This window comes from Chlorocebus sabaeus, chromosome 17 (assembly GCF_047675955.1).
Source record: "Chlorocebus sabaeus isolate Y175 chromosome 17, mChlSab1.0.hap1, whole genome shotgun sequence".
Classification (NCBI taxonomy): Eukaryota; Metazoa; Chordata; class Mammalia; order Primates; family Cercopithecidae; genus Chlorocebus; species Chlorocebus sabaeus.
Genome location: NC_132920.1, coordinates 24,738,651 through 25,888,921, shown reverse-complemented (window position 1 = coordinate 25,888,921; position 1,150,271 = coordinate 24,738,651). Strand labels below are relative to the sequence as shown.

Genomic DNA, 1,150,271 nt, shown 5'->3' with positions numbered 1-1,150,271 from the left:
TGGTCTATATCTCTGTTTTGGTACCAGTACCATGCTGTTTTGGTTACTGTAGCCTTGTAGTATAGTTTGAAGTCAGGTAGCATGATGCCTCCAGCTTTGTTCTTTTGGCTTAGGATTGTCTTGGCGATGCAGACTCTTTTTTGGTTCCATATGAACTTTAAAGTAGTTTTTTCCAATTCTGTGAAGCAAGTTATTGGTAGCTTGATGGGGATGGCATTGAATCTATAAATTACCTTGGGCAGTATGGCCATTTTCACGATATTGATTCTTCCTATCCATGAGCATGGAATGTTCTTCCATTCATTTGTGTCCTCTTTTGTTTCGTTGAGCAGTGGTCTGTAGTTCTCCTTGAAGAGGTCTTTCACATCCCTTGTAAGTTGGATTCCTAGGTATTTTATTCTCTTTGAAGCTATTGTGAACGGGAGTTCACTCATGATTTGGCTCTCTGTCTGTTATTGGTGTATAAGAATGCTTGTGATTTTTGTACATTAATTTTGTATCCCGAGACTTTGCTGAAGTTGCTTATCAGCTTAAGGAGATTTTGGGCTGAGACGATGGGGTTTTCTAAATATACAATCATGTCATCTGCAAACAGGGACAATTTGACTTCCTCTTTTCCTAATTGAATACCCTTTATTTCTTTCTCCTGCCCAATTGCCCTGGCCAGAACTTCCAACACTATGTCGAATAGGAGTGGTGAGAGAGTGCATCCCTGTCTTGTGCCAGTTTTCAAAGGGAATGCTTCCAGTTTTTGCCCATTCAGTATGATATTGGCTGTAGGTTTGTCATGAATAGCTATTATTATTTTGAGATCTGTCTCATCAATACCTAATTTATTGAGAGTTTTTTGCATGAAGGGCTGTTGAATTTTGTCAAAGGTCTTTTCTGCATCTATTGAGATAATCATGTGGTTTTTGTCTTTGGTTCTGTTTGTATACTAGATTACATTTATTGATTTGCTTATGTTAAACCAGCCTTGCATCCCAGGTATGAAGCCCACTTGATCATGGTGGATAAGCTTTTTGATGTGCTGCTGGATTCGGTTTGCCAGTATTTTATTGAGGATTTTTGCATCAATGTTCATCAGGGATATTGGTCTAAAATTCTCTCTTTTTGTTGTGTCTCTGCCAGGCTTTGGTATCAGGATGATGCTGGCCTCATAAAATGAGTTTTCCTATTGATTGGAATAGTTTCAGAAGGAATGGTACCATCTCCTCCTTGTACTTCTGGTAGAATTCAGCTGTGAATCCTTCTGGTCCTGAACTTTTTGGTTGGTAGGCTATTAATTATTGCCTCAATTTCAGAGCCTGTTATTGGTCTATTCAAGGATTCAACTTCTTCCTGGTTTAGTCTTGGGACGGTGTATGTGTCCAGGAATTTATCCATTTCTTCTAGATTGTCTAGTTTATTTGCGTAGACGTGTTGATAGCATTCTCTGATGGTAGTTTGTATTTCTGTGGGATTGGTGGTGATATCCCCTTTATCATTTTTTATTGCATCTATTTGATTCTTCTCTCTTTTCTTCTTTATTAGTCTTGCTAGCGGTCTATCAATTTTGTTGATCTTTTCAAAAAACCAGCTCCTGGATTCACTGATTTTTTGAAGGGTTTTTTGTGTGTCTATCTCCTTCAGTTCTGCTCTGATCTTGGTTATTTCTTGCCTTCTGCTAGCTTTTGAATGTGTTTGCTCTTGCTTCTCTAGTTCTTTTAATTGTGATGTTAAGGTGTCAATTTTAGATCTTTCCTGCTTTCTCTTGTGGGCATGTAGTGCTATAAATTTCCCTCTACACGCTGCTTTAAGTGTGTCCCAGAGATTCTGGTATGTTGTATCTTTGTTCTCATTGGTTTCAAAGAACATCTTTATTTCTGCCTTCGTTTCGTTATGTACCCAGTAGTCACTCAGGAGCAGGTTGTTCGGTTTCCATGTAGTTGAGTGGTTTTGATTGAGTTTCTGAATCCTGAGTTCTAGTTCGATTGCACTGTGGTCTGAGAGACAGTTTGTTATAATTTCTGTTCTTTTACATTTGCTGAAGAAAGTAAAGAAAGTAAAGTGAAAATGGGAAAATACTTTTTACTGTTTTGCTTAAAATGTTGCTGATTCTTAGTTTTGCTTTTCAGAGTCAAGAAAACTTTTCTTTGAACTATTTAGGGCTTTTAACAATTGAATAAAGTATACTCCTGTGAATAAAATTTGAAGTAGATTTTTTTTTTCTCTCTACCTGATTTCTCCAGAATCTGGAGACTATTTATGAGTATTCTTAACTTATGGCAATAGATATTTGCATACATGCAATAAGAATCTGTTTTCTTTTGTAACAGGACACAGTTCACAATTGGTTATTTTACCAAAGCTTTGACTGGAATAGTGTGCTTTCCTTTAAGGAATCAAACTTGACTAACAGAGCCAATAAAAGCCCTTTGGCAAAGCTGGCCTCATAACTTGTCTATATAGTGCCTATACAGAGTCCTTGACCTGTGGTAAATACAGAATGTCACTTTCTGACAGGTTCAGGAGCCCCAAATTATCTTGGGTCCTCAAGAAGAGAAACAGTTACTCAACTCATAAGTATTTGAGAGTACAAACCCATGGCTGGGCTCAGCTTAAAAAAGAAAAAAGTCTTATCTGAGAATTCCATCAGAGTCAATTTTAAAAGCCTATGCGAAAGATAATTATTCTTGCTGCATTTTATACAAATAATCAGGCCAAGTATACTAAAGCAAATCAGTCTTAGCATAGTTTGTCTTTAGTAAAAATGGGAGACTGGAGAGAGAAAAATTTTGTTTCAAGAACTATGATATACCTGTTATTAGATTCTAGTCTCATCAGTTGTTTTTGAGTTTTTTCTGCAATTTAGATTGACTGCTTATTCCTGTGAACCAACCACTGATCTCTGGCTACTGCTCAGAATAAACAAGAGGGATGGGTAATGTAAAAATCTTGATGAATATTCCAATTCTGGGCACATACTGGAATCAACTAGCAATCTAATATTGGCTTGGTTCCAACAATTGTCCAATTCATGGAAAGCCTTCTTTAGTTTACTTGGGATAATTTTGTTTATTTTGCTTTATTTTTGTGGAATATATTTGCTGTTGTACTCTTTGTGTAAGTATCCAAGGTAAGATTACTCAATATTTTCTTAAATTGAATACTTATTAATCTTCCAGATATCACCTTTTGTTGAAACTCAGAGTTATGAATATTCCTCACCATACCGACACTTCGTGACTGAGCTCCTCTCTACCCTGGACACAAGAGACGCTAATAAGTAGGCAGGAATATCATTGCCCCTATTTAGCTTGAAGAAGTTATAGAAGATGGATCTTCATCCCACTGCAATCCTTAGGATTAAGGGTTCCCTGGTAAAAGGGAGGGGGAAAATACATCAGAGTCATTTGAATCAGAGTAACTCCATCTTGAACAGGAGCTGGGTAAAATAAGACTGAGGCCTGCTGGGTTAGTTTAGGCATTCTAACCAGGAGTTTAGTCACAGGATGACATAGAAGGTTGCACAAGGTACCCGTCACAAAGACCTTGCTGATAAAATAGGTAATGGTAAAGAAGCCAGTCAAAGCCCACCAAAACCAACATGGCCACAAAAGTGACCTCTTGTCATCCTCACTGCTCATATGCACTAATTATACTGCATTAGCTTGCTACAAGACACTCCCACCAGTGCCATGACAGTTTACAAATACCATGACAACATCTGGACATTATCTTATGTGGTCTAAAACAGGGAGGAACCCTTAGTTCTTGGAATTGTCCACCCCTTTCCTGAAAAACTCTTGAATAATCCATTAGTTTAGCATATAATCCAGAAAAAACTATACGTATGCTTATTCCAGCAGTCCACACTGCTGCTCTGCCTATGGAGTAGCCCTTCTTTTCTTTTCTTTTCTTTTTTTTAAAATTTTTTAGATGGAGCCTCGCTCTGTCACTCAGGCGGGAGTCTGGAGTGCAGTGACGTGTTTTGGCTCACTGCAACCTCCACCTCCCAGGTTCAAGAAATTCTCCTGCCTCAGCCTCACAACTGTCTGGGACCACAGGTGTGTGCCATCATGCCTGGCTAATTTTTGTATTATTAGTAGAGACAGGTTTTCACCATATTGGCCAGGCTGGTCTCAAACTCCTGGCCTCAAGTGATCCACTTGCCTTGGCCTCCCAAAGTGCTAGGATTACAGGCATGACCCACTATGCAAGGCCCATTCTTTTATTTCTTAACTTTTTTTTTTGTTTTTTTGAGACAGAGTCTCATTCTGTCGCCCAGGCTAGAGGCTGAAGTTCTGTCGTGCGATCTCAGTTCACTGCAACCTCAGCCTCCTGGGTTCAAGCGATTCTTCTGCCTCAGCCTCCTGAGGAGCTGGGACTACAGACAAATGCCACTACACCCAGTTAATTTTGTATTTTTAGTAGATATAGTGTCTTGCCGTGTTGGTCAGGTTTGTCTCGAACTCCTGACCTCAATTGGTCTGCCTGCCTCAGCCTCCCAAAGTGCTGTGATTATAGGCATGAGCCATTGCGCCCAGCCCTTCTTTACTTTCTTAATAAACTTGTTTTCATTTTACTGTGTGGACTAGCCCCAAATTGCTTCTTGTGTGAGATACAATAACTTCTTGTGCGTGAAAGAATTTGTTGCTGCTGTTCAGGGTGGAGCAAGCTGGAGCTCATGCTGCTGCTCAAACTGGGGCATGCATGATCTCTGATCCCAGTAAGAGGATCATGGTCACTCCAACCTGAACAACAGCATGATATCTCATCTGTAAGGAAAAAAATTACTAGAGGGCTTTAAAAGCAAATTTGAGCAGCGAAAAGAAGTAATCAGTGAACTCAAAGATAGGTCAATTGAAATGATCTACTATGAAAAACAGAAAGAAGACAGAATGAAGGAAAAGAAATAGAGCCTTAGAGACATGGGATACTATCAAGCATACTAATATATGCATAATGGGACTCCCAGAAGGAGAGAAGTGAGAGGACAGGGAGAGAGAATATTTGGAGAAATAATTTCTGGAAGTTTCCCATATTTGGCAAAAAAACATTAACCTGCATACATATTCTAGGAGCTCAATGAATTCCAAGTAGGAAACACTCAAAGAGATCTGTACCTAGACACACGATAATCAGATTATCAAAAGATGAAGAAGATGAATCTTGAAAGCAGAAAGAAAGAAACGATTCATCACATAAAAATAGTACTCAAAAGATGTCTGGAGTAGGTATACTAGTATCAGACAAAATAAACTTTAAGATAAGCATTGTTATAATAAACAAAGAAAGGTATATTTAATGATAAAAGTGTCAATTCATCAAGAAAACATAACATTATATACATGCATGCACCTAACAACAGAGCCCTAATATTCATGCAACAAAAGTGACAGAATTGAAGGGAGAAATAGAAAATTCAACAATAATAGTTGGAGACATCAATACCTCACTAGTTAGACAAGATCAACAAAAAAATAGAAGACTTAACATTTGAAAACACCTAACCTGACCCTAACATAAATCTATAGGTTGCTACACCCCAAAACAGCAGAATAAACATCCTTCTCAAGTTCACATGAAACATTTTTCAGGCTAGACTGTATATTTGTTCATGAAATAAGTCTCAATAAATGTAAAGGACTATAATAATAGAGTATATATTCTCTGACCAAAGTGGAATGAAGATAGAAATCATTAATGAGGATGGGCATGGTGGCTCACGCCTGTAATCCCAGCACTTTGGGAGGCCGAGGCGGGCGAATCATGAGGTCAAGAGTTTGAGACCAACCTGACCAACATGGTGAAACCCCATCTCTACTAAAAAAAATACAAAAATTAGCTGGGCCTGGTGGCATCTGCCTGTCGTCCCAGCTACTCAGGACACTGAGGCAGGAGAATTGTTTGAACCCAGGAGGCAGAGATTGCAGTGAGCTGAGATCACGCCACTGTATTCCAGCCTGGGAGACAGAGTGAGACTCCGTCTTAAAAAAAAAAAAAGAAAAAGAAAAAAAGAAACTGGAAAAATAAGAACAAATCAAACCCAATGCAAGCAAGAGGAAAAGAAAAAATTTAAAGCAGCCAAGAACAAAAGGCATATTATGTACAGAAGAACAAGTATATAGATCACATATTTCTCATAGACACAATATAAGCAAAAAGACAGTGGAGCAACATTTTTTAGATTAATGAAAGACCTACAATTCTGTACCAAGCAAAAAAAACTCCCCCAAAATGAGGGTGAAATAAGACAATTTAATACAGAGAAAAGAGGAAGGAATTTATCTAGTCATATGTGAGAATTTTATGATACATTTTGTACTGTATATGTGGATGTTTACTATTTCATTTAAAAAATCAACTGTGCAATTCAATAGTAGGTTGTCTTGCTTCTTTTTGATTGACACAGTCATTAACTAAAATATTGTAGTATTTTTTATCCCCCTGCCTAAAGGCAATAAACATCTAATCAGCAGACTAGAATAATAAAATATATTTTTAAAAGTCCTTTAGGCAGAATGATAAAAGTCCCTTAGGCATATTGAAATTCCTATTTATACAAAGGAATAAACAGCACTAGAAATTGTAACTATGTGGGTAAATAGGTAACATTTTTTCTTCATAAAAGGTGGTTGACTATTTTCACAAAAATAGTTAACATTGTAATGGGGGATTTATAACATTTAAAAGTAAAACAGGCCAGGCACAAAGGCTCGTGCCTGTAATCCCAGCACTTTTGGAGGCCAAGGCGTGCAGATCACTTGAGGACAGGAGTTCAAGACCAGCCTGGCTAACATGGCAAAACCCCATCTACTAAAAATACAAAAATTAACCAGGCGTGGTGGTGCACGCCTGTAACCCCGGCTACTCTGGAGGCTGAGGCACAAGAATCACTGGAACCCAGGAGGTGTAGGTTGCAGTGAGACGAAATTATACCACTGCGCTCCAGCCTAGGCAACAGAGCTAGACTCTGTCACACACACACACACACATACACAAGTAAAGTGTATGACAACAGTACAAAAGAAGTGGAAATGAAAATAGTGTTATTTTATAAAAGTGGTATACTTTTAGATGAACTGTGATAAATTAATGATGTATACTATAAACTCTAAGGCAACCACTGAAATAACACAACAAAGAATTATGGGTAATAAGCCACAAAAAGAAATAAAATAGCATTAGAAAAAATATTTAAGTTGTTCAGCAGGTGGGAAAAAAAAAGGAAAAGAGAACAAAGATCACATAGGACAAATGGAAAAGTAATAGCAAGATGATAGACTTTACCTGTCAATTATCACACTTAAGGTAAATGATCTAAATACTCCAATTCAAAAGTCGGAGGTTGTCAGATTGAATTAGAAAAACAAAACAACAACAGCAAAAAAAAAAAAAAAAAAAAGCAAAGAAAGGGCCACTATATGCTGCCTACAAAAAATTCACTTTAATATAAAGACACAAATAGTCTAGAACACCATCACTTTTTTGTTTTGTTTTGTTTTAAAAACTTTTTTTATTATTATACTTTAAGTTCTAGGGTACATGTGCCTAACATGCAGGTTTGTTACATATATATACTTGTGCCATGTTGGTGTGCTGCACCCATCAACTCGTCAGCACCCATCAACTCATCATTTACATCAGGTATAACTCCCAATGCAATCCGTCCGCCTTCCCCCTTCCCCATAATAGGCCCCGGTGTGTGATGTTCCCCTTCCCGAGTCCAAGTGATCTCATTGTTCAGTTCCCACCTATGAGTGAGAACATGCTGTGTTTGGTTTTCTGTTCTTGCGATAGTTTGCTGAGAATGATGGTTTCCAGCTGCATCCATGTCCCTACAAAGGACACAAACTCATCCTTTTTTATGGCTACATGGTATTCCATGGTGTAAATGTGCCACATTTTCTTAATCCAGTCTGTCACTCATGTACATTTGGGTTGATTCCAAGTCTTCGCTATTGTGAATAGTGCTGCAATGAACATATGTGTGCATGTGTCTTCATAGCAGCATGATTTATAATCCTTTGGGTATATATCCAGTAATGGGATGGGTGAGTCATATGGTACTTCTGGTTCTAGATCCTTGAGGAATCGCCATACTGTTTTCCATAATGGTTGAACTAGTTTACAATCCCACCAACAGTGTAAAAGTGTTCCTATTTCTCCACATCCTCTCTAGCACCTGTTGTTTCCTCACTTTTTAATGATTGCCATTCTAACTGGTGTGAGATGGTATCTCATGGTGGTTTTGATTTGCATTTCTCTGATGGCCAGTGATGATGAGCATTTTTTCATGTGTCTGTTGGCTGTATGCATGTCTTCTTTTGAGAAATGTCTGTTCATATTCCTTGCCCACTTTTTGATAGGGTTGTTTGTTTTTTTCTTGTAAAGTTGTTTGAGTTCTTTGTAGGTTCTGGATATTAGCCCTTTGTCAGATGAGTAGATTGCAAAAATTTTCTCCCATTCTGTAGGTTGCCTGTTCACTCTGATGGTAGTTTCTTTTGCTGTACAGAAGCTCTTTAGTTTAATTAGGTCCCATTTGTCAATTTTGGCTTTTGTTGCCATTGCTTTTGGTGTTTTAGACATGAAGTTCTTGACCATGCCTATGTCCTGAATGGTATTACCTAGGTTTTCTTCTAGGGTTTTTATGGTATTAGGTCTAACATTTAAGTCTCTAATCCATCTTGAATTAATTTTCATATAAGGGATAAGGAAAAGATCCAGTTTCAGTTTTCTATTTATGGCTAGCCAATTTTCCCAGCACCATTTATTAAATAGGGAATCCTTTCCCCATTTCTTGTTTTTGTCAGGTTTGTCAAAATCAGATGGCTGTAGATGTGTGGTATTATTTCTGAGGACTCTGTTCTGTTCCATTGGTCTATATGTCTATTTTGGTCCCAGTACCATGCTGTTTTGGTTACTGTAGCCTTGTAGTATAGTTTGAAGTCAGGTAGCATGATGCCTCCAGCTTTGTTCTTTTGACTTAGTATTGTCTTGGCACTGCAGACTCTTTTTTGGTTCCATATGAACTTTAAAGCAGTTTTTTCCAATTCTGTGAAGAAACTCATTGGTAGCTTGATGGGGATGGCATTGAATCTATAAATTACCTTGAGCAGTATGGCCATTTTCACGATATTGATTCTTCCTATTCATGCGCATGGAATGTTCTTCCATTCGTTTGTGTCCTCTTTTGTTTCGTTGAGCAGTGCTCTGTAGTTCTCCTTGAAGAGGTCCTTCACATCCCTTGTAAGTTGGATTCCTAGGTATTTTATTCTCTTTGAAGCAATTGTGAATGGAAGTTCATTCATGATTTGGCTCTCTGTTTGTCTGTTACTGGTGTATAGGAATGCTTGTGATTTTTGTACATTAATTTTGTATCCTGAGACTTTGCTGAAGTTTCTTATCAGCTTAATGAGATTTTGGGCTGAGAGGATGGGGTTTTCTAAATATACAATCATGTCATCTGCAAACAGGGACAATTTGACTTCTTCTTTTCCTAACTGAATATGCTTTATTTCTTTCTCTTGCCTGATTGCCCTAGCCAGAACTTCCAACACTATGTTGAATAGGAGTGGTGAGAGAGTGCATCCCTGTCTTGTGCCAGTTTTCAAAGGGAATGCTTCCAGTTTTTGCCCATTCAGTATGATATTGACTGTGGGTTTGTTATAAATAGCTCTTATTATTTTGAGATACATTCCATCAACACCATCACTTTTAACCTTATTTATTGAAACCTCCTAACTGGTCCTTATTTATTTATTTATTTATTTATTTATTTATTTATTTATTGTTGACACAGAGTCTGTCTCTATTGCCCAGGCTGGAATGCAGTGGCACCATCTAGGCTCACTGCAACTTCTACCTCTTGGGTTCAAGCGATTCTCCTGCCTCAGCCTCCCGAGTAGCTGGGACTACAGTCACATGCCACCACACCCGGCTAATTATTATATTTTTAGTAGAGACGGCGTTTTGCCGTGTTGGCCAGGCTGGTCTCAAACGCCTGACCTCAGCCTCTCAAAGTGCTGGGATTACAGGCGTTAGCCACAGCACCCAGTTCCTCTTCATTTATTCTTGCTACGCTTCCTCCAGTCCATTTTGCGTATTTGATAATTTTGCCAGTAACTTCTTCATTGTTCTGGTAAAATTACTTATGGGTCACTGAAGACTGGGATGTTCATTCTTCTAGAGGACGTTTGTGTCTGCTTTTGCCAGGAAGCTGGGGTACCACCAGTCAAGTATTACCTTAAACTCAATCCATGAATCAAGACTTTTTTTTTTTTTTTTTTTTTTTTTTTTACACAGGGTCCTGGTCTGTCACCCACGCTGCAGTACAGTGGTGTGAACATGGCTCACTGCAGCCTCAACCTACTGAGTTCAAGCAATCCTTCTGCCTCAGCATTCTGTGTAGCTAGGACCACAGTGTGTGCCACCATGCCTAATTTTATAAATATTTTTTTATAAAAAACATTTTAGAGATGGGGCTCACTTTGTTGCCCAGGCTGGTCTCAAACTCCTAGGCTCTAGTGATCCTCCCACCTTGGTCTCCCAAAGTGCTGGGGTTACAGGCATGAGCCTCTGTGGCTAGCCAAGACTTTTTATTTTTTTAGCCTAAATCTATATAAAAGTTGGCTTATGGTTACAGCTTATCAGGATTGATGATCTCTCTCTCTCTCTCTCTCTCTCTCTCTCTCTCTCCCCCCCCCCCCCCCCCCCCGCCTCTCTCACATCCCTTGTTCTGCGGAGAAGCAGAGCAAATATTCTAGCAGTTTCCAGAGAGTAGGATGGGATTACTTATAGTTTACTTTTATTATCCTTTGGGATCTCAGTCTTACTGGGAGAACACAAGTATCTCTTATTAGATATACCACCTTTGTAGAATCTGGACTTTGATTTTAGACTTTATTTGTTTTCTACTATAAGCAACCTAAGTTACAGATTTCTCTCTACACACTGTGTCAGTTGCATCCCATGAATTTTGATATGCTTTATTTTCATTATTATATAGTACAATGTATTTCGTAATTTTTTGTGATTTGTTTGGAGAGATTGATTAATTAGAACCATGCTGTTTAATTTCCGAATACCTGTGTTTTTTCCCTACATTTCTTATCTTTATTGATTTCAAATTTATTTCTACTGTAGTCAGATATAATAATTCATTTATTTTTATTATTTTCATTTTTTTAGAGACAGGGCCTTTCTGCATTGCCCAGGTTTGTCCCAAACTCCTAGTCCCAAGCATTTCTCCTGCCTCAGCCACCCAAAGTGCTGGGATTCCAGGCATGAGCCACCCATGCACAACCAATAATTTATTTAAAAAGTGGGCAAGTGAACTAAACAGACATTTCTCAAAAGAAGGCATACAATTGGCCAACAAATATATGAAAGAATGCTCAACATCACTGTATTAGTTGTTTTCAGGCTGCTAATAAAGACTTACCCAAGACTGGGGACTTTACAAGAGAAAGAGGTGTAATGGACTTACAGTTCCACATGGCTGGAGAGATCTCACAATCATGGTGGAAGGCAAGGAGGAGCAAGTCACATCTTACATGGATGGCAGGAGGCAAAGAGAGAGCTTGTGCAGGGAAACTCCCGTTTTTAAAACCGTCGGATCTCATGAGATGCATTCATTATCACAAGAACAGTGTAGGAAAGACGCGCCCCATAATTCCGTCACCTCCCACTGGGTTCCTCCCAGGACACATGGGAATTGTGGGAGTTACAATTCAAGATGAGATTTGGGTGGAGACACAGCCAAACCATATCAATAACTAATCATCAGGGAAATGCAAATCAAAACCACAATAAGGTATCACCTCACCCCAGTTAGAATGGCTATTGTCAAAAAAAAAAATAATAACAAATGCTGGTGTGAGGATGTAGAGAAGAGGGGACTCTTATACCCTACTGGTGGAAATGTCAATTAGCATAGCCATTATGGAATATAGTATGGAAGTGAAGTAGGTTACATAGGGTGGTCATAGCCTCCCTTGAAAGGAAACAAGAAACTTGTCAAATTGATGGAGAGAACAAATCTCTTCACATTACACAAACTGCATCTAGGGCTAGTGGTTAGAATATCCTCAATCAAGGAGGTAGAAGAGCAGGAGGGAAAATCTCTAAGTTCGTGCAAGTGCAGAAACCCACAAGCTGTGTTCTCAGGTTGACATATACTCATTTTAATAGTAAGAAACACACCCTTGGGTAGAGAATTAAAATGCTAATAATACATGTGATGCATGTTCTAGCATGTATGGCAATACTGCATGCACATTCAAGAGACCACCCACAATATGTTTAACAACAATGCCCATTCCTATTCCCTCATGGATAATCATGTAGGACTCCCATAACGGGAGTTTCTTCAGTGTCAATTAGTGCTGAAGTAGCCGACTCTGACTTCTATCAGAATGTACTTTCACTTTGCAATAAAACCCCTTTGCCTACTTTTACTTTCGACTGGCTTTCAAATTCTTTTGTGCAGGGAATTCAAGAATCTGAACCAGCCCACTGACAACAGAGATTTCTCAGAAACCTAAAAATAGATCTTCCAGATGAGGCAGAAATTCTGTTACTGGGTATTTATCCAAAGGAAAGGAAATCAGTATACAAAGAGGTACCTATATCCCCATGTTTATTGCATCACTCTTCACAAGAGCTGATATATAGAGTCAACCCTAAATGTTCATTAACAGATAAATGGATAGAAAATGTGGCATATATACACAATGAAATACTATTTGGCCATGAGAAGAATGCAATCTTGTCATTTGTTGCAATGTAGATGAACCTGGAGAACATTATGTTAAGTAAGATAAGCTAGGATTGGAAAGATAAATATTACATGTTATCACTCATATGTGAAAGTTGAGAAAAAAATTTTAGCTCATGGATTTAGAGAATAGAATTGTGGGTACTGGAAGCTGGGAAGGGTAGCAAGGAGGGGAGGATAGGGAGAGCTTGGTTAATGGTGACAAAATTACAGCTAGATGGTAGAAATGAGTTCTGGTGTTCTGCACCATTGTAGGGTGCATATGGTTAACTCTAATTTATTGTATATTTTCAAAAAGCTAGAAGAGAATCTGGAATACTCACAACAAAAGAAATGATAAATGTTTAAGGTGATGGATATACTAATTACCCTGATTTGATTATTACACATTGTGTACACATATAAAAAATCACTCTTTCCTCTTAAATACGTACCATTTTTACATGTCAACTAAAAATAAAAAAAAAAGCGAATATGATCTATCATGATGTATATATCATGTGTACTTGAGCAAAATGTGCGTGCAGATATTGGGTATAATATTCTATAAATCAATTAGCTCAAGATAATAGATAGGATAGTTCAGATCTTCTGTGTCTTTACTGATATTTTGTCTAGTTACTGCATCATTACCAAAAAAAGGGTGTTAAACTCTCCAAATATGATTGTAGAATTGTCTATTTTTTCTTTTTTTTCCATTTTTACTCTATGTATTTTGAAACTCTGTTATGACATTTTGCTATGTATTTTAAATTTTTTTAATGTATTTTGAAACTCTGCTGTTAGAATCATATATTTATGATTATTATGTTTTCCTGATGAATTGACCCTTTTTTGTTGTTGTTGTTGTTTTTCTGAGACAGAGTCTCACTCTGTTGCCCAGGCTGGAGTATGGTGGCACAATCTTGGTTCACTGCAACCTCCACCTCCTGGGTTCAAGCGAGTCTCCTGACCTGACTCAGCCTCCAAGTAGCTGGGATTACAGGCATGTGCCAGCATGCCCAGCTAATTTTTGTATTTTTAGTAGAGACATAGTTTCACCATGTTGGCCAGGCTGGTCTTGAACCTCTGACCTCAGGTGATCCGCCTGCCTCAGCATTTTTTTTTTTTTTTTTTTTTTTTTTTTTTTTGAGACAGAGTCTCACTCTGTCACCCAGGGTGGCATGCGGTGGTGTGATCTTGGCTTACTGCAACCTCCGCCTCCTGGGTTCAAGCAATTCTCATGCCTCAGCCTCCCGAGTAGCTGGGATTACAGGCACATGCCACCACAACTGGCTAATTTTTGTATTTTTAGTAGAGATGGGTTTTTTCTATGTTGGCCAGGCTGGGAACTGACTCCTTTAACAATAAAAAATATCACTCTGTCTCTAGTAACACCCTCTGTCTTAAACTCTACTTTAGCTGTTATTATTATAGTCATTTTAGTCTTTTTATGCTTTCTGTTTGCATAGTATATATATTTTAATATGTTTATTTTCAAGTTATCTGTGTTTTTATATTTAAGATGTTTCTCTTCTAACAAATATGTTTGGTTCTTGCATTTTTAAATAGATTCTAACAATCTTTGCCTTTCAATTGAAATATTTACTCCATCAACATCTAACATTAACATTTATTTTTCTTTCCATAGTACACTGGATAGCATCTCCCATACAATATTGAACATAAAGTGTGATAACTGACATCCTTATTTCATTCCTACTCTGGGTGGAAAGGGCAGGGGTGGAGAAAGCATTCAACAATTTGCCATAATTATAATGCTTTTTGTTACACTGTTTTCTTCTGCATTAAAATATATCATTACATTTTGCATGAATTATTAGGATAAAATATTTTCCATTTTTCCTGGAAAATACCGTAACCATGTCTCTCAGTTTTGTTTCCATCTTTCTTCTACATTTTACATAACCTACATAAGAGGCACATTATCAAGTATATTTTACATGGCTTCTCAGTGTCTTCTCTGTCTGCTAACAGGTTTACTAATAGATGGCACTCTTGTATTTCTGGTGGCTATGAGAATATCGTTTTGCCTTTAAGACAGCATAACTACTTGTTTCACCAATATTAAAGGCATGTACATTTGATCTGGTTCTTATGGATGATTTTAAATGACTCAAGCTAATAATCCTAATTTTACCTAAACACTCCATTATTTTAAAATGTATTCATTTATGTCCACAAGAAACATTTATTGACATTAAGCTGGTCATTAGGCTTCTCTATGGCAGACATTAGGCTGGACTCTAGCCATATATCTATTGAGGGAAAAAAAATTATTTTCTATGTAAGTTTCCAGAATGCCAAGATGTGTTTTAAAAATGAAACAAAATGTTACATTCTAAATGCTGTAACAAGATAAGAAAATGTGTTATGGCTGAGAGAAGAAAAAAGCAGCAAGCAACTCCTGGAAGAACCACTGCTGCAGAGGTAATAACTGCTGAGCCATGTTTTAGAGAAGGAAAAGGTCACCAAGAGAAGGAGGGGATCCAGGGGGTCCAGGAAGATTGTATGCAAAAAGATCAAGGGTAATAAAAAATTTTCCATATTATATAAATAATACGGTATTCAGGACCAGGAGCTTGGAGAGCATGAAGTATAGGAGGAGGGCTGGTTTCAACTAAATCTGGGAATGAAACAATGAAACTAAATCTGGCAGAACTCACATTTCTTTCCTCCCCTCTCCCTTGCGCATTCTGTTTATGGAGTAATTGCAGGGATGGGAAAAGTTCAAAACCACCATTGAGCCTAGGTAGTGCTAGGGTAAGGTGGAGAATGAACCTGCGTGGTTTGCTCATCCTAAACTAGGTTCTTCTAGGAGAGCCCTTCCCCATCAAATCTGCCCTCCTTGAAGGGGCCCAGACAGCCTAAGCTCACCTCCCAAAGACTCCTTACTTGATGACTGAATCTGATTCTACCCAGACATGGCCTAAAACCCTTCCATAACTCTATAGCCAAACTCAATTTTAGACAGGCCTCATACCAAACTTTCTTCCTCTAAGTCTGCCACCCTAGGCAATTCTCAACATTCTCCACACACTTTAGAGCCATAGACATGCTACCAAGTCTCCAGACCTGCACCAAATGGAGCAGTGCTGTAATGATATGATCTCTGGCCTTTGAACCAGACCCTTCTCTGTGGCTCCTATGCATCTCCAACCTGTTTTGAGCTCTGTTGCCAAGACATCTTTGGCACTTTGTTGTGAAGTTTTAAAACTGAACTAATCTACAATACACCTAACCTGTACCCTTTAAAAATTCATTGTCATTCATACCATGAAAGATAAAGAAAGGCCAGGAAATTGTTCCCAGTTAGTGGAGACTCAAGAGATAACAACCAAATGCAATTTGTGATCCTGGATTGAGGGGGAAAAAGTGTTGTGAGAGACATGATCGGGACAGCTGGTAAAGTTTGAATTTGAATTTAAAGATAAGGTATTGAGTAATACAGGAAGATGATATCTGTAACTTTCAAATGTTTCAGTAAGTGTATATGTAAAGAGATATAAAGACATATAAATAAATAGATGGATAGGTAGAGAAAAAGCAAATGTAGCATGTTAACAATCTATGTAAAAAGTATATGAGTGTTCTTCGTACTGCTTTTCTGATTTTTCTATATGTTTGAAATTATTTTAAAATAAGAAGATTTGGGTTTTTTGTTTGTTTGTTTGTTTTTTGTTTTTAGAGACAGTGTCTTATTCTGACACCTAGGCTGTAGTGCAGTGGCCCGATCATTGCTCACTGCAGCCTCAACTTCCTGGGCTCCTGCAATCCCCCTGCCTCAGTCTCATGAGTAGCTGATACTTCAGGTGTGCACCACTGCACTCAGCTAATTTTTAATTTTTAAATTTTTTGTAGAGATGGCTAGTCTCAAACTTCTGCCCCCAAGTGATCCTCCCACTTCGGCCTCCCAAAGTGCTGGAATTACAGGGATGTACCACTGCTCCCAGCCCCAAATAAAAAGTATTTTATTTTAATTAATTAATTAATTTTGAGTCAGAGTTTCACTCTTGTCACCCAGCCTGGAGTGCAATGGCATGATCTTGGCTCACTGCAATCTCCACCTCCTGTGTTCAAGCGATTCTCCTGCCTCAGCCTCCCAAGTAGCTGGGATTACAGGCACCCGCCACCATGCCCAGTTAATTTTTATATTTTTAGTAGAGACGGGATTTCACCATGTTGGCCAAGCTGGTCTCGAACTCCTGACCTCAGGTGATCCACCCACCTCGGCCTCCCAAAGTGTTGATGAGCCACCACACCAGGTCTAAAAAGTATTTTAAAACCACAAGTCCCACTCTACTTTGTCCTACACTACCAGGGGCCAGGATCACCCTATGTCTTCTAGGCTATGAGATAGAGGAATCCAAGGAAGAAGATAACCTACTTGCTTCCTCTCTATAGGGTCTTGTGGGCACTGTTGTGTGCTCTCTCTCTCTCTCTCTCTCTCTCTCACACACACACACACACACACACCCCTGAATACCAGAGCTATCACCTTCCCAGTCTAGTACTCATCTCATCCCAAGGGTTTTGTGTTGTAGTGGTTTGCTCATTGTTTGTTTTGTTGTTTGCTTGGGTTATTCTTTTTCTCTTTTTGCAGCTGAAGGGAGAATTTCCAGGCCAGCCCTTTGGCCATTAGAGTTACAGTGCCTCTATTCAGGCTTCATAGAGAGACCTGGGATTCAGTAGTGGGGGGCTTTTATCCAGTTCAAAATAATGCATTCTCACCAAGATGTACTTGGAAATAAAACAATACTAAAGCACAGTATTTTATTTATGCTGAACATTGAATCACTTTTTTCTGTATTTTGTGTAGAAAGTTACACACACACAAACACATTTGCTCCTGCTTTGTTTATTGGCCCGGGGTATGTTTGGTAACATGTCACCAGGCATGAGTAGTACGTCTTGGAAGGTGTGGCCTAAAGCCTAGACTCCTGCTTCATTCAACATTCTCCAGTGTATCTGTCCTCTGTCTACCTTAAGATAGGAGTCTCCAGAACTTCTTTTCACATTTAGAAGAGGGCAGCGGCTTTCCATGGAAAATAGGAACTCTCATTCATCTCTATTACTTGTTCTAGCCATGGTCCAGCCCAGCAGTTTGGAATAAAGTATCTGTATGAAGTCTGTGAATGGTTCTCAGACTGGTTGAACATTAGAATCACCTGGGTACCTTCTAAAATTCTTATTACCCAGGGCATACCTCAGAATAAGTACCACAGGGTAGGGTTAGGATTAGGGATCATAATCTCTAGAGTCTGGTTTAGGAACTAGTGCTATTTAAAACTACGTTTATGAGGCGGAGGTTGCAGTGAGTTGAGATCTCGCCACTGCACTCCAACCTGGGTGACAGAGGGAGACTCCGTCTCGACAAAACAAAGCAAAAAAACCAACTACCCTTGTGATTTGAATGTCCATCCAAAATTGAGAACTTCTAGGTAAGGTCAAGCTGTATAACTAAAGAGCAGTTTTCATCTGTCTGGTGTGGTGGCAGCTTTTTGATAAGGGAAGTATTGTTTCCATCCACACACTGAGCCTCGCTCCTGAAAACACCAGTGTGTATGTTACTAAAATTCCCCTGGTGATTCTGAGGTTCCTTCCTGGATAAAAACCACTGATCCTGGGAATGTACCCACTGCCAATCTCCTGTGTAAACCTTGGAAACTGGGAAGCCTACTGTTGAAAACACTGGGCTTGAGATCCTGAAACAAATCTTGTATTTCATTAATACTAACATTTGGTTCAGTGCAGCAAATCAAGGGAATTTTGGAGGCTGAGTTCTTTTGGAGCTTTTGCATTGAAATAGGTTCAGGCAGCAATAAGTTAAAACTACAACCTCAGCTAAAGGATTAAAAGACACGTGAGCTGGGTAGGATGAGGTCTAAGGTTGGGTGCGGCGGCTCATGCCTGTAATCCCAGCACTTTGGGAGACTGAGGTGGGTGGATCACTTGAGGTCAGGAGTTCAAAACCAGCCTGGCCAACATGGTGAAAACCCATCTGTACTAAGAATACAAAAAAATTAGCTGGGCAAGGTGCCAGACACCTGTAATCCCAGCTACTGGGGAGGCTGAGGGAGGAGAATCACTTGAACTCGGTAGGCAGAGCTTGCAGTGAGCTGACATTGCACCACTGCACTCCAGCCTAGGCAACAGAGAAAGACTCCATTAAAAAAAAAAAAAAAGAAAAAGAATTCATATATATCCAGGCATCAAACAGATACCTGGGGCAGATGAACAGACTTGAGATTAAGTCACACATGGAATTTAGGTGGAAAATGACATTGGAGAAATTTGAGATTATGATAAATAGAAATTTTTCAAAGAGGAATTTCACGCTCTGTTCTTGAGGGGATAGATGGACTTCCAACAGCAATAACACAGGATTAATGAGGACTTGGAATGTTACATAAATTAGAGATGTCAGATGGATAAAGAGATAAAAGTACTCTCTCTAAGAACATGGAACCAGAGATAGGCTCACTTCTATCCATCAGACATAACTAGCAGACTAAATGGTCTAAAAATAAAAATCATGCCCCACTCCTGCTTAAAACATTTTAACTACTCCCAGTCACTCTTCAGTTTCTCTACTGCATTATCTTTAACTACAGGGTTGGTCTGGGTGTGCAACACAAGAAAGCCTGGCATATACATGGATTCAAGTGTTTGCCATGTACATGCATTCTTTCATGTACTGTTTCATGTATTCCTTTTCACATCTGTTTTTTCCTTCATTGAAGTCAATGGCTGATATTAGATTCTACTATTCATGCGTACTAGTTATATATTGTTACAAAACAAATGAGCAAAAACTTAGTGGCTTGAAACAATGCACATTTATTATTACCTAAGGTCTGTGGATAGAAGTTCTGACATGTTGAGATGGTCCTCTATTGTCTCGTTGTTCCATCTATTGATTGGATAAAATGTTGTTCCTTCTGTTATTTCTCAACAGTAGCTTTTACGTGTCTCTCTTTATCTTAAAATTCTAACCAAAGAGCTGCTCTTTTCTTGGTGTACTTTACCTTTGGTTGATCCTTCTTAACCTCTTCTTGCCCTCTGGGGCCTAAGATGAGGGCTGTTATCAGATGTGAGTCTATGGGAAAGCAAGCAAGAGGTTCTTCAGCCTCCATTCATCCTTGAATGGCTAGGTAGAAATCAGTCATGGCCCTTCCAATGTGGTGCAGACCAGATCACAGACACAGACGTCTCAGCCAAGGTCTTGTGACCTAAGCCTTATAGCAATAATGAGTGTTTACTTACTTGGAGAACTCCCTTGGAATATCTTTTTTGTGAACCCGAGGCAACTTTTGGTGATTTCTTGAGGTCTTGGGAATCTTGGTCTAGAGCCATTACAACTTGCTGGCATTTTGTGACCAGATTGTAAATAAGTTCTATGATGTTCACTCAGAGAAATATAATGACTTATGATGTGAAGCTTCTGTGGTTCAGCCCTTACTTCGTTCTCATTCCTGCTTATCTGCATCTGTCTCCTGCTTGGGAACAAAAGTCTGGCTTCATTCTATGATCCCCACATTAAGTTTCTCAGTAGCATTTACTTTTCAGCTAGGAGTGTCTAAAATTATTTCCTTTTAAAAATGAAAATTTTACATTTGACTAAATTTGTCAAATTTAGTCAAATTTGTTTAAAACCATTTTTAAAATGTTTCCCGAAGTTTTGAGTGAAGTTAGTACTTCAGAAAAACTGTTTTGTGTTTTTTCTGTGACCTCAGTGCACTGCTGTGCATTTCCATTTCTGCGTCCACACGCATTTGTTTTGAGGAAATATAGGAACCATGAGATAAAGTTCAAGCTCCCGGACATTGCATAAAAGGCCCTCATGACCTGGTCCTGTTGATTTCTTCCCCAGATTTCCCACTATTTCGTAAGTTGAGATTTTTGGTTTGGATTCTTTGTGTTTTCCTAAAATCAAAATAGGTTTTTGCCTTTTATGATTATACAGTAAATAAATGCTATTTGTGTGAAAGTTTAAGCAATACAGGAAAAAAAAAAAAAAAAAAAACCTAAGGAAGAAAGTCAGATTCATCTAAAAATCCTTGTGGCCAGAAGTAACTACCTTAGTTATTATTTTCTCTATCTCTCTCTCTCAATGTATATTTGGTGTGGGTATAGGGGTGTGTGTAGTGTGTATGTGTATATATCTGTTTCTATTCCTGTATGTGGATGTGCACAACGCGTCCTGCTTTGTACACCAGAGTACTAGCATTTTTCTAATGTAATTCAATATTGTCGAAAACAATTAAAATGGCTTGTGTATATATATACACACACACACATACACATACATGCATGTATATACATATGCACATACAGACAAAAATGTATGTATATTCACACATGTGTACACACTCACACACATAGTTTTACATCCATAGTCTATAAATGTTGCTTTTTTGTGGTCATGTTTTTGCTAAGTCTTACTTTTTTTTTTTTTTTTTTTTTTGAGACGAAGTTTTGCTCTCATTGCCCAGGCTTAGTGCAGTAGTGCGATCTCACTTCACTGCAACCTCCACCTCCCAGGTTCAAGCAGTTTTCCTGCCTCAGCCTCCTGAGTAGCTGGTACTACAGGTGTGCGCCACCATGCCTGGCTAATTTTTGTAGTTTTTTAGAGAGACGAGGTTTCACCATGTTGGCCAGTGTCTCAAACTCCTGACCTCAAGTGATCTACCTGCCTCAGATTCCCAAAGTGCTGGGATTACAGATGTGAGCCACTGTGCCCGGCCAAGTCTTACACAGTTTTTTTTTTACCACTAAACTGTTTACCCAAACCTGATAACCCAAGTCAACAGCTAGTATGACTCATACAGTCTTATGTAAACAAAGATACAAATATATAGAATTTTCTTGATTAATATTCAGAAAAAAATGGAGTCCCTTTATATGTACTTAGTATCTGCTTTACTCATTTAAAAATGTATTACGTTATATAAAAGTATCCAGGTCAAATGTTATAGATGTGATTCATTCTTTTAACTGTGTTATTTTTCTGCAATGACTATGTATCACAATGTACCCAGTCTTCCACTGATGAAAATTTGGGCTATTTCCAGTTTGTCTTTCATTTTTCCTTCTTCCACTTGTGTTTTCACTCAATGTGTTTATTAATTTAAGAAGAATCAATAGTTTTTATGGTATTACTTCTCCCATTGAAGAATATAGCATATGATATAGCATAGTAGAGTACTTAGTTCAATTTAGCCAGATCTTGTTTTCTGCCCTTTAATAAAATTTTATCATTTTCTGCCTTTGAGTCACATTTTCCTTGTTCTTATAATTCCTAAAAAATGTTTAGTTTTCATTCTTAAGGAACATTAAAAAAAAAAAAAACAAAAACAAAAAACAAAAAAAAAACTTCTTTGTATTTCTATTCCTGTCTAGTTAATTCTACTATTGGGAAAAGTAACTGTTAAAAAAAAAATTCTCATCTTTCCAGTCAGTTCATCACATTTCCTTTATACCTTTGTACTTTAATCCCCAGTCATGTTGAACACTTCTTATTCCTCACACCAAGCCTCAATGGATTTGCTCTTTCTGGAAGGTGCTTCCCCTATATTACTGACTTATTCATACCATGCATGAAGACTGGCACAGGCCTGTTCCACCTGGGAAGCCTTCCCCTGATACTCCTAGTTGGCAGGCGTCTTCATTTGTTCTTTTCTAGTTACCAGTGCAAATTCGTATTGTTCATGTATATCACCCTTCATCCTAGTTGTCTCTCTGTGTGTGTGGTTTCACTCAGTGGACTCTGAACTCCTGTGAAGTCATGTCATGGGTCAGATCTTAATAAATTAATATTCTCAGAAGCTAATGCCATGTCTAGAATACAGCAAATTTGTCAAAAAAAAAAAAAAAATAGTATGGTGGCTGGGCGCAGTGGCTCAAGCCTGTAATCCTAGCACTCTGGGAGTGGAGGCAGGAGGATCAAATGAGGTCAGAAATTCAAGACCAGCCTGGCCAAAATGATGAAACCCCATCTCTACTAAAAATACAAAAATTAGCCGGGCGTGGTGGTGCACACCTGTAATGCCAGCTACTCAGGAGACTGAAGTGAGAGGATCACTTGAACCCAGGAGGCAGAGATTGCAGTGAGCTGAGATCGTCCCACCACACTCCAGCCTAGGCGACAGTGAGACTCCATCTCGAAATAATAATAATAATAATAATATGGAATTGAACTGCTCTGATTGGGAATAGCTGTTTTTAAAAAAATTATTACTATTTTTTAAGTTCCTGGGTACATGTACAGGATGTGCAGGTTTGTTACACAGGTAAACGTGTGCCATGGTGATTTGCTGCACCTATCAATCCATCACCTAGGTATTAAGTACAGCATGTATTAGCCCTTTTACCTAATGCTCTTCCCCACCCCCACCCCATCCTCCCCCAACATGCCCCAGTGAGTGTTGTTCCCCGCCCTGTGTCCATGTGTTCTCATTGTTCAGTTCCCATTCCTAAGTGAGAACATGTGGTGTTTGGTTTTCAGTTCCTGCCTTAGCTGTTAATGTCAGGCCAGAGAGACTTAAATTTTTAAGGATCTCTGGACTTTTCTTCTCTGGACACTACTCTTGATGTTTATAAATGTTACAGATATAACTTCTTAATTTCATTAAATGTATATACCTTATTGAGTTGATTTAACTGAGTTGACTTTGTTACATGAAAATCATGATTGGGAGTGAGGGGTTTAAACCAGCTACCGAGATCTTGATTGTTGGTGGTGACCCAGTGCAAGAATTCATTCATTCAGTAAACTAATGCTTATTAAGCCTACACTGTCTTAGTCTGTTCAGATTGCTATAACAAAATATCATAAACTGGGTGACTTATAAACAACAAAAAATTTATTTCTTACAGTTCTGGAGGTGGGAAGTCTAAGATTAGGCTCTGGCAAATTTAGTGTCTGGTGAGGACCTGCTTACTGGTTTATAGGTAGCCATCTTTTTGCTGAATCCTAACATGGCAGAAGGGTTGAATAAACTCCCTTGAGTTTCTTTTATAAGGACACTAATCCTTGTTATGAAGTTTCTCCCCTCATGGCATAGCTGCTGCCCAAAGGCCCCTCCTTCTAATATTATCTCTTTGTGGGTTAGGATTTCAACATGAGTTTTGAGAGGATACATACATTTCGATCATAGCACATACCATAGGACATAGCACATACCACTGTGCCAAGAATTGTGGATATAGTGATTCTCAAAATGAACAAGATCCCTTCAGAGAGCTTGCAAAATCCAACTATAAAATTATGCTTTTTAAACAAATTATGCAGTTTGAAGAACCTACTCTGAATCTTACTTGTGGCATTGAACACTTTCGGCCACTCTTTCCTGATTATATTAAATATTTACTCTTGTTTGGGGGATCCAGTCTCAGTTACTTTTTCTACCAGAACTGGTACCGGCTCATGTTCTGCCTTGATGCAAATTAAGAAAATATCATACCTTTTGGGTAAATTAAGCCAAGAAAGTTCTCATTTCTTTTCTTTCTTTTCTTCTTCGTTCTTTTCTTTTTTTTTTTTTTTTTTTTTTTTTTTTTTTGACAGGGTCTTGCTCTGTTGCCTAGGCTGGAGTGCAGTGGCGCAATCTCAGCTCACTGCAGCCTTGACCTCTAGGGCTCAAGCAATCCTCCTGCCTCAGCCTCCTGAGTAGCTAGGACTATAGGCACATGCCACAATATCAAGCTATTTTTTGCATTTCTTTGTGGAGACAGGCTCTCCCTATGTTGCTCAGGCTGGTCTTGAACTCCTGGGCTTATGTGATTCTCCTGCCTCAACCTCCCAAAGTACTGGGATTACAGGCATGAGCCACTGCCCCTGACCATTATGACTGTTTTCATTGGCTTATCAGGCAAATGATAACTATAATAAATCAATCACCAGAATTTTTAATTAAAGAAAGGAAGGAATTGTTTCAACTCTTCCTGCTACCCTTCTGTCCCTCAAAAGGGTATGCTGAATGTTGTCCTCCAAAGACATCCATGTCCTAATCCCTGGAACCTGTAAATATATTACCTTATCTGACAAAAGGGACTTTACATGTTTAATAAGTTAAGAATTTTGAGATGGGCAGATTTTCCTGAATTTTGAAGATGGGACCTAGTGTAATCACAAGAATCACAAGGGTCCTTATAAGAGAGAGGCAGATGAGTCAGAATAAGAGAAAAATACTTGAAGATGTCACACTGCTGGCTTTAAGGTGGAGGAAGGGCCAAGAGCCAAAAAATGCAGTGGTCACTACAAGCTGAAGAGAAAAAGAAATGGATTTTCCCCTAAAGCCTCTGGAGGGGGCACAACCTTGCCAATACCTTGAGTTTGGCTCACCGAAACCCATTTTGGACTTCTGACCTTTAGAACTGTAAATAAATAAATAATTGTGTGTTGTTTCAAGCCACCACAGTTGCGGTAATTTACTACAACAGCAATAAAATAGAATTAAATACAGAGATCTGAGGAGTTGAGTAGGATAAGCCTACTCCAGCAGGTTATGTGGGGAGTATGCTGAGACTCACTAAGATGGGGGAACTCAGTTAAGGAAGTTTGAAGCTGATAAAGCCATAGAGGGAAGGCTCTCACCTCATTTTATAAGGGTTGCATCACACTAAGAAAATCCAATAGCAACCACAGTCTCAAAATTAATAATTACAAATAGGACACAATTCCAAGAGTCAGGAGCCAAGCAGGAACTGGATTAGGAAAGACATGCATGATATGAAACAGGAAGGAGGGCTACAATGCAGCTTCCTGGGAAGTTGCCAGGGTAGTCACGGTTCACATTCATTAGGCTGTGGGCATCAAATGCATATGGAAAATCTAATTGACTTAACTGAACTCCTAAAGAGGAATGAACACCTCATTTATTGAAGAGCTACTACCAATTAGCATATGTATTTCATTTGTTCAATAACCCCATGAGTAGAGTATCACAATCCTTGCTTTACTAAAGTGGAAGCCAATTCAAAGAAGTTCAGTGACTTGTCCAAGCTCAGGAAAAACACTAGGAAGTGAATATGGGTCTGACTCCATCTCTTATTTCAGGAGCCCTGCCCTTTCTTCCACACCATGCCCCCTTGCTTTCAGAAAAAAAGGCTTGTTGACTGAATGGTTGTATGCACAGTTCAAAGCAGAAACACGCAATGACATCTTTTGAGATACTCTAACAGTGAGAACTTGAAAATGAAGTTAAAAATTAAGCAGCAAAGCCCAACCGAGGCTTTCTGAGAAAGTGGGGCCAAACCTGGTGCTGTCTGACTGCCAGGTGGCTCATTATTTATCCCTGTAAAACCCTGCAAAAGTATTTGAAAGGGAAGAAGGGACAGAAAACTCCCTCCTTTTCCAAGTTAGCCTTATAGTCTAGGGCTTAAAATACTGGTTTAATGGTGAAGGTAAGTGCTTTTCTTCTTTATGGGTAGAAGGATAATAACTTACCAAAGGTCCATTAAGGGGAGGGAACAGTTTTAGGAGAAGTCAGAGAAAAGACACTAACAGCAACATAAGGATCTCCATCTGGTAATATTGCCTAATTCCAAAATGAAGAGACTTTCTGAAAAAGATAACTGATTCAATCAAGACCCTAGGGCAAGGCTTGAGAAGCCACTGGTACCAATGGACACTGTGGACAATGGTCATTTCTCCAAGGACGCTGTGAGTATTAACTGTGATGCTGTGATTAGTTGGACTGGGTTTGGCTGTGGATGAAATGCTGATCATAACTGACAAGATTTGTGTTTGGGACTGTGGCTAATGAGTCTTTTCAGACTTCTATATGAATTTGAAATAGTCCCTCAGGAAAAGGAGAACATGGCTGGGTGCGGTGGCTCACGCCTGTAATCCCAGCACTTTGGGAGGTTGAGGCGGGCAGATCACTCGGGGTCAGGAGTTTGAGACCAACCTGGCCAACACGGTGAAACCATGTCTCCACTGAAAATACAAAAATTAGCTGGGCGTAATGGCGCGTGCACCTACGTGCGTGCCTAGCGCACGTGCCAGCTATTCAGGAGGCTGAGGCAGGAGAATTGCTTGAACCAGGGAGGTAGAGGTTGCAGTAGCTGAGATCATGCCACTGCACTTCAGCCTGGGTGACAGAGTTAGATAATAATAATAAAAGGAAAGAGAACATGACCAAAGATGAATAAGACTGAAGGCAAGAAAATTGTATGCTTGGAGAGATCACCTAGCTTGTTGCCTTCATTGTACAGCTAAGAAAAGGCACCCAGGGACATTGTGGTCAGCACCAATTTCTCAGAAAGATAGGCAGTTCATGAGAGGGCCCTCAGTTTTTCTCACACTGAAGGAATTGCTTCTTCCTGTGTTTTCTGGTGAACCCCTCCCCACTCATCTTGTGGATTCCAGGCTAGAAGAATCCACTTTTGAAAAGTAGCATTTAAAACCAATTTAACAACCAATCGAAGGCACTTTTATAGAAATATATTTCATTTGCTGTAGGCCTGTACTTACGGATCTGAGAGGGCCAGACTACCAATATTGTGACTGTTTATTATTATTGCTGTTGCTAGTATCTAGAATATTATACAATGTTTAACACTTTGCAATTTAGAGGCATGTCTCTTTTTTTTTTTTTTTTTTGAGACGGAGTCTTGCTCTGTCGCCCAGGCTGGAGTGCAGTGGCCGGATCTCAGCTCACTGCAAGCTCCGCCTCCCGGGTTCACGCCATTCTCCTGCTTCAGTCTCCCGAGTAGCTGGGACTACAGGCGCCCGCCACCTTGCCCGGCTAGTTTTTTGACCCATATTCAGACCCATATTCACTTCCTAGTGTTTTTGCCCGGCAATTTTGAGGCATGTCTCATAGCTTTGTTTTCACTCCAAACTGCTCAGTGAAGTAACATTATCCCAATTCTTCCCATAAAACAGTGCAAGTCCTGAGAGTTTATGAAACTTTACCTGGTTTACTCAATTTGGGAATGGCAGAGCAGAATTCAGTCCTTGAATACCCTCCCAACTGCAGGTTCATGCTCTTTGATCTAGGTGTAACATTTACTCTGAGTAAACTAGGACACTGGGCTAACAGAGATGATGCAAGACAGGCTGGATATTAGGAGAATCTAAGAGCCATCTAACAACGATTATAATAAAATCATGAGTTCTAGACTTAAAAAAAGGGGAAAACCTGTTTTTTCACTTATGCATATACCATAATATGTACATTATTGATTTTTTTCTCAAATTCAACCTATACTGTGTCAAGTAATTGTTTTTAATATAACATTTTCCTTTAACTTAATTTCAATTCAGTTTCCTGTGTCTACTTACAACTTTGGCACTAGAATTCACAATTTTTTTTTTTTTAGAGGTATAGCTCCTTAAAGGGAAGGGTTCTGACACTGTTACATGTTCTCAATTGTTTGCAAATAGGCTAATAATTATTCCACTGTCTCTAACTACATATCAACCATGCCAGTGTTCAGGCTCTATAATTTTATTAGCTTCTGTGCTTATTTTGGAAAAATATTTCCCATTACTATGAAAGACTTCAGTTTAGAATGGTTTGGCATGTTAGCCTGATTTCTGCATTTGTCTCATGCAAAGGAAAATAGGAAATGAAGAACTGAAATTACCTATTGATACAAAATCAAAGTAGCATTTGAAACCATAAAACTTAAGTAGGGCTTTTCATCCCTTCTCATTAGACAGCAGGAGAGAATGGGAAGAAAAACTGAAGTGATGGGTTTGTGATACAATTCCAGTAACATAAAGAGCAAGGAGAAGTAGTTTTGTTGTGTTTATGTTTAATATTCAAAGCTCAACTTAAAGGGATTTTTCATCATCAAATTTCCTTCTAGAATAAATGATTGGAACTTGATTTAAAATGTACAAATTCTCCTGTATAATACCTCAAAATGGAGCTATCCCATTGAGTTTTAAGCTTGTGCTTAAAATATTATGAAAATAAAGGGGAAGTTGTATTAATAGGTAGAACAAACAGCAGTCTGGGCATTAGGGGATCTGGTGCTGGCTCTGTGCAACATGTGGTTTCAGGCAACTTTTCAAATTTTCCGTACACAAATTTTCTTATCAATAAAATGAACAGTTGGGCCAGAGGATCTCTGAGTCTCTTTCAGCTTTCAGTGTTTATAAGATTGGAGAAGTTGGTGGGAAAGCTTTAAGTGGAGTGTAAGTAATTGCAGCTGCATGTACATTTAAAGAGTTGCCTTCAGCCAAGCCATGGGATCTTGCATAAAAAGTGAAATCAAATAGAAAACGGTCCAAACTCTGGGTTTGACCACAGGTGACTTCAGCTAGGATCTGAGTGTAGAGCAATGAGCTGAACTCCTGATGTCCAGATGTTAGCAAGACTTGAAGGCTTTCTAAAGCAAAGCAACAACCAGTATCTATCCTGGTGCTGACCTGATCTTACTAGCAATTGGGCCTCCATTTGGGTCCATTGTACAAAACAATAACAACAACAAAAACCCAAACACCCAAAATTCAAAATTTAGATGGAGAGACATTATTCTCAGAATTCTAGAGATACTTGGAAAGCAGAAAACTATACTTGCCATGCTGATGAAGTCCAATTATTGTTCTTTTAAACACATTTAGCTACTTCTGAATATAAAATGAGTATCTACTAATTATTTACAAAATCACTTGGTAAATATAGAAAATCACAAAGAATGAAGTAACCATCCTGTTTTGTAACCCAGAAATAGTCATCACCGGCACTTGTGTGAATCAGTTTCTATTCCTGTATGTGGACATGCATAGTGCACCCTGCTTTGTACACTAGAGTACTAGCATTTTTCTAATGTAATTCAATATTGTTGAAAACATTTTAAAATAGCTTCCATCACAATAATCTATCAAATTGACTTGCCAGACTCTCATTATTAGGTTAATTTATCTCTAACATTATGCGGTCATGAGTAATACTACAAAGGATATTTTTGGACAAAATTTTTCATCTATGCCTTTCCTTATAATCCTTCAGCCTAAGGTCACAGATTAGGAATATCTTTAAAGGTATGGACAAGTCTTTTAAGTTTTGTGTGCAAAAGCAGTGCAAAGCCTTGAATGACAAAATATAGGTTTGATACATGTGTTTTTTGTTTGTTTGTTTTGAGATGGAGTCCTGCTCTGTCCCTCAGGCTGTAGTGCAGTGGCACGATCTTGGCTCACTGCAACCTTTGCCTCTTGGGTTCAAGAAATTATGCTGCCTCAGCCTCCTTAGTAGCTGGGACTGCAGGCATGTGCCACCACACCCAGCTAATTTTAGTATTTTTAGTAGAGACGGGGTTTCACCATGTTGACCAGGCTGGTCTCGAACACCTCACCTCAAGTGATCCACCCACCTCAGTCTCCCAAAGTACTGGGATTACAGGTGTGAGCCACTGCACCCAGCCGATACATGTGTTTTTAAAGTCATAGAAGCTTCAGATGTCTTCAAGGATTTTAAAAAATTTAAAAAGTAAAGTCATAGAAGCTTCAATTTAGGAAAGAATGGAAAAATGATGATATTTTTAGGATATGGATTTTTCCTAAAATAAACAAAATATATGTATCCCCAAAGATAGTTTGATTAGTGTACAAATATGAAATTAAACATGTCCATATTTAGAGCTGTGAATTCTCTTTGCCTGTCACAATAGCTGGATTTATTCACAATTATAGTAAGAAGTCCCTGTTCATTATAATTTTCTAGGTGACATGAAGACTGTCAGTCCAATCAAGTGTCCACATTATGTGTAGCAAATATGAGAATAAACATTTTAAACTTTTAATTGTAATACATATTAGTGTTATGTAATGCCATCCTTCATGTTCGAAGGCGCATGGAACATTGTTCTGGTGGTACAGAGGGGAGAGAAACACCATCAGAATGAAAGGAAAGACCGTTCTGGAACCTTACTCCTTCGCTCTTGAGCTTAGTTTAATTGTCCTGTCTTATGGTCTGCTACAAGCAATACTACTCCTCACCTTTGCATGCTTCTGTGTGGTTTAATAAAGTACATGCAATTTTTCATTTAATTCTTCCAGCTGCACTCAGAAAGGAGCCTTATCTTCATTGAACAGATGAGGAAATGAATGATTAGATAATTTAAATGACTAACTCTAGGTCACACAGCTGGAACTTATAGCCAGATTTCCTTTTAACAATCCTGTAACCAAAAGCATACCAGTGGTGCCCTATAAAATGTAAGTTATGGAGCTGTGTTGGGTCAAAACTTTTACTGATGCTAAGAGGAGGCAACATTAACAAGGGGAAATTATTTGTGTATTATGTTTTGGATTATGTTCTCTCCATAGATAAAAGACTGTTGTAGTAAGAGATTCAGGGCACAGGGAAACTCCACCACAAAGCGTGGTACCATTTCCCACAGAAGCTAAATGGACGGGAAGCCTGCCACCAGGAAAGGTAAAGCCACTGCTCTTGTTTGCAGGCTATGTTAATAAGCTGAAGCTTATTCCAACCCATTTACACATCCCTGCATCACACTGCCCCTTGGTAAAGATACTCCCAGTGTAACATTGGAGCCAGCTCCAGCCCCAATCCTATTGCTTTTTCCTTAGACCCGTGAAGTCATCCGTCAGAAATTAAGCCAAATAAGCAATACATCCTGGGATCTAGGGAGTGGAATAAGTTTTGGGAAAGTCTTTTTTTTTCTTTTTTGACAGAGTCTTGCTCTGCCTCCCAGGCTGGAGTGCAGTGGTGTGATCTCAGCTCACTGCAACCTCTGCCTCTCGGGTTCAAGTGATTCTCATGCCTCAGCCTCCTGAGTAGCTTGGACTACAGGCATGCACCACCATGCCCAGCTGAGTTTTTGTTTTTTAGTACAGACGGAGTTTCACCGTGTTAGCCAGGATGGTCTCGATCTCCTGACCTCGTGATCCACCCGCCTCGGCCTCCGAAAGTGCTGGGATTACAGGCATGAGCCACCACGCCTGGCCCAGGAAACTCATTTTAAACCAACCTACGTATTAATTCCTACTATAATATTCTCGCCAAACGGCTGGCTCTTTCTCCTGAGCTTGGAAACCTCCAGTAAAATGGAAATAATTATTTCCCAGACCACCACTCTTATCTGTGAGCTTTTTTGGCCATTAAAAATTATTTCTTCCATTATATTCTTATCTGTGTCTTCATAGGTTTTCTCTTCGTTTCGCTTTAGTGTTTTCCTTCAAATAAGCAGGAAAAATCCAATCTATCATGCACATGGGAACCCTTTCAATATTGCTCTGTAGTTGTTCCACTTTATGGGGATGCTTTTAAAGAAAAAATTTGTCCTTTCAATACATTGAATATCTTCCAGCAGCACATCACCTACAAGCTTTGTAAAAATAGTTCTACACATTAATTTTTTTTTTTTTTTTTTTTGAGACTGAGTCTTGTTCTGTCACCCAGGCTGGAGTGCAGTGACATGATCTTGGCTCATTGCGACCTCTGCCTCCTGGGTTCAAGTGATTATCCTTACTCAGCCTCCCGAGTAGCTGGGATTACAGGCATGCACCACCATGCCTGGGTAATTTTTGTATTTTTAGTAGAGATGGGGTTTTACCATGTTGGCCAGGCTGGTCTCGAACTCCTGACCTCAAGTGATCCTCCTGCCCTAGCCTCCCAAAATGCTGGGACTACAGCACCCCACGCAATTTTTATTTTTTTAAGTTGAGCATATGTGAAGGCAGGGCCTAGTGACACACAGCAAAAACATTTCCAAGTAGACATTACACTAGGGAATTAGTCGAAGTGTTCTTTTAAAGTACTATCTCTCAAATGTATTAAAAGAGAATCCTTGGATGTGCAATACCTTAATTCAAAGGCAGCTCATTATGTATAAACTCTCAAGCTTTGTGATAAACAATGTGCATAACAGATGGGACTATTGACTTACAGCCCAGAGAATTTTACTGATGCTGAGACGGTTATGTGACTGGCTCTGCCACTGTCTTCCCCATTCACTTCGTTTTGGAGCAATATGACATAAATGCCTTACATTTGGGTTTTCTCTATTTATCATCTGCTTCCTACCCCCTTGAAAGATAGCCATATTTGCTTTACTTGGTTATAAGATCCCATATTCAATGTCTTGAAGCCAACCAAATCATTTGACAAAATGGGTTTGTAGTGCTGGCTATTTTGGTGAAAAAAAAGACAATGAGATTTCATGACATCATCCAAAGTTCTATCAGATCTAGCTGTGGGAGAAAGGAAAAGAAGGGGGTCTCGGTCAGGATGCTCATTGCATACATGTGTGTTGTTCTCTAGGTCCAGATTTCTGTTCATTACGCTATGGGCTGGCTCTTATCATGCACTTCTCAAACTTCACCATGATAACTCAGCGTGTGAGTCTGAGCATTGCAATCATTGCCATGGTGAACACCACTCAGCAGCATGCTCTAACTAATGCCTCCACTGAGAGGCCTGTTGCAGACGCCCTCAATAACTCCAGCATATCCATCAAGGAATTTGATACAAAGGTAAATATGACAGAAAATAGGGCTCTTTGTTGAGAGGAAAAAACTTTGAAAGGAAGGCATAGATCTTGATTCTGTGGAGTATAGAAGTATACATTTCCAATGACAAACTAAAACTGACTGGAACTATTTTTCTTTGAGACATTGATTACTTCTATGATAAAAATAAGATTTCATTGAGATTATTATGATTATAAGGTGGGGGAAATGTAGGATTAAATGTGAAAATTTTTGGCCGGGCGCGGTGGCTCAAGCCTGTAATCCCAGCACTTTGGGAGGCCGAGACGGGCGGATCACGAGGTCAGGAGATCGAGATCATCCTGGCTAACCCGGTGAAACCCCGTCTCTACTAAAAAATACAAAAACCTAGCCGGGCGAGGTGGTGGGCGCCTGTAGTCCCAGCTCCTGGGGAGGCTGAGGCAGGAGAATGGCAGGAACCTGGGAGGCGGAGCTTGCAGTGAGCTGAGATCTGGCCACTGCACTCCAGCCTGGGCGACAGAGCGAGACTCCATCTCAAAAAAAAAAAAAAAAAAAAAAAGTGAAAAATTTAAAAATAGAACAGTTTATGTGATGTCTTCAATGAAAAACTAGGTATTACCTGGGCACATTCTTATAGGTTACTCAATCCTATCCAGTTCTCTGCCTGGTTTACTGTTTCTGAGCAATTTTATAACCCTGTAAATTCTATATAACAAATAGAAACGCAAACAATTCTTGTCCATAGCTTTGCAAATAAATTTTGCCAAGAGAAAAATCAGTTAAAACTTTTCTCCACTCACCTCCCAGTTGAAATCAGCCAATTTTGCTGTTTGTTTGTTTATTTATTTTTTGAGATAGAGTCTTTCTCTGTCATTCAGGCTGGAGTGCAGTGGCGTGATTTCAGCTCACTGCAGCCTCCACCTCCTGGGTTCAAGTGATTTTCCTGTCTCAGCCTCCTGAGTAACGGGGACTAAGGGGGCGTGCCATGACTGCTGGCTAATTTTTGTATTTTTAGTAGAGACAGGTTTCACTAGGCTGATCTCGAACACCTGACCTCAGGTGATCCACCCGCCTTGGCCTCCCAAAGTGTTGGGGCTACAGATGTGAGCCACTACACCGGGCTCTGCTGTATATTTAAAGTATATTTCAGCATTGCTTCCTGCTTGTGTTACGCGTGATTCTTTGAGTTTTCCTTTGAACCAGTTATAACATCTTATTTATTCCCTCCATTAATCAATGAGTTAAATAAAATCTTTGCTGTATGCTTATTTTACATTTATATGGAAACCATGAATTTACCCAATTAAAAAAATTATCCTTTAAATTATCTTGTACTGTACATTTCCAATGTCATCACTATAATTCATGATTAATGATTTTATTACATTGGACCCAGCTTATTTACAATGAGTACATAAATTTATTGTCTCCAGTCTTTCCTCCATTATCCCATCTACATATCCACACTGAGTAGATTCACTATTCAAGTATCTTGGATACCTTCAAGTTGTCAAACATACAGTGTTCACTGGGCATGCTGTGTTCCTCCGGAATTTGGACCTACTTCTCAGCACACTCACATCTGCTATCAGTGACCCATGGAAAGTTTTTGCTCTGAGCAAGCCAGAGTCCCTGTTAGTTTCTTCCAAATGCTACAAGTTCACTTTTGCAAATTTTTCCAATGAGATAAAATTTTCCTTTTTGACTTTCTATAAATCATAGTCATTTTTCAAGGGATAGTTCAAATATTGCTTCCTTTCTGGGACCTTCCTGAATTATTCTTTTTCCTCTCAAAGTTGCTTTTTCCTTTATATTCATCCTCATATCTTGATTCTCACATGATTCACATACCTTGTATTATTTATTGTTTTTTTGAGTGGGTAAAATATTTTATATCATATTTTATATCCTTTGGATCTCTACTTTATAGCATGATGCCAGTTATTTAGGGGCCTTATTGCATTTATTTTTTATTTTATTTTAAAATCTATTTTATTTATTTATTTATTTATTTTATTTATTTTAAAATCTATTTATTTTTAGGTAAATATTCAGGTAATATAACTTATATAATTATTCAGGTATTTTAGGTAGTTATTTTAAAATAATTCAAATTATTTATTGAGTTATATCAGAAGAATGTGATCTTATTCATTTGTAATATATGTTTTAGAAACTCAGTTCAGCTAGGGTGGACTATAATTCCCAAACTTGACTTTTCTTTTTAATTAGGTACTGATTTTGGTTAAGAGTTCAGTAAAGCTTTGTGTGTGTGTTTTAAAAATTCTTTGATATAAGAGTCAACATGTTACTCAACTTTTACTAGAAGCAAAATAGAGGAAGCACTTTCACAGATGAAATATCTCTCATTGTTTTCTTCCATTTACTTCTTCCTATTATTCATCTATATAATCATTTTCTTTACCTCTTCATTTTTTCTGTTTTTCTCTCCTTCTAAGAAAGCAAATTAGGGGTATAATTGGTTGTTTGGGAAGGTAGGAAGAATATAGAGAAAAACAAAAATAGATGTTTTATAGTAGGGTCTCACCAACCTCAAGCAACTCTGGCTGTAAAGTAGATTTTCATAATAGGACTTCTTGACAAAGAGTTTTCCTATTTTCCCCCAGGCCTCTGTGTATCAGTGGAGCCCAGAAACTCAGGGTATCATCTTTAGCTCCATCAACTATGGGATAATACTGACTCTGATCCCAAGTGGATATTTAGCAGGGATATTTGGAGCAAAAAAAATGCTTGGTGCTGGTTTGCTGATCTCTTCCCTTCTCACCCTCTTTACACCATTGGCTGCTGACTTCGGAGTGATTTTGGTCATTGTGGTTCGGACAGTCCAGGGCATGGCCCAGGTATCCAGATACTTTCTCATTATGGGTGGGATCCAGATTCCTGAATTCTACAAAATATCAAAGGTCTTAACGATTTTCATTTCAGGGAATGGCATGGACAGGTCAGTTTACTATTTGGGCAAAGTGGGCTCCTCCACTTGAACGAAGCAAGCTCACCACCATTGCAGGATCAGGTAAGTGTGCACACATGGGTCATAGCTTTGTCATCTGTTCTATCCTACTGTGTCTTATCATCTATGAATCAAATAGTTTAGGGAAGAGGGAGAAAAAGTACTACGGAAAAATTCAACAATATAAGACGGTTGCATCACAAATAAGAAAGATGCATCTGTACAGTAAACACATTGAGGCTTAGAAGTAGAAGAAACCACTGTGAGCTAGGATTCAGCTCAGAAAAGCCTTAGTAGTCAGAAAAGCCTTGTAGGAAAAAGTTTAAACCTTTAAGAATTGCATACATGGAAAAAAGATCAAGTAAGCTATATATACACCATCTTAGCAATGATTTTGCAGTGAGAATTAAGGCTACCACAGCTCCAAGTGGTAAGGAGAGAAATGAGGCTAGAAGAGTTTGGAGTTTCTGTAGTTTCTGTATTATTCTAAGCTTTTGACTATTCTATTGTGAGCTAATTAATTCTCACAACAACCCTTTCATGTAAGTACTATTTTAAATTCTTATTTTATAGAGAAGGGAGTTAAGGAAGGTGGAGATTAAGAAAATTGCCCAAATACAAATAGCCAGCAGGTGGTAGGTCTGAGATTTAAGCCAGTGCAAATTTTAGCCCCAGAGCAGACACTCTCAATCACTATGCTAGACTGCCTTTCCATGGTATGTGATCCTACTAAGGCCTCTACAACTTTATCATTGCTATTCTTCCCAGCCCGTCATGCTGACAGTATATACTCGAAGAGCAGAACTAAGATTCCATCAAGCTTCTCACTCCTAGGTCCACTACACAGCTGCATCCTGCAGACTTTTACCTCAAGTAACCCTCCTGCTTTCTTGCTTCCTTCCATCACAGTTGTCCCCACCTCCTCTATTTGCAAATATCTGCTGATATTTCTATCTGCTGATCTCTCTCTCTTCTAGACTGGTTTCTTTCAACTTTCTTTCCACCAAAACCAAGTTATCTTGCTAAAGGAAAGATGAGGCATTTTTCCTCACCTGCTTGATAATTTTCAATGTGTTCTTTCATGTTTACAGACTAAAGACTGACCTCTTTATTGCATGGATACAAAAGTTCTCAGCCATCTGGCCCCAACCTTATTCCACTCAACTCCTCTGTGCAAGCATGGCTCTAGTGGCACCGGACATTGGCTGCTCACCATACAGATCTGCACTGCACTTCCCTCTGGCTCTGCTCCCATTAGTTTATATGCCTGGAAAGTTCTTTGCCCCTGCTCCTTGTGCCAAAATTCTATCTATCCTATTGTGTAGCTTATGTAAAAACTTCCTAAATCTTATAATTATTGTCAATTATTATTATTACATCCATGCACAGTGTAGTTTTATTATCATATTTATATTTTACACCTTTTTTTTTTTCCACATTACAGGTTGGAACCCATTAGTGAGTCATAAAATCCATTGAGTGTGTTAAAATCATTATTTTAAAAAATGAATAGAATAGAATAGAATAGAATAGAATAGAATAGAATAGAAATTGTTGGAGTGCATTGGACATGGTAAAGTTAAATATTGATTCATGAAACCATTGTCTGAGGCATATGTGTGTAGTTGTGTGTACAAGTGTTTATGTATATTGGTGTGTGTGTTATGATACCCTGTAAAATGCATTTCTTACTATGGGTCTCTGTGAATTATGTTTCTTGGTTTTTTTTTAAATGTAGACTCTAAAGCCTACATGGCATTTCACTAGTGACAATCAATTTTATTCACATTTTTCTCTCCAATTGGACCAGAAGCTCTTTGAGGGCAGGGGCTGTATCTTACTGAATTTTGTAAGTCTTTCATTTCCTGCCCCCAGCCTCATATTAGATCATACAAGAATGCAACTGTAATCACAAGAAAATACTAATGGGCTATGATAGCAGAGAGTTGCTGTGACAAACTAAGGGATTTAGATTTGGTCACGTTGGTGTTGAGGAGTCATTGAAGAATCAGAGGGTGTGTTACTATTATTTATTAATTTTAATTATATCATATTACTTTATTGTGGAAAATCTGTGAACAGAAATAATTACTCTCATTGCCCAATAATTCTAAGCCTGCCACCTCACTGTTGGCACAATGTTTAGAGAGGCCATGAAGTCTCAGCCTTTGCTATTTTCATAAGTGTTTTTCTCCCTCTTCCCTTTAGGGTCAGCATTTGGATCCTTCATCATCCTCTGTGTGGGGGGACTAATCTCACAGGCCTTAGGCTGGCCTTTTATCTTCTACATCTTTGGTGAGTCACTTTCTCTTAAATTCTAATGCCTCCATTTCCTGAGCATCCGTTTTGACACCTACATCACCCACATTCTTCCTATATGAAAGAAAATGTCCTTTATCAAATGGAAGATGATAACAAATGTCAACAGTTGGTATCATTTTTAATCTAGTCACACAACTTGATTAACACCTTCCTGGTGGTTCTGGGAAGCCACATGCACAGGATAGAGGAGTTGACTATTCACATGGCACTGACTTGTGATGCAGTCTTGTGCTTCCATATTAAGCATCTTCTGCAGAATCTCTACCACCACATCTAAAGTGCCTGTTACATGCAGTTAAGATGTCAAAGATAGTGAAGTACATCTTCAATGTGTCTTCATATTTCATTATAATTATTATTTTTGCCCAAGATGCCATTCACCTATTCTCTACCAAGTTCATCTTGCAAAGCTCAATTCAAATGTGCCCTTCCCCATGGGCCTTTCCAGGGCTTACTCTATCAGAGTCTGGCATTCTTTCATATACGATATTTCCTCTCTAGGTTATGTTGGTGTGTAATTATTTATTTCTCCTTTTCTTTCCACTAAACTGTGAAATGCTTGAGGCAAGGAATCCATTCTATAATGTTTTCATCACTTGGGTGTCATGATAGTGCCTGATTTTTAGCTTTAAAATAAAAGAATCAATGAATCCAGTAAATAGAGGGAATTTAAAGAAAACTAGTCCTCAGAATCTTTTAACATAGAATGTTCTTCAAATAACAAATTCCAATAATAAGACAATTTTCTACACTTGATTTTGTTGTTATAGCCAAATGGTATCACTAAATATAGTCCTGGTCTGAATGGCTTTCTCATTAATGGTGTTAATTATTTTGGTTTGTGCATGTTAACCAGGTATTGTACAGAAATATTTCTTTTGGGAATCCATAATGGATGTATGGCTTGAATACAAATAACACTGTCTCTTGTAAGTGCATTGGAAATTTTTTCCTGCCACATGATTTCATGGAAGGTGGTTTCGAGTATGTGTGACTGCAATCCTGACTATTCAGATCTTCCACAAGACAATTTATGTGTGCATTAAGAAGTTGCTGCTCAAAATACATAACACTATAATCATTGGAGGCTTTAAAGTAGTTAATCAGCTATACAATGCCATGCTCATGTTATCTCCAGAGGGCTCTGACATTGACAAAAGGTGGCTTTCTAATTGAGACATAGTATCTTAAAAGCTTTAACAGGTTTGTAGAAGGATTGAAAGAAAGAATGGGAACATTTAGGTCTTTATGGTAGAATAAGCATTAATTGATTAGTGTGCAAGGAAACTCCCTTCCCCTAGTAAACAAATCTACCTAAAAACTAATTTTATACCTTCTTCCCAGGTAGCACTGGCTGTGTCTGCTGTCTCCTATGGTTCACAGTGATTTATGATGACCCCACGCATCACCCATGCATAAGTGTTAGGGAAAAGGAACACATCGTGTCCTCACTGGTTCAACAGGTACAGTGCACACCTTGTACCTGTGGCCCATGCAGAGGTCTCTAGGGCAGGGTGTGGATCTCCTCCGAGAGGCACCATCTTGGCTGCTCTAATACTCATGCTGATTAGATATTTCTTTTTAGCCCAGTTCTCCTAGACGTGCTGTCCCCATAAAGGCGATGGTCACATGCCTACCACTTTGGGCCATTTTCCTGGGTTTTTTCAGCCATTTCTGGTTGTGCACCATCATCCTAACATACCTACCAACGTACATCAGTACTCTGCTCCATGTTAACATCAGAGATGTGAGTTTACTTCCTATACTTCTATGAAAACGATAATGGTAATAAGGAGAAAGAGTTCTGTGTTACCTATTACATTCTGGCTTTACATATAACCATTAATTTAACCTTCACAATGACCTTGAGAGAGGTGTTGTTATAATTCCCTTTTCACAGATGTGGAAACAGGACACTTAGAGGTGAGATAATTTGCCTCAGGTTGCACAATACTAAGTGGTAGAGCTGCTGTAGCATCGGTATTCTTAACCACTATGCTATACTAACACACCAGCTGATTCCAAAGTTTCTTTTAGAAATTAATATTGTTGGGCTGGGTACAGTGGCTCATGCCTGTAATCCGAGCACCTTGGGAGGTTGAGGCAGACGGATTATGAGGTCAGGAGTTCAAGACCAGCCTGACCAATATGGTGAAACCCCATCTCTACTAAAAATACAAAAATTAGCCAGGCATGGTGGCAGGCGCCTGTAATCACAGCTATTCAGGAGGCTGAGACAGGAGAATCGCTTGAACCCGGTAGGTGGAGGTTGCAGTGAGCCAAGATCGTGCCACTGCACTTCAGCCTGGGCACCAAAGTGAGACTCCATCTCAAAAATAAAAAACAACCAAGAAATCAATATTGCTTTTCTCTGGAGCCCAGAGTGATGCAGCTTCTGGCCCTCTTATCTGAGACAGTGTTCGTCTAGTGTAAAAAATGATGCTAATTTTCCCCCAAACAACCCACAATATCATGGGAGTAAGTTAATGGCTGGTCTGTGTAACTGATAAATTTTGGTGCTAACATATCTCTGTAACTACTCTGTATAAATTTCCTTCCTTCAGAGTGGAGTTCTGTCCTCTCTGCCTTTTATTGCTGCTGCAAGCTGTACAATTCTAGGAGGTCAGCTGGCAGATTTCCTTTTGTCCAGAAATCTTCTCAGATTGATCACTGTGCGAAAGCTCTTCTCATCTCTTGGTAAGGATAAGCGTGTGGGCTCATTTAACCAATTCCTTTTCTGCACATGGTCTCAGAGGGTTCCCTGACAGCATGTCCTCATTGCCCAGGGCTCCTCCTTCCATCAATATGTGCTGTGGCCCTGCCCTTTGTGGCATCCAGTTACGTGATAACCATTATTTTGCTGATACTTATTCCTGGGACCAGTAACCTATGTGACTCAGGGTTTATCATCAACACCTTAGATATCGCGCCCAGGTAAGAGCTCTACCTGTTTTTTCCCCTCCTCCAGACCCCTCCAGAGGTGTTAGACCTTAGTAGTCACCGTGAAACTCTTTAATGTTACTGACATGCACTAATGGCAGAGAGACAAATAACTACAAATGTTTGTCTATGGCCATTTTTAGAACAACAAATGTGGCATTTTTAGAACACCAATTTCCAGCCTTGGCCAGTAATCATTTTGATAAAAAGCTTCCCAAGGTTCCCTAACAGAGATTGAACTGTGTATGCTGGGAAAAGGCCCACACATGTGATTTAGAAAAGTTTCCATGGTGTTGTTCATATTAGCTACCACATATATATTCAGTCATAGTAAGCCAGCTCCTGTGCCAAGACTTGCCATGTATCAACACATCTAATCCTCACAGTTACATTAGGTAGGTCCTATTGTTATCCCCATTTTATAAGGGAGAAGGCTGAGGCACAAGGAGATTAAATGGTGTGACTATGGTCACATAGAGGCAGAGCCAGGATTTGGACCCAGGGAGTTTGGCTTTGGAGTCTGTGTCCTGCCCGTTGCACAAACTGGCTTCTGCACTGAGCTGCCAGGGTAAAGAAACTCAGTTCCCAGAGAGACTGCATTGCTCCCTGGTTATTGACTCCGTAGGTTGGTAATTTCAGGTTTGGCAAATAGACATTGCCCTGAATGTCTTTAGGTGAATGAAAAACTGCATTAAGCAAAATGACTTTGCCATAAGAGCTGAACTGTGTTAAAGTTGAGTTGCTGTAGAACCTGTAGGTGGCTTTCTATATAAAATCATTTATAAAATCATCTTTCCACAGATATGCAAGTTTCCTCATGGGAATCTCAAGAGGATTTGGGCTCATCGCAGGAATCATCTCTTCCACTGCCACTGGATTCCTCATCAGTCAGGTTGGGCCAGTTTATTGAACATCTTCAAGTGGCAGGTATTGTTTTAGGTGTTGTAGATACACACAGTGCTCACAAGGTCTGGATGGCAACACAATTACTCTGTTTACATGAGCCTCTAAATCAGACTCCGATAGGTCAGATTTCCCAGGGAAAGAAAAATATAAGCTTATTTTCTCAAGATGAATAGACATGAGATTGATTAAAATGAGCTGTTCTGGTGCAGAAGACAGCATGTATGGCTTCCTAGAGGTACATGAGCATGAAACAATTCTTAGTTATGAATAGAATGAATGACACATGTCAAGGAATAGCAAGAGATGAAAACAGAAGGGCATAAGAAGATCATGAAGAATATGTTCAGACTAATTCCAATTTTTAAAAAAATCACAAAAGGGAAACAAAGTATCCCAAGTCCTGTTTAAAGACAATTTAATGGCTGAAAAGAGATTGGCTGTGAGACATTGCAAGGAGGATTTCTCAGTGTTTGGAAATGCAGGCTCGTGAGGAAGATGAAAAGACAGACCCAGTCAGGGATGGAAGGACTGACGAGAACCAACTTACAAAGAGAAGTTTTATTTTTACTGTATTTCTATGTGATCAAGTTGCCAGGTTAATATTTGACTAAACTGCTAGGAATCCATATAATGACTATAATGCTGGAAATTACTTAGTAGGGCTTTCTGAGGAGGGTCACACAGAAGACCAAATAGAACTCGTGTTGAATTGGGATGGGTTGTAGTGATAGATGTCAACAGCCAAAACCAAACCAAACCAAACCAAACCAAAATAAAAAAACAGAGAAGACACAAACACGATGCCATGGTGCCATTTTAGGCATAATTTTAAATCAGTAATATTATACATTGAAATCCAAATTTTCAGAAAAACATTAGTGTATTTTATTTTTATTTAAAGGAATAACCATCTCAACTCAGAACCCGATGTGCATTTTGGCCATTTTGTTTCCAATAGTTTCATAAACTTTCTTAAGTAGCTACTGCACATTGTTCATTATATTCCTTGTGATCAACATTGCAATACACAACTTGGAGGGCTTCTAGAACTGGTGTAGAAGGAGCTTGTGAGATTGATCATTTTTCTGTGTTTTTTACCTCTAGGATTTTGAGTCTGGTTGGAGGAATGTCTTTTTCCTGTCTGCTGCAGTCAACATGTTTGGCCTGGTCTTTTACGTCACATTTGGGCAAGCAGAACTTCAAGACTGGGCCAAAGAGAGGACCCTCACCCGCCTCTGAGGACATAAAGTTACAAACTTAAATGCAGTACTGAGCATGAACTTTTTAAACATTTTTTACTTATCTTCATATTCTTGACCATAGACTCAGCAGTTCTTAACTCTCGCTGTGTGTTAGTCTTCCCTGGGGAGCCTTTATAAGATACTGATGCCTGGGACTCACTCCAGAGATTCTGAATGAATTGGTCTGGAGTGGAACCCAGATACCACTAATTTTTAGATACTCCTTAGAGGTTTCTAGCATGTACCTGGGGTTGACAACAGCTGGACAAACTTGAAAATCCATGTGGCCTTTGAATTTTCCTCATTGGAAAGTACTAAATAAATAAAAATTCATGTGAAAATGATCACTGATAAATATCTTCACAGTGGGGCAGGTTATTGGATACAGAGAAGAGCTGCTCAGAATTGTAACCATATGTTACAGATCTCAGCACCCATCAGAACTGTAAAGCTATAATCCCCAGAATTAAAGTTTTTATTATTTTTTATACATTGTAAAACATGGACGTTTATTTATGTAGTTAAATTCTATTAAAATTTACATGCTAAAATAAAATAGACCATTTTCAAATTATTTAGATTCAGATATTTCCATCAGATTAAGCAGATATTTATCCTAGCCCAATTGCAAGAGATTAATGATGAGAAAACGATCAAGAAAAGATTAAATAAATGAGGTTAACTTATAAATCAAGGACAGAGAAGATAGAATTGGAAAGCTTGTATTGTGAGAAGAATGGATGTAAAGGAAGGCAATGTAGATACTTCCAGAAGGGATAGCAATATAGTTTAGACCATATGATGAAAATTGGAGGGAGATGACAGAGACAGTTTCAAGTGAAATGACAATTTATATGGGGGAGAAAAATATTGAAGATATAACAAGATGAGAAAAGGCATAGAAATGTATCGCGTACAAGGCATAGAAATGTATCACATGCAAGAGAAGTTCTTTTTGAGGGTAGAAAAAGATAATTTAACCTTCTTCATATTTTTCTTACTTTCCCAAGATACTCAGGCAGCATCAACTCTAACAGGAGATAATTTGGCTCCTAACACTTAAAACATATCCTTTAGGTTGTCTCCTCACACAGAGCTGAATCTGGTTTTGCCACATGTCTAGAGAGGAGGTTCTCACCATATTTTAAATCCTATTTAAAAACTGCTAGGACAAGAACTTTGGGCTAATTCAGCAGATGAAGAGAATCTCCTAATGCAAATCAACGTGTATTTTTGAGCAGATTTTTCAGAAAAACAGTGTCAGGCCCTGAGAATGATACTAAGATGAGAACATTGGTTTTGCCTTCATGGTATTGACAATATAAAGAGAAAGGGGGGTTTTCAGAAAGCCAAAAGAAGAAGTAGAAGAAAAAAGAAAGACAGAATATAATAGGTAGTCAAATTATGTACAGAAAAAAGAGAAAAAAAGACCAAAGAAAGGTGGGGGGCAGACAACCCAACTAAAAAATGGGCCAATGACTTGAACAGGGACTTCGTAAAAGAGAAAATGCAAGTGGCTCCTTAATATATAAAAAGATGTTCAACTTCATTAGTCATTACAGAAATGAAAATCAAAACTACAATGAAATACCACTATAAAATTAACATAATGGATAAAATGAAAGACGATAGAAGACAAAATGTTGCCAAGCGTGTGGAGCAACTGGAACTTTCATATGCTACGAATGTGAACTTTGGAAAGCTGCTCAGCAATATCTCCTAAAGTTAAATGTACAATTCCAGTGACTCAGACGTTTTACTTAGAAATGCACATATACATCCATAAAACATGCACAACAATGTTCATAGGAGCACTATCTGTAATAGCCCAAACAGGAAGTTGTCTGTTAAGAGAAGAATGAGTAAATAAGCCACGGTCTATTTATATAGCAATGAGAATTAACAGACCCTAATACATAATAGACGAATGGGTCTCATAAACACGATATTGATTGAAGGAAGACAAAAGGTACATTCTTTTAAAGGTTTATAAAATAGTTTTTAAAAACAGCTACAACCAAACTGTCCTGTTAAAAATCAGTGAGTGATTTCCCTTGGGTGAGGATGGGGGTTGTGGCTGGATGGATGGTACTTAAGAAGTGCTCCTGGAGTACTAGAAATATTTTATTTCTTGACTTGGAGGTGTGTTTACTTGGTGAATATTGTACATTTATGATTTGTGCACTTTTATATATGTAGAAAATAAAACAGAAAGCAAATTCAAAGTATCATCCTTTTGAGAGCTTCTGCTCTGTTTGACTTCGTTTTGACCTATGGAGCAGTTGGGAAGGGGTCTTGGTCCTCTGCTTTTTTTTTTTTTTTTTTTTTTTTTTTTGAGACAGAGTCTTGCTCTGTTGCCCATGCTGGAGTGCAGTGGCTTAATCTTGGCTCACTGCAAGCTTCGCCTCCCAGGTTCACGCCATTCTCCTGCCTCAGTCTCCCAAGTAGCTGCAACTACAGGCGCACGCCGCCGCCCCCGGCTAATTTTTTGTATTTTTTAGTAGAGACGGGATTTCACCATGTTAGCCAGGATGGTCTCGATCTCCTGACCTACTGATCCGCCTGCCTCGGCCTCCCAAAGTGCTGGGATTACAGGCGTGAGCCACCGTGTCCGGCCCCTGGTCCTCTGCTTTCATGTTCTTCTTGGTCCTCTTCCACCTTCTCTTTTCTTGGAACTTCCAGTATCAGAGCAGGAAGGAAGGCAATGGGATAATTGATGCTGTCAGCTTTTGGATCAAACTGCAAGTTCTCAAACAGCAAAATTAATGAGCGCAGGCTTCGAAGAAACCATGACCCTGAAAGCATCAGTTGCTTCCAATTGCATCAGTTGCCACGGGTGGTAAGAACAATGATGACTCAGCATGCCTAGATATTCCCAGCAGGTTCTCTGACTGATTCCTGACAGATGACTTTGGTGTGTCAGACTTTCAGGGTATTCTTTCCTCATGTGATGGTTTGAGGAAGAGTTACCATTCACATTCCTAATGGCTTCAGAATAGATGCAATTGTGAACTGGTAGGAAACATTTCTAACTCATCTCCCCTCCCCATCCCTAAAGGATTGTTTCTAACATTAATAGTCATGAAAATTAATTCACTTTTCTCAAATAACCTATTGTCATCTATCTAATCATGAGATGACCTGCTTTTTCTCCTTGACTGTTAAATATTGTGAATTATATTAATGTATTTCTTAATGTTGAGCTTTCCCTTGAATATTCTTTTGATGTACAACAGAATTTGATTCACTAATAGTTTATTTAGGACTTTGGCTGATGTACTGATGATATATGAGATTGGCTTTGTATGCACACATGTATTTTGTGTATCTTTTTTGTGTCTGGATATGCAGCTTATGCTGATTTCAAAAATAAGAAAGGAGAACTTTCCTTTTTCCTCATTACTCTGAAAAAGATTGACTAGAATGGAATTTTTATAATTGCTATTGTTATTTGAAAGCTTGAAAGCATTGGTTTGTAAAAATTATGCAGGCTGAAAGCCATTTTGAGGAGACTTATTTGATAACTTTCTCAATTTCCTTCAGTTATTGGTCTTTTAAGGGGTTCTGTGTTTTTCTTTGATCAATTTTGACCATTTATGTTATCTTGGAGGATCATCTATTTTACACACTATTTACAGTATATTTGCAAAATTTTCAACTGTTTTATCAGACTAACTTTTTACTAATATATTCATTTTATCTATATCTGAGGTTTTAGCTTCTTTGTACTTCTAACCCAATTGCATGTGTGCTTTCTTTCTCCTTCATTAGACTACTTAGTCATTTACTAATTAATAATAACTTGTTATTTATTTATTTATTTATTTATTTATTTTTGAGACAGAGTCTTGCTCTGTCACCCAGGCTGGAGTGCAGTGGCTTGATCTCAGCTCACTGCAACCTCTGCCTCCCGGATTGAAGTGATTCTCCTGCCTCAGACTCCCGAGTAGCTGGAATTACAGTCATGTACCACCATGCCTGGCTAATTTTTGTATTTTTAGTAGAGACGGGGTTTCGCCATGTTGGCCAGGCTGGTCTCAAACTCCTGACCTCAGATGATCCACCTGCCTTCGCCCGATCTCAGCTCACTGCAAGCTCCGCCTCCCTGGTTTACGCCATTCTCCTGCCTTAGCCTCCCGAGTAGCTGGGACTACAGGCGCCCGCCACCATGCCCGGCTAGTTTTTTGTATTTTTTTAGTAGAGATGGGGTTTCACCGTGTTAGCCAGGATGGTCTCGATCTCCTGACCTCATGATCCGCCCATCTCGGCCTCACAAAGTGCTGGGATTACAAGCTTGAGCCACTGCTCCTGGCTGTCTTTTTATTTTATAATCTATTAGCTTTATCTTTTATCAAGCTTATGTCCTATTTCCCTTTGCTTTACTTCATATAAATTTTGTTTTGGATACTTTATTTATTTTTCATTCATTTGTATTTAATTATGAAACAGGTTAAAGCTTAGAGGAAAATTTCTCCTCTAAGTCCACTTTTGTGGGCAGATTACATTTTGCTGTGGTGTGCTCCCAAATTCATTGTTCTTTTAATGTTTTATTTCTCAAGTTAATAACCTATATAGTAAAAAAGCAGCTGTTGACTCTCAGCTTTTTTTTTTTTTTGTAGATACAGGGATCTTGCTGTGTTGTTCAGGTTAGTCTGAAACTCCTGGCTTCAAGGGATCCTCCTGCCTTGGCCTCTCAAAATGCTGGGATGAGACATAAGCCACCATGCCCAGCCATGTCTCTCTCCTTACATATAATAAGAAAACAGATACACTGAGGTATCCTGTCACCTCACTCTTGGTTTCATTACTGCTCTCTGGAAATTTTGCTCTGACGTTTTGCAGTTAATGTATTAATTTTGCATTGAGTAGTTTCCATACAAGAGTTATAGCATTTGCATTCTATTGGGTATTATACTTGCCACTGTTATTTGAACATAATTTGAGGACTGAAACCAAGGTGAGGCAAGTGAAGTGCCCAGGGAGCAATATTTAAGGAGGCGTCCTTTTTCAGGCTCATGAAGAATAGAATTAGCACATAAGAGTGAGTGCCTCCTTAATTTTGAGTACTGGACACTTCTTGATCACTTAGTATAGCCCTGGACAATGAAGTGTTTTTTGTTTTGTTTTTTCATGTCCATCCTTTATCCTTCCTCATCTCAAAACATTTCAATGGAGTATCTTTTGAAGCAGTACTTGGATGAGACTCTGAGTCCCAGAATAATGAAGAATTTCTTTCTTAGTACTCTACATGATCACTGTGGCGCCTTAATACATTGTAATATTAACTTAGCTGGCAACAGAAATTTTGTTTTGCAATTTGTCTTATTCAGAACAGTATTGACTTCCTGCTAGTCTCTTCTGATGTCCAATATGAGGAAGTCTAGTTGGTCAGCTAATTTTTGTAGGAGAGCCATGTTTAGGCTAGTGCTATAGGATTCTCTTTACCCTGGAATTTCTTCACCAAGGTGTCCCAAGGTGTTAATCATTTTCCCTTGCTTTTTGGCTGGTGGTCTTAGAGTTTCCTTCGATTTTGTTTTTATTTAGTGATTGTTCTCAATTTGTTGTGTTTTCTTTACTAAGACTCTCTCATCTATTTATCTGTATGGTAAAACTTTGTTGCCCATCTTTCTAGTTTCTGCTGACTTTCATTTTTGGACCTTTTGCTTTTCTTTCTCCATGGACTTTTTGGTGGTAGAGGCAGGCAAACACTTTCCAAAGTCTTTCTCAATTTCTATCAATTTCAACTTACTTCTTAAAATTGCCTGATAATGTGCCTATGTCCACAATATCCCTCCTTCCACTTTAGAAAAGAAAGGCATCCACACTTTATTTTGGTGCAATGCCTGAAGTGTAAACACTTTCTGGTTGTCAACAAAGGGGTACTTCCAAATATTGGTTTGGGGATAACCTGCTAATGATTAACACATTTGCCTTGGCTCTTGGTTTGCCTGCTCCCTCTTCTTTTGTCTGCTGTGTGTCTTTTTTTTTTTTTTTTTAATCACTGAGAATATTCAGAGTATTGTATGTTTTATTAAAGAGAGGACTGGCCAGAGTGGGAATGTTCTGAATTCAGAATAACTGAAGCAGTACAGGATAGGAACTGGTTCTTTCAAATGAAGCTGGCCTATTTTCCCAGAGCACCAAGTTTCAATATATATTTAAAAAACTTGATATGAACTATACAATAAAGTGGTTAAAACTTTTATTAAAATAAACTTATACCATGAAATAGTTACTCTAATTATAGTCAGTCTTCATCTTATTTCATCTTATAACATGTTTAATGTTTCCTTTTATTTACAAAACAATTTATCTTTTGATGAAAAGTTTCAGAAATCAAGTTAATAATATTCAAAGGAATGCCTAAAGTTTTCAAAACTGTTTTACATATTGTACAATCAAAATAATCTGAAGACCATTTCTCTATCCAGATTGTTTATTTTTAAGCAGTATCCCTTCTAATATTTACTATTTAAAATCCTTAAAACTTTGCCTTAGCACAGGAGAACTGCTTGAACCCAGGAGATGGAGGTTGCAGTGAGCCGACACAGTGCCACTGCCCTCCAGCCTTGGCGACAGAGTGAGACTCTGTCTCAAAAAAAAAAAAACAAAAAACCCAAAAACCAAAAAACGAAAACAAACAAAAATTTTGCCTTAGCATTATTTGTTCATTAAATACTTGCTTTAATACTACTAGTTTCCCTTTCCTCTCAGCCCATTGGCATATTTTGATTTTTATCACTTGCTTTGTAGAATATATGAGGTTTCTTTCTTTTTTTTTTTTTTTTTTTGAGACGGAGTCTCCCTCTGTTGCCCAGGCTAGAGTGCAATGGCGCGATCTCGGCTCAGTGCAACCTCTGCCTCCCGGGTTCAAGCAATTCTCATGACTCAGCCTTCCAAGTAGCTAGGATTACAGGCACCTGCTAACATGCCCGGCTGATTTTTGTATTTCTAGTAGAGGCGGGGTTTCACCATACTGGCCAGGCTGGTCTTGAACTCCTGACTTCAAGTGATCCGCCCTCCTTGGCCTCCCAAAGTGCTGTGATTACAGGCGTGAGCCACCTGCCCAGCCAGAATATGTGTTTGTTTTGAGTCCTTTAACAAAGTCATAAGAATTTTTGGGAATTCACCGTTACTTTATTGAGAAAATCTCTTTGAAAAGATGCCAATAATTTATAGCCAATTATATTGATTTCTCTTTTTCATATTGAGAATTGTTTTTTAAAAAGTTTGTATGTGTAAAGATTTTTGCACTGTAGTTAAAGAAACCACCTGTGTGTTGGTTAAACCATAAGTACATTTATTCAAAGAAATTGAGGTGGGGTTACTCAGAGGATCAAAGGAAAATCTGAAGAAACAGGCAGCCTCAAAAGGTCTTAGCTGTAGCAACTTGCTCCATTGTTTAAATAAATAGGTTTGAACTTGTATTTTCCCTCTATTCAATATTTAAGGTCTCAGAAGATAATAGAATTGATGAAATTTAAGTAAAGTGCTCACTCTTTTGCTTTAACAGACCCTAGAGAGCTGGTAGGCAGAGCCTCAACAGACCCTTTTAGCTTCCAAAGGGAGTTCAGAACACCGTGATTCACAACCACAATACATCACATATATTGAGAAAAGATAGTTCCACCAAATAAAGTTGAAATGCTGACAAGAAGAGGCAAGAAATCTTGGAAATAGGTTTATAAAAAATTTATTGTTTCCTTTTTTATTATTATGGAAAAGGGTCAGTTCTACTTAAGCCAGACTTTGCCAAAATAAAGCGAGAATCGTTTCTTTTGGGGACTCCTCTTTGTAGCTCCAAGTGCCACTAACAAGTCTTAGGACCTGAGCTATAAGCCGGGTGATTTCACTTAATACGATCAATGACTTCATTTAAATGGCTCTAACGTGCAGAGGAAACGGAGCCCATCAGCATTCCCTGCAGGGGACTGCCATGGCTTTTGTCAACTTGAACAGCTAGCTTTCAAATGTTTTGAAACCACTTTCAGGGTGGTCATGTAGTTGCTTTTTGGAAATCAGAAGATGTTCCTGCCTCTTTTAATATGTGACTCCTCAGATTCAGAAAGCGCTCGCTAGTCTTAAGAGTGAATTACCCTCAGAGATCCCCCACTACGAACCCATATCTAACCCTATCCCCTGGAGGAACTATCAGAGAAATTGGTACCATGGACATAAGAAGAAGGCATAGTGAAGCAGAGAGGCCCGCATTATGAAAATCAGTGGACAGCAGCATGATTTACAACTTTGTAATCACCCAGGAGCTTGAAAATCGAAGCTAATCTGGCACCATGAGCTCTAATTTTTGTTGGAGTTCTTGGAACTGACTCTGAGGGATGACTGTTTAGCCATTTTGCAGTGTGGCATACGTGGCTGCTGGCATACAGAGGTTGGATGTAAAAGGGCCTTTGCCCTCTCTTAGGAACATAGAAAGGAACTAAACTGTGTCAAATAGGTTCCAAATGGTGGCCTAGAATACTATTTACAACTAAGGTACAATGAAATTGAGGAAGTCTTTTCCTCTTTTGCAGATACCATCATTATTCACGTATTTCTTCAAAGTTAATTATTTGCATTGGGTAATTTTTAACAGAAATGTTATAATTGCTTCTCAAATTTAGTCTTTAGTCTTTTTTTTTTTTTTTTTTTTTTGAGACGGAGTCTGGATCTGTTGCCCATGCTGGAGTGCAGTGGCCGGATCTCAGCTCACTGCAAGCTCCGCCTCCCAGGCTTATGCCATTCTCCTGCCTCAGCCTCCCGAGTAGCTGGGACTACAGGCGCCCGCCATGTCGCCTGGCTAGTTTTTTTGTTTGTTTGTTTTTTGTTTTTTTTTTTTAAGTAGAGACGGGGTTTCAACGTGTTAGCCAGGATGGTCTCAATCTCCTGACCTCGTGATCCGCCCATCTCGGCCTCCTAAAGTGCTGGGATTACAGGCTTGAGCCACCGTGCCCGGCCTAGTCTTTAGTCTTAAGGTTGATGCTCTCCATGTCCTTCGAAAAACAGATATGTTGCTTTTATTATATCCTGGCCTTCAGATCGGATTATTCTGTTTGGTTGTTTGTTAACATATACTTTGAGCTACTTCTTTGTGGCTCTGGGTGAGATGCTGTAGGTACAATGACAAGTGATACCTGTGTTATCCCTGTCACAAAAGTGGATAGCCTAAGTTGGGACTTTTACCTCCACTCCAAATATATATATCACACAACTGCCATATGCCAGGCACCACTCTAGGTGCTAGGGATACAGCAGTAAACACACAGATGCAACCCCTGCCCATGTGAAAGAGAATAAGACAATACATAAGTAAAGTGCATGTTGTATGGAGGTGGTGAATGCCAAAAGGAAAAATTAACATGGCAAGAGGGCTCATTGAAAAGATGACATTTGGGTAAAGGTTCATGTATATATGTTCTGTTGGTTTTATTTCTCTGGAGAGCCCTGACTAATACACAATGACTTTGAGAAGTTACTGGCTTTTAATTTATCATACTATTCAGAGTGCTGAGAGTCTCCTTAGTGTGTATTCAATATGTTAAGATAGCTCGTGGATGAATAATAAATAGGAGAAAATTTATCCAAACTTAAGCCTTGCTTTGGTTAAAAGGGCTCTTCTTACAAGGTAGAACGTTATTATTTGGCATTTAAACCCAAATGAAGGCCCATAAGACTAATTAATTAAAAGTTTTTAAATCACAACTGGGCACAAAATAAATGGAACTGCCATGCTCGCCAAGTGTGCATGCGTGGTGTGCATGGGAGACAGCACGAGGCTAATCCCACTCATCTTGCAGGTTGCTCCATTTTTCTCCTAAACTCAATAAGACAAAAGCTGGTCAGATTATCAAGAGCCCTAGTTAAACACATTTGGAAGGGGTTGCTCTCAGCAGGCAGTGCCTGACCACACCAGGAGATGAACAGGCTCTGTATCTGAAGCCATCATGCCTAGTTATGGTCCCCCACTGTTCATGATGCCTGGAAGGGAGGCCCCCTGCACCCTAGAAAGCTGAGTGGGTTCTACTGTCTGCTTTACTGCTAAAAACCCTCTTCTTTGGATCTGGACTTTACCTCTATCTGATTTATTTTTTTTTTCTATTATATGATTTGGCACTGAGTCTGTCACTGCTGCTAACTCAGCAGTTCTAGGGTCATTGCCCCATTGCCTCACGGAAAGAATTTCGTAGCTTCCGGTATCCTCTCTCCTTCATTATACTTTGATTTGAGCATTGTAATTTTTCCTCTTGGGTGTTGCAGCTCTCTCTCTCCTTCCCATATCTTGTTGGTTTTCTACTAACTCCTCCTTCTCCTCCTTTTTTTTTGGATGGAGTCTCACTCTGTCACCCAGGCTGGAGTGCCGTGGCGCAATCTCAGCTCACTGCAACCCCTGCCTCCCGGGTTCAAGCTATTCTCCTGCCTCAGCCTCCCAAGTAGGTGGGACTACAGGTGCTCACCTCACCACCATCCCCTGCTAATTTTTGTATTTTTAGTATTGCTGTAATCAATCCACATGTCCAGAAGCACCTAGAAACTCTAATTCGTTGTAGGTATCAAACCCTAGGACTCTTTCCCCTAGTCACAATATGTAATCCCTGATTTCCAAGCGCAGTCTTTTCATATACATTTTCCACTGTACATACTGTCCGACCTGGTAACTCTTATACAAACACGCTCTCCCCGAGGAAGCTTTTATAAATGTTCCCAGGAAGAATCAGTCACCCAATAGTGTCCTTGTCACATCTTAAGTTCTACACCTCTATTTTTCTATGTGAATATAATCTCCCAGAGGGTGTAATCATCTTTTTTTTTTTTTTTTTTTTTTTTTTTTGAGATGGAGTCTTGCTCTGTTGCCCAGGCTAGAGTGCAGCGGCACAATCTCGGCTCACAGCAACCTCTGCCTCCTGGGTTCAAGCGATTCTCCTGCCTCAGCCTCCTGAGTAGCTGGGATTACAGACGTGTGTCACCACACCCAGCTAATTTTTGTATTTTTAGCAGAGACAGGGTTTCACCATGTTGGTCAGGCTGGTCTCAAACTCCCAAACTCAGGTGATCCACCCGCCTCAGCCACCCAAAGTGCTGGGATTACAGGCGTGAGCCACCATGCCCAGACCCATCTTTTTCTTTTAGTTTAGCTCTTAACAAATAGTCTGACACAAAGTGGATATAACGATATTTTGAATGATGAATAACTAAGTGAATATTTCCAGATTCCCTGGTGCTCTCAAAGTGTTATGTTACAAAAGAAAAACAAGTCTAAAATACCTGCCTCAAATTTTATCTGTACTATGATTTCAAACCAAATAAAAAACAAGTGGGGTAAAAACTGACATGGGAAATAATTGAAGAATTTTGGTGTGTTAGTATGATAATATTAGGTAATTTTTCCTGTTTCCCCAAATTTATTTTATATAGCAATAAAAAGAAACAAGTATATGTATAGTAATTTAGTTTAAAAGAAGTAGTCTACCATCCCTTCTGTTAAACAGAAAAAAGTATTTTTAAAAATTGTCTCTGGAAGGATGCACAGGGAACATTACTCTGGTTTCTTCCAAGAGGGAAATGAGGAACTAGAGAGCATGGCTAAGTGGGGTTTTACTTTTGTTTTTGTTTGCCTATCTGTTAGCTTTTTATTATTTTCTTTTGTAGGTTTGAATTTCAAACCACATAAATCTGTTACATGCTCGTAAGTTTAAAATAAAACCTGTGACTGGGTGCAGTGACTTACACCTGAAATCCCAGCACTTTGGGAAGCTGAGGTGGGAGCATACTTGAGGCCAGGAGCTTGAGATCAGCCTGGGCAACATAGTGAGATCCTGCCTCTGTAGAAATAAACAAATAAAAATTAGCCAGATATGGTGGTGCATGCTTGTACTCCTAGCTACTTGGGAGACTGAGGCAGGAGGATCCCCTTGAGTCCAGGAGTTTGAGGCTGCAGTGAGCTATAATCACCCCACTGCACTATAGCCTGTGCAATAAGGTGAGAACTTGTCTCAAAAAAAAAAAAAAAGTAAACAAATAAATAAATATAAAGAAAACTTTTGTTTCAAAATATGTAATATTTATCACTAAACAATTCTGAATTGTAGAGCTAAAACGTACTTAAAAGATAGTTAATAACTATTGTCTTATTTAAAAGAATTTTTATCAAAGTATAATTTGTATTCAGAAAATTATTCATATCAGCAAGCTAAACTTTCTCAAAATGACATGTCCATATAATTAGCTCCCAGATAATTAGCAGGTAACCTCTACTCAGGTTGATATTCCTAATCTAAAACTTGGAAATTCAAAATGCTCCAAAATCTGCAACTTTTTGAATGCTAACATGATTCTCAAAGGAATGCTCATGGAGTATTTCAGATTTTGGATTTTTGGATTTGAGATACTCAGTATAACGCAACATTCCAAATCTGAAAAAATCTGAAATACTTCTGGTTCCAAGCATTTTGGATAAGGGATACCCAACCTGTGTTAGCTAATAAGACCCTTCATGATCTCTTTGAGACCTCAGCTCCTTCAAGGTAACCTCTATCCTGACTTCTAATAGCATGAACTTTTCTGTTTTAGAATAATTTGAATTTACAGGAAAGTTGCAAAGACAGTACAGGAGAGTTCCCGTATATCTTTCACCTAGCTTTAATAATGTAAAATTGTTAGGATTTTATATGATTATGATACATTTGTCAAATATAAGAAACTCACACTGATACATGAAACTCTTTTAACCAAACAATAGGCTTTATGTGGATTTCACCACTTTTTCTACTGATGTTTTCTTTCTGTTCCAGGGTCCAATCTGGAATACCACACTGCATTTACTTATCATATCTCCCTAGTCTTTTTTGGTCTGTGACAATGTCTCAGTCTTTTCTTACTTTTCATGACCTTTCTTGGAACGTTTGCATTATACTTTCATGTCCTGAAGATCATTTGCTTTTTTTTTCGTAATTACACTGGAGTTATAGATTTTTTGAAATAATACCACAAGGGCAAAGGACACTTCTTGTCACATCATTTTAGGGAGTACATGATATCCACATGACATCACTGATATTAACCTTCATCACTTGGTTTAGGTAATGTTTCATGTTTCTCTATTGCAAAGTGATTTTTTTCCTTACTTTAGCCCACCCTGAACTTATCAATTTTGTTTTCTTCCATGAATAATACATTTGTTATTATAGCTCAAACTTCATTGCCAAATTTTAGATCACATAAATTTTCTTCTATATTTTATCCTAAAATCTTGACAGTTTGATATGTTATATCTAGCCCTTTGATTTATTTTTAGTTACTTTTGTATAAGGTGTGAGAGATGTCTCCAGGTTCATTTATTAACACATTGTGGTGTTCCAGTACTATCTGTTGCTAAGACTATCTTTTCTCCATTGATTACCTTTGTCTTAGTTGACAATATTTTTGTTGGTTTATTTCTAGACTGTTTATCTCATTCCACTGATTTATGTCTATCTTTTTGACAATACTATACTGTGTTGATTACAGTAAACTTTGAAATAGTTCATTTTATGTGTCAAATTTGACTGAGTCAGGGGAAAACCCTGCTATCTGGTTAAACATTATTTCTGGCTGTGTTTGTGAGGGTGTTTCTGGATGAGATTAGCCTTTGAATAGGTGATCCTAGTAAAATAAACTGCTTTTCCCAATGTGGATGGCATTATGCCACCTGATATTCAGGGTCTGAATAGAAGAAAAGGCAGAGGAAGGGGGAATTTGGGCCTTTTTTTCTGCCTCACTGCTTGAACTGGGACATCTCATTTGGTCTCCTGCCCTTGAACTGGGATTTACATAATCAGTTCCTCTGGTTCTCAGGCCTTCAGATTCAGACTGAATCATACCACCAGCTTTCCTGGGTCTCCAGCTTGCAGATGACAGATCATGGGACTCCCCACCTCCATACATGCATGAGCCAATTCAGTCTATGTCCTTGAGAACTGCCCCACTGCAGATTAAGGCTTTTTTCCACTAGGTGAAATAAAGAAGCTTGTTAGGCAGATTTCCCTTCATCCAGTGCCCTCTCCTCTAAGTTACAACACACTGGCTACACCTAAGTGCAGGGGTGGGGATGGGGTTATAGTCCTGTTGTTTGCTGAGAAGAGAACTGTATTGGGAAAGCTCTAGAAGTGTTTGATACATACATAAACAAGGCATGGTTTTTGCACATAATTTCACGTTACATTTTTCCCAGAAAAAAAGGAATGTATGGGCATCATATAATTGTACTAGCTGGAGTCATTCTTCCTGCTTATCAAAGGTAAACAGAGTTACCCCTATACCAAGACGTCAGGGAGAAGTACTTTTGGAACACAAGGAATTCTCTGGGAGTCTTTACTACTCTCAAGCCCAGTGAAAAAGTTAATGAAAAACTATAGTACCTTCATATAAGCAGGATCACTAATTACCAGGCTCATTTAGGAATTTACCTTACCAAGTAAAACATAAGAGCAGCTGAGCTGCTGACTGAAGGAAAATGGAGCATGGAATAAGAGTGGTAAAGAACGCTACAAATACTGTCATGTATCCATTGACAAAAGGAGCTATAATGCCTTTAGGTATTTTCACACTTGCTCTGTTATGTAAATGTGTGTGTGTGTGTCTGTGTGTGTCTGTGTGTGTGATTGTCTATTTTTTTCCTTCTTTCCCACTAAGATGTATTAATACTGGTTAACACTGTAAGTTAAGCTTATAAGATAGGATATCAAAAAATGATTGTGACTGAGCTGAAAAGAACATTACTCAGAGATGGATACAGTAAATTTCAGATGTTTGTATTCTACTTGGGAGCTACAGACAATAAAAAAGTAAAAGCATATATACTTTGTCAGATACTGATAAATGCTATGGAAAAAAATAAAGAAGGAAACGGGGATAGGGTGGGATTAGGTATGGTAGCAGTTCTAACCCTGGTGCTAAAATCTATCAGTATTCTGTTCAGCGATCCATTGTCTTCTACCTGGCCATATCCGCCTGGGAAAGGTGGGCCACATTACTAGCTTCATGGGGTGAATTCTGACCGTCCACACCAGTCATGTGGTCCCTTCTCCTGTAGCTGATTACCTTAGGCACCACCTGAGACTAGGCCAAGTTTTGGCAAATGAGACATGAGGGGGAGTTTTCTGGAAAGGCATTCCTTGGTCTCCAAGAGAAACACCCTGTTTCTTCCTGCTTTAACTTGTGTCTACATGGACACCTGAAACTGTGACCAGCATGAGGGTAAAGCCTGCTGTGAAGGAGAGCAGAGGCAAGAAGACTGAGGGCAGTGGAGCCAGAGCTCTGATAACCCTGCACTGGAACCTTTCTGCCTTTGATGTTCTGTTTGGGGAGATAAGAAATTTATATCGTGTTTAAATTTATTGAGTCAGGGTTTTCTGTACCTGCTGTCAAAAACATGCTGAATAATTCAAAAAGTTTAAAAAACTATTACTCGACATTTTCCCCCAAGTTTTTCTGAGGAAAGAGAGTGCTTGGTAGGCAGGATAACCCTGGAAAGTGGCCATGGGGCTGAGGCGGGTTTTGGAGAAATGCAGACACTGTTGTCTGATGAGGGATCAGGATCTTCTTTCATGTAATTTGGGAAAGCAGATGTTGGCCCCTTTAGATTTGTTAGCTGACATTTAGCATTCAAAACTGTCTCATGATTCATAGAAGTGTTGTAAGATATTATGCAGATTTTAGCACAGCATTTGACCATTCAATCAGATTTTTCTAAAGACTTTTTAGGTAAAAACATAATCTGTATCTCTAATTTATGTCTTAAGAATGAACCCCAGCTAGGCGCGGTGGCTCACGCCTGTAATGCCAGCACTTTGGGAGGCTAAGGCGGGTGGATCACGAGGTCGGGAGTTCGAGACCAGCCTGGCCAACATGGTGAAACCCCATCTCTACTAAAAATAGAAAAATTAGCTGGGCATGCTGGTGGGCACCTGTAATCTCAGTTGCTAGGGAGACTGTGGCAGGAGAATTGTTTGAACCTGGGAGGTGGGAGTTGCAGTGAGCCGAGACTGCACAACTGCACTCCAGCCTGGGGGACAGGGTGAGGCAATGTCTTAAAAAAAAAATGAACCCCTCTCTGTCTTCCTCTCTGAATGGTTGAGTCTGAAATCCAGTGGATTTGGCTAAGCAAAGTAGATGTCTGTATATATATGGGGGAGGGATGTTTAGTGACAGTTGCCTGGAGTGGAGTGAAGAAACCTAAGCAAAGTGAGAGAGAGGCAACAGTGGAGGCCCAGTGAGAGTATTGCAGCTTGAATAGGGTGAAGAAGCTGTCTTCAAAGGGGGACAAGAGGACAGCCCTGTGTTAATGTTGGAGTCTGACTGGAGTGAAGAGATTATCCATGTGACAGGCCCATAGCACAGGCATTTGCACTTAAGCAGGGTGAGGACAGCATCCACATAGAGGTGGTAGCTACAAGATGATGGTCATACACAATCAAGATTGGCCCAATAATTAATATAACAAGGATTATTAGAGTTGCCCAGAAATGTTGTCGATAGACTGTGGCCATCAATTATTAAATAGTGTAAAAATATCTCAGGGAGAGAAGGCAAAAACTCAAGACTCTACTACATACAGAAACCTGTCCTTAACATCCTACAGAGAATAATGATAGGCCAAGAAATATTTTATTGCCCATTGAGTTTACAGTCTCCGACCCCCAAATTGTTTCTGAGTGGAGTTAGTTGGATGATAAGAAGACCTCCTTATTCGTAAGCCTGAGTTGGCCTAGAGAGGGAGCAGAATTGGTTTAATGGTTCCACTCCAGACTTTCCTGGAATTTTTCATTTCTTCCTGTTCTCCATGCCCTGTTATCACAGTTGCCTGACTGGAAAAATAACAAGTGGCAAGAGAGATGCCTTGCCTTTTTCCTAGAAGTCCAGACTTACTTCTCAAGTCACTGAGCTTCTGTTAGTGCAGATATTGCAATGACGCTTCCACGTGTATGTGGTCAGGACATTTAATGGATCAGCTGCTCAGAGCACTCCTCCAAAGTGGCACTTCCCTTTTTCCAAATTTGGGGCCTGAGGTGAACACCTCCCCAGAGGTATTCATAAGAATGCTGAAGTTGGAGGGGTGATGCTCCTTCAGAGGCTGTCAAAGAGAAGCTTGGAGGCATATTACATTTTGGATTCCAGTTCTTACATAACTATAAAATAAATTCTGCATCCTTAGATTAAATCAACATAATTGAAATTAAGCGTGGTTCAGACCAAAGAGTAAGCTTATGAGTTTGCTAAGCCATTACTTGCAAATGCCGGAAATGAACAAGACATGCAGTCTATGTATTCCAGTTGGTTGTTGGTTTGATAAGCAATTCACAGGCAGTAGATCAACAGGCAGGAAAATACAGTATTTAATATGACTACAACACTTATTTTGGAAACTTAGATGACTCTTCGAAAATCTTCTTTTCCAACTAAAATTACTGATATTCATATTATTGAAAAATGACAACCTCTGTGCCATCTGAGATTTGTTGATTCAGCATTTCTAAAAATAGTTCTTAGAATAAAATACGAGTACTTAGCTTGACACTTAGCCATTGACACTGTCCGGATAGCCTATTTAAATGTGTGCTTTCAGAACGCTGCTAAACACCTTGCTTTCAACACCTCATTCACTTTCAGCACCTCATTCCTCACCCATGACCCCACCTGCTCTCGTTTCTGCAAAAAAACAACAGAAATTAAAGCAGTTGGGGTCATGAGTGAGGAAATCACTCACTTCTAATGATCATTTTGTTGCTAGGTGTTAAAAATGCCTCTACTATTGCCCTAGAGATTTCCTCCAAATCACTGACACCTACTCTACAAGCTTTGAGCCTGGTGCTTTAGATATTTTGTCAATAGATAGTGTGAATATATCAAGACTGCCACTAAACAAAGGAAGTTCTAAAACACTATCAGTTTTGTCCGTGGATTTCAACAATCCATGGGCAAAAATGTGATACAATACATGACTTAGAATCAATTAAATATTGGTGTTTTAGGACATCCTCTTAAGTGCATCCCAGAATTTCACACAAATTGTACTACAGGAGAGAAACATGCCTGTTCACATATAATTCAAAGGAACAAATAAAAAAAAAAACCTTTGAGACATTTTTGTGATTTAGACTATGTATTATCTTTGCAGTCATATCAAACTAAAGTTCTTGAAGCTGAATTTCTCAGAGAACAGGTGTAAGTCATTGATGAGAAAAAGCATATTATTAATATTATTTCTCTATTATTTGACCACAGAATAAGTTGAGGAAGATGATTGAATTAAGTAAGTAGAAGTGGGCCTATAGACAAGTCAGTTTTGTAAGAACAAAAGGAAAATAAGGTTCAAATCTAAAGAATCGGTAGAGAAACTAGTATACATATTTATTAAATCAATGCATGTAAGAGAAGCAAAGACATTAAATGATTGAGCAATCATTTGATAATGTGAACTTTTTAAAAGACTAAATGAAAGAAATACCACCTTTTTCTGTGAAGAATAAATCACAAATGTGTTAAATGTGAGATTATTAACATAAATAAAATGTATAAAATATGTGCAGCAGAGAAAGTTTTTAGAAACTTTTCTGACAATATTACCCAATAAGAAATATAGTATTATCGTGCAACTCAGGACATACTCAGAAACACAAACACATATAAATAAAATGGAATATTTACAAAACAGTTACCTTTATTTCAGAGTGAAATACACTCTGACATTTTAAATTTTATTGAATAAGGCCTTAGTTTATCTTATTACATATCTTAAGTATTTTAAAAAAATACTGTTCAGGCCGGGCGCGGTGGCTCACGCCTGTAAACCCAGCACTTTGGGAGGCCGAGGTGGGCGGATTACAAGGTCGGGAGATCGAGACCACGGTGAAACCCCGTCACTACTAAAAATACAAAAAATGAGCCGGGTGCGGTGGCGGGGCCTGTAGTCCCAGCTACTCGGGAGGCTGAGGCAGGAGAATGGCGTGAGCCCAGGAGGCGGAGCTTGCAGTGAGCACTCCAGCTTGGGCGACAGAGTGAGACTCCGTCTCAAAAAAAAAAATACTGTTCCTATCAATTCAAATTGATTTCACTAGTGAGTCATAATTAGTGCTTCGGAAAACTCTGGTTTTATGGTCATAGCTAGTCAGAGCCCTCCAAATTACCAAAGGTTCCTACAAGCTTGGCCAATGGGAGATCTCTACCTCTCTCAGCTGGGACGATATGTTCAAGAATTAGGGAAGTGACCAGAGCTGAGCCAATAAGAGTCCTTCATGAGACTCTCTGATCTGGAGACTGAACCCAAATACCTTTTCTTCTCTTACAGTAAAGATATAAGGATGAGACTCCAGACTGCCAGGCAAAGGGCTTTTCTCTCTTAGAAAAGATTAACTGAAGGAAAGTGATGGGCAAGAAAACAGCAGAAATTAGAGCAGTTAGGTCATGGGTGAGGAAAGAGTAGAGAAAGAAAATAAAAGAAAGGAGAGAGAATGAGAGAGAGAAAAAGAAGGGAAATGAAGGGAGAGGGAAGAAAAGGGGGAGGAAGAGAATGGGATTAAAATCTTGAATTCTAGACCATGAGATCTCTGGAGCTGTTCTTGCTGCATCCATTGTTCTTTCTGTTTGGTGAGCTCCCTTACCCAGTTGCTTTCTTTCCTGAAGTTGGTTCAGTGTGGCTTTCTGCCTGAAGCATCGTATATGCCTGACATATGTAAGCCACAACTTTAACTTGATACAATGAAAACCCCAATTCCAGCATGATAGCCAATAAAATAAACCTGACCCTTCATCCTGACCCATCATCGCTCTTCACTTTATGAAGAAGTTAACCTTGTTCTTAATCTTAGTTTGTCATCAGAAAATATATGAAGAATAAGGGCTAGGTAAAGAGGAAGCTTGAAATCCAGTAAAAGAATGGATTTTTTCTCTTTGTCCAAAGAACAAAAACAATTAAAAACAAGCTTATGGTTGCTTTGGTTTGAATGATGGTGTTCCTTTCAAAATTCACGTTAAACTTAATCCCCATGGTGGTGGTATTGAGAAGTGGGACCTTTTGGGAAATGATTAGGTAATGAGGGCTCCACCCACATAAATAGGATTAGGTGTCCTTACAAAAGGGTTTGAGGGAGTGAGTTTGGCCCTCTTGCCCTTCCATGTAAGGACACAGTGTTTTTCCCCTTTGGAGAATACAGCAACAAAGCACTATCTTGGAAGCAGAGACCTGGCCTTCACCAGACACCTGGCCTTCACCAGACACGAGTCTTGCCAGCACCTTGATCTTGGACTTCAGCCTCCAGAACTGTGATAAATAAATTTCTTTTTTTTCATAAATTATACAGTCTGTGATATTTCATTATAGCAGCATGAAATGATCTAAGACAATGGTTAAAGATAGGCATGGCTAGTATTACTGAAGAGGAGATTGGAGGCATATCAAAGCATTACTGACTTCATCTTCATAGGCCCACTTCTCCTATATTTACCTTTGCTGCTATGAATCTATTTGAGGGCAGTAAGATGGGTTCTTTCCCTTCAAGTCTTTTTTATTATTATCTTATAATTTTTCCAGAATTGGTCATGACTGCTACTTCCAAGGTCATCCTACACAATAGAAATAGAAGTAATTGACTATTATATTTCTTATCCTGAATTATATTCAGCTACATTGTCAAGTCAAAACCAACTCTTATTACACAATGTCCATCGTGTATCAGCCTACTTTAAAAAACATCATGCCAACAACTCAAGAGAATTAAACATATTTTTTTCTAGGTACCTGTACCCATCTAATGTCCTTCTTTATTTGACATTAAAATTAAAATTTCCTCAATGAATTTCTTTTCCCCCTTGTCACTCTGCATAAAGCCAAGATGCACAAAAGGCCATAGCTGCAGTGGCAGGTAAACTAGAAAACACATGTTTATTGGGACTTGGAGACAAGATAGGTTTTCTCTGTTAGCCCATGTTGAGAGTGCGTAAATACCAGTTTGTACTTGCTTTGTTTTAGGATTTAAATGTACAATATGTACATGACCTGGAAAGCCATGAAACAAACATAAAAATAGTTAGTTTGGTGATACTTAGCAGAATCAAACAGAAATCATCTCAAAGGCGTTAATTGCTAAATTCCTAGCCATTAGAGTTCCCTCAAACAAACTTCCACTTACTATGTTCTCACCATCAGAAATTACAAAGCGTATGTGGAAACAATCTACCATGAGTTAAGGAAATTCAAATAGCCATCCTCAAATTTTCAGATAAATGAACATAAGAAGAAATAATGGAAATGATGACTATGATAGCAAAAAGAGTGAATAACAATGGACCAAACAGTTATGTATAAGAAATGTAGAGAAACCAGATATTACCGTCATTGAAGAAAAGCAAAACCTTAACATGTGAGTTAAGTAGTAAATTAGAATAGCTGAACTTGTGAACTGGAAACACTGGTTTAGACAGCTCAAAAGTAAGGCAGTGATAAAATGATGACATCAAGGATAGAAGCTCGCTCTACTTTTTGAGTCCATCAATGATTCATACACAGATATTTTCTTCCCTTCTCTTGAGGATTATATTTCTCTTCTTCATTAATATCAAAATTGTTCATGTGGTTTAACCTGACTACTGTAATTTGAGCCAACATGATGTGTCATTTCCAGTCAAAAACTTTTTCAATGCTCTCTCTTTTCTGTCATGAGACTTACTATGTTCTAGATGGACGCTGTCCTCTCAACCCAGTGCTATTGTGAAGATGATGTGGAACAGAGCAACACCTGTCCATTGCATACGTAGAATGAAGGAGGTTCATTTAAACTATTGAGATTTGGGGGATTATTTGCTACTACAGCATAACCTACCCTGTTCTGACTGATTAAAAAAAAATTAGCACTAGAAGTCAAATGCTACCATAAGAGAAACAAACAAATGAACAAACAAAAGTCCAAATGTGTGTAGTGTTGGCTTCAGGACTTACCAGGAGGCAATGGAAAACACATTTTAGAGGTTAGAAGCATAACTTTGAAATACATTAAACTTTTGCCTAAAGCAACTTGGCAAGCTGATAATATATCTAATGAGCTTCTTGCTTTGGGTAAAGTGGTTGAGATATTGAATGTTAGTAGTGTGCCTTTGTTACTATTGGTTGCATTTGACAATGTTCTCCAAAAATATATGAGGCCCCAAAATAATTGGCCCGTTTCAGAATATCTAGAGTTTTAGGTTTGAAAGAAAAAAACTTCATCTTAGTTGAGAAATGACTTAAGAAACAAAAAGCTTGTTAAAAGTCATTCTCATAAGAAGAACTAAAGTCAAAACAATGAGGGAACCATGTTCAACCATGTTCATGTTTGTTGTTCAAACCTCTGAATTAAGATAGTGTCTAGTAAATACTTTTGGTTCAACAAAATGGCTCAGAAAAATGAGACAAAGAACATGGATTTCTCATGGGAATCTGATAGGCCTGAAGTGCCCAAAATTAAGTTGAGAGAAAGATTTGAAGAGAGAAGAGCACATCTTCAAATTAATTGGGAAGGGAGGGGTGGCAAGTAAAGTCAGCATGCAAAGTTGGTTGTAAGCAAGGCAGTGAAAAGAGTCTTGAGAGTTGTACAAATCAGCCTGGACTAAAGGAGACCGTAACTTCAGGACTCAAAAATATATTGGTATACCCTAGTATATCAATTTTTACATTTTATTTATTTTAATTTTTTTTGGCAGAAGATGGACTGTGAAAGATGCTCAGTTCCTAAGGAGGGGCATATCCAATGTCCTCTTCAACTGTGGCCAAAAGGAATAATAGAAAAGAAAATATTTCCCAGAAGGTGGAGCCAAAGGCCATGGAAAGCAACGAGCTGTTCTGAGGGTGTAGAACTACGGACTAAGCAAGGAATTAATCAGTACACCTCCAGTGTAGAAAAACTTTGCAGTATCTGCCCTGAATGATTTCATAATTTCCTCCAACAAGTGAGTATTGTCTGTTTCCTACTTTTGTAGCTATCCTATTCCTGTTGCACTGTTGTATATGCAGTTGTGCGGTAGAGTAGAGGTGGGGCAGACTTGTCATTGTATTGGTTTCAGAACGAAAGGACCCCAATCCAGACTCATGCAGAGATTATCATGAGATCCTGCACTTCAATGCTGATGCTGTGACTGGATAGGACTTTTGGGTTTTCTTTCTTGGAGTGGGAGAGGGGCACCCATTGAATATATTTTGTGTGTGGAAAGGAGCATGAACTGAATATTTGTGATCAGAAGTTTGGATTGTGATGAATTGTATTTGTAATTACAAATATCTCTGCCCTTCCTTTTGGGATGGTGATGCTTTCCTATGCAACTGGCATCAGGCATATCTATGTGACTTACTTTGGTCAATAAAATGTGAACATAATAAATAACTGTTAATAATAAATTGTTAACACAACCAATAAATTATTAAGAAATAATAGTTAACACATTAACTAGAACTAACTAGAACTCTAATTTTAAAAACCAAGGTAGTTCTGAAACTCTCTTTGTGAAACACTGTTAGTCCGTTAAACATCCTTCCTTTATAAATTACCCAGTCTCAAGTATGTGTTTATTAGCAGCATGAGAACAGACTAATACAGGGGCCTTCACTGAATCTTGTGGTGAACTGAGACCATTTTTGGCCACAGAGTAGGTTTTTTGAAACACAAACATACAAACATATGCTATCCCTCATTAGGAAAAATCAGAAACAAAATAGACCTACTTTTTAATATTTAAGGTAGAAAGGAGAAAAGTTTTACTAAGTCAATTATATAGGATCCTGAACAATTCACAAAGAGGCAATACAAAGAGATATCCATCAGAAATATGAATACATTAAGAGGTAGCTATTAACAGAAAATGTTGATGGCTGTGAACAGAGCCTTTGTCTTATGCTCTTTGAATCCTCAACAGCAGCTTATTTGGATAGAGTTGGTAATGGCCTTGATGTCCTCAGATATAGCATGCCGAGTCAATTCCCTGGGTAGGAGCAGGTGCACAGATCATTAGCTCTCTCTGGAGGCGATAGTACAGTGTCTGTTACAATGAGCCGAGAGGGAGTCTTGTCCTACTGTGTGCTTGACGATATCCTTGATAAAATAGTTCTCAATACATGTTGCCTTGGATGAAACGCCCATGTTGGAGCACACTTGTTTCAAGACCTTGTTAAAGTAGATGGAGCAATTCTCTGTAGGGCATCTCTAATGCTAATCTTCTGAGTTTTGGTAAAAGTTTCTTAGAGTTGTTTTTGGAAATAGCAAACAAATGTTCTTAAAGTCATTTATGGTGATAGCAAACTACTTAAAGGAAGAGCCAGGCATAGTAGATTCAGCCTCCCACTGCTTAGAGATAAAAAGACTGTCAGATGGTACCAAGTAGGAACTATTTATAGTTGCCATATTCAAAGAAAGCGTAGGGACAACCCAATCTCTGATTGGATGAAAAATAAATAATGCATGTAAATGAGTTGATCAAATTCCACTCTGATTTTATAGCCTTCATATTTGCCATGAACCACTCAGAAAGCAACACCAGACAGCCTAGTACCCAACTGTGACCTGTACCAAGAGTACTTTGAAAAGATTCTTCCTACAGCATCTAAATTTTGTAGATTTCAGCTTCAACTACTTGAGAGAAACTAACCTCCTTAACCTAAGTCTATAAGAAATGACACTGGTCAGGTTTGGGTCATAAATCCAGCCACCTACAATCAACTGCTGTCAGAAGCTGCCTTTTTGAGCCAACCCTAGCTTGAGCAGGAATTATCTGACATGGAAAAAAGAGTGATTCTGGAAAACATAGCACTTAGATTGAGGGACCAATGTCTCTAGCACTGATTCAAAATCTTAGTAAATTGGAAAAATTATTTTAAAAATTATGGAGAAGGAGTTGGACTAGCAAATTAGGAAACAGATTAACAAATTAGGAAACAGATTAAACCAAGATACCATAAGAGGTTGAGAACATTATGAAGATAATACTTAAACTTCAAACAGAGCACAAAATGATATTTAAAGACTTCAATGAAAAAGCAAAGCAACAGAGGCTGTCACTTCATAAGTGGTACATTAGAGCATATGCACAAAGTACTCTATAATCTTGAAAACAAACCACTAAAGAAAACAAATCACATAAGAAAACATGTTAAAGCTGAGAGAAATTTAAAATTTCTCCCCTACCCGCTGCTGTGTTAATGTACTAGTGGATTGGGTGATTCACAATCCATGAATTATTAACACAACCAAAAAATTATTAGCAAGAACACATTAACTAGAACTCTAATTTTAAAAACCAAGGTAGTTCTGAAACTGTCTTTGGTATATGATGTTGAAGTCTGATAAAAGGAACTCACTGGCAGCTAGTGTACTTGGTGTTAGCCAATAGTGTGCTTGGCCAGCTCCCCAGGCAGCAAGAAGCATTTGGCCTTTTGAACTGCCTGGAGGTAATGGTCAATCATCTGTTACAATGGGCCAGGTGGGAGGCCTTACCAGTGATCCACTCAAGGATACCATTGCAAAAGGAATTTATGATTCACATGGCCTTGGATCAGATGTCAGTGTATCTGTTTCAACATCTTACAAGATTACTAGATTATTCACTTGGATTCTCCCAGCAACTGAACTTCTATTTCTCTCGTCTTTCTTGATCTTAACCCTGGTATCTTGTTGGAAAATATTCTGATGCGATGGAGCTTCCAAGTTTGCCATAAGGAGGCAGGCCATCTATTGAACAGAAAATCTCACAGGCCAAATAAAGATGATAGATATGCATGGTTGGTTAAACAAATATAAAATCTGCTGCAAGAAGCAAGGGAAAAAGATAGTGTAATTTTACATACTTAGAATAGGGAGCAAGCAAGATGGGAGGACCATAGTGCTGACTCTGGGAGTACAGAATGCGCAAGCATCCTGTCTTTCTCTGCCACATTAACTTTCCCAGCTAATGGTGTGATTACAAGGACTACCACTGAGATTCCAACAAGGGAGCCCACAGACAGAAAGTACCATAGGAGAGGATAATGACACATACTTGCTCTGTGAGAAAGACATGCTAAACAGCTATGGGTTTTATTTATTTCTTTTTTTAAATTGACAGATAAATCTTATATATATTTGTAGTGTACAACATGATGTTTTGATATATGTACACACTGTAGAAGAGCTAAATCAAGATAATTATCCATTACCTCACATATGTATCTTTTTGTGGTGAGAACATTTAAAATCTACTCTCATAGCAATTTTCAAGTATACAATCATTGTATTAATTACAGTCACCATGTTTTACAATAGATCTCCTGAACCAAACTTATTCCTCCTGTCTAACTAAAATTTTATATGCTTTGACCAACATGTCCCCAACCCGTAACGTTTGGTAATCTCTGTTCTCCTCTCTGCTTCTATAAGTTTGATACACTTAAATTCCATATACAAGTGAGATTATGTAGTGTTTGTATTTTTGTGCCTGCTTTTTTTTGCTTACCCTAATGTTCCTTAGGTTCACCCATGTTTTCACCAATAGCATGACTTCCTTGTTGTTAAAGGCTGAATAGTAGTGTGTTTCTTGAACAGAGAACACATGGTGGCAGAAGGGGTGTTCTCAGTAGGTGGCTGAATCAAGGCCTTGAAAATACTGGGTGCTCGTATAACCTTCGGTGTACCCTGGATATTTAGTGTTAGCTGTATATTTAGTATATTGTAAGTATCTTGTGTCCAGGTGTCTTGTTTATTTCAGGCCTCATGAATATAGGTATCTCTTTGTCCTCCCATTTCTTAACCTATGTATGATATACTTATTAATTTCCATGAATACATAACAAATGACTTCCATACATTCACATCCAATTCATTTACTTGCCCTCTATAGAAGAAATAAATATTCTCAAATTATACAAAAAAATGCGTATTATACATGGCTTTCTTGGAGCCCTTTCTAGAGATTGTAGAACATTCAAAACTTTAGGCATATCAAAATCTGTTTCTAGCTTCCTCGAAAAGAGAAAAAGTGTCTACAGGTGATAAGGAAAATCCTGCAGATACTTGTATTCAAAGAAAGTCTGGAAAAAGTCTGATTGCATACAAAATGGTGGAAAAAGGCATGTAAAAGTATCTGCAGTTCTGCTTTGCTTAAATGAGGCACCTTCCAGAGAAGTTAGCCATTAAGGGGTGTGTGTGTGTGTGTGTGTGTGTAAGGGATATAGTTCTTTTGGTTTGGCATTAGAGGGCACTACTTCGCAGGGGACACCTGGTTGTGGGAAGCATGGCGGCGAGGCTTGCGCTGAAGTCCCAGACTTGGTCTCCCCTGGCTGAGGCTCCAGCGCCGTCTGCTCCGGAAGGGAAACTATGCCGAGCGGGTCGAGGCCAGAGCGCCGGTGTACCTGGCGGCCGTGCTGGAGTAGCTGACCGCCAAGATCCTGGAGCTGGCTGGCAACCCGGCTCGCGACAACAAGAATACCCGCATCATCCTGCGCCACTTGCATCTGGCCATTCGCAAGGACGAGGAGCTTAACAAGCTGCTGGGCAAAGTCACCAATTCTTAGGGACGTGTCCTGCCCAACATCCAGGGCGTGCTGCTGCCCCAAAAGACCAAGAGCCACCACAAGGCCAAGGGCAAGTAACGTCTCCAGATAATAAAGCCCAGCAAAGTAGATGACCTACTTTTCGAGGAGAAAGAAAAAGTAAAACCAAAAGCCAGGCACGAGGTTCAAGTAAAAGTATAGGCGGATAATGCCCAAGAGTGTTTCAATAAAGTCTCTCCATTCTTTCATTCACTACCTTCATACTCTTGATACTCTCCACTTTGTTTTCTTTACCAACATTATGTCACACTGGTTTCCTGAAAGCTGAGTTTAGCACTGGATTTCCATGCAAGCTGTATTAGGTTGGTGCAAAAGTAATCGCATTAAAAGTAATGGCAAAAACCGCGATTACTTTTGCACTAACCTAATAATTTTGTGAAAGACATTTTTATGTGGTATCCAGAAAAGCACTTATAAAGCAGTTTTGTTCATCTGGGCTGTTTTATTTGCCATCAAGTTATAATGAATTTGTCAACTGATGATTAATTTCTTCAAGCCTAAGGGACGTGCTTTAGTGCTTTTTATTTGGCATGTTCAGATTGTATTTGGCCTTTAGGTATTTTAATATAGGGAGGTATGTATGTGCCAGTTGGTTTAAGGTTTCACTCTGCGGGCTGTCAACTTCCCCAAGAGGTCTCATTCCAGGGAGGTCAGCCAAGCTGATGTAAAAGAGGGTTACAGGCCAAAGGAGGCTCCTGCAATGCCCTCTATCAACCACATTTTTGCCAAAGCTGGACTCTGCAGAGTCCAGATCTGGAGAGTTCAGTAAGGTCTGTAACCTGTAGTTTTATGGAGGGTACCCTAGGCTTCATTTCTAGATAAACCTGTGTCCAAAGCATTGGTTTAGATTGATTTCCTTTTGTCTGATACTAACTCTAAGGGTAACAAAATCCTGTCTCTGGAATGGTGTTGCATCTGCTAGGAACGAACATTTGGCACAATGTGATGGTCAGATGGTTTCATAAATATCTGTACATATGGCAGATTTTAGTCTAAAATTTACTTTTATTTAACCTAACTATAGATCACCTTAAGCTTCTTTGATGGCTACCATCGTCTAACAACTAGAAGCTTACGTCAGTCCCCAGACTGGAGTGTGGAATACAGTTTGACCTAGAGTAAAGAAAGAAGCATGCATACAAAACACAACCTTTGACTTTGGAGTCCAGAGGAGAAATAGATGTATCTGCCCAATAAACCCACAGGGTAATGAAAAGCGAAGCAATTACATGGTTGAACAATTATTTTCTAGGCCGTCCTTTTTGAAAGGCCAAGCAAAAGCATTTATGTCTCAGAAGCAGAGGCGTTATTAATAGAAATAAAATACATAAAACGTGCAGTAAAGAGAGAATTTTAACCCTTTTGGAGTATGACAGACCTAGAGTAAAAAATATACATTTTTAAAATGTGCTGCAATACTAATATATAGGCTTAATATGTAAACATATGTGTTGCAGAATCAAAAGTTTCACAAAAAATCCTGACTCTTACTAAGTGGGATGCACTGTGATCTGTTGCATTCTATTCTAGCCTCATCCGTTTTGTTTAAAAAACCATGCTGGCTAAATTGATAAGAGGTGCTAAATTGATAAGAGTAATGACTGTAGGCTGAAAAACATTGGGATGATGGGAGTGACCAATTAGACAACTTGGCCCTGCACCCACAAGGCTGCAGCAATTGGTTCAAATGGTAATAAAGTACTCTGGGCTGGGCCAGTAAGAGCCTTTCCTAGGTTTTGAACACAGTTGCTTTCTCTTCTCTTTTATGGATGGGATGAATGAGACTCCAAAACTGCCAACAGACTTGTCTGTTGCCTCTTGCAGAAGATTTAAGAGAAGGGAGAAAGTGCAAAAGAACAGCTGAAATAAGAGTTTGAAAGGTCTTCATTTATTTTGGGACAGTGGTCCCTGGAACTGTGCTTGTTCCAGCTGCTCATTCTTATCTTCTGTGACCTACCTCAGTCTCTATCTTTTCTTTTTCTCTTTCTTTCTCTTCCAAAGCCATTTCAGTTGGACTTCTATCACTTGTAAGCACAGGTGTCTGACAAATAGAAGCCAAAACTGAGTACAATAAAAACTAAACCTTGCAATTCAAAGGCCAATAAATAGGTTTGGCCCTTAATCCTGTCTTGTAACAACATTGACATGATCTTGCTCCTCATTCTGATTTAGCACCAAGCGAAAAATAAGAGTCTGAGTGGGAGAGGGAGGAATCAAAAGGAACTGAGCCAAATTAAGAGCTTTTGGTATAAATGTTGGAAGCTGAGAAAAGCCATGTCAAGCCGCAGCAAACTCCCCTTCATAAAGGTGGCAGAGGGAAAAAATAAAATAAAAAAGAAGAGAATAAGAGAGAAATTACCTTTTTCATTTTTCTCCAAGTTAATATTTGCAATCTAGCTACACTTTTAAGTGATTGACGTGGTTACTAGGAGCTAAGAAACAAAAATGTTTCAGATGAGAACATGGACCCCCTAAATTCAAAATGCCAGCACCTCACACACCTATCCTGGCAGCACAACCAACATTCACCCTCATCTGCTAAGACAAGTTCTCAGAATCATAAAGTTCATTAACCTGCACTTCAGTAGTAAATAACATTTAAGTTTTGGAAATGTATTCTTCTATTCGGCAATTCAATACCATCACTTGTAACAAAAACCAATAGCCAAGTACAACTCAACAACCTCAAGACAGAGCACCAAACTTAACAGAAAAGCTAGAACCCCTCTCCAAACTAGAGGAATGCTAGGTTAGTATAAATATTTAACATAAATAAATGAATAATATCAGAAATATATGCTGACATACTTAAAAAATTAGATGTGTGAAAAAGGTTTTCTTAGAAATGACAAATATCCTTAGAATTAGTGAAGAAGGAAAGAAATAAGAAAGGAAGGGAAGAAGGAAGGAAAGAATCAGAAAAAAATGAAGTAGGGAAGAAGGAAGGAAAGGAGAGAAGAAGGGAAGGAAGGTAGGCAGGTGATCTTAGGAATTTGGAAGAAAATTGATACAGCTCAAATTCACAGTAATGCCAAGATACAAAAGGAAGAATAATTAGAGGGAAATTTTATAGGAAACTGATGTTGAAAGTTGGTTTCAATATTTGCCTAACAGACGGAATAGTCTGGAGGGTAAGAAAATGGACACAACAGCCAGACTTTCTGGGTGGTTGGATTCCTGACTCCATAGCTTATTAGCAAGTTACTTAACCTCTCTGTAAACTGGCATAATAATAGTACCTACCATAAAAGTTTGCTGTGAGAAGTGAAAGTGTTATTATATATAAAATGCTCAGAATCGTGCTCAGCACATATTTAGTGTTAAATAGGCCTTGTTACAAGGAGTCTCTAAAAAGGGGGTGAGGGGCAGAGTAGAAGAATGATTACAAAGAAAGGGATAACCACAATCTTTATTTGAGGATATATTTAGTAAATTAAATTATATGGAAATTTATGTTGGAATATTGGTTGGAATGGCATATGGATTAGTCTGGAGAGACGAGATTTTTACATTTTTGAATGTTCCTGTTCATAAAAATCTATGTCTCTTTATTTAGTTCTACTTTAATACCTTACAATAAAACTTTACAATTTTCTACATAACGATCTTCCACATTTTTTGTTAGATTTATTCCTAGGTTTTATATCCTTTTGTTGCTGTTACATTCTTTTATTGCCATTGTGAATTGTATCTCTTTTTATAATATCATTTTTTTTTTGTTTTGTGCTGGTAATTAAAATGCAATTGGTCTTTGAATATTACTTTTCTTTCCGTCAAATTTGCTAAACTCACATTAACTACAGTAATTTATGTACAGATTTGTTTTTTTTATGTAGACAATCATATCATCTGCTAATAATTATAGTTTTACTTCTTTTCTAATTGCTTCACATTTCTTTCTCATGTTATTGTGCTAGTTAGGCCTTCCAATGAATAGATGTAGCAAACACCTCTTTTATGTATCTGATTGTAACGAAGATTCACCTTTGGAATGTTTGTTGTAGGTTTTACGGATGCTGTTTATACATCATCTGTTTATTTTATTTAAATAAAATATAGGGAATTTTATTGTATTCATTGTTTGTGGGTAATGCTATCCCTTTACATTTCTTTTTGGAATGCATATAGTAACTCAATATTTTTTGACAGATGGCTGACTGCCTCTAACTTTTTAATTAAATTATATTTGATTATTTTGAATGAATTTGATTTTTAATTTCTTTATTTCAATCATGAGTATTATGACATTTCAAAGGTGGTAATAGAAATAATAATGATAATGATAATTATGACAGACGATGACCTTCATTTATTGATTTTCGATTATATGCAAAGTACTGTGGATGGTTTCATTTTGTTGCATGATTTATTCCTAATTTTTTTCAATGATCTCCAAGCGAGACTCAGCAAAGTAAAATACATTTATTCTAAGTTCCAGGTAGTAAGTGAAGTTATCTTGATATTAATTCAGCATGGTATAATTGTAATAACTTGTGCTGGTTACAGAATGCAACACTTTCTCACTTGATAATTACGACATCTTTTATGCACTACAGATATCAATTTTGTTTACTATTCTATCTGAAAGCATATAACATCTCAGCCCATAAGCACTCCTGATTTTCTTTTGTGTATTCTCCTAAAGATTATATTTGTCACAATTGTTCTTTCTTCTTTTCCATAGCCATTGTCCTCAATATACGATTTTGCAGTTTTAGCTGGGCATTTCTGGTAAAATAGTTGCTGAAAGAAACGGCATTGAAAGTGGAAAGTAGACTAGACAGCAGACACGTCTAAGGAAAAAAGTAAGACGTGTTTTCAGTATGGAGATCTAGGACATAAGTGAATACATTGTGTAGATAACAAAAAATGTACCATTTTGCTCAGCTGATAGAAGACAAAATAATAGAGATGGTTTTAGAAGACAAATAGAAGACAAAATAATAGAGAACACCCACAAGTGTTCCAGATGGACTGCCAAGCCCATGACCAGATGATGTCAGACTGATAACTAGAGTGACCAGATTGACTCCATTTGTCATAGAGATGGTAAGGCAAAACAGGAGCCTGACTTGAACTTGGAGAAAAAAAGATTTGCCAGAACCATGAAGATGTAAGGTTCTGAGCAGATATAACATCACATATGGGTTCATTGTTTAGACCAGAGTGTGTGTGAAAAACCAGCTAAACTCCAGAGAATGACCACTGCCATTTAGTCAAGTCTTCTGTTTTAAGACTTAGGCTCATTCAGTGTGTTTGCTTGACAGCTACCCCTGATTCATCAGAATCCCTGCTGGACATTGTGAGCTTTGAGGGAGGGTCTGACTCTGAAAGATGCTTCCTCTCCCTGGGCCCATTCTGGGCTTCCTCTACGAAGACTAGAGACAGGTTTCCTATGATCACAACAGGATCATGCACTGGAGTCCTCTGAAATGTAAACCAGAATCAGAACCTGCATCCTGCTGAGTTGTCATGTGACTGATTAACAACAGTGTTCACAGTCTTATGAAACAAGTCTGAGGATAACTTTTTTTTTTTTTTTTTTTGGGTGGTTGTTTTGTTTTAGAGAGAGTCTTGCTGTGTCATCTAGGCTGGAGTGCAGTGGCATGATCATAGCTCACTGTAACCTTGAACTCCCAGGCTCAAGGAATCCTCCTCATCAGCCTCCTAAGTAGTTAGGACTACAAATGCGTGCCACCATCTCCAGCCAATTTTCTAAAAAAATTTTGTAGAGAAGAGGTCTCACTTCATTGCCCAGGCTTGTCTCAAGCTCCTGGCCTCAAGTAATCCTCTGGCCTTGACCACCCAAAGCACTGGGATTATAGGCGTGAAGCACCACGCCTGGCTAAAGATAACTGTTAAAGGAGAAATGTATACTCTGTCTTCTCTGATGATCCCCATGGCTAAAACAAAGCAATTTAAAAATAAATCTTATTCGAAAGGAAAGTGTAAATTTCTTTTTTTAGAAAAGGTGGATATTACAACCTAAGTCAAGAAAACATCTCAATTCACATTCAAGTGTTTAATTATAGAGGTGAAGAAAAGCTGAATTGTTATTTTTTCTACACAGAGACAAGTTGGGTCTATTTCTTCCAAGTCAAACCAGTTAGCATGTAAACAACTCTGGAGCACTTTAAATAAAGTTAAACATTAAATTGCAAAACCAAGTAACATCTTCTGACTTGGATAATTCAAGGTCAGAAACATTTCCTGTGATATGTGAATCCCAAAGTTGATCATTATTTATCCCAGGGTCCAGAGTCCTTCAGAAATGACTCAGGGAAAAATCTTTTACCTAGAAAGGTGAAATTGACACTACCCCACATGATAATGGGCTTAAGTTTTCCATACTTAAATTCTTAAAGTGCAGAAGGAAGAAATTTTTTTTTTCTTTTTTTCGTTTTTTTTTCTTTTTTTTTTTTTTCTTTTATCTTATAAAGAATATAACAAAACTTACCCGAAAGCATTGTGAGGATGACATGTAATAAATGTGCAGTAAATGGTAGCTCTGACTCCCCCTCCCCAGGACTCGGGTTCCTCCTTCTGAATTCTTGATCCATGATATATCCTACCAGGCTCCCACGTCTCAGCCAGGGTGTTGAGAGGTGGTTTACGCACTCTCCTCTTACAATACAGTTCAAATAGGTATAAAGAGTCAAACTCAGAATCTAAAGGAAATCGCCTCAGGGCCATAAAGTAAGAAGGGATTTAAAGTCAAAGTGAAGAGTATGAGCTAAGGCCAGGAAAGTCATTAAAACACAGAACAATGTTTAAATTTCCATGGCTGACTCTAATGCTCATATAAAGAAAGGAGTCTGGATTACGAACCCAGGGCATTCAGAGAGCTGGAAATAAACTACAGAAAGCTAGGATTCTGAAGACTTTGCCTCATCTATAAGACAAGGACAAGCGGACTATACACACTTTTGGAAAGCAGTGACAGTGCTTTTGACTTCCTGGGTGTTAGTGCAAGAGTTAACCACAAGAAATTGAGAGAGTTTGGCCTTCACTGTGCACATGTAGGTATGCCAAATTTATGTCACTTATTTTCCAAAGTGGTTATAGAATGGCCATAAATGCTACATGATAGCATGTGTGCAAATTTAGAAATAATACAAAGCATTATTAATTATAGTTTGTGAATACTCATATAAATAGCAAGAATAAAAAGAAATGGAGAAATCATATTATATTTATGTCAGGCTTGTTTTGTTTTGTTTGGTTTGGTTTGCTGAGAAGAGGACAAGGACCCAGGGAAAGAGAAAGCAACAGAATGAATGAAGTTCAAGTTCATCCATAATATTACAATTCACATATTTCAAAGAAGAAAAAAAATAACAAAATTTCAAATAAGGGGGAAAAACAAAAATAGCAAAGGAAAAACCACAAAAAATACTGAACTCTTTAATTCTAATTTTATCTCTTTTTAACCTTTTCAAAAAAGACTAAAGACATTGAAGACACCACAAAGCAAAGCAAAATAACTATATGCAAGTGTCTGAACCAGAGGACACCTATGAGGTCCTGAGGAGACACTCTCAAGGGGAAGGTGGAGCAGCTTACATCAGCCAAAAAGCAGGAAGAACTGCAGAGGGGGTTGGGCTGGATTTCTGAATGCTGCTTCAAAGCCTATTTGGCAAGAAGCCCTTCTGAGTCAACTTTGTAGTTTGATGACTTTTATTAATGATTAGCAACTTAAGCCCTAGGGTGGCAAAGAATCCTCATCTCTCTACTCCAAAAAGTCCAAGGGAGCAAGCTTGGAGGAAATGCTGGGTTCAACTTGAAGCCCTTCCACAGACATTAAGTCGGTAAGTCACCTCTCTTGGTGTTGAGATGAAGACCTCCAAGACTTTTTTCTGTATAACAACTGACAATTTTTATATACTCCCCAACCCCAAGTTTCCTCATATGATAAAAATTAAATTGAAAAATGTAAAAATCCGTATTCACAAGACTGACAAAAGTGAGGGAGAAGAGGCAGGAAGCTGAAGCTTTGTATCTGATCATCCATATGCTTTGAAACTAGCTAGTGGAGACAGTAGCAGCTATGGAAGATAATTCCAAGAAATAGGCACTCTTGTGAGGTGTTTAAAAGCAAAATGTTGCAGGTCAGACTGGCTTGTGAACAAATATCATCTCTTTCATTTACCAACTGGGTGACCTGGAGGAAGAGGGTCAGTAATATCTCCATCTGGGGTTGATGTAGACTTGGCTGGTGCAGTAGTTTATAAGAGTGACTATAATAATTATTTCTATTATACCAATGGCTAGGGTGGCTTTGGTCCAAGAAAGCATCTGGAGAAATGCTGCATCAAGATCCAGTGAGTTGGTGTGAAATTTAACCAAGCTAAAACGGCTAGGGATAGAAGAGGAAATGGAGAGATGAGGCAATGGGACAGTCACCAGGGTCGGCAGAAGATGGTAGGTGAGCTGAAGGCAGTGGGAAGGAGGGAATCAGGGAGTCCTCAAGGCCAGAATGGAGAAGGTACAACTTTTTGTGGCAGCTGCAACTTCACAGATGTGTGGGAGGATGCTATTAGAACACTCCCTGCCTTTAAACTAATCATCTCTACTGAAAGCTGATCCTTAGTGTGGTTCTCTATGAACACTGCTTTGGACCAGAAACTTCTCAGAGTGCAATATATAGTTTCTGACCCAGATAAGCAGCACAGTTTTTTAGTGGAAAATAAAGAGAATTGTTAAAACAAAAGGGATTTACTTGGAGTAAAGCCAAGGTGTAGAAAGGCTACGAGACTGATTGGAAGGGCATATTTAAGAGATCATGAGACTGCATTTTCTATGTTGTGCTACTTGAGCCTGTTCTTGGCTCACCAGTTCGTGCCTTGGAATTGCCCTCTAGATTACTTCTCTTTCCTCTAGTTACAGCCCCAGGTTGTGGGAAGGGTCAGCAGGGCTTGAATCCAGCGTTTTAAGTCAGTGAAATGTTTTGAGGTTACCATGACAGTAGGTGTCTGTCATGGTGAGGTGGGTAGACCAGACTTGCTGGCAAGAGAAGATGTAACATCCTGGTTCGCTTGGAGATAGGGTGTACAAGCTGTGTGCAGGTGGTAGACTGTCATGTGAAGCCTTAGATAGCTTTAAAAAGTATTAATATTTTCAAAAGTCAGGAGACAAATGGGAATATCAGTATGGAATCCGGGGACCTTGACCTTTCTGTGGAGACTGGAGATCATACTGATGAATAGAGGCAGTGACAATGCAGATGCAGGGCTGGGTATGAAGGATGTCATCTTAGCAAGAGTAGCTATGCTTTGCAGAGGAGGTCACATCATTGAAAAGGAAATCAGTGGGAAGTGAAGTCTGACTCCTGTTTCAGGGTTTTCATGCCTGAAAAGCATTCATTGCTATATGTATATATACATATAGTAATGTATATATACTATATGTATATAGTAATGAATGTAGTATACATACTACATATCTATTTCTATATGTTTATGTAAGTTTGTGTCTTTGTGTCTTTGTGGATGTAGATATGTAGTGTGTATACGTACAAACAAGCCCCCCCCACCACACACACTTAGATGAACATTGTTTGATAAATTTCTTAAGTCCAGGAAGTTCATAAACAATAAATTAAGCCCAAATTTGTGGCTTAGACTTTTTTTTTTTTGGTGTTAAAGCTCCTATTATGGCCGATTCCAAGCTACCATCATGACATTACTGAATTCAGAATTGGGGAGAGTTGCACAAAACTTCAGAGTTGCACAAAACAATGAAGTTTGACCCATCTTTGTCATTTGGTAAAATATCTCCCAGACAATCTTTGAATATAGAATCAGGGCAATTTCCCTAGAAACAGAAGACCTATTTTTAAAATCTCCTGGCCACACCATGGAATTAGAATGCCCAATGGCAAGATATGAAGAGACATTAATACTACACTTATCATATGATCCAGGTATTCCACTTCTAAGTGTTTATCTAAGAGAAATGAAAGCACATGTCTATACAAAGACCTGTACATGAATGTTCACTGCAGCTTTATTTGTAATGGCAAAAAACTGCAAACAACGCAATTTTTAATCAAAAGGTAAATGAATGGATGAACAAATTGTGATACAGCTATGGAGTGGAATATTACTCAGTAATTAGAAGGATTGAACTATTTTATATGTACGACAACATGGATAAATTTTAAAATAATTGTACTGATTGAAATAAACCAGGAGAAAGGTGAGTACATATTTTATAATTCCTGATATGGTTTTGTCTGTGTCCCCACCCAGATCTCACCTTGAATTGTGGTCCCTATAAAAGTCAAGTGTCAAAGGTGGGGCCAGGTGTGGCCAGGAATCATGGGGGCAGTTTCCCCTATACTGTTCTCATGGTAGTGAAGAAGTCTCATGAGATCTGAAGGTTTTATAAACGGGAGTTCCCCTGCACAAGCTCTCTTGCTTGCTGCCATGTAAGATGTAGCTTTGCTGTTTCTTTGCCTTTTGCCATGAGTGTGAGACCTCCCCAGCCATGTGAAACTGTGAGTCCATTAAACCTCTTTTTCTTTATAAATTACCCGGTCTTGGGAATGTCCTTATGTCCCTCCTCTCTTGGTGAATATATACCTCTGAATAATAAAACTTCTACTATAAAGAGATATTAAGAAGTTATTCCTTAGTTTGCAACAATGATATCAGGCCAGTTCTGGTTAAGTACTAGTGCTTAGATATTTAGGAAGATTTAATTTATTAAGCTGACAAGTTTGGTTTATTAGTGGTAGAAGCAGTTACATATTTTAAGATGTTTTCTTTAAGAGAGTCAAATTTAATAATATGAGCAGTAAACATAGCACAAATATTACAATTCTACATATAGTAACACGTAAAAATCTCCTTGGGCATTGAAGATCCTAGTATTGTAATACAGTAATGGTTTTTTTAGTTGTCTTATATGCAAAAAGGTCACAATCTCCATGTTAGTTATTTCTAGAAATCTGTAGACACATCATCAACCTATGGACAATAATAATATGAGATTTGAATGTTATCTTCTCATTATGCAAATTTGGTCCCCAATTATGTGACACACATCGATACAGTGGGTCAAATGAGGAAGCAGTATGGGTGTTGTCAAGGGCAGTAGAAGCCAGGTTCTCAGGTGCAGGTAGAAGATTCCAGAGGAGCATAGCTCTGAAGTGACCCACTGCTGTGGTAGCTCCAGTGATGATGACAGTGAACTACAGCTTTTATTTACTGGGTGTCTGGCAATGTTCTAGGTATATGCAATCTGTTTCAGCTGACAGCAATTTTTTGATGAAGATGTTATTGTTATTAACAACAGATGAGGAAACTGAAACACACAAATGTGCTCCTAGTGGCACTTGGCACAGTAAATCATGAACCTGAATTTGAACTTGGGAATACTTAACTTCAAAGTCATTGCTCATAAGCTGGCACACCGAGAGCACTCTAGATCCTAATAAATAAACAATTCCAAACCTTAGGTGCAGTATGCCTGTTGTGTTGAGCCAAGAGGGGATAATGAACTTCCCTGTCCCCAACCAGATGGAATGGGCCAGCTTTTGCTTCCTTGGTGCCCCTGTTTAAATATTTCAAAGGGAAGTCCCTTTCTCTCAACTGATGCATGTGAATTACATGTCTCCCTGATAGGTGGAAACCATTCACCTGGAGAGGAGAAACACAATGGCCACCAAGACAGAGTTGAGTCCCACAGCAAGGGAGAGTAAGAATGCACAGGATATGCAAGTGGATGAGGTACTGATCCCCAGGAAAGGTAAATTCGACCTCAAATGCTTGGTTTTAGGATTTTACAGTGAATTCTTTTTGTCAATGTATTACTATAAAAATGAATTTGTGATTTTTACGTTCTTTAATTCTTTTTACAAATCCAGTGAAATTAACATATTTTGCAAATATGAAGGAAATAAATATTACTAAAAAGAAGCATTTTATTTTTGACAGTTACCTTTCAATCTTTATCTATCGAATCTTTACGTTCTTGATAATTGCTACTGAATTGTCTACACATAGGATTGTGTGTCCTGCTTGTGATTGCATGTAATATTTTAAATGTAACTGTATTGCTTAATTTAAAAAAGAAAAACCAATTATAGATACTTCAAAAAACAAGAAATAAAAAGGTTTTCATCAGCTTAATTCAATGACTATAATTTAATTTTATTGCCTTTATTTTGTATGCATATTTTGCATAGTTCTACACTTTATGTACTGTGTTGTATATTTTTTAACTTGACAGCATATACTTTTCCATATTGATTTATTAGATTCATAAAGTGTGAATCTCTTTGTGAATCTTATAAAGCAATATGGATTCTTAAAGGATACGTATTATATTCCAACATAGCCAATAGATGAAGTATTATTTAGCTGAAAAACCTTCTTGTGACTGGATATTTAATTTGTGGAATTTTCTTTTGTTACTCGGCTATTATATCTATATATGAACTATATATGTTACTTAGGTTATTAGATGCATATGAACTATGTATGTAAGTTAGTATATATATGATGATAAATGAACATTATTTAACACAACACTAGTCCACATTGGAATTATTTCTTCAGGGTTTATTCCCAAGAAACAAAAATTGTGAGGCAAACAGTTTACATATTTCATTTCCTTTGTTCACTGCAGAGACCTTAGTTTTTAATCCAAACAAAAATAAAATCACAGGGAGGATTTTGAGCAGAAGAGGAGGTGATTTTATTTATGGTATGATGAGGATACTCCAACTGCTGTATTGAGAATAGATTAGAAGCAAGGAACCAAGCTGAAGGTTACTGCAAAAATTCAGGCAGGAGATATTGATAGCTAGAACCACATGAAATTAGCTTTTAGTCAAAAAATAACAGTGGCCCTTGTGAGAAGTTGTTGGATTCTATACACATTTTGAATATGAAGACAATACTACATTCTAGATCAAGGATTGCAAAGTGTTTGGAAGAATAAGATTTCTATCAGTGGAGGTGGGAAAGACTCTGGGTAGAAGTTTTGAGGTGGTAGGGCTCAAGAGTTTAGTTTCGGACCTATTCAGTTTGACCTGTTAATCGGTTGATCAATTGAGTTTTAGTGGAACAAAAATAATGATGTATCAATGGTGCCTTCAGTTTGACAAAATGCAGTATTATTGTATCATATCTATACTTTATTTTAATTTAAAACATGCTATTGCACCAATAGTATTTTCCACTTATGTAACCAATTATCTTAGCAGTACTAACTACATGATCTAGTTTTCTCTCATTAATTGCCACAACACTCTTTACACATTGCATGATTCTTTTGGATGTTTTTCTATTGTTCCTTATATTTTTCTGAGTATTCTTATTCTTCAATACAATAATGTCTTATCATTTTACTCTCATGATAAATTTTGTAATGCAAATATCTTTCAATACTTACCCCCCAAAATTCTTGTATAGTCATTCAACTAGGCTTTATTATTTTTTTGCCAACTATACTCATTTTCTATTTCTGCATGCATATTACCATAAACATAGTAACCTGAAACAGCACACATTTATTATCTTACAGTTTCTGTGGCTCAGAGCTCCAGGCATGGCTTGGCTTAACTGGTTCTTCTTCTCTGGGTCTCACAAGGCTACAATTGAGTGGTTAAGTTGCATTCTCATCTACAGGATAGACTAGGGAAGAGCCCACTTCCAGGCTTATTCAGGTTGTTGGAAAAATTCATTTTCTTATAACTGTATGATTGAAGGCTCTGGCTGTTTGCTGGATTTTGACTGAAGGCCATTCTCGGGTCTTAGAGGATGTTCATGGTTCCTTATCATGTGAGGTTCTCCAACTTTCTGCTTACTTCACCAAGCCCACATGAAGAATGTTTATCTTTAGTCTGCTAAGATGGAGTCTTATATAACATAATATAATCATGGAGTGACATCCCATCACCTTTGCCATATTCTGTTGGATACAAGCAAGTGAAAGTTCCTGGCCCCATAAAAGGGAAGGGAATTATATAAAGGTGAGAATACCATGAGGTGGTAATCACTGGGGCCACCTTAAGGTCTGTCTGTCACATCAAATTAAGAAACAAGCTTCCTGGATTTTGAGTACAGTAGTACTGAATTCATTAATAAAACCTCTCACGTTCAAAAACCTATGATTTCATGGTGTCAGTGCCCTCTTCCAGTAGTTTAACAGAATATCCTCAGGTGCTTCTTAATTTACACTTTCTCACATGCATACAGACCCACACATTCTCGTATAGCTAGGGGTGATCACAAAAAATTTAACAGACAGCACACCACTGGCACCAATCTATTGGAGTAGGCACAACTGTGTTCATTCAGAATGGACACAGGACAAAATAGCTTTTAAGGATACAAATAGTGGCCTGCAGGAAACACTTAACATCTGGCAAGCACCAGACTAAACCTGTTAAATACACTCTCTAGTTAATCTTTCAGCATTCTCATGAGGCAAATGTTCAACTTCCTCATTTGTAAGCCATTAGTCTCCTGGTTTGCTGATACCCTTTTTGGTAGCCTTTGGCACCTAGGATCCCAAAGGAACTTGGGAAAATCAGAGGCCACAAAAACTCACAAATTATTAGTTGATTTGAATGATAGAGGAAGTCACCACCAGCACTGAATCAGATTAAAAAAAAAAAACAAACCCTTACAAAGATGTTATATTTGAGTTCATTCACTACAAAGACTTGTACTCTATCAATAGAAGATAGCATAGCCATGAGGGGAATCCTCCTTTGTTAATGTCACGGCACCTCTTTATCCCACATCACAGAGCCACATAAACCCTACAGCTGGGTGCACGTGGATTGTATTAATCACAGAAGTATTCTCATGGAGTCATCTTGGACAAAACAGAAACCACCATACATATGTGCTACAGTGGTTAACAGCATAGACACCTGAGCTACATTGTGAGCTGGTCTCTCTGTGCCTGCGTTTCTTCATCTGTAAAATAGTAGCAATAGCTGCCTCATAGTGTTATTGTGAGGATTTGACATCATGTTACACGACCTATCAGGAATATCTGAAGTACCTACTGACTCCCTCTTCCCTGAAACTCTTGTCCCCTTGGCTTCCAGGACACCACACTCTTCTGGTTTTCTTCTTATCCCACCACCCATTCCTTTTCACTTTCCTTTGTTTGCTCCTCCCACATCTATCCAACCTCCAAATACTGGAGAGCCCCAGAGTTAGTCTTTGGTTTTCTTCTCTATTTATTTCCATATCCCAAGTTTTATGGCTTTAAGTATCTTCTGTAGGTTATTAACTCCCAATGTTATGCCTCAACACCTACTTCTCTTCTAAACTTAAGAACTGTATATCCAACATGCTCAACACCTTCTCTTTGGTGCCTAAGAGGCATCTCTGTTTTAACATGTCCAGTAATAAGCTCTTGATCACCCCACCTTACAAACCTGCTCCTTCCAAAGACCTTTCTTCCTAGGAAAGTAGAACTTCATTCTTCTTATTGTTTAAAACAACAAGCTCTCCAATTCCCCTTCTCCTTGCCTTCCACCCACCTGTAAAACTGAAACTCTCATTTGGTGTTTTTTCCACTCTGGGATTTATCTGGGGTCTGACCACATCTTAGCTACTGCCATGACCCTAATCCAAGATAGCTTCACTTCTCTTCTGAATTATTGCAATAGCTTCCTAACTGCACTTCCTCTCTATCGTTTTGTTCTCATTTCTGCAACCAAAGAGATCCTTTCAAAATGTAAGTCACATCATGTTCCACTTTTGCTGAAAACCCTCCAGTGGCCCCCGTCCCACTCAAAGTAAAAGCCAAAGTACCTGCAATGGCCCACATATCTTGAACAATTCAGGCCCCATTATCTAGCTTTCCTAACATCTCTTCTTACCCCTGGCTCACTCCATTCTGTCATAGTCCCCTCTTTTTGATTCTTTGAACATACCAGGCACTCTCCAACCAGCCCCAGGGCTGTTCCCTCTACTTGGTATGTTCTTTCCCCAGATGTCTGCATGACCACCTCTCTGGTATGTCATTGGGATGTCCCCCCTTTCTTGCTTTATTTTCTCTACAGCATTTATCACCTTCTAACACATTATTTGATTTACTGTTTGTGTTTCATATTTTGTGCTTCTCTCTGGAATGTGAGGTCCCCAAACACAGGGCTATTTGTGTGCTACGTTTGCTGCTACACTTCTAGGGCCCAGTATTGGAGGTGATTGATAAGTGTTTTGTTCAATGATTGACTGAAGATGTCAAATCTGGACTGGAGGACATGGTCTAGAACAGTGATCAATCCAGCTCCCTGCTATTTCTGTTGCATTGAATAGATGTATCCATGCAGGCATAGGGTGAACCGGACAATCCCAGGCTTGCACTGCTAAAGTAGTTGCATGGCAGGAAAGTAGATAGCTTCCAGGCAGGCTGGAGAAGATACAGAGCTACACATGCTCAATTTATTTACCCAGTCTCATTGATCGAAGTCCCTTTTCTTCCCACGCAGAAAAAAGTGAAAGGGTTGGAGAGAGTTTCAAAGAGCTACTCTGCCTGAATTCCTAGTGTAAAAAGTCTAAGCCCAGATAAATACGGCTTCTTGGCTCATACATTTTATTTGCCCTTCAAATTAGACTGTTTGCTGTGTTCTGCCAGGATACCTTCTACTCACTTAATATAATGCTGCAAGACTTTTAAAGAAGTTGAGTAGAGACCTAACCTTTGAAACTTTTATACCATTCAATCTCATCTAAATGATTTTTTTTTTCCTGGATTTTAACTTCTGAAGAGTTCTTTAATTTCAACCACAAATGCTGATTTCCCTATGTTTTACATTTTTTGGACAATTTAGCCAGGATATGGAAAAGGGAGAATGAGATTTCTACATTTAAGTTGCCATCTTTCCTTGCTGTACACATACAGATTATCTGAATGCTGTGCTCCTTTCTTTTTCCACTATTTTTCACTTTATTTTTTCATAGTTTGTGGGCATCAATTTCTCTAATGAGAGAATCTTCCGAGGAGTTTAATCTCAAAAATTAAGTGAAAATATATCTTCAATGTTTTAAGATGTGAATGGAATACATCTATACCAATGGACAACTCTCTTCAAAGTGCAACTTACATTTCATTTACATACATAAAATTTATGCATATTATACATAACATATAGTGCATTATGTATAACAATACATGTCATATATAAATTATATGCTTTATATTTATATATAATTATACATACAAATTATATGTAATATATTATAAATTATATGCAGCAATTTAAATATGTGCACATATTCATATGTATATATTTTCCTTTCATATATATGTGTTATATACACACACACACACACACACACATATATGTATAAGCATTTACTTGTGAGTAAGTTCATCAACTGTAGAACACAATGACGTAGGAATGGGAGAGACAAAATTTTAGGATGAACAGAATCCCTGAGATCAAGTTAGGCTCTACAAAACTGTGGTATAAAACGTCCTTTAGCTCAACTCAGTGATCTCCTCCTTTTGTATCTTTCTTTCCTAAAGCCAACAGAAGTGTCATTTAAGTAATGATTTAAATCTTTAGGTGATCAGGTACTTTTAAAATCATATCTTGTGAAAAACTAATGTTAGCTCAATTTTAAAAAGCACTAATATGATGTCATAATATTTCCAGTTCCAAGTTTATGTTCTGCTCGTTATGGAATAGCCCTTGTCTTACATTTCTGCAACTTCACAACAATAGCACAAAATGTCATCATGAACATCACCATGGTAGCCATGGTCAACAGCACAAGCCCTCAATCCCAGTTCAATGGCTCCTCTGAGGGATTGCCTGTTGACTCATTTGGTGACCTAAATAAAGCCCCAGAGAGTCTTTCTGCAAAGGTAAGCAACACAAGATACAAATTTGTGCTTTTCTTTTTGCTGTTTGTTTGCTTGGATAATTATTTTTCTAGAGTATGTATGTTTAAAAACTTTAATGGAGAAAATAGTGAGTTGAAAGCAAGTAAAAGGTCTAAAGAAGCTTTTTAGGGTATGTGAGAATCTTTTTGTGTAAGATTTACTACAGCATTCTCTGTTTCTCTAAGGCTCCTGTGTATGACTGGTCTCCTCAAATCCAAGGCATCATCTTTGGTGCTGTTGGTTATGGTGGCATACTGACAATGGCTCCCAGTGGATACCTGGCTGGAAGAGTAGGAACAAAGCGAGTGGTTGGCGTTTCTTTGTTTGCAACTTCATTTCTCACTCTATGCATCCCTCTGGCTGCTGACTTTGGAATAGTCTTCCTCATTGTAACTCGAATAGTCCAGGGCCTAAGCCAGGTACCCAATATTTTATAAATCTGAGTTGGATATTAATTTTGACACGGCACCACACGTTAAAAACTCTAATCATTTTAATTTCAGTGCTCAGTAATTGGGGGTCAGTTTGCAATTTGGGAAAAGTGGGGCCCTCCACATGAACGAAGCAGACTCTGCAGCATTGCTTTATCAGGTAAGGTCATGTACTCCAAATGGGAACACTACAATCCAACATTCTACCACTGGGTTCCTTGACAGCTTTTCATTACATGGTTCCTCATCATCTGCTCAATGTCAATGAAGTATTTTTAAATTAAAAAGACTGGTCCTTTGTCTATGACATGACTTTCAGTTATTTTCCCTAAGATGTCATTTGTGGCATGACTTTGCCTACACTATGACTTGGAGCATTTATAAAATATTTTTATGTGGTCAAATTGATCATTTTTATGGCATCTGGATTTTGAATCATAGATAGAAAGGTTATAAAAAAAACTCCATTCATGTTTTTTTTTCTTCAGCTTGTATGGCTTTATCTTTATATATTAATTCCTGACATTTGGGAGTTTATACTATTATTTATTGGAAGGTAAAGATTCAACTTAATCTTCTTTGGAGTTGCTCTCAATTGTCCTGAGAACCTCTTTCTGATAATTATCTGCCTGGACACTGTGCTCTGAATGAATGTTCTGGAGGACGAAGTCTAAGTTATACTGGGGAAGTGTAGAAAATGAACAGTGTATGGTTAAGAAACAGGAGATTGCTAAAGTGGGTGCTAGCTGAGAAAAAAAGGGTAACTCTCCTGGTAATTTATGAGTACCAAGAAGGCAGGGACCCATCAAGTCCAGAAAAAAAGCTACACACACACCCTGACTGACAGCACACTCTAAAACCCTCATAATTCTGGAGGATTCATCTCTGCCATTTGCAACTTGGACTAAGAAAATTCACTTTGTTTATCACACTGAGGGATTATCTCAGAATACAGCACAAGAAAATCAAGAGATGGAAAGCATGAAAGAAAAGTTAAAAGACTTGGACTGAAGACAGTGAGTGACCTTATAGAAAGTAGCAACTCCCTTTCCTCTCACTTCTGAGTATATAGAGACCGAACAACCAGAATAGGTCAAATGACAGTATCTAGAAGAATCTCAGTAGCCTACAAAGGGTGCAGGTTCCAGAAGTTTTCTCATCTTTGGTGTTGAAGGACTGTTTCAGAGGCTCCAGGCGGGTGATCCTTTCCGGCCTCCCAACCTGGTTAGAGAGCATAGAGCCCATGGTTGTCTGAAGGCACCCAACAGAAAGCCACTGGAGAATCCCATCAGCAGGTGGAGTGAGCTGAACCTGCCTGCTTTCCTCAGTAGATCTTATAGAAACTGCCATTTCTGATTATCCCAGGGCTCCTCTGCAGGCTGTAATGGTGGATGGAATTACTCAGCTCATAAGGTTGGCGTAGGACTACCGCAGAAGGCATCTGCCTTTAGTGGAAGGGCTCAAGTGTTGCCAGCCTCTAGGACATGGTGTACTGTATCTTCTAAGGGAGCCTAAAAAGGTGCACCTATTATAGATAGGAAACTTTGCAGCCACTTAAGGAGTTTAGTAACTTAAGGGACTGAGCAGACCAAACAGAACTGGTAGTTCATATCTAAGGCAGGTTTTAATAGGTGATAAGAAAAATTAACCCAACTACCTTTAAATCTAAAAGTAATGCAATATCGTACAGCAGTGAAAATGAAGAAACTGTAGCTGCATGAAACAACATAGATTAATCTCAGAAACACAAATGTTGTATGAATAAAGCACGTCTATCATGGAGGAAAATGCCTTGATACCTTGGTAGCCTAAGGTACGCTACCAGACAAGCTATCTCAGAGGTCATAGAACAGATAGGCTCACAGACCACATTAGGTGCTGTAATTGCAGTGTTACGTCAATTTAAAACACAGGGTAAAAAGTAAGGGGGAGGAGTGGAAATGGGATATGTTAACCCACGTAAGATAGAGTACAAGCAGGTAGAAGCATGACCTGAATCAAGTGTGCAGAATGTTCAAGTGTTCAAACATTCTTTCTCTGTCCTTCTGCTGCACCAGCCTTACCACGGATGGTGTGGTTCTGAGAACCAGAGTTGAGGTTCAAACAGGGGTGTCTAGAGGAAAGGCATCAGGGCCAATGACATGCATTTGCTGTATGGGAAAAACACAAGGATGAGTACTGCTGGCCACAGATCCATTCCCTAAAGAATTAAGTGCCATGGCTTTGTGTTTCTTGAGCACGTGGAGACAGAATGGGTATCTCCAGTGGGTGCTGAATTAGGCCCGGACAAATATTGAGTCAGCAGTGCTGTGCTGTTAAACAGGCTTTTTAGGGGGGAAGTAAGCTCATTTATAGTATTTATCAGTTTCTGTGCTACCATAGCTGATTTCAAGATTCAGTCAAGTCACTGAATGCAGAGTTGGGAAGAGATGGCCACATTTGAATTTCATAAGCTTCAGTGCTTCCCTGATTGAGTGCCTCTAAACCTCCATGAATGTTCAGAGACTCATGTTTAAAATCATTGCCTGACTAATATTATTTGTCTCTTAGTCTTCATATCCCTTTATATCTATGTTCAAAGATAAACATGGTATTCTTAGGAAATTATTTATCTTTACTTTACATAGTTTATGAATCTTGTCTATCAATATCTCTCAAATTACTGATTTTGTTATAATCAATACCCAACACATCTTATGACATTTGAATAATCTCTTATAAGGTGAATTTATTTATTTTCTATGGTAGAAATGAATATTCTCATATAATACAGCAAACACATTACAGTGTCTTAGAAAAAGACATCCTGGATGATACAACTTTAATGAAGCCCAAAACATAAAAAACAAAACAAATACACTTTAGTTATGAACGTATATACGATACAGCTCACACACAGGTTGATACATGTGATATCAACCTACGGTAGATGCGAATGTATGTATATGTATTTGTGTGTGTGTATTTAAGCATTAAATAAGTCAATGTAAATCAAGTATTAGCCATGAGCTGTTAGGCATCTGAATGGAGATTTTATAGTTTGGAATTTGGTAGTAATATGAGAAAAAACAGGACATACTGAAAATTCCTCAGTATTTCAATAGAAATAGTATTTAAAACCCTGGTTCTGGACAAGACCACCTAGAGAAAGAACATAGATGGAGAAGAGGACAAAACCAAGGGAATAGCTGTGAGGCCTTCCAGCATTCAGGCCTTAGAAGAGAATGACAGGCCAGCAAAAGTTCTGAGAAGCTTCCCATGAGGCAGTGGGAAAACAAGGTAGGTATGTGTGACAGATGCCGCAAGACAACAGTCAGTCAGAGGTAAACGGCCAACTGTACCACACGCTGCTGGGCTTGAGCAAGTGGCCACGAGTCCAGCAGGGTGGAAGTCACAAAAAATCTTAACAAGAACCGTGTCAGTGTTTTGAGAGTGAAAATGGAGGTGTGTTGGGAATCGGCTGAGGAAAGAACAAGAAGAAAGAGAATGGAGGCAGTTAGCACAGCCTTTTGGGAAGTTTTGCCTTGAAGAGAGGCAGAGAAATGTCAAAGTGCATGGAGGGGGTTCTGAAGGGTTTGTTTTGTTTTTAGCATGAGCCACAGGAAGCTATATTTGCATGTGGATGGGAAAGATTCAAGAGTTGAGGAGGGAAGTGAGGATGCAGGGAGAGAATGCATACTCTTAGGAGTCCAAGTCTGGGATAGATTGAAGGAGACGGGGTCCAGAGGATAAGAAGGGACCTGGCTTTGGATCAATGCAATGCAGGAACCTGTTCCCCATTATAGTCAAAGCAAAGGCAGAGAGTTCAAGGAAAAGATGCAAATTTGGTAGACTTAGTGGTAGAAAAAGATGCTGTTTTCCATCTCCATGTATCTGTGGCCTGGGGTCAGGCAGTCTCATTTCCAACACCAACTTCCCGTTATTAATAATGTGACCTTTGGCAAGTTATTTAAGTTTTCTCTCTATTTACTCAATTATAAATCTGACTACTAGTGCTTAAATGAGGCAACACAAGTAAATAAGAGACTTTTTTTTTACGTTATGAAGTGGGAAAAGATCTTCTAAACTAAAGACTAAATGTAGCGGTCATTATAGAGGAGAATCAGAGATCTGGCTTCATAAAAACTTACAGCTGAATTACAAAACACAACATTAAAAACGTTAAAGATGGGAGGATAATTGCAGCCAGCATACAGACAAAGGATCATTCACAATACATAAAGATTCTGTAAATTAAGGGAAAATTAAACAAGCAAAAGAAACAAAGATAAGAAGATTATGAACAGACAGTTCACAGAAGAAATAAAAAATGATAGCTAAAGATAGAAAAAAATGTGCAACTTTACTATGAAAAAGGAAATTAAAATGGGGTACTCTTTATTATTTATTCTACTTTTTTTTTGAAGTAAAGTCTCCCTTTGCCACCCAGGCTAGAGTGCAGTGGCATGATCTCAGCTCACTGCAGCCTTGAACTCCTAGGCTCTAGTGATTCTCCTGCATCAGATTCCTGAATAGCTAAAACTACAGTCAGACACCACCATGTTTGGATAATTTTTTACTTTTTGTTTTTTGTAGAGACAGGATATTACTTGTTGCCCAGGCTGGACTTGAACTCCTGGCCTCAACTGATCTTCCCACCTCAGCCTCCCAAAGTGCTGGGATTACAGGCATCAGCCACCACTCCAAGCTCTCTTTTTCATTAATATTGGAAAAATAATTTTTTTTTTTTTGAGACGGAGTCTCACTCTGTCGCCCAGGCTGGAGTGCAGTGGCACGATCTCGGCTCACTGCAACCTCCACCTCCTGGGTTCAAGCGATTCCCCTGCCTCAGCCTCCCGAGTACCTGGGATTACAGGCATCCCCCACAACACCCAGCTAAGTTTTTGTATTTTTAGTAGAGGCAGGATTTCGCCATGTTGGCCAGGCTGGTCTCGAACTCCTGACCTCGTGATTCGCCTGCCTCGGCCTCCCAAAGTGCTGGGATTACAAGTGTGAGCCACTGCACCTGGCCGGAAAGGCAATTTTTAAAAACTTTGATATACCTAACATAAATGACGAGTTAATGGGTGCAGCACACCAACATGGCACACGTATACATATGTAACTAACCTGCACTTTGTCCACATATACCCTAGAACTTAAAGTATAATAAATAAAAAATAAAATGTAAAAATGAAGGAAAAAAAAAAAAAAACCTTGAGGGGCTGGGCATGATGGCTCATGCCTATAATCCAGTGCTTTGGGAGGCCAAGATGGAAGGATTACTTGAGGTCAGGAGTTTGAGGCCAGCCTGAGTAACATAGCAAGATTCCCATCTCTATAAAGAATTTTTTTAAGTTAGCCAAGTGTGGTGACATGCACCTGTCTTTCCATTACTTGGAGGTTGAGGTGGAAGGATTGCTTGAGCATGGGAGTTTGAGATTACAGTAATCTGTGATTGCACCATGTAATAAATCTCCAGCCTGAGTGACAGAGCAAGACCCTGTCTCAAACAACAAAAAAATACAAGAAACAACAACAAGGAAAAACCTTTGAGGATATTAAATGCTGTCAAAGAGACGAGGAAAAAAATATATATATATTTTTGGCAATTTAATTTGGTACACCCTTCTAGTAAGGTACTTTGTCAGTATTTACCAAAATTTAAAATGCACATAGCCTTTTAGATCTAGACTTTGACCTAGCAAGTCTTGATCTAGACTTTGACCTAGCAAGTCCACTTCTGATATTCTATTGCACAGAAATAAATTATGTCTATGTTCAGAGTAACTACGTAGAATCTACAATGACATAAAAATGCTTACAAGACTAATTGTTGAATAAAAAGTGAAGTCCCAAAACAATAGAAACATTATGATCCTATTTAAAAATGATAATACCTATACACATATATAGTATTTGACAGCTTAATATTAATGTTCATCTGGAAAATAAAAAATACAATCACCTAGAAATGTTTGAAAAAGTGATAAAAAGGGAACATGCCCTACCATATTAGAACATTCTGAAAAGTTATACAAGTTAAAAGAGTTATTAGCACATTTATAGAAAAATCTATCTTTCTGCCTACATATTACATAAATGCATTTACTAGGAGGATGACAATGTCTAGATATATATTATTTATGTGTACAGAAAAGGTATGCAATTACGTATTATATAATACATTGTTACTAACGGTTAATTTTAGAGAGAAGAATGAGTGGCTGGGAAGGCAGATGAGGGTAACTTTGGCTCCTTATAGTAGTTTACTTTTATAATAAGCATATATAACTTGTGTAATTACAAGAACTTGAAAGGAAGTATGACAGTCATCTGCTATGTTACAGGGAACCGCCAGAAAAATGTGCTCTAAGGAGAACATGTGAAATTATATGTTCTTAAATCATAAATTTGAAGTTTGTGCATTCTAATATGCTTGTCTCCTTATGGTTTAGTGCTACTGCTCTATAATATGTCATCTATCAATCTGTATGTGTTTGCCAGGAAGAAGTCTAGAGTCCCACAGCTTACTTTTTGTCTCTTTGCAGGAATGTTACTGGGATGCTTTTCTGCCATCCTTATAGGTGGCTTCATTAGTGAATCCCTTGGGTGGCCTTTTGTCTTCTATATCTTTGGTAAGCTACTATCTCCCAGTTCCCAGACTTTCATATGCAGAAAGATTCTCCTCAGTAAGTATATTTGTGTGTAGTTTTCCAAATGAAATGAGTCAAGACAGATAAATCCTAGAAAACAAAATATCTTAATCTAAGGGAATAATTAGCCAATGCCATAAAAAAATTGGAAGTTCTCCTGCCTATTATAAAGTGCTATTAACCTACCACATTGTATTATTATCACACGGTAATCAGGCATATTCTGCTGCCATTGCAGGCAGTAGGGGATAGGCTTGCAGTTCAGTGGTAAGACATGGAAGGAAGAAATCCAGAGAGTTAGGTGCTGCTGTCGGTTTTGTCTCAGATTAAGCATAGGAGCAAAGCATCCTGAGTGAGGCTCAAGTTTCTTAGAGAGGAGAAAACATGAAACACCAAGAGGATGAATTTTGCCAACCTCAGCATTTGTCCCAAAGCCTTCCATTTAGTTATTAGAAATCAAGAAAGAACTGCTCCCTCCATAACTTCCACTTCAGTAGCTTTTACATTCTACTTTCAAAGCGTTCATTAGTTTGCATTTATTTGTTTATACATTTATCTCCCCTTCTGGGCAGTGAGCTCTTTGAGGGCAGAGATAGAGTCCTGTTGGTTCTTGGGACTGTACAGAGTCCAAGGAACAAAGATGTTAGTTACCATGGAAACATTAATCATGAGAAAACTGGGGGGATATATTAATATCAGACAAGAATGGCTTCAGAACAAGGAATGTTACCAATTCACAAGAAGACATAACAATCTGAAATGTATATACACCTAATGATAGAGCTTCACAATACATGAAGCAAAAACTGATGGAAGAGTAAGGAGAAATCGACAAATCCACAATTAAAGACGGAGGCCTCAATATTCTTCTCTCAATAATCAATAGAATAAGAACACAGATTAAGTACATTTTATTCAACAACAGTAGAGTACTTACTCTTTTCAAGTGTGCTTCAAACACTCACCAGGATAGACAATTTATGGCCTACAAAAATGAGATTGAACAAATTTAAATGAGTTAAAATGATAGAAAATATTTTCTTTGAACATAATAGAATTAAAGTAGAAATAGTAACAGAAAGCCTCTGGAAATACCCCAAATATTTAAAAAGTTAGCAACAAACTTCCAATGAGTTAAAGAAAAAGACACAAGGGAAAGTTTTTAATTGAATTGAATGAAAATGAAGAATCAATATATCAAATTTTGTAGGATGTAATTAAAACAATGCTTAGAGAGAAACTAACATTAAATGTTTATATTAGAAAAGATGGTTCTCAAATTAATGATCTAAGCTTATGTCTTAAAATAACTAGAAAAAGAAGATTTAAGTAAACCTAAATCAAACTGAAGGAAGAAAATAGCAAAAGTACATGTAGAAATTAATGGATTTAAACCAAAAAAGAGGTTGTGTTCAATCTAAAATTGGTTATTTGAAAAGACCAATAGCATTGACTAATCTTTAGCCAGATGGAGAGAGAGAGAGAAAGAGACAGAAACAAAGAGAGAGAGAGAGAGAAACGAAAGAAAAATAACCAATATCAAGAATGAAAAAGAGGACTTCAATGTAGGCAGGAGAAAATCATTGGTGAAGACTGAAGACGGTGCCTGCACTCACAGAGAATCAGAGATAGTACCCATTTTCATAAGACAGACTGAAAAGATCATAATTCATGGGTCATTGGATGGAATACTCATAAATGTTATTCCTCAGTAGTGAGAAATTATTAGCCTTAGAGGGAGTACTGCTGTGGATCTCTTTAACAAATGGTGATGGCAAGACCTAAAAGGGGCAAACTATTTCCACATAACTTAATCATATCCCAAAACAAAGCTTAAACAGATTTATAGGAATACAAAACTATCTGGCACCCAGCAGGATATAATTCATAATGTCTGGCTCCAACCATAGATTACCAGATGTGAAGAAAAGGAGAAAAATACAACTTATAAGGAAGAGAATAATGAACTGATCAAAACTAACCCAGAGCTGACAGAGATTTTAGAATTAGTAAACAAGGTCATTGAAATAGTTACTATAGCTATACTATAGCATAAGTCTGTATGTTCAGAAAGTTAAGTGGAGGCATAGTAAATATAAAGAAGACCCAATGAAACTTATAGAGATGAAAAGTACAATATCTGAGATGAAAAATGCACTGAATGGAGTTAATGACAGATTAGATACAATAAAATGAAAGATTAATGAACTTAAAAACAGTAATATAAATCATTCAAAATGCACGATACAGAGAAAATTATAATATTAAAATGAGAACATTAGTAAGTTGTGGAGTGCCCAAAATAGAGGAGTAGGATGGGAGAACAACAACAACATTTCTCAAAAATATTTGAAGAAACAATGGCCAAAAATTTTCCAAATTGGATGAAAACTATAAATTCACAGATCCAAAAAGGTCAACGAACCTCAAGCACAAGAAACATGAAGAAAACTACATCAAGTTACATTCTAATCAAATGACTCAAAACCAGAAATAAAGAGAAAATCTTAGAGTAGCCAAAGCTAAAAGATGTGTTATAGAGAGAGGAGCAAAGATAATGCTGAATGCAGCGTTCCTTCCTGTTAGAAGCAGTGCAAGAGAGAAGGCAGTGGAACAACATCTTTAAAGTAGTGCAGGAAAACAAACCAAAAAGAAAAAAGAAAAGAAAAAAAATCTGTCAACCTAGAATTCTAGACCCAATGAAAAAAACTGTTTCAAAAACAAATGCAAAATAGAGATATTTTCAGATGTAGAAAAACTGAAATAATTAGAAATGTCAATTAAAGAGAACAGTACCATTTTCAATGGCATAAAATATATTCAACAGAGGGATAAAACCTGCCAAAAGAGATGTGAGGGCTGTGCACTGAAAACTACATTTTTATGGAAATGCAAAGATTCTAGAATAGCCAAACACCTTTGAAAATAAACTACAAAGTTGTAGGACTAACATTACCTGATGTCAAGACATATTATAAAGTTATAGTCTTTAAGACAGTGTGGTACTGGCATAAAGACTGGCAAATAGATCAGTGGAACAAAATAGAATCATAGACTCATGATTCTATTTACTTCATATAAAGTAAACTGAACTGATCTCTGAGAAAAGTTCAATATATAAAGGATAGTCTCTTTAACAGAAAGTGCTCAAAAATTGGATATCCACATGCAAAAAAAAATGAACTTCCATCCATACCTTGAATCATATATAAAAACTAAACCAAAATGAATCTCAGACCTAAATATAAAACCTGAAATTATCCTTCTAGAAGAAAACATAGGAGATAATCTTTCTTATTTAAGCAATGATTTCCTAAATATGACACCAAAAGCATGATTCATAAAATTAATTGATAAATTGGATTTCATCAAAGTTAAAAATGTATCCTCATCAAAAGGTATTGTTAGGATAATAAAAAGACAAGCTGATCCCAGGAGAAAATAATTGCAAAACACATGTATAATAAGGACTTTTATTCAGAATGAGTAAATAATTCTCAAAACTCAATAATAAAAAAACCAAAAACAAATTAGGCAAAAACCCTTCACCAAAAAAAGATAGAGAGAGGGAAAATAGGCACATGAAAAGATGCTCAACTGATCCTCAGTTATTTAAGAAATACAAATAAGAACCATGAGGTATCTCTACATACCTATCAGAATGGCTAATATTAAAAATACTGAGATATCAAGTATAGTGCCACTTCTAGGCTCTGTAATTTCCACACACACAAATAAACAGAAAATGTAAAATGGGCGAATTGTTTAAGAAATGGAAAAAGGATATAATGAACATGAGCTTTTCCTAGAACTTATGTCAGAAAATATCCCAACTAAAAGAAATTCACCCAAAAAGCAAAAAACAGCCCATTTACCAAATGTACCCTGTGCCTACAGGAGGTATTGGCTGTGTCTGCTGCCTTCTCTGGTTTATTGTGATTTATGATGACCCCACTTCATATCCATGGATAAGCACCTCAGAAAAAGAATACATCATATCCTCCTTGAAACAACAGGTACATATAAAGACACCAACACTTTCCTGAGACCTTGTATCTGAATTTTCTTGAGACTTTAAATCTGTATTTTTAAGGGTGACTAAGTGTGTGAGCTTCTCTTGGATTTGCCATTCTGACAGTAAATTTGTTTTCAGGTCAGGTCTTCTCAGCAGCCTCTTCCCATCAAAGCTGTGCTCAGATCTCTACCCATTTGGTCCATATGTTTAGGCTGTTTCAGCCATCAATGGTTAGTTAGCACAATGGTTGTATACATACCAACTTACATCAGCTCTGTGTACCATATTAACATCAGAGACGTGAGTATGTTTCCTTCCCTTCCTTTCTCCTGCTTGCATGGCTGACCAATTACTCTGCCCTCACTAATCATTCCACTTAGAGAAATGTATTTCTTATTACCAAAAATAATCTAATATTTAATATTCATGCCAGTAGCTTTTCTGCGGTATGATTTAAGAGGTTACTGATTTTCCTAAGAAAGTATGATTTCAGAGCGTCAGTATTATTAGTAGTAATTTATCAACAAAAGTTGTGGTCTCACTGCCTTTATTATGGTAATTTACTCCATCTTTTCTCTTTAGAATGGACTTCTATCTGCCCTTCCTTTTATTGTTGCCTGGGTCATAGGCATAGTGGGAGGCTATCTAGCAGATTTCCTTCTAACCAAAAATTTTAGACTCATCACTGTGAGGAAAATTGCCACAATTTTAGGTAAGAACAGAGCCTGAGGGTCAGATAATTCGCATAGCATACAACAGCCAGAGTGCATCTCACTGTTTAATTTGTTTGTTCTTCATTCCCTAGGAAATCTTCCCGCTTCAGCACTCATTGTGTCTCTGCCCTACCTCAATTCCAGCTATATCACAGCAACTGCCTTGCTGACGCTCTCATGTGCATTAAGCACATTGTGTCAGTCAGGGATTTATATCAATGTCTTAGATATTGCTCCAAGGTAGGACTCTGTTCCCCACTCTCAGTTTCACATTTTCTTTAAAAGATTTAGCTTTCAGCTTTCTGGGATCCCCAAATTTAGGAAATGAATAAACCATAAGGAAGGACCACAGATAGACCTGTGGCCATTTTTTTCAGGGATGTTGAGGGAGGGGTATTGATTTGTCTTCATCCCTCTCCTTGAATATACATAGTGCAAGTCCTTTTTGATATAATTGTCTAATTATAACTAAATATAATTGTAAAATGTAATTGAGTTATAGATTCATTCATGGATCAGGGCTGAAGGATACTGTCAAACATCTCTGGATCTAGACTGGAACATTCCTGTCACCCACAGGCATTCCAGTTTTCTCATGGGAGCATCAAGGGGATTTTCGAGCATGGCACCTGTCATTGTACCCACTGTCAGTGGATTTCTTCTCAGTCAGGTACAATTTTTTTGTCATGAAGGACTCCAAAAATGCTCTGCTAAATCCATTTATAAAGGTGATAGCATGTATTCAAATATTGAAAAATAAAGTTAAATTGTGGGTAATTTGTCATTAAGATGAACCTGGCAAAGAAAAATATAGGATCATTTCTTTGGTGACCTAAAACCTGGTTCGTTCTCAAGAAAAGAACTAAATATCGATTGCTATCTTTGAAACTGAAACCACACAGTCGCATAGGTGTCTTGGGATAATGATTCCACACATAACTGCCAACCTGCTATGTTTCTGGCAATACTTTTAATTTGTATCCAGTATCTACAAGGAAGTTAAGTTTATGAAACACAAACAAACCCTTTAAAGAGTGATCAAAGAACATGAACAGATTCTTTTCAAAAGAAGACATATACGTTCTTTTTTTGAGAATTGTCTATTCATGTCTTTAGCCCACTTTTTGATGGGACTGTTTATTTTTGTCTTGCTAATTTATTTGAGCTCGTTGTAAGTTCTGGATATTAGTCCTTTGTCAGACGTATAGATTGTGAAAATTTTCCCCCAGTCTGTGGGTTGTCTGTTTATTCTGCTGACTGTTCCTTTTGCTGTGCAAAAGCTCTTTAGTTTAATTAAGTCCCAGCTATTTATTTTTGTTTTTATCGCATTTGCTTTTGGGTTCTTGGTCATGAAATCCTTGCCTAAGCCAATGTCTAGAAGAGTTTTTCTGATGTTATCTTCTAGAATTTTTATAGTTTCAGGTCTTAGATTTAAGTCCTTGATCCATCTTGAGCTGATTTTTGTATAAGGTGAGAGATGAGAATCCAGTTTCATTCTCCTACATGTGGCTTGCCAATTATCCCAGCACCATTTGTTGAATAGGATGTTCCTTCCCCACCAGATGTCCAACAAAGATATGAAAAAATGCTCAACATCACTAATGAGCAGGGAAATGCAAATCAAAACCACAATGCAATATTACCTTACTCCTGCAAGGTTGGCCATAATAAAAAAATCAAAAAATAATAGATGTTGGCCTGGATGTGGTGAACAGGGAACACTTCTACACTGTTGGTAGGAATGTAAACTAGTACAACCAGCATGGAAAACAGTGTGGATATTCCTTAAAAAACTAAAAGTAGAACTATTGTTTGATCTAGCCATCCCACTACTGCGTATCTACCCAGAGAAAAGAAGTCATTATACAAAAAAGATAGTTGCACACACGTTTATGGCAGCACAATTCACAATTGCAAAAATATGCAACCAACCCAAATGCCCACCAATCAATGAGTGGATAAAGAAACTGTGGTGTATACATAAATATATGATATATATATATAATGGAGTACTACTCAGCCATAAAAAGGAATGGATTAATGGCATTCACAGCAATCCGATGGGATTGGAGATTATTACTCTAAGTGAAGTAACTCAGGAATGGAAAACCAAACATCATACATTCTCACTTATAAGTGGGAACTAAACTATGAGGATGCGAAGGCATAAGAGTGACACAGTGGACTCTGAGGACTCAGGGTGAAGGTGTGGGAAGAGGATAAGGGTTAAAAGACTACAAATCAGGTTCAGTGTATACTGATTGGGTGATGGGTGCACCAAAATCTCACATATCACCACTAAAGAACTTACTCATGTAACCAAATATCACCTGTTCCCCAAAAACCTATGGAAATAAAAAAATTAGAAAACAATAATAAAATAAAATAAAAAAATTTAAAAAGAAGACATATATGCAGCCAACAAAGGTATGAAGAAAGCTAAATATCACTGATCATTAGAGACATGCAAATTAAAGCCAAAATGAGATCATCTCACAGCAGTCAGAATGTCTATTATTAAAAAGACAAAAAATAAAAAATGCTGGAGAGGTTACAGAGGAAAGGGAACACTTACACACTGTTGGTGGGAGTGTAAATCAGTTCGACCATTGCGGAAAGCAGTGTGGCGATTCCTCAAAGAGCTAAAAACAGATCTTCCATTCTACCCAGCAATTCCATTACTGGATATATACCCAAAAGATTATAAATTATTTTACCATAAAGATACATGAACACTTACGTTCTTTGCAGCACTATTCACAATAGAAAAGACATGGAATCAACATAAATGGCCATCAATGACAGATTGGATAAAGAAAATATGGTACATATACACCATCAAATATTATGCAGAATGAGATCATATCTTTTGCAGGAAAATGGATGGTGCTGGAGGCCATTATCCTTAGCAAACTAACACAGGAACAGAAAACCAAATACCACATGTTCTCACTTATAAGCAAAAGACAAAGGATGAGAATTCATGGACACAAGGAGGGGAACAACAGACATTGGATCTTACTTGAGAGTGAAGGGTGGGAGGAGGGAAAGAGTCAAAAAAAAAAAAAAAAACTACTGGAGACTAGGCTTAGTACCTGGGTGATGAATTATCTGTACAACAACCCCCCATTACATGAGTTTACCTATATAACACACCTGCACATGTGCCTCTGAACGTAAAAGTTTTTCTTTTTTTTTTTAGAAAAGAATATTTCTGGCCGGGCGCAGTGGCTCACGCTTGTAATCCTAGCACTTTGGGAGGCCGAGGCGGGTGGATCACGAGGTCAGGAGATCAAGACCATCCTGGCCAAGATGATGAAACCCCGTCTCTACTAAAAATACAAAAAAATTATCCAGACATGGTGGTGCGCGCCTGTAGTCCCAGCTACTTAGGAGGCTGAGGCAGGAGAATTGCTTGAACCCGGGAGGTGGAGATTGCAGTGAACCCAGATCGCGCCACTGCACTCCAGCCGGGGCAACAAAGTGAGACTCTGTCTCAAAAAAAAAAAAAAAAGAAAAGAAAGAAAAGAAAAGAATATTTCCATCACCTAGATGGTTATTTTGTGCTCCTTTCCAGTCAGTACCCCTCCTAGTTGTAACTATTACCTTGACTTCTGTTTTCATAGATTATATTTTCCCATTCTTGCGTTTCATAGAAATGGAATCATACAGTACATACCCTAGCTTCTTTCGTCCATCATGTGTTTGAGATTCATCCGGTGGATGTTATAATAGTTTGTTCTTTTATATTGTTGTGTAGTGTCTCATTGTGTGGCTAATCACAATTTGTCTATTGTACTCTTATGAACATTTGACTTGTTTCCAGTTTTTGGCTATTATCAATAAGGCTGCTATGAACATTGTTTTCTTTTCACTAGAATAACAGTGTTTTGGTTTCATTGCATTCATTATGGTTGTTTTTTATTAAAGGCAAGTAATTCTGGTTATCTATTTCAAATAGTGATAAAATAGTTCCTTTTAAAATTTAATTGATTTAAAAAACAAAATTTCTAGAAAATTATAAATAATTATACATTAAAAAATTTTCATTTGCATAATCATGCCAAAAAGGCAATAATGAAAGCAAACATTAAGTGTGTGATATATGTATAGGTATTTCATATGCAGTAAACTCATTTAACTATTGATTCTCACATAAATTGTGAAAATGAAATGTTATTATTTTCATTTCCTAACAATTAAGCTGAAAATCTGTTAGCATAAGTCTTTCCACATTGAGGATGAACAATCAGAATTCTTCAAACTTAAACATGTATAGCTCGAAAGCCCATAATCTTCTCACAATTCCAGCACAACATAAGAAGAATCTTGAAAGGATTCTCAGCGTAGCTTACATAGTCAAGATTCAGGCAAAAGAGAACATGTATGGCACTTGGATAAATAGTGACAAATGCATTTATCTAGGTTAACCACAAAGTTCCCCAAATACCCTTTATGAAGAACACTCTGAATGTATTTTGAAATCCTTTCCATTTAACTATCGAGTCACTTTCAGGAAATGAATTTCTACATGGAAACACAGCAGTGAATGTTGTCATCTGAACTATTAATATAATGTTTCATAGAAAAATATGAAAGGGGTAATACAGACTCGGGATTTTGTGTCTCCAGGACCCTGAGTTTGGGTGGAGGAATGTCTTCTTCTTGCTGTTTGCCATTAACCTGTCAGGACTAATCTTCTACCTCATATTTGGAGAAGCAGATGTCCAAGACTGGGCTAAAGAGAGAAAACTCACTCGTTTGTGAAGGTAAAGGATAATGATTTTCTGTATGGTTATAGCCATAGAAGCAGCTGAAGTTTTAAATTCTATGTCATTTTCCTTTCTTAGGTATCCCACCTTGGATGGAAAAGTCATTAGGCACCGTATGGCATAAAATAGAAGGCTTCCACGATGAAAATATCAGTGAAAAGAATTTTGTTTCCTGTGGCTCTTTTCAGTTACAAGACCAGTTCGTTATTTTGTTCAGACTTTTTTTTTGAGATGAATATAAGATGAATAAAAATTCAAATAAAATGATAACTAAGAATGCAGTTGTCATCTTCATAGAATTAACAATGGATTAAGAGGGCTTGCTGTGTGGGACCCAGTATGTTAGATTCCAGTACTGGATACGAGAAACAACATTTTAAAACTTTTAATCCAGGGTGACAACCTCACTAGGGCAATGATTTTTCCTGTTTGTGGAAATTAATACTACTTTCTATTTATTGGGTTGGGTATTGTCCATGTGTTCTTCCCTGTATGTCCTCCATTTATCTCTATGCTGCTCAGGCTCCAAGAGGCTGACCCATATGGATTGCATCCTATACTCCCTTGTCCACTGGCTTCTGCTAGATTTTTGAGGGAGATAGGTAGCGTCAGTGGGTGTTTATCTCTGACAGTCTCTCTTTTGGGGCGTGCAGAAGGTTGAGCTTTCTATTGCAGTTCACAGCTCCAGGAAGGCAGCCCTTTCCATATGTTCTAATAACTTCCCTCTTCGTTGTCCAGTCTTTTTTATTTGCCTTTATTTGGCAAGCTCTAGGGTTCTCCAGAATCCCTTGTGGTTTCCCTACCACCTGCCTAATCCTGTGTAAATTCTCGTTTTCAACAATGCTCACAAATTACCCAGTGTAAGTCTGTCATTTTTCTTCTTCTGGGATCCAAATAATTCAGTGGTTCAATTACTTATAAATCTCAAATATGAATGAATTTGTATTTTTGTAAAATGATAATGTGTAGGTGTTGGTGAGTTCAGGACCATGGTCTGGATTGACCCCTGTTTTGATTTCTACCATGTAGAATAAAGATTAGAGGCATCGAGTCATTTCATATAAAGGCAATGTGATAGACAATAGTTCTGAGTGAAAAATCAAGGCAAGGATTTAGAGGGCCAAGCTTGAATAAACACAACACTTACTGAGATCTTGTTATGTTCCAGAATCTGGAATCTTGGGACACTGGAGTAAAGGAGGCAGTCATTCTCCATCCTAATGTGGAGGACAGACACAATAATTGATAGCACTACACTGTTTTAGGTACAATAGCAGAGGAACATGTAGGGCATCATGAAAGACCAGATGAGGAGTTCCGATTCCAAGTGGTGGTAAAATCTTATCAAGTGATAAGATATTTTACACTGGAGCCCAATTTGCACAAAAGAATAAAATCAAGAAGCAGGATGGATTCTGAAGGGAATCACTTGCCTACATAATCAGTTAGGAAAGGAAAGAAAGTGGATTTAGGGAAGTGGGAGTGGTCAGAGTAAGGAGGTCTTGTTTGCTGTGTTAGGGAGTTCAAGGTATAACCTTGAACAAGCAGTATGATAGGAATCATAGCAATACTGACATGGGCAGATTTTCTCTCTAGATAGAACACTCTGACCTAATTTGAGAATCAAGAAGACTAGTTAAATGATCATCTGTGCAGTGGCTTACACAGCAGTGGTGAGGACTGAACTCACCTCAGCAGTGGTGAGGGCAGAAAAAGCTGAGATGAAGACAAGAAGAATGTTTATAAGATAGAACTGAAAGATCATGGTATTTGACTAGATGGATGCAGGAGAAGAAATGTGTCAAGGAGTCCTGGGTCTCTAACCTGAGAGACTGAATAGAGAGTGGTCTGAACAACTAAGCCAGGGAATGTAGCAAGATGAGACCTTTTCAAGGGGGAAGATCATGATTTGACTTTGGGACATGTTGAGTTAATGGTAATAGTGGGATAATCATGTGGACATGTGTGTTAGCTTCCTAGGGCTGCTCTAACAAAGTGCCACCAACTAAGTTTCTCAAAGTAATTTATTGTCTTACAGTTCTAGAAGTCCAAAATCAAGGTGCTGGCAGGGCTGGTTCCTTTTAAAGGCTATAAGGAAGAATGTGTTCTGTGCCTTTTTTTATTCTTTTAGCTTCTAGTAGTCTCAGGCATTTTTTGGCTTGTAGATGACCTTCTCCCTGAGTCCTCATGTCATCTCTTCTCAGTACACATCTGTCTTTGTGTCCAAATGTTCTGTTTTTATAAGGACATCAGTCATATTGCATCAGGGCCTACTCTAATGACATCATCTTAACTTGACCATCTGCAAAGACCCTATTTTCAAATATAGTCACATTCACAGATACTGAGTATTATGACTTCAACTTCTTTTGGGGGAACATAATTCAAGTCATAACAGCAAGCTCAACAAGGGGCCAGATCATTAATCTGAAACTTATAGAAACTATGAGAGTGAAATGGAGAAGAAGATAAAGGAGAAAAATGCAGATGTTCAGTACTGAAGACCTGAGTTTAGACCAAATGGCTCAAGAAGAGCCTGTTGATGGAAAATCACAAGCCAAGACAGAAGGCCAACATCTAAGGAGGGTCAAAAAAACAAATGCCCACACATAACAGAGATGAAAGAGTCAGGTGTGTAAGTGTGAGAAATAACAGGAGAGTAGAACACTCACTGAAAACTCATGGGCATGGCCTTTTAAGAAAGACCGCTGATGAGCAGTAACAAGTGAAGTGAAGAAGCTCAAACAGATGAGGTCAGAAAAGGAACTTAGTCACCTTGTGATCGGAATTCTTAGTAGCTTTTTCAGGGTACATTTAGCAGAGAGATGAGTGTACAGGTCAGTTTGCAGTTTGTTGGTGAACGAGGGTAGAGAAAGTAAGAGAAATATTTTCACAAAATTTGATAAAGGGAGATAGGCATATAGCAGAGAGGGATATTTCATTAATTGGTATTTCACCATCAGAGTGTAGAATCCTGAAGGAAGGAGGGCACTTGAGGGTCAACCATCAAGGTCTGAGTCAACATCGTGAGAAAGTTCTCCTCTCGAAGTTTGGGTCTCACCTCATTGTTGTTCTAACAAAGGGCAAAGGACTGTTCCTCTTTTGTTCTTCATATGTGCTTACCTTCATCACATTTCAAATTCTGCATTTTGGATTGTTTGTCCAGAAGTGACCAGTTTCTTCTATTAAAGATCCAGTTACCTGGCCTCCCTGCTTGAGCACACATATGACCAGAGATGTACCAACTTAGGATGGATTTCTGCTTGGTATTCTTTTCCGTATTCTTGCTTTTATCCATACACTCCAATCTCCCTTCCCGTGACCTCATGTTAAAAAATTCATTACTAGGCATATACACAGCCTCTAGTACCATATCTTTCGTTTTCAGAGTGAATTTTTAAATAGGTATAATCCACATGATACTGAGAGCGAACTGTTTAAAGGTAAAATTAGTGAGCTATTTTATTAAGATAGGAAATTTTTAGGTGATATTCAAAGACAATGACATGAATTGTGAAACCTTTGTTTCCCCAGGCAACACCAACCTCGGACAGGGATGGGGTAATGATTCACATTTATAGGGGGAAGAATTGTCTTTGTGTGACTTCAGTCACAGTTTGCTTCTATCAAATCTTCAGTCTCCAGTGAAGCTCAAATATTTCTGGGAATCCTAATGAAGGACTTGTTTTTATGAGTTTTGTGTTATTGTTGCAATGTCACGATTGTGTGTCAAGTCAATATGAAGTTTAAAACCATTACCAATATGTTCACGTGATTTACTCTTTTCCATTATCTGGATATCCCATTACACAGGCACAGTGGATGATTTAAGTATTCCAGGAAGCTGTTTCTATACTAAGGTAGCTAGCAATAATGTGACTATGCCCATTATCAACCCAAGCCACATAAATGTATCCCAAATTTTAGTCCAGCAAAATACATTCCCACTGTAGCCTTCCCTTCACCATATCAAAAAATTCCAAGAGCAATTTCATTAACATAGTAACAATAGGATGGAGATAGTAATTTTAAACAATTGTGGTTAAAATAGCTTACTTCTAGAAATTTTCAAAAATATGAGACTATATGAACATGTTACTAGTGCCCTCTTCCCCGCCAGGACTTTAGAAAAGGTCCATGCAAATGAAAGATCTTTAACCTTGTCAATGAGATGAAACTCGTGATGTTTCAAGGCTGAGCCATGCTTTTATGAGCCCTCAGTGTCAGTACTTAATAAATATCTGGTGAACTAAATTGAAGCACTGGCATCTTCCAAATGTCTCACTCCAATTCACTACATGAGTTTCCAAGCAGAATTGCTTTGTCTACAATGTCTTGGAGAGGTTTTTGGTAAAGCCAATCCTTTAGTTCTTACCCACCAGCTACTCTTTTCCATGAGATTCTAGAGTCTGAACGTACACTCACTTTTACTCTTCCATTAATTGCGTCTCTTTTCTATTTACCGAACCATTGTTACCAGATCGCTAATACTGACATTGTGTGCCTGTCTCCATTATTGCTTTGGATAAGTTTCTTAGGGATTTTCCTCATTCCCAGGGACTCTAGTCACTAATGAAGAAGTTCCTAGTGACTCCAACTCTACTTGACTTCTCTATATGCCAGGCATGTATAGATGTTATTGAATATTAGCAATGAAAACAGCTTAGGTTCAGTCTGAGACAATGCCCACATTAACTATATGTTGAGCATATGTGCAGAAGTGCAGAAATAGATCAATCTAGAGGTTCTTTCCCATCAAAATTTAAAAATAGTTGCATTCAGTCATTATAGCAAACACTCAATATTCCACCCATATCCCTTCAGTTCTCTTTACCATTTTGCTGCATACCAGCTCCTGATGAGTTTTCATTCCCAACACCTGGAACCTGTTTTTTCTGTTAGAGGGCTCCCTCGGGTTGCAGGAGCCGGTTTTGCCTGCCAACCTGGATGTGCCTGGGAATTTGTGCCTGCCTGGGAATAGTTCTTAGTCAAAGCATCACTACACAGATATAAATGCTCCATCTCCCTTTGCTTCTGCTTGGCAAGCGAGGTCCACACTGTCTCCCAAATCCCCTAAGAATTGAACTGGACCTTACTTTATATCCTTTCCAGATCTACTTATACTCTCCTTAGTCAGGTTTTCCTGGAAATATATCCTAATAAATCATTTTTACAGGAATCCTCATCTCAGGGTCTGCTTCTAAAGAATCTGACCTAAACTAGTTGTTTCCACAAGAAGACCTAGGATGCAGATTCTTATAATAACTTCCAGAGTTGTATCACTGACAAGCCAGGTGGCCCAGGGACCCCCTTGATGTTTGTAAAAGCATCGGTGATAATCTGGGCCTGCTGTAGCATTACAATTGCTGATTCTGTCCTGTTGTGCACTGGAATGAAAGATGGGATACAGGTGTAGGGGAAGGTACTGGCTTGGTCAATACTTCTAGTGTTTGAGAAATGTGTGGAAATGGCAATTAGAACAACTTTGAAGTTGGCTGTTTGATGGTGGTCATGATCACCGATGTACTTAAGATGGCCAGTTACATCAGAGTATGGTGTGAAAGTCAGAAAATCTCCCTGGCAGCATTTAAAGATATCCTGATCTCCAATAGCAGAGGGCAGACATGTTCTTAAGATGGGACTCAGGATTCGATTGCCAGAGTAGCAGAAAACGCAAAGACAAACACTCGACTTTACGCTAAAGTCAAGTCCTGGGAAGTCTCATGCTAAAGTCAAGGACTGAAATTTACCCTGAAATTTATTGGTATCTTTATTCCAGTACCCCATGCTGGGGGATGGCAACATCCCTTTTCCTGAAGATCCCCATGCAGAAAACACAGTTGATACAAACACCTTGCAAGACAATACTTGCTTAGTCAAATTCTATCCTCACGTTCTCCAATACCTTAACAAATAGTAAACCTGAATACTTGACAAATAGCTAGGTCAGGTCTTAGGATGATCCAAATAGTGTAGTACTGGCCCTGCTAAAGTGGAAGGGACAAGAAGAGCATGCCTAGAATATGAGACCAGGGTATTGGGGGCAGAAGGTAAGTCCAGAAAAGGAGATCTTGTTAATATGAGGGCACAGTGCTGTGACTCAGGATTTAATATCATTGAAGCTTACATGAAAATGCTCAAAAACAGTTCACTCCTGCTGAATTAGTAATTCAGATGCAATACCACATCCCAGGTGGAATAGCAGACAGTAATGCCATTTGTAAAGACATAGAAGATGCTAGAGTAATGATCTCTGTTGTATTCCCACTGAACTCACCAATGTGGCCCCAGAATAAATAGATTGTGGCAGATGGTGGAGGACTACCACAGACGGGATCCAATGGTAGTCTTAATTGCATATGGTGTGCCAGATGGAATGCATCAACAGAGGCTCTGTTACTTCCTATACAGGTATTGATATGGCGAGTGTGTTCTTTGGAAGTGCCATTGGAAAGGAGGATTATAAGTAGTTTGCATTAACTTGGGATAGACAATAGTACTTCTTTCACAGTTTTGTCAAGGAATATGTTAACTCGCCAGCTTCTTTAACAACGTAATCTGAAAGGATCTTGATTATCTGCAACATCACATTGTTTCACTATAAGCATGCAATTATGTTAACTAGAGCTGAATAGCAAGAAGGAACAAGGACTCTGGATGCCCTGTAAAAATATATACACTCCTAAGGGAGGGGAGAGAAAGCCTACAAAGCGTCAGGGACTAGTCACGTAAGTGAAGTTTTCAGGGATCCAGTGATCTTGAATATGCCAGAGTATCATCTCCAAGGTAAAGGACAAGTTATATCTTGAAACTGCTACCACTAAGAAAGAATCACAAAACTTGGCAAAAAAAAAAAAGGTGTAAACCTTGTCAAGTTTTAGAGGGAATATATATCACACATCTAATAAGACAGTACGCTAACGCTTACTTGCCCCAGCCTGAAAGTCCATCCTCAAAACACTCTTCCCTGTCCTTACAACCAGGTGACTGGGTCTGGATGGCAGACTCCTTCGCCCCTCTCCAACCTAAGTGGTTGGGCCCTCACCAGGTTATCCAAGCTCCTCCCACAGAGGTAAAGCTAACATCCTTTCCACACTGGACACACCATTCCCAACTAAAAACAGCACCAGATCCACATTCAGAAATTTCCTTGCCCCCAAAATATTCTTCCTCCCTCACAGGACCAACCTCACTGCACTTAACAAAAATTCCCGAAGTTGCCAATCCAGAAGGCCCTAGTCCATTACATCCTCCACCTCCAATTGTAAATCTTTTATCTCACATCTTGTTTCAGATACTTCCTGATATTTCCTCCCCAGGTCCCTGAATAGTCAACTCCAATTTCTCACATTAATCCGGGGGCCTTCAGAATATTCACTCCTTCTCAAATCTTTTTTCTCCTTTTGTCTTCTTTGTCTGTGGGGTACTCTTAAGTCCCCACCCCCAACCTCTGGCAGTCAGGCCCCTGTCGTCAACCTCACACATTGCCTCTTAAATCAGTCACACACCCCTGTTTCTTCCAACTGTTAAATTTGTTAGTCCACAAAAATCCAGCAGTTCACTACCCTTTCTGTTAACCTAACTGCATAACCCTGGTCCAAAATAAACCTGCATCTTACCTACTCAGCCAAACCATTCCTGAAACCTGTTTATACTCTTTCTCAGCTAAATACCTTTCCCTCCAAACTATCAAATCCACCCACATTATCACACACAGGGTTGTCACCGTCCCTCACCTCATAACCTCTAAACTAAACATGTTACAAGCCCGATTCCATAAAACACCTCTTACCAACCCCTCCTCTCTCTGCTGGCCCAGCTTTTCATGTATCCAACCCAAGGGTGCTCCCTGGAAAAAAATGCACACACAATTCCCTCAACTGCAATCTATATATTTCTGTCCCATCTGGGCCACAATGGCTAAGAATTAACTAAAACCCATTTCTCTCTCTCTCTCCAAAACCAAACAGCCTTCACCTCCTCCCCCACCAACATTCCCTATCAGACTCTCACAGGGGTTTCCCTTGCTAATAGCTATTCAGCCTGGAGAAACAAAATGTTGGAACAAAAAGTTTCTCCAGGATTCAACTCCCGTCTACTTGTAGCTCGCTACATTCACTTACAACTTTTGCCTCTCAACCCCCGGTCTTTTCTTTCCGTATGGCACAAACTCTTATCTTTGCTTGCCAGCAATTTGGTCAAGAACGTACACCCTGGTTACAATCTCCAAACATTAGCATTTTGCCAATCAACCAGACCATCCAGGTTCCTTTGGTAGCTTCCGTCTCATCTTCCTCCACACTCACTAAGTGGACTCTGCATCTCATTCCTCTGGTAACAGGATTAAGCATCTCTGATGCACTTGGCACTGGAATAGCAAGTATATCAACCTCAACTTCCCTATATTTAAAAAAAAACCAAACCTCTATAATACCTTAGAGGACATGTATACTTCCATTACAAGCCTCCAAAGGCAGATAAACTCTCTTGTGGGAGTCATTCTCCAAAGCCAAAGGGTCCTAGACCTGCTAACCACTGAAAAGGTGGGCACATGTGTATATCTCCAAGAAGAATGCTTTTTAATGTTAATGAATCTGGCATTGTTCGCGACGAAGCCCATGGGCTCCATAACAGGGCTACAGAAATCCAACATAAAGCCACTAACTCTTGGTAGCACAGGTCATCCTTCCTAAAGTGTATGCCTTGGGTAACCCCTTTCTTAGGGCTCCTAATCTTCCTCCTCCAAATACGAACAATTGGTCCATGTGTACTCACCTCCATATCCTGCTTTATCTCCCGAAGGCTGAACTCCCTTGTCCAGGCAACCACCCAGACACCCACTGATGCCATCCTTCTCCTCCACCAAGTTCGGTATCAGAGCCTCCAGGAAAACAACTCCGAAGTCGGACACCCACTACTGCAAAACCCCAACCCTGATAACAGAGCCCCTATTGAGCAAGAAGCAGCCAGATAGTCAACAACACCCCTTTTCCTTTTACATTAAAGTAGAAGGCAAGAATGTTAGTCCACACTACAGCACTTTGTAAGCCTCTCCCACCGCCATTTCTCAGACCTTGGAAAGTGAAACATTCCACAGGGGTTTGGGCCATAAGAAACAGCCTGCCTCTTATATTCTGCTGGGAGAAAGTGCAAAAGTGCAAGGAACACTACATTCAGCCGAACAAGGGCTAGAACGGCCTCATCCTGGGAACACGTAATCAACATTTTCCCAGGCAGCAGGCCATGCCCCCGCCAGATCCCTCCTGACCTGACCTATAAATTGCCCCAGCCTTTAAGCAGCAGTGGGCCCTGGCATTAAGCTGGTCTCCCGCCTCTGTAAGTCTAATGCTGGACATAAAGCCTGCATTTGCTGTTAAGCCACTCTCTCCCTCTCTCTCTCTCTCTCTCTCTCTCTCTCTCTGTCTTTCTTTAACCCTTGCCTTCCCTTCAAAACCTGACACCCTGGAGCCAACCACTGATGGGTACTGGCATATAAATACTCTAACTTCTGTACCTTTGGTTAGGACAAATCTGAGGTGCAGAAAACACTGTTCCCACTGCTCTCTTGTAGCATTAGTCCAAAATTACCTTCCTCCAGACTTGGCTTGTTTTCATACCCTTGTTTGGTCTCCTTTCTTTCCCTGCCCACTTCCCAACCTCCTTACTATTTTTGTTGTTGGTTTTTTTCCCTGAAAATATGATTATATCACTTTAACATTAATCTTCATCTCAGGATCTGTTTCTGGGGAAGGCAGCAGTTTATTTTGGCAATATTGTTAGTATTATTTTCATGTTAATGTAGGCATGCTACAATAAAGCAAAAAAGTGTATTCATTGGGAACAAAGCCAACAAAAGAGAAATATGTGAGACTATAAAAATCAAAGGAATTTTGAGAATAACCCTAATCCTAAATTTGAATTAGAAATATGAGGAAAATATTATAATTTCTTTAAAAAAATACCCTTTTCAAGTTCTTCCACTGAAAACTTCGAAAAGCAGCGAAACCCAGGAACAATGAGCACTTAGTGTTCAGAGTGTGGTCTCTAAACGTTACTTCCTGCTGAAAGGAGCCCGCACTTCCTGAGAAAGCCCAGATCTGAGAATAGAAAATATATAAGAGGAAGCTGGAAAGTTTTTTGTGTGTTGGAAGACAAGGAAGCTATTCAAGACCACAAGAGTCATATCATAATGACATGGAAACCAGCTTGAAGGGACTCCCACTGGCCAAAGAAGGAAGAACTGTAGCATCAAAAAGGAATAAGAACTGCAATAGATTGCAAAACATCAAATAAAATCCATTAGGTCATAATAGTACTTGGTCATTTTTGCTAAGACACTAAGTTATTCTAGAACTTTATCAAGTGACTATGGTAACTTTCCTATTAAATCTGTATTCCCAGCTTACCAAATGTTTGATAAAGTAAATTTCCTTTTTAATAAAAATATTCTAGCTCGTAAATGAAGGAGACATGATAGAATTAGAAAATCACCATTTTATAACTTCTAAGCAAATGATGGAGCTAGGCAACATTTACTAACTGTAGTTAAAAGCCATAGGTGAAAGGTTGATGAAAACTTTATTAATGAGTAAGTCAGGCTAAGAATATCTGAAACTACTGATTAATCTTACCACCCCTAAAAGTGAGACAACCTGCTATTATGTGCCTCCCAACAGGGTGCGATAGTACCCTGTATCATCCCATATCCCAGTGAAGTGTTTTTGTGCTGAATCTAACCAAGTCTCTGTATATACCTCACAGTTTGCGGAATGTAAGGAAATACAAAAATACATCAAATGATCCTAAAAGGGAACTATTAGCCAAACCAATTATGAGAGACATTCTGCAAGGGATCCTGTTTTATTGTTGTTGTTTTTAAGTAATGGCAAATGTAAACTGGGAGAGGGGATTATTATAAAATAAGAGACATAAGAGCCTTAACAATTAAGCACCATTATGTGGATCCTATTCAAATCCTTTCTTAAATCAAGCAAATATAAAGGACACAACATTGAAGTAATTGGGAACATTGTCATAATGGTTGGATATTAGGTGATGTTAAGGGATTATTGTTTATTTACTAGATATGCTGATAGCATGTTAGTTATATTTTTTAAAGTTCTAATGAATTAGATAGCCATGCTGAATGTTTTACAGAAGAAATGACATAATGCCTGAGATTTTCTTTAAAATGCTACAAAAAAACAACCATTGAATGTTGTTGATGACATTCAAATGACCAAATGAAAACTCAAATGGCCAAATATTGATAATTATTGAAGTGGGTGAATATGTACACAGTTATCTTAAACTGATCTACTTTTTTGTATGCTTAAACATTTCCATAATAAGATGATAAATTTTAAAACTTAATACATAAAACACAGAATCCAAAAGAAACAATTTCAAAGAATCTCACAGATCAGCAGAAAGCTTTGGGGCTAGCAAACAGAAAAGATGGTTCTCCTTCAGGTAATCAGTACCAGAACTGCCATATTGATGGCAAATGGGAGTGTTATTATTTAACACATGGACATTGAACAACTGCTGACCTAGGGGTTTCAATCACTAAAAGGGCTCCTCTTTCAGAAAATGCCAGAAATTGCCAAGCATGAAACAGAACAGACAGTACAAAAATTCTGCAACATACAGAAGAGGACCAGCAGAATCTGGACTTCTGAAAAAGAAAAAAAATCCAACTCAATAACAACATCAAAGTCTCCTGGGCAAAGGGGTTAAAGATTTACAACATTTCTTTAGAGGAAAAAAATAACTGGTTCAATTTACAGAGCATCCGCTATGTGCCAAACATTTAATGAGCACTTTAAAAACATGATAAAAAAATTTAAAAATATTTGTTAAGCATGAAATAAATTATCTATAATGCAAAATCCCTGATTTTAGTGCTTGGATATGTTTATGTCATTAGCAGATTACCTTCGAAGAGTTCTACATTAAAAGTATTAGGGGACAGGCATGGTGGCTCACACCTGTCATTCCAACACTCGGGAGGCCAAGGCACGAGGATTGCTTGAGGCAAGAAGTTTGAAATCAGTCTGGGCAACACAGCAAGACCTTGTCTCTACCAATTAGCTGGGTACAGTGTTGCATACCTGTAATCCCAGCTACTAGGGGCTGAAGTGGAAGGATCCCTTGAGCTCAGGAGTTCAAGTCTGCACTGAGCTATAATTGCACCATAGCACTCCAGCCTGGGTGACAGAGTGAGATCCTGTCTCTCTATTTTTTTTTAATGTTTCTGGATATTACTATAACCAAGTGACTGAACCAGAACCTACAGTAATTGCAGGAAGAGCCATGAGAGAAGCCACACCTTCCAGAGGACATGCCTCAATAAAATGTACCTCTTTCTGAGTATGCCGAATGTCAGACAGATGGACCGTTTAGAGAAGAGTGTGGAGGAGACAGGGTGAGGGAAGGAGGGGAAGGAAGGAAGGAAGGAGGGAGAAGGAAGAAGGGAAAGAGAAAGAAGAAAGAAAAAAGGGAGAAAAGGAAGAAGAAAGGAAGGGAATTAAGAGTAAAAATTTAATAGGGCATTTACGGGGCATTTAGAAAGCCACAACATTCCTGTGAGAACAGCATTGAATACCCAGAGCCATCTTTAATAGAGAAATCTTGAGAGAACTTATGGCAGCCAAGCTTTATCTCCTGGGCAGGGAGAGAGACTAAGGGTGTCTGCTTATTATGCCATGAAATTACTGGCAGATTCCCAGATTTCTGGTCCACTGGATGATTTTGACCCACACACCTTCCAACCTTCCATGAAGCTTTAAGGAAAAGGTAAAAGTAAAGTTAAAAATTAAGCTTTTAACTCTGACACAGCGATGTCAAAAGATTTGGTGAATGATTTATGGGGCTAAACTTGGTAATCCCAGAAAGTCAATATTGTGTAAAGTTGAGAGAAAAGTCTTCACAGAGGAAGAAGAAATCACTTTTTGTTCCGAACCAGGTTAGTCTCACTCTTATAAGGGGCTCATTAAATGAAATGAACAATCAGTTGATTCCCCAGAGGGCCATAAGGGGGCATTCCCTGGCAAAGATATTATTGAAAGTACTTAGCAATAGTGGAAAATTTGGGGAGGGGTGGAATATGCCCTATCTTCTGAGGCTTTTCACAAGAGAAAAAAGAACATATTTTTAGCAATCAGTGTGAGGTTCACAGGGACACAAGAAAACAGAAGTGTGTGTTGTACAGTGTATGATGCTTGTATAGCTGTGGTGTGCTGTGTCAGTAATGTGTGTGGCACACTGTGTGTGCCTGGTGCCTATGTGCCTATGGTTTGTGTGTGCATATGGTTATGTGTGTGGTGTTTTTAGTTTGTACTTCCATTTTGCGGATGCAGTATTGTAACGTGTTTATAAGTTTGGTTTGCTATGTGTCTGGAGTGTATGTGTGCAGAACATAAGGGGAGTTTGTACCATGTGTTTATGTTGTATGTATGTATGTGATGCATACGTATGGGTGGTTTGTGTGTGCGCTTGGTGTGTATGTATATGTGTATTGAAATAAACAGCAGGCCCAGAAGAGATTCCAGTGTGTGATAATGATGGTTGGCAAATTGCTTATTCAAAAATACTTTGCAAATCCAATCTCAGGACTTAGGTATCTTTGGGGCACTAGGTATCATATAATCTGATATGGTAAAATCCTGAGGTCTAAGCTACCCAGCACGTATTGGTGCTGAATTCTGATGGTAAGGGGTTGCCTGATAGGAGGCCGCTCCACTCTGATTCATCCACAGTACTTCCTGCCATAAAACTTTGCAGCAGTGGCTGCTCTATCCACGGAAATTGAAGATATGGACAGTGAAAGTATTACGAATGATTAGCCTCTGCTTGAGTTGGTGGTATCAGTAAGCAGATAGTATCTTTCAGCTCTATTAAGATACAAGGGGAAAAAAGGAATTTGTTTTACCTTTGCTTACTCCTTTTCTGACATTCTTCCTTTCTTTTTGTACTGCCAAGTTTCTGACCTATAGCAATCTCCTTCTGCCTGAAAGGCTTCTTTTAATGTTCCTTGTAGAGCAGGTCTACTGGCAATGAATTCTTTCCATTTCTCACTTTGGAGGAATATTATCATGGATTTAGAATTCTGGATTGGCAGGGTTATTTGTTTGTTCTCTGCAGTTTTCAGGTCTTCCATATATTTTTAATCAACCAAAGCAATCACAAAAGTAAAATAAATATCAAGGGAAGCACATAATGGAGGTGGATGGGCACTGCTGTGATGGAGCAAGTTATCCTTGGAAGCAGTTTTAAATCAGAGAGGAGAACTGGGTAGTGTTTGGTCAGTTGCCTCTCTACATTATGCTGACATCAACGTGTTTTGCGCTCACAGTGGGTGGAGGCCAAATCCTTTAGCAAGAAGAGAAGCAACTTCAGTCGTGTATGCAAATGGATAACCAGTTGCCTCGCAAAAAAGGTAGCACTTTATTCTGTTCCATTAAATAGGCTTTCTGCTTCTTAAATATTACATCACAGATTCCATGTGGAGGAATATTTTTGTGAAATACATATGGGGTCTTAAAAATGTTCAGGAAAGAAGGTAGAAGAAACCAGTCCTACTATGGTTTCCCACCAGAAAAGCCCTAAATAAAAAGATTCTATACACTCTGGTGGCTCACACTTTATTTTCATTTTTGTACACTTGTCAGTTTATCATTTAGTGGAAAATATCAGAAAAATCTGGGCTATTTTGGTTCCATCTCCAAGAGAAGGAGAGATACATCTGTAAGAGGAAGTAAGGCAGGATGAATGTTCTTGAGCCCCTGCATTCTTGGACATCAACAGCTGAATGACAACAATAAAGGATTGTTGCTATTGGCTTAGTGTTGTGTCAATGTCATAGGGGACAAAATCTCAGAAAAGGAGATGAACAATAGATTGTATACTTTTTCAACTTATGTAAAAGTTACTGTATATTAAATTTTATATTTCTTCTTGTATCAACTTTGATACGTAATTATTTTGATTGTTTAAGTTGTCCATTTAATTTGCATTCAAAGTTTATATATATATATATGTATATACTTTTTTTTTCTAATATCATTCATTTCTGCCCTTATGCATTTAATTCCTTTTACACTCTTTGGGTTTGTTCCTTTGTTCAGTTTCCAATTTTTTAAATTCTTTCTTTTTTGATAAATATATTAACAGATTCACATTTTGCTCTCTCCATGAGTTTGATATGCAGTAGTCTTACTATTACTCAATCCCAAACACTTTAGAAATCCCCCTGTGGTCTTCTTTTTAACTTAAAACTTGTTTAGACATAATTCATGGACTTTCTGGAGCAATGTGGAGGAGAGAAATGAGTAAAACTCAAAAGGGTACCCCTAAATGACCAAGACAATGAGCCCTTCTCTGACGTGGTGACAGTGACTTCGCCTTTACCATGTTGAGACTTTTTTCTCTCCTGCAGGGGTGTTTACAAAGTTTCTGATGGCTTTCTAGATCCATTCACTTCCCTAAGATAATGAGTTTAGGCTGCAAATCAAAGGAAGGGTTGACTGATTATTAAATTTCTCAGAAGTATTCTTTTATCCCCTTCTATTCAGCTCTTAAGTTCATATGGCACAAAGTTTTTTGGCAGTCCACTGACAAGGTAAAGGAACAATGTGTTCATCCTCCATTGACCATGTAAGTCTGTGGATCTAAGTATTTTAGGAGAGGGTCTCCTAGTATATACTATCGCATTGCTAGGACCTTGGTATTTGATTCCTGTTGTCCCTCTATCATGGAAGGCCCAAAATTCCAAGATCAAAAGTCCACAGTGAAACATCTGACTTCAATGCTCAACTTGTGTTTTGAGGCTCCCATCTTCACTAAGCCCTTGGCCTGAATATTTCATCTTTCCTCTTAGATCACCCATGCTTTTAATAAAATGTTTTATTTTAAGCATATTTTTATCTAATATTCTTATCTTTTAACAATGGAAGCTCAGGCTAGTCCAGAAAACTAGCCAACTATTTGTTAGGTACTAATGCTGTTTTTCATTTAACAGTTTACCTAAAGAGTATTCCACAATTTTCGGCAGAGATTTTTCCTCAGCATTTTTATAGCTGCAAATGACTTTGGTACGGATGGATATATTATAATTTATTTAAATGGTCACTGATTTATAAACATCTAATTTGTTTACAGTCTTTTACTAGTTCAAATGATTCTATAAGAATGTTGCAAAATGATATAAAATTCAATTGAATAGGATGACATAAAATATTAATACATCTAATAAAATAGCTTCCAACATATAAAGCAAAATAGTCCTATGAAAATTATAAAGATATCAAATCCTACATAAAATATTAACAGAACAAAACAAGTCTAAGAATTTATAAAACCATTAAAAAAGCAACCACCCCACTAAGTCAGGTTTATCCTCAAAATGAAAGAGTAATTTAATGTTAGAAAATGTATACATATCACTCCACACAAATTAATTGAAAGAGGAAAATTGTATGATTATCTCAATAGATATAAAAAATCTATTTATTTATGATGTTAATATTTATTTGCAATAAAAAATTCTTAGTTAAATATGAATGTGCAGTAGATAGAATTCCAAGATGGTCCCCAAGCTCCCTGGCCCCTGTTTTATTCTTGGATGGAACAATGATCACAGAGGATACAGCCCAGAGCCCAGAGCCCAGCCAAGAGCCACAAGAATTATCTCCAGGCCTCATAAAAAATCCAACATTGGCCTGGCTGAACTTCAGAACCTTTATGGATCGATGACTCCTTTTCGCTTCTATTTTCCCACCTTGGAACTGGAATGTCTATAGCTTTATCCCACGCCTGTTCCACCATTACGTGGTAAAAGTGTTAGGGGCATATAACTTGTCTCTTTAGTTTCACAAGCCCACAGAGAGAAATTGTGCCCAAGGATGGATTAATCATAGGCGCCTCTTCCACACCCGATTTACATGATGAGAATTTGGACTGTGCTATGAGATTTTGATGAGGTTTTGAACTTGAGTTGATAATGTAATAAAACGAAGACTTTGGGAAGCTTGAAATGGGTGAATATGTTTTGCATGTGAAATGAACATCAGTCTTTAAGAGCCAGATGGTGGACTGCAGTAGGCAGAATTCTACGTTTACTTTCAAGATTCCAAGCCCCTGGTGTATACACACTTTCTCCCAGTTATTTAAGCAAACATTAAGCTAGGTGCTGCTTCAAGGGGTTTTGCAGATGTCATTATGGTCCCAAATCAGTTAATCTTAAATAGGGAAATTATGCAATTAGGAGAGATCTAATCACATGAGCCCTTTAAATCTGGTTGTACAGGTCAAAGCACAGTAGTTAGATTCAAAGAACGACAGGGATTCAACATAAAGTAGATTCCCATTGCTAATTTTGGAGATGGAGGGGGCCGTACTGATTAATTTTGCCGTTTTTGAACTTCGTAAAACTAGATTCCTATAGTATATACTGTCTGGTGTCTAGCTTCTTTAACTGAACGCGTTTTTGTTGAAATTCATCCAGATTTATCCAAATTGTTGTGTATAAGTAGTTCCTTCCTTTTATTTCTGAGTAATATGCATTGTATTAAAATACCATGATATGTCCATTCTTTCCAAACATTCTGCTATTTTGAATAAAGCTGCTATAAACATTTCTGTACATGTTGTTTTGTAGACATAAACCTATATTTCTCTTGAAAAAAATGCCATTTGTTGAAAAAGACTTTACTTTCCTCCAATGAATTGCATTAGTACATTTATTTTTTAAAAGTTAACCATATATGCGTATCTGTTTCCAGACTCCCTGCTTTCTTCCATCAATGAACTTGTTTGGCTGTACACCAACTGATTAATCTAGCTTATATCAATAAGTAATTACATTTTTTTAAATGCCATTTTTCTCCACATTGAGCATATATGAGTCTTTCAATCAGTGTATTTTTAAAATGTTGAAAAAGGCATAGTTTTCTTGACAGAAAATGTCTTTGTTGTTATGAAGGGGACTTACATCCAAGAGTAACACAGGGTGTTTATAAAGGGAGTTTTAAAAAATAGACATGAGCCAAAGAACTTTAAAGATTGGCTTAATTTTCTTGGAATTTCTAGTTGGCGTTATAATTTTAAGGAGAATACGGTACTATTATATCAGTCTCACATCTTCCTATTATATAATAATTATCAAAGGTCATTAAGTACAATAAAATTTTAAATTAATATCTAGGGGTCCAAATTTCTGAATGTCCCTCCTATACTTAAAGTATGCTTTTATCTCAGCTGTGTCAACAATTGAGACTTTCTGTTTTACTTTGTAGTTCCAGGTTTCTGTTCCTTTCGCTATGGATTGTCTTTCCTTGTGCACTGTTGTAATGTTATAACAACAGCACAGCGCGCATGCCTGAACCTCACAATGGTAGTCATGGTGAATAGCACAGATCCACATGGTTTGCCCAACACCTCCACAAAGAAGCTCCTGGATAATATAAAGGTATATCAATAATTTTCTCCACAGTCAAATGTTTAAAAGCCTGTCTTGCTAACTAATTTGTGTAGAGATGGAATTGTATTGATATGATAATATAATTGAAAAAGAAGCTCAAGTCTTCATCTACTTTGCCAGCAGTGACCTACATAAAATGCTCCATGATTAAAGTATGCCTCAATACTTCTGAAGGGCTCGTTGTGTAAATCCTTCTATGTGAGGGAGAATAAAGCCCTAGAGTTAGGGTTTCTTTACAATCTAGAAATTTGGACAAGAGAAAAAAAAAGGAAAGCATTTTAAACCAGAAGTGGAAGGTGAAGACACATTACATTTTTTAAGTTTTTGACATGCAGGATATTTAAATGTTTCATTAATTTTATTTCTGGAAGATAATCAGTTGTTATCTGCCAGAAGATGTAGATGCAGTAAAAAATAAAAACAAGATAGGTAATGTCAGTAAAAAGATGGAAACTATAAAAAGAGTTAAGAAAGAAAAACTAGAAATCAAGGAAACTATATCGAAGAATGCTTTTGAGGGGCTTATCAGTAGACTCCACACCACTGAGGACAGAATTAGTGAACATGAACATAGATCAATAGAAACTTCCAAAGTTGAAATGCAAAGAGAAAGAGAATGAAAAAAAAATTAGCAGGTCATTCCCAAATTGTAGACAGTATCAAATGGTGTAACATATACATGACCAGAATGCTAGAGAGAATAGGAAACAAGAAATACTTTTTAAAAAAAATGGCTGAGAAATTTCCATAATTAATGACAGACATCAAACCACAGATCCAAGAAGCTCAGAGAACACCAAACAAGATAAATAGCAAAAAGAAAAACAAAGAAAAGCCACCTAGGCATACCATATTTAAATTTCAGAAGACCAAGACAAAAAGAACATTTCAATAAAACCAGAGGAAGAAAATACCTACAAAGGAACAAGTATAAGAATTATAGCAGACTTCTCATCAGAAACCATGCAAACAAGGAGAGAAAAGTGAACTTTTTAATGTGTTGAAAGAAGGAAAACCCCTGCCAACCTAGAATTCTGTATTCAATAAAATTATTGACAAAATTGAAAGACTACAAAATTTCAAGTTGTAGCTGTAATTGAAAAAGCCTTTATTGTCTTTCAACTTTTGTCCTTCAATTTTCCCTCCAAATATATGAATTTACTGCCAGCAGGCTTATCACAAAAGAAATGTTAAAAGATGGTAGATTTTAATCCAACTATATTGATAATCACTTTAAATTTGAATGTTCTAAACACACCAGTTAAAAGACAGAAATTGTTAGAATTGATAACAAATAAAGATCCTCAAATATTCTATCTACAAGAAATCCTGTTAAAATATAAAGACTCAGATAGGTTAGAAGTAAAGGGATGAAGAAAGATGTAAACTATGCAACCATGAGAACACAAATAAAAAGAAAACTGAAGTAGCTATATTAATTTTAGACAAAGCAGAGTTTATAGCAATGAAGATAACCAGAGATAAAGAGGGCATTACCCAATGAAAAAAAGAGTGAATTCTTCAAAAACAAATGATTCTAAACATGACCCCTAACAACAAATGATCCCTAACAACAGAGCAGCAAAATATAGGAGGCAAAAACTGAGAACTGAAAGGAAGAATAGAAAAATACACACTTGGTAACTGTTTTCTATTTGTTAAATCTGTTCTTTGCTAATTTTTTTTTTTGTTCACATTTTGCCTTCTCTGGGTTTAACTGAGCATTTTATATGATTGAATTTTATCTTCCCTCTTGATATATCATTTATACTTGAAAAAAACTGTTTTAATAGCTTCCATAGGTTTTATAATATACATTTGTATTAATATAAATCTACCCCCAAATAACACTAGACTATTTCATGTATCATGAAGGCATCTTGTAACAGAATGTTTCCAATTCCTCTCTCCCATCTCCGTGACTACTGTTATTCATTTTATGTATCTATATGTTATAAACACTCAAAACATTCCTTCAACAAAAAGTTATCTTTTAGATCAATTCAAAATAAAATATTTTCCACTTTCATTTATTCTTTTCTAATGGTCTTACTTCTTAAATGTAAATCCACATTTTTTAGCTGTATCACTTTTCTTCTGCCTGAAGAATTTCTTTTAACATTTTTGTGTGTTGTGCTTTTGTTGTTGCATATAAGAAATCTTCACATAACTCAAGATCAAAAAAATTTTCTATGTTTTAGAAGTTTTATAATTTTTCATTTTACAGTTAAATCTGTGATTTATTTTGAATTACTTTTTGCATATGTTGCATTAAATATTTTTTTTTTTACATATGGATATACAATTTTTTTCCAGCCCAATTTGTTGAGAAATCTTTTCTTTCTCCATTGAATTACCTCTGAATGTTCATTGAAAATTAGTAGTTGGAGGTGTAACACTACTTACTGGAATTTTAAGACTTACACAGTTATAGTAATAAAGACAGCGTAGAATTAGTGTAAAGACAGAAAATCAATGAAATATAATAGAGAGACTGACACACAGATGAGCAACTGATTTTTTAAGATATGCAAAAGAACAAACATAAAACTGGACTTCATCAGAATTTAAAATACTGTTAAGATAATGAAAAAACAAGCCAGTGACAGGGGCATATGTTTGCAAATCATATCTTATAAAGAACTTCTATCAACACCCAATTAAAAAACACAACTCAATACAAAAAATGGGAAAAAGGTGTGAACAGCTATCTCACCAATGGGGATACACAGAGGAAAAATACTCACATGAAAAGATGCTCTATATCATTTGACATTGGAGACAAACATCAACTACAAAGATAAATTACTGCACACTGATTCAAATGGTTAAAATTGTAATGATTGCAAATACAAAATGTGTGCAGGAATGTGGAGGAACTAGAATTCTCCTACAGTCACGGTGAGAATGAAATGTGGTGCAACCACTTTGGAATACATTTTGTCATTTCATAAAAAAATTAAGCACACACCTACCATATGAGACAGCCATTCCACTGTTAGTTATTTACTGAAGAGAAATAAAAACATATGTCCAATCAGAGACTTATACATAAATGTTCTATAAACATTTTTGTCTAGCTTTATTTCGATAGCCAAAAAACTGGAAATAACCTAAATGTCCATTAGTAGGTGAATGAATGAACAAACTATGGCACATCCATAAAATATAGTACTACTTAGCAGTATAAATAGAATGAACTACTGACACAAAGAACAACATAGATAAAACTTAAGATAATTATGCCAAGTGAAATTAGCTAGACAATAAAAAAGAGTACATACGACAGGACTCCCTTAATATAAAACTTCTAGGTGGTGATAGCCTCACAAGTATATATATAGATACAGTTTATTATGTCAATTATCTATTTTATATAAAATCTATTTTATGTAAAGTCTATTTTATATAAAAGTGTTTTGAGTTGTATTCTTAAATATTTATGGTATTCCAGTGCTTTGGTTTAAATACTGAGAACCTCATATTCTAGAGAAATGGCTACTCATGGGAGTTGTATTTTAGAGCCTTCACTATGGCTTTAAAAGAGGAGGGAGCTCTTGAGCTATGGAGCTTGAAAGATTTCTCTAGCACATGCATCAGCCTACCACCCCATGAAACCTTTTGCCATCCCATGAAATCTCCTGTCACAATTCAGTTTACTGCTACATAAGGTACTACATTTAAAAATGAAGAAATAGAATACATAATTATTCTAAATAGAAAAACACACCAGAAAATTATTCCACAAAGCAGATGTAAATTGTAGTCTAACATTACAAAATAACCTAAAAATTAGTAAAACAATTATAGCTATGGAAGATACTGTACCATAGTGCAGTATCTACAAGAACTCAAAGTAGACATGGCCAGACCACAAGAGGCTATGCTTGAAGAGCAGATGAATGAAAAAAGGAAATTGACAGGAAAGGATTATGAAAAAGTCAGAAAGAACGTTTTAGAAAAAAAGATGAAATAACAAGAAAAACAAGGAAGAACAGACACACACAGATATTTCACCACAGTAAGAAACACTGATTATAGAAAAGAAGATGAAAAAGAAGGTAGATGAGGAATATTCGGTAGTTCAGTCTTCCCTCTTCCATCAAAGTCAAGGAGACTGTGTCATTTTTCTTTTTAAAGTGTACCAACCTGACAGAAATTCTACCATAACTTTAAAGTATATTTTCTTTTATTACTAATGGTATTACACATCTGTATATTTCTGTGACCTATGGTTATTGTTCATTTCCATTTTGTTCTCTTATAAATTATCTAGTGATACCCTTGATACATTTTCCTTACTTAGGTATTATACATCTCTTACTCATTTATATGACCCATACAAATGTGTATATATATTTATTTCTAAGATTTACATAGAGTCATTTATACGTTTATATGTGGAGTACTTTGTTCAATGGCAACTAGTTAATGCATTGAATAGAAAAATATAAACTGAGGATTTATCTTTCTGGTGTGAGTAGTTTCAGTCTGAGCTCAAGGGATTTAAACCAATTCTGGTGAACTTTTTTTATTTTCTACATTCTGCTGTGGAGAGTGATGGCTTTAAGCCATAAGAAAAACTATCCAAGATTTTAAGTGATCTGTTCACATGCACAGGGAGAGTTGAACAAATGCCTGCTGGCCCACCTGATAGGGGTAAGGGTGAGTATTGACTTCCTTGGTGCTTCCTGTGATTAAAAACAAGAAAAACAAAACAAAACCTGAGTGAGCACTCTGCTTCATCTTCTGTATAGCCTTCTTCCCCTCAGTGGAAAAGATCTGGAACTTCCCTGGCACCCAGGCTACTATACAGATGTGTCTTACTCGTTATTATTTGGTATTCTCAGAGAGTCACTCCTACCAGATTTCTCCATGGAAGTCCTTTTCCATCCAAGAGAAATATACACTCTAGAGGCCACAGCTATAGGGTGACAGGGACTTGAAAAGGAGAGGAAAGAAAGAGGAATGGAGGGATAAGATAATAGTGATGACAACAAACATATGGATTCCTACCTATTTTATTTGATATTGAACCAAAAATAACACCCACCACATTCACCGTTTATTCAGGAAACTCTTTGTTGCTTAATATGTTCCTCTTAATTATGCAACTAACAGAGAAAGTTTAGAAAATGGCCACTATCTTAGACACTTCCAAATAAACTTTATCTTGTCCTCCCCTACTACCATTAAGATTTCTTCCTGTTCAGTGGGTCCAAAAACATGTGCAACCTCCTTCTTCATAGTCTCAACAATAAATTGAATATTAAGATTTTCTTTTAGCATTCTTTAATAATGTAAAAAGAAACTATAGAAGGCCCTCTAACCTAGGAATGGACCAACAAATGCATTCTGGAAAAAATATGCCACATCAGAACCAAGTGAAAGAAGAGAAATGGCCTTTTTGTTTTTACTGTTCCATGCAGTTGTTTTTACAGCTCAGACAGAACTCTTCATGGTTTTATCTTCTCTCTATCATGACTTTTCTCTCTGGGAGCAATATGTATGTGGGGAAGAGTGGTTTTGTGAATGAGCTTAAATTAATGGAGGAGTTAGAGAAAGTGAACAGGCTAGAGGAAATTCACAACTGCAGTATACTATGAAGTACAGGAAATTAACTATCTAAATGTATGTATGCTGTGCAGGAAGAGTTTACATGCAGTTTAGCAACATTCAAGAAACAAGCATTAAATGTCTATGCTGTGAGAGGTACTGGAGGGAGGTACAGATGGTGTCCTTGGCTGTGCGGGCTTTACTCCAATGATAAAATGTAAATATGTACAGAAAATGGTGTGATTAAAGAATAAAGAAGGTCATGTGATAAAGAATACTAATAAGAAGGGAGCTACTTTATATGAGGTGAGCCAGAAGAACAGTTTCCCTGAATCCCTAAATGTCACAGTAAATTTTTGATATGCAGAGTGATTCGATGTGTCCCCCCTTGTCTTTTAGAACCCTGTGTATAACTGGAGCCCAGATATCCAGGGAATCATCTTGAGTTCCACCTTCTATGGTTTCGTCATCATCCAAGTTCCTGTTGGATACTTCTCTGGAATATACTCTACAAAGAAAATGATTGGCTTTGCATTATGCCTCAGCTCTGTGTTAAGCCTACTCATCCCACCAGCAGCTGGAATTGGTGTAGCTTGGGTCATTGTATGTCGAGCAGTTCAGGGAGCAGCCCAGGTATTAAAATAATGCTAAAACCAAACAGAGTTTTAATTCACAGGAAGTATTAGAGATTAAATGTCAAAACTTTCTCATTTCAGGGGATAGTTGGAACAGCCCAGTTTGAAATATATGTCAAATGGGCTCCTCCCCTGGAACGAGGCCGACTTACTTCTATGAGTACATCAGGTAAAGAGTTAGAGACTAGAACGTTTGAATCCTATTTTCATCTCATTGTATTATGTTCTTCCCTAGCGCCATAAGAAACATGTGTTTTGAATCGTCAAGGGCTTTGGAAATCATCTATTTCAGCATTCTTGCTGTGAAGATGAGAGAATTGTATAGAATGGAGAAGAGGCATCCTTATCTCAACAGAGAAAAAGAGAGAAAAGAAAATATTTTTATTATTTTCTTCTGATATTTGTGTTATGATACACAAATTTGTTTCACAGGAAATTGTTCATTGCTACAGCGAGACTACATTATCTGTACTTTCAGATGCCTGCATTAATTAGGGATGTTCTTTGTACCTACTGATTAGGGTTTTTGCTGGGACCCTTTATTGTCCTACTTGTGACTGGAGTTATCTGTGAATCTCTGGGCTGGCCCATGGTCTTCTATATTTTTGGTGAGTCACCTTCTGTAAAATCCTAGTTATTATTCAGAATCTAAGAAAAATTTAAACATTAAAACCCAATATAATGTAATAATTCATATAAAGTTAAAATTAAAAATCATGAACTCCACTGAGTGAAAGAGAGAAGTCAATATTCATTAAGTTCCTACCACAAGCAAGGTATTATGATGCTTAAAACTATACTTGTATTTTCATACATAACTTTTGTAATTCTATAATGTAGGTGCTATAGATGCAATATGCTTTTATATGAAACTCTCCAGGAAAAGGATGATCAGAATAAATAAGTTTACAGATTTCAGAAATATATTACTTTTTATACTTAACATTCAAAGCATGATGTGGAGCACTACCCCATAATCAAACACATTAATTTCTACAGTAAAAAATGAAATCTGTGCAAACTAGAATATACACAAAAACTATAAAGAAATAAGGTTTACAAATAAGTGATAAAATCACTTTTGGCTCTCTGATCTTGATTTCAGGTTTGTGAATAAGAAAATGTGGATAGGTTCTATTATGCCCATTTGATATGTGAGGAAATTTCAAAAGGCTTAGGTAACTTGATCAAAGTCATATAATTAAGGCAAAATTAGAAGAATTTATTTACAAAATGATCACTTAGAAAGGTAAGTATGAGATGTGGTGGAATCCCAGGAATAGTCCAGTTACCTGGGGCTAGTGATACAGGAGCTCGTAACATCTAGCATCCCCAGGTCCAAAGGCATCAAGCAAGGAAGTAGTTATCAGAATCCAATAGGAGAGCTCTATAGAGCAGGATGCCTCCTGATTTTTCATAAAAGGACACATAGATTGAGGCAATCAGAGGACAGAGGTAATCAGGGTTTGAAAAAGCACCTTGATCTCACTCAATTCTCTCCCTCTCATCTCTGCCTGGAATTTCTGTTGGCCGAATCCAGGTAGAAGCAGAGGACATGGGGGCCTACTGATGTTCATTCAAATCAGCCATCTGTAGCCAAAGCAAGGTGAAGAAGGATGAGGAGTACATCTAGGGAGACAAACAGAAGATATCCAATACATACAGTGAGCAGATGGCAGAGGCCTAATCTGAAAACACAGCTTCCATCCTCAAAATTCCATTGCTGTTAATGACTGTGTTAGTCTTCAGTAGTAGACAATGGTCAGTATAGTGATGGAACATCAGCCCCTTATCAGGAAAGGGACTGAAAAAACTGAGAATGTCTAGCCTGAGGAAGAGAAAACTTGAGAAAACATACCTTGCAGGACTTTCATATAAATAAAATGCAGATCTGTTTTGAATTGCAAAACTAACCCAAATATGCAGAAATTACGGGGAAGCAGGGGAGCAGGGGAGAGGTTTCAGCTCCATATAAGGAAAACTTTGGAATAACTAATGCTACCCAACATTGCTGATCAAGGGTTGAATGACATCTAATATTTATGTTGTATTTCTGGGATAAGATCCTGTACAGCAATGTATGCCACTTACAGTTATCATGGGTGGCTTCATGAAACTCAAACGAAGCTGTTACACAACTACACATTGTACTATGATAATAGCTTTACTGTGAAGTCCCCCACATGTTTCTACCTTATCACTAAGAATTGAGGAAAAGAGATTAGATGACAGCTGTTTAGGAATTTAGGTGTCTGCCTCCCACAACCCTTTTACTGGGAATTACATGATGTCCACATATGTCAAACGACCTGTTCATTAGTGGCAGAGGGAAAACTAAAACCAAGATTGTTTTAAAATTCCATTTGAATATTCTTGCCAATAAAGTTGAACAAATCTGAATAGATACTGTTTTAAAGAATAAGACAATAACTGTATTTAAGCAGCTGATAATTGCTGGAGATTACCAAATGGAGTAAATTGAGTCACAGACTTACATTTGCACTTAAAATGGCCTGGCCAGTTGGGTGCAGTCGATCATGCCTGTAATCCCAGCACTTTGGGATGCTGAGGTGGGTGGATCACCTACAGTCAGGAGTTTGAGACCAGTCTGGCCAACATGGTGAAACCCCATCTCTACTAAAAATACAAAAAATTAGCTGGGTGTGGTGGCGGCCGCCTGTAATCTCATCTACGCGCTATGCTGAGGCAGGAGAATCACTTGAATCCAGGAGGCGGAGGTTGCAGTGAGCCGAGATCATGCCATTGCACTCCAGCCTGGGCAACAAGAGTGAAACTGTTTAAAAAAAAAAAAAAAAAAATTGCCTGTTTATCCTGCTATATTTGTCTCCTAAAGACTATTTCAAACTTCTTAACTCCTCTCAAATCTCTTAAATGATTCCCTTTCCCTGTCTTCTATGTCAAGTAACCTCCTTTTGACCATTGAAATCATTGCATAATCTGTCTGTACCCATTGCCTACATTTCCTAGCATCTCACACTCTTCTTAACTCACATCTGACTAGTGTCTGTGCCATCAGACACAGCTGTTGCCAGGATCACTTATGGCTTCTGTCGCAGCTGCCCTGAGGCCAGGCCAGAGGGCCCTTGCTCTGGATTCTACACTGTGGAGAGCCCATTCTAGCCCCTCTCTAGCTAGGCTCTCTTCATAGGGCAGGTGCCAAGACAGTAGGGTCTGTAGAGCTCATGACTCTGCTTCTAATCATTATACCTGGAATGTGTTTCTTAAATAGAACTAAGGCTATTGGTTATATTGGAAAAGACCAGCAGAGTTCTTCCCAATATCCATTGAATTGGGGAGTGACCAAGGGAGGTAGGAGGCACTATTTGCACAAGATATGAATGGTACACCACTGGGGAAGGCAAGGGTTTCCACATATATCTATTCAAAGTACCTAGTAAGGTGGGAATGGATCTGGGTAGGAATGGGTCAAGCTTCAGACTAGTCGCCAGAGATATGTGATATTTAGATATGAATTCTAAATTTAAACATGACTCTTCAGGTCATTTTTTTTTCCCTTTGGCTTCTTTCAAAATTGTCTTTGATTTATTGAAGTTGAATATTATATTGTAACTGAAAATCAAGTTAGTTGCTTACCACATGTACAGTCCAATTAACAAGAGTGGGGTCTGGTACAAGAAAAGTGGATTTATTCCAGAGCTAACTTGGGGAAGGGACACAAAATTTCTTGCTTTTAAATGTGCCGTTTCACCTTTGGAGCTGAAGCGGAAAAAAAAAAAAAAAAAAAAAAAAAAAAAAAAGTGAGCATTTTCATAAGGTAGGAGAGGAAATGAGCAAGGGCAGGGGTCCCCGTGCTACCAGGCAGTTATCTACTGCGCAGTTGAGGTGGCACTTTCATGGACAGAAGTAGGTTGAAAAAGTGGCCAAAAAGGGCATGTTTTCCATATGCTTTCCTGGTGGAAGAAAGTTCCAAGGCCACTCCTGGAGAGTGGAAGTTCTGAGCCCACACCCTAGAGATGAAAGTTCCCTGGCAATTTGGTCTACAGATTGACTGTCAGCTCTGAAGGAGAGCTATGTCTTGAAGCATGTAGTTAGAAGAATTTCTCCTATAGCGAATGTCTGGTGAAGGGAGGAGGTGAAACGTTGTATTTGCATTTCTGAAGGGCTAAGTTGGAAATGAGAAGCAAGAGGAAAAGGGGAAAGGGGAAAAGAAGAGAAAATTTTTTTAAAAATAGTAATTCATTCCCTTTTTCTTAAAAAACTGGGGGCCTTTGGTTACATGTCAGGTTGTAACTTTTTTTAAAATTTATTTATTCTTCTTGGCGTTCTCTGGGCTTCTTATATCTGTGGTTTGAAGTTTATTATTAATTTTAAGAAATTCTCAGTAATTATTGCTTTAAATATTTTTTCTAATTTTTTCTTTCCCCTCCCTTCCTTCTTCCCTCCCTCCCTCCTTCCCCTCCTTCCTTCCTCCCTCCCTCCCTCCCTTCCTTGCTTTTTCTTTCTTTCTTCCTTTCTTTCTCTTCCTTCCTTTTTTTCTCTTTCTCTCTTTCTCTATTTCTTTCTTTCTTCCGGTATGTTTCTTTACATGTATATTACACCTTGTGGTATTTTTTTGTTACATATATATTACAGCTTTTATAATTGTCCTACAATTCTTAGATATTCCATTCTCTTTTTTTTTTTTTTTGGTGAGATGGAGTCTTGCTTTTGTCACCCAGCCTGGAGTGCAATGGCACTATCTCAGCTCAGCGCAACCTCAACCTTCTGGATTTAAGTGATTCTCCTGCCTCAACCCCCTGAGTAGCTGGGATTACAGGGGCACATCACTACGCCCAGCTAATTCTTTTGTATATTTAGAAGCAACAGGGTTTCACCATGTTGACCAGGCTGGTCATGAACTCCTGACCTCAGGTGATCTGCCCGCCTAGGCCTTCCAAAGTGTTGGGATTTCAGGCGTGAGCCACCACGCCCAGACCATTCTGTCTTTTTAGTTCTTTTTTCTGTCTTTGCAATTCAGTTTTAGAAATTTCTGTAGCCATTTTATCAAGCTCACTGACTTTTTCTTGGTCATGTCTAGTCTACTGATGGATCAAAGGCATTCTTTATTTCTATTATAGTATTTTTATTTCCAGCACCCCAGCCTCCCCATCTAGGGGTGTAGTTTCTCCCTGAACAATATAATTCATGCTTACAGGTAAACTACCACTCACTAACATTTATGTCCCACAAATAATTTGATCTTTCCAAGTCTCAGTTTGCTCATTTTGAAAAAGAGATAATAAACAGTATTATATGAATTTTCGGGGAGTTGATTGAATAAAATAATTTTTTTTCTTTTTTATCCACTACAAAGTCGACTCCATAAAGGCAGGGATTTTTGTCTGTTTTATTCATTGCTGTATCCCAGTACTTAAAATAGGTGCATGGTAAATAATTGGCACTTAATATTTGTTAAATGAATGCAAGTCTTCTGGAAGACTGACTGGTGAGCACTATATACTTCCTGTCCCAACAGAGAATTCCTCACAGTCAAGTTATTCATATAAAAACTCATATAAATAACTTGTCAAACTCTTATAGAACTCCAACAATCCCTGAAGTCTGGGCTATATCTCAGGAACATGGCTGAGGCTAAGCTGTCAAAACTGGGTCATAATAGCAAAGACATGGAGTCTACCTAAATGCCCATTAATGATAGACTGGATAAACAAAATGTGGTACATATATACCATTGAATACTATGCAGTCATAAAAAAGAATGAGATCATGTCCTTTGCAGGGAAATGGATGGAGCTGGGGGGCCATTCTCCTTAGCAAACTAACACAGTAATAGAAAACTAAATACTGCATGTTCTCATTTATAAGTGGGAGCTAAATGATGAGAACACGTGAACACATAGAGGGGAACAACACACACTGAGGGGAACAACCTCTACCACTGGGTAGAGGGTGGGAAGAGGGAGAGGATCAGGAAAAATAACTAATGGATACTAGGCTTAATGTCTGGATGATGAAATAATCTGTACAATAAACCTCTATGACACAAGTTTACCTATATAACTAACCTGCACATGTATCCCTGAACTTAAACATTATAAACACAAAAACAAAACAACTGGGCAATTGTCAAGCCCTGAGCAGGCTCAGCTGTGCCATATTCTTATGATGGAACACATGAGGAATTTGAACAGATGAGGGCCTGAGGGCAGGCAGGCCCAGATGTCATGAGTGGAGGGAGCAGAGGATAGGAGATCAGGAAAGGGCATAGGCCTTACCCTATTTCTAGCAGGGAGAGGTCCCTGTGGATAAAAGGAGGACTATGAAAAACATAAGACTTGTTGCAAAGTTTCAAAAAAGAAACAGGAGGTCCAGATTCTCAGACTAATACATTGAAAAATGTGAATTTGGGAAAGAGATCCACTACAAACAGAAACTTCCAATTCTAACTTATCCTGCTTTGATAGGTGCTTGTGGCTGTGCTCTATGTCTTCTCTGGTTCATTCTGTTTTATGATGACCCCAAGGACCACCCATGTATAAGCATCAGTGAAAAGGAATACATCACATCCTCCCTGGTCCAGCAGGTAGAGCACAGTTCTCCATATTGGCATCTCTAAGATTCTACTCCAAACTAAACATGTTCCAGTTTGTTCTAATGTGCTAATTATTAATGAATTTCTTTCCAGGTCAGTTCAAGTAGACAATCTCTGCCTATCAAGGCTATGCTTAAATCGCTTCCAGTCTGGGCTATTTCCATTGGTACTTTTACTTTTTTCTGGTCACATATCATCATGACACTATACACGCCACTGTTTATCAACTCCACGCTTCATGTTAATATAAAAGAGGTAAGTATACTATTTGTTCTGTTTTTAACTTCATGAAAGACTCTGCACATTTTTCTGTCTCTAATGACCTAGTCTCAGCTCCTCACACTGTCTGGCTACTCCTCACACTGTCTGGCTACTGCTCCTCACCTGGAAATTAACTGTTTCTGCTCTTTATATGAACATTGCCCAAAACAGAAGGCGCTGATGAAGGCACAAGTGTCTGGCACTCCAGCAGCAGCATACATGCATCTGTGTTTCCACACATTTCCCATCTCCCATTTACTGTGTGACTCCCTTTGTATATTACTGAAGGCTCAACACCACCATTCCCTACAGAGACTGGGGGCCTCCTATGAAAGTCACTTAGCCAGACCCTGTCACTCTGCCAAGCTTTTACCAATCCTCTCCAAGGTAAAGCAATGAGTCTGGGCTATGAAGCCAAGACTCAAGTCTTGCTTTGGAAGGACTGGCATACCCATTGCTCATCTGGCTTGGAGAATCACTGATACGGGCAAGCTCCTATTATTCGAAACCATAATAACCAGACAAGACAAGACTCCTTTAGAAATGGAGTCTGTCTGGGCTTACGACTTGCCGCGTTCTGTAATGAACTTCCAGTAAACCAACCTAGGGCCCAGCATAACAGTAAGGTCTTATAAACTCTCTCTGACTCAATTTTATACTTCATGAAACCCTGAAGTTGTTGCGAGGATTAGTAGCAGCTGGTCCAGTGTAAGCACCATACGCATGTCCGTAATTGTCATCTTTATCCTCTCTTATCATTTTCCCCAGGGCCAGTATTTCCCATTCCCAATGTAGTCTTCCTTCTCCATTATCCAGTGCTTTTATGTTTCATGATACTGAAATTGGAAGATTTGACAGGTTATGATAAATATTACTGACCTCAAAGCCATTTTTCTCTTTCTTTTGGGTAATGTGATCCCAGCAGTAATTCTGGTATTAGATATTGATGGTTTCCTATATGAAAGTACTCATTTTAGATAATACATTTTAGCATAGGGATTACTCTGTGTGTCAGTACTGCTTTACCCATCAAACTCACTCCAAGAATAATGTTTCCTCTTCAGAATGGGTTTCTGTCTTCCCTTCCCTATTTGTTTGCTTGGATCTGTGGTAACCTAGTAGGTCAGTTATCAGACTTCTTCCTGACCAGGAATATTCTCAGCGTAATTGCTGTCCGGAAACTCTTCACAGCAGCAGGTAAGCAACAGCCAGAACATTTAAGCACTTGGGAGATACTTCTCCCCTGTCTTTAGGATGCACCTAACTATGTTGTCTGAATCACTCCCCAGGATTTCTCCTTCCTGCAATCTTTGGCGTATGCCTGCCTTACCTGAGTTCCAGCTTCTACGGCATTGTCATTTTCCTAATACTTGTTAGTGCAACAGGCAGCTTTTGCTTGGGTGGAGTACTTATAAATGGCTTGGATATCGCTCCCAGGTAGGATTTGTTTATACACTTTTTTTAAACCTTTAACAAATAAATGTTGTATATATTTATTGTGTATAACATGATGATTTAAAATATGGATACTTTGTGGAATGGCTAAAATCGAGCAAAGTAACATATGCATTACCTCACACACTTAGCATTTTTTTGTGTGTGTGGAAACACAAAATTTACTCTTAGGAATTTTCAAGAATATAATCTGTTGTTTTATACTATAGTCACTGTGTTATGCAACAGATCTCTTAAGCTTATTCCTCATATATAAATAAAATTTGGTATCTTTTGGCTAACATCTCACTCCCAGTGCCTACTAATCACTATTCTACTCTACTTCTGAGTCCAATTTTGTAAGATTCCACATGTAACTAAGATCATGCAGTGTTTGCCTTTCTGTGTCTGACTTATTTCACTTAAATTAATGTCCTCCAAGTTCATTCAAGATGTCACAAATGACTTGATATCCTTCATTTTTAGGCTGAATAGTATCCCATTGTGTATATTATCACGTTTGTTATCCCGTTCATCTGCTGGTGGACACTTAGGTTAATCCTATATCTTGGCTATTGTGAATAATGCTGCAATGAACATAGTAGTGCAGTTATCTCTTTAGACATTCTCACTTCATTTCCTTTGGATAGACATTCAGGAGTGAAATTGCTGGATCATATAGTGGTTCTACTTTTAATTTTTTGAGGAACATCCATACTGTTTTCCGTAACTGCTGTACTAATTTATATACCCACCAATGGTATGCAAATTTCCCCTTTTTTCCACATCCCCACCAACACTTATCTTTTGTATTTTTGATAACAGACACTCGAATGGGTGTAGAGGGATATCTCATTGTGGTTTTAATTTGAATTTCCCTGATGATTAATGGTGTTGGGTATTTTTTTCATACACCTGTTGACAGTATATCTTTGTTTTTTGAGAAATGACTATTCAGGTCCTTTGCCCATTTTTTAATTGGGTTGTTTTCTTGTTACAGAGTTTGAGTTCCTAGTATTCTTTGGATATTAACCACTTATTATACGTATAGTCTGCAAATATTTTCTCCTATTCTTCAGGTTGTCTCTTCACTCTGTTGATTGTTTCTTTTCCTGTGTAGAAGCTGTTTAGTTTGATATAATCCCATTTGTCTGTCTTTGCTTTCAGTGCTTGTGCTTTTGTGATCCTAACCAAAAAACCATTGCCCAGGTCAAAGTCATAGAGCTTGTCCCCTGTGTTTTCTTCTAATAGTTTTACAGTTTCAGGTCTCATGTTTAAGTCTTTAATCCATTTTGAGTTGATTTTTATATATGGTATGAGATGAGTCTAATTCCTTTCTTCTGCATGTGGATACCCGGTTGTTCCAACAGTATTTATTGAAGAGATCATCCTTCTTCCATGGTGTGTTCTTGGCACCTCTGTCAAAATTCAATTCATCCTCAATGTTGGATTTATTTCTGGACTCTGTATTCTGCTCCATTGGTCTATGTATCTATTTTCATTCTAGTATCATGTCATTTTGATTATTAAAACTTTGAAGTATATTTTCAAGTCAGATAGTGTGATGCCTCCAGTTTTGTTATTTTGGCTTAAGATTACTTTGGTTATTTAGGACCTTTTGTACTTCCATAGAAATTGTAAGATTGTTTTTCTATTTCTGCAAAAAATGTCATTGGAATTTTGATAAGGATTGCATTGAATCTTTAGATTGCTTTGAATTGCACAGACATTTTAACAACATTAATTCTTCCTATCCATAAGCACAGGATATCTTTACATTTGTTTGTGTCTTCTTCAATATCTTCCACTAATGTTTTAGTTTTCATTGTGGTCTTTCACCTATTCAGTTAAACTTATTTTAAGAATTTTTTTCTTGTAACTATTATATATGGGATTGTTTCATTGATTTTGTGTCTGTGTGTGTGGATAGTTCATTGTAACTAGGGAGAGTTTTTAAAAATCTTTTTCTTTGTTAAATCCAAGCTCTCAAAAGCATTTTTAAAAGTTGCTAGCTTTTGTATAAATTTAAGGTGTGCAAATACAATTTTGTTAAGTGGGTATATTATGTAGTGGTGAAGTCTGCGTTTTTAGGGTAACCATTACCTGAATAATGTACATCGTACATATTAAGTAATTTTTTAACCCTCACCCTCCTCCCACTCTTCCAAGTCTCTAATGTCTGTTATTCTACACTCTGTCAATGTGTATAAGTTATTTAGTTCTTACTTTATAACTGAGAACTTGCAGTGTTTGGTTTTCTGTTTCTGAGTTGTTTACTTAAGACAAGGGCCTCTATTTCCATCGATGTTGCTGAAAAAGACATTATTTCATTCTTTTTTATGGCAGAGTAGTATTCCATTGTGCATATGTGCCACATTTTCCTCATCCAATCATCTGTTGATGGACACTTAGGTTGATATCTTTGCTATTGTGAATAGTATTGCAATAAACACATGAGTGCAGATATCTTTTTGATACAATAATATCTTTTCCTTTGAGTAGACACCCAGTAGCAGAATTGCAGGATCTAATGGTAGTTCTATTTGCAGTTCCTTGAGAAATCTCCATACTGTTTTCCATAGAGGTTGTACTAATTTACATTTCCACTAACAGTGTATAAGCATTGCTTTTTCTGTGCATCCTCATCAACATCTGTTGTTTTTTGGCTTGAATAATAATAATTCTGACTGGCATAAGATGCTATCTCATCATGGTTTTAGTTTGCACTACTCTGAGGATTAGTTTTTTTATATGCTTATTGTCCATTTGTATGTCTTCTTTTGAATATGGCTACTTATGTCCTTTTTCCACTTTTTTAACGTGGTTATTTATATTTTGTTGTTGTTAAGTTGGAGTTCCTTGTTAATTCTGAATTTTTTAAAAAAATATTCTTTTTATTTCAATGGCTTTTGGGATACAAGTGGTTTTTGGTTACATGGATGAATTGACAGTGGTGATGTCTAAGATTTTAGTGTATCCATCATAGGAATAGTGTACATTGTACCCAATATGTGGTTTTTTATCCCTTGCCCCTCCTCCCATTTTCCCCACTCTGAGTCTCCACAGTTCATTATACCACTCTGTATGCCTTTGTATACCCATAGCTTAGCTCTCACTTATAAGTGAAAACATATGGCATTTAGTGGCAAACATATGAAAAAATGCTCCACATCACTAATTATCAGGGAAATGCATATCATAACCACAATGTGATACCACCTTACTCCTGCAAGAATGGCCATAATTAAAAAACAAAATAATAATAGATGTTAGCGTGGGTGTGGTGAAAAGGGAACACCTTTACACTGTTGGTGGGAAAGTAAACTAGTACAACCACTATGGAAGACAGTGTGGAGATTCCTTAAAAAACTAGAAGTAGAAATACCATTTGATCCAGCAATCCCACTACTGGGTATCTATCCAAAGGAAAATAAGTCATTATATGAAAAAGACACTTGCACATGCATGTTTATAGCAGTACAATTTGCAACTGCAGAAATATGGAACCAGCCTAAATCCCCATCAAACAATAAGTAGATAATGAAAATGTGGTTATATATATATTATGGAATACTACTCAGCCATAAAAACAAACAAAATAATGCCATTCACAATAACCTGGATTCATTTGCTGCAGTTTCACTGCTTTTATAGCTCATTTCATGCTGGAATTGGTTTGAGCTTCCAGGATTGGCCAATCATAGTTGCTTGTAAACTAGGCTTCTGGTTTCCTTGCCTGAGTACTGGAAACAATTTTGGAGGTCAGTAGCTCTGGGCTTATGAGAGTAAACCAGGTGAACAAAGCCCTTCAATTTTTTATTAACCCCAAACCAGTTCCCATTACCAAAATATATCGCCTTCTGAATTTCTCAATGGAACTTACATATTTTCTAATTCTACTGGGTTTCATTCTAAATATAATCCCATTTTATTAATATCATCATATCCTTTACTGCTAATGCCAACCTTTCTGACTCTGTGGTGACACTGGAAAGTTGCCTATATTCATATACTTTTTCTAACATCTTAATGGAATTTGAGAAGTAGGAATTTGCAAAATGAGCAGTCATCTCTCTTAAATTTCATTTGATTAGGTTGGCATTTCCTGCAGTATTTGTTCTACTTTACATTTATGTATTATTCTTTTATGTATAGATATTTTGGATTTATTAAAGCATGTTCAACTTTAAGTGGAATGCTAGGAGGACTAATTGCTTCCACTTTAACTGGATTGATCCTTAGGCAGGTAAGAAACATACAGACATGTAGTTACTTTTCTAATATTAATTGTATAGAGAAACATCATGCACAGGAGAGATTGCAGAGAAGATGCCAGAAGGAGATGACTTATGAGTTTTTGCATCATATGAAAATAAACTTGGTCAAATCAGGCATCTCTCCAAATCTACAAATAATACAATTTCTACCTCATTATTTGTCAATTAGATACGTAGAGAACTCTTTAGTAATTGGCCATTGGTACAGAAGTGGACTTCTGTTATTTTTAATAATGAATGTGTGGATTGATCAGCACAGGTATTTGACTGGCTGAGTGGTAATATAAGTAACAAGATACAGTTTTCTCAAAGAAAGAATGAAAAGTCACAAGTAAATACAGTTAAAGATTGACCAAAGTTTGACTATGAAGGCAGACTTCTGTTTTTGCAAGTGTCATGGACAAAGTTAGCTGAAATTTTCCTGTTAAGGACACTTAAAATGCCCTATCAAATTGTAACAGTTGTTTTAAATGCATGCCTCATCTGCAAAAAAAGTAAAGCAAAAGAACACTTCAGAGATTAAAAATGAAAGAATAGTTTGATTCCAGAGAGGTAAATGACCACTGAAGCCACTGGCTGCCTTGGGTCTTTGCCTATCCTGGGTAATCTATGTCTTCAGTTATAATGAACAAGCGAAAGATAAGAGATAATGTCCTAAAGCCACTCAAATAAGAAGAGTCAGAATGGAAATGCTGGCATAAATCTGTACTCACAAAGGACTACACCTTCCTACCACTAGCACCATGTGGATCACATATAAACTTTATTTGGAGGAACGCTTTCAACAAAAGGAATAGTAGTGTGTAGATAATTCCTCCAAATGCTCCTTATCCCAAAGTTGAGACAGGGAGAGATGGTCTGCATCCACCATGGCCACATTTCCCATAAAGAGGAATCTTCCACCACCATAATGTCTCTATTTATGGTATTAGAAAAGAAGAAAACATCACTAGAACCATAGAAGCTCCCTGGTCAGAGAAGTGGCCTCATTAGAAATGGGGAGCACCGGGTGGCCATGGTCTGTTTCCTCCCTCTGAGCATAGTGCCTTTACTCTTCCATTGAGTTCACTCAGGTGTGCAGAGCTGACTTCCAAAAGTTGTTAGTGGAGCTAATTTCTCTGCAAACATCCAAGATGTGGAAGGAAATGTGACTCTAGAACTGTTCAAAGTTGTCTCTGCCTAGTAAGTTAATTTAGACAGTTCTCATCTGCCCCTGCCTCAGCTTTAAAAGGAGAGAAAAACTGAATACTCTTCTAAGCATTTGAAATTTGAGTGAATCAAATTTGGTGACCAGAAGGCAAGCCTGGGAAGTCAATTATTGCAGCTGCAATAACTTTTCTGGTTCTCTTCTTGGGCATTTCCCCACTTCTTTGAAGTTAGATGTATTCCTGTAAGTTATTTTGGCCAATTAAATATGAGAGGAAGTGATACATGTGAATTCTGAGAAGAAGCATTAGAAACCAAGAGGCCATTCTTTCCCTTTGATGCAACAACTAGTATTATTCAGAAGGATGACTGCAAGGCTACTAACCAGGATCCAGAAATCCAGGTTATATGGAGCATAACTCCTAGCCAACCCATTATGTACCTTTTGTGTAAACAAAAAGCCAAATTTCTGTCATTGAAAGCCACTAAGACTTGAGGGTATTGGTTACTATACTATAACCTACTCTATTCTTGACCTGTCAGGATCTATCCAGAATGAATCCCAGGAAGAAAAAATGGTAAAAATATAGAATATATGGCATGAGATGGGGTAATCCACTCAGAAAACCCAACATATGACTAACTGGAGTCTCAGAAGATGAAGAGAGAAAATAGGGCAGAGGCTATGTATGAAGAGAAAATGATTGTTTTCTAGTTTTCCAGAAATACAGAAATTCATACCTTTAAGAAGCCTAGTAATCACAAGTAGGATGAAAAAGAAACCAGAAATTGCAGAAAAGCAAAGACAAAAAGAATGTCATATAAGCAATCAGAGGAATCAGAAAGATTGCCTCCAAATGAGCAATAGATAGACTGGTCTCTGACTTCTCAAACTCAAGAAAGGAAGACAGAACACAATAAAATTACATCTTCAGTCTGCTTAGTGAAAATGACTACCAACTTAAATTTGTAAACAGTGAAAATGTTTGCCAAAAGAAAGACAACATGTTTCAAGCCAACAAAAACAGGGAATTCAATTCACTAATGGACGTTTAAAAGTGTTTTTAGGTTTAAAGAAAGAAAATTAGAGATGCAGGAAAAAAATGAAGATCAGCAAAAGTGGTAAATTAGCGGACAAATCCACTTATTCACCTATTTGTTTTATTGGGTAAACAAAAGTAATGCCCTGTGGAGTTTAAAAAACACTATATACAAAGTATAAAATAAACAATAATAAGAGTAAATAAGTCAAGAGAAGATAAATGGAGCAAAGTATTTGAAAGACTTCATGCTGCCTTGCCAGAGGATAAAAGTACTAAGAGTTTGATACATGAAGAAAACATGTTGTAATTTCTAATCTAATAATTAAAAAAACAGAAAAAGTACATCAATTTCAAAGTAATAAAGACAAAAATGAAATAATAAAAATACCTTATCTAAAAGAAGGCAAAAAAAGGAGAGAAAAAGCAACATAGAACAAGAGGTGCAAATACAAAACAATCGACATAATTTGGTAAACTAGACGTGCCAGCAACTACTTTAAATAAGCTAAAAGCTCTAACTAAAAGCAAAAGGCGGCCATATTGGATTAAGAAATGAAGCTTAACTCTGTGCTGCTTTCATACAAATATATAATAAAATAAAAAGCAACAGAAAAGTTGAAATTAACAGAGAAAACATTCTACGCAATTTTTAGTTAAAAAGCTGCTGAGGCTATGTTGATCTCAGAGGACATCTTAAGGCAAAAAGTATTACTAGAAATGACGACAATCACTTCATAAAGATATATGATTCAATTCACTGAGAAATATGTATACACCTATTACTATGTGTATGTATATATACATACATATATATGTATATTTGCTGTGGGAATTTTATGTGTATAAATATGTATACACACAAACACACACATATATATACACACACATATATACACATACACACACACACAACATGGAACGTTTCTCTCTCAGATTGGAGTATGAAAAAAATGCCTGCTGTCACTATTTATTAATACTAAACTTTTTACTATGTCCTAATGAATGAAATAAGACACAGAAATATGAAAAAAAGAGGAAATATCATTAACATTTTTATAGGTAGCATTAAAAAAAAAATCAGAAGACTAACACTACTTATAAGTTATTAGAATTAATAAGTAGGTTTTGGAATTTGTAGAGTAAATCTATAAATATACATTGTTTTCTACATACCTGAATAAAGAGTGTGAAAATAAAAATTTTAAAAAGAATACTATTTTCAACACCATAATAAAAATCGTATATCTAAGAATAAATTTAATGAATTACTCATATGATCTCCACAAAGAAAACCATAAGAGAGAGACTTGAAAGAAATTTTTTAAAAACTAAGCAAATGGAGGGAGATGCCATTTTTATATACTAAAAGACTCAAAATTATAAAATATCTTCTCATTCCCCTGAATGAGCTGTAGATTCAATGAAATCCCAATCAAAATCCTAAGTTACTTTGTGGAAACTGAAAAGACTTTTAGATAATTGACATGTGTTCACAAAGGGCCAAGAATAACTAAGAGAATCTTGAAGAAGACAAACTGGAATATTTGTTCTACCTAATATTAAGATACATTACAAAGCTATGAAAATAAATACCTTATGGTATTGGCACAAGTAGACCAATAGAACTGAAGAAAGAGTGTAGAAAGATCCCACATATATGGACATTTAATTTATGACAGAACAGTGCCACCTTTGTCATAAAGAAAGGACTTATAAAATGGTACTGGGCTTAAAGAATATCATTATGAAGAAAAATAAAATTTAACTTATCTCAACATACAAAAATATGAAGTAGAGGTGGATTGCACATCTCAAAATTGTAGGCAAAATATAAAGTTTCTAGAATATAATTCAGAGGAATATTTTCATGATCTGATAGACAGAATTATTTCTTAAAAAGGGCACTAAAAGTACTAACATAAAGAACAAGACAACAAATTTGACTGTATTAAAATTAAGAACTTCTGTTCCTCAAAATATACCAACAATAGAATAAGTAACCATCAAGTTTGAAAAGATATTTGCAACACATACAACTAACCAAGGGCTTTTAATAAAAATACATAGTTACTACAAATCAATAAGAAAAGAGAAAAAAAAAAAGATGTAAGTAGGCACTTTACAAGGTGAAATCCAAATAGCTAATAAATATAGTAAAAGACAAATTAAAAACCACAACTTGCTCACACTACACGCCCACGAGATTGGTGGTCTATAATACCAAGGGTAAGTAATGATGTGCTGAAAAGCAAAATTAATAACAAATGCTGGAATTGTAAATTAGTACAACACTTCTGAGCACAGATATTACCTAGTAAAGCTTAGGTTATGCAATCTTTATGATTCAGTAATTTCACTCCAAGATAAATGAATCTATACACATTGAGGAACATATACAAAAAAAAAACAAAAACGTTTATACTATGAGGTTGCCAGATTTTGAAAAAAAAGAAAAAACCCAAGAAGATGAAGACTTCCCAGTTAGATCTGACTTTCAGATAAACAAGAAATAATACAGGACTTTGCTTCATTACCAAAACGCATGGGACATACTTGTACTACCAAGTTACTCATTGTTTATCTGAAATTCAAATTTAATCAAACATCCTATTTTTCTCACAATCCTCTCATAGCAGCATTGTTTAAAATAGTCCCAAAGTTCTTCAAAAATGATGAGAACAAGCCAGGTGCGGTGGCTCACACCTGTAATCCCAGCACTTCGGGAGGCTGAGGCGGGTGGATCACCTAAGGTCAGGAGTTTGAGACCAGCCTGGACAACATGGTGAAACCCCATCTCTACTAAAAATACAAAAATTAGCCAGACCTGGTGGCACATGCCTGTAATCCCAGCTACCTGGGAGGCTGAGGCAGGAGAATTGCTTGAATCCGGGAGGCAGAGGTTGCAGTGAGCTGAGATTGAGCCACTGCACTCCAGCCTGGGCTACAGAGTGAGACTCTGTCTCAAATAAATTAAATTAAATTAAATTAAATTAAATTAAATTAAATTTAAATAAATAAAATAGTCCCACTGAGGCAACAGTCAAAAATTGTCAGCAACACAGGATGCAAGAGGACAATGGCATAAGAAAACTACTTTTAAGGATACAAGACCATACAATGCCTCACACTTTAGGGGAAATAAATAAACTATTTAGAGAATTAAAAAAAAAAAAAAAAAAAACAGGAGATGTAATCAGAAAATGAGTGGAAAATAATAGTATCAATTATCTTGATTATATTTTCGTTATCTTAAAATTAAGGATAAAAGAAAAGAAAAAAAAGAAAGACTATCCATAATAATCAAAAATAAAAAGTTTTTAAGAAATGCCAAAACAGGGCCAGGTGCAGTGGGTCATGCCTGTAATCCCAACACTTTGGGAGGCCGAGGTTGGGCGGATTGCTTGAGCCCAGGAGTTCAAGACCAGCCTGGACAATATGGCAAAACCTCATCTCTACAAAAAAAAAAAAAAAAAAAAAAAAAAAAAAACCTTAACTGCACATGGTGGCATGTGCCTGTAGTCCCAGCTAGGAGGCTGAGGTGGGAAGATCACCTGAGTCTGGGAGTTCGAGGCTGCAGTGAACCATGATTGTGCCATTGAGCTCTAGGCTACAATACAGAGTAAGACCCTGTTTCAAAAAAAAAAAAAAAAAGAAGAAGAAAGAAAAGAAAAGAAAAAAATAAATGCCAAAATAGAAACTGTTTGTTTGCATAGGGATGGGTATGGAGACGGAAGATAGGACCAAAAGGAAATGAGAGCCTGCCAAATATTAGCCCTATTATGAAAAAGATAAATGTTGATAAAATCTCTTTCAATTTATATAGTTCAATATGTATCAATATGTATCTACTATAAATAGATACATTTAGCTATGTATTCTTAAATCTCTCTAGCTATATCTTTTGATCTACCTATCAAGATAGCTATTTCAACTTGAGCATGCATCGGAAGAATAATGTTTAAAGAGTAATACAGATAACTTTTATAAACCAGTAGAAGAAAACTCATTCTCTTCAAAATGAATCCAAAACTTAAAAAAAATAAAGCATTGCAATAGAAAATACGAAATAATATGGGAGCAATAAATCTTAACAAAATAATAGTGACAATAGATGAAAGTATATTAAATTTGCCAATTAAAATACGAAGACATTCTTTATCTATATAGGCTTATATGATACAATAATATGTCGGTTACATAAGATACCTTGAAAAGATGCAGAAAACTTTGAAATAATAGATCAGATTGAAAAAAATCAGTTAATTTTTAACTATGAGAAACTAGTAACTTAATATCTGATGAAAGTAGAATTTTAAACAACATGTATACAGTAGAAAGATAAAAGTGATTATTTTTATAGAGTAAAATGATTACTTTTTTGGCTATGTATAAGTGTGTTTTTCCATATTTGTTAAGTGATTGAGTCTACGTTATTTTTAACATTACATTTTAAATGTTACAAAACAAAAAAACAAGAGCAATAATTTACAATTACTTTGAATTTTAATTCCTTAGGATCCAGAATCCGCCTGGTTTAAAACCTTCATCCTGATGGCAGCCATTAATGTGACTGGCCTAATTTTCTACCTTATAGTTGCTAAAGCAGAAATTCAGGACTGGGCTAAAGAAAGACAACACACACGTCTCTGAAGGTGAGAAGTGATCAGATTAAGGACAATTTTTGAAACTGGGAATTCAGGAGAGAGAGGAATTAAGGATGACTCCTCAGATGGGGAGGAATAAGGGGCAGGTTAAGAGAAGAGGAGACCATGTTAAGCCTGAGAATATTAGACATCCTGATGGAAATGGCTGTGGGACTCTGTGGGATGCTAAGGCTGGAGATGTAAATTTGGGAGGCTGGGACTCTTTAACATCAAAAGATGAGGATGAAAAAGAGAAGTTTGCAAAAAAGACTGGGAAGGGCCTTCAATGAAGTAGGAAGAACAGTTGTAAAATGGAGACTCGAAGTGAAAAAGATTGGGAGCAAGGACCTTTGGCAAGTGCTGTAATATCAAGACATTAAATTATATAAGGTCTAAGAATTTACAAATGGGTTAGGCAAGAGGAACTTTAAAGGTAACCCTGACTAAAATGATTTTCAAATGAATGATGGAGACAAACAGTCCATTAAGGTGTGTTCAAGGTATGATACTGTGCTTTGCTTATGTCAACTCTATCAGTGGTAAATAAATGGTAGGAGAAATTTCTCTTTGTAGAATAATTTTGGCTAATGCATAAATAAGAATTGATAGATGTAAAATATCCTTATTTTGCAACCCTCAATAAATTAAGAGATCCAGGTGTTGAATTTCAATGATCATTAGTATCACAAAAAGACAGGCATGAAGACATTGTACACCTTCTGATGAAAGAACACACCACCACTAATGTCTTGCTAAGAAAATCAAGCTGAATCTCATCAAACCTTGGATACAGCTACCATTTTGGAAGAAGTACAGAAAATAGAGAATATGTTCGACAAAATCCGAGTGTATCATTAGCAAATCTAAACTGTAGGAGATTTTATAGGTCAAAAGGCTCAGGTTCTTTAATAAATAAATTACATATAAAGAAAAATAGGGAGGCCGAGGCGGGTGGATCATGAGGTCAGGAGTTCAAGACCAGCTTGGCCAAGATGATGAAACCCCGTCTCTACTAAAAATACAAAAATTAGCCAGGCGCGGTGGCAGGCACCTGTAATCTCGCTATTCAGGAGGCTGAGGCAGGAGAATCTCTTGCACTTGGGAGGCAGAGGTTGCAGTGAGCCGAGATCACTGCACTTTAGCCTGGGAGACAAAGCAAGACTCCGTCTGAAAAAAACAAAAATGGGGGTAGAAATGGATGCTCTAGATTAGAAAGAACTTAAATGACAAAACAAATATTTAAATATTGGCAAAATGAAACACTATGAAAGTATACATATGAGTGATAAGTCTATAAAGAAATACAGACAAATAGATTATTATAAATGTCAAAGAAGTTGTTACTTTTAGGGGCAGGGAGGGACCATTTGAAGAACTTCAGGAATCCTGGCAATATTCTATTTTTCATGTCCAGGCTAGTGATTACAAACACTTATCCTATAATAATTCATTTGAGCCAAATATTTGTGCAATTTTCTGTGTCTCTGTGTTTTATTTTATAGTATGAAAAGAGAGATCAAGAGAGAGAGAATATGGGCTGAGGAAACTGAGACAGTCAGGATAGGCATTCCTATAAAGGAAATCCGAGAAGAGGTGTGGTAGCTGTAGAGGGATGTAGAACCAAGGAGGGTTTTGTTTGTTTTTTGTTTGTTTCGGAGAAGATAGATGCAATAGCATATAAGGTGATGGTATAATTCAGTAATGAGATTACACAATATAGGAGATAAGGCACAATAACAGAATTAAAAAGTACTTGACTCATCCAGAAAGGATGTAATTCAAGCACCACAACTTGGGTTGGTCTTGGGCAGAAACCTAGAGCTTATCCACAGTGGCAGAGAGAACGCAGTGTTGTATATGTGATGAGTTAGTATGTAGGTTGGCATCTCATCTGTGCAATAAGCAATGAGGTTCTCAGTTAAGAGAGAGGGGCTGAGAGACAAGGAAATGAGGAAAACACATATTGGTAAAGAAGGTAAAATTATCATTATGAGCAGCTGATATGGTTATCTACTTAGAAAATCCAAGTGGGTTGACTGGAAAACTATATAAACAATAATGAATTCAGTAAGTATCCTGGAAAATTTATTGATAAATATTATATTAATATTAATAAATAAATTTTTCACCTTAAACAAAAATAGCCAGTTAACAAATTTTTTGGAATAAATGATCCAAATGATGTTTGAAGAAATTTTTTTTTAAAAAATAGGATCTCACTGTGTCGCCCAGGCTGGAGTACAGTGGCACAATCATAATTTACTGTAGCTTCAATCCCCTGGGTTCAAGTAATCCTCGTGCCTCAGCCTCCCTGGTAGCTGGGACTATAGGCATACAACACTACACCCAGCTAAAGGAGGAAAATTGATAGTGTCACTCAAAAATGAAATTTAGTCAGTATTAAATTGATCCAGTATTGCAAGTACTAAAAATTTCCATAATGGTGTACTCACAAAAATTTACCAAGATGCAAGCATAACTCAAGATTGTTGATTTAGAAATGGCAAAAATCTGGATATGAAATTAAGCATGTTTGTCAATGCAGCCTTAGTTAATACATTTTGTTTAAGTGAATGGAATATAACTAGTAATTTAAAAATACAAAAGCTTATCTGAATATTTTAATGTAGAAATATCTGAGATTGTCCTTACAAATAAGCATATAACAGCACTAGAAAATATCCCATAGACATTAGCAAAGGTTTATCCTCTATTTCCAAGGCACAGAGTGTGGCACAGCTATGAGAACAATCACTTTACTTTATTCAGAATCCATAAATCTTATTTGTTTTTTATGTATTTGACCTATTACATTTGAAAGTTATACCAAAGTTTTCCATTATTATTTCTATCCATTTTTCTTTTTATGTCTGCTTTGGCAGTTACTATTGAGTACTATATTCTGATGTTACAATTTCAAAATGATTTTGATAAGTATATCTTAATTTGAAATTTACTTTTGACTTTATAAATTTATGAATCCTTCCCATTTCATAACTTTTACTTTTAATTTACTTTCTGATATTGGTATGACAACCTTAAATTGTGGGTGTGGGTGTGTGCTTATTTTAGATTCCCTGGAATACTATTGCATTGCCTTTAAATTCCACCTTCCTGAGTCATTTTATTTAATGTTTTTCTTACAGAAGGTATATAGCTGGGTTCAATTATTTCACCCACTTTGAGAGCCGTCTCCTTTGTATAGATGACTTCAATCCAACTGCGTTTATTGTCATTACAAATATACTTCATTTTCTAGCATCTTATTTTCTACTCCCTTGAAAACATCCTCCTTATCTTTTTGGTCCTTCTCCTCCTCCTGCCTCCTTGCCTGCCTCTAGTAATTTAGATTTGTAGAATATTTTAAATTTTGATTGTGCTTATGCTCTCTAACTCTTCTTTGAAAATGTGTTCATTTTTTCCATTTACATGCTGCTATATTTTTCTGCTTTTTTTCTCCTTCCAAAATATCAAACACATTCAATGTTTCTAATTATTTTTCTTTGGTTCAGGCTAATTCTATGTAAGCCTGTAATTCCCCAAAGATGATGTGGGTAGAATTTCCTCCATTCTCCTTTCTGTTTATCTGGTTGCCCTTGGCATCTTTCCATCAGGCTGGCAGTGGAGGTTTTAAATTCTCATTTTAGATATTAGGCTAAATGGCAGAGGGGCTCTGGGAACACCAGTATGAATAGTGCCATAGTGCAGGAGGTATTCTGGGCCTTGCTGTTTGTGTTGCTGTGCTGATGGTTGTTTCTTCAACAACCTGTATCTTCAGGGCTGTCAGTCATTCAGCAGCACACAGACATTTTGTTTGTGGAATCAGCAGTATTTTATCTGTCATTCTCAAACTGACACATTGCTGCAAAGCTGGTTACCTTACAACTTTGCCTTGTAATTTTAGAGGTTGGAAGAAAATAAGAAAAGGCAGAATCATGGCCTTGCGTTTCTCCTGTAGCCTAGAAGCCATTGCAAATATGCCTGGCGCACCAGGATTGCAAAGGTCCATTGATTCCCAGATGCCCTGCCTCCTACCCAGCCTTACCCAGGAGGAAGTCGCTTCGCAGTCCTGGAACTGCTGTTTCCACCTCTGTCTTCCCTCTGAATGTACTGAGATCATGAGTTTAGTAGACAGCTGTGAGCTGATTTCCAATGTCACCCTTTATTTTGGCCCTCAGTATTCTGAATTTATTATAGCTGATAGTCCTTGTTGATTTGGGTATGAGGTAGTTCTCTAGGTTTTGTAATGTTCTATTTTTGTTTCTTTAAATTTATTTCAGTGAATCCCAGGGACAATAGTTGAATAAGGGGCATGCATTTTGCCTGTGGTAGTTCCTTTACAGCAGGGCTTCTCAATCTCTTTTGTGTAATAAACCACAACTCAGAAAATAATGTGGAGGATTATAAAGGAGACTAATTATGTTGAAATAGTTATCAAGATACTAAAAAGCATGTTTATGATAATATGATGATTATTAGTGCTTTAGTTTTAAAATAATATTGAACAAAACAAAGTATTTTGAGATGTTAGTAATAATTGTCTGAATAAAAGTTCTCTGAAAAGAAATTTAGAGGAAAGAGGCTATCCCAGCAAACAGTTTGTGAACTAGGGAGAGACAGATTTAAGGTGCAGTCTAAAGAACAAAAAGAGGGTTTATCATTTATAGAGAAAGTTCCCTCCCAGGTTCCCACTCAGGTCCACTTATGCACGTGCATGATTCAGATTTGCTTGGTTCTGAGAGGTTGACACTTGCTGAATTCTGATTTGTCAACACAAGCCACAGTCTATTTGTTGGTTCAGGCATATAAACAGGAACAAGCAGCTATGAACTAAGCTATTAACTTAGAAGGTGTGTGGGTCTTGTGAAAACTCAAAGTGCGTGTGTGACCTCTAGCCAGCAAATGACTGCTGGGCTCTATTTTGATTTTAAGCCCGTTTAGCCAATCAGCATCCAACTTGAAGGATTTTTTCTTTCACGGTTCACAATTGTAATGTCATAGGAAAATACCTGTGATTTTTATTGATATTTAAGTCCTCAGTATGACCACTGTTGTGATGTATTGCCTACATTCATAATGGAAGGAAATGTTAAATTTTAGTCAAATGTTAAGGAAATAAAAATGTAATTTTTCTTTATGTAAATTCATAGATCCTAGATTAAGAATCCCTGCTATCTAGTATTCATTCAGACAGTAAATAAACGTATTTAAGCACTTTTGTAGGTGCTGGGATAGAGCAGTGAGCAACATCGTCAGGACTTCAGTGCCTAAAAGAGCTTCACGTTTTGATAGAGGGAAACAAATAGCTATATTTAAACAGGATAATTCCACGCACTGATATACTAAAAAGAACATGAAATCGGGTAACACGATAGAGCGTGTTCAGGAGGGTTATTTTTGCTGGAGGTCAGTGATTCCAAGGATGAACAATAATGTGCCTCTTTCGCATCACTGAAGTCTCAACACAAATGTCACCTATTGGGCAAAATTTGTTCTCACTTGAACCCAGCTCTCACTGTTCTATCCCAGCACCTGTAAAAGTACTTAAATGTATTTCTTTACTGTCTGAATGAGTATCAGAAAGCAGGGATTCTTAATCTAGGGTCTGTGAATTTACATACTCTAGGAAAGAGTATTCCAAGCATAAAAAATAACCAAGAAAAGTAATCTGGGATGGTAGTGAGCTCAGTATTCCTAAGAGGGAGAATGAAGGGCAGCGTGGTTGGAATCTTGTGAGTAAAGAGAGATAAACTGTGTAAGTGGTTGAGGTTAAGTGGTTAATGTAGTGCTTCCAGGTCATGGCAAAAGCTTGGTTTGCATTCAGTTCTGTCTATAATCAAATCCAATCAAATCCGTTGGATACTTTTGAGACGAGTGACTTTCCTGATCAATGATTTATAAAGATCATTTTCGCCACCTTCTAGAGAAAGGACTTTAGGAAAACAAGAGTAAATGCATGGAGACCAGGACAGATGCTGTTTCAGAGGTTCAAGTGAGAGATGTTGGCCATGCAGACTATGATGTAGGCAGGGGATATGGTGAGAAGCAGCCAGATTCAGATGAGTTCTGGAGGAAGAGCAGGCCAGACAAGGCAGGGAGATTGTGAACTATGCAGGAAGAGAAGAAACAAAGATAGGACCTAGATTTTGGCTTTAGCAACTAAAGAGTGTTTATTACTGAGATTGGAAGTGTTGACAGCGAGGAGGATGGGGTAGGATTTTGTCCACATTAAATTGAAATGTTTCAGAGATCAAAAGGAAGGCTCTGGTTTTATAGCAAAGGTTCCTGCTCAGGTTCTCATCCAGTTCCTTTATGCAACTGAAAGATGTTGGGTCAGCATGATCCTGATGGGGGTCTTTTGCAGACAGTTGTTAAAACAGGCAGAATAATTTCAAAGGGGAGTCAAATGTATACCCCAAATATGTGGAAGATCATTAAGACTTGTAAATAGAGCACAGGAGGGATCCTATCCTGAGGGAAGCTGGCTGGAAAGATCTAGAAATTGGAAATTTCACCCAGTCATTCCAGCCAGTAGGCTTTATGAAGATGTGATTTTCAAAGATTTGAGGATCTTGGATGTTTCGAATTCAGCCTGACTGGAAGTATTTGCCCAGGTGCAGATGAAAGTGTTAGTGACAGCCCAAACACCATCTTGTGCAGTGAGAAGATAGTCTAAAGTAATGTGATTGTCTAGGACTACATGAGCAAGGGAGTCTCGGGATCTGTTATGCCCTTATTGCTCAGGCACTGGAGTGGGCAATTCTGTAAACAGTGCAAGAAAAGTTTCTCTTCATATATTCATTCCAGGCAGAACCTAGTCCAAACCAGGATCCCAAAAACCTTCCTAATCTAGCTCCTTCATTAGGGTTAGCCTTCCCAGGTAAAATACATCCTTGAGAGTGTCCACACTGTCATTTTTATAATCTGAGGGCTTGTCATCAGGGTAGTCATCAATTATTGATAGAGCTATTTTACACTTGGGATGCAATAATGATGCTTCTAGGGATTTTAATAATTGTGATGGGAGCAATGATTTGATCCAGAAAGCAAATGCCTGCATTTGTTCATGTCCTGAGACAGGAATAGGAAAATTCTTGACTATGGTAACTGGAGCCAAAAACATAGCCTTTGTGGGAACACAATTTCCTGAGAGGTCATGAAAATTCAAAGACCCATTTACAGGCAAGAGAGAGGAGAGAATGTGGTCAAACCAAGTGCTAGTCTTAGGTAATAACAGAGTGGATGATCAAACTGACAGACTTGGAAACCCGTGGGAAAGGTACTGGCTATCAGGATGTACCAGTATACTGAAGAAGGCACTACAAAGGTCAGTAGCTGAAAAGTATTGGCTTAGTCAGAAACTACTGGGTGTTGAGGAATGACTATGTTATTGATAGCCCTAAGATACTGGAAAGATTGCTATCCTCTACTGTTGGGTTTACAGATGGAGACAATAGGAGTATTGTAAAGCCTGGTGCAAAGGACAAGTTTCTTTCATATAAGGTTGTCCATTATGGTCTATATACGAGCCTGGGCCTCAGATTCAGGGTGTATAACTTAACACTGGGGAGGGGCTTATTATGGTTTACCTGAATCTTGATCAGAGGTGCTGAATGTGTGTGACCAACATCAGTATTGGATTGTGGCCTAAGACTCTCAGGCAGCTCCTGGAGAGCAGGATGGATAGCATTGTGAGGTTAACTACACAGATGGTAATTGGAGTAAAAGCTGTTTCTGTGGCAAAGTCTCCTGGTGAGGATAGCTCAAACATTATTTCCTCTTTTTGAGAGAAAGAAATACGGGTCTAGTAGGTTTCTAAGCCTCTTCCTAGGAGGTATAGAGAGGCCAATGGGACAATTAAAAAACAATGACTGCCAGTAAAGGGTCTTAGTTGGAAGGGGATAGGCAAAGATTTAGGGACCATGATAGGCTCAGCCCAGCCATCTGAATGAGTTCAGAACTACAGGAGGGGGACACTGAAAGCATGCCAAGGCTAAGGATAGATGGAGTAGCCCCAGTGTTGGCCAGTGCTCTAACTAGTTTGTCCCCAATTCTGATATATAATTCCTCTAGCCAGTTAATTTTAAGAAGGAGAAATCCCCTGAATGTCCCAGGGCGTCCCTTGATTGGAGGAAGAGTGCCAGGGGACTTTATTGGGATTTAGTTTTAGCCAAATATTGGAGGAAATTAGGGTAAAATATCTACTGTATTCTACAGGCAGACAGCAAGAACTTGAAAACAATACACAGGGCTAATAACAGGTATACTTTAGTTTTACTTAGAAGCATAACATTTTCTCTCCACATTGGTCATACAGAAAACCTAAGATTTTAGAACCTCTTGAGGCTAGGAAGTCAAACCAAGCTAGGATTTAGATTTTACTTACAATCTTAGAGTTCTTGGGCCTGCCAGGAACATTTACTCATTCACTGTAAGGCTGGTAACTCTTGAAGCCAGCACTTATGTACATTCTTAAATATGACATTTCAGTTAAAACTTTGGTAATAAAACTAATGTTTCCAATTGTATACTATTTATAAAGAGGGAGAAAATTTTATTAAACTCAGATAAATAAAACCAGAATACTCACAGCTTCTGAATTTTGAAAGAATCAAGTAGAGAGTAAAAGCAAATGCTTCCACTTTTGTTCACAAAAGAATATTTTATCAAATTAATGAAAACTATAGATAGCTGATGAAAGAAAATTTTCTTGAATATGAAAAACAAAACATATAAGTAAAGAACCAACAATGTTTTAAGTAAAAGTCATTAAAAATTATCCTTATCAGTTATTTAATTTCAGGTAATTTGTTTTGCTTGATCTTGATTAACAGTTTCACGAAAAGCAACTCTGAACTAAAGCCAATTGAAAATGCTACCAAAGAATAATTTATTTTTATTATTTGTTTACTTTTTTTTTAGTTTTGAGACAGGGTCTCCCTCTGTTACCCAGGTTGGATGCAGTGGCGAGATCATGGCTCACTGCAGCTTTGACCTCCAAGGGCTCAAGCAATCCTCCCAGTTCAACCTCCCAAGTAGCTGGGACAATAGGCCTGCACCAATGTGCCCAGTTAATTTTTTGTACTTTTTGTAGAGACAGGGTCTCACTTTGTTGCCCAGGCTGGTCTCAAACACCTGGGCTCAAGTGATCCTCCAGCCTCGGCTTGTGTTGGGATTACAGGTGTGAGCCACTGTGCCGAGCTCCAAAGAATTTAAAACATTAACTGTGAATGACAAAATCCCCAAACAGCCATGGTCAAAGATCTGATGGGAGTTTACAATTGACAAAGGAAGCTGGGTATTTCTGTAGCATACTACCATTTAACATAATAATCATAATCGTGAATGATAACATATACCATGACAAACCAGAATTTTAGGAATCTCATACAGTTTTGGAACATATTTTAATAACACATTTACACAACTATAAGTTAAAGAAAGTTGAAAACTTCTTTTTTTGACAATGTTTCTCTATGATTTACAAGCCTAATCATTTACTATGTCTACAAGATCAAAAAGACTTAATTTAGGATTTTGATCCTGAGGAAACCCACCAAAGATGTCAAAAGTTTCAAGGTACTTGATGAAACAGAATCATAGGTCATGACGAGATAATATTTATTCATCTAACTGGAGTGATAATCAATAGACTTCAAAAGCAATAGAGAAAGTTCCATGGATGTAAAAACCTTAATCCTTTTAAAGCTCAATTTTCCTAAGTAATCAAAAATCTAGTAAGGACAACATGAAGCATTGGAACTTATTTGGGTAAAACCCACAATTTTTGTTTCCTTGGTCAGTTACCTAAAAGGCAAAGAAAAAAAACCTACTGTAACACGATTGCTTCTCCTTACAGAAAACCTATTTAGATAACTTGGGTGTTAAACCTGACTTTAAAAAAGGGCACTTAAATTTAATCAGGCACAAGAAGAATGTTTCCAGGACTATGAGAGTATACTATATTATAGAGGAATGTAAACAAGAAAACTAGCACTTTGAGCAGAGGAATGTGTTGTTCTTAGAAACAGTATGGGATGTCCTGGTTACATGAAATAATTCAGGCATATCAAGAAAAGCCAAGCCAAAAGTTGTACAAGGGTAAAACACTGCTATTCTAGACCTTCAAAATGAACTCTTCAGCATCAGTCCATAACAGCACAATTGGAGCCAGAAGAAGTTACAGGAACTGATGAAAAGGTTGGAGAGTCATGACCACAGCCAAACAAAGAGATATACCTTTTTCAGGGTCAAAAGAAGGAAGAACCTGAAATTAGAGAAATTAGACAGTTATCAGGAAGAAATGTGACAGGAATAGAAACTGTTTGTAGTTTAGAGGACGGCCGTTAAACAGATTTCGTAATTAAAATCAAACCTTCTTGCAATTTTACTGAGAGCAAATTAATATTTTCAGAAAGCCTTGTTCTAACACAGGAGACCAAGTTTTTAAGTTCTGTGTCAGTGTGTTTTTAACATCAAAGTTCAATCCCTAGAAAAACCCATAAAAGATTTGCTTCCAATCATAGGCAATCTGATCACAGAGAAAATTCCTTTTATAAACTGTGTTTTCATAAACCTTAAGACTTACTTAACTATTTATGAAATGCTTGAAATTTCTGCTTTGTTCTATACTTCTTCTTTCTTAAATAACCACTCATTTTACTCTAAGACAAAAATTTACCAAACAAAATTCTTTCCTATATAAAGTTATTTTTTTCCTTTAAACTTCTTTACCAAAAATACATTGTATTCTCCTCATACAATTGGAGACAGAATTGTCTTTCTCATCATTAGTAGTTTAATCACACACATTAATTACAATGTTAACTCTTAGCAACTCTAATTTCAGTGAAAACCTAGGAAGTAAGCAACTTTTAACTATCAATCACATACCAATAATCCATGAATACACATTTTGCAATGTCCAGATCATGGGTTTTCTAACAGAGCAACTCTTTAAACCAAATAATTTTATTCCTCTGAAATAAGAAGCCAAAAGCATCTGAGCCTCAACTCAGATTCAGCAGCCAGAGTCTCAGCATGGTATTTTATCTGGAAATGATCCAGACATTCAATGAACATCCGTCATTTAATTTGGCTTAGCAAAACTCTAAGGGTATAGTTACCAAACAGATTTAAGAAACCTTAAGGAACCATATTATAAAACATAACCATGATCAAAAGTTCATTTACAAACTTTTATCCCATGCACATCTACCCTAACCATTCATTCTTAATAATTATGCCTGGAAAATATCATGAGATATCAGACAAATCTAGCCATCATCTCAAGCTAAATTTTCTATCAACTAATTTTACATTACTGCATGCCATCCAAGTGTCATAAAAGTAAGAATCTCAAAGTTAAATACATGCCTATTTTGTTGATAACTCAGAAAACACAGCCATGTCCATCAAACCAACGATTTTAGATTAGCCCCATTCATCAGAAGATTACTAAGTCACATGAACTTGGAAAATATTTGGCCTTATTTGCTTAATTTATGAGTACTCATTTAGTTATAAGCCAATTTGGTACTGTAGACAACATACAAACAGACACATACAAACATATGCACAAAAATACAGGCAAACACAAAGACTGTGTAGCTTTCATTTTAAAACTCTAGCCATGAATCGGGTAAAACTCATTAGTTTAAACGGACAGTTGGATTCAAATTGCATCTCTGTAAGTGGAACAGGTTGAAATTTATCTGTTCCACATGGCTGAAGCCCTTATCAAAATTTAGAGAAAATAGGGTAGGAAATGTACATCTCAAGCAAAGGGAAAACTCAAGCTTCCCCAAGAAGTTGTCTGGTTGTGTTACAGGCATACAAAAAATGAATGCTTAAGCAACACAAAATCACAGGAACACATGACAAGATTTGACAAGAAAACATGCAATGAAAACACGTAATGAGTCCAAGAGAAAATTTAGAAACTTTTCCAAATAACCAGGTGAACAAGTAAAAGAGGAAGGAAGGAATGAAAGATAAAGCAGAGGTGTTTAAAAAAAAAAAGAAAAGGTGCAGAAGACAGGCAGACCAACAGGAAAGGGGGCCCAGTGGAATCAAGTTTTTCCAGAGGATTTTTTGCAACTTTAGTTTCAGTCTCGCGAGTGCTAATCTCACTTTACATTTAATTAAGGCACTCACTCAATTTGGAATTATTTACTGTAAGAAAGGCAATGGTAGCCTCTTGATTCTGTTTACAACTTTTAAAGTGCCAATTGATAAAGGCTTCCCATTGTCTCTGAGAGGTTCGCTTTTTCTTTGTGTGCACAGATAGGCACGTTTCAGAATTTCAAAAGAGTCCTATTTTGGCCAACAAAATTAGAGCTTATCGTGGGTAATTTTTGTTCAGAGACCTAGCCAATTACAACTCATTGTACCATAATTTTTGCTTATAAAACCAGCTGGAGTCCCAAGAAGTGGCTGATCAGCTGGGAAAAACTTATAACACGGGCTACCCATTGCACTGACGTGATGAAGTCATCCCTTCCAGTACCCATAGTGCCAACATCTGCACAAAACCTTACAGACAGGCCAAGTCCTAACAAAACCCAGGGCCAGTTGGGAAAGTCTCCTCTAGAGTTGGATGGTCAGAGCCAGGCAACTTGAAAAGCCCCCAGCAAACCTGGAGCCAACAGGGAATGTCCTGTCAGGGGTCTGGATGGAGGAAACTGGTTGAAATTGGAAAGATCCCCCACTAAACCCGGGGCCAAAGGGAATGTCACCTCTGGGGCCTGGATAGAGGGAATTACTAAGGCTAGGAAACTGTCCCCCTCCTCCAAACTGGGGCCACAGGTAATAAGTCCTCTCTGGAGTCCAGATGGAGGGGCCTACAGGGAAAGAACAGTCTCGGAGACTTCAACCAAAGCGTGGGAGGTCTGAATTTGAGAGGACTTACCCAACCGTTCTCTCCCCTCTGGCAACACTGAGAAGACAACTGAGTTCAAGGGGCTCTTGCAGGCACACACCACCAATGGTTTGGTTCAGGACAAGACTTCAAATCTCACTTTTGATGCCAAGAATGTGAACAAAATTTTTCTGAATAGGAATTTGGAGGAAAGAGACTTTATTCTGGTGAACAGTTTGCAAACTGAAGAGAGGAAAGCCAGGGTACAAAACGAAGGCGGATTCCAGAGAACAAAGGGAAGGCTCAGTTTTCTGTTTTGTTTTGTTTTTGAGACAGAGTCTTGCTCTGTTACCCAGGCTGGAGTACAGTGATACCATCACAGCTCATTGCAGCCTTTAATTTCCGGGCTCAAGTGATCCTCCCACCTCAACCTCCTGAGTAGCTGGGACTATAGGCAAACACCATCACGCCCTGCTAATTTTTTTTTTTTTAATATTATTTAGATAGAAATGGGATCTAGTATGTTTCCCAGGCTGGTCACAAACTTTCAGCCTCAAGCAGTCCCCTATCTTGGTCTCTCAAAGTTTTGAGATTTAAGACTGAGCCACCACGCCAAGCCAGTCTGTTTTTATAGCAGAGATTCCCTCCTGCCCAGGTTTTGTTTTCTTGGAGACAGAGTCTTGATCTGTTGCTCAAGCTGGAGTGCAGTGGCAGGATCTCAGCTCACTGCAACCTTCGCCTGTTTCGCGAGTAGCTGGCATTACAGGTGCCTGCCACCACGCCTGGCTAGTTTTTGTATTTTTAGTAGAGACAGGGATTTCACCACGTTGGCCAGACTGGTCTCGAACTCCTCACCTCAAGTGATTCACGTGCCTTGGCCTACCAAAGTGCTGGGATTATAGGCGTGAGTCATCGTGTCAGGCCCCACCTAGGTTTTTAATCAGGTTCATTTATGTATATAAAAGATTGAAACACGTTTAGTTGTGATTGGTGAGTGTAGATGATTTCTGATTGATTGACAAAAGTGAGTTCTGGTTGGTCAATACAGCTGAACCCTGACTGATTGACTGAGGCTGCTGAGCTCTGATTGGTTGGTTCAGGCAAATGCTGGAAGTCCCAAATATAAAACGATGCAGGTTTTCAGGGAACTGAGAGTATTTGTGTGACTCCTACCTGGTCAGAAAATCGCTTCTTGGCTGTATTTTAAACTTAGGCCCAGTTAGCCATCTGGGATCCATCTTGAAGAATTGGCTTGAAGGATTCACAATTGTTCACTATATAAATAGATTTTTAATAGTAGATTTAGGTGAATGTGTTTGGGTCTGTAAAGAGAAATGGACTGTACAGTTCTATTCCTTGAAGGCAGAGACAGAGAATGAAGCCATGTGAGTAGTAGGAAATGTTCCCTCCACCTTTGCACCTGCAAGTGGACTCAGTCACTTCACAGGCCTATTTCTCCTTCAGACATCATCACAGCCACATGGGCAATGGGCAGGAAAGAATTTCAGGACTGTGATAGTATTTTAACTTCCTGCAGGCCTTTAAAATTTTCTGTGTTAACCAGTTAAAGTATTCAATGGCTTTGGAGTCATCCAGAAGGTGTGAGCTCACGAAGAGCCAAAAAGGAGAGAAAGAAGAGTGAATGTTTCCTTCTAGACAATTTATAGTCTTTAGTTCATTTGTAGACTTTTATTGCATGGCTTAAGTGAAGATTTGGGTTTGTTTTCCAAGTGTTTGAATTTTACCAACGTTGTTTTTTAAAAAATAATTTGCATTTTCCTCTCTGACTTAAGATACCAACTTTTAGTAAAAGAAATCTCTATATATTTATGTCTATTTCTGGACTTAATATTTAGTTTAATATCTGTTACTAGACCTATTATACAATATATTCAGTGGTCTAAATTTTAATATATGTAAATATCAGGCAGGTCAAAAAACACATCTTTTTCACTTTTGAAAGTATTACTTTCTAGTATCAGCTGTTTATTCTTCTGGAAAAGTTTATAATCAGTGGACCATATTTAAAAATACCTATAGCAGTGTTTTCAGAGTTGCACTGAATTGCAATAAATTAACTGGGAAGAAGCTGGTAGTTATAAGAGTACTCAATATCAATATTCAATATCAATAGTACTCAATAATATTGATATGAGAGCATAATAAGACTGCCACTGCTGAAGTTGGCTTAAGGTTTTCCTCCGTCGAGTATTAGTTTGCTTCCTGCATTCCCTATGCATTTCTTACAAAACTTAAAGTTGTTTTCTTATATTTTCTGAATTTGATTTTTATTCATTGTATTTCAGGAATATTGGAATGATATCATTTGAATATATTTAATTTTTTAACTGAAAAAACTATTGCTAAGCTATCTTGTTAGTATAGTTTTGAATAATAGATTCTTGTGTTTTGGAGTAGATTATCCTTTTCATCTGCAAATAAAAATAATAGTGGGCTAATATTGGGATTCCTTTATTCTTTATGGCTTTAATTGCACAGCCTCTAGGCATATTCTTAAATAATAAATTGGCCGCCAATTTAAAATAGGCATTTAATTATGTTAATGAATTGTCTTTTTTTTCTTTTTTAGATTGAAAATCAAAAACCAAGAATAGAAATTGAGTTTTGTTAAATGTGTTTGTAACTTCTATTCAGATGATTGCATATTTTTCTTTGTTGTGATTTATTAGTAAAATATACTTTTAATATTAAAACCAGACTTCCATTCCTGATATTAAAACTTTTTAGATCAAATAAAGTATTACAAGGATCTTGGGATTAGTTTGATGGGACAATGGAGCATTATATTTAGTTCTGAACTTCTTAGTATCAAAAATAAAATGGAAAATGCAATTAAAAAATAAAATACAAGCTCTTTGTCTAATAAAAATATATCAACAACATTGCTTTGAGGGAAGCAAAGCTTTCCTTGGACTGAATTCTTTGAGTAAATAATGTTGTGGACGGAACATAAATAGGAGTAAGAGCTTCTCCACCATCTTCCAGACCCATGGATCTGGGTTTTATTAATCTATTGGGGTATTAAATCAGATGTTTACCAATTACCCTGATGGAGTATTGTTAACATTATAACCATTGAGTTGAACAAAGATGACTTAAGGGATGTGATTAAAATGCAATTTTATTTTCTATCTCCTACCTTCACTATTTGTTTAACTTGAAAAAAACTGAAGGTACAGTAAAATTTTTAAGAGTAGCACAAAGAGCTTTTTTTCTTAACCATTTGAGGGTAAGTTGCTAGCATGATGCCCTTACCATCATGTCCACACCACTCACACAGTGTAGGGTATCCTACAAACAAGGACATTTTTCTACTTAACCACAAAACAACCATTAACATCATGTAACTAATGCTGATACATTTCTACCATGTAATTCTGAGACCTCATTCACATTTCATCAGTTGTATCAGTGATATTCTTTTTGGCCAAAAGATTCACTTCAGAATCTCATGTTGCATTTAGTTGCCATGTCTCTTTAGTTTCTTTAACTCTAGAATTGTTCTTAGTCTTTCCTTGACTTTGATGATATGATTGAAGAGTACAGGCTATTTTGTGGAAGTTCCTTAGTGTAGGTTTCTTTGATGTTTTCACATGATTAAATTCAGGTTAGGGATACCACAAAGATATCCTTGTGTCCTTCTCAGGTCATTATACCAGGAGTCATATGATGCTGATATGTACCATTTCTGGCTCTTCATTTAATTAAGGTGGGGCCTATCAGGTTTTGCCTCTGCAAAGTTACTCCTTCTCACATTGAAATTAACAAATAGTTTGCTAATTTGGAAATATGTAAATATTTACATACTCTGGAACTACGTAAATATTTCATCCTACATCAGACTTTCAATTTATTCACATTTATTTTAGTAAAGCTCATAATTATCTGTTTTATTTAATGATGTATAATATATTACTATTTTTGTTTACTTTGATGCTCAATGTATCTCAATTTTGGCCAGTTGGAGGTTCTTCATCATTCTTTGAGCACTTTCTTACTTTGTGGCATGAAACAATATTCCAGAGTCATCTTGACTTTTTCCCTGACCACACCCTGAAATCAGCCCTCACTCTAAGAAGCTCTAGTTCCTCTTAATGTTTGATAATCGCATTTATAAACCAAGATCTCGGTGGTAGATGTGTTCATGGCTTCTGGGGCCTCTGCTCTCAGGTCCACTAGGTAGACAGTTAGGGACTATATGTGTATACATACATATCTATCTACCTACCTACCTACCTACTTATCTTTCTATGGATACCTATGAATTTACACCAGTACTTCCATTCCAATCCAACACAGAGTTTCTTCGAGTTTTCTACTTTTCCACATTTTTAACTTTCTTTTCCAGCAGTGAGCTCCTATTAGTCTTAATGTTTGTATTTACTCTGTCAATCCCCTGGTATGCCACCATCATCCCATTTCCAGACATCCTTCTCATTCTTTTCCCAGGCCTACACCTCTCACTCTGATGCTCCCTTGTGGATGCCCTCCTTTCCTGCCCGTGCTCTGATTCCCTGCCACAGGCCACACCTCCCGGACCAAGGCAACCTTCCTCATCTCTGTTGGACACTGACATCTTTGCTGAGTTGCACAACTTTGCTTAGAAGCTTTCCTCAACCCACTTCAGTGGGCCAAGCTGTCACCCAGCTCAGACACCCTCTGCACCTGGTCAGGCTTCAGCATTCTATGCCAAGCTGTCCTCCTGCATGAACACAATCCTCACCCTGCACAGGCTCTGACACCTCTCACTGGGCCACTGTGGCTCCCCACACTGTGTCCTGCTGGAGTATCCCCAGGCTAGCCATTAAGCAAAATAAGCTTGTGTTTAGGGCACCAAGAGAAGAGGGCACCACAGAACTTTCCCCCAGCTGTCATGCCCTTAAGTCTTTCACTGGTCATATGATGTTAGTAACATGTTTTAAATTGTCTTTATTTGCTGTTTAGATTTAATCTAAATTTTTTTCAAATGTGCTCTTTGGCATGGTGAGTGACTAAAGTTTAACAGTTTGATTTGAAGGTGGTATCAGATATAGCATTTGTTTCTGTCTCATGCTCTGAGGGTTTTGCCTTCCTGAAAGCTGACTGGGTCTGGCTAGCATTTAACTCATCAGCTGATTTGTTTAAGGAACACTTAAGCTCTTTATTTTAAGAAATGGAAGGGCCAAGGGTGTTACAGAACCACCAGATTCATATTTCCACTACTCAGTAACAAACTCATGCACTCAGCAGGTAGGTTTTGCAGTAGAGAAAGAATTTAATGAATACAGAGTGACCAAGCAAGGAGATTGGGAGAATCCTCAGAGGGATCTCCATTTCCAGAGGAAACTCCTTTTCCCCCAAGGACTCTTGTGCTGGGATTTTTAAGGGAGTCTTGGAGGGCAAGGGCTAGAAAATTGAGGTTACCGAGTGGTCAGGGTAAGGTGGATGAAGTCATCAGGATGTATTCTTTGGTGAGCCAGCTCCCTGTGGGGTCCTGTAGACCAACTGACATAGTAGTTTCACTGATAGGCAGGACCTGAAAGAATAACTCAAATAGAAAACTTAACGTTTCACAATGCTTAAGTTGTTATCTCCAGAGCAGTTAAGGGAAACTATAATCTTTTGACAAGGTCTACGTGGTTTTGAGGCAGTAGGCAACAAACAACTATGAGAAAGCATGAGAGAATAAGCTGACCTCATGATTAATGCTGGATGTGCTGCAAGCTTGGTTATTTTCATTTCTCCCCCTCCCTTCTTCTCTGATTTTGTAAAGTTCATAGGGATGGTTTTGAGGGGGCAACATGGTTTGTCTGTATTTAGGGCATCATTGTTCTTAATCTGACCCTGCAGCGAGGCAGCCTACCTTGCTTATTGTTTCCCTACCCTATCCCAATAACTGTTTTTGTTTTTTAAAGCAGAGACGGGGTTTTGCTATGTTTCCCAGGCTGGTCTTGAACTCCTGGGCTCAAGCAATGCATCCACCTTGGCCTCCTAAAGTGCTGGAATTTCAGGTGTGAGCCACTGCACCTGGCCTCCAATAACTTTTAAACAAATTCAGAAAATTAAGTGAGGATGCAAAGGGTTTACCTTTTCCCTTTAAACCTGCTCAGTGAAGAAAGAATTGTAAAACTCTAGGTTATCCCACCCCCACTATACCCTACACTCTTATTTATTTATTTATTTCCTTGTTAAGCCCTCTTAGGTAATAAAAAGTACTGTGGTCACTTTAAATAGCAAGCACACATTCCCAGTTAGATAACTGAAAATACTTATTTCAATATAGAATTTAGCTAGTCAATTGTCATACACATATGAGACTCCTTCCCTGTGTCTCCAGCTGGGACAAAGCTGCAGGCAGACCTTCTCCTTCAGGGAGAGGGGTGTGAGCAATTTCTTTCGTCTGGCTTTTCTCCTCATCCGCTAAGATGCTGACTCCACCTCTGACCCCTCCTGAGGTGCAACCAGGAGAGAAAGGAGGGGAAGCAGGCATGGAAATTTCTGGTTTGTTTGGCCCCATTGTCAGTTGCCCTCATGCTCCCTGGGCTGGTAGGTGTTGAAAGCAGACCCTTTTCTTCATGCATAAAAGGCTGACAAAGCAGGAAATGCACTTGGTTTTTCCAGCTGCCCATCTCCCTTGGCGTCCCAGATCCACTCCACACAAATCTCCCTTTGTGGATACCACTTCTCCCTTCTAGGTGGTCCCTGGAGGCTGGCTATCACTCCTCTGTGACCTGCATCTAATCCACAGGAAACATGCATGTAGCCTCTGGTCCAACAAAATGGCAAGGTCCCATCCACTCCAAATGCAGTGGTCACTGTCTTTCTGCCCTGTTCCTCCAGTGGAAAGTCAGAGCCCCTCACGCCCAGATTCCTCAGGAAAGGCAACAGCTGACCCATGGGCCCACCCGAACACGGACTAGGCTCTAAGCAACCATTGATATAATTTGTCTATATTGATTTACGTAATTCTGTACTTTTCATATAAATGAAATTATGTAATATGTCTGTGACTGGCCTGTTTCACTTGACATGTTTTCAAAGTTCACTCACGTCATAGCATGTAGCAATACTTCATTCTTTTTTTGTGGCCCAGTAGTATTCGACTGTATGGCTATGCTACATTTTGTTTATACATTAATCCACTGAGGAGCATTTGAGCTGTTTACACCTTTTGGCTGTTGTGAATAGACTTCTATGTGCTTTTGTGTGTACAAGTTATTATGTGAAGATATGTTTCGATTTTGTGGGGTATATACCAAGAAGTGGAGTTACTGGTCATATGGCAATTCTATGTTTAACATTTTGAGGGACTGCCAAACTCTTCTCCACAGCATCAGATTATTTTACATTCTCACCAGCAATGTAGAAGAATTCCAATTCTCCACATCCTCATCAACACTTGTTTCTTTTTTTTTCAGTAGCCATCTCAGTGAATGTGAAGTGGTATCTCATTATGGATCTGATTTGCTTTTCTCTAATAAGTAATTATGTTGAACATCTTTTCATGTGCTTATTGGCCATTCTTCTATTTTTTACAGAAATATATATATTCAGTGTATTTGCCCACATTTTAATTATTTGTCTTTTGTTGTTGGGTTATAAGAGTGTATTGGATATTCTAAATACTAGACCCTTATCAGATTGTGATTTGCAAATTGTTTCTCCCATTTTCTAGGTTGTCTTTTTACTTTCTTGTTAATGTGCTTTGATGCAAAGTTTGAAGCAAAGTTTTTAATTTTTATGAAGTCTAATTTATTTATTTTTTCTTTTATTGCTTGTGGCTTTGTTGTCATATAGAAGTAATCAATGCCAACTCAAAGGTCATGAAGATATTCTCTAAATTTTCTTCCAAGGGTTGTATTGTTTTAGCTCTTACATTTAGGTCTTTGATTCATTTTGAGATGGTTTTTTTCATTCTTCTTTAATTTCTTCCTACAATATTTTGAAGTTTTCAAATATAAGTTTTGTACTTTTTTTGTTAAACTTATTTATAAGTATTTTATTATTTTTTATGCTACTTGAAATGGAATTTTTGTCTTAGTTTCATTTTTGAATGGCTCATTGCAAGTATATAGTAATATAATTGACTTTTGTATATTGATCTTGTGTCCTGCAGCTTTGCTAAACTCATTAGTTCTAATATGTTTAGTAGATTTCTTAGGATTTCTTAAGCAAGATTATATCATTTGTGAAATATAGTTTTACTTCTGTTTTTCCAATCTAGATTCCTTTTATTTCTTTCTCTTGCCTAATTGCCCTGTATAGAACCTCTAGCATAATGTTGAGCAGAAGTGGCTAGAGTAGACATCTTTGTCTTGTTCCTGATCTTAGAGAGAAAACACGAATTTTAAAATTCTTACAAAGCCTTTCTTCATCTACACTCTCTTGAGGCTTTAACTTTTATGTAACCTGAACTGTTTTAGAGCCGTATGACTGGTTTTTTATGACATCCTGAACAATATCTGCAAGGTATGGTTTGGATGTTTGTCTTCTCCAAATCTCATGCTGAAATGTAATTCCTAATTTTGAAAGTGGGGCATAGTATGAGGTGTTCAGGTCATGGGTGCAGATCCCTCATGATAGCTTGGTGCTGTCCTTTGGATAATGAGTGAGTTCTCACTCTGAGTTCAGGAGAGAATATGGTTGTATAACAGTGTGTGGTACCTCCCATCTCTCTCTCTATTGCCCCAGCTCTCACCATGTGATGTACTGACTCCCCTTTCACCTTCTGCCGTGATTGGAAGATTCCTGAGGCCCTCACCAGAAGCAGACGCTGGCATCATGCTTCTTGTACAGACTGCAGAACCATGAGCCAAAATAAACCTCTTTTCTTTATAAATTACCCTGACTCAAGTATTCCTTTATAGCAACACATATTGTCTCCCTAGGATAAGATGCATCATGATTGCCTATGTGAAGGGAATACATATATTCAGCTAACATGTGGAAACATCTGCAGCATGTTTAGAGGGTTATTAGGCAATGTAAGCAGCTGTTTCCACTGGAAAACCCAGAAAATGTCTATTTGTATGGATGCCATGTTTTAATAACTAATAAAACTTCAAATACAAAATGGAGGAAAAAATTTTCAATACAAAGGAAAGATCGTGTGTGCCTTTCTCACTGTTACTCCAGATAGGCCCCTGGATTGACACCCCAGTTTAGAACCTTGGCCACTCCCTCTTTTCAGGTTTTGGAGAATATGACTTCGGAGGAGCTAATCTGGACACCTACTAACCAGGTAAAGCCCAGTTTCAGCCCAACTTGCCAGAGGTCACTATCCCAGTTAACACAGAAGACAGCAATCGTTCTTTGAAAGGACTAGTGACACTTTTGGGTAGGGTCCATAAAAAAAGGGTATGTGGTGGGTGCAGGACCACAAAGGGGGACTTTATTTTCATTTTCTTAATAATGAGTTGGTTTACAAAGAATGAGAATTTGGTAACAGTACAAAAGGTATGCCTTATTATTGCTGTGGATAAAATATATTCTTATTAGGGAGAGAGGCAGTATCAAACTACTTGAGTGTCAAACCCCACTGGTATGCCCTGTGTTTTTTTGCTTCGTTTGGATTTGTTTTGTTTTCAGGATACAACATAGATACAGAACAACTGATGGATGGTTTCATACTGTGTGCCTGGACCTAGCAAAATTTTGGAGTTGTTTGGATCTTTTACATAAAGATTTTTGAGAATAGGGAAGAGGAAGGACGATAAACTTGCACAGACAGCCATATTTATTTTTATGTCCAGAGGAGAGAAGTGTGAAAAAATGCTTAGGATAACCTATCACTGAGGCAAGGAAGACAACTTGAGAAAAATATAATACACGAGACCATCTTTTTGAAATGTTTAAAAGCTTTCTTATGTCCTCTGGGTACAAGGACTCACCAATGATATTTGTGTGCACTATTTTTTTCTTTGTTTACAAAACTTAGTGTGAAACAGAGCACTTGCAGAGCCTGGGACAACTTCCTTATTGAAGGGAAGAAGGACCAGCACACAAGGCTAAGGCTGAGGGGCAGTCACTAGCACCAGGAAGAAGGTGGTAGGAAGAGTCCTAGGGGCTGGTTTTACCCTCCCACATACCCTGTGTGCATCGTTTTTTAACATGTATTGTTTGTAACATGTAATATATCTGAATTTTAAATGGGGGTGGTGATTTATCTCAGTCTTCCTCTCTGCATCAGTTGCTTTATAAATGATTGTTAAACCAAAAAACACACACAAGATAAAATTTTATTCTAAGGCTTCATGAAAGACTTTTCCACAGTTTTCAACTTTTATTCTTTCTCATTGTAGATGTGTGAGCTAGTGCAAAATTTTAGGAGATTTCCATAATTTAAGGATGGCCCATTTTAGAGGAAACAGCACAAGTCACCTCCCTCGTTGGTGGGCCCAGGGAGAAATGTAACTCATTTTCAGAAATAACTGAAAGTGACAGATAAGAAAGAAAGAATAGGATCCAGGGAAGGAAAAGAGATGAATAAATGCAGACATTGGGTGGCTCAGAAACAAGCAAGTGATCTTGTTGTGCCCTGGTGGGCAGCATTTTAATTGTCACTGATGAGAGCCTGGGGCTGGCTTGGTGACTGCTGGAGAAATGATATGGAGCAGACCCAGACTCTAACATCTTAATTCCAAATGAAGAAAGATAATCCATAGGTTTAGATGACTCGATGCTCAGAAAACAAATAGAATTAAAGAAAAATCTGGTCCTTTTTCTTCCTATCCATTTCTCCCCTAACTGTTCTCCCACCACTCTAGAACTGTTCATTCATTGATTCATACTGTGATTCAATAGCATTTACTGGCACTTACTGTATATGATACTGTTGTTCTTTGTGTTAACAATGTTACAAAATAATGAATGTCATGGTTCCTGAACTTTAGGAGTTTATATTCAGACTATGTAGAGGAAACTGTCATAAATGAAGCAGCTGAGGAACAGCGTGGCTACAGCCCTGCCAGGAAACCTGCAGGGCCTCTCTCCTCTGGTCTGACAAGAGCACTTCAGACATTTTTCTTTCTCCACTTACTGCCTCTCTTCCAACTAAGAAGAAAGATATAAAAATAAGACCCTCCCTGGATCTTGCACTAGCAGATAAAGACACCATCTTGGGCCATCGGGTGAAAAGGCAGGAGCTGTCCTCACACCATTTATCATCATTCTCCTAACTGGGCTTCAGGTCACAAAATTCCTCCCTTGTCACAACCTTCTCAGGAACTTTCCATTAGTCTGTTGTGTTTTTTGCATATGCAACTTTTCTGTCAGCTAGCAGCTTCTCACAATCTTAAACATGTTTATTTTTAACTCCTTATTTGAGCCCATATGCTTTTGCAGCTACTTTCTTGCCTCTTTCCTTCTGCTATGGTTTAGACGTCCCCTCCAAATCTAATGTTGAAATTTGATCCCAATGTTGGGTCCACTTGCAGGAGGTGCTTGTGTCGTAAGGGTGAATCCCTAGTGAAATTAAAGCTCTTCCTCAGAGGTGAGTGAGTTCATTCCTACAAGAACTACTTGTTTTAAAAAACCTGGCACCTCCTCTCCCCCTCCCAGCTTCCTGTCTCACCATGTGCTTTCTGTACAGGCCTGCACTCCTTCACCTTCCACTATGAGCAGAAGCTGCCTGAGGCCCTCACCAGATACAGATGCCCAATCTTGAACTTTCCAGCCATCAGAATCACAATCCAAATAAACCTGTTTTTCTTCATAAGTTACCCAGCCTCAGGCATTCCTTTATAGCAACACAAAATCAAAAGGCACCTCCCTTTCATACCCAAACTTCTCAGCAGTGGTCTCCTTTCTGTACCTTCTGCTCACTTATCTGGATTGATCACTGCAAATTTGGCATTGGTAACTATTCACTTTTTTTGGAAACATTCTCTCTTCCCTTCCCTTTCTTAGCACCATGTTCTCTTGATTTTCCTTTTATCTTTCCGGCCCTTTCTTTTTCTTTCTTTCTTTCTTTTTTCTTTCCTCTTTTTTCTTTCTTTCTTTTTTTTTCCTTTCTTTCTTTCTTTCTTTCTGCTAATCATCCTCCAGCTGACCATTAAATACTGGAATTCTTTAAGGCTTATTCCCAAGCTTCCTTTTCTTATGCCACTTTCACCCATGGGATGTCTCATCCATGCTAAAAATTGTAATCACTGCCTGTATCAAGATGATTTATACGTTTGTAAATGTAGCCTAGATCTCACAAGAGAAATCCAGAGTCATGTGTCCATTTTCCTTCTTGTTGTCTTCACTTGGGTATAATCGCTATCTGTGTGAGAGGCATCCGCATTAATATAACAGCAAACCAAAACTCAGGAGTTACTCTGGACATCTTCCACTCTCTCACTTAGTTATGGGGTCTGTCAGGTTTATTCCCTAAATCAAATAATCCACCTAAATCAAATAATCCATTCACCTCTCACCATGTCTATTCCCTCATGCCAGAGACCATTGTTCTCTCCTGGACTACACTGTAAGCTCCTACTCCAACCTAATCTCTCATGCAGAGTAGCCTTTGAAAACAAGGACACTTCCCACTGATTTCAAAACAAAGACCAACGCATTCACTGGGCCCACATCATCCTGTGTGCTCCTGACCTTAATTCTTCTACAGCCTCCTCACAAATCATACTTCCCTTATTCTCTATCCTCTGGGATACCTAATTGCTCCTTCCTGCCATGAAACTTTAGCTTATGCTGTTCTTCCTTCCTCAAACGTTCTCCCGTCAGTCTCCCACACCAGTTAACTATTATCCTTCAGATCCCAGCTCAGCTGCAACTTTGCAGGGGTAGCCCTTCCTTACATTCAGATTAGTGCACTTATCATCCACTCTCGTAACCCATGTAACCACTTGTTATTTCTACAGTTATTACACATTCACTTGTGTGATACTTTGATTAAAGTTATCTGCCCTCCTGAGATACTGAATTCCTTAATACTGTGTATGGTTTTGATTTCTGCCATCCCCACAAGGTGTGTGTGCATTAATATTCATTTCGTGTTGAAATGGTTTTACTGTCTTATGATCCTCCATGCTGCCCATATAGGGGCTTTAACAAAAGCACTACACACGTTTCTCCAGACATTTGGAGTGAGGTTAGGGCAGTGTGTGTCACATACATCTTTGGAAGGCATTTTAGGTTAATGAGGGGAATGTTGAATGGTTCCACATTGAATTGAATCCTACTGAATGGTGTGTGGGATTCCAACAGTCAGAAGGGCACACGAAGGCAGACATCATGGGTCATTGTCCAAAAGCAGTGACACATGAAGAACTGTTGGAAGGGCTAGAAGAGACACTGGGCAATGTCCATTCACTAACATATTAAAGATCTGCACCGAGCCAAAAAGCAGATGTGGGGCAGAGGTTAAAATGGCCAGAAAGAAGGTAACTGTCCAAAAGCTGATTCTGGAAGCACAGGTATTCCAGAGGCGGCTCTGATTCCAAAGCTGGCATCCACAGAATGGAAGTTGTCGGAAAGAGTTAAAGTGTACTATCTTGCTCCAATTAGTTGCAGACATGTTCATTCCTCTTGTCATGATGGAATCATTATTGTTCTTTCCTCCTTGACATTTTTCACCAACAATGGAAAACACTATGCATTCTGTTGTTTGGGGCTTTCTTTTGATGACAGCTCTGAGGAATCATCTTCTGCATGTTGGGCACAACTTGTTTGTGATTCTCAGTTCTCAGTCCCAAGGTCTGGCTTCCTCTTTTGCTTTGGAAAGAAATTGTTCCCAACCCCTGATGCTTTTACCAGGATAACAGTGGAAGGGTGGAGAACACAGAAATCTCAACACACCTTTGCTTTTGGTAGCTTGCAATTAAATAACTAGCCTGTTTTCTTCCTCTGTAAAATCTCCAGGCGTAGTAAAATCTTTAGTATTATATACAGGGTCTAGCTAACAGCTTACCAGTCAAGCAGGCATGAAAGGGAAATGTCTCTGAGGGAAAACAATGAACAACTAAGCACCAGGATCTAGCACATCTCTCGTTTTGCTCAGAGGTGGGTGAATGTCTGCTCTTTAGCCCAGTCCTGTACATCTGCTCGGCCAAAGATGAGGTAGAAAACCAGGCCCGATATGTTAACAGCAGCTGAAAGCAAGAAGACATTTCTCCAGCCAAACTCTGAATCCTAGAGGCAGAAAATTACAAGTTATTAACTGTCACCCAGTTCTTGTCCCTCTTGGTCCAGAAAGGCTTTGGCTCTGTGTCCTACTGCTCCCTCCTCGACCTCCACTCTGGCTTCCATGGGCTTCCCAGTTGGTCCTGGAATACTCAAGTACATTTCTGCCATGAGGCCAGAGCACGGCATTTCCTTGGCTGGAACACTCCTCCCCCAGATATCTATTTGTCTCATACTTCCACTTCCTTTCAGTCCTTGCTTAAATGTTCCTTTTCAAGCAAGTGGTTACGGTGAGTCCTTCCTTGACCATCGTGATTAAAATAGAAATTACACCCCTTGTGTGCTATTCTCCTTTTAGCATTTGCTAAGCATTTGCTATTCTCCTGTTACCTTCAATATGTCATATGTTTTATTTTCATAGATTTCTTTCAGTTTCTTTTCTACAATATAGGTTTCACAAGGGAAGGAACTGTGTTTCATTCACTTAAATAGCACATGGCACATACTAATGTTTAATACTTATTTATTGAATGAATGAATGAATGAATAAGTCAATGAATGTCAGGAGAAACAAGAGCAGTTTGAGGATTTCCATTTTAAACAACCATTTCCTGACAGCTTGTTAGTCAGTGCCTGGGAGGGAACTGAAGCTTCAAAAAAGATAAGCGCCTTGATTTCATAAAGAATACTCTTTCTTTGTTATTCTTCATTTATTTTTCTGATTTACTGGTGCAAAACCACAGGAAAGTCATTCTTTAACTTTCCTGTGGTTTTTCACTGTAAGTAAATGGTATATGGCAGTGTTTTTCAACAGTAAATGAAGTATATGGCAGAAAAGAAGAATGCCACATACTTCTCTATTCATGTAAAGTTTATACCAGTAAGATTCTTAGGAAACTTAAGAGTCTTAAGTTTCTTTAATCTTTAAGTCATCATGTAAACTAGTTTATTTTTCACTACTTTAAATGCATCTTGTAGGATACAAGGCCGTGCAAATGTGAAAACACCATGCCTCTATAGGTTTCTCTTATGAATATTCATCAGAACATTTGACCTCACCTGACTGATGAAAAATCCAGCAGCAGTGGGAGAGATGGCTCCAGCTATGTGTGCAAAGACTTGTAATAGTCCTTTGAGAAAGCCAGTGTACCTGAGAGAGAGAGATCGTACTCTATTATACCCAAGTATACCTACATTTGAAAGTCTCAATACCTGAGAGAAGGAGGGAAACATTCCCGTGCAAACAAAGGGTTAATCTCAGCTGGTCTGTTGCAACTCTGTGCTTATCTGTGGGGATGGCTGGAATTGTGTAAGCCTCGGTGAAACCTGAATGAAATGTACTGACTAAAGATTAGTATAATCCTGTGCTAGGGATTGGTACTCCCAAGGGGGTAACCTCTATTAACTTGTCAACATTGTTTATGCAAGATGGTCAGATTGATGGTCTGCACCTGGTTTGTAAGGTTTTTGTTGTTGTTGCTTTGGCTTCTGCTGTTGAGTCTGATCTTGTAACTTTTATACCCTCCGTGGGTATAAAAGACCCCTCAGCAGATGAGAGATTGGCTCCTCTGAGACAAAGGCATCTCTTACATTTCTTGGTGGTTCATTATCTGAAGATGAAGGATGTCCTGTTGACTGGGACAGGACCCTGGGAGCTATGTTTGTAAGTCTCAGTCAACTCTGTATTTACTGTATCAGAGACAGATATTTCCCCTGCAGTCCTGTGTCCTTTGCCTTTATTAAAGATTTTCATGAGCATGCCCTATAGAATCTCAAGAATTCTTTCAGTGATTCCACCTTAGGAAACTGCTGCATTCCTCAACAGAGAGAGATTTGTGTGAGTCTCCCTCAGTTGAATCTGAGCTTGGCCGCTGACTCCTCTTGTTCATGCCCAGAAAAACTAAGTTCACAATGGTTGACCAGCTTTGAGTCTCTTCCAGGAATTATTTAGATGTAGGGTGTAGAGCCGGTGCTGACATTTCCTGCAACCTGTTGCACCTGCCAATTTTACTTTCACATCGGAGTATATTTAGGGCTGCTAGACTTGAACTGAGTTTCTGAGAGGATGAGGCAAAAGAGGTCCCTACCGAGGAGCAATATCCAAGAAGTTAACAAGGGCTCCTGATTCACAGAAGCTGCTGATGGCAGAAGACAGCACCAAGAAGGTCATGGTCATGCTGTGGCTGGATCTGACCCAGGGCAGGGACACGAGGATCACAGATGGGAAGAGAACCCCTGGGGTAGGAGGACAAACACAGAATAAACTGGAGGCTGCTCTGAGCTTCCCACATTCACCCCTGTGTCCAGCCTCGCCCTTACCAATGGCAGTGAAGAGTTTCCTGATGGTGATGAGTCTGAGGATTTTTCTGGAGAGAAGAAAGTCTGCCAATAGACCTCCAAGGATAATGCAGATACATCCAACAACAAATGGCAAGGCAGACAGGATCCCACTCTGAGGACCAGAGACTAGGTCAGGTACATGTGCCCTTACCACCCACACCATGACACAGACAACCTTGGACAGATTGTCCACATTTGCAGCTTTTCTTTATATACACATCACTTTTAATACAAATTCCATGTTACTGTAATGAGCCAATATAGTTTTAGTATGTATACGTTCATAGCTCAGCTTGCAAAAAAAAAAAAAAAAAAAAAAAAAGAACGAATGCTCTCTTTATATATAAAAATCACCTGGAAATAAATATTTAAATGACCAAAATCCAGTAGAAAAATAGGCAAAGGATAATAACAGACAATTTACAGAAAAAAAGAAAAAATAAGTGGCTCCTAAACATGTTAAAAGGTATCCAACTTTGCTCATAATGAAAGAAAACAAAATAAAACTATGGTGAGATACTATTTTTCATGGATCAAATTGGCAAAAAATACCCTTTTTTTTTTTTTTGGCATGCTCTGTTGCTAACACTGTAGAGAATCAGGTTCTCACAAATATTACTGGTGTTCTATTGAGGTTAATTTGACAACAAATATAAAAGTTTATAGTGCATTTACCCTTTGACTCAATAATCTCATATGCAGAAATTTACTCCACAGAGAGTTGCACAAAGGTGTGACAAATGAACAAGATTTTCACTGCAACATTGCTCAAAGATGGGAAACAATCCAAATACTGCTCAGCAAGGTTCTCATGTACTGATATGAAGATTTCCATGACATATTAAGTGGCAAAAACCTAGTATATAAGCATAGCGGCATATTACAGAGTACAGAGTATACTGTTTTGTATTTTAAAAGTTGGGAAAATAAGAATATATATTCGTGTATGCTTGCATTCTCATAAAGAAACAAGAAAAGAATATACATAGGAAATTTAGGCCAGCCATGGTGGCTCACACCCATAATCCCGGCACTTTGGGAGACTGTAGTGGGAGGATCACTTGAGCTCAGGAGTTCAAGACCAGCCTGGCCAATATAACAAGACCTCATCTCCACAAAATGTTAGCCAGGCGTGGTGGTACATGTCTGTGGTCCCAGCTACTCGGGAGGTTGAGGTAGGAGGATTGCTTGAGCCTGGGAGGTCAAAGCTTTAGTGAGCCATGATTGAACCACTGCACTCCAGCCTGGGCAACACAGTGAGACATTGTCTCAAAAGAAAAAAAGAAAGAAAGAAAAAGAAAAAAGAAATTTAAAGAATGATCATTGGAATGGTCTGGGAGGACAGGGCAGATTAGGAAAAGCAATGAGTAATGAAAGAAAGATTTTTCACCCTTTTTTTTTTTAGATAGAGTTTTGCTCTTGTTGCCCAGGCTGGAGTGCAATGTCACAATCTCAGCTCACTGCAACCTCCACTTCCCCAGCTCAAGCCATTCTCATGCCTCAGCCTCCTAAGTAGCTGGGACTACAGGCACCCGCCACCACGCCTGGCTAATTATTGTATTTTTAGTAGAGACAGGGGGTTCACCATGTTGGCCAGGCTGGTCTCGAACACCTGACCTCAGATGATCCACTTGCCTCAGCCTCCCAAAGTGCTGGGATTACAGACATGAGCCACCACGCCTGACCCACTCCATGTTTCAATATAGTTTTTAAAATGTTGAACCTTCTTGTTATCAATTAAACTTCTAAATTAAAATTTTACTGAATAAAATGCAATGAAAAGGAGACTCCTCTGTTGTATATAATCCAAACAATGGAAAAGATTCAGCTCTCACCTGGTTCAAGTAGTTCATTTTACAGATGAGTAAGCCAAGGCTGTCAAGGTTACATTACTTAGTAAGAAAATACCCTGAGGGCAATGAGAATCCAGGTCTCTTAACTTTTTAGCCTGAAAAGCTCTGCTTTCTGGTCACAACTTGCCTTTCCATTCATTCTCCCATCTTCCTCTTCCTCAGCCTTGGCCTCTGAGGGTCAAGCCCACCCAGCCTTACACCAGAGACAAATCATTCCCAACAGCCAGCCTCAGGAAGTCTATTGCTTAGCACTGGCCTCTTGCTTATCTGGTCCCCTGATCCCCTGGATTAAGGTTCTGGTTTAATTTCTGGCCCTCTTCCTCTTTGAAAAGACCCAGAGCCACTCCCTCCTGGGGCTTTCTAATCTCAGTGCCTGCACCCTGCTTGCATGCAGATGCTGACTACTGCTAAGAAGATCAGCTCTCTGTTGGCTACTTAGCACATTTTCACCAGAGGAACCCAATCAATATGAGAAAGCTTCTTCCTGAGTACAGAGAGTACAAGAGTAACATTGGCTTTGTGAACTGTCACTAACAGGTTATGAAATCTGATACACTCTTAGCCACTTTTAAGACATCCATCTAGCAGGAATTGAAAGGCTCCTGTCAGCCATTCAGAGCATCTGTTTCTTCTGTGAAAATTCAGAGAGCTATACACATATATGCACTTTTCTTTCTATGTGTTATACTTGAATAAAAATGATTTTTTAAAACAAACATTACACCACAAATGTCTATGTAAGTCTTTTTTGGGACTTTATGTCCTATTAATATCTTATTTTCAGCATATGTTGTTTATGTTTCTCTGTCACAATTTTCTCAGAGGCAGAATTTGTTTTGCTAATTTTTATTATTTATGCTACCAGCAGAGCATCTTGTTTGCAAATTTTGATTGGATTGAGTATAAAAATTTTGCACAGGGCCCTTAAAATATGATAGTATATGAAAATCAAACTGACCTAGAACCATCTGTATCATGCTGCTGCAGTAAGTAGTGAACCACACTGAGATCAATCAGAATCCAAATTAACTAGACTCCATTTCCTACATGGAGGTCCTGGTCCTAATCCCCCGATTTTGTGACCATGGGAGAGACACAGGATTATATATGAGCTCTCTATATTTAAGCATTTAAACAGAAGATCAGAATGAGCTTTCTCTATACTTACATCTCTGAGGTTGGCTTGAAGTACCGAGCTGATGTACGTTGGTGTGTATGCCATAATGGTATAAAAAAGCCAGTATTCACAGAAATAAGAGACTAAAATGGCCCAGAGTGGTAAGGATTTGATCATAGCCGTAATGGGAAGAGACCAGCCTGGTGAACAGTCCTAGAAGAAAGCACACAGCAATGTCCCCTCCATCAGAAGGCAGCTCTCTCTATCGCACTCTGCATCTCTGAGATGTCTAGAGGGACATAGAGAAATGTCAGAGGAATTTCTCAATGTACCTGCTGAGCCAATGAACACACAATGTATCTCTTCTCACCAGCACTGATAAAGGGATGATTCACAGGATCATCATAAATGAGAGGAAACCAGAGAAGACAACAGGCACAGCCAATTCCTCCTAGGAAAAGAGGATCCAGTTAGCACTGGATGGATGGAAGTATTTCTTTCAGTTTGACTCTAAGATGATTCCTGTGGTTGACAGAGTGACTAGCCTCAGTACTCCACTCTTCCTGGCATCTATCCCTTGCATGGCCCTATCACAGGGGGAGGGTACTTCCTCACCACCTGACTTTGGCCTTGGCCATACAACTTGCTTTTGCCAATGGCATGGAGGAGTTTCAAGCCTAGGCATTAAAAAACATTTTTTTTTAAACTTATCCTCTTGGGTCTTGTGCACTGCTATTGGAAGACTATGCTCCAGCTCATCCTTTGACCAAGGCAGATGACAGACACAGACAGTGGAGCCACCCAGCTGTCCCACAAAGAACCACAGGAATAAATGATTATTGTTTTAAACCACTGAGTTTTGGGAGGTTTTGAAATGCACTATTATTAAAGCTATAGCACACTCACAAGTTAGTAGCGTGTTTCCACTTGCTTGAAAATGCCCTCACCATTCACATACCAGTCGGCATCCCTCCTGCTAGTCATGCTTTGCAGAGTTCCTTTCATCATTAAACCTTTCCGTATCTATCTCTTATCTTCCTCAAAGCACATATAAGTGAGAAGCAGTACACTATTATGTGGAATTAATTACCCAATTTCTAGACATGAAATGAAATTAATCCTCAGCAAAGACATTTTTCTGATATATACATTATTACAGAGTTGGGGATTTAACATTATCAGTATTGAGTGGAAATATGGCCCATCTTCAAATTCCCTTTTTAGAATCTTAAGAAATCTTATGAGCTCTCTTTGTTTGGCTAGCATGTCATTTACAAATTCCTTCACAAATATCATACAGCAGCCACTATACACCAGGCATTTTGCTACATTTTAAGAATATAAAATGACAAAGACACAATTTTGCCATCAGGGAACTTAATCAGGTGGGGAGGGATAGATATGAAAATTAGCAATGTTGCACATTGGAGTTGGAGGATGTTAATATTTATTCAACAAATACTGAGTGAGTTTCTATCGTGTATATGTTTCTCGAAACCATAAGCACAGTAAGATTTTCTTGTTGTTTGAATAATTTTTGTAATCTGCCCTTTGAATGTTTTCATGATAAAAACTTTGAAGGTTGGTGTGCTGTGGAATCATTACATATTTTTTTTGGTGAATATATTGACCTGATTTTACAGAAACCCTTGATCTAAGAGGCCCGCCTGCTAATGAACACACTAGTGGGACTATAAGGAATTACCATAAACAATTTAGGGGTGGGATTTTGGAGAATGTTTCAAATATTGAACAAACTTTAGCTGACAGCAGCTAGGCGGATTCCAACCACAGTTCCACGAAAGTAAAACTGTAATGTAGTAAAATACTGCCTCTGGAATTTTCCATGTGTCTTTGGAACCTTTCTGTAGCATCTCTGTGTATATTATGTCCGTTCCTGAACCTTACATAATCTGCCCTGTCCTGAAGTCTCCACTGGTTGATTCTTACTCTAATTAGCATTTTACCTATGATTAAGTCATGTCACAGTCACACAACTTTCTGGCTATGATATTGGTGCAAAAGTAATTGTGGTTTTTGCCATAATAATAACTGGAGAAATTTTAAAGAATATATTAAATTAAAAAGCATGACTAAAATGTAGTCTGACTAAAATAACTTTTTTTTTTTTTTTTTTTTTTGGTCTCTTGAGACAGGGTCTCACTCTGTCGCACAGGCTGGAGTGTAGTAGCATGATCTCGACTCACTGCAACCTCCACCTCCTGGGTTCAAGCAATTCTCCCACCTCAGCCTCCCGAGTAGCTGGGATTACAGGCATGCAGCATCATGCTCGGCTAATTTTTGTAATTTTAGTAGAGACGGGGTTTAACCATGTTGGCCAGACTGGTCTCAAACTCCTGGCCTCATGTGATCCACCTGCCTCAGCCTCCCAAAGTGCTGGGATTACAGGCATGAGCCACCACACCTAGCCTAAGATAACATTTTCAACATCTTGTGAAATAATTTGCTCTGAATTCCTTTAGGTTAAATTTAGAAGCAGTAAGGAATGTTATGATGCCTCTAATGTCATAAGATTATTCTAGCTACACACTCAGGCTGCTGAAACTTAAATGTTAAACACAGTTGACTCTGAACACTACCAGCTTTAGCTATGTAAATATCCATATCTATTAGGATTTGGTTAACCATAGATAAATTGCATCACAGAATTCTCTGTCATTAAAAATTGAGATTTGAAAAGCAAACTCACCAAAGATGTAGAAGACATAAGGCCATCCTATAGTCTGGCAAAGGAGACCACCAACGAGTAGAACAATGAAGGACCCCAGCATTGACCCTGAACAGAAAAAGTGAGGATGTTCTGGGTGAGAGGACCCGTCTTGGGGCTCTATGTGCTTTCTACAATGCTGAGTTGCACAATGAGGGAAGGTATGAGTTTCAAGTCAAACTATCTAGGTTCAAATCCTGCTCCTTCACTTGGTAACTATGTGATCTTGGACAAATTATTACTCTATTTGTGTCTGAAATTCCATATATGTGAAACGGAAGTAATTATATACAGCTGACTTATAAAATTGCTTTGAGGATAAGATGAAAATAAGTGCAAAACATGAGAATGTTTGGCACATAGTAAGCATTCAGGTCATTCAGTCACAATCAAGAAAGGCAGTATGGGGTAGTGCTTTAAAGCAAGGACTATGAAGACAGAGTAATTGATATATAAGATCTTGGTTCTATTGACAGGACTTTGCTGAGTTCTCTTGGACAGTGCATATAAAGTGGGGTTTAGGGTATCAATTACCTGATCCAGCAATGGTGGTGAGTTGACTCCTTTCCAGTGGGGGAGCCCATTTGACCCAAATTGAATATTGACCAGTTAATACCATAACCTGGGGGGAAAAATTCCATTCTTGAAGATCTGAGGTCATTCTAGAACCTATATTCTACTTATACCTGGAAAACATCTTGGTACCTGGGCTATGCCTTGTACAATCCGGAGGACAATGAGCAAGGCCACTCCTGCATTAGCTGCCAGTGGAATGAAGAGGGTCAGGAATGAGGAAATAAACAAGCCAGCACCAACCACATACTTGGCTCCAAATATTCCAGCCACATAGCCACTGGGGATTGGAGCCAAGAATGAGCCATAGTTGAGGGAGCTGAGGATGATTCCCTGGATTTCAGGACTCCAGTCATATGCAGGGGCCTAGATGACAAAGAGAGTTACTGTTTGTCTTTAGTTGAAGAATTGACAGTTTTCATTGTGAGGCCTTGAGGCAAAAAAATCAATTAGCAGTTATCTTTCTTTTTACATCTCTTCAGTTCCCCCAATATACCAGTATCATGTATTTAAAATATATGCCCAACATACTCTTTCCGCTCACCCTGACATAATTAACCAAAAATTAAAATATAAGAGAGCTCATAAAGAAACAAAGGCTATAAAGAAGAAAGCATCGTAAGCAAGGTAATTAAAAAAATATGTGGAAGGAAGAGAAAGCGGACAAATCTGTGAGACATATTTTGTACAGATTTTCATCATTGTAGGGGAAGAATTTATGTCCCCTAAATGGTAAAATTTTTCATTTATTCTAACTTAGCCCCTGGTTACACTCATAGACACTAAGTAGTGACGCAATCCCCTTAGATACTTATTATGTTCTTTATTCCTTTCTTTTCTCTTCTTTTCTTTTTTTTTTCTTTTTTCTTTTTTTAAGACAAAATCTCTTTGTCACCCAGACTGGAGTGCAGTGGCAAGATCTCTGCTCACTGCAACTTCTGCCTTCCCAGTTTAATCAATTCTTCTGTCTCAGCCTCCAGAGTAGCTGGGATTACAGGTGCCTATGACCATGCCTGGCTGACTTTCATATTTTTAATAAGGATGCCTCGGCCTCCCAAAGTGCTGGGATTACAGGTGTGAGCCACCATGCTTGGCCTGATACTTAGGTACTTGTGCCATTCCTGGCACATAGTACATGTTCAGTAAATACTTAGTGGTTAAATGAATCTCACTCTAAGTCTTTAAGTCAAATAATTTGAGTCAAAGAAAGAGTCCAGAGTCTCACTAAACTTACCATTGCTTTAAATTCTTTTAGAGTTTCATTCCAGTAGTCCTGGGAGTCAGTGGAGGGCCGTTCTGTGGAGGCATTGGGCTGGCTAGGTGGAGCTGTGTTGTTCACCATAGCTGGAATGGCAATGCTCAAGTTCATTTGCTGGGTGTAAATTGAAAAATTACAGAGCTGCAAGATGAGGGCCAGCCCATGTCGGACTGAACAAAAGCCTGAGAGGAGAAGGGCATGCAAAGTCACAATCAGAATGCTTTTCTCCCACTCTCCCTAAGTCTGGAAGAAGGAAAGGATTGGTATCTGTCTGAGATGCAGAAATACAGAGAGAGAGAGATTCCTCTGTAGTTGCGTAGTGGACTTCTGTCCCCCTGGGAGGTAATGGGGGAGGTGGCTCCCTCAGAAGCATTTCTCAGACAGAGACTTGAAGAATGTGTGGAGTTGGTCAGAACAAGCATTAGGGGAGAGATTTTCAGGCAGGGCTCTGGGATGAGAAGATTAGAATGGGAATGGGAAGAAATTGATTTAGAGAAAGAATTGGCTGGGAGCAGTGACCGATTGGATATGGACAGTGACAGAAAGGAAATTGCTGGAAACGACTCCCAAGTTCCCTGCTTGGGCAGCTGGGATATCTGAAAGTGCCATTTATAACCAGGAAACATGGAAGATTAGCTTGTCTGGTGCTGGGAAGAGATGAAACTTGAAAGATAGGCGATAGTTAGATCATAGAAGTATTTAAACTTCATCTTAATACTATAATCTATGCTTACACAAAATTTGCGAGTGTTCTATAGGAACTCTGGGGATATCCCTGTGGTTGAGTCCAAATACATTAGTTTGACAGCAGCGGGAAGCGTTCATCCACTATCCCTGTAGAGAAATCCCAGAGGTAATGTATGATCACAAGGTATGAAGATGCCATTTTCTTGGCTCTGAAAGGGAGCAAATGTTCTTGGAATGAACAGCATCGTTTCGTTTTGTGTAGTAATGCTCTTGCTAAGTTCCAGCTCTTACCTTTGGTTCAATTCTGAGAGCATTTAGTTCCTCATCCCCAACCCAGCCAATGCACCATCCATGAAAATCTACATTGGAATTTTGGTCAGTCATATTGATATGACAGATTAAATTCAGAAGGATTACCACATTTATAGTATTGTCTTCCAGTCAAGAAGGGATACCTACCCATGTACTAGTATTGATCTTTTACTCAGTCCAAGGTGGAATTTTATAGTTATTTTCAGTTAAGGCCTTCACAAATTTTGTAAAGTACTTTTTATTGTTGTGTAACTGAGCTCTTTTTCCTATCATTTTCATTAGGTTTTTCCCCATTGGGTTTTGATTTAATAAAGAAAGACAAATTATGTATAAATAATGAAAAGTGTAGTTGATTATGTTTACTGTTTGCAACACTTATTTCTTTCTCCTGGGTAATTTAATTCACTGGTATTTTCAAAAAGATGGACAAAACAGGAATGGTAAGAATGGGCACCTCAGCTATATTTGCATTTACTGAGACTGCTTCTCACATTACACCATTAGGTATGCTGCTGGTTGTTGGTATAACATGTCCTTTAATTATATTAAACTACTCTGTTACTACCTTTAAATATTTTCATGGGAATACATAAGTTTTATAAAATGTATTTTAATCCTGGAATCAGACACCTGCATTCCAATTCCAGCTTGTGTGTTCTACTTACAGCTGTGTGTTCTGGGGCAAGGTACTGAGTTCTCTGTGGCCCCCAAATTTTGCCTGAAAAATGGAATTAATAATAGAGTCTACATCAAGGCACTGTGATAACAACTGAATAAGTTTATGTAAATTCATTATAATTATAATAGCCTACCACCTTTGTATTATTGGGATGATCTCTTCTTATTCTTAATAGGCTATTACAAAATTTAAAAATATGATGTATTTGGCTAGTGTTTTAGCTAGAATTTTATTTAGTATGTATAGTTGAGCTTAAAATGTTGTTTATGTATATATGTATATATGTGTGTTATTTTTTGCTATACTAGCTTTTTTTTTTTTTTTTTAAGTTATAAGTTTCCATCTCAATCTATGATCTGAAATGTTTTAGGTACATAGCCATTTTTCTTCTTAATAAAGTTTTGATTTTAGAACAGTTTTAGATTTATAGAATTATTGAGTTCCTCTATATCTCACACAAAATTTCCTCTGTTATTAATATCTTATGGTGCATCTGTTGCAATTAATAAACATACAGTGATATATTATTAACAACTAAAGCCCACAGTTTATTCAGCTATCTTAGTTTTACCTAATATCCTTTCTGTTCCAGAATCCCATATAGAGAACCACATTACATTTAGTTGTCATGTCTCCTTGGACTCTTTTTGTGTATGACACTTTCTCAGACTTACCTTGTTTCTAAAACGTATTCTAAATACCTTGTAGTCGAAAATGTCTAAAGACCTTGATAGTTTTGAAACGCACCAGTCAGGTGTTTTGTGGAGCATCCCTTAGTTGAAATTTGTCTGATATTTTTCTCAAGATTAGACTGGAATTATGTGTTTTTGAGAGGAAGGCCATGGAGGTAAACTGCCATTCTCGTCACATCATATTATGGCCACACACTGTCAACAAGGCTTCTCACTATTGAGTTGATCTTGGTCCCCTGGCTTGAGGTAGTGTTTGTCAGGTTGCTCCACTGTAAAATTACTCTCTTTTTTCTTTTTCTCCTTTTAATGTTTTGTATGAATTAATATGTACAAATGTACTCTGGAAGAAGTCACAAGCACCAGTCACACTTAAGGAGTAAGGAGCTAAGTTCCATTTTCAGAAGATAGAGTGCTATATATAAACTATTTGGAACTCTTCTGCACAGGATAAATAGGCATTTTCTGCTCCTTAAAACTCTCATATAATTTTTCTAGTGAAACTACTAGAATATATTTGTTTGTTTCTGTGTTTTAAAATGAATAACTTTTTGACAAGTTTCATTTGTTAGATGTTTTTTGACATGTATAATTTTTTTCTTTATTCAGATTATAAATTAGAAACATAAAATGTATAATTCCTAGAAATCATAATTTCTATAAAGTTATAATTAAATTATATTTAAAATATTAAATTTTAATAAGTAAATTATGATTATATAATTAAAGTTTTTATAATTATAAATTTTAATTTCTAGAAAATCATTTACTTATGTACTTTCCCTATAATTAGCTTTTATACATTTTCGATGCCTCTGTCTCTTATTTTCTCATAACTGCTTGTATTTAATATCTCTGCCTGATTAATCTGAGTAGTGGATTGTTTTATTGCATTGAGTGGCATCTTCTTTTATCAAAGAATCAGTTCTTGTGTATATTTTTAATCCAATATTTTAACAATTTGAGTTCACACTATTTTCTACATTTAAGTTGTCTATTTCATTTTTCTATGTAATTTCCTTAAAAGTTGTAGGCTCAGTGAATTGGATGTTTAATTAGTTTTCATTTTTTATTATACAATCTCTGTTTTCTTCCCTTTTTCAAATCTGTCTTCTCCTTGCTGCTGCTAATTCCATTTTAATTCCGCACTGACATTTTTTTCCTCCTTTGTTTCCTTTCTCATCTATATTAGGGACTTCTTCCATATTCTTCTGTTGATTTACTTCCTACACTCTATGCTTTATTATTATTATTCTTATTGTCATTGAGAACTTTAAGAAATTGAAAATGAAAATATTCTTCAATTTCCCTGTAATAATATAAGCACAGCAGTGTGATGTAAAGGCTAACAACAGCTGATTTGAATCCAGCTGCTACCTCTTTATGCCTGGATGATTAAGATGTGTTACTTCATCCCTCTGTGCCTGAGCAGGCTCCTACAAAATGGGGATGATGCTAGTAGCACTTTCCCTGAAGGATTGTTGTGAGAATTCAATGAATTAATACATACAAACTGCTTAAAACAGGGTCTAACATACGGCCTGCGCTCATTATGTGACAGCTATTATAATGAACTGTGATCTTTCATAAGTGTACCTGTTGATTTCTCTTCTATCTAACACATGCTTATTCTTTCTATGTAAATATGCATATTTACGTAGGTTCCTTGTAGTCCACCCCTACAGCCTTGGACTATAAAAGCCAGTCGTGTGTGATTTTGTTCTCACATTTTGAAACCCCTGCACAGGGCTACCCATGCTGGTTTGAGGCCCAGCTATGATGCGGTGGTATATGTGGGTGGGCTGGTGGCAGCAGGTGGGGAGGAGGAGGTAGGAAATTCCTTCACCAATTCAAGGGAAGCTAACTACTGTTTTAATTAAGCTAACTACCATTTTAATTCTGCAATAACATTTTATAATTTGAGAGAAAGTCTTCCAAATTTCCAAGTTGATTTCTGCAATCATTCATATTTTCCTCTGCTTTGTAGCACTGGTCCCTAATGCTAAATTGCAGATCAGAAAGGCCAGTGAAGCGTGAGGGTAAAGCTGCAGAACGTGGGCCCATGCATGCTTCACCCACCACATCCCAGCACTGTAGACCCTTAAGGGGCTCATGGGGTCTGTGGTCTGCCCAGCTTCTAGACACTGCCACTCCAAGCTGGGCAGCACGAGCTGAAGCTCCACAGCATCCTCTGTGTTCTTCCTGTAACACTGCACTATGCCTCAAGGATGGGAGTTTTATCAGCTCTTGGCTCCTCTCTCAATTTCTTCCAAATTGTATTAAATCTGTCTGCAAGACTTGGAGTTTATAGTGTGTGGTAGGAATAATTCCTTAGTTTCAACCTAGATGGAAATACTTTCTCAAGTGTTGTGCTTGTTTTACTCATTTCCACGGCTTTCAGAAGGGAGTGCTATTGTAAATGGGCCTTCTGATGGCATTCTTCCCCATGGAGGGGGGCAATATGTCTTCCCTGCAGGCATTTGATATGGAGAAAGGACACTGTCCCTGATATTGTTCTCAGTGCCTTTCCCACCCTTCTGTGGTCTCCACAGTAACAGAGGCACAAATATCTGGAAGCTACAATCCTCAGGATTCCATTCAGATTCCACAAATGAGGACATTCTGGCACAATGTGTCAGGCTGAACTCAGTGAGAAACCACTATGCTCTGGAGGCAGCTGCAGGTGGATAAGCGAGAATCAGTCATGTTAGACATGGGATTTCTGCCTGTGACTTTAGGGGTCAGTCTCAAAAACATCCACTTTGTGATGCACATGGCTGGGATCATTGGCAGTGTAATGTCCCAGATTTTCTGAAAGTAACCAACCTGACTTTTGCTTCCCTAGCCTTCCAACATCTGTGGAATCTTCCAGTTCCCTATATTAATCTTTCTTCTCAGAAATACCTAGATTTGCTTTTGATTTTGTGATATAACCCAGACTGATACAGAAGCTCATGGACCTCTGGGGGAAAGCGGGATCAGAAGGTCAAAGTGATGTCTGTCTCCAGCCCGGCCCCAGAAATCCCTAACTGAGCCTGAGAGAGAAAAACTACTGATCTTCAGGCAGAACCTGAAGGCCCAGCTTTTTTCACTCAAGGTTTCTAGGTTATTGGAGCAGTTCCTTTGTGTAACCAGGTGACCAGATAATGGGGGAGGGAGCATTTCTCCACATCCCATGGAACACCTGGATTCAGCTCACTAAGTGTCTTAGAAGCACAGCAAAGACATCAGTAGCCTTTGGGGATGGGAGTACTGGTACCCAGAGAAAGCCCCAGTAGTGCCCTGGGAATCTGATACAGAAGATCCAGCCATGCCCAGTAAGCATGAGCCAGAGAAGGAGATGAGAGGAAAACTGATGTTGGACACCAACAGACAAAGCAATCAGCAAGGTTTATTCCTAAGCATTTGTGAGAAATACTCGTATACACAACAAAATAACTTGGTAAGGCTTGGAGGAGTAGCTGGGGTTCTGCCTTATTAGGTAGGATGAGACTGCCAAAAAAGGATGAGTGTTAATAGCATGATGCTGTTTGAAACAACAAGCTGGGGTAAAGTTGGTTACAAAGTTGTCGTCCAGTATAGCTATAGCTCAGAGTGGTCACCAGAGGACTGGGTGGCATGGTAGGCCAGATGTTGTAGGAGACTATAGAAGAAACCAGGAAGACCATAGGGGTTCCACTTTAGACAAATTATAGATGAACTTCCCAATGACTGCCAAAAGGTGGGCTGAGGAAGGGACACTATGTGAGTGGTAATAATGAGCTCAAAAATGGCAGAATCAGGATTGCAAACTCAAGCATTATGATTTCTGACCTGTGCTTTTATCCAGTATGCCATACTATACCTTGGTAAAATTTTACTCACAAGTTCTTCACATTACCAATTTTGAGGGAGAGACAGAATGATAAAATAATTTGGCCAATAGTATAGTCTAGTAGACTCTGAAGTCCTTAGAAACAGATGAGACCTTCAGCCAAGACTACTGGAACAGTATTAATTCTGGGTCCAATGGTGACTAGTTGTAGGATGAATACTAATATGCAAATTTCCTGATTTCTTCTGTGATGGATGAGATTAGGAGAAATCTCTTTTCTAGAAGATATGCATAATTCTTAACAGACAAAACAGACAAACTGGCTAAAATGTTGAGTATTACAAAGCATTCCATCTTGGTTAGTGTTTTGCCTTTTAAAGGCATTATCTTATGAAATGACTATATCCTTAAAAGAATTAATGGATAACATAGTCATAACTCATTAAGCATTTAGGGTAAAATAAGATGTTCTACCGTTTCCCTTAATGCATATTATAAAAAGCATGATATTTTAATATAGATAAGATAAAGGAAGAAAGGTGACTTCTATGACATGGTAGAAACAAAAAGCCTATTTTGGGATCGGGGTCAGGTTTGGATTTAACACGAGCAGAGAGAACCAATGGGACATGTCTTGAGCTTAGAATCAGACAAGCCAAGGTTGGTTTCTATATTTCCTACTTAGAACCTGCTCTGATTTTTTTCCTTCATCTCTAAATAATGTCATGATACCTGCCTGTCTTATATACTTTCAAAGTTTCTTGTGAGAAATGAAATAATTATCAATAACTATTTATAGCCATATAGAATTCTTGGCAATTGGTGGTAGTGAGGAAAATGATGTGTATCAACAAAAGATGCCACAGATCTTAGTTTTATTTACTAACACAAGTCAAGGTGCCATAGATCCTAGTTTTATTTACTACCAGATTACTGTGCATGATTTTACCTTTCCTGGAGCATTCCTCTTGAGCCATATTTAAATTGCCATCATTGGAAATGTCCCCCACTGTAGCTTTGACATCTGGTCCAGAAGACATTTTGGTTCTCTCTTCCCAGGGACTGACATTTACTTACTAAAATAAAAAGAATGCAAAAGCAAATATAGAGAGAATCTTAAATGATACCACCCCAATTCTTTCTAAGAGCTAGGAGCAAATGTTGTTCTATAAGAAAAGTGCTAGATTAGGGTTCGTGAAAACTAATTTGTCATCCTGGCTTTATCACTAACCAATTGGTTGGTCTTTGAAAGGTCGCAGTTTACCCTGGGTCTTAGTATCTGTGTCTCACAAGTGAGGAATCTGGCCTGGATTGCCTTCATAAATTGTGATATCCTTTCTAGTTCTGTGTTCCCATGTCTCTAAATTGATATTAGTATTAAATGGACATGAAAAGTTGACAACCTTATTTGCAATTTCATCTAGGAGATTCGAGTGGATTAAATTACCTGGAGAACTTTTATAACCGCCTATACATATTACATAAAATATAGCAAACACCCTTTTACATAGCTGCAAAGACAGTAAGAGATACATCCATCAAGTTAGATGTCTGTGCTAACTTCAGTGACCATGAGATTGGGGCACAGAAGCATCAATTTCAGTGATGTGGGGGCTTGAGATCTAAGCCCCTGTGGGGATGAAGGATGAAGCCGTAGGCCCATGCCAGGGAGGCGATTATAAGGGAGATTCTAATATACAGTTAGATGCCTCAAAGGGGTTCAAAACTTGGTTAAAGAGGCTCTTCCCCTTTCAACAATAACAGTGACAACCCTCTTTGTCCTGAGTTGTGGTTTGAAAATAAAGTACTTCACCTGAAAACTGTGAAAGTTCGTATCTAGGTTATGGAGAATTGAGGGTTAAAATTCATACTTCCTTCATTGTCTGAGAATTCATGCCCAGCTAAAAAACTGACCAAAGAATCAAGCCCAGTCTGATTCGCTCAAAACAGATTACACAGAATTACTGCACATGAAGCTCTATATATTATGAGCCCAAAATAAAAAAATATAAACACTCAAAGAAATGATCCATCCAAAACAAGTTTTCAGACTCAACGCATAGCAAAATTAAACTACTGAGAACTTCCAAAAATAGAATAAACTGACAAAGACATTACATAAGTATGCTTTAAATAATTGAAGAAATAAAATATGGACCCTAAAACATAAAAAGATACCAAAAAGAACAGGCAGATTTAAGAAAGATACTACTTGAAATACAAAAATAATTAGGCATTAAAATTTTAAACTAAGTGACTAGACATAGCTAATGAAAGAATTAGCAAAATCAAAGGCAATGAGCTATGTAAATTATACAGAATAAAGCTCAGTGAGATGATGAGGGATGACAGCAAAGTTAAGAAACTGGAAAATGGAGTGAAAAGGTCCAATGTATGTTGAATAGGACCTCTAGGAGGACAAAATAAAGAGAATTGAGAAAAGGCAATACTTTAGGAAATAACGAATAGGAATTTTTTAGAATAGATGAAACCATAAGATTTCTCAGATTCAGGAATCAAAATGAGTCTTAAGCTAGGGAAATGAAAAGAATCTACACCTAAACATATTTAAGGATACTGTAGGACACGAAAAGAACAAAACTTATTTATAGTAATAGATATCATAAAAGATGACTTGATAATAATAGATACCATAAAAGATCACTTTTAGAAGGGGAGAAATTGATTAAAGCATTCTATCAGATATGAAGTAGTATTTGTTCAACTTCTAGCTAATAAAAAAATAAAATGCAGTAAATTGGTAAAAAGTAGGAAACTATTGGAATGAATATGAATATAGATTAAGAACAAACATGGGAAAATGTGCATCACTTCACTATCAAGGACATGGATATTAAAAGAACAAGATCCTATTATTTCTTACCTATTACTTTTCTTTCTTTTTTTTTTTTTTTTTTTTTTTGAGACGGAGTCTGGCTCTGTCACCCAGGCTGGAGTGCAGTGGCCGGATCTCTGTTCACCGCAAGCTCCTCCTCCCGGGTTTACGCCATTCTCCTGCCTCAGCCTCCGGAGTAGCTGGGACTACAGGCGCCCGCCACCTCGCCCGGCTAGATTTTTGTACTTTTTAGTAGAGACGGGGTTTCACCGTGTTAGCCAGGATGGTCTCGATCTCCTGACCTCGTGATCCGCCCGTCTCGGCCTCCCAAAGTGCTGGGATTACAGGCTTGAGCCACCGCGCCCGGCCACCTATTACTTTTCATAAACATTTTAAAAGACTGTTACCACCAAGCTTAGTCAAAAATGTGGGGAAATGAGCTATTATTTCAGGAAGTCAAGCTGCATCTTCTCACTTGTATTGCTGCTTCATGGTGTGTACCAGAGACTAATAGGCATAGCCACACAGAATAGTATGTTTCAGGACACTCTTTAAAGCAATATTTGTAAAAGCAAAAAGTCAAGAGCTAACTAATGATTATTTAATATTTGCATAATTAAATGCAGATATTTTCTGAATACTACACGGTCATCAAAGAATTGGATACATATATAAAAGCATATAAAGATTTAAAAGACAGGTAAACAATCAAGCATCTACAGTTTTCAAGAGACTTACCTAAAACATAAGGATTCACATAAACTTAAGGTAAAGAGGTGGGAATAGATATTCCACGCAAAAGGACACCAAAAGCAAGCAGGAGTAGCTATTCTTATATCAGACAAAACAAACTTATAAGCAACAGCAGTTGAAAAAGATGAAGAGAGACATTATATAATGACAAAAGGACTATTCCAACAGGAAAATACCACAATCCTAAATATATATGCACCTAACACTGGAGCTCTTAAATTTATAAAACAATTACTACTAGATCTAAGAAATGAGATAGACAGCAAGACAATAATAGTTGGGGACTTCAATACTCCACAGACAGCACCTGACAGGTCATCAAGACAGAAAGTCAACAAAGAAACAATGGACTTAAACTATATCCTAGAACAAATAGACTTAACAGATATTTACAGAATACTCTACCCAACAACTGCAGACTATACATTCTATTCATCAGCACATGGAACATTCTCCAAGACAGACCATATGATAGGCCACAAAACAAGTCTCAACAAATTTAAGGAAATCAAAATTATATCAAGTACTCCCCCAGACCACAGTGGAATAAAATTGGAAATCAACTCCAAAAGGAACTCTCAAAGCTGTGCAAATACATGGAAATTAAATAACCTGCTCCTGAATGATCATTGGCTCAACAATGAAATCAAGATATAAATTTAAAAATTATTTGAACTGAACGACAACCGTGACACAACCTATCAAAACCTCTGGGATACAGGAAAAGTGGTGCTAAGAGGAAAGTTCATACCATTAAATGCCTACATCAAAAAGTCTGAAAGAGCACAAATAGACAATCTAAGTTCACACCTCAAGAAACTAGAGAAATAACAAACGAAACCCAAACCTAGCAGAAGAAAGGAAATAACCAAGATCAGAGCAAAACTAAGTAGAAATTGAAACAAACAAACAAAAAAATACAAAAGATAAATGAAACAAAAAGCTGGTTCTTTGAAAAGATAAATTGCCAGACCACCAGCAACATTAACCAAGGAAAAAAGAGAGAAGATCCAAATAAGTTCAATTTGAAACAAAACGGGAGATATTACAACTGATACCAGAGAAATACAAAATATCATTCAAGACTACTATAAACACCTTTACGTGTGTAAACTAGAAAACCTAGAGGAGATGGATAAACTCCTGGAAATATAAAACCCTCCTAGATTAAACCAGGAAGAAATAGAAACTCTCTGTGCAAAGGAATGGGGAGGGCAGGAATGGCCATGCAGGAGTTGAACTTTGTCTTTGTTGTTTACATGTGTGACAACAATAATGTAATTTGAATTATTACTGTAATTAAAAATAAATTTCAGGGACACAGGTAGGCTGAGATGAAGAAGGTGAGTGTTTTAGAGTCAGTTGCTGGTATTCTCTGTCAGGTATTCATTTTCACTCCAGGAAAGAAATGAGGAGGGCACTGCCCCATCACTTCAAGTCAAATGATAGGAGCTGCCCGCAAGGGGGTCATTCAGGGAGCTTGACCTATGTCCCTTATGTATGTGTGCTTGTGTGTATGTAGAGGTGAGTGACACATGCCTCAGAATCTAAGGGCATGAGGTGGTGACTCCTGGTCTGAGGCTGCAGAGCACAGCAAAGGTCTACACCACACTGGAGGCTGTGATACATCCCACAGCAGCAGGGCTGAAGATGCACAGGTAGAGACCAGCAGGTCCCTTATGAACCAGATACGGATGACTCAGGAAAAATCCAGTTTACAATCTCTTAAAATGAGAACTGTCTGGAGAGGCCACATGACCCCAAAAGAGAGGACAGACTGCCTGATGCCCAGCACCTGAGAAAGGAACCCTAACTGCTGAGTTAGTGAACACATATCACCCCTGACATGGGAGGACTAGTGGATGCCACCACTGGGGTACAATAAAGGATTCAGCATTGAACATTCATCCAACCCAGAGACCACCAATGCAAGGGCACAAGAGTTCCGGCTAAGAAAGACACTTCCTGCTTCTTGCTTCTAACTCCCTACCCACCAGCCATGGAAAGATCAGAAGCGACAGCTAGCAAGAGGGGTGAGAGTAGTTGCTGACAGAGAAAGGGAACAAGAAGCCAACCAAATGATCCCTTCCCTCCCCAGAACCAAGCTGGAGTGGTGGGTGGCGGGGCAGGAGAATGAAGGTTTACTTTTAGATCAAGTTGGAAATTTTCTGGTTTTCGTTGGACTGGATCCATTAATTACAAAATGAGATTATTTGAAGACTACAAATAAACAATAAACCCATTACTACTGAAAATGATCAGAGAAGTTACAGCACCGAGCAGATATAAAGTTACAGCACCAAGCAGATGTAAAGGGATACGATGAAGTTACAACACCAAGCAGACGTAAAGGAATAAAATGTAAAGGGATAAGCAGTAGGTGCTGGTGAAATGAAATCATTTTCCACGTGCTCTCTGTGAAGGACTCTTCTTATTAATATAAAAGAAAATAGGCCTGATCCGTTGGTGCTATTGTGTTTAAAGATAAGTGGAAATGTTACATAATGTCACCACTAAAGTTGGTAAGTGAGCAACTGACAGAGAAGTTGCCTCAATGATGTCCTTCAAAACCACAGATGTTAGACCATGGAGCCCTCTAGTCTGCACTGGAATTCAAAAACACACTCAAAATTGAATTGAAATCCAAACGAATACTCATTGGCAAATGGAATAGTTCTAGTAACTCTGAAAAGAAACTTGGTAAAATGAGGGGACTGAATAGTCTGCTGGAAAAATAATTTGCTTATCATTTATTTTCACACCTCAGGGCAATTAGTTGAATTGAAAAACTCGTATCAGTCACAAGAACTAAAGACATAGCTTTCAGGGTAACATTTTTTTCCACAGGCTATACCCATACAGACTCTTCTAGTGTTCCAACATCTAAGAGTTCACTGACCACAAGTTCATTCATTGATTCAGTAAACATTTATTGAATCAATGAATGCAATGTTGTGCTTTCATAGCTCCATCTCCTGCATGACTGAAGGACTTAGTAATCATTAAATTGCCCTCTCCTTGTGCTTATTATAACCAGCAATCAATTGCCAGTTTTTTCAGTAATGGGCGATCATGGTTTTGCTGACGTTAATGAGAGCAGTGGGAACAGACAGCCGAGGGCGAAGGGAGGACAGTGCTGTTGTGGGGCAAGGGATGCAGGCACGGACAGTACACCTGTGAGAAAGTTATATCCTAGGAGGGGCACATATGAAAAGAAAGAAGTAAGAATGCCACATGGTATGAAAAAAACAAGAGTAGCACTGACAGAAACTAAGTCATTAGCATCAGGAGAGGAGGGCAAGCACTCTGCTTAGTCTAACCACTTTACCTAGTGTGGTTGTGTGAAATGGTTATATTTGAGCTGAAATGGGAACACTGAGAAGGAGGCAGCACTGAGCAAGAACATGCCAGGCAAAGGAACCAGCAAGTCTGTCACGTTTTTCTAGGCAGAAGGTAGTCCAACATGGCGATGCAGAGTGAATGAGGAGGTTAATGGTAGGTGATGAGATCAAAGGGGTGGGCAGGGACCAGACCATTTTGGGTCTTATAGGCCGGGTAAGGGGACTGGACTTACTATGGCCACTGTGTGGCACATGGGCTATCAAGGACAAGATTGAGAACCAGGAGACTGAACAAGAAGCTGTTTCTTGACCTGTGCAAGTGTTGATGGTGGATGGGCTAGGCTAGCTGTGGTGAAAAAGACCACATTCAGGACCTGTTTTGGAGATATGCCACTAAGACTTGCTAATGAGGTGTATATGGGAACAAGAGAAAGGGAAGAATCATCAGAGACTTCCAGACTTATGACTTGAGCAAATGAGTGAAAGTGTTGCACTCAAAGTTGGGGAAATGAACAGGGAGGGCAGCAGGTTTCAGAGGAAAAGCAAGAACTTTATTTTGGACATAGGGGTTGAGACTCCTGTTAGACTCAGAAGGGAAGATTGACAGGTGAGTTTTGTGTCTGTGAGTCCATAGCTAAGAACAGAAGGGCCTTGGTAGAAATATAAATTTGTAAGTCATCAGCCTTATCTATTTATTTTGAAACCAGGTAAATGAGGAAAAAACAGCAAAGAAATGGAGCCAGCCATTCTTATATCAATTTCTCATCAGTTTTTCTTGTCAAGACTGCTTGTGTCTGTTCTTTTTGGATTCATATGCATCCTGTTCCTCTGCTAGTCATTAGTTCACTGTAGAATGAGACTTTTCCTTAAGGTGCTGTGCAGAGCTATTAATAGCTCAAATGTCAGCTTATGTGGTCTCAGCACTGAACATTTTTCCTCCCTATGAGAAACAGCCCATGGCTCTCACTCACAGTTTGCAAATAAAGTCCTCTGCCCTAAACTCTTCATCATTAACCACTTCTCAAAGTCAGGTTAGATTTCATTTATTTTGCTTTCCCATAAATTCACTGGAACCAAACCAGAACAGTTTGATTTTGACTGATATTTTAGGCATGATGAAAATCTTCCTCTGTGAGAATTCAGTATTGGCATTTATTATTGCACTGTGGATTTGATCAATGCTTAAAAAAATTAATATATTTCACAAAAGCAATCCAAATATATCATTTAGTTTTTCTCTCTCTTCTTCTCTCTCTCTCTTCCTCTCTCTGTCTCTTCCTCTTCCTCTCTCTCTCTCTGTGCCTCTGTGTGTGTCTGTCTGTCTGTCTGTCTCTGTTCAGCTATACTTTTAGAAAATTTCATTCTCTTGAATTTATTCCCTGTAGTTCCATGGCACTTAATGCAACATCCCTTCTCACTTACCAGAATTATCTCAGGACACAGGCATTCTCTTCTCCACTCCCACAGTCTCTGCCCCCAAACAGCAAATTAAGCTGCTCTCTAATGGAAAAAGACCCATTCCCATCATCTCGAAAGCAGAATATTAAGTGTAAAAGTTTGAAAGCTAACTAACCTGAGGGAGGAAGAGTGCAGGATCCTCATTCCTTTCAAATAAATTTCTCTAAGCTCTTTGCAATTGTCTAATTCTGGGAGGTAAATAATTACCCAAAACCTTTAGCCCTTATGTTACCAGCTTGGAGGATTTTATTGGCTCAGTGGTTTAACTTTTAACTTTACATTTTATTGTTTGATTGATAAGCAAATCAAGCTCATTAAATCTTCCTCATGCTTCAAGCCCAGCTGAGGTCACCTATGTCTTCCCTCATCCTTAATCAAAATCAATGTCCCTTCTTATAAGGATCCTGACACCCCACATGCCTCACTGACAGCACTGTCCCCTTCTGGGGTCTCTCAGAGTTATTATAATCTTCATGGAGGTGGGGTATATTTATTCCCTTTGAGTCCCTTTTCCACCATCCTCCTATTTAATAGAACTGAGTTTTCCAAAGAGGAGAGACTTAATACATTTTGGTCGACATGAGTGATTTTTGTGGTTTTCTGATTGTAACTTTTTGCACAAAGGCCAATGAGTTTTCTGTGAAAATTCACTCTGTGATTCTCCTCCCTTTATGGCAAAACATTTCAGAAGACTCATACATATTTGCATTCTGTTTCCCCACCTCTAGTTTTCTCATGAATCCATCAGCAACAAGACAGCCCTTAGCAAAGCCATCACCAGCCTCTCTGCCAGCAAATCCAGCAGTCACATCCCAGGCCTCATCTGTCAGTGCTTGACAGATTCCATCACTTGCTCCTTCTTGATGCCTTGTTTCATTAGATTCCATCAGATCTGATTTTCCTCGTGTCTCATTGGTTGTTCCTTCTCAATAAGTTTTGCTGAATCCTTACCTTTTCTCTGGTTTCTACTGTTGATGTGCCCAAGACTCTGTCCTTGAATTTCCTCCCTATCTAAACTCACTCCCAAGGAGATCCCAGCCAGTCCCCTTTCCTTTCACACCTAATTCTGACCTCTTCTCTGGGCTTCGACTTCAACTTCATCCATCTCATTGAGTACCCATTAGGTATCACAGTCTTATGATGGCAAGCAGAACTGAATCCCCCTCCAACCCTACTCTTGGCCCAGGATTCCTTATCTTGGTTAATGGCATCACCATTTCCCTGTTAATCTTGCCAAAAAAAATCAGCCTTCATTCTATACTTTCCATTAACATTCATTCCAACAGTATGTTCTATCAGTTCCACCTTCATCTCTTTCCATTATTTTTTATTTCCTCCATTCCTATCACAATCATCTATCACCAGGGTAAATAAAATGATTGCTTACCTGGCCCCACTGTTTCAATTCTCTCTTTTTTAATCCATCCCGCATAGCAGGCAGAATATTGGAAATATACATATGCTCATGTTACTTACTGGTATAAAAGTCTTCCAAAGCCTTCCCAGAGAACCTAGGACAAAAGAGAGCAAATTGACCTTCCTGAAGGTGCTCCAATGCCTTATATCACCTCGGACACACCAACCTTACTGACCTCTGCCCTGCTGTTCTTCCCTCACTAAATTCCATCCAGTTCTGCCTTCTCCATGAAGTTCAAGGCCTCTGCACTTGCAGTTCCTCCTGTCAGTGATGCCCAACTCCCCAAGATGATTGCAAATGTTTTACCAATGTTGTTAGAAAAATAAAACACTTGAAAATAGATTTTCCAAGAAGCCTCTAATATGGTCTTGATTTTGTGTCAGTCTAGGCTAACTTGTGCATTTATGTCTTAGTTTTAATAAATATTTTTTAATTTTTAAAAATTAAAAATAGATCAAAGATTATAGAATAAGGGTATAAAGAAAATATTTTTGTACAGCAGTACAATATGTTTGTGTTTTAAGCTGTTATTACAAGAGTCAAAAAGTTCAAAAGCATTTAAAAGTTTATAAAGTCAAAATGAAATAGTAAGCTAGAATTTATTATTGAAGAAATAAATTTTTTTATAAACTTAGTGTAGCTTAAGTGCACAGTGTTTACGAAGTCTACAGCAGTGTACAGGCATGTCCTGGGCCTTCACATTCACTCACTGCCTCACCCGGAGTAACTTCCAGTCCCACAAGCCCCTTTTATGAAAAGCGTCCTAGACGTACCATTTTTTATCCTTTTACTATACCTTTTCTATGTTTAGATATGTTCAGATTCTCAAATATCACTGTTTCAATTGCCTACAATATTCAGTACAGTAACATGTGGTACACGCTTGTAGCCCAGGAGCAATAGGCTAGACCATGTAACCTACGTGTATAGCAAGCTCTACCATCTAGGTTTGTGTAAGTGCGCTCTGTGGTATCCACACAACAACAAAACTGCCGCACAGCACATTTCTCAGAATGTATACCCATGGTTAAGCATCACACAATTGTATTATAGCAAATATACAGCACATACTCTGTGGGGAGAAGAAGCAGTAGATGAGTTTCTGTGGTGGACACTATTAATTGACTAAGCCAAATGACATTTCCAAGTTTCTGTGCCCTAGCTTGTATCTACTATAAGAAATATAGAAACAAAAACTTCATTTCTGTGGCTTCCTTGAAACAAATGGGACCTACACATTTCTGGCCATTGATGCATAAAAAGAAGTAGGCCTGTGTCTCATCTTTTTTTCTTTTTTCTTTTTCCTTCTGCCTTAACAGTGGATGTCAGGTCTCGAGGTGTGGCAAGTACCTGATGGCTTATGAGTCAAGAGCAAGATGAAAGCCAATAAACTGATGATGGCTGTATCAGTCAGGATAAGCTAAGTTACACTGGGATAACAAATGACCCAAAAATCTCAATTGCTTATAATAACAAAGTTTTATGTGCTGTTCACAATTCATGACCATTGTGTCTTGGCTACGGCTTCTCACCGTGTTTTCCTCACTTCAGGGCCCAGTTTGACAAATCAGGCTTTATTTGGAACACGGATGGTCTCATGACAGAAGTAAAAGAGAAATTATGGCGAGCCAAGTGTTTGCTCTTACAGGTTTTACCTAGGTGTCACTTCCACTCAAATTTAATGGGGCAAAGCAAGTCAGATGGCCAAGCCCAATAGAACCAAGATAGAGAAATATAATTTTTTCCAGGGGAGGACCAGGGAAAATTTTTGAATAGTAATATAAGCTATCACTGTCCAAGCTTCAATTCAAAATTGTTTAGTTAGTTAACTATCCTTTCTGCACACAAAATATACTTACTCCCTTCCTATGAAAAGTCAATTCAAAGTCTCATTTAATTATAGCTTCAGGGCTGATGTTGACAATTTTATGATATTCTCTCATCAGGTTGAATATGACTTGTCTTGCTCCAGAAACTCATGAACTAATGAGACAAGGTGTGTGCCTACACACCCATGCACACCCAATGTGTCATGCTAGGACACAGAAAAGATAATTGCAGACAGAATTGCACAGTAGTTTGTAGTTCAAAGAAATCTGAGATCATGTGGGTAGCTATTTCAGTCTTCATCCTATCTCCCCACATGAGATAGTCACTAATAAATCTGTGGCTGTGCACACCATGAGTAATTCCCCCAGGATATTATTTTTCACAGGTCTTGGCTCCATGCTCTGGTCAGTCCTTCCTTTTCCAATATCTCCTTTGACCATATTTGAATAGTCCTTGCAGACTGGGCAGAATGCTTAGCCCATTGCTGACAAAAAAAATTTTTTTTAAAGAGGACACCCCCCACACACACAAGTGACATAACCCTTGATGAGTCACAGCCTCCTTTATCCAGGTTGGTAGTTCTGTGGTATTATGTCACTCAAAATCATAACCAGTTTCCTATATAAGTGCTTCTCCCTCCCTCCTTTCTCTCTCTCTCTCTCTCTCTCTCTCTCTCTTTCTCTCTCTCTCTCTTCCTCGCTCTCTCTCTGACACGGGTTACTTTGAGCCTACCAGGCTTCAATAGAAAAGCCATCACCTTTGCTTCATTCTTTTTATGAATGGTTACCACCTTGATTTGATGCTTGCACAAGGCCAAGCTTTAAAAGGACTTTCTTACTTAAATCATTTGTCAGTTTTATCTTTAACTGTTGGGAGTTGAGAAATAGTGTCTTTCAACTCAGTAAGTCTAGAGTTTTTAGTTTCAGTTTCCTTCATTCTGATTTTCAAACCAGCTAATTACTTTGTGAGATTATGTCTTGTCTTATTATACTTTGTTAAATATAGTCAATAGTAAATCACACAATTTGTATTAATTATGCCAAGAATTTCACCAAAAATAGTAAGCTCAATAGGGAAATTACCTATAAATTAATTTCTAAAGTTTTCTAAATGTTTTACCTGTGCAAATTAAGTACTACTGCCCTTCTAAACTCTAATAACAGCTTCTTTTCTGCTCCTATCCCATCCCTGAAGCTAATGCCCCCAAAAAGGCGGTGCTTTGTCTTATTTTGTTTTTAATTTAGGGCAACGCCCTATGCTATACCTTGTACTAATTTCTGTATTGGTTAGAAAAGGAGAAGTTATGCTGTGGTAAGAGATGAAGCCTTAATTAGTGGCATACAATGTAATTTTATTTCCTGCTTCAAGATACATGTCTAGCACAGACCAGCAGCAGCTGTGATCCACATCATCTTCCTGTTGAGACCCGGCTTATAGATAGTTTCCATTTGAAACATTGTAGCCAGTCTCATGGCACAGAAAAGAGAGAATATGTGTAAAAACTTATGGCTGGAAACATGTTATTTGTAATTAAATTGAATTGATCAAAGTAAGTCACATGATCTAGGTGGACATTAATGCAGCCAAGAAGTATGAGGAAGGCAGCAAGTATCTGCGAACAATAATATATTCTACCATGGGGTCGAGTAGAAAAATGAAAAAAAAACTTGGGTCCCTCAGGCTTTATTGAACTGGTATACCAGTTCTGAACTGCCTATAAATTGGGAAAAATAAAAATCTATTTGTTTAAGCCATTACCTGCATACAGTTCAAGAAGTAAGCAGTGTCTAATTTGGTATTAAACTCACTTGTATTGAGTTTTATTTTCAATGACTTCATTTTTTTAGGTTTTATTTGTCTCCTTGTAGGGAAAAGAAAGATCAGATTACATAGACACAATCAGACATTGTGTCTATGTAGAAAAGGAAGACATAAGAAACTCCATTTTGACCTGTACCCTAAACAATTGCTTTGCCCTGAGATGCTGTTAATCTGTAACTTTGCCCCAACCTTGAGCTCACAAGTGTGGAATCAAAGTTTAAGGGATCTAGGGCTGTGCAGGATGTGCCTTGTTAACAAAATGTTTACAGGCAGTATGCTTGGTAAAAGTCATCGCCGTTCTCCATTCTCGATAAATGCACAATGCACTGCGGAAAGCCGCAGGGACCTCTGCCTGGAAAGCCGGGTATGATCCAAGGTTTCTCCCCATATGACAGTCTGAAATATGGCCTCATGGGATGGGAAAGACCTGACCGTCCCCAAGCTCGACAACCGTGAATAGTCTGTGCTGAGGAGATCAGTAAAAGAGGAAGGCCTCTTGCAATTGAGACAAGAGGAAGGCTTCTGTCTCCTGCCTACCCGTGGGAATGGAATGTCTCGGTATAAAACCCGATTGTACATTTGTTCAATTCCGAGACAGGAGAAAAACCGCCCTGTGGCGGGAGGCGAGACATGTTGGCAGCAATGCTGCTTTGTTATTCTTTATTCCACTGAGATGTTTGGGTAGAGAGAAGCATAAATCTGGCCTACGTGCACATCCAGGCATAGTGCCTTCCCTTGAACTTCTTTGTGACACAGATTCCTTTGCTCACATGTTTTCTTGCTGATCTTCTCCCCACTATCACCCTGCTCTCCTACCGCATTCCTCTTGCTGAGATAGTGAAAACAGTAATCAATAAATACTGAGGGAACTCAGAGACCGGTGCCGGTGCAGGTCCTCTGTATGCTGAGCGCCTGTCTCCTGAGCCCACTGTTCTTTCTCTATACTTTGTCTCTGTGTCTTATTTCTTTTCTATCTCTCATTCTACCTGACGAGATATACCCACAGGTGAGGAGGGGCAGGTCATCGCTTCACTCCTCCCATTTTTTCCCTTTTCTTTATAGTATTTATAAATAGTTTATTAGTGTTTTATATATCTACTTTCTTAGTTTCTGTAATTTCTTATGATGTTTTATTATCTGAAGATCTGGAGAAGAATGTCCAATCTTTTTGTGTTCTCCTGACTCTTGCTTATACGTGATTATTTCAGGTGTGTTGTGTAATTTCAGATTGCGAGTTCATATTTAATGTTTCACCTCAGCTAACCCTGCCATGGATTGAGAGATTGTTTCTCCAGAGAGGTGTTGTGTTTGCCTCTGTTCAGTAACACCAATCTGAGACCTTTTGTGTCCCTGACTGTCATAGATATAGTACTGATATTTCACCATAAAACAAGACATTGGGGTTTAGGTTAAGGTATATTTGGCCCATATATTACGAATAATGTTATTCTTGTTTTACTAAGCATTTTTTCATGTAAAATAAGTAACAAATATACACATATGCCCTTCTAGAAAATTTTGAGTTTTTTGAATTCACTTTTTTAAATCTTTTGGCTTGGAATTATAAATTACATATTGTAGATTTCCAAATGTCAATATATCCTAGGCATCTTAGTCAATTTGGACTGCTGTAACAGAATGCCATAGACTGGATGGCTTAAACAACAGAAATGTATTTCTCACAATTCTGAAGGCTGAGAAGTTCAGAATACTGCCAGACTCAGTGTCCGATGAGGGCACATTTCCTGGTATGCGGACAGCTGTGTTCTCCAACTCCAGAGAGTTGTATCCTCCAGTGGTGAAGAACAGAGAAAGCATGCTCTCATGTCTCTTCTTATAAAAGTACTAATCTCATTCATGAGGAATCCAGCCTCATGACCTAATCATTTCCTAATCTCATCCCATTGGTGGTTAGGATTTTAACATATGAATTTGAGGTAGACTCAAACATTCAGTCCATAACAGTAGGTTTCTTGGAAGAATATTTCTGGCTAAAAGATACTTGAAGAATTTGTGCAGCTTTGGAGGTGTAGTGTTATTTGTTGGCTGATTTACTGACATCCTAGAGTCATATTCTCCAGACAGCTGAGCTAAAGGCTGCAAGTTTACAAGCCTCCTTTCATTGCTTCTAATCCAACCAGCATTTAAGCCTAGCTCTTACATTGTGGACATGGAAGCCCTAAAATAAGATTTCCCCATGGATCTACCATGATCTACATATTTATTCTTTCTCAGAAACTGTGTTGTTGTCAGAATGTCAAAACAATTGCACTTTGCTCCTTTACCCTGAATGCCCTAACCCGGAAGAACGGCAATGTTGCTGCAGGAATACACTGGGCTGATTGCTCTGCTAACTGTAGGAGGTGCTAAAGTAGATCCACTTTGATACTGGCATCCTCTCTGCAGCCTTAAACATCATGAGTTTCTCTGTTGGTGATATTCTTGGTGAACTGCTTTGAGAGGCCCCTGTCACTACAATCGAAGGTACTTTTTAGCATACTGTGAACTTACAAAATAAGATCTGTGACAAAGTACTCTTTTTATTGTCAGTCTATCCCTGATGAATCAGTCAGTGGCTTTGTTGGCTCTGTTTCCTACTTTGTGACTAAAAGAAGTTATATTACGCATTAAAACCTAACCTCTAAAGTGGCATACCCTCAATCCTGCCATATTGTTTTTCGTTGGTTGCGCAGCCTGGTACAGGGTGAGAAGGGGATACACAGGGTTGGAATAGCAGGAGGCAGGAATAATGGGGTGCCACCTTAGAAGCTACCTATTATACTAGGACTACAATTAAGTCATCCAGAAGTATGATATTGTCTTATAGTTGACCATGGCTAAATTCTATGCTTAATAACTTGTCTAATATTCCACAACAAGGCATATGGTGGTGATAAGAGTTTGATTTTTCTTTTTTTTTTTTTGGAGGTTTCTGATTCTAATGGCAATAAAACTATCTTACTACTGAACTTAGGATGCTACGCCTTCTTTTGGCATGTATTCATTCAACTATTTTTATAATTTATCCCAATACCCTTAGTTTATTAAGAATTTTAAACTTTAAACGCATTTTTAATGCATTTTAGCAACTATTGTGAGGAATATAATATCTTATCAGTATTGACTTATTTAGTTAATTACCTTTATAAATGTTGTTATACCAGAATCATGGATGTCATTGCATTTTGAAGAACTCCATGAGGACACCACCTGAAAATAAGCTGCTGAAGGATCATCAAAACTAAAGATTTTTTCAGAGCAACTAAGTTTTAAAAATAAGAACTGTGATTTAACTATGGTTTCCATATTTATATGCTATTTATGAATCATACAGTTAATTTGATAAGACAGGTAATACAGATAAGACATGATGCATTTTTGTTGAATTTATTATCTGAAGCTACAGTAAACATTTAAGTTCACTAGACTGATAACAGCTAATACTATTTATTGTTAGGATTGCAAAATCTGCCTATGAGTGATCCTCTCTGTCTTTTAAGTCAAATATGTGAATTTGCTTCCCAAGTATATCTTTAAAGACTTCTGAAGCAATCTTGTGCAACGACACTTTTTCTACTAAGCCTATCAGGATCTGTTGGCTGAACTTTACAGATGAAATATGGTAGAACCAATTTTTCATGTAAGGGTGAAGCTCTAAAGAGACAAGCTAATAAATGCCCTGATGATGCCCAAACCCACATGGGTTTGGTCCCTCAGAAGCTTTCAGCCACAATATCAGAGTATTGTGAGTAATGGATTAGTTCCTTCTAGAAAGAGGCCAGGTCATCTATTTTTGTTACTTTGATGATTCATTATTCTGTAAGTCTGAAATAGAAAAACCTGGAGCCTAAGAAAAGGCCTCCACCTTAGGGAAGTCTGTAACGCAAAGACTGAGCAAGTTTTACTTTTTCTCTGTGTTTTTTAGTGAAGGGAAAAGGTGTTCTTGCCATGATCTGGCATTACACCCATTGGAAAACATGTGTGAATTTCAGACCAAAGACCAAGTAAATGTTAAAGTATTCCTTTCTCTCTCATTGTCCTCCATACACGTATTTCATTTGGAGGCCTCTCTCAAATGTATAGTTTGTAGATAGTTATGTGCTGGTACATTTTTAACAACTGGCTCTAAGAGAAAAGTGAATATGCACATATACACGCACAAAACATTCACACACCTATATCCATACATATATATGTTAATAAAATCCATGGTACCACTTGCAGGTTAATGTAAAAACTTCCACTAACATTTCTTTTTTTTTTTTTTTTTTTTTTTTTGAGACGGAGTCTTGCTCTGTCGCCCAGGCTGGAGTGCAGTGGCTGGATCTCGGCTCACTGCAAGCTCCGCCTCCCAGGTTCACGCCATTCTCCTGCCTCAGCCTCCCGAGTAGCTGGGACTACAGGCGCCCGCCACCTCGCCCGGCTAGTTTTTTGTATTTTTTTAGTAGAGACGGGGTTTCACCAGGTTAGCCAGGATGGTCTCGATCTCCTGACCTCGTGATCCACCCATCTCGGCCTCCCAAAGTGCTGGGATTACAGGCTTGAGCCACCGCGCCCGGCCCCACTAACATTTCTGTATATAATTTGAGAAATACATTTTAAGCTAAACTGCTTTCTTGATTTTCAGTTTAGACCTATAACTTCAGAGGAATTACTATTTCTTGTAAAAATGTTATCAATTTTAGAATTTTATTGCCAACAATAGTGTCACAAAATCAGACTGCAAACTGCTTGATTCACTATCTGTTTGATCAGAGAAGTCACTCACACGTTAACTAATGGGTGCAGTCCTGACATAAATGTTGGTTATGTGCTTTTATTTCATATTTCAAAAAAAAATGAAGGAAAATGAAAGTATGTCAAAACTTTGCTCAGATGTCAATGGCATGAGCAACTACTTGCTGAACTGGATGATAGTTTTTGGGTACTGAAATAATATTTCTATAATATTTTGGGCTATTCAGAATGTAATAGCTACAGATATGTCACACTTTTAAGATTAATCTACATTATTAACATTTTCTCCAAGATTTTCTTAAGTCTAGACAATCAACAATAAAGTCCTAATTTACAGTGTTTGTTGATTTCCATGGTGTGAGAATGTCCACCAGGCTAATTTCCAGCTACCCATACATTAGTGAATGCAGAGTTGGGAAGAGATGCACAATACCATACCACTAAATAGCATTTCTACCATTCAGATAGAATTGACATAAATAACCTCAAGAGCATGGAGAGCAAATAGTAAAATGTACTGTATTTTCATCTTTCTAAATTTAATTTAACTGTAATTTTATATAATTTAATTTTTAATAATGGTGGTGTTTAACAACAAGTTTGCAAAATTCCTGCAATTTTAATAATTGGTCGTCCTGAGTAAGATTGCATTCATTTGAGCTCCAGCACAACCCTGGCTCTGTGACTGCTTATAGAGATTAAATGACTGCCTAAGAGAATCCCAAATTTCTGTCTCAAGCAAACTGGACAGGTGTGTTTCCTCATACTTCACCAGTTCCCCATTACAATCTATCCACATTGATGCCATCAGTTTCTTGATTACTCACACATCTGACCATTCACTCCTGTACTCAGAAGCCTTGGATGTCTACTTTTTAAATTAGAGGTTCCAGTATCCTTAGCATGCCACACAAAGGTTTGTGTCAACTGACATCAAGCTGCCATCCAGTCATATCTCCCCACTGTATGTCCATGTTCTCTAGTCATATTAGATTAGTCTTTACTACTCAAAGAAGCCATGGCTGGCCACACCTTAGTGCCTTTGATGACTCTCTTCTATCTCCCTGAATGGAGCTTGCCCTTTTCTCTGCATGGAATTTAGTGACACCCTTTTCCAGATCTGACTCAAATATTCTTCCCCTTGGGAAACTTTTCTCACCCTCTTCTCTCTCCAGTCAGAACCATATGCTCAACCCAGTAATTCTCATGAACTTTTGTATGCATATATGCTATAGCACAGCTTTCTTTCACATTTACGATTTTCTGAAACATGTGGTTTATTTATTTATCCATTTTATTACACAAAAACTCCTTGAAACATTACCTAATTTTCCCAGGCCAGAAGCAGTATCTGTCACACGTGCATGCTCCGTAACCCTTGTTTAATGTGGATGACATTTAAGACCTTAACTATACTGGCATTGCAAGCATAAACCAAGTACTTTCACAATATGTTTTTTCTTAATAAACTACTTAATGGAATTTCATATTATTCTGCTTAGTACTTCTGCATCTACTCTAGTAATCGAGATTAGCTTCAGGTTGTCTTGTGTTTCCTTCATCTAGTTTTGATTTCATGGTAACACTAGCTCACAGAATTACATAGAAGGTGCTGTATTTTCCTATACTTTGAATTGGTTTACAAAACCTGAAAGTTTTTTTTTTTTTAAGTTTCTGGCAGAAATAGAAGGCATCTCATAAAGACTGTATCATCAGAGAACTATATTTAAAAGTCATTGGAAATAAGTCATGTTGCCAATACAAAATACAATTTGTTTCATTCATTTCAGTTTGCTTTCAGTGTCAGTTTGCTTATTTTCCTTTTGATTTAATTTTATTTCTTGAACCTGTAAATCATTAACATGGTTTAAATTGTTCCTCCTTTTTACAAAAAAAAAAAAAAAGTAATACTCAATACACAGTTTTTTCACCTTTTTTATAAAAACTTCAAATATATCATGGAGATTTCTGTACCAACACATGAAGATGATTCTCATTCATTTCCATGGCTTCCCAGGTGTTCTACTGTGCGTCTGTTCTAGACATTACTCAACATTTCCCTGTGGATAGACTTTAACATTATTTCCAATTTTTTATACTACAAATAATCTGCATGTACAACCTTGCACATCTTTGTTGTTTCATACATGTGGAGTTTTATTTTCAGGGTAGATTGCTAGAAGAATTCCTGGGTCCATGGTTAAGGCATATGTTATTTTGTTAGGTTTACTAAATTCCCCACGAAATGTATTAATTTATGTTTTTATTTTATTATTATTTTTTGAGAAATGGGATTTTCCTCTGTTGACCATTGCAGTGGCAGGATCATAACCTACTGCAGCCTTGAACTCCTGGGCTCAAGGAATTCTCCCACCTCAGCCTCTTGAGTAGCTGGGACTACAGGTGTGTGCCACCACATCCAGCTAAATTTCCCACCATACATATTATACCATTGTACACTTCCACTAGCAGCTGTATGAGTGTGCCTATTTCTCTTCCAGCCTTGGCCTCCCCAGTAACTAGGATTACAGGTTCATGCCACCACACCCAGGTTTTTTTTGTTTTGTTTTGTTTTTTGTTTTGGTGAAACAGCATTTCAGTATGTTGCCCAGGCTAGTCTTCATGGTCTCAAGCCATCCTCCCTCCGTGACCTCCCTAAATGATGGGATCATAGGCATGAGTCACTACACCCCACTGGATTTTGGTTTTATGACAAAAGTTTCCTGCCCGGGTTCCCAGTCAGGGCCATTTATGCAAATAAAGATTTTAAATTCACTTAGTTCTGATCGATCAATGTAACTTAGCTCTGATTGGTCAATACAGTCAAGTCCTGATACAGCTGAACTCTGATTGGCTACCATTGCTGAACACTGGTTGGCTTCCAAGCCCAGAAGTCTCTGTTGGATGATCATTTTAACCTCAGGAGTGGTTGCCCAGAGGCTCTGGCTGTAGTTTTACCTTGGCACCAATAACGACTGTTTTGGCTTGATTGTAGAAAGGGAGGCTCTGTGATACTTTAACAACATTTTTCTGAGAACACAGAGTATTTGAACACTCCCTCACCCAGCTATGACCCTCTGGTTCTGTTTGAAGTTTTGAAAGCCTCAGTTTGTCACAGGAAGTCCGTTTTGTTTGCCAGTCAAGTGTATACTTCAATAATGTGATATTTTGTATACCTTTTTTTTTTTTTTTTTTTTTTTTTTGAGACAGAGTCTCACTCAGTCTTGGCGTGATCTCCGCTCACTGCAACCTCTGCCTCCCAGGTTCAAAGGATTCTTGTGCTTCAGCCACCCGAGTAGCTGGGATTACAGGCATGCACAACCATGCTCCGCTAATTGTTGTTGTTGTTGTTGTTGTTGTTGTTGTTGTTGTTGAGACAGAGTCTCGCTCTGTCGCCCAGACTGGAGTGAAGTGGAGCTATCTGGGCTCATGGCAACGTCTGCCTCCCGAGTCCAAGCGATTCTCCTGCCTCAGCCTCCCAAGTAGCTGGGATTACAGGCGCCCATCACCACGCCCAGCTAATTTTTGTGTTTTCAGTACAGACAGGGTTTCACCATGTTGACCAAGCTGGTCTCAAACTCCTGACCTCAGGTGATCCACTCGTCTCGGCCCCCCAAAGTGCTGGGATTACAGGCGTGACCCACCATGCCGTTTTGTTTTTTTTGTTTGTTTGTTTGGGGTTTTTTTTGATTTTTAGTAGAGACGGGGTTTTGTCATGTTGGTCAGGCTGATCTCAAATTCCTGACCACAAGTGATACACCCACCTTAGCCTCCCAAAGTGCTGGGATTTCGGGTGTGAGCCCCAGAGCTCAGCGATATTTTGTATACTTTAACAATGTGGTATTTTGATACATGCATTCAATGTGTAATTATCAAATCAGGGTAATTAGGATATCCATCGCCTCAAATGTTTATCATTTCTTTATGTTGGGAACATTACAAATCTTCTCTTCTAGCTAATTTAAAAGATATAATAAGTGATTGTTAACTATAGTCACCCTACTATACTATCAAACAGTAGAACTTATTCCTTCTATTTTCTACCTATTAACCAACCTCACTTCATTCCCCACCACCTCCTCCACCTTTCAATCTCTGGTAACCATAATTTTACTTTCTATTTCCATGAGATCAACTTTTTTAACTCCCACATATGACTGAGAACATGTGATATTTTTCTTTCTATGCCTGTCTTATTTCACTTAACATCCTCCAGTTTCGCCCATGTTGCTGCTAATGACAGGATTTCCTTTTTAAAGACTAAATAGTATTGCACTGTGTATATATAGCATATTTTTAAATTGCAGTCATCCATTGATGGACACTTAAGTTGATTCCATTTCTTGGCTGTTGTGAGTAATGCTATAATTAATATGGAAGCGCAGACATTTTATATATTTTCTTAATGTGTTAGAATTGAGATGGGTTTTTTGAACCATTTCATTTTCAGGATTATCTTCGTAAAAATCTGAGAATAAACTCACTTTTCTGAGAAAGGAACTCTATCAGTAACGTCAGTATCTTGCATTCCATATAGTCCATTCTTTGGTGGTTAAATTTTTTGCAACTTATATTTTATTGTAATTTTAAACCATCCCCATTTATTCTTTTCCTAATGAAATTAGAAGTTCAGTCTAATAACTGTTGTAATCCAACAAATATATTAATCAGTAATTTCTAATATTTGAGACACATTTTTTTAAAAAAAGTGACTTCATAGATGCTTAAAGTTGTTATATCTTGTAAATATCCAGGTGCTTTGTTTGTTTGTTTTTTGCATTGTCTGGAGAATGTGGATCATATTTTAGTTTTCCAAGGAACTAAGGTTTAGGATCATTGTCTTCCCTTATATCAGTCAGTTCCTGCTCCAGCCTATGACTTTACATTTCTCTTCATAAAATTTTAATTTATTTTTATAATGTTATTTCATCCCAGATTTCTCCAGCTCTGGCTTTTTTTAAACCTAGTAACTAATGAATATGAGTTATACTGTTGCCTCGTAGCTAAAAGGGGATGGTTTTCTTTAACTTTTTGTTTTGAAATAATTATAGGTTCACAGGAAATTGCAAGGCTAGTATATAGAGGTGCCCTGTATCCTTCATTAATTTTATGCCAATGGCCTTATCTTAATCACTATAGCACAATTTCAAAATCAGGCATGTGACATTGGTACAATGTGTGAATAGTTCCATATAATTTTATCACATGTGTAGATTTGTGTAACCATCACAATCAAAGTACAGAACAATTCTATCATCACAAAGATCTCCTTAATGTTACACCTTAATAACCACACCTCGTGCTATCCCGTCTGCCTCACTATCCCAAACCCCTGGAAACCATTAAGTTATTCTCCATCCCTATGACTTTATTTTGAAAAGTTACATAAATGGAATCATATAGTATGTAATCTTTTAAGATTGACTTTATTTTCACTCAACATAATTTCCTAGAAGTCCCTTCTACTTGTTCTGTTTACCAATAGCTTTTCTTTTTTGTTGCTCAGTAATATTTCATGGTATAAATATACCACAGTGTGTTTAACCTTTCACTCATTAGAGGACATTTTAATTGTTTCTAAGGCTTACCTATTAAAAACAATCTGCTATGGATATATGCATACAGATTTTTATATGACCATAACATTATAGACTGAATATTTGTGTCCCTTAGTTCATATATTTGTGTCCTCTCAATTCACATGTTGAAATTCTAACTTCCAGTGTGATGGTATTAGGAGGTGGAGTTTCGGGAATGTTATTATGTCATAAGTGTAGAACCCTCATGAATGAGATTAGTGCCCTTATGAGAAGAGAATCCAGAAAACTTGCTTTCTATCTCTCTTCTCTCTCTGCCATGTGAGGATACAAGAAGGCTATCCACAAACCAAGAAGAGTGCCCTCACCAGAGATCTGATCTGCCAGCAACCGTATCTTAGACTTCCCAGATTTCAGAACTGTGAGAAATATTTTTGTTTGTTTAAGCCACTCGGTCTATAGTATTTTTGTTGTAGCAGCCCAAACTGACTAAAACACATACATTTTCATTTCTCTGGGATGCATGTTCCAGAGTGGGAGTACTAGATCACGTGGTAAGTATATGTTTTGATTTTTCAGAAACTGCAAAATATTTCCCACGGTGATCTGTACCATTTTATAGTTTTATCAGCAATGTATGGGAGATGAAGTTTTCCCATATTCATGCCATCATTTGATGTTGTCAATTTTTTAATTTTAGTTGCCTGATAGGTGCGTAGTGGTATCTCCTCCTAGTCTTAACTTACACTTTCCTAATGAGCATTAATGTTAAACATCTCCTCATGTGTTTGTTTGCCCTTTGTATGTCCTTGGCAATGAAATGTCTCTTCATGAATATTGTTCATTTTTTACTGGAATAGTTTGGTTTTTTATTGTTGAGATTTGAGAATTCTTTATATTAATATAGATCAAGTATTTTGTCGTATATATGGTTTGCAAATATATTCTGTAAGTCTGTAGCTTGTTGTTTCTTCTTTGAGGAGACTTTCACAGAACAAAAGCTTTTATTTGTTTTTTTCTTTTCTGGATTGTTTTGATTTCACGTCTAAGAACTTTTTGCATACATCTAGACTCAAAAGACTTTTCTCCTACATATTTTTTCTAAAAAGTTTATAGTTTTACATTTTTCATATTTAAATATATGATCTATCTGAGTTAATTTTGTGCAAGGTGTAAGGTTTAAGTCAAGATACATATTTTTGCCTATTGCTGTAGCATCAGTTATTGAAAATACTATCCTTCCTTCATTAAATGGCTTTTTAATCTTTGTCAAAACTCAGTTGGTCATACTTGTGTAGGACTATCTCTGTGTTCTCTCTTCTGTTCCATTGATCTATTCTGCCATTACTACACAATATTGATTACTGTATTATATAATAAGTCCTGAATTTGGTTACAGTGATCCCTACCACTTTATTCTTTTTCAAAATAGTTTTAGATGTTCTAGTTCCTTTTCCTGGCACTTTTTTAAAGATTTATTGTGATTTTTCACATAAACAATCGTATCATCTGTGAACACAGGGAGTTTCATTTTCTCCCAAATCCATATGCCTTTAATTTCTTTTTCATGCCTTATTGTACTAGCAAGGGTTTCCAGTATACAGTTGAATTTAATTGTGAGTGAACATTTTGCCTTGCTCCTGATCTTAGATACCAATCTAGAATCCAGGTAGAATCTGAATGTCTAGGATTAAGGAGAATCAGAAGAAACATGTTAAGAATGAAATACTTTATATAATTTAGGACTTATATTTCTTTGTAGTAACAATGGTAGAGAAGACTCTTTTGAAGGAATTCCTAATTTTGTTATTATATTTTGAAAGGGGGAAATTGTCAGTGATCTAGTAACATTGTTATATTTCATTGGAAGGCAGTAACTCATATTTCCAAAATCGTATTATTTGGGTGCCATATGATGGTCATATATTTTGCCTGCTGCCCAGATAAAGCCAATTTATCAATATAAGGAAATTGCAATAGAGAAACAGTTTAATACATGTAAAACAGGCTAGAAGGTAGACTGGAGTTTTATTATTACTCAAACTAACCTCCCTGAAAATTTGGAGGCTAGGGTTTTTCAAAGATAGTTTGGCAAGCAGAGGGCTAGGGAATGGGTGCTGCTGATTTGTCGAGAATGCAATCATAGGGATAGGGAAAATGACCTTCCTGAAGCTGAGTCCACTTCTGAGTAGTGGCCATAGGACCAGCTGAGTCAAGAGTCATGGGTCTGGTGGGACCATCCAGTCATCAGGAATGCAACGCCTGAAAAGACATCCATAAATCCAATCTTAGATTCTACACTAATGACATTATTTACAAGAGTAATTGGAGAAGTTGCAAATGTTGTCACCTATAGAATAATGGCTGGTAATGGAATAATGTTTTAACTATAAATTAAGACCCTCTCATCCTCCTAACCTGGTAGGCTTTCATTAGTTTAACAAAGGTGGTTTAATTTATTGAGAAGGGCTATTATAACTTAAACTACAAACTAAATTTCTCCCAAAGTTAGCTTGGCCCATGCTCCGAAATAACCAAGGGCAGTTTGGAGGTTGGTTAGGTAAGATCTAACAAGATCTAGAAAGATGAAGTTGGTTAGGTCAGATCTCTTTCACTGTCATAATTTTCTCACTCTTACAATTTTTGCAAATGTGATTTCATAATGAGTTCAGTTGCACCATGTAATTTTGTACAATTTAAGATGGAAAAGGTAATAGGGTATTAATTTTATTTTTACAGTGTAGAAAGACTTTGAGAACAAATTTAGTTAAATATGGTCCAGTTCTGATAAATTTCAGTATTTCAAAAGAATCTTGGTGTAACAGAAGACACTGAGAGTCAGACCTGCCCATCCTACTGGTCTGATATGGGTTCTTAACAGCAGAAGGGAAGGAATGGGTTAATGACCCCACAGAAAGGAGTCAAAATGTTCTGAGGATCCAAAAATCTTCTCAAAGCGCCAGCCATACCCCTTGTTTGGCTCTAAATTTGTCTTCTAATTGGTTTACAGTATTAAAGGAAAGAGAAAAGTTCCATCTTTTAGCTTAATTTCCTGCTTCTTTCTTATTCTTCATTTATCCCTTCTGGCACACCCTGATTAAGAGCAAAGCCATTTAATATCACCAACATGAGTACTGAGATACGGGGCCATGATTAAAGACCAAACACACTTAATTGGCTATGATTTTGGGGAGGGCTTTTATTGTGTCAAGCTGAAAATTTTTGCTTACATTTGTCAGACAGATGTGCTTACAAAAGAAACTCATTATTGAGATAAATTAAGGAGGAAAGGGTGGGGCCCATTAATAGTTCTGTTCTGGGGTAACCGTAGACTAGAAAGAAAAGCTGCTGGGACTGAAGTCCTCAGAAAGTGGAATCTGAGATACACAGACATTCCCGCTACCACCCCATCCCCACTACCTTCTCTTTCAACAGCCACAGAAGTTTTTATTTCTGATGTCACCTTTATTTTTTAAAGTGCTCCAAGAGCAAGAGATTCAGCCACTGGCAGCTCTGGATTAATTTCCTAAAGTTTTTGATTTGTCCTGCACCCTATAAATGTGTCTGTTCAATCTCCAGGTCTGAAAATATCAGAAAAGATTCTTACTGGCTCAGCTTGGGTGGCATGCCCACCCTTTGAACCAATCATGGTACCCCAGTGAGTGCAGTTCCTTTCTTGACTAAACCTGAGTGCAGAGTGGACTATCCTGATTGACCATTTTCATCATCCCAGTCTTGTTCGGAACAGCAAGTCATGAACCACTTGTGAAATACAACATACAAGAAAACAATAGAACACAACACAATAATTTAGAAAGGAATGTCAGAATGCTTCCACCATAGCATATTGTTTTTGAAAACTTTTGTTTTAGCTCTTGGTATGTGCATGTTTCCCTAACTGTGACTTTGGTCATGCAATAAAAGGTATTTCTTAAATGGTTTTTGTAGTCAAAAAAAAAAAAAAAGATGAAAAAACTTTTAGCTCTACTGTACAGTTTGGGTACTTGAATTCTGTCAATGTTGATGTTTCCAGATTAGGAGTTTGTGATGTGTTACAGCAGTAAGACAGTTCCCTTGCTGCATTAGAGCATGATTGCTCACTTATTCACTGCTTATTCTCTGCTCCTCATTCACCCACTTTGGAGGATAATCAGATGTACTTATTTCCCTTCTGGGTTTTAATACCAAGTATTATGTGTCCTTGCTCATTGTCAGTTTCATTTGTCTTTAATCCCCCTACATTCCCTATTTTCCACAGTGTAATTACAGTAGAAAATTGTCATTTCCTTTAGTAAATGTTTACTATGGCTTTCTGAATTTATAAATGAAAAACAGCCAACACTCACCAAAAATGTTCTGTTTTACTTATTAAAGTCCCTTGTCATGTAATACAATTTGCATGAACTGAGGATGACAGATTAATGCCATCATTTTGAAGCAGCTGCAATTACTACATTGAACATCAGTGAGTTACTGAAATGATATTTTTTGAAACTTGATCACAGCTCCTTTTCTGAAAGGGTGTATGGCTCTGAGGAGAACTGATGATTTCCAATAATTATTTCCCAGTTAATTGTGGGGCATTGCCCTGCAGATGTTACTTAAATCTGATTTTATTTCCTTCTACTAGTGTATGAGAATCTTTTTAATACCCTTTTTAAAGATTTGTCTAATCATCAAGAACATTATTAAATAACAGTGATTTTAAAAGTACTCTAACAAGAACTACCAGTATTCCACTAAGAAACAAAGATTATCCATCTAAACATATTAACAAATGCCTTTTAAGCATCTCCTGAGTTTAAGATTTATTTTTCCTTTAGCAAATAGGTTTGCATTTTACTCAGCATTCAAACATCCTTACACTCATAGATGGATCCTGGTTTATCACTGTTAACTTTTTAATTGGCTACCAGAGTTGGTTGCTCATATGTAATGGAAGATTTGTGTATATTTACTTCTGAGAACGTGCTGCACTTAGTAGCATGCCTTCTTCATTCACTTTTGGGATTTTTTAATAATTCGAAAACATTTCATTAGCTGTAGATTTATCCTTTTCTTAAATGTCTAAGAAGAAGCCTGATATTTGAAGATGTTAGCTCATTGGTGACCTCATTTTTTCCCCATTCATCTTAGTCCTCACTGCTTTCTAGGTTTAATTTAAGCAATTTCTATTTTTTCAGAAACTCTTACATTTCTTCAATATTTTTAAAAATGTTAACATAGGTTTTTTTAAACTGTGTTCTTGTAACCTTAAAACAATTCCTAAATATCTCTATCTAAATTAAGTTCCCAGAGGTTTAATAATTGTTTTCAACAAATAGTTCTTATATTTATTTAATTCTATAAGTTTGGAGTAATAATTTTATGGACACAAGCATTATGAAGAAAATAACTTTTGGCCGTGCGCAGTGGCTCACGCTTGTAATCCCAGCACTTTGGGAGGCCCAGGTGGGCGTATCACCTGAGGTCAAGAGTTTCAGATCACCTAACCATGGTGGTGAAACCCCGTCTCTACTAAAAATACAAAAAAATTAGCTGGGTGTAGTGGCACGTGAATGTAATCCCAGCTACTCGGGAGGCTGAGGCAGGAGAAACGCTTGAACTCAGGAGGCGGAGGTTGCAGTGAGCTGAGATTGCACCACTGCACTCCAGCCTGGGCAACAGAGCAATACTCTGTCACACAAACACACACACACACACACACACACATAGAGTATTAGGCTTTGGTTTGAGATACAACCCACATATTAAATATTAGTATCTTTATACTTATAAATACTCATATTTATTTAATATATTTTATTTTATTTTTATTTAAATATATTTATTATATTTTATTAATAAACTCATAAAGTTTATTAATATGAGTATTTATAAGTATGAAGATACTTATATCTCAGTGTGTCCGTTATATCTCAAACCAAAGCCTAATTATGGGTTTATATCTTAGTGTGTAGCTTATAAACCTTATAAACATTATAAACTTTATTATAGTGTATTAAGCACTTTCACATAAACAAGGTATCAAATATCCATATGTACCTTTTATCTTTTGCTTTATTAACATGGCATGGCTACGGTCTTCTAGACATATAACCATCCTAGAATTCTCGGAAGGTAATTCTTTGGCAGAAGAAAACATGCGCCCTAGGAGTATGTTTAGATATGCCCATTCCTTGACTGAGTAGAGGCATGCTCTCCCAACAAGAGTTGTACTGAAAGCTGCAAGTTTACAAATCTTCTTCCTTTGCTTCTAATCAGTCTAATTCAACTCCCTAACTAAAATTCAACTCCCAAAATAGGATTCCCCGTCTTCACATTATTTTTCTCAGGAAAGGTTGTCACGATAACGTCCTAATTTGTTTGTTCATTTTTCCAAGAAGGATGGCATTTCCCCTTCCAGGAGCCTGCTATGATGACTGCCCTGCCTACCTGAAGTAGGTGCTCAAACAGTTTCCCCCAGAAGCATCAAGTTCTGCTGTCAATACTACCGAGTATTAAAGGAAACTGCTTCGGATACCCCAATAACCAGAACTGTTCTGAGTCCTGTTTACGAAAGCTGTAGTCTTATTGACGAAACAGCATTTTGCAATCCTTTTTGTAAACTAGCTCTTACTCAGAAATTGAGTGGCTCTGAAAAGAGCCTTTGATTTTAGCTTTGGGTTTTTTTTCTTCTTCTTTTTTTTTTTTTTTTTTTTTCCTTCTTCTTCTTCTTCTTCTAGACATTAGACATTCAAGTCACTTCGCTGGCTTTTACAACTTGCGTGGTTATTCACACTGGACTTTGTGGTAGTGACTCCCAATCTTTTGGGGCAGCAGCACAGCTTGGATGTTGGGCAAGACGTCACCCCAGGACATTGTCACTCGGCCCAGCAGCTTGTTGAGTTCGTCGTTGCGGATGGCCAGCTGCGTGTGGCGTGGGATGATGAGGGTGTTCTTGCCCCGACGGCGTTGCCCACCAACTCCAGGATGTTGGAGGCCAGGTACTCCAGAACCGCAGGCGGGTACCCTAGCGAGCCGCCCCCGACCCGCTCAGCATAGCTGCCCTTGCTGAGCAGCCGGCGGACACAGCCCATGAGGAACTGCAGAACCTCTCTGAATGAAAAGCGCCTGCCTTTTCCCCGAGCTTCCCCAGTCTAAGACATAGCTTAAAAATAAAAATTATAACGGAAAAAGACACCCGTTAAAACGGGTAGTCAGCGTATTTCTAGTCTGATGGCAGATGGTGGCTTATTATCTGACTGATTGGCTGATAGCCATCTATCCAATCAGAGAACCTTACTGCTATTGCCTTATTTACATACTTCCTCTACCTATTATCCAATCAGATGTTGGCTGCAAATGACGTAGGTTGAGGGCCATACCTATAAATATCACACTTCGCTCCAGTCAAATGTCACTTACTGATCTCCCAGTGAACTTGTAAGATGAACGTGCTGCAGCTTGCTTCAAAGGGCACTACAACTTCCAAAAAGGGCTTCAAGAAGGCAGTCGCTAAAACTCAAAAGAAGGAGGGTAAAAAGCGCAAGAGATGCCGCAAAGAGAGCTATTTTATTTACATTTACAAGGTGCTGAAGCAGGTCCACCCGGACACTGGAATCTCTTCCAAGGCCATGAGTATCATGAATTCTTTTGTTAGTGACATTTTTGAGCGCATTGCAGGTAAGGCTTCCCTCCTGGCGCATTATGACAAGCACTCGACCATCACCTCCAGGGAGATCCAGACGGCCATGTGCTTGCTGCTGCCCGGGGAACTAGCCAAGCATGCTGTGTTAGAGGGCACCAAGGCTGTCACCAAGTACACCAGCTCCAAGTAAAACATAATCCAGCCAGCAGATGAGCTCCACAAACCAAAGGCTCTTTTAAGAGCCAGTGAAAGCTTCTAATAGGGCTGTAGAATGTTTATTTTATTATAGGGTATGCGTCATTGCCAGACTGATAAACTTTTTTCCTGGACTAGACATACATGGTTATCTCTTAAGTCTAAATTTCGCATTAACTCTTTCTGCAGCAGTTTGGGTGAAAGTTAAAATCTCACAGCTGAAGCAATCCAAGAGGAGCTCCCATAATCCTGGGTTCATGGGGATATTCTTTCTGTGGATAGTGCCATGGGGAAATTTGACTTTTTGTCTATGACTTTTTCTACTACAAACCCTCTACGATGACAAAAAAGGCCTGGAGCTCCCCACTTAGGGAAGTCTGGCACTGAGCATTAGGCTGTTTGCTTTTTCTTGACTTTGGCCATAATGTGTGCAAAACATCCTCCAAGTCCGGGTGGACCTGATCAGCACTTTGTAGATGTAAATAGAATAGCTCTCTTTGCAGCATCTCTTGTGATTTTTACGCTCCTTTTCTTGCACTCTACTATGAAAAGTGATCAGGCTAACTCTCCTTTATCTGCTGGGATTTGAGGTTTAAAGCCGCAGGTTTCTGCGTCTCTGTGAACTCCAGTAAACTGCTTACTCAATATCACAGTTCTTAATGTTGCTTAGCCACTTAAGAATTCTCTCCACAGGGATTTCCAGATGATTCCAACAGAACTCTTTCCTGGACATCTGTGTTCTCTATATCCATGAGTACCACCCTATTCACATGGTTGTCCAAACCAGAAATGTTTTTTCTCTAATAGTCTCTGTTCAACTTCTATCCACTTCAATCTCTCAAGATATGGTAATTTTACTTCCTATATATTTCTGTTGTCTGATTATTCACCATCTCCACAGCTACCATTTTTGTCTGCATACTCATATCTCTCAAGTGAATTACAGTTTCTAATTAATCTCACTGCTCTTAATCTTGCCTCCCTAAAATCCACTCTCTGCCCAACTATTTTCATTTCTTAAATTGACAAATAAAAACCATGCATTTACTGTATACAACATGACGTTTTGATATATGTATACATTATGGAATAGCAATCAATCTAATTAACATAGGCATTACCCCACATATTTTTTGTTACGGAAACACTTAAAATCTACTTTCTTTGCAATTTTCAAGAATAGAACATATTGTTACCAACTATAATCAGCATATTGTATAATAGAGCTCTTCAACTTATTCCTCCTAAGTGAAATTTCATATCCTTTGACCAATATCTTCCCACCACTCCCCAACTGTAGCCACTGGTAACCACCACTCTGCTCTCTACTTCCATGAGTTCAACATTTTTTAAATTCCACTTATGAGATCATACAGCATTTGTCTTTCTGTGCCTGGCTCATTTCACTTAACATCCTCCAGGTTCATCCATGTTGCTGCCCATGACAGGATTCTTTTTCTAAGGCCAAATAGTATTCTATTTTGTATATATGCCACATTTTCTTTATCCGTCTGCTGATGGACATTTATGTTCTCTCTATATCTTGTCTATTGAGAATAATTCTGCAATGAACATGGGAGTACAGATATCTCTTTGAGAATCTGATTTTATTTCCTTTCAATATATACCCAGTAGTAGGATTGCTGGATTTATATGGTAGTTCTATTTCTAATTTTTTGAGGAAATTCTATAGTGTTTTCCACAATGTATGCACTAAAATATAATTTTCAATCTTATTTGAAGCACAAATATTACTATATCACACATTTTTAAAAATATTTTGAAAACTCAATCTGGCATTGTTTCATTAATAATATTAAACATTTTATTGCATGTACATAGAAATTTATATTAAGCTGTGTATAGGATCAGCTAGACTAGGAAAGAAATTCATAATACAATAAAAGTTTTGAATTTTGGAGCTTTTTGGGTTACGGATGCTCAACCTGTATTGCAGACATGTAAAACTCAAGAAAATCTACCAGGAAACCAATAGCAAAGTAAGTCAATTCAGTGAGGTACTAGAAGGATATAAAAAATAATAATAATGCACAGAAAGCAGTGTTACATATATAACAACAAAATGTTAAAAAATAATGAATAGGAAATACCTCATTTACAGTAACAACAAAAACAAAATACCCAGAACTATATTTAACTTTTTAAAATGCCAAATATGTATGAAGGTAGATGATCAGTTCACACCCATCCTGTGGTCTTCTGTAGGTGAATGACTCAGGCAGCACCTGAACTAGGCTCAGTTCTAGAAAACGGACCTGAGAGGAGTGGGGTCCTCTGGGAAGACTCCTTTTGCTCTCAATCCAAGACCCAGTGGAATAGAGTGACTCTTCCTGCCTTTACTTTATCATCTCTGCATGAACACTTGGAACTGTGACCAGTATGATGGCAAAATCACAATGGGGAGAAGGGCAGAGGCAAGACTGCAGGGTAGTGGAGCCAGGGCTGTGATCATCCTACTGGTGGAACTTCTCTGCCTTTAGGCTGTCCTGTTTGGTTGCATTACTTATTATCTCAACCAGTCCAGCTAGCATTTCCTGTTATTTGGAGCCAAAATACATCAATATAAAAGCTACATGAAGTTTAGTCTGAAAAAGAGTTTTTATTTGCTGGTATTCCTACTTATCTATTGCCCAAATAAGCCCAAAAGTCCTTGGATAATCAGGATAGTCTACTGACAGTGGTCACAAAGTTGACAGGTTATTTGGCAGTTATGTGATACCTGCTGTTTTCCAAGGTGTTAGAGAAGCATGAATAGCTGACTGGAGATGATCCCATCCCCAGTACAAGGTGAGCATAGATGCTAGATGCCCCTTCCCCCCAATTTGTCACCTCCTTGGAAGATTTCCCAGCTAAAGCACACAGGGGCTTTGCAGGAACTGCCTTACTGTTCACAAAAGTGTGGGGGCACTTATTTTAACAGGTCTTGTACATCGATATCTTCTTTTGTTGTTGTTTCTGAGACGGAGTCTTGCTCTGTCACCCAGGCTGGAGTGCAGTGGGATGATCTCCACTCAGTGCAACCTCCGCCTCCCAGGTTCAAGCGATTCTCCTGCCTCAGACTCCTGAGTAGCTGCAATTACAGGAGCGTGCCACCACGCCCGGCTAATTTTTTGTACTTCTAGTAGAGACGGTTTCACCGTGTTAGCCAGGATGGTCTCGATCTCCTGACCTCATGATCTGCCCTCCTCAGCCTCCCAAAGTGCGGGATTACAGGCTTGAGCCACCGCGCCCGGCTGGTACTAACTTTTTAATGTAAAGAAAGCACATATACACATCCAAAATTTCATTAAAAGATAAAGGTTAAATGAACATGCGTTAAACAGATTGAGAATTCCAGCTAACCAGGTTTCCAAGAAGTAACATTTGATTCGTTTTTAAGGTGGCTGAAATCAGTTTAATGCTTGAGAGACCTTACAGATGGAGGTCAACAACCAGTTAAGACGACAATTAAGGAAACTATTATAAATTTAAGAAAATTACAAGACACTTTAAATCTGTTTCATTCCTGCAAATCAGATTTGTGAGTTCTCCAGAGTTCCCAAAATTATTTCCACACCTTGACTTACCTGTGGCACAAAACGTAACTTCCTCTCAACTACTGCCTTTTTGGGAGGTCTATAAAAATTTGGGATCATAATGCAAGTTATATTGTCTACGTGGCTGCACTTTGTAGTTTTATATACATAATGCTAACCTTAAACATACCAATATCGAACAGGATGTAGCTTTTATACAAGCTACCGTTTTTGAGAGTCTCGCTGTCACCATGCTAGCGTGCAGTGACAACCTCGGCTCACTGCAACCTCCGACTCCTAGGTTCAAGCCATTCTCCTGCCTCCACCTCCCAATAAGCTGGGACTACGGTAAGCGATACCACGCCCACCTGATTTCCGAATTTTTAGCGGAGATGGGAGTTTCAGCTTGTTGGCCAAAATGGTCTACCATCTCCTAACTGCGTGAACCGCCAGCGTCCGCCTTTTCAAGTGCTGGGATTACACAGGCGTTAGCACCGGTGCCCCGCCAGGCTGGTCTTGTTGGAACTTGTTCGTCTACCTTAAGCCCACAGCTGATTATCTTTGAGTGGCTTTACGAAAACAGCCTTCACAGAAACATACAGTAAGCCCACAGCTCTTTCAGTATATTTAAGTGGCTCTGAAAAGAGCCTTTGGGTTATAAAGACGTTTACTTGGCCGGCTTACTTGGAGCTGGTGTACTTAGTGACAGCTTTGGTGCCCTCAGACACGGCATGTTTAGCCAGCTCTCCCGGCAGTAGTAACCGCACTGCCGTCTGGATCTCTCTAGAGGAGATGGTGGAGCGTTTGTTGTAGTGAGCCAAGCGTGATGCCTCACTCGCTATACGCTCAAAGATATCAGTGACGAAGGAATTCATGATACTCATGGCTTTGGAAGAGATTCCAGTATCTGGATGGACCTGCTTCAGCACCTTGTAGATGTAAATAGAATAGCTCTCCTTGCGGGTTCTCTTGCGTTTTTTGCCCTCCTTCTTCTGCGTCTTAACGACAGCTTTCTTAAAGCCTTTCTTGGAAATCGTAGCACCTTTAGATGATAACTCCGGCATAGCTGCTACGCTCTTCTGCAGTGTTAAACAGCTCTTTTAAATGTTAAACAGCTCTTTTAAGTGTTAAACAGCTCTTTTAAGTGTTAAACAGCTCTGTAACACCTCAACTCCCACGGTCGCCAAGTAAACAAATAGCGGTGCTGGCTGAAAGGTGCCGTATTTATAGGCACGGCCCTCAAATGCCGTGTTGGGCATCCAAAATCTGATTGGACAATGCGAAGTGGCGTGAATGCAAATAAGGCGATTCTAGTAAGACTTTCTGATTGGGTAGAAGGCCATCAGCCAATCAGATAGCAAAATTCCAACCTCAGTCAGACTATAAATAGGCCCAGTAGAGCCGTTAGAGATGATTCTCCTGTTGCTGTAATTCTTCTGTGTCGGAATGTCTGGACGAGGAAAGCAGGGGGGAAAAGCACGCGCCAAGGCTAAATCTCGCTCCTCTAGAGCAGGTTTGCAGTTTCCCGTAGGTCGAATTCACCGTTTACTCCGTAAGGGAAACTATGCAGACCGGATAGGGGCAGGCGCACCAGTGTACTTGGCGGCAGTGTTAGAATATCTGACAGCAGAAATTCTTGAACTGGCTGGCAATGCATCTCGCGATAACAAGAAAACTCGCATTATTCCCCGCCACCTGCAGCTAGCCATCCGCAATGACGAGGAACTCAATAAGCTTTTAGGCGGCGTGACCATTGCACAGGGCGGGGTCCTGCCCAACATTCAAGCAGTGCTGCTGCCCAAGAAGACTGAGAGTCACCACCATAAAGCCCAAAGCAAGTAACTTCGGGCTGTCGTTGGTATAGTGACTTTTAAGTGTCAGAAAACAAAAGGCTCTTTTCAGAGCCACTTACCATCTCAGATAAAGGCTGTGCCTTACAGAACGTTAAGTGCTGTTAAGCAGCCATGTTAGCCGGCACCTGTCAGAAGCAACACCCGTTTAAGGGCATTTCGGGAATGTAAGGGGATTGAATTTTCAAGGAGCGTTGCATCAACCATTAGTCTGAGGTAGTTTTGATTATACGTGTCACTGGGCGAGGTAGCTCACGCTTGTGAGCAATCAGTACTTGCACCGAGGTTGAAGCGGGAGGGTCGTTTAAGCCCGGGACTTAACCATTAACATAATTGAGACCTATCCCATAGAAATTCGCCGGGTCTGGTGGTGCAGGCGTGTAGTCCCAGCTACACGGGAGGCTGCGGTGGGAGGGTTGTTTGAGCCCAAGAGGTGAAAGTTACAGTTAACGAAGATCGTTCACACTGCACTCCAGTCTGGGTGACATGAGCGAGACTGTATCTCAAACTAGTTATGTATGTCATGTTAAGGGTTACGTATGGAAGTGAAGATTGCATTACAAACAGAAGAGGTATAACCTTAGAGTTCAAGTCCAGGCGACATTAGTCTGGCTGGTTGCTTAAAGTACATTTTAGAGAAGAGTTTCCTTTCAAATATGGCAGTCTCACGAAATACTCAAATGTGACGTAAGTAAAATAAGTTAATCTTAAAATTTGGGTAAGCATATATATGATACCTGTGGCTTCATGCACTTTGTAAAGAATAATAGAATTATTTCTTAAAATGTAAGTAAGATATGTTAAAAAGAAGCCTTACACCATATGTGATGGTGAGATACTAGTGTCAGACTCAGGCAGGAATAGGACTAGAAGGCCTAACATAACTAGAAGTTTAGAAATTTCAGAACAGTATATGCTTCAAAAGTTTTGACTACTAAAAAGAGGCAAAATAGTTTGTTGATCTGTGTTTGCTGTTTGTGCTGTAACACCAAGAGAAATTGAAAAAACCCATTCAGTAACGCTGCCAAATAACTAAAAATTACTGTACGATATTCAACAGCTGCCCTTACCTCAAAAAAAAAGAAACCTCATTTGGTTACCAAAAAAAAAAACTGCTAAACACTTGATATCTACACATAATAAGGCATATATAGAAGCAGGTAAAGTTCTATAAAATAAAACATGCCAAGTAAGGACAATCAAGTCACAAAAGTCAGTCATCCCTTGAATTAACCTGCATAAATAATAAGGGATGCAATTAGAGAAGGAAAAAACTGAAGATCTTTGAAAACGGAAATGACAACTATATGTTGAATAAAACTGGGTAATATTTAGAACATGGCAAATGTGAAACTTCAAATCAGGATATAAGATAAATCTAAACAGATGAATTCCAAGTAATTAATGTAGATATACTTTGTCAAAGAAGTGGCACTTAACTCTCCAGACGTGCCAAAGCGAAGTATGGAAAGGCAGAAGAAGAGGGACTTGACTTTATAGGAGAGAACTTTCATATTCTTTTATTCCAAATGCACTACATAATACTTTTTTTCATCTCTAATGCAATCCTATTAAAATTACATTAAACTAAATGTTTAGATAAAATAAAATGTATAAAAAATGGTGAATACATGTTAAAGGAGACATGCCCCTTGATTTTTCAAAACAATTTACTTATAGAAGTTTCTGATTCTTCTCTTTTTTTGGAGCCAGAGTCTTCTCTATCACCCAGGCTGGAGTGCAGTGGCACGATGTCAGCTCATTGCAACCTCCAGCTCCCAGGTTCAAGTGATCTCCTACCTCAGCCTCCTGAGTAGCTGGGATTACAGGCGCCTGCCACCACGCCCAGCTAATTTTTGTATTTTTAGTAGAGACGGGGTTCCGCCATGTTGGCCAGGCTGGTCTCCAACTCCTGACCTCAGGTGATCCGCCCACCTCAGCCTCCCAAAGTACTGGGATTACAGGTGTGAGCCACCGCACCCAGCCTTGATTTCTTCTTACAGAACTTTCACACGTTTCATAGAATTTATCTCCAGCTATTCTTTTTTATTAGTGTATTTTGGGGAAATATTAGAAGGATTTCTTTATTATGTTTTCTGATTGACCATGTTTTACAGATAGAACATTCTTGATTTTTGTACTGATTTGTATTTCCTTCCTTATTAAATTCTGTCATTTCTGTTGTCCAGCTTTTTTCCTTTGTGGTTTTCCAGGTAGGCAGGAAAATCATGTAATTTTGTCCTATTGTTTTAAATAGTTGACTTTCTTGTCTAAATGCATTGTCGAATAGTTATAAGTGATAATAAATAAAAATGGTGATATCGACTCCTCCCCCCTGCCCCTCCCCCCCACAGACTTCCTCTGTTGCCCAGAGTGCAGTGGCCTGATCTCAGCTCACTGCAACCTCTGCCTCCCGGATTCAAGCGATTCTCCTACCTCATTCTCCCAAGTGGCTGGGATTACAGACATATACCATCATGTCTGGCTAATGTTTGTATTTTTAGCAGAGATGGGGTTTCACCACTTTGGCCAGGCTGGTCTCGAACTCCTGACCACCCACCTTGGCCTCCCAAAGTGCTGGGATTACAGGTGTGAGCAACCATGCCTGGCTGACTTATTTTTTATAATCAGACTAATATGACACTTTCTCGTGCCTAATGCCAGGTTTTTATGTGATTGGTGTAATTCCAAAATTACTAAGAGTTGTTAATTAAAAATAAATATTGGCTATTAACAGTAAAACTTTAGCAGCAATGGAGACAAATATATGCCACTTTTTTCCTTTTACTTTTTTTTCGGGAGGCGGGGACAGAGTTTTGTTCTTATTACCCAGGCTGGAGTGCAATGGTGCCATGTCAGCTCACTGCAACCTCCACCCCGCTCCCTGTGCTTCAGGCAATTATCCTGCCTCAGCCTCCTGAGTAGCTGGGATTACAGGCACCAGCCACCACATCCAGCTAATTTTTTTTTTTTTTTTGTATTTTTAATAGAGACAGGGTTTTGCCATGTTGGGCAGGCTGGTCTTGAACTCCTGACCTCAGGTGATCCGCCTGCCTCAGCCTCCCAAAGTGCTGGGATTACAGGCTGGGATTACAGGCATGAGCCACCATGCTCGGCCTCCTTTTACTTTTTATGATAAATCACATTGAAGGAATTCAGAACACACCACTCCAAAATATGTCACTCTGACATATTGACTATTTGGAATTAAAGACACTTGAAAAACAGCAGGTGCACAAACACTCTGACCTTCCTTTTGTTTCTTAAAAGTAGGAGATGAAAGATGCCCTCCCTATACCAGAAGGAAAGTATCATTCTCATCAAGGACAGAAAATTAAGGCCAAGGAAAATCTGTACAAATAAACCTTGTTACACCAACCCTTATCTCTCGAGTCACTTCTCCACCTAATTAATTACTGTAACCCCCAACCCCCTTTGTTTGTCACATTTTCACAGCTTACTGCACTTTGTCAAATTCTTCATATAAGCATTCCATTCTTTGTCTTTGTCCTACTTCTGTGCCATGTAAAACTTGCATTCAATAAATTTATATGCTTTTCTGTTGTTGACATCTCTTATGTCAATTTAATTCTCAAGCCCAGCCAAAATATCCTGAGGGCAGAAGTAAAGTTTTGCTTCCTCCACTACAACATTATGGATTTCTCATCAGAAATCATAGAAGTCATGGAATGATAGAATAATACCTTCAAAGTTCTAAAGCAAAATAGCTCTCAATTTAAAATTATGTGCTCAGATGAACTGTTTTTTGTGTAAAGCTGAAATAATTTTTGGACAAAGACTGGAAAGTTTTGCCACTCACAGATTCATACTAGAAGAATTAATGCTAAAGAATGTACTGAAATAAAAAGACTGAACTCAGAAGAAAGACTGAGATGCAATAAGCAATAGTATTACCAAGGAAGGGGTAAAAGTATAAATCATCTAAATAAATATACTAGTTGTAAAAAAAAAATAATACTTACTAGAATATTAAGAAAAAACAATGAACCAGAAACACTAGACAATAGTTACAGAAGATGAACAGGGCTGAAACAAATTAAAGCATGTTGATGTCCTTGTGTTGTTTATAAGGAGGACAGACATACTGATTGTTATATTTTCTTAAGTGAGGTTTATATTTTATGTTAAATGTAACCACTAAAATAATAAAATTAATGTAGACTAGAAAGAAGGGGGTAATCGCAAAAAAAAAAAAAAAAGTCCAATGGAAAGCAGGAAATCAGAAAGGACTGGCATGACAAATTAGAATGCAAAGTCAAATATAAGAAATGAGTCCAAATATCAAAATGAAGGTTACCCAATTAAATTTGCCATTTAAAAGACAGTATTTGACTAGGAGTAAAACACAGCTATCCCTTGGTTATAAAATACCTAAAATTTATTGGCACAGAACACTTAGAAGTAAAGGAATGGAAAAAATACATTCCAGAAAAAACTGTCCCCCAAAAAAATTGTTTTGCAAAATTAATAGCAGAGATAATATTTAATGAAAATATAATTTGCAAATTAAAAGCAGAAAAATTATCTAGGTAGATACCCTATTCCTCATTGCGTTAACACCCAAAAACAGCTTTATAGAAAACGAACAGCAGAAATGTATGACAAAGAATGCATTCACAATATAGTGTATATTTTAATATGTCTGTCTTGGAAAAAGGTAATCACCGCTACCACATATTGGAATGTTAAAAACACACTAAAGCATAATTCATGAGTTTAATAGCAAAACCATAAACCTTTTACTGTGTGTCTGTCTGTCTCTGTGTTAGTCTACCAGTTTGCCTCGGTTTCTATCTCTGTCTCTAAAATGTATGTTAATAATTGTAATATATATGCTTAAGAGTCCCAAAGAAACCTGAGTCCTCTACCCTAAACTTCATTTATTTTTTTAAAAAAAAAAAAATTTTTTTTTTTTTTTTTTTTTTTTTTGAGAGATGGAGGTTCGCTCTGTTGCCCAGGCTGGATTGCAACCACACTATCTTGGCTCACTGCAATTTCCGCCTCCTGGATTCAAGCGATTCCCCTGCCTCAGCTCCCCAAGTAGCTGGGACTACAAGCTTGTGCCACTACACCCAGCTTTTGTATTTTTAGTAGAGACAGGGTTTCACTATATGTTGGTCAGGCTGATCTCGAACCCTCGGGTGATCCGCTCGCCTCAGCCTCCCGAAGTGCTGGGATTACAGGCGTGAGCCACCACGCCCGGCCTCTTCCCTAAACTTTAGAGTCATAGATTTATGATTTGTTCCACAAATATTGAGAGTTTACGAAGTACCAGTCACAGTTCTAATCGTTTTACTATTATAAATAATGCTGAAGCAAACATCTACATGCATGCGGTGTTTTCTTTCTCCTGCAGTGGTTCTTTGATAGATATTTCCAGCATTGGAGAGTCAGTGCTGTACAAATCAGATGAGATCCTGTCTTCCTGAAGCCCAAGTTCCTTATTCTCACTCACCACCCGTATACCCGCCATCATCAAATCTTAAGGTCTTTTCTCGCTTTGCCATTTCTCCGATTAACATCTCTCAACTGCTCCCCCTAGCTGTCTCACCAGGCTCTTACCACACTCTCCTGTGCTGTGGTCATAACCAATCTACTTGCAGTTCCTTGAACCCATTGCGCTTTAATTCACTTGTGTCTTTATGAGTTGTGTAACTTTTCTAGAATGTTCTTGCTGTTCTTCGTTTAATTAATTTCTATGCGTCCTTCAAGGATACACTTACACATTACGTCATTTGTGAAACTTTCCTTGACCATTTCCCCCCATCTTAGAGTCATTCAGATGTCCCTCTGGTGACCCTGTTGCACATTCTAGTTAAAGGTGTTAATGTTTATGCCTGTCTCTTCTACTAAAATATAAAGCTTTTTATATTTATGAAACTATAAAGTTTTTTATGAGAATGTTTTAATTGTTTAGCCAAATTTTGCAGTGCCTAAAATACAGAAGACACCAATTAATGACTGGTTGAATACATAAATAAAAACACTTTTTTCTGGGTTCCAGCTGCTTATGTTTTAGTATTTAAGTGATAATAGTAAAATAGAAAATTCAGAGTGGAAAGGTCATCAATCATTTCCCATTTTGACATATTTATTCTTATTTTTGTATTTCTTCCAATCTTTATGCTTAGAGAGAATATTTTTCTCTTTCAATATCATGTTTTTTAAAATATAGCATTAGATTTTTAAGTGGTTATGTAATTTTATAATTCTTGTTTTTTAATTCTCAGTTTCGATAGCTGCATCAAGACATATACTGAGCACTTACTTTGTACCACACATTTTTTCTAAATGTGTTATGCACTTGATCTTGTTTAATCCTCAAAACAATCCTATAGCTAGGTACTACTATTATACACACTTTACCAATGAAGAGATTAAACTTCTTTGGAGCTGTCATGGGCGTCCGTGTGAAGAGACCACCAAACAGGTTTTGTGTGAACAATAAAGCTTTTTAATTACCTGGGTCCAGGCGGGCTGAGTCCAAAAAGAGAGTCAGCGAAGGGAGATAAGGGTGGGGCCGTTTTATAGGATTTGGGTAGGTAAAGGAAAATTACAGTCAAAGTGGGGTTATTCTCTGGCGGGCAGGAGTGGGGGTCACAAGGTGCTCAGTGGGGGAGCATTTTGAGCCAGGATGAGCCAGGCACAAGATAATGTCATCGCTTAAGGCAAGGACCCGCCATTTTCACTTCTTTTGTGGTGAAATGTCATCAGTCAAGACGGGCCAGGGCATTTTCACTTCTTTTGTGATTCTTCAGTTACTTCAGGCCATCTAGGCATATACGTGCAAGTCACAGAGGATGCGATGGCTTGGCCTGGGCTCAGAGGCCTGACAGGAGCCACAGAGCTAGCACTGGTGCCAGCATTTCAACCCAGATAGTCTGACTGTAAAGCCCACCTTAACTGTGACTATACTAAAGTGTTTGTACCATAATTTAGTTAAATATACCATCTTTCATTGTTTGGGGGGGATTTTTTTTTCTTTTTTTTTTTTTTTGAGACGGAGCTGGAGTGCAGTGGCACAACATCCCCCTCACTGCAACCTTGTCTCCCGGGTTCAAATGATTCTCCTGCCTCAGCCTCCTGAGTAGCTGAAATTACAGGCACATGCCACCACGTGATGATTGACCTGCCTCAGCCTCCCAAAGTGCCGGGACTACAGGTGTGAGCCACCAGGCCAGGCCGAGCTGATCATTGTTAACTACTTAGGCTGCTTCCAATATTTTATTATTGCAATCAATGGTGTAATGAACATCTATGCAAAGATAGCTTTCACTCCTTCTGAAGTACTTGTTTAAACCATTCCTAGATACGGGATGATTAGGTCAAAGAATACACAAGATTTTATGCCTTTTTCTGCATATTGTTACTATTCCAAATTATTGCACCAGAAGGCCAGTAGCAAAGCATGACGGTGTTTCTATTTTATTTTGCCCTCACATAATTTGGTGTTATTTAAAGAAAAATTTGTTTAGTTGGTGGAGTACACCGTTACCACATTATTTTAGTTGGCACTTCTTTTCATCAAAGTTAGACTGAACATTTCCATATATATATATACACACACACACATATATATATATACAGTCACACACATCTATCATACATATATATGTGTGTGTGTAACACACATCTATCATACATTGCTCAACAGGGATACACAGTCTAAGAAATTTATCATTAGCTGATTTTGTTGTATTAACATCAAGTGTACTTACACAAACTTAGATGGTAGAGCCTGTTACGTACCTAGGCTATAGGGTATAGCCTATTTCTCCTGGGTTTCTGTACAGCATGTTACTGTGGTGAACACTGTGGGTAACTGTAACATAATAGTAAGTATTTGAATATCTAAACATAGAAAAGGTACAGTAAATATATAGTGTTATAATATATGGGACCACCATTATATATGTGGTCTGGCATTGAGCAAAACATTGTTATGCGGCTCATGACTGTATATGTTTGTTTTTGCCAGTTACTCCCATATTCTGAAATGTCTCTTTGGGTCCATAAAAAATAATTTAAACAACAAATTCAAATTAGTTGTTTTGTAACATTATAAAACTTAAGTTATATTAGGCCCTTAAATATAATATTTGCAAAATCTGAATAAAACAATTTTATAATATAGTCAATGAGAGCCAGTTGAATTTTTAAAACTGACTCTTAGAGAAAGTGCTCATTAATTTGAAATGCAGTCACACATGAGCTCCTTTGAAGTCAAATATAATCAAAGCTAACACCAGGGGGAGCCCAGTAGTCATTCCCTGTGAAAATATATCTGACTTTTAATACGTTTCTGAAGTGACACTGGAGAAAATATACAGTGAAACTATGAATACTGCATTTAATAGTCCTACGGAGAAAAAACAGAAGTCAGTGCTTAAAATATACATTCAGACTTCAACCTTTTAGTAAACTGAAAAAGACATGAGAATGATGATTATGTGAACAGCAGTTGTAGAACACCCACGAATGCCTGTACAGATCTTGTTTCCATTGTTATTTCTGCCTCTTGTCAGCATAGGAATCAGACATGTCTACTTCAGAATCCAGCTCTGCTACTTCTAAGCTGAGTGTTTTTGAACCAGTTACATAATCTCTCTGTGACTCAGTCTCTTCACCTGTACATGGTAACACCTACCTCACAGGGTTATTGTGAAGATCAAACTGAGATCACATCAATAAAGCATCCGGCACATAGCCCAGGCTCAGATGTGTTAGTTCATTTCTTCATCTAAATCAGTGATTCTCAACCAAGGCTGATTTTGCTACCAATGGTCATTCGGCAATGTTGGGAAGCATTTTTGGTTGTCACAACTAGCGGCAGGTCCGGCATCTCATAGTCAAGGCCAGGGATGCTGGCCTTACATAGGACAACTCCCCAAAACGAAAAATTATCTGCCCGCAAATGCTAAAAGTGCCAGGGTTGAGTAATCTTTATCTATCTGGAGAAATCTAATGTCATCATTAATACTCCTTTGCTGAGAGCCTATTCTATGTTGGATTCAATTTGAGTTTCTGGAAATACCATGAAATATAAAGATCTTGCCATGCAGGGGATTACAGTCTAATAGTGGAACTATGGCTTTTCACCGTCTGCGAGTTTGGGGATGGGAAAGAGTGAGGAAAGTTCAGAGAACATCCCTTTTCAGTTTAGAGTAAGCTAACCTTCAGCACCTCCACCTCTGTGAGCACAAGGTTGCAGAGCACCCTGGATGCCCTCTGGCTGTCTCCATGCTAATGGAGCAATCCAGAAGAGTTTCCGTCCTGGGGTTTGCTATCCCTTAATTTAGGCTTGCTTCAGAAAGAAGTGCTGGTAACTTCCTCAGCCCTTCGTATTCAAGTGCTGGCCTCTGCTGCGGTAGATGTTGGGGCACAGGGGCTCTGCCCTTTCCTACAGAATGGGCCTATGTGAGGGTAGCTTTCACCTGCTGACCCTTCAGCACATCCCCTCCCTCAGCCCTGAGGTGTTTCCTGCGGTTAGCTACGGAAGAGAGTAAGAGCCACTTCTGCCCACCGCACATGGCCAGTGGCTCATGAGAGAAAAGGCTTTTGAGTCCGAAGTCCTGTGTGAGTCCTGGCTCTGCTTCTTTCTTCCTGAGGAGCCTGGGGAAAGTCTTGACGTTTCTGGCCTCCACTTTATAGCATGGAAGGAGGAATCGCTCATGAGGTTTATGTGAACTTTATTTGGTGCTTTGCAAATATAAATCATAATCCCCCTCTGGGGGGGGGTTGCTTATTGAGTCCTGCCTTCCCAAAAGTTCTGTAACTAAACTCAGAATTTGCCACAAAATTACTCTAGTGTGGCCTTATGTCGACAGCTAGAGGCAGATGGAATCACGCTTAAAAGCACCTACTGTGTGTCTATTCTGAATTCACTTTGTGCCCATTGTTTAAGACACAAGTATGGAAAAGCACTCTAAAGGAGGCTACGGGGCTGAGTGAGCTGAATGCCTGGGAGCTCACTTACTGTCTCCTCCACCGCCCCTGCTTCTGTCATCAGCCAGGTAGGGAGCTCAGTTCTCAATACACTCCCTTTCTAGTTTCATGTTTTTCTAAAAAGAAAGCAAACGCCTATATCATGTATCCAAAATGCATAACATTTGTAGTTATGACTGTTCCATCAGATCAGAAAGTTACCAGAAACATTTAATGAAACAGTAAGAACCCTAGTGGGGCTAATTTTATGGATGTCCTTCTGTGCAGCTTCTAAAAGAAATCGTGGGGGATGTAATTTAAAATTATGTGTAGTGTTGTGCAACAATAGTAAGGAAGCCAATTGGTAGACTCTCAGAGAAGGACAGCAGAGGCAAGTTTTGGGCTCCCTGCCTGTGTAGGAGAACAAGATCTGAGTCAGTCTGACCCCACACCCGCTGGGAAAGAACACCCTTGAAACTGACCTATTACTTCTAGAGCAGATGGTCCAAAGGAAATGTACAGGCATTTTACACAAACATGCATTTTAAAATGGAGTTTTGAGTAAAATAAACACTCACTTGGAGAGCACTTTCTCTTCTTGCAGCATCTCATAATTGACTCCACTGAAGTAAATCCTGTGTCCCAGGCAGCAGCTAAAGAACTGAGGGAAAGGCCACTATACCTTTCCAACATTAACTCATGAGTTGTGCTGGGTCATCTGGCACTACAATCCCTCCAACAGACTGTAAGCTCTTTGCTTACAGCTTGTCTCCTTGCCTAGCTTGGTGCCTCACTGAAGGAAGCCGTTATGGTGTCCCCACTTCCCCCAGGGAGGAGCCATCAGTTATGTTTGGGTCTTCTCTCCTCTCTGTTTCCACTTATATATAGGTGTAAAAAGCATAATAAGACAGCAGAAAATAAAAACGATAGCATATAGAATCTAACATACGCATCCATTAAGCCACAGAACTAGGTAACTACCTACACTAATCCTTCCAAGGATTCTGTGAGTAGTTATTTCTACTTTACCTCTATTTTACAGGTCAGGAAACTGAGAGGGATTTTTTTTTTTTTCCTGTGGGCCCTGTTAAGGGTTGAATTGCATACTCTCCAAATTCATATCCTGAAGTCTAACCTTCAGTACCTCAGAATACGACCTATTTGTAAATAGGATCATTGCAAATGTAATTAGTTAAGATGAAGTCATACTGGCATAGGATGGGCCCCTAGTCCAATATGAATAGTGTCCTTATAAAAAGAGGAAATTTGGATACAGAGCCAGACATGCAAACAGAGGGAATGCCATGTGAAGATGAAGGCAGACATCAGGGTAGCACTTCTACTAGCCAAGGAACACCAAAGATTGCCAGCAAACCACCAGAAGCTGAGAGAGAAACGTGAAAGAGATTCTCCCTCATAGCTCTCAGAAGGAAACAGCCCTGCTAACACCTTAATTTCAGATTTCCAGCCTCCAGAACTGTAAAATGATACATTTCTGTTTTTTAAAGCCACCTAGTATGTGATACTTTCTTATGGAAACTCTAGGAAACTAATACAGTCCCTCAGTGAGTTCTTAGCAAAGCTGGGTTTTGGGTTCAGCCCTTCTGATTCTCAATCTAATGCTCTTTTCTTCATAGAGCAGCTGTCTCATTTCTTGAGGGGAAGTGACCACTTCCATCTGATTAATCAGGGACTGCCTCCTGGAAGAAGTGAGCTTTGAGCTGTGCTTGAAGGTGAAGAATGTTTTCAAGTGTGGAAAAGAGAGTGGAGACTGAGGGTCACACCAAGAGTTAGGAAGGCTCCAGGCAAGTTAAGGCTAGAACAGAGAACCCGTATAAGGAAGTATATCTGGTTAAAACTTTTGCGTATGCTAAGTGCTAGCGATATGGCCTTGCAGTGGTTTATAAATCTGCTGGAGATAAAAGTTGTGACCAATACAAAGCCATTTAGGATTTTTGTGAACCTGAGTGTGTCAGTAATTAAAGGATCAGGCTTTGTAAAATCAAGTTTTTTCTTTGGCTTCCTAATAAAGGCAGGATGGGAAGTAGAGAGGGAGAAGTTCCATGAAATATATCAAATAGCCCAGTCCTACTGCTAGCAGACACTTCTCTGTCTCTGGAAGACTTTTTTGTGTACCCGTGTTAAAGTAAAAATATTAGGCAAAACATTTGAAAATGAAGTTTTCTTATCCAAAACAGCCAAAGGGAAAATTTTCAGAAAGTGTTGAAGGGACTGGCACAAACGAATGATTTTGGTTAAACTGATCCCTGGATATCCAAGCATAAGATCACTGATGGGGCTGGCTGGTGTGGTCCTTTAAGAGATCTCAACAATGACTTGTTGTATCTCAACAGTAAGCCCAGAAAACGCTTATTCAAATGGAGATAAAAACGTGACGCAGCCAGCTACAAAACTTGGTTCATTTATCTGCTTTGGACTGAAGGGTTTATATATCGAGAATCTACATCTGTTAAAGGTCATCCCCAACTCTTGAGCGTGTGAACCAGGCCTGCCAGCCCCCTGGTGACAAACATGTTTAATCTAATTGCAGGCTGCCCTCTTTGCCAGCTCTTTTTGACTGAACAAGCGCTGGCTTTTTCACCCCTGCCTTAATTTGTGGTTGCACAAATGCTGTAATCCTGATGCAGCAGCTGAGAATGGCTCTCAGATAATCACTCTGTAAAGCAGTATCATTAGCAATATGAACGCTTGCCTGTGGATTGCTATCATTGTGCATGTAGTAATCAGTGCTGAGTCAGAATGGCACAGATTTATAAAAAAAAAAAAAAAATACAAAGTGTGCACCAAGAAAGGGTTCCACACAAACTATCCTTCCCTCTCCCTCTTCCCAACTGTGTACAACATTCCCTAACTCAATTTTGCTACCATCTGCACTCAAATAACTAGGGGCGTAAAATTTTGCTTCATTGTCTAGAAAAAAATGGGCATTGTATTTTGACAGATGAAGAAGAGCTGTTTGAGACTATTTGTTCTCAGATTTTTCTTTGCTATGCTTGGGTCACAGGGAACCCTGATGTGACACATGGCAGTCTCCCCTCCAACAGCTTGCTGTTTCCCTGGGTTTCTGTTATGAAGCTAGGCCCAGTTCCACTGCTCTGGGACCCATAGGCCTTTCGGTCTTTCTTTCTTATTCTAGCTAAGGGATTTTATTTTATTTTATTTTATTTTTTATTTTTTTTTGGTTGACAGTGAGGAGTGCAGATTGCTCTCCTGGTTCTCTAAGATCTTCTGATCTTCCCCCAAATCCTCTTCTTTATTCTATATCTTTTCCACAGACGAAGTTCTTAGGAACAACCTGGGAGACTTGCAGACCAGGGCTATGAACTCCCAGGGTGCAATGGGGAGAATTCAAGCTGGTAATATTTCTTGTTTTTTGGAAACGGGGTTTCGCTCTTGTCGCCCAGGCTGGAGTGAAATGGTGTGATCTCAGCTCACTACAACCTCCACCTCCCTGGTTCAAGCAATTCTCCTGCCTCAGCCTCCTGGATAGCTGGGATTACAGGCATGCGCCACCACGCTCAGCTAATTTTTGTATTATTAGTAGAGACGGAGTTTCACCATGTTGGCCAGGCTGGTCTTGAGCTCCTGACCTCAGGTGTTCCACTCGCCTCGGCCTCCCAAAGTGCTGGGATTACAGACGTGAACCACTGTGCCTGGACAAGCTGATCATAATTGATTAACAAGGTAACTAAAAAATGCAAAGTTGTCATTAATAAATATGAAACTGAAAAAGCCAGTCCTTCAAGATGGATCCCAAGTGGTTAACTGGACCTGAATTTAAAATAGAGCCAAGGACCAGTTGCTAACTAGAGATCACAAGGAGTACTCTGAGTTCCCAGTAAACCCACACCTCTGTTCAACTTTGGAATTTTCAGAGCTCACCTGAACCAACCAATCAGGGATTATCTGTATTGACCAATGAGGGTTCAGCTGTATCAACCAATCAGAACTAAACAAATTTGAATGTTTTATTTGCATAAACAGACCTGACAAGGAACTTGGGTGGAACTTTTGCTATAAAACCTGTATTAAGGTATACAAGCCCCATTAAGTATGTTAGTACATAAAAGTAACTTTCAGCTCTGAATCTTCTTTAGGGTAGTTACAGTTTTGCAGTGGTGATTTCAATAGCACATAGCCAGTAAGTGGTGGGCTCAAAAATTTAACTGGATTCATATACTTTCCCTCTCATTTATGTAGGTTTTTTTTCCTGTTACATGTTCTTTCTGACCTGAAATATCCTAGATCTTTTCTAACTTTGAATGGATTTGTTTGGTCCAAATGGCTTGCATCTGCCCTATTAATGTATACAGGCCCCGTGAAGAATGTTAGTGCATAAAAGCTACTTTCCGGTCTGAATCTTCTTTAGGGCAACAATTATTAGCAAGTAGTTTTAAACAATAATATCTATAACTAAAGTACAAAATGAAAATATTGGCGTACTTTTCCATCAGGTTATTAATTCTTCAACATGTGTTGTAATCAAGAATGTAGTTAGAATTGGAAGAAACCTTAGAAATCAATCAGTCTGGCCTTTCATTTTACATAAGCAATGTAATCCTGGGAGAGTCAGGTGACTTTGTCCAAGAGAAAATGGCTTAAGCTGGAATTCACATTCAGGATTCCAGACCCCAGGTTCAATAACTCTTCCACCACACTGTGTTTGTCAGAGGGAAGTTTCCAGCCCCTCGTAGAAGAAGATTCTCTATATATCAGATAGTCTCACTAGATGTTAACTCACCAGGCAATACCAATTACCAAGTGCTGCCCATTTAAAATTGATCAGCCTTGTGGACCACTCATACACAGTGATTTATTCCGAGAAACATCAATCTGACAGCCAAAAAACTTGAAAATTTTAGTCATTAGAACTATTTGAATAAACATCAAAGGAGATTGCCATAAATAAAAACCCAGCGACCTTTCTTAAACTTCTAGCAAAAGAAATTGTGCCAAAGTGTTGGCTTTGATCCTGTTGATTGCAAATAATGAAGTCAAATTAGTAGTGAAGGATCATATTTTCACTACCATGAAGTTTTTCTGGTAATAGGTAAGCACTAGATGCCAGGCAAGCCGTTGGCTATTGTGTCTCTTTTTATGATGGTATGAGAAGAAAGATGTTCCCTTGACTGTAATCTGGAGTGCAAAGGAAAAAAAATGGAGTTTATCATTTCATGCTCTAACAAATTAGTGAATACAGTTATAAATCCCTGGAAATGATTTCCCTGTGAAAATGATTACCTCAACTCTGTTGCAAACGCCATCTTCATTTTTACATACAAAAAATTAAGTTGAGAAAATGTTTAAAACTAGTTAGATTCCAGGAAAGCCAATTAGGCAAGCACTAATTCTATATTTAAAGGAAGATAATAGATAGATAGATTATTATGACAAGATAAAGATGGATAATGGAAGAGGACGAATCACAGCAGAAGAAATACCACAAAATGCATCAGGTTTTTTGAAGGTCAGCCCCACCCAACCCTCAACGTTCTTGCATCTCCATTGTCAATCTCCACAGACAATTGGGAGTTTTTCCTTGTAATTTTTTTTTTTTTTTTTTTTTTTTTGAGACGGAATCTCGCTCTGTTGCCCAGGCTGGAGTGCAGTGGCTGGCACGATCTCGTCTCACTGCAACCTCCGCCTCCCTGGTTCAAGCGATTCTCCTGCCTCAGGCTCCCGAGTAGCTGGAATTACAGGTACGTGCCACCACGCCCGGCTAATTTCTTGTATTTTTAGTAAAGACGGCGTTTCACCGTGCTAGCCAGGATGGTCTCGATATCCTGACCTCGTGATCCGCCCGCCTCGGCCTCCCCAAGTGCTGGGATTACAGGCGTGATCCACCGCACCTGGCCTTTTCTTTCTAATTTAACATAACGGAATAGAGTCAAGATAGACCCATTTCTTTTTCCTAAAGAGTATCTCTAAATTGCTGGAATGCTACTTCTAAAATAGTGAATAATCTGAGCTTTACTTTGGGTATAATTCCTCATTCATTCCTGTCCACTTTTAGTAACTTTTTGTTTGTACTCTTAATGATCTTAAAATGTCATTGTACTTTTTTGAGTTGCGTAATACTGGTATGGAAGGAAAGCGCATGGTCCCTTTAAATGATACCGAAGTGAAAAGAGAAGCGCAGGGTAGAGGAGGGCGTGGTCCTTGGCTAGGTGTCCCCCGCCCCCGCCCCCGCCCCCAGCCTGTGCCCACGGACCTAGGTGAGAACAGGCATTGTTTTTCCCATGACCAAATGTTGCATTTCCCAAGACCTTCTTGGCCTGCCACGCCCCCATCATGTGCCTATAAAAAACCCCCGAGCCCGTAGTGCGTGCACACTTAGACAGGCGTTCATTCGGAGAAGTAATGTGCTGGGGCAACGCAAAAACGGGTACCAGTACGCCACCGCGAAGTTATCTGCTTGGTTAGAAAGAGGCGGAGTTTGTTCAGAGCAACCAGTAGAACCCAGATTGCTCAACGGGCGTTTAGCGCCAGGGGAGAGCTTTACCATTCCAGTCTACGACATTGTATTTATGCTGCGTTGTCAAAACTTTGCACTCATTCTCCAAGCCCACCTACGCGTACACCAAATCAAGAATTTGAGAGAAACTGCTCTGTCTTTAAGGTGGAGAGCTTAATTGAGCTGTTTAACATAGCTGTTTAACACCGCCTATAGACAAGACAAACTACAGGGACCTGTAACAAGTCGGCTGGGGCTTCAGGAGTTGTAAACATTAATTCTCTAGGCAGTGAGTTCCACAACCTGACCCTCTGTGTACTCCCCTAGAGAATTAAGCAGCGGGGCACTGAAGAAGCAGGCCACTTCATCGCATTCCCTGCCAGAAGGACCAGGGAGCTGCTCCTTTTCAACACTATACCTTGGCCATCTTTTTAAAGAAAAATATTTTAACCTCTACTCCCAGGAAAATAACAGGCCACAAAGACAGTTTCTGAGAGTATTATGTAATACGTGAAAGACAGCTATTTAGGCCGGGCGTGGTGGCTCACGCCTATCCTCCCAGCGCTTCCAGAGGCGGGCAGATCACTTGAGGTGAAGAGTTCGAGACCAGCCTGGCCAACAATGGAGAAGCCCTGTCTCTACTAAAAAATACAAAACTATGGCGGACACCTCTAATCCGAGCTACGCAGGAGGCTGAGACCGGAGACTCACTTGAACCCGGGAGGTGGAGGTTGAAGTGAGCCGAGATCGGGCCACTGCACTCCAGCCTGGGCGACAGAGCAAGGCTCTGTCTCAAAAGAAAAAGAAAACACCAGCTGTTTTAAAAGTCCAGATTTTTAATACAAATGAAGTGCTACAAAGGTTGGAGTAGCACTATTGGGTTGTTTCTATACTTTCATATGTTATAGCTGGTACTATAGTGAACATCCTTACAAATCAATTTTTAGCCAAATCTCTGTCCATTTTAAGGTTTAAATATTTTAAAATCAATTTCCATACTCTATGCATCCCACACTTCCTTTTGGATTTAGTTTTCTGCTTAAATATAGCCTTATCTAGTTCTTAATAAGAATATATGGTGGAAGTTGAGTAAAACCCTCAAAATATTTGTCTATGTAAAGTCTTTCATCCTAATTTTGAATGATAGTTTAGATAGGTAACATTTTAGATAAACAGTTATTTTCCTTTCTTACGTGGAAATACTCCGCTGTCCATTTATTATCTGGCTTTGCTGATAAGAATCGACTGGCAATGTAGTTATTATTTAGTACATAATTTTCTCATTTTTCTCAGCTTTTGAGGTTTCTTTAGCCTTTATTTTCTACATTTTCAATGTAAAGTTTCTGGTGTGGGTTTATTTTTATTTACCAGGTTTAGAATTCACTATGTATTCACATTTGGAGGATTCATGTCTTCATTTCTGGAAACTCAACTGTTATCTCTTCAAGTTGTATTGATCCACTATTTTTATTCTCTTTGTAATTGCTATAGACATATGTTGTCGACTCTAAAAACAATTATCTTCTTTTTAATTTTTATCTAGTGTGTCTCTGTGTCTTCCTATGTGAATTATCTGCAATATGTGTATTCACTGATTCCAACTGTGACCGGTCAAAAGTTATTTCTTGTGCTAATATTATTTCAGTAATTATATATTTTATTTTCATGATTTTAATGGGTTCTTATTTATGTCCACTTGTTTATATTTCATTCTGCCTGTTTTTAAATAATTGTTTTAATTATTATACCTTTATTATTGTAAGGGTTCTAAGCAAACATATACTGGTATTATAATTATTAAATTTTATATTTATATATTTGGTTAAGTAGATGATACATTCATATGGTTCAAAATTCAAAAGGTACAAAGAATATTCCACGAAGTCTCCTTCCTACTCTGTCACCCAGTGCCTCTTCCTGGAGGCAAGTAAATTACAGATTCCTTTATAAACATAAGTTACATATATTTTAGCAAACACAAACATATCTATTTTAAAGGTATTTTTATATGGCTGTATTGTTTTTATTTCATTTGTTTACTCCCTGAATATTGATTTTGTAATAATCTCTTCAGCATTAGCTTTTCTCATGAGCTTTTTCCCGAATGACCTTAAAAACTTTTTGTTTTATTTATTTTTAAAATAAATTGTATTGCGTATATTTGGGTCTTACAACATGATGTTACGGGACACATATAGATAGTAAAATAGTTGCTATAATGAAGCAGATTAACATATCATCTCACATCGTTATTTTTTGTGACAAGAGCAGGTAAAACCTATTTATATAACATAAAATCCTAATACAATACAATTTTATTAACTTTAGTCCTCATGTTGTACATTATATCTCAAAATTTGTTCATCCTAGCATACCTGCTATTTTATATCCTTTGACCTACATCTCTCCACTGCCTGTGCCCTCCCCTCCTCACCCCCCAACTGTTTCATCCTCTATCTCTGTGTATTTGAGCTCTTTTTTACAAAACCCCAAATATTCCACATGTAAGTGAGATCATGCAGTATTTTTTTTGTGCCAGGTTTAATTCACTTAGCATAATGTCCTCCAGGTCCATTCATGTTGTGGCAAATGGCAGGCTCTCCTTCCTTTTTAAGGCTAAATGTATATACCACATTTTCTTTATTCATTAACCTGTCAATGGACATTTAGATTGTTTCCATATCTTGGCTACTGTGAATAATGCTGCAATGAACATCAGGGTGAGATATCTTTACAAGATGGTGATTTCTTCTATTTTGGGCATATACTCAGAAGAAGGATTGCTGATAGTTCTGTTTCTAACCTTATGAACTTTAGAATTAAAGTTTGCAGGCTTATGTGAATAATGATCTCTTTCTTTCTCTTTCTCTTTCTATTTCTCTGTCTATTTCTCTTTTCTCTCTCTGTCTCTTCTAAGTTCTTGTCAGGTAGTTTGGTGCTTACATAAGATTGGCCTCTTAGGGCCATAGCTAAAAACCTACATTTTGCACTGGGGGCCTATGACTCCTTCCCTCTAAAAATACTGTGGATATTAGAGGTTGCATAATGGTGTAGTGGGTGACTTGGCACAGGTCCAGCTCCCTAGGTTTGAGGCACTCATAAGCCTTTGGCCCAGCAGCGCCACTCAGCTTTTCCAGCCTCTTTTCATGCCTGTGAAGTCCATCTCCAACCCCTGGTTTTGAGCAATGAGACCCACTCCTTTCTCCCTGCTCAGGGACCTTCCTGGTGCCTGCTGCTGCTCCTTCTTGCCTCAGAATCTGGAGCCCAGCAAGACCTCAGGCTCTGCTTTATCCTACAGGAAAAGTCTCGTCTTATTTGTGAGTCTTATTTTTTTTAATTATTTCTTATCGCTGATTCCGACAGTGCTATGCATTTGGAGTGGTGGCCCAGGGAGATGCTTTCTCAAATCCTGAACATACAGCATCATTTTCACTGGAAGTCAGTATTATTTTTCAGATAAGGAAATGGATATATAGAGAGATTTGTTGATTGTCCCCAGGCTATACAGCTAGCAAAAGTCAGAATCAGAAATAAATACCAGGGAACCAGCCTCAGAGGCAAGGCTTTCTCCATCGCTCGGTGATGAAAGTTTCTCATCCGTGCTGGTAACTGTGCTAGGAGATATATACTCATATAGTGGTCTGGCAGGGCCAGATGGAGTTGCTACCAAAGTCTAAAACAAGGGTTTCAGATCTTACTGGAAGGTTTTCACCTTGTTGGAGGTGACAGAGCCCCACAGATACAGCAACTACAGGAGAATTATGATTAAATTATGGATATTAATTAAAGAATAATAGAAATTGGGTGAAAAGAGATAGTGGAGAGTGGAGCAGATTTATGGAAAACTTGGGACTTAAGAAGATCCAAGAAGAAAGGGTACATTTTAATTGGTCAAGGGCAAAAGGGATGAAGTGGGAGGTGGAAAGAAGAGACTAGAAAAAGATCAAGAAGAGAGACTAGGGAGCTGTGAAGTCACTGCAGAGAGAGGAGCGAGGGTGGAGGGATTGTGGGAGCAGAGGAGAGTGGAACTGATTGATGTCAGTGGAAGGAGTCAGGGAGGCTAAGATGGCCCAGAATGTTAAGAAAAACAAGGGAAGGTCCACAGTCAAAATAATTAGTTCCTTTAACCCTGGAGGGAATGAAGAGAGAAGGTCCTTGAGAAGGCAGAAGCGGCAGTTTATCTCCCAGGTTGTGACTGTTGGTTATTATAGTTAGAAACTCAACATTGTCCTAAAAGTCTCATAGAGGAGGTTATGGCTATAAGTATCCCTAACTCTCATAAAGCAAAAGTAAGCTAACTATTGCTAAAATAAAAACCTATAAGCTTTTGCCTTCAAGAACTTATAAACAAATAAGCAATCAAGAAGCAAAACAGAAGCTTATGGGTCTGGCAGTAGGGCCTCTGAAGTTGTTTTTACACCAAGCTTTGTCCAGGTTTAATCAGAAAGTCCGTTACTTGTGTTATATTAAGTCCACTCCAGCTACTGGGTGTTATAGAATTTGGGGCTGAATTGACCAGAAATTGCAATATCAAGAGATAAAGTAAAGCTGGATACCCACACCAATTTTACTGAAATTTTACGAAAATGAGTGATTGAGATCTATCACTTAACTATTTATTTTAGGCTACACTATGCAGCAAATATGATTACATTTTTATTTTGCTTTATAATCATGTAGACCCAGTAAAAGATTACATTAAGCACTGCCCAATCCCCAACTATGTTGTGCAGTAGATTCTTAGTCCACCAACACCATCATCACCACCACCACTGTCAACAGCATTCTTGATTACAACTAAAATGCTTGATATACAAAGGACTGCAAGACACAATTCCTTGGTATCAATAACTTTACAATCCACTTAAGAAGAAAAGTATCCATAAATATAAATTAACACTATTTGGAGGTATAGTTGGCAGATGAGTAGGACAGTGACTACCTGGGATCATAATTCAGGGGAGGGAGTGGTATGTCTGAGGGCCTGACCAATTGAAGAAGGCTTCATTCATTCTTAATAGGTATTTGTTGAATGAATGGATGAACACACATCTTTGGACCAAAGCACAGCTTTCTGGATGTCATTCCACTTTTTCCCAACCCATCAAATACATACTACATGGGCTCTGATAAGAGACTTCTGCCTACAAGAAGCCTCTACTTCAGCTCTCCGATCTGCCTCTGGTTTTTCAACAAAAACCTAAGTCCGTTTATCTTCCTTGGTCATCCATAAATGAATCCACCAGCACCTACATTATAGGATATAGTTAACTCATTCCTCACATGGAACAAACCCACCCTCTTGCTATTCAAAGATCTTCACCAGCTCTTTCTTTGCATGCTTGGAAAGGTCTTCATCAACTTAAGATTGTAATAGAGCAGGAAACCTGAGGGCTTCTGATAGAGTCTCAGCTATGTGCCATGACTGAAAGCTTGCTGGTGCTCAAGGTATATAGCTTCTTTCAATGGATCTGAACAAGTTATTCCTAAAAGAATAAAACGTCCCTTCCCACCCTTATCCTCCACTCAGCCACCACTAGGTAGACACTGAGGAGGATGCACATCCTTAGCTAAGAATGCAGTACACCCATTGCAGGAGCAGCAAACCTGAAAGATTCTCTTCATGTAGCTAAAGGAAGAATCATAAATTACATGGATGTGTCTCAGCCTTGGGTCCAGTTCTGATTTTTGCCAGTTCCATAAAAGCTCTATTTAGGAATAGGAGATTAAAATTAGAGCCTTCATACGTTGCTAGTGGGAATGTAAAATGTTGCAGCTATATGGAAAACAGTTTGGCATTTCTTCAAAAAGATAAACATAGAATTAATATATGAACCACCAGTTCCACTCCTACGTATATACACAAAAGAATTGAAAACAGGGACGCAGATGTTCATATGACAATGTTCCTTGTAGCATTATTTACAATAACCAAAGGGTGGAAACAAACCAAGTGTCAATCAACAGGCAAATAAATAAACAAAATATAGACTACTCATGCAATGGAAAATAATTCAGCCATAAAAAGGAATGACATTCTGATATGTGCTACAACATGGATAAATCATGAAATTACAATGTTTAGTAAAGCAAACAGACAAAAAAGGACAAATATATGATTCAACTTATATAAAATATTTAGAATAGGTGAATTCATATAGACAACACAGATTAGAGCTTAACAGAGAATGGAGAAGAGGGAAATTGGGAGTTATTGTTTAGTGGGTACAGAGTTTCTGTCTGGGGTAATGAGTAAACTTTAGACATAGTGGTAATCATTGCACAAGATCGTAAATGTAATTAGTGTCACTGAATTATACACCTAAAAATGGTTAAATGGCAATTGGTGTGCTAAAAACACACGCACATATGTATCTATGACTACAATTATTTTAAAGTTTAAAAAAGTGATAGTGGAAGAGAATGCATTTGTGACATATAGAGTGGGTTTTCTCAAACCAAACATAAAGTATGTTGCGTTAAATAAATATAAAATAAATTCAACTATGTTAAAATAAAAGGCTTCTTCTGTTATTTAAAACACAACAAGAAAACAGGAGATTAAGAGGAATTAATCACTGCAGAATAATGTGATGTCGTGGAAATAGAGAATGTCTTTTCCTCTTTGTGGGTTCAGGCGGTGTCAATTCTGAAAATAGTTGTTTGTCCTGTCAAGGGTGTATGTGTGCACAGTTAGCTCACCATTTGGACAATCAACAGAAGAATCTGGCATGTGTGGCTCACCCTGTGGTGCTTCCTGAACTCTCTTTAAGCTCCCACAAAGTGTACTCCAGGCTGAATGACCCAGACTTGGAGAATTGTCCTTCTGGGAGGTGTGGCAGATCCCAGTGTGAGAAAAAACCTGCAGAAAGGGGCCAAGGCTTCCTGAAAGGTGCATGAAAATTGTCTGTTGTTGGCCGGGCATGGTGGTTCATGCCTGTAATCCCAGCACTTTCAGAAGCTGAGGCGAGTGGATCACTTGAGCCCAGGAGTTTGAGACCAGCCTGGGCAACATGGTGAAAGCCCATCTCTTAAAAAAATAAATAAATAAATAAATAAATAAATAAATAAATAATAAAATGGTGGTTAGGAGCATGGGGTTCCAGAGTCAGACTCCCTGACTTCCCATTTGTAAGACCTGTGATAACGAACATGTTGTTTAGCTTCTATCTACCTCGGTTTCTTCATCTCTGAGTATCATGATAGTACCTATCTCACAGGGATTTGGTGAAGACTAAATTATTTAAGGTATAGAAAGCACCTAGAAGTACCTGGCACATAGAAAGCACTTAGTAAATAGTAGTTCTTAATATGAATTATATGTTGGAGGTAAGGGAGACCTGAGGGGAAGAAAATCAAGTTACGAAAAGGGTGTGTAATGAAGGGAATCCCTGTAAACAGAATTCTTGGGTTATGAACAGCTCTAAATACACTGTTCTACACTAATTTTTGTGAATTATCTATAACACTTCACAAAGCCTGAAATTACTGCACAGTCTAGTATAAGGTAGGGGTGTCATGAAAAATAAAGGGTGAAGACAGTAAAGGAAAGTGGGGCCTGCCCCACAGAAACTCTGCCCTTGCCCCAGCAGTCTCCTTTCCATGGGGATGGCATCAGAGTTCCAGGAGAGAAGAAAGCAGGGCACATGTTGGGGCCAGGAGCATGCAGAGGCACCCATGAGAGACATCAGGTACCTAGAAGAAGGCTGCCGTGGTCCCAGATTTGCTGGACAGCACTGTTGGAAAAGGAAGGGATGGAGAGGGGAGCCTGGGTTACCTGGGAAACATTTTCTTCATATTTCTTCTCTATTTCTACCTGCCTAGCCATGTGAGCTCACCAAGCACTTAAGAACAAAACCCAGTCCAGGATGAGTGTTCTGGTCTCCTCCTTCCAATAAAAAGTGATTATTGGCAGCTCTCACTTTAATGCCAGCTCACCAGGAAGTCAGTCCTAGTGAGGGCATGTGAGAACTATAGAAGGATTGGTGGTATGGATTTCTTTTAAGATATTGCCCTTCCCTCTCCTTCTCTACTCTTCTCCATTACGTCAGGGGTTTGTTAGTCAAACCACCAGCTACAACATTTCAAAGGTCACAGGACAAAAGCAATTACCAGTACATTTTTGTTTCCAATTGCAGATTTATTTCCACACACACTAAAAAAATCTATGTTGAAGTTACAGAATTGCCATGAACGCTACACACCATTCAGACTCAGCAGAAAGCCCACAAGAAAAGCACAAAATGAATGCACTCAACTGCCCTTGTCCCCCTGGTGATCAGGGAAGGACAGGCAGAGCCATGTAACAGGGGAGCTGACTCTTTGGGAGGATAGGAAAGCCCAGGGTCAAGGCGAAAACAACACAGACACTGCACGGTGAGGCAGGGATAGATCATGCCGGTGGAAGGAAGGCCCTAGCGTCCCTCCTCTTGCCCAATAATAGCACACCATTTGTGAGTTTGCCCACTGTGTCCCCAACAGCAATGCACAGATACAATTCTACCAGCAAGAGCACAGAAACACAGTAAGAGCAAAAGGCAAAGCAGTTTGGGATTATGGGTTGATTTTCAGCCCAAGACACAAAGCCAGCTCAGACTTCTGAATTTTTCCATCCTTGTTCACATCGCAGTGACGCAAGAGAATCTCGCGGAACTTATCAAGGTCCACCCCGCTGATGCTGGGCTGAGGGCGACAAAAGCAACATGTTAACAGGCAAGCCAATGGTGTTCCCACCCTTTAACACCCTCTCTGATGCACTCTAAGCTCAGGGTGTCCTGCCTTGGAGGAGACAGGCCACGGGGAGTGAGGGAATGAGTCTATCACCTCATCCCACCAAATGCTGCCAAGGATAAGTTTTCTGCCAACAGTTTCATTTCTCAACATGTCCCTTCAGGCCAAAAAACCTTTACTTCCACATCACTTCCCTGCAGTTCTTGGAGAAACACTGCCTTATTAGCAAGCATAGTAAAGATACGTTGCCTCAAAGTAGAGAATTATAATCATAAATTTCTGCCTTGCTGCACTGATGAGAGAAGACACATTTCATTATCTCCCTGTAGGAGATTTTTGTGCCTGTGATTTAAAAAAAAAAAATGGTTATACTGAATATAAATCTAAAACAGGTGGTTGAGCTAGGGATGTAACATTTACTCCAAGGGATATGTTAGGGGGCAAGAAAGCATGTTAGCTAGAAATATGACACATGTTAGCTAGGAAAAGTTTTTTACTTCAAGCTCAAAGGCCTGCAAAAGTGAGGAATGCTTTAACAAATTGATTCTCCACAGGTTACTTCATTTAAGCTTCACAATAATGCTGGGAAGTAAATAATTCCACCTCTTTTACAGATTAGGAAACAGAGGTGCAGAGAAAGCTTAAGCTTCCTGCCAAACTGGAAAGTTGTGGCAGCATTTTTGAGCCCAAGAATAGTCCAACAGTCCTCTGACAATTGGAGATAGTCCTCAATAGTCCTCTGATTCCAATTGAGTGCTCATTGCAAAATTTCATACCATTCTTGTGGAGAAAAGGCTGGCCTAAAGAAACTACATGAGTGCTGATGCAACTATGAATAAACGTCAAAATCAAAGAGCCCATCGTTCAAAATGGATCTCACGTGGCTCACTGGCCCTAAATTTTTTTTTTTTTTTTTTTTTTAAGACGGAGTCTCAGCCGCCCAGGCTGGAGTGCAGTGGCAGTGATCTCGGCTCACTGCAACCACGGTCTCCCGGGTTCAAGCGATTCTCCCCTCTCAGCTTCCCAAGTAGCTGGAATTACAGTCACCAGCCATCATGCCCGGCTAATTTTTGTATTTTAGTAGAGACACAGTTTCACCATGTTGGCCAGGCTGCTCTTGAACTCCTGACCCCAGGTGATCCGCCCACCTTGGCCTCCCAAAGTGCTAGGATTACAGGCATGAGCCACTGTGCACTGGCTCTAAATTTAAAATAGATCCAAGTGGTCCTTTTTTGACTAGAGATGACAGCTTACTCAAGTTCCCTGAAAACCAGCACCTTTTTCTTTTGGGGGCTTTCAGAGCTCATCTGAACCGACCAATCAGAACTCAGTTAAATTAACCACTCAGGGCTCAGCTCTATTGACCAATCAGAACTCAGCTCCAACAACCAATTGGAACTAAGCAAGTTTGAATCCTTTATTTGCATAAACAGAACTCGCTGGAAACCTGGGTGGGCACTGACTGTAAGATTCAAACCCCCTTTTGTTCTCTGCACCCTGGTTTACACTGAAAAGTGTGTCCTCCATTTTCCCGTTTTTTCTTTTTTCTTTTTTTTTTTTTTTTTTTTGAGACGGAGTTTCACTCTTGTCACCAAGGCTGGAGTGCAGTGGCTAATCTCAGCTCACTGCAACCTCCAACCTCCACCTCCCAGGTTCAAGCGATTCTCCTGCCTCAGCCTCCCAATTAGCCGGGATTACAGGTGCCCACCACCACACCCGGCTAACTTTGTATTTTTTCCATAGAGATGGGGTTTCACTATGTTGGCCAGGCTGGTCTCAAACTCCCAACCTGAGATGATATGCCGGCCTCGGCCTCCCAAAGTGCTGGGATTAGAGGCATGAGCCATCATGCCCAGCCCCATTTTCAAACTATTAACGGGAATAAAGCCTTTCCACCAAATTCCTTTTCAGAAAACTTGTGTTCACAAATCTAAATTTAAAAGTCAGTATACAGAGAGAAAAAAACAAAAAACAAATTTAGTCAAATTTCCAAGCCCCTTGATTACTGGAGTAGTTTTATGAGTGAACAGAGAAGGCAGCCACCCGCAGGTTTGATTTCAGGGGCTCTGGGAAGCACTCTCCATTACCCAACCCTGCCCCAAGGTTTTTTTCGTTTCCAAAAACAAAATCACTAAAAACGTCATCAGTAGGGGAAAAACAAATTGTCCCTTAACTAGCGAGCCACATTAAGACTCGTTAATTTGCACTGTCCAATGGGGCAAATGACTGACACCAAATCTATTATTGATAGCAGTTTTTAAATAGGAGGAAGGAGGAAACAGCAAAAGAAATTGGGAGCAGATGGCAGAGCAGGAATAATAAACACTGGAGTAGGGCTGGTGTTCAGAGAGATATCAGGAGCTGAAAGTCTGGGACCAGAAGATAAATTTGATCAACTTCACTCTTCTGTGGAGAGTGCCCTGAATGATTAGACTCTGAGGCCACAATGTAGCTCGACCTGTCAATAGGTTCTCTTGTAGTTCTCTGCCAGTACCAGGCAAGTATAGATGTGGCCCGAGGAAATGGGGCTCAGAGGTCCTGAAAACAGGCTGCATTCTGAGACCCCCCTGGTGGGAGTTCATTTGTGGTACAGTGCAATGTGGGAATTTTTGCTTTTCACCATCTTCAGTGACTTGTTGCTAAAACTTTTCTCCACTAAATGGCCCCAGGATCCTTTTGGCAAATCCCAAGATTAGAAAAATACTCAAGTGGTAGTCATTTACACATTAGTGTGAATTAATTTGCCAATGTATTTACCTCATTCAAACTATTCTAAGTTTGTTTTTGTTTTGTTTTGTAATTGAAGAATAATGGGCTTTGTTTCCCAGCATAGTAATTATTTCCTTCCATTGAGTGGAAAATATTTTTGGTGTATGAATGTATGTGTGTTAGGGGATGTGGGAATGAATGCAGATGTATGTAAGGGAAGTTCCTTCAGACCTTTTGAGTTATGTTTTTAATATTGAACAACTCAATATGAGTCAGGAGACCTAAATGCCACAGCTCAAAAAATGCTCGTATCACTGAAGACACATCACCAGAAACCCTTGGAGCCTCAGTCTTAACAAGAGTTTTTATAACAAGTGACTAATATAATTGCAGATAGGTTCCTGAGGTAAAAGCTCTAAATACATTAACTCTAATCTTCAGAACAACCCTAGGAGGTTGTATCTACTTTCATCATTAATTCATAGATGAGTAAACTAAAGCACAGAGAGGTTCATTAACTTGCCCACTGTCACACAGCTGAGCCATGTCAGAACCAAGATACAAATCCAGGCAGACAGGTCCCAAAGTGTATATTTTTCATCACTACACTGCATCATAACCTTTCATGTAAAAGTGTAATTTTTTCCTCATTCATCTCATAGGACAGTGTGAGAGTGGATCTGAGATAAAATTGATTGAAAAATGCTGACCTGTCTCCCTTTAATCCTGGCAGTTGGGGGACCTTTGGGTCTGGCCTTCTCTTCCCAATTCTTGCCCTTAGTAGATACTCAATTATATCTATGAAATTAGTGAATGACTATTCTCAAATGCAGCCTTCCTGTTTTTGTCATACAACTACCCTTTCCTGTGCATTCCAATTCTCTTAAAATAATTAAAGTTCATATCCAAGCCTTCTGTTAACCAGCACTCCACAAATCTCTATCTTAGAGTCACCGTGACTCCAACGCTGGACCATATTCTGACCACTAGAGGAACTGAATTAGAGTTTCACTGATGGTAAGTGCATTTTATTGTAATCCACTTAAAATAATTCTCTATCAATCAAAATATTTAATTAACCAGAACCTTATTCTCTAACCATGCAAAATTACAACATGTTTTCGGTCTCCAGTTTACTATTTATTGGCCACGGTGGTGTTTGAAAACATTGAGGCGACAGGCAGAAGTTAAGATATTATTGCTTAAGGTATCTGTCCAGGTCTCTACCAACAAGCCTCAGCTTGTTTACAAATGATCACCTGCCATTGCTTTTTAAAATGAAAATAAGAAATTATATTGGTGTTCCTTTAGGATCACTTTACTAGGCAAATGGAAATGTCTGCTCAGATACTGGGAAGTCTCCTAGCAGTGTTGTAATTTGAGAAGCTCCAGGAAGAACCTCTTCAATCTTCCAACTTTCTTCTCATCACCAGTTCCCACCACCCCAGACATTCTTTTGTTAGATATTCACTCTTTGGGATTACATTTTCTTCTCCTTGCCACCTATCCTCTCTTTTCAGTTTTTCATCACTCAAGAGATGGCAGCATGTTAAGTCCCTAACTTAATAGTGTGAAAACATATACTATATATACCAGAATGCTATCTTCCTTGATAGACAAAGCTAGGTCAAAATGAAGTCATCAACCTTCTGGGTAGTAAGGGGAAGAAAAGTCAGGTTGGAGGAAATGACATTGAAGAACGAAATGGGAAAACACACTTGCTCTTTCTTCAGATGTTTGCTAAAACTTGACAATGGATCCCAGGAATTTTAAAGCATGCAAACCACTTGATTTAGTAATTTTATTCCTGGGACAAGGCCAAATATAGAGAAAGATTTTTGCACAAAGATATTATTGCATTATTGTTTTGAATCACAGACATGGGACACCATCTAAAGTATTAGTAATAGGGGAACGTTTAAGTAAATTATGATCTAACCATAGGTGAAATATTATGTGGTTACTGAATGACTATTACTATTATTCTATAATAGGCTATATATAGTATACTCTATATTACATATAATATACTATTATATTGTAAGTCTATTATTCACTATAATCTCAACCATATAAAAACATACATAGGAGAGAAGTCAGTTCACAGTCAGTCTGTTAGAACATAGAAGTTATGCTTCTGTTTTTTCTGGTTTCTGTTTTCTGATTTCTCTATGACACATGTATCATTTTTACAATTTAAAAGTGAAAAGAAACATTTTTGCGAAGGGCTAGCTCTTTAGAGAGGCACATGTTAGATTCAATCCTTTATTGAATCTATCAATAACAAGAGGTATTGTCCCCTCTTGCCAACCATTTTCCTGTCAATAGCAGAGAAAAAGCAAATGGGGTGTCCATCAAGGAAAAGAAAGAACTTTAGGGAAGCCTGTGGGCAGGAACTCCCATCACTTCCAGGCAGCCAATTTATTTGGCTTCCGATGTTACTGTTCACATTTATACCTTCTCTTGGGAGATCTTGAATTTCTTGCCATTCTACTTTCTAATTTAAGTTGTGGATTCTTGTGTTGATTTTTATGCTGCTCTGAGTGAGCTACGGATTGTTAAAAAGTCTTGTAGGCCAGGCAGAGTGGCTCACACCTGTAATACCAGCACTTTGGGAGGCCAAGGTGGGCAGATCACTTGAGGTCAGGAATTTGAGACAAGTCTGGACAACATGGTGAAACACCATCTCTACTGAAATTATGAAAATTAGCTGGGTGTGGTGGCGTGCACCTGTGATTCCCAGATATTCAGGAGGCTGAGGCAGGAGAATCACATGAACCCAGGAGGTGGAGGTTGCAGTGAGCCGAGATCACACCATTGCACTCCAGCCTTGACAACAGAGTGAGATTCCATCTCTAAAACAAACAAAAATCTTGTACAGAAGTTATTGTACATATGATTAACAATATTGTATTGTATACTTGGAAATTTGCTATGAGGGTAAATGTTATGTTAAGTGTTCTTGACATAAAAGAAAACAAAACAAAACAAAAAGACAAAAAAAAGGTGGAGGGGGTGGCTAGAGAAATGTTTGCAGATAATGGATAAGTTTATGTCATTGATTATGACGTGGTTTCATGGATGTATACTTACATCCAAATGCATCAAATTGTATACATTAGGTATATACAGTGCTTTTTTAAGTGTCAATCATATCTCAATACATTTGTTGGAAAAAAAGAAACCATGTTTATTCCTCAGGGACCTGCTATCTTATCAGATTGACAGAGGAAAGACTTGGGTGCCATTTTTCAGAGCTTGGGGAATGAGGTGTTTTGATAACCAAATAATCTTGTTCATGTAAAGTCAATATGTACATCATATATGATTGTCCAAGAATTAAAAGACTATAAGATAAGCTTACTTCAGAGTTATTACTGCAAACACCAAAAACCCTGACCCAGACTTTGTAACTGGGCCACGTTCCTGCTGACCCCGTGGTATATGCTCTCTGACACTGTCTTTTAAAATAAATTCCAAATACTGATTTGTTTACTTCTCCCATGGCCCTTTTTTATAAAATGAAAATAAAGAAAAAAGTCACAGGAAAGACTCTGTTTATAAAGCCAAGAAATGTGAAATTCAACTACTGGTCATCCTTTGACTACAGCATACAAATTATATGGTGAGTATTTTTAAAGAAACCTAGAAGACCAAGGAAGGTCCAGTAAAGACTAGGAAAGACATAGTAAGTGTATGCACCTTCAATTATCGGAGGAAAACATTAATAATGAACTACTGTGTACATATGTTTTAGCTCAACAAATCATCTGGAGAATCCCAATAAATTCCTTCTGAATTACTGACCACAGTCTGACTAGGTCCCTAGGAACTAGCTCTGTCTCAAATTGGCCTGATGCTTACACTGAGAGGTGCCTTTGTGCTGCCCCAGCAGCTCCACAGAAACAGAGAGGCAAAAAGGGGCAAGGATCTTCACCTTCCCATAGAGGTGATATAAATCCATTGAAGAACGAGGCTGATCTCTGCTTCCAACTAATTTTTTGCATGGTCTAGTATTTTTCCCATCTCTTTCATTTTCTCTGGAAAAAATGTCTTGTCTGCTACATTGTTGGTTTGGATTTTCCTCCTATTGGCCTTTGGAAACCATTGCCAAACTCAATGACAACTGAAAGGCAGAGTTATTGAAGATTATTAAGATTATCCAGATTCAAAAATCATGATTTTTTTACGAAGGGATCCAGTAAAATTACACTGATTACAGATATCTGGGCTTTCTCTTAGAAAAATCATACGGAAATAGCAAGTATCATAGTCACTAAAGTTATGACAGTTATATCACTTTCCAGATCAATATGTGGTAAAGCCAATGTTTTTTGTTTTTAATAATAATTTATTACCATGGTATTAATTAGTGAAGTAGCATAATATTAATTGCCTTATTCAGATTTTCCTCCTGTAATCTTCATGGCAACTTTATGGAAGTAGGATCTATGACAATTTCCATCTTCCAGATGAGAAAACTGAGGTTTGGAGATGCAAAATAACTTGCCCAAGGTCTCATGGCAGGGAGTGGTAAAATCAGGCCTGGAACCCCGGGGGTCAGCCTAGAATCTGAATTCTTAGCTTGAATTCTCGTCAGCTTCTTAACTTTTACTTGCCTTTATTTTCAACATTTTTCTATAGTATGCAGAGATAATTTTATAATCAGAAAGGAAGCAAAAATGTTCAAGCTATGCATACTAAAATATGTTAGTTAATTGCCATCTGACATACCTATCTTTTAGAAGTTTTCTTTTGTACTGGCTTTTTTTACATTATTGTTTTGGACAGGAATATCCAGTAGAATGGCATAGCCATGCATTGAGCTGCTGATTCCTTTTATGAAATTCTCTTTCAATAACTATTCTCAGCTGGGCGCGGTGGCTCAAGCCTGTAATCCCAGCACTTTGGGAGGCCGAGGCGGGCAGATCACAAGGTCAGGAGATCGAGACCATCCTGGCTAACACGGTGAAACCCCGTCTCTACTAAAAATACAAAAAACTAGCTGGGCGAGGTGGCGGGCGCCTGTAGTCCCAGCTACTCGGGAGGCTGAGGCAGGAGAATGGCGTAAACCCAGGAGGCGGAGCTTGCAGTGAGCCAAGATCGCGCCACTGCACTCCAGCCTGGGCGACAGAGCGAGACTCCGTCTCAAAAAAAAAAAAAAAAAAAAAAAAAAAAAAAAAAAAAAAAAAAACTATTCTCAAGCTCAGAAATGTACTCCAAATATTACACCAGCTTTGTTCTAAGAAAATAACAAAGACTATTACTTTTGGGAATCATTCGATATCCCAGGGTCTGTGATCAGTGTTTATGTTATTTCTAGTCAGCACACAACCTTGGGATGTAAATATTGTGCCCATATAACAGATGAGAAGACAAGTATCAGAGAGATTGAGTCACTTGCCCACAGATATACAGTTCATAAATGGCTGATCTGGAATTAAAGCTCAGATCTGTCACAGTCCAAAGCACTGTCTCCCATTTTACACTGCCTCATCTACAAAAAAAATTCCAGTTCTTTTCACAGCGAGGGAAAAGAGAAAGAAGGGAGAAGAACTAAAATGAGGTTACCAAAGAGGAAGAGCAGCAGCCACCCCCAACCAAGGCAGCCCCTCTGGAAACCACTGCTACAAATTCTGTAAATCAGATGTATTCTGATTCAAGCAGAGCCTAATCCCTCAGCCCAGCCCAGCTGCCTCCCACAGCCTGGCCAAGATGTGGGAATGCCGCAAAACTGTTTTCAGCAACAAATGACACCTCTGACCTGAGAAAAAATTGTTTCCCACAAGTTTGAGACTAAAGAAAAGGGGGAGCAAAGAAGAAGGGAGGTTGATTTGGTTAATGACTGATTGCTCACTGTGACTGTGCATCCACACTCACAGCTGGGCTGTGTGTGTGGGCCATGGAAGAGCAGAAGGGCAGAACCTCTGTGGAGGGTGGTGGGGTAGAGTGCAGTAAGGTTCCAAAGCCCCCAGGCTCTATACTCAGGCAGTCACTGCCCTGGGATCCAATGCATAAGAGACCAGGCAGCTCTCAAAAAACTGTCCCATTCATTCTCTCAAAAGCAAATTAAAACTCTACTTCAGCAAATGCTGCCATGCAACTTTAATATTCCTATAGATAACTGCTCAGTTTCTATTACAGAAGCCATTCTGGCATTAAATAGATAATGGGTGAAATGGGATTTTCCTCTAGCAATCAATATAAAAAGCAATATCACACCAATACCCATCAATTATTCTGGCTGTGCAAATGCCTGTAAAATCTCCAACAGGAGCAACAAGAGAACGAGGAAAAGAAGAGGCAAGGGACCCGTTGGGATGAGAACAACAAAAGAAGGGAGTCACAGAAGACGTCTCATCAGGCTAATGAGACGTCAGAGAGGGTTTTATCCATGCCTGCTCTATCACAGTACACAAACTTTCTGGAGATTCATGCAAAAATTGGTATCTGGACATTTTTCAGCTGCAAGTCTCCATAGTGTTAATCGGATTTTCAAAGAAGTCTGGAACTCCACAAACAGCTCATAATTGCTACTCTAATTTTTTGCCATCTGGGCTGACCAGAAAAGAATCATTGTGTTCTGAACAAACCTCAAAAACTCCCTGAGGATACAAGACTACTAAATTCATTGTCTACACAATCCCGTGGAAATGGAAGAATTGGAACTGGATCATGTAGCTGGTCAATACAGTTCAACAGGACCTCAAAGGAAATTTTTTAAACGTTGTCTATCCTACATAAAACAGCTGTGTGATGTAAATATAATCTAAATTTCATCCGCCCCAACCTCAGCAATATCTTAACCCATAAATAACCATCTTAGGCTAGGTATTAGATAAGCCTCTTAGTAAAAAAAAAAAAAATATATATATATATATATGTATAAAATTCTGAAGATAAGTTTAATTACATGAAATTCAATTAAATGTTTTAGTTATTCTAATAACCAAGTCTAAAGGGAAAAGGGACTTTCTGTAACCAAAAAATGGAACAGAAAGATATTCAGTGGCACTGCGGTCCTTCGGTAAAATAGCTGGCCTTTAAATGATGGTAAAAAGATACCTGTATGATAACTTCAAGTAATTTAAACTACAATCTTAAGAAAGCAAGGGAGGTTTGTTGGGTTTTATAGCAATTCAAAGGTTATTGAATAAACTGCATCTCTAGATTTTATCTTTGACATTAACCTTCAGTCTCACTGATTCCCACACATAAACAATGGAATCAATCAAAATGACAACCCCAGTTCATAATAAGAAGAACTTGCACTCACCTGGACAAGCTCCATCATGTCTTTGACAAACCCATCCACTTCTGGGCCTTCTAGGGCTCCCGTTTTACTCTGAAAAGGAAAAGATCCAATTGCCTAAATATCATTTTCTTAAGCCAAAAAGCAAAGGAATAAATTAGATAAATAAACCGTATCAGTATTCTTGTGTGGCCGCAAATAGATTTAGAAGTGGCATGTTCCAATTTATGTTCTCCATGCAGGACGTGAATGTTCCACATGAATTAAAATAACTCGTTGAAAACTGCTCCATGTAACCAAATGAGAAGTCATACTTTTGAGTTCCTCGGCTTTTGCAGATTGCAGTCGTATGTCATATATTGACTTCATTTGCTTCCTGGGTCCTAGGCTTCAGTTTAGATAAGTGTTAATTGTACATAATATTAATCCTTTGAGGTATAGGTTGAAACTTTTTTATCTTGCCCTATAATTTGGCAATGATATGGTGATTACTAAAATATTTATTTTAAATCCAGGGAGACTACATTGAATGAACATGTTAGAATTATCATTTGTTCTGTACACGAGACCCTTTATTCCCATTTTATAAAACATGCAAATATGAACATCTATAAAATACAATACATATTAAAGTATTTGTTTATTCTCTAAAGTTTCACTATAATAACTCATCTGCTCTCTTTGTGATTTCTTAATCCTGAGCCTTTCACATATCATTTTAAAAATTCCATTCCCGTAGTGTATTTACCAAACACTTATATAGTACTTATCAGGCACTCTCATAAAAGCTTTCTAAACCTGAATTCATTTAATTCTCATAACATCCCCAGAAGGTAGGTATTATTATCCTTATCACCCCAATTTTACGAATAAGGAAAACAAAGCACAGGGAGGCTAAGGAACCTGCCCAAGGTCCCATAGGTAATAAGCCATGATTCAAACCTAGGTAATTGGTCACAGAAGTCACATGTTTAGCCACCCCTATGCTAGACTGCCTCTCCCAGGTGATGCTGTTTTCTGCTCAGAACATGACACATAATTATCTAGTCTGATTAGTTTCAGGGAAACATCCTTATAATCTTTCCCAACTTTTTTCTGCTTTTCTACTTTTCTTCCTTCTTACATCATACTATCATGTCCTTAGGATCTCTTTGCTATACTTTGTACTTATAATTTTTATTTTCTCCCCTTTTCATCAAATAATTGGTTCTACAAGAAAAATAGTTTTTATGATATATAGGTATGACTTGTCCTCTATTTCTTTGGGTTGAATACTGGGTTGGGGGGTTGTATGTTTTTATGCATGATATTATAAATGAACTCTTAGTCCTACAAGAAGGAGAAAACTTGTAGTTTGGGTCCGAGGAGCCAAAAAAAAAGTTATCTTTTTTTTTCTTTTCTCAACCATGTGTACTCCTTTGGCTATTTTTACTCTATTCTCAGAAGGTCTATAGAGAAGTTGAGGGTACCCTGACCTAGAAACACACAGATGGGATTGGTATTCATCATGTAAGTTTAGGGTCTGTTGGGTAAGATGGTTCCACATAGGGGCTAAAGAAGTTTCCTACTCAAAGATGGCCAGCACAATATAAAGAGGCACACTTACAACATCATAGTGGGCAAAGATTTTCTCAAAGTCCCTTTTCCTTTCTTCAGTAGAACAAGCCTGTGTAAGGAAAAAACATTATGTCAGTCCAGCAATGTGACAATTCAGCTGTACAATTCTTCCAGAATCCTGGACAACTTTTGTAAACTTTGAGTCAATGACCTTTAAGATCCCTTGATTCCACACTGAGCCTTGTCTGTTTCCAAATAAGTTATAAAGTAGAGCAAATAGATGCCTTCCCTTCTTCTTTCCTGCTCAAATCCGTAGAGAAACAGCAATGACATAAACCCATCTATAGAAATGTCACTACTTACATCCATTTTAAATTGGAGAAGGAAGTTTTCCTGAAGAGCCAGAATCCTAAATTTAAAAAAAAAAAAAATCCACATAAGGATCATTCAGCTCTCAGTTATATGAAAATTTATAGCCCTGGTGTGTGGAAAGTACAGACAATTTCCTGCAGAACAGAATAGGTACTTGAAAGACAGAACTTCTTACATCACAAAAACAGAGAAATTAATTGGGAAAAACTCATAGAGATTAGTAGTCACCACAGACTTTTAAAAGTTCATCTCGGTGGAAAATGCACAGTATGGCCTTCTGGAAATTCTCTCCTCCGTAAAGCAATGAGAAAACTGGAAAAAATAGTCAAAATAATTTTCCCAGAGCTCTGGAAAACAATTAAAGTCTTGCAGCAATCTGGGGAGTGTTTACTCTGAAAAAAAACAGCTAAATCTTTTTTTTTTTTTTTTTTTTTTTGAGACGGAGTCTCGCTCTGTCGCCCAGACTGGAGTGCAGTGGCGCGATCTTGGCTCACGGCAAGCTCCGCCTCCCGGGTTCACGCCATTCTCCTGCCTCAGCCTCCTGAGTAGCTGGGACTACAGGTGCCCACCACCGCGCCCGGCTAATTTTTTGTATTTTTAGTAGAGACGGGGTTTCACCATGGTCTCGATCTCCTGACTTTGTGATCTGCCCGCCTCGGCCTCCCAAAGTGCTGGGATTACAGGCGTGAGCCACCACGTTTTAAGACAGAGTCTCACTCTGTCGCCCAGGTTGCAATGCAATGATGCGATCTCGCCTCACTGCAAGCTCAGCCTCCCGGGTTCACGCCATTCTCCTGCCTCAGCCTCTGGAGTGGCTGGGACTACAGGCGCCCGCTACCAGGCCCGGCTAATTTTTTTGCATTTTTAGTAGAGATGGTGTTTCACCGTGTTAGCCAGGATGGTCTCGATCTCCTGACCTCGTGATCCTCCCGCCTTGGCCTCCCAAAGTGCTGGGATTACAGGCGTGAGCCACCGCACCTGGCCCCCAAAACAGCTGATTCTTGGTTAGAACAATGACTGTGGCATTTAACTTGCCCTAATACATACACAGAGCCTGTTAGCAAGAGAGTGGGCGACTTACTGGTCCAAGACATTTTAGAAAATCTCTGACCATTGAACTAACCTAGCAGAGACTTCAGTGGACACACCTGACAAAGAATATAGACTTCATAGAATTAGTTCAGAAAAGTCACCAAATAAACAACAACAAAAATCATCAATACACCAGAAACATGACCTATAAGAAATACTAGAGGGAGTCCTTCAGGCTGAAATTAAAGGGCACTAGACAATAACGTAAATCCACATGAAAAAATAAAGAGCACCAGGAGCGGTAAATATATAACCCAATATAAAATACGGCATAAATGTATTTTTTTGTGTGTAACTTTTTTGCTATCTGATTTAAATGACAATTTCATAAAACAATAACTAAAAATCTATGTTGTTGAGCACACGATATATAAAGATATAATTTTAACAACAGAAAGGAGGAGAAAGGCATTTGAACTATATAGAAGTAAAATTTGGGGTATAATATTGAAATTAAGTTGTTATTAATCCACAATTAGATTTGATCTAAATTAAAATGTTAATTGTAATCTAGCAGAAAACCGCTAAGAAAATAACTCAAAAAAATAGCAAAAGAAAAATAAGGGAATTAAAATAATACATTTGAAAATGTCTGTTTAACGTGCAGGAAGCGGTAATGGAAGGATAGAGGAATTTTTAAAACTTAAGACAAAGAGAAAACAAATAGCAAATATAAATCCTACTTTCTCAGTAATCACGTTAAATATACACATATTAAATACTCCATTAAAAGCACAGATTGGCAGAATAGAAAGAAGTAAAACTATCTCTTTATAGATGATACAATCTTGTATATATAAAATCCTAAGGAATCCAACAAAAAACTACTAGAGCTAATAAACAAATCCAGCACACTGGCAGAATGCAAGATTAATATAAAAAATTCAATGACATTTCTATACATTAACAATGGCCAGTCCAAAAGTGGAATTTGGAATACTGATCCTTTTGTGATAGTATCAAAAAGAATAAAATATTTAATAAATTTAATGAAAGAGGTTCAATTTGTAGACTGAAAACTACAAAACATTGTTGAAACAAATTAAAGACTTAAGTAAATGAAAAAACATCCCACGTTCATACATTGGGAGACTTAATATTTTTAAGGAGACAGTGCTCCCCAAATTGATCTGCAAGTTCAAAACAATCCTCATCAAAATCTGAATTGGCTTTTTTGCAGAAATTGACAATCTGGTCCTAAAATTCATGTGAATATGCAAATGAACCAGGATAGCCAAAACAATCTTGAAAAAGAGGAACAAAGTTTGAGGACTCACATTTTTTGTTTCAAAATTTGCCTACAAATCTACAGAATCAAGATAGTGTGTATTGGCATAATGACAGACATGTAGATAAATGGAAAAGAATTGAGAGTACAGAAATAAACCCATACATATGGTCAATTGATTTTCAGAAAGGGTGCCAAGACCATTCAGTAAGGAAAAATATTCAAGAAATGGTGTTGGGACAAGTAGATATCTACATGCAAAATAATTAAATTGTGCCCCCACCTTACACCATATTAAACAATTAACATGAAATGGATTTACATAAAACAGAAGCTTTATAATTTATATAACTCTTAGAAGGAAACAAAGGGGTAAATCTTCATGAGCTTGGATTTTGGCAGTGGTTTCCTAGATATGATATCTAAAACACAAACAACCAAAAACATTAGATAAATTGGACTTCATGAGAATTAAAAACATTTGTGCTTCAAAGGACATCATCAAGAAAATGAAAACACAACTCTCAAAATGGAGAAAAGTTTTTGCTGATTATACATCTGAGAAATGTCTAGTAAACAGAATATACATAGAAGTCTTACAGTTCAATAACAAAAGGACAAATCACCCAATTTTTTAATTGGGCAAAGGATCTGAACAGACATTTCTCCAAAGAAGACATACAAATAGCCAATAATACATAAAAAATATTCAAAATGCAAATCACAATGAGATACTACTTCACACCCACTAGATGTGAAGTAGTATCTTCTTTTTTATATATCTTTTTATGATATATATCATAAAAAAAGTATAATCTTTTTTATGATTAAAAAAGATGCAAACAATAACAAGTACTAATTAGAGTATGGAGAAATTAAAATCCTGATACATTGTTGGTGGGAATGTAAAATGCTGCAGCCACTTTAGAAAACATTTTGGCAGTTCCTCAGAAAATTAAATGTAAAATTACTATAGGAACCAAAAGTTCTGCTTCTTAATATATAACCAAGAGAATCACAAACATATATTTAACCCAAAACATGTAGCAACATGATTCATAATCTCTAAAAAGTGAAAAAACTCAAATGAACATCAACTGATGAATGGACAAAATGTGATATGTACATACACGGGACTATTACTCAGCTATAAAAAGGGATAAAGTTACAACATGGATGAACCTTGAAAACATTACTCCAAGTGAAATAGCCAGATAGGAAAGGCACATATTGTATGATTCCATTTATATGAAATGCCCAGAATAGGTAAGTCGATAGAAAGAGAAAGTAGATTGGTGGTTGCCAGGGTCTTGTGGGAGGAGGAAGAGGGGAGTGACTGCTAATGGGTACTGAGTATCCTTCTGGCATAATGAAATGTTCTAACATTAGATACTGGTGATAACTGGACTTTATGAATATATTAAAATCTACCAAATTGTATACTTTAAAAGGGTAAATTTTATGGCACTTAAATTATATCTCAAATTTAAAATAATCTTGTTTTTGTTTTAGAAAGCAAATATGTCTGTCTTTTCTGTATAATTATAATTATACTTTAATAGGATACAGTCAGTTTCAATAGATTCAACATTAGATTCATGTGGTATTCATAGTCGTGGGGATATATAGAAAAAGTAGAAAAAATGTAATACAACTATGTGGAAAATCTTTCCTCCTCCAAATGCTCAGAATAGAGGGAATTAATTTGAGCCAATTAGAAGATAGAATATCCTGGAAGTCTGCAAGGAATATTGTTCTTACTATTTGCTGGCACCAGGCAGCCTAAATCATGTTGCCAGTCACAGCACATATACTTGGGAGGTGCTTTTATGTAGAGGAATTGAACTGCATTTCAGAGCTGAAAGTAGAGAGAGAAAATTCCTATCTGCAAATGTTTTAAGGCCTCTTTGTTGTTGTATTAGTTTCCTAGTGCTGCTGTGACACACTGCCACAAACATAGTGGCTTCAAATGACCATAATCATTTACAGCACTTGAAGCTGAAGTCTGAAATTGATCTCACTGGGCGAAATTCAAGCTGTCAACACGGCCACATTCCTTCTGGAGGCTCAGGGAGAATCCCTTCCCTTGCCTTTTCTCGGGTTCTAGAGACTGCTTACATTCTTTAGCCTCTTCTTCCACTTTAAAGGAGCAACTAGCATTTTCAAATCTCTCTGTGACTCTGACCTTCGGACTCCCTCTTCCATATTTAAAGGATCTTTGTTATTACATTGGGCCCAATGTGGATAATCCAGAATAATCTCTATTTTAAAGTCTGTTGATTAGCAAACTTAATTATATCTGCAACTTTAATTCATTCTTGCCTTGTAACATGAAATAGTCACCAGTTTGGGTATTAGGAAGTGGACATCTTTTTTTTTTTTTTTTTGAGATGGAATCTCGCTTAGTCACCTAGCTAGAGTACTGTGATGCAGTCTTGGCTCACTGCAACCTCTTCTTCCTGAGTTCAAGCAATTCTCCTGCCTGAGCCTCCTGAAGAGCTGGGACTACAGGCATGCACCACCACGCCCGACTAATTTTTTTTTTTTTTTCTTTTCGTATTTTTGGTAGAGACAGGGTTTCACTATGTTGGCCAGGCTGGTCTCGAACTCTGACCTCAAGTGATGCACCTGCCTTGGCCTCCCACAGTGCTGGGTTTACAAGTGTGAGCCACCGCACTCAGCCTAAGATGTGGACATCTTTATTCTGCTTACCACAGTTCTCATTTTCAAATTCCGTATCAAACTGGTTTTGAAATACACTTGGCACGCCATATCTGTGGGTTCTTCAGAGCCAACTGTGGGACTTGAGCATCCGAGGATTTGGGTATCTGGTATCTGCGGAGGTTCTGGAACCAATCCCCAGAGGATACTTAGGGGAGACTGTACTAACTGATTTTGCTGCCTTGCATCTTTGTTCAGTGCTACTGTAACTCCATCAATTCACAACTACTCATTGAATCCCCCTCACTGCACAACACCCCACCAAGTGAGAAGTTATTCAAGGGGTTAAGGCATAGTCCCTGCCCTACCAGCAGGACCATAGCAAACCCGCCTCTACAGAGTGTTTAGACATATGCAGAAGGCCCTATTAGTTATCACAGTGATAGAGGGGGCACAACTAGCATTTTGTGCATAGGGCCAGGGATATTAGGTTTCTGGCATTACGTGGAAATTTCCACAGAATGAAGAATTGTCCCATGTCTCACTTGAATTTCAAATGTCCAGGGGGGCAATCATGTCTGTAAAAATCCTGCTTTTAATTATTTGTGCTTGGAACTGAATTCTTATTTGCATAAAAACTCAAGGTTTGCATAATTTACTACTTACATAAATTTTCCACATGGTAGATGAATTGTGTTAAGAGATGAATGTATTTTGTCTCATTTGGAACTCTGTCAATACTTATTTATTATTTCATAAAATCATATCAACAGCACCTGAGTTAGCACCTGAATTACCAAAGTGCCACAATTGTATCAGTTAGCATCTCAGCTGCCCCATTTATGATAATTCTACACAGGTGAAAGCATGTGAGCACTTCATTATATCTTCACTATGATTGTATGCAAGCACTTATACACTAAAATGTGCGTTATTGTATAATTAACTGCTTTCCTTTTAGTTCTCCTTTGTAAGTTACAGTCTGTGCATGATGTTAGTTATTTTAGCATTGTATACATAGGTAGGTCATATTGGATATGGACTAAGAGGGCAGAGAGCAGTTGCTCTGAGCCCTTTATTAACCCCAGCCTCTCAGGGCACACAGAGCTCCTCAACTCCCACTACTCTGAGACGTGCACAACTGAATCAGCGCACGGATGAATAGATGCTTTTGGTGAAGGGAATCATGAGATTGCAAGCTTTTGTTTTCATCTAGATTGTCATCTATTGAATGAATCCTTTGGTTGCTTTGGGATTGGCTCTCTCACATAGCTCTCTGACCTCTACTTGAGAGGAATCCTGCCTCTACTGACTAAGAGAACCAGATGGGATCCAGGGAGCAGAGGCAAGATGCCTTCTGTGCCAGGCCTGATGGAGAAACACTTTTGTCCCTCTTTGGCTGGTCCCTCAGTGGCTCTTCTATATCAATGTGGCCAAAATTAGAACAAAGGTCCTAAAAAAAGTAGCCAAGGAGGACACACAGGCTGCCTCGCAATTCCTATGAGGCACAGATAGAAGGCCATTTAGTCTACTGAGGTCAACATCCTGGCTGTTACTGAGGAGAAATTCTTCCTGGTGAGTCCCCTTTCACAGATATCAAAACCTGGCTGAGGTAGCTGCCAAGAAAGGAGATTGCTGGTGTGGGATTTGGTGATTCTGGACTCAGGTTAATGCCCACTAAGAGATGAAACCAACATCTTCTTGTGACTTTGTCGAGTTACCTCCTCATCATTAAAAACTTGCCTCAGTCCTTGAAATTTCTCCCTCCCAGCTATACCTGCTACTACACTGCAGCCTGTAACTGCTGCGCCATTTACAATTACCATCGAGCGCTGCCCTGAAGTACCTGGTATTATATATAGCTGCTCCCCAATAACGGGTGTATCTGTGTATTCCAGATCCAATTTCAACTCTGACTATTTGCTCAGAATGTCTTTCTCTTTTTTGTAGACAACTCCATGCTGTTTGGGATCAGCTGGACTTGACAAAACGTACTGACACACAATCACATGTCACAACACCAGACTCTCAGACAACATTTTTATGGACACGGAGCCACTTCTGCTTTTATCCTGTCCTCCTCCACTTCTAGCCTTCAGGCCCTTGGTGCCTCCCTGAGGATACACCAACACTTCAAGACCACACGGTGCATCTGGAGTCTGGCTCAGTAGTCCTGTGTCCTGAAATAACTGCTCGATGTTCCCAGAACCAGTGAATGGGATTTGGGACATTTTTGTCATGAAGTAACAAGGTGAGACTATAAATGTCTTGCCTTTAAGGGTAGGGGGGTTTTCCCATGACCCATCCATAAAATTTGTGAAAATATTGTGCGTTGTACATTTTGGAGAGAAGAACTTTTATTATCTTCACGAAGGGATCTGTTACCCTAAAAGATTTAGAATCACTCAGCTTATTTGCTAAGATGTGCCTATTCTTTTAGACTCCAGGTGAGGCTTGATCTCCAGTCTCAAAAGGAAATATATGATGTCATCAGACCCCTAGGAAGGTATTTCTGAATATATTATATCATTTCCGTGTAACTCACCTTGCTAAGTCATTTAGATCCAACCGACCATCTTTATTTCTGTCAAAAATCTTCATCTGAAATGCAGAAGGGAAAATGGTTGTACTTGTAACAGGAATTAATTCTGAAAGTTATTAAAGCACTTTTTTTTTGCTCTTCTGATTACATATTTGCCTAAATTGGCTGAGGAGACCACTTGCCTAGTATTGGTCACAGAAGGAATTGCATGTCAGCCTCTCTGTTAGGATGAGTCATAGGAACCAAACCTCCTAAATCTCAGTGACTTAACACAACACAGGTTTATTTTTCACTCATGTTATATGAGAATCAAGGGTTAGCTGGCAGGTCTACTTCATGTTGTCTATACTCTGGTGACATGGAATGACAAAGTAGTGACCATCTGGCCACATTCCTGATTGTCATTGCAGAAAGAAAGAATAGTAAATAATTTACTTATTAAAATTGTATTTTCCAAAGCAGATCCCTGGCGACACCCACCTTCAAAGGGACAGAATAAAAAAATCCTATCATGTGAGGAAAACTACTTATTTGGAGGATAGCAGCAACGACTACCAGTCTCTGACAGGCAAAACATAAAAATCTTTTATAAAGATTACAAGCTTGAAATGTGGGTTCTTTGTTTGAGTCAAGGTTTTCTGAAATTATTTTATAGCCCTCATTTAGCATATCAACCACCAAGGAGGGCTTGGAGGACTCATATCATAGGGTACTGTCATAGGGTATAGGAAAAACCTCATGTTTCCATGAAGGCAAAAGGTGTTGACGCTGAACCTTTCCTTTCATAGAGAGACTTAGCATTGTCCAAAGAAGTTGTTTACATTATTAGATCAGACTAAACTTTAAACAATATAGGACTAAAAGTTAAAATTTTCTGCACTAACCACAAATTAGAAACACAAGATTGGTTTGGGCAAAATAGAAGAGATAGATTTCTTTGCACATCTGAGTTGAAATGTGAGTGAATTTTGTGACTTTACAACATTTTAATGCTACAGAATATCTCTAAACATATCCATATAAGGAGGCTGCACAGGGAAAAAGAGGGAGCAAGATAATCTGAAAATATATACAACAGATTTTTGCTTTAAAAGATACATTAGTCCCCCATCCTTCCTCTCTCTGCAAATACAGTTTTTTAAAATATTTAAAATGAATTTGAAAACCCATTATCCCTATTTTGGCACCAAAAATGTGTATTACAGAATTAAAACACAGGTTATATTTTTATACATTTGGACATATTACATGTCCAATTATGTCCCTTAAACATAAACACTATACAGAATCCAGTAAAAAGTCTGATGGGGATACACTTTGCTAGAAGATGAGCCATGCGTTATTTTCTGTGACACTTTCATTATGAGAGGTTCTATCTTAATAGAAAGCTAGGTCAGCTTGAGCTTTAAGCAAGTAACAACTCACCTTGAAAGACGTGGGCCTAACTCCATTGCTGTGCAAACTTACTCCAAGAGAAAACAATCCCGTGCTCGAAATTGGCCTGAGATGAACTAAACATCAGTGTGCTAAATTATGCTTCTACCTATCAGAAAATTGGCTATGGCTCAAATAAGAATAAGAATCAGGAAAAAAATCATTTGCCTAATTTTTCCATCTCTGAGTGTATACCAGTGGGAATGAATGGCACACATATTCCACTGTATCTGCTCGTCTACTTTCCTGGGGTGTCTGTAGCTCTAAGTTCAAATATTAATGATGAGGGAAGCTTGAAGCATGCCTGTAGCAGCAGACTAGAAATCAAATCCTGTGTGACATTAAGACATTATGCTTCTTTGCAAGCATAACCTTTAGTGAATTTTGAATGCTTGACATATTTGTTTGAGACATAATGGCTTCTTAATTTTTAAACTATAATAAAGACCATTTATGAGGGCTCAATACTTTATATGTTATTACATTTAATTATCACAACATCCTTATAAGGTCAAAAAAAAATCTGCATGTGACAAATAAGGAAACTGATATTTAGAAAGATTGAAGTAGGTTGTTTAAGAAGCAAGATTTTAATCTAAGCATATCTGTCACCAGAGCTCTTTCCATAAAACCAGGCTCTTAGCTCTATAAAGTCTGGGTATCTCATCCTGAATTTGGTTTGCTTCATGTTTGGTTATGAAGTAAAACATCTGGTGCAGGCCGGGCGCAGTGGCTCACGCCTGTAATCCCAGCATTTTGGGAGGCCGAGGAGGGCGGATCACAGGGTCAGGAGATCGAAACCATCCTGGTTAACATGATGAAACCCTGTCTCTACTAAAAATACAAAAAAATTAGCCAGGAGTGGTGGCGGGCGCCTATAGTCCCAGCTGCTGGGGAAGCTGAGGCAGGAGAATGGTGTGAACCCGGGAGGCGAGTTTGCAGTGAGCCAAGATCGCGTCACTGCACTACTCCAGCCTGGGAGACAGAGGGAGACTCCATCTCAAAAACAAAAAAATTCTGGTGCCATAGACTATGCCAGAGATGTAGTATTTACCTTTTCTAATTGCCTCTTTTTAGAGAAAAGACTCTGTGTGGATTTCCCTCCAACTCAGTGGTCTGAATTTCCCCTAAAGAAATAGAAACTTCATGATAGTTGAGTCAACTCTAAGACTGCCAATTTTCACTTCACTGGACTCACGCTTATATAGTTCACTTCTATCTATTTTCTCTACCTTTGACTATAAACCAAGAGATACAAGCCTAGTGCCTGACAACTGCTCCAGGCAGTAGTGGCAGGTTGGTCACAGCCTGAGTTCCATGAGCAAGCGCCCCTGCCAGCCCTCAGCCCACAACCCAGCTCCCCTTCAATCCCCTGCACACACACCCCTTCCCACTGGGCTCCGTGCCCTGAAGCTGCACGGGTGCTCATTTACCCTGGCTGGAATGATGATGAAGTATTCCCAGGCCAGAAAAGGCTCCAGAATTTCTGAAACCAAATGTTCACTGCCTTGTGATATTGGTACTCAAATCCCTATATGTTCTGACCAAAAACACAGAATATAAGAAGGTGACCCCTGCCCAGAAGCTCCTCTCCCAGTGACTCCTGACCAAGACCAATGGGATGTCCTGCTAGACTGAGTGGCTATTTCTTGCCAATGATGCTCACCCAGTGTCCGTCCTGGAGGACTCTACCGGGCACCCACAGAATCAGAAGTGACCACCTTCACCTGTAGCATCAACCATGCCAAGCTGATGGTGGTGGAGGAACGATGTATTTACTGTGTGAACTCTGAGAACTGCACTAGTCCGAAATCCTCAGGGAAGCCTGGGTGTTCTCTAGCTTATCTAGTATCTCCAGAGCTGTCCAGGAACTTGGTCATGCTCTTTTCAAAAACAACATGATTGTAACTGTGAAGGGTTTTCAATATATCTTGGCCAAGCTGCCAGATGATGCACCTTCCAAAACACCTGCTGGGACAGCAAAGGAAGCCGAAGGGAAGGCAAAGGAGACAGCACTGACAGCTATGGAGAAGGCCAAGGACCTAGCGAGCAAGGCAACCACTGAGATGCAATAACAGCAACAGTGCATGTAGCCAGCCTGGGCCCTGCCCACCACCGCCACAGCACCCCGATGACGTGGTTCAAATCCCTCTGCCCTTTTCCAATTTACTTCCAGCCCTACCTACTGCCTGGGTTGTGGATTGAGGGTGGGTGTCCTGTTGACATCTACAGAACACCAGGCATACCCATATCTGAGCCAGTCCTGCTTATTTCCCCATTGGGCAGCTGAGGTCAGAAGCACAGAGAGGTGTGGTAACTTGCACAGGATCACAGACGGGATGCAGATAAATTGGTAATAAATGCTAGACTGCAAACTCCAGGAGGGCAGGGATCTTTGTTTTGTTTCGTGATATGCCCCCAAGTACTTGGCACATATCTAGTACATAATAGGCAGTCAATAATTATTTATTGAATTTTTTTAAAAAGAAAATAAATATAGCCCTTATTTTTTCCTCCTTCTTTATGCTAATTCACTCCAGGAGGGCTGTAGCAGTTGACGATGGCAGTGGTAGGGGGCATGTCTTCCATTCTGAAGGGCAATTGCTGAAAGGTGGAGAAGAGCCCTTCATCACTCTTCTTACCTCTACCACTGCTTTTCCAAGACTTGCACTCATACTCCATCCACACATTTTTCAGAATTAGCTACCTGAAAGGTGCTATCAAGGCTCCTAGAAATGGAACACAATGTCTTAATAACAAATGCCTTAAAATTCTAAGTGTGGTAGTTCCCATTCTCTGGCAAGAGACTCCTCAGGGACTTTGGAGTTACTCAGAATTTTCCTTAGATTGAATAATTTTTTAGTTTTTCAAAACTTTGTAGGTGCAGTAGTGATTGTAAAATGCAAAATCACTTAAAATCATTACTGGGTAACTTCCTGTCAATAGATATTTTCTTAAACAGTAGATTCAAAGTACAACTACTGTCTTGTGGTGGGAGAGGAAGTCTGTGACTTTTTAAAACAATTCTTAATGAAGAATTTTAGTATAATGCCTGCCCATGGTGAAAAACATGCAAATAATTCAGCAGAGTCAAGAGTGGGAGTCCCTCCCTTGCCTGTTTTAGTGGTAACTACCATTCACAGAGTCTTATGTATCCTTCCAGAAACTTTTTAAGCATTCAAGTATATGTGTATATATGTACACATACATATATCACATCTATCTAGTTTTTTGACGAATAGGACCATATGCAATATACTATTTTGCAGCTTCCTTTTTTTACTTAATAAATTATTGGAAAAATCATTCTTTAGCAGTTCTTTTTTTTCTTTTCTTTTCTTTCTTTTTCTTTTTTTTTTTTTTTTTTGAGATGGAGTCTCGCTCTCTCGCCCAGGCTGGAGTGCAGTGGCGCGATCTTGGCTCACTGCAAGCTCTGCCTCCCAGGTTCACACCGTTCTTCTGCCTCAGCCTCCTGAGTAGCTGGGACTACAGGCGCCCACCACCACGCCTGGCTAATTTTTTGTATTTTTAGGAGAGACAGGGTTTCACCGAGTTAGCCAGGATGGTCTCGATCTCCTGACCTTGTGATCCGCCCACCTCAGCCTCCCAAAGTGCTGGGATTACAGGCACAAGCCACTGCGCCTGGCCAGCAGTTCTTTTTTTAAAAAAACTTTAAAGGAGATCCTCATTCCTGCCTGAAAATTATTGCCATATGCTATTCCAAAAAAGATTTAGAACCCCCTCCCATATTATCAGTTAAGAATTATTTGTCAGGTAATTACTGTGTCCAATAACATTCTACACACTATGGGACATTCCAACCAATTATTAAGATGGTACATGATTTTAGGAGTATACAATTGTAATTGAAGAGTGAAAAAGAAATATCTGAAATATACGTTAACGAATAAGATTCAGCATTATCTCTTTAACCCTGAGAAAAAGAGACAGAGCAACGTGACAGGATATTGGAGGAGACTGAGGAAGGAGATAGTAATTCAGGTAAGTTCTGAAGGAGGGATAGGATTTGGAAATGAGGCAGAGATAAGAGAGGAAGACATTATAGACTACCAAATGTAAGAACAAAGGCACTGAGATAGAAATTCACAAGATAGCAATAGGTTAGCCATAGAGAGTCACCAGGGAGGACAAGGGCTGTTCTGGGAGTGGAGGAGAGAAGTTAGAGTGGGAGAGAGAATGGGACCATATGATGCAAGAGTTTGAAAGCCATAAATAGGAGTTTAAACTTTTGTATATCTATGCACAGGTGACTGACGTCATTCATTCATTTATTCATGCATTCATTCATTTAACAAATATTTATGGAGTGCCTACTATGTGTCAGACACTGTTCTATTTACTGAACAAACAAACATTCATGCTCTCATGGAGCTGATTTGGAAAGAGGAGATGGAAGCGGGGAAGGAAAATAAGACAGATAAGTAAAATACTGACTGCTTTACATATATAACATGAAATGTACATGTTACCTATGTTAAATGCTCTGGAGGAAAAATTAAGTAGCATATAGAATAGCAAGTTGGGGGGTACAATTTTAAATAGAATGAAAATGGAAAGCCTCATTTAAAAGGTGTCTTTTTCATAAAGACTTGAAAGAGATGAAAGTAAATCAAATGCATACCAGGGTTAAAAATATATTGGCAGGGATATGGCAAGTGCAAAGCACCTGTGGCAGCACATACATGCATGTCAGAGTAACCAAAAGTATGACAGGCAATAGTGTGGCAAGACTAGGACTGGGGAGGAGATAAGATGGGAAAGGTGATGACTTGGTGTGTGAGCAGGTGGTGTAAGAACTTTGGCTTTTTCTCAGAGACAGAGCCTTTGGAGGTTTTTGATCTAAAAATGACATAATCTGACTCATAGTATAACAGGATCACTCTGGCTGCTATGTTTCATAGAGATGGTAAGAGACAGGAGTGGAAATAGGGGGATTTGCTGGGAAGCATCTTACAATTTGGTTGAGAAATAATCATGGCTTGGAACAGGGTGAGAAATGATCAGATTTAGAATGTAATTTAAATGTGTTCAATAAGATTTGCCAGTTAGATGTGGAGTGATAGAGAAAGAGGCATCAAAGATGGTTTCAAGTGTCATGCCTTGAGCAACTTGAAAGCTTGAGGAAGACCAGTAGTGGAGCAGGTCTTTGGGAAAAGGTCAGAATTTCAATTTGAGACATGTTGAAAATGTATATTAGGCATGCAGTTCAAGTAGAGATACACATTTAAGTGTATTCAAGAAGTTTAGAGAAGTAGTCTGAGTCAGCCATATAAATCAAGGGTGGTTAGCCTTCAGCTTGTATTCAAAACCATGAGACTGGTTGAGATTACTGAGAGTGAGAATGGACATAGAAGAGAAGAGATCTGAGGACTGAGCCCAGACGAGCGTCAGGTTGGCCTGGATCACAGTGATGAATGCCTAGACCCAGAGAAGGAAGCAGATATGAGCTGCTTTAATCCAGGCATGAAATATGAGAGCCAAGACCAGGATCATGGATGGGGACAAGCTTAAACTCACATCATTCTCTTTGTCTGCCATTGTTGTGGGATTTAGGAGGATGAGAGTGACCTTGGGTTGAAACAGAAGAGTATTGAGTGCACTCAGGCCCAGCTGACTCACGTCCAAAAGACTGGGATCGGAATAAAGACAGCACTTGACTTTTACATACACTTTACAAAAGGGGATGGGCTAGCTTGAAGCAAGCTTACAGTGGCGTGAAAGCAGGGATACAGAGGCAGGACAAATTTAGGATTGCACATAACCGTTACCAAGCAACCCAGGTGTCCATTATCTAGGTTTGCCTGGGCACAGGTTTATCTCTTAACCTTCACTATGGTGCCCAGGCAGCTGTAGTTCAGGCCTACTCAGGCTTTCTTATGACCTTTGTTGTACTTCTTAGATAAAACAGAATACCTGAAGTCACTAGTTATAGAGAACAGGAATCTATAAACTCATTCCATAAAATAAAGGAAAATTTGTTTTTCTTCTCCCTACGTTGAGGGAGTGCTGGGAGAGTCTCCAGAGCACATTAGATAGTATTATCAAGACTTTTCCTGGGTCTGGGCTGTGCTTATTGCTGCCTCTGGGACAAGTCAGCCTAATACAGGAAAACTTATTTCTCTTTCTTTTTATTTTTCTTTAATTTACCACCTCACCATAGTCTCAGATTTAAATGTGTTGTTTTATAAAAGTTCAAGTTTCCCGCTCTAATTTAGTATGTGATTTAACATCAGTCAGAAATATTAGCTTACATTTAACAAAAGTAAATATTATCTAAAAATATCCTATCCAGACAGCTAAATCTTTCCTCCTGCCTGGCGTTGGCAGCACCTCTAAATTCAGTACCATAATTTGATTTTAATAATAGGCTGTCTCCTTCCTTGTCCAGAACATTAATTAGGAATCAGGATAAGACAAGATGTGCAGACCTCTGCTTCTCTCTTCTGATTGGTCATTCTGCCTTAACTCACTCATTAGTCATGCTTCAGCCAGTTTTTAAATGTGCCAATCCTTATTCAGATCAATTTGAATTCATTTAATAAGTTACATCTCTTAAGTAAAGCATTTGATGCTAAACCTCAGAACAAAATCTTTAATACAGTATTGCCATGATTATGTCCATTGCTCAATAAAAATCCATTAAAGCAGCAATAACGTGATTTCACGCTTAGTATATCAGAGCTCAGGATGTAGAAGTCGTTTTTTAAAAAACTAAGTTCCTAAAAGTTAGTACACCCAGAAGTTTCTAGGGAAATGTAAAAAGTCATTTAAAAAATCAACTATCAAGTTCCAAAATCTGTTTGTTGGAAAGTGTAAGTCACCTCTATGACTTAGGGAAGAAAAATGAAATCGATTGGTCAAAATTTCATTGAACTCATTTTGTCTTCTAATCAAACTCAAATCTTTGGGTGGAAACTCTTTCACCAGCTTCCTCCATACTTGGCTGTCATCTCAGTGCATAAAAAGTCAATGAGAAGCTGATATAGCTTGGATGTTGTCTCCTGTAAATCTTATGTTGAAATGTAATCCCCAGTGTTGGACGTGATGAATCATGGGGGCAGATTTCTGATGAATGGTTTAGCACCATCCCCTTGGTGCTGTCCTTGCTATAGTGAATGCTTTCTCCCAGCATCTGGTTGTTTAAAAGTGTGTGGCACCCTCCTCGGCTCTCTCTCTTTTGTTCCTGCTTTTGCCATGTGATGTGCTTGCTCCTGCTTCACTGTCTACCATAAGTAAAAGCTCCTGGAGGCCTCCTCAGAAGCAAAGCAGATGCCAGCATCATGCTTGTACAGCCCGCAGAACCATGAGCCAATGAACCTTCTTTTATAAATTACCCAGTCACAGGTGTTTCTTTATAGCAACACAACAATGGCCTAACACAGGGGCCATTTGGAGTTTGTTTGATTATGGACCTGTCTCCATGGGACAATTTAGAACCAAAATGAGTACTTAACTGCAGCACACATGAGCAGAAGAGCTATGAGGTGTTGGCAATGAACCAGACATAGAATAACAGGACTGTCTTGGCCAATGGACAGTTCTCAAACTAGATACTTAAACATTGGGTAAGATCACTCTGATTTCCCTCAGCTACTTCCCAGGACTCTAGACTTACGAATCTAAGCTAAAAATGTTGCATACTGCCAAATTTTCTTGAGCTCAGGACATCCCATTGTAAGGTGATGCCAGCCTGAAGCTTCTTTAATTTAAGCCTGATGGCTGTAAAGGGAAAAGCTCTGGGCAACTGGTCTGATTTGTGATATGCATCATCTTTCTTCAACCACATACTGCACCCTTTCTGATTCTGCCCTGGCAGGTCTGGTTTAAAGGAGAGGAGAAAAGGAGAATTTCAGAGCATAAAGCTCTGCTTGGGGAAGATTGGGTCTGTGCAAAATGCTGAAATGTGCAATTTGCAACCCTCCAAGCAATATGCAATATGCTCCCTCCAACCCAAGAGGGAGCAAGAGCCATAATAGGGGCACAGGGTCATAAGAAACACTGACAGGGGAGATAGGAGGTTCCCAAAGACAAACGTTCCTTATTTTGTCATGGTTTCATCATAGCTGGCTATTAGGTAACAACTGAAAGTTCAGTTTAATATGCATTAAGTAGCCTACTACGTGTCAGGTCCCATGTGAGGGCTGGGACAAGAAGGTGAGATGCTGTCCTCACCCTTGAGGAGTCACAGGCTAGTGGGGTACAAGAGCCATAAACAGATAACATCAGTGTCATCCTTGACTCCCACATGATTCACCAGGAAATCTTCTCAAGTTTATCTTCAAAATATATTTAGTTCTCACCTCTTCTGCCACTCCAACTGAGTCCAAGTTGCCATCCTCCATCACCTGGATGGCAACAATGGCCTCTCAGCAGATCTTCCTGATTCCATACTTGCCCATTGAGGACTCTTCTCAATCAAGGGGGCAAATCTTGACATCCTCTGCATCATAGCCCTCTAGCCGTTTTCCATCTAACTAAAACCCCAGGTCCTCACGATGGGCTAAAAATCTCATGATGGTCTGGCTGCCATTTAGTCTCATCCTTTCTTGCTCTGCTCCAGCCATGCTGGTCTCCCCCATTCTTAAAAATCCCAGGCGCGCTTTTGCACTAGGGGCCCTGTGCCTCCCGTACCCTCAGTCCCTCCTCACATCTCACCTTCTCAGAGGAGCCACCCTGACCACCTTATTGAAAAGTACCCCTTCTTCCCAGTCCCCTACCCCAACTGCTCCTGCTAGCACTGCCATTCCTGGCCCAACTCCACTTTTTAATTTTTTCCATAACACTCATCTCCCTCTGTTATGCAATATAATGAATTATTAATTACGTTTATTATTTGTTGTCAGTCTCTCCTTTGTCTATTTTGCTCACTGTTGAATCCCTGTTGACTAGAATAATGCTTAGGGCATAGTAGATATGTAATGAATATTTGCGGAATGAATTAAATTATTAAGAAGCTAAGATGATGATATGCACAAGGCACTACACAGGCACAGAGAAGGGGTACTGGGCTCACCGTGGAGGGAAGGCTACAGAAGATTTCTTTTAGGGCAAGTTGATATCTAACTGAATATCGAATGATGAGCAAGAACCAGGTGAAAAAAGTGAGGGGAAAAAAGCTGAGCTATATTAAGAAGTAAAAGAGTAGTGGTTTAGTATGGTTAGTTGGAGGTGGGGGCAAGCTCCTCAGAGTCAAAGATAGTCAAAGAAATACTGGCAACATGCTGGAGAGTCTACATGAAAATATATTCATTAAGTAGATCATGTTTTATAAGTCGATAAAATCGAGATAACAACAGCCAGTGTTAACATTCTGTTAAATCAATGTTAAAAATATGCTGAACTAGAAAAACACCTCCTTATTGTTCTGTACCCCAAGCAGTTTCCATCTAATTTCCTTTTTCATAGTATTCATTCTATTAGAGGGCTTCACTGGAGCTTAGGTCAAAAGGAACCTAGAGATTCTCCTGTAGCTGGGAAACTGCTTCCCACTGCTGGGGGATTTCCCACTTCACCCTTTGGTGCTGAGCACATATTTACTCAGGATTTCAGACATCATTTTGCATGCTATTAAAACAAATCAACATAGTAAGAGGCTGAATAATTTCCTTAATTGAGATCCTGCCCTGAGATTTGATTCTCTCCTTGGCATTTGCTTTCTCCTGTCTAGGCCAATTACAAGTTACCAGGGTCAAGAACACTTGCCTCCTTCCCAGCACAGACTCACTTGACTGGAGGCACATTCAGAGCAGAGTACAGAGGGAGAGTAGGGAAAGCTCCAGGGCTGAAAACCAGGGGAGCTTAGCTTCCAGCTTAACAGATGCCTTTAGCTAAGGAACATTTTTTCTCAGTTATCTGATCTTTAAAATGAGCTTAAGAACTCAACCTGGTGGTGACTTAGTCACTTAAAACGCTTTCTTAGCCTTAGTCATCAGATATATAAAATTGCATGAATAATACCAACACTGTAGAGAAGTTGTTGGAAATATTATAGTATTTGGAAATACCAATTAAAAGCCCAAATAGGTCAACATGGTGGTACACATTTTAACAAACTCTTCTCAGTAATATGTATCCCTGACTTCACCATAAGGCTCAATGAGGTGAATCTGCTCAATAACTCTTTATATAATAAATATAACAATCCTACAAGTAATTAAGGCTTTATCAGCAAATTTCCGTGCTTACTAATTAAGAAACCTGCAGATTTTTATAGGAATGAACCACACACCTAGGGATGAGGAAGGGATAGGGGAGGAGAAAAGACAGAGGAGCCAGATACAATTTAATACAAATCATTGATGAGTACTGGGAGAAATGCATCAAGTTAGGTGTTGAAACAGAACATGAGGATGAGTTCACCAAAGGCAGCTTCCTACTTCACCACTTTCCATGGAGCTTGACACAAAAATAGTCTCAAGGTCACTTGGAACAACGATGACATGAGGGGAATGTGAAATAATGACAACTACTGCAATAAGAGCTAACTCATTGTATTCTGGACAGTATGCAAATCCTTCAAATGCATCACGCATTTGCCCTCACAGGAATTAGGTACTATTCATTCCCATTTTATAGGAGAAGTAAATAAAGTTGAGAGGCTTGACAGTTTTCTTACATCATAGCTGGTAAGTAACAGAGGTAGGACATGCATCCTCCATCTATCTGACTCTCCAGCTGCACTAAATCAACATGCTAAATGAGGAGAATCATCCACTGTGGTGAGAGGCAGTTTCCATCTGTTTGGTACTGATTGTCTAAGTCCATGTTTACTTGCTTCCATGTGACTTCAATTAACATTGAGGTTATTGGCCTGGTGCTTAGAAACCTAATATTGACTGAACTTTTCAGGTTTCCCCACAGACTGGTGAACAGCTTTCTCTCTCAAATAGATGCAACCTGGTCACAAGAGAGAGGCTACAAGAGTTCAGTTTTAGCCAGTGTTTTTCAGAGTTGAGGTTTCCTCTTGCATTCATTTAGCCTTCAATTTCTCAAGGATGACCTCTCTAGCAGACACTGTTTCTGGGGTCTGGGGAGGGAGTAGGGGAGCTGTCCTCATGGAGGTAATTACTCATGGAGTAGTGAGTAATTATTCATTACTTACCATGGTGCCAGTGTATTCTTCCAGTTTAGCCTCAGAAATGGCCTTTCTGTGGTGAAGAAAGAGGTCTCGGAGGAAGTTCTGTGGCGCCAAGAGAAGAGTCATACTTCATATAGTGAGCAAATAAACTGCAAAGGTCTTAAAAGGCCTTATTTCAAGAATTGTGGGTTGTTTGTTTCCAGGAGGAAATAAAATGCTTTTAGCAAGCAATAAATCCAAGAATTGAGGGCTGTCACTGTTTATAGGGAGCTCACGGGGCCCAGGGACTAGCTCCAGCATGAAAAAGTTATCATAAATGCTCAATTATGCTTCTTTTCCAGAGACAGCAATGTGACTTGCACTTTCTAAACCTTTTAAAAATGAATATATATACATATATGTACATATGTATGTATTTTTTGAGTAACATATTCAAATACATCTTTCCTGGGCCCACAGAAATCAAACTCATGATACACACATATCAAATTCCCAATGATAAACAAACCCACCCCTTCACCCAGTGACACTTACGCGGAGCTCAGCAGCTGATATAAAGCCACTGCTGTCAGCGTCGTATTTGCGCCAAATCTGAAATACACAAAAGTCATTAATTCATTTATCCTCAGATAAGTTGGAATAATTATGTGGTATCTACTACAGTTCAGCATCTGAAAACAGTACTTAACTGAATGGAAATTCCACTTTTGATGGGAAACTTTAGGCTTTCTTTGGTGACAGCAATTTTGGGCAGAATCCACCAGAAATGGATCACTGCATTCACTTGGAGCCACTTAAGGAGGGCTACAGTGGTTTCAATGAAAGCCCACTGAGTGGGCTTTAATCGAAAGGGTTCTTTTGGAAAGTTCAGAATGGAAAGATACAAAGTGATGAACTTCAATTTGGGGCAATATGACAAACTAAGAAACCTCCTCAGTACTAAATACCTAAAAATGCAACATCCTATGTAAATAACTTTTAATTACATTGCATAGATCACAAGAAAGTGAAAGGACTCCTAAGAGACCCAACATGATAGGAAAGCACAAACTTAGAGTGGTAATGTAGGACTGAAACCAAAGCCTATCCCAAGTATATCTGCTGGTCCCTGGCAACAAAGTCTGCAGTTTTATGAGAAAACTGCACATGTGGTAGACAGGGAATAAATCATGGGACCCACACAGGTGGAAAATCAGATCGAGGTGCCCGCTTTAAACTAAAGCTTCAAAACTAAAACCTTAATGAAAGATGAACTTTAAAAAATTACACTGCAGAAAAGTCCCCTAAGAAATCTTGCCTGTGTGGTCTTGTCTCTGATGGAGGGAATAAAATAACTGATAATTCCCAGTTATAAGCTACTCCTCTCATTAGTGTGAGGCCAGCATTCATCCAACTGAAGATGCAGTTACTGAACTGGAAGACAGAACAGCTGAAACTCTTTGAGGAAAGCACTGAACTACTTTCTTTAATAAATTCTGTTACTCTCACCACCTCTGATTATTCCATGGACAAGCCTCACATCAGTTGGCAAGCTCCCTAACTCTTGTACAAAATGAAAGGTTACACTAAGTTGTTGTGTTTTTTTTTTCCATTGACAGATTTTTCTTAGATCCTAGATGGATTGCCTGTGTTCTGTGTTAACCAACTGCAGGAACCTTAATTATTAACCACAATCAGTGTCCTGAGCTCAGACTCTGCAGGGATAGTAGGAGATGTTGATACTGATGCTATGTCGACACTGGTGCTGATATTTAGTGATAACAATTCAGAAATGTCACTCCTTTCAGACCCTGTCATTTATGTCTGAATTTAGTCCAATTTACACAATCAGTGAGTTAAATGTGATTTATATCTTTTATCGTATGACTATGCCAAAACTATGAGAATTTCAAATAATTTTTAAAATTTTTTGCATACTTTTTAAATGCCATTCTCCAACAATTTCCATCTAAATTATTGTGTAGTTTTACTACATCTGAGTCATTGGAGAGCCAAAGATTTTTGTGTGAATATTCAGCAAGCCTATCTTTAAAGAATAAAAACAAAATAAAGACATTTCCAGACAAACAGAAGCAGAGTTTATTACCAGCAGACTCTCAATAAAGAATATCCTCTAGGAAGAAGAAGGAACAGGAAGAAGGAAATCTGAGATACACAAAAAAGGAATGGTGAACAAAGACAATGGTAGCAATATGACATGTGGTGACACATGGGCAAATTGAAACAAATCTTGACTGCATAAAATTTGTGGGATTAAAGAAAACAAGATAGAACTAATATTCTGGACAATAATGGCACATGAGTTGGTGAGTAAGAGTTATAGTGTGTTAAGATCCTGTGGTTCAGGGGAAAAGTTAGAATTTCTTAAAATATGTAGAATGTAATGGGATATAAGACAGTTAATTTTTAAAAACGAATAATTTACAATGATAGTTTTAAAAACTGGGTACAGAAAGGGAAAGCTCTTCTTTACAGATAAAATTGACAAACTACAAAGGCAGGAAAAGTAGAATTAAAAAAAAAAAAAAAGATAAGAAGCCTCCATAGGGCCATGTGCTTTTCCCAAAATTAATGAAATACAAAAAGAAAAAATTTATAATCTCCAGAAATTCCTCTCCTGAGATAATTACTTATTGTTTCTATGTGTTTCATTTCTATCATGTTTCTACAACATACACTAAAAAACAGAATTGGGGTCATATTATCTATACGCTTGGGCAGTCTCTTTGTTATTTTTATTAAAAATGTTATCTGAGTGTTTTTAAACACAATTAGAATCATTTTGAAAATGTCTTAAAATACATTTTAAATAATTATGACTTTATACACAATTGGAAAATACAAAAGTACAAAGAATAAAATCACCTGAAATCTTACCACTTAGGAACAACTGATATTTATTTGTATATACTTACCTATTATCTTATTTATTCAGGCCTCAGGGTAAACAACTTTTAAACAAAGTTAAGATCAAATTCCATATACAATTTTGTTTCTTAATATTATATTGCATTTCCTTCATGTCATTATTTTTTGAAAATTTGATCTTCAGTAATCAATAATGTTCAATACTGTAGTTTTTTGCTAATGAATCTGCAGCACCTAGAACAGTGCCTTGCATATTACAGTGCTCATAAGAATTTATAGAATGGATGAATTATATGAATATATCATAATTTAACTAACTTTTCCACTATTGTTAGACATTTATGTTATTTTTAGTTTGAACTATAAGTGACACTGCAACATTATATGAACATCATTGTACAGAAAACTTTTGTCTACATTTCTGATTATAGCCATAAAATAGATGCCTGAAAAAGTAGAATTTCTGTGGGTTTTTTTGTTTGTTTGTTTGTTTTGAGACCAAGTTTCCCTCTTGTCCCTGAGGCTGAAGTGCAATGACACGATCTATGCTCACTGCAACTTCTGCCTCCTGGGTTCAAGCAATTCTCCACCCTCAGCCTCCTGAGTAGCTGGGATTAGAGGTGCCCACCACCACGCCCAGCTAATTTTTGTATTTTTTTTTTTTTTTTTTTTTTTTTAGTAGAGATGGGGTTTCACAGTGTTGGCCAGGCTGCTCTTAACCTTCTGACCTCAGGTGATTCACCCACCTTGGCCTCCCCAAATGCTGGAATTACAGGTGTGAGCCACCGTGCCCAGCCAGGACAAATTAAATTAAAAAAAATTAACTGTGGATAATGAAATTTTAAAGGATCGTGATTGAATTTTTCCAAAATTACTTTCCATAAAATTATTGCATTTCTTGAGTTACTGGCATAAATTCATGGTCCATTCAGAATTTCTTCTGTAAATTGCCTATGCAAAACATATTATCTCCTAAATGGGGACATGGTAACTGTATCCATTGTGGGGCCCTGGATGCAGTGGCTGTCTTGAATCTGCTGCTCTGGCCTTGGGGAAACCCTTATCTGCCCTTCCCTGGTTGTTTTTCACTAACAGAGCAGTAACACTGAGAGGCTGAGAGAAGGGGTAGCCAGAGGGAAAGTGGTAAGAGAGGTTATTGATATTGCCTTTAGCTTTTACTCTCCCATGATTACAAACAGAAGGCCTCCTTGCTGGACCAGCACTCTAATACATTATGTTCTGTATCATCATGCCTTCAAAACTAAAATTAGTTGCTGCCATTTTCTAGAGTCTAGATTTCTAGACAGCATTCTCAAAAGGTTGAAGCTCCATAGGGATATTGGCTTCAGATGGGGCACCTGCTCTCCTTTCCATAGTCCCCCACCTCCCCTCCCTCTCCATTCTTCAGTGTACCTGCCTGGCCTCTTGTCTAAAGTTTCCTCCAGCCCAAACTAAAGGAGTCTGTCAGCTCAGAAGCACCCCAGGACAGTACTGAGAGAACACTGGGGTTTGGGACCAAAGCCCTCACTCATCACCAAGGCATTTTTTGCTTGGTCTTATCCTCAGTGCTCAGCTCTCCCTTGACCACTGGGCAAGAGTGGTGGTAGCCACAGCAGGTGGCTAAGATCATAGCCTTGTCTCCATCCTCTTTCTCCATAAAGACATAACCAAGCACTCACCTGCATAAACTCCACGCTGCTGTCCAGTGGGTTTTCCCGACGAAAGACCAGAAGAAAGTTTTCATCCTCAGATAAGAACATACCAGCAAGCTAAACGAACAGAAAAAATAACAGTCGGGGACCCTGGCCAGTGTCCATTTAAGAATGCTCTCTGGTAAAAGGCATGGTGGTACATCTTCCAGGGCGGAAGGTCTCAGATCTTCCAGGATGAACAGCTCAGTTTGCAGTTCTGTGCTCTTGATTGACATTCTTTGATTCATTTATTCTTTCAGAAAGTATCACACTCCTACTAAGTATAAATCGCTATGGATATCTGCCTTCCACGAGCTTAAAATCTAAGATAACGATGAATATAACATTAATATCAATAATAAATTTGTTAAGTGTTGATGTGTTCCAGGCACTATTCTAAGAACTTCCAATACTGAATTAATTTAATTCCATAGTAACAGAAGATAAAAATAGCAAGTAATGCTTATGTTTGCCAGGCATTATTCTAAATGCTTGCATATGCTAATTCATTTAATCCTAATAACAATCTATAGGGTGCACAACATACCATTACTGTTATTTTCCGGTGCAGGAAACTGGTCTATACAGAGATAAGGAACTTGCCAACATTTTGTAATTAGTGTGTGATGAAGTCAGTATTTCAGCTTGGTGATCTCAAGCCCACACTTTTAATCACTATGGTTTACTGGTGAGATGCTGTATATATACAGTACTTCAGTGCAAAAGCAGGAATAACTGCTGCCTGGCTTGATACTTGAGTGTTAGCTATGGTTTATATTTTTTTACATTATTAGTGTCTATAAGATACTACAACAGTTGACTCAAGTATGATAAATTCAGCCAATCAGCTTTTTAATATGAGCACCAGTTTGACTGATTTACTTCATGCACTCCCTTGAACAAAGGTATAATAATATCTTGTTCCCCTATGTAGTTATAATACTTTTTTCAGGTTTGGCTGTGTTCATTGCCTAGGGTATTGTAGTATATGTTGTCTTCTTTCTGAGCTGTCCCCATAGACAATGGTCATTTCTTCTCTAACTGAGTAGTTTGCTCAGTGTCTTGTACAATACCACAGAGTGAGTCCACAGCAGATGCTCCGGAAGGGATTTAGGTGTAATTAGCTCACATTCTCATTCACATTTTCTAATTGGATGTGGGTCAGCTCGAGGACACATCATGTTAACAATAACTACGAGATTTTGAGTGCCTGCTACATGGCAGGTACCAGCAAGATGCTTTTTAGTTATCATCTCATTAAGTCCTCACACCAGTTTTTCAGGATGAGTATAAATATCCCCTTTTTGTCAATGGGAGGCAGTGCAGTTCAAAGTGTAAGTGATAGGCTTTAGAGTGAAATTAAATTTCTTCTCCATTACTTACTAATGATTTGATCTTAGGTAATTTAGTTAATATATCTGTGCCTCAATTTTCTCATTTGGAAAATGGAGATAATAATATTGATATCCTGGTCCAGATGGGAAGACTAAAAGTAAGATGAGCCAGTATTTATAAACTGTTTAGGAAAATACCTCATACATATCAAATAGTCAATAAATGATGACTGCCATGTTGGTGAAGATGATAAAATTGAGGCTCAGAGAAATTAAGTAACTTGCCTAAGGTTTCATATTCCACCATATTGACTTCATGCTTTTCCCATCAAGCTACACAGGGTCAACTGGAATGGGGAACTGCTCTTTGAGACTAACGGTGGCCTTTTACTCATCTTATTTTTTACTAGAAAATCCAACATGAGCCAAAGTGGGCTGATTTTTATGTCACGACTACCTGTAATTGGAGTAAGTGAAATGGTCAATAGTACAGCAAGGGAATGTAGGGGAAACAAAAGGCCTTGCTGCTCCTTAGACTCACAGACTCAGAAGGTTTTAAGGAGCCTTGGGAACAATGCAGTCTTGCACCATCAGCTTTCGTACAAACAACAACCTCAATGACACTCATATGCAGAATTACAAGACAAAAATCGTTGGCCAATTACTGGGGAATGTCTATCTGTTATTAGTAAGATAATGATATAGTTTTCAGTTATTTGCTATGTTTTGCTCATTCATTAATTAGGTCAAGAAATACTGAGCCCTACTATATGCTATGCTCTGTTCCAGGGTCTGGAAAATTACAACAGTGAACATGTAGTTAAAAATCTTTTGTTTAGTACACCTAACTTGCTGTTTGCATTTACTGTTCTGTTGATGCACACATTGATACTTTTACATCCAGTATAATGATAATTTTTGGTTACATATACAATTTTGCCTTTGATTAAAAGTTTGGAAACCGCTACACTCATAAATCTAGAGTTTAGTTTATTCGTTTTCTGAAAAGGCAGTCTCCTGGTGAACACGCACACTTTTTATAAAGGGAAATTATCCTGCCCTATTAACATAACTTCCTGAAGAAATTGTCCTATTATTCTCTTCAATAATATTGACTGCTCAGATATGGCAGTGTCACATCAAGAGACTAGCTCTCCCATTGTCAGGTAATATGTCTAACAGGCAGTTTTGACTATGAAAAAATATCTTAGTTTCAGATTGACTCATTTTCACATACAGATTTATAGCTACATAGTATGAACCTGTATAGATTCCTGTCTATAAGCAGAGTTCCACTAAAACCATTGCCACTTATTTGGTCATGTCATTCTAGGAAAGTAACTCAAGTCCTTATCAGCAAAATGGGGATAATGTTCCATGCCTATCATCATCTTAACTACTACGGGAATACAATAATAAAATACATGTGGAAGTCCTTTCTAAACTGTAAACATTTTTGTAACTGGAAGGAGAAATGATCAGGTAAGTTGTAGACCATCCACAGCGCTGCACACGTAGCATAGTTACATGCTTTAGTATGTGCTCCATAAAAGTGGATTAAGTTGAAGTAAAGACAGCTATTGTCTGTCATGCTTTTAATGATCTTAGGGATAGATCTTTCCCATCTCCACTGGGAGCTGATGCTGAAGTTTAACCTTATTTATTTTCAGTAAGTTTTTCCTTATATCACTGCTCAGTTTGAACAGGACACTATATAAAGAGACAAATGGTGGATCAAGTAATTGAAAGGCCTCTATCATTTCAATTCCCCAATTATAAAATAGATACAAATATTAATTGACCTAAATAAAATGATAAAAGAATTGCACACTCTTTGTTACTAAGTAGATGAAAAAGGAGAGATGATTACTTTTAAAATGTTATCTAAGCCAACTGCCTTTCAGAAATCTCCAATTTCCTGATCATATGTAAAGTTTCCATTGTCTTCCAAAGAATATTACAGCCTAAGATGACAAAGTAAAGAAAAAAACAGTCAAGAAGAGTAGAGCCATGAAAGATACAGTCATGAAACGTACCTCTTTCATCTGAATGTGACCATCTTTAGAAGCATCTCGGGTAGTCATAAATTGCTGTTTCACCTTGTGCAAATTTGCTTTCATGACTGTGTCCTGCAATTGACCAAACAGAGCCACATTAAAGCCACTGGGATCTCAAAGATATAGTTAGGATAGCAAATATTCAAAACACACGGCATGATAATTATGTTTTTCGAACCTGGAAAGCAGGTTCCTTGGCCACTTAAAGTGATTTTATCCTTTTGTAGAAGAAAGAGCAACGCTGGAGATTTCTTGAGCAACCAAGCACTAATCAGAATCTTGACTAGGTACAATTTACAGTTAATTAGTCATTAAAATATTGATAAAAAGAAGCTTAGAGACTAGGGTGCTGAAAGAACAAATTTGAACAGTGTTATATTTGGTTGTGACAAAAGATTGTATTGTAATTACAGATTTTCTTCCCAGTAACTCAGAGGTTTTACATTTTTTAACTGAAAAGTCCAGTTGTTCTGGGCCCCCAGGTGTATGTAACTCCTTTTTAATCTTCTTTTGTATTCTCTAAGGAAAAAAAAAATAACGAGAAGGGAGAAATAATTAAAGAGGAGACCAAAGTAATAAGGTAATTGCTGAGTTAACCAAAGATGTTACAACTCCCTTCTACGTTGAACCTTAATTGTCTTCTCTGGTGGATTTTATGGTTACTACAGTAAAAGTGACATATGTAACCAACAGTAAAGAATGAATTCTGATGCAAGGGTTGAGAAGCATAGATAATCCCAAAGAGTGCCCAATTCTAAGATTCTAGACTTGCTGAAATTTATGCTAAATTCATTCTCCTTAATACTATCATGCTATCTCTGGTCCCAAGCCCTCCAGCTGTAAGCTAGAGGGACTTAGAAGAGGTAATCCTGTTGATTCACTACCCTCCCTGTTGGTGTTGGGGGTGGAAGTGACTCAGCCTTCAGGACACTCTCTGGATGCATCATCTGTGCACGTGTGTACAGGACAGTTATCTGGGTGGCCTTGGGCTGACTCAGTTCTTCTGCCTTTCTTACTTGTATTTTTCAAGAATAACCCTAGCATGTGCTGGTGATGCAACATCCTGAGATAAGGAAGAACTTGCCAGAACAACCCAGGTTCAAGATGTCCTAAAACATTTTAGCCCACCACATGTTGCCTTCAGGTACAAAACTCAGAAAACACTGCTTTCTATCAAGCACCTACCATGTGCCAAACACAATTCTGGCCACTGGTGACATTATAGTCAGCAAAAGAGACCTGGTCTTTGCCCTCCATCACAGGCTGGTGGAAGGCATCTTTGTCTAGCCTTCCTTTCCACTGGGACCTCTCCCTAATGGAAGAAGAGAGGAGATGGTGGAAAGAGAAGTGTGGTGGAGAATTAGCAACTGCTACATCCAATTCACAAGAATAGGAAAGAAGAGCAGGTGAATAAACATTTTTGGAGTGCCAGCCAGAGTATGGGCTCTAAGCCATGCTCTTTAACAAATATTATCTCCCTGGATCTTCACAAAGGCCCTGGGAGGCAGAAAAAAATGTACTATACCCTTCAGCCCCTGGCTTCCTTGCTGGCCTACTAGCTTCTTCCTCTTTGGGAAACTTGTTTTTTCTTTTGTGCTCCCGCTTCTTACATGGAAATTCTCCTTTATCATTTTCCCATCACTAGCTGAGAAAATGTTTTTGGTTTTTTTGTATTCTTGACTCGGAGGGGCTGTCAGTCCTCACCTCTTCCCCTCAGGCTGTCATTGCTTCAGTTGACCTCTTGCATATGGCAAAGAACTTGCCAGAACAACCCAGGCTGTTTTAGTCGTTCCTAGAACAAAATGTCCTAAAACACTTTAGCATGGCACAACATGTTGCTCTCAGGAATAAAACCCAGGGAAGACTGCATATGGCAAATGTTTTTCAGGGAGTAGAAAATCTAGTAGAAAAGTAGTACAAACTCTCTACCTTCCAGATCTTAACATATGAAGACTAATACTCAAATGCATGATAATTTTATCCATTGCTGCACTATAAATCAAAACATATGATTCATTCAGATTAGTCTTCGTGATTTAGAAGCAAAAGAGTAAAGGAGAAAAAAATGAGAGGATGCTTGACAATCTTTTCTAAGGATCTGAGACACTCCCTTTTCATTTTACTGATGAGAAAATAGGCCAGAAGGGTGATGCTGCTGAATATTGGCAGAACAATCTTGAAACCAGCACATTTGATATCTGGTCTAGTGCACTTTCCACCACACCTTGTTGTTGCTTGAGATGAGGCAGAGAACACCTAATGGAGTCATTGCATTCCAGCATTAAGTTGTTAATAAATGAGAAATGGTTCAAACAAAATGCAAGGAAAGCTTGATGACTTGCTTTGGGAATTTTTCAGGATAGGTTCTGGCAACTAGTTAGATAACCAGATGCTTTAAATATTATAAGACCCTGAAGGTTTGAAAGCCTATTCTTAGAAAACCAGGGAACACTTTGGTCAGCAAGAACAATTTTAATGCTAGGGAAGTTCCTGGGCATTATGCTAGACTTCAACCCCTGACATTGGCATCCATCATGCCAACTCATTGTAGGAGGTGGATGCATAGCAAATGTTCGATGTAAGGTAGAAAAGGTGCTGTGAGCTGATATAATTTAAGCTATTGGATCCTCTAATATCTGATTCTCTAAAATTCCAGGATTGGTGTGGATACTGGATATATAGGGAACTGCCAAGTTTCATGTCAGTCAGTAGTTTGCCTCTTCCCTGTTCAATCATACACAAACTTTTGTCAGTAAGTATAAAGATAGAATTGTACTTCCTTTTTTTTTTTTTTTTACTTGTTGCCTTTTGCTGCAGGGGATGATAAATAGATGAAATTCATGCAATAGAAAGAAGTTAACGAATTAATGGCTTGTATAGTTCCCAAATGGATAATAAATAGTGATCAATAAACTTTATTTGAAATAAATTGTAGTGAAGGTGAGTCTCTAAAAAAAAAAAAACAAAAGTTATATGAATAAGAACTAAAAAATAACATCTATATGTGTAGCTATTTTTTGAAGTTATAAACCCAAACCACTAGCATTTGTGATTAAGATGATGTATCCATCAAATGAATCTGTGTATCCTAGCCATATCAAGGTCATCTGCTGTTTCTCTGGCTTTGGTCCTGTATTTAGAAACCCAAAATGATTAAAATAAGAGGACTTGGACAGTCTGACTCTGTAAACATCAACCAAACATATTCATATGGTGATTATAAATGGGGAACAGTGAAGGGTCTAGTTAAAAAACAAAAAAAAATGAATACCAGCCGGGCATAGTGGCTCACGCCTGTAATCCCAGCACTTGGGGGAGCTGAGGTGGGTGGATTACGAGGTCAGGAGATTGAGACCATGCGGCTAACACGGTGAAACCTCGTCTCTATTAAAAATACAAAAAATTAGCTGGGCGTGGTGGCACGTGCCTGTAATCCCAGCTACTCGGGAGGCTGAGGCAGGAGAATCACTTGAACCCATGGGGCGGAGGTTGCAGTGAGCCAAGATCGCACCACTGCACTTCAGCCTGGGCAACAACGTGAGACTCCCTCTCAAAAAAAAAAAAAAAGAATACCTTTCTAAATGAACACACATCAGACTAAAAATGTGAAAAAATACATTAGTGATTTGGAACCAAAGCATCAAATGAAGAAATGAGAGATAATGCCTGTATTATTTGTCTAAGACAGAGCAAGTCTAACAGGTCCCTGAGATGACAGTCTGTCTGTTGTCTTCTGTCTTCCTTTGAGTAGCCTCCTTTCCTCATGAAGGACCAAAGGTGGTGGTGAGTATGACTTAAGGCATCCTCCAAAGGTTACCCTAGCTTGGAAAACTTGCTCTCATAAACTGGAAATCATATATATATATATATATATATATGCACACACACACACATATATATAAATATATACAGTATATATACACACACACACATATATACACACACAGTGTCTGTGTGTGTGTGTGTGTGTGTGTATATATATATATAAAATCTTAAAAGCATTTCAGTGTTTAAGAGAGTAAGCTTCAACGATCCTGTGTGGGATAACCGCTTGGTGGATCTGAGGCAAAGCGGGGCGTAGAATAAACACTGGGAAAACTAAGGACCCAAGAAGATATTGCATCAGCATAAGAATATACACGTTGGGTATTTTTGCAACTAAAAGCACCTTTCACTTATGTTATCTTATTGGTCTTCACTGTGAAACAGGCAGACCAAAACATTATTCTAATAATTACTATTTTATGGATAGGAAAATTGAGACCCAGGAGTTTTAAATGGCATGTTGCTATCACGCAGCTCTAGGTGCAGAGATAGGGAATGAGCATCGGATTTCTGCCTCCACACATAGTTGTCCTTTCCCCAACCATGAGCCTTCTTTGGAGTGGGCCTTCAGAGACAAGAGGCACATTTTTTTTTATTCTCTGTAGAAGGTGAACAGGTTCTTTGAGACTCCAGGATCTTCTGTCAACCAGGTTTCCTCATGTGACACCCCACTAATCATGGTGGGATTAACTTGTCTAGTCTCAGCACCAAAGATTTTGTGTGTGCTTACATTTGAGTGTTCATGTACCATACAGGAAAAGCACAATACTCAACAGGAAATCACTCAACAGGGTCGAACTTCACTTTGAATTTCAGCTTGATGTTTTAGATTAAGAACTCTGCAAGTATAGCATTCATTTATTTATCTCTGGAACACAGGATCTGTTGGATGAATAAATGATTCTTTATGATGGGCTGGGCATTCCCAAAGGAAGTTAACTAACATGGGTCATGTTGGTGAAAAATTAGATTTTAAAGTAAATAAATGTGAAGCCAAATAAGCAGTAGCCAGATTCTACATTACCTTTAGTTTGAGGGCACAGAATCTTGGCTTCTGTCTTCTCAGATCCCGAACCCCAAAGCTCATGACTATCCCTTTGACCTAAAGCAAAAGAAACTGGGGCTTCTTCTGTTGTAATTTCCCATCAGTCCTTATCTGAGACACTAGGCTCCAGCAGGGTATTTATAATCCCTGAAGTATTGAAAGAGGCCCAGGATGTGCTACAGTCTGTACATGAGGGGTATGTACACATAGAATCTGATGCTTATCCATGGACTAGCTAAAATCTCAGCACTTTGAAAGAAAAGGTTTGCAGGGAGTAACAGAAACAGCAGCAATTGCAGCTGATGGTTCCATTAAGTCAATCCCCTCTGAGACTCTGAGGAACAGGTAATTACAAGCAAGCTGGTTGCTCTCCTGGATAGACTAGCAGGCAGCTTGCTGTTAGAAACCTCAAAATACCTTCTTCTGAGGTCTCTGTGACCCAGTAATCAGCAGAGGAAAGTAGAGCTATTCATGCCTTTGAAGGATGGCTTACCACTACTGAACACCAGAGCGAGGGGCTCCCTGATTATGGAGGCCTCCGTGCTGCTGGATTCTGTACTCACTGGGCATTACCAATCAAAAGTAGATGTCACAATCAAATGGTGACTGTTCCTCAACTGGGCTTCCATTTTGGAAATCCTGCCCTATTGTTAAGAACTTCCTTAAGGCCTGCTTATTACTCATCAGAGACAAAACCCAAAATTAGGAATAGCTTCCTTAATCATGGTTGTCCAGGTAACATGGAGTGCCCAGTGAAGGTCCCTGCAAGCACCCTTCCCAGAGTAGTGCCTCAGCATTTTGAAAGGCATCCAATGGCAGATGATATCATTTCTAGTTAAGAGTTCAAACTTATCATCCTGGCTCCAAAAGCTTTCTTCCCAGCCAAGTGCTCATGAGATGTGCCTGGGGCTGTTGCCACAGCTCAGTGGAATTGGCCTAATTATATTAGAATCCCCTCTCCAAAAGTCAATGTTCCTGGAGGAAAAGAGGGTAAAAAAACATGCAAACTGACTTTGAGTGCTTTTAAAATGAAAGATCCTTGGCAGACCCCAAATGTACTTAAATACTTACAGGATGAGACCTAGGGGTCTGCATTTTAACAAAGAAAATATAACTCTCAGGCACACTGAAATTTGATTTGATTTGCACTAGGTTAAGGATTATGAGACCTTCCAACCCCCTTTCCAGCCTCAGGGACATTTGCACTGAATGCAGTTGCGCAGGACACCAGTGAGTCCTTTGTTGTCCTCTTTCCTCAAGGATTATGCTTGCCCCTGTGTAAGAGCATTAGTCCATGGACCAGGTCTGAGATAGGGGCAGTGATAAAAACAGTCAAGCTGCAAGAGATGACATCCCTCTTTTCTCTCACAAAGGCAACAGTGCTTCTAAGGTTAGCCAAGGCCTCAGATGAAGATATCTCACAGCATCCTCAGCTTAGAGCAGACCCCAACTCGATGAATGAAAATTAGATACTCCAGCTTCAACACTGATAGCAATTTTTCTCCTCCCTTTTATAAATCACTAGAGCAAGGAGCCCTCTGAAAAGGTGAGAAGTCCAGGTCCCTGATGATAGATTTTTAGGAGCTGACCATCCCATTTATTCCAAGATTTTGAATGGTTTTAACTTTGTCTTTTTGCCTTCCTCAAATACCCATGTTCATGATAGATAAGATGGGTTCCTGGAGCACGATGAGCCTTACATTTACAGATGTAAATAGAAGCCCTATGGACAAGGCTGGTGGGCTTCACCACGGGCTGCTGGCATGTGAAACTGGCTGCAAGATTGAGGCAGAAGCCTCACTTGGTGGAAGCTTCCTCAGTTCTACCTGTAGCTTGTGTAAGTACAAGAATGAAGGATAAAAACGAGTGTGTGCAAGTGGTCTGACGAGAGGAAAGAAGGGACTCATGTCTCTATCTTTCTCATCTGCTGATCCTTTCACTTCACAGGCTGCACAGGGTAAGGGCTGGAATGCAGGCAGACAAAGAGCAATAAAAGGTAGAGAAAAAGGGAGATAAGAGACAAAGAAAAGGGTGAAGGAGAAAATGATGAGGAAAGAAGTGAAAGTCAAAAAGAGAGATAAGAAAGAAAGAAGAAAGGAGAAATAAAAGACCTGGGGAAAGGAGAGAACAAAAGAGCTTTGAGAAGCAGAGAGACTGGAAAAAGAGCGGGAAAACAAAGAGACATACAGATGGAGAAACGAATGAGAAACAGATATAAGAAAGAGACAAGAAAGATGAGCGACAGAGAGGTCAGAGAGAAAGGCAAGAAACAGTGGGAGATGAGAGCCATGAAACACAGAGATGAGAAACAGAAGTGAGCAGAAAAATGATAGAGACAGACATAAAAAAGAGAGACAGAATATGAGAGGCAGACAGAAATAGAGGGGGACCAAGAGATCTGTGCGGCTGAAGGGGGCAGATGTCAGCCCCTTTGTTTCTGAACTGGCTTCCTTTGCACCCCCCATCCCATACCCTTTCCATCTTCTCAACAGTGGTGAGGAGCTCCTTGTTCCCTCACTGAGCTCTCACATGAGAATGTGATGCACTTCTATTCTTCAGATAAACAGCTAAAGAATACGGACAAATTATCTCCATCATTCATTTAAATTCAGTTGTCCCTAGAGCATCTCCTTCTACTATGCATGCCCTGCTGGAGCTTTCATCAGGTCGAGCCCATCCCCAGGCTGGCCTCTGCTCATGTGTTTCTGTGTAAAATTTTTCTCTGCTTTGGTACAGAGACTTTCAAGAGTTCACTTACATCTCCCAAGGACAGATTTACCATCAGATGGACACTAGATAGATTGGCTTCCATTTATATCTGGGCTCTGGGTATGCTGGCTGTTTCCTGGTTTGTCATTCCCTGAAAAATCTGTAACCTCTTCTAATAAAATGAATAATGGAAAAATGATTTTAAATGGTTTGTAGTTTGCTATCAGAGGACTATCATACATATGAAACACCCAGAGCCTTAATGTGCTTAACATCTTTTCCAGCTTTTTGAACAAGTTGGGCTACTTTATCCCCAGGTATAAATCAATTAGCAGAGACATAACCAAGGAGACATTCAAAACCAAGTTAACTGAGTCTACAGTTAAGATCTCTGAGTGGATGACAGATGTTACACTGAAAGTCAGTAACCAGCATGTCTAATGCTACAGTTGTGCCTTTTATAAAACCTGCCTAAATCCCTCTATGTTGCTAGGAGAGGGGGAGAAATTACATACATGCAAGGAAGAAAAGAGGTCAGATGGAATTAATAGGTACAAATCAACATAAGACTTGGATGTGTGTATCTTACTAAGAGGCATACATTAAGGCTTAGTGTGCAAGTACTTACATCAGTACCCAGTTTCATCAACATGTGGAGAAAGAAAGCATCAAGTTCCTTCTCTTCTATGTAACCTTTTTCTAAATGCAAGAAAATAAACATAAATAATAGTAACATATAAAATAACACATGACAGTATTTATCTAAATATGTTTTTACTCTCACAATTTATAAAGCTTCCATCAACACTATTTTTGTTATTCCAATAACAAAGTGCCAACACCTACCTCTAGAAGATATGGGTTTGAACAGTAAACACTGTTCCAGAATAAGTGCTTTATGCTAGGGTTTATATTAGTGTTTGGGGAAAAAAGGCTATTAAGTACATGGATTGTAATCAATGAATAAACGTGAACTTAACAATAAAATTTAACCCAGAAATTTCTGAAGCCTGGAGAAACTTAACAGGTGTAAGTATTGAATCCCAGTTTGCAGAGTTAAAACACACCTTTTAGATATTTTGTTTCTTTATTAATAAAAACAAATATTAAGTAGTTTCATTTTATTTTCAAGTAGTTTTTTGATGGAGGAGTCGTTTTTTTTGGCGGAGGAGTCATTTTGAAAGTTGATAAAATTTATCCTCATTTTGAGAGAGTGAAGGGTGTACAACAAAGTCACTGAGTGAAAGTGAGCCCATTTAGGGAAGGATGACTTCAAATAGCTGAGTCCCACAAGCCTTGAATGTATACAATGATATTAGTCATTATATAAACAATATATATGTATGTCTACCATATATATGGCGCGCGCACACACAAAGAGAGATTGGAAAGGGGAAAGTGGAAATTCTACCACTTAGAATTTTAACAAGGTATATAGATGTGTATTACCAGTATGCCAAACGTCTGTTAATGATACTGTATTAGGTACAATGCATTAACAACCCAGGTCGATAACTTTGCCTACAGTAAAGGGGAAACTCTAGGTCCTCTCAGTGGGCTGAGCTTAGAGCCACGTCTACACCTGAGTGTGCAAGTAGCTTGTTCTACTCACCATCCGCATCAAAGCACTGCCAGACCTGCCAGAAGCAAGCGGCGTCCAAGCGCCCCGGAGTCGGTTCGCGGGCGCTGTCCATGGTGTTGACGACGAAGACCAGGCACCGGCGCGGAAGGACCTAGACGACTTTGGTAAGGACTCCTTCACGGAATTTCTTGACTCCCTCTCCTGCTTCTTTCGCTATGTGATTAGCTTTGAGTAACTGTTGCTGTGGAGGACGCGAGCGCTGCTGGCCCTGGCGTCGCTGAGCCGTCCCTCAGCCCTCAGCAAAAACCAGCTGCTGGAAGCCCGCCCCGCTCCTGGCGCGCTGGTCCCCGCCCCGCCCTGCGCGCTGTCCTAGCAGATCCTGTCTGTCTTTGCGCGTGGGGGATTCAGGAAGAAAGAAACTGTCTCCAGGCGTCCACGGCTCACTGCTTTTGCCCTTTAACTTGTTTGTCAGACTCAGAGAAGACATCCCTCTTACGTTTGACTCACTTTCCAAACTTGTGTCTCAAGGGGTTTTCTAGGGAGAGCTGCCTCATTTAAAGGGTTGCAGAAAGTGTCAGTGTGAGGGCCCTTTGGGCTTGAGGATTTAGAAATGTAGTGTGTGGTGAGGGTAGGTGAGAAGAGATGGTGATGGTGGTAAGTGGTTCCCTTTAAGCAAGGAGTAAGTCAACAGCAATTATTGAGTCCTGATTGTATAAGACATACACATTGCTGTACTATAATGCACTATAAGGACTTGCAACTAAATAGGGATACTGCAAGTCACTGTGATTTAAAGTAGCATCATTAGGATGCTGAGGAAAAATAAACTAAGCCGTACTCTGCCAGGAAAAGAGAGTCTGGGGGAGATGTGGCTGCCTGCAGGGTACTTAGGTAGAAGGCTTAGATGATTGTGTTTGGCTCCTAAGAGCCACATTAAGACCAAAGGATAAAAATCAGTTGGAGGAACACAGAGCTTTCTAACAATCAGGACTGTTCAAAATTGGGCAATGCTTTGTGAAAACGTGTACAAACTACACTGATACCTTTTGACTATATGTTTAGAACCTTTCATTGGATAATCTATAGAAAATGCTTGGATATTAGATAAGAAAGTTGAACCAGATGTAGATCTTCTTTATGGCACCCTGACTCTGGTTTTAGCATTCAGAATTATTTATAAAAAGCACACATACATAAGTCATCTAAACCAGAGTAGTGAAAAGAACATGACACTCATGGTCAGATAGTCCTGGGTCGGGATCCGAGTTCCATTATTTACCAGCTTTGTAACCTGCACCATTAGTTCTCATCTCCCTAAGCCTCGATTTTCTTATCTGTAAAATGAGGATTAAAACATCTGTTTTGGAAGGTTGCTGTGAGGATCAGAACCATACATAGCAATGTCCAATGAATTATAGATGCTATGGTGTTGTAGTTGATGAGGGGTGACTCTATTAGAGAAAACAAGTAAAGTCTAAGAGATTGTCATAGCCAAGAGGAACCTAATGGATCATGACAAAGAAATGTAATGTTTTATCCTGGACATGATGCTGGAACAGAAAAAGGCCATTAGGTAACAATTAAGAAAATTTGAATAAATATGGACTTTAGTTAATAATAATGAAAAAAAATTGTTCAGAAGAAAATAGTTCTGGGTTCGGGGCCCAGCTTTGCCTCTTACTAGTTGTGTGTGATATTGGGCAAGTTACTCAAAAGAAGCCTCACTTTCTTTGACTGTAAAATGGGAATAATAGTAGTATTTACCCTGTGTTATTATCATAAAGGTCAAATAAAAAATCACATAAACCTATTGTCACAGTATATACAGTAACATTCAGTGTAAGTTAGCTACTAAAATGATGAATCTTCCTCCATACATACATATTTGGAAGATGATGAAGTAAACTTCAGGATTTTTGAGGAGTGTGGCCTAGCCTAAAGAAGGAAAAGCAGTATCATCACCAATGAAACAAGTACTGGATACAAAAATTGGAGAAAAGAATATGTAGCATAGGAGGGGTTAAGGGTTCAGTATCCATAATTATCATCTGTGACTTTGGGAAATTATTGGATACAATGTCAAGCACCAGTTACAAAAAGTAATTGGTATGAACTCACCAGGGCTGATCTTGTTTTCTGATAAGTAGTGGAAAAAGATAAAACAAAGCAGATTTCAGAAGTAATAATCAAGATCTAATGTGGAGGGATGGTTAAATAAATAATAGTAAATCTCTATGATGGGCTTTGCTGCATACACAAAAATCTCGATTTTGAAGCTTGATGATCCAGAAAAATTCTCAAAACATAAGGTTAAGTTAAAAAGCAAGTTTCAAAAGTGTACATATATGATGACTCAATTCTGTAAAATAAAATCCATGTTTCTACACATAGAAAACATGGAAGATATACACTAATGACATTAATGATATATTTCTCTGGAGTGGTGAAGAGGGAGGCTCACAGGTGATTTTAATTTTGATATTTGTAATTCTTTTGTCTTAAAACTTTGGGCAGTAGGCATATAATGCAAGCTATTATAACTTTTTTAAGTTGTGAAAGTGAAATCTAGGGAAAGAAGAAGAAAAGTACAGCCACAAAGATTATTGTTCTCAGGACTGGAGAACAAACAGAACTTGGAACACTTTCCAGGAGCCTGTCATCTGGAGCTCTCTGGGGAGCTGCAATCTCCATTCGATAATTTATTTCCTGTTTTCTTTGCGTCCAAATATTTATCATGGCACTAGGTAGGTAGATACTGCTTACGTATCCTGCATTCTCTCATATAAAGGTTTCCCTTTTAGAAAATCATCCAAGCCCTTAACAGAGAAGAGAGCCAGTAGGAAGGTATTTAAGGATCGTGTATCAGGAAGGAGACACCTGTAAGACTGTCTCATTGGAAAAGTTTTCCTGCCTAAACTGGAGTGATGGAGATGGGGATGAAGGAACCAGAGGTGGTTTATCAGAGTCCCTTCCTGTCCAAAAGGAGAACTCAGTGCAAAGCAAATATTCAGCAGTTGGAATCAAGTTGAAATACATTATGCATCTTATGGATTAATTAGCACTTTCCACAGAGATTCTGATTTTAATAGTTTGGAGTAAGACCTCCACATTGATTTTTTTTTTTTTTTAAGAGTTCCCCTAGGGATTACATTAGAACCTCTGATTAACCTTCTGTCTATAAGTTTCCTGCTGCTCATATTCTGGTCATTTTATTAATTAGGTATTGTGTCTCTGAAGGATAATCAAGAAAAGGAAAAAACTTCAAAAGAATTAACATTACTGTCTTATTAATATGCTATCTCTTCCGAGAAGAGGTTAGAATTTATACTTATATGTCATCCTGGTAAGTTTTGACAATTGATGGCTGAAACTAGCGAGCAAAATCAGTTGTTTTTCTTTTTTCCGTACTGATTTCATTTTCTCCTGCAATCATTTCCTGCTTTTCTCATTAGCATAGCTAATTGATGGTTAGTTGCACAAGAAGCGGCAGTGGTCTATAATCTGAAGCATTGCTAATTAACCCTGATGCATCCATTCAATTCTAAGCTAAAATAACTGCATCTTTTTACAAATTCAGAATGATATTTCTAACTGGAAATATAAACAGTACTCATCTTCCAATGTTGTTGAACATTCAAGCATTGTAGACACCTCACAGACTATACAGTAGACCTTAGAATTCAAAGAGACAGCCTTGGTTTAAGGCCACGTCAGTTCCAAAGGGCCATGCAAGCAGAACAAAAGAAATTGGGCAGTGGTTTTCATAAGAAAATAAGAAAACACTAGAAATAGAGTTAATGTTTTAAAAATATATCCATTTTACTGTTTCCTTTGCAATCACATGAATAGTACAGGTAATTTAAACAATATAGATTAGAAAAACTACAAAACAAGAAAGAAAAGCTTCTTCCATAATTTTGACACTTAGAGATAATCAGAAATAATAATGTATGGGTTTATGTCCTTATAGTAATTTTTTATATGCACAAAAAGTAGATTATACTGTTCTGTAACTTGCTCATTTCACTTAGTATTACGAAGCATGTCATTAAATATTCTTCTATGATATTATTTTAATGCTGGTATTATCACAATTTGTTTAACTAATATCCTCTTTTTAGACTTTTTAATTGTCCCTAGGTTTTCACAATCATAAACCTCTGCTGTTACAGCTAAATGTTTGCACACTCTAGTAATTATTTCTTCAGGATAAAGTTCTAAACCCACAAGTGCTGGGCTAAACAATGTATAACATCTTAAGTCTTTAGTAACATAAGGTTAAAAGTGGCCTCCAGCTGAATTTTACTGATTTATACTGCTCTTAGCAGTGGAAAAGATACCTTTTTACACCATTATTAATAATAAAAATAAAAATCTTTGAATAGTTTAACGTAGTAGTTAATAGTGATTTTATGGGTGGTTGTTTGGGTTAATTTGGGATTTTTGAAGAGGTAGGCTGAGTGTTAAAGTTAAAAGCCTATCACACTTAAGTGGCTCTTCAAAATTTCTTGTCCTCTCTTCCCTTCCTACCCAACAGAACATAGCATCTGGCACAGTGTCTTGCAAACAGTGGCTATTTAGTATTCTATATTACACCAATGATACCACCTTTTCTTAATGAGTTGATACACTAAATTATGAAAGAAGACGTTTGTAACTTATACTAAAGCACAAAACCAGTTCTTTAAAAGCTCTATGTCTCTTAAAGTAAGTTGAAACTAAGTATTTTTCCAGCCACTTAGACAGCCATCTTCTTACAAACTTAATAATACAAATGCATAGTATAGCTTTTAAAATGTATTTTCTTCCTATTTTTCCCCTTCTGGGTCTACATTCCTAAATTACATATAGGTTTATCTCAGCACCAAGTCTGATACATAGTACTTACTAAACAAATGGTAGGCATAGCCAAATCTAGGTGTCTACACAGAATAAGGACATTATTATATTTAATTCCCAAATAGTTTGTAAATTTTGTTCATGAAATATTGATACATTAATAACCATTGCTTTTTTAACTTAAATACATGTGTACTTAACTTGCTAATTTGCAGCTTTTTAAAATACAATCATTTCAAAGCTATAAATTTCCTTCCAAGTAAGACTTAAGACACATCCTATGAGTTTTGTTTCATTATAATTTTCTTCTGATTCCTACTATGATTTCCCTTGGCCCATGAGTTAAAATGTTCCTAAATCCTAGGCCGGGCGCGGTGGCTCATGCCTGTAATCCCAGCACTTTGGGAGGCTGAGGCGGGCGGATCACAAGGTCGGGAAATCGAGACCACGGTGAAACCCCGTCTCTACTAAAAATACAAAAAATTAGCCGGGCGCGGTGGTGGGTGCCTGTAGTCCCAGCTACTCAGGAGGCTGAGGCAGGAGAATGGCGTGAACCCGGGAGGCGGAGCTTGCAGTGAGCCGAGATCCTGCCACTGCACTCCAGCCTGGGAAACAGAGCAAGACTCCATCTCAAAAAAAAAAAAGTTCCTAAATTCTAAATACACATGGTTTATGTAACTATTTTGTTATTGATTTTTAAATCTAATTTCATTGTAGGTGGAGAACGTGATCTATAGCAGCCATCTTTTGAAATTTGTTGAGGATTGCGTTATGGGCCTTTATAAAGTAAATATTCATAAATTTTTAGTGTGTGCTTGAAAAAAATATGAATTTCTCCATCTGGGGATGTAGTGTCCTATGTATGTTCATCACATCAGGTATGTTAGTTACATTGTTTAAACTTCTATATCCTTACTGATTTTTTGCCTGCTTGATTTAAAGATTATGAAGAGATATGTTTAAGTCTTCTGTTGGTGGATCTGTCTGGTTCTTCTTGTCATTATTTGCATTTTTTTGTTTTATGTATTTTGAGACTATGTGACTGGGTGAATATTGATTAAAAGTTATCTGTTCTTGGTGAACGGATTCCTTTTATTATTGTGTAGTGACCTTTATCTCTTGTAAACTTTTTTGCTCTATTAAAGTTTATTTTACGCAATATTATTATAGGTGCATCCACTTTCTTTTGTAGTATTTGCTTCATCTAGCTATTTTTATCCATTTACATTCATCATCTTGCCTGTTTTAGATTGTATCCATAGAATATGTAGCTATTTTTACTTATCGTAATTACTGACATATTTGGATTTACTTCATGTTATTTTTCCTGCTTTCTGTATGTTTATTTTTCCCTTCTGTCCTCTCTGCTTTTTGCTTGATAAAGTTTTTTCTTTCATTTGGTTTTTCTTATTTATTAACTTGGAAATTATACATTCATCTTCTGTTTCAGTTTTTTTAATCCTAGAAGTATCAACATGCATACATGACTTTTAAAGTAAAAATTAATACATTTACAGCCCTTGCACATAATGTTAAAACCTTAGGATATTTCAGAACTGTCCACCCCATTCCAACTTACATACTATTGTTATTATGTATTTTAAGTGTATTTTAAATCCACAAAATATGACCATTATTTTTTCATCTAGTAATATTTGTTTAGATTTTCCCATATATTTGTCTTTGTTTTTGCTCATCTAATTCTTCTTGCATTTCAGAAATTCCATCTGGGATTACTGTTATTCTTCCAAAAGTGCATCCTTTAAAATCCCCTTTATTCGAGGCCTGTTGGAGGAAAAGTCATCATCTGTCTGAAAATGTCTTTATTTCACCATTGCTCTTGACAAAAAAAAAACGTTGTCAGATATTGATTTTTGTGTTGACAGCTACTTTCTCTTAGAACACTGAGATTATCTTTCCCTCAGGACCTTCTGAATTCCTTTGCTGCTGTTGACAAGTCAGCTGTTTGTCTTTATGTAATTCCCTTATAGGTCTCCGTTGTTTTGCTCTGGCTGCTGTAAGGATTTTTCTCTGTCTTTAGAGTTCTGTGGTTTTAGTACAATATGTCTAGAGATTTTTTTTTATCCTGCTTAAAATTCATGGGGCTACTTGAATCTGTGATTTGATATCTCTCATTAGCTCTAGAAAAGTCTTAGCCATTAACTCTTTAATTTCTCTCTCTCTCCACTCCTTCCCTCCCCCTAACCATCTCTCTCTGCTTTTCTCCTGGGATTCTAATTAGAAATATATAAATCCTTCTCACTCTAAGTCTCCTCCTCTTCATTACTATTCATATTTTCTGCCACTTTGTTTCTTTGTGCTGCATATTGCAAAATTTTTTCAGATCCATCTTTTAATTCACTGATGCTCAGTGCAGCTGTATTTAATCAATTGTTAAAGTTATCATTTAAGTTTTTAACGTTGTATATTTTGTTCTTTTTTAAATATGTTTGATTATGTCTCGTAGTTTCTTCTTCTCTCATATTTTCCATCTTTTACTGATTTGAACTGATTAAAATTAACTATTGAACATTCTACTTCTCATTTTTCCCATCTCTGAAGTCTGATTCTACTGTGTGTTATTCCTGCTAGATCTCACTAATTGTGACATATTTTCTTATGTTATTTTTATAATTTTGACTGTATACATTCATAAGTCTTGGAACTATATCTATGGGAATACTTTAAAGCCTAGGCTGAATTTCTCCAGAGAGGATTTGCATTAGCTTATACCAGATGTCTATGGCATTATCTGCCCAAGGCAACTTTAAACCAAATTCATAGACTGAGGTTTTTTTGTTTTGTTTAACACCCAGTTAGAATGAATTCAGGCAGCAAATATGTATGAGGGCCAATTTGTGGTTAGAAATTCTTATGTTAGGTGATTTTTCTCTTCCATCTGCACTGCAGTTTGGAATAGATATTTTTTAATGAAGTCACTTGGGCTTTATTATTTCTAGATTTCACTAACATTGATAGGACTCCTCCTTAGGCTTTGTCTCTTGATGCTGTGAAATTTGAAGGACAAATTCACCTGATTTGCTAAATATTTTCAAAGCAGAAACTAGATCCAGCCTACACTTACCTCTCTGCATTTCTATTTTCACTTAGCTGAGACCCTTAATATCTTTTACCAAATGGTCCGTGCATCAGAGCATTTTTGAGTTTGAAAATAGTCTATCAAACATTTTCAGTGTTTCTTCAGTGACTGGGTGTGATGGTTAATACTGAGTGTCAACTTGATTGGATCGAAGGATGCAAAGTATTGATCCTGGATGTGTCTATGAGGGTATTGCCAGAGGAGATTAACATTTGAGTCAGTGGGCTAGGAAAGGCAGACCCACCATTAATCTGGGTGGGCACCATCTAATCAGCTGCCAGTGCGGCCACAATATAAAAATAGGCAGAAAAATGTGAAAAGGCTAGATTGGCTTAGCCTCCCAGTTTACATCTTTCTCCTGTGCTGGAAGGTTCCTGCCCTCAAACATCGGACTCCAAGTTCTTCAGCTTTGGGACTCAGACTGGCTTCCTTGCTCCTCAGCTTGCAGACAATTGTGGGACATGATATTGTGAGTTAATACTACTTAATAAACTCCCCTTTATATATGTGTGTGTGTGTATATATATGTATACACATATAATACAGTGGGTGAGTCAGCATACTTCATCCACCACATTATTAGAGGTCACTGAGTTCTTAATGTCAAGACTCCTTGTAAAAATTTCAGTTTTTCTGTGTAAATGCTAAATTAAAAAGTGTGAAACTTTATTTTTTGTAAATCTCAATCATTATAGTGATGAACAGGTTTGGCATGGCTTCTTTCCTTCTTTCTTTCTTTCTTTCTTTCTTTCTTTCTTTCTTTCTTTCTTTCTTCTTCTTTTCTTTCTTTCTCTCTTTCTTTCATCCTTCTGTCTTTTTTTGTCTTTCTGTCCTTTCCTTTCTTTTTTCAACTCTGTCGAGTTCTTCTATCCATGGTATTCTTTTTGAGAATAGAGTAGATGCCTGAGGCTAAAGACATGACAAAGGAGAAAAAAGTGATTTATAAAATTTGCTTGTCAAATGAAAGTGTCTTATCTTTGTCAGTCTTGGAATTTCAGAGATATTATCATTACAAGCTGAAACATTTTCTGCAAACCTTTGAAGACTCAAATAAAGCCAGCTGGTGAATTACAATGCAGGATGGAATAAGTACAAATTTACCAGGTAATCTGGATTTAATTAGCTACTTGGCTTCTGCTAATTACAAACCTCCCCCACAACCCCACTAGGAAGGAGCTGCCCACAGTTAAGTCCTCTGAATGCGTAAAGGTGGAGAGAGTTGGACTGACAGCAACTGTCATGCTAAATTCAGATCATCCACCTAAAACTTCATCACTAGATCTGGAAAGGATTTTTTCTTTTCTTTTTTTTTTTTTTTTTGAGACGGAATCTCGCTTTGTTGCCCAGGCTGGAGTGCAATGGCGCGATCTCAGCTCACTGCAGTCTCCGCTTCCTGGCTTCATGCCATTCTCCTGCCTCAGCCTCCTGAGTAGTTGGGACTACAGGCGTCCGCCACCATGCCCGGCTAATTTTTTTTTTTTTTTTTTTTTTTGTATTTTTAGTAGAGACGGGGTTTCACCGTGTTAGCCAGGATGGTCTCGATCTCCTGACCTCATGATCCGCTTGCCTCAGCCTCCCAAAGTGCTGGGATTACAGGTGTGATCCACCGCTCCCATCCTGGAAAAGATGTTTTACAGCATTGAATTCAGTGTTTTCCAAACCTTCCCTGCTCATAGTCTAATTTGGGTTAAGGGTAGTCTAATTTGGGTTAGGGGTGCTCATACAATATAAAGATTCCGATTTGCTATCCAAGATCTGATGGATTAATATTCCTAGAGCAAGGACCTGGAATCTGTATTTTAAAAAGCCATCTAGGAGATTTTAATCATCTATAAAATTTGGGAAACACTGATCTAGCATTGTTGAGAAAAACAAGACCCAGAAAGATGGGATGCCTAAGGTCACCCAGGCTTCCCGACTAGCTGTCTTGTATCCTTTTCTTGACATCTATGGAAGGTTGTGAGGAAGGATAAAACTGACTTGTATCATCTGCTTCCAATTGCCCAGTCATGGCAGTGGGCACATGTGAGCACTTGGACAAGTTAAGAGAGCACCAAAGACATATGCGTTAGGGATTGTACCTTCCCTAATCATGAAGGATCTTTTAAGGATCCTTATGAAAGATCCTATGGAGGATCTTTTTAAGGATTAAGCAGAACAAACTACTCCATTCTTCAAATCCTAGTGGTTGAGAGTGAAGGTCAACAGGATTTCACTGGGTTGCTTGTTTTCTTCCAGTTTCTACCTCATTCAAACTGGAAGTCCTTCGCACACAAAGCCTTGCCTAGTATGATATCTGCTGATGCACATTTAAATGCCTGCCAAGGCTTATGCTTGGTAACTGGAGTTTTCTACGTAGAGAAAGGTGAGTGGCTTTAGGGCATGGTATTGTCTGTATGCCTGTTAATGTCTAGAGCCAGCAGTAAGTGCCCAGGAGGGGTTCAAGTTTTCTGCTTGGTACTGAAGAGGACACTTCCAAGGAAAGAAAAAGGTTGGGGCATACACAGGAGGGCTCTAGCATTCTGACCTTTTGTGCCTGATTTAAACTGGTATTTTCCCAAGAATGAATGCATTTGTGTGAAGCATGCCAAGAGTTGAGCCTCTTTTCAGAGAAAGGTTAATATTTTTCTAGGTGCCTACCCAAACTTTCATGGGAGAGTCCAACTTAATAAATTCCTCAAATAAACAGAACAAACAAGGGTTCACTTGTTTCCTGGCGATAGCTGCCTCTATGTTGAACAGAATGCATTTCATGAGGCTAGAAGCAACTGCTGAGATGTTTGCATTTTCAGAAAGCTCAGAGATTCATCAATATTTACCTGGAGAGATTTCAAGTTGTTTTGCTGACATTATGTAGACTAATATTTCCTTGATAGAAATTTGGCAAATCCAGTTGCCAAATACCTCTATGCTAAATTTAAAAGGAATGGCAGAGTAACCCATGGGTAACAGTTTCATTCCAAGCATGAACTTGTTTTGTATCTAAAAGCCAAGCTCTTTGGGGCTTCTATTCAGACATAGACAGAAGGAAATACAGCACAGGACTGAAAGAGGGTATGATCTTAGAAGGAGCTCATGTTTCCAGCTTCTTCCCCTGTTTGTTTTAGGGAATTCATTAAATAACACCCCCTTTTCCCCAATTGAGATATACAACACAGAGCTAGGTGAAAAATCAAAATACTAGCTTTATCACTAATAAAAGCTAGAAAAGAGGATATGGCTAATATGTGAGCATCATAGGCTTCCTAATATTTTCTGATTTCCAAACGAAATGTACCCACAAGCCACAGGAAGAGCGAAGCAGCCACAGGCATCTCCATCATAGGAAGAGGCTAAGCTTATCATGTGGTACAGAAGAGGCCAGAGTGCACCTCAGGATAGGCAGAGCTATAGAGTCCGCATGCTCATCCCCTCACAATTCATATGTTGAAGTTCTAACCCCCAATATGGCTGTAGTTGGAGACAGGGCCTTTAGGGAGGTAATTAGGATTAAATGATGTCATAAGGATGGGGCCCTAATCTGATGGGATTGGTGTCCCTATAGGAAGAGGAGGCAAGAACAGAGATGGAGTCCTCTCCCTGTGTGCATAGATGGAAGGTTATGTAAGCTCACAGCGGGAATGTGGCTGTCTTCAAGTCAGGAAACGAGGTCTCACCAGAAACCAACTGTGACAGCATCTTGATCATTTTAGCCTCCAGAACTGTGAGAAAATCCATTTCTGTTGATTAAGCCACCCAGTCTGTGGTATTTTGCTGTGGCAGCCCAAGCAGACTAATATAGCCCCTTGTTCTAAATTCACTAATTTATAAAATCACTAAATTCACCAGTGGGAAGGTGAGAGGAGATACATGTGCATCTGAAGAAAAATGGCAATTATTTAGTTCATATTTCTCCTTTTGGGGTATGGAATGGAAATAGCCTCCCTTTTGTGGAAATTTGAGGAGAAGAGAACAAGCTTTCCTCCTTAACATGCTCCCCCTGGGAATGCTGCCTCTAATTATTTCTGACAGTGGTGTGTCCAGCCTCTGACCCAAATACCAAGGAAAAAGTCCGCTCCTCCTGAGGCATCCCACTCCATCTTTGGAGAGCTCTGACTCAGGGAAAATTGCCTTCAATAAAATCTACGCCCTGCAGTGCTCCAACGTAAGCCACAGAGATTTGGCTGAAGCTTCACTCACTTCACAGATTGACAGACATTTAAGTATACCTGTCTTTTATCTCCTTATTCTTCCTTTTCTTGAGTTAAACACGCATGGGTCTCTTAATAGCACCAAGTGGTCCCCAGGACCCTCTAGTGGGTTTCTAGCCATTAGGTCCTTCTGCTGAGGACCTTCAGTCAATACTCTAGCTCAGTCTGATTGGACAGGGATGGGGAGAGTTCTTTGTGCTACTTAATTACTACACAAACATTGAGGCGAGACTCAGGTGTACTTGCAGCCCCAGACAGGCCGAGTAGTTTCCTTCCATGCTCTGAACGTAGAGCCCTGTATTCACTGGTGCCCAGCTTAGGGCTCACAGGGCCCTGGCCAAGCGTTTCAGGTGAGTAAATATTTGGTCTGTTATTCACCTCTTAGTGAATGTTCTGCCATATTATTGAGAGCCCACAGAGAGTTGTCATTGGCCATAATCTCCAGGTCTCTGACCACCAAGTCACCCTACTCTATTACTGTGCCCTTCCTTTTTAAACCTAAATGTAAGACTGGTTTTGTTCTGAATATGTTTTAGCACTTTGGTTCCAGTCTGATTATAGCCCTTTCTTTCAAAGTCCCAGCCTCAAATTCCCCTCACCTCCACTTTCTTATTCCATGCCTCCTGTCAACAGAGGATCTATTCCTAATATTTCACATTGGGTGTGATGTGGGCACTAAACAATCAGAAAGGACACTAACACAGTGCAGGGGGCTAAGGGAGGTGCCCGGGCCCCCTGCTGTACCAGGCTTTATTCCTTTAAGGGGGGTGGGGCTGGTGTCTAGATTACAGAAAGATCTAAGGGGTCCTAATGGAGAGGCTGAGTTTGCTAGGCTGGTAGGGGAGGCAGCCTGCAGGTGTTCTGGACAGTGGTTATTACCAATTGGTAAGGAACCATATCATATTATATCAACTGTTGTGGGAACAGCTGATGGATCTTTTAAATTTGAGTTCTTCCTAGACTGAGGCAGCATGACCCTAATGCTCCTGGCAGAGAAATGGAGTTCAGAACCGTGACTTGCTCACGGTCCACAGGCAGAGAGTGGCAGACTCAGGATCCTAACTCTGATCTCCAGCTTCCACACTCCTGCCTGTGGCCAAGTTCCCATGATTTGCCAGTGAATATGACCAGGCAAGATGAAGTATAAGAGAAGTAACAGAAAATGAGCAAAAAATATTTTTCCCAGAAGCTAGACACAAAGACACCTACTATATGATTACAATGTATATGAAATTTCTAAAAAAAGGCAAAACTCCACAGACAGAAAGGAGATCCATGGTCATAAGATGTCAGGGATATCTACTTTTTTGACTAAAAACAGGCAGGATGGAACTTTTTGGGTGATGGAAGTGTTAAAAAAAAAAAAAAAACTGGATGGTGGTGCTTGCAAATCAGAAGAATTTACTAAAATTCATCAAACTATGTTTAAAGTGGGTGAATGTTATGTTATATAAACTCTACCTCAGTAAAGCTGTTGACAAGGATTTTTTTAAAAAAGAGGCCTGGCGCGGTGGCTCACATCTATAATCCCAGCACTTTGGGAAGCCGAGGTGGGTGGATTGCTTAAGGTCAGGAGTTCGATACCAGCCTGGCCAACGTGGTGAAACCCTCTCTCTACGAAAATACAAAAATTAGCCAGGCGTGGTAGTGAGTGCTTGTAATCCCAGCTGTTAGGGAGGCTGAGGCAGGAGCATTGCTTGAACCCAGAAGGCACAGGTTGCAGTGAGCCGAGATCGTGCCACTGCACTCCAGCCTGGGCGACAGAGAGAGACTCCATGTCAAACAAACAAACAAACAAACAAATAAAATTTTAAAAATAAAAAAAGAAGGAAAGCATTTGCCAGCATGAATTCTACTCCATTCTATTAGTACATATTGTTTCACAGTTCTCTAAGCACAGAAGTTGGGCACTTTAGGGTTGGTGTTAACTCTTTCTCACAAGTGATCTCAGTTTATAGAGCCATTTTAAATGGCCAGTTTATTTCTAGCTGGTCCATAAGAAAAGAATTGGCCCCCTGAAATCCTTTAGGACAGTGGTAACTCACATTATACTCATTCAAGAAGTCAATGAGGTTCAATAGTCTAAATTTTTACTGATAGCCCACCCAGTGACAGGCACCTTTCAGGGGCAGTCTGGGACAGTTGCTGACGGCAGATAGTTGGCACTAAACTGAAAATAGAAGACTTGAGGTTTGTGGCCTGGGAGCCAGCGTTTTAAGGAATAGTAACCAAGAGAAGCAAACATAGTGCATATGACTTACTAATTAGTAAATGATCTGCAAAGACATTCTTTTTATTTAACATAATATGTTTTCAATGATTTTTTGACAATAAACAGCATGTAATACAAGTGAAGGTTCAAATAAAAAAACCCAGATCCAAGTTAATTAAAGTTAATTACTTAAAATGATAAAGCTTCCTGTTTTGAAACAGCAAACATTGAAATTTTTTCTTGCTTACAGGATGACTTAAAACTCATTTTCAGGTCTGGCTCCTTATTGCCAGACATTTCTCTCCTCAACACCATGTGTGTCTTGCTCTCTGTTCCATCTATGGCTCCCTTCCAACAAAGCCTGCCTGGTATCTGCCTCAGAGTTTGCCCAAAAGAAACTTGGCACCGAGGTATGTCCCATCTCTTCACCCGAACTGCAGCTTCTATGCAGTGGTCTCTTCCATTATTGATTGCTGGATAACACAGCGTAGAGAACAGCAGTCATTTACTTGCTCACAAGGCTGTAATTTGGCCCAGACTCAGCAGGGGAGGCTTATTGCTGCTGCTTGTGGCATCACTTTGATTGGGCCTAAATGGCCTTGGGAGAATGGCCTCCCTCACCTGGCTCGCAGGTGGTGCTGTCTGTCAGCCAGGAGCTCAGCTGGAGCTGTCCAGCAAAATGGCCCAGTTCCCCTCCATGTGGCTCACCTGGGATTCTCATAGCATGGTAGCTGGATTCTGACAGATTCTTTGCTTGACCAAACTTTTGACAGGCTCCTAAAACTTCTCCTAGGCTCATCTATACACTTTTTGTAAAATTCACTTTTAGCAAGAGCCTTGCTAAGTCAGTTTAGCAAGACCGTCCCTTACTCCTTTCTGGATATCTGATCACTCTCAGTATCTGACTGGTTCTTCAGCCTTTACCATCCCCCAGATAATGTCTGATCATCCTGGCCTGCCTTCAGCAAGGAATCCTATTAGGTCAAGTTAGTCAGAATCTTCCTTAGCCCCTTATGTCTTAGTTTAGTAAATTTTTATTCACTGATATCATCTTGCTCCTTGGAATTCAGAGTTGAGCCCAATCTCTTCCCCACAGCAAAATTCTATTACAGTGCTTCCTATACCTATAGAGCACACCCCCTCCACAAAGTCTATAAAGTCTTTCCTACCATGCCTTAACAAGTGTTATTTAATATTGTTTTAATATTTAATATTTCCAAGCCGAAGCATTCTAAGAGACAAATACGGAGGCTGTAGATAGGCCCACCCTCATAAATTGCACCACATCACTATTGCCACATTCCATTGATCAAAACAGGTTGCAAGGCCAACCCAGACTGCCTTTCAAAGCAAGGTATTGTAAAGAATTTTCAGCTACCTTTCCTCCACTGCAATATTTCTGACTCTGAAAAAATACCTGTTCTTTTAAAATAGATTTTTTTTTTGTCTTGTGGATTCTTTTTTCTTTTTTAATATTTACTTATTTTTAACATATTTATTTTAAGTACCATTCAGAATGCTTTGTTATCACTGGCAGGAGGGTTTCCTTGTTGCTTTATAATCTTTGTGACTTCATCTTCATGAGAATCTTATGCCTGTCGCTTTGTTCATGGAGGCAGTCCCATATTGTGGATAAATCTCCAGCCCAAGGAGAAAGTTTTTTTTACTGTACGCATACATGGATAGAACAATCTCCTTCTGGCTCCTAGATTTTTGGTGTTAGGTGTTAGGATGGGAGGGAGGGCTTCCCACATCTGCTCAGTTCATCATCTTAATTTGAAGTTCCCATGATAATCTCTTCTCAATGACAAATTTAAATCTCTCTTTTACTAGCTTGCCTCTGTCAGTATTTGCAGTTTCTTCCCAGATTTAAAATCATACCTAAACACTGTAGTGATTAATTTGAAAAGTTAATAGTGATTTGTTCACAGGTAGGAAGAAAGTCACTCCACTAGGATGAGGAAAATAGTAACACTATGCACTTAAATAATGAGGTGGCCAGTTTCTGTAATATAAGTTGCAAATATTTTTCCCAGTTTGTCACTTACATTTTAACTATCTTTATGACCATATTTTAAAATGTTTATGTATTAAGAGTTGGAATTATTAAAATGTTCTTTTCTGGCTTCTGGTTTTGTGAGAAAAGAAGGTTTTGATCATTTTAATTATTCTCATCAGTGTCCTAGCTATCGGACCAGCTTCCATTTACTCACTGTATAGCACTGTGATCTTATTACTTTGTAAAATTGTTGTCATGGTTTTTTCCTATATTATGTGATATAAGTGAGGGTTATGATGCATTTCCCGAGCATGGGCACCATAAGAACATACTGTTTTCCCTAAAAAAGAACCAAAGCATGAAAACAGAAATACCACTATCATGGAACTTCAGCCAACTAATGATACACTCATCTTCCCATGTTCCTTTTGATTTATTCTTCAGTCTCTATTTTCTGCACACTCCTCATCAGACAGACTGCTGGGGAGGCCAGAGGCAGCCTCTGCTGAAAGTCTCTCTTGGATGCTTGCTGCTGCCCCAGAGGAAGAGGGTGCAGTCTGCTTTGTCCAGACCTTAGGCTAAAGGTCAGCAGTGGCCCTTTTCACTCAAATGTGGACGAGCATGAGTCACCAGGATCAGGGGACCCATGGATTAAGAACCAAAAGTCCCTAGAAACAAGTATCTTTTATTGCCTACCATTGTTCTCTAAGCTTAACTCCCTCTGGAACTTATCAAGGGAATCAGCAGTGGACTCAAAGACCTTAACTGGTTCAGGCCTATTGCAGTCACATAATGGCCCCTATGGCTGATTTTTTCAGGAATCATTTGTTGAAAAAAACAGGAATACATTTAAACTAGTTTAGGTAAAAAGGGTTTATTGTATACATGGGACAGTCACAGATACGGAGCACAAGCAAGGTTGATGTGTCTCACGGACACTGGAAGGTTGTCCGGCCCTTTCTGCCCTTTCTTTGAAATGCTTGGTTCTTTTCTGCTTCTCCTGGCAGTCACTGCTTCATGCTCTCTCTCTCTCTCACTTCCATGTCCCTGAGCGCAGTTTCTTCTGTTCTGAGGGCACACCACAGCCCTCCTGCCTCCAAATGGTGGTCTCAATCTCCAAGTCTCTGTAAACTTCTTGCTCTGGGGTTGGAAAGCTTTGTCTGTAAAAAGTCAGATAGTAAATATTTTATGCTTCCTGGATCCATAAAACATCTGCTGCGACTATCAACAGTCACAGACTTATTAAACTAGCAAGCATTGCCAGATTTGGCCAATGGGCAATAGTTTGCCAGCCCCTGAACTAGCTCTTCTCGACTTTTCCAAATTATTTGGAGAAAGAACCTGACTGATCCCCTGTGGGTCAGATGTTCATGCCAGTCATTTAGGGGAGAAGGTTTAGAGTTGCCCCTTTGGCCTATGGGCTGGGAAGAAAGATGGGCTTTTCCAGCAGAGTGGCTCAATTTTGCTGTCTGAATGGGAGCAGAGGGAGTGTGCATGGCTCATTTCCAGGCTTCAATATGAGTGTGGATGAGAAAAATGTCCTAAATACTGGGGCATGCTGGGTCTACATGAAGCTATATATACATATACATAAATACACACACACACACATACACACACACACACACACATATATATACAATCTAAGCAGTCCCAATTCAGAATGCTCAGATCCCTATAGTTGTGGCCTAAACCCAAGCTTTTCCATGTTTGCAGATGGTCAACAGAGCTACAGGGACCTTCAGCTGGCTGCATAGGTCAAAGAATGGAGTCTCTGGTGCAAGAATAGAGTTTTTTGACTGAATTGTTTCCATGCATCACACACCTAGATGTAACCTAAAAAAACCTTTTATATGTTCCACTTTAATAACATATCCATGTATTGAGTACAAGGAGTATGTTTGCCACAACTCTGACCCTTGGATCCTGTGTCATCTGTACAGGATGGAGAATGGAAGGAACTGAGGCTCAGAATGTGCTTGGTATGTTACTTTGTTGGTAATCAAAAGCAGTACACTTACATATTGACACATCAAAATGTTCTTTTTGTACATTGCTGCAGGTTAAGAAAGACATAGCAGGACCTGTACAGAGTCAGAGAAGGGAAAAGCAAGTATAGTCTGAGAAGGGAGGACTTCCACTCCTAAATATATTGTGAAAACCTACTCATCATCTGCTGGGTGGACAGAGCCTGGTTTGTATCACAGGAAGGGACATGGGAACCATGATGCTGTCACCAAATCAGGTATTCCACAAAGAATGATCAGAGGAGGTCTTTGGAAGCTGAGAGGATATAGATGAATTTTAGGGAAGATTAACATCTCCTGTCTACACAATGGGAAGAAGTTAGCAGAGGTCTTTTACCTGGAAGAGCTGTACTGGCCAGCAAGTGAAGTGACTATGCTCTCTTCCCAATTCAAGTTCAATAGTTATTTATCTATGCAAGGCACTGAGCAGATGCAAAATCAAGTGGTTGGAGAAACAGAACCACATTTGCTGAGTACATACAGTGTGCTGGATGTTCCTCACGTGATCTTGTGAATCCTCCAAACAGTCTTGAGATGTAGATATTAATTTTCCTGTTTTTAGAGATGAGCCAATTGGGACTCAGAGTGTTTAAGTAACTTCCTCAAAATTACTGTCAGTATGTAGCAGAGTGAGAGCTCAATCTTTGGTCTTTCTGAAGTCAAAGCTTGTTTTCTTTCTGCTAAAGTAGCGGTTTTCAGTCCCGTCAGACCCAAGGCCCCTTTTTATGACAAATATCTTGTAAGGTCTTCTTTACTAACCTGAAAAAAAATCATTGAAAACTAATTTTTTTCTTTCTTTCTTTTTTTTTTTTTTGTTTGAGATGGAGTCTCGCTCTGTCGCCCAGGCTGGACTGCAGTGGCATGATCTTGGTTCACTGCAACCTCTGCCTCCCAGGTTCAAGTGATTCTTCTGCCTTAACCTCCCGAGTAGCTGGGACTACAGCTGCGTACCACCACACCCAGCTAGTTTTTGTATTTTTAGTAGAGACAGGGTTTCACTATGTTGGCCAGCCTGGTCTTGACCTCCTGACCTCATGATCTGCCCTCCTCGGCCTCCCAAAGTGCTTGTATAACAGGCGTGAGCCATCATGCCTGGCCTGAAAACTAATCTTATGTAAAGTACTTGGGTTTTTGTTTGTTTGTTTGTTTTGTTTCTATTTTTTGAGACAGGGTCTCACTCTATTGGCCAGGCTGGAGTGTAGTGGCAGGATCATGGCTAACTGTAACCTCAACTTCCTGGGGTCAAGCAATCCTCCCACATCAGCCTTCCAAGTAGCTGAGACTACAGCTGCACACCACCATGCCTGGCTAATTTTTATTTTTTCTGGAAATGGAATTTTGCGATGTTCTCCAGGCTGGTCTCAAACTTCTGAGCTCAATTGATCCTCCCACCTTGGTCTCCCAAAGTACTGAGATTACAGGCATGAGCCACTGTACCTGGCCTAGTACTTGCTTTTCTTAAAAAAGCAATAATATCTACATAAAAACTTGTACACAAATGTTTGTAGTGGCATTACTCATAATAGCTAAAAAGTGGAAACGCCCAAACATTATCAACTGGATGATGGATACATATAGTCTATTCAGACAGTGGAATATTATTCAGCAATAAAAATGAATGAAATATTGATACATGCTACAACATAGAAGACTCTTGAAAACATTATGTTGAGTGAATGAAACCAGTCACAAAGAACAATATACCGTGTGGTTCAATTTATATGAAATATCCAGAACAGGCAGATCCATAGAGATGGAAAGTAGACTAGTTGTTGCCTAGAGCTGGGGGATAGAGGGACAGGGGGTGAAATTGAAGGAGAGCAGGATTTTTTTTTTTTTTTTTTTTTTTTTTTTGAGATGAAATCTCACTCTTGTTCCCCAGGCTGGAGTGCAATGGCGTGATCTCAGCTCACTGCAACCTCCGCCTCCTGGGTTCAAGCAATTCTCCTGCCTCAGCCTCCCAAGTAGCTGGGGTTACAGTCACCTGCCACCAAGCCCGGCTAATTTTTGTATTTTTAGTAGAGATGGGGTTTCACCACGTTGGCCAGGCTGGTCTTGAACTCCTGACCTCAGGTGATCTGCCCACCTCGGCCCCCCAAAGTGTTGGGATACAGGTGTGAGCCACCGTGCCCGGCCGAGCAGGATTTTTTTGAAAGGTGTAATGAAAGTATTCTAAAACTGATTGTGGTAATGGATGCACAACCGTGAGTATACTAAAAACCATTGAGTTGCATACTTTAAGTGGGTAAATTGTATGGTGTGCGAATTATATCTCAATAAAGTACTTTTTAAAAAACAATAAAATAATGTCTTGGCTGTAATGTAAATGAAACTAATTCATAATAAAACAACATAAACTATAACATGTAACAACATGCACAGCTACACCAGAAGACATGATCAAGTAGTCAGGGGCTTCAGCCTATGTAGAATCCTCGTAAATGTGACATTTACAAAATACAGACTGAATTGGTGGTTCATGTTGGTCACTCAACTGTCATGAGCAACATTGCCATTCATGAAGTGATTTTCCAAAATGATGAGTGATCCTTGGGCAGGCAAACAATTTGCTTGAGTGAGTACGCAGCTTTCTCTCTTTCCTGCCCTCCAACTCAAGGTTTGTCTGGGTGTTTCACTCTAGAACTACTTGCCTCCCCTGAGGGTGTTGTGGGCTAGAGACAACTTTAACCTGGCTAAAACCATCTAGGGCCATTCTGCTCTGACATTCTATTGTCATCAGTGATAGTGTAGTAGTAGTCACTATTGTCATCATCCAAATGGTAGTTATTATTTTTTGAACACTTACAATGTGCCAGGCACTTTTTATAAATGTATGTTCAATTTTCACTGCAACCTTAAGAGACAAGTAGTCATTATTCCCGGTTTCCAGATGAAGGAACTTACCTGTGGATTTAAATAACTTGCAGAAGTCCATTAGTCACTGCTAGTACAGAGTCAGATTTCCTAGTCATTCCTCTTTTGCACTTGCAGGAGAGGGGCAGTCTATGGTCTCTGCATACGTCCCTGCTCCCTTCTAGCGTCTCTACCCCTTATACCCTCTGAATTCAGGACTGTACATCACACACCTTGTCCTTCTTCCCTTCTTTCCCCATCTTATGACAGCCACTCCCTTAGCAAGGAGAAAAGCCAACATTCAGTGGCTCCACCAGGCAAAGATCAGCCGCTCTGCCCCACCGGCTGCCAGAGCACAGAACACAGCCCATGCTGAGGGCAGGTGGCAGAGTCACTGGACGCATACAGCTGTCTTGATGCCCTGCTTTGCTCTGGACACCTTCCATGTTGTGGAAGAAAAGCCAAGTAACTTCTTCAAGTTCCCACAAGCTAGCCCGCACAGTCCCTGCACCAGCAAAGGGACAGGAGCCATGCACCCAGGGTGCTCCACCAACATGGTCCAGTCCTTCCTTCCCACCTACTTTCCTGCTCACTTAATCCCCACTGAGTGTGTGTCTGGAGAGTCAAGCAAAACTCTCCACACTGGGCTTTTAAATTTTATTTTTTTTATTTTTTAAAGAGAGCACAGACATTTGAAACATTTTCTCCAAGTCTCCATAAAAAGCACTTTATGAAACAATCTAGGCTTACCAGCCTTGACATTCCCCAGCTTCCTGGACTTAATCACAAAGGGGGATGAGGCCAAGCCTCGGGGGGTAGAGTAGAAGAAAGTACAGGACTCCTTTGATGCCACCTACACATATTAAATGGACCAGCCACTTCTCTACTTTTCCTTGTGAAGAAGTTTAAGTTAATCAATGTCCCTTCTCTGCATGAGATCAATACTAAAGCTACAATCAGTGCTTTTACCAGCGTAGCTGCCCTGGGCCCATGGGGCTCCTGATTGTAAGGAAATAACCCTCTTCTGGATGAGCCCTTCCTCACTCCACCTCTCCCAGTGGGATCTCTCATTACAGAGGAAATGCTGGAGGAGGCTGGGATGTGATCGTTTAGAGTGTACTTAGTGCCACGACACCAGTGAGAAAGGGCTTTTTTTCTGGCTGGAGACAGGATGCCCTTTACAAATAAGTGCAGTGGGGTAAACCTTGGGACTTACCTGACTGTGCACTTTCCTGTCACTCCCAACTGCTTCATCCTTTGCTTCCCACAACTCTGGAATGTCAATCAGCAGATGGGCTGGCATAACATGGTGCTTAAGAGTGAGTGATTTCGGCAATAGATTGTGTGGGTCATGAGCTGTGTGACCTTGAATAAGTTACTCAACTTCTCCGAGCTTCAAATTCGTGATTTGTAAATGGAGGTGATAATACTACCTACTTCCCAGGGTTGCTCTGAGGATTAAATAAGTGAGAAGGTGTATAAGGTGCCAGGTACATAACCAAAGTTCAAATGTTTCTTATTCCTATTATCATCTTCTCCATCTTTCTGAAGGACTTTCAGAAGGCCCTAACCATTCTCTTTCTGTTTCTTCACCTGAAAATTGTGGATCATAGTGCATTTGTAAACATTTCACAATAGCCAGAAACTTTTAAGTATTAAAACCATCATATTGGCATATATCATAGAGAGTAGCAAGAAAACTGAGGGATAGAGGCTAGCGGAGGACCCACTGAGAATAGGAAGCTACTGTGGCCAAGAGAGAAAAAAATGACATGGAAAGAAACAAAACGGCAAACTCGAGCTGAGGGGTTAAGACCCTTCAACCAATTCTAGCAGCACTGGACAGGTTTATCAAGTTCTTTGGGGTGGTTCTCTGGTTGGACAGGTCTCTGGTAATGCTGGACCAGGTGTGGTTTCCAGGGAGAAGGGAGGTTCATAGGCTGGTGTTTGGCATATAGCAGATGCTTTGTAAATATTTGCTAACATTTAATGAAGAGAGCACTGCCCACCTCTTAGAGAGTGTCAAAGAGATGGCAGCAGCACTGAGGAGAAGGTGAAAGGGAACTCTTGGATGTTTCCAGAACCTAACGTATGCAGCATCTGCTAATGGAAGATGCATTTGCTCACCAAGAAGGCTTCTGGAGAAGACTTTCTCCAAAAAGTGCACCCTGACTCAGGCCAGGAAACGCCAAGAGTCTGAATAAGAAGAGCAGGCTCTTCAGGTCTCCCAGTGCCATCCTAGGAAAAGGAACTGGATGCCCGTGTTTGCAGGGGAGGAACCCAGATATACCAGGAGTTTGCAGAGCCTTGTTGAAGCCTATCCAATGAATGTTGAATATGAACTATTAATATATCCTGTTATATAAGTTCAACATAAATTTCAACCTCTTTAAACTCATTTTTTCAAAGTTTTCACAGGTTGGGTTCACCAGAAAGCTAGCTCTGAGATGGAGACTGGTGTGCAAGAGGGTTTTTAGGGGTGCTCTTGGAATCAACAGCTGTGGATGGGAAGGAAAGAAAGGAGGCAGGATTGGGCAAAGGGAAAGTTGAGCTGTGATGCTGTCCCAATGGAGGCCTCAGCCTATCTGAGTTCTGAAGATGGGGTGACCTTTCACTGCTGTCCTGAGTTGAGGTGAGGGGTTGGACTTTCATGTTTCTGCATTGATTAGGTATTAGATGAGCTGCCAGGGAAAGCGGTGTGACCTTGAGCTAGCTGGCTCTCAGCCAAGGCAAATCCCTCAGGGAGCTGACAGCTGAAGTTATCTGCCAGTGGCAGCTGAATTTACAAATTCGTTATTCCTAAAGGGAGATCTGAGTGGTGCATCTCAGTGTCCACCACAACTGGGGAGCATAAATTAATAGAAAACTCTAGTGAAGAAAAGCCCTTTCATATCCAAATTATTGTCCTAGCCATTGCCTAGTCCCTTGCTCTGCAGAGCATTTGTGAAATTATGTCATTCACTAATTTGTTTATGTTCTCTCAGCTCCATGAATCAAAGCTCCATGAGCCAAAGGATGGGGATTTGGTCTGAGGTGACCAACACTCAGACCATATCCTAGTACGTAATAGGTGCTCAACAAATATTCAACAAGCTAACAAAATGAGAAACCATAACTGGCAAAAAGCTTGCTTTGTATTTGAGGTATTCTCAGGAGTCAGGGAAGGACAGAGGGAATATGCTCCAAGGCGAGATTCAATTTCCATTGAATCTATGGCTGGGGGAATCATTGAAACAGATTAGGTCATAGATATGCAAAGTCTAATGCTGTGATTGAATGATGGCTGTCCCTTCCCTCTTCAGATGTCTTTTGTGGTTCTTTGGGCTTCTCCAGGAAAGGGAATGAGACAATAAGGCACATTATCTTCCTCCCCTTTAATCCACAGTGCATCTTGTCATAGTAACAATGGCACCAGTCTTGTCTACCATCAAAGGGGAAATCTCAGCACTGGTGGACATTCAGCCTTGTTCCTTGTAGCCTGAACACCTGGAATTTCAAAAGCAGCATGCTAGTGTAAAACTTGCAAGAAGCTCACATGGCACATGGGATTTTTGTGGCTTAGCTTGTGTCAGTTGCTGCCATTGGGGCTCCCTATGTATGAATGCTAATAACACGGGTAGTGCCAGGCATCTGGACTGCACTGACATGCCCTCATTAACCTCAGGGTCTTGCTTTGTTTGCCTTTCAGCAGTGATTGGAGAGCTAACTTCTTCCCATAATTCAATTAAATGAAATTAGATTCAGGGAGAGGAAGTTTCTTCCTTTTGCCTTTTCCAAGAATAATCAATCTAATTAACATGTTCATGCCCCCAGAACTTTTTAAAATCTCTCCCTCCTGTTTCAATTAAACTCATTAGTGACACAGATTTCTTTTTTAAGTTATTAGAAGGTTGGAGTGGTTTGCAAGGCCTATTTGGAACAAGCCATTTGAACAGTGATAACCCCAGAGTGGGTGCTCCTGTAGCCAAAAGATTAAATCAATTGCTTTTCCTTCTTGAACAGGCCAAACATGGTCAACCCCAAAGTCTTCTTTGGGCCAGCCACTTCTGGACCATAAGGTTGCCCTCAGACCCAAAGGCACTCAAGGGTGTTGGTTTCTAACCCTCTGCTCAGGCCTTAGAGGCACCTGGGACCCCAAAAGCCAGCAAAGCTGAACTTCTTTTCCACTCGCAGGAGTAAGTGATGTGGTGGAGGGCAGGAAGAGGCCAGGGTGCTGGGAAGATGCTCTAAAGACCTATTTCCATCTGAACGTGAGGCTCTGCAGGTCCTGCATTTGTCATGGCTCAAGTCTCTACTAATGGATATTAATTCATTCACCTAAGAGACTGCAAGGGCGCACCTTCTCCCCAGAACGCACCATCACTTCAGCCAGGAATCCTAGGTGGCCTCTGTATTAATTACTCCTTTTGATTTTCTGTAATTCTTTTTTTCTTTTTTGAGATGGAGCCTCACTCTGTTGCCTCTGTAGTACAGTGGTGTGATCTTGGCTCACTGCAACCCCTGCCTCCTGGGTTCAAGCAAATTCTTGTGCTTCAGCCTCCTGATTAGCTGGGATTACAGGTGAGTGCCACTGTGCCTAGCTAATTTTTGTATTTTTATTAGAGATGGGATTTTGCCATATTGGTCAGGCTGGTCTCGAACTCCCGGCCTCAAGTGATCTGGCCCGCCTTAGCCTCCCAAAGTGCTAGGATTACAGGTGTGAGCCACCGCACCTATCCAATTTTCTGTAATTCTGTATCTTGAGGCTTTGCTGACCCTAAAGGGACTGTCTCTCCCAGGGCTAGCCACTTCTCAGAGATAGTAAATGAATCACCTGGAAGTGTGCCTTTCATATGCAAACTAACCAATTCAGTGCCTCCCCATTTCACATCCTCCTCTAAGTGGAAGTGGGCTCTCACACTCCTGGCTGCTATTCCACACCGTAGTCACCCCAAGGACAGGTACTAGACAACTCAGGACAGTTGCTCTACTCTGAACCTTCTGAAATTGTTCAAGCTAGCCAGTCCTAAGCCTGGTTACCTGACCTTGCCCATTCTTTCTCATGGGAAACACAATAAGAGCACTTGCTCGCATTTCCCTCTAGCTCCTGCCGCCTCCTGACCAAACCTGCTGCTTCTCCATGTGGCCCTGCTTGGTATGGTGCGCCCTGTTTTCCTGGGAACTGTGAGGAACTGGAGATCTTTTCAATAGAAGCTGTCTCTTGATCTATTGACCTCACTATACCTGAATACTAATAAAACCTACGTTTAAAACAGCCTCCTAGGCCCTCTCTTGGAAGACAAAGTCCTGTAACCATTCACCATGGTGGAGGAGAGCCATCTCTCCCCCTGTGTCTGAACAGGGGCCGAAGGCACACATAGCTGAGCCCACTTCACACCCCCTCCCCACCAGCCACGAAGGCCATGCCTGGCAATGAAGTTTGAGATCCTGTTCCAACTTTGGAAACATTTTCGCCTCATAGGTATTGACTTAATTTTTATACATTTCCAAGACCCATTGAAGAAAATCCTCAGGGGTACATATGGTACAGGAGGATAGGAAACAGCTTGGAAGACAACAGAAAGGAATATGTATCCACAAGAAGAGCCTTTTCCAGTTCATTTCCAAAAAGAACTCCTCTCCTGCCCGGCTGGGCCTGGGGCCGCAGCTCTTAGAGTTGGTTTCTAACCTTGCTTGGACCGTCATCTCTCTGGTAGTCTGATGAAGTCTCAGGACCCCTTCTTATCGTAAATATTTTATACAAATAAAGTAGAATACAGGGTATTACAGAAGAAACTAATAATACAATTATTAGAATATTTTAAAACAAACTTTGATTTAGAAGTTAATGCACTGCTTTATTAATTCTTTAAATAACACAATGTAGTAGATGGTCTTATAAGTACCATAATTTTGAAGTAGTGGTGAATGGGATAATGTATCACAATATCTGCAGTGTAAACTGATCTAAAAATGTTTATGATTTCCATTTTCCCAGGCACTGTTAATACTATTATAGTTTGTTGCACATATTCATAACTGAAAGAAATGCTAAATTGAAAAGGAGGCTAATGAAAATAAATAAGTCATTTTTTTTTTTTTTTTTTTTTTTTTTTTTACAATTCAAGCTCACAAACAGATGCCCAGCATTCTCCCCAGCCCATGGTATGCAGGATACACACCCTGTATAGAGCTTTGAAAATTAGTAGCAGGCAGAGGAGCTGGTCTCCTCTGCTGAGTGTGCCTGAGCCACAGTAGTGCTGGCTTCAGCTGGGAAGTGTCCATTGGGAGCCCAGTGGTTTGGGCCAGCAAATCATATTCTTATTTGCAAATGGTCCTCCCTTCCCTCACGCCTAGTCATTGTAAGCAATGAAAGCTCCATCAGGGTGCCTGGGATAGAGTAAGAGCAAACTAGCTTAGTGACCTTTGGGCAAAGTCTGTCTCCGTTCTGTAGAAATGGAAAGGCATGGGGGTTCTGGCCCTCTATCTCCAGTGACAGTTGAGTCTTATGAGCCCTGGAGATCTCTCCAGGTGTCATAAAATTGAATTATCTCATTTCTAGGCATGGAGTATGGTCACCCTACGCTCATGAATTATCTGTATTACAAACAGAATTGCTCATGCCCATGGGTCACTCTAATGATGCTGCATAGAGACGGAGCTAAAGCAAAAGACGAGGGAGACATCACTGCAAAGGTGGGAATTGTAGCCTTAGAAGGGAGTAAGGTCACCTGGGGAAATGAGAAGAAGGTGCATCGTGAGCCAGCCTCAAAATGACTTGATCACAGAGGGGACAGGCTTTGGTGAGGGTTGGTCAGGTCAAAAGGTCAAATGTCCATTTGAATTCTTTGCTCTCAGTAAGTGGGAAGCAGCCTGCCTTTTCTCCCCCTCCTCTGAGGACCTGAGGGAAGAGCATGGGAGACCTGTTGACCCTTTGGGAACAGTCTAGGAATGTCCCCAAGATGAGCTCCTGCCTGCATCGACACCTCCCATTCCACAGGACCTAGACCTAGGGCCCTTCTTCCATGTCCTTACTGCCACGGGTAAGGACACTCCTGCATGGAAGAATCCCTGTGCAGTTCATGTCTGAATTCTCTGCAGGGATTCAATGTCTAGAAGCTCAAGCACATCTTCCCAGCAGTGGTTTTTCTGCATCCAGGCCCCTCTGATCACATGGTAGGCAACTTGAAGTGGCCTCTACCCTGACAATGCTTCTGTCTTTGAGATAATTCGTTTCTTCACACCTCCAGAGACTATGGTTAAGTGTATGCTCTTACTGTCAGAAGAGACCTCATGATCACTATATGTCATGAGAGGTGCAAAGTTGTGCCTAATCCTCAAAGTAGTGGTTTGGGTGTGGACGCATGAAACAGGCCCCAGTGTAAGCTGTGTGTACCCAGTGTAAGTGATGGCTTCACTTTGAGTTAAACCTAATACAAACTGTAATTGGAAAGTATAAATGGATTACCCTGGTCTTATTCAAATGTGCCACCACCCAATAACAGCAAGGTCAGTACCCCTGGAGAAAACACATTTTGTTTCTAATGAATTCAAGAAATCTCTGACTAGGGAGAGTTTCTAATTCATGAGATAGATGTTCAAGTGTGGCTAAGAGACTTAATCTCTATTATGTTGCCCTAAAAAGGGAAGGAAGCTACACATTTAAGTAGTGATTATGAAATAACATACAATCTGACCTCAGACTAAGAAATCCTGAGATGCAATCTGTACATCCCAAATGTTTGGCCTTACATTTTGAGACTTAGTGATTTTGGTGGCAGTGGCACACAGTGATCAACATTTCAAAACCCAGGCAGACCACCTTGGCTTTGGGCCAATGATAACCATTTGCACAGAAGCTGAATTCCCCCATTCTCCTATGTCTGTATGTGATGCAAACACCGCATAGCTCTTAACTCACCTTAATTATAGCATCAGCAGATTACATTATGGCCCATTTCAGTGAACGGAGACTTCTCCTACTCTCAGCTTTGTGACGTGTGGTGTGTGTGAGCCAAGAGTCACAGACGGCTGAGATGTTAAAACGATGTGGCTCACTGAGCAGACAGTTTGCCCAGCCTATACCATCAGAGGGGAGGAGAGACCAGGCTGCCTCAAAGCATGGCTTTTAGTTAGTTTTGCCTCATTCAATCAAACCTCAGGAGAGACAAACAAAAAATCAAAACACAAGAAAGAGGGAGAGGAAACATTATCCTCCTTCCACTGCTCTTTGTGTTCCCTATTTTGCCTCCCTGCTCTGGTTTTTAGCAGTTTGGCCAAGGGGTGGGGTTCTGGGCTAAAGAATTTAGGAAGGTAGGGTTCTATTTGGAATAATTTAGGAAAAGCAGGACCCTAAACATGGCAATGACAACAGTGAGCATCTAGGAAACCTCTACTGTTTTCTTAGCACCTTTTAAAGAGAGTAGAAATGAAGGCCAGCATCACTACAGCTATTGAAGGCATTGGTTCATGTTCTCGCTCTGAGGGAAAATGTAAAAGAGAGACTGAGAATGAATAAAGGCCACATCGTTTTTACTGCAGGGCCACACTGGGGCAGTGCTTTCAATCTAGCAAGTAAAAAAGTGATAAACAGAAATATCCTTTCAAGGCCACCTCAATTTAGGATTTTCACACTTGGGACTGAGAACAGGTGTAATGTCTCAATTGAAAATCAGGGCCGTCCTGCCTACTGAGATTTCCTGTTGCAATCCATTTATTTCTTCTCTGCAAAAAAAAAAAAAAAAAAAAAAAAAAAAAAAAAATATATATATATATATATATATATATATATATATATATATATATTCTGTTTTCCTTTCAGTTGAAAAGCTATTTTCTCTGGGAATGCTGTTTTGCAAATGGAGTGTTACAGTGCATAGTCAACAAAAGGAACTGGATCACCTGGGGAAATGAGCCAACACAGGGCAGGGTCAAAGTCATGAGAATATCTTACCCACTGCAAGCTGTTCGCCCCTTCCTAATTGAAGCACGTGCCCGTTATCCTCTTCTGGGATTTTTAGTTGCCAATTTTTAATTGCGATTGAGTTCTCTCCAACGCTTGACACATGCCTGATCAACTGCTGGCCAATGGCCTGTGCTAGTAGACCCATACTGACCAATGTTAAAGAAAAATAAAATTGGAAAGTCAGCCTGCTCAAAAGCTGCACAATGAATGCATTCCCAAAATAAGTCACCAAACAGTTCCTAGATTATTTGGCCCCTGCTTAGTATATCCGAGAGGTGATTATGAAATCTCTCATTCTTTTTTGTGCGTGTGTTATTTTTTTTTATAGTCTGCATTTAAAAACATTTTTTTTTCTTTTTTATTATACTTTAAGTTCTAGGGTACGTGTGCACAACGTGCAGGTTTGTTACATATGTACACATGTGCCATGTTGGTGTGCTGCCCCTATTAACTCGTCATTTACATTAGGTATATCTCCTAATGCTATCCCTTCCCTCTGCCCCCACCCCACAACAGGCCCCAGTGATTTTCCCCTTCCTGTGTCCAAGTGTTCTCATTGTTCAGTTCCCCAAAGGATTATAAATCATGCTGCTATAATGACACATGCACACATATGTTTATTGCGGCACTATTCACAATAGCAAAGACTTGGAACCAACCCAAATGTCCATCAATGACAGACTGGATTAAGAAAATGTGGCACATGTACACCATGGAATACTATGCAGCCATAAAAAAGGATGAGTTCATGTCCTTTGTAGGGACACGGATGCAGCTGGAAACCTTCTCATTCTTAATTTAGGTCTTGTGCATGGCACAAACAGAAAAAAGAATACGTATGGTTTAGTATTCTGGGGGTTTTCTAGGAGGCTTCAACCCTCGCTCCATGACCAGCACCCCCCACTGCCATCTGGCCATCACTTACACTGTGTACACACAGTCCGAGTGGGCTCTGTGGGACCCACAGCTCCTGATGGGCTCCACTGCTGCTCCAGCACTTAGCTTCACTGGGTTCCTGGATGCAAGAATGGTTCTCTTCACTTCCACTGGCACTTTACAAGGGTAACGGGAATCAAGGTGGTATCTGTTGTGTCAAAATCCCAAAGGACCTCGAGAAGTCAGTTAGTCCACTCTGCCTTAAGGGCACCTTTCTTTTAGGGACATAGCGCAAATTATAATATATTCACAAAACAAACACAAAGGCCCACACATTTTGAGGAAAGATCTGCTAGTCACCAGCACAGCAGATGTACCTGGTAAAGCTGCCTTTCCATGTGTGTAGTTTTTTTTTAAGACAGAGTCTTTGTCACCCAGGCTGGCATGCAGTGGTGTGATCTCAGCTCACTGCAACCTCCGCCTCCCAGGTTCAAGCGAGTCTCCTTCCTCAGGCTCCTGAGTAGCTGGGATTATAGGCACCCACCACCAAGCCCGGCTAATTTTTGTATTTTTAGTAGAGATGGGGTTTCATCATGTTGGCCAGGCTGGTCTCAAACTCCCTATCTCAAAGTTCATCCATCCACCTTGGCCTCCCAAAGTGCAGGTATTCTTGATCTACGGTGACAGAATATGGAGAAGTGTGTCAGTTCAGGTTCTCCAAGAAGCATGTGCCCAGATGGGATTAGACCGCAGAATATTTATTTACTGGGGGAAATCGCTGTGAAGGATAAAAGTGGAGGGAGCAGTAGCAGGGAGTGCCTTCAGACCTTATTCAGGTTGATCACCTGTAAAAGAAGATTGGGAAGGAGGAAAAGAGATGTAGGTAGGGAGAGCTTTGGTGCAGCTCTGAGAAAGCCTTGGCCAGACCAGAGGAGGGCCCTAGAGCAAAAGTTGCTCAGTACAGTCCTGTGTTGGGCAGCTGTAGCGAACCAACCATCCTTGGTGGTTGGCAGGGAGAGTGGGGGTGGCCTAGCCGCAGCATGACCACTGTAGAGGGTCTGAAGCTGGAAGCTGTTAGCCATGGTCGGCCCCCACGTGCTCCCCATAGCTAAGTTCTCTTGAAGGAGCATCTGAGTGGGCACCTCTTGACCACCATAAGGAGAGGGAAAATGATCAAGAATCCTTGCTCAGCCACTTCACTGGATGCCTACCTCTAGTCTATAGGGTTTACCTTTATAATCTTAGCTCTGATTACATTATTGCTTTAAAAAATGCAATGGCTCCTACTGCATAGAATCAGGATCCAACTCCATAATAAAGCACCAAGGCTATTCACTACCCGGGCTTCTCTCGACTATCTCTTTGAGAATAGTTCTCATGCTAAAACCCAGAGAGAAGTGCTAACCAGCAGCATGTGTGCCTTTTACCACATAGCATTCTAAGTGAATGTGAACCTGATTGCTCTGTGAGCACTTTCTGTTTTATGACAGCGGAGCTACAGCTGGAGGAAGCAATCTTGTGTCTTTCCGCCCTCATGAAGTCACGCAAAGGCAGCAAACCATCTGGTCTACATTATGGGCACTTACTCATATGCCAGGCACCTGAGTGGGGGAGAGGGCTAGTGGAGGATGATGAGGGAAATAGTCATGTCATGCCAACCCCACCTTCTATCATTCTTCTTTCCAATAGATAACCACTGCTTGCAACTCTTCAAATCACACTTCTTCGCTCACACTTGCATCCCTCATATGACCCTTATGCATGGTAATGGGAGCTGGATCAAACTCATAATTCTATATTCTTCTGGTAAATTATATCATTTTTCCCAAGGGTGAAAACAGGCAGTGGCACTGGTAAGTCATCTTTATTTTGAAGGTATTGGTTCCCAGATTGCTTATCTGAGAACATTGATTATTTTGGATTTTGGAAACAAAACCAAAGTTCACCACCCTGAGCCAGTCCAAACTAAAAATGTAACTGGAGAAGGCCCCAATTCCACTTGTAAAATCATTTTATTGGTATAAATATACATATGAATAAAATACTTCCAGCCTGTAATGTAAGTGAATATTTGTGAAATGTCTTATAAAGAGTAGTATTTTGATTTTTACAGGTGTCAAAGTATTCTCTCTTAAAATCACACATTAAAAGCTAATATGCAGACAGAAATTAAAGGCCTTCAAAAACATGAATATTCATAAAACCTCATTCCAATCAACTATATACATTAATCTGGGCACATGGTAAAATCAGCCGCAGGCCTCTCTCACTCTGTTCTTAGCTGTGCTCGTTGACGGTATGCAAAGGTCACCGACCAAGCTTTAAATGTACAATTCCACATCAGGAAGGAAGAAGTTCCCCATGGGAGAAGGTAAAAACCATACCCAAGATCTAATATATATAATTTATACAAATTATTAGTGTGCTCTGTTAATATAATTACAATGTGCAATTGCATACATCAAGAATAAATTGCTATATTGAGTCCTGTGTGGATTTGACACAGGTACACTCAGCAGTACTCTGAGGTTTGCTGTGGTGTTACTTGTGTGAGTGTGTGTCCAGTTATTTCATTTATCTCCAAAAACTCATCTTGCAGGGCAATCTGTAGCTGCCTCAGAGAAATTCAAGTAGGGCCCATGGGATAATTGCTGGCTTTCATTAAAGGCATATGAAGGAATGTTTAGAAATCAAATGTGAAGGGTTGGAGGAAGACCAAACAAACGTGATTTGATTACCAAGAAATGGATCTGTTTCTATACCAAAAAAAAAAAAAAAACAGGTAGGGGATGGGGGTATGGGGAGAAATAAAGAAAAAGAAGAGAATAAAGCACCGAGAGAAGACCGCCTGGGAAGAAGAGGTGGTGCCCTTGGTTCCTCTCTGATGGCTACCAAAGCACCCTGCACAGGAAGACTTCTGCGTGGGTGACCTTTACACAAAAATAAACTCTTTTTCTGCTTCTTCTCCAGAGTCACTAGATTTGCTGCCTTGATGGCCATCTTTACTGGAGGACCGCTGCTTTTGTTCTTGATACTCCTGGGCCTGCTGGCCCCAGCTTCTCCTTGAAACTGAAATAAAAAGAAAAGTTGCACAGTTTATTGACAAAATAACACCACTGGCCTGACTGACAATGGGCTGAGATGCAGTAGCCTTGAATGTTTGCAGGAGGAGAGGGGAACAGCGTGAACTTTCTCAGAAACAAACTTGCTATTATGTTTAGAGACTCTAGACAGAAATGTAAAACCAACCAACAAAGCAGAAACAAAAAGAGAAAACACACACAAAAACACAGTCTATGACAGGGTGAACCTCTCATAGATGTGGGCAAGAATCTGAGGTGAGGACCCCCCAGGCAAGGATGGCGGGGAAGTGGAGGGAGATGCCAGGAGGGAGGAGGGCTTTGAAGTGGTTCTGCCCCAGGTGACCTCCTCAGTTGTAGCTGCCCCCTCATGCAGCAGAGAGAACAGGGCAGACAGAGCCTTGAGGAGATGCTGGGCTGACAGATGTCCCATTCGATGCCTTCTGCAGATGATTTGGGGTTTGTCATTCCTGACTGTGGGGCAGGATATCAGCAAGGGCCTCAGGAGTCTTTGTCAGACCTTTCTGTGACTCAGAAAACCTCAGTTTCACCCTCTAGGAATAAAATACTGTAAAGTCTAGTGAAAATGCATTAAATACTGTCTATGACACAATCAACCATTTTGGAATCACCCTCCAGGTAAAAGCATTATCATTATTGTTGCCTGCTCAGATTACACATAAATAAGAAGAATCCACTGAGGCTTTATAAAGCAACGGTGGGAGAATCATTACTGGAATGGAGCCTCTGTTACGTGTTAGGCACTCTCTGTTTTCTTATCACTATTCCTCACGATTACCTTCTGTAAGGTAGGTTTTGTAAAACTTGAAACCAGGATTTAAACTAGATCTGTCTCTCCAAAGCCTATGTTCTTTCCAACTACAAACATGGCTTCACTGCTGTGATACCTTGGGAAAAGGTTCGGATGCTGTGCTCCAGCATAGCTATTAAGGATTATTAAATACTATTCATCTTGTCTATAGTATAGACAGTTCTTGAGCTAAAAATACTAAACCTACACACTTTGTGCCAGCTTGAAGGAAGAGTACAGCTACCTCATCACTTGGAAGTTCAAATGATCTAACCAGGAACACACTGTATCAGTCCTTCAAAAGCTATAGGATTCACTTGATGCTTCTAATCCCTTGATTTTTGCATTCCGCTAAAAAAAAAAAAAAAAAAAAAAAAAAAAACCAAAAAACAAAACTCATCTTGCCAGGAGCTGGCTATTAAAATGTTGAACCCACTGAAGAGTGTTTCAGGAAGTGAAAGCTCATTAAACCTAATAGTCAAAATGCAAACCTAATAGAGTGCTTCTCTTGCCAATACTGGTATTAGAGCCAGATTCTGCTCTTTAGACAATAAAAATTTAAATTTTTAGTTAATGACATTAAATTGAAATGACTCAAAACTCTGAAAAGAAAAAACCTTTCAAATCTGATAATAAAAGTACGTAATTTCTTAAATTGTGACTTCTTTTTGTCCAACAGATTCAGGCAAATTCTCAAATCGGGGGAAGAAAGCAACAAACAAATATTATCATTGATTTCTATTATTTTTTCTTTTCCTTTTAGAAACGAGGTCTTGCTCTATCACCCAAACTGAAGTGCAATTTCTATTTTTAAGCTTGCGTTTTAAGCTTGTATTTTTAAGCTTGTGTTGGGTAAAAAAATTAAATGCACCTGTGTTGGGTAAAAAAATTAAATGCACTTGTCCTTTCAAAGCTGTCAGTAAGCCAGGTTTGGAGAATGAAGGTGTATAAATATCTATAAATATTTTGCTCTTTATCACAAAACCAATTTGATACTAATAGACAAAGAATCCTTTAATTACTAAGAACAAAAGAAAGTAGGGAAGACTTGTATTATCTTCATCCTGAAAACTTTTTACAATAAACCCAACCTCAAACTAGAGTATTTCCTTTGGTATCTTCTAGAAAATATTTTTCATTGTTTTAAAACCAAAATAAGTTCTTCCTCTGTATTAAATGACTCAAAAATACACTACAGGTTCAAGGGAAGAAACAAATACAATATACTGCTCTTTTGTCTTCAGAGCAAATATATTTGTTCTAATTCTTAGATTTAAAGGATAATCAAACTTTCCATTCTTCCCAATATTTTTGTTTCCTGGCAATCTTGGGTCTAACTCATGTTCTATGACATGACATAAGAGTACTTTCTAAAAATGGAGAAATTCAAGAAACCAAAAATGTTTATGTTACAGGTAAAAAACTGAGATAACCCTATAGACCAGGGCATGATTAAAATTCAAAGAAATTCAACATAGAAATCTTCCTGCAAAAAGCAGGTTGTCCTTCAGTCTCCACCTAAATGCTGATTCTTTTGAGTCACTAACACTGGGCTTCCGAATTCTCCAAGACTCAGGGATTGTAGGAGGAAAAATAATATACACTTTCTTTTTTTTTTTTTTTTTTTTTTTTTTTTTGAGACGGAGTCTCGCTCTGTCGCCCAGGCTGGAGTGCAGTGGCCGGATCTCGTCTCACTGCAAGCTCCGCCTCCCGGGTTTACGCCATTCTCCTGCCTCAGACTCCCGAGTAGCTGGGACTACAGGTGCCCGCCACCTCGCCCGGCTAGTTTTTTGTATTTTTTAGTAGAGACGGGGTTTCACCGTGTTAGCCACGATGGTCTCGATCTCCTGACCTCGTGATCCGCCCGTCTTGGCCTCCCAAAGTGCTGGGATTACAGGCTTGAGCCACCGCGCCCGGCCATAATATATACTTTCAAGAGGGCTGTCAAAGAATTTCACTATGGTGGTGACTTTATTTAGAAATTCATTCTAACTATATTCACCTCCATTGATTAAACTCTACCAACTGTGAATGTGCATGTGATAATGAGACTACTACCAGGCTGACATGTTCTTACTATAGTAGGTAAGCACTATTCAAGGACAGGAAAATTAAGGCACAGCGAGATCAAGGACTTAAAGTTATGCAATTAATGTGATGAGTTTGAAGGTCAAAGCACTTGGTCTTCTAGTCTCCAGCCTTATTAGTCCAGATGCCTAATGTGAACAACTTTGTAGGGGGAATGTTCTTTGCCGTTTGCTTTCCAGCCCTTAAGGGAACATCTATTTGATTGCATGTAATTAAGATGTTGACTACAACTATATTGAAGTAGGTTTAGTCAGGCTTCTATTAAAAGATGGTCTCAATAGAATTACATCCTTTTGAAACTTAAAACCCCAGAATGTATGCATATATGTATGTATGCATGCAAGCATTTATTCATTTATAGATACTGAGTCTCACTCTGTTGTCCAGGCTGGAATTCAGTGGCGCAGTCATAGCTCACTGTAGCCTCAAACTTCTGGGCTCAAGTGATCCTCCTGTCTCAGCTTCCAGAGTAGCGCAGACTACAGGTGCACCTTCTCACCACACCCAGCTAATTTTTTATTTTTATTTTTGTATAGACAACTCATTTGTTGCCCAGGCTGGTCTCAAACCCCTGGCCTCAAGTGATCCTCCAGCTTCAGCCTCCCAAAGTGTTGGGATTGAACCACAGTGCCTGGCTAGAATTTATTTTTAAAATATTTATAAGATTTAGACGTTTTACAAATTCAGACAGACCTCCTCTTAGGCAGCTTGAGTTAATGCTTGCTTTTACACAGGGTGAAAAAAATCCAGTTGTTTCACAAACACTTCTTCAATGCAAGTATTTGTTAAGAGTGCTGGAGCATCTCTATGCATGTGTCTATATACATATTTATCACTATTTTAAATACCATTAAAGTTAACTAATAGAAGATACTCAAGTAAATGAACAGGTAATTTATTCAACACAAACACTCCATGTATATACACATCCTGTCTATAGTGGCAACACAAACACTCCATGTATGTACACATCCTGTCTATAGTGGCAACACAAACACTCCATGTATGTACACATCCTGTCTATAGTGGCAACACAAACACTCCATGTATATACACATCCTGTCTATAGTGGCAACACAAACACTCCATGTATATACACATCCTGTCTATAGTGGCAACACAAACACTCCATGTATATACACATCCTGTCTATAGTGGCAACACAAACACTCCATGTATATACACATCCTGTCTATAGTGGCAATAACTGGTACAGAGAGGCTCGAACATGAAGTCTGTCATTCTTGAAGATGATTTGATATTGCATATATGTGATAATTTTAAAGCTTCTGAAACATGCATATAAATGCAGAGTTAGAGGATCATATGAAAATTTGGTATTTTCTCCATTGTAAGCTCCACTGACATCCATATTTTCCAGGAGAAAAACACTATGATGACCTGAAAATAGTATTCAGTAGTTGGCCCTGATTTTTTATACTTTCTAGCAAGAGCCCAACATGCCAACTGTTAAATTTATCTTTAAGAACTCACTTACTGGAAGCAGAACTTGAATCTGGTGGAAAAAGTAGAGCAGAGCACTGGCTTACAGACTGCAAGTCACAGCCAAGTATTTATTGGCTGCAGCTTGGATTATGGAAGAGGCAAGTGATATATAAATGGAATCTTAGAATCAGATGCCCTGTACAAACAGGGGCCATTACAATGCATTCAAAGCCAAAATCAACTATTTTCTTCAAGAAAATAGGATATACTCTTATAAAAACATCACAACTTATAATTAAATGCAGAGAGGAAATAATACGAAATGGAAAAAGATGTGCTTACAAATATTTCTAGTAAAAGAAATTAAGCATTTTGTCTGTCAAATCAATATAATAGCCACACAAAACATAATATTCATGATAAAAATATGCAGCATGCTTTGAGAACAATATTTGAGAACAATAGCCTCTGTTTGTTTCATGAATACATACTTTAGGAAAATAAGGCTGTTTTAGCGTAAACAAAGCTGCTCTTAAAAGACTTAAAGCACATGCAATTATTTAATAGAATTAATCTGCTAAATGTTATTTTTTTAAGCAGGAACTATTCAGAAAGCAGACTGCTACTCAATTCTCAAAGGTGAAGACAGTCAAGTGCTAGGAATCGGCACTAACAAAACAAAATTAAAATATTATGCACAAAATCACTTTAATTGAAGCTCCTGTAAAAATTACTTCTTAATGCCTGTCATTATTTCAAGAAATCAAAGCAGAAAAGTAAATACAAGATGGTCCTATTTAACTCCATCAAAATTTGACCAGCTCCTCACAATGAGAATTTTAAGCTAAAGAGGTTATGAACAAATCTGAGACAGATATAGAATCCCTTCTCCTTGCTTTTCTATAATGTGGGTTATCTCTGTGTTTATCCTCTTTTTACTCTAATACAAAGCCTCACTGGATGATCAATAGGCACTGGGCGGCAGGTAGCAGGGGAGCGTCTCTTTTTGTTTTGTATGAAGTGTTTTTAGTGGCCTCTTGAAGAAGGAACATTGCATCAATGATGCTTTGTTAATAATCAAGTGATATAAGTCAATGAAAACAATAGTTCAAATGTAAAGCTCCAGAATCCAGAAACATCTATGCAACCTTAGGTGCCCTTAACAAAAGGGGCAAGATAGAGACAGAGATTCTGGCCTAATAAATCCTCAAAAATAACTCGTCAGAAAATAAATGTCTTAGGTGTTCATTTATGTAACTTTTCTAGGACTGAAGATAGAGATTTTCTTGGCAATATGAGGGAAACTTTCTTGTAGAGAGGAGCTACTGTAACTATGTATCTATAAACAAATTCACTACATAGGAAATTCTGTAAAAGTAAAGGGTCAACTCAATTGGCTTTCTCTAGGGCAGGAGCTACCCAGCCCAAGCAGAATGTTTTATCCTTACGTGTCCTGTAGACTTTGCTTTATGCTCTGAGAGGTGTCTTTAACCCACCCCGCCACCTAGCTAGTACATGCTGGAACCCCAAGCAAGTGAGCACACGTGGCTAAGCCCATGGCACTGGCTGAGAAGGCAGGCTCCAAACATTGTCCCTGGCAGGCAGTTGGTAGATGCTTTTTTGTTTTAAAACCTATATCAAGGAACGTTCTCAAAGACAAGAGTTCCCACTTCAGGTGTCATAACTCATTGGGCTGTTAAGCTGTGAAGTGTATCACAGAAGTTTATTATCAATAGTAAAGTGTGAAAATTCAAGAATAGTTTATCCCTTTGCAATAAGAGAATAAGAGAAGGTATCCCTATAATAAGGTCACTCCCATTAACTTGTATTCTGAAATGCTTTCTTAGGAGGCAGTGAAGGGCATGGTGTTACAGCCTGAATGCTGGGCCACACCTAATCCCTGGGAGCCTAAATACATGCATCTATTAACTCCTGATAGTTTCACAGAAAGAAAAGAGCCTCATTCCAAGAGCAGAAGTCCTCTAAAGAAATCTCACATACCAGAATATGTTACATTCTTTACAGGTACTAAGATTTCCTTTAATGGACTTTTGAAGTCATATTTATAAAAAAATTATTGTATTAACCAGGGAGGAGATGAGTACTTTAGGCACAAAAAAAGACATTTTTTCCTCTGAGTCAGCAATACTTGTTCTTAAATTTCCCATTGGAGGGCAAAGCTGATTTGAAATCTGTCTCCTTTCTGTCACTTGGGATTGTTCTCACGTGAACAATACATTACAGAATTTACTACAGGGCCAAATGAAAGACAGACGTCAGAGAGAAACTTCTAGAAAATGTAATAAATTGTTCCTAAAGGTTGACAAGTTAATTGGTACTTTTTCTTTCTTACTAAAGGGTGATGAAATGTCCACTGAAAGATCATGTGCATGACCCAACGTCTGCATTGAGTCAGTGACTTTTTATTGATCCTTTCCTGAAAGAATGTAAGACGTTAGGCCAATATTCTCTAAGGATATAAACTCTTGTCATTCTAAGAATCTCTGATCCAACCACAGTTGAAACCTAACAGGAGAGTAAAGATATAAAGGAAGAGAATAGGAGGTCTAACCCCAATTATAAAAATAAACTTGCATGATCACAAAATTTTGAAAGGACAAGTCACCAAAGTAACTTGATCTTCCTTATAAGAATTTCTAATTTTAGATTTTTAAGTCAATATTTTTTTATCCCAAATAAAAGGACCATCCTGTTGACATTTAGAAAAACCAAAAAACAAAAACAAAAACAAAAAAACTCTCTTGTATGACCCAGTCCCACGATAGAATTTACTCAATTACAGTTTGTTTTTGTTAGTGCCAGTTCATAAGCTTTGGGTCAGTGAGGGATGATAATCGAAGGCTCTAACCATTTGTTGGCTGTGACTTCCTGTGCCCAATTGCATTCACTTCCTCTTCTGCAATGGTGGAGTACAGTTTTGAAGATCTTTTTGAAGGCTTGCCACTGTCATGATCTGAATGTCTTTTGTAATAATCTCCTCTTTGCACTACTGAGGAAAAGGGATTTATTTTACCCTTTATATTAGCACATACATCAATGTGTTGACATTAATATTTAAAAATGTAAATATTAAAAATTAAATATCAGCTTACCCACCCCACTTAGAATTCAAGGAACCTACAGTGCTGGTCCTGGGCAGATATACATCATTATCTACAGAATTCAACAGCCAACATTATGGAAATGTCGTGCAAAATGAGGTGAGCTCTGATTCTGCCCCAAAAAAGTATTAACAAAAAGGCCCCAGTATTATCATTTTGATTCCATGATGGATTAATGAAAATCACATTCACTATGGAATAATCCAGAAGAATCATAGCAATTTACCTGCTTCAGAAATTAGTTGGGCACGCTAGTCCAAAGGGAGGCAAAGAACAGGGAAATGAAGTAACCAGCATGAATAACAGATAAGAAAACAGAAATGAGCACAATATGGACAGTTTATAAAGAAAAAGATAGGACTCACAAACGGCTGCCACTTCTGGGCCACCTTAGCGGACAAGCTGATAAAGTCAAAATCTTACTACCTCAGACATTTACAAACTGTTCCAGACTTCATGTATATTTTCAGTCCAATTTTTATACCAAGTGATAACATCAGGATGATGTCTTTGATTAACTTATTCTGGATCCCAGGTGGGAAAGTGATGGTCTCCACAGCTCAGCCATCCCTACCGTCCGACTGGAAAGAAGGGCGTGGGAGCCTTTCCTAAGATTTGCTACTAGGGGAGGGAGAACGATGAGGAAGGGGATCAAACATCCACCCCTAAAGCTCTGAAACATTTAAGGAGCAACACATTCTATCTCTAACTTCCTGGGGAAAGAACACTCGACTTTTTGACAGCAGCTAAAAGCCTGCAGCAGTATCCACTAACTCCCCGACTTTGTTAACTAGAGAGGCTCCATGATATATATTTGCACTTGTTAGGCTGGTGGGTTACTCTAGGCCCTATTTTGATCATTTATAGGCATCTAGAAAACATCGTTTTCCAGAAATGTTAAAAGAATGATTTTTGTATTCAACCTTCTGATCTTTTTTCTACTTTTGTAAATCCTTCAATATTTCAATTGCTTCAGACAAGATAGAGGAACATTCCTACTTAGCACTACCATCCCTTCCTCAACTTTCTTTTTCTCTCCAACTGAACTCTTTCGGGTATTTTCAACACTTCCTTAAAAGTAAAGACGTAAAGTTAGCAGTTGCAGGAAGGATGGAAAATTAGGGTAGGAATGGGGGAGGCACTTTGTGGTGAGAACTAGACTGTCAGAAAACACCTGCCGGCTCAAGTCTCTCTGAGCTGGCACCACCAAAGGTCCTTCCTTTTATACCAAGTTTTCCAAAGGCTTCGGTTATAATACTGAACCCTGTATTTATTTACCTCATGTAAAATGACTATAGATACCAGCTACTTTTCGAAAGCTTTAGTTTCTCTATTTGGCAGAAGTGGTTTAGCAGCTTTGGTCTCAACCCTACCATCTTTTATTTATAGCAAATAGGTGAGTAAAGCTTCTACCCAACAAATAAATCTGTAGGATGGAGATGAGAAAGCAGGCAGTGTTAGTTTTTATTAGATTTCCAAGCCACAAAGACAGTACTATGCTCAGTAACACTTTCTATTAACTTCAACCCAATACTATTATCAATAAAAGAAAAAAGGCCATTGTAGGAAGAAAACAGTCAGAGAGATCAAAGGATTCTAAAGCATTAAATAAATCTAAAATAAAACACAGCAACTCCAAACCACAATGAGAGCCTTCTGGGTGTAGATGACTTGTGTAGCTCTAGAATTTCCTTATAGGTGGGGCTCAGAGATGGCATTTACACTATATATTACATACGACAGAACCCCAAAGTCGATTATACATTTAAAAGAAATGGCATGGGTGCTGAAGCCACAACCATGCCTCACCTCTGATAGTAACTGGTAACAGCTCAATCTGATTTGGGAAGAAAGCATTCTTGTCACAGGATTAGCTTGCTGTGCTTCTACCTCAGCAAATTAGAAGGAGCAAACTGGTGCAAAGTCGCCCTGAGAATGTCCACATCTGCACTACACTTCTGAGAGTGAGGAACATCTGACCTTGTGACTCAGCGAGCACCGTGAGTGAGCTGCAAGGTGGCTCAGGCCCGGGGGTGCTGCTCCAGAACTACTGCAGTAGTGATTTACCACAAGTAGGAAAAGATTTCATTGAAAATAATGGGACTCAGAAATCTATATGTAGCCCCAAATATGTCATAAAATCATGTTTAAGGAGCTCCTAACATGCTGGAAGTCAGTTCAGAAGCATCTAGAAATTACTCTTGCAAATAAGTTAGACCTTTGGTTGGGTATCTCAGCTGCTTTTTTCATTTGTCATTAAGATCCAATGTCACCAATTATGCTGAATCGTTTCTGAACTAAGAAACTACTCCATTTCCAAAAATTTAACCCAATGAATGTTGACTTTAACAAACTCTAAGATATTAGTAAAGTCCAAAATGAATTCCTTTATTTTGAAATGTCCCTCCTTGGGGAGAGCTAACCCAGAGAAAAGAAATCCTTACCTTCCTGTGAAAACGTCCTGGGGCTGGGCTGGGGGCTACTCTGGCCATCTCTCTCCTTGTCTGAAGGAACTTTTTTCAGGACAGGTGGAAGAAGGGCAACTTTCGGGCTAGATGGAGAGTCTGGAATGTCATCTGAGGAGACACAAACACATGACTCAAACCATCCTACAAACTGGATTCCAAGAACATAAAGCCTGGTAAATCTATATATATAAATAGGTCATTTAAAAAAAAAGCATCATAGAATTTTTCTGGCCAAAAATTAGTTTTATGTCTTTGCTCAGTGAAGTTACATCCACAAACAAAAGGGAAAACCAATGAATACTCATAAAAAGTTAATATCTGAAAAGATATGAATCTATCCTGTAGATCAAGAATTTCAATGTGCTGATATTTGAAAATTAGACTGTAAGTAAACCACATGTTCCTTCTGACTTAAAACACAAAGCCTGTTTGGTTTTCATAAAATATGTAATACTTACAAGACATTGCTTTTACCTATTGTCAAACCCAGTACAACAGTCACTATACATATGTGTGTATGTGTATGCATGCATGCATATATGTAGGTCACTAACAAAAATTTGGAATCATGGTCTTTTAGAACCAGAAAAAACTCTGGTCACTGGACAAATGAAGAGCTTAAAAATGAAAAAGATGACAAAATAGCTAGGACTAGAATTCTAGTCTCTTTTCTTCCTTTTATTTTTTGAGACGGAGTCTTGCTCTGTTGCCCAGGCTGGAGTGCAGTGGTGCGATTCCAGCTCACTGCAACCTCTGCCTCCCGGGTTCAAGCGATTCTCCTGCCTCAGCCTCCCAAGTAGCTGGGATTTCATCGTGTTAGCCAGGATGGTCTCAATCTTCTGACTTCATGATCCACCCACCTTGGCCTCCCAAAGTGTTGGGATTACAGGTGTGAGCCACCGCGCCCGGCCAATTCTAGTCTCTTAATTCAAACACCAGGGCTGTTTCACCCTAATTGAAAGGATCTACCACAAGCTTGTCCAACCCATGGCCCACAGGATTGGACACGGATGCGGCCCAGATTGGGTTTGAAAGCAGCCCAACACAAACTTGTGAACTTACTTAAAACATTACAAGATTATTTTGCCTTTTTTTTTTTTTTTTTAAAAAGTAATCAGCTATTGTTAGTGTTACCATATTTTGTGTGTGTCCCAAGACAATTCTTCTTCCAATGTGGCCCAGGGAAGCCAAAAGAGTGGACACCCCTGACTACCGGATCTTGCTCCTTCCTTTGCTGTTACCAGCAAGGTGGTTCTTAAGTTGGTGTGTGAGTGTCTGTGCACGTAGAAGACAATCTACAGCAAGGTTCTCTTCAGTCTTACACTTCCAGTTGCCTACTTGCTTAACCAAAATAAGCAGGGATGTGATAAGACATGTGAAAATAACACTATCCACCTTCACAAGCTGTCAGAGCTGTGGCGGAGAGGAAATGAGATGGCGTATTTGAAAATGCCTGCTGAATTCCCAAGCTCTATAAAAACATGGGTTTATTAACGTAATTCTTGATATACTAAGTGCTATGAAATAAATGAACACATTTAGTAAATAAACAAAATAAAACTGCTTGCAACAGAATATTGGGAATTCAGCTAGTTTTATATTCAGCATTAGAAACTGGGGAGTGGTCCCCCTTTATCCACATAGGATACAATCTAAGACCTCCAGTGGATGCCTGAAACCGTGGATAGTACTGAACCCCACATAAGCTGTGTTTTTTCCTACACACACACCTATAATAAAGTTCAATGTATAAATTAGGCACAGTAAGATATTAACACTAAAACCCAATAACAGAATAATTGTAACAATATACTATAATAAAAGTTATCTGAATGTGGTCTCTCTTTCTCTCTCTCTCTCTCTCTCTCTCAATATGTGCACCATGAATAACTGAAACTGTAAGAAGCAAAACCTTAGATAAAAGGGGACGACTGTACTCTACAAACTAGGTTACTCTACAAACTAGATTCATTTTATAAGAACTGTTTCTTTATTGTAGACTAGAGACACACCTAGCTGATGACAATGCTAGGAGCAAGCCTCCTTTTGAGAACTTACTTGCTTTGCTTTCTATTAAAACATTTTTCCATTTTCTCTGCCTCCATTCTCTCCATTCCTTCTACATGAAGACATTGTGTGTGTACCAATACATTTTTTATGTTCCCCATTATAAAGAACTTTGGTTTGGGAAAAAGTTTGAGGAGACTTAGGAAGTACTAAGGGGTTTGTTTCAAGGCTCAGTTCCTTGAGGTAAAGCCAGTACACCCCTTTCTTTGTGGTTTCTCTTTGGAGACGGTTTACTGGTTTTTTCAAGGGACCAATGGGCTATGAAGACCACGGAGTATCATCCAGGCTAGCCACCCAGGAAACGTAAAAAATACATGAGGGAACATGGGAAAGAACCACAAGTGGAAGAAGTTTGGACACACAGGATTCCTTTTTTGCTCATTCTACCCAAATCATCTGCATACTGATAAATTATTAGGATGACCTGCGCATCTTACTTTACAATATGCAAGACCATGGGGGAGAGGTCAATAGACACACAGTTACCAAGACAGTTGGTGGAGTCAGAACATCTGGCGGCTACCCAGACACACCAGCTGCGTGACTTGGCAAACTCAGTATCTCTATGCCTCAAATTCCTCATCTGCAAAACAGAGCAGTGATGAGGATATTGAGAGTTCATCATAAAGTACTTACAACAGTGCCAAGGACACAGTTAAGTGCTCAAAGATTAGCCATGATGATGATCTGACTATATTATTTTTAACCCTGTTTGACTAATTTTTGTGAGAGAACAAGGGGAAGAGGTAAAGAATTGATGTAACTTTCGTTATATTACCTATCCTACTTTTGTGTATGTTTGAAAATTCTTACAATGGAAAGTTAAATTTAAAAAAAAAATCGTGTGTGTGTGTGTGTGTGTGTGTGTGTGTGTGTTTAAGAGATAGGGTCTTGTCACTCAGGCTGGAGTGCAGTGGTGTGGTCACAGTGTGATGACAGCCTAAACTCCTAGGCTCAAATGATCCTCCCACCTCAGTCTCCCAAGTAGCAGGGACTACAGGTGTGCACTACCACACCAGGACTTCTTTTGTGCAGGAGAGAATAAGGTGAAGACCAACCCATTTCTAATATTTTTAAGTTTCTTCTATCATTAGATTTTCTAAACTAATAGTCAGCAAACTTTTTTGTAAAGGGCCCAAGAGTAAATATTTTACATTCTGCAGGTCATATGGCCCTGTTGCAAGCACACCACTCCGCGACTGTAGCACAGTCACAGCCCCAGATGACACCAGTACAAATCGTATGGCTGTGTCCAGGAAAACCATTTACAAAAACAGGCCCATTGTTTGCCAAGTCTTGTTCTAAACCCTTGATATATCATAGAATATGGCATAAAAACTGAAGAGCTTGTGCTTTCCCCATTTGTAGCCTTCATCCTTAAACTGCTGCTTTTCAGTGTCTGAACACCCTGGAGACAAGTATCAGAAAGCCAAGCCAAGCACTGCAGATGGGTCAACATGACAAAAGACAGATGTCCCTGTCTTGCCTACTAACCAACCTGTACCCCTGAAAGCAAGGACAGTCTCAGAGTCTCCAACTCTGACACATGGTGGGGCTCAGCATTGAATAAAGGAATCCCTCAGCTCTCATCACTTTCACAGTTTTGCACAGGTTTCTTGTGACCCCCTCCTGCAGAAGCCGCTGTACCTTGCTCACCAGCTGCCCCTGAAACCACCTGCAGCATCTGATCCAGCTGGTTCTGGGAAGCTACCTGGTCACAATGCAACTCCCTAACTGCAAAACTCTTACCAGGCCGTGAGGCGGTTCTTGGTTTCTGCGGGATGACAGGCCGTGCTGCCAGGCTGGGTTTGGGGGACTGCAGGAGGGGCTTCGGGCTTGTAGGTGTGCTGGATGAGCTCCGAGACCTGGAACCTGCTTCCACTTTGGGTTCTGCTTTGGTATTCTTTTCTGGTGTGCCCAAACCAAAGCGGTTCTCTGGAAGACCTGGGTGCAGTTTAGGCACTAAGACGAAAAAGGCCACTTTAAAATTAATCAAAGGTCAAAGAAGCCAGTAACTTGAAACTAGAAGTCTGGTACAAACTGCTATAATCATTTACCATTGTTTCTCATCATGGATGTTTTAAGAATATTTTAAGTATATGCTGTTCTAGCATGTTTTTAAAATCAAAACATGCTGGAGGAAGAGTAATGTTCTTTGTAGAAAAGCAATAAACTTTTTGGTTCTTTTCTGATCACCCCTGACTATTCCAGGGTTGACAAACTTTTACATTTAATAGTGTACAGTGCCGTAATCACATACAAGGAAAACAGTGGTTCTTCAGGCATTTGAAGTGTTCAGGTCTTTCTCAGATCTGCCACAAGGTACAGGTATAACCAAATGTAAGTGTCTTGGTTCTGGACAAAAAGTGGTCAGGGTTCTGGCGGCAGGTTCGAAGAAAGGAGGGTGATGCTGATGGCTGCAATCTCATGTTTAGTGAGAACAGCTCCAGAAATGTCATCTCATCCCCCACCTCCATCCATACTGCTGCCTTAATTTAACAAGACAACTGGTAAAAATAAGCCCATAAAATGTGATTTATCATCCAACTCTTACTGCACCAAGATACTGTAGCTATGCATAAGAATCTCAAATAGCAAAATGAGGATTCTATCACACAGTTAACACATTACTCTCCAGTTTTCATCTAAGGTATTTTCCTATTTTATTATACCTAAAAAGTCAGAGGGACAAGTGATATTGGATTTCGTGCATATTCAAGCTGCAAGGGAAGCATATTTTCATACCAAATAAGACAGCCACCCATCTTCTGTATATCATGCATGGCTTATTCTTAAGTACATCAGCCATGATCCTGTACGCTGCCCCCACCCCTAACGTTGCCAAAATGTTCAAAGTTGAGGAGTTTGTAGTGAAAAAAAAGTCAGAATTTCCTCCCTTTGGGAAATCAAAAAGTGCCCTGTCCAGGCACAATGCTACAGTGGGGCAGGATGCAACCCAGGGGAAGGTAGGTAAGGGATGTGGTCTTTCAGGTGATAGCTGAGAACACACAACAAAGAGATCTGTTCTTGCCTCCCCATTTAAATTTTTCTTCTGTCAATCACATGTGACTCCTGCAATCAGAAGGTAAGCACTTTTCCGAAGGGATGATGGCAATTGCCTGACTTACCTGCCCCACCTCCATCCAACCGTTCTACGCTGCTCAAGGCTGGGCTGGAAGAATCCTGGGATACGGCATCATTCCCAAGCTTCTGAAAAATTTAAGCACCATCCCTCAAAAAAGTGCACATTTATTTAATGCAAAAGTGAAAAAACAATGCAGGTAATAAATGACAGCAAAGAAGGGCTCTTTAACTCCGCTGCTGTTACGGTGACTGTGCCTGACTTGCCTCCGTAGGCTCTCCTACTGGGACAAAGCTGTGAGAAACACATTCTATTCTGTGTTTACGGTCAGAGCCGTGGGGTCCAAAGTGTGGCCGGTTTGGTTCCTCGGAAGGCTCCTCACAGGAGAGAAGTGCACGGGGCCAGGGAAAGTCAGTGGGCTCGGTGACCTTTACTGTTTTTCTTGTTGAACATCTATGCAGGCTCTGTAGCCCCTGATGCTTTATGTGATGAGGGCCCTTACACGCTAGAAATTGACAGAATCTGCTCTAGGTTTGGTTTCCAAAAATCTAGTTTTGGCTGGGTGCAGTGGTTCATGCCTGTAATCTATCTCAGTACTTTGGGAGACTGAGATGGGAGAACTGCTTGAGGTCACAAGTTTGAGACCAGCCTAGGCAACAAAGTGAGACACCCCCCCCCTTCCCCATCTCTGCAAAAAATAGAAAAATTAGCCAGGCATGATGGCATGCATCTAAAGTCCCAGCTACTCAGGAGGCTGAGGCAGGAAGATCACCTGACCAACTCCAAGAGTTTGAAACTGCAGTGAACTATAATCGTGCCAGTGCACTCCAGCCTGGGTGACAGAGCAAGACTTTATCTATTAAAAATATATATATATATATAATTTTCAAAGCAGCAGAAACCTTTCCAACCTCAATGATAATATAGGTGAAAGGGGTCTTGAAACAGGCAAAGTCTTCCTTGCTTTGAGGCAGAACCACAGGACACAGATCTATTATTTAGGAGGCAAATACAGATGAATAGGACTGAACAAATTTTTTAAAAATCTGCGGGTGGGAGTAATTAGTGATGGCGAAGATGGTGATGATGGGGAAAGTAAAATGCCACTGTCTTGGAGTAGGAGTGGAAAGTTTAGAAAGTCTACACTAGACTGAGGCATTTAGATACCAAAAAAGATACAGAAAGCAAAGTCTGGTGTTTACGTCATAATATCTAAGAATTATATTGACAAAGATGGTCTACATCTACCTCTTATCTAACAGGCAAAAACAAGGTGGACCAGCAGACCAGGAGGCATGATGATTCCCAAGGCAGTCTGACCTTCAGACTACTGGTTCCTGCTCATCTCATGCTTCCGACAAACCTCAAAAGCTCTGCAGCCAGCCAATTCCTAACTTTACACTGTGTTCGATGATACAGGAAGGATTATTTGAAATGCAGGTGAGAAAAGCCTCACTCCCTGAAATCATCAATTTACTCCAGTCACACACTCCCCAGGAGTGCCGGCTCTATCAGAAGGAAGCACCCAAGGGGCAGGAAGGCTGAGGAATTTCTCAGGAAGATGACAAAAGTTCCACTGTCATGAGTGCAAGGTGCTGAACAGGTCTCCAGGAGGAAATGTGTATACAAGCACTGCAGCGAAAACAGGCACATTATTTGGCATCACTATGGAAAAGTGATCTAAAAAGGAGGCCCCATGTCAGCCCTCTGTGCCCAGGACAAGTGCCCGGAGGACAGGCCTGGGGACCATCCATGAAGTCCCCTTCCACATCCTCCCCTTTCAGGTTCCTCCAAGTGCAGGGCAGGCACCTGAAAGTGACGACCTCCTTAAACTCTGTACCCGGGGCACCTCATTTGCCTGCATCTCTAAAACAATCCTGGGAGTTGTTTTCTTTTCCCTCCCATATTTTTAAAGTTATTTATAAATCGCAAACTGACTGTGGGGAATAAGGATAAAATAATATAATGCCCATGGCTTTTGTGTGTAGACAGATGTCTTGGAGGCCCCAGAGGAAAATACATGAACTTTAAGTATTCACTGATTGTTTCTTTTGTCAATAAATGAAGTGTCATATCTTCTACATATATATATATAGAAAAAGAACTGCATTTTATATATATATATAAATATATATAAAATGCCAACAATGCAAAGAGAATTACTCAGAGGAGGGTGAGGATATCATATATTTTATCAACAGTATACTGATCATTGATGCTAATTGTTGCTACCTTTATAAAGAATACAGTCATGGTACTTTAGAAAAAAAATGTTCTAAAGCGAATTTTTGAAAAACTGTATTATTTAATGATTCTGACAGAAGACCCATGACTGAATTTTAAATAGCAATAATTTTTAACAATGGTGGTTTTAAACCCACACTAGATGGCGCTAAGAGATCATTAATACTGTGTAAACCCTAAACAAATACAAAACCATAAAGATTTTGTCACTTTAAGCTGATTTAGATATCAAATCCAAAGTACATGAATAAAACACTCTAGCACATGTCATCTTTACACCAAAAAGAAACTGTTAATCATGAAAAACATAAACAGCATATTAATGAAAACCACACATTCATTGTTATAAAGAAATTCACAACATGCATTAAAATTTTAACATTTCCTTTGGCATCTGACTCACTAATGACATGGTTGTAGTATTATCCAGAATTCTGACCAGTGAGGGTCATACCATGCCTCCTTTGTTGAGTGAGCAGGATGTAGTTATGTGGTCTCTCCCAACTCTAAGGGTTTCTCAGTGAGTTAGGAGAGATCTATAATTAGAGAATTGCTAAATAATGTTGATGCTGGTAGGAGAACTTTGGTGAATAGTTGTAAGATCAGGTGGGAAGTGGAGTTTAATTTTTAAACATTGGTTGTTTAGAAGCCATATAAAAGAGCTCCCTACACCTGCCATTAGTTAATTGTTTACTTTCTGAAAGTCAAGGGCTCACCGGGATGAAATGTTTTATTGCGGTACTTCAAATAAAATAGACAGGTGATATCCTTTCTTTGGAGAACCAGTTGTGTAAAAATAATGGAGTTCAAGATAATGCACAGAAGCCATAACCTGACTTACACATGGGTATGTTCATTTTATCACACGGATACAATACTTCATGCAGTGACAGGATAAAACAGAGGTAAAAAGGAAAGTGAAAAAGACTCCTTACACTTTAAAAGGAGGTTCAAAGAATAAATAATGTTTTAAGTCAGATTTTGGGGGAACTCAGCAAATTTTAAACTATGAAGTTTTTCTTTGTAGCAACAGATGATATATATCAATGGTCAAATATTCAACTAATTCTAATAGAATACCTTGACTGTTATTTCTTTTGTCTTTTAAATCTGGAATATAGCAAGGCATTCTTAGGTTTGAAAAGAGAATAATTTTTAGGTTTGAAAAGGGAATAAGTTAGAAAATAGTTTCCATTTTTATATATAATCTAGTTTAAGTGTTTTTATTTCCCTCTGGTAGTTCACCTATCTTCAATATTACCTTCAGTCTTCCATTTGGATTCAGTTGACTGTCTTTTCCCCCAGACATGAGCATTTCCTCTGACCCGGGAACATCTCTGACATGGTTCCATGACATGCCCAAGGAGTCCCTTGGGCAGGTGGGAAAAGACTGGGGTCTTCAAAGCCTACCTTAGAATGCCGGCACTCCACAAAAGTGTGACCCTCAGGCCAAAGTGAAAACGTGGCCATTTCTTTAGGGTCTGTGCTGCAGGTTCTTTAGCAATAAGTTATAGTTTTGGATTTCTATTTAACCAACAGGCTATTTTTATTTTCTCACCCAAATAAACCAAGTGAGGGCAAAATACAAACAAGGACAACCAAGTCAAAAATGAACCCCCACTTATCTCACGAAGACAAGGAGTAGATTGGGGGCTACCAGAGGGCAGGAAGTGTGGGGGCATGGGGGGAGATGAAAAGAGGTGCAAAATGGGTACAAAAACACAGCTGATAAAAGAAACAAGATCTAGTATTGGACAGATCAGTGGGGTAGCTCTAGTTAACAATAATCTATTGTCTATTTCAAAATAGCTAGAAGAGAGTAATTTGAATATTCCCAGCATAAAGGCAAGTTAAATGTTTAAGGTGATGAACATATATAAAAATATCACATGCACCATGAAAATATGTGCATCTACTATATATCAAAAAATGAATTAATTAAAAAGAGGCCCACCCTTACCTTCTGTGCACACGCAGCTCTCTTCTCTTGCTTGGCTTTCATCTCTGCCAGCAGACCACTGCCCATCACCTGGACCCCATACCTCCGCCCTCCCTGTGGGCTGCTCTTGCTGTCACTCCGTTCCACCTTCCCTATTTCTTCCCCTTGACTCTCTTCAAAGGAGTCAGGTGTTTTTATCTCCTCTATCCGTTCAGAATTGCCATTGTGCTCGGTAGCCTTTGTGTCCTTCCTGGGACAGTCCACAGGTGGACTTTTGACGGCCCCTTTTGGTGAGGAGGGTTCTTCTGTCATCAAGATTGTTGGTGGCCGCTCAGATTTGGACCGGGATTTGATTAAGTTGAGAAAGCCACTACTTTTTCGAGAATCTCGCTTTTTCTTTTCATCTCCTCCTTCATTAAGCTCATGAGACTCTGAGCCTCTTGTTGACCATTTCCTGCATTTCAAACCAAGACACAGATCTGTTGTTTTTACTGTAAATAAGTTCCGGCAAGAATCAGTCAAAATATAAATATGGAGATTGCTACATATACAGTAACCATTCAGAAGCACATTTAAAAGCGGATTTGAGTTACTACCTTTAGGAAACAGAAAGGAATGTGGAATATCATCATCATATTCACATGTGAGAAAATTGAGGTGCGCAAACATTATGTATGAAAGATGAAAATGTAACTGGTACAGCCAGTGTGCTAGCTTACTCTAAAAGTAACTCCTCCCTCCCTTTGTTTCTTGTTTTATATATGTATCTAACTACCTGCTCTGCTTGAGAATTCCAAAGAGTAATCTTGAAACAATCCAGGCATAAAGCAGAGGTGGTGGGGCAATTTTCTCCCTTCTGAGAAGAAATGGGTACGTAGTTAATCCATAACCTAACCTCTGCCAAGAGGAAACCAACCAGACCTCCAAACGGTCCATTACTCAAGATAGTCATCAGAAAACAACTAACACACCGGCATCCCACACCACTCCTGTGCATAGTTTTCATGCCGCCTTTCACCTTAAAACCCTTTTAGCCAGCCTGAAAATTTGAGATGGCTTTTTGGGACTTGAGTCTGGCCATCTCCCAAGCTGTCGTCACTTGCATAAATCAAACTTCGCTTCACACGTGTTTGGCTTTTTGAGGGGCAAGCAGCTAAACCTGAGTTTGGTTCCAAAAAGGCAGAGAGTATGCTCTGGGAGAGAGTTTTCAGAGGGAGAATATGCTGAAACTTGGGAAATGGAAAGGGAGAAACAGTCAATGAAATGAGCTAAGTAGGAAGTATCACAGACAACTGTCTCATTTAAAGCTGGCAGACTGAATATCCACTTAGCTCCCCTGAATCTCCATTAAAATAATAGCAAAGGATTTATAAAAGAAAGTATAAGCCCTATAGGGGAGAAAAGTCAAAAACAACAAAATTTGGAAGCCAAAATACACTAGATATGTGTGAAAATTGACTTAATAGATCAGAGAAAGCTGAAACCTAAGCCAACAGTCAGGGAGACCCAGAAGCATGTGATTTGTGCTGGCTCCAGAATGAGGAGATGCAGGTACCTCTGCAAGTGGAAGTGAAGGGGAAATGAAGACAGGAAGGTTCTCTTCTTTGTGAAGCCTGTTCAGAAATTCATCAGATCCTCTCCCTAAACCACAGAGCCAATGATGCCCATCCCAACACCCAAGTTCACTCTCCGGAGAGAATGAACCAAAGAAGCTGAGCTGGGGGACACCAAATGCAGCTGAGCTGAGTGAGGATCACGAAACAGGCAAGCTCAAGAAAGCCTGCACAGTGAGCAGTGACACCCCCGGGACCCTTTCTCTCACTCTGCATGCCAGAATCAGGCAGGCAGGTTTATACCTTCCAGGCAGGAGATCGAAGTTTCCAAAGCTCAACAGAAACGACCTAAAGATTCTGAGAGTCAGGGATACCCTCTCCCCCAACAAAATGGTCCAGGAAGACCACCCTACATTGAAGCCCACCAGTCGACAAGCTCTACCCACAAATTTCCAAGGAGCTCTTCGGTGCCCCATTCCTTTTCAACATGGAAGAGAAAAAAATATTGTGTCCACCAACACGAATAATAGCAAAATGTGATAGCAGAAGTAGAAAACTCAAAGTTGGAAGACACAACTGAGGAAATATTCCAGAAAAAAAAAAAAAGGAATATAAAGAATTAAAAAAAAAAATAGGAGAGAACAGGTAGGAATCAGTGGATTAACAGAGGAAATAAAAAATCTGAATAATGGCCTGGGCATGGTAGTTCATGCCTGTAATCCCAGCACTTTGGGAGGCTGAGGTGGGCAGACTGCTTGACCCTGGGAGTTCAAGACCAGCCTGGTCAGCATGGGAAAATCCCATCCTTACCAAAAATACAAAAATTAGCTAGGAAGGGTGGTCCATGCCTGCAGTACCAGTTAAAAGAGTCTGAGGTAGGAGGATCACCTGAGCCTGGAAGGTCAAAGTTGCAGTAAGCCATGATCACGTCACTGCACTATAGCCTGGGTGATAGAGTGAGATGCTATCTCAAATAATAATAATAATAGAAGTTTAAGAAAAAAAGTACAGAGAAAAAAGGAAGAAATTATGAAATAAATAATTTTTAAAAATTCAGCAACAAAGGACATGAGTTTCCAGATTGAAATGGCTTATAAGTGCCTGGCAAATTGGTTTTTAAAAAATATTAAAAAATAAAAAATCCACCTCAGGGCACATATCATCATAAAATTTTAGTACACTGGGAATGCAGAGAAGATCCCAAATGCTTCCAGAGGAGAGAGAAAACAAAAGCAAGTCAGAAACAAAAGATCAGGACTCAAGTCGACATCAGATTCTCATAGCAATACCAGAAGCTAGAAGATAATGGAGCAAACCTATCAAAATGCTAAGGTACAAGGAAGACCAACCTACAGTTCTATACCTAGTGATACTATTAATCCAAATGAAAGATATGCAACAGTTACAGAAACTTGTTTTCCAAACGTCTCTTAGGAAGCAATTCAAGAAGGTGCTCTACCAAAACAGGGGCATAAACTAAGACCAACATGGGCCAGTGGAAACAGAAAAATGACACAGAGATGAGGTGAAGGGAATCCCCCAGCAGATGATGAAGGGAGATCCCAGAAGACAGCAGTGGGATGGACCTAGAGGACACACTGGAGCTGGTCAGATGCTGGTAAGACGTGTGTCCAAAAAAAAAAAAAAAACTGAGAATACTTGAACAAATTGAAAGGAAATTTATATCTTTACTGGACATTTAGGAGATAAGTCAGTGAAAGGAATGCAGAAAACAAAGCAAATGAAAAAGGGGACAATTATTAACACCAAGGAAAACAAAAAATTCTATAGAAAGAAAATGTAATCACAGTATACAATCTAACACAGTTGTTAATATTTACATGGTTAGAATGAAGCAAACACTCAATATTGATCTAACCAACTGCTGTGGTTTGTCCCCATCAAAACTTATGTTGAGACTTGGGCTCAACATGAGTTTTGATAGTACTGGGAGGTGGTACCTTAAAGAGGTGATTAGGTTATTAAAATCAATTACTGAGACTGGATTAGTTCTCATGGGAATGGATACGTTCTTGAGAGCCTGGGTTGCTATGAAGTGAGTCAGCCTCCTTTATCCCTCCTTTCTTTTTGCACACACTCAATTCTCCTTTCACTTCTCTGCCATGCCATTATGCAGCAAGAGGCCCTCACCAGAAGCCAACCAGTGTGGCAACCCAAACTTGAACTTCCCAGCCTCCAGAACCATGAGCTAAACAAACCTCTTTCCTTTATAAATTACCCACTCACAAGTATTTTGTTATAACAACAGAAACAGACTAAGACACTAATCATGATAAAATTAAATAAAGAAGATGAGGCAAGGAAAAGTGTGTGTGTCTAAGTACATGTGTGTGTCTAAGTACGTGCATGTGTGTGTGTGTGTGTGTGTGTGTGTGGTGACAGAGTATAATAGGTTGAGTATCTGCAATCCATAATTTGAAATGCTCCAAAATTTGAAACTTTTTCACCACCAACATGATGCTCAAAAGAAATGCTCATTGGAACATTTTGAATTTCAGATTAGGGATATAAAACCAGCAAGTATAATACAAATATTCAAAAAAGAATCCCAAATATGAAACACTTCTGGTCACAAGCATTTCAGATGAGAGATATTTGGTCTGTATTATCATCATCTAAGTAAGAAGTTAATGGTTATAGTACGACCTAAAAATGAAACAGAAAGAAAAAAGAAAGCATGCTATTAAGACTAATGGAAGAAACAGCTAAAGGAATAAAAACTAGTTGCTTCTGGGGAATACGGAGTGGGAAAATAACAAGGAACTTTTTTTAGGCCTTCGTAGAACATCTGACACTTTATGAGCATGTATAACTTTGATTTTCAAACTTTCTTCATACTACTTCATGATTTTACCTATCGCTTGACCTTTAAAGACTGGACTGACAATCTATTTATAAAAAGTTTTAAAATCACAACTTAGTAGATTCCATCATATTATTTGCTGATGAAAATTGATGTATTTAGTTCTATTTGTGCACTGAAACAGGAACAGAATCTTCCTTGAGCAGTATCTTTATTAAAAAATATATTTTATACCTTACAAAATTTACCCAACTTTCATTCAGAGACTATTAAAGAAGAAAGTAGCATTAACGGGAGAGGAAATCACACTGGGGCAGGTTTAACAATACGTACAGTTTGGATCGAATGCTTATAAACCACCCCACTAACTGAATATACATTTCAGAAGTTTAAAAAGACAAGAGCAAACAATGGTATCTATAGATTATATGGAGACGAGTCAAGATTTTCTCCACTCATTCAACCATCACTAATTGAGGACAGACTATATATTATGGGCTGTGTTAGACACTGAAGCTATAACAAAATAAGGCCCAGGTATTGCTCCTTAAGAATAGCATTCTATTTGGGGAAAAAAGACTTGAAAGCAAATAATTAACAGCAATTTCCCGTTTTGCAATATATTTGTGTTGGTTTTTCTTGAATCTTTTACATTGAAAACACATTCATCTATTCCTTATGTCGTAAAAAAATTAAAAATCCAACAAACTCTTAAAGGATGACGTAGGCTTTAACAGATGTGTGTGAAGGATGGAAAAAAAGTATTAAGTTAGCAGTAGAGAAACAGCAATTAATTCAGGGGTGGGTGGGAGGAGCAGTCCCAGAAAAGCTTCAAAGAATAAATGATATTTAGGTTGGTTCTTGAACGATAGGAGAAGAAAATTTTGCTAAGTATAGTATGCTAAGCTTCAAGGCCACTGTCAAAGAAGACAAATAATTAGGTCCTAAAGGTTATAAGATTCAGTAAGTTACATGTTATGGATATAAAAATTTAACTCACTGCCACTTCTCCATCCCGCCGAGGCAAGATAAGGCACATCCATCTACTAGAATTGATTAGTTGCTTCCCCACCTGTGCCCAGCCTGCCGCCTTTGGCTTATCTGGCTTACATTTGTTCCTGAATTTGGTATCTCAAGGTGAAGAATCTTCATAAAGACAAATCCATGTTAAGAGCGTAGTTTGGGATAGATTTGTATTTAGTTGAGGATTAAATAACGTGGTACAAATCATGCTTAAAGACTGAAATGTTTCAAGTTAAAGAAGTGTTAACAAAAGCACCACTGAACTATCTTCTAAGAGAACTGTCTCAGTAGCAAGAAGATAGGAGAAAACTCTTCAGAAAATGCTAACTCTGAGGGCTCTTTACTAATTTTGCTGTCATTTTGACACTGTCTGTTAAATTACACCATTTAGCAATGACTTAGCCCCCCAACCCCATAAATCAAATTATGAACAAGGAGAAGCTCAAAGTAAGTAATTCCAGCATAGCCATGATCAGTCCTCTGTAATGGAACTATCCAAGTGATGAAGCCCTGGAAGAGTCTTGGGGTTGGACATTTTGTGGTCTGGTTTAGAATCGTACAATAGGTCTCAAACTGGAGGATGCCTCAGCATAACCTGGAGGGCTTATTAAAATATAGATTGCTGGGCTCAACCTCCAGAGCTTCTGACTCAGTAGGTCTGGGGGAGGAGTTTGAGAGTTTGTATTTCTAACAAGGTCCCAGTGGACACCGGTATTGCCGGCCCACAGACCATATTTTGCAAGCTGTCAGAATAGTAATTTCCATATATAAAATGCAACTGTTACTAATTTAAATATGAATTAAACAGCATTATTAGTGAAATTACTCTGAACTCACTTGGAATCCATTTTGGTCACCTTCTTGGTGAAAAATTCATCTACACCTTCATCTACTCTCCCCATGAGACCATTCTGTTCACCATCTTGGGAGACTATGTTGGCAGCACAGACCTGCAAAACAAACAGCTGTAATGTTAATTCACATGCACCTTGATTTAGCAATCATTTATTACTAGATTTAAGACACTGTGATTAAGGGCTATGGGAGGGACAAGGCTCACTAAAATAGGGACCCACATAATCTACAGGAATAGAAGCCATATGTACAATCATAACATAGACAGGAAGAAACAAAAGTGAGGGATGCACTATAAACACCATGCCTTGTGGAGGATTCATGCTGACTGGTGCATCAGAAGCTGGGACCTAACAGATATGACGAGTTGAGTGTTTCTAAAGGCAGTGAAAGGCACTGCAGGTATGTGTAAGGGGAAAGGGAATGCATGGAGAAATGAAATACACACTGACTTCTGAGAGTGGTGGTAACTCCAGGGGGCCTGAAGTGTGTGGGTGGGGCTGGCTGCTAAGGATGGAGCATGGCAGATACTAATACTGGCTTCCCCTAACCCTTTCCCCTGCCTACTTTCTTTCTTGCTGGAAGAGTCCTAGGGTCAGATTATGATACTGATTTGCTTAAGCTACAGTCCCCTTCCTCTTGTCTGTGATTAATAGGCATGTGAGTGGGATATAATCCTGGTGTGTGAGATACAAGGGGAAATTCGCTAGGGAGCTCATGGGGGCAGGTTTTGTCAGGAGGAGAGAATGTGTGTTTCTGCAGTTATGTGAGGCAGATGTGATGTCTGAGCTGTGGAAGGCCACTGGCATTCACCAAATGGGGAGGCCCAAGGATAAAAGGCCATATGCTGGTTGACAATAACAAAGCAGAAAGGGGAAAGCACCTGGGTACCTATGCTCTGCTGCTGAATAAGCCAGGCCTGGATCCTGAGGCCTCTGGAATTTTTGTTAGGTGAGAAAATAAATATTTCTCATTGTTTAAGTCACTTTTGAGTGAGTATTGAGTATTCCATAATATCCAGTTGAATACTTTCCAACTAATAATACAAAAACCCAAAAGGAGCCTTATGCTAAAGAAGAAGGAATTTACTCCTTAGATGATAGGGAGACACCAACGCAGCAGCATGGACCAACCTGAATTCTGGGGAGGTAATTCTGGGGCAGCATGAAGGACCAATTGGAGACGCCAGAGAATATAAGCAGGAAAACCTGTTCAGGAGTTGAAATCAAAGACTCTTGTAGTAATTTAATCTAATCCGGAGGTGATGAGGCACACTAATGAAGTGGAGAAGTGAGAACGGAAAGACAAGAGCTGCCCAAGATACGGTCAAAGTTTCTAGGCCAGGTAAATGGGGGCATGGTTCCAGGGAACACGTTACAAAGATCATATTTGGGGAAAAAGCTGTGTCTTATCTTCTTGAGTGTTTGAGGTATTGTGGGATATCCAGAAGCAGGTGTCCCGCAGGCAGCCAAAAACTCTGATCTTATGAGAGAGGCTGGTGGTGAGAAGCTATCATAAAGCTATACCAAGTTAGCATGTCTCTTTGAAAGGACAACTCAGAGTGAGTTTAGTCAGATGCTTGATTTGTGTCTGCAGTGTATATTAATATTTCACAGATAGGTTGTGGATGACTGAGAAAGAGCATGCATCTTGCCCATGCTGTTGGATACAAGGACAAATTTTCATGTGGTTGGGATACCTGGTCTAGATGTCTTGCCATAGAGCGGTGGGAAAGCTGTTTCCTGTAATCTTGATTTGCAAGTCTCAAGGTGCCTAGGGGGAACATGGCTTATGTCTGTATGGAAATTGCTTAAAGAAAAAAACCCGTGAATAATCATCCACTTCGTTCATCAGGAAGCTCTCATTATGAAAATGAACTGTGTGTTTGAGTTCATGTTTGTGACATGCTGAAAAGTGAAGAGACAACAGATAATAGACAAAGAACCCTATGAAATAACAATTATACCTCTCATCTGAATGGTGCTTTATATTGGAGCAAGGATTTTCCTTCGTGTTGCAAAAGAGCAGAAAATTCGCAAAGTTCTATAATTCCGTTATGCAGAGAAACAAAGCTCAATGAATAACTTTTATTTTGATTACAAAAGATAAAGTAGTACAGAACTTGCTTGTATTATATTATTTTTCCCTTTTGGAAAAGAATGGAGCATAGAATCTCTATCGCAGTAACAGCTCCTTAAGTTAATATAGTACTTGATAGTTTACATGTGTTTTACACATTATTATGTCACCCCTACGTCTACCCTTAAACTGAAAGAGATAGTACTATCCTACTTTTTGGTTAGTCACAGATCAAACAGTGACTCAGAAGGTTAGTGGTACCCACACTGGTCACCTAATTAATGGATGAAGAAAGATGTGACCCCAGGACATACAGTCCCAACACACGGCTTCCTCCCAGCTTCCCCCAATGACTCCTCTTTCCATTTTGGAGAAAAAAAAAAAAAAAAAAAAGGTAAGTTTTACTTGCATAATTTCTCCCCTCAGGAAAAATTTTTCTTTTCCCGCTTGGAAACAGAAGTCACAGCCAGCACAAAAGGTTCTCTGGGGATGTGGGGTACATCAATGGGTTTCAGTGATGGAGGCACAGAGCTGAACAAAGCAGTCTGCTTTCCTGCAGGACAGACCAGCTTTTAGGGCTGGACTGGCCCCTACAGATCCTCCAGTCCAACTCTGTCATTTTAGAGATAAAGGGACAGAGAGCAGACAGGTTAAGAGAAGTCCAGTATCACTGGGAGATCTTCCATGAGACACGGTTTAAAATGCATCTGTTAAAATAGGAAGCAGGAGGTGGCATCAGCCTACATGAAGAGCAGTAGAAAACCTGAAGACTGAATTGAAATGTAGTTTGCAAAAGAGTTCAAGGTCAAATGCACATGCTGTTTCAGCTCCTTTTCTAACAAAAGCAAAGGAAAAGACAAACAGTTATCAGAAGTTCTCAAAATCCTATTTGCTTTCAGTCTTCTCTGTCAAGGAAAATACATTTCAGACTGAAAAGGGCAGCACAGCTGTTGGAAAAGGAGTGAGCAGAAACCTCAGCAGTGAGCCTGGGGCCAGAACCCACTGCATTTGCACTCAGAGAAAGGTTTTTACAAATAAAATCAGGAATCGCTGTTGTTGATATTTGATAAAGAAGGTTAAAAAAAAAAAAAAAAAAAAGAAGGTAGATTTTGCACCTCCAGTGTGCAAGTGCTAAAAGGATAATTCGTGAATGGTGAGAAAATAAGGTGGTGATCGTGAGGACTAAAGACAATTCAGACCACCCTCTGTTTTCCCTCTGCCAGGATTATTACAGTGAATACACCAGGGAAAGACAGTAGGCGGTGCACCTGGATTTTGATGTGGCAGCTGCCAAATCTCTCACAATGTCTTCATAGGCTGGATGGAGAGGAATGGACAGGAAGTAAGGACAATTAGGTGTATTAGTAACTCTTCGAACAAATATACCAAGGAGTGCTAATTAGTGAACTGAATAATCATGGAATGTTATGTGCATATATTAGAATGTAAAAAACATGGAAAATTAATTAGCTAAGCAGTCAAGAAATAAAGAACCCAAAGGAAGTAAAATGAAGAGCATCTAATAAAAGAAAAAAATTAATGAACTTGAGAGGATTGATAAAACAGTTGACTCTTAGAAAAAGACTAATAAAAGAGATAATGCCAACATTAAAAGGCATTAAAAATAAGTTAAAATGAAATGGGACATATCTATATAAGAGATTAAAGCTATTGGTATAATAAATTAAAAACTTAAAGGAATTCTATAAACAATTAAATGAACAATTAGACTAAATGGAAGATATCCTAAAAATACATAAATTATCAAAATGATCTTAAGAAGAATTAGGTAACCTGAACATATCTATGACAAAAGAAATAAAATCCTTAGTAATATATCTACATACAAGTATCACATGCACACAAGCATATAGACAACACTTAGGGCCCAGATGGCATCCCAGGAGAGGAAGAGACAATCTCTATTACATGTAAACCGTTCCAGAGAATAGGAGAAAAGAAAGAGCTTCCCAACCAATTTTATGAAGATAGTATAACTTTGAAAGTCAAACTAGATGGATGGTTTAGACAAGAAAAACAAACATGTTAAGTCTCTCTCATTTATGCATATAGATGCAAAAATTCTCATAAAATATTAGCAAACAAAGTCTAGCAGTGGATTAAAACAAAGCAAAAAATCATGATTAAGAATGTTATAACACTAGAAAAAGTATGTTAATGAGATTCACCCAAATTTCACATTAAAAAAGAAAAATTATCAGTGTCAACAAATACTGAAAAAAAGAATCAAACTACCATTCATTCCAAAACAAAATCAGCAAAACAGAAGAAAACGTTCTCACCTGAATAAATTACAGCAGAAACTGCTTTGTGTCTATTTAGTGTCTATTTGCTCTTGTTGACTCAATAACAAAACCCTGACTTATTTGGAATATCAATGTGACCAACTGGCTATTTATCTTCCTAGATTTTTTTGTAGCTGGGGATGGAAATATGGTTCATTTCTGGCCAGTAAGATGCAACTGGAAGTATACTAGGACTTCTGTGTAGTTCAGATTCTCTGCTGCATGCACCCCCTTTTCCTCTGTCTGAAATATATGTATAAAAATAGATTATAGGCCTTGCCTGAGAATAGGATCAATACCAGTCACCTGGATGATACAGCCATTTTAAAGGTGAATGCAACCTGTGGTTGAATAAATAGAAGTGTCCTATTTAAAAGGAGAGAATCAATGGGACGGGTGTGGTGACTCACACATGCAATTCCAGTACTTTGGGAGGCTGAGGCATGTGGATCATGTGATCTCAGGAGTTTGAGACCAGCCTGGGCAACATGGTGAAACCCTGTCTCTACAAAAAATACAAAAATTAGCAGTGCGGGGTGGTGCGCATCTGTAATCCCAGTTACTTGGGAGACTGAGGTGGGAGGATCACTTGGGCCTGAGAGGGGGAGGTGGCAGTGAACCGAGATCGCACCACTGCTCTCCAGCCTGGGTGACAGAGTGAGACCCTGTCTTAAAAATAAATAAATAAAAGGAGAGAAGAGATATGGCAGATCTTATTAAAGTACTCTATTTTGTCTTGGGTGCCACATTGCAATTTATTCAGAACAGAGTAACAAGACTTGTAAATGGATTCTAGACAATTTCATATGAATAACATCGAAAGACCTGAAGAATTAAGATTTGACCCAGAAATACTGTAAAGTCTACTAAGTGGAAGAGACTTGGATACCACGTGCCACTCCAGAAGACAGAAACAAGATGGCTAATTTCAAGCTATGCAGTTAAGAGTTTTAGCAACACAAAAAATAATTTGCTAATAATTAGAGCTTTAAGAAAATGGCAGCTTCAGAGAAAGAAGTCATTGTGGATGGAATGGCCAATGAACAGCTGTGTAGGGATTTTTGAGCACCTGATGAGGGAATGAACAAGATGACTTCAAAATCCTTTTCAGCCTTATGACACCATGAGTCAATGCATACAGGAGAAAACCTATTACCCAGGAGTTAGTCTATTTTAATTTGAGTTGGTTTGTTTCATCACTGGGCCGACTAGTGTAGGGCTACGCCTTATGCCAATATATGGCAAACTGACTGATACTGACATATCACACCAAGTGAATCCACTGCATGGTATAATATTTCAGAGAATGATCAAAGACAAATCAGTTATCTGCCCTGGACTTCATATTCCCTTGAATATTGAGTAATCTTTAAAATTCCTTCCACTAGGAGATTATTCCAGTTAGTGGTAGAGTCAGCATTATATCCCAGTCCAGTGTTTTATCCACACCTCTATGCAAATTTTTCAATGATTTTTCCTTAAAGGAATACTTTTCACCTATAGTTATGTTAGGAAAAAGTAGAAAGGAGCAATAGCTAACTGGCAGTGGATGAGTGAGTATAAGCACGCCTCCATCCCTGGTGGGTGTCATGGTTAAAACGCTCACTTGCAGTTAGCTGGCCACGTAGCCAAGTTCTGGAAAGTGGTATTCAAATGAATATGAAGCTCATCCTTTCAGACCTGGCCCATAAAACCTCAGGGGTATGAGACTTCATGCTTTATGTCATCCTCCAGCTGAATGCATATGACTTGAAGGACCAAAAAGGAAGGTAGAGCCACAAAGTAAAAGTAGCCTGGATCCCTGACAACTGTAGCATCCCCTGGCTGGAAATACTCACAATGGACTACTATATGAACAAGAAATAATCTCCAAAATATCAGAGATTTAACATAGTAAAAGTTTATCTCATATAGTAGCTAGTGTTACCCCACCTAATAGAGCTGAACTTCAGTATCTGAGGGGGATTGGTTCCAGGACCCTTGAGGACACAAAAATCCATAGATGCTCAAGTTGCTGTTATAAAATGGCATACTATTTGTGTATAACCTACAAACATCCTCCGGTGTGCTTTAAATAATCTTTAGATTACTTACAATACTTAATACAATGTAAATGCTATGTAAATAATTGTTACACTGTATTTTAAAATTTATACAGTTTTTTTCATTGTTGTGGTTTTTCTAATTGCCTTTTTAAATAAATATTTTCAATCCAGAGTTGGCTGAATGCTCAAATGCAGAAGGTGTGGATATGGAGGACTCACTGTACACTACACATTTTCGCCCTTTTCTCTGCTGTAGCTGGAACATTCTGGTACCTGAGAAAATGGCATTTCCACTCTTAAATTACCTATGTGACGCTCTTTTCCCAAAAGCAAAGACTTTCTGACAGTCAATTCAACTGAGGAAATAATTTTTGAATAAAATTTTATGTAAAGTTAGTTAATCTGTTTCTTAGTAAACATGGGTAAGAATCCCTTCGAATTAATGAGGGTAAATGAGTGTGGTATTAAATCAGTTTCCAGGAATTTTTCTCTTCCTCCTCCATTCAAGTATAGAAAAGGGAGAATAGGTACAAAGACAAAAGCAAATGTAAGATTTATATTGTAAAGATAACTAAATTAATAAAATGGAAATACTAGCTTTGAAGAACAATGCTTTTATGTAAAGGATGGCATATTTTTATCCTATTTATTTCTATTTATTTCAATAAAATATCCTATTTTATTTCTATTTTATCCTATTTATTTCATGACAACTCAATGATGTAGGCAATGCTGGTATTTAGAAACAAGTTGGCTCAGGTTTTTTAAAAAAAAAAACCCACAAGCCTCTGTCCATATATACACCGTCAGGGAGTGGGAGAGCCCACTGGCTGAGCCTGGCATCCTGCTCTTACCACTACAGTAGAAGGTTACACTCTATGGGCTAAGCAGTTATAATGTAATGTTTAAGAATTCTTTTATCTACTGAAAGAAAGAAAAGAAATGAAAAGAAAAGAGAAAAGAGAAAGAAAGAAAAAGAAAGAAAGGAAAGAAAAGAAAAAAGAAAGAAATATTCTATCTCTTGTCATTTAAAAAACATCTTTGTTTTTGTTTTTGGAGTGGTAGAGGTGGAATTAAAACATATAGCTAAAATATCTATATCCATTGTTCTTAAAATGACGTGGTTTGATTTAAGGTTAAATTTTTGTGCCTAGTTTCTTGTTTTAAAAATAGGTTATCTACTCTTCATATTTATATAAATACCTATTTGTACATTTTTGGCACAAAAATTGGTCATTACAACATGTTTGGCCTGGAAGAAACTGGTATGCTGGCATTTAATTCAGCCTTGGCGTTGAGAATTCTGACACCTGGAAAAGTTCATTTGAGGCATTAGGGTTCAGAGACAAACTCTAGAAAAGCTAAGACAGACTTTGGATGAACTGATTCTACTCAATCATAGGAAGAAAAACAACGATAATTGTTAATAATTGCTCTTACTAAACACTAGTAATAAAAGTAAACCACAGCATCCTCATTCTTAACTGAAAAATTTAAATAATGGTGCCTGTGTGGCAGCTTCACAGGGCTGTTAGACATGAAAGCACTTTGGAAATTGTAAGCAGTGTGATACCATAAGGTAATATATTTTCACTATGAACTCAAATAAAGGTGTGCTAATCTATACTTCTCAGTCCACCAGTACTCTGAGAAAAAGCCAGATCTATTTAGATCTCTGGCCGTAATACATTATTTTGGAACTTACCTTTGTGTTACACAGTCCCTAAAGAAAAACAGCCTAGAGTATGCCCACCCTGTGAGTCCTGGCTTCATTACGGACAAAGGTGAAATCTCTCTAGAACAGACTGATGAGGTTAGGACATGTTACCCCAAAATATGGCGCCTTGGCATTTGAGGAAATAGCAAAAGCAGGAAGGCCATTCTCATCTTCCCCTTGCCTTTCTCCCTTGAGGCAGGTCATAAAAGTTTCATTCAAGAAGCACCCTCCCTACAGGAAAATAAATGTCCTCCCTATAGCCAGAAAAAAAGAAATGTCTCTGAAGACATGGGGAGAGGGAGAAGAGTTTGGACAAACAGGTCTTGCTAAGTGCCCCCAGTTTATTACCATTAGATCATACCCCCTTTGTCTAATCCTACTTCTCTTTAACTATCCACTTCATCAAACTTAGCATAAAAATACAAAAATACAAAAATGTTTCTTTGAGTCTGCATTTCTGAAGGTTTCCATGTCATATAAAACTTACATAAAATAAATTCTCTTATGCTTTTCTCTTGATGACCTGTCTTTTGTTACAGGTGCTTTAGCCATGAAACCTAGTGATAGATGAGAAATATCTGTTCTCCCTTGCAATGTCTAGTATGTACCTCAAATAGGACTCTGCCACAGCTTCCTTCCTTTCTTTTCTATTTTTTAAACATTTAGGGAAAAAAGGCTGGCATGGTAGCTCATGCTTGCAATCCTGGCACTTTGGCAGGCTCAAGCAAGAGGGTAGTTTGAGGCTAGGAGTTCTGAGATCAGCCTGGGCAACATACCAAGAGCCCACCTCTACAAAAAAAATTATTTAAATAATTAGCTAAGCATGGTGGCATGCACCAGTAGTCCCAGCTACTCAGGAGGCTGAGGTGGTAAGATTGTTATTGCTTGAGCCCAGGAGTTCAAGGCTGCAGTGAGGCATGACTGTGCCACTGCACTCCAGTCTGTGTCACAGAGTGAGACCCCGTCTCAAAAAAAAAAAAAAGAAAAAGAAAAGAAAGAAGTACACAAGATTATCTCTTTCCATGAGTCACCATTTTATCAAGGATAAACTTAAGCCATTTCGCAGACAAGTTATATTGTTAATGTTATTCCATATGGAAAGATCCATAGAGAAACCATGTATTCAGTAACACCCTAGAACCTAGGTGTGTTCTAGAAAGTGTGGGTTGTTGTTGAGCGGAGGCGGGGAGGGGGGTTGTCTTTTTATCTATCTACAAAAATCTTTCCCTTATTTTTAAAAAAGAAAGCATATTCCTATAAGGATATGTAATAATGGACTAAAAAAGTTAAAAATCAGTAAATTAGAAAACAACAAACTAGAATTTTTTTTATTTTGAAACGGTGTCAAGCTCTTTGGATTCAAATGAGAGAAATTAACCAAACACAACAAAAGCCTGATCTAAAGTAAGGAAATTATCAACCAGGCAGGTAAGTTATTGTGACCTTCATCCATCTATGTCTCCAGCTATCCACCTACTTATCCAATAAGTATTGTTGAACCCCTACTATATTCAAAACCCAATGTAAGCACTGAGCATATTAGCATGAATAATAAATCACAGGCCCTGCCTACACAGAACTTAGAGACAAGGAGTAAGCTGAGAAAACTCTGTGTGATGAGAGCTGTGACAGAGTAAGCATCAGGCACCGGAGGAGGTGGGGCCTCCATGGAGAGTTGCTCAGGCTGTGCACTGTGCACAACCAGTCTGTAAGAACAACTTCCCTGGTGTCATGTGACCCCAGCTCTGTGGGAACACAGTGGGAGGGGTAAGGAGGGCTTCCTGGAAGAAGCCTTGCCTTCTTTAGAAACAACTATGATCTAATGGTAATAAACTGGGGGCACTTAGTAAGGCCTATTTGTTCAGATTCTTCCCTATGTCCCCATGTCTTCAGAGATAAGGACATTTCTTTCCTCTGGCTATACAGAGGGCACTTCTTGAATGAGCTTTTATGATCTGCTTCAAGGGAGAAAGGCAAGGGGAAGATGAGAATGACCTTCCTGCTTTTGCCATTTTCTCAAATGCCAAGGTGCCATATTTTGGGGTACCATGTCCCAACCTCATCAATCTGTTCTAGAGAGATGTCACCTTTGTCCACAATGAAGCCAGGAGTAACAGGGTTGGCATACTCTAGGCTGTTTTCTCTTAGGGACTGTGTAACACAAAGGTAAGTCCCAAAATAATGTATTACGGCCAGAGTTCTAAATAGATCTGGCTTTTTCCCAGAGCACTGGTGGACAGAGTATAGAGAAGTGGATAGTTCTCCACTATCAAAAGAGATGTAGTGGAGATGTAAAAAATCTGAAAGTAGTTCTCAGCCCAGGAGATGGAGGGAAGCAGTAAGAAAAGAGATGCAGCATTAGAGGGCTGGAGCTCAGGATGGGAGGTAGCCATAGCAAGGAGGAAGAGGGAGAGCTGGTGATCAGGATCGTATTCCGCTTTCTAACCTGTCAACTGATGATGTCCCAAGAAGAACAGGGGATATGAGAAGGGCAGGTTTATAGGGAGAGGTGGGATCTAAGTTTCAAATTTTTGAGCCCAAGGTACTCATTCAAATTTAGGAGGCAAGTGGATATCCAGAAATCTACAGTCAACAACAGAGACTGAAACCACGAGTTCAGATGACATCACCCAGACAGACAATAAAAAACTTAAATGAGTCTGATGGGAAAACTGAAAGCACACCGCTGGAGAGGTAGGTGGAAAAGAAAGGAGTGTGATGACTCAGAGATCAACGGGAAATCTCCTGTCGGGAATGACAGAGCTTTCTGTCAAGGAGCTGCTGAAACATCAAATAAGATGATGGACAGCTGAAAAGAGTCCATGGGATTTGGTCTGGAGTGACCTTGGGAGGGTGGTTTCAAGGGTGGGTAGATACAGAAGGAAGATTTTGGTAAATTGTGGAGTGACAGGAAGGTGAAGAAGAGAGGCAGTAGAGACAGTTAGCACAGGCGAACTTTTTCAAGAAGTTTAGCTATAAAGGAGAGAAAAGACATTAACCAGAGAGAGACATGGGCAAACTACAGTAAGGCTCATCAGCACACACAATTGAGTCTTCTACTGGCGTAGAAAGAGCAGGATGTCAAGAGTCACACACCGGGGCTCCCACTTAGGGCTGTTCTCCAACACTTCAGTTACATCAGTTTGTGGAGGGGGGAATGCATGTGTACACTCCAGAATCAAACAATTTTTAATTACCAATTAATTCTTTTGGTACTTGTATCTTTTTTTCCCTGACACTGTAAAGTGCTAGAGACCTTTATCTAGAATGAGGATTTCCTACCCTAGATAATCCTTATCTATCTAAGGATTTCCAAGGGCAGCTCTGTTCTGAAGAATTGGAAATTTTACAGCATTGTGTTCTCCACAATTATGTTGTTTTATTTAAGTGACACAATCTGTTCATTCTCCATAATTATTGAGCATCAAGTTGAGATACTTTGTGTATCTCATGCAAAGAGGTTCTAGTCTCCTCAACCACAGCTTTCATGTTTGTGCAAAGCACTTTAGCAAGACCCTCCAGCTTTCCCCAGAGAAGAAAAGGGTGTGAGAGATGGGGCCTCTCCAGTCCACCTACCGCTGCTTGGGTGGGTTGCTGCTTCTTATTCCTTTTTGGCCTTAACTTGGTAAAGTGTTCCAGCTTCTTCCCCTCTTCAGAGGGCAATTCAGAGATAAATCCCGAGCTCCGCTTCTCCTGTCTGAGGGATGGGAAGGGCGGGTCTTCGATGTGAATTGGTACCTCTTCCAGTGCTTTATCTAGATCAAACTCCATTTCTAAAATTAAAAAACAAAACAAAACAAAACAAACAGCCCAAGGCCAAAGCTTAATGAATGGAGATGGATAAGAAATTCCTAAAAGTAATTTTAAGTAGAATAGCAAACACCCATTCACAGATCACTTAACTCTTTCTCAATAATTACCCATGCAGTGCATCCATAAGGAACATCCCTAAAATGGTCTAAGGTCTTGCTGAGGATGCTTCACGGTGCAGAGAAAATGACTGGCAGCAGCAAAACACTTACCAAAAGCCCTAGAAACAGGCCGCAGCATTCGGCTATGGATACTCTTCCTTTTGGATTTAGGGGTCATCTAGAAATGAAATAACAATAATTTTAAAAAAACCACTTAGGTAGCCACAAAAACTCGCCTTTCAAACTTCTGAAACATTCTGGATCGATTGTTTAACTCAGTAGTTAACAATAAACCTCCACTTTAGAGGTTGATCGAAAGCCTGACTGAAAAGACCAAACTATTTCTAAATGTTTACAATTTCTCAAATGATACAGCTAACCTCTTTCTTTTGTTCCCCCATCCCTAACCAGTTGAATTCCACTTATATAGCTGAAAAGAACAATGAATGAATTTAATTCCAAACTGTATAAGAGGATGTTAAAATGGATACAAAAATAAAAATCAAAGACTGTAAAAATCTGTCACGAAAAACTGAAAACACTACTATTCACTGATCACTCTCACAGTAACATCAGTGTAAGCAACCCTGACCTCTTTCTGTGTCACGTCAATGATTTAGGCAGTTTCACTCTCTCGTTTCACATTTTGCCCCCAAGATTTTGATCTTTACATCATGGGCAAAGACCAGGAAAAGGTGCTAGAATTAAAAAATCTGTATCTGTTGGCACTTCTCAGTGAAATGTCTTTGATCCTGTCAATCCTCTAAAAAATGAAACCCAAACTCAAATCAAGGGCTGAAACTGAAGAGCACTTTCCTAGCACTGGTGTCAACTGTTTATGGTGCAAAGCCAACCCTCAGAAAGGCACTATCTTTTCCCTCAATAGGATCACACAAATGTCAAAGATGGAGAGAGCTTGGTCATCACCTACACAAATCAACTCCAAGGATGAAATCGAGTTACAGAGGTGACAAAGGCTAACATTCATGTTGTCAGAAGGAGCAGAGCCATGGACAGAACCCAGTGAGGAGGGTCAGGCCAGCATCCTTCCTGCCACAGAATTCATGACCCATACACAGATGAATGGATGTTAGGGATGTTTTCACTGGTTTGATATCAGGAAACTGGTATGTGTATAAACTAGGAGGTAACGTAACTGAAAGAACTTAGTTTGCATACTTTCATTTAATTTAATAGGTTTTCATCTAATGCTTCCTCAAAAAAAAAAATCTACATGATTGAAAAACATTCTTTAGCTCCAAGGATAAACTGGCTGATACTGATCTTTAAAGCAAACAAATCTATAGTTTTGACAATTATGTCAGTTTTAATAATAATATCGTTTTGCTATTATGTATTGTTGAGAAAAGGGAGAGAAAAAAATGATTAGCAATTGTATTGAAATCCAGACTTGTTTTCCTAAAATACAAAATGAAACTTGCTGATTTGACTTTTTTCAAGGTTTCGTTAAAGGCAGACAATCTGAGGAAAAGCTATTTATAAAGTAATAGGCTTTGCGGGTTCAATAAAAACTCAGCTAACCCAACGCAAATGGAAAGGAATCCAGTTTAAGGCAGTTCTCCCCAAAGTTAGCCATGCAGTTGGCTGAAGAAATTAGTGGCCTGCCTGGTTTATTCACAAGTGAAATCTCTGAAAATAATTCTCAGGAGACACAAGCTATCAAAACATATGCTGTGTTTGGTTGCAACAAGTTCTTCAGTATTCTATCCATCTTATGCACAACCGTGGTAGGTAAAATAATGAAGAAGTAGCTCCAGATATATTTTTTAGCCAATTTCATTTAGATTGTCACAAATAAAGAGGAAAGATGTTTAAAAATGCATGGACTGAAGATGTCTTTTTTTTTTTTTTTTTTTTTTTTTCCTGATTCTTGATTAGATTTTACAGAAAGTGTATTCATGGGCAAAAATAGTCTGGTTTAAGTTTCCATATCATGAAAGCCTTTATGATACCAAATACATGTAAAATATATAAAAATTATATTGCAAATATATTATAATTTTAAACATATAAAAATATGTACTATATATAAAATAAATGACATAATATATAATAAGTACAGAAAGAATCACATTTACAAACTCATGTCCATCTGTGAATAGGTTATTCAGCTTAATTTCATTTCATAGACATAATTAAGAAACACACAAAATCATCAGGATAATTTGACGGTTGATATCACTCAAAGGGGAGCTAGTTTTCTCCTCTTGGTCTTGCTTTCCAATGCTTCAAAGCCCAATATAGAAAGCTTGAATATCAGAAAAACTCACTTCTAATGTATTTCACTTGCTTTCCTTTACTTTGTGTGCTTTTTACAAGGGTAAGTAACTTCTAATTACATTTCCCATAAAACTATACCTATCATACCTTTTAGTTCTGAAGTTCTGGCACTGAGTCAATGGTCTTTTGCTGAAATAGAATTTGTAATCAGGCTAGTTTCTACAATTAGTATTAAGAAGGTAACCCAGCTTCCATATCTTTCCCTCATGGGATTTAAGTGTGACAACAGAGAAAACAAATCAATCTCATTTCTCTCATATTTTTATTGCTTTTCTTTGGAAGTAATTCTTCCTTAGTTTTACAGAAAATGTGGACTTCCTTAATCTTATTGACTTATTCCTACAATGCCATTACATATAAACCTAAAGCAAGAGGAAATATAAAAACGTACTATAATTATCCACCTAAGGGTATATTTAGGAGCAAATATTTAATGTTTGTCTAGAAATTTGGTTTATTGAACTCCTTCCTCCTCCTTTCCACAACTGTTGGGTTGTTGAATTACATCCCAGAAAAAGAAAACAGTCTGACTTTACCGTCTTCTTTAACACGGTTAGCTCTCTTCTCTTTTGGTACCAAAATGAAAGGTCAATTTTTTCAAACTGTTTCTTAGTCCTTATTGACCTTTCCCTGACATCTGTTAATGCCTAAGTATTTTCTGAGTCAGAGAAATCACAAACTGTTCATCAGATGAAGGGGGTCAACATTTGAAAAAGAAGAGGTACATACTGCAAACGGACCTCTCATCAATCAATGGTTCACACTGTCAACTTGAGGCCTAGACAAAATTAACTTATCTTAAAAAATTCATCTTGTAAGCAATAAGGTATAATTTTCAATACCCATATGCTAAAGAAATATGAGGAAAAATGTGGTAAACCCTTATTTTAAATGTAATTTTAACAGGAAAATCTTAAACACAGACTTCTTTCTTGTCCTAACATCACAAATCATCAATAAATCCTCATTGTGGCAGACACTGTGAACAAAAAGGCCATAACTCTATTTTCTGAGAATCCAAAAGCATCAATGTCTACATTATTCTGAAATTGTACTCATTTGATCAAATTTTTATAATAAATTTTGAACTATTCTGCACATAGCTCAATTGAGATATGCCTACTTTTACTACAAGTTAAAGACTAATCTTGGAACCTTACAAATAACATAACCTTTTTCTTCCTGTCAAACCCACTTTTAACATGTAATTCCTAGACACGCTTTTTTAAAAAATGAGAGTCAGATTGCTTATGTCACTATAAAAATATAAAGAGACGCTTTGTTTTTGTCACCATTTGCTCAAAAAATAATAAATAACACTCTCATTCCAAGCTCAAGAATCCATAATTACTTCCCCCTCACCACCAAGGCTGTAGAAAGAAAAAAAATCATAACAATACCAGTTGAGAAGAAGATTAGGAAAGTTCTTCTAATATAAGAAGCAAATTATAACATCGATTTTCTACAACCCTGGACCCAAAACAAGTAATATGACAAGAATCAGGAAAAAACCTTAAAAGTAATGTTGTTATTACTATTATTATTATTATTATTACATGAGTGGAATAAGCACTTGTCTCCTCTTGAATGTTTGTATCCTCTTCATCAACACTCTGCTTGCTTTCAGACACATGGCTGGAGATATTTTAAATTCATCGCCTGTTTTGCTAGCTGAACCATCTTGTAAAATCCAATCTTGTCTCTAAATTGTTGCCTATTTCATTTAGGATCTGCAGATGGACGACGACACTACAGTCTCCTGGGAGACCAGCCAGGCAGCACAGAAGCAAATGGAGCACAAGAATATAAAGTAGTAGAGCCAGAAACCGCAAAGCCACCAAAAAATACTTACACTTGTACAGCAGAGAGTCTCCATGCAGCAAAAAGAAAGAAAAAAATATGAATGGAAAAGAGATAAAGCAACAGCATTACTAGAAAAGGGGAGGGAGAGGGATACCATTCACAAAGAAACAGAAAAGCTAAAACACAAAAAAAGCCTACATAGCAAAGGAATAAGGCAGGAATGAGGCCAACATATTAATGGCTTAAGACATCCAAACCGGCTTTTTGTAAGCAGAAGCACAATTACAGCTTGAAAAATTTCAGAAACCCCTAACCTACAGATATTATTTCTCTCGCTAAATGTGTCAAAGTGATATTTACCAACCCCACAAGGCATTAACCTCATTTGGGGGATGGTGGCTTTTATTAGCTCCAAAGCACATAATGGACAGAGCAGAGGATGGTTATTAAAGAACCCCATGCAAGTCCTGGCTCCTGGACCACAGGACCAGTCTCAAGAACTAAGTGGGGACAGTGTATCTGCAGGCATGTACAAGAGTCTCTTCTGGGGCCATTTACATCATTCTGTGCTCACACTGCATTTTAGGAGCAGTATCTTTGAATTCTTTTGCCTCTTTAGTCATTAAAACTTTTCAGGGAAAGATCTGATACCAGGATTCAGCACAAGTTACCTACCTACAGTGTAATTCAATATTGATGATAACTTATACCTTAGTGGGAACTTCGGTCACCTTACATTTTACATTATATCTCTAAATAATTTTTTTCTTTGTTTTCTTTCCCTCTCCTTAGATGAAAAAAAAAAATCTCTAAATAATTTTTTAAACTCCATTGGTCATCATTAAATTTTGTTAGGGCATCCTCTTCTTATTCTGAACATATATAAAAGAATTTTTAAAAACAAAAAAGAAGTCCAGTTATAGAATGTCAGTCTTCATGAAAGCAAAGTGTCAGCGGTTGGGGCATTCTTTCCAAACCTCCTGAGGAAGGCCACCTACTCCTTCCACCTAGAGCTGGGGCTTTCTTTTTTCCAAGTTCTTTATTTTTCTCATGTCAATTGTTTTCAATATAAAATGGGATAGAAATACAGGGCTCCTCAATTTGTGAATGTAAATGATTTGTGTCTCTTTAAAGTAAAGGCAGTACATAAGTAAAAAGCATTCCCTATAACCATCACCATCACTGGCACCAGTATTACGTGCTTATCAGAAAGGCTTCCACTGGTAAAGTCCTGAAAAATTCTCATTCTTCACATTTCTGATTTCATACTTGATTAGGCAATTTACTTCAACTATAACTCCTTCTATGACCCATTCAATTAGCATGAAAACATCCTTGCTGGATGAAAGGAGAAAAAGTAAAAATATATTTTCAAATATATTTTCCAGAATTGCCCAAAACAAAGACTCTTGCCCTTTCCCAACACATAGCCCTCAGAAGCTTTCTTAAAGGTATGACTATGAATACATACATAAGAGAGTTACAGTTGATGGTTAAGTCCCACAGATGACCTTTTACTTTCCTTCTCCTTGTGAAAGATTAATTCAACAAGACAAGTAGTCTGTCCCAATTATCTACCTAAAGATCCTTGTAAGCGATAGTGAGGAATGTTTCAATTGATTCAACTCCTAAAATGACAGGCGAGCAAAATGTGTTCCCATGAAGATGGAAAGCATGGCAACAGACATTTCAACTTTTTGACAGAAGGAAGATCGGTAGTTCACTGCGCTACTCTTGTCCACTTTTTGGAACTCATTTAGGCCACACTGACTTCAACATCCCTCCATCAGGACAAGGGAAGGAGTATGTCTCATGCTCATGGCTTCGGCATCCAAGAACTGGGCTTGAATCCTGAACCTGCCACTTCCTGGGTTATGGGACTTTGACCAATGTTTTTGCAAAGTCAGCTTCCAGTTTTCTAGTTTGTAAAATAAATTGTGAAAATTAAATAAGATAATAAATACAAAGCACTTGGCACAGTGTCTGGCAAACAGTGCCAATCAGTGACCTCTCAGTGCTTTAATAATTGGCTGTGATTATGAGAGGTTAATATTATTATTTTTAAAATACTTCTATTCCCAAAGAGAGAGAAGAAAGGAGGGGGACCATTAATAAGAAGCAGATTTATAACAGCAAAAAAGTCAGAACAATCGAAAAGCTAATCAGTAGAGGAATGAATAACTAAAATGAAGTATTTTAAATGAAGAAACATCAGTTAAAAGGAAAAATAAACGCTACATGTAGCCACATGAACAAGTCTCAAAATATATTGAGTGAAAAAAGCAAGTTTCAAAAAAGATACACGTGGTACAATGCCATTTATGTAGACTGTAAAACATGCAAAACAATACTATACACTGTTCATGAATACATGTATGTTTGAACACAAAAAACAAACAGGAAGTGTCTAACTGAACTCATGAGAGTGCCTCTGGAGAAAGGGGGAGAAGTGTGAGACTGTTAGTAGTGGTCAAATGATGCTATTACATTATCTGGGATGCCCTGTATTATTCAAGATTCAACAAATGCTACCGAGCACCTATTGTGCATCAGGCATTCTTGGAGAAAGGGGTGGGTCTAGCAGTGAATAAGACAGATGAGCTCTTGCACTCCTAGTGTGTGCGTTCCAGTGTACATTGGCAAAACAAACATTCTAACATGTTAACAGGTGGCTCTTCAGGGTGGTAGGAACACAGGTATTTGGCATTTGTGAGTAATTTTTGTAATTTCTTAGGAATGCCCCAAAAAGTTTATTTAGGAATACTTAAAGAAATCACTCTGGTCATAGCATTGACTGATTATCTGGACTTATACTACTCTGCAGACACTCTAATAGGAGCCTGTCTGAACGACCATAGACTTTCACCACCTTTGCTACCTCCCGATGGGTAACAATGACAAAAACACCAACCAGATCATAATAGCTTGGGGGTGGAAAGTGATCAACTATAACACATGGAAAGAAACTTTAAAGTTTCTTAAAGTAACTCGGAGTTCTTCTGTATATGTAAGTGTTTGATAAGCATTAGTGCTATTCTGTGGAAGTGTTAAAAAGTGGCTGGCTTCCTGACATTCAGGAACTACTGTTTTCCAGAGACCAAGAACTCGAATTAAATAAAAATCCCAGTGCCACATCCTCCTTCTTCATGTTCTTTATCATGAACCTCACATGTAAGGAATTTTTTAAAAAAATTAATATTAACCTTAATATAATTCACTCTATCAGAAATACACAAATGTTTTGCCAGTCATTTCAGCACCTCCTTTTAATACATAACTGAGATGGAGACATGATGGTCAGAACTGGACAGACTAGGTGAAGTGGGAAAAAGCCAGTTAGTTAGAAAAATAAGGAAATGAAGGGTTTACCTCTAAGTAAAAAAAGGAATTTTTTTTTTTTTTTTTTTTTTTTTTTTGCTTAGAGGTAAACCCTCCATTTTCTTATTGCTGGCAAAAAACTGGCAGAGGTATCTTTTGGCCACTGTCTCATCAGTCCTCCCTCAGTCTCCAGGGGAAAAAAAAGCAGAAAACCTACAAGAATTTCAACTACAGAGTCACCTCATCAAGTATATTTACTTTAAAAAATGAGTTTAGAATAGAAACAGGAGGTGTGTAGGCAGAGATACATTCTTTTTATCTAATGGCCAACAAATTTACTATAGCATCCTTCCACAAAAAGTATTTTTTTTTTCATTTTAAATGAAAATGGTTTTCATGTAATATACAGCAGAACACTTTCTGAAACATCTTAAGCTGTGTGTCAAAAACACATGATAGATAAATGGGACTAATTTGGGTGACATAGGGGAATGCCTAGAGAGTGACTCAAAGGATTTCCTTTAAGTGCCCATCCCCATCCTGCTCCCCCTGGTCATCCCTGGGGAAGACAAAATGAACATCTCTTGGGTGAAAAACACAAGCCAGGATTCTGTCTTGTTCACCTCTAGATCCCCAGAGCCCATAGAGGACTTGGCATATAATGGGCCTTCAAGAAGTGTGTGTTTGAATGAATGAACTGAACACTGCTTTAATCCAGTGTGCTCCCCACATGCAAGTTCTATAGACTTGTTTAAAAAGAAAATATTACCAGTACTAACCATTGTTACCAAAAAGGGCATTTAGGCACAAAGATAAAATAGTAAGGACATGTTTATTATAAAGAATAGTCCTTTAGAGACATTTATTTTCATGAAAAATCTGGCGTATTTTTTCTATTTCTTGTTACACGGACAAAAACTTCCTCATGGACCCTAGTGGTTCATGTATTGATGTCCACCTCTTTCTTTTTTTATTTTTTTATTTTGAGACAAAGTCTGGCTCTATCACCTAGACTGGAGTGCAGTGGCTCAATCTCGGCTCACTGTCCAACCTCTGCCTCCTGGGCTTAAGCCATCTTCCCACTCCAGCCTCCTGAGTAGCTGGGACTACAGGTACGTACCACCATGCCCGGCTAATCTCTGTATTTTAGAGACAGGGTTTTGCCTTGTTACCCAGGCTGGTCTCCAATTCCTGAGTTCAAGCAATCCGCCTGCCTTGGCCCCCTAAAGTGCTGGGATTACAGGCATAAGCCACTGCGCCCGGCCATGATGTCCACCTCCTTAAACAATACACTTTTCAAATACATACACCCACTCTTTTTCCCCAACTATTTATTTTTAATATATTCAAATTTAGCAAATTAAATGGACAAGGATAGTCTAATAAATACAAGTATACTCTTCACTTAGATTCAGCAATTGTTAACATTTTGTCACATAAAATTACTTTATTTCCTTCATTCTCATCTCTCTCTCTAACACAAACACAGAAAAAAAAATTCTGAACCATTTAAAGGTTGTTGACATCTTGATATTTCTCCCTTAAATACTTCTGCATGAATATCCTAAGAATTATATTTTCCTATATAACCATACATTATTATCAACATCTAAGAAAATTAACAGCAATTGCATAATATCTAACATACACACTATAGTCCATATTCAAATTCCCCCAACTGTCCCTCAAGTGCCTTAAAACATCCCCTTCCATTTTGGGATCTTAATAAGAGAATACACTCATTATATAGGGTAACGTCTCTTCAGGCTCTTTCATCCAGCACATCCTCCCTCCCCACTCCCACCCCATCTTTCTTTTTCATGATACTGACTTTCTCCATGAATCCGGGCCAATTGTTTTATAGACTGCCTCACACTCTATATTTGTCTGATGGTTTCCTCATAATTAGATTCAATGAAACATTTTTAGCATGAATACCCACATAGGGGATGCTGTGAACTACTGACTGAATCACAGTGATTGGCATATATGTCAGGTTGTTCCACTACTGGTAAGACTGACCTTGATCCCTTGATTAGCATGGGGACTCTCCAGCTGCGCTCCATTGTAAAGTACTCATTCTCTTGGTAATTAATAGTAACTTTATGAGGTGATACGTTTAGTCCATCTGGATTTTAAAGCAACTATTGGTAATCCTTGCCTGAATTAATAGATATGATTGGAACTGCAAAATTATAACTTCCTACTTCTTTCATTATTCTTATATTTATTAGTTGCCATTCCTCTGAAAAGAGAAATATTTCCTTTCTTAAAATCCTCTATACTGGCATTTCGATGTTTTCTGAGTATTACTATGAATGCATGGATCTCTATTACTTCAATGTATCTTAAACTACTATTCATTATTCTTTTTGGTGCTCAGAATGTCTCAGTGAAGCCCTTTCAACTGGATTTTCTGAGCTTTGAAATGATCCCGTTGAATTTAGAGCTAATCATTGCTTTTTGATGCAAAATATCCTAGACCTACCTTCCCTGTTTAATGAACTAGATTATAAAAACTAAATACTTACTACTAGCTTTTCAGCTCAAGGAGAAAACTCAGTAATTTTTAATTGACTTTTACCCTCAATATCTAGCCAAACAGTATTATCACATTTGTAGTTAAAAAAAAAAAGTAATTTTTGTGCACTTCCATTTTAAAAAGTCTGAGATGGTGTAAATCTCATTGAGAAAAAGAGATACCTAATTCTTTCTAAGACAATTGTTGGACAGCATAAAGTCTTCCTTTGCAAGCCTAGAAAGAAAAGGTATAGGGAAGTCATAACTCTGAGAAAGCTGCAATAAATCTATGGACAAAAGGAGGAATGATATGTAGAGATTTAGTGATGTGTCACATTTCCTACTAAACACAACATTAAATCCAGCTATTCATGTTACACTCATTAACTTTTATATCCAGAGTCTCATTTCACATAAAAGTTAAACTGGCATCATGATGTTAAAACAAAAACATTTAGGGAATAGCACTGATGAGAGACTATTGTAAAGATCATGGTAGAGAACTATTTTGAAATTAAAATGGTTTGTTTCCTTATTTTCCAGATCTGCACAAATTTTTGATACAACAAAAATATTTATCTTCCTAACTGTGTCACGTTTTCTCCAGGAAACAGGAAATACCTCACTTTCTATTCCTCGTAACTCATCTTGCAACTGATGCAAAAGTGAAAATTCATGTTTGAATATTCTCCTTAAAAAGCGAATAAAATTTAATACATTTTTCTTAAGAGCAATCCAAAAATAGAATTCTCTGGCACTGATTTCAAGCAAATATCTTGCCACCACAATGTGTGTGACTCCTGCTGGGCACAGAAGGACAATGTTTATTACTACAAGATCAGGTATATGTCCCTGTAGCATTATAATTTTTTAAAGAGTGGGAAAATTCTTTAATTACTTTGTTGCACTATAAAGCATGATGTTAATCCAATGGTCATAAAAACTTGAATAGCATTTTAATATTTTCTTTATTGTGAAAACATAAGCAAAGGGGGAACCCCACTGAGTATTAAACTTGAGATATTTTAAGTTGCAATCTTGGAAAATCCATGTTAAAATGGAAGGCAAAAATTAGGAATTTAGGAGAAGATTTAAATACTCTTCTTTAGAATGGACATCATAGTTCAGTGACATCAAGATGAATAATCAAAATTAGCCTAAATTCTTCAGGTAACACATTTGCTCCCTTCATGGAATATCAGCTTTATAATGATGACAAAAATTAATAAATTAATAAATAATACAAATTAAATAAAAAATAAATTAAATTAAATTATCCTAAATTGAATAAAAAATTAAATTAAAAATAAAAAATAATAAAATAATAAAAACTAATAAATTTATAAATTTAAATTTAGGATCCTAGTTACAGAGCTGTGGTAATCAATCAGTAATCAGAAGATCTGGTTCCTATACTTTTTAACACAGAGCAAGTCGTTCCCCAAGCTTTACTGAAATTAGGTCCTCAAATCCCAACTCTTCAACCTCAAACAGAGCTTTAGGGAAAGATGGCTTACCACCAAAACTCTGAAACCTGCTCCAGCTTGGAAACCAAGATTTTCATCATGCTCAGTTTAACTCCTTTTAATCAACATCCCTACTAAATGAATTCTAAAGAGAGATTCTCAAAAGAGTGAATTCTCAAGATATCCCTCTCTAAATTACAGATCAATTATTTTGATAGCTATTTTTCCATAACTTCAGATCACCATTCATACACTCTATTCTACCTATGAGAACATCTGTCAAAAACAATAAGCAATGTTGTTTGCTGCTTTCGATCTTTGGTGGCTTTGATCTTGTTTTAAAATGAATTATCGATTTACAGTCAAGGTATAATGAAAAGTTGGGTACATTTTCTATCAAACATATGACTTATATGCCACTAGGGCATTATTTTCTAACAAAACAAAACTGGCTTTCGGAGCATAATGAGGGCAATCTCTTAGCTGTTGTTTGATTTAATATTAAGTGGAACAAACCCCATATGACTCTTCCATTGACATTCTCCAACATTTAAAGTTTCAACATCAAATAACCACAAACAGGTGGCCAATTCATTCAGTTACCTACAGGGAAAGAGGCCACACAGTGCACAACCAGAAGTATCACTAAGGTTTTGATGGACATGATAAAGAATGCTCTGAAATCTTTTTCAGAAAAAAAGTCACTTTGGAATTGCTGAATTGAGTTTGGCATTTGGGGATTTCCAATGAGTACACGGCTCAAGGGCTGAAGTGGATTTGAAGCTGCTTTCAGATTAAAGCCCTGTCTTGATTTGCACGTATCCACCCAACAGCTTGGCTCTGGCTAGAAGGTCTTCTGTCTGGACAAGAGAAATGATCATCACATACCCCAATTTGGATAATCAAATGTTAGACCTAAAACTTGCAGCCCTAGTTTCCAGGTTAAGGCTCCACCCTTAGCCAGCAAGCAGAAGAGAGCACCATGTGGCCCTAGGCTGGGAATGGATCCTTAAGATTGCTGTATTAGAACTCCCTCAGGTTTTCTTTCCTCTTAAAACTCTGTTCACCCCACTTTATCTTTTTAATTTCTATTAATTATTAAATCTGCTGCCTAAAATAGTTTCTCAAAGAAGTCAGAAGCACATATAAATCCAAGAAACACATTTATATAAGGTTATATAATCTAGACAAGAATTTATAAAAGAAATCCCTTGCAGTTATATTTGGAGCATGGAAGTAATTTTTTTGGTCTAGTTTCCAAGTGTGATTTTTCAGAATGAAAGTCAATGTGATTTTCTTCAGCACATACATTAAAGGCCAAAGCTAAAAACCATTTATTTAATATTTTGATTTTTTTTTAAGGGGTAGGCTTGTGATAGAGGTTTGGCCTCGGCCCTGAGAGATGGGAGAAATCTTAAATATAAATTCCAGTAGTGACAGGTTTCCTCTGAGGCACATTTAGGGAAACTGAGAATTTGACAGGCCCACTTCACTCTCTGAATGTCTACATGTGAGCTGAAGAATGAAACTTAATTCATCCCAACTTTAATTGATGTTTCTAAACTATAACAGTATAATTAGAAATTTAGACAGAATCACTTAATTTATCTACTGTGACCTAATCTTAAATGGTCAAAAGCATAATGTGGAGTGGAGTCATACACTAGTTTTCTTTCTCCCTCCACCCACATTTAGGCCACTTCTTTTTGTCATTCCCAAATTTCAGCCCAAGTAAATCCACCCTACTTGTTCCCTCCTCAGAAAGTCTTTAATCTCAGGGAATATTTGGTTAAACCTAAGATTCTATCAGGCAAGAAGGAAAACTATCAAATTCAAAGTTAGGGCAAGAACTGCAGCCTGATTAACCACAAGGGTTGAATTTGGAAGGATCACATGTGTTATTATATGTATGGGCAGCTTCCAGAAGCAGAGTCCTCTACCCCGGATCTTTCTGCTGTTTCCATCAGTTCAGGCATCTACAATCCACGCCATTGCTTGCCCCATAATTGGAGGAGGTATGGATTTGCTACCATATGTTAATATCTTCCCCAGTTCCACTGAGAATAAGAATAAACCTCTATAAAGAAATAATTGGCCTGTGGGAGTAAAGATACTATCCGCTGAACACTCAGTGTAAGCCCTCAGTGCAAAGGCTCTTTCCCACCACAAACCTCCCCTGGGTCTTTGTTCCTGTGATTCAGGCCAGCCTGAAGACCATGAGTTCTGCATACAGAGAATGTGTTTGAGAGTCAGATCGTGTGGAGTTGGGCTCTCAGCTGCAGCTACTCCTTATTGCAGTGCGATGGGGGAAGGTGTGTTAACATCTCTGACTTCTAAGAGTCTCATCTGAAAAATGGGTTAAAATAGCTACCACACCTGGCTGCTACGACAAAGCACTGGTTACAGTGGGTGGGTGGTTTTAATCTCTTTCTCCTAAGCAACTTGCTGATAGCTTGGTAATCTATAATCTTCTCATTAATTGAACCACATCAGTTTAAAGATAACTTTTCCATGCAAGAATTATTTTCTATAGCTCCCAGATTAATCTGCTACTACTGATAATTATTGATGGCATTAGCTATATAGAAATCAATAACATGGCCGGGCGCAGTGGCTCAAGCCTGTAATCTCTGCACTTTGGGAGGCCAAGACCGGCAGATCATGAGGGCAGGAGATCGAGACCATCATGGCTAACATGGTGAAACCCCGACTCTACTAAAAAATACAAAAAAACTAGCCGGGTGCGGTGGCGGGCGCCTGTAGTCCTGGCTACCCGGGAGGCTGAGGCAGGAGAATGGCGTAAACCCGGGAGGCGGAGCTTGCAGTGAGCTGAGATCTGGCCACTGCACTCCAGCCTGGGCGACAGAGCGAGACTCCGTCTCAAAAAAAAAAAAAAAAAAAAAAAGAAAGAAAGAAATCAATAACATGTAACTCCAGTTCTTTCAAGAAGCATGCAAAGAAAACTCATGCAAGTAATTACAATTCAAAGCCAGGAGGAGAGAAACGAACTCTACCGAACAATTTTGTGCCAGGCACTGCTCTAGATACTGGGGATATGTGGTCAACAGCACAAAGTCCCGGCCTGCCAGAAGCTTATACCTTCACGAGTAAGATCACTTCAAGTTCTGATAAGTGCTAAGATAATATAATATGCAAGGTGACTGGAAGGCTTCTTTGGCTCAGAGGCTCAAGGACAACTTCTGAGAAAGAAACACTGGAATTGTGACCTAAACAGTGAGAAGACGACAGCCATGTACAAGTTGGTAGAGAATATTCCAAGGTGAAGAGAAGGAACAAGAGCTGAGATGGGAGCCTGGACAAGTTCTAGGGAAAAGCAAGAAAACCATCAGTGGCTGGATGGAAGTGTGTGAACAAAGGAGAGACTAGAGTAAGATGAGGAGACAGAGACAGAAGGCAGACCATATAGGACCTTATAGACCAGGAGGCTTATTCTGCGTACAATGTGAAGCTATCAGAGGATTTGACACCTTAGATACCGATCTGATTTCCATTTAGAAAACTCTTCTGGATACTGAATAGAGGACAGATTGACTGCAGAATCAACAGTGAAGGTAGGCGTGTGAGGTACAAGCCTGTTTCAAGAGTCCAGACAGAAACCAACATGTCTTGGATGAGGGAGGGAAGACAGATTTGGACAGTGAAAGAACAAGAGAGATATTGAGACTGACAGGTAGAGTTGGGAACAAATGGGTAGAACTAGAAAGTCATAAAGCTGACGGTGAAGCTTTAGGAAGGGAAGGCGGGAACGCAATGATTCTATTTGGGACATACTATATATGAGATACTTTTTGAACAGCTAATTGAAGATGTCAAGTAGGAAGTTGAATATATGTACCTGTAGCTGAAGGTAAATTTTTATTTTTAATTTTTTTGAGATGGAGTCTCGCTCTGTCACCAGGCTGGAGCGCAGTAACATGATCTTGGCTCACTGCAACCTCCGACTCCTGGGTTCAAGCAATTCTCCTGCCTCAGCCTCCCGAGCAGCTGGGATTACAGGCATGTGCCATCATGCCCAGCTAATTTTTGTATTTTTTGTAGAGACGGGGTTTTCATCATGTTGGCTAGGATGGTCTCAATCTCCTGACCTCATGATCTGCCCGCCTTAGCCTCCCAAAGTGCTGGGATTACAGGCGTGAGCCACCGTACCTGGCCGCTGAAGGTAAATTGAGATAAATTTCATGAATGTGGAAAAAGAACACTGCTGACAGAGCTGAAGAGGCAATGATCACTTCAGGGAAGGCAGTCTGGTGAGCGCATCTGTACGGTGGCTTTACTTGGGCATGGCTGACTCCTTATTCAGACTTGACTACTGAGCCCCAGAACTACTTCTGGACACTTCAACCAGGACCTTGTGAGTACCTCAATCTCGATGAATAAAACAGAAGTCACCACTGTTTCTGCAAAAACCTAGCCCATCTTACGGCTTCCTCACCTTTGGTGGCTGCTTGCTGCCTTAAAAATAAACAAATAAATAACAAACAAACCCTTAAGTGAAATCTACAAGGTTCTGGGTGATAAGGCTCATGCCTTCCCTTCTAGCCTCCCCATCTAATCCCCTCTCCTACCTTTTATTCCTATTATATCATAATACTATACTAGTTCCTCAAATTGCACTGTTCTATCTTCACTCCAGAGTTCTACATGTGCCACTCTCCCTACTAAATTTACTTACTCATTTTCCTTCCAGCGAACTTCTCTTTCTCATGCCATCTCTCATTGTACCAACAGCTACTGAGGGCCTGGTATGTGCCAGGCATGATGCACAGAACCTTCCTCCAGGAAGCCTTCCTTAACCCCTCCCCTAGGCTGGGCTGGACACCACTTCTCTGTGCTTCCATAGCAACCTGCCTACCTCTATCAGAGCACTTGCCCACCACATCTAATTTTTCACTTTACTAATGTATAACCACTTCAGTCTGAAAATGAGCTGAGGCCCATATGTAACAGCAATATTTTTTTAATGAGTAAATCAAGACAATGAAGAAAAAAATGAAGCCAGAATTACAGCTTAATACAACAAACTGTACTTCTTCAGGCACTCCACACTTTTTACAGGTCAAATGCACATTCAGTTCTGAGTCTCTCAATTAACAATACCAAAGTGAGACACACGGCACAATCCATCGTGTCCATAAGACAGAAGGCAAACAACTCAGAACGTCTACTACCCTTGCCTGCAATCTCACCTGGATTTAGCTGTAACAATTGTACTTTAAGATAAAACAGAGTGACAGTAATAGTGGTACAGACAGTATAAAGAGTATATATGGTAACGAATTTCATAGGGATATTTATTAAAGTGGTCTTCAATGAAGATCAACAACATAAGGCAAAAGCACACTTCAGTAAAAGTGATTCCATGGGAGCACAAACAATGAAACAAATGATGAGCCTATTTAGAAGAGGCTCTCCAGGGTACCAAATCCTCTTCTACTCCTGTGTCTCTGCTCAGGTCCTTTCCTGACCTGAACAGTGCAGTGGAAAAATAATAAGATCATGCATGAGCTGCTGTGAGCCTAATATTTTGAGAAAGTTGAAACACACCAGGTAGAGTTATTATAGACTAAAGTTTCTCAAATTTTTTTGACTGTGACCTATTCGTAAGACACATATGTTATTATGTCACACCCCAATTTACATATCCATGCATGTATAACTGAAACAAACATTTGGTGTAATATGATACTTATGGTTACATTTTGTATGTTACTTATGATACTTAGTATGACACAAAATATGTTCATACTTTATGTCAGATCATTTTTTTAAAATCCTGGTTGCAACCATTATACTGATTTCATGACTCCCTAGAGGGTTGTGACCAAAAGCTTGAAAGATGTAACCTATATGAATTCAAGCCTTTCTTGATGACCTCATTTCAGTGGTAGACTCATAGCTTCCAGCATCCAAGCAAATTCAAGTGATGGATTTACACAGATGGTGGTTCTGTGATCCACCAAAACTACCTTGCCACATCTGCCCCTCAACATAGCAAGCTTGGTGGGTGACACAATGGTTCTTTCACCTTCCATTCCTAGCAAGAAGCCAACAATACCTGGTATACAATGGATGAACAATAAGCATTTGTTGAAAAAATGAATGGCTGTCTAGCCTATTCTTGGCTTAAGGGATCTTCTGATAGCTCATTGCTACTTAAGACTTCAACATCAAGTACAACTGTCTCCTCCTCTGGGCTCTGTTGAGAGCCAGCAGCCACCTTCTTCCAGATGTTTCTTTTACCCCATCACCTGGGTAAACAAGTCCTCTTTAAGGACTTTCCATTGTCTTCGTTTTTAGGCAGGTTCTCTCACATACATATATATAGACAAGAAATACATCCTTAGTATCTAAAAATATTGTTTTCTCCAATTTGAATATTGTTTAACCAGAAATTAAAGAGGAAACCTTTCATCCCAAAGGGATTTGATCTTTTATTCCAACTGGAAAGCAGTGATAATTTGGAGCTTTTCTGACATAAGAGAAACATTGTTGACACAAGTGTCATCATGGCATGTTGAAAAGCACAAGGTTTCTAAGGGACGAAAGCTGAGACTGAGTTTAGAGAAATTATTTCACTTACTATTGGCTCTACTGTACTACACCCAGGAGTCATTAAATCTGTGACTGCTTATAAATAACTTATTTCATTTAGACTTCATTTAAAATTTTTCCTCCTTAAGAGTGGTATACTCCTACCTATATCATTCATACACACACACACACACACACACACACACACACAGAACAAATCAATGGAATGGTTTCTGCTTTATAAATCTGCAGGTCACTAGAGACATTTAATATAGTTCATCTCTAGCTTACGATTACAAAATTACCTTTTATAATGATAATTACATGTCAAAATTAAGCTCCTAAGAATCACTATTTCCAATCAACAGGTCAGATGCCCAATTTGGGTGCTGGTTTTGGAATACCCTGAGTAGTCACAATTGGCTCATATTTGAAGTCATTTTGTGGAGGGATTTATTTAGTATGCCCCAACTTCTATCTTAGGAGTTTACCTCCTACTGGGAGCTTTAGGGCTCTGGGGGTGAAGCCTGCTCTGTTACCTGCAGGGCAAAGGTGTAGGATTCATCTCTTTCTAGAAATAACTGCAATAAGGGGGAAATCTTTTGTCTCTCGGGTGGTCTGTGAGGGCAGTCAACACTGTACCTTAGGCCTTGTTTTAATCCTTTAAAAAAGATGTCTGGCTGGGTATGGTGGCTCATGCCTGCAATCCTAGCACTTTGGGAGGCTGAGGCAGGTGGGTCATGAGGTCAGGAGTTTGAGACCAGCTTGGCCAAGATGGTGAAATCCCATCTCTACTAAAAGATACAAAAATTAGTCGTGTGCAGTAATCCCAGCTACATGGGAGGCTGAGGCAGGAGAATCGCTTGAACCTGGGAGGCGGAGTCTGGAGTGCCGAGATCACGCCACTGCACTCTAGCCTGGGTGACAGAGCAAGACTCCGTCTCAAGAAAGAAAAAAAAAAAAAAAATGTCTGGGTCAGATCTCTGGAAGCTCCCTGGAATAGGGCCTCTGATAGTGGTATTCATGTAAGTTAAAAATTAAAAGATTAACTCTGGGTCTTGAGTCAACAATAAACTCTTCAGGGATGGAACATGTGTTCCTGGCTTTTCCACAAAGGACTGTAACAAATATTATTACATCAGAACAAGGACCTCTGAGGAAAGAATAGTAATAATAAAATAAAAAATAAAAAAACAAATATCACAAACTTTGAGGAACACACATTAACCATTTTAGTTGGACTCAGAGAGTGTACTATAGTTTTGAAATTTAGAATTTGGAAATAAAGGTGTTTTAATCAATTGCTTTCTACTACTTAAAAAGTTAACTCTGCTTGCAAAAGTAATATCAATAAGAAAAGGACATTACAGAATAAAATTATAAGAGAAAATTAATAATGATGACTTGAACACCCCTCAGCACATAGTTAATATTAGTGTAAACCATTTTAAATGAAACATATTGACTCAATAGTCTGTGTTTGGCAACACTGTGAATAGATTAATTCAGTTAATAGCTGTTGGTACTTAAGAATAAGGCGGTCTGTTTAAATTTCTTCTAAACAATATTATTTTGACCAAGTCAAATAGACTTTTGCTGAATTTTAGTCTGTATTAAAAAACTTAAAATACATATATTGAAATTTGAAGCTGAATTTGTTAAAGGAAAATAATTGCTATTTTGTCATTGGAGACAGGATTCACAAAGATGCATTCGGTAATAATTCAAGCCTTTTAAGATTCTTTTCCTAGGAAATAGCAATAAGCAGACAAACTGCTCCTCTGCATGAATATCTTTTGATTTAAAACTGGTATGATGCTCATTAAAATAATTGAAAGAATTACATACAATTAGTGAGCTAGTTATGCCTAAGGAGCAGACACTGGCTCTTCACTTACTTGGCATACTACTTAAATCCCAAACTTCGGCTATTTTTAAAAGATGGTATGCTATATATGGAGATAAATTAAATATTTAGAGATAGCTAATCAGTAGAACTAAAACTTCATCCTTCAATACCCCCAAGGACCAATAAGACACCAAAGTTGAAAGATATGGCTCAGAATACTGATTTTCTAAGAGCATCCGACTGCAGAAGAACAGATGGTCTGTGAACAATAAAGATTCTAAAGAAATACACGTTTCAGCATGACATATAAAGCATGTGGGCTGAAATGATAAGAAGCATATAGGAAAACTAATTAATCATTGTCACCAACAAAATAACATATAGAGAGGCTCAGGAGGTTTCTGGTAAGCCAAAAGTGGGCAACTTCATTTCTAACAACTGGATAACAATTGAGCACAGCGGATATTTGACACAGTTGTTTCCAACAATGTTTAAAAACTACAGGCTTCCATTATGGTTATACGACACTGCGCCTTTTACTTGTGTTTCTGTTCACATGTTCATTTCATCTGGGGCTAGTAAGTACCTATATTACAGAAATCAATGTGGTATAACTAAATTGAATGCAAATTTTAATCCTTTCATAAGAAATACCATAGATGAAATCCACAAACTCATTATAGCAGACTGGTTAAATGCAGACTCTGGCACCAAACTGCCTGCCTGTGGTTAATCTTGGGTTACCTACTTAACTTTTCTCTCCTTCAGTTTCCTCATTTATTAAACAGAAGGTATTAATAAGACCTTATTATTCAGGTTGCTATGAAGACTGAACTGGTTAACAGTGATAAAGAACTCAGAATAGTGCCTGCACATCACATGTACTACATAAGTGTTAAATACATGAATAAGAAGGCTTTTTAAACCATCTGATTTTCTGCCCTACAGTTAGGGAGATATCACACTCTCCGGGACTAAGAGAATAGACACAGGCTAAAAAACAATGCAGGTTATTTTAATAGTTTGTGTTATCTTCCTCCCCACTATGTCCTACCACCTGAACTAGATTACCTCTTAGTTTCTTCTAGTTAAAAGAAAAAGATCATTTATCTTATTGGAAACAAACAAAATTCCCTTTTCTGACACTCTGTTTAAAAAGAACAGCCTTTTTCTTTAACTTTATAAAATTAAGTTTGATTAGAAGCTTAGTTATCCTCCAGTAGATTACAGGTCCCAAGAAATCACTCAATCATTCTTACTTCAGCCTTTGTTTAGTCAAAGCAAAAGTTTAATTGTTGTTGACTAAGTGATGAACTTCTTTAAAAGAAATCAATCGTATGGATTATCGTTTCGAACTCCAGGAAGGTAAACGTTAAATCTCAAATTAATCTAAATTTCTATACCTAACATGCCCTTAAACCTCCCCTAGTGCAATTACAACTATTGGTTTTTTAAAGAGACTTAAGTACTGAAATGGAATTGACATTTGGACCAGGGAGAAATGGAAGAAAACATGAAGATAGAAATCCAGGGGCAGGGGACAAAAGGAGTTCCCAGAATCTCTGCCCAGTTTCCTAAAGAAATGGGTTTAGTAGCTATGAATATCCTGCACAAAATGTGCCAGGATCTGTGAACAAACTTAAATCTGTGAATAGCAGGTTGGTGATGTGTCAAAGTTCCTTTGGAATTCATACGGAAAATTTCACATCTTTGGGCTATAAACAAACATTTTTGGTAATAGTAAAATTACAACATCTCCCAAAGCAATCAAATTCAACAGTGCTGTAGCTCCATCTGTGGCACAAATTCTACCCACCAGGGGTTTTTAATTCCATGAGGGAAAGGTTGCATGCATGTACTTATGTACTTGCCCTTCTGACAGTTTTCTACACAACAGTTAATCTTGAGTCCTAACTTTCTGGATCACTTAAGATAGAAATGCTGCCAAGGAAAATGCATACATTCATTTTGAAAATCATCACGAATTAAATGCACCTCCCTTTGAAATATGGACTGCAATTTTTTTCCCCCAATGGCATCACATGAGGGTCACAACTTGAAATATCTGGTAATGGATGTCGATAACAAACAATAATGGTTTGCTACCTTGATTATGAAAGGAAGCATTAAAAGACCAATCTATTGCTCTACTCCTTCCAAATTAGCTATGAGTTTGTACCACCTAAAGCTCAGAAAATAGATTTCCTTTCGGAGAGGGATCCCTGGGCTTGGGGCAGCTGCTGCCATGTGAATGGTTCTGTCTTTGGGTGGCTTGGAATTGATGGTTAGGCTGAAAGTATACAGGAAATCATTATCAATAGTATAGAATCCAGACTTGTACTTTTTATACACAAAAAATATTCTTTTTCATTACACTAACAGCAAATTTAACTCTGGTTTTCTACTACTTAACAACTTATTAGCCTAGTTAGAATAATGAATGAAGACAATATTTATTAGAAAAAAAGCTACTTTCATGACTTAAAAACTCATGCCTACCTATATATTCTTTTTTTGATGAAGAGCTCAGCCTCGTGTTTCTCTGTCACTCCCTCAACACCCAGGGTCCTGCTCCTCACCCCAGGACTCAACACATGCTCATCTCAGGAATTGCCCTCCCTGCTTATCTCCTTGGCCCTTTAAACCAGATAAAGTCTACCCTCCTAACTTGGTTTGTCCTGGGAGTTGAATTCAAAGAGACCTGCATCTACTCCTGCCTCTTTAGGCATCATGGCAACATGAATGTTTTTACAATGGAAGCTGCCTCACAGGGGCTGTGCCTGCTGCAGGGCTGTCCCTTAAGTCTGAGGGTGGTCTTCCAACTGCATTTTTAAAAATTATTCCTTTCCTCTACCCTCAACTCACTCACTTAAAAAACAAAAACAAAACAAGAAAAGAAAAACCTTTTTCTTCCTTTCACAAAACTAAACCAAATTAATAATAATAAAAAAAAAAACTTACTTCCAAACAAAGCTTACACATTTAAAACCAACGTTACCATAGCTGAGTCGGTCTTTCATAACTATTTCCTCATTCCAAACCACAAACCCAGTAAAATACATTTTACTAGCTTGTTTTTTCCTTCACCCTTTTCCAATTTACACATGACCAAATAAATTAGGAAACGTGATATGTAGAATTAATTTCAGATTTTTAATTCAACTCTATTTCCTATTATTTATTTTCTTTTAGGACTAGTCTAAGAGCTTTCCAGAACAATTGTCCTGTAACATAATGTCCAACTTCTAATGCCTCAAAAGGCAAACAAACTCAAAACACTTATGAAATATAAATTTTATAATGAGCTGGGCAACCAAGTTTTTAAAAACTTGACAATTTCCTCCACCCAGATTAAATATATGTGCAGTTTTATATAATTATATAGAAAATTGTTTTTCACCTTTATTTAGTGATATGAGGATGTTGCTTGAAATCTTGGATTATACATTAGTCTTTCTTTGCTATTCTCCTTGTATAGGACAGGACTTTACATGGAGAACCCTCAAATATTTTATTCACAGACTTTAAAACATGGTAACAGTGGTTTATAAATAAGTAAACTTCTTAACACACTACCTTCTCTCCTAAGCTAGGAAAGTAGTATCGGCCATATCAGATCCTTGGTGTTCAAAGTTAAAACAAGTACTATTTCTTAACAATGGTTTCATCTAAAAATTACTAAAATCACAAGCTAATGTAGAAACATTTGGACATACAAGTAACCAAAATCTAGTCTTACTACCACCACCTCAGATTATAAGGAATTATTAAAAAGTAAACATTTTGTAAAACATAAACATATTGAATACAGAGGATGATATAGACACAAATGATTGTTTCATGGTAAAGTGAGAAGTAGCTATGCTGATTAATATAAATTTTAAAATAATGAAATAGGATTCAGATATAATTTTCCTCAGACTGAAAAGGTATTAACGACCTACATACTCTAGTTATAGGGCCAGATGGATATGTTACATGAAATTTAGAAAATGGATAAGAAATTAAGACCTACAGTTAGGTAAACACTATAGTGTGCATTCGATCTTCTAAAGCACATCAAATCAGGTTAATGAAACACAACCTCATCTAAACAGGAAGCCCAAATTTAAGGGTTTGTCAAAAAATTGTGTAACAAAAGAAAACCAGTAAGACCAAGAAAGTCACCCTATATATATTTTTTATTTGAAAAAGTCCTTCTCCACATTTTTAATGGGTTACTTATAATTTTAACTGAAGAAATTTTCCTGTCACAAAAACCTTTAAGAGTTACCTAATCTATTTCTCCTAATTAGGAATTTTCCCACTAGGGATACCAGGTCTTAGACAGGTGCTGAAGCTTCAGCTTATTCACTTCATTAGTGGCCTCTTTAGGACTTTTCTGAAAGAATTCCTGGGGGTGGGGAGAGTGTTTTATTTGGTCTGATTTCAAAAACTGAGATTTGTTTTAAAAAAAATATGGCACAATCCAGTGAATAGGGTAACAGTGCCACCAGAGGATGTGTCTTACCATACAGGTATCCAGATCTTCCAAACGCTCTATCTCTGTTAGCTCCTCCACTGTGATGATGGAACGTTTAACTGGCTTCTCCTCAGTCAGCTCGATCTCTAAGGATTCTTGTTGAGGAAGGGTCTTGCCACGTCTGCTGAAATGGTCAGCCTAGAAGGTCAAGAGGTGTATGAGGAGAAATTAAAGCACAGAGACCGGAAGGGCTGGTTAGCTGGATTTCTGAAGACATCTTCCACAAGATGGCGCAGTGGAGCACAACGTTGACAAGTGATAAGGGTAATCCCAGCACTTTGGGAGGCCGAGACGGGCGGATCACGAGGTCAGGAGATCGAGACCATCCTGGCTAACCTGGTGAAACCCCGTCTCTACTAAAAAAAAAATACAAAAAACTAGCCGGGCGAGGTGGCGGGCGCCTGTAGTCCCAGCTACTCGGGAGGCTGAGGCAGGAGAATGGCGTGAACCCGGGAGGCGGAGCTTGCAGTGAGCAGAGATCCGGCCACTGCACTCCAGCCTGGGTGACAGAGCGAGACTCCGTCTCAAAAAAAAAAAAAAAAAAAAAAAAGGACAATTCCTAATACATTAACAGTATAGTAACTTACCTCTTATCTTTCTTTGGAATCAGAGTGTTTTAAGCAATAAATTATAAATCTCTTTTAGTAAATGAAGAGACAACTTAGTAGTGTTCTTTTAAATTTTATTTGGTATTTCCTCTGAAGAAATTTCCTTCTATATCCAGTACTAAAAAGTATCTGAGAGCAATAAAACAATTCCAACTTTCATTATTTTTAAAGGAATGAAAGGAAGGAAATTACTAGCAAAAATTTTAATTACTGCTAGCTTTCATTGTTTTCATATAATGAATACCATATTTGATGTGATTTCTTAATTTCCAGTGTTATACTTTAGGTAAACATAACAAATTAAATAAGAGGTAGAATAAACTTAGCTGAAATTAATAAACTTCAGTGCTGAGCTGATCTGACACCAGAAACTTTTATTTAATTCTGAAACACTGAAAACCAGTTGGCAAGTCTGTGGAAACTTTGAGAACATTTACAAAGTTAAGTTGGTGAAAATGGTATCTGAAAGTCATTGAAAACAAGGTTTCATTTTGAAGATAGTATTTCCTTCATATGGGACTTAATCTCTTTCCTTACAATCTAAATCAGCAGTACTAATGTTAAAATGAAGTGCAAACCAAAAGTGTACATTCAGCAAATTTTTTCTCAATTAAAAAAATCAATACTTTCTGAATAAATTCTTTAAGAAAAAAATGCAAAAAAGTGAAAAATTCAAACTTTCAGTGTAGTTCTCACATGAAGATTTCTGTTAGTATAATATGTAGTATTTGTGTCATAAGTAAGCATTTTAAGGCCATTCCTGGAGCTATGGGTTATCAACAAACTTTCTAAAAAAAAGTTTATTTTAAAAGGATGCTCTAGGCCAGGTGCAGTGGCTCGCACTTGTAATCCCAGCACTTTGAGAGGCTGAGGCAGGTGGATCACTTGAGGTCAGGAGATCGAGAAAGGATTTCACATGGTGAAACCTCATCTTTACTAAAAACACAAAAATTAGTCAGGTGTGGTGGCACACACCTGTCATCCCAGCTACTCTGGAGGCTGAGGCAGGAGAATCGCTTGAACCTAGGGGCGGAGGTTGCAGTGAGCCAAGATCGCACCACTGCACTCCAGCCTGGGCGACAGAGCAAGACTCCATCTCGAATGAATGAATGGATAATCTATTGCTTTTGTTTGTACTTATTTAAAAAAAAGAAAAGGCTGAATTAGGAGCTCTAAACAATCATGTAGCTCTTTACTGTGCCAGGAAATAGAAAACAGTGTTTCTTACATTCAATGTGGTGATAAACTGGTTTTTTATATTTCCAATTTAGCACAAACCAATTTACTGTTAAAATATAATAAAGAAGAAAAATCAGAAAAATAACATGTGTTTGGAGACTCTTTTTTTTTTTTTTTTTTGGTGCTATAATGAAAAAACACATTTTTTCGTATGCACTGATATTGGAAGCTCAAGAAGTTTTTGGATGCTTCCTCTGGGGAACCATCCATTAGTGGGCCACCTCTGGTCCACAGGCAGCATTTGAATCGTGCTATTAGAGATGTCTGTCTTGTCTTTCAGATTTTAGAAGGAAGGTAGTCTTACACATTTTTCTCAAATGAATTTTTCAAAAACATGCATTTTGTCTGCTTCATGAAGAAGAAGCTGTTGCTACTCCTCCCATTTTAGGATTCTCCAGTGTCAACCAATAATTCAACACCATGAAACTGGCATCTCCATCCCACACAGTTAAGAAAACATTGAAGAGTTATTTTTCTTGAAGGAAACATTGCTATAACTTTCCTGGGAGACTTCCACTGCATCATATTGAGACATAAGATATAACCAGTTATAAAAGCTTCATCTGTACTTCAGAGAACTTCCTCAAGTTTGTGAAACATTGAGTTTCTGACACATTTTTTCATATGCACTGACACTGGAAGTAAAGTCCCCTACCTAATCATGCTGCTATAAAGACACATGCACACGTATGTTTATTGTGGCACTATTCACAATAGCAAAGACTTGGAATCAACCTAAATGTCCATCAGTGACAGACTGGATTAAGAAAATGTGGCACATATACACCATGGAATACTATGCAGCCATAAAAAAGGATGAGTTTGTGTCCTTTGTAGGGACGTGGATGTAGCTGGAAACCATCATTCTCAGCAAACTATCGCAAGAACAGAAAACCAAACACTGCATGTTCTCACTCATAGGTGGGAACTGAACAACGAGATCACTTGGATTCGGGAAGGGGAACATCACACACCGGGGCCTATCACGGCGGGGGAAGCGGGGAGGGATTGCATTGGGAGTTACACCTGATGTAAATGACGAGTTGATGGGTGCTGACGAGCTGATGGGTGCAGCACACCAACATGGCACAAGTATACATATGTAACAAACCTGCACGTTATGCACATGTACCCTAGAACTTAAAAAAAAAAAAAAAAAAAGGCACAATCCAGTGCCATTTTCTAGAGACAGTGCCAGTCTCTAGATGAAGAAAATATTTTTTTTTTACCTTGGTTATATCCAAGGCACCTGTTGGGCAGTCAGCAACTATCCATCACTAAATTATGCCCATTTGGTTCTTGCACTTTCTTTATTCAAATATTTTTATTTTCTACCATATTTTTAGAATAGTCCATTATCAGATAATCATATCAGCAACAAATGAGCAAAGATACATTAAAATGTTAATTTTAGACCTCAGTCTCAACATTTCTTCCCCAAACTTTTGACCTTCATTATAAATGAACAATAAGATTTCTGGATATAATCAGTTCTGCTTTCCCTTATCATTCTCTCTGGAGAAGTTCTAACATGCTCCAGAATGGCTAGAAGCAACATAGAAGAGAAAGGAGGAAAATCAAGATCACAAACCATAAAGCTGTAATAGTGTGAAAGAAATCACATTCCCACACCGGAAGTCATCTTGCACCACAGCAGAGATGAAACAGGAAGTCCTGCTCAAGATGTGCACAGCACTCACCAGTTTATGATGGCAATGTGAGAGTGCATCCAGGATTTCGTCCACAATTCGATCAGACAGGAAGGAGGCCACTGTCAACTTTACTTCACTATGTGAAAATCAAAAGGACAGAGTATTATTTTAATTTGTGCAAGGGGGGAAAAATCATCCATCCTTGCTGCTATAGTGCTAAGGTCAATTGTGATTCCATTTCTGTCTTTGAAAGTAGAATATAAGAATGTGTGAACAGGACTAAGGATTTCCAAAAATAAACCTTAAACACTGCCATAAACACACAAGTAATAGACTTTCTTTACCAATTTCAACCTGTCTCTGCAATTTCAAAACTCAAGATTTAATGGTAGAAATGAAAAACATCTGGATAAAGACAAAGTTAATGGGAACCATATGCACCATGTGGTGAGGAACAATTCATCCATTGACATAAAGGAAAACAAACCTGGGCTGAAGTAAATTAAGAAAGTCTAGCCTGGTTGTTAAGTCTTAGTTACTGCTTTAGTATGCATATCACTCATGCTTTTAAAAAACTTTTCACCAATCAAATGATACCATAACTGCGTCTGCTTTGACTGACCATCTTACTTTGAATATTTACAAAATCATCTACCCTTATCTTTTATGAAGACAGGTTACTGAAATTTGCAGTTCTGGTGCCTGTTGCCTGACCTCAGAAAGTTGTCTACACAGCAGAAAGTGGCTTGTTGTTTTTACTAATAAACAGACCCAGCCACTAAGAATCTGTCAGATGGCTGGTATTTTTGTTTGCATTTTTGCAATTTGGTATTCCCAAGAATTCCACTTTTATGTGTGTTCTTGGTCTGAATATCTTAATGCACATATGTACAAATGTACATTAAGCACAATATATTTAAAGGTAAATATGCGAGAGAAATACATACCTATATTCCAACATTGTCTCATAAGCTAACGTTGAAAAGATATTCGTGTAACACAGAAAAAAATCTTGCCAACCTAAAGGCAATAATTTGCATGGAGATTTCTCTGCCCGGGGAGATTTTTGAATAGAAGTACTTTTTACTTACAGTAAAAATTATCTTAAGCTAAAGATAAAAAATACGTTTAATTTCTGCCCCTGAAACAAGGTATCACTAGCTATTTGCTTTATCTGATACTTTCCTGTTCCCCAGAGGTGTCTACTGATACAAGATTCACCCAGGTCTCATATTAAAAATACAGGTTACTGGTCCCACTCCAAACTCTCAGAGGGACCTGAAAATCTAATTTTAAGTACTTCCTCTGATTCTTTTTAGGCATGTTTAGAAATTATACTTCCTCATAAAACTATAGGTTCAATAGCTTCTCCTTCTCTCTGAAAGTGGGTAGGAGTGGTTTATCTATTTCAAATTGTAGTACCAAAAAAGATAGTCTTAAAAACGCAATTGTTTTTTAATATCTCAGGATCATTCTATCATTTTGCTATTGGATACTATGCTTCCTTACTGGTTAAGCTTCCAGTTTGCAAAGCTTTTAGAGGAAAAGAGTCAACTTAACCTGCCTATGCAAATGTGCATATTATATGAATGTATACATACATGCATGTGTAGGTGTAAATATTTTCCTTCTATCAATGTTCAGTATAATGCATTATAAAAAGCTAAGTAAGGAGTTAATGGACATAAAATTGATTCATTGATGTGTGTTCTATACTGCTGTTCAACTTTCAGAATCTGCCTGTTTTCAAAGGAAATGATCGTATTTGACAGAATTTGATACTCAAGTAAAGCTATCAGAATAGGATCTATTTGTGGCTGAAATCATTATTATGAAAGAATAGTAGCCAGTATATTATTTTCTCCTTAATGTTTAGGCATCTCCAACAAAAAAAATTCTGAAACCACCAGTTATAAGAAAATGTAAGCACACTCAGTGAAGGGCTAGAGTTTATAAGGTCACTAATCTATGGGGTCCTATAAACCCTCTATAAGTCTTTTCTAAAATTTCTCAAGTCCTTCCAATTGCCTTACAATTCAGCTGAGTAGGATTTAGGTGCTTTAGTTAAACAAAACAAACAAACAAACAAACAAACAAAAACAAAACCTGAGATTATTAAGTTACTGCAGAATTTCCAAATCCTCAAAGTTCTATAATCTGGATTTAAAGTCATCAGCCTTTGATATCTAGTTAACGACAATATAATTTGGGGCTTGTTTTGTTTTTGACTCATTTTTCTCATGGACTGTCACTTAGCTATATCATTGTGTGTTAGTACCACCCCCAGCTCTATAGACAGGAGCTATTATTTCTGCTACATCTAAATATCTTTATCAATATTCAAAAATGGTTAAAATGGAAAATTTAAAAATGCTTCTGAACTTAGTTTTTAGTTATCTGATTCCCCAACTAAGAAACATTATGAGAATTAGCTGAGCTGTAATGTAATATTGGTGATGGACCAAGAGTCTCTACGTAAAAATTCAGAAAAGTTTGCCAGTAATCACAGCTTCTAAATATTTATATCTTGTCATATTTTTCAAACTTTTTCAAACAGAAATCTAGGTAAACACTGCAAAGACACCATTAATACACACATAGTGTTACGGACCCACCAAGATAACCCAGAAGGAAAACATGCTAAGGTCAAAGTGGGCCTCTGCCTATTTATAGGCTGTGCATTTGTTCACAGTTTATGGTGGTAAAAATCAAACTTCAAGCTAGTGACTTATAAAGGTGAAAGATAAACTTCAGAAACAGAAAACAGGGATTACAAACATGTACCCCCTCTTAAATATAAAACCCTTAAACAGAGCAGCTAATTCTATGTCCTTAAGTAATGCAGGCATTTACGTGATCATCTTATTTTGGAAATGTATAAAACCTATGCATTTATGCACAGTTATATTTATATACAGTTTCTGCCTATTAAACATGCCTAAACACATTATATATGGATACAGCCAACAATAACCCTCTTTACAGCTGCCTCAACTGCATTTACAGAAATTGCAGCTCCCAGGTTTATTAACATTATAAACCTACCTAATTTTGTTAAGGATATCAATTCCAGACTGCTCCAACAGGACATTTTTAACAAAGGTACGTGGAATAGAAATCTTTTCGGTGCTGGCATGAATCAAGTCTTGTCGAATGTGGGCTTTTTTCATCACATTGGGACAAAGATTCTCAGCAGCATCAACCATGGACTCAAGCAACGCCTGCAATGCAGCACAAGTGAAGGGAAGAGATGATGACACTGCACCAGAGACGCCCGCCATAAAACTGAAAGGTGGTAATATATGATACGGAGCCCTCAGAGAACAGGAGCACGACAGAGTCCCAGAGCACAACCAAGAATTCTGAGCTGCCCCGGGGTGACTTGTGACTGTTGGATGATCATTGATCTCTGGTAATCACTTTAAATCAGACACTTGGCAGAACCAAGCAAGCTTCACGCTGGCATCTGAAGTGTTATGGTGTGTCAGCTGTATTTAACACAAAGCCATTAAGGAGAAGATTAAAAAATACAAATATCAAGCTCTTATACACCCACTTACCACAAGAAATTGTTTTCCCTGGTACTAGAAAATAAAGTCACAGGCAACCCTAGCAAATATACCATATTTGCATGCTTCTGAGATTCTACAAATCACAGAAACCCCAAATTAGGATGAACCATTCAATTGCTCTATCAAAACAGCAGTAGCAGAAAAATCACAGAAACTACTGCCAATTTTACTCTTTTAAAAGAAGAGCTTTAGTGTTAGGTAAGATATTAATTATTATGACAACAATAAACAACATGAAAAATAACAGACAAAAACATTAACAGCACTTTATAGGCAGCATTAATAATAACAGTTGAAAGACATTCATATAGCACTTTAGAGTTTGAAAAATGTTCTGCACATTTTATCCTTCCAACATCTGTGAAGATGGGAAGGGCAGTTATTCATGTGATCACCATTTTACAGTTGAAGAATGTGAGCTAAGGGAAGTTAAATGATTTGTCTGAGATGGGTGATACGGTTGGAAAGTATGGAAAGGGCATCAGCGTAGGTCAGATCTAAATTTGAAATCTAGCTGAGTGACATTGGACAAAGTTGCTGATCTCTCCATTTTACTTTCCTTGCCCATAAAATGACAATAAAAACGTTCTCACCTTATAGGATTATTGAGGATAAATAATATTACATGTGTAATGTGTTCCATAGAGTGTCTAGCACACAATAAGAGCTCAGTGTATCACAGATATTAAAAGCTCAATATATCACAGACATTATTATTAATCTGATTTCAAAGACCGTTCTTAATGATAAGAAACCCAGTTTTTGAAAGTGAGGCTTGGATTCTATTAACTGGTCCAGTGTGAATAAGGACCAATGAAGCACTATTATTGAAAGACTAGTACAGTGGTTTATCTGCTCACATATTAAAATGCAAAGCACAATCCACCAGTAAAATTTCTCACTGCACTGCAGTATGAGCAGCAGAGTAGCACGCTGTTTACAAGGATCATATGGAAAACCAGGGGAAGAGAGGAGGGAGGCAGCTGTTTGAGAAGTTTCCAAAAGCCCTTCCTATTTTGACAGTGGTCTGTCCCCATTATAACTCTGGTTGAATAATCACTGAAGTAGTATATTTTCCAAGAAAGTTCCTATACCAATCATCTGCAAGAGATGCAAGTAAGTCAGTTTAAGGCTATTAGTTTCCTCTTTGACACTGAAATAAACACATTCTGTTCTAGATGGAGTAATAGTCTGGCACTCCTGATACGAACAATCTCAGGAATCAATACTCTGTTTTAATTCTGTCATGTTCTTCAACATATCAGTTACTTTCTGAAAGGTCTCCCTGCATGACAGTGCTAATTCAGTTTGAATGAACTCCACACCTAAAGGGAAGAAGCTTGGCTTCCAATGTAAACTCTGACATGAAATTTCTGTGGAATGTTAAGTGAGTAGTATCAAGTGAATAATCAGCAGATCTCTGCATTTTCATCTATAAAATTATATAAGGTCTCTTTCTGCTCCATGAACACGTAACTTTGATCCTATAAAAAGGAATTTTAGCCTGTCTTAGGCATTTAATTAATCCAGCAAATATTCTGCAGTTAGTTCCTTACCACCACCTTTATCCCAACAGTACAATACACCACTTTAAAAGTAACTTCACCCAGGATCTCCTTTGATCCACACAACTAAAGGTAGACTTTAGATGAGGGAACTGGGGCTCACAGGATGTAAGTGACTTGTTCAAGGTTGCTCAGCTGGTCACTGGAGTTGGTGAGATGGGGACTCAGGTCTTCTGTTTCCTACTCTTGTTTTCTATTCTACCCATCCTCATTCAATGGCCCTGATCAGCAGCCAAAAGAATGTGCCTTTCATCTCTGCTTTATTACTTATAAGTTTGTTCCCTTGTTCTCTTAAGTAAACAGTATCTAGGGCTGCCAGGGTGAACTTTGCAGTGGCAGGACTGGGAGGAGGATGAGAGAGGACTGCAGCCTCTCCTTCATGCCCCATGGACCTCTGCACACCAGACCCTGTTCAACATTCATCCTTCCCATGGCTTCAGAGTGTTACTTATATTCTAGTGAGTCTCAACCAAATGTTTATCTACAATCACCTATACAATACATATGATACATACACAATAAAGCCTAGGGAACTTTTCCACCTGAATATTCTGCCATGGAAAGTTCAACTGCAATGTGTTGTCCTCCCTTCCCCACTCAAACAATAACAACTACAACAGCAAAATCAGGCTTTCATGCTAAGTTCTTTACTGTGAAAAATGGTATCAAACTAGGTGAGAAATTTGCAAGTCTCACTAGACTCTACCTACCCCAACCCCTTCCACCACAACTATCTCCAAAACATGCTAAATTTATTCCTAGATATTTCCTCAAAAGTGGAAATATGTCAAAATTATTATTCTTTAGCACAGAATAAAAATCCCTGAAGTATCTGGTAGATGCTGAGCTTGCCAGCCTCATTTCATGACATATCTCTCCATTTCCTTTATAACTAGTCATAATCCAATCATGGTTGTAGTTCCCCATATGATCCAGGCTCTGTTTCCATGCTTTATACACACTGTTTTCTTGACCTAGACTCCTCCATTTCCCCCTCTGGGCCAGAATAAAGCATCTGTACTCCTCTGTACTCAGTTCAATATTTTTCTTTGAGAATATTTTCTTTCTTCCCCTACTCTCTTCACATTCCAAGCTGTATTTGATGACATGCACTCTTTCCTGATGCCATACAGTGGGAACCTCAGTAATCAAAAATAAAATAAAATAAAATGCTCAAGAAGTTAGTGACTTTTACCCATTTTTGGGTCAAGACACTCCTTTGAGGATCTGATGAACACTTATCCAGAAAAATTTATATACAATTTTAATAGAATTCTGGAACTTCACAGAGAGCTAGAGTCATCAGACTCTAGATACAGAGTTAGAAACTGGTGACAATTGTGAAACCCACCTTACATCCCCAGAGCCTGGCACACTTCTTAAAACAATCACTAAGGAACATATTAAAAAGTATTACAGGCCCAAGGACTCACTAAGTATAGGTACTATATAGTCCATCTTTTCTGTACTAAACTTCAGTGCTACCTCTGTCATTTCTAACATCTGAATAGATATATCGGTCTATTTCTGGGATCTGTTTTTTTGGTTCATTTACCTCTGCATATTGTCCTAATTATCCTAAGTCTTAACATGTAGTAGAACAAGACTACCAACCTTCTTGTTCTTTATACGTGTCTGGGCTATTTTCGAGCACTGCTTTTCCATATGTTTAGAATCAACTTTGTCAAGTTCTATTAAAAATCTATTGGAATGTCTATTAGAACTGTCAAATAACAGATAAAGTTGGAGAAAAACTGACATCTGTAACAGTAACTTTTCCTACCCACAAATATGACACGTATTTTTATTTTAGAATTTCTTTAAAGTCTCTCAATAAACTTTCTCCATTGAGGTGTTAGAGATTTTTGTGTGATTTATTTCCTAGGTACTTTAGATTTTTCGGTTACTATTTTATTATTATTATTATTATTATTCTGAGATGGAGTCTCACTCTGTCACTCAGGTTGGAGTGCAGTGGTGGCATGATCTTGGCTCACTGCAACCTACATCTCCCGGGTTCAAGCTATTCTTCTGCCTCAGCCTCCTGAGTAGCTGGGATTACAAGCACCTGCCACCATATCCGGCTAATTTTTTTGTATTTTTTTTAGTAGAGATAGGGTTTTGCCATATTGGCCAGGCTGGTCTCAAACTCCTGACCTCAGGTGATCCACCTGCCTCAGCTTCCCAAAGTGTTGGGATTACAAACATGAGCCACCATACCAGGCTCTCTGTTACTATTTTAAATGGTGACTATTTTTAATGACATTTTCTAACTAGTTGTTGCTGACATATAGAAACACAATTTTTATTTATTTATTTATTCATTTATTTATTTATTTATTTTGAGACAGGATCTCATTCTGCCACCCAGGCTGGAGTGCAGTGGTGCAATCATAGCTCACTCCCACCTTGCTGGGATTACAGGCACGGGCCACTATGTCCACCTAATTTTTAAAATTTTTGTAGAGATGAGGTCTCATTGTGTTGTCCAGGCTGGCCTCAAACTCCTTGGCTCAAGTGATCTTCCAGCCTCAGCCTCCCAAACTGCTGGGATTACAGGTGTGAGCCATCGTGCCTGGCCTCATTTTTTACATATTGTTCTACATCTAAAAACCTTGTCATACAAATTCAATAACTTACCTGCAGATTCTTTTGGGTTTTCTAAGTAGGACGTCATAAAATCTGCAAATTCTGATAATTTTTCTACCTTTTTAATTCTCACATTCCTCATTTCTTTTGCTTATCATATTGCACTGGCTAAGACCTTCAGTATAAAGCTGAATACAAGTGATGATAATAAACATCTTTGCCTTATTCCTGACTTTAAAGGAAGTATTTCTCCTATTAAAAAAAAAAAAATCTAGACCTAGCAAAAATTGGAAAAAATAGGACGAAAAACATCTATTACCCTAACTCTTCAAATTCACCAGTTGCTAATAATTTGCAATATTTGTTTCTCCCTCTCTCTGAAACACCTGAAAGCATGTAGGCATCATGACCCTCACTGCTAACTTTTTAAGTTATCCATTAACAGCTCATTAGTTTTCAGCCTCTCCTCACTTCCAATATTGGTACTTAAAATTAGGTATTTCACCCTAAGTACTGGTTTAGTTGCCTCCTACAGGTTCTTATGTTACTATTTACATTACTGTTCAATTCCTTATATCCTCTGATTTAAATTATGTCCTCCTCTTTGACCCATGAGTTAGAAGTAATTTTTAAATTTATAAATATGTGGGGTCTTTTTTTAAGCTATCTTTTGTTATTAATTTCTAACTTATTTGAATTGAGACGAGAAAATATGGTCTCTGAAATTGTGCAGATGACCTTAATGACTTCATGGGCATTTTTCATAAATATTCTACGGACACCTAAAAAAAATTTCACATTTTCCTTTTGTTGTGCACTGATTGAATAGTTGCATTAGATTGCAATTGAGATTTCTGTTGTTCAAATCTTCGTCATCGTTTTACTTGATCTATCAGTTATGGGCAGTTACTTTAAAAGATCTCTACCACAATGGCAAATTCGTCCATTTTTCTTTGTAATTTTGTCCATTTATTCATTCATTTATATATGAAGCCATATGATTAGATGCTTACACACTTGAAATTGTTACGTATTTCTGGAAAACTGGACCATTTGTCATTATTCACGGACCTGTTTCTCTCTGGTGATACCTCTTCTATGGCCATTTGGGTGGGACCAATTCTTCTGGCTTGGAACTCAACCTTGTATGATATTTAGGATCACTGTCACTTGCCCATGTCAGTCACTATGACACCAAAAATAACCCAATATTTCCTAATGTTCTTCTAGAAATGCAGCATAACTTCTAGTTTAGTGCCTCTGTTTTAGTGATTATACTAGGAATTTTAACATGCATATTTTACTTCATGTGTAAAGCAACACAGTCCAATAGAACTTTGAGATGACAGGAATATCTGTGCTGTCCAATAAGGGAGACAACAGCCACATGTGGCTACTGAGCTCTTGAAATGTACATACTGCAACTGAGAAACTGAATTTTAAATTTTGTTTAATTGTAATTTTAATGGCTACATGTGGTTAATGCGTAATGCATTGGACAATGCAGTTCTAATGCTGAATTCCTAATACTTCTCCAGAATAAAACTAAGACCTTGGATTGCTTTAACTGACTTTCTACTAACTTATACACTCACTTTCAGTATTTGCTTTTTAAAATTTTACAGCATGTTAGACATTAATGTCATTGTTTCATGTAATGTTACCATTTCCTCATATTTGGACCTTCCCGGCTCATCAGTCTTTCACAATTGTAGCTCAGACTACATTTTTAGATAATTTTTCTTTGTCCTAAAGTATATCCTTTAGTGTTTGGTGTGTGTGTGTGTGTGTGTGTGTGTGTGTGTGTGTAGCCCAGTGACAGTAAATGATCTCAGTTTTTGAAGTGATGAAAATGCTTTCACCTTCATTTGCAAAAACTAGGTCCATTGAGTAAATAATTCTAGATTGATATGTTATGTACTCTCTAAAGTTTAAAGATACTATTTCATTGTCTTCTGGATTCCATTAACTATTGAGAAGTGAGCTGTCAGTCTTAATATTGGTCTTTTTTTAAGTAATTAAAAAAGGGCCTCTCCCTGCCTGCCCCCAACCACCAACTCTGGCCTCCTTTCAAGATCTTTATCTTCAGCACTCTTCACTTTTTATTACAACGATTCTAGATGTAAGTTTGCTTTTATCTATCCTGCTTTAGGTTTCACTGCGCTTCCTGCATCAGAAGATTCTGGTCTTTAATTCATCTCTGAAATTCTCAGCTGTCATCTCTTCAAATGTTGCCTTCCCCTAGTCTCTGTTTTCTTTTCTGGGGGGAAATCTAAATTAGGCTTATGTTAAATTTCTCATTCTATCCATATTTCCTAACTTTTTAAATATAGCCTTCATTTTGTTAGTCTCCTTGTTTTACTACCTTCAGACTACTTGCAGTGAACAGTCCCTGTTTTTGAAATACGATAATCCAATTTTGTTTTGATGTATCTCTAATGACAGTTATGAGGGTCTATATTTAACTGTAAAAATAACTAATGGTACTTAGGAAGCCTGTTTAATATTTGTAAAATAAATTGGATTAATATCCTTAACATGGCAGCTATGCTCTTATATTCTTGCAGTGAGCCAATGACTTGTAATTCATTACCAGCAAATACAACTTCCATAGTAAAATGCCCTGAAATCTTCCTTTCTTTTGCTTTGGAAAATATAAAGTCTAGAAAGAAGAAAACTCAGAGAACTTTTCTGGCTAAACTAAGTTAATAGTTGACAAAATGCCACCTAAATCCCTCAGGCCTCATATCCTAAGTAAAGCTGAAATTTACCAGTCAAGTATTTTACCATTTAAGCCCTGAACGAAATTAAGAATTTCCTAGGCCAACACAAATACCCTAGACTTTAAGTCCAGAAGGGAGAAATGAATGTTTCCTTATGTTAAAACATTCGATTCCCCTTTGTTCATCTACTACTACTCCAGGAATGAACGTTAGGCTCAAAACAGGGAAAACGGGGGACTGTTGTCATTCTGAAATACCTAAAACAGGCCAGTTTAGAGAAAACATCATCTCCTTCAAAGAAGGAATTTCTCCAGACTTACTGCTTTATTCTCCTCCAGGAAGTATACTAAGAAGGCTGGCTTATCTGGCCATTTATTTTGCTTTCTGAAATAATACTTTGGAAAGATGGCTTAAAGAGTTATTTGAACTTATTCTCATTCAATGTTCAAAATGTCTATGACTGGCCATGGTACAGGATGATCAAATATTAGAGCTGGAATAAATCCCCCTGATTATCATGAGGCCAAGATAATCTTGCAGAAGGAAACGTGGTCCAAAAAAGTTAGGCAACTTGTTTAGAGCACATAGCAGGAAACCCAGAACACAAAACTAGGCCTGCTGGCTTCCTTTTTTTAATCTACCACTTCCTATAATAAAAACTATTTTTACAAAATAACTTTTAAACAAGATAATCCATCGACTTTAGCTCTTGCTAGTTTAATATGTTAATTTTAGAGAATGTGGGAAATAGAAAAAGGAAACTTTTTAACTAGGAAAATTTGATAGTAGTAGTGAATTCAATAAGAGACACAATAGTTTAAAACTGAACACTGGTTATATTAAAAATACACTTTGCCTACATAATTTTAAGAAAATCAATGCATTAGAAGTTTATATAAATAGACAAATGGTATTTTTTTTAAAATAGTAAAAGGCTGTCCATTTATCATGTAAACTGGAAGGAAATATAAGGAAGTCCATTAGAAGTATCAAAACTGAAATGTGCACCCAGTTAAAAGAACATTTTAAAATACATTTAATTAAGATGTTTTGGTTGAGGATTTTCTCTGCTTCATTCCAGACATCCCCAAAGGAGAAGAAACTTGAAACTCAGAAGGAATCCCCAAAGGAGAAGAAACTTGAAACTCAGAAGGACGGAGAATAATAAAAACAAGTGAGTAGGGAACAGGAAAAGGTGGGGAAAAGGCCATTTGGAGGCCCGGGACCTTCAAAATAGTGAGAATGAGAGAAAAGCATGCTACGATATTTGCAAACAAGGAGGCGATGATGAATGGAGAACAATGGGGATGTTTAAAGAGGGGTCAGAGAAATTAGCCTCAAAAAAAAGTAGGAAATGCCTATTTACAGAAAATATTTTGAATCCTAAATATATTTATATTATTTTAGGCTTTTAAAAATACATATAGTTATACTTCAGATATTCTCCTTCTGCTCCCTCCTAAGAAAGAGACTGGCAAGAATCCATTTCAACAATTCCATGCAATGAGAAGAAAATGAACTCCAAAGATATAAGGGGTGGTTTGTCATTTAGACCAGTTGAAATGACAATTTTGAAGCTATTTGATAGGAAAGGTCCTGTTACAAATGTTTCATGCCCATTTAAATTCTAGCCAATTTTCAGTATGGAATAAGTTCTTACAAACGAAACAAATTAGGCAATAGATATGAATACATAATTTACAGAAGAAGAAATACAAAGGGGGGATGAAATTACTTGATGCATCACTGAGTTATTGAAGAAATCCAAAAAACACAATGAGGCCGGGAGCGGTGGCTTATGCCTATAATCCCAGCACTTTGGGAGGCAGAGGCAGGCAGATCACTTGAGCTGATGTCAGGAGTTTGAGACCAGTCTGGCTAATATGGTGAAACCCCGTCTCTACTAAAAATACAAAAATTAGCCGGGCGTGGTGGCCGACACCTGTAGTCCCAGCTACTTGGGAGGCTGACACGGGAGAATAGCTTGAACCCAGGAGGCAGAGGTTACAGTGAGCTGAGATCATGCCACTGCACTCCAGCCTGGGTAACAGAGCTAGACATCATCTCAAAAAACAAACAAAAAGACACAATGAAAAATTTTTTTTCCCCATTACGTTGAAAAATATTAAAAGGTTGATAAACTTAGCATTGTTAAAGATGTGGCAAAATCAGCAATTGCCTGCACTAGTGAATAGCAGTGTGTGAATACATATGAAAGTATAATACTATTTGACATAACAATGGGTCAGTTATAGACATTTACCCTAACTAAATCAGAAATTATAAAATAAATTATGCGGCCGGGCGCGGTGGCTCAAGCCTGTAATCCCAGCACTTTGGGAGGCCAAGACGGGCAGATCACGAGGTCAGGAGATCAAGACCATCCTGGCTAACACGGTGAAACCCCATCTCTACTAAAAATACAAAAATCTAGCCGGGCGAGGTGGCGGGCGCCTGTAGTCCCAGCTACTCGGGAGGCTGAGGCAGGAGAATGGCGTAAACCCGGGAGGCGGAGCTTGCAGTGAGCTGAGATCCGGCCACTGCACTCCAGCCTGGGCGACAGAGCGAGACTCCGTCTCAAACAAACAAACAAAAAAAACTAAAAAAAATAAATTATGCTGGTACATCTATGCAATGGAATACCACATAGCCATTAAAAATGATTATTCATCAACCTATAATTGTATTCATGACATTGTACCAAATAGAATAAGGTTACCAATCAGTATGTATAGTATGATCACTTATATAAAAAACTGTTTATATAGGCACAGAATGTCTAGAAATTCACTAAGATATTAACAGAGATACTACCTCTGGGATCTCAGGGAATTTTTTCACTTTCTTTTATTCCCTACATGTTAGTATTGGTTAAACATTTCACAAAGAGTAAGTCAGTTTTTACAGTTAAAAATAAACAACAAAGCCAATTTTGTTTTAAATATGTTATCCTTCATGGAGGATAAAACAAGTGCTATTAATTAATAAGTGGTCTAGCAGAACTCTACCATCCACTCCTTTTTCTGCCCATTTGTCTCTGCTCAGGATGGATTAAAAACAACCATGATTAAATAAAATAAAAATGACACACAGAGTCTCTCTGTATCATATGCACAGGAAGACAGGGGATTAAACTCCTTAAAAAGAAAACCCAACATTTTCTCCTTCATTAACTTAATTTTCAAAGACAGTAATTAACATGCTGCAAAGTTATTACTGAGTTGCACTTCAAATCCCTATATGCTGTAGTAATTGTGTTCTCAGAAGAAAACCGGCCAAATACTTATACAAATTCAGACACAGTTTTTACAAGCTGCCTTGATAGGCAGATTGGAAGTGATGAAAACTTTCTGAACGTGAAATTTATCTAGTGTAGGTGTTTCTTGAAGTTACTTTAAGCAAAAGCTGGTCTGAGATTAGTCTATTCCCCTAAAATTTCAATAACTTTTTTTTTTTTTTTTTTACCTTTTTTCAGTGAATCTATAGGCAAGTCTCTGCAACTTTGAGTACCTTGTGATTACATTTAAATACCTTTCCTAGTCTTTCAACTAGCTCCTTACAAGATTATCTATTCACCCAGTGGCAGACTCCCCACATAAGCACTATCTAGGTAATGTAAATGTACTTACCATCATTTTTCCCATTCTCTAAATCAGATGTTAATAACAGAAGGTATTTTTTCCTGAAGCACACTTCTCTTTCTACTCCCTTAATAGAAATCAATCATTCCTTTATCAGTGGCAACCCATAATTTATTAGGTACATTTAGAGGTTTACCATCAAAAATGATTATGTAAGAAGTCTTTCCAAAACTTATAATGAAGCTGCAAAAGACACAGTATTCAATTTTTACTACAAGTACATCTTTGCAGCATGCACACATACAAATCTATAAAACACAGACAGCTATGGAATAAAATGCTATCACACATAGTTAAACCTTAACAATTTCATTTCCCAAATAACAAATCCCACAAACCTTTAGTTGTTCATCTACTACTCTTGTAACTTCTCCAGCCATTGATTCCAGGGTCTCCTGAATTGGACTGGATAACAAGCCATTGGCTCCCGCCCAAGATGCACCACCAACATGGTATAAATTTGGTAACAACTGTAAGAGAAATAAAAAAAAACTTCTTTATAACCGAGTAAATATTTCAATCAAAGCCATTGCAGAGTGAATGAGAAGGGTGAAGACATACTGTTAGGCATAATCTCTTCTCAGTCAAAGGCTCTTTGCACAGATTAATAAACTGATATCCAGACTATGGGCATTCATTTTTATTCAATGAGTCATGGCAACCCTAAGAAACACTAGACTGGGTATTAGGAGACTTTCACATTGACCACTTCTGTCATTAAGCAGCTTTGAAACCACAGGAATAATACATTACCCCCTCATGTCTTTTTTTTTTCTTTTTGAGATAGAGTTTTGCTTTTGTTTCCCAGGCTGGAGTGCAATGGCACGATCTCGGCTCACTGCAACCTCTGCCTCCCGGCTTCAAGCGATTCTCCTGTCTCAGCCTCCCAAGTAGCTGGGATTACAGGCACATACCGCTGCACCCAGCCCTGCTTCCTGTCTTAATTTCTTTATCTGGGGTATGAAAGCTGAGCTGCTTTTATTTACAACACTTCTGTCACCAAAAGTGTAGGTGTTTGCCACACCGGACAAGTCTCCAGTTCTCTGCATACACTAAATGGGTGTCCTACAAATCTATTCAATTCAATTCTGACACTGTCTACCCAGAGTTTGCCTCGGATCCTAAAAGTGAAGGACTCAGTCTCACCAGACTATCCCCAATTCAGATGGCAGTCACAGGTCCCAGGTTGTTACTGGTACTTCTAACAAGCCTTAAATTCAAGGGGCTCCCATAAATCCTTTCTCAGGTTCCGTAATTTGCTAAAATGACTTACAGAACTCAGCCAAGCATTTTACTTATGATTACTGGTTTATTATGAAAGATACAGCTCAGGAGTAGCCAAACAGAAGATGTATAGGGTGAAGTACAGAGCTGGGGGAGCTTCGGGGGCACTCTCCAGGTATACAGCCCTCCCAGCATGTTGATGAGTACATCAACCTAAAAGTTCTCTGAAGACTACTGTTTAGACATTTTATGGAGGACCCATTACATAGACATGACTGATTAAATCATTGGCCATTGGTGTCCATTCAATCTCCAGCCCCTCTCCATTTCCATGATTCCAGTGGGTGGAGCTGACAGATTCAGTTCACTAATAACATGGCTGGTTCCTCTGGCAACCTTCCCTATCCTGCAACTTTCTAGGGGCACAGGAAGAGTCACCTCATTAGGATAAACTCTGGTGTGATGAGAGGGGCTTTTCATTAATAATAAAGATGCTATTATCATCTCTGTCACTCAGGAAATTACAGGGGTTTTAGAAGCTCTGTGCCAGGAACCAGGGACAAAGACCAAATATTATAACAAAAGATGCTCCTATCATCCCTATCACTCAGGAAATTACAAGGGTTTTAGAAGCTTCATATCAGGAACTGGGAACAAAGACCAAATATACATTTCTTATTGTATCACGAGAGTATCTGATTGATCTACAGATTCCTCATACTCATGACATTCAGTGATTGTGTGATTCTAACAGCAGAACCAAAACCAGATCTCAGTTTTTCTGACTCACAGTTAAGTCCTTGCTCTACTAAGTCACACACTGGGAACCAAAGTCTAATGTGAAAGAAACTTCCTTTTAGAGGCAACAGAGGGGAGTTTCATGTTATCAGCTTAGAAGCAGAATCATGTGAGCTGTTACTCATTTAAACTACAGCTCCCTCTCAGTTGTTGAGGGCCCAATCACACCCTCTGGAAGTCACACTGGCCCTCTGCTTTTTATTCTGTATCTTCATTATTGGTAATCAGCACAGGTACAGAAAGGAGGTCAAGGCTAATTCACTTCACTTTGCCACTTGTTAGTAAACTTGGAATTGGGTAGAGAGAGAAAGAAAGTTGAAACTGGTTTCTAAAACTAAATTTTATTAAACGCTTTTATTACACCAGACTCTCACACAGCCTGAAGTGAAACTCACCGTTTTAGAGTTCTTAGCATCACGCATGAGCCGCTCTGCTGATTTTAAATCTTCCTGGATAGCATCTCCCCCACAATTTCGTAAGGAGTTGAGATGATCTTGTACTTTCACACATATTCTGTCAATCATCTGCTCCAAACCAGAAAAAGGTAAGCATCCAAGTCAGCCCCGCCGATATTCAGATAGAAGGAAACACAGAATGAAGGAGTATGAAAAAAAACTTCAGCAAACCACAGAATGCATGAGGATGAAAACCTCAAACCCTTCTAACTGGAATCGTTGAGAATGCTGCTTATAAGCAATTATTAATTAACTTTATTCATGCAAGTAACCTTTGGCAACTCTAATGCCAGAAAAAAATTGAAGGCATTTCAGTTCCCTTTCCTGCCTTAGGGAATGCAGCACCTAGAACAAAAGTGAACACTTCTTGATGATTCAGAAGCTCACTTGGTGACATTTTGCTAGATACTAACTCCTTCGTTAACTTTCAGTGAGCACCTTCTATGTGTCAGACATAGAGTTAGGTACTGAGGAAACAGAGAAATAAAATGTGCAACACTGAGACTGTTGCAATGACTACAAAATGATGCCCGACAGTCAGTTGGTCTCAATACTATAGAAACCAGAGTATCTCTTAAAAATCGGTATTTTAAAAATCGATTCAATTACATCAAGTATTTTTCTTTGTAAACTAAGAGCTACCAAAAAACAAAAACAAATGGAGGTTTTATTAAACTGACATAGGTAATAATAAAGTCAGTATCGTCTAGTTTCTATTACAGTAAGATGCCTCCCCTGCCAGGTTAATTGCACCTAAATCATTCTCAACTGTTTTACGGATATAAATACAGAACCCAATGGGAGATGGTGGATCCCTATTGTAGACAAAAAATATTACAAAAGGTAAGATTATGCTCTTCTATACTTGTACTTATACAAAAAAGCATGAAGGAAGCCAAGAAGTCTGAAGAAAAAGATAGCCACAGTGTGGTTTTAAAAATGTCTCCAATATTTTCGTCAGAGCTGCCGGTTGTCTATTTATTTCATGTTCTTAAAAAAATTATTCATGCTTCAAAGACCTTACATGTCAAGAGTCCCCTTCCATCTGATAATTCATTTGGCAGAGGAGACAAACAATATTCTTTTTTTAGTTAAATTCGCACTTCTCTATTTTGAATTATTTGATATCATAACTATAGGAAGCTAAAGTCTGCCCTTCTTCCTCCATAAATTTCAAAATGATAAGAGACTTTTACACACTATTCTGAAGACTTCAAGTCTAATTACAAAGCCCATGTTTACTTGCTGCAGCACTGCCATCTCTCTTGCCTTTTTCTTTGTAAAGTCAGGTTCATAATATCTACCACACCTTCTTTACTAGTGTGTTATGAAGACAATTCAGTAAAATAACACCACTCAAAGCACCTATTACTGATAAAGGGCCAGTAATGCCAAAGTTCATGTATAATAAAAACAGCTCCTATTGCTGTAAAATATATTGAGGTTACATAAGTTAGTATCTTGAGATCCCCATAGGAAAAAGAAGTTATATGAATATTGCTTCTCATATCAAATTCTCTGCCTAAAATCCCTAAAATTTAAGATAAGAAAGTTATGATTCCTGCCTATGATTGTAGGCAGAAATCATATCTTTCTGCATTTACACAATGCCCTGAATAGAGCTAACTATAAGTTTTTAAAAATCTTAATTGATAGAAATCATAACTCTTCTATTGTATTGATCTGTGCTTCCTGAAGCAAAAAGGGTCATCAATAATTCATATTTTACAAAGAATGAATGCCCAATTTCAAGAGACAAATAAGCCACAGACTAAGAAAGAAATTGATATACATTTGGGGCCGCAATAGGCTAATTTGAGAGGCATGTGGATGAGGCACTATAAAGCTGATATCTTTAATCGCCAAGAGAGACCAAAGAGATGCTTGAAATGTATGCCCTTAAGCATTCACCAAAGAGAGAGGGTTTACAGGAACTTAACAAAAACGGTCTTTAAGTAGAACATTTTAAAATGTCATCCAAAAGAAAAATCAAAATTAAGTTCTTCAATTCAAAGGAGACATAAAAATCTCACGTCTCCAAGATTCTTCTGAGCATAGCTCAACAGAACACATGTAGATCCTTTACCATGAAAGAGCTCAAAGCTCAGAAAAGGTAAACTATTTAAGATGACATACAATGATTACACAGAGTACAAATTGAAAATTTTGAAAAAAGTAAATCAAGGGGTTTATTGCTTCCTAATTCATCTCTCAAGTACATAAATATGAAAAATAAACGAGATGCAATCTGAAAGGCTATAATCTCTTGGGTTACTCCATTAGAAGACCTCATAGAAGACGGTTGTGTTAGGGCTGTTTAGTTTAACCTCTCTACTTCACCCTAACCCTATAGTGTTCAGTTTCTCTAAAGCTACACAGAAAAGTTGTTGACTGCCATAGTTTACGAAGTTCAATTCCTTCCAAGAAAATGTACCCTGTCATTCCCAGACATGGTTTTGAGTCTCAATCTGTCTTCTTACATCCATCCTGCAGTTCCCATATCTTCCCCTTGTGAACACCCTGCACAATCATATGATCTCTTCCAGTGACAGTCTTGCACATATTTAAATACACCCATCTTTTCTTCCTTAGCGTTCTTTTCTTCAGGTTTAACATTCCCAGCTCCTTTTCCCATGCCTACACTGACACAGTTCTGCAGTCCTTGACCTCCTTTCCTGTAAGTCACTTCTGCATTCTGTCTTCCACCTAGAACCTCATGAAGTATGCCCTCCTCAGTGAAATGGATTGTAACATAAGAGTGGACTGGTAAGCACAGAGCTGAGCTTCCTTACTGTAGAAAGTTACCTTCGTTAATACAGTACAAGTCAAATTGGTTTCTTTGGCAACTATGTCACACCATTAACTCATATCATACTTGCTGGTGACTACCTAGGCTTTTTCAAATATACTGGGCTATTGAACCCACGTGTAAGAATTACAACTATTAGCAATAAATGTCATCTGTTGTTGCTCACAAGTTGATACAACTGATATCTTACTTCCAGCAAACAGCTTATTCATAGAAAATTTTATCACTCTCCACATCTGTTTCTTTATTCCATTCAATAGAAATAAACTGAACACCTGGCATAGAGGAGATACAGTGTTGAAAAACATTACCCCTTGCCATCAGCAACTTAAAAACCTAGAATTGGGAAGAAATATTCACAATTAACAGTAACGTAAGACACAAAGTGTTACATAATATAATATCCACAAGGACATGAACATTTTATTTTCTTCACTGCTGAATTCCTATTTCTTAAGATAGTGCCTGCCATATCATAGACCTTTACAACTGTTTATTCAATGATAAATGAATGATATAAGCTTTTAAAAAGTTTTAGCCAAAGGAGGAATCACACCTAGGTGAGGTTAAAAATAACTTTTTTTTTTTTTTTAAGCTGAGTCCTGAAAGATTTGTACAGATTGAGAAAACAGAAGGGATTGTTAAGCAAAAGAATGAACCCAAGCAGTGGTACATCCAGACACTATGACTCCTATCTCCTGGTTAGGAACAGAGGCACCTTATAGTGGGAGATCAGATTGGAATAATGGGTTAAGGTAGGATATTATAGCACTCCAGTGCAGGCTAAGAGGTTGAACATGGTGTCCAAGGCACAGAGTGCCACTTCCCCAGCTCTCCCCCACAATTGTGAGCTCTAGAAATCCCTTACCATAAAAACATTCATGGTGGCTCAGCTTCCCTGATACAAAGGGCATGGGCTGTGGAAAGCAGGAAGAGACACGGAAGATGAAAAAACTAGTTCTTGCACTTCTTGTTAAAAAAAAAAAAAAAAAAAAAGACGTAGAAGGTAGTTAGTAAAAAGACCTTAGCAAGAGGGCTGGTAGTATAAATAAAAACAAAAGAAGTATCTTTTGCAGCCACTGGACAGTATATAATGGGTAATGGATGGGGAAAGCAAACGAAGAGTTCAAGATGACTCCAAAGGTTCAACTCTCAGTGAATGATGATGTTCCTGAGTGAAACGGCAAAATCAAGAGTTCAAAAGGATGAGTTTGGTCTTAATGACTGGTATCTCAGAATGCCAAAGGAGTGGAGATGCTGAAAAAAATAAGTCGCAAGATAGGGCTCTCTGGAAAGAAACAGGGACTGAATGGTTAGATCCAGGAGTCATCTACAGATGAGAGAGTTAAAACAGAAGTAAACAGCCAAAGGAAAAGAACACTAAATACAAAGCTTTGAAAAAAGATCCTGCATTGGGGATATGAAAAGAGAAAGAGTTGTGTAGAAAGCAGAAGGTAAGACACAAGAGTGGCAGAACATTCAGAATGGCACATTGTCCAATGAACTAAGAATTGAGTTTTAAGAAAGATGAGATGGTCCATAATAATGATGGTAACTGTAATAATAAAAATAACAGCCAAAAAAACCCATTAATGTTTACTGGTAAGAAGCCAAATACTTTTCAAGCATTATCTCAGTTACTCTTTACAGCACCTTCATAGATGGGTACTATCATCATCCCCAATAAACAGATGAAAAAACTGAGGCTTAAAGAGGTTAGTAAGTGACTAACTTAAGTTCGTACAGATAGGGAATAGCAGAGCCTGGATTTACGTCTGGGGTCATCTGACTTGAGAGCCCAGATTCTTAACCACAATATTCTGCCTCCTTTTATCAAGAGACGAAGAAGGAGAAAAGGCCCTGGCACTTTGTGACAAAGAAACCAATGAAAGAGCTATTTCAGTAGATAAAGAGGGACAGAGGCCATTTTTCAAAAGGTTGCAAAGTGAGTGTTTAACAAAGTTAGGACTGCAAATGTAAAGATGTGCACATGAAAGAGGAAAGGGAATATACCAAGCAAATAGCTGTAAGCAGTAAAGCCCCCTCCCCCGCCTCCTCTTTCTTTCTCTCCTTCTTTCCCTCTTTCTTTCTCTCTCTCTCTCTTTCTTTCTCGGTGAGAAGGCTAAATAGAAGAGCGTGGTGAGTGACAGGCAATTCTGGGCCTGTTTTTATAACTACGGTTTTATTGTAACATTCATTCATTTACATATTGTCTGTGGTGGCTTTCACCGTACCACAGCAGAGTTGAGTAGCTGCGACAGAGATCCTATGGGCTCCAAAACTAGTAAAATATTTACTATATGGCTTTTTACAGAAAAAGTTTGCTGAGTCCTAATTAAGAGGCTTTATCATCTGGAAAAGAAGGTATCAAAAACAAAGGTAGAATGTTGAGTCTTACAAAAATATTTCCTAATCAAAGTCACCAGACAAAAACAAATACAAGCAGTTATGAGACTTCAATATTTCATTAAAACATTCTTTAATGCCTTTGATGTCACCTGAGAATGATGACTGAGAATGATGGCTATTAAGTTGGCAGGGGCATTAGTCACAGAGGGTCTATCCTTTCTATGTTCAGGTTTTTGGAATCTTCAAGGTAAATCTCTCCTGAAGTGACTAAAATGATTAAAGTCTAAAAACTGCTAATCATAATGTCCTAAGAAATTCCCAAAGTGTAAAGGTGGCAATATACCTACTACATAGTGACTCAGATAATTCAGAATAATGCCATCTATGCAGAATTAAACATCCACCAACTGCTCTTGTGTACAATTTTCTCTCAATTGATGAAATGTACTTTTAAGAATAAGCATTAAAGGGTGCTGCTGTAATTTCTTTTGGACGGGCAAAATCTGCTCTGAATTAGGGGGAAAAAGTTGGAAAGATATTATATTAAGAAAAGAAATGCTGAGGCAGGAGAATCGCTTGAACCTGGAGGCGTAGGTTGCAGTGAGCCAGGATCGTGCCATTGCACTCCAGCCTGAGCGACAAGAGCGAAACTCCGTCTCAAAGAAAAAGGAAAAAAAAAGAAAGAAAAGAAAAGAAGTCTTGGGCGGGGCACGGTAGCTCACACCTCTAATCCCAGCACTTTGGGAGGCCATGGTGGGTGGATCACTTGAGGAGAGGAGTTCGAGACCAGCCTGGGCAACATGGTGAAACCCTGTCTCTACTAAAAATACAAAAATTAGCCGGGCATGGTGGTAGGCGCCTGTAATCCCAGCTACTCAGGAAGCTGAGGGAGAAGAATTGCTTGAACCCGGGAAGCAGGGGTTGGCAGTGAGCCGAGGTTGCGCCACTGCACTCCAGCCTGGGTGACAGAGTGAGAAGTCTTCATTATTGTAGCTCATAAAGGAACACAAGACAAAGTTTCAATGTAACTATCATTGCTTTTCATATTAAACACAAAAACCTGTTAATAATAGTAAACCATAAAATACTAGGCTAGTATTAGTTCTTTGCAGGAAAATAAATTAGATTTTTAACGGACTGGTAAGGTCAAAATGATGGCTTTCTTTATCAAAAGTCCTGCTACTTCACCAGTACAACTTTTCTTCTCAACACATATTGGCTTACTTTTTCTTGCTTAAACAATGCATATTTACTGTAAAACATTCAAACCATACTGAGAAGTGTAAGAGAATAAAATACACCTTTCATATCACCTAAAATAACCATCATTAATATTGTGACGAACACCCTTTCACATGTCTCTATGCCTATCTATATAGTCATCCATATTTTACCTAATTGGAATATTATACATGACATTTTTATGATGGACATCTTTCTTTCATTCTCTGTTAAGAAGCAGCAACAAAAAAATTAAATAACATTTTTAACAAGGTAAGAAAATAATGTGAGTCATTCAACATGGTCTAAAATGACAAAAATTTCCCTACTAGTCAATTATTTTCAATTTGCAGAGAAAAATTCTTTTTTTTTTTTCTAAAGCCTCTAAATTTCTAATTTCTCTAATTTCTTCTAAGCTTCTAATTTCTCTAAAGCCTCTGTTCCTTTAATTCCTCTGGTGGCTTCCATTTTAAATTTAAATAGGATACTTATTTTTATGTTTTTGATTTATGAATTATAGAAAACAGCAGTTAATTCCATGAAATAAAAACTAAACATTTAGCATACTTACAATACCATTCAACTTTCTCCCTCTTAAACTTCTAATTTTAGTATCTTTCATTACCTTTACATTATTGTGATTTTCAACATTTACAATCTGTTATGTAGCAATAATTAAGATTGCCATTCAGATGGATTAGAGACTTAAATGTTAGACCTAATACTATAAAAACCCTAGAAGAAAACCTAGGTAATACCATTCAGGACATAGGCATGGGCAAGGACTTCATGTCTAAAACACCAAAAGCAACAGCAACAAAAGCCAAAATTGACAAATGGGATCTAATTAAACTAAAGAACTTCTGCACAGCACAAGAAAATACCATCAGAGTGTACAGGCAACCTACAGAATGGGAGAAAATTTTTGCAATCTACTCGTCAGACAAAGGGCTAATATCCAGAACCTACAAAGAACTCAAACAAATTTACAAGAAAAAAACAAACAACCCCATCAAAAAGTGGGCAAAGGACATGAATAGACATTTCTCAAAAGAGGACATTCATATAGCCAACAGACACATGAAAAAATGCTCATCATCACTGGCCATCAGAGAAATGCTTGTCTAATATTAAAATTTTAAACCCTCTAAAATGTAGTTATAAAGTTGTGATTATGGCTGCCCCAGAGAAAGACATGCCAATCCCATGTCCCTTAACCCCGTAGCTCAAAGTAGATTTTCCCAAAGCAGCGATTTTTAAAAACTTTCTTTCAGCTTGTAAAACTTCTATGATTTCATATCTGCTATCATATCCTATTTATACCTCATATTGCATACTTTCCTGTTTGAGAATTTATTCAAGTAACTTTTTTTCATATATGGAATACAAAGGGAATAGATTTTCTGAGTTCATGTCTGAAAACAGCTAGGTATACGATTCTTGGTCCAGAATAAATCCATTTCCAAACTAAGAAGACATTACTTCGTTTACATATACTAATTGGGATTGATGCTAAGAAATGATTCTAGTTCCCTTGTAAGATAGCCCATTTACTCCTTCTGGAACTTTTTTTTTTTTTTGAGTCAGAGTCTCACACGCACTTGGCCCACTGCAACCTCTGCCTCCCAGGTTCAAGTGATTCTCCTGCTTCAGCCTCCCAAGTAGCTGGGAGTACAGGTCTGTGCCACTACGCCTGGCTACTTTTTCTTTTGTACGTTCAATAGAGACAGGGTTTCACCATGTTGACCAGGCTGGTCTGAAACTCCTGACCTCAAGTGATCCACCTGTCTCGACCTCCCAAGTGTTGAGATTACAGGCGTGAGTCACAGCATCCGGCCTGGAACTCTTTAAGATTTTTTTTTCTTTATTCTAGGTGTTCTGAGATTCCACCAAGATATATTTAGGTGTGGATCCCTTTGCCCACTCATTCTGATCAATTCTAGTGGGCTATATCAATTCCACGACTCATATGAAATGGTTTTCTATTATTTTCTGTTCTCTAATATCTCTCATTTTTATAACAATTTTGAAGCTCCATTAGAAGGCTATTGATTATTCTAAGTCAATTAACCACTTCACTTACTTTGCTTTCCTATTTTTAATCTTTGTCTTTTTTTTATTATAAGCTATAAAGATTTGCTCTACTTTTTCTTCCAGAGGACCAGCTTAGTTTGGTCCTATCAGTTTATTTAATTCTGTACCAGAGTATCATAATTTTAATTGTTAAGCACTGTTCTTATTCTCTGACTACTCCTGTTCATAGCAGCCTATTCTTATTTTATGGACATATCATTCTCTGTAGTCCCAATGAACTTACAATGACAATTTTTTTAAAAGCTCTCTGCTGTACTCTGCATTATCTGAGCTCAATTCCTTTGTTCATCTTGCTCTTTGACACATAAATTGCTTTCCTCAAATAGCTTGTGATTTTTGGTTTTGGTTAATTTTTTGAAAAGAAATATTTCACATTTTTTTTAATTATTATAATTCCGTTTCCTTGGTAAAGCTGGGTAGAGCGAAGAGGAATGCAGTATAAGAGAAAAACACCTCAGTTTCTCTTCAGCATGTGTTAATTAACATTCATCATACTTTTCTTCGAAAGAATCTTGGAATTTTTTTTTTCTTTTTTTAATGAACCTGACATTGTCAACATAAAATCTGAGAATCTGTATTCTACCCATGGAAGTGTGAAGGAATAAAGAGAAAGGAACAGAATGTCTCCAAAGTAGCAAATTTGATCACTTTCAGATTTTGTTATCTATTATAACCAAAAGTTCCTAATATTTGTATAGAAACCTATCTTACTGGCAATTGTTGATTGATAATTAAAAGTGCATATTTAGCATTAGAATTAGCCTACCTTTTCCTCCTTCAGTATCTTCCCTAAAACTCTACTTAGATTTGTTGTCATTTTCAAAAACTAGTTCTTATTGACCCGTTGGAAATGATTCAAACGCTAGAAGTCTTTTGCTCTCAGAGGGTCAGTTAAGAACAGAAGGAGAAGTCACAAGCACTGGCTCGCTTACCTGCTGGGTGGTGCTGGTGACAATACCCTGCTGCAGGCGGTAGGCCTGCTCTTGAAGGTATTTTCTAGTCTCGTGATTTCGTAGCAGGTAGTTTTCTATCTGGAAATAAAGCACAGGTATCCCTCAAGAATACATTTCAACCCAGCAGAGAATAAAGTACAAGTGAAAGAGTCAGTTGCTGAACTTAAAAAGCAAAGCGCTAATACATACATCCTGCCAGTGCCTTGACCCCACAAAACACACGGGATGGAGAAACTGGCTTTCATTGTGAGTACTGGTGGTATTAGTTAGAGATTCAACTTGCAGGTAATTGGAGTAATTTTTGTGTAACTCGGTAGTTAAAAAAGATAAGCAGCTTTTTAATTGCCTGCAGGGTCAGAGACCCCACTTCGCGACTTTTCATCACTTTCAGCACACAACCTCAATCCTTCTCTCACATGAATTTTTAACTACCCAACAGTTCAGAAGTTAAATAAATATCCCCAAGGAATAAGGGTAGTGCTCTCTGAATCTCTTATAGCCTTATTCCAGCTGTAGAATGTATCAGCACTTAGAAAATTCTTTATTTTAACGTAAAAAGAGACAGAATCGCTAATACATTTGAAGGATCCAGTCTGGTACAACTCAAAGACATATACTAATTTCATTAACCCATCAAATTTTCATATTTTCTCAAAAACAGGACTGAATTATTAAAATTATAGCAAATAAAAAATGGATTTCTGTATTTTTATACATAGATTATCTACTATGAAAAATTCAAAGGTACAAATAACTAGATTAAAATAAGCATTCAAGAAGAACAATATGTAATAAATACATATTTAACAAAAATACAAGGTTAACTATTAAGAATGATAGGTACTATAAAGATGTTTTTAAAGGAATAATCTGAGGTTGGTAAATTTTGTCATCTATTTTTTTAAATTTGCTCTTTTTGTTTGTTTTTAGTAACATCACTTAACCATTTGGCTTTTAATTTGTCACAGCAGTTCCCTGGTGAAGAACTTCTAATAACTGCGAAGCTCTAAGTATTTTTACATTTTAATTTTTATTTTCCATATGCTAAAATGACTACTACTTAATATCAATTAGAAACTATTAAAATACAGACTATAATTACGATCATCCCTTGAAAATATAAAGCAGAACAAAATGTAACTTTCCATTAAACATAAATGAAGAAATTATAAAAACGAAAAGATACCTGAAATGAAACATCATTAAAGTGACACATTAATGCCTTGACAGTATATTACATTACTTTCTCTTGCTGCTTCCCAAGAAGTCATCTCTTTCCAAGGTGACATGACTATCAATGCAAAATATTTTGCTGGAAAGATTCTTGCTTGAAATGTATGACAGGCACACACCACCATCCAGCTTCCGGTCCTTTTGCTTTATTAATTCTTATACATTTGGCCTCACTGCAGCACTGGCTGTGGCTGGGTCTGAGAAAGTTTGCTTTTTCAGAAGGCTCATCTCACACACAGGCAGTACATCCAAGGCTGGCTCATGCCTTCCAGACATTTCCCCAGATGCACCAGTGGTGCTTTATAGACTTAAGCCAGGAAGGAATTTTTTTTTAAAGTAATACTCTAAAGCTTGCTTCTAAAAACCAGTTCAAAAGGAAGAAACAGTAACAATTTTCAAGTGACTTTAATATCAGGTCTGTATACACCACCACCAAAATTATTTGCATCTTAGATTAATAGGGTAAACTTTGCTTGCATGTACCATTTCAGACTGAGGACAGAAAATCCACCTCCTGAAGGACCAAAGGGGTCATTATCATGTTTACTGGGCTCCCCTGGACAGTTGAGAGCAAGCTGGGAGATAACCTAGAGCTAGTTAGACATCGCTGGTCCCACTGCTGAAAACAGAGCAAGAAGCAAAAACGAAACAAAAAAATCTGTATTTTAGTAAAGGAATCTTGTGTGTGTGTGTGTGTGTGTGTGTGTGTGTGTGTGTGTGTGTGTGTGTTTAAGATTGAGTATTGAATCACAGTAATTTTTTCTTCAGTAGAGTAAAACTAAATAGTCATTTCTTTTCCAGAAGACAAAAATCTACCTGTTAAAATAAAAACAAATATATAAGAACACAGCAAGTTTTACAAGAAAAACCAATAGGCTGGGCGTGGTGGCTCACGCTTGAATCCTAACACTTTGGGAGGCTGAGGCAGGAGGATCACTTGAGCCCAGGAGTTGGAGACCAGCATGGGCAATGTAGCAAGATCTCATCTCTACAAAAAATTAAAAAACTAGCCAGGCATTATGGCTTACTCCTGTAGTTCTAGCTACTCAGGAGGCTGAAGTGGCAGGATCACTTGAGCTCAGGAATTTAAGGCTACAGTGAGCTATGACTGCGCCACTGTACTCTGGCCTGGGCAACAGAGTGAGACCTTGTCTCAGAAAAAAAAAGAACAGAAGAGGAGAGGAGAAGAAAAGGAAATGAGAGGTGAAGGAGGGGAGAAGAACAGGAGAACGAGAGGGAAGAAGAGGGGAGGGGAGAGAAGAGAAACCAATAAATACAAGCTTTAAAGTCACCTATTTTTTTATTAACAAAGTACAAATGTTACAGTTAACGTATCTGCATACTTTGTCCTGAATGTCTATTTTCTGTACCTATTTTCAATTTTCTGGCCTGTCAATTATGTGTTAATATAGTAGGATTCATATCTACCATGTTTGTAACTGTTTTCTATTTATTACATTTGTTTTGTTTCTTTAAGCATTTTGTATGGTTACATTTCTCTTCTCTCCTAGTTTATCAATTACACTCCTTTTAAAAAAGTTTTTAGTGTTTGTCTCAGTGTTTGCAATATGCATTTATAAATAATCCAAGTCTACTTTTAAATAATGCTATATTGATTCATGAGTAGTGTAGGTACCTTATAACGTAAGATTGTCAGTTCCTTTTCCATCCTTTATACCACATTCACCCAGTCCATTGTGGTTATTACTACTCTAAAAAACAGTCATCTATTATATCAATTCATAATAAGAAAAATATATTACCTTATTTTATTCCCTCTGATGCTCTTCCTTTCTTTATGCAGATCCAATTTCTAATCTGTATCATTTTCCTTCTCCATGAAGAACTTTTAATATTTCTTGCAAGATAGATCTACTAGTGCTATATTCCCTCAGTTTCTGTTTATCCTAGAAAGTCTTTATTTCTCCATTACTTTTGAAGGATAATTTTCCTAGATACAGAATTCTAGGCTGCTAGGGGTTTTTTGCGTCAACACTTTAAATATTTCACTCCACTCTCTTCTTACTTACATGGTTTCTGACGAAAAGAGTAATTCTTATCCTGGTTTCTCAATACACAGGTGTTTTTTTAGTCTACATTCTCTAAAGATTATCTCTTTGTCGTTGGTTATCCACATTTTGAATTTGCTATACCTATGTGTGCTTTCTTGGTATTTATCCTGCTTGGTGGTCTCTGAGCTTTCTGGATTTGTGGTTTAGTGTCTGTCGTGAATTTCAGAAAATTATCAGCCATTATTACTTCAGATATTTCTTCTGTTCCTTTCTCTCTTTACTTTCCTTCTGGTATTCCCATTAGCTGCAAGTTTCATCTTCTATAATTATCCCACAGTGCTGGGATAGTCTGTTGTTTTCTTTTCTTTTTTTTTTTTTTTTTTTTTTTTTTTCAATTCAGTTTGGGAAGTTTCTATTGAAGAATCTTAGAGATCAATGATTCTTCCCTCAGCCATGTCCAGTCTACCAATAACCTCATCAAAGGCATTCTTCATTTTTGTTATAGGTTTTTTATCTTAGCATTTCCTTTTAATTTTTTTTCCTTAAGAGCTTTTATCTCCTGCTTACATTACCCATCTGTTTTTGTATGCTGTCTGCTTTTCCACTAAAGCCCTTAACAAGTTAATCATGGTTATTTAAAGGCTCTGATAATTCCAAAACTGGTATCACATATAAGTCTCGTTCTGATGCTTGTTTTGTCTCTTTCACACTGTGCTTGTTGCTTTTTAACATGCTTTGTAATTTTTGGCTCAAAGCTGAAAATGATATATCTGGTAATACAAACTGAGGTAATCAGCCTTTTAGTGTGAGGTTTTATATATTAACTGGCTAAAAGCTGGGCTCTGTTTAGTATTTGTTGTAGCTGTATGTGCCAGAGGCTTTGATTTCCTCTAGTGTTTTTGCTTTTGTATCTCGTTATTTTGGGGTTTCCCTAGAAATTCTTTCTTAATTACAATCTGTGTCTTGCAGTTTGCTCAGTTGTAATCCACTGTTATTTTATTTGATGTGGTGATAAGGTGTTAGGAAGGGGAAGTATTCTATAATCTTATGATTAGCTTTTATTTGTTTGTTTGTTTGTTTTTAAGCAATCCTGGTCCCTGGGCTATGGCCTTCAGAAATATTTCTTATCCTTTTTAACCCTATCCCTTATGTGAGACAGAAAGGCTAGAGAGGGAGGGTTGTTTAATTATCTTTCCCCTGTTCAGGTAAGATCCTACTAAAGTGGTTTCTTTGGCTGGTAGACCTTTGTTATTTAGAACAGAATGCTCTGAGTATATTTCAAAATAGTTATTTTCCTCTTCCCCTTGCCAGAAAAAAAAAGGAAATTTCTCTCCAATCTTAACTGGGATAGCCTGATGGGACTCACGGAAGTAAAATCCATGAAAGGGTGGGGGTTCCCTAAAACTGGACCCCTAGGAGTTTTCAGGTCTCAAGCTAGTCTATGCTAAGACTCTGGCAATTCATCACTTACTGTTTAAGTGCTCCTATAAGTTATTATTCTACTAGCTTCTGCTCCTGGCTGATCTTGGCTATGATTCACTGTGATTCTCTGCACCTCTCTTTCCAGTCCCCAGTTTTTCAGGGTGATAGTTTTCCTTGTGGCTTAAGTTCTTTGACAGATCTAAGGAAAGTCATTGATTTTCTGTTTGTTCAGGCTTTTTTGCTGTTGTGAGGATGGGAGTGATAACTTCCAAGCTCTTGAGAGTTCAAATCTGAAACCAGAAATCTGGTTTCTCTAGAATATGTCATTCTTTCAAAGCTGATTAGTATCCTATTGGAAATTATAAAGATATCTAATATTTTTATGTAGCTTTTCACAAACTGCTTTTCACATATACTGTGTCACTGGATCCTCACGGTCACCTTAGGCAAATTAATCTTCCTGCTCTTTGTTTTCCATATCTGTAATAATAGAACCTACTGCATCGTTTTTTAAGGAATACATGTATTAATTTATGTAAAACATTTAAAACAGTGCCAGACACCCAGTAAGAATTATATATTGTCAGCTAAACCATTATTGCAAAGTTTTATTTTTCCTATCTATATAGTTGAAAAAAAAATAAAGTTCAGAAAAATTGAGTAACTTATTGAAGGTTATGGGAAGAGTTTAATTTTAAGTCAGATATTCTAAATTCAAACCTTGATTTATTTTGCCATACTACAGCTTTTCCCTCTCCCATCTCCAATCATATTGTCTTCTATTCAATATATGCCTAAAAAGTATTCAAGTGACCAAGGCATGGTGGCTCACGCCTATAATCCCAACACTTTGGGAGGCCAATGCGGGAGGATTGCTTGAGTGCGGGAGTTTGAAACCAGCTTGGGCAACATAGCGAAACCTCATCTCTATAAAAAATTTGAAAAATTAGCTGGGCATAGTAGCATATGCTTGTAGTCCTGGTTGAGATGGGAGGATCACATGAGCACAGGTGGTTGAGGCTGCAGTGAGCCATGACTGCACCACTGCACTCCAGCTTAGGCAACACAGTGAGACCCTGTCAACCAATCAATCAATCAATGAAGTATCCAATCATACACACCAGGCACTGTGCTAGCTGTGAGAATAAACAAGATGAAAAAATACATAAGCTCTGCCTTCAAATAACTCATAGACCATTAGGAGAAAAAAACATGGAGCCAGGTAACTTAAATCAATGTTGCAAGGCCAATGACAGAGAGGAGCACAGGAAATCCGAAGACCATACACCTAAGGAAGGAAAGGGCCTCTGAGAAGTCTTCCTAGATGAGCTGACACTTATTTCAATCTCAACAGACCTGCATGGTAGTCAGGAAAGAAAAAGGATGTGTGGAACATAGCAGGGACTCTCAAACTTTACAAACACCAGGAAAGCTTGTGAAAACACAAATGCTAAGTCCTACCCCAGTTTCTGAGGCTTAATAATTTGCTTTTTTCTTTGACAAAATTCAATAGCCCTTCATGTTAAAAACTCTCAATAAATTTGGTATTGATGGAACGTATCTCAAAATAATAAGAGCTATTTATGGCAAACCCACAGCCAATATCATACTGAATGGGCAAAAACTGGAAGCATTCCCTTTGAAAACTGGCAAAAGACAGGGATGCCCTCTCTCACCACTCCTATTCAACATAGTGTTGGAAGTTCTGGCTAGGGCAATCAGGCAAGAGAAAGAAATAAAGGGTATTCAGTTAGGAAAAGAAGTCAAACTGTCCCTGTTTGCAGATGACATGATTGTATACTTTAGAAACCCCATCGTCTCAGCCCAAAATCTCCTTAAGCTGATAAGCAACTTCAGCAAAGTCTCAGGATACAAAATCAATGTGCAAAAATCACAAGCATTCTTACACACCAGTTAACAAACAGAAAGCCAAATCATGAATGAACTCCCATTCACAATAGCTTCAAAGAGAATAAAATACCTAGGAATCCAACTTACAAGGGATGTAAAGGACCTCTTCAAGGAGAACTACAAACCACTGCTCAGTGAAATAAAAGAGGACACAAACAAATGGAAGAACACACCATGCTCATGGATAGGAAAAATCAATATCGTGAAAATGGCCATACTGCCCAAGGTAATTTATAGATTCAATGTCATCCCCATTAAGCTACCAATGACTTTCTTCACAGAATTGGAAAAAACTGCTTTAAAGTTCATATGGAACCAAAAAACACCCCACATTGCCAAGACAATCCTAAGCCAAAAGAACAAAGCTGGAGGCATCATGCTACCTGACTTCAAACTATACTACAAGTCTACAGTAACCAAAACAGCATGGTACTGGTACCAAAACAGAGAAAGAGACCAATGGAACAGAACAGAGCCCTCAGAAATAATACCACACATCTACAGCCATCTGATCTTTGACAAACCTAACAAAAACAAGAAATGGGGAAAGGATTCCCTATTTAATAAATGGTGCTGGGAAAACTGGCTAGCCATAAGTAGAAAGCTGAAACTGGATCCTTTCCTTCCTCCTTATACGAAAATTAATTCAAGATGGATTAGAGACTTAAATGCTAGACCTAAAACCATAAAAACCCTAGAAGAAAACCTAGGTAATATCATTCAGGACATAGGCATGGGCAAGGACTTCATGTCTAAAACACCAAAAGTAACGGCAACAAAAGCCAAAATTGACAAATGGGATCTAATTAAACTAAAGAGCTTCTGCACAGCAAAAGAAACTACCATCAGAGTGAACAGGCAACCTACAGAATGGGAGAAAATTTTTGCAATCTACTCATCTGACAAAGGGCTAATATCCAGAACCTACAAAGAACTCAAACAAATTTACAAGAAAAAAACAAACAACCCCATCAAAAAGTGGGCAAAGGATATGAACAGACACTTCTCAAAAGAAGACATTCATATAGCCAACAGACACATGAAAAAATGCTCATCATCACTGGCCATCAGAGAAATGCAAATCAAAACCACAATGAGATACCATCTCACACCAGTTAGAATGGCAATCATTAAAAAGTCAGGAAGCAACAGGTGCTGGAGAGGATGTGGAGAAATAGGAACACTTTTACACTGTTGGTGGGACTGTAAACTAGTTCAACCATTGTGGAAAACAGTGTGGCGATTTCTCAAGGATCTACAACTAGAAATACCATTTGACCCAGCCATCCCATTACTGGGGATATACCCAAAGGATTATAAATTGTGCTGCTATAAAGCCACACGCACACATATGTTTATTGCAGCACTATTCACAATAGCAAGGACTTGGAATCAACCCAAATGTCCATCAATGATAGACTGGATAAAGAAAATGTGGCACATATACACCATGGAATACTATGCAGCCATAAAAAAGGATGAGTTCGTGTCCTTTGTAGGGACATGGATGCAGCTGGAAACCATCATTCTCAGCAAACTATCGCAAGAACAGAAAACCAAACACCACACGTTCTCACTCATAGGTGGGAATTGAACAATGAGATCACTTGGACACAGGAAGGAGAACATCACACTCCGGGCCTATTATGGGGAGGGGGAAAGGGGGAGGGATGGCATTAGAAGATATACCTAATGTAAATGAAGAGTTAATGGGTGCAGCACACCAACATGGCACATGTATACAAATGTAACAAACCTGCACATTGTGCACATGTACCCTAGAACTTAAAGAATAATAAAATAATAATAATAATAATAATAATAATAACTTGCATTTTTAATGAGTTCCTTGACACAGGTCAAAACAAAAGAGTTGGCCAAAGATGAAGTAGGAAGTGTATAGGAAGTAGATTCTGAACAGAATTTCCTGCTGTGTTACAGAGACCCAGCTTTATTTATCCTGAAAGCTACTAGGAAGGGATAGAGTGAAGATTTTAGTCTGCTCAGATTTACCATGAAATAGGATGGCTATTTTTTTTATTGCAACATGTAAAGCTGACAAGAGGAGGCAAATGTGGCAATAATCCTGGTAAGAAATTATGAGACTTGAAGGAAGGTATCCATAATGAGAACAGAGGGAAGAAAAGCTAATGAAGGGATTTATGCTACGTGATGGTAGACTTGCTGATTGATAAGCTAAGGAAGAAATGAGAGAGGAAAGTCAACTCTGGAAGACTAGATGGAAGGTGGTAACACTGTGATCTGAGCAACTCCTTCATCAACTAAGATGGACCCTAAGGTTAAGGAAACAAAGTTACCTATGGGGTAAGGGTTCAGGGCCAGCTGGCAAGGCAAATTTCTAAATTCCTACAGCTCTAAACACCCTAACAACAGGAACTATCAGATCCCTTCTATTCTGATTTACAACCCAGACAACTACGACTCTGACTGGACAGAGGGCTAGCCTTACATTCTTTTTTGATAAGTAACTGCAGACTTGAAACTAGTTTCAGCCAGTGTACAGAGGCTGCACACAAACTGTCTTCGTGTACTATAGCTCTAACATAAAGAACCAAATTCACCCTCATTTCAATGCTAAAACCTCACCCCAAAGTGAATATGAGATGTATGTTACATATGCTTACCCATTGCACATGTACTCTGCTCCCCTCATAAATACGTATAGCTTCTACCCAAGCCTGCTGAATATGTACAACTCAACTGTATGATGCAGGCCTTGTGAGGCATAAAACCCAACCTGCCCTTCCCTTCTTTGAAGAGAGGAGCACGTTCAGCACACACTAGAGGCTGTCTCTTCTCAGTTTGCAAATCATCATTAATGAAGCTATCCCTTCTAAAATTTAGCCATCTTGGTGGTCTTTTGGATGACATCACCGAGGAGAAAGAACAAAGGGGGAGGAAAAGGTCAAAGATTCCTCAAATAACACCACAGTGTGAGTGGCAGGCTTCTTCAGATGGGAAATATTTGAGCACATCTAAAATGCAGAGAAAGGTGGCCAGAGAAAGAGAAGGATGAAGATATGGGAGAGCAAGGGAATGATTCAGAGGTTTCTAGCACAGGGCAGAATAAGGGAGTCAAATGCACCATGGAATGGCTGGGCTTTGAAGTGGAAGGTACCTCTGAGTTTGCCAGTACAGAGGCAGGAATGGGTGTGGATTTATATACATTTATAGATGAGGATGGTAAAGTGAGAGCTCAGGAATACACTAAATTTCTTGATGAAGACAGAAGAGAAGGATCCATCTGTTGAGGATGAAGAGGAGGGAAGCTGTGCAAACTGATATTCAGTTCCACACACTTCTCCAAACAGCCAATCAGGAAGTTAACTATACTTTAACTATACTTAAGCTCCGGCATGTTGATGTTGTAAGAATGTTAATTTATTCCACTTAAATTGCATGACAAGCTTTAGTGTTCCTTAGTTTACTCCTTCCCCAGTCATGCATTACCCCAGTTGTGGTCACAAGAGCGCAAGACAACGTGAAAAAAATAAAATAAAATAAAAAAACTTTGTAAAATAACAAAGTATTGTTAATACCTTTAGGAACATAACCACAATTTAAATGTGAATTGCTTATAATTAAGCTACTGATTCTTTAATACCTTTTGCAGAGCCTCTTCTGTTTTTTCAGGGTTTGTTTTTAGGGCTTGAGAAGCATCATACATAGGAATTGGCATAAATCTTAACGTGTAGTTCCTAGAAAAAGGAGAAAGTAATATACTTATTTAAAAATAACTTCCTTTTACCTTAATTAATACTCTTTTTTAAAAAAAAAATCCAAAAGGATAGCTGTAAGAGTAGCTTAGAAAATTCCAAACCACCAGACCATTTAGACCACTATATTGCAGATTATCCTTTGTAATAACCACAGGTCCAATACCACAGGCAACCACATTAATTCACACTACCTACAAAACTGACACAACTTTGAGGAATGCAGTTTTGTTGTTTTGCTTTTAGTTTTGGATTCCATCAAGGACAGAATTTTCACACTAGGATTTAAAAGATGAACAGAGGGCAAGCCTAGGGAAAGTCCAACATCAACTCGCTACATGGGTTTTAGTAACCAATAGACCTGACTGTACCTGGGTCCCCACAGTGATTATGTGTGACAACCAGCCCCAAACTGGTAGAAGGAAAAACAGAAATAAAAACAAAACATTTGCTTGCAAAGCAAGCCATTAGCGCCCACAAAACAGTCTGTCAAGTTTCTGGGCTCCATTAAATGATGATATCCAGCATATATAGGATTGTCTCTTTTAAAGCTGCTAGGAAAGGGTCTGTTGCCTGGCTAAACACTCTGACCTCTGCAGGTCCTTTCAGCCGGAGTTCAAGAGCTGCTGTCCACCAGGCTCTAGAAACCAAATGAAGCAACGGTTGATTGCTGTATATTATCCCATTGCTACTGGCAGGCCTATTAAACACAAACATGCAGGAGTGAGCCATTTTTGTGTGAGGAAAACACACAGAACTCTGAATCTGGTCCCTGGCCTTTGATCCCGACTCTGCTGCAAACTGCTATGTGCTGAAATGACCATTAACACCTGCTCACCTACCACAAACTCCAGTATTAGAGATGACTTCTGTCCTCTACCCCAAAATGCATCTGTCCATTTCTACAACACGGTGTTCAGAAAGAGATCAACTTCACCTTGGGCTACTTGGTAGCAACTGGGACATTAAAATTGCACAGTCAGCTGCCTTGTTTTACGACTTTAAACTATCAGCAGCACTCACAGTGTGCTTCTGGGGCATATTTAGATGACATCTATTGGAAGAATAAATTAGCAACTAACTCCTAAAATAAGGTACTAATAAAGAATAAATAATAAAACCATCAACTTAATAGTAGCAGTCTAGATGGACTACTGGAAAAAAAAAATTCACCCAGTCCAACTTATAAGGTAGCTTCATGTAAAATAATCAGACAAACAGAAAGTTGCAATTTCTATAGCTCTGATTTTTACCTTAGCTTTGTTTTAGCAAAATTGTTTTTGTTTGCCTTCAGAAAATCCAGCCAAATGAAACTAAGAGACAATATGTCTTTTTTATGGCCTTCACAATTCTTCTTTCCCTCATCCAATTTTTATCATGTTACAGACCAGCATAGTTTATTTAAACCAAATGTGATTTTGAAGCATTGGCATCTTGGAGCAGAGCATACGTAAACGACTGTGATCAAAGGAGTCTGACAGTCTATCTGGAAATGTTGAGTATTGGTTGTCCATGCTCCTGGCTTCTTCCAAACACCAGTCTGAGCTGGCAGTCTACCACATCAGGGTGGCAACTGTGCTGTCCGCATCCAGATGCAGTGTAAATAAATATTTCCATTTGGGGTTTTGTGGTGCAACAGGAATAACCATAGGGGGATCTACAATCATGCAGTGGCAATGCTAAACTGATGGTCTAAGCTGCTTAACACCTATTTAGTGATGGCCTGGGGTCAGTACAGAGAAGGCGCTGAGAGATGAGTCTCTGTGATTTTGTAGTGGCAGTAACTTTGAACTCCTGGCTAAAGTAGAGCCACAGGATTTAGAAATGGAAGGGACTTGGAGATCATTTATCCTAATCCTCTCACTTCATGAAAAAAGAATCAGAGAGATTAAACGACTTGATCAAGATCATAGGCTTGTGGGTGACAGAACTGAAGACTGAATGAAGGACTCCTGATTCCTAGTCTAGGGTTGTACCACAATACCATGTCAGGCATGAGAGGCCCTCCTGGGAGGCCTCATATATACAAGGAATCTGAAAAAACACAAAATGATGAGCATTTCCTCCCCTTTCCCAGGGAAATGGCTTCTATGCTATCGGCCCCTTATTTTTCACCCATATTTTATAGCCTCTCATTTTTAATGGTATAAATCTGCTTTGTTCACTTCTGCCTTTATAATACAATATGAGGACTGAAAAGCCCAGAAAGAACCACATTCCTAGTTTTACTTCCAACTAAGTCTAGTATTATTTTCTCATTTAGTTTACTGGGAATGTAAATTCAACAATAAATAATAACTGCAGGCTTTAGTTACTGAAGTAATGAAGAAAGTCTTTCACAGTAATGACACAACTTAGCCCTGGGCTTACCATTTATCAACTTCACCTTTATTTTCTAGACCTCAGCTTTCATCTCACCAGTGAATTCAAAGGTGTCACAATAGGCAAAAGAACAAGACCCAGTATAGATTGTGAAACCACAAAGGGGAAAGGAAACAAGGCAAGTGTCACACAGCCCCTTTCCCGTGATCTCATTTAATTTTCACGACAGTGTGGTGTTTTTAGCAGAACAGGCATCTGTGCCCTCATTTCATACATAAGGAAACTCCCATCAGGGAAAATTCAATGTCTTCCAAGATCCCATAGCTGGTTAGCTGTAGACTAAATTCAGACCCAGATCTTCTGATCCCCAATAAACAGTTGCTTCTATTACCCCACAGATAACACATATACCATTGGTTTTGTTTTTTTATTTTCCTAGAAAGAAATCCTAATTCAAACTTACTTTTCCATAGCAACAGCTATATCCTGAAAGCCTTGTGCAGTGATGTTGTTCTTGTCCCATATTACAGTCCTGTTTGAAAACCAAATCACATAAATGATCACTTAGAGAAAATGATTCTCACATTGAATATAAACCTCTTATAGACAGCACTGTCTAGATATTTCAGTACAGCCACATTATATGAGCAAGGAATAATGTTCATCTTCATTTCTAACAAAACAAGGATAAGCATTTCCCCCAATATTATATTCGTAACACATTTACCATGCAAGTAGTGTGGAAAAACTGTACTTAAAAGCAATAGCACATGTATTAACTTACTATTATGTTATCTAACTTTCACTAGACAGAAAACTCTGAATTCCAATATTTCTCTGATATTCTCCCAATAATATTCTCATATTTATGTCTGAGGTGGAAGCTATTTACAAAAGATGCTAACCAGTTCCATGCCCAATATAAAGAATTTCAGCTACTGAGATTTTCCCCCGCAAACAGTAAAACACTAGTGTTTCTAAAACACTGGAGAGAATCTGTCATAGCTCCTTGTGTTTTCATTACTTCCCTGACATGGCTTAATTAGTAATCCTAGGAATTTCCTCACTCTGCTGGCAAAACATCAGTTACTATAAACAGGTAATGTTACTGATGTTACCTGTTTATAGTTTGCTTAGAGTTTTGTTTGCTTTTTAAACACAAAATGTATTTGGAGAGAAAAATACTACTTTACCTTCAGAATGTGTATACTTCAGAGATATTTAGGATTTGTCAGTTCACCCTGACACATAAAATAGCTTTTATTTGTCTGGATGATCCCAGCCTCACAACTTTCACTGCCTTCCCTTCTTAATCTCGATGACCTTCTTTACACACATACTGGCCTTCAAAGAAACTGCTGCGGATTTTAGCTTTTGGCTTCAGTTTAGACAGAAAACTCAGACTTTTATGCCAGAGAATAGAAAAACTTCATAAAAGAGCCCTTGAGGAGCAATGTGAATTAACTCTTCATTCACCAGACTGTTGACCTAGGTAGCAACTCCAATCTCTCTGAATGATGGATGGCAACGAGTTAACAGTGGATCTAGTCCTTGAGAAAAGCCACACTTAGGAAACATGGAATAAAACTGCTAAAGAGAACAGCTAGCACCCAGTGTGAGCCTGGTTTTGAACCAGCAGACCTTTCGTGCCCCTTGTTTCTAAGTCTTTATATTGGCAGGGATGAGCAAGGGGGTTAAGACCTTGCACTCACAGCAAAGCATGGGCTCTGCTCACTTAGTGCTGCCTACAAAACTCTCGTAGCTTTTCACTGCCTTTACCCACACACTGGTCAGCTATCAACACTGATGTGAAATAGGAAATCGTGGCAGTTCTCAGTCAGGTTCTACCTTTACAACAGAACTATAAGACAATAGACCAAAAGAATCACGATGTCTAAATTTGGGAACACCCTCCTCATTATTCTAACAGAAGTGTTGACATTGTCACCTCTTCTCAGCTGGCCTCATGGGAAGCTCAGGTCCCCTTGGGCCCAGCGGCTCTGCAATGCTTGCTGTTCAGAATCTGCTCCAAGCCTTCCTCATGAGCAGGGAGGGCAGGATCTCCCTACCTGAGCTTAGTGTTGATCTGCAGTGCTTTGGCCAGCATCTTCGCTCCCATGTCCCCCATTCCGTTCCCGCTAATGTCCACTTTGGTCAGGGAGGTGTTGCTTCCCAGGGCATTGATGATGATGGTGACTTCAGTCTTGAGTTTCGAGTCAGCCAGGGACAAGGACTGCAGAGGCTGTGGAGCAAACAATATGTGGCACTCAGCAGTCTCATCAAAGCAGCATCCACTCTCCATGATACATCTCGTGGAGAATGACAGGGGATGGACCCACTGCACGTGTCTGATTTTAGAACTGCTACCTAAAAGACACTCATGGATAGAAACTGAAGGTTCTGGCACAAAATGGACCACTGGAGTCAAAGATGGAGAACTTGTGTTTTAATGCTGAATACTTACCACTTCTCTCTTAAGGGAAGCCAGGGAAAGACAAGTAGGCTGACAAATGCCAGCTTTAAGCAGAGGATAGGATGAAATTAAAAAAAAAAAAAAACCATAACATAAAAATTTCTCAGCTTTAATATGATCACCTTTATACCCATTTTATTTTTATACAAGGTGAAATGATACCTTAAAATACTAATAGAGGGCAAATGCAAGATAAAAGCCAGCCAGGATTAATAATAGCTGACAATTATTGAACAATTACTATGTTTAACCACCATTTAAGCTTTTCATGTGTATTAATTCACTTAATCTTCCCACTAACCCATTACTTAGATGCTACTGTTATCCCATTTCCCAAACCAACAAACAGAAAAGTTAGGTGACTCAACCAAGGTTACATTGTTAAAAAGGACCTGAACTAGGATTCAAACCCAGATGTACTGGTTCCAGATTTCATGCTCCTAACCTTATACCACATCTCCCTATTAGTTTATTGCAGATCTTTTTGATCATCACCCTTTAATTTTATCTTTTTTTTGAGACAGAGTCTTGCTTTGTGAGGAATGCATAGGCTGGAGTGCAGTGGCACAATCACCACTCACTGCAGCCTTGACCTCTTGGGCTCAAGCCATCCTCCCCACTCAGTCTCCCAAGTAGCTGGAACTACAGGTGCGTGCCACCACATTTGGCTCATTTTAAAATATTTTTTTTGTAGAGACAGGGTATCACTATGTTGCCAAGGCTGGTCTCGAACTCCTAGGCTCAAGTGATCCTCTCACCTTGGCTTCCTAAAGTACTGGAATTACAGGCATGAGCCACCGCACTCAGCCTTAACTTTATCTGTTAAGTTTCAATCAGAAGATACATCTAAAATTCTTTTTTTAAGTCAAACTTGTGTGTGGCTTTTTTTTTTTTTTTTTTTTTTTTTTTTTTGAGACAAGGTCTTGCTCTGTCCCCCAAGCTGGAGTGCTGCAATGGCATAATCTCGGCTAAATGCAACCTCCACCTCCCGGGTTCAAGCGATTCTCCTGCCTCAGCCTCCCAAGTAGCTGGGATTATAGGCACCTACCACCATGCCTGGCTAGTTTTTGTATTTTTAGTAGAGACAAGGTTTCACCATGTTGGCTAGGCTGGTCTCAAACTCCTGACCTCAAGTGATCTACCAGCCTCAGTCTCCCAAAGTGCTAGGATTAAAGACGTGAACCACCACACTAGGTCTTGTGTGACCTTTTTATTTGACCATAAGCTGTATGGTGAATCCAAACCAGCCCACTCATTGTCCATTTAAACCAGATATTGAAAGCCACTCAGCCTAAAGGCAGGTTTTGTTTGTCCTGCATGGTATCTGACCAAAATAATAATAATAATAAATTAATAGAGCTTCCTACTTAGACCCAGCTCACTTTACTAGTTTATGTTGCCTTCCTAGCCCTGTGGGCATTTGAGTTTGCATTCCTTGATTTCAGCCATAACTTACTGAAGTGGGGTAAGAATTCCAGGTTAACCAGGTTGAACCAATGTGGCTTTAAATGTCAGAACTCAGACTTCCCTGGGAGATCTGGATGTCTCCTGGGTTGCGTGGAGTGCTCTATATTGTCCTAGCCACACTAAACAAATTGTATGGTTATTGCATAAGCAGTCCCAACATTACAGGAAGTAGTGATAGAAGCAGCTTCTGCGGTAATCTATGACCAAGTTCCACAATGGCCTGGGGATTGGAGCTCTCAAGGTGTGCCTGAGTGGTCTATATGACAGCCCCCACACACAGCCTGGGGTTTATCTATGTCTACTCAACCACTTAACATTGACTTCCAAAGCAACATCTGTGAGAGGTTCATCTACCAAAGGGCTACAGGAGACAGAATGAGGGTGTTGATGGTTTCAAGACTCAGATATCAACAAAGCATTATTTTATGCATGTGGTTGGTACCAAGAGACAATATTATCGTCCTTATCATCCAAATTTACCATGGCTTTCAAAGTTAATACATTTATGGTAAAAATCAAAAGGTAATGCTGTATTAATCAGAATCAAATTTATAAAAGTTAAATGGCCTGGTAAGTGCTAAGGCAATTAAAACCTGGGCCAAAAAGTCTGCATGCATTTAGACTCAAGTGGGTTTAGCTTGGTTTCTTCAATTTTCTTAACATCCTACATACAGGTAAGCAGAAATGACAACTAAAAATGCTTCAGGCTCAGGAAACTTACTGTTTTAAAGAAAAACAAACACAATATGCTTTAAAAAAGATGTAATCACATCTTTCATCATTTCAATAATCTTTAATATTGGAAAACTGCCAACTCTCTGAGCTATCAAGCATCAATTCCAGGACTATATTCAAATTCTAATATACTCCAGTTAATACTTAAAAATAATACGTAGTCATTAATGTGAACGGAACAGCCTGAATTGCATGCATATTTATAAGGTCATCCCTTCTTGATTTATTGTACTTCCGTGTAACATTACTATTTGAAATCTTACTATTTCTTTTTCATAGCTGAACATGCTTAATCTGAGAATCTGTCTCCTGGCTACAGGCACTCCCAGGAGAAACACATTCTGTTCTGCTGGTTACAATATGGGTTCATATGTATAATACTTCAGAACAAACTCCCTGTCTTCTTGGCCCCTCTATGTTACTGTCCCATGACTCTGGGTGCAGCAGCCTGAAAACCACTGTCTATAGATGAAGGTGACACTGGAATCCACCAGCATCTAGGGTTTTCAACTGAACATAACGTATAATACTGGGTGAATAAGGTATTCCATAGGCTTGTCAAAGAACAAGCTCTACAAACACCAGGTCAGAATGTAAAAAGCAAAGAGATTACTTTTTTAATAGGTAAAACTCATAAATAAATAAAACAAAAAATGATCCCAATTGTACCAAGTATCGATAAAATTTTTATCATCACAAGACTCATCTCCTAATCATTTCAAATTTTTTGCATATTACCGATTTAAAAGTAGAAAAAAATAGAAGGTAACTGCTTTCTGAAAAAGCCATCTACTTTTCAATGGCAGGAACATAAAAAGCTTTTCATTGTACAGCATTACGAGCAACACTCTATTCAAACTTCTAACTTGACAAAATTCACATTCATATAGCAAACTTCATCATCTGCAAATATGGTTTTAGGTATATTTTAACTATTATCTTTAAGTAACAGACTTCCAGAATTATAGATGGTTTGAAGAACCTCACGTAATGACCAAAACATAAAATTTATATACTTTTAATAAAAATATACATTTTCTTAAAGTATGTGTTAAGAAAAAAAAACATTTTGGGGTGAATATTAAGTATAATTACATAATATTAGCTTCCGTAATCTGTTAAAACTGGGCCAATACTGGAAAATCAGAAACTCAGACAAAGCAGAGTGATGCAAAGTCGAATTAAATATGTAAAGCAAACAGCATAAACTCTGAGAAGTCTAAATTACATTCTAATTATATCCCTAATTTCAATAACCCAGCATAAGAGCAACAAAATGTGAGGTTTATTAGCAAATGAGGGTAAGGAGAAGTGCTGAATTCATTAAATAATAATGAGATTCATTTTCTAGCCCACAGGTTGAAAATTACATGCACAATGAAGAGGAAACAGAACAGAATTTTCTCCTGCCCACCAGCTCAGAGCCCCGCCAAAGAAGTGGGGGCAATGGCAAGTGAGGAAGTGTCCAGTGTCCATCCCTCCTGGTCTCTTAGCTTTCACAGAAAAGTCAGCTTACAGCTGTAATAGAATTTGCTATTCCCTGGTATGAATTCAGAAGGGAAAATTACACTTTTTCAAAATGTGACATACTCCACATGATTAATATAAAAATCACCCTCATGACCTACAAAGGCAGCTATTACAAAACATGAATAATATAACTCTTCATAGTAGGAATACAAACTGATCTGAGTTTTAGGAACTGGAAAAGCTGAGTCTGGTGACCAAATAGGACTTTGAGAGGAAAGGGACAAAATTGTAAAGAGCATCAGTAAAGTATAAGGTGTAACACACCAGCTCTAAATTAAATGGATTCATGGTAGAGTGCTTCTTACTTTGTCCATAAAATAACTTTTCTTTCTCCTAATCCATTTTAAAGGGCAGCAAAATAAGATACTATTTGAAATTAAACTTCTTTACCCTGAACTAAATTTTGGTCAGGAGCAACTAAAGGGAATTAAAAATACAGAGCGCTACTAGACTTCAAGCAGCAATTAAAGATGGAAGAAAACTTCCTTGGTCTCGTATAATGCCACATAATTATTAGATGAAATTCAAATTAGCAATATGATATTTCTCAGCATTATATAAGGTCATGAAGTCAACTAGATTGTAAAAATTCATGCCTGTAGATTAGATTATTAGCTAAAGTTAGGAAGTAGTAAGGCTAATTAAAAGATAGGCCCAGGAGTCAATTTATACTTCTTTCTATTAGTGACAATCTTCCTTTAATTGACCGTGAGTTGAATGAAGTAAAAAAGTGAGTTTTTAAATACATTCTACAACTCTACTAAAGCATATTCCATTTTTAAAAAGTAATGGAAAATGTACACATTGATAACACTATCTGAAAGGATTTCAGAATTAATCCAGTAGAAATAATCAGTAAGAATGGCAACAAACAGAAGATTTTAGTAAAAAATGTTTAACATAATACTCACTGATTCTTCATCTTGAATCATCTGTACTAAGTTGTCCAATACAGGTGTCAGATTTCTAAAGAGATTTTAGAGATGTGGACAGTGGAATCAAATCAAAAGCTTTCAGGAGGCTGGTTATTTTCATCATTGTCATATAAAAAAATTCAAAACTCTTACTTGGATTTCATATTATTAAAATTTTTGCCTAACGCCAGGTGTTGTATTGATCTGTTTTTACTGAGCCACACTATTAAGGTAGATAGGTCAGATTCTAAACCTGGAAAGAATCAGAGTAAATAAAGCATCAAAACACATGTGTATAAATTAATTCTCAGCTGGAACACAATTAAGCAAAGGTGACATGTAGTTGGATGACTTCCTTTACCTTCCTGAGGGGCCTGGGATTCTAATCTTTCATTTTCAAAGGCACTCTTTGCTCTCTTTTCATGTCCTATTATTTCACAGGGATAAACTCATTCTCTACAAAGACTTATCTAAATCTGTTATACAATCAGTGGCTAAACCAAGTCAGCAGGAAATGGGATGAATAATGGCAGAAAGTTTCATCTCTCCCCACCACTCTGTTAGAGAAGATTCCAACAAACTGTTCACTAGGGGGTAAGTGGAGTTAAAGTTGTCTATGCAAATTTCACAGGTTCATACTAACATGATACTACAATCAGCAGAAATGAAGCTAATGAAATAAGCTTCTGAATAAATAAACAAGAGTACAATTTTATTATCAGCAAGAATGCAAAAAGTTGGGCTCAGACCTTTTTCAATGTACTGGTGATATTTTTGTAACTGAGTTGTTTTACTGCATAGACTTTGCATAGTTGGCCACGGAATCAACTTAGTAAGACTCTGGCACAGTTTTATTCTACAAATAAATCCTATTGTTAAATTTAAAAGCCCTATTAGTTAAGAAATAAAATAACATTTTTATTAAGGTATGTCTGGATTTGGGTAGAAGATTATTTTCCCCTTATTAACTTGCTTCAAAAAATATTTCAGTTTCGTTTCTTTTCTGATACCTGACTTACCATTGTCGGAGATGTCTAAGCTGGTGATGTTGTGTATTTCAGCAATGCAACCTTCTAATACTTGAGCACCTCCTGATCTCAGCTAGAGAAACACAAACCAAACACAGAGTAAAGTCTTCACTCTACTGGAAGTGTAATCAAAATATTAAAAATAGGAGAGATAGTCAGTCTTAAAATAAACTTAGTACCAAAGAAAAAGTAAAAGCTTATCAACTCCAAAGAAGCCTATTACTAGCCACTGCTGCGGTAAAGAGCCGATCACTAGCCACTGCTGCTGTTTCCTGTGCCACGTGATCCCACATTAAATCCTAAAACCATTAGAAAAAGCAAAAGAGAAACAAGATGACTACCACCCAGGCCACTATAATAGCAAAGCAGTGTCAACCCGGAAGAACTTCTTCATTTCTGACTTTTGGAAATCTAATAAATTCATTTTATACATGAGAAAGTTACTGTTTTATTTGACTGTTACTGATTCCAAGGTATAAACTCTCCACCCAACCAAAGGAGACAATAAAGACTTACTTTGATTGTCAAACATTTCAGGAAGGACCCATCCCTACCTGTTCTAAGAAACAAGTGTGAGTTCTCACTAATAATTAGCTAACTAAAGATGATTGCAAAATGATTTGTAGAAATGCTTCGAGTCATGGAGGGAAAAATGTTGAATTAATATAAAATATCATTATGATGATTATTTTAGAGCAAAACTAAGTGCAAATGACTATTCTCACCTCATTTGCAATTTTATTTAAAAGAGAAAAACAACCTGAAAAACCCAATACAGCACTTTTCATCTTTTTCTATGAAACCAAAGCATATTTTACAGGAGTCATAATATCTTTGTATTTTCCATTCAGCAATATTTGTTGAGTTCCTACTCTGTGTAAGACACTGTGAAGGATGCAAAGTTCCCTAAGCTGTGGCCCTTTTGCTCAGTAAACTTATTATCTAATGAGGAAAAACAAACTATCATTTATTGGAAACCTGTGAACCAAGGAACATGGCAAGTCCTTTACTCATGTAGGAAAATTAAAATTTAAAAAATTTTGACAACAAATTTACAATACAAGGTGCTATTTTCCACATGTCTAGGTTTTGATGTAAGAATCAGAAGAATCCTCATTTCCCTATTTTGGATGCAATATTTTGCTGGTTCCTTGGATCAGAACTTGCCAACTTCTCTGGCTTTTTGTATGGTAAGCAGAGAGTTCTGCACAGATCTTTGAGAATGCTCTCTATTCAGAAGAATTTCAGTGGGGATGTTTACATTCAGCCATTCCTACTTTTCTGTGACAGTATCTCACTGTGTTGCTCAGGTTGGTCTTGAACTCCTGGGTTCAAACAATCCTCCCACCTCAGTCTCCCAAGTAGCTGGAATTATAGGCATGTGCCACCGCATCTCACCATTTCTACTTTTTAAGGTGACAGATTGCTCTAAGGTGAGCTCTGAAGTAGAGTATTGCAGAGAGGCAGACCTCTCCAAGAGACTGGTTTACATACTTCAGGGAAACCAAAACCGACTTCACAGCTGAAGGGCTTCTAACCTGTGTGTGAAGCTATTGTCAGGAATGAGTGGCAGGCCCATTTCACTACACCTGCTTGTTTTGTCAGGAGCTCTCCAGCTTACCCAAATGCCCCATCAGGCCTGTCTCATCATGACACCTGTACATCTTCCCCAGCACCTTGCTACTCAAAATCTGAGATGAATAAGTACAGAAATTGAGTGTAAAAATTTTTAGAAACCTTAGTAGTAAACATTTTAGGTCTGTTGTATCTAATCATAAAAATTGGGGGCTTGCATATCTCACATCTTTCTAAATCTTTCTTGTATTTTATTATTATATTTTATAAATGAATTGGTTTATGATAGATTGGAAGTTTAAAAAACATAAAAATTTATTTACTACAGATAGTTCTGAAAAGCATGGCTCTTGGTCACAGCTTGTATAAACTTGAAGAATTAAATGTGTACATACATTATGTCAAAGCTAAAACAAGAACTAATTTAAGTAAACACTTCTCCAAAAACAATTTGATTTTTAGAGCAAGAAAAAAGTACGCTTTTGAGAAGGTAAGTGTAAATGCGAAAGTCTTTACAATTTCATATTTGCTGAGAGTTATTTACTTGTTGAGAAATAAAATTTCTGTTAGAAAATGTCTATGTTCTATCATTGTAAAGTATAGTAAAAATATTCCATTTATAGAAATAGAAAATATAGATAACATTTAAAGGTTTAACTTTGCTTATACATACTCCTTACTGATATTTGCAGCATATACACATAAAACACATTTTCCAATACTTAAAAAATAATAAAATGTATCAATATATTCTAATTGATTCATAAAGTACTTACACAATGGCCAAGCTAATGAAAGCCCAAGGAGAAAAAACAGAAAACATTATCAGCAGTATGCAGAACAAGAATAAAGGAGAAGCTAAAGTCTCTATCAATACAAAATGTAAAAAAGCAAAGAGTCAGGAAAAATACTTCTAACTAAAATTTGCTCCCAAAACAAAAATTTAGATACAAAAATAACTGTGCTTCAGTTACCAAGAACATTCAATTTAAGTCACAGGTTATTAAATGTCTAAAATTCTCCAAAAGCTAAAGCTTTCCCAAAACAGTAAAAGCTTTTTCATTACTGTAAATGAAAATCCTTTTAAATGAATTTGCATAATTAGAGGCTGTCTGCATGTGTGCATGTAAAACTGGTTTTTAAATTACCCTTATTTGGATCCCACACACTAGCATTATTTAAAAGAAAGCAAGATCAAAGAGAAGTAAATGTGACTAAAATGACGAACACTTTCTGAACTGTTAAAAATAAAATCACATTTCTTTCAAGAGAGTAGTATCCTCTCACTCAAGGAAAGTGGAACATTTCTGATCTTACTCATAATTCTAAGGAAAAAGTAGTATCAAACACTCAAATATCCATAATGGGGATAAGGGCAGCAAGGAAAATTAAAATCTAGAAGGAACTTTCAATAATTTACTTTCCTTCCTTAATATCATTTATCATTTAAAAAGATACGGCAAAAATATAAAATGACCCCCAAATTATCTACTATTCTTTCATAGGGGTTCCAATAGTAATTTTTTTAAATTAATTTTTATCCTGGGAAATTTTCATACATAAAACTGAATGGTGTAGGTTTCTCCAAGGACAGAAAAAATGATTAGACAACATCCAGTTAATAATGCCCACTTTCTAGCAGGATTTGATGCCAAATAACAATCTAGTACCTAATAAGGATGTATATAAATACAGTTGTTTTCTTTTTTGTTTGTTTGTTTGTTCGAGACAGTCTGTCTCCCAGGCTGGAGTGCAATGGCACAATCTCGACTCCCTGCAACCTCTACCTCCTAGGTTCAAGCAATTCTCTTGCCTCAGCCTCCCAAGTAGCTAGGATTATAGGCGTGCACCACCATGCCTAGTTAATTTTTGTATTTTTAGTAGAGACGGGTTTGACCATGTTAGCCAGGCTGGTCCTGAACTCCTGACCTCAAGTGATCTGCCTGCCTTGGCCTCCCAAAGTGCTGGCATGACAGGCGTGAGCCACCATGCTCAGGCAAATACAGTCATTTTCAAGGTGCAAATAGGTGCAGATATTCATTTTTTTTCATATATGCATCCTGTCACGTGAAACATTTGCAATCCTGCACTCCATACCTGGCCTAACAGGGAAGTGATAGGTGAGGGGAACTACAATGATGCTTGCCTCAAGGTTGGTTGAATGATTATCAAATGGAATGAAACTGTAAAAGTTTCTATTCAATTGCTGCAAAACTCATTACAAATTTCAGTATTTGATGTTCTTTTTTCTACTCATCATGAATTGCAATAAACTGTAGGATCATCTTCAGAAAAGTTTCCACTTCAAGAAACTAACTCCCACACCCAGGCCTGCAAATAAGCCACAACTATAATTAATTGCCCTTTGCATCTTCTCTGAAGTATTAGAGATTTTTGTCTCTCATTTGGAAGGAGATTAAGTTTGAAGAATTTAGTCCCATCATTTACCAATTCTTCTCTTAATGTATAAACATGAAGTTATAAGATTTTTAAACATACAAGAATGCACATGGCCAGGCACAGTGGCTCACACCTGTAATTCCAGCACTTTGGGAGGCCGAGGTAGGTAGATTACTAGAGGTCAGGAATTTGGGACCAGCCTGGCCAACATGGTGAAACCCTATCTCTACTAATAATACAAAAATTAGCCGGACACAGTGGCATACGCCTGTAATCCCAGCTACTTAGGAGGCTGAGGCAGGAGAATAGCTTGAACCCTAGAGGTGCAGGTTGCAGTGAGCCAAGATTGCACCACTGCACTCCAGCCTGGGTGACAGAGCAAGACTTCGTCTCAATTAAAAAAAACAAAAGAATGCATAGATCCATGGCCTCTCTTCAGATACTTGGGTACATGGGAAGAATACTCATGAATGACAATATCACTACTGCCATATAAAATGGTTTTGAAGCTCTTCAGAACTAACCTAGAGGGCAATGGAATACACACATTTCTCTGAACATCCGTACCGACACTAAATCCTAACCCTTTGAGAATGAATAAGGATCAGCCACAGGCCATCCTGAAGCTAATCTGGCCATGAAGTATAATACTGTCTTGTGTCAAAAAAATCAGGTTTCAAGAAGAATCTGTCTCACCAATAAGCTGATGAGAGTAATCCTTATTGAAAGATATAAAACAGCTTTGAAGGCAATTCCCAAAAATTTTTTGGTAAAGATTGAATATTCATAAAGCTGCTAAATAAAAATATTTAGAAGGGCAATACTGACCTATGATACCAATTCTGACATTCCAAATAAAGCTCCTCCATCGCAAACCTTTTACACCCTAGATGATGGCTCACATATGCTGGCCTGGCGTAGTGACGTTGTGCCAGACGCTAGCCTTGAAAACCATTATTTCCATTCAATAGATGAGCAACAAAGGCTGAAAGAAGGTGAGTCACCTAATAAGCCAAGTAAGTGAGCCATGTTTCAAAGGGGGCCTTTTGATTCCAAAGTGCTCACCCTTGGCTCACTCTTTTGCCTCCCATAACTACTTTGAGTCATTTTCACATACAAGACAGACTCCTTTTCCATACTAAAAGACCAAGGGAAAGAAACAGAGGTGATGATATCATTAATGCAAAATGCCTTAAGGAACATAGAAGTTTTTTCCTGTAAGTATAGAAGTTACCTGAAAATGTAAGGTTAATTTCAGTGCTTATTACCTTAGTTATCACAGATCCAAAAGACTATAGACCAACATTTTAGATTTAATTTTCCAAATAACAATGATGTTTGTATTGTAAGAAAGCAATTCCATACGTTCTAAATACCCACAGAGCACTTTTTTTTTTAATAGCATGAAGTGTAAGTCTCCTCTCTCATTCAAATTAATGAGTGTGAAATGCCTATTTCAGGAGAATAAAGAATACCCTGAGAACTACAAGCCAACTTATTAGGAAAGGTGAGAATGAACAGTAAAGGAACCAGCATATGGCAAAATCAAAAATAATTTGCTTAAGTTATTCTAAGCTCCCTGTCCAAACACTTCTACTTCCTACTTTAAGACTATTTTCCCTTTCCTCCCAATAATCTCAACTACCATATTTTACCATCATTTATCCTCTATAACACTCATACTAATCTGATTTTAAAATCCATCACTGGATTTATTCCCCCTACCAGGAGAAGAAATAAATCTGGGTCAAAAATTCTTTACAGTAGCCAGGCGCGGTGGCTCACGCCTGTAATCCCAGCACTTTGGGAGCCCGAGGCGGGTGGATCACGAGGTCAGGAGATCGAGGCCATCCTGGCTAACACAGTGAAACCCCATCTCTACTAAATATACAAAAAATTAGCTGGGTGTGGTAGCAGATGCCTGTAGTCCCAGCTACTCAGGAGGCTGAGGCAGGAGAATGGTGTGAACCTGGGAGGTGGAGGTTGCAGTGAGCTGAGATCACGCCACTGCACTCCAGCTGGGGCGACAGAGCGAAACTCCATCTCAAAAAAAAAAAAAAAAAATGAAACTGCAGGACTGCAGGACTGCAGGACAAACCCTCCCTATCTGTCTCCATCCCCCCAACCCCTGGCCCTCCCCACCTCCTCCCCCAACCCCAGCAGGATGATCAACACCTGCCAGCTGAACGCTCTGGACCTTGACTTGTCCCAGGTCTGCCAGCCCCTCAGCCTGAGTAAGTCATCCTCAGAAAAGTAACTTCCCAAGATGACAATGTTATCAAGGAGAAATTTCATTTCTCACCACCTTTTAGATTTTAAGACTAGATTTATATGATCATCGGGAAAAGTCAAGGGCTGAAGCTGCTGTGATTTTGACTGGTATGCTAAGAGTGGAGAGGGTTTGTAGTTAAATAGAGAACAGGCAGAAAGAAAATATACATATTCATGATTTTAAACTTCTGTGATAGAAAGAGCTTCTAAGAGGATTACATAAACTCTGCAATATCAAATACAGATGATTAAAGACTCAAACAGTTAACACTCAAAGTGTCAAGCATTCCAGCATGAATTATATTGGAAATCCAAACACTTTTGGGGGGAGATTTATTATATCATCAAGAGAAGTAAACTGAAATCTACTTAAATGTGGACATCTAAGCCTAAGAAACAAAATGTGATAAAATACTATGACATAGTTTAGAAAAATAATTTTGTGTTTTACCAACTTTCATGAGCATCAACATAACATCTGACTTTATAAATGTGGTCGCCAGTATTGTGATTCAAGTTGTAAGTGGGGAGAACATGGTACTACAATACTTTTAAGACTTCCTCATATCAGTAGTATCAATTTATCATATAATGCATAAGTGAAAGGCCAAAATGAAGTTGGAATTATCATAACAATACTGTTCAATCCCATCATCAGAGATTAACCATTTGACCTGAATTCTTGCCTTCATTAAAAAAAAAATTATAAAAGATAAAGTCTACTAGCAATTAGGTTGAACTTTACAAAACTGCCAATAGTCTGCAATTTTTGACATGCAAAATATCAGTTTTATACAGTTCTTCTACTATAACTATCTGAAAGTTATTCTCAATAGATCACAAAGGAGTTTAAGGAACAAGGTATATAGCAATCTTTGGGAACATGGCCCCTATCAATTTATTTGAGAAGAAAATACCTAACCATACTTAGTAGTCTAATAATTATCACTATCGATATAACTATTAGCAACAGAGAATCAGGACAGTATTTTCATCATGGGTCTGCCATTGGTAGTTAAATTATTTACACCTCTTTTGACCTCAGTTTACCTATAATTAAGGAACCATCTCAGTTTTATCACAGAACTGAATAAAAGATGTTAGACTGCTGGCAGTCACGATATTTAATCAGGACTGTAAAACCACATTAGAAGTTATTGTTAATTTAGTAGTTTGATCTAACAGAGCAGTAAAGTTTACACCAACTTGCTTTTTTGTTTTTTTGAGACAGAGTCTCACTCTGTCGCCCAGGCTGGAGTGCAGTGGTATAATATCAGCTCACTGCAACCTCCGCCTCCCAGGTTCAAGCAATTCTCTGCCTCAACCTCCTGAGTAGCTGGGATTACACGAGCCTGCCACCACTGCCAGCTAATTTTTATATATTTAGTAGAGACAGGGTTTCACCATCTCGGCCAGGCTGGTCTTGAACTCCTGACCTCGTGGTCCACCTGCCTTGGCCTCCTAAAGCGCTGGAACTACAGACATGAGTCACTGTGCCTGGCCTGTTTTTTTTTCTTTCTTTCTTTCTTTTTTTTTTATTACGGAATAACCTATCCCACTGGCTTCATCTCTTACTCCTCCCCCAATTAAAAATAAAATTACTGGCCAGGCACGGTGGCTCATGCCTGTAATCCCAGTACTTTGGGAGGCCGAGGCGGGAGAATCATGAGGTCAGGAGATCGAGACCATGGTGAAACCCTGTCTCTACTAAAAATACAAAATATTAGCTGGGCACAGTGGCGGGAACCTGTAGTCCCAGCTACTCGGGAGGCTGAGGTAGGAGAATGGCATGAACCTGGGAGGTGGAGCTTGCAGTGAGCCGAGATTGTGCCACAGCACTCCAGCCTGGGTGACAGAGGGAGACTCCGTCTCTAAAATAAAATAAAATAAAATAAAAAATAAAATTACTATTGGCATGCCCCTCAGTAAACTGCTGGCAAATAAATAATTAATTAATATTACCAGATTTGGTTTCTACTATAGTCTATTTTTACAAACGAAAGATAATTAATGTGCATATGAAAATTCCACAATGTAAGGTTAGTTTTTTTAGGGTTCTATTGTCTGGGTTTTTTTTTTTTTTTTTTTTAACAATATGTCTTTCTGTATTGTTTTTTGCTTTTCTTTTTTCAAAACAATAAGACTGTTAAATCACATAATTGGTGTTCACTCCAGTTTGAAACTAATGAAAAATACTACACTAACAATTTATATGGTACAAATTCAGACTTGTCCATGTCTAGAATTTTCATAGAGGCAAAGCATTAATTTTATTCAATATTTAGTATTGGCTTGGTGCCTGGCATTTTGCTAGGAGATAGGGGAAATACAAAATACAGTATGACATATATACTGCCCTCCAGAAAGTTACATCCAAGCATACAGGAGTTAATTTAATATCTATGCAAGGTACGACGGGCGCTTTAGCGTCCAAGTGCATGCTATTATCATTAAGGGTTAGATAATTAGAAAAGATCAAGATCACAAACAGCTGAAGCAGGCAGGAAAGAAATTTGGCAGACAGATAGGAAACCAGCAAGAGCAAACAACTTTTCTGCGTACCAGATACCCTAAGAAGCACTTTTCAAAAAGAGCCCCTTTAAACTTCATAACAACCCCTTGGGAGAGGTACTATTATCTCCATTTTGCAGGCACAGAAATTGAGACTTAGTGATATTAACCAATTCATCCAGGATTGCATAGCCTAGGAGGCTGATGCACGTATGCAGGAGACTGCACGTGAGTTAATTCCTCAAAGAGAGGGAGGTCTTGGGGAGGTGGAGGAAGAGGGACATGGTAGGAGTGCTGGGGAAGAGAGAACAGTGAGTGTAAAGGCCCGGGAATAGGAATAAGGAGACTTCTATCTCCTTTCCTGGGAAGAAGTGGTAAAGTTTGACACGTTAAGTCAGGCTCTGAACAGGCCATATAGTTTGTATCTGGGTATCTTCTTACTAGTCACACAAAGTAAAAGTTTCAAAGATAGTAAAAGTTTAGGCGTCCTGTAAAATATAGACACTTTAGTCTCAATTCTCTATGAGCTCTTTGATAGGAAGTGTTAGAAATTGCTATACTTTCTAGAGGTATGTTAATTTTCTTGTTTTAAATCAAGATATTACAAAGTAAAATTAATAAGACAGCCATTCTCTTTCACGCTCTACAAAATCCAAGTTAAGTTATACACATTTATCCCCTGCAACAAATGCTGCATGTTTCATTTTCATGATGGCAAAGCAAGTCTATGGTTTTATATCTCAAGGCTTCATCATAAAATACTCAGCCATCCGGCACCAAGAATGGAACAACAACAACAACAACAAAACCCAAGTCATTAAAACCATACTTGAAAGTTTTCTAAATGGTATTCTGTGGCTGTCTGTACGAGAAACTTGCAAAGTACAGAACGTTATAAACTTGTATAATGTATTTTTCTGCTTCATTTACACCCTGTGGAATCACACTATCTATCACATTTTATCCAGGAAAAAGACAAAGCGGTTGAGGCTATTATCTATTCCAGTATACAATCTAAGGGTGTTCTTACCTCACAGTTGCTGAGATCCAGAGAAACCCCCTTCAAGTTATGATTACAAGCCAGGCCCAATAACAGTGCTCTGAGGGGAGGAAACACATATATTAGATACACATTCCACACATTGCCCAAAAGAAAAAATGTAAGCACACTGAATAAAGCCTAGAGAAAGAAGATTGCCTTTTCTGAATCACAGGTCAAGCACCAAGCACCCTCTTACTTTTTAAAATGCCAACTGCATTTCTGCCTCACAACAACAGTGAAAGACTGACTCTGCAGCATTCTTTTGCCTGACAGGCAGTGAGCCCATCATAAATGTAAAACCTGGCAGGATTGCTATTCCTATGCAAATAAACCAACAGCACACCTAATTGCATATTGAAATTAAATTGTGCTCATCACAGATAAATTCCCACCTGCATCTGCTTGAGAAGAGCTTTAATAATGTTTAGAATATTATTAAGCAATTGTTATTAGAGTTGCAAAGTAAAGCTAGTTTTCCCTAAGGAACATGTAAGTGAGGAAGTCAGGCTCCATAGTATACCAGGATGTGAAATTACATCTAGATGAGTTTATTAAATGACCTACAGTACCGGGTGGGCAAGGGTATAAGACAAGGCACATGTCTTGAATCGGAGTCCAGGATCCTGCCTGTCCAACTACCTGCTGAGCTGGGACAAATCGTGTATCACTGCTCTGAAAAGGAATTTTCTCATCTGCAAATTGAGGAGATTAGACTAATCACTTGGATCCACTCTGACAAGTCAGTCCTATAAAATCCCACACCATCAAGCAAGCTTGAAACAGAAAATTCAGACATGCACACACAACCACTAAATTATACTAAGTGGACAGAAGACCCTAAATCAGACTTTGTGAAAAAGACAGAGATGAGCATAAGATGGTTCCTGCTCTCAAACAAGGAAAACAGATAGGTATGCCAGTAACTCTAACACAAGGCTGCCAGTGGTAAGTACTAGAAGAGTGGAACCCAGGTATTTATTAACTGGGGGTGACTACCTGTTTTCCATGTTGCCAGGAAAAGGACCTCTACTCAGCATACCCCAAAAATACCCTAGGGTAAGGATGAGGTGGGAAGGTAGGGAATTATTTTATGCCCAAGTCTCTGAGATTTTCTTTTCTAGTGATTCTCTGGCTTTATCTACTACTAAAAGAGAACCCAGCAGTGGCATGGAACACACAGGGGCTTGGCTGCCTCCAGCTATGAAAACCCACCTCCTCCCACTCCCTGACCCTGTTGGGAAGCTGGAAGTAAGTGCTTTCCTTTTCACTTTTTAAATTCAGTTCACTAGTCCCTTATTCTAAAACACTGTCCTATGAGAAAGGCTGGGTATATCTCATCTATGTACTTGTTCAAACAGTTATTAAATTGCTTCTCTCTTCCTAAAAATTACTTCTGTGCCCTTTCTTTCATGGGGGCAGTATTGAGTCACTGAAAGTGCTGGAGGCTAAAAACCAAAAGGCCAGTCCTCATGTCCCAGCTCAGCAGCTACTGGTTGAATGACCTTAAGCACATCACTTTTTGTGTGTGTCTTAAGTTCTCATCAGTAAAATGAGAGAGTTAGGATATTACCAAAGAGGCCCCTTTTATTTCCAATATATGCTGAGTTTCTAGGACTTAGACACATATTTCAACATTGTATTTTTATGATGCTTAGATGGAAGGAAAATACTTCCTACTTTTCTCACATGTGAATTAAGGCCAAGAAAACAAATGATATGCTTTAAGGCATTTAACTACAGAAGGCCAATGATTAGGAGGCAACAACTCATGAGACTAGTAAAAATAAATAACCCATAGAAACTGTCCCTAGTAACATAAAAGAATAAATACAATAAAGCATACTGGGCACCGGGGAAAAATTCTATAGCAAAATATGATGTTTATTTTAACCTAATGATGGCAAAATTGCCTTAACAATCATCTTCTAGATCCCCAATCACTATTGCAAAATTGCTTAAGAGAATAATTTGAATTTAATTCTTCCAGCTCTAGATCAGTGGCACTAGTTATAATTTCAGGGTAGCACATTCAACAGGTTTATAAAAAATACTCAGCCAGAGAGATGGGGTCAAAGAGAAGGGGTGCCACATGGCAGGGAGAAAGGGGATGTCCAGGAAGAAAGACTTGAGGGAGGGAAAACGAAAGACCAAGAATGAGCAGTAAGCAGGAACTCACACTGCACTCTGAGTGATGCTGGAGCAACGAACATCCTTGTGACACACATGGACCAGACTATTCTAGCAATTTTAGAAAACACCAAGGAACAACGTCACCATGTTCTCTAACCCCCCTTGAAATACATTAACATGGACCAAAAAAGGCCTCAAAGGAAAATCGCAACAATAAAGTAAGCAGTCATATTCTTTGTCTTGCTTCCCACCTCCACCCCCCGCAAGACACTCCACTTCCCCAATTTGCTTGTAAAAGAATCTCAAATTAAGTGGGAAACTTGTGGGGGAAAATATTGTTATGTCCAAACTTAAAGCGTTCTCTCAAAAGTAATTGTGTTGTTTTAGCTTATTCTCTCACTGCTACTAATTCCAAACCCTTAGAGAAACAAGGATTTCTGCCCCTCTTGGTGCAGTTGAAGGCGGAATGAGGTAGGGAACACTGCTGAGCCCATGACAGCTGGTTGAGAGCAGCGGACACTGCTAGGCACCTCCCAGAACCCACTCTGGGTTCTTCCTCTTTACTGGAAGAGCCTCCCAATGCAACTTCTCCCTTCTGTCTGATCCTGCTTTCTCTCCGATCCCTCTTCACCGATGGCCATCCCAAGAGAATGTCCTTATAAATATCCTACTTGCTAATCTCCATCTCAAAGTTGGCTCCTCAGGAAACCCAATCTCCAATAGTGATTTGGGGCAAATTACTTAGCTTCTCTGAGCCTCAATATCCTCAGCTGTAAAATAGGGATAATGATACCAACTTCTCATCACTGTCATCAACATTAAAGGTGACAGGCCATATGTAAGCACCCAGCGCAGTGTCTAGTTTAGGGTAGTACTGTGCAAATTCCTTTCCATCCTCACCCTCTCACATATAAACCTGAGAACTTCAGTTTTGTGTTCTTTTCAAATAATTATATCACATTAAATGTGTATGTGGAATTTTATTTACATAATCTTCAGCCATGAAGGTTTTCTCCCCATATTAAAATTTTTACTGATTAAAACACAGAGCTGAAGAGACTACTGACTTAACATTATCAAACATTCACACCAATAACATCAGGTCCAAGATTTAACAGTTAACAAAATATCTCTGAAGTACAACATTTACAGGTATATATGTGCAACAAAGTACATTAAGTCCAGCCTTGTTGCAAAGTGAAACATTCCACAAAATCAGTTACACTAACCAATAAAATGTTACTCTATATTATACAAAAGTCAACAAGATTGAAAGAATTAAAAATAGAAAACTATTTGAATATGCTAATTTCCTGCTGATACATTACCAGGACAAGGACCCTCTCTGGTTTTGCTTCCTACTCTGCCATCCAGTGTCCAGCACATTGTAGGTGCTCAGTATTACTTGAATGAATATGTAAATGAGTATGATTATAATGGAACTTTAGAATATGATTCTCATAGCTTTCTTAATATCCATACAAACAGCCAAATCATGAGGTGTTTATTATTTGTGGCTATTATATTTAGGGATCCCAAATATATTAACTCAACATTTTTTAAGCCTGCTATAACATAACATCAGACTTTTTTTTTTTCAGCACTTGACTAGATCTACTTTTTTTTTTTTTTGGAGATGGAGTCTCACTCTGTCGCCAGGCTGGCATGCAATGGCTTGATCTCGGCTCACTGCAACCTCTGCCTCCTGGGTTCAAGCGATTCTCCTGCCTCCAGCCTCCTGAGCAGCTGGGAATACAGGCATGCACCACCATGCCTGGCTAATTTTTGTATTTTTAGTAGAGACAGGGTTTCACCATGTTGGCCAAGCTGGTCTCCAACTCCTGACCTCAAGTGATCTGCCCACCTCGGCCTCCCAGAGTGCTGGGTTTACAGGCATGAGCCACCACACCCGGCTGGATCTACTTTTTTAAAGGCATCCATTGTTTTGATCATCTGGTACTATATGAAAACAAGAACTTCAAACCTCTTAAAACAGAAATAAAAAAGGAAAAGAAAATTTATAAATCAAATGAAGTTTAATTTTCTAGTAAGATGAATAGCAGACATTAATTTTAACACTTCATACACGTTATAAGTGAAAAATTAAATGCTGATTTACAGTCAGCTGGGAAGGGAGAAATCCATGCATATAACTGAGCATATCTGACAACTTTCATAATCATTACTTCAAAATACCTTCTTTAGACTCAAAGAGAATTTGATCCTAGAGTCAAATTCACTGAACTTGTACACTAAACTTTTGACTATTTCTGACAATAGTGAACGGAAATCTCAAGGATAATAAATTATTCTCAAACCTCAATTTAGCTAACAATTTTAACTTCACCACTATACCTACACTAGGGATATTAACCCATAAGTTGGCTGCCAAATAAAAGTGCCAAATAGCCCATACTAACCTCAGTAATTCAGAAACCAAAGTAGCTAAAAATTCATTCTGTTGCATACATACAATGTGTTTAGAGTTTATTACTATTAGTAGAAAGATTTAGAGTAAATGTTAATGAAAACATGCACATACACACACACACACACACACACACACACACACACACGAATATGCCTGAAATGGAATGAACAGAGGTTAATATAAAAGCAATAGTAAGTACCTGGGAATACAACTTTTGTAGATCAGTGACTCCTGCCAAGGTCATAAACCAAAAGATGTTTTTTCTTAGAAGATGCAATAATATCAATAGTGCACGATGTATTTTTTAAAATTTTAATTTATTTTTCTGCCCCACAGTAAAAAGGTATTCTCATCTGTGGTTTTTGTCTTTGGATTATATATCTTTCTCCCTTCCCTCAAGCACATTCATAAAAACAAGTTGAACTTTAAAAGCTCTGGAGAAAGTGAATTAACCACTCACTTTAAGGGCTCAGGAGACAGTTTTGTGCCTGAAAGGTTGATGTGCATCAAAGCCAGAGAACTACTAAAAAATTGCTTGAAAGATGGAGGTACTTCTTTTCCTTTCCTGAAAAAAACACAGGAGTTATACAAGCAGTTATACCTTCATCAAACATATTCTTTGATTATTCAGACACTATGAAATCTACAAATCAGTCATATTCTCTGTAGAAATTTTAAAGTAAACAGAAACAAATAAATGTCCAAAACCTAAAGCCATAAAGCCAATATTATTAAAGGAACCACTTAAGTGAGGTAAAGAAATACTTAGTTCATAAAATAATTCATTGCTATTCTTCATATCCAATGAATTCATTGCGTTTTACCTCTTGATCAGGAAACTCCATGTTTGGAATTTTTAAAAATAGGAGGTCAGAGAAGATGTATATTTCTCACCAATTTAAAAGCTTTCCCACTGGGTGGCACAAAATGTTAGAGATCAATACCTGCATTTGGCAATGTTTTTAGATGTAGCAGGTTTCACATACAACGAGATTGTGATCTGATGTTGAGCTAAAACAGCACAGAAAGTCCAAATGGCACGAAGCCTGCATTACAAATAGCCTATTCAGCTACTATGTCCATACCACAAACCTAATCATTTCAGGCCAACTATTAGAACAGTTAAAGACAAAACTACAAAATAAAATGGCTATAACCTCCAAATACATCCCCTTGCTATTATGGAGAAAAGTATGTGGATCAAATCATACAGCCCAATAATCAGGTAGCATCCACACTATATGATAAGGGTTTAAGAAAAACAGGATTCAAGAGTCCAAGATGGAATCTAAATGAACATTTTGCTTGTTCTGTTCTATCTGATAGAAATGACGGAAGGATTGAATAAGTCAGTATATATAAAGCACTTAGCTGATGCAGAGTAAGCACTCATTTAATGATAGTTATTCATATTCTGTGGAGGGACTCATGGAATCTCAGGGCAGAGAGCATCCTAGTGGTTTAGCTCAACCACATAATATTCAATAATATTTAATGTACAGAGATCTGGGAAAATCTGTCAATATTTGACAGTTTTGGTTTTTTTTTAAGTTTTAAAACAGGACAATTGAAGGCTATTTGAGAAGAAAAATCTAAACAACAAAAATCTCTATCTGAGAAGATGAAAAATAAAACTAAGAGGAAAGAGAATTCTGGTAGACTGTGTGATATAAGAAATCTCAAACAACTCTGTTTCCATGTAGTGGAACAACGTAAGCTTGTATATTTTTGTTCACTTTCTGCTGAGAAAATACTGTTAACTTACTCTAAATACATTTCTCCTCCTACTACTCTGTCTTAGTGTTGAGTATTCCAGTGTTTCCAAATATTCACTGCCCCTTTTTGAAGGAGGATGATGCTTCATCCCTCCACTGACAGCAGGCTTGGCCACGTGACTCTCTTTGGCCAGTGAGACGTGAGCAGAAATTATGTGTGTGACTTTCAGAGAGAAGCCTTGGGAGCCAGTATGTGCACTGCCATGATCTCTTTTTCTCTGCTATATGACTGTGAATGTTCTAGATAGGAGGCCACTCTGCCTCCTGTAGTGAAGGTTATATGCCAGCCCACAATGGACACGTCACAAAATCATTGTTACTGAAAGCCATGGACACTGGGGGAAAGGGGTCACTGTTACTGTGGAACAATCTAACTTATCCTGACGGATACACTTATGAAATTATCTGTGAATAAAAGAATGAAAAGCCTGGCTGACAATCCACACCTCAACGTAAATGCAATAATTTCAACAAAATTACTAAGGGCTTTCTACAACTATATCTAGGTAAGGTATTAGGTATTAAACAGTTTAATCACAACCTTTCATGTGGAAGACAAGACAATTTGTTAGCGCAATTCTGTTCGATAAGCTTAACAGCTCTATGGAAGACCAGTCATCACAGAATTCACAGTATTGTGAACTCAAAAGTGCTGATTATACAAAAACCTTTATAGTCTGTGCTTTCATCTTGTAACCCAGTTCCCCAGTCAATTACTGCTCCACTAAAGCATGGCTTTATAAGCTGGCTTCAAATATATGACTTGACTAGGTTTCAATTAAAACTCTCAAATGTTCCCCAAAATATAGTTACCATGGAAAATTCTACTTTTCCCACCATTATATTTTCAGACGTAACACTCCCTAACTTTAATCTATGGAGGTATTTGTGGCATATTTTTGCTACTGTAAAGATTTGATCAATATTGAAGTAATAAAAAATAGTACTTTAATATACAAAGTAATTGATTTGCAAGGCACAATTATGGAATAAAGCATGCTACAAAACTGAATTTTCCAAATAAGTGAGAGTTATCCTTTTAAATATATAAGGCCTTTACAAATTAGCAAAAATAAAAATATTTCTAATAGTAATCAATACCCATATTATTTAAAAGCATATAATAACTAAATATTATTTATAATTTATGGTCATAATTATAAATGCTAAGTGTTGAACTGTATTAATTCTTTAGATATTCCCAGATTCCATACCTATACAACCCATGCACTCTTCATAACTCCTCTGATAATTCCTCTACAGTCTCTTTGCATTCTAAGTTGCTACTCTTCGTGAATCCTTGTTGCTTCTAATCTACTGCCTTATTCTGCAAACAATTATAGTCAGGAGTATATAAGTGAAGTAGTCAGACTGGCCCTCAATTACTTCTACAAGTAAAAATGCATGACTTTGAGATAACTATTCTCTTTACTCTCCAAAAGTAGTTTATACCTACATCCAACCTCATCCATGCAAAATACCTATAAAAGTTTCTAAAAGGGTTTTTCCCATATTGAGACAGATTGCCTGACCACATATGAGAAATACTGGGCTATCACATAGTTCACGTAGGCAGGCTGGAATTATTGATAAGAACATTAACCTACATTAACAAAAATGTTCAAGGCCTAACATTCATAAATAATGCTTAAAGCCGCCTTCTTTCATATACAACATTCACCCTTTATCACTCCGTTTTCCTTATCACTACAAGTCTTTCTCAGAAAAAGACACTTCCAGATGACAATGAGAGCAGAAATAAATCTATACCGGTGAGAGAAGACAGTTCTGGAGAGGTTAAGCACAGCTAAATATTGAAGGCATCCACGGAGAAGAGCTCCACAGACCTGAAAAAGAAATAAGGTACTCTTCTTTTCAAATATTTCTAGGTCCAGGAGAATCTTTTATTAGAGGTCCCCTACATCCCATCTAAATAGCTCTTCTGAGACCCCTCAGAGCTATATATATATATATATATATATATATATATGTGTGTGTGTGTGTGTGTGTGTGTATATATATATTAAATTTACCATGTCCAGGGAACATTCTGTATTGGATAAATCCAGATGAGCAATGGCATTTGGCTGGGCCAAAAAATTGTACATGTGCTTGAAAAAAAATAAAAGATACATGTTAGGATTCTAGAAACACATATACACACAATGCAAGTTAATGTTTTAAAAGGAAGTTGCCAGAATTTCTTAGATCATTCTCTGCTCTTCCCAAGGGGATTACCAGAATTTTCTGTCATTCCTTTACATTCCCTGACGTGAAAATCCCAAGAATAGTTAAAATTATGTTTGAGTAAAAAAGGCCAAATGGAATCTTGAAAACCAAACCCCCATTTTGTTACACATGACTTAGTTTTCCTGATTAGTTTAATTTTTATTATACAATTTTGGAACCGTGCTAATTCATTTTAACTCCTGAGATTAAAATACCACCTGGACTGCAGTCACTCTATCAAAATGCTAATCACTTTTGAAAGTGTTTGCAGAACTACGAATCTGAATTTGAACCATAAGATGGTCTCAGGCTATCCTCTCTTCTGTTCAACATAATGATTTTCCTACCCTTAGTTACTTCTCAAAGCTAACAAGAATGACTTGGCAGTAATATGAGTGCATTTTAAAAGTTTTCACTAATAGCTAAGACACTTCCAGTTTCAGGGGGTCACAATGCCTAAATTTCCCCAGTCCTCCCATTCAAGGCCGTCAAAATAATGAAACTGATCAACAGATCAGTTCAACAGAGATGTTGTTCTGGAATTACCCTGTATGTGTAGCAACTGCCAGAGCCCACCCATAAGCAACTGAGTCCAAGCTCCCTGCCACCAGGCAAATACCTTAATTCTCCTCTGCTTCACTGGATACCACTGGATACTTGCAAAAACAAACAAGCTTATACTGAGTATGTGCTTGCAAACATTTACTATGTGTAGCAGTTTGGCTATATGGTGCTTCAGAAGAATCCTATCAAGGAATTCAGAAGAGCAAAAAAAATAGCCTATAAACACTTAACACTTTAAAATAACCATACACATAGAATGACTTTTCTTTCTCCCCTCCCTTCCCCTCCTCTCCTCTTTTCTTTCTTCCTTCCTTCCTTCCTTCCTTCCTTCCTTCCTTCCTTCCTTCCTTCCTTTCTTTCTTCTTACTCATTTATTTACTTATTTATTTTAAGACAGGGTCTGGCTCTAATTTATTTATTTATTTATTTTAAGACAGGTTCTGGCTCTGTTGCCCACACTGGAGTGCAGTGGTATGATCTCAGCTCACCGCAACCTCCACCTCCCGGGCTCAAGCCATCCTCCCACCTGAACCTCCTGAGTAGCTGGGACTACAGGCATGTGACACCACACCCGGCTAATTTTTGTATTTTTTGTAGAGATAGGGTTTCACCATGTTGTCCAGGCTGGTCACAAACTCCTGGACCCCAGAGATCACCTGCCTTAGCCTCCAAAAGTGCTGGAATTCTAGGTGTGAGCCACTGCACCCAGCCATAGAATGGATTTCATTATGAAAAGTTTTGATTCAGAAAAGTCATTTTGCTCTCACATGAAGATCCTCTGCCTCTCTCTCTGTTTGCCTGGCAAAAATTGTCTCAAGAGACTTTTAAGTTTACTGTGGCTTTGCTCCCAGCCACCAGCTGGGGGAGCTCTTATCACCATGAAATGGTGACAAGACTATTTGGCCACACTTCTCCAAAGAGGCCAAGCCCTGTTAGGCTGCTTTCCCTGAGGGCACAGGGTCAGGTAAACTCCTGCACCTGCTACCAGGCTCCTGGAACTTTCGTCTTTCTCACCCACTCTCCCTTCCAGCCCACTCTCACTCAGGCCTCATCGTTCCACTCCCCAGAAGCAAGCTACAATAGGACCCACCCTGGCCAGAAAAAGAAATCTTGAGCTATTTTGTTGTTTTAGGTGACTATTAATGTTCCTATTTTAGCTGAATCTTAATAATCTTTAGCCCCTCCTTTCACCATTCCCTCTATTCTTCTACTTTGCCACAGTATTATTTTGGTGGTTTCATATTGGCCTCCTTGTTTTATTTTGGGAGGGAGCAGATTTATGAACTGTCAGTGAAGGTAACAACAGAAACTGGAAAATGAATTGAAAAATCATGGCACACCAGGAATCGAGTATTATTTAAATAATTTTAAGTGCAAGGGAGAGGAAAAGGAAAAAAAATACAAAAAGGCCTTCATTTGTACTTCCTGCCTTACAGGTAAACCAAAACAAGAGAAGTAAGAATAAATTTCACAGTGTTTTTCAGCCCTGTGGCAAAGCAGTGGATTGCAAATTTAGGCCCTCCAAAGATGGCCACTGGGTGTGGGCCATGTTGTTAAAGAAACAATTCTTCTAAATTCTATCTTGGTGACCAGAGGGGATCATTCGCCTCATGTGGAAATGAGATCATACCTAATCCACTGTATCAAAGATCTGCCAAATATTACATTATTGATTCAGTTACATCAACAATTTTGTTATAATTGAGGGAGTAGTTTTTGTCTTCACACTCAAACTCTGAAGAAATGGCCCCAGGTTATGTGTAGACCACTCTTCTCCCTATTTTATTCACAGAATAGACGAGTGCTCAGGTTTATCCCAATACTCCCTTTCAATTGTAACCTATAAAAAAACATTAATCTTCAATAAAAATAATGAGAAAGTAACAATAAAAATAATGAGAAAGTTCAGTTTATGTCCCCAATCTTCCCTACCAGGCAATTTTAACCTGTAAGCTAATGGGTTTTTGTTGTTGTTGTTGTTATTGTTTGATACGGAGACTCATGCTGTTGCCCTGACTGGAGTGCAGTGGCGTAATCTCGGCTCACTGCAACCTCCACCTCCAGGGTTCAAGCGCTTCTCCTGCCTCAGCCTCCTGAGTACCTGGGACTACAGGCACATGCCACCATGCCTGGCTAATTTATGTATTTTTAGTAGAGATGGGGTTTCACCATGTTGGCCAGGCTGGTCTCGATCTCCTGACCTCGTGATCTGCTTGCCTCAGCCTCCCAAAGTGCTGGGATTACAGGTGTGAGCCACCACGCCCGGCCCCCGTGAGCTAATGTTTTTAAATGAAGAAAAAAAATTCTTCAACAGCATTACTTCCAAAAAAAAATGTGAACTTCAGCATCATTAAATGAGAAAAAAAATAATTGTGGTGATATATGACATTTAATTAACGAAGGCTCTGGAATTTTCAGTAAAACACTTTGTAAGCTCGTAACTAAATAATTGAAAGGTGTCATGCTAAAGAGACAGGCAGGGAAACGCGCTACAAAGTCACATTTAGAATTATTCCAGGCTTACTAAACACAGCTTCTTCGAAGATGGAATAAAGAAAGAAAAACTTACTGAGAGGTCATCTCCACGAAGGACGTTCCCTGAGAGGTCGAGATGGACAAGGGTAGAGGCGGTCAATGGATTGGCACTGAGTGACTGAGAAAGGCTGTTCACCCCTGCAACATCAAGAAAATCCAGGCTCAGTTTGCACTCCAGGAAACAAAATGAGGTTTGTGTTTCTATAAATGGCCCAACAGTTCCATCAAATTGCAGGACTGAGGTTAACCATGAGCACTGTCCCCGAAAGGTGGCGCTATGATTGTGTCTCCTTTTGACACACCCTCAGGAAGAACAGATTGGTCAAAGACACAACCCCCTCACTGAATCGGAAGGAGTAATGAATTGGTTTCCCTTTGCTCCATGTCTTCTGATGTGTCCAAGGACAGAAAGGATTTTAATCTGAAGCCTTAGAATGATGAAAGCAATCTAGCTGACAATGTTTATCCTTCTCTTAATCCTTCCAGGTGATTCTTGAGTTAGTGCCTGGTATTTAAACAATGCCTGTCCAAATTCAGATAATTTAGGCTATTTAAAGTATTGGGAAGTTAAAAAGAGAAGTATACAGCTCTTCTTAAATGTATTACATTCAAGGAAACATTTGGATTAAAATGGATTTCACAAAGAATCAGGAGATGATCTGTATACCATGTAAGATGCAATCATAAGGAAAAATGTATAATTAACATTCTATACACTCTTCACACAAACATAAATGGCTCACGTTAACATAAACTGAACTAAACTGACAAATCCACCTCAGAAAACAAATAATGAATACGTGAGGAGGCTGCTTATTCTGTATGGATAGAACGAAGTTCTCTTATAGGTGGGTAACAATTATTGATGGGCCCGCTAGTCATGGTTGTCTAGTGGGCCACTTCTTTGCAGAAGGGAATAGGAGCTCTTTGAGGTGTGTCATTATCAAATGGGAACCCAGAAGGGTCTAATCACTCACTGAGACTCAATCACTCACCACAGCACTGATGATTTTACTTAGCATAATGGGAATGTAAGAGATAGCAAAACTCTTCGTGTTTCTACCCAAAAGTCCATGGTTCCAAATTATATACTTTAGAAATATGACTATTTCTTAATTGGGTACACTTTTATAAATTATTTTGTTTTTCTTAGTTTTCAGCAAAATTTTTTGAAAATCTCAACCTATCAAACTGAGACTCAAGTTCTTAAGTCAACTACTCTAAAGAGAACCAGGAAAAGGTTTTCTTTCCCCTCCACATTTGGGCAGATCCTTCATGGAGAAGAGGGGCCAAGGTCAGGGCTGCCAGTAAAAGACAGTTCTGGTCATAGCAGCAGGATCTGATGAGGTTACTACAAGAGCTATGGGTTGCAGGTAAAGCCTCCCACTGGAGCACCTCCCTGATATGAGCTTAGAACGTTCAGTGTGGGGCTGATAAAGAGGCCATTGTCTTCCCCAGCTTCAGAGAGTTATAATAAACTGATTCTAGTGTGTGTCTGATAAAGGTTACTGAGCCATTTCTCACAGTGGGCGCACATTTGGGTGGGTATACAGGAGACCGAGACTTCGAATAAAAAATATTTAAGTGCAAAGAACTTCTTGGCTGTCAACTCACCATTTACTAAATGCTAATAAAATGCTGGGAATTAGGAGATAATATAAATAAGATCTTTTTCTTTTTACCCTCAAAAATTGCAAAGACCATTAGGGAAAAACTTAGTTAGACTCTGCAATGAAAAGTCAGTGCTACACAAGGAATATTCATTTCAATAAACCTTTACTGAAATCCTACTGGGTACCAGGCAGGGTCTTCTGAGATACCATCTTACTCGCTGAAGGCCAGTGGAGCGGGAGACACAGACAGCTGAATAATCACTATCCAGAGAGGCAGTAACTATCAATGGGGCAAGAACAAGAGCTTGGCAGTAGAGAAGCAGGAAATTTGATTAATTGTGTTAGATAAGAGGAACGTACGGTGGCTTATAACAAAAGGTTATTTTCTGGAGGTTATCTTCTATAACTGTTTAAATGACCAACTTCCTTTAGTTTGTCCTGATATTACTATTAATGTATTTTTTAATGGAATAATTCAGTCCAAAACATAGGGCCAATACCAGGTTCTCATCAAGAAAATCATTTGTAAAATCATTTCCTTACTGAGGTATAACAAAACTCAATAAATAAATTCCAAAAATAGAAGGCTAAATTAGTCCTGACAGCAAAATGCTCCTTGACAAGTGCGGGCACTTGGCAGTTGGCCAACATCTGAATAGACTCGAGAGAGCATCATGTTATCAGCTCAGCTTCATGCAACTGAAACAGCACGAAGGATTTCCTCTCCTGCCCCCTGAGCCCATGTTCACAGGAGGGCTGTGTTAATAAGCCCACGAAGAGTGGAGAATTATAAAAGTACAGACCTGAAAAAAAATCAAGGCTCTTACAGCCCTAACTAAACACATTTACATGCCTTTCTCGATTCTGGCTGTCTAGCGATTTTGACCATTCTCTGTTATTTATTATTGTAGCGTTTACAGCTGGAAAAAGGTGGTACCAGATGGCTCTGCCTTGACATAATCTGGCAACCAGCAGGACATTTGCTAGAAATCCAGAAAACTATGAGTTAGTTAACATCTGAGCTAAAGAAAGGGTATTTGGAGGCAGTGGCAATGTCATGGGGATTTTTTTTTTTTTTTTTAATCTGTCTTGCGTTATCGAGCCATGAATATAAATGCTAGTCTGATTCACCAGAAGCTTAACACTGCAATGTAACTCCAGTCATTTTAAATCTGCGTATCTTTCAGATCCTATGTAAAATACTTCAAGAAGTCAATTTTTTTAAAAAAGTAAACAAACATTTCAAGATATTTTTGTCCTAGGGCAATTTGAAATTACTCAGGCTGGGCATGGTGGCTCATGCCTGTAATCCCAGCACTTTGGGAAGCTGAGGCAGATGGATCACCTGAGGTCAGAAATTTGAGACCAGCCTACCCAACACGGCGAAAACTCGTCTCTACTAAAAATACAAAAATTAGGTGGGCATGATGGCACATGCCTGTAATCCCAGCTACTTGGGAGGCTGAGGCAAGAGAATTGCTTGAACCCTGGAGGCAGTGGTTGCAGTGAGCCAAGATCATGCAACTGCACTCCAGCCTGAGCGACAGAGCGAGACTCCGTCTAAATAAACTAAAATAAAATAAGATAAAAATTCTTCAAGTCATGTTATAAAACAATGCTAATTCTTAAAACACATATTGTAATATATACATATTTTATTGCAAGTAAGAGATAAATGGGAGGACCCTTATTTGTAAAGGGTACAGGCAATGTGGAGCTGTCCTCATCATAAGGAGGTGAAGAAGCCCAGCTTTGCCCATAGGACCTCCCCACTGTTACCACTCTAAAAGGGACAGGGACATCAGGGAGAGGTGGCACTGAAGGTCCTCAGAACCAAACTTGCCCTCGGAAGGATAAATGATCACTACATCCTTTTATTTGTTATATAGTAATGAACAAATGAATTAAAATAAATATAATCAAGGATTATTAATATAACCAGTTTTCTGTTTTTGTTTTTGTTTTCTAAAGAGACAGGTTCTCGCTCTGTCACCCATGCTGGAGTGCGGTGGCACTGTCATAGCTCACTGCAACCTGAAACTCCTGGGCTCAAGCATCTTCCCACCTCAGCCTTCTGGGTGGCTAGAATTACAGATGCAATTCATACAATCAGGTTTTTTAAAACCACTCTATCTTATAAACGACTTAAACTAGACCTACGGAGCACACAATAAATAATGAATGCTTTTAATATGTACAGAAGTCATATAAACTTTTTTTAAAAAGATTAACACTATAAACAGAAAACTAATAAAGGATGTAAACTTAGTGATTTCCCTAAAAGAAATACAAATGACTAAGGAACAAGGGAGTTCAGAGGGGGTCTGCCTTCTTATTTATACTTTTTAGTATCTTCTAAATCTTTACCATAAATGTGTACTACATTTATAATGATCAGAAAAAGGTTTATATAAAATGGATTTGCTGAAGTAGAACAGTGATAATGTAAAGGAGTTAAACTTAGCTGTAAGATCTGTAGATGGCTTCAGGCACTAGGTCTGAAAACACTGACTCCCGGGGAAATCCCTTTGGTAATGTCTTTTCATGACTTAATCTTAAATATGTGTGTATAAACGTGTGCACATAAAATCACAGGACTTACGGAACTAATCTCAATTTCAAACCATTCTTAATTTAACTGCATGTTCAGAATAATGTATGATGGTATGGATATAAAATCATCAAGGGATGACTTTGCTTTACTCATTTATCCAAGGCACATTCAGTGAGAGACTGAGAAGTGCTAGGACACAGCAACGAATGAGGCAAAGCCCTTATTATTCAGAAATGTACAGGCTAAGGCACAATCAAATTCAACAGACACATGCTAAGATAGAGGAATTTACAAAGAGCTATGGAACACAGAGAAAGGGGCATCTAGTCATACAAGGTGTGGTGAGAGGGGGTTGTCTGAGAAGTTTCAAAGAGAAAGTGAGATAGAAGCAGCCAGGCGCAGGCGCTCGTGCATGTAATCCCAGCACTTTGGGAGGCTGAGGCAGGCAGATCACTTGAGCTTAGGAGTTCGAGACCAGCCTGGGAACATGGAAACCCTATCTCTACAAAAAAATTAGCTGGGTGTGGTAGTGCATGTCTGTAGTCCCAGCTACTTGGGGGGCTGAGGTGGGAGAATCAATTGAGCACAGGAGGTGGAGGCTGCAATAAGCCAAGATCATACCACTGCACTCCAGCCTGGGTGACACAGCAAGAAGCTGTCTTCTAAAAAAATAAAATTAATTAAAAATCCACCTCCATTTTTTTTTTTTTTTTTTTTTTTTTTTTTGAGACAGAGATAGAAGCTGAATCTGCATAGGATGCACAGTAATTCATGAGACATTCCAGGTAAGGACACACTAAGGTTGCTCCAGGTAGAAACTGAGGCATATAAAAACATAAGACAGCTCAGGATGATGATAATTATGATGATGGTGGTGGTGGTGGTGCTGGTGCTGGTACTGGTAGGGGTGACGGTAGCAGTTTACTAAGCACTTTGTGACAGAAACCATACTGTATGTATATTAAATCATTCAACTCTAACTACCTGTGTAGAAATAAGATACTGTTATTTCTGTCCTACAAATGAGGCACCTGGGAACAAAGACATTATATATAAATGCATGACACATAAGTAGAAAAGTCAGAATTCAACCTTGGGCAATCTGACTACAGAACTGACACTTTCAACCACTATACATACTGTTTCCAAAAGACAGTGACTTTCTTAAGAAATGGCAAGATGTTCAAGAAACTAATTGTTAAACAGTAGTCCAGGCACAGTGCCAGGTGCTGCAGATAAAAAGATGAGAGAAGCACAGGCCACAAGGAGAGCCCCAGTGTAGCAGGAAAGACACAATATTTATACAATAATGTTACATATGTGATATTGAATACAAAGGGAACAGTCATTGATTCTGTGTGGCCTTGGGAACAGGGAACACATCTCAGCAGAGTTTATCACAGATAAGCAGTTTTATAAAACAAACTGAACCTCTCTGAGAATATTTGGATATTTAAAAAATTTTTTTCAGGCATCCAGGGCAAAATGTGAAGACATACAAAGGCATAATGAATGCAGGATAATTTCTAATATTATTATTGTGGTGCTGCTGTGGCAAAATTATAACAGAATTGACAGGATTTGATGGAAAAAATGAAGGTGAGTGAACTTATGAACTCACCTGGAGAGAAGATAAGGCAATCTCTAAAGACAGAACTACAAAGAGGGGAGCTACAGTGGTGATCCAGCAGTTAGGCCCAACAGTTTTCTGTAAAGCAGACAGTCTGTCTGACAGTTAGAAAGGCCAACTTGTTGAACCAAGATAAACACAACCAGGTGCATCTAGGAATGTGAGCTAGGAGGATAGAGGCAGACAGGAGAGTGCTCCCTGACTCAAAGTTTTAAAAGTTAAAGACTGCATGTACATATCAAAATTATTCTCTACACTGACACCATTTCACTTCAGAGCATCAAACATTGAATTACATAATGTCTTTATCTTCAAACTGCCAGAGTAATATAATAGATATATTTTTAAGTGTAAGTACATTTAGAAATAATTCTAACTAAGGTAGCAGGCGCAGCAGAAATATTTCAGACACATTGTTAGGTAAATAAGAAATACTGTACCTTTAGGTGATAATGAGGTTTTAGATAAATTTAAATGCTTTAATCCCTTTGGGAGTTTGGCAAATTGAATACTTAAAGAGGACACACCTGAGAAAGGAAAAAAGAGATTAGAATTTTCAAGTTCTCGGAATTGCATTTTCTACAATGAATGAAAATTAATTTTGATTCTGAATGAAGTGATCATATTTTTCTTTCTAATATCAGACTTTGTTTTCTAACCATTTACCATCAAGCCCCCTTTTCTTTCTGTCCTACCTACAGGGTAAGAGAAGGGGAAGATGTCTTATTCCGCATACAACATCTGAAACTTTTCCATTGGAGATTCTTTTCTTGGGGCCAAGTGTCACTCTTTTTCTCATAGTTCTATTTAAAATGCAAATCCTCTTGGAAAGGATGTTAACCCCTTTTCTTTTTAACCTCTGTCTTAACGAGTTGATCGCTCTTCTAGATGAGCAGATGTATGCTATTTAATTATTGTCAAGAAGAATGGAGTAACATTAACTATTCTGATAACGGCAGATGGATTCCTATACTTAATTGGCTTACAGCTAACAACCTCATACAGAGCTTCGGAGCATGTTTTAACTTCTTAAAAGTAGATTTTGTAACTTTGGATAACTCACCAGGAATTTACAGTATTTAAAATCGGATATCTTCTAAATTTAATAACCAGAGTGGGAGATTGAGAACACCAGCTCACTCATCCAAGGACTGCAATGAGCATAGGCTGTTTTCTGGGAGGAAATAAGTAATACACAAATGTATGCCCTTCATACAGGTCCTTCAACTGACCTCCTGCTGTAGATGAGCCATCATTTCCCCAGGGGCATGTTCTTCAGAAGGCTCCTAAAACAATGTTAATTCCTGCTCCCTTAGGCTAATTCTCAAGCTTCAGGCAGCAAGAAGAAATTACTGTGCTGGTTGCTGTCCTACTATATAACCCCAAATTATCTATAAATCTTATCACAACTTCTAAGAAACAACATGGAGGTCATGCAGCTAGAGTAAGCCTCTACATGGGCGTTTCCCCTAGAATAGTGGGTGTTCTGGGAGCCTCTATTTCCCCACTGTGTTTCCACAGTCAAAGAAGTTTGAAAATCACTGGATTAAATCACGTTAAACAGGTTTTTATCTGATTATTTCTAGAGACTTGAATATGCTAATCCATTTTGTAAATTACAAGAAGAGGGCAGCATTGATATTTAGCTGATACACTCTTGTAAAAAAAAAATAATAATAATAAGTGACTAACAAGTTGATGGAGGAAAGGGGAAAGACAGAATAACTGTTAAAACTTGATTAATCTAAAAGGCAAAAAAGTGAGGAAAAAAGGGGACAAATAAAAAAATGGACCAGCACTTTGGGAGGCCGAGGCATGCGGCTCACAAGGTCAGAAGATCGAGACCATCCTGGCTAACACGGTGAAACCTTGTCTCTACTAAAAATACAAAAAGTAGCTGGGCGTGGTGGTGGGCGCAGGTAGTCCCAGCTACTCGGGAGGCTGAGGCAGGAGAATGGCGTGAACCCAGGCGGTGGAGGTTTGCAGTGAGCCAAGATCGTGCCACTGCACTCCAGCCTGGGTGACAGAGCAAGACTCTGTCTCAAAAAAAAAAAAAAGAAAAGGAAACAAATAGAAATATAACTTTTCACCCAAATATCTGAATGATTACATTAAATATAAATTTATTAAATATATTTAATTTACATTTGTATTATTTTAAAATATTATGTAAATAAAAAGATTCAAATTACAAATCAAAGATGATTTACTTGAATAGAAATATCAAACGTTTTCAAGAGATACACCTAGAGATATATGTATTCAGAAGTGAACATAAAAGCATGAAAAAAGATATGCTACAAACACTAACCAAAAGAAATCTGATGTAGCTGCAATGAGACAATTTAAATTTTAAGAAGTATTACCAAAGATAAATGGAATATTTCATTAATTAAGAAGATACAATTACTCTAAATCTATGCTCTCATTAACATCATCTGAAAATATATACAGTAAATCTGACAGTAACAAAAGGAAAATACATACATTATTACATAAACACACACATATATATAATAATAGAAGTTTTCCAACACACTTCTATTAGTAGCTAATAAATGAACAGAAAAAGTCAGTAAAGATATAGAGAACATCAAGAGCATAATGAAAAAAGATATAATTGATATATTTAAAATGCTATACCCAGTAACTACAGAATACATGTCTTCAAAGTCCACACTGAATATTTTCCAAAAGGAATAAGATACCGAGCCATAAATTTAGCAAGTCTCAACAAATAATAGAATGTTCCTTAGTACTGTGAATTCATACACAGAATATTTGTATGCTCTCTGTTACCACTACTGCAGTTAAAATATGAATTATAACAGTAAGATAATTAGAAAATCCCCAAATAATTATAACATAAGCAATATATTTCTAAATAACAAAAGAGCCAAAAATCACAATGGGAATTTTAAAGATCTTTTGAGTTAAATCTAAAAACTATGGTATTAAAATTTTTGGGATTTAACTAGAGCCATGCCTAAAGATAAATCAATAGACCTAAATACATATTTTAAGAAAGATGAAAAATTGGAAAGTAATTATCTAATTATCCATCTCAAAAAAATAGCAAATTAATCCTCACCCACCTCTGTAAACAGAAGGAAAAAAATAAGAAAAAGGGAAGAATCCAATTAAATAGATAGCATCCGTAAAAATAAGTAAATTTAACAAAGTTGGTTCTTTAAAAATACTAACAAAATTAATAAACTCCAGCAAGACTGGTAAAATAAATAAATGAGAAAGAGATCAAATTATCAAAATCAAATCAAAAAAGAATGTAAAGATCTTACAGGCATTGAATTATAACTCGAGGGTATAAACAAATTTGTAAGTCAAAAAACCATCATTTTAATAGAAAGGAACAAATCCCTTATGAAAAACATGATAGACCAAAACTAATGTAAGAAGTAAATAATCTCAATAGTTCGCTATCTATTCAAGGAAACAAATCTATTATTAAAAAATCTCTCCATAAAGAGAAGCAAAAGAAGCCAAACACAAAGGAGTACATAGGCAAAGAACAGGCAAAGCTCATCCATCATGAGAGAAGTCAGAATAGTAGTTATCTTTTCCAAGTGGTAGAGGACAGGGCTGGTAATCACTGGGGCAAACCACAAGGTAAGTCTGGAGAATACTGGGAACATTCTGTCTCTTGATCTTGGTAGTGGCTTCTGGGAGAAACAAAAGGCCTCTTCTCTGTTAGAAAGCATACAGATTAGAACATTGTAGATGTCAGAGCATAGGTGAGTAAAAATTTTTACAGTTCCACCCATTTCTATAGCTTTCCTGGAGAGTTCAGAAACGCTAAGAAAAGTAAGTGAAAAAGCAAAATACAATGAAGTATTTCCATTTCAAACATAAGGCTGAGAGGAAAAGACTTGGAACCAAGAATATAAGAATATAGGGATACTGGAAAAAATTGAGTCAACACTTCTAACTTTTAAATGCCCTAAAATCTAAATCTATGCCTTTTTCTTTTTTTCCCCCCAAGATGGAGGCTCGCTCTGTCGCCCAGGCTGGAGTGCAGAGGTGTGATCTCGGCTCACTGCAACCTCCTCCTCCAGGGTTCAAGGGATTCTCCTGCCTCAGCCTCCGGAGTAGCTGAGACTACAGGTGCGTGCCACCACGCCCAGCTAATTTTTTGTATATTTAGCAGAGACGGGGTTTCACCATGTTAGCCAGGATGTTCTCAATCTCCTGACCTCGTGATCCACCAACCTCAGCCTCCCAAAGTGCTAGGATTCCAGGCGTGAGCCACCGTGCCCAGCCAATCTATGCCATTTTAAAAATATTGCTTTACCTGTTTAACCATGAAAATATCAATTATCTCATTTAATCCTTAGAACATTCTTATTTGGTAGGTACTATTATTTATATTTTTAATATAAGGAAGCTGAGGTATAGAGAAGGTAGGTAACTTGTCCAAGAACACTTAGCTACAAAGCTGTGAAGCTCGGAATTAAACCCATGTGTTTCGACTCTGGGACTCACTGATATACACTGAGACATGAAAGATCTAAAACACCAAGAAAAATAAGCAGGAACCCTAGAATCTATAAGTCTCTTGTCTTATTTAGAAGATCAAATCAGAGCCACCACCAAATAGCTGGGAAAAAATATGAGCATACTTCAGGTCAACAAAAAACACTAGAGCTAGGATTCTAAATGGCGTCTAAATGAAATAATCGAATTTGGAATAAAGTGAGTGGAGGAGCCTGGGCAACATAGTGAGACCACATTACTACAAAAAACATCTAAAAATTAGCCAGGTGTGGCAGTGCACACCTGCAATCCCAGCTACTTGGGAGGCTGAGTGGGGAGGATGGCCTGAGCCCAGGAAATCGAGGTTGCAGTGAGCCATTATTGCACCATTATACTCCAGTCTGGGCAACAGAGTGAGACCTTGTCTCACCAAAAAAAAAAAAAAAAAAGGTGAGGAGAAGAAGTGAGGACAGACATTTCTGAAAAGGCTAAAATCATAAGAACTAAGGTAATTGGGACAGGTAACTAGGAAAAACAGAACACAGAATTTGTAATGCTTAGAGAAGTAAAGCATAAATGTACATATATTAGTATTAGAAAACTAAAACCAAAGTTTCCCCTAAACAACATACTCTGACATTTCTGTTCTATTCTACTGCTTTTTAAAAAAAAAAATGCTTGTCATGAACTATTAAACTGATTTCACGGCCAGCTAATGGGTCTTGACCCACAGTCTGAACAAACACTGTGTTAGATGAAGACCAAGAGCAAGCTGGTGAACAGGCATGGCCTGGCAACAAGGATAAGAATAGCCTGTGTATGTGTGTGGTCTGTTCACCATCTTGTGTGGCTCTTGCAGAAAGAGAGCAGTAGGGCAACTAGCATTTGAAGGATTACTCATACACATTATACCTCTGCTTACTAAGTCATACTCGAACCTCCTTTACCACAACCCCCTTAGCAATCAGAAGACTACAGGCCTGGTCCTCTATACATAGAAGTGAAAATAACAGTTTTGCTGCATCAACATTCATATCATACAACTCTTGGAGAGTTTCCAAATAAGTTCCTGAGTGGAAGGTTTAGGTACAAAACCACATTCCATTTGCTGTGTAAATTCCTCAGAATTCTTGGCCACTTAACTGTTAAGACCTTATCTCTCTTCTTTTTTTTTTTTTTTTTTTTTTTTTTTTGAGACAGAATCTCTCTCTGTCGCCAGGCTGGAGTGCAGTGGCACAATCTCAGCTCACTGCAACCTCCGACTCCCTGATTCAAGCGATTCTCCTTGCCTCAGTCTCTCAGGTAGCTGGGATTACAGGCACATACCACCACACCCAGCTAATTTTTGTATTTTTAGTAGAGATGGGGTTTCACCACGTTGACCAGGATGGACTCAATCTCCTGACCTCATGATCCCCTCGCCTCAGCCTCCCAAAGTGCTGGGATTACAAGCATGAGCCACCGTACCCAGCCCCTTGTATTTCTTTGAGCTTCCTTACAAATAATAGTCCTGGCTTAGTCTTTTTTATATTCTGTATAACTTAATTACAGACTCCTCCTTCACCCTTTTTATTACTTTCAAACACAAAATACCATCACTGAAAACCTTGGGAACAAAAATTACTAAAAGTTTTCTCTAGATTGAAATTTCAGTAAATATTTTACACTCATTTAGATTTCTTGTGGAAATTCTATCCACGAGCAGAAAAGTTACCAATCCTTCAGGTAGTTAGCCTGAATGAAAAGAATAAAGAATTTGTGTTCAGGAGGCTCATCCTGAAGAGTAAAGAAAGGTGGGAGATATGAATGTTGGCAGTTGTCTGTGAGCACTGGCAAATACAGCAATGAATGAATTTAGAAGGGGCAGAAATGAGAAAAGTCTTGGTCTGTGAAAATATTTTCAGGATGTTAAAATTTGAAGGTATATGAGCAGAAACAGACTTGGCAGGAATATTCAAGGCTATCCTTGGAATGATTCATGATGACAGCACTGGTGAATGGGCTGCAGCTAGATAAAAAGACACAGGTCTCAGAAATAGGAAAGCAGAGGGAAAAAGTAGGCAAACATCATCTTTGAACACATGGTCTGACTCTATACAAAAGAAATCTCTCAAACTTCACCATAATTTTCAAGTGCAAATTAAAAAAACTATACAAGAGAATTAAGATTGAATACAATCAAATAAATCAAATTCAATTTAAAGAAAATATCTGTTGATTGTGGACCAAGTCTCACACTAGATGCTTTGCATCTTAGGAAACAAGGAAGGGGTCACAAAACCCAGAAAGTGGGGATGAGAGGAAGCAAGGTGCTGAAGCATGGGGAAAGAAATGTCCACCTCTAGTTCTCATGTGAGCAGAGTGAAGTAAGTGCTATTATGGAATTTTACATGGGAGCTCCAAAGGGAGGGCAAGACAAAGGAAACTGCACCTGCAGTGACAAGTTGTCCAGTGTGGCTGCACCTCAGAGAACATGAAGTGGACAACCGGAGAGAAAACAAAGGGCCTCAAATTCATTCTTCCTCTTCCATCTCCCCAAACAATGTGTGGTATTTTAGGTCTGGCTTCTTTCACTTAACTGTGTTTTTGAGGTTCATCCATGATGTGGTATATGTCAGAATTCCATTCTCTTTTGAGTAGTATTCCAATGCACATATTATATACACCACATCTTATGTAACCACTCTCCAGTGATGAACATCTGGGATGTTTCTACTTTTTGGCTATTATAACTAATACTGCTACAAACATTCATTCACAAGTCTCTGTGTGGACATAAGTCTCCTTTCACTTGGGTGATACACTTAGGAGTAGAATTGCTGGGTTATATGGCAGGTTTGAGTTTAACTTTTTAACAAACTGTCTAGCGTGTTTTGCATGTGGCTGCACCATTTTACACTCCCACCAGCAATGTAGGAGTTTCCATCTCTTCACATCCTTTCGAAGACTTATTTTGATTATTGCCACACTACTGCTTTTGAAATGGTACCTCACTGTGGTTTTAATTTGCATTTCTCTAAACACTGAGAAGTGTCCCCATCCTGATCCATCTGAACTCTGGATTTCGTTTGCTTAAGAACCTTCCTCAAACAACTACCTCCCTCTACAGATTTTTTCCTGTATGTTGATAAATATGACTGAGTCCCTCCCATCTTAAAAACAAAACCAAAAATAGCCCTCCTGTCTATAAAATGGTGATCACCATGATTTCTACTTTGTCACATTCACCTCTCTGTAGTATCTAATAGAGAAACATTTGTTTTTCCTAAGAATTGAGTATACCCCAGAGAAACTCCTATTCCAGTACTACACATCCATTAATTTCAGCTTTGGCTTATTCTATGAGGGTACTTTTTGCGTTATCTAGCTTTCTAATTCAGTCTCAACCTTCCTGTAGATTCACTACTTTAGATGATGACAAGTTACCCTGGAGATTTTTGCTTGAATACAACCTAGGTATCTTTGTCAGCACCAAACAATGACCATATTAAGGACAAAAAGAAAAACTGAACATCTATATCAGTATCTTCAGCTCAGTTTAATAATTAATACTCTTCAAATATAACATTGAAAGGTGAAAGGCCGTATTCAACAACCTGGAAAACATCTGCAACAGAAAATGAAAACAAAATAGTCCTACTAGAGATAAACCAATTCCTTCTTAAACCTTGTCCATCAGTGTTCCACTAAGAATTCAAATTCTCGAGTTTCCTTTCTAAACCTACTGACTCCTCTCTCTACGCATCCACTTTTAATAAAACATTCTGACTCTTCGTGAACTCTAGTCCTTCATCCTTTCCCTATTCTCACACTAAAATCTTGTTAAATATTAAAACATAATAGTGGTAAAGAGAAATCTAAGATAGTCCCCAAGATTCTCACCCCCTGGTGTATACGCCCTGTGCAAATTTCCTTGAATATGGGGGTGGGGAGCAGTAAATATACTGTTGACTCTTGAACAACATGGGTTTGAACTGCACTGGTCCACTTCTGTGTGGATTTTTCTCCACCTCTGCCACTGCGGACACAGCAAGATTAAGGCCTCCTTTTCTTCCTCCTCCTCCTCAGCCTAGTCAATGTGAAGATGACCAAGATAAAGACCTTTATGATGATCTACTTCCGCTTAATGAATAGGAAATATATTTTCTCTTTCTTACAATTTTATTAATAAAATTTTATTTTATTTAGCTTAAAGAATACTATATAATACAAATAACACACAAATTACACGTTAGTCAACTTTTTATTGGCAAGGCTTCCAGTCAACAGTGCTATTAGCAGTTAAGTTTTGAGGGAGTCAAAAGTTACATGTGGATTTTTGATGGCTTATGGTCAGTGATTCTCACTCTTGAGTTGTTCAAGGGTCAACAGTAATGAGACATCCCTACCACGATTAAGTTACTAATCACTTGACTTTGAGTTCATGAAAAACAGGGAAATTGTCACAGGTGGGTCTGATCCAGTCAGGTGAACTGTTTAAAAGAAACTAACGCATCAGAGAGATGTGCTCCAGCTAGCCTCACACACAAAGCAAACTGCTATGTTGTGAGACAAGGGGGTCACATGACAAGAACCCTTCTAGGAGCATAGCCTCTAGTAGCTGGGAGTGGTGCCCACTGGCAGCTAGCAAGAAACTGGGGACCTCGAGCCTATATCTCCAAGGAAATTAATTCCACCAACAACCAGTGAACTTAAGGAGGACTCCAGGTCACAGATGAGAGCACAACCCCTGCGGACAACTTGCTTTGTCTTGAGAGACCCAGAGCACAGAACCCAGCTAACCCGTACCCAGACTCCTGAGCCAAGACACTATGAGATAATAAATTGGTATCATTTTAAGCTGCCAAGCATGTGGTAATTTGTTATGCAGGACTATATCACTAATAAAATACATTAAAAATAATATCTTCCTTTCCTTAAAGCTAAGCAGATCATACAATTTTAACGTAAGTATTTATATGAAAGGGTGGAAAGAACTGGAAGCCAACAGGACAATCAACAGCACTTATAATTACAACTTAGCTTGATACAGCTCTTCAGGCATGGCTAAATTAAAATTCTCTAATCCTCTTACAATTCTGGCATCAGTGATAATGAGAACCCCGCAGTACCTCTATCCTCCAGTGGGTTGCCAGCAAGGTTAATTGTGTGGAGTCCTGAGTTGGGATTATGCGCTAGAGCACTGGCCAGTTTTTGTGCAAAATCTCTGCATGTAAACAAAACAATAAGATTAAGCAGCAAAATGTAAAATGTAAAACCAAATGTAAAACCATTTGAATGGAACATTTAAAGCTCAGAACAGAGTGAAATCTAAATAGAGAAACTTCCCTTACAATATTAGTCTATATAGCATATATTTCTTAATACCCATTAATACCTCATTAGAGAATCTGTAAAGCCACAGCCAGAAAATGGTTCATTTTGATTGGCCAAAAGCGAAAAGAAAATACATAATTGCCCCTTTAAAGGCACTCTGTTGTATGCTATTAGTAGTACTTTCCGGCCCCTCCATAATTTAAAAAAAAAAAAAAAAATCCTGGATCGAACCTGCTTTTCATGAAAATTATAGTATTTACCATATCTTATTTCTCATTTCAGGCAACTGTGAATGCAAAACTGATTACACTAATTATTAAGTTTAAAGGTTACAATTGCTAGCGCTACATTTTGGCAAAAATTAAAACCACTGTTTTAGTTACGTTTAACTTGAAATAACGTACTAAGTGCTATGATTATGAAACTGTCAAACGTCCTCACTTAGCAGTAGTGAAATCTTTATTCTACTAGATTCTAACTCTTATGCTCTTAACAGTAGGCTTAGGTAGTGACTACTAAACCACTAGATAAAGACTATGCAAGCATTAACCTGAAAAAGAAAAAAATGACTAAAACTGATCAAAGCAAAGCAGTAAAGTCATATGAAATACGTTATCACTATGACCACCAGTAATGATAATAAAACCTACATATACCATCTACAGAGTAAAAGGCACTTTGCCAAATACTTTAAATATATTAATTCATTTACCCTTGCAATTTTAATTGTATAAAATAGGCATTATTATTATCCCCATTTTAAGAGTGAAGAGAATGAGGCACAGAAAGCTTAAGCAACTTCTGCAAGGCCATGAGAAATCTGGCTCAAGGATCCATGCTCTTAACGATACTATGTACTCGCAAAAATATCAAGTGACACAATATCAAGAGATGTTACCAAATTCTTAGGCTTCATGATGATGGGAATTACACGGATTTTTTTTTTTCCAGAAGGAAAAACATTGCTGTATATGTGATCAGCTCAATTAAGAAAAAACAAAAAAACAAAACTATGAATTAATTAGAAGAGCAAATGGCACAGAGTTTTAAAACAACATATTTACAGATTCAGGAAAATACTCACGTTCTAAGTCCAGCATTTTCCAACACCAATTCTTCCAGTCGATTGGACCTACTCACCACCCTCAAGATCTGTTCACAGACATCAGTGGACTGTAACAGAAAACATTTTTTGACTACTCCATAACTCTAAAGAAGAAAAACTTTATTGTTATAAATCCATGCAATGCAAAGTTTTAATTAAGTAAAACATCACTCATTCAACAAACCTTGAATGAGCATCTTCTACTATGCACCATCGTGATGAAGATCCTGGAAACACAATGTTATAAAGGAGAAAGTCCCTGCCTTCAAGAGGGGAAACATCCATCCATCCAGCAGGGGAAACAGACAAGAAGAATACTATGGTCAGAGTTTGTGTCCCCCCTCCCAAGATTCATAGTTAAAAACCTAATCCCCACTGTGATAGTGTTAGCAATTAGGTGCCTTTGGGAACTGACTAGGTCACGGTGGTGGGGCCTTCATGAAGGAATTAGTGCTTTCGTAGAAGAGGACCCAGAGACTATCTTGCCCCTTCCACCTAGTAAAGACACAGCTAAAAGGCACCACCTGTGAACAACAAAGGGTGCTCTCACTAGACACCAAGTCTACTGGAGCCTTGATCTTGGACTTCTCTGCCTCCAGAACTGGAAAATAAACCTGTTGTTTATAAGCTACCTAATGTATGGTATTTTGTTATAGCAACCTGAATGAAATAAGATAAAAATATACAATTATGATAAAATAATAAAAAGACCATTTTGGTAGTGCTATGCATACATATAAGTGCACCTAATCCAGGTTCACAAAACTAAGAGGACTTCCCAAAGAAGGTGACGTTCAAAATGGAGAACTGAAGACTAAATGTTAGTGATGATGATAATGATGTTGAAAATACCTTTGCTGAGTTCTCATCATGTGTCAGGCACTGAGTTAAGTCCTCTATGTGTATTTCATTATAAAACCATTAAAGATTATTATTCCATTTTCATAGATAAGAAAATTAAGGTTTAAAGATGTCATAAACTTAAACAGGAAGGCTAAATAAGTACTTGATGAATGCTAGCTGGTATTACGATGTTCCTACTGGAATGTAAATAGGATAAAATGGGAAACAACCTAATAATACGAAAAAGTTTAATAAATAATAGTCTCATGTTAATAAACATGTTTTCAAAACAACCATTATATAGTTGTATAACTATTATGCCTATATGTTAAACAAGATTACAACAATTAAAATGAGTAACATATAACAACATTTTGAGGGGACTATGAAAAATGAAGAGTTGTGCCCTGGTGGTAGAATTGTGCATATTTTTAAAAAATATTTACTAATGTTTTTATATTTATAACCTGCCTCATTCCAAAACTAATTTAAAGTGGTTCTTGACCTTAATATTACTTATACATTAAAAAGTCATTTTGGCTCATGTCTGTAATCCCAGAACTTTGGGAAACTGAAGAAGGCAGATTACTTGAGCTCAAGAGTTCAAGACCAGCCTTGGGAACATGGTGAAATTTCATGTCTACAAAATATACAAAAAGTAGTGGGGTGGGTCTCTACAAAATATACAAAAAGTAGCGCCTGCAGTCCCAGCTACTCAGGAGGCTAAGGTGGGAGGATTGCTTGAGCCCAGGATGTTGAGGCTGCAGTGAGCCGTCATCGCACCACTGCATCCCAGCCTGGGCCACAGAGTGAGACCCTGTTTCACACGTGCACACACACACATACACACACATACAAAGTGATTTTAAAATTCTCCTTGCAACCTAGCGTGTACTAACTACTTCATAATATTAAAAAAGAAAGAGTGAGAGAAAGAAGGCATGTTCCGTGTGCCATAGCATACAATATCAAAGCACTTTCTTTTCTTAAAGTATCACATAAAAATATTACAGTACTTTGACTTATCATATAACAAATACCCAACTGGATTAATCATAATTGGAACACAGTCTGAATGTGGCACAAGTTCTCTAATCAAGTATTTTTAAGAAAACCTAACTTAGAAACACCCCAAGTCCCACAGCATGTAAGGCTCTCATAATTCTTATTTGCTGTTTGATTCCATTCTGTCAATAATGCCACTTTCACACTATTCCTGGGTTTCCAATGTGTCCCACTGATTAAGGAAGAAAGAGAAAAATTAATTCCAATTGACCTGATGCCTGCAATTTACATTATGCTGACAGTGATGATATTTAAAATGGTGACCCGCTTATCAGTACAATTCTTTATCTCACAATGTACACACAAGGGTCTTATTCTGTGCTGTCATGATAAAAAGTGACTACTTAGATAATGTTTTTGCGGATATTATCCTAATTACCAGAAATAATTCTTGGGATCATTACCATTTCTGGGCTACCTTGCAGTGTACCCAGAAAAGTAATTTACCATAATGCTTTGAAGATTTACAGCCCATTGGGGTATAAATACCATAACACAAATTTGGAAAATGTATGAAAGTGTCTCCAATTTTTCTTTAAAATGCCAGTAGGGGAGATGTATAACAAATCATTCATGACTAAATTAATTCTACTAATTTTTATTGAGTGCCAAGTACATTAAAAGCATCATTTTCTATAGGGATGAATATAAGGAAATGAAACTTTTAAAGGGAGACGCACTCAAACCTAGCTACTAAGTATAATGTGACAATTCCAGTAGTATTTTCCAAATGTCTACAGCATGTGCAGCACTATGTGCATCAATTTAGGAAATTTTTAAAAAACTGGATACAGTGGCTCTCCAGGAGCTTGCATTCAGTTAAAAAATGAATGTAAACAACAGAAACTAGAATCACTATAGAGTAATAAATGAACTATTGCAAAATAAATTAATTTTTTAAAACTGGAACTTTAGAACTGAAAGAAACTGTATACATTATCTCGTCCGACCATGTCATTCCCTAAAGACTAAAAAAAGATGTGATGATGCTCACCAATTTGCCTGAGCTGCAAAACAGAAGAAGCTGAGCAAGACCCCAATTCTACTGTTTTTTTAATGAGTCAAGAATGTTGGCCAAAAACATGGTCCTAATTGCATATTCAGTACAATTTTTTTTAAAAAAAATCCTTGACTCAAATTAGAAATACTGATTGCTAATTTGCTTCATAAGATCAACATAAAGTCGTATTTTTCTTGTGGCACCTTAGCACAGGAGGCTTTTATGGGACTAGTAATAATCTTAACCCAGAGAGCTCATATAACTTGAGAAGCAGCCACTTATTTTTGCCCTTGCACTTCATGTTTACAAAAATCCAAAGACGTGCTTCTTCATATTGTCCTTTTCTTTGAATAAACCCAATGTTACATAGTGCTCCGAGACTGCCCACTTCAGTACCCATCAAAAGGGAAAGTATCATTTCTTTTTAACTTTGGGTAAAAAAATCAAGAATTTAGTATTCTTTTTGAAGACCTGTAGAGTAATATCCACAAAGATCACTTCATTTTAAAATACCAAATAATAAAAATACATGCAAAGTGTATTTTTGTGTTTAAATCTCAGTTAATAGAAAAGAAGCACGAGCAGTCCTCACATCCTGTCACTCCACTTCCTTCCTTCCCAGGACATCCAAGAAAGCATAATACCATTTACATGCTTTCTTTTGCCAGGACTGAAATGATTAGGTGCATATTTTATGTCCTAAACATCTAAGGCAGCAGAAAGGAGATGATACCTGGGAGGAATAATGACAGAATGGCAGTAGCAATTGCCTGGACACCTTCCTGTAATTGCAGGTTGGGACAATCTCCAAAAGCGATATATCCACAACCTTCTTGAAACCCTCTTGAGGCCCCATTTTGAAATTCACAAGCTTATGTAAATGATTGAATGAGCCAGAAAAACTGACATGGTAGCAAACCATTGTTCTCTCTGATCCCACAACCCCTGGACGAATCTCCTTCTCATTCCTCCAATGGCTCCCCTTTCCCACCTGTACTCTTTGCTGGCTCAGGCCTGGAAATGGTCCCATTCCAGCAAGCAGCAAACAAGGGACATCTATTCTTAGGTCTCCCATCATGGCTACCTGTCTGCTCCCTGAGGGCTCACCTGGCTCCAACTCATGCCAACCCTCAGTCCATCATCACTGCTCAGACACAACTCTTGTTTGAATTATATAGTTCACATAATTCATACTCTCATATATGTTCATTTCTCAATCTCTTTGATAACTTATTAGACATATACTTATTAAACCAATTTTTATTAAATAGTTACTACGAGTCACACACTCTCATAAGTACTGGATAGAGATGAGTAAGAAATGGTTCCAACTAGCTCACAATAACAGGTATGCAGGAAGCTGAGCCCCTGGAAGGTCAGGTAAGTTATCTAAGGTAACACAGCCTTATAATAAAAATCAGAATCTGAAATCCAGGTTTCTCATTCCAAGTCCAAGCATTTTCCTCTACCATATTGGCTCTTAAGGTACCCCAAATGAGTTTAGTCCATTTTCATACATACAATGTTTTAGGCCACCCCTACCCCAAGCAAATTCAGAGAACCAAGTCGTCTGCCCACTAGCCAGTCTCAACCCTCCATGTCCTACAGATCCATGTCTTACTACAAGTCTGATGTATTCACTATGAAAATCTTAAACCACCAGATCCTATGACCTCTGAAAGTTAAAGACTTAAACATGAGAGTCTCCAGGAAAACATGCAAATTCTTTCTTATCCCATAACAAACACCAGAGAGTTAATTTATGGATAAGCATCCGTCCATATGACTGATATGAACTGGCAACAACCCCAAGACAGCATCTTATTTCCACTAATAAAATACACTAAATATTTTTCTCCTTCATACCTTATGAAAACAGATTTCACTTTAATTTAATTTTGCTTTCATATAAATCTACCCAAAACCCATCTAGAAAATCAACATTAACTATCATTACTCGACCAGGGGAACTCTACCTGCTAATGTTTTCCTAAATTCTTAGGAAGGGAAACTTTGTAGACACAGAGTGTAAGATAGGAATATAAAATCTGCTATTTGCAGCTGCGCAAACGTAACTTTAACAGTTTTTGCCAACTGAATGGTTTGTACTAAAGGCTACACTAAATGTATCTTTTTGTTCATCTTCTTAAATTGCCTGAAACAGCTGAATACATGAGGAAATACTTGGAAGCATCTCACATCACAAATTTTACTAAATGTTATGCAAATCATTTAAAGGAAAATATCTCCTCAAGAAATAAAATGTATATAGTTTACCAGTACAGTAAAAAAAATTTTTTTTTTTTTTTTTTTTTTTTTTTTTTTTACAATTATTGGGTTTTTGAAATTCAGCAAAGCCAAGCAACATTTGCTGCATGTTTGATTACTTACCAGTTTTAGATCCTTAGAGGACAGCTTTGTGAACCACTGATTATATTCCAGAGCAGCAATGATAGGTATTAAGTCCCTGGAAGCAGAAACAAAGTATATGAAAGTGCTCCTACAGTAGCTACACTGACACTTAATTTTTAATCCATGACATCCAAGTTCACCTGTTAATTTCTATTATTCACAGACACAACATCTAGTAGGCCAGGAGACAACAACTAAGTTCTCAAAGACTGATCTTCAAAGTTCCCAAAAGTTAAAGTAAATTGTCTCTAGGGACTCTTTCCTACTTCCAAAGGAAAAGAGGCTGGTATCAGAATTTGCTGGAAGAACCTCCTTGCTCTGAGAGATATCATACCTCCAAGTCCATACCAATAACAAGTCTTACTTCTTTAGACCTCTTCTTCATAAAATCTTTTTTTTTTTTAGACAGGGTCTCACTTTGTCACCCAAGGTGGAGTGCAGTGACATGGATCATGGTTCACTGCAGCCTTGACTTCCCAAACTCAGGTGATTTTCCCACCTCAGCCTCTCAAATAGGTGGGACTACAGGCACGCCCCCCATGCCTGGCTAATTTTTGTATAGATGGCATTTCCCCATGTTCCTCAGGCTAGTCTCAAACTCTTGGACTCAAAGCAATCCACCCACCTCGGCCCTCACCCAAAGTGCTGGGATTACAGGTGTAAGCCACAGTGCCTGGCCTCCTTCATAAATTCTTTAACCATCAATTATCTCATATAGTATTCTCTAGTCAGAGGAGTTCATATTGCAAGCAAGATACAGCCTACCCTGACAGTAAGTGGCACTGGATGGATGCCCAATGCTTAGCAAGCATTTTGCAACCATTTGGTCTTTTTTTATTTAGTTCCTAGTAGTGATTACATCCATAAGATAGCCCACGTGCATTTTTGTCTTAGGCTTCATATCAGCTCTTCGACCATAGAGTGAAGCTATCTGCATGACAGTTCTGCCTCCATTCCAATTTTGCAGCCTAAGCTCCCACAACTCATCCCATGCTCAAGACAAAAAGCTGACAACTCATTACTCATCTAATATGATGTGCAATTTCACAATCAGAATAATCTTTTACTGCTCTGTTATGAAAATCTCTGTGTCCTTAAATGCCACTATTATCACACATTCTCACCTCCTTAAGTCCTCCCCTGGTCAAACCCCACCTCCCTTTTTAGCATTTATTTATTCTATCTTATCTTATAGTTTGTTGCTTTAAGCATCCTTACCACCCCCAATTATTAAGTTCTTTGAAAACCAAGCCTTTGTCTACTTCAATTTTTTAGCTTTAGTGAGGTAATAGCAGTTTTATACTCAGTGCAGGACAAGTAGCAGATACTCAAATTTTTACTGAAATAGAAAAGAAAAGCAGAAGGTGGAAAGAGGTCTGAGAATCAATATTATCTCATAGCTCTGGGTGTCGGCCCTGTGCTTGGCACTCTACATAGACCGGTTCGTTTAAATCTCAAAACCACCCCAGGAGTTACTGTTGTTTACATCTTACAGATGAAGGAACAGATGCTCAGAAAATAAAGTGAAACTAGGCCAAAGGGACAGAATTGCAGTCAGAACCCCGGCTCTGAAGCACCACATGTCTGCAGTTTCAATAGATATGCTTTAAAAAGATGAGGTGAGTGCCCACAGGTAGTAGAAAGAAAAAAAAATCCAGAGAAATAGGCAGGCTCAGTCATGTGTTTCCACATGCCAGGTTTTCTACTGACAAGCCTCTTTACTAACTTTGCCTAAGTTTAAATTCTTTTTTTAAGTTTTAGATTAAAAAGGAGAACAACGTTTTCAATAGTTATTTTACGGTCTTCACTCGCCTCGTGCCCCTCCACTGACATGCTTTCTGGGCTCAGAACAAGGCCCTGTATCTCTCCCTGTTGCCTAATTACAGGTTGTAGCTTCTCTAACGGTGATTCCACCTTATTACAGAGTCCCTAAAGCCCACGCTGAGAGTTCTCATGTATATTTCAACATTCAGAACTACGTCAAAGCAGTCTCATCGCATCTTTTTTGTGGATTTAATGTCCAGGAGTGACCACACTTGGGAACCACTTTTTTGTGTAGTCTGTTCTGTCACATGATCTGATTTGAAGTAACTGGCTTTTGTTATAGATGAAGTCATTTTCAGGAATTGAAGGGCACATCATTTCACAGAATCATGAAGGCAGTGGGTAAAACAGCATCATCTCTACATACGACAATAGTTAACACTAAAAATGCTTATTGTTCAATATTAAAATTTTAAGGTATACAGCATTCTAAAGTGTACATTTGTGTGATATAATCAAGAATTGGGATTAATAAAATCTACATATAAAAAATATATAAATGCTAACAAATATAGACTTTTCTTAAAAAAAGAAAGAAATACAACCAAACGTCATAAGGATACCGTGTTAGCATTAAAGGTGATATTAATTTCGTCTAACAAAATTATTATGCTTTAAAATTGTTCTATGATTCATATGCATAAACTATTTTACAAAATTAAATCATCTATGGATGATATAAACAAAATTTTGCTCTAGAAAAAATTATTCATGAGGAGGATGGAGACTAAGTATATTGGCATGGTTTGCCTGCCATGTTTCTCTAAATTGTGTTAATGCCTAGGCTTTTTATGTTAAAAAACAACTAGAAGGAGACAATCACATATTATATTCAGTAGATATTTATTTAGTCCTTAGTACTAGGCAGGGTTATTAGGCTCTGAGAGCTAAGAGATGAAAAAGAAGCGTAGCTCTTATTCCTCTATCACACTCCAGTGGTAAAGAAAAACTCCTACTCAACTATCTGTAATACAATAGGAGATGTGCTGAATAGGGAAAATGTTAAAAAACAAACAAACAAAAAGCCCTAAGAGCACAGTAGGACAGCAAGTAATTCAGCCTGAAGTAAATGGGGAATGGTTCACCAGCTTCAAAGATCAGAAGGAAACCAACCAGCCAGCGAGACAGAGTATTTTAAGAAATTAGGAATAGCATATACAATGGCATGGGAACCTGAGCATATCCAGCAATTCCATCCATTCTTATGTTCAACAAATGCCAGCCATCGTGCATGAATCACTGGGCCTGATGCAGAAATGAACACAGAAAATGGTCCCTGTCCTGTAAGACTGATGGCCTGGCAGGGCCTAGCAGGAGACTCAGGAAGGAAAAAGCAGCTATAATACAGTGAAACAAGCCCTAGTGAGGTAGGGGGAATACAAAATACTATGTGTGCAAATAAAAGGGGTGGTAATCAAGACAACCAAGTTGAGATAGAGGATATTACTGAGCCCTCAGAGTGGGATGAGACACATATTCTAAGCAGAAGAAATGGGCAAAAAAGTCAGGTACAGCTTAGTCTAAGAGTTTTTAGAGCTCCAAAAAGCACGATATGAAAATTTAAAAATTGATAAACTGGACTTTATTCGAAATTAAAAACTTCTGCTCTACAAAAGATGTTAAAAGAAGAAAAAGATAAGCCACACGCTGACAGAAACTATTTACAAATCCCATTTCTGAAAAAAGAATTACATCCAAAATGTATAAAGAACTATCAAAAACAAAAAACAATCACCTCAGTTTTTTTAAACGGGCAGAAGATCTAAACAGACACTTCACTAAATAAGATACATGTATAGCAAATAAGCACATGAATGGATGCTCACAGTTTTTAGTCATTAGAAAAATGCATTAAGGAAAAACCAAAAAGAGATGCATGGTTTAAAAAAGAGAAAAAAAAGTTTTTAAAAAAACCTGACAATACTAATTGCTAATAAGGACCCAGAGCAACTGGAACTCTCAAATGTGGCCGATGAGGATGCAAAATGATACACTCAATGGAGAAAACAGTTTGACAGCATCTTATTTAGGTTTAACAGATATTTGACATCTGATCCAGCAATCCCATTTCTAGGAAATTACCCAAGGAAAATCAAAATTTATGTTCACATAAAAATGTAGACAATTGTTTATTTTTAAGAGCTATGTTCATAATTACCAGAAACTAAGAACAACACAGATGTCCTTCAAACTACAGGACTGTCAAGGCTGGATTAGAAGAGGTAATAATACAGCTCTACCCAGCTCTCTCTCATGGCAAGCTCACCCATGGAATGCAGCGCTGCCTTGCAGCAGACAGCCAGCATCGAGCACCAAACACGTGACTGAGGAACGTTTCATTGTTACTCCTGACTGTTCTTGCTGTGGCCATTAAGTTTGAGGGGCTTTGTTACATAGCAATAGATAACCAGAACACTTAGCACCTAGAAATGAGGATTGAAAGCTACAGTTAGGAGGCTTGACTGCATGCATGCAAGGCAGTCATAGAAAACTTTTGAACAGAAATGTTTCAGAAAGTTAATTTCATAACATCAGTGGGAGTTATCAGAGGCAAGGTAACAGTCTCCACAATGCAGACATGATGTATCAGAGATACAGGAGGAGTCTAAGGCAGAAGGTGGGTTCAGAGGCTAGAACAAGGACCAAGGCAAAATAGTAATTTTTTCCAAATTGATTTATAGATGTCAGTAATGTAATGCCAATCAAAATAGGCATACTTTTGTGATAAAACTATAAAGGAACACAAAGATTACTGGAACCATTATATAACTGGGCAGGGCAGGTGGAGAAGGAGGGAACCGTAATTGAAAATTGATATATGTAAGTCTTTTAAGGAGAGGCAGTAGCCTATTTCTTGCGTTAAATGGTGGACATAGTAGTTAAATTTACAAAGATTTCCATCTTGGTATATATCTGCATACTTTTCTCTAAGGAGACAAGTACAAGGATGGCCTTAGCAGCATTACAGATAACAGACAATACACTAAAATGTCTGACAAACATTCAGCAGAACGGATAAATTATGCAATGTTCATACATTAGAATACAAAATAGAAACAAAAGTTAATACATCATAGCTACACATACCAACATGTAAAACCTCAATTACTTAGATACTTAATACCTCTCAGCCTGGCCGCAATATGCTGAGAATGAGGAGCTTACAGTGTAAGACCAAGTGCCCAGGAAGTACTTCAGCAAACGCTTTATGTAAGAGGCAAGGTCTAGCCTGGAGAGACATTCAGGACCCCTAGAATTCATTACTCTCTGGGCATCAAGTCACCATGACAGCCAGAACAAACATGAAGACCAAGGATCAGGGAGACTCAGGCCTGCATGGGACAAACAAGTTTGCATAAATAAAAAAATTACGGAGCCAGTAATAAACAAGACTCTAATGAGGTCTCATTTTAATAGAAAATACAAAATACACAAGACAGTACGTAACTAATCTCATTTCTGAGAGTTCATCTTCCTGGATGGCTTTCTTAGGACACAGTAATAAGTGAGCACATAAACAGATCATGAATAAACATTTAATCTGACATTTGCAAGGGCCTCCCTACTGCTGTGCTGATACCAACTCACTTCAAAGGACTACCTGATTTTCCCTGGTGGAGTTTATGGCAGGACAGATCCTTCCTCGTGTTTTCAGTAAGTGCTGATGCAATTAATTGACTTAAGAGGAAAGGTTTCCAAATATCAGCCATTGTCATATTAACTGATTTCTCTTAGCTGGAAGTGGTAACAACTTTTTACCATCACCAGTCCATGATATTTATTGTACATTCCCCACTGTGTTTTGCTTTGACATCCTAAGAAACTTTTAATTATGATGGAACCTTTGATCTGAAAAGTAAAATCAGCCTTAAAAGGAGTGATAACAGTTGAGGGAACCCTCTCATGAGTCCTGGCAACATGGCAACATAGCATTCTCTTGTACATTTCCAAACATTACTTCTATCATTTCCTTAAAATGGTAGCAAAAACATCTTAAGACTACAAACCCTGAGGAGGAGGATCCAGTATTAACATCTTTTAGTCACGTGGCACAGTCATTTCTTACATGACACTGAAGAGAGATGAGACAGTTAATATTCACTAACTTTTTCCTGTTGTAAATTATTATACATAGAGTTTTTTTGGTTTTATTATTAGTCTAATGACTTGTTGGGGAGTGTAAAAAATGTTGGGATCCAGGTCAGGTGTGGTGACTCACACCTGTAATCCCAGCACCTTGGGAAGCTGAGGCAAGTGGATAGCTTTTGCCCAGGAGTTCAAGACCAGCCTGGGCAACATCGTGAAACCCCGTCTTTACAAATAAATCATAAATCAAATGTAAAAAATTAAAAATATAAAAATTAGCCAAGCATAGTGGTGCATGCCTGTAGTCTCAAGCTACTAAGGATGAAGTGGGAGGATCAACTGAGCCCAGGAGGTCAAGGCTGGGTGATACAAGACCCTGTCTTTAAAAAAAAAAAAGAAAAAGTTGGGATCCCCATTTCTCGTGTCAGTTGACACTTCAGAATAATAGAAACCTCCCCTTAAAACTCAAAAGAATCAAGTTTTTCTCTTATACCTTTCCAGAAGAAAAAGCCATCATAAAACTGATAAAGAGTATCACAGAAAAAAAACCATGAACTAGTCTCAGGAAATCCAAAATTTTCTGTAACATAGGGATTCACTAACTTTACTTTTTTTCAATTAAGAAAACTTGTCACTTTAGATAACTGTTCATTTTTTAAAAAGGAAGACCTTTAAAAGATACGAAAATAGCAAGCATTTATTTGAACATTTTTATGTACTAATATAAGTGTTTTAAATATATTTATCCATATAGTCTTCATAATTACCCCAGAAGAGAGGTAAAATTATTAACCCCATTTTCAGATGAATACTTCAAAGGCACAGGGAAGTTTGATGTATGCACAGTTACAAGGCTAGCTGGGGCAGAGCCAGGATTCAAAAGCAGCCAGTGTGACTCATGATCCCGTGTCTTAACCACTGTGCCGTCATCTCACTCATGACTAACTTGCCTTCCATACCATCAAAAAAGTCTTCATACTCTACAGAGGAAACCAGGATGGTATATCCACAGGTTTTCAGATCAAAGGATCGAAAACCCCTTCCATCACAATTAACCAATCATTTGGTTTCTGATTTTAAAGTTTTGTTTTGTTTTGTCTTTGAGACGGAGTCTTGCTCTGTCACCCAGGCTGGAGTGTAGTGGTGGATCTCGGCTCACCACAACCTCTGCCTCCCAATTCAAGCAATTCTCCTGCCTCAGCCTCCCAAGTAGCTGGGATTACAGGCGTGTGCCACCATGCCTGACTAATTTTTTGTATTTTTAGCAGAGTATTAAGATGTATTCTGAAGTGACAATTGTACCATCCCCTTTTTTTCTGAACATCAAAAATAAACTGCTAATATGTGGGGGCTAATTTATAATAAAAAGTTAAAATGCAAAAACAAAGAAGTTGGCAAGGGATTGAGAGTCTAGATCTCTTGCCAAATTCTTTGCTATTCTACATTCTAGATAACCCATTAAACCTAGATTACCTAGTTTGATCCCATCTTTCTGATCTGTATGACTTTATAAGAATTTAATTTTCCTAGTTATTATTATCAGTACAAATTTCCCTCCTTACTCCCTTTCCCCTGCCTGCCATCTCTCTGAAATTTTAAAAATACTGTGTAAACACAGTGTTAAATATACCAGGAAAGTGTTAAAGAACAAAAATAACTGACGGATGTGAAGGACATCTAGCAAGTCCCACAACCTGCAACGTGAGAAAAGCACAAATAGAGCAGTAATTCAATGAACAACATCATGATTATTCTTAGTATATCCACCTACCACAGGAGTGAAGATTTCCCTCTAATAAATCTTATAAACATTTAAAGGCTCAAAGGAGGTGTTTTAATGCAAGAATGCACAGCCTTGCCACTCTTCATGCTCCATGCATGCACACAATAGATTATGCACTCTCGTGGAAAGGCTGGTAAAACTCAGAGCATATTCATTTGACATATTCATTTGATAGCCTTTCTGGGAATAATTTAGACTTTTCTCCATTCCATCTATTTTGGAAATGGGAGTTGGAGAGTTTTAAAAAGATAAGAATGTCACAAATGAGCTATTCCTTCCTGCTATCCTAACTTATATGTCCTGTATATTATTAAATCATTAGTGGAACCACTCATCAACTCTGGGAAGGATGTAAATACCTAAAACAGTTCCCAGATGAGGACATTCCTAGAGGTCTAAATGAGTGGTCTCTACATTTTTTGATCATTCATCCCCAACAGCAAAGAATTTTGAATATTCCCCCCTCTAAAAAATGTGTTAATCTATAAATCATACACATGTACTGCAGCACTAATATATTAAGCTCGGTATAAAACATACACACACGCATAAATAAAATGAATTAAGAAAAATTAGACAAAAATCAAGTTCTACTATTAGCGTCACATCCCCAACATATCATCATCTTATTCGCTCCTTAGAGTTCATCTCACCCAGGTTGAGGACTATTGGCCTACAGAACTATTTTAAGAAATTCAGGACTGGAAACAGAAGCCAATGGTGTTCACACCTGATTCCACTCTCCAAACAGCAATGCTTTTATAAATGAGACAAGGAATTAAAAAAAAAAAAAAATGGATCTTTGATTAGGAAAAGAATGACAGCAGTGTCCTCAGGACAACCTTGCCAAACATAATCCACACTCAGAACTCTTTCCTGATAGTATCACACTCAAGAATGTCACCTTGATCAGTAAGAAATATGACAACACAAAAAAAGCATGAATCTGCTGCCTGGACTCTTGTGAGCCAAGTTGAAGCTCAATGATGCATGTCATGGAGTCTTCAAAGAATTCATGAGATTAGCTCCTCTTTAACATCTTTCAGGAACACGAGAAATCAATGTAGTTATAGCTATATATTTTCTTCTTCTTGGCACCAGTACCTCTACCTTCATAATTCCCTACCACTCCAAATTACAGGGTAATTAAATTTTTTAACATGTCAGCTCACAGACCTTTGAGAAATCCCATGAGAAATTTACAACAAATTTTCAATCTATGCTTTTTATGGCCTACTGATAACCTAAAACAGAACAAACGGAAAGAATATACTTAAATAAGATGCCAACTGGACATTTTATAAATAACAACTGGAGTGGGCATTTTTCCAAGTACTTCCTAATTACGGTTCTCCAGAGATTAACTGGCTAGATCTAGCATGATCACTGTCATCCTTATTCCTGAATGCTTATTCAGCAACAACAGAGGGACTGGTCCTAGATTCAGTTCTGATAGAACCATAGTAAATAAATAAGAAAACATTATCACAACATTCAAATTGCTTACAAACTATCATGAAGCACCTAGATAGATCTAATTGGTTTTAGTGAAGTAGCAAGATATATAGAAACAGGAAGCCAAGTCCACATTGAAAAGAGAACAGCAAGCTGGATGACTGATAAAGCAGCCCCAGGATAGGACGATGCACCTGCCTCTCCATCCTTCGGTTCCTGCGGCTATAGATCACATGATATAAGCGGCACAGTGTCCTAACACTGGGCCTATGTCTGAAGAAGAACAGATCCTAGGCAAATCAGAGGGGTGAGGACAGTAGTAGGGGCTCTTGGTGACAGAACAATGACCAAGGCACTGCCCTGTCACCACACCTGGACCTTCTAAAACCATGTCTCACATGTGGTGATGGGGTCCCACACAGACAGAATGTTGCTTCCTCCATCTCTGTGCTTCAGATGAGCAAGGTGCCAAAACCATGTTTCATCCTCTCAGACCTGTGACATTAACATCAGTGCCTCTCCCATGACTCAAATCCCCAGCTTTGAATCTGAACTGGTCCTGGGAAAATGGTAGTTACAAACCTCTGGGCAGAAGAAAAGAATGACCTGGATGAGTAAACTAAAAGAAACAAATGGAACTGTATAAGAATCCAGATAGAATTTAGCCATGGCTTCAAGCAAAATGGGGTTAAGAATGTCATTAAAGCTATAACTGCCAACCTGAGCAGGGTAGTAAACAATATTTGAGTAATCTGACAGGCTTTCTAGAAATAATCCTACCTCGCAGGATTCTAATGTGCTCCACTAGAGCAGATCACTCACTGTCCCTTAAAAATCCTTTATTCTGGGACAATGGCTTGACTGTAGAGTATCACATCACAGAGCATGAGCAAGAAAGACACAGCCTAGCCCTCAGTGAATTTCCATTCCAGAAGCACTGATGGTTTTAAGGACTGTTACAAATGGATGTTTCTAAGTATGAAGACTAAATATAATGGCAAGAAAAAGTGGAATGAAAAAATAAAGCTTTGGATGATGGCCAGTTAGAAGAGTTTTTTTATTGACTCTATGAAACAAGTACAGCTTTCTACAAGGAACTCTAGCTGTAATATGAAGTTCACAGATCTTGACATACAAATGCATGCCGAATCTAATTTTAATAAATATAAGTGGCAAACACAGTTGCGTGCTTGTATCTGAATTATGTTCAAATACGGGACATATGTTCAAATATGCTCAAAAATGGAACATAGGAACTAATTGTCATAGTGGGAAAATTAATGTATACATATGAGAATGTCTCCTCATTTTTGCTAACAAACTTCAGCTCAACATATAGCCCATTTGATGTCTTCTCTGACACCTCCAAATTTTCTAATTCCTCTTCTCTGTAACTCACACCTCAATGAGAAAAATACCAGTAGAGGTTAAGAGAATAACCCACACACATCACATCAACTTATGCCACAATGAATCTTACAATTGTGCCATTTAAGTGCAGACTGAAGCCTTCATGAATTAGCATGTTCAAGTTTCTACTACATCAAAATATTCAGCTAATAAAATGTGTTGTAATTCAATTAGCGAACTACTATCAAAGCCCATCTAAAAGGACTGAGAGCAGTCTCTTTATATATAACCTGGCTCTAATTTTAATAGTAAAACTAGTAAAAAACAGTAAAAAAAAAATTTGAGTACCATCTTGTTTTTTAATATTTAGTTACTGCATTCCAAAGACTACAATAGTAATATTTACACACATATTATAAAACAAGGAGAAATGTTAAAATAAGTCAATAATAAATATAAAGTTCCACTACTTTTTTGTAGCCCACCTTGGATTTTTCTCTAGATACATACATTTCACATTAGAGGCGGCTGATCTAGAGCAGGTATCAGCAAACTACAGTCCATGACACCTATTTGTGCAAATATAGTTTTATTGGAACATAGAAATACTCATTCATATAATGTCTAGGTCTGTTTTTAAGCTACCACAGTGGAACTGCATAATTGCAACAGCAACTGTCTGGCTCATAAAGTCTAAAATATTTACTACCTGGTCCTTGACAAAAAAAAAAAAAAAGTTTTCCAAATCCTCCACTAGAGTTTCAATAACGACAAATGTCCTTCTAGCCCCTTAATTAAGCAAGAAAAGTAGATTATTTGGGTCTACCCCACTAATGCAGTCTTTACTGATGAAATGAAAATTCTCCAACTAAGGAATTAGTAAATAATTTTTCTAAAAGGTTTGACAAATTTCTCATGCTACATATTTCAGGTAACTGTATTTAGTGGCTTATTTAAATATAGTTTCCCTCTGCCTACAGATTAATTACACATGGTGGGTTAGTTGCTGGATGAGACCGAATTAAACATGGATTAGTTGAAAAGTTTAGCACTGACCCTATACATACCTATCAACGGTATAAAAACCATTATGGCATAATAAAGTAAGTCAAAAAAAAAAAAACACCTCTAGCTGCCCTACAGTGTCTTCACTCCCATGGGCCAGATGCTCTCCAAGGATGGACCCTTGGAGACTCTGAGATTCATTCAGGAGGTTCACAGGTTCAAAATCGTTTTCATAACAACACTAAAACAAACTTATCCTTTCACTGTGTTGACCTTTGCATGGAAGGTACAAAAGCAATGGTGAGGAAAACTGCTAGCACCTGAGCACAAGCCAAGGCAGGCGTCTTCACTGGCACAAGCTCCTAGTTTTTTAAACAAACATCGATTTCATTTTAGAATGTCCTCAGTGAAGCAGTAAACATTACTCATTTTATTAAATTTTAGCTCTTAAGTACAAACATTTTAATATCCTGTGTAACAAAATGAGAAGTATGTTCAAAATGAGATGTTCCTCTATATATCAAAGTGATCACTGTCTCAATGTAAAGTGTTTGTGTGATAGTTGCATTTTTAAGCAGAACTAGCTCCTTTTTTTCAGTGGGCCATCACAAAAAAATGACAACATACAGTTATTTAGATTTGGGATTTGGTAGACATTCCCTCTAAAATGTCAGAAGTAATCTGGTCACTTTAAGATATCACTTCACCTGATACTATGTTTTGTTTTGTTTTGTTTTGTTTTTCCCCAATAGTAAAATTGTATCTTTCAAGCAAAAATTTAAATTTTGGAAAACTTTTATCTGCTACTATGAGCTCGACAGCTCTGAAGTATTTAAAAAAAGTTTTATAAGATCAGTGATGATAGCTATCAAATGTCTTTCTTTTTTCTTTTACTATTGTACAAGAGGAAGATACTTGAAAACTATGTACAACTCGATGAACCAATATTTTCTAAGTTACCAATGTACAATGCTACAAAATTATGTATGGATAAGACCCAGTGGAAGGATAAGATAGACCAAACAGACTTTAACGTAAAAAAATAAAAAAAAAGTTCATTGATATAGTTCTGATTCTACATTGCAACTTATCTTTAAGAAACCACCACTTACTGAGTTGTGGTGAAGCACCAAGGAAGAATAGCCACAACTATGTGACAAGGCTATTGAAAATACTGCCTTTTCTAATTACACATCTTTAAGGCTGGATTTTCTTTTTATACTTCAGTCAAAACAACGTACCACAATTTTGTGAATGCTGAAGTAGATATGAGCATCCAATTGTCTTCTATTAAGTCAAACATTAAAACGATCTGCAAAAAGATAAACCAATGCCACTCTTCTTGCTGATTTATTTTTGTTTTGGAAAATATATTTACTTTTTCATAAAAATGGTACCATGGTGCTATGGTACTATGTTAGTACATAATGGTTTGGTTTATTAGTGTCATTTTTTTTAATTAATAAATATTTCAAATTTTAGTTTTAATTTATAATATTGTAAATACCAATGTTTTGACCCACAAAAAGCAAAGATCAATCATTTTTAAGATTTGTAAAGGGACCAAAAACACTGAGACCAAAAATGCTGAGACCAAACACGGGATGACTGTGAAGTTCTATCTTATTCTACATGCAATTTTCTTGTTTTATTGGAAAAGACTTACGAAGAAAAATATTTTCCCTTTTTCTTTCTCAGTTCACTTTTTTATGAGCTACACAGGAAACATCTTGCCTAAATTTGAAAGTATAAAGTTGCCTCACTTATAGGAAGAAGGAGAACTGCTCTAAGCAGGAAAAAAAAAAAAAAAAAAAAACCATTGCCTGAGAAATGGAGGCTTGAGGCACATCAGCCACAACTACAGACACAGCTGAGCCTGCTTCACCATCTTCCGTAGACCCAGGCTGTGTGAAGACGAGGTATATCCAGCTAGTATACTTTTTCCCTGCCCGATTCAGTTGGCTAGAGCTCTTCAGGGACCACACTGCAATTCTGGATTTCCTGCCAGGTAGGTGGAAAAATAATTCAAAACGGTATTTTGGGGGGCAAGATGCTGGTGCTGAGATGACATATGGGCAACAACAATCCTCTGTGACACTCCAGTTGTCCAAATAGCACAAATGATATAGCTAGAATCCCAGATTTCTCTCTCAATTCCAATCAGAGGGAAAAGATGTATTGGGTTGGAGTTTATTAAGCAGGGGGCTGACCTCTGCCTACCTACAATAGGTAGCAGCATATCCAGGGTTGAAGAGATTGGGATAGGCCAAGATAAATTCCCAGACATTCTGGAACAGGGCCGGGCTCGACTGTCAGAGAGCAAAATAAATTTGCCAGGTCTGCTCTTGTTAAGAGACATGGGGAGCAAATGAAGCTTTTCTCTGAGGCCTGAATCTCACAAGCCATAGCCCTAAATATATTCAAGTCAAGATCTTAAACCTAAAAGTTTCTCAAATAACTTGTAACAGGTTTCATGACTTTATTACCACTATCACATGGCAGATACTGGCAAACTGCTTTTCACCAACATACACATATACACCCCACCAATGTCCAATTCATAAACAAACTCGAACTAAAAGTCGTATCTTAGAATTTCAGTATGGAAGGTCATCCTTGAAAAAATGTTCTAAATAGCAATTAGGTAAAATAATACTACATTTTATAGACAGGGTAGAATAGACAGACTTTTGTAGGCCGATATAAGAACCTAAGAATTGCACTGTTTTTATGGTAAAATTCAGCACATTTTCTGACTATGAACTCTGGAGTTTGGATACACACATGCACCTCCACAAGTCATCCACAGTGATAAACATATTTGAAACTATAATTTGAAAGGCAAAAATCTAGAGATTCTTAGATTATCCTGATCCCTCTTATAAAACAATTCTTTGGAGATAATGTACAGCCCTAAGTGCCAACAGAGAACTGCAGGAAAGGAAAAAGGAAAGGAAAAAGGAAAGGAAAGGAGAAAAAAAAAGGAAAGGAAAGGAAAAGAGAGGAGAGAGGAGACAGGAAGGAAGGAAGGAAGGAAGGAAGGAAGGAAGGAAGGAAGGAAAGAAGCGAGTGAGCTTACCTGTGGTCAAGATGACTAAAATCTTGTAAATTCAATTCCCTGGTGTCTTGGGTAAGATAAATTGTATCCACATCCTATTTGAAATATAATTCAGTCATGTAATCAGTCCATGCAGATGACCAGGGAAGCAAGAGAGACAGTGAGAATTAGACAATGACAATGTCAGGTTTTTATGTAATCTGAGAAATGAAGATTTTAAGTGAAAAATAAATGAAGGGAAAAAAAGAAAAATAAGCCAGCCAAATATTACCATATTTTTCAGGAGTGTGTGTGCTCACGCACATGTACACAGACATTCTTACCCATTGTACTTCTTCCCTGTAAGAAAATCCAAGCCAGTCACAAACACAGGCATACATCTGAGAAAATCCACCTGAAACATACAACAAAAAATACTGACAGGTCTTTGGCAAAATGATTTTTAAATTAAAATTTTCAAGCTTAAATATGGCCGATGTTGACAATACTGATTATCTTTTTCCTTTTTAGGGGGGAAAACAGCAAAGATTCTCCTCCCTGTTCTATAGTAAGTACATAGCAGGATGCAATACAGCTTAAATATAGGACTTTTGTCCACCAATCTAAAGTCTGTGCGCTGCTAATTACACCTTGAAACTAATTGCACCTTTACAGTAGCACACTAGGAATAGACTTAACTTCCTGGCAGGGGGATATCCATCCAGCTATTCACATTTCAGTTTGAAAATGCATGCTCACCACAGGGGCCCTGCTCAGCCACGGTCTGGCTGTCCCACAGAGCCTGGAGACTAGCCAGGCGCTCAGGCGGCTCCATGGAGACTTTTTTCATGATTCTCCTGTAAGATCAACAACAACACACTTCACAAATCACATTTTTCAACTGCACATAGAAATAAATTTTGTCACATTCCTTTTCTTTAAACAAAGATGAGTGTCACTTCAATTTCAGTAAATATAATTTTATTTTTTGAGCACTAGAGAGCCGGAAATCTAGAAAATATAACAATAAATCCCTATAACTTTCCTTTGTAGATGAAAGGTATTTAGCAATATAGTCTCCATGTTATAGTTTTATAACGTTAGATTTTGTTAGAATAGTTTGAAAAGTGTGTTCCACTTAATGAATTACTAGATTACATGTATACCAAACATAAATTACTAATTTTCAATTAGTTAAAGTAAAAATCTCTTCTGTCTTTCTATAGTGCCTTGCACAGATGTCCATCAAGAAACTGATCAAGTCATACTGGAATAGTTGTTCCTTTTGCTATCTCTTCCCCTGGGCCATGATTCTTCTGGGGCAGAGAACATGTGCAGCTCCTCCCAACCCCCCATCTTCCTCCTCAGAACCTAACAAAGTTCTTGCCCACACATGCAGAGACAAGTCAGAGTAGCGGTTAAAAGTACAGCCAACTATCCCAAAGTTTCCTTATTCAGGAACTGACACATTTCTGAATTTGTCAGTTTCTGAGATGCTATCCCATAGAGTTACTGTGAGAAAAAAATAATAATAGTACCTATAAAGTTATTAGAATAACACCCCTAGGGCTGAGCCTGTAATCCCAGCACTTTGGGGGGCCAAGGCAGGTGATTACTTGAGCCCAGGAATTCAAGGCCAGCCTGGGCAACATGGCGAAACACTATCTATACAAAAACTACAATAATTAGCCAGGTGTGGTAGCATGTGCCTGTGTCCCAGCCGCTCAGGAGGCTGAAGTGGGAGGACTGCTTGAGCATGGGAGGTAGAGGCTGCAGTTAGATTGCACCACTGCACTCCAGTCTAGGTGACAGAGGGAGCCTCTCAAAAAAAAAAAAAAAAAGAATCCCTGGTGTGTGGTAATGTCAATGTATGTTAACTGATACCGTCATTAGTTATCACAGAGTAATCGCTTAATGAATGGTTTGTAAATTCATTAATTCACTCAAAAATTTTTTATGAAAGATCTACAGAGTGCCAAGACCCAAAACCAGGTACTAGGCATACAACCATGATTAAACACAGATGCTGCCCCTGCCCTCGCAAAGCTAGCAGTCTACTGTGAGAAACAGACGAATAACCAGGCACTAGTGGAAGAGAACTAACACAAGCAAAGTTCAGGGTGGAAGCGCGGGCAAAGACGGGGCACTTAGCTTATCCCCTGGCGAGAAGAAGGGGTGGGACGTAGGGAGTTGGAAATCCTCTTTGGTATAAGATCTCTCTCTGCTAAGACCCATAAGAGGGCAAAAAGAGACAATCAGGTGAAGCATGGCAAGAGGAGGTGTGAGCTACGGGCCAGGAAAGTGTTTCAGATAAAGGAACAGCACACCCCCAAAGATGAGAAAGCCCATGCCTACCAGAAACTCAATCTAGTTCAAAATAGTTGGCAAATGATGTGTAATAAGGAGAGGAGTAAACAGAACAATCTGGGGAGCTAAGCAAAATCCCAGGCCATGGTGAGCCTCGCAGGTCAAATAAAAGGATTTAGATTTTATTCTCAGGGCAATGAGGAGCCATGGCAGACTGTAAACAGAGGAGTACATGATGATTAGATGGGCACTGTGAACAAATATCTGCCTGTGTAGGTATTTGCTCTCAATTTTCTACAAAATTGAGAAATAGAAAACATAGCTTGAGAAATAAAACAGAACTTTCCAGGACTGTAAAGAGTCCAGCTGAGAGTGAAGGTCATGGATTCTTGGTGGTTCAGGGCTAAATAGCTGTGGGATTTTCTCCTGCAGCCCTCAGCAGCCCTAATGTATATGGAGAGGTGCGCAGCTGGCTTGCTGCAGGATACAGGATTTCCAGGTGCGTGTGTCAGAAAAACAGTGGGGAAAGAAGGAGCAGAGGATACTGATAAGGCCTAGGTGAAGTCATGGATGTTGTGGGCTGAGCAGTTAAGAATGGACAGGAAGGCAGGACGGGGGTGGCAGAAGAGAAAGCCAAGCCATCCCCAGTCTGGAGGCCTTGAAAAAGTCCAAATACTGGTACTTCCAGGGGAGAGGAAGTGAAAGGCTGTAGTCAGACGCGGAGGGCTAAACTGCTTTTTCACCATGGAATAAGCTGTTCTAGGAGATGACGAGGTTATGTGGCCACAAAAGCAAGTGGAAGTAGGGTAGAGGTGAAGGGGCCATGAGCTGTGAGGAAGGGTGTCAGGGTATCAGTCACCCAGAACCATGACAGGACGTCGGTGAGAGGTGGTGAAATAAATATATTAACTCATACTGAATACAGTTTCATCTTTAATGATTTCAAGGCACTCTGCTACATACAATGCTCTCGGTCATTCTTACGAATTTCAATCACCTTGTAGAGACTGGAAGAAAATGTTCCCAGTTATTTACATTTTCTGATTGAATGGATGGATTCCAGATAAAATATGCTAGGGCCTGAGAGGTTGCCTGGTTGGGTTCTGCTCCTGGAGAAAACCTCAAATACGTATCAAATCATTTAAGTACAAACATTCTGTCAGCATGGAAAATATTCCTCCTACTTCTTTGTAAGTTTTATGACTAAGGCATAATCAGGTTCCGACATACCTCATTTTATTGTGTTATACTCACAGGTATTGTGAGTGCCTCACGGGTATTGCATTTTTTGCCAATTGAAGCTTTGTGGCAACCTTGCATTAAGCGAATCTGTCAGCGCCATTTTTCCAACAGCATGTGCTCACTTCCTGTCTCTGTGCCACATTCTGGTAATTCTCACAATATCTCGAACTTCTTCATTATTATTATAGCCGTTTTGGTGATGTGATCAGTGATCCTTGATGTTACTATTGTAACTGTTTTGGGGGACCATGAATCACACCCATATAAGACAGCAAACTTAGCTACTTAAAAGTGTGTGTGATCTCACTGCTCCACTGACAACCATTCCTCTTTCTCTCCCTTTCACCAAGTCCCCCTATTACTTGAGACACAACAATATTGAAATTTAGGCCAATTAATAACCCTGCAATGGCCTTTAAGTGTTCAAGTGAAAGGAAGAGTGGCACATCTCTTCACTTTAAATCAAAAGCTAGAAACAAGCTTAGTGAGAAAGGCACATGGGAAGCCGAGGCAGGCTGAAAGTTAGGCCTTTTGCGACAAAAAATTAGCAAAATTGCAAATGCAAACGAAAAGTTATTTAAGGAAGTTAAAAGCGCTACTTCCATGAACATGTGAATGATGAGAAAGTGAAACAGCTTTATTCCCGAGATGCAGGAAGTTTTAGTGGTCTGGAATGAAACATTCCCTATGCCAAAGCCTAATCCAGAACAAGGCTTTAACTCTCTTCAGTTCTATAAAGGCTGAGAGAGGGGAGGAAGCTGAAGTTGGAAGCTACCAAAGGTTGGTTCATGAGGTTTAAGGAAATAAGTTGTCTCCATAACGTAAAAGTACAAGATGAAGCAGCAAGTGCTGATGAAGAGGCTGAAGCTATCCAGAAGATACAGCTAAGATCATTGATGAAGATGGCTACACTAAACAACTGATTTTCAATGTAGATGAAAGAGCCTCCTATTGGAAGAAGATGTCATCTAGGACTTTCTTAGCTAGGGAGAAGTCAATCTCAGGCTTCAAAGCTTCAAAGGACAGGCTGTAATCCCAGCTACTTGGGAGGCTGAGGCCAGAGAACAGCTCGAACCCAGGAAGCAGAGGTTGCACTGAGCCGAGATCGTGCCATTGCACTCCAGCGTGAGCAACAAGAGCAAAACTCCATCACAAAAAAAAAAAAAAAGAAAAGAAAAAAAAGAAATTGCCACAGCCACCCCAACCCTTAGCAACCACCACCCTGATAGTCACAGCAGCTATCAGCATGGACACAAGCAAAACCTTCTCCAGCAAAAACATTACAATTCACTGAAGGCTCGGGTGAGTGTTAGCATTTTTTAGCAACAAAGTATTTTTAAGGTATATATATTCTTCTAGACATAATGCTATTGCATACTTTAGTAAACATAACTTTTATATGCACTGAGAAACCAAAAAGTTCTTGACTCACTTTACTGCAATGGTCTGGAACCAAACCCGTGGTATCTCTAAGGTATGCCTGTTTACCTAATTCATGTCAGATGTCATTAGTTTCTTCAAATTCCACGTAAATGCACAAGATCTACAAGTGTAGCATGATTTTTGTCTATTTTACCCAAAGGAACCTGTGATTAAGAACTATTATTTTAATAACTTGGGGTAACCATGTTTGAGAAGACATTATAATTAAAGCGATATTACAGAATCTGGAAATATGGAATGGTTCATCTTGGTTCAAAACCATCATCGGGCATTTTAATGGCATTATATTCTGTCTACATCAAGACAATGAAGCAGATGTTATGCAAAAAAACAGCAAGGCTGTCAGAAGTAGATTCACCCATTATTCAACTCAATTAGGTAAACCTTGGACACAGAAAGCTGGACTTCTGTATGACCTCATCTAGGATCACATTTCTCTTTTAAAATTCTTGCTTTGTCTCCATAAAACTGCAGACCATGCTCTTTCGATGATACATAGGGGGTTTAGCTACTCAAACACAGGAAGAAAATATGGCAAAAATCTTTGACCGGAAGCTGGTGGGATTAAAAACAGGACGCTGGCAGTCTACAATTATCAAAAGAAATAAATTAATCTTGAAGGTAGATTTGGAAACCAGAGCCTCCGTGTTACCTGAAGAACAACCGTGGACATTCACACTCAGGGTTAAGGTGAAATCAATCAGAGAGTAAGGGAGGCAGCAGCTAGGGCAGACATCTGTGCGAACCACCCTGCCAACGTGTCCGGCGGGGCCTTTTCAAGTAGCTCCGCTTCTTTACAGTTCTCATTTTTCTTTTTTAACTGAGATGTCAGGAGCTAAAGGAGTCTCATGAAACAAGTTTATTCATTTCCATAAGATATAAAGTTGTAAGAACTAAATTTCCAGAAGGTGGGAACTGTTTCTTATCTATGCTGACACTGTGCATACAAATAATGAGTGAGAGGAGAATCCACTCTACAGAAGTTGTTTTCTGCCTGTAGTTAAATGACAGCAAGGACCCACATCACTGTATTTGTTACCGGGCACCAGCTCACACACACATACACACACACACACACACAGACACACACACACACAGAGTGTTACACAGACAGACAGAGGATTTGTTGTCCAAATAAGTACCACAAAAGGTAAACCAAAATCCCAAAACAAAACATAAGCAAGACATGTCTCTCACAAGCAGGCAGCACTAGCGCTGATTCAGCATTTGCACTATATGCATTTGATTTGCACAAGACTCAGAAAATAGTTATATGTGGCAGCAAGAAATAGCAAACTAGATAACAAACACACCAACTCTCCATGCAAATCTCATGATAAACTATTGACACAAAAAAATATATTTTAATGTACTTACACTAATGGATTTAAAATTCAATTCCAATGCTCAGCCTATGCAACATGGCAACTGTCTCCAGAATGGCACATGCTTTAATGCTGCAAGCCACACCACAACAAAAGGCTACCTACTGCTTTGCAAAGTGAAGAGACTACCAAAACACAGCAACTACCTTTCTCTTGTTTATATATAAACTCCTATTTCATCAGCTTTCTCCATAATAACCTCACATTTTCATACCTCATACCTGTATTAACAATATTATTTAATACTAAAAAAAAATCTAGCTTTGTTTTGGAGAACAGTCAAGGTTCTTGACAGTCGAAAAGCTGAAGGCTGTAACACAGAACAACTTCCTGAAGAGAACTGCCATTACAGACAACCCTGAGAAAACAGATGACAACACTGAGGCTCTAAACCCTTCCCTAGTTCAACCCGTAGGGCTGTCACTGTCTGAGAGGTGAGGCCTCCAAGGACAATCTATAGCAACGACTGGAATGTTAACAAAACATACGATAACAGTGATTTGAGTTGGGGTGATTTTTAAATTTAACTTACATTTTCTTCTTTATACTTTACATGTTCTCTATATTTTGAATTAAACTTTCCATATTTAATGAGGAGAAAATGTCATCTTAGAAGGGAAGGAGAGAGGGAGAGAGAAACATCCTAACATATATTTGGAGACAGGAGATGGGAAGAAAATATGACATGTAAATACTACAAATTTTAATTTAAATCCTTCATTTTTTTCCAACCTGCATTCTCTTGACTATAAGAGCTGATAACATATACATACATACATACACATACATACACACAGACACACATATATATGTTTGTATGTTTTGAGATGAGGTCTTACTCTGCCATCCAGGCTGGAGTGTAGTGGTGTGAGCATAGCTCACTGCAAGTTCAAACTCCTGGGCTCAAGTGATCCTCCCATTAGTTGGGACTATAGGCAGGCACCACCACACCCAGCTAGTTTTTAAAATTTCTTAGTAGAAATGAGATCTCACTATGTTGCCCAGGCTGTATATTTTCATACATTTGATTTGGATGATGGATGTTATTTTCAGAATTATATATGGGTAAAATCAGAAATTCAGATCTTTGGAGTTACAGGTTCATTTATACAGAGTCATTCGTAGACTATTCAATAACTGATTACCCAAACTGAGAATCTTCTGGGCTCTAACTCCCCCTGATTCACCTGGTTCCTAATACCTCCTCATGAGGCCCTTTTCTGTTCATCAATCACCACCAGAAGTGCCCTAAGCAAGGAAGGAGATGAGGGTCCCCATGACAGGCTCAGAAAACAAATTTGATGGGACAAACGAGTCATACAAGGTCTAAGGATCCTAAATATAGTTTCATTTTCTCCAGTTTATCATGAGTGGAATATATGACATTACTGGAAATACATTTTGTTTTGCATGTTCTATTGTGTATTATTTATATAAAGCAAATATTCCCCTGACTGATAGCTTGGACTTAAGGCATACTGGGAATGTAGGAGAAAAGATACAGTTACCCATTTCTCCACCCTCTCTAGTCACAACAACTAAAACCAATAAAATTATATATTTCTCCTGCCAAAATCATGTAATGCAATCTAAGGAACTTCAAGAGTAAAGGTATAACATAGAAACCACAAAATATTAGGCTTATGATGACAAGCTAATTGTGTGTGTTGGGTAGGAAAGAGGAATGCAAATCAAATACATTTAGGTAATTTAATTCTCTGCCAAGGTATTTTCCAAATTATAATCTGCACCTTCTCTCTGACTAGTCTCTTCATGCGAATTGCCTTCCTTTCCCTACTCTCTCCTCTGATTTCTCTCCATCCATTTGCAGTAAATCTCTGCAAAGCCAGCCTGTGCTCATTCATCTCCCACTTATACCCAATCATCTCCTGTCTCATCTGCTTCAGGTTACCTCAGCTAATGAGTTCATGGTTTGAAGGCAGGGCCACTGTCTTCTGACTTCTCTATGCCCCGTGGTACATCATCCAACAAGGTACTGGGCACGGAGTAAGTGTGAAGTGTATGTGCTCATCCAAAACCTCAGTCAGTACCTACTATGTGCCAAGAACTAGGGATTTAAGATTAATAAAAACATGGTCTTTGTTTAAGCAGCTCCCAGCCTAGAAGGAAAAACAGGTGTGTTTTGTACAGTATCTCTCACTTTCTCAAGGATATTGCTGATTTATTTATTAGGGCAGTCTCCAGCAACAAATCTTTCTTTCTACTGATCATTCCCCTCATTACAGCCATATGGTTTAAGCATATGCTTTTATCTCCCATTTTAAACACAAACAGAAATCCCCTGTAATCCCTCAGAGTGCACTAGCTACATCCAATTTGTCAGTTCCCCTTGATAGCTGATCTTCTCTATGAAGTTGTCCATACATGCCACATCCACTTTCTCACTTCTGAGTTCATCCTTCAACCACAGCAGTCTGCCCCTCCCAACCAGACCCCAAGACCTGCTCTCATCAAAGTGCCTGTGTTATCCATGTCACCAACCCACTGGACACCTCTCTGCCTGCAGTTTGTTCAGCCCCAGCATTATTCTGCAGAGCCACCACGCCTTCCCAGGCCCTGGTTTTTCACTGGTCTTCTTCCTACCTTGACAGCCAGTCCTTACCCAACTCCATTTGTGGCTCTTCCTAGTTTACGTGACCTCTAAGTGTTGAGCTCATTCCAAGTATGCCTCATCTGCACATCTTTCTCCAAGTGATGTAATCAACAGCCATGCAGTGAAGACCATCTTGTAGTCATGGCACTCATCTTTGCTCCATCTCCAGACCTCTCCTCCAAGTCCCAACCTCACATATTTGCCTACCTTATAGCCTCACCTAGATGGAGCTTGGAGGAGACGTCTATGGAGGTCTTGTAGGTCCTACACAAAGAGATCTCAAATTCCACATGCCTAAAACAGAATGGCTATGGATCCCACCCCCCAAAAAAAACTTGTCCCCCACCTACCCCAGGCCTTCTCTGTCTCGCTGTCATATTGGTCACCCAGTTATTAAACCAGAATCTGAGAAGCCATTCTTGTTTTTCTTCTCTTTCTTTCCTCACTGCCCTTACCCACACTTACCTAATCCATCAGCAACTCCTGCATCTAAAATAAAGCTTACATCTACTCTCTCTATCTTAATCCCTAATGCTGCTACCTTTCTCCTGGCCACAGTCATCTCTTGCCTAGATTACTACAAGTGTCCAAATTAGCTTTCTACTTCTACTCTTGCCCCGCCACCAGTCTATTCTCTTTAGCAGAAAACAAACAAACAAACAAACAAAAGATCTTCATAAACTATCTAAAGATTCATCTCCCACCCCTAAAACGTTACAGTGGCTTCCAAGGAAAATACTCCTAAATCCCAACCTGTTTCCCACAAGGCTCTACATCAACTCCATCTATATCACCAGCGCTATTGCTAGCCCCCTCTTGCATCATTCCTCACTCCTTCCCAACTTTGTTCTTCATTATGCCCCGGCCAAAGTGGATATCTTTCTGTTCCTCAGAGATACCAACGCCTTTCTAGGCAGGAGAAATAGCATGAACAAAAGCCCTGGGAAGATAATATTCTTTGCCCTCCTTTTACAGGGCAGGCACCTTCTCTTCCACTAGGTCTGTTGAAGTTATCATGGCCACAGGGAGGCCTTTGGAGACAGAAGTTTATTCTTTATACTAGTCCCATCTATTACTCTCATAGCACTTACTCAAAGGTACTGTTACTTGATTTATGTATTTCCCTCCCCAAGTTAAAATGTAAGTTCCATGTGGGCAGGGACTATGTTCACTGCTGGACCTCAACACTTAGCACTATGCCTAGCATATAGTAGAAACTCAATAATACTCATGGAATATTTAAGTGTATGAACAAGCATTTACAACACAGTATGATGTGTACTAGTGCAGGAAATGATCCAAAGTTCTTTGGAAACATGAATAAAGACTCTCTTTACAGATGAGAAGATACCCAAGTTAAATCTTTTGGAATCTGTCAGGATTAGAGCTATGATAATGGTGCTGAAAATATGAAAGAGCCTGACTGTGTTCAGGAAGAGGAAAACTGTGGTGTTCTGTGTCAGGCTATACAATTTATACTTTATCAGGAAAGCCAGCCATTTGAGAGCTTAGGCAAAGAACAGATACTGTTTGAATTATAAAAAGATAACTCTGATGACAGTATGAAGGATCACTTGCAAGAGAAGAAGTAGAAGCAGGGAGACTAACTAGAAAGATGCAAGGAAGAAAGTGACTATGGCAGTGGAAATGAAAACAAGGAGAAAGAACCAGACCATGAGATATTAAGATAATATGTTTAAAAGCTTAGCAATCAATTGAATATGACAGTAAGGACCAAGAGATGAACATGGCTCAGCTTTTAACTTGTGAGACTATGTGAATGACAATGCCATTAATTGAGATAGAAATACAGAATATAAGCAATTTTTAGGGGAGAAAGTGAGGAGTCCAGCGTGGGACATAGTAAGTGTGAGGTGCCTGGGGCTATCCTTGTGGAGATGCCCAACAGGCAGCTGGTAAGTGGGGATGAAGACCTGGGTACAGTAGAGGTCATAGATTTAGAAATCAATATACACACGGGAACTTTCTTCCTAGAAACAGAGGTGATTAATACTTGTTTAGTATTTGCCTGAAGATTTTAACAAGAAGTTAAATGGAAGCTATAAGTGAAAATACTATTCTTACTCAATGTTCTCTGGGAAGAAAAAAAATGGAAGAATCCAAACTAAAAATAAAAATGGTTAATTTCTCTGAAAATCCTACAATACTAAACAAATAAGGCTGCCTTTTAAAGAAAATAGAGATTCTAAATATTGCTCTGAAGTGTCTTTAAAGTCCAGGGTATTATAAGCTCTTGCCAAGTAAGGTGGTGCTTAATAATTTTTTTTATTTCATCAGTGTTAATTTAGAAGGAAAGTGAGCACATTATAAAGAAACACATGTACAAAGTCGCATTACTGAAATGTAGTTTAAGGAAAACGGGTTGTAGCTATTGTTAACTCATGATTACCCCAGCTAGTTCTCTGTTGGCTCTAAGGATGATGTCGAAACCATTTCTAAGAAAATTTTGCTTCTTGGCAATTCCCATTGCCACCATGGATTCACTCCTTACCTCATCCTACCACCCACTGCTGCCCACACTTCTTCTCCAGAACTGCTCATGTGTGTGATTAGAGACCAGGAGAGCTTGCCTTGAAGACACCTCATACCTGAAATTCTAGCCAAGCAGGAGTCAGAGGGCAGTCCCAGCTCACCCTCTCCACTCCACTGAAATGGAGGCTAGGGACACTTAGCTCCCCCAGCAACCAGCTACCCTGATAATCAGAGAACCACAAGACTTAAGCTTCAAGAAGGAAGGAGCCCAAGGTGAACAACCAGCAAGCACAGGGCCAGCCTTCCATTCTGGTGCGTTCACCTCCCACCATGTGGGGAAGAGAGAGAGCCCTGCAAAGGGCTCTGAAGGGAACTGAGCAGGCCTCTTAAGGCCAAAGAGCTTGAAAGGGAGTGTCTGTCCCCAATGAGCCACTTTTAGTCATCCATAAGGTTTAAATGGCTAAAAGTCTAGGTTTTCCTGCTGCTTTGTCCCTCAACTTGCAGGCAAGGCATTGCAGAAGGAGCATGTTCTATGAAGGGCAACTGTTCCCAAAATTCCCCTCCCACCTCCACCATGCAAGGAACACAGCTACCATGCTACACATGTCCACAAGGGGCCTCCGGCCCTTCCCTGTATACACTTCTGCCTTCTGGAAGAGCAACAGGAGGGAAATTCTCTGCCATCTGTGAATCCTGTTCTTCTTTCAGGAGGGTATTTTGACTATAACTATTATTTTAGGGAGCTTTCAGACATAAGCATCTCTCTGCCTTTCACCTCAGTCAATCTAATTCCTGCATCCCAGCAACCCACACACCCTCCAACTACAAACTCAGGTATCCAAGCCCATAATCCTGACTTTAAAAGCTTAACAAAAAATACGAGAGCATGGATGAACAAAATTTACTAATACGCCTGATGGGTATTTCAGAACACTAAGAGGACAATGAAAAAAAGGGATTTTTACATTCAATTTTTTTAGGTTTCTTGTTACTGAAAATAAAAAAGCAAAGAAAATAAAGCCCTCTCTCTCTTCATCCACATTATACTTGGTGCCACTATACAAAGTACGCAGCCCCTGGCACTCTGGTAAAAAGCTGTGAGTAAAATTCACACTCATGTAAATCTGGAGTTATATTAAAAGGTTACTGTTTTAGTCTTATGCGAAGTTAAAAGATTGCCAAATCCCTTCATCACTCAAGCTCTTTGAAGAATAAGACACAGTCTTGTAGAAATCCTCAGACCAAAACACAAGGGTTTTGATATTTAATGTTTAAGAGGAGGAGAAAGTCTGAGAGAGGAACTAAGTGAAGGGGTAAAAAGAAAGCATTGTTGTATTTGCCGTTTTGAGGAAGAACAGGTTATTTGCTCTCCTCACCCTGCCCAGGGAAACTCACACTGGAGAGAGGCCAGGAAATATCTTCCTCAGGCAGGTGCCTATGTGAGCCAGCACCTCACTCACGTCCTCGGGCGATGCCATCTTCATGGAGATGTTGCACTTCTCAGTTTCCACAACCATCTGCAAGAACCGGGTGGGACACTTCTTAAGAATGAGTCCAGTTCCTTCCATTTTAAATTATTTTCAGTACTGTAAACTACATAGTCACACAGATATATACTAATACAATATTAGCTGTTTTTCTTTTAACAAGGTTCGAGGGTAGCACATCTCACATACGTGCGTGAACACCCAACCATCACGCTCATGAACTACAAAAGAATCACAGCATTAGCTTTTCAAGAAGCACTTCCTTAAAATGACGCACTTAATTTAAGACTCAAAGAAGTGTTTGAGTAGCGGGTGTAGGTATTGTCAGAAACATCTAGAAACTGAAGCAAGTGTTTCCAAGGGCCAAGCTGGCAGATTCAAATAGACTCCCATATGATAGAGACTGAATTCCCACATTCAAACATGACTCTCCTTTTACCAAGATTTTGTCCTGAGCTGCAGTATTACAAAGTTTTTATAACCCTGCTATGCAGTATAAGCATGGCTATATCTTTCTGTGAGTACCCGTGGGCAATCTAAAAGCTACCTTTAAAACACACACACACATTTTAAAAACAAGAAACCTTATAATATGCTTAAATGAAATGTTAAAACCTTTTGCTCTTGGGAGCAAAAGAGAAATGCTTTTAAAAGTTTCGATCGGCAGGGTGCGGTGGTGAGCTCACACCTATAATCCCAGCACTTTGGGAGGCCGAGGCAGGCGGATCACAAGGTCAAGAGATCGAGAGCATCCTGGCCAACATGGTGAAACCCTGTCTCTACTTTAAAAAAAAAAATTAGCTGGGTGTGGTGATGCATGCCTGTAGTCCCAGCTACTCAGGAGGCTGAGGCACAAGAATCACTTGAACTCAGGAGGTGGAGGTTGCAGTGAGCCGAGATCGTACCACTGTCCTCCAGCCTGATGACAGAGCAAGACCCTGTCTTAAAAACAAAAACAAAAAGGTTTCGATCTTTCTAAGAAGAGGGGATACTTGGAATATTAAGGTAACATGTTAATAAAATGTTTGGTGTTAGGTTTAGTGTCAGACTAAGACTCATTCCTATAATTAATTGCTGGAGATGTCCAAAATACATGTCAAAAAATGTTGAGACTGAGACAGCTAGTCCTCTAAATAAGTATAAATTAACTTGTGAGAAGGAGGACAGGTCACAAAAGGGGCAAGAGGTTGAAGATGTACACATTACAAATAAGAAGAACTTCAGCCATTTAAAAAAAGATGCCATTTTATTTAATCTCAAAAACACTCATGTAAGCTGGGTGTAGTGGTGCATGCCTGTAATCCCAGAAACTCAGGGGGCTGAGGCAGGAGGATCGCTTGACCCTAGGAGTTCAAGACCAGTCCAGGCAACATAGCAAAACCCCATCTTCCCACCCCACAAAAAATTCCCATAAAATTCAATCTTCTTAGATTATCACTTCATCAAAATATCCTCACACATTCACTTCCTGTTCTTACTTTATCTATACAAAAATATGATGGAGAACACTGTTTATAATGTGCAATGCAGTTTTTAGATTTTGCCTTAGATTTTCCTAAAATTAGCCCAAACTGAAAATAATAATAATATAAGTACTTCAACATATGCATGTTAAAAGGAAAAGTAATGCAAGGTATGTCAAAATGATGAGATCAAAGGACATAAATAATGTAAATGATTAAGATGTCACTTTTTCATAAATACCTCCAGAAGAATCTGTCAATAAGTATTCAATAAACACCACTTCTGTGCTAGTTAGTTGAACGTAAAAAAGATTAAAATTCCTATTTTTCAGCACCTTCCTCAAGAAATGAAAGGCAAAGCCTTTAAAATTCTCTAGGCAAAGGCTCCATTTGTCTTCTAAAAGCTGGTTCAAGAGATATTCCTCTTGCAAAAGGCACCAAGCATTATTGTACCTGGAGACTAAACAACCCAGTAGTCTATAAGATGTTTTAAGTAAGACTAAATCTACTTAGTGCAATTAGGCTCATAATTTTCATATGCACATTATCTGTGCATACGCATGTTTTTAAAAGCCAGACACTTTTGATTTGCCATTGTGTCTATGCTCTGCACCCCACCCCCAATCTTCCCACCATGGGTAATTATATTTTTCACTACAGGGGTACTTTTACATTCTTCACATCTAGCGCATCTATTCAGTTCACAGTTTGGGTGCGAGTAATTAGTAATTAGCTTATTCTAATTCCACTTAATCTTAACACCTAATCATCTTTAATTGCACAGGCTTGAATAGAATGACAGAGAAGAAAAAAAGGTGACAGGTGGAGGAAGAAATGAGGCCTTCAATTCAACCTTACAAGCAAGCACTCACAGAACCCTGTGTAAGATGTCACCACCTTTGCATAATGTAAAGACTGCAACAAAGTGATGGAGGTGAAACCAACGCAATAAGTCACCTCATCAAAAAAAGAAAAAAAGAGTTTCCTATCAAATACTCTTTTCCCTCCCACTTCAGCTGGAGAGGAACAGAATGTTTGAAACACATTTTCCTTAGACACCTAGCAGGATATAACCCATGATATCTAATACACATTTGAAATAATAATCAGAGACATAAGCCATAGTAACTTATGTATGATTCAAATTTCCCACCCCACTCTACCGCCTTTTTTAAGGTCGAACAACCTGATTAAATTTTAAGGGCAGCAGACCTGTGAGTTGTTTTTCTCTCCTCTATCAGAAATACCCATGGGTGGGCCTGGCGCAGTGGCTCACGCCTGTAATCCCAGCACTTTGGGAGGCCGAGGCGGGTGGATCATGAGGTCAGGAGATCGATACCATCCTGGCTAACACGGTGAAACCCCGTCCCTACCAAAAATACAAAAAATCAGCCGGGCGTGGCAGCTGGTGCCCAACGTCCCAGCTACTGGAGGCTGAGGAGAAGAATGGGGTCAACCCAGGAGGCGGAGTTTGCAGTGAGCTGAGATCATGTCACTGCACTCCTGCCTGGGCGACAGAGCGAGACTCTGTCTAAAAAAAAAAAAAAGAGAGAGAGAGAAAAAGAAAAAAGAAATATCCATGGGTGGTGGGTGGCTTATCAATATCATTCTGTGACATAGCAAACAATTAACCCTGTAATCTAAAAAAAAATCATAGCAGGTATTCAGTTGTACAAAAAAAGGGTCCAAAAATTGTATAACTACAAAACTATATAACTGCTGGCCTCAACTTAAATACCATGAAGGCAACAGAACTCGAGCACCAGAAAATAATGTGGCATAGAGACTTGTAAAATAAGATAAAGGTTTCCCACATTTCTGAAGAAAGGGGAAAATACCAACAGTAAAAGTCACATTTCACTAACTCTATAGAGCAATCACTCACTCTTACACACAATGCAGTGGGTAAGCCTCAGGAATTTTATCCGAGTTGACGAACTATAATTAAATGATAATAAAAAATAGCAAGGAGAAAAAAATAAATCCCAGAGAACATTATAAAAGAATTCCTAATCAAGGCTAGATTCTGAGTGCCACTGGTAGACACTCCCATCCTTATGATTTTATATAAAAGAAAATCAAAACTAGAGACTTCAAGGAACCAGTGGTTACACAAGTCACTGGTTCTTAACCTTTGGAATGCAACAGAATCAAATGGTGCACTTGTTCAAAAAAAAAAAAAAAAAAAAGTCCACCGCAGACATATGTTATCGTTAACTGTCCTATGTATATGCTGTGTGTGTATGAGGAGGATGAGGAAGTGTGATGTGACAGAGAGAAGGGTACTGCTGAAAGTATATTTTTAAAAATAATCTCAGGCAATTCCAAAACACAGCAAATTTTGAATACCATTAGGTTACTGGTATTGCCAGTCTCTGAACTGCTAGGCCATTTACAGAAGCAGTGCCAATGTCCACTATAATTTCATCTCAAAGGTCCATACTGTGGGACAAAGTTAAATTGAAGCACTGTTGTAAATCTATTCTTTTGGTATTGACACTGACAGGGGCTGAGACAGACGGCTTTATACACAGTTTCTCGGAGTGGTAGGCATATTGAAAGGGGCAAGACTACAAGTGTGGTAAGACTAATTTTGGCAGCCACATGGGAAAATTAGTCTTGCTGCATCAACACCCTTTCTCATAATTAAATAGCACAGTGAAATCATATTTTGAACATAACCTTGGCATTAACATTTCGCTAATGCCCTTCTGCTCCCATCCCAGCTCTCAAATCATAAACATAAACATTTCTGAATTAAGACTAGCAAGAAGACCCTGGTTATGTCATTATGTCATCATTCATGAGTGATCATTCACTCCTGCATATGTTTGACCATTTGGGCAAACATATGTTGCTGTGATTTTTCTTTCAAACTCCAGTTTCTGGAAAATGATAAACACGTAAGATAAAACATTGCTCTAAGATGAACTGTGGAAAAGTCCCAAGAGTTTGTATGAAATCTCAAAAAACACAGTGACGATTTTGACAATTTTAAAGAACATTACCAACAAACTCCACACACACACACACACATACACACACACACACACACACACACTTTGTAGTTTTAAAAGCTAAAACAAACAGTAGAAGGAAAGAATAAAGATCAGAGCAAAAGTCAATGAAATAGGAAATAAAAAATCAATGAAATCAATAAAGAAAACCAATGGAACCAAAAAGAAAGTTGTTTGAAAAGATCAAAAAAATTAGTAGACCTCTAACCTGACTGAAATAGAAAGAGATAGAGATAACCAAATTACCAGTATTGGGAATGACATTCCCAATACTGTTATACTTGTTACACAGGTATTAGAAGTATAACAAGTGGGTATTGTTAACAACTTTATTTCAATAAATTCAACAACTTACATAAAATAAACAAATTTCTTAAAAGACACGAACTACCAAAGCTCATTCAACAAGAGAAATACAAATGGATCTATATCATTAAGGAGTATTAATAGAATTTGCAGTTTAAAACCTTCCCTGGTCAGGCACAGCGGCTCATGCCTGTAATCCCAGTACTCTGGGAGGCTAAGGGGGGTTGATCGCTTGAGCTCAGAAGTTTGAGTCGAGCCTGGGCAATGCAGAGAAACCCTGTCTCTAGAAAAAAATACACAAATGAGTCGGGCATGGTGGTGCAAGCCTGTAGTCCCTACTTGGGAGGACGAGGTAGGAAGATGGCTTGGACACAAGAAGCCAAGGTTGCCATGAGCCGAGATTGCACCCCTGTGGCTCCTGCCTGAGCAACAGAGTGAGACCCTGTCTCACCAAAAAAAAAAAAAAAAAAACCTTCTCAAAGAGAAAACTCAAAGCCCAAATAACTTCACCAGTAAATTCAACCAAACATTTAAGACAAAAATTAATACTACCTACTACCTCAACAGAAAAAATTTAAGAGGAGGAATTACTTCCTCCTCTATAGAGAAGAAATATGTAGAATCAGTCTATAAATCTATGATTCTCTAATAGAGAAGCCAGCCAAAAATGTTTAAAAAAAAAAAATGACAAACCAATCACTCCCACAAACATCGATGCAAAACACTATTCACAAAATTTTAACACTTGGAATTCAACAATATATAAAAGGAATAATATATTGTGACTCAAGCCTGTAATCCCAGCACTTTGGGAGGCCGAGGCGGGAGAATCACAAGGTCAGGAGATTGAGACCATCCTGGCCAACGTGGTGAAACCCCATATCTACTAAAAATACAAAAATCAGCTGGGCTTGGTGACGCGCACCTGCAGTCCCAGCTACTCAGGAGGCTGAGGCAGGAGAATCATTTGAACCCAGGAGGCAGAGGCTGCAGTGAACCAAGCTTGTGACACTGCACTCCAGCCTGGTGACAGAGCAAGACTCCATCTCAAAAATATATATATTATAATAATAATAATAATACATCATGGCCAAATGAGACTTACCCCAGGAATAAAATATTTGATATTTAAAAAAATTATCAATATAATTCACCATTTTAAGAAGCTTAAAAAAAGAAAGAAAATCACACAATAATCTCAATAGACAAAGAAAAAACATTTGCCAAAATCCAACACTAATTCCTGATTAAAACTCTCAGCAAACTAAAAATAGAAAGAAACTTCTTAAAACAGATAAAGGGCATCTGTTTTAAAAACCTACAGCTAACATCACACTTAATGGTGAAAGAATAAATACTTTCCCTCAAAGATGAGGAAAAAGGCCAAGAAGGTCTGATCTTGCCACTTCCATTCAGCACTGTCTTGTAGGTACCAGAACAATTGTCAAGGTCTGAGATTTTACCCTACTTGTAAGCCAGTAAGTTAGCCTATTACTGTTTCATTGATGCTGCCGAAGACAGGAGACACCTGGGTCAGAGACATAGGATTTTATGATTAATGGCACAACAAAAGGCATGTGCACCACATTTGGATAGATTCCCCTACCCTCAAAGTCCCACATGGTGACATAAAGGGATTCAGATGGATGCCTGCACACACAGTAGGCTGCTTACAAGAAAGGAACCCTTGGACATTGGAAATCTACTGTTTTCATAGTAAGAAGTAAGCAAGTAAGCAAGCCTGTTCTTTGTTCAACAGGGAACTATTCCACCATCCCACAAAGATGCTCACTACAATCAACCCTGAGAAATAGCCTGGGCAAAGAGTAGTCATGGCACTAAATTCCTGGCATACCCAGCAAAATATGTAGGAGTATGACACCAATAGAAGAATATCTCTCAACAGCAGTAAGACTAGACAAAGAAATAAAAGACACCCATGTTAAAAATAAAAGGTACCCATCCATATTCACAAATGACATTTTTGTAAATACTGATGAAATCTATTTTTAAAAGCTACTGGAACTAATACATGAGTAAAGCAAGATAGCAGGATATAAGGTCAACATGCAAAAATCAACTATATTTCTAATACCAGCAAGAGACAACTGAAATTTTAAAAATAACACAATTTATAGCAGCATCAAAAAATACTAAACAGGAATGGATTTAGAGATGTGTAAGACCTGTACACTGAAAGCTACAACAAAATACACTCAGGAAAAACTGAAAAAGACCTAAACAAATGGAGAAATATAGTTTTCTTAGGTCAGAAGACTGTACATTACATCAGTTCTTCCCCCAAAGTGATTTAAAAATTCATTGTAACATCAGCCAAAATTCCAGCCAGCTTTTTATAGAAACTGAGATGTTTCTAAAATTCACATGGAATTGCAAAGGACCTAGAATCACTGAAACAATTTTGAAAAAGAAGAAAAACGTTGGAGGAATAACACTATCTGACTTCAAATTTTGTTGTAAACAAGCCACAATAATAGAGTACAAGAGTGGCATGAAGATAGTAGCAAGGAGACGGGATTCAAAGAGTGCAGAAATAGATTCACACTTAAACGGACTACAGAATTTCAACAAAGGTGAAAACAAGCTCAGTGAGGAAACAATAGTCTTTCAAACAAATGTTACTGGAACAAGTGAATATAATATAAATACAAGAAAAAAAAGACAAACTAAAAAAAATTTTGATCTATACATAGCTTTATATTCAAAACTTACTTCAAAAGGGATCATAGGCCTACATGTGTAACCTAAAGCTGTAAAACTTCTGGAAGATATAGAACATGCTGTGACCCTGAGTTAAGCAAAGATTTATTCAATATGATACTAAAAGCACAATCCGTAAAAGAAAATATTGATAAATTGAACTTCATCAACATTTAAATCTTCTGTTCTTTGGCCAGGCGTGGCTCACGCCTGTAATCCCAGCACTTTGGGAGGCCGAGACGGGTGGATCACGAGGTCAGGAGATCGAGACCATCCTGGCTAACACGGTGAAACCTCGTCTGTACTAAAAATACAAAAAATTAGCTAGGCATGTTGGCGGGCGCCTGTAGTCCCAGCTATTCAGGAGGCTGAGGCAGGAGAATGGCGTGAACCCGGGAGGCGGAGCTTGCCCTGAGCTGAGATCCCGCCACTGCACCACTGCACTCCAGCCTGGGCGACAGAACAAGTGACTCCATCTCAAAAACAAAACAAAACAAAAAAACTTCTGCTCTTTGAAAGACACTGTTAAGGGAATGAAAAGACAAGCCACAGACTGAGAGAAGATATCTGATAAAGGCTTTGTATCCAGAATGTGTTTTTTTTTAAACTCTCAAAATTCAATAAGAAAACAAACAGCCCAATTTTTGTAATGGCAGAAGGAAATACATGATGGCAATTAAACAGATAAAAAGATACTCAACATGTTCTGTCACTAGGGAAATGCAAATTAAAACCACAATGAAAAAGCACTACATACCTGTTGAATGGTTAACATTAAAAAGACTGACTATACCAGTGTTGGGGAGGATGTGGAGGAACTAGAACTCTCATATGCTGCTGGTGACAATGTAAAATGGTACAACCACTGTGGAAAAGTGTGACAGTTTCTTAAAAGGTTAAACATATAGCTATCATATGATTCAGCCATTCTACCCCTAGGTAATTACACGTGGGAAATGAAAGTACATGTCCAATCAAAAACTTGTACCTAAATATTCATAGCAGCTTTATTCAACACAGCCAAAATGGGTAACAATCCAAATGTCCCTCTCATCGGGTGAATGGATAAACGAACCGTAATACAGCCACACAATTAAACACTACTCAGCAACAACAAGAATAAACTATTGAGACATGTGACAAAATAAATCAATCTCAAAATAATTAAACTGAGGTTGGGGGAGGGAGAATATTAGGAAAGATAGCTAATGCGTGCTGGGCTTAATACTTAGGTGATGGGTGGATAGGTGCAGCAAACCTTGGCACACATTTACCTGTGTAACAAACTGGCATACCCTGCACATGTACCCCAGAACTAAAAATAAAATTAAAAATTAAAATAATAATTAAACTGACTGAAAGGCAGACATCATTCAGATAAAATTTTTAAAATGCAAACTACTCTACAGGAATCAAAAGTAGATACCTGCAGATTGACTGCAGATGGGGAAGAGGGCCGAGAGAGTCATACATATGTCAACACTTACCAAATTGTACACTTTAGTTTACTGCAGTAGGTTATAGCCCAATAAAGCTATTTTTTAAAATCTGCATTTTATTAACTCCAAAAAATTCATTTATCACTATATTCCCACTAAAACCTTATATAGTACTATGTAATTGCTATGAAATTTTAGTGTCAAAGCATGTTGTACAAACTCTATAAGGAACAGTACTCTCACGTTTACATTGCCAGTTATAAGAGCTAATTAGTTCTTCACAAACTGAGTTATGGAGAATGTGTTTCCCTTATCAGAATGAATTTCCAACTCCTGTCCACACAGCCAGTGTTGAGTCTCTCATTTTGAAAATTTAATCTTCCCTAACCGTGTTTATCCACATTGTCTCAAGGAACATTTTAGGGTTTCAGGAATTCAAGAAAGATGACCTTGCAGTGATCTGTTTTTCACACTCACCTGAGCTGACTTGCTGCAGATGACGCCATGAATCTCCAAGTAGCTGAAGGTTAACTCAAGCTGCAATTGAGGGGAAAGGAGGAAAGAAAAGACCTGTAATGAGGGTTTTAAAACATAAAATTCAAGGTAAAAAACAAATCCTACAACTAGAAACAGTCCAAGAGCAAATAAGACATCGGGCATCTTCTGAAGGCGGACTGGTTTAATATCTCCATTCATTCAACAAGACAGAAACATGATTTATCAAATTTCAGAAAAAGTATTACTTACTTTACTAAAAAAGAAAAGAAAAGAAAGGAAGCTGCATGCCCAACTTTTAAAACTTTATCCAGAGACAAACACGATAGTAGAAGTTGGTGTAAAAGCAATCACAGTTTTTGCCATTAAAAGTAATAGCAAAAAACACAATTACTTCTGCACAAACCTAGTAAGTTTTTGCACTTATCCACTATTTATTCACTGAAAAATGAATGTATGGAAGGAACCATCTAAACACTTTTTTCCCTTTTTCACTTCAAAATTTTGCTTCAGAAAGTCCTATCAGGATAAAGTCAATGTTGGTTTTCCCTTCTTTCTAAACCTTTAGCTATTTGTTACACTCTGACCACTTACCAGAGTCAGCCATCCTTCTACTGTCTTCCATAAAAATTCACAGTCTGAATGGATTTAGAGAAATAAATCTATGTTTACCCAAATTAAATCCATATTTACACAAATACAATATTTAGGAGTTTTAAATTGTGCTTAAATGAAATGCACAGAGTTAAACAAAAGTCCTCTCTCTCTGCATGTAAACAAATGATTATTTGTTTCCTTTCTATTTTAACAAGTGCCCCTCTCTTCTCCTGTAATCAGTAGGGTTTATTTTTTCTTTAAAATATCCCCAGTCTTTCACTCTTTACCTGTTTTTCCTGATAAAGAGCCACTAATCTTTCTTCCCAGTTTTTCCCATTTCAGCAAATAATCACAGAGCATGGAGCTAGAGACAGCGGGGGACCAAGTTGGATCAATTTATTTTACCCTCCCACATTAAACCTAGAAATATAATGATAAAAGAACACATCCAGAACCAAATTCACAAGGGATTTAGTTCTGCTCCCTGGTGGTATATTGTACCATGATACATTGTATCATACATGGTAGAATAAATTTTAGAGCAGAAAAACCCTGAATCTCCAGTTAAACATCTCAAAGTATACTGATGAAGTTATTATTAATAGTGGGGAGCGAAGTAAATACTGGGCAGAAAACCCCTGAATCTCCAGTTAAACATCTCAAAGTATACTGATGAGCTCTGGAAGTAGAAAGAGAACTCGCTCATTCATTATTCACTTTGTCAACTGACAAACACTTATGAAAAGCCTACTGTGTGCCAGTATTGGAAATACAAAGAGGAATGAGACATTTGTTTTGTCCTCCAAGAGCTAAATGCAGCATTTAAGGCACACATTTAAAAGCATTAAATTAGAGTAGAAGTTTTCTTACCTATGATTATCAAGATTCATACATAATTTGGTTTTGAAAAGTCATTTAAAGCAGGGAATTATTTTCTAAAAAGTATACATACCTTCCTTATTTTAATTTAAAGTTTATGAATAAATATTCATTCACTATCCTTTAATATTGCGCCAAAGTTTTTCTTTGAGTTAAGCCCACTGGCTGGCCCTCCAGTGGCCTTTCTGCATAAGCCATACTCACAAGCATGGCTTCCAGCTTCCAATTTAAGTCTCTTTAAAAAATGCAGAACTGCAAAATACTTGCAAAGCAGTATGACGGCAGACATTTTCTAGATTATTATGCTTCTCACCACCCCTCCCCCAACTATAAAGTTGTCTAGTCTTTAAAACAGCAATTTAAGTAATTCATTTTTATCAATATTCAATGTCATAGATATTCTTCTTTTGCACTCATATTTCATTGCTACATAAAATATCTTTCACTAAAATGTTTCACTAAAATCATTTGCTATTATAACTGCTTTAGGAATAAACCCATGACCCTCAATGAGCATCTCATTCAGTGGGTGGGAGCAGGTGTGAATAGGTGTGAGCATGTACCCTCTCTTACATGCTAACAGCTATGAAAATGCAGCCAGCATCAGTCAGCATCATCAGGGATAGGAATGGCCACCTTTGGTCAATTTGGCTCAGCAAGATTAGTTGGAGGTCAACTAAGATGCTTCTATTGTACCTGAGTGCTTTCCCTGGAGTAGAATAACAAAGTGCTGGGGAGGCAGGAAAGAGTGGTGACATTTCATCTAAACCCTGAAGAATGACTTCAAGTTCCTCAAGCACACAAGGAGTGCAGAGGGAAATTCAGGCAGAAGAAAACGAATTTGCAAAGGCATTGAGGTGTTAAAAGAACTAGGACAAGGAAGAAACTAAAAGGAGCAGATCCTGCAGTATTAGTAATCAATAAGGATGACTGGCTGAGTCTGTGATTAGTCGAAGTCCCAGGTTATTATTAATAGTGGGGAGGGAAGTCTCTAAAACATACTGAAAGACATCACAGAAAGGTTCAAATCATTCTCTTATCTCACCTATGGCTATTTTTATTAGGCCTTTGCTCCTAGTCCCCACAACCCATCATCCACTCCACTTCAACCCACCCAAAGACAATTTAAACAACGTCACTGGATTAGATTTATGGGCAGGAAGAAGAAGGAAGACTAGTTAAGAAGAAGCTGAGGCAGATGTAGGCTGCATGAAGACTTGAGGACATTTTTCAGTTAGAAATTATACTCATTAAATATCACCACAGAAATTAATGAATTATTAGATAAGAGGAAAAACTTAACCCTGATTGTCAATAGCCTTTCCACCAATCTCTTGCTCACCTCACACCCACACCCTGGCAAGTTAGTGCCCATCCCACAAGCAACAGAGCAGATCTAAATATGATAAAGAGGCTATCTTCAGTAACTCCCGCTCTTCCCTAGGCAGCACTCCACGCTTCAGCCCCTCAGCCAGGCCTCAACCCTGACTGCCTTGCTGAGCTGTTTCCCTCCCACCACTGCCTCCTCCACAACCCTCAGCCCGCACTCCAACTCCCCAAATGCACTGTGGTCTTCCAAACTGCTAAGCCTTTTGATCAGTATAAAACCCCTTATTTGCCTGGCTGATGGGTGATTTTTCAACCCGCCCTCTCTGCAAACCCTTCTTTGATCTCATAATTACCCACCCCCTGAAAGAAAAGTTAGGGCCTTCTGGGGTGACAGGACAGTTCTATTTCTTTATCTGGGTGTGATTGCAGAAGTATTTGCTTTGTAGTTAATTACTGAGATGTACATCTCTGTTTTGTGCATTTGACTATACATGTTGTATATTTCACAATAAAATGACAAGAGAAAGCATGTTTAATTAATCAGCTCCCAAAGAGAAGACATCCATGTCATAGTCAATGCTTTACAATAATGTTCTAAATATAATTATTTCTCCAGAAAATTACTATTGTTGACATTGGTTTTACTTCTCAGTCAAGACGTAAGGTGGCACGTTAAAACCAGCCTTCTCTAAGGGGGAAAGCTGCAAAGCTGCAGGCAGATCACTTTGGAAGAAAATCTGCCTTTCTTTAATTGTGATGTTGACAATATCAGAAATCAGAACCAATGTTCAAACTACCCTGGCCAGGGGCTGGCTCTGAAACATTATATATATCACAGGATGGAGCCAAGCCTTTCCTCAGGGGCAGAGCAAGGAGGCAGCAGAATAAAGTCATCCAGCAGAAGGCAGGCAGGTGACTTCACAAGAGGTAACACATTTCCACTGTGTCACAGCGTGTTAGGGTATGCATATTATTTAGGGGTCTTCTATTCAATAGGGTGCTTGAATATTTTCCTAAGCCCATAAAATTTCCTTCTGTAATTAATTTCTTACCAGTGGGATAATGTCTAATTAAAGTCCTTGTATCATGCCTTCAGGTATTTTAATGTATAGTTTAGTCTAACTTCATCGACATAATAATTTATTTAAAAAACATAATAAACATATAGGCTCACTTTATATTATCTAAAGAGGCTTGGGCCAAAAGCCTCATTTCTTGGAGAAACTTAATAAAAGTTAACATTTGTATGATCAGAAAAAAAGAAAAAAAAAGGCCACAGATATCCTAAGCCTATAACTAGCAAACACTGCATTGGCATCTTCCCAAAAGTCTGTGCAAATCATGCAAATCATAAGACTGCAAGTCCCAAAAGATCCATTTCATTTGTACCAATAACATTATAGCGCCCTAATTTGGCACCTAAGTCAGAATTTACAAAATAGTGGCTAAACGTTAAATTTCAAGAAACAAGAAAAGACTAACCAGCAAATAACACTGCGGCCCAAACATCACAGCACGATGAGGCTGAAAGCATCTACCAGACCTTACCCATTTTCCTGGATATGCCGGCAGGGGAGGCAGTTCAGCTCAGTAAAAAGTCGAAATAAGTAGGACATGGTGAGTCTAATATCTCATTCTCCCATTCATTACTTGTGAATCTTTAGACTAGCCAACTTTGCATCTTTTAGCTATTTTCTAATCACTCACCTACAAGGTTACTGTGAGAATTAAATGAGACTGTATACTTATATACTTAGTAAATAACTTATTAGATTCTAGCAATAACAGAAGCAGAGGCTTTGCAGCCAGCCTCCCTTGATTAGAATCACACATGTGCCACATATTAGTGGAAGTTTAACCTTGGTCAAGTTACTGAACCTCCTTGGGCCTCAGTTCTCTCATCAACAAAAGGGATAATAATAAGACTTATGGCTCTCACGAGATTCTGTTAAGGATCAAGTTATTTACTAAAACAACACTCCAGTAAATGTTATCACCTTTTTGGGGAAAAAAATCTCAATTTCCTATGACCATTCAGTCCATATCCTATAAAAATAATAAACTCCTTTTAGTTAACATAAACAAAGTAAGTCATTATTATGATTAATTCACAAACTATCAGTTCGAATTCTGCACCAAGTAATGAAGGACATCTCATGAAAAATGTTATATATCTCTTTTAAAGAACAGAGTGGCGCCTTGTTATTTCTTATAGGCAACATCAGAGTAGATGGAGAACAGCTGAGATGGTTACATTTCTGGTAATGTACTCTTTGGAGTTATGAAGGTTATTTCCCACATGTCTACAGTCTTAGAAAAACCTGCCAGTACTGATCCAAAGGAAATAAGAAGTAGACTTGAATAAAGTGGAAATCAAGCCCCAGTTCAGAGAGGAAAATAACTGGGACATGGAGCCTTAGGGACATACAGCACAAAATCCTTCACTGATTTTCTTGGGATGCCTTTACACAAAGAGAGGGAACAAAGGAGTAAAAAAGATGTTTGTCATTACAGCCTTTAGGTGCTTCTGGGAAGAAGGAAGGAAAACTTGAATGTGCTAAGAGAAATCTGAACACAGCTTAAATCAAAAGTCTATGTAAGTGAGGCGTGTGTGTGTTGTGTTGCAGTATGTGAGTGTGTATGTGTGCACACACATTTAAGAAAGCATGAGTGACTATGCATGAGTGTGCATGTGTGAGTGTGCACTGAGTGAGTGTGAGTGTTGAAGGAAGGACTTCATGAACACCTACCTTGGTGGGGATTCGCGCTGTTACAAGGAAGGCTCGGCATGATGTAAGCACCTGTAAGACAGAAGCAGCAGCATCAGTATGTGCCAAAAAGTGGGTCCAGTGGGCTTTGGTGTTTCCACGGGACTTTAATGATACTGAAGCCTCAGAAGGCCACGTGGCTTGGCTCCTGTCATGTAAGAAGAATTAAGACCTGGGACAGCTTCTTGGTCTCATAGAATTAGTTTTAACTTAAAGAGTTCCTGTATCAGAGTTCTTTTAGAACAAATCACAGGTGAAATCTCAAGATGAGAAGCCTGTCAGCAGCCCAAAAACCCGACAGATTATTCAGATTAAGTAAAACAGGTCTCTGTGATACTAAAATGCAGATATATAGTCACAAGTCTCACTATATCAACAGTAAACTTAATGGAAAAAAACAACAACTAAGTACTCATTTGCACTTCCCAAATTACAACCACTACCCACATTTGCCCTCTTGCTTTCCATTCTTTGTACTCCAGCTAACAGAGTAAAATCAGGCTTATATATATATTATATAATATACATATTATATAATGCACAGAGCGAAATCAGGCTAAGCTTCCAAAAAATCATCCCTAACTTTGCTTCTCAGCTGTGTCTCTCTCAGTCTTAGAACATTTATGGAAGTTTCCTTTTTGATGCTCAGCTAAGAACATACATACAGCCTGTGGGGTCCCATATGCCTATAGCTTCCTTTACTTAGTAGAGGGCCTCACGAATACAAAGGGGCTGAGCTAGGAGTTCAGATTTTGAGCCAGGATCCCACATCCATGAAGCTTACTGCAAAACTTTCCATTCTGCAACTTTGAGATTTGGGCAGGCCTCACGAGTCTTTTCAATAAAGAAAGAAAACTCCAAGGCTTCTCAAGTCCTGATGGGAGAATTGCCCTTTTTTCATTTTCCAAATAACTTCCTTGTCACTAAGCCTGTATTTAGCAAGTGGTGCTTATTTAGCAAGTTATGCTTTTGTGCTACTTTAAGAATGCTAGATTAGAACAAAACTGTAGAAAGTCAAGAATACTGGGACCTCAGGTTGTTAAAGGACTTATCCAAAGTCAAATAGCTTCACGCAGACACAACCCCGGGCTGGAACGGCTAAGATGAGCACAGAAAATGAATCAAGGCTGTGCCCCTGTGGTGTGCTTTATGCCTTTCCCTAGTCTCCCAACTCTGAATAGAAACAGTGCATTTTCTATAAAATCTTTCTTTGAATAATCATATGTCATCACAGTAGGGGATAATTCAAGTCAGAACTATTTACGAGACAGATGAGAAGTAATCTGACACTAGCTGGGAGAATGTGGTAAGAGCAGGTGGGGAAAGTTGAGGGAAAAGACAGAGCCCATTTCAAGACCTTTCACCCAAATGCCACCATCACAGTCATGCACAGGATCAATTTTTACCTGGTATCATTTTTGCAGCTTGATTTTAGAGTTGGCATACCCTAGGAAGCCATTAATAAATGACTTCTAAAAGTGCAGGCAACAAGTGCCTTCTCAGTGCTACAGGCAGTGTGTCAGTCTCATAAAAGTGTGGGTAACAGATGATGTCTATCTTTGAATATTCCATATGCTGTGAGCCAAATCACAGCTTTTCCCTGAGGAAGTTATCCTTTTTTTTTTTTTATACCCTCCTAAGGCCCTGGGGGCAAGGAAACGGGACAAAGCACCAGGCAGTAGAAAGGACAGGGACAGGGACGAAGTATGGCCAGGATGAGTGTGTGGAGGTCAAGTGTAGCCCAGTAGTAGCAAGACTGGCTACATAATCTGTAGGGACATTGTTCAAATATGATGAAGAATTTCAAGACGATAACAATAAGGCATTAACCCAATGCAGGGAAATGATGAACTCACTTCAAGATCATATAATTAGGGGAGAAATGGAATTTACATGCTTGGGATGGAAAGCATCCTGTTTGTAGGGTGTCCAGCTCTTTCTGTTTGCACAAGATGTTTCCAGTTTCAGGGCTGAGAATCTTGCATCCCAGGAAACTGGGACTGTTGGTCAAGCTACTAGCTTGAATTTTGGAATCAGAAAGACTTATATTCAGATTCTGGCTCTGCCACTTTCTGGCTGCATTTACCTGTTAACACCAAAGCCTGTGTCCTTAACCACCACACTATATCTATATATTACTACTCAATCGTGCCCCCTTGTGCTCCAGACGCTGGCAGACGTGTCCTGTGCAACTGCACAGATTGCAAGCCATAAAGCTGTCCCTGAGTCGTTGCTACTCTTTATCAAGCACTTCCTATGTGCCATGAATAGGTGAATATCATTGAGGAGAATGGCACACTTTAATCCTCACAACAAATATATTTGATGTCATTATTCTCATTTTACAAATAAGTAAACTGAGACTCAGTGATGAACTCACTTCAAGGTCATTCAATTAGAGCAGAAATCGTTTATAAAAGCATCAGAGTTCAAAAGGTTCTTAAGAAGAGTATAATTTAAATCTTACAGCTTTGTTAACACCAGAACTGATGTTCTTAACCACCAGGCTATATTTACACGTTACTACTCAATCCTGCTTCCTCATGCTCTAGCCCCTGGAAGATCAGTTACAGTGAAGGCAGGAAGGGATAGCCCAGGGCAGACATGACTGGGAGAGATCCACAAAGCTCTCAGCTTGAAGGAGTACCTTTTTCAACATTCCAACAGTTTTTAAAATGGTCTTTTTAAATCCAAGTATTCCCTGGAGAACTGAACTCTTCTGTCATCAGCACTAGTTAATCTTTGGCTAATACAGCAGTACTCAGGGAATTAAGAGTTTGCAGGCCTTTTGCAAAAGGGCAAGAGAACATTTTGTTGCATGAGACACACAGGGTTGGATAACAGGCATCAGATAATCAAAAGAAGCATGGCAGTAATAAAGAGGAATTTGGAAAGGGAGATAAAAGGCACCAGAGTGAGGCTTAGCTTGCACTGCCATTTGCCTAGGTCTAGGGAGCGGAATACGAGATTAGAACTCATCTCAAAGGATGAAATCTTCACCTTCCCTGAACTAAGCGCCACAGTGCATCCAGCACCTTCTACTCCACTTTAGTACCAGGATATGACCCCTCTTTCAAACACTGCTCCTCCTCCATAGTGGAAAAGAAAAGAAATAAGATAATAATGCTGACAGCCATGATCATAAGCATGGCTATAGGAAGCCAGTCCCCTATTCTCACCATTTCTCTCTTTTTATTATTTACAAAGCAGCACACACATTTCTCTCTCGCAGGAGTACTGGTATGATCAATCCCCAATCTTTCCAAAAAGTTTAGGTCCACAAAACCTCTGCTTAGAGGTGAAATAACAGACAAATCCTAAAACTCGCATGCCAGAAAGGTACCAATATCACATGGTTAAAGACTTAAAATTCCCTGAGTTTGTGTATAATCTGACAGCAGGTCTAGAGAAACTCATCATCTCACAGCTAGTCGGTGGCAGAGCTGGAACTAGAAGCTGCAACTCCTCACTCTCAGTCTATTAACTCTCCACTCTCACCTAACATGAGCAATAAGGTTCAAGGCCAAAAGCTACAGATAGGAACTTGTAGCCTCTTCAGTATTTATAAAAATATATTTAACTCTGTGAACTTTCCTTCCAAGGAATCCAGGATCCTTTCACAAACATAGTAATAATTGCCAGTACCTGTTGAGTACACTGTTCTAATAGGTTTGCCTATGTTACCACATTTAATCCTCACAGCACCCTATAAGGAAAACACTATTATAATCCCCACGGAAGAAACAGAGGCACATAGGGATTATGTAATTTGTGCAGGTCACCCAGCAAGCAGGTGGCAGTTGGGATTCGAGCCTGGATGGTCTGGCTCCAGAGACGGTGTTCCTAATGATTTATACTGGCTGTCAAATCTCACCTTTCCAAAAAGCAGATTCCTCAGTAGTCCACATACATGGAAACACAGATGAGTCGTGGAGCTTTAAAGCCAGAAAGAAGCAAACATGTAAAATGACTAGCAGTACAATGAGAGATGTTTGGATATCATAAGGAAAAGGATCAATCCCTACTGGTCTGGTGTCTCCTTCTGTCTCTCTCTATGCACTCCCATCATCTGTTAGTGTCTATCTCTCTGAATTTCTCTCTCATCTCTGTTCTGTATCTGTCTATATGATTCTACATATGTATCCCTCAGTCTATCTGTGCCTCTCCTCACTGGCTCCCCACCCCTCCTTTGACCCCTCTCTTTGCTACTGCTGCCAGTGTCCCACATCCCACCCTATCTCGCTCCATCTCCTTTCCCTCTTCCAGAGCCCTCCTCCCCTGCCTTCATTCTGCCCTCCATTCCCCAGCCCTTTCTCCATGAGAATCACTTGAGAACTTGCTATTTTATTTATGCCTTTTGCAAGACAATAGACACCAATCACAGAAGAAAGATCACATTCTGGAAAAGTATTTCATTTGTAACACAGTTACAGAAAAATGTGAACAAAGTATGAACCAAAAACAGATACCTTTTGACATCATTACACAATAAGCACATTGGTAATTAAGTGATTATAAGGTCCCCTGTCTGAATCTAATTAATAAGTCTTAAAAACTAATCTCAAACATGCACCCAAACAACTGAAATACAACAGCAATCACTAGCACAAGGAACCAGCCGGCCATTCCACTCTTTGACAATTGTTGTACTTCAGGGAATAACTCTCCCACTACCAGTGGGGCAATGGGGATGGGGGATGGGGAGTGGGGAAGGGATGGAGTCAGGTGACCTGCTTGTCTTCTCTTGACCTGCCCTTTCCAGAACAGTCACCATAGGAAGTTTCTAGAGGCCAATGACAGGGTATGAACTAGGGTCATAATATTTAAAACAAGAGGAGAGCTGGGCGTGGTGACTCACACCTGTAGTCCCAACTACTCAGGAGGCTGAGGTGGGAGGATCTCTTAAGCCCAAGAGTTCGAGGTTACAGTGAGCTATGATGGCACGACTGCACCCCAGCCTGGGTGACAGAGCAAGACCCGATCTCTCCATCTCTACAAATAAAAAAGAAAATAAGAAAAAGGAGGAAAGAAAAAGGAGGAAAAAGAAAGGAGAAAAAAGAAACCAGAATGTTCATATGGATTCATCTTTTGAGTAAAGATTAATTTTGTAATAATGGGGTACATGATCTGTGACCCTCCGTGTCAACTCCCTTTCTTTAAAAATATTTTACAGGCAGTGGAAGTACACAGTGTCCTTCAGAAGTTGGATACAGATCAAAATAATTTGTCTGAAAAGAAACACATCCATAAGGGAGCCCAAGCTTTGAAGGAAGACTGATAAGCCACAAAAGCTTTGTGCAGGATGGTCCCGGTTTCTGGTGGTCAGTGAAAGCCTCCAGAGGCACAAAGAGTTCACAGAAAATGTGGAAGGGGATAGGGGTTGGAATAGATGAAATCTTCCAAGTTTTCCTAAGACTGTACCAACTTAGGGGTACAACAGGGCAGCAATATTTTAAAGCAAGAGTGAAAATTACAAATACTCCTGTTACAAGCCAGATTGCGACTCTTGTTTTATCAACACAAACTGAGCCAATTAATGGGGCTGCATTCATACTAAAAATCCCAATGAACTCAGTCTCCCAGGCTCTCTGTTTGGCTCCAAAACTGCCCTAGGATTTAAAGCTTCAGAGGATTTATAGTGCACACACATGGTTTCTAGCAGGGTCAGGGGCAGTCGCATAGGACACATCCTCTGTGACTTACCAAAAAGTGTTTCCTGATAATGAATACTTCTTCAGCGCTTGGGATGGGAGGCATCCTGCTTATAGGGTGACCAATTCTCTGTACAAGACATTTCCAGTTTCAGGGCTGAGAATCCTGCATCCCAGGAAACTGGGACTGTTGGTCAATCTACTAGCTTGAATTTTGGAGTCAGAAACACTTATATTCAGATTCTGGCTTTGCCACTTAAACCTAATAGATTTTTGTTGATCTCTACAGAGTCAGAGATTACAGAATTATAGATGAGCAAACTGAGGTGCCTCATACAAGAGGTGCTCAAACAAGAATATTCCTCTGCAGACTGTTACTGTTGTGTGGATTAAATAAGATACAAATGCAGATAAAGCCCTACCCCAGAACCTAACATGTCTTTGCTAAATACCAGCTCTTCTTATAACTTAACTAATAGCGTCTTAGATTTAGTTTCGCAAAGTAAGATTAAGTTGTTTCACCCTACTGAATTTTTAAATAATTGTTTTTGTCAAAAGAACAAAACAAACAAAAAATACAAAGATACTGAAACTTCTCCTAGGCTGAAATTTTCTGTTCAATGCACATCTTTGGCCTTGAAGGAGAAGAATTTTCTTGCAAAGTTAAAAAAAAAATTAGGGTGCATCAGATGGAGCATGTGTGCTTAGCCAAGGAACCTTCACCACAAAGGATAAGCTACAACTTCCCTCCCACCTCCCCTGGGAAGGCCCATTTTTCCACTACAGCCTTAACATGCAAACCACATTTTCAACCTCTGTAATGAATTTCCTCTGCTTTTCATTGAAATGCAAGCAGCAGCCAGTTCCCTCTGAGACTTCTTGGTTCAACTGTTAACTTTGTAATTTCACTTAGAAACCTTTATAAAAGTCCTCCTTACTGTTAAGACTCATAGTTTAGCAGAGAAGTCTACATTTTCTTATGGAGATGACATGGAGGTCAACTATGGAATCTGCTTATTGCACACTTATTAGAAATTGAAATAAATAAATACCATCTTAAATAACTCCATTGCCTAAAGCCTGCTGCAGCACAGGCAATCCATACATTCATGCTCTCTAAATCCATATTCTCTCATGCAGATTACCACGAGTGTCTTTCCTTTAAAATTGGACTCTACGTGCCAAACATTCAACAAACGGTCTTACACCCCTAAAATTGGACTCTACGTGCCAAACATTCAACAAACGGTCTTACACCCCTGAAGCACTCTCTAATTTGCAAGCAAACTAAATGATGAATGCCGTCATTCCCCTTCTTAATACTTTCCCCTTCCAAACTCCCAGCTCTAAGTACATTACAGATAAAACCTCATTAATCCAAGACATATACCTAGGTGAGGGAGAAGGGCAGGTGCTGAGGCTCATTATCACCACTGCAGAGAGTTATAAGTGGCAGATGATAAGGGACTTATGCAAGGTCACCCAGAAAACTGAAGGAGAATAAAACCACTCCCCTGGCTCTGAGCCTCCTAACACCACACTCAGCTATGATGAACACCATCCTTTCTGGCAGGAGGACGCTTCACCCAAAAGGAACACCAAAAAACTACAGCATTTTAATGTAATTCCTGACCTCAAATCCTTTTTAAAATTAGAGTTTCACTCTTCATGGGCAGCTGTGGGATACATTGATATTAATGGTTGTGCCCCAGTGAGGCTATACAGTCTAGTGTAGGGTTTGCAAACTACAGCTTAGAAGCCAAACCCAGCCTCTTCCCACTACCCCCCGCAGAGTTTCATGGCTCATAAAGCCCAAGATATGGTGCCGACCCCTGGTCTAGTGGTTTAGAGAACGAACTGTAGAATTTGACTGCCTGCGTTTGAAACCAAGCCATGTATATTTAATATATACATGGCTCAGAGCAAATTACTAAACCTTTTCTGTGCCTCAATTTCCTCCTTTTTTCTTTAAGATACAGGGTCTCACCCTGTCACCTACAGTGCAATGGAATGATCATAGCTCACTGCAGCCTCGACTTCCTGGGCTTAAATAATCCTCTGGCCTCAGCCTCCTGAGTAGCTGGGACTACAAGCATGTGGCACCATGCCCAGCTAATTTTTAATTTTTTACAGAGATGGGGTATTGCTATGTTTCCCAGGCTGGTCCCAAACTCATAGCCTCAAGCAATCCTCTCAGCTCGGCCTCCCAAAGGACTGGGATTATAGGCATTGGCCATCAAGCCACTGCAACAGGCCCTCTTCTCTTTAAAAATGAGAGAAATATTTCCACTTCATGGAATGATGAGAGTTAAATGAGTTAATATACCTAAAGTGCTCAGAAGAGTGCTGGCACATGAGAAGTGCTACATGGTGTCTGTTATTGTTATTTACATTTTAATATCATAATAAAATTTTATGTCCATAATGGTATTAAACCAAGAAGAGAGTTATCGAGATTTAGCCTGAGTCTGGCCTCAAGTTAGCCAAGTGGCCTAACCATGAACAAGTTACAATCTCTGTAGACCTTACTTCCCCCAAATTTAAAATAAGAGGTTTGGTTGAAACAGGTCTTGAAGTCACCTCCCTACACCCGAGCCCATGACTTATACCCTCTCTGGGATTCTCCTCTAGCCCCACTCTTTTTGGGTGGACTTCTAGGAATGACAAGCCCCCAGTAAATATTTGCTGAGAGGAATTAATTCCCCCTTAGGTCTCTGCTCCCTGGACCAACAGGTGTTCCTTCAGTGGCAGGGCAAGAAGTCACTGAGTTTGGTTTTCTATTCTGATGTCTAGTTTTGGAGGAAATCTGTGTACTCTAACACCTGTGCAAATCCATTTCTTTTCACCTAATTCATTCCTTTTCACATTATGTAGAAATGGAATGTTTACATACAGCATGCCAGACACAATCACTTCATTCCTTCCAAAGTCCCACTATTGCAAGTTGTAAGGTGTTATCAAAGCATAAAAGAAACAAACATGTCTAATGTTCCCCCACAGGTGAACACAGGGGCCAGTACAGATCAGATCCTCTTTTCAAAGCACCAGCTGATATAGAAGTCTGGAATCTCCCATAGTGATTCTGTTAGAACAATGTGTTTTAAAGTCAGAGTAATGACACATCTTCTTTAATGACAGCACTTTAGCAGTGACACACAAACATGAATGGGCATCTTTAAGTGGTGGAAGGATGATAATTCTTAGCATGAGAACAAGGGTGAAGATGAATGAAATACCCAGCTCCAGGCCCACAGGGTCCATGAGGATTTTGTGCTAAGAACTCACATGTGGCAGAACTCCTACCCAGGCCTTCAACTATTGAGTGAGCAGAGAGCAGGGGACTCATAGGTCTGCATAGTGCATGTGTGCTAAGAGACCTCATCTAGTCATCACTGTCATTTTTATGTTTTAAATAAATTCACAAATAATAGAGTCACAGTTATTCAGGGAATACAGAAAAAAGTATAACTATAAAGTTCATATTAACCTAATTAATTACTAAAACTTCTGCTTCTCCAACACAGGGCCAGCCAGCCTCTTTTAGAACACGTCCATTTGAGAATCACTAGAACCCAATTCTAGCTGAAGATGAGAGAGTTAAGAGGGGTCAGGGAATATGTATGCCCTTTTCCTTTATTTTACAGATGAGGAAACAGGAAGAGTTAAATTATTCCTCTGTGCCTCTTAGGGCTCATTCTTAGTTTCAAGCAACAGAATTCTAAGAATAAATAAATTTACTTAAAGGAAATGGAGTAGTTCTTGTAATCAAAAGAACAACCAGAACTCAATAGAGACAGAAACCAAATGAACTCTAAAGATGAGAGAAGCAGGGACTAATAAGGAGTTCCTCTGGCTGCCCTTGTGGAACGAATTGACTCCAATCTTTCACTCTCTAGCATGATCCCTCCCAAGATTCAAAACCTAGGGGGTAAAAGTCCCCTGTCCTGGGCCTGGCACCCAATAAAGACCACACGGAATTACTCAAAAGTGGAGATGAGTGGCAGCTATGGCCTAGTGACAGTGAGCACTGGCTCCAGGAGTCTAGGTCTGAATTCCTGCTAGACCACTCACTACCAGCCATGCAATCTTGGGCAGGTAACTTGGCCTTGCATACCTCTGTCTCCTCACCTGAGATAATATATGCAAAATACAAGTACCTGGCACACAAAGGAGTTCAATAAATGCTAAATGGCAGAGTTGGAATAAGAAATCAGTTTCACTTTTCCTTTACTGTAAGTCTATTGCCGCAGTCCCTCCCCAGCCTACGTTTCAACTTGTCTGTGTTTCCTGGCCTTACATTCTCATCTTCTCAAGCCAAGGAAACACAAATGTCACTTCTTTCTCCCTCCTTTGTTTTATTAGCATTTTCATCAAATGAAAAAAAATACATATTTTCTTTCCTTCTCTCAGAACAAAGTTATAAAATAGTTTCCCACTTGGTAGAAAGGTGGTTGCCATATGGCGGCAGGAGGGTTGATTTAGATTTAACACCATTACATATATAATCAGAGAGATAGTCTTCATTAAATTCAGAGATTAAAAAATAAGGAGAGAAGGAGAATGGAAGATTTGGGGTAATCATATCAAGAAATTAAGGTAGGCATATAATTTGCAGCAGTGCTTTTCAAACTGAGGGCTACAACCCATCGGTGGATGGTTAAATCAATTCATTAGAGTTTAACGAGCATATTAATACAAGATGACTAAACTGAAGTGAAAAGGAAAAGAAAGCCAAGGCACAGCAAGCAGAAAACAAAAGCATTATTTCATAAAACTTGTTTGAGTGATGTCAGTATGTACATGGTACTCACATGCAAACGTGTGTGTGCACACTTCTCGAAATCAATATAAAATGCATGCCTCACTCTGGATTCAGGTTTTGAAAGTTTGATAAATACCAGCATATGGTACCATATGCACCTGTAAGCGGGATCCACCATGAGGCTATAGAAGAGGATGAGGCAGCTGGTAAGATGGCAAGAACACGAGCTTTAGAGTCAGACACACTTCAGGAGAAATCTCAGCTTTGCCATTTTGTGGACTGAGAGGTATTAGGCGTGTTGCTTGCAATCTCCAGGCCTCAGCTTTTTCACTTCTAAATTGGTGACAATCTGTATCCTAGTGTAAGTACTAGAGATAACCTATCAAGTGCTGAGCATACAGTAGATACTAATATAAAAAGAGCCGTAATAATTGTCCTTAAACTTATAAAATATAGCTCTGATAATGATCTACAGGGACAAAGGTATGAGACCTACAGAGATAGTGTGCAAACTTACTAGTTAGAAACAGAGCCGAGCCCAGAAGCCTGGTCTCAGTCTTGTTCATAACACATCATCTTCAGTATGTGGCTTGAGTCAGTGCAAGGGGGAGATTACTCCCATGGTAACTATAACCTATTTAAGAATTAGAAGAGACTTTCCATTTCTATATGGTGATGGGATAAACTTCGGTATAAAGGAAGAATGGGCTTTTAATCCAGACCAATTTAGATCAAATTATCAACTCCTCCATTTATCAACTACCTAACCTCCTAAATTTTATTTTTCTTACCTGTAGAATGGCTATGATACAGACTCTGGACAGTTGTGGGGATTAAATGGGATAACATGTAAAAAGCCTAGTAGTACTGGGCCTAGCACTCTGCTAGACATGCTGAACTTCATTCACAGGTGATGCTAATATCTGGCTCACAATCCTTTTCTTTTTTTTTTTTTTTTTTTTTTTTTCTTTTTCTATTTTATGTAGAGACAGGGTCTCACTATATTGCCCAGACTGATCTCAACTCCTAGGATCAAATGATCCTCCCACCTCACACTTTCTATACAGCCCCAACTTCTCTCATCTGAGGACAATACGGCATCCAATCACACAGAGCACTAGGCTTTGAAACTGTACCACCCCAGTTTGAATTCTGGCCCCACCACGTACAAGCAGGCATGATTTTGAGAAAGACCTCTGTGTGCCTTCCTTTTCTCATGTGTAGAATATGGGATCACAATATATACCTCACTGGAGGTTGTCAAAAGGATTAAAGAAGGTAATACACGCAAGGTGCTTAGAAAAGTGTTGGCGATAATCAGTGCAAGTCATCATTAATCCCTAAAGATGATGATCAGGAAGCCTTTTAACTCTTAGGCCTTCTTGTTCACTCTGTCATACCCTGGGCCATGTAAGTTATCGCTTGAGATTATGCCATTTCAAAGGATTTCTAATTCAGGCATCCCACTCTCTGCCCGAAATTTTTTTTTTTTTTTTTTTTTTTAAAGAGACAGTGGGATCTTACCCTTTCACCCAGGCTGCACTGTGGTGCCATCTCGGCTCACTGCAGCCTCAACCTCCCAGGCTCAGGTGATCCTCCTGCCTCAGCTTTTCAAGTAGCTACTACAGGCACGAGCCACCACACCCAGGTAATTTTTAAAATTTTTGTAGAGATGACGTCTACGTTGCCCAGGCTGGTCTCAAACTCCTCAGTTCAAGTGATCCTCTCACCTAGGCCTCACAAAGTGTTTGGATTACAGGCATGCACAACTACACCTGGCCTTCACAACCCTTTAATTTCTCCTCAAAGTGTGATCCACGGGCGGGAGAGGCTGGCATGACAGGAACTTGTCAGAAATGCAGAATCTGAGGCCTCGGCCCAGACCTGCTGAATCAGAATCTGCATTTTACTAAAATCCCCAGGTGATTCACATTAGCATTACAGTTGGAGAAGCACTCATAGCTAGTTCCCTATTTAGGTACTCCCACTACCCTGTTTATTGCCCCCTGACGCTGCCAGGTCATTCTCCATCAGCATTAACCTATCTTCATTCCACTGAAACGCCACTGAAACCATTCCTCCATGTGTTAATGTCCTTAGCCTTCGTGTTGCTTGTCCTTTTATTATTCCTGCAGAGTAAAACCTCAAGCTTGGCTGAACTTACCTAGCAGCCTATTCCATGCTTGCAGTGGTAGCTGCCAAGCACAGCTGGAGAACTGATCTTACCCAGCAAGCTGATTCCACTCCCTTCATCTGGGAAGATGACTTTCCCTCCTACTTCACAGAGAAAACAGAAATTTTCAGAAGGGTATCACTTACCATCCCACTCCAAACCTCCACATCTGCCTGCACCTGCAGCTGTAACCACCCCCACCTCTTCCTCTCCTTCTGAAGTGCTGGAGATAAATGCCCGTCCCTTCACATGAGCTCTGGGTTACATCCTACCTGTCTTTGCAGTAACCTTAAGCAACTAAATATGCTTTCCCTTCCATCTCTAAATATGCAAACGTAGAGACGTTTAGATCTAGAGCTATATGCCTGGATCCTACACACCTCTTGCAGGTCTCCTCTGTCTCTACCCTTTGAGCCCAGCTTCTCAAAAAAGGTATCCATACTCGGTGTCTTCATATTCCTGCCTCCAATGCATTCATCTAGTGTTCAAAATTGGCTTCTGTCCCCACAACTCCACTGAAATTGCTCCTGCTTGAGGTGCCAATCTTGGTTGCTAAATCCAACCTCATGGCTGCTAAATCCATGCATTTTCCAACCAGATTTCTCCTTAGCACTGGGCATGGCCCTTCATGCTTGATGTTATCGTTTCTATACATTTTCAACTGGTCTCTCTCGTTACCCCTAGTCGAATGTCCATTCCCCACTCCCTGCTACCATTCATTCTCTCTCATGACTTCAGTCCATCCCAGATGACTCCCAACTTTATGCACAGCCCAGATCTCCCTTCGATCATCAGATCTATTGATCTAACTTCACCTGTATGATACTCCAACCCTTAAATTCAGCATGTCAACAACTAAACCATGATCTTTCTTTCAAAATCTGCTCTTCCCACAATAGGTCTGGCTCAGGAACAAGGATGGTCATCCATATGGTTTCTGAAGCCAGAAATCCAAGCATTGTCCCCTTCTCTTCCTATCTCAGTCATTCTCCAAGTTCAATGCAGTCTACCTCCCTAAATACCTCTTACATCCATTCACTTCTCTCCATCTCTACTACTATGATACTATTCCAAGCCACCACCATCTTGTTCCTGGACCACTTGTAATAGCCTTCTAACAGATCCACTCTTGCCCCCTCAAATCACCTGCTCATGTAGGATCTGAACACGATCTTTTAAAAATCCAACCATTATTATGTCCCTTCTCTGCTTAAGCTCTTCAGTGGCTCTGCACCATTACACTGGCCTCTGCCTCCACCTCCAGCCTCACTTCAACTCACTTCAGCCACACTGGCCTTCTGTTGCTCTCCCAAGAGGAAGGCTTCTGCCCTACCTCTGCTTTAGGTGCTCTCCCTTCCCCCTCTTGCTTTACCTTCACCTGGATCATGCCTATTCATCCTTCAGGTAAAGGACTTCCCTAAGAAAGTCCAGACTATACCAGGTCTCCCTATTACATACTCCCACCGTATGTGCACATTTTCTTAGGAATACTTATCACAGTTTTAATTAACAGTGGGATTACATATTTAGTATCTACCAGCCCCATTAGACCACAAGGTGCCTGGGAGCAGGGACCACATCTGTCCTATTCAAAGCTCTATTTCTCAGTGCCCACTACTGGCACAAAGCAGGTGCTCACATACCTGTTAAGTGAATGAGTGCAACAAGTTTTACTGATCTTTCTCACCCTATTTCCATCTCTGAAAATTCAGGAGTTTAGAAGCAAAAAGTTGCTACAGTCTGTGAATCTGATAATAATTCTGTTCTGCCTGTTTTATTCTGCTGCCTACCACATAACTGACACATCCTTCCTGTTTAACAGCCATATCCTATAAGGGAAATACCTAAAAATCTGTTGTTTGCAGTTTACCCACTTAAAACGGATCTGCTAGCTAATTCCCAACTCACCTGCCAAAAGGAAAAGAAATAGAACAATAAAAAGATAGCCTAGTAGAGGAAAGGCATAGAAGTGTCAAGTGCTGACATCCCTGCCTTTTGCCTACTGTGTTCAAAGAACTTCTTCATTCACAAATTCATTACAGAAAGAAAGGGTTCCAGTTCCAGAATTCTGCAGCTCTTACAATCTGGGAATGTCATTTCTAACAATGGATGTAGGGTAAGCAAAATCCAATTTAATAAAGGATTTCAGGTATCCAATGACTTTCTGGATCTTGATTTTGCCCTTGATTGTGTCAATAGGACTACAGCATTAAATCCACAAAACTAAATAATTAGTAAAGGGTGGGCCAGTGTACTGATGAGGCAGACCTTATATGAGGTATACAAATCACCATGTATTATTTCAGTGGCAATGAATAAAACAACTCAAACATAAGGCAGCCCATCTTCTAAAGCCAGGGCATACAGAAAGGGCATGCTCAAGAGAGCAAAGCTGTTTTTAAAAATAGAGAATATTTTCTTTCTCAAAGCTTCAGGTAAACAAGATCAGCTAGTGTTTCGCTCAGGGAACATAGAAACATCACTGATTTACTAAAATAACTCCATCCAGTACTTTGACAAACATCTCAAAGTTTCAAGAGAAACTGAAAGTTCAGGCAGTTTTTTAAGCCAAAGCCGGTCTTCACACAACGGGAGGAAGTGAAATGTTGACGGGTTTAGTCATAAACACTGCTGCTGCTCCACCTTTCAATATATAAATTAGCAACCCGGGCTCTCTGCACAGCTGTGCCTTCTCCGCCATGCCTCGGTGGGAACCAACAAACTGTAAGTGATTCCTCTGTCTTTACTGCTACAGATCCCTTTCCAAGCTTTCCCTTCCCCTGCACTTTGCCAGAAACAGGCTGGGTGCCCCAGTTTGGCATTAACCACTTCCTAGCATGAAGCAGAGAACGCTGCACTTCTTTTTTTTTTTTTTTTTTTTTGAGACCAAGTCTCACTCTCACCCAGGCTGGAGTGCAGTGGTACGATCTCAGCTCGCTGCAACCTCCGCCTCCCGGGTTCAAGCGATTCTTGTGAATCAGCCTCCTCAGTAGCTGGGACTACAGGTGTGCGCCACCACACCTGGCTGATTTTTGTATTTTTAGTAGAGATGGGGTTTTACCATGTTGGCCAGGCTAGTCTCAAACCCCCGACCTCAAGTGATCCACTCACCTCGGCCTCCCAAAGTGCTGGGATTATAGGCCTGAGCCACCACGCCCAGCCTCTATTATTTTTAAAGCTCATCACCTCCCCTCCCAAGACAGCAAACTCCAGGTGGGTCCTTCACCCACGGTCCCTACTTCATCCAAACAAACATATACCCAAAGCGGCCCTGCTCCAAAACCCATAAGATCCCTTCTTGCCTCCTTTGAGAATGCTGGCATGGTGGCAAAGGACTGGCCTGCCAGCAAAGGGAACAGCCAACACGGGAAGCCCCAACTTCCCTCTCTCAGAAGCTGTCCACAGACAACTCCCTGAAGCCCTGGTTCAAACTCCCTTCTACGTAGCTCCTCAAGTGCAAGCAGGAGAGAAATGGAGGCCCCTTGTTGAGTCAGGCAGAATGCAGAGCCTGAAACCAGAGTAATCTTAGAAGTGGTGGGGGAGGCAGGGTTACACCAGAGGATGTCTTCCTGACTCTCTATCTCTTGCTAAAATGAATTTCAATTAGATTAGCACTCTTTGTTTTCAAACACTATCATTAAATATTTGAGTAATTCTTTCAACCAATAATTACTGAGTGCCTACCTTGTGGTAGGTACCAAGAATAAAAAGACATAAAGCTCTGCCTTCAAGCAGCTTATATTTCACTCAAAGGAGATTATGCAGGAAAAATTAGTAAAATGTATGGTATAGCTATGGTGATAAGTGCTATGGAGAAAAATGTAGTACAAAAAGAGAATAGAGAGCGCTTAATGCCTGGGGGTTATGGAGAGGCGTCGTGGGTTAGGTGGGTGGCATTTTGAAATAGCTCGGTGAGATGTAATTATGAAGTGAGGTTGAAAAAGATCTAAAGGCAGTAAGAGAATGACCCATATGGCTATCTGGGATAAGCATGGTCCAGGCAGAGGGAATAGCAAATGCAAAGGCCCTGAGGCAAGAATATGCCTGCAGCAACTGAAACAAAAAGCAGCCTTGGCTTGAATGGAGTAAGCGCATGGGAGGTCAGAGGGGTGGTAAGGTGGGGATGAGGGGAGCCGGGAGGTCTATGAGGCTTTCTAGGCTGTTGACTACATAATTGATAATTGCCCTGAAGGCCAATCTCTGACTGCCATGTTGCAAGCAGACTGAAAAGTAGGTGACAGAAGGAGAGTGGAAGCAATGAGCCCAGGCAGAGGCCAATGGCAACAGCTTGTGAGAGATGGTGATGGTTAAGTCACAGGGGTTAGCAGGAGTGCTGAGAGGTGGTCAGACCGGATATACACTGATGATGGAGCCCACTGGTTTTGCTGATGCAGTGAAATTGGAATATAAGAGAAAACTAGTTATTTTGCTAAAGGTAACAGTTTGGTTTACACCCATGAAATAATTACATAGCAATTCAATTTAAGTGACTCCTGGATTGGTCTACGTACTGTGTTACCTAGGTAAAGTTTAAAAAAAAAAAAAAAAAAAAAAAAAACTTTTTATGGAAGAAATGCAACTTGAGAGGAAAGAGCTGGTTCCAGAATTTTCCAAGTGTTATTCTGAAGATTATCAAATTATGTTTGTCCTCACTAGGGGAAAAAATGATCTTCTGGAGTTGTGCTTTCCTGCTCAACCACTACCTTCATGCTTTAATAGTTTCAAATGTATATTGTAAATATAATACCTATAATATATAACCTGAGATTCTATTTAAATTTTAAAAAGCAACTTTGGGGAAAGGAGGAAAAAGGACAATGGGAATGGGAATATCCTTTCTCCTTTTCTCCATTCCCCTAGAATAGTGTTCTCTCACAGAACTTTCTGGAAATGTTCTGTAGCTGCACATTTGGATACAGGAGCCACCAGCCACGATGTAGCTACTAAGCACTTGAAGTGTGACTAGTGTAACTAAATTTTTTATTTAATTTAAATTAATATAGCAATTATGGCTAGTGGCTATCATATAGGCTACATAGCTCTAGAAGAAGAAAAAATTACTATACAGTAAAACATTCATGAATCATACACTACACTTTCCTCTTAAAATTGAATTATAAAGTAAGTACAAAATAGATTGGCAAATCAGAAAGCACATGTTCTTGTTTTTTACTATGCCCTCGAGTTATCACCTAATTCTCCTATTCCTACATATATTCTTTGAAAAGAAATAGTAGCTAGCTTGGTCTTAACAGTTTTTAAACACATTTTCTTGGTTTTTGAATGCAATTCCAATATCTTACAGGCCGTCATTCTAACACTGTCATTCAAAATGGGATTTTCTTCCTTGATGCATGTTCAATGCTAACATTTTAAATGTCACATAAAAATAAAGATAGAAGAGTCTTATTATAACTGAACTGCCCTCCCGCTTTAAATTCAAAGCGCTCTCTGACATCAGGTATCTCTTTTTTTTTTCTCCTAAGATCACCATGAATGAAAGGGCTGGTATTAGTTTAACCATTTTTCAGTTGAGGAAATCAAGGCAGAAAAAGATTAATGACAGTCAATTTCACAGTGTAAATCTATAGCTTAGTCAGAAAAGAAGAAGAGAAATTAGGAAGGCATAAAAAGGGAAATTAATTGAAAATGAAAAAAAAAAAAAACTACATGCAAATCCTTGGTTGTCAAATTCATTAGGCTGAGAGCTAGGTCTGAGAAATGTGGATTGATGAATAGAGTTGGTGGCATTGTCTGTCCTTCCGGCCGTCCGTCTCAGACCTTCCACATGTCCCAACAATGTACCTGAGGTCTGGCAAGTTGCTGGCTACACAATGGAAGGTGAAGAGGATAAGGCGGTTTAGTTGGGATCGATTAGTGAGGTGGCTGTCAGTATAATGGGGTTCATTTATTCATCAGCAAACCCTACCAGATTCAAGTGACAGGGCAACATTTGTGAATAGTCTCCTAACCCGACAGCTGGAGAATGAGCTTCCATTAATCTTGCTTTGAAACACTCAGGCTAACCCTAGTTATATCACTGAATTGCATGACTCAAAAGATTAATAAGGCAATTCAATGAGTTTAGAGTTGATCCTTGAATTCATCAAATTCCTTCTTTTCTTTGAGAATGAAGAAACTGAGTCCCAGGAAGACTGTGACACTTGCATAAGAACACAATTTTCTTCACTTTACCAGCAAGCGAGCCTGAGTTCCTATGTCTTGTATAAGCAAACATAGGAGCTGATTATCCTTGCTTTTTACTCCAATATATATACACATAATGACATATACACATTTTATATATGTGTATCTACATGCACATACATTTTGTGTGTGTATGTACATATACATACACATTTTGTATGTGTGTGTGTATATATAGATATAAAACCTTTCTTTTGGGGGGGATATTAAAATTAGCAATTTCATCCCTGAACAACATTATTAATTAAGAGTTGAGACATAACAATGTTACAAAAGCAAAGGTAACAAATGTAAACCGTCAAAATAATTCAAAACTGTATTAATGTTATTAGAGCCTGTGAAATAAGCATGAATGTACTAAATATGTTTCATATGGAGATAAAAGTACCATACAATATTTAGGAAAACCCTAAAACTAGAACTATATCATAAATCTAAACTAAGTATGTTAGCTATTTAATAATAAAAAAATATTCTTTTGCTTCTTGCAATTTAGAAAGATTTCTTAAGGATGGCTTGGTTAGCCTGGTCCTCTCAATGAGTCCAGGCAAGTCTGAGCTGATGGTTCCTCTCAGTGAGAGGAGACATTCAAACAATAGACAGAGGCTTTATATATGTTTCATGATGACACTGAAGATTCTAGGGACGATTGGTTTTTGAAGTGCTAACGTAGAGAAAGGCAGACTTTCCTCTGCTATCGGTTACCTTCCTTAAGAAGGTTGCCAGCTGTGTGACATCACTTGGGTAATCATTCTGATAGCCACTATTAGAGAAAACCCCATTTCCTTCTAAAATGACTTTGTTTTAGTTTCCCAAGTTAGAAGTTTTTAAAGGAGCTTTGGGATATGAATGCAAAAAATTCCCAGTCTTAATTCTGAACATTTTTTTGGCCAATACCATTAAGCACAGCTGGTGGGGGGATGGATATAATCTGTTTATTTCTCATCTATAGAGCATTTTACAATAAAAGGTGATTAGTAAAAATTCCATCATTATGCTTAAAAAGTCCCTCTGATTCCCTGGGAAACTCATGGAAGGAAGACTGATTCTAATTCTTCCAAATCATGCAGGAAGGAAAAGCATCCAGGAAGATGCACATTCATCTAAAGCACAGAAGATAAAGCAGTCAGAATGGGCACAGGGAGAACCAGGAGCTAGGTGTGAACTTTTCTTTATAGGCCTTATCTCTTTTCCCTGAAAATGTCAAGTGGGTGCACCACAGATTGTGCTAGGTTAGCATGATTTACATGGAGATTTTAAGGTAAAGATAGAGAACTAGAGACAGAGAGGAATTGAGGCTAAGGACAGAATGGAAGCTGCACAGATGTACTGCATGGATTCTGCAAGTCAGACAATACCTACAGATGTAATTGTAAGGTGGATGGTACAGCGCTTCTCAAGACAGACACGCCTGGGCCAGCTCCACCATTTACCAGCTGTGTGATTTGGAGCGAATTATCAGATCCCCTACACCTCACCCTTGGCTGTAAAAACACATAATGTAGTATCTACCTCCTATAAGTGTCATGAAGATTAAACAAGAGGATGTATATAAAAACTTTTCAGCACACAGCCTAGCTAACAGCTTAAAATATACTAGTTATCTAATGAGAACTAAAATAACAGTCACAGTTCAAACAGTAATAACAGCTCTCTGAAAGGCTGAGCTAAATATTTCTTAATTTCCTTAACATATCAGTAAAGCAACTGAAATTGGAAATAAAATTTCCTCCAGGCATAATTTGATTTACACGTTCTCTAGCAATTACATGAAGGCCCCACACAGAACAGGTTCTATCCAAATCATCCCTCCACATTCATTAGCGTCATTTTTGAATTCAATAAGTTAAACAAAACTTATATTTTTCACTTCTGAGAATGCCTTAAGGCTTAGTTTGATATCTGGTTTCAATGCCTCTGATATTTTTGCCAAACTTGACCAATTTGCAGTCATTCCCTGAAATCTGCCTCGTATCCAGTCACCAAACATACAACCATCCACAACAGACTTAGAACATTCAGGTCTCCTATTAGCTTCCCCAGTCAAAGAGACCATGGCTGTTGAGAGTCTTCTCTAATGCTAGGGTTGCATCCTCACCTGGGCAGGTAGATAACCACATTCTGGCAGAGCCAGACAATGGGAAGTCCAGAATCCTGAGCAGAAATACTTGGAATGACTGTCATAGTAGCTGTTCAGCCCCTACCATCTGTATTACACCTGCAAAACCACGGGCCTAAGGCCTTTTTCTAGCCACAAAAGGCTGTGCATCCTGGATCGCTTACATAAGTATCAAAAGGTATCCTTCCAGATGCCTTCTTTCCACACACAAGTTCCCAATAGCTCTTCCTTTTCTGACCATCTGTGAGTGAGGAAGAAAAGGGGGAAGTTTTTGAAATCTGCTGTAAACCAGAAGTGGCAAGGCACTTACCTTATCACATTTAACCCTGTGAGGAAGGTACCATGATTCTCTTGTTATAGATGAGGAAACCAAGACTCAGAAAGGTTTATAATAATTTAACTTGTCCCAACAACATTGATAAGAGTTACAATTTGAACCCTCAATTATCAGCTTCAAAAGCTACATTCCCTGCAGCACCCCATGGGGTGAGCCTCTCCCTGCTAATGCTTCTCATCAATACCACAGACCAGTTCTTAGGGCTCATATCCTTGGTTACATTATTTACTCATAAAAGTGTTCTCATGGGGAGCAATAATTTGCATGATTCTGGAAGGGCTCGTTCATGTCACACTTCACGCAGCACAGTGTCTGCTATAAAGAAGACAGTTGTCTGATCTAAATCTTCTATTCCCATAGCCAGAATATAGCCAGCCTCTGTCCTCTGCATATGATTATCACATAAACAGGACTTGCTAACACCAAGCTTTGGAAAACAAGCTTCGTCCCACCCACTGACAGGCTAGTTGGTAATTAAAACCCACATTGATTTATCACCATAAGCACTTTACACAAGAAACTGATTAACTAGAATCAAGAACACTCATGACACACCTGTATGTGAGACCTTTGGGGGAGAAGAGAAATATCCATTACTTTAATATACTTGCTGATTTCTCTGTTTGTGAGTTTTCATCACTGATGATGTTCCTTTGCCACTGGTCATCAAAAAGGCTTATCATAGTAGTGAATTCTGAATACAAACAAATGAATTATCCCTAGTTGAGAGCTCTTGGTGGAAGAGGTCCTAGTCATGACATCACTGGGTCTTACCATAGGACGTAAAAAATTCTACCCATATCAGAAAAATATAAAATTACCTTGTTCATTAATTTTTAAAGTTCTTCACCCAGTTGTTTCTCTTTTGCAGTAACCCAACATTCAGAGACACGGCCCCTTTTCTAATTCTTTTTTTTTTTTTTTTTTTTTTGAGACGGAGTCTCGCTCTGTCGCCCAGGCTGGAGTGCAGTGGCCGGATCTCAGCTCACTGCAAGCTCCACCTCCTGGGTTTATGCCATTCTCCTGCCTCAGCCTCCCGAGTAGCTGGGACTACAGGCACCCGCCACCTCGCCCGGCTAGTTTTTTGTATTTTTTAGTAGAGACGGGGTTTCACCGTGTTAGCCAGGATGGTCTCGATCTCCTGACCTCGTGATCCGCCCGTCTCAGCCTCCCAAAGTGCTGGGATTACAGGCTTGAGCCACCGTGCCCGGCCGACTTTTCTAATTCTTTAGAAATTGTAATCTTTTCCCCTCTAATATTCTTAAATACTCCAAATTTGCATTAAATAACATCAATATTAAGTGATAATCCAGAAAAGATGTCAGTATCTCCTCACTGCATGCACATGCACACACAAACACAGAAAGCATGTGCTATTTGAATAAAAATAAACCTAACTGTATTTTAAATCTTTGTATATGTTAAAAAGCTTATTTGCCCAATTTTAGATGTCTAAAATTAAGATTTCACATTTCATGGATTCTCTGAGAAAACTAAGCTGAGTGATGGAATGCCTAGGAGTCCATTAGTGGAAAAGAGATGATGTCCCAAGGAAGAAACTATACTAGAGTTAATCCAGACACCACCATCCTCTATCCAGATAACAGCACTTCTCTAAGCAGCCCTGTGAATACCATGCTATTCACTTGACTGAAAACCCTCATGTGTCAAATAATGGCCTCTTCACAGGCACTGTGATGGCAGATTCCTTAGATAACCAGTGGCAAAACTGCATGTAAAAATACCCTTTGTTGGCAGCTATGGCCACAACTTTCATTGCTTACCCTCTACCTCTTCAGACTCCCTATCTGCCCCAGCCCATGCACCACATGTCCCCATTCCTATTGACTGCTTGTCCTCCATGGTCTACTTGCTGCCATTTACCAAAATCATCAAGATTTTTATTCTGACCACCTGTTTGAAGATGCCCTTTTGAAATGGGATTTGGACCACAATCAGCCCAACAGCCTGCAAGGCCCCCTTGGTAGACACCAGCATGTCACCATGTATTAGGGCTTAAGAGGGACTTGCTTTTGTGGAGTTGGGGAAATATAGGGTTTTTTGGGAAAAGAAGTTCAAATGACAGCTAGAAAGAACTTTAAGAAGGTTTAATTCTTTGTGGCACTTAGCTGTAAATTTGCCTGCAAACCCTTTTCTGGAGTGTTAGCCTGAGGGCAGGACAGGGTCTTACTCATCTTCATCTTGGTATCACCCTTCAACAAGTGTTTGCTGAATGGCAACCTCCTCCATGATGCTGCTCTCATGAGCTAGGTTGTACATGAAAATTGTTAATCAGCTGGGGACACAATGGCTTAAAATAAGTGGCCCCGTGTGTTACAGAAGACACTGGACTGGCAATCAGAAGACAAGTTCTCATCCCCACTCTGCCATTAAATAGCCATTTAGTGTTGGGTGAGCCCCTTGTCCTTTCTGAGCCCATTTCCACATCTCTGCACAGAGTGAAAAATGCCCTCTCTAAGGACGCTGTGGCTCCATTATTATTCTGTGGCAGTTTTAGAAGCAGAAAAGTGTACTTTTCTACTGACAGAAAAGGTTAATACAAAAAAATAAACGAAGTTACCACGAGTTAGTGAAAGTACCTTAAGATTAAAACATGGCCGGGCATGGTGGCTCACCCCTGTAATCCCAGAACTTTGGGAGGTCGAGGTGGGCAGATCACTTGAGGTCAGGAGTTCGAGACCAGCCTAGCCAACATGGTGAAACCCCGTCTTTACTAAAAATAAAAAATTAGCTGGGCATGGTGGTGGGTGCCTGTAATCCTAGCTACTTGGGAGGCTGAGACAGGAGAATTGCTTGAACCCGGGAGGCAGAGGTTGCAGTGAGCCAAGATCATGCCATTGCACTCCAGCCTGGGTGACAAGAGCAAAACTCCATCTCAAAAAAAAAAAAAAAAAAAACACAAACGGAAAAAAAAAAAGATTCAAACATGATATTTATTTTCCCAGGATGGTTTCACCTCTGGTGAAGATCTCTTTCAGCTCTGTAATTCTGTGAGCCAGTGAGAAATTTTGAAAGCAATGTTATAATTCTACTATTAAATTTAGATGTATTAATAATGTTGTGGCTTATAAAATGAAGTAAACAGTCTTTAAAAAAATGCAGAATAATTTTAAATTTTCCTGGAAAGAAATGGGGCAAGCCCTCCAGGCAGTGCTATCAAAATAAACCTGCTCAGCTTTTTCACAGGGAGTCCGCATGCCCTGAAGGGGATGAATCTCATATAAGGAAAAGCTTGAGTGCCACCCTGCAGTGGCAGTAGAGAAATAACCACAGGGCAGAAAAGACTGGGAGGAGGGCAAGGCACAGAAACTATATGCAGGATCTATGACATATGGAAGTCACAAGGACCCCCATGATCCTAGGAGCCATCCAAGTGGACAAGTCAACACACAACAGCATGAACAACAGACTTCATTCCCCAGCAGGAAACCACCTTTCCACTTGCTTATGTCTAACCTCAATAGGAAGACAAATGCAATTTTCTCATTTCCTCCATCCTCTATGTAAAACTATCATTTATAACAGCAACTTTCGAGGAATGCTAAGAGTGACTTGCAAATGCGTAGGCAGGTCACTGATTCAAAAAGCGAACAATACTATATGAGCAATCATTAAAGAAGGTCCCAAAATGTAACTTATGTATAACAAAAAGACTTTTTTTTTTTTGTTTTTTTTTTTTTTTTTTTTTAGTAGAGATGGGGTTTCACCGTGTTAGCCAGGATGGTCTTGATCTTGTGACCTCGTGATCCGCCCGTCTCGGCCTCCCAAAGTGCTGGGATTACAGGCTTGAGCCACCGCGCCCGGCCAACAAAAAGACTTTTAAAAATTAATGTTATTTTTTAAATTTTGTAACAAGAAAAGTAAGTGAAAACAAAACTGTCATTATCTCTATTTCTGCCAGAAGATGCAGAAATAGAAATTGTTCAGTTAACAATCTTACTCACAGAGATACTGATCAAGGAATGGCCACAAAGAGAGTCCATTAAAAATAGTTTCTTTTAACTTGAATTTTTAATTTAAAAAGATTTACATAGTCCAAAGAAAATAATGCTGCTACTGGAGCAAGATGTTTCTAAACTTTCAGCGGTGTCAACCATTTATAACAGAAGATGCCTTATTTACTCTGTCACTCAACCAATGTTGACTAATGATGTCACAGCAGTGACTTATTTCTGTATGCTGTACATCCTCTCCAGGATGTTTCTCCTTGCACCACCGTCCCAACAATGCATATTCTTACAGCACATGGGCTTGGGGACAGCAACGCACAGAAATATGCCCATGCTTACATGGCTTACAATGATGTAAGCCAATTCAGCGAGCTTCTAGTCCCCAGTAGCGTTTTAATTTTCATTTTTTCGTGATGTGCTGCTAAATTTAGACAAAATCATAGAGAGAAATAAAGGGAAAAAACTTGAAGGGATAATATTTTTTAAAGTGCCTTACCATAAATAGTCTAAGAGTTACCATTAATTGGAATATATTTTAAGGTTTCCTGGGTGTATTTCTTCCAAATTATCTTCTCTGCTAAGGCAAAAGGAAATAAGTAACGTATTTACTTATGAACAGTGAGACATTTCCAAATAGGTAGTACTCATTTGCTGGAATAATTAATCTTCTCACAGAAATCCCAAAATAGTAACTGTTAATGTATAAACATTTAAGTAAAATTAGATAGGTAACTCTCCTTTACTGAAACCCTTAATTTCTAACACTTTCTGTAAGGTTATTTATATTAAAACATCAATCCAACAACTCATAGTGGCTCTGTCCATTAGACTGGCTTGAGAGGAGAGACCCTGACTTAACCACCGGCACAAACCCAGCACTTAGTACAACTACCACAGAGTACTCATTAAACCAACTTGAATCACAAAGAGCTGCAGTGGTTATTTTTCCTATTCCTAAATGGTGTCTTACTTCTTTTTTCACTAATTTTACAGATTAAAAGCAAACAAACAAACAAGGCTTACTCAGGTGATTACCAGATTTCTGACTTAGCCCCTCACAAACTGTGTAATATTGGGTAGATGATTTAACCTCTCTGTGCATCAGTTTCCTCTTCTGTAAAACAGGAATTAATTTTAGCACTTTAGCACTTGTCTTCTAGTGTTGTTAGAAGACTGAATGAGTTAATAGTGTGCTGCTTTGTGCTGGCTACTGTGTCATCGTCATAACCATCATTATCACGGCCAAGAAGATGAACAAAATCATAGTGGGAAGGCCTCCATTTCCCAGGGAAAATAACTACCATGCATCTTTCTCTGTAAATACAAGTGTGTAAACACTGGCTAATGACAGAGGGATGGAGAGATATGTGATAAAGCAAGTAAAATGTAAATGGGAGAAAGTAAGTGGTAGTATGTGGGTGCTCACTGTAACACTCTTTCAGGTTTTCCATATGTTAGAAAAATTTCGTAAGAAAATGGCAAAAGAATTGCATAAGGGAGAAATAGGTGAAAAAGAAAAGGGAACTTAGCATGGAAGATCAGCCACACTACCTCCCCAAGAAAGTATTATTCATCAATAACAATAGCAACAATAATCATGATCTTTTTTTTCTTTTTTCTTTAAGAGATGGGGTTTCACTGTGTTGCCCAGGCTGGAGTGCGTGGTACAATCACAGCTCACTGCAGCCTCCAACTCCTGGGTTCAAGCGATCCTCCTGCCTCAGCCTCTCAAGTAGCTAGGACTACAGCTAATTTAAAAAATTTAAAAAATTAAAATGTAGAGCAGGCCTTGTTTTGTTGCCAAAATTGGTCTCAAACTCCTGGCTTCAAGTGATCATCCCACCTCAGCCTCCCAAAATGCTGGGATTACAGGCATGAGCCACCATGCCCAACCTAACAACCTAACTATGATGTTTTTTCTTTTTTTTTTTTTTTTTTTTTTTTGAGATGGAGTTTCACTCTTGTTGACCAGGCTAGAGTACAATGTTGCGATCTCAGCTCACTGCAAACTCTGCCTCCCAGATTCAAGCAATTCTCCTGCCTCAGCCTCCTGAGTAGCTGGGATTACAGGTGTGCATCACCATGCCTGGCTAATTTTGTATTTTTAGTAGAGACGGGGTTTCTCCATGTTGGTCAGGCTGGTCTCGAACTCCCGACCTCAGGTGATCTGCCTGCCTCGGCCTCCCAAAGTGCTGGGATTACAGGTGTGAGCCACCACGCCTGGTCTAACCATGATCTTTATAGAAATCTCACCTATCATTTTGTTTCTAAGTCTTACAACAATCCCATAAGGAAGCTACTCCAAGTATCATTGCCATTTCAGAAATTCAGAAACAAGAATAAAATGAAAGACCTACTGAGGATCATGCCATTCATAAGTTACTGTGGAGATCTGAACAGAGTTCTACTGCATCCTTCCCATTGCCAGAATAATTAAATCACTCATATCATGCCTCTCACCATGAAAGAAACCACTCTGTTCCTCATCATTGTGACCCTAGTGCCATAGTTAGTGACATATAACAGGCACACAAAGATTACTCAATGGATGGAATGAAGGGAGGGAAAAATGGAGGGAAGAAGATCAGGAACACTGTTGTTTTTTTTTCCCATCCACTAGACCTAAACTCTACCCAATCCAGTAGTTACAAAGAGGGGTATTACTATTATCAAAATGGTATAATAGTTTCTGATTATAAAAATAATAAATTTATTATAGACAACGACATTTCCTCTTACCAAAGAAAACTAAATCAATATATTTCCTACACGTGGATAGTGGTAGCCATTTTTTGCCTCAAGAAAGACTTATTCAGATTTTCCAAATGTATCTAGTATGACATCCATTAACATGAAAGGCGAAATGTTCAGCTACACAGATCTGAGCCATCCCCTGGAGTTGGTCCAGGAAGAAGCAAGCAGGGTGGTGAGCAGTTTGCAAAACATGTCACATAAGGAAAAGCTGAAGGAACTAGGTCTGCTTATCCTATAGGAGAAAAGACATAAGAATGACAGGAAAACAGACTTCAAATATTGGCAGGGCTGCATATGTCAGAGGGAATAAATATTTTCCTGTGAGCCAACTGGGAACAATGTATAGAAATTATAGGAAGAAAGATTTTTGCTTGATATAAAGAACACTCCAAGATCAATTTGAAGTTGTGGAAAGAAGTGAACTCTTTTATAAGGCAGGGCTCTCACCATGAAAAACCTTGTCAGGAGTATTACACATACGTACAAGGTTAAGCTAGGCACCTTCAAAAGTCCTATCCAACTGCAATACCCTGAAATTCTAGATCCCATATATATATCTATGGTTTGGGTATCATATATACCAGGTTAGCAATGTATGGCACAGGTGGCAAACTCCCACCATACCACATGTGATACACATGCACATACACACACACACACGCATACACATGCACATGCACACAGACAAAAAAACAGCCTAAGATGAATCACAGACACTTGTAAAACTAAAAGGCAAACTCCCACCATACCACATGTGATACACATGCACATACACACACACACGCATACACATGCACATGCACACAGACAAAAAAACAGCCTAAGATGAATCACAGATACTTGTAAAACTAAAATTATGTGGTAATAATTAATTTCTAACTCTGTCATTGAGTTTCTCACAGTTTGGAAGAAGAACGTGGCATGCCAGGGACAAATCTTTTAGTTCAAGTTGTAATACCCAAAACTGAAAGCCTGCATGACATAAAAGAGTAACTGCTAAACTAGTCCAAACACTTGGTTTGCACTGACTAGCCACATGACTTTGGACAATCCACCACGCCTCTATAGATGTCAGTGTCCAATAGAACTTGTACTGCTATGCTCACCACTAGCCATATGTGGTTTTTTGAGCCCTGGCAATATGGCTAGTGCGACAAAGGAATTTGTAATTTAAATATTGTTTTAATTATATCTCACTGTCATTAATTTATTAAATTCAAACAGCCTCATGTGGCTTGTGGCTATCACATTGAACAGTAACTACTGCTGACAAGGCCTCTGAAGAAGAAAGTCAAATTCCAGACCAACCTCAACCCATCATCTTCTGCAAGATCTCGATACCATCTAGACAACTGCGACAAAAGGAAAAGATAAAAAATCTGAGGCTCGACCTCAGAAGGTCCTTAGGGCTCCTGTCAGCTATTGTTTAGCCTGTTCATTATCACCCCCATAACCTAGGATAGATAGCCCAGTGCCCTTTTATCCTTTGATTGTCCAGGTTGGGATACACAGCCAAGTATAGCAGTGTACTTATCAACGTTCCCTGGAAAGATGACATGTACAGAACAATGTCCTATGGAAATTATCCCACCCAGCCAGCTACCCTATTATAATGACATTAGTGGAATATTAGTGAAATATCTGTGAATAATTAGTGAACATTATTGAAAAATACTATTTCTTGTAGAGTACAAATAGCTACCTTTAAATTAGTTAACTATCTCTTATGAAGGAAACCATTTGATTTATTTTAGCGTTCAAATCAAATCACGTGACCAATTTTAAAAGTTCTTTCACAAGCTTGAAAACACACAAATATTAAAAGCCAGAAAGTTCATACTAGATGCCCAAACCTCACCATTACGCAACATGTCCAAGTAATAAACCTGTACATGTACCCCTTGGACTTATAAAAATAAATAAATAAAAGCAAAAAAAAAATGGCAGACAGTGGCTGGGAACAGTAGCTCACACCTGTAATCCCAGCATTTTGGGAGGCCAAGGCAGGTGGATCACTTGAGGTCAGTAGTTCGAGACCAGCCTGGCCAACATGGTGAAACCCCATCTCTACTAAAAATACAAAAATTAGCCAGGCTGATTACAGGTACTGGTGTGCACGCCTATAATCCCAGCTACTGGAAAGGCTGAGGCAGGAGAATCGCTTGAACCCAGGAGGCAGAGGTGGCGATGAGCCGAGATCACACCTCTGCACTCTAGCCTGGGCTGACATACCGAGACTGTTAAAAATAAAAATAAAAATTTTTAAAAAGCCAAAAAGTGTGACTTTTTAAAGAGTTGCCTAGGTTGTTTTTAAAACATATATAAAAATTCTAGGCGGGGTGCAGTGTCTCACGCCTGTAATTCCACCACTTTGGGAGGCTGAGGCAGGCAGATTGCTTGAGCCCAAAAGTTGGACACCAGCCTGAGCAACATGGCAAATCCCCATCTCTACAAAAATATATAAAAATAGCCTGGCTTCTTGGCATGTGCCTGTAGTTGTAGCTACTTGGGAGGCTGAGGTGGGAGGATCACTTGAGCCCAAGAGGCGGAGGTTGCAATGAGCCAAGACCGTGCCACTGTACTCCAGCCTGGGTGACAGACTGAGATCCTGTCTCAAAAAAAAAAAATATATATATATATATATATATGTGTGTGTGTGTGTACATATATATGTCTAGAAAAATTTATTTTTAAAAAATTACAAGGCAATGTCAATAATAGCCATATTCCAGAGGCTTAAGAGAAGCTTGGCAACAAATTTACTAACATATATTGGTAATATTGATCATTATAGCACCAAAGAATGAGATCTCAAAATAGCACATGTGAAAGGGCAGTAAGCTGTCTAATCACAACTAATTTCAGGAAGTTCGTAGTGCATCTAGGAAAGTATTATTATTTTTGCAATACTTTACTTTTGCAATGTTTTAAAGTCTATTTGTTTTTTTTTTTTTAAACTAGGCAATTGCCACCAGAATAATCTTAAACAGATGATTAGTTCGTAATGTATAACAACAGAGTAAAATGCTTCCTAGCACATAGTTCAACACCAGTGGCTAGTCTCACACAGAAAATTTTCCTAGGCAGGAAACTCAGTGTCTACTGATTCTTCATTCCTAAACTGTATTCTGCTGATATTGCACGCCCTCTTGTAATTATCATGAGTCCTACACACACAGAACAACGCAGACAAAATCTTCATTGCTGCGGCCCACACCAACATTAGCTTGCCTTCGCCTGCTTAATTGGCTGTGATCACTGGGCAGAAATAACTCATTGCTTTTTCCTTTTCACATGCTGACTCAAGTACTCCTAACATCATTAGTCATGTTTCATAGTATCTAGAATAAAAACACACTGACATCCAATTCCAGCAATTATTCCATTTTACACTTTGGAGAAAAGAAGTGATCGACAACTTCCAATCTGCCTAAAATCTCAAGCAGCTAACACTTTTGCAAAACAATTTGACTATGCCACATGCCTGTATCCCCAGCTTCTTAGAAGGCTGAGGCAGGAGGATAGCTTGAGCCCAGGAGTTCAAGGCCAGCCTGGGCAACACAGCAAGACCCCCCATCTCAAAAAAGAAAACAATGCAATATGACTAAAAGAAGATTTAAAGTTATACAAAACATATAATAGATAGTATCATAATTTTTAAACCAATGAGAAGCTGAAAGATTCTTTTCAAGTTTGCTTATAGTCTCCGATTAAGAAATAGAAGTCCCCCTCAGGTCTTCTCAATTAAAACCATTCCATTTTCTACTGGCAGAGGATCTATGCATGAGACAAGCACAGTGCCGGGCACTCGGAAATGCTTGGTCAGCACTGAATGTAAAACATGGAAATATGGGCTTCTCTAGTAGTAGAGGCAGGAAATCCCCATCAATAAGGAGTGAAAGCTAATTCCCCTTAGGGCAGTCATTCCTACTTTCCTGGTTGTGCCTGTTAAGTAGAGCCAGGTGTGGTGGCTCATGTCTGTAACCTCAGTACTTTTGGAGACCAACACAGAAAGATCGCTTGAGGCCATGAATTCAAGACCAGCCTGGGCAACAAAGAGAAGTCTCCACATCTTTACCAAAAAATTGTAAAAATTTGCTGGGTATGGTGGTCCCAGCTGCTACTTTGAGAGGCTGGGGTGAAAGGACTGTTTGAGCCCAGGAGTTGCAGGCTGCAGTGAGCTATGATCATGCCATTGCACTCCAGCCTAGGTGATGGAGCAAGACCCTGTCTCTTAAAAAAAAAAAAAAAAAAGACTGAGTGCAGTGGCTCATGCCTGTAATCTCAGCACTTGGGGAGGCCAGGGCAGCTGGATCACAAGGTCAGGAGTTTGAGACCAGCCGGGCCAACATGGTGAAACCCCATCTCTACTAAAAATACAAAAAAATTAGCCAGGCTTGGTGACACCTGCCTGTAATCCCAGCTACTCCGGTGGCTGAGGCAGGAGAACTGCTTGAACCCAGGAAGCGGAGGTTGCAGTGAGCTGAGATCGCTCCCCTGCACGCCAGCCTGGACAACAGAGCAAGACTTCCGTCTCCAAAAAAAAAAAAAAAAAAAAGTAGAGAAATCCATATCTAAAAGAGAAAACACAATAAAACTGTTGTCTGTGCTAACTACTTTCATTTCTATTACATAATGGTAACTGTTTTAACTAAGGCAGACATCACCAAAAGAAACATTAGCTTTTCAGTACTCTCCAGCCTTTACCCTCCTGCTGTAGAGAGAATAATGATGCCCATTCCAACATTTATCAACTTGAGGACATCAAAAAATGCTTCTCCATCAAATGGGTTTCATCACATCCGGAACACCTGCAGACACATTGCAGGTGTAATGCTACGATCGTACATGGTTCAACAAGGTCTGGAGGACCCAAGCAGTGAGGACTTTGACTTCCACTTGCCTATCTGCTCAAGATCTTTTTCTCTTTTTTTCCTATGAACTGTTTCTCTCATAGTTCTGTTCCATCCTTTTCTTTCTTCCAACAGACACCCATAATGACAGAGCCCATTTGCCAACTCACAGCTAGAGGCAAAGAAATCATTACCCACTAGGAAAAGGGGCCCATAATCGCATCTGGTGATTATTCTCCATTTCATATGATGCTTTTCCCTGGGGCCTCAGTCTTCTACTGAAAATATTTTAATTGTAATTATAAAGTCATGACCATCCACATGTATAGCTGGTTTGCTTCAATTAGAAGTCAGTGCAACTAAAAAACAAAGCACTTTCAGTTCCTCACCCTCATTGTGTTTAATATCTCCATTGGCTGAATCTCATGAATGGCTCACTGAATTGAAGAAATGCCCCCAAGTAAGAATTCTAAATTCTGCATCTTCAAAAGATAGTCTTCAAAATCACAGAAAGAAAAGCTGCTGAATTGCAGAATATATATTACTATTTAAAAGGTTATAAATCTTTTAACTTAAGGAAGGGTAGAATTCTTCACTTAGAAAATTCAGAACAACTTACGTTAATGTTTCATTTGTCTTGAACTAGAAACTGTGAGCATAGTGTTCAACAGATTCAGCTATCCACTTACTCACTGACTTTTAAATCTCTGCATATGCTCTCCAGGCTATTATCTGGGGAACTACCAAAGAAAGGTTGTGGCCCAAATGCTGGATTTGCCTATTCCTCAGTTCATAACAAGTATTTTTCAAATGTAGACCTATAACTACAAATACTTTTAACTTTCCTTGAACCAGAGCTTTTAAAAATGTATATAGTCTGTACATTAAATGCGTTGTTAGTGAACAACGCAGTAACAACGCATTAAATGCGTTGTTAGTGACATCATAGAGTGTAATCTAGTCTGTCGTGATTTTTTTTTTTTTTATTGAGACAGTCTCCCTTTGTCCCCCAGGATGGAGTGCAATGGTGCGATCTTGGCCTCCTGGGTTCAAACGATTCTCCTGCCTCAGGCTCCCAAGTAGCTGAGATTACAGGCACCCACTATCATGCCCAGCTAATTTTTATATTTTTGTAGAGATGAGGTTTCACCATGTTGTTGGCCAGGCTGGTCTTGAACTCCTGAGCTGAGGTGATACACCTACCTCGGCCTCCCAAAGTGCTAGGATTAGAGGCATGAGCCACCACAGCCGGCCTTGTGATGTCTTCTATTATCTAGTAGTATCGTGATTTTCACCTATTGCTTGTTACTTTCATACAAATTCAAATTTACTTTCAAAAGTAAACTCAATAAAAATGACGAGTGTTTATACGACATTTACTATGTGTTGGACCTTAGTCTTCGCTTATATCAACTCATTTAACCCTCCTGACAACCCTATGAAGTGGGTACAGTTATTTCCTCAATGTCCTGGGGGGTGTTTGTTTTCATTTGAAAATTCCTACTCCTAAACTATACTAACAAAGTACAAGTAGCAAGATATCAGATTATAAACCACAGGCCAGGCATGGTGGCTCAGGCCTGTAACCCCAGCACTTTGGGAGGCTGAGGTAGGTGGATCACTGGAGGCCAGGAGTTTCACCAACATGGGGAAACCCCATCTCTACCAAAAATACAAAAAGTTAGCCAGGTGTGGTGGCAGACACCTATAATCCCAGCTACCTGGGAGGCTGAGGCAGGAGGATCACTTGAATCTGTGAGGCGGAGGTTGCAGTGAGCCAAGATTGAGCCACTGCCTTCCAGCCTGGGCGACAGAAAAAGATTCTATCCTCACCCCCCAACACACACACACACACACAAAGATTATAAACAATAAAATTAATTCCATGTCCTTATATCCTACCAAGGTAACTGCTTTGACACTGCAAATAACCAGTGTGATTGGTAAAACAATTAAGTGTATTATTAAATGTATTAATTCTTGGGCTATTTGCCCACACCAAATTTCCAAGGTTAATCCTACCCTTCATTGTGCATGAGGCACACACACTCAGATATATCCAGACAGCAAGTTAGCTACGGTTGAGAGAAAGCAAGAACTGCAGGCAAGAACAAGCCCAAAAACAATCTGTAATCTGATTTTGAAAACTAAATATTAATTTCATCACCTTCTTTACCAAATCTTCAAACAAGTGGCAAGTCAGACTGAAGTTTCTCTCCCTTCCTCTCCATTCTTTGGGGTGCTAATGAGCAGAAAATGAGAGTCTAAGGCTCAGAATAATCTACGGACTGGAATAATCAGTCTTAGAAAAACTCAAGAGCTGAAACTAAGGCCTTACTAATTTGCACCATGAAAGAGGCCATTTTTTATGTTAGTGCTGACTGATCCAAATCCAAAATAAAAATACCACCAAATCATTATATTCCTCTAGAAAACATGTATTCAAAAGTTTGTCATGATCAAAGCAAACCCTGTGATTTATTTGGTATCTATCCAAAAAAAAGCTACTACTATTTATCTCTTTTGTTTATCTATGTGAAAATAAATTCCAAATGACTAGAACAGGGTATGGTCCATAGTAAGTGCTCAATAAATGTTTACTAAATGAAATGCACGCATGAATCATTAGGACCCTCAGCATTCTCACTTATCTACTGTCTCCAGTCCTCGCTCCCTGAAAACCACATTGCACAGAGCCACCAGAGGGATTCTTCTAGAACACAAATATAATCATGCCACTCTACTGTTTGAATCCCGTTCAGACTTCCCCACACATCACCAGCAAACTGAAGTTCAAACTCTGTCACAGAGCACCTTTGTTACATCTCCAGCCCATTCTCTCACCACTCCTGGTCTTGAATATATGGCAATAATAGTGAAATTCCCCTCGCCTACATGGTGTTCTCTCCTCCCTTCTGTGAACTGGATGTCTTAGATAACTGTTCTCCTGATAAGTTGTACATATCTTTATAGCTGCACTTAGTTCACCACATTACTATCTGCTTTAATGTCCAACTTTCCTCTCTCACCGAATATGAAAAGATTATCTTATTAATCATTGTCCCTCCAGCATCTAGAAGAGTACTCGGCACATAGTAGGTACTCGATAAATGTTTACTGGATGCTTGGATAGATGAATGGGTGGGAGAAATTAAATAGTATTACATCTATTCAAAAGGAAATTCACAGTCAACCATGCTTTTGAGGATGATGATGTTAGGCTTGCCGAGAGGAAAAAATAAACAAACGTAAGTGGCTTGAACAAAACACTCTATTATTAGCAAAGATTATAGAATTTATAGTCATCAAGTAAGACAGCACCTGCTGGAACTTTCGCTTATTTCTCAAGGCAGTGAGGCTTGGATATCCCGGAGAACAACGCAATGAGGTAGAAGCTATACATTCTTGGATTCTCTGCCCCATAGGTCACATTCCGAAAGCAAATCTAAAAACAGCAATGTTTTTAAGGAAAACAAGCTGGTGTCCATACAGCGCCATGTGGGCATACACAGCTTCCATTGAGTGAACCAGCGGAGGGGACTGGCTCAGAGCAACCTCAACCATCACCCAACAGACACATGAGTCCAAGGCCACTCTTGTGGCAGAAGAAAAGCAAATGACACCTGTTGTACACGTGGCTGGTACTACAGAAACTACTATAAAATTAGAATTTTTGGTTTGTGTCTTAACTGAGGCAGCCAACTTTGACACACGTGCTGGGTATTGGTGGCCACAGAGGGATCTGAGCATCAACGCTGGCAAAACCAACAAAATGTGCTGTTGCTACGTGTGGGCTGTGTTGGCAGTGGTGCCAGTAATGTCCCACCATGCTGTTCTCCTGTGTCTCAGGCTCTGTCCTCAAACAAAGCATTGGGGCAATTGGGCTTTCTTTCTTAAAAACAAGCATTCTGAAATTTCACATCTTAAAAACCAGCCAGGTGTGGTGGCACATGCCTGTAATCCCAGCTACTCAGGAGGCTGAGGCAGGAAGAATCGTTTGAACCCAGGAGGCAGAGGTTGCAGTGAGCCAAGATCACACCACTGCACTCCAGCCTGGGCAACAGAGCGAGACTCCATCTCAAAAATTAAATAAATAAATAAATAAATAAATAAATAAATAAATAAATAAAATGTAGATGGAAAGTTTATTATCCTATTCTATTTTTGCATGTATTTAAAAGTTCCCATAATTATTTGTTCTCAAGAAGTTTTGCATAATACAAGGTTTGAAAAACATACAAGCCACAATTTTGTTTTAAAAAATATGAAACATTTCACAAATTTGCATGTCATCCTTGCACAGGGGCCATATTCATGTCTTTATTGTTCCAGTTTTAGTATATGTGCTACCAAAGCAAGAACCACAGTTTTTCTATTTCAAGATATTAACTTCAAGGTAATCAGAACACCAAAAGCAAGAAATCAAGGTTATCTTACTGAAGGGAAAATACCAAAATACTAATACCAGTAATTTAAACATAGGTTTCATCCACCCTGGCATAAAGTATTTCAATTAATGTCACCAGAAGGAGACTACACTCTTCTCTATGGATTGTTGTATGTTTACGGAAATTATTTGTATCTTTAAAATATATTATTTTTGTTTTTCACTTCAAAACAACTTTAGAATGGCATCATTCTTCCTTCTACATCTATGTACATTTGAAACCTTATAAAGACATTTCTTGGCACCCTCAAAAACCACAATCCGAGCCTACCTTATTCCCAACAGCAGACCCACTTTCTCATGCCACTACCCAAGTTAGGGAACAATCTTCTATCTTTTCTGTGACACTGTTACATTTAAATGTCCTCTTGGCTCCTGAGGTACCCACTACCAGATTCATCAGAACTTGTCCGATCAAACCACCCCATTTTACTCAACCCAACCCGCTCCTCAGGGCCAAAGAAGTCCACATTCTGCCCTCATTTGGACTTTAGAGCTTCTCTCGTTCATATACTTTCCTCCCTCACCCCCATCTAACTCCCCTGTGATTTTATGATATAATAAGAAATATAAGGCCAGGCATGGTGGCTCATGCCTGTAATCCCAGCACTTTGGGAGGCCTGGGCAGGTAGATTGCTTGTGAGAGGTGAAGTCAGCTGGACTTCCTGGGTCGAGTGGGGACTTGGAGAACTTTTCTGTCTAGGTAGAGAATTGTAAACACATCAATCAGCACTGTGTCTAGCTAAAGGATTGTAAATACACCAATCAGCACTCTGTAAAAATGTACCAATGAGTGCTCTGCGTCTTGCTAAAGGACTGTAAATGCACCAATCAGCACTCTGTAAAAACGCACCAATCAGCACTCTGCGTCTAGCTAAAGGATTGTAAACGCACCAATCAGCACTCTGTAAAACGGACCAATCAGCAGGACATAGGCGGGGACAAATAAGGGAATAAAAGCTGACCACCCCCAGCCAACAGCGGCAACCCACTCAGGTCCCCTTCCACACTGTGGAAGCTTTGTTCTTTCACTCTTCACAATAAATCTTGCTACTGCTCACTGTTTGGGTCCGTGTCACCATTAAGAGCTGTAACATTCACCACTTGAAGTCAGTGAGACCAAAAACTCACTGGAAGGAACCAACTCTGGACACACTTGGAGTCAGGAGTTTAAGACCAGTCTGGCCAACATGGTGAAACCCTGTGTCTACTAAAAATATTAAAATTAGCCAGACGTGGTGATGCACACCTGTAATCCCAGCTACTCGGGAGGCTGAGGCATGAGAATCACTTTAACCAGAAAGGTGGAGGTTGCAATGAGCTGAGACTGAGCCACTGTACTCCAGCCTGGGCAACAGAACGAGACTCTGTCTTAAAAAAATAAAAATAAGGTCTTCATCCCCAGTTCCTAGCACAGAATTTCTAAAACCTTTGGAAGTTCCTGGGCAATAGGAATGAGAAGAGTGTCTCTTGTTCATAATAAACCCATTTTCAATCATATCTGAGTTTAGGCAAATGTGATGACTCCTGGTGGGTCCCTAGAGAGTTTCAGGATGAGGGCTGGTGGTTGCCAGGGGAACCAACCATGAAATTTGAGGAATGAACTTTCAGCCCCTGCCCCATTTCTGGGGAGGGAAGAAGGGATGGAGATTGAACTAATCACCAGTGACCAGTGATGTAGTCAACCATGACTATGTAATGGAAGCTCCACAAAACCCCTAAGTTACAGAGTTCAGAGAGCTTCTGGATTGGTGAACACATGAAGGTGCTGAGAGGGTAGGCATCTAGAGAGGGCATGCCCTTCCTCTATACCTTGTCCTGTGCATATCTTCCATTTGGCTGCTGCTGGGTTGTAACTTCTGTAACAAACCAGTAATAGGAAGTAAAGTGACTTCGTGAGTTCTGTGAGACTTTTTATAGAGAATTACTGAACCCAAAGAGTGGGGCTCACAGAAACTCAAGATATATCATCTCTTGGTCGAAGTATAGGAGACCTGGACTTACAACTGGTATCTAAAGTGGAGAAGAGTCTTGTGGGTCTAAGCCCATAACCTGTGGGGTCTGTGCTAACTCTGGGTAGTGTCAGAATCAAAGAATTGGTTGTTGGTGTGGAAAAAATCCAGCCATTTGTGTCAGAAGTGTTGTGAGTAGAAACAGATTACAGACCCACCCAATGCGCAAGGGCCAGAATGGCTTAGGTCTAAAGGAAAACATTCTAGAGGAGCCATTAGACTTAGGTGACACAATTTTTTATAACTGCCTATTTCAATACTATTAAGATATAACCTTCTGCAATTTGGTGGTGCTTGTTTATAATCTGATAGGCAGAACTTAAAGAAACTCAAAAACAGAATTAAGGCGACTCGGTGAAAATTTTAAAGGGCAGGAAAACACAACCTCTGGAATCAAGACTAGGAATTTTGGCAACTAAGTTATCAAAATATTCTCACCATTTATAAATTCTAGCAGACTTTCTCTAACAATATGAAAATAAAGAGAAACAAAAATATAGCAGTCCAAACACACTTACAGCAGAAAGAGAAAAAAAGATGAGTGTACCATCAAAAAGTCCCTTTTCCAATGCAGGTTTCTTGCTACTTTAGACCAAATATTTCGTGTGATCCAAGGCATGAGTCCACATCTGGCAGGAAAGAGTACACAGTCTAGACTGTGGCTCCTTAAAGGAAAAATGTGTGTCTAAGTTATTTGTAAATTTCCAATGACCTACACAGTGCCTGGTGCAAAGAAAACAATAAATGGTTGATTAATAAAGAGAGGCTTGTTGTGAACCACAGGCCTTAGATTTTAAAAAGGAAGAACTATTGATAAAGGTATTTGGAATTTATTTACAAATTCATATCAAACACGAAATCTAATTCAAACAATAGGAGGTATAAGTATTTTTTTTAGATTTTCATAGAGTTCATTATCTGGAAATTTTGTAATTCATGTAATTTTAATTTTCCATTTACCTTCCCAATCCAACAAAATCTCTTTCTCTTTCCTTGAGGGCAAGGGTCAGCAAACTACTCCAGAGAGCCAAATCTGACCCACTATTTATTGTTGTAAATAAAGTTTTAATGCAAAATAACCACATACATCAGTTTGTATACTTTCTATGGCTGCTTTCACACTACCATGGCAGAACTGAGTATCTACAACAGAGAATCTGCCCGCAAGCCTAAAATGTTTGTTATCTGGCCCTTTAGAGTAAACGTTTGGTGACTTCTTCTTTAGAGTATCATATAATACCAAATACCCCATAAAATACTGTGTTTTTAAAATAACTTGGGAGATTTACTAAGCTAAAGTTATTTACAAGATAATTGGATATGCTATTCACTTTTGGTCCATATGGCTTTATTTACATCCTCACAATTAAAATATACCAAAGACACAGCTTTAAAAGAAGAAAAGCCTAATGATACAGAAAATCCTTTCTTGCCACCTAATTTATGCCATGATCTACTATGCCTTTGAGAGTCCTTAAAGGGCAGAATAAATTCCACAGAGGTAAGAAAAGGAAAGAAAAAAGTGCATAAAGAAGTTCAAAAGAAATGTAAAGCTATACAAAGTAGAAGCAGGGTACAGGGTCACACATACAATATCTTGATCACTCCACATATTGAGTAAATGTGATATTTAACAAGATGAGTTCCGAGTAATGTTAAAGAAAAAGAAACAGCAGAAAAAGCAAGTGAGCCTTTTGGTTTACTTAACCAGGCTAAAAGGCTATTCACAGAAAAGTGCCCTTTTGGAAATATAGCAATCGAAGCCCTTGAGGAGACTCAAGAAAGACAACGTGAAGAGATCAAAGGCATTTCACCCCGACCTGTACCCATTTCACCAGAAGGTTCATTCCATCCACCTTTCAGTGATCAGAAAGAAGCAAAGCCCTGGAGCCACCTCAAGACACACAGCCTGACTACCTCTGCTTAATGTAGAAAGTTCTCTGGCCAGCTGAGAGGTCTCATCGTCCTCTGAAAGAATCTTGTTTATTCCTACCAAACCCAAACCCAAACCCCTCCTTCTTCCATCTACCCAAATTCTACACATCCTTCATGGTCACACTCAAAATTCCAAGCAGTGCAACTGTGCTACTCCAGAGGGACCCATTCTCAAAGATGATGTAAATGGTGTTCCCTGGCATTGTACAACACAGTGGCCCCAATCCCAACTCCTCAAAAAAGCCTCTCCCAACACATCACAGCAGGCTGACATTCCCTTTCTTTCCTCAATATGTATCTTATGGCCCTACTGGACTGTAAGCTCCTAGAAGACAGGACAATATATAGCTCTTTAATACAAAGCTAATAATGGCACGAACACCAAACAGCACCTACTGAGTCAAACTTTGTGCTAAATGCTTTGTATGCATTATCTTATTTAAGTCTCAAAATAATCTTATGCGTATGTGTTATTTTAGTTTTACAGATGAGGAAACTGAGACTTAAAGTTTTAAATTTGCTGTAGTCCATACAACCAGAAAATGGCTGAGCTAGGAGTCTGACCAAGGTCTGTCTGGTTCCAAGAATAATGTTCCTAAATTGTACACTAACTCTCACCCCAAAGGTACCCAATAAAACCTGCTTTTTTTTTTTACCCCTAAGATAGTAGATTGGAGGCACTGTGAGAATGCCTCTACCACTTGGAACGACAAAATAGTATGGAGAGATTCACACTGTGAATTTTTTTTTTCAGGAAGAAACACAGGAACTTACTATGAGGTAGATGGAAAACTCTAAGTCCCCAGAGTGTGAGAGGAGGATAAACTGCCTCTAGGATATACACTCCTACTGGGGAATCTGGCTATCCAGGCCACAAGGGAAGCCCTCAACCCTACCCAGCACTAAAGCTGATTCAGTGAGCCGTGGGGAGTATATGAGAAGGAGTAGCACTGGACATGCTTTCCGTGCACTCCCAGTCTCCAGCAAGGACAGAGGGAAGCCACTGCTGATCCTACCTCACAGGGGACCTTGTGGAAGTCAGCCAGCTATCTCAGCCAGCAATCACAGGTTGAGAGAAGCTCAACTGAGATTCACGATATGAGTGGGAACAAGCTCCCTTGGGCAGAACTGAGGGGCAAGTGGGAAGTGTGCTGCAGCCATAAGACAGCACAGGGTTGGGTGCCCCTGCTGTTTGGGGAGACCAACAGAAATGTGGCCTGAAGGCCATGCAAAGGCTAATGGCCTGGGGCAGTTTTGAGTTCTGAGTGCCAACTATCTGGAACCCAGCTAGCTGCTGCTAGTGGTACACTGTGGCTGTGAGACCTGCCTTGCCAAGTGCATGAAAGCTGAGTAGGGCTTGCTGCTACCTGCTACTCCCCACTCTCCATGCAGACTCTTCAGTGCAGCAGAAGCAGCTGTGCTTTTCCTTTGAATATACCCCAGCAGCCAGAGAACTGCCATCTGATCCTCACTGGGACCGCTGCTTTTGCCCGCATATGGAGAGCTAGAGCACAGACTTGCCTGACCCAGCCCCAACTTGGCTTTGCCCCTCAATCCTACCCTGTTAGCTTGTTCTTTGTAGGACAGAAACTTTTGGGAGCTCTATGGCCCCACCAATTGCCTGAGACACCAGAGTACCTCCTCTGGGTACATAAGGCAAGCACAAATCCTACCACTACCACAGCTGGTGCTCTTTTGCAAGCACCACCTTCTGGTTGGAGGCCAACTGACATAGGCCATTATAGCATCTTCAGGCAGAAGAACACAGCATGCATGAAGGAGAAAACTCATGTGTGACCTCAGCAATCACCATTGCCTGCAACACCCTGGCTAACCAAGAGATACTGAGTCTGTCCATGTGACCAGTTCATCTACTACTACAACCAGTATTTGAAAAAACCAACACACTAAGGCTTTTCATAACCAAGGAATCTCACAGCACTCCCCTGCCATCCCCATCAGAACTGGTGCTGGTACTCACTGCTGGGATACTTGAGGATCCACATCACTGGATCCCTTGGAGACATCCCCCAGCACCACCCTGGAGTGTAGCAGCCCCACTAGGCAACTAGACCTGGATAAAAGTTTCATTCACAGTAGTCTGGACTTTAGGGACTTCTACTCCTAAGGGAAAAAGAAATGCATGACATCAAGGGAGCACTCCATGAAACAAAAGAATCAAGATGGCAGGCCTTGAGTCCCAGAACTTTCTATTTCTGGGAAGTTTCTTTTAGCAGAGACACAGATGCAGTGCTTGGCTCAGCAGAAAATGTCTGTGGCTCTACCCCAACAGCCAGTCAGCCCTGGTGCTCATGAAGGGTCTTAGAGAAGGTGATTTCTTCTCCCCTTCATCCACCATCGACATAGCTGAGGCTTCCCCCATGGGAGCTCAGCATGGATGTACCTGTAGACATTCTTTCTGGGATACTTCAGGGTGGCTGCATCCACACAGAAAGAATGTCCCCTAGGTTCAAGCTTGCACAAGGGGTACAATCCTTTCTATGATGAACATCAACATTCCTACAGATGAAAAGAGGTGCCTGATCTGAATAGCTGGAACTCTGGGTCAGGAGTGTAATTGGAAGGTGGAACACTTTCCTGCTAGTCTAGTAGGGAAGCTGAGGTGGGTTCTTCCCTTTCCCTTGAAAAAACCTCAGTGCATTTCATTGAGAACTGCCTCAGCTGCTTCTATCAAGGCTGAGACCTCTGCCCACCACTGAGTATTGCATTTACCAACCTGCTTTAGCCACAGTTGATTTTTACCCATGGACATCTCTCCTACTGGCCTGAAGCCTAAGCAGTTCAACTCAGTAAATAAAATACTGCTGAAAAAAATAAATTAATTAAAACGTGCACACCACTGGGGAATGAGATCAGCTTTAAGAGACCTCTGCAATTCCAACCCCACAGGAGACAATGAACCTGCTCACAAACCAAGCCCTATGCTACTACAACCTGCATCTGAGAAAGCTATCATGCAAAGACTCTCTATAACCAAGGAACTCATACAAAGTCTTCACCCCTGAAACCACCAAGAGCTGAATTAGGCTATAATAAACTATAAACATTAAAGTCACATCCTCAAGGGGGAAAAATTTTTTTTAAGTCAAATCAAATTTAAATTCAAGAATAATTAGAATAGCCTACCCAAATTAGAAGGAACTAGAAAAATAATTCTGGCAGCCAGGTGCAGTGGCTTATGCCTGTAATCCCAGCACTTTGGGAGGTTGAGGCAGACGGATCACCTGAGGTAGGAAGTTCAAGATCAGTCTGGCCAACATGGTGAAACCCCGTCTCTATTAAAAATACAAAAATTAGCTGGGCATGGTGGTAGGCACAGTAAGCCCAGCTACTTGTAAGGCTGAGGCAGGAGAATCCCTTGAACCCAGGAAGCAGAGGTTGCAATGAGCCAAGATCGTGCCATTGCACTCCAGCCTGGGCAACAAGAACAAAACTCCATCTCAAAAAATAATAATAATTCTGGCAATATGACAAAACAGGGTTCTATAACAACCCCAAAAGATCACACTAGATCTTCTGCAATGGATCCAAACCAAGATGAAATCTTTGAAATACCAGATAAAGAATTCAAAAGGTGGATTATTAAAGCTATTCAAGGAAATACAAGAAAGAGCATAAAGAAATTGAAAAAACAATTCACAGTATGAACAAAAAATTTTCTACAGAGCTAGATATTCTGAAGAAAAATCAATCGGAACTTCTGGAAATTAAAGATACACTTAGGAAACTGCAAAATATAGTGGAAAGTTTTAACGCTAGACTAGAACAAGTAGAAAAAAGAATTTCAGAGCTTGAAGATAAGACTTTCAAATTAACCCAGACAAAAATAAAGAAAAAAGAATTAAAAGAAATGAACAAAGTCTCCAAGAAATGAGATTACGTAAAACAGTCAAGCCTTAGAATCAATGGTGTTACTGAGGGAGAAGAGAAAGCAAAAAGTTTGGGAAACTTATTGGAGAAAATAGGTGAGAAAAATTTCCCTGGCCTTGCTGGAGATTTAGGTAACCAAATGTAAGAAGCATAAATAATTCCTGGGAGATTCACTGCAAAAAGGACATCATCAAGGCATACAGTCATCAGGCTATCTAAAGTAAACATGAAGGAAAGAATTCTAAGAGTAGTGAGACAAAAGTATCAGGCAACCTACAGGGGAAAACATACCAGACTAACAGCAGACTTCTCCGCAGAAACCATACAAGCCAGAAGGGACTGGAGTCCTATCTTTAGCCTCCTCAAACAGAATAACTGTCAGTCACGAATTTTTTATCCAGCAAGACTAAGTTTTACAAATGGAGTCTTTTTCAGAGAAGCAAATGCTGAGGGAATGTGTCACTACCAGACCAGCCCTACAAGAAATGCTAAAAGGAGTTATTAATATTGAATCAAAAGGTTGATATGCACCAAAATAGAACCTCTAGAAAGCATAAAACGTATAGGATATATCAAACCATAATACAGTGAAGAAAACCAAGTACCTATGTAACAACACAATAACTGAACAATACCTTGCATCTTGAGACTAGATACTCCATTAAAAGATATACTTTGGCAGAATGGATAAAAAGTCACAAATCAAATATCTGCTGTCTTCAAGAGAATCAACTCACATGAAAAGACTCTTATAGACTCCAGGTAAAGAGGTAGAAAAAGATATTCCATGTAAATGAGAATCAAAAGTGAGCAGGAAAAGCTATTCTTCCATCAGATAAAACAGACTTTAAAACAACGACAGTAAAAAAAGACAAAATATGCCATTATATAATAATAAAAGGATGAATCGAACAAGATGGTATTACAATTCTAGATATATATGCACCTAAGTCTGGAACTCCAGATTCATAAAACAATTACTACTGGACCTAAGAAAAGAAATAGACAGCAACATAATAATAGTGGCTTCCATACTCCACTGACAGCACTACATAGATCATCAAGGAAGAAAGTCAACTAAGAAATACCAAGCTTAAACTATACTCTAGAACAAATGGACCTAATATATTCACAGAATATCCCACCCAAGAACTGCAAAATATACGTTCTTCTCATCAGAACATGGACCATTCTCCAAGACACACCATATGACAGGCCACAAAACAAGTCTCAATACCTTTTAAAAAATCAAAATCATACCAAGTACCTTCTCAGACCACAATGGAAAAACCAGAAATCATCTCCAAAAGGAATTCCCAAAACTATACAAATACACAGAAATTAAACAACCTACTCCTGAATGACTTTTAGGTGAACAATGACATCAAGATGGATATTAAGAAATATTTCAAAATGAATAACAGTGACACATATCATCAAAACCTCTGGAATACAGCAAGAGCAATGCTGTGAGTTAAGTTTATAGCACTAAATGCCTACATCAAAAAGTATGAAAGATCACAAACTGACAACCTAACCTCATACCTCAAGGAGCTAGAGAAACATGAAGAAACCAAACCCAAAGCTAGCAGAATGAACGAAATAACAAAGAGATTCTCATTAGAGCAGAACTAAATGAAACTGAAACAAACAAAAAATAAAAAAGATCAAGGAAACAAAAACTTGGTTTTTTGAAAAGATAAACAAAATCAATAGACGATTAGCTAGATTAACCAGGAAAAGATTCAAGTAAGTTCAATTAGAAATGAAAATGGAGGCTGGGCATGGTGGCTCAGGCCTGTAATCCCAGAACTTCGGGAGGCTGAGGCAGACGGATCACGAGGTCAGAAGATTGAGACCATTCTGGCCAACATGGTGAAACCCGGTCTCTACTACAAATACAAAAACATTAGCCAGGTGTGGTGGCACGTGCCTATAATCCCAGCTACTCGGGAGGCTAAGGCAGGAGAATCGTTTGAACCAGGGAGGCAGAGGTTGCAGTGAACCAAGATCGCACCACTACACTTCAGCCTGGCGATAAAGCGAGACTCTGTCAAAAAAATAAAATAAATAAATGAAAATGGAGACATTATAACCAACAGAAATGTAAAAGATTATTCAAGACTACTACGAACACCTGCATGCAAACAAACTAGAAAATCTAGAGGAAATGGACAAATTCCTGGAAACATACAATCCTCCTAACTTGAATCAGGAAGAAATAGAAATCCTGAACAGACCAATAAGAAGTAGCAAGACTGAATCAGTAATTTTAAAATTGCCAAAAAAGAAAAAAGCACAGGGCCACATAGATTCACAGCTGAATTGTACCAGACATTCAAAGAATTGGTACCAATCTGCTGAAACTATTCCAAAAGATTGAGAAAGAGGGTATCCTCTATAACTCATTCTATGACACCAATATCACCCTGATACCAAAACCAGGAAAGGACATAACAGAAAAAAAAAAGGCAAAGAAAACTACAGAACAATATCCTTGAATCAACATAGATGTAAAATCCTCAACAAAATACTAGCAAACTGAATCCAACAGCACATCAAAAAGATAATTCACCATGATCAAGTGGGTTTCATCCAGGATATAGGGACGGTTTAACAAATGCAAGTCAATAAATGTGAAACATCATAAACAGAATTTAAAAAAAACAAAAACCTGTCGATCATCTCAATAGATGCAGAAAAAGCATTTGGTAAAATCCAGCATCCCTTTATGATAAAAATTCTCAACAAACTAGGGATAGAAGGAATATACTTCAAAATGATAAAAGCCATATATGACCAATCCACAACCAACATCATACTGAAGGGGAAAAGTTGAAATCATTGCCCTTCAGAACTGGAACAAGACAAGGCCTACTTTCACCACTTCTATTCAACATAGCACCAGAAGCCCTAGTCAGAGCAATCAGGCAAGAGAAAAAAATAAAGGGCATCCAAATTGGAAAAGAGTAAGTTACACTATCTCTGTTTGCCAGTAGTATGACTGTATACCTAGAAAACCCTAAAGACTCCTCCAAAAGACTCCTAGATTTGATAAATGAACTCACTGAAGTCTCAGGTTACAAAATCAATGTACACAAATCAGTAGCACTGCCATACACTAACAACAATCAAACTGAGAATCAAATCAAGAACTCAATCCCTTTTATAATAGCAGCAAAAATAAAATAAAGTAAGTTACCTAGAAATATACTTAACCAAGGAGGTGAAAAATCTCTTCAAGGAGAACAACAAAACACTGCTGAAGGAAATCAAAGATAATACAAACAAATGGAAAAAATATCGCATGCTCATGAATTGGAAGAATCAATTTCACAAAAATGGCCATACTGCCCAAAGCAATCTAGAGATTCAATGCAACTTCTATCAAAATACCAACATCATTTTTCACAGAATTAGAAAAAAAAATTCATATGGAACCAAAAAGAACCCAAATAGCCAAAGCAATCCTAAGCAAAAAGAACAAACATGAAGGCATCACATTACCTAACTTCAAATTATACTACAAGGTTATAGTTACCAAAACAGCATGGCATTGGTATAAAAGTAAATACAGAGGCCAATGTAACAGAATAGAGAACACAGTAATAAAACCAAATACTTACAACCACAATTCATCTTCAACAAAGTACACAAAAACATAAATTGGAGAAAGGACTCCCTAATTCAATAAATGGTGCTGAAAAAACTGGATAGCCACATGTATAAGAATGAAACTGGATCCCTATCTCTGACCATATACAAAAATCAACTCAAGATGGATCAAAGACTTACATCTAAGAGCTGAAACCATAAAAATTAGAGTAGACAACCTAGGAAGAACTTTTGGACATTGGTCTAGGTAAAGAATTTATGACTAAGACCCCAAAAGCAAATGCAACAAAAACAAAAATAAATAAATAGAAACTAATTAAACGAAAAAGCTTCTGCACAGCAAATCATCATCAGAGTAAACAGACGACCCGCAGAGTAGGAGAAAATATTTGCAAACTATGCATCTGACAAAGAACTAATATCCACAATCTATAAGTAACTCAAATAAATTAGCAAGAAAAAAAAACAATCCCATCAAAAAGTGGGCAAATGACATGAATAGACATTTCTCAAAAGAAGATATACAAATAGCCAACAAATATACAAAACAATGTTCAACATCACTGATTATCAGGGAAATGCAAATTAAAACCACAACAAGATACCACCCAGCCAGAATAGCCATTACTAAAAAGTTAAAAGACAATAGATGTTGGCAAGGATGTGGTAAAAAGGGAACACTTACTTATACACTGCTGGTGGGAGTGTAAATTAGTACAACCTGTATGGAAAACAGCATGAAGATTACTTAAAGAACTGAAAGTAAATATACCATTCCACCCAGCAATCCCACTACTGGGCATCTACTAAAAGGAAAAGAGGTCATTCTATCAAGACACGTGCACACATCATAGCACCATTTGTACTTGCAAAGACACAGAACCAACCTGAGTGCCCATCAACTGATGGTGGATAAAGAAAATGTGGTCTATATACACTATAGAATACTACTCAGACATAAAACAGAATGAAATATCTTTCACAGCAATTCGGATGGAGCTGGAGGCCATTATTCTACGTGAAGTAACTCAGGAATGGAAAACCAAATACCATATGTTCTCACTTATAAGTGGGAGCTAAACTATGGGTACACAAAAGCATATAGAGTCGTTTAACAAACTTTGGTGACTCAGAAGAGGGGAGGGGAGGAGAGAGATGAGGGACAAAAAAACTACATATTGGGTCCAATATACACAGATGATGGGTGCACTAAAATCTCAGACTTCACCACTATACAATTTGTCCATGTAACCAAAAACCATTTGTACCTCAAAAGCTATTGAAATTTTACACGTTGATATATATATATATATATATAAACTAAAAAAAAAATCTATTTAGTGAATAAAACTCCTGGTTCAACCTACAGTTGGTCCTTTAGACTTCCCACTTCCTGAGAACAGCTCTCAGGGTGGAAGAGTTACGAGGCAGACAAACCCCATAGTGCTATTCTATCATCCCACACAAATGCAGGGGCTATATGACTCCATTAGGGCAGTACAAAGGCAAAATATTCCCGTCCTTTGCTCCTAAGAGCAAGCATATCATGGCAGGCAGTTTACGTTTATTTTCCACATGTCTTCTTTACTAGCCAGGCCATTCATGTCTTTATATTTGACAACTGGCTACACACCCTCAAAAATAAACACAGTGATGGAAAGGTTGCTCTGTTCCCTGCTAATACATGTGTAATAAAGCTACTCTTGCAGAAGCTTGGTGCTGTGGTCAAAAGGAACACCTTCCCCCTCTTACCCCCATAAAGATGAAGGTCTCGAATAAAACAGAAGCCACCCAGAGTCCAGTTCTGAAATGAAAATATCACACTCATAAAAGCATTAAGAAGGTTCCCTATTGAGCTGGTTTCAAATGTTTAATTACTGTAATTATATGCATACATACTTTATCACTGTTTTCTAATGAGGTTGGCAAGGAGATAGAAACTTGGCATTTTATTCCTAGTTTAATGCGCTTGTTTTTATGCTTACTGTAACAGCTTGCTAGAAGAGCACTGAAGATAGAGTCGGATACACTTTAAAGGACAAGGGAAAACAGCTCCCAGTGGATGGTACACACATGGCAAAAGGCCAAGACTAGAAGCACCATCATTAGGAAAAGGAATCAACCAAGGTAAGCAACATCATTCACAAACAGGAAAATCTGGACTGCGACCTATCTACCTTCTCTCCTCACTTCAAGTAAGACTTTGAGCTTTAAAAACAAGGAGAGTGGCTGGGAGGGGGAGTCACAGCTGCTTAATCTGAAAGCACCTTTCAGTTTCTTTGCAAAAGTTTCCAAGCCAAGGGGAAAATTCAATACCCAAACATACAAAGCAAGCTCCAGAGGCAAATGTGGGCACTTCTGAGAGCAGCAGTACTCCAGGGTTGGTTCCTAGCCTACAAGAGTTCTGGTGAAAGAGGCTACTGTGAACTAAAGGCCCAGCCTTCCGCAGAAGAGGAAAGTCAGCAGTTTACTTGGGAATTTGCCACCTTAATACATAGCAAGTGAGGAAGCGGTGAGAGGTGGCAGATGGAAAGGGGTAAGGGGGGCGAGGGGCACAAGCTAGACCCAGACAGCTGTGGTGTTATAAAAATGTAGCAGCCAAGCAATGTGGAAACGGGAGTCTTAAGCATCTGATTAACCGAGAAGCAGCTGTGGTAATTTCTGGACTAGCTTAAAAATCAAAATACAGCATTGCATTCAACTGTTAAGCTGATGCAAGAGCGATCAATGGGTTGAGAATAAAACTAAAGCTCGAGACACTGAGCCTTGCTCTAATGGTGTCGATGGCACAGGGCCATGCTAAGGGGTAAAACCAGGTTATGATGAGTTCCCCATCTGGGACTTCCAAGAAGCATTCCCTAGAACAGGATCCAAGACAGATCCACCCAATATTTAAATCCAGCCTTTAACAAAGGCCCTGTATAGACACCAGACGAACTAATTTGAGCCTGAAAGGAGACTACTAAAAGTTTGGATAAACTTAGTTACTTACACTCCTCTATTATAGTAGAAATAGATATGTGACCTAATCATGTAAGGGGTTTTAAATTCAGCCAAAATAACTGGCAAATTTTCCTTGCTAAAATGGTAAAAATGAACTCTCCTAACAGAGTTGCAACATTGAAATTCTTTACAGTAAATCAATAAGTACATCATTCTGTATAACACATTGATCAAGACAACATATTTTGACCAATTAAACATTTTAGTCAAAAAACACGAGTCTGGAACAAGGAAGAATATACATACATGAAGCCATTTATCACATTAAAATACATAAAGCAAGAGTGTAGACATGTAAAATCTCATTAATTCCACATCTAGATATTTCAACCATTTCTGAAAGGTAGACAGAGGACTCCAGAGTAAAGACTACAGGACTTAACCATTTTAGTAGAGATTTTAGGGAGATTCACAGAACTGCCAATCAGGTGGGTCTTGCGTTATTGGTTATATCATAATCATCTGGGGTTCTATGAGATTCTGGAGTAATGTCTGTTTTGTCTCTCTAAATTGAAAGCATGTCTTTGATTTCACTTGGAAACATTGATCTGTATGCAGCTGGTGCTTATTAGGAGGTGTTATCTGTCTGTTCAATGTGCTGTAAGAGTGATGTACTGGACTAATTTAACCCAAATAGCTTTGTAATTCTGTCACAACCTCTCTGCAGCCGCCTACTTTTCCTAGGGCAGGGAAATGGAAATCATTTTAAGAAATGGAAAAAGTGTGATTTAAGTAATTCAGCTTAGTTTACTTCCCTTGGGAAAAGGACAGCTGACAACTACTCTCAGAAACTAAACAAGTCGTGTCTGATGTCTATTAGTTATTTAAATTTAGCCACACCTTTAACTAATAAAGAGAAAGTGTCCTAGTCAACTCCAGTAAGGATCAGGGTTCTCTGCTTCTGGCATATCAACTGACTTGAACTCTGAATTTCTCCCAGAGTTGTGCTCAGAATTTTACTGACAGTTCAGCTGACATGGAAAGGTCTGAATGTGGCCGGGTGCGGTGGCTCACACCAGTAATCCCAACACTTTGGGAGGTCAAGGCAGGCGGATCACTTGAGGTCAGGAGTTTGTGACCAGCCTGGCCAACATGGTGAAACCTCATCTCTACTAAAAATACAAAAATCAGGCAGGCGTGGTGGTGTGTGCCTGCAATCCCAGCTACTCGGGAGACTGAGGCAGGAGAATCACTTGAACCTGGGAGGCAGAAGTTGCAGTGAGCCGAGATCGCGCCACTGCACTCCAGCCTAGGCGACAGACCGAGGCTCTGTCAGGGTTTGGGGGAAGAGTCTGAATGCAGCACAGGAGAGACGGTCTGTAGATAACGAAGCCAAGTGTGGGCTGTTTGGAAGTCAAGTGTTCACACGCAGAAACCTGTCCCAACATATGAATTACTTCCTTACTGTATTAACATTCTCCCTCCTTAACTTTTCCCTCTCCAAGTCTTACCCTCCTTACCTTCCTCTTCAAGCCTTAACAGGACTGAGTACCAGTAAGGGCACACACAGCCACACCACACACAGCTGAGTGTTCTGGGGGCACTGGTGGTGTTGGTTTGCTAGCTCTCCCTTAGAAGGTCCTTCCAGACACAGCAGCAACCCCCACTTTCTGCTCCTCAATGGCAGCCTCCCTCCAAACCACTCCCAAACCCCAAATCAGCCCCAAGGAGACCAGGTCTTCACCCCGCTCAACAGCTTACATCCCACTCGACCAAACGTTGTCAATGCCAACATTGCTTTGTTTGTTTTTTAACCAGCATATATAGGGATACCCTCAGTATTCTTAGCACTAACAAAAACAGCTCCAAAGAGAGAAACTGAAACCAAAAGTTTACATCACGGATCCCCCTTCCACCAAAAAAGCAAATGTTATGCAGCACTAGACCACACCCCCACATCAAAACTGCAGCACAAGCTTTTCTGAACATTTGAGAGAAACCAATTTTCACAGTAGCAGCCAACATGTGAAAATACTTTTATTGCAAAATTGAAGAGTATAGTTCAGCAAATGCATACTGGAATGCTACTATGAGTAATTACACAGGTGGTTATGCAAACACTGAACTGATGCGTCAATTTGGCAGAAGCATAAACATTTCTAGAATAGTATGCAAGGTTCAGTTACCTAGATCTGCTAGTTAACTTCCTTTACCTCTGAAAGAGCTCCCCCAAAGTCAACCATTTTCCAAAGGAAAAGTCATAGTGAGAAATACATTTTAAGTAGGCAAGAAAAGAACACACTTATATTAAACCAACACAACCATTTTTAAATGAGCATCTCACCAGGGGCAGACATGATTATTCTCTTGTGTCCTGTAAGAGGGTGCTGTTGGTTAACTTAATTCAAACAAATCTTTAATCCTGAAAACTTTCATTTATTTGTATAATGCATGATGAGATCTAGTATGTACCAGGCACTATTCTAAAAGGCTGGATATACAGCACGGAGCAAAATAGGCAAAAATCCCTGCCTTCAGGAGGTTTACATTCTAGGAAAGAGAAAACAATGCATAGACACGTAACGAAGACATGGGGCATGTTCAAAGCTGATCAAAGTGTGATGGAGAAAAATAAAGCAAAATGGTGTGAGCGTGAGGTGTTACAATTTTAAATGGCAGGTACAGAGACAGAAAAAAGGTAACATTGTACAGAGATCTGAAGAAGGTGAGGAAGTGCCCCAAACTGCATGGAAATCTTAGGAAAGTTTTCCAGGCAGAGGGAACAGCTAGTTCAAAGACACTGAAAGACCAGGTATGGTGGCTCATGCCTGTAATCCCAGTACTTTGAGAAGCCAAGATGGAAGGACTGCTTGAGGCTAGGAGTTTAAGATCAGCCTGGGCAACACAGTGAGACCACATCTCTACAATTTTTTCTTTTTTTGTAAATTAGCCAGGCATGGTAGTACAGATTTGTAATCCTAGCTATTTGGGAGGCTGAAATGGGAGGACTGCTTGAACCCAGGAGTTTGAGGTTTCAGTGAGCTGTGATAGTGTCACTATTGCCTGAGCAACAGAGCAAGACACTGTCTCTAAATACATAATACATACATATATAAATGGACACTGAAAGAAGAGAATGTCTAGGAAGTTCAATGATCAACAAAAATCTACACATTTTGCTGTTTCCTAATCTTAAATACTACATCCCACATACATTTCAAAAGAACAGATTTCAAAAGGCTTATGGCCAGGCATGGTGACTCACACCTGTACACCTGTAATCCTAGCACTCTGGGAGGCCAAGGCAGGCGGATCGCTTGAACTCAAGAGTTCAAGGCCATCCTAGGCAACATGGCAAAACCCCATCTCTACTAAAAAAGAAAATGAGGCAGGTGCAGTGGCATATGCCTATAGTAACAGCTACTCAGGAGGTTGAGGCAGGAGAATCACCTGAGCCTGGGAAGTGAAGGTTGCAGTGAGCTGAGATTGCATCAAAACACTTCAGTCTGGGTGACAGAGCCAGACCCTGTCTTTAAAAAAGTGGGGTGGATGGGGGGTAATTCTTCTCCAATATTGGAAGTTTTTTCTTAAATATACAGCATCTGGCACTACTGTGATAAATAGAAATGTATGCATTTTGCTTTCCCACTATCCCTCAGTGCACTGACAGCTTCTTCTCTGTAGTGAGTTAAGTCCCAGAGGCGCTGGGAATATGTTTAGCACCAGAGCAACCAAAGCTAGTAGGCTGAATACAGCACTCAGATGGGCTGCAAGCCAAAGATGCCTATACACGGATTCAAGAAATGATGTGCAAGAATCTCTACCTTTATTCTCTACCCTACAACCATCCTCATCATTTGTGGCAGCATCAAGGTGGTGAAGGAACTCAGCACAGAAAACACTGAAAATGGTAACAAGACTAAAATAGAGCTGGACGGAAAAAATATCCAATCTCTGCACTTCCAAAATAATAATGTGATCCAAGCTTCTTTTTTAAAATTTAAGATTTATAAAAAACAAAAGAGACTTTATTTTGAGTACAGAGGAAGAGAAAAGGAGAACTGTGTCGGTAGAAACAGAACGTGAATACTGGGAATCAGGATAGAGAAGGGTCAAGGCTGAGTGAAAGGAGTCAAGGCTGAGAATCAGAGGTGCTTGGGCCCCCTCCTCACTTCCTGGTCCACTAGTGGTATAGCCTTGGGCATGACACTGTACTCTTCCGGGGTTTCCCTTCCTCATCTACTAAAAAGAATTCATCCCAGCATTTTGGGAGGCCGAGGTGGGTGGATCACCTGAGGTCAGGGGTTCAAGATCAGCCTGGCCAACACGGTGAAATCCCATCTCTACTAAAAATACAAAAATTAGCCGGGCGTGGTGGCAGGCACTTGTAACCCCAGTACTGGGGAAGCTGAGGCAGGAGAATCGTTTGAACTCAGGAGGCGGAGGTTGCAGTGAGCCAAGATCGTGCCACTGCACTCCAGCCTGGGCGACAAGACAGAAACTCTGTCTCAAAAAAAAAAAAAAGAAAAAAGAAAAAAAAATTCATATAGGATTGCTTTAAAAATTGGCAACAGTGGATTAAAAGCAGCTAGGATGTTAAAAAGCCAATCTCAAAAGGTTACATGTTGTCTAGTTGCATTTATAGAGACTACTTAAAACGACAAAATTATAGAGAAGGAGAGAGTTGGCTATGGTTATAAAGGTATACCATTTGGGATCCTTGTGATGGAACTGTTCTGTATCTTAACTGCAGTGGTAGTCACACAAATTTTCCCATGTGAAAAATTGTACAGAACTAAATGTACACACACAAACAAGAAGAATGTGTGTACAACCTATGAAATCTAAAAAGCGGCAGGGCATGGTGGCTCATGCCTGTAATGCCAACATTTTGGGAGGCCAGGCAGGAAGGTCACTTGAGCCCAGGAGTTCAAGCCCAGCCTAGGCAACATAGTAAGACCCCATCTCTACAAATTTTTTTTTGTTAATTATGGGCATGGTAGTGCATGCCTGTGGTCATAGCTAGCTACATTGGAGGCTGAGGAGGGAGGATCGCTTGAGCCCAGGAAGTCAAGGCTGTGCTGAACCATGATATTGCTACTACGGTCCAGCCTGGGCAGCAGAGTGAGACTCTGTCTCAAAAAAAAGAAAGAGGAGAGGAGAGGAGGGGAGGGGAGGGGAGGGGAGGGGAGGGGAGGGGAGAGGAAGGGAGAGGGGGAGAGGGGAGGGGAGAGGAGAGGAGGGGAGGGGAGGGGAAGGGAGAGGGGAGAGAAGGGGAAGGGAGAGGGGAGGGGAGGGGAGGGGAGGGGAGGGGGGGGAGGGAGGGAGGGAGGGAGGGAGGGAGGAAGGAAGGAAGGAAGGAAGGAAGGAAGGAAGGAAGGAAGGAAGGAAGGAAGGAAGGAAGGAAGGAGAAAATCTAAAAAGTGTTAAAGTGTTGATGACTGTATCAGTGTTAATTGCCTGATTGTGATACTGTAATACTATTATGCAACACGTTACCGTTAGGAGAAACTGGGTGAAAGGGACACAGAATCATTCTGTATAATTTCTTACAACTATATATCAATCTATGTATAAAACTATACATGATTTTTAAAATCTCTTCACCTTAAAATGTCTGGCATGTTTGGAAATGATCCATAAATGGCATATTGGTCAAGTTATCCTCGCACCTAAAAAGCAGAACTGCTAATTCGTACTTCCCACTAATGAGATTCTAGAGGAAATGCTCAGCAATGTAGCTGGCACCAAGAAAGAGCTCACTCAATGGTCATTATCCTGGCTCTTCAAAACCTCACAAATATCCAAGGAAAATGCAAACACGTTTTTACATAACCAGTGGAGAAACTTACAGAGTTTGCTGGCTCTGAATAATAAACATGTACACACCAAAATAAAAGAGCCGTCTAAAAGAGAGGGAACAAAAAATCTTCCGTGGTGTAGAACAGCCTTTGTCACAGTGTTCTCCATAGAACACTAATCCTCTGAGCTGTTCCTAAATAAATAAATACGTGGTCCCTGGTCAAATAAATTTGGGAAATGCAGCATATACCATCCCCCTTTGGAAGCACCAATAAAAAAGAAAATCCCTATCCAACTTCACTTAACCCATTTTTCTCCAAATTGACTTGGTCAAAAACAATTTTTAATACCTACTGGCATCCTGAGAAATGCTCCCAAGTCTGGAATTTTAAGTCATTCTACACCGGTCAGGTACTCACTACCTCATTTCTTCACCCATTATGTGCTTGCTTTCTTTGTTTTAGAGACAAAGTCTCACTCTGTCACCCAGGCTGGGGTGCAGTGGCGCAATCTTGGCTCACTGCAACCTCCGCCTCCCAGGTTGAGGCAATTCTCATGCCTCAGCCTTCAGAGTAGCTGGGATTACAGGCATGCGTATCCTGCCCAGTTAATTTTTGTATTTTTAGTAGAGACAAGGTTTCACCATGTTGGTCAGGCTGGGTTCAAACTCCTGACCTCAGGTGAAGTGCCTGTCCTGGCCTCCCAAAGTGTGGAAATTACAGGTGTAAGCCACCATGCCCAACCCCATTATGTACTTTAGAAGAGAAACAAATGGGCTTTTCTACAGCTCGTGTAGTGGTTTTTTTGGTTTTGTTTTGTTTTGTTTTTGAGACAGAGTCCCTCTCTGTTGCCCAGTCTGGAGTACAACAGCACAATCTCAGCTCACCTCAACCTCCACCTCCTGGGTTCAAGTGATTCCCCTGCCTCAGCCTCCCAATTAGCTGGGATTACAAGCATGTGCCACCATGCCCGGCTAATTTTGTATTTTTAGTAGAGATGGGGTTTCACCATGTTGTCCAGGCTGGTCTCGAACTCCCGACCTCAGGTGATCCACCCACCTCAGCCTCCCAAAGTGCTGGGATTACAAGCATGAGCCACCGCGCCCGGCCCGTGTAGTGGTTTTAACTATACACAGCTGGTCTTCAATAAATATTTGCTGAATTGGATTCAATAAAAGTACGATCCAGGATGACAACTGTAGGCATTAGGGGAAGTGACTTTTACTGATTTTCTTTTTTAATCTCTCACTTAGTGAAGAAAACAAAGGCACTCCTTTCTGGAACTTTCTGAAGGCTGTCAGAAACTTTCAGGTGCCTAGGTTTTCCACTTATGCCAGTAGTATCTGGCCTGAGAGGAAGCTGCTCACAAGTGGAACAGCAGTCAACAAGCTGATGTGATTATAAGGGTTCTGGGAACCAGCCTTAGTTCACTTTCTGTTGCTATAACACAATATCACAGACTGTGTAATGTATTTTTTAAAAGAATTTTTAAAAATGTTTTATCTGTCTTTTTTCTATGTTTTTATTTTTCTTTTTTGTTCTGTCTTATGGGTCCTGAAAAATAAATGTATTTCTTACAGTCTTGGAGGTTGAAAAGTCCAAACTCAAGGGGCTGCATCTGGCAAGAGCCTTCCTGCTATGTCATAACACAGCAGAGAGCATCATATGGTGAGAGAGCAAGAGCATGCTAGCTCAGGTCTCTCTTCTTATAAAGCCACCTGTACCATCAATGGGAACCCCCATGATGACCTTATTTAACCCTTATTATGTCCCACAGTTCCCACCTCCAAATGCAACCAACATATGGATTTAGGGATTAAGTTTCCAACACAAGAAATTTGGTGGACAATTTCAAACCATAGCAAAGCTCATGACTAAAAGTATCCCTACTTATAACTATAAATCCTGAAATTCCTTTAGCAGGATACAAAGCCTTTCATACCAAGAAAAACAAGAAAAAAGTTCTGCCTGCAACTATTCCTAAAACAGGTAGTAAGTTAAAGATAAGTCATTTTCATAAAGATGACTTAAGAGTAAAGTCATATAAATGAATTTTGGAAGTCAATGAATTTGCTGAGATCAAGCTTGGAGGGGTGGGGTGGAAGGAGTGTGCAGGGGGAGAAAGGTAAAAACTTTTCCCTAGAAGTAGAAGATAAAACTAGTTTCACCTAATTCACAGGCCCTTTAAGACCAAAAACACTGTTTCTATTTAGAGGAATGACCCATATTCTAACTTGCAAAACCATAAACTACCTGCAAAATGTTGCCAGTTTTAAAAGAAAAACTAACCAGAATAATAAATAAGAAAAAAACATTCTTAAATGCAAACAAGATTTGAGGGAAACCTCAAAATCTATCTTCTACATAAAGATCTGGAAACGAAGACTTTATCATAAGCCCCTAACATAATGAAAACAAGTCTCAAACACTCAAGGGTAGGAAAGCATACTCACCAAGCATACCCCACCCCCCTCCGCCAAAGCACCCTCAGGAATTTTTTAGGAACATTTCGAACATGTTTGAAAACAAAATGGGTTTCAGATAAAACCTCAACTTAACTGGGACAGCCATGCTTCCCAAGCATTCTAGTTCTTGAAGGTTGCTATGTAAAAGTGAGTGATGGTTTGGACATTCCATTACACTTAATAATCCTAAAATCACATGCATATGGCTGTCAGCATATCCATTCCTCAACATGAATAAGGGAAGGTCTAATCACAACATTTCAAATTAGCTAAGACATCAGTTGGGAAGCCCAGGCTGCACACTTCCCACTATGTCCATTACTCTTTCTCAACAGTCCCCCTGCAGTATCACAGGGCCAAATCTCTCCTCTTGGATGCAATAATTTGAGCAGCATTTGCCTTGGTTATCCCAGCCTTCTCCTCTCACTGGCCAGAAAACATGACAGAGAAAAAAAAAAAAATTGCCAAAAAAAATATTTTCTGGTAGTTGAACTGAATTTGACACAACAAAAAAGTATGTAAGGTTTAGCAGCAATCCCAGTGGGCTTCCAGAAATCAAAGTCCCCACAGACTAAACAAGTTGGAGACAAGAAAATTAAAAATCTGCCTGCTGGATAACTGTCTATGAAAGTTTTCTTACCATGAGCCCAGTTATCTTTTTAAATGCTCACTCCTCACTGCAAGATGTTCTCTTCTGTATTTCAAAGACAAAGTCAGGCTCTCTTTTCTTCCTTCTTTCCCTCCCCCACTCCTACTACAAGAAATAGTGATTTTTCTAAATTCCTTTTAAAACTGATGGAAGGAGGGAGAAGCCTAAGTATTCTTCCTAATCCAATGTTCTATTAATAGGATTTTTAATGCACTGCAGGTTTTACAATACTGTAAGGGGAAGACAATGAACAATGACTGTATTGTGCCACACCTGCTCCCCCACCCCTAAGGGAGGCTGAATGATGTCTTATCTGGCATCCCCCATTTGGACACTGATACACCTATGACGTGACAGGCCCTGCCAAACTGCAGAAAAAATTCTCCCTTTCACTCTGTTAACACACCTAACATCATTTAGTCCAATAATACCATGTTCAAAAAAAAAAAAAGTTATTTTTCCTTTTTTTAAAAACGAAGTGCTTTAGTTTTTGCAAAAGACTAAACCATTCAGCCAGACTTGGCCAAACCTTCAATTTACACAGTGGGACACATGATAACAATTGGCCCAAATACCCCTAAGGGAAAAGCCAGACTCATGGATTCAGAAATGAGAAAAATGCCTCCGACTTGCCTTCCCAGTTCCACCCACTGTGCACATCAGTGCGCCTGCAGGAAATGATTCCCATTTCAGTTTCTCTGTTGCAATAGTCAAGGGAATGCAATCCCAATATCAGGAAAAAAAATTAGCATGCCACTGGAGCGCAAAGGCTGCTGGATCATCAGAGTGCTTCCTCTCAAATTCCAAACACAAACCCACATGCCCGAAACGCTACACTGAAAGTGACTGTGTGCCTTTGCCTCAAAGTTACGCTCTGCTGAGCATCTTCGTATTTATCTTTGAGCCCTGTACCAGCTTAACAGCTGATCCTTCTGCCCTTTTGGGTCCAGTATCAAATCTGCCAGGAGAACCTCATCAACAGGCAGAACGAGCTTCAGTGAGCTAGGGGAAGCCAGAGATCAGAGAAGTATGCATCTGAGAAATCAGCCTGCCCTGTCATGAGGTTCTGAAACACCAGCTCACTGAAAAGCACATTAAAGGGTTCCAACAGCAAGGCTGAATGGATGTCAGCACAAATCACTGAGTCCAAGTCCTTCCGGCTTCCTTTCCTGGCCAGAATGGGAGAGACTTCGCTATAATGGCATTCACAGACTTCTGCCCAGCAGAGCAAGCCAAGAGAGAGCTTTCTATTAGCAGCACCCAAGAAGCCTGTGACCATGGTGCCCAGTGTCCATCTTGGCAGAAAAAAGACACGCTGTGATCCCAATAATAAATGCACAACCACCACAGAATACATTGTACACAGAATGATGATACTTCATATTTAGCTTCCAAAACTGAGCTAAATGATCAGTATTATTGGCCACAATGACCATATAATAAAACTGTTATAGTAAGATATTTCTACAGTGCAATGCCTTCGATCACATGATAGCTATTCCCATCTTTGAATCCTTCTTAAGCTGTTATGTTACTTAATTGCATATATACCAAGTACACCTGTTTTGCAGTGCATTCCCAGGCATTATTTCTCAGAAATGCATGGTACACATTTCCACTGTTTGCTACTTAGTACTCTCTTCAGCAATATATCACTTCTTTATAATAAAATAGCTCTATATACCCTATCATAGAGTATGGGGATTCACCAAATTATTTTCCCCCTTAGAAGCGTTGTTTGACCTGGGTGAAGAAAGTTCATAATGGCCGCTTTATATATACCTTATGATATGCTTTGTAAGTACTGCAATGTTTAAGTATGATAGGAAACATCTTAATTTTCTAATTTTGAGTCTTCTTTATCTATAGCATGTTCTCTAACCCCACCCCCCAAAATAATAGAAAACTCTATATACTTTTTATGCAACACATTAAAGTAATACTTCCCCTACCTATATATTCCCACTTCTTTTCTATTGCCCACTCATATATTTTTTATGCATCACATTAAAGTAGTGCTTTTCCTACCTTTATATTCCCACTGCTTTTCTACTGTCTATATACTATGACCAGAAACAAAAGTATAAGCCAATTACAATGCTTCGCCCAGAAATGAAATCTATCTTTCACTCTGTGGAAGAAATACTACAGTCAACATAACACTGTCTGCTAGTGTTTTTAAGACCACAGCCAACACACAAGACAAACTGTGCTCACAATTTTGCTCAGAAATGCTTGGCCCATGCATTAGGTACGCTAAGTTTAATCTTAACCAATATTAATTTTTATTACCAAAAAGTTATTTTAAAATACATGTGAGTTACTTCTGTGGTACTCCTTATATGGACAAAACCAGTAAGAAAGGTAAGTCAGCCCAAGCTGTCAGGCTAAATGCTTACAGTCAGCTCAGTTATAACTGAAAAGGTTCATCCTGCACTGACACCAAATCATAAAATGTAAGATTTCAAACTCTGATATAATCACACCTAGAAAATGCAACCGAAAGTCATGTACCTGCCATATTGCATTATTTCCACCTTACTGATTAAAGTCGAAATAGGTGTGCTAACTTCATTGACCATCTACTTGTTGAAAAGGCACTTTTAACTTAAGAAAGTAGTTCAAGCTTCTTATTTCATCAATCACAGAACTACAGGTTGTTTTACACTGTAGGGAAAAGTTTATCCCTACTCATGATGGAGCAAACTGCAGCTTCTGAAGGCTTATTAAAATTAAAGAATTGGAATTATAACTCCATAAATATCTTTTTTTTTTTTTTTTGGACACAAAATTTCACTCTGTTCCCTACGCTACAGTACAGTAGCACGATCTTGGTTCACTGCTACCTCTGTCTCCCGGGTTCAAGCAATTCCCATGCCTCAGCCTTCCAAGTAGCTGAGATTACAAGCATGCACCAACACATCGGCTAATTTTTTTTGCCTTTTTAGTAGAGATGAGGTTTTGCCATGTTGGTCAGGCTGGTCTCAAACTCCTGGCCTCAAGTGATCTGCCCATCTCGGTCTCCCAAAGTGCTGGGATTACAGGCTTGAGCATCTATGTACTTCTCAACTGTTTTGAGTCGAGAATTCATGAATCTGAAATTTCAAGTGCTTTCAAACCGTAGCAAGGAAACGGAACCTGACAACAACCATCTATGTAGGACATTCCAGTAATCTAATTATTTAAGTTTATTTTAGAGGTGAGTCCTCCTGAGAAAAAATTTCATTCAAATCACAGAATTTCCTCAACCCTTACAGAGTGCCACAAAAAAAAAAAAAAAAAAAAAAAAAGCCACAATCACTTCTGCTGAGCCTCAGAACACAGTCTCCATCCCACTGCAATAGTTAACCCCACTAAAAGTAGCCATTCTGAGGTTAAGACCCACACCCACCTGCAAGGTAAGAGCTGGAAGTAAAGAAAAGGCAGTCGTTTAAGGGTGCTGGAAGAGGATTCTGTTTTTCCCACCATCATTCACTAAAGACTGCACAAAGAGTATCCGTCCAGTCCAAAAAAGGTCTGCTGGACAGACCACAGATTGCCAGGGTGCCTGCCTGCTAAACACGAATTAATGACTAATTCATGAATTCAAGAAAACACCATACAAGACTCTAGCAGCAAAAAGTTCAATTAGCTCAAAATTAAACAGCACCCAACACCTGTGATGTAGCTCCCCAAGATAAGAACTTGGCTGCCAGAGGACATTAAGAACTAAGGGCACTAACATATGGGCTATTTGGAAGGGAGAAGTGCCAGGAAAAACAACCTTGTACATCTTTCCGTGCTGGGACCTTGTACTAAATTGAGAAAGTATTTTCAGCTGAGTTACTTGGTGAGGTTTACACCCTAACCACATAGAATCCTTGCTGCTCCCAGACATTCCCTCTCTTTAAACCAAATCTCTGGTTTTCCAAACCCACCTCCACTTAAGCATTCAACTAATGAAATGGTAAGGACTATAAGAGGACTTGAGCAAACTCACTGAATGGCTGACACAGAAGTCTTAGAAGGAGGAAAGTCCAGCCAAAGGAACCTCTTTCTTGTACTTTCTTGCACTATAAACTAGGGGCATTTTGTGGGAGGAGTATAGGTAGCAGGGCAAGCAGTGAATGAACAAGTGTATAAAGACATGGCTCACCCTACACTGCCATAAAAGACAGTCAGCAGACGAGATGGAAAAGTTCCAGAGATCTGTGGCACAGCAATGTGAATATATTTTACTGAGCTGCACAATTAAAAACAGTTAAGATGACAAATTTCATGTGGGTTTTTCTTTTTACCAGAATTAAAAATTTTTTTAATTAAAAGAAAGTTATTTAGCAGAAACAGCTCTCAGGCATTTATTCTGAGAGGTTTCTTTGGTTTGAGTTTTTTTGGTTTTGTTTTTGTTTCTTTTTCCAGACAGGGTCTTGCTCTATCACCCAGGCTGGGTTGCAGTGATGCGATCATAGCTCACTGCAGCCTTAAACTGCTGGGTTCAAGTGATCCTCCTACCTCAACCTCCAGAGTAGCTGGGACTACGTAACTACTCTGGACTGCTACACAGTAGCAGGTGCACATCACCACACTCAATTAACTTTTTATTTTTTCGTAAAGACAGAGTCTCCCTATGTTTCTCAGGCTACTCTTAAACTCCTGGCCTAAAGCGATCCTCCAGCCTCAGCCTCCCAAAGTGCTGGGATTACAGACATGAGTCACCTTTGCCTGTCCTTACTCTGAGGGGTTTTGAGGCACTTATTTATTTGTAAACTGGATTGAAAATAAAGGTAGTAAGGAGGAAAGTAGTATTCATGGTGTCTTGCCCAAGACACAGAGGAAAGATTAAGGGCAGTCAAGCCACTGAGAGTTCCTTCTTGGCTCATTCATGTGGTTATATCAGAAGCATCTAGTATATTTATGTTGACTCTAAATCCTACGTAGGAAACCAAAAGACTTGGGGGTCCCAGCGGTCCCATCTTTTCATTTTACTAATGGCCTCGCCTTTGGACTGTGGCTCTGAAGAGCTGCCCAAGGAGAGGGTATTATGTTCTAGGTGTACATCCCTCCAGAGTATTTGGAAGAGGGTGTCTGTCAGTAGACTCGCCAGGTTGATCAGGATGAGTTTTCACTGACATCTATGAAAGTGTGAGAGTGACTGTCCAGGTGACTCCCAGGTCAGCATCACACTGGGTCCATGAGCAGAAGCTTCAGGGGTCAAATTTCACTCACTGTAAGGGAGAATTGTTGAATGGATACAGATCTGAACAAAATTAGACTCCCTCCCAAAGCTGTGGATTATGTCACCAGAAACGTTGGAGAAGTCTTTGATGAGGTCAGGCTGGGCTTAATTCCTTCCCAACTCAAGTTTCTGTGGTCTATTAGCTCAGGAATGTGTTTGGTTACAAGCAAGAGAGAACTCAAACATTTTTTATCTTTTCACTTCACCACCCTTAGCATGCTGACTTTTATCTTCACGTTTGTTCCCTCTTGGTCACAAGATGCATGGATATTCTACCTCCAGGTTGAAGCTCATGTTGAAAGCAGAAGAAGCTGAAAACATGAAGGGGCAATACTCTCTCATGAAAGCATAATTTTCCTAGAAAGCCACAGCAGGGCAAGCATGGTGGCTCACTCCTGTAATCCCAGCTCTTTTAGAAGTCAAGGAGGGAGGATCATTTGAGGCCAGGAGTTCAAGACCCTGTTGGGCAATATAGCAAGACCCTGTCTCTACAAAAAAAAACAAAAAAAAATTAATTAGTCAAGTGTGGTGGTACGCAACTGTAGTCCCAGCTACTCAGAAGCTGAGGCAGGAGGATCACTTGAGTCCAGGAACTGCAGGCTGCAGTGAGCTATGATCACATTACTGCACCCTAGCCTAGGTGACAGAGCAAAATACTGTCCCAAAACAGAAAAGAAAGCCACAGCAGACCCTTCCACTTATATTTAATTGACTAGAACATGTCATATTGCTACCTCTAGTCCAGAGTTTCTCAGCCTTGGCACTATCGACATTTGGAACCAGACAATATTTTTATCTGTGGATTATCTATTTTTATCTATGTATTATCAGCATTCTGGCCTCTACCCGCTAGATTCCAGTAGCACCCCATTCCTAGTTGTGAAAATTCAAAATGTCTGTCTCTAGACACTGCCAAATGTCCCCAGCAGGGCAAAACTTCTTCTAATGGAGAAGCACTCTTAGACTAATCACTCCAGAAGCTATGATGAAAAGGGCAGTGAATGGTGCAGGGTCAATCGACAGTGTCAGTAGCAAATTCTCTATGTCTGTTTCTTAAATGTCTAGTTCTTAAATTTTTCTTAATGAGCTTACTCACTACCATGCTAAGTATGTTGAAGAATGTAAGAGAAACATACAAAGTGCCCTCATCTTAGAAGTACTAACAATAAAACTTGGAAAATCAAGTTTGATGCACAAGAAACAATCAGAAAAAAATACATTATAAAAGGCTAGCTAAGCCATAGAGACAAGCAAGACATCCTTCAGCTGGCTCAGAGCAATGGGGATAAGAGCACGTAACATGTAGCCTACAGTCCTTAATGAAAATGTCACTTCAGAGGTAGAACTTGTGTTTGAAGACTAGAAATATTTAGACACATGGCAAGAGATCAGGAAAATAACATAAACAAAGATCAGAAAACAAGCACTGTTAAAACCTCAAGATCTACTCTGATAGACCTGGGTTCTAATCTGAGACTTTGGGACAGCATTTACCCTGTCTGCACCTCAGTTTTATCATCTGAATAACAGGGATAATAACACGTCTCTCCTAGGATTGTTGAGAGACTCAGAACAAATCAATTACAAGAGCATCTAGCACACAGTAAGCAATCAGTTGTTAGCTTCTATTATTACAGTTATAGATATCATATTATTTAACATAATCATAATTTACGAAGAGGGGTCATCTATCAGGAATCAGAGAATTCTTGCTAGAGAGCAGCTGTCATATCCTAAGCAGGACGGCCAGAACCTATAGTTGGTGGGTAAACCCAGGCTGGTGATGGCCAAAAGATAGCTGCTGAGATCAGGCAGGGCGGCAGGAGAAGCCACACAGAAGCACCATCCAGACCTACAACAGGTGGTGGCAGGAGGGGTTGACTGGAACCTGTGGATGAAATCAAGTGAGCTTCATAGCCAGCAGCCATGGTCAGGTTAGTAATAATACTGTAGTTATTAAGTGACGTTAGCTCTCAAAGCATTCTTACATATACTATCTGATTGATTTGGATATAATAAGACTGTCTACAGGTAAGAGAGAGCTACTCCAGCAAGACAGTTTTTTTAATTACTTGAAAAGTCACTGCCAAGCAAAGTGGCAAGAAGTCGGAAATATAAGACTTGCCTTCTATTAGTACAAGAGACATCAGTGTGAAGCAGAGAATGACTAACGTAGTGTCTTTCATAGATACACAGAAAATAAAGAAGCTTTAAAAAACATTTACCAATCTGTGCACTCTTACATGTCAGCAGGCCACCAGTGGGCCTTCTGAGTCCCAAGTTCCAAGCTTTCAGGTCCCAATTATTTTATGATCAAAGCAGAAAGATAAAGTCCACTCAAAATTTTTTCTTGTCAAGGTTTCCCTAGTAGTTAACTTACACAGGCGCTCCCCTAAGTTATATACATTAGTAGTACACTAAGTTTAATAAGTTCCACAAGCAAATAATAAAAGCTTGAAGACACATAATAAAAGTTTAGCCTTACCTCAAAAAACAAACAAGGTACCCCATAAGTACCTGAAAACCACAAAGAGAAAGAGCAAGATGACCAGGTTGATGGTCCCCATAGCATGGTTTTCGTGACTGCTCCCATCCTCCATTGTCCAGTTCCTGTTATCTGGGGTCCTTTATGTAGCCACCTATAGATGAATACTATTTTTTTTTTTTTTTTTTTTACTGTATCCAATACATGTTTTCAACTTCTGTGAAAATTCAAGGTGCCAAATATTTTCTTAAACATTTAGTCCTTGCTGGGTTTTAATAAATATTGAACATCAACAACAAAAAGAGACTGATACAATAAAAACCTATGCCATGAAACTAGTGAATAGAAAAAAAATCCATTTATTATAAATCGTTTCTGATTGACCCAGTATCACACTACGGAAGCAAAAAGGAGCCATTTCCTGATTTGGGGGGCAGACTTACTCCTAGCACACAGAAGTACTGAATAAGATTTTTTTTTTCATACTATCAGGAATAATAATCATAACACAGGGCACTTTACATATGTTATTTTCCATAATTGTCATTCACTGGGGTGCCTCATCACTGTCCATTATTTATAGAGGAGGACAACAAGGCTCAGGGAGGTTAAAATAATTGACCCAAGGTCAAGTAGCTGGGCTGGAATTCCAAGTAGCAACTGTTTAACTTCAAGTCCCTTGTTCTGAACCATTGCATAACACCACTACACCATGAATACAACAAAGGAAGTGAAAAGGCAACCTCACATCCATCTAAATGCAGCAAAAACCCTAAAAGTGAACAGTTAAGTATAAACTTTATTAAAGGCAAGAGGTGTGAAAACAATTTACGATTTGCAGTCTCCACATTTGTTCTTTGTACTTTGCTTCACAAGGTCTAGAAAACAGGTTGCTCACCCTTTCTCACCATCAAATACAGCAGAATCTAGAGCAGCTCTGTCCAACAGAAACAGAATGTGTGCTGTGTCTGGAAGTTTAAATTTTCTTGTAGCTACATTTTTTAAAAAGATGAAAGTACCTTTAATAATATTTTATTTAACCTCATATATCCAAAACATTATCCTTTAAGCAAGTAATCAATATATAAAATTATTAATGAGAAATTTTACATCCTTTCTTTCACAGTAGGTCTTTGAAATCTAGAGTGTATTTTATACTCACAGCACATCTCAACATAGACTAGCGTCTTTCAAGTGCTCAGTGGCCATATGTGACTAGCAGCTACCATCCAGGGCCACACAGATCTAGACCCTTAAGAGTTACACATACATATAACACCCCTTTAATAATCTCTTCCATGTTTCTTTAATGATCCAAAGAGGGAGTGTTCTACTCTCGTTTCTATGCTGACACACTTCTGGGATGAAATTACAGGGATACCATCCAATGAATGCCTGAAATTCCACCATGGTAGCTTCCACTCAATTCTTTAAATATACTCTGCTTCAAGTTGTGTTTAAATAAAAGTGCCCCGAAAGCGGGGATACTCTAAGCTAATATCTGTCTATCATTAAACCTTAGGTTACATGAAGGGAACTGACAGCACATCCAGGAAGAGCCAGTAGGGTCAGAGAAGACAAAAATTAGATGGCTGACTTTTGGCAACCTCATCTCAGATTCTATTACGAGTCCCTGTTCCAAATTCCCTCTCTCCTCAAGAACCTTAAAGGAATTACTTCAATAACTCCTTGTCAAGAATAACTATTATCAAGAAACACAAACAGGGAACTACTGGGGCTTCTCTGATTTTCAACCTAATAACTTGAGGCAAACACTGCAAACTCAAATACCCACAGGAACCTGGGCGGGCCCCAAAAATGAGAATAAGGGCCAGATGAGCCTAGGCCCATCTGAGGAGGCAGCCTTGACCCCAGCCCAGGAGCCCATGCCTGGTGAGACGGTGGCCCCAGTGCTGCAGGGCATCTGATTTATCAAAATAAGTCACAAACCTGGATTTTCAGGCTCATCACTTGATTTTTACCATTAGTAACTCATAATACTTTAGATAACCACATACAAGTGAACAGGAAGTGACTACAAAGCCAATGCAGCCCCGGGTACCAGTCTGCAAACTCTAGTATTTGAGGGACACAAGCAAAAATACTAAGAATGGGCCTAGACCTGGAGGGGAGTTAATACTGCATCCTTTTTGAACTATCATCTTTGCTGCCCAAAGAAGCCAAAAGCATGCTCGCCCAGCTCGCTCTTAGACCGAGAGGAGCAGTGAAAGGCCAGACAAGGCGAGGTGGCTTTCTGCCAACGTGCTGGTCCCCTGAGGCATTTCCATTTACAAAATGAGGGGGCTGGTGGAAGCTGGACGTGGTGACTTACACCTGTAATCCTCCCAGCACTTTAGGAGGCTGAGGTGGGTGGATTACGAGGTCAGAGATCGAGACCATCCTGGCCAACATGGTGAAACCCCGTCTCTACTAAAAATACAAAAATCAGCTGGGCATGGTGGCACATGCCTGTAATCCCAGCTACTTGGGAGGCTGAGGCAGAATAGCTTGAACCAGGGAGTTGGAGGTTGCAGTGAGCCGAAATTGCGCCACTGCATTCCAGCCTGGCAATAGAGCAAGATTCCATCTCAAAAAAAAAAAAAAAAAAAGGAAAAAAAAAAAGGGACTGCTTTAGATCAGAGCAATATTGGGAGGGTAGGATCCTTGCCCATGGTCAAGGGCCCCCTCAGGGCCACATGATCATCCCTGGTGGTAAACACAAGACCTCAGGCAGCAGGAACTACCAATCTTATAAAGAGAAGCCAAAAACATAAATTTTTCTGGAAAACTTTTTAGTCATTAAATTTTGGCAAATTCGAATCATATTTCCAACACTATATGAGTCCCACAGGGCCACCTGTCTATAGCCCCTGGATCAGAATATCTCCCAGCCCCAACAGTCTATCTGCCTTAAACCTATACAGCAGGTTCTTGAATAATGTCATTTCATTTGGTTAATAACATTGATGAGAAAAAAAAGAAATCAATTCCTGACTGAGACCACTGTCTGGTGTAGAGTTTGCATGTTTTCCCCATGTCTGACAGAGTTTTTCCAGGTTTCTAGTTTCCTCCTACATTGCAAAGCCTTGCACATTAACTTCACTGGCATGCCTAACTGTCCCAGTTGATTGAGAGAGTGTGTGTGCGTGTGTGTGTGCACCCTGCAGTGGAATGAAGCCCTGTCCAGAGTTGGTTCCCACCTTGCGCCCTGCCTGCCAGGATACGCTCCAGCCACCTTCAACCCTGAACTAAAACAAGCAAGTTGAAAAATGAATGAAGGAAGGAATGAATACAAATTACTGTCAAATTTAAATTCACCAAGTAGACAATAATCATAAAAATACTCAACGATAAAGATGAGGTAAGAAAGCACTCAGCAAGCTCACTATGTCTGTTTTTAAAAACACGTGATGGTAGGGAGGACTCTTCACAACTTTCATTCTGCAAACATTTACTCCTTGATTTAACCCATCACCAAGATGACTGCTATCACTCACTGATTCACCAAAAATTGGATAATTATCTTGTTTGTATTTTTTTATTTTTTTTATTTATTTATTTATTTATTTATTTATTTATTTATTTTTAAGACAGAGTCTAGCTCTGTCACCAGGCTGGAGTGCAGTGGCACGATCTCAGCTCACTGCAACCTCTGCCTCCCGGGTTCAAGTGATTCTCCTGCCTCAGCCTCCCGAGTAGCTGGGATTACAGGCACACACAGCCATGCCCAGCTAATTGTTGTATTTTTAGTAGAGATGTTTCACCATGTTGGCCAGGATGGTTTCACCGTGTTGGCCAGGATGGTCTGGATCTCCTGATCTCGTGATCCACCCAGCTCGGCCTCCCAAAGTGCTGGGATTACAGGGGTGACCCATCACACCTGGCCTATTGCTCTTTCTTAAAGGTATTGTATAACACATTTATTTCCATGTTTAAGATGAGAAGTGCTTTTAACGGCCAGGCATGGTGGCTCATGCCTGCAATCCCAACACTTTGAGAGGACAAGGCGGGCAGATTACCAGAGGCCAGGAGTTCGAGACCAGCCTGCCCAACATGGTGAAACCCAACTCTACTAAAAATATAAAATTAGCCAGGTGTGGTGGCGCATGCCTGTAATCCCAGCGACTCAGGAGACTGAGGAAGGAGAATCGATTGAACCCGGGAGGCGGGGGTTGCAGTGGGCCAAGATTGCACCATTGCACTCCCCTCTAGAGTGAGACTCCATCTCAAAAAAAAGAAAAAGAAGTGCTTTAACTGTTTATATAGAACTTTGATGATCTTTTATAACTAGAAATCTGCAGTAGGAACTTAATTGTTTTTTATGTCAATGAGCCTGTGGTCAAATTGGTTTCCTTACATGATGTTTTGCTTAAAGTCAGAGCTTCCAAGGTCCTATCGATGACGTTAAGTGAGAACTTACTGTACAGTCATGACTTCACCATAGCATTAATTTAACCTCCTTTCTCTATCCATGTAAGTCTGAAAGTGGTGCTACTACTGATTGTAAGACTAAAAGACAAATGAATAAGTAAAACATGATATCCTGGATGAGAACCTGAAATGGAAAAAGGACATTAGTGGAAAAACTGGTAAAAATCTACATAAAGTCTGCAGCTTAGTTAGTAGTATTGTACCACTGTTATTTCTAGGTTTTAATCCATTTAATACAGTTAAATAAGATGTTAACATTAGGGAAAGCTGAGTAAAGGGTACACGGAACTTTCTAAACTACCTTTGCCATTCTTTCATATATCTAAAATAATTTCCAAGTAGGCTGGGCGCAGTGGCTCAAGCCTGTAATCCCAGCACTTTGGGAGGCTGAGACGGGTGGATCACGAGGTCAGGAGATCGAGACCATCCTGGCTAACACGGTGAAACCCCGTCTCTACTAAAAAATACAAAAAAAAAAAACTAGCCGGGCAAGGTGGCAGGCGCCTGTAGTCCCAGCTACTCGGGAGGCTGAGGCAGGAGAATGGCGTGAACCCAGGAGGCGGAGCTTGCAGTGAGCTGAGATCCAGCCACTGCACTCCAGCCTGGGCAACAGAGCGAGACTCCGTCTCAAAAAAAAAAAAAAAAAAAAAAAAAATTTCCAAGTAAAATGATTTTTCAAAAACTCAAAGAACTATACCCCATTCAAAAATGTTAATTTCATGGTATTTTTTTTAATGAAATGTTTTTGAAAACTTACTAGAAGCAGAAATATCAATTGCTCTGAATCTTCTTCAATCTGGTTAACTAGGAGACCAAGGGAAACCAGAAAAGACTAGGAGAAAAACCAGAATGCACCAGCCTGGGTTCTGTCCTTTGCTTTATAGTTATGTGCAAGAGCCAGTGAGGCATGGCATCAATAGGCTGTTAGTAAAATATCACATGGCTAAATTTAGGTAGTTGTAAGTAACTTGACCTTGAGAAATTGCCACTCAATTGCTTTTTGCCTTATAATAAAAATTAGCTTACGTTTAGAGGACTGGAGATATTATTTCCCAAACAAGAGAGGCAGAACTGGAGTAATAAATACAAAAGCTTTGGCATGGAATGCTGCAAACTGCACAACAGACAGATATCAGTGCCTCTTAGAGAGGAGATTATTGACATAAATAATGTACACTCTAAACATTTGAAACAGTACATTAAGTTGCACCATCCTTACATCATCACATTTCCAAACAGCTCCCTTAAATCTTTTTTTTTTCTAATAAGGCAAGATACATTTAAATCAATAAGCTGACATATTTCCAAATGCATGTAGAGAGAACTGTACCATGAATGGGACTCACTTAAACAAAGCAGCATGAAAAGCTGTAGGAACTCTTCTCTATTTGTATTCTGCCATGCCTAATATTATGCTTTTAAATTAATTTGACATCTATAATAAATATAGTTTAAGAGGGAACATGAAATAAAATAATTAGCTTTATTAGTGCATTGTGGCAAGCAGATTTACAGTGACTTTAAGCCAAAATGTGCCTAGAGCAAGAAATAGTTATTTTTCTCTTAAACAAATACTTATGACGCCCTGCCATGACACAAACTACTCCCTAGTTCCTGGGAATGAGCAATGAGCAAAACAAAGGTCCCTAGCCCTGTGGAACTTACACTCCAGTAGGAGAGAAAAGAGACAAGGAATAAGATAAACGAACAAAACATATACTCTATTAGATTATGCTAAATACTAAGGAAGAATAAATTAGGCAAGGGAGAGAGAAAGTGTCGGGAGGTTGTGTGGAAAGTTAAGATTGGTGGCCAGGGAAGTCCTCACTGAAAAAGTGACATTTGAAGAAAGACCTGAAGGAAGTGAGGGAACGGGATAAGGGATCATGAGGACATGGATAAAGCGCAGGAAGTTAAAGAGAATTCCAGGCAGAGGGAAGAACAAATGCAAAAAGCTCTAAAGTAGACTCAGGCCTGGACTATTTCAAGAAACAGCAAGACCAGAGAGGGGGGAACAAGGAAGCAAGTGGGTGGGAAGTGGGACATGAAGCCACAGGGTAATGGAGGGGTAGGGCACACCACAGTGTGTTGGTCACAGTAATCACTTCAGCTTTTACTCTGAATCAGATGGCAAGAAGAGTGACATAATCTGCACACAGGTGATAACAGACTGAAGGGGATAAGGCTGGAAGCTGAAAGACCAGTTAGAAGGATACTCTCCTAATCCAGGTGAAAAATTATGGCAGCTTAGACCAGGGTGACAGCAATACAGGTGATAAGAAATCAACTCTGAATATGTTTTGAAGACAGAGCCTATAGGATTTGCTGATGGGGTTTGTGAGAAAGAGAAATCAAGAATGACACTAGACTGGTTGCAGTGGCTTACGCCTATAATCCCAGCACTTTGGGAGACAGAGGTGGGCAGATCACTTGTGGTCAGGAGGTCAAGACCAGCCTAACCAACATGGCGAAACCCCATCTCTACTAAAAATACAAAAATTAGTTGGGAGTGGTGGTGGGCGCCTGTAATCCCAGCTACTCAGGAGGCTGAGGCACAACAACTGCATGAACCTGGGAGGTGGAGGTTGCAGTGAGTGGAAATTGCGCCACTGTACTCAAGCCTGGGCAACAGAGGTAGACTCTGTCTCAAAAAAGAAATAAAAGAATGGCACCAAGTGTCTTCTCTCAAGTAAGTGGAAGAGCAGGATGCTATTAACTGAGATGGGAATGACCATGATGGAAGCAGATTGGAGATAGGGCATGTTATGTTTTGAAATGCCTGTTAGACGCATCCCAAGAGAGATGTCCATCAGGCAATCAGATGAAGGGGTCTGGAGTTCAAGAGAGAGATCCAGGCTACAAGTACAAATGCAGAAGTCATCACACAGGTGATATTTAAAGCATTGAGTGTAGATATGATGAGGAACAAGTACCCTGAAGCACTTTGTTTAGAGTTTGGAGAGATAAGGAATTAGCAAAGGAGACTGAGAAAGACCAGGAAAACCCAAAAAAATGACATGCATGTGTGTCCAAGCAGTCCTGTAAAGAACGTATTTCATGCAGGGGAATTATTGATTGTGTTAAATGTTGCTGGCAAATGAAGTAAGAAGGGAGTGGGTCCTGACCATGGGCTTCAGCAATGAAACGCCACCAGTGGCCCCAAAAAGCACAACGCCAGTGGAGTATGACGAGTTAAGGTGCAAACTCAACTGTGATGAACTTGGGATAGAACGGGAGGACTCATGCAAACGTTCTGCAGTAAAAGCAAGAAAAGAAACTGGCCAGTAGCTGGAGGAAAAATCAGAGTCAAGAGAGGATGTTTTTATGTAATAAGAAAAATAATAACTCATATGCCACTGGGAATTTGGTAGAAAGAAGAAAATTGATGACATAGGAAAGAGAGGGAAAATTTCATGCAGCAATGTCCTTGAGAAGGTACGTGTGGATGGGGATAGAACATCATGCCCAAGGAGGTGGGAGCATGGGCACAGACGCAGGCAGGTGGTGGGTGTGCTGGTGGCATCTCTACTGATTATTTCTGGGATTTTTGGTGAAAAAGTAAACAACCAAGAGTAAGGAGACCATGGATGTTTGAACAGCAAGTAGAAAGTATGCAACAGTTGTCTGAAGAGTGGTGGGAATGAAGGAACAGTGGAAACACAATGAGACTGCCAGGTGGCATCAAGGGCCCACTTGAGATCTGTGATCAGCTTAGAGTGAGACAACCAACATGGTGGTGTGGTTTTCTCCAGGCCCATTTGGCCTTATGGGTGCAAGCACAGAACAGGTGAAGAGAGAGAAGGATTTAACCAGAACTGTGATTTAGTCAAGCAAGAATGACCAAGCATGAGGGGTCAAGGGTGATAAGGATCTATGCCATGGTCGAGATTACAGTGGTTGATCATGGACTTCAAGCTGGGGAAGGGGAGAAGTGAGGACATAGGGTGCGTGGTGGGCCATGAAGATGTCATGGATTCAGTGGACTGAAAATCCTGGTGGGTCAATGGACTATTGAGGTTGGAGGTACCACACGAGGCTTGAGAGAGAAGAGGAAGTAGCGATAAGAGTGAAATGTTTCAAAGTGAGTGATGGAGGCACTGACGTCACTGGTGATGAGAGGATCAAGATATGACTGGGGGATGGAGTGAACATGAGGACTGAAATCCTGGAGAACCCACAGGAGTAGTGTCGGAGAGAGGGACAGTGAACCAGAAACAAAATTTTTCAAAGAAAGAGGGGAATGACCACGTGGAAGAGCAGAGGACTTGTGACAAGGTGGCAAAGTGGGCTATGCAGAGACCTGAAAGTCAGAGGAGGTGGCATTTCAGGAGGAGGAGGAGCAGCAGTATGAAAATAGCATAGAGGATGCTACCCCAGCTCTACACATGGTGCATGGGAAAGGTGAAAAAGGGCAGCCATTTGAGAGGGCTGAAGGAGAGGCAGTACTACCAGGAGAGACCCAAATGTCCAATAAAGCAAGAAGGTGAAGGGCATGCTCCCAAACAAGGTGAGGAAGTGGGGGGTCTTGCTGATAATTGATGGTGAGCACACAAACTACACAGTGAAGGGGCTTCATGAGTTCCCTAGGGGAGGGAGGCAGGATTGGAAAACCTGAAGTAAAGAGGCAAATGAGGATCAGGGCATGGGAGTGAGAGATGACACAGGAGTCCAGGCTTCCTATAGTGACTGACATAAATGGGAATAAAAAGTGTGATGAGATTGCTTCTGAGGGTCAAGCAGAGATTGGTGAAGAGGCTGAGAATACAGAGGGTCCTTGCCAGGAGTAGCATCACAGGGATCCCACTTGACCCCTACTAAGGAAGGTGAATGGCTGAAGAAGGGACGTTTTGTAAAATTTGGCTTGTCCAAAAAATAAAGCAAAACCCCTTATTTTTTTCCGAGCAATTACCTTCAATCCTCTATGTGCAAAATAAATTTAAATCCTCTCTAATCCCTATTCTGCATTTTTTTAAATTACAATTCAAACTACCTAAAATTTCATCAACTCCAGGAGAGTGCATGAAAGCACACACCGCTTTAGAGAGATGCACTAGTCACTGGATACTATAAAACATGCCACATTGAGGAAACACCCAACGAGGTGCATTCTTTAAGTGCAATCTTAAAAAACATCAGAACAAGAAGAAACGGTGCTTAGCCTGGAGCACTTTAGAAGGATTCTCAGAAGGAAGCTGTGTGCTTGTTTTGTGTCTGGAAAATAAGATCAGACAAATAGTTGCATCAGATTTCCTGACAGGATTATTAGAGTGTGGTTACCACAGTAACCAGTAAACTACATGTGCAGCTGGAGGAGGAGGAAGGTAGAAGGCATCTTTTTCAAAAACAATTAAATCCTATAATTTTAGAGCTGGAAAGGATTTCTAAAAGCCCTGTAGTTGAATCCTTTGCCTAAATACCTTAGACAGTATAAACTATTTAAATATAGAGAAACTATAAGAAATACCCTTATAAAAGTCATCCGAAGAGAAAAACAAGGTGAAAATGAAACTTTTTGGTCATGAGTTGGGAGGTGCTAGAAAACTTAGTAATAATAAGTACATAAAATAAAGAAGGATTTCAGGCCTAACTAAATGTGGGCTGCCCACTAGCTAATGAACAGACTCACTGCAGCTTTCAACAACTAGCCACAGTAAGTTGCTAGCAACTAGCCCTGAATATTTAAAGACATCAACTTCTTTCAAATAATGCTTCCCAATCTTTCCCACACCAAAGTGCAGATGTGCCCACTCCTCCGCCTTTCCAGCGTTATTTCTGCTCTCCGTGCTTCCTCACAGATCTTCATGCACTTGGTTGAACAATCTGGATCCAAAATGTTCTCAGAACCCTGTGGAGAAACTCTGTCAGGCTAAGAGGCTTAAATTCATTTAGAAAAACTACGTCTGTCTTACTACCTCTCCAACATATTTTTGACATTCTGAGTTTGTTGTTGTTGTTGTTGTTTTGAGACAGAGTCTCGCTCTGTTGACCAGGCTGGAGCAGTGGCGCGATCTCGGCTCACTGCAACCTCTGCCTCCCTGGTTCAAGTGATTCTCCTGCCTCAGCCTCCCGAGTAGCTGGGACTACAGGCGTGTGCAACCACACTAATTTTTGTATTTTTAGTAGAGACTGGGTTTCACCATGTCAGCCAGGCTGGTCTCAAACTCCTGACTTCAGGTGATCCACCTGCCTCAGTCTCCCAAAGTGCTGGGATTACAGGCGTGAGCCACCACGCCTGGCCGACATTCTGAGTTTTCTATATATAAAAGATAGACAGACAACAGGAGTTAAAAGGCGATGCTCTATGACTACCCACAGCCACCATCAGTTCCACTAAGATGCAAATATATTCTTTCCTTATGACTCTGAACACTTCTTTCAACAACTTTTTTTATTGTCCCTGGCACCTTCTGCAAGTCTGAGATCTCTCTGGAATCTGACTACCTCAACTTAAATCCCAGCGCAGTTACTTAACTAGCTGTGTAAATGACAGCAAATACCTAAAAGCCCAGAGCCTCCTGTTTACTCCTCTGTAAAAGGGCAATAATAATACCACCTACTTCATAAAGTTATCATGAGATCGAACAAGGATGCAAGTGCTTAGAACACTGCCTGACACACAGTGTGTTAACATGAGCTAAGATCACTGCCAGTCCCTCCTGATTGTGAGCCTTCTATCTTGCGTGTGCTTCCTTTAAGACCTAAGTTCATTAGAAAACTGCCACATTGTGACACTCCTTCCTTTTGGTACTTACCCCTTATCTTCCACAAGGGAATCATTTATTACATGGTCAGAATTTAAATATCTGAGAATTTCCTAACTCCTCTCCTGACTTCTGGACTCTGATCTGTCACCTAGCAATTCTTATACAACTCAAAAAACAAAACAAAACAAAACAAAAAAACAAAAAAAAAACCTTCATTGACAGCCTTCTCCAGCATTCCTTTGTGAAGTTTCTTCTACTGACCCACCATCCTGCACACTGAGGCATTTAGATTTCTCCTCGTAGGATGTAGTTCATGGTCTGCTGATCTGCCCAGAGTAATTAATGCTCCTGTGGCCAACAGCATACATCTCAAAGACAGGTGGCCAGGGTTTTGGGTTCAATCTTATGTTACGGAACAAAGCTACATGAATTGGCCTATCTGGGCATTACGTAGTCTGCTCTTTGGTCTCTTTAAGTGTCGTGCCCTAAACCAATGATCCAATATTCTTGGCCTCCAACCAAAAGCAATACATTCTAATCAGATTGTTCTTAGCCATTTATAAACTCCTACAAGCTGAGGGTTGTCAAATAAGGAATATTCTATACTCAAAACGTTGTGACAAAAACACTGGTTCAAAAATAGCAATCATTTAGAAGACATTAAGCCACACACTAAATACTGAAGGTTTTAATGGAAATTGACTTTAGAAATAAGCAGAACCCTCTGCTTCACCATGTGGCTTGAAAAATAAATGACACTCTAAATGAAGGTCTGCCCAACTGGGTTAATTGGGGAGAAGGTCAGATTCAGATGCTCAATCAAATTTCTCTTTTAGTTCTATTTAGAAAATAGTCTCTGACTAGGGTAAGGCTAAAGAAAACATCTTAAGGATATGGGCAATGGGTTTGCAAGAATGGAAAAGTAATAAGGAGCCGAATAAATTACGAAATCGATGATTTCTTTATGCTCAACAAGAAAGCAGGCAGACTGGACATGATGTTGGGATCTTGGAAAGTGGGCAGGGGCATCTACAGCCAATTCTATTTTAATAAAATCACCATAATCTCCACCACATACTGAGTATGTGCCAGAAAATGACTATGTGAAGTGTTTTATATTACACCTCATTAATCTTTATCAAGGCCCCAATGGCACAGGTTATTGAGGCTTAACACAGGTAAGTAACTTGCCCAAGGTCACACTGAGCAGGGCTGAGATTCAAACTCCAAAGCCTTTAATCACTGCCCTGCATCTACACCAGCTTCCCTGCATCTGGACACCCACTGCCCAGCCAGAGGCAACCTGACCCTGCTGAGAACTGAAGCTTCTATGTGGTGTCCTTGCCAGTACTGGACAGCACAGCCAAAAAGACCACAAATCTGCCTAAGGCCACACTGCTGGGAGATACTTTGCTACTCAAGGAAGAATATCTGAGATATCTACTATCTGAATACCCACCAAACAAGGAAGAATACTGAAAACTGGATAGACTCCATGATAGGAATCAAAGTCAGTCTAGAAAAGGATTGGGCAGAATTCATAAAAAGGAAAAAGACGTCCTTCTCCAGTCTATATTAAGGGAATAACCTTGTGTCAAGGAAGACTCTAACTGGCCTTCCACAAAACTATGGAAGAAGGGAGAAAATAGGGAAAACCTAACCCCACCCTCATACGCTAGTCAGAACCAGCTAGTTATCTGCAATGTCCAGAACTCACATATTCAAATGACTTCGCAAGAGGACTCAAATAGCTTAGGACACGAAAATATTTTCCTTCCCAGGCTAGGCTTATTGGAGATAGTGGGTGTGCACAAGAGAGGTGACGCTACTCACCTGTCCATAACACAAGTAACAATTTCTTGATTTTTCACCTCCTTGAGTTTGCTGCGGTCATTTTATTTTATACTGATGCGGACAAAAATGGGAACAAACTAAGAAAAAAATCGTGAAAAGGAAATTCTACATTTTTTTCATTCATAGAATGTATAAATTTCATCAAAACTATAATATAGCCTTTAGGGGCCCTCTATGGGAGGATTAATGCTAGCAGAGACTCAAATTCAGAAACAATGGGATCACCCTTCAACTTTCAACATATAAAACTTATGTGCTGGTTCTTTTCATTTTATGTAACTTTCAAAGTACAAAAAAATAGCACAACCCAAGAAGCAATATTTAAGTGTAAAATCCTTCCATAAACAGAACAACTCATTCATCAAAACAGTTTGTTATAACCGAATCAATGGCCCACTCATTGGAAAAGTGCTCAACACAAAGAATTTCATTGAAATGAAATTTTCTGAGCTGGCTCTATAAAGTAAGTGCAATAATTTACATTTGTTCATAAGTAATGACATAATGGCAAAACTACTGCCAAAAGTGTAAATTCTCCTAACAAAACTAGTCAAGAAATAAAAAAAAAGTAGGACCAGCTTTTTTCAGTAAAACATATAAAAGAGCTACTAGGACAATCTGTGGTATAATCTGCATGCTATTTCCATCTTATACACAGAAAATGAGGACTACGATCTGACAAGAAACCTGTGCAAGACAGAGTCTACCAAGGGACAAAAGTTCTGGAAACAGAGCTTAGCAGCTCACTGTCATAGCAAATGGAGCATTGTACTCCAGTCACATTAATGACTATTTGTAACTATATAATATAGTATCCCTTTTTTATGTTAACACCTTTATTTTATTTTTTGAGATAGAGTCTTGCTCTGTTGCCCAGTCTGGAGTATAGTGGTGCAATCTCGGTTCACTGCAACCTCTGCCTCCTGGGTTCAAGCGATTCTTCTGACTCAGCCTCCCAAGTAGCTGGGATTATAGGCATGCGCCACCACGCCTGGCTAATTTCTGTATTTTCAGTAGAAACGGGGTTTCGCCACGTTGGCCAGGCTGATCTTGAACCCCTGACCACAGGTGGTCTGCCCGCCTCAGCCTCCCAAAGTGCTATGGAAGAAGAGGGAAGATAGGGAAAACCTAACCCCACCCTCATATGCTAGTCAGAACCAGCTAGTTAGTTCCTAAAGCCAGATTACAGGAGTGAGCCACCATGCCCAGCCACTAACACCTTTTTGTTAAAAAATGTTTTTCATATTTTTAACTGAGCCAAAATATTAGTCGCTAAATGAAGAGTTTGCAAAAAACTCTTCACTATATCACATCCATTCTGACCACACATGATTCTTTGTTAAGAGAACATTGTCTAGTACTTCATTTCACTATGCAACAAAAGAATCATTCACTGCATTGTCTTCATTCCTGGCTGGCCTCATTCACTCCACTTGAGGAGCCTCAGACCCACAACCATCACAATCGCCCTTCACACTTGTGTTTTCTCTATAGCACCTTTCAGGGAACACCACCATACAGTGCAGATGTCAATGATGCCATTATGGACACGGACCTTTTAGAGGATGCTGACTGGTTACACCATTGTGTGATAAGACAATTAACTTGACATTCAATTTCTTAGAGTTGGTCTAGATTTCATGTGTCTTCCAACATCCTTATGTTATATAGAGGTGAGATCACCGAGCTCAGAAGACATGTGCCTGATTACCACAATACAACTAAAGAAACAGAAATGTACAAGGAAGTCTCATAGTTCACAAATGTTAAATGGGTCTTATGCAATCTTCAGGAAATGATACTGAGTGCAAATATATATACATAGGAGAAAATACTGGAAGCTCAACCAACAACATGTGAATTTTAAACAGATACAGGGCTGATGTGCAATAAGATACTTATTAACTTAGAAGGAGAGCTGTATGGCAATAAGGAAGTAGAGAAATGCATGTGGCTGTCTCTACTTTGTTTTAAGCACGAACAAATGATAAGCATTAGTTTCCTCAAGCCTCATGATATCATACTCCAACATAACATCTGTCCTCACAAATAAGTACTACACTTACTCAAGCAGGCATACAGTTTAAACACAATATATTTATGTTCAATCGATATGCTGTCTTTTAAAGGGCAACTGTGCCAAAACTACAAATGTTAGTGGAAAGAGAATTTCAAAATGAAATTCCAAACAGCTTCTGAATCTGAGGAAAATACAGATTTTAAAGTTTACAGATATATACATTGCTCCTTAAGGGGTACATCTAAAAACCTAACTGAAATAAATCATTTTCTGGAACAAAGCAGGGCATAATTTAACAAACACTAAAATAAGTGTTCTGTGTTTACTGACTTTTTGTTTCACTTTTTCATGTAAGTCACATTTATTGAGTGCCTACCATGTCCTATGTACTATAAAAGGGGCCTGAGGGTACAAAAATGGAATCAGACTGGTTTTCCAGGCTTAAAAGCTAGTAATAGTAGATTGTGAGCAACAGGATGTTTGTATGTGCACCTTCATGAATGATTTCCATCCATTAACTCATTTAATCCTAAAACAACCTTAAATACTATTAATTAGAGATGAGAGCTGAAGCCCAAAGAAGTTAAATGACTTGTCCAACATCACGCAGCTGGGAGCTGGGTTCAAACCCAGGCAACCTGAGACCACAGCCCACACTCTTCGATACCATACTGCCTAGGCTGCTCATGGTGAGGTGAGTAGAGTAGTCTGTCACTGGAAGGACTTCCTAGGGAAGCACATACAGAAGCTGAGTCCTAATGGCTGAAATGGGGAGAGGAAGGTATTCTGGTCATAGGATGGTGCAACAACCTACAAGCATGGAGGGATGAAACCTGTCACTGTCAAGACAGCAAGTGCTTCCTAAAGCCAGAATGAGAAGGGCGCGTGCAAACAGGTCAGGAGAAACAGCTAGAAAGTGGGGCAGGGGGCAGAAAACAGTACCTAAAATCTGGGGGTTGGGGGAGACATTAAAAGTGTTTTTATTTTTTTTTTTTTTTCTCCTGGGAATATGGAAGATGGGTGGAAGGGGGATGAACTAGGAAGCAAGTTGCGAAACAATCTAGGACCTAAACTGAAGTAGTCGAATGGCGGAGAGACTATTTCACTGGGCCCGCACAGTAACAGAGCTGTAACAATGGCCAGCACAGTAATAGAGCAGATAGAGATCCCACCACGAGTGATTAACATAGACACACATACTCTTCCTATAAAAGACGTGTACAATTCCATATAAGGTGAGTTTCATTGCCTACAAAGGATGTAGAAACTAGAGACAATAAACAAAAATCTGGATGCCAGCACGGGGCAGGGGAAAGCGCACTGAGCATGGACTGAAGGCTTTAGCACCCACCCTGCCACCCCACAGTGAGCACAGCTCACCTGGCCACTCAGGTGCTGCGTTCTCTGAAATCAGTCTAGAAATGGACTGTAAGAACACTTCTCGTACAGACAGCCTCTGAATACCATTTCTCACTTGAGGACATGTCAGAATTAGTAAAACATGTAAAATATCTCATCCTATTTCTCTCCTTTATTGGTTTATTTTAAACAATTGTTCACATTTAAGCACAGCTTCAGGAAAATCACAAGGCGAATAGAAATAACAGTACAACTATACTCAGAAAACATATCTGTTTAAATATACATTGCATCAAAATTGAAATTGCTTAATAGCATTTTCCAGAATACAGAATTTTTAGAAATCTCATTTCATTTTCATAATTTAACACATCCTTATAATTTAAAGCCAGGAACCCAGAGTGATTATGCATTCCTTATCTTATAACAAAATCAACTCAACAGAGCTGCGTGCTTTTCAGAATTTTCATGGATTGACTACACATCTACGGAGAAAGCCTTCATAATATACAAGAACTGGAATTACAAGTTGCAACACAAATTGCAATTTAAAACACACACACAGAGATCAGCACATATGATTCCCAGGGAGACTTCCTATGCTTCATTGAAAGAAAAAAGCATAACCCCGTGCAGGACAGTGAAATGAATATAAGAGACAGGAAACTGAGTTTTTCCTCCAGACCAGCTCTTATTTGCATGACTTCAGGCAAGTATCTTAACCTATATAGAAACCTTTGTAAAGACAGGCTATTTCCAAGGACTGTAGTAGCAAAGATGAAATGACAGAAGAGGTGTGAAAGTCCTATGGTTTCAGATTGTTACTGTTCATGCTTCAGAAAATGTCACCATCTCCAACAGCTCACTTCCCAACTTTGATCAGATGTAGTCAAGACTGGCAATCTAAAGACTTGCCAGCAAATTGCATCCCTTAGATCTGTGAGAAGCTGGCCTTTCCAAAGACCTCAGGTTAACACTGTGCTTAGTAGACTGCCACAGAAGGGGGCTGTTAAAGGTTCATCTCAGGACTAAGACTTTTTTAAAAAGAAATGACAAGATAAATGTCTATCAACTCAGCAAATGACTAAATAATATAAATTATTTAATTTAAACAATTATTAACAAGAACTATTGTATCAAGTACCTAGTTGAAAAAGTTTTAAATGATAACAAAATCTACAATGAGTTATCATCAAGGATCTGGGTCAGTAACAGGGAGAGAAGCAAGAAGTGTTGGCATGGAGATTATTTAAGCTGATAACTGCAAATTCCCCATTTGATTGAGATGTTAATGGTTAGGTAGAAGAAAACAGAATTTATAAAAGCCAAAAAGCAATTTATCCTCAATACAAATCACCAAGGCATGAGAAAAGAGACAGCCAGGGAGTACAAGTTCACATAAATATAATACATTCACTCTCTCTAAGTAATTGATTGGCATAAGTGAATGTTATGAGGGTGGGGAAACCAAGGTATTCTGTGTGTCCAGAATCAGGAAGGCCTCTGGCCCTGTGGCCTCCCTGACTCTGTTCCGGATACCTCTGCCTCAGGTAGCCACTATGAGCTGCAAAATTTTCTAACTAATTTCTCATCTTTAATACTAGGATCACTACTCAACCCTGAGCCACCAGGGTTCAGCTGAGTCTTTGAAGAAAGAATAACCACTTTAAGTATTGTCCTGCACACACATACACATGCACTCACAAAACACCAGCAGAGGAGAAAGAATATAGGGAGAGTACATTCTAGGATCACTTCTGAAACTTATCATTGGTGTTTTGCTGAGAAAATCTCTGAGCCAAAATTCATACCTAAGCATAGATAATGTCTGGTACTAACATGTTAAAACACTAGGAGAAGAAAAAAGGCTTTTGTCTCCTTAACAAGCTATAAATGATCAGGAAGTAATGATGGTTATATGGAGCCTACCAGTTTTCCCAGAAATAAAGAACAACTCATCCATCCCCACTATGACTACCAAAAACATGACAACCTGTTGTAGCATTTCAAGCAATATTTCAAGCTGGGTTCCGACTGAGAGGTATTTATAGATGTCTCATTTAAAACCAAAAAAAAACCTCCACTGTCAAATAGATTTGGGGAACACTGTTTACTAATCCTCCTCTTAAAGAAGCACAAAACATATATTTATTTATTTACACAGTGTCTTGCTGTCACTCAGGCTGGAGTGCAGTGGCACAATCTTGGCTCACAGCAGCCTCGACCTTCCAGGCTCAAGTGATGCCCCTGCCTCAGCCTCCCAAGTAGCTGGGACTACAGGTGCACTCATCACTGATTTTTTTGTGTTTTTTAAATTTTTTTGCAGAGACGGGGTCTTGTGATGTTGCCCAGGCTGGTCTCGAACTCCTGGAGTCAAGCAATCCACCCACCTCAGCCTCCCAAAGTTGAGGAGGAAGGGATTACAGGCATGAGCCACCATGCCCAGCCGCATATTCATTATAAAGGCTCATCTGAAAAGTTTTGCTGTCAAGAAATTTCTTTCTTTAAATTTATTTAACCCAAGAAGTTTTATTCACTTAACACCTTTAAAGCTGGCATTCCAAGGGATCCAGTGTAGCAAACGGCAGGGAGAGGCCTTTCCACATTTCTGGAGAATCTCTGCTTTTCTGGGCAAGGTCATCAATCTGTGTACTATTCAGATGGGCTTCCTCCATGTAGCAGGAATCATAGCACAGGCATCTGAGTGTAAACCATTTAGTCTCTCCAGCAGAAAAAGAGGGCCTCTCTCTTCAAGGCAGTATTTCCCTAGACCCCAGTGAAGGACTCTTGGGTCATATGTCCAGCCCCCAGACTAATCACTGTGGCCAGGAGACTACAGCACAAAGGCCAGCAGGCACAGAAGTATCAGGTGTTCTGTGGCTGAAGAAGCTGAAACCATAGTAGAATCACATGGGTGCTGCGGACATGAGAAGTTCCCTAACTTTTATGCGTGAGTGTGTGTGTGTGTGTATGCATGTGTGCATGGTGGGTGATGCTATGGAATGGAGACAGAATCTCTACCCTGAGCTCTGGAAAACCTAAATGACATCTCCATTTGGATATATAACAAGTATTACAAATTAACATTTCCCAAACGTTTTCAGCTCTCCATCCCTTCTTCCTCAACTTTTTCCTCCCTCAGTTTCGGCAAAAGTCAATATCACATACCTAATCAAAACCTGGGAATCATCCTGGGTTCCTCTTTTTCCCTCACTCCCCACTTTTGATCACCAGCAAATTCACTTGCTTCTACCTTAAAAACATATTTGGAACCCACCCACTCCTCTACACCTTCACTGCGAACACTCATCCAAGCCACTATTATCTCATACCTGGATGAGCACAATCCAACCACTTCCATTTCTGCCTGCCCATCGTATTCACTACACCATTCTCAGTGCCCAGCACATGACAACCACTCAAAAAATATTTGTAAACAAATGAGTAAATGGGGAAAAGGCTCCTAGGCTGGAAAGACAAAAACAGCAGATTTCCAGTTGATCACTACTTTTATGACTATTATGACAAATCTTTAGATTTGAGGCTCCTGGCAACAAAAGTAAAAAAGCAAATACACAATAGTCCCAGTGATTCAGGAGGCTGAGGCAAGAGGATCACTTGGAGTCCAGGAGTTCAAGGTCAGCCTGGGCAACATAGTGAGACCACCCCCCATCTCTAAAAAAATAAAATTTCTTTTTTTAAAAAAGCAAATACCCTATTATTTTAATTGATTTTTTAAAGGAAGCATACAAGATTTTTAAATGAGAAAAGTTCTTTTTTCCTGGCACTAAATGCTAAAAGCAATTTAGAATATGAACTATTCATTTAACAATTACTCATAGGTCCTTAAAGAAAGCACTGAATTGCAAAACAGACATACGATTCCTTTAACAAACAACATGGACCTGTATTTCACAATTGGCTTCTCATATCAACTTTGTAAAAGCCAAAGGCAAGCATCAAAAATTAAAGTAAGTGGGCTTCAGGGATTGTAGAATAATGAGGTCCAGCCACGTAGCTTTCTAGAGACCTAATAGTAAGGGCTGAACTTTGACTTCCTTGGGGGATGGATGCCTCACGAGTCCTGTAGGAAGCGGTGAGGCAGAGTAGAAAGACACAGGCTACAGGACCAGAGACACTCACATTCTTGCCTTCCCACTCCCAGGGATTAGCTCTGGGGAACTGCTGAAGGATTTTAAGTAGGAGAATGATACACTTGGATGTGCAGTTCAGAAAATCACTCTGGAGCTGTATAGACAATGGATCAGGGTGAGGCTAATTAAAAAGGAAAGGAGGATTCCTGGAGAACAACGATGACGGCCTCAACTAAATTTTAATAGAACTTAGTACCCACAAAATCTCTTTAGCCTATCACAGGCTGCAGCATCAGTGGAGCGTCTATCACGGAGGCGTGCCTCAGGAACATGCAATTCCTTCCCAGTAAATACTGTGCAGGGCTTTTCCCCCACGACCTGCTACCGAGGTCCTGGCATAACAGAGAACATTTGAGTTGTGCAGCTCCTATATGAAAATAAACAGAAGAAAAGTTGTTTTGACAGCAGGAGGCTGGAAGTAGGCTTAGAATCAACTAGTCCCAGGGTATAAGCAAGGGAGATACATCAATCCTCAGCTTCCTCAGGGGCAGAAGAATATACTGAGTGCCTCCTCCCAGGAAGTTTGCTGCTTGTTGTTGAAAAATGATTTCCTACAGAAACAATATTACAAGCAAACAAACTTCTTCTTTCTCCGATTTATCTTGATAAACATGATTCACTTCTGGGAAACTTGTAGCAAAATTATGTTACAATAAGTTCCCTTCTCCCTCCTCCTCCTCAAAAAAAAAAAAAAAAAAAAAAAAACCTCTTGAAATATAAATGTAAAGCAGCAAAATAATAAAATTTATCAACCTTCCTCAATCTAAGTCCATAATGAAGCATCTGAAAGCTGGTTCTTCAAAATGGCAAAAGGTCAGTACTTCCAAAAAGTGTCTCACCTCATGAGGGGGTAAATCATGGCTTGTGTCACTCCAGATCCCATCCTTTTTTTTTTTTTTTTAATAGAGACAAGGGGTCTCACTATGTTGCCCAGGCTGGTCTTGAATTCCTGAGCTCAAGAGATCCTCCTGCCTCAGCCTCCTAAATTGCTAGGATTACAGGCATGAGCCACCATACCCAGCCCCTCACTGTCTTCTATAACAAAAACGATTTCTAACTTGGTTGAAACCTTCCTGGTCTCCAGCCTCCAGTTCTGCCACACTGTAATCCAGTTACCAAATTGCAATCAAAATGGAAATGTGATCAACTCTCCCCTTCTTCCCTGGCTCCCCAAAATCTTCATTAAAGCCTTCCATATGTTAGCCCTTCCTGCATCATCTCTGTTCCTTAAACTGAACTTCATACTTTAAATCCCTCTCCCTCTTGTCGTCACTTCCTGGCCAGCTCATTCGGGCCTTAAGGCTCAACGCAGTCATCACCACGGAGCATGCCTCTAGCCCTGTATTGGGCCAACACCAGTCTATAATCACACAGTAGCATGGGCATACCTCTTACCACACCGTACTGTTCGAGTCTGCATGTTCTCTTTGTCTTACTTGTCTTCCTGCCTCTAGTAGCAGCATAAAGCCTGACACATTAGGAGCATCTGATGTTTACTGAACTAACTCCAGAATGAAACTCTCTTCGACTTGCCCTCAACTCCCTACCTTCCATTTCCTGACCTACAACAATGTCCTCAATGTGTTCTTTTAACAATGAATCCCTGATGCTGAATAGGATCACGTGCTTTGCACAAGTTCATCATTAAACAACTCATATCAGAGACTAACGATAATGAGCTGATGCCCAGACTGGAAACTGAAACTTTGCAAGTATCTTCTCACATGCTGAATCCCCTGAACAACTCTGGGGGACAGATATCCCTGTTACCATTTCATTGTTTTCTTCAACCCTATCTTTCAAAACATACATACAATAAGAGCTGAGATACTTTGAGTATCTTTGAAAAATTCTGTCTGAAGCAAGAAGAAATCCGCATTTAGGTATGACTGAAGAGGAAATGAGAATTCTTGTTTGACTTCTCCAAAAGATCCCTGATGCATTCAATTTAAGTATGTGCTTCCTCTCAGCCATATCTTGGTCTGAATACCAGCAATGTCACTTACTAGACAGACTTTGCTCATGTGCTTTTACAAGATAATACAAACTTCTGAATGTGCCATGTCCTGATCATTTAGGCTAAGGATCAATGAACTCAAATGTATAAGGAGGCCAAAGTAGCTTTGACAAAGAGCAAAGCCGGCTCTGTGGAAAAAACGACAGCCTTCAGAACAATGACAAATTACAGTCAACACGGGCATCACGGCCAATGAGAAACACCAGGGTGCTTTTGGGGTAGCAGAAAACTGAAAAGAGCTTGCCACTGCTAAAAGAAAGAGCCTGGTCACAACCCAGCTCTTCTGATTCCTGCTAAGCACAAACATAGACCTAGTGTTCCCAGGTCTTTTTTTTTTTTTTTTTTTTTTTTTTTTTTTTTAAAGAGGGGGAGGATGGAATCTAGATTTATGGCTGATATCTCCCAATTTATAAATATTGGGAACCAACATCAATTTTTTAAATACTGTATATTTAAAGCACAGTATAGCAGGCTGCAAGCCACCAGCTTGTGACATCTGGCTTTAGGCCTAAGTTGCTCATTATCATTTTAAATGGCCCACTGATTCTTATAAACTTTTGTCTTCTCCAACATGACAGAAAGATCTTTTGTGACTAGAAATACATATGACCCTCCTAAGACTGGCACCCATTGTAGAACCCAAGATTTGATGTCCCGGACTCAGGAACAGCTGGATTAAAGCATCCATGTTAACTAACATGAAGTTTTGTCTAGTTCATCAATCCAGGAGATTTTTCCCCTCTCATTTTATTTATTTAATTTTTAATTATTATGAGTACATATTAGTTATATATATTCCTCATATCTCAATTTAATTACCACAATCACTGTTTTTACAAGGTCCCAGACAAGAAGAGGTGAGGCAAATGGAGGCTCTGAGGAAAGTGGCCCCAAAGCCTACATGATGGAAGATAACTCTGGAAGAGAAAGAGATGACGTTTCCAAGTTTGTATAGCGAAACTTGAGAGAAGGTAACGAAGATGTCACATCTGAACCAGAGAGATATAACTTCTATAGAAAAGAAACAAGGCCGTGCAGCTCTATAAGGAATAGTAAATAAATCAAGCATGCACACAAGAAGTAAAAAAATATATCCAAGTAGAAAGGAAGCTTTTAATGAAACGTCCACAGAGCTTATGGGCTGTAGTGACTTTAATGCAAGATTCAAGGCACTATCTAGAAAACTCCTACCCAGTCTTGAAGGACCAAGCCCTACATTGAGCATGTACAGACTCTTTCTGTTCCATGCAGTACTTGCTAACAAAACTAAGTTTAAATACCTTGCCATGATTCAGTCTCTTTTGAAGTACCTCATTAGTCCTTGACATCCCTTTGCTGTATCTCTGGCTAGTCTTGCCATTGCTCTGTGAGCCCCCACAACTCCTCCTCCACACATACTCTTCTCCCAAGAGCTTGGCACAGAATAAAGATCCATTTTAGATCTGGATTTAAACAGTTTTCTTTACTAGTTCATTTCCTTATCTACTAATGAGGGAAATACCACCTATGTCAGAGTGGGAATTAAATCAAATAATAAACCTGAAGACCCCAGCTCAATGGGGTCTTTAAATAATGTCAGATATTCATTCCTCTCTCCATACCCGTATCCTACCACCAAGTCCCAATGTTCTATAGCTTATGACCCAAAACATTAAAAGTAGAACATTCTAAAATGTTGACCATATTAACAGAAGCTTGAAGAGAATGCAAGTTATAAATCTCTTTTTGTTCTTCCTCAACAATATAAATTTGCTAAGTGACAGATTAAAAGACAGTCAATTCCAAGAAGTTGGATTCAATAACATGACATGAGGCACAAAGTAGCCCATATCAATAGCCAGGAATGATTTTATTGCAGATTGTTATGCTAGTTGCCAGGAATTTTTTTTTAATCTCGAATGTTGCTTTAAATATAGTAATAAGAGAAAACATGACCGGCTGTTGAAGCCCATATGCTGCTCCTTTTCAGGACTACAGAATGCTCATTCAGAGTTTGTTTGTGCACAGCAAGTAGTAGCCGGAGGGGAGCCAGTGAAATCAATGAAGACTCGCTGTTTGGAAAACTAGTAAATAGAAAATTGGGGCTGTGCTTCTCTGGTTTCTTCTAATCTAAAACCTGTGATGTAAATCAAGTTGATTCTTGACTTTATTTCAATTTCACTGTCAGTCCAAATAGAATGCCTAGTGATCTCTATGCTGCAAATCTGCGCTTCATCATATGAATTAAGCACAGTTGATCACTCTGTTCCTGAAATATTTCCCCACGAAACCACATTTTCCTGGTTTTCTTCTCTTCTCTCCCTGGCCGTTCTTTCTGTTCTTTTGCTGGCTCTTGCTCCTGTGAATGTCAAGAGTTCCTTCCAGCTTGGTCCTTTGCCTGCTCTTGCACTCTCTCTCCTCGCTCTCTCTCTCCTTTGGTGATATCACACCTATTTCAAATGCTTTAAATACTCCCTGTACACTGGCAAGTCCCGAATTCCTTTCTGGAAACTATATCTTTCCTCTGAGCTGTATTTGAAGCTACATCTTCCCTCTGGGCTGTATGCTCATTTTGCCATCAACAGGCCAACATCTTCACTTGGACATTTCATGAACACTCCAAACGCAATGTGTTCAAAAGTTACGTCCTTTTGCTACCCCTGCCCCCACCCCAGTCTCCCTCATCACAATAAACAAGGTCTTTATCAGGTTGCAGTGAGCCAAGATCATGCTACTGCACTCCAGTCTGGGTGACAGAGTGGGACTCCATCTCAAAAAATTAATAATACTAAGGTCCTTATCTACCCAGGTGCTCAAACTAATCACTGATTTCTCCTTTTCCCTCAGCTCCCATATACAAGTCCTATCATTCCAACCTTCAAAACATATCCAGAATCCATCTACCGCTTACTATCTCCTCCAGCAATCCCTAGACCAGTGGTTCTCAAACTTTTCTGTTTATCAGATCATCCAAAGGACTTGTTGAAGCAGATTGCTGAGTCCCACCTCCAGTTTCTGAATCAGCAAGTCCATAATAAGACTTGAAGTTTGCATTTCTCACAGGTTTCCAGGTCATTCTGATAGGGCTGATCCTGAGACCACACATTGAGAAGCACTGCCCTAGACCAAGCCTGACCTCTCACCCCCACTACTGTTAACAGTGTAATTCTCTACTTAGAAGCCTCAGTAATCATTTTAAACATACCAGATGACGTTATTTCCCCATTAAAATCAAAGCCGAGCTCCTTACTGACCAGTATATGTAATCCAGCGTGACTTCTTGGATATCCCCTGATGCTCTTGCCTCACTGTTCTTTAGATCTCCACTAAAACCACACACTTCCTCAGGGCCTTTGCACAATCCATTGAATCTGCCTGGAAACCCCTTTCCCACACTTTTCAAATGGCTGGCACTCTTTTCCTTCAGGCCTCATCTTAAATGTTATTTTCTCAAAAATGTCTCATCTAGGCTGGGCATAGTGGCTCACGCCTGTAATCCCAGCACTTTGGGAGGCCGAGATGGGCGGATCACGAGGTCAGGAAATCGACACCATCCTGGCCAACACAGTGAAACTCCATCTCTACTAAAATACAAAAAATTAGCCAGGCATGCTGGTGCGCACCTGTAGTCCCAACTGCTCGGGAAGCCAAAGCAGGGGAATTGCTTGAACCCGGGAGGCCGGGATTGCAGTGAGCCAAGATCATGCCACTGCACTCCAGCCTGGCAACAAAGCGAGACTCCATCTCAAAAAAAAAAAAAAGTATCATCTGACTATCCTACACAGCTCCCCATCCCACTCCAAATTCCCTATCACTACACTCTTTTCAATAAGTTTTAGCCCTTACCATAATTAGTATGGATGTGTATGCATATGTTTGTCTCTTGCTGCCTAGCAAGACTAATCAAGCCATATCTGTTATATTCGCTGTATCCTCAGCACACTGTCTGCTACACACTACATGCTGAATCACTTTTGGTTGTATAAATGGATAAATTAATGAATAAATAATGAACCTTTCAGTAAAGGCAAAAACTTCTAAATTCTAGCTAACATGATTTTTTAAACTTCTAAGATTCTTTGAATAATTCCCTTTAAGCCAAGCAAATTATGTTCCAAACAAGTCAAAACAATACCATATGAGAGCTATGGAGGAAAAAAATACTACTGAACACAAATCATTTCCACGAAAACAGACTCACAGCAAAACCCTAAAATCTGTAAGCAAATTGTCTTTTCCAGTATTTTTTAAAGATAGTTAAATATCAGCCTTCACACCAGATGACACTTTTACAAATATTCGCAGATTAAGCAGCTCATGGTATGTGACAATATGTCAACACCCTTTCATAGAATATATACTCCTGCCTCACATAATGGCAAGTATTCAAGTTTCAATGAATTCTCTATCACATGAATATAGAAAGCTCATCTCAGGGCACAGCTCAACAAATGAGGAAAGGGCCTTTTATCTACCACCCATCAACAGCTAAGGTCTAAGCAAGAATCCTTTAGTTTCCAAAAGTAAGTTTTATATAGAACTTTCTATTTTCCCACTAATATTCATCACACTAGAACTAATGCTGCATAGGAAAGCAAGCTGCAAAGCAAATGAAGGGGAGACCACTGAGAAAGCTCAGGACCTAAGAGGTCCTGCATGGCCTGGCCCCTGGTCACCCTCAGCCCCACCTCCCTACCCTAGCTCTTCCACTTCTGCCCAGTGGTCCTCTTAGGGCTCACTTCCTTGACCCAGCCAAGCACACTTCCACATTAGGGGCTACATTCACACCTGTGCCCTCACCTGGAATGTCTTCTCCATCACTTCAGCCTCTACTAAACACCCGCCCTTCCCTGACACATTATCTACAACAGCACCCACCATCCTACTCCATCTCCTATCCTCCCTGCTCTTATGACTACCAGATACTTTATCAGATATTTCTTTTCCATCTCCCCAAAGCTTAGGGATTTGCTTTGCTTGTTGCTTTACTCCCAACTCCGAGAAAGTGCTTAGCTCACAGTAAGCACTCAAATATTTGTTAAATAAATGAAGGACAAGCTACATTCAGCCCAGTATGAGAGGAAAAACCATGAAACTGAACAACATTCTTAGGATTGCTGTGCCAGGCTTAAGCATTCTGCAAAAATTTGCTGCTATTTCCTGACATCAGGAATTTGCTTCTCTTTTTCTTCTGATGAGGGTGTTTAATATCTAGAGAGCTTTGCTCCTATAATCCCTCTATGAATGGGCATTCATGTTTAAGGCAAAAAAAAAAAAACTTGTTGAATCTTGAGATGTCACATTCTTCAACATAATTACTGCTTTGCACTGGGAACTCTGACACCATTCAGGGCCTCCCCAGCTCTGTAAGTGAAGTGACTGCAGCAAAGTGTCCCTCCAGGGACATGCCCAAGTCTCCTCTCCACGACTAGCATGGGATTTGCTACCCTCTGTGGCAGCTGCAGACAGGAGGAGGTGTTCCTACAGGTCTGTTCCTTTGTGGGGCATTAAACAGGGTTAACTCCCACAATTCATGATTACCTGGAGTATTATCTGAGCCACGGGCTCCCAGATGGAGGATCTAGACTTGGGATGCCAGCCAGAATAGGCTTGTCCTCTATCTCTTTTCTCTGTGCCTTTTTGCCTTCTGCCGTAATAGTCAATTACCACAACTGATCACTGCTCTTCCATCCTTATTTTATGAGCTAGAAAATCAAAATACCCTGCTGGGCGCGGTGGCTCACGCCTGTAATCTCGGCACTTTGGGAGGCCAAGGCAGGTGGATCATGAGGTCAGGAGATCGACACTACAATGAAACCCCGTCTCTACTAAAAATACAAAAAAAAAAAAAAAAAATAGCCGGGCGCTGGTGGCGGGCACCTGCAGTCCCAGCTACTCAGGAGGCTGAGGCAGGAGAATGGCGTGAACCTGGGAGGCGGAGGTTGCAGTGAGCCGAGATCGCGCCATTGTACTCCACCTGGGCAGCAGAGCGAGACTCCATCTCAAAAAAGAAAAGAAAAAGGAAAAAGAAAATACGCTAAACTCTAAATTCTCTTTAATCTCTTATAATTTGATCATTTACATGTGAAAACTATAGTTGAAAGGGAAAAAAAATGAAACAAACAAATGAGCAAACTGTGCTTTGCACAGTGGGGAGTATGAAGATGATGAATGGAACAGTCCCAACTTCCAAAGGTTTACACTCCAGTGACTATCCATAAAATCAGCTATCATGTTACTTTACTGGATAAAGTAACCAGGAACCATAGAAACCATACATTTATGATTTTCAGAAATGTTTGCAACCTATAAATTCTTTAAGGACAGTTTCAACTAAGACAAATAACCAAGCTTTTTATGCTGGAGTGCAGTGGTGTGATCATAGCTCATGGCAGCCTCAACCTCCTGGGCTCAAGCAATCCTTCCACCTCAGCCTCCCAAGTAGCTGGGACTATAGGCATGTGCCACCACACCTTGCTAACTCTGGGGGGTTTTTTGCTTGTTTTTTTGTTTTGTTTTGTTTTTGTAGAGACAGGGTCTTGCTTGTTGCCCAGGCTGGTCTCGAATTCCTGGTTTCAAGCCATCCTCCTACCTTGGCCTCCCGAAGTGCTCGGATTACAGGTGTGAGCCACTGTACCAGGCCTTTAGTTCACATTGTTTTACTTGTTCCTTCTCCTTCTCACTGAGAATATTCTTTTCTACCAGTACTTTTCCAGACACTGAACCAGGTCAGGCACACAAGATAAGTCACTAAAAAGTAAAAACCCCACCTACCAAGCAGATTTTTGTGTCTGTGCGTCTGTTAGAATTCGAGAACTACCTAGACAGCAGGCTACTGAGAATGAAGCCTTCCAAATGAATCTGGAATTACTTGGGATATCTGCAAAACAACCGAGTGGGGAGGAAAGGGTGCACCTGGAAAAAATGAATTAATCCAGCCATCACAATTCCAGCCCTCCTCTGAGTCTTCCCCTGATACACATGGACCATAAATCATCATGCTGCCTTTGAAGCTAAATGGAGCAACCCAAACACAAAGAGATCATGCCTTGGACTGTGTGGAATGCCACTCTGTTAAAAGATGAGATCCTGGCTTCACACTTGAATCAGTCCTATGAAAACTGTGTGAATATTGAGAAGGAAGAGCAAAGAAATATAAAAATGGAGCTTACAGGGTAACAGTAAGGCTACCTGCACATCACAGAAACTCTGCTCTTTAGAGAGCTTCAGTCCAAGGCTATGAACCCAGTAACTCTTTGATCCAATTCTAGTTGGGCTGAAGAATGTACCACTGCAGTGTAGCATTTTTCAGGAGGTCATAATGTGGAGACAGTAAAGGGAAGGTTACAAGCTCAGGAAAATGCGGCATTCACTGATAGCCATGCACATTTATGTTACCTAAACAGTGTGTGTATTTGTGTGTGTGTATGTATGTGCGCGTGTGTGTTTGTGTGTGTGTGATCCAGAGCACTTTAATAATCACTCTATTTATTCCTTTGTATAAAAGCACTGGAAGCCAGGCGTAGTGGCTCAGGCCTGTAATCCCAGCACTTTGGGAGGCTGAGGCAGGTGGATCACTTGAGGTCAGGAGTTTGAGACTAGCCTGGCCAACGTGGCGAAACCCTGTCTCTACTAAAAATACAAAAATTAGCGGGTACGGTGGAGAGCGCCTGTAATCCCAGCTAATCAGAAGGCTGAGGCACAAGAATCATTTGAACCCAGGAGGCAGAGGTTGCAGTGAACCGAGATCGTGCCACTGCACTCCTGCCTGGGTGACAGAGCGAGACTCTGTCTCAAAAAAAAAAAAAAAAAAAAAAAAAAAAAAAGAAGCACTAGGTTTCTTTAAAGTTAACTGAAAGAGAGCCAGGCATGGTGGCATGGTGGTATGAGCTGTATCACAGCTACTTGGGAGGCTGAGGCAGGAGGATCGCTTGAGTCCAGGAGTTCTAATGCAGCCTAGGCAACACAGTGTGACCCAGTGAGGCCAAGACAGGCGGATCACGAGGTCAGGAGATCAAGACCATCCTGGCTAACATGGTGAAATCTCATCTCTACTAAAAATAAATAAATAAATAAATAAATAAACAAACAAATAAATAGGGCCAGGCGTGGTGGCTCACGCCTGTAATCCCAGCACTTTGGGAGGCCTAGGAGGGTGGATCATGAGATCAGGAGATCGAGACCATCCTGGCTAACCTGGTGAAACCCCGTGTCTACTAAAAATGCAAAAAATTAGCCAGGCGTGGTGGCAAGCACCCGTAGTCCCAGCTACTTGGGAGTCTAAGGCAGAAGAATGGCGTGAACCTGGGAGGCGGAAGTTGCAGTGAGCCGAGATCAAGCCACTGCACTTCAGCCTGCGTGACAGAGCAAGACTTCAGCTAAAAAATAATAATAATAATTAAATTAAATTAATAAATCAGTGAAATACATAAATAAATATAATTAAAAGAATGAAAGGTTTAAAACAGGACTGAATATTCAAATTTCCTGCATTTTGTTGATTCAGTTATCATTTTTAGATGGTATTTTTGTTATTTTATTTGGAAAATTACCTTAACCTTTATTTTTTTTTATTTATTTTTTTTTTTTTGAGACAGAGTCTCGCTCTGTCGCCCAGGCTGGAGTGCAGTGGCCGGATCTTAGCTCACTGCAAGCTCTGCCTCCCAGGTTTACACCATTCTCCTGCCTCAGCCTCCCGAGAAGCTGGGACTACAGGCGCCCGCCACCTCGCCTGGCTAGATTTTTGTATTTTTTAGTACAGACAGGGTTTCACCGTGTTAGCCGGGATGGTCTCGATCTCCTGACCTCGTGATCCACCCATCTCGGCCTCCCAAAGTGCTGGGATTACAGGCTTGAGCCACCGCGCCCTGCTGGAAAATTACCTTAACCTTTCCATTTGTGTAAAGTATCAGAGGCTGTAACATCCCTGAGCTTTATAATAACAGTGTGCATTCACCATTAATGCATTAATTCAGATGCCACCTTCCCCCAAAACCTTCCTTGTCTCCTCAAGGCTGAATCAGACCCTCCTCTAGGCTTTGGAAGCATCCTGTGTGGCCTCTAGCAGCGCTCACCAGAATACCCAGCTTACCTGTCTGTGCCTACAAGTCTGAGAACAAGTTAAATGCAAAGACTCTATTCTTGTTTTGCCACAGAACCTCCTAAATTCCTCCAACCCCATGGGTGGGTGCTCAATAAAGACTGAAAAATATTAAAGGATCACATTTTACTAGCCAAATACCATATACTATGCTACAAGGTGCTGTAAATCTCCCCTCAAGGGGTAGTTTCGGAAAGACAGGTACTCAGCTATTCAGGCAGAGGCCAGACAACCAATGTGTGGAGAATTCTGAATGTGTGGGGTCGGGGCTGGGGGAGGCAGATGAGTAGTTCAGAACAGTCTAGATAAAGCTTGTCCCATGGGCCGCATGCAGTCCAGGATGGCTTTAAATGCAGCCCAACACAAATTCATGAACTTTCTTAAAACATTATGAGATTTTTTGGCAATTTTTTAAGGTCATTAGCTATCATTAGTGTTAGTGTATTTTATGTGCAGCCCAAGATAATTCTTCTTACAATGTGGCCCAGGGAAGCCAAAAGATTGGACACCCCTGGTCTAGATCTTTAAGGTCCTTCCCATTCCTGGGATCCTTTGAAAAAGCCAAAGTCCACCCCTCCCACCTGCACTCCAGAGCAACGGGGAAGCAGCTTTCAACAACATCACCACTTCCAGCAAGAATGCTAAGGAATGTTATCTCAAGCATCTGACCAGCCTGCAGGAAGAGGTCACTGCTTTGTTTCCTTTTCATACCTCACCAAGGCCAACTCAAACCACCCCATTTGTTAGGGGTAGGGGGGATAAAATGAGTTGTTATATGTGAAAGGCTCAGAAACAGCTCCTGGCAAATGATAAGCACTCAATAGCCTTAGCTATTAAACACGTGTTTTCCATTTAGTCCAAATAAAGGTAAAACAAGACATTTTGGTGACGACCATTTTCCTTATTTCTGAAGTCTCCGTTACATTATTCAGCCACTCATGCAAATGAACAAACCTGGGAAATCACAATCCTCAAACAAGCAAACAAACAATACCCTCCTATGCAAGTCTAGGTCTTTGCGTTGATGGATGCGGTCAAAGAACCAGGTACTGCTTTCTCTAACCCCACTAGAAATCACCCAATGTTCCCACTACTCCTCCAAAACCTGTCTCTAATTTAGACAGAGGGGTGGGCAGGAGGAAGAAGACAGAGAATTACCTACCTTGCTGGAGTGTTTTTTCTCTTCAGAAAAATGTCATAAACTACCACAATTAACACTATACTCCAGAACATTTTGAGTCTTTAAGCAAGATTGACCACGTTCATCGACTAGTTCTCATTGACTAATCTTCATTGACTAATGTCCGAACACAACATGTGCAAGTAAGTTTTCTTGATAGGCAGGGTAAACAGTACTTAACTAATCCACTTTCAGGGAGTGGTAATAATATATTTCTTTAAAGAGGTGAAAATAGGCTGACACATGAGAATCGCTTGAACCCCGCAGGCAGAGGCTGCAGTAAGCTGAGATCTCGCCACTGCACTCCAGCCTGGGTGACAGAGCGAGACTCTCTTCTAAAAAAAAAAAAAAAAAAAAGTGAAAATATGTAGAGATTCAGTATTCTCAAATCGCAATAATGTTATCTCACTCAAGAAGTTATTCTGCAGAGGTTCCTAGCTTCTAGGAGTCATCTACTCCTTTGAAAATGTAATAAAAGCTATGGGCCCCAGAAAAAAATGTATATTAAATGTGTATGTACTTTTCATGAGATTAGATTAGTACAGTTAGACTAAAAAACATAGGCTAATTCTCTGTGTGCACTGCCCTCCCCTACTGAAAAGACTACCATTCTCCCCTCATTAGCTACTGCCAGCTTTATAGGTGCCTTCCTGTTAAGGAAATCAAGCCCTTTGAAACTAGCACAACTTTTAATATCAAAGGGCATGGCTTAAAAGAATGCACGCTACAATACACATCAAAACCTTACCTAAATTATTTTCCTAAAATGATTAAATATTAATATTAAATATTATTACACTGTCTCAATCATAAAAAGATATTGTATTACTTGCAAACATTCATAGAAAGTCAGAACAAGAAGTCAGCCACATGATGCCCAGTACAGCCTGCAGAGCAAAGGATTTCTCTGAATAAATCAGATTAATTCACAATTCATCTAATTAATTTATTCAACATGTAAGCTAAGGAAGGCTTCTGTAGGCTCAAGTAGGACCCTTTAAGAACAGTCTTTCCTCATAGTACTTTTAAACATAGCAGCTCCTTCTCATTTGATTTGCCCTCCTCTACCCACATTAAATTGCCTCCTAATGCATGAGTAAACAGCTAATAAGAGCTCATGGAAGTCAATGAGCCCAGCCTCAGAAAAGCACAATTTTCAAATTTTGGTTGTCACTGAGTAAGGCTGCACTAAGTACAGGGTCCCATTTCAGGTCCAAAGAAAAAGAGCATTTCATCCTTCTCTGATTGCACCTGTCCCTGCTGTTGAGAACCTCACAAACCAGGGCAAACAATGGCTTTGAGGAGATGGGGCTGGGCCGATATCCAGACCCCCCAGGACAGCCATCTGTTCCTGACTTGCCTTCCTAACGCAACTCCCAGGAGCATCTCCCTGGCAAACGGAACGCAGCTCCCACGTGGGGTCTCCTGGGTGGCTGATGGGTCTGGAGTTGTATTAGAAAATGGGATTCCCAAAAAATGAAAGAGATCTTGCTAAGGAAGTTCAGCCCACCTCTCCTCTAGTGGTAGAGAACTTGAGGTATGAGGCAGAGAAAAGGGAACAAGCACAGGTTAGGTGCCTTCTGCAGCCACTTCTCATTTCCCAGAGTAGGACTGATGACAAAGAGCTCAGAAAGATCAAAACAACAAAAGTCCAAGGCTTAGTTTATCAAGCTCCCCAGATACAAGAAAAAAATATCAAAAACTGGAGAGGATTGTTCTCAAAGCAACATCAAGGCCTGATAATCAGGGTCACATATATTCATCCCTGTTCCTTACTCTCTGCACCTTACCCATTGCCCAAATCAGTCCACTTTGTCCCCAGTCTTTCCCTTCCCGACCCTCTCCTTTCCAATTTCAGCATGGATGCTGTAGTCTGAGACCACCAAGGCAGATGCCAAACGGATGCCCTCCTGCTCCCCTTCCAACCCACTGTGCGCACAGCTGTCAAGGCAATCCTCCCAAGCAGACCTCACTCTTGCCCAAAACTTCCTCAGCCCCTCAGCTCTGAACTGAGAACAAAATTAGAGACTGCTTCATCTGGCACATTGCAAGCCCAACAGTCCTGCATATGGTTGATGCTCACACAAGGTTGAGTTCACAAAACAGAAATAAATCGAATACGCTTTATGGTTTCTACACAAGGCTAGTATTTACTCCCTCACTACTTCCAAAAGAAATTTGAGATGACTTAAAATAAAATGCAGATTCTAAAAAACACAAGCATTAGACAAGAAGGAAAAGGAAAGTGAATTAGAAGCCCTAAATAGGCCAAGTGCAGTGGTTCATGTCTGTAATCCCAGCACTTTGATAGGCTAATGCGGAAGGGTGACTTGAGGTCAAGAGTTCTAGATCAACCTGGGTGACACAGCAAGACCACTTTTCTACAAAAAAGAATTTTTTTAAATTAGCCCAGTGTGGTGGTGAGTGCCTGTAGTCCTAGCTAGTCAGGAGAATGAGGTAGGGGTTGATCCCAGGAGTTGGAGGCTGCAGAGAGCTGTGATGGTACCACTGCATTCTAGCCTAGGTGACGATGAGATCCCCCATCTCTATTTTTTAAAAAAAAGCCCTAAGGAAAGCTTCCAATATATAGTTTAAAAAAAAAAAAGCTTAGGAATTTCCTGGAAGATGAAAAGAATATGGAAATAATATTATGTTACGGCTCTCACTAAATAAAAGCATTCAGGGTAGGGTGCAGTGGCTCATGCCTGTAATCCCAACACTTTGGGACTTTGGGAGGTCAAGGCAGAAGGATTGCTTGAGCCCAGGAGTTCAAGACTGGGCAACATAGGGAGACCTCATCTCTAAAGAAAATAAATAAAAATGCATTAGCTAAGCATGGTAATGCACACCTGTAGTCCCGGCTACTCAGGAGGTTGAGATGGGAGGACTGTTTGAGCGCAGAAGGTGAAGGCTGCAGTAAGCCACAGCACTTCAGCCTGGGCAACAGACTAAGACTGTCCCAAAAAAAGAAAGAAAGCATTTAGGAAAAAATCTTCCTAACTCAACTTTGAGAGAAATTTCTCCCATGGAACTGAGCATTGGAGGATAAACCACATGCTCAGTACCCTCAGTGACAGCTTTTAGTTTTAAAATTATAGTAACAGTCCTCAAACATTCCCTGTCTGCTCAACTTCCTAATTAAAAACTAAGGGCCTAATGCTAAATCTTACTTTAGAAAGACAGCTCTAGGACAGGAGTACCCCGTCTCCAGGTGCACTGCTTTCTAGTCACCTAACAGGACTCAAGAGTAGCAGGATAATGAGGATTTAACAACTGGCCCTCTGGCTAGTCTGCAGGCTGTGAATTATCTCCATTGAATGTTCATAGTAAGTTACAGGCAGAACTTCTTGTTCTTCTTTTTCCCTCTTCTCACTAGTACACTAGACTAGTCTTATAAAAATAATAATAAAAATAAAAATAATAATAATAATAATAATGGCCAGGCATGGTGGTTCACATCTAATTCCAGCACTTTGGGAGGCTGAGGCAGGCAGATCACCTAAAGGCAGGAGTTCAAGACCAGCCTGGCCAACATAATGAAACCCCGTCTCTACTAAAAATACAAAAATTAGCCAGGCGCAGTGGCACGCGCCTGTAATTCCAGCTACTCGGTAGGCTGAGGCAAGAGAATTGCTTGAACCCGGGAGGTGGAGGTTGCGGTGAGTGGAGATTGCGCCACTGCACTCCAGCTTGGGCGACAGAGTGAGACTCCATCACAAAAAAAAAAAAAAAAAAAGGGGGGGGGCCTGTGGAATATAAACAATCTCATCTAAAATCACTAAGACAATTCACAACTGGGACCCTGACAGTCCCCGGGAAACAGTTGTCCATGAGGCTTGAGGACTGAAAAGGACAGTGATTCTTGACAAACGCAAAACACCTGAGTGCTGCGTCTGTGCCCACTCCTCACACCATGCAATGCTTCGCCAGGCAGGCAGTGTTCCCTATATAATTTTAACCTGTTTTACAGTAATCACTTCAATTTATTAACGCTACTTTCAATTCTATCTTCCTGGTCATTAGAAGCATTTCTCAGTTTAACACCAAGAAACATTTCTCAGTTTAATGTCATCTACAAACCCCATCAGCACCAACGTCATTACTAATAATGGCATGGAAGGTTTTCAGCTGTGACCAAGTCATAACATTTAGCTTAGGAAGAAAAGGACAGAAATAAGGTAGGTTTACAGTGTTTCTTAAGTGTAATGTGCAAATAATTATGCACCTGCAGATCTTGTTTGACCACAAGACCTGGTTCTGTAGGCCTGGGAGGGGCTGAGATTTTGCAATTCTAACAAGCCCCAGGTAATAGCAATGATGCTGGTCATGGGCCACAATTTGAGTAGCAAGGGACTAGAGGGTGCCTATTACTTTTTAATTCTGCTGTATCTGGTTATCTGTGAGCATAGTGAAAGGAAAACTAACAGTCGAGAATATTGATGAATCAAATCCTGCCAATTCTCAATTTGTGGGAAAGGGTTCCTTCATTTATATGACAACAGTGTGAAACTAAGAATGCATTTTGTCATAGAAAGAATAAGAGATGACCTGAGGTGGAATTAACTAATCTGCCTGAAGGGAAACACAAAAAACAATGGCAGGTGGGGGAACAGACGAGAGGAAAAAAAGCAGGCAGTGGTATGGAGGAGGCTGTGGAGACTCAGTGCCCTGCTCAGGCCCCAGTCTGGCACCTGCCGCCATGGGTGGGCATTTGGGGAGCGCTTAGGGTAGACCGCAGAGGGAGCAACCAAGCTGCTATGTTTGCAAAGGGGATGTTTATAACTGAGGAGTGCCTATCATCCTCACACAGTGAGCAGTAAATGAGGAGAGAAGATGCCTACCAAAACAAAGGATCAAAGTGGAGGCTTAGAATTGGTATGTAAGAGAAAACCTCTCCACACCACAGGGTTCCTAGGATTAAACAGGATAGACTAGGATATTTTCCTTAATGCAATGGAAATGAGCACTGTCCTTATAATCTGAGACATATAGCCTCGTCCACACTCTGTCTCTCATGTTCTGCAACTTTGGGAGGACACCTAAAGACTCTGCCTTCACTTTCTTCATCTGTAAAAGGAAGATAATTAGGACCCGCCTCACTCAGTTACTGTAAGGATTAAAACAGATAATACACATAGTACTGACATATAGGAAGCTTTTAATAAATGGGAGCTATTGTATTTTTCTCCACTGCTTTCTCACAAAGCAGGGGCAAAGGCTATCTCTGTAGTTCCATTCCTACTGTAACACCCCCTAAGTCAGTGATACTTTTTCAGTGCCCTCTCAGAGTTTGCTGCTATTTTTCTGACTCTGAAGCAAATTAGTATATACAGCAAAACCTTAAATATGAAGGCAAAATCTAACCATCATAAAAATAAAAATTATTTTGGGGCATCTATACACAGTACATCCATCTGTATCATAGCCAGGTCCTGCAATAAAGCCGAGTATATACTCAACTATTGGTAAATATCTGAAAGATGGAGATGGTCTCATTAAGGAAACAGCTGAATATACCAGGAAACAACATGGACATGTGACAAACTGATAGGGAGGGCAAAAACTAGCTTAACTATCATTTTGAATACATATGTGCATGTGTGAATGTATACATATATAGTGTATGAATATGTATATATGCATATGTATGTATTGTGTATGTGTGTGTACATATATAATTTTTTTTTTTTTTGAGACAGAATCTTGCTCTGTCTCCCAGGCTGGAGTGCAGTAGTGTGATCTCAGCTCACCTCTGCCTCCCAGGTTCAAGCAATTTTCCTGCCTCAGCCTCCCAAGTAGCTGGGACTACAGGCGCACACCACCACACCCAGCTAATTTTTGTATTTTTAGTAGAGACAGGGTTTCACCATGTTGGCCAGGCTGGTCTTGAACTCCTGGCCTCGTGATCCACCTGCCTCGGCCTCCCAAAGTACTGGGATTAGCCACTGCGCCCAGCCATATATATAATCTTTAAGTTGGCTTCAAAATTCAGGCAGAAAGACTTGCCAAAGAGTTTAGAGTTCAGACCTCCTCTAGGATTTCTTATATCCTTTCACGTAGCACATTTATCTCCCTATATTCAAATATCTTACCCACTTTAATCAAAAAAAGACTGACTACAAAGAAAACAAAATCAATAATTGAACATCTAATTGTAAACTCTCACTGGACTCACTAGTTTTCATCACCTCTTCCCCTCCAAGTCTCACGAGGGCATGCTTTAGCAAAACTGACTCTATGTTTCTACATCCTGTGGTTTCTCGTGCCCACTCTGAGAAGTGAAAAAAAAATAGTTGAAAGGCAAGATGTCAGAGATGTCAGAATAGGCCAACCTCCAGATAAGTGAGCTCTAAAACACATGTATTTGGAAGCTTAAGGCATCCAATTTTTTTAAATACACTGTTTCTAGTTTCTCCCAAATAACTATATATATATATAGAGAGAGAGAGAGAGAGAGAGAGAGAGAGAAAGAGAGAGAGAGAGAGGGCCTTCCCTGGGTAAAGATCTTTAAAATGCTGGCGCTATTAATGTACACAAGAAGGTCTCTGTCCTCAACTATTTGCCTGACTGCTAACTAGTTAGCTGTGGCCCTGGCCCTGCCCCTCATCCTCATGCTGCCCAGAGTCCCTCCAAATAGGTTGTAGGCTCAGTGTCCTCATCCCCACATCTTTCTGCCCACTATATATCTGCAGCCTTATAGGACCAAATCTACACTGGCACAAAAATATAAAATGATAAGGACAGCAACTTGAGCAGGGAAGGTGCACCAGGGAAACAGCCAGGCCTATGGGCAAGTCTGGCAGAGCAGCCAACAATTCCTGTCTACCCGAAGAAGAAACCCATTCTTCCAGGGCAGGCTGCAGGCGCTGGCAAGAACAAAGTGAAAGGAGGAAGAGAGTCTCCTCTCCCTCTAGGCAAAACTTCAGGTCACCCAACTTGCAAATCTAAGTTTGGTTTTTTTTCTTAATCATTCCCACACTTGTGAAGATAACTGTGTTTACTATGTGGGGAAAATTTTTCATTTTCAAAATAAAATTGTGGGAGGTAAGCTCAGCTCATCCACAGTTTTTGCGGAGTTCATACTGGCCAATTTGGGAGGAGAGTTTCTCTGAGTTCATCACATGCTGCTATCCACTAGAGGACAGAAGCATGACTAAATGTAAACCTTGATAAAAGCTTTCTGCAACTCAGCAAGGGAAACAAGGGTTTCTTCTCCTCTCCACTCATTCCACTCCTCTGGCTTTTTTTTTTTTTTTTTTTTTTTTAACTGAGTCATGCAAAGGAAATTTCAGGCACTGGCAGAACAGAGGTGGGGCATTACAGAGATCTGCCAGCTGTTTCCTTAAATAATGCAGATCTCCTTACAACATGTCAACATTTCAAACTGTTTTCACTAATTTCTCAGGGAAAGAAATAAAAGACAAAAGTAATTTGAAAGTGGGGGGGATGGAAAATTCCAAAAGCTACCCCAATAGTAATACTGAATGAATGAAGGAATAAAACAACATAAACTCTAAAAAGAAAGTTTCCCCATCAGAATATGAATCTCCCAACCAAGTAAGTGACCTCAATTAAAGAGACTTACATATTTGAGTTTAAAAAAACAAAAACAACAAAAAATGAGTTAGGAATTAAATGAAAAATCCAGAGTTACTATGGGTGTGGCCCTCAAGAAAATTTACTTTCTTACATCCATGGAGTTTTGCCTTTTTACAAGCTTATGTTTTGCAATCATCCTGGCTATTTTCCCAGAAGAAAAAAAAAAAAATGGTGGAACAAGGGGAAGGATGCCTAAAATTTGGAAATCATCCTTGGTATCTTAACCAGGGAAAAGCTCTCAAGGCTCTTGTTTTGGGCAATATACTCCTGTACTAAAGCAGTCAAACAAAATTTCAACAAGTTTATGACAAATAGGAAGCCCAGCCTTTGGTGAGGCCGCTGTCAGGAGTTCTATAAACCTTGGGTGCTCTAAAGTTTATTTGAACACACTCAGATGGAAGGGGGTGAGAGGATGGGACAGAAAGGTTTTTAATCCCTCACCTTGATGAGATGTCTTAATTGGAAAGTGTTTAACTTAGAATGTATATAATCACCAATAACTAGATTTGAAGTTCCATGAGCACAGGACAATATTTTACCCTTTTGTTGTCATTGTTGCCTCCCACAAGACCTAGCACATGATACATGTGATGGATGTCCAACTACTTTTATAGACTAAGAGAAAAATAACGTCCCAACAGTTTGATAGGCGGCTAATGCCTCCTGGGACAAAATCAGCGGCTAGTAATCGAGAATGGGATGGGAGAACTGCGTCTTCAAAATCACCTTGGAGATAACTTTCAAAGTATTTATCCCCTGCCCCTCTAAGATCATGACACATCCACAGGGGTTTGCCCACTTTTCCCTTCTAAACTAAGTGTGCCATTGTTTCTGATGGGTGTGTATCGTATCTATTAGGTGTGTACCTTTGCAGGTTGGGGGATGGATGGCTAATGATTTACAGCTTTTCACAATAGAACCTTCAGGGTGAGAGGAGGGGCAGGCACCTGGATCTGATGGGTGGGGGTGGAAACTGGGGCTTAACAGCTTTTATAGATCTCCAGCTAATGCTCTTTTTTTCAGCTCTATATCCTAGAGCCTTATTCAAGACCTAGGGCTTCCAAATCCTGAACTTTTCTGGAGTCTTATGGCGCGAACTGGCTCACTTACTGACATCATCTTTGAGATCTTAGAGTCCAGCTTCCTCTGCTTAGCCACGTCAGTGACTCCTTCCAAAGACATGTTAACGGCAATTAACTGCTGTGATCTCCTCTCCTATTCTCCTACCTTTGAGGTGCCTGTGTCTTTTTTATTTCATTGCTTTCTCATTTTAGAGACATTTTGGAAAAACTAAAGATATTTATGCGTTCAACCCACCATGGGTTTTTTTGTTGTTGTTTTGTTTTGTTTTGTTTTGAGTCTTGCTCTGTCACCCAGGCTGGAGTGCAGTGGTGCTATCTTGGCTCACTGCAACCTCTGCCTCCTGGGTTCAAGCAATTCTCTGGCCTCAGCCTCTGGAGTAGCTGGTATTACAGGCACCCACCACCACACCTGGCTAATTTTTGTATTTTTAGTAGAAACGGAATTTCACCATGTTGGCCAAGCTGGTCTCAACCTCCTGACCTCAGGTGATCCACCCACCTTGGCCTCCCAGAGTGCTGGGATTACAGGCGTGAATCACCGCGCCCAGCCTCAACTCACCGTGTTTTATAGAAGTCATTTTAATTGCTTGTACATCTTCCCTGCCAGATCCCAAAAGAACCAAAATCACACAAATCTTATGTACGCTCCCAGAACTTAGTGCAATCTAGGCCTATGGTAGACATTTTAATATTTGTTGAATGAATCATTTTAAAAGTGTAAAAATCACAGAACTTTAAGCTTTCAAAAAATATTCAGCTTTCTAGGTTCTCGCTCCTGTATCTCTCCAATCTTCTAGTGGAACCATATTTAAAGCTCCAGATTAATAAATAATCTCCTTTTAAAAAATCCCTAGAGCAGTGGCTTTCATATTTTTCTGATTGCAACGCAGAATATAGAATACATCTTACATCACAATTTGCTATATGCTCTCATATAGCCAGTGAAAATAAATTTCATGCAACAATTTCCTTACCACATGGAATGTCCTCTAATATCTACTATTCTATTTTAGTTCACCTCCTTAAAAATGCTGGCCATGACTCACTAAATTGAATTCACAACCTACTAATGGGTGATACAGCTGCAGCTTGAAAAACTTTTCTATTCAACCTATCTTTCAAGCCACAGCTTGGATATGGTGGCCTCAGGGGCAGCCTTCCCTGACTCCCTAATTAAGTCTACATGTCCCTCCATTATGTTCCCATGGTATATGATTCTTCTACATTTTTCTATGGTAGGCCTGGATCTGTGGGATAGGCAAGACATCTAGGGAATCAGAGACTTGAGCACATATACCCACACAGAAACTTGTATGCACGCTCATAAAAGCATTACTCACATAGCCAGAAGGCAGAAACAACCCACAGTCTATTAGTGAAGGAATAGATTTTAAAAAGACGTGGCCGAGCGTGGTGGCTCACGCCTGTAATCCCAGCACTTTGGGAGGCAGATGTGGGTGGATCACGAGGTCAAGAGATCGAGACCAGCCTGGCCAAGATGGTGAAACCCCCATCTCTACTAAAAATACAAAAATTAGCCATGTGTGGTGGCACGCGCCTGTAATCCCAGCTACTCGGGAAGCTGAGACAGAACTGCTTGAACCCAGGAGGTGGAGGTTGTGGTGAGCCGAGATCGCACCACTGCATTCTAGCCTGGGTGACACAGCAAGATTCTGTCTCAAAAAAAAAAAAAAAAAAGATGTGGTATATTCATACAGTGGAATATCATTCAGCCATAAAAAAGAATGAAGTTCTAACCCACGCAACAACATGGATGAACATGGAAAACATTATGCTAAATGACATAAGTCAGACATGAAGGCCACATATAATATAATTCCATTTATATAAAATATCTAGACTAGGCCAGTCCATAGAGACAGAAAGTAGACTAGCTGTTGCCAAGGGCTGAGAGGGATAGGTGGACTGAGGATAAGTGTTAAAGGGAAGAGGTTTCTTTTTGGGATTTTTTTTTTTTAAAAAAAAAAGGCTCTAAAATTGATTCTGGTAATAGATGTACAACTCTGTGAATATACTAATAGCCACTGAGTTGTACACTTTAAATAGGTGAAATTTATGGTGTGTGAATTACTTTTTTCTTTTCTTTTTTTTTTTTTTGAGACGGAGTCTCACTCTGTCACCCAAGCTGGAGTGCAGTGGTATGATCTCAGCTCACTGCAACCTCTGCCTCCCGGATTGAAGTAATTCTCAAGTGTTGGGATTACAGATGTGAGCCACCATGCCCGGTCTGAATTACATCTTTAATAAAGTTGTTTTAAGAGAGAGGCTAGGTGCGATGGCTCATGCTTGTCATGTCAGCACTTTAAGAGGCCTAGGTGGGAGGATCACTTGAGCCCAGGAGTTCATGACCAGCCTGGGCAACACAGTGAGACCCTGTCTCCATTTTAAAAATGAAAACAAAAAAAGAGAAAAATCTAGGGGAGACCTGGAAATTGGACTAAGTTGCAGGAGGCAGGTGCAGAATTTATCTTACTTATCCCTGGCTTCTAGCACAAGGCTCACAGGCACGGCAAAGGCTCCATAAGTATTTGTTGAATTAATAATTGATTCTGTAACAATGAGTGGATGGGCTTTCTCAGTCACGTTAAGCTTCCACCTTGGGGTACTCCCATGTTAACCATTCAAAGAAGGAAAAATGAGCTTCCTTTTTTATTAAGTGAACTTCCACCTTCACTTACAAGATATCCAATACTCCTGATGATTATAAACTGAAGGATTTTTTAAAGTTAGAAAAATATTATGTTTCCCTGTTTCACTGTTAAAAAAACGGCCAGTGCAGTGGTTCACGCCTATAATCCCAGCACTTTGGGAGGCCGAGGCAGGTGGATCATGAGGTCAGGGGTTCGAGACCAGACTGGTCAACAAGGTCCCCATCTCTATGAAAACTACAAAAAAATCAGCCAGGTGTGGTGGCACGCATCTGTAGTTCCCTGTACTCAGGAGGCTGAGGCAGGAGAGTTACTTGAATCTGGGAGTCAGAGGTTGCAGTAAGCCGAGATCATGCCATTGTACTCCAACCTGGGTGACAAAGGGAGACTCCATCTCAAAAAAAAAAATAAATGGTTGTACAATAGTCTTCCTCATGGAATCTCACAGAAATTCTGTTAATAAGAGCTTTCTCAGGCACAGTGACAAAGGAATGCTGTTGGAAACTGTGTTGCTCAAAGTTTTATCATACTCCACAGCTGATTACAACCTCAAACTGATATTTTAAGCTTAATTCCTGCACAGAAAGTTTCAGCTCAGCTACAAACAGTTAGCCACCAAAAGAGACAAGAAATAAGGGCGAAGAGAAACTAAAAACACAAAAGCAATGCACTGTTATGTTTGTTAATAAAAGTAGAACTTTATATCCATGTGAAATATGTAGCTGAATCTACACACAGTCATTTTTAGCCTATAACTGGATGGCTACCTTGTCTAAAGTCTTATCAGTGCCTGTTTGAATGCCAACATCCACAGCCACCTGCCATAACAACACTTGCTTGCTATAAATAAGTGGATAACATTCTCTCCCAAGAGGAAAAAATTATGGTTGTCTATTAAAAACAAAACCAACAACCAAAATAACCTATCTTTCACCCTCATTTATCAAATAACCCATTTATCAAAAAACAAAACCAACAACCCAAAATAACCCATCTTTCACTATCCCTCATTTATCAAAAAAGAGACTTACACTTCAGATGTAGATGCCTGCAGAGTGGTCCCCCAAAAAAGCAGTGTCTAAACAAAATAAAGACTAACACAGCACAGAACTACTCTAACAATAGCAATTCTCTTCCCACAGTATTTCAGCTCCCAGGGGAAACCTTTCCCCAATGTCTAAATACATCTCTGTTTACTTCCTACATCTAACATTTATTTTTAACAGCAGGAATACTTTTCATTCCAAAACCAAGATAAATTAACAAATAATACCAGATCTTAACTTTAGCAAAACAAAACCTGGAAATAATTCCAATGTGCTTCTTATAAACGGATCTCTTTTTTTAAAGTAATACTTTAGAATATGTTGCACATCTAATCAATTTATCAACAAACATTTATTGCTGTACAAGGTAGAAAAAAGGTGGACAAAGATGGAGAAATGTAGATCAGGTCAAGGAACTTCTAGTAGAGTAGGAAACACACACAGGTATCCGAACAACAGACATTCAGGAAACACAAACAATGAGTTCCATGACATAACGGCTAACAAATAGAGTCTGTTCACTTTTCTAAAGTTGCAAAAGGTTGATAAATATTTGTAAACACTCTTACAAGCACAGGTATTACTGCCCAGTTTCAAAATGACCAGGGCGGCCGGGCACGGCAGCTCACACCTGTAATCCCAGAACTTTGGGAGACCAAGGCGGGTGGATCACCTGTCAAGAGTTCGAGACCAGCCTGGCCAACATGGTGAAATCCTGTCTCTACTAAAAGTACAAAAAAATTAGTCAGGCGTGGTGGCAGGTGCCTGTAATCCCAGCTACTCCAGAGGCTGAGGCAGGAGAATCACTTGAACTGGGGAGGCAGAGGTTGCAGTGAGCCAAGATCATGCCATTGCGTTCCAGCCTGAAGCGACAAGAATGAGACTCTTTCTAAAATAAATAAATAAATAAATAAATAAATAAAATAAAAGCCAAGGCACTGCAGGAAACAGGTGGTTAAACACAGAACTGCCATATGATCCAGCAATTCCACTCCTAGGTATGCACTCAAAAGAACGGAAAGAAGGAGCTTAGATACAGCAATGTTCAGCCATACAGCAATGTTCACAACGTTATTCACAGCAGCCAAAAAGTAAAAACAATTCAAGTGTCCATTGAAGTACAAATGACTTTTTTAAAAATTGGTATATGCATACAACAGAATATTATTCAGCATTAAAAAGGAATGAACTTCTGACATATGCTACAACATAGAGGAACCTTGAAAACTCTGCTAAATCAGCAGTCCCCAACCTTCTTGGCACCAAGGACTGGTTTCCTGGAAGACAGCTTTTCAATAAAAGTTGGGGGAGGAGGGATGGTTTCAGGATGAAAATGTTCCACCTTAGATCATCAAGCATCAATTAGATTCTCATAAGGAGCATGCAGCCTACATCTCCTGCATGCACAGTTCACAACAGGGTTCTCGTACCAATGAGAATCTAACGCCACCACTGATCTGACAGGAGGTGGAACTCAGGCGATAACACTCACTTACCTGCGGCTCACCTCCTGCTGTGTAACCCGGGTTCCTAAAAGGCCATGGACCAGTACCTATCCACAGACCCGGGGCTGGGGACCCCTTTGCTAAATGACACACACCAGACACAAAAGGCCATGTATTATATAATTCATTTATATAAAACATGCCAAATAGGGATATTTTCTGTTTCCACGGAAACAGTAGATTAGTGATTGTCAGGGGCGATAGGGAGGTGGAATGAGGAGTCCGTGTTTGATACAGTTTCTGTTTGGGATGAAAAAGTTCTGGAAATGGATAGGTTGCATAACATTGAGAATATACTTAATGCCACTGAATATATATGTATTAACAGTGGTTAAAATGGTAAATTTTATGTTATGTATACTTAATGGCAATTATTTTAAAATGAAAAAAAGGTATTTTTAATGGCTGAGGCATATATTGGCTTGATGAACATGTCTTCAGTGGTAGAGACAGGAACAGGCCTCACTTTCCCCACCAGGCAGCCCTTAGGCCAGTAACCTATATATCACCTACATATTTATAAAGGATGTCAGTTCTTCTCCCAGTCCCCGTAAGAAAAGTGTTGTATTGCTTTATTTGGTGTACCATTATTAGCTAGCAGGGACAACTTACAAAAAACTTCAGAAGAAGAAATTATCAATAGTTTCCGTGGGATGAAACTCACTAAAATTTAAGGGTCCAAAAGCCGCAGATGAGACAATTCTTAGAGCCACAGACCATATCAGAGAAGGAAGAGTGCGAATTAACTTACTCATCAACTTGCTATTTGTTTTTTCTGCTCAGCAACATCCACGTCAGTTAGTGCAATGATAGTATTTACAGGAAAACTCTACAATTCACCTGAAAGACAAACTAAAAACCCATGGATTGTCTTAACTTTTGAAACCCAAAGAAACGAGGACTCTGAAAGGAGAAAACTTTTCATGTATTATTAATTGAAATAGCCATGCCCTTTTCTTCTAAAATTCTAAAAGCTCTACTTCCCACTTACTCTCACTATTTTCCTGGAAAAAGGCTTTTTCGGCCCCACACTACTAACTAAAATTGCAGAGAACGTTTTAAAGCATTAGCAGTAACCCTCAGGACTGCTGATTCTCAAGTTCCTGAAACTAGAATGGCTCTTTAAATGCCCGTGTATCTGTCCCCAAAGAGACAAGCAGACAAAGTCCAATGTCTTCTGCCACCAGGACGGCAGGGAGAGAATTCTCCTCAGAGTTATATTCAGAAATGCCAAAATCAAACCTTGCTAAACATGTCCAAAAAAGCTTCACATATCTCTGCTGAAACTAAAAAGTAACAAACCCAGCCAGCAGTCAAAGGGACAGACCTCCTAATTGGATTTTAACCTCATCAGAATGATATCATGTACTCAATCCTAGGACAAAGAACCAATCCAAACAGTCACTGTGGGACTCAACTGTCCTTAGCAACTGCTCTGCCTTGGCCTCATAATAGAAGTTTTAAGTTCTTGACAGTAAAATTGTGACATTCAATAAGCTCTAGCTAAAATACATCATTTGATATATGAGCAGGTAACATTGTAAATTTCAGAGTCTTGGACCAAAGGAAGTATTTTCCTACTTGAATGCTCTATAACGGGTGTCCCCAAACCCTGGGCTGTGGACCAGGACCAGTCTGTGGCCTGTTAGGAACCAGGCCACGCAGCAGGAGGTGAAGGGCGGGTGACCAAACATGACCACCTGAGCTCTGCTTCCTGTCAGATCAGCCGAGGCATTCAATTCTCATAAGAGTGTGAACCCTATTGTGAACTGCACATGCGAGGGATGCAGGCTGCACACTCCTTATGAGAATCTAATGCCTGATGATCTGAGGTGGTACAGTTTCATCTCAAAACCATCCCCCCACCCACTCGGTCTGTGGAAAAAGTGTCTTCCACAAAACTACTCCCTGGTACCAAAAAGGTTGGGGACAGCTGTTCTATAGGACATCCCACTTAAGAGGGCAAGCAATCCATACTTGAACTTGCCCAGCTGCAAGGAATTCAATCCCCCATCCTCTACCCCCACCCCCACAATAAGCACATTCTACGAGTGGACAGCTCTGTTAGGAAGATTATTCTGCGTTTCAAGCCAATCCTCCATCCCCTGTAGTTTTTATCAATTATCCCAGTTCAGGACCAAAGATAATAAATCTACGTCCTCTTCTCTGTGATGGCCCCTCCCATGTGTGAGCACAGCTCAGCACCTGTGGAGGTGGCAGGCTCATAATATAAACTGCACACAATCAACAAGAGTAAATGATTTAAGGAACCTTCCCCAATCCCATTTCACAAGACTTTTAAAGCAGAATGATCTGAAATTACCTTAAACATATATAATGAGGAGACTAATCTTATCTGACTTGTTCTTCTCAAGTCAAACGCATTGATGAAGTTCCCTGGAAAAAGGACTTCTCTGACTTTATTCCAGTGCATTCCCAAGTCACCAGCTTCTTCCTTTAAAACACGTGTCCTTTACACACAGATAGTGCCGAATGATTGTTAAATTGAATGTTTCAGTAATCTTCCTAAAAGTAGGTTAGGTGATGGTGTCTTGTTCACCCATTATTTGACATATAGTTTTCCAGTTGGCTAATTTGTAAAGTGTTAAAGCAGATATGGCAAATTCTAAACACGGTTCTTTTGTGTAAAAGATAAAACACTCAAATAACTTGTCAGCTTTTCTCCAAGTTCCCTGGAACACCAGTGTCCTGGGAGACGAAAATTGGTGCTTCAAGAAATGTACAACATATGTTAAATATAAGAACACCAAAGGTTCTAAGAATAGAGAAATGGAGAAACTTGTTTAAGTTTGGAAAATGAAGGGTCAAAGTCCTTGAGCACAGAGCACTTCTCACCCAGCACACCTATTCATATCTTGGGAACAGGGTCTGTTACTTCCCCAATTGAGGAAATAGGCTTAGAGCTGCACAAGGCTTCTGATTTGTATGCTAAAAAGGGTTGCTCATGGAACCAATAGGAAAAGAGATGCTTTCTTAGTTTTTTTACCCAACTGTGGAGGAAATGTTAGGTGACAGTTTTACTTTCTAAAAATAATAAAATAAAATCACGCATTATAATTTTATCACATGGAAGAAATGAAGTGTCATCACTGAAAGCCTAAGAAAACAAATCTTCTCATTCAATCAGCATAAACAACTCTCACAATGGAAAAAAAAAAAAAAAGGAGAAGCCTATAACCAGCCAAAAGTTGAAAGTACATGCAATTTCTCTCTCATCTAAATGATGACAGCAAGCCTTCGCAAACAGGAAATAAATCACTCTCTCTAAAATGACGTGCAGAAAAGGAAACGAGAGAGGCAGCTCATTTGCACTGTGATTCACATTCCTGAGGCAGTGGTACAAACACTACTCAGCACCACAACAGGGAGACACGACACCCTTTCTCCTCAAGCATCTGTAATCTCCTGGGTTAGTCCTTGAGTGTAGTGGGAAGCAGAGCTCAGAGGAACTAGTCAGAGAGCACTTAATGGCTCTCCAGACTGCACTAATCATTCTGACCAAAGCAGAGTTCAGTTCAAGTGCTGAGATGGGCGGCTGTTTGCAGCTGGCCATTCTCCTTCCCTCCTTCCCAGCATGGCTGTTATTGATCCCTGCATCGTGAACAAAGCTAAATTAAAGATGGGCTACGTCAGATAAGGCTGCTGAGTAAAGAGACTTGCCTGGCCCCTGAGGAAACCAGCTTGGGCTTAAAATTTGTACTCTAGGCTGAGTGACTTACTGGGCAAATATTCTGTGTATATCACAAACAGATTGCTTTTAGGGGTAGAGGTACTTAACATAAAAGTACAATAGGTAAACAGTCCTGGACTCTCAAGTAGTTTACAGTCTCCTCAAGGCTACTAGGTTGGAGAATAAGAGAATCCTGATTATGCTCTCAGTCAGGCCCCAAATCTTTTAAGCTGGCCTTGAAAACAAGCACTGGACCACATTCCCAGAATATATTACTCTAATGGAACTCTGCCAACCATCTGAGCAACAACGTAAAGTATTCTGTATCTTCACTCATTCCCCTCTGGACTGATTTGTGTCAGAGAATCCAGTGGATTTGCTTCATGAAGGTACTTGTATACTTTCCTTGGTTCTAATAGGAAAGATGGAAGAGGTGACGAGCAGGATAAGGGAGGCGCTGATCAACTAGATAGGGTCAATGCCAGTAATTCAAAATAGAAAAACTTCTTTAGACTTACTGCATTTTCAGAAAATGATTTACAAGGCTGATTTCAACACTCTACTGCACATATTTTTAATGATTTTTTAAGGCTTCTCAAACTCTTAGCATCTCCCTCAAAAGAAATGGTACCCAGAGGCCCTAACAGGAAATGTTAAGAGAAAATGTTACTGGAGGCAAAGCAACACATCTCTGGAATAAATATGGTGAGCTGGCTTATTTGGTCTGATCTAAGGAAATGAATGAAGCAGGGCCTGAGGTTTTCTGAAGTATGCCCTGTGCAGCTTTCTTTTGGGAAAGTCAACCCATCGACAAGCTGAAAGGAACAGGTTCTGTCTCCCATTCTCTCCTGTAATATAGACTTCAACTGCCCGTGAGAATCTCACATACAGAGCATTTTTAAATAAACAGGCAGAGGCTACCCAGGTGTTTCTGAAGCAAAGCCAGGCTGAGAGTCACTGCTTTACTGAAGCAGCGTGCCATGAAACCCACCTGCAACCCATCTGAAACCACTTGGTCTTCTAACATAGGTATATATTCAATGGGCTCATCCAGACAACAAGGAATAGACATAATATGAAACTGCCTCAGTTAATGATTTAACATGAGGCTCCCTAGAGAAGCAAGAAAATAGGGAAGTACAAAATAGGAACCCCTATGAGCAGCTGCCCAACTGGGCCGTCTAGAAAACTAAAACATACTGTGCACATATTAGTTTAAGTAGCTTGACTCAACTTCGATTCTAAAAGTGACGCTTTCCAAAGCAACCATCCTGTGCTCTGTCACCCAGTTCCACCTCCTATTGTTCTTGTTACCACTGGCTCATTAAGAGCCTCTTCATCTCCTCATGGTTTCTCCTTAACTAAGGCCTTTTATTGCCTCATGCCTTTTGCTGTCTTCCCATTTCTTTGTCTCTCTCTCTCTCTCAAACTCCTAAGAGGAACAATCTCTGCCCAATATAGGCTACCGGTTACCCTACAGATGCTTACCCTGCGAGTCAGGCATAAGCATACCTAGTTCCAGCAGCCATAGCCACCAAACTGTGGAGCTGCATGCACCAAACTTGGGGATACTGACAAAAGGAAATCCTATAAAGAAAGCTGTGGACATAGCAGGTTCTTGCAGGGAAGCCAATATGACCAGCAGACACTTAGCATGATCTGTGTGGTAAAAGTTATTTTCCTAAGCAGATTTCAAAGTTCTGTATATAGCAGGTTATACTTATTTCTCAATAAGGTTTATTCTATGGGTCTCTAATTGCAGCTAACTTAATTATCTAAGTAACTTAGTAATATACTTAGTTACCTAGTTACCTAAGTAACTAACCAAGTGTTTCTCAAACTTCAGTGTGCATCAAAATGACCTGAAGGTCTTGTCAAAACAGATCGCAGGGCTCCACTGCCAGAGTTTCTGATTTAGTAGGTCTAGACAGGTTCCTATGCTTTGATTTTGCTTTCTTGTTTTGTTTTGTTTTGTTTTTTTGAGAAAGAGTCTCACTCTGTCACCCAGGCTGGAGTGCAGTGGCGCGATCTCAGCTCACTGCAATCTCTACTTCCTGGGTTCAAGCGATTCTCATGCCTTAGTCTCCCAAGTAGCTGGGATTATAGGTGTGCGCCTCCAGGCCCTGTTAATTTCTGCATTTTAGCAGAGACAGGAGTTTGCCATGTTGGCCAGGCTGATCTCCAATTCCTGGTCTCAAGTGATCTGCCCTCCTTGGCCTCCCAAAGTGCTGGGATAACAGGCATGAGGCACCACGCTTGGCCTGCTTTTGCATTTTTGATAAGTTATCAGGTGATGTTAATGTTGCTGTTTCTCAGGACCAAATATTAAGAACCACTGCTCTGATCTTTTAGGTATCTTAAAACAAGACAAATTGCTATGTGGTAGGATTTGTTACTTTTGTTACATAGAGATTTAGTTACCTAAATACTTCAAAACTAAGCATTTTAAATGCATATAGATTTGTAGGTAAATCAACAATAGCTATGTCATAAAACTGTAAATTTTGAGACTTAGACATAACTCTAGAAGCTAAATATAAGATACACACCTGCTCTCCGACATTTGAAACCCACTGATCTAAACCAATGATTCTCAGTGAGGGGCAATTCTACAATCCAAAGGACATTTGACAATGTTTGGAAACTTTTTTTTTTGAGATGGAGTCTCACTCTCTCACCCAGGCTGGAATGCAGTGGCACAATCTTGGCTCAATGCAACTTCTGCCTCCCAAGTTCAAGCAATTCTCATGCCTCAGCCTCCTGAGTAGCTGAGATTACAGGCACCTGCCACCACACCTAGCTAATTTTTATATTTTTAGTAGAGATGGGTTTTTGCCATGTTGGCCAGGCTGGTCTCAAAGCTCCTGACCTCAGGTAATCCGCTCTCCTTGACCTCCCAAAGTTCTGGAATTACAGGCGTGAGCCACTGTGCCCGGTCTCTGGAGACATTTTTAATTGTCCCAACTGCGGGAAGAGTGGGTGATGGTGCCAGAATCTAGTGGGTAGGGGCAACAGATGGTAATAAACATCCTATCATGCACAGGACAGCCCCCACAACAATTGTTTTCACCAAAATGTCAATAGTACTGAGACTGAGATACCTCAAGGCTGGCTGGAAGGTGAGAGTCCAGCACAGCCTGGAGATTAAGAATCCAGCATAGACCGGGTACGGTGACTTAGGCCTCTAATCCCAGCACTTTGAGAGGCTGAGGCGGGCAGATCACCTGAGGTCAGGAGTTGGAGACCAGTCTGGCCAATATGGTAAAACCCTGTCTCTACAAAAATACAAAAGATTAGCTGGATGTAGTGGAGGGCACCTGTAATCCCAGCACTTTGGGAGGCTGAGGCGGGCAGATCACCTGAGGTCAGGAGTTTGAAACCAGTCTGGTCAATATGGTAAAACCCTGTCTCTACAAAAAATGCAAAAATTTAGCTGGGCGTGGTGGCGGGCACCTGTAATCCCAGCTATTCAGGAGGCTGAGGCAGGAGAATTCCTTGAACCCGGGAGGCAGAGGCTGCCATGAGCTAAGATTGCACCACTGCACTCCAGCCTGTGCAACAGAGTGAGACTCTTTCTCAAAAAAAAAAAAAAAAAAAGAATCCAGCATGCCCGGGAATCCTCCTGACTATGGAGACACAGAGCCACACACACCAATCAACTCAGATAATGGACCCCGAACCCCCGATCAAGGACCGGCTATAAAACAAAAGCAATCGGCCAGGTGCAGTGGCTCATGCCTGTAATCCCAGCACTTTGGGAGGCCGAGGTGGGCAGATCACCTGAGGTCGGGAGTTCGAGACCTGCCTAACCAACAATCAAGAAACCTGTCTCCACTAAAACTACAAAATAAGCCAGGCGTGGTGGCACACACCTGTAACCCTAGCTGCTTGGGAGTTTGAGGCAGGAGAATCGCTTGAACCCAGGAGGCGGTTGCGGTGAGCCGAGATCCTGCCATTGCACTTCACCCAGGGCAACAAGGGCAAAACTCCATCTCAAAAAAAAAGCAATCATAACTGAAATCCAAGAGGAAGCAATCTGAGTGAGGCAACAGGAACAGACAGCAGTGCCCCAACAGGAGCAAGAAAGCCATAAGTGAAGGAACAGGCACCAACTACTGATGTTTTCTTTTTTTTTTAATCTAAATAACTGGGAAGTAAAAGAGGGACTTGAGCATATATCTAAATACATTCAGATTTGCGATGAAAACAAGATGAAAAACAGATACCCACTGGAAGTGCACAGTGTTGTCTTCAGAGACAAATTCCTCAACACTGAACTTGAACCCTTTCTTTAAAAAAGATTTCTCAAAAGCAGTGTACCCTCTTTAAGAACAGCAGAGTGAAAAAAAAAAAATTCTAAACCCATTTCTGTAGACAGTCTGTACTGGCTTAAAATAGCCCTGAGCAGAGAAAACATAACAACATGTACCTTGTACAGGGCCAGGAAGACATGCAAACTTGAGGTATTTCTTTTTAAATATTTATATAAAATATATCTGAATAATCTGTGACTCAAATATACAGTTACATTCTTTTAATCAAAGCATTTAGCATTATCACTACACTACCCCTGACAATAACAGCTAAGACTTACTCATGACTTACTATGTGCCAGACACTATTAGGAAATATTTTGTATGTAATATCCCACTTAATTTTCAAAACAAAGCTACAATGTAGTTTTTTGTTATTATACTCATTTGACAGATGAAGAAAGTAAGGCACAGAGAAGTTAAATAACTTGGCCAAGGTTAAATGTTAGCAAATCCCATTTCAGAATTTAAATGTAGACACACTTACCTATTAACACAGAAAATGGGAGGCGTAAAATGTGAAGACATTGAAAAAAGAAGCCATTCCTGAATTTAAGGCTAACTATGTCACCACAAGCATCTCTCTCTAGAATATTAAAATGTAAAGCCCTACCCTGATGAATAAAGAAGTTGGCCATTCCCAGAGAACACAGAAAAAAGGAAGTGAGCATAAAGCCTTCCTGCATATACAGTGTTGCTGACGCCACTTGTTCAGTTCTGCGGACAACCTGCATATGTCAGGTGTAAAGACAGATGCCACTTTCATTAAGTCTCTGCAGCAAGAACACATAAATGGAACAATGCTTAAGAAACTCTAAGTGACAAGGTGCTAACAGCCTTTCCTTTGCTCCAGATGCTTTATTAACAAGCAACCCCGGACAGGAAAGATTGGACCAACTTCTTGCATCCAGGCTTTGCCAAGAAAGAGAGAGAGAAATATTGAACAGAGAAGACCCAACATATTCCCCACAGAGACCACTTCAGAGAGAGTAAAATGATAGACGGTTAAGTGCTATTTAAACTCCGAAAGTTTTTTTCTAGAATGGCAAACTGTTGAAAAGGAAATCGCTCCCAGAACTTTACAGTTAATTCACAAACAGTGCATTTGGGGGAGATAAAATTCTGATAAGGAGCAAGATATCCCAGATGCTTGAAGAGAAACATCTGTACACCCGAGCCAAATATTTGACTACGTCACTCTGTGCAGCCTAGTTTTGATTATCAACAGCAAAGCAGTGACTGTGATTCAGTGAATAAAGCTGTACAAAATGTTTCCCCAAACTTCAACATTTGTGCTGTCCCAGGATGACAGCAAATAATATAAATTGGACCAAGAGATTTAAAAGAAAAGGAGCTGGGGCTGGGCATGGTGGCCTGCGCCTGTAGTCTCAGATACTCAGGAGGTGGAGATGGGAGGAGTGCTTGAGTCCAAGAGTTGGAGACCAGCCTGAGCAACACAAAGAGATACCACTTTTTAAAATGCTATAGATAGATAGATAGATAGATAGATAGATAGATAGATAGATAAGATAAGATAAGATAGATAAGATAGATGGATGGATAGATAGATAGATAGGGGTAGATATTCTTTTTCTTCTTTTTTTTTTTTTTTTGAGGCGCAATTTTGATCTTGTTGCCCAGATTGGAGTGCAATGGCGCAATCTCGGCTCACCACAACCTCCACCTCCTGGGTTCAAGCGATTCTCCTGCCTCAGCCTCCCTAGTAGCTGGGATTACAGGCATGCACCACCACGCCTGGCTACTTTTTTTATTTTTAGTAGAGACGGGGTTTCTCCATGTTGGTCAGGCTGGTCTCAAACTCCCAGCCTCAGGTGATCTGCCCACCTCGGCCTCCCAAAGTGCTGGGATTACAGGCATGAGCGACCACGCCCGGCCCAGAGGTAGATATTCTTATAAGAAAAGGAGCTGGAATACTCTAAGTGCCAAACTGAACTGCCCAAGACTTAGCAAAAAACAAAGCACAGCTGCTTCTCTTCAGGTCATGCCTATGACAGATAAGATCTCTTTTTAGTTGCTAGTGACAGCTGAATTAAGACAGATGGATTCAGGAAACCAAAAAATGGCCACTATAACATCCACTGGCCTGGACTTCTCCTGGCCCCACCTTAGCTCAGATTCTGCAAGTGAGTGTGGCTGTGACCCATAAGGTAGGGTAGTTAAGGCATCAAAGAGCAGAGAGATTGCCTTACAAGAACATTGCAAGGTTCTCAGTCACTTCCCCACATCTGGGCCTCTTTATTTTCCTTTTCTGTTCTACAAGGTAACTAAGAAAGTCTTCTGTGCTTGTTTTCTGAGACAGCCAATAAGGAGGTCCCTGGGGAATATCATCCTATCTGCCAGTCTTGGAAGAAAAGACAGCCACAAGCAGCATGGTACACAATGGTAGCTTTGAAAGGATAGAGAAAGGCAGGCTGAACTCTGGAGGGCCTCAGCAAGGAGGACAGGGCTCCACAAGGAGCTCCTCACGGCAGAAAAGAGACCATAGGTCCTCATCACCTGGACACCCCTCTCCCAGGACAGGGAGACAGTGAAAGGGTCAGGAAATGGGGATAGTAAATAATAATGGGAAGGACTACTCTGCAGCTTCTAGTGGAGTGGGGAAGGACCATGAGACTTAAGAAATTGTTAGCACTTTGGGAGGCCGAGACAGGCGGATCACGAGGTCAGGAGATCGAGACCATCCTGGCTAACATGGTGAAACCCCGTTTCTACTAAAAAATACAAAAAACTAGCCGGGCGAGGTGGCGGGCGCCTGTAGTCCCAGCTACTCGGGAGGCTGAGGCAGAAGAATGGCATAAACCCGGGAGGCGTAGCTTGCAGTGAGCTGAGATCCGGCCACTGCACTCCAGCCTGGGCGACACAGCGAGAATCCGTCTCAAAAAAAAAAAAAAAAAAAAAAAAGGAAATTGTTGTTAGCTATACAGATGAAATTAACCGCCTTCAGAACTGTCCGGGAAGAAAACCAATGTCTCCTTTCATTATGATACTAAATTATCTTCTAAGACATTGGACTAGTTCTACATGCATATTAGCTTATGGTTCTTGTTAATTACATTTCATCTAATGAAAGTGCCATGTGCCTTATCATTTGCAAATCTACTCAACTACCATTTATAAGAGCATTCAAAGACCCAAGGTAAGAAAGTCTCACGACAAGGGCAAAGATCTGAATCATATAATACAGGTTCACATCTACCTAGGGTTCAGCCAAGGAAAAAGCTACGGCTGATCTGCCAAGACAATGATACTTAGGAGCTGTGACTCTGAAACCACAAGTGAAGTCATGAGACTTTCCCATTCCAGGAAACATACTGTAGTAGAAGACAACACATCCACACAGGCAGATCTGAAAGAACCCTAAATTGCATGAAAAAGGTTTGCCTCAGGAGCTAGGGTCCAAGGAGCACTGGTCTAAGAAACACAAGGATGTGAGCAAAGAGAACAAGCCATTCTGCCAAGTACACTCTTGTTTAAGACAATGAAATTGATGAGGTGGAGGATTTATTCTCTTTTGAGACTTCCTGAACAACAATCAGGTGAAAAAAATGCATTCATAATGCCTATTAGGCAATGATGGCAATGATTCCACTTCCAGAAATTTATCCAAGAGAAATAAATATGCGGATATGGACATTTATAAGGCAAAATATTGGAAATAACCTAAATTATCTGACAATAAAGGACATAGTTAGATAAACTACAGTACTCCTCTACAGTGGATAAATGGAGTACAATGCTTTCTATTGTCCTAGAAAGCTTTGACCCCAAAAATTAAATTTTAAAAGTACATCACAAAATAGTAGAAGTCATGATTCCATTTTTTAAAATATATCATATATTTTTATGAAAGTTGGCACAAAAAATATGAAAAATACTGATTTTTTTCCAATGATTATATCTAAATTGATAGGATTAGGTGATGTTCGCTTTTTCTTTCCTATGTTTTATTATTGTTTTAGTAATGCAAATATCAGGGATACTTCCAAAATTTAAAAAACAACAACAAAACCTTTGTCCAAGCAATGTGTAGGTAGTATTCTTCACCAGGCAGGTTGCACTTAGATTGATGTTCCCCACCCTGTCCGGAGGAACACAGATGCTATGATACCATAGGCTCCATACCCTCTTCAAAAGGCACAATCCACAGGTGCCCATTAAAGACTCTGAGAAAGTTTGTTTAATTCAGTTCAAGGGTGTTTGCCAAGCATGTGTGATCCCCAAACACCAACAGTTGTTTAAAAGGTTCACAGACAAAGCTGGGTGATTCCAAAGCAAGGTGATCAGAATACTGATAAGTCTGAAAACAACATCTTCCAAGGACTGAGACTCCAGGATGTGAGCCTATTTAGCCTGAGGACTATGAGATCAAAGAAAAGTATGATAACCTTCTTCAAATACCTGAACTGCACTCATGGGTAGGAGGGAGAAAAATTGTTCTGTGATATTCCAGTAGACTATGCAAGAAGAAATGGAGAGTGAGAAGCAGATCCCAGACCAAAAGAAGACAGGGCTTTTGGGAGCTTTTGCTTTTCTCATCACTGGAAATAGTGAAGCAAAAAGTAGATACCTAGCTGTCAGAAGTGCTATAGAAGAAACTTCTCCTAGGTTAGGACACATGGTTAGATGGCTACCAAGAGTCCTCCAGCCCCAAGATCCTCAAAGCAACAATCAATGAGGGCAAGGTCTGAATAAATTTCCCCAGAGTCTGTTTAAATCAATCTGTCTATACCAGATGCCATCTGGTGGATATACCTACTAAACCCAGTCAATATCCATAAATGTCTCCTGAGACTCCAAGGCCCAGGGATCAGCAGAAATAGACACATTTGCCTCCTCAGCAGGAACTAAACACATTTGGCTCAAACCCTTGCCAAAGGCTGGAGACGCTGTAAGTACAGCTCAAGACATGTGTAGTTGCCTGCTTCTACCTAAGAGGATGTCATGTGCATCTACACATGACCAAGAAACCAAGATACTTGCTGGCCAATGTTCATCAAGCGATAATGCTTCAAAAAAAGAAACACCAGCCGGGCGCGGTGGCTCAAGCCTGTAATCCCAGCACTTTGGGAGGCCGAGTCGGGCGGATCACGAGGTCAGGAGATCGAGACCATCCTGGCTAACACGGTGAAACCCCGTCTCTACTAAAAAATACAAAAAACTAGCCGGGCGAGGTGGCGGGCGCCTGTAGTCCCAGCTACTTGGGAGGCTGAGGCAGGAGAATGGCATAAACCCGGGAGGCGGAGCTTGCAGTGAGCTGAGATCCGGCCACTGCACTCCAGCCTGGGCGACAGAGCGAGACTCTGTCTCAAAAAAAAAAAAAAAAAAAAAAAAAAAAAGAAACACCTTGGGTTGGGCACAGTGGTTCGCACCCATAATTCCAGCACTTTGGAAGGCCGGGGCAGGTAGATGACTTGAGCTCAGGAGTTCAAGACCAGTCTGGGCAACATGGTGAAACCCCATCTCTACAAAAAATACAAAAATAAGCCAGGTGGGGCAGCCCATGCCTGTAGTCTTAGCCACTTGGGAGGCTGAGGTGAGAGGATCACTTGAGCCTGGGTGGCATAGGATGCAATGAGTTAAGATCATGCCACCGCACACCAGCCTGGGTGACAAAGTGAGGCCCTGTCGAAGGGGAAGGGGAAGGGGAAGGGGAAAGGGAAGGGAAGGGAAGACCAGCTCACATACGTAACCTCACCACTTGGGAAGGCTAAGGTGGAAGAACCATTTGAGCCCAGGAGTTTAAGACCGGCCTGGGCAACAAAATGAGACCCCATCTCTACCAAAAAAAAAAAAAAAGGGGGGGCATGGTGGCATGTGATTGTAGTCCCAGCTCCCCAGAGGCTGACACAGGAGGATCTCTTGAGCTCAGGATATCAAGGCTGCAGTGAGCTGTGTTTGAACCACTGCACTCCAGCTTGGATGAAAGAGCGAGGCACTGTCTCAAAAATAAATAAATAAGAAAAACCTTCTCCTAAGAAACAAGATGAGGAAAATAACCCAGTGAATGAAAGTGAACACTCTTTTACCTACTGCTACTGCTACTACTGCTATAAAACACACACGCACACACACACACACGCCAAGCATCCTTCTTTTCCCTCTTTGCCCCTCTTACCTCAAAGAGCTGGGGAAAGTGGTCTATTGAGAGAGAAAAAAATAAAACACAGTAACGTACAGATTTAGACAATGATATACCCCGTATATACCAGTCCAAATTCTTATACTCTATTTAAAACAAAAAATAAAAGCATTTTACAAAGCAGAGGGGATAAGAGAGGGAACAAAAATCTTTTATCGTTCAGATTGTAGCTTCATTTTTAATCTATGTTAACAAAGATATTAAGAGTGTTTCCAATGAAATGAAACCTAAAATTGTTACAGTAACCTTTTACTAAAGTCTTTATTTTCTCTGTAACTATTTTATAACTATGAAAAAAGAAGAGATCTCCTTATTCATTACATATTTTGATTAGATTTCCTGGCTCCTTAATGTCCACAATGTCCCTTTCATGCTACTCTCCTACTTCCCCTCCTCACTTACCTTCCTCCCCTCTCAGGGTATACCTAACTGCTCTGGTCCAAGGGTGGCTAAATCCCAGAGACTGGAAAAAGAGTATCTTTTTAGAACAATGAAAAGTTACACCGAGCCTGGTATATGTTCAACTGGCTTCCTTGCCCAAGGTCATTTGACTCGCCTATCCTAACTACAGTAGAAACTGGGGCAGTTGCAGATGAGGAGAGAGGAGAACATAAATGCAGCTCAGGTAACAAGTTCAAGTCGGCCAGAACTGCCTCCTGAAAATGCACGCCCAGGGCCAGAGTCTGCCCCCAGGCCCTGCCCAGAGATTAGTGGAAACAGGTAGGAACTGAATCCAGTGTTCAGTTCAGGTAAATTGTGAAGTGCTCAAATATGGATTCTTTTATTTTGAAGTTCCCAGAATTTTTGCCAGGATCCTTGGCAACAATGCATGTTCTCTGATAACTCACTCCCAAAGACCGTTTCAATGTTGTTGCTGTTTTCTAAAGCTCAATTTTCTAGAGCCATGTAACTTCACCCAGGTGCTTTGAAAATCACCTATGCACAGAATTGTAAGTGATCCTTAAAAGTTGAGACTCCTAATGGTACCACAAAGGGAACTGTTCAAATTACCCAACAACTGGTACAAGAGCCTCTCACAGAGGGATATAAACCTGGGGGCCTAGAATAATGATTTTCTGACAGCATTCTTCAGAAGACATTGCAGTCTACAAACATTTTATATGAATTTGGCTTATGTCTATTTTAACTACTGGAATAAAACACCAACACGCACACACTCAGATGTGTCACACCAAATTTTACATACCAGAGAACAACTACGAGGTATATTGTGCTGCCAGGATAACCCACTTTCGTGCAGATCTCAGAATGAAGCTTCCCCTGCCATCTCTATTTACTTGGAAAGCATCCTGAGATTGCAAGACTAGTTATTTTAGAAACTGTGATATCTGTACTGCTTAACTGGTGAATCAGGAGTCTCTCTATTCCACTGCAACCAGAGCAAAAACCAAATCTCCCCTTCTATTTCTAATTTGTGTTCATTAAAACAGCCTCACTGAAATCAGTGATTAGGTTTACACTATTATAAGTTTAACTATGAACTCACAAAATACAATCCCAAAACATTACTACATTATGGGGTTCCATGAAAAAAAAAAAAAATGTTTTAAACAGGCACTAAGTCTGAAAACCATTGGCCAAGGCTGATGTTGCCTTAAAGAAGCTGAACACAAATTTCAGCATGAATATTTGTCTGAAAAGTGACTATGGCACAGGTCATGCTGCTGAATCAAGTTAGGTACTAGAGGCTGGCGAACTAGAAAAGCATTAAGCAGACTGGCCATGCAAAATGAGTATGGCCTACTGAAAAAGAACAATAGTTTCCATATTGCAGAATATCTGAGACTGAAAATGATTTGTGACTGATTAAGTAGGCCAAATACCTCCAAAACTTCTATATGAGAGGTACTTTTTTTTCATGTCCTCTTAAAAAAAGCAGGTAGAATAGAGTTTATACTTTATGTTAATGAAAGACAGCACTGCCACCAAAATATTTTAGGGATACATGTTGCCCAAAATAATACCCCTATACCTTTCAACATTTTTTTAAGTTAACTTACAGTTATTCCAATCCAGCCTAATTAAGATGTTCAAAAGCCATAAATAAATAGCCAAGGTAAAAAATATATATATATGTTAAAGGGATTTCAGGCCTGGCGCATTGGTTCACACCTATAATCCCAGCACTCTGGGAGGCCGAGGTGGGAGAATCGCTTGAGCCCAGAAGTTCAAGACCAGCCTGGGCAAAACAATGAGATTGTCTCTAAATAAATAAATAAACAAATAATAATTTTTTAAAAATTTAATTAGGCAGGCATGGTGGCATGTGCCTGTAGTCCCAGCTACTCGAAAGGGTGAACTGGGCAAGGCTCAATTCAAGTGATTGCAAGAGGCAATCACTTGAGCAAGGCTCGTGACTGTGATTGTGCCACTGCACTCCAGCTTAAGCAACACAGTGAGACCCTGTCTCAAAAAAAGGTAAGGGGGATGGATTTCAGATTAACTTTTCAAAAGAAAACAAATGGACAACAGATGGGTAGTTTTAAAGAGAATAGGTAAACAAAACAAAACAGTTCGATTTGTATGCCACTTCCCCTACCCGCTCAGTTTAAGAAGAATGGACCCATTTTATGAAGGGTGTGGAAGAACAAGGGGTTGGCAAAGATGATGTAACCCAAATTCCAAATCAAACAGAAAAAACCAAAGTGGAGACTAGGAATGACTTTCCATACCCTTTAAGTCCACCATCCTGGAGAGAGGAGTGCTACATTCCTCTCCCCCAAACAGGCAACAGCAGAACTGTGGGTAACAAGAGGTCATCAGGGTTCTTGCTCCCTCCAGACATTATTTTTCCTTCAACTAGTAGTTCTCCAAAAAAAAAAAAAAAAAAAAAAATCCCAGCACTTTGGGAGGCCAGGGCAGAAAGCTTGCTTGAACCCAGGAGTTCAAGAGCAGCCTGGGCAACATGGTGAAACCCATCTCTACAAAAAATACAAAAATTAGCCAGGTGTGGTGGCACACGCCTGTAGTCCCAGCTACTTGGGAGGCTGAGCAGGAGGATCACTGAAGCCTGGGATACTGAGGCTGCAGTGAGCTGTGTTCGTACTCCAGCTTAGGTGATAAAGTAAGACCCTATCTCAGAAAAAAAAGTCCAGACAATGCCAAATGCTGCCAAGGATATGGAGAAACTAGATCACTCATACATTGCTGGTAGAACCATATAATGGTACAGCCGCTCTGGGAAACAGTTTGCCAGTTTCTTATAAAAGTAAACATGCAATTCCCATGCAAACCAGCAATTGCATTCCTTGGCATTTATCACAGAGCAAGGAAAAGTATGTTCACTCAAAAATCTGTACACAAATGTTTACATCAGTTTTATTCCTAATAGCCCAAAACTGGAAACAACTCTGATGTCCATCAACTAGCCAATGGGTAAACCAAACGTGGTACATCCATACCATGAAGTACTCCGTAGCTAAACTGATACAACTTGGATAAAGGTACAGGGAATTATGCTGAGCAAGAACAACCAATCCCAAAAAGGCATATACTATATAAGTACATTTATATAATGTTCTTAAAATAACAAATTTATAGAAATGGAGAACAGATTAGTGGCTACCAGGGATCAGAGAAGTGGGGAATGCTAGGTATGGCTATAAAAAGGCAAGGTTAGGGGTCCTTGTGGTGGGGGAAATCTGCATTTTACAGCATCAATCAATGTCAGTATCCTGGTTATGACATTATACTATAATTTTGCACAAAGGGAAAACTAAATGAAGGGCATAAGATAACCTCTCTGTATTATCTGATATAACTGTAGATAAACCTACAGTTATTTAAAAATGAAAAAGTTTAATTTTAAAAAATACACGAGTTAAAATACATTTTTTACACTCCAAGAACTATAAAAAATCGGGTAAAGATTAATTTATCAAATGGGACAAGGGAATAAGAGTCAAAGAAACATGGAATCACTTTCTAATGACATCCCCTAAAGACAACAGAGAAAGGTATTTCAACAACATATGACATGTCAAGTCAATGTAGCTCAGAGTGGAACTATTCACAACATAGATTTTAAAAAACATGGGCTAAAGGACCATTCCTCAGGAGAATGATGGATAGCCTATTCAAGCCTGTTCTATCTTTTCTTAACTGTCCCAAGAGGCATCATCTCTGGCCTGTTCCTTCTTAGCCCATGGTCATTAGGGTCTCTGGCCAAATAAGTTTGGAAAAAACAGCATACTTTATCCAATTCTTAGAAATTTACAATGCACAGGGGTGTATTAATGGCTCTGAAAACTCATGCAGTAAAGAAACTGATTTATCTTTAACACTCTGATTGCCAAATTTATTTGAGTATAGAACACTCTTGCCCCAGAACATCTAGCATTTCTGATTTCATTTGAGGAGAGCATACCTTAGGAATTTTAGATCCAGCCTGTTGCCCTCTATCCTGTTAATAAGGTGCCACAAATTATGAATAAACCCTCTTGGCCTTATAGTGAACTGACCTCAACCTGTCAATGGAGGCAGCGGACACTTGGGCTTCAGAAGGAGTGGCATTTTCTGCACCATGGAGAAAACAGAATGAAGCACCCCTTTGTTCCTCTTCCTTTATCATTTTTTGGGTGTTTGCTGCATGCAGCCACTGTGCTATGCAGTATTTAAATAAATTCCACTTAATATGCAAAGCAACCACATACCAATAGATACTGTTATAACATAGGTTTCATTAGAGAAAAAAAGAAAACTGATTCTTAACATTGTCATAAAGTTGCTGAGCAACAGTGTGAACCCCGGGTTAACAGCCCTTAACCACTGAGCCTTAATATTTCATTACATACAGGTGGCAAGAAGAGACCTGTTTAACCAGTCCCAACTTTCACCTGATATCCCAACTGCAAAGACAGGACTCAGGCTTTACACCTACCCATTCTCTACCCTGCATATGCCTTACCCAGCTGTACCTTAGTATGTTTCTCTAACATAAGCTCTCTCAGGCTTCCAGGCATATTCTGTTCCCTTTGTCCAGAACATGTCTCCACTCTCTTCCCTTGGCTAACTCCTGCTCATCCAGTGAATGCCAGCATAAGCGTATCTTCCTTCTGAAGTCTTCCCTGATTCTCAGGCCTGAGTTGGGAGTTCCTCTCCATGCTCCTGAAGGCCCGATTCATCCACCCATAGCACATCTCAAACCACTGCCTGGCTACACGTTTATCTCCCCAACTAGATTGTAAGCTTGGAGTCCTATGAAGTCAAAGACTAGGACTATTTTGTATATACCATGTGCCTGGGACACAGCAGGTACTCAATAAATATTAAACTAGCGTATAAATCAGTCAATCAAAGACAGAGAGACCCTAAAGTCCAAATCTCCCCTATCATTGTTTGAAGTCAGCAACCATGGAACAAAGTAACGGCTGCTTTCTTTTTGACCACAGAGGCAAAGCAGATAGGCTCTGAATGAGGCAGAGCTGGGTTGGAATCCCAGCTGTTATTAACTAGCCAAATGATGTGAAGCAATTTACTTTGGCCTCTCCAAATCTCAATTTCCTCATCTGTAAAATGCAGATGTAAAAAGTGCCTACCTCATAGCGTTGTAGTGGGGATATAACAAGGCAATGCATCATTAAGTACTCAGCATAGTCTGTAGCACTTGGCCAGGGTTTAATAAATATTAGCTATTATGATCATGGCTGGTCTGAGTGTAGGGGTGTTTACAACTAATTGATCACAACTCATTATAGATTTCTTTGCTCTTCCTCCACTCCCACTGCTTCACTTGACTAGCCTTCAAAAACAGATTTTTAGAAATATTAGCTATTATGATTATAGAAAGATGAAGGTAAGCCCCCTACAAAAGACAAGCTAGAAATAGTATACAGACTCAATTAAAGAAGAAAGAACCACGTAACATACAGCACACTCCTACTTTTATAAGAAGAAAAGGAATGAATAGTGGGCAATGGGGAAAGGTAACAAAAGCACAACTCAAAAAAGCGTATTGTAGACATTCAGCCAGCTCATTGACGAACCATTTTAGTATGCTAACAATGGATTAAGCAATTAAATTTCTCTAAACTCAGAAACTCAGAAATCCACAACTTTGAGATTACTTCATACATCTTCTTGTTCTAACTTGAAGCCTGTCAAAGAAAGCCAGACCTTGAGTATTTCTGTTAATAATTCCTGCCCATGCAAGTAAGTAACAGCCACAATGAGTTCCGGTCATGCTCCTAGAAACTGCTTATATTCCATATTTGAGGAGATAAATGCTTAAACTCAAATACATTTTTAATTTGGTTACAACTTCAATCAATTCAGCTGTTAGATGAGGCCAAAAAACTTACAATTAAGTACTAATCATAACTATTTTTAAATAGTGCTAATTTTATATTGGACATTTAAATTTGTCTTTGAAATTTTAACATGGTAAATTGCACTCATGATGTGGGTTTGTTCTTAGCATAATAATAATTTCCATATCAAATAATACCAAGTCCCAACTTTTTAGACTGTCATAGCAACCACACCTGATATTTAAGTTGTAGAGAAGTTGATTCATCTTATAAAATTACTACATTATTAGAAACTTACTTTAAATTTATAAAAAAGCAAATGACAGAAACAATATTTCTTCTCTACACTACCACTTCCAAAACAATAACACAATCATTGTTGAACAACATCGAGAAAAACATAACTTAAGGAAATTTCATGTTTACTGAAGCTAAATAAAACAGAACAATGGCACCACTCATTTCTTCTATTGATAACTTAATCACGCAGTTTACATAAGCACATTTTGTTGCTGGGCAAAAGCCACTCAAGTTTTCCCACTTCAATGCCTTTACCATCCTGACTTGTGTATACAGACAACATAGAAATAGAAGTCATCCATCACGAGCATAATCCTTACTAACAAGAAAAGACAGTCACATATCCTGGGGTTAGATATTTTAGAAGATTCTCAAGACAGATGTGATCAGAAAGACACTTCAAATTCTTTGGCAACTTTGAAGAAATGGAATATTAAAAATATTCTTTTTCAGCCAGGCACAGTGGCTCATGCCTGTAATCCCATCACTTTGGGAGGCCGAGGCAGGCACATCGCTTGAGTCCAGGAATTTAAGACCAGCCTCAGGAATATAGGGAGACCCTGTCTCTACAAAAAATAAAATTAGCCAGGCATGGTGGCTCACACCTATAGTCCCAGCTACTCAGAGGCTGAGGTAGGAGGATCACTTGAGCCCGGGAGGTAGAGGCTGCAATGAGCCAAGATCATGCCACTGTACTCCAGCCCAGGCAACAGACTGAAATCCTGTCTCAAAAAACTTTAAAAAATTAAAAAATTATTCTCTTTCAATAACATATACCTGAGATTTGTTTTAAAATTCTCCAGAGGCAAAAAAAAAAAGGAAAAAAAAAAGAAAACACCACCAACCACCACCACCACCACCACCACCACCATGGGGAAGATATTTAGTATTAGTAAAATGCTGAAAATGGTTGAAGCTGGGAAGGACAGGTAGACAGGGTTCGATATATTATTCTCTGTTTTTTGCATATGTTTGAAAATATCCATGTTAAAAAGTTAAACAATATGCTCTCCATCAAAATATTCTTTCCACCTAAGCTTAAATTTAGATTTGCCACAATCTCAACCTAGAAACCATTAAAATACCACAAAATGTTTTCACCTCTCTAAAGGTACAACTCTGTCACTGACACCTCTCTAAGAAGTTTTCTGCAGCAGGGCCCAATCCCTCAGCCCCTCAGCATCTCCTTTCACAAACTGGAGGGAACCCCAAGTCTAACCGCAACGCTAGCAGGTACTGCCTTCAGCAGGAGTTTCCCTCCAAAGCACCAACATCCTATGTAAAATGACAATGCTTTGTTAGTTCATCACCCCTTAGATAGACTCATATATAACATCTGAGAAAATCTAATTAAGTAATTAAACTAACATGAGATGAACTTTTTAAACTCCTCCATAAGACTTTATGAATAAAGTCATAGGATCAGCCACCACACACAAAATAAAAAAGTTCCATTTAACATCAAACTCTGAATATTATGAAAACAGACTCTAAGAGATTATCTAAATATAGGGGGGAATTACAATTTTCAAAAATACAATCTAAAAGCCTTTGATCTTTAGAATTCAAATTACCCTATTTTTAACTTTTGACAAAGAAATATTCCAATTAACCTAAGACAAAATGGTCATCAGAACTTTTGAACAATATATAAAACACAGAAGTAATGCTGCATGAAAATTAAGTAATCTAAACAATGAAAAGACACTTTCATTTGTAGACATTTTAATAAAAATAAACAGTAATACTTACCAGCACTTTGTTTTCAACTTTGTCTCCCTTAACTTCCAACTTTACTTTCTTCTTCACTGAAATTTTTATCTTTCTGCCAATAACATCCTTTATGCTTTCTGAAAAAAAGGAACAGTTTCATTATGTTATTAGTAAGAAAAAAAAGCATTGGGGAGGAGTAAGCATTTGGAGGAGTATATTTGGTTGTTTTTACTGTTGTTGTTTGCCTGTTTTTTTTGTTTTTTTTTTTTTTTGAGACAGAGTCTCACTCTGTTACCTAGGCTGGAGTGCAATGGTGAGATCTTGGCTCACTGCAACCTCCGCCTCCTGGGTTCAAGTGATTCTCCTGTCTCAGCTTCCCAAATAGCTGGGACTACAGGCACGCACTACCATGTCCAGCTAATTTTTGTATTTAGTACAGACAGGGTTTCACCATGTTGGTCAGGCTGGTCTTGAACTCCTGACCTCAAGTGATCCGCCTGCCTTGGCCTCCCAAAGTGCTGTGATTACAGGCATGAGTTACCGTGCCTGTTTGTCCTTTTTTATCTGTTTTGACAAGTTGGATGGTTATCACCCATCAAGTATTTAATAAACACCTACTTTGTACCTCATACTGTATACTGATATGCTGAGGCAAACATAAAAGCATGACATAATACCAGCTCATGCAACGCATGACATAATCTTGTTTGGAAAATAAGATACAAGAAAAAGCAAAAAACAGCAAACAGTGAAGTCGGACAGTATGATGAAACACTACATTGCATGCAGAACACAACAGGAATTCATAAACTCCCTCTGCCCTTGGCTGGTTACCTCTGGGGCCCAGCAGCCTCTCGGTTCACCATAGTGTCAAACAAATATTAGCACCCTGTATGAGTAAGTCTTGACATGATGGTTGGGGAATACCGCAAAACGAAACAGAACTGGGCCGGGCACGTTGGCTCACATTTGTAATCCCAGCACTTTGGGAGGCTGAGGAAGGTGGATCGCTTGAGGCCAGGAGTTCGAGACCAGCCTGGCTAACATGGAGAAACCTCGCCTCTACTAAAAAACAAAAAAATAATTAGTCAGGTGTGGTGGTGCGTGCCTGTAATCCCAGCTACTCCAGAGGCTGAAGCATGAGAATTGTTTGAACCCGGGAGGTAGAGGTTGCAGTGAGCTGAGATGATGCCACTGCATTCCAGCCTGAGTGACAGGGTGAGGCTCTGTCTCAAAAAAATAAAAATAAACCAGAACTATACCAAATGATTTAGCCAAAGAAAGGCACTCCCAGCCATCTGTCCTTCCAAAATCATCACAGCACAATACCCCCAAGAAGTAGTCAAAGGCAATAGAAGAAGAAATCTGGAGACTTGACATTTCAGATGGTGGTGGAAAAAAGTCTTCCTAGGGCTCCCATGAGCACCTCAAAATGAACATGTCTGAAATCAAACTCATTATCTCCTACTCTGGACACTAATGATGCTGGAAACTGCTTATCTCCAACTCCTTTCAGACAGCAAGTCAGTCTCCTAAAATCTACCTCCTCCACAGCTCCTGACCACCTAGGCATGAGTGCAGTAAGGGCCTCAGAATCTCTCACCAAGACTAAGTCCATGACCTCTAACCCATCAGCCCACCATCACCTCCATAATCACATTGACTCTTCCAAAACTGCGAGACTCATCATGTCTCTCCCAGTCTATGAGTTGCAGTCATTTTTGAATAAACCCAAAACTCATAGCATGCCATTCAAGGTCTTTCACATTTTTTTTCAGTGTGACTTCTCAGCACATACCTAAAGATCCAATTATCCCTAATATCTTCATCTTTTACACCCCGAGGATTGTGTATCTATTATTCTTTTTCCTGGAATGCCCTTTCCCTATTGTCCTCCTGGTTATATTCGACTTATCCTCCAAAATACAGTACCCTCTTGATGCTCCCATACCTCTGTATTCTGTATTATAATCATTTTGGTCTATTCACATGTTCAACAAATAAATATGCATAGCAGTACCTCTCGTGTGCTACTAGGTGCTAGATAGAGATGGTCCTTGCATTTCACAAGAGTTTGCAATCTAGTGGAGGTCACGGACAGATGTCATAAATCAAATTCACACACAATGCATAGGATCATGTATTCGGAAACACGCGAAGGTTTCAGGGAGGAGGGCATCCCTGAGCTGAATCTTGAAAGCATAGGAAATAAGACCTCTGGTTTCCAAAGTAGAATGTACAATACAATCCATTGAGATGAAAGAAGAAAATAGAATTTTCACTTCTACTTACAATGTGTGTTTCAGTTTGTGTTTTAGATTATACACACTAAATGGAGTATGTAGTTTAACAAATATATGTTTATTAAAGGGTAACCAAAATTTTCTTCTTGGAAACACCACCATGAAAGTTTAGAGCTGTTGAGATAAAGAAGAGTGAAAACGGGGATAAAAAGACAGTGTACACATAAAGAACAGCATGGAAACCTGAGAAAACACAGCCTGTTCAAGGAACAGTAAGGAGGTGGAATGTTTGGGGCGAGGGAACATGTGGAAGAGCTCAGTGCGCTTTGAGTTTTTCACACAGCTTCTATCTTATCAGAACTCGAAACAAGTACAGGCCACTTCTCCCTCCCCTAGAAGAATTGTGGGAAATGGGCATCTGAAATTGACTTAAGAACATATACACCTGGAAAGAGACTGGAAAATCATACACCCAAAGATTTAAAATAACTACCTCTACGTGGTAATAGGAGTGATATATATTCTTCTTATTCTTCTCTGCATTTAAATTTTTTCTACAAAAAGTCTGTAACCCTTTTTTTTTTTTTTTTTTTTGAGACAGAGTTTCGCTCTTATTGCCCAGCCTGGAGTGCAATGGTGCGATTTCGGCTCACCGCAACCTCCGCCTCCCGGGTTCAAGAGATTCTCCTGCCTCAGCCTCCCGAGTAGCTGGGATTACAGGCATACGCCACCACGCCCAGCTGATTTTTGTATTTTTGGAGAGACGAGGTTTACGTCATGTTGGTCAGGCTGGTCTTGAACTCCCGACCTCAGGTGATCCACCCGCCTCGGCCTCCCAAAGTGCTGGGATTACAGGGGTGAGCCACTGCGCCCAGCCAAGTCTGTAACACCTTTTAAATATCTTGAGGGAATCTTAAGGGAAAACACAGAGGTTTTAATGTGGACGGTCGCCATTTTGAATTGATCAGAGCAGAACTCTCGTGAGCACTTGAATTTAGAGGAAAGCAGGTGTAGGAATTTATTCTATCCCACCCTAACTTGACCACTGAAAGGTACAGAAAAATCATATCAGGCATAATATGTCACTCTGTTGAAAGATATATGACAGGCAATACTTAATAAAAACAAAAATTCCATTTCAAGATAAAGGTCAAATTCAACTTTTAAAATATACAAACTATTCCTTTTGAGAACCATGAATAGAAACCCAGACATCTTATTTCCACTCTATCCTTCACTCTTTCTCTTGGGTCTAAGTAATTACCTATACTTGCCATTTCCAGACTCAAGGACAACTCCTTATATAAATTAAAAATCTGCCGCCCACTTTAGCCATCCTTATCCCCTGACCAGCCAGGCAAGTCCTGCCCTGAACTCATTCTCAGGACCTCTGGAAGCATCTTCAGAGCCTCTGGCGTTTGCTTGGGGTGTTGGAAAGGTGGCAGCCTCCCAGGAGCTGATGGGTCACTCACTCCAGCAAAAGATGCAGACTCCACAGGGTTGGGGAGAGAGAAGAGGGCCTGCTGGAATCATGTAAGAGGTGTGTGCGTGTGTGCGTGTGTGTGTGTGTGTGTTTGTGCGCGCCCGCGTGTCTGTGAATAACTTCATACTGTAAATTCTGGTAAAAGTTCAGGTTTGTCTGTAATTCAGCAGAAGTAGAGGCTTCCATACAAACCTAGCAACAGCCTCTCTACATCAAGTTTTACCTGCTGAGTTAACAGTCACCAATGGAAGGGCATACACAAATTCCTCCAAAGTATTATTAGCTAAAAGGAACAACGGAGGGGCAAATTCCACACATGGAGATGAATGGGTGCTCAGAACTTCCGCTTGTTGACAGCACCGATTAAACATCATCTTTGTGAGCTGTAGGCTGTGTAGTGTGCCAAGAATGGTACAGTAGGGAATATAGGTCACTAGGGCTCAAAACACATCTGCACACAGACGCACATACCTTGTTACAATACAACATGCTACCCACATATACATGCTTAAACGCTAAGTTTTCAGAACACTCTCCCATCCTATTTCAGCTCTGCCATTTTAACCCTCCAGATAATTAAGTTAAACCCCAAGACTTAACCAGGGCCGCCCCCACCACCACCAAAAAAAAAAACCTCAAGGTACTCAAACAATGGGTCACCCTGCACAGGGTAACACACACAGGTTCCCTAAGAGATCGCCGGTAGGGAGAATCGGTAGGTTAATCATTATTAAAATAAGGCTTTTATCATTAACCCTCTATTTCCTGTCCCGAGTCTGCGTCAGCCCTGTAACCCTTTCGCTCCCAGCTGACTACACCAAGCCACGCCTTGCCAGGCCCAGTCATTTTACCAGACTAGCGCCCACTCCCCGAAGTCCGCGTGTCAGAAGATCACCTCCCACGGGGCATTTTCATGAAGGCGCCTGACACGTGCCGGAGACGACCTACTGTGCGCTCTCCACCTGTCCTTCCGATAGGCTTTCCCGGACTTTCCCGAGTTTGGGGCAGTGGGCTGGGCGCCGTAAAGGGCTCCCCTCATTTGCAGAACTCCCAAGTCTAAGATGGCCCGCCCCCTTCTTCCACCAACCTGGACCCCCGCGTCTGGGCAGGAGGAGGTTCCCAGGGCTCACAGTCGAGACCCCCCTCCCACCAACCTCCCGAGGACTCCCGATTCCTCCCAGACGCCTTCCCTCTCTGCACTTGGCTCTAAAGGCGGTCGAATGGGAACAAACTTCCCAGCGCCCCCAGTGACCCTGCCCAACACCACTCTGCCCTAAGGGGCGCCGAGACTTCTTGGGACTTACGGGAAGGCAGAGGTGGAAAGGGAGGTGGAGGTGAGGAGTACGCAGAGGAAGATGGAAAATCAACAACCGCGCGAATCTTACCTATCAACTCCCTGGGAACATCAGAGCTCTCCTCGGTCATGGTTGCCCTGTAGGTGCGGGGGTTATTGCAGGTCCAACTCTGATTTATGGCCCCCTGCCCTTCCCCGAACACCTTGAATTTTTTTAGAGAGGCAGATGCAGCTTGCAAATGGGAGTGGGCAAGAAAAGGGGGGCGGTGATACAATTTTGCCGCGCGCCCCCCACCCCACCAAAAAAAAAAAAAAGAGTTGCAATGCGAGGCAGATTTTCTGCTGCTGCTACATGACGCCTCCTCGCAGTTCCCGGGGGCGGAATAAGGAGCGGACAGGATTACGAGCCGGCGCGGGTCGCCGGGCGGCTGTGGCGCCTGCTCCTCCTCCCGGCTCGCTGGTCCCCGGCGCGGCTCGGGCCGGCGTAGATCCCGCCCAGTCTCCGCGCCGCACCTACAGCCCTAGGTGAAAGCGGAAGGCGTGGGAGAGGGCGGGGAGAGCTGCGCGGGGCGGGGGCAGTAGGTTTTCCTAGCGCTCCTGACGGGCTCCGGCTGGGCGGGGGCAGCTCCGGCCCTCCTCCTTCTCCTTCTCTTCCTCTTGCTTTTCCTCCTCACCTCGCGAGAGCCGGCCTCCGCACGGGTGCCAGGCCGGCCTCCGGTGGCCGGGCGCTGGGTCCCCAGCGTGGGGCTCACCCCCGGGAGAGACGCTGCGCGGTGCTGCGGTGGCGGCGGCGGGCACCGCGCCCCTCCTCGCAGCCTCCCTCCCAAACCGCAAAAGCCCTGCGTCTGGAGAGGGGGCGAGCGAGCGAGCGCGCAAGAGAGCCCGGGAGCCATCTGCTGGCTGCGAGGGAGGAGAGCCTGCTGAGCCAGGCTTTCCGATTCCTTGTCCCCACCTCGGGGCGGGCCAAGGGACCCGGAGGACAGGAGACTGCAGATTTTGCAGACCCGTCTATACGGAAGCTGGTTCTTTTTGGGACCCTCTTACGCACTTTCTGTTTTTCAGCCCTCCCGGTGACATGTCATTTCATCAGCGCTATTCTTCATTTCTGGTGAGCTAGACGAAACCTGTGAACACTAATCATGCGGTGAGAAGACACTTTTTTGTGTGCGTTCAGCGGGTGCTCTGCGGCCGCACTTCGCAATCTCAGCCATTCCCGTTGAGAGTGCCTTGGAAAATGCCTTTCACTCAAAAAAGTCTCTTTTATCCTCGGGGCACATTCGGGAAGCTGAGCTTTAATCACTGGAGCCTAAGTAAGCCTGTGGATAGGTCTGATCCTACCTGGGCCCAGACTCCCTGTGACTTCCCTGAGTTCCATCCCCAGAGGTTCAACTGCAGGGCCAAGAATACTTTGCCTCAATCGCTGCTTTTTAGCCTAGAGCTAGGAATGTCCCAGACTGTCTAATCAGGTTCTGGTTTTAAAGGACAGAAAAGGAGGAAAGGAAAGGGAATCCATGCACTTGGCAATCTAATTTTAAACACTGCTGTTGACCTTGGATCCCTTAGAATAATCTTCAGCCCCACAGCCAGGCCTTACCACTAAGGATTTGCCAATCAGGCCCGTTCCCACCCTGCTTAACCTCTCCCACTCCCCACTCTATTACAGCCAGATTCACCGTTTGCTTCCTCCTTCCTTGTAAGGTTATCTGATTCTTATCTGTGTTTTCAAGCCCATCCCAACGGTCTACCTTCTTTGTGAATATTTTCCAGGGATTGTCAGATTACTGTGCCTCTAGAATATGCCTAGAATATCCCTATGCCTCTAGAATATATATTGCCTGAAACACTCTTTTCTAAGCCCAACCATACAGTGTCTTGTTTCATTGTTTATCTATTTGTCTGGTTTTACTATCTAACTCTTGCATTGTCCCCTGAGTTTGGATTTTTTCTGCCCACCTAGACTGTAGGTGAGTTGAAAGTGGGAATTTATCTTAGACTTTTGAACTTCTTCAACAGCCTAGTTTAAAGCAGGTGTTCAATAAACATTTGTTAACTGATTTTAGAGCTTTGGACCTCAGGCCTCCAACCATTCATTTCAAAAGTGGGCAATTTATTTAAGCTAGACATTTCCTTAATGCATTAAATGTATTTTTTTCTGCAATAAATGGAAATTAACATCTCAAACTGTCTTTCATTCAACCGGGTGTATTAAGGAGGGCTTTTCTGGCACATACCAATGAAGTTTCAGAAATGCCCTGAAGTTTCCAAACCATGTGATAACTTGTGAAAATAAGAACAAAAGTTTGTCTTTTTTTTTTTTTCTTCTGTGGCCTGGGTGATGGAAAGAATAAAGGGAAGGCTGTATGGCAGTTCTGTAATTCAGTACTCTTTGGCTTCTTTTAAAGGAAGCTGGGGTTTCAATAAAAGAATCATTTTCACTGCAACAGGATCCTGATTGGCTCCTGCATCTCTGAAGAAGTGAATTCAAATGAATCTCCTATCGCAACACTGTAAAATGACTGATTTTGGAAATCAAAGTCATTACTTCTCGGTTACAAAACTCAAATGTGTTTAAGAATAGCAAGCAGAGAACTCCAAGGAGCACTGTTTGTAAAGCTGTAAACCCAACAAGCAGTAAACACCCCCAGCACCATAAAACCATGGTGCCAGCTTAGACAATACAGTTTGCATTTTGAGATGGGTGCTTGTTTACTGAATCTACCTACCCCTCCTACTGCTACTGCTGCAAGAACAAACTTTTCTCACTCCATCCCTCCAGCTTCCTCAAATTCATCCGTTTATATAGTCTTGAAGAAAAGAGTGATTAAACCACTACATGAAACTGATTGCATTACATATGTGATTAGCCATTACTTCATCTAAGTAAGTATTTACATGTGGCTGTATTTAAGCCATACAACTAGTACCGATAATCTGAAAGCTGTTAGTAGGATAAAACTTTTTCAGAGAATCCCTACTGCATTTGAATCTGTGAAATGTTAAACATTTAACATATAGTGAGTGGCAACACTATTTTGAAAAGTTATCCCTGGATTTTTATTTTTAATTCTGAGCATATATTCACATCTATATAGTACATTTTGTAACACATTATGGTCAGAAAACACTCTGAATAAAAAAAGTTTGCAGAAAATAGTGTCTCTAAAATGACCCAACATACTATCATTAGACCCATATCATGTAATGATTAAACCTATAGAGACAAAGCAAACAAAAAAGATAAGAAGAAATCAGCATTCTTACAAAAAAAAAAAATCACAAACTTACGTAGGTCCCTTTCTGATCTTGTCTGCTGCATTCAGAACTGGTTTTAAAATGGAAAGGTATTCAGAAATGTGGGACCCACCGGCATTTTACTCCCCAAGTAATGATTTTAAGGTTACCCCCCACCCCCAGTAACCACTGGGGAAGAGGCCTTCTTAAGAAAGTGTGTTTTTCAACTTGGTTAACAAAGATCTTTCAGGAGAGTATGCAATGTGAACTAAGCTTGCAAACACCTCTAAGAAAACTTAGTTTTTCTCTGACTAGAAGACAGTGGAAGGTAAATGGCTATTAAACAGTACTCCTTTAAAGTATTTGCAAATGAAATTATATGAGACCTGAGATTTGCTTGAAAATAGCCCATGGGGATGTTGGGGGGTGGAGAGGATTGAGTAGTGATATAGACGAAATCAGAGTAACCCTCTTGTTGATTTTTGTTGCAGCTGGATATGAGATCCATTGGAATTCATTGCTTTCACTTTTGTATGTGTTTGCAATGTTTCATAACAATAATAAAACAGAACACATCCTTAACACATATGATTGAACAAAAAGGAGGAAAACCAACTCAATCATTAATTCAGAATACATCTGCTTGAATGTGCCATAATTAGAGCTCCCAGTTTTACAATGGTTTTCCAACTTCAGAGCACTTGAACACTTCAATAGATAACATGTTGTCTTGATTCAAAGAAACATTTTCTCATGTTAAAGTTAATGAAATCTGAATGCATTTTATAATTGGTATAGACAGTTAAAATCATGCTTCTCACATGCCATCGCCAACACAAATGCAAAATACATTATGAAATCCATGATTCATCTGGCAATAAGTGACCTGTGACAAGTGAGGAAATAAGAGTTTGACATATTGGAGCTATCCAGTGACTCCTTGGGTAAAAAGTATAATTACTATATCTTTATCACAATGAGGAAATAAGTTCACATTTGTGGAGTGACTTCCCCAAAGTCACAGCCTTAAGAGTCAAATATTGAACTCAGAATTTGAGATTTCCAGGTAAATGTTCATTTTACTATAGTTGTTGTTGTTTTAAGACAGGGTCTTGCTCAGTTGCCCAGGCTGGAGTGCAGTGGCACGTGATCTTGGCTCACTCCAACCTCCACCTCCTGGGTTCAAGTGATTTTCTTGCCTCAGCCTCCCGAGGAGAGTAGCTGGGACTATAGGTGTGTGCCACCACGACGGGCTAATTTTTATATTTTTAGTAGAGACAGTGTTTCCTCATGTTGTCCAGGCTGGTCTCAAACTCCCGACCTCAAATGATCCGCCAGCCTCGACCTCCCAAGTGCTGGAATTACAGGTGTAAGCCACGATGCCCGACCCATTTTACTATAGTTTTTATGCTACTCTGCAGGCTCCTAGACTAGGTTCCCTGGGAAGCATACAGGTGACCAGGGCTTGGCCCCACTCACCTACAAGGAGCTCCTTCTCTAGGAGGATGATCAAGATGAGCTTCGATCACCCTGCAACTAGCCCAGTGCCAGCCATATAGTAGGTGAAGGAAAACTCCTTTAGAAGGGTCAATTGAGCCAAGTCCTTTTATAAAATAATAAATACAAAATATGCTAGATGTCAAAATGTGTTCGGTAAGTGCTATAGAAATTTGTAGGAGGGGGAGAGAGGAAGCACTAAAATGTGGAAAGGTTGTTATATAAATTGACTCGGCAAATATGAGTTGAGCACTTACTATTTGCCAGAGGTTATAATGGTAAATTATGTGGCTGCTTCATGCAACCCTCATGGAGCAGTCTAGAGGAGAAAGAGAGCAAGACCAAGACAAAAAAAAAAAAGCAACATCTTTTATAACTTAATCTTAGAAATGACATACCATCACTTCTGTTCTATTTTACTGGTCACATGGATCAACCCAGGTCAGTGGAGGAAGGTGACACACAAGAATGTGAATACCAAGAGTTGGGGATCATTGAGGACCATCTTAGAGAATGGCTAAAGGAGAGAGAGAGAAAAAAAAAAATGGCTAATGGCTAATGTAGAGAAAGTAAAGGATCAATGATTAGAGTAGCTGGGAATCAGGAAGGTAAGATGTCAAGTTGGGAAGTTAAGAAAAAAATACTTCAAGAAGGGAGAAAGGGTTAACAGTGTCCTGTGCTGCCACAAAGTCAGATTTGATAAGGAATAATAATGCATTACTTGAACTTGGTAATAAAGGAGGTATTGTTTTCTGTGGAAAGATACAGTTTAGTAAAATGACAGAGAAGATAAAGTGCCATGGGTTGAAGCACGATCAGGAGATGGAAAAGATGAAGGGAAAAAGGGAATACACATGACCCTAGAATTTTGAGGGGGACAAAAAGGAGAGAAGTAGCCAAAGGCCTCCATAGAAGACTTTCTGTTAACCCTGGAAGATTTAATACTTATATTTATTTCTGCCACTTTCCAATGAGAGGAGAAGAATAAAACATGCATCGAGTCTCTAATGTAGATTGTGTCAATATTATTACTTGCTCATTACTTGTAACAAATGTACCACACTGATGCATATGGAAACTCTCTGTGCTTTCTGCTCGATTTTTCTGTAGACCTAAAACTATTCTTAAAAAAGAAGACTGCTCTTCCTCTCAGTTCCATATTGAACTCAATTTGGAAAAGGCAAGTCCGGGCTCAAAATGGAGGCATATGATCCAAAGGAACCAGAGCACTTCAGAAAACTGTTTACTGGTGTTCTGAGCTTTGAAAATACAGACGATAGTTTAAGAGAACATTTTGAGAAATGGCGCATACTCACAGACTGTGTGATAATGAGAAACTCCCAAACAACACGTTCCAGAGGCTTTGATTTTGTGACTTACTCATGCGTTGAAGAGGTGGATACAGAGACACGTTCTCAACCACACAAGGCTGACAGCTGTGTACTGGAACCAAAGAAAGCTGTTTCTAGAGAGGATTCTATAAGGCCTGATGCCCATCTAACTGTGAAGAAAATCTTTGTTTGTGATATCAAGGAAGATAGAGAAGAATATAATTTGAGAGAGTACTTTGAAAAGCATGACAAGGCCAGGTGCAGTGGCTCACGTTTGTAATTCCAAATGTTTTGGGAGGCCAAAGTGGGTGGATTGCTTGAGCCCAGAAGTTTGGGACGGACCAGACTGGGCAACATAATGAAACTCCGTTTCTACAAAAATTGCAAAAATTAGCCATGCATAGTGGCACGTGCCTGTGGTCCCGGCTACTTGGGAGGCTGAGGTGGGAGGATTACTTGAGCCTGGGAGGTAAAGGGTGCAGAGCCAAGATTGCACCACTATACTCCAGCCTGGGTGACAGAGTGAGACCCTGTCTCAAAAAAAGAAAAGAAGGAAAGTGAGAGAGAGAGAGAGAGAGAGAGAGAGAGGAAAGAAAAGTATGGCACTATTTAAACCATAGACGTTATGGAAGGCAGGCAGTGGAAAAAAGAGGGGATTTGCTTTTTTAAAATTTACTTTTATTTATTTTTTATTTTGAGACAGGATCTCCCTTTGTCACCGAGACTGGAGTGCAGTGGCCTGGTCATAGCTCACTCAACCCCTTGGGCTCAAGCAATCCTCCCACCTCAGCCTCCCAAGTAGCTGGGAGCAAAGACATGTGCCATTACACCCAGCTGATTTTTAAATTTTTTATAGAGATGGGGTCTCCTTATGTGGCTTAGGCTGATCTCAAACTCCTGGGATCAAATGATCCTCCCACCTTGGCCCCTAAAGTCATTGGGAGGAGTAAGCCACTGCACCTGGCCTTGCCATAACTTCTTAGGATCATAATACAGTTGATAAAGTTGTAATTGTCACAGAGGAAACTTTGGAGGCGGTGGAGGTAATTTTGGTGGAAAAGGAGGCTATGGTGGTGGAGGCACTGGCAGCAGAGGTAGTTGTGGAGGAGGTGATGGTGAGTATAATGGATTTGGAAGTGATGGTGGCAACTATGGTGGTGGTCCTGGTTATAGTAGAATAGGGGGCTATGGTGGTAGTGGACCACGACATGAAAGGTGGCATTGGTGGAGGATGTGATGGTTGCAATGAAGGATGAAATTTTGACAGTGGTAACTATGGTGGTGGCGGGAAGTATAATTATTTTAGAAATTATAGTGGACAACAGCAATCAAATTATGGACCCATGAAAGGAGGCTTTCCGGGTGGAAGAAGCTCGGGCAGTCCCTATGGTGACGGTTATGGATCTGGTGGTAGAAGTGGTGGATATGATAGCAGAAGGTTCTAAAAAACAGCAAAAAAGGGCTTCAGTTCCTAGCAGGAGATAAAGTGAGGAGTTACCAGGAAAGCAGCAGGTTACTTTGAGACAGTCGTCTCAAATGCATTAGAGGAACTGGAAAAATCTGCCATAAAAGGAACAATTATCCATAGTTAGAAAAGTTACTGGCCGGGCGCGGTGGCTCAAGCCTGTAATCCCAGCACTTTGGGAGGCGGAGACGGGCGGATCACGAGGTCAGGAGATCGAGACCATCCTGGCTAACACGGTGAAACCCCGTCTCTACTAAAAATTACAAAAAAACTAGCCGGGCGAGGTGGCGGGTGCCTGTAGTCCCAGCTACTCGGGAGGCTGAGGCAGGAGAATGGCGTGAACCAGGGAGGCGGAGCTTGCAGTGAGCCGAGATCTGGCCACTGCACTCCAGCCTGGGCGACAGAGCAAGACTCCGTCTCAAAAAAAAAAAAGAAAAGAAAAAGAAAAGTTACTGCAGCTTAAATAGGAAACCTTTCTTGTTCAGGACTGTCATAGCCACAGTTTGCAAAAAGTGCAGCTCTTGATTAATGCAATGTAGTGTCAATTAGATGTACATTCCTGAGGTCTTTTATCTGTTGTAACTTTTTCTTTTTCTTTTCATTACATCAGGTGGATGGCCCTGTAAATTGTGGTAGTGGCACCAGGAATAAAGAATTAAAGAGTTTTTAACTTTTCAAAAAAAAAGAAGCCTAATAATTTATACGAAAATGCATAAAGCGGCCAGGTGCGGTGGCTCACACCTGTAATCCCAGCACTTTGGGAGGCAGAGGTGGGTGGATCACGAGGTCAGGAGTGCGAGACCTGCCTGACCAAGATGGTGAAACCCCATCTCTACTAAAAATACAAAAAAAAAAAAAAAAAAAAAAATTAGCCAGGCGTGGTGGTGGGCGCCTGTAATCCCAGCTACTCTGGAGGCCGAGGCAGAGAACTGCTTGAACCTAGGAGGCAGAGGTTGCAGTGAGCCGAGATTGCGCCACTGCACTCCAGCCTGGGTGACAGAGGGAGACTCCGTCTCAAAAAAAAAAAAAAAAAAAAAAAAAAACCAATGCATAAAGCCACAAGGACAAAGAAAGCAGGAGATAGTAGCGAACAAGAAAATTCAACATTTTGGAACTGAGAAAGCTAATAGAGGAATGGTAGGTGACTTAGCAGACTAGTGAAAGATAAACTCTCCAGGGAGAGAGTGAATAAAAAGCAAGTTAATTTCTATAGCAGAATCCAAGAAAAATCTCAGGAACTAGATACACAAGTTATCTCTAAATGTGGAAGTACAGAATGAAGGAGGATTGGTAAAGAATTTAAAAGCTCTAGACACTCCATAGATTCCCTCCCCTACCTTACAAAGCCAGTCTACTGCACCCCCTGCACAGCTGCCTCAGATGGGAAGTTAACTCTTTGGAGAGGTTAAACCAAAAAAGACCTAGTCTTGGAACAGCAGAGGGTAAAAGTGAGAAGCCATACCATATGGAAAGGGAAACATTCCTAAATATAAACCCCTCAAAAATTCCTTCTCTGTTTAGTTATCAGAAGTCTAGCAGCAAGGCTTATAATCCCATTCAGAGAATTGGAGAATTCCTCTCCTATGTTATTAATCATCTTTAAATGAAAAACCAATGAGATACTGACATACGGGACTGGCTAGTGAATAGGTCAAGTCCCCACCTGTCCCCCTCAATTGAGACCCACCATTTGACAAACCTTGCCCATTCATGTAAAGCTTCAGATCAGCTTTGTTATGCCTCACTGTAAATATAGACATCAAAGGCACACTGACATTTGAGGAAAGCCTCTACCATGAAAGCCAGAGACCAAAACAAACAAACCCCAACAAGGGACATAGAAGAGCATGGAAGTGAAAGAAAACTTCAAAAATCTGTAGTGAGAGAAATTCTGCCTCTGGCTGCAATGGAATAACAAGGATTGGACATTCTCTCCCACCAAAACCCAGAAAAATATGCAGAACATAAAAAGCTCTTATTTTTTCAAACATTGGACATCAGGTAAGACAAGACTTTAATCACTAAAAGAAGTTGAAACAAACAAGGTGATCACTCTGATTGCCCCTGATTTCTTCCTGGAAATAACCAGATTGTGGATGCAAAGAGGGGGATCCTAAACAGAGTCTACTGAGTCAAGGAGATGTAGGGATTGGAGAGGCCAAGGGGGCTGAATGTTTCGAGGTAGAGTTCTAGGGAGGAAGGATCTGTGCTGAAAAGAGCTCCAGAAATCTGCAGAGAGGTCTCTTTGAGTCCTTGCTGTGTATGTGGCCAGACAGGCATAGGGTGAAACTACAAGGGCAGGCAAAAACCACTGGAGAGTTGTAAGGTTAACTACTTCTAGAGCTTACACAGGGCAGAGAGATATTTGAGTTCTGACCAGTCCAAGTGGGAAGTTCTCTGTTCTCATTCTGGGCATCTAGTGGAGACTTTGAGAAGCTGGGGACAGAAGAGAAAATAAAATCCAAAGTAAATAGAAGAAAGAAAATGATACAGGTCATAGCAAAAATCAATGAAATTGAAATTGGACCCATAATTTTTTAAAATTAGTAAAACTTAATCTAGGTCTTTGCAAAAAAAATATTAAATTTTATGCAACACTTGGTGGACTAATCAAGACAAAAAGAAGACACAAATGACCAATATTAGGAATCAGAGGCGGGGGACATGATTACAAATATTAAAACGGATAATATTGGAGCTATTGTGAAGAACATTATGCCAATAAATTTGACAGGTTAAATGAAACCTACACATCCCTTGAAAGATAAAAATGTCAAAAGTGTCTCAAGAAGAAATAGAAAAAATCTGAAAAGCCCTATATTTACTAAAGAAATTTGAATTTCAAAATAAAAACCTCCCCATAAAGAAAAAGAAAAACAGTCACATCAATTATCTCTATAGACACACACACAAAAACAACCATAAGACAAAATTCAACACCCATTCAAAATAACAACTCTCATTAACTAGGAATAGAGGACAATTTCCTCAAATTAATAAATTGAATCTATGAAAAACCTATAGCTAATGTTATATTAAATGGTGAGAGCATTTAGTCCCCCTTATGCTTCCCCGCTTAAATCAGAACCAAGACAAGAGTATCTACTTTTCCTACTTATACTCAACATTATGCTAGAAGTCTTAGCCATTCTAATAAGGCAAGAATAAGAAACGAAAGACATAATGGGCAGAAAGAAAAGCCTGTCTTATTTGAAGATGACACGACTGTATACATAGAAAATCCTAAGCAGTCCAGGCGTGGTGGCTCGCTCCTGTAATCCCAGCACTTTGGGAGGCCGAGGCAGGTGGATCACAAGGTTAGGAGATCAAGACCATCCTGGCTAACACAGTGAGACCCCGTCTCTACCAAAAATACAAAAAGTTAGCCTGGCGTATTGGCGGGCACCTGTAGTCCCAGCTACTCGGGAGACTGAGGCAGGAGAATGGCGTGAACCCGGGAGATGGAGCTTGCAGTGAGCCGAGATCGCGCCACTGCACTCCAGGCTAGGCATCAGAACAAGACTCCATCTCAAAAAAAGAAAGAAAAGAAAATCCTAAGCAAACTACCAAAAAAGCTACTAGAAATAATAAATGAGTCTAGCAAAGTTGCAGGACACAGGTCAATACACAATGAATTGGATTTTCACATACCAGCAATGAAAAATTGGTAGCTGAAATTTTTAAACAATCATTTATAGTGACATCAAAGTATTTAATAAGCAGGGATGAATTTAATAAAATAGACACAAGACATGTACAGTGAAAGCTACAAAACATTGCCAAGACAATGTAACGAAGAGCTTAATAATTCTACAACATATCAATTTCCATGGGTTGGAAGACTCAGTCAATATGGTTAAGTTACCAATTCTTAAATTGAACTACAGACATTAATGAAATCCCAGTAAAAATATAAGGAGGATTTTCTGTGGAAATTAACAGGATAATTCTAAAATTCATAGGAAAATCCGAAGGATCCAGCCTGGGTAATGTAGTTGGACCCCTTCTCTACAAAAAAATTTTTTAGAAAATACCCAGGCATGGTGGTGTGCACCTGTAGTCCCAGCTACTCAGGAGACTAACATGGGTGGATTGCTTGAGCCAGGAGGTTGAGACTGCATTGAGCCAGGATCATGTTGTTGCACTTCAGCCTGGGTGACAAAGTAAGACCCCGTCTCAAAAACAAATAAACATTGTATTTGTGAGAGGTGTCATATTGTTTAAAAAAAAAGAAAAGAAAAGAAAAACAAATAGAAGAATAGAAAATCCAAAGAAGTTAAAATAGTCAAAGCAATTTTGAAGAAGAACAAAGTTATAGAACTTATACTACCTAAATCTGAGACTTACTATAAAGCTGTTACAATTAAGATACATGATATTGGGGTGGGGCACAGTGGCTAACACCTGTAATTCTGAGGTAGGAGGATAGCTTGAGTCCAGGAGTTTGAGACCAGCTAGGGCAACATAGTGAGACCTCATCTCTATAAAATAAAAAAAGAAAGATAGTGACATTGGCATTTTATTGTATGTATGTATGTATGTATGTATGTATTGAGACAGGGTCTTACTCTATCACCCAGGCTACAGTACAGGGATGCCTTCATAGCTCACTGCAGCCTCCTGAGTTCAAGCAATCCTCCTGCTTCAGGCTGCCAAGTAGCAAAAATCACAGGTGTGTGCTACCATGCCTGGCTAATGATTTTTATTTTTATTTTTTGTAGAGACAAGATTTCACTGTGTTGCCCAGGCTGGTCTCAAATTCCTCAAATTCCTCAAGTGATCCTCCTACCTAAGCCTCCCAAAGTGTTCGGATTTATAGGTGTGAGCCACTGCACCCAGCAAGAGAATAGATTTATAGATCAGCAGAACAGAATAGAAAGTACAGAAATAGTCCCACACATACTTGATCTATTGATTTTTTACAAAGGTACCAAGGTAATTCAATGAGAAGGAGTAGTCTCTTCAACAAATGGTGTTGAAGTAACTGATTATCCATATGGAAAACAATGATCTTTGACCTTTGCCTCATGCCATAACAAATATTAACTCTAAATGAATCAAAAGCTATACATAAAGTTTAAAGCTATAGATCTTCTAGATAACAACATAGTAGAAAGTCTTCATGGTTTGGGGTACACAAAATTTTATTGGATTGCATTCATAAAGCACAAGTCATAAAAGAAAAAAAACTGATAAACTGAACTCTATCAAAATTCAAAACTGCTGCCCCTTGAATTACACTGTTGGGAAAAGGAACACATTTTCTCTATAACATATATTTGACAAAGGATGGGTGTGGAATATACAAGGAATTCTTATGACTCAATGATAACAATGCGCAAAACATTTAAACAGGCATTTCACCAAGAAAATATACGGATGACCAATGAGAATATGAGAAGGGGCTCAATACCATTAATCATCATAGAAATGCTAATTAAAATCATATTGAGTTTGAAAGGCTAAGGTGAGCAGATCACTTGAGCATAATCAGGAGTTCCAGACCAGCCTGGGCAACATGGCCAAACCCCATCTCTACAAAAAATTAAAAACTTAGCCAGGTGTGGTGTTGCTTACCTGTAGTTTCAGCTATTTGGGAGGCTGAGGTGGGAGGACTGCTTGCGCCTGGGTGGCAGAGGTTGCAGTGAGCCAAGATTGCTCCACTGCACTCCAGCCTGGACAACAGAGGGACACCACGTCTCAAAAAAACAAAAACAAAAACAGAAAACAACACTGGGTGTGGTGTGTGCTTGAGGTCCTGGTTACTTGGGAGATAGGTAGAAGGATGGGTTGAGCCCAAGAGTTTGAGGCTGCAGTGAGCTACGATTGGGCCACTGCACTCCAGTTTGGGTGACAGAGGAGAGCGTGTCCCAAAATAAACCAATCAAACAACAACAAAAAAACTAAACCATATTGAGGTACCACCACATCCACCAGAATGGCTAAAATTTAAAAGGCTGACAATATTAAGTGTTGGTGAAGATATAGAGTAAGTGGAACTCCCATGCAATTGATGGTAGAAATGTAAAATAATACAATTACTTTGGAAATATGTTGGCAGTTTTTTACAAAGTTAAGCAGATAATTAACATACAACCTTGCTATTTGCCTCTATATATTTACCTAAGTGAAATAAAAACATATGTTCCCACCAAGACTTATGTATGAATGTTTACAGCACTTTTATTTGTAATAGCTGAAAACTAGACTGAAGTAAAATGCACAGCAGATAAATGGATAAACACATTTAGCGTATTCATACATTAAAATAAATACTTGGTGGGGCATGGTGGCTCACACCTGTAATCCTAGCACTTCGGGAGACTAAGGTGAGAAGATCTCTGTAGCCCAAGAGTTCAAGACCAACCTGGGGGACATGGCAAAACCCTGTCTCTACAAAAAATAAAAAAAATAAAAATTAGGCCATGTGCTGTGGCTCACGCCTGTAATCCCAGCACTTTGGGAGGCCAAGGCGGGTGAATCACAAGATCAGGAGATCGAGACCATCCTGGCTAACACGATAAAACCCCGTCTCTAGTAAAAATACAAAAATTAGCCAGGTGTGGTGGCTAATTAGCAGGCGCTTGTAGTCCCAGCAATTCGGGAGGCTGAGACAGGAGAATGGCATGAACCCGGGAGGCAGAACTTTCAGTGAGCCGAGATAGCGCAACCGCACTCCAGCCTGGGCGACAGAGCGAGACTCTGTCTAAAAAAACATAAAAATAAAAAATAAAAAACTAGCTGGGCATGGTGATGTGTGCCTGTAGTCCTAGCTAGCTACCTGGGAAGCTAAGGTGGAAGAATCACCTGCGTCCAGAAGGTCGAGGCTACAGTGAGCCATGATCCCACCACTGCACTCCTGCCTGGGTCACAGAGTGAGATCTTGTCTCAAAAAAATAAATAAAATAAAGAGAGAAAAATACTCAGCATTAAAACGAAATGAACTGATAATATATATGGCAATATGGATGAATCTCAAAAACATTATGCGAAGAAAAAGAAATCTAGACACAAAAGAGTATGTACTTGTGGTAACAGGAGGCATACATTTGTCTAACCTCAGATTCCATGGGGATTCTATTTTTGCAAATCAGAAAAGATAAAATAACTCTCAGAATTTTATATGTATTACCAGAAATGTTTATTTCTGGAGGTTATTGGGAAGAATCTGCTTTCTACCTCATTCAGGATGTCAACAGAATTTAGTTCCTTGTAATTATGGAACTGAAATCTGTTTCCTTGCTGCTATCACTCCGGGCCCATTCTCAGCTCCTAGGGCCAGCTTACTTTCCTGGGCATGTGGCCCCTTTTCATTTTCAAAGTGAGCAAAGCTAGAATTCTCTTGCATCAAATTCCTCTCATGCTTGTAACCTCTTTCAGCAGAAAGAGACTTGTCGTTTTAAAGGATTCACCTAGACAGGTCAGGACCACCAAGTTTAGTCTCTCTTTCTCTTTTTTATTTTTATTTTTTTTTATTTATTTATTTATTTATTTTTTGAGACAGGGTCTCACTCTGGTTGCCCAGGCTGGAGTGCGTGCAGTGGTGCAATCTTGGCTCACGGCAGCCTCAACCTCCCAGGCTCAAGTGATTCTCCCATCTCAGCCTCCTGAGTAGCTGGGATTACAGGCGCACACCACCATGCCTAGCTAACATTTTTGTATTTTTAGTAGAGACAGGGTTTCACTACATTGCTCAGGCTGGTCTCAAACTCCTAGACTCAAGAAATCCGCCTACCTTGGCTTCCCAGAGTGCGGGATTGCAGGCGTGAGCCACCGCACCCAGCTAGTCTCTCTCTCTCTATTTATTTATTATACTTTAAGTTCTGGGATACATGTGCAGAACGTGCAGGTTTGTTACACAGGTATACAAGTGCCATGGTTATTTGCTGCACTCATCAACCTGTCATCTAGGCTTTAAGCCCTGCATACATTAAGTATTTGTCCTAATGCTCTCCTTCCCTTTCCCCCTCACCCTAGTCCCTCTTTCTTAAAGTACTATATATAACACAACCTAATAATGAAAGATCCCATCATATTTACAGGTCCCTTCCATGCTCTAGGGGAGGAAATATACCACAATCTGCTACCACAATAAAGCTGGCATAAAACAGAGAGAAAAAATTAAGAGAAATTTCAGCAAATCATTGTATTGTGGATACTGAAGGATGGACTATACATGTTTTTGTTCAGTTTTACTGAACTTTGGGGGGGGTGTGTGTGTGTGTGTGTGTGTGTTGTATTTTCAGCATATTGATCAATCACAAAAAGAGTATTAAACTACTTTTATTGCAAATGTAATTATTTTTCACATTCCTTTTATACTTTATTAATATCTATATACTCAGGATTAACCTTTGTTGCTTGCTTCTCTCCTCTGGAACCTGATATCTGCGGTAATTTTAGGAAGTAATTTCTGAAGTGGGGGCAATAAATAAGTCAAGCTAAAAAGAAGAAAATAGCAGTTTGAGAAATCTTTCCAAATTTTCTGTTTAAAAAATCTGGCCACATAAGAAGTGAAAATGACAATAATAGCCATCAATGATGTAAGCCACTGACGCATTTCATCAGCATTGCTTACCTTCTGTTTTCCCCTTGTTCAGTGTCATCACATGAATTGTCATAAAAATAAGATGATTATCGTTCAATTGCTCATTAATTCAGGCTGTGGAGATCTCCTAAAAAGGATAACTTATCTTATGAGACCTCACTATTTGTTACGAGAGAAAAGTGTGGGATGTTTTGGATTGCAAATGGAAAGTTTTCCTCTTTAACTGAACTCTTGAGATTGTAGTGAAATCATCCATGCCCTGAAGCATCATAATCGTTCCCATATGGACGAATTCATTCAAGAAACAGTTATAATTGCATATATAGATTATCCCTAGAAATACTTTGTCCCTGTTTCGGGAATCTTTGAGTTCAAACAGCTCTCAAGGGTATATAAGAGGATTTTACTCCTCCTACCCACCTCCCCATTACAACTCAGTTCCCTAGTGTTTTCCTCCAAATATTTTTAAGAAGTGAGGTAAGCTGGCTCTGAGGCTTCTAAATTCTGAATTCTGGCTCATTTTCACTGAGTCATTCCGGAGGTCCTAGCCTTGAAACAACTTCTCTTTTGTTCCAATAAACAATAAGCTTAAGAAAAAAAGGTTTACTGTCTAATAGCCCCATGATTCCCTTGGCTATCTAGCTAGAAACTCTGTTTGCAAATCTGCTACATCTTTGATGAATAGGAAATTTACAAATAATTCACAATTATGTTGAGTTAGTGCAGGTAGGGAGTTATCAGACAGCCAAGTTACTTTAAAAGTCACCTGTTGGAAAAGTAGTAATTTAAAAACCTGCTCAGTTTTTAGCTTTCTTTCTGCTGATTACCTTAATATCATATTGCACCCTTTGTTATCTTTTCAGGTATTTAGATTTTCTTTTCCTTTATTGCTGATATTGTTATTGCTCTATGAAACAATATGACTATTAGCCATCTGCTTCTCTTCCTCTTTTGGACAATTGATATTTTGTCAAATGGCAAAAAATCAGTATCAACCATACTAAGTAATAACTAACATTTATGAACCCTTCCTTCATGTTGAAGACAAAGCACTTTAAGTGTTTTATCTCATGTAACCCTCAAGACAGCTTAAGAGGTAGGTGCTTTTATTATCTCTGGTATTTAAATAGGGAAGCTTCACCCCACACGGGTTAGATAACTGTCCCTAAGTCACACATGGACACTACAGAGTAGTTCTGATTACAGGTTGTGGTGCTTCTACACATTCCTAACCTAAAATGCCAGTAAAGAAGTGACTGCTACTGCCATCTGCTGGTAACTAGCAGAGTTGCTAGCTACTTTTGCTCATGCAGCAACTAAAAATCTGTACAAATTAGTGTTTGCAATGAGAGCTCTCTTCTGATACACGTTGGTGTCTCATGATGCCATCTATCATGCTCGTGTTTAGAACAGTCCCTGACACACAGTAGGCACTCAGTATTTATGGAATGAACAAATGGAGATCCCAGGAGAGTTTTTGTTGGTAAAACTTCTCAAGTTGTCCTGAAAGAACATAGACGTTGTCTCCACACAAAGCAATGGTGGTGTTTTTCTTCCCTTTTTTCTTGAGATGGAGTCTTGCTCTGTTGTCCAGGCTGGAGTGAAGTGGCGTGATCTTGGTTCATTGCAACCTCCACCTCCTGGGTTCAAGTGATTCTTCTGTCTCAGCCTACTGGGTAGCTGGAATTACAGGTGCATGCCACCACACCTGGCTAATTTTTATATTTTTAATAGAGACGGATTTCACCATGTTGGGCAGGCTGGTCTTGAACTCCTGACCTCAGGTGATCCACCCACCTCAGCCTCCCAAAATGCTGGGATCCCAAAGTATTGGGATTATAGGCATGAGCCACCACGCACAGCCTATGATGCTGTTTTTCAAGTATTTACTTCGTTCACTGTGCTGTCTCTGCATTTACAATATCCTTTGCATTTCCTTGCTATAACCTAGTTTACAAGTGGAGTCTCACTCATATTTAAATCTAACTTTATCAGTTACATTGTATAGGTTTTAGAAGGAATCCTAGTTTCAGAACTGAAAAAGACCTGAAAAATCCTGGCTAGCGTTTCCCAAGCCCTGTTTCAAAAGACGGTGATTTTTAAAAAGTGTTTAATAGACAAATAAGTTTCAGAAACAGTACAAATTCAGTGATTTTTAAAAAGTGTTTAATAGACAAATAAGTTTCAGAAACAGTACATTAGATAAATTTCCCTTTTTTTTTCACTGTAGAACTTCTCAGAGTATTTAACATGCTACTGTGCATTAGAAGTCTTTGAGAAGGGTTATACATAAAACCGTATTTGGCAGCTTGGGCTGCCATAAAAAATACCACGGGCTAGGGGCTTAAACAAGAAAAATTAGTTTTCTTACAGTCTGAAGGTTGGAAGTTCAAGATCAAGGTGCTGACCAGTTAGGTTTCCAGTGAAGGCTCTCTTCCTGGCTTGCACATACCTGCCTTCTTGTTTTGTCTTTACAGGGTCCTTCCTTGGAGGGTGGTCTTGGAGAGAGTGAGAGGTGCTCTTCTTATGTCTCTTCTATTAATGACACTGATCCAATTGGATCAGTTCTGCACCCTTATGACCTAATTCAACCTTAAATACTTCCTTAGAGGCCCCATCTCCAAATACAGCCACACAGGAGGTAAGGGCTTCAAAATATGAATTTGGGGGGACACAAACATTCAGTCCACTTTCCAAATAGTACTTGATCACAGATTCTTTCTCGTTTAGCTCCTGTTAACATCCTAAGGGACATTAGTGTTTTGTGGAACTCACTTGGAAATTTCCAATATACCAAACTCCGGTTACTACAGATGGAGCCCAGTGAGAATAATTTTCCTAATATCATACAGCTAGTTATTGGCAGAGCTAGAACTCTCACTTTAAGTCTTGTTTTCATGATATCATGCTTGTTCTATTTTATTTCTCCATATGAAAATAAACACTAGTACTGCCTTTGCAGAACTTTACAGTTATAAAGGGGATATGAACTAACATTTATTGAGTGCTACTATGTGACTTTTCTACCCTCCCCCATGCTAAATGGGTTAAACATTCCAGACTTTATGACTGTTGCATTTCACATCATGATTTAATAAATGCTTAAATGATAGTCTCTATGGGATGAGTTACTGAGAGTCCGCCCTGAGAGGTACATCTTGCTGATTTTCTATGTGTCAGGCACATAGAAAATGTTTCTTTTTTCTTTTTCTGAGACAGAGTCTCGCTGTGTCGCTGTGTCGCCCAGGCTGGAGTGGAGTGGTGCTGTCTTGGTTCACTGCAACCTCTGCCTCCTGGGTTCAAGCAATTCTCCTGCCTTAGCCTCCCAACTAGCTGGGATTACAGGCACCTGCCACCGCACCTGGCTAGTTTTTTTTTTGTATTTTCAGTAGAGATGGGGTTTCACTGTGTTAATCAGGTTGGCCTAGAGCTCCTGACCTCGTGATCTGCCCGACTCGGCCTCCCAAAGTGCTGGGATTACAGGCATGAGCCACCGTGCCTGGCAGCCTTTTTTTCTTTCTTAAAACATTTTAATCTTTTAAAAACTTTTAAACTGACAAATAATAATTGTACATATTCATAGGGGTATATAGTGATGTTTTGAAACATAATGTATGGTGATCAGATCAGTGTAATTAGCATATCCATCATCTGAAACAATGATCATTTCTTGAGTTGGGAACATTCCGTATCCTCCTCCTCCTCTAGCTATTTGAAACTAAATATTACCTACAGTGGTATAGAACAATAGAAGTTATTCCTTCTATCTACCTGTAATTTTGTCCTTTAACAAATCTCTCCCTGTCCTGCCCCCGACCCGCCCTTCCGTTGACCCTCCCCAGCCTCTGGTATCCTCTGTCCTACTTTTTACTTCTATGAGCTTAACATTTTTTTTTTTTTTTTTTTAGCTTCCACATATGTGTGAGAACATGTGGTGTTTAACTTTCTGTTCCTGGCTTATTTCACTTAACATAACGTCCTCCAGTTCCAGCCGTGCTCACATTGGCCTTTTTTTAATGCTCTAGAAAGTTATATTGTTTTCTGCCACAGACCTTATAATGCTGTGTTCTTTTCTACTCTTCCTTTTTACTTCCCACTCTGTTCTCCTGCACTTCAGATGCATAGAATTGTGTTAACTATAACCTTTGGGTCTTAATTTGCCATCATCCTTGATCCATTCACAACACCGTTCAATAATATAATAAACATCCAATCCAATAATCAGAATAAGTAACCTATATTTATCTATCTACATGTGCCTTTCTTGTCTCATCCCATTGGATCTCCCTCAAATAACATTTTGATCCTAAATGTTAGATTTATCGTTTGTTTGCTTTTTGTTGTTTTTACTTGCCTAACCACACACAACACCAACACACACACACAACCTCTATTGGTTATATACTTTCCTGTTTTTTTTTTTTTTTTTTTTTTTTTTTTTTACAGTCCAGAGGTCTTTTATTTCTTCAACACCTATTATGCATGAATTCATAGGGAAGAGATTCCAGCATTCCAGCAGCTCAGGCTCTTTCCCACTGGTTCTCACACAGTGTGCTTCTCTGGGTGGAGCAGGCTGGTGCTTCAGTTGAACCTAGGTACTTTTCTCTTTGGCGTCCTTCTTTTTCTGATCATTTTCCTTCACACGTTTCAGGAAGCTACCTCGGCTCTTAGAGTGTTTAGTGTACTCAATACGCACGTTAATTCTCTTGGCAAGAATCTTGCCCTTAACTTGTTTGTTTAAAACAATGCCAAAAGCATGCTGGGTAAAATTGTAGACTCTTCCAGTTTTGCCATGGTAACACCTGTGGGGCATTCGTTTTCGAACAGTACCCATTCTTTTGATGTCTACAATATCACCTTTCTTATAGATTTGCATATATGTGGCCAAAGGAAAAACTCCATGTTTTCTCAAAGGCCTAGAGAACATATATCCGGTGCCTTTCCTCTTTGCCTTTGTGTTCGTCATTTTGGCAAATTACTGGAAGATGAGGGTTCTGGCCAAAAGGCTGGTTTTGTTTTTGAGTCACATTTTCTTGCTTGTCTGCATGAGAATCTTGGATTAGATGATGGACATTGTGAAGGTTATATCATTTATTGCCTAGACTTTGTAATCTTCCTTTAAACATAACAATATTATTTTGAGTTTTTTTTCCAGCAGGCTTACTGATTCTTTCAAAGGATTTGTTTGTTTGTTTTGTAAAAAACTGGATCTGCTATATTACCAAAGCTGGGCTCAACTCTTGGGCTCAAGTAGTCCTCCTGCTTCAGTCTCCTGAGTAGCTGGGACTGCAGACACGCATCACCATGGCCGGCTTAAAGGTTGTTGTTAATCTTTGTTAAGATTGGTCTGGAGTACCCTATACTACTAGCTATTTTAGTTTTGCTCCAAAGGTGCAGCTTTTCTGGGGCCTTTAGTGAATACATGAAGTGTTTAGCAAGGTGTTTCTACTCTACTTGGTCAGAAATGTAACATCTCTCAGTCCTCTGAGAGTTGTTTAGCTTCAGTTACCTGGTAACTGCTCTTAGTAGGATTCATCCATGCTATCACATATGGTTTGTATTTATTCAGTTTTACTAGTTACTGTGCTAAATTCTTTCTATGATTTTTCATGTGGTGGTATTATCACTTATTTTATAGATGGAAAATATGAGGTGCAGAGAAGTGATGGAAAAAAGAGAGGATCAGGATTTCAGTTTTTTCTGCATTTCTCATCATCCCATGAAGTCTCTGGATAACATAAGCCAAGTTTTCATATCCCTTGATGTGTATGATACTTACATGGTGCCAAGAACCAGATGCATACTCAATAAATATTCATCACTATAGGCAAAAGTGGGCACAGATGGAAAATAAAATTATTTGAAGGTAAAGAACACTTGATTAAGAATTAGTCAGCAAAATAACATTGAATCAGAATAAATGGGTTCTAGTCTTCATCCCATTGTGAATGAATAATATATTACTTTTAGGCAGTGTTTTCCTATACTTGTTTACGTTTGCTCCTCACGAAAACCTGCTGAGCTAACCTAGGGTAAGGTCTTGGTAGGAAGACATCCCAGAGTCACAAGGCAACAAACACATGATAAAGGCAAGTTTTAAAATCAGATCTTCTGAATGTAAAAAAATATATATATATTTTGGAAGGGTCTCACTCTCACCTAGGCTGGAGTGCAGTGGCGCTGTCATAGCTCCCTGCAGCCTCAAACTCCTGGGCTCACGAGATCCTTTCACTATCTTAATCGCTTTGAGTCTCAGTTTTCCCATCTATAAAATGGGGATATCACCTAGTTCACTAGGTTGCTCTGTTGTTTAAGTGAAATAAGTAAATATAAATCATACTGAAATACTTAAAGAATTCAATAAATGTTTATTATTAGGAAACAAACATATGGTAATTTTTGAGCCAGAGTCTTGTTCTGTTGCCCAGGCTGGAGTGCAGTGTCACAATCTCGGCGCATCACAACCTCCGCCTTCTGGGTTCAAGGACGTCTCCTGGGTTCAAGCGATTCTCGTGGCTCAGCCTCCCTAGTAGCTGGGACTACAGTCGCACGCCACCACGCTCAGCTAATTTGTGTATTTTTTCTAGAGGCAGGGTTTCACCATGTTAGCCAGGCTGGTCTCGAACTCCTAACATCAGGTGATTCGCCCACCTTGGCCTCCCAAAGTTCTGGGATTACAGGCATGAGCCACCATGCCCGGCAAAACAAACAAACAAACAAACAAACAAACAAAAAACTTAAACAAACAAAAAACCCAACAGGGTTTATGACTCCACATCCTGCCAACCATCAACCACACCATATTGTACTTCTCACCATATATTTTTACTTAAATTTCCTAACATTTCTTAGCCTTGGTTTTCTCACTGAAAACAGGGGAGGCTGAACTTAACTATACATAACTCTTCTGCTTCTAAATGTGTCTGAGAGAGAGACTAGGGAAATAATAATAAATAAGCAAGGGAGAGTGGATGCCCTTCTTGCTTAAATATAAAATTTTCATCCGAGACGAGTTTAAACTTCCAGTCCTGTGAATTTGCTACTCTTTTTGAAGCTAATAACAATTAAAAAATAGAGCTATCTTTAAGTCAGCAAAAAATAATTATTTCTAAATCCTGAGAGATCAATGAGACTGCAAATTTAACAAATTCATGTTTAAGGATGAAAACCCTAATTTCATCATAAGGAGGCAATGACAAGATTCTTTTATTTTGTATAAAACATCATAATTTATCATTTTTAACAAAATGGACACCACAAGTTTTCCTTTTGGAATAAATGTTTTAATCACCCTTTGGATGTGATATCTTTTGATCAACAGGAGTTTTTGGCATCTCTAAACACTCTTACAAATTATTCAGGGCTCACTTTGGTTTTTAAAATTAACATTTGATTCATTTAAGTAATAAATGCAAAAGCCCAGTTTCCCCCTTACATTTAAGTTCATTTTACACATTTTAAAATTCGATTTGTAAATAAGGTAATATTATAAAATTCACTTTTAAGGTGGCCTTTGATTATTGCTTAGTCCGATTTGAAAACTTCCTTAAATATTTTAAGCAACCTATGCATTTATTGTTTTCAAATTTTTAAAGTTCTTTAGTTTTCTGACTTACAAGGAAACCTTCCTAGGTATTTAAATAAGCATAATAAACCTAATAAGTAATCTTGTATTTATGCTAAATCCTTATAAATTACATCAAATTATCTTAAGCCTTTCAACCTAAGAGAAGTCTGGATCAATGGTGATGTTTCACATTTTAAATTTAGGGCCATTTGGCTAATCTATTGAATAATTAATATATTCAGAATTTCTTAAACGTTACATTACTTAAAACTACCACAGTCACAGTTTATCCACAAACATAAACCTGAAATATTAGAACTAACTTTTTGCTTTTCAAAAAGCATTCCTCTACTAAATTCTAGCTCTTTTTAGGACTAATTCACTTCCAACAAAAAACCAATTCAGTCTACCCACTATCATACCAGAGATTTCAGTAAGGAGCTTAAGCTGAGGCATCCAAGACAATTTCCCTCTCAACCATGATGGGCAGGTGGAAGCTTCCAAGGCCACGCCCTCCATGTGGAGCAGACTCACAGCCCAGGGCCACTGAGACCAAGGAACATGTTACGTAAGTGTCAAGGCTGGGTTAATTTGGCAACTCATTCTAGATTGTTTTATAATTTGATTATATTAAAATAATTTAAGATTAATTTTTTTTTCTAAAATTCTTTTCATGTCTCCTAATTGAGACCTGGTTAGATTCCACATATCCCTCTTGTCTTATCCAGCTCTAAGTCACAGTTCTGGGGACATTTTAATGATGCCTCCAAGCACATACAGACATTGCCAGGAACCTGGCTGCTCACTAACAGATGCTCCAGTCCTTGGACACCCCACATTTGAAAAGGCAGCACTGTCTGTGAGAAAAGCGTAAATAATTTAAACAAAATAGGAAGAGCTAGAATGAGAACTAGTGTGAAAAGTCAAGAAAAATCAAAGTATATTATTGGAATGTAGAAGTGATCTGCAGTGAGACCAGAGTCTATGACATGCACACATAGAAAATGATTATATTTGTTCAGCACATCAGCATAAATAGATAAGGTAGCTCTCAACTGAAGGAGGTCTTCCCAAGAGATCCAGCACGTCCCCAGGCCCTGCCTGGCTGCCCTGTGGGCTGAGAGAATCAATATGTCAACACATCTGATATCTATTCACTGTATGACAGCACAGATTATCTGGGCTAAGGGTTCTTGTAATTTAAAAAATACTATTTAAGACAGAAGTGTGATAAGGGAGCCTACAACTTATATGGCCCCCATGGACTCATAGTAATTGTTGAGATGTTTAAGATCTGAGGCCAGCTCCTTAGTGACACTGAACAAACATATTTCAGCATCAATCAATTACATAACCATCACCTAAGTATCAATGTCGTGAATATCCACCCACTAATATGCACATGTAATTACATATATTTTACATCTTAGAGTGCAGCAAAATTTATTTTTTTAAAGCTCCTTCATCATCTTTTAAAAACATTTATTCTCGTTAGGCATTCTGATTCACTTTTACTAACATGTAATAGGAAATGTAAGTTTCTTATTTTATTTATTTGTTCAACAAAGGGAACACATCTAGTAAATGAAAAAGCTAGTACTTGAACCCAGGTTCTTAACTATGGTCTTATCGCATTAGTTGCTGCTGAGGCACACATTATTAACTATCATTAGTAGGTAAGTTTTCTGCAGAACTGAAGAGATATCCAAAGACAACAATAGCCAATACCACCATCAGAATTGGCCCCAGAAGAATAGGATCTTGGATATTTTATTTTTGCATAAATACAATTCAAGTTTCAACTCAAAAGAAAAGAGAGAACCTGGAGAAGTTTCAGTGTACAACCATAAAGTTTGATTTTTTTTTTTTTAATCACATGAGGAAAGCTGAATAATACCAATTTACTTAGCTTGAGGGTGAGAAAAGCTCTCACGTACAAGAAAGCCCACATCCCTGGCTTAATCTTAAATGATATATCCGTGTGATTTTTATTTTGACAGAGTTTTGCTCTGTTGCCCAGGCTGGAGTGCAGTGGTGTGATCTTGGCTCACTGCAACCTCCACTTCCGTGTTCAAGTGATTCTCCTGCCTCAGCCTCCTGAGTAGCTGGGACTACAGGCACACACCACCATGCCTGGCTAATTTTTGTATTTTCAGTAGAGAGAGGGTTTTGCCATGTTGGCCAGGCTGGTCTCAAACTCCTGATCTCAAGTGATCTGCCTGCCTCCGCCTCCCAAAGTGCTAGGATTATAGGCGTTAGCCACCATGGCCGGTCATGATTTCTTCTTTTTTCTTTTTCTTTCTAATTTTTTTTTTCTTAGAAACAGGATCTCACTCTGATGCCCAGGCTAGAGTGCAGTGGTGCAATCTCAGCTCACTGCAGTCTTGACCTCCAGGGCTGAAGTGATCCTCCCACCTCAGCCTGCTGAGTAGCTGGGACCACAGGTGTGTGCCCCTACACCCAGCTAATTTTGCTTATTTTTAATAGGGACGAGAGCTCACTATGTTGCCCAGGCTGGTCTTGAACTCTTGGCTTCAAGTGATCTTTCCATCTCGACCTCCCAAAGTGCTGAGATTACAGGTGTGAGCCACAGCACCTGGCCTATTTGTGTGGTTTCTTACTTAAAAAGATAAGCCGGCCGGGCTCAATGGCTAAAGCCTGTAATCCCAGCACTTTGGGATGCCGAGGTGGAAGCATTGTCCATGGCCGGGAGTTTCAGACCATCCTGGGCAACACAGTGAGACCCCTGTCTCTACAAAAAAAAATTTAAAAATTAATTTAAAAATCTTTCCTTTCACCCTCTCTCCCTCCCTTCCATCTACATGCATTCAAGTACATGTGTATTTTAGGAAAATGTACATGTTTATTGTAGACAAAGCAGATAAGCCAAAAGAAGAATATAAAACTTCCTGTGATCCACATTACAGGTAGACGTACTCTGTGTGTGTGTTAAGGGAGGCTGTGTGCGTGCTTCTAAATCAGTAGTTCTCAGCCTTAGCTTACCTGGGGAGCTATTGAAGTAGATGTCTAGGACACCCACTCAGAGATTCTGACTTAATCAGGCTGAGATGCGGTTTGGTCATTGGATGTTTAGCCAAGGCGGGTGGGTCACAAGGTCAGGAGATCCAGACCATCCTGGCTAACATGGCGAAACCCCGTCTTTACTAAAAATACAAAAAATTAGCTGGGCGTGGTGGCACATGCCTGTAGTCCCAGCTACTAGGGAGGCTGAGGCAGGAGAATCTCTTGAACCCAGGAGGCGGAGGTTGCAGTGAGCTAAGAGCGTGCCACTGCACTCCAGCCAATGACAGAGCGAGACTCCATCTCAGGAAAAAAAAAAAAAAAAAAAAAAGGGTTCCTCAAGTGGTCCTTACTGTGCAACCAGTATCTGCTATAGACTTTTTTCTATCCTCATATCATATTTGCACAAAATAAGCTCATAGCCTGCCATTTCCCCTTAATATATTGTGAAGATCCTCTAATGTAGATAAATGAACGTCCATAAAATAATTTTTAAAAGCAAAAGCTAGAAAGAATGAATTTATTCAAATAAAAGAAACTTAAAAGACATAGAACTAGAGATATTAGAAATCTGCATGCAGTAAAAAGGTGAATATAAATTAGCTAATTCCATAAACATTTCAACTTAAGTATCTGCAAAGTAATATGCACATCTTTTCTTTCACAGAGATACAATATACACGTTCATGTCATGTTGATTCTGGCAAAAATCAGAGAAATCAAAAATATTCTTGAGTTTCATAAACTCTGTGAAGCTAGTTTCAACAGCAACATTCTATATGAATATAAAACCCCAATATTTCATAGGTGTATTTTATCTTGTCAGAAGCATAATGGTTTTAATTTTTAATGGTTATTTAGCTAATAGCATATATTAGCTTATTAATAATATTGTAATCAATGCCATTAATATTTTTCTTACATAATATCTCAGTATAAATTGAGAACAAATATGAGTGTTGATTATTTGCTATTAAAAATATTTTAAATATTTTTCATCATAAGAAAATAGCGATACACATTTAAATATTTTCTTATAAAATAATAGTAAAACAAATTAATGGTGATTGCCATTTGCTGTTTCTAGTAATAAATGCTGTCTTTATGGAAGTATAAATTATGTTCTTGTGCAATATGAGGGCATAGTATTCTGTTTTTGGTGGGTTTTTTTTTTTTTTTTGAGACAGGGTCTCACTCTGCCACCCAACTTGGTGTGCAATGGCACAATCATGGGGCTCACTGCAGCCTCTACCTCCTGGGGTCAAGTGATCCTCCCACCTCAGCCTCCCAAGTAGCTGAGACTATAGGTGCATGCCACTACGCCCAGCTAATATTAAGACAGGGTTTCACTATGTTGCCTAGGCTGGTCTTGAACTCCTGGTCTCAAATCATCCTCCCACCTTGGTCTCCCAAACTACTGGGATTACAGGCATAAACCACCATGCTCGGCCAACACAAAGCATTCTTAAACAATGCTAGAAATTTCATTGGAGGAATTTTTCACAGTGCACTTTGACCTCACTGAGGTTGAAAATGTTTTTTCAGATGTTTTTCCACTTTGCTGTGAAGTAGATTGTTGTTTCATTGGTGGTTTCGTTATCTGGCTTTAAAAAAAAGGTTTTGATTCCCTCCACAGTTCATAGTTCTCCGAATAGATATCTTTCCGTAACCTATATATTTTGAGATATTTTGAATAATCAAACACTCTTTAGTAGGCAAAGCCTTTCAATGAAACCATAATATACATGCCTCTACATACTTAGCCATAATACTAGAACATTCTGAAACCAAAGTAAGATGGTCTTCCCATTTCCATATTTCATTTAATTGTTTTAAAATCTTACCATTTTCATCACGTTTGGTTTGATCCTTTTAAAAATAACAGTTTAAAGTAAGTTTAGACCAATTATTTTATATTCTCCATTTACTTCTGGGTAATGACTTTATAAGAGGCAACAACTCAACACAACAGCAAAGTGAGATTTGTCATTTTTCTTTCTGATTATTGATGAGCATGAGAAAACAAACCAACACAACACCAAGAGCGCTACAAAGTTCACTTACACGTCTCTTCCTCTAGAAGTTAAAGCCACATTCAAAGTTAAATTCCAGAACTTGTGTCATTGATTCATGGTTATGAAAAGCCTCAGAAAAATACTCACTATATTTTTATTATGGGCCCTCTGTGATGAATCATAACCACTTCAGTTAAACTTCAGTTTATGAAATAATTTCTCAGACAGGAGCCTCCACAAATCATGTAATTTTTTTAGTTACCAGGTTACAGTCATAACTTCTAGGGACATTTTTCCTTCTAACAAGATTTTGGAAAAGAATGACAATTTTTTCTTTTTTTTTTTTTTTGATCCTTGTGTTAGGCCCATTCTCTTAAAGTATATTTCTGTATCTAGAATCTGGGTCTACAAATACAGTCATTCAAACATGACTGTCCAGTCAGCTAGGATTACTCTCATTTGGCCTATACCAAATTATTTTTTAATGATAGAATATCATTCCACTATACCATAATTTATTTAACTCAATAACCTGGTATTGGGAATATAAGTTATTTCTGAATTCTGACTTATATAAATTATAATAACTCTAAACATATTCCCATATTCTAAAATAAATTCTCTTTGAAGTGAATTGGTAGGTTGTATTATGTACATATAATCATTTGATACATAAAGATACATCTTATTTTCATTTGTACTTCTTTAATTGTAAGTTTGAACATTTGTTTCCATGTGCTTATTGGCCATCTATATAAATTGTCTGTTCATGGCCTTCACCCATTTTCCATTTGAGTTGCTCATCTTTTTCTTATTGTTTTTATAAGTATTTATTTTGGGCAATTAGGTACAGATGAGATACTGTAACAAAATTTACCAAAATAGATTGGCTTAAAAAAAAAAAAACAGCAGTTACTTTTCTCTCATGAAACAGTTTAAAGGTGAGTATTCAGAGTTAGTAGGATGTCTCTAATGCAGATGACCTTTTAGGGACTGGAGTTTCTTTCATCTGTTTGCTCAGCTATCTCCTAGCTATCCTTGTCTGCATGGCTAAGTTAAGAATAAGACTGCCTGTACTCCAGCTCTTAGAGAGAGAAGAAGCACGGAGAATGTGTGTGTGTGTGTGTGTGTGTGTGTGTGTTTGTGTGTGTGTTTATATAGTTCAAAACTTAAAACTATTGAGGCCAGGACCCATACATGGCAAATTTCACTTATTTTCATCTAAGTGAGAACCTTGATATAGCCATATCATATCTACGTACAAAGGAGGATGAGATTATATTCTCTAGCTGCATAGCTATTTAACCAACTATGACTGTCTTCTATGGAACAGATAGAGAATGGATTCAGGTAGACAACAGGTAGTCTCTACAACAATGGATTAATTTTCACTTGTAAGTCCCTAAGATTTGGCTAAATCCTCACTTTCTCTGGGAAGTGTCCTATAATTTCTCTTCGCTATCAGAGTATACTGAGTTACTCCTTTTTCTACACTGCCATTTTACCTTATACCTACATCTACAATAGTAAAAATATAATGCTGTTACTTAATTATGTATTCTTCTTTCCAGCTAGAATTATGAGCTTCTTGTGATACCATATTTTCCAATCTTATTCATTTCTCCCACTCACCTCCTAGCAAGTGTCTAGCATATATTAAGTATTCATTAAGTGACTTTGAATGAATAAAAGGACTGCTTTTTAAGTAAAGCACTTTGCATCTTGAAAGTGCTTTATGTAAATATTATTTCACCTGACCTATATAAGAACCCAAAGAAGTAGCCACTATTATCCCTAAGAGATATTAAGTGAATTATCTAAAGTCAAATAGCTAGTATGATCTAATATCAAGATCAATTTTTCTGTCACTGCAGTAAACAATTTTTTTCCTTTAAAAAATTTTTTTTTTTTTTTTTTTTTAAGACAGAATCTGGCTCTGTCACCCCAGGCTGGAGAGCAGTGGCACTATCTCGACTCACTGCAACCTCCAACTTCTGGGCTCAAGCAATCCTCCCACCTAAACCTCCTGAGTAGCTGAGACTATAGGCAGATACCACCATGCTGGGCTAATTTTTGTATTTTTGTAGAGATTGGGTTTTGCCATATTGCCCAGGCAGGCAACACATTCCTTGGCCTCCCAAAGTGCTGGGATGAGGCATGAGCCACTGTGCCTGGCTGCAATAACACCAATTTGGGCTTTTTTTTTTTTTTTAATTCTTCTGAGACAAAGTCTCACTCTGTTGCCCAAGCTGGAGTGCAGTGGCGCAACCTGTGCCTCCTAAGCTCAAGTGATTCTTGTGCCTCAGCCTCCCATGTAGCTGGGATTACAGACGTGCGCCACCACACCCAGCTAATTTTTGCATTTTTAATAGAGATAGGGATTCACCATGTTGGCCAGGCTTGTCTTCAACTCCTGTCCTCAAGTGATCCACCCGCTTTGGCCTCCCAAAGTGCTGGGATTACAGGCATGAGCCACTGTGCCCGCCAATAAACACCAATTTGATTATGTTGCCCGTAAGTGGATTTCCACTTGTGGAAATAGTTCATGGCCTCATAGTGCTCCTATACAACAATCAGAAAACTGGATACATTTTAAAATCACATTTTTTAAACATCAAAGCGATGTGAGCGCAACACAGGCTAGATGAATTGAAATTCCAGAGAGAACAAGAAGTCCTTCTGGAGTAAGCTGATTTTTTGTAGAGATTGGGTTTTGCCATATTGCCCAGGCAGGCAATCCACCTTCCTTGGCCTCCCAAAGTGCTGTTTTCTTCAGTTTTCTTCAGTTATCCATTTGCTGAATCTAAGCACTGAGTCAGCATCAGGCTTAGCTATAGAGTGGGACTCTGCAGGAAAAAAGAGAAACCAATAAAGCTTTGTGCAAGGTTGATACGATAGATTGGAAATTTGGAGAGCGGCAAATGTGGTTAGCGTCCCTATGAAACATTAGTTGAATTCTGGGGTTATTAGAAAGAAGCTGAGAGGCTGTATTTGAAAAAGTAGAATGTATTCAATAATTCTGCATTCTTTAGGAGACAAAATCCTGCTAGAGAGAAGGGGCCTGCTTCAAGCACCTAATTGGATTCTACCTCAAGACAATCTGCCATATTTGAAGCTCAGAATCTTCAAAGAGTAGAATAGAATGTGCTGTACTCTTTCAGGACTAAGGAGACAAAGACTTCTAGGGTCTCAGTTGAAAGCCTTGGAGGACTATGTCTAAGGAATAGCGGTGAACCAGAGCAGACGTAGCTTACTGAAATTACAATGTGGTCCCAATCCAGCTAAACCCCTGGTTGGGTTAAGGTTATCAATCTCTCACCGTATCTACAGAAGAAAAGAGAAACTCACGCTGCAGTAAGATGCCATCTGGAGTTTCTATGATTCATTTGTATATATCCTACAGAATACAGTCAAAATTGCTAGACATGCAAAAACACAGGAAAAGGTGATTTAAAAATCAAGAGAAAAACAGAAAATAGAAGTAGACACATTATGTTGGAGTTAGCAGACAATGCTTTGAAAATAACCATGATTGATATGTCAAAAATATATGAAAATTGATAAAAAAGAATAAGATGCATGTTAAAACAAAATTGGAATCCATAACAAAAGAACAAATTAGATATTCTAGAAGAGAAAAATACAATATCTGAAATTAAAAACTCATTGGATCACTTCACCAGCTATACTGCGCATGCATGTGGGAGACCTAAAGAACATAGTAAAAAAGCAGGCAGAGACCAGAGAGAAATTCACTTTCAAAAAATAGAATGACACAGAGTAAAATCAGTGAGTTTTCTGCTTTTCAGCTGAGTGTATTTATTCCCCAAGAATGTACAGCTCAGGTAGCAGAAAGCTAAAGCCTTGCAGGCTTGATGTGTAAGAGAACAGAGTCCAAAGTTGGCGAAGAAGTTAGAATTGAGGAGGCATTCTTAGAAGCAAGTAGGTTACAGAGAAGCCATAAAGTCTGGATATATTCTCTGTCCAAATATTTAGTTCACTAATAAATTATTCAGGAAAAGAGGAAACCTCTCAAATGGCCAGGGTTTTTTAAAAGCAGCAACTGGAGACTATTAAAACAGGCAAAGATATTAGCAGTTGAATAGTAGGGAAGACAAAGTTTGCAATTTGATTCCAGGTGAGTTAACTTCCAACTGCCTAATACAATAAATGACTTCTATAATGTCCACTTTTCAATCAAAATTTATTAGACATCTGAAAAAACAAGAAAGTGTGGCCCACATATAAGCAAGACAATCAATAGAAATTGACTGTAAGTGGACCCAGACGTTGCATTTAACATAAAAAGACTTCAAAGCAGCTATTATGAAAATTGTGAAAAGATTAAAAGAAAATGTATTCTAAGAATTATAGGAAAATATGAGGGGTAGTAAACAGATAGGAAATCTCAAAATAATAATGGAAACTATTAGAAAAGAACAAATTAAACACTAAAATAAAATAATAGATTAACACAAACCAAAGCATGAACAGAGAAACAAAAAATAGCTGAGCAAATAATCAATAAATAGCAGAATGGCAGATCTAAATACAGCCATCTTGGCCGGGCACGGTGGCTCACACCTGTAATCCCAGAATTTTCACTTTGGGAGGTTGAGGAGGGTGGATCACCTGAGGTCAGGAGTTCGAGGCCAGCCTGACCAATATGGTGAAACCCCATCTCTACTGAAAATACAACAATTAGCCAGGCATAGTGGCATATGCCTGAAGTCCCAGCTACTCGGGAGGCTGAGACAAGAGAATTGCTTGAGCCGGCGAGGTGGAGGTTGCAGTGAGCCAAGATCACACCACTGCGCTCCAGCCTGGGCAACAGAGCAAGACTGTCTCAAAAATAAAAGTAAAAACAAAAAAATAAATACCACCATCTCAATAATTATATCTGTCTCAGGGGTCCCATAATCACCCACTAGTCGGGTGATTCACTGGAGGACTCAGCACAACTTAGCATGAAGTTAAACCGGATGGCTGAAGTTTATCACAGCAAAAGATACAGTGCAGGAACAGCAGGAAAAATACATACGCAGGCAAAGGCTAGAGAGATCATGTGCAGGTTCCTGAGTCCTCCCTTTCTAAGATTATCACACTGGTGTAATCCTCTCTCCAGCTTCAGAGCTTATCACATTAATACATAACTGCCACATCAGTAGCCATGGTGCAGACCCCAAACCAGGTACCAGGTGCGCATCATGAATCTTCACGTTTACTTTAAATCTGCTGACAACCTGGTTCATCTTGACCTACTGGATTGGGTGTATAGAATGACATCATTACCTAGTACTAGGTAAACATTACAGTACTTTAGTTCTTAGCATTAGACCAAGAGTCAGTTATAGCTACAGAAATAAGCAAGAAGTAAATAAAAATAATCTGCTGTGTTAACTTTCTTTGTAGCATTAATTTTTTTGTGTGTGTGTGAGACAGGGTCTCACTCTACGGCCCAGGCTGGAGTGTAGTGACATGATCTTGGCTCACTGCAGCTTCTGCTGCCCAAGTTCAGGTGATTCTCCCATCTCAGCCTTCTGGGGAGCTAGGATTACAGGCGCATCCTACCATGCACAGCTAATTTTTGTATTTGTAGTAGAGATGAGGTTTCACCATGTTGCCCATGCTGGTCTGAAATTCCTGGGCTCAAGTGATCTGCCTGCCTCAGCCTCCCAAAGTGTTGGGTTTGCAGGTGTGAGCCACCACACCTGGACTTTGCTGCATTAAATGTAAATGGACTAAACAACCAAAAGGCAGAGATTATTGTAAGACTGAATTAAAAAAAAATCAAGAACCAATTATAAGGTGTCTACGAGAGATGCATTTTAAATGCAAAGATAAAAATAGATTAAAAGGATAGAAAAATACGTAGCATGGAAAACTGGAGAAAACTGGAGTGATTTTATTAATATTAAACAAAAAAGACTTCAATAAAGAAGTATTACTAGAGACAAAGACAATTCTTCAAAAATATTTTTTGTATTGTAAGATCAGAGAAAATGTGTTGGATTCATTCTGAGGTGAACATACTATATGGTGGCAAAGTGAGGATAGCAGTTCTACCTTCACATCCACATCCCACACTAAACAGAAAGAAAGAAACGTGTTCTAGAATTGTCAGCAAAAATCCTGAAATTCACACCTGACTTAAACCACAGACCCATGACTGATCTAATCACTGCAATAAGGCAATAAGACTTTCTTGGGCACAGTATATGTCATTCCTTTTTTCCTTGAAATAATGGGATAGTTGGGGGTAGAGTAACAATAAATTTCCAATAAGAGTATAGACTGTTGGGAAAGGTTAAGTGGGACATGGATACCAGAGCGTTAACCAACAGGTGAACAACAGGTGGATAATACTGTGTTTAACATGGTCTTTCTCTTTCTCTCGCACACTCACACACACATACACACAGCAACAAGCAGTAACTAACCGAACAAATGAAATATTAATCATTTACAGAGTATGTTAGAGCAACATACTCATATAGAAAACAGGAATTTCGTTAAATTACAAAACTGTTGTTTGATAAACTAGAGAGGATAAATAATACATAATATTGTGATAGTTTTTCTTTTATCTTTCCTGTAGAAAGTTATGTGTGAAAAAAGAACACTGACTTTCTCTTGTACTTAAAGTCTTTGGCATTTGGGAAATTTACTTTTATTCTCAAGTATAGTCACATTACATCAGATTTCAAGCCAAGACTTAATTTTTAAAGATATTCTAAGAGGCATGGTGGCTTATGCCTGTAATCCCAGCATTTTGGGAGTCCGAGATGGATGGATCACTTGAGGTCAGGAGTTCGAGACCAGCCTGACCAATATGGTGAAACCCCAACTCTACTAAAAATACAAAATTAGCCTGGCATGGTGACACATGCTAATCCCAGCTCTTCGGGAGGCTGACTTGGGAGGATCCCTTGAGCCAGGGAGGCAGTTTTGCAGTGAGCCGAGATTGCGCTACTGCACTCCAGCCTGGGCAAAAGAGTGAGACCCTGTGTTAAAAAAATAAATAAAAGGCCGGGCGCGGTGGCTCAAGCCTGTAATCCCAGCACTTTGGGAGGCCGAGACGGGCGGATCACGAGGTCAGGAGATCGAGACCATCCTGGCTAACACGGTGAAACCCCGTCTCTACTAAAAAATACAAAAAAAACTAGCCGGGCGTGGTGGCGGCGCCTGTAGTCCCAGCTACTCGGGAGGCTGAGGCAGGAGAATAGCGTAAACCCGGGAGGCGGAGCTTGCAGTGAGCTGAGATCCGGTCACTGCACTCCAGCCTGGGCGACAGAGCCAGACTCCGTCTCAAAAAAAAAAAAATAAAAAATAAAAAATAAAATAAAATAAAATAAAATAAAATAAAATAAAATAAAATGTTCTAAGAGTGTTCCATGCTCATGACTGCATAAGCATTACTGAACATGGTATTCTGCTCTTGTCTCGTTCATTGTTAGATTAATGCTCACATAAAAACATTTCCATAATTATACCACTAAAGTGTTGGACATCCTCTGTGACTACACAAGGAAAATTAAGGCATAAAGAAAATATGTGGTAAAGAGGAAAGGGCCTGGTTGAGGAATGGGTGATAAGTCCAGATTAAAACTCATTGAATATAAAAGTTAGAATTACTGAGCTCGAAAGGATCTCAAGAGATCATCTGGTCCAGTCTGCCTTCTAAGCAACAGCACACTTTAAAATTATTGAAAACTAACAGTTAATTGTATTCTGTGTAGCACTTTTTTTTTTGGCTTTTGAAAAATTGATCAAACAGTAGGGATAAAGAAAAGCCTAATTAATTCTTAATTCAAAGCTTACTGTATTTTATGGTTCTAAAATATTTTGAAAAGGTTTTAAAATGTCAAATCCCTGCCAGATAGAAAGCAGATATTCCAAAATAAATATTTTACTGTTTTCTCTGCCAGGGTGATATGAAACAATAATTTCTTTATTATCAGGAAAGCTAAGGGAGGCCCTTGGAACCAGCATCAAAGTAATAATCCTGTTTCTCTGAGACTTTTGGCAGACAGTTTGTTCTTTAGGTTTCTACAGATTGTTAAGCACACAATTCAACCAAAACACTAACAATTCAAATTAATTATATTTATCAACAACTGTCACATACTTTAGGAAAATATATTACTCTTCTGCATATCCTATTGGTTTGTTAACATAATTTTGCACAACACTATTTGCTCTAGCAACTCAATTTTTACCACTAAACGTTTATTCTGAAGAAATAATCATAGATGCAAGCAAAGATTTGTATACAGTTGTTTATTAAAATATTTCTGACCAGGAGTGGTGACCCATGCCTGTAATCCCAGCACTTTGGGAGGCTGAGGTAGGTGGATTGCTTGAGCCCAGGAGTTTCAGACCAGCCTAGGCACATGGTGAAATCCTATCTCTACTAAAAATATTTTTAAAAATGTATCTGGGGATGGTGGCATGTGCCTGTAGTCCCAGCTACTTGGAGGATTGCTTGAGCCTGGGAGGTGGAGGTTGCAGTGAGCCTAGATCACACCACTGCACTCAGGCCTGAGCGATGGAGCAAGACCCTGTCTCAGAATAAAATAAAATAAAATAACCCAAACTCCCCCACATCATTTGTAATATTAAAAATTAGAAACCACTTAAATACCCAACAATAGAAAATTGGTTAAATGAATTATGGCGCATGTCTATACGACAAAATACTACATAGCCATTAAAATTATGTTATCAAATATCCAAGGTGATGGGAAAATGTTTATGATGTGTCATTGTGAAAAAATTCAAAACATAAGAAGTATGTATAGCATGATCTCATTTCTGAAAACAAACAATATGATTGAAAGGAAATATACCAAAATATTAGATAGAGTTAAACCTGGGTGGCAGAGGTTTAATTTAATTAAAAAATGCAATACACGATTGCATTTTCCTCTTTCTCGTATCATATTTATTTAGTGATTATATGTCACTTTGATAGAAAAAAATCTATATTTTTAATGCTGTACCTTTTAGCTTTAGGACGCAAATAGTTAAAATAGTCACAGTTTCTATATATTTCAAAGATGTACATAGATGCATATATTTATATTTCTTCCTCAGTCTACACATAAGTAGACTGGCCACCATTACCATAAATTGTTATATACATTGTTTTGAAGTAGTTATATGTGCTGGTGCTTGTATTTCTAATTATTCTTTCAAATATTTTTTCACTACAGTAATGTTTTTCATTTTTTCAGTAGTGCTTTGAGGCCCTTTAACATTGTTTTTCTATTAGATGTGGTGTTGCTACAGGTATCAATTCATTCTGAGAGAGAAATACTTTCTACCGAGCTTCTCTTCTGTAACATTATAGGCCTCTTTGGCAAGACTCATCAATTCCTTACTATGACTGGAACTCAAAGATTATTTCAGAAGATTTCATTTTTAAAAAAGTCTTTACCCTGGATACGATATATTGTGTTGACTCCAATAAACACAGCTTTCTTTTTACAAGGCCATGTATCAGTGCTGCTTGACAGTGGAATTTTCAGTGAAGGCTTCCTCTTGTAAATCGAAAGCATGTACTTGTACATTAAGAGCACACTATTCCAGCACACTCACCTGACTCCACCGTAAGTAGACCAGGTGAGATCATGAAGAACATTTTAGCTGTCCTAAAGAGCTATAAAATAGGCTTACTTATGTTCCAAATTGTCTCAAAGATATTTTAGTTGATTCGTGCCTTCCTTCCTTCCTTCTTGATTAATTCAGTTCAAAGTCATTAAGAAGGGTAGAGTCAGGTAGGTCTTGGGCAGGAGTGGCAGCAGCCCAGTATGAGGTATTGGAGTCCCAGTGGAGTGAGGAGGGCATCTGTGTCTGGGCTTGGGGGTGTTGGTAGCAACCCAGTATTGGGTTTTTGAGCCAAAGAAGGGTGAGAAGAGCACCCACATGGGGGTCAGTGACAGGGGGCTCACACAGGATGTCAGAGACCAAGTGGGGTGAGGAGGTCACCCACACCCACATGAGATTGAGGGATTGTGGTGGCAGCACTAATGAGAGATGAGTAGTTTATAGGCAATGGGGAGGGGAAATTAGCCAGTAAGTGAACATACAGAGGATAAAGGGAGCCTGATTTCTCATTTTCAGAGAAGAAAGTTATAAATATGAAAAGGGAGAAAACTAGAATGAACCTGTGTTGTCATATTCAAACTAGAGGTATCAGTGTAAACTCATGATTTTCAAAATATATTTGGATATATAGATATAGAAATAAAGATGTCAATATGTATTCAAGTATACAGTCTAGCCCTCTACACCCATGGGTTCTGCATCTGTGGATCAAAGATATTTTTTAAAAATGGATGGTTGCATCTGTACTGAATATATACAGACTCTTTTCTTTGTCATTATTCCCAAAACAGTACAGTATAACTAACAACTATTTATAAAACATTTACGCTGTGTACTAGTTTGTTCTTACACTGCTATAAGGAAATACCTGAGACTGGGTAATTTATAAAGAAAAGAGGCTTAACTGGCTCATGGTTCCATAGGCCCATTGTTCCATACAAGCATGGTGACATCAGCTTTTGGGGAGGCCTTAGGAAACTTACAATCATGGTGGAAGGTGAAGGGAGAGCAAATACTTCACATGGCCAGAGTGGGAGGAAGAGACAGTGGGGAGGTGCACACTATACACTTTAAACAAACAGATCTCATGATAACTCACTTAGTCCCTATCATGAGAACAGCACTGAGGGGATGGTGCTAAGCCATTCATGAAGGACCACGCCTATGATCAAGTTCACCTTTCACGAGGCCCCACCTCCAACACTTGGGATTACAATTAGACATGAGATTTGATGGGGACACAGAACCAAACCATATCACACCATATTAGGTATTATAAGTAATCTAGGATATACAGGAGGATGTGTGTAGGTTATATGCAAATACTATACCATTTTATATAAGAATCTTAAGCATCCATAGATTTTGGTAACTGGGGAGGGGTCCTGGAACCACGGCCCCACAGATGCTGAGGGATGACTCTATATGTAGATACATACATATATATTCCTCAGCTCTGTCCACTGAGAGGGCCTAGGAGCAGCAGCAACACTCCAATAGCCATGAGCACACCCAGTGCCCAGATATAGGTATTTAAATATCACAGTCCATTAAAATGAACCAGGGCTTCCTAGAGAAATGGCTGATGCCAAGACAGTCACAGGGAAAGTGATCCTGGAACCTCTTGTGCTAGAAGGTGAGAAAGTGAGCAAAGAATGATGGGGTCAAGTCAAAAGGACATGGGAGTGAGTTAGCTTTAATGAGGTTTTCATTGGTGAAATCTGGGACAATTTAGTTTCAAAATAAATAATGACAGTAACAAATTATATCCCATTGAATAAACTCATAACCCACAAGTCCGTACTAATATAAATAAATACATGGGGAGGAGAAAAGATTTCTTTTCCTTGCAGTAGGATTCCAACTAATAAATAGAAGGAATGTTGGAATTAGGAAATCACCATTTGGCAACCGCCAAAGTTAATAATTGAGCCAAGAAATATCAATGGATGCTAAAACTGGTAGGTAAAATTTTGATATCTACATAACCTCAGCACATGTATTCCACCATTGAGAATGAACTCCTGGGGCCCACTGTGGCTAATAATGAAAGCATATCTATGTGTGCCTGCAGTGTTACTGGTTGGTCACCAACATCTCAGTGGCCTCTGACTCAGAGTTTATGGTCCACAGCACAAGCACTGGTAATTTCCACTAAAAGACCATGTATTGAACAATTAAACATACATATATATTCCAGATCCTAGAGCTTTTGCCTAAACTAAGGAGTTCCAGATATCTTGGCTGGTCCTTCAGGATGGGGTGACAACCCCTCAGCAGGTCATAAAGATTCAGTAGACACATAAGTCTCCACAGAGGGGTGTGCCCCTCCAGCAGTCCTCAGTAACATTCTAAGGAAGCACTGTCCAATAGAAATATAATGCGGTCCATAAATGCAAGCTACATTTATAATATGAAATTTCCTAGTAGCCAAAGAAAGCAAAAGAAATAAATTTAATAGTGTATTTTATTTAATCCAGTTGTATCTAAAGTATCATCATTCCAACACATAATCAATGTGAAAATTATTAGTGAAATATTTATATTCCTTTGTTATACAATGTATTCAAAATCTGGTGATTTTTTATATTTAGAGCACATCTCACTTCCAACTAGCCACATTTTAAGTGCTAGGGAGCCATGTGTGGCTGGTGGCTGCCTTATTGAACTCTATAGCTCTAAGGTCTTCACAGTCTGTTCATAGTAGCAAAGGGGTTCTTGGAAACTCTTTTCTGGATAGTGTCAGCATTTTCTGTGCATCCTGATGTAACTGAGGGTTAAGAGTAGACTTCTGTAATGGTCTTTCTTAAGCTCTTTAAAGCTCTTTCCCTAGGGCCTCAGGTACACATTCACTGGCAGCTCCCAGAGCTTAAAGAAACACATTAGAAACATTGCCTAGGATTGGGAAGATGTAGTTATAGTCCATCCTCCTGGGTTAGACAGAGCATTTGTTATGTGAATTGGATTTCAGCAAAGCCATGAGATTAGCTAAAGGAATTTTGGTTAAAAAAAAAAAAAAAGCAGTAGCAAAATACATAATGTCATGATAGAAAAACAAGAAACAGATGAATGTGGCATGGAAGAGAGAGACTGGTAGTTTTGGGAACACAGTTGGATCAGGTTCCAAGGGATGAGGTAGACCCAGCAAAATTTTGTTGCTCAGGAACATTTGGAACAGAAATGTTTAATCTGGAGTTCACGTTCTCTTAGAAGGGCCAGAAATGGGCTTCAGGGGCCTATAGATCTCCTGAAATGATAAGCAAAATGTTGTGTTACATGTATGTTAGGGGGTGATAGATTCTCAAAGGAGAGCATTACCCACAAATGACTGAGAATCCTGTCTTATGGATTATAGGACCCCTATTAACTTCAGTAGGGATGACACCAGGTTCATAAGACTGAAGAAGAGACATGGAACCAGCAGGTGAAACATAGGGTTTATTTGGGAACTTACAGGGCAGTTCAGTGGCAGTGGGTTGGTCAGAACCACCACCAGTTAAAAAAAAAGCATGCTGTTTATATAGCATTTTTCCTTAACACTCCTTCCCCCAACCCCACCTCCTTCCGCACAACCTCCACATGGCCACCCTCATATCTTAAATGAAGTTATGCTGTCAGGTGCATCTGCCATACAGAGTATGCTTAAGTTAAATTATTGCTGTCAGGTGCCCCTACCATACATAGGGCCACCAGGTAGAAAGTTAAAAATGAGAATTGTCAGCCAGGTGTGGTGGCTTATACTTATAATCCCAGCACTTTGGGAGGCTGTAGGTGGGAGGATCACTTGAACCTAGGAGTTCAAGGCCAGCCTATACAACGTGGTGAAACCCGTCTCTATTTAAAAAAAAATTGTTTTTTAAACAGTGAGAACTGTCACTTGTTCAAAGCCAGGAGAGATCTTGGGCCTCTCAATAAAATCTCACTTTTCAGTGGAAAAAATGAAATACAGAGATGTCGAGTTACTGGGCTAAGCAAGACTTTTCACTGACAACATATTGATTGACATACAGAAATACAATATTTAGGGACACTAGAGGACCTCTAAGACTCAGAAAAATTAGGCATTCTGGACCACAGGAAAACTCACTTAAAGAATTCTTGAAAACTTTGATCATCCCAACTGGATGTGGTCTTTCTTTCTTTGCTCTGCCGGAGCACCTGATTTGTATCACACAGAAAGCACCACACTAATTACACTCAGAGTTTCCCACTCTTGGTGCTGTTGACATTTCAGGTAGGATAATTCTTAGTTGTTGGGGGGCTGTTCTGTGCATTGTAAGGATGTTTAGCAGCATCCCTGGTCTCTACCCACTAGATGCCAATAGCATCATTTCCATCACTGTACCCACAGTTGTGACAACGATAATTGCATGTAGACACTGCCAAATGGGGGAGAAGGGGGAACAAAATCACTCCCGGTTAAGATCCACTGCCTTATACCAAAGGTATTTTAACATATCTCAGAATTCTAATTGAATCTTGCATTGGCACAGGCCGTACCTCACACAGCTTGAAGCAATCACAGTATGTTTAATATACTGGATAAATAAATGTTCAGTTTTTGTGTTCATGGATTCTGCATGCCACATAAGCTCTTTCCAAATAAACAATAGGTTAATGGTTTCAAAAGAGAAGAAAATAAAAAAGGAAACATTTCATTCCACTTGCTCTTTTAGGAGCTCCTGAGTTCTGCATCAGAAACAAGTTGAGACTTGTATTTTCTTTATTGAGTAGTAAAATATAGGTTGTCAGCTTCTCCTGCACGACACGGAAGAATACAATTAGAATCTTACCCAAATGAAGTTTTCCTTTAGCCTCACACCATGCACTCCATTTAGAGTTTGTTCACAAAGAGAACATTTCCCCCTACTTCCTTCATATTCTTTTAACAGAGAGTTTTTAAAAGGTCCAATACTCAAATTTTTTCTTCAAAAATATACCCCTCTTAATTGTTACCTCTGAAAATAAGCACGGTGGAAAACAATTTTTTGAAACCTACTTTCCCAAAAAAATTAAGCTGTGCTCTTATGAAGTATTTCAACTAAATTCGATGAGACCAAAGATCTTTCTTTAACACCTCCTCCCCACAGTGCTTTATATTGTGTGGTTCTTATGGTAGACATACACGCAAAGAATATAAATAGAGAGGAAATACATTTCAAGCCAAATCTTAGATGTAGGCAAATCAACTCCACATGATTTCAATCTTGAAGTCTTCACCAGATGGAAATCGTTTCCCAGGAGACAGCGTTGCGGGGCAGGGGCTAGAAGCAGCAGCCTGGACGTGCCGGCACCAACGATTACGCACAGGCTACGTATAAAAAGTCCCCGAGGGAAGGAAGCCAGTGCCAAAACCCGATCCTGAAGGCTGCTGCAGCGAGAGAATCTCCAACTCTTGCTGGCTGAGCTTCTGCGTGAGAGGCCGGAGCCTGAAGAAGAGGTGGGATCGGAAATAAACCCACCTGGGAGACCTGTAGGCAACAGCAGGTCATTCTCATTTGTTTATTTATGTTTAATAAGCGTTTTAGTTTGGAATAATCTGAAATGATTTAAAACTGCAAATCAAGTTCAGCGAGTTCCCATATACCTCTTATCCTGTTTCCCTCATTGTTAACATCTTACATTACCGTGGAATATTTGCCAAAGCTAAAACATTGACATTGGCATTATATTTATGAGACATGGTTTTGCTCTGTTGCCCAGGCTGGAGTGCAGTGGCACGATCTCAATGCAACCTCCACCTCCCAGGTTCAAGCGATTTTCCTACCTCAGCCTCCTGAGTAGCTACAACTACAGGCACATACCACCATGCCCGGTCAATTTTTGTATTTTCAGTAGAGACGGGGTTTCGACATGTTGGCCAGGCTGCTCTTGAACTCCAGGGCTCAAGCAGTTCTCCCACCTCAGCCTCCCAAAGTGCTGGGATTACAGGGGTGAGTCACCGTGCCTGGACGGCATATTATTTATTTTTAAAGAGTTAAACGATTTCCTTTAATAGAAAAACGTTCAACACGTTTGTTCGAAGTTTCATATGTTTGAGGTGTAAGCTAGTGGTTCTTAAGAGCATAGAAAAATTCTTCCTGAGGGCAGTTTATTAGATGCTCCTGTTGCTTCCATGCTAAAGAACAAACCCCACAGGAAGGCCTGTTTCCCAACCTTTGGAGTAGTTCTTTGTGTCTTCCAAAATTCCGGTTATAACACCTGTAGGGGTATGTGGCATCTCAAAGGGAGTCTGCTGCTTGTAAGATAGCAGGGTGGGAAGGGGAATTTCCCTAGGACTTTGCTGTGGTTTTCCTTGGGGTGCCAGGTTAAAATCTGAAGAATGGAGGGTCTCAGGATCTCCATCTGGCCACGCCAGAGGGGCTGGTGGCAGCCCACTTTCTTCCCTCTTCAGAAAAATCCTGGGCTTGGCTCAAGGAGGCAGGTGTCATCTGGTCCTCAAAGGCCAGTTGTGCAGCTGATGGAGCCCCTGGGGTAGCATCCAGGTTGGAGGCTACCCCACCCCTTGTAGAAAGGCAAAAATCTCAGATCTCAATGACTTATTTTAGTGAGAATTCCCTCTTTTATTAATATTTGCTACAAAAATGAGCTCCACCCACACTTTTGTGTCTAAGAGCCACCCAGGGAAGTTGCTGACAGGCAGATGCCTAAACCCAGATTTGGTGGGTCTGGGTTAAGTCCTGGAGATCTGTTTCTAACAAGCATCCCAGATGATTCTAATTCAAATAGATGGCACTTAAGTCAGATACACTGTTAGTCTGCTCATTCTAGATTAACTACTAGAATTTGGATTGCTGTCAGCTGGGGGTATCTTTTTAGCATTTTCTAGAGGGGCTCTTTAATTCAGAATGTTATGCATCTTGTTTTGTTGTCATTCATTGACAGTAAGTGAAAACAATACAATGTGAGAACTAAGTAAAATTCGCTTAACACTTAAGCATGAATGTATATATCACAACGTGTAGATAGTGTCATTCTAGTGATAAATCCCCATTTTTCTCTATTACGTGCAGCCAAGTTGTAGTGTCTGTTTCTCATAGTCGGTACCTGTGCAAGGAATATAAGTAGAGAGGGAAAGCATTTCAAGCCAAATCTTAATGTAGGCAAATCATCTGTTCTGGGTCTTGCTCCGTTCAGGGACCTGGCTCCTGGCTTTTTGCTGGTTTTCCAGGATCTATGTTGTCTATTTATCCTTTTATATACTGTAGGTGAGTCCATCCTAAAATGATCATTCTTCTTTTGAGTTTTCTAATATCAATTGCCACTTTTTACTTTAATATTCAGAGACTCAAATCTGGGGCCCTATTCTGAGTGACAGCAAATGCTTGGACACACGCATTCTTGAAGATACTGCTTTTCACTTCATTGTTCTGCTCAGCTTCTCCACTGCTCCCAGCGTCTCTGCTGTGCCTCTTCTGGACATATAAAAGTGATGTATTCTTCATATTCTAAGAGCCTAAGCAATATTTATAGCAATCTTTAGTTTCCATTTAGTATTTTGAACTTATGAAATTCCTGTAAGTGAATTTTCGGTCATGCCACGTCTGCTCCACCTTCTGAAGTCTGCTCACGATGACCTTTTAGGTACAATGTGTCTAGTGTAGATTGTCTAATCTAGATTAATAGAGATTTTTCTTCAGTTCAGAAATATAATTTAAATGTCATCAAAAACTTAATATTTGACTTTTCTTGTGTTTCCTATTTAATATAAATCCTCAGTTTCTAGTAAAGGCATCCAGTCTTTCAGTTACTCTTAGCGTGCTGGCCTGTGGAAACTGAAGAACTGTAAATATGCTCCAATTCACATCAATCTGACATTTGGTATTTCTGAAGTTGCCCTGTTTCTACTTTTCAAATCCTATGTGGTTTTTTTTTTTTCATTTAGAATATAATTCCAGATACCAATTATTTTATCTGATTTCATAAATCCCAGTAATTTCTTTTGCTGTCTATTTGGCCTGTCTCTTCCTTCATCCCAGACCCTAGCTGGCTTAGTTATCTAATGACCACAGGGTGCGGTTTTACCATCACGTCCAGCTCTTGTATCTGTGCATGAGTTTGGGGGCCTGTAGGACTTGCAATTTTAATTGGTGGCAAGGGAGTATGCGTGTGAGTTGAATAATAAGATTTTGCTCTCTTTTTTCTCACATAATATCTATTCGATGAAGTAACTGTCTTTCTTGCTATTGCAGTCTTCTCCAGGCCAATCTGTCACTCCTGTGGTTTCTGGTTTTGCTCTTCATCCTCCCAAGAATCACTGTAGAATTTAAGAAATTTTACTGAAGACTTGAAAATAAGGTCAAAGACCTGCAATGCAGAAAGGAAAGTCTGTGCCTGAGTTGTCCTCAGATCCCATTGCTCCTGAAACCTTTCAGTCATGGCCTTTTCACAGGACGATCCCTGGTCGTCTTTCTACCCACCTTCTCCCACTCCCACCAGTGTCTCCAAGTTACTGGCTGTCTTAGTTTGTTTCAGCTGCTATAACAAAAAGACCATAAGCTAGGTGGCTTATAAACAACCTTTACTTCTAATAGGGCTGGAGGCTGGGAAGTCCAAGATCAGGGCACTGATGAATTCAGTGTCTAGTGAGGTCCTGCTTCCTGGTTTGTTGACAGCCATCATCTTGCTGTGTCCTCCCATGAGAGAAGGGACAAGGCAACTCTCTGGGATCCCATGTAAGAAGAATACTAATTCCACTTATGATAGTTCTGCCCTAATGACCTAACCATCTCCCAAAAGCCCCACCTCCTAATACCATCACCTTGGTAGTTAGGTTTCAACATAAGAATTTTGAGGGGACATTCAGACCATAGCATTGGGTCAGCCTTCCACTTGAATAAATAGTTCCCTTGACTCTCTCCATCATAAAGTCCACAGCTCCATCATTTCTTCTTAGTATAGCCATAGTAGAATTCAAGTTAAGCTCATGATAATCTGTAGGCACAGGGCCAGAATGAGAGTAAGGCAATGATGCATGGGGCCACAAGTTTTTTGTTTTGAGACGGAGTTTCGCTCTTTCACCCAGGCTAGAGTACAGTGGCACAATCTTGGCTCACTGCAAGTTCTGCCACATGAGGCCACAAGTTTTAACAGAGCACCAAAAAATTTAACAATTAAGAGCAATAATATGTTAATGCAATATTTTAAAAATTAAAATTAATGCCAAAATCGATAATAAAATAGCAATAGTTTAAAAGCAGGCTGTTTGTTTTGCAACTCTGCATTTTTGTGCAATAAAGCATAGTTGTTGATTAGCTCCAGGTTCCTGGGCCCACAAAGCTAGGTGGGTTTATAAGGGGTGATGATGGTGTGTGAACAGATTGGACAATATGGTGCTTTATATTTAGTTATATTTTTGAATTGTAGAACTTTTATTTATTTGGTTCAAAATACAGGGGAGGGTACTTTGTATGTATATATAAGGGTACATATTTATCCTTTTGCCTCAGGCTCCAATGTGACATTGCTCACCAGTGTTCTATCCACAATGAGAGGAGATTTTTTTTTTTTTTTTTTTTTTTTTTTTGAGACGGAGTCTCGCTCTGTCGCCCAGGCTGGAGTGCAGTGGCCAGATCTCAGCTCACTGCAAGCTCTGCCTCCCGGGTTCATGCCATTCTCCTGCCTCAGCCTCCCGAGTAGCTGGGACTACAGGCACCCGCCACCGCGCCCGGCTAGTTTTTTGTATTTTTAGTAGAGACGGGGGGTTTCACCGTGTTAGCCAGGATGGTCTCGATCTCCTGACCTCGTGATCCGCCCATCTCGGCCTCCCAAAGTGCTGGGATTACAGGCTTGAGCCACCGGCCCGGCTGAGAGGAGATTTTTATATTACCTTCAGAGCAGGATTCTGGGCCCTGCTATGCACAATTAAAATCTATTAGTGGCCCCTCCACCTGAAAAAGAGAAGTCTTCCCCCAAAATGGAGTCTGCCACCTTTATAGTAATATAAATTACATGCTGCTTTTTAAAAAATGTGGTGAAAAACACATACTATTTACCATCTTAATCATTTCTAAGTGTAATGTATAATGTTAAGTACATTGGTTGCATAATGTGAATCTCCAGAATGCTTTTCATCTTATAAAACTGACACTGCCCACCAAACAATTCCCCATTCTCTCATCCCCACAACCACTGGCAATACCATTCTACTTTCTATCTCCATGAATTTGACTACTTTAGGTGGCTCACATAAGTGGAGTCATACAGTGTTTACCCTTTTGTGACTGGCTTATTTAACTTAGCATAATGGCTTCAAGGTTCACCCATGTTGTAGCAAGTATCAGAATTTCTTTCCTTTTTAAGGTTGAATAATATTCCGTTGTATATACCATATTTTGTTCATTCCTCCATCAATGGACATTCGGGTGGTTTACACTTTTGGCTATTGTGAATAGTGCTACTAGGAACACAGGTGTACAAATATCTCTTCACTGGCAGCTTTTGAAGATCACAGAATCATCTCTCACAAAATCCATTCCACCAACGACTATTTGTGAATTGGGTTTCTGCTCTGCACTCTTTGTGGTAAGAGGAGGAATTTTCTGCAAGGCCCTGGCTCTTTGGTGGCAAAAGCCATTCCTAGATTGAGGTGCAGAAGTCATTAGAATCTTTAACACTCCACCTGACTTGCAACTGTGGTTACTGTTTAATCTTTTCTTGCCCACTTCCATGAAGGCTATACTTTCCTATACAATATCATATTTAATCTTTATGACAAATCTGTGACACAGACGTTATAATTCCCTTTTTTTAGTCAAAGAACCTGAGTCTCAGGGAAGGTAAGTGACTTACCTAGTTAATAACCCATTTGAGACCTGACATATAAGGATCTAGTAAGTACAAGTAAGCTAGCACTGTCCACATAGACTGAGCTTTGCTAAATCTATAAATCTTTCTGTTTGAGCAAAATAAATGTAAGAAGTTTTCAGAATTCATAACTCTACTTAGCGATTTCCAAAAGGGGCAGTTTCCAAATTATTTTGTATAGAAGGAGATGCTACAGTCTTCCTTAGGAACTCAATCTAGTGACTGATGACTAACGTACCCCTGGGAGGAAAAATCATCTTAATACAGATTAGTTTAATAAGACAATAAGACAACCTGATAAAATTAAAACTAGGGTATGGAGGTTAAAGTTTGACATATGGCTCCTGCACTGACAGACATTTTACTTTCATGCTATTCTGATGGTCCTTGCCTAATGACCGCGGGGTGTGTGTATATGTGTGTCTGTCAGTGCTATCCAACAGAGTTTTCTGCAATGATGGAAATACTTTTTGATTGTCCAATGAGGTAGCCACTAGCGATGTGGCAATTGAGCGCTTGAGTGGCGACCAGTATAAAGGGAAAATCAAATTTTTAATTTTATTTATATTTAAACAGCCACATGTAGTTATAACAACAGAATATCGGACAATGTGGGGCTATAGAATGGGTGTAACAATGTTGTATTTCAGTTCTTCTGCCAGTTCTTCGGATTCGTTTTCTTGAACAGAGTCCAAGATGGAATATTTTACTGTGAATTCCGGGTTGGAATAGGTAGGATTACAGTGAAACTCTAGCATTTAGTCACATGGATAAAAGCTGAATGAAGACAAAGCATTTCAAAGAAGGATCATATGTCAACAAAGAAAGATAATCTGGCCCAACAAACCAGGTAAATTGTGTGTTTTGGAACACTCTAGTGTATTTTATTGCTAACACCCATTTAGTGAATGGATTGATTTTCCTGTTAGAATGTAGTGGGAACATAATCTGAATGCCTTTGACTCTGAAGCCTACTGCAGCTAACAAGAACAACATTAGTTGTATTTCGTTGGCCCAGACAGATTATGATGAATGACTGAACACATTTAAGTTGAATTTATGTAGCACAGTGCTTCCCATTATTTTTTCTTGTCGAAGAACTATTTTATGTTCTATTAAATTACACGAATATAGTTTTATTTTTATAACATTACTTCCTTCTATCTCTGAACACCTGCATCTTCTCTCACAATGTCATCCTCTCTTTGTATTGCAATTTGGCTTCTGTAACTACTGTTCCTTTTTTTTTTTTTTTTTTGAGACAAGGTCTTGCTCTGTGGCCCAGGCTGGAGTGTAGTGGTGTAATCTTGGCTTACTGCAGCCTTGACCTCCCAAGCTCAAGTGATCCTCTCACCTCAGCCTTCAGGTTGCTGGGACCACAGATGCACACCACCATGCCCAGCTAATTTCTTGTATTTTTAGTAGAGACAGGATTTTGCTATGTTGCCCAGGCTGGTCTCGAACTCCTAGGCTCAAGCAATTCTTCTGCCTCAGCCCCCTAAAGTGTTGGGATTGCTGGTGGGAGCCACTATACCCAGCTTGTTTCTTTTATTCTCAGAATATTCTTAATATTCTCAAGAATATTCTTGGCCTCCCTTCCCTGCCATTTATAATGTTTCCTCCCTTGGTTTCTTTATTTTCCTTCATTCACACTCTGATAGCACCATTCAGTTTGACTCAACTGTAGTCGAATTCAACTCACAGGCTTGTTAACCCTAGTTTGGTGAACATAAGAATTCTTTTGGATGCTGGTTGGAAATGCAGCTCCTCAATGCCTAACACCAACATTTAAGCAGTCGAAAGAAGAGGAGCAGCCCATGGTGAAGGCGACTGGAAAGGTCAGAGACCTGAGGGGGAGATATGATGAAAGTTATCAATGGTGCCTAATGAAGAAGAGCTGTCCTGTGAGACAAGGACTGAGAATGCTCCTCATGAGGACATCATCGATGACCTTGGTGAGAACAGTCAGCAGAAGGTTGAGAAATTATTGGGAGGTGCTGAAGCTGCCACCACAAGTACAGACCATGCTTCTGAGAGAGTTGGATGATGAGAGAAGGAGAAAGTGAAAAAGGGCTCTGGGTAGAGAGGCTTTTGTTTAGGATGGGAGAAGCCGGAGCGAGGTTGGGGCTTCCCTGGCTCTGTGACATGTTGGTCCATCTTTGTAAACTTGGTCCAAAGCCACAGTTCAAGATTCCTTTCACGATTTCCCTAAATTTCCAAGGCTTGCTCCCTCATGCTTCTCTTTGTGTCCACTACCACATCTGTGCCTGTGGTCTCAAATCCATTTTGTGGCACCACAGTGCAAATCTCAGCCTTCTCACCAGTTTCTTCAGAAATAAACACACTCATGTTAATAGTAGTCTATTGAATTAACAATTTCACAAGGAACGTGAAGGTAGTTTGGAGGTGCTCCTGGAGAGGGGTTATATGCCCAACCACACTGCCCTCTGCCATCCTGCCTGCTCTTCCTCCACTTTTCCCAACTTCTTCCTCCTCTAGAGCAAGGAATTGCTTTTCTTGTCTAGAACTGAGTGATCAACCCACAGTCAAGGTCTCATTTTCAACCTCAATGGGCTTATTCATGAACTTTTCTAAGAAATTGCCAAAACGAATTTTCATGCCATTTGCTAAGAGAATCGATTGTCCTGTAGTCATATTAGCATTCTGGGGGTGGCAGTGGGGCAAAAAGTTTATGTAGATACAGAAATTGATGCATGTGGTAAATGCTGGGAGACACCTGGAGGGGAGAGGAGGGCAGCTGTTTTATTTCTTGTGATTGGTGGGACAGGAAGTAAGAATGAGTGAAAATGAAGATCAACCTGTATGGGGGCAGGATGTGTAGGGGAGTGGGATGGGAGAGTGAAGATTTGAGGGTTTGTGGTTTGTGGGCTCAATAGTCTCTGCGGGAGCAAGATCACCTGCTGACAGGGGATGGACAGAACTGAAGGTGTGAGATCCTCACTGTAAGGGAGGAGTAGGGAAGGAGAAGGGATGAGGAGAGAGATGCTGGTTTTAGATAAGGACAAGTATTAACAAGGTGAATTGAGTATTCTGAAGTTGGAAAGTATACCTTTGTAAAGATACCTGTTCCCATAGTTGTACTTCTCTCTAGAATCCCTAATTCACAAAGATATAGAAGCAGAGAAGGGGGATTTCAGGATTAATCTAGGGTTGGAGCTTGCAGAGCAGGATACTGTGAGTTCTAGTGCTTTATTCTGAAGTCCTGGTGAAAAAGGGAAGATTGAGTAGGAAGAAGCCTGCCCATTAGCACTGGGTTGACATTCAGCTCCACTCTGGACCATGTTACCTTGGTGATAATGAAAGTGGAAGGAGGGACGCTTTTCTACCAATTTTATCTGAGCATCTTGGGCAATTTTAATTTAAACGTATGATACCACCTCCATTTTTTCCTGCTATGATTCCTTTCATTTACTTAGGCTGTATTGGTGGAAAGTGGTTGATCTTTGATGACATTATCTCCTGAACATTATTATCCCTCCCGCTCTGGTTTACAGGCTTTTCCTGACTCTTCTCCTCTACATTACAGCTCAGGACTGCCACCCAGTGGCCTGTTAACATAGAGCTCTGGAAATGCTGATTTTTTTTCAATACAGCCACAGAATAAGACAGTGAGAAAATATTTGCTTCCTTGCTGGGGAGAGTAAAATGCAGAACTTCCTATTTACCAGCCAAACAAAAGAAGAATGCATTCTCTCAGGACCTCAGGGACTGTCAGAAAATAAGCAAATCTTTTTTGACCTTAGTAACCTTTGGCATGGTTCTCTGAGAGCTAGTGTGTTTAGCCAGGAATTTATACTAAACAGGGAATGGAATGAAAGCAGGATCAGGATTTTGAAGAAAAAGACCTCTCAAACTGGGGAGAGTTAGGCAAAGAGATTCTGAATGTAGTCATTTGGGGGAAGATGTAGGCCCTTGGATAAAGCATACCTTTTTTGCTTTCCTATTTTACTTTCTCCCTCACCCTTTAACACACGCAAGATGGGTCCCTGTGTATAAGGAGTTGTCAGATTGCAGTTGTTTGAGTTACTTTATTTATTTGGAATTTCTGGATGTGAGAAGCTATGGAAGCCAAGTTCAGGTTGAGCCATCCTAATTCTCTTATAAGATTATCCTCTATGAAACAGTGATGTACATTTCAATTTCTTTTTTGTAAAAATTGAGTGTCAAAATTTTAAAGTCTTACATATTTTATTATCAAAAGATAACTTATAGGCATAAGCTCTGGTATAATTTTTAATTTTTTGAATTGTAGATTATCGTTTTCTTTTTTATCATAGACACTCTGAAAGCTATGTGGGATGACAGAGAAGAAAAAGAGAAAAGGAAGAATCTAGAATAAGAGGCCCAGTGGCCTCACTAGAAGAAGAAGATAAGACTTGCTCTAGAGGAGGAAAAATGGCAGCTTCCTTGCCCACTAAGGGGAGCCACAGAGACCCTTGAGTGCAATGTAGAGTATCCTTCCTTAGCCCTCCCACTGGTTCTTCAAAGTTGCGACTGTTCCTATGAAAGTTATTTACAGCCTGGGACTTCATTAAGCCAGAATATTTCCCTGAACACTACTAGAGATGTGCTCTGTAATAGTAGCAAGGTATTGTTGATACCAAGGGAGGAAAAGTAGGTGAATGTCTGTGCATGGCTCTGGAGGCATGCCTAGGGCAGTATGGGTGGAGTGCCAGGCTCTGTTAAGGATTCTCAGTGGGTCAGTCACAAGCATATGGAGTGATGGCTCCTGAACAAGGACTGGACAGAAAAGTGGGCAGGAGAGAATGCCAGAAATTGGAGACAGAGATAAGATACTAAAAACAAACTTTTCCACTTTCTAATTTTGTCTAAGATTAGAAGATTCTAAAAACAAATTTTTCCACTTTCTAGTTTTGTCTAAGTCCAGCCCTGCTTGTATCCAATGGAAAAGAAAAGATTTAAACTAGAGATTATTTTCAACAAGCATGAATTGAGGACCTACTATATATAATTGGTTTATTGAGCAGTCTTCCTTCACTGGACAATGAAAGTAGGAAGACATTTTATTTTTTCCTGTCGTTGCTTTTACCTGGGCTCTGCAAAATATCCCTTTCCTGCCACTTAATGAAATCTTGGGGAGATTTAATAATGTCAGAATCAGTTTGGTTATTAAACATCATTTTGTTTAAAACTCCAATCATATCCTATTGAAAATTCAAATATTACCTTACCTTACTCCTGCCCCGGGTACTGGGTCACAAAGAAAGTCTTTAAAGTCAAAATGTTTAAGAATCTAACTTATATGAACCATATTATCTGGCTATATTATAATAATCATATAAGAAATATGAGACTTAAAAAGAATCTAAATCCTATACTGTTATAGGTTTAAAAAAAAAAAACTGTGAGGCATTTACATTAACAGTGAAGAAGGGAAACATTGATATTTTCTTTTCATAAAAACACACTACTTTTTAGCCTCTGAGATAGAAACAAGCTAATAGGGAGTTTTTGACTTTTAACTTTGTATTTGATATACTAAACTAGCAGCCCAGAAGTTCAAACTCCATGTGTTTCATTTTTATTCTGATATAATAATTTAAATAGAGAAAATTCTGATTTAAAGTATCTTAAATGCTCATTTTTACCCTCAAATAAATATCTCGTATAACATGGTGATCAGAATAAGGTGAAATGCAATATGTCGCTGTTTGTAGCAGCACAGTTTCTATTTTAATGGCTGACGATTTAAAATTTTATTTTAAAATTTATATATATATCTACATTAAAATAAGATAATTTTATTTTATATTTTTATTTTATTTTAAAATCATCTTCTAAGATTGAAAACAACAATTTGCTTTGAAATGACAGTACAAGGAATGTGCATCAGTGCCTCCATGTGAACTTGCTGGCACTGAATGTTGAGTTTTATTCTGCAACCTTCTGCAAGCTAATTTCTACATCATCCAAAGCTAAGGCGAAAATCAGACCTAGAGTTAGAAGAACTCACTGGATGTCAATCTGGTTTCTGATGGATAACAGAGGCTGAGGACATATAATAGTCCGAGGGTTATTAATGCTATTCAGCTGGATATGTTTCATTGAAAGCAACTTGTTTTAAAATGTCTGTGAGCTTGGAGTTGTATTTATATTGCGTCAGATCCACAAAGGTGTGCAGTTTCTGGCTGGCACTGATCTGTTGACTTGTCCTTGGCATAACACACTTGAAAAGTTACCACAACAGGCTGCTTTTTTCTTCACGTTGTTGGTTTTCAGAAACTTATAAATAATCGACCAAATCTTCTAAATTAGAAGTAGCTGAATATGGCCAGGTATGGTGGCTCACGCCTGTAATCCCAGCACTTTGGGAGGCTGAGGCGGGCAGATCATGAGGTCAGGAGATCGAGACCATCCTGGCTAACATGGTGAAACCCCGTCTCTACTAAAAATACAAAAAATTAGCCGGGTGTGTTGGCAGGCGCCTGTAGTCCCAGCTACTCGGGAGGCTGAGGCAGGAGAATGGTGTGAACCTGGGAGGCAGAGCTTGCAGTGAGCTGAGATTGCGCCACTGCACTCCAGCCTGGGCAACAGTGCATGACTCCCTCAAAAAAAAAAAAAAAAAAAAAAAAAGGTAACTGGATACTAGCAATGATTCAAAACTTCCTACAGGGAAGTCCAACTGAGTATACTTGGAATGTTGTTGTGACACAGCCTGAATACAGGCACTAAAGTTCTACATATGAGGCCTAGTATTAAACTCAGATTTGTAGGGAAAGTGTGATTCGTGGCACGGAAGTTGGAAGGTCTCCTACTGTTGTAGGTCTTGCTGGGGACATCCGCAAGGCATGGCCTGATTAGAACTCCAATCCATAAGCTGCCATTTACTTTGTATGCCTCATTTTCTGACCAGTTGCCGCTGCTTCATCTCATGAATTTGTTGGTGCTAAAGCTGTTGGGCTGGTTGTAACTACCCTGTAGCTTGAGTTGAGAACCAGGGAATGTTGCTGCTCATGCCCTGAATACACGAAGGTAGACTTGTAAAATAATCTTGGCTATAAGTTAGGATTCCATCTGTCATGCCAGTAGATAAAATCCTCACCAGAAAGTCAGATCTGAAGTTCCTTATTCTGTTGATTGTATTTGATGTCTTCAAAATCAATGTTTAAGTTTTTCCTAGTCTTGTATTAAGTCATTATTATTATTATTATATGGAAGGAAACATCCATGATCTCCACAAAATGTGAAGTTCATTTCCTGGGATGGATCAATAGATTCATGTTTTAAGACATTGCCTTTGTGCATTTGGCACAATATTATCTTGCTAATTACTGCCTTCACTCATAGATGCATTTAAAAAGCTCTTTCAAAGGGTGCCGTATTTGAAACAGGATAAAACACCCAGACTCATTTTGTTGCATCATAGCCCTCAGAAGGGAAGTAGGATTAATGGAATCCTTATTTTAAGCTAATTTGGTAGCAGAGTATTTTCCAATAGTGCTACTATTAGTCCTCATTAGTAAGAGTTCCATCATGACAGGGAAAGGGCTGATGATCTCATCCATCACGGCTTCTCCCGCAGTAAACATGATAAAAGATAACTTCTATTTTATTTTTGTAAATGCTCTGTTCCTTCTTCATTTGGGAGATGTCTTGAGTTGCACTGATACAATCTAGCCTGCCATTTTAAAAACAAAGATTGTGTTTAACTGAACCCGTGTCCCCCACATCCATTGCTTTTTTTTTTTTTTTTGGTAGAAAGCCTGTATACGCTCAGGCCTCTTTCTTCAGGCTTACTCATCTAAATATGGTTTTTGACTCAACAAAGTGTATTAGCAGCCTGATCCTCCATGAACACAATTTTGTTTCAGCATATCCCAGAACAATTTTTCTTTTTGGCATCCCAAACTGTTGGTATAAAATCTAGTTTGTGTTTAGTTTTAGGTTTTTTTTTTTTTTTTTTTTTTTTTTTGGTTTAGGTTTCAATATGAATGGAGGTTGAAGTACGGCTGGATCAACTACTGTATAAAAGCCAAGGGAAGTGGAAGATTCATCTTTCTCTTTCTTGTCTGTCCATTAAGATACTTAAACCACTCTTGGGAATTTATGGCCAGGAAGTCTATTCAGCAGACTTCCTAATTGGCAGAGGAAGCACATTTCCATAAAAGAGTTTCTGGAGGAAGCTAGCAGCTCCATTAGTTTTGCTGGGAGACAGTGCACTTGAAAGGTGTTTTTTGTTTTCTTTGTTTGTTTGTTTGAGACAGAGTTTTGCTCTTGTTGCCCAGGCTACAATGCAGTGGCACAATCTCCACTCACTGCAACCTCCACCTCCTTGGTTCAAGCGATTCTCCTGCCTCAGCCTCCTGAGTAGCTGGGATTATGTGCTCCATGCCTAGTGTGGCTGACGCTGAAGCTGAGCTCTGGCTTTGGTGCGGTTCAGTTCATACATCTCTGATGTTGACATCAGAAGCGGAAACCCCGGAGAATATTGTATAGTAGAAACACAAAAGGTTTATAGTGATAACTAATACCAAGCCATTCGGAGCCTGATACATGAAGTTTCCTTCCCTGTTCAGGCTTTGAGTTCTGCTCTATGGTATTCTGGCCTCTATTTCTGTTAGCTAGGAAGGATTTTAATGTAACGTTAAGTAAACTCTTTTCTCAGGTGTGTGATACTGAGCCTATAAACTGTCTGCTCAGCTTAGTAATAAAATCTTGTGAAAAAGGTGTCATGCTATCCAAATGGGTAAACTCTGTAATAGGAGAGTCTCTGACGCCTGAAAAATTATAGTTTGCTTTGATTCCCTCAAACTGGTTTGGTTTGATGTTTTCTGCCACTGGCGTGTACCCGCCTGCACCTGGGGCTGCGGGGTCCCTGCGGGCTGCAGGCTCCGGGTTGCCGGGGAGACGCGTCTGCTTTCCCTCCGTCTTCGCGGGGGAGGCCAGGGCGCCTCGAGGCCTGGTCACATCCAACAGCTCCAGCAGGCTGAGGGCGAGCCCAAACTGGAGCTGAGGACAGTATATCTGAACGAAGACGCACCTGAGACGGTCTATACCCGTGGTGTCGCTGCCCGAAAGTGAGAGAAGGCTGCTCTTTCTAGCTGGAATCCAGCCCTGGGTGCTGCATGGTGGCGCCCCTCCCTGTGACCACCGCTGCGTTCTCTCGGGGTGAGAAAGGTGCCCCCACCATGTCCCTGCCCCTGGGCTTCTGGCCTGAGAAGCTCCAGTGTCCGCTACCTCCCTGGGAGGGAGTGGGGTGGGGCTGGGGGTCGTGGGGAACAGGACATGTTCTGGATTCTCAGGTGGCCCCCTGCACCTTCCATTAACTTTTAGTATGGGACATGGAGATACTAAACGGTGTCTCAGAGAATCTCCTGGGTTTAGACACAGACTTCCCTAGCCCTGTTGTTTAGTAGCCATCTAATTTCCCTTTTGTAATGAGGATCTATGACTGCAGCAATTGAGAAATGCTCTTCTTTGTTTCAGTGGCAGGAGAAGCCCCAAAAGGCTAGGTGCTTGCTTCAGCTGCCAGTTCAAGAGCCCCATTGTTGTTGGGCTCAGATCAACAACCGGCAGGGCTCAGAGTTGTGGGGACAGGAAGCAAAAGTCCTGCAACTGAGTTGTTAGCTATGAAAGAATAAGGGGAATCCCCTCACGGCCATTCCTTGATCCTGGGCTGGTGGAAGAAACAGTACCATGCATCAGTCCCTCTCTCCCTCTCTCCCTGTCTCCCTCTGGCATTCTGTAAGATAGAATCTATCCTTTTAGGGTGTTGTCCCCTAATTGGTACCATCTGTAGCTGAGTTTTTGGTAAGCCTCTTATCAGCTTGTTACCATGACCCACGTTTCGTAGTCATGGGTTACCTGGTAAGGCCAGTGAATTTCAAGGGCATCAGTCCATCACTGTGCTGTTTTGTGAGTGCAGATGGTGCTGGCTAGTACATATTTTGGCAGGGAGAGCTAATCCATATTCAAAATAGTGTCTATTCCAAGGAGGACAAATCAGTTCCCTTTCTGTGATGTAAGTGGCCTGATGTAATCAATCTGTCACCAGGTGGTTGGCTGATTTTTCCCTGGGGAAAGGGTGCTATATTGGAGACTGGGCTTTGGTCTCTGCTGTTGGAAGACCCCACATCTGGTAATGTTGGTAGCAGGCCTCAGAGAGGGGAACTCACATTACTGATCCCTGCCAATATGGCCGCTTTGCGTAGAGAGGCTGACTGAAGGAATGTGATTTTTTTTTTTTTTTTCTTTGAGACGGAGTTTCACTCTTGCTGCCCAGGCTGGAGTACAATGACACTATCCTGGCTCACTGCAACCTCCACCTACTGGGTTCAAGCAATTCTCCTGCCTCAGCCTTCCGAGTAGCTGGGATTACAGGAGCGTGCCACCACACCTGACTAATTTTTGTATTTTGAGTAGAGGCAGGGTTTCGCCATGTTGGCCAGGCTGGTCTTGAACTGACCTCAGGTGATCTGCCCGCCTCAGCCTCCCAAAGTGCTGGGATTATAGGCGTGAGCCACCGCACCCGGCCAGGAATGTGATTTTGTCTACCTGTTGAGGTTGCCCTTTGGTGAGTATGCACAGAGGACGCAGATATCCACATCATCCATATACCTCTTTGACTGGAGACATTCCTATTAAAGCCAAAAATAAGACAAGCATGCCTGCTATCCCCACGTCAGTCAACATTGTAGAGAGAATTTGTTTAATGTAGTGAGACCAGAAAAATAGGAAGTGTCTACTATAGACATTGGTTGCTTGAGCTCATAGGACTTGCTGAGAAGCCTTATGAAGTGCATCTCAGAACTATCTGCATAGGGGAATAAAGGGGAAAGCACTTTTCCACTTGCCCCTATTCCCCATCTGTCAAGGATTTCCTCATCAAGCATTAACTCTCCCTCCCCTACCCCACTTCTGGGTTCTCTGTGTGAGTGCTGCTGAGCAAATTTCCAGGGCAGGAAGAATTTCCAGGACATAGTAAGGGTACCATCAGGTTGCACCTGGGTGGCAAAGAGGTCAGAAGTGGTGAGCAAGACATATCCAATATTAAGTGTATAATAATTAGGAAAAGAATAATTTATATAAACATGATTATTAGAAAATCCAAAGAATATTATAAACAGAATTAATAAGAGGCCTCAACAGCATTTCTAGATTGACCAATGTACAAAAATCCATAGTGGTTTTGTATATTGATTAGAAAAGGCAATCAAAGGCTAGGTGCAGTCACTCATGCCTGTAATCCCAACACTTTGGGAGGCCGAGGTGGGCGATCACTTGAGGCCAGGAGTTCAAGACCTTCCTGATCAACATGATGAAACCCTATCTCTACTAAAAAGGCAAAAAGTTATCCGGGCAGGGTGCAGGCCTGTAATCCCAGCTACTTGGGAGTCTGAGGCACGAGAATGAGCCTGAGGGGAAGGTTGCAGTGACCTGTGATTGCACCACTACACTCCAGTCTGGGCAACAGAAGGAGACTCTGTCTCCAAAACAAAGCAAGAAAAACCAAACAAAACACAAAACCTTAAAACTCCCCAAACTCCTATTCCTGAGGCAAATAGGCAAAATGCTAAAATATGATAAAACACAATGGAGGTTCAGGGATGTTCATTACATTATTTTCTACATTCATCTTTATGTACAAAAAAACTTAAGTCCAGTTAAGGCCGATTGGCTTAATCTGAATTCTGACTTTATTTCTCTGTGAGAATTTGAGCTTTGTTCTCCCTTGTGTGCCATCTTTATTCTCTAGTCCGCTTCTGTGGTCACAAGACGGCTGCCAGTAACATCTGGGGCTTCATGCATCCTTGTTCACATACAGAGAGAGACCTCTCGGAGCTATTGTGAAAATTTTCTGAGCTTCTCAGAGTATCTTGGGTCTGGTGCACACTTCTACATCAATCCTGGTGGCTGGGGGAATTCCATGCCCTGACTAGCTTGGGCAGGACTGTGTAAATTAATCAATATGGCAAGAGGGATGGGACTACCCTCATTGGCTGAGGTTGTCAGTCCCATTAAAACCACATAGCTACTACACAGTGGTGACAGACGGAAAGAGTATTGGGAGGGTCACGTGCGGTGGCACACGCCTGAAATCCCAACTCTTTGGGAGGCCAAGAGGGTGGACAGTTTGAGCTCAGGAGTTCAAGACCAGCTTAGGCAACATGGTGAAACCCCACCTCTATTAAAAAATATAAAAGTTAGCCTGTTGTGGTGGCACACACCAGTAGTCCCAGCTACTTGGGAGGCTGAGGTGGGGGGATTGCTTGAGCCTGGGAGGCGGAGGTTGCAGTGAGCTGAGATTGCACCAGTGCGCTCCAACCTGGGTGATAGAGCGAGACCCTGTCTCAAAAAAAGAGTATTAGGAGACAATGACTATGTATGTAGGTATAGTTTTATTTTTTTAAAACATATGAATTTGAGACCATGCTATATGTATGGCTAAAATATATTTAGAATTTTTTGTTTAGAGCAGGATTATTTGTATCAATAATAGTTTCTAAAAACCTGGATTCAACCAAAATACTTAACTAAAAGGGAACAAAAATATGGGCTATTATGCCGGTATTAATAATGACAAATCATAGACTTAGCTTTTTCAAAGCTTGGCAATGACTTGGCAGTGAGGTAAATAATAAAAAGTCTTGTTGATGTGATTTTTCTGTCCAGTAACCTCAGATAATAATTTAAATCCATCTTTAATATGTCTTCCTGATGAAAAAGTAAATGCTTTGGGCAAGAAAAACAGTATTCAGTGGTTCAGTGGGTGCTTTATTAGATGTAGTCACAACTCCATTATTCCCTTTCATGGTTCTCATGTTTTCAACGTCATGAATGTTTCAGGACTTTTTTTGTATTCCGATTATGTCATTTTTTAATTTGTCCTCTTGGTCCTATAATTCCCCCCTGCATCAGAACATTAGAATCTACCTACTTTACTAGGAAGTAGTCTCAACAAGTTGAAAACATGAGTGGAAAAAAGTCATGTGCCAATGGAAGTGGGGCAAATATATGCAGTTTAAATTCTGCTTTTTCACTTAACACTTCCTCATAACATTAAATATTCTCCAAAATATGTATTTTTAATATATTTAACTATTTTCCTATTGTTGGACATATAGGTTGCATCTATTTATTTATTCATCGAGACAGGATCTCACTGTGTCACAGGCTGGAGTGCAATGGTGCGATCATGGTTCACTGCAGCCTTGACCTCCTGGGCTCAAGTAATCCTCCCACCTTAGGCTCCCCAGCAGCTGGAACCACAGGCACATGCCACCACATCTAGCTAATTTTTTGACTTTTTTGATAGAGATGGGGGTGTCACTTTGTTGCCCAGGTTGGTTTCAAACTCCTGGGCTCAAGAGATCCTCCCGCCTTGGCCTCCCAAAGTGTTGGGATTACAGGTGTGAGTCTCAGTGCCTGGCCATATTACTTTATTATGGAATGAAACAAAATGTTAAAGATGATGTATGCTAAGAGTACAATAGAGTTACATACCAGGTGCTGAAAAGACTTCTCAAAGTAGATAGCTGTGCTCGAGCTGATTTCTGATAGTTGATAGTGCTGAGTCGTTTCATTAAGAATGGAAGAGAGAGAGGGAGGGAAGAAGACAAAGTAGGAAAAACAGAAAGAAGACAGAAATAAAGAAGTGGGGGAAGGAGAAGAGAAAAAAGATGAAGAAAAAAATCATTAGTATTGTGCTTAGCAGCTGCTCAACATATACAGTGTTCTGAACCACCAGCCCATTTCTCCATCCCATCTTTAAAAGAAAGATCTTTCCAATGTAGTTCACTCTTTCCTTCAAAATGTTTTTTGTTATTTGAATTTTACTATTTTTAGCTGATGAAAAGCCAAACAACTCATGGAAAACTTTCCTATGAGGTAGTAGGAGGAACCACTGAACAACATTCCAAATGTCTTATTTCAAGTGATTACAAGTAAGATTTGTTTTTCTCCTATGCTCTTCCATTGGATAATGAGGAATATATACAGATGTTTATTTTGTAATGGCTCCAGCTCCTCTTGTAGATCCTATCATGGTGTATCCTCTAAAATCTAAACATACTTGGCAGGTGATTTTTCCTCTTTTGACCTCCCTCCTTTGAATGGCCAACGACAGAATATTTCCACTTCCTAAGTTTGGCTCTTTTACTTCTTTTTTCTTTCTTTTCTCCTCTTCTCTTCTCTTTTCTTTCTTTTATTTCAACAGGGTGTTACTCTGTTGCCCAGACTGCAGTGCAGTGCAGTGGCTCAATCTCAGCTCACTGCAATCTCTGCTTCCTGGGTTCAAGTGATTCTCCTGCCTCAGCCTCCTGAATAACTGGGATTACAGGTGCAGGCCACCATGCCTGGCTAATTTTTTTTTTTTTTGTAATAGAGATGGGGTTACACCATGTTGGCCAGACTGGTCTCCTGACCTCAAGTGATCCACCTGCCTCAACCTCCCAAAGTGCTGGGATTGCAGGTATGAACCACCACGCCTGGCCCTTTTTTTATTTTTATTTTTTTTTAATGAGACAGGGTCACACTCCATCACCCAGGCTGAAGTGCTGTGGTGTGCTCATGACTCATTTCAGCCTTGACCTCCTGGGCTCAAGTGATCCTCCCATCTCAGCCTCCCGAGTAGCTGGGAATGCAGGAGCACACCACCATACCTGGCAAATTTTTGTATTTTTTGTTTTATTTATTTTTCTTCTGAGATGGAGTCTCACTCTGTCGCCCAGGCTGAAGTGCAGTAGCACTATCTCAGCTCACTGCAACCTCTGCCTCCCTGGTTCAAGTGATTCTCCTGCCTCAGCCTCCTAAGTAGCTGGGATTACAGGCATGCGTCACCACACCCAGCTAATTTTTGTATTTTTAGTAGAGACAGGATTTCATCATGTTGGTCAGGCTGGTCTCGAACTCCTGACCTCGTGATCCGCCAGCCTCGGCCTCCCAAAGTGCTGGGATTACAGGCATGAGCCACCACATCCGGCAAATTTTTGTATTTTTTGTAGAGAGACAGCCATTTGCCATGTTGCCCAGGCTAGTCTCAAACTCCTGGATTCAAGGGATTCATCCACCTTAGCCTCTCAAAGTGCTGGGATAACAGGCACGAAGTTTGGCTCTTTTAAATATACCTGAATTCTCCTCCTCTAGTATCTCACTGTCTTCCTACTGAATACCATTTAAGAGTAAAATATATTGAAGATCCTCATTATTTCCTGCTAGTCTTCTAGCATCATTGATTTGCACAAAAGGAAATTACTTCCTAGACTGTTCTAGCTATTGTAGTTCCCCATAGTCTTTTCAGGTGGAACTAGTTCTTGCTCTAGTTTACTACAACAAGGTATATATTCTTTCTGTGCACCATTTTTCTTTTCTTTTTGAGACAGAGTCTTGCCATCTCAAAAGTGAGATGGAGTGCAGTGGCGCCATCTTGGCGCATGGCAGCCTCTGCCTCCCAGGCTCAAGCTATCCTCCCACCTCAGCCTCCCAAGTAGCTGGGATTACTGGTAGCACAGGCCACCGTGCCTGGCTTATTTTCATATTGTTAGTAGAGAGGGGGTTTTGCCATATTGGCTGGGCTGGTCTCAAACTCCTGGCTTCAAGTGATCCATCTGCCTCAGCCTCCCAAAGTGCTGGGATTACAGTGTGAGCCATCGCATCCAGCTCTGTGCATAATTTTTCTTATCTGAAACATGGGTATAAATTTACCATGCTGCTTTCTGAAGGAGGCTGTGCTAATCAAATGGAATGTGTGTAAATTTTGCTTCAATGGTCAAAAGTGGTTGATGTTGTGTTCATTATTAATAATATATGTAAATAATGATAGCTGCCATTCAGTTTAGTCTTTGATATGTACTAGGCCCTGTGCTAGGTGCTTTATTGACATTATCTCACTTTTAAAACAACTCTATTATTCACATTTTAGAGATTAGGAATTAAAGCAATTTATCTAACGTCATTCAGAGACAGAATTCAGGTCTGTCTGAATCCGTAGCCTAAGCTTTTATACATTATATTGAATGCCTGTCAAGAATATTTATTGAATGTACAGTATGAAATGTGATAATGAGGTTACCTGAATAGTCACCAAATAACAGCAATCTATGATTGCTTAGGTGGTTTCTCCACTATTGGTTTAGCCACAAGCTAGCAATAATAATAATAATTTTAAAATACCTTGTTTTTGTATAGCATTTACTGTATAGACATTTAATTCAATCAACACTGCATTAACCAGGGCAGATATTAACCTCGCTTTGCACGTGGTAAAACAATGCTTCAGAGAAGTTGATAGTCTTAGATCCCACAACTAGCTGAGTGCCAGTGCCGGATCTTCCTTTTTTATGTTCGTTACTGTAACTTTGTTGACCTGCAGTAGCTTTATTTTTATTTTTTTTTTAGGAAATAGAAACGACAGTCAATTGTAATATTTAAAAATATAATTATCTCACAGATCAGAAGTCCCATTTCAGTCATTCTCCAAGATATAATGTATGTATTATGTTAATTCTCTCATGCTAATGGTTTTTGTCCTTGGGGCTGTATTAGTTTTTTGTGGTTACTGTGACAAATTACCACAAACTTTGCGATTTAAAACAATGTACATTTACTGGTCCACAATTTTTTAGGTAAGAAATCCAACACGTCTCTCACCGGACTAAAATCAAGGTGTTGGCAAGGCTATATTCCTTTCTAGAGATCCTAAGGGAATAATTCATTTCCTTGCCTTTCTAGCATCTAGAGACTGCCCATACTCCTTGGATCATGGCCCTTCCTCTATTATCATAGCTAGCAAAGAAGGGTCAAATCCATCTCACATGGCATCATTCCGATCTCCTGTTTTTCTTCCTCTTCCACTTTCATGGACCCTTGTGATTACATTGGACCCACCCAGACAATCCAGAATAATTTCCCTATCTTAAGGTCAGCTGATTAACAACCATAATTCCCTGTTGCTATGTAACATAATAAATTATTATGTTATTTATTATGTTATAACATAATATTTTATTATGTTATAACATAATATTTTATTATGTTATAACATATTTTATTATGTTATAACATATTTTATTATGTTATAACATAATAAAACAGGTTTCAGGGATTAGGATTAGGACGTGGACTTCTTTGTGGGACTATTATTCTGCCTGCCACAGGGGCTCATTTATGTTTACAATGAAGGACAAAAGTGATTAGCATAGGTAGTTGCAGTGACTTTCTTCAGTGGTCTGTAGATCTGTTTCCATAACAGCAAGAAGAGAGCTCTTAAACTGTGGGTTGGTGAGCCAATGGGTTGGGCATGCTCACACACAAACTGCTCGGTAGGGAAAGGAGCAGGCGCATGAGCAAAGGATGGCCCTGGTGGCCAGGGTAAGGATTTTACTTTGTGCTGAGGCATTCTAGACGTTTTGGGTTTGGAAAATAAGTTTCAAATCACTGAGCTTGGCCAGTAAGGTTTTTCATAATATAGCCCTTGCTTTCTTTTCAAGTCTCAATGAGTTACTTTTTCCAGCTTAAACGAGATACTAAATATCAAAAACTTGGTACAAGGTAGATATATTAGTCAAGGTACTTAGTTATAAAAGCAAAAAACAAACCTACTTCAGTTAGTGTAAAGAAATTTGTTAAAGAATAGTAGAATCTTGAGGGCAGGACAACCATGCCAGGTGGAGGAGTAGGAACAAAGTCCCAGTTTATATTAAGGAAGGCTTCAGGGCCTGGACACAGGCCTGAACATGGGATGCAACTGCTGGGCTCTCAGCAAGTGCTGCCTCTGAAGGCTGAATGCTTCCTTTCCATCCTGGTGAGAAATGATTCTTACCAGCACCTCCTTATTCATGTCACTCTTTTAATTTGATGACGTAGCTAGGTAGTTCTGATCAACAGAGTCCAAGTCCCATACCTGTATCCCACCCACAAATGAGGTTAAATAGGTGAGTTTTTGACTTCTGTACTGGAGAGGCCGGGACTCCAACGGTAGGGAATTCTCGAAATATATTAAAGTTGTTAAAAAGTTGCCAGAAAATATGACAAATATTCCAATAGTAGGTAGTCAATAAATAGTACCTCCCTTGTCCAGGGAGAAGAACATACTACAATGGGTACATAAACATCCATTAACAGGTTAGATGAGTGAAGTTCACTATGAAATTTTATTATGAAAACTTTCAAATACATACCAAGCTTCAACTTTTGTCAGCTGATGGTCTACCTTGTTTTAGCTCTACCTGTACTCATTCCTTCATTTCCCCTACCCCCACTATTTTGAAGAAAATTTCAAACATTAAATATTTTCATTCATAAATGTTAACTTGCATCTCTAAAACATGAAGATTGCTTATGAATTTTTGATTGTGGAGAAGTAACATGGCATAACCACATTTCTGAATTTAGATAAGGATTCATATTTTCCTTCAGGGAAGAAGTGTTGATCCAGTCCCCACTGTGTGGAAGATATAGTTAGTTCACATTCTTTAAGAGCTCACAACCCATTTATTTATTCATTCATCCATGCATTCATCCATGAAGCAGGAAAACAGGTAGGTAAGTACCAGCTACCTTTTCAACACTGGGCTCAACACAGATCAATCAAAATACAGTCACTGTTCTTAGGAAATTTTGATAAAAAGCAGATAAAGGCCTGAAGCATTAAACAACAAAGCTGAATATAAACCATTAGCAAGCAATAGACAGACATGATAAGGCAGTAGGTGAGTGATCACAAAATGAATTAAGAAATAGTAGGCAAAATTATCCACGTTTTTATAGCAGGTTTTTGATATGCTCATTCATAGTTACAGGGTTCATTTTGCATTGCTATAAAGGAGTACCTGAGGCTGGCTAATTTATGAAGAAAAAAGGTTTAATTAGCTCACGGTTCTGCATGCTGTTCAAGCATGGCACCTGCATCTATCTTCTCGGCTTCTGGTGAGGCTTCAGGAAGCTTTTACTCATGGCAGAAGATGATGACGGAGCAGGTCCCATGGTGAGAGAGACAGCAAGGGAGAGAGGGAGGAATGCCATGCTATTTTAAACAACCAGCTCTTATGTGAAGGAACAGAATGAAAACTCATTCAGTACTGCAGTCAGGGCACCACACCATTCATGAGGGATCTGTCCCCATGACCCAAACACCTTCCGCTGGGCCCCACCTCCAACACTGGGGATCACATTTCAACATGAGATTTGGAAGGAACAAATATCCAAGTCATATCAGTTACTCTGCAGGTAGAAATTACGTGGGTACTCAAGATAATTGAGTATCTTTGTGGATTCTTCAATCACAGAAATTTGAAACAAATTGTAGAACAGAGAAAAATTTGCCCAACATATTTGTTAAACTTTCCTGTCAGGGCATTACATCAAAGCACATTCATCTCCTCAAACATATTGCCAATTTTTATTCAAATATGAAGTGGTATCTGGAATTATGTCAGTCTCTACGGCTGTACCTGTGCAACTTAAGTAATTTCCAAACCCAAAGAGGCACACATCTAACTCGTAATGGCTATAACAAGTATGTACATGAAGAAGAAATACAACCCTTTACATTTATAAGTAAAACATGGATAAATACTACCAGAACTTAACTGAGTTTTTAAATTTTTATTAATTTCATAAGTATAGTCAGTCTTCCACTCCTCTGTTTTTATCATTTTCAGTAGAAATCGAATTGCAAACAAGGAAAGAACTCTGTGGACTAGACAAGTTGGTCTAGTGCTTTGGGCAATAAGCTAAACCTCAAATTGCTTAACTCTGAGCATATGATGACATTCATCAGATAGCATATCTTAAATCGACACTGTGCAAGACACTTTGGGTGTGGGTGCTGGGTGGTATGAAGTTCTTTATTTCATGTAAAAAGCACAGGGTAAAAAGTTATCACCCTAAAAGTCAGGCTAGAATTTCTCAAGTATGGCAAATTAACATGAGAGGAACAGTGTTTTCTTAGTGATCAGGCACATGGCTCGTTTCTTTTGAAACCTGCCATTCTAAGTACAAGTCATTGACTTGGAAATGGATATCAAAGAGAAGGTCATAATAGTGATGAAGAAGCTTACACTCAAATCTTTTTAAAAAACCTTCAACCGGTTACTGAAAATGAAACAAAATATCAAAGGTCTTCCTCTGCATGGGCAATCAGATAGGCGCTGCTATCATCATGGGGAAACTGTTTCCTTGAGATATTTTGTGTTTAAACTTCTTGGAAGACGCTGTGAAAAGTGAAGAAAGGGATAAGAACTGCAGTGCCTTTGGCTAAGAAAAGTAGATTTGAAAGGGCTGTCTGGCCTATAAATGGACGACATTAGGACTCTGGAGGAAAATTGTTATTTACTGAAAAGAAATAATACTGAGTGGCTTTACCATGTTCACTATGAACACAAGCTGGAGGCTGCTGATGTAATTATATTTTCATTGTGCACTTGACTCCTTATAATTGTTTGGAGGCTACACAGAAAAGAGTTGGCATAAAGGCCCAAGTGCTATTCTTTGACAGGTCTGATTATAAGGCTGGCATCTGTGAACTTAGGTTGTGGGAGGCTTCCCATGATTAACTGGTAGAGTGGCTCACTGTACATAAGCTATTTGAACAAACAATGTGGTTATGGTGAACACATGATTTTCTTGTGGGAATTTAAGGTTTGAGTATGTGCCAAGCAGAGGATGCCTACATGACTAGCCCCCAATAAAATCCCTGAGTGCTGAGTCTCTCCCGCTTGGTAATATTTCACAGGTGTGCTTTCAACTTATTGCCAGGGGAATTACGCACATCCCATGTAACTCTGTTGAGAGAGGACTCTGGGAACTTGTGCCTAGTTTGCCCCATGCTTTGCCCCATGTGCCTTTTTCCTTTGCTGATTCTGCTTTGTATCATTTCACTGCAATAAGTCATGGCTGTGAGTATGACTATGGGCCGAGTCCCTCAAACAAATCATGGGATGCTGCATGGTCTTGGGAACTCCTTACACAGTGGCTCTGAAGAGAAACATGAGAGGATGATGGCCTTGAATTTTGGAATATTGCTTTTTTTTTTGTATATTTGTTATATTTAATAGGGTAGAGTCAGTATGCTATAGAGCAAACTTGTCTAATCTGTGGCCCACAGGCTGCATGCAGCTCAGGAGAGCTTTCAATGTGGCTCAACACAAATTCATAAACTTTCTTAAAACATGACGTTATGAGATTTTCTTGCAATATTTTGTTTGTTTGTTTTAGCTCATCAGCTACTGTTAGTATTAGTGTATTTTATGTGTGGCCCAAGGCAATTCTTCTTCCGTTGTGGCCCAGGAAATCCAAGAGATTGGACACCTCTGCATAAAGGGTGAAGTTGTGGGCCACGCCATGAAAGAGACCAAGGTTTGAATCCTAGCTGTGACTTAAGCAAGTGACTTTGTCACTCTAAGCTTCAGTTTCCTTACATGTAAAATGTAGATAGTGGTATTTATTCTGGAGGTTAAATGGGATAAAGCTTATGTCTGTGTCTGTCATAGAGTCATAGTTCAATATTGTTGTTGTGAATTGAGGAAGATCATTAAGGTATATCTTCAAATATTCTTCCAATTGATAACATTGTATCTGTGGTAGAGTCAACTCCAAATTATTTTTGATATTGCAGAAAGATTGCAGAAAGAAAGAAAATCATTTATATAATACTTTAAAGTTACATAATATTTCATCATAGAAGTATCTTTTTTCACATTATAAAGCTAATATACACTTAGTGTATAAAGCATTTAAATGATACAAAAATGTTAAAAAGTAGAAAGTGTAATTCCTCCAGAATTTTACATCCTGCCCCCATGATTTGGTGCTTATTCTTTGAGATTTAAGTGTATCTAGAAACACGTTGCTTTTAGGCAAAAATAGAACACATTATTCATACTATTTTTGTATTCACCAATATACCTAGGCATTTGGCATTTTCACATTGTTACAGATAGAATGACCTCATTATTTTTAAATGTGGCGTAGTTTCCTATAGGTTGGGCATAGGGTAGTCTGTTTAGCCAGGCTCCTTGGTGGACCTTTTTAGTTCCAATCTGAAGTCACTATAAACAATGTTACAGTAAATAAACTCTACATTTTAGAAAATAGTTGCTACTTTCTCTACTCTTTGAGAAGAAATACTAATAGCATTTTTAAAAAGGCCTGGATAGTTTTTCTTAATGAAATTGCAAGATATGCTTCTTTAACCTGAAGATATGGGCTGAGGGACACTGAATCACTTCAACACTTGAAACTATGGCAGCTTCAGAACATAGATGAGCTTAGACTACCAAAGAAAACTAAAATGAAAAAACTGTGTTCAGTGTACACTGCTCAGGTGATGGGTGCACCAGAATCTCAGAAATCACCACTAAAGAACGTATTCAAGTAACCAAACACCACCTGTTACCCAAAGAGCTATTGAAATAAATAGGGTGGGCGTGAGTGGCTCAAGTCTGTAATCTTAGCACTTTGGGAAGCTGACATGGTTGGGTCACTTGAGGTCAGGAGTTTGAGACCAGCCTGACCAACATGTTGAAACCCTGTCTCTACTAAAACTACAAGTATTAGCTGGGCGTGGTGGTGTATGCCTGTAATCCCAGCTGCTCGGGTCATTGGGACATGAGAATTACTTGAACTCAGAGGCTGTGCACTCCAGCACCACTGCACTCCAGCCTGGGCAATAGAGCGAGATTCTGTCTCAAAAAAAATAATAAATAATTATAAAGAAAAAGCTGTGTTCAAACTTCAAACTGAAACTATAAAAGTTTGGGCAGTTACTGTAATCTCCTTAAAAATTTGGCCAGAATGTACAGACCACGTTTGGATCCTGATTTGATCCAGAAATAGATGAGACAACTGGTGAAACTTGACCATTGACTTGCTATTTGAGGATAGGAAATAATTTTTAATAAATGTGTTAGGTTTGGTAGTGATATTATGGTTATCGATCTTCAGAGTCCTTATATTTTAGAGAAACAGAATAAAATATTGCAGGATAAAATCATATGTCTGGGGTTGGCTTTAGAATCATCCAACTAAGGAGAACAAAATTGTGTGAGGTTGTGTGCACGGATGTGAGGGTGTGTGGGCAGAGATGAATTGTTGAAGCTGGCTCAAGGAGTTTCATTATATAATACTCTCTACATTTGTATGTTGTGAAAATTTTCATAATAAGTTGAAAAAAAGAAAAAAAAAAAACAACTTAGTTTCAATGGCTAATTGTTTCTACTGGGGTGGAGAGAAGTCATGAAAACGCCAGAGGGAAAAGGGTGTTTTTTGTCAGGGCTGACAAACCTTAGCAATGGATTTTCACTCCTGGCCTTAGTCCAGGGGTGCAGAGCTTTGGATTCTTAAGGTCACTGACTCATCGGAAGAAAAGAAACAAAACGAGGACATATGTTTTTAATTTTAAAAATTAAAAAAAAATTGTTTTTAAGACACCGAGAGCACTAACTTTGCAAATTTAAGAAATTAAGAAAGAAATCGCAGGATTTGAACCACTAAGTAATTGTGATAATAAGTTGATGTCTTTGAGTAAAAAAACCTTTTTCTTTCTTTCTTTTTTTCTTTTTATTTTTTGTGGCTGCTGGGCATTCGCTACCTCTTTTTAATAGCACTGCCAATTTCCAAACATGTCCATCCTATCACGTACAGCCTTCGTGGGAGAGGAAATCCAGTGGTCTGCCTCTTACATTATAAGCTCCTTCTTCTCATGACCTGGCCGAGGGAGGTCACTGAGATTTTCACAAACGGTTTACCCCAGCGGTGACATCCTTGACCAGACTGTTCCTACTGGGAAACCAATCCTTTGGCTCCCACTTACTAGTCCTTAGAGCTACCCTGGATCCTGCCAATCTCCAAGGCCCATTCTCTTAGTTTACCTACAGATTCTCATTGCTACCAAGTTTCTTACACTAACCTGTCTTTTGCTGTAAGTAGCCAGAGTTGGATTTTTGCCATTAGTGAGCAACAAGTTTATTCCTCTGTTGTGAGTTAAGGTCAATTAAATGCCATCAGAGAAAGAGGCTGTCAGCCAGAAAGAGGAATAGAAAGATTAAGGGAGCAGCTGGAGAAAGAGCAAAGACGGGGTTTGCAGGAGCAAAATTCAGCAGAAAGCTATAATAGATGAGGCACTGGAGAAAGACAGGAAGACCATTTTTTTTGCCCATCCTTTCTCTGCCTCTTAACAAGAAACCAGATTCGCCTCTATCACCTTACCCCAATTCCTTCCAAAGCCGTCTGTTGCTCTTCTTCAGATCCTACCCCTCCCACTCAAGGCTGCAAACTGTCCAGGGTCAATCAGTAGCTTCACAGGCACGTTCCATCCCTGTACTTCCCCACCCAGCCAACCAGGAACCTCATCTCGGCTTACTTGCCATGTACCCCACCCCTGCCAACTCCCTGCCCAGCAGGGAGGGGCTGCACTCTATCTGCTGTTATCTTAGACCTGCTTTGCCCCTTTTTGTCTCTGTTTGATTAATCATCATAGGTTGAAATTCTCTGAGGATGACCTAAATAGAAAATTAAAACTTGTATCTTTTCATAGAAACTCTTTTGTTTTAGAGCTAGTCAAGGGTGAGTTTTGGAGGAGACAATGTCAACAATAACCCACAACCTTTGAACCAACTCAAAAATGCCCTTTTAAAAATATAGCATAAGTCTGTAAAGTAATTGCTTTTTAAGTAAACATGAATTTAAACAGCCAAGCAAATGTAGACCCTATTAAAATAATGTCCTCAGAGGCTACCAGGTTACTCTAACTATGCTGCTGTTTCTTCTCATATTTTTGAAACTCATTTCTGGTCATTTAGCATCTAAAGCCTGATTTTTCTCATTCAATGAATATGTTCTGAGTGTCTATCATGTTACAAACTTTGGGCCAGGGACTAGTGAAGAAGAGGTTATGGTTTTTAAACTCCTAGTCTCAGAAAGGACGCAGATACGAAAGCACTTATAAAAAGCAAGAGATCTAGATAATGAATTTCTAAATAATCAAGTGCTAAGTGCTTTTACGACTGTTTACAGTTTGAAGGAAATTCTTTTTTTTTTTTTTTTTTTTTTTTTTTTTTTTTGAGACGGAGTCTCGCTCTGTCGCCCAGACTGGAGTGCAGTGGCCAGATCTCAGCTCACTGCAACCTCCGCCTCCCGGGTTTATGCTATTCTCCTGCCTCAGCCTCCTGAGTAGCTGGGACTACAGGCGCCCGCCACCTCGCCCGGCTAGTTTTTTGTATTTTTTAGTAGAGACGAGGTTTCACCAGGTTAGCCAGGATGGTCTCAATCTCCTGACCTTGTGATCCACCCGTCTCGGCCTCCCAAAGTGCTGGGATTACAGGCTTGAGCCACCGCGCCCGGCCTGAAGGAAATTCTTTACTGCATCCAAAATTGAGCAAATTGACATTGCATTTTTTTTTTTTTTTTTTTGAGATGGAGTCTCACTCTGTTGCCCAGGCTGAAGTGCAGTGGCATGATCCCGGCTCATTGGGACTACAGGTGTGTGCCACCACACCCGGCTAATTTTTTTGTGTGTTTTTAGTAGAAAGAGGGCTTCACCATGTTGGCCAGGCTGGTCTTGAACTCCTGACGTCAAGCGATCCACTCGCCTTGGCCTCCCACAGTGCTGGGATTACAGACATGAGCCGGCCTCAAATTGACATCTATCCTCTAGCACCTAAATTGTGATTTCCAGACACCTTTTCTAACAAGAGGAACCAAAACTTTTAGGAGAAATAGCTGATTCAAGGTGTCGGACAGAAAAATATAAAAGAACATGAAGTATCTTGTTATAGGAGAGGCAAGGAAATATCAAATACTATTGGGGTCATCTCAAAATGACTCACAAGGGCCAGCTTGAAAAGCTTCCTACTTACCACCTCGCATCTGTTAGAATAGCTATTATCAACAAGATGAAAGGTAACAATGTTGGTGAGGATATAGAAGAAAGGGAACCCTTAAACTGCTGGTGAAAGTGTAAAATAGCACAGCTGTTATGGAAAACACTACGAAGTTTCCTGAAAAATTAAAAATAGAGCTATCATATGACCCAGTAATCCCATTAATGGGTATATATTCAAAGGAATTGGAGTGAGTATGTCAGAGATATTTGAAAAGAGAATATCTGCACTCCCATGTTTATTGCAGTGTTAGTCACAATAGCCAAGATATGGAATCAACCTCAGAGTCTATCAGTGAATAAAAGGATCAGAAAAATGGAATACTATTCAGCTTTAAAAAAGAAGGAAATGCTGTCATTTGTGACAACATAGATGAAACTAGGGACATTATATTAAATGAAATAAGCCAGCACAAAAAGACAAATACAGCATGATCGCATTTATATGTATGTCTTAGTCTGTTTCATATTGGTATAATAAAATATCGTAGACTGGTAATGTATCAACAGGAATTTATTTCTCATAGTTCTGGAGGCTGGGAAGTTCAAGATAGACACTGGCAGGTTTGATATATGGTGAGGACCCAATCACTGCTTCCAAAATGGCAACTAGTTGCTGCATCCTTTGGAGGGGAGGAACACTGTTTCCTCACATGGTGGAAGAGCATAGGAGCAAGAGGACTCTCCCTTCAACCCTGAGCTCTTTTATAAGTGTGCGAATTCCATTTGTGAGAGCAGAGCCCTCATGACTGAATCACCTTCCAGAGGCCACAGCTCTTAATACTGTTGCATGGGATTAAGTTTCAACGTGAATTTTGGAGGGAACACCGTCATTCAACATAGCAATGTAGGATTTAAAAAATTCAAACTCAGTGGGGCGCGGTGGCTCAGGCCTGTAATCCCAGCCCTTTGGGAGGCCGAGGCGGGTGGATCATGAGGTCAGATCCAGACCATCCTGGCTAACACGGTGAAACCCGTCTCTACTAAAACATACAAAAAATTAGCCGGGTTTGGTGGCGGGCGCCTGTAGCCCCAGCTACTGGGAAGGCTGAGGCAGGAGAATGGCATGAACCTGGGAGGCGGAGCTTGCAATGAGTGGAGATCACACCACGGCACTCCAGCCTGGGTGACAGAAAGAGACTCCGTCTCAAAAAAAACAAAAACAAAAACAAAAAGAAAACAAGTCATCAAGGCAGAGAGTAGAGTAATGATTACCAAAGGCTAGGAGATAGGCGAATTGGGAAGATGTTAGTCAAAGGATACAAAATTTCAGTTGGACAGGAGAAATAAATTCAAGAAATCTATTGTACATCGTGTTCACTATAGTTAAAATATACTTGAAAATTGCTGAGATTAAATTTTAAGTGTTCTCACCACAGAAAATAAGTATGTGAGGTAATCCATATGTTAATTAGCTCTATTCAGCCATTCCACAATGTATGCACATATCAAAACGTCATGTATACTCTAAATATACACACTTTATTTGCCAGTTAAAAAATAGGCTTCTCACTGACCAAAATGGGATGCTATGAGCACTAATACAAGTAATGAGTAGATTCAAACTCATCAAATATGTTTAACACAATATGTTCATAATGTAACTAAAACAAATTAGAGGGTCATAGGAAACCAACACCTTGTTTTGAAAAATGATTAAAGAAAAAATATTATGTATTCTTTGCAAACTGTACAACTGGGTAAGCAAGTTGTAGGTAAAGGGAAATTTATCTTAGGATGATAGTTAATGTATGAAAAAGAAGTGATAGGGTTTTGCCGTTTTACAAGCCCCTAATGAAATAATAGATCATAGAATTGAACATTAATGGTTGGCAACATCAAACACAAAAAGAATTTGACATCATGGGCATCCTGATAAATGCCAAACTATCATTTGGCTGCCTCTAGGGACAGATGTCAGAGATAGAGTAAGGGAGATTTGACTTGACCTTAAATACCCTCTTTTTTTCTTTTTTTTGAGACAGGGTCTCGTGCTATTGCCCAGATTAGAGTGCAGTGCTTTTCTCCATGCTAGGTTATTATATTTGTTATTTTTTTCTCTTTTTTTTTTTTTTTTTTGAGACGGAGTCTCGCTCTGTCGCCTGGGCTGGAGTGCAGTGGCCGGATCTCAGCTCACTGCAAGCTCCGCCTCCCGGGTTTACGCCATTCTCCTGCTTCAGCCTCCCGAGTAGCTAGGACTACAGTTGCCCACCACCTCGCCCAGCTAGTTTTTTGTATTTTTTAGTAGAGACGGGGTTTCACTGTGTTAGCCAGGATGGTCTCGATCTCCTGACTTCGTGGTCCGCTCGTCTCGGCCTCCCAAAGTGCTGGGATTACAGACTTGAGCCACTGCGCCCGGCCTATTTTTTTCTCAATTAAAATTTTGTTTGTTTGTAAAAATAATACAATATTATTTTAGGAAATTTGTAAAAATATAGGACAGCTTAAAGGTTTAAATATACATCTTAGAAGGGATGACATTCACTGAACTTGTTTGTTCCTAGCAGCCAGGATAGAAAGCAGGCAGTGTAATGAATAATCAGTATTTGTTAGATGTTCTCTTTGTTTTTGTGATCTGTATCTTCAAATAGGTTACCCCAGCCAGTAGGTTATTCATTCAGTTTAGCTGAAGTGGGTGGCAATATAGTATGATAATAAGGGTTTTGGGTTCTATTTACTGCAAACCACATAGAAAGCATTTGTAGGGCAACTACTATGTTTGTAGTGAGGTGCTGTAGGGAAGATTATGGTCATGACAACTAGTGCCGTAGGGAAGATTATGGTCATAACAACCATTCAACAAATACTGAAAGTGTGCCTGCTAGGAGCCAGCCATCATTGTAAGCACTGTGGATACAGAGGTGAGTGTGGCAAAGTTCCTTCTCGTGTGGAGCTTATGATACAGTGAGACGGGATGGGCACGGTGGTCCACACCTGTAAACCCAGCACTTTGGGAGGCTGAGGCAGGCGGATCACCTGAGGTCAGGAGTTTGAGACCAGCCTGGCCAACATAGTGAAACCCCGTCTCTACTAAAAATGCAAAAATTAGCTGGGTGTGGTGGCATACATCTGTAATCCTGGTTACTTGTGTGACTGAGGCAAGAGAATCACTTAAACCCAGGAGGCAGAGGTTGCAGTGAGCCGAGGTCATGCCATTGCATTCCAGCCTGGGCAACAAGAGTGAGACTTTGTCTCAAAAAAAAAAAAAAAAAAAAAAATGCAGTGGGACAGAAAGATAATATACCTCCTCATGCCCCCTTCCCCCCACACACACAATATAATGTCAGATACTGACTAAAAAAAGCTGAAGAAAAAGCGGAGTATATAGATATAGGGCTGTTGCACTCCAGCCTGGGCAACAAAAGTGACACTTTGTCTCAAAAAAAAAAAAAAAAAATACAGTGGGACAAAGAGATAACTCACACCCCGCCCCCCCCCCCCCACAATTTAATGTCAGATATTGATTTTAAAAAGCTGAAGAAAAAGCAGAGTATATAGATATAGGGCTGTTATTATCACATACTTAAGCTTATGTGGCAAGTGTAGTATGAGAAGCTTTATATTCATAACCTCATGTAAACCCCACAACCTACATAGAGTAGGAGTCATTATTTCTCTGTTGCAGATGTGGAAAAGAGACTTTAAGAGGTGAAGTTCATATATCAAGTAAATGGAAGAGGTATTTTTTTAAGAGCATTTCCCTCTCTCTTTTCCAAATTTTCTCTGGATCTCTCTCCTTTTCTCTCCCTCTTCTTCTCCCTCTCTCTCAATTTCAAAACTTAAGGTATTAATCAGTATGTTGGAGGCACAGTAGAAGATGGAAGGTCATGTTAATACATGAAGAATGACCTCATTCTCAATAACAATGGTCATGTTATATAATCTGTCTCAATTTCCTCTTCTGCAGGATAATACCTGCTACATAGTTTTTAGGATGACTTGAGAAAATATGTATAAATCAGAAGGAACATACCTCTTATCAGAAGTCCTCAGTACATATTATATTGCTAAATATAATTGATGGGCATGTGGTGAGGAAACTGATAAATAATTGGGAGTCGGCGAACTTTCTAAGAGGTACAGGTGGGGCCTGATACCCAAAGCATAAGTATATGGAGTAGATTGGGAGAGGCCTCAGTGTTTGGAGAAGGATTAGGAGGACACCAAAGCAAACCTTTGGTGGACAGTGTGAAGAAAGATAGCACCTCGATATTCAATACAATTGTTTTCCAAAGGTCAACAGCCATGAGTATTGTAGGTTGCTTGTTTGATCAATGAGAAGAATCTCAACTGTTGCTTCAATAGTGGTTCCTCAAATTGCCAGACAATCCAACTTACCTGGGAAACTTCTTACAAAGACACATTCAAAGTTCTGTGTCTTCCAAGGTGGAAATTTCCATGGTGGGGAAATTTGGGGGACCACTGGTATAAAAGGAACAAACCCATTTGTTCACTGGTATAACCCCAGAACCTAGAGCAGTGCCTGGCATATGTAGGATATTCAACTAGTGTTTGTTGACTGAACCTCCTTTATATTTTCCTCCTTCCTATCTTCCTTTTCTTTTCCCCAAACACATACGACATTCCCCCAACACCTGTGAAATGCTCTGTGTCTGCCCTGCATCTTCCCAGGGGTGGATTCTGTGTAGAGAAAAAAGAAGTCACTTTGTCTTTGATGGGATTTAATAGGGGCATGGTCAAGCCTGCTTGCTCCAAACTCTTCCTCGCTGTGTTTGCTAGCATGCCAGCAACGTCCACATGGCAACTATTCTGTGTTGAGATCATGTGTTTCCTGATAGCCTCTATTGCTACTACATAATGCATTGCACTGAGAAGGACAGTGACTGGGTGAAATCACTTTAACTCTTCCTAGCTTCTCACTCATTTGCACAGATTAGGCCATGAGAAGGCTTGCTGCCACTTTGAGTAGCAGAGGGGCCAGGTCCTGAGGGAATAAGACAGGGCAGTATTGATGGGAAACAGCAGGAAGGAAAAGTCCCAGGGCTTAGGGGTGGCAGACTAGGAGGAGTACCCGGAAAGATGGTTGGTGTGGAGGGAGCTTTTGGGGGATGGTGGGGTTAGTGGTAGTGAGCATTTGACGAGTACGGAGCGGTGTTCCCGCTTAAGAGAGACATTCCTGAGCAACACTTTGAGTTAGGTTGGTAGCATGTTATTAATGGCTCCAAGTGCTTGGTACACAGTTGACTTACCTGCTGAAACACTTGCTGAGTTAGCGGTTCAATTTCACAGACGTTTTTAAGTCTTGGGTATGCAGAGAGTGATCTCTGTGTGACTGTCATGGAGCATGGTGTTCCAAGGAGACAGAGTCACAGGTTTTCACCCTTTCTAGCACTATGTGAGCTCTGATGATTGTTTCCTCATGTGAATTTAGTGATTCTTCCCCTGACCTTGGGTGTTTTCCCACACACATACACTGATCAGCACTTAGCTGACTGTTTGAGGGAGACCTTCTGCAGGTCTTCAAGTTCTCCCAGGGAGGCTCTCATGTCTTTGGTACTCTGCCCTAGGCACTCTAGCCATCTCACTCTCCAGACTCGCGGCTATCTCCTCAGCTCCAGGACACCTCCATGAAGGTGCCTCTTCCCTGCCCTGTGACCTGAAAAAACTTCCTCCAAATAGTATACTGGGGCAATCATTAGCTCACCTCATTTATTTCCTATTTCTTGGAGATCACCATTCTTCATTGTCTAATTTGTTCTAAGAATCGCTGTTTCATGTATTTGTCTTTTTGTTGTTGTTGTTTCAGAGAGGAGGATAAATCTGTTCTCTCTTACTGCATTTTGGCCAAAAATGGAAATATATGAGTCATTCTTAATGCTTTTGTTTTCTACTCACTTTTGGTTTTAATTTACATTTCTCCAATGACTAACGATGTTGGATACTTTTTTATGTGCCCACTGGCCATGTGTATATCTTTTATAATGAAATGTCTATTCAAATCTTTTGCCTGTTTTTTAAAAACTTGTGTTGCTTATATTTTTATTCTTGACTTGTAGAAATTCTTTGTATATCTCCCACCTTTTAAAATATGTAATCAGTTTAGTAATCAATTTATTACACAGATCAGCTCCAGAGGAGCAATTGGATCTTTAAATCTACACAAGTATTTCTATCAAATGGATTTTCACCCTTATGTACACTTAGACCTAAGCGATTAAGAGCATAAGAAAAATAAGGGCTAGTTTGGGCAGACACCAAGCTAGCTGCAGGAATTTTTTTTTTTTTCATATCCCAATGGCGCCTGGAATCACAGCAAAACAGAACTGTTCACTCCCCTGGAAAGGGGGCTGAAGCTAGGGAGCCAAGTGGTCTGGCTCAGTGGGTCCCATTCCCATGGAGCCCAGCAAGCTAAGAACCACTGGCTTGAAATTCTCACTGCCAGCACAACAGTCTGAAGTTGACCTGGGAAGATCAAGCTTGGTGGGAGGAGGGGCATTAGCCATTACTGAGGCTTAAGTAGGCAGTTTTCCCCTGAAGTGCTAAGGAGGCCTGGAAGTTTAGACTGCACAGAACTCAACACAGCACAGCAAAACAGCTGTGGCCACACTGCTTCTCTAGATTCTTCTTCACTGAACAGGGCATCTCTAAAAGACAGGCAGAAGCCCCAGTCAGGGACTTAGAGATAAAACTCCTATCTCCCATGGGACAGAGCACCTGGGAGAAGGGGTGGCTGTGGGCGCAGCTTCAGCAGACTTAAACGTTCCTGCCTGCTTACTCTGAACAGAGCAGCGAATCTCACAGCACGGCTCTTGAGCTCTGCTAAGAGACAGCCTGCCTCCTCAAGTGGGTCTTGACTTCCATGCTTCCTGACTGGGAGAGACCTCCCAACAGGGGTTGACAGGCAACTCATGCAGGAGAGCTCTGGCTGGCATCAGGATGGGGCACCTCTGGGACGAAGCTTCCAGAGGAAGGAGCAGGCAGCAATCTTTGCTGTTTTGCAGCCTCCACTGGTGATACCCAGGCAAGTAGGGTCTGGAGCGGACCTCCAGCAAATGACAGCAGACCTGCAGCAGAGGGGCCTGACCATTAGAAGAAAAACTAACAAACAGAAAGCAACAACATCAGCATCAACAAAAAGGACCCCCACACAGAAACCCAATCCAAAGGTCATCAGCCTCAAAGATCAAAGGCAGATAAATCCACAAAGATGAGGAAAAACCAGCACAAAAACACTGAAAATTCCAAAAACCAGAATGCCTCTTCTCCTCCAAATGATTGCAACTCCTCCAGCAAGGGCACAAAACTGGATAGAGAATGAGTTTGATGAACTGACAGAAGTAGGCTTCAGAAGGTGGGTAATAACAAACTCCTCTGAGCTAAAGAAGCATTTCTCATTCAATGCAAGGAAGCTAAGAACCTTGACAAAAGGTTACAGTAACTGCTAACTAGAATAACCAGTTTAGAGAGGAACATAAATGACCTGATGCAGCTGAAAAGCACAGCATGAGAACTTCATGAACCATACACAAGTATCAACAGCCAAATCCATCAAAGGGACGAAAGGATATCAGAGATTGAAGATCAACTTAGTGAAATAAGGCGTAAAGACAAGATTAGAGAAAAAACAAAAAGGAACAAACAAAGCTTCCAAAAAATATGGGACTATGTGAAAAGAGCAAACCTACGATTGATTGGGGTCCCTGAAAGTGACAGGGAAAATGGAACCAAGTTGGAAAACACTCTTCAGTGTATTATCCAGGAAGATTTCCCCAACCTAGAAAGACAGGCCAACAATCAAATTCAGGAAATACAGAGAACACCACTAAGCTACTACTTGAGAAGTGCAACCTCAAGACACATAATTGTGGATTTCTCCAAGGTTGAAATGAAGGAAAAAATGTTAAGAGCAGCCAGAGAGAAAGGTCAAGTAACCTACAAATGGAAGCCCATCAGACTAACAGCAAATCTCTCTGCAGAAACCCTACAAACCAGAAGAGGGTAGGGGCCAATATTCAACATTCTGAAAGAATTTTCAATCCAGAATTTCATATCCAGTCAAACTAAGCTTCACAAGTGAATGAGAAATAAAATGCTTTCCAGACAAGCAAATGCTGAGGAATTTTGCCACCACCAGGCCTGCCTTACAAAGAGTTCCTGAAGGAAGTGCTAAATATGGAAAGGAAAAACCAGTACCAGCCACTGCAAAAACACATCAAAATAGAAAGACCAATGACACTATGAAGAAACTGCATCAACTAATGTGCAGAATAACCAGCTAGCATCATCATGACAGGATCAAATTCACACATAACAATATTAACTTTAAATGTAAATGGACTAAATGCCCCAATTAAAAGACACAGACTGGCAATTGGATAAGGAGTCAAGACCTGTTGGTGTGCTGTATTCAGGAGACCCATCTCACATGCAAAGACACACATAGGCTCAAAATCAAGGGATAGAGGAATATTTACCAAGCAAATGGAAAGCAAAAAACCCACAGGGGTTGCAATGCTAGTCTCTGATAAAACAGACTTTAAACCAACAAAGATCAAAAAGAACAATGAAGAGCATTACATAATGGTAAGGGGATCAATGCAACAAGAAGAGCTAACTGTCCTAAATATATATGCACCCAATACAGGAGCACCTAGATTTATCAAACAAGTTCTTAGAGACCTACAAAGAGATGTAGACTCCCACACACAGTGGGAGACTTTAACACCCCACTGTCAATATTAGATCAATGAGACAGAAAATTAACAAGGATTATATTCAGGACTTGAACTCAGCTCTGGACAAGTGAAACTAATAGACATCTACAGAACTCTCTACCCCAAATCAACAGAATATACATTCTTCTCAGCACCACATAGCACTTATTCTAAAATTGACCACATAATTGGAAGTAAAACACTCCTCAGCAAATGCAAAAGAATGGAAATCTTAACAGTCTGTCAGACTCAATCAAATCAGAACGTAGGAGTAAGAAACTCACTCAAAACCGTACAACTACATGGAAACTGAACAACTTGCTGTTGAATGACTACTGGGTAAATAACAAAATGAAGGCAGAAATAAAGATGTTCTTTGAAACCAATGAGAACAAAGACACAACATACCAGAATCTCCGGGATACAGCTAAAGCAGTCTTAAGAAGGAAATTTATAGCACTAAATGCCCAGAAGAGAAAGCAGGAAAGATCTAAAATCGACACCCTAACATCACAATTAAAAGAACTAGAGAAGCAAGAGCAAACAAATTTAAAAGCTAGCAGGAGACAAGAAATAACTAAGATCAGAACAGAATTGAGGGAGATAGAGACACAAAAAACCCTTCAAAAAAATCAATGAATCCAGGAGCTGGTGTTTTGAAAAGATTAACAAAATAGACCACTAGCTAGATTAATAAAGGAGAAAAGAGAGAAGAATCAAATAGACACAATAAGAAATGATAAAGAGGATATCACCAGTGATCCCACAAAAATACAAACTACCATCAGAGTACTTATAAACACCTCTACACAAATAAACTAGAAATCTAGAAGAAATGGATAAATTCCTGGACACATACACCCTCCCAGTACTAAACCAGGAAGAAGCCATATCCCTGAATAGACCAATAACAAGTTCTGAAATTGAGGCAGTAATTAATAGCCTACCAACCGTATAAAACAGGTCAGATGGATTCACAGCCAAATTCTACCAGAGGTACAAAGAGGAGCAGGTGTACCATTCCTTCTGAAACTATTCAAAACAACAGAAAAACCTATCACATTTGATGTACTAATAGCTCCAATCCATATAAATGTTGTCCAGTTAAACTTAGACCTTAAAATACAGGATGTGGGTAGAGTTTAATCTGGTTGGTCATAATTTTTACCTAAGATGTAGCTCCTTTGCAATAAAATGAATACAGAAACAGCTTCAGTTCACTTTACTTTTCACAACTGTCTTGACTATAGATGGATTCTACTGAAAAACAGTCTCCTACAGGTGAGTAGAACTTTTCTCCTCCATCCAAGCACACATCATACCCACCACCCCTCACTGTTATCCAAATTTAAGTCAATGAGGAAAGCTTTTAGTCTCACACCTAGGCTATGCCTGTAGAACTGGCTTGTTACACACACACTTCTCTGCTAGGAGGCAATGTTGGTACAGATGTACAGTATTTCTAGTATGTTGTTCCAAGTATGTGCAACATGCAGCATTGCTGTATCAGGTTGTATATACAGGGCAGGGTGAGGTATGTACTCATGGAAGGCAGTAAAATGGAAATCAAAAGAACTTTTTTTTTTTTTTTTGAGACCGGGCCTTGCTCTGTCACCCAGGCAAGAGTGCAGTGGTACTATCGTGACTCACTGCAGCCTTGAATTCCTGGACTCAAGGGTGCCTCCCACTTCAGCCTTCTGAGTAGCTGAGACCAAAGGCACATGCCATTATGCCTGGCTAATTTTAAAATTTTTTTGTAGAGACAGTGTCTCACTACATTGTCCAGGCTGCTTTTGAACTCCTGGGCCCAAGCAATCCTCCTGCTTTAGCCTCCCAGAGTATTGATATTATAGGTGTCAGCCATTATGCCCAGCCTAAAAGGACTTTCTCTTTCAGAGTGCCCCTGTCTTTATTTGTAGAGGATATTCAATTTCTTTAATTACCTGGCATACTTTGAGTCCATCCCTGAGCTATTCTGCCATACTTTTCTCTATCCTTTCTGTAGATCCCAGCAACCTCAGTCACTAGAGGATCATGTGGAGCAACCTCAGTCACTAGAGGATCATGTGGATTGGAATCACACAATAGGGAACAAATGTTCAAGGGTACTTTTGAAATAGTGCTGGAGACCACTGTGACCATAGAATATCAAAACACATGCTGCCATTACTGTTACTATTTGGATAATACATTCCTGTAAATGCAACCTTAGGGGGTTTAAAGGGGTAGTCTGTTGGGAAATGAATTGCAAGAAAAAAATTCCACGCTGATAGGGACTGTCACTTCACCTCTTATTGCAGCTTGCCAGTGGGACATGCCATCTCCAACAGGACTGGCTGAACACTCTGCTGGAACGGGGGGTCCTGTGCCAGGTCATTCAATTCCTTGTGGGTTCTCTTTGGAGCTTTGGTGGGAGCAAGTGGTGTTCCCTCCAACCCCTGGGACCAGGATGAGGACAGGGAAGGGGCGGGTGAGGGAGCCTGAGGCCACCTCCCAGCTGGAGAAAATGCGGAGTTGGAGTGAGGGGGTCCAAGGAGACAGGATGAGGGCTGGGGATGCCTGCTGAGTGACCACCATGTTACTCTGGGCGGCCCCTTTGTGCACTGCAGCAGCTTAACTAACTCTCTTTTCTCTAGTAATATTTGTTGCTTAAGAGAGGATGGATTTATCTTTCTCTTAGTTAATATGTTAATAATTAATATGGCTATATCAGCTTTCTCTTGGTTAGAATCTTTTTCTATATCTTTCTCATATAGTAGATACAAGTATATAAACAGGCATATTTCAGGCTCAGGTGTATAGAATTGATCATAATATTAACCATACTATTGTGGGTCTGTTTTAGGTGTATATAATCTGTTGTTTTTGCTAGCTCTTGTTCATTGTGCCTTCGCTGTTTAGTTATTTTGTATCATGAGCTGCTTCATGGTTTGTAATTTTACTTACAGAAATTCTCGTTAGCTAGCTTAAAGATGGGGTCCTTCAAAGAGAATTTTCCTCTTCTTCTAGGTTTATGGGAACTGTTAGTCCAGGGGCCTCTACATTAAATGTTCAGCAAGACTTTTCTCCAGTTCTCTCAGGTAGTGTAAATTCAAGCTACAAACACACATAAAGACTAGATTTCTCTGGTTTTTAGTATTTAGAAGGCTGTTTCTTTTCTCGTTTCTGCTTAGCACTAAAATTTGAGCTCATAGATTTTCTTTTCTTATTTATTTATTTATTTATTTATTTATTATTATACTTTAAGTTCTAGGGTACATGTGCATAACATGCAGGTTTGTTACATATGTACACTTGTGCCATGTTGGTGTGCTGCACCCATCAACTCGTCAGCACCCATCAACTCGTCATTTACATCAGGTATAACTCCCAATGCCATCCCTCCCCACTCCCCACTCCCCATGATAGGCCCTGGTGTGTGATGTTCCCCTTCCCGAGTCCAAGTGATCTCATTGTTCAGTTCCCACCTATGAGTGAGAACATGCGGTGTTTGGTTTTCTGTTCTTGTGATAGTTTGCTAAGAATGATGGTTTCCAGCTGCATCCATGTCCCTACAAAGGACACAAACTCATCCTTTTTTATGGCTGCATAGTATTCCATGGTGTATATGTGCCACATTTTCTTAATCCAGTCTGTCACTGATGGACATTTGGGTTGATTCCAAGTCTTTGCTATTGTGAATAGTGCCGCAATAAACATACGTGTGCGTGTGTCTTTATAGCAGCATGATTTATAATCCTTTGGGTATATACCTAGTAATGGGATGGCTGGGTCGTATGTTACATCTAGTTCTAGATCCTTGAGGAATCGCCCTACTGTTTTCCATAATGGTTGAACTAGTTTACAATCCCACCAACAGTGTAAAAGTGTTCCTATTTCTCCACATCCTCTCCAGCACCTGTTGTTTCCTGACTTTTTAATGATCGCCATTCTAACTGGTGTGAGATGGTATCTCATTGTGGTTTTGATTTGCATTTCTCTGATGGCCAGTGATGATGAGCATTTTTTCATGTGTCTGTTGGCTGTATGAATGTCTTCTTTTGAGAAATGTCTGTTCATATCCTTTGCCTACTTTTTGATGGGGTTGTTTGTTTTTTTCTTGTAAATTTGTTTGAGTTCTTTATAGGTTCTGGATATTAGCCTTTTGTCAGATGAGTAGATTACAAAAATTTTCTCCCATTCTGTAGGTTGCCTGTTCACTCTGATGGTAGTTTCTTTTGCTGTGCAGAAGCTCTTTAGTTTAATGAAATCCCATTTGTCAATTTTGGCTTTTGCTGCCGTTGCTTTTGGTGTTTTAGACATGAAGTCTTTGCCCATGCCTATGTCCTGAATGGTACTACCTAGGTTTTCTTCTAGGGTTTTTATGGTATTAGGTCTAACATTTAAGTTTCTAATCCATCTTGAATTAATTTTCGTATAAGGAGTAAGGAAAGGATCCAGTTTCAGCTTTCTACTTATGGCTAACCAATTTTCCCAGCACCATTTATTAAATAGGGAATCCTTTCCCCATTTCTTGTTTCTCTCAGGTTTGTCAAAGATCAGATGGCTGTAGATGTGTGGTATTATTTCTGAGGACTCTGTTCTGTTCCATTGGTCTATATCTCTGTTTTGGTACCAGTACCATGCTGTTTTGGTTACTATAGCCTTGTAGTATAGTTTGAAGTCAGGTAGCGTGATGCCTCCAGCTTTGGTCTTTTGACTTAGGATTGTCTTGGAGATGCAGGCCCTTTTTTGGTTCCATATGAACTTTAAAGCAGTGTTTTCCACTTCTGTGAAGAAACTCATTGGTAGCTTGATGGGGATGGCATTGAATCTATAAATTACCTTGGGCAGTATGGTCATTTTCACGATATTGATTCTTCCTATCCATGAGCATGGTATGTTCCTCCATTTGTTTGTGTCCTCTTTTATTTCACTGAGCAGAGGTTTGTAGTTCTCCTTGAAGAGGTCCTTTACATCCCTTGTAAGTTGGATTCCTAGGTATTTTATTCTCTTTGAAGCAATTTTGAATGGAAGTTCATTCATGATTTGGCTCTCTGTTTGTCTGTTACTGGTGTATAAGAATGCTTGTGATTTTTGCACATTAATTTTGTATCCTGAGACTTTGCTGAAGTTACTTATCAGCTTAAGGAGATTTTGGGCTGAGACAATGGGGTTTTCTAAATATACAATCATGTCATCTGCAAACAGGGACAATTTGACTTCTTCTTTTCCTAACTGAATACCCTTTATTTCTTTCTCTTGCCTGATTGCCCTAGCCAGAACTTCCAACACTATGTTGAATAGGAGTGGTGAGAGAGGGCATCCCTGTCTTGTGCCAGTTTTCAAAGGGAATTTTTCCAGTTTTTGCCCATTCAGTATGATATTGGCTGTGGGTTTGTCATAAATAGCTCTTATTATTTTGAGGTACGTTCCATCAATACCGAATTTATTGAGCGTTTTTAGCATGAAGGGCTGTTGAATTTTGTCAAAAGCCTTTTCTGCATCTATTGAGATAATCATGTGTTTTTTGTCTTTGGTTCTGTTTATATGCTGGATTATGTTTATTGATTTGCAAATGTTGAACCAGCCTTGCATCCCAGGGATGAAGCCCACTTGATCATGGTGGATAAGCTTTTTGATGTGCTGCTGAATCCGGTTTGCCAGTATTTTACTGAGGATTTTTGCATCGATGTTCATCAGGTATATTGGTCTAAAATTCTCTTTTTTTTGTTGTGTCTCTGCCAGGCTTTGGTATCAGGATGATGTTGGCCTCATAAAATGAGTTAGGGAGGATTCCCTCTTTTTCTATTGATTGGAATAGTTTCAGAAGGAATGGTACCAGCTCCTCCTTGTATCTCTGGTAGAATTCAGCTGTGAATCCATCTGGTCCTGGACTTTTTTTGGTTGGTAGACTATTAATTAAATCCTCAATATCAGAGCCTGCTATTGGTCTATTCAGGGATTCAACTTCTTCCTGGTTTAGTCTTGGGAGAGTGTAAGTGTCCAGGAAATTATCCATTTTTCTAGATTTTTCTAGTTTATTTGCGTAGAGGTGTTTATAGTATTCTCTGATGGTAGTTTGTATTTCTGTGGGGTTGGTGGTGATATCCCCTTTATCATTTTTTATTGTGTCTATTTGATTCTTCTCTCTTTTCTTCTTTATTAGTCTTGCTAGCGGTCTGTCAAGTTTGTTGATCTTTTCAAAAAACCAACTCCTGGATTCATTGATTTTTTGGAGGGTTTTTTGTGTCTCTATCTCCTTCAGTTCTGCTCTGATCTTAGTTATTTCTTGCCTTCTGCTAGCTTTCGAATGTGTTTGCTCTTGCTTCTCTAGTTCTTTTAATTGTGATGTTAGAGTGTCAATAGATTTTCTTTTCTTTGGAGCTGGAGGTAAGAAGGGAGAGGTGAGGTGTTGGAGACTATTATGGGTTTATTTCTAGTTCTTTCTAAAAATAGATGGTTTAACCCATTATGATCCCAACTTTTTTTGTGGAAAATCTCCTTTTAGACACAGGTTAATTTTGCTGACCAGTAATGATTCAATGAGGGGAATTTCGCTTTCTTTTAACAGACTCCACAACGTGGGCAGACCCTGGGCTGTGTCTCCGGTGCCTTTGTGGTCATAAAATACAAAGCTCAATCTCTTCTTCCTCGCTTCTCTCATTTGACAAATGGCCGGCTCCAGGCCTCTTGCAATTTCCCTACAGTGACTCGTCTTCACTTAGTCCCTGATTTGAGAATTCCTTACTTTCTTACTTTCAATGGCTCTTTTAAGATTTTCATCAGATTTTTTTTTTTTTTTAGTTGTTTTAAACAAGAGAATCTGTTGATGTATTATTTAGCTCACCATTTTACTGGAAACAATCTAAATTTAGTAGATCACACTTCAAACTCTGTTGAATTGCTTCTTTATGCTTTTTCCTCTTAAGTAATTATATCTCAGTATATTACAGTCATGAATATATGTTTTTTAGAAATTCCAGGATAAAATTTGTTTTTTATAAATTCCTAAATTCCAGGAAAAGACACTGGGAGGGTGGTATGCTCTGGTTGGTAAGTGGTAAACATTTTAGTTCCAAGCTTGAGTCAGCTTCTTTAAAAGGATATCGCAAAGTTCTGAAACAGATACCACAGACTCCTTGAATCTGTCAACTTGAAACTGCACATGAAACTGCCCATTTTCTATTTTTAGCTTTTATTTCCATTCAGTTTATCTTTTGCATTTACTTCTGTTGTTTATATTTCTGCTTTAGTAGCTTTCTTCCAAAATCAAAATCATACAAACAAGCTGTAGCGGGTTGAGTGCCCCCGCCCCCAAAGCTATGTTCACCCGGAACCTCTGAATGTGACCTTATTTGGGAAAAGGATCTTTGCAGATATAATTAGGCTAGGAATCTCAGGATGAAATCACCCTGGATTATCTGGGTGGGACCTAAATCCAATGACAAGTGTGTGTCCTTATATAAGAGGAGAAGACACAGGGAAGAAAAAAAAAAAAAAAAACAGAAAAGATGATGTGAAGATGGAGGTGAATAAAGCAATGCATCTATAAGCAAAAGAATGCTGAGGATTTCCAGCACCCACCAGAAGCTAAGAGAAAAGCCAAACCAGGTTCTCTCCCAGAGTCTCTGGAAGGAGCCCACCCTGCTGCCACCTTGATACTGTGTTCTGGCCTCTTGAATTGTGAGAGAATAAATTTCTATTGCTTTTTTAAGGCACTCCATTTGCAGTCATCTGCTATGGCACCTTCAGGAAACTAATCTACAAATTTATAAATTCCCTCTGCCCTAGTAATTTTTTAAAGTTTGCAATCTAGTTTTCCATCAAGCGTGATCAAAGAATGACAGTCAGACGAGAGAACTGGATTAGAACGTCTCTGGAGGCTGGATTTCAAGAGTTTCCTGGTTGTGAGGATCAAATACACTGTGTGTGCTTAAAGCATTTAACAAATGTGAGAGCTTCCATAAGATGACCATTGCTTTTTTAAGAAGTCCAGCACTCATGCTCAGTGCTGACCATCAGCTCCCACTTTGTTCTCAACTACAGCAGTGGTTTTAATGTTTGACACTTCCACCTGTCTTTCCCTTACCCCCTGCCCCTCATCCTTCATACACACTGAAATTAGCTCTCTGAAACTTCTCAGAGCAAGTCTGAATTTTGTAGAGAAGTAGTTTTTTTCCAATGGAGAGTAACAACAGAACAAATAGCCCCTGGAATGTGTCTACCAAATTATAACGCCCCTCGCCCCAACAATTTTGGATACTTTGTCATCATAGCAGCTCTCTGAGATAGGTATTGTCATGAACATTTTATATATAAGGACAGTTTTTCTCTAGTTAGAATCGAAGAACTGGAGTTGGAAGGAAGTTTGGAATTGCTAGCCTGTTTCATCACTTAATTAATTAAACAATTTTTGAGTAAATATAATGTACTAGACTCTAAGATGCTCTGGGTATTCAAATATAATCAGTCTATTCCAGGTGTCATGTGCTGATAAGCGAAATAATTTATCACTACTAGCAATAGTGTAGCAATTTTATAGCACTAATAAATTTGAAATTTTAAACCATTATTATAAGTAGGAATTTTTTATACACCACAAGTGAAACAGTATAAATCAATAAAAATGTGTTCTAAAGCCCTACTTATGTTTGTTATAAAGTAAACTGAGGCACAATAAAAATTTTAGAGTTTATCTGAGGAAACAATGATTCATGAATGGGACAGCTCCAAACCAGAAGTGGCTTAGGAGCTCTATGGAGGGAACACAAGAGGGCAGCTTTTATACGGTGAACACAGAAGTAAAGCAAATAAAATATTTGATTGGTTACAGTTAAACCTACAGATAGCCTTATTTGGTCTATCCCTTTGGAAAGCCCCTAGTTATATAAGTTTATTGGCTACTTCAGATTGGCTGAGCATTTATAAAATATAGCTCAAGTTTCTCTTATGCTTGTAAATCAAGCAAGGTTAAGATGAGGCATAACCAGTTTTGTCTGCTCAAGGATTCTTCAGGCCTGGTTTTCATTTTGCTTACTTTAACATTTTAGTACCTATAAATTTACTTCTTTCTTTTTAACTGCTGCATAGTATTCCACAGAAGAATGTACCATAATGTATTTGCTCATTCCTCTGTTGATGTTACCAATATTTTGTTGCAATGGACATCTTTTTGTATAAATGCCGAAGTATTTCTTTAGAAAAAGAAATACTTTAGAAGTAGAATTGGTGAGTCAAAGGATATTCACATTTAAAAGTTACTATATAGATTACAGATGGTCCTGACTTACAATGGTTCAACTTATTATTTTTCAACTTTATACAATGATGTGAAAGTGATGCATATTTAATAGAACCTGTGCTTTGAATTTGAATTTTGGTCTTTTTCCAGAGCTCTAGTGGTAAGTAGTATGATACTCTTACCTCATATATTCAACATTTATTATAAAATAGGTTTTAAATTAGATGCTTTTGCCTAACTGTAGGCTAGTGTAGTTGTTCTGAGCATGTTAAAGTTAGGCTAAGCTATGATGTTCAGTAGGTTAGGTGTTTTAAATGCATTTTTGACTTAAGATTATTTTCAACTTACAGTAGTTTTATCAGAACACAACCTATTGTAAGTCAAGGAGCATCTGTGTATAGATACTGTCAAATTGCTAAAAACACTATCGATTTTTTTCCTATCAGTATTATGAGCATATACTTTTTTCAAAGTCCTCACACAATATTATTCATCGTTAAAATTCTGTCAGTACAAAGGTAGAAAAATGACTCAATGTTATTTTAATTGGTTTGTGGGGAGGGCAGAAGAGCAGGTTAAGGGAGACTTTCACTTTGTTTCTTCACATCTAATGGGAGACAAATCTGCATGACCTGGCCTTAGGTGGACTGAGCCAGTCTGAGACAGGGCTGCAAAGCCTTTGGCAGATGTCAGCATTCTTGAAACACAGAGGCTCTTCAAGGCTGTTTCTAGTGAAATTTTAAAATTGTGGTTTAAAAACAAGGATTACTAATTGCATTGATATTAATATAGCCAAGACTTGCTCTTTTCTGTTTAATGAATGCATGGTGTATCTTTTCCCCTTTCTTTTGCTTTCAAGCCACCTGTGTAATTGAAGTTGAAGTGAATTTCTTATAGATAGCATATTGTTGGAACATGTTTTTATTTTTATCCCCTCTGCAAATTTCTGTCTTTTAATTCATATATTTAGACCACTTACATTTAAGGGAATTGTTGATATGTTAGGACTTATATCTGCCCACCTACTTTTTCTTTTTGTTTCCTCTATTTCCTGTTCCTCTGCCTCTCTTTTTTGTACCTTCCTGTGGGTTACTTGAACATGTTTCAGGATTCAATCTTAATTTATTTGTTTTATGTTTTTAAATTGTAAGAGGGAGGATCTAGGAGGAATGGGGCTTTCCATCATGGCTGGAACTGGAAGTTGTTGAGTAATTATTTTTTATTGTCATAAAATGTACATAACACAAACTTCATCACCTTAGCCATTCTAAAGTGTGCGATCAGTGGCTGTGTAGGGAGAAACTCTCTCAAACTGTGTCTTCACTCTCACACCACAACAATCAACACAGAAGACTTCTATGACCAAATATGTTGGGAGTTGGTTGCCAGTGGACACCAGCCAAAGGTCCTCCAATTCAATTCTTACACTATCTACCTAGAGATGGCGTCAGACCCCAGGAGTTGGGTCTCAGTCCCCAAGACTGTCTCCTCTATACCAGTTGCAAGTCTGGGCCTCTGAAACTTCTGACCAACTAGCTTGAAGTTAAGGTTCCCAGGAATTCCCTCTTTGGGTTTGATTAATTTTCTGGAGCAGCTCACAGAATTCAGGGAAACACTTACATTTACTTGTTCATTGTAAGGAATATTACTAAGAATACAGATGAAGAAACATGTAGGGAGAGGCATAGGAGAAGGAATGCAGAGTTCTATGCCCTCCCTGGGCTCCACCCTCCAGGAGCCTCCATGTGTTCAGCTATCTGGAAGCTCGCTGAACCCAGTCCTCTTGGATTTTTATGGAAACTTCATGACATCAGCATTCCTTCCCCCAGGGTACAAGGCGAAACCCTCATGGGGGAGACTCTTAAGACCCACAATCAGAAAGACAGGGAACCTTGGAATCCTGCCTTGGGTCAGGTAAAAGGAATGCAGGAGAGAGGTTATTTCCTGAGGCCTGCCTCTGAGACCTAACACACCCAGCATTATAACAAAAGACTGTAACAAGGGATATGGGAGTTATGAACCAGGAACTGTGAAGGAGAACATCATCGACTGTGCCAGATGGAGCTCAGATTTCCGGGCAGGGGCTGACTAAAACGCATTATTTGAATATCATGATGCAGAAGATAGATAGATAGATAGATAGATAGATAGATAGATAGATAGATAGATGAAAACAAATATGTATATTTTCTATAATGTTCTATAACATGAGAAGTTTCTCAAACATTTATTTATATTGTTTGTTTATTCCCAAATATTTTTATTTCCCAAATACGACAGCAAGGAGATTGAGAAATCACAAAGGACAGATGAGAGCAATGTTGCTTAATGCCACAGAACAGGATATCATTTCAAGGAGTTACTCAAAGTGCTTCACTTCTGCCATTATGAACTCCTAAGCCCCTCAGCAGTGTGTTTGGTCGCGAGGAGGTGTCGAGGTTAGCAGCACCCACAGGCTTCTCTTCACACAGGATATGCTATGTAGTGAATTGGTATCAAGACTGGAGGAAGGCAAGGGTTTCCAGAAAACCACCTCAGGCCGTGGTTTGGAGTAGTCTCATTAAAGTTTACAGAATCAGAAGTCACAGATATTGTGCACATGTACTCTAGAACTTAAAGTATAAAAAAAAGAAAAAAAAAGTCGCAGATAATTAGGAGGCATTGAAATAGAGACCTGGTTTCTTTTTTTCTTTTTTTTGAGATGGAATCTCACTCTGTCACCCAAGCTGTGCACCCAAGAGTGCAGTGGTGAGATCTCCGCTCAACCTCTGCCTCCCAGGTTCAACTGATTTTTCTGCCTCAGCCTCTCAAGTAGCTGGGACTACAGGTGCACCCCACCACACCTGGCTAATTTTTGTATTTTTAGTAGAGACGGGTTTCACCACATTGGCCAGGCTGGTCTCAAACTCCTGACCTCGTAATCTGCCTGCCTCAGCCCTCCCAAGTGCTAGGATTACAGGCGTGAGCCACTGTACTGTGCCCAGCTGACCCCATTTCTACGACTAGTTTAGCCACAAAGTAGACATGTAACCCAAGGAAAGTGACTTAACCTCCTAGGGCCTCAGCTTCCCATGTTACACACCCCTGGGTGGGGATGACAGGAGGTGTGGCAGGGTTGAGCTGGATAATATAAGGTTCCTTACTGCTGTAGACATTTATGAGTTAATATTTTTTTATGGATTGCTGCTGCTTTTTTTTTTTTTTTTTTTTTTTTTTTAAATGTCAAATTCTTGTGTATATAAGGCCTTGATTCTTTCAGGTCCGGGTTGTATGGCCATGAGCTAATTCCGGATGACTTATTCTAGAAGCAATTGTTTAAGTATCCTTTACTTAGCTAAACATACGCAACATAAATTCATCTAATATAACAAATGTTCTCTCATAACATGCTACTGGCCAGAGTTATTAGATTTTGTTCACACCCTAGATCCTGCTGTATTTTATAGCACTTCAGAATAACAATCATTCCTTAAAAACCCTTCGACCCACCTTTGCTGTTCCTGTAAATACACCTGTCCTTTACAAGCATCTGGCTCTTTCTATCATTCTTCCTCCAGAAATCATAGTATTATAGATTTGGAAAATGCTAAGCCTTCATTTTCTTGTTATAGACTGGCTTAGGTGTCCCTCTTGATTATTCTTAATGCATTCAGTGTATTAATTCGTTTCTTCATTCATTAAAAATATGCCCCATGCCAGGTGTTGGGGACATTGCAATGAACAAGAGAGGCATGGTCCCTGCTCTCATTCAGTCATGTCTAGGGGTAAAGATAAACATTGGATAAGTAATAATTGGGGTGCTGACTGTTAAGAAGAACTACAGTGCTATACAAGTTGTAGGATCATATTGGGCTTTAACCAATTCCTTGGGAATTAGATTTCTAGATGAAGTGGCATTTAAGTTGAAATCTGAGTAGTGAGTAGGATTTAGCCAGGCAAAGATGAGGAGGGGGGAACCACTCCAAGCTGAGAGAACAGCTGAAATGAGAAAGTCCATGGAATACATATATATATATATATATATATATTTTTTTTTTACTATAAGAAGGTCACACTGGCCAGAATAGAGAGAGGGCTGGGGAGGGTGATTTGACCTGAGTCCATAGAGGTAAGCACAAATCAGACCAGGATGCTTATGGCAGGCCATACTAAGGATTTTGAACTTTATCCTCATGGAAGTTGGAAATCATTAAGAGTTTAAAGAGAAATATGATCAAATCTGATATTTTAAATAAAGCTCATTTGGCTGTGATGTGGCAAGTGGGCTGGAGGCAGGGTGGTGAGAAGAGACACAGGAAGTTCAGTTGGGACATTCCTGCTGTGGTTCAGATGAGAGCTATGTGGGCTTGGACTAGGGCAGTGCGTCTGCTTCAAGGGGAAAGGGTTTGGTGTTTTGTGGAATTTGGGGAATGAGGGAGGAAGAAGGGTCAAGAATGGTTTCATGAAGCCCAAGGGGAGAGTGTTTTTAAAAGGAGGACTTCATCAACTGTGCCAGATGGAGCTGAGATGTCCAGGAAGGGGCTGACTACACTAGAATGCATTATTTGAATATCATGATGGGAAAGATTTTTTTTTTTGAGACGGACTCTTGCTCTGTTGCCCACACTGGAGTGCAGTGGCGTGATCTCGGCTCACTGCAACCTCTACCTCCTGGGTTCAAGTGGTTCTCCTGCCTCAGCCTCCCGAGTAGCTGGGACTACAGGCATGCACCACCATGCCTGGCTAATTTCTTGTATTTTTAGTAGAGATGGGTTTTCACCATGTTGGCCAGCCTGGTCTCGAACTCCTGGCCTCAAGTGATCGCCCACCTTGGTCTCCCAAAGTGCTGGGATTACAGGAGTGAGCCACCACACCCACCCAGGAAGATATTTTTGACTTCAGGAAGAATACTTTTGGTGGAATGATGAGGGTGAAATCCATACTGTGTGGCTTAAGGAGTGAATGGAAGGAAGAGGAGGAGAGAGGAGAGAGAATACACCTCTTTCCAGAAGTTTGGCTCTGAAAGTAAAGAGAAGGGGTTAATACTAGAGGATAATATTGAAAGAATTGTAGTTTTATAGGTGTTTTTCTGTGGGGTTTTTTTTTTTTTTTTTTTTTTTTTTTTTTTTTGAGGCAGAGTCTCACTCCGTCACCAGACTGGAGTACAGTGGCATGATCTTGGCTCACTGCCGCCTCTGCCTCCTGGGTTCAAGCAATTCTCCTGCCTCAGCCTCCCTAGTAGCTGGGACTACAGGTGCACGCCGCCACGCCTGGCTAATTTTTTTGTATTTTTAGTAGAGATGGGATTTCACCATGTTGGCCAAGATGGTCTTGATCTCCTAACCTTGTGATCCACCCACCTCGGCCTCCCAAAGTGCTGGGATTACAGGAGTGAGCCACCACACCCAGCCAGTTTTACAGTTTTTAAAACGGGAGAAGCTTGCACATATTTAGATGCTAAAGGAAGGAACAGATAGGAAAGATTTAAGAATCAGGAGAGAAAGAGACAATAGCTTAAGGTTCCCAAGACTATGGGGTAGAGGAGAATGCTTAGAACCAAGATGGAGGGATTGGTCACTTGTCACAATTGCTGACATTTTACTGACATTTTCTGGCTGGATGTCTGTCTCCTCACCGGGCTGTAACCTCCTGAAGGTGAAGGCTGAAATCGCATTTGATTTTATACCCTAGCACTTACTGTAGGACTTAGCACAATAACGTGCCCTCTGAGTGTTTGGCTGGGCTGATGTGTCACTTGTGGTAGGAAGGTCTCCACAGATGTGTTCCCTTAAGGATATAGACCGAAGGCCTTGAAAGCTTAGGAAGCTGGGGATTGACTTGAGGTAGGGCTTCTTGGATAGATTTTTTAAATTTTGCCACTGTGGAATGGCAAAGTTGTCTGGCCTGTTAGGCTAGTAACTTTGGCTGTTTATGCCTGATCCAAAGGCCTAGGCTAAAATTAGTCATGGTAGAGATAAAGAGCAACCTACAACATGCAAGTCAAGAACTACCACAATGAATTCCCTCCTTCTTGGCTATCTCCTCGGTCTAGAAAGAAAGATGAACTCCACAGCAGCACTCCACAAGAAGAGAAACAGTGCTCACTCATTTGAGTCCACTTCTCTTCAGATCTGATGCAACTTATCTGCACAGCCCATGAATGGAACAATGAAAAGATGACCTGTAATCTTTCCCCATTCAGTTGCTGTTAAATTTAGCACAGACATAAAAATTAAGAAATTCAGTGAAACAATTATGTTGCATTCATATATTTCTCCTGCAGTGCCATTAATATTGGTTGGTAAAAATTATTCCATACTTATTTCCAGGAAATTTGAAAAGACTTAAAACTGCCTGATACTTTGGTGATATTCTTCCAGGAATGAGAAAATGAGATAGAAATGGCCTTTGGATGTTTTCAGGAAGGCAAAATGGCAAAGGAAAGCTGGATTAAAAGGTGTTACAAAAGCAAGAAATGAATACTTGCAAGAAATGAATATGCTAAGATTTTGTTTGCTAATCAACATTTATTAAACATTTACTGTGTGCCACTGATCTAGGCTCTTGGCCTGATATGAGCAACAAAAAGAAGGTAGTATAGTGCTTGACTTCCAAAATCTAGTGCAGTCCTAGAATGAATTCAGGTTTCACTATGGCTACTTAGGGAGGAAGTTCTCTATATTCTAGCAATTAATGCAGGCACCCACATAAAGACTCAGTGGTGAATGGGTGGGAAGAATGATTTTTATTCATCAGCACAATATCTTAAAAATCCCAGGGTAGCCTTCTTTGATAAAAGACAGTACATGACTTGAAAGGCTTAAGAGGGGTCCTCTACTGCCCATTCTGGATTTCTGTTTTGAGACTTGGATGTTCTAAAGTGCTTGCAGAGGAAATTCTGAGGCCCACCAGTAGCCTAAAAAACGCCAGGCCTGCTCCCCTCACTGCCCCCACTCCTGGGTGGAACACAGAAGTAGAAGATGCTATTCAGCTCAGTGACCCTGCCCACAATGCACTTGACCCTGTGAATGCCTGTGGCTGTTCAGGTTAGTTCGTCTTCCTTCCTCTCCCACACCCTGGAGATACAGGAAGAGAAGGAGGATAAGTGTTTTTTGTGTCTTTCTCTAGTGCTGACATTAGAACCTGAGGCTCCAGCCTTGCACCAGGCCCGATGGGCTGAGGTTTCTATGCTGGGTTTTTCGAGATCTCTCCGGACCCTTCCGGCAAATTCCTCTTTTGACTCGAGGAGGTTTTGGATACAAATGAGTAAGACAGACATAGTCTCTGTAATAAGAGAAGAATGGTGAGTCAAGGATGCCTGGAAAACAGCAATAGCTAAGGTCAGGCAGAAGAAAAGGAAAAAAAAAAAAAAAAAAAAAGACAAAGCACAAAGAGCTCTGGAGACACAGGAGAATCTGGAGAGCTGAAAGCTTCAAGAACAAGGTAGCCACAGTCCTGAGTGTGATAAGGAGCACCAATAAGGTAAGGGCTGACACGGCTTTTTGGGATTCACTGTGTGGAGGTCACTGGTGGCCTTTGTGACCTCCTGGATTGTCATAGAGGAATATAGTTAAGAAGTGGAGAGGAGGAATAAGGGAAACAAAGAAACTTGGCAGATGAATAAAAAGAGGATAATTGCTAGAAGAGCAATTATCTCAGGTAGATTTCTATTAGGACGCTGTTTCAAGGTCTAGAAAAAATGTGTGCTGTGTGGGCAAGAGTATCTAAAACCTTTACCAGAGAAGGCTGCAGGGCCTCTTTGGGAGATGAAGCTCTCTGTTAGCTGGAGATTCACCAAAGACTCTGAGGCTGAGAGGACCAGTATACTGTGGAACTGATTTCTGAGACCACAGTTGGAAATTGTCTGTTCAGAGTCCTTACAAGTCTGAAAAGGCCTTTATTTTACAGCCACACTTGAATCACCATTTGGCCGTAGAATTCTCCCTCAGAATTCTGTAAACATCACCCCATTGGGTCTCCTGGCACTTCATTTCCAAATGAGACGGCAATGTCCACTGGTTTATTTGCCCTTGGTGGACACCTGATTTTGGTGAAGGGGTTGTGGGTGTCTTTTGTTGGGAGAAGTGAGTGTGAGGAGGGTGGGGGAGTGGTCTGGAAGTTTGTAGGATTTCTTGTAGGGTTCTTTTCTGTCATTTATAAATTTCATCAGATTATCTGTAATATGACTTTTTTCAGTATTCCTGCCCAACAATCCTTAGATTCTTTAAATATGAAATCTAGATTTTCTTCTATTGAGAAAAATGTTAACTTATTCTTGATCATTCCTTCATTTGTTTTCTGGAATTTCTGTTACGTAGAAGTTATATATTACTCTTCCTGTTTCTTAATTTTCTTTCATAACTTCTCTTTTAGGAAATTCCTTAAATTGGTTATCTGTTTCACAGATGCCAGGTTTGGTTTTTGGCATATGATTCTGCTACTTAAGGCCTCCACTGTTTTTTTGTTTTGGCGCCCATGATTTTATTGGAAAAATCCTTTTGTTCTCTCATTACCCCTTTTCATTTATGTGACACTGAAAATTACTCCTCACTTTGAGATTTAAATAAAATGTCTGGCTCTTAATCCCATTCTTGATGGGAAATTTAATGCCTCCCCTAACTTGTGTTTTTGATTTTTTTTTTTTCTTTTCAATTCCAAGATGTTTTGTACTTGGTCCCCACCTAGGTCCAATTTTCTTTGTCCTCAATTTCCTAATTGTACCTCTTCTTATAGTTTGTCCTGGTGCAGACATAGAACACACCTTTTTCCTTTGTGTTCCCCAGATGGCATTCTTCAGCACACTTTGCTAAAAGTCTGAGGTAGTGAAAAGGGTGGCGTCACCACTCTCCAGAGAGCATTCATGTGTTTTAAAAAGTCCTTCATCTGCCCCATTACCAGGGATTTGTCACCTACCACCTTACTAAAGGGCTCCTCTCCTGCTCTGTTGAAAGGAAGAGTCACTAATGGATGCTAGCAGGGCTTGATACCTAGGTGATGGGAAGCTCTGTGCAGCAACCTGCCATGGCACATGTTTACCTATGTAACAAACCTGCACATCCTGCACATGTACCCCTGAACTTAAAAGTTGGAAATCAAAAAAGAGAAAGGGGCCTCTGTTCTCTGCGTTTCTTGTCTTCCTGTTTTCAGACAGAACTCCCTTTACCTGAATTCTAAAGTTCTCTTTGTTTCTATCTGATATTTAAGTCAAAAAGATGTTACCACACCTGTTCTCTCCTTCAGAGAATTCAGGTTCCTGCTCTTATAATCCCTTTTTATGCCTTGATGCATTAAATTTCTTTCTCTGAAAATTCTTCCTTGTTTTCTTTACTAAATCTATCTTGCGGAAAGGTATCTTTGCCCTAATTGTTCAGTTTGTGATTATTTCTGGCAGCTAATTTTCCCCATGTGTCTAATGTCTCTTGTATAAGAGAAAATAGATGGCTTTTATTTCTAATCAGAGGTCTGTTTTGCTCAACATTGGCAACTCCTGTGGGTTCCCTAAGCAATTGTGCATGTCAGGGTTCCGTTCTTTCTGGTGGTTTCCTGCTTTCTTTTCCTATGTGAGACTTATGTAGAATTTATTTAACATGCAATAAATATGCAGCCTCCAGCAATAAAATATGCACATAACATGAAATATGTTTACAATATGGAAAATCCCACAATCATAATGGTAGGAGAAAGGCCAGATACAAAAGAGCATATGATTCCATTTACACAAAATTTAAGAGTAGGTATAACCAGTCTATGGTGATACAGGTTAGAGGAGTGGCTATCAATTGAGTGGATGTTGACTGGGAAGGAGTTAGCTGGAGTCCTAGAAATGTTCTATATCTTGATGTGGGAGGTTACATGAATGTATACATGTGTAAAAAAGTCATAGAGCTATACATTCAAGATTAGTGCATGTTACTGTATGTAAATTATACCTCGCTTTAAAAAATGTCATGTGATGTCGTCTAGAACTAGGGAAGGAAGAATTTGAGAGACCTTCTTGATTTGGAGAGGAAAAGAATACTTTTGAGGGCAGGTGTTACTTAGAAGAATTGCTTCATGTAGCAGTCTTTTCTTCCTTTATCCTACTACCAGACATTTCTCCAACTAGAATAGATGTGGTTACAACTGTCCTCTTGCTCCTTCCTGAGAATTTGTTCAGTTGTTTCCTACACACCATTTTAAACGTTGTGGCAAATACAAGTTCAAAGTCACGTTGCCAGTGCTTCGGAAACTTACAGTCTAGTTGGAGAGACGAGACTAACATGAAAGATAATTTAGTGTTGCTGTCTTTTTTTTTTTTTTTAAGCACAGATTTTGAGGCACAGAATTCTCCAGGGATTCAGGAGAGAGTACACTCAGTGGGAAAAGGAGGAATTGATTTTAGTGAAGTGGGGAGAACTTAAGGTGAGTTTTTGAAAGTACATGGGCAGGCACAATGCCAGCTAGTTCTTCACTGTATTATGTTTGTTGAAAGAACCACAGAACACCTGCTTGCTAGAGCTGAAACAGTGACTGGACAAGACAGGATGTTTATCAAACTGGGGAAAATAAACCAAGAGGCATACCGATGTCTCAAGAGATTTAGACTTGGGCCACTGTCTGAGCCCTCAGGGTTGAGAAGACAGAAGTACAGTCAGTGGAGGGTAGAGATCAGGAAGGAACAGAGGCCAGACCTAAACTGTACGCCCCAGTGGGAAATACTATACAGAGGTCTTTTCTTTTATAATAAAGCAATTCTTATTATATTACAAAGAAAACCAAAATCTGTTTTTGTGACAGGATGACTCACAGAAGGATACATAAAATTAGGGAGTGATATATTAAGTTATCCTTAATATTTTCTCCTCATACACCACATTCATGTGTCTGCAAAACATACATGTGCATTCAGGCACACATATGTATGAACACACATACACACGCACACACACTTCATACTCCTGTACTGGTGGGGAATTCGGAGTTTATCTAAAGTGCACCATCCACTTGCTAGGCTCTATGGGTGGAGCTGGAAGGGTAATAGAAAGGTTGGCAGATATATGAAGACAACTGAAATTCATATCAGCCGGCCGAGGGTTCATGTCACCAGAAGTCTGACTCGCCTGCTGGGCTCTTGCCTGCTGTGCTCTCGTAATTGCTTTTGGAAAGGTTTTCTGGCTACAATAAAATTTGATTAAATTTGTTACCAAGCAAATTGAATTGTTCAGGCTGCAGCGTTTCTAGAAGTTTTAAACATTATTTAAAAGAATATTTCAACCTCACTCCATTTCAGCTATCTCTGAGGAGCTGCTCTTGTGCTGTTTGGCCCCTGCCTACTCGGAATGGAAGAAAGGTATGGTATGCATTGTTTTTCTACTGAATTTAGGATATTTATTTTTGATGGTTTGTCTTTTCATCTTCTGTGACTAGGTATAAGAATTGAGAGTTCTTGCTGTGGGATGGGGAAGGATTTATGATGTTAAAACAATTTTCGAATATATAGTATTTGCCATCTTTGGAACACCTGATTTACAATTCACCCAGTTACTTGGGAATAGAACTTGCTTGTATCGCACCCTGCTTGCCCTTTATATTCTATCTACTTGAGCCCTCTCTGCAACCCTGTCCACTTTACCCAACACCCTTATCAGCAACACTGCCTTTTCTGTATACTTCCCTTATTTTTTTCTCTGGCCGCTAGCAGATCTTGTTTTTGGAGCTTTCCTTCTGTCAAGACATTACTTACTGCTTTGCTCAGGTCTCAGAAAGCTTTGGGATCCAGAGAGATACTAAAGGATTGGGGCTGAAAGGGCATGGAAGACTCAGGGTTTGAACTTGAGGGGTGCTGTGGACTAAATGGTACACTGAATTCATGGATCAAAAGTTCAGTCAGTCTTAAAGCTCCAATCAATACAATGTTGACTACTTCATGGGGTAAGTAAGATTTTTGTGGGCTGGTTAGAACTTACTTGCCATTTGCAACTTGTTTTTATGGGAAAATATCAAGTGCAGTATAAAATAAACATTTAGACCACTACCTGGTCATAAAGGGGGGGTGCTTTCTGTAGTATATTTAATTAAACACATACTATTATAACACTTTGCTAAGTTCTAGTTCTCAAGTAAATATAAAGCCATTCTAAAGATATTTTAGGAATGGTGACATGTTTAAATCTCAGGTTTATAAAAAGGGTTGTAAGAATGGCTGTTGTGGGCCATTAGTTTCAATGCTGATTTATTCTCTCAACAAATATTTGTTGAAATCCTCATGCATGCTAGGCTGTGGGGTTGCAACAGAACCCCAACACAAACATGGTTCCTTCCCCTGCATGGCTTACAGTTTTCTGGGGGACACAGATATTAATCAACCAACCTCATAATTAAAAATGAAATTATTGGCCAGGCGTGGTGGCTCACGCCTGTAATCCCAGCACTTTGGGAGGCCGAGGCGGGTGGATCATGAGGTCAGGAGATTGAGACCATCCTGGTTAAAATGGTGAAACCCCGTCTCTACTAAAAATTAAAAAAAAAAAAAAATATATATATATATATATATATAACCAGGCATGGTGGCAGGCACCTGTAATCCCAGCTACTCAGCAGGCTGAGGCAGGAGAATGGCATGAACCTGGGAGGCGGAGGTGGCAGTGAGCTGACACTGCGCCACTGCACTCCAGCCTGGGGGACAGAGTGAGACTCCATCTCAAAAAAAAAAAAAAAAGACAAAAAAAGAAATGATCAGTTTGATAAGTGATGTGAAAGAAAAAGACATAGTGCTGTGAGGCTGTATCACAGTGGGATTTGACCTTATATGGGGAGTCAGGGAATTCCCAGTGGGGCTACTGATTGAACTGAGACCTAAAGTATAAGGTATTGGGGGAATCTGCCCCCAATATTTCAACATAGTTTCTTTCTATTTTCCATAAGCATCAGCTGGCTGAGAAATAAAGAGACAGTACAAACAGAGGAATTTTACAGCTGGGCCGCCAGGGGTGACATCACATATTGGTAGGACTGTGATGCCCACCTGAGTCTCAGACCAGCAAGTTTTTACGGAGGGTTTCAAAAGGGGAGGGAGTGTAAGAACAGAGAGTAGGTACACAGATCACAGGCTTCAAAGAGCAAAAAGCAGAACCACTGATAAGGGTCCAACAAAGATCAAGTGCTTCTGAGGGGAACAGGGCAAAGGGCAAAAACAGAACCACTGATAAGGGTCCAATAAAGATCACAGGGCAAAAGACAAGAGGAGAACCACTGGTAAGGGTCTATGTTCAGTAGTATTGTCTTGATAAATATCTTAAACAACAGAAAACAGGGTTTGAGAGCAGAGAACTGGTCTGATCACAAATTTACCAGGGAGGAATTTTCCCAACCCTAGTAAGCCTGAGGGTTCTGCAGGAGACCAGGACGTATTTCAGTCTTTATCTCAACTGCACAAGACAGACATTCCCAGAGCGGCTGTTTATAGACTTCCTGCCAGGAACACATTATTTTCCCAGGGTATTAATATTAATATTCCTTGCTAGGAAAAGAATTTAGCAATATCTTTCCAACTTGCACGTTTGTTTATAGGCTCTCTGCAAGAAGAAAAATATAGCTCTTTTTGCCTGACCTCGCAGGCAGTCAGACCTTATGGTTGTCTTCCCTTATTCCATAAAAATCACTATTATTTATTATTCTGTTCTTTTTAAAGGTACATTGATTTCATATTGTTCAAACACATGTCAATTTGTACAGTTAACACAATTATTACAGAGGTCCTGAGGTGACGTACATCCTCAGCTTACGAAGATAACAGGATTAAGAGATTAAAGTAAAGATAGGCATAAGAAATTATAAAAGTATTATTTGGGAACTGATAAATGTTCATAAATCTTCACAATTTATGTTCCTGTGCCGCAGCTCCAGCCGGTCCCTCCGTTTAGGGTCCCTGACTTCCCATAACAATAAGGAGAGTTAAATCTGTGAGGAAGGGATCAAAAGAGAATATTCTGAGTATAGGGTTGTACACTGAGGAAATGAAAGAAGGCCAGATGTCATTAGGAGGAAGAACATAGTACAAAATAAGCTGGAAGAAGTACATAGGGGTCATTATATATGCATCACCTCCTATGCCATGTTAGGAATTTTGCTCTTTCTCCTAGGAACAGTGACAGGAGACAAGTGAAAAAAAAGGTTGATAGGGTGGAATTATTTTAAATTTCCATTTAATCTATGTTATTCTGCCTCATTCTCCATGATGTGATTATTAAGCATTGTGTGTCTGTGTTAAAACATCTCATATACCCCACAGTTACACACATCTGTGTACTCACAAAAATTTAAAATTAAGTAACTATGTTATTCTTGGTCATCGTGGAAAGAACAAATTAGAGAAAGAGTGAATTTAGGGTGACCAGTTAGGGGTCTATGGCAGTGGCCCAGAGGGCTATGGGGATGGCTTAGATTAGGGTGACAGGGAGGATGGTCGTGAGAGAGACTTAAGAGGTAAGATTAATGGATTTGACTTAGCTATAGGGTAGGGAGAGAAAGGGAGTTGTTGAAGATAACAGGTTGTCATGAAGTACATTTGAAGGATGAGAATGAGTGAGATGCACTGAACTGAATTTTGGATATGCTAAGTTTCAGGTGTCTTTAAGACATCCAAATACATATGTACAAAAGGTAGTTAGCTATACAGATACAACTTTGTAGCTCAAGGTCTACTCATATATGTGTTTGAGAGTCATTTGTGCTCAGGAGATAATTGAAGCCAAGAGTATGGAGGAGACTCTCTAGGGAAAAACTGTCAAATGAAGAGGTTATAGAACTGAGCCTTGAGGAGCTACAATATTTAATGGCCAGATAGAGGAAGGATCCATCTACAAAGCAAACAAAAAAGGACTGAAAATGTAGGAAGAAAACTAGTAAGCTATTAGGTGTGCCGAAACAACAGTCACAAAAAGTATACCTGGCTATAAATGAAGGGAGAAAGAGAACTAGCTGGAGGGTCTTTGGGGCTGAAATGCTTAAAAAAAAAAAAAAAAAAAAGAAAGAAAAGAAAAAAAAGAAAAGAAAAAGGTTTGGACGGTTTTAAAAAGCAATATAATGTAGATTCCTTCTACATACCATTCATGAAATGACAATATTATAAGGATAGCTGGCAAATCAGTGGTTGCCAGAGGGTATGAACAGTGGGGATGTGACTATAAAGGGTAGTCCTTGGGAGCTTCACTGAGGAAGTTCCTTGGTGGTGATAGAAGAGTTATATGCCATTTTGTTTGTTTTTTGAGATGGAGTCTCACTTTGTCAGCCAGGCTGCAGTGCAGTGGTGCAATCACAGTTCACTGCAACTTTGAAATCTGGGCCTTAAATGATCCTCCTCCCTAAGCCACCCAAGCTGTAGCTGGTACTACAGGTGTGCGCCACCACATCCTACAAGAATTATGTATCATTTTGTTCTGCACATTCCTGTCAGACACTTTATAAAACAAATGGATCCAGTAGGGAACAAACACAATCATTATGCTGACTGTAGTGAATACAGAGGGAAAGAAAAAAGGTTCACCTTAAAGTATTTGAAACCCACTGACTGTATGAAAATGCTACTTCCAGGCACCTGGGCTGTGACTCAGATGCTGATATTAACACAACAGAAAGGTCTCAATTTAGTGACTGTCCCACATGCTCCAGCCTTCCTGATGTTATCTCTCTGTATTTTTGAAATGACAGAGTCTGAACATCGTGGACAATGATTGAGGAGGAGGATCAGAGAGCCCAGCCAGACAAAGTTAGAACAGACTTGGGTCTTGCAGGCTATGCCTGGTGAGATCCGAGTTCTTGAGAAATGTGTCACATTCAGGAACCTGCCTTCACTTTTTCTGCTGCTTATTTTGTAATGGAAGAAACAGACCACCACTGTGTGAGAGGCGTCCTTCCTGGCTTCCCTCCTCACAGCTGTGTTTCAAAGGGGAAGAGGTCTGTGAAGGTCAAGCACAGGCACAGCCAGAGCCCACAGAGTCCACTGGGACCAGCACTGGGACAGTCAGAGTCTGTGGTCCTCCTGCCTACTGCATGCCCTACACTATCCTGTGGGGGTTGGGGTGAGGTAGCTGCCATGGGGAGGAGCACTGTGACTGAAGGAAACGTCTTTTCTCAGCTGTGGTCATGCCTAACCTCTGTCTCAAACCCAACTCTGCCTTTCCCTTGGAGTGTCCAGAAAAGACAGCAGGAGCCAAATGACAAGCCAAAGTTAGTGTGACATTTCCATGGAGTAGGGGTTGCAAAATTCCCATTGAAAAGAGGAGAAATAAAGGCCATGGAAAGAAACTCCAGGGAAATGACAGGCCTCATTCACAGACTATGTCCAGAATAAAGGAGCCCCAGGGTCAAGGATCAACAGTAGGCCTGTTGGAAACTAGGGTCCCATTGGAGTCACGAAAACAAAACAACAACAACAACAACAACATAAAAAAACAGTAGGCCTGTTGAAACTAGGGTCCCCTTGGAGTCAGGAAATAAAAAATTCAAGTCATTCATAAAAGTCTTGAAAGGCATGACAGTTTCTAACAGTTGCTAGAAATGGTACCAACTCTGGGTTCTTGGGCTGTTAATGCACAGAAATTGGCATGAGGCTGAAAGTTTCCCCAGACAAGTCTTTATTGGAACTTATCTTATACCTGGACATGAGAGGCAGCACAAGAGAGAAAGAGAATTCCCTGACTGAAGCCAGTAGGGCTGTTTTTTTTGTTTTCTGTTTTTTGTTTCTTTTTAAATTAGGCAAAGCGTGGGAATTGACTTCAGGGGTAGGGTAGGCAGGATGGGCTGGGCAAGTGTGAAGGGTAGCCAGTCAGCATATCTGGTTACAGTGGTTACCTTCAATAATGGGCAACCTGGTGATCTGGCTGGCTGCAACAACAGTGTAAATCAGTGGCTCAACATTCTTTACCTATGTGGGATACTCAAAAACCTTGGTTATCTCCTAAGGCCAGTTTCCAGATTTAAGTAAAAGGCATGGTTCAAATATTATGGCCTGAGTGAGGTAGTACTGTGGGTTTTGTGGTGAGTGGGGATGCATGAAAGAATGATCTAGTCAATATAGGCTGAAGCCAGGCCCCATTCCTACTTGGTCTCAGAAAAAGGCAGTTTTCTCTAGTATCCATTGGCCAAGAACTCAAACTTTTATAAGCTTGCTTGACCAACTATCGCTGCTTCATTGTGATCTCTTCTGCTACTGGGAATGGATTTATTAACTACAGGACTTTGCTTTGTGGGAGAAGATTTAGTGATTCTTTTTTTTTTTTTGAAACAGAGTCTCGCTCTGTCGTCTAGGCTGGAGTGCGGTGGCGCCATCTTGGCTCACTGCAAGCTCCACCTCCCAGGTTCACACCATTCTCCTGCCTCAGCTTCCCAAGTAGCTGGGACTACAGGTGCCCACCACCACGCCCGGCTAATTTTTTTGTATTTTTTTAGTAGAGACGGGGTTTCACCATGTTAGCCAGGATGGTCTCGATCTCCTGACCTTGTGATCTTCCCGCCTTGGTCTCCCAAAGTGCTGAGATTACAGGCGTGAGCCACTGCACCCAGCCAAGATTTAGTAATTCTAAGAAAGGAATTTACTTTTATTAAAATAGGTTCATAATTAAAACTTCAAAGTGCTACCCAGCCATAGAAGTTTCCTGAAGAAAGAAAACAGTCATTGGCCATATGAGGTGGAGATGGTTTCATCTGAAGCATGGGAAAAAACAGATAGGCTTGAGCTCTTTCCTGTGGCAGGTATGGGTAAATATGTCCCCCCCAGGGGCCTGCCCTTGCCCACAGCCCTACAGTGTCCTGCAATGTAAACATTTTCTTTTCCAAGGATCTGGTGGGGTGGACACAAAGTCCAAGGCTCATAACATAGGAAGAAAAGGCAGTGGCCTGGGAGTTCCTAGCAGTCAGGTCCTCCTCATACTCGTTGTATTTCCAGGGTGGGGCACAGTGCTTCACACATAGTAGGAGCTCCAGGAATACTTCTTGAACAAAAGAACAAAGGTAAAGAGAAGAAAGGGAGTTCAGACAGACGAAAGCACATGACCAATTCAAAAAGTAGACCCCCTATGAAGATGCCTGCAGTGATCAGTTTTACCACTAGCCGGCAGCACAGAGAAACATTCTGGCCAGGGCAACCTCGAGGTTCCTGAACCTCTGCCCCTTTTCTCAGCCTGAGACTGAACTCCCTATTTTGGAGATCTCTAAACCAGGCATACACCTCATCGTTCCAAAAACAAAACAAAACAAAACAAAAGTGCAGTCCTTTGGCATTTTTAAAATGTGAGTTCCGGTGTAGCTAAAAACTGCCCACCCCTCAGCCTTGCTTAATGTTTTAATTTTTAAAATTTAAATAAATTTTGTTCCTTCATACTTTACACTTCGGATTTTGGTGTCCGGCAGAAGGACTAGTCTGTCGAGGGAGAAAGACCATGATACAGGTGGCGATTTGGCCGCTGTCCTCTTTGGACTTGAGGTCCACAGTGATCTGGTCATTGGTGTTGGGGATGAACTTGAAGAATGAACTTGAATATGCGCACGGCCCACCTCCCCCATGTGGCTGACGGAAATGTAACACCAAAGTCCTGGGTGGCACTCAGGAGTCCTTGCTGCACTGCTGGGGACAGGACCAGTGCAGTAGCGCTCTCCAGCAGGCGGACTAGGGGTGAGGCAGCCTGATAGTTGAATTTCCGTGGCGGCCCTGGGAACGTTGCAGCTACACAACCTGTTCTTGTGGTCCACGCTGCCCTTGTGGCCTGCCACTCTCACCCATTCCACGTTTTCAGTCACTATGCCCCCTCCTTGCCCAGGCCACCCTCCTACAGATGGTCGCCCTCTACTGCCATGAACTCCTTCTCCACTGCCCCATCGCCTTCGGAGAAAATTACCCGGGACACGGCCTTGCTGCCTTCCATCTGATAGGTCACCCCTCTCCCATCGTCCACAGAGTAGTTCCCCACCAGAGACATTCAGATCCGAGAGCTCCATGCCCCTCTCCACTTTCCACCAGGTGGGACTCTAGGATGCAGTGGTCTTTGTCTCATTTCACCATCACCCTGTCCCTGCTGTCTGATAGGGTTGGGTAGCCCCTTTTCAGGTAACTGAACCAGGTGTTTTCCTCTTGGGCCCTTGACTCTATGTCCAGGTCGACAATGACTGCTACTGGGTATCGAATCCTACCTGGCGTCCTCTAGAAGGCAGCCAGGGGGTAAGTGTCATTGTCCATGGCCTTGGTCACAGGCGCCAGCACAGGAAGGCCCCGCACACTTATCTGGAGGGAGCGCACAGACTCATTCCATTCCAGGTGGTCAGAGGGCTGGACAGGCATTAGACTGAAGGGCAGGTGGGACCAGCTGGGTCTGGGGCAGGCAGGGCCCAGTGGAGCAGGGAGGCCGACTTCCACTCTTAGCAAGCTTGCCTGGCCTGAGTTATGTGAGAGTAGTGATGGCTACACAAATTAACATAGAATAAAATGTCATAGAACTGTATATAGACACACACACGCAAATAGATGCCTGTGAAAACTGGTGACGTGAGAATAAAGTCTGTGCTCTAGTTAACAGTATTGTACCAATGTCAATTTCCTGGTTTCGATATTGTAATACAGTAATACGGTTACATAAGAGATCACCATTGGGGAAGCTAACTGAAGGGTACAGGGGACTCTGGAGTATTTTTGCAAATTTCTGTGAGTCTGTGATTACTTCCAAACAAGATGTTTTAAAAAGTCAATGAGAGAATGAAAAATATGAAATTTATAATGACTTTTTCTTTAGTATTTTGCCCTTTAAATGTAATCTAATTATTACAATCATCATTATTACTCATGCATTGTGTACAGGAAGCACTTCTCTTATTAAAATATAACTGAAAACTTCCAGAACTTGTCACTGGAAGGCCCTCATAGAGGAAGTTTGGCTGACTTGAAAGTCAAACATGTTTGCAGTAGGACCTTCCTTAATTATAGCAGATTATTGCTTGATTATAGTTTATTATAGCTGGTTGCAGGAATGGGCTGCTCTCTCTTGAGAGGTCAAACTTTACTTACAGTTGTACATCAGAATAAGTGAGGAGTGAATATACTTTGAAAAGGCATATTTAAAACACTAGTTTCCCCATTATTTTTATTGTGGACTATAACATACAGAACAGTTCAGAAAACATAAATGAAGAACACTTAGAAAATGAACACCAGTTTAACCTTGGTTAAAAAAAAAAAAGTCATATTATCTGTAAGCACCCCAGAAATCTCTCATGTGCTGCTTTCTTTCTTTTTAAAAATAGCTTTATAGATATATGATTTACATACCATAAAATTCACCTGATTTAAGTGTACCATTCAATGGTCTTTAGTATACTTATGGAGTTGTGCAACCATCTTCACAATCTAATTTTAGAATTTTTCCATCACCCCATGAAGAAACCATGTGCTCTTGATCAGTCAGTCTCCATTTTCTGTCTACACCCCCACCATTGTCTCTGATAACCACTAATCTGTCTCTGTGAATTTGCCTATTCTGGACATATCATATAAATTGAATTATATAATATGTGGTTTTTGTGTCTGACTTTCATTTAGCAGAATGTTTTTGAGATTCATCTACTGTAGCATGTATCAGTAATTTATTCCTTCTTATTGCCAAATAGTATTTCATTACTTGGATGTATACATTTTATTTATCCACTAATTGAGACACATTTAGGTTGTTTGCACTTTGGGACTGCTATGAGTAATAGCGAAGTGAACATTCATATACAGGCTTTTTTTGTGTGTGTGTGGACATATGCTTTCAGTTCTTTAGGTGGAGACCGAGGAATTGAATTGCTGGATCAACAGAAACTCTAACATGTTGAGAATCTGCCAAACCTTTCAAAAGTTTATCAACAACAGTGTTTGTTGGTTTCTGTTTCTCTGCATCCTCAGCAACACTTGATATTACCTACATTTTTTCTTATAACCATCCTAATGGATGTGAAGTGCCATCTCATTGTAGTTTGGTTTGAGTTTCTATCACGACTAAGGAAGGTTAACCTAGGTTAACTAAGGATGATTAACCTAGGTAATTCACGTGCATTACTGACCATTTATATATCTTCTTCGGAGAAATGTCTGTTCAAATCCTTTCATTATTTTATTTTATTTATTTAAAGATGGGAGTCTTGCTATGTTGCTCAGGCTGCTCTCAAACTCCTGGGCTCAAGTGATCTTCCTCCCTCAGCCTCCTGAGTAGCTAGGGCTACAGATGTGCACAACCATGCCTGGTTCTCCTTTGATTATTTTTAGTTGGGTTGTTTTCTTATTATTGAGTTTTAAAGATTTTTTGTATATTTTTGATACAAGGTTCTTACAGATATATAATTTGCAAATATTTTATCTCTGCTTGTGGGTGATTTTCATTTTCTTGATGGTGTCATTTGAAATGCAAATGTTTTTAATTTCAATAAAGTCAAATTTCTCTTCTTCTTTTGCTTGTGCTTTTGGTGTTGTGTCTACCAAATCATTGCCTCACCCAAAGTCGCACAGATATATTCCTATTTTTCTAAAGTATAGGTTGGTGCAAAAGTAATCATGGTTTTTATCTTTAAAAGTAATGGCAAAAACTGCGATTACTTTTGCACCAACCTAACAAATGACTCAGAGGTGTTCTCTATGTGTTAGCTCTTCGGTTGTTTATTTCTTCACAGCAGACTGAGATCCATTAGCTCAAAGGCTGCCAGCACCAGACTTAAAATTGTATACATGCAATTGTTTTAAACATAGCCCAAATAAGCAGATTTTTAGCCATTTAGCGCCTGATCTGCATACTCTATGAAATTGGCAATATTTACTATCCATAGATAAGCCCCAGTGTTACAAAGATGCCAGGCTGCTGCTGTCCTTTGAGTTCACTGACCCTGAGATTCCCTGCTGTGCCTCTGACTTATCCCCTTTCCTAGAAGTTTCCTTGCTCTCCTTCCCTTCTGAATGGTGGTCCCTCCAAGACTGGATAGTTTCAAGATGTGAAGGATTCGTTCCTCCTGCTTACTTGCTAAAGCAGCACCCTACTAAAGCTTGTGCATGCTGCTGCCAGCTCATGATACCTTTTTCTTCGATCAATCCAGAAATCCTTGAACTCACTCCCTACAGTTTTCCTCTAAAACTTTTATAGTTTTAGCTATTATATTTAGGTCTATGATTCATTTTGACTTAATTTTTGTATGTGGTGTGGGATAGGGGTACAATTTATGCTTTTGCATGTGGCTATTCAGTTATCCCAGCAGCATTTGTTGAAAGTTTTGAAATGGAGAAGTATGAGTTCCCCAACTTTGTTCAAGATTACTTTAATCTGAGTCCTTTGTGTGTTCTTATGAATTTTCAGATCAGCTTGTGAGTTTCGGGGATTTAAAAAGGAATTGCATTAACTCTGTAGAAAAATTTAGGGAGGCCGGGAGCGGTGGCTCAAGCCTGTAATCCCAGCACTTTGGGAGGCTGAGACGGGTGGATCACGAGGTCAGGAGATCGAGACCATCCTGGCTAACACGGTGAAACCCCGTCTCTACTAAAAAATACAAAAAACTAGCCGGGCGAGGTGGTGGGCGCCTGTAGTCCCAGCTACTCGGGAGGCTGAGGCAGGAGAATGGTGTAAACCCGGGAGGCAGAGCTTGCAGTGAGCTGAGATCCAGCCACTGCACTCCAGCCCGGGCGACAGAGCGAGACTCCGTCTCAAAAAAAAAAAAAAAAAAGAAAAATTTAGGGAGTATTGCCATCTAACCTTCTGATCTATGAACATGGAGTATCTTCTTCTTTATTTAGATGTTTAATTTTAAAAATATTCTGTAGTTTTCAGTGTACAAGTTTTGTACTTCTTTTGTTATACTTATTCCCAAGTGTTTGTTGTTCTTAGTGACGTTCTGAATGAATTTTTTTCTTAATCTCTTTTTTGAATTGTTCATTGCTAATATGTAGAAATGCAATTGATTTTTGTATATTCATCTTGTATCTGACACTTTGCCTAACTTGTCTATTAGCTCTGGAAACTTTTTAGTAAATGCTTTAGGATTTTATATATATAAGATCATGTTGTATGCAAATAGCTTTACTCTTCCTTTCCAAATTGATGACTTTATTTTGCCTAATTTTCCTGTCTAGAACCTTCAGTAAAATGTTGAATAGAAGTGGTGAGAACAGATATCCTTATCTTCTTGATTTTAGGGAAAAAGTATCCAGTCTTTTACTATTGAGTATAATGCTAGTTTTGGGTTTTTCATAGGTTCCCTTAATTAGATTGAGAAAGTTACTTTCTATTAGTTTGTAAAGTGTGTCTTTGTGAGGGTTTGGGGGTTAGTCATGAAAGGGTATTAAATTTTTTTCAAAATTTTTTTCTGCATTATAATTTCTTTTGAGACTATTATGTGGTTTTTACCTTTTATTCTCTTAATGTGGTATATTACATTAATTGATTTTCATGTATTAAATCAATCCTGCATTCCTAGGATAAATCCCACTTGATCTGGACGAGTTTATGGACTATCAATACTAATTTTTCTCTAAATGTTTGACAGAATTCACCAGTGAAACCTCTGGGCCTATGTTTTTCTTTGAAAATACTTTAAATTACTGATTCAATATCTTTTCCTGTCATAGATTTGTTCATGTTTTCTATTCCTTTATGAGTTCGTTTTGGCAATTTGTGTTCCTCTAGGAATTTGTCCACATTACCTAAAGTATCTAATTTGTTAGCATATATTTGTTCATACCATTTACTTATAGTCCTTTTAATGTTTATAGAATTAATGGTAATATCTCCTCTTTCATTCCTGATTTTTTGTAATCTGTGCTTTTTCTCTTTATCTTGGTCAATCTACCTGAAGGTTTGCCAATTTTACTGATCTTTTCAAAGAACCATTTTTTAAAATTTTACTGATTTTCTATTGTTTTTTGTTTTTTCTACTTCTTTTATTTCTACCCTGTTATTATTTTCTTCTTTCTACTTGTTTTGGGTTTTGTTTGCTTTTCTTTTTCCAGATCTGAAGTTGAAGTCTTAAGATTATTAAGATCATTCTTCTTTTCTATTATAGCTGTTTAAAGCTACAAATTTGCCCTATGTCTTGCTTTAATTGCATCCTACATAATGTGCTCCTTTCTGATTAAAACTCTCTCATTAAAAATATATACTACCCTGACTCTTGTAAAATTTTCCTCATTTTCCGAAACAATACACTTTAGTTTTCTTATTAGGGAACTTTATTTAAATGGAGTCACATTGCCTGTGTGTGTGTGTGCATATGTGTGTGTGTGTTTTGTTCTTTTTATCCAATATTATATTTGGGCACTGGTGCATGTTGTCACAAGTAGTCTTAATTGGCTCATTTATATTTTTGTATTCCCCAGAATGCTACTTCACTGTTATAGTGTATAATTTATATAACATATAAATACATAATTTATCATTTCATTGTTGATAAACATTTGCATTGTTTCCAATTTGGGGCTAATATGAGTAATGCTGTGATGTACATTCTTGTACATGTATCTTGAAGAACATATGCACACATTTCTCCAGTGTTGAGACTTAGCTAAGAGTAGATTGTTAGGTCACAGTATATATGTATTTTCTGTTTTAGTGTAGAATGCCACACTATTTTGCAATGAGATTGAACCTTACTACATTGTCATTAGTAACATATGAGAGTTTCTATACTCCTATTTATAAACATTTGGTACTTGCAGTTGTTTTAATTTTAGTTATTCTGATGAGTATAGTGGTACCTCATTGTGGTTTTTATTTTCATTTCCCCATTGCTAGTAAGGCTGAGCTCTCTTTATTCACGATTTGGATATTCTATTTTGTGAAGTACCTGTTCAAACCTTTTTGCCCATTTTTCTTGTAGATTGTCTTTTTATTATTGATTTGTAGACATTCTTCTATATTCTGCCTAGAAATCCTTTGTCATATTTATGTTGCAAATATTCATTATGTGTCTTACCTTTTCACTCTTTTATGCTGTTTTGGGGTGTATATGTTCTTTTAGTGTAATCTAAAATTGCAATAATTTTCCTTTTGGGTAGAGCTTTTTGTGTTTTGTTGAAAAAAATCCACTTGTCCCAAGATTATAAAAATTTTCTCCTAAATAACTTCCAAAAGCTTGATTATTTATCTTTTAAATGTAAGTCTTTAACTTGTCTGAAATTGATTTTTGTCTGTGGAATAAGGAAGGAGTCCAATCTATTTTTCTAATATGGGTTCCCAATTACCCCAGCAAGTTTAGTGGAAACATTTATCCTTTCCCTAGTGATCTCTACAGTGTCACTTATCAAGTGTTGGTGTATATGTGGATTTGTTTCCAGGCCTCTATCCTGTTCCCTTGATTATTTTATCTACCACTGAGCCAACACTATACAATCTTAATTATTATAGCTTACAATAAGTCTTGATATTTGCTAGAACAAATCCTCTTTCATCTCCCACCTTGTTCTTCTTGAAGAATGTTTTATCTCTTTTTGGCCCTTTGCATAGCTTAATAAATTTTAGAGTAAGTTTTTAAGCTGTAAAAAAAAAAAAAAAAAAAAAAAATTCTGGGGGCTTTATTGAGACTATAGTAAGTCTACAGATACATTTGGAGTAAATTGATTATCTTCATAATATTGAGCTTCCAATCTATGAACATAATATAATTCTTCATTTATAGATACACTTAATATCTCTCAATAGAGTTTTATAAGTTTCTCCATAGAGATCATTTGTTCAATTTATTTCTTGATATTTCATTTTTTTATGCTCTCTTTTAATTTTTATTTATTTATTTTGTTTTGAGATGGAGTTTTGCTCTTGTTGCCCAGGCTGGAGTGCAGTGGCACAATCTTGGCTCACTGCAACCTCCGCCTCCCAGGTTCAAGCAATTCTCCTGCCTCGGCCTCCCGAGTAGCTGAGATTACAGGCATGTGCCACCACACGTAGCTAATCTTGTAGTTTTTGTAGAGATGGGGTTTCACCATGTTGGCCAGGCTGATCTCGAACTCCTGACCTCAGGTAATCCACCCATCTCGGCCTTTTCTGGTATCTTAAATTATATATTTTTAAATTCAATTTTTGTATTTTTTATTGCTGGTGTGAGAATAAATTGATTTCTTAAACTATTGATTATATATCTAACAGCTGTACTAAACTCTCAGAGTCTTATAATTTGAGTCTTATAATTTATATGTGGGTTCTTCTGAATGTTTATATATACAGTCTAACTATCTTCAAAAATGATTTCTTTCTTTCCATCCCTTGTGTTTGACTTTTTTTTTCTTGCCTTAATGCCCTGAGTAGCTTATTCAGGTCTCTTTACTTTTATCTAATGTCTTTTTCTGTTTCAGGGTTACATCTAAGACACCACATCACATTTAGCCATCATGTCTCCTTAGGCTTCCCTTGGCTGTGATATTTACTCAGACTTTTCTTGTTTTGGATGACCTTGAGTTTCAAGGAGTTCTGACCATGTATTTTATAGGTTACCTGTCTATTGGAATTTATCTGATTTTTTTTTCTCATGATTAGACTGGGATTATGGGTTTGCGGGAGGAAGACCACATCATATTAAAGTTACGTTCTAACATAATTTATCACCATTGATATTTGATGGATTGTCACATTTCCTTACTGTTAAAGTTACTCTTTTTTCATCATTTCCATACTGGACTCTTTGAAAGGAAGTCTCTATGTACAGCCCACATTTAAGAATTGACTATTTCAGATTTTCTACATAGGCAATCATATTATCTGTGAACAAAAACAGTTTTCTTTCTTTCTTCCCAATTTGTATACCACTTATTTATTTATTTGCCCTATTTTATCATTTAGAACTTCCAATGCAGTATAGAAAAGAAGTGGTGAGAGACGACATCCTTACCTTGTCCTTAGTAAGAAAACTTCTAGTTTCTCACCATTAAGTATATGTTAGCTGTATGTTTTTTGTAGATGTTTTTATTTAAAATTTTTTTCTTTTTTTTAAGAGACAGGGTCTTGCTCTGTCTCCCAGGCTGGAGTGTAGTGGTGTGATCAGAGCTCAACCTAGCCTTGAACCCTGGGCTCAAGTGATACTTACATATTGGCCTACCAAGTAGCTAGGGCTATAGATGGATACTGCCATGCCTGCCTAATTTTTTTTTTTTTTTTTTTTTGTGACGGAGTCTCACTCTGTCACCCAGGTTGGAGTGTAGTGACATGAGCTCAGCTCACTGCAGCCTCCACCTCCTGGGTTCAAGCGATTTTCCTACTTCAGCCTCCTGAGTAGCTGGGATTACAGGCATACACCACCACACCTGGCTAATTTTTGTATTTTTAGTAGAGACAGGGTTTCACCATGTTGGCCAGGCTGGTCTCGAACTCCTGACCTCAGGCAATCCACCTGCCTCAGCCTCCCAAAGTGCTGGGATTACAGGCATGAGCCACCGCACCTGGCTTTTTTTTGTTTTGTTTTGTTTTAAGCAATGGGGTTTTGCTATGTTGACCAGGCTGGTCTTAAACTCCTGGCCTCAAGTAATTCTTCTGTGTTGACCCCCAAAAACACTTAGATTAATAGGTATGGACTACTGTGCCTAGCTGTAAAGGTTCCCTATCAGGCCGAAGAACTTTCCCTCTATTTCTAGAGTGCTGAGAGTTTTTATCATGAATGTTGGATTTTATCAAATGCATGTGATCATGTGACTTTTTGTCTTTAGCCCATTGATGTGATACATTATATTAAGTGACTTTTGAATGTCAAACCAGCCTTACATGCCTGGAATAAATCCCATTTGGTCATAGCATATAATTCTTTTTATACATTGCTATATCTGATAATATTTTGTTGAGTATTTTTACATCTATGTCCATGAAAGAAATTAGCCTGTAGTTTTTTTTCTTGTTAAAACTTTGTCTAATTTTGGTATTAGGGTGATGGGCTCATAGAATGAGTCAAGAAATATTCCCTCTGTTTCTGTCTTCTGAAAGAGATTTTTGAAAATTGGTATAAATTCTTCTTTAAAATTATAGTAGAATTCACCAGTACACCCATCTGGGCCTGATGCTTTCTGTTTTAGAAGGTTCTTAATGATTCAATTTATTTAATGTATATAGTTCTACTCAGATAGTCTATTTCTTTTTGTACAAGTTTTGGCAGATTGTGTCCTTCGTTGGTCTGTTTCACCTAGGTTATCAAATTTGTGAGTGTAGAGTTTTTCATAGCATTCCTTTATTATCTTTTTAATGTCCATAAGGTCTGTAGTATTGTCCCTTCTTTCATTTCTGATATTAGCATTTTTTTGTTTTTGTAGACACAGGGTCTGTCTTTTTTCTTTTTTTTTCTTTGAGAGAGGGACTCGCTCCATCACCCAGGCTAGAGTGCAGTGGCATGATGTCAGCTCACTGCAACCTCTGCTTTCTGGGCTCAAGTGATTCTCCAGTCTCAGCCTCCCAAGTAACTGGGACTACAAGTACAAGCCACCAAATGCCGGGCTAATTGTTTTGCATTTTTTGTAGAGATGGGGTTTCATTGTGTTGCCCAGGCTGGTCTTGAACTCCTGAGCTAAAAGTGATCTGCCCACCTCAGCCTCCCAAAGTGCTGAGATTACAGGTGTGAGCCACCACACCTGCCTTAGACACAGGGTCTCACTGTGTTGCCCAGACTGGTCTTGACCTCCTGGGCTCAAGTGATGCTCCTGCCTTGGCCTCCCAAAGTGCTGGGATTACAGGCGTAAGTCACTGTGCCCAGCCTGATATTAATATTTTTGCATCCTCCTTCCCCCCCCTTTTAAAATATTAGTTAGCCTAGCTATGGCTTATCACTTTTTTGATCTTTTCAAAGAACCGGCATTTGGTTTTGTTGATTTCCTCTATTAGTTTTCTGTTTTCAATTCCATTGATTTCTGCTCTAATTTTTCTTTCTTTTTTTCTTCTTGCTTTGAATTTACTTTCCTTTTTCTAGTTTCCTAAAGTGGAAGCTTATGTGATTGATTTTAGATATTGAGTATCACAGGGTACAGTAGGTGAATTTTTCTTCTTTTAACCATGGAGTACACATTTTGTTCTTGTGAGGATATTCTTTCATTCACTAGATATTTACTGCGCACCTACCATGGGACAGGCACTGTAGTCTTGGCCTTCATAGAGTTTACCATTTCTTGAACAGAATAATGAACATCTTCCCACTGAAAACAAAATACCTAAGTAATTATGGGGAGCAAAATGTACATACAGACTGAAAATTCTGCATGAGTTGCCTTTTCTTCCTCCACCCTTTTTCTCAGATTATAACCCTCTGGAGGATTTCTAGTTTCATGAGAAGTAGTCTTTATTTGGGCTCCTTGACCTGCTTGGACTGAAAGTATAGTTGACATTTTATCATTCCTATCCTTGCCTCTCCCTCAGCTCTGAGCTTAGAAGCCCCAGTCAGTGGCCTTTGAAGAGATCCTCAGGGTGTGTGGTGGCATCAGAGCATGAATGAATGACAGTTTTACCTCATAAAACTCTACTCCCCTCTGGTTTTTTTTTTTTTTTTTTTGAGGTCTAGATTTTGAATTTTCAAAGTAAGTTTCAAAAGCATCACTGTTTGTTCCATAGGCCCTTGAAATAGTAAACCAATGACATTTTCATCAATACAGGTATTTTCTGTGATCTCTAGTGAGGTAAATTTTTTAAATTCTTTTGTTACACACTTATATCTGGTTCCTACTAATCTTCAGAGAAAGAACAGGATGGAGATAATTCAGGCGAGATACATACATTGCCTATGAAGCTGACTTCTAACTAGTTCCTAGTTTAGATCATCATTAAGCATCAGAAAATAACAGAGCCCAGGATTAGGGTGAGACAAGTGAGACAACTTTTAAGTTGTAGAAAATTTAAGGAATGTAAAAAAAATCTTCATTAAAATGGAAATTATTTTAACACAATATTTTTTCATTTTAATTCATTTTCTTTTGAGGTGGAGTCTCACTCTGTCACCCAGGCTGGAGTGCAGTGGGGCGATCTCAGCTCACTGCAACCTCCGCCTCCTGGGTTCAAGTAACTCTCCTGCTTCAGCCTCCCACGTAGCTAGGACTATAGGTACCCGCCACCACACCTGGCTAATTTTTGTATTTCTAGTAGAGACAGGGTTTCACCATGTAGGCCAGGTTGGTCTCGAACTCCTGACCTCAGGTGATCCTCCCGCCTTGGCCTCCCAAAGTGCTGGGATTACAGGTGTGAGCCACCACACCTGGCCAACACAATATTTTTTAAGGCCAAAATGAATGCACAAATTCCATGACAAACAAAATATACAAAACTTAAAGACAGGATGTTATACTGCCACACTGAGCCACTGCTTCTGAGGCAAAAGGGAAAAAGTGTGCCCTGTATATATGTATTTTAATTGTTATTTTTCAAGAATATTAAAGTATTTGAAAAAAATACTGAAACGTTAAAAAGTAGGTGTATTAAAATTCATTTTAGTGTTAATGTTTTACTCATAGCAAAATAAGAATTTGCTACAATTTTATTTTTCTGATTTTGATAGAAGCAAATTCATTGATATCTTTAAAAATACTTTGGGGAAAAGCTAATCATTTAAAAACATATATAGAAAAGCATGTATATAGGTGCACACATTTTTTTCTTTTGCCTTCTGTTCCAATGTGACTTTCACATGGAACTGAGTACAAAAATGTGGTTAAGTAAACCTGTTCTACATGGTTGTGATATAAGTTGAAATCTAACACAGAACTTTGGCTATATGAATTCATTCAATGGAACAACAAAAATCTAGAGAGATTTGCCTTTTATACTCTTAGACTAATTATTCCAGGAATTGCCTCAGTGCTTGTGTTAGCTTGGTGTCAGATATTTGTACTTGTAAGAACAAAGTCAAAAAAGAAGTCATGATATTTAGAATAGATTCTTCTTATCAAATACATTTAGAACATTTTTGGAATAATTTCTAGTCCATTGGGAACACAATTACTAGGAATTTGGGACAGAGGTGACAATGAGAATCTGCTTTGAGAAAGTAGATCATAATATTACAGAGCTATGCCTTCATCAGTTTAAAATTGGAAGTGGTTTCTCTGTTATTTTCTACCCTGGAGTGTTCTTAAAATTATTTTTATCCAGTTTAAGAAATTTGCAGTGCTTCTAAAAAGGAAAGTGAAAGTGCTACAAACATGCTTGTGCTGCAAATCAGTTTTAAGTTAACACGCAAAGAGAATTTTGGCTACTTTTTTGTTTGGAGTCAAATATAAAACTAAACAACGTGTGCCCAGATTTCCTACCATGATTTTGCAAAAGATATCTTGAAACCTTTCTTGGCAAAAATAATATTCCGTTATGATTCAGTGTTGCACTGTAAACAGAGTGTTTAGAAATTGGGGTTTGAGAAGTATAACGGCTTGTTTCCTTAAAAAAAAAAAATTCAAATGCTTCATTTGCTGCTGGAGCTTTTTGTAAATTAATCAAATTGAGTGTAGTGGGAGGGGTGACTCATTAAGTGGAGAGCTAGTGAAGACACAGCCTGTGAAAGGCAGTCGGCTAAGTGGTAGGGGCAGAAGGAAGATAGAGTGCTTTCAAAAGTGCCTATGTGTAAGTAAACAGAGCAGTGTGCCAATTACAACGTTACAATGTTCTACAGAAGAGAGATGCACACCAACAATGCTAGCCTGGACCTGGGGTGTGTCTTGGAAGGCTTAACCAGGAAGAGGACGATTCAGTTCTATTTGAATCAAGACTGATGCTGCGTGGTGGAGAGGAACTGCGTTCTAGGCAGAGGCAGTCCAGATGCAAAAGAGCAGAGATGGGAGGGACAGCACAGTGGCTTCTCAGAAGTGAATATAGTGTTAGACTTCTAAAAGAGCTGTGGTAGAGGGAGAAAACTGTCAAAGGAAATCAGTAACTGTTGAAGGAAATACTGCAAACGCCCTCCTTCCAGGCTGACTAATGCCTTATGGGAGCAAATGAGCCACAGAAACGATACGAGCAACTGCTGTTCTTTCAAAATACCCGGGCAGAGGAACTGGCAGACGATGGGCAGGCAAGTAAGAGGGACCTTAGTTCTCTAGAAAAGTGGAGAGGTATATTTAACAAGTAAGATGTATATTTACATTCATATCAAGGTGGGGAGAAATGCATCCTCAGGTAGCCACCAAACCTGGGTACTTGGAACGCAAGGGGCTTACGAAGTATTTTAGGGAAAAGGGGTTTTGAGCTGTCAGTTTGAAATGATTATCTCTTAAAACCTAACATTATTAACATTTCCTCTCAAAATGTTTGCCTTTTCATAGCACTGAACAAACAACTGAGATCCTGTTGTGCCTATCACCTGTGGAAGTTGCCAATCTTAAGGAAGGAATCAATTTCTTTCGTAATAAGAGCACTGGCAAAGACTACATCTTGTACAAGAGTAAGAGCCAACTGAGGGCATGCAAGAATGTGTGCAAGCACCAAGGAGGCCTGTTCATAAAAGATATCGAGGATTTAGCTGGAAGGTACCAAGAGTCCTTTGCTTTCTCACTGGTTATCTTTCTTGCAGTTAGATTTGGCAGGAAATTTATTCATCTGGAAATTTTAAATGAACCAATCAGCAAATTATTTCCCCTAGAAAATTTTACTCTTGAGTGTTTAAGCCATCTCTCTGATCTAAAAGTTGTATGTTCTATTTAATTTTCCTCTCTCTTATAAGAACTCTAATTTAAAATTTATTCCTGGCTTGATAAATAGTAAAACCTCTCTCTCTCTCTCTCTCTCTCTCTGTGTGTGTGTGTGTGTGTGTGTGTGTGTGTGTGTGTGTTTGGGTGTGCATAGGGAAAACACATATTTAACTGGTTTTGTATTCAAAGACCCAAGCCTCTTATGGGCGTCCTTCCCCTCTCTCCCAGAAGAGCGTGTGTGTGTGTGCGCGCGTGCATGCGCGCACATGTGTGCATGCTCCTATGAGTGTGTATGTGTGTATGGGGGGCTCTTTTCCAAAGCTTGCTGGAGAGCAGATAGAATTTTCCTGGGAGGCTAGTTGTGATTACTAAACAAAAATAGCAGATCCCCAGCTGTTCCTGACCTGAACAGTGACTCTTCTGGTCATTTCTTAGAAGAACTGATGCTGTTGCCAACTTCCCCCCCATTCCCTTCCCTCCTCTACTGTCCCTTCCCCTCTTGTCCTCTACTGTCCCTTCCCCTCCTCTCCCCTCTGTATAGATCACCTCTCCCCAGTGCAGCAGCAATACCAGGACAGGATTGTTTTGTTAGTTTTTTCTCAATGACTGCCAAAGAAATAGCAGTAGTGCCCGGCAGAGCCAGATAGGGCTCTTGGGCATGTGCTTTGTCAGTCTAATTCTCAACACCAGTAATGCTGTGAGTATTTACCCCCACCTTTCAAGCTTTGCTTTAGCCTAATTTGCCCTATGTGGCTTTAGTCACTTGGTGTTAGGCTTTTTTCTTCCACTGTGTTGTCAGTCTTATTTCTCAGGTCATTTTGGGGTAGTTTAGTGCTGGTGTATTTGTGTAATTAGTGTTGGTGTATTAGTGAGAGCTGAGTAGTTGTCCATGAGTTACCTGTTACCCAAATCTAACAGGTAACTCTAGAATGTTCTCTAATGTTCACACAGATTTACTTTGCTCTATACCTACTATCATGGCCCAGCCCTTCAGGTTATTTGATTCTTAAATGCTAACTAACCACTGTGAACCCTGAAGACCTGACACAGGTCTCAGTTAATTTAGAAAGTTTATTTTGCCAAGGTTGAAGATGTGCACCCATGACACAGCCTCAGGAGGTCCTGACAACATGTACCTGAGGTGGTCAGAGCACAGTTTGGTTTTATACATTTTAGGGAGACATGAGACATCAATCAACATATGTAAGATGAACATTAGTTCAGTTTGGAAAGGTGGGACAACTTGAAGCAGGGAGGGGGCTTCCAGGTCATAGGTAGATAAGAGACAAATGGTTGCTTTTTTTTTTTTTTTAAGTTTCTATTTAGCCTCTCCAAAGAAGGCAGTGATATACGCATTTATTGGTGAGCAGAGTTCAAAGTTACCTTGATAACGTTGAATAGAATGGGAGGCAGGTTTGCCCTAAGCAGTTCCCAGCTTGATATTTTCCTTTAGTTTATTGATTTGAGGGTCCCAAAATGCTTTCCTTTCACATTTCCCCCTTTTCTTTTTAAAAATCTGTTGGAGAAAGCATTTTAGAAGAAAATGAGTCTCTGGCCTCAGGTTTCGTCTGATCTCTCGTGGCTAGGATGGTTTATACCTAGACAGGTAGGTCCCGAGTTATTAGGAAAGCTTATTTTTAAAAGGTTGTGAAGTCTCATGTCCTATGAAGAGAAAATAGGGGGAGGACAACAACAAACAAAAGAACAGTTCTGGAAAATAGATATAGGCCTCATTACTCTGAAGTCCATACATCAGTAGGCAGGTATGAAAGTGGCTTATGTATGTAAATAGGTCCCTGCTATTTTCTTCTGAAGTTTAAGTTGTCTAGCTTCATTTCACAGTGCTTTATGAAAGCACATTTTAGTTTCCAGTGACTCCAAATTAGGAAAAATGGAGGAAAAAAAAGAAGGAAAAAAATTGAAAACATTATTTTGAAGATATGTAGTCAAGAAAAATTAGAATTCAGTCCAAACTGTAGAAAATAATAAAAATTGAAAAATATTACACAAGACTAGAATCTAACAATAGGTGTACTATAGTTTTTGAAACATAATTTTTCTCTCTCCACTTTCCCATTTTTATTAAAGACAAATCCGGCAGGACTGGTTTTCTTTATTGTACTGGGCCTAATTCTTTGTATACAGTGCCGTAAGAATAATTATTTTTTACATAAGCTTTTAAATTGGCTTTGATGGAACTTTGTTCCACAGAAGGAATCTCAGAGAAGACTTTTTTAAAGCCCAGCCCATCCATGAATTTGTACCACGAAATACCTATGAGTTGAGTGAATTCCTTTCCTTTTGAGCTCCTAAGAAAAACTTGGAGCTCCTGGGCCTGTCAGAAAGTGACATTCTTTACTTACCACAGGTCAGGAACCCTGTACAGGGACTGTGGAGACAAAGGTATGAGGCTAGTTTTTCCAAGGGGCTTTTTATTGGCTCCATAAGTCAACTTCAATTCTTTAAAGGAAAGCACACTATTCCAGTCAAAGCCTTGATAAAATAACCAGTTTCTTCAATTGTGTCCTGTTACAAATGAAAACAGATTCTTATCGCACTTACGCAAATAACTTTGTCATACTCTCAAATAGATTTCAAATTCTGTAGAAATCAGGTAGAGAAAAACAAATATGCTCCACATTTTGTTCATAGGAGTATACTCAATTGTTAAAAAGCTGTAAATAGCTTAAAAGTTTCTTGATTCTGAAAAACAAAGTATCAGCAATGTTTTAAGCAAAAAGTTAAAAAAAGATTACTTCACACTTTTATTAGTTTAGTCCACGCAGTTAATTCTTGTTCCGCTTGATATTCATGAACATTTCAGCTCTCCATGAGTCCTCAAAGTTTTTTCTCTATTTTGATGTCACAGTCTCCAAAGTCATCAGAAACATGCATTTAAGAGCACCTGTTAAGGGTTTCATAGCTGATTATAAAATCATCTTCTGAACAGGACCACAAAAAGACAATTGTCTGTGAATAATGAAAAGTTTTAGGGCAGCCATAGTCAAAGACATTTTGTTACCTCTGTGGCACACAATAATTTAACATAAAATTATAATTATTACTGATAACATATACTGTGTTATATCAGAATAATAGGAGTTTCCCATAATTTTGGAATACATACCAATAACATTTATACAAATACAGCCCAAAGAAAACCAAACACCATTTCATATTGGACAATGCTTCCTGTATAATTTTCATACCAAAAACCCAAATATGTCATTTTTGGACTTTAGAGAACCCATTAATAATATCTTAAGGAATAATTAAGTCAGAAAAAGACATAATTTATAATTTGATTTTGGAAAGTTTGTCAAATATCAAAGATTTTAAACACTTGATGTCACAAAAGAGGATTACAGGTCATTGCAAAATAAGTCATTCATTTAGCCAAAATGATAAGGAAAAAAAAAGGGCAAAAACCTTCATTCTTTGAGAGAGGAGACTTAATTTTCCAAACATTAAGCCCTAATAAAAAACAGCATGAAGCCAATTAAATTTGTTTTTCAAAATTTTATAAATAGTCCATAAAGGTTTAATCTTGATCATAAGATATACCTTCCATGAACCTTTTATATCTTTGTAACCTCTATTAAGCAGTTGGTTAATGTTTCAAGAAAACCTTGTTAATTTGACACAGGGGTTGATATACTGGTCTTGCATCAGTGTGCCTTTGACATTAATGGTTAATTTATAGAGAAACTGAACTCATTTTATCTCTTAAAATTAACCCTTGCGATCTCACAAGCCCACCTCTTCTGTGATAGCCCCTGGGCCTTGAGGAGTTGAATGCCTTTAATTTCTGGCCCTGTGTCTCAGGAATGCAGTTTATTTTGATTGGCATCTTCTAGGGGGCCTGGAGATGAGGTTTTAATTGCTGTCAGTGTTTAAGATTTAGCAGGACTTGGCGTTCTTTTTAGACCCAGGAGTCAAAACCCTGTAACTCAATGTCACAAGGACTTTAAAAGTACATACAGGAAGATACAAGAATGTAATAACCTTAATTAAAAAAAAATTTAAATCTCAGTTTTTCCTAAGCAAACCACACTTAATAATAATGTCATAGGAGTTATTGTGATAAATGTAAAATCTGTTAGGCCAGTTACCAAAAGGCCAAGAAAATACCTTCTGCAGTGCACAGAATATTATGTTGGAAGAAAACAATTCCTTTAGACCTTTAAGAAAATGTTGGTAGCATCAGGCCACCAAAAAGAGAACCTGAGCAGGGAAAAAACTTATATGAGCCGAAAATGAGTTGAAGGAGAGTGTTACTATTTCATACCTTTTAAAAGAGGAGAGAAAACCAAAACCAGTGAGATGCAATGTAAGTGTATAAGTGGCATTTTTTAAACATCAGACCCAACCTCTAGAAAGACCACTATTATTTCCCTTTAATCATGGGCAACTTGATCATATAAAAGTTTTTGTTTTGTTTTTTAGAAATCCTCTTATTGTGACTTATACAGACTGTTCATGACATGCTTAGGCTTTCTGGTTTGTCTTGAACTAACTAACTACCTTCCTTCCTTTCTCTCTTTCTCTCTCTCTCTCTCTTTTTCTTTCTTTCCTTTTTTTTTTTTTTTTTTTTTTTGAGATGGAGTCTCACTTTGTTGCCCAGACTGGAGGGCAATGGCACAATCTCAGCTCACTGTAACCTCTGCCTCCCGGGTTCATGTGATTCTCCTACCTCAGCCTCCTGAGTAGCTGGGATTACAGGTGCTTACCACCATGCCCAGTTAGTTTTTGTACTTTTAGTAGAGGCAGGGTTTCTCCATGTTGGCCAGACTAGTCTCGAACTCCTAACTTCAGGTGTTCCACCCACCTCAGCCTCCCAAAGTGCTGGGATTACAGGTTTGAGCCACTGCACCTGGCTGAACATCCTTCTTTCTTAAACAGTCATTTTACTCTAGGACTAAATTTACCATACAAGATTCTTTTCTCATATGAAATTATTTCTCTTTAAGCTTTTTTACCAAAAAAAAAGCTCTTTATTTTGATAACTTTCTTTACATATCTTTTATTTCTTGGTTCCTTTTACTTTGTTTTATACATACCCTTTAAATAAGCTTTGAATTAGACAAAAATTGTTCACCTTTTTTAAAAGGACATACTGTTTTTTTAGAAAGAATGTTTTTCTACAAATATATTTTTATTGGAAAATGCCTAAATAATGAAATATCTATTATTAATATAACTTTTGATTATAAATTATAATGAGTTTGTCTACAAGTATTTATCCTATTACGTTACCTAATTATTTTAATCATTTACCTAGATCACTTGTAGAAACTGCGATTGTCATTATTTGAAGTTATGGAATTGCCATTGCAAAATTACAACTGAGACAGTGAAAAAGATTTGACCTAACTGCTCCATCCTGCTCTTGCTTCTAACCTCCAAGCTGTTCTTGTTCCTTCCTGGTTGTAGGTAAGCCAAACTAAGTTTGGGAGGAACTTAGTTTATAGTTTAGCTTTGAAACAAAGATGGTAACAGTCCTTTCCCAAAACAAACCTTACTACTCGTGAACTAGACTGCCTAAAGCAACAAGATTAGTATGGTAATCTTACTCAATTCAAGATGTAGCTATTTTTATTAAACTAATATCAATGTCTTCTTTATGAAAGATTACACAAGCAAAGATCATTCTGTCTTGGGCAGGATTTATAGTTTTATGCCTATGCCAAAGTTTGACACTATAGTATTTGGCAGGCAAAACTATGAAATTGCTTGATTAATGTAAAAAAAAATTTGTGCTGGCAATTCTTAAGACATTTCTAATATTATTTATAATTTTTAAAGCTAGCTTCTTTATTAAAAATTTTACTTAAGTTATGTAAAGTTGAAAAAGCATTTTACTAATATTTTCTTCTCTCCTGATAAAGTATTTGATGCAAATGCTTTTATTTTATTTTATTTTATTTTATTTATTTTTTAGATAGAGGTTCGCTCTTGTTGCCCAGGCTGGAGTGCAATGGTGCAGTCTCAGTTCACTGCAACCTCTGCCTCCTGGGTTCAAGCGATTCTCCTGTCTCAGCCTCCCACATAGATGGGATTACAGTCGCCTGCCACCATGCCTAGCTAATTTTTTTTTTATTTTTAGTAGAGAAGGGGTTTCACCATGTTGGCCAGGCTGGTCTCAAGCTCCTGACCTCAGGTGATCTACCCACCTCGGCCTCCCAAAGTGCTGGGATTACAGGTGTGAGCCACTGCGCCCAGCCAACACTTTTAATTTCTTAAGCCAATTAATTAGAGCTCTTTTATATATTTTCAGTAGTGAAACACTGTGTACACAACACGTAAATACATAGATATATTGGGCATGCTGATAGAAGTACATCTTATAGATTTATAAAAACCTTTTTTTCCCTTTAGACTTTCAGATTCCTGATAAACTGTTTCACAACCCCAGGCAGTTGTCAGCTAAATAGCCTTAAATTTGCATACTAAAGGAAACAACTAAGGTGAAAATCATATAGCAAAATTTACATCATAAGGTACAGAGAGGAAAAAGTCTGGTGATGTTAGAGGGAGATTAAAAGTGGATGCCAAATTAAACATAAAATTATAGAAGTCTATCATAGGATTCTATAAGGAGACTAATTTTATTTAGGTAGGGACTGACTACCTATTTTTTAACTGGATCTCTGAGCTCTGGGCAGAGCCCACACTGAATCCTGGGTCTCCAAAAAGGAAGAATTAATATGAGATTAGACCACGTGGTGCTTACACAGTGCACTCAGGAAAAAGAAAAGTAAACAAAGACATTTCTAAGTGTCTAAACCACACTCTTCCTTAAAAACCCAAGAGTAACCTCTGTTGCAGTAACTATTTTAGTCAAAAAAAAAAAAAAAAAAAAAAAAAAGTAACACAATATAAAAGTAAGCTGTTCAAGAACTGAGACAAATTTGTCTGCTTACATTCTTGAAAAAACTTGTTTTCCCTGGAAAGGGAGTCCAGTGCCTTCTCCATTTTCTTTAAGGAACCCCAGGGTATTATAAACTATTTTAGGTCCTCCATGCAGCAGAGGGTGCAAGAGAAAGGAGAGATAGTAGAAATAAGTGAAAAAAACAGAATTCTGTCAACTGAGAATAAAAAAAACTTTTGAACGTTGGCTCAAAAAAAAAAAAAACGTCCCAAGAGAAAAACAAAAATATGAAGGCCTTTTAAATACAAACACATACATATGCGTGCACACACACACATACACCTTGGATGTTAGGTTTTAATTAAGCTGATTTTTAACCATTGAACTCCATTAAAAGAAACTTTTAACATCTCATTACCATATTTCAGCTAGGACAAATTGCTGCTATTTCAGAAGTACAGCCATTGCTCTTTCAGTTTGGCCTGGCTAACAGAAAGGTGGCCTTGTTATGTAAATAAAGTCCCTTAGTCAGAATCAAAAATTTTTCCTCTTTTTTTTTTCTTCCACCCCATACCACGTGTGTGTGTATGTGTGTGGGTGTGTGTGAATTTAGCCACTTCAGAGGCCTTGTTCCCCAAAATTTGGAATTTCCTTTGGATTTGATCAAGTCGGACAGAGTTGATCAAATCCAATGGGAAAAAGTCCAAAACAACAATGAAAACAGGAATGAACAGCAACAACAACAAAAACAGTTAAGCAAAACAATCACACAACTTATATCATTACTGAGCACTCTAATAGTAAGGAGAAATTAAGACCAGCTGGTTGTTAATCTTAACTTTAGCCAAGACAAACCCCAATTCAGTTACTTTCCTAGGGATGGGTCTCAGGCTGTAGACTGCTCTCTACCATCCTAGAAGCAGGAAAAAAAAACTCATCTTTCCTGGTGGAAGTGATCTCAAACTCCATAAAGGAGTTACCTGTCTTTCATAGTCATGGAAATAGTAAATCTTGCCTTCCTATTTGGAAGCAAGTACAATTTTTCTAGAGTTTTACTTGCCTTTTTTTTTTTTTTTTTAACAGCAAAATAAACTTTAGATCTCTACCACATTTGGGGAGATCAGGGATTCTCTGGAGGGGTGCTCTCAGGCCTCAGCAAATTGTCCTATTGGTTTGAGCCATAAAGTCAGCTCATGCTGGTACCAAGCGACAGGAGATTTGTCAGAGGTCAGGGGCATTCCACTCAGAATCCCTTCATGGTCACCAAAATGTGAATGCTGAAAATCTGAGACAGGTCTCAGTTAATTTAGAAAGTTTATTTTGCCAGAGTTGAGGACATTTGGCCATGACACAACCTCAGGAGGCCCTGATGACATATACCCAAGGTGGTCAGAGCACAATTTGGTTTTATACATTTTAGGGAGACGTGAGACGTCAATTAACATGTGTAAGATAAACATTGGTTCGGTTTGGAAAGGCTGGACAACTTGAAGCAGGGAGGGGGCTTCCAGGTCATAAGTAGATAAGAGATAAATGGTTGCATTCTTTGGAGTTTCTAATTAGCCTTTTCAAGGGAGGCAATCAGATATGCATTTATCTCAGTGAGCAGAGGGGTGGTTTTGAATAGAATGGGAGTCAGGTTTACCCTAAGCAGTTCCCAGCTTGACTTTTCCTTTTAGCTTAGTGATTTGGGGGGCCCAAGATATTTTCCTTTCATAACAGTGTTGCACCTGTAGCTTGCCTGGCTCCTCAGATAGGGCTGCCAGCTTGACCAATAAAAATACAGGATGCCCAGTTAAATGTGCATTTCAGATTTTAAAAACTAATGTATTTTTAGTATAAATACGTCCAAAGTAGTTAATGGGACACCTTTTTAGCTGGCAACTGCGCTCTAGGAGAACCTCTAGGTAATTCCCTGAACTAAGTTCCTCCCAAAATTAGTTTTACCTACCTACAACCAGGAATGAATAAGAACAGCTTGGAGGTTAGAAGCAAGAGCAGGATGGAGTCAGTTAGGTCAAATCTTTTTCACTGTCTCAGTTGTAATTTTGCAATGGCAATTCCATAACTTCAAATAATGACAATCGCAGTTTCTACAAGTGATCTAGGTAAATGATGCCCATTTTGATGTTCTTCCATCTTCTGGGTGGATTCACGTCAGTGAAGCCTCAGGCATACTTCTGTCACTGGTAAACTTCTGTCAGCACTTCAAGGTGTTGGGGTTTTCTCTTCCAACGATTGCAGCTTTGAGACTCTGGGTTTCCTCTCCTCGTTTTTTAACTTAGTGGACCATTTCACAGAGTGCCACTTAGCTAGCCATTTAAGGAGTCCTTAAAGTTTACTGATTAAGAGCATCATCTCTCCTCATAGACTACCTGGTTTAGAAGCCTGAATCCAGCACTTACTAGCTAGGTCATAACCCTGGACAGGTTTCTTAGCCTTTCTGGACCTCGGTCTTCTCATTTCTAAAATGAAGATGAAAATATTACCTAGTCTGTCAGGTTGCTGAGAGGATTAAGTAATGCCAAACACATAAAAAACACTTAAAAGAATTGCCATATGGTGGTATATGGCGAGCACCCCAAAAAAGTGAATTACAGTTACTATTTTATTTCTCTGCAGTGAACTTCTTGTGTAGCTTATATAGAGGGACTTATTTACAGGAACTCAGATTGTTTTTGTATCTTATATGCTCATCGAAGTATAGTGATTGCTTTGCCACAGGCTAGCCTTTCTCTTCTTCATTCAAAGCCTTGCGGGTGATTGACCTATTCTGTTGACACATTAGTCCTCCCCTCTTAGCTCTCCTGACCATGAGGAAGCAGGTTCTGCCAGCTTTATTCCCAGGTGCAGCTCACCAAGCATTTGTATGTTGAAACTGCATTTCTATGGTAACTTACACTCTGTATTCTCCCATTCACTTCTCTGAGTTCGGTAAATTATAGTTGGATTCTCTTTGTAGCTATTTATCTGAAGAAACCATCTTTTCTAGCTTCTAGGTTCCAGCCAAGAACAGAGACCTACCTGTTCTGTTTTACCCACCATTATTCAGCCATTTTTCTTCTCAACACAACCAAGATCATCAAATTTTATAAGCCATGATTCTCATTTTTAAAGCCTGTCAGTTTTTCACAACCTCCTCTAATTTGAAAGCTGTTGTCTCCCTATCACCTGTGAGCACATGGTTCTGCCAGTTTTCCCTTTCATGGCCTGGCATGCTGAATAGCTACAGTTGGAATGTTCCATCAGAATTAATTGAAAGGTTGTTGGCTACTCATCAATGAGAAAGGAGTCATAAAATAATCCTTCATAAACTGAAGCATTGAATAATGCTTTTTGCGTCATAGCTTGGAGAACATGAGATAATTCTGGATATAATGAAATTCAGAAATGTCAGCATGATTCATTTACGTTAAAAGTAGATGTTTTTAGTTTTAAAAAAATTTGGTGTTTCAGGTTTGAGACAGATTTCTTTATTTTAAAAAATTCTTTAAGTCTTAAAACCAACAAAACATCACCAGAAAGAAACACCACCAAAATAGAAAAAACTGAACTATTTATATCACACCTCTAGCCACTCTGTCCCCCTCAAAGTTGTGGTAAGATGGGGAAAAAATACTGAGCAACCTGTTTTGTTACAATCTGGTTCTCATGCTAAAACAGGGTTGCTAGTGTTAAATAAAAATACAAGACCCTTGGTTAAATTTAAATTATAGATTTATCAACAAATTTTCAGAATAAATATGTCTTAAATATTATAGAAAGCATATTTAAAAATTATTCATTATCTGAAATCCATATTTAACTGAGCATTTTATATTTTATCTCACATATATGCTCTAAAATCTTAAACTACAAGATCTTTTCTCTTTGAAATGTGTAACCTTTGGTTGACTATTCTAGGGGTCAAGGATTTTAGAGTGATATAAATTATAGATCTATATTTACTACTACAGTTTTTCCTTGTATTGGTCCCAGTTGGATCTTATCCAGCTTGGCTTATAAAAGAGGTGTTTCTGAAGACTTCTTTATTCTGTTGTCTCTGTTCTCTAAAATGTGTCATTTTGTGATACGGAGTTTAATTTATTTTATTTATAAAATTACCTATTGATGATTAGTCTTTTTTTTGAATAAGTATTAGCTATTGATAGTTTTTGCTTTATGTATTTTGTGTTCAACTAATTCCATTATAATTTAATATCATTATGAAAGAATACATTTAAGCCTAATCAAGATTTGTATTTTTACCATTTCATAAACTTAAGTACAATTTTTCACCCAGGTCTGTTAGATGCACAAAGCATAACTGGAAATTAGATGTGAGCACCATGAAGTATATCAACCCTCCAGAAAGCTTCTGTCAAGATGAGCTGGGTAAATACCATCAATATCAATAAATGTATTCTGCTATTATTGTTATTGTGCTTCTTGTCAACTTAGTTCTAATCTTACTTGAATCTTAGAATACATTCTGATTCTAAACTGTTAGATCTCTTAAGTACAAGGAGACTTAAAAAATTTTGTCGAAAATGGAATTAAGAGATAAAAAATATAAGCTGTATTTCTCAGCATAGGCTCCATCAAGGCCAAGATGCATTTGTAAGCGATAATATCAGCCATTTTGTCTGTCCCTAAAGAACTGAGAGTCCTGGGAATTTAACCATGTAAATGCAGTCTTTTTAAAATTATTAACCAAAGAAAAATGGGTGCCCTTTAAAGTTGTTTTTGTTTTTTTTTTTTTTGTTTTTTTTTTTTTTAGACAGAGTCTTGCTCTTGTCACCCAGGCTGCAGTGCAATGGTGTGATCTTGGCTCACTGCAACCTCCACCTGCTAGGTTCAAGCAAGTCTCCTGCCTTTGCCTCCCAAGTAGCTGGTATTACAGGTGCCCACCACCATGCCCAGCTTTGTATTTTTAGTACAGACAGGGTTTCACCATGTTGGCCAGGCTGGTCTCGAACTTCTGACCTCAGGTGACCCACCTGCCTTAGCCTCCCAAAGTACTGGGATTATAGTTATGAACCACTGCACCCAGCCTAAAGATTTTTTTTTTTTAAGATTAGGAAAGAAAAAAGGCAGAAGCAGCCAAATTGGGACCATAACCAGGTGGATGCCTAATGATTTCCCACAGAAACTTTCACCAAATTGCCCTTGTTTAATGAGAGAAATGAGCAAGAGACACTTGTGTGGTGTGATTCTGGTGAAGTTTTCCTGGGCAATTTTCTGCTAAACCTTTGGCTAACTTTCTCAGAACACTCATAATAAGTAGATGTTACCACTCTTTGTCTTTGTAAAAATTCAACAAACAAAATGCCTTGAGCATCTCAACAAACTGTTGCCACGACCTTTGCTCTTGAGCAGTCTGGCTTTGCTGTGACTGGACCACTTCCACCTCTTGGTAGCCATTGCTTTGACTGTGCTTTGTTTTCAGGATCATACTGGTAAAGCCATGTTTAATCTTCTGTTGTAATGCTTTGAAGAAATGCTTCAGGATCTTGATCCCGCTCGTTTAAAATTTCCACTGAGAGCTCTGCTCTTGTCTGCAGCTGATCTGGATGGTTTTGGCAGCCATCAAGTGCAAAGTTTGCTCAACTTTAATTTTTCAGTCAGAATTGTGTAAACTGAACCAACTAAGATGCCTATGGTGTTGGCTATTGTTTGTGCTGTTAGTTGTTAGTCCTCTTCATTTGAGGCATAAACAAGATTAATTTTTGCTTTGCAAATGGATACGGATGGTCTGCCATTGCAGGCTTCAACTTGAACGTTGTCTTCTCTCTCCTTAAAATGTGTTATCTATTTGCAAACTGCTAATGTCTTTGGGGTATACATGCACATGTAAAATTTTCAAAAAGTACAAAATTAAATAGAGTAAAAACCAAATTTTCTCTCCTCTGATCCCTAGTCACTAAGTTCCCACTCTAGAAGCAACTACCATTATTATTATTTTCTTGCGTGTCCTTCTAGAGGTATCTTTTGCATTTATAAATTAGTACATATTTATAATATCCCCTTCCTTAGTAGCAGACTATATACATTGTCCTCCACTTTGCTTTTTTTTGAATGGCTCTTGAACTTAGAAAGTAAAAGAAAGATAATATTGAATATCTCTAAGAAGCAAAGTGTTGACCCAGAAGCTGCTAGTGAGACTTCAACTTCTCTTTCCCTCCCATCCATTAATATAAACAGAGGTTTCTATTTTGTACCTGGGCATGAGGGAGAAAAAGGAAGGGAAATTGGGTGGTGGAGTCTGTGGTTTGTGGGGAGCTAAAAATGAGAATTGTTCTGGCCTGTAGACTGGGTTGGACTGCCCAAGCTCAGGAAAGTGGCAATCAGAAAAATAATGGCACTATTTTCCGGAGACAGTTGGAGGATTTATGGGAAGTAGGAGATGGCCAGAACTTATTATCTGACAAAGAAGAGCCATTTCACGTCCTGGTGACCACATGTGGCACACAATTGGAGAGGAGGCTATGTCTTCCACCTAGCCTTGGAACCTAGCAATGATCTGACACTCCTCAAACTTCTAGGCAGACAATGTGGAAGATTACAAGCCAGAGTAGGAAAAGAGGGAAAAGCAGACACCATGCAGTTACAGATCGGGTTGTGGGCATGTGTGTAGCATACTTTTGGGGAAGTCCCCAAAATATGTTCGGGACACTTGAAAATGTGCTAATTTCTAGTCAGCAAAACAGTTGGGGCTTTTGCCATCATCATTTGTGCATAAAGATAGACTGCAACTTTATTTTATATTCTCAATCTGGTGAGGCCTGGGAAAACTGGGTTATTTGTAAAAATGGAAAATGCTAAATATACAACATATGCAATACCTTGTAACAGGATGGTGAAATGGAAGTTGAGGTTGCAAAACAACAGATGCCTATTCCAAAATGAAGTTCTGAGAAAGGATTTACAAAGTAAGAGGCTGAGAACCAGTAGATCATTCTTAAATCCCTCACCCTTATAAGGAATACTAAAGCATAGAGGAGGAGTTTGAAATATAACTTCTTAGGAAGAGTTATTTGGAAAGCTGTACTGAGAGTCCATGCCCCTTGCAGGGGCAACTTCTGAGGGATGCCTGCCCCTCTCCTTAGGCCAGACGTTAACTGGACCACCTAGAGAGTCTGATATGTGTTCTCCAAGGTTGAGGGACACAGTGGACTGGTGTCTGATTCTCCCCTGAGAAATCTCAAGGGTGAAAGATTGGCCGTGTAGCTGTGACAGACAAGCTGAAGGAGAAGAGGTTGTGTTAGGCACCCTGGCACTCCCAGAATTCAGTGGGGCTGGAACAGATGAGTGTTTCCTATGGATGTGATGTGGGCCATGATTGGGAGGGGCATAAACCTAGAGTCATCCTAGGTCCAAAAGGCCTGCAGAGAACAGTTGAATGTATTGCTGCCTTGCTGAGGCTAAGGAAAGCATATGTAACTAGGTAGCATAGAGATGCCCAGGTGCAGAGAACTTCAGGTGGGTGTTTCCAAGCAATTGGGTGGATTCTCACAATAACCCACTGAGGTGTCCCTTAGAATCAGCCTTAAACAAAAGCCAAGCCCAGATGGTGCTGCTGCTCTGTGACCAAAGGACCCTTACTCTCTTTCTTAAACTCTCCTTTTTCCTCCAGCTCCATGTCTGGAAGGGTCAGGAACCTTGGATGAAGGAGTGAGGGGAGAGGAGGAATAGAAGCACTGGGTGAGGCCAGGCACGGTGGCTCACACCTGTAATCCCAACACTTTGGGAGACCGAGATGGGTGGATCACCTGAGGTCAGGAGTGTGAGACCAGCTGGATAACATGGTGAAACCCTGTCTCTACTAAAAGTACAAAAAGTAGCTGAGCATGGTGGTGGGCACCTGTAATCCCAGCTACTTGGGAGGCTGAGACAGGAGAATCGCTTGAATCCAGTAGTCGCAGAGGTTGCAGCAAGCTGAGATCACACCATTGCACTCCAGCCTGTTTTTGATACACAAAACAAAAAAAGCATGTTAGAAACATTATAAATAGAATGACTCAATTATTTTTTTAAAAACATGCATAAACACATGTGGGTGACATAAAGGCAGTCTTAGATTACCTGTGAAGGGAGCTGAGCTGGAAGCTTCCTGGGCCATGCCTCCAGACTGTGGGCTTTGAATATAATACCTTTAAAAAATTTTTTAGGCTCAAATTGTTATGGGCATACTATATAGGTGTGACCACTCTCACCCATGTGTGTCTGTGAGACCAACTCCCAATGCCTTTTTAAACAAGAGTGTGTTGCCAGCATTCTCCCAGTTCCCCTGCAAACAGAGGTGTTACTTATTGAGGTATGTGTCCTTTGCCATTCAGTACAAGGAAATAGAATGCAATTTTGGGGAGAGTTGCTAAGTGTTTTGACTACAAGTTCATCCTCCCTCCACGTCTCAGATAGGACACCTGGACCACTAGCTATTTTCTCCAGTGAACTCCACCCTGAATCTGTTGACTTAGCCCAGAAAGCCTGCCAGCTGCCTTATTACTGGGAGGTGGTTATGTGTGCTGTATAAATACTGCTAAATTTATTTGACATAAAACTGATAATAAACATGGGTTTGTACATAAACACTGTGTAAGTGAAAGGATGAGAGACTATCAATTTTATGAATATATAACCAAGTAATCTACAACTGCTTTTAGGGGCTTTTATGAAAATCTCTAAATCTTTTGATCAAGACTTTTACAGAGACAGTGTAGCAAAGCGTTAAGAGTGAAGGCAATGGGGCCTTCTCGCCTGGGTGCAGATCCAGGCTCCAATACACAGTCTGGGGACACTGGGCAATTTGGTCAATCCCTTTGTGCTTTAATTTCTTCAAATGTGAAATAGAAATAAAATTTTTAGTAGCCATCTTACAAAAAACGGGTTGTTGTAAAAAAAAAAAAAAATTAATTGAATGCCTGTTAAATTCATGGTAGGTAGCGCACAGAACATAATTTATTTGCATACATATGTCTTAAATAATCTGCATATATCCTTGAGACTGGGACCACAGGAGCAGAGATGAGGGATTTCCCTCCCAGCAGGAAGTTGGATGCATTGGAAAATTAGATTAAGGCTACTGTTAACCACCATGCAGGCAAAAGGCAGGGGCCAGAGCTGGCAGCAGGGTCAGTAGGAGGGCAGGAAATAACAAACTCCGGGAATTTCAGCCTTAGCTGGAGTGAAGACACTGCCACGAAGGGAACATTTGTTAACAGAGCTCACTTTTTAGTCCAGTGCTAACAACGCTGTAGAGATTTCATACCACATTCTGAGAAAGATAAGGGCTTGATCCGCCTGGGGACATGTTATCAACGTTGAGCATCTGGTTTTATTATTATTATAAAAAATACTATAGGGTAACAATTAAAAAAGTTGGAATTCAGAAAAGTAGAAGGAAGAATCTCATTTACACTTGCATCACCTAAAACGTTTTAGAATATTTTGTTCTGATGGTTGCTGTCCTCCCTCTCCCCATCTCCCTCCTCCTTCCTTTTCTCTTTCTCCTCTCCTTCGTCTTGATGAGAAATAACCCATGTACCACAAAACTTACCCTTTTAAACTGCGCACATTAATCCTTTTTTAAAAATATTCACCTGTTGTGTAACCACCACCACTATCTCATTCCGAAACATTTTCCGCCACTCCAAAAAAAACCCTGTAATGATTGTCAGCCCTCATTCCCCTTTTCTCCAAGCCCCTGGTAACCACCAGTCTTCTTTCTGTCTCTATGGATTTTCCTATTCTGAACATTTCACATATTGGAATAATACAATATGTGACCTTTTGTGTGTGGCTTCTTTCACTTAGCATCTTGTTTTCAAGATTCATCCATGTCGTAGCATATATTAGTACTTCATTTACTTCATTTTTATGGCTGAATAACTTTCCTTGCATGGATATACAGCATTTTGGCTATGATGAATACTTTTCCTATGACTGTTTATCTACTAATTTTTATGTGGGCATATGATTTTTGTTCTCTTGGTTATAAACCTAGGAATGGAATTGCTGGGCTATATGGTAACTTTGTGTTTAACTTTGAGGAACTATAAAACTGTTTTCAAAAGCACTGCATCATTTTACGTTCTCATTACCAATGTATGACTCTGCTTATCCTCATCCTCACCAAGACTTGTTATTGTCCATCTTTCTTGCTGACATCTTTTGAAGCACAAAAGTTTTAAATTTTGATGACGTCTAATTTATTTATTTTTTCCTTTGGATCTTGTGCTTCTGATGTCTAAAAAAGTATATGGTTAGAGTAAGTCTTTTATTCTAATATATTTATTAGACTAACATACACACACATAGATAATAGTCTGAGAGAGAGTCTAAGAAATATATACTTTTTTTGAGACAGTCTCACTCTGTCACCCAGGTTGGAGTGCAGTGGCATGATTATGGCTCACTCCAACCTCTGCCTCCTGGGTTCAAGCAATCTTCGCATCTTGGCCTCCCAAGTAGCTGTGACTACAGGCACACACCACTATGTCTGGCTAATTTTTGTATTTGTTTGTAGAGAGTGGGTCAGACTGTGTTGACCAGGCTGGTCTCAAACTCCTGGGCTCAAGAGATCTCCCCACCTCAGCCTTCTAAAATTCTAGGATGATAAATGTGAGCTACCACACATGGCCAGTCTAAGAAATATTATTTAAATTGCCTAATCCAAGATCATGAAAATTTATTCCTATTGTTTTAAGAATTTTATAGTTCTAGCGCTAATATTTAGGTCTTTGATCCATTTTGTGTTAATGTTTGTACATTGTGTGATGTAGGGGCCCAAATTCATTCTTTTGCATGTGGATCAATTGCAGTACCATTTTCTGACAGACTATTCTTTCCCCTATTGACTTGTTTTGACATCTTTGTTGAAAAATCAATTGATCATAAATATAAAGGTTTATTTTTGGACTCTATTCCATTGATTTATATGTCTGTCCTTCTGCCAGTTCCACACTGCTTTGATTACTTTAGCTTTGAAGTAAGTTTTTCAAATTGGGAATTGTGAGTCCTACAATTTTGTTTTCTTTTTAAAGATTGCTTAGTTATTCTAGGCCATCTTGTCTTGACTCTTTAGGGTCAGCTTGTCAATTCCTGGCGGGTGAGCGATGGGGGTGAAAAGCAGCTAGAATTGTGATTAAAATTGTGTTGAATTTGTGGATTAATTTAGGGAGTATTACCATCTTATCAATACTCAGTCTTGATCTGTGAACATGGAATGTCTATTAATTAATTAAGTCTTCTTTAATTTCTTTCAACCATATTTTGTATTTCTCAGAGTATAAGTTTTATACTACTTTGATTAAATTTATTCCTAAGTATTTTATTCTTTTTGATGCTATTATAAATGGAATTGTTCATAAATTTTATTTAAAAATTAATGGCTAGCATATAGAATATCATTGATTTTCAAAATACCTTGTATCCGTTGAAGGCTTTAATAGTTTCATTTGTAGATACCTTAGGATGTCCTATATACAAGATCGTGTCATCTGTGAATAGAGACAGTTTTACTTTTTCCTTTACAGACTGGATGCCTTTTATGTCATTTTCCTGTTCAGTTGCCTTGGCTAAAACCTCCAGGTAGAAATGGAGGTTTTAGCCAAGGAAACTGCTTGTCTGGTTCCTACTCTTAGCGGGAAAACAGCTGTCAGATTTTCTTAGATGCCTTTTTTTTTTTTTTTTTTTGAGACGGAGTCTGGCCCTGTTGCCCAGGCAGGAGTGCAGTGGCGCAATATCGGCTCACTGCAACCTCCGCCTCCCAGGTTCAAGAGATTCTTCTGCCTCAGCCTCTGAAGTAGCTGGGATTACAGGCATGTGCCACCACACCCGGCTAATTTTTGTATTTTTAGTAGAAATGGGGTTTCACCATGTTGGCCAGGCTGGTTTCAAACTCCTGACCTCAAGTGATCCACCCACCTTGGCCTCCCAAAGTGCTGGGATTACAGGCATGAGCCACTACACCCAGCCTATTCTTAGTTTTCTGAGTGTGTTTTATGATAATAGATGCTGGATTTTTGTTGCATGCCCTTTCTGTGTTGAGATGATCATGTGGTTTCCCTCTTCTGTTAATGCAGTGTGTTACATTGAATGATTTTCAAATGTTGAATCAGCCTTGCATCTTTCAAATATTGCAGCAGCGTAGCATAAATTCCACTTGGTCATGGTATATAGCCCTTTTTATTAATGTCATTAAATTATAGTGCTGATATTTTATTAAGATATTATACATCTATATTGATAAGGAATATTAGTCTGTAGTCTTCTTTTCTTGTGATGTCTTTGATTTTGATATCAGGGTGATATTGACCATACAAAATGAGTTGGCAAAGGGCCCATATGCTTCTGTTTATTGAAAGAATTTGTGAAGGACTGGTGCTAATCCTACTTTAAACCTTTGGTCAAATTCACTAGTGAAACCATCTGGGCCTAGAGTTATCTTTGTGGGAAGCTTTTTGATTACTAGTTTAATCTCTTTACTTATTATAGGTCTGCTGAGATTTTTCTATTTCTTCTCAGGTCATTTTTGTTAATTTGTATCTTCATAGGAATTTTCCTACCTCATCTAGGTTATCTAATTTATTGGAATACAATTGTTGATAGTATTATCTTATAAACCTTTTAATTTCTGTAACATCAGTAGTAATGTCTACTCTTTCATTCTTAATTTTGATAATTTAGTAATCTCTTTTTTCTTTGTCAGTCTAGCTAAAGATTTGTCAATGTGTTGATATTTTTGAAAAACTAACTTTTGTCTTTCTTGATTTTTCTCTCATTTTTCTATTTTTGATTTCATTTCTAGTCTAATTTTTATTTCCTTTTGCTTTGAGTTTGCTGTTATTTTTCTAGTTAAGCTGGAATATTGGGATTTTTATTTGTGATATTTCTTCTTTTTTAAAATAGGTGTGCACAGGTATAAACTTTTATGCATACACTGTTTTAGCTGTATTACATAAGTTTTGGCATATTGTGTTTTAGTTTTCATTTGTTTCAAAATGTTCTCTAATTTCTCTTTATTTCTTAACCAATTTGTTATTTAGAAGTGTGTTGTTTGATTTACACATATTTGTGAATTTTGCAACTTTCTTCTCATTAATAGGTAATTTCATTTCAATGTGTTCAGAGAAGATATTTTATTTAATTTTGATTCTTTTAATTTATTGAAACTTGTTTTATGGCCCAAGATAAAGTGTTCTGTGTATGTCCATTAGGTACAGTCAGTTTATGGTGTTGTTCAAGTCTTCTATTCCCTGTTAATCTTCCATCTAGCTATTCCATTCTCTAGTCTTCTTGTTAGTCTTAATTTTTCAAACAGTTCTTTTATGTAAACCATTTTTGCATCTTGTCAATATTATGATATTAGACATAATGTCAGATTCTATACACATAAAATTTTATGTTCACATTAAATATTAACTAATATATTTAGCCATTTTTCTGTTAGAATTTAAGATCTTCATAGTTTTACTTAAAACTGGTATTTTTGTCTTTAAGAGCTTCTCTGTATTTGGAGTTGTTTCACACAGTAGTTGAATTACTGGTAAAAGGGTATGGCAATTAAAGCATTCACTACCAACACTTTGTATACTTCAGGCTAAAGGTGGGCTTCACTTGGCCCAATAACCTCAATGTGAAAGTAATAGAAGAAATATAGGAGTATAGTTTTGCAATCTAGAGATAGTGTGACACTTCTTCACTCTTCAGATAACACTTCAAAAGTACAGCTCATAGGGCAAACAAAAATGTTAAATATGGATGAATATGATTTTATTAACACAATATTTCTGCTTAATGAAGGACACCATGGACAAAATTAAAAGACATAATGACAGTTTGAGAGGTTTTTGCAATGTTTATAATCAACAAGGGATTAATATCAAGCATAGAGTAGGAAATAATGCAAATTGGCAAGACAGACAATTCAAATAAAAAGGGAAGAAAGAGTACGAACTAGAATTTTACAGAATAGAATCAAAGGTTATTAAACATATGAAGATACTTACTAAACTAAGTAGTAATCAGAAAACTGCAAATGAAACAAGCAGGTTTCACTTTACATCATTTAGAGTGGGAAAAAAACTAGAAGCTAAGATGATGCCAAACATTGTCAGTGACGTAGAAGTCCCCATCCATGTGATGGGAGTGTGGTTGTTGCAGCCATTCTGAAGAGTCATCTGGCAGTAACTAGCCAAATGAGTTTTTTGTTTGTTGGTTTGGTTTCTTTTTGTTTTGTTATTTTTAGGGCCAGGGACTTGCTATGTTGCCTAGGTTGGACTTCAACTCCTGGGCTCAAGTGATCCTCACATCTCAGCCTCTCTAGAAGCTGGGAATACAGGCACATGCCACTGTGCCTGGCTCCTGATGAGGTTTATGAACATACTAGGATGCATAAATCCTGCTCTTGTTTATACCTCAAAGAAATTCTGTTGTGGCAGAATCTAGGAGTCTACCTCTGGGAGAGGGAATTTGTAAAATGTGGTAGACATGAACCATGGAATACTCAACTGCAATTTGATGTGGGCTAGATGTACACATGGCAACATCATGGGTGTCAAAATCATAGTGTTGAGTGAAAAAGAGTAGGAAACAGACTGGAGGCCTAATACCATTTATATAAATGAAAAATGCACACACACACAATATAATGCATATTTTGCACGAACATTCAGAATGGTACCTTGGAGGGGAGGAAAATGAGAATGGGAACTAGAGATAAAGGGAATAAATAAATAATATTAAAAAGAGAAGAGCTTTGCATGGATCAAATACATGTCATGAACTGGAAGTTATGACTAACACAACCATTTCCACTTGATGTCCTAAACGAATGAATGAATGAATGAATGAATGAGTTCATCATGTGTTCCTTCTTTAATATGTATTGCATTACCATCCATTCTTTGGCACTGACAAACTTTTGCTCCCACTGACTGATATATAAGCATGCCTTTTCTCCCCATACCTTGCCAGCTCAGAACATTCTTAGTCTTTCAGACTGTTCTCATTTGAGGCAAAAATTGCATCTCATTGTTTTTACTTGCATTTTTCTATCAAATATGATGCTAATATTTCACTATATATGGTTTGGCAAAATGTGTTTGCCGAATTTTTTTGGTGTTAGAACTTCTTCATTTTACATTTGTATCTATTCAGATTTTCCATTGGAATTATTTCTGTTGCTGTTAAATGTAAAAGTCCTCTCATATTTAATATTCTATTTTATACATTTTTATGACCTGGTCACTTTGTGTCTTTTTTTTTTTTTTTTTTTTTTTTTTTTTTTTTTTTGAGATGGAGTCTCGCTCTGTCGCCCAGGTTGGAGTGCAGTGGCGCAATCTCGGCTCACTGCAAGCTCCGCCTCCCGGGTTCACGCCATTCTCCTGCCTCAGCCTCCCGAGGAGCTGGGACTACAGGCGCCCGCCACTGCGCCCGGCTAATTTTTTCTATTTTTAGTAGAGACGGGGTTTCACCATGGTCTCGATCTCCTAACCTTGTGATCCGCCCGCCTCGGCCTCCCAAAGTGCTGGGATTACAGGCGTGAGCCACCGCGCCCGGCCATCACTTTGTGTCTTTAATCAACTAGAATGCTTAGAGAACTAATTGCCACAGCACCATGTTAGATGGTCCACATATTCATGATACCTTCTTTAGAATAAACAGTTAACATAATTAGGATCCACTTTGTGGCTGACCTAATGTCAATAATCAGTGATTTGATTATTATAGTTTTATGGTATGCTTTTGTTCCATTTCTCCTTCATTATTCTTCCTTAAAAGAGATTGTAGGGACTACCATTTGTTTTTTCTGGATAAAATTATAACCCAAAGGATCTAGATTTTATCAGCTTGTAAGGTTAAATTAATAATACTATATTCTCATGAATTTATTTATAATAGTTGGCAGATGTCACATTCCTCTTTGTTGCATCTATGCAATTTATCTTTGTGCAAGGGGCATAGAGAGATCTTTATGGTAATTGCTTCAGAACAATGATTAAGAGTTACAATTGCTTCCTGGCCTTTTGGCTAAGATCAAGTAAAGAATTACAGACTTATTTTTTCCTGCATCTCTTGAAAAAGAAAAATTATGAAGACGGGGCGGGTATCAGTGCAAGAGTTTCCTGAGGGTCTCCCATAATACAATTATATTTTTCTAATGAGTTGGCTAGTATATAGGTTTGTTTGTCCTACAATGAACTTTTAAAATTCTATATATTCCTTTATGTATAAAATAATTACCAAAATAATATTGTTTATTAAATGCCTGCTCTGTTCCAAGCATGGTGCTAGACACTTTAGGATCTACTATTTCATCTAATCTCCACAACAACTCTATGAAGTATGTATCATAATTTTATAGGTCAGAAAACTGAGGCTCAGGATACTGCTAATAAGCAGCAGAAATAGGATTCCCATCCAGGTGTTCCCCAAACCAGCATTTTTTCTAGTTCATGACACTAATTTCCAGCAATCATATAACCTCGAAATAATAATATGTACCTTTATTATACCACTCGCAATGTCAGGAACATAGTTCAATAATAATGGCATTCTTTATGTATTCCTGATTTTATTAAGAAAGCCATTTGTGTTTCACTATTAAATGAGCTGATAGTTATGACTAGGAAAAATATTTTTATTAAATTTCTTAAGCAATGTTAAAAAGGTATTAAAAATTAAGTGAACACCCATGTACCCGGCACCCAGCTTAAAACATAACACATGAACAACACAATATATATCTTTCCTTGATTATATCACGTATCCCCCCACCCATGCCCTGGAGGTAATCACTTTTTTGAATTTGGGGCTTCAGGATAGCTACTCTCTATTCCCTCAGCTTTACTGAGGTATAATTAACAGAATTGTATACAAATACTCCTCAACTTACGTAACTCATCATAGGTTGAAAATAGTGTAAGTCAAAATGTAGTTAATACACTTAGCCTACCAAGCATCGTAGCTTAGGCTAGCTTACTGTACGCATGCTCAGAACATGTACATTAGCCTGCAGTTGGGCACAATCACCTGGCAACATGGACCACTGTAGCGTATCTGGTGTTTACCCTTGTGATTGCACATGGCTGACTGGGAGATGCACCTGCTGCCGCTGCCCAGCATCTTACTGTGTATCACCAGCCCAGAAAAGATCAAAATTCAGAATATGGTTTATACTGAATGTGTATCATTTTTGTAGATCAGATGCCCCTCCCTGTGCATTCCCATAGCGCCTCGAAGTCATCTCTATCAATCATTCATTTCGTTGCAAAGAAGTCTTATTTTTATGTGTGTATCCCTGACATGACTGAGCCCTCATAAATTCTGTAAGCTCAATATGAATAAAGAAATGAATTGGTGTTCATCTTAAGTTGTCGTCTCTGTAGACATTGTTTCATCTAAGGGAGTGGTCTTTGTTTGATTTTGTTCCATCAACAAAGGGTGCTGAACACCCTTTGTTTTGATTTTCCTTTGATTTTTGAAAAACCATGCATTTCTATTTCAGTGATGCTTTTAAAAAGCCATTTTTGTCATTAATCCAGATTTGTTCTCATTTGATTCTAGTTGTTGAAATGGATGAAAACAATGGACTTTTACTTTTAGAACTGAATCCTCCTAACCCTTGGGACTCAGAGCCCAGATCTCCTGAAGAGTTGGATTTTGGAGAAGTCCAGGTAAGGAAATATTAAAAGGATAATATTATGAAACACAAAAATGTAACTAAGATGTCCATTTAACATCTCTATCTGTAAACATCCTATATTACCTTGAATACTCTTTGAGGTGGGTATTTATGACATATGATAAAAAGTCAATCAAACAAATTCTTTAAGGAACCCCCAGAACCTGGCAGGGATTACAAGGAAAAAAACAACACAAAACTTTGGGAAAATCCCTAAGGAGACTCATGCAAAACTATTTGAGATTACCCTTGATGCCAGATCACTACTGGATAGAATGGGTAGTTGTATTTTCCAGCTTCATAAGAGAATTTCCTTCAGAGGAAACACTTTAATAGTTTGGGAGAGGTACACAATCAAAAATTTATTTTTCTGTGTATTTAGAAAGATTGTGTATTATTTGGGCAGGTACTTTAAGGAAACAAATGAGAACCTGCCCGGAATAGACGTAATAAAAACTAATCTGTGTCTTGACCTTTCCTCACCCACTTTGTTGGCTTTTCACATGACGTTCCTGCTATCTTATCTCTGCTTCTGAATACATTCCTTTTCTCTAGAGGTGCCAAACTGTCCCAAGAGAATGAGGAATGGATTTGGAATCCCCATGGTGCCAGTCTCTAAGTCATTCTTTGTATCCATTCTTAGAGGCCCTGGCATCCACGAGTAATTATTTAACAGGTAATTTAGAAGAGAAAGTCTTGCAAGCCTATTTAGCCAGTTGTCAGTTGAGTCTGCATGGCTATGCCAACCCACCAAACTCATGAGAATCATCCATTCATATTGCTATTCACAGCCACTCTGGCATTTAAATCCCCAAATGTTTGTGATAACATCTCTAACGGCCTTTCCTTGTAAAGTTTGCTTTAAACAACTGGTCACAAAATATGTTCTTCAGTGTGGACCGTAAATAACTGTTAAGGAACTAATTTAAATAAACTAAAACTAGGTAAACCAATTGGTTTGTCATCTAAAACTAACCATGAGAATTTACATTTGAATAAAGTCATGACCTGTGCTGGGAACTGTGTTCTGTGAAAGGCTCTTGTTGGATTGTATTTGAGTCCGAGATTTTGCCTGATCATGCTTGGGAGCAAAGTACTCCAACCTGTGTACTTTGTCAGCCACCCAAACCAAACATTTCCGTTCATTGTTGCTGACCAGTAATGAACAATTCAATAATAGGAATCTCACTCTCTTTTAACAGATAACATACCTCACTCATGCCTGCATGGACCTCAAGTTAGGAGACAAGAGAATGGTGTTTGACCCTTGGTTAATCGGTCCTGCTTTTGCCCGAGGATGGTGGTTGCTCCATGAGCCTCCATCTGATTGGCTGGAGAGGCTGTGCCAGGCAGACCTCATTTACATCAGTCATCTGCACTCGGACCACCTGAGGTAATGAAGTCCTGAGCACACAACTCCTAAGCTCATGCTGCAGGGAAGGCATCAAATGTTCTCCAATTCTTTTGCAATCACTGCTGACTTTGAAGTAGGTTCAGCTGGGATGATGAAAAGAGGACTAATTAAGATAAATATTTATATTTGCATAGAAAGTTTATACTTTTAAAACTGTTTCCAGAAAGACAAATATGGCATGTTCTCACTTATAATTGGGAGCTAAATAATGTGCACAAATAGGCGTAGAGAGTAGAATGACAGACACTGGAGGTTTAGAAAGGTGAGGGGGTGGGAAGTAGGTGAATGATGAGAAATTATTTAATGGGTACAATGTACATGATTAGGATTAATAATGCTCTGATTTCACCACTGTGCAATCTTTGGTTGTAACAAAATTGCACTTGTACCCCATAAAATTATACAAATAATTTACTCTTTTCTACACTTTACACCATTGGGAGTGAGGAAGGAGCTATTGTAAGGAAGCAGAGGAGGATGAATAACCGTCTCACTTCCCACCCTAAGGGAACACACATTTTCTATAAAGGGCCAGAGCCTAAATATTTTAGGCTTTGCAAGCCATACAGTGAGAGTTGCCACCACTCAACCCTACTGTTGTAACCCAAAAGCAGCCATAGATGGTCCTGAATGAGACTGTGTACCAATCAAATTTTATTTATGGATAATGACATGTGAATATCATATAATTTTCATGTATTACAAAATATCATTGTCCTTTTGATTTTCTTTACAATCATTTAAGAGGTAAAAACCATCCCCTCAGCTGTGGGCAAGCTTCAAAAGAAAAAAGAAGCCACCCTTAGCTTGCAAGGTTGTACATAAACAAGCAGCAGCAGGTTGGATTCAGCCCACACATGGTTTGCCAAGCTCTGATTTATAGTATCCTCACACTAAACACCCAACATAGTAATCCTGACTCAACCTCACTCAGTGTTTCATTGGAACCAGAGTAATATGATACTAATGATAGCAACTGAAATTTTCCCTGACCCAAGCAATTAAAAAAGAGGGAGAAAGGAGGACTTTAAGTTAAGAAACCACACGTATTTGCAAATGTACTGAGCTATTAGAAGAGGGAAGCACATATTGCCAATTCCTTTGCTTAACTATAGGGTCATATTTCTTCATCATTATTTTGAAATTTGTATCACTTCTGCTGGATTGCCAATATAAACGCATAACAATGCCCATAATGTGCTACTCAAGCAATTCGACTTTGTTTTTCTGTGCCCCTATATGACAAAATGGTTAGAGATAACATGTTGGTTGCTGGTTGACTGGCCCCTTAATTTTTTATTCTAAAGCATATGGGAACTTTAAATTGTGGATATGCTCTGATTTATTTTTCAGGGAAGTGTTTTTTTGTTTTTTTTTTTAAATTAACTGATTTAGTAACAAGTTGCCTGCAACACACTTCTTAACTGATCACAACCCCCTAGGATACTGTGGTACTACAACTAAAATTCTACTTTATACGATACCTTTGTGCCACACTACCTCCTGGAACTACACTTGCATAATTTCAGGATTATAAGAGCCCTGAGTTCATTTGTTGTACAATAACAGTAATATGTGGTAGTAATTTTGTATAGCTTGTATAGGGACAATAGCACATAAATGATGTGATTGCTTTATAGTGTCTAAGATACAATTACCTAAAGTCTTAATGAGAGACATTCTATGGGAATACACTAAATTTAGGGAGGGTAAGAACTCATTTGTTGAGTTATTCTTTAACTACTGTCCTGAAAACCAGTTTAGCTTTCATTTCACGGGCTTGTGTCGACAGTTGTCTTGCGTTAAAACAATAGTTTTCAACTATAGTATCATAATACATTGGTTGTGCAGTGTGTTGCAGATAGTTTATTATTGAAAAGGGGCCAAAGCTTGTGATTTTTTTACTCCTTTGGGTCTATTTCCTTGATAGACCCTTACTTTTTGACTCTTCCCTAGTCAACTAATAAACATCAAGATTGTTTGCCCCCGACCCTTCTGTCTGACCTTTATTTACTGAATAAAGCCTCCCTGATTTACAAAAACAAGGGAAAAGGCCAATGTACTTTGGTGGATTGCCAGTAAGAATTATTAGCAATTGAAAAATCCAAAGCAATAAACATCCATTTTAGAATAACTTATCCTAACTCCCAAAGTCCTTTAAAATGCAGGATTTCATTGCTGAACCCAGAGACTGAAGGTACAGTCAAAGAATCATTGATTTTTTGAATCTTTTTTGGGGGAGGGAGAAAGTTTATTACTTCTGTCACTTCCTTCCAGATTCTTCTTATTTGGATAGCTTTTAACGCAATGCTGGAACTTGAATATTAGTACAGCTAAGTGCTGATATACAGATTTTTAAAGTACTTTTCCTATGATTATATATCTTATTTTGCCTGATCTTATACTCTGTGTACAAGTCTGATTCTTAAACCAGATAGTATATTCGTTAAAGTTAGAAACTTTCTTCTTACAGAAGCGCTAGGTTTAGAATCAGAAAACCCAAATTTGAATACCAATTTACTGTGTGTTGTGTATTTCTGAATGTTTCCTCATCTACAAAAACAAAAAAATTCATAGCTTTTTTGTAGGAATTGAATAACATAGTATGTAAAACTGCCCCAGCACCAAGTTTGAAATAATAATAGATGTGTAATCATTTATTTGTTTATTCAACTTTCTACCACCCCCTACAGTATAATAACTCTGTTATATAATGAATGCTCAATAAATAAAATCTGACTTAATAGGTCTAGATAGTCAAAAAGACTTGGATGATTGATTGTGTACAGAGTTGGGATTACTACAATTGTTGAATGTAGTTCCTCAACACTAAATTTCACTGTCTTGCCTAGCTGGTAATTCTGTCCCTCCCTTAAGGGTAAATAATATAGTCTGTTAAAGTGTGGCTTTGATATACAACATATATTATTTATCCTTAAAAAGGGACAGAATCTTTGAAGGTTGAAAAACCAACCCCCAAAATGGTCCTGGGGGGCTTTTGTCCTGTACTGTGTCCCAGTCCTCTCTCTTACTGCGAGCTACTGCTTGAGGAATGCAAAGAAATGAGGATCTCCATGATCTTCGTTTCTTTTCTCTACAGCATGACTTTTTCTCATCTGTGCCTACTGTTAGAACTACCCCTCCTTCAAGCAGCATCAGTGTGGAAAATGGAACTTGCATACCTGGTTGATGTCCACACCATGAGCATATGATATGTTCTAACAACAAAGATGAATCCCCTCAGAATCTCCCATCACTTTCACAGTCAGCCTTGAACAGAAACTTTTCTCTGGTCTTTGGGGAGAGTTCAGTTTTTCAATTCCTCACTTCTCTGTCATATATGTTGGTAAAAGGAACAAACTGTCTCTCATACTAGACGACACTATTTTTTTCTCCTTTCAACCTTTCCGTCTGTCTTATCCTAGTTACCCCACACTGAAAAAGCTTGCTGGGAGAAGACCAGATATTCCCATTTATGTTGGAAACACAGAAAGGCCTGTATTTTGGAATCTGAATCAGAGCGGTGTCCAGTTGACTAATATCAATGTCGTGCCATTTGGAATATGGCAGCAGGTCAGAAATCTGTCTTCTTTCCATGCTTTCCAGTTATGCTTTCTGGGATGAATGTTATGTGAGATAGTCACCGTAAGATTAAGTAAAAAAAATGGGCCAATGTGGTCTGTCCCTGATACTGCATAAACACAACCTCTATTTGAGCTTCAAACGTTAGGCAGACTGTCCTGGGCAAAGATTATTTTCTTTCCATTAACCCATACTATTATAATATAACACTACAGAACAGGTAGTAAATCTAGTTCTGAATAAGGAAATTTCCTCAAATATGAGGTTCAATTGACCAGTCTTTCCAGAACAGGTGATTACCTTCTCAAATATTGAATTAAAAACCAAACTGAAATTCACAGTTGTTGGTTTGATTGTTAAATTCCAGGTGGACAAAAATCTTCGATTCATGATCTTGATGGATGGTGTTCATCCTGAGATGGACACTTGCATTATTGTGGAGTACAAAGGTATGTTTTTACCCCCATTGACAATGAAAAATGGAAAACATTCTTAATAGGAAGGATAGTAATATCTATATGAAATTTCATCACATGTTCATCTTCTAGCTCCATTTTGAAAGAATATAGCATGTTATATCCTTGTCCTAGAAATATGGAGCTACCTTTCAAATAATTTTTCCAGAAAACAAATTACAAATAATGTCATCTAGGTTGTGACAGGAGCAAAGCTTTCTTTCATAAGGCAATAGATATTTTACATTCCACCTATAGTGATTTCTTCAAAACTACCTTTATTAAATAAATGTCTTTTATTACTTTCACCTAGAAATATCATGTAATATAATCATGCACTGCTTTTCATATGAAAAGATGGCCTTACTGCTCCAACAATCGTTTGATTATGAACTTTGCATGTAATTTGCAAAAGATACAGGGAAGTATGTTAATCCACTCTTTTCTGATCCTTTGGGCTCAACACCTGAAAAAAGTTGACTGAAGAAAGCAGTCAATGAATGAGCTAGAGTGGAATTAAGGTAAATGTCTTCATGAGACACCTAGAATCCACCAAGTCAAATAGGATGAATTTAGTCACTTGAAAATTCAAAATATACTATTGAAAACTTTAAGTTTTAAAAGCTTACTGTTTTTCCTTTAATATAATCAATTCTTCTATAATCAAATAAGTTCAATTATACAGACTGTACACGGAAGACTTTGTCTTGGAATTTAAACCATTCATGGGTGTTCAAGATTTCACCTTGAATACCTATACCTCTTTGTTTCTCCACAGGTCATAAAATACTGAATACAGTGGACTGCACCAGACCCAATGGGGGAAGGCTCCCTATGAAGGTTGCTCTAATGATGAGTGATTTTGCTGGTGGAGCATCAGGCTTTCCAATGACTTTCAGTGGTGGAAAATTTACTGGTAATATTTTATATGAAAGTGATACCAAGTATCAGGCATGGCACATTGCTAAATGCTGTGAGAGTAAATACAAATATAATTGAGACATGGTCCTTCCCCACAAGAAGCATGTAATCTTATTGGGAAACAAGACTTGTAAGTTGCAGAAACTAAGGTTTCTAGCTCAAAATGTGATGCAGCATGAAGGAAATGTTGAGATCTGAGAGCACCTCCGGAGGAGCCAAGAAAAAAGAATCACTTGGATTCACCATGTAGACCATAGAGCAGAACAGGAAAGGCCTGAAATGGGTCATCCAGGCTTAGGTGCTCTTGGAATATGGTTCCTAATGGGGTGTGCACCTCAACCTGTGGATGTTCATATCAGGGAGCAGTGCACCCACAGGAGGGTCCTCTAGTCGGGGACCTCTAGTGCACCCAGAGGAGGGTCCTTTGGTTGGGGGTCTTAGGCAGGAGCCCTTCTGCTCTGGGTCCAAGAGTGGGGTTGGGGTTGGCTTGGGGGAAGTGTGTATCCTCAACACTAGCATTGTAAGTGCTCAATACATGTCCACTTAATAAATTAATATATCTGATAAGTGATCCCTATCTAACAATGTGGCAGAAAATGCCCTGTTTTGCAATATGAAGATAACCTTTGTCCCATTCTTTGCTTTCTTCTCTAAGTCTGTATTCATTGCCTCCCAGAGTGTGTAACCACATGAGAAATAGAGGGAAGGTTCTGTCCTTAAGAAGTTAAAAGTGTGACTGGGAAGGTAAAACATACTTATTAAAGGTTAACTGGCATTATCCCATTGTGTGTGACAGTGAGTTTGTGCGTGTGTGTGCACATGTGCGTGAGTACACGCATATACATTTAAAAAGGTCTTAAATATACCAAAATGTTATGTCTAGGTGATGGGTAGCTTGTATATTTTTTTATATCCTTATCTGTGTTTGTCAAATTTCATAGAAACATTAACAGTAACAGCTCCCTGATCTTGTACCCAATATGCTCTGAGTCCTAATTCCTCAAGTTCCTTCACTGCCTGTCACTCTGATGCTTGCTATATATCAACCCATCCTGCCTTTCGTTTCTTAGACCCAAAGTGTCAAGTGCACACCTGCCCTAGGTCTTTCCGTTTACTGTTTCCATTGCCTGGAGTGCAGCTGGCCCTGATTTGCATGTGACTAGCAACTTTTCATCTATGTCTCAACTCAAATGTCATCTCTTCACTAACCATCCTGTCTAATGATTCCCTCCATCTCATCCCACTCACCCCAGCCTCTCTGTTCTGTTGCTGTTTTATTTTCTTCATGGTGCATCACTCTTTGCAATGACTTTACTTGTTCATTATTTGCTTCTCTCACTAGAACGAACACTCCATGAGAGCAGGGACCTGCTTTGCCTTGTTCACCACTTTATTCCCAGTGGCTAGAACCACGTCTGACAGAGTAGGTGCACAATAAATATTGGTTGTGTGAATGAATAAGCAAATGAACAGCGCTGTGAGAGAGGCATCATAACGCCATTTACAGAGAAGATACAGACATGGAGACGTTAGGTAGTTTGCCCATGGCTGCCCAACCAGTAAGTGGTGGGTCAGGATTTTCATCCTAAGTGATTCCAACATCATGCTCTTAATCACTGTGTATTGTCAGATTATTTTGAACACACCTGTTATAATCTACAAAAATAATGAAGCCATTGCCATGTTAGTAAAGAGTTAACAATTTCAAGAATTACAATACCCTTAAAATGCACATGCACAACAACTACGATTATGCATGCTACCCTGTGTATTCAGCTAGGGTCCGAATGAATTGCCATATACAAGGAGAAAGCTCAGTGTCTTTGGCGGGCTTGGTAACATTTTCCTAGTAACCAATTGAAATTTGCAAGATAAAAACTCCGGGGAAATCCTCCACTAATGACATGGAGCCTTGTTCTATTTCTGCCTTAGTTATTTATCAATTTTATCTCCTGAAGAAGTTCCAATCTGCTAGAACATGTGTTTTTCTGTGATTTTCCAGAGAGGAGAGTCTAATTTAAATCCTGTCATTTCAGAGGAATGGAAAGCCCAATTCATTAAAACAGAAAGGAAGAAGCTCCTGAACTACAAGGCTCAACTGGTGAAGAACCTGCAACCCCGAATTTATTGTCCCTTTGCTGGGTATTTTGTGGAATCTCACCCATCAGACAAGTATGGCTAGACACTTTGTACATCTTTATATACAACTTAATGTATGGTGGAATGAGCGACTTCGCTGTGAAAGCAATGTGACATGAGAAGGAAAGTGGTTAGTAGGTGTCTAGAACTTTTAACAAGCTGCTGGAGAACACAGAACATGAATAAAAGCCACACTTGGCAGCCAGGAACTCTTTCAGGAGATAAAATAACAGATATTCTCTGAAAGGATCCCAGGAAAGAGGATGGCAACTGCCATTTACTATTTGCCAGGAAGTGAACTGGGAACTTTTAGCTAAGCCATCTAAGTTAATCTCCCAATAGCACTATGCATAGGAAGCGGGTATTGTTCCTTTTTTGCAGATAGGGAATCTGAAACTCAGAAAGGCCAAGGGATGTGCCCAAAGTCACCCTGTTGGAAACATGAGTTGAGAATGGAACCCTGGTATGCTTAGTTCCAAAACTCTTTTCTCTACACCATACTGCATTCCAGAATAGAATTGTGTCATTAACAGATTGAAACTGTCTTCTCATGTTTTAGGTACCTCATGTGATTTTTCTTGCAGCAGTATAACTTGTGCAAATGCTATGAATCATCACCAATTGATGGGATTGTTGAAAGAAGTAAAAGACCATGAATTTGATCTTGTCCCCTTTGCCAATGCTCGGTTAAGTCAAGAAAACCTACATGATTAACTTCAAGATTCTCTTGAAACAAAAGAATTGCTTGTCAAATATGCAGGAATCAAAGATAAAATCTGGCAGTGTGGTTTGTTTTTTGATCTGATATCATAATGCCTATGGAAAAACTCATTTTGAATCTCATCCTAAGTCTGACTCCAACGTGAGGCTCTTAATCACTATGTACTGTCAGATTATGTTGAACACATCTTGTGTTTGAACACAAGGAAAGGAAAAGCTTAATTGTGACTTAGTTATAGGAGGAGAAATATTTTATTAGGTTCCTAGAGCTGTTGTAACAAAGGAACATAAACTGGGTCATGTAACAAAAATTTGTTACAACAGCCCTAGGAACCTATTACAATTTTCGTTAACAAACATTTGTTAAGTTCTAGGGGCCAGAAGTTTGAAATAAGCTGTGGGCTGAGCCATGGTCTGTTTAAAGCCACTGGGGAAGGATGGATCCCCGGCCCTCTCCCAGCCTCTGGTTGCCTGACACTCCTTGGCTTGTAGATGACCATCTTTACTGTCTCTTCACATGGCATGTTCCCTGTGTGCCCATCTGAGTGCAGATTTTCCTTTTTTTATAAAGACATCAGTCAGATGGTTTTAGAGCCCACCTACATGACCTCATTTTCACTTGATTACCTCCGTAAGGACCGTATCTCCAAATAAGGTCACACTCTGAGGTACTAGGACTTAGGACTTTAACATTTCATTTTTGAGGGGAAAACAACCCATCACATGTATTTATGTTAAAATGGAAACTTGTCATGGCACCAATTAATAATTTTATACATTTTTTAAAAATAAACCAATAGGCAGATTTTATTTTAAATTGACAGCATTAAAATTCCCTGCAAAGTTGAGCAAAATTTGAAGAATATTTCATTAGTCTTGATAATTTATAGTTGAGTTTTGATTTATGTAATACCCCTTTGAATTCCATGTTAATATTAACGAGTTGACACAAAAGTTAGTAAATTTACTAGACTTGGACAGGCATAGTTTTGAAACTGTTATGCTTTTGCTTCAAAGCCAAATCAGCTCTTCTAAAAAAAAATATGAACCAGTTGTGTCAATGTGGATTTGAATGTTACATGAAAGTACATTTTTAGTACTTGCTTCTTTTTATTGGGAAACTTTTTGGGTATGTGTGGAACAACTTGAGCATGAGAATCTACTTTTTGAACTCTACATTTTATAAAATCTAAATATAGATCAAGTCTTTCGGATGAAAATGTACGATCTAAATGGAGATGTACTCTGTTTAATATATACATTGGATTTCAAAGACTTGATATGCAGAAAAGAATGCACAATATCTCAATTTTTAAAACTTGATTTCATATTAACATAACATTTGGATTAAGTAAAATCTATTAATTTTACCTGTTACTTTGTACTTTTTTAATGTTGCTACTAGAAAATTTTAAATTACACACATGCTTGCATTGTCTTTCTATTGAACAGAGTTTAATAATTTTTGGCATCACAGATCTTTTAATAGAATAAAATCTCAGCTGTATAGAACTTCTGGGAACTTGGGCATTCTAAATAATGAAATCATGCTAGGTAGCACAGTTTTCTGGATAGCTATAGTTTATCTCTCTAGATGTGAAAATTTTATGATTTAGGTATAATTGTCTTCTCAGAGTATTAGAACATAATTGATCATTTCTTGATATCGTGGATTCATCATTTCAAAGTTTTAGAATGTAATAATAACAGCTTGATGTTCCTACAGTTCACTGGAGGATGTTATAACAGGATATGTTTGCCCCTGCACTAAATGGCCCCAGGCAGTAAAGCATTATATCTGTTTGTTACAGTTTAGCTAAGAGGCTGTTAGTGATCATTCTTCACTGCTGTAACAAATCTTTACCAGAAGTCTCAATCCTTCTTTTGATTTGCTGCTTCTAGCCACCTAAGTAATTAAGTCAAAAATTAACTTGCTTTCACTTTTTGCACATATGCTTATGAGAGAGGCCCTGAGCAACTCTCCTGGTGAAGGACTGCTAGAAGCCTCGTTCATAGAATACACTCCAAGGAATAAGAATTGTTTTCTCAAATCAAAGCAATTTTGGTTTCAATAATGTGAAGAGAATCCTTGTCGCAGTTTTTTCTCTCACTAACCTCTCACCACTTTGCCCCAGAAGCGTATGCAGTTTTCAGAACATGCACAGCAGAACAGGGAAATTGAAGCCCTGGCTTTTCAGCCAGAAGATGAAGAAGGGGACACCTGGGAGGCAGAAAAATACTGGAGAGATTTCAGATAGGAGGAGGCTTAAGAAAGTGAGCCCGTAAAATTATGGATAAACTCCTGGGTTAACTCCAAAGCTGCGCTGTGCATATGGATCTGACCCTCAACAGGATATCAAACAGAGTACATATGCTTAAAACTATAAAACAGATGAAAGAAATCAAAGACTCTAATTAGATAAATGGAACAGTGTACTATATTCATGAATCAGATGTTTAATATAGTTCCTATTTTCATTATCCCCAAACAAATTTATAGATTCAGTACAATGCCCTTCAAAATCCTAGCAGGATATTTTGTGGATCTAGATAGTGTCTAAAATTTATAGGAAAAGCAAAGGAATTAGACTAATCAAAATAATTCTGTAATAGAAGAGTAAAATTAGAGGAACATATTCTCTACTTTTAAGATTACTTGTAAAGCTGCAGTAATCAAGATAGTGTGGTACTGGTGAAGGAATAGACACAGACATCAATGGAACAGAATAGAGAGTCCAGAAATACATCCATACAGATATGGCCAATTGATTTTTGGCAAAGATGCAATTTCGGGAAATGTGAATGAAAAAAGGCTTTATTTTTTATTTGAGAGGGAGTCTCACTCTGTCGCCCAGCCTGGAGTGTAGTGGCATGATCTCGGCTCACTGCAGCCTCCGCCTCCTGGGTTCAAGTGATTCTCCTGCCTCAGCCTCCAGAGTAGCTGGGACTACAGGCGCACGTCACCTTGCCCAGCTAATTTTTTGTATTTTTAGTAGAGACGGGGTTTCACCATGCTAGCCAGGATGGTCTCAATCTCTTGACCTCACAATTCGCCTGCCTTGGCCTCCCAAAGTGCTGGGATTACAGCCGTGAGCTACGAGCCACCGTGCCCAGCCCAAAAAAAGGCAATTTAATGGAGAAAGGGTAGTCATTTCAACAAATGTTACTGGAGCAATTGCACACCCATAAGCAAAAAAAAAAAAAAAAAAAAAAAAAACCTACCTCTATCTGAACCTTATGTCTTATGCAAAAAGTAAGTAAAAATGGATTATAGATATAAATGTTAATATAAAACTATAAAATTTTTAAAAGAAAATATATGGGGAATATTCCTGTCTGTGGGATAGGCAAAGACTTCTTAGATGTTGCATCAAAAGCATGATCTATTTTTAAAATTAATATATTATTCTTTATTAAATTTTAAAATGATTGCTCTATAAATAGGAAACTATTAAGAGGATCAAAAGGCAAACTCTAGACTCTGAGAACATTTTGCAAGTAGCATACCTGACAAATAACTTGTATCTAGAACATATAATGAACTCTCAAAAATCAGCAATAAGACTATGATTTAAAATAATTTTAAAAATCAATAGTAAGAAAATTTAAAAATTGACAAAATATTTGAACAGACACTTCACCAAAGAACATATATGGATGTCAAATAAGCATATGAAAAGATGCTGAATAGCATTAGCCATTAGGAAAATGAAAACACCACAATGGCACAACTATTAGAATTAATGGCACTTTGGAAAATTGACAATACCACCTTATGTCAAAAATACAGACCAACGGTCCTCATGCTTTGCTCTTAAGGATGCAAAATGGTGCAGTCCCTCTAGAGAACACTTTTCAGTTTCTCTGAAGCTAACCTTACTGTATAATCCAACAGTTCCACTCCTGAGTTTTTGCCCTAAACTAAAACTTTTATTCACACAAAAAATCTATATGCAAATATTAATAGCTCTATTCATAATCATACAATCAACCCAAATAGCCTTCAACAGGTGAATGGATAAACAAGCTATGGTATAGTCATACAACAGACTACTACTCAACAAGAAGAACTGCTGCATACAACAGTGTGGATGAATCTCAGAGATACTGTGTTGAGGGGCAGAAGCCAGTCTCAAAAGGTTACATACTAAAAGATTCTATGTATATGATTTTCTGGAAAAGGCAAAATTATAGGAATAGAGAGTAGATTCGTGATTGTAAGGAGGTAGGGGTTAAAGAAGAATTTTACTACAAAGTTGCCAATGCAAGGAAGTTTTGGGGGTGATGAACTGTCCTATATCCCAATTGTGGTGGCAGTTACACGAATCTATATTTGCGTTAAGATCTATAGATCTGTGCTCCCTCAAAAAGTTAAAAAAAAAAATCTCAGTAAATTTGAAAAATTAAAGATCAAAAAAAGCAAACATGGTGATTCTTAAAGAGCATCTTGGTAGTTAAGGCAAGCATATTGGTTTTTTTGTTTGTGGGTTTTGTTTTGTTTTTTGGTAGAAACAGAGTCTAGCTCTGTCAGTCAGGCTGGAGTACAATGGCGCAGTCTCAGCTCACTGCAACCTCCGCCTCCCAGGTTCAGGGGATTCTCCTGCGTCAGCCTCCTGAATAGCTGGGACTACAGGCATGCACCACCATGCCCAGCTAATTTTTTTTTGTTTGTATTTTTAGTAGAGATGGGGGTTTCCCCATGTTGGCCAGACTGGTTTCCAGTTCCTGAACTCAAATGATCCTCCCACCTTGACCTCCCAAAGTGTTGGGATTACAGGTGTGAGCCACTGCACCCAGCAAGCATATTTAAGTCATATTTGTGATACAATCAAGTTATGTTACATGCACATTTTATGGACTTCATAATCTCTTGCAAAAGCAATACATATAATAAATCTACCCATTTTGTGTTATTTGGAGCACAATTTTTGTTTTAAATGCTAAAGCAAACTTTATAGATGTTTAAACTGTGCTTTTATGAGATTCCCTTGATTGTATATGGAACTTATTTGATCCTGAGCTTATGCAGTGACTCATCCCCTAGCTATAACGTTTTCATGAGCAATCATCTCCACAAAAAATTTATTTTATCATACAGTTACTGATATTTTGTGAACAAAGGGCAGGGACTGTTTATGTGCAGGCAGGAAATGCATGTGTCATTTTACCGTGAAAGTACACTTACCTGTATTTGTCTGAATTTATTGGATAATAAGTCAGTCCTCGAGGTGAGTTTTCGTGACAGTAATCGTGTTAGGACTGCCCATGACTTCTCATCAAGTGGAAGCAGCAGGACAGTAGGAGGAGTACATGGGATTGTGGTTTTTGTTCTACCACCATCTATTTGACTTCTCTGCACTTCATTTGTCTCATTGTTAAAACCTGAGATCACTTTGACATTCTATGTATGGTCTCTTGCAATGTAGCTACAATGTGTGTAATTGCTTAATGTGGTCTCTTGCTGATGTGTTTCTTTTGAAACTTCTTGTTGACTTTATTTAGCTGTCTTGTATCTTCCAAATTTTTTCAGAAAAGATTGGTCTAAGGTTAAAACATAATTTTTTTTGATCAATGCTCTTCGTTACTCGTAAATTCATTTTTCATTCACTGAGTGGCACTGTGCTAAGTACTGGAGAACTAGAGATAAAATGATTGTCTGTTCTCAGAGTGATGGTCTATTAGAAGAGAACGATTATAATGCAGAATGATCAATGCAGGCAAGGGGATACAGATGGAGAGGAGACGAACATTGGATGAGTCTATGAATGCTGCATTTTAGAGAAGGAGTAGGAACGGACCAGCAAGTTAACAAGGTGCTGCAATGAGAGATTGCAGGTCAGAACAGGAGATAGGGGTTGTATGAGCACTTTAGGACATGCTACATGATTTGGATTTTTTCCTGGAAGGATAGGGAGCCTGATAGTCGGGTGAGGAACAGGGATGTAATCAGATGTGCACTGGAGGGGTTTGTATGCCTGTGTGATGGCAAAGGGAAAGGGAGACCAGTTTGGAAACTATTGCAATAACCCAGGAAGGAATAATGAATGGCAGTGGGGAGTGAGAAGGGAATGCAGATTCAAGAAATATTAAGTAGGTTGAGTTGCAAGGATGTGGAGAAGAATTGGAGGTGGTGGGTACTTGACCACTTAATGTGATGCTGTAATTTAAAGCAATTAAAAGCTGCACTGTTGCATGTAAGTAGTTGGCAAATACTTTCACTTCCCACAATACCCCATCTAGATACTGATTTTATTTTTATTTTATAGAGAGACAAAGACACATCAAGAAGTTACAGAACTTTGTGACCACCACACCTTATGTTTTAGGAAGAGTAATGAATAGTAACGTGATTGGAGAGGGGAAAGTTGGAGGCAGGGAGACCTGTTAGTGAACCATGTAGAGACTAACGGCCGGAAGAAGATGAGGCACGGTGGTGACTGTAACAGTGGGAGGATATTAATGTGTGTAAAAAGGGAAAAGCTACTGACGTCTTTGGTGCAGTGACAGCATTCTCACTTGTGTCTACAAAATTGATTCCAAGATCATAAATGTGTCACCTGAGTGCTATAGAAATGCAAATGATTATGTACTGTTTGCTTATCTGACTAAACATATCTATCAAGTCTGGGTAACCAATTTGTAGCTCAAGAAAGTAAAATTCCCTTTAGCAGAAATGTCTGTCTATAAAACCCATGTTAAGTGAATCACAGTGGCAAATCCTCTTTCTCTGGATCTTTCTCTTTCTGCTCCAACACAACCACAATCACATTCTTGTATGACATTGAAATTGAAGAGTTAAGGCTTTTCAAGAAAGACTGTGATATGGAATTAGATTTGGGAGACACCACGCTTTTATCAATGCCACAGTTAGAAATTAGATCTCAGCCAGATGTGGTGGCTCACACCTGTAATCCCAGCACTTTGGGAGGCCAAGGCAGGTGGATTGCCTGAGGTCAGGTGTCCGAGACCAGCCTGGCCAACATGGCGAAACCCCATATCTACTAAAAATACAAAAATTAGCCGGGCATGGCGGTGGGTGCCTGTAATCCTAGCTACTTGGGAGGCTGAGGCAGGGAGAATTACTTGAACCTGGGGGAGGGGGTAGCAGTGAGCCGAGTCGTGCCATTGCACTCCAGCCTGGGTGACAGAGCAAGACTCCATCTCAAAAAAAAAAAAAAAAAAAGAAAGAAAACAAAAAAATTAGATCTCAGAGCCCAGAAGTTGAGACCAGCCTCAGCAACAAAGTGAGACCCCATCTCTACCAAACATCAAAAAATTAGTCTGGCATAGTGGTGCATGCCTGTAGTCCCAGCTACTTGGGAGGCTGAGGCAGGAGAATTGCTTGAGCCCGGGGGGTTGAACCTTCAGTGAGCCATGTTTATGCTACTGTACTCCACCTGGATGAAAGAGTGAGACCCTGTTTCAAAAAGAAAGAAAGAAAAAAAGAAATTGGATCTCAAGATGGGTTGCAACTGAGGATGTATGTATGTAACAAGTAGATTTTTAATGGTTTTGAATGTAAAAGCTTTTCAGATTTTACTCCCAAAGTTTTGTGGCATCCTGTGAGGGCTGAGCCTTCACTGGCTGCACAGCCTGTGTTGGACAGCTGGGTGGAGAGCTGGAGCTGGGCTGACTGCTAACGGTATGGCCTCGAGCAAGTCATATGTCCTCTCTAAGCCTTAGTTTATCTCTCTATCAAATGAGCATCATAATAGTACCTTGTGGGGCATTGTGAAGGTAATCAGTTAGTTCATATTAAACACTTAGTATAATGCCTGCCAAATAAGAGTTAATCCATATATTAACATTAAACACAGGAGTGTGCAATTCCCAACTATTTTCAGTAGTCAGTCTTGCTACATCTAACTTCAATTCCAATCACCATGCGATTATACTTAAAAACAAAGTATAAATACAATCTTCTTTGACTGACACTTCTTCTCTAATTAGGGACATTAGCCCAAATATAGTATTTTTCCATGGAATAAGTGGAGGAGGATTGGAAAGTGAAAACGTGGAGAAAATAAAACAGAAATCTGTCATTGTACTCATCAGACTGTGCACTTGAGAATAAACTTTCTTACATGGGAGTGCTCTTATTTCTCAGGTACATCAAAGAAACAAACACCAAAAATGACCCAAATGAACTCAACAATCTTATCAAGAAAAACTCTGATGTGATAACATGGACCCCTCGACCTGGAGCCACCCTTGATCTGGGAAGAATGCTGAAGGATCCAACAGACAGGTTTGGCTTAAATATTTTTAGAGGATAAAAATGTTTTATAATATTTTTTCAATACTATGAGAAAATAAATGGCTCACCTCTGGCCTCTTGACAGGTTCCTATTTTGTTTGTTATACAGTAAAATCCACACATCACTTTCTATTTTTTTTTTTTTTTGAGATGGAGTCTTGCTCTGCCTCCCAGGCTGGAGTGCAGTGGCACGATCTCGGCTCCCTGCAACCTCTGCCTCCCAGGTTCAAGCAATTCTCCTGCCTCAGCCTCCTGAATAACTGGGATTACAGGCGCATGCCACTGTGCCTGGCTAATTTTTGTATTTTTAGTAGAGACAAGGTTTCACCATGTTGGTCAGGCTGATCTTGAACTCCTGACCTCATGATCTGCTCGCCTCCACCTCCCAAATTGCTGGGATTACAGGCGTGAGCCACCGTGCCCGGCCTAGGTCACTTTTTAAAAATGGAAGTCTTACCACTTAAATAAAATGAACTATCCAATAAGTATCTCACAAATCTCAGGGAAGACTGAATTTTTGCCTAATCTTTTCATCCTGTATAACAATGACTCAAATGTTTTCATCATCTCAGAACCTTTCTAGAGGGTAAACAGTGAAGAATCTTTTCTTCTATTAAGGGCCACTGATACAGCTCAAAAATAAATTATTTTATGAAAGTAAAAAGCAGTAAGAAAATTAGTTTTCATGTCAGTGCAAATATTACCCAATTTCCCATTCCACAGATAGTACATTTGAACAAGTAACAATAACACACTGGAAATGCAATCCGAGAAAATTAACATGATGTCACAAAGCTATATTTTTTTGAATACTACTCTGAAGCCAAATGAAACCGTCATGGGCTATTTGGAAATGGACTAACATTTTGGAGAGTGGTACATGCAATTACCAAAAGCTCACCCTCTCCCAGCCTTGCCTCTGCAAAGTCAGTATGAATGGTAAAATCAGCTGATTCTGTCTTTTGCTAACTTCCCATATCAAACAAGTTATCAAATCTGGTCAATTCTCCTTCATAAAGCACTCACAAATCCATCACTTATCTCCAGCCTCTTCTGCCCTGGCCTTAATTCTGCCTCTCAAAATTTATCACCTAGACTCCTGCAGTGCCCCCTGACTCCCGCACAACTTCCCTTGACCCATCTTCCGTGCCAGTGTCTTCAATCTGCTGGTCACAATCCATTGGCGAGTCATAAAATTAATGCCATTGCTCACAGTCAATGTTTTAAAAATGAAATATAATAGAATAAAATGAATAGAATAGAAAATACCTGAGTACATTTCATGTAACAAGCGTATCATTTCATGAAACTTTTGTTTCATAGGTACCCTTGGTAGGTGGACTCCAGGGTCCTAATGTAAAATATAGTCTTTACTGGGATGATAGGCAAAATGTTTGAAAGCCCCTGCTCTTCATTGCTGACAAAGTAACCTTTCTAAAGTGCAAACATTCCGTTTAAAATTCTGCAGGATATCCTTAGTGCCTCCAGGATAAAAGTGTTTCTAATTTTATTTTCCAGGTCTAAAGGTTTTTAATTATTCCAGTTCTTAGCAACGTATTCAAGAGCCTTTGTCATTTTACATTTGCCTAACTGCAAAAATCATCTCTTTCTATTGCCCCAGCAGTAATTTTCAAGCTTTAATGAACATCAGAATAACTGAAGAGACTCACGTAAATCCAGATCCCTGGACTCCCTTCCCCCCCAGATCCGGATTCAGTAGATCTGAGGCAGAGCCCAGGAATCTGCATGTGTATCCCTGTGCCTCACCAAAGCATTCTGCGTGAATAGAAAGTCAACACTGTTGGGTCTCAGAGCTACAACAAAGTATAGGGGACACACAGAGACCAAGTACTTTAACTGCCTTGCAAGGGGAGGAGGAAAAAAATGTGACCAAGGAAAGCTTAATCTAGATCTTTGGCATTTAGAGATGAGGAGGATGTCACAAGTAGAGAGAAGAGATTCTAGTCAGAAGCAATGGGATGTGCTGGAGACGGCAAGTGTACAATGGGTTTGGTGAATGCGGATACTTCGAATGAGGGCATAAATATATGTCATTCATTGAGAAATGATTTATTGAACTCCTTCTGTATACAAGTCATCATCCCAGGTATAGGGGATACAGATGTGAAGAGGCTTTTGTCCTCATAAAGCCATCTGTCTTCCTGAGTAGAGGGCTGGTGAGTGAAAGCGGAGGAAAAGGGTGAGATGGATAGGCGGCCAGGCTTGGAGAAAGGCCCCAGAAGCCAGTGTAGGGAATTTGTGCTGTGAGTGAGGGGAGCTGCAGAATGTTATAAAGCAAAGAAGGGACATTACTGAGTTGTGTTTTAGAAAAACCATTTCAGCTTTGCAGAGAATGGATTGGGGAACAGGTAGAACCACTGGAGTAAGGGAGGGTGGTTGGGAGGGTGTGGCTTTCTACAGAAAGAGATTAGTGAAGCTCTAGACTGAGGCAAGGCAAGGAGTTGCAGAAGAAGATTTGAGATATATTTAGAAGTGAGAAGCTTTAGGATTTGTTAAATAATTTTTTTTTTTTTTTTTTTTTTTTTTTTTTTTTTTTTTTTTTTTTTACAGAAACCAGTACATCTGTAGCTTAGGGCATATAAAAGTATAGTTTTGAGAAGAGGGTCAGCTACCGCCACCTGCCACGTCTTTATGAGATGGGCACCTATTTCCCTCCTTATATTTTCTTTATCCAGATCACATCCTATTCCATTCTTGGGATTTAAAATTCCGCATTTTATGCAAGGATACATCTTCATATGAGATGGACAGAACTCTAGGATTGTCAGAGAACTCTATTATCCACATTACTGGCTGGGTTTAAGGATAAAAACTTGCATCTGTCTATTGGCTGTGCTTTGATTAGGACAGCAAGAGCACCATATATTAGAGACACAAAGTTCTGGGAATTTCTTAAAGATACGCTAAAGTCATCCATATATCCAACAAATACTTATTGAACACCTGCTATGGGTTCAGCCATGGTTGCTACTTTCACCAAACTTATATTCTAATTGGGGTGGGGAGGCACAAGTGTGCAGGCATCCACAAGATCGTATGGCCAGATTATAAGCAATATTTCCATAATTTACTTGTTTGGAACAAAGAGGCCCAAATTAGTGGTTTTCACACGTTTTTTTCTAGACATAGACTTCTTTCTTCAAATGAAATCTGACTTAGAAACCTATCACACTAGACAATAGGAGCTGCTCTGATTTAGGCAATGGTGGGACCACTGAGGCACTTTTGTGGGACCCCTTGTGAATTATCTGAGCAGTCTCAAAGCTGCTAGTCTGGTTGACTTTTACTACTTAAGTACTAACTTTTGCCTTCATTACTTGTTGCTTTCTTTCACTGTTCTCACACCTTTGTGTCTCTAAGCAAGGGCATCATAGAGCCTCCAGAAGGGACCAAAATTTACAAGGATTCCTGGGATTTTGAACCTTATTTGGAAATCTTGAATGCTGCTGTAGGAGATGAAATATTTCTTCACTCATCCTGGATAAAAGAATACTTCACTTGGGCTGGATTTAAAGATTACAACCTTGTGGTCAGGGTATGCTATTGTTTTTCTTTGCTTTCTTGCATAATGGAAATACATGAACACCCCTTTGTTTTCCAATAAGCATTTATTAAGTCCTATCAACTGCCTAACAGAGAACAGATTTGACAGTGTGATCAGCAATCTCTTGTTGAATATTTAGAGAATGTTCTGAAGTCCCTAAGTTTTTCTTTTGGAACATCTTTTATCTCCTGTCACCACGTGTTTTTTGTTGTTTGTGTTTGTGAGTGTTTAAGCTTTGTTTTGGCATGGCAGGAACAGCTATTTAAACCGTGGGGCTAGAAGGTAGGATCCACCCAAAGAGGTGATGGCCTGGAGCAAGGTGAGGTAGAAGCAGGTAACCCTTATCTGCAGCTATACGGAGGCTGAATTGCACAAATTAAGAACTAGGCCTAGGTCTACAGCTTAAACTAGCCCTAACACATTCATACAGAGCCACAAGCTAAAAAAGAGTTCATGTTATAACCTAGTCACCAAAACTGGACATATCTCCAGAAGCAAACTAAATACTAGCAGACAGAGGGTGCAAGACAAAGAGGAGGTCTGAAATGGGACAGGAGTAACTGCAAAGTCAGTGCGTAAACAGCCACCTGTGGCTTCTATGAGATGCCTGAGGATGCACAGGGGAGCAAATTTAGGGATGTCATCAGGAAATGGACAACACTCACACTCTTAAGACACGAGTATTCATTACCCTCAGGGTAAGAACTACTCCCAAGTTTATCTTTCAAATTCTGAACACTAATGCCAGATAATACTTACTATTCTCAAAAGCAATGATCCCCAAAAACCTAGCTGGGACCCATGGCCAGTCTGTGGCAAAGTTTTTGCTGGCAAATAGTGAAATAAATAAGAGAGCAGGTATGTATGTCAACTCTCTTTTCTTGGGATGAATTGCTATTATTCCATGACTAAGTCCTTTCTATTTGGGTATTAAAACATTCTTTCTTCAATGAAATAAAAGGGTAGCAGAGGCAAGATTTTTTTCAGTCCTCACTTAGCCAAACAAATGGCTAATATCTATATTAGTTCCCAGATAATTTCTAGAAAATTGTCTTTGAAATCTAATGACCTAGGAAGCATTGGTAAATGATATTTTCATTAGGACAATTAGTATGAAAAAGAGAAAAGCTTTTGACAGTTTTTTTATAAAACATTTTCAGTGAAACCGTTTCTATATAGCTGCTATATGACAGTGAGAAACATTCCACATTTATTTCCTCACCTGCAAATTCATGGTGGGATTTGATATCTCATTAGTAATAGTACTTCAGATAGAATAACTAGCTCTATACATTTGGTGTTAGTGACATGAAGCTGTTTTGCTAATATAGACTAGGATTTGAATGTTACAGTTCAGGTGAGAGAAGAGACTCTTAATATTAATTTCCAGTTCGTTGCTATCATCTATCATTTGAGAGCATTTGAGTCTTACACATTCTTAGAATTTTTCAAAGACCTTGACCACTTGATTGATATTCTTCTCTTTACCATGTTGTCATTTGCACAGATGATTGAGACAGATGAGGACTTCAATCCTTTTCCTGGAGGATATGACTATTTGGTTGACTTTCTAGATTTATCCTTCCCAAAAGAAAGACCACAACGAGAACATCCCTATGAGGAAGTAAGCAGCAACACTGGTGGAAGTCTGCTTTTCTTCCTTCTTTCCATCCTCCTTCCTTTCTTCCTTCCTCTCTTCCTTCCTTTCCTCCTAAATAAACTTTTAATTTTAGAATAACTTTAGGTTTACAGAAAAGTTACAAGGATAGTACGAAGTATTATTAACAACTTACTTTACTATGCTACATTTGTCACAACTAACAAACCAATATTAAAAATATTGTTATTGATCAAAGTTCACACTTATTTCTTTATGAGCCATTCCCAAAGATGGGATTCTCCATCTGCTTACTTCCAGACACCTGCTCAACCTAAGCTGTTATTAGACCTGTGAGCATTGATCTCTGCCTTCCTTTTCCTCTGCCCCTCTCAATGGGTGTCTCTGGAAAGGGAGTTAGATCAACATGAAGCATCACATATTGATTGCATTCAAATTCTGAACAAAGCTCTCGCCAGTGGCAGCATTATGTAAAAAGCCGTGGCGGTGGAGACAGTGTCAAGATGGGGATTGATGCCCCTTTCTGCACATCATGATTCCTGATTAGGAGGCTTTGAGCAGTTATTTAAGCTGTCTGAGCTTTAGGGGTTTTTGTTTGCTTCCACAGGGCTTGCTCCCACCTTACCAGTTTGTCGTGATAGTCAAATGACATAATATATGTGAGCATGCATTGTAATTTAAAATTGTCTATGAATGTCAGAATCATTAGTTACAAGGATATACAGTCTGCCCTTAAACTTATTGTATGTGCCATTTAAACGTGTGATGCCCTAAATGTAGAGGTTTAAATATACCTTCACCTAATAGATGTAATAAATGTGCTCTTAAACTACATTTTAATAAATTGACTAGTATTTTTGTGTTTACTAAAATACTTGCTATTGAAGAAATCCTATATTGAAACTTCAGTAAAACTAATAATCTACTACCTGATTTATAGGTATTTAAAAAAAAAAAAAAACTGGCACTGGGCACAGTGGCTCACACCTGTAATCCCAGCACTTTGGGAGGCCAAGGCAGGTGGATTGCCTGAGGTCAGGAGTCTGAGACCAGTCTGGCCAACATGGTGAAACCCCATCTCTACTAGAAACACAAAAATTAGCTGGGTGTGGTTGTGGGCACCTGTAGTCCCAGCTACTTGGGAGGCTGAGGCAGGAGAATCACTTGAACCCAGGAGACGGCAGTTTCAGTGAGCCAAGATCATGCCATTGTACTCCAACCTGGGTGACAGAGCAAAACTCGGTCTCAAAAACAAACAAAAAAAACCAAAACAAAACTGGATTTTTAAATGGAAGAAAATCCTGTGTGAGACACCGTATAGATGATAAATAGACTTACACCTTTTTAGACAAAATGACTCTTTGCATTTATTGCTTTATGTATCAAACACTTACCTAGCTTGCTTTATGCCAAGCACGGTGTTAAACACTTTGCAAATATTAAGACATTTAATCCAACAACAACCCTATGAACAGATATTACTGTCTGCCCCCATTTCATAGATGAAGAAACTGCGGTTATAAGAGTTAGAGTAACTTGCCCATGGTTGTACAGCTAAAGAATGGTGGTGCGGGGCTTTAACTCAAGCAGTCTAGCTCAAAGGCTATGCTCTTAGCCACTGTGTAGCCTTTCAAATATGAATTTACAAAACCTATAAATTGAGATGTCTGTTAGCCTCAAGAGATTCACCTTTGAAAATTTTTAAATAACTTCATTTAAAATATTTAATTTGGAAAAAAATATCACTTTTTCACAGCTTTCCATAATGCATCTGCTGGAGAGAACAAGTAGCAGTTCTGTTGCAGATTAAATATACCATGGGGCAAATCATGATGCCATCTCTGCACATGGTGCTGTTATAATGTCGCTTGAGGGCTTTTATCTCCCAGGATTTTAGGGAGAGTTCTATATGCTGAGGTTTGGTTAAAGGGGTTATGCCTATATATGGAAGAGCTCTTTTTCTTGCTACCTGGAGCCTTCTTATATTGCCTCCCTCCTGCCACCTTTTTGGAGGTGTTAATTGCCTTTCAAACTCATCATTTCTATCACACTGACTCTCCATTCTTAAATGCGTGGCTCCTGTAGCTCGCCATCCTCCCGCACCAATCTGGAAGGGCTCCTCTCTAACTCTGCTGCAAATCCACCTTTCACTGCCTCCAGACCCCACCCATGCCTTTCCCTTCCTTGCTTCACTTCTATGTGGGACTTTCTGCTTAACTGTCTCCTGCCTCATGGTGTGTAAGTTTCAGCGGGTAATTCTGGGTGACTAATCATCATTTTCCATAGACACCCGAAGGTACTGCTCCTTTGGCTTCCAGTTACAGACAAAGTTGCTCTAAAAAAAACTTATACCAGGTTGATCCTCCTTTCTTTGTGGGTGACTTTTAAGAATTACAGGATTAGTCCATATTTACTGATAAAAAGACTTTTTTCAGCTGATTTTGGGCTCTTATGTACAGGTGTAGGATCTGTCATTCCATAGGCTCTACTTACAGAGGGCTTGCACACTGGTGCAAGGCACATCTCATAAACTGGTGAAGCTGGGTGCAGACTGCATCAAGTAGAATGCAGGAGGAGAAGGGGGCAGGCCTGCTAAGCTCCAGCTGATCTGAAATTTCCAAAGAACTTGAAAATCTGGATTTTCATGTGAAATACCCAAATTTATAAATGTCGAAAGCAGAGTCAATGTTCTTAAAGAGCTGTAGACTACATGAAATGAGAGCTAGGCTGTATTTGGCCAAAGGATCATCAGTATGCTTTAAGCCGTGAAGGTGAGGAGAGGGGCCAGCTTGTAGGCTAAGGGACCCCTGAGTGCCAAAATGTGGAGGCTCTTGCTTTCAGCATCACAAATACACTACCTTGTTCTCCCCTCACTCCAAAATTGATTCTATGTATTGAGATAACTGTCTAAATACATTTGACCTGGGAGCCATATGTAGTGTAGGGAAGGGGCCAGCTATCTCATGGACATACTTTTGTGCTTGCCCTGCTGTCATCCACAGTACCTACTTCTCTTCCCTCCACATCTGAACGCCCCTCCGTGTACTGTCTGGGATTCTACCGTCTCTGCCCTGCGTCTTTGGTTTCCATTTGTCTGCATGCTTTGTAGATTCACGTAATTCGTTGAATTCTCCTGTCAATGAATCACTTCCGTTTCTTTTCACGGTGGCAGTTTATTCCTGCATCATTGCTTGGCAACATTTTAGTTGGATCAGGAAATGCAGGGGAGATAGGTTATGCACACAATTTGTCCATCATTGTGAAGCAATAGTCTTCTCCTTAGCCCAGTGACAGTACCTCCTTGTTTTCCTGAATCTTCTTTTGCATTCTTTTGGAGTTCCTCTTTCCCCAGGCACTGCTTAAGTCTCTTGTTTCCTTCCAGGACTCTGGGTTCATTCCACTCTTCTTCCCAAGTCACTTCCTGGGTAAACTCACCTGCTAACATCACTTCTCTGCTAATGACTCCAAAAATAATCCATATGTCCAGCCCAGAGCTCTCTCTGGCTGCCTCCAGTGCTGTCAAGCTCTGGGTTCTTCAATAGTCAACTGTCTGCTAGATATAATTGTCTGGATTTCTGAATCCTTAGCACCTAATTTTCAACTTGTTCAAAGTTCAACTCTCATCCTCCTTCTTTAAAATGTTCTTTTTCCTTTTTCTATCTGATCGTGGGTAATATCATTCCCCAAGTCAGTCAAGCTAGAAACAAAGGAGTAATCTTTGGTTCTTCCCTTTTCCTACATCCCCAAATCTAATCAATAATCTAGACTTTTCTATTTTACACCCCAAATATTTCTTAAATCTACTTCCAATTCTCCTGTGTGCTCCTCTCCCAGCTAAAAGGCCAAGAAAGGCCATTTACCCTGCACTGGGAGGAACCAGGCCCTGGTAATGCATCTTAGCCAGGCCGACCTTAACCTGACCAAACTGTGGAATCATGTTTCTAAACCTCTGTTAGCAAAACTGTGACCTATGTTTGTAACCTCAGTTCATAATAGATATAATTGTTTTATACAAATGGTGATAAAAAGAGAAATAGATCTAAAAATGCGAAACTTCCAATCAGGCTGTGTCATTTAATAGCCTCTCACTTATGAAAAGTTTGCCTCTACTGGTATTGGCATGATATTTACCAGGGGAAAATGTGATGCAGACACTGAAAAGTTTCCTAACACTGGTGCTGATGGATTGTTAAAACTATGTCCAACCAAGGACAACTTCTCTTTATTTTCTTTATATAAATTATCTCATTTTTTTCTCACAACCGTCTCATAATAGAGAAACGGAGGCTTAGCAAGCTTAAGGTCACATAATTAGTAAGTGCAGGGCTGAGGCTCAAGACCATCTCTGCTTGTCTCTTAATCCTGTGCTGCTTTGGCTCTTCAACAGCTTAAAAGTTGGGATTCTTTAAGGATAAGGATCTTGACCACATGATTTAAAGTAATCCTGTTCTGTGACAGGCCAGAAACTATAGACTGTTGTGAGCTTGCAGGCTCTGCTTTGCCTCTAAATGTTCAGGTGGAGACTTGAACACTCGGCTTTTAGAATGACGATGATAGCAAAGATTTCTTGAGTGCTTACTATGTGCCAGGCTTTAAGTGTTTTATATACATCCTCACAACAATCCAATAAGGCATGTTCTATTATTCTCTTCATTTTATAGATAAGAAAGCCAAGGCACAGAATGGTGACCAAGATCACACAGCTAGAACCTGGATTTGAATCCAGCAATCTGCAGTCTGTGCTCTCAGCCAGATACTCCCCCTTCTCTTAATCCATTTCCTGTTTTCCTTCTTTCAAGTCCTGCTGCACTTAGCTTCTTTCCTTTTCTCCTCAGCCTGTGATATCTGCTCCCAGAGACTTTTCTCCTTGGCTCTCCGTGCCTCTGCCATCATGGGCAGCTGCTTCTCCCAGGGACAGGGGCGATCCATACTCTGCTGCCTGGGTTGCCCCTGCGAGTGGTTCCATGTCTATTTTCAGATCCGTAGCCGGGTGGATGTCATCAGACACGTGGTGAAGAATGGTCTACTCTGGGACGAGTTGTATATAGGATTCCAAACACGGCTCCAGCGGGATCCTGACATATACCATCACCTGTAAGTCTGGAAGCACCTGGCGCCCCCAGGCCATTGCTGAGGACGCTGTGGATATGCATAAGCAGTCAGTGACTGCCTAAGCCCCCAGATTCTGACTAATATGTGAGATTCCACCATTAGAGCTTCATTCCTTTGTTAGTTTGTTAAAAAGCAAATCTGGTTAGGAAGGTATAACATTAAAGAGTCATTTATACATTCATATGAATGTGTTCCTGCACCCTTCTGGAAGTGGGTTTTGGTGTAAGAAAGAGAAATACATTATAAGAGGGAAAGGGTATGTTTGCCAAGACAAGAATGAGTATCTGTGTGGCAAAGACATGGTCATTGAATTAGTGAATTCCTGCATCACGTTTTTGTCTGTGCTCAACTCTGAGCATGAATTTCGTGGGCTAGTTGGTTTAAGGGAATGGCCCATGAGTTTCTGTCTGCCTGCACTTCAAAACCGTTTAAGTCATTAGGATCATATTTAGAATATTTGCACTGAAATCTCAGAAAGGGCAATTTGCCATTTTTATATTTGCAAAATAATCAAAGGAAAGAGTACTTTTTCTCATTACCGCAGATCCTCTGAAAAAATGCAGAAATTTAATTTTAAAATTCTAATTATTTAAAATGTATAAGCAAAAGTTTGTACTCTGAGCTTGCAAGCAGAGGCATTTATTAAACTTTCTTTTTTACTTATTTCCTTTTGAATGTTTTTAAATGATATGAAAAAGTTTAAGAATGTGAAGCTATATAAAATAAAAAGGAAGTAACCCCACCAAGTCCCTCTCAGGAAACCCTGTTTCCTGCCCTTCCTTCCACCTACTCGTATGGTAACCTTTGATAATAGCTCAGTGGACATCCTCACAGGCCAAGCTACGTTTCTCTAAATATATTTGTTTTCAATAAAATGTTCCACATAGTTGGTGGTGAGGGAGTGTTATTGTTGCTGTTTTTATTTTTTTTTTAATTTTGGCAAAGCATGCGCCACCTTTGGGATGTTGCTATTGTTTTTAAATGAAACCCTAATACATATGTTCTGCAACTTGCATTTTTTACTCATCAATATATCTTAGAGGGCCTTCCACATTGGGAAATCCAGGTCAACCTCAAATCTTTTAATAGCTGTAAAACATTCCAAGTTTTTTTTTTTTTATCATTTTCAACAGATCATATACCTAACTCTTGTTCTGGAAAGAAAGGAATCTGGCAACTTTTGAGGGGATCTTGGGGATTTTTTTCCTTAAGAAAATAATTCCGTCTTGGAAACCACTAAACTCTATCTTGTTCTATCGTGTTTTGGTAACAAGGGTCACAAATGTAAGAAGATGTCATCGTGAATATTGGGAAGCAGTCACAGCCCACTTTATCTTGTTGCTCTGAAAATGGGATTTGTGAATTTACTAAACATTCTTCTGGTTATTAAAAAAAATACATATCCACTGTCAAAAATCTGAAATATATATATTTAATATATAAATGTGTGTGTGTGTATGTGTGTGTATATATATATATATATTTTTTTTTTGAGATGGAGCCTTGCTCTGCCATCGGGGCTGGAGGTGCAGTGGTGTGATCTCGGCTCACTGCAAGCTCCGCCTTCCGGGTTCACGCCATTCTCCTGCCTCAGCCTCCCGAGTAGCTGGGACTACAGGTGCCCGCCACCACGCCTGGCTAATTTTTTTGTATTTTTTTTTTTTTAGTAGAGACGGGGTTTCACTGTGTTAGCCAGGATGGTCTTGATCTCCTGACCTCGTGATCCACCCGCCTCGGCCTCCCAAAGTGCTGGGATTACAGCCGTGAGCCACCGCGCCTGGCCTGAAAAAAAATATTTTAAAATGAAAAATTAAAACTACAAATAATCCCACTACCCAAAAAGAATAATTTATATTTTGATGTCTAGCTAATCTTTTTTTCCTTAAAACACATATATCATACATACTTTTCTACCTGTGTGTTTATCAAAGTGATTTTCCACAGTATTATATTTTCCTACATCATTTTTAATGCCCGCCGACCTGATACCACATACCTATATTAGTACTTTATTTAATCTCTATGACTTTGAAGTTGTTTCTAACTTTTCACTATTTGAAACAATGGCAGATAATCATGTGGATGTGTCTTGCACACATTCATAGTGACTTCTGTAAGTTAAATTCCTAGGAGCGGGTCTGCTGCATTCTATGAATACAGTGTCTAGGCTTTTAGTGCCCTCTACCAAATCGTTCTTTGGGAAGCCAGTTCACCTTTCCAAAAATAATGTATGAGAGAATACATTTACCTGTACCTTCACTAATACTAGATTCTGTTGCTTTTGTGTACAGGATATAGATCTAGATTTTCACATATGAGGATTCCTTAAAGCAAGGAACATCATAGTACAATAAAAATAAGACAAAATCATCATGTTCTGAGGGACTATCTGTGTTCCACCCCGAAAGTTCTGAGCTACATCAACAGCTGGAACCATACAGAAACACTATCTCTTAGGGAGGACAGAGTACCAGGTACCAAATAGATCCTGGCAAATGAACAGGCTTGGAAGTTTCCAGAGCACATTCCCATGCTTTATCTCTCTTACAGGTTTTGGAATCATTTTCAAATAAAACTTCCCCTCACGCCACCCAACTGGAGGTCATTCCTGACGTGCTGTGAGGAGAATAGGCCTGGAATTTCACAGGTAAGGAATGTCCTGTAGGTTTGGGAGCCATCCTACCATGCATCCCGTGACACTCTTTGACACCTAAATTAAGCAGACACCCTGCCTGACAGAAACCCAACTTTTGGGGGACTGAGAACAAGAACATTCAAGTGTTTTAAAAAGTAAATTAACAGGCTGGGCACGGTGGCTCACACCTGTAATCCCAGCACTTCCGGAGGCCGAGGCGGGTGGATCACCTGAGGTCAGGAGTTTGAAACCTGCCTGGCCAACATGATGAAACCACATCTCCACTAAAAATACAAAAATTAGGTGTGGTGGTACTTGCCTATAATCACAGCTACTCAAGAGGCTGAGACAGGAGAATTGCTTGAACAAGGGAGGCGGAGGTTGCAGTGAGCCGAGATTGTGCCATTGCACTCTAGCCTGGGAGACAAGAGCAAAAGTCCATCCCCCAACCCCTACCACCAAAAAAAAAAAAAAAAAAAAAAGTAAATCAATAGTGCATCCAGTCCAGAGTCCATAGAACCTTTGGCCTGGTTGAGGTAAACATACAGCCAATAAGTAAACAAAACCAAAACTTGTCCAGGTTTTGAGTATTTGAAATGTAATCCTGAGCACACGAGGGAAAGCAGCAACAAAAACTGAAGAGAGACAAACTAAAAACCGAGGGTGAGATGGAAAGCAGCACCTCCTCATTTCCAATAGACCTCTCTTCTCTTTTGGACTAACGACGATGAACTTGCCTGGCACAAATCAGATTTGACATTCCTTTCCTACAGCCTGAGATATGATTTTATTAAGTGAATTATAAAACCTGTCTCAGCCAGGCGCAGTGACTCATGCCTGTAATCCCAACACTTGGGAGGCTGAGGTGGGCAGATCACTTGAGGTCAGGAGTTCGAGACCAGCCTGGCCAACATGGTGAAACCCCGTCTCTACTAAAAATACAAAAATTAGCCAGGTATGGTGGTGGGTGCCTCTGGTCCAAGGTACTTGGGAGACTGAGGCATGAGAATCACTCGAGCTGGGAAGGCGGAGGTTGCAGTGAGCCAAGATTGCACCACTGCACTCCAGCCTGGGCCACAGATGGAAACACTTGTCTCAAAAAAACAAAACAAAACAACAACCACCACAAAAAACCTGTCTCCTCATGCTTCTGATTGAAGGGACCATATAATATGACTGCAAAGACAGTAGACAGTAAACTCTTTGACTCATGCATTTACTTGTTCCATAAACAGTGATCCCATCCCATTGTATTATAATCTATTTATCAATTGTCTTTCCCAATAGATACTGAGATTCTTAAAAGTAGGAATTGTCACCTGGGTAGCCCTAGTGCCTAGCACAGTGTTGAGCACACATACAGTTTTATTCCTAATATGAATTCAAGGAAGGAAGGTACAAGTGAATTTCTCTTTCCCATTGTCAGCATGACTTGCCTCTTAAAATAGGCTTCAGTGTCTTCACCAGTAAAATTGAGGTTTGAATTAGAATATCTTTTACATCCTTTCCAGTTGTAATCTACCATAAGGCACTGGGCTAGAACTTCTAAGTTATAATTATAAGCTAGAAGGGATGCTAAGGAAATTCACATGCAACTTTATTACAAGGCCGACTCTCATGAGCACCGTATTTGTTGTACAAACAGAGTATCAGGAATACTGAGGAAAGAAAGATTGCATCTGAGGTTTTGAGATGACCAGGAAGAATGTTGTAGAGAGATAGCATTTGGGGAGTAAGGGGTAGGGGACTGGCTTAAAGATTGAGAAAAGTTTTAAACAAGCTAAAATAGAGGAGAGAGATGGTAGGAAGAGTATTCCAGACAGAAAGAGTGGGTGAGGTTAAAAGGTGGAAAAATACAAGGTGAATTCAAGCAATGACAAGTCTTCTTCATATGGCACCGAAGTAAGGGGAACCAGGAAAGGGGCATGAGTGGAAACTGGGAAAATAAGGAGAGTTAAGAGGGCTCAATGCAGACGCTGAGCAGGTTTAGCTGTTGTGAAAAAGCAAGAGGAATAAAAGATAAGGAGGCAGCAGATAGAGCAACAAGTCCAAGGTCTTAGAGATGGAGCAGTTTTGAAAGAAGACAAGTTAAAAGTGTTTCTGTATAAGTGGGTGAGTGAAGCAGAGCGGAGATGAAGGCAATAGGAATCAAGAGGTCACTGTGTGCATTTGGACATTGCTGTATCAAGGAGACTGGCAGTCTGACTTGAGTTAAAATTCCAGCAATGTCACATACCACATGACCTTGGGAAAATTATTGGATCTCTTTGTGTTCCAGATTTCCACCTGTAAAATGAATGTAATAATAGCATTTACCTCACAGGGTTGTGTCACAGTATGAGGCATGTCTAGAAAAGTGACATGCCACGGAAAGTGAACAATAGCTGTTGACCATGTCAGCCCCATGAAATAAACAGGAGCACCATGTGGCCCACAGTCAGTTGGTAAATCCTTAAGAACTTAGGAGAAAGGTCATATTCCAGTTCACATTTCTGTTTTAGATTCTCGCTTATCTTAAAGCATTATAGACCTTGAACTAAATAAGAATAAAAATTTGCCCCAATACAGTAAGAAAATGAAAAAGCATTGAAATGAGACTCATACTGTTGTTCATTAATAATATCTTCATTTCACAGGAATGCAAAACCACATGAAAATTTCAAGAATTCACTGATGAATGAAAAACAAAATAAAAATTTATCATTACATCTTGAACACAGGAAGCTTACAGCAAAGAGACTATGCTTTATGACATCAGCAATGGATAATTCTGTGTTGCCTTTGTGATTTGTGTATATAGCTTACATTTTATAGATCACTACATAGCCAGATTAAAAAATATTTTATTCCATCCACAGTTCTCTACAAAAAGAACCAATGAACCCAATAAGAACAAATTATCTGTGGAAAACAAAGCATAACTGTAGTAGATACGAATCCAATCACCAAGGAAACAGGAAGAGGAAAACATCCAAGACTACAATGAGAATAGGAAATGGTCTGTTTTTGTGATATTCGTATGATTAAGACACAAATTTTTTCCTAGGAAAATGTGATTGTTAACTAGGATTCTGTTTTACATGTTGACATTTCCAACACACACACCACTGATTTGAATTTCAAAATTTATTTTCTGATTATATATGCTACGTCTGATTCTGAAGATACAAGAATTCAATGGTGGAATTTGTTTCTTGAAATTTCTAGATTCATACTTAGTAATAGAAGTGTTTATTACCAACTTCTCATTTAGATTAACATCAATGATGTTTGATTATTTCTGGTTAACCACACACATTATGCATAACAATAATGCTAGAAATTCAGGAATTATATTTTGTGATTTATACTGTGTGATAAATTATTCAATTTTCACTGAAAATAAATATAATGTATATCAATATAATGTAGGTCAGATTGTCTATGGTGAACAAATAAAAGATTATTTTAAAATATGAATTTTTCTCATACTAAGTCTATATTCTCATGCTGTCTTTCCAGTTCTCTCCTTCTGATATCCTGATACCACCAGTTCCTTGACAACCAGACCACCAATTCACTGACCTGATACCAGCTCCTATGTCCTCACTTCCCTTTGCACTCTTCTTGCATATACCCATCTCCTGCTCTCTCCCCATCTCTAGTATCTCATGTCTTACTTACATTACTTAAATAAAAAACCATGAAATCATCTTTCTACTTGGCTCTCACATCCACTCTGTCAACAAATTGTCACCTCCACCTTCAGAATATATCCAGGTCTGACCAATTTCTACCACTTCCACTGCTACCAAGATCAGAAGAGGAAGGAAACTCATAAAAGTATGATAATCTTGGCATCAGGGACTGATTTTCCTCCACAGACATCTGCCAATTCCAGAAAAGGTCAAGAAATTGAATGCCTCAAAATCTGCTCAAAGCCATTTACTGGGAGATGTCTCATGATTGACACGCTCCTAGTGTGAAGTCACCCTAAAGAGTGCCAGGGAAGCTGCTAGCTCTTGGGTGCTGCCACCACACCTGGCCCCCTAACTTGTTTTTTGAAGCAAAAATATTGACACCAACACGTGACAAGAACATGTGGGGAAACAAAAATTTCAGGACAATTTCAGAAATGAACATAGATATAAAATCCCAAACAAAGTATCAACAAATCAAACCTAGCAATTTATAAAAAGGATACTTTATTACAACTCAGTTGGCTTTAGTCTCAATGCAAAGTTAGTTTCACATGTGAAAATCAACCACATTAACTGAATAAAGGAGAAATTTTAGTCTGGACACAGTGGCTCACGCCAGTAATCCCAGCACTTTGGGAGGACAAGGTGGGAGGATCACTTAAGCGCAGGAGTTTGAGACCAGCAATTTCAGACCAGCCTGGGCAATATAGTAAGATGCTACAAAAAAAATTTTTTTTAATTAGCTGTGCGTCATGGCATGCACCTGTAATCTCAGCTACTCAGAAGACTGAGGCAGAAAGATCACTTGAGCCCAGGAGGTGGAGGCTTCAGTGAGCCAGGGTCATGCCACTGCACTCAACCTGGGCAACAGAGTAAGACCCTGACTATAAATAGAAGAAATTGTGTAGGATTATGTACAAAAAACATTTGATAAATGCTTTAATAGCCATTCGTGAACTTAAGTGAATAAACAAACTCATAGTAACTGGGAATAGAAAAGATCTTTCTCTGAAAGAAACACTACAGCAAATATTTTAGCAGTGAGATGTTTAAACCTTCCCAGGCTGGAAGTATTGCAGCATAATGAAAATTCTAGTCAGTGCAATAAGGCAAGAAATACGAAGTATAATTATTGGAAGAAATAGATTAGTTGCAGACAATATTCTTGTGAACACAGAAAATTCAAAACATTCTACAGATAAGTAGAAATAATGTTTAGCAAGGTTTCTGATATAAGGTCAATATACAGAAAAAAACTAATATTTATCAGTGATCAACAGAAAATAAAAATTTTAAAAGATACCTTTTATAATAACATCAAAATATCAAATACCTAGGAATAAATCTAATGAAGTATGTGCACTATCTCTAAACAAAAGCTACAAAACAGTATTGAGCTAAACCTAAATACCAAAGATGTAATAGAGGGACGTGTCATGCTAATGAACTGGAAGACTCAATCTTTTTTTTTTTTTTTTTTTTTTGAGATAATCTTGCTCTGATGCCCAGACTGGAGTACAGTAGCCCGATCTCGGCTCTCTGCAACCTCCACTTCCAGCGTTCAAGCAATTCTCCTGCCTCAGCTTCCTGAGGAGCTGGGATTACAGGTGCCCACCCGCCACACCCAGCTAATTTTTGTAGATTTCATAGAGACGGGGTTTCACCATGTTAGCAAAGCAGGTCTCGAACTCCTGACCTCAGGTGATCCGCCCACCTCGGCCTTCCAAAATGCTAGGATTACGAGCCACCGTGCCCTGCCAAGACTCAATATTTTTTAAATGTCAAATTTACCCAACAAGTTTTAAGCCTTTCAACAGGTATTTATTTTATGGAAATTGAGAGGCAGTTTCTAAAATGTAAATAGCAATAGAAAATTTCAAGAGTAACCAAGGCACTCTTTAAAGAAGATGAGGAATGAGGAGGATAGGAAGAAGGAGAGAAGGAGGTGGAGAGGGAGGAGTAGAAGAAGACAGTATATGTTCTACTGGATAACAAAACTTATAGTAATTTGAGAGTAGGGTAAGTGGCTCTAGGGAGACAGATCAGTATAACAGAATGGAAAGCACAAAAACTCGGGCGAACATGGAAACTTCCCTTAAGACAAAGATGGTACTGCAGATCAGTGGAGAAGGTGATTTAAACAAATGTGCTAGTTGAATTGGATGTCATATGCTGGGAGCCTTGACCCCTATGTTATAACAGAAACAAAGAATCAATGTGAGGTGAATTACAGCTCTAAATGTGAAAAGCAAAACAATAAAACTTCTAGATGATGATATATGGAAATATCTTTGTGACCTTGCTGACAAGATTTCTTAAACAGAACACAAAGCAGCACTAACCATCAAGAGAAAAAAATTGAACAATTAGACTACAGTAAATATAAACTCTATTCATGGCCCAGCAATCTCACTCTCAGCTGTTTACCCAAGAGAAATGGAAATATGTTCACAAAAAACTTAATGTTTACAGCAGCTTTATTCAGAATTAGTCCTAAACTTGAAACAATTCAAATACCTTTCAACTGGCACATGGCTAAACAAAAGCTAGTGCATCTATACGATGGCATACTATTTCATAATTAAAAGGAATAAACTGTTGACACATGCAATGCAAATGCATCTTGAATGCATTACACCACACGAAAGAAGCCAGACTCAAAATACAAATATATAGTTTGAGAACAAATCAGTGGTTGCCAGAGTTTAGTGGGAAGAACAGGCAGTTACTATGAAGGAGCAGCATGAGTAAAATTTTGGGGGGGATGGAACCGTTCTGTATCTTGATGGTGGTGGAGGTTACACAACTCTATGCATTTGACAAAACTCATAGCACTGTGCATCTAAAAGGGTAAACTTTATTATATGTAAATTTCAAAATAACCTATTAAGCTATTGATAACCTATTCATAAGCTACTATTAACCTATTAATAACCTAGTCACTGAGAATGGTATTAAGAGAATAAAAAGTTAAGCCACAGGGTGGCTTTTACAAATTTAAAAGACCAATAATAGAGTAATAGAAAATTTCTAACTACTCACAAAAGAAGCTTTGAAAAGATGCTCAAATTAATTACTCGTTGGGGAAAGGCAAATTAAAACTCCACTGAGCTACCGCTACCCATCTACCAGAATGGCTAACATGAAAAAAGCAACTTCAAGTGTCGCTGAGGATGTGGAGCCATAGGAAGTCTCATACTCTGCTGGGGGAGTATAAATTAGTACAATCCCTTTGGTTAATCATGAGGTACCCCTAAAGTGAGCATACATGTAATCTATGACTCCACAATCCCCCTCATCAGTATATACCCAACAAAAATGCACACATGTATTCACAAAAACACGTTATCTATAAGAATGTTCATAGCATCCCTTCTTCTAATAGAAACCTGGAAGCACCCCCAAATACCCATCAGAAGATTAAATTGTTGTATACTCATACCACAAAATTCTCCACTGAAGCAATTTTTTTTTTTGAGATGGAGTCTCACTCTGTTGCCCAGGTTGGAGTGCAGTGGCCTAATCTCAGCTCACTGCAACCTCCGCCTACCAGGTTCAAGTGATTCTCCTGCCTCAGCCTCCTGAGTAGTTGGGATTACAGGCACCCGCCACCACGCCTGGCTTTTGTACTTTTAGTAGAGACAGGGTTTCACCATGTTGGTCAGGCTGGTCTCAAACTCCTGATCTCGTGATCCGCCCACCTTGGCCTCCCAAAGTGCTGGAATTACAGGCGTGACTCACCGCACCCGGCCTGAAGCAATTCTTTAAAGTGATGATCACAGATCCCTGGAGGTCCCCAAGACCCTTTTACAAATTCCTTGAGGTCAGAACTATTTTCAAAATAACACTAAAATTTTTTGCCATTTCCTCTGCTTGTTGACCCTTACATCACAGTGTGTATAAGTGCTGACACCTTATCCCAGACGGAGGCAGAGACATCAAACTGTGCTAACAGTCATTGTATTAGGTGCTTACAGTAAAAAAAAAAAAAAAAAAAAAAAAAAAAAAAAAAATTGTTTAACATCCATGATGATGCAAGAAAAAGCACTGATTTTTTTAAATGCATAAATTTAGTAAGGATCTTGAGTACGTCTTACAGGAAGAATGAGCACAGCACTTCTGCCGTGTAATCAATTGTGACAGTTGTCCCAAGGGAAGGAGCCTACGTTATTGAGCCATGAACTACACTGGCCACCGTTTTTCGTGGAATACAATGTTGCTTTGAAAGTAAAACTGACCAAAAAAACCTAACCAAGCATGGTGGCGCAGGCCTGTAATCCTAGCTACTTGGGAGGCTGAGATGAGAGGATCACTTGAACCCAGGAGTTAATAGAAAATTATCTAAGGAAATATAAATGGCCAATGAATGAAAAGAAGCTTAATTTACTAATATGGTACACTGAGATAAATGTACAAGAGAGGGCACTGGCAAAATTATGTATCATTTTAGAGCTTAGAAGAAATAAGCATCTATCAATTAAGAAATAAATATATTAGAGTAAATCACATTATGTTAATATATAGTGGTTAAAAACAATGAGGTAGCTCTATGTTTATTGATCCAGAAAGACATACAATGTACATTTATTATTATTATACTTTAAGTTCTAGGGTACATGTGCATAACGTGCAGGTTTGTTACATATGTATACTTGTGCCATGTTGCTGTGCTGCACCCATCAACTCGACAGCACCCATCAACTCGGCATTTACATCAGGTGTAACTCCCAATGCAATCCCTCCCCCCACCCACAATAGGCCCCAGTGTGTGATGTTCCCCTTCCCGAGTCCAAGTGAGCTTGTTGTTCAGTTCCCACCTATGAGTGAGAACATGCAGTGTTTGGTTTTCTGTTCTTGCGATAGTTTGCTGAGAATGATGGTTTCCAGCTGCATCCATGTCCCTACAAAGGACACAAACTCATCCTTTTTTATGGCTGCATAGTATTCCATGGTGTATATGTGCCACATTTTCTTAATCCAGTCTGTCACTGATGGACATTTGGGTTGATTCTAAGTCTTTGCTATTATGAATAGCACTCACAGTAAACATACGTGAGCATATGTCTTTATAGCGGCATGATTTATAATCCTTTGGGTATATATCCAGTAATGGGATGGCTGGGTCATATGGTACTTCTAGTTCTAGATCCTTGAGGAATCGCCATACTGTTTTCCATAATGGTTGAACTAGTTTACAATCCCACCAACAGTGTAAAAGTGTTCCTATTTCTCCACATCCTCTCCAGCACCTGTTGTTTCCTGACTTTTTAATGATTGCCATTCTAACTGGTGAGAGATGGTATCTCATTGTGGTTTTGATTTGCATTTCTCTGATGGCCAGTGATGATGAGCATTTTTTTCATGTGTCTGTTGGCTGTATGAATGTCTTCTTTTGAGAAATGTCTGTTCATATCCTTTGCCCACTTTTTGATGGGGCTGTTTTTTTCTTGTAAATTTGTTTGAGTTCTTGGTAGGTTCTGGATATTAGCCCTTTGTCAGATGAGTAGATTGCAAAAATTTTCTCCCATTCTGTAGGTTGCCTGTTCACTCTGATAGTAGTTTCTTTTGCTGTGCAGAAGCTCTTTAGTTTAATTAGATCCCATTTGTCAATTTTGGCTTTTGTTGTCATTGCTTTTGGTGTTTTAGACATGAAGTCCTTGCCCATGCCTATGTCCTGAATGGTATTACCTAGGCTTTCTTCTAGGGTTTTTATGGTATTAGGTCTAACATTTAAGTTTCTAATCCATCTTGAATTAATTTTCGTATAAGGAGTAAGGAAAGGATCCAGTTTCAGCTTTCTACTTATGGCTAGCCAATTTTCCCAGCACCATTTATTAAATAGGGAATCCTTTCCCCATTTCTTGTTTTTCTCAGGTTTGTCAAAGATCAGATGGCTGTAGATGTGTGGTATTATTTCTGAGGACTCTGTTCTGTTCCATTGATCTATATCTCTGTTTTGGTACCAGTACCATGCTGTTTTGGTTACTGTAGCCTTGTAGTATAGTTTGAAGTCAGGTAGTGTGATGCCTCAGCTTTGTTCTTTTGACTTAGGATTGTCTTGGCAATGCGGGCTCTTTTTTGGTTCCATATGAACTTTAAAGCAGTTTTTTCCACTTCTGTGAAGAAACTCATTGGTAGCTTGATGGGGATGGCATTGAATCTATAAATTACCTTGGGCAGTATGGCCATTTTCACGATATTGATTCTTCCCATCCATGAGCATGGTATGTTCTTCCATTTGTTTATGTCCTCTTTTATTTCACTGAGCAGCGGTTTGTAGTTCTCCTTGAAGAGGTCCTTTACATCCCTTGTAAGTTGGATTCCTAGGTATTTTATTCTCTTTGAAGCAACTGTGAATGAAGTTCATTCATGATTTGGCTCTCTGTCTGTTACTGGTGTATAAGACTGCTTGTGATTTTTGCACATTAATTTTGTATCCTGAGACTTTGCTGAAGTTGCTTATCAGCTTAAGGAGATTTTGGGCTGAGACAATGGGGTTTTCTAAATATACAATCATGTCATCTGCAAACAGGGACAATTTGACTTCTTCTTTTCCTAACTGAATACCCTTTATTTCTTTCTCTTGCCTGATTGCCCTAGCCAGAACTTTCAACACTATGTTGAATAGGAGTGGTGAGAGAGGGCATCCCTGTCTTGTGCCAGTTTTCAAAGGGAATTTTTCCAGTTTTTGTCCATTCAGTATGATATTGACTGTGGGTTTGTCATAAATAGCTCTTATTATTTTGAGATACGTTCCATCAATACCGAATTTATTGAGCGTTATTAGTATGAAGGGCTGTTGAATTTTGTCAAAGGCCTTTTCTGCATCTATTGAGATAATCATGTGGTTTTTGTCTTTGGTTCTGTTTATATGCTGGATTACATTTATTGATTTGCGTACGTTGAACCAGCCTTGCATCCCAGGGATGAAGCCCACTTGATCATGGTGGATAAGCTTTTTGATGTGCTGCTGGATCTGGTTTGCCAGTATTTTATTGAGGATTTTTGCATCGATGTTCATCAGCGATATTGGTTTAAAATTCTCTTTTTTTGTTGTGTTTCTGCCAGGCTTTGGTATCAGGATGATGTTGGCCTCATAAAATGAGTTAGGGAGGATTCCCTCTTTTTCTATTGATTGGAATAGTTTCAGAAGGAATGGTACCAGCTCCTCCTTGTACCTCTGGTAGAATTCAGCTGTGAATCCATCTGGTCCTGGACGTTTTTTGGTTGGTAGGCTATTAATTATTGCCTCAATTTCAGAGCCTGCTATTGGTCTATTCAGGGATTCAGCTTCTTCCTGGTTTAGTCTTGGGAGAGTGTAAGTGTCCAGGAAATTATCCATTTCTTCCAGATTTTCTAATTTATTTGCGTAGAGGTGTTTATAGTATTCTCTGATGGTAGTTTGTATTTCTGTGGGGTCGGTGGTGATATCCCCTTTATCATTTTTTATTGCATCTATTTGATTATTCTATCTTTTCTTCTTTATTAGTCTTGCTAGTGGTCTATCAATTTTGTTGCTCTTTTCAAAAAACCAACTCCTGGATTCATTGATCTTTTAGAGGGTTTTTTGTGTCTCTATCTCCTTCGGTTCCACTCTGATCTTAGTTATTTCTTGCCTTCTGCTAGTTTTGAATGACAATGCACATTTTTAAAGAACAAAGGTATAATAATATCACTTTTATATTTAAATAGCACTTTACAGGCACAACTTGTTTTATTATGCTTTACTGTACTTCACAGATATTAAATTTTGTATGTGTGTGTGAATTGAAGGTTTGTAGCAACTATGCATTCAGCAAGTTTATTGAGCCATTTTCCCAGCACCAGGGGCTCACTTCATGTCTCTGTGTTACATTTTGGTAATTCTCATATTTCAAATGTTTTCATTATTATTATATCTGCTATTATGATCTGTGATCAGTGATCTCTCACGTTACTATTCTAATTGTTTTGGGGCACCACAAACCCATATAAGACAGAAAATTTAATAAATATTGTGTGTGTTCTGACTTCCCCACCCACACGCTGTTCCTCCATCTTCCTCTCTTCCCTCTGGCCTCTTTATACCCTGAGATGTGACACTCTTGAAATTAGGCCAGTTAAGATCCCTACAATGGCCTGTAAGTGTTCAAGGGAAAGGAAGAGAAGAGTCACACGTCTCTCACTTTAAATCCACAGCTAGAAATGATTAAGTTTACTGAGGAAGGCATGTTGAAAGCCAAGAAGGCCAAAAGTTAGGCCTCTTGCACCAAAGAGTTAGGCAAATTATGAATGCAAAAGAAAAGTTCTTGAAGGAAATTAAAAGTGCTACTCCTGTGAACACACAAATAAGAAAGCAGAACAGCTTTACTGCTGATATGGAGAAAGTTTTAGTGGTCTGGATAGAAGATCAACCCAGCCATAACATTCCCTCAAGCCAAAGCCTAATCCAGAGCAAAGTCCTAACTTTATTAAATCTACAAAGGTTGAGAGAGGTGAGAAAGTTGCAGAAGAAAAGTTTGAAGCTAGCAGGAGTTGGTTCACGAGGTTTAAGGAAAGAAGCAGTCTCCATAATATAAAAGTGCAGGGTGGACCCTTCCTTACACCTTATATAAAAATTAACTCAAGATAGATTAAAGACTTAAAATGTAGGATCTAAAACCATAAAAACCCTAGAAGAAAACCTAGGCAATGCCATTCAGGACATAGGCATGTGCAAAGACTTCATGACTAAAACACCAAAAGCAATGGCAACAAAAGCAAATTTGACAAATGGGATCTAATTAAACTAAAGAGCTTCTGCACAGCAAAAGAAACCACCATCAGAGTGAACAGGCAACCTACAGAATGGGAGGAAATGTTTGCAATCTACCCATCTGACAAAGGGCTAATATCCAGAATCTACAAAGAACTTAAACAAATTTACAAGAAAAAAGCAACCCCATCAAAAAGTGGGTGAAGGATATGAACAGACACTTCTCAGAAGAAGACATTAACATGGCCCACAAACATATGAAAAAAAGCTCATTATCACTGGTCATTAGAGAAATGCAAATCAAAACCACAGTGAGATACTATCTCATGCCAGTTAGAATGGCAATCATTAAAACATCAGGAAACAACAGATGCTGGAGAGGATGTAGAGAAATACGAACACTTTTACACTGCTGGTGGGAGTGTAAATTAGTTCAACCATTGTGGGAGACAGTGTGACGAGTCCTCAGGGATCTAGAACCAGAAATACCATTTGACCCAGCAATCCGATTACTGGGTATATATCCAAAGGATTATAAATCATGCTACTATAAAGACACATTCACACGTATGTTTATTGCAGCACTGTTCACAACAGCAAAGACTTGGAACTAACCCAAATCCCCATCAATGATAGACTGGATAAAGAAAATGTGGTACATATATACCATGGAGTACTATGCAGCCATAAAAAATGATGAGTTCATGTCCTTTGCAGTGACATGGATGAAGCTGGAAACCATCATTTTCAGCAAACTAACACAAGAACAGAAACGAAACACCACATGTTCTCACTCATAAGTGGGAGTAGAACAATGAGAACATATGGACACAGGGAGGGGAACATCACACACCAGGGCCTGTTGTGGGATGGGTGGCTAGGGGAGGGATAGCATTAGGAGAAATACCTAATGTAGATGATGGGTTGATGGGCACAGCAAACCACCATGGCATGACCTGCATTTTCTGCACATGTACCGTAGAACTTAAAGTGTATTAAGAAAAATAAAATAAAAATAAATGAAACAGTGGCATTCACGCAACCTGGATGAAACTGGAGACCATTATTCTAAGTGAAGTAACTCAAGAATGGAAAACCAAACATAGTATGCTCTGGTTTATAAGTGGGAGCTAAGCTATGAGAATGCGAAGGCATAAGAATGACAAAATGGACCTTGGAGACTCGGGGAAAGGGTGGGAGGAGGGTGAGGGACAAAACACTATACATTGGGTACAGTGTACACTGCTCGAGTGAATGGGTGCACCAAAATCTCAGAAATCACCACTAAAGAACTTATTCATGTAATCAAACACCACCTGTTCCCCAAAAACCTATTGAAATAAAAATAATAATAATAAACAAAATTGTGCTGGAAAAAAACAGTCCAAGGCAAAGCAGTAAGTGCTGATGTAGAAACTGTAGCAAGTTATCCTGAAGATCTAGTTAGGATCACTGATGAAAGTGGCTATGCTAAACAACAGATTTTCGATATAGATGATACAGCCATCTATTGGAAGAAGATGCCAACTAGGACTTTCATAGCTAGAGAGGAGAAGTCAATGCCTGGCTTCAAAGTACAATGTGAATCTTTTGTTCAGGGCTAATGCAGCTGGTGACTTTAAGTTGGAACCAATGCTCATTTACTATTCTAAGAACCTAGAGCCCTTAAGAAGTATGTCACATTATTGTGCCTATCCTCTATCAATGGAACAACAAAGTCTGTTTTCAGATAACATATTTGTTTTCAGCATACTTTACTAAATATTTTAAGCCCACTGTTGAGATCTGCTACTCAGAAAAAATATTTCTTTCTAAATATTATTGTTCATTGATAATGTGCCATGTCACTCTGGTGCTATGATGGAAATATACAAGGAGATTAAAGTTTCATGCCTGCAAACACAACATCCATTCTGTAGCCCATGGATCAAGAAGTAATTTTAACTTTTAAGCCTGATTATTTAACAAATACATTTCATAAGGCCATAACTGCCATTGATAGTGATTCCTCTCATGAACCTGGGCAAAGTAAATTTAAAACCTTCTGAAAGGATTCACCCTTCTAGATGCTACCAAGAACATCTGTGATTCATGGGGAGAAGGTAAGAATATCAACATTAACAGAGTTTGAAAGAAGTTGATTCCAACTCTCTCGGATGACTTTGAGGGGTTCAAGACTTCAGTGTATGAAGTAACTGCAGGTGTGGTTGAAATAGCAAAAGAACTAGAATTAGTAGTAAATCCTGAAGATGTGACTGACTTGCTGCAATCTCATGATAAAACTTTAACAGATGAGGATTTACTTCTTATGGATGAGCAACGAAAATGGTTTCTTAAGATGGAATCTACTCCTGGTGAAGAGGCTGTAAACATTGTCCAAATGACAACAAAGGATTTAGAATATGACATAAACTTAGTTAATAAAACAGTGGCAGGATTCGAGAGGATTGACTCCAATTTTGAAATAAATTCTACTGTGATTAAAAGGCTATCAAAGAGTATCACATGCTACAGAGAAATCCTCTGTCAAAGGAAGAGTCAATTGATGTGGTAAACTTCACTGCTGTCTTATTTTAAGAAATTGCACCAGCCACCCTAACCTTTAGCAACTACCACCATCGAGGCAAGGCCCTCAACGAGCAAGAAGATTACAACTCGCTGAAGGCTCAGATGATCATTAGGATGTTTTTTAGCAATGAACCATTTTTTAAATTAATATATATAAATGGTTTTTAGACATAATGCTCTTGTACTTATAATGGACTATAGTAGAGTATAAACATAACTTTTATATGCACTGGGAAACCAAAAAATTTGTGTGACTGATTTTATTGAGATACTTGTTTTCTTATGGGGGTCTGGAATCAAACCCACAATAACTCTGAGGTATGCCTGTAAATAATATATGATGTATGTGTGCAACATATACCTTACATGGGGGTGTGGGTGTGTGGGGGTGTGTGTGTGTGTAACTCCAAGGATAAAGGGTGAAGCGCTTACACCAATCTATTAACAGGGAGAAGAAAGACAGGAAGGTAAGAGGATCTTCTACCTCTTACTCTATATGCTTCTGTATCATTTATATGTATTATTACAAAGCATTTTTATATTTGTGGAATTAGAAAAACAAAAACATTAGTATATATAACATTGTAAACCCTTAATTCCACCACTCCAACTCAGTTATAATATTTTTAATATTCTTTTCCAGCTGTAGTAAATATTTCTATTTTTACTTAGATATTTTATATCTTCTTAGGCATTTTTCCATATTACTACATGTTAAAATAATCATAATATTCCATATTCTGAATGAGCTATAGCCTCAACTTTTCTTCAATTGTTGACTATTAAACAATCTTATAAAAAATATCATCCTTATTACATTTTTCATGCTTTTAAATTCTTTTCTTGCAAGAAAATTCTTGAAATTGGATTATGGGATCAAAGGATCTGAACAATTGTTCTGAAGCATCTCCGTCTTTCAGTGAATGTGCAGGCCCATGTAACATGGACAATCTTCTATGCCCTACCTAAACATATTTCCCATGGTGCTCCACAATGCTAATTCTGCAGAAACTGCCACTCTGCTGTTTGCAAATGTTACTCGTACGCTCCTACTTTTCCAAAAATGCCTTCAATACCTTTAGAGTGATAACGTTTTCTGAGAAATAACAAAAACCTTATTCAGTGCCTCTATATATTCTAAAGCATTAACCAAATGTAAGAAAAAAGATATCAGAACTTTGCCTCCTTGTTATGGCCATGTTATTATTTTAACAGCTAAAAATCAAGGTTAGTTGAGCCAAAAACATAGTTAAACTAGATCTGTAAGAATAAGTATTTTCCCTGTGGACTCAATTTTAATTTGAATGGAGAAAATGCGACCTTGAACAGTTGCAAGTAGGTACATTTGGAAACTGCAATGAGCCTATATTGTCGACAGGTGGCGGAGGAGGACCACATCGAACCCCTGCGGCCGGCGCACTAGTTCCTTTTTGCCCCTTTGAAAGCTGTAGCTGTGGTCTCCATGAGGACTTCAAAGTAACCAAAGCGGCTGCCTTTCACCTTTTCAAGAGTCTGTTTCATCTGATGTATCTAGGAAGAGAAGGGATTCCTCTGGGGTTCCAGTGGTCCCTTGGAAGCTCTCCCTTGGGTCTTCACACAGACACCCCCTCCACCCTGTAGCCTCCTGTTCACCCCACCGCCTTGCAGGCTGCTGTATGGCACGCTTCCCTGAAGCTTTGGGGTAATTAAGGACACTACGGAGCAGAAGGTTAAAAATTAAAGTTTTATGCTAAGTATGACTTCTTATTTTGGTGAAAAACCTTCCCTCCCTCCCTCCCTCCCTTCCCTCGCTTCCCTTCCTTCCCCTCCTTCCTGAATGAGATGGAAGATCTCACTATGTCCCCCAAGCTGGCCTCAAACTCTTGGGCTCTATCAGTGTTCCCACCTCGCGCTCTCTAGTAGCCGGGACTACAAGCATGCCCCACCACACCCATCCCTAAGGCTCCCTTCACAGGAGGGCTCCTTGGGATGCACACAACTCCTAATCATTCTTTCCTGCTCTCAAATCCAGCCCTCTTTATAGGGAGAGGGAAAAAAAAATTGTTTCTCCTTCCTATCTCACCCAGGCATTCTTCACCCAATATTTAGGAGACCCCTTCCACTCATAGGAACTCATCCTAGGACCATGCCTGTTCCCAGGCAGTGCATTTCCAATGAAATATTTACACTAATAATTCCTCAATGGCTTCATAGGTGCAATCAGCCACCACCTTTATCACTGCAAGACCCGGGGGTCCATGGCTGAGAGGGAGGGAGCCCTGCTGGCTTTAGACTTCCAGGCCTCCTGGCATCCAGGGCAGGCAAGTACACTCTTAGTATGGCTGTCTTAGAGATCTTCCCACGGCTAAACATGCAGGTGAAGGTGAACTCAAACCCACAGACCTTTGAGCAATAAATGTTTATTTTCCCAGAAAGTTGTCTCCATTTTTAGGAAGGAAGGGATATTTTCCTAACTTGCCAAGCAGAGGAGTTCAAACTTCACTTTATTAGACAAAGCAATGTTACTTCTTGTGTTTTGAAGTCACTTCTTGCCACCCATCCCCCAAGCCCTGCTTTTTTTTTTTTTTTTCAAATTATGCATCTTTAAGCCAACCAGGAACAGGAAAGGGGACTGTGTCTAAGACATTTATTTCTTAATGCACATTCCCTTCAGTACACGAAAGCTAGACTCCCTTAACTTTGAAATGCCATCTTGTAGGGGGTAGGTTCTTAGAGTCCTCCTCATCCTCAGCCTTTGGGCAGATGGGAGTTGGATAGTTTTTTTCTTTCATTTACATAATTAAAAAACCAAAAAGGGAGGATTGGACTGCTCTGTGTAACCACAGATATCACGCCATTGAAGGGTGCGGTCTGAATGAGAGCGCCTCATGTGTTAATAATTATCTGCTACTCACAAAATGGTAGCCCTGCCCAGTAATCCAGCTAAAGGAGCTAAGAAGAGAATTTTTCATTTTTGAGGCATGGACCTACCCAATCTGGACCTGTGGAGAGCCTGTTTCCATTAAAACAGCATTTACCAACCTGGTCATTTTAGTCGCTGTGATTGGCTTGGGTGAATGAGACTTAGCAGTAAAAATTTTCATTTATCCCTTTTGCATGAAAAACCTCTAAGACTGGGGTAAATGTGCTTCCACAAAATAGGTCAAGTGAATTCTTATAAGGCCAAGCAATGAAGCAATGTTTCCAGGGGCCTCAGGCCAATAGTTCTGTGGAAAAAAAAAATTAAAATATCGTGGCCTCACAAGCCAGGAACAAACATTTTGTTGCCCTCTGGGTAGATAGATGTTATTAAGCATTAAGTTCAACTAGACATTTGTGACCATTGCAACAGTAAGTCCCAGCGGCCCGAACCCCACCAGCTAAAGGATCCACAGCTCTGGTGCATCTCTGTAGAACTTACAGTGAATTCTGAAAATGGTACATGCCTAATTATTATTATTATTATTATTATGTTATCATTGTATACTTTCTTTTCTTTTTTACAAAGTGTGTATGAAGTCAGACATGCTTCAATAATATTACCTAGGAAATGTAGCATTTGTGTTCCTGCCCAGAAGAGAACTATTTTGAGCTTGGTTGGGTCCCATCTGGAATTGACTTTTCCCGTTAAGAGGACAAAATACCAAACTTCACTCTCATTTCTCACTAGTGACTTGGGGCAGAAAAGAGGCAACTGGAGAAAAAGTGTCCAGATTAAGGAAAAAGAGCAGTACTACAAAATTGGACAAAGGGAGAAATCCTTCTGAGGATAATAATTCATCCTGGGCTTATATTTTGTAAAGCTTATTACAGAAAGTAAAAACTCCTTAGGGATATAATTGCAAAAACACTCTAAACTTATAGTGCTACACCAAAATGAAGAATTTTCTTTGATGTATGATGAGTTTTAGCATTTATCCGAGTTTGGCCCCCTGTAGAATAACTGTGGACACAGAGGAGGTATGAACTGGATAGCCAGAGATAAATAGAAACACAAATCAGAACAGAGCAGAGTTCATTCTTATCACCATACTCAGCTAAGGGTTTTCATCAATTTATATTGGAAATGAATGAACAATTCATACTAAAAACTCATAGTATCATTTACAGTTTATCATGTATAACGTTCAAAGTAACTGTAAGGAAACCTACAACTGATTCTCATTCCACAGTGTGGATTGGATTTCTACTCCTGCGCTAGTGTTTATAGGCTCAGGATTTGAAGAACCCTTGGGTGGTGGTCGATGAGATGACTCCTTTAGGGGGCTCTGCCTCGCCATTGAGACAAGATCCTGGGTCTCAGATAGAGTAGATCAGGTGAGGTGAGCTCCTGTTCCTTCTAGAGTGTCACACACTCCATTTCCACAGCACTTCTTTCCTCTGAGCCAGTTATAGCTCCCATTAAGTTTCTTCTTTCTTTGCATCTGTCAAGACCTCCACCATCCTCAGTGCTTACCTCCATGGCATCCCCAGCCTGCACCTCTCTTTCTCCAAACCCCCATCACATCACACAACTGAGCCTCTAGTTGATGGCTGGCCATTTAAGGTGAGTTAGTGTTGACTCCTCCGCAAGCCCTGGAAGTCAGGGACTACATCTTATATTCTGCGGTCATACTGCCTAATGCAGTGACATTTTCAGTTAATCCTTAGCAATAACAGTTAGCATTTATCAACTTTTATGATGTATCAGGTACTCTGTTAAGCATACAACATTGTTTCTTTTAAGATACAAAGATTTTGTTATCTCTGTGTTGTCAATGAAAAAACTAAGGCACAAAGAGCTTGTTAATTAGCCTGCCCAGTGTCACACTATCCATATGAATCTACTTGTGTCTTCCTCTACATGAGGCAAGTTTCTCCTATGCCCTCTGCCTGGGTGTAGGGGAAGGTGGTTCCAGTGATTTCATCTGGTCCCAGGACTTTTGCAAGTTCGTAGCGTACTCCCAGTGTGCCCATAAAACCTGTGCTTTGCAATGCTAAAGGTATTTCCGGAGACATGAGAGTGGCTAGTTGGGAGGGGAAGGGCTCAGGAGGCCTGGAAATGAGTTCCCAAAACACAAGCATTGGTTTAGGAGGAATTAGGACAGATGATTGAACAACGATTCTCTCCCTCCCCATCCTGTATCTGCTGCTTCTTCTCCACTTAGGACACTTTAAAAAAAATAAATAAATAACTGTCTGGGTTTCAGTATACGTGTGGATATTTTATTTTCCCAGCTGCAGCAAGAACAGCCTGGATGTTTCAGATTCTTGAGGCTGTCAGAGACGGGTCATATCAACAATGCTGTCCTCTCTTAGGATATTAAAGAGTATTAAAGGATTTCATTCACAGGGTTCTCCTGACATATGGTGGGTTAGAAATATGATCCAAAGTATCCAAATTACAAATGTAAGAAAACAGTAATACTGAATGTTAAATTACTGTTAAGGACTTACATTTGGGCTTTCTACTGGCTTTTCAGTCAATATGCTATGCTTTTTTTTTTTTTTTTTTTTTTTTGAGATGGAGTCTCACTCTTGTCACCCAGGCTGGAGTGCAATGGCATAATCTCAACTCCCTGCAACCTCCACCTCCCGGGTTCAAGCAATTCTCCTGCCTCGGCCTCCTGAGTACTTGGGCTTACAGACGCCTGCCACCACGCCCAGCAAATTTTTGTATCTTTTAGTAGAGACGAGGTTTCACCATGTTAGCCAGGCTGGTCTTGAACTCCTGACCTCTGGTGATTTGCCCGCCTCAGCCTCCTAAAGTGCTGAGATTACAGGTGTGAGCCTCCACACCCGGCCATGCTAAGTTTTTTAATAGTCATAATGACTAGTGTTTATTGAGTGTCCACTATGTGACTGTTTTGCATGTATTATCTCTAATCCTCATAGCAACTCTAAAAGATATGCATTATTCAACCCGTTTTACAGACTAAGGCTCAAGGAGGCTCAGTAACATGTCCAGAGCCACAACAGTGGCAGGCCCAGAATTCAGATCTGAAGTAATTTCATTTAAAATATTAAGTATTTGGCCATTTTCTCCCCACCCAGCATTGTGGCTGCTAGCCATCCTTTATATGAAACATTCATCTAAATTACTAAAAGTGGCTTAAACCTATTTTCTCATGCTAACATGAATATATACATCTCTGTTCTCAGAAGACACAAGACTACAGGGATCAGAAAAACCCTTGAATGTTGCAGCCTGCCCCAGTGCAAAGAGACTTCAGATGTGTGACTCATTTTATTTTTGGACAATAGTCACAATAATATATCCCCTTTTTCCAAGGAAGGATGTTTAATAAGAATAAAGATGGCTGGGCACAGTAGCCCACGCCTATAATCCCAGCATTTTGAGAGGCCGAGGCAGGTGGAATACCTGAGGTCAGGAGTTCGAGACCAGCCTGACTAACATGGTGAAACCCCATCTCTACTAAAAATACAAGAATTAGCCGAGCGTAGTGGTACATGTCTGTAATCCTAGCTACTCCAGAGGCTGAGGCAGGAGAATCGCTTGAACCAGGGAGGTGGAGGTTGCAGTGAGCCGAGATTACACCCCTGCACTCTAACCTAGGCAACAGAGTAAGACTCCATCTCAAAAAAAAGGAAGAAAGAAAGGGTCTAATATTGAACTTCACATACAACAGGCCACAATTAACCAATGTAATCAGGTGGAATATGCTAAGCCTTTAATAAGCATTGTCTCATTTAATCACCAGAAACAGCCCCTGTAGAATTGGTATTCTGACCTCAAGCAAGTTACTCTGTCCCACTGAGCTCCAGTTCCCTGGTCTGCAAAATGGAGCTAATGATAGTACCAGCTTCCTAAGGTTACGATGATATTAAAGTAAATAATCCACATAAAGTGCTTAGCCCAGCACCTAAAACAAAGTAAAAGCTCAGATAGTGTTTGCTCTTGTCCCTATTTTACAGATCAGAAGCCTGAGACTCACAGAAATTAAGTATTGTGCCCAGAGTCACATCACTGAGATCTAAACTTCAAAGTGAAATTCTCTAACCACTCTGCTATACTGCCTTGCTTAGCTAATGGTTGGTTTAATTAAATAAGTTAATTAATTATTGAAATTGTGTCTTTTGTCCCCTGACTCTACTGTGTCTGGAGATAAACTCTGTTGGTTAGAGCACAGAGCTACAAAGACCAAAGCTAGTTAATACATTCCTCACCAGCCATCCTGCAACCCCAAAAGGATGATGGATGGAGGGGCTGTGGACAAATCCATGTATATCCATCACTGCTATCAGAAAACAATCCCAGCCCTACTGTTAGTAGCCCCAGTTAGAGTGACCCTGTGTTCTGGTATGCCCAAACCAGTCTTGGCTTATTGCAGTCTTCCCAGTACAATTAACAGTGCCCTCTGAGTCTCAAAAGGTCTTGGTTTCGGCCAACAATTATGTGGCCAGTCCCCCCATAGTGGTATCATCGTTAGCAAACAAAGAGCAGCATGTTCTCATCATCCGCTGCCTCCTTGGTCCTGTTCACAGACTGTCAACAGCTATGTCTTGTACACTGGCACTTTTCCCCTACCCCTGTTGGCTGATTGCTTTAAACCTCGACCTTTTCTCCTTGAAATTCTCCCCTCCATACTTTCTCAATTCTTCCTGGCTTCAGCTATTGTATGAGGTTTAAAGATATTGGCTAGAACCCCCATGACTGGAGTCGGTAGCCTGGCCCCACCACTGACAGACTGGCAAATCACTTCATCTTTCCCCAAGCCCAAGTGTCCGTATCTGTAGAGCCAGCAGAAGAATAGGCTGGCTCTCAGGATGTTCTAATAATATCGTGCTTGGAAAATGTCAGCTGCCCATCAGTCGTACTATTATCTGTTTGTGAAAACAACAAAAAAGAGATCATGGAATAGTCCAGCACAATTGTGCCTGCTGGGCACCAATTCACACGAACATGACTAAGGATCCTTGGGGGATGATACAGAAAAGCATGAATACAGTATTTCACTCCTGTTAAAGAAGGATGAAGGCTGAGCCTACCGTAAATTGGGGGAAGCTTGTGGGTATGAATTGTGAGTGACATTGCTGGCCCCCTGCCTGACACTTGTCAAGCTACCTAGGATTCTCCTGCTACTTTCCACAACCTCTGCCTCCTGGGTTCAAGCGATTCTCCTGCCTCAGCCTCCTGAGTAGCTGGGACTACAGGCATGTGCCACCATGCCCAGCTAATTTTGTATTTTTAGTAGAGATGGGGTTTCTCCATATTGATCAGGCTGGTCTCGAACTCCCGATCTCAGGATCTGCCTGCCTCAGCCTTCCAAAGTACTGGGATTACAGGCATGAGCCACCACACCCAGCCCGATCTGAGAGACGTGCTGTTAAGAATGTACTGTTAAATCTCAGAGCCCCTGGGTTCCCCTTAGCTCTTCAAGGAGCCCTAATGCAGTATCCTCCAACCTGCCTGCTTTCCTAGTAAGATGCCCCAAGCTCTGGACTTGTTACCATCTCTACTATGTCTCATCTTGTAGGGAGATGCTCTCTGCTAGCTATTACCTTGGTGGTATGAAAACTGCTTAGTGTGGTAGACAGGTATTGGTATTGCCTTCCTAATATCCAGTTTCTCCTCTAATGGTAAGAGCACCTGAAATTTTCCTTGCTCAACAGCCCCCTCCCACTCTCATTATATGTGGCTTGGCTGGGGCTGACCCTTCTTTCCCACCTCAGCCATTGGCACAGGACCATGACCTCATCCATTAGTGTCACAGTGATTGGTTTATAGAAGACCACATGGCTCCATTTGAGTCAAAGGGACAGTTTTGAGATTTGGGCTGGAATGACAGGGAAAGAGCCACTCCTTCCTTTGAGTTGCTAAGTGAGTAAGAAGTTACCAGAGGCCATCATTGTCCCCGGAGAATGAAGCCAACCGAGAAAAACAGAGTTGGCAAATGAAAAAAAGATTTCTGATGACGTTGTTTTGACACCTGATCTACCTGAGCCTCAAGCCATCTACCATAATGATTGAGCCAATTAAATTCTGTTTATGCTTGTACCATTTTAAGTTTCTGTCACTTACATCCAAAAGAGTCTGGTTAATGCAACAAGAAAATGTGTGATCCCTCTCAGAAGGTTTACATTTTAGCATTCGACAGGTATTCAATCCAAAGAGATGAATTTGTGTGGTAGAATGTTAGTCACTCATGTTAAGCTGAGGTGATCAGAATATTTTGAAGTGAGGTTAAGAACTAGGGACACTCATACCCTGCCCTATCTACCAGTGACTGGCTCATCTGCCTGGCACCAAGGCTGGCCCAGCTCAAAGGACAGACCCTGTTGGCCCAAAGGAGCTTCTTGTTGGCTTCAGACCTGAAAAGGCAGCCAGCTGTGTGTTCCCTCCATTAGAAAACGTTTCTCAAGCACTTCTCCTTATCACCAGCAGGAGTAAGCTCTGCAATAGGAGTGAAGAGTTTCACTAAGCGAGAATCAGCTACGGTGGCAGCTCGTCCTAGAAATGTCACATCTCATCCTGCCTCTGTGTGCTGGTCTATCCAAGTTCAGGTTTCAGGCAGGCAGCTGGACTCAGCAGGAAGAGTCTCTTTTTCTGAAAGCTAAAATGGCTCTTCAGCTGTAAGTTAAATCAGCCTAGAGGATCTAATGTACAGCAAGGTGACTCTAGTTAACAATATTGCCTTGTATACTTCAATTTTGCGAAAAGAGTAGATTCTAAATGTTCTCACCACACACACACACACAGACACACACAAATGGGAAGCATGTGAGGTGGTGAATGGGTTAGCTAACCTGATTGTGATCATTTCACAACATATAGGTACGTTAAATGTCACATTGCATACCTTATGTTTATACAGTGTTGTCAACTACACCTCAATAAAGCTGAAGGCAAAAAAGAAATAAGTACATTGTTTTTTATGTGTGGTTAAAATAAAAAGCAGCTTGCAGAGTAATATATGCAGAATTATTACATCTGTTTAAACATATAAATCTATATTTCTATTTGTACATGAATAAAGTCCAGGAATAAATATATCAATACAAAAAAGAAAAGGCTTTCCCGGCTGACAAGGGGAAGTGGGATTGGGGGCTTGGTGGTACCTGGGGGAGCAGCAAAGAAAATCAAGTCACATACCAGACTAACCTCTCTTTTTTTGTTTGTTTGTCAAATGAGAGCGGCTGTCCTCCTTGTTTTCTTTGAAAGAAGATCATTTTCTGAAGACCGAGAGACCCAGGCTCTCCAACAGCCTCTCTCCGTAGGTGAGACCTGCCAAAGAATGCAAGGATGAGAAACAAAACCAAATCTCGGAGGAATGAAAGAATCCTTTTCACATGGACATTAGTTATATTCGTTAATGGCTCACACATGAGTTCAGGCCCATGTTTTTTTGATCCGTAGGATTGTTTTCAGTTGCGCTCCAGAAACAGACCCTGAGATCGGGATTCCAGTGTAAGTGATTTACTTAGAAAATACTTCCAGGGGAAGCCAGATAGAGAAGGGGAAGAACACAAGTGGAGTGCCACCCCAGGCAAAGTGCCAGCCTCAGCCTGATCCCACAGGGGAGCTCTGGAGGGCAAATTATGCCTCTGAGTTGTCCCCACTCAAGGCAGGGGAGCTGGGCTTTCAGATGCCTGCACTGGCAGTTAGCAGTCTCTGGTGAAGGGCGGCCCTGGAGGAAGGGAACACATAAACTCCCAGGCCTTTCTGGCTCTCCACACTTGTGAGCAAAATGATTCGAGAGATTGAGGGCAGAGTAAAAGTGCACAGAGGGGGAGAGGGGGAGCAACACACAGATAACGGCATTGGAAGGATGGAAGGTGCCTGGGATGAACACCAAGAGAGCCGTATCCATCAAGGTTCTCTAGAGAAACAGAAGCAATAGGATGGGTGGATAGATAGATGATCAATAGATAGGTGATAGATAGGTGATAGATAAGTAGATAGATGATAGATAGATAGATAGATGGATAGATAGATAGATAGATGACAGATAGTTATATATTATGAAGAACTGGCTCATGCTGTTAGAGAGTCCCATTATTGGCCATCTGCAAGTAGAGGCACAGGAAAGCCAGTGACTTAGTCCAGTTTGAGCCAGAAGGCCCAAGAACCAGGAGCTTCAATGTCTCAGAGCTGAAGTTTGATGTCCCCAGTCAAACAAAGGGAGTAAATTCACCCTTCCTCTACCTGTTTGTTTCATTCAGGCCCTTAATGGATTAGATGATGTCCAGCAACATTGATGAGGGCGATCCTCTTTACTCAGTCTACTGACTTAAATGCTAATCTCTTCTGAAAACATCCTCACAGACACACCCAGAAATGATGTTTTCCCAGCTATCTGGGCATCCCTGAGCCCAGTCAAGTTAGGCTTAAAATTTACCATCACAAGTGCTTATCAAAGACGTATCACAGAAGACTACAAAATGCAGGGTTGCTGGGCTCACCTATTTTGGGATAATTAACCAGCCCATAAAGATATCCTTTCTTTCTTTGAAGACTACAACTATCACCTCCACCAGCTACCCCTCGCCACCACCCCCTCCCCATTCCACACACACACAATTCAACCCTCCACAGCTGAGTTCATTTGCCTCAATGACCACAGTTGAGCCAAGGAGATTCTTCCTCCTAAGAATTTGGTTTGGAGACCAAGAAAATCACATTCCATCTGGCTATTGGCTTGGACTGGGGTGGTGTGGACATAGAAACTGAGGTCACCATGCTGAGGTTGCCAGGCTTGGACATCCAGTGAAACAGAGCAAACCAAGCCCCAGAGAGCAAAAAGAACATAAACCAGATCAACAGCTAATGATTATTCAGTGCTGGCTATGCAGCAGGCCCTGTTTTCACACAGAAGAGCTCGTTTGATTCTCACCACAATCCTATGAGATAGGAACTATAGTTACTCTTATCCAAGGTCCAGGATACTCAGGCCTAAAGTGGTTTAGCAAATTATCTAAGGTCACACAGTTTTAGAGTATGCTCAGGAGTAAGTCCTCTGGTTTAACTCCACAGCTGTGTGCTACCCACAAGGCCAGGAAGACAGCTGAGTGCTGAGAAGCCCACATTAGACTTCATGGCTCCTGAGAGCAGGAGAAGGCCGGGCAAAATTTGATAGATTGCTGCCTGGGTTCCCAGTGGCCATCCTCATCCTCAGCCGTCTAAACGTTTGTCTTGTTGTAATATGCCTACCCTTTTTTTTTTTTTCCTGCTAAATGATAATGTGGGGTTTTTTTTTGTTTTTCTGTTTGTTTGATTTTAGAGACAGAGTCTAACTCTGTTGCCCAGGCTGGAATGCAGTAGCATGATCAGAGCTCACTGCAGCCTTGAACTCCTGGGCTCAAGCAATCCTTCCACCTCAGCTTCCAAGTATCTGAGACTACAGGCATATGCCACCATGCCTGGCTTTTTTTTTTTTTTTTTTTTTTTTTTTTTTGAGACGGAGTCTCACTCTATTGCCCAGGCTGGAGTGCAGTGGCACGATCTCGGCTCACTGCAACCCTGCCTTCCGGGTTCACGCCATTCTCCTGCCTCAGCCTCCCGAGTAGCTGGGACTACAGGCACCCGCCACCATGCCTGGCTAATTTTTTTGTATTTTTAGTAGAGATGGGGTTTCACCATGTTAGCCAGGATGATCTCGATCTCCTGACCTCATGATCTGCCTGCCTTGGCCTACCAAAGTGCTAGGATTACAGGCGTGAGCCACCGTGCCCGGCCCTGGTTATTATTTCTTTAATTTTTTGTAGAGACAGGGTCTCACTATGTTGCCTAGGCTGGCCTTGAACTCCTGGCCTCAAGTGATCCTCCTGCTTTGGCCTCTCAAAGTGTTGGGACTATAGGCATGAGCCACTGTGTCCTGCTAATGTTTGTTTTTTAATGTCAGTTTCTACTTGTTCATTTCTGGTAATATAAGGAAGTGATTGCCCATATCATACTGAATGGGCAAAAATTGAAAGCATTCCCCTTAAAAACTGGCACAAGACAGGAATGCCCTCTCTCACCACTCCTATTGAACATAGTGTTGGAAGTTCTGACCAGGGCAATCAGGCAAGAGAAAGAAACAAAGGGTATTCAATTAGGAAAAGAGGAAGTCAAATTGTCCCTGTTTGCAGATGACATGATTGTATATTTAGAAAACCCCATCGTCTCAGCCCAAAATCTCCTTAAGGTGATAAGCAACTTCAGCAAACTCTCAGGATACAAAATCAAAGTGCAAAAATCACTAGCATTCTTATACAGCAATAACAGACAAACAGAGAGCCAAATCATGAGTGAATTCCCATTCACAATTGCTTCAAAGAGAATAAAATACCTAGGAATCCAACTCACAAGAGGTGTGAAGGACTTCTTCAAGGAGAACTACAAACCACTGCTCAGTGAAATAAAAGAGGACACAAACAAATGGAAGAACATTCCATGCTCATGGATAGGAAGAATCAATATCATGAAAATGGCCATACTGCCCAAGGTAATTTATAGATTCAATGCCATCCCCATTAAGCTACCAATGACTTTCTTCACAGAAGTGGAAAAGACTACTTTAAAGTTCATATGGAACCAAAAAAGAGCCCACATTACCAAGACAGTCCTAAGCCAAAAGAACAAAGCTGGAGGCATCATGCTACCTGACTTCAAACTATGCTACAAGGCTACAGTAACCAAAACAGCATGGTACTGGTACCAAAACAGAGATATAGACCAATGGAACAGAACAGAGCCCTCAGAAATAATACCACACATCTACAACCATCTGATCTTTGACAAACCTGAGAAAAACAAGAAATGGGGAAAGGATTCCCTATTTAATAAATGGTGCTGGGCAAATTGGCTAGCCATAAGTAGAAAGCTGAAACTGGATCCCTTCCTTACACTTTATACAAAAATTAATTCAAGATGGATTAGAGACTCAAATGTTAGACCTAAAACCGTAAAAACCCTAGAAGAAAACCTAGGCATACCATTCAGGACACAGGCATGGGCAAGAACTTCATGTCTAAAACCAAAAGCAATGACAACAAAGGCCAAAATTGACAAATGAGATCTAATTAAACTAAAGAGCTTCTGCACAGCAACAGAAACTACCATCAGAGTGAACAGGCAACCTACAGAACGGGAGAAAATTTTTATAATCTACTCCTCTGACAAAGGGCTAATATCCAGAACCTATAAAGAACTCAAACAAATTTACAAGAAAAAAACAAACAACCCCATCAAAAAGTGGGCAAAGGATATGAACAGACACTTCTCAAAAGAAGACATTTATGCAGCCAACAGACACATGAAAAAATGCTCGTCATCACTGGCCATCAGAGAAATGCAAATCAAAACCACAATGAGATACCATCTCACACCAGTTAGAATGGTGATCATTAAAAAGTCAGGAAACAACAGGTGCTGGAGAGGATGTGGAGAAATAGGAACACTTTTACACTGTTGGTGGGACTGTAAACTATTTCAACCATTGTGGAAGACAGTGTGGCAATTCCTCAAGGATCTAGAACTAGAAATACCATTTGACCCAGCCATCCCATTACTGGGTATATACCCAAAGGATTATAAATCATGCTATAAAGACACATGCACACGTATGTTTATTGTGGCACTATTCACAATAGCAAAGACTTGGAACCAACCCAAATGTCCATCAATGACAGACTGGATTAAGAAAATGTCGCACATATACACCATGGAATATTATGCAGCCATAAAAAAGGATGAGTTCATGTCCTTTGTAGAGACAGGGATGCAGCTGGAAACCATCATTCTCAGCAAACTATCACAAGAACAGAAAACCAAACAGCACATGTTCTCACTCATAGGTGGGAATTGAACAATGAGATCACCTGGACACAGGAAGGGGAACATCACACACCGTGGCCTGTTGTGGGTTCGGGGGAGGGGGAGGGATAGCATTAGGAGATATACCTAATGTAAATGACGAGTTAAGGGTGCAGCACACCAACATGGCACATGTATATATATGTAACAAACCTGCACATTGTGCACACGTACCCTAGAACATAAAGTATAATAATAAACAAAAGAAAGAAATGTCCAAAAAAAACCACAAGGAAGTGATTGACTTTTGTGTAATAACTTTGTATCCTGTGTCCCTGCTGTAACTGCTTATTAGTTCCAGGAGTTTTCTTGGTTAATTCTTTTGGATTTTCTACATAGACAATCACATGATGTGCAAATAAGGGCAATATTATTTTCTTCCTAATCTGTTTACCTTTTGTTTCCTTTTCATCCCCCCACCTAAAAATAAATCAGTTTATAGTTGTAGTGGATTTGTCTTGCTTGCAACTAAAAGACCCTTAGTGAGGATACCACTCTTGATGAAATGAGAAAGAAATGGAAATTTGTTTTCAGTTCTTTCCAACTTCATAAGTTTCCTTTTCCACTCCCATGTCGCAGGTTTGATGCACAGGGATTTCACCCAGGTTAGGCTCTAGGGTCAGAACAAGCAATGCCTGGGCCCTGTGATATCAGCAGCCCATCACATCTCTGCTACAGCCTCACCCTTTTGCCCTGTGAAAGTGAAAGTCAAAATCCCTCCAAGAGAGAAAATTCCCTCAAGAGAGACAAGCCTTTTTAGTGTGGGTGGTACAATGAGGAACCGCAAATTCTAAGAATTGTTCAAGAAATCATGCTTTGTGTTGTATTTAAATTATGTCATGGTGGCTTTATTTTCTTTCTACAACTTTAAGAAAGTCCAAGCATAGTGTTCTCTAACAAGAGAACGTGAACAGTATGTAGAGTGGAAAATACCAAAAGGCTGATCACAGACTCATCTGGAGTTTAAGTGAGAAGATTTAGTTTCCTATAATACTCATTTTCTACAGCCAATTGAACAAACATACTTTCCTATTACAAACACATATTACAATTTTTATACAGGACTAAGCAAAATTTCATTCTCAAACTATTGAATATTAAAGGGAAGTTGTAATCATGATTATAAGAAATAGGATGTATAGATTTAAACTTGAGTAAGATCTTCATCCCTGTTGCCTAGTCACTTTGTTTATAATACTCTTTGAATATAATATACACATACTATAATGTGTAGATATGTAATAGTGAATATGTAACACTCTCTAGAATGTAAAATATCTTTTAATCTTTATTTTTACTAAGCAAGAAATTTTCAACAGAGCATTTACATTCTTCAAGAATTTACATCAACAATTATTCAGTTCTTCATATGAAAGACAGTTGTAACTTATATTTCTAAAATTAAGGTTAAAGAAATATGTCTAAAATTTCTGATTTCCAGAATTATCAACACCTTAGCAGACAACATCTTAAAAGGACAGTATGGTTGTAAAACAAAAGAAAAAATACATGATTTTGTCAATAGTCTCAACTACAGATGGCAAAAGTCTGATGCGAATGCAATTCTTCTGTCTCTGGGACCATAAAAGAGGTTCTAACGCATCAGAGCAGTTTTTCTCACTAAGCCTGGATGAGGTCTCAGAATTCTTTTCAATGCAGCATTCCAGGAAGCCATTATTAGGCTGTTGATGATGGCATCCTATATACCATCTGTATCAGGCTGTGCTTTTTTGTTGTAAATTACAGAATCCTCTGGCTACTTTATACAAAAGGAGAGTTATAAATGGCTACTAATAGCTCCATAAAATCACTGGGAGGGCTGAAGGTACACAATCTAGACTGAACCTCTCAAAAGAACTGGTATACTAAGGGAGCTGTTGCCAGCAGGGCCCCCAGAAGCACCAGGCCTCTGCCGTGATCAGAAAATTGCTGGGTCCATAGCTGCCCTGCCCCTGCTGGCTGTTGCCACTATGCTTGCCAGAAGGTCCCCTCTCCCTGCACAAGGCCGACAGCTCTTTGCTCACTCGCTCCTTCCAAGATTCACATCACTGCATCCGCTTAGCAGAGGCTAAGCCACGTGAGGAGCTTGAGCTGCAAGTGAGTCTGGAGAATGAGCTTTCCCCTACTACAGGGCAGGAAGACGCACGAGAAAAGGGAATGGAATTGGGCGAGCCAATCTGTAGTTCTGTTTCACCATCAGTCCTCTCCACAAGTAAGCCCTAAAAAGAGGAGAAGGAAACTTTGGGCCATTATAACTTGATGTAGAGTGATCAATTGTCCCAGTTTGCCTAGGACTGAGGGGTTTCCTGGAATGATTAAGAAAGCCTTGGGCAGACCAGGACAAACTGGTTACCCTAACTCAATGACAAGAACCATCAGCATCCAACAACTAGCTCACTTGGTTCTGATTCCACTCTCACCAAGCAAATTTTGGATTGTAATTTGGCCTTCCATGTTTGTGCCTCAAAAACCTTTAGCACAAAGTCTGGTGTATAGTAAGCACTCAATAAATGCTTACATTTCTGTATTTTTAAAAGTTTGTTTCATTTTAAAATATGTTGGCCAGTTAACTGAAATGTTTCATTTTTCTTGCTAGTTTTTCTTCCTTTTTTACACACCAGCATATTTTCTTTTTGATGTGGGTGTACATTGTTCTGTTGAGATTTTGCTTAGTTCGTGAGGTAGTTCCCGGTGACAGATCTTGTCTTGGTGCCTTGTGTCGTAGGCACACTCTGGACCACACCTTAGAGTGTGAAGTCTCCATTAAGGCTTTCTCCCCTCTCTGAGGCTCTAAGTGGCAGCTACTGTTCTCTCCAGATATCACCTTACTTTGATCCATTTCCATGGCAACACCCTGTGGTATGAATGAGTATCTGCCAAACCTCCTGCTCAAACCGGCTGTGGTGAAGAGAGGAAGCCTGAGAACTGTGGTCTCCTGAAGAGGAAGGGCGACCCAGTGGTGAAGGAGGCCCACGATGCCAGGGTTAGCTTCTCTTTCTTTACTGCAACTAGAAAGGCTGTGCTTCCTCCAGCAGTGGCCTCCCGTCAGGCCTGCCTTTGGGTTGGGAACAGGCTGCACCCTCTGTTTCCAACCTTCCCTCCTTCTTTCATCCCATTCATAATGGTACGTCGTCTTCCCTCACAGCCTTTTCTCTTGAGTCTTTGGCCAAGAATGCCTTTCTCTTCCTTCCTCTCCACTCTTGGATTCATCCCCCATCTTTCGAAGTATCGCTCAAACGCCACCTCCTCCCCAAACCTGCCTTGAGTTTCCTCCTCCTGTCAGAACTGGTTCTCCATCTTCTGGGTACCTAAATGACTTACTGCTGCTGGTCTGACACCAATCACATTGAATCTGGTAATATAGTGACAAGTCGTCTCTCCGTATCTGTGAGGAATCAGTTCTAGACCCCTGAATACACCCAAATCCTCAGATGTTGAAGTCCCTGATATAAATTAGTGTAGTATTTGCATATAACCTGCGCACATCCTACCATATACTTTAAATATCTCTTGATTGCTAATAATACCTAATACACATAAATGCTGTGTAAATGTCCTTATACTGTATTTTTTAATTTGTATTATTTTTATTGTGGTCTCTTTTTTTTTTTTCCAAATATTTTTGACTGAGGTTGGTTGAATCCTGGTATGCAGAAGTCGCAGATATGGAGGTCCGCCTGTATTGTATATCTTCTACATTCTCCACCGAATTTTAAGCTCCCAGGATAAAGGGTATCATTCATCTTTGTATGCCCAGTGCCTACTACATTTTTTTTTTTAAGTGAATTGAATTAACTTCAAAAGGAAGAAACCTTTAGACTTCTTGGACAATTTTCCTCAAGTAGGCTGGACACTCTCATGAGTCAAGGAGCCTTGGCAGAGATGTCAAGGAGAAAAGACCCCTTATTGTTCCTTTCTATATCTCCCTTCAATTGCTTCCTCCTCCATCCTAAAAATGTATAAGAATACATGTTACTCTAATCAGATGGCCTTTTGGGAACAAGCTGCATGAAACTTTTGAGAATCTCTGGTTTCATAGCATAAGTTTTAAAAGATGGTCTTTGTTATGCTGGTTGCTCACACATAAAATATAATGTTTAAAACATTGCCGAAAAACACGTATATTTTATAACTGGAAAGTCTGGTTTGCAATGGTTTGTGATTATGGAAAGAGCCCTGAGCTATGAGTCAGAACAACTATTAATAATGCCTTAGGAACTAACTAGCTTTGTGGCTGTTGATAAGACATTTCTCCTCCTGAGACTCTGTTCCCTTTATCATGAAATGAAGGTATGGGGCAGTGATGTCTGAGGTCTCATTGGCTCTGAAGTTCTGGTAGATTCTGATTTAATGGTTTACTTATAGGTAAAAAGAAGAGAAGCTGACTTCGGATGGTGGAGTCTTTCACCCCCTTCCCTTCTGCCAAGGCTGAAAAGCATCCAAATCTCATGGCATTAAGGTCAAAGAAAAGGTGACTTTTTTAAAACTAAGTATAATAAGGAAATATTTCTCCTCTACATCTAGATATTTCTCCAGAGGGAGCTCACCACAAAAGTTAAACAGATCACTACTTTAAAAATGTTTTTCTGTTTAAATCGGGGCTGTTCCACTGGGGCTGATTTAACCCAGAGAGAGAACAGACCTCTCTCTTGTCTCTACTCTGACTCATAAAGGCAACTCTGCTCCACTGAGGTCAATCGTTCACTATTTGCATAATAAGTTATTCTAAAAGTTAAAATATCAGGCCCTTAATCATAGAAGAAAGGAAGACTTTTCAGTGAGGCCTTCCAGTGATTGTAGATTTAGAGGGCTCTTGGGACAGCCACTGGGTGGCTAAATTAATAAGTTCACACCTAGTTACTATTGATAGGAACAGGAAGCAGGGAAATTCTGGGCAGAAGACAGCAGGTCTCTGGGGAGGTCCCCACTCTCAAGCTGAAACTCTTGATACTGCAGCCCAAAGTGAGACCTTACATCCCTCTTTCCCTGCTCAAATGTTGCCTTTTCCAAAACCACCCATAGCCCACCCTGCTCCTCATCCTGTGCCCATAAAAACCCCAGGCTTGGCCAGCAGAGAGAGGAGAAGCAGCTGGACATCAGGGACTATGACTGGAAGTTGGGGAGAAGCAGCTTGACTTCAGAGGGACAGCCTGACGGCATAGCTTCAGAGAGGAGTCTGACTGGGGATAGCCAGACTTCAGGGGAAGATTACCTTCACGCCCCCATCCCCTTTTTGGCTCCCCTTCCTGCTGTGAGCCACTTTCATTGGCAACAAAGTCCCCTGCATTTACCATCTTCAACTTGTTCGTACAACCTCATTCCTCCTGGATGCCGGACAAGAACTTGGGTGCCATGAGTGTGGGTGCAAAAGGCTATCACACTGAGGCTCCACTGAACTATTAACACTTAAGCTGTCTGCAGATGGCAAAGCTAAAAGGACACCGTAACACTCCTACTGGGGCTTGAGAGGTCACGGGCGCCAGATGCTGCCTTGGGACCTGCACGGAGTTTTGCTCTTGCTGGTGCCCAAAAGCTCTTGCCCCAACTCCTGCACCTGCTAATCTGTGTGCTCCCCCTCCCATGAGTGAGTGGAATTCACCCCTGCCGGGGCTGAAGTGGCTGGCTAGTTCGAGTGCCCCTGCACTCCAGTTCCCACTTATTAAGCGGTCAGGGAAATATCATAGTTATTTCTGTGTCTGTTTCTCTGGGCAGTGTCTAGATTTCTATCTTCTGAAGCTTAAACTCAATACATAGGAACATTCTTTTGTGCCTAAGTGATGAAACTAGACTCCTGGGTGTTGTAAACCAAAAATAAAATTCTAAGCCTCCCAACCATCTGAACAGACCCCTCCTCTTAGCCAAGGGCATTCCAAAGTTAACCTGAAAAACTAGTTCAGGCCATGATGGGAAGGCGGGTGTCAGACCTGCCTCATTAAACCCTCCTCCCTTTTGGAATTCAGGAAAAGCTGACCAGCATTAACGTCAACATAGACCTTAAAGCTGATAAGAAACATTTACAATCTATTCTCTGCTACCCAGAAGGCTTCATCTGTATGATAAAACTATGTGGTCTCTACAACCTTTTATCACAACCCAGACATTTCTTTTCTATTGATCCCAGGTCTTTTGATAAACTCAATTGTCAACCAGAAAAATTTTAAATCTACCTATAACTTGGAAGCTCCACCTCTCCTCCCCACCACCCCAACTTTGAGTTGTCCTGCCTTTCTGGACTGAACCAATGTAGAGCTTCAATGTATTAGATTGATGTCTCATGTCACCATAAAATGTATAAAACCAAGCTGTGCCTTGACCACCTGGGGCACATGTTCTCAGGATCTCCTGAGGGCTGTGTCACAGGACATGGTCACTCATATTTGGCTCAGAACAAATCTCTTCAAATATTTTACAGAGTTTGATGCTTTTCATCAACAAGTAGGAGGCAGAATCAGGTGGGTCAGTTGTTGGTTTGAATGTGGGACATGAGGGCTAGGAAGCAAGGAGTAGCACCTAGAGCACTGTCTTGATCAACTGGGTAGAAGGTCACCAAGACAGAAAATGCTGGTGAAGCCAGTTTGCGAGGAAGAAAGAGAAGGAAGGAGAGAGGGCAGCAATGGGCTGTGTCTGACTAGAGGAGAAGAGATAAGATGCAGACACTGTCCTCTCTCTAGCCTCATAGCTTCTTCTTTCATACTCCAAAACTGTCTGCTTTGATTCCACAAAAACTGTCTCCCAGAAGTGTTCTAAGCCTTTAAAATCCCTTGAAATCTTATTGGAGCAGCACTGGAAAGCACATTGTATTGAGTTTGGGGAGAAAGTGGGATACAACTTGGTCCTGGTCTACCAACTTGCTGTGCCAACTTGGAGCTGTCTCCTAACCTGAGTGTCAGTTTCATTTTCTGTGAAATGGGACATTTGGATATGAGGTTGTCTGGGGTAATTCTCTAATAGTTGTCCAATTTTCTAATTCCTTATTATTCAATAATCGCCTTTGTCAAAGCTGCATGGTACATATTTTAAAAATAGAACGTTATGAGTGAATGGTTACACTGCAATGTTTATTTACCTAATTTGAAGAGTTAGTATAGGTTGTGGTTAAATATTTGGGCTCTAGAGCCAGATTACCTCAATTCAAATATCATCTCAGCCACTTGCTGGGTGTGTGACCATGGCAAGTTACTAAACTTCTCTGTGCCTCAGTTTCCCTATCTGCAAAATGGTCATGGGATTATTATACGACAATCATATGAATTAACACAAGTGAAGTACTCTATGTGTTTGATTATTATTTAGAGTATTCTTTAACCTTCACTTTTTTATATGTAAAATAGGATTGCTAATAACTCATGAATAAGAATGTAGGGGCAATAAAATAAAACCACTTGTCTATTAAGAGCATGCAACACACAGCCTATCTTTCCATAAGTGCTCAATAAATGTGTGTAAAGAGACAGCCAGATGGCCACAGCTAGAACCTGACCCCCACTTCCATTTCAATTTCCAAAGAGCAAACTGAGACCTCATGTTCTTTTCGTATGTATTTGCCACAGAAGAGAAATAAATCAGGTGCTGTGCTATCGTTTTCCTCCTGGTGCTTGATAAGCTTTTATTTTAAAATGATGCCAAGTTTTCCTTGTTGACTTTCCATAAAAGTCACACAACGTACTTTGGCTCAGCAGTTGCCATTCTCCACTGAGTAATTGAAGGTCTGTTTCTCCCCAGGATGGTTTTAAAGTAGAAACAGACATGCTGATGCTTTTTCTCCTGAGTCTAACATCTAGCTTCCATTTATTGAAAATGAGTTGAAGGAAAAATGAAGAAAGGATCACATAATTATGCCTTTTTCCCCATATTCTCTTACACTCATTGCTCCTTGCAGACTATACATGCTTCCCCCGTGAAATTCTGCGATTTATGAAAATTTAATAGCAACGCGAGCCCAAGAAAGAGTAAAAATTGATAACGTACACTTAACACAAACAAAAATGTTCCCTGGGAGAATAACACCCCACAAGGCTATTTATTCCAGGCATTTATGAGTGTGTACTTGATAAAAGAAAATATAAAGCATGAAGAGTCAGAAAACGGAGCCCTAGGTAGGAGCTATGGATCTTCAGCGTTGTCAACCTGACCGGAAAGAACAACAAAAGATGGTGGCAAGTCCTCCGCTTCTTGTTCCATACGCCCACCCCGCAGTCTTTCTATGATTATAATGAGGAAACTGGCAAAATCTGTATTTAAATTCACAAGAGCAGAGAAAATGCAAACTTTTCAACTGCCTCTCATTTTAGACCTAACTGTACTTTCCGCCCCCTCTGGCCTGCTGTTCTCTCTCATCTGCTATTGTAAATTATGTACATCAGAAACGTTGGTGACTCATGCAGCAGAGGCTTTAGGAAATGTGTGGCTTAATGAGGAGGAAAGAAGGTCTGATGCTGATTGCAAAAAAAAAGCACTTGATTTTTTTGTATCACATCCTCCACATTCAAGTTCATTGCTTGCACAGAATTTCACGAGCCATATAATAAAAGAAGGTGATGGAGGGAACACAGTCACAGTACCGTGACAGCTTCTCTAAGATTTCTCTCATCTCGAATTTGCCTACTTGGCAGCTATCTGATTTGATTTATGTTAAGTGCCTTATAGAAAAGAAAAGTGTTGCAATTAACAATTGTAGAAACCAGGAAGAGAGGAGACTGTTAGAACAATATCCATTTCTAGGTCTCACAAATATAGTTTTCTTTTCTTTTCCAACTTTTATTTTAGATTCAGGGGGTATGTGTGCAGGATTGTTACCTAGGTATATCGCGTGATGCTGATGTTTGGAGTATGATGATCCTGCCACCCAGGTACTGAGTGTAGTACCAACAGTTTTTCAAACCTTGCCCTGATCCCTCCCTCCCTGCTCTAGTAGTCCCCAGTGCCTATTGTTCCCATCATTATATCCATGAGTACCCAATGTTTAGCTCCCACTTATAAGTGAGAACACACAGTCTTTGGATTTCTGTTCCTGGATTAAATTGTTTAGGATAATGGCCTCCAGTGGCATCCATGTTGCTGCAAAGGATATGATTTCACTCTTTTTTATGTCTATGTAGTATTTCATGGTGTATCTGTACCACATTTTCTTTATTCAATCCACCACTGATAGGCGTCTAGGTGGCTCCATATATCTTTGCCATTGTGAATAGTGCCGTGCTGAACATGTAAGTGTATGTGTCTTTCTGGCGGAACAAGTTGTTTTCTTTTCAGTACAGAGTAATGGGATTGCCAAGTGGAATGGCAGCTCTGTTTTAAGTTTTTGAGAAATCTCCAAACTGCTTTCTACAGTAGCTGAACTAATTTACATTTGCACCAATGGTGTACAAGTGTTCCCTTTTCTCCACAGCCTCATCAACATCTGTTGTTTTTTGACTTTTTAGTAACAGCCACGCTGACTGGTGTGAGATGGTTTCTCATTGTGGTTTGGATTTGCATCTCTCTAATAATTAGTGATGTGGAGCATTTTTTCATGTTTGTTGGCCACTTGTGTCTGTTCATGTCTTTTGCCCATTTTTAACGGGGTTGTTAATTTTTAATGGGGTTATTTTTATTATTATCATTTGCGTGTTCAATTGTTTAAGTTCCTCATACATTCTGGATATTAGACCTTTGTTCGATACATAGTTGCAAAATATTTTCTCCTATTTTGTAGGTTGTCTGTTTACTCTGTTGATAGTTTCTTCTGCCATGCAGAAGCTCTTAAGTTTAATTAGGTCCCCTTGTCATTTTTTGTTTTTGTTGTGCTTGCTTTTGAGGACTTAGCCATAAATTCTTTTCCAAAGTCGGTATCCAGAATGCACTTCCTAGGCTTTCTTCTAGGATTCTTATAGTTTGAGGTTTTTCATTTAAATCTTTAATCCATCTTAATTTTTGTATACGATGAAATGGAGGGGTCCAAGTTCATTATTGTGCATATGGCTAGCCAGCTATCCCCATACCATTTACCGAATTTTCTTCATTGCTTATTATTGTTGACTTTGTTGAAAATTAGATGGCTGTAGTTATGCAGCTTTATTTCTGAGTTCTCTATTCTGTTCCATTGGTCTATGTGTCTGTTTTTGTACCAGTACCAAGCTATTTTGGTTACTGCAGCCTTATAATATAGTTTGAAGTCAGATAATGCGATGCCTCTGGATTTTTTCTTTTTGCTTAGGATTGCTTTGGCTATCTAGGCTCTTTTTTGGTTCCATATGAATTTTAGCATAGTTTTTCTCCAATTCTGTAAAAAATGACGTTGGTAGTTTGATAGGAATTGTGTTGTATCTGTAGATTGCTTTGGGCAATATGGCCATTTTAATGATACTGATTCTTCCAATTCATGGGCATGGAATGTTTTCCATTTGTTTGTGTCATCTGTGATTCCTTTTGGCAGGGTTTTGTAGTTCTCCCTGTAGAGATCTTTCACTTCCTTGGTTACATGTATTCCTAGGCATTTTATTTTTGTGTGCATAACTATTATTGTAAATGGGATTGCATTCTTGATTTGGCTCTCAGCTTGAACGTTATTGGTGTATAGAAATTCTACCAATTTTTATACATTGATTTGGTATCCTTAAACCTTGCTAAAATCATTTATCTGTTCTAATAGCCTTTTGGCAGAGTCCTTAGGGTTTTCTAAGTATAGAATCATATCATCAGCAAAGAGACATGGCTTGACCTCTTTTCCTATTTAGATGCCTTTTTTTCCTTTTGCCTGATTGCTCTGGCTAGCCCTTCCAGTACTATGCTGAATAGCAGTGATGAGAGTGGGCATCTTTGTCTTATTCTAGTTCTCAAGGGGAATGAGTAAAGGTTTTACCTGTTCAGAATGATGTTGTCTGTGAGTTTGTCATAGATGGCTCTTATTATTTTAAGCTATGTTCCTTCAGTGCCTAGTTTCTTGAGGGTTTTTTAAAATCATAAAGGGATGTTGCATTTTATCAGAAGCTTTTTCCATGTCTATTGAGATGATCAAATGGTTTTTGTTTTTAATTCTGTTTTTGTGGTGTTATATATAAATTTGCATATGTTGACTTTGCATCCCAGGAATGAAGCCTGCTTGATCATGGTGAATTAACTCTTTCTGATGTGCTGTTGAATTTGGTTTGCTAGGTTTTTTTGTTTGTTTTTGTTTTTTTGTTTTGTTTTGTTTGGTTTGGTTTGGTTTGGTTTGAGACAGGGTTTCACTCTGTTACCCACGCTGGAGTGCACTAATGCAATCATGGCTCACTGCAGCCTTGAACTCCTGGGCTCAAGTGATCCTCCCACCTTAGCCTCCTGAGTAGCTGGGACTACAGGCACATGCCACTATGCCTGGCTAATTTTTGCTTTTGTGTTTTTTTGTACAGATGGGGTTTCGCCATGTTGCCCAGGCTAGTCTTGAACTCGTGAGCTCATGCAATCCACCTGCCTTGGCCTCCTAGAGTTCTGGGATTATAGGTATTAGCCGCTGTGCCCAGCCAGTTTGCTAGTAGTATTTTATTAAGGATTTTTGCATCTATGTTCATTCAGGGTATTGGCCAATAGTGTTCTTTCTTCGTTGTGTCTTGGCCAGGTTTTTGTACCAAGTTGATGCTGACTTCATAGAATGAGCTGGTGATATGGTTTGGCTGTGTCCTCATGTGTCAAGGGTGGGGCCAGGTGGAGATAATTGAATCATGGGGACAGTTTCCCCCATACTGTTCTCATGGTAGTGAGTAAGTCTCATGAACTCTGATGGTTTTATAAATGGGAGTTCCCCTGCAGAAACCCTCTTGCCTCCCCTCATGTAACATGTGCCTTTGCTTCTCCTTTGCTTTCTGCCATGATTGTGAGGCATTCCCAGCCATGTGGAACTGTGAGCCCATTACATCTCTTTTTCTTTACACATTACCCAGTCTCAGGCATGACTTTATTAGCAGCATAAGAACTGACAAATACAGCTAGGGAGGAGTCCCTTCTCAATTTTTTGGAATAGTTTCAGTAGAACAGGTACCAGCTCTTCTTTGTACTCCTGGTAGAATTCAGCTGTGAATCCATCTAGCCTGGAGTTTTCTTGGTTGATAGTTTTATTTTAATACAGTATATCAATTTCAGAAGTTGGTATTGGTCTGTTTAGTGTTTCAATTTCTTCTTGATTCAATCTTAAGAGACTGTGTGTCTCTAGGAATTTTTCCATTTCTTCTGGATTTTCTAGTTTGTGTGCATAGATGTAGTCATAATAGTTTCTGATGATCTTTTGTATTTCTCTGGGATTAGTTGTACTGTCACCTTTGTTGTTTCTGATTGTGCTTATTTGGATCTTCTCTCTTTTTTTTTTCTTTGTCAATCTAGCTAGTGGTCTATCAATCTTGTTTATCCTTTCAAAAATCCAACATTTGCTTTCACTGATTCTTTGAATGGATTTTTGGGTCTCAATTTCATTCAGTTCTGCTCTCATTTTAGTTCTTTCTTTTCTTCTACTAGCTTTGGAATTAGTTTGATCTTGTTTCTCTAGTTCCTTTAGGTGTGATATTAGATTGTTAATTTGAGATCTTTCTAACTTTTTGAGTTAGGTATCTAGTGCTATAAGCTTTCCTTTTAACACTGCTTTTGCTGCACCCCAAATATTTTGGTATGTTGTGTCTCTGTTTTCATTTATTTCAAATAATTTTTTAATTTCTTCCTTGATTTTGTTGTTTGCCCAAAAGTCATTCAGGAGCAAGTTGTGTAATTTCCAAATGTGGTTTTGAGAGATCTTTTTGGTATTGATTTCTATTTTTATTCCACTGTGGTCTGAGAGTATGGTGGGTATAATTTTGATTTTTAAAAAAAATTTATTGAGACTTGCTTTATGGCCAAGCGTATGGTTGATTTTGAAATATGTTCTGTGTGCAGATGAGAAGAATGTGTATTCTGTCACTGATCAGTGGAGGATTCTGTAGATGTCTATTAGGGCCAATTGGTCAAGTATCAAGTTTAAATCCAGAATTTCTTTATTAGTTTTCTGCCTCAATGATCTGTCTAATGCTGTCAGTGTGTTGTTGAAGTCCCCAACTATTATTGTGTGGTTGTGTGAGTCTTTTCATTGGTCTAGAAGTACATTGTACATTTTTATGAATCTAGATGCTCCGATGTTGGGTGTGTATATATTTAGTAAAGTCTTCTTGTTGTATTGAATTCTTTATCATTGTGTAGTGCCCTTCTTTGTCTTTTTTATTGTTGTTGGTTTAAAGTTTGTTTTATCTGATATAAGAAGAGTGATTGCTTTTTTTTCTAGTTTTCCATTTGTGTAGTAGATCTTTCTCCAACCCTTTACTTTGCACCTATGGGTGTTATGATGTGTGAAATGGGTCTCTGGAAGACAGCAGACAGATGGTTGGGTTTTTTTTGTTTGTTTTTTTGTTTTTCTTCCAATTTGCCACTCTATGCCTTTTAAGTGGGGTGTTTAGGCCATTTACATTCAAGGTTAATATTGACATGTGAGGTTTTTTGACCCTACTGTGAAGTTGATACCTGGTTGCTTTGTAGCTTCTATTGTGTGATTGCTTTATTGAGTCTGTTGGCTATATTTGACTTTATTGAGTCTGTTTTTGTGGTAGCAGGTATTGCTCTTTTGTTTCCATGTTTAGAACTCCCTTAAGGATTTCTTGTAAGCTGTTCTAGTGGTTAAAATAAAATAAAATAAAATAAAATAAAATAAAATCCCTTAGCACTTGTTTGTCTGGAAAAGATTATATTTCCCTTTTCTTATGAAGCTTAATTTGGTGAGATATGAAATTCTTGGTTGGAATTTCTTTTCTGTCAGAATACTGAATACAGGCCCCCAGTCTCTCTTGGTTTATAATGTTTCTTCTAAGAAATCTATTGTTAGCCTGATGGGGTTCCTTTAGTATGTAATCTGCCTTTTTTCTCTAACTTTCTTCAAGATTTTTTCTTTAGCATTGACCTTGGACAGCCTGGTGACTGTATTCCTTGGTGATGTTCATTTTGTATAGTATCTCACAGGTGTTCTCTGGATTTTTTTTTTTTTAATCTGGATGTCTATCTCTCTAGCAAGATTAGGGAAATTTTCTTGAATTATTCCACCAAATGTATTTTCCAGGTTGTTTATTTTTTCTCCTTCTCTCCCAGGAATGCCAATAATTCATAAATTTGGTTGCTTTACATAATCACATATTTTTTGAAGACTTTCTTCCTTTTTTAAACTCCTTTTTTCTTAATTTTTGTCTGACTGTGTTAGTTCAAAAGACCAGTCTTTAAACTCTGAAATTCTTTCTTCTGCTTGGTCCAGTCTACCAAAGGTAGTTTTCTGATGCTGCATTTGCCATTCTAGGGAATGGTGTTTAGTGTCAATAGTCAAGAAAACCTCATTGGCTACCTTATATAGATTTTGTCTTAATTTTGGTCTCTACCTTTCCCCCCTAATTCAGAAAATGAGTCTTGGGGAGCTGGCACATCATGAGGGATCAGGAACTATGAGCAATTATCTAGACCAGGAATGTCCCACATGACCTGCAATTGCCAGTTAATGTAATGGCTGAGTGGTGGTCTCTCAGGTGAACAAAGACATTCTGCAAATAGATTTATATAATACAAAGGGCCTTTACAAGCTAGAAAAGGCAAGGAACAGATCCTCCCCCACAGCCTCCAGAAGGAATGCAGCTCTACCTATACCTCGATTTTCACCCTGTGAGACCCATTTCAGACTTTGACTCCAGAACTGAAAGACGATAGATCTGCATTGTTTTAAGCCGTTAAGTTTGTGGTAATTTGTTATAGCAGCAGTAGGAAACTAATACACAGAAACTAATACACAGAAATGAGTGTGTTGCAGGAAAGGGTGGAAAACAAAGGCAGAGAGTAGGTAACAACCCATTGGGACACTCACGGTTGAGCTGGCACCTCCAGATCCTATCCCTGTCTGAGATACAAAGTATCTCAGACTCCCTCATATTGCAGATAAGGAAACAGAGGCCCAGGGAATTTGCCAACTTTCATTAAGTCACGTGGCTAGTTAATAATAGCTGCTGATAACATTGAGAAATTCCTCTATGCTAAACACAATTCTTAGTCCTTAGCATGTATTTACTCATGAAGTCATCAGCATAACCCTAAGGCAGCAGCCCTCATTCTTACCCTCATTTTACAGATTAAGAGACTGAGGCATAAGGATGTTAATGTCATGAAGATACTAAATAGGGTGCTAAGAGTTTGCACCCAGGCATTTCTGCTCTGGAATGCACTCTCTTTACCACCAGACATAGTGACAGAAGAGGAGCCTGAGGTCTTGGGTGCCAGTCCAGTATCCTACTAACTTCTAAAGAGTTACTTGATCTCATTTCCTTTTGACAACTCTGAAATCTGTAGGTCATTCCCATTTTAAATGAAGAAAACAAGTCACCAAGACTAAGAGATGTGCCTAAAGCACTCATCTGGTCAGCTGCAATTACAAGCCTCTTGACTCCCATCTCTTGGTAGTTTCCCCCAGTCCCTCTGCTTGTGGCATCATGAAAGACACAAAAGATAAATGACAGAGTTTCCGCCATCAGCAAGTTTATGGGTTTTCTTGGGCTAAATTTGGGTGTCACTTTTTTCAGTTCCATCCTCAGGGCAAGACTACTCCTGAGGCCTTGATCAATAACTGTTTGTTCTCTGGAGCAATCTGGCATTGCACAGAGGAGAAGCTTGGAACAAAGTAAGCAATCAGCGTACTAAGCTTCCCCCGCCAGGGGCAGCTTTAGAACATCTGTGTAAGAGAAGCTTCAGCCACATATTTGGAAGAGGCTGTAGCACCTAAGGGTGGTATTATAGCCAACATAATGTATTTAGTTAGAGTGTATTTTTACTTGGGGAATTTTGAGGAGGAGCTGATGGAGATTTGGGGGGTTGACTAAAACTGCCCCAAACCACCCCTTGAAGTACCACTTCCCCATGTAAACCCCTGTATGTTGCAGCTCAGAAAGAGGAATATACAGTTCTTGCCACCAAGAAGCTTACTCACTATTTGAATGTGGGCAATTTTTTTTTCTTTTCTTTTTTTTCTTTAGACAGGGTCTTTCTCTGTTGCCCAGGCTGGAAAGCTATAGTGCAATCATAGCTCACTGCAACCTTGAACTCTTCTCTCAGGCAATCTCAGCCTCTTGAGTAACTAGGACTACAGGTACACACCACCAATACCAACTAATCTTAAAATTTTTTGTAGAGATGGGGTCCTGTTGTATTGCCCTGGCTTCAAGCGATCCTCCCACCTCAGCCTCCCAAAGCGCTGGGATTACAGGTGTGAGCTACCTCGTCCAGCCTGTATGTGTGGTTTAAAAGAATCCAGAGAACAAACAAAAGGCCTAACAAATTTGGGCAGTGCAGACATGGGCCACCTGCAGGTGAGAGCAATAGGTGCCCGGAGGACAGCCCCATGTCTATGGCTTCAGGAAAGTCTCATGGGAAAAATGAGGCTTTGAAGTATGAATGAGTAGGTGAGGGGCAAGTGTGATCGTAGGTGGAGAAAAAGAATGGGTGAGAAAATTCAAATAGACATATTTGAAGACAGTTCACTGGGCAGATTAACTGGTGAAAAGGAAGGTATGATATCACTTATGTTCGTTATCACTGGATCATTCTTTCAGTCAACAAATATTGATTGCTCACCTGCCAAGTGCCAGGCACTATATTAGATACTAGGGACCCAGCAGTAAACAAATCATGCGCCCTAAAAGGTAAGGAGTGTTGCTCTGATTCAGCTCCGGCAGCAAAGCTCTGCTCTTCATTTCTGCCTACAGAGAGGGATTCCCATTTCAGGCCATTCCTGCGTGCAGTCAGACACACCTGCCCTCCCCCTGCCATTGCACAGCTCCTCTGACGCGAGGGCAGACACAGGAGACCGGTGATCGTCTCTGCTTGAATAAATTACCGCCCCATCATCTTCATGCATAAAACATGGCACAGGAGGCTAGGGCAGCCCAGCACAGCAGCTGCCTTCGGGCCAGTCGGGAGTAAAGGGAAGGAAAGGCAAGACAAGTTACAAGATAAAAGAAGTGAACGGAAGCCTCAGATACTTTTTTTTTTTTTTTTAAAGAAAAGAAAAAAAGGGGGAGTGTTTTCTTTTTCAATTTTATACGTCTGGACTTAACTTCCGTGATCGCTGCAAGACCCTTTTGTTCCCTTGCCATGAGCAGGTTTTAGGCCGCTCTCTTGGGACCATGGTGTTACCTTCGCGATTACACTGGATCAGAAACAGACCATGGAGGGACAGGATCCGGAGGCGCCAGCTCAACCGTGAGTGTCCCGATGGGTTGTTACCTACTCTCTGCCTTTGTTTTCCACACTTTCCCGCAACACACTCATTTCTTGCCCTCTGCAAATCTTCTCCAATCTTACCCCTTTCCTCCTCTCTTCCACCTTCCTGTGCTCCCTTTTCCAATGGACTTTGGTATTTTTTACCGACTCTCTCTCTTCCTATTTCCTTCCCAGCACTATCCTAATCAGAGGTAACTAGATACATTTTGTTTCAAGTGGTGAGCAAGACAGGGCCACAGGGCCTCTTTTCTTTATTTCTCCAACTAGATGGAAAATACAAATAAATATTTACATTGATCGAGGAGTCATGTGAATTGGAATTTTTGTTTATTACAGTAGGGAAAAAAATGGAACACCTAAATCAAACAGGTTATCAGCAGTGTAGCTAGATAAGGTGAAATTCAAGGATCAGTGAGTCATATTTCCTTTAAACGACCCAACTGTATGCTTCTTAAATTATCAAACTCACAACTGAGTAGACAGGAACTCTAACCAAAAGGGAGTTTTCAGCATTGGAGTAATCTGAGAATGAAAAAGCATTTCAAATGTATGCCAAAACCATTTCTCATGAACAAGTAACAAATTCGCGTGTGTCTGTTCTTAGAGATGTTTATTTATCTCAGATGTCAGCAAATTCAAATGGGTGGAGGGGCTGGGCTGCTGAGAAGACTGAGTGAAAGGTATCTGTTTTCAGGGGTAACGAATAGTTCACTTTCTTCCTGTCTCTGTTGTGAGAAAAATGATAGTGAAACCACGATGATAAATGACAACTGACATTTGGCCTCAGTATGAGGTAGCAATAGGGACTGGTAGAGAGTACAGCAAGTGGGAAAATATGTGTCCCATCATAGTGGGACACCCACCATTCAGTGCCATCAGATTGTTTCCATGGGGAATGGGGTACAGGTTGGTAGATTTTCCAATTTTTCAAAAAAAGTTGGCGGATGCGGTAGCTCACGCCTGTAATCCCAGCACTTTGGGAGGCCAAGGCAGGCAGATCACGAGGTCAAGAGATCAAGACCATCCTAGCCAATATGGTGGAACCTTCTATCTACTAAAAATACAAAAATTAGCCAGGCGTGGTGGTGGACACCTGTAATCCCAGCTACTGGGGAGGCTGAGGCAGGAGAATCACTTGAACCCGGGAGGCAGAGGTTGAGGTGAGCCGAGATCGCGCCATTGCATTCCAGCCTGGGTAACAAGAGCGAAACTCTGTCTCAAAAAAAAAAAAAAAAAAAAAAAAAAAAAAAAAAAAAAAGCTAGAAATACTAATTTCTCTGTGAAAGCTCTCAAGTTTAAATGTTGGCAGTTTATTCTTTGAATTTTAAATATATAACACCAATGTTCTGAGGCCACGTGTGACAACTGTGGATCACCAGTAGCCAAGCCCTGGTTTATGTGCTAGGTGTTGTTCTCATTAGAAGTCCATCACACAGGCCGGGCGCGGTGACTCACACCTGTAATTCCAGCACTTTGGGAGGCTGAGGGGGGCAGATGACCTGAGGTCAGGAGTTCAAGAGCAGCCTGGCCAACATGGTAAAACCCCATCTCTACTAAAAATACAAAAATTAGCCGGGCGTGGTGGTGGACACCTGTAATCCCAACTACTTGAGAGGCTGAGGCTGGAGAATCGCTTAAACCCAAGAGGCAGAGATTGCAGTGAGAGGAGATCGTGCCATTGTATTCCAGCCTGGGCGACAAGAGCAAAACTCTATCTGAAAAAAAAATAAAATAAAATAGAAGTCCGTCACACAGTGTTCTTTATGCCTAGTTACACGTTGGCAACTCTTCCTTATGTGTTACAAGCCCCTGGTATAGACAGTTAAATTAAGATGAATGAGTGGCTTAGGAACATGTATCCAACATAGTCACAGTCTACTAGTTTTGGAGGCAAGCTGGGCTGGTTGGTTTCCAAATGACAATTCAAAGACAAGGAAATAATTTGCATCAAGCAAAATACTTCCTTTTCTTTGATATAATTGAAGAAGCCATCAGTTTTCTCTGGGCCTTTACTTTCTTGATCATGTTTCTTTTACTTGCGCGTACCTTAAACTCCAGTTTTTGTGAAACTTCATTCTATATCTATAGGAAAATAGTTGTGATCCCGTCACTGAGAAAAGCTGGATTATGGATCTACATGGTTTCACTAGTATGGATGGGAAGTTGGTCTATACTCTTAAAATAAGAATTATGAGAAAAGCCTGCTTTACTAAAGACATTTCACTTAAATTTTGAGACTAACATCTGAATATTGTGCTGATTTCTGCATGGTTTTAATGTGAAATTATATATTAATAGATGTTGAATGTAAGCTCAACATTAAGCAGGCTGGTCCTGAACCTGTTTGGCATAGTGTCTAAGGAGGGAATTCTGCTGTTTTTCCAGGATGGTCAAGAACCCTGCTGCATGAGAGTCAGTGTGAGTTAGAAATAGGAACAGGACCAAGTGACATTTTTGGAGGGTTGCGTTTTTAACTCACAAAAGACCTGTACGTGTTTGCAGGCAGCAAATTAAAGAAAGTGGAAAGGGAGAAAGAGTGAAGACACCTGTGAGGGAAGGCAGCCTATCACTGCAAATGTCAGCCTGCAAGGGTGGCCCTCAACAATATTTTGCAACTGCTAAAATCTGCTTTGATAACGTTTCCTGTCTTATTTCTCTGAAGCTTTTCTCATAGGTCAGCGTTTCCTCCAACTTGGGGACTCAAGTTATATAATCCTTTGGGGTTTTTCTGTCCTTAAGAAAAATAAGTTAGTAAACCCCTTTCATTTAAATACACAGAGGGACCTTGAATTGCGATAGGAGGGACATGTGCTACCACTCTCCATTTCCATGCCCATGCAGACATTGCTAATCAACCACAGCTTTCTCTTTATCCCCCAAGGAGATTAGGCCCTGCCTTGGAATCCTTTCTAATATAGTGTCTTAAGGTGCCATGTCTAATCAATTAGAATTGCCTCACTGGTTGAAATTTATATTTGTTTTCTAGTGCTTTGTAACAAATTACCACAAGTTTATCGCCTTAAAACAACATACATTTTTTATCTCACAGTATCCATGGGCATGAATTAGCTGGATTCTCTGCTCAGGGTATCCCAAGGCTGCAATCAAGGTGTCCTCTGGGGCTGCAATCTCATCTGAGGCTCAGGGTCTTCCAAGCTCAATGGTTGTGGACAGAATTTGGTTTCTTGCAGTTGTAGGCCTGAGGCCTTCAGCAACGAAAGGCCACCCATTGTTCCCTGCCACATGACCCTCTCCAGAACATGGTATTTTGCTTCCTCAAGGCCAACAAGGGTCTTTTGCTGCTTATAGACTCTTATTTAAAGGGCTCACCTGATTAGGTCAGGCCCACCCAGGATAATCTCTCTTTTGATTAGTTAAAAATGGACTGATCAAGGACTTTAATTACATTTGCAAAATCCCTCATTTTGGCCATATAACATAATCTAATCACAGAAGTAAAATCTCATCATATTTATACCCAAGGTGCAAGAATTATACATGGCCTATATGCCAGTGGGCAAGAATCATGGGGCCATCTTCAAATTCTGCTTACTACAAAACCTAATTGTCATCTTTGCAATAGAACTTTGATTTGAGCTACTGGAAAGCTTTAGGTGTTTTTGTTTGCTCATGTTTGTTTTTGTTTTACTTTTTATTATGAAAATTTTCAAACATTCAGTAAAGTTGAGAAAATAGTATAATGAATCTTATGTATCTATCACCTAAATTTAACAATTATTAACATGTTGCCATATTTGCTTCATCTAATTTCCTGTTGAAACATTTAAAAATAAATCAGACATTATGACATCTCCACACTAAATATTTTAGTAAGAGCATCTCTAAAATATAAGGACATTTTTCTACATAACTGTGTAATCAAATTAACAATGATCCCCATACATTATTTAATACCCAGACCATATTCAAATATCCCCAGGTAAGAACCAATCCTTAATATGCTCTGCATGCCTATAACCCTTAGCAAAATACCTGGCACTTCATCTACTCAATAACTGTCTGGGTTCCATCAAAATTAAACTCATATTAAAGCGATGGATCCCGAAGTCCATCTTCCCTAAGCCTTCCTCACTTCTTCCTTTCACCCCCAGAATCTGTAATTAAATATTTCGATTTTATTTTCTAGTCCATAGCAATGTAGTAAAAAAATAATAATAATAATCAAATCAAGGTATGAGAACAGTAATATGTCACCCATCTTAGGGATATTTGAATTTTAAAAGAGGCCAAAGGTCACTGCAAAGACACACATGTGTGATACTGAGCAGACATTCAGGAGAAGGACCTATCTGGTGTCCTGTAAACCCTGTCAAACTGCTTACCTGTGACTTGCCCAGGTAAAGAGGAATACAGACAGAGCAACAGCTCCGTGGGTACCTGGGCCTTCTACATGATGACAGCAGGGTCAGGGTAGGGCATGGGAATGAGGGGCGGGCACAGATAACTGAGTGCCCTGAGAGCCTTTCTTTCCTTTAGTCTGCCACAGTTGGGGTGGGGGATTAAAGGAAAGAAACCTTAAAAAGTATATAAGCTTTGACAACCGGGAGATTTGGCTTCAAATCCTGTTTCTACAACTTCTTAGCTGTTGGCCTGTGGGCAATTTATTCCACCTCCCTGAGTGCCCACTTCCTCAACCTTAAAATGGTTATTACAATAATACCAACCTCCCAGTGTCATTGGGGGGGATTAAAAGACATAAAATATGTCAAGTGCCTAGCACAGTTCCTAGCAATGTAGCTATTGGGAGCTGAGGGCCTAAAATTGGTAATAGTGGCATTTGAGGCAGTATGAAGGGCTTACCATTGCCACCTGCACATTTTTTCACAAAATAATTGGAGAAATGTCATACTGGAGAAGGTATCCCCATCTTCTTCAGCCATGCACCCCACCCTCACATTCAGCTGGCTTGCACCACACCACACAGGAGGCAACACAGACACACTAGGGAAAAACCAATCTTGGCCCCTACGGGTGTGACTCCTGTTCTTCTGGGAAAATGGAGTGTTTGCCCCTACAGAGGATCTCCAGGCTGTTTTCAGTACAAGTAAATGCAACCAGATGACAGAGCCCATTTGGAACTTATTGTTTCACCTCTTTAAAAAGTTGAACTCTGGCCTGGTGTGGTGGCTTACACCTGTAATCCCAATGCTTTGGGAGCCTGAGGTGGGAGGATCACTCGAGGCCAGGAATTAGAGACCAGCCTGGCAACATAGCAAGATCCTGTCTCTATAAACAATTTTTTCTTTTTAAGTTAGTAGGCATGGTGGTGTGTCCCTATAATCCCAGCTACTCAGGAGGCTGAGGCAGGAGGGTTGATTGAACTGAGGAGTTGGAGGTTACACTGAGCTATTATCATGCCTCTGCACTCCAGCCTAGGTGACACAGCAAATGCTGTCTCAAAAAAAACAAAACAAACAAACAAACAAAAACAACAGTTGAACTCTGTTAGGTAGAGCTTTGATGGAGGTGACCGCTGGTTAGCACTTTTTGTGGACTCCAATGAAAGGAATGGAGATGAGTTTTCTCTGTCCCACTGAAAAGACAACAGTGACAAAGCTGATATCCACTTGAGATTAGGGAATCTGCTGTCTCAGAGATACCACTGGCGACTTCCTCCCAGTGTCAATGTGACTTAATTGTCTTGTTCTGCTTCACGGGCCGTTCTCCTGACTCAGTGTGATGGCATTCTTAATTGTGACTGGGCAAGGGGACCTGGTCAGGCAGCAGTCTGAATCCCACAGACCATGCCCTGGACTGTGGTTGGGGCTGTGGGACTTCGAAGGAGGGCTTTCCTGTCTGCCACCAACCTGGGTTGACAATTCTACGCAGGGAGGTAAGAACTCAGCTGGCTATTCCTCACTGCATGTGCAGCTCTGGAAGGCACTCTGGTTCATAGAAAGAGTCTTAGATTTTCTTCTAAATACCACTGTCTTCAGATGAGAACCTGAAGCCAAGATCTAAGGGAGACAGAGGGGCTTGGGATAGGAAGACTATGTGGGCACCTTTCCCAGAGTCCTCCATCTGCACACGGCTACCCACTCTGCAGATGGCCGCTGCTTGCAGAGAGATCCAGCGTCAATTTACAGAGTATCCCAGCTTCCTATCGGCTTTCTGCCCTGGCTTACCTGTTATCTGGCAAGGGTCAGGCCTTGACAACACTCATGTTTTTCCCCTGGTCTCCTCCCCTCTGGGATTTTGTACCGGCATGGGGAGGCACTATGGTTGCAGATTGAGCTTTTCAACATGGATGCAAACACCCAAGTGTCCCAGACCACGGCAGAAACCGTGTTGCTGCCTTTTCCAACCTGCTGATTTGGTCTGTTGCTGCTGTTCTGACCATCAGAATTGCTACTGACTGACAAATCCCTTGTGCTGCGATTTTAGGCTTCAGGCTGGGCTTCTCTGCTCTGAAGTGGAGAAGAATATACCAGGCAAATTCCTCTCTTGGTTTCTATTTCCTTTAAGCTACAAGCTTAAAGATTTGAGAGGAGGTCAGTGAGGGGCTTACCCCAAGTACAAAAAAGAAAGAAACCTTTTAGAACGTTCTGTATAATTCATAGGTCACATATTTTCCTGGGTTTCAGTCTAGACACCTGCTAAATGTATCCATTAACAGCCTTATCCCAGACAACAGGCGGCTGGGCCCCACAAGGCCTGGGTTTCTCCCCAGTTCTGAATCTTGTTTACCAACAGCTCTGCCAATTACAGAGAATGCTACTGTATTTTGTTTTAGGGACCCTAGTGTTTATACTGGCATAAAAATTATTTATATACCTTCAAATATGTTGTTACCTATTTTCTCATCATTCAGAAGAATACTTGCTTCTGTAGAAGGCTTACCCTCCTCCTTCCTGCCTGAATGATTAAATCCATAGGTACAATTGCCAAATGTCCAATTCCAGTTTATACTGTCAAGGAAGAAAATGATGGGAAACTGGAGAATGGAAGGTACTTTGAATAATTCAAGGAAGTCCATTGGTTGAGAAAGTGTTCTCTTTGTATGTACATGATCTGGACAGATATTTTAGCTGTCTCCAGCCAAGGATGGACAAAAGAGAGGGTATAGAGGGAAAAGGAAAGGAGAGGAAGCAGCAGCAAATACAAAAGACAGCTAATAAACATAAAAAAGAAAATGAAACCAGCAGAGGGATTAGAGAACTCAGAACCTCAAAGGATTCTGAAGTCTGTAATTCTCAGGTTGTTTGTTTGATGAGGGATGTAAAGAGCTCAAAAGTTAATCACTAGAATGATAACTTGGTCTCTGGTTAGTAGCCGAAAATTACCAGAATAGCAAATTTTCTCAGAAGCATTAAGCTAGTGTATCAAGTTGGGGGTAAGGAGGATCTTAGGGAATGGAAAGCATCTTGAAATATGTTAGCCTAGATTCAACCCACTATGTGAGTACCAGTTTTTCCTCTGAAATAGCAAGATCCAAGAAATGGTTTCATTGTGTAAGAACATGTTAATTATATACACACACCTTACCCCCTCCTACCCTCCCTACACAGCTGTCAAAACTGTAAACTTGGGCAATAGCACTGAAAAATATGTCTTGATTTTGTTTTCATCTGATACAAACCTAATATACCCATGTTGTATAAATATCAAACAATATAGAAACATACAACAGAGAGAAAGTCATCTAGAATTCCCAGCCCTCACCCCCTGCAGCATAGCACTCCCATTTCTTTTGTAAAATATGCTAAATATATATACATATAACCTTTTTGTATAGTTTTTGTTTTAAAATGTTATCAATTCTCTATACATTCAAAAATAAAATTAGATAAACAAGTATGAGAAAAAATGCAAATTGAATGCAAACAGAAACCAATGAACTATATTTCAAATGAATAGCACAACTATATGGAAGAAAATGAAAAGAATTAATCCAAGTAACATTTGAACACAATACTTTGGCTAAATATCCTCAGTCAAAAAGCAAAAATAAATAAATAAATAAAGTAATAAAAATAATCTTAAACTCTGTTTAGCAGATTTGTTTTTTGTAGACCACAGCTATAACAATTCTAAAACTATTTTGTGTATTGCAGAACTAAGCAAACAAGTACCTACATGATGTGTTGGGAGCCAGAGTTCTCACTGTGGGAGAAGGCAGATACAAAGATAAAATGAGTGAAGACAAAAAAGAATCCTATTTGTTGCCCTGGAATTAGAATAATCTAGATAGACAGACAGACACAGATATTTCCTAGCTCTGTCCACTAAAAGGATCTAGAAGCAGTAACACCCAATAGCAATGAGCGACCTAGTACCCAGATCTTGGTTTTTGAATATCAGTCACACCAAAAGGAATGAGGGTTCATTGGAAAAATTCTGATCCCAGGGCTGCAGCAGTTAAATTACAAGATTAGGCTGAAACACCTTGTGCCAGAAAATAAAGAAGTGCTCAAAAAAAAAAAAAAAAAAAAAAAAAAAAAAAAAAAAAAAAAAAGGAAATCTGTCAAATGGATTGGGGAGGTGCCTTGGAGGGGCTTCTACTGGCAAAACTGGGACAATGTGAGCATCAAATAAACAATGATGTTAATAGATTATAGCCCATTAAGTTAAATATCCATTTTTAAACATTAAAAATAAGAGCTAAAACCTAAAACTTTTTTTTTTGAGATGGGGTCTCATTGTGTCACCCAGGCATGTGGCGCCATCGCGGCTCACTGGAGCCTCACTGCAGCCTCGAACCTCTGGGCGCAAGCCATCTTCCCACATCAGCCTCCCAAGTAGCTGGGACCCCAGGAATGTGCCACCATGCCCAGCTAATTTTTTGTAGAGACAGAGTCTTGCTCTGTTGCCCAGGCAGGTCTTGAACTTGTGGGCTCAAGCAATTTTCCCATCTTGGCCTCCCAAAGTGCTGAGCTAAATATATTTTTAAACGGGATCAGAATAATACCATGTTCTACAACTTACTGTTTCATTTCACAACATAACTTGGGTACCTTTTTATGTCAATAGAAATAAATTTCTTCAGACAGGATCCATATACCCAAATCCAAATGAAAGCTTGTAGAGTTTGAGACACTTTAAGTGTATCTAATCTGATTCACTTAAATATTAAAAAATGATTATAATTGTAAAGTGGATTGTATTGGTTGGGAATTGAACTATCCATGGACTTACTTATGGAGGCTGGACATCTGTGACTCTACAGTTACGCTGTGCTGCTCTTTCTGTTTCCAGCTGGAAACTGGGCTATTTTAAAGGTCACGGTAATCGGGAGAAGGTATGCATATCTATTTTCAAAAACCTATGCCTCACACACTCTTTGAAGGGGAGATCTTTTCATCCTCCACCAAACAGAGGGTGATTTGGAAACAAGACCATTTCCAATCCCATCAAGGGTTGGCTCTAGGGGTGCCTGGTTTCTGAGGCATCAGAGAGGTTCTTGTGCTTGGGAGCAGGTGGCTTAGTTCTTATCTCCATTGCAGGGTGGGATGGAAAGAGGCAGGCAAAGCCTGAGCCAGCAGCAAGAACCAGGCAGTATCAAGAAAAACGGAGACTGAGATACTTGCTAACACTTTGAATTGCTGCCTCCCAAAGCTTGTTCCCTGAGGTTTGTTACAAATTGAGTGAAATTAATCCATTCCTTCCATTTTCAAGCAAGTTAAAAAAAAAAAACACCATAAAGGGTTCGCTTGCTGATACTGCGTCAAAGGGAGGACAGTAAATTCATGTGAGTCGGCAAAGAACCCCCAGAGCTCTTCCCCTCTGTACCAAGGGGAAACTTTACTCCTATTAGGATGGTTTGAAGGGGAGAGGGAGAGTACTCTTGAACTCATGAGAGAGTATGAAAGCAAGTGTATGGGTCTACAAGCAACCCTCTAAATGGCATAGATGGTGAAGGAAATGCATTAGATGTATTTTTAAATGTTTTCCAACATTTTGTTATTAATACATTTCACATATAGAAAAGTTGAAATAATTATACAGTGAATATCCATGTAACTACCACCTACATCACATACCTAACTATGTATCTCTCTATAAATCCTTTAATAAATCTTAGTTTTAATGCTGTCTAAATAAATTACAGACATATGTATACTTTATTCTAAACACTCCAACATATTTATCAGTCAATCTTTGTTAATAGTTTTTAAAAAATTTAACTATTTTTAAATATGTTTATTGAGGTATAATTACATAGAGTACAGCATACTTTTTAAGTGTGCAGTCCTATGGGTCTTGACAAATACTTACAGTCGTGTAACCACCACAACAATGAAGATATAGCAGAGTTCCATCACCCCAGACATTCCTTCATGCCCATTTGGAGTCAATCCCTTTCTCCAGCCCTTGTCAACCAGTGATCTGTTTTCTGTCCTTATCGTTTTGGCTTTTCCAGAATGTCTCATAAGCTGGGTACAGTAGCACATGCCTAAAGTCCCAGCTACTCGGGAGGATGGCTTGAGCCCAGGAGTTCTGGGGTATAGTGTGCTCTGCTGACTGGGTGTCTGCACTAAGTTTAATATCAATATGGTGACTGTTTGGGAGCGAGGGACCACCAGGTTGCCTAAAGAGGGGTGAACCGGCCCAGGTTGAAAACAGAGCAGGTAAAAACTCCTATGTTGATCAGTAGTGGGATCCTGCTTGTGAATAGCCACTGCACTCCAGCCTAGGCAAGTGCAATAGCAAGACCCCGGCGCCGGACGCAGTGGCTCACATCTGTAATCCCAACACTTTGGGAGGCCAAGGCGGGTGGATCGCCTGAGGTCAGGGGTTCACGACCAGCGTGACCAACATGGAGAAACCCCGCCTCTACTAAAATACAGAATTAGCTGGGCATTGTGGTATATGCCTGTAATCCCAGCTACTTAGGAGGCTGAGTCATGAGAATCGCTTGAACCCAAGAGGCAAAGGTTGCAGTGAGCTGAGATCACGCCAATGCACTCCAGCCTGGGCAACAAGAGTGAAACTCTATCTCAAAAAAAGTAAGAAAGAAAAAAAAAAAAAACCAACAAGACCCCATCTTAAAAAAAAAAAAAACAGAATATCTCATAAACGGAATCATACAGTATGTAGCCTTTTGAGTCTTGCGTCTTTCACTTAACATGATACATTTGAGATTCATCGACGATATTGCATGTACATTTGTTCCTCTTCGTTGCTGAGTAGTATCCCATTATTGGATGTATTCTTATACAGTATAGTTATTTGCAAGTGGTAAGATCTCTAATCACCAAAAAGCATGAGTAAACATGGTCATCAGAGGGGACAACCCCCGAGTTCTGGGGCACCCCCATTCTATCCATAACTCTGGTCCTCTCTCAGGGGAAGCTCTGAGCAAACGAGGGACTCTGAACCCTCTAAGTCCCACTTCACCTCATCTGTACCCTGGCAATATCATCAGTGGCAACTACGCAGGGATAGTTTATTTAATAAGCAGTAAATGATTATGATTCACAATGTATTAGGCCAGTCATCAACCCTACTTTTTCTTTGACATTGTATATGATTATACAACCTGTACACAAAAACAGAGATCTTTTCCCCCCGTTTAAGACCTGAGGCAGGATGACACAGACAAGCAGAGGCAGGAGGATACAGAAGAACAAGGATGGGAAAAAGGGGAGAGACACTATAGTGGAGGCTGTAATGGTTCTGTCAAGCTAAGACCCAGTTGTGGAGGAACCAGGAGTCCCACTAGGTTTGAAGAGCTTTCTGGCTGTCTGGTTCTCCCACTCCATTTTCTTTCCCTACCTTGAGTTAAAAGTCTGTGTTTTCAATCTAAAACAATAATATCCTGCACACAAAAGGAAAAGAATTAAAGAATATATTGATCTCTTAAGAAAAGCATATAGTTTGACTTCATGTTTTTAACCCAGCTTTTAACTGAGTAACCCAGACATCGTTATAATTCCCTCAAAGGACCAAAAAAAAAAAAAAAAAATTGATTTTCTTCTATTTCTCCACAACAGTTAAAAAATGAAGATACCGGGTTTTATTTTTTATTTTTTATTTTTTTTAAGATGAGAAGCATAATCTTCAGGGTAAGGTTACATATTTTTTTTTTTCCTTCACCCTCACTCCCAATGCTGTCTCTATTTCTGTCATCTGAGAAGGTGATGTGGGGCACGGAGAGTCCCAGCTTAGGGTATGGGACTTGTTTCCTGGTCTTGCCCCTGCTCATCTGTGAGGCGTCAGTCAGACCACTCACTGTCTCAGTACAGTCAGTACATGAACATTCCTTTGTGTCCAGGCCAGAGTTTGTTCTTGGTTTCCTATCCACTCCTTTTCTCTTACTTTTTTTTTAGACAGAGTCTTGCTCTGTCGCCAGGTTGGAATGCAGTGGCATGATCTCCACTCACTGCAACCTCCACCTCCCGAGTTGAAGCCATTCTCTTGCCTCAGCCTCCCAAGTACTTGGGACCACAGGGGCGTGCCACCACGCCCAGCTAATTTTTTGTATTTTTAGTAGAGACGGGGTTTCACCATGTTGACCAGGATGTTCTTGATCTCTTGACTTCATGATCTGCCTGCCTCAGCCTCCCAAAGTTCTAGGATTACAGGCGTGAGTCACTGCACCCGGCCCTCATTTCTTTGAGGGCAACCTCTCCTTGCACTCTGCTGCCTCCAGTTGTACTAATCAATGGTGTCTTCTCTCAGTCTTAGAGCACAATTCTCAGGGCCTTTCCTTACCTCCTCCTACATCAAATCAGATCCACTCTTCCCCATACTTTCCCACCCTAGTGTGGACTAGATGAAGGGCCCAATGTCAACCTGATAAAATTGATTAAAACTTCACATTCTTAAGGGTGGAAGTGACTTCACATTCCTAAGGGTGGAAGTGATTTCACATGCATTATCTCATTGGAGACCCACAACTACCCTGCAGAGCTAGAAGGATCTGTACTATCCCTGCCCCCTAATTTTTTTCTTGTATGGAAACTGAAGCTCAGAGAGAAAGGAGTAAGACAGTACATCTGTCATTTATTAGGGGCAGTATTAGTCCAGAATTGGTGGGTTCTTGGTCTCACTGACTTCAAGAATGAAGCCATGGACCCTCACAGTGAGAGTTACAGTTCTTATAGATGGTGTGCCTGGAGTTTGTTCCTTCAGACATTCAGATGTGTCTGGAGCTTTTTCGTTCTGGTGGGTTCCTGGTCTCGCCAGTCAAGAATGAAGCTGCAGACTTTCGTGGTGAGTATCACAGCTCTTAAAGGCAGTGCGTCTGGAGTTGTTTGTTCTTCCTGGTGGGTTTGTGGTCTCGCTGGTTTCAGGAGTGAAGCTGCAGACCTTCCTGGTGAGTGTTACAGCTGACAAAAGCATCATGGACCCCAAAAAACCAGCAGCAAGATTTGTTGCAGAAACCAAAAGAATAAAAATTCCATGGTGTGGAATGGGACTGGAGTGGGTTGCCCCTGGCTAGTCCCGGCAGCCTGCTTTTATTCCCTTATCTGGCCCCACCAACATCCTGCTGATTGGTCCATTTTATGGAGAGCTGATTGGTCCGTTTACAATCCTTGAGCTAGACACAGAGTCACAGAGTGCTAGTTAGCTAGATACAGAGTACCAATTGGCCTATTTACAAATCTTGAGCTAGACACAGAGTACTGATTGGTGCGCTGTATTTACAAACCCTGAGCTAGCCACAGAGTGCTGATTGGTGCGTTTACAATCCTTGAGCCAGATACGGAGTCACAGAGTGCTAGTCCTCCAAGTCCCCACTAGGTTAGCTAGATACAGAGTACTGATTGGTGTATTTACAAACCCTGAGCTAGACACAGAGTGCTGATTGGTACACATATGATCCTAGGCTAGATATAAAAGTTAAGTCCCCAGCCAGTTCAGGAGCCCAGCTGGCTTCACCCAGTGGATCCTGCACCAGGGCTGCAGGTGGAGCTGCCTGCCAGTCCGGAGCCCTGCCTGCACTCCTCAGCCCTTGGGCTGTCAATAGGACCCGGCACCACAGAGCAGGGGACAGCGCCCGTAAGGGAGGCTTAGGCCGCGTGGGACTCCACCGCAGGGGGAGGAGCTCAGACATGGCGGGCTGCAGGTCCTGAGCCCTGCCCCACCTGGAGGCAGCTAAGGCCCAGCCAGAATTTGAGTGCGAAGCCGGCGAGCTGGCACTGCTGGGAGACCTGGCGCAACCTCCACAGCTGCTGACCCGGGTGCTAAGCCCCTCACTGCCCTGGGCCGGCGGTGCCGGCTGGCTGCTCCGTGTGTGGGGCCCGCAGAGCTCGCGCCAGCGCCCACCGGAACTCATACCATCCAGTGAGCGCAGCCCTGGTTCCCACCCGCGCCTCTCCCTCCACACCTCCCCACAAGCAGAGGAAGGAAGCTCCGGTCTCAGCCATCCCAGAGAGGGGCTCCCATGGTACCCTGCCGGGCTGAAGGGCTCAAGTGCCGCCAGAGTGGACACCGAGGCTGGAGGCCAAGGAGGCACTGAGAGTGAGGGCTGCTAGCACATTGCCACCTCTCAGTATCAGGCATTGTGCCAGCTCCCCTATTGAGCATTATCTCACTTAATCCTCAGTCCAACCCTATAAGGTTGGTAATTGTATCCATTTTGCAAGTGAGAGGCTGAGGCTCAGAGAAGTTAAAGGACTTATTAAAAATCACAGGCCACAGTGTGGCAGAACAGAGCCAACATTCAGACACTTGTGTACAAGTCCAGAGTGGGTTTTCACTGCTAGAACTCTAGGACTCAAGCTCAAATCAATCAACTCCTAATTTTATGGTTCTTCCAGTGGCCACGCTGTCTAGTCAGAAAATGCACCCTACAATCTCTCCCCAAATCTCAAAACATGGGCCCGGTTGAAATGCATACAGCTCTGGGAGTCTCCTAGAGGCAGAACAAGGGCTGGCGATGTCTGAGGGCAGCTAAGGAGATATTTGGAAATCTATTGGAAACTGCATCTTCCTGCGCTGTGCTGAATGTCCAGGTTATCTGAGAATACAGTGAAGGAAAATTAACCGAATATTTAAATCTCTACAGAATGCCTACCTTGAGTCCCTGAATTCTTTTTTATGCAGGACGAGGGTGGTAGGGGCCACTCAGAAAAAAATCTGAACACGCAGAACCCTTGGACTTAGAGCTGGTGGGGGTCGTAGGCAGCCAGCCCACTTCCAGTGGACGGTGCCCACTACCCTTTCTTCTCAGAACCGAGCCAAGAAGGATGGCTCAGCGGCCCGAATGGAGCACCTCTGCCTTCCTCGGCTGCTGGGTGTGTCTCCAGGGATTCCTGTACACGGAGCTTGCCTCTTCCCTCTTGTTCAGTCGGTTTCCCAACCTGGGAGCGTCTGCCGATCACGGTATTTGAGAGGCTGGGCTGAGGTGGAGAAGAGGGTGGGGCAGGAGCACCTAAGTCGCTCAAGAATTTGGTGACTCATACCCAGGGAGGGGGGCCCTCTTTCTTCCCAGCATTTGGGGCGCCGAAGGCTGTTCCCACCCTTAGCGGAGGATGCCCCTGTCATCCCCCAAGGTGCCTGCTCGGAGTGAGCCAGCTACAGCATGGCCACCACGAGGCCGGTTATGTATTTATTTCCTGCCAGAACTGAACCCCAAACGCTTTTCCTTCTGTGCTGTGTGTGAAAGAAACAGAAACCACTGCACAGCATGTCTATATTTAGACCCTGGGCCCTCACCCTCCCACAGAGGTCAGCTTGTAGACTTTTCTTCCGGAGCCTGGGGATGGGTTTGTACTTCACCCTCGAGCGCCTCCCCCTGGGAACCCGCAGAGGGCTGGGTGGCTCTGCAGTCCTGTGTGCTAAGTGTTTTTCTTCGCTTCTCGGTGCTTGGGCCGTCTTGTAAGCAAAAGTAGGTGAATTGAATCCACCCCTACGCGATTGTCGTTTGCATTAAGATAATGCACATGGAAATATTTTGTGAGCTATGCAGTATCACCCAAATTATTTTTTATTATTATTTTAAAAATAGAATGCATCAGCAAGTTCTTTATGAGCTTACTTTTTTGTTTTAACATTTGGAAATTGGAACAGCTACTTATAGGAGACTTGCGGATCCCAGAATGTGCTGTTTACCTGAGTGGTTTCTTTTGCACTTGCTGTGTCAGGACTTGTGAGGCCGGTGATGTCAGCAAATCAGCAAACAGACTCACACCTGAGCAGCCCGGGAGTGGTCTAGGGCCTGTGGAGCAAGCCAGAGTGGCCTCTTCTCAGCCTCCTCTCCACTGGAGAGCACTTGAGTTATTATTTGTTTCCTCCAGATCTCAGCCTCTTATCTCCTGCCAAATTCCTTTCAGAGGCATTCGTGCTGTATGCCCCAAGATTTTCCTCTGTTTACCTTCTTTAAAGTTGGCATGGTCTTGAATTTTAGACCACCGTAATCTCCATCTGACAGTGAACGTTCACAAATTCAAAGAAATTGCAGGATTCATATTCTGAAATTCATATAAATGATTTCTTTGTGAGTACACATAAAACTCCTTTCTCTAATATACAGAAAAAGAAAAATATACAGCTGCTCAGGGTAACAAAGTATTGCCTTCTAGAAATTCTCAGGCTTCTTGTCTTTAAGGATAAACAGGAAGCATTTATAATTAGTGTCTCCGTTGTTTGCATATTGAGCTTCCAAAATGCTTTAGAAGGTTCATCTTTTCAATCCACCCTTCGCAGTCCTTTATTTTTCATTTGCTAAGCAGAGGTAAACTTGCAACCATCTCTATGTGACTTCTCATAAATCCCAATTAGTGAGATCTCAAATAATGAACTTGGCTCTCATTTATACACGTGACAAAATGTATACCTAAATAAATATCTAATAAAAGCTCCCTAATAGCAAAATACCATGAAGAGAAGCAATTTTCCTCTCTTTTTCACACGATGGCTCTAATTAATCATACAGTACAGAAAAATAAGAAATCTTTTATGTAGCTTTTAGTGGTTTTGTTCATTCTTTAGTTTCCATCTGTGAGTAGCATTCATTTATAAACCTGTCTTGCTGAGCACGATGCTTTTAAAAATGACTTGCTTGTGACTCAAAAACAAAAAACCCAACAATCTTTGTAACTTTTAATCTCATGCAATTTCTTCAGTTTCTTTTGTTGGTGAATACACGTACAACTTGGTTTTGAAATACCATATATCAAAGCACAACCAAATCATCCCTTGGAGTCGTGAAGAAGCTCATCAATGTATCACAGTCTTCTAGTCAAGCCCATATTTCAGTGTCTCCTACAGCTCTGATTCTTGACCTCTAAGAAAACCCACCCTCTCACTCTTCCTTAACAGTTGCTCACTAGAGGACTAAGTGAAGGGAAAGATTGCTCTTTAAAGTGAAAAAACAATGTTTTCCAAAGCCGTGTTGAATACGCATATTCATCATATCACAGGAAGTTTTTCTTTTAAACCTAATGTGCATTTTCTTTAATTTGTATGGTTGTCTCAAGTTCAACATTCAGTTTTCGTTTTAATCAGTTATATTCTAAAAACAATGACATTTTTTTCTCCTTAGAAATTCAGTTTAAATTAAAAAGAACTTTTGTTTTCCCTTCTTTTAAGGCACAAATAGTGCTGGGAGGGGGAGAGGGTAAACTTCTTTATCTGTCCCTGTCATTTTGTTTTAAAGGTCCTGTTGCTTTTATACTTCTAACCCTAAATAGCCTTGTCATGCACCCAGTCTTCCCCTAGCTCTGGGCTTCCAGAGCACTGTTATTCAACAGAGAGTTTCTATGTAAATCCAAAGTACTATCTCCAAATAGCAGAAACCTGAACACCACAGGCTCTTATTGGAAGTTGTCTGGAAGAATCCTAAAGCTAAATAAATAGAAGCTTCTAAATTACCTTTTCCCCCCCTTGAGTAGATCAAATTCTTAGAACTCCTGCCACCTACATGTACACCAGGACCCGTGGGTGGGAGCGGGTGTGAGGCAGAGAGGGCTTCCTGTTACCATTAAATGAATAAAGAGGCCTCTACATATCAACTACGTCCTCTCTTTTTTTCTTGACTCTTCTTCCATCCATTTAGTGTGAATATTTGAAGGTTAAACTGAGCATGGCCCCACATGTCTGATTGCTCACCCATCGACATACAACCCGAAGTCACAAATTTGGCTTCAGAGAATGTTGTGGAGCTGAAAGGATGGCAACTTCAATTTTCAATAAATAACTAGAAACAGAGAAAACAGCTTTCCAAATCATCAAAGAAAACCCATGGTGAGAAGGATATCAATGGATTAAAACAGGCATAAAGAGGAAACTGAATGCAAAGCATTGACAAAATCTAGAAACAATTATCAGCCTCAGCTAAGTCCGATACTCACCTGCTCCGTGGACAAAGTAGGGAAGCAGCAGTTACAAGTTATGAGAAACAGCGCTGCAGTATTGTCGGGAGGCAAAGTGAGGGCTTTCTTTCCTCTTTGAGGGTCAGTTGGCAGTCTGGGGGCACACTGCTTCCAAAAGGACACAGAACTGTAAACCTTTAACAATGGTTTAAAAATCTGACTGCTTCTGCTCTGTTGCCTGCCACCGCTGCCTGACCGAGTGGTTTACTGCACTATGAAGACAGACTCCAGATGCTTAGAACTAGCGCCTCCAATCCCAGATGCTAGGTCCAGCAAAGGCTCCATGGTTCTGGCCTATGGTGGCGGCCTGGACACCTCCTGCATCCTCCTGTGGATGAAGAAACAAGGCTATGATGTCATTGCCTACCTGGCCAACACTGGCCAGAAGGAAGACTTTGAGGAAGCCAGGAAGGCGGCACTGAAACTTGTGGCCATAAAGGTGTTCATTGAGGATGTCATCAGGGAGTTTGTGGAGGAGTTCATCTGGCCGGCCATCCAGTCCAGCACACTGTGTGAGGACTGCTACCTCCTGGGCACCCCTCTCGCCAGGTCCTGCATTGCCAGCAAAAAAAATGGAAATCGTCCAGCGGGAGAGGGTGCCCACGGCACCACGGGTAAGGGGACCGATCAGGTCCAGTTTGAGCTCACCTGGTACTCGCTGCCGCCCCCCCCCCGCCCCAGATAAAGGTCATTGCACCCTGGAGGATGCCCGAGTTCTATAACCAGTTCAAGGGCAGTAATGAGCTGATGGAATACGCAAAGCAACACGGGATTCCCATTCCCGTCACTCTCAAGAACCCGTGGAGCATGGAGGAGAACCTCATGCACATCAGCTAGGAGGCTGGAATCCTGGAGAACCCCAAAAACCAAGTGCCTCCAGGTCTCTATATGAAGACCCAGGAACCGGCCAAAGCCCTCAACACCTCTGACATCCTCGAGATCGAGTTTAAAAAAGGGTCCCTGTGAAGGGACCAGCATAAAGGGTCCCCGTGAAGGTGACCAACGTCAAGGATGGCTCCACCCACCAGACTTCCTTGGAGTTCTTCATGTACCTGAACGAAGTCGCGGGCAAGCACGGTGTGGGATGTACTGACATCATGGAGAACCGCTTCACTGGAATGAAGGCCCGAGGTATCCATGAGACCCCAGCAGGCACCATCCTTTACCACACTCATTTAGACATCCAGGCTTTCACCATGGACCAGGCGGGAGGTGCGCAAAATCAAACAAGGCCTGGGCTTGAAATTTGCTGAGCTTGAAATTTGCCGAGCTTGAAATTTGCCGGTTTCCAGCACAGCCCTGAGTGTGAATTTGTCCGCCACTGCATCGCCAAGTCCTAGGACTGAGTAGAAGGGAAAGCGCAGGTGTCCGTCCTCAAGGGCCAGGTGTACATCCTTAGCCGGGAGTCCCCACTGTCTCCCTACAACGAGGAGCTTGTGAGCATGAACGCGCAGGGTGGTTATGAGCCAATTGATGCCACCGGGTTCATCGACATCAATTCCCTCAGGCTGAAGGAGTATCATTGCCTCCTGAGCAAGGTCACTGCCAAATAGACCCCTGTACAATAAGGAGCTGGGGCCTCCTCACTTTGCAGCTACCCCAAGTACAGGTGCTAACTGTTGTGATAATTTGTAATTGTGACTTGTTCTTCCCAGCTGGTAGCGTAGTGGGGCTACCAGGCCCCAGCTTTGTCCCTGGTTCCCTGAAGCCTGCAAACATCGTCATTGAAGGGAAGGGTGGGGGGCAGCTGTGGTGGGTAGCTATAAAATGGCAATTAAAAGATACACTAGTAAAAAAAAAAAAATTGCTCTGAAAACGAGTCTACTGGGCAGTGACATTCACATTTCTGAAATTAATGCATACTCTATTTGCATTTTCTCTTTTTCCTGTCATCACCTTTGTCAATTAGTAAATAAATCCCTAAAGCTTGTACATATTATTTTGGGCTAGCCATGGTTGCACCATCATGCCTGTAATCCCAAAACTTTGGGAGGTAGTGGGGAGAGGACTGCTTGAGCCCATGAGTTCAAGTCCAGCCTGGACAACACAGTAGGACTCTATCTCTACAAAAAAATCAAAAACTTAGCTGGGTGTGGTGGCACACACCTGTAGTCTAGCTACTCAGGAGGCTGAGGTGGGAGGATGGCTTAAGCCTAGGAGTTTGAGGCTGCAGTGAGCTGTGAACACACCCCACTCCAGCCTGGGTACCACATTAGTTATATGTGTTATGTTAAAAAGAAATATTTGTCCTTATGAATTAATGATTAAGCAAACTGTATATCCATACAATGAGATATGACTCAGCAATAAAAACAAATGAACTGATGCATGCAATCACATGGATTATTCTCAATGCATTATCCTAAGTGAAAGAAGCCAGACTCAAAAGGCTACCTACTGTATGATACCACTCATAAGACAGTCTGGAAAAGACAAAACTATTAGGACAGAAAGCAAATCATTGGTTGCCAAGGGCTGGGTAGAGAAGTTGACTACGGAGGCATGAGGAAACTTTTTTCATATGATGTAACTCTTCTGTATCTTGATTGTGGTGGCGGTTACACTACTGTATACATTTGTTACAACTTGTAGAACTATGCACTAAAAAGGGCTAATTTTACTCCATGTAAATTATACCTAAAAACAAGTGTATCTAATTCCATCAAATTGATGGGTTCATTTCTACATAGTTACAGACCTTTTTTTTTTAAGTTTAATATTTATCTTTCCCCTGGCACCAACTTTCTCTTATAAACCAATTACTTGATCTGAAGCATTAAGGAATTTAGGATTGTTTCATGTAATAGGGTGGATTTCAATCTGGTCTCTCACTGACTCAGACTATAGACAAACTCCTCAGCTAAATGTTGGGACCCTCCACAGTCTTGCCACATTTGCCACAACTTTAATTTCCTTTTTTTTTAAATCTTAAAAAAAAAAAATTTTTAAATTCTATAGGTTTTCTCGGGAACAGGCGGGATTTGGTTACATAAGTAAGTTCTCTAGTGGTGATTTGTGAGATTTTGACTCTTCAATCGAGGAGTATACACTGAACCCAATTTGTAGTCTTTTATCTCTCAACCCCTTCCCACCCTTTCCCTCTGAGTCCCCAAAATTCTCTGTGTCTTTCTTATGCCTTTGCATCCTCATAGCTTAGCTCCCACTTATGAGTGAGAACATACAATGTTTGGTTTTCCATTCCTGAGTTACTTCACTTAGAATAATAGTCTCCAATCTCCCCCAGGTCGCTGTGAATGCCATTAAGTCATTCCTTTTTATAGCTGAGTAGTATTCATCGTGTATGTATACCACAATTTCTTTATCCACTCATTGATCTATGGGCATTTGGGTGCCACAACCTTAATTTCTATAATCCCCTTGCATGATCCTTCTTCTTAAACAGAGCTGGTCTCCTCACTGCCTCTAGCACTCAAAGCTCATACCTTTTTTCATATAGTCACCCTGTCCAGAAATGCATTCCTCTCCTTCTTCCTCCTCCTCATCTCACTTCTATCATCAATAAATACTCACAAAATGAGCACTGTCCTATATGCAAAGGAAACAAAGATTAAACTAGCTGGACACAGTGGCTCACACCTGTAATCCCAGCACTTTGGGAGGCCAAGGCGGGTGGATCACCTGAGGTCAGGAGTTCGAGACCAGCCCGGCCAACATAATAAAACCCCATCTCTACTAAAAATACAAAAAAAGTAGCCAGGCATGGTAGTGGGCACCTGTAATCCCAACTACTTGGGAGGCTGAGGCAGGAGAATCACTTGAACCCAGGAGGCGGAGGTTGCCGTGAGCCAAGATCACGACACTGCACTCCAGCCTGGGCAACAGAGAGAGACTCCGTCTAAAAAAAAAAAAGAAAAGAAAAGAAAAGAAAAAAATTAAACTAGACATGAACTTTGTCCCCAAAGAGCTTCCAGGAAATAGGACTTGTAACAGCATGTTAAAAGTTGTTTTGTCAATATTATTTGTGAATTTTATTTTCTTTTATCTCATTGGGACTAATTTTGGACATTGAATACCTGTTTGGTAGTACGAAGGTGAGGCAGAGATTAAGGATTAATAAATGGTTTGGACTAGAGGTTGTTAGACTTTTGGAAGTGACAACTAGACATTAGGATATCAAAAATCAGAGATTGCCAGTATCAGAAAGGAACTGGTGGGTGGAGATACCTTGTGGAATCTCATTACAAATGGCAGATACATCCATCTTAATCTATGTTGATACTCTCATTCACAGTAAGAATCAGGATGAATATCACATTGACTTATTGGATAGCACAGGGAAAATTTACTCTTGAAGAAGCCTAATTAATTGCAATGAGCAGATTCTAGGAGGAAAAATATAACCTATCTCAGGAAGGCTCCTGCAGGTTTTATTTCAAATCCTGCTTAGTTGTGTTTTCGTTCTTTAACTAACTCAGAAGGATCTTTTGGCTGAGGGAAAAGTGTTCCTTTTTTTCTTGCAGAATTTTCACTAATACATAAGGAGACATTCTGCTTGTTTATTATAAACTATTTACTTGGTTGTTTATTCCAACAATAGCAAATTAACATTGTCCAGAAAAACCTTTAATACTAGCTGATTTTTAATAAGACATATTGTGATACATAATATTGGAAATAATTTTTAAAGTAAAGAACAATACAAATGAGACATAAAAATATCCTGTAATCCCACTATCCAGATATAACTATTAATATTTTGAAGTATGACTTCCTAGTCTTTTGTTTATATACATATTATGTATATAATTTGGTATATATACATATTTTGGTAGTCTTCTTTCAATTAATGTAATATAAAAATATCCCCATGATAACAAGAATTCTTCAAAAAACTGGATTTTTAATATGGTAGCTATAGTATATCATCATACTTATTCACATCTTTTTCTTTTTTCTTTTTTTTCTTTCTCTTTTTTTTTTATTTTTTTGAGACAGAGTCTCACCCTGTTGCCCAGGCTGGAATGCAGTGGCACAATCTTGGCTCACTACAACCTCTGCCTCCCGAGTCCAAGTGATTCTCCTGCCTCAGCCTCCCAAGTAGCCGGGACTACAGGCGCGTGCCACCACGCCCAGATAATTTTTTGTATTTTTAGTAGAGATGGGGTTTTTCACCGTGTTAGCCAGGATAGTCTTGATCTCCTGACCTCGTGATATGCCCGCCTCAGAGCCTCCCAGAGTACTGGGATTACAGGCATGAGCCACTGTGCCCGGCTGACATCTCTTTCTAACTTTTCACTAGAATTAATATCTTTATACAATTATTAGCTATGTTCCTGATTATTTTCATAGAAACGACTGCTTTATGTTTGATCCTAGAGTATAAATCAAAGGGCATACGTTTTTTAAGGCTCCTAATACATATTGCTAAATTGCCTTCCTTGAAAGTGGTAATAATTTATTCTAAGAACATTACAATATGCCTGCTTTCCTAACAACTATGCCACATATTAAGAGTATTTATGTTAAAAATATATGCATTTGTCAAATGTGGAACCATTTGGGCATCAACAAGAATAATGCTTGCAATGGGTTAAAATACATCAAATATAAAAATCTATGAATTCCTAATGAAACACAAAACATCACTGCTCAGCTTTGAAGGTTGCCAGGACACTAATTTGTTATTCTAAATATATATTTTAAAGAGATTGATCACATATTTGTTCTTTCTTTCCTGTTTGAACTGTATTTCAAGCTAACTAAATAGATGATGAGAAAATCCCAGCTAATAGGTATATAAGTAATAATAAAACTTATACCATCACTATTTTGCAGTCCTCATGAAATGATGGATGGAGACAATGATCACCAATAGATATCCACACTCTCAATGAAAGGTTATTGGGGAACTTTATAATAGAGAATTCCAACTGACATTACCTGTACCCACAAATCAATCTTAATATCACGTTAAGGAGGACAACTAGGCACGTGCTTCAAGATTTGATTAATATAGCATCATACAGTGTCACCTATTATCTTGCCAAAAATAGAACTGGGATTTAATCAAGTCTAATCTAATCTAGATCTTACTACTAGTTTACAGGAAATCCTAGGAATAGAAACAAGTTAGACAGCACTGGAGGAAGCAATTAGTGCAAACCAAAATGTGGAAAATTCTACAGGGCAAGTGATAGATTTTTAAAATAAATACATTGTGTTTGTTGGAAGGGGTGAGAGGTATAATCAAACAATTGGTTAAGGAGAGTTCTATGTAGAAAAAATATCTGCTTTTAAAGGATAAAGAAAAACTGGACAATAAAATCTTATTTATTACCTATTTGAAATGTAATAGTATTCAATGAATATCATATGCAAACTGTTTTGGTGGTAGATTATTCTGTATACGAGAGGGTTTGCTTCTGTCAAAATTTAAAACATTTTCTTTGTTTCTGATTTTCCAAGAGGAACATATTTCAATTTGCTGTTTTCACGTAAAGCATTAGGAAAAAGTCTTCTGAGCTAACCAAGATCATTTATTACATTTGAAATTGCAAGGTCAATTCAGGCACTCTGGGTAGTAACCATCAGGTGGTGCCACTTTACAGCTTTTCTCAACCCAACATGAAACACTTCAGACTTTGAAATAAGCAAGGAGGTAAGAGTAGTCACAGGAAACTGATACAGTCACCAAATACTTAAGCTCAATGCTATGGCTTCCCTAGGTGATATTATGAAATTACTTGTATTTCTATGTTCGTCCTACCTGTTGTCATCCCTCAGTACTTAGAGATTTTAAGCAGAAATGTGTTTTAACTATTCTACTAAGAACCAAAATATCAATTTTGAGCTTCCAAGAGAATATTTCCGTCATAGGAGTCTTAAAGACTTTACAGAACTTTTCATTTTCCTTTTGAAACCAGTGCAAGGCCACTGGGCTGTGCCGGGGTCCACTCCCTCACTTTGCTGGTTCCTGCATTCCCATCTGTCAAAAAACTGTTGTGAGCTAACTGAGCTCCCACACCACAACTACCACTCTCCTGGGTTAAAACACAAGAACAGTGAATCACAACCTGGCCCTCTGGGGGTTTGCCACTTGGTTACTCCTGAACAAATTAGAGAAAAAGTAAGAACTAAAACTGAAGGGCACTGAATAGGGGTCATAGGGGTGGTCAGGTGAGACCAGAGGGCCAGAAGGGCTTTGTGGAAGAGGGAACACCTGAATTAAGTCTTAAATAGATGGGTTGATTTGAATACATACCAAAAGGAAGAAAATCTGGGGAGCATCAGCAAATGTGTGCATAAACTGCTAACTCAAAGCCCGTAAGCAGGCAACAGAAATAAGCAGGCAATCTAGATGTAAGACAGTAAAGAATGGGGAGGACTGTGGCAAACAACCGAGCTTTTGCTCGACCTAAAAGGCATTTATGCCATTTTTCTTGTTTTCTTTTGAGACAGAGTCTGTCACCCAGGCTGGAGTGCAGTGGCGCAATCTCAGCTCAGTGCAACCTCCGCCTCCTGGGTTCAAGTGATTTTCATGCCTCAGCCTCCCACATAACTGGTATTACCTGGTTAATTTTTGTATTTTTAGTAGAGATGGTGTTTCACCAAGTTGGCCAGGCTGGTCTTGAACTCCTGACCTCAAGTGATCCAAAGTGCTGGGATTACAGGCATGAGCCACCGTGCCCAGTGCCATTTCTTTTAACACTGTTCCAGTCCCTACCTCCCCACAAAGTGTCTGCCAGCTGACTGCATGCTGGTTTGCAATCTCTGGGAGAGGCTGGCTACTTTCTTTAGATCTTTTGTTTCCCTATGTTTTCAACTTACCATGTCTAAGTGAAGCACCCAGAACGTGAATCCCCAAGAAGATGTATACAATGAGAGGGTCTTTCTCCCTAGGTTTTATTCCTGGAATTTTTTAGAAACCCAGAACTAAAATTGGAATTAATAAATTTTTCTAATTATGAGATAGAAAAGCAGAAGTAACAAGAGTTTGAAATTTTAATGTCAGAGGTTTTTTGATGAATGTTCATAATTATAGCAAGGGAAAAAGTGATGAATCAGTTGAGGGAACTTTATTATCATCAGACACAAGACTTTTCTTGTGTGTTGCTTGTGATGCTAACTCCATCTCTAGTTACTTAATGTTCCCAGATTCGTGACTATTTTGTCATTCAAAGATCAAACACTTTATTTTCCTTCCTTCTCTTTCCTCTTAGGTATTTCAGCAGCAATTAAGTCATGCTGTGGAATGCTTAAGTGCAGTAACAAATGTCATGAAAAGTGAACATACAGCTAATTTTACTTCTCATGAATAGAGTTCCTGTGGTTTCACTTCAAGACTAATGGAGGGGATGCATTCCATCCTTATTCTCTACTTTAAATCGCTGAGATTAGCTTCAGGGATCCAGCTTCCACTCGGCCTAAATTTTTCAACGTTGTGGGCTTATTCCATATAGTTCTGATCTATTGTTGATGCCATATGCCTTAGGAACTACTGGAATGAATTGTTATTTTTTTATTCATTTTTAGAACTGCATTTTTAGGACTGGGTGCAGTGGCTCACACCTGTAATCCCAGCACTTTGGGAGCCTGAGGCAGGTGGATCACCTGAGGTCAGGAGTTCGAGACCAGCCTGACCAACATGGTGAAACCCCCATGTCTACTAAAAATACAAAGAAAATTAGCTGGGTGTGGTGGCACATGCCTGTAGTCCCAGCTACTTGGGAGGCTGAGGCAGGAGAATGGCTTGAACCCGGGAGGAGGGAGGTTGCAGTGAGCCAAGATCACGCCATTGCACTCCAGCCTGGGTGACAGAGAGAGAGACTCCATTAAAAAACAAACAAACAAACAAACAAAAACCAGCATTTTTAAGGGAAGGCTTTCCAACCGTGATTAACTTCATTTTCTCTAGGCCCATGAAAGACCTCCTCCTCCTTCTCCATCTCCCTCTACAATATATAAGTATGCTACAAAACCTCCCTGAAAAGCTAAAGAAATGTACTTTGGGAGGAATAAGCAGGAGAGGGACCTCCTTTATTTCCCAATTACTATAATACTATTTGGCATCAATTAGTAAACAGGGTTTGAAAAGGAAATAAGGATTTGGTAAAAGTGACTGAACTGTCCCACAGTTTATACAGAATCAGGAGGATCCTATGAATTTCCCACTGGGTTAAAAACATGACACCATCCAAGGAGACAGCATGCCCACTAGAGCCGTTTCACCAGGCTGCACAGATGATGCCGCTCTTCCCTTCACCTCCCAGCCTGTCGAAAAGGTTTTGTTATTTTCTACTCATTTCAGAAGCTGATGTGTAAATGGTGTGTATGTCTGTTGCCATGACAACCCAGCAGCAATTGGCCTGGGCTTCTTACCAGAGTACAAATGTGCTCTTGACATGATGCTTATCAGACTTTGCCAGACAATTTTCCCTCCTGGATTCACACAAAAGGTTTCAAAGACTCCTAACTGCATTTAGAGGAGAGACAGGCTGAAATCTCGCACTTGAATGCGAGAATGATGAAGCTCTAAAGCTCTGATCTCCTGCTGAAGTCATCGTGTTCTAGTCTATCATCTCAGTACACTGGTGGCAACTCTGTATAATTAAAGAGGACCAAGTATAAATGCAGCAAAAAAATCTTGCTGATTACTGGAACTGGGCTTTTGTTGATGTTTTAGGTGACACATAACCATCTCTGCATTTAATAAAAGGTCACTGTGAGTGCGTGTGTTCTTATTCCTATTTTGGCTTGTCAGATTTGTGTGTAGGTGCCATACCAAGAGAAAAACAAAACACAACAATGCAAACAAACTGAATGATCCCTCGGGCCCTTCTCACACACTTGTGGGCTCTGTTTTGTCCTTGTCCCTAGTGACCAAAAGATTTCAACTCATAATAATTTGTGCCATGTTACACACAACTTTTGATCATTTAGGGATGGACTGTGGACTGTCTAAATGTTGGAGCTCTTTGGTGCCTTCATTTCTCCTCCTTGTCCTTCCCACTACTGCTGTATCTGCCATTTTGCCAGCATCTCTTTCAGAGGGCAAATAGAGGAAATGAAACACACATTGGTTAATTTGACACTTATTAGCACCCCTCCAAAGGGTTTTATTAGGACAATGGGAACTAGTGAAATGACTTGTGGGGATTATCTGTGGTTCATGCCAACCCTGTTTCCAGAATCATGTGCACTCTGTAGTTGGCTCTGTTTTGAAATAACTTCTATTAGTTATCTCATTAATCCAGTAAGGTAACTCATGAAGTCAAATAAATATCAGCTGCTTCTTTAAAAAGAAATCTTTGTATCTCTTAAAAAATGAGAGCTATTGAAATGTGAGGTAGAAAAGACTACAGGATATTTCAAGGTGATTGTAGTTTTGTATGGATCCTACTTACCAGTTGCAAGTTGACCCGCTGAAAGGAAAATTAACTACATTAGGATTCAGCCACAAATGTCAGCCATGTCTTCAAGCAAATGGTTTGAAGTTCACGGATTTCAGTTCCCTCATCTGTAAAATAAGAGAATCGGACAACATTAATTCTAAGGTCTGCTCCAGGCCTAAAATTCTGTTTCCTTCCGAGAATTCTGGAAAACCTAAGTCCCAACCTTGCTGATGCATTTTGATAAATTAGGATTAAAAAATATTAGGGGTAGTCATATGAGAGAATCATCAAAAAAAAAAAAAAAAAATCAACATTGATGCCCCTTCCAGGCCTAAATTTTTGGCCTGCTTCCCAAAACTTCCCTCTACCTCCATCTCTTTACCTAACTCCTCACTCCATATTCTTTGAAATAAAAAGGCAACAAAGAAACTGCAAGTGTCTGGCTTGAATTATTAGCTTCCTTAAATTCAACGTGCCTATTGTAGAAAAGACTTTAACATGGTGTGGGAGACTGAACTACAGGAACTCCAGGTACCATTTCAACACTCACTTTCTGATTTGAAAATCTGATATTAATTATACAAAAGAGCCAGTGCAGAGAACCCCTATAGGCCCAGGTCACAAATTTGTAGTTTATCAGCCCACAGTATCTTTTGTTTGGCCCACACGAGTGATTTACATTTCCTTTGAGTTTGGTTGTCAGCATTTAAAACATAAAGATTTTGCATAAAAAAATTCAGGTGTTCAGTGTCTGTCTGTAAAACTGGCAGAGCTGATGAAGGTGGACTCACTTCCCCACAGTCCCCTGGTGCTGGAGGGGCTGCCCCTTCAGGCAAAGCACGCGCTCCCCCTTCAGGCCGAGTAGGTGCAGCCCTCCTAGTATACCATAGTCCACACCCAGCTATAGTCTCATTCATTCCCCCTGCCCTGCCCTGTGCACAGGGGAGTTGCAGATGCTTGACTTACTGGCTCCTCAAGGAACACCCACAGTCTTCAGACCACCACTGAAGAATTACTGTTCTGAAAAAAAAAAAAAAAAAAAAAAAATCACTGACCTTTCAGAAAATACATCCTGAGAATTATCCAATCAAAAGTTAGAGCTTCTTTGGGGAGGTCTGTGCTTATTTAATGATGTTTTAGAAACAAAGAAAAGAAAAAAGCAAAACAGCAATCTGAACATCAATGACAGCTGTTCGGTAGGTGGGATGCTATTTTTGTTTATTCTAATGAACACTCTGTGCCAGAGAGCATTCTGCAGATGCTCACCTCTCTGGAAGAAAAAGAGAGGAAAAAAAAAACCCCAGAGGTGGAGTACTACTTAATCAGCCTACTCTCTGATGAAAGAATGACTAGCGGTCCTGGTCTCTCATTAACCCCGTGTGGATGCAGGGATTGGGCAATCTGTTTTTTTTGTTTTTTTTTTTTAAACAACTTTGTTGAGATATGATTCATATACCATAAAATCTGACCTTTCAAAACATACAATTCAGTGGTTTTTAGCATATTTGCCAAGTTGAGCAGCCATCATCACTATCTAATTGCGGAATGTTTTCACCACGGCAAAAGGAAACCCTGTCCCCATTAGCAGGCACTCCTCGTTCCAATCTTCCGTTCCCTCAACCATAGGCAAGCACTAATCTACTCTCTATCTCTAAGGATTTGTATATTTTGAATATTTTATATAATCGGAACCATATGATCATAAGTAGCATTTTGTGTCTGATTTGTTTCAATCAGCATAATGTTTTCCAAGTTCATTTATTTTGTAGCAGGCAATAGTACTTTCATCCTTTTTATAGCCAAATCATATTCCATTGTACAGATAAACCACATCATGTTTATCCATTTTCTCATCTGATGGACATTTAGGTTGTTTCTTTTCGGCTATGATAAAAAATGGCACTGTGAACATTTGTGGACGGGTCATTATGTGTATATATTTTTCCATTTTTCTTGGGTTTATACCTAGAAGTGAAATTGCTGGATCATATGGTAATTCCATATTTAACTTCTGGAGGAACTGCCAAATTATTTTCCTCAGTGACTGAAAATTTATATTCTCTTCAGCAATATATGAGAGCTTCAATTTCTCCACATTCTCAAGAACATATGTTATTATATTATCTATCTTTTTTAGTTTAACCATCCTATCAGGATTTCATTATGGTTTTAATTTCTATTTCCTTGATGACATATGACTCTGAGTATCTTTTCATGTGATTATTAGCCATTTGCATATCTCCTTTGAATAAATGTCTATTCAAACTCTTTTTTTTTTTTTTTGTTTTTGAAATGGAGTCTCGCTCTGTTGCCCAGGGTGGAGTGCAGTGGCGCGATCTCGGCTCACTGCAAACTCCGCCTCCCGGGTTCACACCATTCTCCTGCCTCAGCCTCCCCAGTAGCTGGGGCTACAGGTGCCCGCCACCACGCCCGGCTAATTTTGTTGTATTTTTAGTAGAGACGGGGTTTCACCATGTTCGCCAGGATGGTCTCGATCTCCTGACCTCGTGATCCGCCCGCCTCGGCCTCCCAAAGTGCTGGGATTACAGGCGTGAGCCACTGCGCCCGGCCTCAAACTCTTTGCCCATTAAAAAAATTTGGTTATTTGTCTTTTTATTGTTCGTTTTAAGAGTTCTCTATATATTCTGGACACAAGCCCCTTATCAGATATATGATTTGCAGAGATTTTCTTCCATTCTGTGAATTTTCTCCTCATTTCTTAATAGTGTCTTCAAAAGTTTTGATTTTTATGATGTCCAACATCTATTTTGTATTTTGTATTTTGTCACTTATGCTTTTACTGTCATGTCTAGGAAATCATTACATAATGCCAGATCACACAGAATTACTCCTGCATTTTCTTTTCTTTTTTTTTTTTTTTTTTTTTTTTTTTTTGGTGAGACAGAGATTTTCCCTTGTTGCCCAGGCTGGAGTGCGATGGTGCGATCTTGGCTCACATCCCATCCTCCTCCTCCCAGGTTCAAGCGATTCTCCTGCCTCAGCCTCTCGAGTAGCTGGGATTACAGGTATGTGCCACCACACCTGGCTAATTTTGTATTTTTAGTAGAGACGGGGTTTCACTGTGTTGCCCAGGCTGATCTCGAACTCCTGACCTCAAGTGATTCACCCGCCTTGGCCCCCCAAAGTGCTGGGGTTACAGGCGTGAGCCACTGTGCCCGGCCTTACTCCTGCATTTTCTTCTAAGAGTTTTACAGTTTCAGCTTTGACATTTGGGTCTACGGTCCATTTTTAGCTAGTATTTGTATTTGTCTACGGTGTGAGACAGGGCCATGCAGTCCATTTTTAATAGTTAAGAACTTGCTTCTTTCACTTATGTTCCAGCCTGTGCTTTATTAAAGAACATAAAAATATGAGAATGTAATCCCAAGAAACAATAAGCTTTGCTTGGATTCTCGATGTAATACCATCCAATTCCCTTCACACATTATAGTGTAACACAGGCCAACTAGATAAAGTTTTCCATTGTGGAAGAGCAGACTAAACTGTGGTTTGATGACTATGTGACATATTCTAGAGTTCAGATACAAGATCCAAAATAACGTGGCAGTGATGCCTGGAGCCCTGGCCATCCCCGTGTCATCCCCAGTGTCTCACCAGAAGACTGGATCCTGGGAAACTGCTCCTCCTGGAGACTTCCTTTTGATTACAATGCACACACGTATATGTACACATTATATACATGCACACACATATATACCTATATGTACATATACATATGTGTATGTATATATAAACCCAATTCCTAATTTTTGAAATTTATCAAATGTTAAAACATGTAACCACCATTTCTGTTGGCATCCCTAGACTCCCTCCACTGCCCCATTGCCAAATTTTTCTTTTCCAATGAGTCATTGTAAAAAAAATTTTTTTTCATAGATTCTGTAGATGAAAAAGTGAAGAACAGGATGAAGTAACATGCGAAGATATCTGAAAGCAGAAGATATAAGGGACAGACTCAAGCAGGGTCCCAACTGGAGAGAACAAGCTTTCCCAACCACCCTGGCAGAGAAGCCCTTCTTTATCTGTGTCCCTATGCTACTTGCACACACTTCTAGTGTAGCATGCACTGGGATCATTTGTTGGCAGTGGTGTCTTCCCCTGCAACCTATATGCTCCTCAAAGGCAAGAAGTCCATCTTATTTATTTTTGTATCTCATCCTGTCTAGTGTCCCTTGTGGCACCAGAGACCTAGCAAGCACTAAAAAAATGCTGGCTTAATAAACGTTTACAGAGCGTAAGTGGAAGGAAATCTTTTCTTTCCTGTTTGCCCGAATAATATAGGATCTATAGCACAGGCTCCTACTTATAAAGCCCATAGAAATCCTGGTGCTCCCATAGCCCAATCCTAGTATAGAGTTCTAGTCAAAAAATGCCATCTAGCAAGAAAAAGTAATTTAAAAAAATTCTAATTTCCACTTGAATCTCTTGAAGGACACTGTCTTAGTTCATTTTGTTTTGCTCTAAAGGAAAAGCTGAGTCTGTGTAATCTGTCAAGTAAAGAGGCTTATTTGGCTCGTGCTTCTGCAGGCTGTACATGAAGCCTCGCACCAGCACCTGCATCTGGTGAAGTCTTGCTGGTCAGACTGCTTCCGCTCAAGGCAGGAGGTGATGGGAAGCCAGCTCTGTAGAGCTCACAGGGTGAGAGAGGAGGAAAGCGGGAGGGAGGAGGGCCAGGCTCTTTCTAACAACCAGCTCTGGTGGGAAGAAGGGACTAATACAGGGTTGATTCAATCATCCCCAGGGAGGGCACGAGACTGTTCATGAGGGATCTGTCCCAACGGCCAAACACCCCCATTAGGCCCCACCTCCAACATTAGGATTAAATTTTTTTTTTTTTGAGACGGAGTCTCGCTGTGTCGCCCAGGCTGGAGTGCAGTGGCCGGATCTCAGCTCACTGCAAGCTCCGCCTCCCGGGTTTACGCCATTCTCCTGCCTCAGCCTCCTGAGTAGCTGGGACTACAGGTGCCCGCCACCTCGCCCGGCTAGTTTTTTGTATTTTTTTTAGTAGAGACGGGGTTTCACCGTGTTAGCCAGGATGGTCTTGATCTCCTGACCTCGTGATCCACCCGTCTCGGCCTGGGATTAAATTTTAACCTGAGGTTAATGGGGGACAAACATTCAAACTATAGCAAACATTAAAAAGAATTAAACTCATAACCTACTATAACATCTGTAAACATGTTCCGTTTGCTTCCTCTCCAGTTTTCTCTTATCTTGAAGCTCTTCTTGATCCTCTCTCTCTCTCTCTGAACTGCTTCCTCCTAACTCTCTCCTGGAAGTTCTTCTGGGCACTCCATTCTCCCATGCTCTCCTGCCTCATGCCTCACCACAGGGCCTTTCCTGCTGGCCACAAAACCCACCTGGCCCAGGACAGTAGAAGGCTGTGTGGCCTCTTTGCTTGGAGATAGTTGGGTCCCCACCTCCACCCACAGGAAGTATAGTTTTTTCCTTATCCTGCTTTTCTCCCAAAAAAAAAAAAAAATCTAAATAATTTCTGGAATTCTATTCTTTGTTAATATTACTTGTTATCTCATGAGTTAGATAGACTTTATGAGAGACCTTGAAACTTGGCCACCATTTAAAACATGGTTTCTGTGGGAAAGACTACCATACGGAACAGCTGATTTACAAGCCAACTTTTGGAATACAACTTATTCATAAGCTGGGAGCCATCTGGGTGGTAACTAGCTTTGTGGTTTCTTACTCTTCTTTTGGTTTCATGGTTTTGAATGAGGTTTGGTCAAAGTTAAAATGGAGGAAACATTTCCTACTAATTCATTGGTATTTTCGTGAACCTTGGAATCTGGCAGAAGTAAATATTTCTGGAGAAATATGGACTTCAGAATCATAAGATCATTTCTAAGGGATTTCTCTTGTTTAATCGACCAAATTAACATCTCAGGCTGGAGTATTTAGGATTGAGTTACTAGAAAGAGAAAAGTAAATTCAGAGAAATTGTTAATCAAGATAAATGTTGAAAGGCGGAGAAGCAAGAGATAAAGAACACTGCATTCTGTCTGACTTGCTTACAGAAGCAGGTCTTCTCTTGTTTTTGACACTGGTCTTAGTAAGCTCCTCTTCCCTTTGTGCTCCCTACTGCTAGGGGCATACCTTTCCCCATGAGACCAACATCACTCGCCCATGCTTTTGAAGCCAAGAGCAGCGGGATGCCACCAGCAAGACCCTGCATCAATCAGAGCTCCAGTCCCTGCTTTTGTTGCCTTCTCTGAGGTGAGGCAGCAGTAAAGCATGGACCAGAGTCATCCTGCATCAGTGTCCTGGCTCCATCCCTAACAAGCTGCATGAGCTCAAGCAAGCTATTGACCTCTCCCTGCTTAGTTTCCCAACAAACCAAGCGGAAAGTAGCACCTGCTGAATTGCCAAGAACAGTGCTTCTCAACCCAGGCACTTCCCTAGAGGGAACGGCAGGTGACCCACAAATGCCGACAGCTCCCCCAGAATCATCATCTTGCCTATGTCCTCACCAAATTTCCTCGGCACCCTGACCAATTTCTACCACTTTTACTCTCTCTCTCTCTTTTTTTTTTTTTTTTTTTCATTTGAGATGGAGTCTTGCTCTCTCTCCCAGACTGGAGTGCAATGGTGCGATCTCGGCTCACTGCAATCTTCACTTCCCAGGTTCAAGCGATTCTCCTGTCTCAGCCTCCCAAGTAGCTGGGATTACGGGCACCCGCCCCCACGCCCAGCTAATGTTTGTATTTTTAGTAGAGACAGGGTTTCACCATGTTGGCCAGGCTGGTCTCGAACTCCTGACCTCAGGTGATCCACCTGCCTCGGCCTCCCAAAGTACTGGGATTGCAGGCGTGAGCCACCATGCCCGGTCACCACTTTTATTCTTGGAGCAGATGTTAGAGAGGCCACTTTCTTTGGAAATCGTCTCCTGCTCCCTTTCATATCTGAAATCTCTTATTGTATTGGTGTCTTATTGCTACTGTAACAAATTACCCAAAATGTAGTGACTTAAAACAGCATGATTTTGTTATGTTTTATAGTCCAGAAGTCCAAGTCTTATAGGCCAGAAGTCCAAAATGGATCTTACCAGGCTTAACTCAAAGGCTGCATTCCCCTGAAGGCTCTAGGGGAGCCTGTTTCCTTGCCTTTTCCAGCTTCTAGAGCCACCTTTGCTTGTGGCCACAGCATTTCAGCCTTTGTCTCTGTCCTCACATCTCTTTCTCTGACTGACCCCTCTTATGGGGACTGTTTTGAGTACATTAGGCCCTCCTGCATGATCCAGGGCCATCTCCCCATCTCAAGACCCTTAACTTGGCTGGGCACGGTGGCTCACACCTGTAATCCCAGCACTTTGGGAGGCCGAGGCAGGCGGATCATGCGGTCAGGAGTTCGAGACCAGTCTGACCACCATGGTCGAAAAAAAAAACCCTTAACTCAATTCCATCTGCAAAGTCCCTTTTACCATGCAGTTCTAGAGACTAGCACGTGGATGTGTTTGGGGGACCATCATTCAGCTACCATGCATGTCTTGGCATCACAGTAAAAAATGAGGCAGATTCTTAGTACTGAGTTTAAGAAAAATAACAATAACGAGGCAGAAAGAGTTCCATTTGACATTTCCATTGGAGGTATTTCCAGTGTTTCCAGCATCGGTTGCCTGGGATGATGCCACTAAACATGATAGGAAATTGAGGTCGGGGCAAACTAGGGGTGGGGGCTGGTGTGACTACAGCGTGCTTATTTGTTGGTATGTTGTATTTGAGGTCCCTCCAGGAGATCAATGTGGAAATGTCTACAGCAGTTGGAAGAACAGGTCTGCAGCCCGGGAGAAAAGCCTGGGCATGGATGGAAATGTGGAGTCATTGACAAACGATACAGTTGAAGCCGTGGGGGTGCCTAAGATCACCGAGAAGGAAGATGGGGAGGGCAGGGAGGAAGCGCCAGGAGTGCAAGGTGTCTGGGGAAGAAGAGTAAGGTCAGAAAGCATAGGACTTTTAGAGAGACCAAAGGAAAATGAAGAATAATTATAAAAATAATAATATCCTGCATATTGGTAAAGTGAAACTTCATTTGATCGTATCTTGCTTATTACGTACATAAGGGAAACCCACTCATTTTATTTATGGTTACATTTTTCAGTATGTCACATTTACAAAACTGACCAAGTGAGGATTTGTTGTAATATTGAGCGCCCATGGTGGACCAGGCAGTGTCAGTGATGAGGATATGAAAATGAATCAGCAGGGCCTTTGTGCTTACTTATTCGACCCACAGGATAAGACCAAGAATATCAGAGAAGTAACCTCCTCTGAGAAGCAGACCACTACTCTGGTGGACAAGGAGATCCAGCTTACCGTGTAGACACAGAATATCCTCTGTTCATGGTATTTGCCTTTAATAGCTTTTTCTTTATCTATTGAAGATGTTAAGATACTGGCTCTTCTCTCCAGTATTAAGAAGACTAATAATAATAATAATAATAAAAGTCCATGTCACCATAGCCAAAACAGAAAAGAGAGCAGAAACTTGGTGAAGTTAATCAAATAATTGCTGCAGGCCCTTGGCTATGGAGAACTCTCCCTGCTTTTAGTTGAGCAAGAGAGCCTCTCAGAGCCTGGCACTGGGATTCACACAGCGTTCTGTTCCAGGGCCACAGGGTCCCAGCAGCAGCACCACACAGCATTTGAGCTCCAGCTCCTCTAGGCTTTCAGCCATGGCACCCTTTGTTTATTTTTCCCCAAAGCAAAGTGCTGCCTGGCAGCTGAAAAGAGTGCATGTTTCCTCCTTCTCAACCCGGCTTCTTATATAGCTGTGCTATATTTGGCAGCTCAATCTTACTTCCTGTTCAAAATGCTTCCTCTTCCTGTGGGTAGAATTCTCAGAACTCTCGTGGCTCTGGTAGGTGTTATCAAAAACTTGTGCAAGGCCACTTGGTGGTATAGTCTGTGCTCCACAGAGCCACCTCCTAGCTCAGTGACTCACCTGTGCCTGGAGGACACAGGGGGTGCACTCTTTAAGAAGGAACAGAGAGTTCCAGGACACCTCTCACTTGAATTGTGATGAAGGTTTATTAATGAACAAAAAGCAGAGGGAGATTGGAATTTGTGGGGATGAGGTGGCGAGAGAGGTTTGAAAAGGCAGATGAGACTTTAAGGCCCAAAGACAAATACAATTTATTCCTCAAAGAAAAAGTAGTAATTATTTGTTTAAGATCTATCTTCCCCTGTAGGCTGTAAGAATCATGAGAACCATGAGAGGCCATGCCATTTTTTGTGCATTGTTTTAACTCTAGTATAGTGCTGGCTGGTGTTACAGTCGGTGCTCAATTAATATCTATTGAACAAACGAATAAATGAATGAATGAAGGCAGAAAGAGGCATGAGCATTGAAAAGTAATCCTTTAAAAACTTATGTTGGTATACGGAAAGAGAAAGAAAAACTGTATATATGTTAATAGTGTTTATTTCTGAGTGGAGGGATTAGAGAGTATTCTAATGGTTTTCCTTTTATGATTTTCTGTTATAGTCTCATTTTCCTATAATTATTTCTCATGCTTGTTTAATAGAAATATTTTAAAGTAAGGATTCAAAATTTAAAAAGCCTGGAAGGAAATATATAACTTTAGAGCAGCTTTTGTGCTGGGCATAAAATTGTAGAGTTTTATTTTATTTTCTGAATGTTCTATTGCTTTCATCATCTGAGAACACTTTTGAAATGAACAAGTTAGTTAGTCACCATGGCAAGAGAGCACTATTGTAGGAGGGCTGGGATCCCAGAACTCAGTGATCATGAAGAAAATGTCAAGTTAAAGAGAAGAAGGTGATGTATATAACGGCCTATCTTTTGAGATATATATATATATATATATATATATATCCATAGGAATTTTATTTTTGAAATGCCCCTTGGAAACACCTGTCACATTCACCAGAAGCTAAATTGGTCCTGCATAATTTCTTCATTCCCACTTCTGAGAGGCTATGTCTCTGACTTTGTTCACAGTTAAGGATAATTTTTTTTTCATTGACTAAGATGAGACATAGATTTCTTACGCTTCTTTCAAATGAAAGCGTATAAACACCAGCTATTTGGGGATATTTTACAATTGCACAGATAGGAAAATCAGAACACAAAATATCATTGTTGTATAGATGCTCTGCAGACCTGTGCAGGTGGCTCTATGACACTTACGGATTAATGGGGAGTTTTGTCTAATAAATTGATTTGTAGTCTGATGGAGAAACGCTTTGAGCTGTATTTGGTTTGATTAAGGTGGAACCTAGGTTAGACTACAGACAACCCGGTCTACAGACAACCTGGTCAGAGTCAGCCTCCTAGATAAAAACCCCAGGGCCTCCTTCAACCTCTGGTGACCAGAACAGTGTGAAGTGTTACTGCAGCAGTAACCACTCCAATCCTATTAGCTCTACCAGATAGGGAAATAGGCAGGGAAATTCTCCTGGTGCAAAGCTATCAGCTGTAGCTCAAGGGTTAATTACTACCATGATGTTGGGGATAATAGAATGGATGACACAGCAGAGTGTGTGTGGTCTGTGTGTGTTTGTGTGTGTAGGCTATTTGAATACATTTGGGGTACTAGCTTTTGATTCAGACCGTAACATATTTGGATGGTTGGAAATAAAACAACAGGGAATTAAAATGTGAGAATACTAAAGCACCTTAAGGAAGGAACTGGAAAAATGTCTCCCTTCAAAGACAGCAGATTTACATGCACACATGTGCGCATGCACGCACGCGCACACGCACGCACACACACACACAAACTAAGTGCCAGTAAAAAAAAAAAAAAAAAAAAAAAAAAGCATGACTTCTCTCCAAAAACAACCCACACAAACTCTAGAAGGGCATCCTTCAATGTTCTGCCTCCACTCCAGGACAAATGGTCCCTCAGCAGCCGCTTGCATAAGGGGATCTCTCTGATTGGCTTGCTGAGCAGGGATACCTGGCTCCTCGAGTCCTGATGTTGGCTACCATCAAATCAGTGCTGTTTGTGGGCGCTCATCTCCCTTCTTGGCAGGAGAAAACCTGGAGAGGAGGCTACAGGGTGGAGAAAAATCCAGTACAGGGGGTGAATGGTGAACATAAAGGAGAAGCTGTTACCCTCTCCAGGCCAAAGAGAACTGCTGTAGAAACGCTACGCTGTGACCAAGCAGCAGGGATTATGAGGTGTACAGAGACATTTTTTTAACTTGCATCTGATTGTGTGATATTTAGTTACATGACTTTGGTGGTCTAAAGCCTGTCTGTGCTTTGTTCTTTTTTTCCGTATCCATCCTTCAACAACCGGATCCTATCAGTTATTCCATTTTAATTTCCATCTTTCACTGAGTTTCAGTATCACTGTGGTTTGTAGGTATTTTAGCCAGATTTAGTGCTTTTTTGTGATATTCAGAAACTGTCTATAAGTCTCAGGAAGCTAAGACAATGAACACATCACAACCATAATTTCCCTTGGCTTGGTTCTACTCAGTTATTCCTTTTCACTTTGTGCTGCTTAAATCCCCATCCAGATGCACTATTGTGTGTTTAGGACATATAAAATACCACTGGAGCTGCTTCTATTTGTACTTTATTCACACAGTGACATGACACATGAAAGAAGAGTGGTAAATGGTCATAACTGAACTGGGGTCAGATTTATTAGACTATTTTTAACATACAAATTCAAAAATAGTATTTGAATAAACAAGTATCTAAAATTTGCACTTACCTGTTGGAAAAGCCAAGACTGGAGCACATTCTACTGAAAGCATTAAAATGTTAGGCTTGGAATAAGGGGTAACACTACCTTTAAAGGAGATTATAGGCCAGGCATGGCAGCTCATGCCTGTAATCCCAGCACTTTGGGAGGCCAAGGTGGGCAGATTGCTTGAGCCCAGAAGGTGGAGACCAGCCTGGGCAACGTAGTAAGACCCCGTCTCCACAAAAAAAATAGAAAAATTAGCCAGGTGTGGTGGTGCACACATGTAGCCCCAGCTACTTGGGAGGCTGAGGTGCAAGGATCACTAGAGCCCAGGGAGGCTGAGGCTACACTGAGACACTACTGTGCCACTGCACTCCAGTCTGGGCAACAGAATGAGATCCTGTCTCGAAAAGAAAAAAAAGGAGATGATAATAATAATAATATGTTAATTCTGAAAAACTGATAATTTATGTAGACCTCTTTCAAAGAGAAAAGAGTTAAATAAAAATAAATCTTGAGATACCTGTTACCCAATGATACTCTCAAAGGCTGAAGTCAAAATATGTTTTCTGCATTTTCTTCCATGATTGCTGAATGGTTTTGTGTTTTAGGAATGCATGTTCCGAGAAAGGTTATTGAGAAAGTTTTAAAGATTCAACCTATGTAAATGGTTGAGAAGTGATTCACCAATCTTTTCTTTCTACAATCTAATCTGCCTGGTAAAAATAAAAGTAAATTGTAAACATGTTTTATAAGACCTGTTCCTTGCTTTAACCATAAAATGTTCCACGGAATATAAAACATAAAAATTTTCCATGTTTTAACTGTAAAAAAATTCACAGGAGCTGCAACCCATATGAACTTGTCTTAAATCACTTTTGTACTTGGATCTTTTGCAAATTGCAGAAGGCACATTGCTGGCTGCAACTTTGGATAAACCACGCATTCCATTTCAAGATGGCTGTTTAATCTTTCTCAGACTTGACAATGCTCAGGCAATTCTCACCATGACGTTCATTCATCTCAGGCTGCCACTTTCCTGTGGCTACCATCACTTCTACATGTGGCATTTTCGATTCACACCGTGCCAGGTGGAGCTGAGTCCCTGCTTTCTTTCTTGCCCAGGGGTTTTGTGACAAAAAGCTGAATGTGATTCAGAAAGCAATAACATGTTGTATACCTAAAACACTTGGGTGTCTTTAAAGGTCACTTGCTTCTGCAGGTACCTTCAGTATTTGTAAGGGGAAAACATGAAATACAGGTTTTGCTTTCTATGGGAATGTGCAGGAAGTAAAAAAGCATCCATTTCTTGAGTGTTCACTGAATAGATAAGGAAATTTGAGTGATTCACAGTGGACTTTATTTCCTAAAGCATTTCAAACATACATAAACAACAAAAAGATGAACAATGAAGAAATACATACCATTTGGATAAGTCCTTCTGTAACAGGTGGTGGTTCTCTTAATTTTTATAAATGTAGAGTCTACAAGTTGGAGGACATACATTATATTCTTGTCCACAGAATTTGTACTTTACCATAGTATTTGGTAAGAGAACACCCCATAACTTATATGGTTGTCCTAAATTTTAGGTAATTTTGTTTTAAATGCCATTTACTGAATGCTCTAGTCATACCTATAGTCTAAGGGAAAGGTTGGCACACTATGATTGGTATACCTAGTGCAGCTCACTGCTGTTTTGTAAATAAAGTTTTATTGGAACATAGCCAACCTCATTTGCTGATATATTGTCTATACCTGTTTTCACACTACAATGATAGAACTGAATAGCTGCATCAGGGAAAGTAAGGCCCACAGGCCAGGCGTGGTGGCTCACACCTGTAATCCCAGCACTTTGGGAGGCTAAGGTGGGCAGATCACAAGGTCAGGAGATCGAGACTATCCTGACTAACATGGTGAAACTCCCATCTCTACTAAAAATACAAAAAAAAAAAAACAAAAAAAAAACCTAGGCATGGTGGCAAATGCCTGTAGTCCCAGCTACCCGGGAAGCTGAGGCAGGAGAATTGCTTAAACCCAGGAGGTGGAGGTTGTAGTAAGCCAAGATCGTGCCACTGCACTCCAGCCTGGGCGACAGAGCAATACTCTGTTTCAAAACAAAAAAAAAAAAAAAGAAAGAAAGAAAAAGAAAAAGAAAGTAAGGCCCACAAAGCCTAAAATACTTACTCTGTGATTTTTTTTTTTTTTTTTGAGACGGAGTCTTGCTCTGTTGCCCAGGCTGGAGTGCAGTGGCACGATCTCGGCTCACTGTAACCTCCACCCCCTGGGTTCAAGTGATTCTCCTGCCTCAGCCTCCTGAGTAGCTGGGATTATAGGTGCCTGCCACCACGCCCAGCTATTTTTTTTGTATTTTTAGTAGAGATGGGGTTCACTATGTTGGCCAGGTTGGTCTCGAACTCCTGACCTCGTGATTCGCTCGCCTCACTCTCCCAAAGTGCTGGGATTACAGGCATGAGCCGCTGCACCCGACTACTCTCTGACCTTTTGCAGAAAAAGTTTGCTGACCCCTGTCCTAAGTTATTAAAATTTTAGAACTAAAAATATGTATATTGTCTCTGTATTTGTATGATTACATAAATGCATATATATATACCCATATGTAGCTACATATGCATATATATGTATGTATGGTCTACATACACATATGTAAATATATAAATATGTGTATAAGCATATAGATACACTTGAGTATATGTGTGTTTACATGTATATATGTGCATGTATATGTACATGTGCCTATGTGTGTGCACATGCACAAGATTAATTGAATTCTAAGCAGGACATCGCTAGGGAATGGTATCTTTAATTATATCTGAAAAACAATCGAGGTCTGCAGCCCCTTTCCTGAACACACTGACTGGCTCTCCTCCATTTAAGTGGTAAATGATGCCTGGTCAATATACAGGAATTATGTTCTTTGCCTCCTTCACTTATGGGTCTGTGTCTGGAGAAAGCATTTCTCCAAGGATGTCTATAGCCAAGAACTTGAGTCACTATTTCCCTGCTGCCGGTCCAGCATTCTGGGGAACAACAAAAGCAGCACTGCTGGGGAACTTCAGGGCAGCAGGCTCGGTGCTGGATTCCTTGGTGAGGACCTCGTACTTTTCCACAGAGTTACTCAAGGCCCCACCAAGAGCAGAAAGAAAAGCCAGCACGGGAAGAAAAAAAAAGGAAAAAACAGTACAGAAAGAAAATAGAGGCTGGCTGTATGTAAAAACATGAACAATGTAGGCCAACATTGTTAACTAATTTTAGTTTGGGAAAAAGAAGCGCTGCATTAATTGTAGATTTAAAATACAGATATAAAACCCTTCAAACCAGATATTCATGAGTTCACTTATTCATTTAATAAATGACTAATTGAACATTTACTATGTGTCAGGGACAGGGTTGGGCTCAGGAGATACAACAGTGCACAGGATACAATCCCTGCCCTTACAGACCTGACAGTACAGTCGGGGAGGAAGATGGGTGAACTCTTACACTGGAGTGAGTTGTGTGAGTTTTCGTGAGTGGTCAGCATAGAGTGCTACAGAGCTAACACGAAGGATGCCCAACCTTCCTGACACTTTCAGTGGTCAGGAAAGGGTTCCTGGAGGAAGCATCCTCTAATGGAGAGTGAAGTGAAAGTAAGAGTTGTCTAGGTGAAAAGACACCAGTAAGAACTTTCTAGGCATGAGATCCAATGTGTGCATAGGACTAGACTTGAGAGAGACCATGGCATTGGGGATATGCAAATGGCTCTGGGTGGCTGGGGCCAAGAAGACAAAGGATGAAGGGTGGCAAGGAATTGAGGAAGGCATACTTGAAGCTAAAAATCTCAGTCAGCTGACTGACCTTCTCTCACCACCTCCTGATGCTGATGGGCTCAGAGAGGTCCCCAAACACAGGTGAGACCTCGATTCCAGCTGGTGTCCAGGCTCTTGACACTGTTGCAAGAAGGAATTCAAGGATGCGTCAGAAAATAGTGAAAGTACAGAGATTTGTTGCAGAGGGAAGAGTACACACTCAAGAGAAGGGAATGTGGTTGTAGTCAAGAGCCATGCACAAGGGGGTTTGGGGTTGCTACCTTCATGGGTTTCTTTAACCAAAGCAAGGGGTAGAATATTCATGAAAATTCCTGGGAAAAGGTGGAGATTTTTCAGAATTGTCGTGCCACCCATTTTTCCAGCAGATATAGATGTTCCTGGAACTGTCATGGCACTGGCAGGTGTGTGATTTGTATGTTAATGAGCATATAATAAGGTCCTAGGTGAAACCTAAGTAGGATCCAGTTCCATGTTGGGTCCAGTCAGTTTCAGTCAGCTTGGTCCACATCTGGTTTTTCGGGGTCTTACCAGCCCGTAGCCTCTATTCATGTGAAACTGCTGCCTGGAATTTGTATTCTCCTGTAACCAACCCATATGACTCCTGTCTCACATCCAAATCAACATCCCCAAGGTTTCCTATCAGCCTTCATTTGATCTCCCAGATCAATTAGGAGGAACGGACACTCTGATTCAGTGCTATGTGGAGTCACACTGGAGCCTGAGGCAAAAGAAATGTGCATCCATATAGTGTACACTTACCCAAAAATGCTTCTATAGTTGGTGGAAGAAGTCAATACAAGCTCTACAAAAAAAAAAAAAAAAAAAAAAAATTGACTGCATATAAAGTTCCACATTGTCCAGTCTGTTCCCATGCCATTGTCAACTCTCATGACACTGTCTGGCCTGGCCAACCTTGGGCTGATTGGAATTCCTGTTGCACAATAACCCAGGGTCATAAAACAAATAACAGCAGCCTGTCTTCACCTAATTTTTTGATATTTTGTTTATTGTAGTTTTTTTTGCCCATAGTCTATAGATGAGAAATATGTAGGATCCAGGTGGTGAAAAATGGTAAACAGTTTGCATTTTGTATAGGGGTAATGGAGAAATGTTGAAAGGCTTTGAACATGGAAATAAAGGAATCAGATTTTTCTGGGTTAGAAATATCACTGTAGTTGCAGATTTGAGGATAGATTTGGGATGTTAGATTTTCTCATAGAAACATCTGTATTTATAGTCACCAAAAATATCCCTTGAGGAATTGCTATTAACTTTATAAAAATGGTTCGCTATATAAAATCCTTGTAAATGAGAAATACATTTGCAAATATGCGCTGATTTGTACATATGTCTGATGGTAAATTTGATTATGCACAACTTTTCAAAAACACACTCCTGTGTTTTTGCAAGTGATCATTTTGTTGAGATTCTCAAAGAATTACTTGAGCAAGCTGATGAACACATCATGGAGTATAAATTGCAGAGGAGAACGTTTTCTAGCCAAAACACAAGAAAACAAACAGATTGAGGAAGTTAAGGGGAAAAAAAGGAGAAAAAGGGGCTTGGCAGTTTAAGAGTGTGGGCTAATTTACATCTGAAAATCCTCTCTCATGCTGTTCTCTGCACCTGGAATACCCTCCCCACCGCCTATTCAATTTCAAGGCCCAAATCAAGCTCTATTCCTAAGAATTTTTTGATTGCTCCAGTGCCTCCAATCTCCTTTTCCCCTTTAGTTAGTGGCCCTGAAACCTAAGTGTGAGAATCACCCAGAGGACTTACTAAAGCAAAGTTTTGGTTTCGGTAGGTCTGGGGTGAGGACTGAGAATGTTTTTCCAACAAGTTCCCAGATAGTGCTGATGCTGGTCACGGACCACACTTTGGGAAGCACTGCTTTAAACCAGTGCGTGTTTCTCAGACTTTAATGTGCATACAGATCACCTGGGGGTCTTGCAAAGGCTGCTACACTGAGATTTATATCAGTGGTTCTCAATAAAGGATGACTTTACTCCCAGGGAACATTTGGACATGTTGGACATTTTTGTTTGTTATATACTGTGGCAGTGGGAAGTGAGGAATGCTTTTGCTTGTTACTGGCATCTCGTGGGTAGAGGCCAGAGATGCTTCAAAACATCCTACAATGCAAAGGACAGCCTCCCACAATCAAGAATTATCTAACCCAAAATGCCACGTTGGGAAACCTTGATTTAAACGATACAATTTAGATACCATCACCATTTGCTATTGCTCATGGAGGTTGTAAGGACTGCAGTTTCCTAAAAGCAAGCACTATGTCTAATATAGAAATTCTGAGGCTCTTCCTCTCTCTGGGCCAAACACTACCTTCCCATCCCACCTCCTCTCCAAAAGCCTAACACAGTGTTTACTACATAGTGAGCATACAGGAAAAGGTTTTTTAAATTAACTACCTAGGAACACTTAAACTAGTGGTTCTCAGGCTTGACTGTATATTAGAATCACCTGGGGAGTTTTTAAAACACAAATGCCTGCATCCCACCAATAGATTCTGATTTCATTGTTGTATGCTATGGCCTGCATATTGGGAGTTTTAAAAGCTCTGCAGGTGAGCCCAATGAGCAGACAAAGTTGAAAATCATTGAACTCCATCCTCGCTAATTAGTAATTCACACTCGAAACTGTGAGAGTGAGAAGGAACACTTGTAGCTGCTTGAGCACATATATGATTGCCGCTAAGGAAAACCCATTCCAAAACAAGTTAGACCCATAAAGTATCATTAATTTCCAAGTAGTTGCCGTGTACCGCCTGTGAGTTGTCCATTATACTATGTGCTAGGAATACAAAATTGAAAAGTATAAGGAAGGGCTCTGCCTTCTAGGGACCTCCTAGTGCAGTGGAGAAGTTAACTATGAACAATACAGTAAGTGCTGTAATAGAAGCCTGTACAAAGTGCCTGAGTCATGCAGAGGAAGTATCACACTAAAGGAAGTGGCTTACTTTTCTCAGGGGCTCAGGAGAATTGGGGAAGGGGTTCTTAGAGAAGCCTCTCACCTGGGTGTTGAAAGTAAACAGTGTTGATTGGAAATGTCAAGTACATCAGCATGGTTGGACACAGTTGGACTGGCTGGTGTTAAAGGAAGCAGAAACAGTGGTGGGAGAGAAGGGAAAGGGGCCGCACAGGGCTTGAGGGCATAAGGCCATTCATGAAGAGCCGCATGTTCAGGGGGTCAGGACTGTATAGACGAGAGGCAGCCAGTGATGGTTAAACAGAGAAGTGATATGAGGAGGTAAGCTCACTGTGATCCCCACCTCCTTTGCACACTTGAGGGCTGTAATTGAAAGATGCATTCATCAATTCCTGTTGTGCAGTAACCCAGGGTTGTAAATCAAATAATAGCAGCCTGTATTTATCTAATTTTTTTTGATATTTTGTTTATTGTAGACTTTTTGCCCATAGTCCATAGATGAGACCTGAGAAATACATAGAATCCAGGTAGTGAAAGACCACATGAAAAATGATAAGCAGTTTGTACTTTGTCTAGGGACAATGAAGAAACATTGAAAGGCTTTAAGCATGGAAATAAAGGAATTCGATTTTCAGGTTAAAAATATCACTCTAGTTGCAGATTTGAGAGTAGATTTGGGATGTTAGATCTTCATAGAAACATCTGTATATAGTCACCAAAAATATCCCTTGGGGAATTGCTATGAACTTTATTAAAATGGTTCACAATATAAAGAATTACTTGAGAACATATAAGAGGTGCCTTGTATGTTGTCTTCTCTGTAAGCAGAACTTTGTGGAGTTGTGTGAGACTGCAGTCCTGCCACCTTCATCCCAAGTTCACTTCCCTGATGCTCCTACGGCACAGAATCGAGAGAATGACAAACTGTGTACAAGGGGTGGATTGAGTTGCAGGGATTGGCAGTTTCCCAGGCAAGGCCTGGCTGTCCAGAGTCCTCCCCATCTATGGCCGCTTGCCCCTACTCCCCTCCCTCAGTGATGCCGCCCAGGAATAGCACACTTGATCCAACCAAATGGCTTCCCTCTGGGACCATTTCTCTTCTATCCTGATGGACCCTTTGAGACAATTCATTGCCCCTTCAGCAGCTCCTACTGCTGGAGCCTCACCCTCCTCTGCAGCCACATCCACCCCAGGGAAGGTCTCTGTGCACTCCCAGGCTGAGGACCCCTTTAGAGGGAAAGCAAATGGCAAAGCCAGAGAGCCTATTAAGGCTGGGGTCCTGCTCTCCAGCACAAAACCCTCATAATAAGAAGAGAAGATGATGCAGAGAGGAAAGGAAAAGCCCCCACACTGGTAGCTCAGGCCTGGTTCCCAGCCCTTCTTCCTCAGAACCAGATGGCTCCCTGGATTTAGAGTATCCCCTAATGACCTCAGCAACCAAATTCTGCATGGCAGACAGGATGGTTGGCCACAGATACTGGGGGCAGCACCAGTGGTTATCACAGTACAACGTCTAAACAAAATGTGGGCTCCATTGGCTGTCAGAGTTCACTGTGAATCAATACATCCAAGAAGTGGGAAGAGAGACACAGAGATAATCCTCATTTTAAGATAAATATTTAAGCTTAAGTAGAGATAGGGCAAGTGTAGACCAGGTTAAGAGTATGTTTCTGGTATGCAAGGTGTGTCATGGTGCTATTTGTCACTAGCACTGGCCCAGGGAGTCAGGGAACATTGTTCTACCCCAGGTTTCAGAACCCAAAACTTTGCCTTATGGTGGCCACAGACACCCCAAACCATGTCCCATCGCTCTCATGAGCACCCCAATGTCTTCTCCCACATTCTTCAAGTCCCTTGTTCTTTCCTTTTCTACAGGTGAGAATAAAGGTAGAAAAATCAAAACTTGGCTGGGGAGCAGCAATGGTGATCAGTGTCATTACAACAGATCAGAAATGGTTTCAGCACCACTTTACCTGCAAATGGCTTTCAACATCCCAGTTTCCTCATGGCTTATCACATGGTGTTTTTGAGGGAAATAAGATGTTATATTGTGATGCACTCTAAGATGCTTCAAAGAAACGTGATCAGATCTTCAAATGGTATTACCTGACCTGTACTTTCTTTGATCTGTGTTGGGCCAGACCTTCAGTAATTTACAAAATAGAAACTTAGTCTTCTCTCTCCTTAACATCCCCTTTAAATTCCTTTAACCTCTCTGCATGGTATATCCTCCTCAGTCTCAGAGAGTTCAGTTCCTCATATCCTCTTATTCCCATCACCTTAAAAAAACCTACTCTTTGGAAATTGTCTGTTTCCCAATTACTATAACTCAGAAATTATTGTGTGGCATACCTTTGTCTGGGAGCTTACATTTTAACAAAGAACAATACATTTAGCCAAAGGAAGGGCACTCTGAGTGAAATGTTAGGTACCAGTTGACTCAAGAATCAACTCTTATCTTCGGCTCAACTACAAGTTAATTGATCAAACAGTCTGTTAAAAATTTAATGAGATTTTAAAACTGATACCAAATCAAAATTTAAAGCAGACATTAGCAGAATTGCTCTCAAAGAGTCAGATAGTAAATATTGTCATCTTTGGGGGATAGGCAATTTTTGAGACTGTTCAACTCTGTCATTGTAATGTGAATGCAGCCATAGACAATACAACAAATAGACGTGCCTGTTTTCCAATATAACTTTATTTACAACAAGCAAACAATTGGCAGACTGAATTTGGCCTTGCCCTCAGGTCACAGTTGGAAGACCTCCGATTAAAGATACTTCTTTGAATTACTGAAAGTGAGCATGTGCACAGGCACATGTGCATGCACACACACACACACACACACACACACACCATTAACCTCTTCCATGAAAATCAAGTTATTGGGCTAAATGCCTCACTAAAAGGCAGAGTGGCAAGCTGGATAAAAAAGCAAGACCCAATGGTATGCTGTCTTTAAGAGAGCCATCTCACACATAATAACACTCATAGGCTTAAAATAAAAGGATAGAGGAAAATCTACCAAGCAAATGGAAAACAGAAAAAAAACAAAAGCAGGGATTGCACCCCTATTTTCAGACAAAACATATTTCAAACCAAGAAAGATAGAAAAAAAAAAAAAAGACAATGAAGGGCATTACATCATAATAAAGGTTTCAATTCAACCAGAAGGTCTAACTATCTTAAATATATCTATACCCAACACAGGAGCACCCAGATTAATAAAGCAAGGTCTTAGAGACCTACAAAGAGAAACCATTCAAAAGATCAATGAATCTAGGAGGTGGTTTTTTGAAAAAATTAATAAAACAGGCCACTAGCTAGGCTAATAAAAGAGAGAAGATCAAATAAACAATTAGAAATGCTGAACAAAATGTTACTGTTGACCTGACAGAAATACAAACAACAAAATGTTACTATTGACCTGACAGAAATAAAAACAACAAACAAATTTATCTTCCATTCAAAGATGTCCTTATTGCAGGTGTTTTACAATAAAGGCCATTCCCTCATTTGTTTGCTCGGCTCATAGGATATTTAAGTTTGAATTGCTGTCATTGTTTTAAAATCGTGAGGTTTTACATGTAAATCAAGATTTGTACCAGTACCATGCTGTTTTGGTTACTGTAGCCTTGTAGTATATTTTGAAGTCTAGTAATGTGATGCCTCCAGCTTTATTCTTTTTGCTTAGGATTGCCTTGGCTATTAGGGCTCTTTTTTTAGTTCTGTATAAATTTTAAAATAGTTGTTTCTAGTTCTGTGAAGAATGTCATTGGCAGTGTGATAGGAATAGCATTAAATATGTAAATTGCTTTGGGCAGTATGACCATTTTAATGATATTGATTCTTCCTATTCATGACCATGAGATGTTTTTCTATTTATGTCTTCTCTGATTTCTTTGAGCAGTGTTTTGTAATTCTCATCACAGAGATCTTTTACCTGCCTGGTCAGCCATTTTCCGAGGTATTTTATTCTTTTTGTGACAATTGTGACTAGGATTGCCTTTCTGATTTGGTTCTTGGTTTGGCTGTTGGTGGTGTATAGGAATCCTAGTGATTTTTGGACATTGATTTTGTATCCTGCAACTTTGCTGAAGTTGTTTATCAGGTAGAGGAACAAATTTGTGCATATTGGAACCATGCAAAGTGAGGAGTACCTGTAATGTCTTCTGTGTCATAAAACAAATTATGAAAATTTCATGAGAGCTAAGATTTAGAATGGACTATAAAGGCCACTCAGGCCAAGTGGACTCCAAAGGAAGGATCTCCTCCTATAGTACCTTGTTTTGTGGCCATTTGCAGAGCTCTTGAGAAAAAACCATCATCAAATGCTTTCCTAACTCAGTGCACTGATTCTTAGCAAAAGCCTGTTAATACAACACTCTGACCACCAGGTGGAGTGTCAGGCTCCCTGTCTTGCCCCCTAGCGCTTTGGTGTCAAGAGCCAAAGCTTTTAAAATATCATAGTGGATGCAAAATGAATTGAAACTCTGAGTCCACGTGGTGAGTTCTCTCTGTGGAGCTCTCTTATCTCAGAAATCAGGTACAAGAAGAGGGATGTAGGGCTGCTTCCTGCCTGGATAGGGTTAGCTTCTCTCGGAAGGTCTGGAGTAAGCAGGTTAGACCAACTCACCTAACTCTTCCCTTGACTAGCTGTCTCTAGGATGCTATTCTTTTTTTCCTTTTGGGGTTTCATTAAAACCCTTTAAGCTGAGGTTTAGATATAGGTTTGGGAGATATGGAGGCCACTTAGCCAGTTTTGGTGGCCACCTAGTCTAAGCAGAGGACTTCTCAGGGGTCCAAGAGGCCCAACACACTGGGGGCCCACAGTGAGGTCTAGTTGTGAATTCCATAAACCTAAACCCATAGGTCGGATTTCATGGATGGCGTTCAGCCACTGTGCTAGATGTCCCTTGGTTACCTAGCAGGGGGATATAATCATAGTAGTTAGCTGGTTGAGGTTTCCAGAATTCTGGATCCTATCTGTCTTGTGGGAAATTATCTTGTTGTAATGTACCTCCTAGTATACCACCAGACAAGCTACCCAAGAAGTCACACAACAGAATGGCTCACAGACTAAATTAAAATTCTCAAATTATATAGTTTACTAAAACAATTTAAAATACATAACAAGAAGACATCTGGTAAGGTAACGTAAAATAGAGAGTAAGCAGGGTGAAAGGATAGTATTATCTGAATCCTAAGGTGTACAAAGTTTTTATGTCCTCTCTTTCAGCTGCATCAGCCTTCAACACTGAAGCTATGATTATAAAGACCAGAACTACCTGAGGTTTTAGCAAGGGCTCTACGAGCAGAAGGTTCCCAGGGCTAATGACACGCTTGTTAGAAAGACACAAGAACAGCGCCATGTATGCCTGGCCGCAATTGTAACTTATTGATTAGACTTTTGAACAGTCATGGGTTTTATTTGTGCCTTGGACAGAGAACATGTGGGTCACGATAGGTACCACCATTGGCTGGCCAAATTAATGTGTTATGAACATTGAGTGCGCATGCATATTTTATGTATCCTGAGCATTTGGATTTTATTGTGTATTTAGTGCTTCATATGTCTGATGTACATTTAGTGCCCAAGTGCCTCGTGTATATTTATGATCTCATAAAATACTAGGATTCTCCTGGCCCATCCATTCTTTTCTATCTATATTTAACATACACGTGCTCTACTAACTACTTTACTTAACACATCTTATGAGCTTATGACATATCCCATTTCTTTTTCTCCTTCTATAGCATAGCTGAATGTTCTCAAACAATGCAACAAATGCACACTATGAGTCACCCTTAGAGTATTCAGATCTCTCATTCTAATACATCATACAGATAAGTTTAAACTCTAAACCATCACTGTCATAGTAAACAATATTAAAACAGCGGCTTTTAAACTGTTCACTCATATCAACCAACGTAAGTCCAATCAGTCCACTTTTTTCAGAAGCCCCAGGGTATGACTCACAGTTGTGGCCTCTTGAGACCATGAGGCCATATGAAGCTCTGAGCATCCAGGTATCACATCTTTGTCATCAGCTCTTATTGTCTGTAGTGTCAGAGTTCCTCCTTTGGTATTGACTTCTTATTTGCTGATTTATCTTTTGCACATCATTAGAAGCATTATCAGTGATGTTTTTGCAAATATCCACCTATTAAAGCTGATTTGGTCTTGTCCTTTGACATGTCCAGAAACTAAGACCTTTATCTTTTCAGCACATTGAGACATTATTGCCGAAAAAAAAAAGCACATGTTACAATATGACTACAAATGTCATTTTGGATAAGCCAACTCTTTCATTTGAGAAAATGTCCAGGAACTGAGAGTGAGGATTTTATTTTTGATATAGTATGTTTTGTTGCATTTGCCCTGTTTTGTTTATATTGACACAACAAAAGATATTGAATTTTTGTTTGTTTGTTTGTTTTTTGAGACAGAGTCTCACTCTGTAGCCCAGGCTTGAGTGCAATGGCGCGATCTCAGCTCACTGCAACTTCTGCCTCCCGGGTTCAAGCGATTCTCTTGCCTCAGCCTTCTGAGTAGCTGGGATTACAGGCACCTGCCACCACGCCCAGGTAATTTTTGTATTTTTAGTAGAGACAGGGTTTCACCATCTTGGCCAGGCTAGTCTTGAACTCCTGACCTTGTGATCCACCCGCCTCGGCCTCCCAAAGTGCTGGGATCACCGCGCCTGGCCAGGGTATTGAATATTAAACCTGTGCAAATAACTACACACACAACGAAAAGTAAAGAAACTTAGTAAATGCACTTTACATAGTGTTTAACTGCTATTCTAAGGAGTAAAATCAATATGTGATATCTTTTTTATTTTATAAATCTTATAATTTTAAGAAAAGTACAAGGCAGGGCATAGTGGCTCACACCTGTAATCCCAGCACTTTGGGAGGCCGAGGTAGGCGGATCACCAGGTCAGGAGTTTGAGACCAGCCTATATAACATGGTGAAACCCCATCTCTACTAAAAATACAAAAAAATTGCTGGGCATGGTGGCACATGCCTGTAATCCCAGCTATTCGGGAGACTGAGGCAGGAAAATTGCTCAAACCCAGGAGGCGGAGGTTGCAGTGAGCCAAAATCACACCACTGCACTCCAGCCTGGGCAACAGAGCAAGACTCCATCTCGAAAAAAAAAGAGAAAGGTACAATTAGTATAAGTAAAATATATACTTACAAGTATTACAGATATAACAATTTTCCTCAAAGAGGTTTAAGATATTACATCCATGAAAATGAAGCAATGATCCTAGCAATTAAACATGGCTTTTGATATTAAAAAATCAGATATGTATCACCAATAGAATCTTTTTGAAAGAATGACGATAGCATAAACTTCAACAAAATAAATAACGAATCCAAGAAAGATGAAGTGCATTTCAAGAATCAGTGTAGAGGAAAGAAACTACTTGACTTGTCTAAATAGGATATATATTTAAAATTAATAACACAACATTAAAATCTAGATTAGACATTGACAAACGTTTTCTGTAAAAGGGAAGATAGTAAATATTTTCAGTGTTTGATCCATAGTCTCTGTTGCAACTACTTAGTTCTGCTGCTGTAGTGTGAAAGCAGTCATAGATAATATGTAAATGAATGGGCAATAAAATTTTATTTACGAAAGGAAGAAGCAGACTAACCAACCCCGGTTCTGGATGATTGTAACATAAACATGGCAAGGTCAAGGCATGATGGAGAGATAGGAGGGAGGTTCTAAAAGCATGATAAACACACACACACACCACACACACACACACCCCCAGATGTCGGGAAAAAAGTCAAGCCAATATATGATGTCTTTTCTACACAATCATTATTCTTTGAGTTTTCTTGATAGTTTATCAGATCTTTTATAAGATATTTATTTTAAATCCAATGGGTCAGTTGAAACGAGATATCAATTGGAAGTGTGTTCAACTGAAAGATAAAGAAGCTATTCACAGTAGCCGGGCGTGGTAGCTCATGCCTGTAATCTCAGCACTTCGGGAGGCTGAGGAGGGCAGATTACCTGGGGTCAGGAGTTTGAGACCAGCCTCGCCAACATGGCAAAATCCTCTCTACTAAAAGTATAAAAATTAGCTGGGCACCTGTAATCCCAGCTACTTGGGAGACTGAGGCAAGAGAATTTCCTTGAACCCAGAAGGCAAAGGTTGCAGACGAGATTGTGCCACTGCACTCCAGCCTGGGTGACAGAGCAAGACCCTGTTTCAAAAAAAAAAAAAAAAAAAAAGCATCTATTTACAGTAGAACGTTAACTGTAGTGTGGTCAGTTATTTCAGTCCTAGATTAATTAGTTCTTATTTTGTTGATCTTGAGTTAAGTTCTACTTTCATGCAGCCCCAGGTTAATTCTTATTTTGTTGATCTTGAGTTAAGCTCTACTTTCATGAAGTCTACTTCTGAACTGAGTCTTGAAAATCCCAATTCACTCCTTGAGTACAGTCTGACAGGGGTTAGGTATCATCTGTTACTGAGATTCTTTGTTGTTTCTTCTAAAACAATTTTAGAGCTGCAGTTTGTAGCAAGGCCTCTTAAATAAGTATGAGGGAAAAACAGGAACCATCTGTTGATGACAAGGCAGTATAGGCTTGGTTTATTATTATTGGCATTATCAGTTTGGAGTTTAGAATCTATTTAGAGACAATATTATGAACACTGAAGACACTCACACATCTCTGAGGCCTTCTGATTTATCCCATGTGGTATATGTCATACTGAAAGGTAACAACGTGCTAGCAGCCCTCGCTTGCTCTCCGCGCCTCCTCGGCCTCCGCGTCCGCTCTGACCGAGCTGGAGGAGCCCTTCAGCCCGCCGCTGCACTCTGGGGGCTCCTCTCTGGGGCTGGCCGAGGCTGGAGCAGACTCTTTCTGCTCACGGGCAGGTGTAGAGACGGAGGCGCAGGAGGAAGCCTGGGCTGCGTGCGGCGCTGGCGGACCGGAGCGGGTTCCGAGTGGGCGCGAGCTCGGCGGGGCCCGCACTCGGCGCAGTCAGCCAACGCCTGCTGGCCTTGATCAGGGTACCAGCTCCCTCTGGACTGCCGGAGTGCCCGGGATAGGTGCTGCAGAGATCCTCGAGGACCGCCATTGAGAGGTGAAGCCGACTGGGCTTCTGGGACGGGTGGGGACTTGGAGAAGTTTTGCGTCTAGCTAAAGGATTGTAAATGCACCAATCAGAGCTCTATGTCTAGCTAAAGGTTTGTAAACGCACCAATCAGCGGTCTGTCAAAACGGACCATTCCGCTCTCTGTAAAACGGACCAATCAGATCTCTGAAAATGGACCAATCAGCTCTCTGTAAAGTGGACCAATCAGTAGGACGCAGGTGGGGCCAGATAAGGGAATAAAAGAGGCCGCCCGAACCAACCAACTGAAACAATTTGTGCGGGATGTGTTTGATGTTGTGGAGGCGCTATTGTTTTGTTTTTGGGTGTTAGGTGTTAATGCTGGTATTTTGGGTCTGTGCCGCGTTTATGTGCTGTGACACTCTTCGCGAAAGTTGCAGTTTCATCTTGAAGCCAGTGTAGACCGCGAACCCACCAGGAGTAATAAATAACTCCAGACACACCATATGTAAGAATTGTAATACTTGCCACGAGGGTCGGTGGTTTCATTTTTGAAGTCAGGAAGACCAAAAACCCACCAATTCTGGATACAATATGTAAATAGCTAAATGGTAAGAACGTTTATATACATACGGACATGATCAGGCATTTAGCAGTTTAGTGTCAGTCTTTGTGAACATTGCACACCCCAAGTTTTATGTAGTGGGCCTTCCACGTCACTTACAACCCCATTGTAAGTATCTCAATGGACTCTTAACCTTGTTCCTTTTCATCTCCTTATGTGTTTTAGAACAATTTAATATGTGATTGAGCCTTTTAATTTGGCCTGTGAGCTTCTGTTTCATGACCTCTGGGATAGTTTGTCTTGCAGCATTATACTTGGAGGTGTTTGTTGCACCAAGGTACTTTTCCACGTGGCACCACCTGTCAGTCATAGGTCATTAAACCTTTCTCTAGTCTCAATTTATAGAACCCTATGCAATGTGTGTCATTACCTCTATCTGCTGAGAAAGCAGACTTTGCTGGCATGTAAGTCACATAGCTAGTAAAGGGCAGGGCCAGGACTTGACTGTGGTCTTTGGACCATACTCTTTCCACCAAGCCACACCTGTTCGCCTGGCTGTGCCAGGCAGCCATGATTCTTGATCAGTCAGCTGAGAGTTGGGCATTCAAGACTTCACTATTGGCCAGTTATATTCTAGAAAATTCTCCTTTATCGTGAGCTGAAATTTGCTTCTTTGTAACTTTGATCTGTTGATTCTACTTGTATTCTCTAAAGCAAGTCTGCGCAGCCCATAGCCTTTGGGGCAATACAGCCCAGGATGGTTTTGAATGGGGCACAACACAAATTTGTAAACTTTGTAAAAACATTGTGAGATTTTTTTGCAATTTTTTTTAAGCTCATACAGCTACCGTTAGTGTTAGTGTATTTTATGTGTGGCCCAAGGGAAGCCAAAAGATTGGACAACCCTACTCTAAAGGAACACAAGGAAGTCCTTCAAATATTTGAACAATTTAATCTTCTTGACTCCTCTCCAGACTACACATTTCCAGCAACATCAGCTGTTCTTCACATGGTAGTTGTGTTTAGATGTTTCATTGTCTTTGTTTTGTGACATGCTTTCCAGCCTTGAGCAGAGCGTTTCAGGTGAGGTCAGGCAAGGATAGAGCACACAGCAGTACAACTGCATGTCCTGAACAGAATGCTTCTCCTGTTGCAAAACAGCAATATTTCAGTTTCTTTTTGTTCTGGCAACTACATTATTTGGTTGGTCTTTATTAGAGTAAAATAACCTGTTTTGCACTAGTTCCTAAATTATTGTTTGAAGAAACACTGGTCTACCAGATGTAATTGCCTTTTTAAAAAGTTTTTAGTGCTAAAACAACGTGTCAAATCCTAATTCAAAGTTCAACGGTTTGTTTACTTAGGAGTCCTCCAAAAGGTATCAATACACAGTGGTTAAGAGCATGGACAGTGATTTAAATCCCAGTTCTGCAAACTGTGTGACCTTGGGCAAGTTACTTAACCACCCTGTGCTTCTATTTCTTTGTAGGTAGACTGGAATTACAATAATAGTACCTATCACAGAAGGTTATTACAAAGATTAAATGAGTGCACATACATGAAAGCCTTAAAATAGGGCCCAGTATGTAGTAAACATTCAGGAAAATACCAATTAATATCATGCAACACACACTACGAATCTCCTGAAAGAGAATTTTGTGGAAGAGGGTTTGAATAGTGTTTCCCTAGGTCTTTATCACAATGAACCATTATCAAGACTTTGCCCATTCTCTGTTCATGCAACTGATACCTGGAACCCAAATGCAGGATGTTGTCATATGTATTAATGTATTTCATCCTATTTTCAGTACCTTATTCCAGCCTTTATGTACCCCTGGAATGCTGATTCAGTCATTCATTCTATTAACTACCACCCCAAATCATATAAAATAAACGAAGTTTCCCTGAGTGACTTACTGCTATCAGTAAATCTAGTTTGCAGTTGGCTACATGGAAGTACCCTGTACATCAGCCCAAGTGTTTCTTCACCTAGGACCCATGGATAGTTACAGGATTTACATCAGCCAGGGGTCTGGGGGTCCCAGCATTCCCTACTGCTCATTCTCAAGTTGCTGTAATGGGAAGTGTGAAGGGAGCGGGGGATACAAATTCATCCTGTCGATGTCCCTGTCATCACCTCATGAAGAACATGTCAGGGCAAGCCAGCTTGGATGTCCTGAGTAACTGACTGCCTTCCATTCTCAGGTTTATAATCCACTTGGGTTAGGGTTTCCGGAAACAATGTGCTCCTGCTGAGACGTTCAGGGCCAGTCAGCAACTTCTTGTTGAGAGATTTTGATCACTTGCAGCCTTCTCTTTTATTTTAGTGGTTAAAAAAAAAAAAAAAAAAAAAAAAAACACTTGGTCTATGGAGCCCCTGGTCCCACCTCTTGCCTTTCAGAATCCAGTTTATCTCAACTGCTATCCCTGGTCATTTCCTGGTAGTGTTAGAAGATAAGAAGCTTTTGAATTCCATGCAGTAACTAGTCCCTTTTCTCCCACCAAAACCCCGCCTTTCTATCCTATTTGATAACGGTTTAAGGAGTGCTGTTTCCTCGTGGTTGGTCAGTTCTCTGTTAACCAACTGGAAAAAAATTAAGATCTCTCCAGTTTGGAATTGTTTACGACAAAAAAGTCTATTGCCAGTCACAAAAGTTGTGCACAAGGGAACATTTCCTGAGTTGGGGACCCAAGTCCAGTGCTCTTTTATTTCATTTGGAGTTGCGTCCCTTAAGTTGACCTGGTAGGTGCCAGAGGGGCTCACAGGGCCTCTCAGGGCCCCAGTGCCAGCCTCAGCAGTAATGATGGGATACACAGAGCACCAAGAGGAACCTCAACCAGGCTGCCTTGTGACGCCAGGGTACAAGGGAAAAGGGGAGGACCATGAGGCCCTCTTTTCCTCTATCACTACAACATGTCCTGTCGGTTCTTGGACTGATTATATTTCCTGAATCATGGGTGAATTCGTGCAAATAATAGTGATAATTGAAGCTTACATTGAGCATTTACTGTGGGACCAGATACAATGCCAAGTGCTTTCTTTATTTTTTAGGTTTTTTTTTTTTTTAGAGATGAGGTCTCACTGTGTTGTCCAGACTGGTCTCCAACTCCTGGACTCAAGCCTCCCAAGTAGCTATGACTACTGGCATGCACCGCCGGGCCCAGCTCCAAGTGCTTTAAATGTATTACCTCCTTTAGTCCTCACAGCTCTTTAAGATAGTAATTATTATTCCAATTTTACAGGTTAGAAAATTGTGAGTAATTTGTCTAATGTATCCAGTAGGATTAGCCCTAGATATGTGTGTTAGAAAAAAGGGAGACAAACAAAATGTAGAAGTTTATTTATTTTTGTCTCTCATGCATAAAAAGGCTGGAAGTAAATCGTGCAGGGCTGACCTGGTGCTCCAAGGTGTCAAGGTCTATAGCTCCTTCCGTGTGGTCACCCACTATTGTCCACAGGTAGCTTCTTCCTTGTGGTCCATGAGGACCACTCAGGTTGGAGCTAGCATGTCCTTACTCTACCAGCAGAAAGAAAACAAATGAAAAAAAGGGGTGCTCCACCTTTTAGGGATGCTTCTCTGAAGTCCCACATAATATTTCTCTTTCTGTACCATTGAATAGAACTTAACCACGGCCACACCTAGCTGCAGAGACTCGGAAAAGGCTGGTCTCTATTGCAGGCAGCCAGGTGCTCAGCTACTCCACTGATACTCAGGGCTTTTATTTATTTATTTTTGAGACAGAGTCTCGCTCTGTCGCCCAGGCTGGAGTGTAGTGGCACGGTCTTGACTCACTGCAACCTCCGCCTCCCAGGTTCAAGCCTCCTGAGTAGCTGGGACTATAGGCACCTGCCAGCATGCCCGACTAATTTTTGTATTTTTAGTAGAGATAGGGTTTCACCTTGTTGCTCAGGCTGGTCTCGAACTCCTGACCTCAGGTGATCCCCCCCATAGGCCTCCCAAAGTGCTGGGATTACAGGTGTGAGCCACCGCACCTGGCCTCAGGACTTTAATATTAAGGGATAAGTGGAGAATGGGTACTGGGGGACAACTAGCTGTCTTTGCCATAATTAGAACCCAGATCAGGTTCCAAAACTTGTATAATACTTGCCTTATATATACATATATATTACAATTAGTCATTTTGTTTAAAAAGATCATGTTCTGGAAATACAGCCTCAGTAGTGAGGCCATATATACATGTATTTGTATACATGTATATATATGTGTGTGCTTGTGTGGGGGTGTGTGTGTGTATACATGTTCAACCTAAAGGAAAAAACCTGAGGCAAAATTAATATAGGTGGAGAGTTTGGGCCAAGTTGGAGGACTGTGACAACCCAGGAGCATAGATTGTAGTCCCCTGAGTAGATCCTCCAATTAGCAACAGTTACAAGCAGGTTTTTAAAGGAAAAAAGAAGAGGTAGTTCCTAAATTGTTTACCAAGAATTCACATTAAAATAACCTAAGCTACTGATTGGCTGTACACTGTTCTTCGTATCACAGATTCCAGAAACAGGAAGACAATGGGTGAGGCAGGGAAGAAAAGAGAGAACAAAATGTCTTTAAACAATTGCTCCCCAGGCATAGGGGGGCCCCATGTAACTGAAATCCCATACCCTCATCTCTCTGGGCCTGGTAAATTTCGCATACCTTACATAATGCAGCCTGCTCTGAGTTATTTTTCTTTTCTTAATATTAGCTCGTTTTTAGTGGAGGTATTTCACATTTATTAGTACCTTATTATGACTATCTGACAAGCGAATATATTGTACCCATTTTATATGTACAGAAGCACAGGCACATGAGCCAACTACTTTTATTTGATTCTTAGGAAGCCACAAAGTAAGCAAGTCATTGGGCTCAAATGTAAGGGAAAAAAATGTTATTTGGCTTAATAAATACTTGGTGTCTGAATAAGTGATAAGCTCACTTGTCCTCAGAAATATGTAATTAGCAAAATGCAACATCAGCAGAGAATGAATCTTACTAGGGCGATAGTTACAAGGCAAGCTGAGTCACCTAGAAACTAAAAAAGAAATCTGCGCTAAATTAATTTCATTCACATTCAGTCACACAAACTACTGAATAATTCATTTTGTTTGAATAGACAGCAGAACTAAAAGAATGTGGATCCTGGAAGCAGCAACAACCAAAGAAAACTATTATTCCTTTATTTTCCTTTGTACAAAGCCGATGATTGTTAACAGCCTTTGGAAAATGGAATTTGTTGAGAAATGCTTTTGGTTTTCATTTTCTATACTTTATAGACAAAATATATGGATTTTTACCACAAATATGTTTTCTTTTATTACTTAAAAAAGAGCTCTCTTGGAAGTTAGAGATTGTTAAAACATTGTTAATGTTTTAAAAGTTGCTATTTAGGCAGGTACCCTGGATTAGGGTCATTTTTCATCAGTCCATTCCTCATAAGGCAAAAAATTGAAGGGAGGCCCAGCTCAGGGTCTGTGAAAGGTCTGCCAAACTCTGCTTTTGCAGTGCCAAGGGACAAGGTGAGCCCCCTTCCTCTCTATGCTCTGTTATGTGTAAATAAAAATAATTAGCATTTATTGAATTTTTTGTCAGAAACCCTTCTAAATCTCTTTCAAGTAGTACCTCATTGAATCCCTTCAGCAAGGCTGTGAGGTAGCTGTTACTGTAATCTCTATTTCATAGATGACAACACTGTGGAACAGAGAGGTTATGTGACTTGCGGAGGCTTGCACAATTAGCAAGTGGCAGAGGTAGGAATTCGACCCTAGATAATAGGCTCCAGAGTCTATAGTGTTACCCACTAAGGCGAAACATACCAGAGTGCGGGTGACTCAAGGCTTAATCGGTTGAAGGACTGGCCAGGAGACCCTGGGCCCACTGAGTACAGATTTATACTCCCAGTTCTGGAAGCAGAGCAAGCTCAGTAAAGGCCTAGCTGGCTAGCCTAATCGGGTGCGGGGCAGTAGGGGATGCGGGCGTTAGGAGGTGGGCAGCAGATGCCAAAGGCAAAGAAATGTTCCCTAGAAGTGGAGAGAGAAAGCCTTTGCCTCCATTAGGTTTCAGTCTTTGTCATTCAAACTTATCTGTTTCTTCCCCTACATTCAGAATTCCTTCTGCTTTACAGAAGAAAAAGTGTGCAGGGTATGCAAGAATTAATGCTGTTTTCATTTTAGTATCCACTATGGCTCTATGGGGAAGGGAACTTGGGAAAATATTTGTTTGGGTTGATAAGTGCTTTCCACTTACCCACGAGGCAACTCTAGGCTCACAGGACATAGAAAGCCATTGAAAGCCTTATCCAAAGATAAAATTCTTTATAACCCTGTTGGTTTTAATCCAAACTCTACACCCTTTTGTTCAAATGAAGGAGAGCAAAGGCAGTGGCAACATAGAAAAGAATTTCAACTATTTGAGACCCACCCTTGTTTTTGTATCTCCTACAGAGGTGGAGAAAGTTATCCCACAGAGAAGTAAAGCAGAGGAATTTGAGATAGAAGACTGGGACAATGAATGAATGTGTTCATTCAGAGAACCAGAGAAAGCATGTGTACCCCAATCGCCATTCCCCTGTTTCTGTCCAGCTTCACTCACCTTCTCTGCTCCCATCCTGGATAAGCTCACTGACCTTCCCAGAGCCCAGCTGCATCAGGCCGGAGGAAGCCTCTGATGATTTGGCAGCAGGGAGATGGGAGTGGAGCAAAGCGCCAGTGACCAAAGGCCCCCTGTGACTCCACAACACACTTGCCTTTAAACTCACTTGCACCTGGGGATGTGGCCGGTGCTTCTGTGCACCTGGAGAGTTAGAGCTGTGTGTACACACGACTCCTCATTCACACTTTACCATATAGGTGTGAGGGGCCAACTGCCTTCCTAATTCACAAACCATGGTTGCACTTATGGCTCTGACAAGAGCACGGAGAGAGAGGGAAACCACAGGCTTACTTATGAACTTATCTTCACATCAGGGAGTACACAGTATTATTTTTAAAATTCATTTATATAAAAATGCATGTATTTGTAAAAGAGTATGTTGGGTCATATTTTAGATGACCAGGTGTCCTGATTTCACTCCCTGTTGGTGATATGAGAAAACATAGATGTCCAAGCAAGCTTTCCCACTATAACAGGCACAACTCATATCACTTCAGTAGATAAATCAGGAAGCACATTATTGCTTTGTAAATTTCTGAATCTGGACAAAGCTGAAAGGAAAGTAATTTAAAGTCGTTCATGGTGTTTACTGAGATTCTTAGCAGCTTCTCAAGGGCTCTAGAAGCAACAGTGCTGAGTTTATGGAATGGCAGAGAAAACTTGGATTGCATTAAATATTCAAGGCTGAGGAGCCTATCTAAGATGAGATTCTCTAATGCTCTAATGCATCCTAGCAGAGGGCTTTAAACTGGGCTTCTGTAAGTATGGGCTGTCCCTCTTCCACTGGCTCCCTTTCCTACAGTGTTATATTTCATGGTCAAAAACATGGTCACTAGCCAGCCTACAGCAGTATAATTTATTAAGTTCCCACTATATGCTTGATGCTTTCCTTACATAACTTCATTTAATTTATATGAAGGATGTATCTCTGTATCATGCAGAGCTAAGAAACTGGTTACTTACAAAGCCGGTAAGTAGTTAAATGGAGATTTGAACCGGATTTGTCAGTTTTAAAACCTGTGCTTTTAATTATCATGCTATACCACCAACTTGCTTCCAATAACTCAAACTAGCCTTGAATTTTCCAAATTAAAACTCATATGGATGACAGATGGATCATTTATTTGACTCTGGGTCCCAACATGGTGTGGAGGAAGTTATTAGAGCTGGCCTTTCCTTCCCCAGCAAAGCAGAACTGGAGGCTTCCCATTAACATGCATTAATAATTCTTGCCCAGAATTCTGCGTATTTTTTAACACTAGATAGTTGGTTACAGTGAAAATAATGAGATCCAATTCATATTAATTCTATCAGGACCTTTTCGAAATGGGAAGCTCTTTGTGTCAGGTTTGCAGAAGACACGTTTTTGCCTGGTAGTGTGGGCTCATTAATGTGGACTGGGATGACTTGGAAGAGGGTGTGGTCTCTCCCATAGGACAGTTAATGTGCAGTGTGTCTTTTAAAATCAGAAAAGGAATGTCATGTCAGGGCTAAGAAACCAGCAAAAAAAAAAAAAAATCCGTATCATTTCAAGCAACTATTGCACGTTCCGTCTGTGGTTTTTGGTTTTCCCAGGAGTAGACCAGTGGGAGTGGAGCAGAGAGGGGATCTTTGCAACCTATAGATAGGATGCACGACAGCTGAGAGGAAGATTAAGCCCATTGTTTCTCATTATCTTATAAGGAGTGATAGGAAATGTTGAGAGGCCAATTATAAAAGGAAGTTGGGGATAGGAAGGAACTAGTTCATAAAATAGAGAAAATAATGTTAAACTTTTCTCCAAAGATATATAAGTCTCAGTAGCGTGCTACCTCAGGCCTAAGCTAATATATGCAGTAGGTGAGGTATATATCAGTTGCATTCTGTCACGATTTCCATTCTGGGAACTTTTCACATCTTGGCCTGAGGTGCTCACATGGCTCTGAAATTCTCCCACTAGAAGAAATGGGAATGGACGTTTACTGAGAATTTACATGTTTCATCTATTTAATTGTTACAACAACCCTATGAGAGCGGAACTAAAATTACTCCCATTTTATGAATGAGGACACTAAAGGATAGATTGATTAAATATCCTGCCGAAGGCCTCACAACGAAGTAGAATTTAAGATTCAAACCTAGGCAGTCTTATCCCAGAACAATATTCCCAACTTCCATTCACCATGATGCATTAGTGACAAAAAAAGGGTCAAACTTAGCCCTAAGTAATAACCCTCTGAAGATGGAATTTCAGAGACTGTACCATCTGGTATGAGAAGATACATGGAGGTTGGGGAGAGAAGGGGACACTTTTTCTTGACCATTTGGTTGAGCCAGTTGGCTTTTACATGCAAAGACCTTTGGTATAAATAAGACCCTGATTCTAAAGTAGTTACTTAAAGTGATATATATTTATATACTCATGTGAGGGGTATGGCGGCACAGAGAGGAGTGAATAAACATGCTTGTTTCAGTGAATTCTATAATTTTAAAACTTGAAAGCACTCTTACATTGGAAATGAGGACATTCAGGCTCAGTGAAGTGAAGGAATATGCCTGAAACCATACCGCTGGCGACCTTCAGCTTAACAAAAATATTTCTGCAAGTCCAATAAGCTGGCCTGAAAAACAGAGCCCGTAGAATGAAAAAGACTCAGTCACACTAGATTCATATTTGAGCAATACAGTAGTTTTTAAAGCAGTTCTCATTTTAAAAGGTTTTCTTACTTACTCTTACTCATTCTAATGAGAGATCAAAATCCCACTCTGGCAGGAGCAGGAAAGCTTCAGTTCGCACAACTTAACAGACTGAATGCTGCTTTTCCTTCCTGGGCTCATTTCAAAATGAACACCTGGCCCTGACTGTCCTTGTGTTATCCCTATATCCATGGAGTTTCGATTGCCATTCAGACTGGCCACCCAAAATCCTCTGCTGATATCACAGCTTTAGATGAATACACGGAGGTAGGGAGGGAAGCTTCCTCTGCCCTTCAATAAACACAACTGTTTTGGAAATTCTGATGACTATAATTCTCAAAACTTTTACATCCCGAATAATTAGGATTTCAAGAGCAAGATGTTTACAGAAACAACAAAACATCAGGGCAGCTTTTCAACAGGACCATAGCTACCCTCCCAATCACTGATGTGCCAGTGACGGGACCTGGCTCTTTTCCTTCCATCGAGATTATTAGCAAAACTAGAAAACGTTTATTACATGATTCCCCTGAGTTTTCTTGTATTTGAACAATAAAATATGGAACACTATGCTTTATTTCAATATTGGAGATAAATATTTGGTCTCCATTTCCTGTTATGTATCTGATAGAACAGGCTCTTAGATGAAGTTGAAAGTAGCTTGTGTTCTGAATTTCTGTTTTAAATTAAACATGTACCTTTATTATGATTTAAAAGGCATACCAAAAAAAAAAGGTAAGGGGGGACACATAGTCACTGTAGGCCTTTTAGAATACAGAAGTTTTGGCTGGGTGCAGTGGCTCACACCTGCAATCCCAGCACTTTGGGAGGCCGAGGCAGGCGGATCACGAGGTCAGGAGATAAAGACCATCCTGGCTAACATGGTGAAACCCCATCTGTACTAAAAATACAAAAAATTAGCCGGGCGTGGTGGCGGGCGTCTGTAGTCCCAGCTACTCGGGAGGCTGAGGCAGGAGAATGGTGTGAACTCAGGAGGCGGAGCTTGCAGTGAGTGGAGATCGTGCTACCGCACTCCAGTCCTGGGTGACAGAGCGAGACTCCATCTCAAAAAAAAAAGTTATAAAAAAGAAAAGTTCAGAGAAGTTTCAAGCAAAAAAATTGAAAACATTGGTAATCCTACCACAATTTTTGGGTTTTTTTTTTCTATATGTATGACTTATTTGCCACAAAATTGGTGTCATTGTATATATATGCAGTGATTTTTTTTCTTGTTTCTTAACATCATATTTTCTAGAATAATTTAGTCATTTTTAAAAACATAATTTAAGTGGTTGCACAGTATTTTAAGGCATATATATGTTCTAATATATGTAGCTATTATTGTCATATATTTGACTGTCGGCAATTTTTTGTCATTATAAATAATGCCATAGTAGTATGTTTGCACATATTCTCTTTCCTTGTTATTTTCTAGATATAAAATTATTCCACCAAAAGGATGACTTTTTAAAATTATTTTAACATATTACTAATATGACATCCAAAAAGGCTGAACCAGTTAACCTTTGCATTAGCACTTTAGCTGTTAATAAATTTGACACTTTTCTCTTTTCAAAAATCTTTAACTGTGGCAAAATACACATGAAATTTAGCATGTTGATCATCATTAAGTATATATAGTTCAGTAGTGCTAAAATACATTCACGTTGTTGTACAACCAATCTCTAGAAGTTTGTTTTTTCCTAGCTTTACTGAGGTGTGATTGACAAATAAAAATTATATGTATTTATATATTTAGGGTGTACAACGTGATATTTCAATATGCGTACACATTGTGAAACGATTACTATAATCAAGTTAATTTACATATCTGTCACCTCACATAGTTACTTTTTTTTGTATGCTGAGAACAATTGAGATTTACTCTATTAATCAAATTTCAAGTATACTATGCATTGTTATTATCATTATTTTATAGATGGAGTCTCACTATGTTGCCCAGGCTGAACTTGAACTACTGGGCTGAAGTGATCCTCCTGCCTCAGACTCCTGAGTAGCTGGGACTGCAGGTGTGCACCACTGGGCCTGGCTAACAATACATTATTATTAACTGTAGTCACAATGCTGAACATCAGGTCTGATAACTGAATATTTACCCTTTAGTCAGTATCTCCCCTTTCCACCATCCCATGCTTTTCTGAATTTTCTGTTCATCTGTACTTCTCTTGTATATTGTGTCCTCTGCCTAGTTTTTTACTGTGCTGTTCATCTTTTTCTTATTTATTTATATTTATTTATTTTATTTGGAAGAGTTCCTTATTAAAGTATATTTCCCATTCTCTGTTACACATGCTGTAAATATCTCTAAATTCTCTGTGTTTAAACTTCCACAATTAAAAGTTAGTAGTTCGGTGAAATTTACAAATGAAGATAAGTAGAGATTCATTATTTATTTTAGCTGTATTGAGATTTAATTCACATACCATACAATTCACCAATTTGAAGTGTATAACTCAATGGTTTTTAGTATATTCATGGAGTTATACTGCTGTCACCATGATCAATTTTAGAATATTTTTATTACCCAGAAAAGAAACCCCATACCCATTAGCAGTCACTTCCCATTTCTTTCACCCCAGCTCCTGGCAGCCACCAATCTACTTTCTGTCTCTGTAGATTTGCTTATTCTTTACATTTTATTTCAGTAAACTCACACAATATGTAGTTTTTTGTGACTGGCTTCTTTCACTTAGCGTAATGTTTTAATGGTTCATCTATGCTGTAGCGTGTATCAATACTCCTACTTCTTGTTGCCAAATAATCTTGCACTGTATGACTATACCACACTGTATTCATCAGTTGATGGACATTTGAGTTGTTTCCATTTTTGGCTATGATAAATAATGCTGCCACGAACATTTGCATACATGTTTTTATGTGGACGGACATCTTCATTTCTCTTGGGTATATAACTGGGAATAGAATTGCTGAGTGCTATGGTACCTTTTGAGGAACTGAAAAGCTGCTTTCCGAAGCTACTGTACCATTTTACATTCCCACCAGCAATGTATAGGGGCTTGAGTTTCTCCACATCTACCTCAACGTTTGTGATTATCCGTGTGTTGTAGCCATCCTGCTTGGTGTGAAATACTCTCTTGTGGTTTTGATTTCCATTTTCCCTGATAACTAATGATGTTGAACATATTTTCATGTGCTAATTGGCTATTTATTTATTATAATTTCAACTGGGATTTTTTTTTTTTTTTGAGACAGGATGTTGCTCTGTCACCCAGGGCTGGAGTGTAGCAGAAGCACAATCACGGCTCACTGTGCAACCTTGGAACTCCTGGGCTCAAGTGATCCTCAATAACTAGGACCACAGGTGCTCACCACTGCATCCAGCTAATTTTCTTTTTTTTTTCCTTGCAGAGAGGAGGTCTCACTATGTTACCCAGGCTGGTCTGTAACTCCTGGGCTCCAACAGTCCTCCCACCTCTGCCTCCCAAAGTGCTGGGATTACAGGCATGAGCCATCACCCGGCACAACTTCTATTTTAGACTCAATGAGCACATGTGCAGGATTGTTACATGAGTAGATTGTGTAATGCTGAGTTTTGGGGTACAACTGACCCAGGTCACCCAGGTAGTGAACATAGTACCCAGCAGTTAATTTTTCAACCCTTATCCCTCTCCTTCTCTCCCTCCTCTAGTCATCCCAAGTGTCTGTTGTTCCCATCTTTATGTCCATGTGTACCCAAGGGTTTAGCTCCCACTTATAAGAAAGAATACGTGGTATTTGGTTTTCTGTTTCTACATTAATTCACTTAGGATAATGATCTCCAGCTGCATCCATGTTGCTGCGAAGGACATAATTTAATTCTTTTTTTGTGGCTGCATTGTATTCCATGGTGTATACATACCATATTTTCTTTATTCAATCCACCATTGATGGGCACCTAGATTGATTCCATGTCTTTGCTATTGTGAATGGTGCTGTGATGAACACGCGAGTGCCTATGTCTTTTTGGTAGAAGGATGATTTTTTTTTTGTTTCTGTTTTTGTTTGTTTGTTTTTTGAAATGGAGTCTTGCTCTGTCACTAGGCTGGAGTGCAGTGGTGTGACCTCAGTTCACTTCAGTCTCTGCCTCCCAGGTTCAAGCCATTCTCCTGCCTCAGCCTCCCGAGTAGCTGGCATTACAGATGCACGCCACCACACTCAGCTAATTTTTTTGTATTTTTAGTAGAAACGGGGGTTTCACCATGTTGGCCAGGCTGGTCTCGATCTCCTGACCTCGTGATCTGCCTGCCTTGGCCTCCCAAAGTGCTAGGATTACAGACATGAGCCACCATGCCTGGTCTAGAAGGATGATGTTCTTTTGGATATATACCCAAGTAATGAGATTGCTGAGTTGAATGGTAGTTCTGTGTTCTTTGAGTATCTTCAGACTGTTTTCTATAGTGGCAAAACTAATTTACATTCCCACCAACAGTGTATAAGCATTCCCTATTCTCTGCAGCTAATTGGCTATTTAAATATCTTCTTTGGAGAAATGTTTATTCAGATCAAATGAATATATGTTAATAGATGCTTTCTTTTTCCCTCCCTCCCTCCCTTCTTTCCTTCCTTCCTCTCTTTTCATTACTTTATTCTCAAATTTGTGCCATAGATAATTAAAAGAACTGGGATGCGTGTATGTCCCTCAGCAGTAGAGCAAGCCCATCTCCAGCATGGCTACAGATCCAGGATTCACATTAAAAACAGATGTTTTCAATAAAGAAATGCTATCCCTGTCTCCACCCATAAAATAAAGTCATTACTCAGCATTTCATAATTTATTAGTAAAACAGATTTTTCAAGGGTGAAAGAGCTTTTAAAATTTGTCCAGACTTAACCACCCATGAGTTCCTTCTGTAACATACGCTGCCAAATTATACACACATCCAGTGACAGGGAATGTATTACCTCCCGAGGCAGTCATTGTAAGGCTGGACAAAGATGTTTATTCCTGGAGAGTTCTTTGTTATAGAGAGCTTAAATCTATCTCTCTGAAGCTTCCTCCTCCTAGCTTCACTCTATGAGGCATTATAATATCCCTCTGAGACATTAGAAAACCCCTGAAGCCTACCCACATATTTGAAAACCTCTGTTGTATTACCCTCCTCTGAGACCTCGCTTTTTCAGGGTATGTCGTAATGCCTCCAACTGTTCTTCTAACATGATGGTTTCTGTCTAGGCCTTCACCAACCTCCTCTGAATGGTCCAGTCTCTGAGTTCTCTGTGAGTGTGACTCCTGAGATGAGGGGTGTGAACCAACCAGGAGCAGGAAAAATGGAAATGTTCTAAGTTATGCAGGTTAAGATTGCATTTAGCCCTGTTTTGTTGTTGTTGACTACATATGGTTGATTTTTACATTTTCACTGTTACCTAAAATGCCTACTTTTTTTTCTACATAGACTGCTAACAAATTCCACATCTAATTGCATATCTTTGTAAGATTCAAATATAAATTTTTTTGTTTACCCTGTTACATGCCATCTTGCTGAATTTGGTTCGATCAAGACAATTAAAGGATAGAATGTTTTTGGTTCTATCAAGTAAAGATCATTGTGTAGTTGTCCTACCGCTACACAGTGGCAACATAAACTCTATGGAAATGTCACTTTTTTTTTGCCCCTTGTTGATGATGATAATATGTTCATTATTCCATTTTGATTTGCACAAATGCTCTATGAAGTAGGTACAGTTAATCTCCTCATTTTATAGTTGAAGAACTTGAGACTTGGCAAGACTCATTAACTTGCTTGAAGTCATAACTATATTTGCTGATTTTCAAAGCCAAGTTCTCAAGCGATCGATCTCATTTCCTCCTGGGCTTTGGAGTTCAGTGCTCAAGGCTCAACGAGTCCCTGCCTACCGGCATTGGGATCTGCCTTCATGGTTCCATCTAGCTCCCAAGTTTTCAAGCCACAGAGCCCTAAATGTTCATACCTGCTTCAGGAAATGAGGGGAACCCTCCTCAATGCCATCAAATCCTTTAGTCAGAACAGATCTGCTTTCATCTGTTTTGTATCCTGGGCTTTCTGTTAACCACGCATAGGAAGAAAGAAAAATGTTGGTGCCAAAAATAAATTTGCAAAGTACCCATCCTGAACTATCATCAACATTTTGAAAGGAGCAGTGCTAGAAAAGAGCCATAACAGGCTGCCAGAGGGCTCCTGCCAGGTCGGCATTCATCTAGTTAGTCATAACCTGCTCAAGTCATTCCTGTATCCCTATATCCAGCACATGTGTCTCCATGTGTATGGGATATCCTAAAAGTGTTTGTCAATGACTTGCTAAATCCAGAGACAACATGTCACCCTGATCTCCCTGATCAAAGGCTTCTTGGCAGTAAGGCAATGATGGCAGGCTGCCTTGTTGCCCATAAACCCATGCTGTGCTATGGCCAGTGTCCATTCTGAATGGAAGGAGTCAGCCGCAACGGCTATTAATTATGGTGACTGCCGTCACTCTTGCTGGTAGTTTTTTGCTTCCTCTTCTAAGTCCCTATGAAACATCCCTTTTGTAGTCCACTTTTAATATCTTGTTCAACCACCACAATAAGAAAAATACTCTCATAATTAGGCTTGACCATGTTCCAGGCACGATTCGGGTGCTTTACATGATGATTATCTCATTTATTTCTGGCACTAGCACAAAGAGGTGAGTACTGTGGTCATTCCCACTTTCAGATGGGGAAACTGGAGCTTAGAGATGTTAAAAAATTTGCGCAGTATCTCATAGCCACTTGCTAGTGACTCCAGAATTCAAAGCCAGGCCATCTGACTACAGAGTGCAGACTCCTACCACTACACAATGGCAACATAAACTCCATGGAAATCTCATTTTTTTGTTTTGCCATTTATTGAAAATCAGCATGATATTTCCCTGGTTTCAGAATCTCTGTCCCTTTTCCCACCTCACAGTTCTTTAAACACACACTCACGAGGGCTCAACAGTCTCTCTTCTCCCTACTCTTAATACATTAGGATGTCATTCATGTGAACCCGGAGACTATAAACTGATTGACCCAGGGTTCCACACAGATTACCAAGACAGCTTTTAGTTCACTGTATTCTCGGGTTCCTCCCAAGGAGGGTCCAGCTCAGTAGGCCTGCAGTGGGAGAAGGTACAGGAATTTGAATTTGAAAAGTCCCCTAGCTATCCACCCTCCCCTGTTGCTCTTGCTTCGTAAAGCCTGTCTCTTCTCTTTTCAGCCCTGTGCCAACCTGTATGCAGAATTCAAGACCTCTTTGAGTTTCCCTAAATAATCCTCTACTGCCTCCGCTCATCTTGCAAAAATTATCATTGGGTGGTATAGGCTTATTGAAGACTTCATAGGGGAGAAGGAGTAAGGGATTCATAACACCACATGCCATACATGGTGAACATCTGAACCAGATGTCTGTGTTTGTCAGGGTCCTACATGCTCTGACAACATGATTTTTTTTGTTGTTGTTTGTTCCCTCTCCCCTCCAACTTCCATGAGGCACTCAGCCCTGAAGGTCTCTTTCCTTCCCTTTCCCAGGCTTCCCATCCAAGAACTTCAGAGTCCTCTTGCCTCTTCTATAAAGAACATTTGAACCCCACTCCCTCTTAGCTATCCCCAGACTCATTTATTTTGTTTATTCAACAAATATTTATTGAACAGCTACCATGTGCAGCACAGCTCTAGGCACTGGGGAGAGAGCAGTGAACAGACAAGGTCTCTGTTGGCTCTGGGAAGTTCTTTAGGAGGTGGCATCTGGTAGAGTGTGAAATGTCAACAAGGCGCCAGCCAGGTGTGGTTCAGGAAAGGTGAGCATGAAGCGTAAAGGACCTGAGGCTTATGAGCTCAGCAGGTTGGGGGCACAGTAAGGGGCAGGGCAGTGGCTATATTGCTGGCCCCACAAGTGAAGGGGAGAGTGGAGGGAAGTGAAGTTGGAGAGGGAGAAAGGCCAAAGAACCTTATCAGCAAAACTCATCCTGCTACTGGTCACTAGGGCTCATGGACCTTAAACGGCAGCCCTAGTGGCTTAGAGGGCCCCTCAGCAATTCAGGTTTGCACATGGGGTCTCACACCCCACTCCCACAAGTGACCCATACTGTGAAAATAAGTGAGTAAAAAGTTCTTCAACTCAGTATGTCAAAGAGCTTCCTCGGGTTATTCATTAAAATATACAACCAGAATGGAAAACTACTGTTTTAGATCCCAGCTCCCTAAAATTTAACCTGCACATGATTCACCCCAGCATCTTGTTAAATGGCAAATTCTCATTCTCACCCACAGTGGCTCGACAGGAGTGGGCCTGAGAGTCTGCATTTCTAAGTTTCCTGGGTGATCAGATATTGCTGGTCCTTGGACTACTCTGAATAGTGAGGCCCAAATCGTGGTTCTCACCTGGAATAACAGTAACAGCATCACCCTGGAGCACATGCAAATTCCCTGGCCACCTCCCAGGGCTACTGGGTGGGGTGCAAAGATCTGTGGTTTAACAAGCCCTGGAGGTGATTCTGATGCAAGCTAAACCACTGCCCTAGATTACCTAAGGCCTTTCTCACAAGCACTTTATATTATTTGTCTAATGATGGGAAGGTGGTTGAAAGTCATGAAAAAAGAGAAAAGCAAGTGAGATGATTAAACGGGCCACCTACAGAGGCAGCCAGGAGTCAAAGGCACTTCCTCTGAAAGGTGTACCTAGTTCAGTATAGGTAGGCAACTAGCAACATAATGTCCTGCAGGGTTTCTATTGACAGTTTAGGCTGCATAATTCTTTGGTGAAGACTGTACTGTGCATGGTAGTGAGAGGTGACAACATGCTAGCAGCCCTTGCTCTGGACACCTCCTCGGCCTCCGCGTCCACTCTGGTGGCGCTTGAGGAGCCCTTCAGCCCGCCACGGCATTGTGCGAGCTCCTCTCTGGGCTGGCCGAGGCTGGAGCCGGCTCTCTCTGCTTGCCCGGAGGTGTAGAGGGATAGACGCAAGCGGGAACCGGGGCTGTGCGTGGCGATCGCGGGCCAGTGCGAGTTCCAGGTGGGCGTGGGCTCTGTGGGCTCCGCACTCGGAGCGGCCGGCCGGCCGGTGCGGCGGCCCTGGGCAGTGAGGGGTTTAGCACCCTGACCAGCACTGCCGAGGGTGCGCCAGGCTGGGCTCGAATTCTCACCGGGCCTCACCTGCTTCCCCGCGGGGCAGGGCTTGGGACCCACAGCCAGCCATGCCAGAGCCCTCCCCACCACGCCCGCCGTGGGCTCCTGCTCGGCCCCAGCATCCCAGACGAGCGCCACTCCCTGCACAGCAGCGCCAGGTCTCATCCACCACCCAAGGGCTGGGGAGTGCCAGCCAGAGGAGCGGAACTGGCGGTGGACCAGCAGGCAGTTCGATCTGTGGCCCTGTTGCAGAATCCACTGGGTGAAGCCAGTTGGGTTCCTGCCTCTAGTGGGGACTTGGAGAACCTTTGTGTCTGGGTAAGGGATTGTGAATGCACCAATCGGTACTCTGTGTCTAGCTCAAGGTTTGTAAATACACCAATCAGTACTCTGTATCTAGCTAACTTAGTGGACTTGGAGAACTCTGTCTAGCACTCTGTGTCTAGCTAATGGATTGTAAATGCACCAATCAGCACTCTGTGTCTAGCTCAAGGTTTGTAAATACACCAATCGGTACTCTGTGTCTAGCTCAAGGTTTGTAAATACACCAATCAGTACTCTGTATCTTGCTAACCTAGTGGAGACTTGGAGAACTTTTCTCTCTAGCACTCTGTGTCTAGCTAAAGGATTGTAAACGTATCAATCAGCACCCTGTCAAAATGGACCAATCAACTCTCTGTAAAATGGACCAATCAGTAGATGTGGGTGGGATCAGATGAGGGAATAAAAGCAGGCTGCCCAACCAGCAGTGGTAACCCGCTGTGGTCTCTTTCCCCCGTGTGTAGGTTTTGTTCTTTGGCTTGCAGTAAATCTTGTTGCTGTTTTGTTTTTGGGTCCGTGATGTGTTTATGGGCTGTAACATTCATTGCAAAGATCTGCGGCTTCCCTCGTGTAAGCCAATGAGACCATGAACCTACTGGGAGAACTGAAAAACTCTAGACGTGCCATGTTAAGAGTTGAAACACTCATCGTGAAGGTCTGTAGCTTCACTCTTGAAATCAGTGAGACCATGAATCCACCAGAAGAAAGAAACTCTTGAACACATCTGAACATCTGCAGGAACAGACTCGGGACACGCCATCCTTAAGAACTAACACCACAAGGGTCTGTGGCTTCATTCTTGAAGTCAGTGAGATCATAGCACACGGCAATTCCAGACATGGTAGGACATTTTTAGCAGCAGCAGGCCAGGGACTGAAGTGAGGCCAGGAAGATGCTAGGGCACATGTTTTAAGGAATGACTCATTCTCAGGGTTCTGCAAGTGTAGGCTTAGCTTTTGTGTGATTCTAAACATTCCCTCCTAAAATATCTCACCCTAGTCTAGACACTGTTTAGCAGCATCCTTGGCCTCTACCTACTAGATGCCAGTGGCAACCTCTCATTCCCCCTCCACAATTTTTTACAGTTGCCTCCAGACGTTGCCAAATGTTCTCTGGGGAGCAAAGTTGTCCCAGCTGAGAACCACTGGCTAGTGGAAAGCACAGTATTAGTTGCAGACTCAAGTTCTCATCCACAGGTCCTCCAACTAGAGACTGGGTATACGTGGTGCATCCACTCAGCAGGGAGTGACACCAGCAGAAGTGGAGGTACAAAATACCCCATAGGTGCTTCCTGAAGTGGAGGGGTCGTCTCTGCCCTCCTAGTGGCAGCAGTATCTCAAATCATTGTCAGATAGAGGAAAGGCAGTCAAGGCTCTCATTTGAAAGGTATGGAGAGGTCAAAGTGCAACATACAGAAGTTAACTGCATAAAAGATTGGTGTCTTGGCCAGGGGCAGTGGCTCATTCCTGTAATCTCAGCACTTTCGGAGGCTGAGGCGGGCGGATCACCTGAGATCAGGAGTTCGAGACCAGAATGGCCAACGTGGGGAAACACCATTTCTATTAAAAATACAAAACTAAGCCGGGTGTGGTGACACGTGCCTGTAATCCCAGCTACCCAGGAGGCTGAGGCAGGAGAATCGCTCCAACCTGGGAGGCGGAAGTTGCAGTGAGCCGAGATCGTGCTACTGCACTGCAGCCCGGGCGACAGAGCGAGACTCCGTCTAAAAAAAAAAAAAAAAGATTGAGATCTTGCAACCAAGACATGTGGTCCGTGGTCTCAGGTTTGAAGACCTGGGCTCTGATCACAGCTCAAGTCCCAGATACTTAGTCTGTAAGTCACATAACTTTTTACACTTCAGTTTCCTCATCCACAAAGGAAAATAATGAGAATGCCTACCTTTCAAGGCTATTTTGAGGATTAAATTAGATCATGTATTATTACACAGGAAAACAACTAATAAATTCTTTAATTCATTCTGTAACTTCGGCCCTAATGGAAGCTTTATGCTGGTTAGGAGAGGGACCAATTGTATGTTATAAACAGATCCTTGGATTTCTCAGGTATAGTCATATGGAAAATAGATCCAGGGCATGTCAGAATGCCTGAGTTGCAGGGACCACTTGGCTGCTTACCAGCTGTGTGATCTTCATCACTCTTGCCAGCTCTCAATTTCCTCATCAGTGAAATGAAGAGGTTGGAACAGATGGTACCAAGGCCCTGCTTCCTTCTACCATACTGTGATTCGGTGCATATTGGCAGTAGATAACACATGTTTAGCCTTTATACTGTACTTGGACAATATCTTGGACCAAACTTCCCCAACATGCTGCTGCTTATTCCTCACTTCCACATATCCACACACTGTCTCCTTCAAATTCACATGCCCAGAGCCCTGTGAAAATGAGCTCACAAGATTTCTCAAGCCGTCACATGCTCCTTCCCTAGACAGAGTTCTGAGGTTCCATAATGATAAGAATGGTTTAGGCTCTGTTAGCTTTCTTCAAAGCCTTCTTCAAAGATTGACTCACTAGCCCTTCTAATTATGTAGCAGTTCCCAATGGGGAGACACTCCTTTGGTCAGCAACTCAAATCTGTAGAACCAAGTAGGGGGAAGACATTCTGTTCCTGTCCGCATTGCCTCCAGGATATTGACGGAAAGTGGTGGATTTGAAGTAGCTTCACCTCTGTACAGCTCCTGAGACCACCTTGAAGGACTTGTCATAAAGAAAGAAACTAATATCTATGGTGTTATCATGTAGCAGATACTCTGCCTTTTAATCCTCTTCGAAGGATAATGGCATAAGTATATATTTAATTAGATACAAATTATTTGCGTGGTCAGGTACAGCACAGAGACTTCATTAAGCTCATCACCTGTCCTTATTCTCCCCCTGGCTGCTAATGTGTGTTCACATGGCAGTGCTGTACCTTGGATCATGCCTCACTCTCCATTTTCCTTCCCATTTAGACAGAAATAAACACAAGGATGAGCCTCCCACATAACATGACTTCATCATGCATAATTGTTGGAATGAAAACCTCCTGGCTGCATATCTGCACAATGCCAATGATTACAGTGATTAAATCAATCAAGCCCAATTTCATAATCCTCAAATGTATAATTTCCCGACTCGGCAGGGACCCAACACGTGGCATCCCAGCTGTCTGATACAGGAATCAAAAATGCAATATTAAAACATTTTGGGGAGGGAGGCTAGGTAATTTTGTAAACTTAATATCATATTAATAAGGATGATGAAACACAGTACTAATCCATGAAAATTTTGTATTATGATAGTGAAATATCTAGTGATAGCTATAGTTATCTAATGAGCATTATGAGATGCATTCTCTGGTCCTGCAGAGAGCTTGATGGTAATCTGTCCATCTGATGTATGTGCTGCTTGATCCTTCTGGGGTGACAGGTTGAGATCTTTAAGCATCATAAAGTGAGGACAGGCTCAGATGGGAAGCATGGTCCACAGCTTCTGTTCCTTCTCTATAAAGAGAAGAAATTGCACCAGAGCCAAAGGAGGAAAAAGAGAGATTGTATATCCTCTTTCATGCTTTTTACGCAATCTCATTCTGTTTTTCTAATAAAGCAATCATTTAATTCCCTGCTGCAGCTGGTTTTGTACATGTTTCAGAGTCCTCAGTTCATTGCGTTGTGATCATCTGAGATCCTCCAAATTAGAGAGTTTGAAACTCTTGCGATATAGAGGAAACGAATTTGTCCATAGTTGTATGTACCATGTGATGAGTACATTTGAAAGTTACTGATTGGGATTGAGACAGAGCACATGGAAGGGCTTATACAATGGCGCTTGAAATTCAATTTCTAGACTTAGGTGTAAATAACAATAGTGTTTTCTTTATAATAATTCATTAGCTATACATTTGTTTTATGTATAGCTTTTCTTTATCTAGGTTTTATTTCCAATAAAATGTATTTTTTTAAAAAAAATTGATCTGCAAACAATTGTAAAAGAAACTATGTATAGTAGGTAAAGACCCACAAAGACTTCAGACGTCATGTAATTAAGTTATCAGACACAGACTATAAGATGGTCATGTTTAATATGTTTAAAGAAATACACAAGTTTGAACAAGTTTGAAAATATGTGCAGGAAACCAAGAACTATGTAAACCACACACGCAAACTTCAAAAAGAATGAAGTAGTACTTCTGAAAATGAAAAACAAAGTAGCAGAATTAAAACTTTGCCAGGTGTGGTGGCTCATGGCTGTAATCTCAGCACTTTGGGAGGCAGAGGTGAGAGGATTGCTTGAGGCCAAGAGTTCAAGACCAGCCTGGGCAACACGGTGAAGCCCTGTTCCTATAAAAAGTACAAAAGTTAGTTGAGTGTAGTGGTGTGCACCTGTAGTCCTAGCTACTCATGAAGCTGTGGTGGGAGGATCTCTTGAGCTTGGGAGGTGGAGGCTACAGTAATTGTACCACTGTGCTCCAGCCTGGGCAACAGAGCAAGACCCTGTCTCCAAAAATTAAATAAATAAATAAATAAGTGTAGCTCAGAGAGACAAAGAAATGGAAAATTGAAAGAAAGGTTAAAAGATGTGGAAGATAGAGTAAAAAATAAAAGATGACAGAGCAAAGATAGTATCCAAAATGTATAAAGAACTCTCAAATCTTAGAAATAAGAAAATAAAAACCCAATTCAAAAATGAGCAAAAATTTAAACAGATACTTCACCAAAAAGGAATACAGATGGCAAATAAGTACATAAAAAGATGTTCAACATCACTAATTATTAGGAAAATGCAAATTAAGACCACGATGAAATATCAATACACATCTACTGGAACAAGTAAAATATACTGATAGTACCAAATGCAGGTGAGTATGTGAAGAAACTGGATGTTTCATACATTGCTGGTGGGGGTATAAAATGGTATAGTCTCTCAGGAAATTAGCTTTGCATTTCCTCAAAAAACTAAGCATTCACTTACCATATGGTACATCAGCACTCCTCTGCCTTATGATACAGAAATTAACATTTACATCCACACAAAAACCTATACAGAAATGTCCATGTAGTATTATTTCCAATAGTCAAAAAATGGAAACAACCAAAACGTCTCCCAGTAGGTGAATTGCTAAACAAACTCTGGTGTATATCTAGCCATACAATATACTCAGCAATAAAAAGGAGGGAACTATTAATAAACACGGCGACTTTAATGGACCTCGAGGTCAACATGCTGAGGGAAAAAAGCCAATCTCAAAAGGACACAGGCTGTATGGGTTCAATTATACATTTGCAAACATTGTAAAACATCTTATAACAGGTTAGGAGTTGCCAGGGATTAAGGACAGAGATGGGAGGGTAGCATGTGTGGCTGTGTGGCTATACAGGGGTAGCATGAGGGAGAGCTCTATGGTGATGGAACAATTCTGCGTTTTGATTGTGATGGTAGTTACAGGGACCTACATATCTGGTGAAATGACAAAGAAACATACACACACACACACACACACACACAGAGCCAATGTCAATTTCCGGGTTTTGATACTGCACTAAAGTTATGTAAAAAGTAACCATTAGAGCCAGGTGGCGGTGAGCACGTGTAGTCCTAGCTACAGGAAAGGCTGAGGTGGGAAGAGGGAAGGATAGCTTTAGCCCAGGAATTCGAGACCAGCCTGAGAGACCCTTTCTCAAAAAATGGAGTGAAGGGTACATGGGACCTCTTTGTACTCTCTTTGCAATGTCCTGTGAATCTATAATTATTTCAAAAGAAAAATTAGAAAAAGAAAACACAAGGTACGAGAATTTTCCAGAAGATCAAAGACACATATTTTTACCCAAAGGCTAAATGAATGCCAAGGAGGATAAATACACACATATTCACATGCATGCACAAACATACGTACAACTTTTTTAAAAACTGAAGTAGAATTGTGCTATACATAACTTTTCTGCAGCTTGCTTTTTCTCTTAATGCAAATTCCATGAAAGATCTTTTTTTAATCCTTGTCTTCCCAGAAAAATGCCTTAAATATTAATATGTACATATTGGTCTATATGTATATATGTGTACTTATGTACATATGTGTCCATTTCATGACAGCTACATATATTCTATTTGTTCTATTCTATTATTTTACACTTGTTCTTAGGTATCATCTAGAGATTTAAGACTCTGCCAACATTTTTATAAAAAGAATGAGCACTGACTTTTCCTCTAAGTGCTAGGTGTGGATTATTTGCCCAGTGCAAACCTCTTTGTAGGGTTTCAAAAAGTGGGATAAACACATGCGGCCGGGTGGGATGGCTCACGCCTGTAATCCCAGCATTTTGGGAGGCCGAGGCGGGTGGATCGCTGAAGGTCAGGAGTTTGAGACCAGCCTGGCCAACATGGTGAAACCCCGTCTCTACTAAAATTACAAAACATCAGCTGCACGTGGTGGTGGGAGCCTGTAATCCCAGCTACTCCGGAGGCTAAGGCTAGAGAATTGCTTGAACCCAGAAGACGGAGGTTGCAGTGAGCCAAGATCGTGCCATTGTATTCCAGCCTGGGAGACAGTAGTGAAACTCTGTCTCAAAAACCAAAAAACAAACAAACAAACAAAAAACACACATGCATTCTCTGCTGTGGTTTGCATAACTAATCAAAGAAAGGGATAGACACAGGAGAACTAGAGAACCCTGCTCCAGTGGGATTTGCAGTTTCGATTCTCGCCGGCCTGTCCTCCATCAACAAAGATATCTTGAGTCATTCGTTTTTCCACTTCCAATCAATGAATCCCAAGTGGAGACCTCATGCAAATTTGCTCTCCGATAATACTTCTAGAGAATTTGTACAGGTGTATGCTATTCTTCAAAAGAGATTTTCACAAGACTAAGGAAGCCAGGATGAATTGTATCACCTTTTTATGCATATCAATGTACAATCACCTTTTTGCTATAACATACCTCCTTTTCAAATGCTATTAAGTGGCTGAAAGCTCAAAGCCTACCATACTTAAAAAAAAAAAAATGAAGTTTCTTTTATCCCACCTCTCCTAAACAATACATGTTACCATGAAAACCAAATAAAAAGATGATATATCCATTGCATTAAATACAAGGCTAGACTAGTAGATTAAACATTCTTTAATGGAGTGAATATTCTTCTCATAGCAGTGTCTTTCAAACCCATCTCTCCCTTTACATTCCCAATGCACCTGCCCTAGATGCAAGCTTTATGATTGCCTTCTAATTATTCTCCCCTACCTCCACACTCTCTCCTCCCAAAACCATAATTTATGTCACAGGAAGAATAATCTTCCTAAAATAGCTTTTTACTTACCTCTTCTATAAGGCCTTGCATGGCCACCCAAAACCTATAATTTTAAGTCCAAAGAGCTTGTTCAAGCAGCAAAGCAGTAAATCTAAAAGAATCTCAGTTGCTACATATTCTTACTTTTCTTACTCAGGTGGTCAAGGTCATCCCTACCCTATGCAATCACATCTCCCACTGCAACATCCCTCGATAAACCCACCACCTTATGGCTAGTTAGCATAATGGTTGGAAGCATAGGTTCTGGCCCCAGACTGCCTGAGTATGGATTTGGCTGCTGCTTCTTGCTAGCTGGGAGACTTAAGAGTGAGGTGCTTAGCCTCTCTGGACCATACTTCACATGTGTAATGAGGGTAGTAAAAGTACCTGCCTCAGGTTAACATTTAAAAAATGCTTAGAATAGGCGAGGCATGGTGGCTCATGCCTGTAATCCCAGCACTTTGGGAGCCCAAGGCGGGTGGATCACCTGAGGTCAGGAGTTCAAGACCAGCCTGACTAACATGGCAAAACCCCATCTCTACTAAAAATACAAAAAAATTAGCCAGACATGGTGGCAGGTGCTTGTAATCCCAGCTACTCAGGGAGGCTAAGGCAGGAGAATCACTTGAACCCAGGAGGTGGAGGTTGTGAGATTAGATCACACCACTGCACTCCAGCCTGGGGGACAGAGCGAGACTGTCTCAAAAAACAAAACAAAAAAAGTGCTTAGAATAACAACTGTACCCTAAAGAGAGCACAAAATAAATAGGAATTTTCTTACTTATTGCTTTATCCTTACTGCCTATGACAGCAGCCACCCCATAGACAAGGAAAGTGAGGCTTGGAGAGGTTAAGTGACCTGCCCCAGAGCGCAGAATTCCAGGCTACGTGTTTGACTTCAGAGTCACCCAATGAGCACCACATTACACTGTATCCATCAGCCCCTGGCTTTTCACATGCTAGGGACTTCTTAAGTGTAGCTCAAATTGTTTACTAAAATATCTTGAACATGCTAGCACCAGTCCCTTTTCACACACTGTTCCCCTAGCCTGGAATACTCCCTTCTCCAACAAGTATCCCCCAATATTTTATCAGTTCAAACTGTTCCATAGTGTTCTCTTCCTCTTCTGAATATTTATGGCACTTTACCTATAAAACTCATTGGCACTGGTCATATCCTGTCTTGTATCGTAACTTGTCTTTTTTATGGGGCTTGTTTTGCAAACAAGACTGTAAATCTACTGAGGATGGGTGGTGTTTGCCTTACGGTTCTTTGTGTTCTCGACGGGGTCCAGCGTGGCACTTTGCCCAGAGCCGACTCTCCTCAAATGGTTGCTGACTGATAAATAGGAGCAAAAGCAGCTAGAAATGGACAAAGTATCCCCTGATTCCCACCAACATCCCTTTTTCTGCTACAGCACATTCCACCCCTCACACATGTGACTGGGGACAGTCTTGGGGGCTGGAGGTTAATAACATGTGCTGTGGTTGGAAATTTGCCTCCAAAATTCACGTTGAGGCCAGGTGCGGTGGCTCATGCCTGTAACTCCAGCACTTTGGGAGGCCGAGGCGGGTGGATCACTTGAGCCTGGGAGTTTGAGATGAGCCTGGGCAACATGGAGAAACCCTGTCTCTACAAAAAAATGGAAAAATTAGCCAGGCGTGGCAGTGCACGCCTGTTGTCTCAGCTACTTAGGAGGCTGAGGTGGGAGGATCAACTGCACCAGGGGAGGTCAAGGCTGCAGTGAGCTGAGATTCCACCACTGCTCTCCAGCCTGGGTGACAGAGTGAGACCTGGTCTCAAACAAACAAACAAACAAAAAATTCAAAATGTATGTTGAAGCTTAATCCCTAGTGCGGCAGTGTTACGAAGTGGGGCTTTTCAGTGGTGATTAGGTGATTCGACCATGAGGGCTGGACACTCGTGGATGGGATTAGTACCTTATAAAAGGGCTGGAGAGAATTAGCTAGGCCCTTCCATCCCTTCTCCATGAGAGGACACAGCATTGAAGGCACCATCTAGGAAGCAGAGACCAGGCCCTTAGCAGACTCCTAAACTGCTGGTGCCTTGACCTTGGACTTCCAGCCTCCAGAACTGTGAGAAGTACATTTCTATAATTTGTAAATTACCCAGTCTCAGGATTTTGTTGTAGCAATACAAACAGACAACAACATGCATCCTCCATACCCTTTTTGGTGTCTGTTCCATACCTGGTTCTTACAGTGTAGAGGAAATAACTAAAAGTGAACTAATTGTATCCTCTTCTGGAGGTTCAAGAATGCCTAGAGGGACAACCTTTTTTCTCCCTGAACTTGTAACACATTTAGACTTCGAGGAGGAGGTAGACAAAAGAAAACTAAAACATCACCTGTATTGTAGGAAATTTAGACACATTTTTAATGTAGATAAAAGCCGATTGGAGAGTGTGGCTTAGGTCTGTTGGCCAAAGGATGGCATAACATTGACCCCCCAGAATTAGTGTTTGTTTCCCACTAAGTCATAGGCAGCACAAGACAAGCACAGACCTTCCCTGTGGAATTTGCCCCAACACAGTTTAGTGTGTGGAGAAACAGAGGACATGCTGGCAGTTGGCTACAAATAGGAGAGAAAAAGGCTAATTGGGGTATGCTCATGGCCTTCTTCCAAAATTTACTGAGAAGCTAGGTTGCTCTTAGCTGAGGAGGATGAATGAGGGAGTGATGAGGACAGAAGCATTTATCTAATGTGTGTTCCTCCATGTGGAAACATAAAATCAAGGGGAGAGAGAGAGTCCCCACAACAGCCTGCAGCTGTCTTTTCCCTTTGTGTTTAAGCACTACATCTGTGGTTAACCAGAAGTGAGGCCACCCTCCTGGGAAGAAAGATCAGCAGTCTATTAAAGCAATCTTATCCTACTTTCTTGGACAATTCCTCCATTACCAGCCCCTTTTCCTGCGTGGATCCTCCTAGGACCTGTCATGGACATCACAGATTTTGCTCTGAGAAAATTCTGAAATGAAACTGTGCATTAATTACACTAACTCCAAGGCTACCAGTTATGAGTTGAATTTTGTCCCCATAAAAGGATATGTTGAGGTCCTAACCTTCAGTACCTCAGAATGTGACTTCATTTGGAAACAGGATCATTGCAGATGTAACTAGTTAAAGTGAAATTGTACAGGAATAGGGTGGGCCCCTAAGAAGACACAGAGATGCAGGGAGAATGCCATGTGAAGATGGAGGCAGAAGGGCCAGGTACAGTGGCTCATGCCTGTAATCCCAGCAGTTTGTGAGATTGAAGCTGGAGTTTGGCTTGAGCTCAGGAGTTCAGGGCTGCAGTGAGCTATGATTGGCCACTCCACTCCAGCCTGGGCAACAGAGTGAGACCCTGTATCAAAAAAAAAAATAGAGGTAGAGCTTGGAGTGCTGTATCTAAAAACCAAGGAACACCAAGGATTGATGGCCATTTCCAGAAGCTAAGACAGAGGAGGCATGAAAGGGATTTTCTCTCAGAGTCCTTGGATGACACCCACCCTCTTGACACCTCGATTCCATACCTCCAGCCTCCAGAACTGTGAGAGAATAAATTTCTGTTGTTTTCAGTCACCCAGTTTGTGGTACCTTGTTACAACAGTCCTAGAAAATGAATAAACCATCCTACACCCAAGAGTGAAAGTTCACTCTGTTTCTCACCCCAAATTATAAGCAGACACGTTTCCAATGTAGCTCATCAAGCATCAGAGAGATAACACATCACTGGGTGTTGATTATACTTCTCAGGAATAATAATTAATTTTAATAGCAAAATTATAAGAAATCTTTCATTTCTTCTAAGTGTTTATTCTCCCCCTCCCATGCTAAAATAAGGAGTTAATGTGCTGGGGAGTAACTAAGTAAAACATGTGTTGAAGAAATAGAAAGGTGCTTATTTTGATTTTCTGAAAGGTTTATTTCAACTTCCATTTTAATTTTAGGTCACCTTTGTGAGAGTACTAAAAATAGATCAAATGGATATTAATATTGTGCTAAATTAATTTTGAGTATAAGAATCCATCCATCTTTAGATCATTTTCAATTAAGATGCATATGCAAATTCTGCTTTGCACATGTCAACATTATTTAGTAGATGCATTTGTACATGTGACCATACTACACTATAGTAACCATAGTTATTATTTAGTATTCTATAGTGTTTCATTGCAAAACGTAGTTTTTTTTTCATTCATTCTCTGATTCTTAGGCATTCGGATATCTTTCCATTTTTGCCTAAATAACACATCTCTGTGTATATTTTTTCTTCTCTTAGATTATTTCCTTAAGTTATTTTTCAAAAGAATTACTAGATCAAACTATAAAGAGTATGTTACATGTCACCATCATACACTCAAAAAAGACTGATCCAGTTTACAATACCACCAACAGTGTTATCAGAAGGATTTGTAATTTTTAAAGTTTCGTTGTTTAAAAGTTTAAAGTTTCATGTGGCAAATGTACACTACTAAACATTATGCACTTCATCACAAACCTTTTAATAAAAATTAGCATTATAATCAAATGACCTATGCAATTAAACTACATTTGCTCTTGCCCCAGCACGCAGGTAATTTCTCAAACATATCTGACACGTAAAACTCTTGGAAAAATTATTTGCTATTTTTATGAGACTTTCACTTTTCTTCTGGAGCTAAAATTCACCAAATAGTTCCACTGTCACCAACTCTAAAATGGCAGGACTTGAGAAGAGACTAGCTATTTTGACACTGAGCTGAAGAAAAAGGAATAGTTTGATTTGGTGTCAGAAAAGAAACCCAGCTAAGTCCAACTCAACTGAATCTTTGGTGCATACATGGTTCCTGATGATCTATTGCTTCTTCTGTTAAAAAGAAAAGAAAAGAAAGTGAATTTGGCATTTCTTTGTCTTTCTTTTCCTCCTTTTTTTTTTTTTTTTTTTTTTTTTTTTTTTTTTTTTTTTGGTGGGATTATTTTGGAAGGAGAAAAGATATAATGAATAAAATTTAACTTTTGCATGCCAAGAAAATTCAATGAAGAAAGAATAGTATTTTCAACAAATGGCACTGGGACAACTGGATATTCACATGCAAAAAATAAATTTGGACCTCTATTTTATACCATACATAAAAATTAACTCAAAATGGATCATAGCCTAAATGTAAATGCTGAAACTATAAAATTCCTAGAAGAAAACATGGAAGTAAATCTTTGTGACTGGGGATTGGGCAATGGTTTCTTATATGTAACACCAAAAGCCCAAGTAACAAAAATTTTAAAAATGAATCTTATAAAATTCAAGATTTTTGTGTATCAAGGACTTAATACAGCCCACAGAGTGGGAGCAAATATTTGTACATGATGTATCTGACAAGGGGCTTGTATTCACCATATTGAAGAAACTCTCACAAAGACAACCTAAGTTAAAAGTCAGGAAAGAATTTGTGTAGATACTTACACAAAAAAGATATACAGATGTCCAGTAAGCACACAAAAAACTGCTCAACATCATTAGTCACTAAAGAAATACAAACCAAAACTACAATAAGATACCACATCATACCCACTGGAATGGCTGAAATGAAAAAGACAATAACAAGTGTTAAAAAGGACACAGGAACACTGGAACCCTCACACATTGCTGGTGGGAATGTAAAATGGTACAGCCACTTTAAAAAAACATGTCAATATGAAAACTTGTACATGAATGCTCATAGCAGCTTTATAGTACCCAAAAGGTGGAAACCAAATATCCACTATCTGATGAATGCACAAACAAAATGTGCTATATCCATATTATTATTCAGCTATTAAAAGGAATTAAGTGCTATCGCTTGATATAAAATGAGAATGGCCAGGCACAATGGCTCACACTTATAATCCCACACTTTGGGAGACCAAGGCAGAAGGATGGCTTGAACCCAGGAGTTGGAGATCAGCCTGGGCAACATGGGGAAACCCCATCTCTACAAAAAATACAAAAATTAGCTGTGCGTGGTGATGTCTGACTGTAGTCCCAGTTACTCAGAGGGTTGAAGCAGGAGGCTCACTTGAGTCCAGGAGGTTTAGGCACAGTGAGCCCTGATCCCACCACTGCACTCCAGCCTGCATGACAGAGTGAGACCATGTCTTAAAAAAGTAAAATAAAAATAAAATGAGAATGAACCTGAAAACATTATGCTAAGTGAAAGAAGCTAGTCACAAAAGACAGCATATTATATGATGTTATGTTATTTTATTTATTTATTTATTTATTTATTGAGATGGAGTTTCACTCTTTTTGCCCAGGCTGGAGTGCAATGGCGTGATCTCGGCTCACCGCAACCTCCGCCTCTCAGGTTCAAACAATTCTCCTGCCTTAGCCTCCCAAGTAGCTGTGGTTACAGGCATACGCCACCACACTCAGCTAATTATTTTGTATTTTTAGTAGATACAGGGTTTCTCCATGTTGGTCAGGCTGGTCTCGAACTCCCAACCTCAGGTGATCTGCCTGCCTCGGCCTCCCAAAGTGCTGGGCTTACAGGCATAAGCCACCGTGCCCAGCATATGATGTTATTTATGTGATATGTCTGGAACAGACAAATTCGGAGGCAGAAAGGACATTAATACATTGCTTGGAGCTAGGGTTAGGCAAGGAAATTGGAATGGGGAGTGACTGCGAAATGAGCACAGGGTTTCTTTTTGGAATTACGAAGATGTTCTAAAGGTACATTGTGGTAATGGTTGCACAATTTTAAATATTCTAAAAACCACATCTAAATGGGTGAATTTTATGGAATGTAAACTGTATCTCAGTAAAGCTGTTTCAAAAAAAAAACTATTTTAATTATACATAATTACGCCCCCAAAGATACTACTTTTAACATTTGCCATATTTATAAACTTTGTAGACCTTCCTTAATGAGAGCTTAGTGGGTGTGAAGGGAGAAGTCATAAGAATGTCATGATTAAACTATAGGCAAGTCATTCCTTCTCCTCTATGTATTATATGGACATTAAGTCTAATCTATTTACTATCCACATTTTTATCACTGCCTTATGCTATGGTTTGAACAGCTGTCCCATCCAAAACTCATATTGAAATTTAATACCCAATGTGGCCATATTGAGAGATGGGACCTTTAAGAGGTGACTGAGTCACAAGGGTTCTGCCTTCATGAATGGATTAATCCATTCATGAATTAACAGATTAATTGGTTATCATGGGAGTGGGACCGGTGGCTATATAAGCAAAAGGAAGGAGACCTGAGCAAGGATGTTAACCTGCTCAGCCCTCTTACCCTGGCACATCCTGCCCCACTTTGGAACTCCATAGAGTTCCCACCAGCAAGAAGGCTGCCAGATGCAGCCCTTTGCCCTTGGACTTCTCAGCCACTATAACTGTATGAAATCCATCCCTTTTCTTTATAAATTACTCAATTTAATGTATTATGTTATAAGCAACAGAAAATGGGCCAAGACACTTTAGATGTTAATATGGGGACTTATTAGTCAAGCCAACAGCCAAGTCATAATCACTGACTGCTCTTTTCCCTTATGGTCCAGTTAAGCTCCTCCAAGCACCTGAAGTCTGTTGTTTTCTTCATCCCATTTCTACTGCCCTAGTTAAAGCCAACATCATTTTTCACCTAGATTGTTGCAAGAGCCCCTTCCAACAGCGTACTCTGCCCACACTCTTGCCCTGTTGATATGTTGATATGCATACTCACCCAGCAGCTACAGTAATCTCTCTCCTGCTTACAACCCTTCAATATCTCCTCTTATATTTAGACTACAGTTAAAATTCCTCAAAGTGTCTCCCAAGGCTTAAGATGATGGGCTTCTGTTGACCCTTCCAACCCTAGGGCTTTCCACCTCCCACCCTTCTTCCCCACCCAACACTCTGTTTCAACTATACTGCATTTCTTTCAGCTTCTAGCATACATTCTCTCTTTCTCTCTTTTCTAAGCCTTTGTACTACTGCTTTCTCCGGGTGAAATATTTCTACTGCTACCCACCACTTACCACTCACAGTTCTCACCAGCCTGTGTTCAGCCTACTCCTTCTCATTCTATCTTTTTTTTTTTTTTTTTTTTGAGACAGAGTCTGGCCCTGTTGCCCAGCTAGAGGGCAATGAGGCAGTCTCGGCTCACTACAACCTCTGCCTCCTGGGTTCAAGTGATTATCCTGCCTCAGCCGCCCAAGTCACCAGGATTGCAGGCACCCACCACCACGCCCAGCTAACTTTTCTGTATTTTTAGTAGAGACAGGGTATCACCTCGTTGGCCAGGCTGGTCTTGAACTCCTGACTTCAGGCGATCGGCCTGCCTCAGCCTCCCAAAGTGCTGGGTTTACAGGCATGGGCCACTGCACCCAGCCTTCCTTCTCATTCTTTAGGAATCATTTGGCCATCACACCCTCCAAAAGTCTTCCCTGACTCCCATGGCTCTATCAAATGCCCTTGCTAAGATCCCACAGAACTCTATATTTCCCCTATGATAATGACACTCATTGCATAAAATTGGAATTGCCAGTTAACTTTTCCCAACTGCCCATTTACCAGCTATGTAACTTTGGACCCTTTGATGCTTTATTGCCTATAATATGAAAAGTGGGGATATAAATAGTACTTACATCATAGTCTTGCTATGAGGATTAAATAAGATAACATTTGTAAATCACCAAGAACAGTGCCTGGCACACCGTAAGTGCAACTGAAGTGTTTCTTAAAAAGAGTCGTATACATCTTTAGACAGTGAGTCGAGTCCCAAGAGGGATTTTAAAAAATCTTCCTGTTGCATCCTTTGTAAATACTACTTAATGAATAATGCATCAATCAATTAATTAAGCAAATATACCAATAATTCAAAGCTACCTCGTATTTTCAAGATCAGGAGAAATGATGGATAATAAATGAAATAGGTTTTCAAAGAAGTCAAGAGAAGACAGAAGCAGAAACAAAGATCGCAGTTTAAGTTGGTGGAGAAATGAGAGGTCATTCAATAAATAAAACTTGGATCATTTGTTAACCATTTGGAAATAAACCGAAGTGAGAATCCACCCACAGCATAAACAAAAGTAATTCTACATACAACTGGTAATCGAAAAAGAAAATCTTAAAAGAACTACAAGAAAACAAAAACAATGTTTATCTGATTCTGAGCTAGAGTAGATATTTGCAAGCAAGGCACAGAGAGGAAGATTTATTGATGTGGAAAGACGTTCTCTATAAACTGAGAGCTGTACAGATGAGTTAGTAACACTGCAGCCTCTGGAGGCAGACTGCCTAGGTCCATAGCCCACCTCTACCACTTGAAAACTTGGAACAGATTACTTAGCTTCTTTAGGCCTCAGTTTCCTCATCTAGAAAATGGGGATTACCATAATAATTACAACTACCTAGTGTGTCATGGGGATTAAATGAAATATTTGTATATCACACATGATGTAGAATGATACCTGACTGAACTTATTTTTATAAAATAAATTTATATAAAAATTATGTCAGCTCATCATATCTCAGAGGTAAGATGATAAGTATTTAAGTTTTTCTCCCTTTTAACAAAAGTCTAATGGTTCCACAATAAGCATACACTGTTTTTAAAATAAGGAAAAAGTTATTTTTAACCTAAAAAAATCACCTCAAAATCTCATTGTGGAACATTTGTAGTCATGCAAAAATATTTATGATCTATTGTAAGAGGGAAAGAGAGATTTATGAAATAGCATGTGCAGAATAATTTCAATTGTGTAAAAATACTTATTTAATGTGCAGAGGCACACAATCATGTGTGGAAGAAACAAAGAATCTACAATGCCAGCAGTAATTGTCTCTTAATGTTTGAGTTACATGTGATTTTTATTTTCTTCTTTGGGTCTTTTATATTTCCTAACATTTTCAATATGGATGTGATTAACTATAAAACCAGAGAAAAGTTGTAAATTTTTATTTTATTTTATTTTATTTATTTTGAGATGGAGTCTCGCTCTGTCGCCCAGGCTGAAGTGCATTGGCTGCAATCTCAGCTCACTACAACCTCCGTCTCCCAGGTTCAAGCAATTCTCCTGCCTCAGCCTCCCAAGTAGCTGGGATTACAGGCACCTGTCACCACACCTGGCTAATTTTTATTTTTTGTATTTTTAGTAGAGACAAGGTTTCATCATGTTGGCCAGGCTGGTTTCGAACTCCTGAACTCAAGTGATCCACCCACCTCAGCCTCCCAAAGTGCTGAGATTACAGGCGTGAGCCACTGCACCAGGCCTGTAATTTTTTTTTTTTTTCTTTTTTTGAAGGAGCAGCATGGACCTTAGATGGGGTAAGAGATAGGTTTTCAACTATAACAGAGGAGAAGAAAAGAAAGTGCAGATTTAAAAGTGGAAGAGAAGAGAGTAAGAGAATCATGCTTGATGGTCTGTATTTTCTCTGAAATAGGAGGTGAGATAGCAAGAATGGTGTAAGCTTTGAATTAGTGGTGGGGAATGAAAAGGGGCTAATTAGAGATCTTTTTTAAAAAATTGTGAGCAGGGGTGAAGGGCCTACTGTGTTTTAAAATTAACTTAATATTGTGTGAGCTGTGAGCCTTCTGTCCCCCAGGGCTAAGAAGCCCTGGTCTAGGAAATGGAGATAGATTAATCCAAGGCTAATGAGAGGTTACAAAGAAAATACGCCACACATAGCAGAAGATCTGGAAGGTTCTAAGCCAAAATATTAACAGTGCTTATTTCTGGCTCTTCAGACTATGGTTGGATTTTAAACTTCCTTTTTAAATCTTACTTGCTTTATTTACAATGGACAGGTATTATAAATTGATAAATTTTTTGACAAAAATTTAAAATACAAACAATACAAGCAAACATATAGAAGTAAACTCTCCTCCCAAAATATCTAATCCAGAGATAACATCCTTGTTCACATTTTGGCCAACATCCTTTCCTCTAAGCACATCTACATATACTCAGTATATATGTTATTACCTGTTCTACAAATCAGAATATAAACGGCCACAACTCTTAATTCTTTTACTATTTTCTCATGTCCATATATACCACATTAGGAAGAATGCCCTAAGTGCTGCACAGCCATCAAAGTGTCTAAGAATCTCAAAGACTTTCTCGTTCTAGAGGGCATACGTTTTATTATCAATGCTAGGGCTCTTGGGAATGAGAAAATGTTATTAATCCAATTTGTGCTGTTTATTTCTTTGACATGAGAAACCACTATTAAAGACTAGGGCCTAAGGCTGAGTGCAGTGGTTCACACCTGTAATCCAGCACTTTGGGAGGCCGAGGCAGGAGGATCACTTGAGCTCAGGAGTTTGAGACCAGCCTGGACAATATAATGAGATCTTGTCTCTACAAAAAATTAGCCAGGCGTGGTGACACATGCCTATGGTCCCAGTTACTTGGGAGGCTGAGGCAGGAGAAATGCTTAAGCCTGGAAGGTTGAGGCTGCACTCAGCCATGATCACACCACTGCATTCCAAGCTGAGCAACAGACTGAGATCCTGTCTCAAAAACAAAAAAAAAAAAAAAAAAATGAGAGATTGGACCTGCACAGTTCACCAGCTGTGATTCCTGTGTTGCAGTGGCAGTCACTGGTCACCAATCCTCACCTGCCCTGCTGTGTTTCTCAGCTTGGGCTACAAAGTTGGAGTTCTCCCTTCCCCAGTCAACACTCTGCCAAGGATGATATTTGTGCCAGGGTATCTGCATCTGAAGACAGTGACTAGTGATAAGAGAAAATATTCATGAATAGGGAGAGCCACTTGCTAAGTGCAAACCAGCCTGCCTCTGAGCATGCTCAGGTGCTTCTCTTGAGTCCAAGTTACCAACCTGCTCTCCAGGTAATTTTATTTAGGCCTCTGTATTAGAGTGCTTGGGCTGCCATAACAAAACAGCCCAGTGGCTTCAACAACAGAAATTTATTTCATCACAATTCTTGGGGCTAGAAGTCCAAGACCATCAATGTTCCAGCTGTAAGGAGAAAGCATATCTTTCTTTCCCATCACTAGGTTCATGACTGAGGCTCCAATAACAAAGGACAGATTAACAAGAGAAAAGCAGACAAATTTAATGAACGTAAGTTTTACGCAACATGGGAGCCTTTAGAAATGAAGACTCAAAGAAACAGAGAAGCTTGTGTATTTTTATGCTTAGGTTTGATGAGGAGGAGACAGTCATGCAGATGTATAATTGGACAAAGGGATAATCTAATGGTCATAAACTGGGGCAATGTTTTGAGGACTGTTTGTTCAGATTATTTGTGTCTTTGTGGCTTAAGAAATAAGGGCCTACCCTTCCTCCAGGTATAGGGAAGGTACTTCTCAAATGAAAGCCTTGTGACCCACTTCAGCAGAGGATGAGGGAAAGGTGACAGCAACCTTCTTGCTTCTGCTGTTTTCTCAAATGCCAAGGTACCATATTTTGAAGTAGCATGACTGGCTCTCATAAGCAGGTTGTGTGTTGACTCTCCTTCTCAGCTGATTTGGTTTCTGGTGAGAGCTCTCTTCCTGGCTTTCAGGAACCTGCCTTCTTACTGTGTCCTCACATGGTCTTTCTGTGGGGAATACACCTGGAGAGAGAGAGGGCTCTCCAGTGTCTCTTCTATAAGGACACTAATCTTAGATCAGGGCCCCACACTTATGACTTCATTTAACCTAATTTTTTTTTTTTTCTTGAGACAGAGTTTCACTCTTGTTGCCCAGGCTGGAGTGCAAGGGCACGATCTCGGCTCACTGCAACCTCTGCCTCCCGGGTTCAAGTGATTCTCCTGTCTCAGGCTCCCGAGTAGCTGGGATTACAGGCATGCGCCACCATGCCTGGCTAATTTTGTATTTTTAGTAGAGATGGGGTTTCTCCATGTTGGTCGGGCTGGTCTCGAACTCCCGACCTCAAGTGACTCGCCCACCTCGGCCTCCCAAAGTGCTGGGATTACAGGTGTGAGCCACCGCACCCAGCCATAACCTTGATTATTAATACTTCCTTACTCCAAATACAGCCACACTGGGGATTAGGACTTCTATATATGAATTTCGGGGAAACACACACATTCAGTGCATAACAGGTTCTCACTGTGTTGCCCACTAATTCTATGCCCGCACTTTCCCCTACTGTATTATCACATTAACTATATGGCTACTACTTATTTACATATATATGTCTTCCTTTCTAGATTTAAAAAAGACTTTTGTAAAGCAGACAGTATACATCGTTTCTCTCTGTCTAGTGGTGTACAGGAGTCAGCACATAACCTGCTTATGAGAGCCAGTTGTTAGTTTCAGAAATGTTGTGAGCTGTTTGTTAAAATAGCCATGATTTAAAATTAAATTATATAAGTGTGCAATTAAATAAATTACATTTAAAACAATGCTAATAAATACTCAGTACTCATCAGCTCCTCATTACTACATTTTGTTGTTATCTGTGCACTGGAGGTTATTTACATTGATTGTATCTGGTTGGTGGAAATGGTGTGCTACTGTGCATCTCTTCCCAACTTGGTTTCAATGATGTCACGTTAGTAGCTTGAAATTAGTCATGGTGGGAGTGTTAGCACTATGAAAATCCATAAGCACTGAAAACCAGCTCCTCTTCCTCAGAGCTAGTTATTTAGTTTTTACCAGCATACTACTCACAGTCTATATCCCCAGCAGCGCATGACAGGATGCCCAGTAAATGCAGGCTGACTGGCTGGATGAATGGATGGATGATAGAAAAGGATAACAGAAAGAGAGCAGTACAGTTTAGGAGACAGGAATAACAGTTGGCAGAGGATGTTGGCTAGGTGGGGCACTTACTATTCTGCCCTCTACCTTGCAGCCTGCCCAGCCAACAACCTCAGTTGTTCTATTTCCTTCTTTTGTGGGTTTCTCATGTTGTGTTCTTACACATTGTGCAAAACAGTGCAATATAGTACAGAAAAAATGGGGTCATCCTATGTTGCTTCATCGCATTTCAAAAGTATAAGTTTTACATGCTGGTTCATTCCACTGGAGACAGTGGTGTGGCAATGTCCACTACAGAATACAGGAAGCCCCACGTTTACTATTCACTACATATTTACGACTACTGTGGATCCAGCGGAAGGTAAGCAGGGTGGGGTCCTGTTGTGGCAAGGTAGTCTTTACCACAAGTTCCGTTCTCATATGCCCTCATCCCCAGTGTGTAGAAAGAAAGGGGAACTAAATATTGCTGCCAAAGCTGATTATTCTGTGAATTAGGGACCAGTGAGAAAATCCTACCCAGAAAATGCCAGAAGCAAGGTCTGGATTTCTTTCTCTTACCAAACCTTTATAAACTCCGCCCCCACCAACCATCACATTTCCCTTTTACCAGTTTTTAATGTTCCTATGAAGTGTCTTACACAGTTTTCTTTTAGCACAAGAAAACAGGAGAGAAACTAGGAAAAAGAACTAGAGTAGCAGAAGCCTGAGGCAAAGGAACTGGAAAGAAAGTGGTGGAGAAACATTTATTGTTATAAACACAGTTGCTTCGGAATTCTCTTTAAGCTGCTTTCAAAGGGATCCTTTTACGGAAGTCTTGTCTTTGTCAATAAAACTTGAAGATGCCCTATTCCATTAGTTGGCAGAAAACACCATGTAAAGACAGCGATTCGACTGCAAAACTCGTGGATGAGCTGATTAATTTACTTGAGAAAATGTCTATTTGCCCCTCTCTTACCAAAGCCTGGGGGCTGCAACACTTAGAAGACAACACAAGTTCCCCTGAGCATAAAAACCATAATCAGTCTCTATGTGATGGTGGTTCCTCTGCTTAATATTGGGAGGTAGAACAAAGGTCACTGTAGGGCAAAGGAGTGTTCCAATCACCCTGACACCTGTGATCTGGTGACCACTCACTACTCTCTCAGGTGTCATTGGGCCACTTCCATGTTGATATGAACTTCTAAAGTCTCTGATCGCTCTTGCCTAGAGAACTACTGGAAATCAAAAAAGTCATTCATTTTAAAAATGTTGGCTGGGCGCGGTGGCTTACGCCTGTAATCCCAGCACTTTGGGAGGCCGAGGCAGGCGGATCACGAGGTCAGGAGATCGAGACCATCCTGGCTAACACGGTGAAACCACATCTCTACTAAAAATACAAAAAATTAGCCGGGCGTGGCGGCGGGCGCCTGTAGTCCCAGCTACTCGGGAGGCTGAGGCAGGAGAATGGTGCGAACCTGGGAGGCAGAGCTTGCATTGAGTCGAGATCGCACCACTGCACTCCAGCCCGGGCTACGAGCGAGACTGTCTAAAAAAAAAAAAAAAAAAAAAAAAATATGTGGGACATTGATTCCCATCGGGCCTCATGCAAAGGTCTTGGCTGACCTTTGTCTTCCGGGATGTCACAGTCTAGCAGGGCATGCTGTCTTCAAAACTGACACACAAGACCTAGATCCTGTGGCTGCAAGTCTAATGCCTAGACTGTGTTCTATGGGACTGCAGAGGTCAGCACAGAAAATAAAAGATTTGAGAAATCAGCACTAACGCAGCAAACCCTATGCACCCAACACCATCCACCTCGCCTGTTAGATAACTGCACTTTAGGGCTTGTTGAAATGAATATATTTTCCTTTTGTTTAAACGGAACAGTTCAGTCATCCCTGTAAGAACTTTCTGGCATGGGTTTCCACAGGTTTGACTCACTGGCTCTTCAAAAGTGTTTGGCTTGCTCTGGTGACCCTGCCATGTTTCATGTCCCCTACTGCCCATTCGCCTAGATTCTTTGTCCTTAATCTCTACATCAGTAAAGTGAGGAAAGACACACTGAACTGCCTTTTACTTCGTAAGGAAAATAGAAGGATAAGCCACACATACTCCCAAGTGTCTTAGGGAAAATGTGCCTTTATTGACATTAATGTTGTCATCATAAACTAAGCCATGAGATTCCAGGATTGTGCAAGAGTGAATGCAGAACCCACATTTTTCCCAGGATGAAGAAAAGATTGTTGAAAAGGAGGGAGTGAGGGAGGAAGAAAAGAGAAAGAATCTTCCATTTAAGACAAGCATTGCCAACTTTCTGCCTTCACAGAGTAATCTGGCCCAAACAAGTACTTGACAGGATTATTATTATCAGATAACAATATATTTTTATAATATATTATCTGATAATAATTATCAGAAAATATTATTATCAGATAATACCTATAATCAGCAATACCTTATTACTTTTGCATAAAGTTTTAATTAGATACCATCCAATGAAAGAAACACTACTAGGTGCTCTTCCAGGAACATTGGATACTCAGCACCCTGGTTCATAGTAGCACCAGGTATTTTTACTACCCTGTAAATAGCAACAACTGAACTACATGGATGCAACAGACAGCTGGTTGCATTTGCAATGTTTTTGACATTAGGTCATCTCTAGGATGAGCAGTGAATATAGTGAGAGAGGAGCCACCCCTTCCCCGCTCTGCTTCCTCCACCTCACTCACTCACAATACTTAACAACTCTCCTATTTGGTACTTTGTTAAAACTTCGAAATCTCGTAAGAAAATAATTCACCCAGAATTCTAACATTTCTCCAGGGGGTAGGCTATGACACCCAGGGGCTTTCCCTGAGGGACAAGGAGCTAGGCCCTGGTGAACTCTTGCTAACCACCTTCGGATCTCTGAGGGGCTGCTTCTTCACATCAGGGTGGCTAGTGAGCCCTTCGCCCCATCGCCACCACCAATTTCCATATTAGAAGATGGGAATCTAATATTTATACTCTTTTGGCACTTGCCAAGTACTCACTAGAAAAAGCACACTGGCATACCTTTATTTACTCCTGCCCGTTTTCTCCAAGGTTGCTTAGAGCCCCCAGAAAGCTGGCCCAACCTACCTATTTCACAAAACCTGACCCTAAAGCCCTGGAAAGCCCTGATACTCTTCATATGCGGAGACAGGGAGCAATCTAATGACTCTACTGCTGACTTTGCAAGGATTCGGGTTTATAACCGTTGGTAAGGTGAGAAGTCTCTAAAATCTGCTGTAAAAACACCTCTTAAAGGCTTCAACCTCGTGATACTTTCATGAGGTTTGAGTTCTGTGTTTTGCTTCTTGTTTTTTATAGAGCTAGCGGCTTTCTGCTCCCCTCCCTCTTGAAACTATGGTGCTTCTATCTTCTTGCTTTCTCCTCCTCTGGCCCCGCGTGTTCTTTGGTCTACACCCTTGTTTGTAAGTCTTGGTTCACTGCCTCCGGTGCTGTTTGTGGTCTCAGAGAGGATGGGTGGCGCTTTTCAAATTGTTGTCACACCAGACATGGTTCTAAGAAAAGGGGGGGTGGGGGGAAATGTATTATTTTGAAGAGTCGAGGAGAGCGTGACATGGATGTACAGAGATGAAATGAGCCCTGGATTGTTTTTGACACCTTTCTGCTGAAGAGAAGTCAGGGAACAGGGACAAGAGGGAGAAGGATGGAGAGAGCAGGAAAAGGGGCTGGGGTCAGTGCCAGCACCTCAGAAGCTTGACCAATTGGTCATAACAAAGTTTCCCTGTGGTCAACCTGAACTGACATTTAAAAGGCAAAAAAATGTTTGAAATAGCAGAGTGGCTGGGCGTGGTGGCTCGCGCCTGTAATCTCCGCACTTTGGGAGGCCGAGGTGGGCGGATCACCTGAGGTCGGGAGTTTGAGACCAGCCTGACCAACATGTAGAAATCCCGTCTCTACCAAAAATACAAAATTAGCTGGACGTGGTGGCTCATGCCGGTAATCCCAGCTACTCGGAAGGCTGAGGCAGGAGAATCTCTTGAACCCAGGAGGCGGAGGTTGTGGTAAGCCAAGATTGTGCCATTGCACTCCAGCCTGGGCAACAAGAGCAAAACTCTATCTCAAAAAAAAGAAAGAGAAAGAAATAGCAGAGTGATTAATAACTAACAACTCCCATGAGCAATCATCTGAGACAGACAGAGCAGTGAAAGAGAGGAATCTGGGCTCATCATCTTAATGCTCAGAGGTTCTCTTCATAGTCAGCTATTCTGGGGATTGCATCTGTTTTGAGGCCCAATGAGGGGATAGTTCATGAGTGCAGGAAGTCTTCAGATGAGATTAATATACAGATGGGGATCTCTATTGGGAGATCCCTGTTCTCCCAGGTAACCGAACTGTTCGGTTATCAACATCGACGAGTCAAAGTTCTCCTGGCTTTAAGCCTGCTGTTGGGACTATGTAAGAATTGAAGCCTAATTCTTCACAGTCTCTGTATTCATTGCTTCAATATCATTGGTGGCCAATTGCTTTGACAGTGAGAGAAGGGTTATTAACCTCATCTGTTATGTACAGAACATGTAAGGATGGGAGGGCAATTAACATTAAGATAATGGCAGGTAAAATAGTTCAGACAGTCTCAATTTCTTGGATATCTTTGATGCTAGTATGAGTTAATTTTGTTGTGAGTGTTAGGAAAATAATGTATAGGACCAGGGAACTAATTAGGAAAATAATTATAAGAGCGTGGTAATGGAAAGTGAGTTCTTCTATAATAGGGGATATAGTATTTGAAGGCCTAATTGAACTAGATGAGCCATTAAGACATGCGAGATTTAACTTATAAATTATTTAACTTATAAATTTAACTTATAAATTAAAAGTTGAGGTAATACCTCAGTTTTTTTCTTTTTTCTTTCTTTCCTTCTCTTCCTTCACTGCTGCTTTCCATCCCCTTCCCCTACTCCTTTCCTTCCCCTCCCCTTCCCCCTACTTTTTCCCTTCTCCTCCCCCTCCTTCTTTATTTGAAAGAGAAGAAAAGGTAGAGCCCCTTTTTGAAGATCAAGGCTGCTGATTAAACTGTAATGAATCAGAGAATTGCACCATCTTCTTTCTCCACCAGTCCCAGGTCAGGAAAACATGGGACTTTTCTCCCTCCTGAGCAGGACTATTCCATAATTCGGTCCACAGGACACATTTTCTTTTCTTTTATTTGGAGTTTTGTTTTCACTGTTCCATTCTTTATTGTAATTTATTAATACATTTCAGACATTAAAGTAGGAAGGTACATTCAGGGTTGAGCCTGCCAGTACAGAAAAGAGTAATGGTGATTTTTTACTCTATAATTCTTCATTCCTCCATCCAAATTGACCCAAATGCATGTAGTTCTTCCTAGATGCCTGACAGAGCAGAGTTGGAGCTCATCTAAGGTGAGCCCAAAACCCGAGATGGAGAGTTTAGGTGTGTTTCAGCCTTATCTGGGCCTACATCTGTCCTGTAGCATTGATAGGCACCCAGAGCCGAATTTGTGGGAGGGAAGGCTGAAGTTTTAAATCAAGGAGTGTCTCTGGATATCCTCCCACGGAATCTTTAAAAAAAAACAGACACAATCTGGAAGTATTTTCCTTCCAAAAGAAGAATATTCTGCTCCTCCTTCACGTTTTCTCTTTCTTCCTCCTTTTTTCATTCTTCTTTCTTTCCGTCACATAGACTTCAAAAGATCTCTTTCTCCAAATTGTTTCTCTGTCTTCTGTATAGTCAGAGGTCACTGAAACACATATACTGAAGAGAAGCCACACCAGGAAGAATTTTCAAAAACACTTGGCCAAAATCAGCTTAACAAGTCCTGAATTCTAAATCCTTGTTTTATTCTTTCTTTGAGGACAAGAAACTCAGAGGCCAAAAAGAAACAAGTCAGGAGAGACTGGCTCACAGCCCACAAAGCTAGTATGTGCAAAGGGATGGCACTGCAAGGCCTACTTCCTGCAGGGAAGTAGCCTCCTGAGTAGCTGGGATTACAGGATAAAAGATTTCCAATGTGTGAGGATATGTACTTTTTCAGAATCTACTTTGGGCTTTAAAAATGAGATGGTTGGCTCACACCTGTAATCCCAGCACTTTGGGAGGCTGAGGCAGGCGGATGGCCTGAGGTCAAGAGTTTGAGACCAGCCTGGCCAACATGGTGAAACCTTGTGTCTACTAAAAATATAAAAGTTAACCAGGCATGGTGGTGGGCACCTGTAATCCCAGCTACTTGGGAGGCTGAGGCAGGAGAATTGCTTGAACCCAGGGCTGGAGTGCAGTGAGCTGAGATTATGCCACTGTACTCCAGCCTGGGCAACAGAGTGAGACTCTGTCTCAAAAAAAAAATTAATTAAAAATAAATAAATAAATAAATACTTATCATCTTCTAGCATGAAATCAAAATTTTATTAGAAATGTATCTCTTAATGAGATGAATAAGGTTGACTTTCTTTCAATGAGTTCATTTATCCATGGATGAATATTACTTTTGCTACACTGAGACAGGAGTTTGTAAAAATAATCTTATATTTTACTTATAGAGGTGTAAGCACTAATAAGCCAAGTTCACATAAGAAAGTTAATGAGAATAAAAGAATTTTTTTATAGAGGTATCACTGAATTATTTGTGTTAAATTGATATTTTTCTAGTTTATAATTTTAATTTTTCTATTGGTTCTTTTACTATACTTTTTATTTATTTTCTTAGTGATTGCCTTGGGGATTACAATTAACATCTTAATTTATAGCAATCTAGTTTAAATTAATACCACCTTAATTTCAAGAGAATATAAAAACCTTTATCCTCCATCGCTCCACTCATTTCCCTCTTCTTTGTGCTGTTATTGTCATACAAATTACACCTTTATATATTATATGCCCATCAACACAAATGTATAATTGTTGTTTTATGCAGTTGTCTTTTAAATCAGATGAGGGAAAAGATTTACAAACAAGAAATACCTTTGTACTGTCTTTTATGTTTACTTATGCAGTTACTTCTACCAGTGCTCTCTATTTTTTCTTATGGCTTTAAGTTACTGTCCAGTGTCTTTTATGTCAACCTAAAGGGCTGTCTTTAGCATTTCTTACAAGGCAAATCACTAGTAATATACTTCCTCAGCTTTTGTATATCTGGAAATGTATTTATTTCTCCTTCATTCTCGAAGGATAGTTTTATTGGGTATATAATTCTTAGTTGAGTTTTTTGTTTTTGTTTGTTTTTGTTTTTTACTTTCAAGACTTTATATATGCTGTCCACTTCTGCCTTCTGTGGTTTCTTTCATTTTTAAAATTGATATATGGTAATTGTATATATTTTTGGGGTACATGTGATATTTTGATACATGTGTGGAATGTATACAAATCAGAGTAACTGGGGTATCCATCACTTCAAACATGTATCTTTTCTTTGTGCTGGGAACATTACAATTATTCTTTTCTAGCTATTTAAAATACATAATAAATTACTGTCAACTATAATTTCCCTACTGTACTATCAAACACTAGAACATATTCCTTCTATATAACTATTTTTGTGCCCATTAACCAACTTTTCTTCATCCCTTTGCCCTCTATTGCTTCTAATGAGAAATCACTTTTTAGCCTTATTGAAGATCCCTTGTATGTGGTGAGTCACTTTTGTTTGGATGAGATTCTCTTTGTTTTTGACTTTCCACTGTTTGATTATGATGTGTCTAGTTGTGAATTTCTTTGAGTTTATCCTACTTGAAATTCATTGAGATTCTTAGATTTATAGATTAATCTGGTTCATCAAATCTGGGAAGTTTGCAGCCAACGTCTTCTGGGCTTCTTTAGGGAATTCATATTGTTTATTTTTCCTGTATATAGACCATACTTTCTGGCTTCTTTGCATGTTTCATAATTTTTTGCTGAAAACTGGACATTTAAAATTATATGGAAACTCTGGAAATCAGATTCTCCCTACTCCCCCAAGGTTTTTGTTGCTGTTCTTGTTTTTTGTTTAGTGACTTTTCTGAGATAGTTCTGTAAAGCCTGTATTGTTTGTCATGTGTGTCCACTGAAATCTCTGCTTGATTAGCTTAGTGGTACACTAATGACTGAACAGAAATTTCTTTAGATACCTGGGACCAATAAATCTTGCAAGCTTTGCCAAGGGGTTCTATATGCATACTAGGACACACTTTGAATGCTCAGTTAAGCACTTTACAACTCTGCCTTAGCCTTTACTTCCTGCTTCTGCAGAGCCTTAAGGTTAGCCTGTGGTCAGACCTCAGGGCCTTGCCAAGTATTTTCTGAGCATATACAGAGCTGTGGTTATGCACATAGCCCTATATAGGCTTAGCCTTCTAGATTCCCAGGAATATGTGGGAGCTTTTCTAAGTCTCCTATGGGCATCTCATTCCCAAACTTTTTCTTTTAAGCTTTTTGGTTAGGCTATTGTTTGCCCCCAACTCTTATCCACTGCCTCAGGCAGCTGCAGTATTGACTATTTGCCTGTGATTATTTTCAACAAACACCCCAAGGAAAAGACTGTTCACACTTGGCAACTCTAAATCAGTTTAAATAACAACAGCCTTCTGAGTGAGGTCATCCAGAGAACCACCAGACAGGTCAAATAGTGACAATTTTGGGGGAATGGGACTTTGAAGAAGCTTTATCTCCATTCTGCAACCATTCCAATAGCTGCCAGGCTGTTGATTTTCACTGTGATTGCAGGCTGCTGATTTTCAAGGCTACCACAGAGATAAGGTGAAGTGTGTGGAAGTAGGTAAGTTAAAATGCCATAAAACTCATTGTTCTATTGAAATTCAGCCATTTTTCTTAAATAAATGCTCCCTGGATTGCTGTCAGCATTTGGTTAATTTCCAACCTTCTGAAAAAGTCGATACTGACCATTTTCCCAGTTTCTTATTGCTTTTATGGAGGAAAGCCTTTTTAAAAATCTTTATGTCACCATTTTCTCGAATATCCAATCTAACTCTTTTAATTTTTTGTCAATCATATGTCAAATATCATGTAATAAATTATTATTTAAAAATATGTTTATTGATCTCATAGTATTAACTCGGTAAGAGTGGTTTCAGTTCCTTGAAAACAAATAACTAGAAAGTTTGTGATTTACCAAAGGATCAAGTACTAGTCATTAAATAAAATTCATTTTTTCAGTAACAGTATTTTATATTGTCTCTTATTTTGCCACCCAGTGACTTATGTGCTATCAAGCAATCTTTCATCATAAGATTTAAGGTGCACGAAATGCATGCCTTTCTTTAAAAGTTGAGAAAGTTATACCTTCTCATTTGGCCTTCTTTGGCTGTCTTGGGTCTGGGGTCACATTCTGGGAGGGAGAATTGTAATTCTCCTTAAACTCTCCCCACATTTCTCACAGACATGGAAGACTGTTTCTACCTTCTTAAAGTTTACTTTCCTGTGTATCTTTTCTCCACCCCTTCTGTCACTTTCTGTAGCTCCCACACCAAGAAATTTGTCTTGAGGTTAAAAAAAGGGGAGGAGGGGCAGACTGTACAGTGATCCCTGAAAATGCTTTTAAAGTCAATGGTAGAGCCACAGAAAAGGATTCCCATCTCAATTAATGTTGCCAAACCCTGAGAGGTAAATTTTATTATCAGTAGCAGTTACAGGATTTCTTTATTGGAGAGGCTTTGTGATTACATTCTGGTTGAGACAGAGGATAAGGTCAGGGACTAGGGACTGGGTCTTGAAGTTGTGTTTGCATTGATAACACAATGTGTTAATATAGATTAAATTTTTAATTTGGGGCAACTTAGTGGGAAAGGGCTGAACTATCACTTAACTAAGTAATTGATTATTATTATTCCATTTTACCAATTCAAAGTGAAATTATTAACTCTAGTCAAAGAGCTAGATAGTAACAAAGCCAAGTTTGTAACTCAGCCCTGTCAAATCCCAGAACCAGTGCCTTTATATGATTTTCTTTTTTTTTTTTTTTTCTGTTTCTAGTTGCAAGCTAACCACTCCCAGCAATCATACCCTTAACCCACAGTTATGACCTTACCAACCATACCTGATGTGAGTCTTGCCATAGAACTCTTGTTTACTGGGTTCTTATCCTTCTTTCACAAGTGGAAGGAATGGATTCCTTCAGTGGGCAATTACCCTCATTATATTTAGTGCCATTGAAGGAAACTGTCCTGGACTTTGGTCAGGCTTCCCCAGCACCTTCCGTAAGTGACTCTAAGTGTGGCTCCTGCAGCCTAATGATGTGCCTGAAACTGGGAGAGGCAGGCAGGAAGACTTCCAAAGGCTCTGGGAGGGTTTTCCCCATGAGACAACCCTCATGAGATTGTACCCATGAGATTGGTACCTCCTCTGTGCAACATGAAAACAGGAATACTATTAAAAAGCATGTTCCAGCCAGGTGCAGTGGCTCACGCCTGTAATCCCAGCACTTTGGGAGGCCGAGGCGGGCAGATCACTTGAGATCAGAAGTTCAAAACCTGCCTGACCAACATAGTGAAACCCCGTCTCTACTAAAAGTACAAAAACAATTAGCTGGGCATGGTGGCACATACCTGTAGTCCCAGCTACTCTACTCAGGAGACTGAGGCAGGAGAACCACTTGAACCCAGGAGGTGGAGGTTGCAGTGAGCCAAGGTCGAGCCACTGCACACCAGCCTGAGCGACAGAGCCAGACTCTGTTTCAAAAAAAAAAAAAAAAAAAAATCATGTTCCTTTTGTCCCAGCTCTTTAGACGTGGCATTTTACAGTTAAACAAATTTTTAGGTGCATCTTTACTGGCAAAATTACCCAAAGATAAGATTATTTCTGACTCTGTGGTTTTTTTCACCTTTTTCTTTCCTGATTCCTACCACTCCTCACAGTTTCAATTCCTCTCTCCTACTTTGTTCTCCTTTCTGTTTCGAACATTTTGCTCCTAATTGCTTCAGATTTTTCTCCCTGTTTGGAAGTTTGTATATATGAAAATTAAGTATTTTAAAACACTTTCTGAAGGAAGTGGGAAATTCTCCAGAAGCACAGAGAGAAGATTGTGAGGCTCTTCCGTTGGAATAAAAGCCCACGTTGGATGATGAAATTTTTCCACTAGCATGTCTTCCTCCTGTACGTGCTTCACAGATGGTATTTTTTTAAAAAACAGCAAACAATGCAGAAATATTTTAAATTAATAAATAAATCATTGATTATTATAGCCTCAATTCTCATAACTCAATAATACTATATTGATTTTCATGTGCTCAACACAACACGTGCCTTGTCACTTATATATTTACTTAAATATTTCACACTGTACCTGAAATATAGTAGGTATTCATTATTATTCTCCAAATGAATGAACACATGAATGAGTGAGTAAAGTTCCACAAAGCAAGGACCAGACTTTTCATATCACTGTAATTCATAGACCTAGTAGGGCATAAAGTGGGCACCAACTGTTTCGAGTATAAAAGCTTTGCTATGTTCCTGTGTTTATGATCTTGATGAAATTCTTTTGTTAAATTTAGCACAGGTTGTCACAAATCAGCATTTGATCAAAGTGGTTGCCTTATACTGGTTCATCTATACTTTGGTTCTCTTCCCCACATCCAATTATTGGAGCTGTTAGCCTCAATCACTGAAAAGCAAGATTCTTTCATTGTCGTTCCAGACTTACTCCTCATTTCTTAGTGAAAACTACTCTCTGTGACCTACATCTCCCTTAACTAAGCACTGAATTTCCCTATCTTTAGTCTTTCTTTTCTAATATAGATTTGAAGGGGATCAGAATGTGTCCCCCAAAATATGCTACTTCAGCATAAGTACTATTTTGACCTATTTTTGAGAAAGAATCTTCTGCCCTTCTCCTTTCTGCTTTAAGTGCTATAAATTTCCACTTGTAAAGGTGTTTCATTCCCCATCTTGGGTGACTAAGTCTCATGGTCCTCTTCTTGATACGAGAGATGAGTCTGCATAACAATCCTTAGCTATCATACATTCCTAGTTACCTTCCCACAATTTACCACTCTTCGGAGCCCATTCCCCTACTCTGCCTCCTTTGTCTAGTCACTTCTTCACAGTTTATTGCCCTTTGTTAAAATTGTATATAAACTCAGCATTCTTTTAGACTTTACATAGATAAGAGATAGTATAACCTGGTGTTTAAGAGTTTGGACTCTGGGATCAAATCTCAGTACCTCTACCACTTACCAAATGTATGACCTCAGGAGGATCACTTCACCTCTTGGGCCTTAAACTAAAATGGAGATAATAAATATATATATATCTTAGGGTTGATATAGGAATTAAGTGAATCAAGGCACTTAGAACTATTGCTGGCACTCTGTGTTAGCAATTATTTACATTTTTTTATTTGCTCATTTTGTACACTCATAACAATATAATCCTACTACTTATAATTTTCTGAGACTTTTCAAAGTCAATATTATGTTTTTGAAACTCATCCATATTGATGCATACATCTGTAATTTATTAGTTTTTCTTTATAGTTAACACATCATGCATGTATGTCATATCTCTCTAAGGTAATTGTAAACTTTGGAGAGCAAGAACCATGTTTTCTATACTCTGTGCTTTCAAGAAGTTCATGGTGGCATTTGTGATTTGTTCTTTGAGATGGTTAGCTGTGTTTCTGAGATATCTAAACTGGAGAAGAGGAGACTGAGGGAAACTTCCTAAGGGTTATTGAGGTTTTATATGGAGCATGGTGACTTCTCATTCTCTATCCCCATTGAGGCTTCAATTAGGTAAATATCCTGAGCTTCCCTGTGAGAGATTTAGGTGTATAATTGTAACTGGGTATTTACTGTGTATCATGTGCTGTGTCAGCTCCTTTACATAATTTATCCCACTTAATCCTCAAAACAAACCAAATGAGAAAGTATATTAGTTTTCTAGGACTGCTGTAACGAAGTACCACAAACTGGGTGGCTTAAGCAACAGAAACTTACTGCATCACAGTTGTGGAGGCTAGAAGTCCAAGGTCAAGGCGTTGGCAGGATGGGTTCTTCTGAGGGAGGTGAGGGAGAATCTCTTGTAGACCTCTCCCCTAGCTCTTGGTGGTTTACTGGCAATCTTTGTTGTTCCTTGGCTTGTGGATCTCTGCCTTCATCTTCACATGCTATCCTCCCTGTCTGTATGTCTTTGTCTACCTCTCTCCTTTTTAAGAGGAAATAAGTCATATTGGATTAAGGACCTATCCTCCTCCAACATGATATGAGTTTATCTTAACTAATTATATCTTCAATGGCCCTATTTCTAAATAAGGTCACATTCTGAGGTACTGAGGGTTAGGACTTCAACATATGAATTCAATAGGGGTGACACAATTCCACCCACTTAAAATAATAAAATAGGCCTAGAGAGATTATGCTAACTTTTTGAAGTGGAATGGCTGGGAGCCCCCAGGTTCACATGGTAACCAGGTGGTTCTGAGGTAGGAGGTGAGGGAGGTAGTGCCGGTCCCCAAGAGCCATGGGGATGCTGCAGTGACCCAGACTGTGTGCAGTCACTCCCATAAAGTTGTCCAGACAAGAGGTAACACAGTGAGCTCTGGAGTTAGTCAAATCTGCCACTCACTGGCTGCCTGATCTTAGGAAAGTTTTTCAAGCTCTCAGAGTCCCCATTGCTTCATCTGTAAAATGGGATAATAGCACCAACCTCATGAAGTTGTGGAGATTAAAGGACATGGGACAGCAGTTGAGAAATGTAGTGATTATCAAAATGGACACCCATCCTCTTATCCCAGCCACACAAAAGAGAGCTCTAGTCCACATCCAAATTTCCTACAGCTCGGCCCATTTTAATTAATTTAATTTATATAACTAAGTGCAACCCTTGGCCAGAAACATCATTCAAGTGGGGATCATGGTAGGGGGTGGTAGAAGGGTCAGAAAGGGGAGATGCAAAGGAGAGCTAGAGAAAAGGATAACTACAGCTCTCTGCCTCTCAGTGTGTCTCAAGGTGGGCATTATTGATATTTGGAAGGGGACAGTTCTTCCTGTAGAGCCACTGTTCCATGCATTACAGTAAGGTTGACATCCCTGGACCCCTGAGTGCTAAGACATTAAATACCAGTAATAACCCCCAGTCATTGTGCCACCCAAAACACTCCAGACATTTCCAAGCTCTCCTCTAAGAATGGTTGCAGCCCTGATTGACAACAATTGGTGATCCCAGCAGGACCCAAGCTGTACATTGTTTTTGGGAACTGCTGCAGCCACCAATGCAGGGATGAACTGACTGTTGTTGGTCAATTAACCCTCAGTGTCTGATTCCTGAATTCCTCTGGGCTGATCCCTTCTCACTGCTGGATTTCTCCAACCCTGTTGTCCATAGTCTCTTCTGGGAGAAAATGGTGCAATTTCAAGGTTGCAGTTACAGGAGGAGGGGACAGTTTCTCTAAGGTAACACTGGGAGTATCTTCAAAACCATGCAGTAAATAAAGTGCCAAAAATAAACACCTTGGGTCAACAGCTCCTCACTGTCATCTTCATTTGCATTTTCTAAGCTTCTGGCCACCTAAGAGATCTTACAACACAATGGAGTGGTCTGGGAAACCCCAAAATGAAGTCTCAGTATTACTCAGAGAGATGTGTGTTTGTTTGTGCAGCCATACAGAATTTGGCACACGTTGGGTAGCTCGATATGGTGATGCCAGCCAATGGTGCTCATGTAGAAGCTCAGTGATTACTCATCCCTTTGGGAGGACTGCTTTTTGAGTTACATTTTCTTCTTTCTCCTTTAGTGATACAGTCTGAAGTATCAAACTGAGTAAATATCGTGAAATGTAAGATGTTTGACCAAAACTAGTTATCTATTCATTGACTATAGATTTAATTGAGCCACAGAAAGCCTAGATATGGTTCAGTTTGGTTTAAATGCTGTAAAGTTTCCAATCCTTAAATGCAAGAGGTTTGAAAAAAAAAAAAAAGGAAGGAAAAATGCAACTATCACTGAGCAAAATAAAAGCTCTGTCCTCTAAATGCCTGTTTTGGTTTAACATAGTGGCTTGCTTTACTTTCAGATAAATTGTCATTGAAGCAAAACCAAGATATGAGAAATGTGAACTCCCTCTTTCAGCACAACCTATTGTGTTCAAATTCATAAGCAAGAAAATTAAGTGCCCACCTTCCTCTTTAAGGAAATATAAAAGTTGTTGCTTTGAAATAGAATTCACTGCATTCAGACTTTGAGTGATAACTGTATTCACATCCAACCGGATCTGCAGCCCCCTTTCAAAAAATTCTTTCTCCTCAGTGGTGAGAATTACCCCACCTGGGATTCACTCTTCAAAAGGCTCAAGAAGCCTATTCATATGAATGAAACTGCTTTCTTCAGGGCAGATGCGGAAGCTGCCCTCCAGAGGGCTTGGGCAACCCGAGGAAAGGAAATCACCTCCGTTGGCAGTGTGGCTGCTGAGACTGCCGGGGGCTGCTGCCTGCTGCCTCTCGTGCCTGTCCTCTCCAAGATGCAGTTTTTTGATGCTGAGGAGCTCCTGGTCGATGAAGAGGATGATGTTTTTGGTGAAGGTAAACGCATCTTTCTGGCAGGAGCCTCTCTGGCCTGCTTTGCTTTGTTTTGACACCACTGGACGCTTTTGCCCAGCTTGAGCAAGGACTTGAGTATTTTGAAATGATAAAAACGAAGCATTCTGAGTGAGATAGTAGCTGCAGATATCAACTTAGGCACTGAAGGAATACACAAGGCAAGGAGTGGGACAAGGGGTTGAGTCATTCCTGCAAATACATGTTTTAAAGACATGACTAAAATAAAGGTTTAGTTTAGGCTGGAAAATATTACTAAATTTTTTGCCTTGTCTCTCTTCTGTTCTATCTCTTGTCTAACACCTTAAGGAAAGCCTGTCACAGTGGTTTAAGCATAGCGGGGCTGCTAAGGTAGACGTTGAACAAATGGACCAGGAGTGGTTTTCCATGGTACCACGTTGTTGATTTGCACTTCTCTCTCCCTTTCTTTCTTTCCTTCTTTCTTTCTTTCTTTCTCTCTCTCTCTTTCTTTCTTTCTTTCTTTCTTTCTTTCTTTCTTTCTTTCTTTCTCTTTCTTTCTCTTTCTCTTTCTCTCTCTCTCTTTTTCTCTCTCTCTCGGTCCTTCTCTCTTTTTTTTGTTTTTTGAGACAAGAGTCTTGCTCTGTTGCCCAGGCTGGAGTGCAGTGGTGCAATCTCAGCTCACCGCAACCTCAGTCTCCTGGGTTCAAGTCATTCTGCCTCAGCCTCCCAAGTAGCTGGGACTATAGGCGTCCACCACTGTGCCCAGCTAATTTTTGTATTTTTAGTAGAGACGGGATTTTGTCACGTTGGCCAGGCTGGTCCTGAACTCCTGACTTCAGGTGATCCACCCTCCTTGGTCTCCCAAAGTGCTCGGATTACAGGCGTGAGCTACCATGCCCAGCCTGGGTCCTTCTCTCCTACTCTTTCTCACACGTACTTGGCACTCCAACCCTCCATTCCCTTTTCCCATTTTCTTTTTTCCCAAGTTGGGATACTGGGGCCCTGGTAGCTTCCAATCCCCATTGGCACTGCTCAGTTTTTTATTCTCCTCTTGCTGCTCTTCCATGACTTGACCTGTCCACTAGAATTTAACTTAAAGGTTGCGATTTTAAAGGGATGATCTAATTATGGACGGATGTTTTGTTCAAGTGCTGCCTATGAGATTGGGCCATAGGCAAAAGCTTTTCTAGAATTTGGAGCCGCCGAAATAAAGGAAATATGGACTCAAGAATCTCATGAATTTGGTTACTTTCCTCAAGAAACTATGTCTAGTAATTTTTTTGAAAACTCTATTCAGTAATTTTTTTAAAAGGAGCAGTAGTAAGCTTTTTGTGTATGTGTAATTACCCAAGCAATACAAGTTCGTTGAAGAAAAATTACAGTGTCGCAAAGAATCCCTTGTAATCTAGTCATGTAGAATGTAATCATTGTTAATATTTTGATGTTGTCTTTCTGCTATGTTGTTCTAGCTACAGAAATATTTAAAATCATAAGCTGGGTTTTTATCATAACTTAAATCAGTTTGAAGAATATCTACTGAGCTTCGCTGCTGCTTACCAAATTATCATTCTGTTGCGTTACTTTGATGGCAGGTATTTAGAGCCACCAATACCTTGAAGTTTGATCTTAGGCCCCATTCTTCAGCTTTCACTTCTTAACGATGTTTCCTCTTTAAGCAAATACCTTAAAGAGAAAATTTGTACTGAGATACTCCTTTTAGGATCTGAAAAATGATCACAACTATGAAGATAAGCGTAGAACGGAAAAATTGGCAATCATTCACCCACACCTCCCTCCAGGAGTGGCATTCCAAAACGCCCAGCCCACGTTTCTTTGCCTACAGGAATTTTGCTCTTTTATATCTGGCTATGATGCTTAAAAGCGCCCTCTATAGGCTGATGCCCTGCACTCTGGATTACGCGTGGCCCCATTCTGAAGGGAAGTGTTAAGACCAAGCAGGGCTGGATGAACCTGTGTGTTCTCTCTCCCGAGCATTCATCATTTCCAAGGTGATTATTGTAAACTCAATAACCATTTGTTGTGGAATGGCTGGGGTCCCCAGGTTCCAGGTAGCTAGGTAACCAGGTAGCCCTGAGGTGGGAAGTGAGGGAGGTAGTGCAGGTTGATGAGTTGGGAGTCAAATGAGATTCAGACTCAAATTCTGGTTCTGCCTTGTGGTACCCATACAAGCTAACTTTGGTCTCCTCAATGGTGACGTGGGACAGTAATACCTATCAGCTGTACAGATTATCTTCATAGTAGATTCATAATATTTGCGTTGCACTTCAATGTGGTATGCTTTATCCTTTTCAAATTGATTATCTCATTTAACTTAATCCCTAAAGATTAAAGAGAAAATCATTGCAAGGCCAACATCCACTGTATTTTTATTCAGTTTTCAGAGCCGTGGCTCATGTTTGGCAATTTATGTGAAAGCATGTCCAGCTGGTGCCTCATTTTAAGCAAGCTCTGTGTGGGGTAACAGTCAAAAGCTTCAGCTCTGGAATTGCAGAGTCTGGGCTTTGCCAACCAATTCACTTGTGACCTTAAGCAGGTTACCTAATCTCTCTGTGCCTCAGTTTACTCACTTATAAAATGGAGTCCAAACCTCATATGGCTGTATGTGGCTTAAGTGCTATGATAGGGAAAGTTTTTAGAATAGTAGTCAGTACTCAATACATATTAATCCCTATTGTCTATTTACAAAAATGGGTTTATAGAATAGTGACCATTTTTCACATGTCTGGTTAACCTCAGATTCAAAATAGGACTTATTTACAGAACTTCAGTTTATAAATAACTTTTCAGAGGTTTAATATGGCAGATACAGCACTGAACAAGTTGTTAGGAGTCTGAGTTGTAGCCTTGCCCCTGCTGTGGTATAGCTGGAGGATCTTGGGCAAGTCATTTACCCTCTTTGAGCCTCATTCTTCATCTGAAACAAGGGGACTGACTACACATTCTCTAAGCATTATACTAGCCAGTCTTTACTTCAAAATGATGTATCTACCTGTAAAAGTTCATGCTTGTTCTAGGATTCACGCATGCTTTCAGCTCACTTAACATGCCTAAGCAGAAAGCTTTTGGTACAATGAGTTTTCTGTAACATAAAAAAGGGAAAATGCCCAGAAGCTTGTTATTAGGGCAACCATATTTCCTTGCAAGTGACACATTTTTAAAATCCCTTTCCCCCAGAGGTTACAGAGATTTAGAATTTCGGTTCATTTGCTTAAAAGTATATATAAATTCATTTAGATATATGGACACTGTAAAGATCTGGGAAGAAAAAAAATGAGTCAATGAGTCATGCTCACAATATATTTTTTAAACAGCCTTTCTGAGATCCTGTTTGTTTCAGCAATTGTTTTTTGTGGTTAAAGGGAATGTTAAGGTTCACAGAACTTCGGAGCATTGGTATGTAACTGCTCTTGTTCTAAAACAGGGTTTGCATATAGTGAGAAAGAGAAAGAGAAAGAGAGACAGAGAGAAAGAAAAGGCCTTCACCTACACACGACAAATCCCAATGTCTGTTCTCTCTCTGTCTCTCCCTGTCTGTTTCTTCTCTCTCTCTCATACACACACACACACACACAGCCTTAAGTTTGCTTTCCTAACAACATCATCATGTCATTTAGAAAATGGTTACTATCAAGTAGGCTTAATCTTTCCTGGAGAAATTATTCATTCGATTATCAAGGAATTGAAAAACTAGTAGTTAGCATTACAGACTCTTTTCCCATTGTTGTTTCAAACTTATCAAATTAAACAACTTTCATCTGTTTTGTCACTGTGTGATCTTGACAGCCAGTCTGGTCGGTGTTAGTGGAAATAACTGGATGGGTAATAATGGTAATGACTATAAGAATGCTGCTGCTGATGATGATGACGATGACAATGATGATGACAATTGAAAAAAGGAAAAAAGAAGGGCCATGCACAGTGTAGGTTCCTATCCTGCTTTCAAGAACAGAACAGAATTCATCTGTGGGAACAAACGACTCACCAGGTGGTAGTCAGTGAGTATTTTAGAAGCCAAAATTACTCCTTAGCACAAGTTAAAGCTCCAATTGCTTCTTTCCTTAGAAATGCGACCTGTCCGTGCCTCCATTTTCAGCACTGCTGAAAAGATTAGAATAATAAAACACCCCAACTTCACAGTAAGTGTGCAAAGTATTTCTCAGGTTCTTGTATTTCCTGGATACTTGCATGCCTTTTAGGATTATGCTTAAAGATGACAAGAAATTACAAATCATTTGTCAGATTTTCAAATGTCCCCCAGAGCTGATACAGTGCAGCTGAGCATGAGAACACTTCTCCTGTCCTGGATAACTGTGTCTGAGAAAGTTGTTTCAACCTCCACAAAGGAGAGGAACTCTCCCAGGTGGAGATGAACTGGCAAAAGGAAGTCCACTCAACCATTAGCTGCCCGTTGCCTTAAAGAGACTAACAGCTGGTTGGAAAAAAATTGCCACTCACTTATGAACCAAGCCTCCCTCCTTTCTCCAAGCCAAGTAAGTTAGCAGTTTTTCCCTTTCAAAGGGAGCTTCAGGTCAGAGGGAGCAAGAAGACTACAAAACACTTACCAAAAAAAAAAACAAACAAACAAACCTTGTACTTAGGATAAATACCTATTTTTTTTTTTTTTTTTTGTCTTTCCATGTAGGCTGTTTACAATACCAAGATAGTATTTTTCTTTTAATAGGTAAATAATTATGCAATCTGGTATAATCTGGAATATTTTGATATTGTTTCCTGAGTTGTATTTGCCCCTTCCGAAATTAATAGAAAGAAGAAAGGGGAAAAAAGCAATTAAATAAATATTATGTACAAAACTAATAAATGCTGAAAGTTCAGACGGGTTAAGTCATACCCACGTGGAAAAAGTAAGAGAAATCAAATGTAAAAGTATATGAGCCGTGGCTAGAGAGGATTGGAGATTTTCGTGTGATTATGCCACATTTTATAACATGTAAATAAATACAAGCATTGCTATTTAACTATGCTGAATCTTTCTCAAAAAATATCTGGGTTTCTCGAGTGGACCCAATAATGGGATTGAAATGCCCTAGTTTCCTGGGTTGAAAAGAATTGGTCACTCTTTGCTTTCACGATTTTGCCAAGATTGCTTGGATCAACTTCCACCCCCGAATTCCTGGATAAATGCTTTAGTTGGAAGTCACTTTCCCTACTTTATTTGTCCCAGGGTCTGGAGCAGACAAAGACCTCCCCACAGTAATTCATGCTTGTGTGACCTCTGTCTTGGATTACTGCAAAACATTCTCTTCCCATAGATGTCTAGGAAGCTTTCTTTGGCTGGTGCCAAAGAGATGGTGTCATTGCAGGGGCATAAACTAAAATAGCACATTGCACTAAAGCTATTTAGGCTGTCTTAGCCACCAGTCCACCCCCCTGATTTATGGCCCCCAGTGACCTCAGAATAACCTGTTTAGATCAGGCCAATGCCAAAAGGGGCCCAATCTTACAAGTAAAACATTTTAGATGTTTATTTTAATATGTCCACGAGCAGCCAGCCAAGTCTTAACTTTTTAGGAATGGTGAGTGTGAGATATACTAGAGTATGTCTTCCATAGAGCTTGAGTTGAAAACTAAAAGTGCATGCATACTCATTGTAGCTATGACAGTTTTTAAAAAAAAGAAAAAGAAATGTGTAGTTGTTTTAAAAGAAATATTAAAATAAATTTGGAGGGTTGCCCTCCCACCTCTCTTTTTGATAGAAGCCACTTCAGTTACATAAGCCAACATATTTATTAAAAAGATGTGATTTATCTAGTTAACTGTGCCTCCTGTATTTTTTCAAGACACAGGGTCTCGCTCTGTCACCCAGCCTGAAGTGCAGTGGTGATTATAGCTCACTGCAGCCTCAACTTCCTGGGCTCAAGGGATCCTCCTGCCTCAGCCTCCAAGTAGCTGGGACTACAGGTGTGCACCACCATATCCAACTAATTTTTTTATTTTTTTGTAAAGCCAGGCTGTGACTATGTTGCCCAGGTTGGTCTCAAACTCCTTGCCTTAAGTGATCCTCCCGCCTAGGCCTCTCAAAGTGCTGGGATTACAAGCGTGAGCCACCGTGCTTGGCCTGCCTTGTATATTTTATTATGCTAAGCAAATGTCAGTTTATTCAACTTCTCATTTATTTTTGGATGGCAAAATTGTGTCTACTAATTATTTCCCAAAAGCTGTGATGTTTAACTAAAATGTTTAAAATGCAGTTGATTTTGGAAGATATTTTAAAAGAGAAAAGGTATTAGCTGAGACAAATTAAAGTGACTCTTTCAAGTACCAGAAGGACAGAGAAAAGTTGGAGAGGAAGAAAAGGACCTAGTAAATGGTCCTACAAGTGAAAATGGAAAGAAGAAAATGAAACTAGAAATGCAGGTGCTGATGAGACAGTAAACACTCTTATAATTCCTCATCTTTCAGTATGGTCCAGGCTGTGTCAGGTGCTAGTTTCTGGGACCCTGAAATGTGGATGTGCTTGGCTGACTCTGAGGGTGATGATTCCATAGCATCTGCATACCCTAGATTGAAGAGGGAAGTGTCAAGAACCTGAACTGTTTGATTCTTGTTGATAAACAAATCAGGTCATGTAAGCTAAAAACCCACTTTACTTTGTGCTGTGTAGCCAGAGCATATCTTATCATTTAGAATATTCCTTCATTCAAAAAAAAAAAAAAAGAACAATTTACTTTATCCTTTTCAGGTATTTTTAAGAGAAAGATTTTGACCTATGCTGTGATAGCAATCAAAAGCCAGATATAATGGGCAGTGTTTCTCCAGAAGGCAAATTAATAATAATTTATATCATCATTCTTTCACATGTTGGCTTTCTATAGCTTCAATTTTTTCATGTCTCAGTTTGCTTAAGAAATGCTTCAGGCAGGAGATACTTAGGACACAGTGTTGGATACAAAGTAAAACTCCTGGAACTTAAAATATAAATGTAAGAAATGTGAACTTTTTGGGGTGGGTAAGGTGTCTCTTTTCCAAACTGAGGAAGAGAGGAAACACTCCGATCTAGCTTTGTAAAGATTTTCATTAATAGAGAACCTCCTAAACAGAGAAGAGATCCTGGGGTTATTCGTCTGCGGCTATATTACAAGTTTAACTCTAGACAGCAATTATTTCTAAATAAAATAAAGAGAAGAAAGAAGTTGCTGCCTTCTGGAAAGTGATGAGGTTATGGTGCCACTTTTCACCACAGACTTTTCTTTCTTTGCCTTTGAATTATTGGGAGTTAAAGGTTTGAATATTTATACTATACCACTCACACAGCAGCAGCATAAGAGCAGCTGGTCCCTTCTCCCTCTTGACTTCACTCTAAACTGTTCATTCAGTGTAAGAAGTAACAAAAGGATAACTTGCCTTTCAGATCACAAGATGAGTCAGCTGGCTGAGCCTTTGAGTATAATTTTTTTATGTGAACTTCAGAAATCTCTGAGAGAGAATAAATATGAAAACATTTTCTATGGTGGGAATTTTCTTTCTATTGATAACAGCAAAATACACTAGTAGAATGGTATTTAAAGAAAAATATACCAAAGACTCAAATAAGCAGATATGATTTGTGGAAGGCACTCTTAACTCTCTTAACTGCCTTCAGATAAATGACATGACTAAAATATTAGGAAAAACAAACTCTTCTTCAACTTGTGGTTCATACACTGAGGGGTACCAAGAATGTCTTTGAGGTAGGGCGTGACTCACACCCCTATTAATCTCCACAAGCATCTCTAAAAACTGAAAAAGCAATTAAAATTTTAAATCTTAATAGAAAGCATAATAGAAAGCTTTTTAAATAAAACATTGCAATTTTGAGTGGTCTGCATTCTACAATCTGAGTAAAAAATCACGTGTTGCTCTGCAAACAGCTTCTAGAGAAGGCCCAGACCCCTTTTCTAACCATATTGCTGTATTGGATACTTTGCATACAGAAATTCTGAAGTCATTGTTGTTTTCGAATCTTTGATTTTTAGCTTCCAGACTTCCAAACTGAGGGAAAGTAGCATATATGCTGTGGAATGAGCAAAATATTTGAACTCATAAAACCTAGTTCAACTTACTATTTGTTTGGCTTTAGGCAAATTACCTAACTCCTCAGAAGATTCAATTTCCTTTTTCCAGTGAAAATGATGATAATAGGCTGGGCGTGGTGGCTCATGCCTGTAATCCCAGCACTTTGGGAGGCCGAGGGGGGCGCATCACGAGGTCAAGAGATTGAGACCATCCTGGCCAACATAGTGAAACCCCGTGTCTACTAAAAATACAAAAATTAACTGGGCACAGTGGTGTGCACCTGTAGTCCCAGCTACTCCAGAGGCTGTGGCAGGAGAATCACTTGAACCTGGGAGGTGGAGGTTGCAGTGAGCCAAAATCTCACCACTGCACTCCAGCCTGGTGACAGAGCAAAACTCCGTCTCAAAAAAACATAAAAATAAAAAATAAAAGAAAATGATAATAATAAAGGTGATGGTAGTGGTAGTTGTAGTGGTGGTAATGGTGATGATGATTACGATGATATTGATGATGGTGGTGGTGGTGGTAGTGGTTGGACCAGTGGTAGTGATGATGGTGGTGGTAGTGGTTATAGAGATAATAATAATGGTGGTGGTGGTAAGGTGATGATAATGATAATAATCATGATGATGGTGGTGGTAGTGGTATTGGTTATGATGGTGATGGTGGTGATGGTTTTAGTGGTGGTTATGGTGATGATGATTGTGATGATAATGTTGATGGTGGTGGTGGTGATGATAATGGTGGTGGTGGTGGTTGTAGTGGTGGTGGTGATGGTAGTGGTGGTGAGGTGATGATGATGATAATCATGATGATGGTGGTGGTGATGATGATGGTGATGATTGTAGTTGTAGTGGTGGTGGTGGTGGTGATGGTGGTGAGGTGATGATTATGATAATCATGATGATGGTGGGTGGTGGTAATGATGGTGGTGGTGGTGGTGATGGTGGTGATGATTGTAGTTGTAGTGGTGGTGGTGGTAGTGGTGGTGATGGTGGTGAGGTGATGATGATTATGATAATCATGATGATGGTGGTGGTGGTAATGTTGATGATGGTGGTGGTGATGATAATGGTGGTGGTGGTTGTAGTTGTAGTGGTGGTGGTGATGGTAGTGGTGGTGAGGTGATGATGATGATAATCATGATGGTGGTGGTGGTGGTGATGATGGTGGTGATGATTGTAGTTGTAGTGGTGGTGGTGGTGGTGATGGTGGTGAGGTGATGATTATGATAATCATGATGATGGTGGGTGGTGGTAATGATGATGGTGGTGGTGGTGGTGATGGTGGTGATGATTGTAGTTGTAGTGGTGGTGGTGGTAGTGGTGGTGATAGTGGTGAGGTGATGATGATTATGATAATCATGGTGATGGTGGTGGTGGTAATGTTGATGATGGTGGTGGTGATGATAATGGTGGTGGTGGTTGTAGTGGTGGTGGTGATGGTAGTGGTGGTGAGTTGATGATGATGATAATCATGATGATGGTGGGTGGTGGCAATGATGATGATGGTGGTGGAAATGATGATTGTGGTGATGCCGATGATGATGTTAGTGATGATGGTGGTGATGATGATGATTAACCACTCAAAAAACTGCTGAGTTTAAAGGGAGATAATGTATGATATACTTGAAAACCATAAGGGCTTACTACATAAGTATCAGTTATTATTTAACTGTGATTTTCTCAGCTGTCTCAGCCTCCCAAGTCTATACAATTCCCCCCTCTTCTATTCTTGGCCTTTGTTAGGAAGAGCTGGCTTAATAAAAGACACAAGTTGATTAGAGCAGAGCTATTGCGACTGCTCACCTCAAATGCTTTCCTGAGAATATAGAGGTACTTCTGGCTCATGAATTAGCAAACCTGGTTGCTATCTGATCTCTACCATGTGACCAAGGCAGGGCTCAGAATAACCCCATTGCTTGGCACAGAATACATACATGATTGCTTACCCGTGTGCTATTGCTTTAATCAATCTGGTCTCTGCCTGAAAATTCTCTGGGTATCAAGGGAGAAACACGTACTATGGCAGTTTTATTGTGTAGAGGGCCCCTTGCCTCGGAGGTGAAAATCATATCTTTAACCGTATCTTTAGCAGTATGCTGGACCTATTTCCGGAGTAAATATTTACTTGTGGTAAACACATCAGAGGCACTGCCTCCCCCATCACCACCTTACAGAGTTCTTTTAAAAATGTAATCTGAGAAAAGCTGAACTTTCTGTATCTGTTAAAACATTTCTAATTTAAAGATAACACCCACTGAAAACTTTAATGTTGTATATGTTACAGTATTTTAGGACAGCAATTAAGATTTTAAATGAAGCCTCTACAATGTTCCCTCTAGTGGTGTTTTGTTTTTGTTTTAGATTCCATTGTTTTAAAAATATTTTCAGTGGTAAAACTCCCTGAAAAACATGATAATCTGTTTATGTGTATTTGTGTGTAAACATTAATTTTATACAAATGTACAGGACAAACATTAGCTCAGTTGCTTCATAATAATACTACATGGGACAGAGAAGGAGTGAATAGAGTCAACCCTCTGCGAGCTCATTGACAAATACTTATTGAGTACCACTCATAAAAGTTATGAGCAGGGCACATACTTAGTTGGTTCGGTTGGAAATGGTACCAGCTACAGCAGAGTAGACCAAGAATTGATGAATCTAAATTTTTTTTTCTTTTTTTTTTTTTTTTTTTTTGAGACCGAGTCTCACTGTGTCATCAGGCTGGAGTGCAATGGCGCAGTCTTGGCTCACTGCAACCTCCGCCTCCCGGGTTCAAGTGATTCTCTTGTCTCAGCCTCCTGAGTAGCTGGGATTACAGGCATGCACCACCACGCCCAGCTAATTTTTGCATTTTTAATAGAGACAGGGTTTCATCATGTTGGCCAGGATGGTCTTGATCTCTTGACCTCCTGATCTCCCCGCCTCGGCCTCCCAAAGTGCTGGGATTACAGGTGTGAGCCACCATGCCTGGCCTGAACCTAAATTCTCTACTCTTCTGGAAAGGCAACTGATGGCCGGACAGAAGCATCATCTGCCCCATGCAAAAAGACAACACAGCTTGTCCTTTACAACAAGGACTACAATGCAGAAGACAGAGATAGCCCCGTGGGTCTTCCTAATATTGATAATATGCCCCGAAAAGTAGGTGTTTATGCCTTCTGACCCACCAGGTAACACTGAGAGCTGCATACAGTGAGTCAGTGGCTTTCTGCACTGCGCTTGGTCTAGGCAGAGACGGATAAGCAATGGCCTCAGGCCAGATCCAGCCAATTGCCTGTTTTTGTATTGCCTGCAAGATAAGAATGATTTTTTACGGATGAACATTTGCAATTAATTTGGTGATAGGGATCACTAACCTAGAATCTCAATTAAGCAAAACATTATCCCAAAGGAAAAGAATTCCATTCTTGTCCTTACTAGACCATTTTTTAAAGTACTCAATTATATTTTGAATTTTGTCAATAACAATATGTGAAATTTTATTTTCTTTCTTGTTATATGTCTTTATATAATTTCCTCATTTTTATCACTTGGCCCACAAAGCCTAAAATATTTATCTAGCTTTTTACAGAAAAAGCCTGCCAACTCCTAGTCTGTGTCATCAACTTCCAAATCTTAAGGTCATTGAGAGTTTTGTAATCATCTCTTCCTCTTCCCCTTTTGTATCATCTCTTCCTTCCTTCTCATGTCTGCTGGGAGGGTCTTATCATTATTAAATCCCCATGTAGGAAGGGACTTATCCCTTCTTATGGTTATTTTAAAACTCTTTTAAAAAGAATATCCGTTATTATATTACATTGCTCTGTAATACCAATTGGAAGGATGATGAAAAATTGGTGGCTAAGACAGAATGCCTTAGGTTTGGGGAGGGAACAGAAGACAACATCCTGTAAAAGGAGAAACACCGTAAGACTAAGGATCTTTTCTGTCAGCCCAACAGTAAATCGGGTGAAAGAAGATAGCACACAGCAAGTGTCCAAGGAGTCTTTTCTATTTACACCTCTGCAACATTTCAAGGGACTTCTTTCCCCCATGTGATGCTTCGAGTACACACATCTCCAAGATCTGAAGCCCTTAGACCTAACTATAATGAATGATAATGAATGATAGGCAAGCATGACTCAAAGTTGTCTTTTTGGCTTTTGCACACACGCAAGTCCCAGTTTACCAACGAGTGATGGTGCCAGGCCTCAGGGAGCATCTCCCAAAGAAACCACAAATTGGAAATGCATTACCTTACGTTAGGAGATTACATGGGATTAGCAGAGCTTTGATCATCCCAAAACGGTGCTGGCTCTTGCCCACCGCCCCATGTCTGTAAAGCAGACCAGCGTGTGTCTGCTCAGCCTGCATGTTAATTCAAGAACAAGGAAGCCTTTTCAAAACAGACACAACAGGAGAGCGCTAAAAGCACTGCCTCACACACCCATGCACATTTGGAGGGGCGATAGGGCTCCTGGTTGCTACGCATTACAAGAGGCAGGAATGCTGAGCTCTGTGAGGCATTTCTGAGCAGTTTTTTTTTTTTTTCTTTTTCACCCAGGCTGGAGTGCAGTAGTGCGATCTCAGCTCACTGCAACCTCTGCCTCCCAGGTTCAAGTGAGTCTCATGCCTCAGTTTCCCAAGCAGCTGGGACTACAGAGACATGCCATCACGCCCGGCTAATGTTTTGTATTTTTAGTAGAGAGGGGATTTCACCATGTTAGCCAGACTGGTCTCAAACTCCTGGCCTCAAGTGGTCTACCCACCTCGGCCTCCCAAAATGCTGGAATTACAAGAGTGAGCCACCGCGCCCAGCCTCTGAGCAGTTCTAACTTGCTGTCGGGGAGAAAAATCTTGCTATTAAAAAGAGTTAGGAAACAGTCTCTATAAAAAACAGTATGACAGTTCCTAAAAAAAATTAAAAATAGAATTGCCATGTGATCCAAAAATTCCACTTCTGGGTATATACCCAAAAGAATTAAAAGCAGAGTCTTGAAAAGATATTTGTATATCATATTCATAGCAGCATTGTTCGCAATAGCCAAAAGGTGGAAGTAACTCAAGTATTCACCCATGCAAAATGTAGTACAGTATATATATACAATGGAATATTATTCAGCCTGCAAGAAGAATGAAATGCTGACACCTTCTACAGTATACATGGACCTTGAGGACATTATACTAAGTGAAATAAGTCAGTCATAAAAGACAAATACTGTATGAATCCACTTCTATGAAGTACCAAGAGTAATCAAATTTATAGAAACAATAAATAGATGGTGATTGCCAGAGGTTGAAGGGAGGAGAAAGTAGGGAATTGCTTTAATGGACATAGAGTTTTAGATTTGCAAAATGAGAGAGTTCTGGAGTTTGGTGCAGAACAGTGTGAATATACTTTACACTACTGAACCATACACTTAAAAACAGTTGAGATGGTAAATTTTATGTTATGTGTATTTTACCTTTTTTTTTTTTTTTTTTTTTTTGAGACTGTCTTGTTCTGTTGCACAGGCTGGAGTGCAATGGCACCATCTTGGCTCACTGCAACCTCTGCCTCCCTGGTTCAAGCAATTCTTGTGCCTCAGCCTCCTGGAGTAACTGGAACTACAGGCACATGCCATCACAGCAGGCTAATTTTTGTATTTTTGGTAGAGACAAGGTTTCACCACATTGGCTGGGCTGGTCTCGAACTCCTAACCTCAAATGATCCACCTGCCTCGGCCTCCCAAGGTGCTGGGATTACAGGCATGAGCCACCACGCCTGGCCCCTTACCATATTTTTGGTTTTTTAAAGACTTCAGAATGAGTACACAAAACACTGGAAAGTACCAGGCCATTCCTGAGGGTCTGCAGAGCAGTTGCTTTTTCTTGAGCCAGGTAAATTTAACAGTAGGGAACTGAATTTCCACAAAAGATAGAAGTGGTTCTAGGTTGCTGACGCTGACCAAGGCTAAGCATATCTGATACAATCTTAGAAAGACTGGTTCCTTTATAACAGCATATGTGAGAGTTACGTATGGGATTCTTGCTACTAATTTCTTCCTAGCTGGGCATCAGTTTCAGGAACTCTGCAAAAATACTTTGAGATTAGCACTTACTGAGGCTCCTCTAGAGATGAATAACATAATTAGAAGATGTGTCTCCCTTGGGGGCTTACGAGCTATTTAGGGATATAAATAAGGTTTTTTTTCTTATTACTCATTTAAAGAATATCGGCCAGGCATGGTGGCTCATGCCTATAATCCCAGCACTTTGGGAGGCCGAGGAGGATGGGTCACTTGAGGTCAGGAGTTTGAAACCAGTCTGGCCAACATGGTGAAACTCTTTCTCTACTAAAAAACACAAAACTTAGCTGGGCATGGTGGCACACATCTGTAATCCCAGCTACTTGGGAGGCTGAGGCAGGAGAATTGCTTGAACTCGGGAGGCAGATGTTGCAGTGAGCCGAGATCGCGCCATTGCACTCCAGCCTGGGCAACAGAGCGAGACTCTGTCTCAAATTTAACAAAAAAAGAGAGAATATCAATTGAAAGTCTTCCATATGCTTGGTTCAGGTCTATTCTGGCTCTCGGGATACAGCAGTGAATATAACAAAGTCCCAGCCTTGTGAAGTTATATTGCAGAGAAGAGAAACAGACTATAGGCAAGCCTATAAAAATATAGTACATCGGGGGAGGGGGGCGATAAGTGTTACGGAAAAAAATTAAGTGTAGAGTGGGTGGAATAGGACATGGTGGTCAAGGAAGACTTTACTGACAAATTCCCAGAGGTTTGAAGTCAAGGTCTGAACATACGGAGGTCTGGGGAGAGTGTTCCAGGAATAGTAAGGAAACCAATGTGAGCAAGGCAGAGAATGGTAGAAGATGAGATCTAAGGCTGGGCATGGTGGTTCACGCCTGTAATCGCAGCACTTTGGAAGGTCAAAGTTGGAGGATCACTTGAGATCAGGTATTTGAGACCAGCCTGGCCAACATGGTGAAACCATGTATCTACTATAAAAAAAAAAAAAAAATTAGCTGGGTGTGGTGGCACCTGCCTATAGTCCCAACTACTTGGGAGGCTGAGACAGGATAATTGCTTGTGCCCAGGAGGCAGAGGCTGCAGTGGTCTGAGATCATGCCACTGCACTCAAGCCTTGGTGATAGAGACTCTGTCTCCTCAAAAAAAAAAAAAAAAAAAAAAAAAAGAAGAGAGAGAGATCTAAGAGCTTTTGGGGAGTTCAGCTCCTGTAAAGCCTTATAGGCTACTGTAAGGATTTGAGTTTTTACTCTATGAGATGGGAAGCCATTGGCCAGTGTTGAGCAAAGTGATGCAATCTGATTTACCTTACAAAAGGATCATTCTGACTGTTGTCTTGGAAAGAAAGATGGGGGAATAAGGGCAAGGGCAGGTTAGGAGACCATGGGCTTATTCCAGAAGAGCTCATGGGATCCTTACCTGGCCTGCTACTGGCTGAATACTGGGGGCATGGGAAAAAGCGGTCAAGGATGATTCCAGGGCTTTGGCCTCAGAGTCTGGAAGGATAACATTGTTCTTTACTGAAATGAAGACGGCTGCTGGAGGAGTAGACTTAAGGTGAGGAAGGGTATTGCTGTGATGCAGAATCAAGACTCCAGTTTTGGACAGTTAAGTTTATAGTATACATACAAATTGTGGATGACTTCATGAAGTCCCATTCTAAGTACTCAGAATAGCGAACACTCAAGAAATAGTTGTTGAAATGTTGCCTATAAAGCAGCCTATACATAATTGAAAATTATACATAGATTTATCTCTAGCTTATAGGGATTGGGCTATATAACCTATATGGTTTGTTCCATAAGATCATGGGTTCAATAATACAATGCAAACTGTTCAGAACACTAAAGGGCAATTTAGGGAAAGACCAGAGGGAAAGGGCTGGAATAATCTGAGCAGGCTTCTTGGAGGTGAATATTTGAAGTTGAGAGCTTAACATCCTTGGAAGTAATGTTCTGATAAACACGATAATTGTAGGAATGCATCAGGGAATGCTTTATCTTCACATACTCTCCTGCATTTGGTGCTATGCATACCAAGTTCACATGCTTGCATTTCTTGCCCTTTTGCTCCAAGGCCATACATTCATAGAATCTCAGCTGGAAGAGACCTAAAGAGGTGTTTGGTCTACCTTCCTAACAGAAGGCTGGCAAGAATCAGCCCCAGTGCTCAGCTCCCTCCCTTTTTCCCTCCAAAGGAGATGTATCTGTCTTCATCATTTACACAACCATTTAACAGTCAATAGCTAGCAGGCATCACATTTGCTTTTATTTTAACCGAAATCCCACAGGTTATATCTTCAATCACTTCTCTTTATTCTAATTCTGGGAAATAATTGTTCTTCCTTCTGCAAGACAGTCCTCAAAAACCATTAAAATAACAGTAACACCAATAACTCTCCAAACACTGAAATCGCCAGTCCAATATTTGTATTCCACCAGGCACTTGAGTCGAATAATATCTACTGCCGACAAGAGGGTGAGTGTATTCTCAGTGGTGAAGAGGCCTGAATGTCTGTGAATTAGGATATGAAATGCAGGGGCACACGGCCTACAGCTGTTGAACTTGAAGTCCTCTGTGAATGCAAACCCCACAGCTGAGAGGCACTTCTTAGAGAGGCCTGTGTACGTTTGCTCTTCTAGATGTCCAGGGCTTATCCTCATTGTGACTTAGCCACCGTCTTGTGTGCAGAGAACAAACGAGAGCAGGTGTTCACATTTATCTTCCTCAAGCAGCCCCTTGAGGCTCTTTGGGGGAGGGTCAGGGACGGAAGAGGCTGAAATACAGCCTTCCATCCCCCAACTCTCACTCCTGCCAGCAGACAGCTGTTTCAGTCTCTTCTTGCTGCTGCTAATGAAAACATAGCTGGGACTCAATAAAAGATATTTAATATGGGATTGCTTGGAGAAGCCACTTTCTTTGGAGATTTGCTTAAACCAAAGCTCTTGGATTTGTTTCCATTGCTGTGAAATTTTCACCTCCAGCAGCCTTAGCATGAATGACCTATTTTGAACGTGACAGCGATTACACTTTGGTGGCGTGAATAATTTATTAGGTGCAAGAGCACTGTCAACGTAGTGATATTACAGCAGTCTTGCTTGCCTGGCTAATTATGGAAGATGACAGCACTCTATCCTGTTGTCACAGCTCCTCTCCAAAGCTGCCAGGGATGTGGATTCTATGTGAGCAGAGAAGGCAAGAGGGGAAATGGGGCCAGGTTCCTGCTACCAAAGAAGGCTTTGTGGGTTGAGCAGGCTGTGCTGCCGGAGTTAGATTTCCACTCTCACCTCTGCAAAGTGAAACTGTGCTGGGCCCATGGGGATGAATCTTGTATCCAGTATCCTGATTTTGCATAAAATGTGTGTTAGTTGGGGGAGGTGCAGGCTGTGAAAGAGTGACTTAGGAAGGAAAGAGGCATTAGATCCTGGAGCTAGCTAGGGTATCTAATGGTTTCCAGGTTTACAGAGGAGGCACAGGCCTTTTTAGCATGCAACTGAATTCAGAGCCTAGGAGCAGGAGTATGAGAGAAAGGAATAGAGCACAGCCAGGAGGAGCCCCAGTTATGGCTTCAGAGTGTGTTCTCTTGTATTTTAAGCTACCTTGAGACTCTCTAGAGCTTTCCCTAGCTTTGCCTGAGTATTAGTGACAGCTCATTTAACCTTACTGAGACCTCAGTTCCAGATATAAATTAGGCTCCAAAATAATGTCCATGAAGATTTTGAAGATTAACAGTCAGTGACAAAGTTTTAAGCAATAGGGCTTCTGGGCCCGTAATTCCTTCTAAAATTACCTCCTGAAGTTAACGGTCCCAGCTTTATGAAATAGGGATGAACTAACCTTTGGGAAGATCTTTGCATAGGTGAGGGCAGGAAGACAGAAAAGAATTAAACAGGATTACATACAGCAACATCACAAGCCTACAATGGAAAGAGAAATGAAAATTAAATTAAATTAAATTAAGGGAGCTACCTGAAGAAGAAATATTTTTAAAATATGAATGACTGGATAAAAGCAGATACTTCAAAATTTTCAATAATAGGTAATGATTAATGACTATCAAACAAGCCAATGTCAGGAAGCTGACGGCTCCCTCAAGTTAGAATAATTCAAGGAAGCTTATTTACAATGAGACGAGTTACAAGGGGGATGGGGATGCTGGGGATAGTGGGGTCCAAGGTGACCTCATAGGGAGGAGCCAGGGAATGCATATTCTCACCTTACTTTCATCTCCTGTTGGGGATCCCCGTTGGCCAGACCCACCTGGATATCACAGGGCAGCCACTGATGTGGTCCCTACAGGTGAACCCACCAGGAGAGAGAAGATGGAGATGGACAGAAAGGGTCAACATGGGATAACCTGCAAACCAGGGACTGCATCAGGCCCAGGGACACGGAATGAATAAATCACCTTGGAGGACCTTTACAGATACATCTCTTCTTTTAATGTTTCCCCTGATCATGAGAGAAAAAGGAAAGATATTGTGAAGTGAAAGTCAACTTAGAACCTTTAAAAAAGCCTACTATAGCTGGGCGCGGTGGCTCACGCCTGTAATCCCAGCACTTTGGGAAGCTAAAGCGGGCGCATCACGAGGTCAGGGGTTCAAGACCAGCCTGGCCAACATGGTGGAACCTCATCTGTACTAAAAATACAAAACATTAGCCAGGCCTGGTGGCACGCACCTGTAATCCCAGCTACTCGGGAGGCTGAGGCAGGAGAATCGCTTGAACCCAGGAGGCGGAGGTTGCAGTGAGGCAACATCGCACCATTGCACTCCAGCCTGGGTGACAAAGCAAGACTCTGTCTCAAGAAAAAAAGAAAAGAAAAAGCCTACTGCATATCAAGTACTTAGCATTGTGCTTACACATAGTTATTGATATTCTCCAATCACTTCTACAACTGCTTTGAATCATGTTATACTTATTTTAATATCTTTGTGCAATAATACATATTGATTAAATGTATGCCATTTACTTTCAGCCTATGGTGTTTAGAACTATACCAATTTGTAAAGTTAACATTTTGCCAACATTTTTGTCAGTCTAGATCACTGATTCTCAAAATGTGATCTAAAGACTCATGAGGTTTCCCAGAACCCTTTCAAAGGGTCCCTAAAGTCCTCAATATTTTTTAAAAGCATAAAATGGTCTTGGGACCAAAAATTCAAAAAGGCTATTCTAGATTATACTATTGTATCAATGTGTCTTGAAACCAAGGAAAGGGTTGGGAGTACTGCTGGCCTAGATTATGTGATTCCAGAAAATGATCTCTATATGTAACATAATAATAATGTATGAGAAATCCAATCTCAAGTTTCTGGAGAGAAGGAGACTGCTATATTTAGAGAATATTTTATTTCCCATCAACTTTGAACATTTCACTGATTGTTGTCTACCCATGCAGCCTTACAGGTCCCTTGGTGTGGAAGCTAGAAGTGGGGGTGGAGAGGAGGTTTAGGGTCAGGATAATTTACCCAAGTACAGGAGACTGATTTCTGAACCTCCGGGACATTCATTCTTGGGACATACTAAAATGCTAAGGGTGTTGGCTAAACGAGTTTCTCATTGTGCAGGCAGATACTTGTGACAATAGCAAGGAAACAGCCTGAGATGTCCACTCCCTTGAGAACCTTATCATGGGTGCCAGACACGGGCAAAGGATAACAGGGTCTTTCTCTCAGCAGTTAGGAAAGCAGTGAGCAAGGCCCAGCTGTCACTTGTCAGGGTGAAATATGCTTCTGTAGGTACAGTTCAGATGCCAATAAATGCAGGCTTGTTATGTTCTTTTTCCAGGGGAAAATGTGGCAGAAACCAGCAGGGACAGTGTATGCTCTCATTCCTCATTTAGTCAATATTTATTGGCTATCCTCTACACTCATTAAAGTAGAGGTTACTATCCTATATGCAGCACAAAACATAGTTCCTGACATCGCAGAGCTTATCCACCAAAGAGGAGAAGTGTATTAAATAGCTACAACAACAGGAAGATGTGTGATTGAGTCTGCACTCGGGACAGATGACTTACAAGAGGACTCAGGTAGAGCACAGATGGCCAAGGAAAGTGTCATGAAGGAGGTAACGTTTGAACAGGGCTTCATAGGCCAGGCAGGATTTTTACAGCCAAACATTAAAGGTAGGAGAAAAAGTGAGAGGCAAGGGCTCAGCAGAGAATTTCCAGGCAGTAGGAATGGCCTGAGGAAAAAGGTGGAATCAGGAATTGTCAAATGTTAGAGCCAAAGAAAGCTTGGCAATCAGGTTGTCAAAACCCTTCATTTGATAGATGAGGACATAGGTCCATAAAGGCCCCTGAGTTCTCTATTGGCAACACTAAAATAGAACCTAGGCATCGACTCTGAGTCCAGGACTTTTTCCAGGCTGTTCCCTGGATGCAGGGTGAGAAGAGCCAGAGCTCAAAGCCTGCATGGCAGAGTGGCGGGGATGCAGCTGGGAAGGCTTTTGGAACCACACTGCAGCGCCAAGGGGCCTGGATGCCTATTTGGACTTGGTTCAGACCAGTGTTTCCTAAAGTGCATTCTGAGATGACTGTGCCAAAACCATCAGTGTGCTTGTTAAAACGACATGGGGAAAGGAAGGGGACCTAAAAATCTGCATGTTAAATTCCTTCCCAGGGTGATTCTTATGCACTTCATAAGCTGGAAAATCAAAAATACAGAGGGACGGTGGCTGGGCACGGTGGCGCATGCCTGTAATCCTAGCACTTTGGGAGGCCGAGGCAGGTGAATCACGAGGTCAGGAGTTTGAGACCAGCCTGGCCAACCTGGTGAAACCCCATCTCTACTAAAAATACAAAAATTAGTTGGGAGTGGTGGCGGGCGCCTGTAATCCCAGCTACTCGCTCGGGAGGGTGAGGCAGGAGAATCACTTGAACACAGGAGGTGGAGGTTGCAGTGAGCTGAGATTGCGCCATTGCACTCCAACCTGGGTAACAGAGCGAGACTCCGTCTCAAAAAAAAAAAAAAAAAAGTACAGAGAGAGGGAGAAAGACTGGTCACAGAGTCAACTGAAGAATTCAATAGACGTGAGCAATGTGGAGACCAAAAGATTATACTATTAGAAAGAAGTGCAAAAATCTTAGAACTGGCAGCATTCCAAGCCATATTTTGGCCTTGGATCTGGGTGGCCAAGTGCCTATAGAGAAAGGTCATAGGAGTAGAGAAAAGACTTTCAAGGCTGTTAGATCTGCTGTTCATATGGATATGAAGCATCACAGATATAAAGAGAAATTAGACCTCAGTTGTATCTGCTTACTTCTCTCTAGGACTAGTCAGCTAGTCCAAGAGTAGAAGCCAAAATTCACCAGAATAATAGACACAGGTAGATACAGAAATATGGTTTTTTATTTCTGCCGGGAATACAGGGAAAAATTATGTGGTAGACAGACAGACAGACAGATAGATAAGGGTTGGTAGGTACAACCAAATTTCTAAGTGACCTTCTGATTAGACCTAGAGCACCGACTTCACTTCATAACAGCAGTGGTTCTTCAGGCACGGTCTAAGTCCTTTATTACATATGTGAAGCTCTAAGTCAGTGAATTAAATTGGTTGCATTTTGGCTGCTGTTCTGCTTTCTTCTGATGAATTGTGTATTTACTAGGATTAATTGATGACAGAACAATAAGGTTTGTTTGACTGAGTCTGTTCTTCAACCACACACTGGCTTAAAAAGTGCTCATGAGAGGAGAATGGGATACAGTTCAGTTATTAAAAGAGGCTATTTTCAGTGCTGCTGAAGTTCAAACACCTTGTTTTATGTATAAAAAATAATCACAGTTCCTATAGCACCCATAGTGCTACCTCCTTCGTAATACACCATCCCACTTATTTACAACTGTCCTCGTCGCCAGACTCTACAAGGCAGGTTTCACGACTACTGGGCTTACCTCTGTCTCTGGCCCTTAACAGAGTGCCTGGCACCTGGGTGGCACTCGATTATTTCTTGAAATAATAGCTATTATTAGTACTTACGGGTGTGTGTTTGTTTGTTTTGACATGAAGTCTTGCTCTGTCACTTAGGCTGGAGGTGCAGTGACGCGATCTTGGCTGACCGCAACCTCTGCCTCTTGGGTTCAAGTGAGCCTTCCACCTCAGCCTCCTGAGTAGCTGGGATTACAGGCACCTGCCGCCACACCCGGCTAATTTTTTGCATTTTTAATAGAGACAGCATTTCGCCATTTTGGCCAGGCTGGTCTCGAACTCCTGGCCTCAAGTGATCCACCCACCTCGGCCTCCCAAAGTGCTAGGATTACAGGCGTAAGCCACCATGCCCAGCCATTACGGGTGTTTTCAATTAAAATTTATATATGAGGGGGGGAAAATACCCTGACTTGTATTAAATGATTTCTTCTTTGGAAGGAACCATTCCTTTTCATTGGCCTGAAAGAGCAATGCAAGTGTCTCGTGGGTGGGAGTGGGGAGGTTCCCATACTATCCCCACCCATAATGCCTGTCAAGCTCTAGGCTTCACTGTTTCCCTGGATGAGGTTAAAAGGGCCCAGCCAAGATATCTGAGTGCTCTGCTCAGTGAAGTTTTGGGGATAAAGAATCCTGCCTAAGGGGTAGTAGGACCCTAGAAGGAAGTGAACAGCATTATAAGAGAGAGAATGGGCACAAGCAGAAATTAACTACCCAAGAACGAAGACTCTGGTGACCACAGCAGGAGCAGTGATTGGAGAGGCGGTGTGAAGACCTTTAGACTGAGCTCTAGGAGACCTGGTGTGGGCTTTTTATTTGGTTATATGACCTTAATCTCTGGGATTTGGACCAGGCAATCTAATACACAGTGTGTCGTGGTTGTTCAGATCTGTGCTGCCTGGTCCCTCAGTCACACATGTACCTGCTCTCTGGAGGTACTCTGTGGGAGGAACTGTGGGGTCTACAAAGTCACCCAGAATAGATCTCAATTCCCAGAGTTTCCAGTCTAATGCAGTCAGTCAGGCCTGCATTGGCCCTTCATCTTCCATACTCCACACGTTCTGCTCCCTTCCTAAGGAAACTTACTCAAGGGGAGACGCAGCTTACTGTGCCCTCTTCATTCTTGTTCAGAGCTTCAGTCCTAAATCCACAGCACTGAGTGGGGCAACCTCATGGAATCTCTAAAGGCAGCAGCTTCGGGAGCCACTCCATGCTTCTTTCTGATCTCTGTTCTATGTACACACATACACATACACACACACACACACACACACACACACACACACACACACACATATACACACACACACATACATACACACACACACACATACACACACACATACACACACACACACATACACACACACATACACACACACCCACACACACACACACACACACACACACACACATACACACACACACACACGTCATGCCCACAGTCATGCCCAGACCTCAGCAAGATACCCCTCAGCCCAATAGGGGAAGTTGGGGGTGGGAGTGGAATGTGCTATAGTAAAAAGAGCACTTGATTTGGTATCACATCTGACTTTCAACACTAGCTTCATCTTTGTGATCATCAGGAACTTACTTGTTCGTCTTCTCAAGAGTATCAGTGTTCTTATCTTTCAAGTGGAGGCAGCTATGGGAAAGAGATGACAGGCTTCAGTGGGATAATGTCTGTAAAGTACCCAACATCATCTGCCTCTTCTCTCTTTTCATCCTCTTCCCCCTCCTTCTCATAAAATGTTATATATGTCACTTACAACAGCACCATTCCTGAGTCAGGAAGGTGATGGGAGTGGGAAGGTGGGGAAATACAGTTAGCGTCTCTCCAGGGTGGGTGTCAGGCCCTTCTCCCTCCAGATTCGTTCTATGAGACCATTAGTATTGTCCTTATCTGCAGTAGTGCTTTACTCAGTTCTCCCCAAACTTCTACTGCATATTTGTACTTCTTTCCATGTCTCTTTCTCCAGACTTCAGTAAATAGAGAAATGTTTGGAACCATCCACCTCTACACAAATAGGCATGATACAAAGTGGAAGGTGCTAGGCATCTGGAGAGTAAACTAAGGTGCTATAAAAGCTCTGAAATGAAAGGGCAAAGAAAAGGCGGGGGGAGGGCAAGGGATCTTGGAAAAATGGATGTAGATTAAGGTATTTAAACTGGATCTTAATGAATAGATGTGGGCTATTTGGAAATGGGCAAAAGTTATGTGGTTGCAGATAAGTTTCAGGGTGAGGTTAGCAAGGGAAATAAAAGGATCAATGTAAAGGGGTACTTCAGAATGACTGGGTGATCCATTTTTCATTCAGTATGTAGCTATGGAGCTCCTGCTCTGTACTGGAGACACCATATATCAGACAGAGTTGGTCCCTGCCCTATGAGCTCACACTCTAGTAAGACAAGAAATAAACAAAGAGGCAAATAAAGTTTTTACAATTTACAGTTGGTGCTATAAAAAAACACAGAGCATTAAGAAAGAGAATAACTGGTGGGGGAAGGATGTACTTAAAGATGTGGTCAGGGAAGGCCTCTCTGAGAAGTGGCCTGGAGTGTATAAGGAACTGAGAGGAGAGAGAAGAGAGACGCATGAGTGAGGCTGGAGGGACTGGCAGGGGGTTGGTAAGCATTGGTGTGGAGTTTGGCTTTTGCTCTGTACTCCAAATTGGGAACCAATGCAGGGTTTCAAGCACCACAGTGACCACAATACGTGGCATATTTTTAAAGATGATTGTTTCTGTGGTGTAGATATTTTCATTATCTCTTGCTGCATAACCCCTTCTCACAGTCGTTTAAGGCAACACATGTCTATGATCTCACAGTTTCTGCAGCTCAGGAGTCCAGACACGGCTTAGTTGTGTCCTCTGAAGGGTGAGGATCTGGGACAGGTTAGTATCACCATAGCCCATGTTTGTGGGTGTCCAAACCCAGGTTTCGAATGTGTATCTAAAGTTGGTTAACCTGTGTCATCTTGGACAAGTCATGTGAAGTCTCTTGAATCTTGGTTTCCCCATCTATAAAATGGGCATGATAACACCCACTGGAGGATTATAATCAGGAATAAAGGATACAATGCTTGTAAAATATCTGCTCTGGAGCCTACAATATAAGATAGCTGATAAACTGTAGTGTTCAACAGTGTAAGGACACACTCAAGTCAACGAAACTCACCAGAGACTCATGTGTTGACCAGAATCCCAATATTAAAAACATATGAAAAATAACTCACTAGGCTGCCTGACATATACATGCCATGTGGTCAACACATTTTCTCCTCCAAAGGAATGCCTACATGAGGAGACTAAGAGCTATCAGAAACTATTTTGTAGGTTGGAAGAAGGGTAGAAGCTGTAATGAGGGCTCAGGCTGTCAAGGAACTGCTCAGGCCACTCTTCATGGTCTAAGGCAGAGACATGGTGACCAAGGCATGCTCTTGGGCATTCTTGCTGGGCATCAAGTCGACTTTGCCCTTTCTGTTGTATTCCTAGGTGGATTATGACACAGTTTATCAGGCGATGGTTCTGGCTGCTTGGTATTTCAGCCCAAGGATGCAGTGCCCAGACTATGACTGGTTGTGGGTGTTTCCCATGTTGACACGTCTCCTAGGATGTTCCCTTTCGGTTAACATCTCAGCTCACTGATTCTTACTGATCCTTTCACAAGGTGACTGAATCTCAAGTGGTGTGGGAGGGAGTGGGTGTGTCTTGTGGTATTTTCTAGTTAACATATTCTAAATACACAATTTATTCATTATGATCACTTAACAGATGAGGAAACTGAGGCACAGCAGGAAATCCCTGTGTAAGGATGGAGATTGAGTCAGGACCTTGTCCCTGGGCCCTTGTCGACTCCCAGTTCCATACAGTTTCCACTCCAAAAGGCCCTTTTTTGGGAATGGATGTCAATCAGGCAGACCCATGCTTTTCCCAAAGGAAACCTTTATAATTCAAATCCACCAGAACAAAATAAAAAACAATTCTGCTTCTGCCATCTTTATGAGAGCTGTGTCCAAAGCAGCCCCGGTAGAGAGAATGCCCTACGAAGCAGCCCTCCCCAGCGGGGCTTTCCAGCACAACGCTTGCCGTGGGCAACCAACCTCACCCCCACACCGCCCCCACCCCACACACTACCGCCTCATTTTTTTCAGTGCACAGCCCAGCCTGTATAAAAGATCCCAAAACGTTGGCTGAACGGGCCTTTCCTTGCGTCGGCTCCTTCACTCTGCCGTCTCCCTCCAGCGCGCTCGATCCACCGGGCTCGCTCCCCCGCGCGATTCCACAGATCACTCCAAAGCTGCCGCGCCAGCTCTTGCAAAAAAGCCTGGCGTGCCGGTGATCAGCTGGAAGCAGGCACCGAAGCGCAGCCTCCTGGAGTTGGGCTGAAGTAGCTGTCAAGCAGCTGTCTCCACCCGCCCTCCCCTCCCAGCACAAGTGACGCCGCCGGCCCCCGCGCCGCGCCTCCCCCTCCTCACGGCTCCCGCCCCTCAGCCCGCTCCGCCGCTCTCGCTCCGCGCTCCGCCACCCTCTCGCCCGCCAGCCCCGCAACTTCAGCCCGCGCGCCGCAGCTGCTGCGAGCGGACGCGGCAGGGCAGCCGGCGCTGCGGACAGCTCGCGTCCACCCGACTGCCTCCCGGGGTCCCCTTCACCCAAGTGAGCGAGCTCAGGCTGTCTGCAAAGCCGGAGGTGCGGGCAGCTCCGGGCGTTGCATTGGTGCGGAGGCTTTTATATGCCATGCCAGAGAACCCTGAGTGTGCCCCTGACATGACAAGGAGCCGTCGTCGTTAGGTGGGTTCACCTTTTCATTTCTCCTTTTTAGCTTCTGATTTTGCTTACAACCCGGTGAGGTCTGTGTGGGGAGGGGTGTCCTCGACTTGAATGAGCGTTGCATGCTAAGCAGCTGTTGAAACTGGAGCGTCCTCGGCTTCCACCACCCTGGTGGATTCGGGCATCTGAAGCCCGCAGGGTACAGTCGGGAAGTTGCTAGGCAAAAGGGGCACGCGCACTTTTTGCAAGCAGAACTGAAGGATGCCCTGGAGAGTGGAGGAACGGGCCAAGGTTAGAGGGGCCCACAGCATTGCCCGGCGTTGGGACATTTCTGGGGCGAGGAAGCGCCGGGCCCTGGGAGTCAGGGAGGGGTATGTGTGCGAGCGCCCCCAGATGGGAGTCCTGGGTGGCCCCCTGGCACGGAACGACTTCGGCATTCGCAGTGCCTATGGGGAATCCAGCTCAGGGCTGATGGCAGTCTCAAGGGTCTTCACTTGCCCCCGAGCTGCCCGATTGAGCTGGACTATGAACCAGCTCTTTCCTCACCGTGTGTGAATTCCAAATTGTCCAGGTGGAATGGGAGGATGAGAATTGGAAACGGGGGCAAGAAAGGAAAAAAATGTGTTGCTTCGATGCCGACCTGTGTCTGGAAAGATGGGGGGAGGGGATGCACCTGAGGACAGGAGCACCCTAGCAGGTATCCGTGGCGTGGGAGGGGGCTGGCCAAGCGGAGCATGTGCAGCTCTCTTGCCCGAGACGATGACCTTCTAGCTCCCTCTCACAGGGCAGTGGGCAGCTGATAGAGACCCCTCACGTTCGAAGGGAGTAGGTGCATTTTGAAATTAGGTAAGCAGAAGTCATCAGGTGCTAAGGTGGCAGAGGTGCTGTGAGAAGTGACAGCTCCCTGGAGAGCAAGTGGAAAAGCGGGAGAATCGGGCTAATTCTGCTGGGATGGGGGTGGCACAGAGTGAGATTGGTAGGCTCCCAGGTCCTTGTCTTGGAGATACCTACATGTTGCTTGAGTGAGTGAGGAAAAATGTTCAAGCTTTTGATCTGGGAAAACAGTTGTGACTGTCTTAAAATAAATGTTGGAGCTGTTTCCTCCCTGCTCCCCACTTCTTACCCTCTTATGTCCACACACTTGGTAGAAGATCTAGGATTGTGACTAATCACTGCCCCCATTCTGAAGAAATTGTACTTGGCCATCTCTACGGGACTGGGGGCATCCTGTGTGAGCGTCTGCCCGATTGTTACCTGACACACAATCATTTCTTCCCTTTTGTTTTCTATCGGGTCTGTCTTGCTCTAAGAGTGTACCCACCTCCTTCCCTCCCCTACCTGGGTATTCCCACTCATTCAATTCCCCTCTTCACCTTGCTCCTCCAGCCATTTTGGACCAGCCTCTGAGCTTGCCCACTCACACCATCTACCTTCATCAAATTGTATTTTAGCTGCTGTCACAGCACGGGATGTCAGCCATGAACTCTCCGAGAACCAGCACCATCAAGGCTATTCTCCAGTGGTTAATTAGGAAGCATCAGTAGTTATCCTTCTGTAGGAACAAACTGCAGGGATGTGCCAACTTAGGGAAACAGCGGCTTGAGGCACTCCCCTATCTGAAGCCTCCATCTCCCAGCACTCAGGATTAGCTTTCTGTGCTCAGCTTCCCCTTCAGTTACAATAGTGTCAAATTGTGTCTTTTCCCCAGGAAGGTAATGCATCTGCCTGTCCAAAAATTTACTGCATCCAAACATTTGAAAACTTGAACATTGGAGAATCTGTTTAGTAAAAACATACTGCACATGTTGCTCTTCCAAAGGACCCCCCAGTTGCTGTTGCTTCCCTCTTCCTCTGACACTCTAATGTGAGATTTCTCTTTGAATATTTTATCCTTAGTATAAATATAAAGAAATACCAAGCTAGAGAGAAGGAAAACCAAAAGCATGCACTAGGGACTTGCATAGAATTCTGATTACCCAAACACAATTCCAGAAATGGCTCTCCTTCCTTTTGTTAACTGCAAAGTGAAGTTATTTCCAGCAGACAAGGGACCCACCCAAGGTTGACCTGGAGAAGCCAAGGAGGCTGGGGGTGGGTGGAGGGAGATATTTATATCTGTGGGTCTTGTTAGCTAAACTCGCATAAAAATTCTGCTCTTTAGTATTGATACCCATTGACCTGGGGCCCTGCTAATGACTGCCAAGTGTCCTTCTCTAAATCTGAGGTCACTAAAGTGGAAACACCCCTATTATAATAAAACCCCACAGCCCAACTGTTATATCAACCACATGCCCACTTCTAAGTATTACCAAGACACTTCTCTGTTACATTTTGTGTTAATTCAGATTATTGGTTCACCCCTCTGTCAAGAGACTAAAATATAGACAAAGGCAACTGTGCATGGTGAATAGCACAGATTTCAGATTTTATATTAAATAGCTGAATTGTACATGCAACAGTCCCTTGGGTTGAAGGGTTTGCAAACCAGAGTTTTATTTAATCATTTATTGCATTCAATAGATTATCTGTTTTCATTCTGAAAAGAAGTCAGAAGTCTAAAAACAGTTCCTTGCTTTTCTTGGGAGGAAGTGGTGATAGAAGTGAAAGTCCATTTTATTTACACAATGGGTGCTCCTCAGGGCAATGGCAGATTTGACTTTCTACTTGGGCTTCCTGCACTGGTGGTCCTGTGAGCAGGGCCTCGTGCTTGTGAACAGCTCCTTAAACAGGGTTATTTTCATCTGCCAAGCTGAGCTCCATGAGCTGGGAGAGATAGACAGCTTGTGTTTGTGGCCATTCAACCAGAAAAGAATACCAGCTGAAAACAGACAATGGAGCAAGGGAATTGGGGTGGGGGTGGGGAGAGGAGGTACAGATAGCCCAGTCGCTCATAATTGGCTCCCCAAAGGCAAACCTAGGTGTAGAACGGTGTCATAAAGCAGTTGTCATGTAAACACCCTGCAATGTGATTATTAGAAAGATCTGTTCAGAAAAGGAGAATGATCATGAGTATATGCCTTTTCATCTGGAAGGAGCCCTTCTTTTAGCTTCGTTTCTTCATTTCATTTACTTATAGGCAGTTTCGTGAAACGACATTTTTCCCCTGAAAATGAGAACCTCACTGTTATGCATATGGAAGCCTTCAAGTTGATTCAATTGAACAAAACCACTCAATGCATCATGTATCTCCAGAGAATTAAGCATGAAACCCTCACATGTCCTCTTCCCTCTTCTGTGTCTCCTTTCTGCAGCCACCAACTTCTTCTGTAGGTTCACGGTCCAGGTTTTTGTCTTGTTTTGTTTTGCTTTTTGGTCACAGTAAACTCATCTCACTTAGGTTGGAAACATTCCCTAAAAATAATCAATGTTTTCCTGAGTGCAGCAGGCTATCTAGAAAAAAGATCATTTACACATGGCCCTGTGCTGGATTTAATTCCCTCAAAGGAAACCCGGAACACTATGAAGAAAAGAAGCTGCTCCAATTTATTTTATTGTGCACTGTTTACATGAACTGATGAGCGCTGTGTGGAGGGGATGAATGTTTTCACAAGTTCATTACATTAATTAAAAAGGAAATTAGATTTTTTCAACAGTGAAAGCAAATGAGGTGCAATATTTCTATGTTGTGTTCCATTAGATCAAAATGAGTTCTCTACCAGACCAAGGAGAGAGGAATCTCAAAGGAAGTATTTTTTTACACCGTTTAGCATTCTAAAACTGATTTGCAATCATTTTTAATTCTGAGGTGGATTTTAAGTTCAAGTCTGTAATGTTATATAATTTAGGAGAATCCCACTTTTGTTTCAATTTAAGCATATGTTTACTGGGCAATTATTCTAAGGTCTGGACAAAGTTAGACATCTCATTCAACATAAAAGTATAATATATTGGCCGGGTGCGGTGGCACACACCTGTAATCCTAGCATTTTAGGAGGCTAAGGTGGGAAGATCACTTGAATCTAGGAGTTTGAGACCAGCCTGAGTAACATGGTGAAACTCCATCTCAGAAAGGGAAGGGAAGGGAAGGGGAGGGGAGGAAAGAGGAGGGAAAGGGAGGGGAGGGAGGGGAAAATTAGCCAGACATGGTGGCGCATGCTTGTAGTCTCAGCTACTCTGGAAGCTGAGGTGGGAGGATCACTTGAGCCTGGAAGGTCAAGGCTGCAGTGAGCAGAGATAATGCCACTGTACTGCAGCCTAAGTGACAGAGTGAAGCCCTGAAGAAAAAGAAAAAGTGTAAGATATTGATTATACCTTCCAGGGAGCACAGTCTGGTGGAGAAGTAGGAGGAGCACAGTTGAGTTGGATAGTGTGTTGTGGGTGACTGGATGTCCTGGTTTGCCCCATAGACACCTGTTGTTGCAGCATAATTATTAATAGCACTACCTTTCACTCAGAAGTGTTGCAATCACATAGTCACCCCAGAGAAAAGGACTATGAGAGGTCAGAGGAAGAAGGCTGTGGTTGGAGCAGTCAATGAAGATTTCATTCATGTGTCTATTCTAAGATTACAGGTAAACAGAAAGGAAAAGGGAATATTTACCAGACAAAAAGACTGGGAAGACTGTGAGCTCCCTGAAGGCACAGAGGGTCTGTTTTGTTTGTTCCTATATCCTTGGGACTTGCATACTGCCTACCTGATGGTAGGTATCAACTATTAACTAACTGCCTGTGAACCTAGATTTAAGATCAAGACTGAAGGTAGGAAAGTTAGGGACAGTCAAAAGGCATGTCTTGCAAGGAAGGTCAGATAAGAACAATTGTGAAACAAGGCTACTATTAATGATGATGATTCTAGAACAAGGTTGGCCAACGACCATCCCGAAAACCAACTTTATGTACAGAAAACAACAGTGTCTTTTAATTCTTTCTTGTATTTGCCTCTTAACTTTTGGGTTTAATGTTATTGGCCTTTACCTCTACCCCTGGAATTGATCTCTTCCTTCTCAAACAAATTGTTTTGGATGTTAAATGAAGAAACAATGACTCCATTCTCTTCAAGCTTGTCTCCTTCTGACCTTGGCTTCCAGGTGAGCTCTTGGAAGGAAGGCAAGGGCAAGAAAGTGGGGAGAGTACCTGAGAAATACAAAAGCAAGGCAGAGAAACACTAAAAGCACCTGTGATTTTCCTCCTCCTACTAGGAGAAATAAATTCAAAGTGACAGTTTCCTGGAGCTCCTGGAGCTAGTGCAACTCCCAAGAGGTCAATCTCAGTATGACATTTGATTTCTCTACTTTTTGCTACATATGAAGTCCTGGAATGACTTGGCCTTGGCCTTAGCTGTGACAGTCTACCTTCCAATTAATGTATACTCACACTAGGTGCCCTGCTGATATGCAGAGGTTCAAGGTTAACCTATCCTATGTGAAGATTCCAAGATAACTACCAGCTGTAACCCTTGAATTGCAGTGCCACACTTTTAGTTTATAAGGTTATTGGCACCATTTTAGCCATTGTGATCTGTATCCTCCCAAGTTCTCATCTAACCTAGAGTTTTCTCAGTGATGCTTCATCCTGAGAAATAAGTGGAGCTTACAAAGAAAGAGAGATGAAGCAGAGGTGATGGACACCCACAGGTGATCTAACATTCATCAGGGCTCAGTTGCAGACAATAGAATCTACTCAGCAGAAAGGATCTAAAATAAAATGGGTTACAGGATGGTTGGGCCAGGAAGGCCAACTAAACACTCTCTAAGTTGAAGGATAAGGAAACACACTCTAGGTTGAGCTTTTTGGAACACCTAAGAAAAGTACATTGTAAAACAGGGCTACTGGAGCTACTGCCTAACCTATACTCAAGAAGCTGTGCACTGGCTGGGCACGGTGGCTTACACCTGTAATCCCAGCACTTGGGGAGGCTGAGGCAGGTGGATCATTGGAGGTCAGGGGTTTGAGACCAGCCTGGCCAACATGGTGAGGCCTCATCTCTACTAAAAATACAAAAATTAACTGGGCACAGTGGTATACGCCTGTAATCCCAGCTACTCGGGAAGCTGAAGTAGGAGAATCATTTGAACCTGGGAGGCAGAGGTTGCAGTGAGCAGAGATCATACAACTGCACTCCAGCCTGGGCAACAAATTGAGACTCCATCTTCAAAAACAAAAGATGCTATGCACTGATTTGAGAAGCTACTGGCTCCAGAATGAGACTACCACTAGCATGATCAGGAAAAAGCCAGCCAGGAAGCCACTACAGAAAAAGCAGATACTCCATGAAGGTGGCTGCCAACAGTGACAATAGAAGAAGCAGAAGTCTGCTATGGTAGGCAAAATAATGCGCATCCAACCCCCAAAGATGTCCATGTCCTAATGCCCGGAACCTGTGACTATGTCACCCTGCATAGCAAAAGGGACTTCGTAGATGTGATTAAGTCAAGGACTTGACAGTATCCCGGATTATCCAGTTGGGCCCAACCTAATTCTATTTGTCCTTAAAAACAGAGAATCTTCCCCTGCTGTGTCAGAGGGAATGAGACTATAGAAGGAAGATCAGGGAGATGGAACATTGCTGACTTTGAAGATAGAGGAAGGAGCCACAAGGGAAGGAATGCAGGTGACCTCTAGAAGCTAGAAAGGGCAGGGAAATAGATTTTCTCCTCAAACCACCATAAGGGAACACAGACCTGCCAACACCTTGATTTTAGTCCAGTGAGACCCATTTTAGACTTCTGTCCTCCAGAACTGTAAATATGTGTCATTTTCACTTTAAGCCAGTAAAATTGTGGCAATTTGTTACAGCAGCCATCTGAAACTCATACACACAAGCCTTGCCCTGGCTTCTACCTTCAATCTTGTGCAAGTGCATTTGACAGAGACCCCAACTCACACATGGAATCCTAGTTGCAGGGGATTCTGGGCAGTGCAGTTTTCAGCTTCCCAGCTCCAGTAAGGAAGGCAGCAAAAAGGGGTTGGGACGATGCTGAGTGCCAATCACTGTATCCGGTGCAGCTGCCAGTGAAAGTCATGAGGAACTCGGGGAGCTGCAGGTGTATGTCCATGGCACGATCCTTCTCTGAGGGACAGTAGCATGTGGCAGAACACAAGTGGATGCCTGAGATTTTTAGGAAGTTTAACAAGCGTTAAGTCATTAAGATACAAAGGGGAGGTAGGGGAGAGGCATCAGAATAGTTGCCTGTTTTACCACATTAGAAGTTACTCTCTGGAGGATACCCTAATTAACCTTGATGTAATTATTATTTATTGTGTGCCTCTATCAAAATATCTCATGTATCCCCTAAATATACACACCTACTGTGTACCCATAAAAATTTAAAAATAAACAAATAAGTTAAAAAAAAACGAAAAAGTTGCTATCTGGAGATTAAGGAGAGATTTTATGTAAGTATCCATATCAGGGATAAATACTGACTTTCTGCAATTTAACCTTTAACTACTTATAGCCCGTCCATATGGCAGATTGGCAGATTATATTTTCCCAAAGATGCCCTCAGTAATAACTCCCACCGCACATGATCTTTCAATAAAGTGACTCTGATACATTGAGAGATGGGGGTTTATTTTCTCTCCCCTCAAAACTGTGGCTTTCTCAATCAATAGAGAATGTGATTTCTAAGGCTAGATCATAAAAGAACATTCAACTTCTACCTTACTGGTTGGAATACTAACTCTTGAAGTTATCAGCTGCCATGCAAGCAGTCTGACTATCCTGAGACTACCATGCTAGGAGGAAGCCCAAGCTACCTGTCTATGATCACATAGAGAGAACTGAGAAGATGAGAAAGAGGAAGATGCCTGGCCAGCCCCCAGCTCCTCCAAACCCTGCTGTTCCATGTCCAGCCACCATCTGACTGAGGAGAGACCCTGAGCCAGAACTGTCTGGCAGAGGCCTTCCCAATTCCTGACTCACTGCTGTTGTTTCAGGCCACTACATTTTGGAATGATTTGTCACACAGCAATAAATAACTAGATCGGTTTATACGGCCAGACAGAGAAAAAGGTCAAATATGACCACAGTCTTGTGTTATTCCTATCAAATTTCTTCGCTGTGAGGTAAATAACATGATAGTAGCAGTCACAGAACAGCCAAATCTAAAGCTCACCTTCGCCTCCTGCAGAATATTGGTCTAAGAAATCCATTCTTAAATTGTATATTAGAAGCAAACTGTTGCACATTTTGGTTTGTTTGTCGGGGGAGGATTTGGGAAAGTGGAGTTGGTACCATGGAGAAGGAGTTTAGTTTCAAACTGGCTAATCTAGCATGTGAACAAACAGGAATCCAAATAACTTCTTTTCAAAGCAGAGCTGTCTCAATGTAGCAAGTATAGGTAGTACAAACCACACTTCAGGAAGTGTCCTCAAATTAGGGGCCCACTTAGGAGATGGAGAAAAAGAGAAGAAAAGAGTGCTAGTAAGAAAAAGTGCCAGTCACAGTGACTTGCTCCTGTAATCCCTGCACTTTGATATGCTGAGGCGAGTGGATTGCCTGAGGTCAGGAGTTCGAGACCAGCCTGGCCAACATGATAAAACTCCAGCTCTACTAAAAATACAAACAAATTAGCCAGGCGTGGTGGCGGGTGCCTGTAATCCCAGCTACTTAGAAGGCTGAGGCAGGAGAATCACTTGAACCCAGGAGACAGAGGTTGCAGTGAGCCGAGATCGCACTACTGTACTATAGCCTGGGCAACAAGAGTGAAATTCTATCTCAAAAAAAAAGGAAAAAAAAAAAGCGGAAAAAGAAAAGAAAAAGAAAAAGTAATTGGAGTATCGACTATGCTCTGACACCTGCAGTACATTCTGCCACAGCTGGCGATCCCTTACTTCCTCCAGCCAGCTGACTGCTGCTGTTTCCTTTTCTGCCACTTCTTTTTTTTTTCTTTTTTGAGATGGAGTCTTGCTTTGTCGCCCAGGCTGGAGAGCAGTGGCGTGATCTCAGCTCACTGCAAGCTCCGCCACCCAGGTTCACACCATTCTCCTGCCTCAGTCTCCCGAGTAGCTGGGACTACAGGCGCCCGCCACCGCGCCCAGCTAATTTTTTGTATTTTTAGTAGAGACGGGGTTCACTGTGGTCTGGATCTCCTGACCTCGTGATCCGCCCGCCTTGGCCTCCCAAAGTGCTGGGATTACAGGCGTGAGCCACCGCGCCCGGCCCTTTTCTACCCCTTCTCTTCTGCACACCCCTTCTTCTTTGATACCTGAAGTCTGCTGTTCCTCAAGTTTAAGTTCAAGGTCCAGTTGAGGATAGTCATCACGATACTTTAGTCCAAGTGATAGTGCCTTATATCTCTGTGGATTTTTGCAGTTTTCAACAACTTTTACAACCATGGTCTCATTTAAACCACAGAACATCAATGTCTCTAATTTCACAAATTAGGAAACCAAACGAATGGATTAGCTGGTTAGCGCTGAGATGTTCTGACTCCTCACTGGGGGCTCTCCACCCCGGGAGGTCCACTTGGCCAGCCTGGAGGCAGCAAAAAGCAGTGTTTCTCTGAAGGGAGGAGAGGTGATTTGTTCTGCCTGCCGTCCCTCTTCAGTCACCAAACTGTGGCCTATTCGAAGTATGACCATTTTCTCTTACAACATGACTCATGTCCTCAGTTGGACACTTGGTTTTGCAAATGGAAACCTGCCCCTGTAATGACATAAAGGTCAGGAATTGGCTCCCTTTTCAGGCTCCCATGACATTCCAAAAAAAGTTTGCCCTTTGAATTTTGTCATAATGGTCTTTGGCCTAAAATAGGATAGAAATGGCACGTGGTGTTTCTTTTTTAAGGGTCATTTTTTTTTCCAGATCCTCAATGTGTATTTCTTCACATTAGGATGTTTTCCAGATGTAATTTTTGTTTTGTTTTGGTTTTGTTCTTTGGTTGTCACAAAATGGCTCTTTCCCTCACTGATGGAAGAAAATAGCCAAAGCAGGAAGGGACTAAGGGGCCGCATTAACTCAAGATGTTTCATAAATGTGAATATACAGTAATCAGGCTAAAGGTACTGAAAAAGGCCCTATTGAAAGGATGCATAGTTTTTCGTGTCGGGGACTCATTTCACTCCTTTATAATCCAGCTGGGGGGAGTATAAGCCTGGCCAAGCCTGGCACATAAGATTCTACATATGGTAAAAATGACCTTCCCTCTATCATCTCCCTTTAGGTGAATCATAGGATCCTGAGTATAGGTACAGAGGCAAGGCCTTCCTGGGCACAAGAGGAGTTTGAAGCCATTGAAATTTTCAAAAAATAAATACAAAGTCTAAGGCAGGTGTGGTGGTCTGTGCCTGTAGTCCCAGCTACTCCAGAGGCTGAGGTGGGAAGATCATTTGAGCCCAGGAGTTCAAGTCCAGCTCTGACAAGCCCTTCTCTTAAAACAACAACAACGACAAAAAGCAAGACAAAAAAAACCCAACAAATAAATGCAAATTCTGAATTACAGATATGTGTACACATATCTCATATTGCATGTTGACAGAAAGCTACAGAGTCTCACTCTGTCACCCAGACTGGAGCACAGTGGCCAGATCACAGCTCAATGCAGCCTCAATCTCCTGGGCTCAAGCAATCCTCCCACTTCAGCCTCCTGAGTAGCTGGGACCACAGGCTCATGCCACCACACCCAACTAATTTTTGTATTTTTTTGTAGAGATGAGGTTTCACCATGTTGGCCAGGCTGGTCTTGAACTCCTGGGCTCAAACATCTCCCTGCGTCAGCCTCCCAAAGTGCTGGGATTACAGATGGGAGCCACCACGCCTAGCCAAGCTTCTCATACAATGAAACACCCAATCTAAATAAACATGTTTTATATTATTATAAAAGTAATAGTTATCACTAAATATCACTAAACAGCACTGCTAATGTGCCAGCTACATATACTAATTCATTGGGTGCTCATAACACCCTGAGGTAATTACTCCATTTTATAGATGAGAGAATGGAGGTTCTGAAAAATTACTAAGAGGCAGAGCTTGGTTCTAAACCTAGGCCGTCTGGCATCAGAGTCTGGGCTGTGCTGCGACTGTGGATGTAAATACACAGACTCCAAATTCAGAGCCACAGTTCCCACAGCAACTGCCAGTTTGTAGCATGTTCAAAAAGCCCGAGTTCTCCCACATAACTTAGCTGAGTTGTGGCTGCCAGATCTTTTGGCTTAGCAACTCGAAACAGAGACTGTCCACGCAGGCTGAGGTTCTCAGTTGCTATCAAGGCGTTAATGAGACTCTTCAGGCTTCTATTATAATCAAGAAGAAGATTTTTCACATCCTCTATCTGCGAGGTTCATTATTCCAGCTGGGTAAGCAGTGTGTCTGCAAAGATGCCCTATCATCGAGAAATGAAATGGGCACTTTTTCTCCAAGTAAGCAATGCATCCTGATAAATAACGCCATGTCAGTGGCGTGCCTTCTCCTTCCTCTTGCAAACGATTGACGCCTCAGAGATCTGATCAACCCCACAAAAGGGGAGGGAAATGGATAAAAAACAAACCTGAGAGAATAAAGGAATCATTCCTTGTCTTTTGTGAGGACTTTTGTCTGATCCGTGCCCACATGTAAAGTATCCCTTGATCAATTTTGTCTTAATTACTGAATGTAGGAAAACAAGCTCATTGTTAATTCATGCAGTTTTAATTTATGCATAGGAGAATTATGCAGGATAATTACCTGCAGTTGAAGGAAAATGAATAGCGTCAGATGTGGTTAATTCACGCATGGTTTACCCTTCTATCTCTCTATCAGAAAAGATTTAAAGTGGTAACCAATCTGAATGATATGCAAAATTGCATTGGTTTGCTAAGTAGAAGTATTTTTCTTTCTTTGATTTGCATCACAAATAGAGTTCTCGGATTTGGACTGACTAGATTTGAATATAATTTCCAGAACAATAGCTGTGATTCACTGACTTAACTCATATTTTATCTCTTCCAGAAGTGCCCATTTTTCAAATCAGTGCAAGAGAAGTTATCTTCATGGGCCCCATGTTAGCCTGAGTACAACTTCCTTTATGGGGATAATTCAATGGGAATGATGAGTATTTCCTTTATCAAGATTTATGGGAGGTTTACAGTAATGATCACATTACTTGTTCCCACATTGTCCCTGAACCTCCATGATCCAGTGGCTTCCAAAAACTGAAACAAACAGCTGGAACAAATTATGGGGCAATGAATGGACATCAGTGGAAATTTCCCTGTGCCTTTTGTCAAGCAACAGATAGCTACTAAGGCCTCTTTGAACTCACACCTAGTAATTGAGAGAAGACTAAGAAGAGGTGGTTCAAGTTTACTGAAAAAAAAAAAAAAAAAAACTACTCCCTGATGCTGAGTTGAGACAGGTTACAATAATGAACAATTTTGAAAGGAGAATACCAGTATCAAAAGGAGGAGCCAGAGAAAGTATGTTCTTGTTATGACAGAGCAGTAAATTTTACTCTGAGCTTCCTTGTAACCAGGCAGAAAGGGGAACATAGGAAGTTATCACCTAAGTTACTGCTAGCAGAAAGATGGGCATACAAAATACAGCAGTTCCTTAAAGGACACATTCCCTTAGTGATGAACTGTAAAAGTAATATCTTATATGGGAACGTATACACGGGAGGTTAAATTGAGCTAGTTCATTGCAGTGAAGTTCAAGAGGCAACACCTTGCACGTTGATCTTCATTCTTATTTTCTTATCCCTCCATCAAGCTCTCTAAAGATCCAAAAAAGGCCAGCCAAAGGCAATTTCACGAAGAGAAAAAGGAAGATCTCTATTTGGCCCTTAATAGCCCTTTTTTGAGAAAAAGTGATACAACTTATCTAAGGCAACTTTACTTGCCATAATTAGATTTTATCTGCAGAAAATATTAGCAGGGTGAGTTGAAGATGACTTACCCCTTGCCCCACACCCCCTCACAGAGGAGCTCAGCTTAGACAATGGAGTTACAACTTCGTAATAATCTTATTACTGTGCCAGAACTTACCGCTTCAGGTTATAGGTTCTAGTAAGACCAACTTAATTAGGAAAACACAGCAAAGCATAAAAACACAAAGCTTTGTTTAGATAAGGCCATTTGTCTTTTTACCCTTGACCTTAGTGATGATGATGATAATAATAGGATAAGAGGTGTCATTTAACTGAGTGCATACTTTGTGCCTAGCACTACACTTTGGCTTGATTTTCTTTCCTTCCTTCCTCCCTCCCTCCCTCCCTTCCTTCCTTCCCTTTCTCCCTCCCTCCCTCCTTCTTTTCTTCCTTCCTTCCTTCTTCCCTCTCTCCCTCTCTCCCTCTCTCCCTCTCTTTTCTGGGCCTCACTCTGTCGCCCAGGCTGGAGGGCAATGGCGCAGTCTCTGCTCACTGCAACCTCCGCCTCCCGTGTTCAAGCAATTCTCCTGCCTCAGCCAGACATGGTGGGGCGTGCCTGTAGTCCTAGCTACTTGGGACGCTGCGAATCCCTTGAGCCTTGGAGGCGGAGGTTGCAATGAGCCCAGATCCCTCCGCTGCACTCTAGCCTGGGCAATAGAGCCAGATGTCGTCTCAAAAAATAAGTAAACAAGTAAATAAAAATAAAAACACTAACTGTCACCATCTTTAAGATTCTCTGTAACTTAAGGCCCTCTGTTAATGAGAGGTATGATGGCATGAAATTGCCTCGGAGTCAACTCTCAGGAAATATGTCATATATACACATGTAAAGTTTAGGCGAACTTTCATTTACTAAGACAAATGCCCTTATTAAACAATTTTCCTTGACTCTGGAAGTGCTAACAGAAACCTAACTGGTAAATTTGATACTTGCCATTTCCTGCTGTGAATATTAATTGTGGCACACAGTGTAATCCGGAATCCAAATGTGGAGGATGGCAGAGGGGGAGGGGTGCTATGACTGGCTGTGTGTAGCCACCTGTCCATGCTGTGGCCCCTTCTCTCTTCACCCTGAATACCCCAGTCTGAACAGTTGGAGGGCATCTGCTCCTGGGGCTGGAACACCCGCACTGCTGACTCAAACAATAGACTCATCCTGCCAAATGATGTATTTTTGGTACAGAAAAAAATTCTGGCCCTCCTAGGAATCGAAATGCATTCTTAAGTGAATGCATGTCATTTGTGAAAGACATTGCCTAGTTCACATTCTGAACTCTGCTCATCCCATTTGATTAGACTCAACACCCACATTCATGGCTCCCTGTATCTTCACTTCCAATGTCTTGGGATGAGGGTTGAGAAATATACCGTGTGAATGGCGTTCTTCAAAAAGAAAATGTTCAGAGCAGTTGATTATCTGGAGGGTTTTGCTGAAAAGCTCACAATCATATCAGAGAAAATTGACTCTTCAAAATCCCTCCTTCTGGTGGTAAAATACCCTGGGATCCTGTGCCACATTTCATACCAACTTACTTTATTTATTTATTTATTTATTTTGAGATGGAGTCTTGCTCTGCCACCAGGCTAGAGTGCGGTGGTGTAATCGCAGCTCACTGCAACCTCCGCCTCCTGGGTTCAAGCGATTCTTGTGCCTCAGCCTCCCGAGTAGCTGGGATTACAGGCACGTGCCACCACACCCAGCTAATTTTTGTGTTTTTAGTGGAGATGGGGTTTCACCATGTTTGCCAGGATGGTCTCGATCTCCTGACCTCATGATTTGCCCACCTTGGCCTCCCAAAGTGCTGGGATTACAGGTGTGAGCCACCGTGCCCAGCCTATTTTTTAATAGGAAGAGCTGATGATTTTTGACCTCCTGATATTATGTAGTCTCTATAATTGAATCTCACCTTATTAATTCAACTTTCAAGAGAGTTAAGAATGCACAGTAGTTAAAAATGACAGCCCAGGTACATGATAAAATTCATGAAATCAACCTCCTTTGAAGCTTTTTTTCCTCTAGGAGATGCATAGGAAGTCTCAACCTAGACTTTAGTAAACTGGAATTGACTTGATAATATATCCTCATCACTGGAACAAGAACAGCAATGAACCCTTTCACTGTTTAAGCACTTTCCATTAATTGACCTATATAATTTTCATAGCGACCTACGAGTTTGGTTCTTTTATTATCCCTATTATACAGATATGTCTGGGAAGCTTAAGCAACCTGTGAAAGCCACACAGTATAAAGTGGTGCTGCCATGCCGCAAACCCAGGGAGGCTGGATTCTTTGGTCTCAGCACTGCTGAAGTAGAAGGCTTTTGTTTTGTTAGTGAAACACTGGAAAACACAGGAACAGATGACAAATTCCAATCCTGACACGGGGCTCCTTTTAAGTCTTCACAACAATGCAATGAAGAAGTTCTTTGAAATCCTAAGATTCCCAGAACCATTCCTTGTATGGGACTGAATGAGTGATACAATTTTATCCTGTTTTTCTGGTAAATATTTGTAATGCCTTTTTCAAATATTTTTTGTAGTGAAGTTGAAGCCAAGTGACTAAAGAATATGAATGACTCCTTTTTTTTTTTCTTTACCTGTTAAAAGAATGGGAGGCAAATGTGACATGATCACTGCATGCTGTGTGTATGGAGAAAAATTAAACCCTAGGAAAATTTTTTTTTTTTTTAAGTACTTATGCCCAGGCCCCACCCCAGACTAAGTCAGAATCTCTGGGAATGAGGCTTGGGCAATGACATTTTTAAAAAGCTCCCCAGGTGCCAGGCGTGGTGGCTCACGCCTGTAATCCCAGCACTTTGGGAGGCTGAGGCAGGCGGATAATGAGGTCAGGAGTTTGAGACCAGCCTGACCAACATAGTGAAACCCCATCTCTGCTAAAAATACAAAAATTAGCCGGGCGTGGTGGCGTGCACCTGTAATCCCAGCTACTTGGGAGGCTGAGACAGAATAGCTTGAACCTGGAAGGCGGAGGTTGCAGTGAGCCAAGATGGTGCCACTGCACACCAGCCTAGGCGACAGAGCGAGACTCTATCTCAAAAACAAACAAACAAACAAAAACTCCCCAGGCAATTCTAAGATGTGGCCTGGTTTGAGAACCTCTAAATTAGACAATGCATTATATTAGGCTCTTTCTAGAGGTTATTGACAGTTATATCAATAGGAAGATGCAGAGATTGGGACAAGGATAAATATTTTAATGTAGCAGATGTCTTCAAATAAACCCATTAAATCTATTTCTAACAGTCAACATGACTGTCGATTTAACCCTAAGAGCATAAGTGCAGGATGTTACTCTCTGAATAGCAAAGATGACCCATTTATCCATTTATTTTTGTTGAAACTGAAATGCTGTTATTATTGTTTCACTGTGTTGTTGACCCTCGGTGAGCACCTAGTGGTGGGGAATGGTATGGGATATGAAAGTAAAACGCCTGGGGACGGGGAACAGGAGGTCATAGTGAGACCCCAGTCACTGTTCTTAACCCATGTGAGCACTGAATTGGATTTGTACTGATTGATGATGTTTGTGGGGCCGCAGGGCATTCTAAGAACTGATGATCCTCCCCTCCCATTTGACAGAAAATTAAGAAACGGGAAAAGGAAATTGTTATTAGTAAGGGAATTCTGCATTCTTAGCTAAAGGAGAACGGAGATAAGTAGTAACAAGACCCCATCTGGACGATAGAAACCCTCATTCCAGTTTCAGTTCTGCTAACAATCTTGTTGGAACAGTTGCCTACAGGTCAGTTTCAGAATACAGATGAATTTCCCTTCTATGCAACCTCTTCTTCCTGTAAAACAGGAATAATAATCACTGTCCTACCTAACTCACGGGTTGCTGTTAGCATATAGAGTAGGTGCCAAAGCATTTGGAAAAGTGCAATCTGCAAACATGAAATATTGTCCTGAATGCCCCTCGTCAATCAAGGGGTTTCTTTGAAGTTCCAAGTAATATTTGAGATACAAACAGCTGTGTAGCCACTAGAAGATGAACCTTTCTTTCTGTTGATTTTGATCTCTAATGGGTCACCTGCTCCTCCTAGCACCTGGTACTACTAAATTCTTTGGTAGCTCGCTATGGTGGAGAAGGCCTCTGGCAGTTGGTTTGAACACCTAACTTCCCTACATGGAGATTATTTCATCTTTTCATTTTTGCATGGCTGCCGTGACCCAGTTCAGTGCTTCCAGTTGGCTCAAATTGTGCATTTGTTTCTTTGGATCCTGACAGCCTAGGACCTCTCTGTTCTCTTGTTTATGGTGAAAGTCCCAGAATATCCCCACACGCTTCTGCCTATAAACCAGATGATACAGGCAAAATCTAAGGTTCCCTGACAACACGATTCTCTTCCCCTGTTGATCTGGGTCACATCCAAGAAGGATGCTCCCCAGTTTGGTTGGGGCTTCTGTATTTACACAGATGTTGGCCTGAGTGGAGTGGAAAATTAGCTAGATCTGGAATTTATTGAAACCAGTTAATTTGAGCACCAGTGTGGTCAGATTATAGGCTTCTTGTTTGCTTTGAAGTGGGATAGAGTAAACGCACCAGGCTAAAAGGCCAAACCAAATAATCTTCTAGAAAAAATAGACACATTCCCCTTCTCCATGGCCTCATCTTTATCTGCACAGGGACCTGAGGAGGACAAGGGTTTTCACATATTGCCTACAGTCTATGTCCCCCATTCTTACATTCACTGTGTCCTAAAGCACTCCATAAAGGGGGTAAAGGTTAAGAATTACTGTCTCTGAGACTACCCTCACCTACTTTCTGCTAGATGAGTGCCCTGATACTCTTAAGCTATTTGGGATTGTCTTTTTGTATCAGCAGTGGGCTGGTAGACACCCAATAAATAAACTTTTCAAACATACACAGGAATAGAGTAAATGAGGTAACAAATTCCTGAATATCCATCACCCAGTTACAAAAATCGGGAAAATTTTTCCATGCTCGATCGATCCCTTTGGTGATTGTTGCTGTTGAAGTATCTTAAAGCAAATTCAGACCTCTGGATTTCACTTCTACCTACTTCCACTGTATCTCAAGAGTATGCACACTTTTGTTTTGGTTTGGTTTTTTAGAGACAGGGTCTCACTCTGTTGCCCATGCTGGAGTCAGTGGCAAGATCATAACTCACTGTAGCCTCAAACTAAGTATGTACATTTTCTTGCCTAACCCTAGGGCCATTTTACACCTGACAAAATTAGTAAATAATTCCTTAATATCATCTAATACCTAGTACATATTAAAACATCCCAAGTGTCTCAAAAATGACTTTTCAGTTGGTTTGTCATCATAATCCAAATAGAATCCACACATTGCCTCTGTTGCTATGTCTCCTGCGTCTCTTCTTGTTCTTCTCTCACCCTTTTTTCCCGCGAATAAATTCTTTGATTAATAAGAATTCTGAGGCCCTGTGAAAATCTTTCCAGAGAAGATCTGTTCCCTGCTTTATTTCTCCCAGGCTGTCCAAAGAATCAGCACCTCTTACTCCACTATTTATAACTTCACCCAGGCTGATGAGATGAGGACACAAGAAAATGAATGAAAACTACTTTCTTCCCAGTGAACTAGAAAAAAATGGAAAAGACAAGGGCCGGAAGAAGACCAGGCAATAGAGTGAGATTTGAGTCCCAAAAAATAAAAAGTGGCCTTCAAACAATTCTTGTGTGACCCAGAGGATAGAGTACGTCCTGGGAATAAGCATAGGGAATGATGTAGGAGAAACAGGATTTAAAACTGGTGAGTGTGAGGTGATGGAGGGCACATTAGGGGAGACGGAAGTCTTGGGAAAAGTCTCCAGCCCTCATTTTCTTGCTCTGTAAGAATGGATGTGGCTCACACCTGTAATCCCAGCACTTTGTGAGGCTGAGGCAGGTGGATCACTTGAGGTCAGGAGTTCGAGACCAGCCTGGCCAACATAATGAAACCCTGTCTCTACTAAAAATACAAAAATTACCCGGGGTTGGTGGTACGCACTTATAGTCCCAGCTATTTGGGAGGCTGAGGCACGAGAATCACTTGAACCTGGGAGATGGAGTTTACAGTGAGCCGAGATCACACCACTGCACTTCAGCCTGGACAACAGAGCAAGACCCTGTCTCAAAAAAATAAAATAAATAAGAATGGATGTAACTCCACTCTAGGTAAATTGGCTAAGGACCATAAATAGGCAAGAGGATTGTGAAAGCTAACTTACTAACCTAAGTGAGAGCTTGGTGTGATTATAGGAGTTACGTGGGCCTCTGAGAGGGGAAACAATGGGACAGTGCCTTTTGGGCTCAGAATACAAGTAATATGGCATTTCACACATGTACAAATATGCCTCTAATATATTCTTTTGTCTTTGGTGTTGGGAATTTGCTGTATGTTGATGGATCCAGTCTCAGATGCATAAGCATTTGTTCTTTCTTTATGCTATATCGTACTTAAAGATAAGAATTAGATGGCCTTTTTTTATCTCATTACTGTCATTACAGCTTCAAATCCTTTAAACAAAGAATAGTAAGAAATTATTAAACACCCTTGATATACAATAAAAAGGAACATAATTCTGTTTTGTTAATAATCTAGATATTTGCATGTAGCTATATCTATCTGCTTTGCATTCTAATGACAAATTATTTGTCTTTGGCAACCAAAAATAACTCAGCAGATGTTATACATGTGGCTACCTTTTGGTATGCAGCAGCTAGGACCAGCAATGAAACCACTATTCCTTTTATGGCAGTTTAATTTACTAAAATTACCATGCAGAGGACATGTGTAGAGGCCTCTGGGAAGCCACTCAAGTTTGCAACTGCTGGCATATGACGGTACACACGTACATAGCATTGCCTTACTTTGTTAAGATCCTGCAATAACTCTTTGACACTGGGCTGTTCTGCAGTGAGTCAGTTTGTTATAGTTTTCTTCCTCTACTTTTTTTGGTCAGCTATACTTTGTTCAGTAATAATTCACGTGACTTTATACAAAACAGCACACATTTAGAAAGACCAAGATAATTTTTTTTTTCTTTTTTTGTATAAATTTATGGGAACCAGGTGCAGGGACCCACCCCTGTATTCCTAGGCTGAGGCAGTAGGGTCTTTTGAGCCTAGGAGTTTGAGACCAGCCTGGGCAAAATAGCAAGACCCTATTTCTACAAACAATTTTAAAACTTAGCTGGGAGCGGTGGCATGTGCCTGTAGTCCTAGCTACTCAGGAGGCTAAGGGGAGAGAATCACTTGAGCCCAGGAGTTCCAGGCTTTAGTGAGCTATGATTGCACCAGTATACTCCAGCCTGGGCAACACAGTAAGACCTTGCCTCTTAAAAAAAAAAAAAAAGAAAAAATCTATTGGGTTCCAAGGTCCAAGTGTAATTTTGTTACATGCATAGATTGCATAGTGGTGAAGTCAGACTTTTAGTGTATACATCACCCAAATAACATACATGGTGTCCATGAAGTAATTTCTTAACCACTCCCCTCCCCTCTCCCCACTGTCCCAAGTCTCCGTGGTCTATCATTCCACACCCTATGTCCATTTGTACACATTATTGAGTTTCCACTTCTGAGTGAGAACATGCTGCATGTGTCTTTCTGTGTCTGAGTTGTTTCACTTAAGATAATGGCCTCCAGTTCCACCCATGTTGCTGCAAAAGACATTTTATTGGCCAGGCGCAGTGGCTCATGCCTGTAATCCCAGCACTTTGGGAGGTCAAGGCGGGCAGATCTGGAGGTCAGGAGATGGAGACCATCCTGGCTAACACGGTGAAACCCCGTCTCTACGGAAAATACAAAAAATTAGCTGGGCATGGTGGTGAGTGCCTGTAGTCCCAGCTACTCGGGAGGCTGAGGCAGGAGAATGGCATGAACTGGGGAGGCAGAGCTTGCAGTGAGCCGAGATTGAGCCACTGCACTCCAGCCTGGGCGACAGAGTGAGACTCTGTCTCAAAAACAAACAAAAAAAAAGACATTTTATTTTTTATGGTTGAATAGTACTGTGTTGTGTATATATACCATATTTTCTTTATCAAATCAACCCCCAGTGGAAACTTAGGTTGATCCCATAGTTTTGCTCTATTGTGAATAGTGCTACATTAAACATGCAGGTGCAGGCCGGGCACAGTGGCTCATGCCTATAATCCCGGCACTTTGGGAGGCTGAGGCAGGCGGACCACCTGAGGTCAGCAGTTCAGGACCAGCCTGTCTAACATGGTGAAACCCCATTTCTACTAAAAATACAAAAAATTAGCCGGGCGTGGTGGCGCACACGTGTAATCCCCCAGCTACTCAGGAGGTTGAGTCAGGAGAATCGCTTGAACCCGAGAGGCAGAGGTTGCAGTGAGCCGAGACCACACCATTGCTCTCCAGCTTAGGCAACAGGAGTGAAACTCTGTCTCAAAAATAAATAAATAAAATAAAATAATTTTTTAAAAAAACCCATACAGGTGCAGGTATCTTTTTGATGCAATTATTTCTTTTCTACCAAGGTAAAATTATCAGGGAAATTTATTTCAAGGCAGAGAGAATTAAACCTGACAGATAATTTTCAACCTACTAATACATAATACCTGGAAAGTGCCAACATTCAACTAGCTTGTTTCCTTAATAAAAACATGTACGTATAGTGACATACATTGTTTTAAAGCAACTAGCTGCTTTTAAAAAATAATATTTTAAATTTAACAAGCATTTATATGTTTTTATCAGAGGATAGTACAAACACAATAGATCACTGATCCATGTAAGAGGTTCACTCCAACACATTATCTCTTTATCAATAATTAATTTTCATAATAATTATGTGTTATGAATTTCCTTCTATAAAGTTATATTCACATAAACAGGTCATTCCAGTAGCTAACAATAAGCAACTAAAATCAATTGGAACACATCATCACTTACAGCCTTTTAAAAACTGCATGACACAGGCTATAATCAAGAAAATAAAATACTTAAGGTCATGGGTGAATTTCTTATTCACAAATGAAACCACAGAATAGAGGCTGTGAATAATAATTTGTATCTTCCCACATAAATTCTTTAAGCTTCCCTCCCTTGGATGAGCTCTCACTCCCCTGAGGGTAGAAAAAAGCAAAGTTACTGAGCTCTAGAGGACACAGCAGAGAAAGGAGTCCAGGTGTTCCAGCTGCATCACTTGATGATCACCAGGCCCCCTTTTAAGCTCCTAGGAACAGTACTTTATACCCTCATGTATTATTTTCCAGTCTATAATAAGATGCCTAAATGTTAAGCATTTAAAGTGCTGCTTTTTAAAGTGTTGTCATAACAACAGGAATAAAATGACGAATGTAACTGGAGTTTGAAAGGGCTGACTTAGTTTTAAGTCCATTGCTTTACCTTCATGTTGCAAGGGTTTAACTCTAACCTAGCTCAAACAAAGGCCGTGATCATAGAATATTACCATATTTGAGTAATGTTTTCAGCTATTTTTACCATCACATAATTGCCAGTCAATTCTCCATCAATTCAATTTACTTGTTAGGATGGACAGAAAGAAATTAATTGGCCATATGAAAAATCTATTAGTGTGATTATGTAAGCCACATCTGAAAGGCTTTCATTTAAGATAATTTCTTATCCTTTCTCTGAGATGAAATATAGCATGTAGCTTTATTTATAAGGCTCAATTCAATTTCCTCCTGGACCCTCATGCCCATTAATAAACACCAGCATTAATTGCACATGTTGGGCAAAGGAAACAAGCACATGGTGTGTAATTATACTTCCAGCACACTGTTGGGTACATTCTCCTGAAACCTAGTGGCTTTTTCTTTTTAGGATTCCCAAAGATGTAGCTTGGTTGTAATGAGAACAATAAAAAATATTAGCTTATAAAAATGGTAATTTCAGTAAAGTCAAATACCAAGAGAAGCGAGGATGTCAGTATCATTTTGATGCTGTTCTGAAGTAAAGAAGCAGTAATCGCTATCAGCTAGAAATGAGTTGCCAAGCTCTAGGGAAAACAGGCTGCATGCAAATACGTCTGAAGGAGCTGATAATACCAGGAATGGGGCCATTTTCTTCTATATGGCAGTGTTTTTTTTAACCTGGTGATCAGAAAATGAGGATCCTTGCTGGGTGTATTTTTCTCTTAGCAGGATCAGCCAAGCTGTCTCTGAAGATCATAGTCCCAAGAGATGTTCCTTTTTTGATATACATGGGTTTTGCTGGGTTTTTTTAATAGCTAAATGTACTTATTATTACAAATAGCATCAGCCTTCATTTAAGTGTAAAATGCTTTTTCTGTCTAATAAGGAAACAGTTGGTCCTGGTTTGACATGTAGTGTGCACCAAATGAAGGTCTACAAGTGTTCTAGACTTTGCATTTTAAAATGAGTTATGACAACATTAGTCAAAATCAACCCAACCCCTCATTAGACTTAAGCAAATTTTATGCCCTGAATCATTTCTCTTCTAATTATCGTGAGGCCAGCTGCTACTCCCTGCATTTATTTAATCCACCAGAAAAGGAGAAGAAGTAGTTTTCATTTTTCCCCAGGGCTAAAATGGTGTCAATTATCCAGAAGTTCCTACAATTGACTGTCCCAGTGAATAGAAATGCTATTAACATTTCTTCTTTACTCTTCAAATGACTCAGCCAGACCCTTAAAATAGCTTCAACGTACTTTGCTATCATTGCTTTGAAGAGGAATAAAAGAGGGAAAGGGGAGAGCAGTAATGTCAAATTACTTCATCTCTATGTATTTCTTCACCTGTAAAATGTGCATGGGTTTATTATTAGCACATTCCATTTGATAAAAGTCAGATATCTCTCAAATTGCAAGTCCTAGTTAGTAGAAAAGACCATTATTCCACCTGAAGTCTTTTACATATGTTATCTCATTTTCTCTTCAAAACACCCTTGGTGACTTAGGTATGATCATCAACTTATTCATAAGAAAAATTAGGGCTTAGAGAGAGCAGGTGACTTGGGTGAAGCCTGGATCACCCTGGCTGCAGAGCCAATGCTTTTGGTATCTTTCCCTGTACCAAGCATCAGAGAAGTTTCAAAAGACAGCTGGTACCCCCTCTCAAGATGGGTGTAGCTTGGTTAAAAAGAGAAGACATTCGGGAAAATAACTAAAATACAAGCAAGGCCCTGAATATGTTAATTCCTCCATCAGTAATTCAAAGTTTTGAGGTTCACAATAAGAGATCCCTCTGGCCGTCCTGCTCAGAAAATGCTTCTAGAAAACAGTTGGCTTTTGCATCAAATGATAGTAATGGATTGTAATCCATTGAGTAAAATAAGAATCCGTGAGTCCATACAATGACAATAAAGAAATAAATGAATGAATAAAAGGATTAGAAAAAGCTCTGTCTTTACAGTAGAAGAAATGATCGAGTTTAAAGAGTACCATTTTGCCATTATTATAAGAATAATTGATTTGGGCAGGAGTCATCAATGGATGCTAAAACTCGTAGGTTAAAGAAGCAAGATATTTGCACAGCCTCAAGCTACCTCCTTACCAACTACACATCAATTACAAAGGCAAAGATAGTAACTTTCAATAGGAGAAACTGGCCAACAACACTTTAACCAACTGATCAAAGTTAACATCACCAGTAATGGCACCAAGCAACTCCTTGAGCCTCTGATGCAATGCCTTGAGAAGGACAATATCACTTATGTGGTATCACTGCTAAAAACGCATAGTCTGACTCTTTCTCACAAGAAAACAGCAAACAAACCCAAATTAAGGGCCAGTGTACAAAACAACTGGCCTGAATTCCATTAAAATGTCAATGTCAAAGACAAAGAATCACCAAGAAACTGTCCCAGATTAAAGGACAGATTCATGACAAAACAGGGAGCATCTGATCCTGGTTTGGCTCCTGGAATGCGGGGAGGAGGGACAATACATGGAACGTTATTGGGACAATTGATGAAATTGGAATAAGGTCTGTACATGAGATAATAGTATTGTATTGACGTTACATTTCCTGATATTGATAATTAGACTATGATAGTCAGTGAAATGTCAGCAAATGTCTGTGATTTTAGGAAATACACATTGAAGTATTTAAGAGTAAATTTGCATCACATCTGCAAATTACTCAGTGTGGGGGAGGAAATGTATATAAATACATATGTGCAAATTACTCTCATAGGATTTGGGAAAAAATAGTGTGTGTGTGTGTGTGTGTATTTGGAGGAGGAATGACAAAGTAAAATGTGGCAGATGTCGATGAATGAATCTGGGTGAAGGGTAGATGAGAACTTTCTGTACTTTTCCTGCAACTTTTCTGTAAGCTTCAAATTATTTCAAAATCAAAATCTTTTTTGTAAAATTGACTTTCGAACTGCACATCCCAGGTATCCATATTTATAGTCCTTATCAATCTATGCTTTTTAATTACCTAAAAATTTCTGTCTTCGAAAAGATGCTAGTTTCTAGCTTCCTTAGCATTACCCAAACTTGCCTGGCTATTCCTGTCTTACGTATCTCCCTCTTTTTTGATAAAACTCCTTATTATTTAAATTATTATTAACAGCTAGGCTTATTAAACACCTACTACATACCAGGTCTTGTGTGTATTATCTCATTTGCACCTCACAAAAATCCTCTGAAATGTTAATCCTTTTATATAAATGAGAAAACTGGGATTCAGAGAAGTTAAATAATGTGCAAAATTTCAAACAGCTGTAGCTATAGAACCCAAACTGAATGCAGATGTGTCTGACTCTGGATTCCACATTCTTATTGTCTCTGCTGTGTTGCTTTCCTTGGAAGATTAAGAAAGGTACCACTTTGACCGGACACGGTGGCTCACACCTGAAGTTCTCACACTTTGGGAGGACGAGGCAGGAGGATCGCTTGAGCCCAGGAGTTTAAGACCAGCCTGACCAGCATAGCAACGCCTCGTCTTTACTAAAAATCAGAAAGATTAGCTGGGTGTGGAGGCACATGCCAGTAGTCCCAGCTACTCGGGAGGCTGAGGCAGGAGGATTGCTTGAGCCCAGGAGATTGAGGCTGCAGTGAGCTGTGATTGAGTCATTGCACTCCAGTCCTCCAGCCTAGGCAACAGAGCAAGACTCTGTCTCAAAAAAACAAAACAAAAACAGAAATAGGTACCACTTAAAATTTTACACTGTTATTTCTTACATCAAAAATTGTCTCCAATCTGCTTTATGTATAGTCACGTTATCTTCAATTGTTAAAAATTTTAAAAGCAGAGCTCAGTCTTAGGTTGTCTTTGGATATTGGACAACACGTAGTATCCTGCCAGTGCTGAGCGTATAATATATACTTAAAAATTATGTTGATTGATGGAGTCTTAGAAAACATGGAAAGAAAATTATCATATCACTTTCCAGAGATTCTGAAAATTAAGTTTCTTTTTTTCAAGTGAGTTAAAACTAAGTATTCATTATAGTAATCTGTGGTTTCTCAAGCACTTTGCCTTTTGTAAAGCACTTCGTCGTTTTCTCTGTGTTTTAAAGCAGAAATCCAGCCATCTACAGAGATGGTGGAAAGTCAGTCTACATGTCCAAGTAGTCTTGTGATTGTTAGATTGGATGAAACTTTGATCTCAATTGAACCTTACAATGCTTGCCTGTTAAAATGGGGAGGAATTACTTTTTTTACAGATACAGTCTGAGGCTGAGTTTAGGACTTGCCCAAGAGGCCAGTTAGAACAACTGGCCTTGGTTCTTCCATCGCCTTGCTGAGTGAGGCTCTGTTGAGTTGGTCTACACTTTTTTTTCATGCATTCGCATCAGTTGTCTTAGTCAAGCAGTGTATCATGCATGCATTCATCACTGGGCTGACAAACAGTGTTGACAACTGAGAAGCAAATATTAGCGTTGCTTTATTTTAAAGCAGCCATATTTTTTCAAGGCCAATGACATAAATATATTTACTTTTTAAAAAAGATTAGTCAACTGCTCTGTAATAGATACCTTGTAACCATATAATAAGCAGACACCTATTTTTAGTATTCATCCTAAATAATCATTTTGCATAGCAGGCTATTTACATCTGGCCCACATGCCTCTTTCAGACAACTCAATTATACATCTGCTCTTGACCAAGATGTGGGGGAGCATAAACAATATGGCATTGTTAGGGGAAAAAGAAAGGAAGAACCTAAATAGGGCATGAAGAAATGACTCAGAAAGTGCAGTGAGGGCAGGTGTTACATCTTATGAAGCCTCGCTGGGAGACAGGATCAAATCACGAAAGCAACTCTCAGCTGGTTGCTTACTGATTCAGCTTTTCCAAGTCCTGATTTCTTGGCACTTCCTCTTGCAGAAGGAATGATGACTTTTTCTAGAAATTGGTAGTAATTTTTTTTAAAACAGCTTTATTGATGTACAATTCACATACCATAAAATTTACTCATCTTAAGTGGACAGTTTGAGTTTTAGTAAATTTATACATTTGTGCTACCATCACCATGATTTGGTTTTAGAATACTTCCACCACCCCCAAAAGTTTTCTCTGCTTCCTTGCCTGCTCCTGTCCCTGGCCTTAGGCAAACACTTAAATTGATTGTGGAATTTTTTGCTTTTGCCAGCATGTCACCCCAGCTACAGCCAACTGATCTATGGGTCAATTGTCTTGTCTCAGAGGGGTTGGTCTCAGTCTAGCTTATGGAGATGGCACAGCTTTGTATCTGTGACAACTATGGGTTTCCAAGTTGACGTTTGGCCCCCATGAGAAATGCCTTGGTGAGAATTGAGATATCCTTACTCATGTCATTCAGAAATCACAGATGTCTCTCATATTTTCTATCAGTAAGGCTCTCTCAGAATTGCCTGTTTGTATTCTTAATTTGATAGAAGATTTGGTTAAATTTTTAAAAAAGGAAAACACCATAAGGGTTAAGACAGTAGCATCTAGCTATTGTATTTTTGTTGTTTTAATTTCATGATGTTTGATGTCCTGCAACTCAAAAAGGAACAAATGATCACGTGGTCTCTTGCTTCCCATAGAAAAGCCCTGGTCTCAGCCTTGCAGGAGTTTTCTTTTGCTTCTGGCCAAACTGCCATATCTGAAAAATCAGAAATAAAAGGCACATTTAATGTGGACTGGTTGGTTTTCCTCTTATTATTCAAAGGAGCACATGGAATATGGGGTAGACTTGAGTATCCTTTTAAAGATAGCTTTGTTAAAAAGCTAATTTATAGCCCCCTCGGCATAGCTCTAAAAAAAGAATCCAATAGAAAAAGCAGGATACAAAATTTTGCATGCAATATGCTCAAATTATTATGCTTTATATGAGAAGGGAAGAGCTGGAGAAAATTTAACAGAACAAAATTCCCCCGGTGGTTGTCTTTGTATGGTACAAACACTATGGTTCTTCTCTGCTCCCTACACTGCCTTCTTTCTACTTTTCTGTGTTTTCCTAATATGAGAGAGTGCTTTTGTGCTTGTAAAAACTAAAAATAACCTACTGAATCGTATTTTCTTTAATGAGTCTCAGTATTCTTAACTCTAACAATTAACTAGCATTCCTTCTAGCTGACTTTGCCCAGTTGCCTTACAGGTTAATCAATGCCTCCAGCACTTCTACTCTGAACAAGTGAGTTTGAAGATTCACACCTGGCAGATGTTGAAAGGAGGTCGGCCATTGGCCTGGCAATCAGGATTCTTACTTTAGCATACCTAGCCTTACCCGTCTCCTGGTGAAATTGTTGAAATCTGAAGAGAGAGGCTTGCTAACTCAAGCTAATCAAACACACATGAAAACATAAGCCAGAATGCCAGTTCATAAAAATATAGGGAGAAGTAGAACCATCACCTAGACCAGACATTCCAAACATTTTCCCATCACTTTTATACTTCTACTGGGGGTACTACCATGAGCTGCACTTTAGGGCCTACTGCACAGGCCTGCTACATGACGGATGTCCTTCATCACCCATCCTCCAAGCAGCCCTCCAAGATTGATTCCTGTCCTTTTTTCTTAATAGACAGGTTATCTCCAAGCTCTCTAAGGAGCTGCAAATTCTTCCCCTGAACTGCAATCATATTCCACCCTTTATTTCTGGTCCAATCAGAGCCCGAGACCTGATGGGTGAGGGGAAATCCCTTGTTCTCTTTTTATCTGCTTCAGCCCCCTTCTATCTTCAGATTCAGTGTTCTTGTCCAAAAACCGCCTGCTGATTTGATGAGCTACCTTCTAATTTAAACAGACACAGATGTTTGGGTCAGGCGGTCGCTCATAGCATCCACCAAAGCTCAGTGTACCTGTATCACAGCATTCATACAAGAACATATAAAATCTTATACTTATTATAATTTCAAAAGACCCTGATATGTGTTTAATTGGAACTTAACACTGCATAGTCAAGAGAGAAGGCAGTGATTTTCATTGTATGAAGAAATCGGGAAGGGAAACAGCTGTGGCTTTCAGGGTTCTGCGCCTAGAGGCTCAGCTCGGAATGGTAGGATTTGTTCAACTCTTAGTAAAGGTGCTTGGGATTCCTTCCAGAAAGACCCTGTTGTGGTGTTCTCATTGGTTATAGAAATGGCAGGGCACGGGTGGCAACCTAGTATGACAACCAGGGCCTCCTGCAACAAAGCCAAGTGAAGAGCAAACCATAGCAGCCTCACCGTTTGCCTAAGATTTGAGTCCTTTCTGGGATTTAATGCACAAAAATGAATGTTAGTTCTGCTGGAATTTTCCAAAAGAACAGGTGAGACGTCAATAACTTAGAGACTGGAAACATTTTTCAAAGCCCCAGCTGCCCAGGCTGGAGTGCAATGGTGTGATCTCGGCTCACTGCAACCTCTGCCTCCCAGGTTCAAGCAATTCTCCTGCCTCAGCCTCCCGAGCAGCTGGGATTACAGGCACCCACCACCACGCCCAGCTAATTTTTTTGTATTTTTAGTGGAAACAGGGTTTCACTATGTTGGCCAATCTGGTCTCAGACTCCTGATCCACCTGCCTCGGCCTCCCAAAGTGCTGGGATTACAGGCGTGAGCCACCGCACCTGGCCTGAGTTGTGTTTTATGTGGGATTTCTTGCTTAATAGATATGGCATCTGGTGAACTGGTGAACACAGAGTATATATCGGGTATATATCAGGTATAGGGCATGTTACCAGGGGTACAAGCCCAGCTCTAAATGTTTTGCAGACAAAAATATCGAACTTGTTACATAGCTCAGAACTCATAATAAGGACTTCATCAGGAAATCTAAATAGTTCTGATGTAATCAGAATTTATAAGGCCTATACAATATTTCTTGGCAATCGTATATCTCCTCTGCAAGGCTGATAAATATAAACAATTACATAAATACAGTTATTACTCAACAGTTATCTGATCTTGTTTATGAGCTCTGTCTCCCCTTCACTTCCATTTCTAGGCAACTCCAAAGGTCTGCAATTTCAAAACAGAATTTTACATTATACGAATAATACACAAATACATTTTCTGTATAAAAATACAATACAGAAAAAATTAAAATGTTTCTGACTACCACTCAATCCCACCTCTCCATAGACTCTGTATACTTTCAGAACTTTTCTATTTGTGTTCGTGGTTTTATATAGTTTTGTTTTTAGCATTCCTGCTATCACACTCTGTTTCATTCTGCAATTTATCCTGAGGATCTTTCTTTGTGGCCATGTTGTTTTTAACTGCTACATAATGTCTCCCATAATTTTGAGTGTCAACTATTCCTGTAATGACTAACATTTATATCATTTCCTATTTTTCCCTCACTATTAACATTGCCTGTGATGAATATCCCTGTATATGCCTCTTCATGCATTTGGGTATTTCCCTGGAAGAGCTATCAAAGAAGTGCCCCCTTAAAGGATTAGTATGTTTTGCAGCTTAAACAGATACTGCCAAATTGTTCTTCAAAAATTTAATTCCACTTTACATCCCTACCAGCAGTAATATTGCAATTCCACTGTAGTCCTTTCTTTAGGTTAAGGCTTTTGGTTCAGTGGAACACCGGCTATTAAAATGCAGATTACTCTGGTAGGGGCAATGAAATCCTTCAAACCTGAAAATTTTAGAGGCAATTTTGCTGAAAGCTGGGGACAGACCAGGTCTTTGGGACTTCTAGGAAGCCAGGGAACAACCTAAAGATATAAGGCGCTAAGAGGTAGGAGTGGACTGGTCAATAGAATGACAGTTGATAACGAAGAGGTGCAAGATCAGTTGCAACTGGAGAAGAGCTGGGGAAGCTGGAAGAATAGTAGCAAAGAACTACCACGCTTCCATCAGACTTAGGAGGTCTGGGGAAGGGAGTGTTTGGTATACTTTTGTCCCTAATACCTTCTACACTACCCTGCCCCAACCTCCTCCTTTTATTTCTTCCAGAGCCAGACTTTGTGTGTGTGCATGCTTGTTTTATGAGTCTCCTTAGGCCATGTGTCACCTTTTAGGGGAACTGATGTCAAGACAGAGAGATCTCAGCCTAAACCAGCTCTGGGCCAAATTCTTTCCTGATAGATAATGATCATTTCTAAGACTACAAAGGCAAAACAAAACAAAACTGCTCACCCCAGTCACATTCCTAGTGGCCGTCAGTTCCATATGTAAATTTAGTGAAAAGTTTCTCGATTATTTATTTATTTTGAGACAGAGTCTCACACTGTCACCAGGCTGAAGTGCAGTGGCGTGGTCTCGTCCCACGGCAGCCGCCACCTCCCAGGTTCAAGCGATTCTGCTGCCTCAGCCTCTGTAATCTCAATAGCTGGGATTACAGGCAACCAGTCACCACGCCCCCTGGCTAATTTTTGTATTTTCAGTAGAGATTGAGGGGGGGTGGGTTTCTCCATGTTGGTCAGGCTGGTCTCGAACTCCTGACCTCAGGTGATCTACCCGCCTCGGCCTCCCAAAGTGCTGGGATTACAAGCATGAGCCACTGTGCCCAACCATAAATTTAATGAAAAGTTTCTGAGCATTATTCCCCCTCCCAAAGCATTTGACAATCTTAGGATCCTGTACAGACATTTGTTCTGATTTTGAGAACCTTGTTCACCTATTACAGAAAATGAGGAAGAAGGAAAATTATTTTACAATCTGGTACATATGTTTTACTCTCCAGTGTTTAATTCATTTAGTGAAAGAGTTGGAATTGGTTAATTGTAGCAGATTATTTTAACAGAAGTCTTAAATTTGCAATGAACTTGGTATTTTTTTTTCTTTCCTCTTTGTTCTGCCTATCACTAGTGCAACTGATTGTTCAATCAAAACTTTGAAGTCAGTGGCTCCCAAACACTGATGAACATCAGAATCACCTGGGGACTTTACACCCCCCTCCCCATACCCAGGTGATATCCCATATTAATTAAACAGTGCCTGGGGATAGGAACCAGCCATCAGTTGTTTAAACTACAGTGACCCAATGGATAAGGTGGGAAAAATTGCCTTGAAAAATACAATTTCTAAGAGGTATGAGATAACTATACAGTCAAATATTTCAAATACTCTTAAGTTTTTTCCTTTGATCAAAGAGTGTCTGTGATACAATAGATATATTGAACAATAATTTACAAAATAAGATAGAATACTAAAATTTGCCAAATTTAGATGTTAAGGTGGGTGCTTGGTTGTCAAATTGAGTACAGAAAGAACAGAAATATCAAGAAAGCACTATAGTTTATTAGAAGTTTGCATGGTATACAGTGATACCACAGGCATGCTTTATGAACATAAGAAAGGTCTCCTCAAAGAAATGTAGACAGATTTCGTAGTAACCAGCAGACAGCACAGAGGAGAACCTCATTAAGGATTTAAACGAATTGTTAAATATAGTGAACCCCAAGTTTCTCTTCGAAGAATCAGTATGTCAGTATGTTCAGCTCTCTTATTCTTTGATTCTCCATTTTAAAGTTTAATCTTCTGATTCTCTTTCTCTCCTTGCTCCCAGTTTCAGTAAACAGCTTTACCACCACTCCTAATCAGTAGTTCACATTTGTTCCCCTGGTCACCTGCTCCATCCTGACTCATCCTGGTCACCTGTTTGACTTGAGTCACCCCAGTCACCTGCTCTGACCTAAGTCACCTTTAGTTACCTGTTCCTAACCATCCCCCCTGCCAAACTACCCACCCTACCACTCTGGCTCATACCCCTACTCTCTTTAAAACAGTCAATCAGAATTGGCTTAGACTGTGTAGTCCAACCCTAGCCAATAGGGGAATGACACAGCAGTAGGGCCCTGCATCAGGAATAAGAACTCCTGCCCCTCCCCTGTCCAGGTGTGCTCTCACCATTACTCCATTCGCAAGTTGCACCCTTCTATAGAAGTAAAAATTGCCTTGCTGAGAAAATTAAATTTATGTTTGAGTGCTATTTCCTTGTGGTATCAAAAAATTATTTATAACAGAATTAGGAGTTTTTTGAGCCTTGAGGCTAGGGAGAAGTAACCAGAGAGAACCTTATCTGCACCTGCATTTTGTCTAACCATTTGTGCCCTACTTATTACTTTTACTGCTCATACTTTTCATTATTTCTAAAATTCTGGAGAATGCCCTAAGATGTAAGCTGCTCCTCCCCAGCTAGTGTGGGATTTACATCTCACCCGGATGAAAGAGCAACCAATTGCCAGACCTGTAGCCAAGTGAGTCAGCACCTATACCTCACAAGAACGCATAAAAACTCCAGGGCTGCTCTCTCCTGGAGAGGGAGGGAGGGGATTTAAAAACCTGCAGCAGCATGGGGGAGGGGTCTGTTTGTCCTTCTGTCTCTGGGGAGGTAACTCGCTCAAACTGCCTTCCTTCCTGAGCTGCTTCGCACAGCTTTGAGGAAGGTCTAGTGAAATTGGTCTTTCCATTACATCTGGATGTACTACCAGAGAGTTCTGCTGCTGTTGTTTTTTAGCTTTTCTTTCTTTTTCATTGAGTCTTTAAAGGGCAGTTGTCGACACTCTGCAAACATACCGATTTGGTGTCTGCCCACTTTGGAGTCTTCAATCTGGGCCGTAACTATTTCCCCTTTTTCCTGCTGGCCTGTCCCCCTCTCTGGATTGAAGTCACCTGCTAAGACAATGGTATGTGCTTTGACTCCTGATCTAAAAGGAATAGAATTACCTAACAGTTCCAGGGGCATCCTTTGGGGGAACTAGCCCCGGGCTTCTGTTCAGCTGAAGTTGTGTTTTGACAATGCTTCTTGATCTGTTGTGGTAAGTCCTCACAAAAGCCAAGCAAACGACTGAAATACAGGTTGTGCGCTTTCTGCTGTATTTTCCTCTTACCTTCCCCTGGCCCTTGTGTTCTTATCTAACCTAGATTATCACTTCTTTTGTGAGCACTCCCTTTACCCTTCTTACTTTGCACTGTCATAGTAGTGGCACAATCTTACCTTTCAGAATATTCTTAAAGATAGAAAGGGAGAGCTAGTTTAGTAAGTTCATCTCTAAAGAAACCTAGTGTTTTAGCCTTGTGACCCCTAGGTGTAGAATTCCGCCTTAAGACTTGACTGTGTTTTCAGTTTGATGCATGATTTATCTGAAACTTTGACTTGGCCTATTTGTGTGTTTTTATTGTCGAATGGAGGTTAATGTTGCAACAGTTTTCATGTTTTTGAGGGTGTGGTTGAACCTTGTTTAAAAAAAAAATCTTGAAGGAAACCTAGAGTGATGGGCAGTTTTGTAGTTTTGTATAATTTATATTTACCTTTTTTTTTTTTAGACAGAGTTTTGCTCTTATTGCCCAGGCTGGAGTGTAGTAGGGCGATCTCGGCTCACTGCAACCTTCGCCTTCCGGGTTCAAGCCATTCTCCTGCCTCAGCCTCCTGAGTAGTTAGGATTACAGGCATGTGCCACCACGCCCAGCTAATTTTGTATTTTTAGTAGAGACGGGGTTTCACCAGGTTGGCCAGGCTGTTCTTGAACTCCTGACCTCAGGTGATCCACCCGCCTCAGCCTCCCAAAGTGCTGGAATTACAGGCATGAGCTGCTGCGCCTGGCTATATTTATTTTCATCTAGGTAGATAGGTATCTTTTTTATTCTTTTGAGAGTTGAGCCCTTTGTCTTTAGGACACTCCATAATAAAGAACCTCACAAGCGCTTAACAGTCTCATGGCTTACTTTACAGCCTTTATCATTATTGACAAGCTTAGTGCATCTTCTGTCTGAACCTGCCTGTAGATTGTCATGATCTTTCCACTGTCTTCTAGGACTACCGACCAGAATCCCGGAAATCATGTTGGTAGGATCCCAGTCTTTTTCGCCTGGAGGGCCCAATGGGATCATTAGAAGCCAGTCCTTCGCGGGTTTCAGCGGCCTCCAGGAAAGGCGATCCAGGCAAGTACTGTGTGGTTCTCTCCCAGGGTGCAGCTTGCCAAGGAAGTGAACTTTGATGTTATGAAGAAGGTCTGTGTGCATTCGGCCTCGTCAGCCTCCCCCCACCCCTGCCCACTATTTTAATCTTCTTTGTGAAAAGGATGTACCAAAAATTAAGTACTATAGTTTATTTTCTATCATTTAGAATTCCTCCTGCAAGGATGATGGCTAAGGATTTAGGACAAACCAGTGATATATGCAGAGACCTCTCACTACCCCTACTTCCACCCCTTTTTGAAGTGCATTTTCCATTGCATTCAGACTTTGGAGACTATGTTTGCTCTGAAGTCATGCAGTGGATAATGACCATGCCTCTGCAGAATGACTCTGGGGAGCAGGTGTCATTCAGACAGGGGTTGCCAAAGTGAGTCTTCCTAGTTTCGTGAATCTCCTCTCATCTGAGACAGGACTTGGGGAACTCAAGAAAGAAAGAACAGATAGTGAATAAGCAACATGTAACCAAGTTTATCTTCAGTTTTTCTGTTGTCATAAAGGTCTTTGCCCTCTGAGGGTCCCTATGTGCTTTGTTTGACCTGTATTGTCCCAGTTGTGCACACGGTGATGGCAGGGATTATAACGACTAACTAACCTGGGAGGGGTGCAGTAGGCAGCTTCCGGCCTCGGAGATCTCGGCTTTCCTGCTGATCACTGGGTCAGTGAGTGGCCTAGCCTCTGCATCTCCTAACCAGATTGGTACTCTGGTTTTAAGTTATCAGATATCCATCTTACCACTGCAAGCTGTATCCCTGACACTACTAGAGATGTTGAAATTTTATAAGTTATACCTAGTCAGTAATTTACTTCCTAAAAATAAAGTTTAAAAAAAAAGCTACATGTATTTTAATGTCATATAGAATTAGCTATTTGTCATGCTTATGGTCCCCTATCGAAAAAGATTTATTCACATCCTCGTTGAATTTCATAGACACTTGTACCTAAAATTGCGTAGTACATGTATTTTTTTAGTTGGATTATATCCTTCTGCCTGTTCATTATGTCCACCTGGAGCTCTTTGCCCTTAGCTTCCTATGAAGTTTTAGAAAAGCAATACATTTTCACTCAGAATACACAGTCCCTGAAGCCAGACTTTGACTCTAGGTAGCCTCTGCCCAACAAAGCTTTCTGGTTTCAGCAGTTAACAAATCTAATACTAAGAAACTAAATGCAGGATGGCTCAGATCTGGGAACATTACCTTCTGCAAAGGACACTAATGTGAACACAAGATGATTACAAAGACATTTCTTGGTCAGGCGCAGTGGCTCATGCCTGTAATCCCAGCACTTTGAGAGTCTAATGCTGGAGATTGCTGGAGGCCAAGAGATCAAGACCAGTCTGGGCAACATAGCAAGACCCCATCTCTAAAAAAAAAAAAGTTTTAAAAAACAGAGGCCACAGCAGGAGGATTGCCTGAAGCCAGATCCTATCTCTACCAAAAAAAAAAAATAGCCAGGCATGCTGGTGCATGCCTGTGGTCCCCGTTCCTCGGGAGGCTGAGGCAGGAGGATGATTCAAGCCCAGGAGTTCAAGGCTGCAGTGAACTATGATCACACCACCACACTCCAGCCTGGATGACAGAGGAAGACTGTCTCTAAAACAAATAAGTAAATAATAGAAGACATTTTTCTTTGGTCAAATCCTTTTGGATGCCCAATCCTCACAATTTCTTCTGTTCTTTTTTTCTTTCCATAGGTGTAACTCCTTCATTGAAAATTCCTCCGCTCTCAAGAAGCCTCAGGCCAAACTGAAGAAAATGCACAATTTAGGCCACAAAAACAACAATCCCCCCAAAGAGCCTCAGCCTAAAAGGGTGGAAGAAGTCTACAGGGCCTTGAAAAATGGACTTGAGTAAGGACTTGAACCTGATAATGTACTTTAAGGAAAGACCCAAGGGGTCAGAGAAAAGCTGGTCTTATGAGATCATTTTTTAGATGTATATTTCGGTAGGAAGTATTTTATTCTTGCACCACAATTAGGGAAGCCTGACGTAAGTCCCCAAGATGGGAAATATGTTGGTATTCCACATCATATTCATAACATTGATGGAGACCTGGAACCCTGTGCAGTATTGAGTTTCACTTAAACAATGATGGACAGACATATCCATTCTAGAGATTGCTGAAGGAGGGTTCTGAAACCTTCCTGATATCTTACAGGGATTGTGAACCCAGAATAAGACTTCCCTACTGTGCAGTGGGACATTCACTATTCTATTTGACTAGATAGAATTCTGTGAGGCCAGAGCCAGGGCTGACTCTGCCGACATCTTGCCCCTTGCCTCCCCATTGGTTTTTCTTTTCTCGACTTTCAGCCTTTTTCTCCTTTTCTACTTTCCCAGCTGGATAGTATCCAGTGCCACTGCTAGAGCTTTCAAAATATTGAAAGATTGGGAAAATACAAAGCCTCCTCCCCAACTACAGAGCAAGGTTCAATTCTTAATCCCCTTTGAGAAGGAAAAGTCAGCAACAGCACCAGATTCCACTTAACAGGCGCAGAGATTACGATTACATCTTGTCTTATCTTTGCAGTGAATATCTGGAGGTTCACCAGACGGAGCTGGACAAGTTGACAGCTCAGTTAAAAGATATGAAAAGAAACTCTCGCCTGGTAGGTACTATCCAGTCATTAGGATGTTAACACTGTTCTTTTTAGCCAAATATCTTATTTTACTCGATGGGGCTGGGGAGGAATGTTTAAGAAGAGGAGATCCAAGGGGCAGAGTACTATCTGCATCCCTCAGTATGTCTTAGAAGGAAAAAGAAGGGTATGTTTTCTTCTTAATGTGTTCTACTTAATACTTTTCAATATTTTCCAAGCATGTTTATGAGATCATTTTTTAAAAGTCTATCTTCATGAAACTTTATAATCAGGAAAAAAAAATTTAATGTTCTCTACCACCCTCCCAAATAATATAACGAAATGAGAAGTTGAAGTTTTCCTAGCATATTGTTAGTACATACAGAATTTGGGTCCAGGCACAGTAGCTCATGCCTGTTATCCCAACACTTTGGGAAGCCAAGGTGGGAGGAACGCTTGAGGCCAGGAGTTCGAGCCCAGCCTGGGCAATCAAGTGAGACCCTGTCTCTGTTTTTAAAAAATATAAAAAATTAATATAAAGAATTTGGAATCTAGAACTTTTAGTTTGTCTCCAATTTTTTAAAAATATAATCAGTAAAATCAGGGAGGGAAAAGAGGCTGAAAGGTGTAACCACTATGAGAAGTTAGAGTTCTTAGACCAGATCAAGTACATGTTATGTTGCAAATTTCTTCTATTCTAATAAATCTGTGAGGACTTGTGTGATTGAAGAGGTGGTTCTAATGTCTACACTATTTTAAATGGTTTTGTTCAGCTCTAGATATTATACCTTACTGTTTCAAGAAATCAGCCTAAGAAAACTCAACGTATTCCTAGGGGGTGCAACTAGACATTCATAGCTGCTGTCTTTTTCTTTTGTAGGAAATGTGCTCAAATGTATACTGTTGTCCTTTTCAAAGGCTTAGAGATTCAAGGCTTTATCAATGTTAACAATTTTTATGTTCTACTGATGTTAGGATATAAATTGCCTGCATCTGTGTGGAACCCCTTGTGTCAGGGCTTTCATAGCTGGTGAATGCCCTTGACTATCCTCAGTGGCTGCAAATGTCCCTCCTGGAAAACAACGGTGAACGAATGCAGGGGCTTCTGCCAAGACCTCCTGTTCCTTAAAAATCCTTCAATTGGAAGATACGAGGATAGTGCACTGATTATACTATGATACTGTGAACACACAGGAAATGAGCTGGCTTTAAAAACAATTTGAGAAAAGCTTATCACAGCCTCAGGAACTCTTCTTAAGGCCGGGCGTGGTGACTCACGCCTGTAATCCCCAGCACTTTGGGAGGCCGAGGCGGGTGGATCACCTGAGGTCAGGAATTCAAGACCAGCCTGGCCAACATGGCAAGACCCTGTCTCTACTAAAAATACAAAAATTAGCTGGGCATGGTGGCGGGCGCTGTAATCCCAGCTACTCGAGAGGCTGAGGCGGGAGAATCACTGGAACCAGAGAGGCGGAGGTTGTGGTGAGCCGAGATCATGCTACTGCACTCTCCAGCCTGGGCAATAAGAGTGAAACTCTGTCTCAAAAGAAAAAAAAAAGAGAACTCTTCTTAAATATCAATTTTATTTGCTTAGACAGCGAGGCAAGTATTTTTTAACACATACGCCACTGCTATGTTTTATATTCATACCATTTATTTAAAATTTTTTTTAATGACCGTGAATTTCCATGCCCCTCAATAGGTAGGACAGGAGAGCTCAAAGCAAGTGAAAACTTTAAAGATCCCAAGGGGCAGGAGGACTGCATGCAATGCTAGAAACAGAGTGTAAATAAATGTCAGCTCTTAAATGTATTCTTACCGGTATTTAAAATAACCCAAGTTTTTATTCTTTTAAAGCAAATGTAAAATATCCAGTAGAATTTTGTAGAACTGATTATTATTTCCACAGATAATGTGGAAATGTGTGCTAAATCATTCTGTTAAGATAGGTAACCTTTTGGAGGATGATGTTTAAATGCAGATATTCCTTTTTTTATTGTAGGGTGTGCTGTATGACCTAGACAAGGTAAGTTGCCATTCTGTGTTGGGGTGCTAATAAGAAAAGAATTCTGCATCCTTGTTGGGCGCGGTGGCTCACACCTGTAATCCCAGCACTTTGGGAGGCCGAGGTGGGTGGATTGCTTGAGCCTAGGCGTTCGAGACCTGCCTGGGCAATGTGGCAAAATCCCATCTCTACCAAAAAATGAAATATAAAACATTATCCAGGCATGGTGGTGTGTGCCTGTGGTCCCAGCTACCCAGGAGGCTGAGGTGGGAGGCTCACCTGAAGCCAGGAGGTCAAGGCTGCAGTGAGCCATGATTGCACCCACTGCACTCCAGCCTGGGTGAGAGAGCAAAACCCTGTCTCAAAAAATAAAATAGAACTCTGCATCCTTGAGAAGTCAATGGGAGACCCTCTTAGGGACAGTAAAATCCTAGAGAACTAATAGTTTTTCGAATCCTGGAAAAATGCATACTCTTGTCTAATGAGGATAATACAAGTACTGTGATCTATAGATTAAATAAAATGTTTAAGGTCACGTCCGTAAAAATGCCATTGGGTTGTAGTGTTTTGATAAGTTTGTGTTTTGGTAAGTTTAAGAACTTCCCAAGCGTTTGGAGGCCTTTACCTGTGTTGTCTCTGAATATAAATTACTATACTTCATCAAATCTAAGTCATTGTTGATTAGAAAATGAACCATTATTTCATGTGCCATGAAGAGAAAAACAGGATTCCAGTTAAAATCTGACAGTTGTTTCATTTCACCTAAAATTTGTATTTTATAGTTATCAAGAAAACTGTTAGGTCTATTTAGACACAGATTTTTTTCTTTCTTTTTAAAAAAATTTATATATGATGCTGCTCCATGCCTTCCTATGCGCACAATAATTTTATTTCAATGCTGAATCATAGTGTATTCTTTTTGAAGACATTTTAAAAGGCAATTAAATTAAATGCATATAATAATAATTACAATTCAAAGAGATGACACATGAACAACTATGATTATCTTTGAGCTTGTACAGGCAGCTGTCTGCCAGTAGCAATTGTAAAATGCACCCCAATTTCAGAGACACTAAAATGTGAATGGGAAATAAAAACCAATCTTAGAAGATAAAATATATTATTATGAAGAAATTTAAATATACTCCAATATGATACTGTTCTGTCAGAACCTAATGACTTCCATTGGATTGGCCTTTCTTCATGTTAAACACAAGGATTCCAATAACTAATTCAAGTTCACATCTCAGAAAATTTATTCAATATTACAAAAATAAATTTCCAGGGCCAGGCACGGTGGCTCATGTCTGTAATCTCAGCACTTTGGGAGGCCAAGGTGGGTGGATCACCTGAGGTCAGAAGTTCAAGACCTGCCTGGTCAACATGGAGAAACCCCGTCTCTACTAAATATACAAAAATTAGGCAGGTGTGGTGGCGGGTGCCTGTAATGCCAGCTACTCAAGAGGCTGAGGCAGGAGAATCGCTTGAACCCAGGAGGCAGAGGTTGCGGTGAGCCGAGATCGCGCCATTATGCTCTAGCCTGTGCAACAAGAGCGAAACTTTGTCTCAAAAAAAAATATTCCAAATTGGTATTAGCAAATCTCTAAAATAGCATCAGAGATAGGAGGAAAGGGGAAGGAAAGGAGAAATATATTGGATTTTCTAGTACTTTTGAGTAGGATATAATAAAGATATTCTCACAAGCCTGAGTCAAATGAACTATAAATGACTATACTTTTTCAAACTTCTTTTAATTCCAGCAAATTAAAACAATTGAAAGATACATGAGACGCCTGGAGTTTCACATTAGTAAGGTAATTGAAGTTCCTGTTCTCGTTGCCTGTTTTTCAGTTCTGCTGCTAATCAAGTACACCTTTGGCATGAGCGTAGTATCTAGTGCATGGAGAACTTCCTATCCAATTGACTCCCCAGCTGACTAGCAATTAAGTCCTCAAATGGGCACTAAAGATGGAGGAACAATAAGAATGGAAGGCCTGATGACCCGGCACAGTTTTGGCTCTACCTCAGTTCCACAAACATTTATTAAGTGCTAAGTAACAGGCACAGTGCCCGGTGGAAGACTTCCAGCCTCAGTGTAGTGTGCTTAAACTATCAATCAAACTAGCCCTACAAAAAACTTCATGTTTGCCTGACTTTACACTCTGGTTCCACATAACACTTGGTACCCCATAAACTTCTTCATGAAGGCCTTGTAACTACCAAAAGACCGCTGTCTCAGCGCCTCCCTCAATCTCTCTCGAGCCCTTGGTTCTTTCCACTCTCCCTCATATAGCATGGTTTTCAGGTGCTGTGTTATCCCCTCTGCCCTGGATGTGCACTAGCTTGCCAGTGTCCCACACACCCAGCCCTGAACCCTATAGTTCACTGGTGGTACAATGAGGCTATCACCCCCTTGTTCTGGGCACTGTCAGGAGTTACTGGTGCCAGCTAGAAAACATCTACCTTTAGAGGCAGCTAAATCACACAATTATCAATTCCTGTTTGTCTATATTCATCAGCCTGTCTTCCAAGTGGGAAGCCTGGGAATTTTAGCAGATCTCTCTAAGAGTCAGAAGCCCTAGGTTCTAGTCCCAGCTCTGCCACATACTCACTTGCTGTGTCATCTGTGTGAATCTTGGCTTTCCACTCTGTGAAGTGGCGCTGGGGAGGTGCACAGATTTGATCTACATGATCCTAAGAATCCTTTCCCATTTAAAATTCTAGGACGATTTGTATGTGTGAATACACATGTATATGCTACTGCCTTCATACATTCTTGCTTTGAAAGATATTTACTACCTAGGCAAATCTGAAATTGCTCCTATTTCTGCTAAACTCAATAAATAAAACAATGACATCCATCAGAAGGTATTTATGTGGCAGGCAAGCTTTGACATATTGTTTAATTCAAAAAACAGCAAGAAAACTATCAGTATTAAGTAAGGGTATATTCATCAATATTGTATCCATGGTTGTTGGATACAACAATCCTAATGGTTTTCAAAGGTCAGTGGTACTCTTTCTGTTTGCAACATCTTATATCCAGATGCCTAACAAATGATATGTATTTGAATGGTTCAGTTAATCAGTTTATTTAATGAGCCACTGCTGACTCATAGGTAAGATAAATGCTTGCCTACAAATGGCTTTCTGCTAAGGTGACTACATAGGTATACTTTATCCAAAAGTTTAATTCTATTTGGCTAGGATAGGTTGATATTTAAGCAAAAACAAAGAATAAACTTGCTCGTTACACAAAGTAATAGATTAAATCATTATGGCTATACCGATGGTCCTGTGAGCACTGTCTCCTTATTGAAAGGATAACAAGCTCAGAAACTTTGGCGTACCCACTAGTAGGGAAAAGGGTTGCAGGGGCAGTTCCCCAGAAGACCACATGGGTGACATAGCCTGACCTACATTGGAGGAGATATTAGCACTTGGGTTTCTAAAAGTTTTGTGAGGATCTCCCACATCAGAACAATTTGCAATGTTTACTTAAAATTTCAGATTCCTGGCCCAGCCCTAACCTACGGAATCAGCACCTCAGAGTGGGGCCTGGGCATCAGCATTTTAACAAGCTCACCAGATGAGGCTTAGCTTTAAAGCATGGAAACCACACTGTATGCCAACCGTCAACCAAAAGATGTCATCAGCAGATAGGACACTCCTTGAGTCTTATATCTCCCTGTTAATCAGAGATAAATCCATTGACCCTGAAGATTAAAGATGATTCTTTTCAGTTTGGGCATTCTTCTCAGTGGAGATGAGTGCATTGTTGAAGTAAATAGCAACAAAGAATCCTTTAATCAAGAGAATAATTTTTAGTCTCTTAATGTTTGCATTCTAAGCTAAGTGTCATTGATATCTGTGTAGAGAAAGCAATTATGGGAAATTGTACTCCTCAGATTATAGTAATGCTTTTTAATGAGCAGCCAAAAGTTTGCCTTCAGAACAAAAGGGGACTCTTAAACTCTGAAATCTAGTATATGCATCTCCACCTTCTGGATCCATGGTTAAGCTTCCTTTTTGAAGAAACAAAGTTCATACTGAACTGAAAATTCAAACAGTGCTAGGTAAGTATGCCTCCCCAAAGCAATAGGTTTTATTTGCTTTTGACAATGCCTGATGGTATTGTTGTTTGTTATCCGCCTGAAAATTATTGTAGTTAACTGCAGTCAATTAAAGATAGTACCGGACTTGTAGAGATAAATATCATTAGGAATAACTCTAGAACAGGTTTTTTTTTTTTTTTCCAGCTAAGCACAGTGATATGCACCTGTAGTCTCAGCTACTTGAGAGGTTAAGAGGATCACTTGAGCCCAGCAGTTAGAAATCAGCCTGAGCAACATAGCAAGACCTCATCTCAAAAAAAAAAAAAAATTTTTTTTCAACCCTAGCACTACTGGCATTTGCGGATAACTCTCTCCTGCAGGAGCTGTCCTCTGCATTATAGGATGTTTAGCAGCATGCCTGGCCTCTACCCACTAGATGCCATGGTCAAAATTGCCTTGGGTTGATTGAGAATCACCGCCTTAGAAGAATTAGCTGATTATCAGGCTTATATGAGTATAAAATCAATAGTCATTTGAAAAGGGTATATTATTATTATTTAGAAGCACAAGTGTAGATGTATAGCAAAAGAAACGTTCATTTATATTGCTTCCATTTTTTTTTGTAATTGTCATATAATTTACATGAAAAAGAGTTCAGTTCTTAAGTGTTCAGTTTGATATATTTTGACAATTGTGTTTTACCCTAATTTTAAGAATAACTTTTTCTCTTTACAGTTGAGCCAAGACTTTATAAAAATTATCTTCACTATATCTCCCCAAGTTACTTTATGAAACACTAAATCCGGATATGTAAATATCAGGATTACAAATCCTAATATTGTGACACTACCTCTTAAAGTGATATTAGCCTAGGATACTACAAAGTTTTCACCTTGGTATGAAATTGTATAAACCCTTTCAGTGTTTGTTCTATAAACAGAAGGCTCTCATCTTCCTTATTTAATACTTACAGTCTTATTTAATACTTACTTATTTTTATTATTTAATATTTATTTAATAATTTAATACTTACAGAAGGCTCTCATCTTTCTTATTTAGTACTTACAGTCCACCCATGGACCCACAAAGTCACCTAGGAGTCATTTTAAACAATTCCAATGATGGCCTCAAACAATGTAAGGGAGGCGTTTCCCTTTTGCATAATTTGAAAACAGGATTAGAGCAAAATCTGTTTTGAGACAAAATGTATCACAGTGGCTAAAATAAAAGTGATCGGTCCCTATCTAAAAGGATAATACTTCTACAGGATTCTCTTTGTAGAGGTCAGAAATATAAAGTACGTTAATCATGTAACAATGATCTATGTATTTTCTTTCAAGCCTGACATTTATTTCTGTTTCCTGTTTTGATTCTGGCAGGTAGATGAACTCTATGAAGCTTATTGTATCCAGCGACGCCTCCAGGATGGTGCCAGCAAAATGAAGCAAGCCTTCGCAACATCCCCTGCCAGCAAAGCTGCCCGGGAGAGTCTGTCAGAGATCAATCGGAGCTACAAGGAGTACACAGAGGTATAACCCACTAACCTGCTTAAGTTGCCGAATCCCATCTGGCCTGGTGTGAATTGTTGGTAATTGCCAAGAACAAGGCAAACAGCAACCCACAACCTCATTCCACCCTCTAGAAAGATAGGTTCTACTGTTAGCCTCAAAAGTATGCAAGAAAGGCAATCGGTGGAATTGCTTAAAATGAATGAATAAGCTGGGAGTGGTGGCACATGCCTATAGTCCTAGTTACTCAAGAGGCTGAGGCAAGAGCATTGCTTGAGCCCAGGAGTTCGAGGCTGCAGTGAGTTATGATCGCACCACTGCACTCCAGCCTGGGTGACAGAGTGAGACCGCATCTCTAAAGTAAAATAAAATGAATGCGTAAGCCACATTGCCCTGATTTGTGTCGTTGAAACACACTTCTAAATATTCTAGTGTAAATCGAGCCGAGTTTTATCCCTGGAAGTAGAGCAGACCCTATGGTTCAGATAGCTACACTGGATGTCAGTGTTGGATATCAGTAACACTCTGCCTACCATGTTTTTTTTTTTTTATTGTGAGAAATTTTTATCATAAAGGAGCCAAGATTAAGAACCGTGAACAGAAGTGTGCTTTCCTGGTTTCCAGCTCTCTGGAAGAGGTAGAGAGATCTTCACTCCTCCTGGGGTCACCTAATACCAATGTCTTTGATGAAATGACTAAATTATTAAAGCAGCACTCCTCACTATCCCATGAGTCTTTGTTCAGAGATCAGATTTCATGAATGAAGTCATCAGCCTGCAGAGGGTCTGTTGGACAATTCCCAGAGCTGAGCATCTGTCTCAGCCCTGGAATCAGAGGGACAGCTTGGATGACTGTCAGTAGGATCCCTTTGTGTGTACACTCCCACGTTGCCTCTTGTCTAAAACAAGTTTATCTCTTTATTTGACTTAAAGCAGGGCTTCTTTCCCTAACTTCCTCCTTTAGAATTATTTATTTATTTATTTATTTATTTATTTATTTATTTTTGAGAGATGGAGTCTTGCTCTGTCGCACAGGCTGGAGTGCAGTGGTGCGATCTTGGTTCACTGCAACCTCTGCCTCCCGGTTTCAAGTGATTCTCCTGCCTCAGCTTCCCAACTAAACCTCCTGCCTCAGCTTCCCAAGTAGCTGGGACTACAGGCGTATGCCATCACACCCGGTTAATTTTTGTATTTTTAGTAGAGATAGGGTTTTACTATATGTTGGCCAGGCTGGTCTTGAACTCCTGACCTCAGGTGGTCCACCCGCCTCAGCCTTCCAAAGTGCTGGGATTACAGGCATGAGCCACCGAGCCTGGCCTAGAATAATGTTTTTTAAATGCATAAAATAAAATTCATAGGAATTGAAAAGAAGAAAATATATTGAAATACAGTTATTTCAATATCATCAGTACAGTTTTCAAAATATTTCAAAAGCCAAATGTGTGACATAGTTCTACGCTGCTGCTTTATTAATACATCAAATTATAAGATCTAGTAGTGGCTCTAATAACTACTGAAACATCAAAGTAATGAAAAGTATAAATGATTTTTTAAAACGTTATCTGCAATAAATGATGGGATATGAACATGTATGTGATTTCTATCAGTGTCAAAGTCACAGGTATGGCTAATACTGCTGTGGTTCGTTTTCTACCTTCATCATCCCTAAACATGTTTAATTTCAGTTCAATGTTAGTGAAAATGAAGATCTGACTCTTCCTACCCTCCCCTATCCTACTTTATAGACCTGCAGATTGAAAATTCCTGGCCTAGAAGCAATCTTAGTTCATGAGACCCCATTTCTACAGATCTCTGATATCAGGAGAACCGTTTCCAATTATAGAGGACGTTTATAGGACAAATGCTGATAACTGACCAGCAGCATGCAGGGACTGTCTGTGTTGGCATATTTGCAGGTCATTTCAGACACAGCCACCCTTGAGGAAGTGTCAGGGCATGGCATCATGACCTTGCTCACAAATTCAAAGACATAGAGTGCAATTTAAACTGCCTTAGAGAAGAAAGAAGTCCAGGACTTCTGTAGCCTCATACCACATTTAGTGTCAGGTGGTTTTATATCCTCACGGCCGGGTGCAGTGGCTTATACCTGTAATCCCAGCACTTTGGGAGGCCAAGGTGGGAGGATCACTTGAGGTCAGGAGTTCAAGACCAGCCTGGCCAACATAGCAGAATCCCGTCTCTACTACAAATACAAAAATTAGCCACATGTGGTGGTGTGCCCTGAAATCCCAGCTACTCAGGAGGCTGAGGCAGGAAGATCGCTTGAACCTGGGAGGCGGAGGTTGCAGTGAGCTGAGATGGCGCCACTATACTCCAGCCTGGGTGACAGAGCCAGACTCTATCTCAAAAAAACAAAAAAGCAAAAAGACAAGAAAGAAGTATATCCTCACATAACCACAAAAGCCAGGATTTTATTCTGATGAGGGTTTAAAATGAGGATTTAACAATGCGGTCAAGGTGGCTCAGGTGCATTTGCGTGTGCAGCAATGTTCATCAGTGGTTGCAGGGGTGGAGAGGTGCTGGGGGTGGGGGTGGGGCGGAATTAAGACTTGTCCTCAAGTCTTAACCTAGCTGCTCTCAAGTTTTTCAGAGATACTGGTAGCAATCCTGACATGCGTGATAGCGTAGTTGATATTTCTGGAAACTGTTTCTTCACAGAGGTGCCCAATACTCTGAGGAAGTAAATTGGTTTATAATACTGAGGCTTTGTTTTCAAGGCTTTCAAGCTACACAGAGCTCAGACTTCAGGAAGTTTTCCCCAACCTTGCTAGCTAGTTCACGTAGTGAGAGCTTACAAGGGAAGAAGCAAAGCCATTCTCTTTGCATCCCATGAGAGTGATCATTTGGAGCAGAACAAAGAAACATAGAAGAATCAGAGCCTCTAGGCTGAGGTCCTCAGCATACAGAATTCAAATGGAAGCAATATCAGCCTGCACTAATCAAGCTGGCCATGCTTTTGTCAGTGAGGCCACCCTCGAACCCCTAGCCTTGTGGGAGGCTGGCAACTGAGGAAGAAGCTGCAGACATCACCCTGCATCAAGCTTCAATGGAGACGGCTGCTTAGCATAGCAAGAGCAGCATCCAGATTGTAAGGCTTACACTGGGAAGCCTTACATGTGGCAGAAGGTCAAGCAGCGGAAGGGCCTCCCTGGGACTGCCGTGGCCGCAGCACTTTCCCTTTTCATTTCTAACTGCAGTTGTTCTATTTAGGTCCTCAGGTATTGAGGAAGTAGGGTGAGGGTAGTTATGTATCTAACCACACGTGCAGATGGTGTTACTCCTTCTCTCTATCCTGTTCCTTCAACATCAAAGAGAGGACTACTGTCAGACCCAAAAATTATTTTTGGGGTGCTGTGGCATTGCAGCAGGAAGTTTGCCTTACTCATTCGAGCAGAATTCAACTCTTGTGCTCTTTTGGCCCCACATTTTTATTCAGAAGAATTTCAAACCTATAGAAAAATGGAAAGGCTAGTACATTGAACACCATATGCCTTTATCTAGATTTACCAATCGGTAATATTTGGCCATATTTGCTTTCCCTCTGTCTCATATGATCAAATCCCCCCTCCATCCCCCTCAAGTCATTTGACAGTAAGTGATAGACATCATGACATTTCACTCCATAAATATTTTAACCTGGATCTCTTTTAAAAATTTATTTGTAATTCGCAAGTAAAACCTGTTACATATTTATGGTGTACAACATGATGTTTTGAAGTATGTATACACTGAAATATGTAATACAATGACTAAATCAAGTCAGGGATCTCTTACTTGTAATAACCTATCTACATTTCCTACATAACCACATACCACTACCACAAGTAAGAAAATTGACCTTCATCCTATAGAATTATATAATATATTGTCCATTTTCAAGTTTTCCCTATTTGGATCAATAATGTCTTTTATAACTGTTTTGATTGATTTACTTTCAAATCAGAATGTAATCAAGGTTAAGATGTTACATTTGGTGACTATGTTTGTCTAGTCTCTTTATCTAGAAATTATGATACTGCCTTTTTGTAGAATGCATGCTAATTCCTATAGTCTACCCCACATTCTGAATTTGTCTATTTTTGATATAATCTGACTTGCTCTTCTATGCCCTAAATTTCCTGTACACTACAAGGTGGGCTTAGGCTCAGATCAAACATTTTGTCAACAATGTTTCATAGGCTGTGCTGTGTTGGGCAAACGGTAAATGCTTCTTGTTGTTCATGCAGTCGTGCTCCTGTTAAAATGTCGTGTGCTTTGAGCTGTTGGGTGAAAGGCCAGTTCTCATGCTCATCTCCTGTCCTCTTTGCAGAATATGTGCACCATTGAAGCGGAGCTAGAGAATCTGCTGGGAGAATTCTCCATCAAGATGAAAGGTATTCTTTTCCCTGTTTAGAGAGAATAAGGAGCCATCTCTGCAGAGCGCAGAGCTCCTTAAAGTTTGAGAGCCCATGCTATTTTTATTTTCCTTGCAAAGACGCAGTGCCACCCACTCTTAGCCCTCCCCACTTTTGATAGTTTACTGATGCTTCTCATGCTGAGGCTTACCTACACACACAAAAATATTATGACAGAATCTCAAACATACACAGAAGTGGAGAGAACATTATAATGAACTCCCCATAAACCCATCACCTAGATGTAATAATTAGCAAGATTTTGCCACATTTGCTCCATCTCTTTGCTTTTGTTTTTCCTTTGATAAAAGATAAGTCCTTTGATGAAATAAAACCCAGATATGTCAGTCTGCGGCTATACACTTCAGTATGCATCTCTTAAAGCATGGGGTTGTCATCTTACATAACCACGATGCCAAGTACTGTCACATTTTCACAGCTAACAAAAATAATAAGCCTTGGTTATTAACCCATTCCATTATCAAATTTCCCCCGTTGTCTCAAAAATGCCTTGTACATTTGATTGGTTCAAATTAGGATCCAAACAAGGTCCATGCATTACAATTGGTTGTTAGGTATGTCTTTTAGACTTCCTTTAATCTAAAACAAACCTCTTCCCCCCTCCCCCCGTTTTTTTTTTCCTACCCTTGACTTGCTGTAGAAACCATTGTACAGAATGTCCCACATTCTAGCTTGTCTGTTGGCTTCTTTGTGGTGATGTTTAAATTCTTCCTTTAGCTCCTCATGTTTCTAGCAAACTAACTATGAAATTTTATAAATCTTGGTGTTAAACCCACAAAGAATTTTTCCCCTCCCAGTGCCTTTCTGGTATTTATTCCAGAAAGGTCCAAACTAGACACATGATTGAGTTATACCACAGCATCTTCAGAACAAAAACGAAGTCTGATTTTAGAAAACAGAGCATCGCTCAGGTGTTGTCAGATTTACGGCTCAGTGGCCAAGCATGGCTGTCAAATGAGTGGCCATCACAGCAAGTCAGTTTCTCTTCCGAGTTTTGGCCCATTTGACTGCAGCGAAGAGGGCTGGTGCTTATGCAATTCTGAGGTTTCTTAGCAGCTTGATCCCTGGGTTGCTAATGGGGATTTAATCACCCTCTTTCTACTTTCTGCAATTAAGGGAGTAAAGAAAGGAGACTTTTTTTGAAAGGGCTCAACAGGAGGGCTTCATTTTCCAATGAATCATCTAACTCAGGAGGGAAATTATTCTGTCAAGCACTAGGCACTGACATGTGAGAGCCTGTCTGCGAATACCTGGAATAAAAATGACCTTGACCCTCAGCTTCCCAAATGGCTGCATGCTTCTCTTCTGGCAGACCTGGTAGGGAATCAGTTTAATATTCAGTGTTAAATTTTAACACTTGCTTTGCTACTGAGTCTGTCATCTGTGCTTTTTTCCATTTTTTAGGTCCATTCTCTACATTTTTGGGTCCTCACTTGAGTCAGTGGTTCCAAAATCACTCAGGTCCATAGTCCCACGGTGGGCCCTGGAATTTTTATTTTAACTTTGAGGATGATTCTGTCAGCAGCCTGATCGATTCTAGAAAACAACTGCCCTGAATCAGTGTTTAGCAGAAAACCTTCCCTCTACTTCCCCCAACACTCAGACGCCACCCACACAGACTAGCACAGTCGCAGAGTCTCACAGCCTAACGGTAATGCAAATCATGCACATCGCCTATCGCTGCTAATATTAATACGTACTGTATTTCTCCTATTTCTGATGTTCAGTATTAACAAATACATCTATTTTTGTGGGATGGTAATTTCCTGACTTTACATATGGGAAATAGGGGCCTAGAGAGGCTAAATGACTTGTCCCAGGAGTCACACATAAATTGGAGTCAGACAAGAAACTGAATTCCAGGGTTCTTTGTTCCTAATGCATTCCCACCTCTAACTCCATGTTATGAGGGAAGTTCAGAGCTGAGAAGACAACATAAACCATTGCTCAAAGAATGGTCTCCCTTATGGGCAGATCCTCTTCAACCTAGCACAGAGGCACGCACCCTGGGAGTGGGATGGGAGGAAAGGGACCACCCTCGGACCAGATCTGGAGCTTCAGGCTTGGTGGTCAGTGAGGGGATGGTGCTGGAGTCCCTGCCACCTACTGGGAGACCTGGCCACCACGCTACATCACAGCCCTGATGGGCTGATGAACTTGCTGTGGCTCCCACTCCTCCATCTCCCCCTCTCTCTGTTGTTCTTGCTCTCCTGCCTGATCTTCCTGAGAGTCTACCCGAACACTTGGTTTCTTCCATGGGGTTTTTCAGGCCTGAAACTGAATCTCCTTCCTCATTGATAGACTCCTGTCTCCTCCACTGTCCTCATCTAACATGCAAATTCAGAAACTACATCTGTGAAGCCTTTCAAGGGTAAACGCCCCCATGGAAATCTTTCTCTTCCTCCATAAAGAGAAAGGGAAACCTTCTCATGCTGCCAAGAAATCCTATTGTCTTTGCAATCAGCTGCTTTCTCATCTGTTACTCATTCTGGTAAAAACTACTTCCAACATACATATTGACAAACTGAGAGTATGTCATAATACTCTCAGACCCAGCAACCCCCAACTTCCTTGCACCACACCCTTCCTCACTTCCGTTTTGCCCCACCCTCAACATTAGACAACAACCTTTTGGGGTAGTGATGTTAAAGAGAATAGAGCAAGTACTTACCAAGTGCCTGCTGTTGGCTAGACACTAGACTGCATTCTGATGACTGGTCCCTGGCCTTGAGTTCCACATGGTCTACCAGAGAAAAGGGACATATGAGGCTATACATTCTCATCCAATGGAATGAATGACCACCTGAACAACAGTGTGACCCAGTTTGCTGCAGAAGCAGGAGGGGAGAGGAGGAAAAGGTTGCCACTCACCTCTCTGGGTGGGGAGGGGAGCAGGAAAGAGGAAGGCTTCCCAGTGTAATATATGGTGAACAGCACCAGAATAGCATTCACCAAACAGAGGAAAGCCTGTTCAGAGGTGACAAGTAGACTGGTGTGGCTGACGTGCTTGTCGGGAGAAGAGCTATGGAGAATTAGGTGGGTCCTGATTATAAAAATTCATGAATGCCAGGCTGAACGGAGAGAGCTTAATCTGCAAACTATCAAACAGGATGGAGGTAAAGAGATGTAGTTCCTTAGAGCAAACTAGTTCTCCAAATTATTACTTGGTTCAAATGAAGTTCCAGGCAGTGTATATATCCAGTTTCTGCTGGTCCTTACAGTTTCCAGGGCAGATCAACATTCCTGAGAAGGAAGAACCACCACTGAGCTAGTAAACTTGCATTATTTATGCCTAGTCAATAAATCAGTAAGGCCTGTAATAGGAGCTCCTGACTGTATAGCTACTTGGTTGTTTGTCTTAAAGTACAAAGTGTGAAGGGAGAAATGATGGAGTGTTCTGGCAGAATGGTGTCTGAGCAAAGGAAGGCAGGCAAGAGTAGGCAGCTGCTGTAACACCCTCCAAACGAGGCTGTGGAAAAGGTATTAGATCAGTAATATGTGAGTGCCATGAAACATCCAAAGGTATGACCCCTGCAAGCCCCCCATGCCCACCCTCAGAGGTAACCCCCATGATGGTTTTTTGAGTGAAAGCTAGAAAGCTTTCATTAAGCTTTCCAGATCATGCACTAGTAATCACAAACTGTTGAGAAAACTTGCAGCTTTCTCTAACCGTGAAAATGCCAGCAGGCCCCCAGACAAGAGCCTGAAAGAAACCTGGCCAGGCCTCAAAGACAGACTGTAACTGTCATTGCCCCACTGTTAGTGCTAATTCCGTGGCCAGTACCACCAGTGGCTTATGCAGCAGACAGAACTTTAAGACGCACGGCACAAAAGCTGTTTGTGCCTGGATAGTGCCATTGTGCTACATTATTGCTACAATCAGAGGATCAGTGATGCCACTACAGCAGTTCCAAGAAATTTTGCTTAGTAACATGGGCTGAGATGTGAAAAAAATATCACTACCAAGTACCTTTCTCATATTCAGTTTTCTTCAGATATAAAATTTCTGGTAATTTTAAAGGTGGGGAAACAAACACCTTCAAAGGATTTCCCCTTTATCCACCATTATCTACTAACAATGCCAGATCAGTTTCTTTTCAACCAGTCTTCCATTGTAATTATATAAATAAACAGGCAATAAATTAATCCTGAACTAATTTGCAGAGGTTTTGTTTTGTTTTTGAGACAGAGTCTCGCTGTGTCACCCAGGCTGGAGTGCAGTGGCACCATCTCTGTTCACTGCAACCTCTGCCTCCTGGGTTCAAGTGATTCTCATGCCTCAGCCTCCGGAGTAGCTGGGATTACAGATGTCCACCATCACACCTGGCTAATTTTTGTATTTTTAGTAGAGACAGGGTTTCTCCATGTTGGCCAGGCTGGTCACGAACTCCTGACATCAGGTGATCCGCCCACCTCAGCCTCCCAAAGTGCTGGGATTACAGGTGTGAGCCACCGCGCCCAGCCAATTTGCAGAAGTTTTTAAAGAGTACTTTGGATTGTATTAGAATTAGCATGTCCAGTTTAGGATTTACAAAAGCCAGTCGATTGTACTTTCTTTCAGAAGTATTTTTTTAAAAGACTAACTAAATGCTCCAGAAAATTATTAGTGGAATACAGGCTTCTTCAATTCTGCTCTTATTTCAGTAAGTCTTTTTAAGTGGCTTGTTGTGTTCTAATTATTAGTGAAAGCTGTTCTTAAATGTACTGGCTCCACGGTCAGGAAGGCACCGACGAGCTGGTGAGTTGCTGCCACCTACTGACAAGTGATGGTAACAGCACGTGCTTTTTTTTTGTAAGCATCCGGGGACCTTTTTTGCTGTCAGCTTACCCATGCAACATCTATCAGTCAGGTCAAAGAAGCAGCATTCATTTAAGACTCTCAACTTAATTGGGTTTTTTGCTTTGTTTTGTTTTTTGAGTCGAGGGTCTCGCTCTGTCACACAGGCTGGTGGAGTTCAGTGGCTCACTGCTGCCTCAAACTCCTAACCTCAAGCAATCCTCCTGCCTCAACCTCCTGAGTAACTGGGACCATGGGCGCATGCCACCATGACTGGCTAATTTTTAAATTTTTTGTAGAGATAGGGTCTCACTATGTTGCCCAGGTTGGTCTCAAACTCCTGGGCTCAAGTGATCCTACTGCCTTGACGTCCCAGAGCGCTGGGATCACAGGTGTGAGCCACCATGCCTGGCCAAGAATCTCCAGCGTACTAACAGGGCTATTCATAGAAGGCAAAACACATTGTGTGATACCACCCACAGCATCTTTATATGGGTAAAAATCACATTTAAATAAATATAAAAACAAAACAACCTTTGTGTTATAAATAGTGTTATAAATAGCAAAGGTTATAAATAGCAACTCAAGGAGGCTGAGGTACTAAGGGACCCATTTGTCATGTGAACGTCTTTGTGTGGGAACAGTCTAGGACTCACAGCTGTTTCTGGACCAGCTCATCAAAATTATTTCCTCGGACTGCCTCTAAAAAAGTCACTGGGTAAACAGGGAGGAACTGTTCGTGTCTTCTTCAATCTTGACGTAAACACTTTGAAAGTAGTACCTTCTTGTTTTTTTAAAACATTGAGAAATATAACCAAAAAATTAAAATCATATATAATCGTTCCACCCAGTGCTAAGCTTTGTTAAAATTATTAAAATATCCAACCAACTTTTCTGTGTGTACACATTGCCTGCCAAGGTATGTGATCTTTTTTACATCTTTTTTCTGTATTACAAAATAAGTATATTATCTTTTTAAAAATCAAATAAAAATTATCACTTAATGACAAAAATTTAACTTTCTCCTTAATTCTACCCCACCAGAGATCATTATTTTTTAACAGTTTGGTATGGTTTTCTAGACTTTCTTCCCTGGGGATCCATTTATATATAGCCGAGGTTATACTCTATGTAAGATTTTGTGTCCTTCCTTTTTTTTTTTTTTTTGAGACGGAGTCTCTCTCTGTTGCCAGGCTGTAGTGCAGTGGTGTGATCTCGGCTCACTGCAACCCCCGCCTCCCAAGTTCAAGTGATTATCCTGCCTCAGCCTCCCAAGAGCTGGGACTACAGGTACCTGCCACCACACCCAGCTAATTTTTGTATTTTTAGTAGAGACGGGGCTTCACCATGTTGGCCAGGATGGTCTCAATCTCTTGACCTCGTGATCCACCTGCCTCGGCCTCCCAAAGTGCTGGGATTACAGGTGTGAGCCACCGTACCCAGCTACCTTTTTTCTTTTTATACTTAATATTACATTATAAATCTTGCCTTTAACTAAAAGTTCACTACAAATATTTGTACTGAATTCTTTGCTTGTTTTTTTGGATTTTTTCTGAGATGGAGTCTTGCTCTGTCATGCAGGCTTGAGTGCAGTGGCGTGATCTCTGCTCACTGCAACCTCTGCCTCCAGGGTTCAAGCGATTCTCCTGCCTCAGCCCCCGAAAAGCTAGGATTACAGGCAATCACCACCCCACCAGGCTAGTTTTTGTATTTTCAGTAGAACCAGGGTTTCTCCATGTTGGCCAGGCTGACCTGGAACTCCTGACCTCAGGTGATCTGCCCGCCTCAGTCTCCTAAAGTGCTGGGATTACAGGCGTGAGCTACCACATCCAGCCTGTACTGAATTCTTAACTGGAAATCTTATAAGACTTTATTTTTTTCCTTCAAAAAATTTTTAAAGGATAAAGATTTTTACCCGTTTTTATTAAATTTGTTTGGTTCCTGAATAAAACTTTTAGTCTTTAGGCCCCAATGAATGTAAAGGGCTTTGCTTTGTGATTGGCACGAAAACAACTTAACAGCTGACTAAAGCCAGAAACAACTGATTAAAGTAAAGCTGGGTCACTGACAAGCCTCTGTTGATGAGATTAGTTTCCTCATTTGCTATGCACATGTGACTAGCACACCTTCCTCCTCACACCTTTCTTCATGCTTGACACAGTAGACATTCAAGAAACATTGTTGAATACACACATGTCATTCACTCAGCCTGGAAGTATCTGTACACCCATGTCCTCATTTTACTGTGGTGAAACTTTGTTATTCAAATGCTGCTTTCCTCCATGAAACTATTCTACATTAAATAAGATAGTCTCTGTTTTTTTATTTTAATTATATAGTAATACATTCTCATAAAAATACAGAAAAAAGCAAACATCTCCTGTCTCTCCACTGCTGTTTCCCTCCCTGATGCATATCAGTTTACTGTGTGTTTTCTTTTCCCTTCTCTTCTCTTCTCTTTCCTTTTTGAGACAGTCTCACTCTGTTACCGAGGCTGGAGTGCGGTAGTGTAATCACGGCTCACTATAGCCTAGACCTCCTGGGCTCAAGCGATCCTCCCACCTCAGCCTCCGAGCAGCTGGGACTGCAGACATGCACCACCACACCTGGCTAATTTTTTTTTCTTTTTAGTAGAGATGAAGTCTCACTATGTTGCCCAGGCTTGTCTTGAACTCCTGAGCTCGAGTCATCCTCCTGCCTTGGCCTCCCAAAGTGCTAGGATTATAGGAGTGAGCCAATATGCCAGCCTTGTGTCTTTTCATATAGATTACATCTTTCATTAAATAGTAGATGGCATGTACTCAATAAATAGTATTACCCCACTCTTGGATATATCATCATTACCACATATTAAGGACCTACTATGTGTAAGATGCCATCTGTTGTTGTTACAAACAATTCTATGAAGTGGACACTGTTATCCTATTTTAAAGGTGAAGAAACTTGGCTTAAGTAAATTTTCTAGAGTAGGATAGCCAGTAGACAAACAAATTAACCTCAGGTGTAACTCCATCTTACTGTCTGCAAGTCTTTGTCTGTTTCATTTCTGTGGGCTTTAACCGTATTTTGTTCTATATCATGGGGATCCATATAATCTTTAATTTCCAAATTATTACCCCAATGCCTAGCATAGACCTTTACATACAGCAGGCTCTCAGTAAATATCTACAAAAGGAAAGAAAAAGACTGAACAAACCCAGTATTCCTGAGATGGCCTCAGATGGTGACCATCTAGTCTGATAAGATTTGTTTTTGCTGCTGCACCAGAGAGAGATCTCAAATTGAGCAGATCCAGTTAGACATGACTTGCTGGATGGCACAGTAGAAGTCCCATCTTTCTTTTGGGGGTGTATCATTTGGTTGGTTGGATTGATTTTGTTTTCTTAATCACTAGCTTTGTGTAAGTAATAATCCATTTTCAGGGATTTCATAACAGCAAATTGTATCATTATACCAGATAAAAAGGATAAAGAAAACATCAGAATGAGTAAATTGGAGGGCAGCAAGGGAAATAACTGCATGGAATCTTAACTCAAATGGGAGGCACCTAAAAATTACACATTTTAGGACAGAAGGGAAAATAGGAGACCAGATTATCTTCATGGGAATATGTTGGATAAATAAATAAATCTTTCTGGCCCTAATACCCTAACCCTGGAATCTGCTTGGATCTTAAATCAGCCCAAGATGTACTGAGTTCTAGCTCCCCCTCTTGCCCAGCCTCCCCTACCTTGGAAACCACCTCTTCCATCACTTCATCCAGGAATGTCTTCTTTACCTGTGATAGAAGGAACTCCCCCAAAACAGCTGTTCCCCAGGAATGGCCCCAAAAAGTGTTATGTGAGTTTGCACAAAGTTCTGACACTTCACCTGAATTCTTTTCAACATGCCAGTATGTGTCTATAGAGAGGGGAAATAATGTTCTACACCTCACTTTCCAATTGCTTGGTTCCAGGTCTGGCTGGATTTGCACGCCTCTGTCCTGGAGATCAATATGAAGTAAGTATTGTCTTGGTCTGGGTGCTGGAATTACGGACCTGAAGGGTAGGGGCCAGTTGTCATGTCATTTTGCTTCTCAAGTTGTCTTTTTTTTTTTAATTTTTCATTTTGAAAAACATTTTAAGCCAATGAGAAAGTCTGGAAACGGGTACAGGACTTCCCATAAACCCTTCATCTAGATTCACCACTTTGTAACATTATGCCACATTTGCTCTGTCATCATCATTATTGCTGTCATTGTTACTATTATTTTGCTGAACCATTTTATTTATTTTTATTTATTTATTTTTGAGATGGAGTCTCACTCTGTTGCCCAGGCTGGAGTGCAGTGGCATGATCTCAACTCACTGCAACCTCTGCCTCCTGGGTTCAAGCGATTCTCCTGCCTCAGCCTCCAGAGTAGCTGGAACTACAGGCGCCCGCCACCACACCCGGCTAATTTTTTGTGTGTTTTTAGTAGAGATGGGGTTTTACCATGTTGGCCAGGCTGGTCTCAAACTCCTGACCTCAAGCGATCCCCCCGCCTTGGCCTCCCAAAGAGCTGGGATTACAGGTGTGAGCCACCGCGCCTGGCCCCTGAACCATTTTAGAGCAAGATGCAAACACCAGGACTCTTTATCCCTAAATTCTTCTTCTAAGAATGGAAGGACATTCTCTCACATAGGCATTACTAAGCCCTCAACACCAGTGAGTTTAAGATTGGCTCCTCAGCTAATGTCACCTGGAATTAGTCTATGTTCATATTTTGCCAGATGTTCCAATATTGTACTAGGTAAGCAGGGTTGTTTTTTTTTTTTTTTTCCTGATCCAAGAGCCAATCCAGGATCATGGCTGATCATAAGTACCATGACTGAAGAAAAATAACATCTAGATCTTTCTTTGTAAAAATGTGCTCCAAAAAGTAAAAATAGGCTTTGTTCCTTTCTCTCTTCAAAAGGAAACTTACATAACCATTTCATCTGACATCTGCTCCAAAACCCTCTGTACTCATACCTCTTAAAGCAGGGGTGAGGGTATATCTTCCCTTAAACATTAAAGCAGTCTGACCAAGGAAATATTGCACACCTTCCCCCAAGAGTACATTGGATTTCAAAGTTCTTGCCAGCTCCATCTCCCTATCCAGAATAAGGATGTCTTTATTTCTTGCTTAAGAGGGTTTTAGCTGATACTTACTCCTCTCGCTAAAGGAGCTGGGTTGTGTGAAGAATTAATCCCAGTGGCTACTCTATTGAAGCAGAACTAACAAGAGAGAGAACTGCTTGGCATGAGTGAGCAGAAGGGCACCATGCAGTGACCTTTTACTACAGAAAACCTGTACCCCCTGTGTCTCAGACAGGCAGAACTTACTGTGATTTAAAAGTCTCGGGCCAGGCATGGTGGCTGTTGCCTGTAATCCTAGCACTTTAGGAGGCCAAGGCAGGTAGATCACCTGAGGTCAGGAGTTCGAGATACCAGCCTAGCCAACATGGTGAAACCTCGTCTCTACTAAAAATACAAAAATGAGCTGGGCATGGTGGCACATGCTTGTAGTCCCAACTACTTGGGAGGCTGAGGCAGGAGAATCGCTTGAACCCTGGAGGCGGAGGTTGCAGTGAACCAAGATCATGTAATTGCACTCCAGCCTGGGCGACAGAGCGAGACTCCATCTCAAAAGAAAAGAAAAAAAGTCTCTTCCCCACTCATCCCCAGCTCCACTCACACCCAAGAGTAAGGAGGTGGAGGGAGAGTGAGGGAGAAGGGGAGGGCGGCAGTGGCGTTAGTTCTTTCTCCTTTTGATCTTGGTGTTCTGGTGGAGAAGGGGACATGGCAAGACATGAAGGCCCTTGGATGTCTCCTCTCCAGATTTTCATGAAGTATGGCCGGCAGCGGTGGAAACTGAAAGGCAAAATAGAAGTAAATGGCAAGCAGAGCTGGGATGGAGAAGAAACAGTTTTTCTGCCCCTGATAGTTGGGTTCATTTCCATCAAGGTATAGTATTGTCATTGCCTGTTGTCTTTCATGGTGCCACAGCTGGATGATCTATTGGTGGGGCCTTTACCCGTGACCCCTGCCTGTCACCCCTCCATCCCACGGACTTCTCTGCACTACAAGTCCATTACAAAGACTGTTGCTCTCACATCAGAGTGGGTAAAGTCAATCTAAGATACACTTTTGAAATATCCACCTCTGGCCAGGCGTAGTGTAGTGGCTCACACCTGTAATCCCAGCACTTTGGGAGGCTGAGGTGGGTGGATCACATGAGCCCAGGAGTTGGAGACCAGCCTGGCCAACATGGCAAAACCCCATCTCTACAAAAGTACAAAAATGAGCCAGATGTGGTACGTGTGCCTGTAGTCCCAGCTACTTGGGAGTCTGAGGTGGGAGGATCACCTGAGTACAGGAGGTCAAGGCTGCAGTGAGCCATGATCACACTACTGCACTATAGCCTGGGTGACAGAGAGAGACCCTGTCTCCAAAAAGAAAAAACAAAATCCACTTCCAATTTCAGATATGATTCTGAAAGAAATGACCAACCTAGCTCAGTAAAAAAATGACACATTATCCTACCTTTCTCCTCTGCTGTGATGTAAGGCCTTTCCCCTCCCACTCTCTCTGTTAGGTCACGGAGCTCAAAGGGCTGGCAACTCACATCCTGGTAGGTAGCGTGACCTGTGAGACCAAAGAGCTGTTTGCAGCCCGACCTCAGGTGGTGGCTGTCGACATCAATGACCTTGGCACCATCAAACTGAACCTGGAAATCACCTGGTAGTAAGTGCCTCTTCCTCTTTTATCTCTTCATATAGGAATATCTGATACGGGCTAGTGCTATTCAAAGCTGGTGCATGGACCATCTGCATCGCCAGGGAGCTTGTTAAAAAAGCAGAATCTTGGGCCCCACCCCAGAACTACTGTGGCAGAATTGCTCAGGCCCCAGAATCTGTTTAACAAACTCCCCGGGTGAGGTGCACGCGTGTTAAAGTTGGAGAAGCCTGGATCATATCACCAATCGCCTCTTCTACTTTCTATTTTAAAATATTTTTTCTGTCACCTTCCTTCCTTCTCTGCCTTTAAATATATAAGAGAATATGTCCTCTCAAGTAAACTAATTTGAAAGAAAATATCTGTCCAGTGGGAGGTACTTTGACCACAGAAAAATCCTGATTCTCACTATGATGCTTTAAATGCTTATTCCTCTTTATCGCATAACTTCATGCTGCTCTGGAAAATTATGAGTATCCTTAGTTCCTCTGCACTGTATTTACTGAAATAGAACATCCCCAAAGGGCAAGAGATATCTTTTTTTAAAGCAATGAACTTAGAAATGGTTTTCCAAAGTCACCCAGTGAGAAAGGTCATGATAAGTTATTAACACCAGTAGCGCCGGGCGCGATGGCTCACACCTGTAATCCCAGCACTTTGGGAGGCCAAGGAAGGTGGATCACCTGAGGTCAGGAGTTCGAGACGAGCCCGGCCAACATGGTGAAACCCCGTCTCTACTAAAAATACAAAAATTAGCCGGGCATTGTGGCAGGCACCTGTAATGCCGGCTACTCGGGCAGCTGACGCAAGAGAATCGCTTGAACCGGGAGGCAGAGGTTGCAGTGAGCTGAGATTGTGCCATTGCACTCCAGCCTGGACAACAAGAGGGAAACTCCATCTCAAAAAAAACCAAAAAAACAAAAAAAACCCCACTAGTAGTTCACAATGTTTAATATAATGCCCCTGGTATATTGCTGAGTTGACATGTTGAGTATTCATGCTCAGGGTCTCATTTACAATATAGAAAGCCAGGTGTGGAAGCAGCAAAGACACTCTTGCCTCGTCATCATCAGCACGCGTTACCCAGCCCTTCCCTCCCCACAATCTGCAGTCATTGACGTCTCACATGCAAGATCATTCTTCTTGCTGGATGAATCAGGTGCCATGATATTAAGTGGCATCATTGTGAACAGACTGTTATTCTCTTCCCACACAAGAGGCTCTGTGTCAACTGAAATGAATGGGATTCTATTTTAAGTGTTTTCTTTAGAACAGAACAATAATCTGTCGATGTCTTATACCATTAAGGTATCTAGCCCCACAAAGTTCAGATAATTTTTATAGACTTTTCAACATCTTATTTTGTCGAAGCAAGCATTCATAAGTTTGTGTTTCTAATGTTAGTGAGGAATGGGTGTATCTAAGTGTATAGATAAATTGTGCTTAAGAGCTGTGATAATATTCTGGGGTCCCTTGGGTGAGTCTAGACTCAGTTTTCTGCTCCACTTTTCTTTTATCCAGGTTTATTTTCTGCAAACCAGTTTAGCTAAAACCAGCCCAGTTCCCACCGGTTGAGTTTACTTTTATGTAATGAGGTACTCTCTCAGCCTGTGGTCTGTTGATGATAGGTGATTTTACCAAATGTGCATACATGGGGTCCTGTTGTTTTGCAGTCCATTTGACGTGGAGGACATGACCGCATCCTCAGGCGCTGGGAACAAGGCAGCAGCCCTTCAGAGGAGAATGTCCATGTACAGCCAGGGTACCCCGGAAACGCCCATCTTCAAAGACCACTCCTTCTTTGTAAGTTCAGTGTAATTTCCTGAGTAGAATCAATGCACCTGAGCCAGTGTTTGCACCCAGCATTTGAAATGCTTGAGAGACAGTGCTGGGAGTTCTCAGTAATTCTATCAGAGGTGGTAAGCCTCCTGTTTTTCCTCTCTCCTTGCCCACCTTACCTATTGCTGTAATGCTAACATGTAGATTTTTCTGAACATTCTCTAAGATCAGCCTTTTAAAGAAGTGGATATAAATAATAGCCGCTTGTTTTAATCAAAAATGCTCGCTAAAAAGCTAACAAAACATAGTAACCTGATTCTTCCCACTAACTCCCCCATCTTGCTTTCACTTCTGAAGAGGTGGCTGCATCCTTCCCCAGACAAGCCAAGGCGGCTGTCTGTCTTGAGTGCCTTGCAAGACACTTTCTTTGCCAAGCTGCACCGCAGCCGCTCCTTCAGTGACCTGACCTCCCTCAGGCCGAGTCCCAAGGCCGTGCTAGAGCTCTATGTGAGTGTGGCCTGCCGGGTATGGAGTGCTTGACTTCGGGGGGGGGCGGCTTGTAGCATGTGTGACTCAGCATGTCTCTTGTTTTATCTTCTCTGTCTTGCTCACTGGGTGATAGTTACAGCTGTACTGTCCTTGGGGTGGGAAACTTGGTCGTGCATGTAACTTTGATAGAGACACAGTTTGTCCTTCTCTTCTAATAATCCCTGTTTTTGTGCTGTGATTTTTCTCCATTGTGGCAAAGATATCCATGGTAACAAGATTTTAAACAAGTTTAAGCCTTTCAAAAACTGGCATTCGGCCCAGCATGGCGGCTCACACCTGTAATCCCAGCACTTTGGGAGGCTGAGGTGGGTGGATCACTTGAGCTCAGGCGTTCAAGACCAGCCTGGCCAACATAGTCAAACCCTGCCTCTACTAAAAATACAAAAAGTAGCCGGGAGTGGAGGCATGTGCCTGTAGTCCCAGCTACTTGGGAGGCTGAGGTGAGAGGATCACTTGAACCCAGGAGGCAGAGGTTGCAGTGAGCTGAGATGGTGCCCTTGCACTCCAGCCTGGGCAACAGCAAACTCCATCTCAAAAACAAAAACAAAAAAAATTGGCATTCAAGGAACTCAGAAGGATTTCAATGAGTTTTACTAGAGCTACTTCTATTTGAAAGCTTCTCCATCTTAGTTTATTATAATGTTTGTTAATTTTATAATACTTTGACAAAAAGAAATCCTTAATTCGCAGTCAGGAATACAATAAGTATTATGTAGTATATACATTATGTCATGAGAGGATACACACACACACATGCATGCACACGCACATGCATGCACACGCACATGCATGGAACATCCTGCTCTTCACAGACGTATAAAAGGAAGCTTTCAGTGTCAGCAGAGGAAAGGATTAAAAGTCTTCGAGCTAATAGTAATAATAGTTGCATCTTTTTCATTGAATTAAAAAATGCAGGTGAAGGCTGAACATGGTGGCTCACACCTATAATCCCAGCACCTTGTGAGGCCAAGGCAGGTGGATTGCTTGAGCCCAGGAGTTCAAGACCAGCCTGGGCAACAAAGTGAGACCTTGTCTCTACAAAAAATTTAAAAATTACCCTGGTGTGGTTGTACACACCTGTGGTCCCAACTACCCAGGAGACTGAAGCAGGATGATCATTAAAGCCCAGGAGGTTGAGGCTGCAGTGAGTTATTGCATGACTGCAGTCTAGTCTGGAAAGCAGAGCAAGACCTTGTCTCAAAAGGCAGGTGAAAAGGACCAGGCTAAACTCTGGTGGACTTTTATTTTTTTTATTTTTTTTATTTTTTTATTTTTTTGAGATGGAGTCTCGCTCTGTCACCCAGGCTGGAGTGCAGTGGCCGGATCTCAGCTCGCTGCAAGCTCCGCCTCCCGGGTTTACACCATTCTCCTGCCTCAGCCTCCCGAGTAGCTGGGACTACAGACGCCCGCCACCTCGCCCGGCTAGTTTTTTGTATTTTTTAGTAGAGACGGGGTTTCACCATGTTAGCAAGGATGGTCTCCATCTCCTGACCTCCTGATCCGCCCGTCTCGGCCTCCCAAAGTGCTGGGATTGCAGGCTTGAGCCACCGCGCCCGGCCCTCTGGTGGACTTTTAAAGGAAAATGGGAAGAATATATGGGGGAAATATACACGAAAACATGAACCAAAACACAAAGAGCTAACACAGCTGTACATGCAACCATTACCATAACATGTATATTCATGCTCATGTGCTACAGGTTGAGGGTTGTGGGTGAGAGTTGGTAGAGGTTTCATGTCATAATTTAAATAAGAACAAGGTTAGAAAACAACTGGATGATTTTCCTGATAAAGCCTTTTAGATAAACGCAAAGGTCCTCAGAGCGGCTGTTCCCATCTCGCTACAGCCCATCACAAGCCCATCTCACTTTTCCACTCTCTGTCCTCTGCTGGGGCCCCTTGGAGCTTCTCAGTGTCCTCGAAATGCACCACCTCTTTTCAGGAGCTCATGTCTTCGCATGTTGTTCCTTCTAGAATGCACTTCCTCTGGTGCCTGCCCCCTACCTCACCATCCTCCACATTAAGCTCTAGGACTGGCTCTTTCTCAGGCAGCAGCCACCCCCTTATTGGGGCCCTTCCCTCATGATGTCATCCCTCAGTTACAGCATGCACACCATTGTACTGTTGTGTGCTCATTGTTACTCTCGTCCCCTTGGTAGACTGCAAGTCCCCTTGGGCAGGGCATCTCAATTTATTCTCACCAAATATTTGCCACTTAAGTAGGTGGAAGTTGGGCTTGAGTCTTGGAGTCTCAAGAGAAATGGCTGGGAAGGACTTTGGAATTGGAATAAGAATCCTGACAACCCAATCTCTCCGCCATACCCAGTGTCTCCCACCTCCCTCGGTGCTGCCATGAGATGTGTGCACAGATCAGATGAGGCTCAGCGGGACCATGTGAAGGGCCCACGGGTTCTAGAAGCCTAAGGGACCCCCATGGATGAGGTCTAGGGAGAAGGCTCCAGGCATCCCTCATCCCTCCCCTAAAAGATTCCTTTTATCTTTCCTAGAGACATAAGGTCTATATGAGGTGGGGGGTGCAAATACGTGAGGGAAGAAACTGAAATACACAAGCTGGGAGGGGAGGAAGAGGAGCACCAGAGCCCAACACCCCAACAACATTGTGGACCACAGCTCAGTAATCACTCACAGAGTAAAACATCCTCAGTTTTGGAGGTAAAGAGACTGAGCTTGTAGAGGTTACTCAAGTGTCCAGTGACACATCATTTGAGTCGCCTGCAGTTAAAGTAAATCGCCTTCCAGCCATGCTACAACAATGGACAGTTTGGTGGAACGAACTGCGTGTGTCAGGATCTCATGGCCTCAGATGCAGCAGCAATGGGACCAGGGACCCAGCTGGAGGAGGACGGGGAGCCTTTATCTTCCCGTCTGTTCCTCACTGCATTTGCTGTAACATTTTTATTTGCCTTATTCCCAGCAAATTTTGAGAATTTGTCAATTTCTAGATAATTAAAACAATTATTAGCATAATACTTACCATTTATTTACTTCAAAAACTGAATCTGGAATCTGAGAAAATTAACCATTTTGGGCCGGGTGTAGTGGCTCACGCCTGTAATCCCAGCACTTTGGGAGACTGGGGCAGGTGGATCACCTGAGGTCAGGAGTTTGGGACCACCCTGACCAACATGGTGAAACCCTGTCTCCACTAAAAAAAAAAAAATACAAAAATTAGCTGGGCATGGTGGCGCATGCCTGTAGTCCTAACTACTTGGGAGGCTGAGGCAGGAGAATCACTTGAACCCAGGAGGCAGAGGTTGCAGTGAGTTGAGATCGTACCATTGCACTCCAGCCTGGGCAACAAGAGTGAAACTCTGTCTCAAAAAAATAAAAAAGAAAGAAAAATTAACCATTTTGAAGGGGTTAATCTCAATAACTAAAAAGCCCTTTCCACAGAACAGCATTTGGCATTTCGGCATTATACACAGACCACAGCACAAGGAGAGCTGACTTAGAAATGGAAATGCCTGAATAAATGAATGATCTTGGTTACCTGGATATTTCTGACCTCTGTCTTCAGAGTTCTGCTTCATGAAGCACAGGGCGTACCTGTGACACCACCCGGGTCTGCTTGACAGATGACTCGGTGTTTCTAGGCAGCCTGAGAGCCCTGGGGTGTACCTCCTGCAAGATTGATGTTCCATTTATTGGTCTTTTCCTCTTATTTCTAGAGACGCTATGAAAATGTATGGCTGGCCTTGAATTATTTATGGCATGGTTACTAAATTAATAAAACATTTTCCAGAGCTTGGGATTTGTGGGTAGAGATTTTCAAAGGAATAATTTTTGAGAATTGAAGCAGAACAAAACATCACATCTTTGGAACTAAATTGCATGGACGCTGGAAAGTTTTTTAAGATAGTTGCCTAAATAGAAAAAGGAATTGGTAATGTTATTCATAACTATGGCTGCCAAATATTATGAGCTCTTGGAATTCAGAAAACAAGCCCTCTCCCCCCATGCAACCTTTTCTTTTGAAAAATGTCAAACCTTGAGACGATTGGCATGAACTTTCACCTAGATTCAACAATAGAAACAGTTTTGGATGGTCTGTTTTCTTTTGCCAGCCACACAGACACACACACACACACACACACAGGCATCAACAAATAAAATGCTAATATTCTGAAAGTTCTGGGTATTTTCATTGTAATTGTCTTACACTCTGTCTGGAAATAAACCATGCCAAGCCAAATGCGTCATTTGTATTGAAAATAATAATGAGGTATCTTTTATCTACAGTCGAATCTACCTGATGACATCTTTGAAAATGGAAAGGCTGCCGAGGAGAAAATGCCACTATCACTCAGCTTCAGTGACCTGCCCAACGGGGACTGCGCCCTCGCCTCCCACTCAACAGGCTCCCCTTCCAACTCAACAAATCCAGAAATTACCATCACCCCTGCGGAGTTTCACCACAGCAGCCTGGCCTCCCAGAATGAGGGTTTGGATGACACCAGCTCAGCATCTTCCAGGAACTCCTTGGGAGAAAGCCAAGAGCCAAAATCACACCTGAAGGAGGAAGACCCAGAGAAGCCCAGGAAACCTGCCTCGGCCCCATCTGAGGCTTGCCGCCGACAGTCCTCAGGTGCTGAGGCTGAGCACCTGTTCCTTGAGAATGATGTTGCAGAGGCACTTCTGCAAGAGTCCGAGGAGGCCTCTGAGCTCAAGCCTGTGGAACTGGACACTTTGGAAGGAAACATCACGAAGCAGCTGGTCAAGAGGCTCACATCCACAGAGGTGCCAGTGGCCACAGACAGGGTGCTCTCTGAGGGCTCTGTCGGGGGAGAATCCGAAGGCTGCAGATCCTTTCTAGATGGAAGCTTAGAGGATGCTTTTAATGGGCTTTTCCTTGCATTAGAACCACATAAAGAGCAGTATAAAGAGTTTCAGGATCTGAACCAAGAAGTCATGCATTTGGATGATATTCTAAAAGTAAGTACCTTTTCAGAGAAATTGGATTAGGTTTGGAGAGAGGTGTCCTAAGCCAGCATTCTGTTTAAGATGAGGTATCATTTAAAAAAAAGTCCTGTCCAGGCCAGGCGCGGTGGCTCACGCCTGTAATCCCAGCACTTTGGGAGGCCAAGGAGGGCAGATCACGAGGTCAGGAGATGGAGACCATCCTGGCTAACACTGTGAAACCCCATCTTTACTAAAAATACAAAAAAATTAGCTGGGCATGGTGGTGGGTGCCTGTAGTCCCAGCTACTTGGGAGGCTGAGGCAGGAGAATGGCATGAACCCAGGAGGCGGAGCTTGCAGTGAGTGGATATCGCGCCACTGCACTCCAGCCTGGGCGACAGAGCAAGACTCTATCAAAAAAAAAATTCTTGTCCAATCACAGGATTAATAGCTCATCATCATTTTAAATGGCACTAATATGCCAGTAGTGCACATTAAGTTTTATTTTCCTGACAACAGATCAACTTATCTAAATTGATTAGGATTTAAACAAAGAGCTCTAGAGAATATTGAAATTCCCCCAGTCCCTAAGTGAATCATTCTAATCCCATATGTGAAATAGTGGCACTTTGATGATTACAGTCTCACAGGTGTTACTGGATAGGATCCCTCTCAGGGGGTCGGGAAAGCAGGAAGCCCTTTCCCTGGTTGGAGTCAGAGTTATCCAGTTCCATTGTGAGAGCCATGAGCCACTGCCTACTGGAGGAGACTGCCTGCTCTCACAATTGGTCCAAATAACCAAGTCAGAATCTCAGATTAATCATCAGCAAAATAATCATCCGTTCTACTCTAGAGCGGGGAATCCGTAGACTCTCCAGAGATACCCTCAATCCATGGGGATCAGACAGCCCAGGGTGCAGGTGGGAGGGTAAGATGAGAAGGATGATTTCCTCACAGGCGGGAGGTCCTGATAATGAGATCATTATTGCTGCATCAGAATGTATCTGTCTCCACCTGCATACAGATTATTTTTTTTAAAAACACTGTACGAGAAGACAGATTCGAATTGTCCCAAATCTCACTGCCACTTCTTGTATTCTTTGCTGCTCTGATTTATATTGTTGTATAAAAGAAAAGAGAACTCGGATCCTTTTTCTTAAAAGAGCAGTTCTTTGGGAAACCTGGTCTGTAAAAAGGCTTGAAAGTAAGGTTGCAGGGGCAAGCCAAGAACCAACCCACAGAAGGCTGTTGCATCCCTTTCTAAGATGTTTTCCTGGCTGAGCATGGTGGCTCATGCCTGTAATCCCAGCATGTTGGGAGGCCAAGGCGGGTAGATGACTTGAGCCCAGGAGTTAAGAGTCCAGTCTGGGCAACATGACAAAACCCCATCTCTACAAAAAATATAAAAATTAGCTGGGCATGGTGGCACACACCTGTAGTCCCAGCTACTCGGGAGGCTGAGGTGGAAGAATCGCTTGAGCCAAGGAAGCAGAGGTTGTAGTGAGCCGAGATCACGCCACTGCACTCCAGCCTGGGCGAAAAAGTGAGATCCTGTCTCAAAAAAAAAAGAAAAAAAGAGTATGATGATTGTTTATACATACCCAGTGGCATCTGAAACTGCATTTCCAAGGCTTTTTGACCATCTTATTCTTCTCTCCTCAGTCTTGCTGACCTAACTCTGGAGGAGATTTGTGCCTGAGGCAGATGATAATTCAGGCTCTGACTCTCCAGGTCCTCAAATGCTCATGACAGTTCAGTTGATGGCATAGCCTCCGAGAAACAGAAGGGCACTCTGAATCTACTTTCTGTAAAATATCAGTCAAAACCATCAGCTCAGGGCTTGTACATGCAGGCTGCTTATCTGGTATTCCACTAAGCACCTATCTTTTCTGCACAGTTGACCAGCTTTGCTTTGTGGGCAAAAGGTATTCATTTCAAAGAGCTAAGACACAAATTAATGCCATCTAAAGTGAATTCCTTAGAGAAATTCAGTAGTGATAGCAGCTCCCATTCCACGCATCTAGGATGCTGCTAAGTAGCTCAATCCGCAGGAAACACTAAGCATTATTAAAAACTGGTGACCAGAGACTTCTTTCCAGAGTATTATTTCAGTCTGCTGTTGTTCTAAAATTGTCCTGCTACTAAAATCCTCAGCTGCCCCTTTCTTTGTCATGACCAATATTTAAACACATCCATACTGTACAAGATCAAATTGTGCAGACACCTTGCTTAGGAAAAAAGACCCTAGAAGCAGGTGAAGTCCAGACCGACTCCCTCTCTCCCCCTGAGACTGCTGAAAACGTCACTAGTGAGTGTGTTTAGGTCTGGGGCAAATGGCTTTGTATCCAGCCAGAATTAAAGCATCAGCTGGACAAAGCTTTCTCTTTTCTCCCTCCTTCACATTCCTAGGATGCTAAACATCTTGACCATCAGAAACTAAATGGTGCTGCCTCTTGGATGGAGATCACTGAGGGTGAATGAGACAACTGTGATTTAAAAGACTGAAAGACGTTTTCCCATGTGCTTTTGTGCCATCTTGAGTGTCAGAGACAGATCCCTGCAAGGCCCTTTCTACCTTGCCCTAAGAAATCAGCACGGAGTGTCACCTAACTGGATGGAGGACATTTAGTGCTTCTTACTTGCAGAATTTGTCCCATTCGACCCACCCCAGCATCTTCTTGAATATTTGGAAATACTTCTCTCCAACTCTGTGCCCATAGCAACTGGCATTGTTTTGCTTGTAATGTTTCTGCATGTGGCCAGCATTATAGAATGCTCCAGGCCAGAGAATGGGATTGCTCCCATGATGCCAGGGCCTGGTCAGGGAAATGATGGGACTTGTTCCCTTTGAGGCAGAGCTACAGAGGAAGCAGGGCTGCTTCTTGTCATGCTCAAGGCATTCATTCTTTCCGCAAAGCTCAGAGGAAAAATTATATGCTGTGAGTAGGTGTGGTGGCTCATGCCTGTAATCCCAACACTTTGGGAGGCCAAGGATTGCTGGAACCCAAGAGTTCAAGACAAGTATGGTCAATATAGGGAGACCCTGTCTTTACAAAAAGGAAAAAAATTAGCCTGGTGTGGTGACACATGCCTGTGGTCTCAGCTACCTGGGAGGCTAAGGTGAGAGGATTGCTAAAGCCCAGGAGGTTGAGGCTGCAGTGAGCTGTGATCACACCACTGCACTCCAACCTGAGTGACAGAGCAAGACCTTGTCTCAAAAAAAAAAAAAAAAAAAAAGATGCAGGGCTTCTTACCTAGGGAACATGGGCTAGGTGAATTTGAGCCACTTCCTGTTTCTGGGATTTGTTTTGTTAGTCCTTTAGAGCAGGTGCCTTAGATAGCTAGCACCTTTTGTAGAACACTGAAGACATTGCCACTTGGAATTAGAGATTGGTCAGTATTCAGCATTGACTCACGACTTAAAATTTGTCTGCTTGTTGTATTTTATTTTGGGGTGAGCACTAGGCAGAGGGATATAGCAGTTCTGTTTCCCAAGGCTTTGTGGTTGACTTTGTTTTGTTTTGTTTTCAACTTTTTGTTACAAAAATTTCAAACAGAAGTAGAGAAAATCCTCTAATGGATCCCAGTGTGCCCATCCCTCAACCTCCCCAGTGATCAACTCATGGCCAATCTTGTTTCCTATTCTTCAACCTGCTTACTTCCCTCTGGATTCTTCTGCAACCAGTCCCAGATATTGTGCCATTTTACCCATGGTTGTACTTCTTTTTTGGATATTAAGATTTTTAAATGCATTTTTAAATGCTAACAAAAAATAAAAACTTGAAACAAAAAAAAAAAGTGTGGCATCTCCAATTGAGCATCGTGTGTCCTGTTTCTCTTTCTGGATATGTTGATGTTCTCCCTGGTGCCTTCTGCCTTTACAGTGCAAGCCAGCAGTAAGCCGCAGCAGGTCTTCCAGTTTAAGTCTTACAGTTGAAAGTGCTTTAGAAAGCTTTGATTTCCTGAACACCTCTGATTTTGACGAGGAGGAGGATGGTGATGAGGTTTGTAATGTTGGCGGAGGTGCTGACTCAGTATTTTCAGACACTGAGACTGAGAAACACAGGTAAGTCTGAAGTTAGTGTCTCCTTATATTTCTCCTATCACAGCTGATACAGTAGTTCTTTGTTACTGTCAGAGGGGACCTGGTACACATTTTCAGGAAGATAAAACTCTCCACATGAGTGACCAATTGGCTTACAATTCCTTTTTATTGTCAAGTGCAATAAAAGCATCAATATTATTCATCTCTTTGGGGTTGCTTAAGGGAAAATAAATATCTTTATATTTCTTCTTTATAAATAGGAAAATTTTGTATGAGAGTGTTTATATACACATATATGTGTACACATTTTTTTTTTTTTTTTTAAAGACAGAGTCTTGCTCTGTCACCCAGGCTGGAATGCAGTGGTGCGATCTCAGCTTACTACAACCTCCACCTCCCAGGTTCAAGCAATTCTTCTGCGTCAGCTTCCCCAGTAGCTGTGACTACAGGGGCTTGCCACTACACCCGGCTAATTTTTGTATTTTTTTAGTAGAGATGGGGTTTCACCATGTTGGCCAGGCTGGTCTTGAACTCCTGACCTCAGGTGATCCACCCGCCTTAGCCTCCCAAAGTGCTGGGATTATAGGTGTGAGCCACCACACCCAGCCCTCACATGTGTCTTATAGGGTTCAGTGTCTACAACTTGACCCCATGCAATTAATTCCAAATTAACTAGGTATATACATTTCTGGAGAACTCTTACTGGATGACAAATTTGGACCTGGTTCTCCCTGGCTTGCACTTTACTTCCGTTGCCTTTGTTTTATTGAGCTTCCCTTTCCCAACCCTTTATGCTTCCTTCAACCCAGTGAGTCTTTGCATGAGATTGAGTTCACCAAGGCATGCATCAAAGCCAAGTTTAAGTCCCATGGTGCATATTTCTCTTAGAATGTAAGAGAGGATGACCGATGACTGCCACTGGTTCTGCAGCAATCTAGGTGGAGAATGTGACCTTCTCTGGAAGCAGCGGATGAAGGTGAAACGTTGTCACCCTCTCCATCAGGTGTCCTCGTGCAGCCAAATCACATTTTGAGAACTAGAGCCTGGGGTCCAATTTTATAACTACAGAGAAAGCAAAATAAGTACAGTGGAACGTACCCACCTCCACCAATTGCTGTGAAAGAAAACACTTTCCCAAAGTGGGGGTGGATTTCCCGTTCATCTTTACCTTTGGCACAATATGACATAAACAGGTTTCAAGTTACAGCAAGCTATGACTTCAACCTTCACAAATCTCTCTGAAAGATGTTAGTTTTTGTTGTTGTTATTGTTGTTGTCCCTGAAGGGTTTCCTTTTTCAAAATAAAACCAGGAAAAAAACCATGAGAACTTGAATTTACCCCTTAAGCAAATTGGGGACATGGCAAAGAAAATTTATTAAATGAATGTAATGTTCAAATTATTCTACATTTGGCCAGGCATGGTGGCTCATGCCTATAATCCCAGCACTTTGGGAAGCCAAGGCCAGAGGATTACTTGAACTCAGTAGTTCAAGACCAGCCTGGGAAACATGGCAAAATCCCATCTCTACTAAAAATACGAAAGTTAGTTGGGTGTGGTGGTACGCACCTGCTGTCCCAGCTATGCGGGAGGCTGAGGTGGGAGGATTGCTTGAACCCAGGAAGTCAAGGTGAGCTGAGATTGTACCACAGCACTCCAGCCTGGGCAACAGAGCAAGACCTTCTCTCAAATAAATAAATAAGGCAGGGCCTGGTGGTTCACTCCTGTAATCCCAGCACTTTGGGAAGCCGAAGAGGGTGAATCACTTGAGGTCAGGAGTTTGAGACCAGCCTGATCAACATGGTGAAACCCTGTCTCTACTAAAAATACAAAAATTAACCAGGCATGGTGGTGTATGCCTGTAGTCCCAGCTACTCAGGAGGCTGAGGCAGGAGAATGGCTTGAACCTGGGAGGTGGAGGTTGCAGTGAGCTGAGATTGAGCCACTGTGCTCCAGCCTGGGTAGCAGTGCAAGACTCCGTCTCAAAAAAAATAAATGAAAATAAATTGTTCTGCCTTCATATTTTTTAGCTTGATAGAATTTGTGAAATGCTTCTTATCCAAAAATTTTTCTGCATACTTGTTACCTTAAGCTGTTGCAGGATATAGCAAAGTCAGGCATCAATCTAAACTTTTTTTCTTCTTGCTATAAGAAACATTTTAACAACAGAAATATCACAGATTTTATAAATGTTATACATCGATATTAAATATGTCTAATTTGATCAATCTCATTGTATGTCATCAGAAGTATTAGGGAAGAGTGTGTGTGTGTGTGTGTGTGTGTGTGTGTGTTTTAAATATGTAACAGCTGCTATGTGTGGACTGCCCGGACACAAACTGAGTGTTTTCCCCTTGGAGGCAAATGTGAATCAGAATAAAACATTCAAAGCCTCTAAGCTCTGGTGCTGATCTTTTTAAATTGTGGACACCAGAGAGTGTGAGGCTAGAAGCCCAAATCTGCCCTGTCCTGTCTAGCTGGGTGAACCAGGACACTCTTAACATCCCTGCTAATCATGGGAAATAAGATCACTCTTGCCACCCTCCCCAGTGCACAGGTTTATTTTAAGAATAAAATTAGATAATCAATGCAAGAGATTTTTTAAAATGTGGGTGCCTATCATGATATAACTTCATACAGTTCAACAAGGAGGTTTAAACAAAGCGTGAGAGGCAGAACTAAGCTATTCCTCTGAATATTCAAACACCCTTTTTAACTTTTGTCCGGAGTAGAACATCATGTCTCTCTTCTTGGCAGCTTTCCTTTTTCCTTTTATTCAAGTAGCGATTGATCTGAGGCCAGGAAAAAGCCTTGACAGATTATTTCTTAGTGGTATTGCCTTTGGGAAACCACAAATATAGAGGACAGTTTAGTCCCAGGAAATTTGGCAGATCACCCTGTCAACAGAGCAGGAGAGTGCAACGCATTCAAACTGAGGGCATGTTTCAAAGACTTCTGGGTGAAACAACTTCATAAGTGGTTCATTAGGCTTAAGAAGCAGAGAAAGAACTTTGAAAGCAATTTGTTTGCATTTCCTTTTAACTCTAGGCAATTTGGTGACCAGGCAGAATTAAGTAATTTTTGAAAGGTGTCTCTATTTTTCAACATAGGCAAGTGAAAGACTGTTTTCAGGGGGTTGCTGCTGGGGCCTGATGCAAACCATGTTGACTTGACCTGTGGTTTGTGCCCAGAAAAAGAATAGCTAATGTTTTGCCCACCTTCAATAGTTACAGGTCAGTTCACCCAGAAGCCAGGGGTCATCTCAGTGAAGCGCTCACTGAAGACACAGGAGTTGGGACCAGTGTGGCAGGAAGTCCTCTCCCACTGACCACAGGCAACGAGAGCCTGGACATCACCATCATCAGGCACCTCCAGTACTGCACCCAACTCGTGCAGGTAGGATCAGCGATGAATTTGTGTTTGAGATGCCAGGTGATTTACATACCAGGAAGTGTGCTTTCATTTTTTAGTGTTGCCAGGGAAATGAGAATTCAGGAATAAGAGAACAGTCTTGCTTTGGTTTGAGCCAAATCAAAAACTCTGATGGGCCTGCCCAACCCTCTACAACCTTGGGTTTGTCATCTTCGAACCTAACTCTCCAGACCTTAACAGTAGTAGGTGGAATATGGTTAGCTCTCACTTTTGTCTCATTTGCTAGTAAATGAGAATAATGTGATTAAGGGGGTGGTGAGGGGGAAAGCATTTGTATTCCACCATCTGCAATGGAGTTTGAAAACCAGTGGTACTGAATATATATTAATGTGAATGTCAAATGAATTACTTTTCACCACCTGGAGAGCTAAAAGAAAGTGTTAAAGAATCTAACCACAGTCTCCTGGATCTTGAATAAGTACTTCTTATTAGCAATGCTAAGAGATATTTCTCTAGGTCATCATCATCACCATTTAGCTCTCATTCTGGGACACCACAGAGCTGATTTTTCTTCTCATCCCAAGCTGTTTACCACTTAAGGTTTTTCAACAGTGGAGCAAATGTTCTGAAATTCTTTTGTTGCAGGAAGGGTTTCAGCTGTCTTGAACAAAGCATTTTTCCTCAAGCATCTACTGAAGAGCTTTCTCCTTGCCTGGTTGCTTTTCTTCTCCTAATATCATTCTTATCCCAGCTTGCTTGGATGTATGTGAAATAGGAAGAGAATGCAGAAGCTAATATAATGGTTCCAGACCAGGCACAGTGGCTCATGCCTATAGTCCCAGCACTTTGGGAGGCCAAAGCAGGAAGATTGTTTGAGCCCAAGAGTTTGAGACTAGCCTGGTCAACAGAGTGAAACCTCATCTCTACAAAAGATACAAAAATTAGTCAGACGTGGTGGCACATGCCTGTGGTCCCAGCTACTCAGGAGGCTGAGGAGGGAGGATTGCTTGAGCCTGGGAGGCAGAGGTTGCAGTGAGCTGTGAAGGCGCCACTGCACTCCAGCCTGGGTAACAATGGTTCTACTCCTTTCTGTGTCTCTCAGAGACCTGTCGCAATCACCTGGTAGGCATAGATGCAGAACACGGACCTGTACTACCATGCTGAATTGTCTAAAGTATTTGGACTCTAAAACAAATAGGATTTGCAAACCCAGCACTTTGGGAGGTTGAGGCCTCATTTAAATAAAAAAAAAAAAAAAAAAAAAAAAGTGTCAAGGAGATCAGCCAAGCAGGAAGCGTGCAGAAAGAGGAGGAATTGTTGTAACCCAAAAGCACAGAACCTGTTGGAAGACAAGAGTCAGGGTGAGGAGCCAGGGGTCCCTTGGGAACCCAGCAGAGGGGCAGGGTTGCCTCCTTGGTAACACACATGTAAGGAGAATATGCTTCTCCACCATAGATGAAGAGCATCAGCGAAGCCTCAGACAACTGTGTGCTGTGGGAGACTTGTTGGCAATTATAACTCCTGCCACTTGGTTAGCCAACACTTAGTTGAACTCTTCTGTTGAGTTTCAAGGTCAAAAACCACAAAGGTCTCACAAACCATGAGATTGACAACCAATCTGGTAGAATGGGCAATTTGTTTTTCTGATCAAAATAGACAGAGATTTTTATTTATGTATAACTGTTTTCTACTAACCAACCATTTGAACGAGACAGCTCTTTGTCCTTGCTGACCTTGATACTATGCCAAGCAAACCACTTGTTTCTCTTTTAGAGAAAAATAGCTGTTTTGTGAGACATAAAAGAATTCTTGTCTATGAAGGAGTGACTGTTTTCTCGCAAAGACTAATTGGCATGTTTTTAGTGTAAGCAGTCAATGAAGTGTTTCTCTCAGTAATAAGGCCATGATTATAATAATTCAACCTTTCTGTGGGGATGAGCAATGGCACAAAAACAGAAGAGGTGGATATAAAGATGTAGATTGAAGGAGTGAGGATTAGAAACTTAACTTCTCACTTGCATTGATTCATGTGTGAGCTTACTTATTTGTTAGGTATATAATCACAGAGAGATAAAGATGTGCATTTTCTAAGAATCATAATCACTACAATTATTTTCAAAATAAAGCAGTTCATTGCTATTGTATTTACTCAAAGAAAGGTGTTAGTACATAATTGCTGCACTAGACTTTTTTTTTTTTTTTGAGACAGAGTCTTACTCTGTCACCCAGGCTGGAGTGCAGTGGCACAATCTTGACTCACTGCAGCCTCCGCCTCCAGGGTTCAAGCGACTCTTCTGCCTCAGCCTCCTGAATAGCTTAGACTACAGGCCTGTACCACCACGCCTGGCTAATTTTTGTATATTTAGTAGAGGTGGGGTTTCGCCATGTTGGCCAGGATGGTCTCAATCTCCTGACCTCATGATCTGCCTGCCTCAGCCTTCCAAAGTGCTGGGTTTGAAAATCCTATTTGTTTTAGAGTCTCAATACTTTAAACAATGCAGCATAGTAGTACAGGTCTGTGTTCTGCATCTATGCCTACCACGTGATCGAGACAGGTCTCTGAGAGACACAGAAAGGAATAGAACCATTGGGCAGCAAGTGACTTATATTCTTTCCTCTCTTAGGCCTTCTCATTCTTGTGAACTGCACACAAATGAACCCACTTACAACTTATGTGACCTTGGGCGGGTTGCTTAACCTCTCTGTGCCTCAATTTTCTCATCAGTAAAATGGGGATATCAATAGGACCCGCCTCATTGGGTTGTTATGAGAAATAACATAAGCTAACACTTATACAGGACTCAGACCAGTGCCTGGCACATAGTAAGCACTCATTTGTTATCAAGAGACAGCTCTGATTGTAATTATCATTATTATTTAACCTGCCCTTAACTTTCAACTTGAACACACACACACAAAAATAAAACCATGCTGTGAAAGATTACTGCATTTGTAAGACAAATCTATTTCTGCTTACACACCAAGACACACCCTAAACTGCCCCTTACGTTTCAAAGGGGAAGATCAGATTCATAGTACATAAAAGGGAAGGCAGCTTTATAACGTTGTAGGCCTACTACTGAGAAAGTTCCAGAATTTACGCACACATGAAGAAATGCAAAGCAACAAAAACATGCCTGATTTCATCAGATGTTGAAACTGGCATGGAATGAGGATCATTATCAAGCTAGAAGAAAAACATTGCATGAGTTTATTTAGTATCATCACCACATTCAGGAAGGATGAAGCTGGGTAGAGAAAGCTCTACTGAAAACAACATAATTGAAACAGTGGTTTTGTTTGTTTTACCAGCAAATTGTTTTCTCAAGCAAAATCCCATTTGTGGCAAGAAGCCTCTTAGAGAAGCTTTCTAGGCAGATCCAAGTGATGGAGAAACTCGCCGCTGTCAGTGATGAGAACATAGGAAATATCAGTTCTGTTGTGGAAGGTAAGTATCTGCCAGTTACACCGCTATTCATGTAAATGATGACACCACTAGCCCAGTCCACTCCCTATGCATGTTCATTGCTTTGTTGGAAAAACAGAAAAGCATTCTTAGGTCACAGGATTGAGAAGGGTCTCCAAACAAATTGGACTCATTAATGTCACATTTCGGCTTTCTGAGTCAAAGCAGCAGACACACAGTTTTTTTCCAGAGGGCCTCCACCTCCAGAAGTCAGACACAGAAACAGAAACCGCACCCACTTCACAGGCAGAGTTTCAGACTTTCTGCTGGTGCGGTTCCCTTTAGGGACAGATGACTATAGGATGTTCTTGCACCTTGGAGGTGGCTAAGACAACTCCTATAGTGACTGTCAAATGGAAGATCCTGCCAGACCCTGCTCGGGAAAGGTACAAATACATGGATGCAAACGCTTCCAGGAGAGTTCTTGATTCTAAGAGTTTTAGATGAAGAAATTTTTTTTTTTTTTTTTTTTTTTTTGAGACGGAGTCTTTGCTCTGTCGCCCAGGCTGGAGTGCAGTGGCACGAAGTCGGCTCACTACAAGCTCCGCCTCCCGGGTTTACGCCATTCTCCTGCCTCAGCCTCCCGAGTAGCTGGGACTACAGGCGCCCGCCACCTCGCCCGGCTAGTTTTTTGTATTTTTTAGTAGAGACGGGGTTTCACCGGGTTAGCAGGATGGTCTCGATCTCCTGACCTCGTGATCCGCCCGTCTCGGCCTCCCAAAGTGCTGGGATTACAGGCTTGAGCCACCGCGCCCGGCCTAGATGAAGAATTTGACATGGGAAAGATGCCTTTGAATTTGTGTGATCTGGCTGTGGGGCACTGTTGTAGAAACCAGAATTTATGTCTTTTTTCATACCAGATATTCAGCAGAAATAGGGTCTTCCAGGTAATCTCTGATTAAACCTAAAACTTCCTCTATCTTATTCTCCCTGTACATTTCTGCCTCCCACGTCCATTCCCAGTAGAAGTAGGTGACCTTGGCCGGTCTCTGAGGGGCATGAAGAGGGGCAGGACATTCAGGCTGTGAGTGACTTGTGTCCTCTCCTCTCCCAGCCCCCTCCTCATGATCATGACACATGCCAGTGAAACATTGTTCCTATGCCACCTGGTACCATGCTGTTCAGTCATTTCAGTCAGGGAACCACCTGGGCAGGGTAAAAATTTCCTCCAGCCACCTACCGCTACCTCCCATCCCCTTCAGGAAACTCTCCTCAAGTTTGAGTCCTCGATCCTGTATGATTTCTGCTGTGGAGTTACAGGAAAACCCATGATTGGAACGTTTCCCAAGGGCAGAGCTCCTGTGTTTCCTATCACTCACAGCAAGCAGCCTTGTGTTTGCTCTGTTTTCTTTGCTCCCCAGGCAGGATGAGTTCCTGTCATAACTTCTTTACCCTTCGGGCGATCTGCCAACCACAGAGGAATCTGCTAGTTCCATCTGAAGACGAATCACAGTCTTATGGAGAGAAAAAAGGTCCCTAAAGACCTCCCCCAACACACCCTTTCCCCAACGCGTCTTCATCTGCTTCATTTAAAATGTGTTATGGCCAGGCGCGGTGGCTCACGCCTATAATCCCAGCACTTTGGGAGGCCGAGGTGGGTGGTTTGCTTGAGGCCAGAAGTTCGAGACCAGCCTGACCAACATGGTAAAACCCCATCTCTAATAAAAATACAAAAATTAGCCAGGCGTGGTGGTGCGTGCCTGTAATCCCAGCTACTTGGGAAGCCGAGGCAAGAGAATCACTTGAACCCAGGAGGCGGAAGTTGCAGTGAGCCGAGATCATGCCATTGCACTCCAGTCTGGGTAACAGAGCAAGACTCTGTCTCAAAAAGATAAAATAAAATAAAATGTGTTATGAGATGGGGAGTTGCTCTTCTTTTGCAGCCATACCAGAATTTCACAAAAAGCTGTCTTTGCTGTCATTCTGGACCAAGTGCTGCAGCCCTATTGGTGTCTACCACAGCCCAGCGGACAGAGTGATTAAGCAACTGGAGGCCAGCTTTGCCAGAACTGTCAACAAAGAGTATCCAGGACTTGCGGACCCAGGTACGAGGCAGCAGTAGAGAGAGAATTTCTGTCCTTCAGTGTGAGAGTGGGCTTTGCGGCGGGATCCGGGGGGTTCCTCCTACCACTTGCCTGCGGATGGGAAGCACACAAAAGGCTAGCCCTGAAAAAAGAAGTGTACTGTCCAGGGAAAACATCATCTACTCAGATTTAAGAAAAGAAAGATGTTGAACTGTTTTAATTCAGAATATCAGCAGTGACATTTAAAGCCACTACATTTTAGCCAGGCACAGTGGCTCACATCGGTAATCCCAGCACTTTGGGAGACTGAGACAGGTGGATCACCTGAGGTCAGGAGTTCAAGACCAGCCTGGCCAACGTGACGAAACTCCGTCTCTACTAAAAATACAAAAATTAGCCGGGCTTGGTGGCCCACGCCTGTAATTCCAGCTACTTGGGAGACTGAGACAGGAGAATCGCTTGAACCCAGGAGGCAGAGGTTGCAGTGAGCTGAGATCACACCACTGCATTCCAGCCTAGGTGACAGAGTGAGACTCCATCTCAATAATAATAAAGCTACTACATTCTTATGTATTGTTATTTCTATATATGTACTTCTTTCATTACAATTTCACCAGTTTGAGAGTGTCAAATGGTATGATCACTTTGGAAAAAGTGTTTGGCAGTTTCTACTAAAGCTCAATATACCCCCTACCCTTGGATCCAGCACATTCACTCCTAACTATATAAAGACTAATAAGTGCTATGTTCACAAGAAAGGACATTTATAAGAAGGTTCCTACCAGCTTTACTCACAAGAGCCAAAAATTGGAAACAACCTAAATGCCCACAAGAGAATGGATAAATTGTAATATACTCATAGCACAGAGTATTACACAGCAATTTTTAAAAACAAAATATAGACAAAGTCTCACCCTGTCACCCAGGGGGGATGCAGTGGTGTGATAACAGCTCACTGCAGCCTCCATCTCCTGGGCTCAGGAGATTCTCCTGCCTCTTCCCCTTTTGCACTGGGACTATAGGCAGATGCCAACATGCCTGACTAATTTTTTGTACTTTTTTTTTTTTTTTTTTTTTTTTTTTTTTTGAGACGGAGTCTCGCTCTGTCGCCCAGGCTGGAGTGCAGTGGCCGGATCCATTCTCCTGCCTCAGCCTCCCGAGTAGCTGGGACTACAGGTGCCCGCCACCTCGCCCGGCTAGTTTTTTGTATTTTTTAGTAGAGACGGGGTTTCACCGTGTTAGCCAAGATGGTCTCGATCTCCTGACCTCATGATCCGCCCGTCTCGGCCTCCCAAAGTGCTGGGATTACAGGGTTGAGCCACTGCGCCCGGCCAATTTTTGTACTTTTAGTAGAGATGGGGTTTCACCCTCTTGCTCAGGCTGGTCTTGAACTCCTGGGCTCAGCAATCCTCCCTTGGCCTCCCAAAGTGCTGGAATTACAGTTGTAAGCCACTACTCTGGGTCAGCAATTTTTTTTTTTTTTTTTTTTTTTTTTTGAGATGGAGTCTCATTCTATTGCCCAGGCCGGAGTGCAATGGTGTGATCTCAGCTAACTGCAACCTTCACCTCCCAGGTTCAAGCGATTCTCCTGCCTCAGCGCCCCCAGTAGCTGTGATTGCAGGCACATGCCACCATGACCGGCTAATTTTTATATTTTTAGTAGAAACAGCATTTCGCCATGTTGGCCAGGCTGGTCTTGAACTCCTGACCTCAGGTGATCCACCTGCCTCAGCCTCCCAAAGTGCCGGGATTACAGGAGTGAGCCACTGTGTCCAGCCCTGGGCCAGCAATTTTTAAGAAGAATACATTGTTGCTATAATCAATAATTTGAATGAATCTCACAGATACTTTGTTGTGTAAAAGGAACAAGACACCAAAAGTACATACCAGTTGCTATAATCAATAATTTGAATGAATCTCACAGATACTTTGTTGTGTAAAAGGAACAAGACACCAAAAGTACATACCATATAATTACATTTACGTGAAGTTCAAGAACAGGTGAAACTAATTTATGTTGATAGAAGTCAGATTGTTAGTTGCCGATTTGTACCCTTCCCTTCCTTTCTCTTCCCTTCATTTTTCCTTCCTTCTTTCCTTCCTTCCTTCTCTTTTCCTCTCTCACTTGTCTCTTCCTCTCTCACTTGTCTCTTCCTCTTCCTTTTTATCTCTCTTCTACACACACACATATAATATTTATTCATTATATATGTTATATATAAGGGAAGGGAAGGGTGGCTATGGACTGGGAAGGGGCACAAGGAAACCTTGTGGAATGCGGGCCGTCTTCCATATCTTGATGTAAATGGCAGTTACACAGGTGTGCACATGTGCAAAAACGATCCAACTGCTTACTTTACCTACTTCACTGTATCTTCAACCACAATAAAAGATAAACAACTTATTGAGCCAGATGTGATGGCTCATGCCTGCAATTCCATCTACTTGGGAAGCTGAGGCAGGAGGACTGCTTGAGCCCAGGAGTTTGAGACCAACCTGGGCAACAAAGTGAGACCCTGTCTCTCAAATAAAAATAAAAATAAAAGTTATTGAATGAATGAATGGTCATATATCTAAAGCTGCTTTGTGTCTTTCCCTTCCGAATAGTGTTTCGAACCCTGGTGTCCCAAATTCTGGACCAGGCTGAGCCTCTGCTTTCCTCCAGCCTGTCCTCGGAAGTCGTCACTGTTTTCCAGTATTACAGTTACTTCACCAGCCACGGCGTCAGTGACCTGGAGAGTTACCTGAGCCAGCTGGCAAGGCAAGGTGGGACATGTTCTTTTGTCACATTGTGGTGATGGCTCAATTTGGCGATATCTCTGGTCTTTTAAATCATGACTTTTGGCAATGATGGCCTTTTATTTTTCAAGTCCACAGTAGAGGTGCAATTTGCCTTTTAAATGACTTTTGGACTTTTAAAATTAGTGAGCCCCTTGTTAATGAACCAGGGATTCACTAGGAGCAACTCAATTATCTGGCAAAGAGGTACCATTTACGGGAAGTTGGTAAATGATTTAAGCTTTCACTATAATTTATTTCCTTCAGTAATGTATTTGCCATTAGTCGGATCAATCCTACAGGCAATACTATTTTATATTGCCCTTTTTGGTGAGGCTCTCAGTAATAATAGGAAGAAATGGGGTTTCAAAGAAGGCAGGTAGGTAACATGGTGGGAAGGGAAAGGAGGAAATGGTGGAAAACTAACTCTAGGGCTACATGTCCAGGGAACAAGAACAGCTGCCAGTGCAGGTGTACACCAGTGAAGCCGGTTCTTGCCATTCCACGTGGCCCTTCAGAGACTGGAAATAAAATAACAATCTGAATCAAGTGAAAACTCCACTTTGGGAGTGGAGCCAGGTAGTGAGGGGCTGGTGTCTGGTCCCCAGGTTTATGCTGTATAAATCCACGGAGACTTGACAATGCAGGTTAAAAGGGACGGGAGGAATGAGGTGTGTTCTTTGGAGCTAGGTGAGTCTGGCACGGCACCAGGCAGCAGCAACATGTCTGGCACAAGCCCAGGCTTACCCCTTCTCTCTCCAGAACATCAAATCCTGCAACAACACAGTCAGCACAATGGGTGGCATCATAGTGAAGGAAGCAAAATCTTCCTTCACCTAGCACTGTACCAGCACGGAGCATGGGAGAGAGTCCGAGCATAACCCCTTACGAGGCAGACGCCAGCACAGAGGACCAGGAAGACAAAGCATGGGCAGAAAGACCTTGTTTTAGGACTACAAAGTCTTATTTTATAATATTATAATCTTCATTTATTGATACCAAATTTGTCCCAACTAAATCAATATCCTGAGAAAACGTTTCTATTACTCAGATTATATCGGTGGCAATTTACATCTCCAGCCTCTTATTACATGGTCCCCAAGAAAGCCTATTCATTTACTAACAGAAATGGGAAATGACAATGAAAAAAAAACCCTTAACCTTTTAAGCGTCTCTTTTCTTTCACTATAAAAGGGAAAGTCTTCATTATTTAAAATATATATATATATTAAACAGAAAAGTATAAAGAAAGAAATTCCAATCTCTCCTTCCCCTACTTTTTAAATTGAATGTATTTTTCAGTTGAATGTACATGGGTTTTAGATTCAAAATTGTAATTATGCCTTATAGAGTATTGATCCTGCTTTTTATTTGATATTATGTTCTGTGTTACTAAGTATTCTTTGAAAGCATTTGTATTAGATTATGTTAGTTATTAGATTAATAGTTCTGCATTTGAATGTATACTAATGTATTTGATTATATTGTTGAACATTTAGGCTATTTTCTGCTATTTGTTAATTTAGATGTTATAATCCACAATGCTGCCTTGAGGCTTTTTACTAGGGTGTTTATTTACAAAGCAGTGAAATTGATAGAGCATCCACAGCAAGGAAAATAGGAAATTAAAGCAAAAAAAAAAATCTAAATAAGTCACACATTTGTCTACTGTGTAGAGAATGTTACTTTATTCATGGAGCATGAATTTTGACTTTTATTTTTCCATCTGTACTGACCGGACACATCCTCATGCCAGGGTTTTTGTGACTAACAGTTGATCATGCTGGATTTCTGGTTAGGGAGTATAGTATACTCTTTATTCAAGGAACATGGTTAATTTGTCCAAATGGGACTCAAAACCTTATTTTTTACTATATTGTCTTCATATTCCAACCAACAAAATGGGTGACTCTGGCCAGGCACAGTGTTTCACACAGGTAATCCCAGCACTTTGGGAGACCAAGGCAGGTGGATCATTTGAGGTCAGGAGTTTGAGACCAGCCTGGCCAACGTGGTGAAACCCGTCTCTACTAAAAATACAACAATTAGTCGGGCATGGTGGCATGCACCTGTAATCCCAGCTACTTGGGAGGCTGAGGCCTGAGAATCACTTGAACCCAGGAAGCAGAGGTTGCAGTGAACTGAGATCACACTATTTGTACTCCAGCCTGGGCAACAAGAGCAAGACTCTGTCTCAAAAAAAAAAAAAGAAAGAAAGAAAGAAAGAAAGAAAAGAAAAGAAAAAATTAAATAAATAAATAAATAAATAAATAAATAAATGGGTTGCTCCATCAGGGCCCAGTTGCCTCAGTGAAGACTTGGTTTCTGTACTGGGTTCACCCAGGATTGGGGTTTTGCCAGACAGGTTTGACTAAAAGAGGAGCAATTGAGTCTGCCATACATATATGAGGAAGATTGTAAAAACTGTCTACCTGTATTTTCTTCTGTATATTTTTACATTGGGCTAATTCATCTATAAGTTATTTTTGTAGCCACTATGAGATTTATGAGATAGAAACCCACCTTCACTTTTTCCCATGTGCTTTGCCCATCACGATAATGTAGTTATTTGAATAGTCTATCCTTTTCTCACCAATCTGAAATACCACCTTTATCTGATGCTAATTTTTCCTATGTATTTGAGTTACTATACGATACTTTCTTATGTACTTGAGTTCTATTTATATTTGTAATGAGCTCATTACTTTAGCATGTCAGAACATGAAATCTCCTTCCTTCTTACCCTCTAGTTTCCATGGTTCAGACTCTGCAATCACTAAGAGATGAAAAACTGCTACAGACCATGAGCGACCTTGCTCCCAGCAACCTCCCGGCCCAGCAGGAAGTCCTCAGGACTCTGGCTCTGCTATTAACCAGAGAGGACCATGAAGTTAGCGAGGCTGTGACGCTTTACTTGGCAGCAGCCTCCAAAAATCAGCATTTCAGGGAAAAGGTAAGACACTAAACCATGGCCATTGAGCCAGAAGCTGGTTTAATTTTCTATCATTTACTACTAATATTTTAGCATTTATTCTTTTACAAAAATAATTTTTTCTGCTTATTAATAATATGTGCTTTTAAGTCCAGGCCCCAGAGAAAACTATGAATAACATACTGTCTCTTCTTTCAGATTGTATCTATGTATCTGCTAACATACATAATTTTTAAAATGAGATCACACTATCCTGTTTCATAATGGAGTTTTAAATGTAATAGATCACGGTTATTTTCTTTCCTTGATAGAACATATTGAACTACTTCATTATATTTATGGGTGAATGGCGTGTCCATCTATGAATATCCTAGAATTTATTTTCTTACTCTATATTGGTGGGCATTTGTGTAGTGTCTAACTCTAAAAATATTATGGTGAACATATGTGTGTCTATGTGTGTGCATACAGGCATGTCTTATGAGCAGTTTAAGGTCAAGTAATCTAACTATTGGCTGAAAGAACTGGAATATTTTAAATTTTAAAAGCCATCACCCTTATTTCCAGAGAAGAGGTAATTTATCTCTCTCTCAGCTTTAATTCAATAGCCATCCAGATGGAACAGGAATCTGTAATTTAAGTACATTGGCTCATACAAGTGGAATTGGTCCCTGGGAGCCCTTTACAATTTATACTGTCATTCTAAAAACTAACTCTCATCAAAATCCAGACCAGCTCAAGAAAGTTCAACATGGCCTCTCCTTGTCCTTGAAAAGGTCCCATGTTGAACTCAGAGTTTGTTTAACTAGTCTAAGGCATTGCCTAAGCTAATATGTAGTGGAACATTTGTGTCCTTACAAGAAGATAATCCATTCTAATGCCATTTTGGTCCAAAAGGGTGAACTATACGTAGTTCTTTGCTACAGTTATCTTTCAGTGGAATTAGCTCAAAAGGCTGTTCTGTGGGCTGACTATTCTCACCTCCTACCAAAAAGAGAGAAAGAAAATTAAAGAATCGTGAACATGCTGGTAGCAGAATATATATGCATCTGAGTGTGCAGTTTATGGGGAGCAGGACTGTGATACTCTTTAGTCACAGTGAGGGGCCAGTGTTCTAAATGTGCCCTTAGAAATAGCAATAGGGGGCCAGGCGCAGTGGCTAACGCCTATAATCCCAACACTTTGGGAGACTGAGGTGGGTGGATTACCTGAGGTCAGGAGTTTGAGACCAGCCTGGCCAACAAGGGGAGGTCTCTACTAAAAATAGAAAAATTAGCCAGTCCTGGTGGCACGTGCTTATAATCCCAGCTACTCGGGAGGCTGAGGCAGGAGAATTACTTGAACCCAGGAGGTGGAGGCTGCAGTGAGCTGAGATTGCGCCACTGGACTCCAGCTGGGCGACAGAGTGAGACTCCATCTCAAAAAATAAAAAAATAAAAAAGAAATAACAACAGGTAAGACATAGGCTTCCTTTGGCTATTCTATATGCATCTTCTACTTTTAGGGCATTAGCCACAGGCTAAATGTTCTCTTTTTATTCCAATTCAGCTCTCATGTTTATTCCCTCAAATTCATATTTCATGACTAAACCTTCATTATGTGACTACTGTGTGCCTGGCATTATATGGAGGGTTTTGTGGACACTGTAGAAATAAAAGAAAAGTAGTCCTTGCCCTTGAAGAGTTTCCAGTAGTCAGAAAAACAAGAAATAATACCTGTCAAGTACTGTGTACTTCCTAAACACCAGGCACCATGCGGCATCACTTAGCTGTCTTATCTCTAACAAGGTGGATGCTATGATCCCACTTTATGGATTAGGAAACTGAGCCTCCAAGGAGTTAAACTTGGCTAAGGCTAGTTAGGTAACAGAATTTCGATTACTACCTAGAAATGTTTGACTCCCAAAGCAAACTTTGAACCCTTTCCATATTTTCTTATATGGAATAGCAAAAGTTATTACATTAAGTTCTTAAAACTAGATGCAAAGCACTAAAGCTACACAAAAATGCCTCTGTGAGAGCTGGTGTCACTGTAAACCTGGCACCGTGCTTCAAGGATCATAGCTATTGAAACAAAATAAAAGTTGTGTGTGTTGGTTCATTATTTTATGCTTTTCCCCACACCTAGACAAGTAGGAAATATCCACTGTCCTCCAACTGTACTGTTGCATTCAGATGTGGTTGCTTCTTTAATTATCCAGGACTGGTCAGAGGAGATGCTGGTGGCCTCTGCATGGTGACAGGGGCTTCTTGCTTTATAATGTGCCTTCTGTTTGCTTTCTGGAACTGTTATGAATCTGAGCAGCCACTAATTCTTAGGCAACCACTCAAACTAAAGTGAGCAACCTTATGACTCAACAGACATTTAACAATAAATAAATAGGCCAGGCACGGTGGCTCACGCCTGTAATTCCAGCACTTCGGGAGGCCAAAGTGGGTGGATCACCTGAGGCCAGGAATTCGAGACCAGCCTGGTCAATATGGTGAAACCTCATCTCTACTACAAATACAAAAGATTAGCTGGGCGTGGTGGCAGGCGCCTGTAGTCCCAGCTACTGGGGAGGCTGAGGCAGGAGAATTGCTTGAACTTAGGAGGCAGAGGTTGCAGTGAGCTGAGATCGCACCATTGCATTCCAGCCTGGGTGACAAGAGCAAAAACTCCATCTAAATAAATAAATAAATAAATAAATAAAAATACATAAATAAAGTCAGCAACCTATTCAGTAACCCCGAAATTAGCAAGGTCAGGTATCATCTCCGAAGTTAACATAGACAGGTTTGCCCTATCACCTAGCATGTTAGCTTGGCACCTAACAAGTAGCTAGTCATTTTTTCATTGGACAAGTGAATTGATATTTTCAGATATATTTACACACATGATTACAATATTTGTGTTCCTGAAATGAGGGAGACAAATATTTCCACCAACATAATCAAACTAAATGAATTATGACTCAGCATTTTGCATAGCCACCATCAATTGGTTTCTGACCTTCAGGGCTAGCCCTTGTTAAAATTATAAAGTAGATGAACTTCAGCACAAGACTCCTCTCTATTTTCCCCTGCCCATTTCTCTCTCTCTCTCTCTCTCTCTCTCTCTCTCTCTCTCTCTCTCTCTCTCTCGGGTTTGTTTCGGATTTTAATGATGGGGTCCTACTTTGCTACCCAGGCTGGACATGCACCACCCAGGTGGTGCAATCATAGCTCACTACAGCCTTGAACTCCTGCCATTTCCCTCTTTTACTCATATCAAGGGCCTTCAAGGTTCACTGTCAAACCCAGGTTTACCCCTTACCAAAACCACATATTCCAAGACTTAAATGGGTGATGATAACTTCAATTGTCCTTCCTCTCGGGCATGTTTGCATTATAACAATGCTTCAATAGGGATGAAATGCTAAAGATGACCTTGGTGTATATCCATCTCTGGAAATGGGAGCTTTGGAGGGGATTGATGGCAAGTGGCACTTCAGGGACAGTCACCTTGTTCCTTTTGTACGGAAGGCTAGTCCCTGTGTAGCTGCCCAGCTGTGGATTGAGGGTTATTTCCTCCCCTTTTGGCTCCTCACCCTCAAGTGAGTAGAGGCCAAAAAGCAAGCCAGAGAGAGGTTTTTCAAAAGCCAAAGCCCAGGCTCTAACTATTTAGGTCTAGTATAGTTAAGAGCTAGTTACTGTTACTGCTTTTGTTCTTGCTGTAATAACCTATACTGCGTATCTTTGTTTCCTTTAAGAGTGTTAAACGGGCTGGGCACGGTGGCTCACGCCTGTAATCCCAGCACTTTGGGAGGCCGAGGCGGGTGAATCACCTGAGGTCGGTAGTTCGAGACCAGCCTGACCAACATGGAGAAACCCCGTCTCTACTGAAAATATAAAAAATTAGCTGGACGTGGTAGAGCATGCCTGTAATCCCAGCTACTCAGGAGGCTGAGGCAGGAGAATCGCTTGAACCCAGGAGGCAGAGGTTGCAGTGAGCTGAGATTGCGCCATTGCACTCCAGCCTGGGCAACAAGAGCAAAACTCCATCTCAAAAAACAAAAAGAGTGTTAAACTGGCCGGGCGCAATGGCTCACGCCTATAATCCCAGAACTTTGGGAGGTTGAGGAGGGCAGATCATCTGAGGTCAGGAGTTCGAGACCAGCCTGGCCAACATGGTGAAACCCCATCTCTACTAATAATACAAAAATTAGCTGGGTGTGGTGGCAGGCGCCTGTAATCCCAGCTACTCAGGAGGCTGAGGTGGGCATATGGCTTGAACCCGGGAGGCAGAGGTTGCGGTGAGCTGAGATGGTGCCACTGTACTCTGTCCTCCAGCCTGGGCCACCAAGAGAGACTCTCTCAAAAAAAAAAAAAAAAGAAAGAAAGAAAGAAAAAAGTGTTAAACCATATGTCCACACCAAAAAACCTTGTACACAGATGTTCATAGCAGTATTATTCATAGTAACCAAAAAGTAGAAACAATCTAAAGGTTCATCAATTAGTGAATAAATAAAATGTGGTCTAGCCATATAATGGAATAGTTTTTGGCCATAAAAAGAAATGCAATATTAATACATCCTTCAACCTGGATGAACCTTGAAGATATTATGTCAAATAAAACAACAAGACGTAGAAGGGCACATATTGTGTGAATTCAGTTGTATGAAATGTCCAAAGTAGGCAGATCCATAGAGATGGAGAGTAGATTAGTGTTTGCCAGGGACTAGAGAGAAAGGGTCTTGGGAATGACTACTAATGGTTACAGGATTTCTTTTTGGGGTAATGAAAATGTTCTGAAATCAGATGATGGGGATGATTTGTGAATATATTAAAAACCACTGAATTATACATGCTGAAGTCTAAATATTATGGTATGTAAATTATATTTTCAATTTTTTTAAATGAAGTTGTCCTATAAAACTGAGAAAACAGGGGCCGTGTGCAGTGGCTCACGCCTGTAATCCCAGCACTTTGGGAGGCTGAGGCAGGTGGATCATGAGGTCAGAAGTTTGAGACCAGTCTGGCCAACACAGTGAAACCCTGTCTCTACTAAAAATACAAAACTTAGCTGGGCATGGTGGTGGGTACCTGTAATCCCAGCTACTGGGGAGGCTGAGGCAGGAGAATGGTTTGAACCCAGGAGGAAGAGGTTACAGTGAGCTGAGATCATGCCACTGCACTCCAGCCTAGGTGACAGAGCAAGACTCGTCTCAAAAAAAAAAGAAAAAAAAAAAAAACAAACAACTGAGAAGACAGGATGTGTTTACTCCCAACTATCAGTGACTATAGCAGAACAATGTGGCATTTTATGAGTAGTCATGTCATTAAGTGGTTGATGACACTTTCAAGCTGGTTCATCTAGGGTCTCACTAAGGACAGATAATCGTTCCAGATGCTAAAGGAGTTAAATAAGCAATAACTAACAAACAAACAAACCAAGGCCTTCATCCTTAAGGAGTTTCAACATAAATGGTGTCACTATGGTATTTTTATCCTATAAACAAATATATGAATACACAGATATATGTGAGAATAAAAATAATATTATAGCTATACTAATTGAGGGCTTACTTTGTGCCAGGCCTTGTTTTCCATTCTTTACGTGTGTTAATAGCATTGAAGGTTCACAAACCCCTGTAAGTGGGTCTTATTGTTACAACCATTTTGCAGATTGGCAGACTGAAGCACGGGAAGTTAAGTAACCTATCCAAAATCACGTTAGGTAGCTGAAGTACATACTAGAAATATAAATACTTATAAATTTAGACACATATAAATAATGACAGTTAATTTAAGAAACAAGGAAAACATTAGTTATAGGAAATCAGAGAGAGAAAAAACAGAGAATCGATCACATAATGGTTGGTGAAATGGGTCCTGGGCCTTGGACAAATTCGAAAGGTCATCAAAAATGAGGCCTGTCAGAGAGGAGAGGAGAGTATGTGGAATCCCCTGGGCGGGGTGTGGGGGGTCACAGCCACTGGGTACATTGAGTATGGCAGGAAAAGAGGGCAGTTAGGGAGAGAGTAGGGAGCCACCTGGCTTAAGGGTCTTGAAAAGCCCATAGTGAGGAGTTCTAGTTTGATGCTAGGTAAAGAAAAGGGAGGGGAGGGGAGCTGCCCATGCTGACATAATGCATGCTGGAGGGAGGGGGTCCCTCATTGTTAGGCACGGGGAGCAGAATGCTGTGGTGACGGCCCAGTAGGAAACTGAGACCTCCAACAAGACCTGAGACCATGGAAAAGGGATAAATCTAAGAAATATCATCATATAGCCCAGGCACGGTGGCTCATGCCTGTAATCCCAGCACTTTGGGAGGCTGAGGCAGGAGGATGCATTGGGCCCAGGAGTTCCAGAACAGTCTAGGCAACATGGTGAAACCCCGTTTCTACAAAAAAAAAAAAAAACATTAAAAAACAATTAAGCCGGGCATGGTGGCACATATGTGTAGTACCAGCTACTTAGGAGGCTGAGGTGGGAGGATCACCTGAGCCCAGGAGGTTGAGGCTGTAGTGAGCTGTGATCACGCCACTGTACTCCAGCCTGGGTGACAGAGCAAGAACCCTGTCTCAAAAAAAAAAAAAAACAAATGGCAGAGCAATACCACTTATTAATTCAACAGATACCCTTTAGTATGGTGATCTGACTTGAGTTATGCTTTTAAAAATAAAAGTAAGCCGGGCACGGTGGCTCACGTCTGTAATCCCAGCACTTTGGGAGGCCCAGGTGGGTGGATCACCTGAGGTCAGGAGTTCACAACCAGCTTGACCAACAAGGTGAAACCCTGTCTTTACTAAAAATACAAAAATTAGCTGGGCATCGTGGCATCTGCCTGTAATCCCAGCTACTAGGGAGGCTGAGGCAGGAGAATCACTTGAACCCAGGAGGCGGAGGTTACAGTGAGCCAAGATTGCGCCATTGCACTCCAGCCTGGGCAACAAGAGTAAAACTCCATCTCAAAACATAAATAAATAAATAAAAATAAAAAATAAAAGTAATTCAAATAGCAAGAAATGCACAATATAGCCCAACAAAATCAAAAGTTAGTCCTCTCTTTACACCCTCAATTCTCTTCAAGAGTAATTAAGTTTCCTATGAACCAATATGACATATAGTGATTCTTATTCATTTGAATTAATGTTAAGTACTACACATTTTATCAACCATTTAGGAAGAAATTAGCTTGGTAAAAATAAGACAATTGTCTGGGTGCAGTGACTTACGCCTGTAATCCCAACACTTTGGGAGGCCAAGGCGGGCGGATCACAAAGTCAGGAATTCAAGACTAGCCTGGCCACTATGGTAAAATCCTGTCTCTACTAAAAAAAAAAAAAAAAAAAAAAAAAAAAAAAAAATTAGCCGGGTGTGGTGGCGGGCACCTGTAATCCCAGCTGCTTAGGAGGCTGAGGTAGGAGAATCGCTAGAACCCGGGAGACAGAGGTTGCAGTGAGCCAAGATCATGCCACTGCACTCCAACGTGGGCCACAGAGCGAGACTCTGTCTCAAAAAAAAAAAAAAAAAATGCACTTTTATGCAGAGTTTTTTTAAACAGAGCATGAATTTGCCATGTATCAAACTCAGCAAACCTCAAATTGACATTACCACCCTCCTCACTGGAACATACTGCCTCCTCCTGTCTTCCTTATTTCTGCCTGAATACCTTTTTTTCAATCAACTTCCCCACTGAAATCTAACCCATCATTTCCATTCCAGTTCAAACATTTTTGTGAAACTTACCCTGGCCCTCCATAAAATATCTCTTCTTCAAGTGACTGACTGACCTTGTAGATTTATTATGGCACCTAATACTTTTCTTCTCTTCAGTTCCTTCTGACAGTCTTAGCATTTCTACTACATCTACAGGCTCCTTAAAAGCCAGAACCATAACTCTCTGTCTCCCAATTTTATTTAATAAATTGATTGCTTATATTCTCCTAGAGTCATGGACTCTAGGAGAATGTTTCAAATCTTGGAATGACACATGGGACAAGGGGCAGGAGCTTGCAGGCCTCTATGATGGGACATATACAAAGGGATTAACACCTTAAAAGAAAAAGTTAATGATCTGGGATCAAAAACAGCTCTGAGAAATTTTGCCTTCCTCATTACTTGGTTAAAAAAATTACCTCTAGGTCGCCAATAAAAGCCCACCATGATTATGTTACTCAATAAATTGATCCCTTATGTTCTCCTAGAGTCATAGTAGATCTAGGAGAACATAAGGGATCAGTTTATTGAATAAATGACTCTTTTCATTAATATGAATTTCAACGACTTTTTTTTTTTTCTTGCTCTGAAGGTAGTGCAAAATGCGTAGGTTATATGCTATAGTTTATCTCAGAGAGTGAGAATGAGGTGTACCTCTTAAACTACAAACAAACCAAAATGCCTTCATGAGATCCCTCCTTCTCTTTCAGGCCTTGCTCTATTACTGTGAAGCACTAACAAAGACAAACCTCCAGCTCCAGAAGGCAGCTTGCCTGGCCCTGAAAATCCTTGAGGTAAAGCCCAGCCTTGGAACTCCCCTGGCAGCTCAGCTTGGAGCCAGGCTAAGCCGAGTGTATATAACAGCTTTTCTTTCATGTTTGAAAGTACTTTTTTAGCAGTGTTTCTTGTCTCCTTTGCACTGTATGTTAGTTTTAGTATTTTTCTCCCTTAAACAGTAATTACACATGACTTTGTTTTGTTAGTCAATAAGTGGCAGAAAGCAATCATGTTTTGCACTAGCCCAAGGGAACCGGTTTGCCTTTAGGTCAGTATTAGAAAAGTATGTCATATCGGCTGGCACGGTGACTCACGCCTGTAATCCCAGCATTTTGGGAGGCCGAGGCCAGTGGATCACCTGAGGTCAGGAGTTTGAGACCAACCTGGCCAACATGGTGAAATCCCGTCTCTACAAAAATTAGCCAGACATGGTGGCAGGTGCCTGTAATCCCAGCTACTCAGGAGGCTGAGGTGGGAGAATTGCTTGAACCCAGGAGGCAGAGGTTGCAGTGAGCCAAGATTGTGCCATTGCACTCCAGCCTGGGTGGCAGAGCCAGACTCTATCTCAAAAAAAAAAAAAAAAAAGAGAGAGAAAAAAGTAAAGTATATCTTAAAAGGGAGATGAAATGTATGGTGATTTCACTCATTTTTATTGTGAACAACAAAAAGCAGGGACAAATAAGATTTGAAAAGAAGTACTAAAATTCAGTATGCCACTGAATTCCCAGATCCTTCCCCACAAGCTTTCTTTATTAAGCAGAGAACCAGTTTTGATTGTCATAAGGTGTCGTGAGCAGGGAGAGAGCTAGAATGTAAACAAGTACGAAAAGACTGAGAACTCATGACATGGAAGTTTCCCTTTCAGTAGGCAAGATGTAATGTTTGACCTACCTTCATCACAAAAAAATAAGACAAATCAGTCTTGAGAAAAGAATGAGAGAAGGCCACACCTTAGAACTTGCCAAAATCTTGGAAAAGAGGCAGGGACCTGCAGGCCTGATAAAGAAAGGGATTAATACCTCAGAAGAAAAAGTTAACGGCCTGTGATCAAAACCAGCTCTAGGGCCAGGCATGGTGGCTCACGTCTGTAATCCCAGCACTTTAGGAGGCTGAGGACGGTAGATCACCTGAGGTCAGGAGTTTGAGACCAGCCTGGACAACATGGTGAAACCTCATCCTTACTAAAAATACAAAAATCAGCCAGGCATGGTGGCTTACACCTGTAATCCCACCACTTTAGGAGGCCAAGGCAGAAGAATTGCTTGAGCCCAGGAGTTTGAGACTAGCCTGGGCAACATAGTGAGATCTCATCTCTACCAAAGATTAAAAATTGAAAATCAGTCTTGGCTACTCAGGAGGCTGAGGCAGGAGAAATGCTTGAGCCCAGGAGGTCAAGGCTGCGGTGAGCTATGATCGCTCCATTGCACTCCAGCCTGGGCAACAAAGTGAGGCTAAAGTTGCCACCAGTTGTTAAATGCCAGTTCTCATGGAACTCTAGACCTAAATGTCAAAACACGATGTAACCTATTTTTCCCCCATAGGCTACTGAAAGCATTAAAATGCTGGTGACATTGTGTCAGTCTGATACTGAAGAAATCAGAAATGTAGCCTCCGAAACCCTCTTGTCTCTGGGTGAGTTTTATTGTTGTCGTTGTTGTTTACATGATTGTGTGCTTCTGGCACTCTCAAAGGGATGTTCCCTTTGAGATGTTCCCTTCTCCAGTAAGGAGAAGTTTCGTGTACCCTGTCTTAGCAGTTTCCCTGCTGTAGTCTGTCTTCTCACACAGAGTACGAAGAACTGATCAGTGTCCATCTCACCCCAGCTCCTCGTTCTGTCTGGATGCTGAGAGTGAAGTATATTCTCTGGAGCCTTTCTATATGGACTGATCAGTCTGTATACTATTTGGAATCAAGAACACAGAAGTCAAACCATAAAGCAGAGGCAATAGGAATCCAGCCTGGGTTGCCAGGGTGGGGTTGACACTCCCTGGAGGACAGAAATTGGGTGAGGTACCAGAGATGCATCCCAGGGAATGCTGTAAAGCCCCAGGTATCTCAGCCTCACCCTGACTCCCAGGTTAACCTCTGACTGCCCTGTAGCCTCTGCCCATCTGAGCCCTGATACCTAAGAAAATAATTGGAGTACTTATTTTATTCTGAAATATCCAGAGAACTCTTCCTCTTCACTTATGAAGGTTCATGCCTAGCAGGCATTATACATTTATCCTTTTTTGGGGACTTGGGAGGGTGGGGAAAGCCTTTCTTAATTCTGAATTAAAAAGTATAAATAGCTGGGCTTGGTGGCTCACCCCTGTAATCCCAGCACTTTGGGAGGCCAAGGTAAGTGGATCACTTGAGGTCAAGAGTTCGAGACCAGCCTGGCCAACATGGTGAAACCATGTCTCTACTAAAAATACAAAAATTAGCCAGGCATGGTGGGGTGCCCCTGTAGTCCCAGCTACTTGGGAGGCTGAGTAGGAGAATCACTTGAACCCAGGAGACAGAGTTTGCAATGAGCTGAGATCATGCCACTGTACTCCAGCCTGCGTGACAGAGTAAGACGCCCTCTCAAAAAAAAAAGTATAAATAATCATTATAAATAATTTTACTTCAACAATACACTCTTAAAAGTGTAAAAACTATGCTCCTAGAGCCGGGTGCAGTGGCTCATGCCTGTAATCCCAGCACTTTGGGAGGCCGAGGTGGGCAGATCACCTGAGGTCGGGAGTTCAAGACCAGCCTGACCAACATGGAGAAACCCCGTCTCTACTAAAAATACAAAATTAGCCAGGTGTGGTGGCACATGCCTATAATCCCAGCTACTAGGGAAGCTGAGGCAGGAGAATCACTTGAATCTGGGAGGTGGAGGTTGCAGTGAGCCGAGATCACGCCATTGCACTCCAGCCTGGGCAACAAGAGCAAAACTCTATCTCAAAAAAAAAAACAAAAAATTATGCTCCTAGAAATCCTCAGACATAATCCAATCAATAATGCAGCTTAGAAAAAAAGTCACCCTTGTTTAGTGATAGTAACTTAACAACATGAAGAAGAATCTCATGGCATTTATAATCACTGTGAAAATCCCATTTATTGTTAGGCCCTCTTTCTTACAATTATGGGTTTAACAAGGCATCATTCTGCTATTGAATATATTATTTCTTCCACAGAAATCTTAGCCAGTATATATTTGTTTAAAGGATAAAAGTTATTCCTTATGGCTGTATTAGGCATGGAAACTGTTTAATTCTCTAAAAATGTACCCAGGTATTATTAGTTTAAACTCCTTTATCCCTTCGTATTCTAAAATAACCATGAAGGTAAGCCAGGCGCTTATAAAGCATAGCCAACGAAGCTTCTATTTCCAGTGTAATCTAAGGAAGTTAATACCAACAGAATGTGCCCCGGGACTCACTGGAGCTGTGCGAACAGCAGTATCTCCAGAGGCCATCACCATACCTGCTTCACCTTAGCTCTTCATGCACACTGCTCGCATCAGCCCTGGGCCCTCTCACACCACCAGTGTGCAGTGCTCAACACTGGCTGCACATTCACCAGGGAAGCTTAAACCATCTACTCCCAAAGATTCTGCTTTCATTGGTCTAAGTGTTCCTTGTTATCAGGATTTTTTAAAGCCTCCCAGGTGATTCTAATACAAAGTTTGAGAACCCCCTGAACTCAATATTATGTATCTTCTTTGACCCTAATGTACAAATACTGGCACATTTTTCTCTCACACAAATGGCTGAATTAGTATAGTGAAAATAGTATTTTCAATAGGAATTGATAAAATGCCCTATGACAAAGGGCAGAAGGTCATTGCGGGCACTTAAAGGACTCAGGGCTGCAACTATTTACCAACCAGTATGGAATGATGTGGATATTTTAACCTAGAGCTGTCTGGTAGATCCCTCCATGGTGATGGGATTGTTCTATATGTGCACTGTCCAGTATGACAGCAGTCATCCTAAATGGCTGTTGAGCTGTTCACCTTCACCACCATGATTGAGAAACTGAAGTTTTAAGTTTACTCCATTTTGAGGACAACTGCTCCTTGACTTATAATGGGGTTACATCCCAATAAACCCATTGTAAGTCGAAAATACTGTTACGTCAAAAAAGCACTTAATACGTCTTACCTACAGAACATCATAGCCTAGCCTAGCCTACCTTAAACATGCTCAGAACACTTACATTAGCCTACAGTTGGGCAAAATCATCTAACACAAAGCATATTTTATAATAAAGTGTTGAATATCTTGTGGATTGTATTGAATACCATGCTAAAAAAGTATGGTTTCTACTGAATGCATGCAGCTTTTGCACCATTGTAGTCGAAGAATCATAAGTCTAAGCCATTGTCAGTCAGGGACCATCTGTAATTACCATTTAGATTTAAATGTGGTTGGTGGCCACGTGTGGTTGGTGGCCACTATGTTGGACAGAAACAGAACAGTTTTCACCATGACTATGGCCATTTCATTGTGTCCCAGCTGGACCTCAGACCTGCTTGGAACCATACTCCCTGACTCCCCAAAGCTGGAGCTCTCTCCCCTCCAACACTCTGCCTACTTCACAAGGCAGTTAAAGGATTGGCAGAGGGCTGGCTGCAGTGGCTGATACCTGTAATCCCAGCACTGTGGAAGGCCAACACAGGAGGATTGCTTGAGTGTGAGAGCACCGGAGTTCAAGACCAGCCTGATCAACATAACAAAACCCCATCTCTACAAAATAAAAATAAATACAATTAGCCAGAGCTGGGCGTGGTAGCTCATCCCTGTAATCCCAGCAATTTGGGAGGCCAAAGTAGAAGGATTGCTTGAGGCCATGAGTTCTTTCTTGGTTTCTGGGTTGTTTTGTTTTGTTTTGTTTTTAAACAATTTTACTCTTTTTAAAAAATAGATTTTTTTCAACTTGATAGAGATGGGGTTTTGCCATGTTGCCCAGGCTGGTCTCAAACTTCTGGCCTCAAGAGTTACTCCCACCTCTGCCTTCCAAAGTGCTAGGATTAAAGGCATGAGCCACTGCATTGGCCGAGGCCAGGATTTTGAGACCAGCCTGGGCAACATAGCAAGACTAGGTCTACAGAAAACAAACAAACAAACAAACAAAAAACGCATTTTTTTCAAGTAGCCAGGCATGGTGGCATGAGCCTGTAGTCCCAGCTACTCAGGAAGCTAGGTGGGGGGAGGATCACTTGAGCCTAGGAGGTGGAAGCTACAGTGAGCTGTGATTGTGTCACCACACTCTACCTCTAGCTCTAGCTAAAAAAACAAATGACTAGCAGCGGAGCAGATCAAGACACTGAAAACTGAATAAGAGTGAGATACCCACCCTACTCATGTCACTGTAGTAATATTGGGTAACACCCATAGAGAACTTGCTCCAGGCCAGGCACTGTTTTGAGGGACCTGCATGGGTTAACTCATTTATTACTCAAAACTAGTCCATAAAGGCAGATGTGCAATTAGTTCCATTTTACAGAAAGCAGGCTGAGGTTGTGTAACTTGCCTATCGGCACCCAGACCTAGTCAGGCACCAAGATGGAATCTTGCCACTCTAGGCCACTGTACCCTGTGGGACTCTGGGAGTAGAACATAACACCTCTAAACTAAAATCTCTTCATGAGCAAACTAGGAACTGGCCTAGTAGATGTGGTTCTTAAAGTCGCATTTCTTAACATGAGGCATCCATAGCGGGGTGTGCGTGAGTGGGCAAGGAGGGAGCACGTGAACGACCCTAACTCAGGCCCTCTGTTGCTCCATCTTCTTCTGCCATCAACAGGAAAGGTCCTGTGTTTAATCTATTTAATATATCAGGGTTTTGCATATCAACATTTTGTTTCGAGTAAAGGGTTCTACTCCAAAGTAATAAAAGTTTGAAAACTACCAAACTAGAAAAAATGGAGCATTGCCTCTGAAAAGTCAAGGCATGCAAAGACTGTTAAAAAAAAAATCTCTTAACGTTAATAAGAGATGGCCATGTACAGTAGCTCACGCCTGTAATCCCAGCACTCTGGGAGGCCAAGGAGGGCAGATCATCTGAGGTCAGGAGTTTGAGACCAGCCTGGCCAACACGGTGAAATCCCGTCTCTACTAAAAATACAAAAATTAGCCAGGCGTGGTGGTGGGCACCTGTAATCCCAGTTATTCGGGAAGCTGAGGCAGGAGAATCGCTTGAACCTGAAGGTGGAGGTTGCAGTGAACCAAGATAGCGCCATTGCACTCCAGCCTGGGCAACAAAGTGAGACTCCATCTCAAAAAAAAAAAAAAAAAAAAAGGCAGGCTTTTGCCTATAGAAAAGCTCACTCTGCAAGGTTCTTTTAAATATAGGCAGGTATCTGTTTTTGTATCTAAGGTGTTCCTGAAAAAGTTAAATGTATAAGGGGAAAAAACCCTAACCAGACTTTCGCTTTACTGAAATGTTTCTGTTTTGAGAGACTCTAATGTATTATAAAATCCATAATTACAATAATTACACTCCTTTTCTAAAATCCCCTCATGTCAATATAATTCCAACATTTTCTGAATCTTTTTTTACTTTTGTTTTCCTTCACAGTGAACTTCTTTTTTTCTTTTTTTGAGATGGAGTCTCGCTCTATCACCCAGGCTGGAGTACAATGATGCAACCTCGTCTCATTGCAACTTCTGCCCCCGAGTTCAAGCGATTCTTCTGCCTCAGCCTCCCAAGTAGCTGGGACTACAGGCAGACTCCACCACATACAGCTAACTTTTTTTTTTTTGCATTTTTTGGTAGAGATAGGGTTTCACTGTGTTGATCAGGCTGGTCTCAAACTCGTGACCTCAAGTGATCCACTTCCCAAAGTTCTGGGATTACAGGCGTGAGCCACCACGCCCAGATGAACTTCTGATTAAGCACAACTATTTTCATCTTTGTCTCACTTGCGTTACATTTATGAAAGCCTGTTTCTTATCACTTGTCTTTGTATTTTATTTTCTCATTTTCTAATCATTTTTTTAAAGTAGAAAAATAAAACATTAAAATTATTTGCAAATGCATCTTAACTGTTCAAGGTGGTGCTACAGGCAAAATGAACTAGCTGGTAGCTGGTAGATGGCATCTCTGTATGTTTACATAGTAAAGAGTAATTTTTAGCTGAAGTTTGAAAGCCTAAGATTGATTTTACCAATGATCATTTAGATGTATCAATATATAATGTATACAAGTAAAAGTTATGTAAAAGTTCAATGCATTAAAGGATCAGCCATATTGAAATCCCTAATGTACTTAAAATATAATCCATATAATTGCTCTGAAATAAATCTATTATGTGAAATCATCAATATCAAATGGCCATGAGACTTCTACTCTGTTTCATACCCTGGCATTCTTTCGGTCTCTGGCATTAATTAGCTCAAAAGTTCTTGGTTGTTCTAAGAGTTACCTGGAAAACAATGACATAATTAGGAATAACAAAAGATAACTTTTGCTTACCAAAAGTTAACATAGCATATTATAGCAGTCCATACCTAAACAATTGGCACTATGTTACTTTGAGTAATGAATAAAAATGTTGAGTTTGAATTTGTATTCATATTTAATGTTCTATATTTAGGAGAAGATGGGCGCCTGGCATATGAACAATTGGACAAATTTCCTCGAGACTGTGTCAAAGTCGGAGGTCGTCATGGAACTGAAGTTGCCACAGCCTTTTAATTACAGGTTAACTGCCTAACAGCTGTCTTAATATCTGACCCTTTTCATCAAGATGGTGCTGTGGTTTTGGCTGGAAATTGTTTAGAGCCTGAGAGACATGAAAACTAAAATAAAAATGTAGGCTGGGTGCAATGGCTCATGCCTGTAATCCCAGCACTTTGGGAGCTCAAGGCAGGAGAATTGCTTAAGCCCAGTAGGTTCAAGACCAACCTGGGCAACATAGCAAGGCCCTGTCTCTACAAAAAAAATTGTTTGATTAGTCGGGCGTGGTGGCGTGCACCTGTAGTGCTAGCTACTTGGGAGTCTAAGGGGGGAGGATTGCTTGAGCCCAGAAGATTGAGGCTGCAGTGAGCCATAATTGTACCACTGCACTCCAGACTGGGTGACAGAGCAAAACCCTGTCTCAAAAAACAAAACAACAACAACAAAAACATGTTATAGAAAGAATTCAGAGTCTCATTTCACAGTACCTATCTACTTTTCCTTTGGCCAACATAGGATAGGGCTATGGTATAATTCAATAGATTACATCGTCGATTGTGTCTGATAATACTCAGTGAAAGAGTCCATCTTATCTTAATATGTATGAAATTTAAAAATAGCCATCTTTGTACTTTTTTGCAAGTTTCTCTATAAGCTTGAAATAGTCATGTGATACTTCGATAAACATCATATGCCTTGCAGTTTTTCTCTGTCGTGTTCTCAGGGTTGAGTGGTCCCCTTAGCTACCTAACTTTACTTTCAATACAAAGCACAAAAAAGAATCTCTTCAAATAAAAGTTTGCCTGCAGAACCTGGCAAAATGACCCATTGTGAGAGTTTAGATGTTTTAATTTTATGTGCTCCCAGCTATTCTGGAGTCTGAGGTGGGAGGATCGCTTGAGGCAGAGGTTGCAGTAAGCTGAGATTGCACCATTGCACTCCAGCCCATGTGACAGAGGAATGAGAGCCAGTCTCAAAAGAAAAAGAAAAAAGAAAAAACTCCCACAATTTATTTTGCTTCTTTTCCCCATCCTGAAAATTCCAAAATCATGTTTCCATTATGGAAAAAAGATAAGTAAATGACTAAGAACTACCTTAAGATTATACCTATACACTTAAAAACAAACAAAAAACTCAAAACTTACGCTTTTTTTTTTTAATTAATGAGAGCCATTTTTAATGATATTCTTACCGTAGGGGTATTTTGCTGCTAAGACAAATCAAAACCAAAAGCTGTAGATTCACAAACCTGTGATGCTCTTTGAGGTGGAGGAACCTAGAAGTCGGAGAAATCCTAATGGAGTAGGAGTGGAGGGACATTTAAAGTGGTCCCTCCTTCTGTAAAAATGACCATGGGATTCGAAAGAAGAAGGACATCCTGAGGGGTGGTTACAGCCCCAGGGAAATCACTCACTGGTAGGATTCCCTGGCCAAATAATTCAAACATCAGGTCCCATTATTGTTTCAGTATCAGAGATGCAAGTTCATTAAGCAAAGTACAAGACCATTCAGTAGCTCTTATTAAAATATCTTTTCTTCCTCTAAAGAGTATACAAGGTGGGGTATGCCAAGGTATCAAAACAATATATGTGAGTGTAATTTAAACTGTGGGATATCAACTGTACTATGGATGTGTTTGTATCATTTAGATGTCATTTTAAATATTTACGTTTTAGCAAGACTTTTAAAAAGGACTCATTTCATTTCAAAGTGCAAATTGTTTGCCAGGCTTCTGGCAAATAGTTCTTTCAACTGTGAAGTTATAATGTATATATCTGTATATTTATAAATATATATATTCATATATCCTTCCCTTAAAGGTACATTGTACAGGCTGTAGTTAGTATGTATAGTCTATAGTTTATGTTAAATGGTTGAAATGCTTCTTTTTATAGAAAATCAAACACAGATGTTACAGGATTTTGTGTTTGGTTTGTCATTTTTTTATTTTTTATGTTTTTGACTACTGCATGAGTAATTAATTTCAGATCTTTTGTATTCACTTCTGTATTTTATGTTTGGTTGAGGGGTGCTTTCAGTTTTGTGGCATTTGTATTCATTGATCTTTCAGTCATGTAAGTTAAAATAAAAATTATTTTTGAATTACTAGCATCATGTGCAGAGTGATTTTTTTTTTCACATGCCCTTTCTGAGTTGGTATTTATGGAACACACTGCACCTCATTCTCACCTTGATTTTATTTTATTTATTTATTTATCTATTTTGAGACAGAGTTTTGCTCTTGTTGCCCAGGCTGGAGTGCAATGGTGCGACCTCGGCTCACTGCAGCCTCCACCTCCTGAATTCAAGCGATTCTCCTGCCTTAGCCTCCCAAGTAGCTGGGATTGCAGGTATGCGCCACCACGCCCAGCTAATTTTGTATTTTTAGTAGAGATGGGGTTTCTCCATGTTGATC

General features: G+C 39.8%; 11 protein-coding genes, 1 long non-coding RNA gene and 6 pseudogenes across 35 annotated transcripts; 11 read left to right on the top strand and 7 right to left on the bottom strand.

The window, feature by feature from the left end:
• The first annotated feature begins 26,033 nt into the window (after nt 1–26,033).
• On the top strand, nt 26,034–44,745 carry SLC17A2 (solute carrier family 17 member 2). Of its 3 annotated transcripts, XM_007973503.3 has the most exons (12): nt 26,034–26,426; nt 31,047–31,155; nt 33,004–33,215; nt 35,819–36,052; nt 36,138–36,225; nt 38,371–38,457; nt 39,829–39,947; nt 40,070–40,231; nt 41,049–41,181; nt 41,271–41,418; nt 42,226–42,316; nt 43,435–44,745. In XM_007973503.3, exons 2-12 carry the CDS (start codon nt 31,128–31,130, stop codon nt 43,567–43,569), a joined length of 1,437 nt encoding a protein of 478 aa, XP_007971694.2. In that variant the 5' UTR covers nt 26,034–26,426; nt 31,047–31,127; the 3' UTR covers nt 43,570–44,745. The 3 variants fall into 3 exon arrangements, with proteins under 3 accessions (XP_007971694.2, XP_072862297.1, XP_037861713.2); XM_073006196.1 differs by lacking the exon at nt 40,070–40,231 and having other exon boundaries at nt 26,034–26,167; XM_038005785.2 differs by lacking the exon at nt 40,070–40,231.
• A 21,689-nt stretch (nt 44,746–66,434) lies between these two features.
• SLC17A3 (solute carrier family 17 member 3) lies at nt 66,435–106,097 on the top strand. Of its 3 annotated transcripts, none has more exons than XM_038005781.2 (13): nt 66,435–66,521; nt 82,773–82,896; nt 88,781–88,992; nt 89,196–89,429; nt 89,514–89,601; nt 95,972–96,058; nt 99,974–100,092; nt 100,230–100,391; nt 100,674–100,803; nt 100,897–101,044; nt 101,384–101,474; nt 105,437–105,573; nt 105,655–105,851. In XM_038005781.2, exons 2-12 carry the CDS (start codon nt 82,806–82,808, stop codon nt 105,569–105,571), a joined length of 1,497 nt encoding a protein of 498 aa, XP_037861709.1. In that variant the 5' UTR covers nt 66,435–66,521; nt 82,773–82,805; the 3' UTR covers nt 105,572–105,573; nt 105,655–105,851. The 3 variants fall into 3 exon arrangements, with proteins under 3 accessions (XP_037861709.1, XP_007971697.1, XP_007971698.1); XM_007973506.3 differs by lacking the exon at nt 66,435–66,521 and adding an exon at nt 78,878–78,953 and having other exon boundaries at nt 105,655–106,097; XM_007973507.3 differs by lacking the exons at nt 66,435–66,521; nt 100,674–100,803 and adding an exon at nt 78,883–78,953 and having other exon boundaries at nt 100,230–100,321; nt 100,949–101,044.
• An 11,880-nt stretch (nt 106,098–117,977) lies between these two features.
• Nucleotides 117,978–171,327, top strand: SLC17A1 (solute carrier family 17 member 1). Of its 3 annotated transcripts, none has more exons than XM_038005778.2 (12): nt 117,978–118,543; nt 123,873–124,045; nt 130,013–130,246; nt 130,330–130,417; nt 130,770–130,856; nt 136,695–136,813; nt 136,916–137,077; nt 138,148–138,280; nt 138,373–138,520; nt 142,673–142,763; nt 149,499–149,635; nt 171,177–171,327. In XM_038005778.2, the coding sequence occupies exons 1-11, from the start codon at nt 118,438–118,440 to the stop codon at nt 149,631–149,633; spliced, it is 1,476 nt and encodes a 491-aa protein (XP_037861706.2). In that variant the 5' UTR covers nt 117,978–118,437; the 3' UTR covers nt 149,634–149,635; nt 171,177–171,327. The 3 variants fall into 3 exon arrangements, with proteins under 3 accessions (XP_037861706.2, XP_072861803.1, XP_072861802.1); XM_073005701.1 differs by lacking the exon at nt 117,978–118,543 and adding an exon at nt 119,817–120,016; XM_073005702.1 differs by lacking the exons at nt 142,673–142,763; nt 149,499–149,635; nt 171,177–171,327 and having other exon boundaries at nt 138,148–138,457.
• A 3,186-nt stretch (nt 171,328–174,513) lies between these two features.
• Nucleotides 174,514–194,140, bottom strand: SLC17A4 (solute carrier family 17 member 4). Its single transcript, XM_038005776.2, has 11 exons — nt 193,609–194,140; nt 186,455–186,660; nt 185,353–185,586; nt 185,182–185,269; nt 184,630–184,716; nt 182,252–182,370; nt 181,971–182,132; nt 178,929–179,061; nt 178,697–178,844; nt 177,669–177,759; nt 174,514–176,618 (listed from the first exon to the last, which is right to left on the bottom strand). Exons 1-11 carry the CDS (start codon nt 193,697–193,699, stop codon nt 176,484–176,486), a joined length of 1,494 nt encoding a protein of 497 aa, XP_037861704.1. The 5' UTR covers nt 193,700–194,140; the 3' UTR covers nt 174,514–176,483.
• A 29,679-nt stretch (nt 194,141–223,819) lies between these two features.
• On the top strand, nt 223,820–224,209 carry LOC103222030 (histone H2B type 1-A-like). Its single transcript, XM_073006175.1, has one exon. It carries the CDS (start codon nt 223,820–223,822, stop codon nt 224,207–224,209), a length of 390 nt encoding a protein of 129 aa, XP_072862276.1.
• Nucleotides 224,210–227,039: 2,830 nt separating this feature from the next.
• LOC140708902 (putative uncharacterized protein encoded by LINC00596) lies at nt 227,040–231,570 on the top strand (annotated as a pseudogene).
• On the bottom strand, nt 228,379–228,946 carry H2BC1 (H2B clustered histone 1). The gene has a single exon (XM_007973517.3). The coding sequence runs from the start codon at nt 228,812–228,814 to the stop codon at nt 228,431–228,433; it is 384 nt and encodes a 127-aa protein (XP_007971708.1). The 5' UTR covers nt 228,815–228,946; the 3' UTR covers nt 228,379–228,430.
• Nucleotides 229,162–229,661, top strand: H2AC1 (H2A clustered histone 1). The gene has a single exon (XM_007973518.3). The coding sequence runs from the start codon at nt 229,197–229,199 to the stop codon at nt 229,590–229,592; it is 396 nt and encodes a 131-aa protein (XP_007971709.1). The 5' UTR covers nt 229,162–229,196; the 3' UTR covers nt 229,593–229,661.
• A 22,458-nt stretch (nt 231,571–254,028) lies between the features above and the next one.
• On the bottom strand, nt 254,029–304,176 carry SCGN (secretagogin, EF-hand calcium binding protein). Its single transcript, XM_007973519.3, has 11 exons — nt 303,837–304,176; nt 302,853–302,923; nt 294,625–294,717; nt 291,243–291,332; nt 287,230–287,286; nt 286,720–286,797; nt 274,167–274,222; nt 266,632–266,677; nt 266,318–266,377; nt 264,736–264,804; nt 254,029–254,702 (listed from the first exon to the last, which is right to left on the bottom strand). Exons 1-11 carry the CDS (start codon nt 303,916–303,918, stop codon nt 254,574–254,576), a joined length of 831 nt encoding a protein of 276 aa, XP_007971710.3. The 5' UTR covers nt 303,919–304,176; the 3' UTR covers nt 254,029–254,573.
• Nucleotides 304,177–336,839: 32,663 nt separating this feature from the next.
• CARMIL1 (capping protein regulator and myosin 1 linker 1) lies at nt 336,840–679,160 on the bottom strand. Of its 5 annotated transcripts, none has more exons than XM_073005696.1 (38): nt 678,672–679,160; nt 673,600–673,697; nt 536,113–536,163; nt 530,540–530,599; nt 521,025–521,146; nt 508,905–509,002; nt 508,490–508,560; nt 508,188–508,261; nt 493,585–493,660; nt 488,265–488,353; nt 486,976–487,070; nt 477,814–477,900; nt 471,611–471,714; nt 468,282–468,359; nt 468,019–468,095; nt 464,934–465,038; nt 459,901–459,970; nt 450,105–450,186; nt 449,239–449,338; nt 449,083–449,137; nt 444,036–444,208; nt 442,430–442,498; nt 439,533–439,626; nt 429,309–429,407; nt 419,844–419,972; nt 417,765–417,896; nt 406,382–406,557; nt 403,385–403,472; nt 399,826–399,975; nt 375,618–375,684; nt 375,172–375,368; nt 363,431–363,543; nt 357,215–357,647; nt 353,057–353,135; nt 351,678–351,890; nt 347,838–347,969; nt 345,141–345,281; nt 336,840–337,915 (listed from the first exon to the last, which is right to left on the bottom strand). In XM_073005696.1, the coding sequence occupies exons 1-38, from the start codon at nt 678,709–678,711 to the stop codon at nt 337,779–337,781; spliced, it is 4,254 nt and encodes a 1,417-aa protein (XP_072861797.1). In that variant the 5' UTR covers nt 678,712–679,160; the 3' UTR covers nt 336,840–337,778. The 5 variants fall into 5 exon arrangements, with proteins under 5 accessions (XP_072861797.1, XP_007971718.2, XP_072861796.1 ...); XM_007973527.3 differs by having other exon boundaries at nt 353,057–353,138; nt 678,672–679,159; XM_073005695.1 differs by having other exon boundaries at nt 345,141–345,278; nt 353,057–353,138; nt 678,672–679,159.
• Nucleotides 507,038–862,429, top strand: LOC103222034 (cytidine monophosphate-N-acetylneuraminic acid hydroxylase). Of its 7 annotated transcripts, none has more exons than XM_073005698.1 (17): nt 507,038–507,116; nt 586,851–586,984; nt 782,675–782,734; nt 803,648–803,851; nt 815,167–815,258; nt 828,435–828,544; nt 829,755–829,945; nt 833,392–833,539; nt 833,916–833,997; nt 834,782–834,919; nt 836,961–837,096; nt 845,891–846,031; nt 849,422–849,596; nt 851,113–851,229; nt 856,202–856,317; nt 858,886–858,982; nt 861,829–862,429. In XM_073005698.1, exons 3-17 carry the CDS (start codon nt 782,724–782,726, stop codon nt 861,889–861,891), a joined length of 1,821 nt encoding a protein of 606 aa, XP_072861799.1. In that variant the 5' UTR covers nt 507,038–507,116; nt 586,851–586,984; nt 782,675–782,723; the 3' UTR covers nt 861,892–862,429. The 7 variants fall into 7 exon arrangements, with proteins under 7 accessions (XP_072861799.1, XP_007971714.3, XP_072861800.1 ...); XM_007973523.3 differs by lacking the exon at nt 507,038–507,116 and adding an exon at nt 551,232–551,440; XM_073005699.1 differs by lacking the exons at nt 507,038–507,116; nt 586,851–586,984 and adding an exon at nt 736,668–736,820.
• LOC119626888 (small nucleolar RNA U13) lies at nt 521,229–521,349 on the bottom strand (annotated as a pseudogene).
• On the bottom strand, nt 573,216–573,315 carry LOC119626917 (U6 spliceosomal RNA; annotated as a pseudogene).
• LOC140708901 (heterogeneous nuclear ribonucleoprotein A3 pseudogene) lies at nt 684,506–685,337 on the top strand (annotated as a pseudogene).
• LOC140708932 (uncharacterized) lies at nt 699,450–710,843 on the top strand. The gene is made up of 3 exons (XR_012089244.1): nt 699,450–699,733; nt 700,291–700,518; nt 710,288–710,843. It is a non-coding gene; the product is annotated as an uncharacterized lncRNA (long non-coding RNA).
• On the bottom strand, nt 789,739–791,191 carry LOC119626804 (soluble calcium-activated nucleotidase 1 pseudogene; annotated as a pseudogene).
• Nucleotides 862,430–905,666: 43,237 nt separating the features above from the next.
• RIPOR2 (RHO family interacting cell polarization regulator 2) lies at nt 905,667–1,149,964 on the top strand. 7 transcript variants are annotated; one of them, XM_038005765.2, is made up of 23 exons: nt 1,017,809–1,017,999; nt 1,079,620–1,079,746; nt 1,081,476–1,081,631; nt 1,082,312–1,082,390; nt 1,084,363–1,084,386; nt 1,086,126–1,086,179; nt 1,089,800–1,089,949; nt 1,094,258–1,094,321; nt 1,103,096–1,103,139; nt 1,104,982–1,105,107; nt 1,105,739–1,105,887; nt 1,107,552–1,107,681; nt 1,108,015–1,108,164; nt 1,112,466–1,113,158; nt 1,117,009–1,117,190; nt 1,120,396–1,120,564; nt 1,123,853–1,123,988; nt 1,125,890–1,126,051; nt 1,128,638–1,128,796; nt 1,131,559–1,131,761; nt 1,140,133–1,140,216; nt 1,141,741–1,141,831; nt 1,147,773–1,149,964. In XM_038005765.2, the coding sequence occupies exons 1-23, from the start codon at nt 1,017,939–1,017,941 to the stop codon at nt 1,147,871–1,147,873; spliced, it is 3,294 nt and encodes a 1,097-aa protein (XP_037861693.2). In that variant the 5' UTR covers nt 1,017,809–1,017,938; the 3' UTR covers nt 1,147,874–1,149,964. The 7 variants fall into 7 exon arrangements, with proteins under 7 accessions (XP_007971730.2, XP_072861794.1, XP_007971725.3 ...); XM_073005693.1 differs by lacking the exons at nt 1,017,809–1,017,999; nt 1,108,015–1,108,164 and adding an exon at nt 905,674–905,981; XM_007973534.3 differs by lacking the exon at nt 1,108,015–1,108,164 and having other exon boundaries at nt 1,017,720–1,017,999.
• Nucleotides 907,269–936,883, top strand: LOC140708830 (argininosuccinate synthase pseudogene; annotated as a pseudogene). Its single transcript, XR_012089065.1, has one exon. The product of XR_012089065.1 is annotated as an argininosuccinate synthase pseudogene (transcript).
• Nucleotides 1,149,965–1,150,271: the final 307 nt, after the last annotated feature.

What these genes read in the sequence shown, in the direction of transcription:
- SCGN (XM_007973519.3), bottom strand. Translation starts at nt 303,918, where the DNA reads ATGGACAGCGCCCGCGAACCGACTCCGGGGCGCTTGGACGCCGCTTGC. An exon ending in TATCAGCTGCTGAGCTCCGC is followed by an intron (nt 286,798 to 287,229) that starts GTAAGTGTCACT and finishes TTGGCGCCACAG; the next exon opens with AACTTCCTCCGAGACCTCTT. An exon ending in ACATGATGGAGCTTGTCCAG is followed by an intron (nt 254,703 to 264,735) that starts GTGAGTGCAAGT and finishes TGTCGCCCTCAG; the next exon opens with CCCAGCATCAGCGGGGTGGA.
- CARMIL1 (XM_007973527.3), bottom strand. Translation starts at nt 678,711, where the DNA reads ATGACCGAGGAGAGCTCTGATGTTCCCAGGGAGTTGATAG. An exon ending in AAGTTGAAAACAAAGTGCTG is followed by an intron (nt 536,164 to 673,599) that starts GTAAGTATTACT and finishes TCTGTCTTACAG; the next exon opens with GTGCTTACATCATGCCGAGC. An exon ending in GCCTGTTTCTAGGGCTTTTG is followed by an intron (nt 375,369 to 375,617) that starts GTAAGTGTTTTG and finishes TTTTAATTTTAG; the next exon opens with AAATGGAGTTTGATCTAGAT.
- H2BC1 (XM_007973517.3), bottom strand. Translation starts at nt 228,814, where the DNA reads ATGCCGGAGTTATCATCTAAAGGTGCTACGATTTCCAAGAAAGGCTTT.
- SLC17A3 (XM_007973506.3), top strand. Translation starts at nt 82,806, where the DNA reads ATGGCCACCAAGACAGAGTTGAGTCCCACAGCAAGGGAGAGTAAGAAT. An exon ending in TAGTCCAGGGCCTAAGCCAG is followed by an intron (nt 89,430 to 89,513) that starts GTACCCAATATT and finishes TTTTAATTTCAG; the next exon opens with TGCTCAGTAATTGGGGGTCA. An exon ending in CTGCAGCATTGCTTTATCAG is followed by an intron (nt 89,602 to 95,971) that starts GTAAGGTCATGT and finishes GTCTCTTTGCAG; the next exon opens with GAATGTTACTGGGATGCTTT.
- LOC103222030 (XM_073006175.1), top strand. Translation starts at nt 223,820, where the DNA reads ATGAACGTGCTGCAGCTTGCTTCAAAGGGCACTACAACTTCCAAAAAG.
- RIPOR2 (XM_007973534.3), top strand. Translation starts at nt 1,017,786, where the DNA reads ATGAATGAAACTGCTTTCTTCAGGGCAGATGCGGAAGCTGCCCTCCAG. An exon ending in ACTGAGACTGAGAAACACAG is followed by an intron (nt 1,117,191 to 1,120,395) that starts GTAAGTCTGAAG and finishes CACCTTCAATAG; the next exon opens with TTACAGGTCAGTTCACCCAG. An exon ending in CGAAACCCTCTTGTCTCTGG is followed by an intron (nt 1,141,832 to 1,147,772) that starts GTGAGTTTTATT and finishes TTCTATATTTAG; the next exon opens with GAGAAGATGGGCGCCTGGCA.
- H2AC1 (XM_007973518.3), top strand. Translation starts at nt 229,197, where the DNA reads ATGTCTGGACGAGGAAAGCAGGGGGGAAAAGCACGCGCCAAGGCTAAA.
- SLC17A2 (XM_007973503.3), top strand. Translation starts at nt 31,128, where the DNA reads ATGGACGGGAAGCCTGCCACCAGGAAAG. An exon ending in GAAGCCTGCCACCAGGAAAG is followed by an intron (nt 31,156 to 33,003) that starts GTAAAGCCACTG and finishes GTTGTTCTCTAG; the next exon opens with GTCCAGATTTCTGTTCATTA. An exon ending in TCAAGGAATTTGATACAAAG is followed by an intron (nt 33,216 to 35,818) that starts GTAAATATGACA and finishes ATTTTCCCCCAG; the next exon opens with GCCTCTGTGTATCAGTGGAG.
- SLC17A1 (XM_038005778.2), top strand. Translation starts at nt 118,438, where the DNA reads ATGATTTATGGGGCTAAACTTGGTAATCCCAGAAAGTCAATATTGTGT. An exon ending in CACTTTTTGTTCCGAACCAG is followed by an intron (nt 118,544 to 123,872) that starts GTTAGTCTCACT and finishes TTTACTTTGTAG; the next exon opens with TTCCAGGTTTCTGTTCCTTT. An exon ending in CATGGTCTTCTATATTTTTG is followed by an intron (nt 130,857 to 136,694) that starts GTGAGTCACCTT and finishes CTGCTTTGATAG; the next exon opens with GTGCTTGTGGCTGTGCTCTA.
- LOC103222034 (XM_007973521.3), top strand. Translation starts at nt 803,321, where the DNA reads ATGAGCCACAGAAACGATACGAGCAACTGCTGTTCTTTCAAAATACCC. An exon ending in CAGTGGTGGAAAATTTACTG is followed by an intron (nt 834,920 to 836,960) that starts GTAATATTTTAT and finishes CTGTCATTTCAG; the next exon opens with AGGAATGGAAAGCCCAATTC. An exon ending in GAATCTCACCCATCAGACAA is followed by an intron (nt 837,097 to 845,890) that starts GTATGGCTAGAC and finishes CTTATTTCTCAG; the next exon opens with GTACATCAAAGAAACAAACA.
- SLC17A4 (XM_038005776.2), bottom strand. Translation starts at nt 193,699, where the DNA reads ATGTCTTCTGGACCAGATGTCAAAGCTACAGTGGGGGACATTTCCAAT. An exon ending in TAAAAGAATTTAAAGCAATG is followed by an intron (nt 185,587 to 186,454) that starts GTAAGTTTAGTG and finishes TTTGTCATCTAG; the next exon opens with GCCCCTGCATATGACTGGAG. An exon ending in GAAACTCTTCACTGCCATTG is followed by an intron (nt 178,845 to 178,928) that starts GTAAGGGCGAGG and finishes CTCCTACCCCAG; the next exon opens with GGGTTCTCTTCCCATCTGTG.